Source organism: Tursiops truncatus, chromosome 10, assembly GCF_011762595.2.
Source record: "Tursiops truncatus isolate mTurTru1 chromosome 10, mTurTru1.mat.Y, whole genome shotgun sequence".
In the NCBI taxonomy this organism is placed as follows: domain Eukaryota; kingdom Metazoa; phylum Chordata; class Mammalia; order Artiodactyla; family Delphinidae; genus Tursiops; species Tursiops truncatus.
The window spans coordinates 48,078,709-49,232,141 of NC_047043.1; the positions used below are offsets into that span (position 1 = coordinate 48,078,709).

General features: G+C 39.0%; 1 protein-coding gene, 1 long non-coding RNA gene and 4 pseudogenes across 20 annotated transcripts; 4 read left to right on the forward strand and 2 right to left on the reverse strand.

The window, feature by feature from the left end:
* The first annotated feature begins 132,103 nt into the window (after positions 1-132,103).
* Positions 132,104-847,606, forward strand: RBMS3 (RNA binding motif single stranded interacting protein 3). 17 transcript variants are annotated; one of them, XM_033864509.2, is made up of 15 exons: positions 132,104-132,798; positions 290,387-290,556; positions 364,803-364,861; positions 453,510-453,601; positions 606,860-607,017; positions 622,111-622,190; positions 709,971-710,077; positions 727,879-727,925; positions 741,022-741,118; positions 743,336-743,386; positions 777,030-777,140; positions 784,098-784,145; positions 821,286-821,366; positions 824,101-824,228; positions 832,092-832,611. In XM_033864509.2, exons 1-15 carry the CDS (start codon positions 132,724-132,726, stop codon positions 832,141-832,143), a joined length of 1,356 nt encoding a protein of 451 aa, XP_033720400.1. In that variant the 5' UTR covers positions 132,104-132,723; the 3' UTR covers positions 832,144-832,611. The 17 variants fall into 17 exon arrangements, with proteins under 17 accessions (XP_033720400.1, XP_019802534.2, XP_033720403.1 ...); XM_033864508.2 differs by having other exon boundaries at positions 132,196-132,798; positions 290,384-290,556; XM_073810931.1 differs by lacking the exon at positions 832,092-832,611 and adding an exon at positions 825,160-826,335 and having other exon boundaries at positions 132,198-132,798; positions 290,384-290,556.
* Positions 212,114-273,539, forward strand: LOC141279750 (large ribosomal subunit protein P1 pseudogene; annotated as a pseudogene).
* LOC101337807 (DNA primase large subunit pseudogene) lies at positions 364,876-373,420 on the forward strand (annotated as a pseudogene).
* On the reverse strand, positions 566,571-576,013 carry LOC141279749 (uncharacterized). 3 transcript variants are annotated; one of them, XR_012334531.1, is made up of 6 exons: positions 575,915-576,013; positions 573,609-573,735; positions 573,413-573,487; positions 568,477-568,593; positions 567,589-567,791; positions 566,571-566,613 (listed from the first exon to the last, which is right to left on the reverse strand). It is a non-coding gene; the product is annotated as an uncharacterized lncRNA (long non-coding RNA). The 3 variants fall into 3 exon arrangements; XR_012334532.1 differs by lacking the exon at positions 566,571-566,613 and adding an exon at positions 566,943-566,958; XR_012334533.1 differs by lacking the exon at positions 573,413-573,487.
* A 38,812-nt stretch (positions 847,607-886,418) lies between the features above and the next one.
* Positions 886,419-886,781, forward strand: LOC101339925 (acireductone dioxygenase pseudogene; annotated as a pseudogene).
* Positions 886,782-945,073: 58,292 nt separating this feature from the next.
* LOC101337353 (heat shock protein beta-1 pseudogene) lies at positions 945,074-945,901 on the reverse strand (annotated as a pseudogene).
* Between the last annotated feature and the right edge of the window lie 207,532 nt (positions 945,902-1,153,433).

The window sequence follows — 1,153,433 nt, forward strand, 5'->3', positions numbered from 1 at the left end:
TAATAACATCTAATGAGTATGACACTCTATTAGATGTTTTATTAACTTATTTAATCCCGATGACAGTCTTATGAGGTGGGTTCTATTATGAGTTCAACTTGACCTCAGAGGAAACTGAGGCACAGGGAGGGTGAATAGGAAAACACACTTCCCCTGTGGGTCTTCCCTTGACTACTCACACAGAACACTTTACCCTGGGCACTTCTGGTCACCAAATGTGTGGCAGTTTTTCCCACACCAAGCAATTCTGTGACACCAGCTGGGTGTCCTGTATTTAACTCCATTCTACTGTGTACCTGGAAATAGTGTCAGATCCCACAGCTTAAAGGCTCAGTCATATACACCAGTCCCCCACCCCCTGCCACATACTTCAGATGCCAATCACAAGTCCAGATTGTCACCTGTGCTTCTCACCAACTGCTCTAGATCAGAGGTTCTCGTGATCCCTTCCTCAAGTTCAATTAATTTGCTAGAGATGTTCACAGAACTCAGGAAAACATTTTACTTACTAGATCACCAGTTCATTATAAAAGGATAAGATAAAAAAAATACAGATGAACATCCAAATGGAAACTACATGCAGAGCAAGGTCTGTGGGAAGAGGCGTAAAGCTTCCATGCCCTCTCCTGGCACCTGCATGTATTCACCCACCTAGAAGCTTCCCTAACTGGCCTTTTGGGATTTTTATGGAGGCTTCATCACGCAGGGTGATTGATCACTAAGTCAATTTCTAGCCCCTTTCCCCTCCCCAGAGGACAAGAGGTGAGGCTGAAAGTTCCAAGCCTCTCATCGTGCCTTGGTCTTTTTGGTGGCCCAACCCCATCCAGGAGCCCACCCAGAGTCACCTCATTAGAACAAAAGACACTGCAGTCACTCAGGAAATTCCAAGGGATTTGGAGCTCTGTGTCAGGAACTGGGGGCAGAAACCAATATATATATATTTTTTTTTCTATTATTTCACAACTCACCCCCTGGTCTCTGGCCATGGACCCCTCACAGCAAAATGTTATACAACTCACAAGGTCCTGGAATGTTGTAGATCCCATTCAGTCATTAATAATTAGTGCAATCCATCATCGTATTGCATGAAAACTGTCTCCCTGGGCGAGGCCACTTGAATTGGCAGGCTTCCGTTTAATCTTGTCAGGTTCCAAAAACACGAGTGGTCTCAGCAAACTTCATACTTTCAGACATCTGGTGTCATTGAACTAAGAGAGTGTCATCTCTTGCTCTGAGCCTCTCTTGCGGGATTAATGTAATATTGGATTTCCCTCATTACATACCCACTTATTCATTCTTTTACCCTCAGCTACTGTTCCTTCTACTCTTTATTTATACCAAAGCTTTTCCACTTTTGGAAGGGACATTGGGTTTAGCCACTGTGCTGGCAACCAATCCAGAACAGTCCACTCCTGTTCAGGCAAGGTGAGTTTACAGAGGTGCAGAGCTGGTGGGCGATTTTCACCACCAGGCCATACTGCTGCAGTCACTGTTAACCCCAAATGTGCCAGACGAAGGGAGGGCACATCCCACCCCATCAGACCCTTAAGGATTCTGACATAAAGGTTAAAAGACATAGTTACAGTTTCTTGCTTAGAAATCATCCCTGTTTCCAGCAGTTGTAGTTGCAGCCCTGGTCCTGTGACCACTCCATCAGGTAGGAGGAATCTAAAAGCTGAGGTGATGTGGGCAAGAAGGAAAAGAAAGTATAGTCTTTGTACCAGCAGTCTCTCCTCTTGGCAAGAACTGTACTGTCATAGGAGCATCCTAAGGGTATGGGACATTCCCAAGGTGAAAAAGCTGTGAGAGAACAGAACCCAGCTCTGACTTACCTGATCCTTTCCCAGAGAAGTATGTGAAAGCAACTGAGAGAATGTGAAATTTCCTCTCCATTCACACACATGCCAAAAACCCTCTTTCCAATCTTCAAGGTACTGAGTCATTGTAATTAGTACTTTGTCATGGATAGGGCGTCTTCTTACTCTACCCTAACAGAGACTCTCTCATCATGAAGTGGCAGTTCCCAGTGTCTAGTAGAGAGCATCTGATCAGGGTGGGTCCAGGGATACGAGGGAGCTGGGAGTCACTGGTACACCCTTGGTGGTCTTGTCACCAAATGCAAGTTTGTGTGCCTGATGCACAGTGAGGCCAAACAAATCAAAACGTCAGAGTCTGGAGCAGAGAAAGAAAGGTTTATTGCAGGGCCAAGCAAGAACGGGTAGCTCATGCTCAAAAATCCTGAACTCCCCGAAGGGCTTCAGCGAAGGTTTTTTGGGGTTTTTTTGCGGTACGCGGGCCTCTCACTGCTGTGGCCTCTCCCGTCGCGGAGCACAGGCTCCGGATGCGCAGGCTCAGCGGCCATGGCTCACGGGCCCAGCCGCTCCACCGCACGTGGGATCCTCCCGGACCGGGGCACGTGTTCCCTGCATCGGCAGGCAGAGTCTCAACCACTCCACCACCAGGGAAGCCCCAGCGAAGCATTTTTAAAGGCCAGGTGAGGGGGACGTCGCAGGGTATGTGATCATCTAGTGCACAATTCTCTGATTGGTTGATATTGAGGTAACAAGCAGTGTCACAGGGGTTAACATTATCAACCCTTAGGCTCCAGTAGGCCTGGGGCTACATGCTCATGGTCATCAAGTAGTTAATTTCTTCCATTTGGTGGTGTTTTTTAGCGCTGAAAAACTCAGGAAGTATGCATGAGATGCTATTATCTAGGTACTTCAGAGAGGGGCTACAGCAGAGGATATGGGGGGAAGGGTCTGTCCCAGGAAGGCCCCTTAGGGTCCTGCTGGGTTAAAATCTAGGAACAGCCCTCAGTTGGAGCTGGGAAAGCACCAGAGTGGCTGGCAAGGTCCCTAAAGGGTGCCTGCAGAGCACAGAGAATGTTCTGTCAGATGCCACCCTTTGAAGGTTTGAAGCTCGACATTAACAGTAGAATAAAGTGCCAGAAAGCACCATATTTTATGATTATTTTATTAAAAGGGCCTCTGATAAATAAAGCTCACTCAGATACTGGATACTGACAAGTCATGAAAAGAGAAGTTTTGGAAAAATAAAGACAGTCCCCACGTCAAGGGAGCAGCAGTAACAATAACACAACCAAAAAAGCCCGATTTTCCTCAGAGAAGCATATTGGTGGAGTCTGAACAAGAGACTCATCTTGGAGGACTGTTACAAAAGCCAAATAAATTCATTTGTATCATCTTTTTAGATTCCACATACAAAACACAAACAGACTCACAGACTTTGAAAACAAATTTATGGTAACCAAAGGGGAAAGGTGGGGGGAGGGATAAATTAGGAGTTTGGGATTGACATGTATACACTAATATATATAGAATAGATAAACAACAGGGACTTACTGGATAGCACAGGGAACTCTACTCAATATTCTGTAATTCTATATGGGAAAAGAATCTGAAAAAGAATGGATATATGTATATGTATAACGGAACCACTTTGCTGTACACCTGAAACTAACACAACATTGTAAATCAACTATACTATAATATAAAATAAAAATTAAATTAAAAAAATAAATACTTGTACATCTCCATGTCAAAAAACAAACAAACAAAAAACACCGGCACAACACCAACAACAATAAAGCCAAGACATCAGAGAAGAGAAGACGTTTTCTGTTCCTCTGGGGCATTGGAGTGTGGGAAGGACTTAAAAGTTTCTCCCCATTTCCTCATGCGGCCTTCTTCCTTTTGAGTGTCATAATTTAGATCGGCTTAAAAGGATTGATTTGAAAGAAGCTTCTTATACCACAAGGCAGTTTGTCTCTCTCTCTCAGCCTTTGTAAGTGAACAAAGTCACCACTTGTCCCACACAGGGAGCAGAGAGGGGCTTGGGGTGGGTTTACTATCCATTCAGGCCCTGTTTTCAGCAGCTTGTAAGTGGGATCTTTAGAACCACACAGCGGGAATCCTTTGCTTGGGGCACGGGTTGGGGAGAGGGCTTTAAAAAACCTATTGAAACTCTGAGAGCTGTTGGGTAGAAACTGTTCCTTTTAGACTTCCTCACAGGCTGTACGGGAAATAAACATGCACAGGAAGTCATTTAGCCTCTCTGTGAACTCAATGTTGACATATGCTCACCAAAAAGTTCATTGTGGTACTTAAGAAATGTATGTATGTGGGTGCATATACATGTGTGTGTATGTGTGTGTATGCACAGATATGTCTATGTGCATAAACATTTTCTAATCCTCCCAGACCACAATGTTTATGATGTGATGCTAAAAAAATTAACAATGGGAAAAAAAAAAGAATAACACAAAAAATAGAGGTGTGGATACCTTTGACAGCACTGTGTTTTGGGAGTAGAAACTAAATATAGGTGACATATTTCTAAACGACTCTTTAACAGTCTTCTGGGTGGTCTTTCTCACATGTACTTTGTAGAGTTTTACACTAACTGCTTGACCCAGGATGTCATTATTATGTGTACTGTTCAGTTCATGCTTTTTATTTTTATTTATATGATTCTTGCTTTAGAGCTGGAACAACTTTAGAATCTTCAGTGAAGGGTCACTGAATCCCGAATGTCAACTGGAAATACTGGCTTAAAAAGCCAAAGTAGAAGAACAATAAATGCATTTTACAGGAGAAGATTAAGGTACATGGGTGAAGGGAAAGAATACCCACATCCCCTATGTGGTCGTTAGGAAGAGAAATCCATCCAGATGAGTGAAGGCAAAGGGGGTGTCACTGGAACGGTTCACGGGATTCCTATGAAACATGTTACAGGCCTTCTGGAACCAGAGAGCCCTTGGTTTCTCTCTCCATCTGGGCCATGTGGTCACTCAACTCTGCTTCTTTCCGCACATCTGCTCCTTTCACTTTGTGCAGTCAGTGGCCATTTAATTGCAATTTCTTCTCAAGATCACCTAAGCAGGAAAGAAGGATTTAATATCTGGACCCAGGAATACAGGATCAGGAGTGCAGCCAGGTGTTCTGAGAGAAAGGAGCCAAAAACTATAAAAGTCACCCAAGAGGGAGGGGATATGAGGATGTACTTGTGCATATAGCTGATTCATTTTGTTATACAGCAGAATCTATCACAACACTGTGGAGCAATTATACTCCAAAAAAGATGTTAAAAAAAAAAAGGTCACCCAGAACTGAAACGTTCCTTCCACCTCTCTGTAGCTAGAGTGTTGCTTGTCTCGTCTCCGTCACTGTTTAAATTTTCTTTCCCCCCAACCCTCCCCTTACTTTCACTGTTGCATCCCCCACGCTTCCCAGATGGGCTTTGTTTTTATATGTATACAACCAAACTCCTGTTCTTCCTTTGCATCATTTCTTAGTTCAAGTGCCCAGTAGAGATTTACGAGTCATTATTGGATGACAATTTCACATTTCAAGGAGAAGTCATCTGATTGGCCCAGATTGGGTCAGGTGACTACCTGGTTCCATCAGACTCGGGTTGGGAGGTCACCTGTAATAACCATGTCTACACAGGTATGCTCTGTGTTTGGCAGGACTTGTGGGAAGACCAGATGGGCTGCTTAGCTGGTGAAAGATATCTACTACAAGCATTATTATAGGCCTCTCTGAGCCGTTTAGTCCAAGCAGTGTATTTATTCCAAGTAATATTTTAATAGTATTCGTTATAAAGGACATACATTCTCCTTAAGACTAACTTGAGCTGTATTTTTAATTATTTATTATTATTTTTTTAACATCTTTATTGGAGTATAATTGCTTTACAATGGCGTGTTAGTTTCTGCTTTATAACAAAGTGAATCAGTTATACATACACATATGTTCCCATATCTCTTCCCTCTTGCATCTCCCTCCCTCCCACCCTCCCTACCCCACCCCTCTAGGTGGTCACAAACCACCTAGCTGAACTCCCTATGCTATGCGGCTGCTTCCAACTAGCTATCTATTTTACATTTGGTAGTGTATATATGTCCATGCCACTCTCTCACTTTGTCACAGCTTACCCTTCCCACTCCCTATATCCTCAAGTCCATGCTCTAGTAGGTCTGTGACTTTATTCCCATCTTACGCCTAGATTCTTCATGACCCTTTCTTTCTTTTTTTTCTTATATTCCAAATATATGTGTTAGCATAAGTCTCTTTCTGACTTACTTCACTCTGTATGACAGACTCTAGGTCCATCCACCTCATTACAAATAGCTCAATTTCTTTTCCTTTTATGGCTGAGTAATATTCCATTGTATATATGTGCCACATCTTCTTTATCCATTCATCTGTTGTGGACACCTAGGTTGCTTCCATGTCCTGGCTACTGTAAATAGTGCTGCAATGAACATTTTGCTACATGACTCTTTTTGAATTATGGTTTTCTCAGGGTATATGCCCAGTAGTGGGATTGCTGGGTTGTATGGTAATTCTGTTTGTAGTTTTCAAGGAACCTCCATACTGTTCTCTGTAGTGGGTGTATCAATTTACATTCCCACCAACAGTGCAAGAGGGTTCCCTTTTCTCCACACCCTCTCCAGCATTCATTGTTTCTAGATTGTTTGATGATGGCCATTCTGACTGGTGTGAGATGATATCTCATTGTAGTTCTGATTTGCATTTCTCTAATGATTAGTGATGTTCATCATTCTTTCATGTGTTTGTTGGCAGTCTGTATATCTTCTTTGGAGAAATGTCTGTTTAGGTCTTCTGCCCATTTTTGGATTGGCTTTTTTGTTGTTGTTGTTATTGACCTGCATGAGCTGCTTGTAAATTTTGGAGATTAATCCTTTGTCAGTTGCTTCATTTGCAAATATTTTCTCCCATTCTGAGGGTTGTCTTTTGGTCTTGTTTATGGTTTCCTTTGCTGTGCAAAAGCTTTGAAGCTTCATTAGGTCCCATTTGTTTATTTTTGTTTTTATTTCCATTTCTCTAGGAGGTGGGGCAAAAAGGATCTTGCTGTGATTTATGTCATAGAGTGTTCTGCCTATGTTTTCCGCTAAGATTTTGATAGTGTCTGGCCTTACATTTAGGTCTTTAATCCATTTTGAGTTTATTTTTGTGTATGGTGTTAGGGAGTGTTCTAATTTCATACTTTTACATGTAGCTGTCCAGTTTTCCCAGCACCACTTATTGAAGAGGCTGTCTTTTCTCCACTGTATATTCTTGCCTCCTTTATTAAAGACAAGGTGACCATATGTGTGTGGGTTTATCTCTGGGCTTTCTATCCTGTTCCATTGATCTATATTTGTGTTTTTGTGGCAGTACCATACTGTCTTGATTACTGTACCTTTGTAGTATAGTCCGAAGTCAGGGAGCCTGATTCCTCCATCTCCATTTTTCGTTCTCAAGATTGCTTTGGCTATTCAGGGTCTTTTGTGTTTCCATACAAATTGTGAAATTTTTTGTGCTAGTTCTGTGAAAATTGCCAGTGGTAGTTTGATTGGGATTGCATTAAATCTGTAGATTGCTTTGGGTAGTAGAGTCATTTTCACAATGTTGATTCTTCCAATCCAAGAACATGGTATATCTCTCCATCTATTTGTATCATCTTTAATTTCTTTCATCATTGTCTTATAATTTTCTGCATACAGGTCTTTTGTGTCCTTAGGTAGACTTATTCCTAGATATTTTATTCTTTTTGTTGCAATGGTAAACGGGAGTGTTTTCTTAATTTCACTTTCAGATTTTTCATCATTAGTGTATAAGAATGCCAGAGATTTCTGTGCATTAATTTTGTATCCTGCTACATTACCGAATTCATTGATTAGCTCTAGTAGTTTTCTGGTAGCATCTTTAGGATTCTCTATGTACAGTATCATTTCATCTACAAACAGTGAGAGCTTTACTTCTTTTCCGATTTGAATTCCTTTTATTTCTTTTCCTTCTCTGATTGCTGTGGCTAAAACTTCCAAAACTGTGTTGAATAAGAGTGGTGAGAGTGGGCAACCTTGTCTTGTTCCTGATCTTAGTGGAAATGCTTTCAGTTTTTCACCATTGGGGACGATGTTGGTTGTGGCTTTGTCATTTATGCCCTTTTTTATGTTGAGGAAAGTTCCCTCTATGCCTACTTTCTGCAGGGTTTTTATCATAAATGGGTGTTGAATTTTGTCAAAAGCTTTCTCTGCATCAATTGAGATGATCATATGGTTTTTCTCCTTCAGTGTGATAATATGGTGTATCACGTTGATTGATTTGCGTATGTTGAAGAATCCTTGCATTCCTGGAATAAACCCCACTTGATCATGGTGTATGATCCTTTTAATGTGCTGTTGGATTCTGTTTGCTAGTATTTTGTTGAGGATTTTTGCATCTATGTTCATCAGTGATATTGGCCTGTAGTTTTCTTTCTTTGTGACATCTTTGTCTGGTTTTGGTATCAGGTTGATGGTGGCCTCGTAGAATGAGTTTGGGAGTGTTCCTCCCTCTGCTATATTTTGGAAAAGTTTCAGAAGGATAGGTGTTAACTCTTCTCTAAATGTTTGATAGAATTCGCCTATGAAGCCATATGGTCCTGGGCTTTTGTTTCTTGGAAGATTTTTAATCACAGTTTCAATTTCAGTGCTTGTGATTGGTCTGTTCATATTTTCTATTTCTTCCTGGTTCAGTCTCGGCAGGTTGTGCATTTCTAAGAATTTGTCCATTTCTTCCAGGTTGTCCATTATATTGGCATAGAGTTGCTTGTAGTAATCTCTCATGATCCTTTGTATTTTTGCAGTGTCAGTTGTTACTTATCCTTTTTCATTTCTAATTCTGTTGATTTGAGTCTTCTCCCTGTTTTTCCTGATGAGTCTGGCTAATGGTTTCTCAAGCTTCTCAAAGAACCAGCTTTTAGTTTTATTGATCTTTGCTATCATTTCCTTCATTTATTTCTGATCTGATCTTCATGATTTCTTTCCTTCTGCTAACGTTGGGGGTTTTTTGTTCTTCTTTCTCTAATTGCTTTAGGTTCAAGGTTAGGTTGTTTATTTGAGATGTTTCCTGTTTCTTAAGGTAGGAATGTATTGCTATAAACTTCCCTCTTAGAACTGCTTTTGCTGCATCGCATAGGTTTTGGGTCGTCGTGTCTCCATTGTCATTTGTTTCTAGGTATTTTTTGATTTTCTCTTTGATTTATTCAGTGATCCCTGCGTTATTAAGTAGTGTATTGTTTAGCCTCCATGCTTTTAGTATTTTTTACAGATCTTTTCCTGTAATTGATACCTAGTCTCATAGTGTTGTGGTCAGAAAAGATACTTGATATGATTTCAGTTTTCTTAAATTTACCAGGACTTGTTTTGTGACCCAAGATATGATCTATCCTGGAGAATGTTCCATGAGCACTTGAGAAAAATGTGTATTCTGTTGTTTTTGGATGTAATGTCCTATAAATATCAGTTAAGTCCATCTTGTTTAATGTTTCATTTAAAGCTTGTGTTTCCTTATTTATTTTCATTTTGGATGATATGTCCATTGGTGAAAGTGAGGTGTTAAAGTTCCCTACTACAAATGTGTTACTGTCGATTTCCCCTTTTATGGCTATTAGTATTTGCCTTATGTATTGAGGTGCTCCTATGTTGGGTGCATAAATATTTACAATTGTTATATCTTCTTCTTGGATTGATCCCTTGATCATTATGTAGTGTCCTTCTTTGTCTCTTGTAATACTCTTTATGTTATAGTCGATTTTGTCTGATATGAGAATTGCTACTCCAGCTTTCTTTTGATTTCCATTTGCATGGAATATCTTTTTCCATCCCCTCACTTTCAGTCTGTATGTGTCCCTAGGGTGAAGTGGGTCTCTTGTAGACAGCATATATATGTGTCTTGTTTTTGTATCAATTCAGCCAGTCTGTGACTTTTGGTGGGAGCATTTAATCCATTTACTCTAAGGTAATTATCGATATGTATGTTCCTATTCCCAATTTTGTAATTGTTTGGGGTTTGTTATTGTAGATCTTTTCCTTCTCTTGTGTTTCTCGCCTAAAGAAGTTCCTTTAGCATTTGTTGTAAAGCTGGTGTGGTGGTGCTGAACTCTCTCAGCTTTTGCTTCTCTGTAAAGGTTTTAATTTCTTCATCAAATCTGAATGAGATCCTTGCTGGGTAGAGTAATCTTGGTTGTAGGTTCTTCTCCTTCATCACTTTAAATAGGTCCTGCCACTCCCTTCTGGCTTGCAGAGTTTCTGCTGAAAGATCAGCTGTTAACCTTATCGGCATTCCCTTGTGTGTTATTTGTTGTTTTTCCCTTGCTGCTTTTAATATGTTTTCTTTGTATTTAATTTTTGATAGTTTGATTAATATGTGTCTTGGCAGGTTTCTCCTTGGATTTATCCTGAATGGGACTCTCTGTGCTTCCTGGACTTGATTAACTATTTCCTTTCCCATATTAGGGAAGTTTTCAGCTATAATCTCTTCAAATATTTTCTCAGTCCCTTTCTTTTTCTCTTCTTCTTCTGGGACCCTTATAATTCGAATGTTGGTGCATTTAATGTTGTCCCAGAGGTCTCTGAGACTGTCCTCAGTTCTTTTCATTCTTTTTTCTTTATTCTGCTCTGCAGTAGTTATTTCCACTAGTTCATCTTCCAGTCACTTATCCGTTCTTCTGCCTCCATTATTCTGCTATTGATCCCTTCTAGAGTATTTTTAATTTCATTTATTGTGTTGTTCATCGTTGCTTGTTTCCTCTTTAGTTCTTCTAGGTCCTTGTTAACTGTTTCTTGTATTTTCTCTCTTCTATTTCCAAGATTTTGGATCATCATTATTATCATTATTATCATTTTTTATTCTGAATTGTTTTTCACGTTGACTGCCTATTTCATCTTCATTTGTTAGGTCTGGTGGGTTTTAACCTTGCTCCTTCATCTGCTGTGTGTTTTTCTGTTTTCTCATTTTGCTTATCTTACTGTGTTTGGGGTCTCCTTTTTGCAGGCTGCAGGTTCGTAGTTTCCGTTGTTTTTGGTGTCTGTCCCCAGTGGCTAAGGTTGGTTCAGTGGGTTGTGTAGGCTTCCTGGTGGAGGGGACTAGTGCCTGTGTTCTGGTGGATGAAGCTGGATCTTGTCTTTCTGGTGGGCAGGTCCACATCTGGTGGTGTGTTTTGGGGTGTCTGTGGCCTTATTATGATTTTAGGCAGCCTCTCTGCTAATGGGTGGGCTTGTGTTCCTGTCTTGCTAGTTGTTTGGCATAGGGTGTCCAGCACTGTAGCTTGCTGGTCGTTGAGTGAAGCTGGGTCTTGGTGTTGAGATGGAGATCTCTGGGAGATTTTCGCCATTTGATATTATGTGGAGCTGGGAGGTCTCTTGTGGACCAGTGTCCTGAAGTTGGCTCTCCCACCTCAGAGGCACAGCACTGACTCCTGGCTGGAGCACCAAGAGCCTTTCATCTGCACGGCTCTCATGTTTAATGAAGTCATATCCCTAATGGCATCCCATCATCACCAAAACTGGCACAAGGTGGCCGTCCCTGGTTTCACATCAACATGATCTCAGGCACAGACCTCCTTATTTTTCCATTTTGTCTTTAAGTTACTTGTTGAAACAACCAGCCCACGGTCCCCAGGACTGTCTTGGCTTTGGCTGCTGGGGCCCCTCCACAGCCGGCAGCCTCAGTGAGGCCGCCCTCCCCTCAGACTCTGGGGCAGTTCCGTGACGGCAGAGGGAAGAGTCCCTGAGCCGGGAGTTCCAGCTCTGCTGATGTATTTTTAGATTACATTGGAATATACTGAAAATAATTTCAGGGTTCATTTATTGATTATATTTCTAGAATTATCTTGCAATCTCTTCCTGCTGAGAAGCACATTCACTGATGGAGACTGAGCAACTTTCAAATGTGGACAGTTTGAGTTGGCTATTGTATCATCATGGTAATTGAACTTGAGTTAACGGTGGTACATTATCATGTGATAATGATGTCACCAACAGGGAAAGATGGTGTTATTCCATACAGTGAGTGGTGCTCATGCCTACATCTTACAACAATTTTGTGCTTTTTGGATTGTTGATTGTCTATATATATTTATATTAATACATACCTATAATGGTTTCTCTCAATCTCTCTTTCAGATGGAGTATGTGGTTCATTCCTAAGCCTTATTCTTTGGAGATGACAAGTTGCTAATCACATAACCAACCCTAATTCTGCATTCTTTGAACTTTTCATCTGTAGCTCTGTATCCTTTCTAGCAATGTGTCCTTAGGGACATTGTCTAACCACCGTACATCCCAGTTTCTTCCTCAGTAAAATGGGGATAATGACACCTCTGTCGTTGGTTTGTTCTGAGGATTCAGAGAGACAGTGCGTGAAAGACACAGCAGCAGGTGTCAATAAACTTTGCTATTGTGATCATTCCCCTTCTACTTACTAGCCTCAGAGATGTGTTTATAGTAGCTTCCTCTGGTAATCAGTCAAATCCCCACAAGCCCATCCCTGGTTCATCTCTGATTTCAGCTGCAACTGTGAAGGACAGTTTTACTTACTGAGCACTGACAGCATCTTAACTGAGTCTACCTGTGTGTCTCTCCACCTTCGCCCCAGGCCCTTCTCTGATGCCAAGAGAGCTCAGTCTCCCATGCCCAAATGCAGCTTGAAGGTGCTGGGGGTGATCATTACCTTGAGGGCAACTCTGAACCAGTGAGGGGACACAAACACTCCAGCATCTTTCCGTGGATAATTCTCGGGGACATTTTGAACCCTTTTCAGTGGTTTCAGGAGAATCCAGTGCTTTTTACTTTATAGCATACATCTCAATAATGCACATTCATGTAGATTTTTTATTCTCATTTTCTGAAGAAGACTCACATTTTCTTCTCTCTTGATTTTTGTAACCCTCCAAACAGACAAACAATCCTTACCTTAGAATCTGTTTTAGAGAAAATCCAAACTAAGACAGTGTAATGGTAGAGTAGTTGAGAGCGTGGGTTATGGAGTCATTTGTCTGGATTTGAATCTCAACTCAACAGCTTACTAGTTATATTACCTTGTGTTTTTAAGTTACCTTATTTCTTTCTGCCTCAGTTTCCTCGCCTATAAAATACAGATCATTATAGGAACTACCTCCTAACATGAGTAATACATGAGTTATGGCAGTGTAAATATGAAACACTTAGAATGTGTCTGATGGATGGGATGTTGCATGTAAGCATTAAGTCTTACTGTCTCCTCGTAAAACTCATTCAGTTGTGTCTATAAATCTTAGTATTACTTATTCCGTTCTTTCTCATTAACTTAATGCAGCCTCCTTCTGCCCCTTTCCTTCTCTTCCTTTTGTTTGCTAGTGCTGACTGAGTAGGTAGAACAGCAAAAGTACAGCTTTGTACTTTCTGGAAGCATGTCAGAGGGCCCTTCCTTTGTGCCATGCCCTGCCCCCAATCTGCTGGCAGACACCAGATGATGCTGCCAGCTCTCAGTTATTCAGAGTCTCTTTATCCAGACTCTTTGCTCTTCTCTCTGGCTGCCTGCCTTTTGGCTGTCACATGTTCCCTGGCATTGCTCTCAGAGGGAGTGCCAAGGAGGGAAAAGATAGCAGAACTCAGATTAGCCAAGTATGGGGTCTAGAAAATTAGGATTTGGGGGTCAGTGGGCTTCAGTTTTCTGGGCCATCTCTACCCTCCATTACGATGGAAAATTCAGAATCAGCCTTCTGCAATGGCAGTGTATTTTTTGTTGATTGAGATCTAATTGAGACATAATAAAATGCACAGATCTCAAATGTTCCATTTGATGAGTTTTGGCAAATGTATGCATTAATGTAATGACCCTCCAGAATAAGATGGAAAGCCTTTCTATCACCCTAGAAAAGTACCTTATTCCCCTTTTTAGTCAATTCCCCTCCATTCCCCAAGGAGCCACTTTCTTATTTCTTTTTTTATTGGAGTATTGTTGTTTTACAATGTCGTGTTAATTTCTGCTGTACAGCAAAGTGACTCAGTTATACACGTATATACATTCTTTTTTTAATATTCTTTTCCATTATGGTTTATCACCAGATATTGAATATAGTTCCCTGTGCTATACAGTAGGACCTTGTTTATCCATTTTGTATATATACTAGTTTGTATCTGCTAGTCCCAAACTCCCAATCCATCCCTCCCCCACCCCCCTCCCCCTTGACCACCACAAGTCTGTTCTCTATGTCTGTGAGTCTGTTTCTGTTTCATAGATAAGTTCATTTACTCCATATTTTAGATTCCACATATAAGTGATATTATATGGTATTTGTTTTTCTCTTTCTGACTTACTTCACTTAGTTTGATAGTCTCTAGTTGCATCCACGTTGCTGCAAATGGCATTATTTTGTTCTTTTTTATGGCTGAGTAGTACTCCATTATACATATGTACCATTGATCCGTTGATGGACATTTAGGTTGTTTCCATGTCTTGGCTATTGTGCATAGTGCTGCTATAAATATAGGGGTGCAGGTACCTTTTTGAAGTATATTAATAGCTTTGTCTGGGTATATGCCCAGGCGTGGGATTGCTGGATCATATGGCAATTCTGTTAGTTTTCTGTGGAACCTCCGTGCTGTTTTCCATAGTGGCTGCACCAACTTACATTCCCACCAACAGTGTAGGAGGGTTCCCTTTTCTCCACACCTTCTTAAACATTTGTTATTTGTAGACTTTGTTGATGGCTACTCTGACTGGTGTGAGGTGGTATTGAGCCAATTTCTTATTTCTATTACTACATATATTTTCCTTATCTTGAACTTCACATACATAAAATCACAAATAACTTTTGTTCCATTCTTAGTCTTCTTTTATTTGGCACAATCTTGAGATCATCCATGTAGTTGTGTGTATTGGATGTTTATTTCTTTTTTATCACTGGGTAGTATTCTTCTACATGAATATAACATTTTTTTTTAAATCCATTTACCTGTTAATAGACATTTGAGTAAATTCTGTTTGGGGGCTATTTTGAATACAGCTGCCATGGTCACTCTTTTTTTTTTTTTTTGGCCATGCTACGCAGCATGCAGGATCTTAGTTCCCTGACCAGGGATTGAATCTGTGCCCCCTGCAGTGGAAGCATGGAGTCTTAACCGCTGGACCCCCAGGGCAGTCCCCATGGTCACTCTTATAAAAGCATTTTTGTGTAAAAATATTTTATTTGGAGTAAATAACTGGGTTTGGAATTGCTGGGCCCTAAAGTAGAAGTGTGTTTAATTTTATAAGAAACTACCAGTCAGTAGCTATACCATTTTACCCTTCCACTGACAACATGTGAAAGTTCTAGGTCATCAATAACTTCACCAACATTTAGAGTTGTCAGTCTTATTAGTTTCAGCCATTCTAGTGGGTATGAACTGGTATCTTGTTGCAGCTTTATTTTTATATTTTCCTGATGATTAATGATTTTGAGCACCTTTCACCATGCTTACCCGCTATCCCAACATGTTTGCGCATTGTCCTTTCAAGTCCTTAATGGTAGTTTAGTCAAGCCAATTTGACCAATATTTTTGAGGTCCTGCTCTTAGCTGTTCGAAAGGAAAATGTGAGTATCTTGGGTTCTCTGGCAGATACAGAGAAGTTCAGGGAGTCCTCCACTCAGCAGCAGATGCTGTCGATGGTCTGCCCCTGCTTTCTTAGCACTTACTTTCCCTGAGCATGTATACAATGTCCTGGAACTCTATACATGACAACTTTCTTTTGGCCTATGTGTAGGGCAGGCCTGAAATGCCAGGGGATTAATGTTTCAGGACCAACCCTCAGTCAATGATGAATGGGAATTGGAGGTTAAATACACCATCTTCCTTGCACTTTGGGTAAAATAACTCTGAAGTGTGGTTTACACTGTCTCCCAGGGTCCCTCAATGGAATTGAACCTTAGTTCTCTACAGTAATCACTTATTCAATGATGTAAACTTATCAGCTCATCCTCTCTCTGTCACATTTCCCATTCTCTGACTGATTTTCTCTAGGATCGCTTCCAAAGTGAACTACTTGTACTCAAGTTCTTGCATTGCGATCCTCTTCCGGAGAAATACAGATGAGACACATTTCCAGAAAGATGCATGTTGGGACATAAGAATTGTATGTAAGACTAAGAGATTTGATGATATGCTCATGAAGTTATGACATTGATTTCCTGGGTACCCACGCAAATGAAAGGACCAGATGAATACGATCGAAAATTAGTAATATCGGTGCCTGGTAGAAGAAACGTCCCTATGGGCTAGTGACTGAGCCTTGGAATAGGTTTTCCAGAAAAGGTGGAGTCTGGTAGGATCATTGAAATGTGAGCTGAGAGGAGGGGAAGACATTACAGGAAGGAAGATGGGTTGTAACAATGGCATGGTTGTACAAATCACATTTGGATTTACAATCTACGTGGAGCTTGAGAGTATATGAAAAGGGACAAAAAAATAAGACTTGCAGTGCTGTTTAGGATCAAATTAGAATCTCAAATGAAAGACTAGCAAGTTTGGACTTTGTCTAATAGATAGTGGGGAGTCATTGAACATTTTTTCAGCAGGAAGTAATACAATAAAGTAGGTTTCTAGAAAAAACTAATCTAGTGTCATTGTAGACAGTTAATCAAGGCTCAAGATAGAAGGTTCTTGATGTAGTTTTAGTGACTCAGATATAAACTGTTAAAACCCTAAAAATGCATAGCGCTAATGAGAATGGAAAGGGCAACATCAATTCAATAACTACTGAAAAGATTCAATAGAATTTGGTGACACTGATGATGGAACTTGGAGGACAGATAAATGAGTCAAAGATTTTCTAAGGTTTCAAGGCTGTTGGTTTCAAACTATTGCCAGAATATTAACAGAATCTTAAAAATTATAAAAGATAAAATTTTAGAGTAAAACAATGAATTCATTTAATTTTATACACTGTAATTTCAACTTGGGAGTCCCTTTGTGGTGATTTTTAAGGGTTATACCTCTATATCCAACAAATATTTTAAGATCTGGAACTGGAATTTAGGAGAGAGTTGGTACTGTTAAATGATATCTGAGAATCATCTTTTTAAAGCTTTGATAATGTATGAGATCACAAAGGAAGGAAGTTAAAAGAGTGAAGAACACAGACTGAGGATTAAGCCCTGGCAAAAGACCACATTTAGGGCAAACAAAGAGAATGAGAAGCAAGGGGGTGAGAGAAGAAGGTATAGCCAGAAGGGTTGTGGAGTCCAAGAGAAAGATGATTGCAATGGTGAGGGGATAAACATGGTTAGAGGCTTCACAGGTCAAATGGTTAGAGGCTCCCAGAAGGATAAACACTCCTTGGAGCTGTAGAAAAGGCAACACATGAACTTGACCTCATTAGGCTCTCAGCCTGGTTGGTGAGCGGAAATTTACATAGTAAGGAAACAATACAAAACAACATAATCACATGCTACAGTGTTTGAGCAGCACTGTGAGAGCTTTGTGAGAGCAGGAAGGCAAGGGGCCACTAAAGCCACAGGCATCATGGGGGAATGGGAGCAAATACAGGTGTAACTTGAGCATGAGCTTTGCAAAACGAGAGAAAGGAATGTGCAGGAGGAAGACTCCATGAATAAAATCACTGAGTAGAGACTGATGTTATTTGGGAACATAATTAAACTAAGAGATGAGGATATTTCCAAACTTACTTATGCATATACTGCCTGCTTCTCCATGAATTTAAAAATCCCTGAGCCAATCTAAATGTGAAAAGAGATAAAGTACCTAAACATGTCTAGTCTGAAGAAGCTACCTATAGAATCAACTGACCTAGTGAGAGTGATTAGGTTTAGTGTCCATAGATGCAGAAACAAAGACATTTTCAGTGCCAAAGGCAGTTTTTTGGGTGGGCTCATTTAGTCTTTGAAGTGACTGTATATGTGTAAAAAAAAAAAAATAATACGGGCTTTTTATGTGAATATGGAGCTTCTGTACCTAGAACCAAGCACAAATATCCTAATTTTATAGAAGTCCACTATTGCTGCTCCAGCACAGGTTTGTTCTAAGGAGGTGTGCAATAGTCTGTGCTTTTGTGCTGCTGCACCTGCCCATCTCATTGAGCTATTTGTTACCAAATGCAAGTTTGTGTGTCCAAAGCACAGTGAGGCCAAACAAACTGAAACACCAGAGTTTGGAGCAGAGAAAGTTTTATTGCAGGGCCATGCAAGGAGAACAGGTGGCTCATGCCCAAAAAACCCCTTACTCCTCAAAGGGTTTCAGCAAAGCACTTTTAAAAGCAAGGTGAAGGAGGGGCGTGGTTAGTCATTGCAGACTTCTTGGTGTAGGAATCCTTTGTTCTTGCAGCTGTCCACATAGGTCAGGTCATGATGTTCCTGTAAACCTCCAACAAGACAAATGTTATTCTCTGTTCTATAACTTTTTATCTCTGTATGAATTGACTCAAAGATCAGAGCCCTGAGAATAGGCTATCCTATATATTTCAGGTAATAGGCAACATTCTTTTACAAAAGGTGCAGAGCCAGCATGACTAAGCACAGGCAACAGAACAGATCTAATATGGAGTCAGATTTGTTCTTCTCTATTACATATTGAACACTTGGATAGCACACATGGTTAGGGTGATGATGGGGATGAGACTGGATACAGACAGTCAAGTAAATCTGTCTACCTTACCAAGGCTAATTGGTTCTCCAATTTTTGCCTTAAATATTTTAAATTGTCTGTGAGTAAATCACTGATTTAAATTTACTTTTCCCTTGCCAACTATTTTGAAGCTATTGTGAGAGAAATAGATCTGACTACTACGTTTGAATTGCTGAGGTCCTTAATTTTTTTTTTTTTTTTTTGGTTATTTTAAGATGCCCAAATCTGTCTTCAGAAAAGTTGTTCCTCTATCTAATGGCATAAGAATCTAGCCCAGGGCTTCCCTGGTGGTGCAGTGGTTAAGAATCTGCCTGCCAATGCAGGGGACATGGGTTCAAGCCCTGGTCCAGGAAGATCCCACATGCCGCGGAGCAACTAAGCCTGTGCGTTACAATTACTGAGCCTGTGCTCTAGAGCCCACGAGCCACAACTACTGAGCCCGTGTGCCACAACTACTGAAGCCCATGCACCTAAAGCCCATGCTCCACAACAAGAGAAGCCACCACAATGAGAAGCCTGCACACCGCAACGAAGAGTAGCCCCCGCTCGCCACTAGAGAAAGCCCATGTGCAGCAACAAAGACCCAATGCAGCCAAAAATGAATAAATTAATTAATTAAAAAAAAAGATTCTAGCCCAATGGGAAACACAATCTCAGATAAAAGTTTCTTCCCCATTAGGTTTTCTGAATATAGTGGCAATGAGATTAGCACATTTCCCAGTGATTGAGTTGGCATGTGCCCATAGATTTATAAATAGAATTTATTGTGAAAGTTACTGTGCTACTTGGGTAAGTAGCTATTGCAATTTGATGATAGAAAGTGTTCTCTGAAAAGAAACTATTATATGCTTTATATCCCATGGCCATCTGAGGACAAAGAAGGACAGAAGACACAAGTGAATTTTGTTTTCAGTCCATTCTACCCCATATACAATTATGAACAACTAGATGTATTTAACATTTGACAAATTGATTTTTTCCGGTTCCTCTATTTTTAATTACATTGGGCCAGCTGGGGGTAAATGATGATTTCAATCCTTCATCATTTTTCTGTCATTAGGTAGTGGAATGGTGACATGTTGAAATGTGTACAGATTTCTGCTGATGTGCCCCACAGGAGAGTCATAGCCTCATGGAATTTGAAGACCATTTGGAGTCAGGAACCAACCTGTGCCTCGATCCAGCCCTTGTAAATGAAGATATTTGTTTACTGAATTCAGATAAAACTAATGGTGAATTTCTAAGGTGAACCTTGTAATGAAAGGATATTTATGTAATTGAAAATATCACCGTTGCTGTCACCAGTAAAGTGTATCTCATTCCTGGAGGATGGAGTTACATGTTGCAACTAAGAAAAACTATTTTCAATAAGATTAATTTCAATGAGCCTTTGTGCTTTGTGATCATCAAAATTCTAATAGTGAGAAAACACTTTTATACTAACCAGAACAGCATTTTATGCCTCCTCTTAGGAAATCACACATTTCCTTTAACCAGCCAAGTCCTGTGTCTTGATCATACATGGGAATGCACACTGCTATACACAGCTGACTTGGGTTCTATACAGAGCTGTCTTTACATTGCATTTCTTTTTTCTTGATAGTCTAGCTCCACAGTGAGAAGCTACCAAACCAGTAAGTCTCGAGTGACCATGAGTCCTGGCTTCAGCTCCCAGTGGAACAGCAACCAACCAGCCTGGAATACATACTCCTTTCCAAGAGCAAGCTTGCACTATCAATCGCATGCCAGCTATACCTACTGTACTGGACATCCTGCTGTAAGTACTCCATTTTTCTGTATTTAGTAAATTGGATGCTTTATGCAGGTACATTTTGAATCCAGAGTTGGTATCTCTCTATTAAGTGAGCAGTATTTCCAATGTTATAACTCTTCTAAAGCAAGAGTATGCTACTCTTGAGTAAAAAAGATGAGCAATGGAGAATATCTTAGGCATTTAAATGGCATGCTTGAATGATTTTTTGGTGAAAATTGATGTCTTATTTAAAGTCATTTCTAGGTGAAATAGGTTGGCAGAATTTTCAGAATGGTGTTAGTGTGAAGGCTGAATGTATGTAGGTCTCTGGTTTTATTTTCTCCTGGCTGTTGCTTACGAATTTAGTTGGTTGTTTTTACACGGGGAGAGGGTGTCTTTCAAAGTGGCACAGAACAGTCAGTGGAGGCTGTAGGCTCCCACTTTCATCAGTGGCCTTGTTGATATAGTTAAACAGATATTAACATACAGATATAAATTACTTAGTAGGGTATTTTCCAGTTACTACTACACAGAACTCTGAGGTTCTTGGCACAGATGACTCAAAGGGCAAGAGAAAGAAACATTTAGTGGAGAGAAACTCATGGAATTTGAGAATCTTTTTGAACAGGATACCTGTTTTTGCCATTGTTTTCTGAGTCTCAATCCAATTCTCGTACACTAAGATTTTTGTTGTTGTAAACTACACCTACACACTTGGAAAAATTATGATGAATGTTGATTAGAAAGACACCTGTTTTCTGCTAAAAATATAAACATAAGACTCCTGGGTAATGAGAGGCTTTTAAAAGCAAGCCATATCCACTTAAAACAAGCAGATATAGTTATAGGTTGATATATATGAACTTTATGGTAACCACAAATCAAAAACCTACAATAGATACACACACAAAATAAATAAAGAGAAAGGAACCCAAACATAACACTAAAGAAAATCATCACATCACAAGGTAAGAGACTAAAAGAAAAAAGAACAGAGAAGAACTACAAAAACAACCAGAAAACAAGTACAAAATGGCAACAAATACATACCTATCAATAAGCACTTTAAATGTCAATGGACTAAATGATCCAAAAAAGACATAGGGTGGCTGATTGGATTAAAAAAACAAACAAAAAACAAACAAACAAAAAAATAAGCCCCATCAATATGCTGCCTACCAAAAAAAAAAAAAAAACTCCAGAGCTAAAGACACATACAGACTGAAAGTGAAGGTATGGAAAAAGATATTCCATTAAAATGGAAAAGAAAATAGAGCTAGGATAGCAACACTCATATCAGATCAAGTACACTTTAAAGCAAAGTCTGTAATAAAAGACAAAAATAGGCATTATATAATGAAAAGAGGGTCAATCCAAGAAGAGGCTATAGTGATCACATGTATGCACCTAATACAGGAGTAACTAAATATATAAAGCAAATATTACCAGACATAAAGGGAGAAATTAACTGTAATACAATAATAGTAGGGAACTTTAATACCCCACTTACATCAATGGATAGGTCATCCAAACAGAAGATCAATAAGGAAACAGTGGCCTTAAGTAACACATCAGACCAGGTGGACTTAGTAAATATCTACTGTATATTCCACCCCAAAACAACAGAATACACATTCTTTTCAAGTGTATGTGGAATGTTCTCCAGGATAGATTACATACTAAGCCATAAAAAAAGTCATAATAAATTTAAGATTGAAATTATATCAAGCATTGTTTCCAACCATAAGGGTGGGAAACTAGAAATTAAATACAGGAAGAAAAGTGGAGAAAAATCACAAACATGGGGAGGCTAAACAACTTGCTAATAAAAAACCAATGGATCAATGAAGAAGTCAAAGAGGAAATCAAAACATACCTTGAGATGAATGAAAATAACCACATAACTTCCTAAAATCTATGGGATGCAAAAAAGCAGTTTTAAGACAGAAGTTTATAAAACAGGTCTATTTCTATTCCCAAGAAACAAGAAAAATTGCAAGTAAACAACTTAACTTTCCATCTAAAGGAATTAGCAAAAGAAGAAAAATCAAAGCCCAAATTCAGAAGAAATAAGAAAATAATAAAGATCAGAGAGGAGATAAAATAGCAACAAAAATAATTAAAAAATCAATGAAACTAATAGCTGTTTTTTAAAAATATAAACAAAATTGATGAGCCAGGCTCATTAAGAAAAAGCTTAGGGCTCAGAGAAACAAAATTAGAAATGAAAAAGGAGAAGTTAAACCAATATCACAGAAATACAAACAATCATAAGAGAATACTATAAACAATTATATGCCAACAAATTGGACAACCTAGAAGAAATGGATAAATTCCTAGAAAAATACAATTTTCTAAGACTGAGTCAGGAAGAAATAGAAAAACTGAACAGACTGATGACTAGTTTTGATGTTGAATCAGTAATCAAAAAACTTCCAACAAACAAAAGTCTAGGACTGAACAGCTTCACAGGGGAATTTTACCAGACAATTGAAAAGAGTTAATACCTATGCTTTTCAAACTATTCCAAAAAATTGAAGAAGATGGAACCTTTCCAAACTCATTGTACAAGGCCAGCACTACCCTGATACAAAAACTAGACAAAGACACTAAAAAAAAAAAAAAGAAAATTAAAAGCCAATATCCCTGATGCACATAGATGTAAAAATACTCAGCAAAATATTAGCAAACCAAATTCAACAATCCATAAAAAGGATCATACATCATGATCAAGTGGGATGTATTCCAGAGATGTAAGGATAGTTCAATATCTGCAAATCAATCAGTGTGATATGCCATATTAACAAAGTGAAGGATAAAAATCGCATGACATTCTCTATAGATACAGAAAAAGAGTTTGATAAAATTCAACATCCATTCATGATAAAAATTCTCAATGAAGTTAGGTAGAGGGAACATACCTCACCAGAAGGCCATTTATGACAAACTCACAGTTAACATCATACTCAATGGTGAAAAGTTGAAAGCTTTTCCTCTAAGATCAGGAATAAGACAAAGATGCCCACTCTCACCATTTCTATTTAACATAGTATTGGAAATCCTAACCATGTCAGTCAGACAAGAAAAAGAAATAAAAGTCATCCAAATTGGAAAGGAAGAAGGAAAACTTTCACTGTTTGCAGATGACAAATATGTAAAAAACCCTAAAGACTCCACCAAAATCTATTAGAACTATTAATGAATTCAGTAAAGTTGCAGGATACACAATTAATATACAGAAATCTCTTGCATTTGTATACACTAATAATGAACTATCAGAAAGAGAATTCAAGAAAACAATCCCATTTACAAATGCATCAGAATAATGAAATACCTAGGAATGAATTTAACCAAGGAGGTAAAAGACCTGTACTGTGAAAACTATAAAACATTGATGAAGAAAGTTGAAACAATGCGAATAAATGGAAAGGTATCCTGTGTTCATGGACTGGAAGAATTAATACTGTTATGTCCATACTACCCAAAGCAATCTACAGATTTAATGTAATCCCTAACAAAATACCCATGACATTTTTCACAGAACTAGAACTAATAATCTTAAAATTTCTATGGAATCATAAAAGACCCTGAATAGTCAAAGTAATCTTGAGAAAAAAAGAACAAAGCTAGAGCTATCCCATTCTGTAACAGACTATACTACAAAGCTACAGTCATCAAAATAGTATGGTATTGGCACAAAAACAGACACATGGATCAATGGAACAGAATAGAGAACCCAGATATAAACCCACACACATATGGTCAGTTACTCCATGACAAAGGAAGCAAGAACATACAGTGGGGAAAAGACAGTCTCTTCAACAAGTGGTGCTGGGAAAACTGGACAGCTACAGGCAAAAGAATCAAATTGCACTTCTTTCTCACACCATATACAAAAATAAATTCAAAGTGGATGAAAGACATAAATGTAAGACCTGAAACCATAAAAATCCTAGAAGAAAAATCTAGGTAGTACACTCTTTGACATGGGTCTTAGCAATATTTTTTGTATATGTCTACTTAGTCAAAGGAAACAGAAGCAAAACTAAATAAATGAGACTACATGAAGCTAAAAAGGTTTTGCACAGTGAAGAAACTATCAACAAAATGAAAAGAAAAACTTACTGAATGGGAGAAGATGTTTGCAAACTATATGTCTGATATGGGTTAATAGCCAAAATATGTAAAGAACTCATACAACTCAATATTTCAAAAAAATAACCTGATTTAAAAATGGGCAGAAGATCTGAATAGGCATTTTTCTAAAGAACACATACAGATGGAATTCCCTGGTGGTCCAGTGCTTAGAGTTCTGTGCTTCCATTGCAGGGGGCACAGGTTGAATCCCTGGTTGGGGAACTAAGATCCCACAAGTCACATGCCATGGCCAAAAAAAAAAAGAACACATACAGATGGACAATAGGCACATGAAAAGGTGCTCAACATCACTAATAATCAGAGAAATGCAACTCAAAACCACAATGAGATATCAGCTCACACCTATCAGAGTGGTTATCATCAAAGATAACAAATAACAAGTGTTGACAAAGATGTGGAGAAAAGTAAACCCTCATACACTGTTGGTGAGAATGTAAATTGGTGCAACCACTATGGAAAACAGTATGGAGGTTCCTCAAAAAAGTAAAAATAAAACTGCCATATGATTCAGCAATACCATACCTGGGTATTTATCTGAAGAAAAGGAAAATGCTAATTTGAAAAGACGTATGCACCCTAATGTTCATATCAGCCTTATTTAGCCAAGATATGGAAACAACCCAAGTGTCCACCAACAGATGTGAGATATATATATATATATATACACACACACACACGCACACACACACACATACACACAAACAATGGATTATTATTCATCCATAAAAAATGAAATTTTGTCTTTGTGACAACATAGCTGGACCTGGAGGGTATCATGCTTAGTGAAATAAATCAGACAGAGAAAGACAAATACTATATGTTTTCACTTATATGTGAAATCTAAAAAATAAAACAAAACAGAAACAGACTCACAGATACAGAGAACAAACTAGTGGCTACCAGAGGGGAGAGGGATTAGTGCAGGGGCAAGATAGTTTAAGGGGATTAAGAGGTACAAACTGCTAGGTATACAAGAAATAAGTTACAAGGATGTAATATACAGCACAGAGGATATAGACAAAATTTTATAATAACTTTATTTGGAGTATAATCTATTGAATCAGTATGTTGTACACCTGAAACATATATTGTAAGTTAATTATACTTCAATTAAAAAAAATTTTTTAAGAGTAGGTGTGCATGCTTCTCACTTTAATTCCTCTAATCATCAGTAAATGTGTATTCTTCAGTGTTCAGAAGAGCCATTGTGACTTCTGCACTTTGGCTCTCCTTTTTGCGTTGCAAGGTTATGAAATCATAGTGTCCCAAGCTTTATCCCAAATTGAGATAATTTGTCTCCAATATTGTGACATAAAGTCACTTAAGAGAAGACTCAAGGTATCCACTCATCATATAAATTGGTATAACTTTGTTCAAAGGCGATTTGGAAAAACTATGAAAATTTAAATTGCACATAGCTTTGACTCAATAATTAAACTTTTGGCAATTAACTGACATGTACAAGATGTATGCCTAAGTATGATGCTAGCAACATTTTTACAAGTACTTGGGAAAAGAACCTAAACAAACCTCATTCATTTTCCTTCATCCATTCTTTCAAAAATATCTGAAGCATGATTAGGCATTTATTGAATTCCAGAGTTCTTCCAGGTGAAAGAAGCACAGGAATGAAAAAGATCAAGTCTTGCTCTCAGGGAGCTTCTGTTCTAGGGAATAGGGAAGCTGGCAACTACACAAATAAACATATGAATAAATAAAAAGAAGCAAACAAACCAGAAAAATATACAGCAGTGTTCAATGTTATGCAGAGACTCAAAATAGCTTGAGATGTTGGAGAAGGACCAGGTGGCTCTGTGGATTGTATTGTCAGCAAGTCCTCAGCTGGAGCCAGGTTTCCTCTGAGATCTGAATAAAACAAGAGATAGAACTATGCAGAGATCATGAGGAAGAGCATACCAAGCAGAGGAAACAGAGTGAAGGACTTGAGGCCAGACTGAGCCTGAATGTTCTGCATCCAGGGGGAGCCAGTGTGCCCCGAGCTTGGTCTGGGAAGGATGGAAGATGGTAAGGTCAAAAGGAGAGGCAGCGGCCAGAGCGCACAACTCTTTGTAATGCAGAGGGAGTTCGTATTTTGTTTAAGTCTGATGGGAAACCATTGGAGTGTTTGAAACAAGGAAATTAAATGACATAATATAGTATATTTTAGGGCTCACTCTGGCTGCTGGGTAAAGAATTTCTGGTAGCGGAAAAAGAAGGAAATCAGGGAGTCAAACTGGGATAATATTACATATACACACACAAATGCATATGTGCATGTCTGTGTACGTGTGTGGGGTTACTTCTGTAGAATGGAATTGAAGTTCTGCAGTAAGAGGAGGACTTTTTCTTATATATCCTTTGATCTTTTTGGTGTTCAAAATATATGCAACTTGTTTTCATAGTAATAAAAAACAAGTTGTATATATATTACATAAAATTTTTTTTAGTAACCAGTTGCATATCTAAAATGTCTCCTTAGCTTTTTCCCTTCAGTCATTATTTGTCAAACAAGATTATGACAAATTATAATTTAATGTGCTATTTCAATTCATATTCTTATTGGTCTCAAGGCCATCTATAAGTAGTTGACATTTATTGAGCATTTAATATTTTTCAAGCTCTGTACTGAGCACATTTATGTGTATTATATATGTATATATATTCAAAATAGCCCTAGGAGGTAGGTACTATTATTATCATCGTTTTAAAGATTAGTGAAATAAAGCTTAGAAAAATTAACATCTCACCCAGAGTTATACAGCTAGTAGTGGGGCTTGAGATTCAAACATGGCAGTCTAGTCTGTAACCTGCATTCTTAAACGTTGGATTATATGTATTATACTCCTTACCTTTAGTCTTTATTTACATATTGAGAACAATCCCATAGTTGTACCTCAGATAAAACTCTTTTTAATCATTTAATTTAAATGTGCATACACCTCTCTACTCCTCAGAGAGGTACTTGTATTTATAAGATATTCAGTTTTAGGTCTGGGGCTTGGAATAAAGAATAGGTGTTATTCTTGGAAACTACTGGGATAATTACAGGATGTCTAGCCATTTTTTTATGCTTCAAAATCCAGAAACTGATACTTTCTTTTGTTACACCACTGAGAGTAAAGTGAGTCAAGTATGGAAAGTAGAAGCAAAAGATTAGAAAATATTTAAAAAAATAGTCATGGGTGTTGTACTTCTGATTTCAGGGATACTCTAAGTATCAATTTTAAAGCCTACTGGACATTCTTCCATTATTTCAGCATTTAAACTTTCCTTTTGTGTCTTCCTCCCCTGCCTAATCAGATGGCATTAACCTCTTGACTCCAAGATCAGTGCCCATTTAGCTCTGCTACCGCCTTATAAAAGGAATGATATCATCTGATAATAAACCAGATGCCCAGTATAGGAAAACTTGGAGAGCTGACTTATGATAACATACAAAAATGTTGACCACCTCATAACTTTTACTTGGGTCCCTGTTGCAAGTCAAAATACTGGAGAAATAATTTAGCTTCCAAAATGTGACAGTAGATCCCACAGTTGCCATGTAGTGTAAGATCCACAGAGGTTTTGTGGTTGAAACCACAGAAATGGAATTCTGATCTGAAGAGATTGCCAGTGACTTTCTTGAGTCATATAACTTAGTAGCCTTTAATGAAGATGTAAATGTTCTGTCTCCCTTGTGAGATTCTGGCCCTTTTTCTTAAGTTACTGGCTTAATTGAAGACTTCCAGCTCTTTAGTTTCCTGGGGTTACTAGGGTTACAAGGGTGTCGGCCAGTGAGATGTTTTTGCAGTCAGTAGATGTTTTGTTCTCCTGCTACAGAGGAATTCTGATACCCCATGAGTGCCTGGTTAGTTAACTTCGTATCAGTAGCCCATAGAAATCTCAGAATATAGTTAGGCCTCTCCCTGACCAAGAAAGTTCTGTTGTACATCACTGCATTTGTTTCCTATGGCTGCTGTAACAAATTACCATAAACCTGGGAGCTTTAAACAATGCACATTTACTCTTTCACAGTTCTGGAGGTTAAGTGTCTGAAATGGGTTTCCCTGAGCTGAAATCAGCTGTTGGCAAGGCTGCACTCCCTCAGGATCTTCTAGGGGAGACTCTATTCCTTGCCTTTTTCAGCTTCTAGAACTACATTCCTTGTACACCTTGGCTCGTGGGCCATTCTTTCATCACGAAGGCCAGCATCAGAGCATCTTCAAACCTATTTCTACTTCATCTTCACTCTGCCTTCTCTGTAGTCCGATCTCTCTCTGCTTCTCTCTTATAAGGATGCTTATGATTACACTTAAGAGCCCACCCACATAATCCAGTAATCTCCCCACCCAAAGATCCTTAACTTAATGACATCTGCAAAGTTTTTTTGCCATATAAAGTAACACTCACTAGAGGGCAGAGAGCAGAAGCAAGAGCTACAATTCTGAAGCCTGTAGAATAAAAACCACATTCACAGCAAGATAGACAAGATGAAAAGACAGAGGGCTATGTACCACATAAAGGAACAAGATAAAACCCCAGAAAACAACTAAATGAAGTGGAGATAGGCAACCATCCAGAAAAAGAATTCAGAATAATGATAGTGAAGATGACCCAGGACCTCAGAAAAAGAATGGAGGCAAAGATCGAGAAGATGCAAGAAATGTTTAACAAAGAACTAGAAGAATTAAAGAACAAACAAACAGAGATGAACAATACAATAACCGAAATGAAAACTACACTAGAAGAAATCAGTAGCAGAATAACTGAGGCAGAAGCATGGATAAGTGACCTGGAAGACAGAATGGTGGAATTCACTGCTGCAGAACAGAATAAAGAAAAAAGAATGAAAAGAAAGGAAGACAGCCTAAGAGACCTCTGGGACAACATTGAACACAACAACATTCGCATTATAGGGGTCGCAGAAGGAGAAGAGAGAGAGAAAGGACCCTAGACAATATTTGAAGAGATTATAGTCGAAAACTTCCCTAACATTGGAAAGGAAATAGCCACCCAGGTCCAGGAAGTACAGCGAGTCCCATACAGGATAGACCCAAGGAGAAACACATGGAGACACATAGTAATCAAATTGGCAAAAATTAAAGAAAAATTATTGAAAGCAGCAAGGGAAAAATGACAAATAATATACAAGGGAACTCCCATAAGGTTAACAGATGATTTCTCAGCAGAACTCTGCAAGCCAGAAGGGAGTGACATGATATACTTAAAGTGATGAAAAGGAAGAACCTACAACCAAGATTACTCTACCTGGCAAGGATCTCACTCAGATTAGATGGAGAAATAAAACCTTTACAGACAAGCAAAAGCTGAGAGATTTCAGTACCACCAAACCAGCCCTACAACAAATGCTAAAGGAACTTCTTTAAGTAGGAAACACAAGAGAAGAAAACCACCTACAAAAACAAACCCAAAACAATTAAGAAAATGGTCATAGGAACATACATATCAATAATTACCTTAAACATGAATGGATTAAATACTCCAACCAAAAAACACAGGCTTGCTGAATGGATACAAAAACAAGACCCATATGTATGCTGTCTACAAGAGACCCACTTCAGACCTAGAGACACATACAGACTGAAAGTGAGGGAATGGAAAAAGATATTCCATGGGCTTTCCTGGTGGCGCAGTGGTTGAGAGTCCGCCTGCTGATGCAGGGACATGGATTCATGCCCCGGTCCGGGAAGATCCCACATGCCACAGAGCGGCTGGGCCTGTGAGCCATGGCCACTGGGCCTGCATATCTGGAGCTTGTGCTCCACAATGGAAGAGGCCACAACAGTGAGAGGCCTGCGTACCGCCAAAAAAAAAAAAAAAAAGATATTCCATGCAAATGGAAATCAAAAGAAAGCTGCAGTAGCAATACTCATATCAGATAAAATAGACTTTAAAATAAAGACTGTTACAAGAGACAAGGAAGGACACTACATAATGATCAAGGAATCAATTCAAGAAGAAGATATAACAATTATAAGTATATATGCTCCGAACATAGGAGCACCCCAATACATAAGGCAACTGCTATAAAAGAGGAGATTGACAGTAACACAGTAATAGTGGGGGACTTTCACACCTCACTTACATAATGGACAGATCATCCAAAATGAAAATAAATAAGGAAACAGAAGTTTTAAATGACACAATAGACCAGATAGATTTAACTGATATTTACAGGACATTCCATCCCAAACCAGCAGATTACACTTTCTTCTCAAGTACGCATGGAACATTCTCCAGGGTAGATCACATCTTGGGTCACAAATCAAGCCTCAGTAAATCTAAGAAAATTGAAATCATATCAAGCATCTTTTCTGACCACAACACTGTGAGATTAGAAATGAATTACAGGGAAAAAAACACAAACACATGGAGGTTAAACAATACATTACTAAATAACCAAGAGATTACTGAAGAAATCAAAGAGGTAATCAAATATTACCTAGAGACAAATGACAATGAAAACACAGCAATCCAAAACCTATGGGAAGCTGCAAAAGCACTTCTAAGAAGGAAGTTTATAGCTATACAAGCCTACCTGTAGAAACAAGAAAAATCTCAAATAAACAATCTAACGTTACACCTAAAGGAACTAGAGAAAGAAGAACAAACAAAACCCAAAGTTAGCAGAAGGAAAGAAATCATAAAGATCAGAGCAGAAATAAATGAAATAGAAACAAAACAATAGCAAAGATCAATAAAACTAAAAGCTGGTTCTTTGAGAAGATAAACAAAATTGATAAACTATTGGCCAACTAATCATGAAAAAGAGGGAGAGGACTCAAATCCATAAAATTACAAATGAAAAAGGAGAAGTTACAACAGACACCGCAGAAATACAAAGCATCCTAAGAGACTGCTACAAGCAACTTTATGCCAATAAAATGGACAACATGGAAGAAATGGACAAATTCTTAGAAAGGTATAACCTTCCAAGACTGAACCAGGAAGAAATAGAAAATATGAACAGACCAATCACAAGTAATGAAATTGAAACTGGGATTAAAAATCTTCCAACAAACAGAAGTCCAGGACCAGATAGCTTCACAGGTGAATTCTATCAAACATTTAGAGAAGAGGTAACACCCATCCTTCCCAAACTCTTACAAAAAATTGCAGAGGAAGGAAAACTCCCAAACTCATTCTATGAGGCCACCATCACCCTGATACCCAAACCAGACAAAGATACTATAAAAAAAGAAAATTACAGTCCAATATCACTGATGAATATAGATGCAAAAATCCTCAACAAAATACTAGCAAACAGAATCCAAAAACACATTAAAAGGATCATACACCATGATCAAGTGGGATTTACCCCAGAGATGCAAGGGTTCTTCAATATACGCAAATTAATCAATGTGATACACCATATTAAAACTTGAAGAATAAAAACCATATCACCATCTCAATACATGCAGAAAAAGCTTTTGACAAAATTCATCATCCATTTATGATAAAAACTCTCCAGAAAGTGGGCATAGAGGGAACCTACCTCAACATAATAAAGCCCATATACAACAAACCCACTGCAAACATCATTCTCAATGGTGAAAAACTGAAAACATTTCCTCTAAGATCAGGAACAACACAAGGATGTCAACTCTCGCCGCTATTATTCAACTAGTTTTGGAAGTCCTAGCCACGGCAATCAGAGAAGAAAAAGAAATAAAAGGAATACAAAGTGGAAAAGAAGAAGTCAAACTGTCACTTTGCAGATGACATGATACTATACATATGGAATCCTGAAGATGCCACCAGAAAACTACTAAAGCTAATCAATAAATTTGGTAAGGTTGCAGGATACAAAATTAATGCACAGAAATCTCTTCTATTCCTATACACTAATGATGAAAAATCTGAAAGAGAAATGTAGGAAACACTCCAATTTACCATTGCAGCAAAAAGAATAAAATACCTAGGAATTAACCTACCTAGGGAGACAAAAGACCTGTATGCAGAAAATTATAAGACACTGATGAAAGAAATTAAAGATGATAGAAATAAATGGAGAGATATACCATGTTCTTGGATTGGAAGAATCAATATTGTGAAAATGACTATACTACCCAAAGCAATCTACAGATTCAATCAATACCTATCAACTTACCAATGGCATTTTTTACGGAACTAGTACCAAAATATTAAAATTTGTATGGAGACACAAAAGACCCCGAATAGCCAAAGCAGTCTTGAGGGAAAGAAGCAGAGCTAGAGAAATCTGTCTCCCTGACTTCAGACTATACTACAAAGCTACAGTAATCAAGACAATATGGTACTGGCACAAAAACAGAAACATAGATCAATGGAACAAGATAGAAAGCCCAAAGATAAACCCACACACCTATGGTCAACTAATCTATGACATAGGAGGCAAGGATACACAATGGAGAAAAGACAGTCTCTTCAATAAGTGGTGCTGGGAAAACTGGACAGCTACATGTAAAAGAATGAAATTAGAACACTTCCTAACACCACACACAAAAATAAACTCAAAATGGATTAGAGACCTAAATGTAAGACTGGACACTTTAAAACTATTAGAGGAAAACATAGGAAGAACACTGACATAAATCACAGAAAGATCTTTTTTGATCTACCTCCTAGAGAATGGAAATAAAAACAAAAATAAACAAATGGGACCTAATGAAACTTAAAAGCTTTTGCACAACAAAGGAAACCATAAACAAGACGAAAAGACAGCTCTTAGAATGGGAGAAAATATTTGCAAACGAATCAATGGACAAAGGATTAATCTCCAAAATATATAAACAGCTCATGGAGCTCAATATTTAAAAAGCAAACAACCCAATCCAAAAATGGGAATGCAATTCAAAACTACAGTGAGGTATCACCTCACACCAGTTAGAATGGGCATCATCAGAAAATCTACAAACAACAAATGCTGGAGAGGGTGTGGAGAAAAGGGAACCCTCTTGCACTGTTGGTGTGGATGTAAATTGATACAGCCACTATGGAGAACAGTATGGAGGTTCCTTAAAAACCTAAAAATAGAATTACCATACGATGCAGCAACCCCACTACTGGGCATATACCCAGAGAAAACTATAATTCAAAAAGAAACATGCACCCCAATGTTCATTGCAGCACTATTTACAATAGCCAGGTCATGGAAGCAACCTAAATGCCCATCGACAGATGAATGGTACATATATACAATAGAATATTACTCAGCCATAAAAAGGAATGAAATTGAGTCATTTGTTGAGACGTGGATGGATCTAGAGACTGTCATACAGAGTGAAGTAAGTCAGAGAGAGAAAAACAAAGATCATATATTAACACATATATTTGGAACCTAGTAAAATGGTACAGAGGAACCGGTTTGCAGGGCAGAAATTGAGACACAGATGTAGAGAAGAACCGTATGGACACCAAAGGGGGAAAGTGGCAGGGGTGGTGGTGGTGGTGTGATGAATTGGGCAATTGGGATTGACATGTATACACTGATGTGTATAAAATTGATGACTAATAAGAACCTGCTATATAAAAATATAAATAAATTTAAAAATTATAAAAAAAAATAACACAGTTTCCAGGGATTTGGTTGTGAACGTGGACTATTTTTCAGCTACCACAATACTACCCAGTGATTCAGTGGCTAATTCTGAGCCATTAGGTAATTATTCAGAGCTTCCTGAAATTGATGAGACTTTTCACTGAGGGACATGATGTGAGAGGGGTTTTTTGAGGAGTAGAGGACTGAAATGGATATTCTATGGAAATTCAAAATTATTGAAACTCACTGGCATACATTTGATTGTTCTGAACCCACTGTTTTTCCACTTATAAAATAAGATGATAGCCACTCCATTATAGATCTTAAAAGAAAATGTGAAGGCAAGGTGATTAAAACTCTACTAACATTTAATCCATTGCACTAGTAAAAGAAAAAGAAAACCACGCAAATGAAGAAAACATATCCAGACATCTAGGGTAGCCTCTTCAACTTGGGATATAAAGTGGCAAAAACTAATATTCAAAATATTCGAGTAGTATAATAATATAATTGATAAGTCAACTATTAAATATAACATACTATCTTTATTGACTAAGGAAGTTAAAATGATATATCATGTATATTTCTTACCTAGTCTTATTATTTCTAATACATTTCATTTGTAAAATTATTCCAGTAATTTCCAAATAGTAGACTAGGGTGCTGGTTTTGACCTTTCATTTGATTCTTTGGTCAGCAGCTGAATGGTAACCCTGTTGGCTTTATGACTTGACATGGGGAATTACATCAAATTTCTAGCAACTTCCTATGAACCGATAGCCATTAAGTGACTTGGGATCATGCTAATCATAAAAGAAGGGGATTTGCTGGGCTGCCTTTCATGCGAGCTGAGCTCTCCATGACCCCTGCCTCTGCTCCTAACTTGCACCTTTCTCTTCCCATACCTGAAATGGTGTCATCGTTTGGGTGATCCTGGGGAGATGGAGAGATGCAGACCGGAAGTGGGAAGAGATAAAAAGTAGGTGGGGAGTATTTGATCCTCATTGCTGAGGCCAGGATCCTGTGTGTTATTTTCTCTTTGTGCCAATCATGAGGCAGTGACCAGGTGCAACTCAGCTAGTAATGGAGACAAAGCAGAAACAGCTAAAGAAAAAAAGAGGTAAAGTGAATTAAAAAGTAGTGGGCGTGTGCCTGGGGGCTGATGCTGCCAGGAAGCTGTGAAGGCCGCTGCTGAGGCCCTGTCTCTCTCAAGAGAAGAGCAGACGGGTAGGAGAGGAAGAGTGGGCGCTGGGTTTCGCTTTCTAGAAAAAATCCTGCCAGGAAAAGGGGAGGTACCACAGCACTGTCTTGCTAGGGGACTCTCTCTTTTAGTTCTTGAATAAGTTTCCAGGAGATTCCCTCTCTAGAAACTTATTTGCAAAGCCCAGGGACAACGGCCTTCCATCAGGAGTTAAGCTGTCAAATAAAACAAGGGTTTCTCAAACCTGTCAGAAAGAACATTATCCCACAATGAATGTATTTATTCACTATCTATGTCCATGGCACCCAGTTGCCTTATTAGCTGCTCCCTGAACCCAGACCTGCCATGGGCAAGGACAGCATTTCTTTGGGAGGATTATAGAAGGCATTAGAAAAGATGGCAAGTTTCCTTTCTCCTATATAAGGACTTCTATGTTTCAACACAACCCACCAACTTTGGAAATAAATGGAAAACATTTCAAAGAGTACTGAAAATGGACAGTTTTCAGTGAAATAATGACCAGCTCTTCAGTTTCCATGAATTTTCTTTTGTAAACTGGCTTGCCCTATAACTTACTAGTATTCCAATAACTAGGGTCACTATCCTGATTTTCCTGGTTTATGCTTTTTCCTTAGAGTCGTTATTAACAGTGTTCCCTTTTACTCTCAAAAATATTCAACTTGAGAAGATATATGGTCTCCCTACCACAGCCCTTTACAAAGGAAAGCATGTTCTTTGCACATAAACCTTACTTTGGTCTATTCCCTCAGGGTGTGAAAATATCCCAGAGGGGCGCCAACGAAGGAGACACCTCATGTGATGAGTAATCAGGCTCCCTAAACCAATGGGGCTTCTAGTCTTCCCCAGCTGTCTGTGTATCTCTGTGCAATTATTTAAGCTCATAGTGAAAGCTCATTTAAGCTTTTAGATAACTTAAAAATGGGAAAGAAGGTATGGAAGTTTTCAGAATTCTTCTAGGGACACGTTAACAGAGTTTGAAGACCACTACTCAACAGTAATTTTTTCTAAACTTTTTTTCATGTCATGGAGCCTGTTCACAGTGAGTGAAGCCTCTCACAGCTCAGGGCTCAGCCTCCAACCTGGCCCAGCTGTTCCAAAGGCCAAGAGATTGCATATCTCTACACATCTGTATCTCTCACATTTCATCACTTCTAAGGCTATGGGTCTCCCCACACTCATACAATCTCCTACAAGACTGAATATACAAAACAAATAGTAACACGGTTACCTTCATTGAAGTTGGGGTAAGGAATTTTATCAGTTAGGGTACTTCTGCTGAAGATAACAGTATCCAGCTGGCAGTGACTTCAAAGAGAGAGATACATATTGACTGTCTTAATACAAAGTCTGGAAGTAGGGTGCACGTTTCTATATGCCAAGATGGCTGCAATAATACCATCCATCCCACGTGTTTTTATGCTATGTGACACTGCCATTCTCTCACCAAGAAGTGGCATCTAAGTGCCCTCTTCCTGAATCTGGCCTTTGTGACTCACTTCTACCAGACAGAATGTGACAGAAGTGATGCTGCATGACTTCCAGATCAAGGTGCATCCTTCTGGATATGCTATTCTTCTCCTTTAGCCCAGGGATATATACATACAGCTGAGAAAGAAAAGGCCATGTACTTTTATCTAGCTCTTAAAAAGCTGGGTTTCTGAATGCCCTCTCTCAGGACACCCCCTTTCTGAACCCAGTCACTGTGCTGTGAGGAAGCCCAAGCTGCATGGAGAGGCTGTATGGACGAGCTCTGGTCTCAGCTGAGCCTGGTTTCCAGTCTTCTCAGCCCACACTCCCCATGTGTGAGTGAAGAAGCCCTCAGGTGACTCCATTCTCTTGCTGTTTGAGCCACACCCAGGTATTTGTGGGAGGTTTCCCCATCTAAAGCCTCAGACGTGAGAGAGCAGAGACAAACCATTCTCAGTGTGTCCAAATTCCTGACCCTCAGAACTGTGAACATTACAAAATGGCCATGGTTTTAGGTCACAGCCTTGGATGGTTTGTTGCCCAGAAATAGCAGCTGGAACAACAGATGTTTCCAAGTTGGTGCAGTAGTGGGTCAGCCTCATCAAGGACTCAGGCTCTTTCTGTTTTTCTTCTCTGCTACCCTCAGTGTTGTGGTGTCACCTTCCCTAGGCATAAGACGACACCCACAACTCCAGACATTTCATTTAATACAGCAGCACCTCAGGAAGGAGGGAAGCAAGCAGGAGCTTTCATCTTGCACCAGTTTTGTCAAGGAAGAGAATCTTCCCCAGAATTCCTTTGGTAGACTTGCCCTTACATCTCATTGACCAGAACTGGTTTTTCTGCTCAACTTTAGACTAACATGAAGCAAAGGAAAACAGACTTCCCAACATGGATCTAAACCAGGCACATTTAAGTTGCCTGGAGGACTTCCCTGGTGGCTCAGTGGTTAAGAATCTGCCTGCCAATGCAGGGGACACGGGTTCAAGCCCTGGTCCGGGAAGATCCCACATGCCACGGAGCAACTAAGCCCATGAGCCAAAACTACTGAGCCTGTGCTCTAGAGCCCATGAGCCACAACTACTGAGCCCACATGCCACAACTACTGAAGCCCACATGCCTAGAGCCTGTGCTCTGCAACAAGAGAAGCCACTGCAATGAGAAGCCCAAGCACTGTAATGAAGAGTAGCCCCCCGCTTGCCCACACTCAGCAACAAAGACCCAACGCAGCCAAAAATTAATTAATTAATCAATAAATTTAAAAATAAAAAGGGCCCTGGGGGCTGGAATGTCTATAAAAAAAATAAATTGCCTGGAGATCTTTTTTTGTTTGTTTTTCTTTTTAAGAAAAACAAAACAAAACTAATCCCAAGCTTAACTCCTAACCAATGAAAGCAGAACCTACCCAGGTGACTGCAATCATAGTTGAGACTCATTGGTTTGGAACCTCGCTACTTAAAATGTCGTCTGGGGACCAATGGTAACAGCATCACCTGTGGACTTTAGTCTCCACCTACGAAATAAGAATCTGTATTTTATCTGGATCCCCAGTTTATTTGTTTGTACATGAAAGTTTGAAAAGCACTGGTTTAAACAAACTATAATTTCTCCCCGGGGGCTAGGTGTATTATCCCCTGGGGCTAAACAAGGTCAAGGTTCTATTGTACAGAAAAAGGAAAATGAAGATTGCAAAAGCAATTAACAGTATCTGCTCTAGGGGCCCAGACTTCTGTTATTTTGCCTCACCCAGCATGCCCTGAGGCAACTCCCTAGAAAGATTAAGTCTCCTTGGAACACAGCTCTAAAAATCATACACTGAAAGCCAATTCCTGCCTTTATCACAATATATAAAACCAAGCTTAAATTGATTGTGCTGCTTCTACTTCACTATGAAGCTGGTTTGTGGCTGCCCATTTGTACGTGTCTCAAGGAGTATATTCTTGGTCTTACTGCCCTAAACTTTCCTCCTTCTTGTGAATAATCCTTCAGGGGCTAAAGTTTGTTTCATTGAAGTGCGCTTGCTTCCTGACTATACAGTTTTGGTTGTCTAGTGTTTGTACATACTACCTGGAGCAGCTGAGTACCAGCCTTGACCCCTCAATGCTCTTAAACTTTGAATGAGGCCATGTATTCATTCAGCAAACATTAATTGAGCACATGCTGTAAGCTGGACATTGTGCTGGGTGGGGACAGTGGTAGGAGGAAGGGTAGAAGAGGAAGGGAATGGAGAAGAATACAGTGTCCATATTTTCAAGATGCTTAAAAGCTAGTGGGGAAGAGATTTGAGGAAACAGACTGAAATTAAATAATTGTAACGAAGTTCTAAACCAGTGGTTCTCAAATACTAAATGTGGATCCTTGTAACACGGTAGGTTGAGGAATTAGCTAAGCATTTGGACTCAGGAATCAGACTAGCTTGGGTTCATATCCCACCTCTATCACTTAGTAGCTGATGACCTTGGGCAAGGTTATTGAGCCTCTAAGTCAACTTCCATCTCTATAGAATAGGAAACTTATAACCTCCTTCTTGAGGTCATTGTGAGAATTTAATGAGATAATACATGCATAGCTATTTAACACAGGCTTATCCCTTATAAATCACTTAATAGATAGAAGTTATACTAAAATAGGAAAGAAATCAATGTTAATTTGGGGCATCAGAGAAGTTTGCACTATTTGGATGGCATCTTCTTTAAGACCTTGGGGCTCAGGATTTGAATTATCAAGAGACTCTCAGGTACATGTGTCTGCCTGGAAATCTCAACCTCTCTCTTTCTTGGCTGTTGAATATCCTGTTTAATAGATCAAGACCAGGAAAGCATTATAACTTTGCCCAGAGTCTGTCATTTATAGTGACCCTAAGATCTAAATGCCATCTGTTTCATGCGGTATTCTCCCCAGAGGTTATGTTTTCCAGATAAAGTTAAGAATCCTGGCCTTCCTGCTTCTCCCTCCTGACCTTTATTTTTTCCCATGATGTTTCCCAGAGCTGAGGTTTCATCTGGTGTACTTTATGCCCTTTGTTCAATTCCCAGCCATGATGGTCTCCTTTCCCATGGCCAAGTCTCTCTAACAGTCCCTTACCCACCTCCATAATGCATGGCTTGACACCACTTAATTCTGAGTATCCAGCACAGACATTCTGGGGAATCGATACAGCCATCCATCTAGGCTTGGTCCATACCTCCTGTGGCAGAGCTTGGATTTCCTAAGGCATTGTGGGAACTCGGGGCAGGATCTTAGGCTGCCCAAACCTACCTCCAAGCAGCTCTCGGGTTTGTGAGTTTGATTATTTTTAAATATCTCCTGCTTTGATAATTTTTAAAAAATTAACATTAAAATTGATTAAATGCAATACAGCATCACGTGAAATAGTAAATTTTAAAATCATCAGTGGGGGACTTCCCTGGTGGTTCAATGGGTAAGACTTCGCGCTCCCTATGCAGGGGGCCCAGGTTCAATCCCTGGTTAGGTAACTAAATCCCGCATGCCATAACTAAAGATCATGCGTGCTGCAACTAAAAGATCCCACATGCCACAACTAAGAGTCTGCATGCTGCAACTAAAGATCCCGCATGCCACAATGAAGATCCCATGTGCTGCAACTAAGACCTGGCATAGCCAAAAATAAATAAATAAATAAATATTAAAAAGTAAAATAGGGACTTCCCTGGTGGTGCGGTGGTTAAGAATCCACCTGCCAATGCAGGGGACACAGGTTCAATCCCTGGTCTGGGAAGATACCACATGCCACAGAGCAATTAAGCCCATGTGCCACAACTAGTGAGCCTGCACTCTAGAGCCCATGTGCCACAACTACTGAGCCATGTGCCACAACTACTGAAGCCCGTGCACTCCAGGGCCTGTGTGCCACAACTACTGAGCCTGTGTGCTGCAACTACTGAAGCCCGCCTGCCTAGAGCCCACACTCCACAAAAAGAGAAGCCATCTCAAAGAGAAGCCCGCACACCACAACAAAGAGTAGCCCCCACTCGATGCAGCTAGAGAAAGCCTACGCACAGCAACGAAGACCCAACACAGCCAAAATTAATAAATAAATATAAAAAAATAAAATCATCAATGATGAATCAATTTACTATAGAAATAAACCATTTTCAAAGACTTTAGTTGACAGCCTGGCCTCTTTCAAATTTGGTTACGAGCACTGGAGTGAGATTAAACTCTCTTTATAACAAGGAACCTGACACATGAGAAGAATTTCAAGATGATAAGGAAGAAAAGTGGCACCACTGTTACAAAAAGGCACATGAGATGGAAAGGTTTTGGTTTGTGATCAGCAGTGTTCTAAATGCTGGGGCTGCAAATTACCAGAGTTGTCTGTAATTTGTTACCCATGTGAGTGAAGGATGCCTCACAAACATGTTCAACTGAGTCTTTGAAAGGAACAAAGGCAAAATATGCTTCCGTTGTAATGAATCCCTCTCCAAAAGAAAAGAAAATAATGTTAAGATTAAAAACAAAATGCTCTGATTAGCTCCTTTCACCCTTTTAGGAAATGCAGATTTTATCAATAACTTTTTTTTTTTTTTTTTTTGCGGTACGCGGGCCTCTCACTGCTGTGGCCTCTCCCGTTGCGGAGCGCAGGCTCAGCGGCCATGGCTCACGGACCCAGCCGCTCCACGGCATGTGGGATCCTCCCGGACCGGGGCACGAACCCGTGTCTCCTGCATCGGCAGGCGGACTCCCAACCACTGCGCCACCAGGGAAGCCCTATCAATAACTTTTATGGAGGGACTTTCCATGCTGCCTCTTAAGGCCTAGCTTTGCCATGATCACAGGCAGTGAACTTGGATGGCATCGGCATTATCAGCTCATCAGCTGGGCTTATTGGAGCAGCTCCCTACTCCTTCATGTATGAAGGCCCATTAAGGTTGGGTCTTTTCTTTTAAATGACAAGATTAGCACAGGTTCTTTTGGGATAAATATTTAAACTTTTGGAATGAACGTTAAGTGAAAATTCCAGCTTCCTTCTTTCCTAGCCATAGAGGATGGTTTATCCTTTCAGAGACTTTTTGGTTGTGAATGTTCTTTCTCCTTCAATTGCTCTTCAAACTTAGATGTGCATTTAAATATTAATGGAGAAATAATCACAAAAATTATAACAAAATATGCACCTCTAAATTCAACAGCTAGCTTCAGAAACAGAACATTACTGATATATATATATATATATATATATATATATATATATATATATATATATATATATATATTTTGTGTGTGTGTGTGTGTGGTACGCGGGCCTCTCACTGTTGTGGCCTCTCCCGTTGCGGAGCATAGGCTCCGGATGCGCAGGCTCAGCCGCCATGGCTTACGGGCCCAGCCGCTCCGCGGCATGTGGGATCTTCCCGGACCGGGGCACGAACCCGTGTCCCCTTAATTGGCAGGCGGATTCTCAACCACTGAGCCACCAGGGGAGCCCCATTATTGATATTTTTAAAGTTCCTTTAATGCATCTTCTTCATAGCCCCCAGAGGTAACCATAATCCAGGATTTTGTTTTAAGTATTTCCTTGCCTTTTTTCATAGCTTTGCCCCATATAGGTACTTAAACATATCATTGCCTAGTCTTGAACTTTATAAAAATGTGAAATGTACAATACTACATGTATTTTGCATTTTTTTTTGTTTTTGTGCAGCATTATGTTTTTGAGATCCATCCATTTAATGTAATTAGCCAGAGTTCATTCAGTTTCACTGTTGTATTATGAAACTGAATATGCCACAATTCCATTATCCATTTTCCTGTTGATGAGTATGTGGGCTGTTTCTTGTTTTTACTACAATGAACAATGCTGCTGATTTCCTGTCTCCTGGCACACTTTTTGCCTATGCCAGGGCATGGAGTTGCTGGGTTGTAGGGTGTGCTGTATTTAAGCTGTGTAGGCAATGCCACATGGCAGCTGTGCCCCAACTTATGGTTGAACATGAGTCTCTCTTATTTCCTCTTGTGTGAAAGACTTGCACTATCTTTTCTTCATTTTCTATTGAGATATTTATCTTTTTCCTTATTACATGTAGAGTTTCTTTATATAGCTGGATAATAATCTTTTACAGTGTGTATATAGCAAATATCTTCTCTCAGTTGGACGCTACTATTTCATTTGTTATGGTATCTTTTGCTGAACAATGTTCTTAATTTGAATGTATCAAAATCAAACTTAAAAAAATGGGTAGCCCTTCTATTGTGTTGCTTGAGAAATTCTTTTTTTACTACAAGGCAGACGATGGCTGTCTCTTCTCTCCCCCATCCCTGTTCTAGGATAATCAGAACAAAGAAGCCAGATTTTATTTTATTTATTTTTTTTATTTTAGGATTTTTGCGTTGGGCATTTGAGGGAAGGTTGAGAGGGGTCACGCATTCAGTGCAGTGGGTGGCTGTGTACCCCACTCTAGTAACTTCTTTTCTCATTCTCTTTCTCTTCATGATCAGTGGAACCACCAAGAAGTTCTCTGGGAAAGAAAAATGCTGCATTTACTCAGGTCCCCTTGGGACCTCAGATTCTATCCCAGACAAGTCCATAAAGGAATTTCTTTGGGACACATACAGTGTTATCCCTGCAGGAATTCTCTTGAGGTCAAAACAGGACTTAACAGAGATGGAAGCCCGTTATGCTTGCTGTTCTTAACCTCCTTTCCTTCACTTAACAATGTATCATGAAGATCCTTTCCTTGCTAGAAATATAAAATCCATCTTCCTTTTAATTGTTGCATAAAATATAATAACATGACTTTATATGAAGTATCTAAATCTTGCCTATTTAGGGGCCATTTAGGTGGTCCCCATTTTTCTTTATTATCATAATGATAGAGTGAATATATTCATGTGTAGACACATGCAATGTGTACATAGGTGTGTGCGTGTATATCCCTATATATTTCTAAGATTGCTTCCTTAGTATTGTTTTGGAGAAACACAATTGCTGTGACTAATGATATTTTCATTTAAAATTTTTACTGTAGCTGCAAGGTCGCCTTCCCACCAATGTTGACAAGCGTAAGCTTCACCACACTGTAGTCAATATTGGGTACTATCTGGCAATTAGACTTTTTTTAATCTGGGTGAAAATAGTATGATATATATATATATATATATTTTTTTTTGCATTTCTTTCATCACTGGAGAGGCCAAACATCTTCTGAAGTGTTTATCAACCATTTATAATTTTATAATGAAGTTAGCTCCTTCCCTAAATAAAAGTAGAATGATAATATAAACCAGTGTAACTGAAGAGATATTTGCCATTTTACTGCACTATATTTGCATCATAAAAGCAATAGAATTATATTTATATCACCTGCAAATTGGTATTTTTGTCGCTATTTGTACCTAACCTAAAACATCACAGACCTAACCATGCTAAAAACTAATGGATTTTTCTGGGTTTGTTGCCTGAAATATTTTAGTTTTGATGCTTTAAAATAAGAAGAGATTCTCAAGATTCTCAGCAGTGTTATCTTATCTGATCTGTTACATGTTAAATACTTTTAAATCAGCAGACATAAATGAAACAAAACAAAACACAACAGAATATTTATTAATTTAGTACGGTAAAACTTTTTCAAGACGTTTTATATATTCAGGATTCTAATCCTTATTCCATAAATCAAGCTTTTAGTAAAAACATTTTTAAATGTGAATGACAGAATCATAGAAAAGCATAAATAACACCCAGGAAAATTACAAAATTCAGAATATGAGGGAACATTTGGGAAGGTACATGGGTACCTCAACTCTCCTGTTAATATTCTGTTTCTGAAGCTGGGTGATGTGGACACAGGTATTTGCATATGTGGTTTATACTTTCTCATATTATAAAATATTTTTTAATATTTAAAATTAAAACCTCAGTACTTGCCTTTTTCCTGTTCTACAGTGGCATATAAAAAAGGATTACCACTCTAAAGCTTAATGATCACATCTGAGGGGTTTCACATGCCAGGATATCTGGCAGCCATTCTGTGCAGGGATCATGGAGCCAAGTCACCAATTCTGAGTGGCCTGGATGCCAGTACTCAGGGTGGCAGAGGCGAGCACTCCAATGCAGCAATCACTAGAATTCTTTTAGTTCTCATGGCACAAGTAGTAAAAGTTCTTAAAGGCATCTTCAGAAAAGAATGAAAAATGGAAATCTACCCCAAACCACACTGGTAAAACATTTTTTAAAAATGTAACTAACTGCTTTTTCTCCTCCAGTGATAGTTTGCATCTATTAGAATATAGATCTGAAGCTCACACCTTTTACTTCTTAAACTGAGATGATGAGTTTCTGAAATCTCCCAAAATGTGTTTGTTATCAAGTCCTAAGGATAAGCGTGATGGGCTTCATGTGATCATAAATTCAAAACTCTGGCTCATTTTGGAAGATAATGGCTTGAAGGCTAATAATTGTCACTTTGGGATTTAATAATGAAAATGCACAGGAATATTTTGTCAAGCAGCCTTTTCAGGGTGGGGCTCTATCTTGTTTCAACAAATATAACTTGAATTAGCCAAGTGTTTCGCTGGCCACAGGAAGGAGAGTGTAGCCTCTGGTGGGGGTAGGGCCGTGTCTAATGTCCACATTTGGCCATGACTCTGGCTTTGAGGCTCTCAGCAGAGACGCCCCGGTGGCGGCCCCACACTGGAGCGGCCTCCACACTGCTGTCAGGGCAGTTAACATTTACAGCACAATTCATTTAGGTTTTTATGGGGCCTTCATATTCCCTTTATGACACCAAACAGGAAATGTCCATGCAGGGGATGAGCAACACTGCACACCAGAATCTCCTTTAGTTTCTTTTTTATGTTAATATTCACTAAACCTCTAAGCCCAGGAGGTGTAGTTTCCTCAGTCTCTAACATCGTGTACTCCTCAGAGAGCTTCAAGCATCATCATCTGAATGGAACTTTTTACGGCAGAGTGACGTTTTCTTCAGCCCACTTTGAGACGATATAGTCAGGCACAGAGACCTGATATGGTTGGGCACAAAATGCCACTAATTTAATTATTTTGCTTGTTTAATCAATATTTGTTACATACTTATTGTGTACCTACTGTCTTAGTCGGCTTGGGCTGCTATAACAAAATATCGTACCCTGGGTGGTTTGAACAACAGACATCTATTTCTCACAGCTCAGGAGGCTGGAAGTCTGAGATCAGGGAGCCAGATGATCAGATTCTGGTGAGAGCTCTCTTCCTGGCTTGCAGACAGCCAGCTTCTCTGTGTGGTCACATGGCTTTTCCTTAGCTACTGCTGAGAAACAGAGAAAGAAATAGAAAAAGAGAGAGAGACAGAGAAAGAGAAAGGTCTTTTTCTCTTCTTATAAGAGTGTCAATCCCATCACGAGGGCACTACCCTCATAAACTAATTACCTAGTTACTTTTATAAGTCCCTCATCTCCACATACCATCACATTGGGGGGCTAGGGATTCAACACATGAATTTTGGAGAGGACACAGACATTCAGCCCATATCACCTACTATGGCAGGCAGTTTTCTGGGTCTTGTAGTATATTTGGTCAGGTTTTCCTATGTCTGTTTGCCATATGAAACCCTCAAATCTCAGAGGTTAAACAAAAGAAGAACTTATTTCTTATTTGTGTGAAGGTTTTGGCACAGTGATTAAGGTGCTCATTTCCTAACACCTCCCAGCTTTGCCATCCCCTAGAGCCTGGGGGTCATCCCCAGGACCCTCTGCATCCAACTCGCCAAGAAGGGAAGAGAGAACAGAGAATGGCTGTTGGGAGGTCTTTGTGGATCTAGCCTTGAAGAGCAAAGGCCACTTCCACCACATTCCATTTGCTGGACACTCAGCCATGTAGTCATGCTGGTTTCAAGGAAAGCTGGGAAATGTGGCCATGTTTCCTGGAAAAAAGAAAATACGTTATTGAGTACGAAGCCAGTCTGTGCCAAAAGTGCTACAATATTAGACAAGACAGACAAGGTTCTCACTTGTCTGGAGCATCCCTTCTGACTCAGCACAGCAGACGACAGACATGTACGTGGACGTGTAAGTAAGACCTACAGATAGTGATGAATGCAGTGTAGAAAACACCAAATGAGTTTCAGGACCAACAGCCGGGGGAAGGGAGCTCTTCTAAGCAGCATGATGAGAGAAAGAATTTCTCTTGAGGTAAAATTCTGAATGAAGGGAAAGAGTCAGCTATGCAAAAATCCAAAGAAAAGCTGTCCAGACAGAAAGCAAAGGGCCAGAGTCAGAACAAGCCTAGTGTGTTTGAAGCTCAGAAAGAAAGGGGGTCTGACTGAAGCTCATGGACGGAGGTTGGGAGTGGGATGTTTGGAGAGAGGGGAAGCAGGGGACCACCTTAAGCAGAGCCTGCAGGTCTTCCCTGATTCTGTGTACAGAGGTCTTTACTAAGCATTCTGGATGCATTATCTCATTTAATCATTTCAGCAAATCTGGGAGGTGAATTTTATTGTCCCCCTGAAAATAATGGGGAAATATGGAATTCAAATAACTTTTTCAGGGTCCCACAGCCATTGAAGAAGAGTCAGATTTATACCGGAGTCAGACTCCAAAACCACACTGCCAGCCACAATGTAACCACGCTTTCAACCAAGTTCTTAGTCAATATTGCGGAATTTTTTCTAGTTCATGCATGAAATGATGCAAGACAATGTGTTCTGCCATCTTAAAAGTTCAGACAACGGAAACCACTGAGATGGTTCCCAAGCCAATGCATATTTAACAAAGGACATTTTTAATATTTTTTAATTTAAAATTTTCTATAATAAATATGCTTTGCTCTTACAGTAAGAAGTTTAGTCATATTTAATCATTGTCGACAGTGAAATTACTGTGACATAAGAAAACTTGTGGAACTTAATACAAAGTATTTTATACAGAAATATTGCTTGCAAATACTCCCCTCTTTTAAAATGTATGGCAACCCTATTCCAAATTTAACTCGTAGGATTATCCAATGAACCATGCTTTTTTTTTCTCTACCATCTAGCCTGCTATTTTTAGAGTTTATATGTGTTCAAAGGTTCAAAGTGCCGCTACTTTCATTCTATTTTCTTGATATCTAACTTTCCTTAAGTTTAGCTATGTGTTCTGAAGGCTAGATTATTAGGTTAAATCACTGTAAGTCTATGTTTCCCTCAAAACCTAGACCACTGGAAATCCTCAACCAATTAAGGATAAAAGATAGCACAGAGTCCTGTTCTAACCCTGTCATTCAATTTTTCTTTCAATGCCTTCCTGTTTCTTTCATTTTATTTTATACTCATGGCATCTTTTGTCCGTCTAAGGAGGGCAGATGCAAGCTCACTCTTGCATCCTGGGAAATGAAAGGAATTCAACACGAGATGTGTAGGTGGAGGAGTTGGCCACTGATTTATCTTTCTTAAATGATGTGAGATGACCAAGAGCAAGGGCCCTGCAGTGCGATGCTCTGTGTGGAAAACCTCTACTTGGGAAACCGAGTTGGTAGAACTTTGAAATTGTCACATGATATGTGCATCTCAGGGTAGAAAGTCTCCCTTTTGTTCTTCCTTATTCAACTAATGCATGAATAATTTAAAATATTAAAAATAGAAACAATTTTTTTCCTTTTAAGGATAGGGAGAATTCTGTAATTATTTTCAGGGGAGATTAAACAGATATAAACACTCTATACAGCTGAAAGAAGAAGTCGAGTGATATTTTTTAGAAGAAAACTTAAGGCATTTAGACCAGGTAATCTCTACTGACGTATTGCTATCTCCTCTTTATCATCCAGCTTTTCTATTATGTCTCGTAAGGTCGATGCTGTACCAAGAGCAGAGAATATAATGACCTAAGTTTGTGTCTAGACTGCCATTTACTTGTTTCCTTACTCTGGGCAAATTATTTGTAAATTTTGACTTGGTATTCTCTGCAAACTATGATAACATAGGTGGAAAAGTGTGGTAAATATTTAATGTTATATTAATGGGAAAATGTTAGCATCATTAAAATCAAATATTTCTGATTCAATCCAGCATCCTGACAATTAAGTTCCTCTCATTCTCTTTGTAAAATCCCTGTCTGTTCTGAACTTTCCATCATGCCTGGACCATCCTGACTTTTAAGCTCTCTTTTTTTTCTATTTTGCTTCATTCAGAGCTTTTCCTTCTTCTAGGACCAAGGAAGCAGTTTTGAGTGTAGGTGGAATCATAGATGCATTCATTCCTTCGCGCATCCCTGCGTCACTCGGCAGCTCTCATCTTTCCCTCCATCGCTATCCCCTCTACTCTGTTCTTCCTGGTCCCACTGGGGGACTGTTCCCTTCTTCCAGGCTCATTGTACTCCTATTATTTCCTTGGACTTGATGAAATTGAAGACTCTTTGAATCAAATGATATTTCTCTTCTGGGGGCAAAGGGAGTGATTTAAGATTCCCTTCATTTTAAACTCAGTGGAGGTATTACTTCCTCCAGGAAGTCTTTCCTGACTTCATGCTCTTCTGTATTGAAACATTGCTACAGGCTGTGGTTAAACAATATACTACTGCATAATGTTATATAAATTTGTTTTGCAGGGAAATGCATTTTGAATTACAAAGTTCTTACAATATTCTTTCAAAACACATGCTATTTCAAATTGAAAAGGGCTTATGTATTCATCCATTCATTTATTTATTCTTTTGACAAATATTTATTGAGACCTGCAATGTGCCACATGTTGGTCTAGATGCTTGGAGTACAGAAATAAGTAAGATGTAATCACTTAAGGAGTTCATAGTTTAAGGGGATAGGAGACACATACAGATCATTAGAATCACAAGAGAAGGGTAAAGGTTTGGAAAGTGCCATGGCAGCTCCAAGTCTGATTTACTGCCTTTGCTTTCTACTAGGGATGACGTTACAGAAGAAAGGGTCCTTTCAAGTGGAATCTTGAAACGTTAGTTAGCTGTGTGCAGGGGAGGTCATGAAAAACAAACAGAACAGCAAGGCAAAGGCCTATTTTTTTTTTTTAATGCATCATCGTTCTCTCGAGGCCCAACTTTATCTATAACATGAGGGTTTTGGATTAGAGGAGATTTTATGTCTCTTTCCAAGTTCCATGCTCCTAGGATTTCTGAGGATTTCTATTTCTATGATGTTTTGAGCATCTTCTCCGGGTAAAGCCAATGTGCTGGCCTCTGTGGCGAAAATGTCAGCTCTGTTCTCAGGGAACTTACCCTTCTGTGAGACATGGTAAGGAGGGTTCATTTCTTCAGCTAGCCAACTGACAGCAGTGCTTGAAGTGCTGTGTTGAGAAAGTTGTAAAATCACATCTAGATTCGTTACAAGAGCTGTTCTGAGGAGGAGAAAGCCATGCAGAAGGGAATGTGCATCATTTCCTTTATGTTCTAGAGGTTACATTTAGTAAGTTACCCAAAACCTTATTAAAATAAAAAGTTGAAGAAACAAATTTTAAAAAGAAAGCACTCTGAAAACCAGAGTGTCATTTTATGGGTATTCATATCATTAAAGACAAAATCCTTAACTGTAATGGTGTGTCTTTTTAACAACTAGACTGATGTCTGTAGACAATAAAAGTGATTTTGTGTTTTGGGGATGCAAAGGGGAAACTCATTTTAACTGCCTTGTACAAATTAGATTTCACACGCGCTCTCCTAACAGCCTATTATCCATCACAAACTCCCATTGTGGTATATATTCTTGGAGTCAGAATGTTGAGTGCTGTATCCCAGCAGCTATATCCTAGGAGCTAACACAGGAGGTATTCAATACATAACTGCTGCCTGAGCATTGAGTGAAAAGTGAAAAGTTCCCCGGAATAGTTTGTGTAACTTTTCAGCTGTCAAGGTAGATAGAGAAAGTTCGCATCTGAAGATCATAAATAAGATGAGAGAGAATGCCAGATATTTGACTTGAGGCAACAGTGCATGAGGAAGGGAAGTTTAGAAGTGATGTTATTTCAGAAATCAAACTTTATGAATCTTGCATATAACCAAATGACAAGCTGGCTTTTCATTTACACAATGGACATGAATATTAAAGTATTCATACAGACCAGTAGAGAAATAGAAAGTTATTCAGATGGAGTGAAATTTTAAATACAAAAAAATGAATATATTTTATAGACTTATCTCAGCATGTAACAGATTTTGATGAATACAATGTAGACCGTGGGTATGGAATTCATTTAGGCAGATTCTTATGGCACAACCCATTAGAATTCTTAAAATACATTTAGCCCATGTTTAATAAAAACTCTAAAATTTACCATTTTCTTTTGTGCCTATGTCTTTCCATTTTTCTCTTAGCCTATTTATACAAAACAGGCTATTTCTATTGTTAGGAGTAACTTTGAGAGAATTTTCATTATTCATTAAATTGTTTAGAGAAATGTTTCAATTCTAGGAACTGCTCCCTTCTAGCTAAACTCCATAATCTTTTCACGTTAGAGACCTATTTTTGCCCTCACAAGGCAATAAAACTTCTATTTAAGCTATCGCTATAGATATTGATTATAAAAATTTCGATAAGTCTGAAAACTTCAAGTGCTTATGAATTATAAAGTCAGCCTCTTCATCATCAAGCTATAGCAAATTATTTTGGAGTCTATTGCAATTGCTTTTCAGGAAGTCTTTTCTTATTTTCTGTTTCTATTCCAAGTTTAATATTTCACAGAGATCTAATGTGGACCTCCTGCTATGAGATAGAGTTATAATGAGGGTCCTTTATCACTTCCAGGCATAAATTCCTTTGGATGGGTTCAAGACAAGCCTCATTCTGAACTCAAATATAGAAACATTTTGTTATTTGAGTATTGCTTGGATACCCAAATCTATAATACATTATATTAGTAACCTGATTAAAAAACAGTAACAATTACCCCTCCAGAATTACCACCTTCTTACTTTAATGTTTTGTGTCTTTTCCTTGGCTAATCTGGTGTTAGACCTTTGAGAGGCCACAGGCAGAATCAGTTAATGTGAAAAAAAGTACTGTGAGAGATTGCTAGAGAGAAAGAATTAACATGAAAAGATGTGAATAACTCGTTTTCTAATACTCCCTTCCAGAATTTAAATCCTGGACATTTTTGGATAGAGATAAGGAAGTTTCTAAGCTTGGATCTATTTGAGGAGTTTAATTGACAGTGGATTGAGTATATTTCTTTAAGATGAAAATTTTAAGTATTTTCTTTAAGCATAAAATGGTTTAGGAGTCTACTTGTCCATGAAATTCACATGATTAAACATAACGAGGAATTTTTCCTCCACAGAGTAAATAACCTCCTTCCCATGTGTATATTGATATAAACTTTCAGTGCATTTGTTTTATGATTTAGCACAGATGGTTTCTCCCTTCTTTGAGGCTGAAAAATGGATTTCCTTTTGGTTCCCCTGGAGTTCTTTTTCTCTGCTGGTTAGGGAGTAGGTGTTAGCTTTTCCTGAAAATCACACTTAAAGAAAACTGGGGCTACACCTTTAACACCTTTTTATTTGTGCATATTTCAAAAAAGAAATGCACAATAGTAGGATCTATTGTTAGTACACATTAGAATTTATGCTCTCATGATAAGAACAATTCCCAAAGAGCCAAAGAAAGCCAGATGATTTTATGAAAAATCACATGAAAACCTATTACATTAGAACAGGTGCTTGGCATTTATTGCACCCTTTATTTGACACATTTTGTTAGTGTCAGTGTAAGATTCAAAAGCATATTGTTTTATCTGTTTATCACGTTTAGATAGAGATAATAAAATAAATCAAAATAGGTAGGCTGTAATCTGAAAATCTTCAGCAGTATGGGGAAGAAGATTTAAATAATTCTATTTTATCTAAGCTATTCATAATTGCTAAATATGTTTCTTGGTCAATATCATTTGGTCTGGCATAAATATTAGTACTTTTTAACCCATTTAAAGTCATTACTTCATAATTATCAAAACAATACTACGAAGTACACAGTGTTATCTTCTCAAATTTAATAGATACAAAGAAACAAGAAGATTAAGTGGCTAACCTTAGATGACCCAGGATTTGGGGAAAAGGAACTAAGTAAATAGTAGTTCATAGTTTTTTGTTTTGTTTTGTTTTTTAAATTTTATTTATTTATTTTTTTCTGAGAAAAATTCTGTCTTCTGGTGCATGGCATTTGAACAGATCTTCTCCTTCTTACACTGTATATTTCCAAATGGGAACATTGTCTCCTTGGACACATTGTGTCTGAGATGAACCTAATGATAATAGTAGGAGCAACAGCTAACATTTATTGAGTGCTAATTACATTTGGCAATGAACAAAACTCTTTCAACATGACTTCATTTAATTCTATTAATCGCCTGTGAGATACAGGCTATTGTTATCAGCATTTTATAGATGAGGGAAACCTAGGTTCAAAGACTAGGAACTGACTCAGTGTCAGGAAACTGATATATATTAGAGGTAATATCAGATGGTATGCTTTTCACCAATAAACTGTGTCACGAGAAGGATTTGGCTGAAGTGGAAAAACAGAACAAACCCCTTGTTAATCAGCATATTATAAATGCCCTGTTCTAATTCCTTGAATTACTGTTGGACAAATATAATTAAGATTAAAAGTAACTCATCAGATTAAGATTCTACATTATAATTTAATCCTTTTGGGTTTTAGTATTGCTTTAAGCACAGAGCTGTTAAAAAAAATTTGCGGGGCTTCACAAATCAAATGAATTAGTAGTTATAATTTGGTATTGGTATATCTACCAAATAGCGCTAAGTGAGCAAATAATCTGATCTCGTATGTAGGTTTTAGCTAAGCTCGTTTCTTCCTGGTGCCACTGCATTTGCAGAAGCCCTCTTCCCATGGCAGGGGCTGCTTCCTCCATGCTTCCCTACTTTGCCCTTCTAACCCTTCTTCTCTAATCCCTTGTGCCCTACTTGCCTCCACTTCAGCTTCTGATCATGCTTTCTTCCATATCACTGTCCTTGAAATGTTTGCAAATCTTTAATGATTCCAAATGCCACTGATAGGTGATGTGGGTGGAGGTCTATGGAGTCAGTAAGAATTTTAAAGCCAACTTTAGAAGTGCTGTAATTCAGTGGCAATTGTGAGTGGGGTGTTAGACACGAAAAGCTATGCTACAGATTAAAACTAGATCAATATATGCTAAATGAACGGGTGTCTGTATTCCTCATGAATCTCTGTCTACCTCCTTTGTCTTGATCTACCTCAATCTCCCATCCATTTGCTGTGCATCTTTTATGTCTCTTTCTCTGCCACCTTAAAATTTTGGATTTGAGGTACTTCTGCTCATTTTATTAAGGAGCAAAACAGTTTTGCCAGGAAATGCCATCCATCAGTAGAAAGTAATGAGATTCTTTTGTGCATAATACACTGGGGCTTTCTGTTTCCACCATAAGTTGCTCAAGCCACACATACTGTCCTTTCTAAGTTGGGCTGAATTTTATTTGCATTCACTCTGCCACAGATGAACTCTATCAGATTTTAAAATCAAAAGCCCCAGATGGACTCCCTGTGTAAAGAATATTAAAACTCAAAAATAAAATGCAATACTTCAGAATGAGACTAATGAAAAAAATCATGTTTAATGCATCTGATAATTATTGAATTAACAGATTCTATTGATTACACTTGGAGTTGGCAGGGGCAGGGGCCCAGCAAGCCAAAGATATCCAGCTTCATTCATAGAAGAGCTCAAAGCCTTGGAATTTTGTTTTATACTTCCTATTGTTTTCTTTTTTTGCACATTCCCATCACCGACATGTAAACTAACGGATTAATACGCACACGTGCATAATGGTGATAAAATTGGAAACACAAAACGTTAACCAAACTCTAACCTCTCCAAAATTCCTAATTCCTTGAACTAAGGGTAACAGTGTCAATATTGCTGAAAGATAGTTCTTCTTATTACCTGTACATACTTTAAATATTTCCCAAAGTGTCTCCCACCACCTTTCTCATTCCCAGATGACTAACATATGTTCCTGTATTTTTTTTTTCAAAGCAAGATTCCTTTGATTTTAAAAAACTGAATAAATAAAGAGAACCTGGAAGTTTTTGGAAGTAGAAAAGTCATGATTTATGTAGGGGATGATATAGCATAAAACTAAAGATTTCCCCCATTCAGGGCTCTAAGATACTTACCCTGCTTCTATTGATCAGTGCAATGAAAGATGCTACTATAATACATAAATAGTGGATATTTTGTGTAAATTCTATGCCCTTCTCTCTGAAATAAGCCTGTCTTTTAAAAAGTGGTTGGCCACTGGCAATTTTATTTGACAGAATATAATATGTAGATAAGCTACTATGATTATCACAATAGCACATGATGAAATAGTTGTAGTTTTTCTTCTTTCAGTACCTTTACTCATCATAGGTGGCTGAACGCACTACCCTCTTCTCTTTCCCCATGAGTATGAATAGAAAAGTGGACATCAAGGTGTTATTTTATCTCATTCATTCAATAAGTACTTGCATTTTTTGCAAGCTAAAGGTATAGACATAAAAAACACAACACCCACCACTAGGAATTCATATTCTAGAAGGAGAGAAAGATATATTAAGAAACAAATAGCAACACTCAGTACAACATAATAGCTGATAGAAAAGAAGTGTGTACATGGTTCAATGGAAACTCCAGGGAGAATGTGGTCAACTTCCCTGGGATAGAGATGGGCAGAGGGGATGCACCTCCTCAGTGGAGAGCCACCTGAACATGACTCAGTCTTCCAGGTCCCAGCATTAAGAAGGCCTAAGGATTTATCCTAGAGTATCTTTTAACAAATTTCTAAGATTTTTACGTGGAAATTACTTACAAGTAACTTACATATTCAACTCTGCTCCTGCTTGCCCAGGTTCTGTTTCCTTCCTTCCTTCTTTCCTTCCTTCCTTCCTTCCTTCCTTCCTTCCAAGTTATTTAATTAATTATTTATTTATTTTGGCTGTACCGGGTCTTCTTTTTTTTATAACCTCAATTTATTGTGAAATTTAGCAAAAATACATTTGTGAAAGACTATAAAATATATACTTCAACAGTTTATTATAAAATTAATAGCTTATAATCACCATGTAGCTCTATAGACAGATTATTGCCAGCACACCAGAGCCATCTACGTGCCCCTACTTTTTTTTTTTAATTGGGGTATCTTTGTTTTACAATGTTGTGTTAGTTTCCACTGTACAGCAGGGTGGAGTTCCCTGTGTTACACAGCGGGTTCTCATTAGTTGTCTGTTTTATACATATTAGTGTATATATGTCAATCCCAATCTCCCAGTTTGTCCCACCACCGCCTTCCCCCCTTGGTGTCCATACATTTTTTCTTGACATCTGTGTCTCTATTTCTGCCTTATAAACCGGTTCATCTGTATCATGTTTCTAGATTCCACATATATGCATTAATATATGATATTTGTCTTCCTCTTTCTTATTTCACTCTGTATGAAAGTCTAGGTCTATCCACATCTCTATAACTGACCAAATTTCATTCCTTTTTATGGCTGAGTAATATTCCATTGAATATATGTACCACATCTTTATCCATTCATCTGTCAATGGACATTTAGGTTGTTTCCATGACCTGGCTATTATAAAGAGTACTGCAATGAACATTGGGGTGCATGTGTTTTTTTGAATTATGGTTTTCTCTGGGTATATGCCCATTAGTGGGATTGCTGGGTCATATGGTAATTCTATTTGTAGTTTTTTAAGGAACCTCCATACTATTCTCCATAGTGGCTGTATCAATTTACATTCACACAAACAGTGCAGGAGGGTTCCCTTTTCTCCACACCCTCTCCAGCATTTACTGTTTGTAGATTTTCTGATGATACCCATTCTAACCAGTGTGAGGTGCTACCTCATTGTAGTTTTGATTTGCATTTCTCTAATAATTAGTGATGTTGAGCATCTTTTCATGTGCCTCTTGGCCATCTGTATGTCTTCGTTGGAGAAATGTCTATTTTAGGTCTTCTGCCCATTTTTTGGTTGGATTGTTTGGTTTTTTTTTTGATATTGAGCTGCATGAGCTGTTTGTGTATTTTGGAGATTGATCCTTTGTCCGTTGATTCATTTGCAAATATTTTCTACCATTCTGAGAGTTGTCTTCTCATCTTGTTTATGGTTTCCTTTGCTGTGCAAAAAATTTTAAGTTTCATTAGGTCCCATTTGTTTATTTTTGTTTTTATTTCCATTACTCAAGGAGGTGTGTCAAAAAAGATCTTGCTGTGATTTATGTCAAAGAGTGTTCTTCCTGTGTTTTCCTCTAAGAGTTTTGTAGTGTCTTGTCTTACATTTAGGTCTTTAATCCATTTTGAGTTTATTTTTGTGTATGGTGTTAGGGAGTGTTCTAATTTCATTCTTTTACATGTAGCTGTCCAGTTTTCTCAGCATCACTTAATTGAAGAGACTGGCCTTTCTCCATTGTATATCCTCGCCTCCTTTGTCATAGATTAGTTGACCATAGGTGTGTGAGTTTATCTCTGGCCTTTCTATCTGGTTCCTTTGATCTATATTTCTGTTTTTGTGCCAATACCATACTGTCTTGATTACTGTAGCTTTGTAGTATAGTCTGAAGTCAGGGAAACTGACTCCTGCAGCCCCGTGTTTTTTCTCAACATTACTTTGGCTACTCAGCATCTTTTGTGTCTCCAAACAAATTTTAAGATTTTTTGTTCTACTTCTGTGAAAAATGCCATTCATAATTTGATAGGGATTGCATTGAATCTGTAGATTGCTTTGGGTAATATAGTCATTTTCACAATATTGATTCTTCCAATCCAAGAACATGGTATATCTCTCCAACTGTTTGTGTCATCTTTGATTTCTTTCATCAGTATCTTATAGTTTTCTGAATACAGGTCTTTTACCTCCTTAGATAGGTTTATTCCTAGGTATTTCATTCTTTCTGTTGCAGTGGTGAATGGAATTGTTTCCTTAATTTCACTTTCTGATCTTTTGTTGTTAATGTATAGGAATGCAAGAGATTTCTGTGCATTAATTTTGTATCCTGCAACTTTACCAAATTCATTGATTAGCTCTAGTAGTTTTCTGGTGACGTCTTTAAGATGTTCTTTGTATAGTATCCTGTCATCTGCAAACAGTGACAGCTTTACTTCTTTTCCAATTTGTATTCCTCTTATTTCTTTTTCTTCTCTGATTGCCGTGGCTAAGACTTCCAAATCTATGTTGAATAATAGTGGCGAGAGTGGGCATCCTTGTCTTGTTCCTGATCTTAGAGGAAATGCTTTCAGTTTTTCACCATTGAGAATCATGTTTGCTGTGGGTCATATATGGCCTTTATTATGTTGAAGTAGGTTCCCTCTGTGCCCACTTTCTGGAGAGTTTTTATCATAAATCGGTGTTGAATGTTATCAGAAGCTTTTTCTGCATCTATTGAGATGATCATACGGTCTTTATTTTTCAATTTGTTATTATGTTGTATCACATTCATTGATTTGCATGTATTGAAGAATCATTGCATCTCTGGGATAAATCCCACTTGATCATGGTGTATGATCCTTTCAATGTGTTGTTGGATTCTGTTTGCTAGTATTTTGTTGAGGATTTTTGCATCTATATTAATGAGTGATATTGGGCTTTAATTTTCTTTTTTGTAGTATCTTTGTCTGGTTTTGGTATCAGGGTGATGGTGTGCTCCGGGTCTTAGTTGTGGCATTTGGGCTCTTAGTTGAGGCATGTGAGATCTAGTTCCCTGACTAGGGATCAAACCTGGGCCCCCTGCATTGGGAGCCCCACGAAAGTCCCTGTTTTATTTCATTTTAACTGGAATGGGAAACTCAGCTCCATCATCAGTTTCCTAAAAATGTTGAATCACACTGTTTCTCTGACCATAAGTTCACTGAGTATTTCATGACCCTAGTGAGTGGGTAACAACTGTTGCACAGCCTTCTATCATCTTCTTAGTTTGCACCCTCTTTTTTTCTTCCTCCCTCCCTTCCTCCCTTCCTTCCTTAGTTCCTTCCTTCCTACCTTTCTTTCTTTCTTCACCCCTGGCATCATAAAACTGTCCCTCTTGCTCTCTTCAGAATAATCAAGTCTCTTTTTTAAAAAATTTCGGCAGCAGCCTCTACTCACTTCCCCCCCATGGAACTCACCTAGCTCAACTGAGCTTATTGAGACATTTTCTCAGTTCTCCCTCAAGCGGGCATTGCCATACCAGCTCCGAAGAGAATGAAACTTGCATAACAAAAAGAAAGCTTCACTGATTTGATAAAAACTTGGATGAATGTTTGAATGGCCTTGGGGCATTCCTAAATAAATAGATTAGTTAATGCCTATTGACTGTCAGGTTATGCTCTGAGCCTGTTAAGCATAGTAGTTCATGGCATTTAGCAAATCTGAATGGTAGCACTAGAGCTGTCCCAATTTTACTGAAAGCAGGAAGAGATGAATCACAAAGAGGTAAAATCACTTGACCAAAGTCCCACAGCTAATAAATGGTGAACTAGGATTCAAACCCAGAGACTGGCTTGAGCCTATGCTCCTAAAGATTATACTATATTATAGAAGAAGTGAGAACTCAGTGCTGTGTTGTCTGTTAACACTCTTGACATATTGGATATCAGTTTGAAAGTTGTAAGAGACACCCCAAATAACAGCAGTTGAAGTAATTTATGAATATAACTCATCACATATAAAAATCTAAGAGTAACTGAGAGGTTGACACATTACATCTTACATCCATTGCCTAGAACTTGGTCACATGGCAACACTTTCTTACAAAGAGAGGCTAAAAAATCAAGTTTTATCTTGATGATCATGTACTAACAAAGTACAAATACTAGGTAAAAAGAGAACAGCTATTGGGAGCAGCAACCTGCACTGAAGTGGATTAACTCTTCATATTTTCTCCAAATTCTTTCAAGGTCAATTCCTTCTCTAAATAGTTTTACATTAAACTTGAGTTACAGAATAACTTCGATAGTCATCAGATATAACAGGTGCATCCTTATTTTGTCTCTGCAGAACATAGACGTGGAATTATTAGGGTGAAATCTTTAAGGGTGTATGGGCATCTTTTGTGTTGAAAACAGCATCACAAGAGAACAGATGTATCCATAATGCCTGCAGGTACCATCTCGTTCCCTGGCAAGGACTAGCCCGTGATTTTGCTTAAGTCAGGAACAGAAGTGCAGGACAGCATGTTTTCTAGGAGAGGTAAAAACATAGACCAGAGGCTTGACAACCTGATAATATTGAGGAAGTCTTTGGCCTTTCAGTACTGATGGAACACTAGTTGTTCATTCCTTTCCATTGGGTTCTGATCTAAGAGTTAGTCAGTAAATACATCCTTTAAAAAGGGCAAACAAATTGTCAGGGGCTAAATTTGGCACTGTGGGAGAGGCATTGCCTTTATAAAGTTGTGTGTCACTAATTAAGTGATGAATCCAGAGCTGTAATTAATACTGTATTCATTTACCAAGGTCACATATTTGGAGGAGCTGAACATATGACAGCAGTGAATCCTTTGATTGCTTCAAAAGTAAATATAGGATAGGTGGGTAGTTCCAGATAAAAAAGTATCCTGGCTTTCCCTGGTGGCGCAGTGGTTGAGAGTCCGTCCGCCTGCCGATGCAGGGAACACGGGTTCATGACCCGGTCCGGGAAGATCCCACATGCCGTGGAGCGGCTGGGCCTGTGAGCCATGGCCGCTGAGCCTGCGCGTCTAGAGCCTGTGCTTCGCAACGGGAGAGGCCACAACAGTGAGAGGCCCGCGTACCGCAAAAAAAAAAAAAAAAAAGTATCCTGATTGTGGTACTATATACCAGAAATTATATTAGGCAGTGGAGGGAGATATAGGCGTGAACAAAAATAATAACTTTGACATTGTAGATCTTACATTCTGGAGGGGGAGAAAAACAGTAAATAAATATCATTATTAAATATTATTACAGCAGTACATTTAATAAGTGAATAATATTAAATAATATTTTAAATAAAATGAAATATTTAAAAATAATATTAATGTTAGATAGTTAAGTAGGTAATAAAGATTTGATCTGTCATGTGGTTGTGGTATATGATCAGAAGAAAAACAGAGTAAGGTAGGGATTACAGAGAAATGACGTGGGGTATTTAGAGTGAGTGGTCAGGAAAGGCCCTCTTCTCAGGCACATTTAAATCGAGACAACTTTGAAATGGAAGAGTAGGTCAAGCAGAGGTCACAGCACGTGCAGTGACCCTGAGTAGTGATGGTGCTGGGTGTCCTGGGAGCATCGAGAGCAGCTGACTGCAGCAGAGTGAGCCTGAGGCGAGTGGTAAGACACGGGGTCTGAGATGTTTCTGGGGCATAGAGCTTATAGAGACTGTGAAGCCAAGGTGAAGACTTCACATTTCATTTGGAGCAAGGCTGTCGTTGATCATTATAACTCTCCTTCTGTTACTCATTGCATATTTCTTATTGCATATTTCTTATTTCATCAGCCAGTCCTTCTTTTCAACAGTGTTTCAGTTGGTGGATTAAGTTAGGCCTTCATCTCTGAAAGGTTTGAACGATCAATGTCTGTGTCTTTGTGTTTTCCTATAGTTTTCCAATTAAGTTATACTATTGGATATGAAATGACTAAGAAGCATCTCAGAAAATCTCCTAGGTTCCACATGTATTCCTTCCTGCCCCCACTGTATAACATCAACTTGATTTCCTCTGGGTAAATGACATTAGTCACCCAAACAATAATTTAATCACCTTTGCCTATTAATGCTTTAGTGGCACCAATGGGCCCAAATGGCCAGGTGATGGTGTCAGTTTCCAATCCAGTGGACTTCTTGTTGCATCACCTTGACCATTTCTTCCCTTGGGATTTGAAATGACTAAATGAGCGGAGTCAAATTTAGAGGAACAGAAAGCCAATACTTTGAGTGGAATATTAGTTGTAATAGCGAGAAGACCCACACTTCCTTTCACCATAGTATTCTGCTATGACAGAAACAGCACAGTCCCTGGTTCCAAAGCTGTACTTCATCCTACAGGTAAGTGCTCTGAGCTTTCTGAGTGTCGCTTCCAACACAGGCCACATCTGAGCTTTCAGTAGGCCATCCTACTGATCTATTGGGTCATCTTCTTCTAGATAATGGTATATGTGGTAAATCCCAGTTTAGTCCACAGGGTCCAAAGCCGTAGCTGGGCTTTTGCTGTAAAATGAGTTCTTTAGTCAGAAATGATGTTTTGTGAGATGGTCATGTTGTCAGAAGCATTGCAGAGAGCAAATGCAAATCAGTATGACAAGTGTTTACACCTATGAAGACACATGGCTGCTCCCATTGGGATGGAAGGATCCGGTATAATCAGCCTGCTGCCATGTGGCTGTTTGGTCTCCGTGGGATTGGTGTCCTGTAGGAGGCTCTGTGTTGGTGTCTAATGTTTGCAAGTTAGTTGCTTAGTAATGGTAAGAGCCTAGACAGCCTAGAAGAGGAAAGTGCGTGCTTTTCATCATATGCGTACCTTCGATCTCTGCTGCCTTGGTTACTTTTTTAACAGACACATCAGCAAGCACTAGAACAGCTAGAGAAAGAGTCTGACTGTCATCCGTGAATGTATTTCCATTGCCATCTGATCACTGAGAGCCTCCTCTGTCATGAATGATACTTGGTTATAATTCGTAGAGGACAAAAATATCTTTGCATGTGCCTTTCTCAGAGAGCTATCCACATACCTTCTCCCCAGATTTCCTTGTCACCAATCTATTCTTTCCAAGTCCCTGACCATTCAGCTAAACTCTTAGCCACCGCCCATGAATCAGTGTAGACCTTTTCCTCTAGCTATCTCTGAATCTAGAGAAAGGGACAACAGAATATTCTGCTTAAATTTTCTTTAGCAGGATGTTTTCCGTTCACTTCCATCTTTAAGAAATACTCTAGATTGGGGCAATGATGCTGAAGCAATCTATTTCCAGTTGCTTTCAGTATATCACGCTATAAACCAGGCCCCAATGGTCATAAGGATGCCCTGTGATGCCTGAGGCATAGATTGAGGTAGAGACAATGCAGCAGGAGCAGGTGATGTATGAATCACTTGATGACATCACTTGTGTCTGCCTTCACGATATGCTCCAGGTTCATCTCTTATAGCCCATTTCCACCTAGTGGGTTGCTGGTGCATATGCCCAATTTTCTGGTTTGATCGGTCAAATACGATGGTGGGCAGTTCAGAATGCATGGTCAAGTGATGTCTTTCAGTCAAGTGTACAGCACTGGGAGAACCCAGTGGCCATTTAAGAGCTATTTCTCATAAAGAGAATAGTTATCATAGAATGGGATAAGACTTTGCTCTGAAAGCTTTAAGGTCAGCACCATGATTGTCCTATTGAAGGCTACTAGCAGGACTATGAGACATGCATATTTGCCACAAACACTTCAGTCCCCCCGGGTCTGCCGGGTTATAAGGCCTCAAGGGCAGAGTAGCTTTCACTGCATCCTGGATCTGTAGCAGAATCTTCTCTTTCTCTGGGCCCCACTCTAAATCAGAAGCCTTAAAGTTACCCTTTAAATAGTTTGGAGCAGCACACTGAAATATGATATATATTTGCCTCGAAAATCCAAAAGATACCAAACTAGCCTTAGGCCTCTTTCTTAATTCCAGGTAGTCCAAGTTGACGCAATTTGTCTTTCACTTTGGAGGAAGTGCCTCAACTTGCTCCAGACCATTGGAGTCCCAGAAACTTCTCAGAGGTCGAGGGCCTCTGAATTTCTGTTTCTTGCCCATCCTCTGGCATTCATGTGTCTTAGTAAGGCATTTAAACCTCATGCTACTTCCGGTTTTCCAGGTCCAATCAGTATGATGCCATCCATATGCTGGACCAGTGTGTTGATCTACAGATTGTCCAGACAATCTCGATTTCTACAGACTAGGTTATGACAGAGGGAAGGGGAGCTGGCACAGTCTTCGTGCAAGACAGCAAAGGAATACTGTTGGTCCATTCCAGTTGAAAACTAATAGTTAGTGCAGGAGCTAATCAGGATAACAATAGTATTTAAAATCATGACCTCACACCGGTCAGAATGGCCATCATCAAAATATCTACAAACAGTAAATGCCGGAGAGGGTGTGGAGAAAAGGGAACACTCTTGCACTGCTGGTGGGAATGTGAATTGGTACAGCCACTATGGAGAACAGTATGGAGGTTCCTTAAAAAACTAAAAATAGAGCTACCATATGATCCAGAAATCCCACTCCTGGGCATTTATTCAGAGAAAACCATAATTCATAAGATACATGCACCCCAATGTTCATTGCAGCACTATTTACAATAGCTGAATTTTGAAATCTTGCTGAAAGGTAGAATAGAATAAGCATTGAGAACTGAATGTCAAATTTGGCAGTGACTCTTAGTGACTTGAAAAGAGCAGTTTCAGTGGAGTGGGTAGCAGGGGCCAAATAGCCTGATTGGAATGGATTCAAGGGAGAATGGAAGAGAGTCATTGGAGAGGGCAAATATAAAAAGGTCTTTCAGTGAGGGTTCTTGTAAAGATAATGAAAGAAATTAGTGTCAACTGGAGGGAGTCAAAACAGCACGCCTGTGTGCTGATGGAAATGATGGAAGAGAAATGGAAAAAATATGTTTCAGGAAAAAGGGGTGATAAGTACATGAATGAAGACAGTGCATATGTAAGAGTCAGGAGAGTGTTCTACAGTTAAGGTTCAAAGATGATATGCAGTCAGGGCTTATAAAAGGGAGGAAGGAGGTAAAAGGTTGAACTCAGCATACTTGGTCATTCTTCAAGAGGTAGGCTCAGAATGGTTCTCCCTTTCCTCAACATGCCCCCAGCCACACACGCACACACCCTTCCATGCAGGCACAAAAACATTAGCAACAAAGCATGGGAAACTGGAAGGCCAGGTGGAGATGCTCATAAATATTCATTAAAACATCGTGTTGGTGTTTCCTGGCATTCTGTCCTGAAATATCACTGTTATGTTTCAGAACCAAGTATTTTTACTGTTAGATTATATATTATCTCCAGACCTAGGGAAGACTCTGAGCAGTTTGAAAATAACAATGTACATTTCATGATTTAGCAAAACAAACACAAAATCATTTAAAAACACAGATGCCATGGATGGCTTGTAGGGACAGCTATTGTAACATTATCAAGTCAGGAAAAAGAACGTCTTGCTTCTGTATATTATAGGGTTGGAACTTTTTTGACCTGGAGTCATAGATACAGTTTGCTCATGTTATCAACATAAGGGATGAGCAAACTTTTTTTTAAAGGAGCAGGCAGTAAATATTTTAGGCTTGTGGATGATATGACAACTGCCTCAACCACTCTGTCCTGCTATATACTAGCTGTGTGACGTTGGCAAAATTATATGCCAGTCTGTGTCTCAGTGTTCTCATCTGTACAGTAAGGTTACTATTACCACCTGCTTTGTAGGTACAAACTAAATATGTTAATATATTTAATGCTTAGAACTGGATCTGGCAGAAAAGACGCTCTCAGCCAGTGAGGGCTCTTATTATAGTACACTACGCTGAGTTGCACTCCTATTCCTTTCTCCTATTGCCCAGTTCCCAACAGCCATCAACATAAGGTGATCATTTTTGTTATTTGTGTGTGCTTATGTCCTTTATGTAAAAATAAGCAAATAAGAATATTTTCATTTTTTCTCATTTTTATGCAAACTACACACAAAATGTCACCTTACTTTAAAAAACTTAGTGTGTCTTTAAAGCCTTTATACACCAACAATTAGAGAGCATCTTTAGTCTTTTGTACAGCTGCATAATGTTCCATTTTACCCACATAATCTATTTCTCCAATCCTCTGTTTATGGACAACATATTTATTTCTAAATATTTGCTATGAATAAGGAATAACCTAGTACATATGCCAGTTTGAGTTGTGTAAATACACCTATAAGGTAAATATCCAAGACTGAAATTTTAGGCCAGAATGTTAATGATTTTGTAATTTGGGTAGATATAAGTTAATTTTTTTTAATGTTGTCTAATTTATTAGTTAAGGTCCTGGGTTCTAGAATCAAACTGAATTCAAATCCCAGCTTCACTACTGCTACCTCTATAAAATGAGCAGTTCCATCTACATCACAGTACCCCAGCTAGAGCTGTTTCCATTCAGCTGTGGTTAGAATCCAGTATCAAGTGGATTGAGAGTATGGATATTGAATGTGGAGTCAATTGTTTCAAAAAGTTTGTCTATGAAATGAAAGAGAGAATGTAAAGAGTTTGGGATGATGGATGAAGGGACTCTTAAGGTGGGAGAGATATTTAAATATCTCTCACCACTTAAGGTGGGTGAGCATATTTAAATTTTGATGGGCGTGATTTGGTTGAGAAGAACTGATTATACAGTACAGGAATATGGAGGAAAGCATAACAGTTACTGAGAAGGAAGAAGATGATAGGAAAGGAAGAAGATAATAGGAAAGGAACAAGAAGGAAATGGGCTTATTGGGCTTAAATGATGGGAAGAGCTTCCCACTGCAGTAACATGAGGGATCAAAGACAAAGGAAGCTGTAGCACTTATAGTTTTAGTAGAAGGTAGTGAGGGCTTTTCCATCTGGTCGCTTCAACTTTTTTCACCAAAGTAAAAGGCAGAATCATCTTCTGAGATTAAGGGAGAAAGGGGCAGTTGAAGGGTTAGTAGTTGGCTCTTTGAGAGGAATAGAAAAGGTTGAAGTTTGTTGCAGACGATGACAAGTTAAGTTGATCAAAGAAATGGACGACGATTGCCAGTCAATGCCATGCTCCCATTTGAGTTTGGTGATCTTACATCCGCAGTGGAACCCAGCTGTCTCTCTGTGGAACTTCAGCCGAGCTTAGCCATTCAGGTGTAGCACATGTATTAATTACTTGATTTTCTAGGTAAGTAGCAAGTGGGGGGCATACCTCGCCAAGTGCATTTTTAAAATAAGTGAAGAGAGCAATATAGATTGGGGAAAAGTGGAGGATTCAGGAGGGTGAGAACAATTTAATAAGCAAATAGGAAGGAGAAGTCGTAATAAGGTAATGTGCACAAATCATGTAGCATCACCCCTAGTACATAGTTAGTACATAGTGCTCAGTAAATGCTTACTGCTGTCATCATCATGAACAGAATTGTATCCTACATTTATCCAACCTAATGCTTCTCTTTGAGTCCCAAGAGTACAAGAATCTTTCAACAGGGAAAGTAGGAGAAGCTTCAAGCCAGCTGGTTATTTCAAAAGGATAAAATCAGTCCACTTGTTTTTAATCTGGCATGCCAATGGGGCAGTTCATTTTTGTTTTCCTTATTTCTATGGCAAACATGTTGCACTAACTTTGAGAGTGATCAAAGTACAAGACAAATACAATTTGACCTGGTCAAGTCGAGCATTTCTGTGATAGCTTTAAGGAGCTGCCACAAATTTGATGTCTGATTTAAAGCAGTCATTGTTGCCTTCCCCTCACCTCCCATCTTTGAAGGTTGGCCTGTGGAATTGCACCTAGGAGGGGAGGAAGAGGGTGAACACATCAGGTCATTTGATGTTGTCAGAACCAGGATGTATATTGATCAGCTCGGTTATTTAATCCTCTTGTAATTCTGCTGTTCCAATACAGTGAGGCTCTGAAGCTCTGTGAGCAGGCTCTTTTGCTAGGGGTTCTCTTGTTTACCGAAGAAGAGTTAGAGCGGGTGGGAGGATGAATACACACAACAACGAAAAGAACACAATGGAAATCATCTAATTTATTATCTATATGAATGTGAAAGCATGGAAGAGAGCAGAATTTTTAGCAGTTCCACATGAAAGATTAAAATAATTCAGAGTGATTTGTGTAAACTATGCGACAAGTCAGCACATTTGAATCTCATTTGAATTCCACAATGATCATAAAAACGTGTAAGCAGAATAGCTTTGGTTAGCTCTGCGTGTCTTTTACTGGCAGCGTGAAAAATAAAACTCTTTAGCTGTACATAGGTGTAGAACTTCAACTGGGCTGCGGTTAGATGCTCTGAGCTTTCAGTAGTCGTATTTGTCTTCCCTGTTGATCCTTTTTTATTTTGTTTGTTTTATGTTCTTTATTGTCTGTCTCCCCTATTAGAGGGCATGGCCTATGATTGTTTCTCTCCAGTTCCTAGAATAGTGCCTGGAATATATTATTAGGTCCTCAGTAAATATTAATTGAATAGATTAATGAGTGAATGATGAATGTCTAAATTGTGCTTTCACCATGTAAGTAAATTCTTTTTTTTCAAGAAGGTATTTGATTGAACCTATGTATGAAAATTTACTATTTTTGAATCACCTTCACATAGCATCAGTTGAAGGAGATTTAGTGGGTAGCTGCAAGGTGTGTGGGGCAGAGGATTTGAACTGCTTTTGGTGATGTAAAAAGCCCACCGTCTGAGCCTGTGCCAGCGAATACCATGGCATATCATGTAGGGGGTTATGCTTCCTTGATCAGAGTTGGGGCTGACACTTGGCTGGAAATGTCTTCAAGTAAAAGAATTAGGTAGAAAAATTTTCCAATAGCTATAAAGAAAATTTTTCCATTAATTAAATGTGAGCTAGGAGACCACCAGAGTTTTTTCTTTAAATATAGAACTGATGGCAAATTGTGGTTTCAGTCATCATGATTACGCAAATACAAACCTCTTTAAGAGCATTATAAATAGTGTGGCTTAGAAAGAACAGCCTCTTGACTTTTTTCCTCACAGCTCTTTTTCTTTCTCCAATGAGTTCTTGACTGTGTAAAATATTACATCCTGATTTCCTAACATGAGAAGCAAGCATATTTCTGGATCTTGTTTCTTGCTTATTATGAGTAGTATTTATATTACACCCAGAGGATAGTTTTTTGTGTGTTATTCTTATAAATGACTTGAAAGATCCAATAAAAATGGGAAAGGATTTCAGGATAATGGTTCCTTTTCAAATGGAGATGAAGCTTTTTGATTACACAGGGTTGCCTGTCTCTGTTTACAAACACTTTGTCCTTTATCCTTGTCCCTGACCTTCTGTTTGCAGTGATCCTGTATGTAATGAGGCCTGGCATGCGTGGTGTCAGGGAAAGGTCCAGATAAGGGAGAGAGCACCATCAGATAGTCCTTGTCTAACATACAGTATTTCCCTCCATTATCCTTATCTTCATACTTACTTCTGTTACTATACCTTCTCCTGTTTTCAAAATGAGCATGAAACCATGGAGCTCTTATTCTGCAATGACATATTTTAATGGCAAGATCTGTTTATGTATATTCCGTGAATTAAAGAGTGGAACAGTTTTCATTGAATTATCTAAATACATTTCCAAGATTTAGAGTCAACTGATTTGTAGGGACACTTGCCTTCCTTATCTTCTTTGAGGTGACTTTCAAAGTCTAGCTCTAACTATTATATAGAGACCAGGTAACTATATTCAATATCTTGTGATAAACCATAATGGAAAAGAATATATATAAAACTGAATCACTTTGCTGCACAGCAGAAATTAAACACAGCATTGTAAATCAACTATACTTCAATAAAATTAAACAACAACAAAGACTAGCTCTTACTACACTTTGTATTTATATCCCTTTTTTACCTTTCCAAACTCCCTAGCATACACTTCCTACATTTTACTCCTAGATTTGCTCAGAGTGTTATTTTTTTAATTTATTTTTTTAACATCTTTATTGGAGTATAATTGCTTTTCAGAGTGTTATTTTAATAACACTGCTTCTGTTTTTAGGAGAATAATTTCCCTGGCAGATTTATTATATTCATATGTTTGAACAAGTTCATAGAAAGACGAAGTCTTAAAACATGAATAGTCATTTATTTTTATTTTTATTAAGGCATAATCTACATTCAGTAAATATCACCCTTTTTAATGTCCAGTTCTGTGAGTTTTGACAGATATACACAGTGACATAACCATGGTCACCTCCCAATTTTCCACACCTCTCTGTAGATAATGCTGCAGTGAATGTGGGGGTACATGTATCTTTCTGTGCAGGTGTTTTTGTTTTCTTCAGATAAATACCCAGATGTAGAATTGTTGGATCATATGGTAGTTCTATTTTTAATTTTCTGAGGAAGCTCCACTATTGTGCTTGTACCATTTTATATTCCCACCAACAGTTCACAAGGGATCCCTTGCCTCCGAACCCTCATCAACATTTGTGATTTCTTGTCTTTTTGATGCTGGCCATTCTAACAGCTGTGAGGTGATATCTCATTGTGGTTTTGCTTTGCATTTCCCTGATGATTAGCGATGTGGAGAGTCTTTCCATGTACCTGTTGGCCATCTGTATGTCTTCTTTGTAAAAACGTCTATTAAAATCTTCTGCCCATTTTTTAATTGATGTTTTCTTCTTTTTGTTTGCTGTTGCTTTACATATTTTGGATATCAGTCTCTTATCAGACATATGATTTGAAAATATTTCCTCCCATTCCTTCCATAAAAAGTAGGTTGCTTTTTACTTTGTTGCTGGTTTCCTTTGTTGTGCAGAAGCTTTTTAATTTCATATAGTCCTACTTGTTTATTTTTGCCTTCATTGCCTTTGCTTGTGGTGTCAAATCTGAAAAAATGCCAAGATTGATGTCAAGGAGTTTATGGCCTATGTTTTCTACTAGGAGTCTTATGGTTTCAGGTCTTACGTTCAAGTCTTTCATCCATTGCTAGTTAATTTTTGTTTTTGGTGGAAGACAGTGGCCCAGTCTCACTCTTTGTTGTCCAGTTTTCCCAGCACCACTTATTGAAGAGACTGTCTTTTCCCCATTGTGTATTCTTGCTTCCTTTGTCAAAAATTTTATGGTATTAATAATTTCTCTTCTGTCTACCAACATGTTACTAAGCCCTTTTTATATACTATTTCACCTAATTCTCAGAGAATGCTATGACATTTTTATGAATATCCCATTTTCCTGAGGAGGCAACTGAACACCTCTGAGGTTAATAGGATTTCATGGGGTAACATAGCTAGGTAGAGACAGGAGATTGGCCCACTTTCAGGGCTATCCTACCTCAAAGCCCTTGTCCATTTTTCTAGGCTTATAACCACTTCTCCAACCTGGCATTTTAAGTCAGGAACCCAGAGATAATTGCATTCAGTCAAGTTGACATACTTAATTACTGTTTTTTGAGGATTTTTAAGTTGCTTGCTGACATGTTATGAAGCATCTGTAGACAGCATTCTTCCATCAGATGAACTTTCCCAGCTGGAAGGGTTTTGCTGATATTTTCATGGATCTGTTGTAAAACAACCTCTATTTTCATAAGAGTCCCTGAGACTTTTTCTTCTGTGTTCATTGCTGTTAGGAAGTGGTACAAAGAGCTGCTAGGAGGATCTGAGGCTGCAGATTTAAGTTTGGAGGTCTTTCATCATTGAGGAAGGCTTTCTTTGTTGAGCAATGTTTGGCTTTGATTTGCATCCACAAACAAACACACACACATGCATCCACACACATATCCGTACATACATGCCTGGATATACCCATATTACCACCACCCATGTCCAGATATTAAACATTTCGACCTCCCCCAGGAGGCTCCCTCATCCCTTCTCTAGTCTAAAGGGACCCCTCCCACCCTCAGCCCCCATGTATACATATATATACACACACGTAGAGGTAACCCAATCTTTTCACTTCTATCCTCATATATTAGTTTTCCATGTTGTACTGGGTGAAAGTGGCATTATGTGGAGTGCATTTTTAGGAGTCTGACTTCTTTCACTAAACATAGTTTTGAGATTTACCCATGATCTTTTTCAGTTATTATCTGTTTGCTTTTCATTTTCATAGCTTTGTAGTAGTTCATTGTCTGAATCTCTTCCAATCTGTTTATCCATCTTTCTGTGAATGGATACTTGGATTAAAGCTGCTAAGAACATTCTTGCCATGATCTTCGTGTGGACATAGGCACTCATTTTTCTTGAGTATATACCTAGGAATGGTGTTTTGGTGTCATAGGGTCAGGCTTGTATTTTCAAAAAGTGATTTGGAATGCTGTTCAGAGTGAAGGAGCACAGCAAATGATTAAAATGAAGTGAAATAGTACTTATGATTGGAGAAAGAGGAATTAGCGTTACTCAATCTAGAAGATATGGCTGAGAGATGATTTCCTAATTCTCTTGAAGTATATAAAGGCTAAATTTAGGGAAGAAAGGGACACAATATCAATTTATACAAAGTACAGGAAGAGAGAAAATGGGATTAAATTTTAGCAAAAGAGTGCTTAGGCAGAGTATTATCATTATTAACATACAAATAGGTTCCCCTCCCCAGGGTGCCTTCAGATAGAATGCTCTCTCCTATGGTAAAAGGTAGATAGAAACAAACCCTTCCTGCTATCTCATGAGTCCTTATTCTTTTTTTTGTTTTACAATGGTGTGCCAGTTTCTGCTTCACAACAAAGTGAATCAGTTATCCATATACATATGTTCCCATATCTCTTCCCTCTTGTGTCACCCTCCCCCCCACCCCCCCAATCCCACCCTTTTAGGTAGTCACAAAGCACCAAGCTGATCTCCCTGTGCTATGCGGCTGCTTCCCACTAGCTATCCATTCCACGCCTGGTAGTGTATATATGTCCATGCCACCCTCCCGCCCTGTCACATCTTACCCCTCCCCCTCCCCATATCCCCAAGTTCATTCCCCAGCAGGTCCACGTCTCCATTCCTGTCCTACCCCCAGGTTCTGCATGACATTTTTTTCTTTTTTTTTTTCTTAAATTCCATATATGTGTGTTAGCATACGGTATTTGTCTTTCTCTTTCTGACTTACTTCAGTCTGTATGACAGACTCTAGGTCCATTCACCTCATTACAAATAGCTCAATTTCGTTTCTTTTTATGGCTGAGTAATATTCCATTGTATATATGTGCCACATCTTCTTTATCCATTCATCCAGTGACGGACACTTAGGTTGTTTCCATCTCTGGGCTATTGTAAATACAGCTGCAGTGAACATTTTGGTACATGACTCTTTTTGAATTATAGTTTTCTCACGATATATGCCCAGTAGTGGGATTGCTGGCTCATATGGTAGTTCTATTTGTAGTTTTTTAGGGAACCTCCATACTGTTCTCCATAGTGGCTGTACCAATTCACATTCCCACCAGCAGTGCAAGAGTGTTCCCTTTTCTCCACACCCTCTCCAGCATTTATTGTTTCTAGATAGTTTGATGATGGCCATTCTGACTGGTGTGAGATGATATCTCATTGTAGTTTTGATTCGCATTTCTCTAATGATTAATGGTGCTGAGCATTCTTTCATGTGTTTGTTGGGAGTCTGTATATCTTCTTTGGAGAAATGTCTATTTAGGTCTTCTGCCCATTTTTGGATTGGGTTGTTTGTTTTTTTGTTATTGAGCTGCATAAGCTGCTTATAAATTTTGGGGATTAATCCTTTGTCAGTTGCTTCACTTGCAAATATTTTCTCCCATACTGAGGGTTGTCTTTTGGTCTTGTTTATGGTTTCCTTTGCTGTGCAAAAGCTTTGAAGTTTCATTAGGTCCCATTTGTTTATTTTTGTTTTTATTTCCATTTCTCTAGGAGGTGGGTCAAAAAGGATCTTGCTGTGATTTATGTCATAGAGTTTTCTGCCTATGATTTCCTCTAAGAGTTTGGTAGTTTCTGGCCTTATATTTAGGTCTTTAATCCATTTTGAGTTTATTTTTGCGTATGGTGTTAGGGAGTGATCTAATCTCATACTTTTACATGTAGCTGTCTGGTTTTCCCAGCACCACTTTTTGAAGAGGCTGTCCTTTCTCCACTGTACATTCCGGCCTCCTTTATCAAAGATAAGGTGACCATATGTGCGTGGGTTTATCTCTGGGCTTTTTATCCTGTTCCATTGATCTATCTTTCTGTTTCTGTGCCAGTACCATACTGTCTTGATTACTGTAGCTTTGTAGTATAGTATGAAGTCAGGGAGCGTGATTCCTCCAGCTCCGATTTTTCGTTCTGAAGATTGCTTTGGCTATTCGGGGTCTTTTGTGTTTCCATGCAAACTGTGAAATTTTTTGTTCTAGTTCTGCCAGTGGTATTTTGATAGGCATTGCATTGAATCTGTAGATTGCTTTGGGTAGTAGAGTCATTTTCACAATGTTGATTCTTCCAATCCAAGAACGTGGTATATCTCTCCATCTATTTGTATCATCTTTAATTCTTGCATCAGTGTCTTATCATTTTCTGCATACAGGTCTTTTGTCTCCTTAGGTAGGTTTATTCCTAGATATTTTATTCCTTTAGTTGCAATTGTAAATGGGAGTGTTTTCTTGATTTCACTTTCAGATTTTTCATCATTACTGTATAAGAATGCCAGAGATTTCTGTGTATTAATTTTGTATCCTGCTACTTTAACAGATTCATTGCTTAGCTCTAGTAGTTTTCTGGTAGCATCTTTAGGATTCTCTATGTATAGTATCATGTCATCTGCAAACAGTGACAGCTTAACTTCTTCTTTTCAATTTGGATTCCTTTTATTTCCTTTTCTTCTCTGATTGCTGTGGTGAGAGTGGGCAACCTTGTCTTGTTCCTGATCTTAGTGGAAATGCTTTCAGTTTTTCACCATTGAGGACGATGTTGGCTATGGGTTTGTCATATATGGCCTTTAATATGTTGAGGAAAGTTCCCTCTGTGCGTACTTTCTGCAGGGTTTTTATCATAAATGGGTATTGAATTTTGTCAAAAGCTTTCTCTGCATCAATTGAGATAATCATATGGTTTTTCTCCTTCAATTTGTTAATATGGTGTATCACGTTGATTGATTTGCGTATATTGAAGAATCCTTGCATTCCTGGAATAAACCCCACTTGATCATGGTGTATGATCCTTTTAATGTGCTGTTGGATTCTTTTTGCTAGTATATAGTTCAGGATTTTTGCATCTTTATTCATCAGTGATATTGGCCTGTACTTTTCCTTGTTTGTGACATCCTTTTCTGGTTTTGGTGTCAAGGTGATGGTGCCTTGTAGAATGAGTTTGGGAGTGTTCTTCCCTCTGCTATATTTTGGAAGAGTTTGTGAAGGATAGGTGGTACCTCTTCTCTAAATGTTTGATAGAATTCACCTGTGAAGCCATCTGGTCCTAGACTTTTGTTTGTTGAAAAATTTTTAATCACAGTTTCAATTTCAGTGCTTGTGATTGGTCTGTTCATATTTTCCATTTCTTCCTGATTCAGTCTTGGCAGGTTGTGCATTTCTAAGAATTTGTCCATTTCTTCCAGGTTGTCCATTTTATTGGCATAGAGTTGCTTGTAGTAATCTCTCATGATCTTTTGTATTAATGCAGTGTCAGTTGTTACTTCTCCTTTTTCATTTCTAATTCTATTGATTTGGGTGTTCTCCCTTTTTTTCTTGATGAGTCTGGCTAATGGTTTATCAATTTTGTTTATCTTCTCAAAGAATCAGCTTTTAGTTTTATTAATCTTTACTATCGTTTCCTTCATTTCTTATTCATTTATTTCTGATCTGATTTTTATGATTTCTTTCCTTCTGCTAAATTTTTTGTTCTTCTTTCTCTAATTGCTTTAGGTGCAAGGTTAGATTGTTTATTTGAGATGTTTCCTGTTTCTTAAGGTAGGAATGTATTGCTATAAACTTCCCTCTTAGAACTGCTTTTGCTGCATCCCATAGGTTTTGGGTCGTCGTGTCTCCATTGTCATTTGTTTCTAGGTATTTTTTGATTTCCTCTTTGATTTCTTCAGTGATCACTTCGTTATTAAGTAGTGTATTGTTTAGCCTCCATGTGTTTGCATTTTTTACAGATCTTTTCCTGGAATTGATATCTAGTCTCATAGCTTTGTGGTCGGAAAAGATACTTGATACAATTTAAATTTTCTTAAATTTACCAAGGCTTGATTTGTGACCCAAGATATGATCTATCCTGGAGAATGTTCCATGAGCACTTGAGAAAAATGTGTATTCTGTTGTTTTTGGATGGAATGTCCTATAAATATCAATTAAGTCCATCTTGTTTAATGTATCATTTAAAGCTTGTTTTTCCTTATTTATTTTCATTTTGGATGATCTGTCCATTGGTGAAAGTGGGGTGTTAAAGTCCCCTACTATGAATGTGTTACTGTCAATTTCCCCTTTTATGGCTGTTAGTATTTGCCTTATGTATTGAGGTGCTCCTATGTTGGGTGCATAAATATTTACAATTGTTATATCTTCTTCTTGGATCGATCCCTTGATCATTATGTAGTGTCCTTCTTTGTCTGTTGTAATACTCTTTATTTTAAAGTCTATTTTGTCTGATATGAGAATTGCTACTCCAGCTTTCTTTTGGTTTCCATTTGCATGGGATATCTTTTTTCATCCCCTTACTTTCAGTCTGTATGTGTCTCTAGGTCCGAAGTGGGTCTCTTGTAGACAACATATATATGGGTCTTGTTTTTGTATCCATTCAGCCAATCTGTGTCTTTTGGTGGGAGCATTTAGTCCATTTACATTTAGGATAATTATCAATATGTATGTTCCTATTCCCATTTTCTTAATAATTTTGGGTTCATTATTGTAGGTCTTTCCTTCTCTTGTGTTTCTTGCCTAGAGAAGTTCCTTTAGCATTTCTTGTAAAGCTGGTGTGGTGGTGCTGAACTCTCTCAGTTTTGCTTGTCTGTAAAGGTTTTAACTTCTCCTTCAAATCTGAATGAGATCCTTGCTGGGTAGAGTAATCTTGGTTGTAGGTTTTTCTCCTTCATCACTTTAAATATGTCCTGCCAGTCCCTTCAGGCTTGCAGAGTTTCTGCTGAAAGATCAACTGTTAACCTTATCGGGATTCCCTTGTGTGTTATTTGTTGTTTTTCCCTTGCTGCTTTTAATATGTTTTCTTTGTATTTAATTTTTGACAGTTTGATTAGTATGTGTCTTGGTGTATTTCTCCTTGGATTTAGCCTGTATGGGACTCTCTGTGCTTCCTGGACTTGATTAACTATTTCCTTTCCCATATTAGGGAAGTTTTCAACTATAATCTCTTCAAATATTTTCTCAGTCCCTTTCTTTTTCTCTTCTTCTTCTGGAACCCCTATAATTCGAATGTTGGTGCATTTAATATTGTTTCAGAGGTCTCTGAGACTGTCCTCAGTTCTTTTCATTCTTTTTTCTTTATTCTGCTCTGCAGTAGTTATTTCCACTATTTTATCTTCCAGGTCACTTATCCATTCTTCTGCCTCAGTTATTCTGCTATTGATCCCTTCTAGAGTATTTTTAATTTCATTTATTGTGTTGTTCATCATTGCTTTTTTTCTCTTTAGTTCTTTTAGGTGCTTGTTAAATGTTTTTTGCATTTTGTCTGTTCTATTTCCAAGATTTTGGATCATCTTTACTATCATTATTCTGAATTCTTTTTCAGGTAGACTGCCTATTTCCTCTTAATTTGTTAGGTCTGGTGGGTTTTTACCTTGTTCCTTCATCTGCTGTGTGTTTTTCTGTCTTCTCATTTTGCTTATCTTATTGTGTTTGGGGCCTCCTTTTTGCAGGCTGCAGGTTCGTAGTTCCCGTTGTTTTTGGTGTCTGTCCCCACTGGCTAATGTTGGTTCAGTGGGTTGTGTAGGCTTCCTGGTGGAGGGGACTAGTGCCTGTGTTCTGGTGGATGAGGCTGGATCTTGTCTTTCTGGTGGGCAGGTCCACGTCTGGTGGTGTGTTTTCGGGTGTCTGTGGACTTATTATGATTTTAGGCAGCCTCTCTGCTAATGGGTGGGTTTGTGTTCATGTCATGCTAGTTGTTTGGCATAGGGTGTCCAGCACTGTAGCTTGCTGGTCATTGAGTGAAGCTGTGTCTTGGTGTTGAGATCGAGATCTCTGGGAGATTTTCACCATTTCATATTACGTGGAGCTGGGAGTTCTCTTGTGGACCAGTGTCCTGAAGTTGGGTCTCCCTCCTCAGAGGCACAGCACTGAGTCCTGGCTGGGGCACCAAGAGCCTTTCACCCACATGGCTCAGAATAAAAGGGAGAAAAGGAAGGAAGGAAGGAAGAAAGAAAGAAAGGGAGAGAGAGAGGGAGGGAGGGAGGAAGGAAGGAAGGAAGGGGGGAGGGAGGGAGGGAAGGAGGGAGGAAGGTGGGAAGGAAGGACGGAAGGGAAGAAGAAAGAAAGAAAGAAGGAAAGAAAGAAAGAAGACAAAATAAAATAAAGTTATTAAAATACAAAATAATAAGAAAAAAATTCTTTTTAATTAAAAAAAAAACGGACGGATAGAACCCTAGGACAAATGGTGGAAGTAAAGCTATACAGACAAAGTCTCGCACAGAAGCATACGCATACACACTCACAAAACTAGGAAAAGGGGAAAAAAATCATAAATCTTGCTCTCAAAGTCCACCTCCTCAGTTTGGGATGACTCGTTGTCTATTCATGTATTCCACAGATGCAGGTACCTCACGTTGATTGTGGATCTTTAACCTGCTGCTTCTGAGGCTGCTGGGAGGGATTTCCCTTGCTCTTCTTTGTTCGCACAGCTCCTAGGGCTCAGCTTTGGATTTGGCCCTGCTTCTGCATGTAGGTCGCCAGAGGGCGTCTGTTCTTCGCTCAGACAGGACGGGGTTAAAGAAGCCACTGATTCGGGGGCTCTGGCTCACTCAGGCCGGGGGCAGGGAGGGGTACGGATGCGGGGCGAGCCTGCAGCGGCCGAGTTCGCATGACGTTGCACCAGCCTGAGGCGCGCCATGTGTTCTCCCGGGGAAGTTGTCCCTGGACCCCGGGACCCTGGCAGTGGCGGGCTGCACAGGCTCCCTGAAGGGGGGTGTGGATAGTGACCTGTGCTCGCACAGGCTTCTTGGTGGCAGCAGCAACAGCCTTAGCGTCTCATGCCCGTCTCTGGGGTCTGCGCTTTTAGCCGCAGCTTGCGCTTGTCTCTGGAGCTCCTTTAAGCACTGCTGTTAATCCTCTCTCCTCATGCACCGGGAAACAAAGAGGGAAGAAAATGTCTCTTGCCTCTTCAGCAGGTCCAGACTTTCCCCTGGACTCCCTCCCGGCCAGCCGTGGTGCACTAACCCGCTGCAGGCTGTGTTCACGCCACCAACCCCAGTCTTCTCCCTGTGCTCAGACCGAAGGCCGAGCCTCAGCTGCCAGCCCCGCCCTCCCCGGCGGGTGAGCAGACAAGCCTCTTGGGCTGGTGAGTGCCGGTCGGCACCGATCCTCTGTGCGGGAATCTCTTCGCTTTGCCTTCCGCACCCCTGTTGCTGTGCTCTCCTCTGCTGCTCCGAAGCTTTCCCCCTCCGCCACCCGCAGTCTCCGCCCTTGAAGGGGCTTCCTAGTGTGTGGAAACCTTTCCTCCTTCACAGCTCCCTCCCAGTGGTGCAGGTCCCGTCCCTATCCTTTTGTCTCTGTTTATTCTTTTTTCTTTTGTCCTACCCAGGTTCGTGGGGATTTTCTTGCCTTTTGGGAGGTCTGAGGTCTTCTAACAGCGTTCAGTAGGTGTTCTTTAGGAGTTGTTCCACGTGTAGATGTATTTCTGGTGTATCTGTGGGGAAGAAGGTGATCTCCGCGTCTTACTCTTCCGCCATCTTCCCCTCGTCTCCGAGTCCTTATTCTTGATTTGTCTTCTGGAAGAAACAGTTTTCTTGCTACTGTGTCTTATGGGTAGGGTGACCATATTTTTTTCAATTCTTGAAGCCCAAAAGCTCAGTACGGTAAGATGTTAGATTGGATCATATGCCCTCGGAGTGACACCTGGACACATTTGACAAAAGTGAAGCTAGGGATGATTTCTGCTTCCAATATGATAGAGCAACTCATATTAGACCAACCTTTCTATGGATAACACTGAACTGTCGGCAAAATGTAAAGAACAGCTATCAGAAAACACTGAACAGAGACCCAAAGCAGGGAAATTCTGGAGGGCAGTCCACACTTAGAATAAGGGAATGGTTCTGCGTGGAGTTTCCATTTTCATGCCTTCTAGCTTGAGAAAGACTGTACCATGCACCGTGGAGGATGCCTTAAACTCCTGAAATTATATTTGGGTTCTACCTGGGACAGAGACTTAAGACCTCCATAGGGTTTTTTGAGAGTGGGACACTGAGGCCACTTTCTTTTCCCCACAAACCCAAGTTCAGGTTTTTTTTTACTTTTTTTTTACTTAAAGCATTAAGATCAGCAAGTAGATAAAGTGTTTATAAAATATTTAATTTAAAAATACAGGAATTTTCCCTGAAGAATCTCCAATTCTTTAAAAAATTGACTCTCCAGTTATCAGGTTTTTTTTTTACTTTTTTACTTTTTTTACTTTTTTACTTTTCTATATCTGGCTACAATAACATAAAAAGCAAACACATATTTCCTCTATGAGGCTGAACCAGAGCCACTGTTAGCTTATGTGATCATTGCAAGAATTAGAAAACACTAACCTTCTGGGGGAAGGCAGCCTGCCTAGAGAATTCTAGGCAAGCACACAACAAAACTATGTCTAGGGCCACTGCATAGCACATCTTCAGGTGATGCTGTTCTTACAGTAGACTTTGTGAAGTTGTACCTTACATAATCAGTTCAGCCTTAGGATGTTGCCATCAGGAGGCCCCTTCCTCTGGGAGGATCACTGCCTCAGGCCAGAGCACATGGCTTGGTGAGCAGGTGTGACCTGCATTTTAGCTACAACTTGCCCATTGTGATCTACACAGATGTAAATGGCAGCCTGGTACCAACTTGTTCTTTCATGGCTAAGGAAATTTACTATTTAATTCATAGTCTTGTGCTTCCTTACATCCTTTTTTTAAATGGAAATATAGTTGACTTACAATGTTGTGTTAGTTTCAAGTGTACAGCAGAGTGATTCAGTTTTTTATATACATATATAAATTCAAATTCTTTTCCATTATAGGTTATTACAAGGTATTGAATATAGTACCCTGTGCTATACAGTAGGTCCTTGTTGTTTATCTATTTTATATATATTAGTGTGTATCTGTTAATCCCAAACTCCTAATTTATCTCTACCACTTTGGTAACCATAAGTTTGTTTTCTATGTGAGTCTGTTTCTGTTTGTAAATAAGTTTAATTGTATCATTTTTTTAGATTCCACATATAAGTGATATCCTATGATATTAGTCTTTGTCTGACTTACAAAATATCATTCTTGGGCCATTGTTTTGTGGTTCTTTTCTGCTAATCTCTGGACTGAGAGGAAAACTGTAACTCAGAATCTCTCTGGTGTCAAAGTTAGCCTTCAAGGACATAAAAATTTGAGAACACATTTCAAATTTTATTTATGTATAGATTTTTTATAGTACAGCTTGATGTCCTAGGACACTAATGATTCAATAAGCCATCGTCATTTTGGAAAATGGTTTACCTAAATTCCGTTTTGGAAGAACACTTTTGTTTTATCTGGAAATGTAGCTAATTTTCTATCTGTGTATGTCCTTTGCAAGAAATGTTGAGATAGTACTGTCAGAATTTCAAGGATGATAGTTTTCTTTTTGGTCACGGGAACCCAAGGCAAAGGTTCACTTTGGGCAGTTTTCCAAGGATATGGCGAGTTCTGTATTGATTTTCTACTGCTGCCATAACAATTGCCACAAACTCAGTGGCTTAAAGCAACACAAATTTTGTAGGTCATAAGTCTGATAAGCATCTCAACAGGCTGAAATCAAGGAATTGGCAGGGCTACATTCCTTCCTGGAGGCTCCATTTCCTGCTCATTTGAGCTGCTGGCAGAATTCAGTTCCCTGCAGTTAGCTGTAGGACCCGTTTTCTTGTTGACTCAGCTGAGGGCTGTTCCCAGCTTCTAGAAACCTCCACATTCCTTGGCTCTTGTTCCCATTCCTCCATCTTCAAAGCCAGCAATGACAAATTGAGTCCTTCTCAAGTACTTTCTCTCTCCCTCTTTTTCCCTCCTCTTCCACTTTTATAGGCTCATGTAATTAGAATGGGCTCCTCTGGATAATCTGGTATAATTTCCCCCTCTCCAGCTTCCTAATCTTTAGTCACATCTGCAAATGTTTCACCTTTATCATGTAATGTAACATATTCACTGGTTCCTGGAATTAGAATCTGGTCATGTTTGACGGGGGTGGGGTGGAAGATTATTTTGCCTACCACAGCCTTCAGACATTCTGCCCTAATTGCATTCTTAGCTTAATTTATTTAGTAAACATTTAATGAACACTTAGTTTGCAACAAAGGATATACAGATCAATGAATTAAGACTCTGCTTCCTACAGAAACCAGAGTGATACGTACAGATACACACTAAATTCATTAGAAATGTCAATTTCACTGGCCAGCTCCTTAAAAATAGAGACAATGGCTTTCATCACAGATTCTTAATGCCAGGCTCTCTATGTCACACATAATAAGCACTCAGCAAGTTTGCTGAATTTATTAATTCTAAAAATATCGGTTAAGCATCTACCTAATGCCAGATATGTGTCGACTGAAAAAAAATGCACAACCTAAAAGTTGAGAGTTATGTTTTATTTGGTGGAAGACTTAAGCCTTGGACACAGCATCTCAGATAACTCCAAGGGACTGCTCCGAAGAGGCAAGGGGAGAGCCAGGATATACAGGAGTTTTTGCAACAAAAATCAGGTAGAATATCAAAGATTACTGTTAATTAAAGAAAACCAGACATCTCAAGTTAAGGAATTTAGCACTTTTCTATGTATAGCAAGATGCAGGAGGCTGGGCTCACTGAAATCATTGCTTTGAAATGCACCTCAGCTATCTGGGGCCAGTATCCTGTGCTTTCTCATCCTGAGTTTCCTTAGGTGCACCGTGGGGTGGGGGGTGGCTGCAGTATCTGATGATTTGATGGTAGACATTACGTTTCTATCCTGAGTTCCCTCAGGGCTCACCGTAAGGGTGGCTGTAATGTGAAGGCTTGATGGTTGCAATATGCTTTGTCTACGGATATGACAGGCAATATTTTTCATTCACATAGGGTTCTAGATGTTTAGTAGACATTAGTGAAAGAAATAATCCGAATCCACACCCTTGTGGAGCTTACATTCTTCTGGGCAATAAATATTTTAGCAGGGGCACTTTCATCCTATTGCTGACTGATGAACACACAAATGGATGAGGCTGAGTAAATAAATTAACAACAGATAATCAGAGATTTCGAATGCCTTGTCAGGGTGTTTGAATCTTTTTTCATAGTTAGTGAAGAAAGAGGGAATTTTCTTAAGCAGAGGTGAATTGACAAGATCTATTTTTTAGAAACATATGATGGTAGAGTAGAGGATAGATCTGAAGATGGAAGGTGTAGAATGGTTTGCCAAAGGTTTAAACTGAACCAATGACATTTGGAATAGAGCAGAGGACATGGGCTCAAGAGATATTTACAAGACGTAAATCTGGAGAAGGGAAAAAGTTAGGGAAACTAACCTGGTATACGGTAGACTGGTAACAACAAAGGACATACTTTCACAGTCTATTTGAGTATAGGTGATAGTCACTCTCCTTAAATTAGTTTAATGAACAACAGTTTTTCCTGTTAACATATTATATTGTACATACGCAGAGACACCTCCATGTAAAATATTTTAGTATTTTTTATCATACTACTAACATGACCAATAATGTGTTGAGCATCGTGGAACATATAGCATCCTTCAGCATTCAAACAGGGAACTTAAACAATTATTCTTTTGGAAAGCAATAGAATTTATGTGAAGAGCCATCAGAACTGAAAGCTTGACATGGGAAATTTAGCAGTTGAAATGCAACCAAGAACACATCAGAGGTGACCTACATAAAGAAACTTAGTACGAATGATTCCTCCTTTGGGGAATCTACTTTTGTTCTTTCTTGTTCAACTGGTGAGAGAAAAAAATTTCTGTCTGTAAAAATGCTGAGGAAGAAACTAGGATGGAGAATTGTTTGAGAGAGCCCATTTGCATTGTGTCTGTGAGAATTTCCAATAGTTAGGTGTTAGAAATTATTGACACCATCTGAATATATTTCTTTCTTTAATGGCTTTGCAACGATGGCTCTCTTGGGACTGTCTGGCCAGCGTCCTGCAAGTGTGAAACCATTGATCAGGAAATATTCCTGCAGCAGAAAGGATCTGGAGGCATCCAGAAAGTCCAGTGGAATCTTTGAAATAAGAACCTGTCTCTTGACCCCTCTACTGACAATTCAGAAACTTTTCATGCTAAAAGAAAGAAAGCAACCACTTTTGACTTTATATTTGCTTAGGTAAATACATACATACACTCAGATATATTAGTAAAATCCCAACATAGCACTGTAAGTGGTGACCAAAAATTCAAATGCACAAAATGTTTGTTCATATTACTGAGAGCTTAATGAGATGTTTGGGATGACCTGGCTCAGCCGGCTGACTGGTATTTTTAGGGTCCAAGAATCAATTACCAAAGTCTTATGTCCAAATTAAATTTATTGCAGGATAAGAGATGGTAAGTTTTTAATATTTTTGATATAAAGCTACACACACACACATACTGCTTAAGAAATAAGCACATAGAAAAGGAATTCAGCTATTATTTTAAAAATTATAAAGCTGTGGCAGGTAATCTCAGGTTCTTCCTAGGCCATAGAGATACTCTATACCCAGTAGCAATGGGCTACTGAAAAGTTCTCTAAACTTCCAATCATGGAGTTGTGAAATCTTCGAGCTGAATAGAATTACTCCAATCCCCTCATTTACAGAGGAACAACAATTACCAGAGAATTTTCCAAATTCTCAGAAGCTGAATGATTTCTGAGCTGGAATAGAACTCAAAAATCTTCTCCTTTCTTGAAACATGTCCATTCAGTTTTCTTGTATTTATTCATTTTTCAAATGGTGTTAATGTTTATAAGGGGGTAGGAAGAGGGGCATTTCGGGAATTTAAAGTACAGAATGAAATTCAGTAATCCACTTGTCTTTCTCTGGTCTTTGTCTCTTGCCCTTATTCTCTCCCGCTGTCATGCTGACTATTCTGTCATTCTGGGAAATTTTATTCAAATAGTCTGCGTATCTAAGTTTTATCCCTCCCAAATATCAAAACCCCTGGTCTTTTGCGTATCAAATAAAGACATTATGATAACTGGAGAGTCAATTTTTTAAAGAATTGGAGATCCTTCAGGGAAAATTCCTGTATTTTTAAATTAAATATTTTATAAACACTTTATCTACTTGCTGATCTTAATGCTTTAAGGAAGACAAACAGTCAAAATAAGCAAAATCAAAACACTGCAAAGCACCAATTTTCTAAAATTGAAAGGTGAAGAAACTTGAAGTATGAGGGTTATTTTTTTTTCATTACCAAACGTGCTTATTGTTGTTGCATTACTCATGAAGCTGTAATATTCCAGACATGTTAGAAAGTGATATAAAACAAACAAACAAACTGATTGCACTAAGAAAATATTTATTCATCTTGTTTTTATATTTCAAGTCTTCCATGTTCCCCACTTGCTTAAAATTTGTCTTAAGAGGCACAGTTCCTGAGAAAGTTGAGGATGATTGAAAAAATGACATGATATGACAAATGGAGGGGATTTTGTCCCAACATAATGTGTTGAAAGAAACATTGTTGAAATAGTTCTTGCTATTATTCCTGGATCAAGAAGTTAAGGGCTAAATAGATTATGAGCCACTTAAGGATAGGAGCTGTATCTTACTCAATTCTACTTAGTCTTAGGATTTTCAGAGAGAATGTTCAACAGTTATTGTTATTCTCAACTGTAATTGGCCTGTAGTTCAGTTGTAGTAATTGGAAAGAATGAATATAGGACGAGGGGAAGATGGCGGAATAGTAAGACGCGGAGATCACCTTCCTCCTCACAGATACACCAGAAATACTTCTACACATGGAACAACTCCTACAGAACACCTACTGAACGCTGGCAGAAGTCCTCAGACCTCCCAAAAGGCAAGAAAGTCCCCATGTACCTGGGTAGGGCAAAAGAAAAAACAGAGACAAAAGAATAGGGACAGGACCTGCACCAGTGGGAGGGAGCTGTGAAGGAGGAAAGGTTCCCACACACTAAGAAGCCCCTTCGCGTGCGGAGACTGCGGGTGGCGGAGGGGGGAAGCTTCGGAGCCGCGGAGGAAAGCGCAACCACAGGGGTGTGGAAGGCAAAGCGGAGAGATTCCCGCACAGAGAATCGGACCGGCACTCACCAGCCCAAGAGGCTTGTCTGCTCACCCGCCGGGGTGGGCAGGGCTGGGAGCTGAGGCTCGGGCTTCGGTCGGAGCACAGGGAGAGGACTGAGGTTGGCGGCATGAACACAGCCTGCAGGGGGTTAACGCACCACGGCTAGCCGGGAGGAAGTACGGGAAAAGTCTGGAGCTGCCAAAGAGGCAAGAGACTTTTTCTTCCCTCTTTGTTTCCTGGTGCGCGAAGAGAGGGGATTAAGAGCGCTGCTTAAAGGAGCTCCAGAGCCGGGCGCGAGCTGCGGCTAACAGAGCGGACCCCAGAGACAGGCATGAGATACTAAGGCTGTTGCTGCTGCCACCAAGAAGCCTGTGCGAGCACAGGTCACTATCCACACCCCACTTCAGGGAGCCTGTGCAGCCCGCCACTGCCAGGGTCCGGGGATCCAGGGACAACTTCCCCGGGAGAACGCATGGCGCGCCTCAGGCTGGTGCAAAGTCATGGCGAACTCGGCCGCCGCAGGCTCGCCCCGCATCCGTACCCCTCCCTGCCCCCGGCCTGAGTGAGCCAGAGCCACCAAATCAGCGGCTTCTTTAACCCCGTCCTGTCTGAGCAAAGAACAGACGCCCTCCAGCGACCTACATGCAGAAGCAGGGCCAAATCCAAAGCTGAACCCCGGGAGCTGTGCGAACAAAGAAGAGGAAGGGAAATCTCTCCCAGAAGCCTCAGAAGCAGTGGACTGAAGCTCCACAATCAACTTGATGTACCCTGCATCTGTGGAATACATGAATAGACAACGAGTCATCCCAAATTGAGGAGGTGGACTTTGAGAGCAAGATTTATGATTTTTTCCCCTTTTCCTCTTTTTGTGAGTGTGTATGTGTATGCTTCTGTGTGAGATTTTGTCTGTATAGCTTTGCTTCCACCATTTGTCCTAGGGTTCTATCCGTCTGGTTTTTTTTGTTTGTTTTGGGGGGTCTTTTTTGGTGTTTTTTTAAAAAATTTTTTCTTAATAATTATTTTTTATTTTAATAACTTTATTTTATTTTATTTTATCTTCTTTCATTCCTTCCTTCCCTCCTTCCTTCCTTCCTCCCTCCCTCCCTCCTTTCTTCCTTCCTTCCTTCCTTCCTTCCTTTCTTTCTTTCTTTCCTTTTTACTTTCTTTTTCTTTCTTTCTTTCTTTCTTATTTCCATTCTTCCCTTCTTCCTTCCTTCCTTCCTTTCTTCCTTCCTTTCTTTCTTCCTTCCTTCTTTCCTTTCTTTCTTTCTTTCTTTCTCTCTTTCTACTTTTTCTCCATCTTATTCTGATCCGTATGTATGAAAGGCTCTTGGTGCTGCAGCCAGGAGTCACTTCTGTGCCTCTGAGGTGGGAGAGCCAACTTCAGGACACTGGTCCACAAGAGACCTCCCAGCTCCACATAATATCAAATGGCGAAAATCTCCCAGAGATCTCCATCTCAACACCAGCACCCAGCTTCACTCAACGACCAGCAAGCTACAGTGCTGGACACCCTATGCCAAACAACTAGCAAGACAGGAACACAACCCCACCCATTAGCAGAGAGGCTGCCTAAAATCATAATAAGTCCACAGACAACCCAAAACACACCACCAGACTTGGACCTGCCCACCAGAAAGACAAGATCCAGCCTCATCCACCAGAACACAGGCACTAGTCCTCTACACCAGGAAGCCTACACAACCCACTGAACCAACATTAGCCAGTGGGGACAGACACCAAAAACAACGGGAACTACGAACCTGCAGCCTGCAAAAAGGAGGCCCCAAACACAGTAAGGTAAGCAAAATGAGAAGACATAAAAACACACAGCAGATGAAGGAACAAGGTAAAAACCCACCAGACCTAACAAATTAAGAGGAAATAGGCAGTCTATGTGAAAAAGAATTCAGAATAATGATAGTAAAGATGATCCAAAATCTTGGAAATAGAATAGACAAAATGCAAGAAACATTTAACAAGGACCTAGAAGAACTAAAGAGGAAACAAGCAACAATGAACAACACAATAAATGAAATTAAAAATACTCTAGATGGGATCAATAGCAGAATAACTGAGGCAGAAGAACAGATAAGTGACCTGGAAGATAAAATAGTGGAAACAACTACTGCAGAGTAGAATAAAGAAAAAAGAATGAAAAGAACTGAGGATAGTCTCAGAGACCTCTGGGACAACATTAAACACACCAACATTTGAATTATAGGGGTTCCAGAAGAAGAAGAGAAAAAGAAAGGGACTGAGAAAATATTTGAAGAGATTACAGTTGAAAACTTCCCTAATATGGGAAAGGAAATGTTAATCAAGTCCAGGAAGCACAGAGAGTCCCATACAGGCTAAATCCAAGGAGAAATACGCCAAGACACATACTAATCAAACTGTCAAAAATTAAATACAAACAAAACATTAAAAGCAGCAAGGGAAAAAGAACAAATAACACACAAGGGAATCCCGATAAGGTTAACAGGTGATCTTTCAGCAGAAACTCTGCAAACCAGAAGGGTCTGGCAGAACATATTTAAAGTGATGAAGGAGAAAAACCTGCAACCAAGATTACTCTACCCAGCAAGGATCTCATTCAGATTTGATGGAGAAATTAAAAGCTTTACAGACAAGCAAAACTGAGAGAGTTCAGCACCACCAAACCAGCTTTACAACAAATGCTAAAAGAACTTCTCTAGGCGAGAAACACAAGACAAGGAAAAGACCTACAACAACGAACCCAAAACAATTAAGAAAATGGGAATAGGAACATACATATTGATAATTACCTTAAATGTAAATGGACTAAATGCTCCCACCAAAAGACACAGATTGGCTGAATGGATACAAAAACAAGACCCATATATATGTTGTCTACAAGAGACCCACTTCAGACCTAGAGACACATGCAGACTGAAAGTAAGGGGATGGAAAAAGATATTCCATGCAAATGGAAACCAAAAGAAAGCTGGAGTAGCAATTCTCATATCAGACAAAATAGACTTTAAAATGAAGACTATTACAAGAGACAAAGAAGGACACTACATAATGATCAAGGGATCAATCCATGAAGAAGATATAACAATTGTAAATATTTATGTACCCAACATTGGAGCACCTCAATATATAAGGCAAATACTAACAGCCATAAAAGGGGAAATCGACAGTAACACATTCATACTAGGGGACTTTAACACCCCACTTTCACCAATGGACAGATCATCCAAAATGAAAATAAATAAGGAAAAACAAGCTTTAAATGATACATTAAACAAGATGGACTTAATTGATATTTATAGGACATTCCATCCAAAAACAACAGAATACACATTTTTCTCAAGTGCTCATGGGACATTCGCCAGGATAGGTCATATCTTGGGTCACAAATCAAGCCTTGGTAAATTTCAGAAAATTTAAATTGTATCAAGTATCTTTTCTGACCACAGTGCTATGAGACTATATATCAATAACAGAAAAAGATCTGTAAAAAATACGAACACATGGAGGCTAAACAATACACTACTTAAGAACCAAGTGGTCACTGACGAAATCAAAGAGGAAATCAAAAGGTACCTAGAAACAAATGATAATGGAGACACGACGACCCAAAACCTATGGGATGCAGCAAAAGCAGTTCTAAGAGGGAAGTTTGTAGCAATACAATCCTACCTGAAGAAACAGGAAACATCACGAATAAACAACCTAACCTTGCACCTAAAGCAATTAGAGAAAGAAGAGCAAGAAAACCACAAAGTTAGCAGAAGGAAAGAAATCATAAAAATCAGATCAGAAATAAATGAATAAGAAATGAAGGAAACGATAGTAAAGATTAATAAAACTAAAAGCTGATTCTTTGAGAAGATAAACAAAATTGATAAACCATTAGCTAGACTCATTAAGAAAAAAAGGGGGAAGACTCAAATCAATAAAATTAGAAATGAAAAAGGAGAAGTAACAACTGACACTGCATTAATACAAAAGATCATGAGAGATTACTACAAGCAACTCTATGCCAATAAAATGGACAACCTGGAAGAAATGGACAAATTCTTAGAAATGTACAACCTGCCAAGACTGAATCAGGAAGAAATAGAAAATATGAACAGACCAATCACAAGCACTGAAATTGAAACTGTGATTAAAAATCTTCCAACAGTGCTTCCCTGGTGGCGCAGTGGTTGAGAGTCTGCCTGCTCATGCAGGGGACACGGGTTCGTGCCCCAGTCTGGGAAGATCCCACATAGCGCGGAGCGGCTAGGCCCGTGAGCCATGGCCGCTAAGCCTGCATGTCCGGAGCCTGTGCTCTGCAACGGGAGAGGCCACAACAGTGAGAGGCCCGTGTACCGCAAAAAAAAAAAAAAAAAAAAAAATCTTCCCAAAAGCCAAAGCCCAGGACCAGATGACTTCACAGGCGAATTCTATCAAACATTTAGAGAACAGCTAACACCTATCCTTCTCAAACTCTTCCAAAATATAGCAGAGGGAGGAACACTCCCAAACTCATTCTGTGAGGCCACCATCACATTGATAGCAAAACCAGAAAAGGATGTCACAAAGAAAGAAAACTACAGGCCAATATCACTGATGAACATAGATGCAAAAATCCTCAACAAAATACTAGCAAACAGAATCCAACAGCACATTAAAAGGATCATACACCATGATCAAGTGGGGTTTATTCCAGGAATGCAAGGATTCTTCAATATACGCAAATCAATCGTTATACACCATATTAACAAATTGAAGGAGAAAAACCATATGATCATCTCAATTGATGCAGAGAAAGCTTTCGACAAAATTCAACACCCATTTATGATAAAAACCCTGCAGAGAGTAGGCATAGAGGGAACTTTCCTCAACATAATAAAGGCCATATATTACAAACCCACAGCCAACATCATCCTCAATGGTGAAAAACTGAAAGCATTTCCACTAAGATCAGGAACAAGACATGGTTGCCCACTCTCACCACTCTTATTCAACATAGTTTTGGAAGTTTTAGCCACAACAATCTGAGAAGAGAAGGAAATAAAAGGAATCCAAATCAGAAAAGAAGAAGTAAAGCTGTCACTGTTTGCAGATGACATGATACTACACGTAGAGAATCCTAAAGATGCTACCAGAAAACTACTAGAGCTAATCAATGAATTTGGTAAAGTAGCAGGATAAAAAGTTAATGCACAGACATCTCTGGCATTCCTATACAGTAATATCTAGGGATAAATCTACCTAAGGAGACAAAAGACCTCTATGCAGAAAATTATAAGACACTAATGAAAGAAATTAAAGATGATACAAATAGATGGAGAGATATACCATGTTCTTGGATTGGAAGAATCAACATTGTGAAAATGACTCTACTACCCAAAGCGATCTACAGATTCAATGCAATCCCAATCAAACTACCACTGGCATTTTTCACAGAACTAGAACAAAAAATTTCACAGTTTGTATGGAAACACAAAAGACCCCAAATAGCCAAAGCAATCTTGAGAACGAAAAACAGAGCTGGGGGAATCAGGCTCCCTGACTTCAGACTATACTACAAAGCTACAGTAATCAAGACAGTATGGTACTGGCACAGAAACAGAAATAGAGATCAATGGAACAGGATAGAAAGCCCAGAGATAAACCCATGCACATATGGTCACCTTATCTTTGATATAGGAGGCTGGAATGTACAGTGGAGAAAGGACAGCCTCTTCAAAAAGTGGTGCTGGGAAAACTGGACAGGTCCATGTAAAAGTATGAGGTTGGATCCCTCCCTAACACCATACACAAAAATAAGCTCAAAATGGATTAAAGACCTAAATGTAAGGCCAGAAACTATCAAACTCTTAGAGGAAAACATAGGCAGAATACTCTGTGATGTAAATGATAGCAAGATCCTTTTTGCCCCACCTCCTAGAGAAATGGAAATAAAAACAGAAATAAACAAATGGGACCTAATGAAACTTCAAAGCTTTTGCACAGCAAAGGAAGCCATAAACAAGACCAAAAGACAACCCTCAGAATGGGAGAAAATATTTGCAAGTGAAGCAACTGACAAAGGATTAATCTCCAAAATTTAAGCAGCTCATGCAGCTCAATAACAAAAAAACAAACAACCCAATCCAAAAATGGGCAGAAGACCTAAATAGACATTTCTCCAAAGAAGATATACAGACTCCCAACAAACACATGAAAGAATGCTCAACATCATTAAATCATTAGAGAAATGCAAATCAAAACTACAATGAGATATCTCACACCAGTCAGAATGGCCATCATCAAACTATCTAGAAACAATAAATGCTGGAGAGGGTGTGGAGAAAAGGGAACACTCTTGCACTGCTGGTGGGAATGTGAATTGGTACAGCCACTATGAAGAACAGTATGGAGGTTCCTAAAAAACTACAAATAGAACTACCATATGACCCAGTAATCCCACTACTGGGCATATACCCTGAGAAACCCATAATTCAAAAAGAGTCATGTACCACAGTGTTCACTGCAGCTCTATTTACAATAGCCCAGAGATGGAAACAACCTAAGTGTCCATCATCAGATGAACGGATAAAGAATATGTGGCACATATACACAACGGAATATTACTCAGCCATAAAAGGAAAAGAAATTGAGCTATTTGTAATGAGGTGGATGGACCTAGAGTCTGTCATACAGAGTCAAGTAAGTCCGAAAGAGACAAATACCGTATGCTAACACACACACACACACACACACACACACACATATATATATATATATATATTTTAGGGAAAAAAATGTCATGAAGAACCTAGAGGTAAGACAGGAATAAAGACACAGACCTACTAGAGAATTGAATTGAGGATATGGGGAGGGGGAAGGGTAAGCTGTGACAAAGTGAGAGAGTGGCATGGACATATATACACTACCAAATGTAAAATAGATATCTATTGGGAAGCAGCCGCATAGCACAGGGAGATCAGCTTGGTGCTTTGTGACCACCTAGAGGGGTGGGATAGGGAGGTTGGGAGGGAGGGAGACGCAAGAGGGTAGAGATATGAGAATATATATATATGTATAACTGATTCACTTTGTTATAAAGTAGAAACTAACACACCATTGTCAAGCAATTGTACTCCAATAAAGATGTAAAAAAAAAAAAAAAAGAATGAATATATACTATTCCTGTCAATTTTTACTTTACCTTCAATTGTGTGGACCAGTTTTCCATAGACCAGTCAATGACTCTGGATTTAAGTACTAAACCTTTAAATGGGCTTAACAATACCAACCAGCCATCAAGTCTTGCTTCTATGAATTAAAAATTATAGGAAAGAATTTTACAGAGAAAACTATGAATAAAAATTTATGTAACACTTGCATTCATTATATAACTAATTTTAACTTACATTCTGATTTTAACCACAGTGTTATACTTCCAGTTCTCACTGACTATTTGTAATTTTCCAGAAGGTATTATATTTGAAAGGAAAAAAGAAAACAGTATCTTCTTTTCTTCCCACCTTTCTTTAAAGGATGAGATAAAACTGAGGTGTTTTTGTATTCTAATTAATTTCTTAATTTATTTCCATCTCTTTTCATGATTATAATCAAGGAAAAGTGTGATGACTCTTAACATTGTTGTTAAAGGATATGCTCTGTGAAGCTGCAAGGCTTGGCTGGAAAGTGTCTGTATTTTAGACATAGATTCAAATGATAAATTGGCACATATTAACCTTGAGTATTTGAGAATTGATACTGAGAATTACATTTGAGAATTTGAGCTCCTGAAACTTAAAGGATCTTCCTGAGTCTCCATCCCTCCTTAGAAAATAATGAGGTTTTCCTGAGGGTTAATTGAGAAAACAAATACAAGAATATCCAGCATTTTGTCTGGCATAAATATTTGCTCATTACATGTAAGTTTCCTTTCCCAGAATTAGCTGGGAACACTTATTTCCAGCAAATGATTGACACTATGCATAGAAGAATCCACTTTCTTTGATCACTGAAATAGAGGTCTGTGTATCATTTTCTACTCACACTATGTTCTAACTCTTCTCCAAAGAGTCATTGCTGATGGAAACTGGCCCCAGTTGCTTGTTTAAGATGAGTGACACACACAGTGTCTTCTTTCACTGTCACTGTTACTGATGTTCCTATGTTTCCAGAGAGCCATCCACCTTGAATGTTCCTAAAGGGAGTAGACATTTTTTATGCACATTCTGTAGAGTGGCTACTCCCACATTTTAAACAGCAATAAGAGATTAATGTAGAGAAGAATTAAGGATGGAAGAAGCTGGCAAAGTCTGTTAAGAATTGTGTTGGTTAAAACCAAAAGCCATTTTCTTAACTAAGTGATCAAACTTAGCATCACCCATAATCAGATCCAAGTGCCTCTTGACTGATACCCTAAGAAGGGCATGGTATCACCTAGGTAGTAATCCTGCCAAAGTTTGCCTTCAGTCCAATCATGAGGAAACAATCAGACAAATCCCTATTGAGGAGCTTTTAACAACAGGTTTGCACTATTCAAAAAAAGTCAAGATTGGGACTTCCCCGGTGGTGCAGTGGGTAAGACTCCACACTCCCAATGCAGGGGGCCCGGGTTCAATACCTGTTCAGGGAACTAGATCCCACGTGCATGTTGCAACTAAGGGTTCGCATGCTGCAACTAAGAAGCCCACATGCTGCAATGAAGATCCCGTGTACCACAACTAAGACTTGGCGCAGCCTAAATAAATGTTTTATTTTTGATTAAAGGAGACTACAGGTACATGAGAAACAAATAATCCTTCACTACTGGGTACTGGGTTTCCTTTTTTTTTTTCTTTTAGTGCCCTAAGGGCTATGAGAAACATTTTTTTTTTTTTTGGAGGAATATCAGGGAAATTTGAATAGGAGCTGTTTATGTTAGCTAATAGTGTCACATGAAAGTCAAAATTCATGGGAATTTTGCACAGTTCTACAGGAGAAGGTCCTTGTTCTTAGATGATTTATGCTGAATAATCAAGAGGGGAAGTGTCATTGGCTGCTTCTTGTAAATGTTTCAGTAAAAATCTGTGTATGTACGTGTGTGGGGTTACAGAGAGAGAACGTAAGACAAAACAGGTGTAGCAAAATGTTAAAATGGGTGAATCTAGGCAAAGTAAAATGTGGATGTTTATAGCACTGTCCTTATAACATTCCCAGAGGTTTGAAAGTTTTCAGACTAACACATTGGGGAATGAAACAAATATTTATTTATATTTTATATTGGTTAATATCCATGTATGAATACTTCTCAAGAAAAGAAAGTTAACTCAAGTAAGGCAACAGAAATATGATGAGGAGTGGTTTTTGGTTTCAGTATTCATCTAGCTGCTCAAACATCACAGTCATTTTGAGCTTTTATATACAGAATGGACAAACAAGTTCCTACTGTATAGCACAGAAAACTATATTCAATATCCTATGATAAACCATAATGGAAAAGAATATGAAAAAAAAGAGTATCTATACATAACTGAACTACTTTGCTCTACAGCAGTAATTAACACAAAGTTGTAAATCAACTATACTTCAATTAAAAAATGTAGAATAAAAAAAAGAATCAGAAAAAAAATGGATTGAAACAAACAAACAAAATAACAAAAAACCACATCACAGTCACTTCATTCTTCTCTTTTTCTTACCATCAGCATCCTGTCTGCTGCCCCTTCTGATGGTGGTTAGACAGCCACCCTCTCGAGCCTCATCCAACCATCACCACCACAGTCACCTGGCAACAGAGGTGATTCCTCTCTCCGCAGTCACACTGCCCTCTCTGAACGCACTCCCCAAAACGCAGTCACGGTGATTTTCTAAAACTGTCGAGTACTCATGACCACTACTGCTGCTAAAACTCTCCAATGTTTTCCAAACCCACTTAGAAAAATAAAATTCACACTCTTACCTCCATGATCAGCCTTCTCCCTCCACCCTGACCTCTGCCTGATCTTCCAAGCTTTCCCTTCCCTGCTTCTCTCTCGCTCCACTATTCTAAGCTCCTTCTGCTTGAGTTTCTTTGTCTTTACTTGGAATACTTTTTCCACTACGCAGCTAGGCCCCTCTCATCCGTCACATCTCAGGTCAAATGGAGCGTCCTCAGAACCTCTTGCCCTGACTCTCCCAGCTAAAGTCGTGCTCAGTTCCACCCTCGCATCGCCTGGTGTTCCTTCTCCACCCTTCACAACGATTATCTATTATTCTACATGTTTTGTTTTTTGTCTCTTTTCCTGGAACTTATGAAGCTTCATGAGAACAGCCACTGCAGGATCTCTAGCAACTAAAATGGTACATGCCTCATACAGGTACTCAAGAAATGATGGATGAATGAAGAAAAAATGAGTAGTCTGTCAGTGACTATGGAGCTGTATCAGTGAAAGTCCAGCCAGAAATACAGATCTATGCTAATTTAAAAAAAAAAGAAGAAGAAGGAATGTGATGTAGGGAATTGTCCACACAGATGACGAAGGAACTGAGGAACCAAACAGGGATGCCTGAGATTGTCAACAGCAGGAAGCCACCATCCCCTCTGCTGAGGCAGATGGGAAAACTTATGCTGCTGAGGCCCTGGACCAGTGCCAAGTGGTAAAAGCTGAAACTACTTGCTGATGGAGAAGCCTCCAAAAGCAGGGAAGAAGGAGGGAATAACGTTTTCCTTCTCCTTGCTATCCAGTCTCCAGCCAGATGGAAACCAGGTAGAAGCCAGCAGGCCCAGGAACCTGGGAAACACAAGGAACCTGGGAACCTCTGCACCAAGGCACCTCTCTCGTGGGGGATGGGGGAGGAGGGACTGCAAGGGACAAACAGGAGGGCAACCTGACCAGGGACCTACCTGCACAGGAACCTTTCACTGAATGAGAAAATGCAAATCCACTTGGGAGCATTTGTTCTCCATCAGTGCAGCTCTGTTTATACTTGGAGGACCAGGAACACTTGAGAGTTTCCAAAATATCTGGTAATGGAGAAATGGTATATCCATTGAGCTTTTTCCAGATGAGCAATTGACTCCATTGTTTTAAATTTTGAGCCAGTTCCCTGAAAAGGTGTCTGGAGGTTAACAAAAATCATAGTTATCATACTATTAAAAAATGTAATTCATATTTTAAATCCTGTGTTTCCTGACTTGTTTGGTACGCTACAGTGTTCTGGCCCACATGTTTCTAAATCTAAGTAGCATCATCATTAGCACGTGAAAATCCCCGGGTGGGGATTATGCTTAATCATATATTGCATTTATTCCAATCTAGTTAAACACTGGAATTTTTTAAAAATTAAATTAATTATTTTTTATACAGCACGTTCTTATTAGTTATCTATTTTATACATATTAGTGTACATATGTCTGTTACAATCTACCAGTTCATCCCCTGCCACTTTTCCCCCTTGGTGTCCATATGTTTGTTCTCTATGTCTGAGTCTCTATTTCTGCCTTGCAAACCAGTTAATCGGTACCATTTTTCTAGATTCCACATATATGCGTTAATATATGATATTTGTTTTTCTCTTCCTGACTTACTTCACTCTGTACGACAGTCTCTAGGTTTATCCACATCTCTACAAATGACCCAATTTTGTTCCGTTTTATGGCTGAGTAATATTCCATTGTATATATGTACCACATATTCTTTATCCATTCACCTGTTGATGGGCATCTAGGTTGTTTCCATGACCTGGCTATTGTAAACAGTGCTGCAATGAACATTGGGGTGCATGTGTCTTTTTGAATTATGGTTTTCTCTGGGTATATGCCCATTAGTGGGATTGCTGGGTCATATGGTAATTGTATTTTTAGTTTTTTAAGGAACCTCCATACTGTTCTCCATAGTGGCTGTATCAATTTACATTCACACCAACAGTGCAGGAGGGTTCCCTTTTCTCCACACCTTCTCCATCACTTGTTGTTTGTAGATTTTCTGATGATGCCCATTCTGCCTGGTGTGAGGTGATACGTCATTGTAGTTCTGATTTGCATGTCTCTAATAATTAGTGATGTTGAGCATCTTTTCATGTGCCTCTTGGCCATCTGTATGTCTTCTTTGGAGAAATGTCTATTTAGGTCTTCTGCCCATTTTTTGATTGGGTTGTTTGTTTTTTAATATTGAGCTGCACGAGCTGTTTGTATATTTTTGAGATTAATCCTTTATCCGTTGATTCATTTGCAAATATTTTCTCCCATTCTGAGGGTTGTCTTTTCATCCTGCTTATAGACGAAAGCTTTTGCTGTGCAAAAGCTTTGAAATTTCATTAGGTCCCATTTGTTTATTTTTGTCTTTATTTCCATTACTGTAGGAGGTGGGTCAAAAAAGATCTTGCTGTGATTTATGTCAGAATGTTCTTCCTATGTTTTCTCTAAGAGTTTTATAGTGGAATTTTGTTTCTTATAATTTTCAAAGACAAAAGTCAGCAGTTGAAGGAGGCCATGTGGATCCTGCCCATTTCTCATCCTTGAATCCCCTGGCCCAGCTGTGAGATCGGAAAGGGACTCCTAGCTCCTTCTAACAGCTTCACACTGACTGCTGTCTTCCCTCCCTCTCTCTCCATGCCTGTCCCCCATTTCTCTCACTGCTCCCTTTCAGACTCCAAAAGAAATAGAAAGTGCAGGGTCTCATTTCCTCCTCATGCCATTTTTCCAGAAGCCACTCTCATCTCTCTCAAATATCATGAAAGAAAGCAAAACACAGAAAACATCCTGGAGAAGCAGCTATTCTGAGGGAAGCTACACTTCTACAAAAAGAAAATAAATGAGTTTATATTTTGGTACTGAAACCAAATCCGGCCTCTGTACCCCAACACTGAATTAAATCTCAGAGACAGAGTTTTGGGTGAAGTAGAAGAGAATAGCTATTGCTTTGCCAGGCAAAGGAGGCCACAGCATGCTAATGCCCTCTGTGTCCTGACCCGGAGAGGGTAGTGAGGAGTTTTATAGGAATGGTTCAAAGAGGGCGTCATTAGCTCATGGACATTCTTCTGATTGGTTGGTGGTGAGGTAATTGGGAGTCAGCATCATCAACCTTTTGGTTCCAACTGGTCTGGGGTCTATGTGCTTGTGGGCAGCATACAGTTAACTTCTCCCACCTGGTGGGGGTTTCAGTATCTGCAAAACAGCTCAAAGATATTGTGTGTATCCCTTGAGGGGGAACCAGGACCCTGCCCCAAGGCTGCACTACTGTTTCTCTTGACTGCTCCTCCTTTGTCTCCCTGTCCCCTCCCTTCCCTGATTAACAACTGTTTGGACCTGCCCTTTGGAACTCAGGGAAGGTCATGGAGGCTGAATGAAGCCTATTTCCTGTAATCAAGAAATGGGGGACACAGAAAGGCTTTTGTGCCCAGGAGACCCACAGGGTCCTGTTCAGTTTCAATACCCTGTGATGTTATACAGAACAGACACAGATTCTGTTTAGGGTTCCAATTCCCCTGGCTCAATAAGGAAGAGAGGTGGGCAGATAGAGGAGACACTGTTGACAGGGGACATTAATGTACTCTTTAAAGTAATGGGTCAGACATATGTAAATCATGGGAGGAATGTCATACAAAATAGTGAATGAAATATTTATACTGAAGTTTAGTGTATGTTCCAGAGGGAGTTGCCCTAGAGAGATGGGTCTCCTCTTTGTTCTGAATCTATTTTTTCACTTGCTCTGACATAGCTGTCGACTTCACAGTCATTCTGAAGTTGATTAGATCAGAAGGCAGAGACTGGCCTGCCCAGCATGACCAATGACAAACATCAGTGTTGTGGGGATTCCAGGCTTGTAGTCTGTATACTGAAGTTGTTTTTGGTGTTCTGTGGGCCTTTAAGTGGTTCGCTGAATTTTAGTGCTGCTGTATTTGTATGTCATCTGTGTTCCAAACAGGGCAGCATGATGTACGTACACTTCCATAAAATCCAGCTTGAAATTGGCTGTCAGATTCATGGAGCTTGGTTATAATTATGTGCCCACCAATGCTCAGCTAAATGCAGAACCTTAGTACCTTTGTTTTGCTTGTTTTAATAAAACCAAACACTTTAACTTTAAGGAAGTGAATTGTTACCTATTGAGAACATCTTTGGACCTGCTGTTGGAATGATTTAGTGTTTCTAAAACATATGGTATAGGTGGACCTCCATGCAGATTCTTTTCTGTCTGAAAGTCAGAGAGATCTATAAAAACTGCTAAAAATAATGAGATATTATGCTAAGTGATTTTCAACCACTATTTAACTTTCACAAAAACCCAAGGAGGTGTATGGTTTTCGGTGCCCATCTTATAGATGTGGAGATTGAGGCTTACAGATGTCTTCCCCACATCTGGGTCAGCTCTCAGTACAGGTTCTGATCCTATGTCCATCTGAATACAAAGCCATAGATAGGGCAGCATTTTAGTGAGTGTTACCCTCCTTCACAAGGACTTCTGAGTATTGGTCTCCGGGTCATGTGACTATGGGCACAGCCCTGGATGCCTGGGGGCCTCTTCGATGGAGAACCATCATGCTTCTTTACCAGCAACATCAACAATTCCCCTTGGCTTCCTCATCTCACTGCCAGCTTGGCTCCTTGAAAGCTTTATCTTGCCAGAGGTGCCAGTAAATATAGACTCCAAAGCCAGCCTCATTTTAACTATGTTATTAAGAGTAGACAGCTGAATTACCAAGTCATACAATTTTAGAGTTGGAAATGACCTTCAAGTTCATCTGATCGGAACCTCTCTTTCTCCAGGTGAGAAGGCTGACCTCCAGGGAATTGGAGGAATTTTCCAAACAGGTAGGGAATGTGACTATACGTGAATGAGAAAGTACATATATTCATTCCCAGTCCTGAACTCTTTCAACCATGGTATTGTCAGAACACAACATGTAAATTCCCTTGGCCATAGATAGTATCCTTTTGATACTAATATATATGCTGATACTATATTATAGAAATAAATATTGACTATCCATGATGTAGTCTATAAGATTTCATTTTTTAACATTAAAAGGAAGAGCTGGTTTTTCATCTATTGTTTTAAAATTCATACCTGAAAATTATCATCTCTTGTCAAAGAGAGAAACAGAAAACAAAATCATTGTCTTAGAATATCTAATAAAAAAGATAAGCTTGTAGGAGATCAAGATTAGTCCTAAGTTTTTCTTTCTCAAGTTTTTCAAGTGCTACCTCTTTGTAGGAATTTTGGCTAAGAATCCAGAGGCCAGTTCCAGGTGCACAATTCCTTTAAACTGATATAATTGCAACAAAAATGGGAATGGGATACTGAGGGGGATATCATATCCTAGATATTGACTATTCAAATAGGAGGATTCTCTTCACAAGTGTAGATCCTACCCCTTAGTGCATTCTGAGAATCTGACATTAGATTCTTTTATAGCTCTGAAAAAACTCTATTTGGAACCAACAGAATGACTTTAGAAAGCACACCACTTTTTTTCCCTGAAATGCTCAGAGACTGTACCTCATGTTTTGTAGTTTCCGGAGGCATCCTGACTGAATGTGATCTGTGTGAGTCCTTTTCATTCAACAATTGAACAGTTATGTAAATGCCTCAATGTATGTGGCTATTGTATTATTTTCCGTTTTGAAAAACTGGCTATTCAAATTGTTTCCTACATAGAAAAATTTTGTTTCAGATATGTGATATGTCTAAAGCCCTCTTTAAAAATGGTACTGTTTCTGTGTTTGGAAATAGTTAAAGTGGGATTTGGGAAAAGCAATGAACTCTTTTCAAGAGATTGAATTCTAAAGAAGGAGCAAGAGTACAAAATATCATGCAAAGTAAATTCAGTTTTCCAAGACCATTCTCCGGAGATTAGGTTTGGAGAAGTGAATGGAGAGAGAGTGTGAGGAACATTTCCTCCAATTTGTAATATTGGATCAGGCCCATTTTAAACTGCACTAATTTATTCTTCATTGAACCATAGAGATTAATTAATCCTTTGTTTTGCTGGATTAATGAGTAATCAATATGCCAAAGGGGAAAAAAGAGAATGATTTCTTCTCAAGAAACCAAGCATTTCAGGTAGCCAAGTCATTTTATCTTTTATGTTTACAAAGCACACTGCAACGCACATAAAATGTGTGACTTCGAGGAGATTTAAGATCTTTTTTTAAAACTAAGATATCCTGTGTTTGTGTGTTTCAGATAGATACAGGCCAGTGGGACACATACACTAAAATAACCAATGCATTGTGGGTGTATTTTGGTGGCTTCTGCTCTTCCCTCCAATTTTAAGTCAGTTTCTACAGTTCTTTGACACCTTTATAGGATAAGGAAGTCACTTCCCCTGAGAGTCCCTCCCGAACTACCAAACTTAATTCTGACCATCCTCTGGTCACCAAACCAGTCCCTTTCAACCAACTCATCTTACTTATTTTCTTCATAGTGCCTATGACTGTCTGAAATTGTCTACTTAGCCTATTTATTTACCTGCTTCTTGCACATTCCTTCCCCACCCCCACAACTGTAAAAGTCAGGATTTTGTCAGTTTTGTTCCCCATTGTATTCAGTGAGTCTAGCTGGGATCCTTGCACATAGCTGCCAAGCAATACATGTCTGAATGAACGAATATCAGTGAATGAATGAGTTTGCAATGGAATGGACTTGACCTGAAGTGGTTTCTCTAAGAGAAACAGAAGACGTAAGGGATTGGGTAGGAGAACGTGGAGCACTTAGTGGCTTAAAACCAAAGAGAGAGATACTGAGAATGTCACAGCACCTTAGAAACCTGTACTTGGTGTCCAGAATACCATGGGCTTTCTACATTTCCATGGACCAGGAACATTCCTGCTGAACATTCCTCCATGGAGGTCCTCGTGTCTTTGTTGCCTGTCTAGTCTAAGCATATTTGCATGCAGCCCAGTGGTGGGATTGCATGTTGGCAATAAGGGTGGGATGGATGGAGGACATGTTTGGACAGATGCTTCTCTTAACTGTGAGAATCCTCCAGGTACTAGTCGGGGTCTGCTGCTACCATAGTAATTCCTATTTGGCAGATGAACAATAGATACTAGGACATACCCTGTAAAATAGTGCATTGTTAGCTTCCTAGGAATTCATCTGTAATCATAAGGTCTGGGATAGTCTTCCATTCTGCCATAACTTAGTTATAATTTGAAAATACCATTAATATTTGTATTTCCAACCCCAAAGGTAGAGATACTAAAGTCTGTTAATATATTAATTTTTAGATTGAGCAGGGGCTTATGTTATAAAACACATCAATGGAATATAAAAGGGGCATAAAGTGGTACCTGAACATTTATATAATATATTTCTAGTGTCAAAAAGGTTTAATTAAGATATGTAATCCATTGGCGTCAGAACTGACAAGTGACTCTATACATCATATATATTTATGAATAATTATGATATTGATCCCTTCAAGTAAAATTGAGAATGGTCTCTTCATTTGCCTTTTCTTTAAACCATTCCCCTTTAGAATGTGAAGTCATAAGTCCCTCTTTAAAGACTTTTTGAAATTATTAGATTTTTAATTTGAGTCATTGTAGTAGGTCTTTTGGTTGCAGGCAACAGAGACTATCTCTGTCAAATAACAGTAGAAGCAATCTATTGAAATGATATGTAGATTGAAAAACCAAAGACCTGTCAAAGAAGAGCTGAAATTGAGAGATCAAGGAACAAAAAATAATGAGGACTCCACTATCTTCTGGGCATTGGTCAGGAAGAAATGCCACATATTGTCCATGATGAGGTCACCCAAGATAAGCTTTTTTTTTTTTTTAGACAAACAGTTTTGAGAAATGAATCTGACTGATTCAGTTGAGTCAGTGCTCAACCCTCCTGTGAGTAGGAGACCATCTTTAATAAAAATTCATAAATGCAGAGGGACTGTTTCCCAGGGAAAAAATAGCATGCTATTACCAAACAAACAAACAAACAATAAATAAAAAGGATGCTGGGCAGGTAAAAACACAAATATCCACTACAGTAACTGAGCTAATCCCATCCTTCTCTAATGTTGTGTTTTTTTTTTCCTGGAAGCATGGGAAATAGTCACTCATACAGATCACAGCATCTTCAGCAATGACAAAAGAATAAACTTGGATTAAATCTTAGTGTTGATTAAGGTATAATAAGCCAGCACATTAAAAATAAATATTAATTGATGGTGACAAGGTAGGTGAGTGGAAGGAAATTAATATTTCGAGAGAGCCAGGTACTATGATAATTGCTTTTCAGGACCCTCTCATTAATATTCATCCTGATCACAGGAGGAAGGCATTCTTATACTGATAGGGAAGCTGAGGATCAGAGAGTTTATGCAACTTTTTTTCAAGGTCACATACTTAATGACATACAAATATGATGATGTGGTGTATTACTGGAAATACAATTCCAAAGGAAAACAACATGCAATTGTTAGTTGGCTTTGCTGATGTAATGTTGCTGTTGTCACAGATAATTAGTACATAACACCTCTCTGTTGGACCATTATGTTATCTTGAGACCTAATAAAATAGAAGCATCTCTTTTTCTACCAGTATTGTTAGGATTATGAATATTATCACTAAATAGTGTTCTCTTTTCTTGCTAAAAATCTCGGTTGACAGTTTTTATTTGAAACCAGTCATCTTGTTTTTAACCCATTTGTCTTAGGTCAGATTTCCTAGCAGACCTTGAGGCAGGGGTTTGGGTTTAAGTGATTTATGTCAGGAGTGCTGTTCAGGAAACAGACAAACAGAAATACTTTAAAGGAAGTGAGGGAAACAATAGGAAAGAGGATGTGCTCAAGGGTGGAAATAATGAGCCCTGACCTCATCCTCAAGGGACTCCAGAGCTTAAGTCACACTATGAAGTCCTTCTCCCTGACAGCAAGGTGTCACCTGTGGGCAGTTATGCGAAGCTGGGCAACTGTGAGTCCTTAGCAGATGGCATGCAGAGGAGTTGGAGGATGGGGGTTACCAGCTCTGTATAAGGGATCTGGGCCAGCTGTGAACAGTCAACTCTCATTTGACATTCAAGAATTGGTTCATTGCCAGGAGCAACCCTTTGGTCAAAGGGAGGATAGGTCTTTGCTGGCTCTTTCCTTGCAACAAAAGTTTCCACACCTCAGCAAACCTCCTTTCTAACAGAAAGGGCTCCTAGCTGAGCCTGCTCAGTTTTGGCAGGAGGGTGTGTGTCATTGGATACTTAACGACAATACTTAGCCATTGGCTAGGTTCGGACCTGCTTCCCTAATGTCATGGGATATGGCTTTGCCAAGAGGAGACTGAAGTAGCATCAATACCGTGTACCTGAAACCTCACTCCTTCTTGGGTGGGACTTGAACCCAGCCAAAACTCAGATTGGGACTCAAACCCACGAGCTGGGACTTGAGCCCACTTGCACCTCAGATTGGGACTTGAACCCACAATCCCGGACTAGCAGGGGACTCGAAACCACTGTCATTTGATTAAAACTGCTCACCTGGTGTCAGGACTCACTGAAGCTCAGGTCCTTTTGTCTCGCAGAAAGAATTCAGCATGAGGCAAAGATGCAGGCAAAGAGTGAGTTTATTAGTATAGGATGCTTGTGAGAGATGGAAACAGACAGGCAAGGGAGCACAGCGCCGAGAACAAAGACGGCTACGTTTTTATAATCAAAGAAAAAGTGGGGAGGGGAGAAGATCACCTTCTTCCTCATTTTTAGGTAGACATCGAGGTTTACATGATTAGTTCCTCCTTTGACCCTATATGGTCTAACCAGGTCTGTCATGGTGCTATTTAAATCATATGTGTATTAGCAGAAGTGTGGTCACATATACTAAAATATGGTAATTCATCTTGGGCTCTGGTATAATGTCCCCTTTCTCCTATATTTCTGTCTCGGCTGCATGCAGAAATGCTAGTCTTCAAGGACTATCAACTCTTTGACTTCATGTAACAAGATTCAGCCCCTGTATCTGTTGTCTTGTGTTTTATCAGGATTTGTGACTTGAGTGTGTCTGGCACTTGGATGCACCTGGTCTTCCTTCAAAGTAGTGTAGATTGTTGCTAGGTTACTGGATTCTTGAGTGGTCATTAGCTTACAACAGTCTCCCAAACTCCCTTAAAATTCCCTTTCTGTCCTTAATCCCCTAGTGGGATTTCTAATCTGACTATTTAATTATCCTACTCTATCCCTACCATAGCTATGATTCACAGCTGTAATTAGTGCACAGTAGTTTAATAGTGAAATTTTGTATGGGAAAAATAGTACCTTTGTGTTTGTTTTCCTAGTTTGCAGGTCTAGCTTAAACATTTGTATCTTGTTTTTATGGCATAGGTAGATAACTCTTGTTCTATTTCCCTTTTCCTTATCTGCCCCTCTTGAATTGAGTTTTGTGAACTGATACATTTTTGTGATTTAACAAATGTTAGACTATTTAATATCATTTTAGTGGATGAACACTGAGGCATTTTTAAGGTGGCATAAATAGGTATTTGCTGCTTCCTTCTATCTTTCCTTCAAAGGATAGTCAATTTGCATTTATTTTATTTTTACCAAATAGATCTTTCTGTGTCCTCTCTATACCCTCACCCCTTTCTCCTTCCCTAGATCACTGTCTTAGTTTAGACCTTTAACGCTTCTTCTCTGGGCTTTTGTTAAATAGCTTGCTATGTGCTCATCAAAAGTGTAATGGTGATTTACAGAGAAACCGAAAATATGTGACTCCATCAATTTCATGGAAATGGCTTTACCAAGCTGAGATTCAGAAACGTCCACTTCAGTGGAGAGACGAGTATCTCTTATCTTCACAAAGGGACCTGACACCCATTACAGGGCCGAGGGATGTGTGAGCCCATCTCTTCCTCGAGAACCTATCCTGGGCTTTCTCCATGAAGTTTTATAGCCTGACCTTGTGTGTCATAGAGGGTCTATCTATGTGCCTTCCTGCTTACCTACTAAGTGCAAGAGACAGAACAGGCCCAACACAATGAGTGCTTGTGACCAGAATGAAGAGCAGACCAATCCCCCAGGGGCCTGTGCTCCCCTCCCTTCTGAGGTTTGGGTACCTCCATTCTTGCATCTCTCAACTGGCTGCCCTCCCCAAAGCATCCACTCTCTTTCCCCAGATTCTCTGTGCTGCACTAGAGTCCTCTTTATCAAACTCAATTTCTATATCTTTTTATACCTTTTGAGTTCTTTTCTTATGCATACTTCACATAAAGTGAAACAATTACAGTTTTTAAAAATCGACTGATGTCCTTTTCCTACTTACATTTTACTGGTTCTCCATCATGTAATTGATCATGAATTGTATATAATTCTGTGTGTGTGTGTGTGTGTGTGTGTGTGTGTGTGTGTGTGTGTGTATTCACACACTGATCTCATACCAGTTTGTGTCTTTACATCCTACATGCCAAACCACTCGCAGATTTGGGAACACAACACGCTTTCTCAAACTTATGAGTGTTACCACTTGGCATTTTCTCTTTATTTTAGAAATTCAGCACATGAATCTAAGGGAACCCATTTCAGTTCGTAACACACTTGTTAAAAAGATTTCTGCCCAAAGGAAAAGCAAACATTTTAACGCTTTTCTCAACTTCGTTAATTTCCACTCTACTCTTCCGTGACAGACTTCCTTGAGAGTTTTCAATTTCAATAGTTTATGAATATCCACTTGCTTTCAGAGTCCTAGCAAGTGATTCAAGGAGTGCGGGATATGTACTTTTCCTTCAGTTGGACGATAATTTTTCAAAGCGAGCTCACGTATTACGTAGGCTTTTATTTTTTATTGATTTCTTTGCCTTTTCCCTGTGTCTGCCTGAGCCAGTCTCATGTCTTCATGAATGAACTCACATTTCACCTCCTCGGTGCAGTTTTCAGTGGCTTTCTGGGCAGTGTGATCACTCATTCTCCTGTGTTTCTGTAGCATTTCTTACAAGTGTGCATTTTACTATTTGTGTTTGCCTATTTACATATCTGTTTCTCCTCTGAGACTTTGAGGGCAGACATATAAACACATATGGTTCCCCAAGGTTCAACTGGTTGTTTTCACAGGATTATGTTGGCCAAACACCTCATGAAAACCAGTAGAAATCCCACACCCAGCTGAAACATGAGGAAACAGACTCTTAGGTGGGACTCTCTCCAAGCAGACTGGGCAGTTCCTCTGTGAGTGATTTATTGAAGGCAGGCTCTTAAGAGAAACCTTTAAGGGAGTGAGGGGAACGCAGTAGGAAACAGACGGAATTGGAGAGGTGTGGTTTCACGAGTCCAGCTTCAGCCTGGTCCCAGGGGAAGCTCTGGATGGTGAGAGAGCATTGCCTGCCTTTAGGCAAATGAGCTGGGCTTTTATGCCTTTGGTCATGAGTCACCCCAGGAAGTGGGTAGTTGTAACCTCCCAGCAACTGTGGACAAGGTGCCTTCTGTAGGCTAAAGGGGAGCCTCCAGGAAAGGTGGGGGCATGGGAACACTGGCTTGGTAAAGGAGATCTGGGCAGGGAGCAGAAATAGCATCTGCAACTCATACTTAGATATTTGATGGCTATCAAAGAGAGGGATAGTTCACATGTGTTGAGATCTCACTTTTTGCAAGTGCTGTGCTACGTGACTTAAGTGTGAGTGGGCCACTCGGCTGTCTATCCTAGATTCTATTTAACCAGCTTTCAGTCAGGGATAATATCATACTACAGATCTAGGTATTGAGCCAGGGAAACAATGTCTATTCCTGTATTTCATCGAATTCAAGAAGCACTGATTGCAAAACACATCTTTGTTTTATATTTCACTGTTCTACTATGAAGGAAAACACAATAATTCCTATTAAATTATAATGCAGTACTTTCTTATCTTCCATTTTGTGACACAGCCTGCTTTCAGAGATGTTCAAAAACAAAAGTGTGCATGAAACTTGGAAATATATAAATCTTGATAGCTAAATGGCAAGTAGGAAGAAGTTTGTATTCCAACTTTTACAATATTAGATTATTAACTTAATTTCTGAGATTAACTCACAATGGGTTATTTGAAATGACTTTAACTTTAAAGTAATACAGTACATGCAAGAGTTTGTAAGAATTATTGTACTTCTAAGTTGATCATAAGGATGGACTTTTGATAGAATCTGCATATACTTTTTTGAAACTTACCTTTGGTCGAGGACAAGTATATGATATTCTCATACATGATCATAATTATGTGTCATATCTGAGAAGAGGTTATTAACTACATTTATCAATAGTTTTTCAGTGACTACTATGATTTGCTAGAATGGTATATACAATATTGAAACTAGTGTTTTCTTGTGCATATATATTATATATATATTCTTTTGAAGTATAGTTGAGTTACAATACTATGTTAAAGGAATGAAATTGGGTCATTTGTAGAGACATGGTTGGACCTAGAGACTGTCATACAGAGTGAAGTAAGTTAGAAAGAGAAAAACAAATACCGTATATTAACGCATATATTTGGAATGTAGAAAAATGGTACAGATGAACCTGTTTGCAAGGCAGAAATAGAGACACAGACCTAGAGAACAAACGTATGGACACAAAGAGGGCAAAGTGGGGATGGGATGATTTGGAAGATTGGGATTGACATATATACACTAATATGTATAAAATAGATAACTAATGAGAACCTACTGTGTAATACAGCGAACTGCACTTCGCTGTACAGTAGAAAGTAACACAACATTGTAAAACAACTGTACCCCAATTAAATAAATAAATACCTGTTGAAAAAGAAAAAAAACAAACAAACAATACCACGTTAGTTTCAGGTGTACAGCACAGTGATTCAGATTCTTTTCCCATATAGGTTGTTACAAAATATTGAGTATAGCTCCCTGTACTATACAGTGGGTCCTTGTTGGTTCATCTATTTTATATATAGTAGTGTATATATGTTAATCCCATATATTTGTTAATCCCAAACTCATAATTTATCCCTCCTCCACCTTCCACTTTGGTAGCCATAAGTTTGTTTTCTATGTCTGTGAGTCTCTTTCTCTTTTGTAAATAAGTTCATTTGTATCATTTTTTTAGATTCTACATATAAATGATATCCTATGATATTTGTCTTTCTGTGTCTGGCTTACTTTATTTAGTGTGATAATCTCTAGGTCCATTCATGTTACTGCAAATGGCATTATTGCATTCTTTTTTATGGCTGAGTAATATTCCACTAAATGTACGTACCACATCTTCTTTATTCATTCATTTGTCGTTGGACATTTAGATTGTTTCCATGTCTTGGCTATTGTAAATAGTGCTGTAATAGACGTTGGGGTGCATGTATCTTTTCGAATTATGGTTTTCTCCAGATATAGGCCCAGGAGTGGGATTGCTGGATCATATGGTAACTCTACGTTTAGTTTTTTAAGTAACCTCCATACTGTTGTCCATAGTGGATGTACAAACTTACATTCCCAGCAACAATGTAGGAGGGTTCCCTTTTCCCCATACCCTCTCCAGCATTTGTTATCTGTAGACTTTTTGATGATGGCCATTCTGACTGGTGTGAGGTGATACCTCATCATAGTTTCAATTTTCTTTTCTCTAATAATAGCGACGTGGAGCATCTTTTCATGTGCCTTTTGGCTATCTGTGTGTCTTCTTTGGCGAAGTGCCTATTTAGATGTGTAGTATTTTTTAATCTTCAGCACAAAGTATAAAACTATTGAGGCTATTGACAACCTCAAAAGATGGGGCTCATCCACATGACCTGGTATGCTGCACCATCTTCAATCCCCACCCATTGCTTCCTCAGCACCTGTCTCACTTCAGGAGGTAAAAAGCTGAGGACAAAACCATTAATTCAGTGAAAACAAGACTTTTTTGGCTGATGTAATGGGTCATTCTATTACAGACTGATGTTTTTCTAATTCTCCAACATTAGTGTGAACATCATAATATTAGTGTGAACATTATACATATTAACAATGAATCATTTTTAAATGAACCTTCTTTGAGCAACAGCCAAGTGAAATGAAACAGTCACGCTCATTATGATTTGGTTTAGTTCGTTAGTTGAAACATGAGAGATTTCTTTATTTAGTCTGTGATAGAAAGGGCTTATTGCCTTAGCCAGCTAGTTGCTATTACCAAAATTAAAAACTATATAAATTATACAAAGCTATTCACAGAGGCTAGCATCAAAATTACTGTCCCTGCTGAGGAAAAATGATGTCTTCAGTTGAACTTCCAGATACAAAATAGCAGCAGGAGATAAATCAATTTCTGGACCATTATTAAAGGATTAATGGTGGGTCCCAAGTCTCTGTTGACCAGACTTATTTTCTCCTTTACGGTTGGTATGTCTTTGCTTGGTTTTGAGTTGTTATTACAGAGAAAATTGCTGCCATGTTAAAGAAAGCTAAAAGCAGCTGAAAAAACAAATCTCATTTATTGTTTTTTTGTTTGTTGGTTTGGTTTTATTTACCATTGTCAGACAGTCATCTTTGAGATATTTTACAAAATAACAAAATTTTCAGTTGGTTAGTGTCTAAACTGATAAAAATAATATTTTAAAGTAGATTTAAAGATAGGTTCAAATTCACTTGCAGTCATTAACATTTTTAGGACTGAAAGTATAAGTCTTCAGAATTGTTTCTCCCTTGGGTGAAGGTAACAGAGAAAAAGTTTTCATCTCATAGTTTGGTCCTCAGATATAAGTTTCAATTTTTCTCCTATCTAAGAAACAATATCTCAAAGAAAGCCAAAAGGATAACCTTTTAAGAGAATGTGAGAACATCTCTCCGCTGGACCATTCAACTTGGCTCAAGATGGAATTGTATCATAGAAAAATTGAATAGCTTCAGATGTTATGAAACTGGGTCATCTCCCACCATCATGACTGATCAGAAACTACACGAGAATCAGTGGGAGTGGGAAAACCTGTGGAAATAACCACAGAGCTTAGATGTATTTTACTGGGAGTTCGACTCAACAATAGTTTAAACAGGTATTCTTCTTTAGTTGTTCTTTAGTTTGGGTTCAGGAAATTTATTTTCCAAGCTAAGAAAAAGGGCAATGAAAGGGTCAATGTTATACATTTTTTTACTTTTTATATTTTTTCTGGTTTTAAAAATAATAGAGAAAATATAGCTCATTGATGGAATAAAAGAAAAATGACTTTTATTTCTACTACCCTGTGATTCATTCATTCATTCCATGTACTGTGTGCCAGGCACTGGTCTAGGAACTGAGGCTCTAGCAGTAAAGTGACTCCTACCCTCACAGAGCTGACAGTCCCATAGGGGGAGATAGACAACAACAAAAGTAAAGGGTACAGTGTGTTAGAAGGTGATAAGAGCGATGAAGAAAAGCAAAGGAAGGTCTTCACACTGCACACAACTTCAAAGTGTACCATCCACATTCTATTTTATGAGAATCTCATTTTCTGGAACGATGCCACATGGCCCTAGGAAGGAAGGCTGGAGACTCTTGGTGAGAACAGAAGGAGGAGGTGGGGTTTTGGGGCAATGGCAGGATTGCTCCAGAAAGTAACATGAAAATCTTGAAGGGGGTACTATTTAAAGGAAGAGGGTTCCAGGCCATGGGACCAGCCTATGCAAAGAGGAGAGGGTGTTCAGCAAGCGTGAGGCCCAGGAGGGAGGTCAGTGTGATTGGACGAGAGTCAGATGAGGACAGTAGCTGAAGATGATGACTGGAAAGTACTAGAGAGGCTTATGAAAGGAGTGTGAGATGCAGCCACTGGAGAATCTGAGCAGGGGAATCTGACATATTTTCCACAGTCACACTAGATGCTGTGTGGAGAATAGATGATCGGTCACGGGGTAGCCAGGAAGGAAGACAGGCACCCTATCAAGAGGTGAATGAGGGGATCTGACGAGGATGATGATGATCTAGGAGAAAATGATGGTGGTTCAGACCAGGGTGGGGACAGTGGTGGATGGTGTTTGGATTCTGGATATATTTTGGAATAAAGAGCCAATTAAATCTTTTTTCATACAACATATGATGTAGGAGAATAGAAATAACTTCAAGTTTTGGGGCACTGTTACCATAATAGAGTATATTTATCTAGTACTTTTGTATGAATTAGTGTATGTGCTATTTATATAAAATATTTTAAGGTTGTAATTCTATACTACCTACTAGTGCATAAGTTTTTTGCTTAATATATGTTATGACATAAGGATATTCTACATTCTTAAATATTAGTTGAAAATATGATATTTAGAACAAAAGTTTTATAGCATTCCAAAAATAGAATATATTACCCAATGTACAGAATTAAGAATTGGGATGGGATCTGTCAGAGATTGGGGAGCAGTGGGCAGAAGTCTTTCAGGAAGGGACCTGTTTGGGTTTGCTGTTTTTTCATCTTGTCATTTCAGAGCTCCTTAGCTTGGGAGACTCACCAAAAAATTTCCTCTCTGAATTTGGTGTGGGAGCCAAGTTAGCTGGGCAGAACTCTGTTCGTTGTCAGGAAAGGGTGCCCTTGTTCTAAGCTGGAGGTTACCCGATCTTCCTCCAACCCTGCCTGGGCTTTGCTCACCTAATGCAGACCTAGAGAGGCCGTTCATCATGCTCTCCTGTATCCCGTGGTCTCCCCAGAGATGGTTGTGGGTTCTAAATATATACACACTGACCACCACTGTCCCCTTGCACAGCACAGTGGGTGTTACTAGGTTCTGCTGGAATCTCTTCCATGTTTATCTCAGACAGGCTGTCCCCTCACCTGTCTGTCAGTGCTGTCTGGTTGCCTTTAGGTCCATCTGGTATATTTATACCACAACTAACAGAAATCACTTCTGCTCTTTGGTAGGTGGCTGTAGTTCCTAGTACATCCTTTTCTGAACTCTAATATGGACTTTTTCATAGTTTCATGTCGGCGATCATGTCCATGTGCGCATGTTGTCTGAAAGTCTCTGAAACCTTGTGTGTGCGTGTGTGTGTGTGTATCAGACACAACATCAAATGGAAACTCCAACTCATACGGTAACTTCTTAAATTACTGTTGCATACTTATATTTCTCCTGGCTTTGAGATACGGTTTTATGACTATTTTTGGCATGCAAAATAAATTTTAATCAGAGTTAAAACACGTTTTATTAATTAGATAGTATTACAATTGTATGATGTATCTCATTTCTCTAAGTTGGAACTCACCTTTTATTTCATGTTAGAAAGATAGATACTGTGTAGATTTCAAAATATACAAATCAGCCTAGAAAATGAAGGCCTTGCCTAGAGGGAAGTAGGTTAAATAAGGGAAATCTTGACTAACTTGGACTTACGGACACCACTGGTTATGACAGAGAGTGATGCCTGTGCAGGATTAGGTCTTACTTGACTTCTGCTATGATCCAGGTTAAGCAAGAAGATGACCATTTAAGTTTCGTGTTGCCAAAGTATCCATCCAGCCACCAATTCTTTCTCCACAATTTTATGGAATGCTTATGAGGAACCAACAGTAAAACAAACAAACAAACAAAACACAACAACAAACGTAAATTCCATCCTCATAGAATTTACTCTCTACTTACATGCATAAAGCAGGGTAATAGGGTAAAGAATGAAGTGAAGGTGCTATGTTATGTAAGATGATTAAGAAAAACCTCTTTAATAAAGTGGCATATGTGCAGAGAGCTTTAGAAGTGAGGGATTAAGTCAAGTGACTGTCCAAAGAAAGCCTGTTTTAGGCAGAGGGAAGCAAAGTGCAGAGGCTCCAGGACGAGAGTCAGCTGGCCTATTGGTGGAAGGGCAGGAGGCTGGTGAGCGGGGCAGCAGGAGAGCCGGCAGAGATGAGGTGAGGACGGCCTCGAGTCTTTCTGTGCCTGCCAGGCCCCATTCTTTCTTTGTTCTTGTAGATCTTGGAGATGTTTCTATCTTCCAGAACTTCCTTTTAGAACAGAAATGCCCCCAAGGAGAGCTAGATCTCAAGCTCATTATCATTGTCATGTTCATTTTTCTGTTAACTTCTTGAAGATCCGTGGAGAACCAGCAAAGGTCTGATTTAAGGAAAACAAAGTGCCTAGGTGGTGAATTAAGGAAGGTTAATATTATCAGAGAAAAGAGCATTATAATGTAGGTGAGAGGGTAACAAACAAGTTTATTTGGTATTGGAGACGATTGTGTTTTGCCTACCCAAATTAATTCCCCTTAAATCCCTCTTTCTTTTCTGGAGGGCTCTAATTTTGATCTATAGTACATGCTCCATTCTTAAGCCATGTGCAGCCATTTGCTCTGAGAAAATGACCTTTCTCCCATGCTCAGGAGGGTAGTATGTCTTGTGTAGTTTGAGCCAATCGTTGTAATTCCATTTTCCTCATTAGTGAATGACTTAGGAAACAGTATGTGACCAATTCTGTCCAATAAAACATGAGGAGAAGACTGCTTGAGGCAGGAGCTTCTAGTAAAATTTATTTAAAAGGTACAGGAGGAAAAGGTAGCTAATTCCAGATATTGGTGGGTGAAGATATCTGTAGCCATCTTGTGACCATGAGGACAGCTATCAACATGCTGAGGGTGGCTTGCAGTGCTATGTGATTGACCCTGGCACTATCCACTGATGGGCATTTTCTTTGCCTCTTGCTACAGCAAGGAGTTCCAGAATCCACACCAAAAGGGGATAAACCCCAAGAATATATATTATATATATTTGTGATAACAAACATATGAAACAACCTATATATCTATCAATAGAGAATCATAAATGTTATAATTAAAATGTATGTCCCCATTATATGTTGTTTTCAAAGAAATTGCTCACCATGTATTGTTGGAAGAAACAAGTACAAGAAGATATAAATACAGTATTTTCTCCAGATGTCACATATGTGGACAGAGAGTCAGAGAGACAGAGATGGACAGAGAGATAGACACAGAGGGAGACAGCTATATATTCATTATTCATAGAGAAAAGAAAATCCAGAAGCAAATAGACCAAATACTAATAGCAATTACCTCTGGGTTGTAGAATCAGATATGTGGATTTGTTTTTATACGATTTTGCATTTCAACATTTTACAGTGAAAAGGTAGAGCTTTTATAGTCAGATGAAAAATTACTAATTTTACAAAAATCAAAGGATGAACCATGTGCCTCATAGGCCTTCTCTAATATAACTTTTAACCTGTCAGAGTCTTTCCCATGAACTGAGAACCTCTGCGCCCCTCTGTCCAGCTTTGCCTCAATCTGGCTGCTACATCAGGCTCTTGCCTCAGTTTGAATACATTGCGGCAGGCAGGGGTCTAAGCACCAGTGTCTCCAAAACTGATGAGAATTCCTTGCAATCCACCTGTCTGCTACCTTCCTCTGTCTCATGTGGCCAGTGGGGCAGGCCTGCAGCAAGTATGACACTGGTAACTCCAGGGTAGTCCCCTTGGGCGACACCCTGCCCTTGGTTTCCGCAGCTGCCTGGGTGTACGATGGTGGCCTCTGGGCTTCATCCAGCCCTCCTCTTTGGTGAGGGCACTACACACTGATGACCTACACAAAGCAGGGATGACAGTGACTGGTCCTACTACATAAACCTTCTTCCACCCCATGGGCCAGGGCAGTGTGAGACTAACGCATGCATGCAGATGGCATCGGCAAGATTGCCGCATAGTCAAAATTAGGATGCAAGTCAGCTCGAGTCATTACGGAGGCTTGGGGCTTCTAAGCTAATTTATGGTGACCTGCAGAGGCTAAAATGAGGCAGAATCTGGATTGTTCCCCTATTATGAGACTCTGGGAATGACTCCTACCTCATTGGTAAGACAGGATATTTAGAGCTGAAATCTTTAATATTTCAGAAGACATATCAAGGAAAAGTCTTAGTGGTCCCCCCTATTTCCTGGCATCAGCATCACCTATAATCTGTCAGCCTGTATGTGTTGGGGTGCTCCTCATATTATTTTTCTGTCCTGTGACAGGGAAAGGAAACGGAGGGTGGAGGAATAGGTATATTACATGTGCACACGTGGGTGGTGTGACTGTCAGTGTGGGGATGCCCCAAGCTGTCACCGTTTAGGTTCCCCCCCAACTCAGAGACTGAGGCAAGGGCTTGTGTGCAGAAAGTGTGTCTGGAGGTGATTTCCTGAAGCAAGAGGAGAGTGGAAGGAGGAGAGTCCACAGTGTTATCAAGGTCACGCTAAAATGTTTACAGGGAAAAAAAAAAGCTGCGGTTGGTCAGTGGGGATCAGCTTCACTGAGCCATCCTGAGAAGGGACAGAAAGGCTTGCAAATTGTCTGCCTGAAGGCTGAGAGGCAGGAACTGTATCTACTAGCACCTGTCCTCTGATGGTAGCTCAGCTCAGCCTTCGTGCAACCACCCTGGCCCTCGGCTTCCCTGGTCCAGCCGTTGGTGCCATTTGCTGCAAGAGGGGCCCTCCATGCAGAGAACCTGTGCTGGCAGAAACTGTTCCCTCGAGCTGAGGTGGCCACGACTATGTGACATGGTGACATGGACCACCAAGTTCCCAGGGTTTCGTCCAGGTGTGTGAACCTGAAAAAAACACACCTTGATTCACAGCCCTTAGAAATAGTATTTTCTGGATCAGAGCTTAAGACTAATTAGGTTTGGCCTATGCAGTCTGTATTTAATTCATTTATTAAGCACCTATTATGTTTTTGGTGCTGGGGTAACAAAAATGAATGGGGTAGTTTTTAGATTCCAGTTTGGTACAGGAGATAAGCTCATTACGATTAAATGTGTTACCTACTCGAAGGAGGTATGCATAGGGCACCTAATGTGGTTTCTGGGGAAGGTTGCTTTTATTCCAAACTGAGGAAGACTCCAGAGGGAGGTAAGAGCTGGGACATACGTGTGTGTCCGTGTGTGTGTGTGTGTGCATAAAATTCTTCCTTTCAGAAGAGTTGTCTGCTTTATGTGAATTAGTTCTTCTTATTGTCAAAATTCAAATCTAGAAGAATGGTAAGATTCATGGAGTGCAAAATGATCACACAATAGACTGGTTTTAGTGAAAGTGTATTTTCATCCCAATTCATATTTATGCTTTGGATACTTTCATATTTTTGGCTTCCCGGTAGTTACTTAAGATGCAGATGTAGAGAATGGACCTGAGGACACAGGGAGGGGGAAGGGTAAGCTGGGACGAAGTGAGAGAGTAGCATGGACATATAAACACTACCAAATGTAAAATAGATAGCTAGTGGGAAGCAGCCACATAGCACAGGGAGATCAGCTCGGTGCTTTGTGACCACCTAGAGGGGTGGGGTAGGGAGGGTGGGGGGGAGATGCAAGAGGGAGGGGATAGGGGGATATATGTATACATACAGCTGATTCACTTTGTTATACAGCAGCAACTAACACAACGTTGTAAAGCAATTATACTCCAATAAAGATGTTAAAAATAAATAAATAAAGAGCATCCATGCAGCTCATTCCTAGGTTAGAATTTGTATTCAGCCAAAGAAAACCTTTGCACCTGCCACTAAAATGCATCCACTTCTGGGTGGAATGCACCAGCTGCTCCCCAGCCTCCGACGGCACGCCAGGCAGCTCAGGGCTGAGAATGAGGCATCACATCCCAGGCAGATGAAACTGGTGGGGAGATTTCAAGTCAACAGAATGCAATTACCCAAACTGAAATGAGGCCAGGGGCATATCAGGAGGCCCTTCCCATCTGTTGAGGGGAAGGATCACCAGATATTTAACAAGGGCAAGTGGTCAGGATCTTAGTTCTAGGAGTCATTTAAAAGGCAGGCACTTACACAAAGACTAAAGGAAAACTGCACCTGGTATGCAAATCATATTTCTTCATTTGAAAAGAAATATCAGAAAAAAAAAAAAGATGACATTACCCCCCCCAAAAAAAAAATAATTAAAAAAAAATAACACTAAGACCTAGAAGATCAGCCCCTTCTTGCTCTGGGGGGAAAGAAGTGTTTATGGATGGGGAGGTGAAATATTTCTACATCAGCTCCTCTTAACAAGGACAATTGGTTATCCTGGAACTGACAAAGAGAGATTTCCCAAACCAAACTTATTGAATCCAATACATTTATCCCTGGTTGTAATGGACAGGTTCTTCCATTACCAGCTTATGGAACAACACTGTACGATTCTTCTAGGGGTCTTGACACAGCATTGTTTTTTACCAAGAAACAAACCTAATTTTTAGAGTTTGCAGCAAAAAGAATTAAGCTGGGCTTGGACAGCAGCCTCTAACAGCTGCTGTGTGATGGTTGCTCATCGGAAACGTGTAATCCACAGGTCCGTTTCAGCACGTGGATCCCCTGCCTGTCTCCCTGTCCTGAGTAACATGTGTATCTTTCTCCCGGAGAGAACAGAAAAATCTGTCTCAGTCTCCAAGCCAATATGAACCCAAGTATTGCTACAAGCCCCCCCCCCACCCCTTGTCAGATAGAGATGAAGAGTGAGGCGTCTTGTACAGATCTGGTTTGATGGAAATCCATCACACTGAGAAATAGACTGGCTTTCCTATTTTCCTCTTAATAATCTGCCCTCTTTATGGACCAAGAACTCAGCATTTCCAACCTAAGGGAGAAATAACAGAAGGCCTCACTGGGCCAGATGTCTCCTTTTCCAACCGCTGCTTTGTGGAGCTGTGCTGTCCCCGGGTTCCTTTCTGCTGCTCCCCAAAGTGAGGTGCGATGAGCCATCTCTGTATCCTCCCTCAAGGGACTGTTCGATGTCATGCTGCTGATCCTGCAACACTCTCACTTCTCTTCCCCCCCTGGAAGTAGAGAGGAAGGAAAAGAGATGAGCTGGTAAGGGATCTTATTCAGCATTGGAAAAAAGAAACTTCCTTTGTTGGTGTGGTTCGCTTATAACTCTGTTTGCAAAGCCAGCGATCTGGGGAACCTGAGAGGTGGCAGGGGCTGGAGGGGCTGAGGCAGTGAGCTGTCATGTTTCACGTGGCTTCCACCGTGGGAGGGAAGGTGCCACGGGCGACCTGACAGGCTGAGTTATTTGCAGCATCCCTCTGTGTCGCCCCCCACCCCACCTCGCACCCACTGTGGGACAGCACACAATGTCATCATTTGCCTGTCACAGAGGCAGTTAAGGTAGGAGATCGAGGTCCCAAAGTCCCAGGGTCTTCACACTGGTTTCTCCACCCTGCAATGCCAGACCTTCCCAGAAATTCTCCTAAGATGAGCCCAGTCTGACCCATGGCCCATCCCAGCCATAAATGAGCACTGTTCTTAAATTCCTAACTCTGAAGAGGTGTAGGTATTTGATGGCTTTTGATAAATTCTGACCTGAGCTTTAACCACTTTTCTTTACTAATTGGCCAGAACAGATTTCTTAACTTCATTCATTCTTTTTTTTTTAAATTTCTTGATAATTTGTAGCAACGTTTATCTCTCACAAAGGAAAACAGAGAATTTATTAGTAAATGTTGACCTAGGGCTCTGCAAAAGTTAAAAACTTGGCATTATTATTTAGAGGTTTAGCTTATACTAATTACCTCTGAGTTTTACTAGCCCTGTATAACAAGCTACCTTCTGCACATTTTATGTGAAAGCCGCTTTTCTGAAAGGATGAAAGTTGTTGGAGCCGGGAATGAATTAATTAGGTGCTAAGTTTTATTTCCGACTAAATAATTCTCCTCCAGGTGGGGAAGCTTTTAGTAGTTAAATTGCTAAAAATGAAGATTCTACACGACAAAAACAAATCTCCAAGCAACAATTACTTGTCTGTGTTCTTAGCATTTATGAGTCTCAGTAAGCAGTCAGTACATTTATGTTCCCCCCATTACCTTTGGTCATAAACTTTCTTAAAGAAAAAACGAATAATTACGTTTCCTGACTGCAGAATGAGCATAAGCATTCAGAATAGTGAAAAACCCTGGGTGGGACAGTTGGTGCATCTCGACTTCCCGGGATTAAACTATTTTCGAGGCATTGGCTAAAAAGTCAGGTAACTGTTTGGCCTTATTTTAGTTCCGCTCAGGGATGTCATCTCTAGAAGGCAAATCATAATCCGTGCGGGGCTGTTACTGAATGCAAGTTCATGCTCGACACACAGTGAGGCCAAACAAACCGAAATGTTTGGAGCAGAGAAAAGTTTATTGCAGGGTCACGCAAGGAGAATGGGAGGAAACCCCAAACTCCCCGAAGGGTGTCAACAAAGCACTTTTAAAGGCCAGGTAAGGGAGGGGCGTGGTTAGTTGTTGCAAACTTCTTGGTGTCAGAATCCTTTGTTCTTGCATTGGTCCAGGTAGGTCAGGTCGTGATGTTCCTGTAAACCTCCAACAAGAAAAATGTTATTTTCAGTTCTGCAACTTTTTATCTCTGTATGAATAGAAAAGAGTTAAACCCTTAAAGGTCAGAGCCTTGAGAATGGGCTATCCTGTATATTTCAGGTTATACACAAAGCAAAGTCAATCAAATACAAAGGTTAAAGTAAAAGAAACAGATCTAATATGGAGTCAGATTTGTTCTTCCCTATGACACGGCAGGCTGCTTTTGGATTTGGTGTCTCCCAGCACACAGCTGTTGGGGGAATGGCTGGGAGTCACACAAAGCCTGTGGCTCAGGTGTGTCAACCTCAGGTGTGATGCTGGTGTGAGTCTCCCATCCACTCTGGAGCCAGCCAGCGTACCCCTGCAGCCAAAAAGATGTAGTCTCAACTTGGTTTAACAAGTGTATCCTGGGACTGTGGGATACTGGAGTCAGAAAGGGACCTTAAATGACCTAATCACAACCTTCATTTTACACTTGGGAAAACTGAGGCTCCAGCTAGGGAGTTGATTTCTCCAGGGTCAGTCACTCACAGTCAGAAGCCCTGCGTACCCTGGGTTTGGTACTCTTAAATGTCATCCCTGGGTTCAGGAAGGTGGCATAGGGTAGAGGGTAAGGAATAGACAAAGAAAAGAGAGTGAGTAAGGAAATTTGCAGGAAGGAATATTTTCCTTTGTAGTTCATGTGGGTTTCATTATTCTTTGTATTGCAATCAGAAAAGACATCAATGTAATGTTTTCACCACTAGAAATGTGCAAATAGAAATGAGAGGACATAAGACAATTGTGTATTTCCTAGATCAGCACTTTTCAAACTCTCCAGTGAGAGACTGGTTTTTGTTTATTTCTAACTGACTAGCTGATATTTCTGTAAATTACTAGAAAAATGAAATGCAAAAAGCAGACTTTCAAACTACAAGTCCACACTTTCATTACTTAGAGACAAGAGACATAAGATTCTTCCTATAAAGTTGATGGACACTCAGCCTCAATCCCTGTGCTCAGTGGACATGGTAGGGTCTGCCCATCAGCACTTGTCTGGGGACCACACTCAGGTGGCGCTGTTCCTGACCTCCTTTTCCCTTGTATTTTGCACATTTGTCTGGTTTCTCTGAATTGGACCTTTATGATATCAGTGAAGGGGATCTGGGCATGTGTTATTCTGGACAGGCACTTTTTGTGCTGAATAACAATTTAAGAAAATACATTAAATATTCCCTTATGCTAAAAAGAAACAAGTTCATAATAATTAAAAAGAAAACCAGAGCTCTTGGAACACTGTATGGATTCATATTGGGAACATAACTGTGGTTTAAGTCTCTTGAAGGGAGGCTTAATTTGGGGACGTGTTTGCTTTACTTGGTTTGAGTGTAAAGACGATTGAAAATATTAGGCGTTGCCAGTTGTCCATAAATTTAAACTCTATCAATTCTTGTGTCCTCTGAAAGGCCTGTGAACTGTGTCAGTGCATCGGTTAGGAGTAGGTTTGGCCAGATTTAGGAACTTAAAAATACAGAACACCCAGATAAATTTGAATCTCAGACAGGCAATGAATAATTTTTATAAGTATGACCCAACTATTCCATAGGACATATCATATGCAATATTTGGAATATAATTATATTAAAAACATACTTACCATTTTTCTGAAATTCGAATTGAATTGGGTATGCTGTATTTTATATGGTAACTCTAGTTAGTAGTATCCTTTCAGCTTAGACTTCTGCAACTCTGGATTTTTCTAGCGAGAGGAATCAGTCTAGCCAATCAAATCTGGACACATCAACCCAACTTGCTTAGCTATTGGCAGAATGAAGCTGGACAGTTGATACAAAGTGATGATCTTCCTTTTAGAAAAATGTTTCCCATGTAACAAAGCAGCTATTCATCTTTCTCTACTTTGAGGCTTTTAGTTTGGGGTTTTCCAAAGCTCTGGTCCCACTAATGGCACAAGTCATGGCAGACGGTGTACTTGTAACAACGGCCTCTAGAATCTGCCAGTTATATCAGGACCAAATTGACTCAATGGACTGGAAATAGTGACATTCTTTGCACGGAAATATACAGGGAGGCATAGTGATAAACCAAAAGAAAAAAACATTCTTGGTTTCTACAACATATTGTAAACAAGCTGGCAGAGCTGCATCAATATTTTTTACAAATAAATTCAATGAGAAATGTAGAAGTACAAAGGCAGAATTAGTTGAAGATAAAAATAAACTCTTAGATACAATGCAGTTTTATTTTAATCCTTCTGAAGCTATGTCCTCTGCCTTTGGTTGCCGTTATTTTTTCATTACCCTCACTGAATAAGAGAATAGGTCTTTAGGTCTTTTTTTTTTTAAGACAATGGCTTTTTAATATTTTAAAATTAATTTATTTTAAAAATATTTATTTATTTATTTGACTGTGCCAGGTCTTAGTTGCAGCATGTGGGATCTTCATTGTGGCATGTGGGATCTTTAGTTGCAGAGTGCAGGATCTAGTTCCCTGACCAGGGATCGAACCCCGGGCCCCTTGCATTGGGAGCACAGAGTCTTAACCACTGGGCCGCCAGGGAAATCCCAGTCTTTAGGTCTTAAATGAGAGTTTTGAACTTTTTTTGATGTCGAATTGATGCTTCCAGACTTTAAAGACTTAAACTTTTCTTAAATTGCTGTCTCAGGTAAGGAGTAAATGGCTACTTAAAATACACATGTAATTCATTTTGATATCGTCACTTCTGGGAGTTTAAAAATTTCCTCTCAACTAATAATAAAAACCTTACTTAGAAATATATATATATTTTTAAACAATGTTTATTTCACTTAATGAAACATGCTGATTTTAAGACAAATTGGAAAATGCCAAAATTTGTCAAAAAGAAAAGTAAAATCACCAATAACCTCACCAGAAAGGGAAAGTTTCACTGTTGTTATTTTGATGCAGTTCTTCTATTGTCTATGTGTTTATATTTCGTAGTTGAAAACCTACTGCATGTACAATGTTCTGTTTTTTCTGAATTTTTATTTTTTCCATTAGCTATTCAAGTTAAGCATTTCCCATATTGTTAAAATGTTTTCTAAGGATCATTTTAATGGTTGAATTATACTTTATACTGTAATTTATTTAATCACCTAGAGTTGGACATTCAGGTTTCTCTAGTTATTTACCATTAAAATGCTAATGATGATCTCTTTTAGATTCTTAGAACTGAAGTTACTGGGTGAAAAGGATGGAGATTTTTAAGGCTATACATTTTGTTCAGTAGACATTTAATAGAAATGTATGAGTGTCCATTTCATTGACCTTCACTGCTGCCATATTTTCTTTCATTTTATTAATACATTCTCCAGAGAAACACAAGTAGTCAGATATGTATTTGCATATATATATATATATATATATAGAGAGAGAGAGAGAGAGAGAGAGAGAGAGAGAGAGGGAGGGAGAGGGAGGGAGAGAAAGAGAGCAAATTATTTTAACGGATTGGCTCACATGAGTGTGGGAGCTGGCTAATCACAAAACTGTAGGGCAGGCTGGCAAGCTGGAGATGCAGAGAAGAGCTAGTTGAGTCTTTAGTCCAGCTGTAGTCTGGAGACAGACTTCCTTCCTTCTCGAGGGACCTTAGTCTTAACTCTTAAAGCCTTCAACTGATTGGATGAGACCTACCCACATTATGGAGGGTAATCTGCTTTACTTAAAGTCTACTGATTTAAGTGTAAATCATGTCTAAAAAATACCTGGCAACAACATCTAGACTGGTGCTGACCAAACAACTGGGCACCATAACCTTGCCAAGTTGACACATGTAACTGTGTATTAACCATCACATCTGTCATCCAAATAGAGTTTATGCTGTATGACAGACAGTCATGCTCTTTCTTTCCAGTTTGCTATGAAGACATAAGTGACTTATTTAGGATGTTTCTGTATACTGTGAGTTTTATGTTTTAAACACAAAGGTTTTCTCATCCGATTTTGGAGTAAAGCATTTAAGATTTCAATCAAGGACACTGAGGAAAGAGCCTGAGTTTGGACCTTATACAGAAATGAGGCAGAAGTGTTCCTCTACTACGTGATAACTGGGTGAGTGTGGATCAGGTAGTTAAACCTGATCCTTCTCAATTTTGTAAATTGTGAAAAATCATACCCACTTCCCAGGTACTTGTGCGTTTTCGCTGAGGAAACATTTATAGGCATCTCCTCCAATGTCTAGTATGTAGCTGTCCATCTATATCTGTGTTCATTTACTTCTTTGCCTTCTTTATCTCTTAACTAGTTAACACCACACCCCAGTACTCACTCCAAATAGTCAGTGAAAGAACACTTTCCTTCTGAGTGTTCAGTATGATAGCAGTTCTCCTCCCATGAAAAAACTTTTTTTTAAATTTTATTGAAGTATAGTTGATTTACAATGTATTAATTTCTGCTGTACAACAAAGTGATTCAGTTATATATATATATATATATATATATATATATATACACACACACATCCTTTTTCATATTCTTTTCCATTATGGTTTATTACAGGATATTGAATATAGTTTCCTGTGCTCTACAGTAGGACCTTGTTGTTTATCCATTCTCTATATAATGGTTTGCATCTGCTAATCCCAAACTCCCAATCCTTCCCTCCCATACGCCCCCTCCCCCTTGGCAACCACAAGTCTGTTCTCTATGTCTGTGAGTCTGTTTCTGTTTTGTAGATATGTTCATTTGTGTCATATTTTAGATTCCACATATAAGTGATATCATATGACACTGGTCTTTCTCTGTCTGACTTACTTCACTTAGTATGATAATCTTTAGGTCCATCCATGTTGCTGCAAATGGCATTATTTCATTCTTTTTTATGGCTGAGTAATATTCCATCATATATATGTACCACATTTTGTTTTTCTGCTATGATGGTTAATATTTATTTATATTTTATATTCTACGAATTTCCAGAACATTTTTGAGTTAGGTTACAGTAAAAACATACACAGAGTTATTTAAAAGTCATGTTTTGGAAAAATATTTAAGGACATGGAAAGGTAATTGTTATATTAAAAAAGTTACACAGAGTTTCCACAATATTTTCACAGCTTTGTAAAAGAGAATATATATCTAACCTGGAAGAACATATACCAAAATTTTAAGAGGAATGATTATCTTTGAATTGTAGTATTTTAAAATTTTCTTTTCGCTTTTCTGCATTTCAAAAATACAATGTATATCATTATTTTTGCAATCAGAAAAACATAATGTTATAAACGTACATGCATACATATAATAGGATAGAGGTGAGAAATAGCATAGAGAAAAGAAAGTCAGTATATTTTGTTCTCCTGAATAAATGAATCTAAAATTTACAAGACTTGTTCATTTCCTGAGGCTTATAAAACAGCTACAAATTGTTCATGCTTAGTGCTTTAATTAATACATGCAAATTTTTTTTAACATCTTTATTGGAGTATAATTGCTTTGCAATGTTGTGTTAGTTGCTGCTGTATAACAAAGCGAATCAGCTATATGTATACATATATCCCCATATCCCCTCCCTCTTGCGTCTCCCTCCCACCTCCCTACCCCACCCCTCTAGGTGGTCACAAAGCACCAAGCTGATCTCCCTGTGCTGTGCGGCTACTTCCCACTAGCTATCTATTTCACATTTGGTAGTGTATGTATGTCCATGCCACTCTCTCACTTTGTCCCAGCTTACCCTTCCCCCTCCCTGTGTCCTCAAGTCCATTCTCTACATCTGCATCTTTACTCCTGTCCTGCCCCTAGGTTCTTCAGAACCACTTTTTTTTTTTTTTTAGATTCCATATATATGTGTTAGCATACTGTATTTGTTTTTCTTTTTCTGACTTACTTCACTCTGTATGACAGACTCTAGGTCCATCCTCCTCACTACAAATAACTCAATTTCGTTTCTTTTCATGGCTGAGTAATATTCCATTGTATATATGTGCCACATCTTTATCCATTCATCTATTCATGGACATTTAGGTTGTTTCCATATCTTGGCTATTGTGAATAGTGCTGCTATGAACATTGGGGTGCATGTATCTTTTTGAATTCGAGTTTTGTGCAGGTATATGCTCAGAAATGGGATTGCTGGATCATATGGTAGCCCTATTTTTAGTTTTTTGAAGAACCTCCATGCTGTTTTCCATAGTGGCTGCACCAATTTACATTCCCGCCAGCAGTGTAGGAGGGTTCCCTATGAAACTTCAGTTTTTACTTTTTGTGAATATGTTTCGTTTCACCTTCCATGATTTCCTAAAGTAGCATGCATTAAGCACTGATGAGTAAATAAGATGATTTTAGATAATTATTTATTCATTTATTTAACACACATTTATTAAGTGTGTATTAAATTCCAAGGACTGCTCTAGGTGCTGGGGATATAACAGGGAACAAGACAAATATGCTCCTTTCCCTTGTGGAGCTCAGATATTAGCGGGGGTGCTACTCAAGCAAGGAAACCAATGAATACAGAATCAAACGACAAGTAATGTTGGATTAGTCAGGGTAGGCTAGGTGATGCTGTGGTAAGTCACCAAATCTCAATAGCATAATCCAACAAAGGTTTACTTCTCATGCATGGCAAGTCAGTGGCTGGTCCAGGTGACTATTCAAGGCAGCTGTTCTCACCCCTCTGAGATGCTTACTCCATATCAGCACATTCTTGCCTCAGAGAAGAGTGGACTGGAGAATTAAACAGCAGCAGTTAAAGTTTTTGTGGGTGTCGCTCGTAAAAGCTTCATATTTTATTGGGCATAGCAAGTCATGTGGCCATTCCTACTTTCAGTGAAATGGAGAAGTGTGAGTCTTGCTAATCCTAGTGGTAAAGGAGGTCCAGATGTGCCCGCCACAGTATTGAGTGCTACGAAAAATGTATATAGAGAGTTGGTGGACAGTGTGCATTTTTTAAAAAGATAATGGAAGCAAAATAAACATGAGCCTTGTGTATATTATTGCTTAGAATTCTAATAAAGTTCACATGGATTTCAGAAAAAATTGGGTCAACTTAAAGAAAATTATTTTTATTGTTTCAAATTGGTACTCAGATATGAGAAAAAACATTAAGGTCATTTGTGAATGGTTGAAGTTTGAGACATATTGATTTGTTAAATCTACTTGAGGACATGGGTAATAATACCGTATTTATACTGGTACCCTCGATTTTTTAGGCCCAGAATAGAGGCTCAATAAACTGTTGTTGAAGTTAATATTGTTCATTGTTTTAAACTGCTCTTGCTTTTCTACTTAACTGTCTTGAACTATAGTCCATTGTAGTTTTGTCTTGAGGCTTGAAATTTTCTTCCAAGGCCAATTTTTATTGTCTTTATCTACATTAATATTTTTACATTCAATTATCGTTTAAGTTTGGGCCACACATACTTGAATGGTAGTCTCTTTCTTCTTATTTGTCTCAGACATTTTCTTAAACCATTGGTAAGGATTCAGTAGGAGAAAAGAAAGTTGTAACATTAATGTTGGAATTTGCAATCTACCATCTTGTCTTTAAGAAAACAAACAAACAACTTTTATGTTTCATACTCATTTGGCAACTGCTGGGTTGGAAGGAGATTTCACAAATTTGAATAAAGTGGGCAGGAAATGCCACAGTTTTTGCCTTTTACGTTTTACTCAAGGTCATGGATGTCTTTCTTAAAGGTAAAATAGGATACTCCTTTTGAAGATAGTATGATTATGGTTTTTCCTTATATCTCTACTGTTCTTTTACTTTTGACTGAGTCTTTGTAATTTACAAAAATAAATCATCCAGGGCTTCCCTGGTGGTGCAGTGGTTGGGAATCCACCTGCCAATGCAGGGGACACGGGTTCGAGCGCTGGTCCAGGAAGATCCCACATGCCACAGAGCAACTAAGCCCCGGCGCCACAACTACTGAGCCTGCGCTCTGGAGCCCGCAAACCACAACTACTGAAGCCTGTGTGCCGCAACTACTGAAGCCCGCGTGCCTAGAACCTGTGCTCTGCAACAGGAGAGGCCACCGCAGTGAGAAGCCCACGCACCGCAACGAAGAGTAGCCCCCGCTCGCTGCCACTGGAGAAAGCCCGCACGCAGCAATGAAGACCCAACGCAGCCAAAAAAAAAAAAAATTAAAATCAGTCAGTCATCCAGAGAGGGGACCCAGTTCTTCTCTGGGTCAAGGGCAAACCAGAAGAGTCTCTGTCTCTGCCCAATTGCCCCTTATTTCAATACCATCACTTCCCCATCTCTGGATACGTGTCTGAAACATCCTCTCAATTCTGTTAGCCAAGAACTTGTCTTAAATGAGTGCCTCTCCAGTCTGTGCTGTGAATCACGTGAATCTATAAGAGTCCATGCCCTTTGATGCAGTTTGCTGCTTTGGGATTTGTACAAAATTTGTTTATTTGGCAAATGGCACACAGCTGGCTTCTGATTTAGAGAGTGCCTTAAACTAGTTCCCTCCTACCTTAACTTGATCGTTTAAATGGAAAATGCTGCAGCTCCAACAGAGCAGACATGATATAAAAACTATTTCTGACATGACTATCTTGCCCCTCGAATCTCCATGGCTACTGGGATCTCAGGGAAAAAAAAATAAAAAATGAATGAAACACAGGTTTTACCATCCTCACAAGGGCTAAACTGTCTTTACGTTATTTAAGAAAAGCTTTAAATGTTCAGTGAATGTTCTTAAGCTAATGACAATTAATGCCCAGAAAATACCGATAATCCAATGGAATAGAATAGATTTTGGGAAGCAGCAATTTGTGTAGAAATTGCTCACAGTATTGACACATACTGGGAACTTTGCATATAAGTGGGCTATAGCGTACACTGAGAGGAGTTATTTATTTGGCTTTTTATTTGTAAATAAGGCAGTAGTCCTTTCCCTTTAAGGAGCATCTTGGCAGTTATGAATGAAAGAATACTGATGTCCTTTGTCCAAAGTGGCCACGTTGGCAGAAGCATCTTGGCAGTGATGGAGGAGCATCTTGGCAGTTATGAATGAAAGAATACTGATGTCCTTTGTCCAAAGTGGCTGCGTTGGCAGAAGCCATCTAGGATCCTGATCCTAGGTGTCTTATAATTTGGAGGAACCCCAATCTTTCATTTAGGAAGACAGCATTCTGTAGTTGAAGATGCTTTGGATAGAGTCCTGGCTGTACTGTTAACCATCACTAATTTAGCTTTCCCCACCAAATTCCACCAAGGCTTGTAGATCTTGTCCCAGCCTCATTCTCTACTCTTTACTCCTCTACTCTTTACTTGCTCCCTTCCAGCCCCTGCACTATATCTGGCACATTCCAAAGACACATGCTTGCTGCCAGGCTTTCTGTTCTTACTGGTCCTTCAGCCTGGGATGCTCTTCTCCAGGTGCAGGCTTGTGTTTATTGAGCAGATCCAATAAGTACCAAGGTGTTATCAATGCTTCACGTTTAACTCAGTGAATTCTCATAATAACTGTATGAAGTGGGCAGTGGCATCGGTTGGAGGAGGCACCTTGTTCTGATCTGTGTAGCACTATATCCCCTGCACCCAGAAATGTACTGAAAGTTGGATATGAGTTGGGTTAGAGTTGTTGCTGATATTTAAGATGTCTTATTCTTCAGACATTTACGGAGCAACCATTTGGTGCCAGATGCCATGCCAGTTTTAAAAAAGATGAAGGTAAACAAGAATGATGGGACCTCCTCCTTTCCTGCTTTTCCTGATGCTTTTAGAGCATCGTAGAGAGAACAGGCAATTCATAGGTAGTGACATAGGATGAGCATTATATTAGGGTAAATACGAGGTGCTGTGGGAAAGCCAGAGTGCATAGGAAGCCACTGGGTGTGGGTGGTGCTGAGACCAAAGGGCGGGCTGGAGGATCTGCTGAAGGTGGGTCTGGGAGAGCCCCCCTGGCAGAGGGGATGACCGAAGGCCCTGAGAGCACAGCCCAGACCTGAAAGCAGGGCAGTGTCACTCAGGCATCAGACATGGGGGACAGGGTCTACTGCCTGCCTCTGGAGAAGAAAGTTAGGTTTGTAAGTGACTTGAAAAGTATACCAAAAGTCAGGACTCTATTGTCTGAGTAGTGAGATGCTGCAAAGAATTTTAAAATCAATGTGATTTTTATTTAGTATCTGATTCAGTTGACTCTCTCCAGCTAGGTAAGTTGGAAGTAGTTCCATTTTCTAGATGAGACCTCTGAGTCCCAGAAGAACACATAAACATTGGCAGACTTGATTTAATTTTCTCAGTGACAGGGCTTCTACCTCCTACTCTCCACCCTCTCCCCTTCCTTCCTTCTGATCGTCATTCTTGTCAAAAGTCAAACATAAAACTGTGTGCCCACCATCCTGATCTGTCTCCAAGGAACCTACCTGCACTCACAGGGCTCCCAGGAACCAGACCCCTGCGGGAAGCCCATTGCCCCAGGGGTAGTAGGGCTTGTACATGGGACCGCATTCTCTGGTCTTCTTGCCTAGGAAGCTGGATTTGTACCAGGAACCTTTCATCTGAAAAGGCAACTCTGGGCTGGGGAGAATACAGCCGACTTGACAAAGTCGAGAGGAGTTCAGTGCTGGTCTGCCCACGCTCTGGGCATGCGTGAGCCCTCAGCAAAACACAGCTGGCACGTCTAATTTTAGCCTCGCCTGCCTTGAAAAGGGACCCTTTAAGGAAATATATTTCCTCTGAAACAATCTGTATTATACTGTAGCAGCTGATAGACACGTCAGAATACTACTTATTATTGGTGGAGAAACACCCTGCCAAGTGATTATGATTTTTGTTCTTTGTGTTTGTGTATGATGATGTCAGGAAAGTGATTAAAGCCTCCATGAATCATAAAGAGATAGACAGTGAGAGAAACAGTGATTTTATATATCAAGACGATCATAAACCGAAGGGGACACCTCTTTAGATTTTTACAAAATGGATGTAATGATCAGATTGATTATTTCTGCTGTGATAAGTTGCTGATTGTGATCTGATGATGCCTGGCTTGTTACGAGCAGTCCTGGAGTAGACTACAACATTTCTTCAGTACTTACCATCCTCCACGTTCTCCGAGAAGTAAAAGGTTAGTTTCTAAAGCAGGTCTTGGATTCCTTCGGCTTTAGTGCGTTCACAGGTTTTGAAAGCATCCGGGACACACTTTTTCCATTTTCACCAGCAAGCTTAGCCCGTCTGCCTTGATTTTTTCCTTTCTCTCCCTTCCTCCCTTCGTCCTCCTGTCCCTCCCGGGGTCTGCTGTGTTTTGTTTCGCAGTGTGGCTTACCTTGAAACTTGGCAAGCAAAGCAAAGAAGGCAGCTCTTGTGCGGGGTTGATGGAGGGAAGGATAAGGAATCATCCGCCGCCCACATTTGAGTTCCCCGGGATCAGCGGCAGCGGCAGCAGCTTTGCTGCAAAAACCGCTTTGCTATTCGAGATAGCCAGTAGAGGGAATCGGAACTTTGCTTGCAGCAGGGGTTGAAGCAGCCTTTTTTTTTTTTTCTTGGAGGAAAGACTGCAGCCTTCTGGACTGCGTACGCTGCTCCCTGGAGGGGCTCTCCGGGTCCCACCCACTGGCTGGAAGGAGGGGACGTGAATGAAAGGACAGGACAAGCACCGAACACCATGTCACTCTGGGAGGGACACAGCAGCAACTGAGCTGTGAGAGGTTTTTTTTTTTTTTTTTAGTTTTTCTTTTCCCCTTTCTTTTTCTTTCTTCCCTCCCCACTTTTCTTTTTTCTTTTTCTTTCTTTTTTTTTTTTTTCGTTTTCTTTAAGGTGGGGAAAGAGACACACAGGAGACAGGAAGCTGATCTGCAAGATTTCCGAGTTGTGCTAAAAGGACTTTGATTTTTTTTTTTTTTCCTTTACAAACGTTGGCAATTGACATCACTACGGACAGCCGGGTAGAGAACAAACTGCCTCATCCCAAGTGGACCCCAGGCGAGAGCTGGGGAGGCTGTGTGGGGGTTTTCCTACAAATCCCCCACCTCCCTCTTTTTTTGGTGTGTTTCTTTTTAAAATTCTTGCTGTGTTGGAACTAGTGAGTGGTGGAAGACTCTCCGAAGCCTCATCAGTCATCGGGACTGTCAGGAATAGTGGTTCCAGAGGAAGCTCGGCCTGGGGCACATACCCTGTCATCCAGTTCCCTGCCTCGGAGATAGAGATTCCAGCTACATGGGCAAACGCCTGGATCAGCCACAAATGTACCCCCAGTACACTTACTACTATCCTCATTATCTCCAAACCAAGGTATGGCTCGCTCCACAGTCTGGCAGCAGTGGGGTGTCCTTCTGAACTTGGGATGGGAAACAGACAGGCATGGGAATTATTATTTACCACCTCCCTCCCCTTACCCCATCACCTCTTCCTGCTTCTTTGAAATTAGTAACATAGCAATGGAGTTAATGAAGCAGAGAAGGATATAAGAAGAAAGCAAGCCTGGAACTGGTGCTTTCTCTTTAAGAAGAGATAATAGTTTTACTTGAGTTCCTTTGTTGTTATTTGGCTGCCTAGGTGTTCCTGATATCCGTCAAGTCCTTGGCCGATGGGCAGGGTTGTTAAAAAGGAGATCATAACAGTGATGATCAGGCACAAGAATACAATTTCAGGGGCTTTTCTGGTGAGCTGTTCTTTGTTTGTGGCTCTAAAAGGTTTTTTCCCACTGGATAGGACACGCCGGGGTGGGGGCGACTCAAACTTTTAACCGCTGAGTGTAGCATGAAAGACGGGTGTGGGAAGGTACACGGTAACTAATTCAAGTCTCTTAGAGTTTGCTTGGGTACATTTTTGTGTTTTCTATGGCCTTATTTTATACTGAGGATGATCAGGATGCTAGAGAGTGAATTTAGGAGCTTTATAATAGATGTTCTTTACTTTTAGAAGCTAGATGTTGGCTGCCATCAGGAGGCCTGGGTCTTGAAAAACGATGAAATATACTGATGATAATTGGACATGAATTGGTTAAATACGTTAGGCTTTATGTGTGTGCTCAAATGATCATGAGGGGGCCAGTGGCAAGACCACCTCACTGAACAGTGGGTCATGCCAATCATGAACTTTATCCTGCAGTTCAGACATGGAAGACTCTCAGGTGTGAAATCTCTGCTCCAATTTGTCAATTACATCGGACTTAATTTCAGGGGAAAATGTTGGTTGTTCCCCCTTGAATGCATGGATTGTATTCCTTTATGGATGATATTATTTTATATTGCATTAGCCAGACTCTACCGTGTTCTTGGTAAATACGCCAGGAGTGAACAAGGCATGCCTGAGTGATCTGTGCTGTCACCAGGACTGGGTGCTGTGATTTGGGTTTGGTAATTCATGCCGTAGTTAGCTCTCATTTATTCTCTCTCACCAAACAATGCTGATTTGTAAACCAGATCAGGCAGCAGACTTTCAGTATTATATTAAAGATTGTTCTTTTTTTCCTTTCCTTTCTCAGTCGCTTTACAATTTGCCCTGCCCCTCCAAGGTCGACTCACACTGCTTTTTGCCTTTGTGAGCATTTAGTTTGGGCTGCTGCTGAAATAAATAGACCAGCCCGCCTGCTCCAGTGGCTAGAGTTTTAACTCTTTGGGGGATTGGGAAGAGAACGGCTGCCTGCCTTCCTCAAAGAAATGGCAAAGCAAGGACAAGTTAAAAGGAGAAATTTATAGTCATTTCTCATCCCCCAAAGAAACAGAAACAACAAACAAAGGTTGCATGAAAAATATTGCACATTCCATCCCCTTTAGTCATTTGGCTAAATTTTTCCAAATGTTTCAAAATTCATGCTTTCTTTTTGGTTCTCGTTTTCTCCGATGAAGTCTATTCAGAAAAGAAACTTTAGATCAAAATGAATGGAATAATTGCTTTTTGGTTTGAGATTTCTTTTAACCTATTGCTAGCAGGAAATAATGTCGGGCACGTTATATTAAAGACACAGGACCAGCTACACTGGTGGGAAGTTTGTGTGTGTGTGTGTGTGTGTGTGTGTGTGTGTGTTGTTTGGGGTAAAGAGGAAACATGGGGTGTTGAGGGAAAAGAGAGCTAGAAAAATAGAGAGGGAATTTAAAAATAAATCTGTTTTGGGGTCCTATGTAGTTTAGTGTTGTGTAGACAGGCAGCATCTGGATCTTGTTACTTTCAAGCTAGTCAAAGCCATCAACTTCTGGAACATTTTTAAAGAAGTTAGATCCATTAGGCGACCTCAGCTGATATTTGGGTAATCAGATCAGGGTGGTAGGGAGTACAAGATCAGCTACTTTGGCTATCATGGTAGTTCATATTGATTATTACGTTGTAAAATTTCGACAGTGCTGTGAAGTTGTCAAATATCATTACAGTGGCTCTGAAATGACAGACATTAATGACATTCCTGGAAGCTGAAGATATGAAAATGTGCCCTGTTTGGGAACTTAGGCACTCAGGGAATGGGAGGAAGGGTCAATGTGCAATATTTTAAAATATGGGAACTTTCTGACAGCATTCACACTGTATAATAAAGTCTCATCACACCCCAGCATAGCATGAAAACAACCGGGTTGTTTCAGTAGCACTTTCTGCTCCTTTTACACTTATATCTCAAAATATAACGTAGAGTAATTTTGAAGGAAATGCATGCTGCTTAGATTTATTTGCTAAGCCTAGGTGGAATTCCATAAAATCCACTGTCCTTCCAGCCTTGGCTTGTAGTTTTAATCCAATTTTAAAATCATTGCTTTTTAAAATGATGCTAATATGTAAAGAATATTTATGGTTGATAAAAATAGAATTCTGTGGTTGACAACAAAAATCATATTCTGGTGATACCGTGCCTTAAACTGTTCTCTAAGTTCAGGTGTTTTTAACTCACCCACGAAAGCTATTTGCTGACATTAGTTTGGGTTGGAAAATCTTCATGGGATGTTTATTATTGTATTCATTCAGAAAATGCCAAAATACTGAGCCTTCTCTTTCTACCTAAATATGTGTGTTAAATGCAGCTGCTATTTTCTTATGATAAAACAAAATGAAAACGGATTTTGAAATAAATGCAACTGTCTTCCATTTCCTCAAATGCAATTTAAGTTTTAGAAAAACTTGTGACACTTCCCTGCTTTCTCTGCTCCCCTTATTACCCATCACATTAGAACCAATCTCTTCACTTTGTTGCTTCAAAAGAAAAAAAAAATAGAAATAAGATATTTATATATTTATGCTTTTGTTTCTTTGAAAAAATTTCCAGATGCTTAAAATGTTATATTAGAAAAATGTATGGGTAAGTCAAATAAAAGGAAAACCCATGGCTGACTTGTAGCTGTTGTACCTTGTAGTAATGTGGGTATAACATGCTTACTCTCCCAGACCTCACATTCAAAGTTGTCACTTGTCAATCTTCCTTTTGACCGATTTTGTTTTCCTAGCCAAAGAAGCAATTTCTAAAAAGAACATTACTTTTATTTAGAAGTAATGAAGAAATTTTGGTGACATGTCATAATATTTCAATAAGAGACATAACTGGATTTTAAAAAAAGAGTTTCATCAAAACGAATTTGCTGTTGGAAAAGCCACCCATAATAATCAGCAAGTTTTAGAGAAAGGAGATCAAAAAATAGTTTCTTAGCTTAATGATAATATATGTAATGATGTTTGCTTAAGTTGTAACATAATATTTCTCAAGAATTTTGTTACAGCCCATTCCAAATAACCAACCTGTTGCTATTGCATTATGAGACCCAGGGTGAATTTCAATCTGAATTCGAGGTACTTTGGGGGTGTTTTTTTTGAAAAACAAATGAGTTGAACTGGGAAAGCTAAAGAGTAAAACGTGGTCACAGCCTGGTGAGTTGATATTTTGCAGTTGAGAAATAGATATTTCTCTTATATGTGATATTTAGAAAACTTTAGTCATCTTCATGAAACTTAAAACTCACCCAAGCGCACACAGCAAGTTTGTCTTTTCTTCCTTTCCACGCCCTTGCCAGATCACTCTATTTCTCCCAGTTCAGTGCAGTTTCTAATCACTCTGCTTTTTCATCAGTCTGCTGCCTGCCCTTCTTTGGCCATCTGCTTCCTCAGAAGACCTTGAAGAAAGGGGTTCAGACCATGGAACCCTGTCCAGGTCTCCCTGGCTGGTGGTACTCAAATTCTGTTCAGAGCCTGGTGTGAAGTTGGGGTCAGGTGGAGGAGTAATTCATCACCAGCACACTGATTTCAGGCTGAATTTCCAGCCATCTGCAGCTGGACAGCCGCCCGGCTCTAAATGTCTAGCTGGACCCCAGTTGTGCCATGAAAAGAGCAGACACTTGAAAACACAAGGCCAGGGCGCCCTGCAAAGGAAGAGGGAGCCTCCCCGGGGGGCCAAGGATATTCTTAAAGATGTGAATGTACAGGTCCTACAAAAGCAAAACAAAACAACCCTTCACACATTCCTCGCACATGAAAATGTAGAAAATCTTGCAGAGGGAGGGAATGAGTTTAGAATTTCCTTAGTACTTCCTGCCTCAGATTTGCATTGATAGTCAGAGTTGGTAACTTGCCAGTTACCAACCAGTTTTGTATGTTTCAGCCTTGAAAACTCCCAGGTACTGTTTTCCTTTGAAGGACTGAAACATATAAAACCAGTTTTCTAAAAATCTTACAGCAAGAGAATTTTTAGGAATAACTCCACATATTTCTTTCACTGCAGGGGGGTTATATGATAGCATGAAATGATGATCGATCTTATCTCCTGTTAGAATGTGTACTATTTTAATTGGTTTTAAATGAGAGAAACAGAGAAACAAGAGGCTACCTTGCCTTTTCAATTTGGTTTTTTTTCTTTACTCCTCCAAATCTTTGTTTGCATTGGGATTTTCTTTCTCTAATGTCGTCATTGTTTTCACAACACTAAGTTTGGTGCCTACTAAAAGGAGTAGAAATGTAAAAAGTTCATGCTTTTTTTTTTTTTTCCCCAGAATAATTCCAAACTTAAGGGAAACACTGTGTATATTTCTTTGAACAGTATCTTTCCAACACATTTTCCTTTCACTTTCTCTCAATTTGGAAAAAGAAAAACAGAATTATAACTCAAACCTATTTCCATGAAGTACTAAAATGTATTTGAGGGCTGGAGGTAGGGGCCACGTGAAGGAAGAGGCCAAAGAGAAGGAAGGATGCACATCATTCCAGGTCTTTCTGGCTCCAGGAATTATGGAAAGCTTCGTTTTTGCACTAATATGATTTACACAATCCTTTTTGACATTATCAGTCTTTTTGGCAGAGAGAAGTCTCAGTCACAATGATGCCCATGCCAAATTCTAAGAAAACCAGGGTTTTCCTTTAAAAGAAAATCTTTGGAGTGTTGGACTTCTTATTCAGAGTAAATGGTTGATGTTTATCCAAAATTGACTTCAAGTACTACATTAAAATTGTGTTTTGTAACAGCCTCATAAGCCACAGCTGTATGTGATTAAATAGTGTAATATCAAAAGCATGTGAGAAGAGACATTTTTATGCTATAGCTGTTCGCAGCAAGAGTACAGATGGGGCTGAGGGGAGCCCAAGAGCAGAAATGTGTGTGGTGATACGTGTGTTGTTGAGGATATGTTATGATACGTTGTGTTGAGGGTACGTGTTGCTATTTTTGGCAGTAGTGGGAAAAATGCTGAACTATCTTGGATGTGATTAAAAATATGCTATTTGAAAATGGAAACCAACATAAAATACCAATTTTTATTTTAAATATGGAATGCCATTTCATTGCAAAACTCATAGTTACTGAATGGATCTGAAAGAAATACAGATGGAAAGATGAAAGTTATTCCCATGAAGCACACATTCAAAAAGTAAAAGTGAAGTTTTTCCTTTCTGTTTTGAAATTATAAATGGTTTTCTTCTCTGTTTCTTTGCTACTTTAATCTATGGAACTATTGTAAGAAAACCTTCAGGCCATTTATCCCTAAACAAAAGAGTGATACATGGTAAGGATCAGTGACTTAGAGCAAAATAGGTGGCAGTGTGATTCTTTTTTAAGATGTTTGAGAATATGATATTCAGTTTGGTATGAATATGAAAATTTTGTTGCTAGTGTTAAAAATTACATAGTCACACAAGGAGACAACTTTTGTTTATTTTTCTTTAGCAGGGATGTTATAGTAAAGAGGCTTTAACTACAGTGTTTTTGAAAGACTGTTCGTGAAAACTATAATCTCTTATCTTCTAGAGATTATCATTCTATAGGGTTACTAATACTAATAAAAGATTTTTTACTAAGTGATCATTTTCAGGGCCTTGAAAAAGCCTATAGAATTGGCTCTTTATTTTCAGATTTCAAACATTCGAAAGCAATTTTCAAAAGGCAAGGAGAGGTGTGGACCGAGGTAAGTTGGATTCTGTTTGTTTTGGTTTTGAATTTTTCTTTTTCAAGTTGATATTGGCAGAGAATTTGTTCACATAACTTTATTTTTCCATGTAGCTTTATTGGTCAGGAGCTATATACCATGTAGAATCAGATATCTGAATGAAGTTTTGCTGCTCAGAACATCAACCTCTAATATACATCCAATTTCTAGTGGATGGAGAGTAAATTATAAGACATTCATTCTGCTTTTCTTTGGGAGAATTCTCTGATTTGTGTGTCAGTGAGTTAGTTTCTAGGACAGGTTCCCTAAGATCCCTTCCAGGCTTAGCATTTGTGACTCTTGCTTTGAGATGGATGAGGCTGCTTTGATATATTAGGGATATTTGGGAGATGACCTTGGATTTGTGCCACTGATGAGTTTTTGTTCGGGTCCTCAGCGCTTTCTACAGAGCAGATCAAGCACTGCTTTGACGACTCTGGAGGCTTGACACATGAAACTGTCTGCATCCTTCACCACATCTAAATCCAGGGCACCCAGAGAAACACCCCCATTACCCAGGATTGGGTGGAGAGCAGCTCCCACGGGTGAGGCCAAGTGACAGGCACTCTTTAATCATCATTGCTGGCTTTGTCGTGGTTCAAGTTTTCTTCCTTGAGTGGGTAAAATTAGGCCTTATGCGAAGACTTGCTCTCTCCAGGTGGCGTAAGAGCTGAATAGTGATGCATGTGTTTGGCTAAACCAGTTGATTCATTGAGATCCTAACAGCCCGAGCTTCCCTGGTGGCGCAGTGGTTGAGAGTCCGCCTGCCGATGCAGGGGACACGGTTCGTGCCCCGGTCCGCGAAGATCCCACATGCCGCGGAGCGGCTGGGCCCGTGAGCCATGGACGCTGAGCCTGCAAGTCTGGAGCCTGTGCTCCGCAGCGGGAGAGGCCACAACAGTGAGAGGCCCGTGTACCGCAAAAAAAAAATGAATTAAATAAAATAAATTAAAAAAAAAAGATCCCGACAGCCCTAGTTTCATGAATGAATCTAAGAGTTCGTGTACATGTGGAAATAACAATTGATAGATGAAATGCTATTTTGACTGGAGTTTGCAAAACCTTCAAATCCCTGAATTTCTGAATAGTAACCTTTAAAGAGCAGGGAAAAAATACTCTAGTAACCAGAGTGCATGGTATTGTAGGAGAAAAATAATATCTTCTCCAGGACACATAAACAAAAACATTCTCTTTTCCTCTCTTTCTCACTAGGTACTCTTCTTGGTCCTCCTCAAAGCCCCTGTTACCTGAATTAATGAAAGTAAATGGAACCCTGAATTTTGTTTTCATGAATGACTAACAAATACCAGAAATAAACTAGACTACATACACAGTCAAGGCAACCCTGATAATATCCTTTCCTGTTGTGTGGAAAGTAAGGCATGATAGAAGTAAAATAAATCTCATGATATTCTAAATATTGGTAGTAAGTGTTTTGGGGAACTGATTTTTAACTTTTTCTAGAACTAGTTTTCTTATCATTATACCTTAGGGTTAAGAAATTGTCATGTATTGCCCAGATGCAGGTGACCTTCTGTTTATCTCATTCTTAACTGGTGGTTTTCAAGCTGAATATGGATCATGTATAGAATTTAACGAGAATTTTGGAGAAGTCTTCCTATTTTTATCTAGGGACTGCTATTTATCATAGTCATATTTCTGATTGATGACAATTTAGTGAAAAGGAAAATGGGAAACAGAATGCTATCTGGTTTTCTGGAACGGTTTAAGATTTCTTAAAAGGTTTTCTTATGTATACAAGTCATATTTGAGGCTATTACTGATGACTGTAAACTCTTAGGTTGCCACTTTTAAAACTTATTCACACAGATTGGATGGTGGCATCCTGGATATAACTTAGAACTAAGGTAACTTAAAATTCAAGCGAATATACATTTTTTCTCTCTTTCTTTATTTTTGCATTTTTAAGCAAATATACTTTTAAAGTCCCAAATAGTTTTTTAAAATCTTTCTTTCTTTCTTTCTTTCTTTAGCTATGCTGGGTCTTAGTTGTGGCATGCAGCATATTTTAGTTGCAGCACGCAGGATCTTCAGTTGTGGCATGTGGGATCTAGTTCCCTGACTAGGGATTGAACCCGGGCCCCCTGCATTGGGAGCACAGAGTCTTAGCCACTGGACCACCAGGGAAGTCCCCCAAATAGTTTTGAGTAGATGAAGTATTTGAAGAAGTGTGTACAAAGCTTGGAAGAAAATTTCAGACTGTTTTCAGGGGTATCATACAAGAAAACGATATGACATACCCATGATGTTGAATTTCTTCTTGAGAGATGAGAGAAGCAGATTATTTTTAGCTTGATGCTAGTCCCTTGAAGGGTTGTGATAGCTCCTGTGTTAGCCTTGGTCTTGGCTTTCGGCCCCTCGGTCTCTTGTCCATTGCCAGGCATACCAGTCGAGACTGTGCCTTCAGAAGTAAGGATGTTGTGTTGTAATCTAGGTAGGCAGGGAAATCGGAAAAGAATAAATTTCTGATGTTCTTTTCTCAATTTATTCCAAAAAGTTAACCATTGACTTTACACTTTATTATTCATCTGTTAGGACAACTGAACTTATGTTAGCAACAGGGAATTTTCCCTTTCTGGCTTGTTCTTGTGTTTAACTTTGTTGAAGTTAAACACAAAAAAGTTGAGGAAAAAGTACAAGGGAATAGGTCAGTGAACAGGGAAGAATTCTGATCTTTTAAACTTTTTTATTGAAGTATAGTTGATTTACAAGGTTGTATTAATTTCACCTGTACAGCAAAGTGATTCAGTTATACATATATATATTCTTTTTCACATTCTTTTCCATTATGGTTTGTTACAGGACACTGAATATAGTTCCCTGTGTTATACAATAGGACCTTGTTGTTTATCCATGAACAGGGAAGAATTTTCCTCCAAATTTAGCGATGTCCTTTAACAATGGGAGAAGTAAAGGGTCATTCTAAAACTTCCATATTTTCTGAACACTTTAGGGGCCTCCCACTTCTCAACAAATATATTAAACATATTAAAGTGTACTCATATTCCACATCAAATTATATTTTTTGTAATAAAATATGGGAAGAGTTTTTATTATTTTGCCACTAAAACTCTCTGAGTACCAGTAAATTCATTTATGTGTGCTTGTGAATTTATGTGCACTTACCATCTTGTATATGTAGGTGTTCTTGCAAAATGAAAAAAATCTAATCTACAGATCTTCTTGAGGTACAAAGAAATATTATTTCGGTCTCTACTAAATAGAACAATGAATAAAGTTGGCAATGTATTATGCTTTGTAGAAACAAACGTTTGCTAAATTTGGTTTCACAGGTTTCTTTTTTGTTTGGAGGCAATACATTTTTCTCATCTTGTCAGTGCTTTTGTGGGTCCCTAAAGTGGTCGGAGAGCCTGGAAAGCTGGCCATATCTCTACCTACTGTGACATTTTGGCATTCAAGATATCTCTGTATTTTAGTAATCCCAAATTTCCAGGGTGGGACATGTGTTAGAACAGCACAGTGTATTGGAAAATGTCATTAACATTCTTTGGCTAAAATATGTCACAAGCAGATACATTGGATTGACCTTTGGTGGTGAGAGCAATTGAGAGTTCCAGATCTGGGTGCCAGGTTCACAGAATTTTTTCATTGTGCAATTGGTAGAATTGTTTACCAATTGGCAAGAAAAAGAGCTTGACTGTAACAGGTGTTTCCCTGGGCTCTCAGCTTAGGGTCCAAGCAGGAGGCAAGTTCCTGGCACAGTAGTTATTTTATGGCATAATCTTTCTAAATTCTTCTGTTTCTAAATAGGGTCATGGGTTTTTTTACACGTATTAAAACGGCCACCTCCTCCTGTTCCCCAAGTCCATGATTATTCACCTTGGATGACTTCTCTTGGTTTCCAGAGGTCCCTGTCAACCCTGCAACATCTGTGTGCCTCTGAAAGCAGACATGTCTGCACATATGCACACCCCAGTCAGACCCACCATGACTTTCACAAGTGGGTGAGCACCCTGAAGATACTGCTTCTCTAGCCTTAAGCCAAGCACAATGCTTCCTTCATTTTTATTCTGATTTTTATTATTTTCAGTAATATAAGAAAACAAGGATGCCTGGTCCAGAGCATGGCCTTCTCCCCCCACCTCAGTCAAGAAGGACTTCTCTCTGTCTCTTTAGACCCCTGCATATGCTCACACCCGAAAACTCCCTCCCCTCCCACAATCTTGAAGGGAGAATTCTCATAATCACCCAATGTTTTGATTCTCCTCCTAATTACTCAGTTTTCCTTCCCAGCCCTCTAGCCAGATCTCACCAAATTTCATCAGCAGATTCAATGAATAAACTTTGATTTCTCTTTCACAAACATGAAACACACACACACACACACACATTTCTGGAAACTTTAAGAATTGTTTCGATGGTTCTGATTTTCTCTGAGGCTAAATGACCACTGAGAAATATGGAGAGGCAAAGTGGTCTTAAGGAGACATATACTCATTCTTTTCAGGTCTAATAAGTTTTTTGCTGCTAGCTGATGGCAAAAGGGGACGAGTCTCACCAAAATACAGATGACTAATAACTTTTACTTTCTTTCAAAAATGTAGTATCTTCCCATGATCTGAGATATATTGATAATGTATTATGCAAACTATATATATATTCTTTTTCCTCCGTTATTCTTGGTAGAATTTTTTAGAAATCTTATTGATAGATTGACTCTAATTTTTCCCCAATTTCATTGTTTATTGTTTATATTGTGGAAATTCTAATGATCCTCAAAGCTTGTAATGATGAGGCTGTCAATAGCATGGTAGAAAAAAATGGCAGTTCCATGATTTTAATTTTACAAGTGATTTAGGAGAAGCACCAAGAAAGATAAAACAAAGAAAAGAAGAAAGAGAAAATAAGAGGCTAATGTTATCAAGTTCTAATTTATTTTTGAAAATGTCTGGAATTTGACTATTTTTCTTTCCAAAGGCAAAGGATAAGAGCTGTTTGCGAAGGAAGTGATAGTTTAGGAATCAAAGAACCATCTTCGGGAAAAACTTTGATGTGAATATAGAACTTGATTTGGAGGAGTCATATAGTTGAGACTTTTGGTGTCTTGTGAAAAAGTAAAAAATTCAATGCTTCTGAGGACAGCTTAGTGCTTTGTTCTAGGACAGCTTAGTGCTTTGTTCTGCTTCCACATATCAATGCACTTGATAACTTCCAGCACCTGCTTTTCTTGTTCTGGTTTACCCATCACTCGTTCCTACCGACGACCTGGATAAAAGCCATATTGTTTTTGACTGGAAACAAGGGTGTTTTTTAGAAGAATATTGAAATAAAATTTTTACACGTATTTGAAATTTCTATGTATAAAATATTCATATAAAATTTTTATCTGCTCAAAAATATAATCATGAGTGAAGCTCTGTTGTTCTATGTAGAAAGGATCTGGCTTTGAGTGGGGTAATCCAATAGAATAAGTTATAAAACCAGCAAAGCAGTATTGGCATAAGAATTGTACAATGCTAAACAGATGGCAGTGATGTTTAAGGGCCACTGATGTGCCCAGGGATCCACAGAACTGTTGAATTGAAGATATGAATGCAGTCGTGCTTAAGTACCCTGACTCTCAGCACATTCATATGTTAGAGGGTGGGTCCTGGTGAACGAGTGTCTAGATTTCAACATGGTCATTGCAGTTTAGGTCAATAGAGGTCCAAGAAAAGTTAGCTATTATTGTTATTATTATTCATGATCTGTCTTTTCTGCCAAGTTCATTTTACTCACTTCTCCATCCTTATTCCTTTAGGATGTCTGTCTGCAGTGACCTCACATTTACACTGCATCCTCTCCATCTCCCTGCCTTTCCCAGATTGTCCTTCCTGGGAAACTAACTCTTTTCTTTCTGTTTCACAGCTTCCACTCCCCTTGCCCTTTCTGTCTCACCCCTTTTCTCCTATCCTCAACTTGTCTGCTATGGATTTGCCTTCTTTGCCTCCCTGCCTTTAGCTCCTAAACTTCTTCCTACTTTTTGTTCTCTTTGCTCTCAGTTTCCTCCTATCTTTTTAGTTATTACTTTTTATTTTTTCCCATTTCTTTCCAAGGTAGAGTGGATTGGATTTTGACTTTCTTTTCTTGCTTGGTTGTAAATCTATTTTTGGCTTTCAAATATACCTTTACTTATCAGGATCAGATTTGTTTCAGAGTTAGTCTGTGAACCCCCTGAAGACTAGGACCACAGGGTCTTCATCTTTGAATGCCCCGCAGGATCCAGTAGAGCGCCTGGTGCAGGCTGAGTGCATAACAGAAGGTTTTTAGTGTGTATTAATCCGTGTTGTTCAGTATGTCTCATGCAGTCCTCTGTTGCTGAAGGTAGTGATTTTTAAAACCAGAGTTGCTGAATGTTCCCTTCACCTCTGTGATGCTTTATGTCAAAAGGCATTTTGTATAGCATAAATAAGTCTTATTAAAGTAAATTCTTTTACATATACCAACTGATATATCATTCCCTACCCTACCTTTCTCCCCTGAAGCATGTGGGACACTAGGACCCCGGGACTGTTGGCTAGAGTTAGGTTATATACACAGCTAATGGGACACACTGTGATAGCATGTGAGCTAAGTCAGAAACTGCAATAGGAAGAGAAGAGAGAGAAGGGGAGAAAAAAGAGAAGAGAAGAGAAGAGAAGGGAAGAGAAGGGAAGAGAAAAGAGAAGAGAAGAGGAGAGAAGAGAAAAACTGACACAGTGTTGCTTCCCAAGATGCTGGCAAGAACATCAGAACGCATGCCAACTTGGAAGGACAGAAGTGTATTTCAAAGACAGCCAGTATTTGGAAATTGGGGATGAGAACAAGCAAGGAGGTCAGGACTAAATGGCAGTGGTGGTGGTTTGAGGGGACTGGAGAGGCCATTCCTGAGCAGTTGCCAAGACTGTCAGCTTGTATATGCAGCTTCCTTCCTTGGGTTGGTGGAGAGTTGGACATATCAGGAGGTGAACTCAGAAGACGCAGCTAGGAGATGGGTTGAGTGCTAGGCCCATCTTTTTGTCTATTTTTCTTATTTGAGACAGAGGATCTTGAGTATAATAGTCATATATTATCTCCCTATGCCATGTAAATATCCACAGCAATATGGATTTTTTAACTCAAAATTTTGAAAAGACAACTTCAAAGATCAAATAAGACTGACAAAATACCTGTTTTGGGAAAAGAAAGCTCTAGTTTCCCTATACAATTAACTAAGCAGGTATAAAGATATGTCCGAAGTAACGATAGATGATATAAGATGGGATTCTGATGTCAACTTCAAAGGCTTCCTCACTAAGGAATGTATGGAAACAATAGCCCAGTTCTGGCTGCAAACTGTGTTTTTGGTTTGGATGCCTCTTGATTTTTCCAAGTTGTGTTGAATCTCTTATGTTTGTTTTGAAGTTTTGTATTTTTTTTTTCTCTACCATGTTCTTTTTTTGCATCAAGGCTCTTATTACCATTTGTAGAAAATATAGTCTCTATATATGTAATTCCTCAACATTTAGTAAATTTTTCTATTGCAAAGTAATCCAGACTAATCATATCTAGTGAAACAACTCAAGATATATATTGAAAATATTAATAATCTTCTTCTGCATACCACACTGGTCAATGAAGAATTCTCAGAAATAACATGTTAATAAAAAATCATATGTGCCCTTCTATAACATTCTTTATGCTCATACAAACATACAATCAGATCTATGGTATCTGAGATCAAACTGAGCAGGTTATTTTACTCCTTTTTTCAATGGAAAACATACTTTGTGCATTCTCCCCAGTTCACTAGACATGTCCTTTTTGTTAATTGTCAGGGTAATTGTTTCTAGTGTGTTTGCATCACATTTTATGCAAGTATTGCCCATCGATGGGCGCGGATTTTTTTTGCCACCGTTTTGCCATTATGAATAATTTTACAATAAATGTATAAGGTACTCATTTCAGTACTGAAAATTGAATCATTTATCTTCTAGGCAGGTTTGCTTCCTTTTAAACACTGAAAAATGCCTTGATGAGTTCCTTATTACACAAGGATTGACATCAGTGCTTGGATTCTTTTTTTTTTTTTTCATTAAGCAATACCTGCCGTCATTTCCTCATTTCTTGGCATTGCTCTACCCTTGATCTTTTTTTTTTTTAACATCTTTATTGGAGTATAATTGCTTTACAATGGTGTGTTAGTTTCTGCTTTATATCAAAGTGAATCAGCTATACATATACATATATCCCCATATCCCCTCCCTCCTGCATCTCCCTCCCACCCTCCCTATCCCACCCCTTTAGGTGGTCACAAAGCACCGAGCTGATCTCCCTGTGCCATGCAGCTGCTTCCCACTAGCTATCTATTTTACATTTGGTAGTGTATATATGTCCATGCCACTCTCTCATTTCGTCCCAGCTTACCCTTCCCACTCCCCATGTCCTCAAGTCCATTCTCTACATCTGCATCTTTATTCCTGTCCTGCCCCTAGGTTCTTCAGAACCTTTTTTTTTTTTTTAGGTTCCATATATATGTGTTAAGTGCTTGGATTCTTAACCTGAAGATTCTGTGTCCTGTGGGACTGACCTGCCCCTTTGTGTTGGAGTGATAAGGGTTATTGAAGTCTGTTCCTTTTGGTGAGAAGATGAACTTCTGGATTGAGGTTTGAGCTGAAAGGGAGCCTCTCACATTTGGCAGAAGAAGAAATGTCTTTTTTTGTGTGTGTGACACCCTCATGGGGATCCCAGCAGTGCTTGGGGTCAGCAGGGCCAAACATTTCTTTGCTTCTTGTCCATCCCATGGGGCCACACTTGTGATCCAGGTTGATCTGCTTTGTCTGCCACTCGTATTTCAAGTTGAAAGAGCAATAGCAGGGGAGGACAGCTTCAAGCAGCCCAAATCTTCCTAAGTGGTTGGAATCTAGCTGAGGCATTTTTGTATTAGAGCAAATATTCGTGTCCCGAGAGTTTGGACATCAGGATTTTCCTTTTTATGTTATTATCTTGGGAATACTGCAAAATTATATTTCGTGATAACCCTCATCTGGTGGACTTGTTTGGTGCTCCTTGACCATAGGAGGAATATCCTGGTATAATAACTGAGCTGGAAAAAGTGACTCTGGAAAATCTAATGAACCTCAGTGAAATCTGATTTTGTTTCTTTTTTCCCCCTGTACTTGTCCTGTTTCTCACTTCCAACATAATTTTTTTTTCTTTTTTTTTTTGGTGGGGGGATACGCAGGCCTCTCACTGTTGTGGCCTCTCCCGTTGCGGAGCACAGGCTCTAGATGTGCAGGCTCAGCGGCCATGGCTCACGGGCCCAGCCGCTCCACGGCATGTGGGATCTTCCCGGACCGGGGCACGAACCCGTGTCCCCTGCATTGGCAGGCAGACTCTCAACCACTGTGCCACCAGGGAAGCCCCAACATGAATTTTAATTAAAGTTAAAACATGGCAATGAAAAGAAGAAAACAAAAGATGCAGAAGATGCTATGCTGGGTTGATATAGAAATATCTACCAACTGAAATCCATCTAGAAGACAGCAGATCATAAAGCCTCAACTGTTTGCTCTTCCTATAAAAAAGGTAAATCAAGGACATGTATTTCTAATGACACTTAATTCTATTCAATGTATTTATATTTCATAGCCTTTTAAAGTTTGATGATCAAGTTCCACATGCTTCTTTGGAAACTCAGGGAGTATCCTAAACATAGACCTGCAAGGATGACTTTTTTCTCTTATTTTGTGTATGAGATGGGAAGGAGAGCTTAGTTCAACACAGGAAAGCCAATTTAGCATTTTCTCTTTTTACAACTGGACTACCAACCATTTTTTAACCCATGCTTAAAAAGCAACAGTATACCATACTTCATATATATTTAATGCAAGTTGAAACATTTTAACCAAGTCTGGAAAAGGAATTTAATAATCAGAAATGAAAACAGCGCTTTGGTTAGGTGAAAGGATTCTGAGAGAGAGATGTCTGGGAGGCCAAATTTTTTGATTCTAGAACTTGCTTTAATACCATATCCCCAAGGTTTCCTGACCTTTTTATATTTCAGTTTCCTGCCACTTCTTCCCATCATAAGAATATTTAGTTATTTGGTAAGAATGTCTTGACGATCAATATTAGACTAGTAGTAATGTGTTTCAGCGTTCTGTAAAGAATGCCAATATATTAACATATTATGAAAATGATAAGATATAAATAAGAACCATTAACTCCAAGAGATTGTTATAAGTGATAATGGTGAGAAGAGGGGGACTGAGAGGCCTAAAATTGACTTGATACATGAATATAATGGACCACAAATCCTTACGATAGCTCAGATCAATGCCCTTCGCTGAAACATTTCTTTGCACTTCCATTATGTTTCTCCAGCCTCCATTTCTGCCATCAGTTGGATTGAAATCATGTAGAGAGATTTGCTTTCAGTATTTCTCATACTTCTTCCATGATTTTTTTTATTGTGGTTTTGTTTTGGAAAGCAATGCAGATCTGTTTCAGTGCTTCATAGAAAACTCACCCTGCAGTCTGAGATGAAGCTATTGAGAAATTGTCTGGTTTTCACATTGCTATATTTCACAATACTTGCACTTTCCTCATTTAAGTTCCCAGGATGCTTTTTGTCCCCAAAAGTAACTAAATTAGAGGAGGGAGGGGTGTCATTTTCTTGTAGGCAGCTTATAGAGTGTCAGCCCTTGCTCCCCTAGAGCTATAGCTCGTGTTTAAAAATGCTTTGAGTGAGGCCAGCACTGGCTCTGGGTGTAGTATTGGGTTTTAACTAGATAATTTTCCAGACTTGTTCATTGGGGAATGAAGGAATTGAGGTTTTTTAGTTTCTCCAGCTTACACTGGGCTTTCAAATATTCTCAAACTTGCTCACATGTAACATCGCTGAACTTAATTGTAATTATTTGTTAATCTTCTTCCAACTGTAATGGCTTCCCTCACCTACATCTTCATGCTCAAAACCCAAGGGCCATCTCAAAGGTCTTCCAGCTGGGTGACCCTCAGTCCTTGCCCAGCATTTGGTAGGTGCTTGATAAATGTCAACTGATGACATAGAAGTTGTTACATATCCTGAACTCTAGTAACACTTATTGATAACACTTATGCTTTCTGGGCACATAACCATTTTTTCTTCCCTTTGTTTTTTTCCGAAAAATTCAGCCCCCAGAGGAAAGAATCCTCGTCCTGCTCTTCCTTGTCTCGCTCTCAGACCCTACAACAATGACCTGCATGTAGGCCGTGCTCTCACTCTCTAAACATCCTTTAATTGATTGTAGAATCTTCTGGAAAGTTGAATGAAACCACTCCATATTTATCTGTGCTTCTGCTATAGTTTTCTTTATTCCTTTTTAATTTCAAAATAATACGGCACTTTCAATTCCGAAGATACATAAAACTAGGAAGGAAATATAAAGGTGAAATCTCCTCAAGGTGTTTGGCTTTTTTTTTTCTGTAAAGTATTTGCTTTATTCTTGCTCATTCTCATGCTTACTCTCAGGTCAATATTGACTTAGCAAAAAAAAGGTGTCTGTGTACACCTGCTGTCTCCCACACCTTCGTGTATGTTTGGCTTGAAGATGCTTTGGAAAAGGAGGAAATAAGATTTTTCAGTGTTTGTGCACTGTTTAATTATAATATCTTATAGTCCAGTGCTGTGCCAATTTATTTCGTATCCTATAGTTATTAAGAAGTGATTTGGAACGTGGAATTTCTGAATGTGAAATCCAAGGTGTCAATCAATGCACGTTCATAGAGCTCTTCCTTAGGCTGGCCCTGTATAGGGGGTTTTGAGACAGGCTGGGACCTGGGACCCTTTACAGCAGTGCTTGCGCATGGACAAAGGTCTTCTTAAGCAACAGGATACAAAGAAACTGTACGTGATGAAAAATAATTGCATGCATGTGCTGTTGGGGCAAATAATAAACAAGGTACAAAACAGCCACAAACCAACTGCCATTTGTGAGTTGCTGGGAGCCAAAGCAGGGTCCTGTACATGATCCCTGCACCACCGGGGCAGCGGGCAGACCATCTAAGCCACACCTGCTGCCCCACCCACCAATCTGCCCCGTTGTTACCCCACTTAAGGACCCAAGCAAGGGAGTGGGCGTGCGCACCTGACTCTTGCTTCTGCTGTCTTGAGCCTTGGCCCAAGTCCCCATAAAGCTTTGCCTGCAATTCTCTGGTGGCCTCTCAACAGTTTCTATTGATTAGAGAATCTAAGGACTGGGGCTGGTAACAGTTTGTTCACACAGAAGGCGGTTATACTATGATTTTTGCTCTTCAGACGACCATTTATTTAAGGAAACAGAGGTGACACATGGAACAAAAGGGAGTGATTAGATGCTAAATTGTGTGACATTGACTTAAAGAGAAGGGAAAAGGCCTGTTTGGACAAGAAGAGCCATGAAGGGAGAAGAGAGTTTGGGGTGAGTCTGGAAGAGAACAAAGGAATTGGACATTTGGCATATTGGTGAAGTCAGGGAAGGATGGGTGGGCACTCCTGCTAGAATTAGAGCAGGAACATAACATAGGCATGAGGTACAACTGGGGGGATACCAGACAGTGAGGAATCAGACTTTGCTGGAACAGAGAATGGGTGGCAGAGGGAATTGGTTGGGTTCCCAGAACACAGCAATGACTGTAAGTCCTTCGAGGTCAGAAAAGAAAAACGTGAACTATTGTTTAATCTTTGTGGAGGGAGTAGGTTTATACGATTCATTCCAAAGGCATAAACTATAAATGAAAAGAATGATAGACTTAAAATTCTTTATTTTTAATGCAATTCCCACATTATGACTACAGACATACTTATGCATCTTCATCTAGCACAACCCTACCATAATTTAAAGTAAAAAGCAAGTAAACAGTCTTATAAAGAAGGTTTGCAGTATAATATTACTAAGGTTGAATACTCTGGGTATAAAACAGACTCCTACTATTCAGTAGGACAAAAATGAAAACACTCCAATAATAAAAGGGAGAAAAATTCACAAATGAAAAAAATAGAAATAGCTAACAAGCACTCAAAAGTATGTCACTAATAATCGAAGAAATGGTGACTAAAATAACAGTGAGATATTATTTTCACCGGCTAGATTTTTTAGAAGTTAAACATTTCTTAGCAGCCAGAGTACATTGAATTATAGGGAGGCAGTGGCTTCCAACACACTGTTCATACTCAGGGGAATATTGACACATAGGTACCTTTTGGATCTCAGTTTGAAAGAATGTATCAAAAGCTTTCAGAATGTACATGCCTTGTTATACAGCAAGTTCAATTCTAGAAATACCTGCTAAGGGATAAAAGTATGGGTGTATAAAGGTGCTTATTGCGGCACTGTATTTAATAGAGAAGATTGTAAGCAATCTAAATGTCCATATATATGGTGTAGATTAAATAAATGCTGTTATATCTTTACAAAAAAACACTTATGCAGCCATGAAATCTATGCATATGGATATATTGACCAGGGAAAATGACATATTGTTAGGTTTTAAAAATAAGGTATAAGACAGTGATATAATATGATTCCAAACCTATTTTTAAAATCCTGTATGTCTGTGTGTGCATGTTTATGCTTGTTCTGTGTTCACCTGTTCCTAAAAAAACATAGGAATGATTTTGTCTGGGTTTTTGGATGACATATTTTTTTAAGGCTTTTGAGTATGAGTTGATGATCACTCAAACAATTAACACTGGAAATTAAGTTGTTTCCAAAAAAAAATGATGACAAGTTAAGAGGGAGCCACACAGTTAGTAGAGGGAAGCGCTTACAAATTGTTTCTCTGGGAGGGAAGAAACATTCATAAAAGGAGTATTTTGGATTGATTACTAGTATGTTGCAAGATGTAATGGCGTAGAAGGGTAACATTTAGGATATCAAGCTAAACCTGGGTGAGCATGGACAGGAAAGCACGAAATATCAGGGACTGGAAAAAGAGCAGTGTGGTAGGTGACACGGAAGCTGGAGAAAGGGGCTGAGAATGATCTGAAAATAGACTATGATCCAGTTTGAAATGTAACTTCAGGGTGACAGTGGGACTCCCAGATTAAGATGTGCTGTAGGCAAGGAGGAAGAGCTGAGCGTGAAGTGAATCCAATGGCAAACACAGATTTAGGTGTCACCTACACGGAGGTGGCATTTGATGTGGTAAGTGTGAGTGAGCTAACCGGAAGTGAGGACAAAGCTGAGATTGTAGAGGGGATACTAAACAGAGTTCATGCTCCTTCCTCCCTACCTGTGCCCCACATGTACTTCTGGTTTAAGGTCATCTTCAGTATGGCAAAGCTCTTGCAAAGGTTAAGAAAAGAATTCGTTACTAGCAAGAGTATTTAAGTGATAAACCTCAGAGAGTTTAGAAAACGGGGCTAGCAGAAACTCAACCTATCTTAAAGTCTGAAATCGTCTTTTCCAGGTTTTAATTTTATCTTTACATGCAGTTGTCCTTGGCCATTCACTTCCTGTTTTGTTGCAGTGATTGTTTTGTGTGGACCTATTTTTGAAAAGTTTTATTTAGAGAGCATGAGATAGTTGGCGATGTTTCGTTTGTTTGCGGGCTTGCTTAAATGATTAGTTTTAATTTATTTGTTTATTTTATTTGTTTGACTGACCAACTGATTATTTTGTGGGATTTCTTTCTCAAGTTGTACTTTAGGGTACTGGTTCTCAAACTTTAGCATACATAAATAATCCTCTGGTGGATCTTCCTTCCTCCCTCTCTCCCTCCCTTCCTTCCTTCCTTCCTTCCATCCTTCCTTCTCAATAGGTTTGGGGTAGGGCCTAAGAAATATTTCTCATGATCTCCTAAGCGAAGCTGATGCTGCTAGCCTGCAGACCACACATTGAATAACACTGTTCTAGGAAACATGATTTTGAAGCCCACTTTCACTTTCACTTACCATCCTTTCACAAAGAACCAACCAACTACATCACCAAATAGTCTGTTGAAATGTATTGACGGTGGCACTTCCTGATTATTATAATGTACTCTATAGCCACTTATCCAGATTTAAACTTGCCTGTAATTTAAGTAATTAAAATTATTTTTGTGGTTTACCTCTCCTGACCCTGGTACCTTCATACATTCATGATACGATTGGAAAGAGACTTCAAGGGAAACACAGTGAGTTATCCCCAGGATCTTGGCAAAAAGAAAGACTACTTTGCCTTCTGATAGTTAAAATTAACTGACTTTGCCAGTACATATGGAAAAGCAATATTTATGCAAGAATGTATGAAAATCTAGTTTAATCAGTGATTTATTAAAGCTATCTAGAGAAAAAACTATGTTACAGAAAGGACTGACAGTTGAACACATGTGTGGTGCCCTGTCCAAGGGGAAGGAACTTTGAATCCTGAAATCCAAGCATTCTTGCCAATACAGAAGGGGTCTCTGCTATGTGACTCAACCTGGTCTGGGGAAAAACATCACTTTTGCCTGTTTATTTCTCTGTGTTTTTGTTTAAATGTATTTATTTTTATTATTTATTTTATTTTTGGCTGCATTGGGTCTTTGTTGCTGCACACGGGCTTCCTCTAGTTGCGGCAAGTGGAGGCTACTCTTTGTTGTGGTGCGCAGGCTTCTCATTGTTGTGGCTTCTCTTGTTGTGGAGCATGGGCTTAGTTGCTCCGTGGCATTATTTCTCTGTTTTTAAACTGCATTTTATTAGCAAGCTTCAGCATATGTGAATATGCTGATCATAATGTGTGTGTTATCTATGATAAATTGGCCTTCTGGTTTATACATTGGTCTCATGTGAGTTGAGTTAGGTTGCATCTGTCCCCAGGATTCTGATCATCTCAGTGTGTGCTGAAAAAGTCCAGTTCCTAAATCTGCAAGGCTGGGGAACAACCATGATCCACCATAAATTCACCAAGACAGCAAAATGCTGGGTCCTATGAACAGCCAACAGCCAGGCCTAAATGGACACTCCTCTGCTTTTCTGAGCACTTTACCTGCAGTGCATTTGTTCATTCACTAGGAAACAGAACTAGAGAATTTTATAAAACTGAAAGGAACTTTGAAGTCATTAGGGCTAGCCCTTTCATTGTAAAGTTGAGACTATAACCTTCCACTGGAGTCCGATTATCTCTTGAACCTGCCGGTTGACAGGATCCAAAAGCTAGGTTCACTGTCAAAATATTCCACTGCCTGTGGGGTGTTTCTCCTTTGTGGTGTCTTAGTCTGAAGTGTGGTGCTTGGCATCAGGTTCCGGTGCTAAAGTCAGAGTGAGAATCGATCAAACCTTAACCTCGAGGCCCCTTCCTTAATTTAATTTAAGAAGCACATATTTGCATTAGAAAACCTGTCTGTTTTGCTTACCTTTGAAAGTGAACTTCACTTTCACTGAATTTCTCTTTTTAACCTTTGTAGCACAGGATGACACTTCTTTATAAAAACCTCAAAGAATAAATCCTGGTGATGTGAATATATTCTTAAAAACGTGCCAGAGGGAAAATATACATCAGAGTTCCAAATAAGGCTGAATGGATCGTGGGCCTATTGTACTAGATCCATACATTTGAAATTATACTTTCAAATGTGCAATAGTTGATAGAGGGGAATAGAGTAATTTTTTTTTCTTTTCATAGAGAACTCCATATATGTTTGCTTTTATGTTCTGTCATAATGGGGAAAAGTGATCAGAAACACTTGATTCTAATCATTTACTATCATTTTTGGGTTTCAGTTTTTTCCTCTCTGTAATTGGAATCAAGGATTAGGAATAATGTTTGCAACTTGCCCAGTATGTGGTTCTTTGTATGTATTTGAGTAATGGTAGTTATTCTTAAGGAATATTTTAACTCAAACTGGAATTTAGAATGGGTGGTAAGACTCCAAACAAAGGCACTGCGAGAATGTCTGGACTCACCGCCCCTTAGTGCTTTCTCTGCCTTCCTCAGCTTCTTAGAGTTGGATCCACTGAGATCATAACCCTGCAGACAAAGCCTAACCCAATCTTGGCTCATGTAAGAGGGCTATCATAGCTCTCACCTCACCACTTGGAGGATCCTGGGAATAAATTGCCCACCCAAGTATGGGATGTGGTAACCTGACCACAGTACTTGCCAATGCCTGGCACTTTTGCATAAGACCACCTCTGGGTAGCATGCAGAGCCATGCTTCTCCCTCACCCCCACCTCACTAACTGTTCAGTTATTCTGCAGGACCTTCCTGTCCTGGTGGTGCACCATGCGGTTTCATGGGGAGGTTCTGGATCCCCAGCAAGATTCAGATCCATCCTCTTCTTCCTTACGGAAATCTAATCTTTTGCTGCATCCCAGGGACCTGAGCCCTCCCTTATGTCACTTCCCAAATTCCCAGATACGGCTGTTTACTGACTTGACTGCTTTCCTGGTTTCCCCACCATCCTAATAAACATCCACAGTGACTGCTTCTGGAAATACCCTCTGAGTTTTCCCTTTAGAAACTGCCCTTACGACCAACCGCCCACCTGGCCCCTGCCCACCTCTATGAACTCATCGCCTACCCCTCTCTCCCTCACCCTTTCCTATTCCAGCCACAATGGCCTTCTTTCTGTTACTCCAACACACCGAGACCTTGGCAAGAGCTGTTCCCTTTGCCTCAGTTCCTCCCTTACTCTGCCCAATCTGAACAGGAATGGTTTCTTCTTGCTGGTCAGATCCTAGCTTAAACCACCCAGTTTAAAAGCATCTCCCAGTCAAGCTCCATTGCTTCACCATATTTTCATTCCCTGCAACACACAGAGCTCTTACCGTTACTGGATATTTTTCTTATTTTTTTTTTCTTCTTTGTTTACTATCTGCCTTTCCTATTAAAATGTAACCTCTGCAAGAACAGAGATCTAGTCTCTCTTGTTCTCTGCTGTATCCCCAGAGCCCAGAACAAGGGTTGGCATATAGTACGTGCTCAATAAACATTAGCTGAGTGAGTAACCGGCTGCCGGTCAGGTTTCTTTCTGTATCTGGCTCTGTTTTCCCAGTGCCTGTGCTAGATTATAGGCCAAGATCATGCTTCCTTTGTCCGATAACAATAATGAACCTACGTACCTCAGATACATTGGCCAGCTTCACCATCGCATCCCTCTCAGCTAGAAAGGTACAGATAATTGATAGCAGTGCCTGCCACCTCCTTGGGACCCTCCTAGTTTTCCAGGAGGCTCCACCAGCTGACCAGAGCATAAAATCAAAGCAGCATGTCCTCTCTGATTCTTCAAGTTGTTTCTGAATTTCCATTCTACCAGAATTGGATTGATGGTACCTACAGTGGATTATCCACATTCCTTTTAACTAAACTGGCTTTTCAGAGGAAATTGTTTAGGGAAAGTTTGCTCTTCTTTTTAAAAACACCTGAAGGTGCTTAGCAAAAGATAAAATGCAGAGATGCAGAGTTTGGGTCCCATTAGAACTCAGTGGTCAGAGTGGTCCAAAGGAAGCAAGAACCTCAACAGATCAGGGGGGTGTTCACCAGCTGGTCTAAAAACACATGAGGGAGCAATAGCACACACGTGTGTGCACACTGCATGCCAGTGTGTTGTTTGACACTTCTTTCCTCTTCTCTATGCTGAAATCTGCATGCTGGGAACATGGGATTTCGCTAGCCCAGCACCCATTCTTCCTTGTTTTTATAATTGTACCCCAATTTCTTGTTGGGAAACTAATCTATTGGATATAGTTTTGGTTAAATCACTTATCATGGGGCAAGGCATCTGGACATAAGGAAGACTCTTGACCAAATCTAAGAAAGCAGATGTTCTTTCCCTAGAAGATGTGTCTTGATTTGTCCATGTTGACTTTAGCTAACTGTCCATCAGCTTCTTCAGCTTAGATTCCCACAGCTTCTCTGGTTCCTGTCTTAGATGCTTGCTTTTTTTTTTTAGTTTTTTAAATTAATTTATTTTATTTTATTTTTTGCTGCGTTGGGTCTTCATTGTTGTGCGCTGACTTTCTCTAGTTGCAGCAAGCAGGGGCTACTCTTTGTTGCAGTGCGCAGGCTTCTCATTGCAGTGGCTTCTCTTGTTACAGAGTGCGGGCTCTAGGTGTGCGGGCTTCAGTAGTTGTGGCTTGTGGGCTCTAGAGTGCAGGCTCAGTAGTTGTGGCACATGGGCTTAGTTGTTCCATGGCATGTGGGATCTTCCTGGACCAGGGATTGAACCTGTGTCCCCTGCACTGGCAGGCAGATTCTTATCCACTGCGCCACCAGGGAAGCCCCAGATGCTTGCTTTTTTAGGTTTGCTTTTGCTCTAGTCAGTCAGATGTTTCTGCTTTGACAATAAGAATCAATCACTGTTACCTGCAACCATGGAACCCTAACTTATACAGAGTAACTATTTAATAAATGTCGACTAATAATACGACAAAGAATTGATATTTCATATTATGGGGAAATAGAGCAGAACCGCAGATTTATCCCTCCCTTCCTTGTGATGTGAATGTTTATATAAGGAAGAAGCAGTCATTACTTCCAAAGAATGCAGTGTCTCCCTTACCAGAAAGGTCCTTTCAGTTGGTCAATTTGGGGTTCTATCTGCTTGACTTTGCTGCACTGTCTCCTTTGTTTGGAGTCTTCCTTAGGCCTTCCTGCCCCAGCTTCATCTTCTAAGTCCCGCTCACATCCTACCTCCTAGGATAAAAATGAATCTCCTTTTCCCTTCCCCTTCTTTCTTCCCCCTGCCCTTCGCTGAGTCTTGTTGGCTTTATAGCAGGTACAGTACATAACCACGGGCCTTGTGTCTTGCTGCTAGACAAAAAGCCATATATTAACTTAATCGTTAAATAAGGAAAACACACAATTAAGAGGAAACTCATCTTTTAAAAATAGATTCACCGCTACACGTGGTGACCTTGTTTAAAATAGCTGCTATTTCTGCTGCCACTATTTCCATTTCATTCATCAAACTCCGGAAGCCTGAGAGCATCCTCTCCTCTCTCTCTGACTCTAGTCCCCTCCGCAAATGTCTCCACCTGCATTCGTGTCCTTTCCATGACTGGTCACAGAGCTAATTGATGCATTGTGCTTTATCTAAAGAAGTCGTAAGTGGAGGATTGCAGGAAGGTCGAGCTGTCTCCAGTGTCAACATTTTTGCATTGCTTATAAGCAGTTATGCAAGTGTGTTAGTCGTATTTTGAGTAATTCATTTACAGCTGCGGCTGCAATAAATAGGCATGCGATTCTCTATTTATAAAGTAGCTCACAGCCCCTTCCCATGCTAGCTTGGCTAGAAGTGGTGGTCTATATTGAGAGAAGGGTTTTCTGGAGGTCAGGATTGTGCTGGAAATGAACAGGGAAACCCAGAAGGATTGGGGTGACTCATCACTGCACTGTTTGTGTTTCCTGGGATGGTGATGCTGTTCAGTGCAAAGGTGAAGCCTGAGCAGAACAAATGAGATGCCTCGGGTAGAGCACTGAACACATAGATGGTGTCTGTCTTTGGGGGTGAAATTTTAGGAGAACATTAAGGGGAGCAGGCCACCTACAGGGTAGAAGAATAAGTGAATTAATAAATCATTAAATGTATAAATAGGTAAATTATATGGATCAAGAAAATTACAACTCATATTTTGCTTTTGAATTAGATTTACTGAAAATATACCAGATTCTTCACTGCTTTAAAAATGTAAGCCTATATATAGGAAACCCAAGTTTTTGTGTAATAACATTTTTGTAGACCAGTAAAGTAGTATAAAACTTTATATAAAACTCTTTTTTAACAGTTGTGGGATGGCATGCTCTGGCAATTGAAATAATAGATAAAACTGATAAATGCAGAGTTCCACTAGTTACTAGCTTGTCAGGAGATTTGGAGAAGTCTTTGAATTCACAGTACCTTGATTTCACCTGTGAGGTTAGGGACAATTCCATTCTACACATATTTACTCAGCACCTGCCATCTCCCAGGTACTCTGCTTGGTTGAAAGAGTTGGCTCATTGGAGGAGACAGAGAGAATTTCATCTTGCATTTCCAGAGTCTGTCATGGAAAGCACTCTGTCAACACTGAATGAATAAGGGGGATTAAATTACTAAATAAGATCTCAGTCTATAATTTGGGAAGGGATTTAAGACAGGAGCATATTGCCTAGTATGTGATATAGAATGGGTTCAGTCCTACAGTAGGTACAGAAACCTGCCAGGGCCAGAGTTTATGATTATGTCAATCCAGAACCATTGGTGAAAACATCATGGAGGATGTGTTATTTGAGATGCGTTTTGAAGAATGCCTAGACTCCTGTGGCAGTGTCTGTAGGGCTGGCATTTTTGGAGGTCTAGAGTTGGAAAGGATGCACTTGAGAGGAATAGAGGATAGTGGTGGAAAACAGGGAGAAAAAAACTGGAAAAGAAAGTTTGGTCAGAAATCAGGAAGACCTTGAACATTACGGTAAGGATTCTATATGTTCTCATGAAGATCATGAGCTGTAGTCTTGTTTTCAGTGTGGGATGATATTATCAGACAACAATCGTTGTGAACAGTTACTCTATAATTGATTAGGATGGAGATGCTAAAGAGAGCTTGGAGGCAAGAGGTCAGGTTGGATGTTATCAAATTTACCCAGGTAACAGATTATGAACTTCTGGCTTCAGAAAGTTCTGTTGAAAGTGAAGAATTGTCGAGGGAGTGTTGGCAGACATTGGATTCGAGGAATGGGGGTAAGGGGTAGAGAGGTTTCAAAGGTGAATCTAATGCTTTATGCTGGGGTGACCCTGAAGATGGGACATTCTCACCAGAGGAGGAGGCTTAGGAGGAAGAGAAAGTCCTGGGAAGGTGACAGTGAGCTGAGTTTTGGACATGCGAGCATGGAAGTGTTTGTCGGTTTGTCGGCTACCTGGAGCTGCCTCCAAGTCTGTTAGAAATTTGTACAGAGAAAAGAAAAAAAATGTACTGAAGCTTATAATAAAGATCTGGAATAAAGATTCAGATTTAATAAAATTAAGAATAATACCAGCAACAGCTAACACTTTTTCAAGAGTTTTGTGTTGTATTGTATTGACTCATTAAATCCCTACGACAACCTATGAGGTAGGCACCAGAGTTATCATTTCACTGATATTTGGGAGTCATCAGCAGAGCTTTTAGAGCAAACAAGATTACAATGGAAATAGAAAAACAATTCAAGGACAGAATCCTAGGGACTATTAAGGAGCTAGTCAATGAAGGAGCAAGAATTGGTCAGAGACATAGAGAAAAGACTTGTAGTTGCCAAGGAGGGTGGTGGTGGGGAGGAATGGATTGGGAGTTTGGGATGAGCAGATGCAAACTATTGTATATAGGATGGATAAACAACATGGTCCTACTCTATAGCACAGGGAACTATATTAAATATCCTGTGATAAACCATAATAGAAAATAATTTTTAAAAGAATATATATATGTAACTGAATCACTTTGCTATACAGCAGAAATTAACACAACATTGTAAATCAACTGTACTTCAATAAAATAAATTTAAAAAAAGAATTGGTCAGAGAGATTCAAGAAACATAATTGAGTATTATGATAGCAAAGGGAAGAGGAAATTTCTTAACAAGAAAAGTATTTAGTTAGTTCATGTATTATAAAGAGTTTAAGGTATGATTATCCCTCTGTATCTGAGGGATATAGGTTCCAGTACACCTCACCCCTTCCCCGCTGGGCGGTGGATACTCGGGATGCTCAAGGTTCTTACAGTTGGTCCTCTGTATCTGCAGCTTCCACATCTGAGTGTTCAACCAACCATGGATCCAATATTTTTTCTTAATGTCTTCCACCCAAGCCTTGATTGAATACGGAGAGCCGACTATATTTGAAGACAGCAAACAGTGCATTGCATTTAGTAATTTGAGGTCATTGTTGACTTTTGGGAAAATAGTTTCAGCTGGAGGGCAGGTGAAGAAGGCTTTGAAAATTTAGTGGGAGGCATTAGTGTAGTCCATGCTTTCTAGAAGTTTGAGACTGAAAATTGGGAGATAGGCAAACCCTAAACTGGAATCATGTAATTAATGGAAGGTGTTTTTGAAATCAAGAAGCTTGAGAGTATTTGTGGTTTCAGTGAAGGGAGGAGGTGGCCGTGAGGGATTGGAGGTGAGAGGAAGTAGGTAAGAGATGCCATTAAACACACATCCTGAATCCAGGGGGCAGATAATGAACAGATCAGGGGCACCAGTGAGACAGCTGGCCTTAGAAACCTAATCTATAATCACTTCTTCCTCCAAGAAAGGAGGAAAGAAAGGGTAGATGAGGACAGAGATAAATTTTGCGTTGGGACAAAGTAGAAATAGATCATGTCTGAAAACTTTAATCTCAGAAAAGTAGGTCATCTTCTGTGAGAGAGCCAGGAGGGCCTGGGAGAGGTCATATCTGCAGAGGCAAAGGCAAATTTTTCTTCCTAGTAGAACTTCTTGCTTTACAGTTCCAATAATTGAGGAATTTTCAAACAGAGGAAACTATTACTAAGTGTACAAGAAACATGTGTAGTGGAATTGGATGCTTTCCATTGGAATTCTTAAAAATACTTGAATCCAAGAATTTAGGCTTCTGTATTTTTTTAAAAGCCTTTATTTTTAGTGAAATTCTCAAGACCACGATTGAGAGGCTTAGAAACCATATTTGTGTGTGAACAAGTTTTTTTTTGTTTTGAATTTTATTTATTTTTTATACAGCAGGTTCTTATTAGTTATCCATTTTATACATATTAGTGTATATATGTCAATCCCAATCCTTCAATTCATCCCACCACCACCACCAACAACAACCCCGCCTCCGCCGCTCTCCCCCCTTGGTGTCTGTACGTTTGTTCTCTACATCTATGTTTCAATTTCTGTCCTGCAAACGGGTTCATCTGTACTATTTTTCTAGGTTCCACATATATGCGTTAATATACGATATTTATTTTTCTTTTTCTGACTTACTTCACTCTGTATGACAGTCTATAAATTCATCCATGTCCCTACAAATGACCCGATTTCGTTCCTGTTTATGGCTGAGTAATTTTCCATTGTATATATGTACCACATCTTCTTTATCCATTCATCTGTCGATGGGCACTTAGGTAGCTTCCATGACCTGACTATTGTAAGTAGAGCTGCAGTGAACATTGGGGTGCATGTGTCTTTTTGCATAATGGTTTTCTCTTGGTATATGTCCAGTAGTGGGACTGCTGGGTCATATGGTAATTCTATTTTTAGTTTTTTAAGGAACCTCCATACTGTTCTCCATAGTGGCTGTATCAATTTACATTCCCAGCAACAGTGCAAGAAGGTTCCCTTTTCTCAACACCCTCTCCAGCATTTGTTGTTTGTAGATTTTCTGATGATGCCCATTCTCACTGGTGTGAGGTGATACCTCATTGTAGTTTTGATTTGCATTTCTCTAATAATTAATGATGTAGAGCAGCTTTTCATACAGCTTTTCTGTATGTCTTCTTTGGAGAAATGTCTATTTAGGTCTTCTGCCCATTTTTGGATTGGGTTTTTTTTTTTTAATATTGAGCTGCATGAACTGTTTATATATTTAGGAGATTAATCCTTTGTCTGTTGATTCATTTGCAAATATTTTCTCCCATTCTGAGGGTTGTCTGTAGTTTCCTTTGCTTTGCAAAAGCTTTTAAGTTTCATCAGGTCCCATTTTTTTTAATTTTTGTTTTTATTTCCATTACTCTAGGAGGTGGATCGAAAAGGATCTTGCTATGATTTATGTCAAAGAGTGTTCTTCCTATGTTTTTCTCTGAGGGTTTTATACTGTCTGGTCCTTCATTTAGGTGTCTAATATATTTTGAGTTTATTTTTGTGTATGGTGTTAGGGAGTGTTCTAATTTCATCATTTTACATGTAGCTGTCCAGTTTTCCCAGCACCACTTATTGAAGAGACTGTCTTTTCTCTATTGTATATCCTTGCCTCCTTTGTCACAGGTTAGTTGACCATAGGTGTGTGGGTTTAACTCTGGGCTTTCTATCATGTTCCATTGATCTATATTTCTGTTTTTGTGCCAGTCCCATACTGTCTTGATTACTGTAGCTTTGTAGTATAGTCTGAAGTCTGGGAGCCTGGTTCCTCCAGCTCCATTTTTCTTTCTCAAGATTGCTTTGGCTATTCGGGGTCTTTTGTGTTTCCATACGAATTATGAAATTTTTTGTTCTAGTTCTGTGAAAAATGCCATTCGTAGTTTCATAGGGATTGCATTGAATTGGGAGATTGCTTTGGGTAGTATAGTCATTTTCACAATGTTGATTCTTCCAATCCAAGAACATGGTATACCTCTCCATCTGTTTGTATCATCTTTAATTTCTTTCATCAGTGTCTTATAGTTTTCTGCCTACAGGTCTTTTGTCTCCCTAGGTAGGTGTATTCCTAGGTATTTTATTCTGTTTGTTGCAGTGGTAAATGGGAATGTTTCCTTACTTTCCCTTTCAGATTATTCATCATTAGTGTATAGGAATTCAAGAGATTTCTGTGCATTAATTTTGTATCCTGCAACTTTACCAAATTCATTGATTAGATCTAGGAGTTTTCAGGTGGCATCTTTAGGATTCTCTATGTATAGTATCATGACATCTGCAAACAGTGGCAATTTAACTTATTCTTTTCCAATTTGTATTCTTTTATTTCTTTTCCTTCTCTGATTGCTGTGGCTAGGACTTCTAAAACTATGTTGAATAATAGTGGTGAGAGTGGACATCTTTATCTTTTTCCTGATCTTAGAGGAAATGCTTTCCGTTTTTCACCATTGAGAATGATGTTTGCTGTGGGTTTGTCATATATGGCCTTTATTATTTGAGGTAGGTTCCCTCTATGCCCACTTTCTGGAGCATGTTTATCATAAATAGGTGTTGAATTTTGTCAAAAGTTTTTTCTGCATCTACTGAGATGATCGTATGGTTTTTATTCTTCAATTTGTTAATATGATGTATCACATTCATTGATTTGCGTATATTGAGGAATCCTTGCATCCCTGGGATAAGTCCCACTTGATCATGGTGTATGATCCTTTTAATGTGTTGTTGGATTCTGTTTGCTTTTATTTTGTTGAGGATTTTTGCATCTATATTCATCAGTGATATTGGTCTGTAATTTTCTCTTTTTTGTAGTATCTTTGTTTGGTTTTGGTGTCAGGGTGATGGTGGCCTCATAGTTTCTTCCTCTTCAGTTTTTTGGAAGAGTTTGAGAAGGATGGATGTTAACTCTTCTCTAAATGATTGATAGAATTCACGTGTGAAGCCATCTGGTCCTGGACTTTTGTTGTTGGAAGCTTTTTAATCACAGTTTCAATTTCATTACTTGTGATTGGTCTGTTCATATTTTCTGTTTCTTCTTGGTTCAGTCTTGGAAGGTCATACCTTTCTCAGAATTTGTCCATTTCTTCCACGTTGTCCATTTTTTTGGCATAGAGATGCTTATAGTAGTCTCTTAGGATACTTTGTATTTCTGCAGTGTCTGTTGTAACTTCTTTTTCATTTCTAATTTCATTGATTTTAGTCCTCTCCCTCTTTCTTTTGATGAGTCTGGCTAATGGTTTATCAATTTTGTTTATCTTCTCAAAGAAACAGCTTTTACTTTTTTTTTTTTTTAATGCGTTATGTGGGCCTCTCACCGCTGTGGCCTTTCCTGTTGCGGAGCACAGGCTCCAGATGCACAGGCTCAGCAACTATGGCTCACAGGCCCAGCCACTGCGCGGCATGTGGGATCTTCCCGGACTGGGGCACGAACCTGTGTCCCCTGCATCGGCAGGTGGACTCTCAATCACTGCGTCACCAGGGAAGCCCCAGCTTTTACTTTTATTGATCTTTGGTATTATTTTCTTTGTTTCTATTTCATTTATTTCTGCTCTGATCTTTATGGTTTCTTTCCTTCTCCTCACTTTGGGTTTTGTTTGTTCTTCCTTCTCTAGTTCCTTCAGGTGTAAAGTTAGGTTGTTTGTTTGAGATGTTTGTTGTTTCTTGAGGTAAGATTTTATTGCTATAAACTTCCCTTCTAGAACTGCTTTTGCTGCATGCATCCCATACGTTTTGGATCATCGTGTTTTCATTGTCATTTGTCTCTAGGTATTTTCTTATTTCCTCTTTGATTTCTTAATTGATCTCTTGGTTATTTAGTAATGTATTGTTTATCCTCCATGTGTTTGTGTTTTTTATATTTTTTCCCCTGTAATTGATCGCTAATCTCATAGCGTTGTGGTCAGAAAAGATGCTTGATATGATTTCAATTGTCTTAAATTTACTGAGGCTTAAATTTACTGATTTGTGACCCAAGATGTGATCTATACTGGAGAATGTTCCATGTGCACTTGAGAAGAAAGTGTAATCTGCTGTTTTTGGATGGAATGTCCTATTAATATTAATTAAACCTATCTGGTCTATTGTGTCATTTAAAGCTTGTGTTTCCTTATTCATTTTCTGTTTGGATGATCTGTCCATAGGTGTAAGTGAGGTGTTAAAATCTCCCACTATTACTCTGTTACTGTCGATTTCCTCTTTAGAACTGTTAGCAGTTGCCTTATGTATTGAGGTGCTCCTATGTTGGGTGCATATATATTTATAATTGTTATATCTTCTTCTTGTATTGATCCCTTGATCATTATGTAGTGTCCTTCCTTGTCTCTTGTAACATTCTTTATTTTAAAGTCTATTTTATCTGATATGAATATTGCTACTGCAGCTTTCTTTTGATTTCCATTTGCATGGAATATCTTTTTCCATCCCCTCACTTTCAGTCTGAAGTTGGTCTCTTGTAGACAGCATATAATGGGTCTTGTTTTTGTATCCATTCAGTGAGCCTGTGTCTTTTGGTTGAAGTATTTAATCCATTCACGTTTAAGGTAATTATAGATATGTAAGTTCCTATTACCATTTTCTTAATTGTTTTTGGCTTGTTTTTGTAGGTCCTTTTCTTCTCTTGTGTTTCCCACTTAGAGAAGTCCCTTTAGCATTTGTTGTAGAGCTCGTTTGGTGGTGCTGCATCCTCTTAGCTTTTGCTTGTCTGTAAAGCTTTTGATTTCTCCATCTAATCTGAAAGAGATCCTTGCCGGGAAGAGTAATCTTGGTTTTAGGTTCTTCCTTTTCATATCACTTTAAACATATTGTGCTACTACCTTCTGCCTTGTGGAGTTTCTGCTGAGAAATCAGCTGTTATCCTTATGGGAGTTCCCTTGTATGTTATTTGTCGTTTTTCCCTTGCTGCTTTCAATAATTTTTCTTTGTCTTTAATTTTTACCAGTTTGATTGCTATGTGTCTCGGTGTGTTTCTCCTTGGGTTTATCCTGTTTGGGACTCTCTGTACTTCTTGGACTTAGGTGGCTATTTCCTTTCCCATGTTAGGGAAGTTTTTGACTCTAATCTCTTCAAATATTTTCTCCAGTCCTTTCTGTCTCTCTTCTCCTTCTGGGACCCCTATAATGCGATTGTTGTTGCGTTTAATGTTGTCCCAGAGGTGTCTTAGGCTGTCTTCATTTCTTTTCACTCTTTTTTCTGTATTCTCTTCTGCAGCAGTGAATTCCAGCATTCTGTCTTCCAGGTCACTTATCCTTTCTTCTTCCTCAGTTATTCTGCTATTGATTCCTTCTAGTGTATTTTTCATTTCGGGTATTGTATTGTTCATCTCTGTTTGTTTTTTCTTTAATTCTTCTAGTTCTTTGTTAAACATTTCTTGCATCTTCTCGATCTTTGCCTCCATTCTATTTCTGAGGTCCTGGATCATCTTCACTATCAGTGTTCTAAATTCTTTTCCTGGAAGGTTGCCTATCTCCACTTCATTTAGTTATTTTTCTGGAGTTTTATCTTGTTCCTTCATCTGGTACATAGCCATCTGCCTTTTCATCTTGTCTATCTTTCTGTGAATGTGGTTTTTGTGCCACAGGCTGCAGGATTCTAGTTCTTCTTGCTTCTGCTATCTGCCCTCTGGTGGATGAGGCTATCTAAGAGGCTTGAGCATGTTTCCTGATGGGAGCAACTGGTGGTGGGTAGAGCTGGCTGTTGCTGTGGTGGACAGAGCTCAGTAAAACTTTAATCCACTTGTCTGCTGATGGGTGGTTCTGGGTTCCCCCCGGGTTGGTTGTTTGGCCTGAGGCGACCCAACACTGGAGCCTACCTGGGCTCTTTGGTGGTGCTAATAGCGGACTCTGGGAGGGCTCACGCCAAGAAATACTTCCCAGAACTTCTGCTTCCAGTGTCCTTGTCCTCATGGTGAGACACAGCCACCCCCCGCCTCTGCAGGAGACCCTCCAACACTAGCAGGTAGGTCTGGTTCTATCTTCTATGGGGTCACTGCTCCTTCCCCTGGGTCCTGATGCACACACTACTTTGTGTGTGCCCTCCAAGAGTGGAGTCTCTGTTTCCTCCAGGCCTGTCAAAGTCCTGCAATCAAATCCTGCTAGCCTTCAAAGTCTGATTCTCTAAGAATTCTTCCTCTGGTTGCCAGACCCCCAGGTTGGGAAGCCTGATGTGGCACTCAGAACCTTCACTCCAGTAGGTGGACTTCTGTGGTGTAAGTGTTCTCCAGTTTGTGAGTCACCCACCCAGCAGTTACGGGATTTGATTTTATTGTGATTGCGCCCCTCCTACCATCTCATTGTGGCTTCTCTTTTGTCTTTGGATGTGGGGTATCTTTTTTGGTGAGTTCCAGTGTCTTCCTGTTGATGATTGTTCAGCAGTTAGTTGTGATTCTGGTGCTCTCGCAAGTGGGAGTGAGAGCACGTCCTTCTACTCCACCATCTTGAGCCAATCTCCTGCACATGTTATATTAAGATTCGTTTTGGGGACTTCCCTGGTTGTGCAGTGGTTAAGAATCCACCTGCCAATGCAGGGGGCACGGGTTCGAGCCATGGTCCGGGAAGATCCCACATGCAGCAGAGAAGCTAAGCCCATGTGCCTCAAGTACTGAGCCTGTGCTCTAGAGCCCATAAGCCATAACTACTGAGCCCTTGTGCCACAACTACTGAGACCCGCACACCTAGAGCCCATGCTCTGCAACAAGAGAAGCCACTGCAAGGAGAATTCTGCACATTGCAATGAAGAGTAGCCCTCACTCACCACAACTAGAGAAAGCCTGCATGCAGCAACAAAGGCCCAACACAACCAAAAATAAATAAATAAAATTAATTTATTTTTAAAAAAAGGTTCGTTTTTTTGTTTGTTTTGTAGGAAGGTTTTTCTCTTCCTGGGGAAATGAAACAAAGGAAAGTCACAGGACCCATCTCCTCCAGCCCCATCTTCTCTCATTGCTATTAGGCTAAAGCTGGAGGGAAAAATCCCTCAAAGTAGACTCCTTGTGGTGACTTTATGCGATGAAAATTTACTATCATGTGGCATTTTGAGAAGCAGCATCTGGCATATTTGCTCATGTTCATGGCTCTGATGGTCATGTGTTATTCTGTTTGTTTTATATAAACTAGTGTTTTATCTCCACTGAGTTTTTCTGTTATTAAATAAGAGTGAAGCAAAGCAAAACAATATATAAAACCTTTTACTTTGCATTATGCAACTCTCAGTGAGTCCAAATCCATGTCTGATGTTAAATATCAACGGTGCCCCTGTGTTAGTACACCTGAGTGCTGCCTTTTCTGTGGTCCATGCCATAGGCACTTTTTAATCCTATCCCTGATTCTGTAGGTTAAGAAGGCTGCCAAGTGTGGTCCTGGTTGATAAACAGAGCTAATAAGCAAAACTAGACATTATCTGTTATGTGCAAACAGACTCGAGCTGCGTTTCTTTGTTGGGTTCTCTTATTATCTTTAGAGAGCCTCGCCTGTTCTCTAATATGGCTCTCCTCTTAATTGAAATTGAGATCGCCAATCAATCCGGGTTGGAAGAATGTAATAACAGTTTCTGTAGACTACTTTATGCTCCATAGCCAGGCCTCAAGAAGGAAGGACACAGGCAGGATGGAAAATTGGGCTGACAGGTCATGGAAGCAACCTAAATGCCCATCGACCGACTAATGGATAAAGAAGATGTGGTGCATATATACAGTGGAACATTACTCAGCCATAAAAAGGAACGAAATTGGATCATTTGTAGAGATGTGATTGAATCTAGAGACTGTTATACTGAGTGAAGTAAGTCAGAAAAAGAAAAACAAATATCATATGTTAACACATATATGTGGAATCTAGAAAAATGATACAAATGATACTTGCCAGTTTGCAAGGCAGAAATAGAGACACAGATGTAGAGAACAAATATATGGACACCAAGGAGGGAGAGTGGTGGTGGGGGGATGAACTAGGAGATTGTGTTTGACATATATACACTAATATGTATAAAATAGATAACGAATAAGAACCTACTGTATAAAAAATAAATTTTAAAAAGTTTAAAATAAAAAGAAAATCGGGCTGAAGTCTGAGTGTGATGGGCACTGGCTGCCAGATTGATTGAGGAATAGGTACTTGTTATTCTGAATGTGTCTCTCGTATCACGATATACAAACCATCAAAGGAAGCTGGTATCGAGCCAGAAGATTTGTGAAGCCAGGGAATAAATATGGAATATGTTCCTGAGTTGTCCGTTATTCCAGGTGTTTGGGGAAAGTTTGAGATTTATAGTTTTAGGCAACTGGAAACCACAATAGGGTACGAAGCACGGGAACATGCAATGAAATGTCCATTTAGGAAGATTTGCTTGATGATGGCATATATACTTGGCTAGCAGAAGGCAAGAAAAGGGGACATGAGAGGGCTTGCATTGGATCAGAGATTCCTAAAGTGTGCTCCACAATGCACTTGTACTCTGAGGTGTAGTTTGTAAAGGAAAGGACTCTCCAAGTCTGCTTGGGCAAGGCTGCACCATCCATTGACATTATGGAGAACTCAGTGTCCATCAGTGTATACCAGGCTCTGAGAAGGGCTGAAGGGAGGAAGCTTGTTTCAGTTGGGTGAACCCACCATTTCCTAAACATTTTGTCCACATCATCTTGTGCAGAATAACACCTCCAGAGTTATAGTCTAACACTGGAGTCACATTCTAAATTATAAGGCAATGATCAGAAATTTAACATCCTAAACAACCAGCTACTTTTTTTCCTCTAGGATTCTATTACTTTGGTTGAGCATAAAATAAAGTGATTAATTTGCATTTAGGGAACCCGTTTTTTGAACAATATATACTCTATTTTAAAAAACCCGAAGTGCTCAACTTACATAGAGACATAACCAAGGATGACCAGGGGAAGAGAAATTCCTCTTTCAGGACCAGAGCTCATCCTCTATTATAAGTTCCTGGTCGTAGCAAGTGGCCACAAACGTAGATCACTAATCCCTTCTCATTCTTCCTGCTTCCTCTCCAACTATCTGCATTTGTGTTTGTGTGTCTTTTCTGTCTCGTGTCCTGTATATTTGCATGTCCTGGTTTATTTCTGTCTCTTTATCTTCATCTCTTGACCCCTTTCTCTCTCTCTGCTTCTTTATCTTTCCCCCAAACCAGCACATTGACAAGCACAGAGTTGAGTTCCCATGAATTGAATGTGCATGTGCTGTGTCTCCCTGCACTTACTTTTTGCTAAACTGCTATTCCTTGGAAACCATGGAATACTCTAGGTGCCTTTGATTTGCCCCTCTCCTCGGCTCTGCTTTTCTGGACCCTCACTCCCCACGTGTGATTCTCCCATTTCATGACAGAGGCATCAGAGGGACGAGAGTCCCCCCTTGTTCCAACCCCTTTGCAAATAATCTCCACATGTCTCAATGCTGACCTGGAAGGCATTTTCTCACCATCTGTGGATCATATAATTAATGACACTTTTGAAGGAATGTCCACATTTCTTATCTCGCTTGTTACACACATCATTTTTAAAACCTTGGAATGATGAGCTGGCATTTCATGTAAGGGTGGTCCCACAAATCAAATGCAGGGTGACTGGTTTCATTTCTTTGTTGAAACATCTGGTCCTGTTTAGCACATTACAAGAAAGAGGTAGGAAGCATGTAAAGGCTCTCACTGTCCTCAGCACTGATGTCTTTCTCTTTCTGCAATTGTATTATGAAACTTACTGCCTCCAGAAGAGAAAAGAAGTTAAGTCTATGACCATTACATTTGTCAAGACTCATTTTCACATCTGTGGGCCTGAAAGCTGTGTGGCCAGCTTTTCCAGACTCCAGTCTGGGACCCCTGCCTGGAGCGAGGAAGGTTGGGGTACAGATCATGGGTGTCTGTGGGGACGTGGTTTACTTGCAGCAGTGTCACATTAAATGTCATGATGTTAATAACGGAGATGTAAACCACCACTACCTCCCAAATTTCCTAGCTACAAAGCAATACTTTCCCCCTCAAGGATCCTACAGCTCTCTCATGGGAACATCTGTAGCTGCTGGTACATAGACGTCAGGTAGGTGGTATTTTGTTAGAAAGGCACAATGCCCATTGGAAGGAGAGCATCTGTCTCCAGAGCAAGCAGTGGGTACCAAGCAGGTGATGAGGTTATAGATGGACAGTGTGCTTAATATCCACCCAGTCTCTTTTATAGAGACTCTCTCTTAAATGCCAGCCTCCAGTCTTGGCCCTATTCCCTCCCAGAGTTTGTTTATAGTTTTTGGCAAAACGGAAAATTCAGGATGAGTGGAGCATAGTTAGTAAAACCTAGAGGGGTTACCCTTGAACAGATACATGGAAATCTCCTTTCTGCTCCTTCTTGCCATCCTCTTGCTGCTTGGTCATTGGCAAATTCTTTCTTTGGTTTTCTCTACTTGGTGGTGCTGCAGCAGCTGCTGTGTAGGGTCATAGTCATGGAAGAAGCATACATAGCAATAATAGCAAGCATTGTCTATGTCACTGACTCCATGACAGGCCCCGCTCTAGGTATTTGACATATTAACTTTGTCCTCGCAGCAAGCTCATTACCGTGACACTGTACCCTACAAACTTGGACCTTGTGTAATGGGGAATTAGCTTCAGGATCCCTGGAGCTTTCAGCCAGCTAGCTAACTCTGGTCATCCCATGACTCTCACAAAAATGCATGCTCATATTTTATTGGATTGAATATTTAGATCCCATTTAAAAGGGTACGACAGGGGTTTACTATCCTGTTAGTATCCTTAGCTTACAAATGAGGAGACTGAAGTAGAGTGTTTAAGTAGTTTTCCAAGACCACCGAGCTAGAAGGCAGGAGGCCTATTGAGTCGTGTGGCTTCTGAGCCCAGTCCGGTACAGCCTGAGGTTTATAAAAGGTGTCTAGGGGATAAAGTTGTTGCCTAAGAGTCAGGAGGCCATGGCCATGACCTTGGTTCAGTTCCAGGTACCCTGTGTTTCAGCCTTGTGTTCTGCTTTTCCCCAGGTGCCTGGGGGTGGAGGGAGCCAGGTGTGCATAAAACTGGGAGCTGGCTCGTTGAGGGACCTCCACTTTGAATTCAAGTTTCAAGTTTTATCTCAAAATGAGTTTTATGAACTGGAGGGGGTATATTAAACCTAACTTCATGTATCAACCATGAATGTTGTCTTATATTGCATTTTTCTGAATTAGAGTCTTTCTTTCCTAAAGTGCCACAAAAGACATGTGCTTTTCTTGGTAAAGTGATTCCAGTAGCTGGAATATGAGATCAGTAAGAAATATACCAAAATAGCATTGTATCCTCTATCTGGATTTGACTTTGGGGAATCCAGGACTGGGAAAAATTCTAAATGCCTTCAGTCAGAAATATAGAGCTTGAATGTTTACAGTTGTAAGCTTTTAGGCCTAGGAGCAGGGCCATCTCTGGTCTAATCATAGCCCTTGCTAAAATCTAACTTGAAATTTAACTTGGAAAAGAAAACATACAAATTAGACTCTATTGGCACTATTACAAAGCAATGTGGCAATATTTATTAAAACCTTAAAATGTTCATAAGCTTTTATCTAATTATCCTGTAAGTAGAGAAGGAGGAGGCATTTATATTCTGTCTATCTATCTATCTATCTATCTTCTATCTATTTTCTATGGTCTATCTATCTCATTTCTATCTATCTATTTTCTATCTACCTATCAATTGTGTATCCATCTGTGTATCTATTTTCTATCTATCTATCTATTTTCTACCTATCTATGTATTTTCTCTCTATTTTCTATCTTCTATCTATTTATATCTATTTTCTATCTATCTATTTTCTATCTACCTATCAATTGTGTATCCATCTGTGTATCTATTTTCTATCTATCTATCTATCTATTTTCTACCTATCTATGTATTTTCTCTCTATTTTCTATATATCTTCTATCTATCTATATTTTCTATCTATCTTCTATCTATTTATATCTATTTTCTATCTATCTATCTATTTTCTATCTATTTTCTATCTATCTGTTTTCTTTCTATCTATCTATCTATCTATCTATCTATCTATCTATCTATCTATCTTGCTAAGCAACAATATTCTGGTTGAAAAGTAGTCAAACAGAAATGTATAGAATAAAATGTCAAAATGCTCCTTACTCCAATTCTACTACCCAAAATTCAACCACTCTTTTTTTCCCCCAGATTTATTGAGGTATATATAAAGTTGTATATACAATGTGATATATATATATATATATGTGATATATATATATATATAATGAATTAATTACCACAATCAAGCTATTTATCATATCCATCACCTCACACAGTTATATTTGTGTGTGTGTGTTAAGAACATTTAGGATCTATCCTAGCAAATTTCAAGTATACAGTACAGTATTATCTTCTATTCTGAACTATACACTTCTTGGAAATGAGCCTTGTGTAAATGGCTATGTGGATTAAATTTTAATTCCTATGCACTCAAGAGACATTTATTGAATGAGTGAAAAATACTAATACCATTATTACTCATCTGTAGAAATGTTAGTGATTCTAATGTGAACAATGAATATTGATATATTGACACACCAAAGTAAAGTTTGTCTAAGACTCTAATTTGGTGTACAGTTTTATACTTTCATTGCTCTTTTGGTCATGTACCAGATTTAGTTTATTTTTTGAGATTCACTCTTTTTTCAAAACGTTTTTAGAGATAAAAGGAGTTTAGAAAAGACTCAGTTCAACATTTGAGAAAAGCCCTAAATCAAAATACAATAGGTCTAAAAGACAGCCTATTCAGTTTGAGTATGGTGACATTTATTCTTGTTTAGAAAGGTTTATGTCGGTTGCTAATATGTTTTTGGCTTATCTAAACTAAGCCATGATAGATCTGAACAATGATATATTCAGAAAGCAAATGCAATATAATGAACAAAATTATTTTTTTACCCTTATATTTCAAAGAGTAAAATGGGATGTCCACTAGGAGAACTACAGTAGCATGTTGAGTTTTGTTCATTCTGTCTCCCTGGTTTTAGGTTTTATCTGAACCTGAAAGCTTTAAATCATCTATAGTGGAAAAATCTCACCTGTTGTATCCCTAGTGTGATAAGCTGAGGAATGTGTAATGAATTTGCAGCCATTCAGAAGCCACAGAGACAACACATAAAAGCTAAGGTTAATTGGATAGAAAAAACAAGAATCAATAAATACATATAATGAACACATACACACACACAGAAATACATGAAAATAAAGGAAACTAAACATAAATAATTAAGGTATTTAAGAAATTAGGAAATGTGAAAGGGATTTTGTGTTTATGTACTAAAGATTTGAGAAGGAATATTTCTCCCTAATGACTATAAAAGGTCAAGAACACAGTGATGTCATATCAGTTAAACTACAGAGTTCTTCCAGAGGTAGTGGGACTACGTTTTATATTCACCTTTAGTTTTCTTCTTACAAGACTACACTTGTTCCCTCCACTCATGGAAAGAACAACTTGTCTTATTACCCTCCAATGGAAATGAGTTATGAACCTTTTATCTGGAGTTTACAAGACAGCTTTAACCTCTTTATAGTTGAATTTCAGTGATGAATGCAGTATCTTATTTCATCTTAGTTAATTTTTTTTTCAAGAATTCCTTTTCCTGTTCTGATTTGTAGGTACATACAAGATAATAACGGGAAAGATCAAATTACCCTGTTTGGGATCCTGTTAAACACTTTTCTTTTGTCCTGAGCATCTTCAGCATTAATTTCCTGTTTTTTCTTCTGTATATGTCAATCCAACTAGAAAAAGCAGGCATTTGTGACATTTATAAAAATTTGGTGTCTTTACGAGATTGTAAGCAAAGCTTATATTTTATGCCGTACCCATCCCTCCTGATTAATTTTACTAACTTTTTCTTAGGTTAGTAAAATAGGTAGTCAGGAATCCTGTGAATTAGGACTATAGGAACTGAGGTCACTTAGGCATCAGTTGCAAGTTGAAATGAAGATGCCTAAAGATGCAAAAGGTCCTAACATGGGTACCAGAAACAGCACCATTAGGAGAGGGAGATGCACTGTGCAAGAAAGATGGATGCCCCTGTGTGTCAGCTGGCAGGCCAACATCACACTTTTTGAAAGCCCTCAAAAGACAGGTCCTCATTGTTTTAACTCCTCAAATACAAGAGCCCCTAACCATGAAATATGTCATCCTCTGGCACTGATTCGTGATTAATTCTGAATGATGACCTCTGGATGATTGGATAGAGTTTGTGACTTGCCCAAAGTCACAACCAATGTAGACAATCATAGACCAGCCCCTTCCTTTGGACATTTCATTAATTCATTGACACATTCATCATTTATCGAGTGCCAGCTGTGGACCAGGTATGGTGTTATGTGCCAGGGATATGAAGTTGAGTGAGACAAGATCCCAAACCTCCAGAGGCTTAGAGTGAGTAACAAATATGCAAATCAATGATTACCGTTTTGTCAGTGCTATAATAGAAACATGATCAGAATACTAGGAGAACGTAAAGGCATCGAAATCAGGAATCAAGGAAATTACCCTGGAGAAACCTAAATTTAGACTGAATTTTGGAGAAAAACTGGAATGTCTATTTAAAGAGGCAGTGAGACAGCCCTGAAACCTGTAAGAAGTCAAGGAGACAGTAAAGTGTTTCAGGTATTTGTGGAATGGCAAACACTTTCACTGGACTTGAGCCATGGGAGCTGAGGGTAGGGGGTAGGTGTGGAAGCTGCGGGCAATGCCAGAGGCCAGATCGCAAAAGGTTGGGATGCTGAGCTAGGGGACGCTGCCCTAACTGGGAACAAAGTGCGTAGGTTAAGGGAAGAGTCCACTCTGTCCATTCCTGAACCTCATGCAGACCCCAGAGCCGCACAACTCTTCCCTTGCCTCATTCAGGGCATTTCCTCGGGTCTGACCTTCAAAGTAAAGGCAGGCCTCCTCTCCCTAAATGGAATTCACATGCCAACTGCTGAGAGATATCTCTTCCTTTCATTTCGCTTGTATCTCCCCTCTGGAAGTGAGCTCTGGGGGCCTGCCTGGCTCGTGTGATCAATTTCCCTTTATTGATACTCGTTTGATTGTATATGAAAAGGGGCAGAGATGTCATCAGCATAGGCATAGGAGGTAATGACCCAGTCCCCATCAAACCCTGCCCTCTGAAACCTCCTCCACAAATACTCAGGTAGGCACACTGTTGGAAAAAGCAGCTTTGAGATTCTGAAGACTCAGGTTTTAAATCTGACCCCTGCCCATGACAACCTCTGAGATTGGACTCAATTCAATCCCTACTGTGTAAAAGGATCTGACTTACCTCATTAAGTCCATGGATTTTGTTTTCTCAGATGAGACATCCAATTGTCTATCTAGATGACCTTTGCACAAGATGCTGAGTTACTTTTAGATAGCAAGGAGATAATCTCGTGCTGAGATTAGACTTCAGTTGACTGTGGATTGGAAGGGACGGGGGTTCCACCAAATAAGAGGACTTTGTAAATTCAGGGTTCTCTGAAAGGTTCAAAATGCCTGGTTTTGTTTTAACTCTTAAATATCAAACTCCTTAAAACTGTCTTCAAGGTATGTCATGAAAAATGTTCTTTCCAGAGGTGAAAGGAACCATTCATTGCTTAATAAACTGGATCATCTTCCTTCTTAGAAATATTCTGTGGCATATAAATGGAGACATTTATACTATCACAGAGAAAAATTTACAGTCATGACATACATCACTTCAAGATGCTTAATCCCTGGGAATAATAATCAGAGAGAGTTTTATTCACTTATGGAGGAATATTTTTAAAAGAAACTTTTGCTAACAGGTGGAATTTCTATTTTATTAACTACTTCTTATCAGTCATGATTTTGCTACTTGGGCAACTCGGAGTCACCCGAAATGAACTGGAGAAAGGATGCTAGTTTTACTTATGAATTAAGACTTTGAATAAATAACTAGTTTTTTTTTAAGTGGGAGGCTTATAAGAGTTTCTGAAATGCCAGATAAAAATAGCCTTTCATAGAAAGGTGAGGTAAATATAATGTGATATAGTGAAAAGAATAGACTTTGAAGCAGAGAGGATAGAATATGAACCAAGGCTCTGGTGTTCTTTATTTCTAAGACTTTGGGAAAATCTTTGAGCTTTGTCCTCTGTCCTGCACTACCAGTATGTTTTGAGGAATAGATTGAGCTAAGATATAAAATATTTAGCCAATGCAGGTGCCAAATGACCCCTAGATGTCCTATTCATGTCATAGGTTAAGAATCTGAAGAGAGAATTCCCTTGAGCTTTCCCTCATTTACAACCTGAATAGACACCTAGCAGTCACTTGAATTAAGTGTTTTATTGTACCAGATAAAGGTTTCCCAAACTTTTTAATACAATAGCCCATTTCCTTGAATAAATGATCCTAGGAGCTTCCTTATGAATTAAAAATAATCATTTTGACATTATTATCTGGGGCAAAATAAAGTGAAATAACCAGACAATTTTTTACTGTTTCCCATTTAACCAATGATGTACCCTGTTCAGTTACCTCAAAGTTAAAAATTTTAAAAACTTACAGAAAATAGGAAAATATAGGAATAATTTGACCACAAGAGATTTCCGATGGTAGCGTGTTTTGTGTGGCTAAATTCTATAATTTTCACAAGTTGTTTCTAAATGATGAGCTAAGGGACACATTTTAGTTTGTGAGCTTTTTTCAACTTGTGAAATATTCCTGGCATGTGTAGCTTTTTATTCCTTACCAATGAAGATCCAAATTGGAAATAGCAGTATATCAACCTGTATTTTTTCTTCTTACAGTTGACTATGAACTACTAATATCATCTTGATGTATTATGTAACATGATAGCAAATTATATCTCAACACCAGTACTGATTCCATATACTTCCTGCCATCATGGATACAATAATCAGTTACATGGCTAAAAATGAAAGCAACTTAAAAATTTATAAAGGTCAAAGCCACCCAGCTGGCTAGAGGTGTTCAGCTTAGGGCTACAGCTACTGCAGTCTGGCAGTTTCTACTGTTTCCAGCAGGAAACGACTGGCAGTTTCCTCCCTCTTCTGTTAACTGCTCTGCTCCTCTCAGTAACTCTAAGTGGCTTTGCATGGTTTCCTTTCAAGAAGAAAACAAAACATGTTTAATGCCTTATTTTATTTATTGACTTTTTAAAATTAGATATTATGATGGATCCCAGTAGTGGTATTTTTTTTCCTTTTTTTTTTATTGGAGTATAGTTGATTTACAATGTTGTGTTAGTTTCTGCTGTACAGCAAAGTGAATCAGTTATACAGATACATATATCCACTCTTTTTTAGATTCTTTTCCCATATAGGTCATTACAGAGTATTGAGTAGAGTTCCCTGTGCTATACAGTAGGTCCTTATTAGTTATCTATTTTTTATAGCTTTTTGTTGGAGTATAATTGCTTCACAATACTGTGTTAGTTTCTGTCGTACAACAAAGCAAATCAGCCATATGCATACACATGTCCCCATATCCCCTCCCTCTTGAGCCTCCCTCCCACCCTCCCTATCCCACCCCTCTAGGTCATTGCAAAGCACCAAGCCGATCTTCCTGTGCTATGGTTCTGCTTCCCACCAGCCAACTCTTTTACATTTGGTAGTGTGTATATGTCGATGCTACTCTCACTTCACCCCAGCTTCGCCCTCCCACCCCATGTCATCAAATCCATTATCTATGTCTACCTGTTTATTCCTGCCCTGCAACTAGATTCATCGGTACCTTTTTTTTTTGATTCCATATATATATGCATTAGCATTAGGATACAGTATTTGTTTTTCTCTTTCTGACTTCACTCAGTATGACAGGCTCTAGGTCCATCCACCTCACTACAAATAACTCAATTTCATTTCTTTTTATGGTTGAGTAATATTCCATTGTATATATGCACCGCATCTTCTTTATCCATTCATCTGTCGATGGACACTTAGGTTGGTTCCATGTCCAGGCTATTGTAAATAGTGCTGCAGTGAACATTGTGGTGCTGTCTCTTTTTGACTTATGGTTTTCTCAGGGTATATGCCCAGTAGTGGGATTGCTGGGTCATAGGGTAGCTCTATTTTTATTTTTTTAAGGAACCGCCATACCATTTTCCATAGTGGTTGTATTAATTTACATTCCCGCCAACAGTATAGGAGAGTTCCCTTTTCAACACACCCTTTCCAGCATTTATTGCTTCTAGGTTTTTTAATAATGGCCGTTCTGACTGGCGTGAGGTGATACCTCATTGTAGTTTTGATTTGCATTTCTCTAATAATTAGTGATGTTGAGCATTTTTCCATGTGCCTCTTGGCCATCTATATGTCTTCCTTGGTGAAATGTCTATTTAGGTCTTCCACCCATTTTTTAACTGGATTATTTGTTTTTTTGATATTGAGCTCCATGAGCTGTTTGTATATTTTGGAGGTTAATCCTTTGTTGTTTCAATTGCAATATTTTCTCGCATTCTGAGGGTTGTCTTTTTGTCTTGTTTATGGTTTCCTTTTCTGTGCAAAAGCCTTTAAGTTTAATTAAGTCCCATTTGTTTATTTTTGTTTTTCTTTCTGTTACTCTAGGAGGTGGATTGAAAAAGATCTTGCTGTGGTTTTTGTCAGAGTGTTCTTCCTATGTTTTCCTCTAAAAGTTTTATAGTGTCTGGTCTTACATTTAAGTCTTTAATCCATTTTGAGTTTATTTTTGTGTATGATGTTAGGTAGGTTCTAATTTCACTCTTTTACATGTAGCTGTCCAGTTTTCCCAGCACCAATTATTGAAGAGGCTGTCTTTTCTCCATTGTATGTTCTTGCCTCCTTTATCATGAATTAGGTGCCCATATGTGCATGGGTTTATCTCTGGGCATTCTATCCGGTACCATTGATCTATATTTCTATTTTCGTGCCAGTACCATACTGTCTTGATTACTGTAGCTTTGTGGTGTAGTTGGGGAGGCTGATTCCTCCAACTCTGTTTTTCTTTCTCAAGATTGCTTTGGCTATTCGGGATCTTTTGTATTTCCATACGAATTGTAAGAGTTTTTGTTCTAATTCTGTGAAGAATGCCATTGGTAGTTTGACAGGGATTGCGTTGAATCTGTAGATTTTTTTGGGTCGTATACTCATTTTCACAATATTGTTCCTTCTAATCCAAGAACACGGTATATTTCTCCATCTGTTTATGTCATCTTTGATTTCTTTCATCTGTGTTTTATAGTTTTCTGAGTACAAGTCTTTCTCCTCCTTAGACAGGTTTATTCCTAGGCATTTTTTTCTTTTTGTTGAAATGGTAGATGGGAGTGTTTCCTTAATTTCTTTTTCTGATTTTTCATTGTTGGTGTATAGGAATGCCAGAGATTTCTGTGCATTAATTTTGTATCCAGCAACCTTACCAAATTCATTGATTAGTTCTAGTAGTTTACTCATGGCATCTTTAGGATTCTTTATGTATAGTATCATGTCATCACCAAACAGTGCCAGTCTTATTTCTTCTTTTCCAATTTGTATTCCTTTTATTTCTTTTTCTTCTCTGATTGTTGTGGCTAGGACTTCCAAAATTATGTTGAATAAGTGTGGTGAGAGTGGACATCCTTGTCTTATTCCTGGTCTTAGAGGAAATGCTTTCAGTTTTTCACCATTGAATACGGTGCTTGTTCTGGGTTTGTCATATTTGGCCTTTATTGTGTTGAGGTAGGTTCCCTCTATGCCTACTTTCTGGAGAGTTTTTATCATAAATGGGTGTTGAATTTTGTCAAAAGCTTTTTCTGCATCTCTTGAGATGATCATATGGTTTTTATTCCTTAATTTGTTAATGTGGTGTATCACCTTGATTGATTTGCATATATTAAAGAATCCTTGAATCCCTGGGATAAATCCCACTTGATCATGGTATATGATCCTTTTAATGTGCTGTTGGATTCTATTTGCTAGTATTTTGTTCAGGACTTTTGTATCTATCTTCATCAGTGATATTGGTCTATAATTTTCTTTTTTTGTGATATCTTTTTTCTTGTTTTTGTGTCAGGGTGATGGTGGCTTCGTAGAATGAATTTGGGAGTGTTTCTCCCTCTGCAATTTTTTTGGAAGGGATTGAGAAGGATCAGTGTTAGCTCTTTTCTAAATGTTTGATAGAATTAACTGAAACCATGTGACCCTGGACTTTTGTTTGTTGGAAGATTTTTAATTATGGTTTCAATTTCATTACTTGTGACAGGTCTGTTTATATTTTCTAATTCTTATTGGTTCAATCTTGGAAAATTGTACCTTTCCAAGAATTTGTCCATTTCTTCATGGTTGTCCATTTTATTGGCATATAGCTGTTTGTAGTAGTCTCTTATAATCCTTTGTATTTCTGCAGTGTCAGTTGTGATTTCTCCTTTTTCATTTCTAATTTTATTGATTTGCATCCTCTCCCTGTTTTTCTCGATGAGTCTGGCTAATGGTTTATCAATTTTGTTTATCTTCTCAAAGAACCAGCTTTTAGTTTTATTGATCTTTGCTATTGTTTATTTTGTTTCTATTTCATTTATTTCTGCTCTGATCTTTATGATTTCTTTCCTTCTACTGCCTTTGGCTTTTCTTTGTTCTTCTTTGTCTAGTTGTTTTAAGTGTAGGGTTAGATTGTTTATTTGGGATTTTTCTTGTTTCTTGAAGTGAGATTGAATTGCTATAAACTTCCCTCTTCAAACTGCTTTTGCTGCATCCCATAGGTTTGGTGTCATTGTGTTTTTGTTGTCATTTGTTTCTATGTATTTTTTTATTTCTTCCTTGATTTATTTAGTGATCTCTTGGTTATTTAGTAGCACCTTGTTTAGCCTCCATGTATTTGTGATTTTTACAGTTTTTTTTCCTGTAACTGATTGCCAATCTCTTAGCGTTGTGGTCAGAAAAGATGCTTGATATGATTTCAATTTTCTTAAATTTTCCAAGGCTTGACTTGTGACCCAAGAGGTGATCTATCCTGGAGAATGTTCCATGTGCACTTGAGAAGAAAGTGTATTCTGCCACTTTTGGGTGGGATGTTCTATAAATATCAATTAGATCTATCTTGTCTATTGTGTCATTTAAAGCTTGAGTTTCCTTATTTATTTTCTGTTTGGATGATCTGTCCGTTGGGGTAATTGGGGTGTTAAAGTCCCCTAATGTTATTGTGTTACTGTCGATTTCTCCTTTCATGGTTGTTAGCATTTGCCTTATGTATTGAGGTGCTCCTATGTTGCATGCATAAACATTTATAATTGTTATATCTTCTGGATTGATCCTTTGCATTATGTAGTGTCTCTCCTTATCTCTTGTAACAGTCTTTATTTTAAAGTCTATTTTATCTGATACGCGTATTGCTACTCCAGCTTTCTTTTGATTTCCATTTGCATGGTATATGTTTTTCCATATCTTCACTTTCAGTCTGTATGTGTCCCTAGGTCTGAAGTGGGTCTGTTGTAGACAGCATATATATGGGTCTTGTTTTTGTATCCATTCAGCCAGTCTGTGTCTTTTGGTTGGGGGATTTAATCCAGTTACATTCAAGGTTATTATCGATATGTATGTTCCTATTATCATTTTCTTAATTGTTTAGCGTTTGTTTTTGTGGGTCTTTTTCTTCTCTTGTGTTTCCTGCTTAGAGAAGTTTCTTTAGCATTTGTTGTAAAGCTGATTTGGTGGTGCTGAATTCTCTTAGCTTTTGCTTGTCTGAAAAGCTTTTGACTTCTCCATAGAATCTGAATGAGATCCTTGCTGTGTAGAGTAATCTTGGTTGTAGGTTTTTCTCTTTCATCACTTTAAGTATATCTTGCCACTCTCTTCTGGCCTGCAGAGTTTCCCCTGAAAAATCAGCTGATAATCTTATGGGGATTCCTTGTATGTTATTTTTTGCTTTTCCTTTTCTGCTTTTAATATTTTTTCTTTGAATTTAATTTTTGTTAGTTTGATTAATATGTGTCTTGGTGTGTTTTTCCTAGGGTTTATCCTGTATGGGACTCTCTGTGCTTCCTGGACTTGGGTGACTATTTCCTTTCCCATGTTAGGGAAGTTTTCAACTATAATCTCTTCAAATATTTCCTCCGACACTTTCTTTTTTTCAGACCCTTTCTTTTTCTCAGACCCCTATAATTCGAATGTTGGTGCATTTAGTGTTGTCCCAGAGGTCTCTGAGATTGTCCTCAATTCTTTTCATTCTTTTTTGTTTATTCTGCTCCTCAGCAGTTATTTCCACCATTTTGTCTTCCAGCTTACTTATTCATTCTTCTGCCTCAGTTATTTTATTGATTCCTTTTAGTGTATTTTTGATTTCAATTATTGTTTTGTTCATTTCTGTTTGTTCTTTAATTCTTCTAGATCTTTGTTACACATTTCTTATATTTTCTCAGTCCATGCCTCCATTCTATTTCCAAGATTCTGGATCATCTTTACTATCATTATTCTGAATTCTTTTTCAGGTAGATTGCTTATTTCCTCTTCATTTATTTGGTCTTGTAGATTTTTACCTTGCTCCTTCATCTGTGACATTTTTTTTGGCCATCTCATTTTTTTTTTCTTTTTTGAGTGAGATTGTGTTCCTGTCTTACTGGTTGTTTGACCTGAGGCTTCCAACACTGGAGTCTGTAGATTATTGGGTAGAGCTGGGTCTTGGTGCTGAGATGAGTACCTCTGTGAGACCTCACTCCTATGAATATTCCCTGGGGTCTGAGGTTCTCTGTTAGTCCAGTGGTTTGGACTCAGAGCTCCCACTGCAGGAGCTTCCACCCAACCCTGGGCTTGTGAGCCAAGATCCCACAAGCCTTGTGGGTGGCAAAAAAAAAAAAAAAAAGAACAATAACAAAGTAAAGAATAAAATTAGACTGGGAAACTAACAGATATGTTAGAAAGAATGTAAAAATAAAAATATAGATGAATCAATAACCGGAAGGTACATCAGTACCACAATATTAAAAAAAGAGGAGGAGGGAAGAGGAAAATAAAGGGGGGTAGGAGAAAGGCCTTGGCTGTGGAGGGCAGGACCTAGGCAAAGGTGAGGTTTGGATGGTGGGCTACCAATGCTCAGGAACCACTAGGCTGTTGGGGGTGGTGCTTAGGCTCAAGGAACAGAAGGGGCCCAGGCATGCCCCCCATCCCTGGTCTCAGAGGGCAGGGAACCTCATCTGGGAGCCCGGCAGGCTTCCTGGGCTCTAGTGGGCAGGGCAAACACCCTCCTCTCCTCTCCTGCTCCTCTGGTCTGTGGTCTGGGAGGGCCTGTTCCACCTGCCTCTCCTGGTCTACCTGGCCTCCCTCATATGCCCCCAAGGACACACACAGCCTGGAGGGGTCTTGGAGGGCAGCGGGCTGGCCTGGGAGCTCAGCAGTCTCCCCGTGCCCGAGTGGATGGGGCAATCGCCCTCCACTCCTCTCCCACTCCTCCTGAATGGCTCCTCCCACCTGCCTCTCCTGATCTCCCCATCCTCAGGGGTGTGAATCATGTCTGTCCTCCACTTTCCTCCCCCCTCAGTATCCCTACATCCTACCAGTTCACTTTAGGGTTCCTCCCATCTCCTTGGGCATCAGAGTCCCCCACCAGCTGTCAGCAGGCGCCCTAGGTGTGGGGAGACGCTAACTCGTGTCTTCCCACACTGCCATCTTGACTCTGCCTCCCCAGTAGTGGTTTTTAGTTACAAGATTGTCCATGATAAAACGTGGAAAAAGAGTTAACAGTGATTTTGCCAGGTACTGTGGATAGTGTTTTATAGAATTTTCTACGGATACTCCCTTTGTGAAGAGTTCTTCTCCTTCCTTTTCTTCTTTTCTTTTCTTTCCTTCCCTTTTCTTTCCTTCCTTCCTTCCCTTCTTTCCTACCTCCTTTCTTCTTTGAGTCAACCAATATTTACTGTATCCCTACCAGGAGCCAGACATCATACAAGGCACCAGGGAAATGAAAAGTTAGAATTTCTAATCTAGTGAAAGTATTTTCTGTTTCTTTGCTTTGAATTTACCCAGAAGTTGTCTTTATTTACATATAAACATATAAATTCTAATTAACCTATAATCATATTGGATACATTACAATACAATATTCTGGAAACTTTATCAATTAACCTAAGCCTCCACATGCCATAGAGAAAATTAGAAAGTTCATTCTTAAAAAATAAAAGTAAAAGACAACAACAACAACAACTAAAAAAGTTCATCCTTTAACATTCAAATAGATCTGGTGAATATAAGAGGTACATTTTATAAGCAGAAAATCTGAGTCTTGCAATTTCTTGATCGCAGTTCTGTTAAACCACCAAGTCCAAACTAAGGCAGTTGCCTTGTTAATCATTTTTCATATGTTGAGGCGGGGGGGAAATGGCCACACTCCAGCTACTGGTCTTTGTATTTCAGGAAATATGTCATATAAGGAAACTGTACTCTATGCAGAGGATTTGTAGATAGTTCCTTGGAGTTAATTTTCATGAGCATTAGAAGGTACTTAAACCCCATGCCAGGGAGAGGGTTTATTTATAAATGATTGCCATAAGCTCTTTAGCGACTTTAGTTAAATAGAGTAGCACCTCTTTGCCACTGAATGAATAGTGTGCAGAATTGTTGGGACCGCTTGGAACTCTGGAGCAGCCCATTGTTTGAAGATTATGTTTTTAATGTTTCTTGCTAAAAGTCATTCATTCATCTAATAAGTATTATTTAAGAGCATACAGTGTGCCAAGATGTAGACTTGGCATTGCCATGGAGACCATCAAATTCTAGTTTCATTTTTCAGAACCAAGCAGGAGTTGGTGCTGGCAAGTCAAGAAGGACTGAGGCTCAAACTGAATGTCACTCATGAAATATCTGGGTTTGAATGTGCAAATGTCATATATAAATGTCAATGATGGTCAAAATAACAGATATACAGCTTATATATATATATATATAAATTATTTTTCTAAAGAAAAATAGAAATATACTTCACTTTATTTTTTCATGTAAAGTTGACTTTTGTAATAGGCCTGCGTGACACAATGGAATTTACAATAATTGCAGAATTATGTGCAATTACCATAGTGAACAAATCAAAGCCGTACGCTAGCTCATGTTACTGCCTTGATCTTTTGAATTTTGTGACAGAGCAGTGTTGATCATTTGGTGAACTGGGGACTGGCGTAACTGAAAGTTGGGAAATGCTGAGATTCGAATCTTCTATGTTTTTTCCATTATTTTCATCTTTACATGACCTAAAATGCATGCTTAACTCCAGTACTGAAGTCAAATTAACAACAGAAAGAAATGAAAGTCAGAGGCTACGTGTAACATGTCTGTTATACACTTGGATCCCTTCTTCTCTTCTTTTCTGAAATGTGTCTCTTCTTAGATGAATGAGTTTGAGAGGAAAGTTTTTAAATCAGCTATTTAGTGTCTCTTAATACCATCCACATCCTTCCTTGGCATTTCCCCCATGGCTTTCATTTAAGCATATTTGCAGTCTCAGGCATGAAATAAACTTTTTAAGGCATTCGGCTGTTGGAGGCATTTTGGGAAAATGTGAATGAAGCCAACAAAATGGCACAGCTGGTCAGAGATTCCCCTTGTTCCAACAGGGTTCTGATATAGGGCTTGTTTTCTAGGATTTGCCCAGTCTGCTGGAAATACATTCACTCCAAGACAAATCACTATCTTTAACAATACCTATAGATTTCTTTAAAATTTTGTTTTTATTTTTAACTCTGGACTCTATTAAGAGGACAGAGAAACTCAGTGGAGTGGGATGATGTAGATGTTACTGTGTGCTGAACTTAAATGCACTCACTTCTATAAAGTAAGTCATGAGCACTGCCTCTACCCTCTCATTGCCTCTGGGGGGACCCAGTTGAGAGCATTAGCCACTGATGCTGAGCAAAGAGGCACAGCGTTTTGTTCTGGTCTGGGTTTTCTTTTCTTCTTCAGCTTTTTCTTTCTCCCTTTCTATGTGCACTATTCTTGCGAGCTTCTTTTACTTTTTATTTTTATTTTTTTGGAAAATTGAAGCAGTGAGTAACTTTTCAAAGGCTGCATGGCTTGTAAGTGAAAGTTACTAGTAGAATGTGAACCTATTATTGGGTTTGGAACCAATGGAAGTAGTAGAACTTGTGAGATTGGAACTTAAAATTGTTTCCATATTCCATACTTTAAAAAAAATTATTACTGTTATTTTTTAAGTTTTCTTTTATATTGGAGTATAGTTGCTTTACAATGTTGTTTTAGATTCAGGTATAGAGAAAGTGATTTAATTATACATGCACATGTATCTAAAGAATATATACTTGTGAGCTTCTTTTAAAACCTCTGAACTATTTATAGATTATGCACCATTTTGACTCATATGATTTACAATGGCCTCAAGAGCCAGGTCTTTACATGTAGTTGGTTCTTTTTCAAAGCATTTGGCTTCACTCTGGAAGGCTCACTCTTATTGCTGTATAACCTGGAGTGGCCACATCTCGGGTTCTGTGCGCTGTAATTTTTTAGCCTTGGGGTGTATTTCCCTTGTGTTGCTGTAGTGGGTGGGTTGTTTGGACAGGAAGAGCGGCTTCCTTGTTCTGTTCTCCCAGCATTGAAGGGCTCCCTGACGTTTCCCATTAAGCCTTACACCCCCTGCACTACAGTTGAATCATTCCCCTCTTAGAATCTTGCAGAAGTCAACAGCTTTCCCCTCTCTTCATTCTTTTCTTCTCTCCTTTTTCTCCTTTCTCATTCCTTCCTTCTTTTGATTTTCCTCATCTGCCTGTCTTCCTTCTTTCCTTCTTCTCATTATTTCTTTTGTTTTCTTCTTTTCTCTCTGTTATGATCTTTCTTTTACTTTTATATCTTTTTTGTTTTGAAAATGAGATCCCAACGTATGGAAATTTATCCGACAGATCTATTTGCACACAGGTGAAAGGTTGCATGCTGGTGATTATGAATGGCAGCGTGGTTTGTAATAAGAAAGATTGCAAACAACTCAAAGGTCCATCAGCAGAGGACATGTTGAGTAAATCTAGGAAAGAATCAGAAGGTGCTCTGTGTATTAATTTGGAAATATCTCCAAGACATTTTGTTAAGTGAAAAAAGCAAAGTGCAGAACAATTTGAATTTTATATTTCCTTTTGTGAAAAAAGTGGTGGGGAATCAGATTCTATTTTTGCTTTTATTGTAACTAGTAAACACACAAAGAAATCTGTATAGGAAACCCAGGAAGCTACTCGTAAGTGACAGGGAATGGGTGAGCTGAAGAATAATGGGAGGAGGGATTTCATTGTTATACCTTTTTGTAATTATTAAATTTTAAAAACATGTTAATGTATTATCTATTCCAAAAATTAAATCTAAAAATGTAAACCTCAAAAGCCAAAGTAAGATTCAGTTGAAAGAAAACTACTGACCCATTAAGTGTTAAAAAAAATATAAAGCATTGCCATGACTGGGACATTTGTCCAAACTTATGGGTGCCCTTCTAGCCTCTTAGTTGCTTATGGCTTGAATCATGTAAAATTGTCATTTTCATAGACAAAAATGCTTTTGAACATTGGCAATTTCATATATTTCAATAGAATGTTTATCTTAGTTAAGGCATCAAAAAGCTGCCACCAGATTGCCTGCGCTATGATGCCCTTAAAGTATTATTTTATTTCTCTTTTGTGCTCTAGACACCCTTGAAGTCTTAGTTCATTCACGTTGCTGGGCCACCTGGGTAGTACTGTGTGGTGGGGCATTTCTCTCTGGAATTACCTTTCCATCCAAGCTTTATGAACTTTGTGCACAGCTGTAGGTTAAGCCCTCATGATCTACCACTGGGATTATAGCCTTCTTCTGAAAAGTCACTCTGAATTCCAGGCTTTCCTTGCGGGTCTAACGTTCTCACTGCCACCAAATTTATCTTCCTACAAGGCAGTTTGGATCATGTTTCTCCTGAGTAAATTTATCCTGTGTTAATCAGGGTTCTCTGGAGAAATAGAACCAATAGTATATATAGAGAGAGACATAAGAGGAAGTTTATTACAGGAATTAGCTCAAGCAGTTTTGGAGGCCTAGAAGTCCTGGAGATACAGGAAAGCCTGTGGTATGATTCAGTCCGAATCCAAAAGCCTGAGAATCAGGGAAGCCCATGATGTAATTCTCATTCAGAGTTCCAAAGGCCTGTGATGGAGTCGGGGGAGAGACATGTAGCTCAAGTAGAGAAAGAGAGAACTCACCCTTTTCCACCTTTTTGCTCTATTTGGGACCTCAAAGGATGGAATGATGTCCACCTGCATTGGTGAGATTGGATCTTCTTTACGCAGTCCACTGAGTCAAATGCTAATCTCTTCTGGAAACATCTGCACAGACACACCAAGAAATAACCTTTTACCAGCTCTCTGGGCATCCCTTCCTCCACGTAACTTGACCTATAACATTAACCATCACAGATCCCATCTCTCTTCACTGCTTATAGAATAAATACAGACTGAACTCCGTCATTCACCTCCAGTCACTGAGTTTTTTTCACAAACACCCTATACCTGTTCTTTGCCCAAATGCCCTCCCCCGTAGGTCACGGCTTTGAGAATTACATTCTGTTTACCAAGAAGGACCTTCTTCAACCTCCGTACCTTTCAGACACCTTATTTCCAAGTAAAGTTTCCACACAAGTAAGTCTTTTCTCTGTAGATCTGACCCCAGCCATCCAAAATTAATTTTCTCCTATTTATGTTTCCATAGTCCCGTATACCTACTCCTATTTTAAAGGTACTTATTATAGTGTATTCCAGGTATTTGTTTATGTGACTGTTCTGCTACCAACTAGTGAGCACTTGACATCAGAAACCCAGGTCCTGGTCACTCTGTACTCACTCTCCTTAGCCCAATGTCTGGGCTACTGTAAGTCTACAGTAGTTTTATGCTTAGTAAATATTGTCATATTTAGCAATGCTTCAGTCTTACCCTTGGACTCCTTTTCTATATGGAAGAAGGTTTTTATAAATCTTTTTTAAAAAGATGGGAGACTAATGTTCAGGAAGATCTTGAGAGTGGGGAAAGAAGTGCTTATCCACTATGACCTGAAAGTTGAAAGTCTAAAGCAAACTCTCCAATTTCTTTACTATTTGCAATAAGGTCAAGATTTAGTCTTGAATATAGTCTACAGGTTCTCTTTGATCATCTCCTTTGCTTCATATTTGTGTTGATTTTGATGATGATGAAAGCAATAGACTCATATGAGTTGTGTTGAGTCTTTTTGTTAATTATGCCTTTATATTAATTGATCTTTCCTGTAGTTTTGAAGGCCTGTGTTCATATTTAATTGTAAAAATTCAGGCTATCTCGAGACCATAGACAGAATTGAGTGTTCTCCAAAAAATAAATCTAAAACTTTGGAGTGGAGGATAAATGAGAGGTTTTGTTCCTCCTACTTCTCCCCCTCCTCCTTTTCCTTACCTTTCTGTTTACTTAATATTATTGCTATTTTTATTATTTCCTCTAATCTGGAAAAATAATAGCCTGTTAGCTTAGACTATCTAAGTGGGACTTTTACCTTTGTTGAAAAATATTAAATTAATCCCAGTGGAGTAAATACTCATCCTGGGATGTGAATTCTTTGTTGGTGTGTGGATACTGTTGATCACACAGATATTGGTTTGGCCAGAAAGTTTTTTTGGTTTTAAGTAAAAATAAAAGACATTTTTCATTTTCACCAAGAACTTTATTGAACGACGTAGTCACTAACCGAACAAACTTTTTGGCCAACCCAATATATTACTAACCGGTACTCAGGGTTGGAGGGTTTTATCACAAGAGGGTGTTCTAGTCATTGTATCTTTATCTCACCTGAGGATTGGGCTCCCTGTTTTGTAGCTGATAATAAAAGCTGGTATTTATGTGTAACTCACTGTTGCCTTTTCAGTTAATCAAAATTAGCACCAAAGAACTATCATTCATCACTTTGGATTGTTTTTAGAGTATGAGAGAAAGCAATATTAGTCCCTGAATCTTGGTTGTTGGGTGCTTTCCTTCTTCTTTTTTCAATAAATGATTATTCATGAACAAAGAAAGAAAAGAGAATGGCATTGTTCTGCAGTGTGCTCACTTAGTGGGACCTACTCTGATCTCGTCTATTATAGCATCAGTATGGCTTGCCCATGGCCCCTTATACTGCAATCGCCCTTCAGCTGTTTTCAGAGTGCCTCTCCAGTTAAACAATGAGCACATTCAAATGGTTTCATCGTACTATAAAATCTTTGGCTTAATTGGCCGTAAGACTTTTTTTTAAATTAGCAAATTTTCTATTGAACCCAGGAGTATATGAGAGCAGGCATGACTTTGTTGAAATGAAAAGTCTCTAAGAACAGTGAGACCGTGATTGTTTGTTAGAAGTAGTTACTGTGATTTGTTAGACTTGTTTACTGTAAATGTGAATAAGTGGAAATGAAAACTGAAAGCTTGCAAGATTGACACAAAATGGATATTTGGTATTATTCACTTCTTTTTAAATTCCATCATCCCCTACCACCCAACTCTTCACCCCAGAATTAGGGTGATCTGTTGCTTTCCACAGATTCCATGCAATAGGTAGATGACTTAAGAACTCTGGGATCTGTCTTCCTTTCCCCCAACCTCTAGGTAAGTGTTTTGGCAGCTAATGCCACCAGTATGTTCACGGCCTAGAAAGTAATCTCTCCTTCCTTCACTTGTTAGCATCTCTATCCTTCTAATCTCAGTTCGGGTCTCCTGTGCTCCTACAAGCCTTCCCTGCCCTCCTTGGCTTGGTCAGACTCTCCTGTGTGGTGTTCAGTGCACCACTTTCTTCCTAGCACTTGTCACAACTTCAGGTTCACAACTTCAAGTTCACATTCGTTTACATGATTATTTGATTCCTCACTAGTCTAAAGCCTGTGAAGCTGAGGACAGTGTTCGACTCTCTATTGTATCATTAGTTCCTAGTCTAGGGCTTTACACATAATAGGTGTTGAATCAATATTTTTGAAAAATGAAAGACTGTTCAGATCTAAAAATACTCATTTTTGGTATATCATTTGGGGTATCTTTATCAAATGTATACTGAGTTATGCTTTTATTAATTTTCTGAAATTTAAACCAAAAGCATTTCTTTACTCTGAAAAGTAAATTAATGTTTTCAATGCCAGTTTGTAGGTAATGTAGGTATTTTTTAAAATGTTATTTTATTGAAGTATAGTTAATTTACAATGTTGTGTTAATTTCTGCTGTACAGCAAAGTGATTCTGTTATTCATATGTATATTATTTTTCATATTCTTTTCCACTATGGTTTATCACGGGATATTGAATATAGTTCCCTGTGCTATACAGTAAGACCTTGTTGTTTAGCCATTCTAGGTATTTCAGGGTTTTAATTCTACAATATATTATATCTTTTCTCCCTATAGTAAAATTAATATTTCTCCATGTTTTTGAAGGTAACCCTTTTGGTTTCAGGGCATAACCACATCCACATCTTCATGAACCAATTACCAATGTAAGCATATGGACTTTAAAATGTATATACAATTCTCCAGAGCTCATGGTGTAATTAAAATTAGGAAGGGCAGGTGGCTGAGAGGTTTCAGTAATTTATTGTGTTGCTCTAAGATCAGAATCGAAAATTTTAAAATCACAGCAAATTCTATACTTAGCTTGTGTCCGATGCATATACAATGAAAGCCACAGAATTAGTTCCTCAGCAAGAGGATTTAGCAAAAGATTTAGAATGAAACTGAAAGAAATAATTTATTGAGTTGAATCATAGAAGAACATCATAGAAAAAGTGGATAAAGGGTAGAGAATCTCTTAGTCTCTGTACTTCGTTTGGCCAGAGGTCACTGCACAGAGTTAAATAGATAGATTTATCATTGTCTCAATTCACTCATTCAAAGAAAATCGAGTGCTTCAGTGTGCCGAGCTCCAAGCCAGACAAGATGCCTAATTAACCAGACCCAGCGTCTCAGTGGAGAGCTGGTCTTCTACTCCCTGATGGAATTTTAAAATTTTGTTCCTGACCTAAAAAGACCATGATCAAATCTGGAAACTGGAACCCCTTCTCACATTCCCAGAATGCTGTAAAAGTGTATTCATTCCTCCAACTTCCAGAACCATCTGTCCCATGCAACCCTTCTGATCTTTGTGAAATTTAGCTAGCCCTCTATGACATTACTAGGCTCAGTCGCCAGGATAGACTAGGTCTTCAGAGCTCTACATCTGCGTAATAGACATCAGACAGTGTGTGAGCAAAGCACAGACTCAACACTTGAAACTGTTACTTCAGGCTCCAAATACCTGAAGTTCAAATACGCCAGGATGTGGTATTTTGGTCTCTATTTCTCCACTGTAGAAACCTGCCTTCCTGGATTCTCCTGGTCCTGTTTTCAGAGTGGGTGTTTGTTTATAGGTGCCAGCCAGGGTTTATCATTCCAGCTATATGTGTCACTCAATAGCTTCTGCTTTCCACCACCCCTGTACTGGATACATTTTGGAATAAGTCATACTTAATAAGTGCTATTTTAAACTAAACAACTTTATCTAATTTATGAAATCATTTGGGCTGGAAGAGACCTTGAGTGAAACACATAGCTCATCTCCTTTCTGAGAAGAGCCGGATAGATTTTTATTGTTCATGAAATCCATTCTGGGTGGGTATCTATTCTCAGCCTTCATTATCTCCAGTGTAATAATCCCACAGCCTCCTTGGCTATCTTCCCTATTGCTGAACTAGCCTTGCTTATTAATCCTGTAATGATACCTTCTGTCTTGTAAATATTGAAGCTGTGCTGAAGTTTTCCCTTGCTAACTTTTTCCTCCCTGCCCACCCTGTGGAATGCTTCTAGAAGGGGGGTAATTACGGGAGCAAACAGCACCAAATGCTGTGTTATGCAGCCTTGTCCTGAGCCTGCTAGGATTGATGCTGTCAGTCCTTAGAAAATTAAGCTATTAAATCTGCCGCCCAGGGTGGTGATTGAATTGGTAGTGCCACTGGCATGAAATTACTTCGCAGACATGTGAATTTCACAGCCAGTAATGTTCTTCCCTACCTAGGTGTTCTAATTGTAGCATTACATTAACACAATGATTTAGGGGCTATCCTGGCATGCTTGTGGTAGTGTTGGGACAAGGACATTGGCTGGACAGGCCTTAGGAGAGTGTGGCTCAGGAATTGTCCCAGAAAAGAACTGGCTATGGAGACTGGATAAGGAGCTTCCTCACCCATTTTTTCATCCACCTGTGCTACCCAGCATTGGCACCATACCCATGTCTCCTTGATTTCGTTTTACCATTTCTGAGCTCCCATCACCCAGGCCCTGGATGCTTTGCTTCTGGTGGCCAGCATTTGGGACTTTCTTTAGAGTGCTGCCTTTGGGCTGCTGAAAAGCTGAGGTGCCTAAGGGTTCATGTCCTCCCTGGTGTGTATGAAAACCCAGCTCCCTTGCTTTTAGTTGGGACAAGCCCTAACATGCAGCCTGCAGTCCTTAGGTCTTCAGTGAGATCAAACTGAAGTTACCCCTTGTAGCATTTCACTAGAAAAGTACCCTTGCTTGGTTTCTTTCCCTTCCCTGGCAGGTTTCCCCCACTCCCTCACCAGTTTATCCTGGGAACACTTCTTCAGTAAATCGTGCCCATCCTCGTCTTGGATTTTGCTCCCGTGAACCAGGCTCAAGTTGTTGCTCTGTGATCCACTGAGAATGGGAAGTCAGGCTTTTCCACCTCATGTGGTAAATGAGCTGATTTCCATGCATGCTTTTTCGTGACAAACCCATCTGATCCTGCCCACGGAAATCACAAGTTTTGTTCCAAGATTGAAAGGGGCTTGTCCATAATATTGCTTTGCATTGTTTGCAATAGCAAAGCTTACTTGGTATTCAAACCCAAAGTGGGTCCCCTTTCCTGGAGTTCTCCTCAAGTGCTTCATCTCTCGTGCTCCTTCTGAAAGCAGCTCGTCCACCTATTAGAGCACAAGCTACGTGCTGCCTCCAACTACAAGATTTGTCCTCAAACTCAACTGTGAATTCCTAGGGGGTACCAGCTTGTCAGAACCCATGGAAAAGCAACTCATACATATGGTGTCTTCTACTCCAAAGCTGCCCAATAGTTGTTTGTTGCCTTCTACTGATGAAAGGACTTAAGTGTATCCATATTGATGGTAAAGTCCCCATGGCTGGGTCACTGATTTGCCACTTTTGTTTCAGTTTACTTAGCTCAGCTCCTGCAACACTGTCTGACTTATCTCTTCTAAGTCCAATAAAATTTTATATCCCCAATAAATAAATATCAGAATATCAAGGGTCAATGGCAAGGTAGGAAGAAGTGATGCATTTGGGGACAAAACAACAAGAACCAGTCACGATCATTCACTAACCTCCTTTGCTCTTTCCTGTGGGTCTTTATCCACAAATAGAACTTTTTTTTTCAGCCTATTCTCCTCTCTCTCTCTCTCTCTCAAATACTTTAGGAATATTAACTGAGAAACATGCTTTATCTTAGAAATGAGTATCTTTCTGAGAATGAGAGCTGACCTGACTGCAGTGTTGAATTAGCCTGGAGGCACCAAGGATAGCTTGTCTGTTCATGAATGTTCCAGAAAGTTTTTGCTGCAACTGAGAACAACACATTCATTGTGGTGTCAATGTCTCCTTCTGTTCTCAACTCTTTAAACGTCTCCTACTGTTCTCAACTCCCTAACCCTAACCCTAGCCCTATCTGAAACAGCCAGTTAACCACCCTCCTTCTATGTGTGTCTTGCACACAGTTGGAGCTCCATAAATATTTTTCAAATTAATATTGAATAAATAAAGCAAGGAGCAAACGAACTTGGGACCGTATTTCTTGTAAGCACAAAAAGCTATTTTCCAAACCCATAATTGATAACACTGAAAAATAAATAAGGAGGTTGTATTTACGTTGCATGCTCCTGCAGTCATTAGCAGGCTGACACTGAAATGAGAATTCAAAGTATAATTAAATCATGACATTGTTCTAGGATGACTTCATACCCTTGCTGTAGACTAGCATATGATTTTGCTTGTTATTATTTTCTCAGCTACTCTTTTAAATATGAAAAAAATTCAGTAACGGAAAATAAATACTGAAAAATTTTAGTAGCAGGAAAACCTAACCTTTTACTCAGTGACTGTATTTTTTTCATTTGGTTGATATCCTATTAAATTTGTATATGTGTATGAATCTGAAGTCTATGTATATAGTAATATTTACATATGCTGCTTTTACATCAGAGAGAGATTAAGGAAAATGGTCTTGGTAAATATGGTCTAAAATTGCAACTTGGACTATCTTCAATCACTTGTCTGCCCCTTTCATGGCATGACACTACCTGGTAGATTCTGTCCCTTATTCTTATGACCAATGGTGAGATAGTCCGTGGCCCCTGGCATCCAGGATGCTCTCAAGGTTTTCTGCCCAGGTGGAAATCAACACATGCAACATTCAGTGCTGGGGAGGTGGCCTAAAGTCACGGGGCTACATAAAAAACATTCATTTGAAAATTCCACTACATGAACCCATTCTTCTTGAACTCTAGACCATTTTGGATAGAGGGAAATCAAAACAAAACAAAATGACTTTCAATCTGTTGGATAATTGACTAGCTGTGTCTCCTCTGGGTCATTGTAGAATAAGAGCAGAGATGCAAAGTTGTCTTTGTTATTTTAGTATGACTAGGTTAAGATCTTTGATAGTCTGACAACCCCATCTAGTTTCATTTGTGTGAGGCAATACAGTAAAAGAGTAGTTACGAGGTCAGTGCTTTGGGAATCAGAGGGACTCGGGTTTGCTTGTAGCCTGATGGCCTTAGGCAAGTTGTATAGTTTATGGGTTGTTGGGTTTTTTTCCCCTCATCTGTGCAATGGCACTGAATTAGAGAGTTGATATGAGAATGAAAAAAAAAAATTGTGTCTAAATGTCTTAGCTTAGTACCTGACACCTAGCAAATGCTTATTAGTGGAACTAGTTAATGAGATTAATAGTAGAGTCCTAGCTGTTATCGTTTTGTTTTTATTATACATGATTAAGCTTTTTACAATTCCTGTTTGCAATACAAATATAACTTAGTGTTTTTAGTTCATATCCAGATTGAGCGTAAATGTGTCTTCAAGAACATGAGGAAATTAGGAGGCTGGTCTGCTTAAATTACTTTCTACACTTGATCTTAGTCAAAAGGGCAAGAAGCGATGCTTGAATTACTTTCTATTCCCAATTTTGATTATGTACACTCTTAAAGTAATCTTTTGCATTATTTAATAGTTTGTTTCTTCCCATCATATGAGAATGTTTGTAAAGTCCCTTATGTCTCTATATTTTTAAGAAAAAGCGGTCTGTTTTTATATACAGTTTAATAGCTTTTTATGTTTTGCGGCTGTGAGGCAGTAAATGATAAATCAAAAACTAATATTTCCAACTACCTCAAAAAATTAAAGTCTGTGACAGACTAAATATGGGCTCAATGAGGCTTATGGATGATTTGTTCTAATTAGATATAAGGTAAATGTTCTTGCAATTGTGACTTTTATTAAAGTCAGAACATGTGGTTGTTCTGGCTTTCCCACATTGCCCCTTTAAAAAATCATTTGAAAATATTTGGGGTCTGCTGTTGCTGAGACAATATGGCTTGGCAGTGTGTTGGTAACTTAATAAGCTTGCCACATTTGTCATGCAGAAACTGTTCTTTATATGCAAAGCTGTCAGATTGAGTATATAAGTCTTCTTCGCATGAAATAATATGATAAAACTCCAGTATCAAATTGAATGCTGTACTAGCGTTTGGAATCTTTCATGCATAGGGTGAAATTGTTTTACAATGGAAGCATTGTTTGATGACAAATACTCTTTTCGTAACATTCATCAGTTATGTTTTAATAGCAGGCATCATCCTCCTGACTGTAGGTACGCCTTTCTTGCTGTTAACATACTGGAGAGTGAGTCGGCTTCTAAGTTATGTTTGGCATTTTTTAAAGGGTTCATGGCTGCAGTGAGACTCCACTATGGGTGTCATAGGTGTTTTCATTCTTCCTTTTTTGCCAGGTTTGTGATAGAGCTGACAGTATTTTCCTCCTTCCTGGTTTTGATTTAATTCCCTACGAGAATGCTTACTAATATAATATTTCAAGGCTCAGCTCCCCACAGTGGAAAATGTGGGATGTACACCTATAAGGCATGTGGGCATGAAGAGCAGGAGAATTGGTTAGCAGAAATTGTGGACACAGCCCATGGGGCAAATTCTAGAAAGTCAGGCTTTTGCCTTTTGTTCAGTGGTGGACGTCCTCAGAGAACTGGCCCACCCATGTCAGTTTCAAGGGGCTGGAAGGGAAAGAAATGGCTCCAGATATACACACAGCAAATGTGTTTCAAGCAGCTCTTTGCCAAGCAAGTTCCTGTTACAGGGTGGCCCTGAGCCAAAGCTCTTCCAAGCACTCCAGGGCTACTTCATGTATTTGGTATGTGGGAGAAACTCGTAACTCTGGGACTGCCCATTGTACAGCGCCTGTCACGTCTGAAGTGTGAGCATTCCAAAGCCCCAGTGGGGCAGTCACCAACCCAGAGATCGACAGAGAGATGCGTTTTCACCGGGAAGGGTTTAAATGAAGGTAGATTAGACCAGAAAGCCCTGAAGTTCTCTCTCTCTCTCCCCCTCTCCCTCTCTCCCTCTCTCCTTCTTTCTCTCTCCCTCCCTCTCTCTCCTTCTCTCCCTCCCTCTCTCTCTCTTTTTCTCCCTCTCTCTCTCCCTCCCTCCCTCTCTCTCTCCTTCTCTCCCTCCCTCTCTCTCCCTCCCTCCCTCTCTCTCCCTCTCCCTCCCTCTCTCTCTCTCCCTCCCTCTTCCTCCCTCTCTCTGTCTCTCCCTCCCTCCCTCTCTCTCCCTCCCTCTCTCTCCCCCTCTCTCCCTCCCTCTCCCTCTCCCTCCCTTTCTCCTGCCTTCTACTCCCCCTTCCTTTCTCCCTTCCTCTAACTCCTCCCTCCCTGTCTTTGATTTTGTGTTTTCTTTTTGAAGGGAGCTCTTTTCTAAACGTATGAAAAATGATTATAAAATATTCATGGACATTCTCAGTCCTGGGTTGGCCAACCTGATTTTTTCAGCTGATCAGCCTTTCTGGTTTTTCTTAACAAAGGAAAACCAGCTCTTTGCAGCCCATCACTTCACAGTGAAGCCTCCATCTGGAATGAATTCAGTCTCTTTAACAAATATGTGTTCTCTATTCAAAAACCATCTAAAAAATAGTGCTCCAACAAGTAGGAAAAAATATTTTGACATTTTCTTCATGTCTTGTGGGGTAAGCACAGTTGGAAACAGGCTTTCTGTTAATTTTCACAGGCTTAAGAGTTGATGTACTTTTGTGTACAACTTATTCTGCTCAAGGATGCTTTCTGATCTGAAATATTATATAGTAAGTATGTTTGTTATCAAGGCCCCACTTACATTACCATAAGTCAACCTTCACATAAAACTCTAATTCAAGGAGTGAAAGTGATCAATCAAGGTCTGCTGGCCTATGCCAATGCTGACTTTTCTTACATAGTTTTACATGAAGAACTACACAGCCAGCCTGTAAGGTTCTGTTCACAGCCTGATCTGCAAACAATCCTGGATGGCAGTGACTTTGGTGCCAAACCAAAGGATTGCCTTCTAGGAAAGCTGAGCCCTTGTAAGAGCAATAACCACGCCTCTAATTTAGTAATTGACTACCACAAGTTAGGCGTCACAAAAGGGACTTTATATCTTCTCATTTAATCTTATAAAGATTAAATTATAGGATTAGTATAGCCGAGTAATCAGTTACTGTAACTTGAGAAAACGGAAACTCAGAAAGTTTAGCAAATTACCAAAGGTAAACTGGCTGATAAATACTAACAGACATTCAAACCCAGGCCGGACACCTTCTACTTTGCCTTTGTGTTCACCCTTAGAAGAGGAAAAAATGGCAAAATCTTGATCTTTTTGGTCAAATTTATATTTAAATAATTTGAAAAAAATGAAGCTCAAATTCTGTGTACCTTCTTTTTCCAAGCCTTCTAGCACTATTTGGTGTTTTAATGTACAGAGTTTCAGAAAAATCTGAAACTGTTTTTAAAAAATGCTGTCACGATAATTTCATGGCAACATGCTTAAAATTCTAAAATTAACCCTGGAACAATAGTATAGATAATATCTTTGATTATTCTTGACCCCCCACACCTGTCCTTTTCGTTATTTTGTGGAGATGATTAAGGAAAATACTTCAGTCTAAAGTTGATAGACATTTACAGAGGTGTTTATAAATTAATGAAAACATTGCTATCTCAAGATTAACTTCTAGCAATCCAGCATATGATTTTAGGAATATCTGATAAAAAATGTTGAAAACTTCTCCCAGATGATCAACATTATTTCTTAGAGAAACGGTTGCTGTGAGGCCCAAGTTATCCATAGTCTTTAGGGACACGCTAGGGAAAATTCTGTTTCAGATTTCCACATGTGTTCTGATGTCATATGTAGCTGCACAGAACCAAGGACTGATGTGATGCTAAAACCACGTTATAAACCTAGGACACAATTATGAAATGACCGCTCAACACTGCTTGTCTCTACTGGTGTTTTGTGTTCCAAGGAGCATGGTTAAGGGACAGGTCTGGCAAGACTAATCTTTCCAAATTACATTTATGGTACAAAATAGTATCTGGTCATTGTGCTTTAGGAAAGAGCAAGCAATTTGTAAAAACAAACAGCTCCAGTGACAGCCGGTGTCCCAGGTTAGAATGGTGCACATGGAGGGAACTTAGTTCTTCTGCTCTGGCCTTCCCATTTTTTAGATGAGAAAACTGAGGCTAACAGCACGAAGTGACAGGCCCAAGACCTAAGACCAGTTAACAATGGACAGAGTGGAACAAAATCCACGTGCATGGTCTGTGTTCTTTTCTTTGAGTCCTGATTGGCCCTCCTTAGGCTTTTTTGAACAATCTTCACATCTATGTTGTCTTTCATTTGCACTCACTTTTATGGTCCAGCTATAAAATATCAATTCCAGCATATTAAATATCATAAATAAGGCTTAGCACATTTTATACTTCATCTGTGAGTTATATAAAAGCAAATAAAATGTTTGGTACTCTGCAGATTGACATCGACTGAGGCCCAAAAATGAGTAATTGGCTTGTCTTCCACCCAACAATATGTCCTTTGTAAACTAGAATAGAATCTTTCCTATAAAGGTTTAGAGTGGTGGTTCTCAAAGTGTGGTCCCTGGACCAAGAGCTTCAGCAGCACCCTGGGAACTGGTTAGAAAAGCAAATTCTCAGACTCCTCCTCAGACCTACTGAATCAGGAAGTGTGTGGGGGGCCCAGCAATCTGTTTTAAAAGGTCTCCAGGTAATGCTTATGCAGGTTAAAGTTTAAAAACTACTGGTCTACTTATTCAGATTATACAGGTCTAACTTCTTTCCTTCCTTCCTTCCTTCCTTCCTACCTTCTTGCCTTCTTCCCTTCCTTCCTTTTTTACTTCTTTCCTCCCTCCCTCCTTCCCTCCCTTCCTTTTCTCTTTCTTATTACATAAGTACTTTAGTTTTCATTTTTTCATAAATTACTACCTTTTAAATCTAGAGTTATTAAGCAACCACCATAGCAGCCATTATTCTGGACTTCCAATGCAGTTTAGAGCCAGTTTTGTCACCCCTTTGTGGATAAGTGGACCAGCATTATCAATTTCAATACGATTCTTGGCCAGTGTTTCCCTTGCAAATTTCAAATGATTGTGTCTCCTGTGTCTCTGCCATGCTTGTCGCTAACTGGCATCTCTTTTGACAAGCCCCGCTGTGAGGCCAGCCATTGCAAGCCCGGAGACTCCGAGATCCTCTCTCTCTTGTTGCCCTCTCGTTCTGCCTGAGATCCCTCCTGGCAGGAGTGTGGAGTAGGGTTAGTTGGTTGGGAACACCTGCTTTCTCTAGAGCCCAGGCCATAATTCTTCTGGATCTGAGTAGGGAAGCCTCATTCCTCTAGCTCTAGACCTGGATTCCCTTTTTGCCAAACCTAGATTCACTTCATTATCTCTGTCCGGCAGAAGTCAAGACTAAGACAAATGGCATTTGCAAATGAAACCATCTTGGGGACAAGGGCTCTGGAGCACGCCTGATAAGAGATCTGTTGTTCTGTCTGGTTTCAGGTGCTGATGGGGGCACCTGGAAGTGACTGCAGGTCCTCACAGATGCAGAATTTCTGACCTTTTGTTGTTCAAAAATGTCTGCAGAGCAGAGTCATGAATCATGATTATTAAGCAATGCGGGGGGAAAGCTGCGTGACTGTTATTTAACTCCTGGCAGTACTGTGAAATAGATGGGCGTCAAGTAAACCTTATCACTTTTAAAAAAGACCATCAAGATGGGCTTCCCTGGTGGTGCAGTGGTTGAGAATCTGCCTGCTAATGCAGGGGACACGGGTTCGAGCCCTGGTCTGGGAGGATCCCACATGCCGCGGAGCAAGTAGGCCCGTGAGCCACAACTACTGAGCCTGCGCATCTAGAGCCTGTGCTCCACAACAAGAGAGGCCGCGATAGTGAGAGGCCCGCGCAACGAGTTGAAGAGTGGCCCCCGCTTGCTACAACTAGAGGAAGCCCTCGCACAGAAACGAAGACCCAACACAGCAAAAATAAATAAATAAATTACTAAACTCCTACCCCCAACATCAAAAAAAAAAAAAAAGAACAGCAAGATGTTATCAGGAAAGTCACATGTCTCGAGTGAGGGGGCCAGTGGTATTAAGTAAGCAGTTGCCTTGCAACTACAATTCCAAGAGTTCTCGCAAGAATCCCTATCTAGAATAATACGTTCCTGATACATCACAGGTGCCAGAAATTTCTTTTATAAAGAAAATAACTTTTTAAAAAAACTTTTATTGAAATATAGTTGATTTACAATATTGTGTTAATGTCTGCTTACAACAAAGTGATTCAGTTATACACATATGTATATTCTTTTTCATATTCTTTTCCATTCTGGTTTATCATAGGGTACTGAATATAGTTCCCTGTGCTATACAGTAGGACCTTGTTGTTTATCCATTCTATATATAATAGTTTGCATCTGCTAACTCACTCCAAACTCCCAGTTCTTCCTTTCCCCACCCCCCTATCCCTTGGCAACCACAAGTCTGTTCTCTCTCTCTGTGAGTCTGTTTCTGTTTCATAGATAAGTTCATTTGTGTTATATTTTAGATTCCACATGTAAGTGATATCATATGGTATTTGTCTTTCTTTTTTCTGATTTACTTCACTTAGTATGATAATCTTTAGGTTCACCCATGTAGCTGCAAATGGCATTATGTCATTCTTTTTTATGGCTGAGTAATATTCCATTGTATATATATACCATATCGTCTTCATCCATTCATCTGTTGATGGACATTTAGGTTATTTCGATGTCTTGGCTATTGTAAAGAGTGCTGCTGTGAACATTGGGGTACATGTATCTTTTTCAATTATAGTTTTGTCTGGATATATGCCCAGGAGTGGGATTGCCGGATCATATGGCAACTCTATTTTTAGTTTTTTGAGGAACTCCATACTGTTTCCATAGTGGCTGCACCAATTTACATTCCTACCAATAGTGTAGGAGTGTTCCCTTTCAGAGGAAAGAACTTTTAATAAATTCGAGGAAGACCTAAAGTAGAAATGCCTCGAGAAGAGACAAACTATTGACTGCAAAGCACAAAATGGTGCAGAGTTCTGATTTCAGGTGATGCTCTGGAGTGGGGCGAGGGTCATATTGTGTTGGTTGCAGGAAGGAGGGAAATAAGAGCCCCTAAGAAGATGCACCAGGGGAATGGTGCAAAAAGATGAGATAGAGCTGGATGTAAACATAGTCTTGCGTTTTTGTTGAGGACTGGTCTTTACTAACAGATTTTTTCTATCAAGGCAGTGTTCTCCAACAATCCTAGATCAGAGAAACTTCAGCCCCATCTAAGGAGAGATTTTAGCAGTTTCTCTCTCTTCCCTCAGGACTGGTTAAATAATTTGAAAGGTGCAGTGCAAAAGATAATATGAGTCCCCTTGTTCAAAAATTATTAGGAATTTCTAGACGGCAGCAGCAGAAAATTAAACGAAAGGCAGTGTCCTTCTAAGTCATAGCCCTGTGCACAAGTCTTGTGCCCATGGAGACTGTCTTCCTTTATTAATCTTTTCAAAGTATTTGTCCTCTCTTTTGACCAGTGTGCATCACCACTGGACACCACTTATGACAGAATGCAATTTTGTAAAGTCTTTTTTCAACATTGTGTATTGAAAGTTCCCTGTTGACTTAATGGAGGATTTTAAGAATGGAGTAATACCTTCTTTAATGGCCAAATAAATTGAAAGTTGAACGCGTCTCAAAATCTACCCTTTCTTCATAGTCTTTCTAACATTAATTCCAAGTTTGTACTAGGGAGATTTGGCAAAACACCAGTTATTTTCTTCTGCTCCAAAACTGTGTCCTTAGAAGAGAGAATGGCTTTTGTCTGAATCCATCATATCAAAAGCAAAACTGGTCTTATCACAAAATCTCTTGTAAGCAATTCTACTTTTTAGGAGATATCAAGTATCTCAGTTTCTTCTATGTGCTTTTGTTTTGTTGTTGTTTTGGTTTGGCAAGATAATTATATCACAGTATTTCAGTGGTATAACAAAAATGGTAGCAAATAAAATATATTTTGTGTTTTTGATCATCCTGTTCCTATATATATATATATATATATATATCCTTTAAAAATTAGATTAAGCTAAATCCTTTTTGAATAGATAAAAGGTGATCTTTATTTGATGCTTTTTAATCATATTCTTCTATGTTTTATTAGTTTGCAACCTGTGAGGTATTGTCATAAGCTCCACAGCACTCATGCAGTGAATAGGAAGAGCTGACCACTGGCAATACTCCTATTGGCTTGTTAGAGAAAGATAAATAAATTACCTATCCCTCCATGCATGCATACATCCATGCATCTACAACACTTTTATACATATGCATATATAAAGTAAAAAAATAAACAGTAAAATATTTCATTAATAATACATGTAATTAAATTGATAACTAATAATTACATAAGTGCGATATTAAGAAATACTGGACAATCAAAATGTTTCAAATATTCTCTCCTTTAATTGTTAACAGCTCTGTAGATTTATCACCCTTCATTCAAGTAAAGGAAAATTCAGGAAAATTAAGTTATGTTGCCCATTTTCACACATTGGAGGGTTCAGAGCACAGATCTGTATTAATTTTAAATTCCATGTTCTTTCCATATTACCCTGCAGTCTCAAGCAAAACATTTTGAATTTTTCTCAGTATGTTTATTCTATGATCTCTCTTTATTACTAGTCTTTTATATGAAGTAAGCCATGTAATAACTATTTGATTTGATTAACAAGATTATTACAGCTCAAGAAGCTAGGGCGACTTGCTCAGTTCAGGAGCCCATCAGAGACCAGGACACTGCACCAGTGACCCGGGTCTTGTTTCTTGTCCCTGGACCAGCCTGGCTTCTCCTGTGGTCACTACTCTCAAGTAACAGGATACATTTATCCTCAGTAGTTTATGATCTTTTATAAATCTCAACCTACTTAACAAGTGTAAAATTATGATTTTCCATCTCTGACCATCTAAAATAATAATTACTCTTAAACAAGGAAGTAAACTAGTCATTTTCATTCTGAGAATATAGAATTCAGCTCTTCATTTTAGGGACCATGCCAAACACTGCTAATTGGATTAAAACCAAAGAGGCATTTTTTTTCTTGTCTGTGGAACCTCACCTCTTTGGTTTAATTTTCATAAAACATCATGTGTTTGGTAAGATTGCATCTCTGGGGATACAGTTGGGGTAGCTGGGGTCTAGAGAAGGCTGAAAGCTGAAGGATTCCAGTGTGATAGGGGAATGCATTTCCACAATAATAATGTATAAAGATCGAGAAGAGATTCTGCTGAGTTCTGAGTTGTTTCCTAGAAAGGAGGCTTCAAATGTGAACAGAAAATAGATACTTGTGCTCTTTACAAAGGACTTAGTGGCTCATCCATGGGGATTTGAGACCTAGTTCTTTTTACCACTCACTGGTATACTGAAAAGCTGACCAATTGTAAAATCAACTTTGAAGGCAATTTCCAATGGATAGAAAATAGTGAATCTTTTCTTGGTTTTATTATATTTTTACCTGGTTGCTTTTCTGGATTTGGAATATGCAAAAATTAATTTTCCTGTGCATTACCCAATGTTGTCTGCTAATCTGCACTTTTGTCTCATGTCTATTTGCCTGAGGTATTGAAAGTTAAGAATCAATGAAAAAAAAAAGTCTCTTCAAGTTTATCTTTAAGGATCAGAGTACAATAAATAAATAATTTAAGATTTAGATTACAAAACCATAATGGATCAGTTAACCATGCCTTAGTATTACCAAGTGTGTGAGGAATTTATTGCCATAGTTGTCAAAAATATAGCATCGAACCTTATGTTCTACTCATAATTTAACCAATTGCTTAGTTAGGTAAGTGTACATTAAAAATTTACAAATTGTGATTAAATCAGGAAGGTTTCCACACATTGTAGAAGCAGCTCATGCATTTGAGGAAGAGTTGGAGACGATCCCCCAAAGACCCTTCTCGTTATAAAATTTTACTGCAATGATTCTAAATTTGTAAGATGAAGAAAATGTTCAGAAGCCAGTAACAAATTTCTGTTGGGCTAATTTACTGGTGGAAAAATTGATTTATTGGTGTGTGTAAAGTGGAGACTGAAATTCTAATGAGAGGAATGTCATATAGTATGTGTTTAAGCTGTATGTTTATGTTTAAACATAAACATATATGTATATGTTTAAACATATACTGGTTTCTTATATAGTTGCTATTCAGTAGAAGAACAATTTCTGAAAAGGTGAAAAGTTTGTATCTGTATATGTAGCTAGATTCAATAATGTGCTTGCATTGATGTTTTTATCTAATAACATATTGAATAATATATATAAACAACTTAAAAAGAGCATATGTGAGTCCATTCAATAGAGGTTATGATTTCTGGTCTGAGTGAACTATCTTATAGAAATGGACATAAATAATGCTGTATTGAGACTTCTGTTTCTCTTAAAAAACATGCAACCAATTACCTGAGGAAACCATGTGTTTTCTACTTAAGTCTACTAATACCAACGTTGATAAATGTAGCTAAGTCTAAATAAACCACTTTAATAGGCAAAGAAGGACACTGATGTTTAAAATCTTAAGTGTTTTAGTCTGAGTGAATAAGCTGAGAAACTTTCAAAACAAAACTTAAGACTTGAAAATTATTTTACACATCTGTATAATTAATACTTTGTAGTTTCTGTTAAGTAGATGGCTCATATGTTCCCCTTACTTATGAGCAAGTTTTTCTTTTGTATATAACACCAAATTGCAGAAAAATTTTCGTAACTTCAAAGGTGGCAGATGATGTTTCCTGCACTGGAATAGCACTTAGGTCTTGGTAGGAATGTTGGTGAATTGAAAGCACCAGGAAAGCTGATTCTAACTCTCTGCCTCTCAGAAAACACCTCTATTTTAATGGTTCCTTCACAAAACAAACAATCCGTTATAGAGGCATAAATTTAATTTCTCTGCTGCCTTTGATCCAAAGGTCATGGCTGGTAAGCGGCAGAGCCCAGATTTGAACTGGGACCACCTCTCCATCCCCAGTTAGGTGTACTAGTAGTGGGTCCCTTTGTCTCCACTGTTCTTGTTCTTTACTAAACAAGGATGCAGTGCTTCAGAACTGCACTGCAGGCATAGACAGCAGTGTTCCCATTTCACTGGGGGTGTGTATGGTGAAGGCACGTGTCTAAGGGACTTGCCCAAAGGATGGGTGGCAAAGCTGGGATTGATATCACCTGTACTGATCCCAGACAGAAGATCACATTTTTCTCTCCTCCTTCCCTCCTCCCCACTTCCCTCCCTCCTTCTTTTCCTACCTTCCTTCTATTAAAGCAAAGAAACTAAACTCAGTCATATTTGTAAAGGTAAGTCTTTCTTATATTTATCCATCCATTATTTTTTTATTGATGTATAGTTTATTTACAATGTGTTGATTTCAAGTGTATAGCAAAGCGATTCAGGTATATATACATACATATATATATGTATACATATGTGTATTCTTTTTCAGGTTCTTTTCCATTATACATCATTACAAGGTATTGAATAGAATTCCCTGTGCTATATAGTAGGACCTTGTTGTTTACCTATCTTATATATATTAGTGTGTATATGTTATTCCTAAACTCCTAATTTATCCCTCCCTCCCTCTCCCCTCCTCCGCCCCCTGCTATCCCCTTTGGTAACCACAAGTTTGTTTTCCATCTGTGAGCCTATTTCTGTTTTGTAAATAAGTTCATTTGTATAATTTTTTAGATTCCACATATAAGTGATATCAGATGATACTTGTCTTTGTTTGAATTACTTCACTTAGTATGATCATCTCTAGGCCTATCCATGTTGCTGCAGATGGCATTATTTCATTCTTTTTTATGGTATCCATCCATTATTTTTGATGGCATGCTGTAGACCAGGTGCTGTGCTGGGCCCCAGAGAGGCTAAACAGTTTCAACCATACAATGTGGTCAGTAGAGTTTTATCACACGATAGCAGTTGCTTCATTCCTGGAAAGTATAACAGACACTGTCTCCTAAAAACTTTCCCTTCACTAAACAAGGGCAACTGGAAATTGTCCTTGGTTTTGCTTGGGTTCACCAGTTCTGAATCTTCTTTTGGGAATTGATGGTAGAGAGCAAGTTCCCAGACCTACTGTTTTTAGTTTCATAAGGACTATCATGTCTATAAACTATATTCCCTTTGTTGAGGCCAATGTCTTAAATGCAGTCCAAAATCAATTAGCTGTTATGTGTAAGCAGGCTACTGATTAGAAAGGTAAAATTTCTGTTTTGTGTATGCTACCAGTATTTGGTACCTTTTCTGGAACTAGTTTAAGCCAACAATTTTTATGTATGTGGTTCCCTTTCTCTCTTCCCAAAAAGGATAATTTAAAACTTTCAACATGTAATCACAGAGGAAATGAACAAAATAGATTATTTTGCCATATCCCCATAAGGGGCTTCTCCAGAAAAGAGAATACAGACACCACCAGTGACTGTTGTCTCTGACTCCCAGCCCAGCGCCTGAAGATTTCTCTTTGAGAACTTCAACCCCAACCAGAAGTCTTTTCACAAAGGGCTGTAGGATTGTTAGTTATCCAATGTCGAATTTCAACCCTCCTGCAAACACCATCTAGCCAAATGTGATGTCAGCGATATTTGTCTTGTTAAAAACCTGAAGTGAAATCATTGGTGCACTATTTTCCTTCCAGGACAGCCTCTTAGTTATGGTGGAAGTGAGCTATTGACTGGGGCCTTCCCATCCATCTAGGCTTCCTTTATGATTGTAAATGATCTCATGTACTGAGGGACAGCAATTTCCATTCTTCATTCAATGAATTCTACCTGAGAGTCCTGTCTATAATTTTCCTTGTGAGAGGAACAGAGGGACTGAGAATGGTAAATTGTCTCCTGAAAAGTCATGGCTTTATCTAATTCTATCACAGAAAGCTATAGATTTAAATTTTCTTGACTGAGGAATGTTTAGTAATAGGAAGTACTATATTCTAACATTTTTGGAGGAAGAAGGATATTTTATCTCCCATGCATCCTCTTTCACTCTTTCTTGCTTGATCTAAAACCTTGGCTTCTCCTCTTGCTTTGATGGGGATTCCGCTAAAAGAATAAAATGCCTCTCCCCATAGGAAGCCCTTTCATCAGAGACAGCCCTTTCTGTCTGTACACTTTTTGGCTTGCATGATTTTCTCATCCAAATATAAAGCTCATCACGCTGTAATGCAACTTACTAGAATATCCCTGAAAATTCATGTTATCCAGCATATGTGCGGGTCTGACGTTTTAAGGGACGTACTGGCAGTCCGTGGCCAGAGGGGACCATTAAGGAAACAGGTTTGATGGAAGTCTTGACACAGGCGTTGACAGCAAAATCAAATGATTAATTTGGAGTAAGAGAAGTGTTTCAAACTAATGAGAAACATGGTTTGGGCATACCCGCAGACTGTACACGTGGCCAGGGGAAACCAACTTTTTGATACAGAGAAGGGAAAATGAAGATGTATATTTAACTTGGGTTATTCTTTTATGGAAAGGATGCTACAAAGTGAAAAAGTATAAGTGATTTTTATCCTGGTGATTTTTCTGTGAGTCTTTGGGTCTCTCATCCAAGCCCATTTTGCAAATTTGCTGCCTGGGATGACAGGTACAAAAACAGAGAGAACATTTGTAAACCTGGAGTTGGCCCATGTTAATATAAATTAATTCTCAATCAAAAGGACCACATATTTACTTGCTGCTACTTTAGAGGAGTAAATGGAATACAGAAATACCAGCAGAAGACACAGAGTAGGAGCTCAATATTTGTGTGTGTGTTGAGGCAGCCAGAGCAGTGCTTCTGAATATGGCAAAGTGAAAAGACTATGAAGTTTTGCTTTCTGTTCACACTTTGGTTTTATCGGCCTTTTCTGTTCTGTGAATTCTGGTGAAGGCAGTTCAGTCTTATGGGTTTGGAACTCCTGAATTATCATAGACCCATTGGTGTGTGGATTACTAATAAGCATTAATGGAACCATATTTTCAGGCCTCTTTGCACACATAGCTTAGTTAGAATTCTTAGCTTCTAGAAAAGCTGATATTTGACACTGTGGGGATGGTGCTCTTAGTGCAGGAAGAAAATATTACCAGAAAGAATTTTGGGGCTTCAAACATAACATGTCAGTAGCTGTTGACTGGAACTTTCTAACCAGAAGTACATGAGAACTAAGTTCTTGCCAGAATTCAGACTTTCCTGCTCTCTGTGCTCTGTAAAGCCTAGTGGTGGATTTTCAGTTAATGCCTTAGGCTACATGAGAAAGGAGTTCCTGCAAGAATGTCGGGAATTCCTTTGGTGCCCAAGAGGAAATATGAGGACTCTGGACGCCAATGAGAGAATGGAAAATGAGGATGGGTGCCGTAATCATCATGCCGACGACTCCTGTAGTTTACTTCGTTTTCTTTTTAAAGTAAGATCTAAAAGTGTTTGAGAATTTTTATAAAGCATAGGTCAACTTTCTAGCACTTTCAAGTTGAATGCAAGTTCGTGTTCTTCAAGTGACAAGTAAGTGTAGGTAAGTCCACTCACTCCAGGTCTGTAATTTTTAAAGATACTTAATAAATGGGTTCTGTTTGTTACTCGCAGAATGCAGACAAAAATTCATAGGAGAAAGAGTGGTTTAGGGATCTGTTTGTTTTAATTTAATGTAACTAAACACACTTGTAATCCTTTTAAATTATAGTCTATTTGTGTATTCTTGATAATTAAAGTTATCTATGGTATGTTTCTGTGTGAGTGTATGTGTGTGTTCATGATGGGGGAAAAAATGGCCTCTTGGGAAGAATGGCATTTTGATGAATCACAGGAAATAGTAAATTATGCGGATTCCACACAGTTCCCAAGGCTGTGACCATTTTACCTCTGAAATTCATGAACCAAGGTCTGAAGGGAGATTGGCTGGAATTACAATTCAGATGCTTTACTTTGGGAGGAGTGTAGGGTGGGGACAGAATTAAATTTTCAGTTTATTTCTCCAAACAAAACCCATTGTGACGGCCACCCGTAAGAGGGAGGGAATGCATACTTTTATGATAAAAATTTCTAGCAATGTGAAGCACAGAGGCATTTATTTTAGATGATACTGGCTTTAAAAAAGTTTAGATTGGTGGTCATAATAATAGCCTATTCAAAACATTTCAGGAAAGAACATAACTGCACAGGGTAAGGTTGACCAGGTACATGAAATGGTAATGAACTCAGTAATAAGTGAACGTTCCAGATTTGCACGTTCTTGCTACACACTGAGTTTCAGGGGCTCTTTGTAAATAAAGTGGGAAACCTTATTTTTTCTTCTCAATATTCTTGTTTTTCTCTCATTTTAATTCTCTTGGTTGCCTTGTCAATTAAGTTAATTAAGGCTGAAAATAATTCCCCCAAGGGGGCATTGAACTAAAACATTTCAGGCAAAATCATCTCTAAGACTTTTAATCTAGTCAGGAAATATTAATAATATGCAAGTGGGGTTATGCATAAAAGGAATGGTATAAAACGTTGCATTGTTCTTGGTGCATATATTCAGACAAAACACTGCATTTACTGTCTCCAGAAAACGAAAGTTAATTTATGCACTTCATCAACAGGCTTTATTACAGTGCCACATATTTGTGGTGGCCCTCAGGCCATGGGAACTTTTCACTCTTGACTCCACTCATTTAAAAAAAGGTCAGGTTCTTAAAAGGAATGGATATATGTATATGTATATGTATAACTGAATCACTTAGCTGTACACCTGAAACTAACACAAAGTTGTAAATCAACTATACTCCAATATAAAATAAAAATTAAATTTAAAAAAGGTACAGATTGGTTTTAAAAAAAGCTAAAAAAAAGAATCAAATCACTCTATTTTTTAAAAGGGGTTCCATACAATAATGGAAATGCAGTTGAGAGTCTCAGCTTTTTGTTAGTCAGTTGAAGAGTAATTGGCAAAAAAGTCTTAAACTCTCTGAGCTCCAGTTCCCTCCTTATTCAGTGAGGTCACAGGGATATGGGATGGATTTTAGCAAATTGAGGCTTGATTCAGAAATTAGAATATATAGTTCCCACCCAATAATTAATCTTTAATAAAAATGTAGATTCACATTTGATTGCATCCCTTCCTCCAGCTCAAGTCTGTAGCGGAATGGACGCTTCAGAGTAAAGAAGGAGGCACCGTGTTTCTGTCTGTCTTTCCCTCCAGCAGATCCTTGCTGCCCTGACCCTAGTGGTGTCAGGGTGAGAGGGAAAGGTGGGTGAGAAAGACAGAGAAGTTCTCACTTGACCTCTGTTGTGAGATGGCTCTGCATTCTCTTCCCAAGTCTCTTTCTTTCTTGGGAACATTCTTAGTATCTTCAGAGGCCTCTACCATGAATGTCTGAAAGCCCGACTGTAACACTGATGATCATTATTCTCTAGCCCTGTGCTCCCAGCTCAGCCCCTGGAGGTCCAGCCTGTCCAGCATGGACAGGAGACAGAAATGTTTGCGCCTGGCTCTGTCCCCCTCTCCTCTGTAACCCATATCTTGTCCAGGGAAGACAGGCATCCTTGGCCCCAACGAAGTCTGAGTATGCAAGGCCACCCCCAGACCTCCCCTACCTTTAATCTGCACCCAAAGCAGCTTACCAGCTGTTCACTTTCTCCATTTTCTAAGTAGAGACCAAGCACGGTCCTTCTGGCCCTGTTAACTCAGAGCCAACGCACTCAGCCCTTGACGGGTGCTTCTGAGGCTCCTGTCTCTGCTTGAGTTGAGGCGTTAGCACAGAACTACTTTCTCCAAACACATCATCTCACGCGTCCTTCTTTGATCTCAGTTTCCTTGGCCCGCACCATTTTTTAACACTCGATGTACATTTATGCCCATCTAACCAGCTTCCTGTCATTCTGCTCTGACATTTCTTTTTTTATATAAATTTATTTATTTTTGGCTGCATTGGGTCTTCATTGCTGTGCACGGGCTTTCTCTAGTTGTGGCAGCGGGGGCTATTCTTTTGTTGCGGTGCGCAGGTTTCTCATTGAGATGGCTTCTCTTGTTGCAGAGCAGGGCTTTAGGCACATGGGCTTCAGTAGTTGTGGCACATGAGCTCAGCAATCGTGGCTCATGAGCTCTAGAGCACAGGCTCAGTGGTTGTGGCACACGGGCTTAGTTGCTCCGCGGCATGTGAGATCTTCCCGGACCAGGGCTTGAACCCGTGTTCCCTGCACTGGCAGGCGGATTCTTAACCACTGTGCCACCAGGGATGCCCTGCTCTGACATTTTACAAATGTTATTACAACTTGCTCAGCGGTCTGCTATCTATTTTATCTTCATACCTCGGTTTTACAAGAATATAATTTTTCCTTTAAATTTATTTTTTATTGAAGTATAGTTGATGTATAATATCATATGTAACAGGTGTACAATATAGTGATCCACAATTTTTAAAGGTTATGCTCCATTTGTAGTTATTATAAGATATTTGCTATGGCCCCCATGTTGTACAATATATCCTTGTACCTTATATTTTTGTGGTAGTTTTTTTTTAATTTAATTTTTATTTTATATTGGAGTATAGTTGATTTACAGTGTTGTGTTAGTTTCTCCTGTACAGCAATGTGATGCAGTTATATGTATACATATATCCGCTCTTTTTCAGATTCTAAAAAAATATAATTTAACATACCATTACAAATAATTTAAATTCTAATAGCTTTCAAAACTTCTTATTCCATTCTCTCTTTGTGAAGCCACCCAATGAATCCCTATTGACTCATAATTCTAACAGTTCATTTTAAACATTTTTGAAAGTAAAGGAATTTAAAAAATTGTCATTATAAAATTGTGGCTAAGAATTAAGGGATGCGTGTTCCTATTCATTAACACTGTTGATTATTTGTTTTGTTTTTATAAATTGAACAATTGATTGTTTTAGGACTGATTCACTCTGGAGATTACTAATTTACTTACAGATGTGTCCAGGTCTGGATTCATGGAACAGAAAATTCTATAGGTAGATTTCAGTTAATTGACCATATATAGAATAAATCAAAACTTAATACATTCTTAAAGTGTTTTCATTTGACAAAATTGCATTGAGCACCTTATATCTGCAAGGCAGTGTAGTAGATGGTACAGAGGCCATGAAGACGCATAGAACAAATCTCACGGTCTGCTCTAGGACAAGGTGGTTGCCTAGGATGAGTCTTAATCAACATCACACGTGTGGAGCAGCTTAGTTTCATTCGGATGGTAATTGATTATTTGGAGAATTAACTTCAAACATAATATTAAGTAGTGTGTTTAATATTAAGGAATTTAAAGAGAAAACAAAAAATGGTCCATAATCTACTGCACAGATAATGCCTTTTGACAAAAAAAAACAACAACAAAATAAAACAAAACCAAAATATAAGTGCATGTTAAGAAAATTTTAATAGGATGGAAAGCTGTGAAAGGAAAAGTGAACATCTTCTATCCTGTGTCCTGTTTCCTCTTTCCAAATCTAACTATGCACTTCTAAGAGTTCTTGCCTGTTCTTCTAGAGAATTTAATGTGGACATATTTATATTTGCATATATGTATATAAAATTATCATTAGAGATATGTAGATACCAGCTGCTTCTTTTTTCCCTCATTTCTTCACCTTTTCTATCTCTCCTACAACTCTACCTCATCCTTGTTAATAGCAATAGTATATTTCTTGTAATCTGGGTACCAGAATGTCGTCAATCAGTGCATTCTTGATGACTGCTTTCATTGCTAATACAAACAATGATGTGATGAACATTATTACGCATATATCTTTGAACCTTGTGATAAATTCCTAAGTCTAACACTAGATCAAAGGAACCCTGAGGTTTCTGCTATTTCAGAGATTGCCAACTTGCCTGTAAGAAATGATCCATACATTTATATTTTAACCAGTAGCATCTGCTTTTTCTCATAACCTCTCTAGCATTTGGACTGCTGAACTTCCAAATTTTTTGCCAATCTGAACTGTGAAATATGCAACCTCATTTTTTAATACATTTCTTTCATTATGAAGGAGCTTAGATCACCTTTATCCATCATTTGTATATTTTTCTAGAAGCTTACTCATTTTTTTACAGATTTTTATTTTGGATTGTATATCTTTTTACTGACTTTTTTGAATTCTGTATAAATTAAGAAAATAACATTCTATCTGACGTAGCACATATATTCTCCCCAATTTCTTTTCTGCATTTTGATTTCATGATATTGTTGCCGTACAAAAGTTTAAAATATGTGTGTATAAAATCTAACATATTTTTCTTTTGAGCGTTCTAGGTTTTTAGACCACCTTAAAATAGCTTTCCCACTAAAATATTATGAATAAATTCATCCATACTTTCTTCTAGACCTTTTGAATTTATTTTTATATTCTAATGTAAGGGGTAAAATACACAAACACATATGCATATACACATATACATTCACGTTTATGATATATATACACATATATACATTATGGTTCATATATGTAATTTTTAAAATCCAATCAACTGGATCTACAGTCCCAACATTAATTATTGAATAATTCTTTCCACAGAGATTTGAAATTTAGTTGTACCATGGATTTTATTTCCATATGTTTTTGCTATATTTCTGAATCCTTCTAATTTTATTCCATATACTATAATTCCATTTTTTCTCCCCAAAACAATTTTAGTAATTATTATTTTGTAGTTAATTGTATACCATTTAGGTCTATTCTCCTTTCTTTAATCTTCATTTTCAAAAATTTTCTTCAAGTTTTTATGTCTTTTCTTTGAGATAAACATTTTGTTCATTTTCACAAACATGTGTCACAGTGTTTTATGGGTCTTTTGGGGGACTCATTTGTATTCACAGATTAATTTTGAACAATTTGACCTTTTTATACTATCCTGTCTTCCTTTTATAGTTCATGGCATATCTATCCAGTCACCAAATTATGCCATGGTATGTAGTAGAATTTTAAATTTCCTTCATGTAAGCAATATGGATTTCTTTTAGATTTATACCAAGTATTTAATATTTTTGTTTACTATTAAAAATTGATTTATCTCTTCATTATATTTTCTACATTTAGATTATAACTTTACATATCACTCTCTTACAGAATTCTCCTAGTGTTCCTAATATATTTTTAAATTAATATTTCCTTGAAGCATAATCACATTACCTAAGATTAATGATAAACATGTCTCTTGATATCCTATTTTTATAATTTTTTCTTTCTCTTATCTGATTGTATTATCTAATACCTACAAAGCAGTTTAAAATTATAGCACATTCTTGTTATATTCTCGATTAAATGCGACTGATTCTTTTTACCCTATCAACAGTGATGACAGCGTTCGACTCTGTGTGTGTGTGTGTGTGTGTGCGCACGCGCACACACCTGGGTGCATTTGAGTTGGTATAAAGAAAGCAGATATTTCTATTGTTCAGGTTATTTTAGCGTCAGTATTGGACTTGAACTGTGGCTTTTGTGTGTCGATTAAGGAGTATAGATTCATAGGAGCATTTATTTCTTAAGTGGCCACCAGCTTCTTTTTTTGCTTGACTACAGCTGGGCATTTTTTTTCTTCCTTTACTTACTATAATTAGGCTTGCGGGAAGGAAGATTTTGAAATCATGCTTCATTCTGCCATCTGAAACCAGAAGTCCTGGAGGGGATGCTTTAATTATTCATCATGGAATCTCTGTATAGCAAATCAAATAGAGTTATGTATTTTTCACTTGATGATTTTGCTAATGGGATTCTAATCTTCACAACTTAAGACACCCAAAACAGCCAATAATGTTTTAAACAACATAATTAGTTATTGCCTGGAAGTTTCTACCAAAGGGCATGTGGACTTTGATGAGATAAAATTATAAACCAGAAAAAAGATATTAACACTTGTATTTTAATACATATGAGGTTTCCTATTAGCAAATCTCATTGATGTAATTATGCAGAGTTATTTTAGGTGTGAACCAAAGTCCTTTAGAAGTAGATGAGTTCTTCATCTGGACTCTACAACATTTGAAGTCCTGTTACCTGACACAGATTAGTATGAGATCCAGATGCTTTGCCAGCAATCCTAGTCTCCAGTAAAAATGAGAGGGGTTTTCATTTGTTTTTGGTTTCTTTTTGTTTCTGGTTTTTACTTAATGGTAAGTTTTCTTAGGAAGTATGCCTTAAAATTGCTCTTACAATTTGTTGATTAGTCATTGACATTTTCCACTTTTCTTAGAGTTATTATCCCAACTCTAGAATTAGGAAATACACATTTGAACATCCCCTTGCTCTCTTTCTTTCATTCCACATAGATGTTTGTGAAAGGTGTATGTACCTGTTTACATGTGTGTGCATATTAATTTCCACAATATTTTTGCCAGATATTCATGCCATAGTACAACTTTGTTCATTTATGGTGTGAAATATAACTCTCAAGCAGACCATAGCCTTGGTTCTCACACTCACACCATCTCTGTTTGTCTTTCTCTTGGTGTCTGTGTTTCTCTCTGTGTGTCTCTCTGTCTCTGTCTCTTCCTCTCATTCTGTCTGTCTGTCTCTCTCTCTGTATATATCAGCTACATAGTGATTCAGATTTTCATGGATTTCCATGGAGTTAACACAAGAGGAGATAGATTGTGCTTCTGTTGAGCAGTATCAGGCTCTGCAATCATGATGCATTCATTGCCAACATCAGGACACCTGGCAGAGTGGACACTGACCAAGAGGAAGTACCCTTGGCGGCCACGTGTTTCCCTGTTACTTACATAGCACTCACTCTCTGCCAGGTTGTGTTCTAAGAACTTTACATCTGTGAATTTACTTAATCCTTCAAAACCTTGTGAGATAGATACTATTTATCCATTCCATTTTCAGATGTAACATTGAGGCACAAGGTATTTAAACAACTTGTCTAAGATTATACACCTAGTAAGTGCAAACAAGAATTTGAACAGTTTGGTTCCAGAGCCCATACTTTTATCCACAGCAGCCCTGCCTCAGTTTTTATCTGTGTTGTAATTATTCATTTCAGGGCCTGGGCTCCTGCCAGACTGGATATTCTCTAAGGAAACACACAATCTTGTCTACCTTTCTGTTCCTGGTGTCATCACAATGCCCGCCATGTATAGGGAATACATAACTTATTTTGTTTTAAATTGAATTAAAATAAAAATTTGTCTCTATAATACCCCTTCTCTTATGCCTCTTCATAAACAGCCTTCATAATAAACTCTGAAAAGATGAAATTTGGTTAAGAAAAAGCAATATAGAAAAACTACTGTATGTTTTTCTAACATATGCTTCATTTGGCCTACTGCTTAATTCACATTTGTCATCAGTGCGCTTAGAATGTTCATTACAAATGGCCATTCTCATAACTTGGAGCTTCCTAACACCTCACTCTTTAGCCAAACAAGGTAACTCTTATGGGGAAATCTGCACATTAAAAAAAAAAAGTAGGTGTTCTGTTCATCTTCTGATGTCACATCCCAGAAAAAACATACTCCTCATTACAGCAACATTTAGTCTTCCAAAACATCAGTGACTACACAGTGTGCTCCTTTGTTTCCAAAATCAAAGGGAAAGCTTTGGATAAATGGCAATTGCTTTTTTTTCCAAAGAAGAAATCCTAATGGAAATTACACTGAAGAAAAATTTACATAAAACAAAAAGCACAGATCTTAAGTCTACAGTTCAATGACTTTTGTAAAAGTTTATACCCTTAACTGTCACCCCAATCAAGATATAGAACAGTTCTGTGGATCCAGAACTTTCCCATATTCCTCCTTCCAGCCGGTGCTCTGCACTCTCACCTTTCACCAGGCCCTGATATGATTTCTATCAAGATATCGTAATTTTGTCTGTTCTTTCTAGAACTTTATGTGAACCTTGTAAAAACAAAAGTTACTAAAAAGAACTGTAATCATGATCACTTTTATTTTTGTAAGGTCCACTTATTGGTTGCATGGTAGGTATGTCATCCAGAGAAACACGCTGATGAAGTAGGACCAGTGCAAGTTGAATTCACAAGGCAGATGATGTTGAACACAGACATTTAAGGGTGTTTCAAGATCATTCTTGAGAAGCAGGCTTCACACTGACAGTTACTCTCACCTCTGTCATGTTGTCTTTTTACTTCACAACTCTCTCAAAGTAGCGATGGGAAAATCCATTTACTCTATGTTTTGTTGCCCTAGTGGCAAATTTTGTGGTGCTCAGATCTCAGGCAGTTAGATCATAATTATCCCTCAAGAGGCTATTTTCTTAAGGCAATTTATTGGGCCAAAAAGTCCTCTGGAGAAATAACAGTATTTCTTAGTTTCAGAGAGCTTGGTTAACCTCCATCTAAAATGTGATCTTAATGACCTTCATTCTACTAAATAAATATTCATGAGTGTTCTGGCCATTATTGCTAAATATGCATAAGAAAATATTTACAAATAGCTGTCATTGGTAAGCGTATCGATTTTTCTTTATGACTGTATTGCTTTAAACAGTAGGTAATTTGTATACACTCCTGTGATCAATCTGAAGTTTACATAGTGAATAATATTTACTGGGAAATATATGTGTGTGTTTCAGTGAGTGTGTATATGCGTTCACACACCTACTACCTCCTATGTGAAAAGAGACCATTTTCCCCCCAAAATAGAGAGTTAGTGATAGCACTTACGGCATCAAGCTCCTTGAAGGACCAAATGAGGTAATATACTCAAGAAAAGTTGGGTATTATTTGGTTGACAATGTATAAAGAGGGATGGTCTTACATTGGGTACAGCCTTTACAAGATCTTACACATGAGTGGTTGCATACAAATGTCCAGTTTCCAAAGGGGAAAATAGTGGGTATAGTGACAATTTTAACTTATATTGTTACTTCCCAAATGCGACAGCTATTTTCCATGTTGGACCATGTACAGTGTACTGTACAAATAACATCAGGTATTTTTAACATGTAGTTTTGACTATACTTGGGCCTTAATATTGACTTTAGAACCTACTTCCGGGTAAGGAGCAACTCCACCCCATTGCAGTTCTTTGGTCCTTTGGGTAGTGTCCTGTTTGGAATGTCATTCCAATATCAATACTTTCTGAGATCTTCCTGCATGCAAAGGAATAAATAAGTGGTTCCCATTCTTTTACATCCTGGGCCATGTAGAAACTCTGCCTCTCTCTCATCTGCCCTGGAGACAAGTCTGTTCCAAACACCTGATAGTAGCTTCAGCTTCTAATTCTGATTTATGTTCTTACCTGCTAGGACTTTTGGTTGAATTTGGTATGTCCTCATGCTCTGGCCTAAATCTGCGACTGCCTCATTATAATCCCTGAGGCAGCTTACTACTTAATTCAGAAGCAGTGGGACAAGAGGGAGGAGATATGGGGATATATGAATATGTATAGCTGATTCACTTTGTTATAAAGCAGAAACTAACACACCATAAGAAAAAAAAAGAAGGAGGGGGACATGATACATTTAATTTGGAGTACATTTGGGCAGACACGAGCCTGGAAAGAATTAGGAGTAGACTGTTTCTTATTTGGGTTTGCCTACTTTGTGGACCAGGATCTTCACTGTGAATAATCACAAACACATTAGCGAGACCTGATGACTATATAAAGTAATTCCTACTGAGGCTTTCTAACCCAAGGTTTCATGAAACATCAAGATGTAAAAGGAATGACTGAGGTTAAGTTCTAATTTAAAACAACAATGAGAAAACTTTTTTGCTATCAAATGGATTAAAAATATAAGACCTGTATCACCTCACATGGATAATGATGATGTCCAGGAATGGTTACTTTCACAGACTAAATCAGAAAAGCCACTTGGATGGCCACTTGGAAATGTCCATCAAAATATCTTAGGTCCAGAATTTCTACTTCGAGGAATTATGTGCACGTGGACAAAATGATATATGCACAGGGATGGCCTGTGTAGACACGTTGGAACCTACTAAAGGCCCAAAGTGGAGGGGGTTTGGTTAAATATGATACAGCTACATATATGACACTGGAAAACCTCAGGTATATCATTTACTGAAAAACAAAGTACTAACCTGGCAAAACAATGCATGTAGAATAATCACATTATTATATAAAAATAGATTTAGGGGTATATGTCCATAAACATTTATAATTGCATAAAAGGGCTGATAAAGTGGAGAAGGATGAACTTGGAGGGACCTAGATATTGTAGACCCAGTTGTATATGCCATGGAAGTGAGACATTCCAGCTAGCCTGATCTAGGATTTCTCATGCTTCAAGAACAAAATATGAATAAGCATTTAAAACAACCTAATATTTTAATTGGAGCTTGCTGGCCAAAATTGGCTTCATTTCCAAGGAATACATGTGAGGGTAGCTAGCAGCGAAGCAGTGTAGATAGTAGCAGTCTTGCACCCTTTTCACATACTTTGTATTTTCCCACCTATAAAACACTGCTTTGGAAAGAGCCACGGGAGTCCTTCAGGAATCCCCGAACTCTATGGCCTTATTAGATGCACAGACATGTGTCTCCTGGTGAGAGTCTCATGCTGGGAAAGTCATTAGAATAATAAATTTCACTTCTCTGTGCACTGGCTTTCTGAGCTTCAGGTGCATATGCCTTTTGTGCTTTTTCCATTTTCCTGTAGCTTGAAGTATTGGGATTGCCGACCTATCCCTTCCTGCAAAGTTTTGCCAGCATCACGAGTTCATGGAGTGACTGATGCCTGAAATAATTTGTGGAGTTCAGATTGCCATAGCCCTACACAGTCCTCTTTATTCTCGATGTTGAAGAACTCAGTGAAAAATAAGAGCTAATTAATGAAAGTAGACTTCACAAGGGCTATTAAGGAAGATCCCATAAAATACTTTTTGATATTTTGTATTAGAGTCTGACCCCAGCTTCCATTAATACCACTATCAAGAGCATCCGATAGCATCTATTTATATGGATGGAAATTAGTACATTAAATTGCAGTTTTCAAACAGAGAGATTCTGCAAAAGGCCTTGCCACACTAAATGGCAATTTCTATGGGTGGGACAATGGCAATTTCTGTAGGTGAGGAAGGCTGCAGAAAGCAATAACATGTAAATTCACCATTAAGCTTTGCTTTTTCAAAGTAAGGATATCAAAAAGATTTAGGAAAAGTATACTATATAGTAGATATTCCTTTTAAAATGTTAAGGAATTGCCATTCAGTTTAGAAATTTAGCATAACAGCATTTTCCCATAATTCAAATATTTTTAGAATTGGTTAATCCTCTTGTGTGTATCAAACAAGGAAAAAAAATAATACATATAAGTGGCAATAAACATTTGGATCTCCAAAAATAATGCTAGGCTGGGACTTCCCTGGTGGTCTAGTGGTAAAAAAATCCGCCTTACAATGCAGGGGATGTGGGTTCGATCCCTGTTCGGGGAACTAGGATCGCACATGCCACAGCGCAGCTAAGACCACGCACCACAACTACTGAGCTCTCGCGCCACAACTACTGAGCTCTCGTGCCTCAGCTGGAGCCCATGTGCCGCAAACTACAGAGCCCACACACTCTGGCGCCTGCGTGCCACAACTAGAGAGAAGCCCGTGCACCACAACGAAAGATCCCACACTCCTCAATGAAGACCCCGCTTGCCGCAACTAAGACCCGACACAGCCAAAAAAAAATAAATAACATAAATAAATAAAAAATAAATCTTTTAAAAAAAGAGGAAAAAAAATAATGCTAGGCTGAAATAAGAGTTGAACCAACTTTCAGCTTTAAGAATATTCCTCACTGTCATATGCATCTAAATTTGGGACAGGTAAAGAAATCACTCTTTGTAAAAATGTAACTGAAGTCAGGTTTATTTCTTTTAATATAAAAAGTAAAATAGGATTACTTAGGTGACAGTTCTGTTTTTAGTGATATGCAGACATTACCTGACAACACATATCTATATTGATCTATTTGAGAAATATTAAAAAAAAAAAAACTTAGGGTTCTAATGAAAGATTCCTCCAAATTTGTTTTTCTGGCCTAACTAGAGGGAATTTTTTATCTTGCGGGACAAGAATTTTCTAAACACCAACTACTTTGACACAAGTAAAATTAAGCTCATCTCTTTACAGTCTTTTATCCTTTATCTAGTTGAGCTGTGACACTTGTCGATGACTTCTTTGCCATTGTTTCTGTATCTACAGCTTTAAAAATGAAAATGAAAGTCAGTCTTTACTAGAAAAGTGTGTTCATCCTTGATCAAGGAATCAAAAACAATTGTAAAGGTTAATTAGCAACCCAGATGTCCAACAGTGGTGGAACTATTTTGTAAAAAATAAAATGATATTTGGAAACACACATGGAAAAGCTGAAAGAGAAAAATACTATATATTTGTATGTACTTTCTGGTGAAAATTGTGTAAAAACTTTCTGGTGAAATATGTGATATTTATGAGAAGTCTTCAACATGCTTAATAATTTGATGTGATATTCCATTTTATGGATAAAGTTATAGTGTAATTTTTTAAAAATTGATGTTTATCCCGTCAATAATTACAATAGAAAAATAATTTAATTCTAATATGTAAGCATTCCATTACTTTACGTCTACATGGTGAAATATTGTCTCCACTAAAACTTACCTTTAAGAAAATCATTTAATAACCTGAAAAACAATTGTCATATGTTAAGAAAGCAACAAACAATGTGTGTGTGAATGTGTGTGTGAGAGAGAGAGAGAAGAAACAGAGACAAAGAGACAAAGGGAAAGCAAGACAGAAAAATATTTTAGTTGATGCGGAAAGGCAATGTGTCAAAACAAGAACACTGCTAGAATCAAATAATTTATCTTTAATAGAATTCTGTATATTCCAAATTTTCTGTTATTAACATTTATTACCCTTATAATCAGGAAAACACCATAAATGTTATTTAATCACCAACAAAGCATAGCAAAATTTAAAGGATATACAGCTTTTAAAACTTGTGGTTGTATTTGCTTGATAGGAATATAATTACTTTTTATTTCTTTCTGACTTTCTATATTTTCCATTTTTTCCTATAAAGAACATGTACTGTTCTTGGAAGAAAAGATAAGTTTTTTGTTTTGTTTTTTACAAAAGAGACAAATAATATTTCCCCATTCTTAATCAAATATTTTGGTGAAACTAGAAAACTAAAGGACAGTAATGCACTTTCTCTACAACTAGATTATAACTAACCAGGAAGGACAAGAGTGCACTTGATTTTATTATGTTTCTTCCTCTGTTCTAAGCCAGTAAATGAAAAGAAATATTGAGGGTGATATGTTGAAACATCCATAAACCAATGATCAAGATGTCACCTTGGATGAAAATAAGAGAATCACTGTGGCATCTCTCTTTTAGACACTGAGACTACTTTGTGCATGGAATTCATTGAAACTGTAACTAATTCTTCAGACCCTGTGCTAGTCATAGAATTGCAAAATGTCTCTTTGTATGTGGATTCTGGATACTTATGTGACCATCAATTGAGTTAACTTTTTATTAAAATAGAGAAGTTTCAGCCTGAACTAGCTTGCCATTAGAAGTTAGAAAGGAGTCTAACATTGTATCATTTAGTAAAAAAGACCACCAAGGTCCATGGAGGGATGTATGGAGTGAAGCTGGTTCAGCAAACCCTATTGTTGGTACTTGGCCTGATCACCCAGAGAGATGGAAGTGTCTATACTGATATGTGGAAAGCCAAAAGAGCAAATTGATCTATGTTCATTGGAGTGACGGCTAGGGAGCAAATTTGTCATCACTTTTCGCACCATGCCTAGTACATTGCCTGGCACTTAGTAAGTGCTCAATAAATATTGTTGAATGAATTAATGAATTCTACAGTTTCAACCTGAGCTATCTTTCACATCACTAATGAAATACAGGAGTTCAGTAGAGGCTGTTAAAAAGTAAAGCTTCAATGAAATTTAAACAGAACAGAAAAAAATACAAGAATTGTTCTAAATTTTTTGAATCAGAGATATCCCCAATTTGTTTTTCTCTTTTCCAATCTCACAAGTGTTTGCAGCAGTTCAGATGAAACTTCTTAAGCCACTGTCCCTGACATACCCACACACAGTTTGAAGATGGGGAAGAGAGAGTGGGCAATGAAGAAAATGATGGTGTGTAAATTAAGAAAACTGTTGAAATTTCCTTTTGGCTTGTTTTGTTGATGGTTGGGACAGGGTCAAGGAAGGAGGGAATATTGGCATAACCAGCAGAAACGTGTCCCAGCATCCAGAGCTAAGGGGCAGGAAAGAGAGAAATATGGGAAACTAGTGTGGAATGGATTATTGGACCTAGAAATGAATGTAGCTGAAATTATTCTTTCTGTCCAGTAAGAAGGTCCCCAAATGGTGACAGTGAGGACTCCCCAGTTCCAACCCTGATTTACAGAAATAACTTTGCTCAGTAAAAAGGCAGCTCTTTCTGAAACTTCAATGCCAAACCTCCAAGGCTCTGGCTTAATTAATCTGAGGATACAATGCAGGCCCAGCTCTTCTTTCAGATGTCATTTTCTTGAAGCCTACAATTACGTCTCTCTAACAAATAGCCCAGAGAAATGGCTTTATGGTTTTTCTTTCATACATTCGGAGATGATGGACAGACAGGCCTTATGACAGGCGATTCTGGGAAGTCTTTTTAATTGACTTGTTTACAGACGTAAAGAACTTGAGCAGCTAAGTGGTCTGCTGTTTACTCTATTGCTTTCCTGATGGGCTTTTCTCAAGAGAAAGTGAGTAAATCATGACATCATTTGTTGATTTCACCTGGGCATCATTGAGTCAGGTTGGAGTATAGTCGTAGTTGACCCTGCATCTCATGTCTTAGATTAAAATGACAACTTACAGAAACATTTTATCAGAAGTTCCCTGCAAGTTGGACATTCATTTTTATGTTAGATAACCTATTTAAGAATTCCTGACTCCTGCTAGATATACTGCTTTGGATAATCTGTTGGACTTTTTAAAATTTCCGTATTTTATTTCTCTTTGAACTCAACTATGAGTACTCCTTGGATTTTAGTATTTGGTTTTTAGCGCATTTGCAGACCAGAACGTTTCTGTTGATTAATGGTGATATAAACCTGGATCTTCCACTCATGCAATTCCTAGATACAGACTGTCTAATAAATTACCAGAGGAGGAATAATTAAAAGCTTCTTTCAGTTCTATTATTAAGTTACCAAGGATGCCTGGATGCTGCTTCTAGATGTGCTATAATTTATACTATTAGTGTGGATTGTTTTGGTTTTCTAAAAATAATAAATGACCCAGTGAATAGCGTTTGGCTAGAGGCATACAAGAAAACAATCCATAGTATATAGATTTGTTCAGTGGCATTTAAAAGACCTTGATTAGAATTCAGTCTGGGCTGGAGTGATGAGAATGCTGTTTACTGATGGCTGTTTGAAGTCGTCCTCCGTGGCAAAGGCGGAAGGGGTTCACAAATCGAAACATTTCTTACGTCCAGTGGCTGGATCCAGCTGTCAGGAGGAGCTGACGTTTTAAAGAGAGGAATAAAAATGTCTGCGTGTCACGATTGCTGATACCATTTTTGTGTTTTGGTTTTTATGCTACCTTTGTTGGCTCAGAGCTCCAGCAGTGAGCTGAATGGACCTTCCCAAGATGCTGTGTCCTCATGGTTCCTTGAGCAAACGCTGGTATTTTGTACATGGAACAGGAAGTATCTTCTCTGACATAGTGGTTCACCTACACCTGTGTTCCTTTCAGCCACCCTAAGAATCATCTCAGCAAGCTTAGTGTTTGGGGATTGGGAGGGTTTACTTGTGTGGTGCAGGGGTGTGGACTGGAGAAAGGCAGGCACAAGGTGATAAGTTTAAATAGTTCATCTTTGAGATGGAAACAGACATTTGATTGGTTTTGCCAGTGGGGTGGGGCGATCTCTGGTGTTAGAAAGCCAGAACATTTGCCAGGCAAATTTATTCACCAGGTCCTGGTTTAAATATCTCTCTGTAGAATTATGTTGGAAACACATACACACAGCATTATTGAGTGAGCAAACGTGGTCAGTGCTGTCAAGAAACTGAGAGGTAATATACACAAATTAATGCCATTACATTAAAATATGACAGCGATTTTATTAATTCTCTGTGTGTCTGTGTGTGTGTGTGTGAGAGAGAGAGAGAGCATCATATAAAACAGGGGCAGGAGACAGCACAGATCATTTTGCCATGGTATATTCAAGGAAGGCTCTACATTTGATCTAGGTTTTGCAGGAAAGGTCCAGCATGAAGATGGAGATGATGTTCTGAAGGAGACCAGAAAACTTGACTAATCTAGAGTTTGGAGAATCAGGCTGTGTTTCAGTCAGTTCTAAGTACAAAAGGTCTTTCTGAATTATTTTCCCGTAGCCTCGTCATCTTTAAAAGATTTCTTGCTTCTTTCATTCATTAATCCTTTAAACATTTTTTATATAACAGTCATATATCAATATTCTCTTAGGTGTGAGGGATTCAAAGAAAAGTATACAAAAGCATAGAATAAAAAACACTGCCCAAAAGCATACAGTGGGGGTGAGGTGGGGGACACCAAGGAAGCAGTTGTAATCTTCCAACGATCACCACTAGTACTCACAGTGTATTAAACAGTTAAAGTATGAAAGTTAGCCAAAACGATGCTTTCATTTTGAGAGAAAAGCTTAAATGCGTTGTTTAAAAAAAACTTTATTAATTCTTGGTTGTATGTGTTTGTAATAAGATAAGCTAGCTAAAGTGCCCTTATTTTCCTTTTCTGACAAATAAGAAAATATTCTAGTGAATAATCAAACAGGAATATTTCAGAAATTTAAGTTGCAAACTATTGTGAGAAAAAAATTTAAAATGCCTTCGTTGGGAGCCAGAGTTTCCAATGTCTCCATAAACTGATAAGCAACAAAATAATTCTACTTGCTTCTTTTAATTGTAGTGTTTCTCAAGTATTGGATTTCTGTTTCTTACTCCCAGTTGTACTGTGGTTCCTCTAGTAATAAATGTCTCGGGGAGATCAAGCACATCTGTCTTCCCAATGAGAAAAGAGAAACTATTAACTGGCCTAGAATTACTATTGCAAAAACACAAAAACAAAAGAGATTTGTCTTCAAGTTTACCCATCTGTAAAATGGGAATGATAACAGGACCTACCTCACAGCCTTACTGTGATGTTTCAATGAGAAAAAAAAATTCACTTGAAGCCATTAGAACAGTGCTTGGAATATAGTAAGAGCTCAATTATGTTCCTTCTATTTTGCGCTTATACATTAGTAAATCTAATTCTAAATTTTAAAAAACTAGCAGGCAAAATTCTAAGATATAGGCACGTATAACTTCCTCTGAATGTTTAATTCCATAAGGCCAGGATGCTTGGACTTATTTTCTGAATTAGTGTCTGGGGTTTCTCGTGTTAGAGTGTCTTCTGGAGGCCACATGCCTGTAGTGGTGATGTCATGGCCCCTTGTGGGTTAATATTGAATTTGTTCTGTCTGTTTAACCCAGTGAATCACAGCACTGCTATTCTGGGTATAAGCAGCTTCTGAAGCTAGGCAAAAAGTTAAAAAAAAGAAAAAAAAAAGAGAAAGGGATAATGTTGGGTCACACCAAGGATAATCTTCCCCCTAAAAGAAATTCTGGCTTCCCGATAATACCAGCTGGGTGTTCTCCCTAACCTCCTGGCTGCACATATGTGATGAATAATTGTGATTTAGCAAAAGAAAGTGAATGGGAATGGAACAAATTGAAGCAATTAACTAAAAGATGTAAAAGGGAAACAAGAGTCAGACTTGGCCCCCGGACCTTGTGGGTAGGAAACCCTCGGTGTTGGTTAAAGGAATGGTAATGATGACTTTCCCTGTTTGCAGACTGTTATCAGTGGTTAAGGCCCTTATGATTTTCGCTGGAGACTGCGAAGGAATGCTAACATATGAAACCAAGCAAAGAAGTGGCAAGTAATTGAGCCTTGAGGGATCCTTTGGAAAGCAGCTATCATTTAGGGGAATGCACTTTTGATATTCATCTAGCTGGTTTCAGAGTGCCTGTTTGCAGGAAATGAAATTCTAGACTTTGCTGTTTGAAAAGGGGAGGAGAGGGGTGGGTAGTGTTCTCAGAAGTAATCAAAGCCTTTTTAGCATTAAAAATGACTGAGGAATGTTTGGAGCTGGAGGCACAATGATGCAAATCAAATGATGTGTTAGTATCCTGCCTGGTGACCCTGGAAACCTAAAAAATTCTGCTTGGAAGTGGGTGGTTAGTATCAGAGCATTAGACTTCAATGCACTGAGGCAAGGAAACCCAGGGTGCTGTTCAGTTTGCATAGAGAGAGGGTTTAGTGCTGGGGCGGTGGGACACCAAGTGCTTACAGGGAACAGAGGATGAGTGAGGGTGGTCTAGGGCCCTTTTGACTCACCTCCATCTGAGTGTAGCAACCAGTCCAAAATGGCAGAGGTCAGCAAGAACAAGACCATAAACTTGTGAAGGTGGGTCTTTCCCGACCTGAATCAAGAGCCCTTCAGTCAATGTGAGTTGCTTTATTTGTTTTATTTTTTTCCCATCTGATATTTTATTTTTTTAGTTTTTATTTTTTTACATCTTATGAAAGTGTAGTTGATTTACAGTGTTGTGTTTAATTCCTGCTGTACAGCAAAGTTACTCAGTTATATGTATATATGTGTGTGTGTGTGTGTGTGTGTGTGTGTGTATATATATATATATATATATACACACATTCTTTTTCATATTCTTTTCCATTATGGTTTACCACAGGATACTGAATATAGCTCCCTGTGCTATACAGTAGGACCTTGTTGTTTATCCATCCCATATATACTAGTTTGCATCTGGTGAGTTGCTTTATAATGAGAATACATCCCTGAAGTTGTAAAAGGTATGGATGGTGTCCTACAGAGAGCTCCACCTGGCTTGTGTCAACTACAGTTGGCACTCGCCATGGGCACTTGCCATCTACCTCTACAAGGATTAAATCATGTGCTGCTGCAGCTGCTGATTTTCAACACCACCCTGAAAGGAGTTCAGGGTGGAGAGCTGAAATGAGACACGCTGTGCTCTGGGAAAACAGGTCTTCAGATAGTTAGATATTTTCAGGAGCCAATTTTATGAGCCCATTTCTTGTATCTCCTCATATCTAGAAAAACACTAAAATTCTTCGTGGTGACGACTACTCCGCGTGACTAGCAGAAACCTTCTGCAAAAAAATATGTGCTTGATTGCATGTACTCCGCCTTCACCAAAGTCACATATATACTGATCTACCCCCCTACCTCTTTGGAGCAGTTTCTCAGAGCTATCTGAAATGCTGGCTCCCAGGCTGCAGTCCTCATTTTACCCCAAATAAAACTAAATTCTCACTCTCACGTTGTGCATTTTTTTAAGTTGACACTTGTGAAAACCAATTTTTAAATTTTCTAGGAATTTCGCAAGATGGTTTTTAAACACAGTCATTATTTGAAATCACACTATAGAAACTTGTAATTAAATAAATTATATTTTACAAAGGCAATACTCAAAATTCACCACTTCGTAATGATTTTACTGGGTTTTGCTATTATCTGTGCTCTTGAAGTTCTTAACATTTATTATATCCATATGGTAAAAATATCATAAAATGGGGTGCAACTGCTCATTTCTCCCAACTCTGCATTTTGTGATGTGATGTTGGTAGCTTGAAACTGGCTTCAACTGGCCTTACTCCCACCCACAGGAAAGCAGCAGCAGGACAGTGATTCTGAAGCCTTCACAGGAGCAGTTGAAAAGACACAGTGTGTTAAATGCCATGCTATTTAGGTCTTCTGCCCATTTTTTGATTGGGTTGTTCTTTGTTGCTGTTGTTGTTGAGTTGTGGCAACAGACTCGCAGACAAAGAGAATAGACTTGTGGTTGCCAAGGTGGGGGTGGGGGAGGGATGGACCCGGGTTAGTAGATGCAAACTATTACATATAGAATGGATGGACAATAAGGTCCTACACAGGTCCTATATAGCACAGGGAACTATATCCAATCTCCTGGGATAAACCATACTGGAATAGAATATGCAAAAGAGTGTATATATGTATAGCTGGGTCACTTTGCTGCCCAGCAGAAATTAACACAACATTGTGGACAGCTATACTTCAATTAAAAAAAAAAAATGCAGTGCTATCTGGTAAAGTTCGCCTCTTGATCAGCTCTCTGCTGGCTTCTTTCTTAGTGGCTCCATTTCTTAGTGTTTAAGAGCCAACTTCTACTACCGCTGCAGAACCTCTGCCAAAGCCAGACCTCGGGCACCACTGGTAGGCAGATGTGCTGACCTTGGACAGGAATGTGGACATGGGCAGAACCAAAGTCCTGGTTTAGCTGAACTGGGGTGAGGTTTGGACAGTGGGAGTTTGTAAGACTCCCCAGTGGTGCTCATACGGAGGCAAAGTTGAGAACTACTAGTCCAGGGAAAACTAACATTTATTTTTATTTATTTATTTATTTTGCGGTACACGGGCCTCTCACCGTTGTGGCCTCTCCCGTTGCGGAGCACAGGCTCCGGACGCACAGGCTCAGCGGCCATGGCTCACGGGCCCAGCCACTCCGCGGCATGTGGGATCTTCCTGGACCGGGTCACGGACCCGTTTCCCGTGCATCGGCAGGCGGACTCTCAACCACTGCGCCACCAGGGAAGCCCACATATCAGTTTTTATGAGGTTTATTTGTTCATCATTTTTCCCTAATCCTTAAAAGCAGCAACCCAATGTATTATTCCATCCCCTTTGCACCCAAGCGTGCTGATATGTACCTGTAACCTAGTAAATACTGAATGAGTGATTGAATGAGAGTACATTTTTTGAAGGTGGAGAGAAGTTAGAGTAACAAGGAAAAAAGATCAAAGGGAAACTACTAAATTTTATTTCAGATTCATAGAGAAATATACTTCATTGATTCAACAAGTTTTTACTGAATATTTACTACATGTCAAATATCAGGGTGCAGATGAGGGTTAGCAGTGAAGACTACAGATACCGTGTGATGCACACCGAGGTAGACAAACACATGATAAATAATTTCAAAATGGAGGAGACTTGATTCAGAGTGGTCAAGGAAGGACATGGAAGAGACAGCCTTTCATCTGAGACCTGTGGAAACAGGAGGAGTAAGTTTTACACAGACCCAGAGGGGAGCATTTCTGACAGAGAGAAGGAGCAAGAGAGTAAGGGGGCCAGAAAGAAGAGGGAACAGGAGACCCCCAACCAGTGGTTAGAGTCCTGCCTCAGGCCTCCCAGGCAGGTTACAAAGGACAGACAGTGGGGATGGACTGGGCTTTCCGTTGGGGAAAGACACCCACCCCGTGTGTGTGTGTGTGTGTGTGTGTGTGTGTGTGTGTGTGTGTGTGTGAGAGAGAAAGAGAGAGAGAGAGATAAATATGGCTTGTTCTTACAAGCGGCAAGGGCTACCAATATTCCACCATCTTATTTGTGGCTCTACCCCTTTTGAGGTGTACAGGTGGCAAAGCCAGTTGGGCTATGGATGAAAACACACAAGAGAAATAAAATCTCACACAGAGGGGCTCCTGTGTGCCTGTTATTGTTGTAGCTGTCCTGGTGGCTTTGTGTACGTTAACTCATTTCAGTCCTCACCACAAGCCCATGAGGTGGCTATTGTTTTCGTCTCCATTGCACAGATGAAGAGGCTGAGGCACAGAGGATTAAGTACATTGTCCGAGTCACACACATGGGTAAGTAAGCTGCAGAGCCAAGGTCAGGGCCCGGCAGTGAGACTCCAAATCCCATACTCCACATAGCGTGATGCCAGTCTGTGAAGCGCTTGTCCTAGGTCTGCAGTGAGTATGGAATTGGGAGCAAGTGTGTGATCAGTGGTCTTGTCCCCTTGAACAAAGTGTTGTGAAAGTTGTGTGGGCTTGCATCTGACCTGAGTACAGTCCACGTTATGTTTCCATGATGGATTGGGAGGAAAATGGTCCTTCAGGTAGTTCCGAAAGCACAGGTCTGAAGTGTACACTGTCCTGCCCTAGATGAAATATGGTGGTAAATCTCTTTTGTGTCTCTTGGTAGCCCACGCGATACATCACGTGCAAAAGTGTCATTTGTCATTTACCTTGTGGAAGCTTGTCTTATTTCCTTCCTGCCCCTTGGGCCTCTGAGGAAGTGTGAGAGAAAGGTCCAGAAGGGAAAGAGGTCATGTGACCTCCTGCTTTTCACTGTTACTGCTAAGGAACTTGGCGCTCTTTAGTATGACTGTCACCTTACTACAGCCGTCCTGCAGCACCTCCGGAAATTGTGAGCCTATGGGAGGAGCAAGGTGGTCTAAGTGCTGGGTGCTTATCAATGTTATCTCTGGTCACGTGGTCCAGGAGATTGGTGTTAAGTGGACCAATGGTCTGTGCTACCTTTTTACTCTACTAAGGCAATAAGCGGAAGCAGCCACAACCTAGCAGCCTGGTTAAATGGGATTGGTTATGAAATTTGGATGGATTCCTGTAACGTCACCTCCATGGGGTGAGAGGCAGGAGGATGCATTGTTTTGAAAATAGTAGAAAAGGAACTGAAGTAGTAATGTTCTTAACCTTATACAGCAAATCAGTGCCAGCAGCACATTGCCCAGAAATCTTTATCTTTTAACCCACATGATAACCCTTAAATCATCTCTCCCCCCCACCCCCGCCCCACTCCGGCTTTAACTGCAGAGGTTCATTTTGTTCTGAGCTAATGACTCTCTGGGTCAGATATCAAACATGTGGTACCTGGGTGGAAGGGATATGTTCATTTTAGTCTTAACTGTTGTTGTTGTTATTAATGTTACCTTATGTGTTTGGTATTCTGTGTTGGCTGTGGAATCAGATTCCTTTCTCTTTCCTGAAAGAAACAAAACAGTGCACACAGCCTATGTGGGGAAACTCTTGTCCATCTTCCCTCTCTCCCTCCCTCCCTCCCTCCCTCCCTCCCTTCCTTCCTTCCTTCCTTCCTTCCTTCCTTTTTCTCTCTCTTTCTTCCTTCCTTCCTTCTCTTTCTTCCTCTCTTCCTCTCTCCCTTCCTTTCTTTCTTTCTTTCTCTTTCTACTGGAGAATTAGAAAAACTTATGATAAAAAAATTGTTAAGTGAATGTTGCCATTACACGGGCATTTCTCTGAAGTTTTGAATAAAATCAGAGCCGTGGTAAAGACGTCTGAAGGCTCACAATACTCCAAAGTACAGATGCCTCCACAAACAACTCACACACAAAGAGAGATGTGGAATTTTTAGAAGACATTTAGTTCTCATGTTGTCTTAGTCAAAAACAATGCCAATTTCCTTTCAAGTAAATCACCTACTTATGCCAATAGAGGACAGAACGTTTGCCTTGACTGGCTTGCTTCATGGATGGTAAATGGGAACAGGGAGGCAGTCGCTGTTTGGTGCACGGAGACATGAATGGCCTCACATATATGATAATGTACATGGAGAAGCATAGACCTGTACTTTATTGATCTCTTCCTTAATGTGTATTACTTCCTGCATCTTCAAGGTTGCAAGGTATCTGTTGCTTTATCTAAATTGTCTCGCTTAAGAAATTTGCCTACTGTGTATGGGGGTGGGCAAGGGGTATATGGGGGTTATGTGCTCTGAAGTATTAAAAGTTCTTCAGTTAACTGTTGGGAGCACTAAAAATCAAACAGCTTTCATCAGATGACTGCTCTGTTCATTGAGGTCCTGGAAACAACACATTCTTTTGACTTGAGGAGGCAACACCTAAAATATGATCCACTGAAATACCTTTCCAATTTTATTATAGACTCTAGATATGTGGTGTTCGGGTTTTTTAAAAAAAATTATACCCCCTTTCTGTTCTATCATCATTCAAACAAACTAATACAATCATTTACAATCATTTGTTACAATCATTTACAATCATTTAACATAGAGTTACAATCATTTACAATCATTTAACATAGAGTTTAGATAGATAGCATTCTGAATTTTGTTATTTTTCTCCTATTTCTTTTACTAACCCTCTTTAAGCAAATAAAAAAAATCTGGGGTTGATTAAAGAAAAAAATAACACACACACATTCATTTACACACATTATTAGATGATCCTTATGATGAGAAAACAAAACAGAATGTTTAAGGTACAAGGTGTCAAAGAGAGAATGGCTTAGTGAAGCCGACCTTCACCTGTACTCAGGCCTCTAGGCTGCAGTGTCATAGATTCTGTCAAAGTAACAATGCCTTTAATTGGGGGAGGCTACTTATAAAAAGATGCTACTTAGGAAGGGAAGCTGATCTCTGCCATGGCAGCTGTTACATTCTGATTTCATAAATAAGTCAAGGTTGTGTTTTTCTTTTGGTTTAGTGTGTTTCAGTAAGAATTGAAACTTAAATGGAAATAGTCCTTTTTTGAGAATAGCACGTGGTCCTCTCGCAGCTCATGGTTCCCTGTAGAAGACAACCTGCTCTGTCCTGCTCTGGCTCTGGACGCCCATCTCTCGGCTCTCTGTGTTTGCTGATGCTGCTGACTCCTTTAAGATGGGGAAAAAGGCTGCAGAAGGTTATTTCTCTAACACTAATCTTTCTTCTATGACACTTATAAATTGATTTGCCAAGAAGGATTCCTCTCAGCCTACAAGCATGCTTTAAAAATCAGTGTTGGTGGCTAGTTACAATTATGGTGGTTCAAAATGTTGTGTATGGGTAAGCACCTAGGCGTCAGATGATAGCATGATATTGTGAGCATAAAATATCTAATTTCATACTGGACTGTGAGCTCCTTTAGGTCCGTTGTCTTAATCAGCTTCCCCACCCAGCGCCTAACTCAGTATCTGGCAGTGTATTGTAGTAGCTAAAAATATGTATAATCAGGAATCAACACCCAAGTTCAAATCCTGGCTCTGCTACTTACTCTAGGATCCTGGGGTCATAAGTTTTCAATATTTTAGTGTCTCAACTGTAAATTGTAGGCAATATTACCCCTTACTTCCTAGAATTATTATAAAGATCTAATGGGATAATGCATGTAAGTTACTTAGCCCATAGTGAACAACCAATACATGTTAATTTAACCTTATAATACGTATTATACCCACCAAACTTTGAGGTGAGCCGTTACCCTGAGGTGGTTGGTAACTATGAAATTACAATGGAAAAGAATCTAAATGTGAGATGGAATTCTAACTTTGCTTGAAAAGTGAACATACATAAGCCGGAAAGATTCCAGACATATTCTATAACCCCTGACGGGATTTGAAGGAGAGTCGTGAGTGAGACAGAGGCCAACAGCTACTGCTTTCTGGTCTAGAATGTTTTATTAAACCACCCAGGCCGTAAAACTAGGAGGGAAGTTTGGCTATCAAGGACAATCATCTGACGTTTTAACCGTATTAATATATAAGTGTGATTCTGTGCCGCTGTCTGGAGTCTACGTTGGAAAGTCTGGAAGGAGATGGGCACTTCAGAGGGTAGCGCTGGTAACCAGCAGGCGGTCTCCTTCCTCCCCACACTGCTCAGCATCACCATCCTGCTCCCGAGGGCCTCGGACATTCCTCAGTGTTGTGAGCCGGCAGGAGAGACATGCTTCCTAGCTGGCTCAGATTACCTTGTTCTGGTTAAATGAAAAAGTATGAGCATACTTTCCTTGTCACCACAATTCCAGCTGTCCCAGGCAGTGCTCTTGGAGCAGAGATATACGATCTGGTAACTCCTGAGGTTAGAAAAAAGAAATGTTGTGGTTGCCAAGGGGGATGGGGGTGGGGGGGAAGGATTGGGAGTCTGGAGTTAGTAGATGCAAACTATTACATATAGAATGGATGGACAACAAGGTGCTACCGTATAGCACAGGGAACTGTAGTCAATATCCTGTGATAAACCATAATGGAAAAGAATATGAAAAGAATGTATATTTATGTATAACTGATTCACTTTGCTGTACAGCAAAAATTAACCCAGCATTGTAAATCAATGATACTTTAATAAGAAATAAATAAAATTTTTAAAAAATGTGTTGCAGGACAGACCTTCCCATCTCTGACACAGGGCTTCCTGCCTCCTGTGTGGGACAGGAAGGTAAAGAGGGAAAGTCCTAATAACAGATGGTCTTCAGTGTGTGCTCAGTCCAGCCCAGCTGAGGGCACAGAGCACTGCCATTCAGAAGGAAAGGATCAGAAGACAGGCTCCTTAAGGAGAAAAATGAGCCAGAGTGTTTGACGTGCTGTCCCTGAGCACATGTTGCCATGACCTCAGTTGTTTGTAACAACACCCAGCAGACCTTCAGGGCTAATGCCATGCCACACGCTGCCCCAGGCTGTCTGGTTCATACTCATACCCTGATCCCTCATAGCTTTGTCCACTCCTCCTTCTGACCCAGATACAACTCCTTTTCCTGGGTTCTCCAGAACTCCAGAGTTGTAGACAACATCTCTTCTATCCTCAAACTCTTCTTGGTCTCTTTCACTTTCTCACTCAAACTCAAACCTGATATCCCAGAAGACACTGCTTCCCTTCAAACCACCTCAGATTGGGAGACTGCATCCCACTGGTGCCAGAGGGCCTTCCCAGGTGCCATCTTCAGATCATTCTCACTCTCTTTTCTGTAAACACCTCCATTTTTGAGTCTCATGAGTCTTCAGACCATATCACCTACCTCCCCTCCATCCTTCACCCACACCCCTTCCCTTCTAGGTCACTCAGGTATCCCACATCGATCCTGCCATATTCTTGGTGATTTTAGGACCCTGGCCTCTTCTCCAATGAGTTTCATCTCTCTTCTCCCTCAGCCACTCATCCAATGGCCATATCCCAGATCTTGTCATTAACAGTTACTAAAACTCATCTGTAATCCCAATTCCAGGGGTCCTACACTTGGGTAATTTCTTCCTATTTGTCTAGCTCACTACTTTGGGGATTCTGATTCTAACCCTTAAAAAAAAAATCTCATTAGGAACAATGAGCCATTGCTTCAGTAGTTTTTTCTTTGTCACTCATTTCCTCATTCCCCCTCATCCCTCCATCCTCTGCTTAGGCTTCATGGAAGACCATTATGACTCTCTTACATATAATTATATAAATTTCCTTATCCCATACTCCCTCCTTTGAACGACTCTGGTAAAATTCTAATCCTGGCTGTCTCCAGCTCTCTCTCTTTCTCTCTTCTAACTCTCATGAACCTGACAGGAGAAAAACACTCTACCTGCTACCTGGTCTCAGCTGAAATTCACAACCCCTCCCCTCAAACCATCCTTTATTACTACCATGCAATATTGGATTTCCCTGTTGTATTCAATGCTCCCACTCCTCCTGGATGACTAGTTGGTACATGTTCTCTTCTCTTTCTTCCTTTCTTGCTACCTCATTGAAACCATAAAAACAAACAAGCAAACAAAAGAAAAATTTTTAAATGCTCCCACCACCATATCTTCCAATGGAGTTATTCCTCTCAGTGCACAAACATGCTGTAAGGTTTCTCATTTTAAGAGAAAAAAAAATGGAAAGTTCTCAACTTCACTCTCTTTTCAGTGACTGCCTAATCTCTCTGCCCAATTATTTATTTATTTATAATTTTTAATTTAATTTTAACTTTTAAATTTTTTTAAATTTTAATTTAATTTTAATTTATTTATATATTGTCAAGTTTTAATTTTTATTTTGTATTTTTTTTCTCTGCCCTATTACAAAGTAGAACTCCATAAGAGACAAGTCTCTTCACTGTTTCCACTTGCCCTCCTCCTGCTCTCTTAAGGCCACTCTCATCACATCCTAATCACCCCTACTTTGTGAGGGTCACCAAGGATGTCTTGTTGCCTGGTCCAATGGGCCATTTCCATCTACTGGGCAACATTTGACATACTCCACCCACTCTTCCTTCTTAAAACGAGGATTGTTTGACACTGTTCTCCTTTGTGCCCCTACTAGCTCACTATCTGCTTCTTCTGTGTCTTCCTGGCTGGTTTCCCCTTATTTCCATAGTGGAGGACTCCAGAGCTCAGTCCTGGAATTTCTGAATGTCTTGATCATGTCCTTAGTGAGCTTATCAAAATTTTCATCTTTAAACATCATTTATATCTTGATGATACCCAAATGTATATTGCTAAGCTTGGCTTCTCCACTAAACACCAGACTTTGTAGAAAACTGAAAACCAGCATTTCCACTGTGGATATTAAATAGAAATTCCACAGTTAACATGTTCAAAACAAGTCATTCTTTTTGCCTCCCAAACCTGCTTTATCTTTAATCCTTACAACCTCTATAAAGGGCAACTCTGTACTTCTCTCTGACCCAGGTACAACCTTGACTTCTCTTTTTTTCTCATATATCACATGAGCAAATATTAATGGCTCTATTTGATCATTTCTCACCATTTTCACCTCTATAAGCCCAGTCCAAACCAATTCCTTGCCTATATTATTACAGTAACTTTTTAACTAACGACCTTGTTTCATTCCTGCTTCCCTAAGGTCTGTTCTTCACCCTACAGCTAGAGTAAACTTTTTAAAACATATATCCGTTGATGTCATTTTTCTGCCCCAAAGCTTTCAAAAGTTTCTCATCTCAATCAAGGTAAAAGCAGAAGTTTTTTTTCTTTTATAAACATCTATGAGGCTCTGTTACATTTCTGCCTTGCCTTCTTCTTCTCTCCTAGGTAATGCATCTTAGCTACGCTGGCCTCTTACCTATTCCTCGTGCTAAGAGGACCCCAATCCCACCCTCTTGCCACCCCCACTTCCAGTTATGCTTGTTTATTTCTTCAGGTTTCTAACAAAATGTCACCCTTCAGAGACAGCTTCCCCAACCGAACCATATACAATACATAGGTATACATATATACATATATATTTTTGTATGTGTGTGTATGTATACATACATAACACATATGTCACCTTTCTCTCTACTCCTAGCTTCCCATATACCTTTCTCCTAAGTAGTAAGCAGATAGATTGTTTATTATCTGACTCTCGACGATAGAATGCAAACTTCAGGAATGTGTGCTTTGTTCCTTGATGGATTTCTAGCACCTAGAAGAGTGCATGGCACAGAGCAGGTGCACAATAAATATTTGTTGAATGAATAACAAACATTTTTGCATAGCTTTGATTTTTGTCTTTAAATCACTTCAGTATTTAACCCCTGTTTGCTTTCCGGGAAGGCCAATTAAAGAAACACCATTTCGAGTAAACACCATTTTGTGTTCCCTGTTCCCTCCCCAATCTGTAGATTGGTGAAACTTTTCTGCTGCAACAAGGTACCATTTTTTTTTCCTACAGAAAGAGCTTGCAGACTGGATGTCTCCCTTCCTTTTAATATGGACACATCGTTAGGCAAGTTCCTACAGTGGTGGTTGGTCTGAGCATTTGAGAGGAATTGGGTAGAGGGGGATAGCACTTACCTAAAACTTAAATCCTCTCAATTTTTAAAAAATTTAAAAGTGTTGTTTAATTGAATCCCTTTGGGGAATTATTCTGCCTCATGGAGAATAGTGATGAGATCACAACAGAATCAGTTTGACTCTCCCTCTGGATAAGAAAAAAAATTAAAATGTACAAAAAGATCAACTCTCTGCTTTCTTTCCCCCCAGTACCCAGGTATGCCCCTAGCATGGCTTGTTATTTCCCCTCCTTGCCTTCAGCTTAGCTTTTTATTTTCTGTTAAAACAGCCTACTTTTGAGATTGCTGGAACAGTGATTCGAATCTCTGATAAGACAAGTTTACAATTTAATAAGAAAAGAATGGGGGAAAAGGCCACTCGAGCTACAGAGCTGCTTGGCTCTGTGATGGCTGCCTGTACATTGGTGTTTAAATACCTGAACGAGTGTTTTGTGATAGAAACTGAACTGTGGAGGGGTGTGCGCAACCCTCTGAATGTCCTCAGGTATAATTTAATTGTGGGCTGACACCCTTAAGGACATTCCAATTTGAAGGTCAGATTAGCAGGCATTGCAGGTCTTATTTCAGCATCACTGGTCAAGTCAATGTTTAAATTTCACATCGAGTTGGATGGTGATAAACATTTAGTGAAAGTGTCTTTCTTGCTTCTACAGTTCTTGTAGTGACAGACACTGGGTAGGACCAGAGAAGTGAGTCCCAAATAAAATAAGAGCCATAATCCTCTGAGTTTTGCGTAGTTGCAACCTTCGTTCTTGTCCACAAATGGAGGCTATAGAGTAGGTTTGTTTCCTGCTTTTGGGGCTTCACCAGGGGTAAGTAGATCCTTACTCAATTACAGGCTCCAGAACTGCTCCCTGGGGATGGGAGTGGGAACTGGAGTGGAAGGAGGGGTGGGGGATTGCTGGTGAAAGTGGCCGGCTCACTCTCTTTGCTTACTTTCTCGTGGCTTTGGTGAGAGTGTGATGGAGATGGAGAGATTTTAAGGGACTCCCATAAAAAGTCCCCTCGATTCTACCCCTGCTAAAAACTAAAGTTTTAATTTATGTTTGCACAGCTTTCTCTCAGATTCCATTCTGAATGAGTAATAAAGCTATGGAGATTTTTTAAATTCTTTCGAAAATTGAAGATTACAAAAATCCCCCTGCCACTGTTTCCCCTGCCTTGGTAGATAGGTTGGCGATTTCCAAATTCAGGATAAAATTTCACTGCTCCAAAATAAATAGATTTAGGAAACATGGCTTTTACACAATATTTCCCAAAATATGTTCTATTGCCACATATTCAAAGAGATATTGGGTTGGCCCAAAAGTTCGTTCAGGTTTTTCTGTGTGATATTATTTTTTGGCCAACCCAATATGTTTTGATGTAATAAAATTTCCTGGTCAAATAAGCTTGGAAGACACTGCCTCTTACTATGTTTTATTAAATCTAAGATGCTGTTGACCATAATATCGACCACTTTTTAATGTACAGCCAAGAAAAAAATTGCTGCCAATTAAACTATGATTTGATTATAGAAACATCTCCATCTCAAAGGTTTTTTTTGGTAGGAAAAAAATGCATGTCTTTGAGTTTATGAAATACAATGTGTACAACCTTTTTGGAGAGTCATGGAGTATACTAGTGTACCGTAGATGAGAGATACCGCAGTAAAATTCTCTGCTGAAATTCTTTTAAACCATCTGAGTCACTATCACACCACTCAACTTTATATTTGTTAAAAATTATTTGGTGGAGTATTATCCAATACAAGCATGGCAAAGACAGGTGATCTATTGAAAGATTTGAAGAAATAGTGAGAAAAATAAAAGAGGAAATGAAAGGTGACCTTGAAAGGAAATAGATGCAACAAGTCCAGTAGAGCAATTGTTAAGTATATAGAAAAAAATGAAAGAAAATATTTTGAACAGGCTATTGAATTTGAGCAAAAGCTGTCTTTGATTTTACTAAGAGGAATTCAACTAGAAAAGGGACAGAAAGAAGGTCGTCTGAGCTTGTGATTGGTGAGAGTGTATGGGGAGAGACACAGGTACAAATGCTGTTATTGCCATTGATATAATCTTAGTTATGATCATAGAACTTTTCTTGAAATGCTGTTTAAATCTGATGCCAGTTGGTGGCCCAATTATACTTGTGAACGTTATATGGGCTGGTTTGGGGGAGGAGGAGGTACGGTTCAGATCCTTAGAAAACGATGTTCAACTTTGCAGTCACTGCTTCCTCAACGGTCAAGAGGGAGGGATGAACAAAATCAAGTAACTGAGGACCTCAGTGTGTAACTGCTCAGTGACTTAGGCACTTCATATTGTCATAGTCTGTCGTTCTGGAGTTTGTAAAACTTATCTACAGAAGTCTAAAGTAATGGCATTATGCAGTTCGCTGACCACTAAATGATAAGTATAACTATGAGACTGATGTTTAGCAGAATAAATGAGTTACACCTATGACAAATACAATTAAATTAAGAGAATATAGAGAAAAATAAAGAAAAGATTAGGTGGACCATGAGACATAACCAAATGGAAATGTGTATTACTATATCCGGAATTACCTTATTTTGGCTTACTTGTTCCTTCTCTGTTTCATCCACTTGGAAGGTATCACTCATGAGACTAGACTGTCTTTTTCATCATTGTGTCCTGGCTCTTATGTTAGTGGCTGGATTATAGGAGTCACTCAGTAAATATTTACAAAATATTTACAAAGTAGATGAATAAACAGAATGTAATTTAATCCATCATATTCACTCCTACTAATTAAATAGTGTATCATCTTTAGAGCTTTTAAACCTTTGCCTAGTGGATAATAGTCTTCTAGGTAATTTATTAAAATTTCAGATAATAAAATATTTTAGACAGCGAACCATGACTGCCACAGTAGGGGAAATATTACATGTGTATATCAATTGGCTTAATGTGATCAGTCATTACTACGTGTCTATGCTGGCAAGGGTAACAGAGAAGGACCCTTCTGTGACCTTTCCTCAAGTGGAAAGAGGTCCTGCCAGGCATCAGCATTGCAAAATGGCACAGTGTCTGCAGGGAAACCACAAAGGAACCTTCTCTTTTCCCTGTTAGAACTTTTCTTCCAAAGCTTAGCTTTAAATTCACCCTGATGACATTTTCCCTCCTTTTTTTGAAAGAGCCGCTATTTTCACAGATTCCTTTAACAAAGAGTAAACTTTTGCTGGCTTATGAGTGAAAACTACACTACAAAGGTGAAGCAACATCTTTGATGGACATGAAATGATGTCTTGGCATCCCAAGGATAGGAGTCACTTTTTTTATCATTAGACTTGGAGCACAGGCTCCGGACGCGCAGGCTCAGCGGCCATGGCTCACGGGCCTAGTTGCTCTGAGGCATGTGGGATCTTCCCGGACTGGGGCACAAACCCGTGTCTCCTGCATCGGCAGGCAGACTCTCAACCACTGCGCCACCAGGGAAGCCCTATCATTAGACTTTGAATTGTAAACTTCTAATACATACCTATGTGAGAACACATATAAGGGGATATATTGAGATCTCTGTCACTTTGCATTCTAATGCTGCCCCAGAAGAAGTGAGCCTTTTAAGAGTTTTCCTTCCTTTTTACAAAACGTGAAAGTTGATTTGAAATTTAGCATTTTTCAGGAACAATCCTCAAAATAATATATATATATTTTAATATTGATGTTTTTATTTAACACTTAGCAGGACAGAATCTTTTCCGTGGCTTGTAATATAATATACCATGTGATAATAGGTACAGATATATCCTATTTCTTTTTTATTGAAGTCTAGTTGATTTATAATGCTGTGCCAGTCTCTGCTGTACAGCAAAGTGGCTCAGTTACACACATACAGACATTCTTTTTTATATTCTTTTCCATTGTGGTTTATTACAGGATATTGCATATAGTTCCCTGTGCTATACAGTAGGACCTTGTTGTTTATCCATCCTAAATGTAATAGTTTGATAGTTTGCATCTACCAACCGCAAACTCCCAGTCCATCCCTCTCCCTTACCCCCTCCTCCTTGGCAACTACAAGTCTGATCTCTATGTCTGTAAGTCTGTTACCGTTTTGTAGATAAGTTAAATTGTGTCATATTTTAGATTCCACATATGAGTGATATCATATGGTATTTGTCTTTCTCTTTCTGACTTACTTCACTTAGTATGATCATCTCTAGTTGCATCCATGTTGCTGCAAATGGCATTATTTTGTTCTTTCTTATGGCTGAGTAGTATTCCATTGTATATATGTACCACCTCTTCTTTACCCATTCATCCATCAGTGGACATTTAGGTTGTTTCCATGTCTTGGCTATTGTGAGTAGTGCTGCTATGAACACAGGGGTGCATGTATCTTTTTGAATTATAGTTTTGGCTGGATATATGCCCAGGAGTGGGATTGCTGGATCATGTGATATATCTTATTTCTATGTGTAGTCATTCAATCAACATTATAGAGACCCATTCTGTGACCTAGAAACTAAGAGCTAAAAGATGAATGGGACTTCCTTCAAGGAAATTATGATCCCAGATATAACACCAATATGTAAATATACACAGTATAATGTAGGAAGGAAAAGGAGTGGACCTTTTCAAATTATTGTTGGTGAACAAAGGAGAAAGTTGAAGAATGAAATAATTCAAGTGGAGATGATTTATGAGGCATATATCCCAAGTTTTACATACGTACACACACACACAATAAATTAAATTAAACTAAATTAATTATGGAATGCAAAACCATCAGGGTAAAGAGAGAATAACAATTAGCTACCCAGATACCCATTTAATAGTATCAGGTTTAGCAAAACCAGGTTTACCATATAGAATGAAAATATCAACCCTACTAGTCCTACTGAAATGTAAGTCATCAGATCGTGTGACTTTGGTGCCCCAAACCCTTCAATGATTCCCTATCACCCTCACATTGGCCTCTGAGACACCCCCGCCCCCCAACCACAGGCCCGTGAGCTCTCCATCCCTCACCTCTTTGCATCTCCTGGTACTTTTCTGGTCCATCCACCCTGCTGCTCCAGCAACAGTGGCCTCCTTGATGAGCCTCAAACATGGCCTGGCTGCAGTTCTCTCTCACTGTCTATTCCTTCTCTCTGAAATGCTCTTCCTTTAGGTAGTCACACCTCCTTCAAGACTTTGTTTAAATGTTAATTTATTAATTAAATCTATCCAGACCACCCTGTTTTAATTTATGAATTGCCCCTCCTCCGCCTTTCCTCAATCCCAACTCACACTGAGGCCACAATTTACCAATTTACCCTTAGCTGGCTCAGAAAGACATGTCTGAGAAACAGAGATGGTTGGGTGAATAGAGAGGTCTAGATAGAGAGAAAAGCAAATTTAAAGTAAAGTAAATTTAAAGTAAAGAATGTGACAGGTGAGAATGAGGAAAAGGCAGGGGTATTTTGGATATTCTTTGTACTATTTTTGCAACTTTTCTATATTTGAAATTATTTCTAAAAAAAAATTTTAAAAATAACGAGGCACTCACTTACCACCTAGGGCTGCAGTGGAGACTTCTTGACTCCTCTGAAGGAGATTATTTTCTTTTCTAAATACCTAACTTACAGTCAGGCAGGGACTTGGTCTTTTGGGAAGGGAAGATGTTTCGTGCATAAAAATAGCACCATGGAGGTGTTTGATATGTTAATATTTTACTGCGTCTACATTTTTATTATTTATTATTAATGAAATGCAGTTGTCTTTGAAGCCTGCTGAGTGTTTAATAATGAAATTGTACAAAGTTCATTTTCAAATGTCTGTGTCCCATATGTGTTAGGAACACAAATGCAATATGTGCTTCAAACCACTTTATAAGGGGAGGACTGCAGGCAGAGTAAACCAACTGATGCTTTGTAAATGCCTGTTTACATACACAATGGCCGGGTTGCCTTGGCACCTTATGAGTTTGCCTGCTATACACAAAGTGCCCATTCATTCACTGAGCTTTTGGTTATGTGGTCTAAGACATCCACTTATAGACTCATACTATAGCATGATTTGGTAACATGTTTCCCGTGGTCCGCACTTACATTTATTCACTTTCAAATACTGATTATATTCTCCCTTAATATCCCAGGGTTCTTTGCATAAATTAGAGTCAATTAGTTCTCAATTTGTGGTGGTGCTATCACGAAAATTGACCTTGATCTTAAATAGTTCCTGTGTTGAATGTTTGCCCACAACTTTTTACCATTTCTGCTCAGCATGTGCAGTGCAATCATTGACTTGGGCTAGTTTGGAAGGAGAGAGGCAGCCTAGCTTTAGTCTTCAAGAGAAGCATGAGCTCACCTAAGACAGCCGTGACCCTAGAGTCCTCTCCCTCACTGGCCGCCTTTCTCCCTCCTTCCTTCACACCCTTTAAGCTCCCCTCTTACAACTCTTCTCTTCCAGGCTTTTCTCCATTTTAGCCACCAGAGAGTTACAGGCAGGCAATCCCATAACCGCTCTGGGTCTTGCTCTGGGATCAGTGACAGAATAAATAGAAGAAATGCCTCCATGATGACCAAGTCCTGGAAGTGTGGTGAGAAAGGAAGGATGTGGGAGAGGCTTTGAAATCTCGTGGCCTTTGGGGAATTACACACGCAGCTACTCTCAGCGCCATCAATGAGAGTAGGAAGTCTGTAGACCCAAATGGACCCGAGTTTGTCTCTTCTTTACCCCCTGTTAGCTGGGTGAGTGTCATAAGCCAACCTCTGAACCCTAGACTCCTCATCTGTCAAATGGAGGTCATGACAGTATCATTCAGAGGATTCTTGTGGGGATGAAATGAGATGACACAGATACAGCAACTCCTGCCGTGGCTGGCATGCTATTATTTTATTCAGCAGTGTTATTTCTTTAATTTTTAGAGACTTCACTCTCCAGCTCTAAGACGGTCTGTCCAGAGCTTTTTTGGGTTAGTGAAGGAGCTTATGGACCACTGAGGCACATCCCTCTCCCATCTCTTCAGTCCTCGAGATGTCAGTGGCCAACATCTCATCAACTGTACTTCCTAGGACCATGTGACAGCTATGGGAGTAAACAAAATCGTCTTGTAACTGACAATAACCAGATCTTAGGCTGGCAAAAGCCAGAATTACTTTTGTGACTTGAAAATTCTTCTGAATTAGAGATGAAAAGATCTTTCTCAGCTCTTCCCTGTTGGCAGAATTCCAGAGAGAACACATGGCCGTTGCCCATATGACAGTTTGTGACTAGGATTCTGGAAACGCTGTTAGATGGGTACACAGTAAAAGAGTGCTTTAAAGACCCTCGCCTTCCAAGACCATCATGTGCTGCAAGTGTCAAGTGACCCGAGAAATGTTTACATAGCATGAATAAAGCCAGGCACTGTGAATCTCCACCAGTCTATTTTTTTATGGCATGTCACCATGCAGGAAGACACTTATAAAGGAGAGAATGTGATTTAGGCTCTTGGAACTCAGCTTTGAAGAGAAGGGCTTTGGTGTTTTTGTGACAATTTTCTGCTGTACATCTGGGAAATGTTTGTAGAGAGTGTGAATCACTGTGTAGATCTCAGAAAGGCGTTTCTGTTTTCTGTGCTCCCAGGCTGCCAGTGCTAAGGCAGTGTTTCTGGCTGACTGCCAGCCTTGGAAATTCACTTCTTTCTAGATCAAGCCTCCTCGCTCCTTCTAGACCTGCCTCATCTCCTTTTCTTGTCCCCAGAAATTTGAACTTCCTTTCATAAATTACAGGGCATAATCATTTGGAACAAATAAACAGACAAAGCCCAAATCTCAAACAGCTGTGGCCCCATTCATATACATATATGTAGATGTTATGTACATATACACATAAATATGCACACACATTGCTATATATGTTCTCATCTCACAAGCTCAGATGAGTAATAATTTAGTAGTAAAGCACTTGAATTTGGAGGTCGGCTTAGATGCAATTTAACTGAGCATGCTGCTTAAGAAGTAAATGCTCTTGCTTATAAGTAAAAGAATGTTTATCAGGAGCTTTAAAAATTGTGGTTTGTTTGTCTTTTATAAAAGAAAGCTGAGAGAAGCACTCCAGGAGTGAGGAGATGCTCAAAAGTTTCAGACACCCATAGCACCTTGGCTTTAGCCTCATGGTCTCAAAACAGCTAAAGAATCTCCAGCCATCATACCCTGATGACATCAGCATCTCGAAATGACCATGTTCCAAGGCCCCACTTAAGCCGAGAAGAGAGGAACAAAAGCCAAAGATTTGTGCCAGATGAGTCTATTATTTTGATTAGAGAAGTAAGAATTTTCCTGAATACTTGCTCAGCCGACTTCCACTTATATCTTTTTGGCCAGAAATATACTGAAGCCACTCTCAGCTGGAAGGCTGCTAGGCAGGGAAAGAGGTAGAAGGAAGGATGGAGGCTGTGTCAGGGAACCAACTGTGTTTGCCAGATATCCCAAGAAAATAGCGAATTTTATATACATATATATATATATATATATATATATATATATATTTTAAGAATGGTTGGGTGGAAAGATTATAAAAGGGAAAGGTATCTGTGGGGGTCCCTATATATGCATCAGGTTATTATATTCAGGTTTTAAAGAAATAGAGCAAAAGGATAGCCCAATTTTTGTCAACTCAGAAGCAGAAAAGTTGTACAAGCAGAACACTCAGCTCTTAGCAATAATTAAAATGTTTAAAAGTCTAGTTGCCATCTCTTCTGCAGAGAAAAGCTTGATAAACCTACTAAGTCAATGAAATGCTGTTGTCTCTAATTAATTCTGAGACAAATAGTGAATTCAAGGAATATTTATCGGGTATCTACTAAGTTCAAAACACTGTGCTGACGCCATAGGAATTCTGACACGTGCTACAACATAGATGAACCTTGAAGATGTTATGCTAAGTGAAATAAGCCAGCCACAAAAAGGCAGATATTGTGATTCCATTTATATAAGGTACCTACAGTAATCAAATTTATAGAGACAACAAGTAGAATACTGGTTACCGGGGCTGGGAGAAAGGAGGATGAGGACTTTTTGTACAATGGGTACAGGGTTCCAATTTGGGATGATAAAAATATTTTAGAGACAAATGCTTCTGTGTACCCACAACAATGTGAGTATACACTTAAAATGGTTAGAATGGTAAATTTTATTCTATGCATATTTTACCATAAAAATTTAAGACAGAAAACCAGAAAAAAAAACAAAACAAAAGCAAATTTCCTGCTGTCAAGGACCTTACAATTGCATGGCAAGTAGGAGAAGTACGCTACTTAACTTTAGACCAGATGGAGAGTAAATAAATAGCCCAAAATGGAACCAGTGTCTGTAGGGATCAATAGGTTGAAAGATCCTATTTGGTCAGCCAAATGAGGTCATTCTTCTCCATTCCTATGACCTTTCATCACTTAAGATGTTTCTCCATGGATGTGTTCAAGTTTTATGGGGAAAAATGGTAGGAATCATGGTGAAAAATACAAAGAAGACCATGACATTTCTAAGGGAGAATTAGTAGATACATTTGCCCGGAGCATGGGGTATGGACTATAAATAGAAGAGTTTGGACTGGAAAGTTCATTTTGGAGAATAGGTGAATACTAAAGTAAAATGATCTATGCAAGTCTTTGTGTCATTAGAAACCACTGAAGCTTTTGGGGTAGGATATTGATGTAATCAGTATTGCTCTGCACTCAATTAGAGAAGAAGCAGGGCACATAGAGTGAGGGAAGGAGAGCAAGATGCAGTTACAGCTCTTGATTTTATCTGCTGATGTCATATGGGGTCAGACAGTGAAATTCAGTGGTGATTCAGATTTGAGTCCAGTTGACTGGTCTTGTCCTTCCCCCCACCCCCCAGTAGTCATACCTGAGGAAGATAATGTGTTAAATTCTATTTATTTCAGTAGCATGGCAAACAAGTAACAGGAAATACCGATCTGCTCTGGATTTGGTATTGGGAATCATTGTCCCAAGCATTACAAGCAGGAGAGAGAATTGAGAAAGGAGCCTTTGAGATATGCCTTCCTGGATCACATGGTGGTGAGGGAGGTGAGGAACAAGCATCCCCAAAAGGACAGAGTTGGGCAGTCAAACACATTGTGGACAGAAGGTAGAAGAATGGAATGTTGGAAGCCACAGATGTAGTTTCCAGAATGTCGAGTGATATGGAGTGCAACCACTTCCAAAATCTGAGAAAGATGACAACCGAGAAAATCCCACTGGCTTGGGTGATCAGAGATCTCAGATCTCACCGTACAGGGCAGGGTGATCCTAGAGTGCTTACAGTACAACTCAGATGAGAGGAGTTTGAGAAGGGGAGCAGATTGAGGGAATAGAAGAAACACATGGGGATGACCCTTTAAGGAAGCTCAAAAGTTAAAGAGAGAAGATGAAAACAGAGCCTTGGGAGGAAAGCAGGATCCAGTGAAGGATATTAAACACTGGAGAGACCTGAGCATTTTGCCAGGAGCCAATGTAGGAAAACGGAGAGATTAAAAATTACAAGAGAGAAAGGAGGGCAGTCAGAAGGGGCAGGAATATTTGTGGGAGCATGAGAGGAGGCCCTTATAGCCCTACACTGGCCAAGGTTGGAAGAGACCAGGGAAAATCAGAGGAAGAGTTAGGAGTTCCAGGTGGAAGAGTAAATGTCATAATGGCTGAAGAGATTGCTTTAAAACCTAGGTGAAAACAGCAGAGTAAAAACAAACAAGGAAAACCCATAGAAGATAATATGAGGAAGGATAATAACTTTCACCATTTATCTTCCAATGCTTGTGTCACTGGGTTTCTGCCATCTCTTTTATTTTTCCAGCTTTATTGAGATATAACTGACATGTAAAATTGTGTAAATTTAAGGTGTGGAACATGATGATTTGATACACGTATATATTGCTAAATGATTACCACAATAAAATTAGTTAACATATCCATCACCTCACATAATTACAATTTTTGTGTGTATATCATGCGAGAACATGTAAATTCTACTCTCTTAGCAAGGTGCAGGTATATGATGTGGTGTTGTTGACTGTAGTCACCATGCTGAATATTACATCCCAGAACTCATTCATCCCTTTCACCAACTTTGTTATCTTTGTCTTTTTGATAAACAGCTATCCTAAAAAGTGTGAGATGATATCTTATTGTGGTTTTGATTTCTGTTTCCCTTATGACTAGTGATGTTGAGCACCTTTTCATGTACTTGAGGACCATTTGCATGTCTTGTTTGGAAAAATTTGTATTTAGGTCATTTGCCCTTTCAAAAATCAGAATTCTGTTGCTATTGAGTTGTGTGAATTTCTTATATATTTTGAATATTACCCCTTATCTGATATGTGGTTTGCAAATATTTTCTGCCATTCCTTAGGTTGCATCTTCATTTTGTTTATCACTTGATCATTTCTTTGGCTGTGCAGAGCTTTTTAGTTTGATCTAGTCCCACTTGTTTATTTTTGCTTTGGTTGCTTGTGCTTTTGGTGTCATATTCAAACTTGTTCTCAAGACCAGTGTCTAGGAGCTTTTCCCCTATATTTTCTTCCAGGAGTTTTATAGTTTCAGGTCTTACCTTTAAGTCTTTAATCCATATTGTGTTAATTTTTGTGAGTGATGTAAGATTTCATTCTTTTGCATAGGAATATCCAGTTTTATCGACACCATTTATTGAAAAGACTATCTTTTTCCCACTGAGTATTCTTGGATCCTTTGTCAATATTAGTTGACAGTATGTGCATGGGTTTATTTCTTCTGGGCTCTTGATTCTATTCATTTCCATTGATCTATGTGTCTGTTTTAATGCCAGTACCATACTGTTCTGATTACTATAACTTAATAGTATAATTTGAAATCAGGAAGTGTGATGCCTCTAAATTTGTTCTTCTTTCTCAAGCTTGCTTTGGCTAAATAGGGTCTTTTTTGGTTCCATATAAATTTTAGGATTGTTTTTTCTATTTCTGTGAAAAATGCCATCAGAATGTTGATAAGGATTGCAACAAATCTGTAGATTGCTTTGGGTAGTATGGACTTTTTAACAATATTAATTCTTCCAATCCACAGCACAGAAAATCTTTCCATTTATTTGTGTCTTTTTCAATCAATATCTTATAGTTTTCGGTGCACAGATCTTTCATCTCCTTGGTTGCATGTATTCCTAAGTATTTTATTATTTTTAGTACTATTACAAACAAGATTATTTTCTCTGTTTCTCATTCAGATGTTTCATTGCTGATGTATAAAAATGCAACTGAGTTTTGTATATTGATTTTGTACCCTGCAGTTTTACTGAATTTGTTTGTTAGTTCTAACAGTTTTTCCATCTCTTTAAATTCAGTGGAAGGTAAATGTGCTCAGTGTTTTAATCATTTCATTAATTACAGTTAAAGAAACTCTGAAATCTCAATAAGAACTGCCAAGAAAAATGAAAGAATCCATGACTGAATCCTAGCTGAAAAAAAAATTAAACTAAACAAACAAATAAGTGAATAAAGAAAATGCATAAATGTCTATAGCAACTTTATCCATAATTGTCAGAACTTGGAAGCAATCAATGTGTTGTTTGATAGGTGAATGGATAAATAAACTGATATATCCAGACAATGGAATATTATTTGGTGCTTAAAAAAAATGAACCATCAGGTCAGGAAAAGACATGGAGGAACGTTAAATGCATATTACTAAGTGAAAGAAGCCAATCTGAGAAACCAGTTATACTGTATGATTCCAACCATAGGATATTTTGGAAAAGGCAAACTATGAAGATAGTAAAAAGATCAGGGGTTGAGGGGAAGGAGGGATGAATAGGTGGAACACAGAATTTCTAGGGCAGTGAAACTATTCTGTGATATTACAATGGTGGATATACATCATTAAATATTGGTCAAAACTCATAGAATGTAGAACACCAAGGGTGAACCCAAATGTAAACTATGGACTTTGAGTGACAATTACTTGTCAATTCAGGTTTATTGATTGTAACAGATCTCTCACTGTGGTGCAGGATGCTGATAATGGGGGAGGGTGTGTGTGTGTAGGGCAGGGGGTATGTGGGACTCTGTACTTTCTGGTCAGTTTTGCTGTGAAACTAAAATGCTCTAAAAATAAAATCTATTATAAATAATACATAGTACTGGATATAAATAAGTCAAATAGAGTTTCCAGAAACATCTATCACTCATTGTTAAAAATATCCCATATTAATTACAAATTATTAAAAATGTTATGTCTGTATTTAACATTGGTTCAACAAATATTTGAGCAAGATTTCACCATGTCACTGGTAAAGTTAAGTCATAAACTATTATGTGTACTTCTGTGAAAGAGACATGAAATCTAACTCAGGCCTCTGCCTTTACAGTATGTGCATCTTCAGTCTAACATTTGTCAGGCAGGGTGGAGGGTTGCAGAGCAAAGCACCTTTTCATCATGAGAGGGTATGTGATGCCCTCATGGATGCAGAGCTTCAGGAAGGAGGATTGCTTATGTTTACTACTGCTTATTTAAACCCTGGGCAGAATTTAAGAAGAAAATTTATAACCAAACTATGTTGGCTTTTAATTTAAACAGTGATAATCACTTTAGTGTCATAAAGGAGCATAGATGTGTAATAATGACATCGTTGGAAGTTGTAAATGAAACTGAGGCATAGAAAGATTTCCTTCTTTCAGAGACTGCTTATAAGTAAGACTGAACTTGAATTTATCCTTTAAACTTTCTTAAACAGAGAAACTCCCTTTAAAGAAAAACTTCTGCGCTGTGGTTTTATTCTTCTCAGTGTTCAGACAGCTGCTACAGTTCTTTTCTCTCTTGTGGTCATGGTATGACGATTAATTTTTTTAACCTGGAAGAGGGGAAATTGCTTCAAATTAAAGAAAGACAGCTTTGAACAAGTTGCCCCAGAGTGAAGCATTTTAAACATCAAGCATGTTAGTGTAGCTGCCTATACTGTAATTTGGATAACAGCACAGACACCAGGCTGGTGTGTGTTACTTGTTGGTTGATAGCCACTTTCAGTGTGCTCCACTTTATGCCATAGTGATGACTTTACAGTGCCAATGATGAAAAGAGTTCTTAGTAATATACTGAAGACTAGGCTTTTGGATATATATCTGAAAAATAGTAGATGCTATGGCCCTCCAATCATTAAAGACAGGGGTGCAGGAAAAATTATTATAATGAAGGAGGAGGTTATCTGAAATGTCTACAACCAAGAATTCAAGTTAGGACTGAAGATTCCAGCAGAATTGTATATAGCCAAATACACAAACAGCTCAACTGCCTGTGTTTGAAATCAGTCAAAATATTTCAAGGCATTGCATCTTATTTATTTTTGTATTCCATGCAGAGAGTTTTGTTCAATAAATGTTCCACGAGTGAACAAATTAAGCAATGATGTAGGTTTTTATAACACCAAAAACCAAAAATGTGACTAACATAATAAAGTAGTTGTGAGATGTGCTTTGACTATCTTTTTTGTTTTCTAATCGTTCTAGCCGTGGGTTAACTATATTGATCTTTTCAGAGAGATCTTGGAACTGTTTTCCCATTTGATGGCAAAGTAGTCTTGAATAGAAGTATAATTGGTCAGAGATCAGAAGATTTTGGAGGCCCCCCTGTATAACCTGTACTGACTCCAAAAAGAAGCATATTTATGGATTTGGAAGTGAGATTAAATTTTATATTTTTCACGGGGTGGGGGCAGCGCTCTACATACACAGTTTGCAGTTTGTGGCACAGAACTTTACAGCAGAGGATATTCAAGCTGGGTCAATAAAGAATTCAGATGGAGGGCTATGAAAATGAATTTGAGTTTATTGACAAAGTAACTCCACAGTTCCAAACAGGGAGACAAAAGCCACTATGATCTCCTACAATAGCTCTTTATACTTTATTTACTGAGCATTTAATTTGTACAAGTCCCTTGAACAGTGAAGAAAAGTATAAGATGATCCTTTAATGTTTTATAATAGGAGAATAAAAGGGAGGGGGGATTGAGCTGTTGATCATAAATCAATCAGATATGTCCTATTCTCAAGCAAAGTAAAAGATTACAAAGTTACAAATCAAACAAACAAACAAAGAAGCATACCTAATCTCCTACTTTCCTATAATTCTTTCAGAATCATAGCTGTATTTGAATGTATTTCCTTATCCTGACAGGGAAGTGCCCAGCTATGCCAAAGCTGGAGTTTGGGAGGAAAGGTCAAAGGAAATAAATGACATGACTTGAATGGTTTCAATTCTTTTCCCAAAAGCTATTGGTCTCATATATTTAAGGTACTTGTTTAGAGCAAAACATGTGGAGCATCTGCTGTCAGTTTAAGTTGAAGGGTGGGTGAAGGAAGCGAATATTGTGTGTATCCAACCAGATCTGGCTCTAGGTAGAAGCAGTGGAACGGCTCTAGGGGTCAGCTTTACCTGGTTACCTGAGTTGGAGAAAGCTGATCTAGGACTTGTAAAAACGGTACCTCCAACTCGAGGCCCAATCCATTGTGAGGCTCACAAGAAAGGCCAGACTTGAGGAAGCAATGGGATTTCTAGAAGGACATTCCAGGGCTGTTGAAAACTTTTTCCCGGGCAGCATGATGGTCGCTGGAAATTCTCTGGAAAGCCCATGGTGAAGTGGCTGAAACAATGAAATGCAATTGAAGTTGGGGAAAATCAATCATTTTTACTTTTCTCCTTTTCTGTCATTAATAAAATATGATTGCAGATATACGATTAAAGATCTTAATTGATAAAGAAATAAGTTCCTTATCTCTGCTTCTAACCTAGGAAAACAATAACTAATCAAACACATTTTAAAAGGTATACAAATCTGACCCCAAAGACAGCCGTGATGTAGTTCCCAAACTGCTCAGTGATTTCTCCTTTTTCCCACCTGAAACTTCTCGGTAATAGACATTTGGATTAGTTTTATGTTCTTTTCCTATTGACATAAAGTTATATCTGATATCAGCATTCTTCTCAACTGGACTGTGCAGTATCGTCATAGCCCAGATTGCAGTAAAGACCAAAAAGGTGTGGTGGAGACACTAACATCCCAGAAGTTAAGAGATGATGATTCCCAGGGGTGCTTCTTCAACGACCCACGATGAAGATGGAGTTTTTGTTTACTTCTAATCCATTGCAGCCTGATGCTTTTGTAAAGGATGAAACCAGACATTTGGATGTTGTGACTATCAAACTGGCATCCACATTTGTAAGCGTTCTCTCTCGATTTCTGTAATTGAACTTGTGGCAGACTGGACTCGGCTTGTAGACTGGCACCTGCTCACAGACCACACTTGGAGCCTCACTCATTTAGAGTGCTCTGTGGTTTGTTTTTGGGACGGTGATTTTCCCTCCCTGAAATTCTTTTCCCTATTTATAAAATGAAGTGGGAATACACTGAAATCCTACGATTCTATCCTTTTTGATAGAATTCTCTTTTTACTAGTTGTGCCATCCAGCCTATTATCTACATGGTCTCTGTTAGGCCCCATGTAAACAAATGAGCAAAGAGCATCTTTTAGTTGAGGGTTTACAGGCTCTATTTTTGCAGAGTTGTCACTTAATTGTCACACCATCTGCAAGGTAGTGGCTCTTTGGACCAGCTACTTTGAGGGAGGACATGACTGCCTGAGTAGCTCTGGACTTTCTAGGGACACCCCCCTTATGCCCCCTGCTGTCCCCTGAGGGCCCCAGGTGGCCTAAGGATGGTGCCTTGGCAGGTCAGCCCTGAGAGATGAAACTTCCATTTGCTTCACTAACCGAAGTGAGAGTACTGAGTTACAAGTAGGTCAGTTCTGTAGATGGCAAAGCGCCTACAGCCTGAGGTCACTGGCTCCCTCTTCTCTCCCAAAACCTGTAGTGAAAAATACACACCCAAAGGTGGCAACAAAACCATCACTATAAAAGCTGTTAACTGTTGTAGTCTTGGATAAATGTTCAGCTGTGGAATGATTTTAATGCTAGACTTTTCCCCCACCCTCTCTGAATTTTAATGAATGATAATAAAAGGAGGAATGGAAGAAGACATTTATCTAGACTTAAAAGTCACAATAACCATGGGTGAATGATTGTGCTTAGTCACTTTGTGCCTAGAGTTTATGTTTTTAGGATGTGTTTTAAATGCTAGGACCAAAATCTAAGTTTTCATGGATTTTAAACAGTTTTTTTCAAAAGAAAATTAGATCATAATGGGAACGTTGGTGATTCTTCATGAACAAGTTATTTGGAAGGCTCCATGCTGTTTCTAAGAATTCAAGATGGTCACAACTTTCTGTGAGAAAATAGATACTGCAGATAGGCAAACCACTGTTGGTGCTTTTAGTTACTGACTTCCAGACTTTGTGTATGGTCCTGCGCCCACGTTAAAAAAAAAATCACAGAAAATATATATGTCAGGTCATGCCCTTAAAAATTCATTATTCTTAAAAATCTAAGGAAAGAAAAAAACCACCAGTACTTCTTAATCCATAAATCCTCTCATTTGTTTTTTTTAAATTGGTTTTGTGGCAAATCAGGGTACATGACTTTCATACTGAGCCTCATTGATTTTTGATATATTGCAAGTACCCTTGGCCACACATGTGGTCATCATGTATGTTGGGTAAGGTAGGAACAGGGGGAGTGTGTACTAATTAGATGAATGAGTCATGCAGGAACACACACACAGATTTGCTTAAACACATCTTGCTTAACTCAATCTGCAAATTGTATGGCTATTGTTCAACTGTCTGATTCATTTGTCACTGACAGCAGTGGGGAAAATTCAGCCCTTTCAGCTATATTTGCAGTCACTCAAGGTTTACCTGGTCAGCTACTGATTGATTTGGACAATATACTTTGTTGTTTTGGTTTTCCGAGTTTCCACTCTTAGGAAAAGTGAAGAGATTGCACAACTTTGGAATTTATATGCTATCTTGAAAGAGATAGATTAGATAGATTAAAACAGTACTTGAATGTCCTCACAAAAATTCCAACTGAATATAGACAAATGTTTTTCCTGCTGCATATCCTAGTTGTTGAATTTTAAAAAAGGATGTAATTTCTAGACTATTTTCCAGAGAGAGGCAAATAAACACCAGACTATATTTAACAAACCTTCAAGTTACACTGTCAGTCACTGTGATGTTTGCCTAGAGGCAAATTAAATATCTTCAGCACGTTTCTGAAGGAGACATTCAATCAGCATCATGATCTGCTCTCGATGTGTTAAACAGTTGAGGCTCATAGTTATGCGGTCTTCAAATTCATTCTGTTGAGCCTGACCTTAAGAGAATGTAGAAAAGCAATTAGTTTTAAACAGTGGGAGTGCCATCAGAGTGAAGGAAACAAATTACACAGTGGGGTGATATTTTTAGTGATTTTTAAGGAGATTATTAAAAATGAAATCTGCACTAAAAGCTACGATTGCAATCTTTAAAGGTGGCACAGAGCAATGCATTATTTTCATACAGCTACACTCCCTAAATGGCACTCCTAGCCCCTTTCTGTGTCCTAATGAAAGGTAGTCTGGCTCATTAAACCACGTCACGACTCCCCCTGGATAATCAAGCCAAACATTTCTTACACATGATTTGTTGAATTCAACCCCTTTGCCTTGTCATTCAATTTTAGCAAACATTTACAGTGCATGCATCGGAAACCAAAACTGGGCTTTGCATTCAAAAATGTTGTTGATAACCCTTAACTAGACGTCTGTGTTTAGAATTTATGGTTACCAAACGGGAAAGGTGGGGCAGAGGGATAAATTAGGAGTTTGGGATTAACATATACACACTACTATATATAAAATAGATAAACAGCAAGGACCTACCATATAGCAGAGGGAATTCTACTCAATATTCTATAATAACCTATAATGGAAGAGAATCTGAAAAAGAATAGATATATGTATATGTATAACTGAATCAGTTTGCTATACACCTGATACTAACACAACATTGTAAATCAACTATACTCCAATATAAAATAAAAATTAAAAAATAAAAAAGTCACATGTTTGTGTATTCACACACGCAGACATGCACAGTTTTTTGGCTTAATCATTTTGTTTTAGTTTTACTTTTTGTTGACAGGATTAGCAAAATGTCATTCTATTGAAATTTCACTTCTTTTTATTTAACTTGTAGAGCTATAGCTAAAATCGACAGAATTTTTAAATGCTCAAATTTGCTGTCTGTGTGTTATAGTCACTTACCTATATGCAGGTTTCTAATGCCAAGGAAGAAATGATCTTAACGTTAAGGGTGATCATCATAAAAATCATATTTATGAAAATCAGACACATGCTGTTCTCATAGTGTCCTGAGTGGAAGCTCTCACATGGAGAACTGCCTGGTACACTCTGTAGAGCCAATGTAGATGCCAGTGCAGTTCAGTAATAAATTTATGAGCAGGAACAATACAAATGATCATGATAACTAACAATTACACGTGCTTACTCAGTCGCAGAGACTGTTCTAAGTCGTTCACATCTGCTCCATTCACTGAATCATCCTAGCAGCTCCAAGAGGGGTGTACTATTTTTAACCTTAGCTCTCAGATGTGGAAACTGAGGCTCAGAGATGTTCAATAACCTCTCCAAGGTAGCATGACCTTGAGGAAGCTTGTATGCAAACCTCAGCAGTTTTCAGGGTCCCATTCTCTGCTACTGTGCTCTATGGCTGAACATTAGGGGCAATTTTGCTCATCAATATACTCAGCATAATTTGATTAAAATATGAATAGTCAAAGGATGTTAGTACAGGCAGATACTATACACTAATTATAATTTGATTCAAATATGCAGATTTAAAGAATTATAATATAGGCCGCTGCAATATCTGAGTGTGATTAGGTTACATAGAGTCAAAGATCTCAGTCTAGGAAGATGCTTCCAGGGTCTCCATTTAACCAGGCACTTAAGCACTCCTACAGCCTCCTCTCTTTTCTCCCTAAGAGATAACTGAGTTAGACTCGGGCATCACACTTGCTTCTGTGGCTGAAATGACTCTAAGCACAGTCCTCTTTACAGTGGGTACAAATCAGTGTCCCCAAAGCTAATCTGGAGAAATCAACATCATGAAATTAGGTTCTTGAGATTTTCTGGCATGTGTGTAAATATTCTCACTTGGATAATAATAGGATAATTCACATTATGAATGGAAATAAAATTAGTGAATAAATATTAATGTCTTTAAGAGACAGTGCAGAACTTAGAGAAAGCATTTCTAAAAATAGGTGCCTTTTTGAAAACTGAGTAAATGAAATATTTTGGTTTAGTTTGCATCCAAATTACATTTTTGTTTTGAGTTAAGTTGGTCTTTGATTTTTCTGTAATACCTTCATATCGCTAAACAGTTCTGACATAATTCTTCAACGTTTTAAGTATATAACTATCATGTTAATTAGCTCACTCGGTCAGAATTTGGTTTAAATAACAACATGATCTTGGGTTTACTTCTCATATGGGTCAAAACAGTACATCTATGTGTAAGGATACAGAATCCGGAGCCAGACTTCCCGGGATATAAGACCAGCTCTAACACGTCAACTGTGTACCTAATGTTTATATGCTTCAGTTTCCTCATCTGTATAATGTTTGGAACAATGTATGACACACCACAAACACTATAAAAATGATGATTAAGGGAAAAAAAAGTCCTCAAGTTTAAAAAGCAATCATAATCTCATTCTTGGTACTAAATTGGTACAGAATAAACCATTTGATAATGGTGTTTAAATTACCCTTAGGGAAATTATATGTGTAAATAGGTACAGATTTCTGACTCTCTAATGTCATCATATACATTATATTTTTATTCCTTTTCTTTCTAAATAGTGGGATGAACTTACAGCAGCAGATCCTAGCTCTTTTGAAAAGCACGCATCTCATATTATATAATCACTAACACAAAACAATTGTTTTCTTCAGAATATATATAATACAGAGTTGAAGAATCTACATCAAAAATGCTCAGCTATGGTGAGGCTGAGATTGAAGCCCTTTTCACAAAAGATGTTTTGTTATCTGGTGGATTTATATTGGACAGGATTGCCAACTAAAGTCTCTTCCCTTGAAGGTTGCAATGTTGCATAATTAGTTTGCTGTTGCAGTCAGATGGCTAACAACCTTTATTCTAATCCCAGTGCAGAATGAAATAGACTCTCAGAGCTGGAAGGAACCTTGAGGTCACATAGTTCAACTTGCTTATATTATAGATGAGAAAACAGCCTCTAGCAGATTAAATGTCACCCAGCAAGTTAGTTAGCTGTCCATCAGGATCTCGGAAAAAAGTTGCATTTTTAAGTGGTTATTTCAGTTATCTGTTTCTGCATAAAAATTAGCAATAGATAACAAAGTGGCTAAAAACAAGTATGATATATTGCTTATTAAATTGTTGATTTTTTTGAATAAGGTTGTGATTCTCTGCATTGACCTGGTAGGCTTTCTGCTCCATGTGGTGCCACCTAGGGTCACTTACACAGATCCGTTTATCAGGAGCTCTGTGGAGAACCCTCAGTTGGGGCACCTCAGTTCTCCTTTCCATGGCCTCTTTCTCCATATGCTGTCTTGGCCTCCAGGGACTCTCCATGGAGCCTCTCTCTCCTGCAGAATATTCTGTGACTGAAATGGCACATGCTTTAGCCTTAACTCTTAACATAGTCTTCCTTTCAATGACTACACATTATTGTCTTTAAAGCTTATCTGTAAAAACCCATTTCAAGAAATTATGCTGTTGGGATAATTTCCTTACAGGATGGTGGCCGTGTTACAAGACAATGCATCTCAAGAGAATAAATCCCAATGTATAAGTGGTTATCAAAACGACTTGTGTCAAACTTATGGTTAACCATTGGTGAAAGAAAAATATTATGGGCCAGACCAGCATAATATGAGGCGGCGTTATAATAGAGTGTAAATTATGGAAGATGTGTTCATTTGGAGCTACCCATGTGCCTTCTGACCATGGTGGCAGATAATTTATGTGGTCAAAGTCAAAAGAGCAAGTTGTGAGAACACAATATTTTAACACATAGAACTGATGCTTCTCTAATTAATTTCTTGCATTGCTTCACTGAAACAATCCTACAGTAGACTGTAGGACTAGGATGAAACTGTCCAGAATATGATAGACAACAGGAATATTCACATTGGCTTTGGCAGCTACTGTTTCTTTTTTTAATTGAAGTATAGTTGATTTACAGTATTATATTAGTTCCAGGTGTCTAGCATAGTGGTTCAGTATTTTTATAGATTATACTCCATTAAAAGTTATTACCAGATAATGGCTGTATTTCCTTGTGCTATGCAATATATCCTTGCTGCCTATCTATTTTATATATAATAATCTGTATCTCTTAATCCCATACCTGTATCTTGCCCCTCCTCCCTTCCTTCGCCCCTCTGGTAACCACTAGTTTGTTCTCTATATCCATGTGTCTGTTTCTGTTTTGCTATATACATCCAATTGTTTTATTTTTTTAGATTACACATATAAATGATATACAGTATTTGTCTTTCTCTGACTCCTTTCACTGAGTATAATATTCTCTACGTCCATCCACATTGCTGCAAATGGCATAATTTCATTAATTTTTATGGCTGGGTAATATTCCATCGTATATATGTACCACATCTCTTTTACCCATTCATCTGTTGATGGGCACGTGGGTTGCTTCCAAATCTTGGCTATTGTGAATAATGCTGCTGTGAACATCGGGGTACATGTATCTTTTCAAATTAGTGTTTTCATTTTCTTCCAGATATATACCCAGGGGTGGAATTGCTGGATCAATCATATGGTAATTCTATTTTTAGTTTTTTGAGGAATCTCCATACTGTTTTCCATAGTGGCTGCACCAATTTACATTTCCACCAACAGCATATGAGGGTTCCCTTTTCTCCACATCCTCAACAGCATTTGTTATTTGTAGACTTTTTGATGATGGCCATTTTTGACAGGTGTGAGGTGATATCTCATTGTGGTTTTGATTTGCATTTCTCTAATAATTAGCAATGTTGCACATCTTTTCACATACCTGTTAGCCACGTATATATCTTTGGAAAAATGTCTATTCAATACATCTTCTGCCCATTTTTGATTGGATTGTTCATTTTTTTGATATTGAGTTGTATGAACTGTTTATATATTGTGGATATTAACCCCTTGTTGGACATATCATTTGAAAATATTTTCCTCCCATTCAGTAGTTTGTCTTTTTGTTTTGTTGATTTTTTTTTTTTTTTAGCTGTGAAAAAGCTTTTAAGTTAAGTCCCATTTGCTTATTTTTGCTTTTATTTCTTTTGCCATAGGAGGATGATTCAAGAAAATATTGCTACAATTTATGGCAAAGAGTGTTCTGCCTATATTCTCTTCTAGGAGTTTTATGATTTCGGGTCTTAACACTTAGGTTTTTAATCCATTTTGAGTTTATTTTATATATAATGTGAGGATATGTTCTTATCTCATTGTTTTATATGTAGTTGTCCAGTTTTCCCAACACCACTTATTGAAGAGACTGTCTTTTCCTCATTGTATATTCTTGCTTCCTTTGTCAAAGATTAATTATTGTAGGGCTTCCCTGGTGGCGCAGTGGTTGAGAGTCCGCCTGCTGATTCAGGGGACACGGGTTCGTGCCCCAGTCTGGGAAGATCCCACATGCCGCAGAGCAGCTGGGCCTGTGAGCCATGGCTGCTGAGCCTGCGTGTCTGGAGCCTGTGCTCCACAACGGGAGAGGCCACAACAGTGAGAGGCCCACGTACCATGAGAAAAAAAAAAAGACTAATTATTGTAGCTGTGTGGGTTTAATTATGGGCTCTCTGTTCAGTTCCATTGATTTGTCTATTTTTGTGCCAGTACTATACTGTTTTGATTACTGTAGCTTTGTGGTATAGTCTGAAGTTTGGGTGGGTGATAACACCAGCTTTTTGCTTTTTTCTCAAGATTGCTTGGCAATTCAGAGTCTTTTGTGGTTACACATGAATTTTAGGAGATATTTGTTCTAGTTCTGTGAAAAAAATTCATGGGTATTTTGATAGTGATTGCATTAAATCTATAGATTGCTTTGGGTAGCATGGACATTTTATCAATATTAATTCTTCCAGGCCAAGACCATGGGACATCTCTCCATTTCTTTGTATCATCTTCAATTTCCTTCATCAGTGTTTTATAGTTTTCAGAATATAGGTCTTTCACCTCCTTAGTTAAGTTCATTCCCAGGTATTTTATTCTTTTTGATGTGATTTTAAAAACATTCTCTTTCTGATAATTCATTATTGGTGTATAGAAAAGCAAAAGATTTCTGTATACTTCATCTTTTATCCTGAAACTTTGCTAAATTCATTTATTTGTTCTAATAGTTTTTTTTGGTGGAGACTTTAGGGTTTTCTATATAATGCATCATGTCATCTATAGATAGTGACAGTTTTACTTTTTCCCTTTTAAGTTGGATGCCTTTTATTTATTTTTCCTGTCTGATTGCTGTGGCTAGGACTTCCAATACTATGTTAAGTAAAAGTGGCAAGAGTGGTCATCCTTGTCTTTTTCCTGAATTTAGAGGAAAGAATTTCAGCTTTTCACCATGGAGTATGATATTAGCTGTGGGTTTTTTCATAAATGGCTTTTGTTTTACTGAGATAAGTTCTCTCTATATTCAGTATGATGAGAGTTTTTTTAAATCATGAATGGATGTTGAATTTTGTCCAATGCTTTTTCTGGATCTATTGAGATGATCATGTGATTTTTATCCTTCCTTTTGTTAATGTGTTGTATCCCATGGATTGATCTGAGAATATTGAACCATCCTTGCATTCCTGGAATAATTCCAACTTGATCATGGTGTATGATCCTTTTTATATGTTGTTGAATTTGATTTGCTAATATTTTGTTGAGGATTTTTGCATCTATACAAAATTAAAGATATTGGCCTGTAATTTTGTTTTTTTGTAGTCTTTGTCTGGGTTTGGTATCATGGTAATGGTGGCCTTGTAGAATGAATTTGGGAGTGTTCTGTCATCTTCAATATTTTAAAAGCAGTTTGAGAAGGGTGGGTATTAGTTCTTCTTTATATGTTTGGTAGAATTCCCTTGTGAATCCATCCAGTACTGGACCTTTGTTTGCTTGGATTCAATTTCAAATTCAATTTCACTACTAGTGATTGGTCTATTCAAATTGTCTGTTTCTTCTTGATTCAGTCTTAGCAGCTTGTATGTTTCTACAAATTTATTTACTTCTTGTAGTTTTTCCAATTTGTTAGCCACTGTTTCTTTATTTCAGATAGTGAGATTTGATAAACCAGGCAGCTGTCAATATTTCAACATTTAAATATTCAACCATAAGACTAGAAAAAATATTTCCAATGCATATGTAATATAAAAAGTGAAGGCATGAGAACACAACTTTGGGTGTGATTTACCAAAAGAAAGAACGAGACTTCAGTGTGTCTTTTATTTGGGATGAAGATTATTCTGGTCTTGACCCTATAGTGAACTGCTGCAGCCAGTAACTCAGAAAGGAAAAAAAAAAAGTGCTTCCATTAAACTGGCAGCCTCCTAATAAATTTTGCCTATCAGCATGCACACACATCAGTCATGAAGCCATGTCTTCCATGAGGCTTCTCTTGGCCACTCTCAAGTCCTTGACACACACCTTGTCATTGACAGCTAGTATGCAAATTGCCTAAAAGCTCCCTTAGACTGATCTAGGCAAGGGAAGCCCATCTGTCAGTTCTGTGACACTTTCCTTTTTGGATCCTCATGTGGGAATATGTTCTTGAGACACCCAGTTGGATGAATTTGTGCCAGTGTCTGGAATCACCAACCTTGGAGGAAATTGTCACTTCTACTTTTTTTTATAGACTTCAATATTTGATTTCCTCTTCCCCCTGCTACTAAAGAATAAAATTTAAATGGATGGGAAAGTTTTCTATTCTAAATGAAAAAGGACACATTATTATTTTATGCACAGAAGAAGGAACATGATGAGCCCTCTGTTTGGGAAATCATGATATTACTGGGTGTTTTCCAATACTGTGTGTGTGGTCTGCTCTTCACAGGAGAGAACACACAATTTCAAATTAACTGGAACTTGTCAGCTGTTGCTGATAGAGGTTGGAAGTTTTGGGGAAAAACAGTGGCATGACGTTATTTCAACAGGCCTGCCTATTAAAGGCATTGATTGGAAATGGCCTCATGATTCCTATCCCCTCTTTCTTCTTTTTTAAAAAAGACAACAATTACATGTAAGCAATTGGAAAAGGAAGTCTAACCCCCTTGTTCCAATGGTTTTATGAGCATACTCAAGTCTCTTGCCCATCTCAAGTTGAAATCCCAAGAGAAAAGTTAGAATTGGCAACAGCAGATTCAGAAAAGCACCGCTAACTATGATCATTGGTATCTGTTCATTATAAACAAACTTCTTTTATCCATCTGGTCTACCAGAATGGTCCACTCACGTTTCTTTCTAAATAAAGGTAGAGTGGCATAAAAGTAATGTTGGCCTCACCAAGCTGGGAAAGAAAACATTAAGAATCAGAAAACAGTTCATAGAAATGTACAGTAAATTATAATCTAGAACCAGAAAGATAAAATGTTTCCTCTTTTTGAAAAATTTACAATTCTATGTCAAACGATGTATGCAGGTATATGAAAGGTTTACGATTGGACAGGACTGATGCTTTTGATCATTTTGGCACCTAAATGGTTAATTTCATCAGATTTAGAGTCTGCTTTCCATTTTTTCAGGAAATGGTCCAAAAAATGGACTGTTGTTATTGACAGGACTACCAAACTAGTTATTATTTGCTAATAATGTTGTGTTAAAAGTCTAAGCAGAAAAAAAAGTCTGAGCAGAGAATCTTGCCATAGAGAGAGTAAAACTTTTACGCCCAACAGTGTTTGGATGAGCAAGATAATTATACCCTTGTCCACAGCAGATGCTCTGTTCTTCGCTTTGGCAGTTTCCCTGTTCAGTGTGCAAATAATTTTCTCCACTGAAGTTGGTGGCTATTTGTGACAAATATATTTCTTTTCCAGCAAAGAATGGATCTTTTCCATCATCACTCACAAATAGCCACTGAATGGAGTTTTTATTGTTTTAAACACACATGCAAATCTGATATGAAGCAGAAAGAAAGTTATGTTCATGTCCCATAGCCATCAGAGGATGTGATATGAAGAAAGAAGTTATTTACCAAACTAGTTGGAAAAATACATTGTAACAATTATTTCAATATCTTTATTAAAATCAGAATTTAAAAATTACGTCTCAATGTTGATAGGCAAATTAATTTTTAATTCAAGTATACACAAGTTCAGTTTATAATGGAATAGACCTTTATTTACATATATTGATATTTACAAAGATCTTATGAGCTCTCTCTATCTCTGTATTTTTGTAACAGGCAAAATTTAGTTGATACATACATAGTGAGATCTAGAATATGGAGTTCACTTCCCTCACAGTTTTGACAGACATGTGTGACTGTCCTATGTTTGAAAAGATGAGCGTATTCTTGGCCAGTGATGAGTAAATATATTTCCATAACTTCTCTTGGCTTAGCCCAGCTGCTATAACTCTATCTATAAGCAGCAGGCTAGCAGGTGTTTGGCAGAGAGCTACAGAAGGAGAAGAAAGGAGGGGATCTATTTTCCATATCTCCTTTTTTCTGTTCTTCACACAGGCCCCCATCAGTAGAAAGGCAGGCACAGCCTCTCCTCAAGATGCCATGTTTTCACAACCATATAGCACAGCATACATTTATCTCATAAAACTAAGAATATAATTGGGGTTTAAGTTTCTGGATTATCCCTGGATCTACCAAGAACAATCACTATTGACAAGATTTTTATGGTAAAATTCAACATCTAGCAAATGATTAAGTACCAACTGAAAGACTGGTCCTCAGTACAGTAAGTCTCCTACATACGAACGAGTTCTGTTCAGAGAGCGCATTAAGTCCAATTGGTTCGTAAGTCCAAGAAAGTTAGCCTAGGTACCCAACTAATACAATCAGCTGTTTAAGTTCACACAAATAATACATAAAAAACAAACAAAAAATAAAACATTTTTAATCTTACAGTATAGTACCTTGAAAAGCACAGTAGTACAGTACAACAGCTGGCATACAGGGCCTGGCACTGAGTGAACAGGCAAGAAGAGTTACTGACTGGAGGAGGGAGAGGAGGTGGGAGATGGCAGAGCTGAAGAATCGTCAGCAATAGGAGACGGAGGGCAAGCTGCACTTTCACTCACGCCTGACGTTGATGGCACAGGTTCTGGTTCCTTGCTGGAACCAGCTGCACATTCGCCTCTTTGAAAGGTCACAAATTGAAGGTTCGTATGTAGGGGACTTACCGTGTATACATAAGTGTTGAGGGTCAGGGCCCCACGCCCTGTCCTCAACTCTCCAGTGTGCCAAGTCAGGGATAGCTACTAAAGGATGAAATACTGCACAGAATATTTATCACCAGCAGAGGCAGGAGGAAAAGTGCCCCTAGATAGAGCCTTAAGCAGGGAGGAGATAAATCTGCCTGTGATACAGGTTTCTCAGAGGAGGTGGAATTTGAGTTAGGATATGTAGGTTTTCTCCTACCAGTGGGAGCCAGGAGGAGGGTATCCCACATAGAACAAGAGCACTGATCTGGAGGCAGTAGATTCCACTTTGCCAAACTTTCAAACACCACGATTAGGTGAGATGGCGCAAAAAAGGATAAGTGGCCTGTTTGAATATTGACATCATTTCTCTCCTCTTCGAAGTTGCAGCTGAAAAATAATGAACAATGCAGTATAGTCTCGAGAAGATACTAGACTGTGATGTACAGTCCTATTCTAATAAAGATCTAATAACTCACATACTTGTAAATATAGTTCTAGTTGTATGTAAGAGTCACATTGAGATATTATTGAAGATGGTATCAGGACACTAGGATTCTAGATGCGTGCAGGGTTAAATGAGATTAGTGATAACTTCTACTCACATGGCACTGCCAGGTCATTGTTATCTTAGATCTTCAGTGTGAGATTTTCACCTCTGTTTCCAGATGAAGAGAATTGAGTGTGTGTGGACCATTCACAGAACTGAATGGCTGCTTCAAATGACACATCCCAAGTTGTAAATAACTGGGCCAATGGTGTGTAAAGTTGGGAACTTCCTTCCCAGTTGAATGATCAATGAGGAACCAGGGACGTAGTCCTCCTGGTCTCCTCCTTCCTTTCACTTAACCTTCCCTGTACAGGCTGCACTCCGTCCTCTCATTTCTTTCTTTTTTAAATTAATTTTTACTGGAGTATAGTTGATTCACACTGTTGTGTTAGTTTCAGGTGTACAGCAAAGTGATTCAGTTATACATATACATATATCCACTCTTTTTTAGATTCTTTTCTCATATAGGTCATTACAGAGTATTGACTAGAGTTCCCTTTGCTATACAGTAGGTCCTTGTTAGTTATCTATTTTATATATTGTACTGTGTAGATGTCAGTCACAATCTACCAATTTATCCACCCTGCCTTTTCCCCGGTAACCATAAGTTTGTTTTCTACATCTGTGACTCTACTTCTGTTTTGTAATTAAGTTCACTTGTACCATTTTTTTAGATTGCACATGTAAGCGATGTCATATGGTGTTTGTCTTTCTCTGCCTGACTTACTTGTCCTCTTGTTTCTAATCACGTATCTGACATATCTATCCTTTCACACCCTTCCCCTGTGGGAAGGAGCTTATATACCTTCAGTATAAACAACCAACTTGGGGATATTATTTTCTGTTTGTTGAGAATTTTTTCAGGTTTTATGATGAGGTCCATTTCTATCAATGTTGAAGCATTTTTAGTGGTTTCTGGGTTTATCCTCATGTCTGGTTTTTGTAATAAATACATACAAAAATGGGACTGTAATCATGTAAAGAGGAACTACCTGGTTAAGCAAATTTTACAAAATATTACAGAAAAAAATATATCCTTCTCATGAGATAGCCCAGAAAAGGACCACACACTTTTTCCATTATGTGTGTATAGCTGAATCTGTTTCTCACCTCACTTTCATTCTTTAAGAATTACCACCAGGGTCTCTTGGTTAAAACAAAATGAGTTCGAACCCCAAACAAAGGAATATCATTCTCCCTCAAATAACTTAATTACTCAGAAATGCTTTTTGGCAAAACGCAGTTTCTAGCATCTTCCATCTCCCTGCAATTTATCCATACTCTGGATTACCTCATTCATTCATTCTGACAGGGGACTGTATTTGTATCATTGCCTGACAGATGTGTTACATGTTTCAGTCTTAAAATATTCGACTCTGAGCTCAGGGCTGCATACTTGGGGGTTGATGTTAAATCAGCCTCGGCGTCGCACTGCTGCCATTGCGCCAAATAACTCAGGGGAAAATGATAAGGGTATAAAGAGATCAGTAAGGCAAGAGAACCTGTGCTTTCAAAAGTAAGGCAAAACAGGAAAAAGACTCTCAGTGAAGCACTGGGGAGCAAGTAGAGCAAGAGCAGGCCGTGTTTGGGACACCCTTACACTGCAGTGAGCCATTACCCTGTGAGTAGTAAATTCTCTTACGTTTGCCTAACTCCTGTAATATAGTTCATGCTAAAATACAGCCATAAGACTCACCAGCACATCGATCAGCCTGGCATTGCTCTCTCTTCTCTCCTAATAGAATAAAATGAGGACATGCCTGATGAATGCTGTGCAGGACAATCCCAGGTCATTTCTATGGGAGCCATCACCACGGAGCAGTCTCCCTGCTTAAAGAAGATCTGTATGACTCTTTGTAAATGTGAAATATGCAAATACGCTTCTGCCCTTTGAGATGATATCACTCAATGGAGCTCTCATAAGTGCCTGGTTGTGTTGGATTTTTTGGTGGAAAACCAGCAAACCGTAGAAATTGGCAGTCTGGAAATGACGTCCTTTATTGAGTCATAGGTACTCAGATGTGCATCAAAAAGCAATCATTTCCTTTTTTTAGCAAAGGCATTGCATTATTCTAAATTTGAAAAAAAAATGAGAATCACTTGCAGACAGAAGAGAGGAAAATTTATGAACATTTGGAAATAAGATTTTTTTTATATGCTAATGATCACGGAGACTGTGTGAAGATGGTCCAGCATTCCTCAGCTGCCGCTAAGGTGCTTGGTCCTTGGGGTGAGGCCCTCGCTTCATCCCGCGACTAGCACTGAGTCCAGCAGCCCCCACCTAGCCCTCGCCTACACCATGGCCTCCGTCTTGGAGCTCGCCTGCATCTACTCAGCCCTCATCCTCCACCATGATGAGGTGATGGGCACTGAGGATAAAATCAATGCCCCCATTAAAGCAGCCAGTATAAATGTTGAACCTTTCTGGCCAAGCTTGTTTGCAAAGGCTTTGGCCAGTGTCAACATCAGGATCCTCATCTGCAATGTGGGAGCTGGTGGACCTGCCCAGCAGGAGGTCCTGCCCCCTCTGCCACTGGTGCCCCAGCTGAGAATAAGAAAGTAGAAGCAAAGAAACAAGAATCTGAAGAGTCTGATGGTGGCATGGGCTTTGGTCTTTTTGACTAAACCTCTTTAGTAACACGTTCAATAAAAAGCTGAGCTCTAAAAAATAAATAAATAAATAAAAAGGTCCAGAGCCCTTGAATATCAGTTGAAGGAAGATACTCTTTAGCATTTCATGATTTTCTTTCTTTTTTTTTTTAACATTTGGATAAAGTGTGAAAATTAAGTTTTGTTTTAGGAAGATAAAGCTTAAGGTTGTGTGCAGGACAGATTACAGTATCAATACTTGGAGCCTGGGAACAGGAAACACAATTTGGAGACAGGAACATTGATCCATATGTGAAGTGAAGTGCTCCCAGACAAGAGCAGAGGCAAGGGAGTGAATGGAAAAAGACAGATGTGAGAGGCACAGCGAAGGAAGCATAAACAGGACTTGGTTGCCCGGATGAGACAGAGCCATGAAGATCAAAAACAGATGTATCCAGATGTTAAGTCACCAAAGCACAGTTGATCTGTGAAAAATGGCTGCTAAGTTAAAGTTGAACATTCAAGACATAATGTGTTATGAAACGTCGCTGCTGTGATTTGGGGCAACACGTGGAGATGCCCGGAAGCACAGCAGGCATCCGGAAAAGGGCACCAGGGGATGCAGGCTGAAAGCAGGCTGTGGACGGAAAAAACAGCATGTGGGAAAGCATGGGTGCAAATGATCACAAAGGATTCACATCTGAAAGTGGAAATCCCTGATTGGTATGGGGAGGGGTACAGGGGAGGCTGGGGAGGCTGGTGGAGAAGAGATGGCAGCAGGTTTGCTTAGAAGCTGATGAAATTTAAGCTCTAGGGTCCCTCCTCTTCTCCACCCTTTTCAATAGTCCTATATCTAATCTTATATCTTCATTCTGTATTCTTCTTCTTAAAAAGTCCAATGACCATCCAAATTGGACACATAAGCTTTAGCCCCACAAAAGCCACATTCTTCTATTGCCTAGAAGTGTGTTCACATGGTCATATGGGCTTGGAAAATTTGCAAAAGATATTTTGATAACAGCTGGTTAAGACCCTGTCCTTTTCCATGTCAGCTGCCCCATCCTCACTTTTCCCAAGTGGTGGTGGTATTTTGGAATTCCACTGAGGGGACGCTGGTAGAGATGAACTTAGTCTGGATACATGCATGTTTGTGTTAACACTAGCTGTCCTGTGGTAAGAATGGTTTCCAAGAATCTCAAACTGCCCACTGTGTGATCTTCTGGGCATTGTGGCAGTCATACACGGCCACGAGATCCTAGTGTGTTAGGTGTGTTGTCTCTGGCCCCTAACACTGCAAGTATATGGGAAGGAGGAGAAAAAGATTTATTTGCAAGATCTGAAGCCAAAAGATAAGTCTATGCAAAAGTCTTCCCAATTTTTTGTCCCCAAATTTGTCATCCCAACCATTTATAAGCCATTACCATTAATGAGTTGTGAGGCTGAAGAAAAAAAATATTCTAAACTATCGATTAAAAATATGTATAACTCATTCACTTTGCTGTACACGTGAAACTAATACAACATTGTAAATCAACTATACTCCAATAAAAAATAAAACATAAAATAAAATAAAAATAAAATCTATTCCTAAAAAAAAAATAATATCTATTCCTCTCTATCAGCCACTAGAGGACAGACAGAATTACTTTTTTATTCTCTCTACGGAAAATATTATGAAATTACTGTCATATGATGAGAGAAAGAGTATGCAGACCAAAAACAAAGGAGAATTATTTTTGAAATGTGTCAGGGAGTTAACATTGTTATTTCAACACTTCCAATGCTTATGTTTTTTAAAAAAATTATCAGCTTTTTAAAATTGCTGATTTGTTGCAACATTTCTTCATTCTAAATGAATATTCATTTTTGTAACCAATTTTATAAATTTTATTCTTTTTTTAATGAATCCTCCTGCCCCCAGTCTATAGTTTTAGGTACTACAGAACCTGGATCTCTCCCTGCATTGGGGGGTTGATCTTAATTTCATAATGAAGTACATAATCTTAATGTCTGGCCTAACCAACCATGCAGACCATTTTGGAATTAAACACCTGCTGTGATCTGAATGTTTGTGTCCCCTACCCCCACCAAATTCATATGTTAAAATCCTAATGCCCAGTGTGACAGTGTTAAGATGCGGGGAGCCTTAGGGAGATGCTTAGATCATGAGGGTGGAGCCCTGGTGAATGGGATTAGTGCTCTTATAAAGACCCCACAGAACACCCTTTGCCCCTTTGCCCTGTGAGCAGACAGGATAATCTGGGACCTGGGAGAGGGTCCTCACCCAACCATGCTGGCCTCAGATCTTGAACCTCCAGCCTTCGAAACTGTGAGAAATATAAAATTCTGTTGTTTATAAGCCACCCAGCCTATGGTAATTTGTTATAGCAGCAGGAAGGGACTAGCAGCATCCATCGCTTTCAGCTTTTGTGCGTTCACCCTTTTTACGTTCTGTCATCTAGCTCTACTCTATAATATCCTCATCCTCTAATTCTTATAATTACAGAATGTCTTAGTGGTTTATATATTAGTGGAACACATTACTATTCCCTAATACTCTATATCCCAATGCAGTTTAAAAATAGTTCCACTCTCTGCATAACATAGTATTTGAGAAATATATTTAACCAGAACTTTAATACTGGTTCAAATCATAGATAAGTGGTTCGAATCAAAACTGCAGAATATAAACCAAAGTTAAGAAGATCTCGACCTGTAACATTATTCCATGTAGAGGATTTCGGGAATTATAACTAGTTTATTTAGTAAAGTATTGTCAGAAGTACACAAATGATCTTGAATGGAGAGAGATTATCTACCACCTATCATTACTCCGTTAAAACAAATGTTATATAATTAAATATTAAATGCTAAATAATAATGGAGTCATTTTATAACAGAATATATAAGATGTATTCTAGCCCACAGGAAGACCACTCACTGAAATTGAAGTTTATATAATGAACAAATTTGAAATGTCAGTGATCATTTTTCTGAATTTTCCCAATCCCTCTGTGTCTTTTATGAAAAAGAATCTGTAAGATTAGGTAGGGATAAGACATGAGGATATTGCTTGGTCACTAGAAGTAATGTGTCAGCTACAGACCTAATTTTCATTTTCTTCCATGCATAAACAAGTCTTATCTTTATTTGACCAGCCAGGGTATGATAAGTAGCTCAAAGTAGATAGATCACATCGGGTCACCCCATTTTCAGTCTTCTCATCATGAGGAAGCAAATGCAAAACATGCATCTTTTTGTCGTTATCTCTGTGCTCACACAAGATGGTAGAGTGTGTCCTCAATAGGAACTGGTGGCCAAGATTAGAGGTGTGTCTGTCTGTCATTCTCAAACTGCTAACATATGACACTAACTGGCCTTGCCAGACACCTTAGTACTGATTGAAATTAATGACTAGTGGAATCTAAGTAAATAAAAGGAAACCTGTCTTTGCACATAGCACAGCCAGCTCTGAGGTGAGTAGACAGTCAACAATGTAGAATAATGTAGTACAGTTGTCCCTTGTTACCTGCCAGGATTGGTTCCAGGGCCTCCCTCAGATACGAGAATCCACAGATGCTCAAATCCCTTGTATGAAATGGAAATGGGGTGGTACAGTCGGCCTCCGTGTCTGAGAGTTCGGCAGCCTTGGACATGGAAAGCAGACTGTACTCCAAACAGTGCTTCTCAGCTAGTGGTGGGTGTATTAGTGTGTCATTCTTCTGTTTGCCTAAACTGGAGGACTTTAGGCATTAAGAAGGAGTTCTGTCACTTGGTGTAGTCTGCACTTTGGGCATCTTTACTTTCCTCTGTTGAAATCAGAAACCAACACCAGAGGATGCTGGATTCTACTGGTTAAAAAATATTCCTTTGCCAAGAAATGTCTTAAATATGGCCATAACTCATTTGAGTAAAAGTCACCACAGTGGTAGAGAAAATTCCATGTGGTTAAGTACCTTCTCTCATTTTATTTTATCTCTATTTTTATGAAAGTAATTTTCTCTGATTTCTGTAAACCACTAGAAAAAGCAATCAAATTAATTGCATTTATTGTCTTTGAGAACTCTGGTTATAAAAGTTGACCATTTCACAGTTCAATTCATTCGCATACTTAAAACAATAACCTGAATAGTAAAATATGTTTTTTTTAAATTTATTATGAGAAATGTAACTTACAATAAAAGAAATAGATGTTCTCATAAGAATTATCATTGGTACTGTTTCTCTTATCCTTTAATAGATGTAAATATTGACCACATTTTGGTGTATATCAATTTTCCTATCTTTTATTTACTTTCTATCCTGCAATTATATGTGCTCAGAACTCTATGCTAACTTTACCTGCCTGAACTGTTTCTCTATTTTTGTCTCTTTAACACTTAAAGAGTAATTGTCACTGGTTATATTTTAAAATATCTTCTCATAATAATATTTACTTTTATATATTATTGTTGCACTTACACAATGAATTCTCATATATTCTATTTTACATATGTAGCACAGATTAAATTTGTATTGGTTATCTGAGAATTAGAACTCTTTGGTCTTTCTTTGGTATAATATAAATTTTCTCTAAATAGACCCCTTCTTCAAGTCAAAATTCTGGACAGAAATTTTAAAGCTAGCAACTTCAGGAATTCTACATATAGGAAAGAAATAGTTTATTTGCAAAACTATAAGGAAGTGTAATTCTAGGCTGCTTTCCTGTCCATGTCTTATAAACTTGAACAAGTTGATTACCCATTATCTGCCATAGTGTTGGGTTCTGTATGATGTTGGTTATAAGCAGAAGGGGTGCTGTGATACATATGTGTTTTATGTTACATACGTAACTTAATATGTAAAGCTGGCTTATTAAAATGTTTAACCCCACACACTGTTCATTAGACCCATTTACTGAATTACAGAATCCTTATAAAATTACAGATATTATGATTTCAAGGAGGCAGCTTTTATCACTACTGCAATAGTTATTACTATAGTTAGTACTATACTTTTTGCTTTGGCGATAGATATTGTCATAGTTTAGCTTCTTACATTTGGTTGTCTCTGTTTTGATTCTGCTCAAGATGTGATCAGATTCATGGAGTTAATGGTCTGCCCTTAAAGAGTTTAAGTGGGTCTCGAGTGTTTGTACATCAAGGGGTGATGACATAAAAATATTTTCTTTTCAAGGAGTTCTCTGTTGGCTAATGAGAGGCAGGTTTTCTTTGAGTCCATCATTCTTCAAGGGATTCTATATTTCCTGTACTGTTACATCATTAGATCATGGAGATTCACTAAATCTGTCTGCACATTCTGCCCTCGCACCCTCTCAGGGTGCCCTCTAGTCCTAGAAGCTGAGACAAAACCACCAAGAAATTGTTATTCTGTCTTCCCAGGATATTCTAGCTCCTTCTTTGTATGCATATAAACCCTTTCCTTTGTTTATGTCTTCTAGGATGTTGGGCATTTCATCTGTGGTCACATCTGTTTGTGATGCAGTGGGACCCTGGCGTTGGCTGGTACCATTTATGAAAGCTGATGGCTAAGTTTTCAGAAATTCTGTCAGCCAATTGTTGAACTGTTAGTAGGTTAAAAATCAGCCAAATAAAATTGCGTATATGACAAAAATCAGCAAACCTATATATACATCAGGGCTTTTTCGGTTTTGTTTTTGTTTTTTTCCTTAGAGACCTGGAATACCAGCATAGTACTAATTCTGAGTTAGTTTTCTGTTTTGATCCTCACTCTGGCCCATTTGCCTTCTATGGAATAGAGCAAGAACTGTGGCTTCTTTTGGAGAAGCAAAGCAATGGTCACTCTTCAAAATGTCTTTTAGTGATTATCCTTTGGAAAAGGCTCGTATCTCTGTTTGCCAAGTAACACATAGGATTCTCCAAACCAAAGAAAACAAAACAAAATAAAATCATTCTCTGGAATATTGGAGATGTGTAGTAAGTACTTCGGAACGTAAATATGTATGACTATCCCATTTGTGTACAATCCTAGGGCACATATCATACTTGTTAGAAATGAAGGAGATAATTAAAGAGAAATAAGCAGTTTAAGCAATTGTTTACCCACAAAGTCTTCTTGTAGGGCAACAATTTTAAAAAACCTAATTATATTTAGAGTTGGAAGCTATGAAATTGGTACAGTTTATTTTGTGTATATAAAATTCCTTGTAAGAGGGTAGACATTTAGTAGTTAGTGTGTTATTTAACCCGTAAGCGTTTTTCCACAGGAGATAAGATAGATCTTATTTTAATGAGCACTTTCACAATTTGTAGATATTTTCTCAAAATTTGTATATTCTGAAAATGACTTCCCTTGTGAAAGTTTATGTTTATTTTAAAAATTCTTTTGAGGGTCTTGTCATCAGTTTATCTGAAGGCAATTAGTATCAGTAGCTGAAATAGTACTAACTGAACCTAATTTTTCATTGAAGAATGACATTTCTTGGTTTCTAATGGAGAGAATTTCAGTTTGGCAAGCATCAGTGGATTGTTTACTTTGCATTGGAAGATTTTAAACCAGGCAAACCCAAGTTCACTAAACCATTCAAGAGACCAACCAGTACACGTCTTACTCAACAGATCATGATTGTTTATCATAACAATGAATATTGTAAAAATGCTCTAAGATTGATGTAATAATGGTAGCTATCCCCTATAGAAGGCTTACTGTGTTCCAGGTTTTATTCTCAGTACTTTCCACATAATTACTCATTTGAAATGTTTACAATCTTCTAAGGTAGTTATTATCCCATTTTCAGATGAGGAAGCTGAGGCAAAAGCAGTTAGGTAATTTGCCCAAGGTCATACAGACAATGAGTGGTACAGCAGGATTGAAACCTGGGTGGTGTGGCTTCAGGATCTAGGGTCTTAGTGGCTGTACAGTGACAATAACACTTCCTTCTTCATCTTGAGTCCTTGGAGAGTCTCCCAATTAAGGGCAAATACCCTTTTGTTGCCAGTCTCTGAAGCCTTAATCACTTATTTTAAAAGGACAAGAGTAATTTGGAGAAGGAAAAGCAGGACTGTCTTATTATTGGGGATAGTTCATTCTGTTGATTATGGAGGATATCCCTGTGCAAAATAAGTCTCCAATAATCATACAAAAAAGAACATGCATCAAAAATTGGATTTGGTTTCGGAAACTCTCTAAAGCACAAGGTGGATTGACTGAAAATATACTGGGAAAAGGAACGCTTATAGAGGTTTATGATCATGAGAAATAGAAGTTTGAATGTGTAAATATCTCATATGTTTCTTATTTTTAAATTATCATAAATTTGATAACAATATAAATGTGTAATATTCATTTTATTATCAGATCTTTTATTTTTCTTGAACCTGAGCACTAATCTATTCTTATAGTTACCATCTCGGCCCAAAATACCATAAATGTTGAAAATAGATTCATAGAAAATTATCCACAAGTGTTCCTTCCAGTTTTTATAATGAAGCAATTACTTCGTAGGTACTAATTGCTGTCACAATTAATTGATCTGTGCTCTTTGTCTTCTTGAGGAAATTATTGTGTTTTATAGTCTAAATTTCTTAGATTTAGGACTTTCAAAGTGTTGGTTCTGTTCCCATTTAACTTTGCTGCAACAATAAAATATGAATGAATTGGCTAATAAAATAACACAATTATTTTATATCGTGGAATATGGGTTATTGTTTATGAATTTGCTGAATTGCCCCGGTAGTTCACTATATGAAAGCATTCTCGTTTTTCACCTTGGTCTAGTTTAAAGAGAAATAAGGTTGGTAGAATAGCAGACAACGTGGGGTCGGGGTGTTCTTTTTGGGGGATGTGCAGGTGAAGTAGATGATGTCGTATTGAAAATGCAAAGCTTCCTTCTCAGACATGAAGCTCATCTGCCAAAAACAGAGACATTTATTCTGTACCAGTAGTTTACCTCAGTTGCTTTCTTTTCTTGGTATTTAGCAATTTTTGCAATACAGATGAAACTTTGATTATTAGTTAAACACAGATAAAATACATCTTGTCCTTCCCACAGATTATATTTGACTTCCTGTAAATCTCTTTTAATGATGACTACTCTGGGTCAGGGGAAGTATCAGTTGAGAGAGAGATTTTAGACACCAAAATCTAGACCCACTCAGGAGGGAGAAAAAACTGAAATGTGGTCTCTACTGAAAGGAGATCAACTGCACTTAAAAATGTATGAGGAGCAGCAAAGACATTGCGACAATTATTCTGCTCAGTGCGTTGAGGTGCTATATATGCGTAGGGTATTGTGGGAGGCAGGGCCTTGGAATTGCCAGAATGATCTCCATCAGCACGTGCAGTAGAACTTCCTGCCAAGATCACCATGTTCTGTGCCCGCCTGTTCGACACAGCATTTAGTAGCCAGTGGTCTTGAACATTGGAAATGTGGCTAGTATGACTGAGGGATTGAATTCTTTCTTTCACTTTATTTGAATTAATTATCTTGACATTTAAATAGCTACATGTGACTAGTGGCTACTGTCTTGGACTGCACATATCTAAGGTTAAATCTGGGATTAACTGGAATGAAGACTGCCCAGCTTCAGGTCCTGGACGTGCTGCAGGGTAGCTAAACAGCTTTGGAAAACCCTGTAACCTGCCCAAGCCTCAGTATTCCCAACTCCAAGATGGGCATAATAATAGGACCTACTTCTAAAAGTTCTGATATCATGAAATAAAGCAGTGAGTATAAAGCTCTTTGAACTGTGCCTGGCATAAAATATATGCTCAACAAACATTAGCCTGTGCTATTCTTTTTCATTATTTTGTGACCTTTTGTAGATTTTAAGAATGTAGAAACTGAAAAAGAGATAGAAGTGAAATAGGTCTAAAGTAATAAACAAAAAAGTCCATGACATGGGATAGAATTTTAGGTTATACTGGAGGAATATGTGAGATGGACATATAGAGAAAGTAATTATAGGGTGACTATATATTCCAATTTGCTTTGGACGGTTTCAATTTATACCTTGTGTCCTGGTTTAATTATTAATATCTACTCTTTTGTTCTCAAAAGTATCCCTAAGGTACATTTTTAGAGTCACCCTGGAGGAAGACATAGGCATGCAGCCCAGTTATTCCAAGTGGAGGGAAAAAGATGCATGCACATGTGACTATAAAGGTGTGGGCTGGAGGGACATTATAAAGGTGGGATGGGAGCTTGGACAAGGAAAGTAGATGTTATTTTATGTGGTATTTATGCTGTTATTACATTGCTCCCAAGTCATCATAGATCTACTTTCAGAAAAACTAAATTCTGATTTAATTGGACAAAATGATTTGGTGTGTCAAAAAAGCCTTACATTATTTGATGTTCTGATTGGCCTTCTGTTATCGATAGCAATTTTTGTTACACAAAATCAAAGTTTGAAACAAAACTGCTTTCTTTTTATCACTGATTAGCTGCCTCATTCTATCTGTTTTCATGACTGAAAACTTTGAAAGTGTTTACTGAGTTGCAATAAAGTACCAGGTTGACATAACTTACGGTGGGTGTTCTTTAAGCTACGTCTATTGGTCTCTATTCTATTTAGGCATATATTAGAAAGCTAGAGAGTTAATTGTTGGCAATATTGCTAATTGTGATTTTAGGGAAACAGTGTATTAAACTGTGAAACATAGAATATTGTAAAAAAAAATGAGGAAAACCTTCAAAATTAGAGATTATGGGGGGAGAACTAAACTAAAAATTTAAGTAAACATATAAGGTACAAGAATGTGACTCAACTGTAATTGTTTGGCTCTCCCCAAGTCCCTCCCTTACTCTGATGGCATTCTGAATCCAGGTGCTGACCACTGGCTCTCTTGGAAGTCTCCATCAATAGCTGATGGGGACCTGTTTTGGATTTTCACTCTTCTCCCAGGGATCCTAGCCCATCATGAAAGCAGACATTTGAGTTTATCTCTGAAGTATTCCCCAGACAGAACAGAGGTACCATACAGGAATTAGTTGCTCTCAGGATTTCTGGGGAATTCTAACAATTATCGTTATACTGTAGTGGACTTTGTAATCTCCACCTGGGGAGCCAGTCATGGCTCAATTTTTGCAGGAGGAACCAATCATTATCAATATAGGAATCATGAGCTGTTTAGGTTATTTGCAAAGTGTAGACTTGACTTTTTAAACTAAGTAAGCACCTCAAATTTCAAAGTCTGTCTGAATTTTGTTTATTTTTCCTTAAAAAGATCAAGAGTTGGCCACATTAAAAGAAGGGTTGGGGCAGAGACCAGATGTCATTGACATTTGGAGAATTGAGCAATCTTTATAAAAATTCATTCCATCATTTATAGTAGTCACTCTTCTCAAGCTTGTAAATTTATTAATGAAACTGGGTTATAGCTGCTTGAAATGAACAATAACTATTTTACTTGTGTTTCCAAGTACCATGAATTTTAAAATGTTATTTAATATTGAAACCTCTGAATGGAGTTCAGTGACTTCAGATTGAGCCTGTTTGTAAATAGCACAGAGCAATGTGTGATGATGCAACTGCTGGGGTTTTCAAATACTAATATTTAGTGCAAAAGTGAATCTCATCCTAACGGAATTTTAATCAAACCTCAGTAGTAGTAGTGATGTGTAAATACCTTGAAATTCATCATCTATTCCATCCACAGTGATGTTTGTTTCATCAGTGCTTAGTGCTTTTTGGTTCTTGATAAAAACGGCAAACCCCAGTTCTAATGACATAGTTTCATCTCAAGAATAGTGGCTGCCATACCTAAAAAAAAAAGATTGACTCTTGTAGCTCCCGCTTGAAGGTAAATTACTCCAACTGGGACTGAGAAATACATGTTCATTTTAAGGATCTGCCTCATGATGATGATGCAAATGTTAAGAACAAAAAATAATTTGTTTAGTGTTGACTCTGTGCCAGGCACTGTGTTAAATATTTTATGTGCAATTTATAAAGTAAGGCCTCACAACTGACCTCTGAGGTAAGATCATCATAATCCGTCTTTTACTCATGACTAGTTAGCGGTGGTGTGGATTCTGAGAGGGCAATCTGGAGCTCTTACGCATCCTGTTACCATTGTTGACAGCAACGATTACGTAGGCCAGTGGCCAGAATGTGCAAATGAATGCCTTTTGTGGGGAATTTTGTCCTTTAGTACTCATTTCCATATCTGAGCTCCAGATAGGCAAAGTGAAGTGGGGCAGGTTTTCGCCAAACTTTGTTATAAAAGGTATAACTGAAACGATTGTTTTCTACAGTCATAGTCTCCAGAATGGAGAGGCAATTGCCTAGCATAAAATTGCAAAGCCATCCTGTATGTGGTTCATGAAACTCTGGCTACAGTCACATGGCTTGCCTTAGATATTAATTTAGCCGCATTTCTTATTGCTTGCATGGACAATATTCTTCTTCACCCTCATTTGAGGCTGTTACAGACACGACAGTGATTGCCATGATTCCTGTCACATCCACAGCAGCATCTACCGAGCAAAGGATCGCATGCGTGCGTGCAGGCTAAATAATGTATGATGCAAGACAAGGAATGTGGTCTGTATGCATTTTTGGAGAGTAAAAGAGTTGCCATGTCAGTCTCATGGGAGACTTTATCCAGGGCTTTACCCTTGAGTGGATAAAAGAGTACAAATTCTCTTGCACTGGAGATGAATAAAAACAAATTGGGGAGACCATCAGCAGAGCAGACTGCTGCATGATGGAGTCCAAGGCTACCCAAAACCACCAGACCAACTGCTTCAGGATCCTGCCAGCAACCAGACGCTGGGAAGAGAATTGAACTGCAGTTTGGCATCAAGGCCTTGTGATTCCCAGACAAGAGGAATTGCATGCAGAAAATATTTAAAATTCTCTTTGTAAAAGAGTTATGTTTTCAATCACAGGGAGACGTATGTTTCAGACCTAGTCTGCTGCAAAGGAAATGTGGCAGAGGGTTATTTACAAAGGGTGAAGGTACTGGGGTAAGAAGTTGAACTTTGGTTAGGTGAGGGGTGTTTCAATGAATAGTTTTAGGCCGTTGAGTTATTGTCATTATTCCACAATGGGGACTGTATTGGCCTTTCAAGGAGAGGGGATGGATCTCTAAAAAGCAGTGGCTCCCAACCAGGGACGATGTCATAACCCCAGGGCCCATTTGACAATATCTGGGACATTTTGGGTTGTCACAGCTTGAGGGGAGCGTAGCACAACTGGCATCTAGTGGTAGAAGACAGGGGTACTGTTAAATATCCTACACAAGACAGCCCTCCACAACAAAGAACTATCCTGTCCAAAATGTCAGCAGGGCCAAGGAGGGGGTCCCTGGTTAATGTCTGTGCATAACAACACGGCCTTCAGACAGGTGTTCATCCAAGGTAGCCTGACATTGTATAAAAGACGATTTTTAATGATTTATTTTATTGATGTGTGAACATTTATTTGATGTACCAAATGCTTTCTGTTTAAAAAATCAACAGGAAAACAAACAAACAAAAACACAACTCACATCCCTCTCCAGTTTATCTCCAAAGTACCTAAGGGTTAAAAACACAAATAGGCCGCCCTCCAAACCACACATTTTCCAAGAATGTAGGAGGACCTGGTTGATTCACTTTTCAAACTTGAAAAACGAGGCATATTAACAAAGCACACTAAATGAATCAGCTGCTTAGGATAATCCACAAGCCACTTCATTTTTCTGTTATTAAATAACAAACCATGAATCTTGACAAATGAACCCCCTTGTTTGACATTATTTGAAAAACTCATAACACACTTGCTTCTGATGGTGACTTCCCCTTTGAAATTAAATTTAAGATGGACTTCATTTAAATTCTGATAGAGGGAAAGGGCTTGTTAACCTTCCTTGTGACTGTATGCTGTTTATCATCTTCATTCTTTTCCTCCCCCTTTATACTCGGATGGGCCAGAGCTCCCGGCAGGGTGTCATCCTGCAGAGTTCATTGCAAGGAAGCCTTTTGTGTTTATTGGTGCCCATATCATGAAGAGGAGAGGTTATGTATTAAGTGTTGTGTGGGGCTGTGTGGCTTCTGGGGTCAGATTCCCTAGGTTCAAACTGGAGCTCCAGCTGCATGACCTTGAGAAAGTCATTTGCCCTTTCTGTGCCTCAGTTTTCTCATTTGTAAACCCAGAAGAAAATGATTTGCCTCATCGGGCTGTTGTGAAGATAACATATAACATGCTTAGCAAGCAGATGGCAAATGTTACCTCTAATTATTTGAATAGTTATTTTAAATATAGCATCTTCCAAAATGGATGCTAAGTCATTTTATTTAATTTCCTAAAGAGGACGCTGGCACGGATTGGCTGATTTTAGCAGCCCCGACATGTGGCTAAGAGGGCTTTAGCCCCCATGTAAGAATCCCTAACAGACCCTCCCAGCATTGCCACCATGAATAAACACCTAAGAAAAATCTGCATACTTGCCAAGCATATGCAGCTTCAAGACAAGCCCTCTATCCCCCTCCTCAATCCAGTGCCATCTGAAGACCCTCTTCTGAAAGTCTGCTGTTCCTACTGGTTTTAACAAGCTGACACTGCAAATTCATGGCAATGCCCTGCCCTGGTACAGTTCAGCATTACAATGTTCTGTATCCCCAGACTCTTAAGTCCTCACCTTTCCTAAATAGGATTTATAAAGTGTGACTTTGATCAATATAGCAAAGCCAGTGTTATCTGAGGGAAATAATAGTTTTAACTAACATTTTAAAATGTCTTTCTTAGTACCTCAAAATGATTTAAACGTTAATCAATGATAAAATCGCAAATCCATCTAAAAACAAAGAATTGAGAAAGGAATCAGAGCCACTTTTAATCAGGAAAGTGGCTGCTGTGACCCACTGACCCCTAAAGGTTATCGTCGCTCCTTTTTTTTTAGAGATGCCATAGTTCAGTCATTTGTCTTTGGCAGCCAGAGTATGCAAAACTGCTTTTGCTTTTCACGTATTAATTCAAGCCTATGCATTTGTCAGACATTCTAGGAACCTTCTGCCAACGTTTTGTTGATTAAAGAATGTGTATTTTGAAAATGAGTAGAAAGGAAGGAATTTATAATTCTTAAAACAAAAGAATGATTTACACTGTAGAATGCTACCTGAATTGTTCAGTGTATCATCAACAGATAAATGAAAATATTAAGGATTAGCAAGAGTGTTGGCACTGACTCTTAAAACCTGTGAAGTGATTGGTTCAATAAGACTGAGAAAGTCTACATCTTTCAGTAGAATTTCTAGAACTCACAAACAAGAATAGGGCATAGAAAACCACTTTTCACTGTATGTATTTTTCAAAGGGCTTTTGAAATACATCCTTCTCTACAAGAATCTGGTGCTTCCACTACTATTTTTAAATTATATACCTCATTTCCATGCATACAAGTTCCCCATACTCATCCTAGCTCCGATTCGCTTTGACCATTTTGTTTTAATTTTTCCCACTGGGCCCTTTGGAGGGCACATTTATTGTTTTAGGCACCATGCAATTTACTAAATGGTGTCCGGTTATGGAAATGCTTGCAAAGACCCCTGGGGCAAGAAAAGAATTAAGTCAACACAGATTGATCATCCTGTAGTTGGTGTTTTCTTATTTGATCAGTCAAGGGCTCATTCGGTCTGAACTGGTCCATCTGATCTGTGACACATAAAGCTAGACGCATTTTTCTGGCTCCCTGGTGGTTTTAAAGGCTATGCAGAGGGAAAAACTGCTTTAAACAAAGCCTCATTTTAAGAGAAGCCTGAGTACAGAATGGAATTCAAAGAATTTGGAGAGAGGGGAGGTGAAAGTGGTAAGAAACAGCTTGAAAAAAGCCCTGGGAAATTTAAAAGAATAACGCACAGGAGGGAAGTCAAAGATAAATCCCATCTGTTCTGTTGTGAGATACACAGACCAGGACACCGCTTCGGCAAGGCCGTATTGAACACCCACTAAGTGCAGGACCTGTAAAGAGGTAGAGCTTAAGTGTTCTGGGGCATCGGAGGAGCGAAGTAGAATTCGTAGGTCAAGAAAGAATACTTTTTTAATCTCAGCCAAGAAACTTTATTCAGCTTTATGCAGATATGACATTCCAAAAGGCAATGAATACCCGTTATTTTATTCAAGTATTGAGAATGGAAGGTATTCTCCCATGTAATTCATTTTCAAATTGTACGTAAAAATGTTGGTCATAGATATGCAGCTAACACCAAGGTTTCTAGGATGGAGGCTGCAAGAATGACAGCAAGATGGAAAGCAATGGGTCTTTGTGATGGGTGGGTGGCTGTGTGGGGAGTGGGAGAGAAGAGACCAGAGGGAATGAGTTACATTTTCACATGTTGCATCCAAGAGGCCTTGTATTATAGCCAATTGGGAATATGGGCTGGGGCAAATCTGAAATCCTGGATGGTATAAAATGGATTATTATAGCAAGAAACAAAACTGGACACAGCCTCCTGTCTTTATGAGCTAACTGCTGTGATCACTCAGTTTTTATTGTGTGGGATGTAGCTTGAGTATTTACGAAGCATCCACTTGCTATTGGATAAGTACTCACCTCCTACCCCTGATAAAACAGTTAATGAATCTTCAAGTTAGAACTCGGCCAAAGTGTCCCCCCTGGAATCATGATTGATGCATTCACTGTGTATTTACGTAACATTCTAGATTATAGTTGAGAAAACCTGGGATAGATTTAAAGACTAATATCACTTGCCAGACAGATATGAATCACAAATATTATCATCATTACTATTATTTCTTGGCCGTGCCACATGGTATGCAGGATCCTAGTTCCCCAACCAGGGATTGAACCCATGCCCCCTGCAGTGGAAGTGTGGAGTCTTAACCACTGGACCACCAGGGAATTCCCATTATCATCATTATTTCTTGTGTTTTTGTTATTGCTAACTCTTATTGTGCACTTACTATGTCCAGGAACCATTTTGTTTGCGTTAACTCATTGAGTTTTTGTAAAGACCCTATGATGTAGGGGAGTACTAATTTTATCCTCCTCATATTAATGAGAATGCTGCATCTCAGAGAGGTTCAGGCACCCCAGAGATCACACAGCCAATAATAAACACATCACGGACTCAAACCCAGACAGTCAGTGTAATTTTAGAACTTTTGAAGATATGCCTGTATGAAAAGGAAATAAAGGATAAAGTGTAATATACCTCCTAATTCTGGTGTGCATAATTATAAAGACCCTCACATTGCATACTCCAAGTCACTGGGGGTCATCTTATCATTTACATTTTGTAATAACACAGTGTGACAGGTTAGACCAATGGTTCTTTACTGGGAGAGAGTTCCCCACCCTAGGGGACACTTGGCAATGTGTGGACACATTTTTGGTCCCACAACTGGGGGACGGGTGCTACTAAAATCTGGTGGGTATAGACCAAGGATGCTGCCACCAGCCTACAATGAACAGAACAGTCCCGGCGACAAAGAACTATCCTGTCCAGTATATCAGTAGTGCCTCAGCTGAGACTTTCAATCAGAGTGATTCAAAGAGGAGAGAATAGTAGCTCAGTTTGCAAATAAAGGGCATTCACCATGAAGGAGCAGATTTGGGAATGGGAGAACGAGATAAGATGGAGTCATTCACTCATTGGTTCATTCATAGTATTGCTATTTATAGAGTGATCATGCTGGAGAGTAATGGTGAGGAAAGCAATATGAGGAAGTTTCTTTGGAGAAAAGGAGGGAAGATGGAGTAGAGGCAAGGCAAAGATGCTTGGCTGTCACAGGTGAGCTGGGCCAGAGCTTCGGTGCACCCAGGAGAGAACTGTGCTAGGCTGATCCAAATGCAGGGCCAGATGGGGGGAGAGCAAGTGATGTTCTCAGAAGTACCCCAGAGTAGGGACATGAACACGAGTGTGCATGCATGGATTGGAGAGGCTGAGAAGCTTGCATTGCTTTCGAGTTGCTCTGCTGGCCTGGGAATAGGTTGCTGGCTTTGTTTTTCCAGTAACAGCCTTTTCTGTTTCCAGCAGTCCTATGCACCAGCTCCCCACCCCATGGCTCCTCCCAGCCCCAGCACAAACAGCAGCAGCAACCACAGCAGCAGCAACAGCAGCGGGGAACAGTTGAGTAAAACCAACCTGTACATTCGAGGCCTCCCACCAGGCACCACTGACCAGGACCTAATCAAGCTGTGCCAACCGTAAGTGCCCCCCGCCCTCTGCGCCATTTCCAACCTCATCCTTGCCCACGTGGGCTCGTCCATGTGGGGTTGGGTTTTGCACCCAATGTACCCAGTGAGGAAGACTCTTGCTGTAGAAACGGGGCTTAAATTTAAGATCTGAGTCCAGCTTATTTTGGGAATGGAGTTTGTTTGCCTTTTGCTTTGAAAGAGAAGGTTCTTGAACAGAGAGACATAGCGTTGCTGGCTGATGTGCATGTATTGACCAAGAAGATGAGGAGCAATCATGGAGTTGGGTCCTCACACCTTGTGGCTGGTGGGTTCTCATACCTTATGGTTGGTGGGTTCTCATACCTTGTGGCCAGTGGGTTCTCACACCTTGTGGTTGGTGGGTTCTCACACCTTGTGGTTGGTGGGTTCTCACACCTTGTGGTTGGTGGGTTCTCACACCTTGTGGTTGGTGGGTACTCACACCTTGTGGTTGGTGGGTTCCCACACCTTGTGGCTGGTAGGTTCTCACACCTGTGGTTGGTGGAATCAATGATGAATCTCATGAAAGAAACTGTGCTCTTTTTTTGGAGAGGTATTAGTGATGGGGATCGCAAAAACTCAGAAGTGGTAGATTTCAGAATGGTCACCTGCTGTGTTGCAAAGCTCTTCTTGTCAGTTCTTGCTTGGTAAATGTAAGTTCAGCTGGGACCAGGTAATTGGAAAATTAGAAGGCTAATCCTTTTGTTTCCTTGAAAACATCTATTTCCAAGTCCAGTGAAGCTATTCCCACCAAAGCCAAGAACCGCACTCACCTAGTTTTATATTTCCCAGGAAATATGGTAGTGACTAAATGCCCTTCCAAAATGTTTTCTTTCATTTACTATCTCCCAACACTTATGTTATTAACTCTCTTATTTCTGTGCAAATCAATTAAACATATTTAAGTTTACCCTCCAAATTAAATGAATAGTGGATAACAAATTAAGAACCATAGGCCTGGATTTTTAGATTGCTGTCTGATTATTTTCTTTTTTTTTGATACGCGGGCCTCTCAGTGTTGTGGCCTCTCCCGTTGCGGAGCACAGGCTCCGGACGCGCAGGCTCAGCGGCCATGGATCACGGGCCTAGCCCCTCCACGGCATGTGGGATTTTCCCGGACCGAGGCACGAACCCCTGCATTGGCAGGCAGACTCTCAACCACTGCGCCACCAGGGAAGCCCCTGTCTGATTATTTTCAAAGTAATATCAGTGCAGCTATTTGTCACTTGACTGTGCATTAGCTGGGTATTTTTAAGTTGGGGGAAACTATTACTCAGATTTTCTTTTGCTGTTTTGCAATGCTTTTGTAAGAAGGTTGAGAGGATATTTATTTTGTAAATTTTCCAACCTCTAAAATTTTGGAAGAGGAAAACAAGGCAGATAGTATTTATTTGCGTTTGTTCTGGTCTTGAAGATTGGGAACAAATATCAAAACAACAGGAAGTGGCAGATTAAACAAAACACAAATACATAACTATATAATCAGTTGACAAGGCAGTATGTAGACTAGGGTAGGGGCACCCTGCTCTATCAACTGCCTTGATTTGTGAAACAGGTAAGACAGAACATTGAAAAAGAAATATTTATTTGAAAGCAGTTAAAAAAAAAGAAAGAAAGGTGCTAGGGCTAAGATATACAAATATGTTAGGTTTTGGTCTATAAAATGTTGAGGTTGAGAATTGGAAGGTAAATCACTCAACATTTTTTAATTTTTTTGCTAGTGTTAGAAAATTCTAAACTATTTTGATAAATAAGGGCTTTGAAAATGTGAAAGATGACGAACTTTATATTAGAAGCTTCAGATGAATAATCTCCTGTAATGGATACTGATGTGAAAAAGAAGGCCAGCCATTATCTTTGTGTGTGAATCTTATTCATAAAAAATATTGGTGGGTTTTAAGGGAAGATTCTTTCCCACTTGTTGAGCTTGTTGAAACACAGATTTCTGGGCCCCTGAGATTGTGATTTCACTAGGTCTGGGCTGGAGCCGGAGAATGTAAATTTCAGCAGGTTTCCTGGTGTTGTCATGATGCTGCTGGTTTTCTGAGATATACTTCTTTAAAAAAAAAAGGCACAACTTAAAAGTTGAGAATTATGTTTTATTGGGCAGACTTGCTGAGGGTTTAAGTCTGGGAGGCAACTTCTCAGACAGCTCTGAGGGACAGCTCTGAAGAGGTAAAGGAGGAACCAGGAGATACAGGAGTTTTTGCAACAAAGACCAGGTAGTCGGAACATCAAAAGATTACTGTTACTTAAGGAAAACCAGGCATCTCAAGTTAATGAATTTAGTGTTTTTCTGTGTATGGCAGATTCAAGAGTCTGGGCTCATTGAAATCATCCCTTGGAGATGTACCTTAACTATCTAGGGCCAGTATCCTGCTTTTCTTCATCCTGAATCTCCTCAGGATGCACAGGGTGGCTTCAGTGGCTGATGGCTTGGTGTCCGCAACCTCCTTTGTTTACTGATGTAGCAGCTGACCTTTTTCATCCACATATCTCTACATTAATATAAAGTCCACTGACTATTTCTAACGCAGGAAGTCTCACTAAATATGTGAAGGTATTTGAGGTGGTGTATTATAACCTGCTTGGCCACTGTGTGATCTTGTGGCAAATCATTTACTGTCTTTGAGCCTCCGTCTCCTCGTATAAAAGAGTGGTCTGGGTTTGATTATTTCTAGGTTTCCTGTAGTACCAGTGGTGTACTGCAGCTGCCTCTGACTGAGGCACCAGAGCCAATGGTTAAATATTCAGGAATTCTTGAGTGATTTGTTACATACTCAGTATCTTGAAATCGGCCATGGTGGGAGTATTTATATCACAGGAATCAGCAAGACCTATAAATGAGGGCTTTTAAAATTCTATGTAGTTTTGTTTTTTGAGAGCTGGTTTATGAACATACCACTGATGTAGCATTATACTATGAATTTCTGTATCAGTGTCCATTTCTGCAAAGATATTGCCAGAAATTTATAAATGGAAAGGGTTACCTAAAGTCTGCATTGGCATTTTTAACTCAGGAAAGAGATCTAGTGGCACAAGAACATTATGTTTGAGGGAAAAAAATGTTTTGTTTGTGTTTCTTCTGTTTATTTGAGAAATTTAAAGAATGCTAAGGGCACAGAGGGTAGTGGTTACTTGTTCATATTAATTTTTGCTGGCTAATAAGACCTGGCCCATGTTATTGTTATTGTAAAAATGTTTGTGGGTTCTTCAGTTATTGAAGTGGTCTGGACCTGAGGTTTATTGCCGAGATTTGCTTTCCGGGAGACTGAAAGAACTAATGTGACCGGGCAGCATAATGTAGAGGAAATAGCCATGCGCTGAGAGTTTGGGGTTTCACTCCTGGCTGTGCCATCAACTGGGTATGTGGCCCTAGACAAGTGACTTGTCCCCTCTTAATTTTGGTTTTCCCCATGTATAAAATAATTTGTTTATACATGATAATCTTTTAAATATTTTTTACTTTAAAAGTCTGATAGTTCATTGACACCCTCACTAGTTAGCAGAAAAACTTACTCCGGTCACCTTTCACCAATCCCCTTTTACAGTGTTCGCAGGGCCACTGCCTGAGCTGATTCCGCTGCATGAATATGACCTGAGAGCTGGGGACGCCTTTGTTAGGGACCATTGTAAGTCCTTTATAAAATCCTGGTTTCCTCTCTTGTAGTGGTGATGTCTTAGAGGGCTCCTTGCTCTTTTAAATTAGCATTCTTCTAAAGATTCAAATCATCTTGCATTCCTATGACTCATCCAACACTTTAAAATAATGTTACCTACAAAAGAGATAATATTTGTAGGTTTCAGTTATCTTGCCATCAGGATCAATTTTCCATGGTTATTCCTATGAAATTATAAGAATTTTCAGAGTTACTATTCCCTTATATTATAAGAAATACAATATTTTCTAATATCCATAGTAATAAAATAATAGAAAACAGAGATATATTAAAAAGGCAGAGACATAGCAAATTATCTGGCATTAGAATACAATATCCATATGAATACTAATGAACAGTAAGAAAATGATATTAAAGGAAAGAAATTGCATTATTTCTCAATGTATTATCTGAAAGCAAATTCTGATTAAGAGATTCCATTCACATTTATCATCAAAGCTCCTATGGTTGGATCACAAGTAAAGTCAAGGAAAGAAGGCAAGGCTAAAGAATAGACATGAAGAATCATTTTACTCTATGGAAAATCTCGCTAGTTATACCTATGTTTGGGATGAATACATGGCATTGTGTGTCTTGTAAGAAATACTAGTGTTAAAGACCTTGTAATGTCTTTTTTAAAAACATTTAATTTTACTTATTTTTTTATACAGCAGGTTCTTATTAGTTATCCATTTTACACACATTAGTGTATATATATCAATCCCAATCTCCCAATTCATCCCACCACCACCACCTCCCCCCGCCACTTTCCCCCCTTGGTGTCCTTACATTTGTTCCCTACATCTGTGTCTCTATTTCTGCCCTGCAAACAAGACCTTGTAACGTTTTTACCTTGAAAAGTTTCAAGGAACTTCCTTGTGTTCTCAATCAAGAAATTTTCACAGAGCACCTATTGCATGCCGGATAGTGTGCTAAAGATTCAGTGGTGAGTACATTTAGATAAAGGTCTTGCTTTAGCAGAGATTATATTTTGATAGGGAAAATGGAAATCAATGAAATGATCGTGTGATTTGATATAAAATTGCAACTACAAATGTGAAAAAAAGAGAGGAGCATGGAAATAAGAGGATTTGTAACATGGGATGAGACCTTGTTAAGGCAATGGGCAAAGGAATCTCTGAGCTAAGATCAGAAAGAGTAGGAATAGGTTTAACTAAATGAGGAAGGAAGGGAAGAGCATTCTAGGCAGAAGGAACTCCAGTGTGCAGAACCAATGGCTGGAGGGAACAAGGCAAAGACAAGAGGCTGAGCAAGGGTCAAGTTCTTATAGCAGAGAGAGGGGGTGGAGCCTGGGGCAACATGACCTGGAAACATGGAAGGGGTATGGTGATCCCTTTGTATGTCACTTAGGAGCTTTGTTTCAATGAAGGAAATCATTGAATTGTAACAAACGGGAAGGTGACAGGGCCAGATTTTTGTTTCAAAAAGATAATTCCGACTGCCAAGTAGAAAAGACCTTACGAGATCAAGGAACAGAGCAGGACAGTTGAAGAGCGAGCTGGAAGCAGAATAACTAATGGTCAGAGAAGAGGGTGTGAGAATTAATATTTGTGGTGGGGGAACAATTATGTGTGGTGAAAGATGTCTTTTTTCATATGCATTTGTTTTTCTATTAAAAAACAAGGACGTTAGAGACAATTAACCAAACGAACTCCAAAAGAAACAACAAAGTAGCACAAAAGAGGACCCAAATTAGTTGATTTTTAATTTCTTTTTCTTACCCTGTCATGAATGGGTCATCAATATACTATTAAATATTTAGTGGCTGCAGTATTTAAAACATGCAAGGCTAATGTAGTGAAAACTGAAAATCCAATTGATTATACAATTATATTCATTAAATGGGTTATCAGTTGGAGACTCTGGGTGGAATACTTGAGTTATGCACCATTTATGCATATCTCAAAAGGGGGAAAGGGAAGTGAGGGAAGATAAATTTGGCTTAATAAAGAGAGAGAGAGAGAGCATTGCAACTTCTTTGGACCAAATAAAATTTTGGTGGTGTAATGATTTTTCACATATTAAGCTCTGTTTCCTACCTCAGAGAAATTGATAACCTCTATCATGTGATTCTAAACATCCCCTTGAAACACATTGAGATTAGTCTTGAAAAGTAAAGGCACGTATTTAACATAATGGACAGAATTTTTAATGGAAAGTAAAATCATTAATGTGTTTATGTTTTCTACAATCTACCTTTTATCTAACCATTCTCATAACTTATAAATTTTAATTAATATAATGCTTTCAGAAAGCCCCGGCCAGATTGCCCTCACTTCCAAGTGATTAATCTGGAATTAAGGCCAGCACCATGCAGGTACAGAATGAATTGTTCTGTTATAAAGTGAATGCGCTGCTGACAAGGCCACTTTAAGCAGAATAAAGGAAAAACAGGGAAACTCTAGGGTAGGTGCACACATACTTCCAATCATCACCTGAAGACCAGGAAGTCAGCTGCCCCAGCCTTCATTTTTCTGGGTAAATGTTTTCCTCGCTCAGGCTCTGACATCCTAGCATCGCTCCCTTTAAAAGGAAGCTGTAAATGTCACTTTAACATTTAACGAGAGAGGAGAAGCTCCCACAGTGAAAAGCCAGGGGAACAAAGTAGGAGTGTTTGTACCCACGCTCATCTCCCCGACTTTGACCCAACCCTGCTGGATGTCTGGTTAGGTGTGGGCTGAACGCAGAATAGTAAGAGGAGCCTCAAGTGCCATCCGGGCTCTGAGTGCAGAGTCCATTATACATGGTGTCAGACAGTTTTGACAAATGCACTGACACAATCAAACCTTTTATCAATTTAAAAAGTAACCTTGTCACAGTAATATGTCAAACTGTTCAGATACAACTAAAGGAAAACAAGTCGTCACACACTCTAGAGGAACTGAGTAAATAAGAAAAAAATGTGACTGGAATTTTTTTTTGAGTTCTTTCTTCCCATGTCAATGAAGATTTAAAAATTCTCTCTAATAAAACCTGAGGAAATTTATGAGTAGCTTTCACCTGCAAGTCAGGCTCAAATGATGCAGCTGCTTTGGAGGTGTCCTGTATCCGTGTGGTGGCAGGTATAAGGAGGAGGTGAAGTTGAGGCTCTTTGAACTCTGCCTTTGTGTCATTTAAATGAGAGAGTGCTTCTAAGGCCCAAATTGGTGGCCTGAATTCAGTGAGTCAGCATAGATGTGATACATTGTTACATATAATAATTCAGGTTTAAGTACAGTTGTATTTGCGAAGTATGTATTAGAAACCACACAGAGTATTTGGTTTGTAATTCATAAATAATTATCATTAATAACACAGTTATTTTATATAGATTATTAACATTTATTGTGCATTATATACCATGTGCTCTGCTGAGTTTTTATATTACCTTATTTAATGCTCAAAACAACCCTACAGAGCGGGAACAAAAATTACTGAGTTATAGTTGAGTAAACTGAGTCTCAAGCATATTAAGGGGTTTGTCCAAGTCTATACAGCCACCAGGATTCCAAATCCAGCTCTGACTTCAAAGCCCTTATTCATAACCACTAAAACATTCATTTAATGAGAAGGGTAGCGTAAGTCCTCAGTTCTCAAATCCAGGAGAATCCTTGAAGAGGTTTAAAAAATACTGATGCTGGGTCTCACCCCCCAGGGATTCTGATTTATCTAGTATGGGGTCAGCTTAGACACTAAGATTTTTAAAAGCCTGCTTAGGAAATTCTATATGTAGCAAAGCTTGAGAATCATTGGAGTAAATAATGCCACACTAACCACAAAACATAAGTGAATCCTCTGTTTTAACTTCCTTACTCTGATTTTTGGAGAATCTAGAAATTTCATAGGACCTACCAATTTACTTTCGGTTAACCAAGAGACTTAAAAATAAATTCTAGGGACTTCCCTGGTGGCGCAGTGGTTAAGAATCCGCCTGCCAATGCAGGGGACACGGGTTTGATCCCTGGTTGAGGAAGATCCCACATGCCGCGGAGCAACTAAGGCTGTGCACCACAACTACTGAGCCTGCACTCTAGAGCCCACGAGCCACAACTGCTGAGCCCGTGTGCCACAACTACAGAAGCCCGCATGCCTAGAGCCCGTGCTCTGCAACGAGAGAAGTCACTGTGATGAGAAGTACATGTGCCGCAACACAGAGTAGCCCCTGCTTGCAGCAACTAGAGAAAGCCCATGCATAGCAACAAAGACCCGATGCAGCCAAAAATAAATAAATAAAATATAAATAAATTTATATAAAAATTCTATTAAGGTAATTGGAGGATGAGTTGGATTTTGATGACAAAATGGGAATTTTAAATTAGGCACATGAAAAATCAAGGTCTGGAATAGGTACCTAAAAGTGCTTTAAAGAATATACTCTCCACATAATTTTCATAAGTCAAGCATTTCTTCAACATTTCAGTTTTTAATAATGTTTGCACTTAATTGATAATTAAGCAATAAATTCTTCCTATTTTTGACTCGTGTTATTAAACTTCTATATATATTTACTTTTTCTTGCTGCCCCATAGTCTGCTAAACGTAAGTCTACTGAATCTTAAAAAGAAATCAGCATTTTCCAGTATTTTGGGGGCATCCTGGAAATTATTGTCCCACTGATTCATTGACTATCCATTCATTATTGTTTTAATTACTTTGGATGAAGAAGATTCTGCTGAATTTTTGAGACTTATTTGAAAATATATTTATTTAAATTGCAGATAGCTGATAATACTTTCTTCTTATTTATTCTGCAGATAGAGAAGAGAAAAAACAATTATTAAACCATTGAAAGCACCAGTTAACTTAGGTTACTATGTTGGTGGCAGCACAAAAATGTTGGAGGTGCCAAATCAAGTCTTAGAGGTCTGGGAGAGGTGGAATTCCAGACAGATATTTTGATAGTGCTTGAAAATTTGAGGGACTTGGAATTCAAGGGCAGGAATCTGGCAAGTTCAGATGGCATCTTGGTTTTCAATTTGCTCAATGATCTTCTAATTGCTAAATACAGCTGACTGGTTTTAGTACTTATTTTATTTGATCTCTCTGTTACTTGATCCTGTTGACTTCACCTTTATTCTAGAAACTTACTTTCTCCTTGGCTGGCATACTCCTCCTTTCTCCTCCTGGGATTTTGTCTTCCAGCTTCTCCACTATCTGCCTCTTGAATATTTTGGTGTTTTAAAAGTTTAGACCTCCTCTCTTCTCACTCCAAAAACTCTCTGTTCTCCTCTACTTAAATGTCAGCTATTCTGATGATTATTAAATTTATATGTCCAGCCCATGGAGGTATACTTTTTTTTAGTCCTAGATCCATATCTCATTATTCCTTGTACAATTCCAAATTTGTATCCCAAGAGCTATCAAAGTCATTGTCCAAAAAGGATTTTATTCCTAGACTTTTCCCTTCTTCAGCGTTCTCTTTCTCTCTGAATGACAGCATCACCCATCTGGTCATGCAAATAAATTATCTTAGGATCACTCCTTTCCCCAACCTAGAAATAGTTTCCGATGTAAATAGATTTCAACTGCTGGTCTCTTTTGTTTCACTACTGTCATAGTTTATTTACTTATTAATTCCAAAGTATTTATGGAATGTCATCTATGTGCCAAGCATTGCAGATACCTGAAGACCTGGCAGGTCTCTGCATAGAACTTGCATTCTAATAGAGAGAAATAATACAAGAATGAATGAATAAAGAAGAAAACATCAGAATATGCCATGGAAAGGAGGTTGAAAAACCAAGAAAAGAAGGTTGTAAGTAATGACAGGGAGGTTACTATGAACTGAGGAGCCTCTTTGAGGTGAGATGTCAATTTCAAGAAGCAACCAGGCGTATGATATTCAGGAAGAATTGCATTACAGATAAATGTGGGAGCTTGTACAAAATCCCAAAGGTGGAAATGAGCTCCATGTTTTCAAGTAACATAAAGAAGGTTGGAATTGCAAAAGAATAGTGAATAGGGGAGGTGGGGATGGTAAAAGATGAAGTAAAAGAAAGTATACCAGGGCCAAATCAATAGAGTTTTCTAAGTCAGAGCATGGAGATTGGATTTTATCCAAATTTACTTTTTTTTAGAAAAGTTATTTTGACTACTCTGTAAAGAATGGATTTTAGGGAGTGTGAGAGAAGCAAGTAAATGAGCAAAGATGCCATTGTGGATTCCAGGAAGGAGATAGTGATGGCTTGTATTAGGATCATAGAGGTAGAGGAGGTTAGATGGATGGCTTCACAATATATTTTGGTGAGAGTTTTGATAGAAGTTACTGATGAATTGGATCTGGCAGGAGAGTTAAGGGAAAGAGAAATTAGGGATAATTCTTAGGCTTTGGCTTTAGCATCCAGGTATAGAGTCACTTAATACAATGGGGAGGATTGTGGAAGGAACAGTTTTGAGTGGAGAGAAATCAAGTGTTCTTCTTAGTTTTGTTATTTTTGAGATGCTATTAGACATCTAAAATGAGATACAAGTTCATAGCTTAATATATGACTAGTTTTCAAAGCAGAGGTTAGAGTAAAAGATACAGAATGCAAGTCCTAAGCATTATAAATAGCATTTAAATACATTGTACTGATAATACTATCATGCCTAATATGTGTTAGATATTATTCTAAGTATTTTACATGTTAAGTACTTCATATCACCTGTGTTAATTCATTTGTACTTCATGATAACCCCTATTTTAGAGGTAAAAAAAAATGACACAAAGAAGTTAAGTGACTTTCCCAAGGTTACATAGGTGGTAATTGGCAAGTCCAGGATTTAAAATAAGAAGTGTGGTTTGAATGCCCTCTCTTAACCATGATTCATACATAGCGTGTGCACAAAGCATGAAAAGAAAAGTGGCCATAAACTCAACATTCTGAGAGGAGGAGAAGCCAAGAAAGGAGTTTATAAAGGAACCAATGAGATAGAGGAAATCAGGAAAGCAAGAGAGTGATATTATAGAACCTGGGAAAAGACAGTATCTCAAGAAGTCAGAATGACTTAGGGTGTGGAATACTGCTGAAAAGTTAAGAAATGTAGAAGAAAGAGAAATAGAGAAGTTACATTTGGTTTTGGCATTGCCAAGGTCATTGGCAAGCTTGACCAGGGCTGTCTTTGTATGGGGTAAAAGCTGAAAGCCATTTGGTGGGCCTTTCTTTAGGGTCATCACTTGACAGTGCTTCCAAGTGAAAATGCCTCTCTCTCCTTTGTGCTTGAACTATGCCTAAATAGTCATTTTCTCCACTGATCTTCTGGTTATTCTCTCTTTATCTTTCTTTATCTCTACCTCTATTTCTGTCTCTTTAACTCTTTCTCATTTTCCCCTTACCTTCTTTCACTATAAGCTTTTGATGTCAATAGATTTATCTTGCTCATTTTTTCACTCCTGATGCATAGTATAGTTTCCAATATTTAAGTGGTAACTAATAAATATTTATTGATTGAATAAAGCCTGAATGCATCAGTGATATAAAAATGATTTTATTGGATTTAATCATAAAACTTATTTCAGGGTAGACTTTGAGTTTATAATGCGAGATACAGGAAGTAGGGTTTTTTCTTTAACACTGCATTTAAAGTTGAACTACTGGAAGCAGGAAACAAGGAAGTACCTGGCTTCAGTTAATTGACTGGGGCTTCATATCTGACCGTATTTGCATAGATCAAGGAACAAGAAAAGCTATTTGGCTGACAGGGTCTTGGTGCTCTGGCCAGGTGACAGGCCTGAGCCTCTGAGGTGGGAGAGGCGAGTTCTGGACATTGGTCCACCAGAGACCTCCTGGCCCCACATAATATCAAATGGCAAAAACCCTACCAGAGATCTCCACCTAAACACTAAGACCCAGCTCCACTCAACAACCAGCAAGCTACAGTGCTGCACACCTTATGCCAAACAACTAGCAAGACAGGAACACAACCACACCCATTAGCAGAGAAGCTGCCTAAAATCATAAGTTCACAGACACCCCAAAACACACCACTGGACGTGGTCCTGAGACCAGAAAGACAGGATCCAGTCTCATCCAGCAGAACACAGGCACCAGTCCCCTCCACCAGGAAGCCTACACAACCCACTTGAACCAACCTTACCACTGGGGGCAGACACCAAAAACAAGGGGAACTACAAACCTGTAGACTGCAAAAAGGAGACCCCAAACACAGTAAGTTAAGCAAACTGAGAAGACAGAGGAATACACAGCAGATGAAGGAGCAAGGTAAAAACCCACCAGACCTAACAAATGAAGAGGAAATAGGCAATCTACCTGAAAAAGAATTCAGAGTAATGATAGTAAAGATGATCCAAAATCTTGGAAATAGAATGGAGAAAATACAAGAAAGGTTTAACAAGGACCTAGAAGAACGAAAGAGCAAACAGAAAATGATGAACAACACAATAAATGAAATTAAAAATTCTCTAGAAGGAATCAATAGCAGAATAACTGAGGAAGAAGAATGGATAAGTGACCCAGAAGATAAAATAGTGGAAATAACTACCACAGAGCAGAATTCTAAAAAAAAGAATGAAAAGAATTGGGGACATCTCAGAGACCTCTGAGACAACATTAAATGCATCAACATTCAAAATATAGGGGTCCCAGAAAAAGAAGAGAAAAAGAAAGGGACTGAGAAAATATTTGAAGAGATTATAGTTGAAAACTTCCCTAATATGGGAAAGGGAATAGTCAATCAAGTCCAGGAAGCACAGAAAGTCCCATACAGGATAAATCCAAGGAGAAACATGCCAAGACACATATTAATCAAACTATCAAAAATTAAATACAAAGAAAAAATATTAAAACCAGCAAGGGAAAAGCAACAAATAACAAAAAGGGAATCCCCATAAGGTTAACAGCTGATCTTTCAACAGAAATTCTGCAAGCCAAAAGGGAGTGGCAGGACATATTTAAAGTGATGAAAGGGAAGGTCCTTTAACCAAGATGACTCTACCCAGCAAGGACCTCATTCAGATTTGACAGAGAAATTGAAACCTGTACAGACAAGCAAAAGCTAAGAGAATTCAGCACCACCGAACCAGCTTTTCAACAAATGCTAAAGAAACTTTTCTAAGCAGCAAACACAAGAGAAAGAAAACACGTACAATAACAAATCCAAAACAATTAAGAAAATGGTAAAAGGAACATACATATCAATAATTACCTTAAATGTAAATGGATTAAATGCTCCAACCAAAAGACATAGACTGGCTGAATGGATACAAAAACAAGACCTGTATATACACTGTCTACAAGAGACCCACATCAGACCTAGGGACACACATAGACTGAAAGTGAGGAGATGGAAAAAGATATTCCATGCAAAAGGAAATCAAAATAAAGCTGGTGTAGCAATTCTCATATCAGAAAAAATAGACTTTAACATAAAGAGTATTACAAGAGACAAAGAAGGACACTACATAATGATCAAGGGATAAATCCAAGAAGAAGATATAACAATTGGAAATATTTATGTACCCAACATAGAAGCACCTCAATGCATAAGGCAAATGCTAAGAGCCATAAAAGGGGAAATCATCAGTAACACAATAATAGTAGGGGACTTTAACACCCCACTTTCACCAATGGACAGATCATCCAAAGTGAAAATAAATAAGGAAACACAAGCTTTAAATGATACATTAAACAAGATAGACTTAATTGAAATTTATAGGACATTCCATCCAAAAACAACAGAATACACTTTCTTCTCAAGTGCTTATGGAACATTCTCCAGGATAGATCATATGATGGGTCACAAATCAAGCCTTGATAAATTTAAGAAAATTGAAATCATATAGGTAGCTTTTCTGACCACAATGCCATGAGATTAGATACCAATTACAGGAAAAAAATCTGTAAAAAATACAAGCATATGGAGGTTAAACAATACACTACTTAATAACCAAGAGATCACTGAAGAAATCAAAGAGGAAATCAAAAAATACCTAGAAAGAAATGACAATGAAAACATGATGACCCAAAACCTATGGGATGCAGCAAAAGCAGTTCTAAGAGGGAAGTTTATAGCAATACAATCCTACCTTAAGAAACAAGAAATATCTCAAATAAACAACCTAACCTTACAGATAAAGCAATTAGAGAAAGAAGAACAAAAAAAACCCAAAGTTAGCAGAAGGAAAGAAATCATAAAGGTCAGATCAGAAATAAAAGAAAAAGAAATGAAGGAAACAATAGCAAAGATCAATAAAAGTAAAAGCTGGTTCTTTGAGAAGATAAGCAAAATTGATAAACCGTTAGCCAGACTCATCAAGAAAAAAAGGGAGAAGACTCAAATCAATAGAATTAGAAATGAAAAAGGAGCAGTAACAACTGACACTGAAGAAATGCAAAAGATCATGAGAGATTACTACAAGCAACTCTATGCCAATAAAATGGACAACCTGGAAGAAATGGACAAATTCTTAGAAATGCACAACCTTCGGAGACTGAACCAGGAAGAAATAGAAAATATAAACAGACCAATGACAAGCACTGAAATTGAAACTGTGATTAAAAATCTTCCAACAGACAAAATCCCAGGACCAGATGCCTTCACAGGTGAATTCTATCAAAGATTTTGAGAAGAGTTAACACCCTTCCTTGCCAAAATCTTCCAAAATATAGCAGAGAGAGGAACACTCCCAAACTCATTCTACAAGGCCACCATCACCCTTATACCAAAACCAGACAAAGATATCACAAAAAAAACTACAGGCTAATATCACTGATGAACATAGAAGCAAAAGTACTAGCAAACAGAATCCAACAGCACATTAAAATGATCATACACCATGATCAAGTGGGGTTTATCCCAGGAATGCAAGGATTCTTATATGCAAATCGATCAATGTGATACACCATATTAACAAATTGAAGGATAAAAACCATATGATAATCTCAGTAGATGCAGAAAAAACTTTCGACAAAATTCAACAGCCATTTCTGATAAAAACTCTCCAGAAAGTAGGCAGAGAGGGAACCTACCTCAAGATAATAAAGGCCATATATGACAAATCCACAGTCAACATCATTCTCAATGGTGAAAATCTGAACTTTTCCACTAAGATAAGTAAGAAGACAAGGTTGCCCACTCTCACCACTATTATTCAACATGGGTTTGGAAGTTTTAGCAACAGCAATCAGAGAAGAAAAAGAAATCCAAATCGGAAAAGAAGAAGTAAAGCTGTCACTGTTTGCAGATGACATGATACTGTACATAGAGTATCCTAAGGATGCCACCAGAAAACTACTAGAGCTAATCAATGAATCTGGTAAAGTTTCAGGATACACAATTAATGCACAGAAGTCTCTTGCATTCCTATACACTAACAATGATAGATCAGAAATAGAAGTTAAGGAAACAATCCCATTCACCGTTGCAACAAAAAGATTAAAATACCTAGGAATAAGCCTACCTCAGGAGGTAAAAGACCTGTACTCAGAATACTATAAGACACTGATGAAAGAAATCAATGATGACACAAACAGATGGAGAGATATACCATATTCTTGGATAGGAAGGATCAGTATTGTGAAAATTACTATTCTACCCAAAGCAACCTACAGAGTCAGTGCAATCCCTATCAAATTACCAGTGGCATTTTTTACAGAACTAGAACCAAAAATCTTAAAATTTTTATGGAGATACAAAAGACCCCGAATAGCCAAAGCAGTCTTGAGGGAAAAAAACTGACCTGGAGGAATCAGGCTCCGTGACTTCAGACTATACTACAAAGCTACATAATCAAGACAGTATGGTACTGGCAAAAAAACAAATATAGATCAATGGAACAGGATAGAAAGCCCAGAGATAAACACACACACATATGGTCACCTTAACTTTGATAAAGAAGGCAAGAACATACAATGTTGAAGACAGCCTCTTCAATAAGTGGTGCTGAGAAAACTGGACAGCTACATGTAAAAGAATGAAATTAGAATGCTCCCTAACACCATACACAAAAATAAACTTAAAATGGAGTAAAGACCTAAATGTGAGGCCAGACACTATAAAACTCTGAGAGGAAAACGTAGGCAGAACACTGGATGACATACATCATACCAAGATTCTTTTTGACCCCCTCCTAGAGAAATGGAAATAAAAATAAACAAATGGGACCTAATGCAACTTAAAAGCTTTTGCACAGCAAAGGCAACCATAAACAAGACGAAAAGACAACCCTCAGAATGGGAGAATATATTTGCAAATGAAGCAACTGACAAAGGATTAGTCTCCAAAATTTACAAGCAGCTCTTGCAGCTCAATAACAAAAAAGAAAACAACCCAATCCAAAAATGAGCAGAGGACCTAAATAGACATTTCTCCAAAGAAGATATACAGATTGCCAACAAAAACATGAAAGGATGCTCAACATCTCTAATCATTAGAGAAATGCAAATCAAAACTACAATGAGGTATCACCTCACACCAGTCAGAATGGCCATCATCAAAAAATCTACAAACAATAAATGCTGGAGAGGGTGTGGAGAAAAAGCAATCCTCTTGCACTGTTGGTGGGAATGTAAATTGATACAGCCACTATGGAGAACAGTACGGAGGCTCCTCAAAAAACTAAAAATAGGGCTTCCCTGGTGGCGCAGTGGTTGAGAGTCCACCTGCCGATGCAGGGGACACGGGTTCATGCCCCAGTCTGGGAAGATGCCACATGCCGCGGAGTGGCTAGGCCCGTGAGCCATGGCCGCCGAGCCTGCGTGTCTGGAGCCTGTGCTCCACAACGGGAGAGGCCACAACAGTGAGAGGCCCGCGTACCGCAAAAAAAAAAAAACAAACTAAAAATAGAATTACAATATGACCCAGCAATCCCACTACTGAGCATATAACTTGAGAAAACTATAATTCAAAAAGGGTCATGTACCACAATGTTCATTGCAGTACTATTTACAATAGCCAGGACATGGAAGCAACCTAAGTGTCCATTGACAGATGAATGGATAAAGAAGATGTGGCACATATATACAATGGAATATTACTCAGCCATAAAAAGAAACGAAATTGAGTTATTTGTAGTGAGGTGGATGGACCTAGAGACTATCATACAGAGCAAAGTAAGTCAGAATGAGAAAAACATATACCATATGCTAACACATATATATAGAATCTAAAAAGAAAAAAAAAATCCAATGGTTCTGAAGAACCTAGGGGCAGGACAGGAATAAAGATGCAGACATAGAGAATGGACTTGAGGACACGGGGAGGGGGAAGGGTAAGCTGGGACAAAGTGAGAGAGTGGCATGGACATATATACACTATCAAATGTAAAATAGATAGCTAGTGGGAAGCAGCTGCATGGCATGGGGAGATCAGGTCTGTGCTCTGTGTCCGCCTAGTGGGGTGGGATAGGGAGTGTGCGGGGGAAAGACAAGAGAGAGGAGTATGAGGATATATGTATACATATAGCTGATTTGCTTTGTTATACAGCAGCAACTAACAGAACATTTTAAAGCAATTATACTCCAATAAAGATGTTTATAAAAAAACCTTTGTACTACTATAATGAAAGAAGAAACGTTTTGGATGTGAAGGGTTTATTTTTTGTTTTTTTTTAACATCTTTATTGCAGTATAATTGCTTTACAATCGTGTGTTAGTTTCTGCTTTATAACAAAGTGACTCAGTTATACATATACATATATTCCCATATCTCTTCCCTCTTGCATCTCCCTCCCTCCCACCCTCCCTATCCCACCCCTCTAGGTGGTCACAAACCACCTAGCTGATCTCCCTGTGCTATGCGGCTGCTTCCCACTAGCTATCCATTTTACGTTTGGTAGTGTATATATGTCCATGCCACTCTCTCACTTTGTCACAGCTTACCCTTCCCCCTCCCCATATCCTCAAGTCCATGCTCTAGTAGGTCTGTGTCTTTATTCCCATCTTACCCCTAGGTACTTCATGACCTTTTTTTTTTTTCTTAGATTCCGTATATATGTGTTAGCATACGGTATTTGTTTTTCTCTTTTTGACTTACTTCACTCTGTATGACAGACTCTAGGTCCATCCACCTCACAGGATATGAAGTTTTTTTACACTGTAGATCCCAAGGAGATTCCTAGAGGGAAGCCTCAGGATAACCTGAGGCACATGTGTGGAAGTAATCAAATAAGGATCAATATTTTGATTACTCACTCAGTATTGCTACTGAGACAGGAAATAACCATTTATTCTGGCCTGAACTATCAGGTCTCAGCTGTCAAACAGGTCACAGTGTGCCAACTGACTGCTAATTCCATAGCTAATGCAAAGTAATTTGGGCTCGTAGAATGGTGTTTGCTGAAAATTTTTGGTTCTGGAATTTTTCTACAGATTGATCTTTGCAACCAGTGACTTCTGATTGATCTTTGCAACCAGTGACTTCTGTAATATATTACAGACTATTGATGAAAAAAATACACAAAGCAAATCTGTGTACTTGCCATATTAAATATCACAGCTTTTAATCTGAAAATTGGCAAGAGTATGATTTGTATACATTATTTAATCACGATTGTGAATGTTATAGTTAAAATTCTTTTTTATTAAATTATAGTTGATTTACAATATTAATTTCAAGCATACAACATATTGATTCTTTTTTTTTTTTTTTTTTTTTGCGGTACTTTGGCCTCTCACTGTTGTGGCCTCTCCTCTTGCGGAGCACAGGCTCTGGACGCACAGGCTCAGCGGCCACGGCTCACAGGCCCAGCCACTCCGCGGCATGTGAGATCTTCCCAGACTGGGGCACGAACCCGTGTCCCCTGCATCGGCAGGTGCACTCTCAGCCACTGCGCCACCAGGGAAGCCCCTGATTCATTATTTTTGAAGAGTATACTAATTTTAAAGTTATTATAAAATATTGGCTATATTCCCTGTGCTGTACAATATATCCTTGTATATTACTTATTTTATACATAGTAGTTTGTACCTCTTAACCCTTTGCCCCTCCCTCCATCCCTCTCTCCACTGCTAACCACTAGATTGTTCTCTATACTTGTGAGTCTGTTTCTGTCTTGTTATATTCATTCGTTTTGTTTTTTAGGTTTCACATGTAAGTGAGAACACAGAGTATTTGTCTTTGTCTTATCTCACTCAGCCTAATATTCTCCCAGTCCTTTCCTGTTGTTAAAAATGGCAAAATTTCATTCTTTTTTATGGCTGAGTAATATTCCGTTGTGTATATATTACATCTTCCTTATCCATTCATCTGTCGATGGACACTTAGTTGCTTCCATATCTTGGCTATTGCAAATAATGCTCTTATGAACATTGGGGTGCATGTGTCTTTCCAAATTAGTGTTTTTGTTTTCTTTTGATATATACCCAGGAGTGAAATTGCTGGTTAATTGGTAGTTCTACTTTTAGTTTTCTGAGGAACCTCCATACTGTTTTCCACAGTGGCTGCACCAATTTACATTCCTGCCAGCAGTGTACTAGGGTTCCCTTTTCTCCACACCCTCTCCAGCATTTGTTATTTGTGGTGTTTTCGACAATAGCCATTCTGACAGGTGTAAGGTGATATCTCATTGTGGTTTTGATTTACATTTTCATGATGATTATCGATGTTGAGCATCTTCTCATGTGCCAGTGGGCCATCTGTATGTCTTCTTTGGAAAATGTCTATTCAGGTCTTCTGCCCATTTTTAATCAAGTTGTTTGTTTTTTGATATTGAGTCTTGTCTTGTTCCTTATTTTAGAGGAAAAGCTTTTAGCTTTTCATCATTGAGTATGATGTTAGCAGTTTGTCATAAACTGCCTGTATTATATAGAGATATAGTCCCTCTTTACCAACTTTGATGAGAATTTTCATCATGAATGGATGTTGAATTTTTTCAAAGGCTTTTTCTGTGCCTATTGATATGTTTATGTGATTTTTGTCCTTCGTTTTGTTAATGTGTTAATACTTGTTGATTGTTATAGAGGGGATAGGTTACAATTTATTCTTAAAAAGAAAATTTTTAGAAAAATTTTGCTTTAGTGTTTATCTGTTATCATATTCGTTATATCTCTAACAATGTGGTGTCTCTTGACAAATAAGGACTTCATTCTACGGTTTAAATATGCCTCTGAAAATTGTGTACATATGTTTGTTGTTTTAGTTTTAAATCAACATTATTTAGGAGTAAAATTAAATACACTCATTTTAAGTGTAGTGTTTGATGAGTTTTGACAAATATATACACCTATGTAGGCACCACAATAATCAAGATATAAAAAATTTCCATCATCCCTAAGGCTTCTTAACAATATAGTCAGTGTGCTAAGAAGTTCGCAATATAAAGCCATCCTACTTAAGAAAGCAAGGGGGTGGCATCAGACCATGAGAGTATCAGAGAATTTTTAATCGGTTGTGTGTTCTCATTAATCACTTAGAAGTGGTGTAAGCTTGATAAAGTCACGTAGCCCATCTGAGTATATTAGTGACTGATACGTATTAAACCCTAAATAAATTCTAATTATTGTTATTCACTTATGCAATGGAAAAATCTTTTTTGTCATTTATACAGTAGTAAATTAAGTGGAGCTCACCTGTAATTTTAAGGGTTCTGTGTTCAAACAGAGCGCATATTTTGGTTTTTGCATTATTCCTGTCTTATTTATCTCTATATAATCATAAATTCTTGTACTAACTTGTAGTATTTTGTATGATTGTTGCTATCCGTTGTTCAGTGGTACAGTCATGCTATAAACAGTCACAGTATCAGGATAAATACATACAATTTAGGCTTGATCTAAAAGATTAAAACAGTGCAAAATAAATTTTAAAACACCATAGTGCTTCAGTATGGCATAATGGTATGCTTTAACAAATAAAATGGAAGTTTTTGAATCAAACTGATGCCAAGCGTCTTAGCTCTTCAATATAATTAAGTGGTTTAAAACATATTTGATAGTCTTAGTCAATGTGTGTATATTGATGATATTATGATCTCACTTAGAGTTTATTGCTGAATCAATAGGTTGAGTTGGTTTTAGCTTGAATTAGTTCTTACCAACTAAATTTTCTTCCAAAGTATATATTTAAAAAGTGTTTCCTCTGCTTCTATTAAACAATGTTATAGAAAGCTCTTTTGTGCTTACTAGGAACTTCTATTTATTGAAACAATTACACTAAATTTAGAATTAGGGAGACAGATCTTAAATAATATCAATTATTGAAATATTCATTGTAACCATATAAATTCGGATGCAAATCCAGAACCTGTGACAGGTCGCCTTTTTCTCTGTACATCATTATGAGGACCACTCTGGGTATGAGTCTCAGTCTAACTTTATCAGCTCTGTGTTCTTGGACAAGTTACACTACTTCTCTGTTCCTTGGTTTCCCTTTCTATAAAATGGACACAGTAATGATACCTCCCTTTTGGGGCTGTTAAGAGAATTAAATGAGTTAATACATGAGAAGCACTAAAATAGGGCCTGGTATGGGTATTATGCTTACAAGAACTTACCAATATAAACTGAAATAAGTTTGCTCCTAATCTAAACATTCCCTGTGAAGTGAGTGGTCATGATTTCTAGCTCTGTATTGAAACTGCATATGACAACATACTACCCCAAGTCCTTTCAGCTCTGGAGCCCTGTAATTCTTCACTTGCAGCCTTTATCTCTGTGAACACAATTGCCTTCATTATTCAGGACACAGGCCTTGGTTGTTGGTAATTATTGCCCTCTATACCAGAGTTTTCAAAGGCACTGAGCCTAACATTGATTTGTTACCTGCAGGATTGAGCCTTGCTGATTCTTGCACAGGAATCTTGGGAAAGCAACCAAGTTTAAGACAAAAAGCTGACCTGTTTCACTGATTCATGCTTCAACATCCCAGGGCAAGGCAGAGACGTAATCTCTGGGTGATCTGCGTGTCTCAACACAGAGCCAGGGCACGATCACACAGAGAACTCCCTGAGCACTACAATTACCTGCATGCTTTATTGGATAAAGGGTCTTTAGGATACTTTCATGACCACAAACCAGAAAAAGGCCATGAGCAGTTCAAGTAAGAACTACAAATGAGGTTATCAGAGAACTGTAAAAGTCTCCCCCTAGTTTCAAATTTTAAAAGAGTCATCTGGCACTAATAATGAATGACACCTCTGAGAGAGGGAAGGAGGCATATTTCCAGGGAATGCTTTCATGTCAGGATCATTTTGTCTGAGTGGAAAGTGATTTGCTGTGGGCCTTTACATAAATAGTTCCTGGGTCTCTGCCTCTGTATGTGACTCGGTTTGCTTTAATCTAAAGCAAAAAGGTAGTATTTATGAGGTTACAACTTCGCACTAATCCTGTGGACCGTGAATTTGTTCACATTCATTTCATGTTAGAATTCCAGTGAAATGAAAAACAATGACAGTGAAACTGACATTTCAGTGAGTGCTGTGTACCAGGTACTACTGCAAGCACTTTGCAGGTAGAGTTGAGACAGGCTGGGACCTGGGACCCTTTGCTGTAGTGCTGCAATGCTTGCACCTGGACAAACCTCTCCTCCAGCAACAAAATACAAAGAAACTATATGGGACTAAAAATAATTGCTTGCATGTGCAGTTTGGGCAAATTATGGACAAAAAGATACAAAAGACCAGAAAACTCAACTGCCACTTCTGAAGAGCCAGGAGCAAAAACAGGGTGTTGGGAGCAAAAGCAGGGTACTGCGCATGCCCCCTGCACTTAACACCACCAGAGGGGTGGGCAGATGACCTAAGCTACCCCTCTGGCCCAACCCCTGGACACACCCCTACCCTCACCCCATATAAGGAGCAAGCTTGCCAGACCCCAGGGAGCAAGCAAGTAAGGGAAACTGTTGTTTGTTCTCGCTCCCCGCTGCTGCAGCAGGGACACCAATAAAGGCTTGCCTGAATTTCTTGTCTGGCCTCTAGTCAATTTCTATTGATTGGGGAAGCCCAAGAACCCTGGTCATTATCAGAATGGTCAGCTCTTTCTGGCTTGTCAAGACTTTGCAGGTTTCAGCATGAAAGACACACATCCTGGGAACCACCCCCCCCCCCCCCATTCCAGGCAAAGTGGACTCTACTTAACAGGTATTATTTCACTTAATTACCAACCTCTTCCATTACCAATGAGCAACTGTTACTCTCCTTTGCCACTAAGGGAACTGAGCTCCAGAGAGGTAAAGTCATTTTTTGAAGGTTCTAGAACCATTGACACATCCTACCAGTGGCTGAGTGGGAATTCAAACCCAGACAGTAGAGCTGACTCTCATTCTTCACCTAGGTTTAGGTATTGGAATAAGCACATAAGTTGCTGAAACAGACCCTTTTCACCAAAACTTGGCCTAGAACTTGGGTACTTCAATGCCTGTGGGTGTAAGGAGAGGAAGACAATTATTTCTATGCCATTCTTTGGTGACACCAAACCATATTGCAGACTCAATCTCAGAAATGCCTGTCAATGGGCATGAAGGAAGGACTTTTTGAGCCAGCATAGAAAATTGATTAATGACTTGCAAAATTCTGCCAAAACAACACACCTGTACTGTACAGTCCTGTAGTGCCTTGCATAGTAACTACTTAAGGAACAGTGTTGAGTGTCTAGTTTGGGGAAAAAAACACTTCAGCAAAATGTGTTTTGTTTACATTAAGGTCCTTTTCCCCTTCTTATAAAAGCATGAAGAACTCTTTAGACAAATTATGATAAAATATCTGAAAACATCAAACCGTGTTTCGAATGGAAGTTACTATTTCCTGGATATTATTGTGATATAAATGCCCTTTGATAGAGTTTTATTCCTTCTATCATTCACTACCTATATGAATTGCTAAATGTTCTGAGGAGAGTAGTATAATAGCTCCCAGATTTTCAAATTTAGAAAAGTGATCAAATAATAAAAAAGGGAGACAGGAAATGTGGTATTGCCAACTTTTAAATTTATTAAACAATGATACTAAATAAAACACCTACTACTGGTAAATGATGATTACAAGCATATAGATCTAGTGGCACAAATTGTCTATCACTAGCACATTTGTTTTTCAAAATTTCATTTTAATGCTAGACGGGCCGTCATCCTAGTTTAACACAAGAAAGTTTATCTCAACATATTACAAAAATAGGTGTTATGTTGGAAAAACAACTTGACTGCGCTGTAGCATCCCGGGCACTTGTTTTGGGTACCAGTGTGTCAGCGTTCAGTGCAACTGTGTTCAGTGCAACATGACACCAACTGCTCCAGAGTTCCCTTTTGTACCACAGTCATTGTAGAATTCCAGTTTCACATCCCTGTGTTGACAGAAATGGGAGCAGCGTATTTCATGCTGTTTCACTCAATTGAGATTTTTCTGGGCAAACAGAGATGCTGAGGAACCACAGCCCCCAAGCCAGCACCAAGAATGGAAGAAGCTGCGACAGGCTAGCATAGCACACCCCAGGCGCGGGTGGTCTCAGCTCAGGGTGCTTACCCCCCACCCAGAGCTCCCAACTCACCAGGAAGGAGCAGTTGGGGATGGATGTGAAAGGCATAGGTTGGGTCCAGAAAATGTTGTCGAGGATTGTCCACTAGTGTGGTGACTGGCGATTGGGAGACCCGAGTCACATCCTAGCTCTGCAGCCAAAGAGCTCCATGGCCCTGGCAACTCCCTTTACCCACTAAGCCTCAGGTGCCCCTATAATTGTATGACCTTCCAGAATCCTTCTGTTATAAAACGCACAGCTGTTTGATTTTCAGTTCTCCGAGATCCCCGCTTTCGGCTAATGAACAATACGTCCTAAAGCATTAATCAGCCTTGTTCATAGAGGTCATTTTGCAACCTGATGGAACACAGATGCCCTAAGCCTAAACCATGGTGATAAATAGAAAACAAACAAGCAAATCAAATGTCGAACAAATAAGGAAAGCATGTACTAAATACTGTATGCCAAAAAACAGTGGGGCAGATTGGAAACTTGTGGCTGGTTTTCCAAAGCAAGTACTATGGCCAGGACGTATCAGCACATAACACACACACACACACACACACACGTGTGTCTGTATGCTTATGAGCACTTCTATATTTGGAGATAATTTCCTTGAGAGCAGGAATGGTTTCTTTTTCCAATCCCCAACATTTAGCTCAGTGACTGCCACATTCCCAGGGCCTAGTCACAATTTGTGGCATGAAATGTTGTTATCTGTTGGGGACTAAATTCCAGGTCCTGTGAATGCTTTTACATCTTAAATTCTTCTTTTTACTCCTTAGGGCAGAGTGGGAAAGAATGGCTTTCTCCAGAACCAGACTTCACAGAATAATATTTGTTAATATCCCTATGGATATTAAAACTATAGGACCAACATTTTTATACCTGCAAAATACTGAGTAGGTAGTTGGAAGGGTGTAGGTGAGGGTAAAACAAGAAAGAAATTCTTTTTATTTTTTATTTTTAATTTTTATTGGAATATAGTTGATTTACAATGTTGTGTTAGTTTTAGGTGTACAGCAAAGTGAATCAGTTATTATATATGTATCCATTCTTTTTCAGATTCTTTTCCCATATAGATTATTACAGAATATTGAGTAGAGTTCCCTGTGCTATACAGTCCTTTTTACTATCTATTTTATATATAGTAGTGTGTGTATGTTAATCCCAATCTCCTAAATTATCACTTCCCCCCACGTTTCCCCTTTGGTAACCATAAGTTTGATTTCAAGATCTGTGGGTCTGTTTCTGTTTTGTAAATAAGTTGATTTGTATCATTTTTTATTAGATTTCACATATAAGTGATATCATATGATACTTGTCTTTCTCTGTCTTACTTCACTTAGTATGATAATCTCTAGGTCCATACGTGTTGCTGCAAATGGCATTATTTCATTCATTTTTACGGCTGAGCAATATTCTTATAGGATGTTGTCATAGATACTTTAGAAAATCAGTGCCAGCTCCCCTCTCTGGGCTCTTTAAAATAAAAAGACAGTAAAGGCAAGCATTTCATTACGTCAGAAGAGAATAAATAGACAAAGGACACCTCCACCAACTTTTTAGTGTCTCTCCATATTGAATATTGAAACAACATTCAATATTACCCACAATGGCCTCAGCCCCCAGCTTATGAGGGCTTTTGTTTTGTTTTCTCCAGATAGTCAAGGACATCAGGATTCCTCACTTTTTGAGAAGGCAGACACAGCAGGTTTTGCACAAAAATTCTCTAAGAGGAAGTTTGCTGGCATTTCCATGCTTTTTCCTCCTTGGATGGAAAGTGATTGGCAGCATGCCAATCTACAGCCTCATTTGAGATGGACTACTAGATAGGTACCTGGCTGTTCTTTTCTAGGCAGCTTAGACAGGGAATGCACAACTGTTTTTTGTTTTGGCTGTGTTGGATCTTCATTGCTGCACACAGGCTTTCTCTAGTTGTGGCGAGCAGGGGCTACTCTTCGTTGCGGTGTGCGGGCTTCTCATTGCAGTGGCTTCTCTTATTGCGGAGCACGGGCTCTAAGTGTTCAGGCTTCAGTAGTTGCAGCACACAGGCTCAGTAGTTGCGGGACATGGGCCTTAGGGCGTGTAGGCTTCAGTAGTTGTGGCGCATGGGCTTAGTTGGTCCACGGCACGTGGGATCTTCCCAAACCTGGGGTCGAACGTGTGTCTCCTGTACTGACAGGTAGATTCTTAACCACTGTGCCACCAAGGAAGTCCCATACACAACTGTTTTTCAGAAGGTTTCTCCTGAAGAGTCTGCAAGCGTACCACAGTCAGGCTGTCACACAGGATATGACAACGGTGTGAACAAATCACGGTGTAACTCAAGTGCAAGAGCATCATGTGCTAATCCCCTTTGTTTACCCTGAAAAAGGAAAAAAATTGATTGCATAATGAGTGTTAAGGATATTTTGGGCAAACAAGGACAAATTGGGCCATTAGTCTTTCAGAGGAGATGTTTTTGGGATCCAGATGTGTTCGTTATGTTTACAGGATGTCAAGTTATACATGTAGGCGAGACCTCAGACCAATGCAGGGATTTTCCTTTGTAAGGAGCTAATAGCCTTTAACTGCGACGTGTACAATATTTAGCTCCCTAAGAGGAAGCGTACCTCTTAGTTGAATCTTAACTTATTTCCCTCTCTGTTGCATCTCTCATTTACTGTAACCCTCAGGGGTGTGTGTGTTAGTCCTAAACAGACAAAGCATAGATCTTTCTTGCAAACTGTACCAATGGAAACAAACTCAGATGAGACAGGCCAGTGGCTTATCAGCTGCCTCCTGTTTTTAGAGTCCTGGACATGCCTTTATGATGGACAGCCTCCTAGAGTTTACTCTGTGATCTAGAATCAACCATTTCTGTAAAATTGACATCAAAGTTCAAATTTCTTGAAGCAACTGGAAAAAGGGAGCTCTGTGGTTCCAGGTATCAGCATGATGAACAATTAAGTTTTTCTGACACATAGAATGCCCTTAAGCCATTGTCAGTAACACAATGGATGAGTAAACTTCAAGTGTCATGCAGAGAATTGAAAGCAGTCTAGCAGAGCCAGAGAGAAGGAACAGTGCCAGCTGTTGAGCCAAAATCATCGTTGATGTCCCACCAAATTATTTGACCTTTGCTTGATTTTCTGGAGGGGATCTAGGTTACAGTTTACAAAAACAGGTAGTAAATATGGGATGAAAAAGAGAGAAACCTACACTGGCACTCTCCTTTTCAAGAAGTTCAAACCAAGGACTTAATATTGAACAGAAGAAATAAAGCTGGGTTCTTAGTTAGGGTTCTAAGAAGCCACTAAAATGCATGCAAAATTTTGAAAATAGGCTTGAGTGTACATTATTCTGGGAGAAATTTACATAGCCTGAAAATGTTTAAAGATTGTAAGGCAGTTTAATAGGTTCTTGGATATATAGCAACCCCATACGTGTAATCTTGCTGTTAATATGTTTATAGATGGGAAGAAATCTACATATTCATGCGGGTTCCACTGAAAGCTCTTTGAGTTCCTCCTGCTTCTCTTGCTTGCTAAAACAGAAGCCTTGGGACTATGGCAACTCTTGCAGGTACACCAAATTTAGCTCATCTCACTGTTTTACTTTCAACCCATTTGGAAGAGAAGTTTTAGTAGGTAGCACTGGCTTTTCAGCCATTTTCTCTGAAATACTTTTACTCCACTTAGTTAGGGAACACGCAGACTTAAAGCTTCCCCAGGAAGTAGATAAGCACTGGGCTGGCTTGCAGACAGGGCAGGTCTCTATATCTCTGGGTTGGCACAGCCTAGTGAAAATTGTTGAACTGCAGCATTTCCATCACAGTGCCAGCTCGATGGATGGCTAGACGCCAAGACTGCTATTTGGCAACAAGTGACCGGACAAGCAGCTGGTTATTGCAGTGAATCTGAGCAGCGTGCATGGGGCCCTGACTCTGGTGCCATACCCTCCAACCCAGTTAACAACTGAACCCTGGAGGTGTTTTCTGACTCCCTTCCCATCTCATCTTGGGATGGGCTTTGCCCTGGCAAGGGGGGTCTCCAGCAGTTTTCGCCTGCCTGGTCCTGAGCTGGGGCGTCTGGCTGGAGAAGTTGCTTACAGACTCCTGAAGGCTGAGGGAACACTGGGCAGCCGGGGCTGGCTCTGCGGGCGGGACTGGCCAGAGCATGATTTCACTAGAGGCTGGCAGGGAGAGGGCAGAGTCAATGTGAGCTGCTGGCATTCCACTCTAGCCAGGGGCAAAGAGGAGACAGCCTGCTGGCATCTGCCTTTGGCCCTGCTGGCATCTATTTTGAGCTGATTTTTGCGAAAAGTGCTAAGACTAAGGGACCTAGTGAGCAAACTTGTCGAGAGGGAATTTCCAGGAGGAGGAACGGGAAGAGAAATTGGCCCAGAAGACACAGCCATGATCAAGGCATAGAGTGACATTAGCCATGGGTGAGCAGGATCTTACTAAATTTTCTCTGAGTTACTAAAGTGGAAAAAAAATCCCTTACTTGGGCTTTTGGACTCCCTCTTTCTGCCAGAACTTCTGGACCTTGAGACTAGTTTGATCTTAAGCTTTTGGAAGGGAGAAAGGACAGCTTTTCAGGGTGCTCCAGCTTCCGGTAGGTGTTCCTCTCCTGGGGTCTGGCACCATCTGTAAGTTTGCTGCAGCTGCTGATGAATTTAAACTGATTGAGCTGGGCTCAGCATATCTGGAAAGCACTCATCCCTCTTTTTTATTGTTGGGGTGAGAGTGCAGAGAAAGGACTTTGGTAAGATGCTTTTCCCATTGTTCTCTAACCAACACCATTATATAGTTTGGAGCACTGTGCCCTCGATGGTGATTCCCTGGAACTCAGAGAACTATTCAGAATGGTTCAGGATGAAGCCTGACAACTGGAACATAGATATTGGGTAATTCTCAGTATCTTTCAAAGGATGCCTGTGATTTCTCCTAGGGAAAGTTGAAGTACACTACAATGGTTGAAATTTCTAAAAATGTTGGCACAGAGGACCAAAGACTCCATTGTGTTTAATTTCTGGGATTCCCGCCCCACTACATAGGAAAGGTACCTATGGGATAATTTCTATGAAACTTGTCTTTTATTCGTAATATTTGGTCACTTTCTGGAGCCAGGCATATGACTAGTACGTCTATCACTTTATTGCATTTGTTTACTTTTATTTTTTGGAGTTTTGTATTTTATTTATTTTTTTGTACAGCAGGTTCTTATTAGTTATCCATTTTATACATATTAGTGTATATATTCAATCAAAATCTCATTTATTTACTTTTTTAATTGAAGTATAGATGATTTACAATGTTGTGTTAATTTCTGCTGTACAGCAAATTGATTCAGTTATATACGTGTATATATATATATATACACACATATATATGCACACACACGTATACATATATACATTATTGTTCATATTCTTTTTTTTAACATCTTTATTGAAGTATAATTGCTTTACAATGGTGTGTTACTTTCTGCTTTATCACAAAGTGAATCAGTTATACATACGTCCCCATATCTCTTCCCTCTTGCGTCTCCCTCCCTCCCACCTTTCCTATTCCACCCTTGTAAGTGATCAGAAAGCACCGAGCTGATCTCCCTGTGCTATGCGGCTGCTTCCCACTAGCTATCTATTTTACATTTGGTAGTGTATATATATCCATGCCACTCTCTCACTTTGTCCCAGCTTACCATTCCCCCGCCCCATATCCTGAAGTCCATTCTCTAGTAGGTCTGCATCTTTATTCCCATCTTACCCCTAGATTCTTCATGACCATTTTTTTTTCAGATTCCATATATATATGTTAGCAAACAGTATTTGTTTTTCTCTTTTTGACTGACTTCACTCTGTATGACAGACTCTAGGTCCATCCACCTCACTACAAATAACTCAATTTCATTTCTTTTTATGGCTGAGTAATATTCCATTATATATATGCACCACATCTTCTTTACCCATTCATCTATTGACGGACACTTAGGTTGCTTCCATGTCCTGGCTTTTGTAAATAGAGCTGCAATGAACATTGTGATACATGACTCTTATTGAACTATGGTTTTCTCAGGTTATATGCCCAGTAGTGGGATTGCTGGGCCATATGGTAGTTCAATTTTTAGTTTTTTAGGAACCTCCATACTGTTCTCCATAGTGGCTGTATCAATTTACATTCCCACCAACAGTGCAAGAGGGTTCCCTTTTCTCCACACCCTCTCCAGCATTTATTGTTTCTAGATTTTTTGATGTTGGCCACTTTGACCAGTGTGAGATGGTATCTCATTGTAGTTTTGATTTTCATTTCTCAAATGATTAATGATGTTGAGCATTCTTTCATGTGTTTGTTGGCAATCTGTATATCTTCTTTGAAGAAATGTCTATTTAGGTCGTCTGCCCATTATTGGATTGGGTTGTTTTCTTTTTTGTTATTGAGCTGCATGAGCTGCTTGTAAATTTTGAAGATTAATCCTTTGTCAGTTGCTTCATTAGCAAATATTTTCTCCCATTCTGAGGGTTTCTTTTGGTCTTGTTTATGGTTTCTTTTGCTGTGCAAAAGCTTTGAAGTTTCATTAAGTCCCATTTGTTTATTTTTGTTTTTATTTCCATTTCTCTAGGAGGTGGATCAAAAAGGATTTTGCTGTGATTTATGTCATAGAGCGTTCTGCCTGTTTTCCTCTAAGAGTTTGATAGTGTCTGGCCTTACATTTAGGTCTTTAATCCATTTTGAGTTTCTTTTTATATATGGTGTTAGGGACTGTTCTAATTTCATTCTTTTACACGTAGCTGTCCAGTTTTCCCAGCACCACTTATTGAAGAGGCTGTCTTTTCTCCACTGTGTATTCTTGCCTCCTTTATCAAAGATAAGGTGACCATATGTGCCTGGGTTTATCTCTGGGCTTTCTATCCTGTTTCATTGATCTATATTTCTGTTTTTGTGCCAGTCCCATACTGTCTTGATTACTGTAGCTTTGTAGTATAGTCTGAAGTCTGGGAGCCTGATTTCTCCAGCTCTGTTTTTCTTTCTCAAGATTGCTTTGCCTATTCGGGGTATTTTGTGTTTCCATACAAATGGTGAAATTTTTTTGTTCTAGTTCTGTGAAAAAAGCCAGTGGTAGTTTGATCAGGATTGCATTGAATCTGTAAATTGCTTTGGGTAGTAGAGTCATTTTCACAATGTTGATTCTTCCAATCCAAGAACATGGTATATCTCTCCATCTACTTGTATCAACTTTAATATCTTTCATCAGTGTCTTATAATTTTCTGCATACAGGTCTTTTTTCTCCTTATATAGGTTTATTCCTAGATATTTTATTCTTTTTGTTGCAGTGGTTAATGGGAGTGTTTTCTTAATTTCACTTTCAGATTCTTCATCATTAGTGTATAGGAATGCCAGAGATTTCTGTGCATTAATTTTGTATTCTGCTACTTTACCAAATTCATTCATGAGCTCTAGTACTTTTCTGGTAGCATCTTTAGGAGTCTCTGTGTATAGTATCATGTCATCTGCAAACAGTGACAGCTCTACTTCTTCTTTTTCAATTTGGATTCCTTTTATTTCTTTTTCTTCTCTGATTGCTGTGGCTAAAACTTCCAAAACTATGTTGGATAACAGTGGTGAGAGTTGGCAACCTCTTCTTGTTCCTGATCTTAGTGGAAATGGTTTCAGTTTTTCATCATTGAGGACAATGTTGGCTGTGGGTTTGTCATATATGGCCTTTATTATGTTGAGGTAAGTTCCCTCTATGCCTACTTTCTGGAGGGTTTTTATCATAAGTGGGTGTTGAATTTTGTCGAAAGCTTTCTCTGCATCTATTGAGATGATCATATGGTTTTTCTCCTTCATTTTATTAATATGGTGTATCACGTTGATTGATTTGTGTATATTGAAGAATCCTTGCATTTCCTGGATAAACCCCACTTGATCATAATGTATGGTTCTTTTAATGTGCTGTTGGATTCTGTTTGCTAGTATTTTGTTGAGGATTTTTGCATCAGTGATATTGGCCTACAGTTTTCTTTCTTTGTGACATCTCTGTTTGGTTTAGTATCAGAGTGATTGTGGCCTTGTATAATGAGTTTGGGAGTGTTCCTCCCTCTGCTATATTTTGGAAGAGTTTGAGAAGGATAGGTGTTAACTCTTCTCTAAATGTTTGACAGAATTTGCCTGTGAAGCCATCTGGTCCTGGACTTTTGTTTGTTGGAAGAAGTTTCAATTTCAGTACTTGTGATTGGTTTGTTCATATTTTCTATTTCTTCCTGGTGCAGTCTCGGAAGGTTGTGCATTTTTAAGAATTTGTCCATTTCTTCCAGGTTGTCCATTTTATTGGCATAGAGTTGCTGGTTGTATTCTCTCATGATCCTCTGTATTTCTGCAGTGTCAGTTGTTACTTCTCCTTTTTCATTTCTAATTCTATTGATTTGACTCTTCTCCCTTTTTTTCTTGACGAGTCTGGCTAATGATTTATCAATTTTGTTTATCTTCTCAGAGAACCAGCTTTTAGTTTTATTGATCTTTGCCATAGTTTCCTTTATTTCTTTTTCATTAATTTCTGATCTGATCTTTATGATTTCTTTCCTTCTGCTAACTTTGGGGGTTTTTTGTTCTTCTTTCTCTAATTGCTTTATGTGTAAGGTTAGGTTGTTTATTTGAGATGTTTCTTGTTTCTTAAGGTAGGATTGTATTACTATAAACTTCCCTCTTAGTAGTCTGCTTTAGCTGCATCCCATAGGTTTTGGGTCATTGTGTTTCATTGTCATTTGTTTCTAGGTATTTTTTGATTTCCTCAGTGATCTCTTGGTTATTAATTAGTGTATTGTTTAGCCTCCATATGTTTGTACTTTTTACAGATTTTTTCCTGTAATTGATATCCAGTCTCCTAGTGTTGTGGTCAGAAAAGACAGTTGATATGATTTCAATTTTCTTAAATTTACCAGGGTTTGATTTATGACCCATTATATGCTCTATCCTGGAGAAAGTTCCATGAGCACTTGAGAAGAAAGTGTATTCTGTTGTTTATGTATGGAATATACTATAAATATCAATTAAGTCCATCTTGTTTAATGTATCATTTAAAGCTTGTGTTTCCTTATTTATTTTCATTCTGGATGATCTGGGTATGAGAAGCAAAGGAAAACTTTATATATATATATATATATATTTTTTTTTTTTTTTTTTTTTTTTTTTGCGGTACGCGGGCCTCTCACTGTTGTGGCCTCTCCCGTTGTGGAGCACAGGCTCCGGACATGCAGGTTCAGTGGCCATGGCTCATGGGCCCAGCTGCTCTGCGGCATGTGGGATCTTCCCGGACCAGGGCACGAACCCATGTCCCCTGCATCGTCAAGCGGACTGTCCACCACTGCGCCACCAGGGAAGCCCCGAAAAGTTTATATTTTGATCAGAGAATGGAGAGGTGAGAGCGTGCACTCCCCTGTGGACTGTGGGCGGGGCTGCTGTGTTGGGATCCCGTCAGCATCAGCGGGAGGGAGGGGGCGGAGCTCCCAAGGGTCAGGTTGGCTGGAGCTCAGGCTCTATGTCATGGAGTCTGCAGGGGGCCCCCGTGAGCTGAGGTGTCGGCCCAGCCATTTTGCACTAGGAAATCGGGTCTGAAGTGCCGGGTGTGGGACCTCTGCATGTGGAAACCTAGGAGCAAGTAAAATTAGACAAAGCACAAAGGAAAAACAAGGTTAGACTTTATTTTATTGCCCAGATTCTATTTTTATCTCCCAGGAATTTTTCTTGGGCTTTGCTGGTGACACACCCCTCCTCTGCCTTTTGTCCCGTTCCTCATTCTTGGGGCGCTGTGGGTGCAGACCCCAGCGCGGTGATAAAGTGGGGTGTTAAAGCCCCCTTATGATTGTGTTACTGTCGATTTCCCCTTTTATGGCTCTTAGTATTTGCCTTATGTATTGAGGTGCTCCTATGTTGGGTGCATAAATATTTACAATTGTTATATCTTCTTGATTTCATCCCTTGATCATTATGTAGTGTCCTTCTTTGTCTCTTGTAATAGTCTTTGTTTTAAAGTCTATTTTGTCTGATATGAGAATTGCTACTCCAGCTTTCTTTTGATTTCCATTTTCATGGAATATCTTTTTCCATCCCCTCGCTTTCAGTCTGTATGTGTCCCTAGATCTGAATTTGGTCTCTTGTAGACAGCATATATACGGGTCTTGTTTTTATGTCCATTCAACCAGTTTGTGTCTTTTGGTTGGAGCATTTAATCCATTTACATTTAAGGTAATTATCGATATGTATGTTCCTATTACCATTTTCTTAATTGTTTTGGGTTTGTTATTGTAGGTCTTTTCCTTCTTTTGTGTTTGCTGCTTAGAGAAGTTTCTTTAGCATTTGTTGTAAAGCTGGTTTGGTGGTGCTGAATTCTCTTAGCTTTTACTTGTCTGTACAGGTTTTAATTTCTCTGTCAAATCTGAATGAGATCCTTGCTGGGTAGAGTAATCTTGGTTGTAGGTTTTTCCCCTTCACCACTTTAAATATGTCCTGCCACACCCTTCTGGCTTGTAGAGTTTCTGCTGAAAGATCAGCTTTTAACCTTATGGGGATTCCCTTGTATGTTATTTGTTGCTTTTCCCTTGTTGCTTTTAACATTTTTTCTTAATACTTAATTTTTCATAATTTGATTACTATGTGTCTTGGCGTGTTTCTGCTTGGATTTATCCTGTATGGGACTCTCTGTGCTTCCTGGACTTGAATGACTATTTCCTTTCCCATATTAGGGAAGTTTTCAACTATAATCTCTTCAAATATTTTCTCAGTTCCTTTCTTTTTCTCTTCTTCTTCTTGGACCCCTATAATTTGAATGTTGGTGCGTTTAATGTTGTCCCAGAGATCTCTGAGACTGTCCTCAGTTCTTTTCATTTTTTTTTCTTTATTCTGCTCTGCAGTATTTATTTCCACTATTTTATCTTCCAGGTCACTTATCCGTTCTTCTGCCTCTATTCTGCTCTTGATCCCTTGTAGAGAATTTTTTATTTCATTTTTATGTTGTTCATCACTGTTTGTTTGCTCTTTAGTTCTTCTAGGTCCTTGTTAAACATTTCTTGTATTTTCTCCATTCTATTTCCAAGATTTGGGATCATCTTTACTATCATTTTTCTGAATTATTTTTCTGGTAGACTGCCTATTTGCTCTTCATTTGTTAGGTCTGGTGGGTTTTTACCTTGCTCCTTCACCTACTGTGTGTTTCTCTGTCTTCTGATTTTGCTTATCTTACTGTGTTTGGGGTCTCCTTTTCGAGGGCTACAGGTTTGTAGTTACCATTGTTTTTGGTGTCTGCCCCAGTGGGTAAGGTTGGTTCAGGGGGTTGTGTAGGCTTCATGGTGCTGGTGACTAGTGTCTGTGTTCTGGTGTATGAGGCTGGTCTTGTCTTTCTGGTGGACAGGTCCATGTCTGGTGGTGTGTTCTTGGGTGTCTGTGGCCTTATGATTTTAGGCAGCCTCTCTGCTAATGGGTGTGGTTGTGTTCCTGTCTTGCTAGTTGTTTGGTATAGGGTGTCCAGCACTGGAGCTTGCTTGTCATTGAGTAGAGCTGGGTCTTGGCGTAGAGATGGAGATCTCTGGGGGATTTTCACCATTTGATATTATGTGGAACTGGGAGGTCTCTTGTGGACCAATGTCCTGGACTTGGCTCTCCTACCTCAGAGGCACAGCCCTGATGCCTGGCTGGAGCACCAAGAGCTTGTCATCACATGGCTTGGAATAAAAGGGAGAAAAAAAGAAAGAAGATGATAAAATAAAATAAAATAAATTTATTAAAATAAAAAAATAATTATTAAAATTTTTTTAAAGTAATAAAGAAAAAAGAGAGCAACCAAACCAAAAAACAAATCCACCAATGATAACAAGTGCTAAAAACTATACTAAAAACAAACAAACAAACAAAAAACAGGCAGACAGAATCCTAGGACAAATGGTAAAAGCAAAGCTATACAGACAAAATCACACACAGAAGCATACACATACACACTCACAAAAAGAGAAAAAGGGGAAAAAATTTATATATCGTTGCTCCCAAAGTCCACCTCCTCAATTTGGGATGATTCGTTGTCTGTTCAGGTATTCCATAGATGCAGGGTACATCAAGTTGATTGCGGAGATTTAATCCTTTGCTCCTGAGGCTGCTGGGAGAGATTTCCCTTTCTCTTTGTTCGCACAGCTCCTGGGGCTCAGCTTTGGATTTGGCCCCGCCTCTGCGTGTAGGTCGCCTGAGGGCATCTGTTCTTCGCTAAGACAGGACGGGGTTAAAGGAGCAGCTGACTCGGGGGCTCTGGCTCACTCAGGCCAGGGGGAGGGAGGGGTATGGATGTGGGGCAAGCCTGCGGCTGCAGAGGCCAGCATGAAGTTGCACCAGCTTGCAGCGCGCCATGCGTTCTCCCGGGGAAGTTGTCCCTGGATCACGGGACCCTGGCAGTGGCGGGCTGCACAGGCTCCCGGGAGGGCAGGTGTGGATGGTGACCTGTGCTTGCACACAGGCTTCTTGGTGGCGGCAGCAGCAGCCTTAGCGTCTCATGCCTGTCTCTGGGGTCCGTGCTCATAGCTGCGGCTCACGCCCGTCTCTGGAGCTCCTTTAAGCAGCGCTCTTAATCCCCTCTCCTTGCGCACCAGGAAACAAAGAGGCAAGAAAAAGTCTCTTGTCTCTTCAGCAGGTCCAGACTTTTTCCCGGACTCCCTCTCAGCTAGCCATGGTGTACCAACCCCTTCAGGCTGTGTTCGCACCACCAACCCCAGTCCTCTCCCTGTGATCCGACCGAAGCCCGAGCCTCAGCTCCCAGCCTCCGCGTGCCCCACCCCGCCGGGTGAGCAGACAAGCCTCTCGGGCTAGTGAGTGCTGGTCGGCACCGATCCTCTGTGCGGGAATCTCTCCGCTTTGCTCTCCGCACCCCTGTGGCTGCGCTCTCCTCCACGGCTCTGAAGCTTCCCCCCCTCCGCCACCCACAGTCTCCGCCGGCGAAGGGGCTTCCTAGTGTGTGGAAACCTTTCCTCCTTCACAGCTCCCTCCCACTGGTGCAGGTCCAGTCCCTATTCTTTTGTCTCTGTTTATTCTTTTTTCTTTTGCCCTACCCAGGTACGTGGGGAGTTTCTTGCCTTTTGGGAAGTCTGAGGTCTTCTGCCAAAGTTCAGTAGGTGTTCTGTAGGAGCTCTTCCACATGTAGATGTATTTCTGATGTATTTGTGGGGAGGAAAGTGATCTCCTTGTCTTACTCCTCCGCCATCTTGAAGCTCATCTGCCTCATATTCTTTTCTCTTATGGTTTATCACAGGATATTGAATATAGTTCCCTGTGCTATACAGTAGGAACTTGTTTTTTATCCATCCTATATATAATAGTTTGTATCTGCTAATCCCAGTCTCCCAATCCATCCCTCCATCACCCGCCCCCTTGGCAACCACAAGTCTGTTCTCTATGTCTGTGTGTCTATTTGTTTCATAGATAAGTTCATTTGTGTCATTTTTTAGATTCCGTATATAAGTGATATCATATGGTATTTATCTTTCTCTGTCTGACTTATTTCACTTGATATGATAATCTATAGTTGCATCCTTATTTCTGCAAATGGTATTATTTCATTCTTTTTTATGATTGAGTAATATTCTATTGTCTATACGTACCACATCTTCTTTATTCATTCCTCTGTTGATGGACACTTAGGTTGTTTACATGTCTTAGCTACTGTGAATAGTGCTGTTGTGAACACAGGGGTGCATGTATCTTTTTGAATTAGAGTTTTGTCTGGATATATGCCCAAGAATGGGATTGCTGGATCATGTGGTAACTCTATTTCACCTTATTTATATGGTTGTCACATTTATTGCCCTGTGTTGTAATTCATTCCTTCCTATTGTCTCTCCCACTAGATGGTGAGCATGCTGAGGGGTGAACTGTCCCTTATCCATATTTGTATGCATTTTAATTTCAGCGACACTAAATTATATGGAGAAGTGAAATGACTGCCGTTTACAGCAACACCTTCTTTATTCTCCAGATACAGAAGTATAGTTGATTCTTGTTATTTGCAGTAGTTATTCTATAAAGTTACTGTAAATACTGAATTAACAAATAGTGAACCATTGCTCCTAATAGAGAGATAGTTTTCTGCAAAACTCTGACTACAACATTTTTATCAACCAGTCAATACATAACCTTGTTTTGTGTGTTTCAAGACACCTGTTTAATATATATTGTTAATTCATTAGCATTAAACTGGTGGCTAAAGCACTATAACTCAGACCTGAACAAATACACCTAACACATATTTTCTCCCTGAGGCACTGTCAAAATCCAGAAATAGCAAAATTAAAACTACCCGATCAGTGAAACAGTATTTAGGAAGAGTTGACTGTGCAAGTAAGAACAGTTTATGAATTGAGAACTTTCAAATTCAAAACTGGTAGGAAGCTCTGAGGCCTGACATGACAAGATGGCTTATAAAGTCACAATGAGGTTGTTGTGTAACCTTTACAGTGATGGGTTATTATGAAGGAGCGTTTCCAGAGGCAGGGGTTAGTTAACAGTGATGATCTTATACCACTTCTAGAAAGATGACTTAAGTGTCTTTTATGATTATCAGACGCATTTCCAAGAAATCACCTTAGTGATGTTTCACTCATGTTCATGAAATAAGCTAGATTTAGCTTGTGTCCATGGTTTAAATGGTTTTGTCGGCTTGGAAGATTTTCAATCCCTGTCTCCACGTTATTTTAACAGCATATGGTAGCCTTCTTGCACTCAGGAACAGTAGAGACCACTTCAGCACTAGGCTTGGGGGCCATTTTAAATAGAAGAAAAAAGAGACACAAACGTGTGAAAAACGTGCACTAAACAGACAGCCAAAAGGACACCTGTTTCCAGGATAAGCTGAAGCAAGAAGGCAGAGTGTGGCCCTGTTCAGCTTCAGCTGAGAATATGTGGGTCAGGAAACTCCATTTTCTCACCTCATTGAACATTTCCACAAATGACCAGGAAACCACTGTATAGGAGTTACCAATACATCTTAGTGAGTAAGTAAATTCACAAATACTGAATCTGTGAAGAGGCAGGATGGACTGTATTATATATCACTACTGTTTAATCTGATAGTCACCGTTTTGTTTAATCCAAATTGGGTGTGTGGTGGGATGTAGAATTAGAAAACTGTGGGTGTTTTATAAGTACTGATTAGGAAATTTTCATTCCAAGTAGGTTTTATTTTTTATTTATTTATCTTTTATTGAAGTCTAGTTGATTTACAATGTTGTGTTAATATCTCCGGTACAGCAGAGTGATTCAGTTATACCTATATATATATATATTCTTTTTCATATTCTTTTCCATTATGGTTTATGCCAGGATATTGAATATAGTTCCCTGTGCTATACAGTAGGACCTTGTAGTTTATCTGTTCTCTATTCAGGGGTCCCCAAGCCCCAGGCTGCGGACCAGTACCAGTCCCCAGCCTGTTAGTCTGTGAAAGAACCCTTTCCTTCTTCTGAGTGTTCAGTATGATAGCAGTTCTCCTCCACGAAACTTTATTTTTTTTTAAAAAAAGTTTATTGAAGTACAGTTGATTTACAATGTTGTTAATTTCTGCTATACAACAAAGTGATTCAGTTATACATACATATATATATATATATATATATAATGGTTTGCATCTGCTAATCCCAAACTCCCAATCCTTCCCTCCCACACACCCTCTCCCCCTTGGCAACCACAAGTCTATTCTCTATGGCTGTAAGTCTGTTTCTGTGAAGTAGATTTTAATTTTTTTATTTTATAATTAATATTTATTAATTAATTTATTTTTGGCCATGCCATGTGGCTTGCGGGATCTTAGTTCCCTGAACCCATATCCTCTACAGTGGAAGTGTGGAGTCCTAACCACTGGTATGCCAGGGAATTCCCAGATTTTATTTTTAAATAAGGGACTCGTTTTTATCGGAGTGTTTAATTCCTAAAGAAAACTGAGAGCATATAAAAACATGTGTTTTCCAGAAGACACTCCATACCCCCTATAATTTGCTCTAATCTTGAAGTGAATGCAATATTAACTAAAAATAAAGTATTGAATGCATAAGGACCCATCCCGAGCACAAATATCTGCACAATGGATTTTCAGTAGCAGCAATGAGTTTAACTCAGAATAGAATATAGATATGCATGTATTATTGATGATAATTAACTCTGGGGAACTTCTGTCTGCAATGTATCTGATCCACTATGTACCACTGGCTATAGTACATGCATCTTTTTATTCATCTTGGGTGGGATTATGAACAACACTGAAAGGATGTGTTCATTAAGACTCATAGGAAAGTAATGACCATTTTCATAGTAATAGATCTTTTTCTAATAGAAAAAAATGGATATTATACTTCCAAGGCATTATTCAAATATGTGTGCATGTGTAAGTATTTGAAGAAACTCAAAAAATTTAAACTTTGACATCTATAAATAAATACGTTCACTTAAAGAATGAAGTGTTTGTGTATGGAAGGTGGTATAAGAAATACATGAAAAGACATCTGCCTGCTCTATGAGCACAGGAATTAAACAAGTATATATGAGTACAATGTGTGAAGGGCATCAAAAGACTCCTTGTTATAAAATAAATAAGTCCTGAAGGGACCAGTCATAAGCATTGAAATTCAAACTGTGATTAAAAATCTTCCAACAAACAAAAGCCCAGGACCAGATGGCTTCACAGGCGAATTCTGTCAAACATGTAGAGAAGAGCTAACACCTATCCTTCTCAAACTCTTCCAAAATATAGCAGAGGAAGGAACACTCCCAAACTCATTATACAAGGCCACCATCACTCTGACACCAAACCAGACAGAGATGTCACAAAGAAGGAAAACTACAGGCCAATATCACTGATGAACATAGATGTAAAAATCCTCAACAAAATACTAGCAAACAGAATCCAACAGCACACTAAAAGGATCATACATTATGATCAAGTGGGGTTTATCCAGGGAATGCAAGGATTCTTCAATATATGCAAATCAATCAACGTGATACACCATATCAACAAATTGAAGGAGAAAATCCATATGATCATCTCAATAGATGCAGAGAAAGCTTTTGACAAAATTCAACACCCATTTATGATAAAAACCCTCCAGAAAGTAGGCATAGAGGGAACTTACCTCAACATAATAAAGGCCATATATGACAAACCCACAGCCAACATCGTCCTCAATGATGAAAAACTGAAACCATTTCCACTAAGATCAGGAACAAGAAGAGGTTGCCCACTCTCACCACTGTTATTCAACATAGTTTTGGAAGTTTTAGCCACAGCAATCAGAGAAGAAAAAGAAATAAAAGGAATCCAAATTGAAAAAGAAGAAGTAGAGCTGTCACTGTTTGCAGATGACATGATACTATACACAGAGACTCCTAAAGATGCTACCAGAGAAGTACTAGAGCTCATCAATGAATTTGGTAAAGTAGCAGGATACAAAATTAATGCACAGAAATCTCTGGCATTCCTATATACTAATGATGAAAAATCTGAAAGTGAAATTAAGAAAACACTCCCATTAACCATTGCAACAAAAAGAATAAAATATCTAGGAATAAACCTATATAAGGAGAAAAAAGACCTGTATGCAGAAAATTATAAGACACTGATGAAAGAAATTAAAGTTGATACAAGTAGATGGAGAGATATACCATGTTCTTGGATTGGAAGAATCAACATTGTGAAAATGACTCTACTACCCAAAGCAATCTACAGATTCAATGCAATCCTGATCAAACTACCACTGGCTTTTTTCACAGAACTAGAACAAAAAAATTTCACAATTTGTATGGAAGCACAAAAGACCCCGAATAGGCAAAGCAATCTTGAGAAAGAAAAACAGAGCTGGAGGAATCAGGCTCCCTGACTTCAGACTATACTACAAAGCTACAGTAATCAAGACAGTATGGGACTGACACAAAAACAGAAATATAGATCAATGAAACAGGATCGAAAGCCCAGAGATAAACCCACGCACATATGGTCACCTTATCTTTGATAAAGGAGGCAAGAATATGCAGTGGAGAAAAGACAGCCTCTTCAATAAGTGGTGCTGGGAAAACTGGACAGCTACGTGTAAAAGAATGAAATTAGAACAGTCCCTAACACCATATATAAAAAGAAACTCAAAATGGATTAAAGACCTAAATGTAAGGCCAGACACTATCAAACTCTTAGAGGAAAACATAGGCAGAATGCTCTATGACATAAATCACAGCAATATCCTTTTTGACCCACCTCCTACAGAAATGGAAATAAACACCAAAATAAACAAATGGGACCTAATGCAACTTAAAAGCTTTTGCACAGCAAAGGAAACTATAAACAAGACCAAAAGACAACCCTCAGAATGGGAGAAAATATTTGCAAATGAAGCAACTGACAAAGGATTAGTCTCCAAAATTTACAAGCAGCTCATGCAGCTCAATAACAAAAAAGAAAACAACCCAATCCAAAAATGGACAGAAGACCTAAATAGACATTCCTCCAAAGAAGATATACAGATTGCCAACAAACACATGGAAGAATGCTCAACATCGTTAGAGAAATGAAAATCAAAACTACAATGAGATATCATCTCACACCGGTCAGAATGGCCATCACCAAAAAATCTAGAAACAATAAATGCTGGAGAGTGTGTGGAGAAAAGGGAACCCTCTTGCACTGTTGGTGGGAATGTAAATTGATACAGCCACTATGGAGGTTCCTTAAAAAACTACAAATAGGACTACCATACGACACAGCAATCCCACTACTGGGCATATACCCTGAGAAAACCATAATACAAAGAGAGTCATGTACCAAAATGTTCATTGCAGCTCTATTTACAATAGCCAGGACATGGAAGCAACCGAAATATCCATCAACAGATGAATGGAAAAAGAAGATGTGGCACATATATACAATGGAATATTACTCAGCCCTAAAAAGAACGAAATTGAGTTATTTGTAGTGAAGTGGATAGACCTAGAGTCTGTCATACAGAGTGAAGTAAGTCAGAAGGAGAAAAACAAATACCATATGCTAACATATATATATGGAATCTAAGAAAAAAAAATGTCATGAAGAACCTAGGGGTAAGACGGGAAAAAGATGCAGACGTACTAGAGAATGGACTTGAGGATATGGAGCGGGAAAGGGTAAGCTGGGACAAAGTGAGAGAGTGGCATGGACATATATACACTACCAAAATGGATAGCTAGTGGGAAGCAACCGCGTAGCACAGGGAGATCATCTCGGTGCTTTGTGACCACCTAGAGGTGTGGGATAGGGAGGGTGGGAGGGAGGGAGACGCAAGAGGGAAGAGATATGGGGACATATGTATATGTATAACTGATTCACTTTGTCATAAAGCAGAAACTTACACACCATTGTAAAGCAATTATACTCTCATAAAGATGTTAAATAAACAGATAAATAAAAATAAAATGTATACACCCACCAAAAAAAAAGTCCTGAAGCTTCACAGCATTTAACTTTAGGTAATACCACTGTATTGAATGTTTGAAAGTTGCTCAGTTAGTAAATCTTCAAAGTTTTTATCACACACACACACACACCAAAGACAAGTATAGAAATAACTTTCATATGAGGGTAATCAGCTTTTGGGTGTGATAAAGACGCCACCACTGGAAGGACCTAGAAAGTCTCTTTTGAGACGGACCTTGCATGGACAGTGTTGTGAATGGGACGGCACAGAGCACACATGGAGTCACACCTCTGTCCAGGCTGACCCATGCGTGGGGAGCACAGGGCATGAGTTCCCACAGAGGTAAATTTAAGTCACTCAACCCCAGAATCTGGGAGCCATGCTTGACTCTGTCTTTCTCTACCTCCACATGCAGTCAGTTGCCAGGTCCTGCCACGTCTGCCTCCTGGATTTCTTCTGAGTTTGTTCATCCTTTGCTCCTGCATCCTTCCTACCACCGCTCTCATCCAGGTCCTGCTGTCTCTTATGGAAAGGCCTTCCTGAAGGGCCCTAACAAAGGCCCTTTGGCCTGTCCTCTGCACTGCAACTAGAATCAGCTTCACATTAGGTGACCCACATAAGGTCCAGTCTCAGCCCAGAGCCCTCAAGCCTTCCCACCACGCTTGCCTGCCATCAAGTCTTCTCAAGGTCAAGGAGCCCCCATTTCCTGTCTCAGCCTCGCTTCTGACCACTTGGCACCTTCACTCTCTATGTCAACATTAATGAACTCGCCTCAAGTCACTAAGACTTCCCTCCAGGTTTCTATACCTGCTGTTACCACTGCCTGGAGCACTCTCCCTTCCTCCTGCCTGGGTAACTCCTAGGCACCTGTTCAGGTGTCAGTCTATGCCAGTTCTTCTAGGAAGCCCTTCCCAACTCCTCTCAGATTAGACCAGATGGCCTTCTGAATTTCTCACAGAGCACCCTGTGCTTACATAGAATGAATACACAGTGTATTATAATTACATTGAAAAATCTTTGGCCTACTCTCCAACTAGATTGTAAGCTCCTCATAGATAAGGACTACATCTTATTTACCGTTCTATATTTTCCAGTGTAAATTGAATGAGTACAGTAATAGGTACACAGGCTAGGGAAGATTTTTGGAGGAAGGACAGATACATAGCCAGAGATAAACACATTTATCTGTGTAATGTATATTTATACACTCATGGTTCATGGTTACTCATGGTTAATTAAAAATCTTGACAGGACAAAGGCAGAAGAGCTTTCATTTAAATGTTTTTTCCAAATATATACATTGAGTATTGACTGTCTTTTTTGAGTCCTTGGGTGGAAAGGGGTTAGGTGGGATGAATATTAGCACCATACTCTAAGCTAAGCATAGCGTATTTTATAACATCTCAAATAGTTAGGGCTATGTCTTATTTTATTCAACTTCCTTAAAATGTTTCTCTGTAATTAATTAATTTCCCTATTACATCATGATGTGAGGGATCCTGGTGAAGTGAACAGAGCGACACAATCAGGAGATTGTGTTCCTGAGCCTGTTGCCTTGGATAAGTTATTTTGACTCTCTGGGGGAAAAGAGCTGCTGGGATGAGTTGATCAGAACTTGCAAGTCATTTATTCCCACAGACAAGTGAGTTATTAACACTCTTTTATGTGCAGGGCACTTTCCAAGGTCCAGTGATAAACACACATCATCTTTTCTTGAGGAAGTAAAATTGACAGGGTTAGTTTGCTTGGCTGAAAACTTCACTACTGTCCCTCCCCACCTTGGTTTTCCAGCCCCAAAGCACACGGTATCATGAGATACTATTAGCAGGAGGAGTACTTCTCATCAGCAGTGCCATCAGGCAGAGTATGTCTGGAATTTGAAGACTTGATTTGTACTGTCTTTTGAAGACTTGATTTGTACTGTCTTTTTGTCCTACTGCCAGCTGAACAATCACATAAGCATATAACATTCGCCTACAATAATGATGGCATTATTTGTCACCTACCTGCTTAATATGTCATAAAGACAAATTATATTCTTCTTTTAAACCATATTCTTGCTTCTTAGGAATCGGTACTTATTATCATGAAAGATATTCATTCCTTCAGTCTTTATCTCACTTAGCAAACTCTGACTAATTGCCAGCTATGTTTAAGCTGCTGTGATAGGTGCTGAGAATAAAAAGCCTTTAGAGCAAAGACTCAGTCCATGAGGACCTTACAGGTGAGTGGGGAGACCAGGAAAGGAAATGATTACAGCAGTGTGCTAACTGCTAAGTGCATGACTTCTAAATTAAAACATTTCAGCTTTCGGTGCATTTCTGTTATGCAGGCCCTTTGAGAAAGTGCAGATAGAAAAATTAGACCATAAATGTGCTAGTGTGAAGCAAGGATCCAGAATTAAGAGAACCATAGAATCATAGACTTAGAGTGGGCACTAAAACACAAGTCCAAACTATTTTCTAAGGCTTGAGTTCCATCTAAAACCCAGGTGCCGAGAGGTTCACTAGCTTACCTTGAATATTTATAATGAGATGGACTCCCCACCTTTTGATGTATTTCATGTCACTGTTGATCAGCTCTCATTGTTTATGAGGTATTTTTTGGTAACAACTAAAAATACATCTTGCCATACAGAGCAAAGCTAATTCTCTTCAGGGTAACAGCCTTGAAAATATAACAAGGTAACTGTCAGTGCCCTTGGGTCTTTTCTCCAGGCTAAATAAAATCAATACACTATTGGTAGAAGTCTGTTAACCATCCCAAAGTCTTTTCTGAATATAAAAGGTAGAACAGTATTTTTCAGTGTGCCAGTTACAATTCGTGGCTGTTGAGATCAGTCTGACGGGTAAGAATTAGAGTAGAATAGAATAAAATACAAAATGTCAGAGTGTTTTGCACATAGTAAGCCTAACTATTGTTTCATGGAAGGTTTATTTCAGGTGTGTGTGCATGTCTGTGTTTCTGTATGCCAGTGTTTATATATATACTGAATCCCATATTAAAATTATTTCTTTTTTAATTGAAGTACAGTTGATTTACAATGTTGTATTAATTTCTGTTGTACAGCAAAGGGATTCAGTTATACATATATATATGTACATCCTTTTTCATATTCTTTTCCATTATGGTTTATTACAGGATATTGAATATAGTTTCCTGTGCTATACAGTAGGACCTTGTTATTTATTCATCCTGTATATACTAGTTTGCATCTGCTAATCCCAAACTCCCAATCCTTGCCTCCCCCTCCCCCCTCCCCCTTGTCAACCACCAGTCTGTTTTCTATGTCTGTGTCTGTTTCTGTTTTGTAGATAAGTTCATTTGTGTCATATTTTAGATTCCACATATAAGTGATATCATATGGTAGTAAAATTATTTCTTAATGTGAATCACAATAAATAAATTGAATTAAATTAAAATAAAACCATTGATACTTCACACCTCAGGAGACTTCACATACTTTATTTATTTTTTAACATCTTTATTGGAGTATAATTGCTTTACAATGTTGTGTTAGTTTCTGCTGTATAACAAAGTGAATCAGCTATACATATACATATATCCCCATATCCCCTCCCTCTTGTGTCTCCCTCCCACCCTCCCTTTCACCCCTCTAGGTGGTCACAAAGCATTGAACTGATCTCCCTGTGCTATGCAGCTGCTTCCCACTAGCTTCACATACTTTAAATAAGGATTTCTGGAAGTCAATGTGCATAAGACTCACCTGGAACGTTCGTTAAAAACAGATTATGTTCCATTCCTCTCCTCCCTCTTCTCCAGATTCTGATTTGAAGTGTCTCGGGTGGGATGAGTTGCATTGCAATTTTAATATGAATTCTATTTTTGTAAGCTCCTGGGTTCTGCCACTGCTGATCTATGGAGACCATCCTCAGTCCCACTGCCCTTAGTGGCACTTAACTAACTTACAGGAGAACTAAGTGAGGGTCCGACTGTGTCAGTCTATAGAGTTAATGTGCAGTACCACTTAATTTCTTTTATGTTTTAAAATCAAACTAAATAGAAATTATTAATAGTTTCTTCTCACAGCCCACTTTGGAGATAGTTGGAGAATTGGGAATAGTGCTTGCAAGGGAGACCAGGGTTAGAGACATAAACTCAAGAAGGCAGTTTCTTCTTAGAGAGAAGCGTGTCTGATTCTGAGCAGTCAACTCATTTATACTGGCTGAGCTCAGCAAGGGTCAGACCCATCTTAGTTCCCTTAACACATCTTCCCTGAACTGTCCTTACATCGTCTAGGGAGAAAGATGGGTTCAGTGGGCTCAGCCTTCTTTTATGATCTCAACATTGGTTCTACTTTTCCAGTCCAAAAGCAAGTTTCCTTAATAGAAATCCCCAGTGCAAAGTAGCCAGAAATTGTGCTTCTTATTTGTCATTTCCAACTGGACACTAAGTTTCAAGTGGATGTCCTGTCTTGATTTTCTCATTTTGTTGCTGTTTCACCTGAACATGCAGTTTTCTTTTCTTCCTTTCTTGCATTTCTTGTTGTATCTTAGAATTATCTGAAGACTCCCTTTGAGAACACTCATCATATAGGTTTTCAGTCTTGAGGGATTTCCCCACCCTCTAAAGCTGTCTCTGTCTTCAGAGACCCATGCTTCAGCATCATGCCCATGCCTTTCTTTTTACTGTCTTCTTGTCTCCCTTCCTGAAACCCAGAGCCTCACTTGGCTTTACCTGTTCCTGTGGCCCCTCTCTCCAAGACTCTCCTATCATGCAGACAATAACGGCAACAACAACAACAAAATGGCACCCCTAGTTTCACACAATTCCCCAAAAGTGTTGAAAAAGTCTAACAATTGCAAAAAGAAGCTTTGATACACACAGATTGGAAGAGTGTACATCTTAGTAATATTGCAGCATTGTGTGTGAGGACCTCTGGAAGTGTGGAGGTAGGAGTGGGAAGTGATCTTCTCTGTGCGAGATACTCATGAGTCTTTAATATTTTGCATTGACAAGAAGTCTAAATATAAAAAGGGAGTCTAACATTTTGAGTTTAAATCTGCCCCTTTTTAGCCTTGTTAATTTGGGGCAAGTTACTTCATTTTCTGAGTCTCTATTTCTTTCTCTTTAGTGTGGATGATAATACATCATGAAGTAGAGTGATTTAAATGCATGATCAAAAATAAAGAATTACCCTCATGGAAGATTCTGTCCTAATTACCACTGTTAATCTGATTCCTGAGTTACAGCTTCATTTGTTAAGTCCCATTTCTCTACAGACCCTTTCTCAAGGGTGTTGACATCTCCTTTTAGGAGAGGCTGTCTTGAGGCTATGACATTTCTTCATTTCCTATTATTTGTCAATTCAATTTTTTTTTTAATTAAAATATAGTTGATTTACAATGCTGTGTTAGTTTCAGGTATATAGCAAAGTGATTCAGTTTTATATATGTTCAGATTCTTTTTCACTACAGGTTGTTACAAAATATCAAGTATAGTTCTCTGTGCTATACAGTAGATCCTTTGTGTTCACCTATTTTATGTATAGTAGTTTGTATCTGTTAATCCCAAACTCCTAATTTATCCCACCTCCTTTCGCCTTTGGTAACCACAAGTTTGTTTTCTACGTCTGTGAGTCTGTTCCTGTTTTGTACATTTGTATTATTTTTTAGATTCCACATATAAGTGATATAATATGACATGTCTTTCTCTGACTTACTTCACTTAGTATGATAATCTCTAGGCCCATCCGTGTTTGTGCCAATGGCATTATTTCATTCATTTATGGCTGAGTAATATTCCATTGTATATATGTACCACATCTTCTTTATCCATTCATCTGTCAATGGACATTTTGGTTACTTCCATGTTTTGGTTATTGTTAACAGTGCTGCAGTGAACATTGGGATGCATGTATCTTTTTGAATTATAGTTTTTGTCTTTTCCAGATATTTAATGATAAATCACTGGTTACTTGCTTGCATGTATACTATTATATATCACCTCCTAATTGGATGGCATTACATATTCTCATTTACTTCTATTGTCCATTTATTCAGCTTTCTGGGCAGTCGGGGCCACATTGTTGGCAGTTACCTGTCTTCAGCCTCAGAGCTGCACCTCACTTTCCTTGTTTTTTTTTTTTGTTTGTTTGTTTTTTTAAACATTTAATTTTATTAATTTTTGGCTGTGTTGGGTCTTCGTTGCTGCATGCGGGCTTTCTCTAGCTGTGCCGAGTGGGGGCTACTGTTCGTTGTGGTGTTCGGGCTTCTCTTGTTGTGGACCATGGGCTCTAGGCATGCGTGCTTTGGTAGTTGTGGCACACGGGCTCAGTAGTTGTGGCTCACCGGCTTAGTTGCTTCACGGCATGTGGGATCTTCCTGGACCAGGGCTCGAACCCATGTCCCCTACAATGGCAGGCAGATTCTTAACTACTGCGCCACCAGGGAAGTCCCTCCTTGATTCTGAAATGTCAGCTCTGGGACAAAGCCACTGGCTCTGCTTTCCCGAATATACTCAGCCCTTACAGTGAATGTAGCACTTACTTTACCCCAGCTTCTCCTTTAGCAGTTTCAATGAAGCTATTTTTTGATGCTGTGCCAAATGTGTGTTCATAGATTGCAGCCATGGCTAGGCTGTTGGGAATGACAAATCCGTAAGCTAAGAGGATGGACTGTGCCCATCAGGGCTCTTACTTATGGCTTTTTCTTAGAAACACAAAATGGCTTAAGAAAACTAAGAGTGGAATTGCAAAATTCAACCTATTTTTCGTTTCTTCAGATAGCTACAGTGTTTTAGACACAGAGCTCAGTCACCGATTCAACAAAATCTTAGTAAGTGCTCATTATGTGACTGGTGCTATGCTAGGTATTGGGGTATCAAAGGGCAGCAGAATAGATATGATGATGTCCTTATGAATCTGTAAGTGTAATGAAGGGAGTGAACATGAAACCACCAAAAGCTGTAGAAGAAAAGTACAGGGTATTGTGAGAGTTGATGTTAAAGGGACTTGATTTAAGCTGCAGAGGAGAGGAACCTCGAGGAAAGGCTTTCAGAACAAGGAGACATTTGGGTGATTTGTGTTTCCAGAGCTCCTATGTGGTAAATCACAGCGTGTTAACATTTCACCTGCTTTTAGGTAAACGTTTGGGCATCTTTGGTATTTTGATCAAGAACCAAGGAACACATGTACTTACTTCGTATCACTTAACATTAGCAAAGTCAAATGGTGAATGTGCCACTTTTCCATAGCCCTGCCTGCCTGGGAAATGCCTTTCCAACATGGAGCTTAAATGTGTAGGAATGTAGCTTTGATGTGGTCGGGGTTAACATATTGGAATTCTAGAATCGTTCTTCATAGACCAGTTTCTTCCCAGGCCTGGAATCTCACCGTTGCTCCCTTGGAAATAGTGCTGAGTCCTATGAGCACAATTCTCTCAGGGACCTTTGGTTACAGAAAGGTTACAGGCCCACTTGTCAAAATACCAAAATTCCAGGATTCTGTGTTTGTAGTTAGTAAAAGAACAGCCTGAAAGAGGAAGTGCTCTTGGTTCACAGAGGGGCCTCTAGGCACTAGTCTTGGCCATTGCAGCCAGAACACCGAGCCTTATTCCAGGGCAAAGTATGTGGAGTGGACACCTCATTACCTAGAAATCCTCTGTGGTGAGGACTCTGTACATCTGCCTCCTTTGCTCCCTAACCCAGCTCCCAAGTGTTCTTTTATTCACATATTACATTAAACTATCTTGTGGAACTTAGATGAGTAAAATAAGAAGACAGCGTATATCCTGTTGGCTTTTGTATTCTTAGGAGACTAGATGCAGCCACACCTGCATTCCACCCATCAAAATACAAAGTGCAGCCAGCCAGGTCCCCTCACTGACTGTGACGCATTTCCAACGTAATGCATAATTGTCTTCGAGACCTTCCGCATCTGTCGTGATCTTGTTTTTCCTTCGAAACCTGCAGTTCTGAAACAATTTAATGTGAAAACGGACCACAGCTCAGTGGAAAGTCAGCCTGGCCACTACCTGGGGCTCTAAGGGTTTCTCAGATATAAAGAACTCTAAGATGAAGGAAGCCAAGTACATCTGTGGCTGCAGCCAGTGAGGATGGCGGACAGGAGGGGAGGCCCCGTCTATCAGGGTGAGTGGCCACGTGCAGGGCGTTTGTCTGGTTCAAGATTGTCACAAGGGCCATTTGCTCAAGACAGCTGAGTTTAGACTGAGGGTCGCTCTCCTCCTCTGCTTTGCCGCACCCCCAACCCCTCCTTTAAATGATCAAATTTGGTCTTTATCAGCCTGCCTAGGCTCTCAAGTGACTTGTTCAAGCCATGGTTAACTCTCAGCTGAACTAGAAGCAAGTTAAAGCCAGGACCTTGAACCTTTAAAAAAAATTTTTCCCCGAATGTCTTCTATGGCACTTGTTGTACTTAACAGGCACCAAGTAAATGTCTGGCTGATGGATTGAGCTCTCTGTGACTGCCAGAGTCCACAAGGCTTTCAGTGAATATCACGGGTTGAATGTTGTTTGTCAGAAAAACAAATGAACAAACAAAAACAAACACAGCTCTGAGGTTCAGCTCAAGTTTACTTCCTCTGGGAAGGAAGCTTGTGAGACTCATCTTCCACTGCTCACCCCACCCATCCCTGGCTCACAGCAGAGGTGTGTCCTTTCTCATCCACATTCCTCGTGATGTCGTAGTGTGGATGCTTGAATCACAGCCACTTGGTACCCCTGACACTGTATTGGATGGATTTATTTTCATGTCTCTGATGCCGCATTAGTCAGTGAGCACTTTGGAGACAGAGCTTACACTTGATCCATCTCTCTAGTCCCAGGACAGTGATTGGAACACAGAAGCAGCCGGATATATAGTTATAAAATCCATACCTGAATAGTAAATAATAAACATGACAGTGATAAACACCTTCATTTACCTGTCTAGCTCAATCTCATTTCTCTAAAAGGGTGTGCCAGGTCCACAAAACAAGGCAGATAACAATGAAGGGTTTTCAAGGCAGGAAATGGAAAATGAAAGTCTGGCTTCTTCTTTTCCTGCTTTCTGAAAAGCCACAGCACAAGTCACGTGAATAAAAGACATAAATGTCAGCGAATGGATTTATTGGTGGTAAGCATTCCAGCTTCTCAGTGCAATGCGCCAGCATTAGTAGTTGGGCAATATATTTCAATGACTGCTTCTAGCATACAAGTGTATATTTAGAGATGGGAACACAATAGCACTTAAATAATTAATAATAAATAATTAATATATTACTCCAGAGAGATTGCTTCTATTATTTCTGCCATATTGGTGGACTCCACTTATCTTTTCAAAAGGCTTTATGGGACTTAAGAATCCACCTGCCAATGCAGGGGACACGGGTTTGAGCTCTGGTCTGGGAAGATCCCACATGCCGCAGAGCAACTAAGCCCGTGCACCACAACTGCTGAGCCTGCGATCAACTCCTGAGCCTGCATGCCACAACTACTGAGCTCACGCGCCTAGAGCCCGTGCTCCACAACAGAAGAAGCCACTGCAATGAGAAGCACACGCAACACAATGAAGAGCAGCCCCTGCTCACTGCAACGAGAGAAAGCCTGTGCCCAGCAGTGAAGACCCAATGCAGCCAAAAAACAAACAAATAAATTTATATATAAAAAAAAAAGGCTTTATGATTTGGGACCAGCATAGAGGGAAATGTGCATTTCCTTTGAAACATTTTTTTTCCTGCATATCTAGTGAGACCCCTTTTAGAAACACACACTTTGTATTTATAAGTTCAGGTATCTATATGGTGAACATTTTCTTTAATTGGAATACTTTATGTAAAGTCCTCAAAAAGGTGTGTTCAAAGACAGAAAGGCTTGCTATTCAGAGGATTGACTTTTCCAAAGCGACTCATTCATATTATTGACTTTTTAAAGTGAAGATTCCCTAAGTATTTGTTCAGCCCTGCAGATTCTGAAATCACAGGAAGAGTGCTGTACATATATGCTTTGTGATTTTACTTCTTGAATTCCGTCCTAATTCAGGTCTGGGCATATTTTGGTGGAGTTGACTAGGAGAGAAAGATTTGGTCGCTCTGGTTTGCCCTGGGCCATCTGAACAGCTGTGTCAGCAGCAGGTCCTGGAAACACTGGGCTCACTGAATTTTGGATGTCATTCAAGAAGCAGTGTGACTCCATGGCAGGATCTCACTCACTGCCTGTTAACTGTTCCTCTGTGGGCACTCTGGAAGTCAAAATTCAATAGGAAGGCCACTTGAGAAATGCTTTTAATGAACTACACAAGTCAGTCGTCTGAAGAGAAGGCCGGTTCTGGTACAGCAATGACACACGTTTCCTCACACCGATGCCAATTACAGGCCATAGGTATATGACAAGAAGGGGACACAGCTGTTGCAACCACAGCTGAATTATAGCGACTGACAGAAAACACACCTGGAAGTGGGTGTTTTCTCTGTGAAAAGCAGAGTGCAGCCTTCCATGCTCCACAACACCCTTTTCAAGTGTCCTTTCCATGAACTCTCCAGATGCTTTTATTTTCAATCATTGTTTTGAATTCACCAACCTAGTGATTGTTTGATTATCCTTTTTTCTTTTTTTTGGCTTCCTTTTGGAGGATGAAATATTTAAGACTATTTTTTTTTTTTTAGATCATGCATTTGCACAACTTTTGAATTCTTTGGAAATAAAATTACTCTTAATGAAACATCTGAAAACATGAACAGTGAACAAGCAGAGTTCTCCAGAATAATGGTGCTATTGTTAGGTGATTGAATACTTGGGAGATTAATATCATGGTGTACTGGCATATTGGTTAATTCTAGCCATAATTTAACAGTAAAACCTACTTAGGAAGGCAGGAGGCTGAACAGCTTGTCAGACACACACACACACACACACACACACACACACACACACGGAGCTCACACAATGACAAATTAATCACTGTTTATACACAGACAGTGTTGGCCTTATTTTTTTCATAATCTGTGATTTAGGTAATAACGGCACTGTAATTTTAACTCTCTGTGCAGTTTGAATGTTGCTTAATTGTTTTATTACCATTGTATTTAGTGATACTAATGCAGGGTGCCAGCGGAATTTGGCTCTGTGTCCCTAAGTCTTTATTTACATAAGGCTGGCATTGATTTAGACTTGATAACACAGATCCCATTGCTACTAGATTACTCTCAAATTGTTTGACCAAAGGCTATGGGGACATTTTAGGCCAAGTGAAATATAATTAAATTTCTGAAGAGTTTTCACATTCTCTAAGCTGGGATTTTCTTTTCTTTACAAGTTTTACAAATTTCCCCAGATGAGACCAAAGTGCCTTTTGCTGCAATTTTGACATGAGTTGTCTGCATGTATTAGCTATAGACTATGAGTACATGGCAGATGACAGTGTACAAAATCTTGCAAAAGGAGAAGAAAACCAGAGCCTCAAATAAAGTTCAAATCTACCTTTTTCAACTAGTCAGCTTTGGCAAAGGCAGAGTTTTGGTAACTGGAAAAGTTACCTTGAGTCTTAATAGAAAGTTAATTTCTTTTAACTCCTAGGTTCAACAAAAATGCATGGAATTTCATGACTTTTGTGTGTGGATGTCATTAAACTGTGTGTTTACGACAGTGATGTGTATATGAAATCCTTGGGGATCTAGTTAAAATGCAAATTCTGATTCAGTAGATCTGGAGCTGGGCCTCATGTTTTGCATTTTTAAGAAGCTGAAGGTGATGTCTGTGCCGTGTTCCATAGACTGTACTTTGAACAGCAAGGTCTCAAGTCAGGAGAATTAAGCATGTGACATCTTTGGTAGGTGAAGAATTAGGCTTCAAAAATATGTACAGATGTGAGACTATTAACTTAAGGAACTGAGAGTCTAGTAGGGCTTTTATCAAGGAAGAGGAATAAATATTGTTTTACCTCTTTGCCTTTTAGCTAAAGTTTAACCTTTCAAGGAATGCTATGCATACCTTCAGCTATTTTGTTTCTCTACATTAATGTGGCCTTGTACCTGTATAATACAGAAATAGGTATGACAGTGGAAGCGACTTGAGGGTCATAAAAGATCCCATAAATTGGGTTGCTTTTGCTGAGTTTTTATTTTAAAATGAGCTTGAGTTGGCCAGCAGTCTGCATGCTACATTGTTGATGTTCTTGAAATTTTCCATCCTTCAGAAGGGAGGGGTGGACCAGAAATCTGCATGTTCTTTGGCTTCTGTGGTGCCAGATGCCCCAGAAGGCTTGTGACTTGATAAAACATAAGCTTGTTTAGATAACCACACACAAGACCCATGTGTTACCTCCCGAAGCCTTGGCTTTTTATATGGCATTACATTTGGAAAACATCACGTGGCATTAACCTAATCTGGAATAACCTAAATGGCTGATCCTGAGAACTGGGTGAAATACAGTAACTTTGTAGGACTTGGGTTTTGGGCTTTTCAGTATAGAAAGTACTTTAATAGCTTATGTAATATTTGAGAGATGACTGGAAATAAGAGGAACATTTACTTCAGCTCGTAGTTTTGTCTCTGTGGTAACACCAGAAGACTTAGTTTTATTTTGACTGTCAACTACTTACTACTGGGATTATTTGAAAACCCTCTTAAGTAGTTTATTTTGTAGGGCATCAGTTTTCTAAGCTACAAGAGTCTTCTCCAGACCTAATGTAAACTGCCTCAAATTGACCAAAGTCTTCTGGAGACAGAACCTTCTATGCAGTATTTGGAAACATGAATGCTCTCTAGATAACGTCATTTTGAGTTGCTGGCATGCCTGTTTTATATTCAAGACACACACACACACAAACACATATACATACATACACACACACATACACACAGATTCAAGATCCTACTTCAAATCATGGTGAATTATAGAGACATAGTGAGACAGAACATTACAAACATTTACCTCTTTTAAAAATCAGACCATGAGTTGGATGTAGTTCATGACGCAATAAAGTTACAGTATATTGATTTCTCATAAATAGCAGGAAGGCATGCCTGGAAACCTGGCCTAATTTAGTCCATCACGTTTCATTAAGGCACTGTTTACTAATCTGTAAAACTTAGACATTTTACTCATAAAGAATGATAATATTTTAAAATCAATAGTTTGAGAAATATTAGAGAAGCCTGCAACATGAAACATTGGTAGGGTTGTGGAGAAACCAGTATTCTGCGGGCGATACACCACTTTGGGAAACAACATGTGTTCTACATGCCTCAGCTGTTCCCCTCCCGAACATCTGCACCAGTGAATATGAAAATATTAATGATAGCAGTGTTCATAGTGTCAAAAATGAAGGGATGTGTATGGATAAACCTAAGTGAAAATAGATAGGAACTGTGATAAACAATTGTGAATTACCTGTTCAAAGGAACACTCTACTGTTCAAAGGAACACTCTACTCTGAAAATAAAAGAATCCCAGTCCCTTGCACCAGCTTGATTGAATTGATGATTTAAAATGTGAAATAAATGAGGTGCAGTAAAACATGTAAACTATAATTCATTGAAGTAAAGTTCTAACATGAGTAAAACAACCAATATATATCATATAATATGATAAAACAGTAGAGAAAAACAAGGGGTACTTTATTAGAGAATACAGGGGAGTGGTTATCTATAGAAGTAAGTGCAGGAAATGGGGTTAGAAAGAGGGAAACAAAGTATTTGACAATTATAAGCAATAATTTATTTCTTCAGCTCTGTGATATATGTTTATCTAAAAAGTTTTTACATCTTTTCCATGTTATAAATAATCTCACATATTCAATACTCATTTATATATAAATACTTATTAATGTATTTATATAAATTAACATATAATTAATATATTTATATATATAAAATAATATATAATAACAGATATATATAATATTATGTAATTCAATGTATAATTAAAATAAACACATTTATTATTTTCAATCTGAATTATTAAAAATTCAGTATTCTGAATTCTAACACAAACAAAACAAGACAGGGTTATAAATAAACTAATATTAAAAAAAAATTCGTGACTATCCCCAAACTTTTACCTTTTGAGTAAAATATAGAAAATATCAAAAAGCAATGCATTTTTTAAGTGTTAGAAATGTCTGTTTGTCTTTAAACTGCAGTTTGATAGTAAATACTTTAAAATACTCAGCTATCATAGAATAGGAAATTGAAACTTCATGGTTTCAAAGATTCTTTTGAGTGTTTGGAAGGCCTGTCCCTTATGTGCAGTGAATGAATTTTCTCAGCATAGCGACAACTTGAAGTAGAAATATTAGCTATCGCTCAAACAAGATTAAATCTTTTCTCTTAGGGACTCTGCTGTAGGGGCTGTAGGAAGAGACCTCTCTATAAGTGCATGTACACAAAGACACACATAGAAACACACAGATCTGTATGCTTTCTAATGTTGCTATTTTTTTGAGAAGCCTGTAATTTCCAGGAGGAAGCAGTAAATGTTAACTCAAAAGATACGTGTAGGAAAATCAGTTCTAAAATAGGCAGGAGATCCAATGCAGCGGGCACGTGTTTGATCCTTGGTCAGGGAACTAAGATCGCACATGCCACGTGGCACAGCCAAAACATAAAAAAAATGAAAAATAAATAAAATAAAATAGCCAGGAGACACATATATCGGCAGGTGTCAGCCATCCACACCTTTATTCTTTTGAAGTTCCTTGATATGATGACATACCCTGAAATGATGATATACTTGAAATTAAAAAAGGCAGTAGAAATGCAGTAAGTGAACTGTAACCCTTACATTCCTGAGGACATCCTTTGGTACTTGGTAACATTCACTAAAAATTAGATAATTAGTTAATTAATTTAATAGTAATAATAATAATAGTAATAATAATAATAAAGATGCCTTTATAAGTGTGTACATTGTAAACAACCTGATGAAGATCACTACTTTTACGTACTTGCTTGTTTGTGTGTGTGGCTTACACTGTTCCAACAGTACTGAAATAATTTTTATGTTATATACTACATTGATTTTGGCATTGCTTATACTTAATAGTCATATAGAAAGTCTTTGAAAGTGTTAGTGCTGGATAAGGAATTATGTAAGTGGTGTGATATGTGAAACCCATAAACAAGAAAACCCATATGTAGGAGAGGAAATTAACCTACCTAGCAAGAGTTTGTGCGGTGAGATTATGAATAATTTCTGTCTTTCTATTTTTTTCTACATTTTCCAAATCTGATTTTATGAGATATAGCCCCTCTATAATGGAAAAAATAATCACTTATTAAAATGTCAGTGCTCAAGTGAGGAGTGGGCTGAAGACTGTTAGTAGAATTTCAATCTTATGGGCGTGAAATGTGGCTTTTCATTACATTTAATGTGAAGGAAAGTGGAACCAATTATGTTCCCATGGCACATGAAAGCTCATACCATCTAAACACATCAACTTTTACTTTGGTTTACCAGTGGTTAACTTTAAGACAAAGGGGACAAGAGGCCACCTCCTGAGCAGAATATATTACTTCCTCTTTGTGGGTGAATTTCTATTGAGTAACACACATCTGTAAGCAGGGTACAACGAAACCCACACTAATCCAATTGGGAAAAATCATGTAGCTTCAAAAGGAATCCACCTGGCAATAGAATCAGGCTTATTTGCAAGACATAAATATATGTATGTGGGGATACAGGGCATATGTTATAATATTTTCTTCTCAAAACTACTATTTTTATTGCTATAATGAATTTTATGTCAGGGGCCTTAGTTTGTGTTTTGTTTTGTTTTTTTCCAAATTACTATGCTATGATATAGGTAAAAGTCTCTTTACACAATAAAAATCAATATGTTGCCGATGATTTATTAGCACCTCTATTTGTATTCTGTTTGTATATTTCTTCTTTATTCAGCTTATGCCAAATGGTTCTAAACTAAGGCTCTTAGAGACTCGAAAGAAAACAGTAAAATTCCCTCAGAAAATGGATGGATGGGAAGTATTATTTGCTGCTCCATGTCTGTGTGGCTCCTTTTCCTTAGAAATATCATTAACTTCTGCCACCATGCTATTATTTTCTGAATGTTTTATTGAAAAACGCTCTCTAGTAGAAAAGTGCAGTAATCGTCAGTGTACAGCTTCTTGGTGTGTTTTCACAAACTGAACACACCCATGTCACCAGCAGCCAACTCACAGAGCAGGATGTGACCAGCACTGCAAACCTACATGCCGCTTCTAGTTACTAACTCCTTCCAAGGATAACCCCCATCCTGATTTCTAATACATAAACTTATATAAGTAGAATCTTTTAATATGTGCTTTTGCCTGTCTGCTTCATGTTGCTCATCGTTGGAGATTCCTCCTTATTGTTGCTTATGGCCATTGTTTGTCATTCGCATCACGGTGTAGTATTTTATCGTTTGAATAAATCCAATATATTATCCATTATATTGTTATAAACCATTTTTAATACAAGGAAGAAGAAACACAGCTTCCCTACTAATTTCATATGTTGTGGGTCTTACAAAAAAAAAGTTTCAACTTTGTTTTCTTGTAAGCTGATTTTTTACATAGGAATTAATATCCTCATCATTGTCTATTCAACCACTTTTCTTGAGCATCTATTCTCTGCTGTCTTCCATATGATGGCTGGGTGATACAAACAAGGAGGATGGTTTCTGTTCTCAAGTAACTCTCAGGAATAAGCCTGTGCTTATGTGCAGTGGGAACAGAGCTACAAGGAGAAAGCACCAGGCCCCCTGGGAGAGGGGATGCTCCTAATTCAGCTAAAAGAACAGATGATGACGGAAGTCTTTCTGGAGGAGACACACCGATAGCAGGCAAAGGAAGTTGTGAGTAGAGAGGCAGGGGGAAAGGAAGACAATTCTTGGCTGGCGGAATTGCATTTTAGCAGTGAACATTCTGGAACCTTCCAGGAGTCAACTTTGGTTGGATTTGGGGGCTCACACTGGGAGATGATGAGATTGGAGACCAGAAAGAGAAACTGAGCTGGCTGTCTTCCCTGACGGATGTAGTAGAAATGAGATATGTAAAGCACTGTGGGGCAAAGAACTGTTGAGCACAAAATTATTCTTGGATTTTTTTACTGAGGTGATACTGCAACCCAGTTGAGTAACATTATACATATAATATAATGAAAGTGAAGAGTTTATTTTGGTGTGAGTAGTGTCTGTAATGGATTCTTAAGGCACAAGTAAACACAGGGAGTAAGAATAGTTAATCAAGCACAATGCATTTGCCAGTAAGTGATTAACTTTGATAAGTTTTTCCTTTTTTAATTTGCACCACAGTTTAGAACAGCTGCTTTTATCATTCCTGGAGGAACATTATCACATCATCAGTTGTTTACTGTGTTACTACTAGGTGTAGATGGTCTGCACCATGAGTGTGTATAAAACATGGAGTCTCCCCTTCAGTATTATGAGACATGATCTGTGCTTACACACAAAATTCATAGTCATAGGTTTTTCAAGAAAGTATGCAAACAAGGCTTTGGTTGTGATAGTATAGATATTATGTTACACTGAGAGCATCTTAAGGGACCTTATAGTGGACATTAGAGACCATATATTCAAGCTTTATTAAATAAGAGTTGATCAGGTAAAAAGAATCTATAAGAAGACATGATAGTCTTCCTGATATGGGGAGCATATTGAATTTTCCTTGCATTTTTCCTTTAGCCCTGAACCTCCCCAAGTGGAATGGACTAAAAAAGTCTCAGAGATGTGTACCTTGTCATGCAAAACATTTTCCCAGTGGAAAGAAAGGAAAGCACTCAGAGGTGTGTGTACACCTGCAGTGATAGTGGGAAGGGTTAAGACAAATGAACAAGCAGCCACTGATAACTGAATGGAGACAGCACTGCACACATTTTGCAGTCTACTCACTTTCTTAATTATGTTTTTCAGAATGTATTTATAATATAAGCTTAAATTGTCTGACTATTACGTAATTGAAAGATTGAACATCACTCCAGCAACTACTGTTTTGGAGAATCAACTGCTATAAGCTTATTACTAAGCTGGAATGCTTAACATGCATTCTTTTATTGTCTTCTCACTTACCTGGTGTGATAGTTATATATTTTTACATACAATTTTTAAAATACTATGACTAATACAGACAATCTATAAAACAAATAATCTTCACAGAGGTAAATGGACTGCATCATTGATTTATGTTATGAATTGTTTGAATATCCATTGGACAGTGAGCTTTCTGCTATGGTAACACAAGGACTGAATCTTTTGGAGTGATACAGAAGAGCTTTATCCAATATTTTGTATTTATATTGGAAAGTTTATAACTTCCTCAACATTTTATGTGAAGAGATTGATGTGTTGACAAAAATGGCTGTGTTCTCATCCACTTGGGTACCTTGTTTTATAAGTTTTGAAATTAAAGATATGAGATTTAAAAGTTGGGCTTGATTTTCATCTTTTCTGCTTCTGGTATGTGTGAGCTTCATGGGACCACTTCTCTCTACATGACATGGTTTTGTCTATTTTTCCCACTGCAAGTTCTGATTCTTTCAAATGAAGCAGTGGCATTCTTGTATTAAAAAAAGCTTAGAGTAGCTGCTCTACTATACGAAATTCCTCATTCAATATATTATGTCAGTTCTTTTTCTTGAGTGTCTTTGTCAATTTAAAATAACATAATGCCGTAAAACATTTTACAACAAAGACTTTACAACTATTTCATACTTTGGCTCTTTAATGATGTTATAACTCACTCTCCTTTTGAATGAAATGAAGTGAATGTGCTCAATATAAGATCTAAAACGTGATGTATCACTGTCAGTAGGATATGCACTTTGTCACATTGCCAAGTGGAAGATATATCTGTGCCTAGATATACTTACTCTCATTGACACTCTGATTGTCTTCTCTGATTTCACAACCTTTAGTCCATTCTTGTACAACTGTGACTCTAATGTGAACTGTATGCATAATGCAAAAATAGCTTTGCATCAGAATTTACATTCTGATGTTGGGGATGTGATATATGGTATTCACTTATTTATTCATTCATCCAACAAACAATTATTGAGTGAGCCCTGCATGTAAGGCTAGGGATATAAAATAAATAACACCTATGCCCTACCCTTGAAGAACTCATCTTCAGTATTAGGATGGTCAAAGGTATAGTACAGCACAGTACAATGCAGTATTGATAAAGTATTGCATTTTTGTCGTTGACACAATTGATGATACAATGCACTTTCTAATAGAGATATGCTCAATGCCATGTTGGATCATAACCAGAACTGAAATGAGCTACTTGGGGAAGAGAGAAAAGGCATCAGAGAGAAGATGCCAGTTGAGCTGGAGGAGGAAGGGTAGTGACAAAGAAAATCTGGGTGGGAATTAGAAGGAAACTAAGTAGCCTAAGCGAGGATTGGGAGCTACTACTTTATTAGTAACAACTCCATCACAGGACTTTCCTGAGAACCTGATTATGTGCTTTGGTACTGAGGGGTATCATGGAAACTGAGCATGTGCTCTGAACAGCTGATTCCACTGCTACTAAAACACGGCTCTCAAAATGGTCACATATGCTACATATTTGATGCAGTTTTTTTTTAATAGTGTTGAGTCAATAGATGATGTCAGAATTTTCAGAATCTGAGGTCTGATGTCTTCCCCAAATAGCAAATGTCAATTCTGCTGTGAAGCTATGTTTTACATTATGCATACAGTTCACATTAGAGTCACAGATGTACTAGAATGGGCTACATGTTGTGAAATCAGAAGCTTCTTTAAGAAAGAAGTTTCTCTAGAAGTGAGTTCTAACAATCTATGATGAATGTCCAGCTATACCATGTCCAATGACTTTTGGTCATTTTTGTGCCTTTTGGAGCTGCAGTCATGTCCAACGTGTACAAAAGACTTGCAAATGTTTCTGTGACCCCAGGACTGGCCAGGGGACTGACTTTTACCCAAGTTTATTCATTATGCTTTAAGGACAGTGTGATTATCAAGGAAAGAGTAGGGATTTTGTAGCCAAATGCACCTGAGTTCAAATATAAGCAATGTAACTCAATAGCTGTGTCAACTTGGGCAAGTCACTTAAGGTATCTAAGTTTAATTCTTCATCCTTAAAAAATGAGAATAATAATATCAGCTTATTAGGTAGTTGTGAGAATTTGGAATAAAATACCTAATGCACTGTGTGTAGTGACCAGCATATAGCAAGTGCTCAATTAATGGTATATACATATTTGTTTGTGTGTAAGTGTAGTTCAGTCATTAGTAGGTGTTTCTGATGTGAAAAAAGTTGTCAGGTTCATAAAATTTACTTAAAAATGAGCAGATTTGCATAGACATTTATTATTCATCCAACTCTGTCCTGGATATTTCAGGGATGTCCACAGAAGCATAAAGCATTATATAGACCCCTGAAAAATCAAGGTCTGGTTGAAGAGACAATCTCATGGGGAACAAACAAATAATACCATAAAACAGGAAAAAAAAATAATAATGCTAGATGATTTTATGCAGGCCATGAGCACAACAGCTATGCAGATTTGGGAGAAATAGCTGGCAGACAATGGGTCAGAACATACATATTGCCCTGGAAGGATCTATGTTATTTAGAATGAGAAGGGGCAGCTGGAGGACATCAGGGCAACGTCACAAACTGGCAGCCATCAAGCTCAGTCTGCCTAAAAGAGTGTTTTCACATTGTTTTATAAAAACTCTAAGACAATCTTGCAAAATTGAGAAATATTGCCTGAAAATCCAGATTTCTTTCAGAAACAATCAGAAGGCCTTGCAACATTTGGATCCCATTCCTTTGTGGTAACAATGGCCAGAGACAGGATGCAGAGCCCCTCCAGCTGGGGCTTGAGTTGTCCAGGTTGTCAGAGTCTCCTCCCTGTACACTTGTTACTACCCAACTAGCTTCTGCCCCAGAGATGTTTTCAGAGAAGGGAGAAAGGGGAAAACAGCCAGTTCAACTTTGCTGCATTTTTGAGATGTTGCATTTTGCATTTTGAGATGACCATTCCATCCAAAGGGAAATATCCGATAATTCTAATTTTTCCAAAGGGAAATAATTAATAACTCTAAATATCCAATAACTCTAATTGTAGATTCTAGACTGAGGTTTGAGGGTGGAGGCAGATCTAGAGAAAGAAATATGAGATGGAAACACAAAGAAATGGAAATTCAAAATGTGATAATGAAGGAGATTTCTAATCAATGGTTCTCACAGTGTGGTTCTTGGTTCTAATTTGTGAGCTTGTTAGACATTCACTTTCTTGTACCTCATCCCAAACAATCAAAACTCTGAGGTTGGAGCCCAGAGTTGTAAGAAGTCATCCAGCTGATTCTGATACATGTCCTTTCTGGGAATTAGCTGTCTCACGGATATTGTAGCACTAAAACAAAAGTGGGCTAAGGATTACGCTTGAGGTGCACCCACTTTTAGGAATCTAGAGGAGAAGAAGAGCCAAGTGAAAGAGATAAAGGGATAACTTGTCTGCAAGAAAGGAAGATAAGGACCAGGTTAGTGTGCTGCATGGAACCCAAGGGAAGAATGTTTCAAAATGAAGGTTTTCCAGGGGGTTAAATGGTAGTGAGAAGTCAAGGATGATGATAACTGATTTTTTTACTTATTAAGAAGTTACTAGTTAATTTTTAGTTATGTTCCAATAATAGAAGTCAGTATTTAGGATGTAATTAGAAATTAAGAAGAAAGAAGTAGAATGAGCAGAGCAATCAATCAAGACCACTCTGTCAAGGAATGAAAAGAGAGAAACTTGATGATAGCCAATGTATAGGAAGAAATGATCTACAAATGTTCAAGGGCAGGCAGAGGGGAAAGAGCCCTGGTGCTGGGGAAAAAAGATTAAGTTTCAGAAAACATAGGTGATATATAGGGAAACAAGGGCACAGACATGGCAGGGATGAATGGGAGTTGGAAGAGAGAAAAGGAGAAGCAATGGCTTCCTTTTTGAGACAGGAGGTTGGCAGGAGGCACTAGAGCTGAGAGGCAGGCCCCATGCTCTGAGGCCAGACAGCCCGGGATTTTGCTTTTGCTACTTCCTAGTTATGTGACCTTGAGAAAGTTACTTCAGGTGTTTCTGTATCAGTGTTCTTGTCCGTAACACAGCTAGTGACCACATCCAGGGCTTGTTGTGATGACTAACAAGAGCGGATATACATAGGGAGCCTAGAAGAGGGGCTGGCCCATAAAAGTGTTGTAAAAGTTTCAACTAAATAAAACAAATAGGGATGGACATTAGAGAGGTTTTGAAGGGAGGACCCATGAATCCTGATAGGATCCTTTGCTTTTGGTAAGAGAGGTATTTAAAATCTCTGAAATCTAAAATCCACTTACAGAAGACCAGGATTGGGCCCTTGAAGACCAAACGGCCTTGGAGTGGGATGCTATTGACAGTCAACCATGCATGGATGTACTAGAAGTGGACAGCAGTGAGAACCAAGGAGGGCCAGGGTCAAGATGTGGTCCACCAAGTACCATGACTTGTTGGCTGCTGGCTGGGAGAGGGGGAACTTGAGAATGAGTGGGCCTGTGGTAGTAACTGGAGCAGTGGGTACTGGTGGGAGGTTAGAAGGCAGATGCATATGGAAAGGTAGTGGGGGCTGCATGGAAGGGGCTGAACTTTGAGATCAGACTGAGCAAGGAGTTAGATGTTGCCAGGAGGAAACTGTGTGAGTGGAGGAGAAACTGTGAATTGACTTGGAGTATAAATGAGAGGTCATATGAGTGTCAAAGCCTATGCTTCCTAAGGGGCCTCTGCCAGCACGGAGACTGGCTCTATCAAATAGTCAAGAGATATTGTTGTCCAAGTTATACATGGACATTTGTATGCTACATGGTAAATGTATAGATAATAAAGCGTAAGGTAGGCTTTAGTAAGACAATGGAAGAAATTTCAACGGGTCACCCATTGTACTAGGAAGTTTAGCACACGCTATTTTATTTCATCTTTACAGCCACTAAAAAAGCAGGCCTAGTGATTACACTATACAGATCAGCAAACTGAGGTACCAAGGTGTTGAGTAGTTTGTTTGTTTCACATCCTATGGGTGGTACAGGTCAGATTCAAGTCCATAGTTTTTTTTAACTTCTTATTTTATATTGGACTATAGTTGATTAACAAGGTTGTGTTAGTTTCAGGTGTACAGCAAAGTGATTCAGTCATACATATACATGTATCTATTCTTTTTCAAATTCTCAAGTCCATATTAATTGATTCCAAAGCCTATTCTCTTTCCTCATTAGCAGAACAAATATTAAAGGATGTTAAGCATGCTGAAATGTGCTATGATTGGTTGTATAAAGTACCGAAAAGGATGTGATTTGCCATCCCATTTGTTTGCATGGAAATCTCTTTCTCACAAGCTTTCTCTAAGATGACAGGCTATATACCCTAACTATGTAACATAAATACATAACCTAAAATGTAACCCAAGAGTTAGCAAGTTAGTGATTTTTGTTTTGTTTTGTTTCAGAATTTGAAAGTATTCATTTTCAGTCTAGTATATTCATTCCAGCTTTACATCCATTTCTCATTAAAGAACCAGCAAAGACACTAACAGTTACTAATTGTTATTTGCCTGCCAGTTATTTTTTTCATATTAGTACTCTAATTCAATCAAACTAGGAACTAGCAACTAGTTATTTCAGATGAAGGAAGAGAGTTACATAGATATTGTCCATGTGTTTTCTTTGGACTTTCTAAAAAGTCCCTGACAAAAATTTCAAAGCAGCTGTCTTTGAGTTGTAAGTTGTCATTATATTAGGTAAATGAAAAAATATTATTAAGCAAAAACTCTGAAAAAATTTGTAGTCCATCTTTTTCAACATAGAATATCATTTGAACAAAAGCAAATGCTGTTTGCAGTTTTGAAAGTAGTTCTCCGTGGCTATAGAAAGTTCCCTCAGACTGTGAATTTTGTAGGTAACAAACCATACATGCTTTGGTGTTCGTATGTCATTCTCTTTCTTGAAGTGGTGGTTCTCATAACACTATCAACAACATCAGCATCACCTGGGATCTTATTAGAGCTGCAAATCCTTCAGACCCACCTCTTACCTGCAGAGTCTGTATTTCTGGGAGTTGGGCCCAGCATTCCGTGTGTTAATAAGGCCTCCAAGAGATTCTGGGGCACATCAAAGTCTGAGAACCATTGTCTTAGGGTTGGTCAGATTGTAAATGCAGCATGACAGCCCTAGGATCATGGTGAACCTATTTGTAGTGTGAAAACAGTAATGTACTAAAGAGTAATACATGTGTCTAAAAAAGAATTTTTTTTTTAGAATTGTTTTTCTTATCCCTAAGAAGTATAAAAAACATTTCTGATTGTCAACATGTTACCCCTTCTTTAAACACTTCCTCCTCCTTGAAAGTTTCTTCAATTCTCCCAGCTAGAAACTCTTATTTTGTTTTCTTTGGAGTGTGCTAGTCCGAAGTTGTAAATTAAAAAGGACATTTCGGGCTTCCCTGGTGGTGCAGTGGTTGAGAGTCTGCCTGCCAATGCAGGGGACACGGGTTCGTGCCTCGGTCCAGGAAGATCCCACATGCCCCGGAGCGGCTGGGCCCGTGAGCCATGGCCACTGAGCCTGCGCATCCGGAGCCTGTGCTCCGCAACAGGAGAGGCCACAGCAGTGAGAGGCCCGCGTACCACAAAAAAAAAAAAAAAAAAAAAAAAAAAAAGGACATTTCTGTTTGTGCAATAAACTTGTGACATTTACTTGGTGTGGATTCAAGAGTATGATTATCTCTGGGGGGATAAAAAGAATGCCCAAACTACAAGGCCAAGAACCAGGTTCTAGAGTATTAGTTGTCTGTTCTGGGTGATACTTATTGGCCTCTGTTGTCACACACACACGTGGGTGACAGAGAACTTGGAGGTGTTAGGTGAGGGCTTGGTGGGACCCACTGCCAAATCACTGTGTCAAGAATTTAAGGAGGTCTCATCTTCATTCCCTTTATCAAAGCTCACCAGACCTTGAATAAGAGGTTATTGTGTTAGTTTGCTAGGGCTGCCATAACCAAGTACCACTTAAGCAACAGAAATTTATTTTCTCACAGTTCTGGAAGCTAGAAATATGAGATGAAGGTGTCAGAAGTGTGATTTCTTCTGAGGCCTCTCTCTTGGCTTGTAAATGGCCATCTCTTCCCTCTGTGCCTTGTGGTCTTTCCTCTGTGCCTTTGTCCTAATTTATAAGGATGTCAGTCATATTCGATTAGGGCCCATGCATAGGACTTGGTTTTACCTTACCTCTTTATTTTTTTTTTCATATATCCATTCTTTATCAAATTCTTTTCCCACTTAGATTGTTATATAATATTGAGCAGAGTTCCCTGTGCTACTATAGAGTATACCTTACCTCTTTAAAGGCTATCTGCCCAAATATGGTTACATTTTGAGGTGTTGGTGTTAAGCCTCAACATATGAAATTTGAGGGGACATAGTTCTGCCCACAATAGTTATTCCTGGCTTTGACCACTTGTTTGTAGAATGAATTTGTTAATGACTCAGAATGTTAATGGGCTGTAGACTTGTTCTCTTGTAGATGGAACCTGGATGATGTGGTCCCTCAAAGAGATAGTCCCACCACATTCCTACTGGATCTCAAAAGCCATAGATATACCCCATTAGCATCCCCAAGTGCCAAAGAATGAATGAGCATTCTAGAAGTAGGCAAACAACCACATTGGCTAAAAGGATAATAGTCCATCCATTAAATAAATCTAATACCTTTGTTCTTGTCTTGGTATCAGTATAGAAGGCATGTGAAAAATGAGTTAGCTGGGAGTTGATTGACTACAGGAACTATTTTCAGTCTCTGCCTGTATTACCTGAATTAATATATACAGTGGGTGATTCAGTAAAAGGCTTTAAAAAGAAATTCTTTATAGAAAAATCCCACCAAATTGATGTCTTCATAATTGATGAAGAGTAGACCCATAATTGCTCTATTTTCTCCTCAGTTTTGGAAAATAAAAGATTCCATTAGTTTAAATAAGGCTTGTATGTGGAATAATTAAGGGTATCAACAAATGACTCAGATGCTATTTAAGAATAAGAATAAATGTCAGAAAGAATTGACTATTTCTTTAAAAAATTAAATGTAAATATTTTATTGACAAGCTCAGGTAAGCGTATTTTTTAGAGTTGATAGACAACACATGAATTATAAAACTCAGTTGTGAAAACTCAAAATGTAGTAAGTGGGTGGTTATTGTGCATTGGCTTCTGTTTGTGATCACAAAGTCCTCTTAGACTATAAAGACAATGTTATTGGGAACCGGGCTGTGTTTGGAGAATTTATGGGCACTCAGGATAGTTGGTGACTTTGTAGATATGACATGGAATTGTTTATTTTTATATAGAAAAGTGCCCTAGCAATGCTGTCTTACGTGCTTCTCATACTGGCTGGAGAAGGCACTGAACCCAGATGGAAAGAATTATGGTTAAAAAAAATGTGTTCATTTATTTGTTTCCCCCAAGAAGTTGAAACACCCCCAGGAAGTTGACTGTGGGTGATATTTTATCTCTTCTAGCTTCAGGAAGTGAAAACAGAGAAGAGAGAATTGGGGACCCCGCTGAGGTGTCTATTTCCAGGCATTGTTCAGTAATTGGGTCACATATTTTCCTCTAATATTAGACTTTGCTTTCCACTTGTGGGTGGCATAAAAAAAAAGAAAAAAAGCTTTCTGAACACTTAAGGTCTTGATCTAAACTCCAAAAAAGGGAAGAGTAAATAAGTAATATAATGTAAGTTTAGGAATAATTTTACCTGAGAAATATTTTTTTTCTTTAGAATATATTAAAAAAATAACTTTAGTCAGTAGCTTTACTCTACTTTGACAAGACATAAGAGAAATTTAATACAATTCTTCACAGGTACATTATATGGGTGGTTTTTGTCTTTATGGTGGTCTTAGGTCTTTTCAAAAAAAAAGTCTAAGCTTGATTTACCTACATCAGTGGCTGACTTAGCAGGGCAGGGAGGATACAGCACCAGTCATGCAGAAAGTCCCTGTTTGTCATCGTGAGAGTTCAGACATGAATTAGAACCAATGGCCCATTAAATACCTTCTCTTGTTGTTTAAAGCATATTCTAGCTTTGTGAAATAATTTTTAATGCAGAATCTTGTAACTGAGCCAAGGACTGAAATTCCTGTAGCTCCAGCCAGAGTAGAGGCTGAACTAACAAGTTGTGTTCTATGGTTTTGTGATTCTGGACCATTGGAAAGTCTCGCCTAGAGAGTAATTAGGAATAGGGAAGTCAAGAAACAGCATACTTTGCTTTTTGGCATGTGTGTGTGTGTGTGTGTGTGTGTGTGTGTGTGTGATTTTTCCATGTATAGTAGTATTGTAATACTTTCTGAATAATAAAATAATTTTTTTAAGAAAAATGTTGCTTGCTAAAGTAGTCACAAATGTTTTCTACAAGAAAGCATTTCACTTTTTTGGCTGTTAAAAGACTGATAGTGATCTTTTGCATATACTGAATTTTATGAAGAAGAAATCCTCGTAACAGTGATACAGTAGGACAACATGGACACCATAGGTTAAGAGTCCCATTGTGAGACAGAATTCACTATGAGATACAGTAATTTTCAATTTCCTCTTTAAGAGACAGAGCTAAATTTTAATTTAGAAGGAACTTATGGAAAAATGTCAGGAGTGGCTTTAGAAACAAAAGAAGGATTTTTGTCTTAAGGGTTTATGTGCCTGATGTGAGATGGTTATAAATGTTCTAAATTCTTTTTCTTCCTCTGGTTGTTACTTCTTCCATATTGTATTGATGGGTGCTTTGTGTGGGGAAAAATGTTTCAGCAGATATTCCCTGTTTTCTCTCTTTTTGTTTTCTTCTCTAAGATCCATATAATTTTGCAAATGTTTACTTGCCTGAATAGTCCAAACCTAGCAAACATCACTGTAGTTAATGGGTATGGTTATAGGTACCTTTAAACATTGTCTACTGAACACACTGTTCAAATATATTATTGTACTGGTTATTTTCCTAAAAGAGAAACTCTTGGGATGAAATAGAGCTCTAAAGAGAGGCTTATGTATGTCCTGGGGGTAGGGGAATGTGGAAGGAGGAAGAATTTGGGGGAGAGTGGGCTTGTATATACAAGGTGTTAAAACTAGTTCAAAGAGCATTTGAAAAGCTAGATATCTGCAGGCAACTTATAAAGGAACATTAGGATATGAATGTCAGTTTAGATACAAAACTAATTAATGTTGGACATGGCAATAAGCTGTAACTTTAGGGTTATCTTTTCCACTGGACAGAAATTATTTGCATCTCTGCTCAATAAAAATCTACAAGTTAAAATAAAATGAGGCAACAGACAGTTTGTCATACTAAATAAACCATGAAAAGATTTGAACCTATGGGTAATTGTATGATTAAATACAGTGAGAATATAGTTAATAAAATTCCAAACATTAAAAATAACAATATAAATTATAAATGCAAATTATCCTTTTAGCAAATAACGTTACCTTCCAAGTTTCTTAGTGGAAGATTTTGACAGTCTAAGTAGTAGTGTTTTAAGCTGGGATTTGGGACAGAACCTTAACCCCCTTTCCACTTCTTATCTACCTCAGAGAATGCCAAGGACTGGAGACAATTTTATGTAGCAGATAACAGCAAAAAAGTGATTGTAAGAAAAGCTAATATTAAATGAGCACTTTCTCTATGCCAGCCAGTGTTATCAGCACTCTAGGTGAACCCCACAACCTTATGAGGTAGAGACTGTTATCATCATTTTATAGGTTTACAAGTAGATGTACACAATTTTAAATAAATATCATCTAAATCAATATAAAAATAGATTTATATCATTATAGATGGTGAAATGACGCAAAGAGCACATAAGACTTAGTTAATCAAATATACCCTGGTTGAACTGAGATTTGAGCCATGGAAGTTTATTGCCACAATATATTCTTTTAATGACTACATTGCATTGCCCTGGAGATCAAATACATGGATCCCCAAAGACGTGAAGGTTGATTGAACAAGACGACTTGATATATGTAGCTTTTCTATTTTAGAGGCTGCATGCTATATTAGTTAAGCACTGCACCAAACTCAAAAATCCCATATTCAAGTTCCTATTGGAAGTTTCACAAATTATACGATTTTGATCAAGTTAATGATCTTTTAGAACATACTTTCTTCATCTGCAAAATAGTAAGAGACACTTTCAACCCTAGCTCTCTTCGATTTTGTTTACTGTAGGGTTATCATTGTAGTGGTGCAGGAAGGGCAGGTGTACTAAAGATGCAAGTAGCTGAAGCGTCAGGTTTATGCTGGTGAAATCTGCCCAGTTCAGCTTTGGACAGCTCCAGCCCAGTTCGGCAGACTTAAGAAGCGCGGAGCGTATAGGTGGGAGTCATCTCAGACTCCTTCCACTGATCTCATACAATTATTCCTGTTTCTATTGTGACCTACCAATAGCTCAGCTCCTACTGGAATGATTTTCAAGGCTGTAGGTGATATTAATATAATGATAGCTATTCCATTGGGGAAAAAGAAGAAGCAAAGGCATCTAGCACTATGCTATTTTCAACACTAGAATTTTAATAAATGACCACTCCAAGAATTTAATGCTCCAAAGAATTAGTGGTATAGTACAAGGTGATTACAAATGGAAAAGAAACATTGGTGGTAGGGAACCTAGTTCATTAATACACAGAATGTTTAATATTTATCCTATGTTCTTATACTTCCTTAGGAACATAGAATTAAAGGAAAACTTGCCAAATATTTTGTGACCATAGCTGAAATCTTGAACATAAGATGAGTTGTTAATAAATTTGGTAGTTAAATTTGCATTATAACTTCTCCATGTACTTATGTTGATCTAGAAGCATGCTTCATGGAATCCTAAAGAAGGACAGGGTCTTAGGACTTATCTTCTTCAGTCCTATCATTTATACCTCATAAATAGGCTCAACAAAATTATTTCATTCTCCATGTGACCCATCTTTGAAAAAAAAACCTAGACTAGGTCTTCTGCAAGAGATGATAAAATAATTAACACATTTATGATGTAAATATATAGATATATTATGGTAGAAATTTTATTGTAGAGGAAGCACCGTGGATAACCTATATCATTGATTATTTACAGCAAACTTTTATTTAGCTTCTATTACCGGTGGTGTTAGGCATGGAGAATACAAAACTCAGTCCTTATCCTCAATTAACTTACAGTATAACTAATACCTTTTTAGTAGCAAAAACAAAGTCCTATTTATCCTACAACCTGCTAGGAAATCGCAACATTTCAATTTAACCCTCTCCCAAATCATGAAAAGTGATTGTTCCAATTCTCATTTTTACAAATGAGAAAATGGGCTTGGATAAGTCGTGCTGAACTGCTCAGAGTTACAGCGCTAGGTAAGTGCCCGAGCTAGACGCAGGCCCTGATCAGCCTGGCTCCAAGGCCTGTGCATTTTTCCATGAATCCACAGAGTGTGATTTACTTTGATCACAATCACACACAATCCCCTCTTAGCCACCTATGACAGCCTGACGGGTTTATTTTCAAAGGCTCAACCCAGTGATTATGTAGGGAAGGAAGCCCATTCTCTAGTTATAAAGAGGAGCTGGTGAAAAGAGGTCATCCAGCTGTGAAATGGGGATTCAGAGCTTGTTTTCTTGGTTTATTCCTGCTCAGTTGTGTGTGCACCGATGTTTATTACGGTGTTTTAAGTGTCTTCATTGGGCTACAATAACATGGATTTTTTTCTTTTTTTCCTCTCTCTCTCTCTCTTTCAGGTATGGAAAAATCGTATCCACAAAGGCAATCCTTGACAAAAACACAAATCAATGCAAAGGTATGTGTCAGGGCCTTGATACCTGAGCTTGCTCCTGTGTGTTCCACTGATGGCTCCTCCTAGGCGAGGCCCAGGCACCAGCTGCACAGCGATCCCAATGTACAGTATATGGCAACCTTTTTAAGCACGCCGAGGCTTTGATGAGTTGTATTTCTAGTAACATTGCTCATTAATTTTTTTTCATTAACAAACAAAATGAAAATCACAAATCAGAACAAGTATCAAATTGCTTCAGCATAAAACTAAATTACCTCCTAACAACTTTGGGTTGTCTGATTTGAATGATATCATCAGTGATGCAAATTGATTTCCTACATAAAAATGAGGAACTCTGGGGAGAACTTTCCCATGCAAAACACGTTCTCATTTATCTGTTGTTTAAAGCTTTATCTACATTGGTTGACTAGGAATGAATTTACTGATGGGCCCATTGTGTCTCAGTTTCAGCTGTAAGCATCTCACAGGATCTCAGAATTTGTATCTTATCGAGGCTTCCTTTTTTTTCCTGGAAATATTTCTGAAGTTATTTGGCTATATCTGTGGCTCATGTTTTTTTCATGTCTCGGAATCCAGTACTCTTTTAAGGGCTGCATTCATTTATTTGTGAAATCTATATGGGCTCTCTTGCATGACTGAGTTCATACTGGAAAATTGAAATCCTTTTTGTAACATGTGTTATTTGTTGTTTCTCTAATCCAGTCGTTTTTATAATACCAACATCAAGAAATATGGTAGAGCCAAGATCATTCTAAACACTGCCCCTATTTCATGTACAAATATAATGCGTGCATGTTTTCGGAACACTTATACACTGAGAATATATCCTGGCTTAATTGGGTAATGGTCAGATTCAATTCAGCAATTAAGGGAAAAAACAACATTCCCTGTGTCCTGTAAACTCACAATTCCCCCAGGTATTTAGCTACTACAAGACAAAAATTAATAAGACATCATTTCTGTCATCTAATAGTTCAATTTCTAGTTTAAAAGGAAACCACCAAGAAAACCAAGAAACTAATCTTAATATATGTGTTAGGATCATTATATCAGCCTAATATATGTGAGAGTGTAACAGTGGTGTCTATAATACGGGGATCCACAAAATACTATGGGAGGAGAATATGGAGATTCCCTTTTGGGGAATGAAGTTTGTAAAGGCAAGGCAGAATGGATGGCCTTGGGAAAGGTTGGTGTTCAGGAGAAAGAATTTCAGAAGGTAATTGAGCAGACCCATATAACTAGAATAGAAAAAATGCCCAGGTAAGGATATCGGTAGAAAGAAGGAAGGGGCCAAGATTTTGGAGGCATTTATAAAGTTATCCTGGATATTTTGAACTTAATTCTGTACACAGCCCTTATATGTTTTGTTGAGCAGAAATGATATGATTCTACCTGTGTTTTAGAAAAGTTATTTTGCCAAAGTGGGTGAAACTGAGTTACAGGGGGGAAGAAACTAGAGGCAGAAAAAAAAGCAATGCACATTTGAAATCCACAGATCACAAGGAAAATGAGGAAAATCCCTCAGGCACTGTTAGAAAAATGGAAAGGGGGTCACGTGAGTTTTCAAAGGTAGAATTAGATATTTTCTATAAAGGTGAAAGGACGCGGGCAATGAAACCCACATGTTGAGCTGTCATTGTTGGGGAAGAGGGCTGTGTCATTGACTGAAGTAGGAAGTCCAGAAGTAGTAGTGGTGGGTTTTGGGGAGAGGTGGTGAGTTATGTATCTGACATCCTGAGCTAGAGACCCTGGTGTAGCATCCCTGTGGGCAAGGTCAAAGTGGAGCTACAAGAAAGCTCAGAGCTACGATGATGGCCATAACCAAGGGAGCAGATAATAACATTAAGGATAACTTGTAGGGGAGCTGGTGGAGTAGGGTCCATTAGGGTAGGCAGCTGAAAACTGAACCTTGGAGGACATATACGAAAAACGTTGGGCCATGACTGTGAGATATTCTTCACTCTCAGCCCGTGGGAAGCATGTGGTGTGTGAGAAGCTTTAGACTATTAATTCTGTCACTTCCAGACATGCCTGACCGATTCCCAAAGTTTGGGGTAAAAATATCTACAGGAGCAACCAGAGACAATTGAGGCACCCAACTCAGGCAGTCAGTAATATTGATTGAGCCCCAGTCACAAAGGCAGATGCTTCACAGACAAGCAAGCCCTGTGAACCTCAGTGGGTCCCATGACCTGCCTGATCCTTGGAGTGGTCCATATGGAGGGACCCTCCACTAGGCAAAGGTTTGCTCGGGAATGCAAGTATCTCTTGTCACTGTACAACACTGGTGAAACCAAAAGGGTCCATTGCTAACCTGGAAAAGCTGTATCTTAGACTATAATCATAAGGCTTGAAGAGGAAGGGGATGTAGCTGAAACGGCTTGTGAGAGTTTCCATAAGCAATTATCTCTTAACAGTGGGGTGCTGATCTGGACAGATGTGGTGGGTATACTTACCTCAACCCCTAACACTCCTGTCCACATCTTCTTGTAACTGCTTATTTAATTTCCTCTCTCTCTCCAAAGAAACCTTTAGACTCAGTGAAGACAGGACCTGTGTAATCTAGAAAATGTATCTTCAGAGAAGGGAGTTGCAGGGGAATGCTTGACTGTCTATTGGAAATACTCGAAGAAAATATTAGAACATATCTCTGTTTTGATGTCAAGTTTCTGTGTGTTTTATATGTGTGTTTTATAATGTACCTGTTGGTATAGTTTTATAAATGCTCATGTTTTAAACACATACATGTATAAATATTGAGTTTGCTGCTCTAAGATATTTTTATTCATAATAATATGGATATAAAAAGTAGTTTGGAGACTACTGGTCTCAAACGTAATAAGCACTGATAAATTTGGAAGGAGAAAGTGGAGGGAGGGAAGGAGGGAAGAAAGATAAGGAGAAATAAAGGGAGGGAGGGACCACAGAACCCCCTCGGGACATCATTGAAGGAAAGGCAGTTAAGGATGATCTTATGGGAGGGCAGAGGGCTGTTAGACTTTTTGCCTTGAGGCTCATGTCAAAGAGGCAGGTGATCACACGGTCATTTCACACTAATAAAAGCCTCCAATGGCATTTTCTGGCCTCAGCGTTTGGAGCCTGTGGATGGCAGTAGTGACTGAATCACATCTTTCACCAAGCATATGGAGCGGGTACCCTAAAAGTAAGCCCTCGTCGTCAGAGAGATACTACTGCCACTTCCATGTCTGGGGAAAAATACTACTTTAATGATACTTTAAGTCCTATTTAGAGTATTATTATCTTCTTCAGAAAAACGGCCCCTGAAGTAGTTATAGGTAGAAACTCCATACAGTTGGGAAGAGAGAGCAATTTCATTTATGGAAAGTTGTTTATAGTCATTGATGAGTGTGTGAGCAAGTTGCCGAAGTTGGAAAGAAGGTCACTGTGAATTCAAGGAGCTGATGGGACCAGGCACCAGAGCAGCATTGAAGTATTGTTTTAAATAGCCAAGAATTGGAGCAGGGGTAGTACTGGAAAAATGGACTGATGCAGAAGGTATTTGTGGGGAAATAGGAAGAATGATACCAGGAATCTGTAGACCATGGTGAAAATGAAGGTGCATTGATTATAAAATGTTGTGAGGTGAGATTTACATTGGAGATTTTAGGTAGGAGGGAAGCCATATGGAGTTAGGAGCAAGGAGGACTCCCCACTTACACGTCCAGTGGGAGAAGGGATGGTAGGGGGAAAAACACACTTGGGAGGGCTACAAAGGCCCAGTGTCCCCAGAATAAATCAGTTAATGATTGGAAACATGCAAATGGAAGCAACTTGCAGTGATAGTTTATATCCACTCAGGATGCAGACGTAACATGTGGGCCTTCCAAGGCTGGTTACTGTGAAACTAATTCACCCCTTCTTCATTAGGACCATGCTAATTTGGTAGAGCCTTTTAAAAGTCAATATGGGGTCCTGTACGAACTCTCCCGCCCCCCACCCCCCCACTCCCCGGGGAAAATGCTTGCCGGGGTTTGTCTGTTTTCACGTCTGGTGTGGCTGGACGTAACAAGATGCAGTTTCTTGGAGGAAATCGGAGGAAACTGAGGTTGGCAGATGACCAGAGGAATGCTTGCTACCCACATAGCCTTCTGTTTTACTTGCAGCCGCCTTCTGGAAACATATCTTTGATAGAATTTGAAAACTTGGCTACGATAGAGTTAAATTGCTGAAAGCAGTTAAGAGTCTTGGTGTGAGCTATGTGAAAGGAACCGAGCAGTACCAGAGAAAGCTGGAGGCTGAGCTTCAGAAGCTTAAGTTTTCCTACAGAGAAAACTTGGAAGATGAATATGAACCCCGAAGAAGAGATCACGTTTCTCACTTTATTTTACACCTTGCTTACTGCCAGTCTGAAGAGCTTAGGCGCTGGTTCATTCAACAAGAAATGAATCTCCTTCTATTTCAATTCAGTATATTACCCAAGGACAAAATTCAGAGTTTCTTAAAGGATAGCCATTTGCAGTTTGAGGCTATAAGTGATGAAGAGAAGACTCTGCGAGAACAGGATATTGTGGCTTCATCACACAATAGGTGGGGTTCAGTTGGAGTCAGTTTATGAGGGCCCTTTTGCTGATGCTCTGGATTTGTTCCGAGGAAGGAAAGTCTATTTGGAAAATGGCTTTGCTTATGTACAACTCAAGGACGTTGCGGCGATCATCCTGAATGAATTTAAAACCAAACTGTCCAAGGTTTTGTCTTTAACAGCCAGGTCCTTGCCTGCTGTGCAGTCAGGTGAGAGACTCCAGCCACTGCTCAGCCACCTCAGTCATTCGTACACTGGTCAAGACTACAGTACACAGGCAAATGTTGGGAAGGTTTCTTTAGATCAGATCGATTCGCTTTCTACCAAATCCTTCCCACCTTGCATAGATCAGCTACATAAAGCCCCACCATCTTCGTCATGGGGGCCTCACGCAGTACAGCCTCTTCCTGAAGGACATTGGCCTAACCTTGGAACAGGCGTGGCAGTTCTGGAAGCAGACATTTATCAGAGGAAAGATGGATCCAGATAAATCTGATAAAGGCTACTCTTACAATATCCGTCATAGCTTTGGAAAGGAAGGCAAGAGGACAGACTACACACTTTACAGTTGCCTGAAGATTATCCTGACCAATCCACCAAGCCACGGGGATTATCAGGGGTGCCCTTTCTGGCACAGTGATCCTCAACTGCTGAGGCAGAAGATGCAAGTGTACAAGATCCCTCCCTCAGGGATCAACCAGATTTTGGATTTAGTAAAAGGGACACATTACCAGGTAGCCTGTCAGAAGTTCTTCAAGATGACACATAATGTAGATGATTGTGGCTTTTCTTTGAGTCATCCAAACCAGTTCTTTTTTGAGAGCCAGTGGGTCCTCAGTGGAGGTAAAGACATCAAGAAGGAATCTGTCCAACCAGAAACGCCCCAACCCAAACCAAGTGTCCAGAGAAGCAAGGATGCGTCATCTGCTCTGGCCTCACTCAACTCCTCTCTGGAAATGGATCTGGAGGGACTAGAGGATTTACTTCAGTGAACAATCCCTGGGCAGTTGGTAGCCTGTCTTCCTCACTAGCTTTTATTTCCTACTTTACGATTTTATCTTTTTCTTTTTTGTCTGCCTTCTCCCTCCACCCGACCCCCCTTCATCCATCCACATATGCATGAGCTTCTCGGGAAGGCAGCCTTGCAGGTAAAAACAAAGACCTCTGGTATATTTTGCTTTGACAAAAGAGAAGAGGAAGAATTTCTTTTGAAATCTAACGCTTGAATAGTGTGATTTAAGTTCCGTTTTAGGAGATAAAACAGCTTTCTGGATTGGTTACTGTCCCCTAGAAACAGTACAACTAAGAATTTTTATTTTAATGCTTATCACTGTAATGTTGACCCAGGACTTTTCTGGACCATTTTTGTTAATAAATATCAAAATGTAAAAGAAAAAAAAAGTCATTATGAAAAGAGCAATCGGGAATGTACTATGATGCTACTAATTCTACTGAGAGATTTTATTCAGACATATTTTTAAAGTGTTTTATATGCTCACGCTTAGCACCACTTTATTCTCTATATGGGTAGCACTGTTATACAGCCATTACCATGATAGTCGAGAGGACTAAACTACGACAAACCATGGGATTGTTTATTAGAGGAAGTTCAGTGAGTATGGAAGAATATAAAATCATGTGTACCATAAACATGGAGCTATGGAAATATTTGACAGTCAGGAGTGCTCATCGTTATGTCTGTGGGTGGCCAGGATGCTTGGTGCAAACACTGCCTTTCCACTTCATAGATGTGTGACCTGTGGTCAATCCCTTAACTTTGCTGGGTGCCTCAGTTTCCCCATCTAAAAAATGATAATAATAGGGCCTGACTTGATAATTAAATGAGTTAATACATAGGTAATGCTCAACAATACCTCATGCTGACTGTATAAAATGGCAATATTAAGCAGGGAAAATCTTTGTGTTAAGGTGATAGATTATTATTAACTTTACATTTCTCCCAACTTGTTATATTGTCTTTTCTAGGGAAAAAAAAAAAAAAAAAAAGGCAAAACAGCTCTTGGAAAAACTAAAGTGGTTTCAATTATATTTATATTTTGGCTGTTCTTTCTGTTAAACCTTAGTAGCACCTGCCTATGTTTCTTTGTTTTTGTAAATTAAAGTTAGCTGAAAATAGCAATGAATTAAGAGAGAATGTTACCCTTTGCTTCTTTAACGAAAAGGTAGAAGAGAGTTCTTCTTGACCATTGCTTTCTTAAGGAGGGAAATGGAAACGGTGTCTGAGGTGGCTTTTTTAAACAAAATCACTAAGGGCATTGAGCCTGTCATTAAAGAATGAAAATTGGATTCGGTCTTCTTGGAGACACTTGCTTTTGAATCATTTGCAATGTGGCCTCTGGACTAAGGCTATGCAATTGAAACCAAATATTATGAAGACAGGATTTATTGATTTTGTTTTTAGAGACATGATATGAGTTCAGTTTTTCAGGAGCTGTTGCAAGTGAGGTATGAGAAAGTACATGCGCTAGTCTCCTTAGAGGTGAAAAGGCGTCAGAATTAACCCAACTCTGGACACTTCCTGGGTCTTAGCATCTGAAGGAAGGGCTTTTGTTCCCTCCTGCACCCCACCCCACCCCCAGGCCTCTAAGTCTGTATGGTAGGCAGGCCCGGATAAACACACTCACTCTCTATTCCGGAAGGGGTCGTGGGGAGCTCTTTCAACATAACCTCTCGTTTTCAGGATTGTTCTTTCTTGGGTGGTGGCTGCGGCAGCTTTCATTCTGTATAATATGGCAACATAAAACAAAACAGTCACCAGCAGGCCCAAATGACCAGAAATTGCTGAACAAAGCAGGCCGCAGCTCCAGATGGAGAGTAATGAAAAACAGACCGCAGTTCATTCAGCCACTCAAACACCAGGACCCAGTAAGAGCTATTGTACAAGTCACAGAGATTTGCACTGCTTTGTTTTTGTTGTTTTGTTTTTCCCCATGTGTTTTCCTCCTGGGTCCAGTGTATTTGCTAATTTTAAAAAGTCAGGGGAAATGAAATGAAAGAAGCCATTGAAAACAAGGTGTAAATCTTCGATGAATTGACTTGTCTCTGCCTTTTCCTGCTTTTTAAGTTTGGCTTCCTCTGTACCACCTCCCACCCCCGCCAGCCATTTTTTTCTGACAGGCTATGAGTTTAGAGCAGAGGGAATGAGTAATGGATATTCCATAGAAAGTTTCCATGCTTAACAGCCAAAGGATATAAGAGCCATTAGAGTGTGCCAAGCATACCGACTTCTAAGATCTTGAAATACTCCCTTCTTGCCTTTGTTGTCACAGGCTGCTTGAATTATATTTATGGAAGATTATGTTGCCCTTACCATTTCATTGGACCCCTAAAATCAAAGTTGAAGACAAGGATCCAAAAGTTCTGAGATCCTCCATGAAGGGTATCATTAATTCTTTATTAAATGAAACCATAAATTGTTATTCTTCTCTAAGAGAAATAATTCTGCATACTAGATTCATTTTTATAGAGAGGGATAGAACCCGCCTAGATTGCTTCATGGAGGGGTGTGAATGAATCCATTTAGCAGTTCTAGATTCATGGCCCTGTTATATGCTTTTTTAAAGTATTTCTGGGTAACTAAGTAGGAGGTGGTACACTTAGACAAACTTGGAATTAATCCATTTTATTTATTATTTAATTTTCTCCTTTAGTCACTAACCGGGAGCATTTAAATAGCAAGTGAGGAAAGTGTGGATTTCTGTATTAAATCCCATGAACCTGGAGGGAGGGATGGATACTCTAGTTTGTCATATTTTTCTGTAGTCTTTGCAGGGTATGCAGTAGCCCCTACCTACAGACCAATCCTAGTACGTGACACTGACATGTACCCGGGCAGAATGTGTGTATAAGTAGAACCATTTGGTTTCCAGAAAATAGCATACCTATCCGGGCCTAGTCCACAAGGAAACTAAGCAGGTAAAGGAAGAAACTAAACACCATGAAAAGCCTCTTTTCAATACCTGTTATTTCCCCAAATCAGTGAAAACTAAAATAAATATTCTGTGAAATTTATGAGTCTGAGGAATTACATTTTGAGAGGAATAGGCTCCTCCCCCAGCTGGGCTCACAGCCTCTAGTGCAAGGAGCCCAAGACGCAATGAGACTTGAAAAACACATTTATTTAATTTTCAAATACTGGAATTAGGTTACCAAAAAGAAAAGATGAAAACAGTTCTGTTTAGACAACTAAATTTCCCATTTCCCTTTGCGGTATGAAGTGTGTGATTTTTCCCTGAACTTCTTTTGTGAATTTTTCTCTAATCTGGTACAGTATTAATTTTGCAGCTAGGCACAGGTGATCAATATATAAACATATATTTGCTTCCTTTGGTATTGATACTGAGTTTTGTTTTCATTTCAGAAACAGTTAGTTTGTGTAGGAACTTCGGTAACTTCAGTCAGAATTGTCCTGTAGGTACCTTTTACATGAAATTTTCATCCTGGGCCTCTTTTGAGAAAACTCCAGTGTTTATAGTCTTATAGCCAGAGTTAGGAAAGAACACTGACTTTGAAGGTAAATGGTCGCCACGTGTTGTCTCCAACTCAGCCATACAACTGCAGCTAAAGACACTTCTCCTGTCAAAGATAATCCTTTCGAAACTGTTTTTCTCAGTTCAGTATATTCAGTATTTTAGACGGTTCTTTTATGAAGATGATGATGATGATGCAATGGTGCTGAGTTAACTTTGAGAAGACGTTGAGATAAATGTAAAACAAAATATCTACTCATGTTCTGGGAGTCATACAACTGCACATTTTTCTTCAAGAGTGTCTTATAGCTCTATATTTACTCAGTATTTGCTTGTAATCACTGTGAATATACACATTAGGCAAAAGTAAAACTCTCCACCAACATTAAATTTAATAGGTAACAGTGCTTTTTTTTTTTAAGGTTTTTTTTTTTTTTGATGTGGACCATTTTTAAAGTCTTTATTGAATTTGTTACAATATTGCTTTTGCTTTATGTTTTAGTTTTTTGGCTGCGATGCATGTGGGCTCTTAGCTCCCCAACCAGGGATTGAACCTGCACCCCCTGCATTGGAAGGTGAAGTCTTAACCACTGGACAGCCAGGGAAGTCCCAACATTGCTGTTTTAAAGCATAAATGTATATTTGACATCATTTAATACTATAACCTATCTCCCTAGCTCTTTTGCGTGTGAAGAGATTATTTTATTAGAAAAAAATATAAATAATTTGTGTGGAGTTTAAAATCATTTAAAAATAAAATGGTAGCCTAAATGTGAAAAGAATTTGAAAAAGAGGGGACTTCCCTGGCAGTCCAGTGGTTAAGACTTTGCCTTCCAATGCAGGGGGTGTGGGTTTGATCCCTGGTCAGGGAACTAAGATCCCACATGCCGCATGGCCAAAAAAACCAAAACATAGAACAGAAGAAATGTTGTAACAAATTCAATAAAGACTTTAAAAATGGTCCACATCCCAAAAAATCTAAAGAAAAAGAATTTGAAAAAGAATAGATACATGTATATGTATAACTGAACCACTTTGCTGTACACCTGAAACTAACACAGCATTGTTAATCAACTATACTTCAATATAAAATAAAATTTAAAAAATAAAATGGTAGAGTTATGTTGCTCTCAGCCATAATCTGAATGTGACTTTTGCTAACGCATGTCTTCTAACTTCACAGAAATCCTTTTGTCCAGATATCCTGTTTGTTCTCCTGCTCCTGTCCTTCAACTCCCTATGTTTAGAGTTTGTTAAAATATATATAAAATGCTCACTCTTCTAAACTCTGCTAGTCTGTTAATGATTTCTTCCAGAATTCACCCTCCCAAGAAGTCCTGAGTAGACTCTCCTCATCCTATTTATACATTTTACAACAGCACCTCCTCTGAGCGTCATCTGGGAGCAAAGATCTTACACCCCCTTATCTCTTGGGCTTTTGTGATTAGTGTGTGTCTTCATCTAGATTATAAACTCCTCAGCCTTCTCATGGACCTTATTTTCTACTGTCAAAGTGTTGAGGAAACAGGATGGTTCAGAGGGGTCTTAGATTCCACGGGCTTTATCTTTCTCTCTGGGAGCCTTTGATGTCACATCAGTAGAAAGAACAAACATGGCTGGGTATATGTTCCAAAGGCCTGTAAAACCGCCAAGGGTACCAGAGACATAGTATACATACATTTCCCAGTTATTCTTTAAAGGTAAGCACTTATAACTGACAATATTTATTAGTGTGTAATTATCCCTTTGACTTGTTTGAAGTTATCTATCTTCATTCATCAATGATTTCATAAATATATGGGAAATCCAATATAGTAATATTTCTTTTAAATAATATATGAACTGTAATGACATAGAATGGATAAATATTATATTGGTGTGTGTCCAGTTTACTAAAATTCATGTAAACTTGCAACACCATGTAAATACATATCCTTTCAAATATAGGACTTGAAAAAAATATAGATTTTTTTCCCCCAAAATAACCCTCTTAGTCCTTCAAGGAGTTTTCAGATGAAGTCTACACTGAGACAATTTCTAAGTAATAATCTTAGTTTTCTTGGACAAGTTACATAATGTCTCTAAACATCTGTTTCCTTAACTGTCAAATGAGGTTATTTATACCTACAATGAAAAAAAGTATTTTCAAAATTACATGGAACCCTGTTTGTAATGTGTCTGGCACATCTGTCAGGTAAATTTTTCTGTGGTCTTGCACTTGGATTTCTTCTTGTAGGAACCATCTTGTCTAGAGCACCATTATATCTTACACAATTTAATGCAGTTATGAGTACTTTTGAAGTGTTCAAGGAATGTGTATTTCATGAATTGACATGTGTTTATTGAGACTGGCTTTGTTTTTTAATTTAATTTTATTTATTTACTTATTTAATTGAAGTATAGTTGATTTACAATGTTGTATTAATTTCTGCTGTACAGCAAAATGATTCAGTTATACACATATATACATTCTTTTTTATATTCTTTTCCATTATGGCTTATCCTAGGATATTGAATTTAGTTTCCTATGCTATACAGTAGGACCTTGTTGTTTATTCATGAGACTGGCTTTGTTAATAGCAAAAAGTATTTAAAGGACTTTTTTTCATACGTTTTTGTGTTGGCTATAAGATAGCCCTCAGGATTTTTCAAGGCCTATAAACTTGATGTCTTTGAAGAAAAGTGCATTCCATCACAGTGGCAGGTGGTGGAATTCATTCTGAGTTGGGTAGGTTCGGAAAGAAAGAAAAAAGTGCCCCTTCGTTCACCCTTTGTCATGATGTTCACTCCATAACATTGTTTTACAGGTTCAAAGGTAAAAGGAAAAAAAGCCTAAAGATTCTTGCTTCCTTAGCTTTGAAACCATAGTAAAAGCATATTTTGTTTAAGGCTTGGTGAAAAGTCATATGATTTGATGCTTGTTCTTATCGACTTATTGGTTATTCATGCTGCTCTTAAAATAGCTATTTTTCCTTTCCTTTAGTTAAGAAATGAGAACTCTGGCATATGAAAGAGAAAAACTCATGCACATGACTGAAAAAAAAAAAACTCAAACTATAAAAGCCAAAATTGAATTTGAAGGATGAATGTATCATTTGTTATAATTGTAAGTGGCTGTAAGTGGGCTCACATGTCCCTTTATCCATAAAATATTAGTGATATAAGGTCTGTATTTCATATGATCATTTTAAAAACCAGCTTGGTTTCCCCATTGTGTTGTGAAATAAGAGAAAATAGCAAGGTTCACATTTAATTTGTACTACTTCTCTTAAAAGGTCAGTTTATTTTAGAATAGAATAGACCTATTGGTCATTAAGCTGACGTCAGCCCTGAGTTGGAAGAAACCTGTATTCATGGAGTATCTTTGGGACACCTTCTCTGTGCCGCTTTTAAAGATATAGTTTCTCTCAAGAAGAGATAATAAAACGCTTAAGCTGCAGCTATAACAACTTTTCACATCCTTGGGGCTTGTCCACGCTGGGAAAAGCAAGAGTTGCAACAAAAGATTTTAGGGAAGCAACTGCTCAAAAACACACTAGGCTTTGGGCTTAAAGGTGATGTGAAAAATAACCATGTTTGAGATTGTACTAAATGAAACCAAGTGGCAAAATCCCATGAGACATGGACTACAAGGCATTGGAGTTTATGTCTTTGGAGTACTTTTATTATAATAGATAATTAAAGTGAAAATTGTAGCTTTTTATTGAAGAGTGAAAGAAAAGAAATTTTTTTCTTAAAAAAGAGAATTATGTGAGGTAGAATTTAGAAGCTCACTAAAAAAATACTGTTAAAAACTGTGATTAAAGAGTTTCTCAAAGGTTCTCATGAGATATTTTTGAGTAACAAGAGGTTAAATATCAGAAAATCTCTAATTTCATATATACAATATAAAGAAATTATGGCTAATACTATATTTTTCATAGAGAAGCAGGTGATGAAATTGAGAATAACTTGAGTAGGGGAAAACTTAAAATTTTGTTTTTTAAATAAAAATTGCATGTGTTTAAGGTGGACAGCATGGTGATTTGATACACATGTACACAGCGAAATGATTACTGTAGTCAAGCTAATTAACATTACCTCACAGAGTTACCATTTGTGTGTGTGTGTGTGTGTGTGTGTGTGTGTGTGTGTGTTTGTGTGTGTGTGTGATGAGGGTGCCTGAAATCCACTCTCTTAGCACATTTCCTGGATTCAGTTCTGCAGTATTAACTATGCTCACCATGCTGCCCATTAGATCTCTAGACATGGTCAACCTACGTAGCAGCAATTTTGTAACCTTAGACTAGCATCTCCCCATTTCCCCCACCTTTCTACTCTCTGCTCCTGTATATTTGATTTTTTAAGTTCCACATATAAGTGATATCATGCAGTATTTGTCTTTCTGTGTCTGACATTTCATTTAGCATAATGTTCTCCATATTCATCTATGTTGTTGCAAATGGCAGGATCTCCTTTTTTAAGGCTGAATATTATTCCATTGTATATATATGTACATATATATACACCACATTTTCCTTATTCATTTGTTGACAGACACTTAGGTTGTTTACATGTCTTGGCTATTGTGAATAATACTGCAGTGAACAAGGGGTTGCAGGTAACTCTTTGAGGTACTGATTTCTTTCCCTTCAGATGAATACCCAGAAGAGGTACTGCTGAATATCATATGGTAGTTATATTTCTAGGTTTCTGAGAAACCTTCATACTGTTTTCCCACAGTGGCTGTACCAATTTGCATTCCCACCAGCAGTGCACTAGGGATCCCTTTTTTCTACATCCTTGCCAACATTTCATATCTTTTTGATAATAGTTGTCTTAACAGGTGTGAGGTGATACCTCATTGTGGTTTTGGTTTGCGTCTCCCTGATGATTAGTGTTGTTGAACATCTTTTCATTATCTTTGGCCATTTGTGTATCTTCTTTGGGAAAATATTTATTCATATCCTTTGGTCCTTCACCCATTTGTTAATAGGGTTGTTTTTGTTTTTTGGTTTGCTATTGAGTTGTATGAGTCCCTTATATAACTGGGATATTAACGAACTTTATCAGATATATGATTTGCAAATATTTTCTGCCAACTAAAGGAAAACTTAACAAATCAAAGACGTCCATGTGAAAAGTAGAATTTCCTTCAGTGTTACTCAATTTTTTTTTTTTTTTTATTTCGGTATGCGGGCCTGTCACTGTTGCAGCCTCTCACTGTTGTGGCCTCTCCCGTTGCGGAGCACAGGCTCCGGATGCACAGGCTCAGCGGCCATGGCTCACGGGCCCAGCCGCTCCGCGGCATGTGGGATCTTCCTGGACCAGGGCACAAACCCATGTTCCCCGCATCGGCAGGTGGACTCTCAACCACTGCGCCACCAGGGAAGCCCAGTGTTACTCAATTTTAACCATTGTGTTAAACAAATGAGAATAACTCCAAGTGAAATATGTATGTACACATACAACTTTTATATGTATTAATATATTTATTTATATATTTATTATACATATTATGATATATGTATGTTAGAGTGTGTGTGTGTGTGTGTGTGTGTAAGACAGGGAAAAATATTTATGAGACACTTGTATCCTAAGAGAGTTTTAAAAATCATTCTACAAAGATTTACATCAAAGTTTGTTGTAGTTTAGTAGAACATAATTTTCTTAAAAGAAGCTTGAAGCGAAATCCTCACCATTCTTTGTAAGTAAGCATCTGCTGTGTTACATAAACCAAAGAAGTCCAGGGGAAGTTGTTATGCCTTAGATAGTGATCAGGTGCTTTGCGATTTTCTTCTATTGTGAGAAGATAATATGACAAGTTATAAGGTATCAACATTGCTTATACAATGATCAAAAATCTTGATCAAGCATTGATACAATGTGTATATGTTAGGGTTAGGGTGAAATCTGTGTAAAAGTTTAACATTTCTACTTACATCATTGTATTTCCACCTATTATGTCCTATTAACATGGACTGTTAATACAAATAACACATCCTATTATGTTGTCCAAGTCAGCCTATCTTTCCTCTCTCAATGTCTTTTTAAAGTTACTCATCTGGAGCCAGTCCCTTGGCTCTGCTTCTTGTTAGGGAAATTATTTTTTAAAATTATATGAAGTATAACTTTCCAGATAAGGCAGTTCCAATTTATAAGTGACCTTCTGTGGAAAATCAAAAGCCCGTATTGTCCATGCATGGGTGAAAACATCAGCCATGATAGCAAACTGAAGGGTAGTTGGTCTGTGTGGTGAGGAAGACATACGGTTTCTCTATGAACCCATGGTCTCTTGTAGTGTCAAGGGCTATCAGACCTATCAGCATTCACCAATATTTTTTTCTTGTGTATCTCATCTGAATTCCCTTAAGGGTAGGAAGTAAAGTCTTCAGCCTATTTCCCACCAACCAATCAATGAGTAAACCAAATAAAACAGACTAAAGGACTAAGACAGAAAAAAAAAGGAAGTGAAAAGTGAATCCCAGTGACAAGGGTCAGGAATGGCGTCTTTGATCTGTTTGTCCAGGAAGGAAACCCTGCTTTACAGAGTGAGCTGGCGAGTTCATGATGCCCTGTGGGATCCTCAGAAGTATGGTAAACGGTGGCTGTGGGGCAGGAGATGTATTTGTACTAATACGCTGTGCAACTCAGCCTTGGTCAAATAGTTGTTCAGCATCCCAGAGGCTAGAAATCTCTTAGAACATTCCTGTAAGTCATCAACAGGGCAAATCTGTCTAGTGAAGGATTGTTGTTTGGCTACAATACTGCTTAAAAGTATTTAGATGTGAATACTTTTTAGTGGTGCCTAAACCACTCTGCTGTTTTCATAAAAGCAGCCCACTTCACTCACTTGTGTACCTGCTTGGCCCCAGAAGGCACGCATGGCTTCAATTTTTAATAGCCTGTTGAGTGGATATCAAGTAACTCAGAATTATTATTATCTCCATTTTACTGCAGAGGAAATGAACCTGGAGATGGTGGACAACTTGTCGACCACTATTGCCAGCATCCGGTCATAGTCTGTCAAAGCTTTGCTCCCCATTATTTGCAATTCCTCCCTCAAAATAATCCCCATAAGTAAGACTAGAGGACAGATCCTGGATGGTAGTAATGACAAGCAGACGCAAGCACAGTGTTTTAAGTTTGCGTGAGGCGAACAGTTCGAAAGAAACACACCGTGGTTCTCACCCACCCCCTTGCATCCCATTACAACAGTATTGATGGGGATTATAGCTCTGTTATGTCAGCTAATATAGATGTAAAAGAACCTGCAGGTTGTGCCTTGAAAGCATAGTACCTTTTGAAAATATTTTGATCATTTTGTTTCATTTAGAGCTATTTTCTTTTTTTTAATATATTTTGGGAACCATTTTCTGTTCACTTCAATTTTGCACTTAAGTGATATTGACCAACGTCTAGCCTTTCATCTGTGTTGACTTCAATGCGAGTAGCAGTTTAATCAGTTTTAAGTGGGGAAATATCACAGAATTATGGATGGTGGTAGGCAGGCACAGTGCTGTTGATAATTTCTTTTACTCTCAGGATTCAGAATGAGGCATGTGCTTCCTTAAAGGGCCCATGTGGTAGAGTTTCACAGCAAACATTCTCTTTCATCTTGTTTAAGTTCTGTTTGGCTGGCCTCCCATGTTTGCTCACGGGGATAAGGTTAAGACCTCTGAAGAGGCCACTCCGTCCCAATTACTTACCCAGCCTCCCTTCTTTTCTTTAAATAGCTTGCACTTAGTTGTAGAGAGCGTTTTGGTGTCATTAGCTCTTTGATGGATGAACCCAGGGATAAACAACTATTTTCTATTTGGATTCTAAAGGTACGATCAAGTTTAATCAAAAAGACTATTAATATTTTGAATTTATCCATGAACCAACTCTTGCAGCAAAACACCCAAATGCCTGCTCACGTCAGTCTTTCCTTTTTCAAGCTGGTTTTTCTCCAAAGATTCTTCCCCCATCCGCATAGCTTCCTATTGTCTTAAGTTGCCTTCAAGTCTCCACCTCCACCCAGAGGCTGCCTCGTCTTGAGCATCGCCCAGTTTTGTCAACTCTTCTGGTACGTGCTTTTAACCTCACTTTAGAATCCCCTGCCCAAATTTGAGTCTGAATTTTTATAATGTTTGGATTGTAACTCTGTTTCTTTCTGGTCTAGTCCTTGAGGGTTACATGTCTCAGGCCTGATGTTCTCCTTCCAGGTGCTGACTTTATAACTAGATCCTACTTACTGGAACTGTTGAGAGAATTATTCCACTTCTCTAACACCATCATCTGCACTTAGTCTGTTTTTGCTGCTGGGATTTTTTGCAGGAAGGGTAGCCCTTTCCTATTTGTAACCAAAATTAAATCATTCTGAGGCAGGGCATGAATGTGTTTTGTGGGGTTTCTTGTCAAGCTGAAGATTGTTATAATAGGCAAACAGGAAGTCCTCATGCACTGGAAACTATAACGTCCTACCTTGGCATGGCATCTGTGTTCTTCCATAATAACCAGTCACCTTGGACATCGCCAGAGTTCCTTGAATTTTTTGGACAATGGGAGAAAAAGGAAAAGCTTTCTCATTTGGATTTAACTCAAGAATTAAAGCACTGCCTGAAGCTCTGTGCTGCCAGTGGTTTTATTCAGGCTTTGTTCTCTGAACAATTTGTAGATAGATGGTTGTGTTCTGAATTCCCAGCCCTCATTAGCTAACTGCACACATGTGGAAACACAGAGGCTGTGACCTTCAGATCCACTCCGGAAATACAAACGTGGCCTCTAAGTTTAGAGAAGAAATGCTTCCCTCTCTCTAGCCAGGAACTGGGACTGATGCTCTGCCCAGGTCACATAGACATCTGAGCTGTCCCAGCCAGCAGGGAAAAAAATGACCTCCCGGGTAATACGTGCGTCATTACGACTTGACCATGTCCTTGATCCAGTGGACGGTAGCTCACTTTAAGAGCGTAGACCTGTAGGATTCTTTTAAGTCATAAAAAATGGACCCAAACAAAGTGGAAATGACTGATAATTGGTGAAATTATTGATAATTTATCTGTGAAAAGTTAACCAAGAAAAAAATTAATTTAAAGGGGCCATAGAGATATCTCATTTTTATCAGCCTTGTTTAAAAGCAAAAGTTGTTTGTTTTATTCTTTGATGGCTGCATTTCAAGAGTCACTAAACTTTCCAGCCCTTTCAGCAAAATAAACTCAGTCTTGTCATTTTTTCCTAAAGATGTAATCTTTGCATTGTATTACTGAAAATTTGGAAATAATCTAAATATGCAAAAACGGAGAATGACTAAAACTCTGGTTAAAGCAACGGAGTATTTTACAACCATTTAAAAAGAGAATTTTTAAGACTTTGAGGCCGCATAGGAAACTAGCTATAGTATGACGTAAAATGGGAAAAAGAAAAATAGAAAAGTCTCTCTATGCTCTGCTAATAACTAGGTCAAAAGATGATGCATGGTGATTATTGAAGATAGTTTTGCTTGGTAGGTGTAAGTACTGGTTGACATTTATGTCTTCTCTGAATTGTGAATTCTTTGAGGGAGGGATCACATTTTCCTATATCTGCAAAACCAAGACCTAGCATATAATAAGGGCTAATCAGTATTTCTCAGTTAATCCATTAAAAGATAGCCAGGAAAAGCAAATTATAAAACTGTATCTAAAATCTGAATATAATTCTGTAAAAATAATACTTAAAAGGCTAAGAACTTGAAGATATCATGGAGCAGCGATTACAAGGATTCTCTGTATGGTGATATATTGATTTTCAAATCTCCATTTTATATGTATGTGTGTATATATATATATATTTTTTTAATGTGCTATCTAGAAAAAAAAGAGTCGACTAGTGTCAGCATAACTTACCAGTATTGAAATGCCACAAGAAGAAAACGTTCATTTATTCGATAATGAGAGAGTTTAAAGATATGCATCTTCATTAAAATTCAGTTATATGTGTACATTTTGGAATATCTCTCATTTGAATGAGATGTCATTAAGTGATAAACTTCTAACTACCTATCGTAGAATACACAGCCTTTCATGGTGTGGACTGTACTCTCTAACACTTGGGGCTACTGCACTTTTTGTAAAATGTGAGTCCTGCCAAGCTCTGGGATTGGGGAGCACTCACATTGTAGTTCCCATGAACAGCCCCACTGGTGTAATGAGCAACTTAGGCAGCCATACTGATGACCCTGGTCAGTTCTTATCTCTTACCATGTATCTAATCATCCCCAACTACTAACACGCCACATGTAAAGGCACTTTGGTGCCTATTCCCTTTGCTTGGAACAATCATTATACCTCTTATTTGATAATAAAGTCTTGTATTTATTGAGCACTTACTATGTACAGAAATTATACTGAGAGCTTTATATACATGATGGCAGTGTTTTTCAAATTGTTATAATTATTATCTCTATCTTATAGGTGTGAGAGACAAGGAACTTGCCCACGTCTCCACAACCACGAAATAGCAGATGTGGGATGTAAATTCAGGGCTGCTTTGTTCTAAAGCCCAACCACTTAATCTCTCACATCCCTCTCCTGTGCTGCCTGTGCTCTTCCTTGACTTGGGTGACTCAGCTGATAAGAACCAAGTCTTCAAAGCTTTCTTTCTCCCTCCACCCATGCCCGAGCCAATCTAGACACCCTTCCTCTGTCTCCCTTAATAAAGCTCTTTGTTTCCCCAAAAGTCTCCCCAGCACTTAGAAAACTGGATATAATCAGTGATTTTTTTTTTGTACCTCTTACATGGTGGGCTTATCATGGGCAAGTATTTTACACTTATTCAGGAAAAAAAACAAAAACAAAAATAACTGTATCTTGTTCACTTGTACTTAGCATATGCTTGACACATGAAGTAGTTATCCCAAGAATGGCTGGAAGAATAAGATAATGAATGGCTGAACCACATCTTAGGTTCTTAATACATGGATGTTGCACCAAGAAATCATCATGCATGTGATTTTGGTTGTGATTAGAAACCGGGATAAAATTGTAGCCATTTATCATCCAGCTGCACTAAGCTCAGGGTCTTGTTAAGAACATTTGGACTCAGAGTACTTTTGCAGATTCATTGCGTTCTTTAAACAGTGCTTTAATCATGCCCCTTGCCTGGTTAAAACCTGTCCATGACCTGTTATTTCATTTCCTATCAAGTCTGAATTCCTCAGGATGGCTTTAAAGGGCCTCCTAATATGAATCAACTCACAGTATTTTTCATTCTGTTTCAACATATACCTGTCGGGCTAAGCAGGCCAGTCACTTTACTCTCCCAACACATCATGTTTGCACCACCTTGGGGTCTTTACTCAACTCATCCCCCTTCTCCAGAGTACATCTGGACTCTTCTTCGATTCTAAACCAGACTTAGATTATTGGTAAATTAAAATTCTACTTACTAGATGGAAGCTTTCCTATCTACTTTAGCTCTTGGTAAAGTCTCTTTTCTACGAATTCTCTTTGCTTCTGTCGGATAATTTACCACTTAATAATATCAGTGACTATTTTCAGCAATGCTTTAGTTATGCCAGCATTGTTGTCCCTGCAAAATTATTAACAGATACCACATATCTCTTCTGTTGTTTCAAACTACAAGATATTCAGTTCCCACTATGGGCTAGAATCTATTTTGCACACTTTATGAACACTTTATTAGGAAAAGATTTGAGTTTCCCTTTGGTTAATGACAAAGGAGAAAGTCTTTCAATAGAGAGAATTGATTAAAGTCAAAAGTTGCGTTCTAAAAATAAGTTTGACTCTCAAATTTGTGATTTGAGAGGGATTCTAATGATACACTGTTGTATGTGAACAGATGAGACCATGAAACTAGTTTTGTGCTTGGGTGTCTTGTGTGACTTTAATATTTAGTATGTAACATATGTGGAGAACAGTTTTTACTCTCCTCTGATAGCTGTTGGTGCCTCTGTGAGTTGCTATGTTTGGTCTACTGACCACCCCATGTCAAAAGACCTCAACCCTATATTTAGCCCAACATTTGGCCAATGTCTACTGTTGGTTATAAAGGGAAACCTGGGAAACAAGTTTGAATGGGTAGGCAAAAAATGAAAGAAACCTTGGGCCCTCCTCATAAGACCATCATATATAAAGAAAACACCCTTTTGACTTTATTTGGGGAATACGCCTCCATCATTTCACTGTTTATAAGAGTAATAACAAAATGGGATTTTCATATTATGACTTAAAAGTTGAGGGGTCCCACTGTGTCTTAGGAAAGAATGAAAACACATGTGTCACAAGACTAACTGAAAACAGAAATTTCATATCTGGTCATGTTCAGTCACTTCACTGACACTGTGCCTCCTGAGTTTGGAATTCCTTGGAGAACAGAAGTTGAAAAGGAAATGGCGAGCTTTTCCAGTAACATTTGGTTTAAATTTACCTGCAATTAAAATTCTTATGGTACTAATATTTTTTCTTTTTTTGGTTTCAGAAACATTAGCTGTTTTAGATACATGTAGCAAAAGCCTCCCTTTTGCTATAATTTCTAACAATTCATTAAGATAATTAAAAATAAAAGGCAAGAGAAAGAAAAAAATGGAAAAGTCTGCACCTTCCCTATCTCTCAAGAGATAGTCATTATATTTTTCAGCAAGTGGAGGATTGCCCTGTCACTTTACATTATGCTGGATAGTAAATAAATACCTCACATATTTCTAAGTTTGGGATATGAGCATTTGAAAAAAAGTAAGAAAAATAATTTATTCTTTAGCTGCAGCATGGTGATGAGTGCGGAAAGGGGATTTTGATTCACCTGATATTACAGTTAGAATTAAATTATTATCTAGAGACTATAAATATTGCATGATTCCTTCTTAAAGGAGATAATTAAAATTTATAAGACTGTCCATGAGAATTCCTGGAATAAGGAACTTAAATAGTCTTAAAACTTTAAGATTTGATGTCAAGATATAAAGGTAATTTCATTTCTTTACATTTTCCATTTGATATTTGATCCAACTGCTTTACGGTTTCACCAAGAAACTGACCCAAAGACTTGAGAATTAACACCAAGGACCTTGCAGGGGAACACACTAAACAAAACAACAAGCGGTGGTGAAGAGAGCTGTAATACTCCCTTGCAGATCCATCTTGGACAAAGGCTGTCTAATATTTCAAATGGTGTGGCATGTGAACCATGCTGCATGCATGGGCTTTCAACTTTAGCATTTAGAATGCATGTATATGAACAGAAGGGTATTCTGACAATCTATCTTTTCTTTATAATCTATGTAGCAGTTCCAAAAGTCCTTAGCTGGAGGATAGATTTGGAAAGTGCTGCTTTTCTGCTCTCGACACATTCGGGTAACCATTCCAAAGCTGCCAAGGTACCACTTCAGAGGCAACCTGCTATTACTGAAACGGAGCAGGACCCTGTGGTCCGTCCCCACAATGTCCTCCACCTGCCTTTTGTCTGTAGAAAAACTTTAGCCAAAGAATAAGTTTAATCAGAGAAGGGAGAAAATGCAGAAACAAATGAAAACATTTCAACAAGACTAAATAATAATAGTTTAATCATTAAGCATAGTCAAGGGCCTTTAGTTCCTCTTCATGGGCTATAGATAACACTATGACCCATATCCTGTGAGCTGTCTTATACAGACTAAAACTCCCACCAGGTGGAGGAAGTTTAACTACACGATGACCAGACTGTAGCCATGATGGAAACTGCCAATGTTCCAAGAATTGGCCTAAATGAAATGGGAAAAAACCGACCCTGGAACTGACGATTAACAGCACTTATAAAAATCAAGATGACGCTAGTCAGACCACCACATGACCAATTTCAAGATGAGCGTCAGAGCTGGCTGTGCTGTTTCTGCATGTAGCTCCCTCCCTCTGCCTATAAAAGCGCTTGCCCACTGGTTGTCACTGGGGGGAGTTGGCCTTTGGATAGGAATCTGCCCCTCCCCACGCCCCCAGCTGCTGGCCTCCAAAATAAATTAAACTTTCCTTTCCACCAACCTTGCCTCTTGAGCGGTGAGCACCTGGACCCACTTTCGCAAACAGATTTTGGCTCCCAACGTGAGGCTGGGCTCTCGCGATATCTGGCTCCCGGGGGTGGGTTTTCCGGAGCAGAGCCTCCGCCTTGATGACACGCTGGGATGGCTGCAAGGAGACTGCTGCTCGTGGCTCGCTGGCCCCGGGAGGGGATTTGGCGGGGACATTCCTAACAGATGCCCAAAACATTTGTTTCGGGGGTTCTCCCTGTTTCTCCCCTGCAAGGCACTGGCTGCCAACGTACGCTTTTCCTTGGTGGAACGGAAAGATGCCTCTGGAAGAGGTGATGAGCTCCAAGACCAAGTAAGTCCACCAGTGTGCACCTGGAAAACTTCTCTTTTGGGTACAAAGTCCTATTTGGGCATTCTGCCAATGGTTTCTGATGTGTTTCTGACGTTGAGCACCCTTTATGAACACTGAGTGTCATTTAGGCATTTTGCCAACTGGTTCTGACCTGTGTCTGACATCGAGGCCCGTTTGTGTTGGGGAGTGTTTGTTTGGGACTCCGTATAGGTCATCCTCTCAGAGGGTTTGTGACAGTTCTGTCTTCTGGTGTGTGAGTGTGTATTCCATTTGTGTGATTGGTATTCTTGTTGCCTTTTGTAAAATGAGAAATTCAGGTTCAATTCTTCTTCAAACTCTGAAAAAATTGGTTAAGATGAAACTCTTTTAAAACACCAAAACTGGTTCTTTTTGCATATGCAGTTAGAGAAAGCTAGCTTGATAAAATGTTTTTTTCAGAATTCTGACCCTGAGAGAAGAAAAATATTTCTAGGAGAAGGCTTGAAGTTAACTCTTATCATGGCTTTGAAATAAAAACATAGCATCTCCCCCTCCCCCTAGTTGCTGGCCTCTGACATAAAGCAAATTTTCCTTTCCACCAGCCTTGCTTCTTTATTGGCTTCAGAGTGGCGAGCAGCCAGACCCCACTTTTGGTAACATTACCATGTGTGCTGTGATTCATAAATGGACCCTATTATTTTCCACAAGACCCCTTAGCAGCAGTTCCAAAGGAGCGGGCCCGAGATTTGATTATCCAGGTCCCTCTCCTGAACACATCTTTCACATCTGACATTTACACTGGTTGCACATTTTTATGGAATGCGTTAGGAAGCAGTCTGAACCTTAAAAAGGTGTGCGTCTTCCTAGAACATTCTGGACCAGGAAGGTCTTTTATTGGACTTAATGCTTTGAGTTGAAACCTGTCCCTTGTCTGATTGGAAAGTGTTTCGGGGAACAGATTTTGTTATTTTTCTAAGCCAGGCTGTAGGAATTGAGCTGAAGATATCACTAACCAAAAGGAATTTTTTTTTTTTTCCTCAAAGAGCTGAGAACCAAAGGAAATGACTCCAGTGTTGAAAATCCTTTTATTTCCTCTGTGGACGATATCTGTGCAGCTGAGACAAACTTTTCCAGTTGGCCCCCACCCAAACTTTATGGGTACTGAGATTAGGAAGTGGTATGGTCAAAATAGTCCTTGGACAAATTGCTTCCAGTCTACAAAACCTCAAAGTTCTTGACAAAGCCATGATTTCATGCCACATTTTATTTTTTCACATGGGTAACTGACCTGTCATTCGTTAATTACCTTGCCAGGATTTCTGCAGTTCTTTTAGTGACCTCTATCATTTTTTTTTTTCCACTTCTTTTGGGAGGAGGAAGCAGACTTTGTGAGAGAAGTGCAGGGTGTCTGTAAAATTTCTCTTTGTGAGACACCACACGTTTTGCTCATTTCCCTTGCCTTCCATTTGAAATAAAATATTGCCAGGCCACAGTCAAGCTTATAAAAATGTGCTTTCTTCCTTCCCTGATGTCATTCTACACTTTTCTTCTTGCTTTGCTTTTCCATATCTGAAAATAAGGCAATGCTGGATGAGGCTTCAAAATTCAACACCCATAACTTCCTTTGACATGATCCTGCCCCGGGGAAAGAGAAAGGTATTCATCACTCTATAAAATATGCTGTACCCTCAGCCTCCCTACCCGGTCCTGGGATCTGACTCATCTTTGCACTTCTGGTGACCAGCATAGTGCTGACATGTTCTAAGCATTCAGACATATTTACAAAGTAGGTTCGAGTGGGCAGTGTGTCATGGCATCAGGATGCATAGAGTAGGTAACAGAGGGATTTATGACATACTTTACAAAGTTAGGAACTGTTCTCTGAATTAAAAACTGTGCTGAGAGAATAGCAGTGGATACAATTCTCTGTTCTTCTAAAAATGCTTAGTTCTTGCCTGTATCTTATCTACTCCATGGGAAGCTATATGGCAGACACTCCCTTGCCAGCATAGACAATTTTATACCAACTTAAAGCCACTCAGACCTTCACGGAGGTAGTTGTTCCTCATTGCAGTAGTTCTTTTCCTAAGAAGTCTTCGGATTTGTTGGGGACTAGTGGTAGTGCTTATTTAACATACAAGATACTTTATTAAAATGAACTTTAGTAGACTGACATTTAGTATTAAATGGGGTTTATAAACCCCTAGTTACTCAGTCTAATTTGATTTGAACCAAAATTTGTCAAATATGGTTTTCTTTTGCATTTTTCCTTGAAGTATAGTTGATTTACAATGTTGTGTTAGTTTCAGGTGTACAGCACAGTGATTCAGTTTTATATATATATATTCTTTTTCACATTATTTTCCCTTATAAGTTATTACATAATACTGAGTATGGTTCCCTGTGCTATACAGTAGGTCCTTGTTGTTTATGTTTTATATATAGTAGTGTGTATATGTTAATCTCAAACTCCTAATTTATCCCTCCCTCCCTTTCCCCTTTAATAAACATAAATTTGTCTCCTAAGTCTGTGGGCCTATTTCTGTTTTGTAAATAAGTTCATTCATATCATGTTTTTAGATTCCACATATAAGCAATATCATATATTTGCCTTTCTCTGTCTGGCTTACTTCACTTAGTATGATCATCTCTAGGTCCATCCGTGTTGCTGCCAGTGGCATTATTTCATTCTTTTTGTGGCTGACTATACTTCAAATACGTATTTTTGATAGATACTATGCTTGGCACTGGAGTAAGAAATAGGGAAGGTGTATTGCCTATAGTCAAGTACTCAGAGGGTAGGAAACACAGATGCTATATACATGTATATATAAAACTAAAAGATAAGATGAAAACAATAGCTGATAATAATATGTAATGGCCAGTGAGCGCTTTATACATGTCAGATCTTCTAATAAATCCACTTATCTGAGTTCATTTAATCCTCCCAATGACTCCATAAGGTAGGTGTAAGGGTCATTAGCATTTCACAGGTGAGGATAGCCCGGCACTCTTCTCAAGATCACTCAACCTCCTACCCACAGAGCCTGAGTCCAGATAGTTCCAAAATATATGCTCTCACCTGCCACACCATAGTGCTACAACTAGAGTGCTCTTAGGCAAAAATGAGGAAATGGTTACATTTCCCTTCAGTTTAGAAAAGGCACACAGGAAACAGGAAAGCTTCAGGGAGGACGTGATAGTTGAGCTTGACTCCAAAGAGTGATTGGGAGTTTATGCAGCAGAAATGGCAGAGAGAGATTTACCTGGAACAGGAAAGACCTGGCAAAGGCCAAAAGCTGTAGAAGAGCATGGTGTATTCTGATGGCTTAAAAGTTCAGTGCTTGCGTGTATGAAAACAGGAAGCGATATAACCTGAAATGCAAGCTCAAGTCTTATTTGGAAGGTTTTTTGTAAAAGCTTGAGACAAGAAACTATTACAAAGGCAGTGGGGACCAAAGAGATTTATAGGTAGAGGAAAATAATGTGGTCAGAGCTATCTTTTGGAAAGTCAGTTCTAGCAAAAGAATTGGGGATGAGAGAAGATGACAGCTAGATGCAGGAGCACAGGTGGATGGATCCTTTCCCTTGCATTCATCTCCTGGCAACAGAAAATATGGCTGAACAGGGATGTAAGCTGTGTTTCTCCACAGCATAAGGCGAAGGCTGAAGGAAGATGGGAACCCAGAGACAATACGGAGACTCCATCATTAGGAACCTGTCCTTGGCTTGTGACTCTTATCTTCAAGCCTTTCGCCTGTGGTTGCAGACCTCCCCCCTTCCACTTTGCATTCCATATTTGCATTTCAAACAGGAAGAATGACAGGGCTGAAGGGCAAAGGATAAGTGACAGCTGAGTGTGTCTTTGTTCAAGAGTTTTCCCTTATGTGTCATTGGCCCCAGACTGTAACACAGTCATGGGTGCAGGATACTCAGGTGAGGCTGGAAATTGTAGTTCTATAGCTAGGCACATTGCCAGCCATTGATAAATAGAGTGCTGGTAGGAAGAGAATTCTTTCAGAGTGGATATTACAGTTGTCTGTGTGAGGGTTTTTTTTTTTTAAATATGTTCTCTTTATACCCACTTTGTTGAGACCCTTTTTTTTTTTTATCATAAGCGGATGTTGAATTTTGTCAAAAGCTTTTTCTGCATTTATTGAGATGGTCATATGATTTTTGTTTTTCAATTTGTTAATGTAGTGTATCACATAGATTGATTTGCAGATTTGACCATTGTGTATGATTATTTTAATGTATTGTTGAATTTGGTTTCTAATCTCCATATTTTATTGAGGAATTTTGCATCATATTCATCAGTGATATTGGCCTTTATTTTTCTTTTTCTGTGATGTCTTTGTCTAGTTTTTTTTTTTTTAAGATTTTTTTTGGATGTGGACCATTTTTAAAGTCTTTATTGAATTTGTTACAATATTGCTTCTGCTTTATATTTCGATTTTTTGGCCCCGAGGCATGTGGGATCTTAGCTCCCTGATCAGGGATTGAACCTGCAGCCCCCTGCATTGGAAGGTGAAGTCTTAGCCACTGGACCTCCAAGGAAGTCCCCTTTGTCTAGTTTTGATATTAGGGTTGTTGCTGGCCTCATAGAATAAGTTCAGAAGCATTCATTCCTCTTCAATTTTTTGAAATAATTTGAGAAGGATGGGTGAGGAGCTTTGGGAATAGAAAAGGTTAAGTGGAGAAATTTTATGGGTGAGAATCCAGAAGACCCAGGTACTAATAAGATAAGGCAGGCTAGGGACCGGAAGGCATCAAGGAAGATGCTGTAGTTTCTGACTTTGGCAACTGGGTCAGTAATAATGGTTTTAACTGAGATGGGGAGAATAAAGAAAGATTAGTTTTATGGACAAAGTAATACATGTGATTCAGATATATTGAGTTGGATATAGCACTGGGACATCTTGTGAAAAATTTGGTAAGTTGCTGTAAATGGACCTAAAGTTCAGGAGATGATGAGATGGGTGTCAGGTCATCTAAACCACAGCAGCTGATTAAATCACCTAAGCAGACTGAATGGGATGGCAGATAGCACAAGACCAAGGAGAGGAACTCTTTAAGGGCAAGCAGAAAAACTCAGGGAAACAGACAGGGTGTAATGCCATAAAAGCAAAGAACAGCATTTCTAAAAAGAGATGCTCAGCAGTGTTGAGTACCTTGAAGATGCCAGACTGCAAAGAAGATATTGGGTCGGCAATTAGGTCATTATTAGTGTTCAACAAATGTTGAAAAAATAAGTATATTAATACATACACTTCTTAACTTTGTATGTAGGTTGATTTCATATTCTTTCAGGGACTAGCTGTGTTTAGAGAAGAAATCACACAGAAGTCAAGGCAGATCCAAAATGGTGTTAGGGGATAGGAAACATCAAGGAAATATGGGCACCTTCCACAAGTTAAGTTCAAGTGAAAACATTTAATTTTATACTTTATTTCTTTCTTAAATCCTACGTGCCCCAGTTTTTTTTCTAAACACCCACATTTTTAGTTTTTTTAATTGAAGTATAGTGATTTACAATGTGTTAATTGCTGCTGTACAGTCATATATATATATATATATATATATACATACATATATATACTTTCTTTTTCATATTCTTTTCCATTATGGTTTTTCACAGGGTATTGAATATAGTTCCCTGTGCTATACAGTAGGACCTTGTTGTTATCCATTCTATGTATACCAGTTTGCCTCTGCTAATCCCAAACTCCCAATCCATCCCTCTCCCAACCCCCTTCCTTAGCAACCACCAGTCTATTCTCTATGTCCCTGATTATGTTTCTGTTTTATCGATAGGTTCATTTGTATCATATTTTAGATTCCACATATAAATTATATTGTATGGTATTTGTCTTTATCTTTCTGACTTACTTCACTTAGTATGATAATCTCTAGGTCCATCCATGTTTCTGCAAATGGCATTATTTCATTCTTTTTATGGCTGAGTAATACTCCATTGTATATGTGTACCACATCTTCTTTATTCCTTCATCTGTCAATGGACATTTAGGTTGTTCCCATGTTTTGGCTGTTGTGAATAGCACTGCTTTGAGCATTGGGGTGCATGTATCTTTTTTAATTAGAGTTTTGTCCAGGAGTGGGATTGCTGGGTCATATGGTAATTGTATTTTTAGTTTTCTGAGGACGCTCCATACTGTTTTCCACAGTGGCTGCACCAACTTACATTCCCACCAACAGTGCAGGAGGGTTCCCTTTTCTCCACACCCTCTTCAGCATTTGTTATTTGTAGACTTTTTAATGATGGGCATTCTGATTGGCATGAGGTGGAACCTCATTGTAGTTTTGATTTGCATTTCCCTAATAATTAGCAATGTTGAACATCTTTTCATGTGCCTATCGGCCATCTGTATTTCTTCTTTGGAGAAATGTCTTTTTAGGTCTTCTGCCCATTCATTTGACTGGGTTTTTTTGTTGTTGCTGTTGAGTTGAATGAGCTGCTAAACACCCATTTTTGCAGCTTTTGAAAGCTGTGACTTGTAGAACATTTGGGGTAACTAAAAGGGCAGAAAGCAAGCCTGTTGTGCATAAGTCAAAATAACTTGCAATGCTTACATTTTAAAATAGTGCTTGCCTCTTATCTCTTTCTGAATGCAGGGCTCTTAATCCATGCGTCCATGGTGTGTGCTGAGTGACCATCCTGTGTCTGCCTGCACCAACATTATGGGTGACTCAGTCAGACTCATTGTAGATCATTTCTGAGAAATACTAGACACATGTCTACTTTTCTTACGTGGACCCACAGCCACTTAGAAATGAGTTCTTCTTTGAATTTTAAAGATAGAACAACCATTGTCTTATGAGTTATCATATCATGGTATTGGGCACCATCTCATGCATCTCCTGGCTATCAAACTGCTATATCCATTTCTTGTTTTAGGCTATAAAGTAGCCACCTCCATGCATGGACACATGCAAGTAATGCAAATACCTCAGGAAAAATACAGAAAGATTCTGTTGTTAATAATGTGTATGACCTCTTCCATCGCAAGAGAAGGCCATGATTTTTTTTTTTTTTTTTTTTTTTTGCGGTACGCGGGCCTCTCACTGTTGTGGCCTCTCCCGTTGCGGAGCACAGGCTCCGGACGCGCAGGCTCAGCGGCCATGGCTCACGTGTCCAGCGGCTCCGTGGCATGTGGGATCTTTCCGGACCGGGGCACGAACCCGTGTCCCCTGCCTCGGCAGGCGGACTCTCAACCACTGCACCACCAGGGAAGCCTGAGAAGGCCATGATTAAAGATGTATCCTTTAACAGAGATGAGTATGAAAACATTTATAGTTTTCAGGGGCAACTCTTTTTTCACCTTAGCAGGATATGTCTAAAGTTTAAGTGACCATTTTCATCTCATGAACACACTTCATACCACTTGGTTTGTTCGTCTTTCAAAATCAGTAAGAGTTTGTAAGCTCATTCACAGTTCGTAATTCGCTGAAGGCAGGGGTCCACTTATACACTGTGTGTTACAAGGTGGAAAAGATGACATTTTAATTTGGTGTCTCAACGAATAAAGTATTCAGTTCTTCCTTAAGGAATTTATTATGATATTTACAAACACACAAACCAAACAGAGAATGTTAGGGGTACCTAACCTATGTGAGCAAGGTTGATGGGGGACTGGGGTGGAGAGGTGGGAATGGAGAGGTTGCCTTACATACGCCTTACCTATATTTCTATGTTCCCTAAATAATAGCCTAAACTGGCAGTGTTGTAGGGAAATTGCCATAGCTTTTATCGATAGTTGCAAAGTACATCGGTACAACTCTTCTAGAAAGCAATTTGTCCGTAAGTTTCAGGCCCTTATGTATATTACCTCAGCATTTATACTACTGGGAACTAATCTTGGGACAGAAATTAATCCAAGAGAAGAAAGTCACCTGAAAACTAAAAATGAGAAATTATGAAAGCTGAATAAGGCAAGGGCTTTGAGAATGGAGAAGATGTAAGAGATTCAGGAAGTGTTAGAAGGTCAGTTTGACCTAGTCGGGTGATGGAGGGGATGAGTGGAGGGTAGGAAGGTGAAGAAGAAGAGAGAGACTAGAATGACCTTGGAGGTTTCAGACTCGGTCAGCTGTCTTAGCTCACTCATTTAGAAACAAAATACACAAGCAGAAAAACATACTAGAAGGGTTACCCAGGGTTTGCATTGAGTACTGTTGCATTTGAAAGGTCTGTGTGACAAAGATGCTGAGTAGACATAAACAAACAAACAAACAAACAAAAACAGGTCTGGGATTAGAAGATATCCAGGCTAGAGACATAGATTTGGAAGTCATAAGTGGTCATTGGGAAGCAACCCAACAAAGAAGTAAAAATATATTTAGAATGGGATACTAATACATAGTAATCATTGTGAGGACTGTGTTGTATCTTGGGAAAATTCTTATAACATTAAGTAAAAAATGAGAGTGAAATACATCACTGCCATGATTATAGTTTATATTCATAAGGACAAGGACTAGATGGAGATAAAAAATGAAAATATTGTAATTTGAATGGGTGGTAGGATGATGAAAATGCTTTCTTTCATTTGCTCTTAATACTATTTTTACTATATTTGTGCAACAAGAGTAACTTGAGAGCATTCATACATTTAACCTGCACGTTGCTGTAGAGTTATGAAGTTGAGGAGTGTTCTTAGAAACTAGTGATTTTTAAAGCTTTGTATTTAATGAAGTAAAAGTTTAGATGGACAGACAGAGCATATCTGAAACAAATAGAGATGGAACACCATTACTTGAAGATTTGCAGAGAATCTATACGCCTTTTTCTTCCCAGCTTCCCATCCCCCCACCCCCACCCCGTCCCAAGTACTTCCCTTATCCCTTAGGTGAGGACCACAGTTGGAAAACCACTCAGTCTATGCTTTTCTCCTCAGATGAGGGTGTGAAACTCAGAGGTCAACCAACAGAACTCAAATCGAATCAGTTGAACTGTGAGGCTGGCTGTTTTTCGGCCCTTTGGTTTCTATCTGAAAATTTCCTCCTTTGCCTTCACACTTTCTGTCAGCTAGATCAGTTAGGATGGGTTTATGGGGTAGATTTTACTGCTGCAATCCCAAACTTGGACCTAATTTATCCCCCCAAATGCTATCAAACTGCTGTATTGTTATTACAATGGAAGTTTTACAATGCATTCTAAGGTATGGTTTTTTTGTTGTTGTTGCTCTTGTTGTTTTTTTGTGTATTTGATGATAACTTTTTCTGTGATTTATTGAGTGAATGGCCAAAAGTTTGACCCTTTTGTTCTTTTTTTTAAATTGAAGTGTAGTTGATTTACAATGTTGTGTTAATTTCTGCTGTATAGCAGAGTGATTCAGTTATAATATGTACATTATTTTTTATATTCTTTTCTCTTATGGTTTATCACAGGATATTGAATATAGTCCCCTGTGCTGTACAGTAGTGGGACCTTGTTAGTTATCCATTCTATACATAATAGTTTGTATCTGCTCATCCCAAACTCCCAATTCATCCCTCCTTCCCCACCCCTCCTCCTTGGCAACAAGTCTGTCCTCTGGTTGTGGGTCCGTTTCTGTTTCATAGATGGGTTCATTTGTTTGACCCTTCTGTTCTAATCAGAGTTGCCAGATAAAATATAGACGCTCCAGCTAAATTTGAATTTCAAATAACCAACAAATACATTTTAATATAAATATGTTTAGTATATGCATTTTTTTAGTATATGCATTTTTAGTATATGTCCCATATAATTTTTCACTCTTCATCTGAAATTCAAATTGAATTGGACATCGTGGTGTTTTCTTTGATAAATCTGGCAGCTTAGTCTCAATATTAAGAAGTTACTTTCATTCTAATGTGGAGACCTAGTGGCAACAGCCACTGGCCAGATGTGACACCTGAGCACTTGAAATGTGGCTCGTCCACATTGAGATATGCTGTGAGTGTAAAGTACACACTAGGTTGTGAAGACCTAGCATTAAAAAAGAATGAAAGTACTTCATTAATAATTTCAATATTGATTAAATGTGGAGATGATACCACTTCGGATAGGTTGGGTTCAATAAAATATATTAAAATTAATTTCACCAGTTTCTTTTACTTTTATTAATGTGGCTACTAGAAAGTTTACAATTACACTTGTGACATACATTAGATTTCAGTTGGGCAGTACTGATTTTCTAGGCCTGGAGGAAATTCTGGTTTTTAGCTGTTTTGCAGAAGATATTTCCAAGAAGCCAAATAAATACTATCAGCAGAGTAGGCTGAATGAAAGTAGTACAAGATTTATGCAAAACACACCTAGCCAAAGTCAAGTGAGAAAAATGAGAATATATCTTCATGTTGGTGAAAGTAGTTGGATTTGATAAACAGTTCATATCAGTGGATGCATATGTACTCTGCACAAATTAATAGAAAGGGTGTTATACTTTATTGCTGTTTCTCAGCAAAACACTGAAAGTGCTGATTTCTCTGTAACTTCAATGATACAATGCAGTCTTTCCCCAGGGAGTTCACTATAACTCATTGGTGTTTAATTCTATCCAGTGAAGTCAGAGACTCATAACACAGACATCAAAATTTGGAAGGAATCACAAGGTATTACCTACTGAGGTCAAGGTTCATGCCAAAACTAATATTAACTGTTCCATCTGCCTGTATCGTACTTTGCAGAGAGCCCCTGGGTCAGTCCTTACTGTGTTAGGTCTCTGCTAAAATGTCATCTGTTCAAGAAGGCCTCCCGTGACAGTATTATCTGAGATGGAGATGTACCCTTTCAGTTTCTCGTGCTTACACACTTTATCTTGTTTGTAACACTGGGATTCTATTTTATTTCATCCCATCCCTCATAGTACTGAAGATTTTAAATTGTTTTAAGTAGTGTATATTACTTTCTGTCCTCCCAACTAGCATAAAGCTTCATGATGGCAAAATTGTTTACTGCAGTATCCGCAGAGCCTAGAATAGTGCCTGGGTCATAAGTAGGGGGGCTGTGATCCTGTGGCTTTCTGATATTTCCTAGTACGTCTATTTCTTCTTGTTCCTTGTTATTTAATAACTTGTTGATATGTCAGAAACCAAGTTTGAATGGCCTTCCGCACTTTGGAAGTCAGCAACACCGCTCCTGGATCTCTGCTCCCTCACTTCCTCCTGTGGGGCTCCTACACTGAGTCAGGCACATAATAGCTGCCAAGAATACAGTCGAATTCGTGGAGCCAGAGCTCCACCCCTCAGCAAGCTTGCTTCCTGGGAACAATCTCAATCTCAATGGTTTTAAGCTTCCTTTTTGAACTGAAGTGCCAGATAATTGAGTTCATGATGTATCGATCTATGCTGACAAATTTGTTTGCTAATTTTTAATGGAATCAACAAAATATGGGTCACTTACTTTGCACGGGGGTGGCCAGTTCTCAGCTCTTCATGTGGATGAACTCAGTTATCCTCACTGTAACACCAGTGCTATTCTTACCCTCATTTTTTCAGATGAGGACACTGAGGCAAGGAAAGGCTCCAGGATGTTTTAACAACCCGATACCTAAGGTCGATGCAGCTAACCAAAATAAAACTACTGTTTACCTCTCCCGTGAAGTTTAAGATCCCAAGTTGTTTCTTCTGGTTTGGGCGCGATGTTAGTTTGGAATGCTCTTCATCTCCATCTTAGCGTAACCCAGTCTTACCCATTGTACAAGACTAAGCATACTGTAAAATCTGGGCCAGTCAGGAAAACGGCCATGCCTCTAGGCTGTTCAGAAAGAGGGATTGTTTGCATAGAGATGGAAGAGCCAAGAAGCTGAACACAGCCTACGGGGGAACCCAGAGGTGAGGACAGCAGGGAACTGCCAGCACATCCAGGTCTGGAGGGAGAGAGGGGGAAGCTGGTGTTACCATAACCAGAAATCGGGCCATACAGTGAAAACTAGGACTACAGAAGGGCTACCTGGTGGGAGCTGAGCCAGGAGGAGACACAGTAGCAGAAATGCATTGTATTCTCCTCTGCTGCCTATTCTTCTGCCAGGGCCTCCCATTGGCCAAGCCTACCGGAACATAGTTGGCAAAGGAGCCTGGGAAGTGTAGTTTCTAAGGATACAGAGCAGAAGGATAATCTGCCGGCCAACAGGCAATTGACCCGGACACATTAGGTGTCCTCTGACGTCAGAGCTCCCACGGCCCAATAAGGTAATAAACCTTTCCTCTTTTGTGGTAGAGGCATAATAGATGTTAGCTTAGTACAGCGCTGTGGTACACTGTTGTACTATCTATTATGTATTATTACGTACAGCACTGTTGTTAAGTGCTGTTCACACAGCAACTCCGCTCTACCCTCAAAAGAGCCCTATAGAGTAAGCAAACCATCATCCCCATTTTCCAGATGGGGAAACTGAGGCACAGTAACTCCCCAGCATTGCATAGTAAGTGACAGAACCTGGATTCCACTCCAGGCTGTCCAGCTTCAATGTGCATTCTCTTAACACCACACTCCTCTGCCTCTCAAGGTTCCTGCTGTTCTAGTTCCTGAGCATCTAGTGCAGGGCTCTGCATGAAGCAGGGACTCATTAAGAACGCATTTGAAAAATAATTTCCTGATTTTACTACTACATAGTAATCACTTAGATTCTTAACTTTTATAATCATATGGGTTGGTTTGTTTTTCAAATTGTTATTTCCTTTGTTTTTTACATTTCAGTAGTCTCATCTCCCGTAGTCTAATCGTCCTGTGCTTTCTCATCTCCACAACTGCATGTTATTTTCTGGAAAGCAAATTTCTGGGGTCAGATATCCAGAGATATCTTCTTTAGAGTTCTCCAGTGTTATAAACCACATTCTTGGGAACATAATCAGTTTGATTCCTGGAAAGTGAACTCTGATGAGGCAAAACTCTTACAACAGCTGCTTTCTATTTATCAGTCTGCCATTGCTGACTTACTGTACTTAAGAAGCTTCACATACATGATCGTCTTTAATGCACATGGCAACCCTGTGAGCATTCTGATAAAATTTTCCAGTGCCTTTATTTTGCATCCTTATTTGTTACCTGTTCTTTTTCCACTATAATCATGTTCAGTTTCAATATGAGGACATTTCAAGATGAGGAAACTCAGACTCAGGGGTCACACCCAGTTAGCAGCAGAAAGGGGATTTGAACCGTATCCGTCCAGTACAGAACTAAAGGTTTCAGTGATGACACACAATCCCATACAAAATGAAAGCACACAGGGATGAAGGGGTTGAAGGATATGCAGATGCTCCTTCTGATGCCTGAGGAATGTGGATGCACCTTTAGAAAGCACATGCTGTACACTGATTTCATAAAACATTTAGGCCTGGAAAAGATGGCCTTTACTTTTTTTTTTTAAGGGAATTTCTTTTTCACTTTTAAAAAACAATTTTAACTTAAAAAAAAAATTTGGGGGGGGCTTCTCTGGTGACACAGTGGTTGAGAGTCCGCCTGCTGATGCAGGGGACGTTCGTGCCCCGGTCTGGGAAGATCCCACATGCCGCGGAGTGGCTGGGCCCGTGAGCCATGGCCGTTCAGCCTGCGCGTCCGGAGCCTGTGCTCCGCAACGGGAGAGGCCACAACGGTGAGAGGCCCGCGTACCACAAAAAAAAAAAAAAAATTTTTTTTGGCCGTGTAGCGTGGCATGCGGGATCTTAGTTCCCCAGCTAGGGATTGAACCTGTGACCCCTGTGGTGGAAGCGCAGAGTCTTAACCACTGGACCACCAGGGAAGGCCCGGCCTCTACTTCTTAACAATGACCTCTTGTGACCACCAGCCACAGAAGAAAGTACCTGAAGAATGGATTTCTTTTAGTGAGCAAAACCTAAATAAGCATCTGTTTTAATAATGGGCAAGTCCTTTAATTGAGGCATTCACATCCTTGTCTTTCTTCTGGCCTTTCTTCCAGTTGGATTTCTGTGTATGACTATTATGGGGAACTGTGACTTTAAAAATATATTTTAAAAAGCCCACAGTTAGCCTGTGAGCACATTTTTATTCTGACTCTGGCTGCAGGAACTGAGTTTGACTAGGTTCTGAATCCAAAGAAAATCCAGAGAGGCATTCCTAAACTTGGACCTTTTGTCCAGCCTCACTTCCTGTTGACCCCGTGACAGCCCTTCCGCTGGCCCGTGGTCAAGCTGTCCGCACAGAATAGGGAGCAGTGTTCTCCAGGGCAGCAAGATCATCCAGCTGATAAAAAGGAGCATGAGATGCAACCAAAATGCCAATTCTCTTTCCTTTCTGGGTTTGCTTGAGTCCAAAGGTCAAAAGGAAGACAGAGCAGTGCAGTGTGTTGGTTGGTAATTCCACGCTCATGAGGGCTCAGTAATGCAATCCGTTCCCATGCCCATCTCCTCAAGGAATCCTTCAATCTCCCATCTTCATCCCCTAAACACCGGCTTGTATGAACATGCTATTAGCTGGCAGGGTCCAGTTTCAGTATTAGCAGTTCCATTCAGTTTCAAGGTCCTCACAGTTGTCTACGCTGCGTATGAATCTGACACTGCTGCCAATTTTCTTTGAGGGCATTTTAGTATCATCTCAGTGCTTATGTTATTATCTCTGGAAGTGTTGTTTTTCAGCTATTTTCTGCCTCTAGAAAGACAGGGTCGTTTAGCTATTTTATCGGTGAAATTTGAGCATGTAGTGTCGCTAACACTTGACTTGTGATTTTCTTGATTTCTTTTATGTCACTACCTGACCAAGGAAACACAGTAGTTTCAGTGAGAAGGCACCTTAAGTATCATCTGTTCTCTAGTGACTCAATGTGTGTCCACACAGAAGCAGCGTGAGCATCTCCCGGGGCTTGGTAGAAATATTCAATCTTAGCATCACCCCAGATCTGCTGCCCAGAATCTGCATTTTCTCAAGACCCCCCAGTGCTTCCTATGCAAATTAAAGTTTGAAAATCTTTCAAGTTTGGCCCAGATCCACACTTCAAACGCATCTTGTAAGCAGTCCTGTGAGGGGTTTTCCAATCTCTTTTGATCACTTCCAATAATAGGGATGTCACTTTTGCAAGAATTATTGGAGAGCTGAACTCTGCCTCCTTGTGATTTCCACACTTAGACCTTATTTCTTCTCTTTAGAGCAAACAGAATAGGTCTAATCTAACCTTTCAAATAGTTGAAGATAACTAACCTGTTTCTCATCCCTATTCTTTGTCTCTCTTTCTCTGTCTCTCATCCTCTCTCTTTTATTGGTTTCTACCCACTTGCTCTATATCCCTCCCCTCTTATCTCTTTTCATGCTAAGTAGATTTTCTATTGTTCCTTACCTTGCCTGCTTTCCACATTTGTCAACCATAATTATTACTGTCTCACTAATGGACTCTGGATGTCCAGTTTCTCTGAAGATATGTTGTGTAAAATGGGATGTAATATATATAACATTCCATGAGATGTATCAGTAAGTATATTTATTGTATGTGTTTGTAGAGAATTACAGGGTTTTTTTTTTGGACTGTGGAACAAAGACAAAGATGCAACTGCTGACTCTGAACTGTTCCCAGCACCCTCCTGGAGGCTACCTGGCCACCACGTCCAGGAGGATCCAGAGAGTGGCATTATTGTTCCACACAGTCATCAGTAGGTGGAGTAAAAACAGGGGGCTCAGTGGGTGTGAGGAGTATCAGCATTCTCTGTGTCTGTGAGCCTGCTTTCATTTTGTTTTGTTTGTTTCTTTGTTTTGCTAGATTCCACATGCAAGTGAGATCTTACAGTATTTGTCTTTCTCTTTCTGACTTACTTCACTTAGCATAATATCCTCAAGGACCGTTCATGTTGTCACAAACGGCAATATCTCACTTTTATGGCTGAGTAATATTCCTTTGTGTGTATATAGCACATCTTCTTTGTCCATTCATCTATCAGTGGACACTTAGGTTGCTTCCAGATCTTGGCTGTTGTGAATAACGTTACAATGAACATCAGTCTGCATGTATCTTTTCTAATTCATGTTTTTATTTTATTCAGGTGCATATCAGAAGTGATTTTGTTGGATCCTTTGTAGTTCAATTTTTAATTTTTTAAGGAAGCTCCATACTGTTTTCCATAGTAGATGCACCAATTTGCAATCGCACAAGCAATGCAGGAGGGTTCCCTTTTCTCTGAATCCTCACCCACATGTTATTTGTTATTGTTTTGATAGTAGCCATTCTGACAGGTGTGAGGTTGTAACTCTTTGTGGATTTAATTTATATTACCCTGATGATTAGTGATGTTGAGCATCTTTTTAGGTGCCTGGTAGCCATCTGTATGTCTGTTTTGGAAAAATGTCTATTCAGGCCCTCTCTCCATTTTTTTAATCAAGTTGTTTGTTTTTTCAGTGTTGAGTTTTATGAATTCTTTGTATATTTTGGATATTATCCCCTTATCAGATATATCATTTGAAAATATCTTCTCCCATTCAGTAGGAGGCCTTTATGTCTTGCTGCTAGTTTTGTTCACAGTGCAAAAGCTTTTTAGTCTGATATAGTCCCATTTGATTATTTTTGCTTCTGTTTCCTTTACCTGAGAAGACAGATCTAAAAAAATATTGCTGAGACCAATGTCAAAGCACATACTGTCTATGTTTGATGTATGGTTTTAGGATTACATTTAAGTTTTAATCCATTTTGAGTTTATTTTTTGTATATGGTGTGAGAAAGTTCTCCAGTTTGATTCTTTTGCATATAGCTGTCCAGTTTTCCCAAAAGCATTTATTGAAGAAGTTGTCTTTTCCCCACTGTATACTCTTGCTTCCTTTGTCATAAACTAATTGACCATAGGTGCATGGGTTTATTTCTGGGCTCTCTATTCTGTTCTATTGATCTATATGTCTATTTTTGTGCCAGTACCTTACTGTTGTTATTACTGTAGCTTTGTTATATAGTTTGAAATCAGGGCATATCATACCTCCAGATTTATTCTTCTTTCTCAAGGTTGCTTTGTCTGTACAGGGTCTTTGTGTTTCTGTACAAACTTTAGAATTATTTGTTCTAGTTCTGTGAAAAATGTCTTTGGTATTTTAATGAGGATTGCATTGAATCTGTGGATTGCCTTGGGTAGTATGGTCATTTTAACAATATTAATTCTTCCATGATCTTGATATATAATTCCATGATAATACATGAGCGCGATAGATATTTCCATTGTTTGTGTCACTTCCAGTTTCTGTCATCAATTTCTTATAGTTTTCAGAGTACAAGTCTTTTACCTCTTTGGTTAGATTTATTCCTAGGTGTTCAGTGCTTCTTGATGCAGTTGTAAATGGGACTGTTTTCTTCATTTCTCTTTCTGATAGTTCATTGTTAGCATACAGAAACACAACAGATTTATATATGGGTTAATTTTTCATCCTGCAATTTACTGAAATTATTTACTATTTCTAATAGTTTTTGGTGTTTCCTTTAGGATTTTCTATATACAGTATCATGTCATCTGCAAACAGTAACTTCTTCCTTTTCAATTTGGATTCCTTTTATTTCTTTTTCTTGTCTGATTGCTGTGGCTAGGACTTCCAATATTATGTTCAATAAAGGTAGCAAGAGTAGTCATCCTTGTCTTGTTCCTGATCTCAGAAGAAATTATTTCAGCTTTTCACTGTTGAGTGTGGTGTTACCTGTGGGCTTTTTGTATATGGGCTTTATTATGTTGAGGTATATTCCTATGTACCCATTTTGTAAAGGATTTTTAATCGTAGATGGATGTTGACTTTTGTCAAAAGCTTTTCCTGTATCTATTGAGATGATAATGTGATTTCTATTCCTCAATTTGTTAATGTAATATATTACATTGATTGATTTACAGATATTGAAACATCCATGCATCCCTGGGATAAATCCCAGTTGATCATGGTGTATGATCCTTTTAATGTATTGTTGAATTTGGTTTGCTAATATTTCATTGAGAATTTTTGCATCTATGTTCCTCAGTGATATTGGCCTGTAATTTGTATGTGTGTGGAGGGTGGGGGGTGGGTGGGTGTGGGTGTGGTGTCTTTGCCTGGTTTTGGTATCAAAATAATGCTGACTTTGTAGAATGAGTTTGGAAGCATTCCTTCCTATTCAATTTTTTGGAATAGTTTGAGTAGTATAGGTGTTAACTGTTTAAATATTTGGTAGACTCCACCTGTGAAGCTAGCCAGTCCTGGACTTTTGTGTGTTGGGAGTTTTTGATTACTGATTCAATTTCATTTGTAGTAATTGGTCTGTTCATATTTTCTGTTTCTACCTGATTCAGTCTTGAGAGATTGTACATTCCTAAGAATTTATCCATTTCTTCTAGGTTTTCCGTTTTATTGGCCTACTATTTTTGTGGAACTCAAAGTTTAAATTTTAAGAATTTAACAAAATGAAAATTTAACCTTAATCACCATCCCACTAAGAGAAGAATGCTGAGTATTTTGTGTCCATTATCTGGGGAATGTGTTCCATTCTCTTGCTACTCAAAGTGTGGTCTAAAAACCAGCAGCCATGGCATCATCCTGGGGCTTGCCAGAAATGCAAAATCTTAGTACCAAACTAAAGCTCCAGAATCAGAATCTGCATTTTAACCAGGTCCCTATATGATGCACATGCACGTTAAAATTTGAGAAGCACTAGTCTGTTCTAATGCTTCATCAGACAGGCTTCAACTATGGGCTCTACCTGGATTGTTTTCATTAGTTTGTTTAAAACTACAGACTGCATGGTGACACCACTCACCTTTATGCTTGTACAAAGGGATACGTCTTTTGTTCTTCATTTGTTCTCTTTTCCACTTCATTTAGGACATAATGTAATTTGAAAAGAAAACCTGTGATGTCTCTTGGAGCTGAATTTTCTTTACCAGGATATTTATAGAATAAGGGATGCCAGTGTTCCACGCATCCTCTGTTTCAGCTTCTGATGTTTTTGTTGTTAATAAGTGTCCTTCCCTTGGTGTTTGAGCATCTCAAGTGTTCTTGCTGAGGCAGCAAGGAAAATGCAGTTCTGTGCTTGTGCAGGATGTCGTCCTGGTAATGAATATGATGCTAAGTCTCTGTGCCTCTCAGCATTTATCAAATTTGGACACAAACTTTAGGAACTAAAATAGAACTTGGACCACTAGAGTCTGAACTCAGCCCGGTGAGCTCATTGGGGGACCATTGCAAATTGTCTCTGGTCACGTAGCAATTCCCTACTATTTTTCCTCTTTTTCTATTGCTTGTCCATTCTTGTAGAAGCTTGGTCCACAGACTATTTTGGTCTCCAATCTGTTTACTATATTCCTTGGAATAGCAGAAAGAGTACCATTCTGAGTCTCAGTAGGCCTGCTGGTACTGTGCCTGCTAATGTTGCAGGCTTTCAATAAATGTTAGATCATTTCCCTCTTTCTCTTATTATTAATAGTTAGATATAGGACTTTGAGGTACTACTTAGCTCTTTCAGCTTGCATTTTCCTCATCTACAAAATAAGATTTATACTGAAAGACAATCTCTATACAGAAAATTCATGCTTTTCAGGCTGATCCATCCTGAGAGAAGCATCGCTTGGGCTCCGGCTTTGATGGAGGTGCCTTAGTGCCATTCTTCATCCAGGGAAGCTGAGGGTAGGGGGTCCAGGCTCCCTGTTTTTGGCACTGGGTCCCCTGTACCTACTGTATGTACTATATTTCTTCATAAAATTTTTATTGAGAAAAATTTCGAAGCTCTTAAAAAATGAGTGTGATCCTGTAAGAAATAAAAATAATTGATAGTGCGCAGCACATCAGTGTCACTCTAATGGGAAGTAATAAAGTGCATTTTGTCTATGACCTTCTAGATTTCACATTGTGCCATGACAAAAACCAGAGAAGCATGGCTCCTAAAAATATTTTGTGTGAATTAAGTCACTGGTTACCTATACAAGTTTGCTCTCCGGATTTGGGGACTTCTATTTAGATTTTATTTTAAAAGTTACTACCTTGAAGGCTTCTGATGATTACTTTTCTCTCAGGTGCCTTTGTCTGATTTTGAGTTTTTAAATGGTTGTATTTTATGCCAGTCAATCATGAAGTCACTCCATGCTGGAAACATTTAGGCCCGTGTGGTTGGATGAGATATCCTCATACCAGTATCATTTTATGCAGTTTTTTTTTACAACTACTATCATCTATTAAATACCCCTTTTGGAGCTTCTACTTTTGCTCAGTTCTCACTATGGAGATTTAAAAAATCTGTTTCTAATCTATTCGTTCTGTCGAGCATTCTATGTCCTGTGATTAAAACCCCAAGCAAGTATTTACCAAGGGTTTCTTGATAAACATTATGGGTCATTCTTTAGGTCTCTCATATGTGCTATACTTTCATGTTTTTTATTTTTTATTTTTTGGTGGGGATGTCAATGGAAGAGCAGTTAACTCCAGGTCTTAAATTAAGAAGAGACCGGGCCACTGTCCTTGGACCTTGGAGTTTTGTTTCCTATCTTACCATGATATGATCCATCTTCACATAATATCACCTGTCAACTGTAGACGCAGCACATGTTGCCCTGTCTGGGGACAAAGGTCATTGTCCATCCACACCCTTAGCAAGCTTTTACCCGCCAGCACATTCTACTTTTTAATTTTTATTTTACATTGAAGTATAGTTGATTTACAATGTTGTGTTAGTTTCAGGTGTACAGCAAAGTGACTCAGTTATACATATATGTATATCTATTCTTTTTTCAAATTCTTTTCCCGTTTAGGTTTATTACAGAATATTGAGTAGAGTTCCCTGTACTACACAGTAGGTCCTTGTTGATTATTTTATATATAGTAGTGTGTATCTGTTAATCCCAAACTCCTAATTTATCCTTCTCACCCACCTTTCCCCTTTGGTAACCATAAGTGTGTTTTCTAAGTCTGTGAGTATGTTTCTGTTTTGTAAATAAGTTCATTTGTATCAATTTTTAGATTCCACATATAAGTGATACGTGATATTTGTCTTTTTCTGTCTGACTTACTTGATTTAGTATGATAATCTCTAGATTTGTCCATGTTGCTGCCAATGGCATTATTTCATTCTCTTTTATGGCTGAGTAATATTCCATTGTATATGTGTACCACATCTTCTTTATCCATTCATCTGTTGATGGGCATTTAGGTTGCTTCCATGTCTTGGCTGTTGTAAATAGCAGCACATTCTACTTTTGAACCCAACTGATTATCTTTAAACAAGAAATCTGAAGTTTCTGCAGACAGAAAGGAAAGTCTGGCTGGATCCCTGTGTCTCACAAAGTGGGCAACTAAGAAGTGGCTCAGTGAAACAAGGCCACGAGTTCACCTCCTTTTACGAAATATCTCATTTTGTAATTACATATAAGTTCATACTCCGTAATAGGGAAAAAACAATGTAAATGTTGTCTTTCTTATAGACGTGTCATAGGTGGGAGATGACCCACATCTGTTCAATGTGAGAACATGTTTTCTAAAGATTCTGTGCATCTTGAATTAGCATTAAGAGATTTTAGATGACTAATTTCAGTTTTATAGATTTTGCTGGAATGAGTTTAACCTCTTGGATCGTGAAGATATTTAGCACTGGGAATTTAGAAGAATTTATTTCAAATTTTCTAGGTGGTGACAAATTAATTATACTGTAAACAAGACTTGATTATCCATCACCCTTTGAGTATGGTTCCAGGGCTTTTAGCAGTACAGTTGACATATTATTCATTCATATTATATGTCATCAGGCAAACTTGGTGAAGAATTATAACTGTAATACTTTAATTAGTTAAAAGTTTTTTGATGAGAGGGATTATTGATTCAGTGGAAGTATTTGAAGAAAAGACAGCCCAGCACAAATTGAGAAAATAAAAATCCGGTCAACATGATGATGTATGTTGGCAGCTGATGTTATGGAAACTGCCAAACTAAATATCAAAGGTGTATTTTATTCCTATGAATGAAACTGACTGCAAATAATGAAGCAATTTAGCACACAACGTACAAGATCATTTACCTAGTGATTCCCTATTAAGGACATTTCATTATCAGACAAAGGGGTTCATACATTTTGCTAACTTTCCTTAGGGGTTTTCAGAGCAATTTTGAATTTAAGCAATAAAACACATCCTCTTTATATAGCAAAGATATTTGTTTTCTAGATGACGATGAGAATATCCTGATTTTACAAGTGTCACTGAATGATTGTTTTCATGTTGACAATTTGTTCTCATGACTGTAAATGTATCACTCTGTAATCTCATTTGCTGAATCTTAAGATCACTTCCATTAAAAGCATTTCATTGCATGACACTGTTAAAATTCTTTGGCAATGGTTAAAGAGGAACTAAATGCCATCTCCAGTAAGTTCATTTTGCCCTTTGAATATGCAGTTCTTCTGGTTAGCTTTTTCTATCCTCTGGAGATCTCTGAAGATTCAGGATAATGGCATTTCTTCAGATCTGGAGTCCTCAGAGCTGAACTTTGACAAACCTAGTCTATATCCTTGTTCCTTCCACAACCTTTCCCTTGATGCTCTAGGCAAAAGCATTCGTGGCCCCATAAAACAGATGCATATCTAATAAGGCATTTAGGTATAAAATTAATGGTTGATGTCATTGCTCTTTTTTTTAAAATTTATTTCTAGTAAATAGCAGTTGAATTGCAACTGATCAAGAGGTATCCAGTGTGGTGGGTTTGGATTGCATGACTCATCTGATGAGCTGATTTAAAATCCAAAGAAGGATTCTACTGAGTTATTTCTCTTGGATTAGCAAAGTGATCTACTTCTGGTTTATATGTAGTATACTGGTTTGACGTATCAGCAACGTTTGATTATAAACCTTTGATAATAAGCAACAAATAGTTGCTCTAATAGTTTCCAAAGTGTACTAATCTTATTCCTCTTTAATTCTCATCTGAAGTTTGGAATTACTACAGAATTAGCTAGACATAAATAGTCCTGCCAAGGAATGACCTCCGAACCTCTTAACAAGTGGGAACAAAAGACCTGAACAGTTAACATCATTGGTAGTCTCAAATTTCTTTCTGATTTGTATTACTTTCCCAAATAGAGAATATCTGCAACTGGCAATGCCACAAATCTCTTGGTAGGCATGCACACACACAGAATAGGATCTAGGCAGTCATTATGGTAATCTCATTAATAGGAAGTATGGCATTTAAGGGAAAGAAGTTGTGTGTCTGTGTATGTGTGTGTGTGTGTGTGTGTTTCAACAACTGAGTGACACTAACTTTTACAATATGCTAGATTGGCATATTTAATTTTTTCAGACTAGCCACCAAAAAAAGAATCTCTTCCAGGATTACTGACTGATCATTAATATTGCTTCCCTTTACTTTTCTCAGCATTTGCACCACATGTTGTGTCAGTTTTGTTGTAGTTACATGTTCTGTTCTGATAGTCACTGATTTGGAACATATGCTGGTTTAACTGTGCCACGATCTCTGTCATATTTCACCACTGTGACCTTGCAAGGGCTTAGGAAGCCTTGGAGCTGTGTCAGAAGAGCTTCCCAGCCTCATACATTAGGGGCTGCCCAGCTGTGCTGCAGAAGTGAGCTGCATACTCCAAGCAGCCCAGAGTGTGTGAGTGATGTGCTCTCTGGTCAGGTCAATTTGTTAACCTCACTGTGATGCCACCCTGAATTGCCATAGAAAGAGAGAGAAAATGAACCGTCGTGTTCTGCACCTGCCTCTCTTACCACTTAGAATGAAAAAAGCAGTTTCTCCCCTGAGTCCAGGTGCTCATCAGGAATATGAGGATTGGGCTGGACTCAAAGGTATTGGTCAGTGTATCTCAGAGATTCAGTGTGAAATGACTTTAAAAGTATTGTACCAACACTTTCACAACCTGTAGGTTCCGGAAAGAGTATTCGTCCTTGTCAGATTGGGCTACTATAACAAAGATACCATAGACTGGGTGGCTTAAACAACAGGCATTTATTTCTGACATTTCTAGAGGCTATAAAGCCCAAGGTCAGGGTACTGGTGGATTTGGCGTCTGGTAAGAGAACTCTTCCTGGATTGCAGGTGGCTGTCTTCTGGTGTGTCCTCACGTGGCAGAGACAGCTGGCTCTAGCCTCTTTCTCTTCTTAAAAGGATGCTAATTCCCATCATGGGGGCTCCACCCTCATGACCTCATCGTGACCTAATTATACCCCAAAGACACTATCTCCTAATACCATCCCATTGGGGCTTAGGGCTATCACATAGGAATTTTGGGGGGATACAAACATGCAGTCCATAACGCTAAAAGGCAGGGAAAAGGAAAATAATTCTTATTTCATACTTGTTATACTATGTACTTCCTTTCTTGGAAACACAAGGAATGACAGCTTTCCTAAATTTTTCAAATTATTTTTCCAAATAGATTTGGATTAGATATTGTATTAATTTAAAAAGGTGTTTCTAGATCCTTTGCTGAGGGGAGAACAGGATAAGAGGTAAGAAAGACAAAACTGACACAGGTGGAAAGTGACAGCTTTTCTAGTAAAAAGATGAAGTGTCTAGATTATTCATCACTGAATCACTATCCCTGTAACATTTGCAAATAATTTCTCTTTTTCCCAATTTGAAAATATATTTAAGTTGGCAGAGTGGACCACTGGCATGTTTTCATTTCAAGTGGAATTTGAAATGGTTTATCAGGACCTTAACTTTGGGCCCAAAGGCTGTTTACTAGGTGAAATACTATTTTATTGTACTTGGAAAGAATAAGTATTTTAATAGAAGAACATTCTGGCTTCCAAATCTGACCTCTTGGCAACAGCAATTTCAAGTCAGTGTATGCTAGTGAATACAGTGAAATCCTAAGAAGTTACCAAAATACCTTAAACTAAATTTCTTGGATGAAAGTTGTTTCCAGAAAGTCTTGTACCATCTTCTCAGGAATACTCAGGAGCCCTCATAAAAACAAAGTGTGCCTCTCACACTATGAGTTTGAATCTTTTTCTGTTTTCATCTTCACATCACAAGTCATGACTGGCTGTGAACACATCACATTGGCAAGTGTTTCAAGTCTTCTGTTTGGTTTGTGTATTTGTGTGTATGTATCAAAGTTTTACAACATTTGAAAATCAGGGGGCAGATGATTATGATATCTGTGATACTTAGGCTCTGTGATACTTAAGATCTATGATACTTAGGAAAATAGGCTGTACCTATGATGTTAACCCCTTATAAATGCTTGGGTGTTACTTGAGGAAGGTGAATACAGATAAACGTGAATTCATAGATAGCCAACCAGGTACTGGAGCATTTATGTTCAGTCAAGTACACGGACACATAAACTGTCTCAACCTCTGTACAATGATGTACCCAGGATTTTCCCATAAAAGATTTGAGGTGACTTGCAAAAAAAAATGCTTTACAATGAATAGAATAAACTTGAACTAGAAATAGAAAAACCAAGAGCGTTGACAGGAAGTGGAAAGAAGTGTAGACTACTATTGAATGCTAAGCTGCCTGGTAACCCAAACAGAAAGGGACGCAAATAAGGGACATCCTTATCCTTATTCCAACTGAGGAAGCTCCTTGGGAGAGGCCAGAGTTTTTTCTGGCAGAAAATTCTAGAAGAAATGTTCTTAATTTACTTAGTGGAGCTTAGAAGCCAGCAAGTTTGAATTTGGTGGTTAAAAACAGTACTCTGGGTAGATTTATATTTCCAAATTACAAGCTTTGGGTTTTTTCAGTATTACTTTGATAAATGTCATATTAGAAAGAGGAAAATAAGTAGCAGGTGGTTCACTCTGGTCGACTTTGTCCCTGTGGTCAGTAGAGGCGCAGGTTGACCGGGAGGCAGAGCAGTTCCCGCCAACCTGGATTCGTACCCAGCTTTGTATCCTTGGTCAAGTTCTGTGACCTCTGTTACCTTCTGGGTTTTCTTCCATCTATAAAATAAAAATGTTAAATTGCATGGTTATTGAGATTCATGAGAAAATAGATCTAAAAAATCTAAGATTGCCATAGTACTGTCTCAAACATTGATGCTAAAAATAAAAGTATATATTTTCCTCATTTTTTGTGCTTTCCAACTGGTCAATAATTTTCACTTTCATAATTGAGGAGTATGTTACACAAAAAATGAGTATCGTCACAGAAATTATAACTGACTCGGGTAGTTCTATTCGGCAGTCAATGCTATAGTTACTTGGGACTTGCAGGAAGTGAATTATTATGGATACGTGGGCTTCCAAAGCTATGGGTCTACCCTTTTGGGAACAAAACATACTATTGTTTCAAACAATAAAGTTAACTATTCATAATGAAAATCTTTCTCAAATTGGATTGCTTTTTAAAAGTGAATATGCCAAATAAAAATAAACTCTCAGAGCGATTTAGGATTATTAGACTTTATTCTGCTTTAATACAAGGCTAACTCTGGGGGGCTTTGTGGTCATTGGAATGTTTGTCCTACACAAGGAGCTCCAGCCTCCTGGGCATTTGGAATCTGTTCCTTTTACCAGCCTTGTGGCCCCTTGATCTCCTTCTAATTCATGACATCTAATCTGCTCAGGATTTGAAAATCAGATAATCAAAGCTCATTTTAACTTTGAGTAGAATAAGAATAAATAGAATCTGGTCATCTAGGTATCAAGTACCTGGGTTTTTATACATGAACTCTGTGCCTTGTCTTTTAGTTCCTTGGAGCTCCTTTTGATTTAATTGCTGGTTTACACTGTGTTCTGGAAAGTGAAATGTTACTCTGTTTTCTCCAAGTGTTATCAAAAATGACAAGACCTTGGGAATGCCACACATGCCCAAAGTTCAAAGTCATTAAAATTCTTGAATACTTGACTGTTCAGTTATATTTGCTAATGGAGAATCACAGACCTTTTCTCAGGTTTCCTTTGGAATTATTCACAAGAGGTAATTGTTTATTCCTTAAAGAGTTTGAGGGAGGGAAACTTCATCTTCTTCTCTGTAGGTGTGGTCCAAGGTTTAGCCACACTCATCCTTCAAGCAGCCTCCCTTTGTCTCACCCGCATGCCTCTGTCTTTTTTCTTTGGGTTTCATTCACAGTGAAAAGAAAAAACATTCTAAAACAACTACTCAAGTATTTTAAATTAACTTTTAAATACCTTAAAGTTTGAGTCTTCATTTCAGCTAAATTATATTTAAATATTTCCGTGTCCATAGGCCATAGTTCCTAGTACATTGCAAAGGGGATATTTTTATTTCCATTATTCCTTAAAGATAAAGTGACTAGAAACAGGAATAAGTGCTTCCCACATGACAAACTGGAAGGAGAGCTTTGCTTTATACTTTCTCTGATATATATGACCACAGAATTTTCTCTTTCTTTAATTTGGTTATGTACCACCTTTATTGAAGTTCCCATTAGGCAGTTAATTTACTTCTTTTCCTTTGACTCCACTATTTGACTCTGTGTTCTGCACCACATTTGTTTGTTAACAATCAGTAGTTCCACCTAATCTTTCTGTTTTGTCTGTAACACGTTGAGTAGTATCTAGAATGCTACTATCAGATCTACTAGCTGACATTTATTGTGCTCCTAATCTGCCCTGACTTCTAGGAGCAAGACTTCACACACATGATCTCGTATAGCTCCATCATAACTCTTTGACACATAAAGTTATAATCCTCACTTTACAGATGAGAAAACCGAGGCTGGGGAAGTTAAGTTACTTGCCTCAGTCAGCTAGTACAGGGGTCCCCAACCCCCTGTTAGGAACCGGGCTGCACAGCAGGAGGTGAGCTAGCAAGCAAAGTTTCATCTGTATTTACAGTCGCTCCCCGTCACTCACATTACCACCTGAGCTCCGCCTCCTGTCAGATCAGCAGCGGCGTTACTCTCATAGGAGCAGGAACCCTACTGTGAACTGCGCATGTGAGGGATCTAGGTTGCGTGCTCCTTATGAGAATCTAATGCCTGATGACCTGAGATGGAGCTGAGGTGGTGATGCTAGCGCTGGGGAGTGGCTGCAGATACAGATTATCATAAGCAGAGAGGTTTGACTGCACAGAGACCACAATAAATCAGTTGTTTGCAGACTCATATCAAACCCCTATCAGTGAGTGGCAAGTGAAAACAAGCTCAGGGCTCCCACTGATTCTGCATTATGGTGAGTTGTATAATTATTTCATTATATATTACAATGTAATAATAATAGAAATAAAGTGCACAGTAAATGTAATGTGCTTGAATCATCCCAAAACCATCCCCTCATCCCAGTCCGGGGAAAAATTGTCTTCCATGAAACCGGTCCCTGGTGCCAAAAAGGTTGGAGACTGCTGAGCTGGTAGACCTGTGAACCAGAATTGTATGCAGGCAGGGTGGACTTTTTTTTATTTGAAGTGTAGTTGACTTACAATGTTGTGTTAGTTGCAGGTGTACAGCAAAGTGATTCAGATATACATACCTATATATCTGTTTTTTCAGATTCTTTTCCCTTATACGTTATTACAAAATATTGAATAGAGTTCCTTGTGCTATACAGTAGGTCCTTGTTGGTTATCTCTTTTATATATAGTAGTGTGTATATGTTAATCCCAAACTCCTAATTTATCCCTTCTCCTCCCCCATTTCCCTTTTGGTAAACGTAAGTTTATCTTCTATGTCTGTGAGTCTATTTCTGTTTTGTATATAAGTCCGTTTGTATCATTTTTTATTTTTAGATTCTACATATGAGCAATATCATATGATATCTGTCTTTGGCCTACTTCACTTAGTATGATAATCTCTAGGTCCATCTATGTTGCCACAAATGTCATTATTTCATTCTTTTTGATGGCCGAGTAATATTCCATTGTATATATATACACATCTTCTTTATCCATTCCTCTGTTGATGGATATTTAGGTTCCTTCCATGTCTTGGCTATTGTAAATAGTGCTGCTGTGAACACTGTGGGACATGTATCTTTTTGAGTTACGGTTTTCTTCAGGTATGCCCAGGAGTAGAATTGCTGGATCATATGGTAGCTCAATTTTTATTTTTTTGAGGAACCTCCATGTACTGTTCTCCATAGTGGCTGCACCAGTTTACATTTCCACCAACAGCACTCTTCATGGCAGTACACTTACACAGGGCCATGGTCTGGGGTTGATGCCTGGGAGCAGAAAGCTTCTATCCACACCCATAATATTTCTTTCAGAAGCAGTAGAGGTGCAGACTTGGGCTCATCTCCATTTGCCATAGAGATCAGTTTCTTCACAATCTGTGAAGTTTCTCGGAAGTGTTTCCCTACTATGCCAAATTGCATTATTACTCTAATGCAAATTCCAGCAACTGATCTCCCCTCATTTGCCTGCTCTTGCCCATGGTCTCAGGGAAATGAGCTGGGAAACAGATAGAAAACTACATAGTTTTGTGCTTGCAGGGACATGAACATTGCCTGACCAAGTTTACCCCCATATTTACCCCCAAGTTTACCTGTACTTGCTTTAAGTGGGTGGGCTTAAATTTCATACTGCTAAGCACCAAATGAATATAAAATGTGGCTTTAAGTACCACCCAAATGCGAAAAACTTACAAAAATGTATTCTCAGCTCAGATCCCTAAAAGTGCAGCCTCACCTAGCCAACTGCCTGTCACTTACTCTAATAAGTAGGTGGTATTCTTTGCCCAAAATCAGGAATTAACATACCCGATTTTTACATGGCAAGAGAGGTGACAGTTTTCTCCCTGGTAACCACTCTGTTCCCTCTAATAAGTGTTGAGCCATTTCTAGGTTGGCTGACAGTTAGTTGTAATGTTTGAATAATTCTCTCTTCCTCTTATTTTACCATTCCTGAGGGGCATTTATGTCAAAGACTAGCTTCTTTTCTTGCCTTTTATAAAAAGATCAGAGAATCTCTTAAGTCATGTATAAAATACCATTCACCATCTTTGGTAAAGGTAAAATTTAATAATAAGAATTTTCAGAAGCAATCAAAATATTTTTAAATGATTCAAGTTTAAGAAAAATGATAAAGCTTCAGTATGGTCATGGTGAGAAAGAATCCTCTGGGCAATATCCCGCCTCTGGGTGTTGGAGAGTTTCTGAGATAATCCACCACGTGGCAGGAGGGGAACAAACAGGTTTAAAACCACGTTTTTCCTGGATCTCTGAGAGGCGTGTCTGTCAAGCTCTGGATTAGAGCTGAGTGTTACTATCAAAAGATAAACCAAAGTCCTGCTGCACGTACTAGGCAAAAGTTGACATTTTCTGAACTCAGTTTGAAGTAAAAACAGAAAAGAAAACTATGAAGCAATATAAAAGGGCTAACAAAATCCACAATCCTTAAACAGTTTAGAATGTCTTTTGGAAAAAAAATCACATATGATATGACAATTTATATTTATCAAAGAAGTAAAAAGACCCTAAAACACTTAGTTAAATCTCTGCCTTGTCACAGAAAATGCTGCTATGCATTACTTCAGACGTGTTCTTTCTTTCATTCTCCCTTCCCTTCCCTCCCTCCCTCCCTCCCTCCCTTCCTTCCTCCCTTCTTTCCTTCCTTCCTTCCTTCCTTCCTTCCTTTCGTATAAGTATGTCCCATGCAATACTTGGCACATAGTTACACTAAAAAGTATTTTCTTTTTATCTGAAGTTCAATATTTTAGAAAAAAATTAGTACAATAATAGTATATGTTTTCAGTATCCAAACAGAAATAGCATAATAGTATAATAACTTAGCATATAGTGTATAACATATTTTGTATAGTATTATAGTACTATGGATGTATAGAGTAGATAATTTACAGTATAATATTCAATAGAATAATAATTTTGTATAATAATTTTAGTTTAAGTATGTCCCATGCAATATTTGGGACATACTTACGTGAAAAATTGTTAACAATTTTTCTGAAATTTAAGTTTAAATGAGAGTCCTGTACATTGTCTGGCAACCCTGCACATTTCAGCAAATGCCATCCAAGGTGATAGCAGCCAGGAGAAGAAATAAATGGAGGGCATCCCTGGAGCTTTATCTTTTTGGCCTGGAAGTAACACGCATCATTTCTGCTCACAGTCTATTGGCCAGAACCCATCACATGGTGTCAATTTGACTGCAATGGAGACTGGGAGTCGAGGATGGCTCATGGATAATTGATGACCACTAAGGGCTCTGTTGTATTCACCCAATGATAATACTTGTGTATCAGTGAAGCCAAAAGGATGATTACATAGCAGTAGAGGGCTCTGGAAATACTGTGGGCAGTTAACGGAATGAACAATCTCTTTCACCTGGGAGTGCCATATTGGAGATGGAATCTAACCTGAGTCTTGATGGGCACATAGAGAGAAGTAAAAGGGCATTTTATGAGCAAAACAGCATAAACATTACCATGGAGGTAAGAAAGCCAGAGCATAAAGGAGATGAAGTTGACACTGTTCTACTGGTCACACTTTGATTAGCATATAGATCTCTCAAGTTTGTCCATCATCCCTATTCTTACCTTATTAAAAAGAGGATTTAATTTTAAATTGATACATGATATCCTATGAAGATGATCAGAAAAACTGGACAGAAAGAGGGATGTGGATTATGGGCACATTTGCTTAGAGAGTGGCCCTATATAACAAATAAAATTAGATGGTAAATCCTCAAATTACATGATTAGCTTATAGTTCTGTCTATAAGAACAAGAGAAGATCTTGTCATATTAAGAAATCTAAAGCTTCTGGAAGTTTTGGATAGATGCTTTAAAAATCATAAAGATTTTTATCTTTATGATAAAAAATAAGCTCTTTGCTTCTGGAAAAGACAGAAAGATTTTGATTCCCATTCACTATTGCACACTCAGTACTTAAAACTGTTAGTTTGCTTTAATGAGATACATTTGCAATATCCTCAAATAAAAAATTGTTCAAGTCCATAAAGAAAAAAAAAATGAAACACTGTATGACAGATTTGCTTCTAGCTTTGGGAGCCAAATTGTAATGGTGAGTACATTTCAGGGGTAAATTTTTGAGATTCTGAATATCAGAACTGAAAATCAAAATCTTGACACAGCACACCATGGCTTTGGGGAAGGAAAGGAATGTTTACTCATGCTAAGGTTAGTGGACAAGTCTGGTCAGAACATCATGAGAAAGCATACTTCTCTACTCAGGACCATGTTATCTCAATGTTTCACATTCCTGTCCTTTTTGGAAGCTAGAGTTATTATTCCAAAGTCTCAGGAGGTTTGCTGTAAGCTCTAAATTGCTCTACTCACCCTTCCTAACTAGGCATCCATAGTCAGGGCATGCATTAAAAAAAAAAAAAAAAAAAAAAAAGACATATGTTAATGAAAAGATTTGTACTCTAGAATCTTCCTTGCAGCATGACTCTGAAAATGGCCCGGTCTTCTTTTCACCTGATTTTTGCAATCCCTGAAGCCGGCAGAGGAACTGTTTTATTTCTTTTTAAAGCATACCAAGAATAAAGTCAGCTGGTAATAAAATGCAACAATAGTCATCTCTAAGCAAAAAGTGAATAGCAGTAGTGTTGTTCTAATGGTTTTGCTTTGAATCTTTCCTCCCTTACAATTTTTATTCTATATTGTCTGAAGAAAAGAATAAAAAATCCCACTGCTCAACATCTCAAAGCTGAAGGATGTTGTTTATTTCTAGGTGGTCGTGACACCAAATGGGAAAGGGAAATCTATGATTTCTTTTGCGTGTTCAGTTTCTTAGGGCACCACGCTCAATGCATAGCACAGGGTAGAAGCTCAAGCTTACATGCCCGAGTTCTTCCACTAAGTAGCTCTTAGGCAGGTAAACTCACGATTCTAGGACTCACTTTCTCATCTGCAAATAGGTCTGATAGGGAATAGGATCAGCCTCCTAGGGTTACTGTGGGCATTTAATATGTTAATATCTGTGAAATGTGTGGCACTCACTGTGCCTTGCTTGTAAGTTCTTAGAAAATATGAAAGAATATTGCTTTTATTTACAAAAGACTAAAGAACATCTCACAGAATATATTTTGTTTATATCTGACTATTTCCAGTGTTCTAGGTTTTAGGCTGATTTAATGACAAAGGCAGGCCAAGTTTCCTGGGAAAGAGGTTATGAAGTGGAGATTTGCAGGCATAAGGTTGTTATGGGGTGGCCTGGGGATCAATGATAGTGGGGAGTGAAGGAAGCAGGAACAGGCAGAAGAGCAGGTCACAGGACCTGGCCAGCACCTGGGTCTCAGGGAAGTAAGTTCTAGAGCTGGAATGGTCCTCCAGGTTGTCCCAGTTTGCAGAGAGGCAACCAGGCCCTTGTACATCCCTTCACACTGAGGAGTCCTTGAATGCAGACCTGCTCTGCAGGGGAGGGGACATGACCTCATCTCGAGCCAGGTGGCTCTTTTGGGCTGAGAGTGACTCACCTGGTAGCTGGCAGTCACCAAAAGAGGGGCGCCTCCACAGTCTTGAAGCACCATCAAGTGACCACTACAGCCACCATGTGTGCATTGTAATATTCATATTTTCATGTCACCAGTGTCTTAATTTGCTTGAATATAGACCTTGCATGCTCAGATTGAGAATAATGGAAAGTAATTTTCGAATACCAAATAACTAACTAATTTAATGAAAAATAACATTTCCCCCCAGGCACTTGTTTCTTTATAACCTGAAAATTCACCCTGTGAATTTCGATGTTTCAACTTGTCATCTTGTTATAGTATAGATACAGTTGAGTTTGTAAGTAATGTTTGAACATTTTAGAATTATTATAATCTTCTTGCAAACCTAGTTCACTATGCGCTTTTTGTTTTCATTTCCATGGCATTAATCGCATTATAAGAAAAACGAAGGAGATTTTAAATGTACCCATCATTATTCCATACTAAGAATATCAGCTGTATTTATTTTTTTCGAATTGCCACATTATCCCTCCTAATATGCAAATGTATTTTACATCAGCCTATTTATGGTAGGTCTATATTTTTCATTATCTTTTTTTTCTTTAACTTAACATTGCAGTATAAATATCTTCATGTAGCTAGTCATTTTCACAATTATAATGTAATAGAAACAGGTTTCTAATGCGAAACCATACTGTAGGTTTAGTAATGAGAAGTACATAGTAATGAGAAACGCTATACTGTAAGTCACTGTATTGTAAATTGTTTGGCTTTCAGCTTTATTCCAGGTTTTCCCTTTCAAATCATTCTATAAATTATAAAATTCTGAACTTAGCAAATCATTTCAATTAAGTAAACAGTCATGGTCGATGCTGACTTGTGTTAAAGGGCAGTTATAACAATGACGATACTCAATCTGCACCTGGAAACAGTTTAGGGATGAAAGTGTGGTCCAGTCATATAAAGGAGTAGGCACAGAATAAAACGTACGTAGCCAGTGACGCAGTGGAGAAGAGACAGGAGTGATGATTTCTAACTGTGTAGGAGGGAAAGATTCATAGAAGAGGAGGATTTTAAGCTAGGCTTTGCAGGAAAAGTAAAATTTAGACAAGGGGAAAAAATGATTAGGATGTTTTAAGTTAAAAGAAAAGTAACAGCGAAGGAAAGATGTGAAAGTAATGTATGAATATAAGGAACTGTGAGTCATCTGGGATGGTGACTTTTAAAAGATGAAAATGTGGGGCTTCCCTGGTGGCGCAGTGGTTGAGAGTCCGCCTGCCGATGCAGGGGACACGGGTTTGTGCCCCGGTCTGGGAAGATCCCGCATGCCGCGGAGTGGCTGGGCCCGTGAGCCATGGCCACTGAGCCTGCGCGTCCGGAGCCTGTGCTCCACAACGGGAGAGGCCACAACAGTGAGAGGCCCACGTACCGCAAAAAAAATAAATAAATAAATAAAAGATGAAAATGTGATGGAAAAGATCATTTAGAGTCATGTATTCCAGGTACATGGCGCTAACAGGAAGTACGAACTAGTGAGAGATGTTGACAGGAGACTCACATCCCAGGTGGGACGATATTGCACTAATTCAAGGAAAGTTTACTAACTTCTTCTTGCATTTTTTTCTTTCCTTCATTCATTCATAATTCATGAATATATAATCACCTTCCAGGCTGTTAGGGCTGGGACTATTAGAATACAGATCAAGATCTATTTAAAATTGTACATTCACCCAACAAATACGACTTGAGAGCCTACTTTGTGGAAAAAGGGTAGTCAGAGCTGAATTCATCTCAAACCTTCAACTTGAGTTCTCAGCCGGGTTGTGAATAGGGCATCACATTAGGTGATTATAGGCTGTCATATTAGCAATATGAAGAGAACACTGAAGTTCTCACCAAGTACCATTCCACAGAGGAGATGAGATGGACTTTCTAAATGATGCTTCATCCTGACTCTTGAAGAGACAATGGATCACTCTGTTCTCCCATATTTTCTCCTCAGTCTACACACAGAGAAGCAAAATCCAAACTCAAATAAAACAATACACAGGCCAAGTCATCTGGCTCTTTGGGGGTCAGGAGGAATTAGAATACCTTGAAATATTTTATGTTAGTTTCCTGAGTTTTGGGGACATTCTCACTTCTGTGAAAAATCCAGGGCTTTGAGATGCCACCCTGCATTTTTTTTTTTTTTTTTTTTTTTTTTGTGGTACACGGGCCTCTCACTGTTGTGGCCTCTCCCGTTGTGGAGCACAGGCTCCGGACGTGCAGGCTCAGTGGCCATGGCTCACGGGCCTAGCCGCTCCACAGCATGTGGGATCTTCCCGGACCGGGGCACGAACCCGTGTCCCCTGCATCGGCAGGCAGACTCTTAACCACTGCGCCACCAGGGAAGCCCGCCACCCTGCATTTTAACACTGCTGTTGCACACAGCAGGAAGGCTTTGGTCCTTCCCCGCCCCTCCCCACTGTGGGTTGCCCTCAACCTTGCTCTCAATCAGGCACACACCGTGATACCAGGCTGTGGTTACTGCATCACTTAGATTTCATACTCACAGATGAGCCACTGCTCTAAAGAAAAATGCTTTGTTTACGAGGACAAGACATATTTTCCAAAACCTTTTTCAGAGCTAATGTAATCATAGTAATTAAGTCTTATTTATACATTACCTATTATGGCTCCATCGAGTGCTTGATAAAATATAAGAAAGATAAAACCAGATTACACTTGAAATGTATCATTTGTGAAAACATGTTGAAAGTCATTACTTACATTACAGATTTCCAAATAGGCATTTTATGATTCTTCCACAATCAGAAGTTGTCTGTCAGCTAATATAAACTTAAATCAAGAAAAAGCTTATCATCAGGTAAAAGATCTTCTGCTTTCAGAGGACAAAATTATATCTCGGGTACCATCCTTTAATCAATGAACTGTTGCTTGATGGTTTGAGGCAGGAGTTAGCAACCTTTGGGTTGGTATGGTTAGCTTCCTATATCCCTGGTGGGGTGGGGTGGGTGTAGGTAAGGAGCAAATTGAAATTGGCAAAGTGTTTAGACAGGACACTGTCAGTGCTTGGCCCATCCCCCTGGCTCCCTTTTCTCTGTTCTCACGCATCTCCCCAGACTTGGGTGTGCTTATTTCCAACTGCGTCTCTGACTCTCCTCGCTGCTGTGGCCCTGAGGCTACTCGAGCTGCTTTGCCTGCAGGTGCACAAGCCAAGTGCCTGGACATCCGAGAGGCCCCCTTCCCCCCCAGGGGCTCATACCCAATGCCTATCTGCTGTCTGAATATGAAAGCCCAGCTCCCTTGGCTTGGGTTAGGACAACGCCGAGGTGTAACTTACGCTCCAGAAATCCCCTGCAGGGTTAGGCTGATGTTACCTTTCATAAAACTTTGTCTGAAATCGTATACTTGCTCAGTTTCTTCTCCTTTGTCTGCTTCTATCACTCCAAAACAGGATTGCCTGGGAGTGCTTCCTTAATAAACAACTTTCCTATAAAGATTTGTCCTAGAGTATACCTCTAGGGAAGTTGAAGATAGTGCTTCTGTATAAAGCATCTCTTTCCTATAGTCCACCTTTTAGAGATGTATTCTGGGTTAATACATCCTCTCAGTTGTACATATAACCCTGACAAAGTTAAGTATAATGAAACAGAGCATTCCCTATCATCTGAAGTGGTGTATAGATTCAGTAACCAGGATTTACAGAAATAAAAAAAAAAAAACAGTTGCCTATGTGGAATTTGCTTTTTGTGGTACCCAAGGCACTTGTGGCTATTTCTACCAACCTTGTTCTTTCTACATCCAAACAATGGTTGTAATTGCAAAATGCAGAAAGAGCTGCTGAGACCAAGCTCTGGCTGGAAACCAGTTCCCAGAAGTAGGATGCTGTAGGTAGGAAGAAGAAAGGGAGCAGTCGTACAAGGCATCCTGGGAACTAAAGATTTTAGTGTGTTTGATGAGTTCAGAGACCCTGATGAACAGCAGAGGGTGGATGAGCTCACCTCTGCCCAGGACACTTACAAAGACCGACTGTTAGACACCAGGGTTGTCCAGCTGGAGTCCAACTACAGATCTGATTGGGATTTTAACCCAGATATTTTAAAAATAACCATGAAGCAAGGGAAATCCACTAACTCTATTTATAAACACAAAATGTGGGTAATTGTCTCCTTCTTTTGGGTCAGCAGCAAAAATGTCACCTACAAGAATGATCCTGTGGCAGAAATGACCCTGAAAACCAGAGGAAGAGCAGACCTCTGAGCACCGTTTATAACAGGAACCAGAAAAACTTCAGAAGACTATTTGTCTTACTTAATCTGATTTCAGAAGACATCGCCTTTGGTAAACAGGAAAAGAAAGCCACAAAATAGAATAAGCTGAGATGAAGGGACAACAGGATGAAATGAAGAGAGGACAGGATGTGAGGGCAAAGAAACAAGCCAGGATGGGATGGGAGCCTGGTGAGATGAAGGAGGAGCACGTGGAGGCCAGAACAAGAACTTCAAAATTAAAACCACGCTGGAGTCGGCGCTCCACACACACGGAGCCCATCACAGCATAGAGAAGAACGGAAGAAAATGATGTTAGATGAAGTGAAAGTTATACAGGATAAAGGAGAAGATACAAACTCAGAATAAGTGTTCTGGAAGCAAACTAGATTATTTGGAAAAGTCACAATTAAAGGACCCTCCTCAAAGCTGGGGGGTTGGGAGGAAAGGGGGTGGCTAGAGATGCAGATGACAGAAGTTTGCCATAATCCAGGCAAAATTTAAATAATTAGACACATATCCTGGTATATTTTTATCTATTTTTATTTTCCATTATGGTTTATTACAGGATATTGAATATAGTTCCTTGTGCTCTACAGTAGGACCTTGTTGTTTATCCATCCTATGTACAATAGTTTGCCTCTGCTAATCCCAAATTCCTACTCTTTCCCTCACCCACCCTCCTCCCCCTTCTAATATATTTTTAAATTACAAAGAGAAAAACTGACAAACAACCAGAAGAAAAATGCAGGTTATCTCTAAAGGAATTAATATTAGTTTGGCCCCATAGAGTTATTTGCATCACAAAATTTCAAAGGATGATGAAGCAACTTTAGGGAAGCTGTCCTTTAATTCACTTATTTAGAAAATAGTATGCTCCTACTATGTGTCTAGCATTGTGTTAGATACTGAAAATAAAATTATGTTTATAACCTGAAATGATCCTTGTATGGAATCAAAAATAATTGATCATCACAATTACATTCAAAGGCTTATGTAAAGCTATAATCTTCAAAGTGATTTATACACTGAGCTCTCCCCCTGGAGTTTCTGATTCAGTAGGTCACAGGTAAGTCCCAATAATTTGCATTTCTAAGAAGTTCCTACTAGATACTGATGTAGCTGGTCCAGGAACCACACGTCAAGAACCACTGATTTATATTAACTGGAATTTGGGAAGGAAAATAACAAAAATGTTCAGCTGCCTTGGAATGATTACATAGCTGTAGTTGCTGAAATAGTTTTTGAAGATTATTCAATGCTGTAGAAAAATCCCAACATTACAGTTCTGCATAAAGTCAGCATAAAAAATGCATATACCATGTTCTTTATATAAAGGATACAGTTAAAATGGAAGAGGTAGGTGTCAAACAGATTGTCAGGAATTTCAAAACTAGTTAATAGAGATTCTCTCTAGGCCATGTCCTTAATAGTTAATTTTTATTTTCATCTTTATAGCTTTCTGTATTTTCTAAATGAATATACATTAATTTTATGTTGAGAAAAAGGAAAATAACTCCCCCCAAAGTCCTAGTTCAAATGTTGACTTCTTGGTAAAGCTCCCACCAGCCCTCATCTGAATGCCATCTGTGAATTCTTCTGTCAGCACCTCCTGAAAGCATTCATCACCTTTATGTCATTCATTAAAAACTGGCTATGCACATTAGCATTTTTAAAGGCTCTGAAATGTCTCAATGTTTAAAAAAACCCTTAATATCATTTACTTCAGGATTTTCCAAACATATTTGTCCATAGAGCAGTGCAGAACATCTATTACTGTTCTCAAGAATAAATGGTCCACACAGTGGCATTAGCAACTCTTTGCCATTTATTGAATAAATGGATGAAATCAATGAATCAATGGATTATTGGCTAATATGTTACTTATTAATATTTTTCCAAGGGGTGAACCTAAACTCAGAGTGTTCTTTCAAAGGCCATTAGCATTTTAATTTATATGTACTTAAACTTCAAATTCTCTAGGTACTTAACTCAACAAACTTTATAAATTGCCTAATGGGTGCAAGGCACCCTGTGACATGCAAAGGTATATTTTACATGGTCAGATCTCAGCCCAGTATTAATTCACTATTTCTTCACATATCCCAGCCTTCAAAAATATTTAAGTCACTTTTCATAGTTGATTGTATATCTACATGATTATTATTTAAATTTAACCAACAGTGAGAATTTCATTCAATATGAGTTAAAACGACAATGGGAGAATCCAAGCATCCTCTCAAAGAAAAGTACAAATACCAGATGGAGTTTCCTGCTTTTTGAAAGTGGATGACACTGTCTTTCCAAACAAATATCGTATGCCAAAAATAAGAACCCATCTGTACTTTATAATTAATTATTTTCTGTGCCTAAGAATTTTTTTTCTTCTGCAATGGCTACATTCCATCCTATTAGTACCTTAGATTATGGGATTATTTATAGCTCTTTATGTTTTGCAATTATATGAGTTATATAAAAATATGCAAAAATGTTTGGAAATACTTGGTAACTTAGCAATGAAAATAGTATGAAATGTACTCACGTATAAACAGTAAGCTTCCCAGCACACATACACATATCACCAAAAACAAAAAGTGGAAACAAAAATATCTGAAAGAAGGGAAAAATCAGTCATAAAATTTAAATTTGTTATTTTCATGTGAGGATTGCAGAATGCTTTCCCTCAATGCTGCATATATGGCAAGTGCCCCAGAATAGTTTGTTCATGCTCAGAATTAAAAGATGTTGTGATTTTGAAAGGGAAAGAGAGAGAATCTAATCTAAAGAGAGAGAAAAAAAATATATATATATATATTTATATATATATATATAAAAAAATATATATTTATTTATTTATTTATTTATTTAATGTATCTATTCCATAACATCTTATGGGAAAACCCAAATGAACTTTTTTGGCCAACCCTATTTAAAATGTCTTAGTGAGTACAAACACTTCCCCTATAATGAGATGAGGAAAACCAAATATTTTAATATGGAATGCCATGCTTAAAACAATCAGACACTTTTAAAACATGACTATCTTCCTTTAATAAATGTAAAAAATAAAACATAGCCCCAGTAGGTTTAGAGTGAAGATCAAGATCACTCAGTGAATTAGAAGAGAAGAGAGTACAGTTGAGCTGACTGTCTGCTCATGTGCATAAATACTGGTCTTGATATGTTGATATGTCAACACAAGCATCACTGTCTTGGGCCACACCTCTCTGTAGTTGAGAAAGTCATTAAAAATATGGCTTTTAATCAACAACATTTGAGGTCTTTACTGACAAAAATAATAATTGATTGCTTATTTTAACAACATGTCAGGCACTATTTTAGGTGACTTACATATATTAATTCATTTAATCTTTTACAACAGTGTAGTGAATTGTAGATAGGTACTGTGATTATCTTCATTTTCTGATGAGGAAATGGAGATTCAGAGATTGATAATGAGGATTTGACACCACATCTTCTGGACTGAGTGCCAGTGCTTAACTGGGCTGCTCTGCTGGTTGTTTCTCAAACAGTGATATATATGTATTTGGGCAAGAAATTGAAATCCACGAATACTACTCCTATAAAATAGATTGACCCAGTGCATGGGGAGGATGGTGTATTATCAACTGATAAAAAAGAGAAGTCTGTGTAAAGTTCCTTTTCTTCTTGAACATGATTCAGTTATTCTTAATTTTATGAGCTGGAGGCATTTGAATATCAGAAATCCAACTTTTGGACTAATTTTTGTTTGTTGGCATCAGCCAGAAGTGTTCCAGGCAAGACATGGAAGTACAGTAAGTGGAAGGAAGTGTGGCTAGATGGGCACTGTGGAAAATGGATGCAATCATGACCAAACTAAAGAAGCTGGCAGTTAACTGTTTTCACACAAATCCAGTGCTGCCCAGTCTTCTGATTATTAAAGAGAAGCTGAAAAATCTGATTCTTATCTGAAATAACTCAAGTTGGAAAACATACTGCAATGAACTAAATGAATTTTAAAAAAATATTAGAAACAGAGCAACTCAAAGAAATCACTTCCCTGGACTGGCACTAGTCAGTACGGAGGAAGTTGTGATGTCGATTGTGGAGCCAAGTGTGTGAAGTGGTGACTTGTTCCCTGTGGGGATGTTGCAGAAGCTTGCCTGAACCACTTCTCTATCCCTCTCCACACAACCAAGGAACTATTTTCCCCATTCAATCTACCTTATACTACTTGGTGTAAGGTTGCTTTGGGTACAGAATTTCACATATAATGTTAGAACTTTCAATGCAAGGAGGGTCTTTCTGCATCCCTCTTTCTCCATAGATTTTACTTTGTAAAAATATTCCAGCTCAGCTCTATCCTCTGCTAACCCATGCTCCCCCATCATGAGCATGGGCCACCTTTGAATAAAACACCAAATCATTTTCTAGGGAAAATCATCCCATGTTACAAATAGCGTTCCTTCAGGGAAGCCACTCTTGAGATTTCTACAACTTACCTAGATAGTTTCATTTGTGATTTGGGCTTAAAGATGTGCCTTAAAGAACTGGAGGGTGGAGACATTTCTTGAAGAAAAACGTAGAAGAGAGGGGGAAAAAAGAACCAGAAGAAACAAATCAAGGGGTTCATAATGTTGTTGATTTTACAGTTTGATCCAAGAGAGATAGTACAGCACCAGGTCTCCTATAGGAGGTGATCAGATAAACCTCTAGAGGAGCAGATCCTTGTAGAGGACCCCTTTTTCCATTAATAATCTCTCCTCTTTCCCATTCCTGGAAGGCTTCTTGGAAATGAACCTACAGGTCTACAGGAAGGAATGCTGTCGATTTGTACATCTGAGCCAGGACTATGCCTGCTACTTTGAAAGATGTAGAGGAGGAAAGAGACATATCAAACGATAAAATGCCCTCTTAAAACTCTCCGGGATTCCATGCTTTAACCTACTGCCAATTATCCAGAATGCCTGGTGACCATCCTGTGTCTGTCTCTTTTACCCTTTCGAGGGTCATTCATTAGTTCATTTATGCAATCGATGTTTCTCGAGTGACTGTCACATCCCTGCAGGGGTGAGGATATTGTAGGAAACCCACACCTAGCTGAACCCTCAGCCAGGATATATCAGTAGGAAATTCTCACATCTTTAATCTTCATTACTACAGGGGGAGCCTCTGGCACAATTACACAAGAAAAAAATATTTTAATGTCATATTTTCACTCATTTTTTCAATTTATATATATATTATCGAAGTATAGTTGGTTTACAATGTTGTGTTAGTTTCAGGTGTATAGCAAAGTGATTCAGTTATACATATGTGCATATCTATTCTTTTTCAGATTATTTTCCCTTATAGGTTATTACAAAATATTGAGTGTAGTTCCCTGTGCTGTACAGTAGGTCCTTGTTGGTTATTTATTTTACATATAGTAGTGTGTATATGTTAATCCCAAACTAGACATTGTTGACCAATGGATGAATTTTTTAAAAAATCCTTGAATATGTCATGTATAAGTATTATAATTGAAGCACATTTCCTATAAAATGTTTCTGACTTTATGGTTGTTACTTAAAAAAAATATATCTATTACACAGAAACCCTGCTGCACAACTTCAGGATTCTTATGCAACTCATTTATGTGATAATGAGAACATTTCTGCTCACCGAGACTAGGTCACCTCGTGTGCAAAATAGGAGCCGTGATACTGAACTTAGAAAGTGTTGGGAGATTTTCCTGAGGTAAACTGTGAAAAAAACCTTAATGCTGGGCTTCCCTGGTGGCGCAGTGGTTGAGAGTCCACCTGCCGATGCAGGGGACGCAGGTTCGTGCCCCGGTCCGGGAGGGTCCCACATGCCACGGGGCGGCTGCGCCCATGGGCCATGGCCACTGAGCTTGCGCGTCCGGAGCCTGTGCTCCGTGGCAGGAGAGGCCACAGCAGTGAGAGGCCCACGTACCACAAAACAAACAAACAAACAAAAAAACTTAATGCTGTGCACAGCACAGAGTATGCAGTTTTTCTTTTTATTATTATGTAAATTTTGATATGTATATTTTGGACATTGTAGTGTTTCTTTAATTGAGGAGGTTTAAACCACCCTCCAGAACTTGCCAGAGGAAAGAGGTGGACCACTGATCTTGGAGGTCTGTGGGATGTGGCAGCTTGAAACAGGACCTTAGTCCTTGTCTTCTCTCAAGAAAGAATTCAGCAAAGAGACAGAGAGTATGAAGCAAATAAAGCATTTATTAGAGGCAAGGTCCTCATGGAAGAACACACGGGCAGACTCAGAGTGAGTCGCTCCAATAGGGGTGGATAAAATTGCTTATATGGTGGCAGTTTTCTGGGTGCCCTCTGGCCAGTCATCCTGCTTGTGCCCACATTTGGTCTGACGCAGGGCCCTCTCCCGTGTGCAGGTGCATCTTTCAGCCAAGATGGATTCCAGCACAAGGGTTTCTGGGAGGTTGGGAGGACATATTAGGGGCTGGTGCTGAACCCCCAGGATCTCTTTTGTACATGTGTGGTCTGGGAGGTCTCCTTGACCACAAGAATGAGAAAAATGTGGTCTCCCTTATCTTTTATTCAAGCAGAGCTCTGCTCCTGTCGTTATCTTTATCTTGAGTGTCAACAGGAGACTGCAGCTGCTCAGCCTGGGGCCCAGCTATCACCTGCCTCACTACTACTCTCCAGCCCCACTTTTTATATTCTAGGATGGAAGTCACCCTCTGTAATGTATTGTCAGCTGGGCAAGTCAGCTTCTAGAAAGACAATGCTATCAGCTTGGATCTAGATACAAGTCAACTCTATCATTTCCAAGAAAAGAATATCTTTCAAAAATCAATCTTAAAATATCTGATGTTACTGAAACTGTCGCTGCTTCACTTCCTAGAAAAGGGTGCTTTGGGCAACAGGAATTTCCTGTAGTTTTTTTTTTCATCCTTTCCTTCTTCATACAGATAGAAAGCAAGCTCTCTTAGGTCAATCTTTGTGTGTTTTTTCCATGTGTATTTGAAGCCCAGAGGAATTCAAAGCTTCCTGTTCATTTGCAGAAGAAATTGATACAAAATGAAGAAGAGGGAAATGTATTCTCCCCTCACCAGCGGTTTGGGAAAGGAAACTTAAATTATGTCCCCAAACATTTATTTACCTCGTATGTGGTATTTGTTGAATGGCTAGAGGACCTTAGGGTACAGGGAAAGGAAAGCTTTTAGAAGCTTATAGAAAATGAGTTCTTATTGTAGTATTACTGTGTCAGAAAGAAAAAATAAAAATGTTTCTGGCTTGTGCCACAGTTTGTGAATTTTTGAGAACATTTTCAAGGTCAAGTTTCTTAGAGCAGGACTTGAAAACAGTTATTTCACTACCTTCACCATGGTCCTGCTTCAGTGCGGGTTCTGATAGCCTCTCAGCTGCACTTCTTTGTGGACATCACTGGTCTTGGTGTTTCTTGGTTCCTTCAGATGAGCCATCAGTTCACTTTTTTTCCTTCTGCTGAGCAGTATTTTTCCTGGGCCCTTTTGTTAAGTCACAGTAAACGAGGTGAGCAACCAGCAGGCCCGTGACACTAAGTCGTTTATTGATTTGAAAACAGCACTTGTCTCACCTCACCTTAAAATCCTAGAGCACAAAACTTCAGTTCCTCAAAAACAGCCAAAGCATTAACACCAAAACACTTCCGTCCTGTTTTCAGGTCACTTTGGACATAATTAGAAAAGAGAACCCTACCTTATTACGATAATAATAATAGCTCTTTTTAGTCATGGTGACTTTGACATCCAGCATCTTCCAGGTCTTTCTGGAAGTTAAATATTTTGTCTTGTTGCCCCCAAATGCATAAACACAGATCAGGCCAGTGCTGCCATTTGGGGGTTGGTGTGGCAAATTTACAAGACTCTGTTGCTTTTAAATTATATAATGATGAAACGGCATTTTATTTATTTATTTTTAATAAATTTATTTATTTATTATTTATTTTTGGCTGTGTTGGGTCTTTGTTGCTGCACGGGCCTTCTCTAGTTGCGGCGAGCAGGGGCTACCCTGCATTGCAGTGTGTGGGCTTCTCATTGCGGTGATTGGTGAAAGCAGAGGTATTTAATTTGTATGAATTTACCATTCATTCTTTCACTCACTCATTTCCTCATTTTTTCAGTGGCTAATCTGAACCAGAAAGTGTCCCAAGTCTTGGTGATTTGTCCAGTTATGAGCAGAACCATCCTGTTCTCTATTATCTTGTCCCTAACAGTCTATTAGGATAAAATACACAAATAAAGAAATCCACAGATTGTGTCCAGCACAGCGAAGGACTTTAACAGCATGTGGTGATAGAGGCTTATGGAGGAGAGGGAGAATCCAGGTATGTACAGTCTAGGAGAGGAGCATTCCAGCCAGCGGGAACAGCAGGTTCAAAGACCCTGAGGCAGCATGGCCCGACTATCATGAGAGGGCATGAAGTTGGTGTAAAATTGTTCAGAGGTTCCAGGCTGTGCAAGGTCAGATCATTCATTCACGCAGCTCCTTCCCGAGCCCCTCCTCTTTGGTCTATGTTAGCAGTCCCAGAAAAGTTATTGAACTCACCCTTTACTTACCTGGCTCCAAATCTTTGCTCAAACTAGAATGCCCTTTCCTTCTCATCTCTAAATGTTTTCATTATGCTGAGCAAAAAACAAAAACAGAAAAAAGGGTACACACTTGTGACTCTGTTTGTATGAGATGCTGGGAGAGGCACCATTCATCTCTACTGACAGGAAGCAGATCAGTGTTTGGGAGGCTGGCAGCTGGGGAGGGGTGACTATAAGGGGGAAAGGGGAACTTTGGGGGATGAGGAAAGTGCTGAATCTTGATTGTTATGGTGGTTATACAGGTGAAAGTATTTGTCAAAACTCATCAAACTGTACACTGAAATGGGCATTTATCATATGTAAATTATACTTCAATAAAGTTGAGTAAGAAGTTATAAAGTAAGAAAAAGGAAGGTATTAAAAAGCTCCAATTCCATCTCCCTTGTCTCTCCCCTCAGAAATAAGCTTTCCTTTCCCTCCAGCACCGTGCTGTGTGCCATAGGTTTTTGTGCTTTGATACACACACCACGTACAGCCCTTAAGGAGTATTGGGGTGTCACACAAGCTGGTTCTCCTTTGGGCTTGCTTGTCCCCTTAGGAGAGAATCTGCATCTTGTTTGTCTTTTTCTCCTCATATCACCTTCCTCGGAACTCAGAAGAGGACCTCACTGAACACTTGGTCAATCAATAGCAAAATTTTCATATTTAAGTCCTGCCTAGTTCCTAAAAAGGATGAACAGAAAACAAAACTGATTTCCAGGGGTTGATGAATGGATGGGCTGGAGCCCACATCCTGGCTCCATGTGTAAAAATTAGGGGCATAATGGGTATTCGACTCACCTTCTTCACACCCGTACTTGCTTATTGATTTAGTGAGATGCTTGTGACGGCTTCTCTGTCCTCCAGTAGGTAAGTGCTGTGTTGACTGTCTGCATTATGCTTCTTAATGGTCCATTATTCCTCTTCGGAGAGTCCAGTTGTAGAATCAGTGTTGGCAAGCGGCACAGAGTGGACACGACAGTATAATAGGAAGAGAGCTATTATGTCCCATTATTACATCGAGTGAAGGGTAATTGAAGGAGCATGTGGTCTGTCACAGAGCTGCCACTTGGGTTGTTATGGGGAAAGCTCTTAAGTCAGCCCTCCTGTGCTCATTCTTCAGAAATCTTTTCCCCTTCCCACTTCCCCTCTCCTTGTGCAATTTTTGGTGTTCCAAACTGGCTGATAACCTGGAATATTAGCTTTTCAAAATGTGACACAGAAGTTCACCCATTCCTTCCAACTCATAACACTTTAAAATTGTGACTCCAAATTATTCCTGTAAAAATAGCTGATCTTTATGACTCCTGGGGGATTTCTTATTTTAATCTGAAACCTTCCAAAATGGTTCAGTTTTGTGGAAATGATGGAGGAATGTCTGCTCTTAGCAGTTTTTGTGTTCAAGGGCAAATCAACCTCTGTGCTTGCTAACTCTAATTTTCCAAGGGTTATGAGACTTTAATTTGATTCTTTATCCAGTGTGCATAAAATGTTCACTGGAATTTGCATAATACATTTATTGTATAATCACTCTTCACATTGGTTACCTGCTTCTTCAAATGAACAGTACTTTTTAAGGGAATATATTAATGTAGGGCCAATTTGAACTTTGTAACTGAACAGAATTAAGTATATCTCTGAAGGACAAATATATGGGAGAGAGAGGGAGGGCATGCAGTTGTGCTGAACATGGTTATTATATAAAAATAGCCCCAATCCTATATTTTCGAATATTCATTTTACAAATATAAGCAGGGGCAGCATTGCTGTCTTTAAAAATATAAAAAAATGTTATGTGGAAAATGTAATACACCTGCCGGGCTTGTGTCTTAGAATGTATTTAAGGCGAGTGGATTAAATCAGCATGCAGATTTCAGCACAGTCTGAGAAGGTGAGGGCGTTGGAGAGAGAGGATGCTTAGGCAGTAGGCCAGATGCTTTAAAGGCATTTAAATTTATTCAGTTCCCAGAGCCAACATTTAATTAAGGTAATATTATTATTAACCTTAATTTTGGTTGTGTGTTCTGTGCCTTTGGACTCAGTGCTATCACATAGCATATTTGAAGATTAAGTAGAGGTGGATGAGATGATCCCCGTTTTCTTCCATTTTATGAGAATGGTGTGTGCAGTCCTGACTTGACCAGTGGCTGGTTGCAGACCAGGGTGTCTCAGTCGTTTTTTCTTTGTCTTTTTTTTTGCTGTGCCACCACACAGCACATGGAATCTTGGTTCCCCAACCAGGGATCGAAACCGTGCCCCTTGCATTGGAAGCACAGAGTCTTAACTACTGGACTGCCAGGGAAGTCCTGGGTATCTCGGTCTTTGATGTGCATTCAGGTACCTGGAGATCTTGTCAACATGTAAAGCCTGATTTAGTAGCTCCAGGATGGGCCTGACGTTCTGATTTCTGACAAACTCCTAAGTGATGTCGTTGCTGCTGGTCCTCAGATCCCAAGTAGAGTAGCAAAGTAGAAAACCTCTCACGGGGCAGGTTGAAGTTGGCGGAGTAGAAGGATGTGTGCTCACTCCCTCTTGCAAAGGCAGCATAATCACAACCAACTGCTGGACAGTCATTGACAGGAAGACATTGGAACTCACCAAAAAGGATATCCCACATCCAAAGACAAAGGGAAGCCACAGTGAGATGGTAGGAAGGGTGCAATCACAATAAAATCAAATCCCATAATTGCTGGGTGGGTGACTCACAAACTGGAGAACACTTATACAACAGAAGTCCACCCACTGGAGTGAAAGTTCTGAGCCCTATGTCAGGCTTCCCAACCTGAGGGTCCAGCAACAGGAGGAAGAATTCCCGGAGAATCGGATTTTAAAGGCTAGTAGGATTTGATTGCAAGACTTTGACAGGCCTGGGGGAAACACAGACTCCACTCTTGGAGGGCACACACAAAGTAATGTGCACATCAGGGCTGAGGGGGAAGGAGCAGTGACCCTATAGAAGACAGAACCAGACCTACCTGCCAGTGTTAGAGGGTCTCCTGCAGAGGTGGGGGGTGGATGTGGCTCACTGCAGGGACAAGGACACTGGCAACAGAAGTTCTAGGAAGTACTCCTTGGTGTGAGCCCTCCTGGGGTCTGCCATTAGCCCCACCAGAGGGCCTGTAGGCTTCAGTGCTGGGTCGCCTCAGGCCAAACAGCCAACAAGGAGGGAACTCAGCCCCACCCATCAACAAACAAGTGAATTAAAGTTTTACTGAGCTCTGCCCACCAGAGCAACACCCAGCTCTACCCACCACCAGTCCCTCCCATCAGAGAGCTTGATAGATAGCCTCTAGCAAGCTCTTAGATAACCTCATCCACCAGAGGGTAGACAGCAGAAGCAAAAGGAACTATGATTCTGCAGCCTATGGAACAAAAACCACATTCACAGAAAGACAGACAAAATGAAAAGGCAGAGGACTATATACCAGATGAAGGAACAAGATAAAGCCCCAGAAAAACAACTAAATGAAGTGGAAATAGGCAACCTTCCAGAAAAAGAATTCAGAATAATGATAGTGAAGATGATCCAGGACTTCAGAAAAAGAACGGAGGCAAATATCAAGAAGATGCAAGAAATGTTTAACAAAGACCTAGAAGAATTAAAGACAAACACATAGAAGAATTAAAGAACAAACAAACAGACATGAACAATACAATAAATGAAATGAAAAATACACTAGAAGGAATCAATAGCAGAATCACCAAGGCAGAAGAACAGATAAGTGACCTGGAAGACAGAAGAGTGGAATTCACCGCCGTGGAAGAGAATAAAGAAAAAAGAATGAAAAGAAAGGAAGACAGCCTAAGACACCTCTGGGACAACATTAAACCCACCAACATTTGCATTACAGGGGTCCCAGAAGGAGAAGAGAGAGAGAAAGGAGCAGAGAAAATATCTGAAGAGATTATAGTCAAAAACTTCCCTAACATGGGAAAAGAAATAGCCACCCATGTCCAGGAAGCGCAGCGAGTCCCATACAGGATAAACCCAAGGAGAAACATGCCAAGACACATAGTAATCAAATTGGCAAAAATTAAAGACAAGGAGTATTATTGAAAGGGAAAAATGAAAAATAACATACAAGGGAACTCCCATAAGGTTAACAGCTCATTTCTCAGCAGAAACACTACAAGCCAGAAGGGAGTGGCATGATATACTTAAAGTGATGTAAGGGAAGAACCTACAACCAAGGTTACTCTACCTGGCAAGGATCTCATTCAGATTTGATGGAGAAATCAAAAGCTTTACAGACAAGCAAAAGCTAAGAGAATTCAGCACCACCAAACCAGCTAAAGGAACAAATGCTAAAGGAACTTCTCTAAGTGGGAAACACAAAAGAAGAAAAGGATCTACAAAAACAAACCCAAAACAATTAAGAAAATGGTCATAGGAACATGCATATTGATAATTACCTTAAACGTGAATGGATTAAATGCTCCAACCAAAAGACACAGGCTTGCTGAATGGATACAAAAACAAGACCCATCTATATGCTGTCTACAAGAGACCCACTTCAGACCTAGGGACACATACAGACTGAAAGTGAGGGGATGGAAAAAGATATTCCATGCAAATGGAAATCACAAGAAAGCTGGAGTAGCAATACTCATGCCAGATAAAATAGACGTTAAAATAAAAATGTTACAAGAGACAAGGAAGGACACTACATAATGATCAAGGGATCAATCCAAGGAAAGATATAGCAATTATAAATATATATGGACCCAACATAGGAGCACCTGAACACATAAAGCAAACGTTAACTGCTATAAAAGAGGAAATCTATAATAACACAATAATAGTGAGGGACTTCAACACCTCACTTACACCAATGGACAGGTCATCCAGATAGAAAATTAATCAGGAAACACAAGCTTTAAATGACACAATAGACCACATAGATTCAATTGATATTTGTAGGACATTCCATCCAAAAACAGCATATTACACTTTGTTCTCAAGTGCACATGGAACATTCTCCAGGAGAGATCACATCCTGGATCACAAATCAAGACTCGGTAAATTCAAGAAAATTGAAATCATATCAAACATCTTTTCTAACTACAATGCTATGAGATTAGAAATAAATTACGGGAAAAAATATGTAAAAAACACACACACATGAGGCTAAACAATGCATTATTAAATAACCAAGAGATCACTGAAGAAATCAAAGAGGAATTAAAAAAATACCTAGAGAGAAATGGCAATGAAAACATGACAATCCAAAACCTATGTGATGCAGCAAAAGCAGTTCTAAGAGGGAAGTTTATAGCAATACAGTCCTATCTCAAGAAACAAGAAAAATCTCAAGTAAACAATCTAACCTTACACCTAGAAGAACTAGAGAAAGAAGAACAAACAAAACCCAAAGTTAGTAGAGGGAAAGAAATCATAAAGATCAGAGCAGAAATAAATGAAATAGAAACAAAGAAAACAATAGCAAAGATCAATAAAACTAAAAACTGGTTCTTTGAGTAGATAAGCAAAATTGATAAACTATTAGCCAGACTCATCAAGAAAAATAGGGAAAGGACTCAAATCAATAAAATTAGAAACGAAAAAGGAGAAGTTGCAACACACAGCGCAGAAATACGAAGCATCCTAAGAGACTACTGCAAGCAACTATATGCCAATAAAATGGACAACCTGGAAAAAATGGACAAATTCTTAGAAAGGTATAACCTTCCAAGACTGAACCAGGAAGAAATAGAAAATATGAACAGACCAATCACAGGTAATGAAATTGAAACTGTGATTAAAAATCTTCCGACAAACAAAAGTCCAGGGCCAGATGGCTTCACAGGTGAATTCTATAAAACATTTAGAGAAGAGCTAACACCAATCCTTCTCAAACTCTTCCAAAAAATTGCAGAGAAAGGAACACTCCCAAACTCATTCTATGAGGCCACCATCACGCTGATGCCAAAACCAGACAAAGATACTACAAAAAAAGAAAATTACAGACCAATATCACTGATGAATATAGATGGAAAAATCCTCAACAAAATACTAGCAAGAGAATGCAACAGCACATTAAAAGGATCATACACTGTGATCAAGTGGGATTTATCCCAGGGATGCAAGGATTCTTCAGTATACCCAAATCCATCAATGTGATACACCATATTAACAAATTGAAGAAAAAAACCCATATGATCATCTCAATAGATGCAGAAAAAGCTTTTGACAAAATTCAACACCCATTTATGATAAAGACTCTCCAGAAAGTGGACATAGAGGGAACCTACCTCAACATAATAAACACCATATATGACAAACCCACAGCACCATCATTCTCCATGGTGAAAAACTGAAAGCATTTCCTCTAAGATCAGGAACGAGACAAGGATGTCCACTCTCACCACTATTATTCAACATAGTTTTGGAAGTCCTAGCCACGGCAATCAGAGAAGAAAAAGAAATAAAAGGAATCCAAATTGGAAAAGAAAAAGTTAAAGTTTCACTGTTTGCAGATGACATGATACTATACATAGAGAATCCTAAAGATGCCACCAGAAAACTACTAGATCTAATCAATGAATTTGATAAAGTTGCAAGATACAAAATTAATGCACAGAAATCTCTTGCATTTCTATGCACTAACAACAAAAAATCAGAAGGAGAAGTTGAGGAAACAATCCCATTCATCATTGCAACAAAAAGAGTAAAATACTTAGGAATAAACCTACCTAAGTAGGTAAAAGACCTGTACTCAGAAAAGTATAAGACACTGATGAAAGAAACCAAAGATGACACAAACACATGGAGAGATATACGATGTTCTTGGGTTGGAAGAATCAGTACTGTGAAAATTACTATTCTACCCAAAGCAATCTATAGATTCAGTGCAATCTCTATCAAATTACCAATGGCATTTTTCACAGAACTAGAACAAAAAAATCTTAAAATTTGTGTGGAGACAGAAAAGACCCCGAATAACCAAAGCAATCTTGAGGGGAAAAAAGTGGAGCTGGAGGAATCAGACTATCTGACTTCAGACTATACTACAAAGCTACAGTAATCAAGACAATATAGTACTGGCACAAAAACTGAAATGTAGATCAATGGAAGAGGATAGAAAGCCCAGAGATAAACCTACGCACCTATGGTCAACTAATCTATGACAAAGGAGGCAAGGATATACAATGTAGAAAAGACAGTCTCTTCAATAATTGGTGCTGGGAAAACTGGACAGCTACATGTAAAAGAATGAAATCCCTAACACCATACACAAAAATAAACTCAAAATGGGTTAAAGACCTAAATGTAAGACTGGACACTATAAAACTCTTAGGGGAAATCATAGGAAGAACACTCTTTGACATACATCATAGCAAGATCTTTTGACCCACCTCCTAGAGTAATGGAAGTAAAAACAAAATAAACAAATGGGACCTAATGAAACTTAATAGCTTTTGCACAGCAAAGGAAACTCTAAACAAGATGAAAAGACAACATTCAGAATGGGAGAAAATATTTGCAAGCAAATCAACGGACAAAGGATTAATCTCCAAAATATATAAGCAGCTCATGCAGCTCAATATTAAAAAAAAAAACCTAATCATAAAAGGGCAGAAGACCTAAATAGACATTTCGCCAAAGAAGACATACAGATGGCCAAGAGGCACATGAAAAGCTGCTCAACATCACTAATTATTAGAGAAATGCAAGTGAAAACTACAATGAGGTATCACCTCACAGCAGTTAGAATGGATATCATCAGAAAATCTATAAACAACAAAGCTGGAGAGGGTGTGGAGAAAAGGGAACCCTCTTGCACTGTTGGTGGCAATGTAAATTGATACAGCCACTATGGAGAACAATATGGAGGTTCCTTAAAAAACTAAAAATAGAATTACCATATGACCCAGCAATCCGACTACTGGGCATATCCAAAGAAAAGCATAATTCAAAAAGACACATGTACCCGAACATTCATTGCAGCACTATTTACAATAGCCAGGTCATGGAAGCAACCTAAATGTCCATTGACGAATGGATAAGGAAGATGTGGTACATATATATAATGGAATATTACTCAGCTATAAAAAGGAACGAAATTGGGTCATTTGTAGAGACATGGATGGACCTAGAGACTGTCATACAAAGTGAAGTATGTCAGAAAGAGACAAAAAAATATCATATATTAGCACATATATGTGGAATCTAGAAAAATGGTACAGATGAACTGCTTTGCAAGGCAGAAATAGAGACACAGATGAAGAGAACAAATGTATGGACCCCGAGGGGGGAAAGGGGGTGGTGGTGGTGGGATGAATTAGGAGATTGGGATTGACATATATACAGTAATATGTACAATATAGGTAACTAATAAGAACTTGCTGTATAAAAAAAATAAATTAAAAAAAAATAAAGGAAACCTCTCATGGGAGGCCACTCTGGGTCTGCTTGTAGAGCCACTTCCCTAGTGATCCACGTTCTGATCCTACTTAGGACCATTTTATATTGTAGTCACTGTTCCCTAAATTGCATCTCAACCAGCATCTTCTAGGATCATGAAATCCTAGTTTCTTTAGACAACCAGGATTCTTCCAGCAGGCTCTGCCTGTAAGAGGAAAGACCTCAGCTGTAAGTCATGGATCACCAGCTATCAGAGGGATTCAAAAGAGTTGGTGCAATCAGCTACTGTACCAATTTACAAATTACGGTCAAATTACCTTGGGAAAAACATGTCTTTGATTGTTGAAAAAGATTTCACTTTCAACTTATAAATGAATGTGCAGTCATGAGTATAATGGCATGACTATTCAAACTCTTGGCATCCTTTCTGAATCACAGAGCTGTAATTTTGCCTCGCAAGATCCTGATATATTTCCAAAATTCCTTTGAGATAGATCCAACTTAATTGCAATGAGAAAGAAAACGGGCTTCCAGTCCCTATATTTCAGGAGGGTATCGTTTGAATTTGATTTGACTGTTTTCTGATATCTTTGGTTTGTAATGCCTACGGGTCTTTCTTTGAAACATCTTTGAAAGAATCGAAACACTTAAGAAAAACCACTCTCTAAAGTCTAGGAGGCTTTGAAAATATTGCCTATTACTATTTTATTAATTAAAATCTTTCAAAATATTGGAATAAAATCAGTTTTGCAAAGTAGGAAACATTTGGCTGAGGCATAATGTAGAGCTCAGAAATCTTTAAGAAAGAGTTTGTCAATTGGGATGCTGAAAATAAGAGATTAATGGTATTTTAGAGATCCACATTTATCGACCAGGAAATGTAGCCACATGTGTTATTAAGAGAAAAAAAAACCATAAAAATGTGTGTATAAAGTGGCACCATTTTGGTTAAAAATAAAGGAAAAAATAAGGTAACAATTTACTTAGCTTTAGGAGGTGGCATCATGGCTAATTTTTCTCCATATCAACTGAAATTTCCAATAAAATTGTATGACTTTTAAAATTAAAAGAAAACAAGACTCCTATTTATTTTTAAGGGAAAATGGACAATTGTGGAGCCATTTACAAAATCTTACAACTGTTTTTCATTTCATGATTTTTAATAGCAGAAATTATTTTATTTCTATATAAATCCCTAAGTGCTTCTAATACATACAAAAGTAAGAGCTCAAGAATTAGTTCTAGTTGTTTTTTCAAGTTAGAACACAGACGGACTCATTGGACAATTTCTTGGGAAGTTGGACCAGAGCATTAAGGTCTAGGTAGAAAAGAAATTTCATTTCATTGAATAATGTTTTGTTTGGCATGATTTTTATACTTTATTTTTAATCTTTTTAATCACATGCATGTGTTATTTTCAGTTGCCTACATGTACATTTAAGTTTCTTTGTTTTCTAGATTCTAATACAAAACTAGAATTGTATTTGGTATGTCAAGTGGGTTGGAGAGAAGTAATTTAGGGTCCAAGAGGATGTCAAAGCCACCACTTATAGTGACAGAGACAGTACTTGTGGACATTTATTTTAAATATTTGGAATTTGGCATATAAATATGTGACTGAAGACTGTTTCCAGTAAAACATGGGTATATGTTAGGAAATGCATGACTTATTAGACAGAAGCTTCCCGAGGGTTTCAAAGTGAGTTTTGTCAAAGATTTGGAAGTAGGAAATCATGGATGGAACCCTTTCCCAGGAAAATAATGGTGTTCAAAGGGACCCAGGGCTTGGTACAGAAATAGAGATGGATTGACAAGTCTGTGGAGGGACTAGCTAGATTGTAGACTGTAACAAAAACAAAGGTACACAGGTGCGCATGCCTCTTCAAAGGGTTACCTGTATGTAGGATTCACTTTCTCTTCCTTCCTTCTTGCAGTGAGCTGCTTAATGCATCCTTCTGGGTGCTTACCTAGTTGCACTACGGTGTCCACCCTCTAAAGGTGAATGTGCCATAGGGCAGGAGATGTCTCTGCTGTAGAAGGATGTGTAAGACTACAGATATGCTTTCCAGGCCATTGGCTGGAGGCATTGAGTGAGTGTGGATTAAAGTACTTGTGGGGGGGCGGGGAAGGGGAGATTGTTCTTCCATTGATCCTCACACACTGAGGCCATCAACTCTGCTCTTCTGATGGAGGAATAGTTTACAGTTTTACCTGCCTGTAAGGCCAGAGCAAAGAGAGGGGAGGAAAGATGGGCACCCAGGAATAAAACCATAGTTTTGCCTACTGTGGGCTAGGATTGCAGAGCTGTAATTAGAGTATTCAGATACAGCTTGCTTCCATCATACTTACAGACTCAGTGGAATTGTTATATCAATACCCTGGCCTGCTCCTGCGGCCACAATGCATTATACACTTACACATCCCACTGCTGTTGATGGCAGAGACACTTAGGACCAAAGGTTCACATGAGACATATATTTTATATGTGTCCTTGAACAAAGGAAAGGAAAACTTTGCAAGATGATTCACAGAGGTTAATCTATCCATTTACAGCCAAGCAGACTGCTCCCTTAATTTCTACAATATTATAATAAAATCATGGCTGGTTTAGTTGAAAACCTTGACAAATCAGTGAGTTTCTTTAATTTCAGTAAAGCATAATGATCTTTCTAAGCCCATTAAATAATGATCCTCATCCTAATTTTGACTTTATTCAGTAGAAAGAAGCAATTTCTCTCATTTAAAAATCATTTGAACAGGGTGACAAGGGAAGTGAGTTTTGGGTTTTGAATTTGTGTTTGGTTTAATAAGACTCTCTGTGCACCATAACTGGAATAAGAAGCGTCCCATTTTCAAGCGGCATTCCACTAAGTATGTTGCTCCCTAAATTCGTCGTGTCTTTTGTAATTGTCTTATTCTGCAGGGAAATGCCACTTGGGACCTAAGTTTTTTTCCCTAGTCCTCACTTTTGTCGTTTGCTCTCAAAGTGTACTGAGTTTGCCCCCACCTGGAAGAAATATTTGCTATCTTAGAACACTAGCACTTTCTTTTCACCTTTTATGTGATACTAATTCCTCCCTATATTTTGTATTTAACTTAATGTGTTTCTATTATGCACAAAAACAGGAAAACAGAAAGATAGACTAATGCACACATAAATGTAGAATGTGGATAGTTTTACCATCATGCTGCTCAATGAGAAGGGACCTGACTCAGGTATTCAGCTCTGATGAGCAGAGCTGTGCACACAAAACCATGCATATTATACTCAATGAAAACATGCCATTTTGCATATGCTCACTGACGTAACCCCATGCATAAGAGGACCCACCACTGTATTTAAATGTCTTTATCTATCCTACTAGACCATAAACTCCCTGACAGGAAGGGCCATGTCAGAGTATCTTGGTTTTCCCTGCAGCATCGAACACACTATCTTCTTTGCACAGAGTAGATGTTTAGTAAATTAAGTAATAGTAATATATACCACATCGTCTTTATACAATGGACTATTACTCAGCCATAAAAAAGAATGAAATAATGCCATGTGCAGCAACATGGATGGACCTAGAGATGATCATACTAAGTGAAGTAAGTCAGAAAGAGAAAGACAAATACCATATGATATCACTTATATGTGGAATCTAAAACAGTGATACAAATGAACTTATTTACAAAAGAGAAACAGACTCACAGACATAGAAAACAAACTTATAGTTACCAGAGGAGAAGGGGATGGAGGAGGGATAAATTAGGAGTTTGGGATTAGCAGATACAAACTACTATATATAAAATAGGTAAACAACAAGGACCTATTGTATAGCACAGGGAACTATATTCAGTATTCTGTAATAAACTATAAAGGTATATATATTCAGAATATATATATTCTGAATTACTTTGCTGTACACCTGAAACTAACATAACATTGTAAATCAACTATATTTCAATTTAAAAATAATAAAAATTTAAAAATATAAAATAAAATTAAGATTAAATAATAATAATAGGAAAGTCACATCATGGTTCAAAAGTGTCCCATATAAACAGGTCAATTCTATTCCAAAAACTGATGTCTTATTTTAGTGTTCCTGGCACTAGAATATCAGAATGTTTAGGTAATTAAGCTCAGAAGTCAGGGGAAGAGAATGGAGCAATCTGTTTCCTGTATTGTGGACCCTGTTACCCACCTTATTTGCCTCTGTTTGCTAAGTGTGAAGGCTGCAGCCCTTTGCATAAGTACAGACACTGTTCTTTTCTGTATAAAATGGTTCCATCCTTTTTCCAAAGATGCTTCAAAGTGGAGGTCATTTCAGATTTTAATGGTTTGGATTCTTTTCCTCAAAATGAGCACTCTTGTCTTTGGCCTCTGCTTTCTAGCAGGATTTGTCTTTTGCCTTTTTTTTTTTTTTTTTTCCACACATGTAAGTTAGGCTGCAGGGCTATTGCATTGTAGCATCCTTGCTTCATTGTAATGGTCAGTCACAGGACATCAGTGCGAAAGGAAATACTGAAGAAATGATTGGGTTTCCTTGTTAGTTTGGTTTTACAAGCATACATGTAGCAAAGAATTTATCAGTGCTGTCCTTCAACTACCTCCTTTGATCAACATAATGCAGCGAACTAGGAAATCCAATAATAAGAGCAGACATTTGGCAGTCATTCAACAGTTTAGGGATGTACAAAAAAATCGAAATACAGATGCCTGGAGGCAGCCTTGAGTCCAGCAGACTTCCAGGAAGCCTGCAAATCACTCTTTCCTTCCTGCAGGCCACCTTCTCTCCGTGCTCTGAGCTCAGATGACAGCCGCAGAATATTCTTAAGCCTAAGTAGAAAGAGGGGGGATTTATGGAAGGGCGATTCTTAAACATCTTCAGCTGTTAAATATGAGTGGAACTTCAGTGGAACCTGTGATTCCTAGACAAAGTGTTCACTTCTGTTTAAAAATCGTATTTGACTCACATCTGGATCGTCTTTGAAGGAAGTTGGGTGTTAACATCAAGCCATCTGTGTTTCAAGTGGGCTTTTATGACAGTCATTCTGCAGAAATATGAAATGTCGTGTGAGATTACACTCTGAGAGCGAGTCTCACTCGGCTCATGCCACCACACATCTGAACCAGGAATTCTGGTTTGTATCATTTGCCCCACATAAAGAACCATCCAAAGTTGGTAAATATGTAAGCAGTTTACATAGAGAATTTAAGGATCCAGTTGCAACACAGAAGTATAAAATTAACTGTTAAAGATGATAAAGATGATACCAAAGGGGAAATGTGGGGGAGGGATAAATTAGGCATTTGGGATTAACCTACACACACTAATATATATAAAGTAGATAACCAACAAGGACCTACTGTATAGCACAGGGAACTCTACTCAATATTCTGTAATAACCTATATGGGAAAAGAATCTGAAAGAGAATGGGTATACGTATATGTATAACTGAATCACTTTGCTATACACCTGAAACTAGCACAACATTGTAAATCAACTATACTCCAATGTAAAATAAAAATTAAATTTTAAAAAAGATGATAAAGAGACTTTTAACAAAATTCAAATGAATTGTCACACAGGGGTCCAGCTGAATGGCAAAGGTCACAGAGAAGCTGCTTACAGATAACACTGAAGAAACAAAAACAAAACGCTCTGGCAGTACCATTGTTTGTAGAACTCTGTCATAATTTCTTAATATATATATTTTTTCTTCTTTTTATAAAGTCACCAGGCTTATAGTGCAATAAAAATAACAAAACTTTAAATTAACACACCAAGTTTGAAGCATTTCGGGAAAGTATTGATTAGCTCTGCCAATGGAGTGGGTGCATTTGGTGAATGACCTAATTAGCATGGAGATGGTTCTTTCTTGCTGCTCTCTGCTTCCTGCTAATTGCAGAACTGCTGGCCTTGTCCCCCGACAAGGAAGGAAAACAAGTACAGGGGTGTGTGGAGAAAACAGTGACATTCAGTTTTCATTCATTTGAACCTGCTGCCAAGCTTAATTATGTAATTGAGGGAGACCAATGGCCTTTCAGTCACTGGGGCTGGTGTTTCCAATGGGTCCCATTTTATGGAGGATTTTAGCAGTTACCATAAAGCATTATTAGCTGGAGCTGAACTAATCTCCCTACCCTGCCTCTCACCAGATGTAGGTACAGAGGTTTCTGTTCCCGGGCTTGATGATTTGTAGTTAAGGAAAGCAAATTGAAACCAAATTGGAGTTGCTTTATTCCTTCGTAAAGGCATCATTATTCTCTAGGGGCAGCTTCGTATTTAATTTTGTTCCTTTCTGATTGCGATGTAGTATATGCTGTCACATAAGAGTCAAGAATGCAATGTTTATTTCCAGAATTGTGGTGTGTTTTTTTGGGGGGTGGTGCTTGAGACATTTTACCTCTGCTTGTTCATTTTAATTGGTGAAAGTAAGTTTGTATGAAAAACACAGAACTCAGTGAAACGTTTATTCTTTATTTATAACTTTGCTTCCCAGGAGCCTTCAGGAGAGGAGATATTTTGCACTTAGGGGCCTCTCTTCTTGCTGGCATGATGGCTCTTTGGAAAGACACTCTTCTCGAAGTTCACCCATAACTTCCCCAATTCAGACAAGGCTCAGGGTGTCTCCTGCCCTCACAAGGATTTCTTCTGTTTGGATTGGAGTTCAGCCCTGGAGAACAGCATCTTGATTTTGTAATATCCTGTGTGATGTGTGTAGTGGAAAAAATGGAGGAAGCCACACTGTGATAGAGGCCGAGAGTCATGAAATCCTTGGTGGCGTCACTGGGTGGCAACGTGGCTAAGCCAGAGCCCTGGCTGCTTGGCATTTGACTCTTTAGAGTCAAAATGTATTAACAGACATTTTTATTGGTTAATCTCCACTGTAGTCCCATGAAGTAACTTAGCATCTTTTAAACATGGTTTCAATTAATTTCGACAAATGTTTATTAAGCTCAGGCTATGTCCCAGAAACAAAGATATACAAAGAAATAACACCTGGTAATCGAGACTGCTCTTTTTTTCTTCCTTCCAGTTACAATGGGCCAAGGGCAAAGTCCCTCTTTTAGCAAAGGATAGCACTTCATTCATGTTCTAGAACCCCTCACACTTCCACCTTCTCAGGAACATTGCCCTATAAATTATCCCCTTCTCTGCCTGAAGCTTTAATCTCTTGACTTCTGCTTGATCTTTCTTATCAACATTCAAAAGTGCCAAGAACAGTATCTATCTCATAGTAGGGGCAACAAATAAATATTTGTTGAATAACTTGAATGAATATTCAGCAGTACTGTACCCTGGCTTCACACTGAAACCACCCGGGGAATAGACACACACGTGTGTGTGCAAACACCTTGGCCACATTCCCAAAGACACTGATTTCATTTTCCTGGGGGTGAGAAGTGAGCATTGGTCATTCTTTTAGCTCCCGAAGTGCATCTAGCATGCAGCGAAGGTTGAAAACCATAGCATCTCCTATCTTAAAACCAACGAACACAAATAGCTCCTTTGACCTCATATCCCCCTCGAGCTAAAGCTGGCTATTAATTCTCCTTCCCAGCAGCATAATAGCAAAGCAGACTGTAAACACTCTTTACCTCCCTTAGTCTTGCTCTTCAACTACTCAAGCAGACTTCAGTCGCCTCCACTGGCCTGTAGCCAAGCATGAAAAGAAGTCCATGATATACACTACTGTATATAAAATAAACAACAAAGACCTATCTATAGCACAGGGAACTATACATCACAGTGTCTTGTAATGGCCTATAATGGAAAAGAATCTGAAGCTGTACACCTGAAACTAACACAACATTATAAATCAACTCTAGTTAAATAAAGAAGTCCATGCTCCTGAAACATTGGGTCTCTCAAGCTCCCATCTTGCTCTCACTCTCAGTGGCATTTGACACCGTCAGTCTCTCTGTCCTGCTTGGGAAGCTTTCTTACCTTGGCTATGAGACATCTTATTCCCTTTGTATTTCCTTCTTTCCCTCTGATTCTCCTTCAGCCTCCTTTGCAATCTCATTTTCCTATCTGACACGTCAGTGGTGAAGTTCAGCTCCAAACCTGGGCTCTTTGTTTCTACTTACACCAGGCACTTTTGTCTTTTTCTGTTTCTGTAAATCATATCTTCATGCTGTTGATCTCCTAGTTTATATTTCCAATCTTATTCCCTTTTCTGAGAACCAGCCTAATATATCCAGCTGCTATTTGACATTTTTACTTAGATGTCTCACAGGCATTTGTGGCTCACCATGCCTCAAACCAATATTTTAATTTTCCCTCTCCCCTGTTTGTTCCTCCTCCCAGCTCCCCATTTCTATAGATCACATCTCCACCCAGCCATTGGCTTATGCTGAAAAAGCTGTAGTAATCCTTGTCGCCTGTATCTCCCCTACTCCCACCCAGTCCATCCATCACTGGGTCCTGTTAATTCTGCCTCCAGAATGTAACTCAGACCATCCATTGCATCCTGTCCATTTCATAGCCAGCTGTCATTTGTTCAGATTGCTGTAATAGCCCCTAAGTTATCTCCCTGATTCCACTCTTGCTACCTGCCTCCCCCAAAACCAATACCATCTTTAAGACAAGCCAGCTAGAGTGATAGTTTAAGAAATGCAGGTCATCCCATGGCACTGCTTCCTTAAAACTTTCAATAATGAACAATCAATCATCAGATTCTGTGGTATATGATCTCATTTACTTTCAGGGAAGGCATACCGATTTGTAATTATAGATTCATTTGTATGGTTATTTGTTTTATGTCCATCTCCCAACTCAACTATAAGCTGCGTAAGGGTGGGAACTGGGTTTTTTTTTTTTTTTTTCACTACTCTATACCCTGTACCTGGCAAAATGCCTGACATAGAATTTCCTTATTGAATGAAAGAATGAGCCTGCAAACAGATGAGGAAGACTGACCAAAGCATGAGGTGGGAGGGGTGCCTTGTCAAACCTTATGTAGCCCGTTCTGCTGAGAACTCAACCACTCCATGAATAAGTGTACTGACTGAATGAGCTGGGTTGAATTCTTTTACGGGATTGTTTTATTTCATGTGCTAACCTCAGAGTCTAAGGGATTTTCAAGAATTGTGTCCTCTTTCTGGTGGGTTTCAGGGGCTTCTAGAAATAGTTTGCAAAATAAGATTATAAAGCAGTTCATAGTACAGTATATTTGGAAAGGGCCTTGCTTCACATCCTGGCTCTACTGATTAAGCAGCTCGTGATTTGGGACCAGTCTTGTCGCCTGGCTTAAGCTTCAGTTTCTCTATTTATATACGTGAACAGGCAGGACAGTAGTACATGTATTATTATCATTTCATCAGGTGTCAACACATCACCCACTCAGGGCAGTTGCTGGAACATAGGAGATAAAGTCTGCATTTTAGTTTTATCTTCCTCTCCCTCTAACTCTACTTCTTGACGTATTTTGTTCTTTTTCCTCTTTTTCTTTCTGCTTTTTCCCTCATCTTACTCATCTTAGTGGGTGGTAATACTCATATTAGTCACATAGTTTGAATTTTGTGGGAAGAAAGGAATTAGCAATACTGACAGAGCAGGCTTCCTTTTGGATTCGAAATACAAATTTCCCAGTTTCTCTGCCCAGCTTTTCAAGAGCATTTGATGGTACGCTGATGTGTAACAAGTTCATTTTAGGTTAACATGCTGGGAGGGAGAAAAAGAAGAAGAGATTCAAGGGGAGAAAATTAAAAAGTTAATTACAAGAAACAACTTGGTAATTGAATTCCCTTTCACTCTTTGGTTTATTTTAGTAGTGGGGGGCGGGCATGGTCACAGTGCATGGTTAGTAGGTTTGCCTTAGCAGTTCCCCTCAAAACTTCTAAATGAGAAAAATATTGGAATACAGAGCAAATCCCTGCCTGACAGCTGAGGAGAGGAGCAGGATACGTATGGTGGGCACTGAGTGCCAAACACTCATTCTTGAGCATTTTTATTTTGAAATATCCTTGGCAGCTGAAATTACTGTTAGGCTAAGTCCTGAACTAATATCAGCTATTTTATGGGTATGCAAAATCCCCTTTTCATTTATTCTGTTTTACTGGCTGTTTCTTTGGCCTCACTCTGTACACACACACACACACACACACACACACACACACACACACACACACAGGCACACAATCAGAGAACAGTATAGGCAACTCTTGTACCCTTTTCAGATTATACTTAAGTAACAAATATGTGACATGGGTCTTTGTTTCTTATTTTTAAAAGACGCTTGAATATTTCTGTATTTACTCACTCTTTATCACATGTTCCTTAACAGTCAAATCGTTTATTTAGGATGTTATGTTTGAGAGAAACGAGGTCTGTAATGACTTAACACAAGCTTGGAAATCAACTGGAACTAGTTTCAAACCTCCCTGGACTCATTCATAACCTTCATTCGTTCATGTAGTCAACATGCATTTATTGAATGCCTACTGAATACCAGAAACTGTTGAGGTTGCTTGTACTACATGCTGGTTCTATCATGGCTTTTATTACCGTCAGTTGTTTTGAAAACTAACTTTTTTTTTTGAAAATTAACTTTCGAGATAAACTTCTCTTTATTTTTCAGCATTTTGTGTTCCTCATTCTTGCAGCAAATCCACTGAAGAAAGAAGAACATGGTTAAATAATATATTACCTTACTCACCAAATTAGTCTAAATCAGCTTGCTGATTACATAACCAATATCAAAAGCAACCTCTAGAAAATAAGCGAGTGACTATTTTATGTTGAACGATATTGTGGTATCTTTCCTGACATGTTAAGGGCCATAGATTGAGGTCTATGGTTCAAGCAGGGTCATGAGTGCAAGTTTGACCACAAACACACATTCTATTGGTGTGACAGAGATGCAGCTATTTGTGAGTACTAACCAGGGTCTTTGTGTTTTCACAGGGTATGGTTTTGTAGATTTTGACAGTCCGGCAGCTGCACAGAAAGCGGTAGCGTCTCTCAAGGCAAATGGCGTGCAGGCACAAATGGCCAAGGTAAGAATGGTGTTTCGATTCTGATTTTTTTTTCTTTTGTGATCATATATTTTTCCACTGCCATGAGCTGAATCGAATTGGAGTTTGCAACAATTTGGATTATGTTTACTTGTTAGGGAAAATAAGAAACCCCATGATAGCCTTGGCTTGGAAGAATCTGGCTAGTTTATTTCATTAATTCTTTGTATATATTTATTAATGTTCTCCTTTATTATAGTAACTTTATTAGTGATTTAAAGGCACTTGTGAAGTGCTCTGTTTTACCCCAGACCAGAGCGGTGTGTGTATACGTATGTGTGTATCTGGGGCTTTCACCAGTAAACAGTTTTGGAGGAGTACAGTTCTCAGTAAGATGTCTTTGATAAACTACGTGTTGAAAACTCCCTCACTCTCATGCTGCGGAGAGCCAATCGCTGAATGATGGGGTGGTCTAATCTGTGCAGGGAGATAAGTTTAACACAAATGTATGTTGTCTGTATTGCTAGAATTTCACTTCGGCCGTTATAAATAGAGTTTTCTTAGATAATAATTTCCTAAATATTAATCATTTTCAATATGCTGTGATTGTTTTGTAAAACAAGTAGTTTGGAACTTTCTACCTGAAATTATAATGCACTTTTATATTCAAGAAAACAAATAAAATCATTTATAATAGTTTTGTATCCTGATTGAAGTGGTAAATACAAGAATCTACAGACATGATAAAAGTGACATGCACACATATTGTGCACACAATGTCAACTTCCTGGTTTTGATATTGTACTAAAATTATGTAAGATATAACCTTTGAGGAAACTGGGTGGAGGGTACAGGGGATCTCTCTATACTATCGTCCTGTAAATCTATGATTATTTCCAAATAAAAAGTTTAAAAAATTAGTTATAGCATAGGGATGCTTGGTACATATTTGTTTTAAAATAATGGTCATTTTGGACCATTAATTATTCACATGCAACTTAAGTTTTCTGATTACTACCAGTGAATGTGTTGATCTTTGGATTCTCAAAAGTTAGGTAGAAAAGCCAATAGATCTTGAAATCCTGATCTAATGCTTTTATGCCATATTTATGTATACACTTACTCTTAACTATTCCCACAGAGAGCTGAGTTATATTGACTAAGTTGTCAAATTTTTGGTCATTTGGATTTTATTATCATTGCTAAAATTCTCTGATGACATTTTCCAATTTCAGCATCCAATAACTAGAGGTGGTATATTTGGTTTTCTTCATCTTCAGTTGTCTTCTAGCAAGCTGATACCGTCCCCTATCTGTTAACCTTTTGTTGTGGGTCACTTCCCGTGGAGATTACTTTGGTGGACTCATTGCCCTTTATGACACCTTAATTGTTTTTCAAGGTGGGATAAATTAGAATTTAAAATCTTTCAGCTGTGTATTTCTTATCATGATTGTGCCTGGAAGTTTTGAATTTGGTCATGAACTAAGATTGATGAAGTTAATCTTTGTAATTAATAAGGGAATTACATACGTGTCTTGGTTTAAAGGTTACTTGACAAGAGTCAAGTTACTTGGCCACTTAAGTAGTGGCTTCTTATGCCCAGCAAACAAGTGATAAAATTACAGTGGTTAGGTGTATGCAAAATATAAATTGAATTTCAACTGAAAGGCAGAACCTATTGACAAGAAAATGATGAAAAACATGCTCAAGAAAAACCCTTGTTATTGACATATCTTTGATCTAGTCTATAGATACACTGCCAAATTTTGGAAATTGCTAGATTGTGGCAGTTTAGAAATAATGATTACAGTCTGTATAATCTCCACTGTTTCAAATGTCCTCAGAACACACACACACACACACACACACACACACACATAGTGTTATTTGTTGGATAAAAACCACTTTTATCTTGCGCAAGAGGAAAAGAAAGTTGTCTTTGATTTTATAACTACTGAGGATCCATTGTGAATATTTTCCCTCTGTTTCTGAGCATTTTGGTACACAAGGAATCTCTCTCTCTCTCTCTCTCTTTATTTTTCACATACACACACACACACCAACCACTGGTATCTCATCTAGACAGAAAACTATCAAAGGGAAAATATTTTAAAGAGCTTCTAAAAAATCAGTAATTATAGTCAGCATCTTGACCCTTCCCCATGCCCACTATACACAGTAAGGAGATTCCAACTGGGATGCTTAAAGGCACTTATTTTATTTCTGGAGTTGCTTACAGATCTCTACCTTATCAATTATGCTGTCTGTGGAGGAGATTCTTATTCCCTTTTTCCTCACTGATTTTGAATGTAAAGCCCAGAGCTGTAGATCTACATCTGCCTACTGGAAAACTTTCAGCAGTAAATGACTCTGTAATTGAACTACTGGAAGCAAGTAAATAGCCTCCCTTTGACAATGAAATGGAACAAGCTTGACCACCTGTATTAGTAGATTTCTCACTGTGCTATTGGATTTCATGGCCTTATCCCCTGGTGATAATTGTTTATTATCATATAAACCTGCAGTCTGCAAGGTGTGGGAAACTTGCACTACATTTTTTGCCGTTTAAGTATCTACTGAATTGCCACCTGCATCCTTGTTCTTATCAATATCCTACTCTGCAGTCTGTGGGGCCAGATTTTAATAACTCCAGGATTTTTGAGCAAAAATGCCACAAATAACCGAGGTTCCCAATAGCAACCTGGAGCAAACATGAAATGCTCCAAGTGAATCACTTTATTTAGCTAACTTACTCCAATGTGTGCATATGAAATAGTCAACTGATTTGTCAACAAGGAGGAATTAATAACTCATCCAGTAAGTGGTAATTGATTAATAATGTATAGCCATTAACATAGACTGACATTTTCTGTGTACTTGCTGTTCTGCCAGAAAGGGTTTTTAGGGATCAAAGGGTGTTTCTTTTAGGAGAGCAGATTTAAAATATTTTATTAATACATAGTGATTAAGAGCATAGGTTTGGAGGGAGATATACTTGGCCTTGAATCCTGGCTCTCATACCACCTGGCTGTGTGACCTTGTCTAACTTATTTAAATACCTCTGAAATTCTCCAATAATAATACTTAGTTTATAGGACTGCTGTGAAAATTAACTAAAAATAAACACAAAGAATTTAGTATAGTGTTTAGATTACAATTCAATACATGTTAATTATTCAATAAATATTGTTATGCATTAAATTCAAATTTGTTACTGAACTTTCTGTAAATCCTGATATATGCTTTAAGTGTTACTTTATTTAAAAAGTTTTCTGAAATATACAATCAGTAGGATCAACGGACAAACATTTTTATTGCTTGCTAAGTGCCAGGCACTGTGCTAGGTGTTGGAGAATCAACACTGAATAAAACTGCTTTCTTATTCTGGATTTTCAGCATATAATTTATCTCCTGGGATTGCTACAGCTCTGGATTAAAAATATTGGTTGTTGCTACTCTTGCCAATTTTAGGGGATTTAAAAGATAGTCATTTGCCAAGGAATATGTCTCAAGCATAAAAGGAAAAGAGCTGAGAAAAACCAACTAACGATAGCTTACCTTGTAGGTGTTTATTTTACTCATTAAGAAAGCTGTAGATAAGCAATGAAGGGCAAAATGTTTTGGGTGCCATCAAGGGTCAAGGCTGCTCTGTGATTCTTTATATGTGGCTTTCATCCGTACATTTACATGTTCTTTTCTAAAGTACCACTTATTATATCCACATTTAAGCCAGGAAAAAGAAAAGGGCAAAAGGCTGAAGAATCATAAGGCTGATTCTGAAGTTTTAAAAGCTTTTCCAGAATCCTAGCTCAGGAACTTATGTTTACATCTCAATGGCCAAAACTGAGTCATATGGTTTCCCCCTTAGCTGCAAGAGATTCTAGGATGATGAGCATTTTAGCTTCTTGGCCTATAGTAGAGAAAATTAAGGGTCATTTATCTCCCTGGCTCTCCAACATACACAAACCCGTTCTTCCCATTTATACATTTTGGGTGACATGCATTCATTCTTTCCTGAAGGGAGCCCACCTCAAAGCCTCACCCTGTGACCACATCTGGGGATGACATCATCTCCATCAGACCCAGACTCAGATGCTCCTCTTGGCTTAGCAACTCATAGCTTTAAAAAACAAGTTATCTGTCTGTACTCCCACGATATAGAACGACAGAGAAACAACAGGAAGCATGAATCCAAGGGAAAACTACCACTTGGGAATAGAGAGAATGGAAAACAAACAGAAATCACTGATACTAATACATATCAAATTCTGCTGGGCAGGAGTAGAATTCTTGGTTTGTCAGTGTAGGATGTTCCTTGGTTAACCAGTTGCATCACCCATGTCTGCCATTCAGATGGGTCTTCCTTGCCCACTATCCCCCAGGGTCTCATGGTGGCCTCCCTGGAGGGCTGCATAGTTTTAGAAACTGAGTTTTTCTGGATGTAAATTTGGAGGCTCTGGAATGGCTCCACAGTCACCAATTATCACCAGCCAAGCCTTGAGTAACCTCAGGCTTAGCAGGCCTCTTTCTTATTTGCTTTCTGTCAATTCCAAGCATGAGAAAACAGAACACATCTCTTTCCCCTGCAGGGAAGGAGTCACCCCCTCCTCAGGGCCTTTAGATAAGGCTTTATCAGGTCTACAACAAAGACCGACATTCCAGTCACTAACGGTGGTTCATTCCACTGTGGTATATGTAGAAGAAATCAAAGTTAAATGATCACCAAAGAGACCAAGTATCCAAGAGGATTTCAGACCATCGGAAATAATATAAAGACATTGTGTCAACCATTAGGATAATAAAATAATACCATGTCAACCATTGTAGCGAACCAGATTGGTACCAGAGTAAAGGAATTCTTTTTTATAAATCAGTGACCTTAATCATAGTTCTTTTGGGGGAAAAAATCATTTATTTTGAGATCAGAAGAGATCATTAAAAAAAATCAATGAATATAGGAAAATAAATTCTGTAAATTCAAATATGTGTATGCATACAATTAATTTTTTAAAATGCATCACTTCTGTGGAGTCCTAACAGTTATATTCCAGTAGGAGAATTTTAGCTAATGAAAGAAGGACCTATTCCATAGAATATTCTAGACTTTTTTTCTGAAGTTCAACCACTAGCCTCATGATGTTGTCTATCAAAGCTACTCTTCTGAATGTAGAGGCACATACCAGGCTTCCTCAGCCAGACTCTTTCGGCCTATGACAATAATAATATTGCTTTTACTCTGGTTTTATTGCTTGGCTTTTATCATTTCCAGGTATATGAGAGTAAGAAGGCTATTTGATGTCCAGGGATCACTACATTGGTGGGACCTGCTGGTAAACCAGCAAAACAAGGAAATTTCTCAAAGGCTTTCACGTACGAAGGAGAGAGGCATTGTTCAAGGGAAATTTTAGTAACCATGGAAGATGTTGCTTCCTGTGACTGGGTGGAATAGTCAATCAATACATTTTATTTATTCCTAAGTATTGCATTCTCTTTGATGTGAATGGGATTGTTTTCCTTATTTCTTTTTCAGCTATTTTATTGTCAGTGTATAGAAAAACAACTGATTTCTATATGTTGATTTTGTATCCTGCAACTTTACTGAAGTCATTTATTAGTTCAAACAGTTTTTTAGTGGAGTCTTAGGGATTTCTGTATATAACATCATATCATCTGTAAACAAAGACAGTTTAACTCGTTCCTTTCCAATTTGGATGCCTTTTCTTTTTCTTGCCTAATTGCTCTGTCTAGGACTTCCAGCACTGTGTTCAAGAATAGTGGTGAGCGTGCCCACCTGTGTCTTTTTCCTGATCTTAAAGGAAAAACTTTGAACCTTTATCATTGAGTATGATGTTAGCAGTGGGCTTGTCATATATGACCCTTATTATGTTGAAGTATGTTCCTCCTATACCTAATTTGTTTAGAGTTTGCCATGAAAGGATGTGTATTTTGTTATTATTGCTATAAACTTCTCTTAGAACTGCTTTTTTTGCATCCATTGAGTTTTGGCATGCTGTGTTTCTCTTCCAGTTTTTTTCAAGATATATTTTTCTACTTTTGATTTCTTCTTTGACCCATTGATTTTTCAGGAGTATGTTGTTTAATTTCCTCATATTTGTGAATTTTTCAGTTTTCCTTCAATTACTGACTTCTAGTTTCATAACACTGTAGTTGAAAAATATACTTGGTATGATTTCAGTTTTCTTAAATTTGCTTAGATTTATTTTTTTATCTGACGTATCCTACAGAATGTTTCTTGTGTGCTCGAGAAGAATGTGTATTCTGCTGCTGTTAGATGGAATATATTTTTTCTATATTTGTCTTTTAGGTCCATTTGGACTAAGGTATACTTTAATTCAGTGTTTCCTTATTGATTTTCTGTTTGGATGATCTATTTGTTGTTGAAAGTGGGATAATATAGTCCCCTACTATTATGGTATTGTACCTATTTCTCCCTTCAGAAATTAGGATTTGCTTAATATAATGTTGGTGCTTTGATGTCAATGCATATATATTCATGATTGTTACATATCCTTGATGAATTGACCCCTATTTATCATTATACAATGACCTTCTTTGTCTCCTGTTACTATTTTTGACTTAAAGTTTACTTTGTCTGGCATAAGTATAGGTATTCCTGTTCTCTTGATTTCACTTGCATCAAATATATTTTTCCATCCCTGCACTTTGAGAGTATGTGTGTCCTTAAAATTGAAATGAATCTCTTGTAGGCAGCAGTTAGCTAGGTCTTTTAATCCAGCCAGCCACTCTATGCCCTTTGATTAGAGAATTTAAACCATGTACATTTATAGTAATTATTGATAGGTAAGGACTTACTGTCATCTTATTAATTGTTCTAGCTGTTTTGTAGTGCCCTTGTTCCTTTCTTCTTCTCTTGTTGCCTTCCTTTGTGAATTGATGATTACCTGTAGTGGTATGTTTTGATTCCCTTTTCTTTATCTTTTGTATATCTACTGTAGGTTTTGCTTTGCTTTGAAGCTTACATAAAATATCTTATAATAGTCTACTTTATCCTGATAACAACTTAACCTCACTTGCACACAAAAACTTCTTCTCACTTCCTTTTATATTTTTGATGTCACAATTTACCTCTTTTTATATGGTGTATTCGTTAAGAAATTACTATAGATATAGATGTTTTTAATACCTTTGTTCTTTGACTTTTATACTAGAGTGAAGTGGTTAACACACCACCATATTATAGTATTATTCTAAATTTGACTATATGCTTACTTTTACCAGTGCAGTGTATATATTCATATGTTTTCATGCTACTTTCATTTCAGCTTGAAGAACCCCTTTGTGCATTTATTGAAAGACAAGTCTAGTAATGATGAACTCCCTCAGCTTTATTTTGTGAGGAAAATCTTTATCTCTCTTTCATTTCCAAAAGAGAACTTTGCCAGTATAGAGTATTCTTGACTGGCAGGTTTTTATTTCTTTTACTGCTTTGAATATATTTTCCTTCTCTCTCCTGGCCTATAAGATTCCTACTGAGAAATTTGCCGATAGCCTTATCAGGGTTACCCTGTAAATTACAAGATTCTTTTTTCTTTCTGCTTTTAAGGTTCTCTTTGTCTTTGATTTTTGACAGTTTCATTAAATGGTCTTAGAGAAGATCTTTTAAGTTAAGTTTGTTCGGTGACCTATGAGCTTCATGAACTTGAGTATCCAAATCTGTCCTCAGATTTGGGGAGGTCTCCATCATTCTTTCTTTTTTTTTTGAATTTTATTTTATTTATTTTTTTGTACAGCAGGTTCTTATTAGTTATCCATTTTATACATATTAGTGTATATATGTCAATCCCAAACTCCCAATTCATCACACCACCACCACCCCTGCCACTTTCCCCCTTTAGTGTCCATACGTTTGTTTGTTCTCTACATCTGTGTCTCAATTCCTGCCCTGCAAACCATTTCATCTGTACCATTTTTCTAGGTTCCACATATATGTGTTAATATATGATATATGTTTTTCTTTTTCTGACTTACTTCACTCTGTATGTCAGTCTGTAGATCCATCCACGTCTCTACAAATGACTCAATTTCATTCATTTTTATGGCTGAGTAATATTCCATTATATATATGTACCACATCTTTAACCATTCGTCTGTCAGTGGGTATTTAGGTTGCTTCCATGTCCTGGCTATTGGAAATAGTGCCGCAATGAACATTGGGGTGCATGTGTCTTTTTGAATTATGGTTTTCTCTGGGTATATGCCTGGTAGTGGGATTGCTGGGTCATGTGGTAATTCTATTTTTAGTTTTTTAAGGAACCTCTATACTGTTCTCCATAGCAGCTGTATCAATTTACATTCCCACCAACAGTGCACGAAGGTTCCCTTTTCTCCACACTCTCTCCAGCATTTGTTGTTTGTAGATTTTTTTGATGATGCCCATTCTAACTGGTGTGAGGTGATACCTCATTGTAGTTTTGATTTGCATTTCTCTAATAATTAGTGATGTTGAGCAGCTTTTCATGTGCTTCTTGGCCATCTGTATTTCTTCTTTGGAGAAATGTCTGTTTAGGTCTTCTGCCCATTTTTGGGTTGTTTGTTTTTTTAATATTGAGCTGCGTGAGCTGTTCATATATTTTGGGGATTAACCCTTTGACCGTTGATTTGCTTGCAAATATTTTCACCCATTCTGAGGGTTGTCTTTTCGTCTAGTTTGTAGTTTCCTTTGCTGTGCAAAAGCATTGAAGTTTCATTAGGTCCCATTTGTTTATTTTTGTTTTTATTTCCTTTACTCTAGGAGGTGGATCAAAAGATCTTGCTGTGATTTATGTGAAAGATTGTTCTTCCTATGTTTTCCTCTAAGGGTTTTATAGTGTCCAGTCTTACGTTTAGGTCTCTAATCCATGTTGAGTTTATTTTTGTATATGGTGTTAGGGAGTGTTCTAATTTCATTCTTTTACATGTAGCTGTCCAGTTTTCCCAGCACCACTTATTGAAGAGACTGTCTTTTCTCCATTGTGTATCCTTGCCTCCTTTGTTATAGATTAGTTGACCATAGGTGTGTGGGTTTACCTCTGGGCTTTCTATCCTGTTCCATTTATCTACATTTCTGTTTTTGTGCCAGTACCATATTGTCTTGATTACTGTAGCTTTGTAGTATAGTCTGAAGTCAGATAGTCTGATTCCTCCAGCTCCTTTTTTCCCTCAAGATTGCTTTGGCTCTTCAGGGTCTTTTGTGTCTCCATACCAATTTTAAGAGTTTTTGTCCTAGTTCTGTAAAAAATGCCATTGACAGTTTGATAGGGATTGCATTGAATATGTAGATTGCTTTGGGTAGTAGAGTAATTTTCACAATATTGATTCTTCCAATCCAGGAATATGGTATATCTCTCCATCTGTTTGTATCACCTTTAATTTCTTTCTTCAGTGTCTTATAGTTACCTGTCTACAGGTCTTTTGTCTCCCTAGGTACTTTTATTCCTAGGTATTTTATTCTTTTTGTTGCATTGGTAAATGGGAGTGTTTCCTTAATTTCTTTTTCAGATTTTTCATCATTACTGTATAGGAATGCAAGAGATTTCTGTGCATTAATTTTGTATCCTGCAACTTTACCAAATTCATTGATTAGTTCTAGTAGTTTTCTGGTGGCATCTTTAGGATTCTCTATGTATAGTATCATGTCATGTGCAAACAGTGACGGTTTTACTTCTTTTCCAATTTGAATTCCTTTTATTTCTTTTTCTTCTCTGATTGCCATGGCTAGGACTTCCAAAACTATGTTGAATAATAGTGGTGAGAGTGGACATCCTTGTCTTGTTCCTGATCTTAGAAGAAATGATTTCAGTTTTTCACCATTGAGAATGATGTTTACTGTGGGTTTGTCGTATATGGCATTTATTTTGTTAAGGTAGGTTCCCTCTATGCCCACTTTTTGGCGAGTTTTTATCATAAATGGGTGTTGAATTTTGTCAAAAGCTTTTTCTGCATCTATTGAGATGATCATATGGTTTTTATTCTTCAATTAGTTAATATGGTGTATCACATTGATGGATTTGGGTATATTGAAGAATCTTTGCATCCCTGGGATAAATCCCACTTGACGATGGTGTATGATCCTTTTAATGTGTTGTTGAATTCTGTTTGCTAGTATTTTCTTGAGGATTTTTACATTTATATTCATGAGTGATATTGGTCTGTTAATTTCTTTTTTAGTATCTTTGTCTGGTTTTGGTATCAGGGTGATGGTAGCCTCATAGAATGAGTTAGGGAGTGGTCCTTCCTCTGCAATTCTTTGGAAGAGTTTGAGAAAGGTGGCGTTAACTCTTCTCTAAATGTTTGATAGAATTCACCTGTGAAGTCATCTGGTCCTGGACTTTTGTTTGTTGAAAGATTTTTAATCACAGTTTCAATTTCATTACTTGTGATTGGTCTGTTCATATTTTCTATTTCTTCCTGGTTCAGTCTTGGAAGGTTATACCTTTCTAAGAATTTGTCCATTTCTTCGAGGTCGTCCATTTTATTGGCATATAGTTGCTTGTAGTAGTGTCTTAGCATGCTTTGTATTTCTGTGGTATCTGTTGTAACTTCTCCTTTTTCATTTCTAATTTTATGGATTTGAGTCCTCTCCCTCTTTTTCTTGATGAGTCTGGCTAATGGTTCACCAATTTTGTTTATCTTCTCGAAGAACCAGCTTTAGTTTTATTGATCTTTGCTATTGTTTTCTTTGTTTCTATTTCATTTATTTCTGCTCTGATCTTTATGATTTCCTTCCTTCTACTAACTTTGTGTTTTGTTTGTTCTTCTTTCTCTAGTTCCTTTACGTGTAAGGTTAGATGGTTTATTTGAGATGTTTGTTGTTTCTTGAGGTAGGATTGTATTGCTCTAAACTTCCCTCTTAGAACTGCTTTTGCTGCATCCCATAGGTTTTGGATCATCGTGTTTTCATTGTCACTTGTCTCTAGGTATTTTTTGATTTCCTCTTTGATTTCTTCAGTGATCTCTTTGTTATTTTGTAATGTATTGTTTAGCCTCTATGTGTTTTTTTTTTTTTACATTTTTTCCCCTGTAATGGATTTCTAATCTCATAGCATTGTGGTCAGAAAAAATGCTTGATATGATTTCAGTTTTCTTAAATTTACTAAGGCTTGATTTGTGACCCAAGATTTGATCTATCCTGGAGAATGTTCCATGCGCTCTTGAGAAGAAAGTATAATATGCTGTTTTTGGATGGAATGTCCTATAACTATCAATTAAATCTATGTGGTCTATTGTGTCATTTAAAGCTTGTGTTTCTTTATTAATTTTCTGTCTGAGTGATCTGTCCACTGGTGTAAGTGAGGTGTTAAAGTCCCTCACTATTATTGTGTTACTGTCGATTTCCTCTTTTATAGCTGTTAACAGTTGCCTTATGAATTGAGGTGCTCCTATGTTGGGTGCATAAATATTTATACTTGTTATATCTTCTTCTTGGATCGATCCCTTGATCATTATTTAGTGTCCTTCCTTGTCTCTTGTAACATTTTTTTTGTGTGTGTGTTACGCGGGCCTCTCACTGTTGTGGCCTCTTCTGTTGCGGCGCACAGGCTCCGGACGCGCAGGCTCAGCGGCCATGGCTCACGGGCCCAGCCTCTCTGCGGCATGTGGGATCTTCCCAGACCAGGGCACGAACCCGTGTCCCCTGCATTGGCAGGCGGACTCTCAACCACTGCGCCACCAGGGATGCCCTCTTGTAACATTCTTTATTTTAAATTCTATTTTATCTGATATGAGTATTGCTCCTCCAGCTTTCTTGTGATTTCCATTTGCGTGGAATATCTTTTTCCATCCTCTCACTTTCAGTCTGTATGTATCCGTAGGTCTGAAGTGGGTCTCTTGTAGACAGCATATGTATGGGTCTTGGTTTTGTATCCATTCAGAGAGCCTGTGTCTTTTGGTTGGAGCATCTAAGCCATTCACGTTTAAGTTGATTATAGATATGTATGTTCCTATGACCATTTTCTTAATTGTTTTGGGTTTGTTTTTGTAGGTCCTTTTCTTCTCTTGTGTTTCCCGCTTAGAGAAGTTCCTTTAGCATTTGTTGTAGAACTGGTTTGTGGGTGCTGAATTCTCTTAGCTTTTGCTTGTCTGTAAAGCTTTTGATGTCTGCATCGAATGAATGAGATCCTTGCCGGGTAGAGTAATCTTGGTTGTAGGTTTTTGCCTTTCATCACTTTAAATATATCATGCCACTCCCTTCTGGCTTGTAGAGTTTCTTCTGAGAAATCAGCTGTTAACCTTATGGGAGTTCCCTTGTATGTTATTTGTAGTTTTTCCCTTGCTGCTTTCAGTAATTTTTCTTTTTCTTTAATTTTTACCAATTTGATTACTTTGTGTCTCAGCATGTTTCTCCTTTGGTTTATCCTGTATGGGACTCTCTGCACTTCCTGGACTTGGGTGGCTATTTCCTTTATCATGTTAGGGAAGTTTTCGACTATAATCTCTTTCTCAGGTCCTTTCTCTCCCTCTTCTCCTTCTGGGACCCCTGTAATGCAAATGTTGGAGTGTTTAATGTGGTCCCAGAGGTATCTTAGGCTGTCTTCCTTTCTTTTCATTCTCTTTTCTTTATTCTGTTCCACAGCAATGAATTCCATCATTCTGTCTTCCAGGTCACTTATCCGTTCTTCTGCCTCTGTAATTCTGCTACTGATTCCTTCTAGTGTATTTTTCATTTCAGTTATTGTATTGTTCATCTCTGTTTATTTGTTCTTTCATTCTTCTAGTTCTTTGTTAAACATTCCTTGTATCTTATCGATTTTTGCCTCCATTGTATTTCTGAGGTCCTGGATCATCTTCACTATCATTATTCTGAATTCTTTTTCTGGAAGGTTACCTATCTCCACTTCATTTGGTTGTTTTTCTGGGGTTTTATTGTGTTCCTTCATCTGTTACATAGACCTCTGCCTTTTCATCTTGTCTATCTTTCTGTGAATGTGGTTTTTGTGCCACAGGCTGCAGGATTGTAGTTGTTTTTGCTTTTGCTGTCTGCCCTCTGGTGGATGAGGCTATCTAAGAGGCTTCAGCAGGTTTCCTGAGGGAGGGACTTGTGGTGGGTAGAGCTGGCTGTTGCTCTGGTGGGGAGAGCTCAGTAAAACTATAATCCACTTGTCTGCTGATGGGTGGGGCTGGGTTTTTCTCCCTGTTGGTTGTTTGGCCTGAGGCTACCCAACATTGGAGCCTACCTGGGTTCTTTGGTGGGGCTAATGGCAGACTCTGGGAGGGCTCACGCCAAGGAATACTTCCCAGAACTCCTGTTGCCAGTGTCCTTGTCCTCCTGGTGAGGCATAGCCACCCCCCGCCTCTGCAGGAGACCCTCCAACACTAGCAGGTAGGTGGTTCAGTCTCCTATGGGGTCACTGCTCCTTTCCCTGGGTCCTGATGCACACAGTACTTTGAGTGTGCCCTCCAAGAGTGGAGTCTCTGTTTCCCCCAGTCCTGTCTAAGTCCTGCAATCAAATCCCGCCAGCCTTCAAAGTCTGATTCTCTAGGAATTCGTCCTCCTGTTGTTGGACCCCCAGGTTGGGAAGCCTGACGTGGGGCTCAGAACCTTCACTCCAGTGGGTGGGCTTCTGTGGTATAAGTGTTCTCCATTTTGTGAGTCACCCACCCAGCAGTTATAGGGCTTGATTTTACTGTCATTGCACCCCTCCTACCATCTCATTGTGGCTTCTCCTTCGTCTTTGTATGTGGGGTATCTTTTTTGGTGAGTTCCAGTGTCTTCCTATTGATGATTGTTCAGCAGTTAGTTGTGATTCTGGTGCTCTCGCAGGGAGTGAGAGCATGTCCTTCCACTCTGCCATCTTGAACCAATCTCTCCATCATTACTTCTTTGAATAAGCTTTCTGCCTCCTTCTCCCTCTCTTCTCCTTCTGGAACTTCAGTAACTTGCAGATTGTTTTTCTTGATGGTAATCCATTGTTCACTTATTCCATCTTTACTTTTTAGTCTTTTTTCTTTCTTCTCCTGGATAATTTCACAAGTCTTGTGTAATTCACAGTTCAATTTCACAGATTCTTTCTTCTGCTTGACGCATTCTGCTGCTGGTAGTCTCAGCTGCATTTCATTTAATTTATTGTATTCTTCAACTCCAGAATTTCTGTTTGGTTCTTTTTAAGTGGTTTCTATATCTTTGTTTTCTCATTTTGTTCATGTATTATTTTCCAGATTTCACTTAATTGTCTTTCTGTGTTTTCTTTTGGATCATTGATCTTCTTTAAAAGAGCTATTTTGAATTTTTTATTGGGTAGATTGCAGATGTACATATTGTTGGGATTGGAGATTATTGTGACCCTTTAGTGACGTCATGTTTCCTGGATTTCTCATGTTCCTTGATGTTGTCTACTGCTGTCTTTGCATTTGAAGTGGCGGTCACCTCCTCTAGTCTTTACTGTCTGATTATGGGAGAGAAGTACATTCCCTCAGCCCTGCTAGGGATTCTGAGGCTTTTTTGGACTTTCTGTGGATATACCTGCCCATGCTTCTTGCTCCCTCTTTTGGCAGAGCTCTCAAGCTTGTTGCCTTCTTTTGATCCTACAGCACACTACCTGGGTGCTGACATCCTCTCTTTTGCTTTCTCCAGTGTGAGGCTAAAACTCAAGTCTGTGGTGTCTTCCTGGCCTGCAGGTTCAGGTTTACTTTCCATGTGTGCTCACTAGCCATTTTCCAAAACTCACTGTTATCACCACCAGGAGTGCACAGTGTGGGGGTGGGGGTGGCTGAGACACTCAGAGTTATGGGCCAGGCAGGGTGTCCCTAGTGCCTTGCAAGTGGACTTTTGATGGAGTTCACAGTGCCGTTAGTAGGATCCTCATCCCTTTTAACACCCTTTGAAATTCCTATCTGCCACTTTCCCAGCCTCTTTCACACCCCAGTCATGCAGCTCAATAATCTGGATGTGACAAGGAGAAATGTAGTGTCCCCCACAGCTGGGGAAGCTGGGCATTCACACGCATGCTCATCCTCCTTCTTGGGTGAAATCGCAGGGCAAGATGGTCTCTCTTGGCACTAAACTGTGCCACCTTGGGGGAAGACTGGCATGAGTAAAGTCAAATTTTTTTTCTCACCCTCTCCAGTACATCCAAACTTGTATTATTTGGCTCCAACTGTGTGCTGTAACTTTTCGACTAGAAACCTGGACTTCAATAAAGGCTCTCTCATTCATGAGTGATTGTCTAAGACATTGTTCTCAGGGGCTCCAGGACTATAGCTGAGAGGGACTGGTGCCAGTTCATGAGCCCCTGCAGCATCTGCAGCTGGGATTGGGCTCTGTATTCCTATTACCTGATGCAGAGCTGTGTGAGACTCCTTTCAGGTCCTTTGCTGGATCCCACAGCTCCTGCAAAGGCACTTTTGTCTGTGGATGGATGCCAAATTGTTGTTGAGAGGGTGATATGGGTGAGGGATATCTTACTTGGTCATGTTGTGACGTCACTCTCTGGCTATTTAATTTCTAAAGTGAAAAAGCAGACTGGACAAAAATCATTAATGCAGTGGACTTCTGAGTCTTTTAGAGTTTCTGACTTACATAGTAGTAACTTAATGAATTTTTTTGAATGAAGGAATGAATGAATGAACAAATGAATAACCAGTGTTGTTTATTATAATAATTTTCAACTCTGATAAATCCTTGTGACCTTGAACTAACTTTTGCTCTGGAATATTCCTTTAATTCATTTCCCAACCAGTTATCTGGGAGGACGTAATTCCTGAGTTCACCAAAAATGGTTTGAGGTAATCATTCCAACTATGGATTGGGGGTGATGGTGTTTATTGGATACGATGGACATGTTTGTTTCTTAAGAAGATATATGCCAGGGATTTGAAAATGATGATGAATAGCTCTTACATTTTAAAAACCTTAAGGAAATTGGGTATGCAGTTGCATATGCATACATGCGTGCACATACATACATCTACAAAATATTTATTTTTATTTTTTTAACATCTTTATTGGATTTACAATGGTGTGTTAGTTTCTGCTTTATAACAAAGTGAATCAGCTATACATATATCCCCATATCTCCTCCCTCTTGCATCTCCCTCATACCCTCCCTATCCCACCCCTCTAGGTGGTCACAAAGCGCCGAGCTGATCCTAAAGATGTTTAATTAACATCATTTTCCCATGCAATTACTCAATAAATACAAAAATATTTGACAGCTTCACAGCCTGTCTACCCTTTGCTTGAAAGTGGAGCTTAAAGTTAAGTAATAACAAAATTAAATAATAGGCCTCTGCAATCTCTGATTTTCTGTGCATCACATGAGTTGAATCACTTCAATATTTATGGGAACTATTCATGAATGCATTACACAGGGGAGAGATAGAAATTTGAGTGTTGTGAGTGAGCTAGCATCATATCCAGCTGGACTCCTTCCCCCACAACTCCAGGACACACATTTTACCCACTACTTGAATTAATCAACCACACCATGAAACTCAGGGTCTCCTGGCCAAATCAGTTGGGGTTGACATTCCAACTACGTGAGCACATCTGCTCATGCTCCATATATATCTAAGAAATATTCCAAACAAAAAGGAAATGTTCAACTTCAGGAAAATGGTGAAATTCAAAACAAATACAGACTTTCTTTCCCTACTGAAATTCTTTTTTTTTTCTCTTAATATCTCTGGAAAAGTGACTTACGCAACTTTTCGTGCAAGACACTTTTAGGTGAAGCGATACTAAGGGCTATTTTTTTATACTGATAAATAACTTTTATCCTGGGGCTTCCCTGGTGACGCAGTGGTTGAGAGTCTGCCTGCCGATGCAGGGGACACGGGTTTGTGCCCCGGTCCAGGAAGATCCCACATGCCGCGGAGAGGCTGGGCCTGTGAGCCATGGCCACTGAGCCTGCGCATCCGGAGCCTGTGCCCCGCAATGGGAGAGGCCACAACAGTGAGAGGCCCGCGTACCACAAAAATAAATAAATTTTTAAAAAATAACTTTTATCCTTTTTTTTCTCATACTGCTGAAAGACTTTAGCTTTTAGGATCCATTTGGTAATAATATTTTTATGTCAGACATAGACTATCTTCCCTGTTATTTACATTTAAGATAATTGAAGAGAACTGCTTGATAAGCCCAGTGCAAAAGGAATTTTACATAAAGATATTTACTAATTTGAAGGTAAATTGCTTGAGAGGTGATAGACTTTGCTGAAATTATTGTTATTCAAAAATATAATTCATATTCTATAAGAATAATGGCATATTTTAGGGATACTGACATTCACATATATATTCGTAGGGATCTGGCTTTAGAAGGAACGCTGGTCAGTTATTTGTGTAAGAAATTACACCAATTTTTAAAGATACAATATCAAACAAAATAAGAGTATTCTTGTTGGAGAATACTTTGGTGTTGAATACAACACACAAAAGTCTGTATTCTAAACTTCCAGAAAATAAAAATTCTGATTTACTAATGTGGAAGTCATTCAAAGTATCTACCCAGTTCGGTTTCATAATCCCTGAAGTAGCTACTCTAAATTCTCCCATGAAATATACAAGATAGAGGAAAAAATAACCAATACATAACTTTGAAAAACCAAGATTAACAGAAAACAAATTTCTAGAAACACTCAAGAATACCATATTCAATACTGACACCTTGGAGCAGAATTGAGATTCTTAACACCCCACTACCTTATTATTAATTAGTTTATACAACTAAGTCTAGTTTTCCTTGGTTCTCTCCTTGCTTAGCTGCTAGAAGAAGATATTACATGCAAACACACAAACAAGCCCACATCACACACAGCATGTTGTCAAATACCAGCATCTTCTATTTTGATTGTCCTTGCTGAGCATCATATTCATCTGAGGAGATTTTTTTCATTCTTTTTATGTTTTCAATAAAGAGTATCTAAAAGCAGAATCTGGGAATGTGTATTTTTAAAATGTTTCTTCAGTAATTCTGAAGGTTAACCATATTTGTGATCAACCTCTCTAGAAGATTTAAAATGTGCAAAGGACCAAAAATCTACAAGGATTGGAAAAGTTTGAGTCCAAATTCAATAGGACAAAATCCAGAAACATTAAGCTATGGAGAAAAAGGAACTTAGTGAACTGAAGAAATATTACAAAGAAAAGAGTGCATTAACAGAATTAGATTCCATACTGGTGGTACTTAGGGACAGAGTTGACACCATAGAAAATTAAGTCTGTCTTGAAGATTTGATTAAAGAAGCTCTCCCAGTATGCAGAAAAACAAAATTGTCAAATTTTTGGAAAAATGAGAGAGAATATGATATGCATGGAGGGTAGAGGGTGGAGATCCAATGTAACAGCCAGCATATCATCCAGAAGGAGAAATAAGCTGAAACAGAAGCAATAGCCCAATATGTCAATTGAAGCCATCTTTCCAGAGCTGATGCATCCTTTCATGGAGATTGAAAGAATTGAAAAAATTCCAAGCAAAATGAAAAGACATAATAGCTATAGATATTTTGGGATCATTTAAACAGTTAAATAAAGTATTTTAAATGTACATACATCCATGCAGGGGGAAAACCGTGGTTACCTAAAAAGGGCACAAAAATTAGCTCCTTTTGGGCTTTCTTGGTGGCGCAGTGGTTAAGAATCCACCTACCAATGCAGGGGACACGGGTTCGAGCCCTGGTCTGGGAAGATCCCACATGCCGCGGAGCAACCAAGCCCGTGCACCACAACTACTGAGCCTGTACTCTAGAGCCCGTGTGCCACAATTACTGAAGCCCGCACGCCTAGAGCCCATGCTCCACATCAAGAGAAGCCACCGCAATGAGAAGCCCGCACACCACAACCAAGAGTAGCCCCTACTCGCTGCAACTAGAGAAAGCCCATGCACAGCAACGAAGACCCAATGCAGCCAAATATAATTTAAAAAAAAGTAAATTTAAAAAAAAATTAGCCCTTTTTACATATTTACTATGAGGCTAAAAATCAGGAGACAATGGAGTAATGATTACTTACTGTTGGAGGTAAGACCACAAAATTATATATTCAGTCTTCTAAATGAAGCCACAGAAACACTATCTAGTTGAAGTGTAAAGCTGATCTTCTTAATATACATAGTGATTACCTCACTTCATAAATATTCTTAAATTCAAATTTAGTAAATAAGAAAAGACATGAGCTGACAAGTCACAGGTGAAATATACATGGACAATAATGTTAAAAATAATCATAAATATTACTAGTAATAAAAGAAATATAAATAAAAATAAGATATTTTTATTATCAAATTTACAGTGATTAAAACAAATAAAAGTATCATATTTTGGCAAAGTTACTAATTGTTGACATGCAAATTGGTCTGAGTTTTCCAGAAATTACTTTGTTGAGTTTGACCTATTCATTTCCTTCTAGAAATCTAGCTTTAAAATAATACAACATGCAGACCAAGACCTATTGTAGAAATAATTTTAAGTGTGAAAAATTTGGATGATCTCAAATAGCCGAGAATAATTGTGGTAGACATAGTCTTTGTAGAATAGTGGTTTAATAGGTTATAGCAAACCTGTAATTCATCTACTAAAATGGTATTTTTGAAGCATATTTAATCTTAAGAGAAACACACTCTGAGTTCTAAAGAAATCCAAAAATGCTGTGTAAAAGCTCTTTGGTGATTTGTTCTGTTCCATACTGCTCTAAGTTCCCAAAATTTTAATAGTTTCACCAGCATAATTACACTAGTACACTGTTAGCTTTCCTTTTTTACACACTTCCCTTCACTTGAACTTTCTGACCCTTTCTCATATGTATTTGACAAAAGAACTACAGATAGAGAGTTATTATATCTTAGGTGGAGGAAATGGTCCATGGATTAATGTCTGCAATGTGCAATTTTGGCAATCAAGGCTCACCTCAGCCTTTGCTGGGACACAGGAAACCAGCTAATGGCTGATAATGTCCAGGAAATTAGTAACTCGTGCATATGGTAAATGCTCTGTTCCCAGCCAAATGATTTGTTTAACTGATGGCTAGAGTTCTCATAGGAACTGTTAGCAAAGTGGAATAGTAGGGCTTTATTAACCGGACTATGTGCTAATCCTTGTTTTTCCCTGATTGAAGAATTTTACCATCATATCCAACACAATGGGAAACTGTATACCTAGTCAAGGTGTTAAAGGCACCAACATTCTATACTCAAAAAGGACCTTTTTATTTTAACCCTACTATTATCATAGTTTTCTTGTCACATGGTTTTCTTAGTTTAAAATTCTGTAAAATGAATCATGAATATTGTTTAGTTGTGAGAAAGGTATTAAATCAGATGTCACTTTGCTTAATGTCCTATTCCTGTCTGTTCGTTTTGTCAGTGATGGTGCTGATTATTTATAATCCATTGTTTGCATTCATTGATTTTCTACAGAGCATCAGGCCAGCCTCATGACCTATGTTTTCATGTTCATATCATCTCATTTAATCTTCCTACCCTTCTCTTTCTGCCCCCCTTTCATAGTCAGCATTCACATTTCCCTCAAGCCACAGTTCAAGGGCTAGCTCCTCGGGAAATCCTAATGACACCCTAGTCTTTTTATATGTTTTCATAGAACCGTGTTCAGCTTCATAGACTCTATGTTCACAATTTGTAATTTAAGTCTTATATGGGAGATAGTTGGATACAGTCCCTTTGCCACCCAGAGTATAAAATTCATGGGGGCAAAGACCATAAAAGTGCCACCATTGCACAGCATCTGTCCAGCAGATAGCACAGAATAGTAAACATTTGTTGAATGAAAGAACTATGTGGGGTTATCATTATTTGGGTTTTACAAGTGAAGAAATTAAAGCTCAAAAATTTAACTTAACCAAAGTCATACAACCATTAGTGCATCAGAGTTTTTTTGATTGAGTAGGACACTGAAAGCACTACAAAATCTATTTGCTTTTTGTATCAAAACTGAACTTTATTAAATATTTACCACTTCTTTGTATAGTCTTTTAGAGCACTGATTCTCAGCTAGAGACAACTTTTCACCCACAGGGACCATCTGGTGATGTCTGAAGATGTTGCCAGTTGTCACAACTCAGGGCAAGGGTGCTGCCAGGATCTACTGGTGTCCTATGGTGCAGGAAAGGGCCGCTCCCCTCTGCATTGGCCTCTTCAGCTACCTACCTTCTGCCTTTCTTCCTTCTTCATTGATTTACTCAACATATTTGCCTAGGCTTATTGGTATGTGGAGAACCAATGGTGAATAAAACACAGTTCCAGATGAAAGTAAACTTAACGGTCTATAGAGAATTGCAGATAAGTGAATAGGTAATTATCATATGTGGTAAACAGTTATCTAGAGGTACATACAGTGGCACATAGTGGAGACAACATTGCTCTCCTGGAAAAAGTAACATCTAAGCTAATGTCTAAAGGATGATTTAGAGAAATGGTTCTCAACGGCAATTTCTAGAAAATTTTGGGGGGTCACAGTTGTGGTGAGGGGTTGCTATAGTATCTAAAGGGTAGGTATAGGCTAGGGTTGCTGCTAAACATGCTACAGTGCGTGGAACATTACCTCACCCCCCCCCCAGTACATACACACAACAAGGAATTATTTGGTCCAAGATATCAATAGGGTTGAGGTTGAGAAATCCTCTTTTAGAATGATAATGCTAGGTCATTGTGATGTCATCACTACATTTTTAAAATCCAACTTAATTTTGTTGTCCTCAATATTTTTCTAAGTTGCAGTTGGCAGTAAAATAGTATCTATCTATCTAGTCATCATCTATGACTTTTCATCTTATAAGTGATGGGAAACTATGTGATTACTTAATGGAAAATTAAAATTTTAATATCTTTAATGATATATCATACTTAATAATAATTGATCATACCCCTTCCTTTTTAATTTCTATCACAGTCCAATCTTAATCCTCTATGGCACTTCCATTTTTAGTCTAGTTCTATGACCACACTCTTTCTTGAGGCCAGAGTCCGTGTTTGATTCACTCTTCATATTTCCCTCATGGTGGGCTTTCAAATTTTTTATTGGAAAACGGCACACCAGTTAATTCTCTTGGAGAGGCTGAACAATTAAGTCTACTAAAAAGTAGAGATCAATGGATTAAAATACTTACTATACTGTAGTACCTGCAAATGGGCCCACATAAGAAATTTTTGATCACTAAAAATTCTTTCAGTTAGGATTCTGAAGTCACATATGATTAAGCTCCTTCTGGATAACATGCTCTGAATGTTAGAATTTTTTTCAGGAAATGCCTCTGTTTCTTTATTTTTTAAGATCCATCTTATTTGTTGGAGATCATTCATTTTCCTTCAGGGGTAGACCACTAGAAGAGTTGAAATTTGATTGACATTTGCCTGTCAGCATGTCCTTTTAAAAAGGATAGAAAATGATGATTAATTAAAATTCAGGTGCTTTCAGATATATTTTGGCATATCGGTTATGCTGACATACTCTCCCAAAATAAAGCAAAAATAAACCATATAATGATTTTATTTCCTTTTTACTTTCACGTTGATAACTTGATTTTGAGATTTTTTTCCCCTCTGTGCAGGCACTACAACTTTCCCATAGCTGGTTTTTATAACTTGCATTGAAGATGATGATTCTGTTTCTTCTCTAAATATTTTTAGTGTAATACTTACATTCTGCTTATATTTTTGTAAATTGTTTATCCTCATTTACTTTTTCTTCTTTAAAATACAACCTGAAAAACACATTGTGGATTAAGTGGGGCAGCTATACAGGATATAAATATTTAAGCTGAAGGAAAAAAAAAAGCACTACAAATGTTTATTGTTAATGACATTGATGTGGTGGTAAAAAGGTCAATGCACCAGCATAAGGTTGAAGAGTTTTTAATATAGACAAGTCCCCACCTCTAGACTGTTGTACATTTCAATCGACAGGATAATAATGTGTAATTTTATAGGGATTCCTTTGCATTTTCCAGAATTCTAAATGAATTCATAAAAGCTCTGAGTTCCTCTTAACACTGATGATTCCTAATTATAGCATGGATTGGGGAATCATCATTGTACCTCGTGTACTTCATGGCAGACCCTCGTAGAAGAGGAAGTGGGGTTGAGATGGGATGCAGATAACAAGGGTTATCCAAGAAGAATATAGAGAAAATAGAAGTGAGATAAGATATAACATTTCTTCACAAGTTGATGAACTAACAAAAATAAATCATGGATGTCTCTTAGCCTTGGTCTCGGCAGTTCAAATTCTGCAAGGGGAAAAAACGGTACAGCTTTCTGATTCCTTTTCCATATTCTCCCTAATTTGATTTTAATGGGTGGACATAATGTGTGTGTCTCCTGCAGACTCCAGTGACTTATGTCCTTTCACACTAATACAGCTAACATGGTCATTGCACTTCCAAAGATTTTGTAATAACTAGTTAGGAGCTGGTCTGCTATAGCAAGTTAGGTGTGTTATATGGTCTTCTTGCTGTTTGCCCCTCTTCTTGGTTTTGTTAAGGTGTGAAACAAGGCAGGTTTCCTTTTTGCTGCTTGTAGGTATCTTAGGAGTTAAGATACTAGCTTTGGTGAAACTCACAATTTTCAGTTTCCGACTTACTAAAGCTATTGCTAAGTAGGAATTTTGTTGATTTGTGCATGTGCGTCAATACTATGAAGTTGTGAATTACCTGTCTCTACTATCTTTGAGTTGTACAATGATAAATTAGATCACAGATGACTGTCTTTTCTCACTACTAGTTTTTGTTCAACACAAACTCAGTGGTCTTATAACACACCTTTTGGGTGGCTGTGTAATTGATGGTTAAAGACTGTTTTGTTGGGATCTGACTCACAACAAGGCGTGTGCAAATATAAATGGATCAGGGACTCCCCTGGTGGTGCAGTGGTTAAGAATCTGCCTGCCAATGCAGGGGTCATGGGTTCGAGCCCTGGTCTGGGAAGATCCCACATGCCGTGGAGCAACTAAGCCCGTGTGCCACAGCTACTGAGCCTGCACTCTAGACCCTGCGAGACACAACTACTGAAGCCTGTATGTCACAACTACTGAAGCCCGCGTGCCTAGAGCCCATGCTCCTCAACAAGAGAAGCCACCACAGTGAGAAGCCTACGCACCTCAACGAAGACTAGCTCCTGCTCGCCGCAACTAGAGAAAGCCCATGCACAGCAACGAAGATGCAACGCAGCCAAAAATAAATAAAAAAAAAAATCATGCCAAAGTCCAAAGTCAGGGAAGAACCCACAGTGAAAACGAAACCCGTGTGACCACCACCCAGATTTAAAAAAATATTCAAGATACAAAACATTTCCAGGGACTTCCATGGCAGTCTAGTGGTTAAAACTTCGCCTTCCAATGCAGGGGGTGCGGGTTCGATCCCTGGTCGGAGAGCTAAGATCCCATGTGCCTCGTGGCCAAAAAACCAAAACATAGAAAAGAAGCAATATTGTAACATATTCAATAAAGACTTTAAAATATATTGTCCACATCAAAAAAAAAAAAAACCCCAAAAACAAAATGTATCAGGGCTTGGCTTACAAATTGGTAGACATTCTAGCCAGGTCATTTTTCACACCAAAGAGTTTTCTTCTCAGGGGTGTTTAAGTGTGTTTAACTTCCTTAGATCATCAACGTAAATCTTCCTGGAGCCCAGAGTACCCAGAGTATTCAGTAACCCACAGACTCTTGCATCAGAGCTAGAGCAGGGGATGGTTTGCTCATATCATAAGAATCTTTCCTCAGACTCTCAGAGTACAAAGCATCTATGAGAAGCTGCCATGTGTAATTTCTTATAACTCAGGTTGATTTTATAAGCAGAACATACGACTATGTTGTATGTATGCAATCTAAAATCACAACTCGTCATCAGTGGACGTGAGAAAAACCAGCAGCCAGATTAAACGTTCACATCTGTTTCTGACTTTTTCTTTACTATTCCTTTTCTACTTGTTTATTTATTCTTTCATCTTCTAGAGCTCACTTGCAGACAAATGTTGCTAATGCCAATGTTTAAGAAAAATACATGGGGAGAAACGTTCTATCCATTTTTTCTTTAAATTGTACTATTTTTCTTTAAATTGGGAAAATAATCTTCACTATATCAATGGAGAGCAGAATTCTTTCACGTGAAACACAACTTTTCCATAATATTCAATCCAAGCAATGACAAATAATACAAGATACAATAATTTTTAAAAATCTGAAAGAAAAAAAGAACATTCTTTTTCACAGCTTGACTCAACATTAAGTATTCTGTTAAAGTCTGTGTGGTAAGATGTTTTGGAAAACAGCAACCATCCTATTTGGGATTCCAGAATTGCTGTATTTGATACATTTTCAAGATACTGTAAATTTAACTTGTCAATTTATTACAAGTTTTAGATATTCATGAGATGTTTATGAGTAGAAGATGTAAATGGTAAACCATTAAAATTTTCATTAAATTTAAATTTAATTTCAAGGTCCCATTTTATTTGCTATACAATTGGCAAAAAAAGATTGCCTATTTTTAGTTTTCTGGATTTTGAAGTTTTTCCCAAACACCTTTTCGTAAAGAAATAAAGAAAATTTAAGCACTTTACATTTTTACTCCACTTTCAGAAAATTCATATCTTACTCTTGTATTTTTCACATCTTTCTGTGCCTGAGGTTACCAATCACATTATATTAAAACTGAAATTTATAAAAATTCATTAATGGTTTTAAATATTGTACTCATAAATTTTAGTTTATCATTTATTTATGATATTAATTCCTTGCTGCTGGTTTCATAGGAAAAATAAACTTTGTTGAAAAAATATGCCTACAAATATTTTATGTATTTTCACCTTTATTTTAGAATTCCTCAGAAGATACACAAATGCAGAGAAAATAGTATAATAATTTGGTATAAGGAGCCTTAACGTGTTCATCCCCTAACTACAGCGTTTCTCCTACTGTCAGTCCTATTCCATCCAAGCTTTCTCAGTTTCCTCACACCACTAGATCACGTCCCAGACATCATATCAGGTTATCTCTAAATATTTCACCATTTACCTCTACCAGCTGAGGATTTGTATATACTCATGAAACTACTCCTGAATGAGCTATTTTTTAAAAGCTGTTTTAATTTTTGTGGAAATATTTTAATACATTTGATAGGGTGCTCTCAGTTAAAATCAAATTTAAATCTTTCCAACAAAATAATTGAGAATTATCTGGAAAGAAATGACTTAAAACTAAATGTAATAATGCTAATGGAATATTAAAGGATAAGGCAGGATATATTTCGTCTCAAATTCTTAGCTTCATTGTTTCTGAGTCATATGCTGCTTAACTGTCAAGACTATACGATTTTGCAGAAAACTTCCCAGGCTAATCCCCTTGGGGTGGGTGTTTTAGTTCTTCTGTGCTATTGTTTAGATGAGAGGATGTTCTCTGTCACTTACATGTATCACTCACCTAAGTTGTATACATGTTTTTTTATATATATAAACTGCTAAGACTAGAAGAATGTGGTCAAGGCAAGAATGGTTGAATATATTCACCAAAACTGTTTAGGGAGAGCACTGCTTAATTACACTTTAACCAGAACAGCTGAGAGGCAGAAGGTCCAAATGTTTCCTGAACCAGTGTAGAGATTCAGTGTGTACATGTCTCTCTTCGGTCTTCCTTGCTTGGCTAGGGGAGAACATTAGAGAGCAGCCAGGATTCTTCTCGTGTGCTAATAGAATGCTTGGATTGTGTGTTATGTGTTTCATTCATATTCTTTACATGTAACATTCACTGCAGTGTTGGTATTAGCAGAGTACTTGCTTCTCAAAAGTACTCTGTATATTTCAGGACCCATGGTGTTTATTTCAAACCTGCTGTGGATTGATGCTTTTGTAAAATATAATAAAAATGAATTCAGAAAAATGAAATAAAAGAAAGCAGAGACAAAATACAAACCCCATTTTATTATTATTATTAATTAGTTTTAACATATATAAAACTAGTTTGTCAAATTGCTGTAAGTTTTTTCTTTTTTAAAAAATTTTATTGACGTATAGTTGATTTACAGTGTTGTGACAATCTCTGCTGTAGAGCAATGTGGCTCAGTTTTACATATATATACATTCTTTTTAAAATATTCTTTTCCATTATGGTTTATCCCAGGAGCCTGGATATAGTTCCCTGTGTTATACAGTAGGACCATGGTGTTTATCCTTTCTAAATGTAGTAGTTTGCATCTACCAACCCCAAATTCCCAGTCGGTCCCTCTCACTTTTCCCCCTCACCCTTGACAACCACAATTCTGTTCTCTGTGTCTGTGAGTCTGTTTCTGTTTTGTAGATAGGTTCATTTGTGTCAGATTTTAGATTCCATATATAAGTGTTACCATATGATATTTGTCTTTCTCTTTCTGACTTACTTCACTTAGTCTGATAATCTCTAGGTCCATCCATGTTTCCGCAAATGGCATTATTTTGTGCTTTTTAATGGCCGAATAGTATTCCATTGTATATATATGTACCACCTCTGCTTTATCCATTCATCTGTCAGTGGACATTTAGGTTGTTTCCGTGTTTTGGCTATTGTGAATAGTGCTGCTATGAACGCTGGGGTGCATGTATCTTTTTGAATTATAGTTTTGTCCAGGTGCATGCCCAGGAGTGGGATAAATTGTTGTAAGGTTTTAAAAGCGTAGTCTACATTTTTGTTCCTTACCTCTTCTCAGACAAGTAGCAAACATTTTGTGTTGTGGCCCTAGTCTGCAAACTGGACTGTATTGTGACAGTCATAGTATTGAACTGCCAGTATGGCACTGTTACTGACCAGCAAGCCCAGACCCCAGCCAAAGGCCTGGAGAGGCGTCCTGGATGCCCCCTTATCTGTACCAGGTTTTAACTGGATTGCGAGATTATTCTAAGGATCCTGGAAGAAGAGTCAGGGTAACCAGGGAGTCTGGGTAAAACTTGTCAAGGCTGGGGTGGGGAGGTTCAGTAAGAAACTGTTTTCTGGGAGTCATGGCAGTATTCCAATACTTTAACAACCAGTGTAACCAAACGCAAACCTTGTCAGTACCTATTGGTCCCGTCATCACGTAGTAGATGATGGTACACATGTGTTTAGTGAATGGGTGACTGATTGAATGAGGTTTGTGGAAGAAACACTTCTCCTTTAAAGTTTGTATTAATGGTAATTCAGACACCAAGATAAGATGTGTGTATGTCAATTTCAGGGCATGCAGGGACATCTAATTTCTTTCTAATTAGATGTATCAGGGCCTAAGCACACACACGAAAAAGGGGCATGGATCATTTGGGAACCCATGTCCAAATCAAAGAATCCTTAGTGCACTTTTGGTTTGAGCTCACATGGAGCTTGTCTCTTTACATGACCTCATCCTAATTGCATGTTTGCAGCTGTAACAATTTGGCTTTCTTCTCATAAGTAGAAATTTTCATTGTAAAAAATCACGTTGACTTTGACTCAAGAGCTATTCTAAATGAAGTTATTTTTAAAACTTGAAGTATTTTCTAGATGATGTATTTTCTTTATTTGAGAACAGCCACCGAGGTGGGTATGGAATGTTAACTGATGAAGGTGGGTACAAAATACGTGAGGACTCAATCATTAACACATGTACATTCTAGAATGGAAATGACAGATTAATATATACACATCAGCTAGAGAACAGGGACAAAGTAATATAAGGCTAAATGCCCACAAGAATTAGATTTTATACAGCAGTCACCACAATTTGTCGTGTTCTTTCTCAAGTCCTGAGTTATGCATCAGATTTTCTCTCACCATCCACTCTTACCACCCACCCCTCCTTGGTGAAGTAATATAAAACCGTTTTTCAGATCTCAAGGTAGATGACACTTCTTTCAGAACCACTTTGATGAACAGTGCCTCCACCCATCTTTAGTTATATGTCCCTTCCTCGAGTCTTTCCAGCCTCCTATAATTATCCTGTCAAGTGACTAAAACATTGGACACTGGCTCTTTACTTCTGATCTCTCCCATAGTATTAGCCTCATGTCTGGCATGTAGGGGCTCAAGAAATAGATGCTGACTCATAAAATAAACAATAGATTGTCGATGTCTTAATGAACATTCAGAAACCAAGCAGTCTTATTTTAATTTCCTAGAAAACACTCCCTGCAATAGAGCATGGCATCGTATTTTGGAAGGAGAAATGATTCTGTAAAGAATTCCTGCATTCTGGTGGAATTCTACACATATATTTTTAAACCTTTTTAAGAACTAATGTTCTTATGCAGATATTTTCTACCCTACCTCCCTGACCTTTCTGTGTATCTTTCAGGAAAAAAAAATCCCGTATTCTTTTTGTATATTTAATGGGATTTGTCAAGTCTTGGGTGCAGACATGTTTTATTTCCTGAGTAATGAGATGCTTCTGTTTGTGGTAGGACATCTTGTCCTGCCCCACGTGAGATATGCCAACCCAAACACGAATTGGAACACCAAATATGATGTCTTATGTGTTTGTCATTTGTGTGATCTATTTCCGAAAACCAAGTGCAGTGCAATGACGTATTTTACTATTTGTGAACTTTACCTTCTGTTAATATGATTGAAGCAACTGGAAATGGAAATTGTCAGGGAAGTTTAACAAAGAAGCCCTGTAAAACTTATAGTTCAGGTAGTAAAAATCAGTTTCGAAGGCATGTTCTTCAAACCTGAGTTTTATTTGGTAAAACACATTGGTGCCTGACCTTTCCAGAAACATACCAAAGAAGAGTCATTTAGAGGTCCCTGTCTTAAACTATAAACAGGCTGATCAAATTCAGCTGTATTTTGTTCACAGTATATGACAGAATGCATAAGTACACCACATAGACAGCTAAATAACTGGCTATTTGGATGAGTTTGATGTGTATTTTATGAAATTGCATACTCTACAAAGCAGTAAAAAGTCAATCTTATGCACTAGAAGAATCTAAGTATTGAGTAAATCAAAGAATCTTCACGTTAATCTTTCCAGGCTGGCACTAGAAAGCCCTACACTCTTGGGCAACTTTTAAATTTCTGCAATTGAGGTTTCAGGGTCGAAAACCAGAAGTGTTAACACATATTGTACATTAAAGTATGTTTTTAGGGAGTGCATTTTCAACATAAAAGAATTGAAGTTCCGTAAAGTGTGAAATATAAAGTAAGCTCTGATTCCTCATCCATCCCGAGAGGTGATCACTCTTAAGAGGTCCCATATATACATCCAGACATTTCCTGTGTGTATTCAAGCGCAGGTGTACCCTCTACCCTCTGCAGTGTATACACCTGAGAGGCAGTGTAGCTTTCTTCCCCTCAATTTCCTCATTTCCTCCCTTGTAATTTTAGGATGATTATAGTACCTGTGTCATACGCTTGAGGATTAACTGGTATTTTAAGCTTAGAAGAGCATCTGTCTTATTGAAGAAGCTTTCAAATTTAACTGTTGATTATGTTTGTTATTATTATGAATAAAAATTTAATATCTATTTAAATCAAAAGAATGAGCATGACATATATGTATGTAAATAGATACTTGCGTATATTTTTTCATATCTGTACAATGTCTTCCTGTACACACTGTTTGGCATATATCTTGGACACATTGTCATGTTAATATATATATAAAGGTTTGTTTCTAATCACTGTATAGAATTCTATTTCATGGATATACTGTAATTAATTTATGAGTCCTCTATTGATAGAGATTCTGATTTATTCCAGTCCTGTGCTATGAACAATGTTGTCATAGCAGATTTGTTTGTATATGATTGTGTTCTTATAAAACATTATTTATAGGATAAATGGATGAAGGTTGGCTTGAGAACATTCACATTTAAAATATTGGTAGTCAATGACAAATATACTGCAAAATTTTGCCAAGCTTTTCTTCTACTAGCAAGATAAGGAAGTTGTCATTGTAAGGGAAATGTTTTGAAGACTCTCTATTTAGGGCCGAATCTTTAAAAAAAAAAAAAAAAAAACCCATGAAAGAGACACGAAGATAAAAGGCACTCCACTGGAGTTGACAAAAATGGTTTAATTGGTAGCAGGTAGCTTTTGCTTTTTTGACCAGTAGTCACATATCATAAACCAAACATGAAGTAAAGAATTACAGTCCAAAAATACAACTTTATTGAATTCTAAAAGAAATATTGCCAACAATTTTTATAATCTTATTTTGAAATTATATAGTAAATGATCAGATTAGTTTCACAATGTAATTATTGTAATTAATATGAAATTTGAGCCAAATCAATTTCATGCCCTCCTCTTATTAACCTTATTAGCACCAAAGCCCCCTCCATGGCTGTGTAGACCTGTAGAAACACATAGGACCCCATGCTGAGTAGGTCCCCATGCAAGGTTGACACTCTATTGTCTCCATCTTGAAATTCTTCACAGTTTTTGAACAAGGGACCACATATGTTCATTTTGCACTGGGTCCCACAAATTATATAGCTGGTCTTGGTGAGCAATAATTAAATTCTCTGTTAATTAGGCTGGCTGAGTTGACACACAGTATATTTGTTTGTCTGTTGGGAAATGCCACACAGTTGTGCTCATGCCTTATTTCTGAGAAGATGCAGTGTCTAACAGGACGTCAGCCAAATGTCTGATATAGAGCTCTGAGAAAATAATTATGAATGAGACTTTGATACAGGTCTAATTCAAAGGGATCTTATTTTCTGAATAGTAAAAATGCCTTGCATTTATATAAATGCATATCCTGTAAGGCTGTGGTAGAATTTCACTAAACACAGACAGAAGTATTTTTCCATGCGAAGTGTTAGGTCAAATGGGAAGTTGCTTATTTTGCACTGATGATGTATACTTTAGAGATCTAATTGCCTGGTAATCCCAATTTAGCAACAAAACTGAAGCTCAGGCAAGTTTAATACTTGTGTTCAATGACACTGACCTCACTAACTGATCCTGAACTTGAACTGTTGAGTTGGTGTTCCCACCTTCTCCTTCTTTCCCAGTCCAGATTTTTCTTCCACATTTTGATAAATGGTTCTAATTGCAGGCAATTGCCACAATAATATTCCATGATTGGGTTCTCCACCTGATAGAGAAATCAAAATCAATTAAACATGGATTTTCTAAATAGCTATGGAAGAGGAGACCTGCTCAAATCCTGGAATTAGACTACTTGGCTTCAAAGCCTGAACCCTGTGACCTTTAGCCCTTGAGAGCATCTCTGAGTTTGACTTTCTTGATGGTAAAATGATAATAAAACCTATGTTATAGAACATTTTTAAGACTAAATGAGATTATCTATGAAGAACCTGAGCCATGGTCAGAGCAAAAAAATAATAATAAAGAAGCCAAAAAAATGTTTCATATAAATGGATTTTCATACATTTTATTGGTATAATACAGTAGGACAGATGTATTTTAAATAAAATTTTATGGTTTTAATAATATATCTGATAAGTCTGGGGTAAACAAATGAAAAGATGCACTGAATTATAAATTTCTGGTTTTATCACAGTGTATAATAGTGGGTGCATTTGGATTAATAATGTTAAGATACTATAAAAAATACACAACTGAATTAGCTTTAAATTACCATGTTTGACTGACATTTTAGAATATGTGTAATATATTAACTTCCCTACAGCAGTATTATGTTGGATGAACAGAATATCAGTCGACTCACATGACATTGAGCTGCTGGACAAAGAACCTATGCTTAGGGGGTCACAGCATTTTCTTTAGGATGTTTTTTTATTACAGTAAAAGACAGTATAGATTATTTATTCCAGAATCTTCATTTATAAGTGAGAAAACTGAGTCCCAGAGTGATTGTTCAAGTGTTGAATATTGGATCACCCATGAAGGTTATGAGAATTTTTATTCAAAAACCGTGGCATTGTTGTAAAGTAGGTATTTGGACTACATTGAGTTCATTGTCATCTTTAGCAATGAACACAGAGTTCCGTCTTTCTGAATTCCGTCCTACTTGACCCAGCGATGGGCAACAGGAAAACTCATGAGAACCAAAATCAATTCTTATTTTCTTTTACCACTTCCTCATATAAATGAGAAGTCTGTCTTGTGTCTTTACTTGTGGCTTGTTAGAATTTTAAGAGCAATAGAATGATGGGAGAAAACAATAATGTTCAAAATGAGCAATAGAAGTACTAGCTTTGGGGATTTTCAAAGTGAGGGTTTAGGGAACTAAAGCAGCTTTGGCTGAGGAAAGAGAGATGGAGCAGCTGTAGGAACCCTGGTTCTTTTCAGTGTTCGGGATGAGTTGACCAGGCAAGGAGAAAATGAGAGGCCTTTAAAGGAGGGAAGTGTAGGAAAATTGACCTTGTTCTCTGCTCTTCCAATTTTCTTTCTTAAAGTCAACTTTTGTGAAGTATAATTTATGTACAACAAACTGCATCCATTGGAAATGTACAAAGCCATGTGTTTTGATAGGTGTGTACAACTGTGAGGCAGCCCCACAGTCATGCAGGGCTCAGGGCCTTCTCTCACTCACAGATGGGCTTCTGCAGCCCATCCCCGTCGCTGAGGGGCCACAGCTGCCCACCAGGACCGGAGCCTTGCAGCCTGATCATACCTCTTCCTATATCCCCAAATAAGCTTATCTGCTACGTTTCCTTAGAGACTTTTTTTTTGACATTTATTATGGTTTATTTTATTTTTTAATATGTTTGTTTTTTTTTAACATCTTTATTGGAGTATAATTGTTTTACAATGGTGTGTTAGCTTAAATAACTGTATTTTCTCTCTATATTCCTGGAAAAATAGAATATATTTTATAGTTAATTAGCCAACTTTATTTAATAATTAAAAACAATTATGTACAAGAAACAATATTCAAAATTTTGAATGTGCAATAGTAAAGCCAAAAAACTAGGTTTACTCTGCAAAATCCAAGCTGATATATGGGGAAAATATACAGATGGAGAAGTCCCAGGAAGACCAATTTTTAAACGATAGCTCTCGGATTCCTGCAGGTCTGTCAGGAGTGAAAGTCATTTTCATTTCCCTGTAGTGCATGTCCAAGGGTGGAGGGAGGGGTGGGGGGAGCGTGGGTCACTAAATGGAAGGAAATATGGGTAGATGGCAGAAAGAAGGAAGGTAGAAGGCCAGGGGAGACCACATCAGGTAGTAATTTCAAAACTGAGGAGCTGGAGAATGTTCTTGTATGACTATGCTGCCTGGTAATGACATAGGTTTAGAGCTGGGGAAACCCAGATTTTAGTGCCAACTCCAACACTGGTGTATCATGACATAGTCCCTTTTTTCAACCTTGTTGAACTTCATTTCTGTGATTTTTAAAATGGGAATGATATTATCAATGTTGTGGGGTTGGTTTAAGAATTAAACGAGATCATACACTTTAAGAAGTTAGAATAAGTCAGACACAAAAAAGAATATACATTATGATTTCTGTATATATTAAGCTGAAAAACAACCAACACTGAGCTATGATGATGGCAGTCAATAGGTGCCACCTTTGGGTGGAGCGTGATAACTAGGAAGGAGCACAGAGGCTTCTGGGTCACTGATAATGTCCTGTTTTTCATCTGGGGGGTAGTCATGTGTGAGTGTGTGTGAGTGTGTGTGTGTGTGTGTGTGTGTGTGTGTGTGTGTATCCATTACTTAAATGATACAAGCCACTTTTTTATGTTAGTAAGGGCAGGAAGGAGATATTCACATTTTCTTGTAGGATGCTGTAAAACTCCCTCAGAAATGATTTTTAAAAAGTGTACTGGTTACTGTTTGGGGTGGGGAGATGGAAGATGAGGGTGGAGGGTTTTACACAGAATATCTCCTATTACTTATTTTTTAAAAATTTTTATTAGAGTATAGCTGATTTACAATGTTGCATTAATTTCTGCAGTACAGCATCTCCTATTATTAATTTTTAAAGTATATAAATGTGTTAGCTAATTAGGAAATTAAATACATTTTTTAAAATATCACAGATTTAAGCCCAAGTTTCCCCACCTTTTCATTTCTCTATAGGTCCTTGGTGATAAGGGATTGGGTGATAGCATGATGATAAGACATCTAAGGTTCTCTAGTCCAAAAAATCAACTTTTAGCCATAAAATAAAGGCTTCTTTTCCTGTGATCCATACTATTACCAGAAATATGTTGATTTCTAGGAATTTCTATTCGCATCAGTTAACTTACCAAGCATTTTTAAATACCACAATAATTTTAGCGATTACCTACCATTGCAGTCTATAGCCAGCAGCTGGATGCTGCTTGAAGTTACTTTCTTTCCCTCCTTTCCCAGCAAGAACATGACAACAATTAACTCAGAGTAGTGTCTGCTAGAGGAGTGGTGATTCCTTCCAAGCCCAAACAAAATTAGATAGGGAAAGAATGATGAAGAGAAAACACTTTTCAAGATCTTATTGTAAAGTGTGTAGGAAAGTATGTGAGAAGGAAAATGCACATGTAAATAATTTTTTACATTATACTTTGAAAAGGATAGGGAAGCAAGAGTCTGAAAGCACAAACATAGTTTTCAGGGAAAAAAATTCCTTCAAAAAATTGTGACATACTTATTAAGATGGGGGATAGTTGTCAATTGCTTACAATCACAATGACAGACATTCTCACTTTGTGATGGTGAGGACCATGTTTTTTATTTCTTTTGTGTCCCTGCTAGTACAGACAGAGGCATATAGTAGGGAGATCCCTATGAAGACCAGATGGGCTGCGTGGCAAAGAAGAAAGCAGGGGGTGAAGAAGGAACCTCTCTGTGCTGACCTGGGCCAGTTTCTCATCTCATCAGGCCTCAGTTTACCCATCCATATGATGGGCACATTGCTCTAATTAACCTCTGTCAGTTATAAAATACAACTCACTTGATTCAGTTGAATACTCCAAAATTTCCATGCTGGAAGATTTGGTAAAAGGGAATTTTGCTTCTGGATGATATTATTAATAAAGCAAAGTTTAACGTTTGATAACCACCTTTCACAGACCCCTTTGGATTATGTATCCAATTTAAGGTTAAATTGTTAAATGTAGTATATTCTGGTACAGTGAAGTGTTTTTGCACTTGAGACTGTTTATTCTTGCCTTCCTGATTGCCTTCCTGAATATCATCTGTTGAATGTTTTAAACTCCCAAGAAACTGTGGTATACTGAGTTGTATTTATTAAAAGCCTGTGAACACTGGATCTTAGAAAATGAAAACTGAACATAGGAGAATAAACTTACAAATGCTTGGAGCCCTGAGAAAATTTTGCTGTAAGTTAAAATAAGACTGAATAATGGTGAAGAGAGATTTAATGATTCCAAAAAAAATATGAAAATGCTGAGTATGCCAATGGCAAGAGTGAATTTTATAACTTTTTTCAACACCATGAAATTTTATCTCCTAAATTGGGCCCTTTAGTAGTAAGATTTGTAGGTCATCATTCTTATTTTTATTGATATTCATATACGTGCCCCTTATTAAGAATTGTAGGGTGTAAAGCAAAGGTTTTCATACATTCGGAATTTCCTGTTTCATGTGATCAGCTATCTTCCAATGACTTCTTTGTATTATTTTTGAAAAAGTTTTTACTCTTGCTACGAATGACTTCTCGTTCATATATTCAAGTTTACAGCTTACATCTTACTTTCCACTGAAGCCAGGCGGATGTCACCAGTTACCCTGAGTCATAGTAAAAAACAATTTTATAGGCTATCATTAGGATAAAGTTCATGTGACATAGGCCTTTGTTCTTTAACTGCGGTGGGCTGCCTACAGTATAAATGCTGTAAAAAATCAATTAACAGAAAAAAATTGTAAGTGTATTATCTTTGTGTACTTGATTTCCATATCTGCATTTAAAACACAGTGTGACTTAAAAAATTTTTTGACAAATGTATAAGTAAACTTTAGCATTCTATTTTTTTTAACATCTTCATTGGAGTATAATTGCTTTACAATGGTGTGTTAGTTTCTGCTTTATAACAAAGTGAATTAGCTATACATATACATATATCCCCATATATCCTCCCTCTTGCATCTCCCTCCCATCCTCTGTACTCCGTACCCCTAGGTGGTCACAGAGCACCGAGCTGATCTCACTGTGCTATACAGCTGCTTCCCACTAGCTATCTATTTTACATTTGGTAGTGTATACATGTCCATGCCACTCTCTCACTGCGTCCTAGCTTACCCTTCCCCCTCCCCATATCCTCAAGTCTGTTCTCCATGTCTGCATCTTTATTCCTGTGTTGCCCCTGTGTTGTTCAAAACCATTCTTTTTTTTTTAGATTCCATATATATGTGTTAGCATATGGTATTTGTTTTTCTCTTTCTGAATTATTTCACTGTGTATGACAGTCTCTAGGTCCATCCACCTCACTACAAATAACTCAATTTGGTTTCTTTAATGGCTGAGTAATATTCCATTGTATATATATGCCACATCTTCTTTATCCATTCATCTGTCAGTGGACACTTAGGTTGCTTCCATGTCCTGGCTATTGTAAATAGAGCTGCAATGAACACTGTGGTACATGACTCTTTCTGAATTATGGTTTTCTCAGGGTATATGCCCAGTAGTGGGATTTCTGGGTCATATGGTAGTTTTATTTTTAGTTTTTTAAGGGACCTCCATACTGTTCCCCATAGTGGTTGTATCAATTTACATTCCACCACCAGTGCAAGAGGGTTCCCTTTTCTCCACACCCTCTCCAGCATTTATTGTTCGTAGATTTTTTGATGATGGCCATTCTGACTGGTGTGAGGTGATACCTCATTGTACTTTTGATTTGCATTTCTCTAATGATTAGTGATGTTGAGCATCCTTTCATGTGTTTGTTGGCAGTCTGTATATCTTCTTTGGAGAAATGTCTATTTAGATCTTCTTCCCATTTTTGGATTGGGTTGTTTGTATTTTGGATATTGAGCTGCATGAGCTGCCTGTATATTTAAGAGATTAATCCTTTGTCAGTTGCTTCATTTGCAAATATTTTCTCCCATTCTGAGGGTTGTGTTTTCATCTTGTTTATGGTTTCCTTTCCTGTGTAAAAGCTTTTAAGTTTCATTAGGTCCCATTTGTTTATTTTTGTTTTTATTTCCATTTCTCTAGGAGGTGGGTCAAAAAGGGTCTTGCTGTGATGTATGTCATAGAGTGTTCTGCCTATGTTTTCCTCTAAGAGTTTTATAGTGTCTGATCCTACATTTAGGTCTTTAATCCATTTTGAGTTTATTTTTGTGTATGGTGTTAGGGACTGTTCTAATTTTATTCTTTTAAATGTAGCTGTCCACTTTTCCCAGGAGCACTTATTGAAGAGGCTGTCTTTTCTCCATTACATAATCTTGCCTCCTTTATCAAAAATAAGGTGACCATATGTGTGTGGGTTTATCTCTGGGCTTTCTATCCTGTTTCAGGGATGTATATTTCTGTTTTTGTTCCAGTACCATACTGTCTTGATTACTGTAGCTTTGTAGTATAGTCTGAAGGCCGGGGGCCTAATTCCTTCAGCTCCGTTTTTCTTTGTCCAGATTGCTTTGGCTATTCAGGGTCTTTCGTGTTTCCATACAAATTGTGGAATTTTTTGTTCTAGTTCTGGGAAAAGTGCCATTGGTAGTTTGATAGGGATTGCATTGAATCTGTAGATTCTTTGGATAGTATAGTTATTTTCACAATGTTGATTCTTCCAATCCAAGAACATGGTATATTTCTCCATCTATTTGTGTTATCTTTAATTTCTTTCATTAGCGTCTTATGGTTTTCTGCATACAGGTCTTCTGTCTCCTTAGGTAGGTTTATTCCTAGATATTTTATTCTTTTTGTTGCAATAGTAAATGGGAGTGTTTCCTTAATTTCTCTTTCAGATTTTTCATCATTAGTATATAGGAATGCAAGAGATTTCTGTGCGTTAATTTTGTATCCTGCTACTTTACCAAATTCATTGATTAGCTCTAGTAGTTTTCTGGTAGCATCTTTAGGATTCTCTATGTATAGTATCATGTCATCTACAAACAGTGACAGTTTTACTTCTTCTTTTCCAATTTGAATTCCTTTTATTTCGTTTTCTTCTCTGTTTGCTGTTGCTAAGACTTCCAAAACTATGTTGAATAAGAGTAGGCAACTTTGTCTTGTTCCTGATATTAGAGGAAATGATTTCAGTTTTTCACCATTGAGAATAATGTTGGCTGTGAGTTTGTCATATATGCCCTTTATTATGTTGTGATAAGTTCCCTCTGTGCCTACCTTCTGGAGGGTTTATGTCATAAATGGATGTTGAATTTTGTTGAAAGATTTTTCTGCATCTATTGAGATGATCATATGGTTTTTGTCCTTCAATTTGTTAATACATTTTATCACGTTGATTGATTTGCGTATATTGAAGAATCCTTGCATTTCTGGGGTAAACCCCACTTGATCATGGTGTATGATCCTTTTAATGAGCTGTTGGATTCTGATTGCTAGTATTTTGTTGAGGATATTTGCATCTATGTTCATCAGTGATATTGGCCTGTAGCTTTCTTTCTTTGTGACATCTTTGTCTGGTTTTGGTATCATGGTGATGGTGGCCTCATAGAATGAGTTTGGGAGTGTTCCTCCCTCTGCTATATTTTGGAAGAGTTTGAGAAGGATAGGTGTTAGCTGTTCTCTAAATGTTTTTGTTTTTGTTTTTTTGCGGTATGCGGGCCTCTCACTGTTGTGGCCTCTCCCGTTGCGGAGCACAGGCTCCGGACGCGCAGGCTCAGCGGCCATGGCTCATGGGCCCAGCTGCTCCGCGGCATGTGGGATCTTCCCTGACCAGGGCACGAACCCGTTTCCCCTGCATCGGCAGGCGGACTCTCAACCACTGTGCGACCAGGGAAGCCCTGTTCTCTAAATGTTTGATAGAATTCTCCTGTGAAGCTATCTGCTCCTGGGCTTTTGTTTGTTGGAAGATTTTTAATCATAGTTTCAATTTCAGTGCTTCTGATTGGTCTGTTCCTATTTTCTGTTTCTTCTTGGTTCAGTCTCAGAAGGTTGTGCTTTTCTAAGAATTTGTCCATTTCTTCCAGGTTGTCCATTTTATTGGCATAGAGTTGCTTAGAGTAATCTCATGATCCTTTTTATTTCTGCAGTGTCAGTTGTTACTTCTCCTTTTTCATTTCTAATTCTGTTGACTTGAGTCTTCTCCCTATTTTTCTTGATCAGTCTGGCTAATGGTTTATCAATTTTGTTTATCTTCTCAAAGAACCAGCTTTTAGTTTTATTGATCTTTGCTATTGTTTCCTTTATTTATTTTTCATTTATTTCTGATTTGGTCTTTATGATTTCTTCTGCTAACTTTGGGCATTTTTTGTTCTGCTTTCTCTAATTTCTTTATGTGTAAGGTTAGGTTGTTTATTTGAGATTTTTATTGTTTCTTGAGGTAGGATTGTATTGCTATAAACTTCCCTCTTAGAACTGCTTTTGCTGTATCCCGTAGGTTTTGGGTCATCGTGTTTTCATTGTCATTTGTTTGTAGGTAATTTTTGATTTCCTCTTTGAGTTCTTCAGTGATCTCTTGGTTATTTGGTGGTGTATTGTTTCGCTTCCATGTATTTGTATTTGTTACAGATTTTTTCTTGTAATTGATATCTAGTCCCATAGCGTTGTGGTCAGAAAAGGTATTTGATATGATTTCAATTTTCTTAAATTTACCAAGGCTTGATTTGTGACCCAGCATATGATCTATCCTGGAGTATGTTCCATGAGCACTTGAGAAGAATTCTGTTGTTTTTGGATGGAATGTCCTATAAATATCAATTAAGTCCATCTTGTTTAATGTGTCATTTAAAGCTTATGCTTCCTTATTTATTTTCATCTTTGATGATCTGTCCATTGGTGAAAGTGAGGTGTTAAAGTCCCCTACTATGATTGTGTTACTGTCAGTTTCCCCTTTTATGGCAGTTAGCATTTGCCTTATGTATTGAGGTGCTCCTATGTTGGGTGCATAAATATTTACAATTGTTATATCTTTTTCTTGGATTGGTCCCTGATCATTATGTAGTGTCCTTCTTTGTCTTTTGTAATACTCTTTATGTGGTAGTCTATTTTGTCTGATACGAGAATTGCTACTCCAGCTTTCTTTTGATTTCCCTTTACGTGGAATATCTTTTTCCATCCCCCCACTTTCAGTCTGTATGTGTCCCTGAGTCTGAAGTGGGTCTCTTGTAGACAGCATATATATGCGTCTTGTTTTTGTATCCATTCAGCCTGTCTATGTCTTTTGGTTGGAGCATTTAATCCATTTACATATAAGGTAGTTATCGATATGTGTGTTCATATTACCATTTTCTTAATTGTTTTGGGTTTGTTATTGTAGGTCTTTTCCTTCTCTTGTGTTTCCTGCCTAAAGAAGTTCCTTTAGCATTTGTTGTAAAGCTGGTTTGGTGGTACTGAATTCTCTTAGATTTTGCTTGTCTTTAAAGGTTTTAATTTCTCTGTCGAATCTGCATGAGAGTGTTGCTGGGCAGGGTAATCTTGGTTGTAGGTTTTTCCCTTTCATCACTTTAAATATGTTCTGCCAGTCCCTTCTGGCTTGCAGAGTTTCTGCTGAAAGATCAGCTGTTAACCTTATGGGGATTCCCTTGTATGTTGTTTGTTGTTATTCCCTTGCTGCTTTTAAAATTTTTTGTTTGTATCTAATTTTTGATAGTTTGATCAATATTGGCTTGGCATGTTTCTCCTTGGATTTATCCTTTCTGGCCTCTCTGTGCTTCCTGGACTTGAATGACTATTTCCTTTCCCATATTAGGGAAATTTTCAGCTATAATCTCTTCAAATATTTTCTCAATCTGTTTCTTTTTGTCTTCTTCTTCTGGCACCCCTGTAATTCAAATGTTGGTGCGTTTAATGTTGTCCCAGAGGTTTCTGAGACTGTCCTCAATTCTTTTCTTTCTTTTTTCTTTATTCTGCTCTGCAGTGGTTATTTCCACTGTTTTATCTTCCAGGTCACTTATCCGTTCTTCTACCTCAGTTATTCTGCTATTGATTCCTTCTAGAGAATATTTAGCTTCATTTATTGTGTTGTTCATCATTGTTTGTTTGCTCTTTATTAGTTCTTCTAGGTCCCTATTAAACATTTCTTGTATTTTCTCCATTCTATTTCCAAGATTTTGGATCATCTTTACTATTGTTACTCTGAATTCTTTTTCAGGTAGACTGCCTATTTCCTCTTCATTTGTTAGGTCTGGTGGGTTTTACCTTGCTCCTTCATCTACTGTGTGTTTCTCTGTCTTCTCATTTTGCTTAACTTACTGTGTTTGGGGTCTCATTTTCTCCCGCTGCAGATTTGTAGTTCCTGTTGTTTTTGGTGTCTGCACCCAGTAGGTAAGGTTAGTTCAGTGGGTTGTGTAGGCTTCCTGGTGGAGGGGACTAGTGCCTGTGTTCTGTTGGATGAGGCTAGATCTTGTCTTTCTGGTGGGCAGGACCACGTCCGGTGGTGTTTTTTAGGGTGTCTGTGAACTTATGACTTTCGGCAGCCTCTCTGCTAATGGGTGTGGTTGTGTTCCTGTCTTGGTAGTTGTTTGTCATAGGGTGTCCAGCATTGTAGCTTGCTGGTCATTGAGTGGAGCTGCGTCTTAACGTTGAGAGGGAGATCTCTGGGAGAGCTTTCGCTGTTTGATATTATGTGGGACCGGGAGGTCTCTCGTGGACCAATGTTCTGAGCTCGGCTCTCTCACCTCAGAGAGGCCTGACACCTGGCTGGAGCATGAAGACCCTGTCAGCCACACAGCCCAGAAGAAAAAAGAAAGGAAGGAAGGAAGGGACGAAGGGAGGAAGGGAGGAAGGAAGGGAGGGAGAAAAGAAAAGAAAGTTATTTAAAAAATGTTTGTATTTACAAATTATGCTACAAAATAGTGTGGTATACTTTTATAAACAAAATATTTACGTATATAAAAAAACTGGAAGGCAACTGGAGTTAAATGTATATTTGGTGATGGAATTATACAAATTTTTCTTTCTTAAAAATATTTTCCAGGTTGTCTGTACTAAGTATGTAATTAGAAGCAAATCTAATATAAAAGTTAAAGCATAAAAAAAATTTAAAAATTGGAAAGTAATTTAAGAAAAGAAAGAAGGAAGAGAGCAACCAAACCAAAAAACAAATCCACCATTGATAACAAGCACTAAAAGCTATACTGAACAGAACCAAAAACAAACAAAAAAAATGGACAGACAGAACCCTAGGACAAATGGTGAAAGCAAAGCTATACAGACAAAATCACACAAAGAAGCATACACACTCACAAAAAGAGGAAAAGGAAAAATATATATATTATATATATATATTTTAAAAAAAAGGAAGAGAGCAACCAATCAATAAACAAATCTACCAATTATGATAAACTCTAAATACTAAACCAAGATAAACATAAGACCAGAAACAAATTAGACGCAGAGATCAAACCCCAAGTCTACAGTTGCTCCCAAAGTTCACTGCCTCAATTTTGGAATGATTCATTGTCTATTCGGGTATTCCACAGATGCAGGGTACATCAAGTTAATTGTGGAGATTTAATCTGCTGCTCCTGAGGCTGCTGGGAGAGATTTCCTTTTCTCTTCTTTGTTCGCGCAGCTCCTGGGGTTCTGCTTTGGATTTTGCCCCCGCCTCTGCATGTAGGCCGCCCTCTGGTGTCTTTTCTTCGCTCAGACAGGACAGGGTTAAAGTAGCAGCTGATTTGGGGGCTCTGGCTCACTCAGGCCTGTGGGAGGGAGGGGTACGGATGCGGGGCGAGCCTGCGGCGGCAGAGGCTGGCGTGACGTTGCAACAGCCTGAGGCGCGCTGTGTGTTCTCCTGGGGAAATTGTCCCTGTATCGCGGGACCCTGGCAGTGGCGGGCTGCACAGGCTCCCGGGAGGAGAGGTGTGGATGGTGAGCTGTGCTCGTACACAGGCTTCTTGGTGGCTGCAGCAGCAGCCTTAGCATCTCATGCCCGTCTATGGTGTCCGCGCTGATAGCTGCGGCTCATGCCCATCTCTGGAGCTCGTTTAGGAGGTGCTCTGAATACCCTCTCCTCGTTCTCCCTGAAACAATGGTCTCTTGCCTCTTAGGCAGGTCCAGCCTTTTGCCCAGACTCCCTCCCTGCTAGCTGTGGTGCACTAGCCCCCTCCAGGCTGTGTTCACGCATCCAACCCCAGTCCTCTCCCTGGGATCTGACCTCCGAAGCCTGAGCCTCAGCTTCCAGCCCTCACCCGCCCCGGCGGGTGAGCAGACAAGGCTCTTAGGCTGGTGAGTGCTGGTCGGCACCAATCATCTGTGTGGGAATCTCTCCGCTTTGCCCTCTGCACCCCTATTGCTGTGCTCTCCTCCATGGCTCCAAAGCTTTCCCCCCCGCCACCCCCCGTTTCCACCAGTGAAGGGACTTCCTAATGTGTGGAAACTTTTCTTCCTTCACAGCTCCCTCCCAGAGGTGCTGGCCCCATCCCTATTCTTTTGTCTCTGTTTTTTCTTTTTTCTTTTACCCTACCCAGGTGCGTGGGGAGTTTCTTGCCTTTGGGGAAGTCTAAGGTCTTCTGCCAGCATTCGTTAGGTGTTCTGTAGGAGTTACTCCACATGTAGATGTATTTCTGATGTATTTGTGGGGAGGCAGGTGATCTCCACATCTTGCTCCTCCACCATGTTGAAGGTCTCTCTAACTTTAACATTCTTAAAAGGACTTTCATTTAGGAGGAATAAAGGTCCTTAATTAACCTTTTTCCTAGAGATGTTTGTTAACAGGTCATCCTAGGAGCCAGTCCCTGGCTATTTTGAATTGCTTTTTCTCAGTAATCTAAAGCCACCGGTTTACCCTTTTTAAAAAGGTAATTGTTTTAGGGCAGGGGTCCCCAGCCTCCAGGATCTAATGCCTGATGATCTGAGGTGGAGGTGATGTAATAATAATAGAAATAAAGTGCACAATAAAATATAACGCACTTGAATCATCCCGAAACCATCACCCCACCCCTGGTCTGTGGAAAAATTGTCTTCCATGAAACCAGTCCCTTTTTGGTGCCAAAAATTGGTTGGGGACTGCTATTTTAGGGAATTAAATTGGGTGGCTTTACTGATAATTAAAATACTGCAATGAACCAATTATTTCAGTATTATTATTATTTTTAATTGTGGTAAAACACATATCAATTTTCTAAAATATTCGAATGTGTCTATTAAGTCTAAGAAGTCTAACAGTACTTATTTTTAAACGGAGTGCTCCCTCCGATACCCCACAAATATACCCAGGGACCCACAGCTGTCATAGGATGCTGGAAAATGCTGGCCCACATGAGAGTCCAGTATCGTGTCCCTGAAACTCTGGTCCTTGTCCTGGTAAGCTGCCTGTGGTTATTTATTCATGTCACCTTACTCCAAATGCCTGTTTCCTTATGCTTCTATTGGGTGAAAGAGAGCATGTTAATTCTGTCTCTTTAAAATGTAACTGATGTAACACATAGTGGAGTGGAATTTCAAACCCTTGCATACTCCAAACTCATTGCAGAGGCTGGAATGGAAACATAAATCTGTAGGTACTCATGTAGTTATAAATGCTGAACTTTAGACAATTTAAATAGTCTCCATTTCAGAAGGATGCTCCGGCATCAGTGGGAAAGATGGAGGCTACTGACTGTCGTGAAGGCTGTAGATTCATTTTGATGGTCTTTATGTCATTAATAAAATAATAAACAGAAAGGTAGGGGTTGTATCTATAGAAAGCCTATAGTATTTTGTGTTAAACTCTTTAGTAAACTTGACTAGAGTTTTACGTCCATTCACTAGGAAGGACAAATTTTAACCTATCAGAAAAGTCTTCTGACAACTTACCGTCTAGTTCTGGAGTGAGAATAATATTTGTTTTGGCCAAGATTAAGGTTGCCTGATTCAAGCATTTTACTTTGTTGCGGCAGTAAAAAGTATGCCCTGTGCCATTTTTAAAAGAAAGAAAGAAAATCTGTCAGATAACAGAGGAAATCCTGACTGAAAAAACATCATGTACCTGTGAAAAATAGAAAATGTACTTTATGGAATTAGTTCCAGTCTTGAAGTTGGGACCCTTGATTTAGCTTTGGCTTTGCCATAGTTAAATGTGAATACATTTATAGAACACCTATCTTGTGCCAGGCACTGTACAGGATCCTAGAGATAAAGTAAAAACTAAGATACACCTTTCATGTTCTTTATTTACCAGAACATAGTTCCTTCATTCATAAAATGAAAGAATCTGATGATCTCTACATGCTTCCAGCTCTGATGTTCTATGTAAAAATCAATGAATATGTTCATTTATTCTTTCTACAAATGTTTATTATGATTTAGCAATTGTGCTGTAGGTACTGGTGATGGGGTGAACAAGACAGAGAATGGCTTACATCTGAGGAAGCAGACAGAACCTGAAAAAAGTAAACAAAGTATAATTCCAGGGAGTAATAACTCAGTGAAGTAACAGAAGCACATAGAATGACATGGTAGTGCCTGGGAGAGCTATGTGTATTATCAGAACAGAGCTCAGAAGGCAAGGTGATGTTGAGAGTGTGCATATGCAGTTAGTTTCATAATATAGAATCTAAATACCGTTCATACAATAAACGCATCAAGACGTATTGGGAGACAGCTTTAAATATTGGGCTCACACATATTATCCAGTAGAACAATCTTATATCAGCTGCAGTGTGCAGTGAAATTGACCTGTTAACCTCTCTGCCTCACATCATAGAAACATCCAAAGTGTAAAAAATTAGCAAGTGCCTAGGATGGAACCTAAAGCTTAAATAAATAATATGTACCATCAGAGCATCACTGACCACAGAGAATCCATGGATCGTGACGTAGAGCACCGATTACGGAGCCAGAACACTCAAGTTCACATTCCAGCTCTACCATTTACTATGGAAAGTTAGGCAAATTACTTCATTTTCCTGTGTTTCAGTATCCTCATGTGTAAAACGGAGTTAAAGAGTAGCCCCTAGTCTATAAAGTTGCTATGGGGATTAATAGGGTAATCTACTATTTTAGGGAATCTTTTATTATTATTATCCTATTTTAATATATTTAATTTTAAGCTGGTCCTAACGTAATAAAATCACTACCCTTAATTATGCATTGAATACTAGACAATGAATAAACATTATAGAAGTCAGTTCTCTTTTTCCCTCCTTCCACAATGACCTTCTACGTTAACACAAGTCATTTTTTGAAAGGCTGTGTTCAAAGCAAATGAGTTATGCTGGAGAAAACAATGAAAACTCCACCTAGAGGAAAAATAACCCAAATGCCCTTCATCACCTTATTGGAAAATGGAATGCTTGCTTGGTGGTGGGTGCCAGTGGTGTGTCGGACGGGTGGATGGAGGAGAGTGGGCTGTACAGTGAGAATGAAGGATGTTACTGCTGTAACAAATCGATGCTTTTATGTGATATGCCTGGTAAATTAATTTTGCAGAGGGTAGTTACTGAAAATTTGTTTTTGAATATTCTGAAAATAGAGCCTGTAAACATCCATTAACCTTGACTGGCCAGATTCCCTTTCTCTTCCTCTTACTAGGTTTTAGTATTATGTTTTAAATTCTTACTCTGACTACTGGGAAGAGGAGGGAGGTGAGAGAAAGGGACAATATAAGAAGCCAAGAGACCCAGTGGGCTACCATCCATTTTTGTTTCTGATGGTTTCATATCTCTTATCTCCATTTAAAAATTTAAAGATAAATAGAAAAACTTAGAAAAATAAAAGGAGCACATATATGAGCATAAATAAATAGGAACATATTCTCTTGATTCCCCAAAAATGTTCAGTGTATGATGATATCTTTTGACAGAAAAGAATATATTTCCTGGTCCCATCAGGAATTCCCTTGGCTTAGAATGTTGACTACAGATTATGTAAATTTCTCAGCACTTAAGGCAAACTGTAGCACTACTGAACACAGTGGTTTTTGGTTTTCTTTTTTTTCAAAATTTTTATGGTATTTGTGTAATGGACCCCGTGGAACCAACTTAAAACAAGTGTAAGCAAAACCTTTGATCCTTGGGGAAGACAATTTGATACAAGACGTTTTCTTGGTGACACCTCCGTAGACCCACCATTCATCAGCTTTGACAGCTTTCGGTGATCTATGGCCAATAATCTCTTCTTAATCTATAGAGTGTAAACTCTTTCAGAACTGCAAATATGCTACCCAGGTGTTAAGAAGGTCACCAAACCAGTTCATTGGCTGAGATACAAGAAGACAGCCATCCTGGGATATGTTCCCCCACCCCAAGTCATTGGGAAGAGAATCGTTTAATTACAGATTTTAGTGATAAGCAGCAACAGAAAGCCCTTAAAAATATAATAGTGTACGTGTATTGGGTGCCTTCCTACGTCTGTGCTTAAATCACATGATGATTTATTCTCTACAATAGCAATGAGACAGCCAACTCTTTCGTGTGCGTTAGGAACTGTTCCAGGCACTTTGCATGTATATCTTGGTGTGGTGCAATGTAAACCAGGCTGAGCAGCCCTTCCATCACCTAGCTATTTGCTCTTGGATAAGTCAAACTCTGAGTTCCAGGGTATTGGTAAAATGAAAAGACTAATGTTTGGCCTACTCCCCTCTCAAAAATTTATGTGTAGTTCCAAGAAGAAAGAACGTGAGGGTAAAAATCACAGAAGACATAAAAGTCAGTAATTTCTGCTTGAAAGTAAAAACCTTTGGATTTTGACAAAACGTGATCAAGCTCTCTTAAGCCTAGACATCAATACAGGTCTCCCCCACTTTTCGAAAATTCTCTTTATGCCGCTTCGCTTTTACGAAAGACCTACATTAATACCTACTTTTTGCTAACCAAAAGAAATCCAAAGAGGATTTTTGCTTTTATGGAAAAGGGCAGAAAGCGAAAATATCCTTCAGCATTTGTTTTGCAGGGAGCTTTTACAGAGGCAGCCACCCACCCACTCCCCTAGCAGTGAGAATGGCCCCACTAAGCTCCTTCCTGGGAACTACACTCAGCGTCTCAGCATCAAACTACTACCATAGCTTTGAACTGTGTCTCTAAGCATCTGTGCTTGATCTCAATCGATATTGTGCACCCTTAGCAAGATGTGTCCTAAGGTAATTGCTTCTTCGCTTTATGTCATTTTGGCTTATGAATGGTTTCATAGGAATGCTCTACCTTGAGATAGAGGGGGAAACCTGTATTAGCCCATGGGAGATACAATTTGAAGTGTGAGTCTTGCAGGTGACCTACATCTAAGACATTAGAAAATAATCCTTTACCCAAAGTAGTGGTCAAGCAGATTTACTGTTAGTTATGAATGGTATTTTGACCATTCTTGTTTGGTAATCACTGAGCAGTAAGATGTGAATATACAAACATCCTAATAGTAACATCAGTATGAGGAGTATAAAACACAAAGCATCTGCAGTATCAGTAGGTCTGGATGTCAGTGCCAATGTTTAATAAATGTCACCAAGAGGAAAACAGTGACCAGAGCAAGGGTGTGGTGTTGAGATGAAGGGGATAAACCCTGGAGCCGGAGCATCTGATACACCAGCTTCACCACTAACTGAACCAGGGATCATGCTACTTAGCTTTCTGTGTCTCAGTGTCTTTATATGTATAAATGGGAACACTAATGGAACTTTGTAAGTTAATACATGCAAAGTGCCCGGAACAGTTCCTAACACACAGGAAAGAGTTGGCTGTCTCATTGCTATTGTAGAGAATAAAAAAGCCCGGGCTGCTACCCTAGTTCTGCCACTTCTTTCTCTGAGTCTCAACCTCTTTATCTGAAAAAAATGGTAATAAGAAGATTTACCTCTCTCATTCTGAAAAATTGAATGGGATAATGTACCCTCAACTGCATTATAGTTTTCAGGAACTAATCACGTGTCAGGAGTTGTTGTTTTTTAATTTTAATTTTTTTTTAACATTTACTGCAGTAACTTTTAGTAAAGTGCTCCTTGCAGTGTTAGCCACCCCTCCCCACGTATGCACATCTCACCTGTAAAAATGTGTCCGGACTTTCCTGAGTATCCCCTGTGAGGCAAAATCACCCCCAACTGAGAATCACTGCTCTCAAGCATTGTTCAGATGCCACTGCCTCCAGAAAGCATTCCTGGGCATCCATTATGGTCTCTCCTGTTGTGTTCATGAATGTACATCTCCAGATAATTGTTGACTTTGTATCATAATTACCCATTTACTTATCCATATCCCCCTATGGACTGGAAGTTTATTCTGGCCAGGAATTGTGTCTTTCTCACCATTGGTTCTACATAGTAGGTACTATCGCATATTTGTTGAAGGAAGTCAGAAAGGGAGGGAGGGAGGGAGGGAGAGGAGGAGGGAGGGGAAAGGAGAGGAGGGGAGGAAGGATGGATGACAGGTATATGATCTGGCCATGGCACTAATTAGGATTCCTGAAGGAGTCACTTAGTCTATCTCGTCTCTGTTTTTTCATCTGGAAAATGGGATGTTGGTTCTGACATTGTCTAACATCCATTGCATACCTTTCCGGGCCCACTGATGTGCCAGAGATGCAGGGGTAACTAGGTTCCTGAGGAGTTAATGTGCAGAGCCAAGCCCTCCATTTACTCCCAGGAGAGGCCCAACTTCTGCAAGAAACCTGGCCCATTGTTGTTACATGAGCATCAGTCCTCTGAGACACGTCCTATCCCTGGATAGGACAGAGCAGAACCTGGAAGCAGCCCTTGTTTTGGAGGGATGTTCAGGGAGTAGCACATATTTTATGAGGGAACTCCCAGCATAGCTCAACCGTCGTTGCTGGATTAATGCTCACCAGCAAGATGAAATGCAGGGGCTGCCTCAGCTATTCCATGAGTCCATGTTTCTATCAAAACAACAATTTAAAAAAATGTGCTGAAGTCCACAGTCCATGTCGATACAATTGGAACATTTATTCCCAGAGAAAGGGAAGGACTGAGGTTCTCCTCACACAGAGCTGGGTATGTTAGTGATTCTCTCCTCAGACTAGTGTCTCCACCCACCTTTCAGAATGGACCTCAGTGGGGATGAACTTGAGAGGGGCCTGTGGTCTCTCTAGGGAGATGGTGCTTTCATATCCCAGCCATCAAAGGGTACCGAGAACTTAAATGCACTAGCATCTCTCCCTAAACCCTCTGTATTTAAGGACTTAAAGAGTCTGATTAATGTATTTCATTAGTAGTTTAATAGAGATCATTATTTCATATACCACAAGGAAAGAAAAAGCATACCTTTTAAGGTGACAACACTATCTTATAATATAGATTATTTTCATATGACTCTTCAGACTTATTTAAATGTAGATTTAAAAAAAATCATTCTTGTGCATTCATAAAAAGGAAAATATAAGTAAATTAAACTGTTTAAGTTGTTTTAAACAGTTGTTCACAATCCTCATCTAACTCTGAATGACTTTATGGTTGAGAATTGTCATATCCCATGTTTTGCCCCACACAGCATGCTCCTGTCTGCCATCAAGAGCACTGGTGACATAGCATTGCTTAGAAGGGTGCTTCTCTGATGTCCTCTCTTCTAAGTCACCAATCCTGCACCTTTCGAAGTTCACACATGGGCAAAAATGGTTGCAGCCTGATTGTACATGGCTGACAACTACTTTAAGAAGGATCCTAATTTCAGAGCCATTAAGATATGAAAAAATGTGCATTTTAGAATTGATGAAATAAGTAATTCACACCTTAATGATGAGAACTGTCTTCTTTCTACTTTAAAAATGTGACAAAATTCAGAGTGGAAAGTACATAAGTGTTAGAGCCAGAGCTGGGTTCATATTCCTCTGTCTAGTGGCTGTTGTAATGAGGGCAAATTATTTAACTTCTCCAAGTCTGTCTCCTCATCTGTAAACCTTGTCTTAAAGATTATATTTATTGGAGATAATAAATATAAATAGACCTCCTTGCCCTAAGTAGTTATACAAAAATATATTCTCTTCTTTCCGTGAAACAAGAGCTTAAACTGGTGTTTTCACTGCATTTGAACCTTTTGTATGTGACGTTTCCAGATTGAAATTGCTAAAATGGGTAAAGTAGTTATGTCTTAATAATGAATTGGGGGACTTCCGTGGTGGCACAGTGGTTAAGAATCCGCCTGCCAGTGCGGGGGACACAGGTTCGATACCTGGTGTGGGAAAATCCCACATGCCGTGGAGTGACTAAGCCCATGTGCCACAGCTACTAAGCCTGTGCTCTACAGCCCGTGAGTCACAACTACTGAAGCCCGCACGCCTAGAGCCCATGCTCTGCAACAAGAGAAGCCACCGCAATGAGAAGCCTGCACACCGCAATGAAGAGTAGCCCCTGCTCACCACAACTAGAGAAAGCCCATGTGCAGCAACGAAGACCCAATGCAGCCAAAAGTCAATAAATAAATTAATTAATTTAAAAAGTTAAAAATTAAAAAAAAAGAAATAATGAATTGGTTACTTTTTGAAGATGAAGGGCATATTCAGATACCTCGGTTTGTAACATATCTCACTTAACAGAGAACCCATCCATGGTTGTGTTGTCAATTTTTTAAATTCCTCCTATCAAGAATTTGAATTTTGGCTGAGGTCAAATATTGAATCAGCAGTAGGTCAAAGACTTGATTTTATTCTTTCTCCTCTACCCATTTTCAGTCCAGCTGTTAAATGTTAACTCGGAGACATGGTTTAATATCCAGTTGACCTGCTAAGGCTGTTATCTATTTGACACTAACATGTATCTCCTAGTGCAATGCTAGGAGATACATGTTACCTCCAGTACACAGCTTGAAAATTCAAATTGAAGAATTAGTATTCTCATTCCTGGTGATAATTCTGTATTAAATTCATAGTAGGTTGCAGGAAATCATCTTTCTCATTTTATGAAACAGAAAAGGATAGGAAGGAAGAAACTAAAAGCAGTATATGGCTTCTCCCAGGAGGTGACTAAAACTTGGGAGCCACTGGCTAACCTTGGCGTTTTTATTTTTCTTCCTGATTTCTGTTGCTTCTTCATCTTGCCAACACCTGAAGAATCTGGAAAAAGCATCTCATTTTCCATAGAGCAAGGCACAGGTTCTAGTTTCCTTCATAAAATATAAAGTCGGACTTAAGTTGAGCACCATCTTCGTTTTGTTTGTCTTCTGTCTCCTGGGATAGACAAGCTGGTGAATGTCCTTATAGTCACTGACAGCTACTGTTCAAGTTGAGAGAATTTTGGAGAAATGGACTTTAGCATCATTGATTCACATGCATTTTATTGTGCTGTCAGTTTTTATCATTCCTAGAATAGGCAATGAGCAATCTAGAAGCAAGGGTTTGATACAGATTCACTGTCAGCTTCCCCCAGCGCCTAGTTCAGGCCTGCCATGCATCAGGCATTTAGTAATTCTTATTCCCTGTCAAGAAAATTAGTAAGAATAGGACGGGAAATAGAAGAGAGAGGCAATTAGCTATTCAGAGAATATTCTTGAATTCTTTCTGAATCTCACCAGTAGGGCAAAGCAACTGCTTAATCATGTGTACCATCACCTGAATTTGTGGTTAGAAATGATTCTTGAGCCCCACCCCAGGCCCACTGAATCCAAATCCTCAAGATCAAGCCTTGGAAATCTGTAACTCATAATCATCACTCTTAATGCTGAGGCAATTTTTTTAAATACTGAAGGATGATCATATTTTTTTTAATTTGCTTAAGTTGATAAAATAAATTATGATTCATTTCAGACCAGTGTAGAATTAGGGGCATGGAAATGTGGTACTGGGCAGCAAAATGATTGGGGAGGGAGTTTCCTTGTTTTAAGCTTGGTTCCCAAACCATCATTTTACTCTTCTTCCTGAGTTCTCTATTCTTTCTCATCAGGCAGCAGAAAAACATTCAATTTTATCCTTATCTGAGGACCTAATATTCTCCAGTGCTTAGGAACCTGAGTATTTTTAAAAGGAGTTAAATGGTTATTGATTCAGAGAAGTGATTCAGAAAGTCAAAACTTTTTCTATATGCTAATCATATTATACCTATTACTGTACAGATAATAAATAATAAGAAATTATTTTAAAATAACATAAATAGATATGATCACATAAAAATGAGAACATTCCTTAAGGCTCTACTTGGTAACAGCTCTTCATTGCAGTGTGATAGATGGCATAGTCACCTTGCCAAGCTCTATTTGTGTATGTTTCTGTCCCCAGACACATACAACTTTGGTACCACCATTTTGTCTCTAACTGCTTCTCTCTGTTATTATTAGGGTCTGCATCAGATAAAGCATTATAAATACTATTATAAATAGCATTATAAATACTACTATAAATAGTATTATAAACATTATTGAGTGACCTGATTGCTTAATCACAGAGGAAATAAGAGGTTCAAATTCCCACATAAGATTTTGCTTAACATTTGTATAACTATAAGGAGAGATCTTTTCCAGTAGTTTTGGAATATTATTACTTTCTCTCAGTAAGGCATGCTGATCCACCATAGGTCAAACACCAGAATCCCACTAGAACAAAGATTGATCATAACCAAAATAATCACACGTGTCCTGTATCATGAGTGGCTCATTGCTTTATTTATAATGAGATTTTCTGCAATGAATAGCCCAGTTTGAACGTCGTTTATCTAGTCCTTGTAAATCACTATTTGCCTATCTAAAAACCTATTTTGTTCTGTTTGCCGAGCACCTTTTACTTGCTAATGATCTGTGCAAATTAAACAGTAAAGGAGAGGAGAGGCAAGGAGAGGCAAAACTTCTTTACACTGGGTGAATGGTAAGCAAGAGGCAATCATCCTATGACGCTCCTCCGTCCCTACCAACAACATTCCCACTCCCTCACCCCCCAAAAAACTTCTAAGCCACAGAGAAGAACAACAGATACAGACACACACATGCACATGCCACCCAGAAGAGCAAGTGGGTGAGAAGGAAAGTCTGTTCACAATACCTCCTTGCAAAAGACTAGCAATTAGATAAGATGCTCTCTTGATCCTGTACAGCCTGGTGTCTGTTCTATTTCTCTCTGGAGCTGCTTCAGTTCAGACCCTGAGCATGTGCTTTGATGAGATTTTTCCCAAAATAATTCCGGTAGATTAAAATTCCACATTAGCCAAATTTTGCATAGATGGAGGCACTGAGGATCCAAGGAGTTAGCAGCTTTCCCAAGACTATTGATCATTTAATAGTATGAGAATTCACCCAGTATGAGAAATACAAATTTTGATCTTTCATGGAATTACCTTTGTTCTGCATTGCTTCTTGTGTTCGTGTTAGTAAATTTCCTTAATAGTCTTAGTGGGAGAAGAGACTAAGAAAAATAGAGAAGGTCTTAATGTTTGCAACGGAATATGCTTATAGTTTTTTAAGATTTATTGGTTGATGATGACGTTATCTTTTTTAACTGACATAATATAGAGTCTTCGAATTCTGTCTTTCATTTCAAAACTGAGAACTGCTAGACACTTGGGCACTTGAGTATCTTGGAATTTGAGAATTCTGTTCTTCTCTTATGGAGTGTGGCTAGGATTTTTTTTTTTTTTTTTTTTTTTTTTTGGTGGTACGTGGGCCTCTCACTGACGTGACCTCTCCCGTTGCGGAGCACAGGCTCCGGACGCACAGGCCTAGCGGCCATGGCTCACGGGCCCAGCCGCTCTGCGTCATGTGGGATCTTCCCGGACCGGGGCATGAACCCGTGTCCCCTGCATCGGCAGGCGGACTCTCGACCACTGCGCCACCAGGGAAGCCCGTGGCTAGGATTTTTGATGATAATTGTTAAGAGGATTTTGTCATGGCTTTAAAAATACTCAGTGCTGTAAATAGCATTTTGCTATCCAAAAGCCAGGGGAAATGATTAAGTGGGTCTTTGCTCATTTTCAAGACATTGCAAGGTAACTTCTCTAAAATGAGATTTATGAATGTATAAAGCTTAATAAGCAAAGAATGGATCTTTATGTGCATTCTTCCCAACATTGAATTTAAGAGGTTTTCTCTGGACAATATAAGAACAAAGCTGTGGATTTTTCTCTTCTGCTGATTCCCCAATACCTTATTGTAGTTTCTAATGACACTTTTTATTTTCTTATGAATAACTGACGTAACTGTTTTTATTTTTATTCCAATGAGATTTACGGTGTGCTAAAAGCAATTTTATAAAGATCTCCAAGCAAATCTTATACTGTGTTTCTATAAATCATACTGGAAGACATTCCAGGGAAATGTTACAGGTTTTCACTGTACTCATCTTGCTAAAGCATGATCTCTGCCTCTGCTTCTTATCCATATTCATGATATCCACTTATCCATAGCTATTGTTTCAGTCCATTTGAGCTGCTATAACAAAACACCACAGACTGGGTAGCTGATAAAAAATAGAAATTAATATCTCACAGTTCTGGTGGCTTGGAGTTCCGAGATCAAGGCACCAGCATGGTCTCATTCCACTGCGGGCTCTTTTCCTTGTTCGTAGCCTGTGCAGAGGAGGCTAGAGAGCCCCGTGGGGTCTCTTTTATAAGGGCACTAATCCTATTCAGGGGGGGTTCACCCTCATGACCAAAGCACTTTCCAAAGGCCACTCCTCCTAATACCATCACATGGGGCATTAGTATTTCAACATATGAATTTGAGGGCAGGGAGGTCACAGACATTCAGACAATAGCAGCTACTTTCACCCCCTTGTGTCAAATCACCAAAAAATGAAATTTCTGTGTGGCTGTCTAAAAATTCAAAGGTTCAAGATGGAAGAAATAAAAGTCAGTTTTCTCCTTGAAACTCGTGGTCAGATTTAGAAATACACCTTTATTCCAGTTTTCTACTTAACCTACAGATAACCTTCTCAAGGGAGTTATCTGTTCTACAGGAAAAAATGCAGTTGGACAATAGCAGGAAAATAAATAGAGTAGGCAGAAGACATTATACTTCATATCTCCTCTAGATAATAGTGGTAGAGTTTGGATGGTAGGATTATAGCATACTAAATTATTTTTACCTAATATAATATTACTGTTTCCTTTCCAGTGTCTTGTCTTTTGAAATCCAGAAACAAAATTAGTGCTAAATACAAGTTTACTACTATCTCGGGCATCTGGATACCATTTTGCTATTTTTGCTCAGTGTTGTAAACCACCAAAGGATATTTTTTGGGTTTCCAAATTGTTTTTTCTTGAGCAGTTGCTGGATTGGCCAATGCAGAAACTTGATTCTGACCCGAAAAGTGCCTGGAGCCATAGATCTCCTACTCAGAGTGCAAGTAGAGGGAGAATTCTTTCTCTTCTCGAGTTCCCTGGAGCAGAGGGAGAAAGATGAATCCACAGATGAGTACCCCAAGTCCCTGCCACATTCCTATAATCAGACGAAAAATCCAGCTTGTACTTTTGGCTGATTTCCTGGCTGAATGGAGATTGGACACAATGGTTTCTGACTCCCAATCCACATTTTATCTGCTGAATATTAATAGCTCTCAGGATCCAAAGATATCAGTTTTCCCACTCAATAATCTCATTTGTTTTTCTTACAAGAGCATTGGCAAAATGGAGACAACTAACCTGCTAATATCTCATAAGTAAATTTCATAGCAGTGTTTTAATACCTACAGTATTAATTGTCTCTGACAAAGCAAGATGTCTATATCACCAGAATAACTAATATCAAATGGTCTAATAGGTAATCACCAACAGTGTTTTAGCATTGTCTTAGTCATTGTCGGGGTACAAAAGAGGGAGAAAGATACATTCTTTCTTTGATGCTGCTCTTTTTGAGGTGGCTTTTTACTAGCTGACGTTTGGGTATATAGCAATTTGTCCCACTAATGGAATTGCTTTAATATGCAGAAGCATATTATGTGTAATTGCCCTTGTTAACGCAGACACTTTTCTCACCTAGAAGAGAGATCATGGGGTACCTTCATCAACCAAATTTCCCTTCTTTTTCTGCAGTTTAGCAACCTAGCAGGCACTGCTGGTGCTTTATCTATACCTTGTCTTTTTTCTCTGTACACCGTAGGCAGCTTTCTGCACATACCTCTCCACCTGCAGACTTTTCCCCTGGAATCAGTAACCCTCAGTCACTAACAAATGGGGAACAGGTAAGTAAAGACTCAGACCTACTTTGGGACTATTCTCAGACATGTGTTCTATACCAAGTCCCAGAGCTCCCCAGTTTCTCAGAGTGGTGACTCGCTTGATAATGTACTTTTTATTGACTTCCTTTCCTTGCCTGATTTTCATCCCCTACCTCTGATAGGTGTTTCCTGGTTTCACCTCCCAATTCATCTACTTGTACTTACATCCTTGTCTCAGACTCTGTTTCTGGGGGAACCCTAAACAAGATAATAGTCTTTTCCAATACAACCTGTTCATTTAGGTGAAAGAATGAGAGTTCTTCCAAGACCTCACCATTTCCTTCCTTCCCCGTGCTCCCTATTCAACTCATCACTAATATTTGCATGGTGAGTTCACCTTGCCACAGTACACCAGTTATGGTCTCCTTCCATGTATGCGTGGATTACTGCAGCAGTATTTTAACCGGAGTTTCTACTTCCAGCTTTTATACCTTCAGATAGTCTTGAAAACCACTGCCAGACAGGTTTTACTTATCATCTATTAGTTGCATGGTCCCAGCATTTGAGAATCTTCAGAGGCTCCTACACTCACTACTATAGTGATATGATCCAGGTTTATGGCTTTCAATATCTGTATGCCACTGACACCCAATAATTATATCTCCATATGGAACCTGTCTCAAATGCCAGTCTTTTGGGCACCACTGCTTACTTGACATCTGCACTTGGATGTCTGTCAGACATTTCAAGTTCAAAATGTCAGAGCTGAACCCCTGGTCTCCCCCTACAAACCTGCTCATTCTGCAGCCTTTCCCATTTCAATGATGGCAGCTCCATTCCTTTTATTTCTTAGACCTAAAACTTTGGAAATATCCTTGATTTATCAACTTTCCCCCTCACAATTCACCTCTAGCCCATTAGGAAATCCTCATGTCCCTAACTTCAAAATATATTCCAAATTTGACCACTTCTCACCCTCTCTACAGGTAAAATTCTAGCATGAGCCAACCTTATGTTGACCCAGATTGCTACGCCTCCTGGTTGTTCCCCCTGCTTCTTGCTCTTCCTTCTTCTCTGTTTTCTCAATACAGGAGACAGAGTTCCTTTAAAACTGTTAGGTCAGATCATGGCCCCCAGCTGCAAAAAGCCAATCAAGGGATCCCCCTCTCACTCAGGATAAAAGCCAGCATCCTTACAGGGGCCATAAGGGCTGACTTGAGGAGTTGCTCATATCTCCCTGACCCTCATCTTTACTACTTTTCCCATCTTTCACGTCACTACTGTCACATGAATTAATTAATCAATCATCGTATTCACTCAACAGATATTTCTAAGCGTTTGGTCTGTGTCTGCAATGTTCTAGGCCTTGGGGATGAACACTGAACAAGAAACATATGGTTCCTATCCTCTTGAAACTTAGCTTCTAGTAGCTTTTAAAGTGTAGTGTTTTAACGGTATTATCCTAATTAATTATATATCTCAGCTTTTTTCTCCACTATCCTGTGTATCAAACCTCCTATCTGTGGTTCAGGCTGGGAAAAAAAAAGGAAAAGCAAAGAAAATTCATTCCCAAAGCTAGAGAGGACAACTCTTGGAAAAATACCATAACCTTTTGGCTTGCTCCTCATTGGCTAAACACTGTCATTTGGCCACCCTACCTGTAAAGGATGCTGGGAAATGCAAGGGTTTAGAAAGGTATGTTGCTGCCATGAAGAAAATCAGGTGTTTTGGGTTTTTTTTTTTCTTTTTTTGTCAGTTAAGAAGAAAGGGAGAGGGGAAAAAAAAGAAAAAGAAAGGGAGAATGTATACTGTGTAGATAACTAAGTACTTTCTACCATAGCTGGTATAAAATTACCTGTGGTTTACACTGGGTCTAGGTCCTGCCCATTTTAATCAGAAAAGCATTACTACACTCACTTGTTTTTATATTAGAATAAGGGCTATTTATTACCATTGGCTCAGGAAATGACCCAATGTGGCCTTGTAAGACAGAATTAATTTTCAGTGACTCCAGCGGAAAGTTGGCTGCCTTTTAACTTAATAACTTGAGAACTGTCAGTATCCTTTGAAGTTAATGATAGTTGTAAAGTGAAAATAAAAATTTTCCTAAAGGAAATCAAACTCACTAAGACTCGTAAATGAATACTCTGTCACTAGAACTACTAATGTGTATGTGAACGGATGGGTGCGAGGGATTGGGGCGTGTTTAGAATTTCGTTGTTTTTTGGTCTGGTTTTGTTTTGGCTTTTGAGTTATAGAATGTCTAACAAGTTTTCACCTTGGAAATAAAATGTAAAGCATTTAATGGGTTTCTTCTGGTTGTCAGGTGGAATATTAGAAGCAAAGATATTTTGTGTGAACATTTGTGTTGGAAATACTTAAAATGTGAGTGTCACCTCCCATGTATCAGTACAGCAGGGCCTCACCAGGTAAACAAACACAGTTTCTTACTTCAGTCTTTCTGCCCTGACAGGCGATTTTCTGAATTGGTATACGGATCCTCATTTTAATTAGCTTTTATTTTCTTTAATGAATAAAGTTACTGGCCAAACCAAGCATGAATGATTCATCTGTGCAGAAATAGCAGGCACCTCTTGTCCAACTTATGTAAAGCAGCAAACAGGTCATTTCAAGGAAGTATCAAGCAACATAGTGTGTATGTGTAAAATGTAACTCATTTCAGTCCCAACTTAAAGCAGTGAGGAGGTTACAGCGAGTATGGGGAAGCTTTCTCTCATTGGTGCATTCCTGCCTTTCATTTACAAATCAAAGTTTGTTTCAGCAGGAAGTAGCACTTTTTCTTCTTGTTGCTCATTTGTGGGTTTATTCCTACTTAATTTGCTGATCCAAAGAGATGCCAGATTGACATCCCTGGGCACTACAGTTTCCTATTGGTACCTGGCAGAAGAAGGCAGCAAGCAGGAGCTCTGTGTTTGCTGGAATTCTTGGTGACTTTACGTTTCTGGAGGCAGAAATTTAAAAACCCTCCTGAAACCTTGGTTGGTACCTTCTGCTCACCACCACCCCGCAAAAGACAAAGCAGTCAAGTTAATTTCATTAAGGTTGGTTAGAAGATATTAACGGATTCTTTTTCACTGTGGCTTTCTCAAATACAATGTTTTCAGGACCTCAATTTTTTCTATATCTCAGTGCTTCTAAAGTTGCCTGATTATAAGAGATACATGCTTGGTAAAAAAATGTACATTTAAGATTCTTCCCTTGGAATCTAAAAAAAAATAGAAAAAACTTGTTCTGAAGAACATAGGAGCAGGACAGGAATAAAGAGGCAGATGTAGAGAATGGACTTGAGGACACGGGGAGCAGGAAGGGTAAGCTGGGATGAAGTGAGAGAGTGGCATGGACATATATACACTACCAAATACAAAATAGATAGCTAGTGGGAAGCAGCCGCATGGCACAGGGAGATCAGCTCAATGCTTTGTGTCCACTTAGAGGGGTGGGATAGGGAGGGTGGGAGGGAGACGCAAGAAGGAGGAGAAATGGGGATAAATGTATATGTATAGCTGATTCACTTTGTTATACAGCAGAAACTAACACACCATTGTAAAGCAATTATACTCCAATAAAGATGTTAAAAAATAAAATTAAATAAATAAATAAAAACCATTAGGGAGGTATATAAAATGTGCTGTAGATTAGAGATGAAGAAGAAAATGATACTATTAGGACTTGGGGAGAAAGGGAGAAGCTTCTGGGGCAGGTGGTATTTCAGCTAGATCTTGAGGAAATGGGACAAAAACAAAATTAAAGAAATGGGATTCCAAATGGAAGATATAACATGATGAGCCATGATACCTCTTTTATGAGCCTCCGTTTCCTCACTGTAAAAAGTGCATAATAATACTTTCTTACAGAATTGTTATGATAAATAAATGTGAAATGGATGTGTAAATACTTAAAAAAAATTCTTCCCTTGGAAATTCTGTTCTTTAAGGCCTGGGTGGTATACTTCTAACAAGTATTTCTGGTTGTTCTTACCATCAAGGCAAGTTGAAGAAGGCTCCTCTTTTATGAATGAGTATGATGCAACTTAGACTTAAAAACACTAAGTTTAGGATTATCTTTAAAAGTCCCTTGTTTCCTCATTATGCAGTATTTATTACTGGAATACATTTATAAAGCATTTAGCACTCTTAACAACATGGGCACCGGAGTGGACCATTTCTCTCTTCAAAAAATGGAATAGCTTTAAGAGCAATACAGAAACTTTCCTAACAATGCCAAACTCCGCAAGTATTTAAAGGCCCCTAAGAAACCACTGGTGATAGTTAGATGCCATCTTCTTTGTTCTTTGCCACTAGGAAAAAACCAACTGTTTGAAACATTCATACCATTCAGAGGAATTGTGAGTTTTGGAAGGATACCTTTTCTTAGAGAGCTGGGTTTTTTTTATTAGGACCCATAGGGAAAGGTGCATATGGGTATGTAAGCAGCTTGGGATTGTGTTCCTGGAAAGCACAGGGAGATAGAGTAGCCACCTTCCACTCCTACCAAACAAAAAGATACCAGAGCCTAAACACAGTTTTAATATGACTACAAACAGTATGCTGCTAAGTTTCACAGTAGTCAATATCCTGCATGTTATAACTTCTTGGAAAACTTGCCAGGACAGTATCGTGAAGCATGTGATACTCCTGGAGTAAAACCATGTATTAAAATTAAATCCAAGTTAACAATAGACTATGAGCCTATCTTATAGTACGTGATGGATACCTATTTAAAATCACTAATCCACCAAGGCTGTAACTCATAATTTTTGTACTCTGATATTATCCTGAGAATTTCATGTAATCTCTCTGGATCATGTGGCTTATAAGATTTTCCCACACAGCTGCAAAATTACTTGTTAGTTTATCTGTCATCGTACTCTGTTACCTCACACATCTCAGAAGCTGTTGATGGGTGTCTCATAGTCACTACTGGACTATAATTCCCAATTTATTCCTCATTCTGGAACTACCAAAAGATAGCATCAGTCCTTAAATATTCAATCGCCTTTCAAGTGAATGATTTGTGAAGCATTTGAAATCTGCAAAAATCTGCAAGGAAGAGACAGGCCAACACATTCCAGAGTTTCTCCTACTCTAAAATTTCTTGACATTTCTTGACTTGAAATATGGTAAGAAAAGTTGAAAGCTGTGTTATTTTTTAGACATTTCTAAATTAGGTCAATTTTGAGCTGAATAAGGCTAGACTATTTGGTTGTTCATGTCTCTTGTTACAAATTAACCCCAAGTTTGTTGCTTCAAACTTGGAAATTTTCTTAATGTATATCAGTGTAAAATAAGACCACATTTTTTTAATTTCAGAAATTGGAAAACACTGTCATATTTCTGTATGATCAGAACAACCTCTGGCCCAAGAGTTAAAATTTTATTTTATTGTCTTTTATTCTGAAGTCTTATAGATTTCCTTTCAAGTCATTTACTCCAGTTGATTTATAAAGATGCAAAAGTGCCATTGTAAGGACTAGTCCAATTTGGGAAAAGGGGCCTGGATGAGACTTGGGACATGTTTAGATGTTCTACCACAGCTGAATTCCAAAGTGATTTAACTTAATCTCTGCATGAAAGGCTATAGAATTCATTATTATTTATCTGCTTTTGCAAAAATTTGGAAACGATCTTCGTGTCTAAAAGAAAGGAAATGGTCATACACAGGAAAGATAATTTGGAGGCACTTATTGAAAAGTACAAACTCCTAGATTCTATTTCAGACTAGCAAATAAAAGTATCCCAAGGGAAGTTTCTGGAAATTGTCGTTTTTATAAATACCCCTGGTTATTCTTACATTTATGCAAACTTTGGAAACATCACACTATTACGTTTGTAAGGTAGAATATTATTTGACCACTAGATTCTGCTTCTGAAGAATTTGTAAGAACATGAGGAAATATTCACAATAAAATACATAATGACAAAAAATAAACTAGTCTATATATAAAACTATATAGCGATTATGATCAGAATGCAGCCCAGAGTAAATAAAAAGTGTCATTGTAAAAGCTGGCCTCAGGTGTCCACTTTTCATTCAGGAAGATACCCAGATGTGGATGTGCTTGAGAGAAGGACCAGCATGAGACAAAGCACAACCAAAAAGGTTGCAGAAAAGGGGCAGGGATTTTTAGAACAGATATGTCTAAAAGGAAAAGAAAGGGAGGCTGAACAAGAGATTAAAGACTGAAGAGACAGATGAGTTAATGAGTCAATGAGTTATTCCAGATTCTGAGGATAACCAAGACACAGCACCAGGGATGCCCATTACTGCAATTTAAACTCTTTGCTGTACAGCACTGTCCTGAACCTTCATGGAATCCCCTCTTATACCCTGACCTTCGGGAAGCACGCACTGGGGAGATTTAAGAGAAAAGGCACTGCTATAACCCACAGATATGTGGATGCAGGGCAGGAGGAAGAGAACACTGACAAATCAGGATGACACAGGGATAGATGCAGACATGTTAGGCATCTTAATGATTTCCCCAAATATAAGAGTGACACCAGAAATCTGGAAGGCCTAGGTAGTCCCATGAAGTTGACATATTGGTTATACACACACACACACACACATACACACACACACACAAGAAAGAACTAAACAACAGACAGCAAAAGGTAGAAGTGTTATCTGCATGTTGAGATTAAAATTGCTTCATATCTTGTTTTGTTGCTGTCCTCCACTGGACATATATGATCTATGATCTATATAACAAAGGAAAAAGTGGTTAAACTTCGGTAAATACTGATAATTTTTAGAAGTCTTTCAACAAAAAAGTTCTAAATGTGATAGAAAATCAGCCAAATCTAATTCCTAATTTAAAATCCTGCAGTGCCAAGAGCTATGCTACACTAGCTAACATTTTAGAACGACCTACATTGGTCTGTCATAAATAAAATCTAACTCCTGAGTTCTCAAAATCTGACGTGCTACGCAAAATAATTTACACTGAACTATTGCATCATGCATGGATTCCACTGGTTCAAAGTGGGGAAAACATTTTAATGATTTTATATTCATCTGTACAGTTCTTTTTGCTGTCAATCATACAGTGATGCGTGGCTCCTTTTCCTTCTTTTAAAGATAACTTTTTCTCTATTTAGAAAATAATACTTATGAAACAATATTGTATATAGCCCATAAGCATGTAGTTTGTGCTGTCAGTTAAACTGAGTTTGAAAGCTACCTCTACCCCTACTCCTGTGTGACCTTGGATGAGTTGTTTCCTCTCTCTGCAGCTGTGTTTACCTGTGAATAGAAATAATGATGCCTCTTACTTCGTAGGACATTTGTGAGGATCACATGAGTTAATGCATGTGAAGGGCTGACCATACTCTGCAGCCAATTGTGCAAAATAAATTAATTAGAATTGGTGTTTGCTCATAATAGAAACTTTAGGAGGAAAAACATTAAGAAGGAAATAAATATGATCTAAATTCTTAAATCCAAGGCAAGAGGTACCATCATTTTAGTGACTTTTTATCTTCCTCCTTTGTTTAAACAAAAAATACAAAAATGGACCCTCTCATATATATTCTAATATAATCTGACTGCTAACTTTATATAAACTAACTCATTTTCTGTCTTATTAAATATGCTTCCAAAATATTACTTTCACTTTGTAAGGAAGCATTATACTTTATTTAAATATCATATTGTTGGACATAATGGCTGTTTCATTGATATTTTAAGAAAGCTGCACTGACTCTCCTCAAAACTAAATACTTGTGCATATCCATGATTATTACCTTAGAATCAATTTCTAGAATTAGAATTACTGAATAAAATGGTATATTTTTAATATGTGTTTAATACATGTTTATTATATGTTGCTAACATGCCTTCCAGAAAGTCTGTGCCAGACTTTCGCGAATATACACAAATATTTGAGACTTTTAAAATGTTTTACTTCCTAAATTGTCACACTCACCAAGGAGACACTAGTTGAGCACCCACTGAAAGTGGGCGCTCTGCGGGGTGGGCAGCAGACACACCAGGATGCTAGTGCTGAGTCATGGTATCTAAGGGGAGCAAGGGCCCACTGCACCATGCCTGGGACCTCTGTGGCCTTGGAGATGCGTATCAGCCTTTAGAAGCGAAGGGATCCCTCTTGGAGAATCTAGAACAGGGAAGTTTGACAAGTCCCACCCAAAGGGAATTGACTTTTTTTTTTTTTTTGAAGTAGAGTTGATTTACAATGTAATGTTAGTTTCAGGTGTACAGCAAAGTGATTCAGTTATACGTATACATACATTCATTCTTTTTCAGATTCTTTTCTCATATAGGTTATCCCAGAATATTGAGTAGAGTTCCCTGTGCTCTACAGTAGGTCTTTGTTGGTTATCTGTCTTGTATATAGTAGAGTGTGTATGTTCATCCCAAGCTCCTGATTTATCCCTCCCCCTTCCCCTTTGGTAACCATAAGATTGTTTTCTATGTCTGTGAGTCTGTTTCTGTTTTGTAAATAAATTCATTTGTATCAGTTTTTTAGTTTCCAGATATAAGTGATATCATATGATATTTGTCTTTATCTGTCTGACTTCCTTCACTTAGTATGATAATCTCTAGGTCCATCCATGTTTCTGCAAATGGCATGATTTCATTCTCTTTTATGGCTGAGTAATATTCCATTGTATATATGTACCACATCTTCTTTATCCATTCATCTGTCGATGGACATTTAGGTTGCTTCTGTGTTTTGGCTATTGTCAATAGTGCTTCTATGAACATTGGGGTGCATGTATCTTTTCTAATTAGAGTTTTCTCTGGATATATGCCCAGGAGTGGGATTGTAGGATCATATGGTAGCTCTATTTTTAGTTCTTTGAGGAACCTCCGTACTGTTTTCCATAGTGGCTGAAACAGTTTAAATTCCCAGCAGCAGTGTAGGGGGTCAAAGGGAACTGACATTTCTAGAGCATTTTTCATAGAGAGAAAACATCCAATTTCCCTTACTAAAAACCATAACTGCTTTCATCTGTTGAACCTGTGTACTGTGACAGGCGTACTGCTGATATTTTACTACCACCTGTAATCAGAATGGGGATAATGCGTGGGGGATAATGCCTGCGAGCTGCCAGTGAAGTGAGTTAACTCGCCCAAGAGCTTGCAATGTCAAGTGGATGTGCTGGGTTCACCATCAGCTGTGACTCCCAGCGCTCCACTCTCATTTACACCTGGGTTCTCAACCTTCAGTCTTTGGTACATTTGTGAGTTTTGCTGTAGCTGTATGCTCCTCTTCCTTAAGTTGATCTCATATTTATTTTTGAAAATGTTTTTAAAGGAAACTTTCTATTTCTATCATAAAGGGAATATTAATAATTTTTACTGCATATAAATAACATAAATAAAAATATACGCTTTCACGTGTACTACCTAAAATCATCTTACCCCTCCATCCCCTCCTCGTACCTCCTGCCGGGGACCTTGCCTTTCTCCTACTGGTTTCTTTGTTCTTGTTCTGTTCCGTGTGGTCTGGGAGGAACTGGGGAGACATCTTTACAGTGTGAAGGGTGAGTGTGCTTGTCTCAGAGGAGAAGAAAGAAGGGCCCCAGAGGTTCTGCTCCTGCTGGGAGAAGGTGCTCAACACACCCTGTTTAACTTCCTTTGAACAAAGGCCTAGAGACTCAGAGCATCAAAACAGAACCAGTGGCTTCGTTCTCTGGGTAATTCAGGCTTCTTTCCATCCGAAGATCCCAGATGTGGCTGGTCCAGCATGGTGACTTGCAGTTACCAGCACAGGTTAAGCCTGTGTGGCCAGGCTTTGTCTGGTAGCATTTTCTTCATCAAATATAATGACAATTTGAATAAACCCTTATGTCCAGGGAACATTTCTCATATTTTATTATGGAGAAAATAGAGACTTGGATTCTTTGAACATTTTAAAAAAAGATCCTCACTGTGTCAGCCTCTGTTTGTTTTTGCAGGACATGACAGTTATCTGAAGAGAACCAGCCAGATTTAATCTGACAGCTCCAGTCAGGGAAGAGTGCTCCCAATCTAATTACTCAGTAATCTAGTCAGGACGGGAGTAATTCTGGGCCTTTCTCAGGCAGCTAATCACATTGCCCAGGCGTTGGCAGCCACTCATGGGGAGCTTTCAGGAACAAAGTTTGGGGCCTGCATGGGCTTCACTGTGGTGAGATTTCTTTGTCACCCTCCCCCAAACTGGGTTCTTCAGGTTGGTTTGCTATTGTTGTTGTTGTTGCTGTTTTTCTCCTCCTTACTCCTCCCCTTCATGGCTAAGATGGTCTTAGTTTAGCCTAAAGTTCTAAGTTGGACAAGACCTTCCTTTCTGAATGTCATAGGGAAGGGGTCTGACTCTCAGGTCCACTTGCTTCTTTCCTTGTGCAGGGATAAATGAAGGATGCTATGCAATTTTCAGAGGAGAAAAAGAAAGATGAAAAAGTTCTTTTTCTACAAGGAAAGCACTGTGGCTTGTGAACTCTTCTGCATGTCATTTCTCTATTGATGTGGGCAATTTTGGAGATAGGTTTTATGGAGAAAAGAGACAGTGAGCAGATATTTAGTATGTCAGTGACTCTGAATGTCAAGCTCTAGGCAATATCGATCATGAATCATTTCCATCATCACAATTTTAATACAGAATGTGAAGACTGAAAAAAAGGGAGAGAAGAAAACTCATCCACTGAGCAGGGGAACTTGTGTCGCCACAGTAATTAATACCCTGCCAATTTTCTTTCTCTGAAAACCCTCAGTTAGGATAATTTCATAGTATTCCCGTAAATCAGAATGTTTTTCCAGTGCATGGCCTTCTGACACTCTAAAAACTGAGGTGTCTCTGAAAAATCATTATACTAGCACCAGACCTCTTTTCTTCTACTCCTGTGTTTTGAACATTTCTCCAACTTTGCATAATCACTGCTTGGTCATTCTGAATCCAAACATTTGAGTCTAATAGAGGGGAATTCCAGGCACTAATAGGTTTATAATGTAGTAATTTCCCCCAAGTTATCCATGATAAACGGGCTTCCCAAAAAGCCTCTAGCAGTCATAACACAACATATTATGTGGACACGAAAAAGAGGAAATGTAAAATGCTGTGTTCAGTTGTTGGTTGTAATTTTGAACAGGTTTCAACCACAGTTTGTACTTTCTCGCTTTCAATTTTTTATGGAGTTAAAAGTGTTTTTATTTCTGTAATTGTAGGTGGTATAGGCCCCTAGGGGTCGGTTGTTTGGATGTGCCTCTATGTACACACAGAAACTGTTGCTGAATCACAGGTATATTTGGGCCTAGAGTCTGAAGCGTGTGGGCCTGGAGGCTGGTGTGTCTGGGATGGAGCATGCAGACTGATCTCAGTACCCATCATTCTGCTCCTAAGGATGTCATCTCTTCTTTAGTTTTGGGTGTAGATTCCACAAAAACTGTCACTGTGAGTTTATCTAAAGAGTTCACTCAAACTATAAATAAACCCTAGTTAGGGACTCTTATCTAATATAATATGCACATTTTAGTCTCTGATTGCAAGTACTATAATTGTTTGACTCCAAAGTACAGATGAAAGTAGGGTTACTACATCTGAAGAGTAGTTCATGCCAGGCATTTATATAAATACTTCCATGAGTCAGAATGTGTGTTTCCATCCAGATGAAATGTATTCTCTAGGTCACTAATTGAAATATTTACACAATAATTTAAACATGTCAATTCTGTATTACTTTGTATAACAACTTTCATCTGAAAATGTGAAAGCATTCATGAGAAATTAATGGCATGGGTTAATCCTTACAGAAATGTTGCTTACTTCTTACAGAATGAAAATGAGAAAAAAAATATTTTATAGCATGACTTGTAATGATCCCACATCTCAGTGTATAATTGGCACAAATAAAAGAACAGTGGTTCTTTTTCTGAAGGCTATTTCTCAGTACAAGTTAAAATGACTCGGGAATGCAGGAGACTCACAAAGGAGACTGCAATATTAAGAGCTTATCTGAGCAATGGAACCTCTAGGTATTTGCTAATGTGGCACTCTTTTCTCTGCTTTAAACACTAGATCTTGAATTACACAAGTGATTGTTATCTGGAAATCAGTATACATTGTTGATTCCTCTGTTCAAATTAATATCTGCTGAATGAGTTTGGCTTTGTAAAAGTTCAGCTTTGTGTTTTATTCATTCCTTGCTAGGGTGTCTGATGCTGTCTAAGGAATGTCCCAGGACAGAAGGGTCTTTATATAAAGAACAATAATAAATTCCTTTATTACCGTATATGAATTATCAGCCTGCCCTCAATCAAGTTAGATTTTGAACTTTAGTTAAATCAAGATGAGGCAATTATTTCACGTTTTGATCCCATGTACGGGGATCTTACATTTCACTGTATCATTTTTACTACTGTTTATTCCCCATCACATTTGTTTTGGTTTCTTTTTTTAGAAGTCAATTCATTTAACATGTTTTAGCTTTGAGTCAAAATCTACTTCAAGCTGGTGATTGTTGTACTTCCCTACACAGTTAGAAATTTGCAAGGTGATATTTGGTGTTTTGCAACATGAAAGGCATACTACCCGTATAGGAATCGTTCAATGACTTTGATGAGATTTAAAAAGTCTGCAGTTTGGGTGAATTATTGCTGGCTGTTATCCAAGCCCTTCTCCTCCTCCACAAAATATAGTCTTTTAAGTTTATATTGTCTACTTATGTGCACCTTGGCATGGCTTACATTTGGGGATTCTTGCAAAGCCCCACATTACTTTTCATCTGTTGAGTATGCTGGGTACAATTTGCTGGGTGTGCCTCATACTTTATGTTGGTAGCACACAATTCTGCTCTCTTCACGACATTCCCTTATATCTGTGCTGTCCAATAGAGTAAGAGTTTGCCACATGTGCCATGAAATTAAATTAATTTCAATTTTAGAAAATTAAAAATTCAATTTCTCAGTTGCACTAGTCACATTTCAAGTGCTCAAGAACGCTGTGTAAGTAGTGGCTTCCCGACTGGACAGGCAGATACAGAATATTTCCATCATTGTGGTTGACAGACTGCCAGAAGAGAGGCCTACATTGACTCATAGGCAGAGAGCAAGTGTGGCCAGACAATTCCAGGTTCAATACCAGAAGCAGCAAAGTCAATACAAGTAGCTGAGACTCTCAAAGGAACACATGTGTAATTACACCTCATCATGAGTTCTCGTTGCAATTATAAGAAATCATTCAAATGTTGGTTTTATTCATTCTTTAAAAGGAACAGGACCAACAGCCGCTTGACAGCTTTGTCTTTTTATTTCACTACTGTTAGCCTGTCACCTAAGGACTCTTACAAATATGTCCACTTTCAAATAGTGGTTAAGGCTTCTTAGAGATGCTTTTGTTTTCTGTTCATTCAAAGTCACCTCTATCCCACACCAGCCAAGGGCTCATTTTTCCTCTTCTTCCCTTTCCCTGGTCTTGCCTTGTTCCCGCAATTCTGCCTTGATGATGTTTAGTTATCAGAGGGAAGAAAGGGAGGAGACTTAAATGTGTCTTTTAAAGTAGATATTCTGTTTTTGGAATCTCTCACTTGGTTTAAGTGGAAAAGGCTTTGAGGCAAGTCAACTATCTTTTGCACTCCCATCCTCCTTCTGAATGTGTGTGTACATAGGTAGAATTATCTGGGAGCAAACATCAGGCTTCTGAAATATCCTTCTTCTCTTCTATCAAGTGCTAGACCCTGAATGCCTGTGGGGTTGTGGTGGCCCCTGCCCCGAAGTGTCCTCACTCTCTGTAGACACTTGTTCTCCTTGAAAGCTGGGACTCATCAAACTCCAAAAAACTGGTCAAAGTTTTCCCATGAAACGATCACAAGAAAGAAGACTAAATGTTCCATTGTCAGGTTTCTAAGTAGAAGGGGAAATTCATAACAGTAATTCAGTGTGGAACAAATGCACAAAATAAAAGAAGTTATGTTACTCCCTAGTGTCTTCAAAAGCTTAGGATTTTGAAGATCTTGAGATGATTAGGAGTATATTGTATTTGGACCAGACTGTGTATTCATTGCTGGAGGTAACCTCTTCCAGAAACATGCTTTGACAATCCTAAAACGGTAGGATTTGGGGAATTCATAGCTCTCTGATATAGATATATGAGTTTTTTGTTTTTTTTTGTTTTTTGCGGTACGGGGGCCTCGCACTGTTGTGGCCTCTCCCGTTGCGGAGCACAGGCTCCGGGAGCACAGGCTCCGGAAGCGCAGGCTCAGCGGCCATGGCTCATGGGCCCAGCCGCTCCGCGGCATGTGGGATCCTCCCGGACCAGGGCACGAACCCGTGTCCCCTGCATCGGCAGGCGGACTCTCAACCACTGCGCCACCAGGGAAGCCCCGATATATGAGTTTTTAAACTGAATTCTTGCCATAATTTTTTAACTGATCACACCCATTTCTCTGAAAATATAAAGGTTATTACATATGTTTTTTAAATCCTCAAGTCTTTTGTGAATGTCCTACTGCTTACCTTTACTGTCTTACCTGCTACCTCTCTCCATAAGCACCTCATCTTTTAGTGATATTTAGTCTACTGCAGCTCCCGGAGCAAGCTGTGTACCTGCTTTCACTCTAAATACCAGTAGAATGCACCCATCAGCTGCCTGGAGAGCTTGGACTCATCACTTACCTTTGCTCAGATGCTCCATCTTTAGTGAAGTGCCACCACCCCTGGATTAGCTGTCCATTGCTCCATGACAAATGACCCCAGCACTTAGGGGCTTACGACAACATTTTTGATCTCACAGTCTCACTGGGTCAGGAATCCTTGGGTGGCTGGGCTAGGCCCTCTGGCTTAGGGTGTCTCACAAGGCAGTACTCAGAGTGTTGTCCAGGACTGCACTCAGGGGAGGAGCTGCATCCTGAGTTGTTGGAACGACTCAGTTCCTCGTGGGCTGTTTTACCGAGGCCTCAGATTCTTGGCACATGGGCTTGTCCATAGGGCAGCTTACAGCATTGCAAGTGTGCAGAGCCAGAGAAAATGTAAAGAAGACAGGATCACAGCCTTTTATAACCTGATCTTGACAAGGACATCCTATCTCTTCTGCATTCTATTCATTAGAAACAAGTCACTAGTTCTAGCCCACACTCACGGGGAGGGCATTACACAAAGACCGAGAGGGAGGGGCCTTTGGCAGTCACGTCAGAAGCTCCTTACCAGACACCCCCCTGGCCCAGCCAATCCCAGACGCGCTAAGCATTGAGTCCTGATACTACCTATGACTGCACTTCCCCATTCAGTTCCAATGACCGGTTTCCATGTCTTACTGGTTTTCATATCTTTGGTGCAGTAGCTACATGGGGAGAGGGATGTGAATATTAGTTGAAGACTGAATGAATGAGTCAGTCTCCACTGTGAGGATTTATATAAGGATGGCTGAAATCCACTGGATCTACTGAATGGAAAGTCATACAGAGGGTTTTCTACTCTAACAGCACATATGAGTTCCTTAAGGATTTCATGCTCTGCAAAATCATGCACTAAAAATAATGAAACTTGTGGAAAAAATAAAGATAGTGCAGACTCCACAAAACCTATGAAAATTCATAACCCCAACACTTACAAAAAATACTAGCAATGCAAGTTTACACCCTGAAGTAAGTACTTGCTCCTTCTGGATGTAGGTGTGGGAGGGCATTCAGTTCTCCTAGAGACTCTTTATGATACAATTTTAAAAACTAAATTCAGCTGCATTTTATTAATCAATTGTTTTAACATGAGAGAAATGTCTTTGCAGCTTCTTGACCTGCATTCACAGCTTTGTCAGATATATTAGCAGAGTAGAAAGCAGAGAGGTTCTTGAAGCTTCTGAACCATCCTGCATGAAAGGAAGGCAATTTTGCAGAATTCTGAAGCTTTTCCCTAAACATCTGGAGATGTCTACTATATATTTTTGGTTGCTTGTTTTGCTTTGTTTTGTTTTGTTTTCTTTTATTTTTTTACTTGTAAGAAAGCTTACCTCTGCTCACTTCAAAACATGAGCATGCTTGGAAGAATCTCAGAGGAGCCAACACACTTCCATGTTGTCCTTACATCAGTCTCTTATTTTTCAATTGCAAATGAGTTAATTCATGTCACTGAAACACCCAGTACAGAAGAACAAACAGTCTCATTCTTCTCAGCTTTAGGAAAATCCCCTAGGAACCATGGAACTTCACCACTTGTTTTGAGAGTATTAAAAGGTGCCCTGAGGCCTTTTGGCACAACTAACAGGGTGACTTATACTCATCTCCAACTTCAGAACTAATTGTGATTTTAAATAAACATAACTTCTTTCGTCCAAGGTTCTCAAAGTCTGTTCCTCCCTCATTCTCTCCTTTCCTTCCTCCCTTCTGTTGCCACATTATTTTTTCTTTACTTTTAATTAATTTTGAATTGATATTTTATTTACTTTTTGAATAGGTAATATGTTCACATGGCAGTAAATGTAAAGAAGTATCTCCTTCTCATCCTGACCATCATTAAGATAATTTCCCTCCTGAAGTCCAGGGAATCTTGTTATATGGCTTATCTCCATTTGGAGTTACGCAAAGGCCATGTTAACAAATCAAACTATGTCACCAAATTCTAACACATGGAATTTTTAACTCATATAAGCACATTCTTGTTTTACTTTAGCTAACTAGGACATCCTTGATTCCAAACAATCGAGAAATATGGACATTTCAATGTATTGGCAAATTCCCGTCTTCCTAAACATGTGACACACATAGGGATGGACGTGGCCATAATTTCCTTGCTGTGATTCTATCCTGTTTAGTTTTTATAAATATAAATTCTCATTGTAATTTTTTTTTACCCAAACCTGTAGATTTTCCCACAATTTTGTATCCTTGTAGGGAGTTGGGAGATGATGTGAAGAGAAAGCCAAAAACACATATAAATGGCAATTACCTAAAATATCACCTAGGGTGCTTGTCAAAGTGTATGGAGCCCAGATAAACACTGAAGATTAAGTAAGAAATCAAAAAGTAGTTTAAATGTCTATGACTTCCTTCAGCCATTTAATATTTAATCACAAATCAATGGGTTTTGGCTCTCCTGTTAATGATCTTATAATTACATGCCTGACGTGCATTTGAGGAGGAATTCACTAAGAAGGTGCGGCAGAATTTTATTGCTCACATACATGAAACAAGAGACAAAACTAAAATTTCTCAAAGGAAGGTCTTTTGGGAAGTGTCTAGATTAATACAGGTGAACAAAAAGGGGCTTAATGGTGTTTAACAAGCAAAATATTTGGAATTTGTTTCTCAAATATTTCCAGTGTCTGTCCTGTGATGGTGCCCTCGTATCTCAGAGGTGTCAAGGGAACCTCTTTACCAAGTCAAATGCTCTCTTGTGAATTTCTGAACTCAATGGAAATGCAAACTTCATCGTATTTTCTGCTCCTAGAGGCTGACCTCTAAATCCCAAAGGCTATTTTATTCCCTTTGGTCTGAACATATGTGAAGGTTAGAAGAGTGAATTTGTAGGAAGTAAGGAAATGGACAGCAGCAGGATTCATGTAGGTGGGCAGGTGGACTAGAAACAGCCTGTATAGTCAAATTCCATAGGAAGGAGTGGATTAAGAAGAGGACAGATATTTGGAGATATTGGTTAGAAAAGAGTCATTAATTGGAAAAAGAAAAATAAAAGCCCTCATAAAAATTACTTGTTCAGATTTGCTTAGAAATCTTTGTGATAGCAACATCGTGACAAAACTTTAGATCCTTACAGACCTGACGTTTAATTCCAGATCTGTTGCTTATTAGCTGTGAGATCTCAGATAAGCTACTTAAACTCTCTGAAGTGACATGTCCCCATCTGTAAAATTGGGATAAGTATACTTACATTTCATGGTTGTTCTGAAGACTACTGATATCGAATAGCAAATTTTAATGTAAAACCTGGAAAAGACTAAGTTATAACTTATCCTCCTCTTCATCATCACTGGAGAGGCATAATTCTGTTTCAAATCTAAAAGATGTTACAGAGCTGAAGGCAGACATCTCTGAAGCATGTTTTACTACTCAAGGCCAGAGATGCAGTAATTTCAGGACTAGTCTTGTTTCCCTGTAGCTAAAGGATTCCAAGCCATGGACCAGGATGAGAATGTGTTTATGGGCTTCTAGGTGATAACAGTCTTTGTGCCTAAATCTTAACTAACATAATCATCCTTTCATAGTGATAACACTTTCATTGTGGTATTTGCACATATCATTTGGGGGTATATTTTTTCACCTAAGAAGCCTGGTAGCTACTTCTCCAAACCACCAATATCAAACGCCATTATGTATCTCTGGTAATCATCCTGTTATAATTCTACCTGTTGTGACCTGGCCATGAGTCAGATTTCTTGACCACGATACCATGCTTGGGAAGGTCTAATGTTTTCCATAAAACAGAAGTTGTTCAGTCTTCAACTGCAAGGTATGCTTGGTCAGGCCCCATTTTCAGTGTCTTCATAAACCTTGTTATGTGTTCACTTATTTGGTGCATGTTTACTGTTCTGTGCTCAAGAATTCCTGTAGTGTTTTGCATCCCTTGTGAGTGGCCTTCCTCCCCGCTCCTTCTTTGCAAGGAACAAAGATTGGCATTGAGTCCATTTGTAGGTGCCACTTAGCTGCTACCTCTGCTAGGTGTAGACACTAAGTCAGAGAAAGACAAGTATCACATGATATCGCTTATATGTGGAATCTTAAAAAAGGGTACACATGAACTTATCTACAAAACAGAAATAGAGTTACAGATGTAGAAAACAAACTTATGGTTACCAGCAGGTAGGGGGGAAGGGATAAAGTGTAAGATTGGCATTGACACATACACACTACTGTAATATATATAAAATAGACAAATGATAAGAACCTACTGTATAGCACGGGAAACTCTACTCAATACTCTGTAAGGATCTACATGGGAAAGGAATCTAAAAAAGAGTGGATATTTGTATATGTATAACTGAATCATTTTGCTATATATCTGAAACTAACACAACATTTTAAGTCAACTATACTCCAATAAAAATTTTTTAAAAAAGGAAAAAGGGGGGAAAGATTGACAGAAGAGACACTGCACATAACCCCACTTCTGATCATTTTAAACCCATTTTTCAAATGATAAAACTTGCATGTAGTAAGGGAGGGAAATAGTGATGGAAGAATCGAGATTTCTTACCTTTTTAATGACGTGTAGTAAATATAGGGGCACAGACTCATATGTCTTCAGGGTCACCAGTAATTATGGGCCACAGGTTGTCATGTGGACACTGCAGCAAATCAAAGAGAGTAAACCTGGAGGACAGGGGAGCACTGTAAGGGACCCTGAGATGTAGGAATATGGGTTGGGTGTGACCCCATCTTCTGATTTTCTAAGAGAAGTCAAAATACATAAATTGGGGTGTGGTCCCATCTTCTAAGAGAAGTCAAAATACATAAACTGGGGTGTGTGTGTGTGTGTGTGTGTGTGTGTGTGTGTGATTTCTAAGCATTAACAACCATTTTGTTAAGGCAGTACTAGTCCCCCCAAACCTGACCTCATTGACTGTGGACTCAGAAGATTGGAATTTTGCCTCTAGCTCCACCTGCTTTACTTCCTGTAGCCACTAAACTGCAGCCCTTTTGTTTTATTCTGAGCCTTTGCCTCACACTCCTTCTTCCTCAGTGTCTTGATCTGTGAATTAGGGGTAAGAGCATTTGTTTTTCTGCCTCCAAAAAATCAAGGACCACAGCACCTGGGAAGATGAATGAGGTCATTTGGTTAAGCGCTCCTTGCTGGGTGGAAGAAGGATGGCTTATGAATACTAACAGCATTTGAATTATGTGAGCTTTCATGGAAAGAGAGTTGGACCATTTAGCTCCCCCTCTGCAGGGAGTTATAAGAGAGGAAACCAGGGAGGAAGAGGCTGGAAACACTTCTTCATGACTACCTCCTGGGGGGAACTACGAAATGGCATTGGGGATGCTGAGACTTTGTCCGCATGGTACTGTAGACAATGCAGTGTAAGCTGAAGAGAGCAAAACTCTCACTATGTGAGTTTGTGACTTTGTTATCTGTTGGAAGTGTGAGCAAATGCAGGTGAACTGTCTACCTAAGGCTCTGGCTCACAATCCTTTTTTATGTTCTAATCAAATTGTCTTTTTATTGCTCCCTCCCTCCCTCCTACGTAGCTAGGGTAGACTAACTACTGAAACAAGCCCCAGCATATCACTGTATTAACCCAATGATAGCGGATGTTTCTCTGAGATACTCCCAGTTGGTGGGTGGCATTTCACATAATGATTCAGAAAACCAACGCCCTTCTATCCTATGGCTCTCCATCCTCTGGGCTTCCCCACTAGCTGGCAAATGGAGTCAGAGTGCAGTGTGTTACATGTGGATGATGATTATGAGCCACACCTGAAAAGAGCACGTGCCGTTTCGGCTCACATCCCCTTGGCTAGAACTCAGTCACATTGCCGCACAAGGAAGGTTGGGAAGTGTCGTCACATTCCCCCAAAGAAGAGGAAATTTCTGTGACTGTCCACAGTCACTGCCAAGCTTGAAATGTTTTCAGACATTTGTCCTCCCATTTTATCACCTGCTGAATATACTGTTGCTTCCTTTAACACAAGACACTGGAGATAGAGTCTGGTTTTCCCTTTATTCTGTTGCAGTTCTGCAGCTAGCATACTGGCTTTTCGGTTTTCTGTTAAACCAAACACCGTTTGTACACTGTCATGTAGGCTTTTGTTTTGTTCTGTTTTAACCCTTCTGTTCTTTCCATCTACTAACTTCATTCTTCATCTTATTGCTTAAGAGGGAGGTTTCTTCTCCATTGAGAGTTGAGTGCTGAATTTGAATACCTGTGTTGTCAGGAAGCGTTGGCAGCCACTCACATAGCCTGCTACTGTCTGCTGTCCTTAGCTATGGCTCCTGGTGGAAGTTGTTGATTCTTGGGTAGAAATAAAAATACATGTTTGTTATTTTTAGTGTTTGATTCTGAGACTGTCATGGGAGGCAGGGTTCTGTTTTGAGTGATGTGTAATGTAAAAATAAAATGATTGAATATTGTGAAATTATACAGTGACTTTGATTAGTGTAAGCAGTCAATACTAATCAATGCACACAAAACAATACAAATGGTCTTGCTCTTTTAGCACAATGTAGCTGTTAATGGTTGATAAATGATAAAGGAAAAGAAGATAGACACATATTCATCCAAGCTGGTGAATGTTATGAGGACTGAGAATCTAAGTATCTATGAAAAACATAGGTTTAATTAACCCTTGACAGAGCTTCTCTTCAAAATTCATGAAAATGGAAAGCTTCAAGATACTGAAAGGTAAATAACCAACAAAAAATATCCTCTAGGGCTTCCCTGGTGGCACAGTGGTTGAGAGTCCCCCTGCCGATGCAGGGGACACGGGTTCGTGCCCCGGTCCAGGAAGATCCCACATGCCACGGAGCGGCTGCGCCCGTGAGCCATGGCCGCTGAGCCTGCGTGTCCGGAGGCTGTGCTCCGCAGCGGGAGAAGCCACAACAGTGAGAGGCCCGCGTACCGCAAAAAAAAACAAAACAAAACAAAAACAAAAACTCTAGTAATTATATATCTGGAGGCAATTGAGTATAGGGGTTAAGAGCTCTAGGAACAGACTCCCCAGGTTTCAATCCTAGGCATACCAGATCCTATCTGAATTTCTCTGCAAAAAACTCTGTTTCTTCTTTTGTAAAATGAAGGTAACAAAAATGGAACTCATGATGTTTTAGCAAGAATCAATAAGAGGATGTTTGTGAAGAGATTATGGCAAGTAGGAAGCACTTGCTAAGGTTAGTTGTTACAAGCACACAGAGAAAAAAAAAAGCATCTTCTTACAGAGAAAAATGGTTTAAAACAATACTTCTCAAAATGTCATGGGCATACCAGTACCTAAATATCAAGTTACTATGGAGATTCTGGTTCATTAGGTCTGTCAAGGAGCCTGAGATGATGTATATTTTACAAGTTTCTAAATTACATTGACTTTGCTCGTCCACGGACTATGCTTTAAATATAAAGAATTAAACTTTATAGTTATATCCTTACCTAAATTTTGAGTTGTCTGTTGTTTATCTAGGAATGTGATAAATTGATTCCTGGTATATGATGAGAAAGAGAAATTTCCCTTCATGGTGTAAAATATCTGAAAAGCACCCATAAATGCACAAGAGATGCTGTTGAATGAGATGCCTGAGGAGCAAAAGAAGTAATCCAAAATTTCATATATGTCACATTTTGTGTCAGGAATTTTTATGGCCCCGAAATGTTGTCTTAAGAGTCAATGATACAGGGTTGATGGACTTCAACGTTGATGAGACTTTTTGCTGTTCTGATTTGTTGGGTTTTTTAAACATGATTCCCTTGGGCTATTGTCTACCATTGGCTGATCTGGCATTATTATTTCTTCAATATGCTAAAGAAAAGACTAAAAATTTAAATGGAAGACAATAATTGACTTCTAAGTTTGTCTAGTGTTTTTTGGCTCTTGTTTCTGGTAAAGTTTGTTACATTCTTTTTCAGAGCAGTGTCTTGGGATTCCTGCTAGATTACTTAATTTAGATCACTACTCTTTCCATTAACATCATCTTTTTCCCTTAATTGTCCACTTAGTAATGCATTATCCTGCTTCATGTATGTCATTGTTAAGGGTTCTCCTTTATTCAGACTCTGAACTTTTTCATATCTGTTGGTCATCATTCTAGATATTCCATTTTTCCTCTCTCCCTTTATCGTTATTTTAATTGAATTGTACAGCTGAGTCAAGATTTTTGGTGATATTGGCAATGACCTGCTGCTGGACTTTGAAGACCCTATACAGAGGGTTGAATTACCACTTTTCCCTTTGCTCTCCTTGCATCTGTCCTTCTGCCATATTACCGTGTCAAATGGTACAAGCCTATAACTCAGAGATGAACAAGGAAGCTCCCAGGAGCTAGGAATCCAGAGCACTCATCTGATAAAAATCTCAGTCCCTACTGCCTGTTACAAGGCCCTGTGGCTACTGTGTACCCTCAGTGTACATATTTTCTGTCTTTACAGCCAACTATTGTATTTATTACTTTACATAATTATCAACTGAGTGGTCTACACATCTTGCAACAGCATTTGCATCCTTCTATACTTAAGGGTTTATTATGTGGGATTGTTCTGTTAAAAATACAACATATGGGAAAAAAGAAAAGGCATGTGATAAATGTGATTAGAATTAGCCATGTATGTGTAGATTTATGAGTCGTGACTTTTTTTTAATTGAAAGCATTGAAAGAGAGCCTAATTATATACTTGGACATGTTCTTGTATTTTCAACAATAGTACCAATTTATATTACCTATGTCTAAGTATTAGAAAGAAACAGAGAACATTAAGATTAACTGACAATAAATAAACGTTTTATTTTTTCTGGAGTAACAGGCAATGCCTTATATATATTAACTTAGCCCATTTCAAATGTATATAGTAAAGGAAACCCAGATCCTTGGGGTACAAAATTTGACAATGAAAATAAGCAGTCGTTCCCCAAGTGACCAGAAGTTGATGATGGGTCCAAGCTGTCAACATAAACTGTGAACAGGCTGAAGTCCAACACCAGGAGAGAACTGGGGTTGTAAGTAAATTTTTCATCCCCCACAGTTCTCTGACCACACTAGTTTGTTTGATGGCCCTGCCCATCTCTAAATGATTGTTATCTCTGACTTCTACCCATATGATTCTTCTCACTTCTCAAATTGTGCATCTTGAGGTTTCCTCTCCTTGGGAAGCCAGGAATGAAAGACATGGCAATGATAAGATATTTCAAGAAAAGGGGTAATCCACCAATGGGTTGGCCATACAAAGCTTGTGCTGCTAAGACACCAGCTTTATACTTTATTTATTAGTATAAATGTTATAAAACATCTGATCCTTCCAAGAATATCTTTAGCTGTGACTATAAATCTGACCTAGCTCTAATAAATGTCTGGGGTTTTTGTTGGTATAAGTTTGCTATCTACCAAGATGGAAGACAGTGGGGTCTTTCTGAGCAGAGGTTCCTGCCTGATGGATAGTTCTTTGGAGATGAAAGCTGTGCCTTATTTTAACAGCCTTGGTCATACAATGCCTCTCATAGAGTAGGAACTCAAAAAAATGTGGATTGAATTAATGTTGTCTCACCACACTTTTCCCTGTGATTTATAATGTAATAAATAAAAAATAGTCTCTAGTTTTGAATCGTGTCCGTGAACATTTCATGAGAGAGAGAGAGAGAGGGAGAGAGAGACAGAGAGAGAGAGAGAGAGAGAGAAAAAGAGAAAGAGGGAGATAGATTTAATGCCTATCATCCCTATGAAGTACACAAATGGCTGATGGCTTCTAAAATTCCTTAGTAGCCAAAGATAACATATTCCAAAAACTGTAATTAATTTTTTGCACATTGAAGATTTCTACTCTGGATTATCAGTAGTGCCATTTTTGGGGGTATATGAAGAAAAGCAATTTTTCTATAGTTTTGGTTAGTAGAGTGGCTATGAAGATATTTTTGCTGCCTTTAATGAAACATTTTTTCTGATTCTCCTAATAATATTATGGCATTTTTCCAGAAGGGAACAACAACAACAAAAATTCCCTCTCTCTTGGGGCCTGGAATAATGCAACAGCCCTGAGCAGTTAATTGATGGACTAAATGTTGGGTAGTCACCAGAGGCAATCTTGGGAGATGTAAGGGGTCCAGTGGCCTCAAGAGGTCAATACTACCTAAGAACTCTTGTGATTAGTCTGACAACACCATGGGGAGCTCCTCACAATAGTTTATGGTCAGTGATAGTCATAGGTTATTTCTTTTTAAAAACTGGTATTTAAGATAAAGAGAATATTAAGGTTTTGGTTAGTTCCTTGGGAGGAAACTCTTAATTGGTTTAAGGCTGTGTTCCCAGTGCCTAGAGTGTACTCGGAAAAGTAGGAGCTCAATACATATTTTGGATGAATTAATGAATTAATTACTCAATTGGATAATTTCTATGGCTTCATCTTCCTAATTTTGATAAACTTTTAAAATCTGTTAAAATTGTTTTCTACTAAATACGGCAATTGAATTGATCTATAAGTAAACATAAATCCCCTTGAAAATGATGAAATTATCTAGAACTCTCTTTGACCATGGATTTCACCACTTTTAAGACAGAAAGAGGATAATGTCTCTAATTCGGATTCAGAAATTTGATATTTAAGGGGATTGGATGCCACCTGCATTTGTTCATCAAGGTTATTCTTAGCCTATATGTTTATTATAACTTGTCATTTTTTTCTGAAGTTGAGGCAATGATTCTTTATAAATATGTTAGCAGTCCAATCGAATTGGGATGATACAGCATTATCCAGAGAAACAGAATCCAGCCAGGAAAGACTGTCTTACCAAATATCAACAAATAATAGGCTCAGATGAGAAGAAAATATTTTATGTTTCTTCGGAGCCAGACTTTAAGCTAAAAGCATCTTTAGAAGATACTTAAACATTTTGAACAATAATCTTGCTAATTGAAGCCGAGCTGTATATGTGGATTGAAGCATCCTTTAGAACACTTCCAGGTTAATGGGGTTCATCTCTGAGCACCAAATAAGAAAGAGTTCATAGAGGCCGCATTGACAATCATTCCATATTTCTGTACAATGTAACAACTAACTGGGTAGGAAGAATAAGAAAGAAAAAAGAAAGGAAACTGCTATTTGAGATGGCTAGAAGAAAAAGAAGGGAATAATATTCAAAGCCCCAGTCTAAGTAGGAAGAGTGAAAATAATTTTGAGGAATAATGCTTAGTGAAAATAACATTCCAGTTCTCCAGGTTGTACCAGCTAAGGAAATGCATAGAATAAATGATGAAGATGCTAGTGGCTGAAATTAGGCATATCCAGACTTTTGGAAACCAGTTGTTACCAGATTTCTGAAAGATAAATATTTAGTGATATTATTTCACGTGTGAGAATCTAGGTAGATTGGACCTCTTCTTTACTATTTTTAATGGTGTTTTTTAAACTTGAGGCCACTGAAGAATAAATAAATTCTATATTGCCCCCAAGAAAAACACAACACATTATATATCAGTGACTCATGTAATAACTGAATTCTCTCATTTGTTCTTTGTAAAACGTTAATATATTTTGAAAGTGAAATAGTTTGCATATTTTAGCCTTAGCTAGATTTGATGATTCTATTATTTTATGCCAAAGAAATATTTCAGTATCTTAGGATTCCTTTTCCTCCTCCCCTTTCCATCCTCTGTCCCTTTCTTCCCCTACCAGCCTAAATTAGTCAGTTTTTCAGGAATGATATTGTGAACATAATCTTTCTAATAATAGCCCTCTTCTTCACAAACAGAACTGATGGCAATGTAAACAGTTGCTCTAAATAAGTAAGCCTTGAAGTTCATCAATGTTTCTCTTTTAGGTTTTATATCTTAGAACATATTTCATTTTGAGTACAACTTGTTGGTAACCAGTTATAAACAGTCTGATCTTTTTCATTTTGTATGTTTTGTATGCTCAAAGAAGAAAAAAAATTATTAATTATCATTCACATCTGGTACTGTGGTAGGGATTCTATACGAAACTTTCCAACTGTACGGCACAGATAAAGTTTCTAATCTTAATTAAATACCAATGCCATTATCTGAAACTACCAGTTATATCTCATGGTTAATAAAATTCCCTTCAATGGCTGTCCATCTCACTCAGAGTAAAAGCCAGTCTTTAGAATAATCTACAAGACCTTGGAATATCGCTGGTCCATAGTTAACCCTCTCCTCATCTCTCCCACTGTCTTCCCTCACTTGGTTGCTCCATAAGTATATGCTGGCATCAGGGCCTGAATACACAGCACTTCCTCTTCCTGGACCCATATTCTCCCAAATATTCATTTGCCTTCTTTTTCTCTATCAAGTGTTTGTTCACATGTCACCTTCTTAATAAGGTGTTCCCTGAATGCCCTTTTGGAAATTATAATTCCCTACTCCCCATCCTTACTTCCACTTTATTTTTCTTCAAAGCATTTGTAATGTATTAACTAATTTACTTTTTACTTGTTTATTTCCACCTACTAGAATGAAACCTTGCTAAGGGCATTTGTGATTAGCACTGCTGTATGCCCAGGGGACAGAACAGTGCCTGGAATCTAGTGGGTATCCAGTATTTGTTTAGATATTTCTTCAATGAATGAATAAATTTATATTTACTGCATTTTATATTTCTACAGGGCTCTTGAACTTATTCAGCATGTCAGTAGAAATGTGTATTTTTTAGTTCTAGAATCTTATATGGCAAATAGGTGGACTAGAGAAAAAGGTCAACTCCTTTTTATAACCTGAATGGAGAGGAATGTCACATAAGCAAGTATATGATTCTGTAAAGCCAATACTATCTTTTAATCATTCTCTATTTTTGAATATTACTATAATTGAATATGGTGTTATTTACCTCACTGGCATTAATTTCATAACTTTTTATTAATAGCTATATAAATCTGCCAAAAGAATATTTTTTCAAGTTAGTTACTTGGTATAAAAATACTTTTAATATTTAGCATTCTTGTATAAGTAGAAATTAATCCATCATAATTATTAATTATTAGCTCTCAAAACATTCTTTAGCTTTGAAGTTCAATATTTCACCTAAACTCTACTGACCTGTCCAATTTAATAATCTACTAAGATCAAGGATTATCCTGCTTGCACTGAACAGAACAAATAAGATTTTAATGCCCCATCTTGCACTCAGTAAGTCAGTTTTTGAAATTATCTGAACATGTAAATTAATGTTTAATATTTAACCAAACATTTCCCTTGCCTCAAAAACTCAGGGAGACAATGTGCTTGTCCCTCTCCGCTCTCAAAGGAATTGAGAAGGTAAAACAAGTAGAAAACATCAGTGATAAATGGCTGAGGTCTGGCAACCTGTATATGATGGAATATAGTTTTGAAATAATAGAGCTTGTGCCTATTATCAGGTTGGCACTGACATAGGCTGGAAATATCCATTTGTCTTGGGTAAGAACTCATCACTTGGATATGTTTAACTCTCAGAGGGTTCTGTAATCTGTCCCAGTGGTTCCCAAAGTGAAGCATGGACCAACAACATCAGTATTCCTGTGAACTTGTTTGAAGTGTCAATTCTCAGGCCCCATCCCAGACCTCTGAGTGTGGGCCCCAATCACTCAAAATCAGTTTTTTCTTTGAGGTGATTCCGATGCAGCTAGTTTGAGAAATGCTGATTGATCCTATTTGGTTAATATGTATAGAGCCGTTATTATATAGAAAACACTGATTCAATATCCTGTAAAAACCGTTATGGAAAAGAAAAAAATAATACCCTGTGTGTGGTGGGGCAATAAAGATGCAAAACGCACATTCTCCCACAGAGGAAATTATGCTGAAGACACTAACTGGCAAGCCTCTGATGAAAGTCTTCTGAAGTGTCTGGACTGGCACACATGGAAAGTCTTGGTGGAGATCCACAGCTTGACGTGGTCTTTCTCTGATATTTGGTTTTGTTTTTGTCTGCAGAAATTAAGTCCACATTTGTAATTTTTAATTTGTAAAGTGGAAGAGTGTTAAATTAAACAGAAAAGTTTAAGTAATCTTATATGGATAGCAAATTATATTCATGGAAAATTATAACTCAAAACAAAAGCAGTATTCGTTTTTAATGACATCTATATAAGTTTTGACTCAGGAAGTGGGGCAAGGAGTAACCTATTAGAATAAGGATAGCAGATACCACCCCTCCCAAGACACTCCCTTTATTGTTTCTGAGCTCTGCAACTAACCACCTGCGCGGTGTCTTTGATGTCATTCTTATTGCAAACCATATTAGCTTCTTTGTGGATAGGGAATCCTATCCTGTTTATCCAGACAAGAAAAATAGAAACCACTCTAGGTATTTCCAACTGAGGGCCTTTAATACAGGAATTGTTTACAAAATGTTAGAAGGACTGAAGAAGAAACTAGAGGAGGAGGACACAGTAACACAGAGATTAATGATAACAAGAAACTGCTGATACCCCTCAGGCTGGCCAAACAAAACCGAGGAGTGGTGTCACCAGATGACAGGGCACACTGGTCCCTAACACTGCTAGAAGACCCTACTTCTGTTGAAAGGGCCACCAATCCCACTGCGAGAGCTGCCAGACACTACTGCTAGCCTGGCCAGCCATGCCATTTCCAGCAATAGTGCTGGAGCTAGCAGCTGAACCAGAACTTCTAAAGTTGCTGGAACATGTAGCTGCCTGCCAACACTGGTGACACCTCCTAAAGCCAAGAGAAAGTGCACTTTCCCTTTCTCCTCTCCTCCAATCTCCCACCAGTCCCTCCTATGGGCCATCCTAACCAGAAGTCAGCTGGAAAATCCAGGAAATATAGTTTTCAAGGTCCTAGCATCTGGGATACTAAATAATACACAAAAGGGGGGCATGAAGCTTAAAGAAAGGGGGCAAATGACCTGCCCAGACATGAGGATACATCTTAAAACAATCACGTGGAACTCATGGAATCACAGAGTTTCAGAGCTTCAGGGACTCTTGGCATTCTTTTGCACGTGTTTTTTTTTCAAATAATTTTTAGCTACAAAACTGAGGGTTTGAAAGGAAATCTGCGGACTTGTTCATTACAAAGTAAAGGCAAAACTGTGGCAAAAGATGGTGTTAGAAGATGAGCTCCCTACCTGAAATGGGTTGTTCTCCATCTCTCTGCCAGGCTAGGACACCCTCCTCTCGTGGCTGGCAGTGCTGCTTGCTACTGGCTCAGGACTGCCCTATTCTCTGGAGCATTGCCCTGGGCCAGAGTGTGGCCTCCCGCCTGCTACTATGGGAGCCTACTGCTGTAACCAGTTGATAAGGTGTACAAAAAGCCATCCACTCGTATCAAGGCAGGACAAGCCCAGTGGTGTGGAAGATGCTCCAGAGCCCTCCATGGAAGAAACCGGGGCCAGACTTCGCCTGAGCCCACAGCTGTACCCGGCTCCTCCTTATCTCCTCTCCTGTTTCACTTCCCTTGTTGCATCAGCCCCTCAGTAAATCATGTGCGCCTGGATTCCTGCCTCAGGACTGCATCTAGGGACACAACCTAATCCTAACCCTAACCCTACCCTAAGACATTGCCCATACTCTTCTCTTCACCCTCATCTTTGAGCTGCACTTGAGTTGGCAGAGTGAGTCCCAGGAAGCCATGTATCTGAGTGGGAATAAACCTGATGTTCTGATCCTGGGGTCACTGTAGTGACTGACCCAGTAGTCCCTGTTACTGTTTTCAGAAAAATTAAACAATTCACAACCACTTTGACTATTTTTGTAATTTCCCTTAGGCCCCACCAAAGTGGGAGTCCAGAACAGCTGGTAGATAAAAACTAACAATTTAATAACAGAGATCTCACTAGGGTATTAGTGACTCCCAGACCATTTCCAGGGTTCTGTGGGTGATTTGTTAAGCCTTGACATGATTCTAGATTCTCCCCTCATTCCACTTTCTTCCTCCTTTTTATTTTCTTCCCACACTCAGTGTTAGTTTTTAAACCACCTGTGCCAAAGAATGGAGAGCAGGCCTCTTTCTGAAGCTGACTGGACACATCAATCTCCTTTCGTCCAGCACTTTCACATGGAGTCAGATGGCGAGGGCTCCTTCATAGTATCATGTCTCACTGTCTTTCTGAAGACATTCTGCAAGGGTTTTCCTTGCCAAGCTTCAAATTACAGGGTCTTATAAAAGGCCGTTTAACCTGCCATTTGTCAGGGGTTTTTTGTTTTGTTTTGTCAGCTTCTGACCTGTTCTAACATAGAAGGACCATACAGTCATTGCTGGCAACTGCTCCTTGGTCTCTGGTGATGGCCAAAAGCTTTCATTCACAGTAAATAGTATTTAATATATTTCCAACTGCATAAAAGACTGAAAGGGACCTTATTATGGGTGAATTGTGTCACCTTAAAATTCATATGTTGAAATTCTGACTTCCCAGTATCTCAGAATGTGACCTTACTTGTGAATAGGGTTGTTACAGACATAATTAGTTAAGTTAGTGTGAGGTCGTGCTGGAATTGGGCAGGCCCTTAATCCAATATGACTGATGTTTTTATAAAAGGGGGGCATTTGGAAACAGCCATGCACACAGGAAAAACACCATGTGAAAATGAAGGCAGAGATTGGGGTGATACTTCTACAAACCCAAGGAATGGCAAAGATTGCCAGCAGCACCCAAGAGCAGAGGCAGGGAACAGATTTGCCCTCAGAACCCTCAGGAATAGCCAACCCTGCTGACACCTTGATCTTTAACTTCTAGCCTCCATAACAATACATTCCTGTTGTTTAAGCCATACAATTTGTGATACCTCATTATGATAGCCCTAGAAAACAGGGCTGGGGCTAGAGCTTCAAGATGGTGGAGGAGTAAGACATGGAGATCACCGACCTCCCCACAAATACATCAAAAATACATCTACATGTGGAACAACTCCTACAGAACACCTACTGAATGCTGGCAGAAGACCTCAGACTTCCCAAAAGCTTTGATTTTACCATTTGTCCTAGGGTGCTGTCTGTATTTTTTGTTTGTTTGTTTTAGTGTAGTTTTTGGTTCTTGTTTTCATTGGTGGATTTGTTTTTTGGTTTGGTTGCTCTCTTCTTTCTTTCTTTTTTTTATTACATGTTTATTTTTTATTTTTAATAATATATTTTTTATTTTAATAACTTTATTTTTTCTTTCTTTCTTTCTTTCTTTCTTTCTTTCTTTCTTTCTTTCTTTCTTTCTTTCTTTCTCTTTCTTTCTTTCTTTCTCCCTCCCTCTCTCTCTCCCTCCCTCCCTCCCTCCCTTCCTCTCTCTCTTTCTTTCTTTCTCTCTCTCTCGCTCTCTCCCTCCTTCCCTCCCTTCCTTCCTTCCTTCCTTCCTTCCTTCCTTGCTTTCTTCCTTTCTTTCTTTTCCCTTTTCTTGTGAGCCATGTGGCTGACAGGGTCTTGGTGCTCCGGCTGGGTGGAAGGCCTGAGTCTCTGAGGTGGGAGAGCCAAGTTCAGAACATTGGTCCACCAGAGACCTCCCTGCCCCATGTAATATCAAACATCCAAAGCTCTCAGATCGCCATCTCAACACGAAGACCCAGCTCCACTCAACGACCAGCAAGCTACAGTGCAGGAAACCCTATGCCAAACAACTAGCAAGACAGGAACACAACCCCACCCATTAGCAGAGAGACTGCCTGAAATCATAATAAGCTCACAGACACCCCAAAACACACCACCAGACGTGGTCCTGCCCACCAGAAAGACAAGATCCAGCCTCATCCACCAGAACACAGGCACCAGTCCCCTCCACCAGGAAGCCTACACAACCCACTGAACCAACCTTACCCACTGGGGGCAGTCACCAAAAACAATGGGAATTACGAACCTGCAGCCTGTGAAAAGGAGACCCCAAACACAGGAAGTTAAGCAAAATGAGAAGACAGAGAAACACACAGCAGATGAAGGAGCAAGATAAAAACCCACCAGACCTAACAAATGAAGAGGAAATAGGCAGTCTACCTGAAAAAGAATTCAGAGTAATGATGGTAAAGATGATCCAAAATCTTGAAAATAGAATGGAGAAAATACAAGAAATGTTTAACAAGGACCTAGAAGAACTAAAGAGCAAACAAACAATGATGAACAACACAAAAATGAAATTAAAAATTCTCTAGAAGAATAGCAGAATAACAGAGGCAGAAAACGGATAAGTGACCTGGAAGATAAAATAGTGGAAATAACCACTGCAGAGCACAATAAAGAAAAAGAATGAAGAGAATTGAGGACAGTCTCAGAGACCTCTGGGACAACATTAAATGCACCAACATTCAAATTATAGGGATCCCGGAAGAAGAGAAAAAGAAATGGACTGAGAAAACATTTGAAGACATTATAGTTGAAAACTTCCCTAATACGAGAATGGAAATAGTCAAGTCCAGGAAGCACAGAGAGTCCCATACAGGATAAGTCCAAGCAGAAACATGCCAAGACACTTACTAATTAAACTATCAAAAATTAACTACAAAGGAAAAGCACTAAAAGCAGCAAGGGAAAAGCAACAAATAACATATAAGGGAATCCCCATAAGGTTAACAGCTGACCTTTCAGCAGAAACTCTGCAAGCCAAAAGAGAGTGGCAGGACATATTTAAAGTGATAAAAGAGAAAAACCTACAACCAAGATTACTCTACTCAACAAGGATCTCATTCAAATTCAACAGAGAAATTAAAACCATTGCAGACAAGCAAAAGCTAAGACAATTCATCACCACCAAACCAGCTTTACAACAAATGCTAAAGGAACTTCTCTAGGCAGGGAACACAAGAGAAGAAAAACACTTACAATACCGTTTTCTTAATTGTTTTGGGTTTGTTAATAGGAACACACATACGGATAACTACCTTAAATGTAAATGGATTAAATGCTCCAACCAAATGACAGAGACTGGCTGAATGGATACAAAAACAAGACCCATATATATGCTTTCTAAAGGAGCCCACTTCAGACTTAGGGACACATACAGACTGAAAGTGAGGGGATGGAAAAAGATATCCCATGCAAATGGAAATCAAAAGAAAGCTGGAGTAGCAATTCTCATATCAGACAAAATAGACTTTAAAATAAAGACTATTACAAGAGACAAAGAAGGACACTACATAATGATCAAGGGATCGATCCAAGAAGAAGATATAACAATTGTAAATATTTATGCATCCAACATAGGAGCACCTCAATACATAAGGCAGATGCTAACAGCCATAAAAGGGGAAATCGACAGTAACACAGTCATACTAGGGGACTTTAACACCCCACTTTCACCAATGGACAGATCATCCAAAATGAAAATAAATAAGGAAACACAAGCTTTAAATGATACATTAAACAAGATGGACTTAATTGATATTTATAGGATGTTCCATCCAAAAATAACAGAATACACTTTCTTCTCAGTGCTCATAGAACATTCTCCAGGATAGATCATATCTTGGATCACAAATCAAGCCTTGGTAAATTTATGAAAATTGAAATTGTATCAAGTACCTTTTCCAACCACAAGGCTATGAGACTAGATATCTATTACAGGAAAAAGTCTGTAAAAAATACAAACACATGGAAGCTAAACAATACACTACTAAATAAACAGGAGATCACTGAAGAAATCAAAGAGGAAACCAAAAAATACCTAGAAACAAATGACAATGAAAACACGACGACCTACAACCTATGGGATGCAGCAAAACAGTTCTAAGAGGGAAGTTTTTAGCAATACAGTCATATCCCAAGAAATAAGAAACATCTCAAATAAACAACCTAACCTTACACCTAAAGCAATTAGAGAAAGAAGAACAAAAAACCCCAAAGTTAGCAGAAGGAAAGAAATCACAAAGATCAGATCAGAAATAAATGAAAAACAAATGAAGGAAACAATAGCAAAGATCACTAGAAGTAAAAGCTGGTTCTTTGAGGAGATAAACAAAATTGATAAACCATTAGCCAGACTGATCAGGAAAAAAAGGGAGAAGGCTCAAATCTGTAGAATTAGAAATGAAAAAGGAGAAGTAACAACTGACACTGCAGAAATACAAAGGATCATGAGAGATTACTACAAGCAACTCTATGCCAATAAATTGGACAACCTGGAAGAAATGGACAAATTCTTAGAAAAGCACAACCTTCTGATACTGAACCAGGAAGAAATACAGAATATAAAAAGACCAATCAGAAGCACTGAAATTGAAACTGTGATTAGAAATCATCCAGCAAACAAAAGCCCAGGACCAGATGGCTTCACAGGTGAATTCTATCAAACATTTAGAGAACAGCTAACACCTATCCTTCTCAAACTCTTCCAAAATATCACTGAGGGAGGAATACTCCGAAACTCATTCTACGAGGCCACCATCATGCTGATACCAAAACCAGACAAAGATGTCACAAAGAAGGAAAACTATAGGCCAATATCACTAATGAATATAGATGCAAAAATCCTCAACAAAATACTAGCAAACAGAATCCAACAGCACATTAAAAGGATCATACACCATGATCAAGTGGGGTTTATCCCAGGAATGCAAGGATTCTTCAGTATATGCAAATCAATCAATGTGATAAAACGTATTAACAAACTGAAGGAGAAAAACCATATGATCATCTCAATAGATGCAGAAAAAGCTTTTGACAAAATTCAACACCCTTTTATTATAAAAACTCTCCAGAAGGTAGGCATAGAGGGAACTTACCTGAACATAATAAAGGCTAAATATGACAAACCTACACCCAACATTGTTCTCAATGGTTAAAAACTGAAACTGTTTCCTCTACGATCAGGAACAAGACAAGATTGTCCACTTGAACCAGAATTATTCAACATAGTTTGGAAGTTTTAGCCACAGCAATCAGAGGAGAAAAAGAAATAAAAGGAATCCAAATTGGAAAAGAAGAATTAAAGCTGTCAATGTTTGTAGATGACATGATACTATACATAGAGGATCCTAAAGATGCTACCAGAAAACTACTAGAGCTAATCAATGAATTTGGTAAAGTAGCAGGATAGGAAATTAATGCACAGAAATCTCTTGCATTCCTATATACTAATGATGAAAAACCTGAAAGAGAAAATAATGACACACTCCCATTTACCATTGCAACAAAAAGAATAAAATACCTGGGAATAAACCTACCTATGGAGACAAAAGACCTGTATGCAGAAAACCATATGACAATGATGAAAGAAATTAAAGATGGTATAAACAGATGGAGAGACATACCATGTTCTTGGACTGGAAGAATCAACATTGTGAAGAAGACTGTACTGCCCAAGCAATCTACAGATTCATTGCAATCCCTATCAAACTACCAGCGGCATTTTTCACAGAACTAGAACAAAAAATTTCACAATTTGTATGGAAACACAGAAGACCCCAAATAGCCAAAGCAATCTTGAGAAAGAAAAACAGAGCTGGAGGAATCAGGCTCCTGGTCTTCAGACTGTACTACAAAGCTACAGTAATCAAGACAGTATGGTACTGGCACAAAAACAGAAATATGGATCCCTGGAACAGGATAGAAAGCCCAGAGGTAAACCCATGCACATATGGTCACCTTATCTTTGATAAAGGAGGCAAGAATATACAGTGGAGACAAGACAGCATCTTCAGTAAGTGGTGCTGGGAAAACTGGACGGCTACATTTAAAAGAATGAAATTAGAACACTCCCTAGCACCATACACAAAAATAAACTCAAAATGGATTAAAGACTTAAATGTAAGCCCAGACACTATAAAACTCTTAGAGGAAAACATAGGCAGAACACTCTATGGCATACATCAAAGCAGGATCCTTTTTGACCCACCTCCTAGAGAAATGGAAATAAAAACAAAAATAAACAAATGGGACCTAATGAAACTTCAAAGCTTTTGCACAGCAAAGGAAACCATAAACAAGGTGAAAAGAGAACCCTCAGAATGGGAGAAAATATTTGCAAACAGAGCAACTGACACATGATTAATCTCCAAAATATACAAGCAGCTCATGCAGCTCAATATCAAAAAAACAAACAACCCAATCCAATAATGGGCAGAAGACCTAAATAGACATTTCTCCAATGAAGATATACAGATTGCCAGCAAACACATGAAAGGATGCTCAACATCACTAATCATTAGAGAAATGCAAATCAAAACTACAATGACGGCTTCCCTGGTGGCACAGTGGTTGAGAGTCTGCCTGCCAATGCAGGGGATGCAAGTTCGTGTCCCGGTCCGGGAAGATCCCACATGCCGCGGAGCGGCTGGGCCCGTGAGCCATGGCCGCTGAGCCTGCGTGTCCGGAGCCTGTGCTCCGCAACGGGAGAGGCCGCGACGGTGAGAGGCCCGCATAACACACACACACACACAAAAACTACAATGAGGTATCACCTCACGCCGGTCAGAATGGCCATCATCAAAAAAATCTACGAACAATAAATGCTGGAGAGGGTGTGGAGGAAAGGGAACCCTCTTGCACTGTTGGTGGGAATGTAAATTGATACAACCACTATGGAGAACAGTATGGAGGTTCCTTAAAAAACTGAAAGTAGAACTACCTTATGACCGAGCAATCCCACTACTGGGCATATACCCCGGGAAAACCATAATTCAAAGAGAGTCATGTACCAAAATGTCCATTGCAGCTCTATTTACAATAGCCAGGACATGGAAGCAACCTAAGTGTCCATCGACAGATGAATGGTTAAAGAAGGTGTGGCACATATATACAATGGAATATTACTCAGCCATAAAAAGAAACAAAAGTGAGTTATTTATAGTGAGATGGATGGACCTCATGCACCTCACTACAAATAGGCTGTATGGACTGTCATACAGAGTGAAGTCAGAAAGAGAAAAAACAAAAACTGTATGCTAACACATATATATGGAATCTAAAAAAAAGGTTCTGAAGAACCTAGGGGCAGGACAGGAATAAAGTCACAGACTTAGAGAATGGACTTGAGGACACGGGGAGGGGGAAGGGTCAAATGGGACAAAGTGAGAGAGTGGCATGAACATATACACACACTACCAAATGTAAAATAGATAGCTAGTGGGAAGCAGCCACATAGCACCTGGAGATCAGCTCAGTGTTTTGTGACCACCTAGAGGGGTGGGATGGGGGGGTGGGAGGGATTCGCAAGATGGGGGAGATATGGGTATATCTGTTTATGTATAGCTGATTCACTTTTTTATACAGCAGAAACTAACACACCATTGTAAAGCAATTATACTCCAATAAAGATGTTAAAAAAAAAAAAAGAGGCCTGAATTCATCTCTCCTCCTACCTACATCATATACGAAACTCATTTTATTTAGTAAAGTTCTACTCCAGGATGTTGTTTTTCAATAGAACAGCTCAATTTTTATGTATGTCTTCATGCTTATATATCCTGTTTTTAAAAGCCTTTAATTTATTTTGTATTATGTATTATTTTTATTTTTGTTGTTATTCTTGCTTATTCTGATCATTTGTAAGTTTTTTTTAACTCTTGTGTACATTGCTTTTTAAAATTAAATAATATAGATACATTTGTTATTTAGAGAGTTGAAAAGTTAGCAAACTTCCTTTTCTAGCTGTTTCCTCTCTTCTCCAGTTTCCAAATTTGTTTATTCATATTACTGTTTTTATATCCAGCTTCATAATATTTACATTTTGTTATATAACATAATTAAAATTATTCAACTTTAGGTCTGCATTTAAACAAAATCAGTATTCATTTTCAATCATTTTATAATATGGCTATGCAATTCTTGAATTTGCATTTTTAATTTATATCACATTTTTCTGAATTTCATAAACCGGTAGTTTTTAGAGAAGCCATTGTGAGTGTTATAGTACAATGTCTGTGCATATGTCAGAATGTCTATATTTTACATTCATATGTAAATGACACCGATACATAGGGTATAAAATTCATGTCACTTTCCCCTTTTAAAACTCGTGGCACTGCAATTCTTTGTTTTGTTTTCGTTTGCTTTGTTGTTTGTTTTTTTTTCCCAATATTGGTGTTGCTAAAGTAATCCTGATTTTCTACCTGATAGCTAAATTTATTTTTCAGTATGGATGCCTCAAGTATTCTTTCTATCCCTGAAATTCATTTGTTATTGCTTGTTTTGTAACAAATTTTTCCTAAAATGTGATATTCCATTTTGATGTAGGTTTATGAAAGTCTTTATTTGTTTTTTTAGAAACATTTAGTTAAACCTTGAATATTTTTGTTAGGTGGATTTCCCCAAAGCCTTTCCAGCAGATCTGTGACTTGGTTTTCGGAAATATCTACTCCACTTCTCATTCCAAATTTCTCTGTATTTGGCAGATATACCTCAACATCTGTTGTCTGGAGTTTTAGCATTTTCCCAGTCTTGTTGTATAGCCTCAGCTTCTCAGATTTTTCTTATCATTTTCATTTCATTGGGTTTTCTGGAAAAGATGCTTATTTTTCTACAGGCAGTCTGGGATGGTTTACCTGAAAATTATATCTAATGAAGGGTAATCCTGTAAGAGTTGTCATACTTTTGGGTTAGTGTGGGGAATAGCCCAGCCCCAGAGTGGGAGTCAGGCCCAGGTTGAACCAGGGCTCTGTCAGTCACACACCAGCTCTGTGGCCCCCATTAGACAACCAAAACTCTCTGAATCTCTGCTTCCTTACAAGGTTGTCTTGAGGATTAAATAAGCAACCTACCTGAAGTTATGAGGAAGTTACCTGTATACCCACTATAAGTAGAAGTGCAAGCTACTATTATCGTATTTATTGAAAAGCAACCATCAGGCTATAGGAAGTAAGATCCATCCGTGCAGGACCAGACAGCAATCCTTCCAGTGTGCTCAGCTCCTTTTAGGTCTGTTTGGAAGTTCTCTTTTCCTGTTCTTCATCCCCTGCCAAAACATGATTCATTGCAGCTCTGGTTGGTAGAAAGTATTCTGTTGGATTGGGGATGGTGGGAGAGAGGTAGAGAGAAAGGTTTTAAAAAATATATCACATTGGAACTTGACTTTCAAGTACTTGGATGCAGTCAATTTTGAGAGGATTCAAAGGCGATTTATAAATATCACTAGGGGTTAGGAAGCCATTCTTTTACCAAACACTGAAGAAGCTAATAGGATTTTCCTTGGAGAAGAAAGTCAGCGGGGAGATTTCATACTCTACCACTTGTGATACAGGTGAGATTAATAGCCAGCTGAGATTCTTTGTCTCCATTGATAATGGGGCAGATGAAAATTGATTTTAGTTGCATGATGATAATCTCCAGACAGCGAAAGCAAGGTTAGGCTTCCTTGTAGGGAGGGACCACCCCCTTGGGATATGGGGAGACTGAGAATGGCTACTGGAGAGGTAATAAGATACTGGGTTCTTCAAGTGGGAAGAAATTTACATTACCTCCTAGGGGAGTCTGGGGGCCCACCTGCCTCTCCATTTTATTGCGACCCGACCCTCCACAGGAGCTATTAGCTATTGACTTTTGGGTGGGATGATGAGTCACCTTTCTGGATATCTTTAAAAGCTGGACAAATGATTATGGTTACCTTACGGTATTTCCTGAACTTTCTGACAGCCACTTCACTGTGCTTGCACACATTAAGCTCTGCTCCAAGTGGTCCTGTGGTCACAGCATCAGCATTGCCTGGGAGCTGGTGAGAAGTGCAGATTCATGGGCACAGCCCAGACCTGCTCAATCAGTGTCTCTAGGGTTGGAGTCCCAGGATTCGGCATTTTAACAAGCTCTTTAGGTGATTTTTATACATGATAAAATTTGAGAATGACTGAATTTGATTGCTCTTTACTGGTTAAGAACCCATGTGAGCTTCTTGTGTTTATTTTCCACCTCCTGGCAACACATGCAAACAAGTTAAAAGCAGGGTAAAGTATTTCTTTGCAGGATCCTTACATTGTTTTATTTGTCAGCTAACCTTTTAATAGTATTTCTTAGAGTCCATTTTGCCATACGATAGATTGCCAAGATCATGATTAAGAAGCTTATTCAAATGTATTTAAAATGTTTAAATGGAAACAACCTGGAGATATAATTGCCTAAATTTAATCAAGGATTTAATTTGTAGCTCAGACCAGCCAAATGCATTTTCCTATTTTTCAGTTCCCTGCTTGTACAAAGAAATTAAAAAGTATGGAATCATAGACTGAGCAGTGACCCTTTGAAGCATACTGCAGTGTGCCCACTTATTCTCATTAGCTGTATTATCTCAATATCATCCTGTTCCTTGGGACTTGTAGTTCCCAAAACTAGACTAGAACAAGTGGGGTAAAAAAGATAGCAATATCTTTTTTCGGTCAAGGGTTACAAATTATTGCCAGGCATATTAGTGTACACATTGCTATGAGAATTAATAGAATAGGTTAAACATTCTGTTCTTGATTATGTTTGTTAAAAAGTGCCCTGTTTTAGCATGCCATGTCCAGCTGCCCTCAAACCACTAGACTGGGGAGAAGTGTGATTGAGAATTGGGAGACATTTCATGTAAATCTGATGATGGCCACTGCTGGTGAAGGACCATTTTTGTTGCCCCCTCCATTCTACCAGTGGTGATAGGTTTTCACTGAGCTCTTTGCACTTGTTTTATACAAGCTCGAACTCTGAATACTTTGTGCCCCACGATGTCCATCTTTTAGACCCTGAAATCTCCAGGCTAGGTTTAACAGAGCAGCAGTTTATCAACCATGGTTTGCCAAGTCAGCATCAATGCTCACTCTGAGAAAAAGATGAACAGAAAAGGTCGGCGATGTTCTAATCAGGGTGGGAAATTTGCATTTCAGTGATGCTTTGCCTATCAAAAATGCTGGATTAGGATGCAGTGTAGTGGACCACTTCCATTGCTCTAGGTGTGACGAGGATAGCAGAGTCTAAGTAAAATTGTGTGTCTTCTTCTTCTCCCCTGGCTAGAGTTACGTGGGTACATCCAAATTCTTCTTTATGAAGACAGTCAAGACATTTCAGTAACACATCATTCCATGTAATTGCATCTTGTGCAGACTTGGCTGTTTCTTGCTTCTAATCAGAAAGAAACAGGAGAAAGGACAGCTAGATTGCACACTATTGAGAATAAGATAAGGTATGTGTTGTAGTTTTTCGCCAATATTTTATTATGAAAATGTTCAAACATATGGAAAAATGGAAATCAGCTTATAGTGAACTCACTATTCTAGATTCTACAATTTATCTTTTACTGAACTTGCTTTACTGTACACTCATCCCTCTATTCAGTCATCAGTCTATCTTATGTTTTTCAATAAGACATCAGTTGCAGACAGCAGTACACTTCAATTCTAAATGCTCAGCATGCATGTCATTAACTAGAGTTCAATACTTGTTTTTTTGGTTTTGGGTGAAACTTTCATAAAATGAAATACACTGACCTTAAGTATGTCATTCAAAGTGCTTTGCCAAACATATCCATCTGCGTAATCCAAACCCTATCCACATATAGAATATTGCTCACTACCCTAAAAATTAATTAATGTATGTGTTCTGAATTGATGTATACATACTGCTAGACCTCTGACACTTTTCTTAATTTAATGAGGCTCCCCTAGGGCTTCACATGGAAACTCTGGGGGCTGACGTGTTTATCTTCTCTGCTATCTTTCTCTACTCTCTTACTTAATGAAAATGACATGCTACTCAGTCTAATTGCCATCCTACATATCCTACACTTAGCTCATGGTTTAATTTTCTAATGTTCATCAGAATTAATAGAAGAATGCCAAGCTACGTGAGTTAACTTTATTCAGCTTCCTCCCCTCACCAGCCACCTCCAGTAAAAGTAAATAGACTCATGCTAATTGATCCACAGCTTTCTCCATGCTCATTGCTCCTCAGGAAGGAGGGCCAGATGCAGGAAGGCAATCTGTTGTTATTTTTTAAACCAATTCTGGTTAATTGTCAATGACTGCTGGTTGCTGGGAGTGCTGTGTTAGGAAGGATCCTGAGGCTCTGTCTATACTTAGTGAGAATGTACCACAATTGCTTAGTGCTGTCTGCCACAGGTAGAAGCTGGGGCTGGGAAGCAACAGCAGATGTGTCATCTCTTTTACATACTAGACTTGTGTGAGCTCCTGGACTATTCCATGTAACCATCCGAAAACATGTCTAGATTGAACCAGGCAACTGAAAAGGGCAGAAGGACACTGAATGCCAGTCTAAAACATCTGTCCTAGTTCATATTTGTATCTTATTAAAATAATCAGTGTTGCTTTGAAACAGTTCTACCCACAAACAGGATGTCTAAATCGGGTTTAAAAATACAAGGCGGGGGGAATTCCCTGGCGGTCTAGTGGTTAAGACGCCAAGTTCTCACTGCTGGGTTTGATCCCTGGTTGGGGAATTAAGATCCCATAAGCCCTGTGGCGCAGCCAAAAAAACAAATAAGGCAGGGGAAAAAGAGAGAGGGAAAGGCAGGGACCGATGTGTTCTATCATTCTAAGCATGAAAATGTGTCACTATTTGCCTTAAGGCTGATATACTCCAGGAATCACCCTTCTTATGCAAAGTATAAACTTCTAAGTAGTGAACTATTTGAATCACTGCTACTGTGGGATCATAATGCCCAGTTCAACTTTTCTGCTTTTCTCTAAGAAGCAAATAGATATGGGGCCAGTCAAGATTATTCTTTGTGTGTGTGGGTCAGGAAAGTAAGGTGAGGAATCCAGCTTTGCTTTCGTCGTCAGCTTTATTTGTAACACCTCAGCAGATGTCAAGACAATGTGTTTTGTTGCTCTTAGCCTCCGTGCTATCCCTCTTCACAGCAGTGTTCCCCACGTGTGAGTTGCTTGGCTCAGAAGCATTTTTTGAAGACTCAATTTTCAAAGCAAATACACCCACATAAGTCAGTAGTACTTTCGAAAACAAAGGTTATCACATTTTTCCAAGGGGGATAGATGAGAGAAGGGAGGATGCTGAGACAGAGTGTGAGTTTATGTTGACTGGCAGGTCCTATAAAGATTACATCCATAGCGCGCTACCAAACTGAACAACAGCAGAGGGGAAGGGATGCGGGGCTGGGGAGGGAGGGCTCAGATGAGAGCAAAGTTAAAAGAACCATTTTAGCAAGGTGTGAAGTTTAAGGGACATACTTGGAGGGTAGGTTTTCTTACCAAGTCTCCTGTGAACGCCTGACCAGAAATACACAGGAGGGGAAACACACAGACACTCCACCTCCTTGAAGGGAGAACATTCTTATTTCATCAGGATTGCTGAGGAATGCTGCTGATGATAAGGCTACAGAAAATATTTCTGGGAGTGCATTTTCAGAACTTGGGAACAGAGACAGTCTGTCTGAACCCAGCTCAACTTTTCTTTCTTATCACTTCTTAAAAGCATGTTATCTTTAAGAGCCAAATTAACATTTCATGATATGGCTTCTCAGCAGCTGATACGTGGGCATCCCAGGGCTAGACAGGGATGACTAAGCAGTTCTGGAAAATGACTATCCCCAGAGCTGCTGGCTTGACAGTTTCCTTGTCTATCACAGATGGAGGCTATTTGTTCCTCTCTAGATATAAGTGGCTCTGTAAGCAGAGGACTCTTTGCTCCAGGAAAGGTGTGAATAGTGTAATAAACAAAAGGAGCCACACAGTATGTTCTTATGAGAAGCCAATTAATTAGCCATATCAACATGGTCAAAGTATGGTTCATTTTCTGTTTTGAATAGTGCACGACACAGAATTTTCTCAATGCATTCAAAGATACACTTAGTAACATGGCAGACAAACATTCTAATAGTAGGGTGCTCTGCTGGGTAGTCTGCAAAGTAAAACTCAAAAATAAAATAAAATCAATGCAATCCTCATTCCTAGAAGATGAGTCCCAGTGTTTAAATTTTGACTTTTGATAGTCTGTTTTCTTGACACCTTGAAGAATTTCAAGTGCCATATTAGAATGCACTTTAATGTCTTAAAATAGTAGAGGTTTTCAAAAACATACAGCTCTGTAAAGTGAGGTATATCAATGTATTTTTGTGAGTAGCTTATGATAAGTTTTATCACATGGTTAAAACATTATAGAATCAAATAAAACTAACTGTGCCTGGTAAAAGATCACTTCTAGTAGATTTCTTTAACTATGTATAAAATTACATTAGAGAGTTGTAGGATGGCCATTTTTCCTGGAATGCATTGTTAGCTTTCTGTTTTCTATTATTAGATAAAGGCACTTTGAACAAAGGTTTTTTTCATAAATTCTGGGATATTAGATTCTTTTCACATATGATTTCTCCCTTCTATTTTTATTATCATAGGGTAACATTTTTTAAAATATTGCCTGTTATACAGAATTTGAATGTCATTATCCTACATGGCTTCTGATACCAGAGGATATCAGAAAAATTTAGAGAGGTACAGCTGTGGACCAAAATTCGAACAGCTAAAATTCAGGGTTCATTACACACACACACACACACACACACACACACACACACACACACGCATGCACGCACGCACGCACACCCCCAATGAGGTAAGTAGGCTGGTTTTTATGTACTTTGAGGAATAACAGTTCTTTTTCTTACTGTTTCCTGATAAAACCAAATACAATTCTCTTTCATTTATTTTCCAAGTTTTATTTTCTTAGACTTCGGTTTTTCTTTTATTGCGTGTGTGTATATGTGTTCATCTAACTGTTTATATCTTTCAGTGGTAAAAACAACTGGCATTTTTTTGGAAAGGAAGGTTTAATATGTTTGATATGAGTTTTTCTGTTGTTTTTCTTCTATACGTTTGATAAAATACTCAACTACTTAAACTCTATTCCAAGTTTACTTTCCCCACCCCCATGGGAGTTCACACAAACAAAACCCAGGTTTTTTTATTCTGTTCTCTAAAAAAGGAAAAAGCATTAGTTGCAACCATTCTTTAGCCATTATTTTAGCCATCTCAGTCATGGAAATAGACAGAGCAAGAGGTATATACATATATTTAGAAAGAAATAGTTCACAAAAACAGGCATGAACCATAGGACTGGATCTTGAACAAGCAGGCATAATGGCCAGGAAAAATTTAGGTTCCTTAAGTGAGCTTTCTTTAAGAGGTTTTATGCATTATTTTAAGACTTATCTAAGTCTTGCCTGCATCTTCATTTTGATAAGAACTCCAGTGACCTTTCCTGGCAGTCTTCAGTGGGCACGGTTACCCCCACTTCACCCCCACCTGCACCACTAGCACCATCACCATCACCCCACTCCTGCAGCTGGGTGACTAAGGAAGACTTCTAATGTGGGTTTTCCGTCCGATGTACTTTACTGACAGTCCTTCCAAAGGGGGTTAGTGGTCCCAACTTTGAACTGGATGGCATTGCTGTCCCTGCCTGGAGCTTCATTTGGAAGTGGAGGCAGGTACTATGCCATGGCAAGCACTCTTGCCCTCAGATAGGCAGATCTGAAAGGTGATCGCCAACTGGGACTTAGTACATATTCAGGAGGGCTCTCATCGCAAGCCTTTCTCTGGTTACTTAGGCAGACAAAAGAGATTTTTCCTTTGAGCTCTCGTTTGCCCATCTTGACTATATTTCTGTTACCTTAAAGAGCACATTTTAATCCAATTGTTTGCATGTCTCCCAATGAAAATATTTCCTTGAGTCCCTCCATATCAAGAAATATTTCATTCCATCTTTTCAAGTTCCTTGTGTCTGTGAGTGGGCTGGTATACATATCTATTCTTGGATAGAATGTTATGGACAATTCTAATATTTTAAGTAAAAATATGAAAAAGAATAGATAACAAATTAAATATAAAAACATGATTGCTTACATTAGTACATATACCTTCCTTTTATTTTACACAGCCTTCTTGGTACATACAAACTCCAAAATAATAGGGTGTAACTTTAAGCAGCTTAATTTGTAATGTTTATTATTTACTTTTTTCTTCCATTTCTTTATTTTTTCTTCAATTTCTGTGTGCAACAAAATTCTAGGGTTTAGGAGAAATGGACTCATTCTTTTGTTTAAGGAGTAGGGGCCTGCTGTCCTTAGTAAACCTGGCTATTATCTTTCCTTCTCTGAGATAAAATGGCAGGCTCTGCCTAGGTGTTCCCCTCTACTAATACATGTCATCGGTTTTGTTTTGCATTCCACATAGTACTAGGAAAGAATGAGGTCATACGTTTTGAAAGTGCAGCATATTTCGTGGATTTTCTTTATGCATGGCTTCTTTTTGAGTCTGATTTTTTTCTTTTCCTTTTTAGGTCTCACTTATACCTTTATGCAGAATCTTATACATTGCATCTATTGAGGACATGGTTACAGATAATATAAGTGATTTTAAAAGCCACCAAGCATAAAGGGATTTTTCTAAGTCCGCAGAACAGCTAGCTTTCTGTTTAATTCAGTCCCTTCAGAATGTATCTCATGTCCCTAATATGTAAAGCCATACAATCATCTGCAAGTAATCAAAAGGGTAGAATCTTTAAAGAATCCAGTCCATAGGCAATATGTATTATGTTATTTAGTGAGCTTTGACAAAGTCATCTAGGCATTTGAACATTATTATCTACAGGAATTATTTTTCTTTCAACATAGAGACATTTAGTTCAGATTTGTAGAGCAAAGAATGTCTGTTTCCTATGTGACATGAAGTGTCTCAATTTAATCCCCATTTTACTTCATTAAAAAGGCACTGAGCTAATTATTTTTTGAGAAATAAACGATAAATAACAACTGACAATTAGACACAAATGCTTTGGAAGAATACCGTGTTGGCATTTGTGGGAAAGTGTTTCTTCTTTTTAAATGTAAAACATTATAAGGGATTTGAGGGAAAAAAATGAGGCTATCAAACTTTGCATTCCCATTTTTTGGGCTGCCGGAAAAAAATACCAATTTTTCACAATTGTGATTTGCTAGAAATAAGTTGTGAAAGATGATAAAATGATATGCTACCTTTTTAATTGTGGTGACAACTAGCCTTGAAGGGCTTATTAGCTCCATGAACTGAAGTCAAGTCTGTAGAATGTTGATTAGTAATTACGCATATCAGAACATTTCCAGATTAAAGGTGTTTTAATATTTTCTTGCCAGAAAAGACAACAGTCACATTACTATTTAATGGTGCTTGAGAAAACTGCATGGAGTAGAAAATATAAGTACCGTCAGTTTCATGGAATATCCAAATGGATTTGGTTTTCACTCAGCTCCACCGTTGCTATGCAATGTTTTTCCCAGAACAAGGACCATCTTTCCATTTAATAAGATGGTTTCTTCAGGCTTCACTTGTTTATTTGGGTTTTTTTTTGCTTTATGAATAGTCTTCCAATGATTTCATATGAATTCATTTCATTTCCCCATTTTCTTGAGGATAGAGAAATCATTTGCTTCTTTGGTAGTTTCCTAAAATTCTTACTGCAATGTGAAGGACATAATGCATTCTTGTTGATAGGAGTTCTTTTGTCAGTTTGGAAGAGGACAGAGGAGACATTTTCCTGTCTTCAAATTGTAATGCTTTAGAAGGCTGCTTACACTCTGGAAGAGTACATGTTTCCACATTTTAAATTTAATCTTTAGTTTGATATATTTACATTTTTCCATATGGATTAATGGAGATAGTCAAATCAGGCACAGGAAGTCACAGGATGTTTCTAGATGAAGATTTATAGGAAGATCTGCTCTTTAAAGGGAAATCAGAGAACTGAGAATTTGTGAAGGGGTGATCATGATTCAGTCTTTACATGGGACAGACTCACAGCTCTGTGGTCTATGAACCCTATACCAAAATTCCTAGAGCTGATCTTTTTGTTTTTATTTATATTGGTTTCCTGTCTCTCTTAGAGTTTGTGAGTTTGGTAAAGGAATGTTTTTTTTAGAGGATGAATTGCTTTAGTTATTTAAACTTATATATTAGAATCCCCCTTGGATATTCTTCTTGTCTTACAGCAAAATGCATAATTTTGAAGGAGAACCGACATCTTGTTTCTGTCATTGCTTCTGTGCTCTCCATGACTACAGAGAAAGATTTAGGTGGAAATTATTTAGGATTCTTTTTTTAATGGTTTTAAAATACACAAATTAACTTACGTGAAAACATAGCCTTAGGCTTAATTTTATGACCCATACATTTTGAATATTCAAAATCGGGCTAATAAAAAAAAGCAGTAGATATTCTCAGGGGTTTAATTTTACTCATATGGTGAGAATTGATGGTTTATGAGTTTTACAACATTTCATTAGGGAAGTTTTACCAGGGAAGCAGGGTGGAATATATACAGGGTTTATCCTACACTGGCAAAATGGAGCCCTCAATAGAGTTTGTTTACACATCCTGATTAACTTGATTGCAAAAAAAAATCACTTTTATTACAGAGCAATCTTTGCATGCACATTTTACATGTTTATAAGAATCTCTTTAAAGGGAAGTGGTACAGGATGACTGCGTCTTTGACAATCTAGCTGCTAGCTACCCAAAAGAAATGACACATTGCTTAAGATGTTGATTTTATGGCGCCTTTTGGGAGTATAAATTTTATTTTTCATGTCTCTCACTATATATAGAACAACATAAGTGATATATTTATAAGATATTAGTAGAGATGTTTAAGGGAAAGTAAAATGACATGTTTTTTTTTTATTTTGTTAATTTTGTTTTTATAAATTTTGATTCAGATTGCCTTTCACCTCCTAGGAATCTTTAATGAATTGATTTTTTTGTTTGTTTGTTTGCTCTATCTTTGCAATTGATTATGTATATTTATGGCTCATTTTTTACAATATTCAAGTACCAAATTATCTCTGTTCACATTGCCAAAAAGTTTTGAAAGTCATTGCCACTAGTTAGTGCTATCCTGATCAGAAATGTTAGAAACCCAGAATCCTCTTTCAATTTCTGTACTTTCCATACCAGTATTTGAATTTTTTGTTTTTGTTTCATCTAAGCACTTTGACTTTTGTGCCCTGTCATTAAACTTCTGTGTATATTTTTCTGCCTCTTTGCTACAGTTTGATTATCTGGGCTAATTTTTTAACACGTGCATGTTGACTAGAAAATGATGTTCTTTTAGGAATTTTTATGTCACTATAACTCATTAAACTAAACATCTCTCTCATTTCTCAATCCAAAAGAATGGGAATATATAGTTTTTTAAATTTCAGAATTTGCATCTACTTTAAAGGGTTTCTGTGTTCTTCATGTGCAATGTTTAGCAAAGTTTATATATGTGTAGAGGATTGGGTAGCAGAAAATACAGTCTACCAGAGGGCGTTCTGTTATCTTGTGATTTGAAAGGCAAGTTTAACTCTACAGAATTGCAGGCAGGAAGAGACATTACACAAATAAGCCAATCATATTTTGACATCAGAGTCTTGTGTTGACACTTCAATCAAAACATGAGACAATAAAACCTTAATCTTGACACATAAGTTCCTGTAAGTGTTGTGCAGAGGAAAAGTTTTCTCTTGTATTTAGACTGAGTCTTCTAGGTCACAAAAGCACCAAGAATAAAATGGACCAGATGGTTAGGTGTTCTGTACCTCCTCCCAAAACACCTGCCCTTGACCTGAGGAATGACTTTCTCGCCTTGTAAGATTGGCCCAAAATACAGCTCGAAGGTGACCTCTCTATCTGCTCTCCTATTAAGAAGTAATCACACCTGCCCTTGTTACTTCTCATGACTTGTTTGTGGGTTTCTGGCCACACCAATCAAGCAGTTCTTTATAATAGCCAGCCATTTATTTAGTGGGTTCTTTATTTCTACTCATCTAGGGAAGAAAACTCTAGAAGTCCTGCAGAAATACCCAAAAGGAAATAAACAAAACCAAACAAAATGGCTGAATTCTTGACACTTGTGATTTAAGTGTCAAGAATTTGTGTCACTTGTGATGAAAGGAGAGTCTCCTTTCATCTGTCATGTAAGAAGGATAAGTGCCAGGTTAAATTTTTATTTCTGGTCTGGTTTCTCTGACAGAGATTCATACTTCTGCCCTAGAGTTAAATCTAATGGAAAAGACACCTATTGAAAGTAAATGGCTTGGGACTTCCCTGGTGGTTCAGTGGTTAAGAATCTGCCTGCCAATGCAGGGAACACGGGTTTGAGCCCTGGTCCGGGAAGATCCCACATGCTGCGGAGCAACTAAGCCCGTGCGCCACAACTACTGAGCCTGCACTGTAGAGCCTGCGAGCCACAACTACTGAAGCCTGCATGCCTAGAGCCCATGCTCCACAAGAGAAGCCACGGCAATGAGAAGCACACGCACTGCAATGAAGAGTAGCCCCTGCTCGCCACAACTAGAGAAAGACTGCGTGCAGCAACGAAGACCCAACGCAGCCAAATATAAATAAATAAATAAATTTTTAAAAAGAGAAAGTAAATGGCTTGTTTTTATCTGTAGAAACTGTCTTCTCCCCAACACAAATCAGTGTGGATTTTCACCTAGGAGTTTCTGTGGATAGCCACCAAATGCTGGTAGTGATCAAACAAGTTTAAAAAAAGTCTTATTTATGTGTGACCCTTAGTTATACTCTTTAAAATGCCATGTTTCTATTTTAACTTTACTAAAACTTAACAAGGTATAATTTTTACTCTCTGGTACCTCTTGCCAGTATTTATTGTCTGGGTCTAATTTGCAATGAGGTATAGCAATAAGCATTAAAAGCTTTAATGAATCAAGTATGAATATGTTTGAATGTCCTGACTTGCTGAAACTAAAAATGGGACAACAGAACAGAGGAATTATACCAGAACCATCTCAAGTATTCATGCAGCCTCTACACTAAGAGAACTTGTTTGGTAGCCTAATTAAAGAACTGGCTGTTTGTGATCCCCTCCTGTCATTTCTTAGACATTAATCAATGTGATCCTTAGCGTCCTTTTCAATCCTTCCCTCAGTGGGGAGACAGGAGGAGAGAAAACAGTATATAATAGTATAATTTCTCTGATCCTCTACACAGACCACCTAGTAATACTGTTGCGAAGCACATGCAAATGCAAATAGCTATATTGCTTCTGCATAATAGAAACTAATATACTAGTAACTCCAAACGGGACAAATGTTAAGATGGATCTTTTGCAAAGCAGACAACATAATATAACACTGAGAGTAATTATGCTCTCTTTTCTTTAGGGTAAGTGATGAATGTTCAGATTCAATACTTAATATTTGCTTTATAAAAAGTGCATTGTGCTCATTTATTTTTTTGGCATGGAAAGATGCTTTAGAAGATCACTTCATTCAATATTTTTTAAATCACCGACTAGAGATCATGATTTACCTGTATATTTTCATAAGCATATACCATAACTCATTCTGTTTAATGGCTAAAACACTTCCCTATAATCATCTTGAGACTAAAGTGATCTTCTGCTGAGACGCTTTCCTCCATGACAAATCAGAATTCTGTTATCTGATAAAAACACAAGGCCCTTCTTTTCCATTTTCCCCAAATTTATAATGAATTAAAGACATCTATTCACCAGAAAACGTTTATTAAGAATGCATGATGGTAATGTTTGATGGCAAATTCAGACTAATACATGGATCTCAGATTCATGAATATAATTTTCTCTGGATAGTTAGATATTTTAAGGTGGTTTAATGCCTGAGGAATAATGGCATTTATTGATTGCATCTTCACATATACACACGTGAGTGCCTCTGTGGGGATGCTTATCTATGTGTAGCTCTATATAAATGAGTACAAATGTTAGCTCTTTGACATGAGATGTTGAAACTATTAGAGATGGTCTACACAGAAGAGTCTAATTACTTTTGTTTCAAAAGTATATCGAGGAGTATTTAGGTCAAAGAATAATTTTTAGTCAATTCATTCACGTGCTTCAAATGGTTGAATCCTTGGTCCTTCATCTGTGATCAGGTTGTATATAACCACCATTTGCAGTCCTAAATCTAACGGATAGCCCAAGTCATGAGCAAATAAGTGTCCAATAATAAGGGTGGGGGACAAGAAAAAGACACAGATTTTTTTCTGTTAAGTCATTTATTGACTGTGATCTTATACAAATGACTTTGTTTTCTTGGATCTGTGTTTCCTTATGTATAGAATAGACTACACGTGTTACTTCGCAAGATTAGTGCAAGGATTAACTGATATTAACATATATGGAAGCCTAACATACTTCACTTGTATATTCACTTCGCTTTATAAATCTTCCCTTCTTGGTGGAGAAAAAGGTGAAATCAATGACTCAGTAAGCCAAGACAGCCTTTGGAGAGCAGAGAAAAGGTCCTTGGGTTGTCATAGCTGTCCGGGTAACCTCTGCTTCTGATATCCAGTTTTCCATAAATTTTGATTAATTATTTCACCTGTTTGTCACATACATTTTAACTCAAATGTAAAACTATATTTGTTTTTCATTTCTAACTCCCATCCCCCAAAATCATTCACAGAAGCCTTCGTCTTTATAACAAACTTCTACAGATTAGGAGAGACAGCTTCATACCATAAGTAGGCAAATCTCTTACCACTGTTAATCCATGAGAAAAAAATAAAAACTACCTTAGAAATATTTTGTAGGGCTGACTTAGTTAATCTTATTAAGAAGTTATGACTGTAGAACTAGTTAGAGAGAGGTACTCTGTTCTGGGTTAATTGGGACGCATTGTTAGCAAAGCCTGGAAATCTGTGTATAAATGCAAGTGGCCAAAGTATCTTCCTGCTTGAGTTTTAAAAATTCTAATGAATATGGGTGGTTTCTGAATTTCTAGGCAATGCAGGATTTTCATGATGTTACAGTTCAGTTGTCTTTCAAACTAATTCTCTATGCAAGTTACTGCCCTAGATGCTGTGGCTACAGAAGAGGAAGTATTAAAAGAAAAAAAGTTTCTGCCCACCCCAAACCCCTGAATTAAAAATATCTAGTAAAGTGAAAAAGATGCATACAAAAAACAAACAAAAAAAGAAAACATAGCAGTTGACTTTATATTCTTGTAACAATCGTTGGACGCATAGAGTATATGGGTAGCACTTCCTGGTGTGGTTGTCATGACCTACGCATGCCTGCTGTTTGTCCCTGCCCTTTCAGTGGTTGGGAGCCTCTCTGTGCCCACGGTGATTTTTGCCACCTGCTCACTTACCCCTCCACTTCGAGAGCAAGTTTGGCAGTTTGTTTGAAACAGTACCTTTGCTCAAAGGAAACAGAAAATTCCTTTTTTGAGTTTTACTGTGACTAGTACCAAAGTAGACTTTGTTCATATTGGGATTCTGGATGGTATAGGAGGAATGAATTCTTGCTCCAGCTGTGCAAAAGTTTAGTGTAAAAAAGAGTAAATAAAACAAACTTGTAGAAGTCAAAAATAACACAGCTCTAGCACTTAGATATGTGGCCTTTTCTTTATTATAAAAGATGGTTAGTCCTACCGACTTTAGTGGATTCCCACAAGGGTTCAGTAAAATAATGTGGGCAATTGGCTGGACACATAGAAGGCATTCTATAAGTGCATGTTCTTATCTAACTTCTTAGAACCCTGTGTCAACTATGCTATTCCTAATGTCCATGAAGTAGGAAGCATTTTACTCCATGTGTAGAGCTTACTCTTTATTATTATTTTGACTCTTGAATGTTAGTCCTTCTCTTCCAGAGTTTTTATTCTGCTGGATTCCCTGTCTTCCCTTCTCTTTTTTTTTCCCCAGTGCAAAATTTTAAGCAAACCCTCAGTCTTCAGGTAACAATTTCATGTGAAAAATTAACAATAATGTCCTATCAAAGTAATGCCAGGAAGTTATGAAACTTCGCTGTTACTGACAGATGATTAATTTTCTTTTTATTATTAGGAAATTGTTTGTAGGCAACAGTAGAGAACAAACTCTGCTTGTATACATTGCCAGCTCTTGCTTAATTTAATTTCCCAAACAAACCCAAACTTAATTTTACCCCAAAATATAAGCCAGTTCCCATAGCAAAAATTTTACCCATTTCCAGTTTGATTTTTATTTGTTGTCCATTTCTCTGTTGATTGAGCTCATCAGATTGAGCAGCAAGATGGTCATGGGACGAACAGTAGGGTCCAGGGGTCACTCGCTGCGGTGTTTCCCCTAAACCAAGACCAGTCTCTAGGATTTCAGTATTTCTTTCCTCCTATTTGCCTTAGATAAAGATCCCCTAGGCACTGGTGTTTTTAGAATTCTCCTTGTTCTCCATTAAACAAGTCCCTTAGAATCTTGACCCAATAGTGACTGATGGTGATCCTTGATTATGGAAGCTTGTAGGCATCCAACTCAACCAGTCCTGCCTTTAGGCACAGCTCTGCCCCTTACTGGCTGTGTGGCTTCCCATGAGTTAGGCTCTCACTTTTTTTCATCTTTAAAATAGGACTATAATAATTCCTGTCTTATAAGTAAAATAAACTATCTTAGTATACAGAATGGAGCATAGTAAGTACTAGATAGATGATACCTGCTATTGTGAGCTAATTTATGGCAATCATTGAAACTATTCAGCAATTAAGCTTTCATTGTGGAAAGACCCTTACGAAGCATGTTACACATGGTATCAGAGCGTGGAAGGAGGGATCTTTTGTTATATCAGCCACACTGCATCACAGGTGACTGCCAGCTCCTCCTTTCTGAACAGATGCTGGGAGAAGATGGAAAGTTAGGTGTTCACAAAACAACTTCATTAATAATACTTGAGAGTTGATGGTTTTATTTTGTTAGCTTGGGCTCCCCAAGAAGCAGACCCTGAAATAAAGATTCAAAAACAAGTGTTCATCTGGGAAATAAAGGAAACATCAGAGATGGAATGGGGGAATGTGACAAGGAAGAATACCTCATCAAGCTAGCCACCACTGTGCGTGATGGGAGCTTAATCCCACTAGGGCAACTCCATGACACGTCTCACTGTCATCACATTTAGGGGCGAGGGAACTGGGGTATTTATACACCAACCCGTGAGAGTCACCAATTAAGGGTCACACCTAGTGGTTTGTTAGTTCTCCAGCTCTTCTAGATTGCTACAAAGGGGGACAATGTAGCTCTGGCCAGCCAGGGAAGTCCTTATATAAAGATATGCAGGGTCTGTGTGCCCTGTGGTGGGAAAAACAAGGGCATATAAATGGGCACCAAAAGCATCTGTTTCAATTACTTATTTGTATAAGGTTTTAATGAGAACCTTCCTGAATATATATTTTTGAGGATACAGTAGGTTTATATTGACGTTTGATTTAGAAACACATGTAGTTTGCATAAAGAAAAGCTATAACATGCCTACGGAATTTTAGACAATTTCTTCCAAACCATCAATCCTTGAGCACTTGCTGGACCCACTGCACCATCATCTTTATCAGTTTTACTTCACATGCTTGATCCCTCTGAAACTTTGGGGGAACATGACCAGAGCTTCATACAAGTTCCCTTTCTTTTCATTCTCTTTTCTACCCTTCTTAACTACTTTGCATATCAATATGTTATCCATGAACTGGCAGGGTACGGTTTATTTCATCTATTATTCTGCTTCACAAAGGAGGAAACTTATTAACACAGAAACTTAGATAACTGCTCTACTACCTGATCCACCTGGTAGTGCATTCACTTGCAGATTCTGCCAGTTTCTGTCCTTTTGTTATATTGCTGATAATTGTTATTCCTCTGACGTGTACCATGTGCACCTCAGTCCTAAAAACTACGGAAGCAAAAGCAACACAGAAATCATCATACCTGGTGCTTCATTTTTTGTGGGCTACCTGAAGTGACAGGCTTGTGGCTGTGTCCACATTCCTGTGAAATTAATGTTCCTTCTTCAGACACCTCTTATTCTATTTATAGCCACAGGGCTTCAGTGTTACAAGTGTCCAGAAAGTTCTGAGTAATGCACAGAATTCTACATACACAGCAAATGCAGCCTTGGCAAAATGTAATCCCTGGTGAGAGAGAAAAACAGAATCAACAGTCCGTTGCTTTTATTGGAATAATAAAACTGGAGCAGTTTGTGTCTGAAAGTGCTGTAAACTAGATTTTGTTTTCATGTAAATTCCATAGCCAGGATATAATGGGCATTGTCATGAAATTGGCAAACGGAGAATTACAGTTTTTCAGAGAAAACTTGACTTCTCAACACTCTTTCCTTCTTTGTTTATTCATTGAAATATGCCTGTTTTTATGGATGGTTGGTCAAGATGTGGGCTTAAATGGAACAGTATTTCATGTGAGTGGGAAGAGAATTTGTGTATGTCTACCGAAACATTAAGGAAAAATGAGTACAAACATTTACTGTTACTGTCTTCCCATTCATTTTTTTCACCATATTAAGAACTTTAGAAGTACTCCATATGGACTATGCTGTTCTTAAGGCTTATTAAGGAGGGGACATTTTGCTTAATATATAGAACCTACTCTTAATTATTGTTTTGACCGTTTAAATGTAATTACATATCTTTGTTGTAAGAAAAATTTATAGAATTACATAACCATATTAAAGAATATTATGAAACTTCTGTCTTCAGTTGCTACTGTATTTGGCTTAGGGATTATAAGAGTTGAACTTTCAAGATACGCTATACAATGGGATGTAGCCTGATAGAATATAATGAAATGACCTTGACATACCTATAAATGCAACCAACCAATGAAAAAACTCCATCGTTCACAAGAATGATTGTGATTGATTCTTTGAATCCCATTGGCCCGTGGATCTGTGGCTGGGCTGTCTGTGCTCTGGTAGCTCTTTGAGAAAGATTAAGAGTTCAACATTATTTAAATTTCTCTTTGTCTCTCACTCTCTGTCTCCAATATTGTAGTATGGCTAGTTCATATTTCTGTTCATTACATCATCTTAGAAGCCTTCAGAATCAAGTCATTCCTCATGAAGCAACGAAAAGAAAAATATCCCATTTTCAGCAAGTTTGAGTTAAAGCTGGCCAATTATGTAAAGTAACACTTAAAAAGGGGACCCTGGAGAGGGACTTGGTGGCTATTTCAGGACTTATATTTGTGGTGGAGTGGACAGTCACTCAGAACCATATTCATGATACTGGTTATTTCCATCCCAATGAGGCCTTTAGGTCTTCATTCAGAAGCAGCTTGCTACAGCACGTGTATCATAGAAAAAACTGAGATTTTGTTTTGTTTTTGTATCTTAGGCTAGTAGATTAAGTAACACAGAACCTAGCTTTGAAACCTTTCTCCTTTTTTATTTATATTAATCTTATAGGTGAAAAATAAGTTCTGGTTTTAATTTATACTTTTCTGTATACTGGTATTAATCTTCTAAAATATGTGAATTAGCCATTTTGATTCTACAAGTTGCTCATTTCACTTTTTTATTGGTTTTTTATGTGTCTTCCATTTTTATTATAAAAATGTCAAACATTCAAAGGCAGTGAGTGTAGTATAATGAAGACTTTGGTCTCCATCACCCAACAAGTTTCATTTATAATTCCAATCATTCCTGTTCCTTCCAAGTAATTTTGAAGCAAATTAGAAATTTATTATAACATCTGTAAATATTTCTGCATGTATTTCTAAAATATAAAGCCCCAATGCCAAAATTAAAGCCTAAATTAATAGTCCATTAATAACAATTAAATGTTCAATATTCAGATCATCTCTTAAAAGTTTCAGTTTGTTTGAATCAGCTTCCAAAGAATGTCTCTACATGTGATTAGATGAAATATTTCTTAAATCTTGTTTTACTTGTAGGTCATCTCATCTCTCTTTTTTCCCCCCCTGAATTTTTTTTAGAAGAAACCAAGTTATTTGTCCTGTAGAGTTTGCTATAAGCTGGATTTTGCTATAGCATCCATGTGGTGACATTTAATATGCTCCTCCGACCCTGTGTTTCCTGTGGATTGTTAAGTGGACTTTGCGGTTTGGAAAGATTCCTTCATATGTGGTGTCAGGAGGGATGTAATGTCTGGTTATCCAAATTTCTTGTGAAGTGACAGTCTGATGTTTATTGTCAAGTTCCATTGATCCATTAGGAATGGCAAAATGGTGATATTCCAGTTCTGTTATTCCTGTCTTGTTTATTAGCTGGGATGCTTGTGTAAAGGCCGTGTTTCCACTATTCAGTGACTCTGTAAGATCAAGATCATTTGTATAGGAAAGGCAAGATAAAGGCTTAATTCTTTTTCTTTGTAATCAAATATAACAGTTTCTTTCCCTAACATTTTGTGATGGTGACCAGTAAAGTTTCTTTTGGTTATGTTTTGTTCTATTTTGTTTTAAAGATCATTATGAACTCACAGAAATAACTAAATTTACTATGTTTCTATCCATTCTAGTTATATTTTCTTAATGATGCTTAAATTGTCCCACTTGAGAGATCAGCGAGAACCTCTGCAAATTGGCTTCTGAGTCTTCATCTTAGTCGGCTCAGGCTGACATAACAAAATAGTATAGCCTAGGTGACTTACACAACATTTGCTTCTCACAGTTCTGGAGGCTTGGAGTCTGAGATCTGGGTGCCAGCATGCTTGGGTTCTGGTGAGAGCCCGCTTCCTGGCTTGTTGATGACCACTTTTCACACTATGTCCTCATGTGGCAGGGGGAGAGAAAAACACAAGAGCTCCACCCTCGTGACCTCATCTGAACCTAGTTACCTCCCAAAGGCCTCTTTTCCAAATTCCATCACATTAGGGCACAGTTTAGTGCATAGCAGTCATTTTGACACAATCTTAGGAGTCTCAGTTTCTTTGCTTTCAGGTAAGATAATCCAAGCTCATTTTACACTTTTCCTATCCCAGCACTGGAGTCAGCTAATTTTTCAAGGAGCTCTGGCTCCTTTTAGTGGGAAATGGTCATTAAAAGCCAAAATCTAGGCACTAAGAGTGCTCATTGCTTTTGTTTTGGTCCTTATTTCTAGGCATTTTCAATGGACAGAAACAGGATTTTTTTCCAAGATAAAATATATTATGATTTTATAAATACACTTCCGACTCAAATTCAGGATTATTGGCTTTTTTTAGCCTCATTGATTTTATATCTGTATTCCTTTTCTTTATATCAAAAATCTTTGTTTTTAAGGTGACCATTAGCTTATTACTCATTTGTAAAATGAGCCTTAAAATAACAATAAAGTTTTGCTCTGATATTGAAAGTATAAAATACGTTTGCAGTTCTTTTTTATTTTCCCTAAGGTGTATACCCCAATGGAGATTTATAGCCAAATTTCTGTGTATTAAAAACACACAGAGATAATTACTATTAACCTCGTCCTTCCAGCTTTTGTTCTGTTTTCAAAGACCCACAACCCTAAGAGCACAGGAGACTAAGATATATATAGATTCCTGTAGCCTTTTTTTCAGTCAACATTGTGGTTTAAGTATTACCTATGTCAAAAACAATTCTCCATAAACATTATCTTAATGTCTGCATAGTATCATATTGTAATTACCTTAACAACTTTTCCATAATATGTAGACACATGACACCTTCTGATACATATTGCTCTGTTACAATTAAGGAAAGACATTCTGATTTGTAGTCTAAACATCAGTGCATGGTACCTATGCTACCTGTCCAGGAGACTGTAACTCTGATTGTAATTCAGTAGATCTGGGACAGAACCTGAGATTCTACATTCCTAACAAATGCCCAGGTGAACCAATGCTGCTGGCCCTTGAATAGTATTTCAAACAGCACTTGTATAAAGGATGATGATGGCCCAGTAATTTATTTATTTTACTTCCTCTAAGACTGAACAAGGGGGCTGGACTTAGCAGGTGTAATTAGAGTTGAGTTTATTTACTGAGTTTCTAAGATACCTTCACGATAAAAACTCATTTTAGGGTATTTTAGCCAAATTCTAAATAAAGTCATACTACTGGACAGTGTGACCTCTGGATGTTCTTTCTTCCTTCTGAGACCTTTAACCCCAGGGACACTTTTGTCTGCCTTTTCTGCCCTTAGGCCTATTTTAGATGTGTTATAGTTCAACATAAAAATATGGAGGTTCTTTACTGTGATAAGCTAGGGGGTAACCTCTTCCTGTGAAGGCAGGGATAGTAAGGACTGCTTTCTCATTCTGTTCATGTGTTGTTGAGTTAACCCCAAACTGTGTTGTGTTTGAGGCCCTTCCAGTGAGGCAGGTGGTGGGACAAGATCTGATGAGACTTCAGAATTTCCCCGGAATACATGTTTTCTACATCTCTTGCAAGGCCCATGTTCCCAGATTTTTATTTTCCTAATATTTGGCTGCCTGGTTCTAGGAATACAACTGTGAATAGCAAATATACCTGTTCTAAAGGATCTTAGAGTTTAGGAGGTCAGACAGGCGAGATACTTGGTAATTATAGAGCTTTATGGATGGTAAATGTCATAGTAAGTTATAAGTAGGCACAGAAGAGGGAATCATAATTCACTATTGTAGATTTTTTTTCCAGGAAAAGTGAAGACAAGGTATAATTAGCCAAGGGGGAAAAAAGAGAGGGGGTCCTGGAAGGAGGGAATATCTTGTGGGAAGGTTTAAAGGTTCAAAAGAGAAAGAAGGGGGAAAAGGCAAATTGGGAACTTCAAGTAATCTGGTCTTGCGGATACCAGGGGAGATCATGAATGTGTGTGTCTGTGTGTGTCTGTGTGCACTCACGTGCTGGGAATGGAGGCATCATGTTGTTAAGGAGGATGAAGAAGTTGTAGAGGTAAGTCAGGGCCAGCTGAAACCTTTGAACTTAATTCTTAAGACTATGGGGAACTGTTAAAAAAATTTTAGGTAGGGAATGTCAACCTGTCCCCTCCTCCCCACCAAAAGACACAAAAACCTTAAACAAAAGCCACTCACTGCAACTTGAAGAATGAATTCCTGATTAGCACATGTGAAGGATGAAAAGACTGATTCAGAGCCCTGGAGAGTTTAATAATGACTAACATTTATGACTAACATTTATGAGTGTTTATGTCAGTGCTAGCGCTATTTTGAGACATTTTAAATGTATTATTTAACACTCCAAACAACCTGTTGAGGTGTATATGTTTACTATCATCATCCCCACTTACAGTAAGTACGCTGCATCAAAATGTGGTTGAATTACACTTCTGCAGCTGTAGAACTACACAGTTCTAGAAGCATGACCTGAACTCAGGTGGTTTGGTCCCAAGGTTCACTCACTTCACTACTGGGTGTATGCACCTCCATGGAGACTATGATGAAGTAAGCAGGCATAGCTCTATTGCTTGAAGTTGGTTAATATGTGTACATATTATTCTAATTCAGTGGGGGAGAAGGGACTTGACACAAAGGCTGGTGAAATTATAAAAAACATTGACTATAGCAAACATTCTGATGAGATCAGATACTTAATGAATGCTATTTAAGAGCGGCATCTGGTTGTCACCTGGGAAGTATTATGAGTAGGAACTTTCTATCTTGGTTCATGTAGGTAGGTACATGGGTACATGTATGCTAACATTTCTACCATGCCCAGAATATGTGTACAGATGGTTGGCTTAAAGTTCTACCCAGGTAGTGCCATGTTATAGCAAGGTATTATTTTTCATCATTCCATGTCTAGCAAGTTAATCAATATTAAAGTAGGTAGAAACTCACCTCATTAGGATACATTTAGAAGATTGAGAGTCAAGATTCCAGATTCCCAGTCAGAGCCCAAAAGACCTGTATAACCTTTAAACATTAAAATAAAATAAAATACGTGTGTATGCTCCCGGAAAGAATTGGCATATATAGAGCTAGTTATTGACTAAGTGTTTCCAGTATAGAAATACAGATGCATTTTGGCACTTACCACATTTTCTTTTAAATGCCTCACCGTTTTTCAAAAGGTAAAAACAGGTCGCCAAGAGCAACAGAAGCAACCCATTTCTGCCAGCTTGGGCAAGTGACTTATCCTCTTGAAGTCCCCATTTCCTCATCTGTAAAATGACAATAATTATGCCTATTTTGCAGGAATATTGTGAGAAAATACATGTAAAGTGGTTGGCACCTAGTGGGTATCCAACCAATTTAAGATTGGTACTTTTTTTTTCTTCCTTGGCAGTTAGAGTTGCATTGTCATTATTTTAAAATGCTGAGATTACTTTTCAAATTGCTGTGCTGATTACAAGCTTTCTGAATGAAATCATTACTAAAAAACAGATCTCAGTGAAGAATTTAGATTTTTGAGAGGAATATACAAATATGCCACTGTACTTTATCTCTACTCAAGAGTTAGCAGAGTTTACCTGTTAAGATGAAATATATCTTTTTCATAAAAGAGGCCAGCTTGGCATTTATTAGCTTTGACCATTGCTTGGCAAGGCTAGGTCCTAATTCTAAATTTAGAAAGTTAGCAAGACTCTTCATGTACCACAGTGTTCATTGCAGTTCTATTTACAATAGCCAGGACATGGAAGCAACCTAAGTGCCCATCGACAGATGATTGTATAAAGAACATGTGGCACATATATACAATGGAATATTACTCAGTCATAAAAAGAAACAAAATTGAGTTATTTGTAGTGAGGTGGATGGACCTAGAGACTGTCATACAGAGTGAAGTAAGTCAGAAAGAGAAAAACAAATACCGTATGCTAACACATATATATGGAATATAAGAAAAAAAAAAGGTTCTGAAGAACATAGGGGCAGGACAGGAATAAAGATGCAGACATAGAGAATGGACTTGAGGACATGGGGAGGGGGATGGGTAAGCTGGGACAAAGTGAGAGAGTGGCATGGACATATGTACACTACCATATGTAAAATAGCTAGCTAGTGGGAAGCAGCCGCATAGCACAGGGAGATCAGCTCGGTGCTTTGTGACCACCTAGAGGAGTGGGATAGGGAGGGTGGGAGGGAGGGAGATGCAAGTGGGAAGAGATGTGGGGATATATGTATATGTATAACTGATTCACTTTGGTATAAAGCAGAAACTAACACACCACTGTGAAGCAATTATACTCCAATAAAGATGTAAAAAAAAAGAAAGTGAGCAAGACTCTTGTCACATGACTGTTGGTTTAATTAAAATGTGACCCCACAGTTTTCCAAGGAGACACGTTTCCTGGTGTCAAGTCTCATGTGTTTGCTACTAGACAGTAGGTTGCGACTAGGGGCTGTTCAACTCAGCAAATAAAGATACAGCTTCCTCAGTCATATCCGGAGTGAATGGCAGTCCTCTTGCCTTTGAGTCAGCTGAAGGGTAAGGAGGTGAGAGATTTCCTAGCAGCTGTGATCATTTAAATCACAGTGGGTTATTTAAATCTAGTATCTTGTATAAAGCTTAAAAAATAATTTTCATGAGGACAAAAAACTATATGGGGTAAATCCCCCCATTTTTCCTTCGGATCAGGGCATTTTTTAGAATTTTATTTATTTATTTATTTTAATGAAGTGTAGTTGATTTACAGTGTTGTTTTAGTTTCAGGTGTACAGCAAAGTTACACACGTATGTATTCTTTTTTCAGATTCTTTTCCCTTATTGGTTATTCCAAAATATTAAGTATAGTTCCCTGTGCTATATAGTAGGTCCTTGTAGGTTATCTGTTTCATATATAGTAGTTGTGTATATGTTAATTCCACCAGGGTACGGTTTTTAAGAGTAGCCCATTATACAAATAAAGTTCACTTTCTCCTGTTTCTTGACTCTTGTAACAAGCAGTCACATGTTTTAGGAGCACTACATTTGCCAGAATCAGAGAAGTTCCTCCAGAGGATAAGAGAGTGTAGCACTTAAGCACAAAGAGTGAAAGCATAAGAAATTGCACATAAGCTTTAAAAAATGGAATTTCGTTAACGTAAAAATTTAGCAGAGTTTATTTTTCTTGTGAATAATTATAGTTTGTTTTACCCTTTGCGTTTTCTTTAGCCATCTCCTACGTTGAATCACTCCATATCCTCCCATTCATTTCCTTTTATTTATAATCCCTATGCAAACCTTAATTCACAGAGAAGCATTATCATAGCACAGTTATGTCACAAGGTTGTGGGAAGGATGGACTGAGATTCAGGAATTAGTGTTGTTATTTAGATTTGAGAACAAGGGTGATGGTAACACCACACAGTTGGTGTTGCTATTAGCATAAGGAATGGTGGTAATTTCAGGTTTACTACCGGAAAACAGGAGAGGGAGGGCTCCTGGTTGAGTTTTCACTGATCCTTCAACGAAGCAGCAGGTGTGCCAGTAAGGGCCCTGCCTTAGCTTTGTGGCTGTCATTCCCATCAGGCTGGTTCTAGCAATTGTGAGCCACTGATGCTCCAAGGACATGATGTCACCTGCTGAAGGCTTCCAGTCTGTTGTGACAGAATAATCGGTCCCTGGTACAAAAGAAGCATATGCTGTTGATTGTGAGAACTCTGCCACTTGATGTCAGGAAGAGAAGTCATCAACAGTGGTGAATCCGCTGTATGCCTAAAATTGCCATGAAGATCCTTCTCCATGAACCATTCTAGTCCTAACATTTATAATTACTTGCCTTCTGTAGCATAATCCCAGCATTGTATTTTCCTGCATTGATACTTGTGGTTCCCCCGCCTCTAGTAAAATCTCTAAAAATATTGAAGCATCTATAACCCTGATTTGCACTGTTTTGCCAAGGGTGCTGTGATATTCTCATGACATCTAGCAAGAGTGACATGTAATGAAGATGTTCAGGTCGGAGTAGGCTCCATTGTTCTGCACAGGCAGCAGTGGGACGGGGGTGATGGGGGAGCTGTCTACAAAAGCATCTCCAAGGATGCCTTTGAGTGAAGTTGAGACTCAGGATTTGGCAGAACTCATCCAGTGTGAAGACATGTACCCCACTCCACCACTCTCCCACAAGAAATTCTCCAAGCAGAACAACCAGTGACATCTTGAAGCATTTAGAGATCTTCAGGGATGGAGCCATGAACAGAAACGATGATCACACCCTCAATCACCATCATTTAGGTGCTCTGGATCTGAGAGAGGGATGTCTTAGGAAAACCACAGTGGCTCACGTATGGCTCCCAGAAACTTCTGCATGCAAGACATTTCCAGGACTGCTTTTCCAAATCACCCTTAGAACAGAAGATCACATTAGGAGAGCTGAAGTCCCCAGAGTTATATCCAGTTTCTTGGATAGGAAGGGAAGAAAATGCAGACTTTTTCAGAGATGGTTTGCTATTTATCTGTTCTTGACATAAACGTGAGGCCTCAGAGAGTTCACTGATGCATCTCTTTACCATGGCAAATGAATAGTGAAGGGAACATTGTGTACTTGTAAAATCCAAGGTGGGGATGTTACATGAGCTGTCTCTGCCTTGAAGTTAATGTCTTTCAAAAGGTTAGTTTTTTTACATCTGGAAAATATTTCTCTATATTAATGTTTCTGTCTCCAAACCACCATAAATTTTTATCATGCATATTTTAAACAAATTATGGAAATGCCTATTTAGAGTCTCTTTTAAAGGTTATTATTGCAAGATTATTATTATTATTGCAATTAAGTAAGTTATATGAAATAAGAGTCTACTTTTGTGCCTGGGTAGATTGTGCCGATTGGGTTAATAAACACCTTCATCCTTAGAGCTAGAGCATTTGGATGGAATATCAGGGATGAATGACATTTCTATAACTTTTTAATCAAAGAGCCATCTTTTCTGGACCTGTTTATTTTGGAAAACAGCGTTAAATGTTTTTTTCAGTTCAGTGTGAAAATGCTTTTTCATAAGTATAGCAATGAGTTAATAATCACCGTCTTCACTAAAACTAAAAGAAACATCCAACAAGAAAAGCTGCTAAATCAGTCTTCCCCTACGCCGCCCACCCCAAGAAAAAGCGGACTGTTTTTTTCTATTTTTCCCACACAGAGTACGCCTTGGTTTTTTGTTGTCTATTCCTTCAAACTCAAATAAGGCTAAACTAGACACAATTCATGTTTACAGAAATCAGACACTTTTTTTTTTTTGGTCCCCTGCCATTTCTCTCCTCCATGGGACAATTTCTTACTGGATTTCTTGCCAAATGAGGATAGGAATGGAAAGGCTGTCAGGAGCCAGTAAGCGCATTTGAGAAAAGACAGGTCAAGGTTTTTCATTTTAGAAAGCCTGCAAAATACAGAACAGCTTACAGATATGTGCTGGGATGCTTCCAGCTGACACTTTTATTGTGATCTATTTTATTAAGTTCTACTGATGGGCCCAGCCTGTGGGATGGCCCTCAAGTATGACAGTGTCAAATGCTCCTGGTGGCAGGCTTGACGGGGGCTGATGGCTCCTTCCATTGAGAGAGCATCAGCCTTTTGCAGTAAAGAGCAGAGCAAAGCCCCTACTGACTGACAGCCCTGTGAGCTGCTTTTGTTTTGCATTCTTTAACACTCGACACCCTTAGAGGGTAGTTTATCCAAGGAAGTCAGATTCCAAAGCAACCTTCCTTTAGAAGTCAAGAAGCAAGAGGATGGACTGAAGATGAACTTACTGATTATCACTACTCTCCATTTTAACAGCAGATAGAAAGGTTTTTTTGTTTGGCTTTGTTTTTATTTTAAGTATAGCTGATTTACAACGTTGTGTTAATTTCTGCTGTACAGCAAAGTGACTCAGTTATAAATATATCTATTCTTTTTCATATTCTTTTCCATTATGGTTTAGTCACAGGGTATTGGATATAGTTCCCTGTGCTATACAGTAGGACCTTGTTGTTCACCCATTCTCTATATACTAGTTTGCATCTGCTAACCCCAGCCTCCCACTCCTTCCCTCCCTCAGCCCCCTCCCCCTTGGCAACCACAAGTCTGTTCTCTATGTCTATGAGTCTGTTTCTGTTTCCTAGATAAGTTCATTTGTATCATATTTTAGATTCCACATATAACTAATATCACATGGTATTTGTCTCTGTCCGACTTACTTCGCTTAGTATGATCATCTCTAGGTCCATCCATGTTGCTGCCAATGGAATTATTTCATTGCAGATGGAAAGTTTTGAAGCCTGCTGATTACGTTACTGAATAGTCACTGACCTAAGTCTCAAGAGATAAAGTAGCCACCACTTTAGAGGCATGGCTATTTCTGGCTCTAAATGTATACAAAAATATTAAGAATTTAATCCCAGTTTTGACTGCAGTAAATGTTCTTTCAGAGAAAAAATGGAATCATAAACAGTGTAATCCCTATAGAGTTGAAATTAGATCTTGTGGGAAAGGAATAATTTTCCTTGTTTACGTATTAAAAGCTGTGCAAATTTAATTTCTTCTTCATTGTCATTATCTGGATTTGATACTCCCACTGGGCTGTCAAGAGAAGTCTCAGGAGATGGGGATGATTCTAGCAGTGGCCAGTGTTCTATCAGTGGTGGGATGGATGGATCCAAGCCAGTCATCTCTGATGGGAAGCAGAGACTATGGGCGGCATCCCCACCCCATTTTTTCTAGATCTATCAGGAATCATAATTAGGGAACTAACTAACCTTGGAAGCACTGAAGGGTGTGGTGACATTGTGACATGCCACCCGAATGCCCCTTCAATGAAGAACTTGTTGCCCCAACTACTGGGAGGGCTGTGGACAGACAACAGGGTTGACAGGAATGGTTGCAGCTGCACAGGACCACTGGATCCAAGGTTTTGCCTTTCTTGGGAAGGCCACATCCAAGGACTGACCCATGTGCTGGTATGAGTGCCTGGTCATCTAGGCCCAAATCAGAACAACTAAGGGCCATTCTAGCTCTGGGACAAGCCAAGGTCAAGCCTGCATCATGGCTCAACTTCCCCCTCTGTCCACTCCTTTGCAGAGGAGACCATTCCAAAGTCTGTCCTTAATACACAGGATGCTCTAAAACTCCATCTGAGGGTCAACTTCCCAGGGAGCCCAAGCTGCAGTCAACAGACAACCAGACACGCTGCAGATGCTTTACTGCATGATGTGCAATTACAATTATAAGTGACTTTGTAGGATTGTAACCCTGTTTTATGTGTGATGGGTCCTGTTAGCAATACAAGCAACTTCACAGCTAATACTAAGAGGATAGAAATGTGATGTGAATTTATGGAAAGAAGGTCTCAAGCCTTTATCTTTACATCTAGGATCAAGCATCAGCTCCTGACGGAATTGGAGAAAATCAAAAGATTCTATTCCATTTCGTGAGAAGTATATTGGTTTTAGTCTATGGAGAAGTTTTTACAGTTTTTGAGTTATGTGCATGGCCCTATGAATTTTTCCCTTTTAAAAAACTTCCACCCTTTTGATGTAAGATTTTGAAGAATTATTGCCTTCATTATCAGGACTCAGTGATGCTGCCAATTCAGTTATCTATAGTGGAGGGCAGCGGTAGCCAAGATAAATGAAAATAATGCATTATCCAGAATCATTTATGTTTTTCCCTAACTACTTTTTCTTACATTTGAATACAAATACCTTATAGAATGAAGTTTTAAATAATCTGCCTGTGGACAATTGAAAACACTATATTTATATTTGATTCTTTCTCTAAGAAAGTTATAATCAAATATAGTAATGAAGATGAAGCATTACCTTGCATAAAAGTCATTCTTGGTATTTTATCAGTCACAAAGGATACTAAAAGGCAGTAGAGGGGTAATGGGGTCAGTTGAGTGAATGGATAGTGGAAAGATACTTGCAGGGGAAAGCAGGTTGCCATTTTTCAGATTGCATTCAGAATTTCCTTAGCAATTGCAAACAGAATGGAAGGAGATGATTTGTTGAGAAACTGACCTTACTTGGTTGTTACATGTATGAAAAATTTTAACAAAGCAACCCTTTAAGCCATTTTGATTTTAAAAGTTCACCTATCTTCTATTGGAATTTTTATTTATTTGCCTTTTAAGACTTGTGAATAAAAAGGACTCAGGCCATATAAATTTATATGGACTTTTTTTTTAATTGAAGGGAAGCTAAATATTCTCTTTCTTTGCTCTGTCAGCAGTAAATAATGATACCTCTGTGATAATAAGAGCTAAGTTTCATTGCATATGTTGCTGTTCAGGCACTATACCCATGCATGTACATATATTTTCTCTTTGTTTCTCCAGAAATCTTGGGAAGCTCACATTAACCCCATGAGATGCTAAGGCTCAGAAAGTTTGAATAAGTCACCAAAGGTCACAGAGCTAGAAAGGAATAGACTTAGTGTTAAGGGTCAGACAGCCTGACTCTATCATCCATACTTTTTCCAAAATACTGAACAGTGGTGGATGTCAGCTCTGTGTTCTCAAAAGAAATAGGATCCGCTTCAAGTAAAAACACAGTGTGTTAGCTCAAGGATGGAAAACCATCACCTGTCTCATTTCAGTGAATTCTCTTCATCCAGTTTAACTGTCAGACCATGCGAGTCACCACTTTTGTTTCTAGAACCTCTGAGTCTGAGTTTAAGGAGTTACTGTTCTCTTTGGAGGCTTCTAAGAAGTATCAGCCTGCCTGTTGCTTGGTTTTTATTTCTTGGCATGAGTTAATGCTATGCTTTATGGGAATGCCTTAATTTCTCCTTTTCAGTATAAACAGTTACTTATGTAACCATTCTAATATATGCCAAGGAACACTAGTTCATCACCCAAAAATATTGGAACACCTACTGTGTGTTAGACTCTGTGCCAGGCACTGAATATAGAACAGTAAAGAAAATAGATATTGTGCCCACTTTCATGATGTCATTTCCTTATTGGAAAAGAGGCAAGCAATATGAGTTCTAGAAGCCAGTTGATTATAATTTGCTCTGATGAATTCATCCATGAGCTGTTCACATTCTTAACCTGAGCACACTTTGAAATAGAAGGGATTTACTTCTAAGGAAAATATTTTCCCCATCTTTGCTTTAAAAACAATGAAGTGTGTTATTTTTTTTGTAAATGCATGAGTCACTATAAAGTACTATGCAAATAATAGGATTTGAGCCATGTATTTGCCTATTAACATGGCCTAAAACTTTTAATTGTTGTAAATAGCAGTGATTATTGCATATATTTTATATAAAGTTCTAAGATACACAAATGATGTTGTGTACACAAATGATTGTATTCTGAGATACACAAGTGATTATATTCCCCTTTATAGTCCACCCTTTTTTCCCCAAAACTTTGGACCTCCATGTGTTTAACCCAATTGATATAAGATCCACAAAGACCTAGAAACCTTAAGCCCTAAGCTTTTGCATAACTGTTCCCAAATATTGGGTCATCCTCCTCAGCATATTAGCTCGGATTCCTGCCAGGTCTGCAAAGAACAAATTCTCATTAGAACCTTGTCCATATCTCAGTGTCATCCTTCCTATTTATTGGAGTTGGATTGGATTCATGACCGCTACCCCTACCATCTTGACATGTAATTTTGGCCCCTTGTTGAATACACCCCTGAGACTGTTCCTGGAAATGATTTTCTCTACGTTTGCTGGATCTCTGGGCTGTCCTGAGTATGTTTGGGAAGAGAGTTTCTGTTTTGGGTCTGTGGATCTAGCCTGAGTGTGAATAACTGGGTCATGTTCCTGGCTTCAAAGGAACTTGGAGCCTGGCCTATGAGGTTGCCTGATGAATACAGTCATGGTATTTGCAACTGAAAGAGACCTTAGAGACCACCTACTCCAACTATTTCAAACAGACCAGAAACTCTAGAGCCAAGAGGGGTCAAGTGACTAACCCAGGATCTCAGAATGAACTCGTAGCAAAAGCCAGACCAGAGTCCAGTTCTCTCCTCCAAAGATCACCCTCTTCCCTTGACTCCATACACAGGCTCTAATGTTTGGCTTGCCTTGGTCTTAATCTAATGAATAGGATGGACCATTTGTAAAGTTTGGATGGGTTTAAAATAAGGATTAGCTATTGTCTTTTGTGATTGAACAAATATCTGGCTCAAGTCAGGAGCTGAAGAAAAGGAAAATAATAAAGCAAAGCAACTACGTTATTTACAATGTAAAAGTGAACAGTAGCAAAACTATTAAAGGAGTTAAAAATTTATATATCTTTGGGTGGTTTGTAAATAAGAGTCACTGTTTTCTTTTTCTATTATTACTGATGTATAGTTGATTTACAATGTTGTCTTAGTTTCTGGTGTACAGCAAAGTGATTCAGTTTTATATGTTTTTTTTTCCATATTCTTTTCCATTATGGTTTATCACAGGATATTGAATATAGTTCCCTATGCTATACAGTAGGACCTTGTTGTTTATCCGTTCTATATATAATAATTTGTATCTGCTAATCCCAACCTCCCAATCCATCCCTCCCCCACCCCCACTCCCCCACCTTGGCAACCACAAGTCTGTTCTCTGTGTCTGTGAGTCTGTTTCACAGATAAGTTCATTTGTGTCATATTTTAGATGACATATAAGTTATATGATATTTGTCTTTCTGACTTCACTCAGTATGATCATCTCTAGGTCCATCCATGTTGCTACAAATGGCATTATTTCATTCTTTTTTATGGCTGAGTAATATTCCACTGTATATATGTGCCACATCTTCTTTCTCCACTCATCTGTCAGTGGGCATTTAGGCTGTTTCCATATCTTGGCTATTGCACCTCACATTCTCTTTAACTCTGCTAGCCACAGCATGAGTAAGAAAATGCTCCCCACCTTAATGCATGTTCATATACAGGATCCTTGCTTCATCCAAGTATGTATGCTGTCTTGAGAGCAGTGCAACCAGCCAATGCTCCAAAACTTTGCTAAAAATCTACTCTTTCTTTCAACAAACATTTATTGAGCACCTACTGTGTGCTAGGATGTCTTCTAGGAGCTGGAACCACATGAATGAACAAGGTAAACAATATCCTGCTCTACAAAACCTGCAGTTTCATGGGGGAGAGGGAACCATGTTGTTCTGGAGAAAGACAAGGCATGGAAAGGGAGGGAAGTAAAGGCAGGTGTGTGCAATTCTAAACAGTGTTGTAAGGGGTGGCCTCTCTGAGAAGGTGATATTGTACAGAGATGTAAAGGAGTAGAGGAAGAAATCTATGTGATTTTCTGGGAAAAGATGATTCTAAGCAGAAGGAACAGCAAGTGCAGAAGCCCTGAGTCAGAGTCATGCCTGTGGTGTTTGAGGAACAGCAAGGAAGCTGAGTGAGCAGAGCAGAGAGAGAGCAAAGAAGAGGAAACAGAGTGGGGAGGAGTTGTAGGTCATTCTATGGGGATTTGCTTTTATTCTCCGTGAGATAGGAAACCATTTCAATTTTGAGCAGGACCATGACCTGACCATATTTACAGCTTTGCAAGGATATCTCAATCTGCCGATGGGCTGAGTTGAGAAGGTTCTATATTTGGGCAAGTGTGGAAGTAGGGAGACCAATGAGGAGGCTGTTATAATAACCCAGGAGAGAGATGCCCCTGGGCTGGACACTGGGCTTCACACACAGAGGTGAGAAGAAGTCTATGAATTCTGAATGATTTTGAAGGCAGGATTAACAGGATTTAATGACTGAATGCAGAAGGGAAAAGAAAGAGAGGGGTCCAGGATGACTTCAAGTTTTATGACCTGAGCCACCGAAGAGTTACTATTTACAAGATGGAGAAGACTGGGAAGGGGTGATTTGTGGTGGGGGGCAGTGGCTGTGGGATGTGCAGGTGGAAATGCTGAGTACAGGCAGTTGGGCACACAACTCTGGAGATGAAAGGAAAGGACAGAATTGGAGAGATGGCTCAGAGGTGGAATTTAAACTCATGAGACTTGATAAGATAGCCTGGTGGGGATTGCATATAGGGGAGGGAACACAAGATTTAAGTGAGAGTGAATATTCAGCTCTCTTCTCCCTAGAAGCACAAAGATCAGGTATATATAGTAAGTAACTTTAATTATTTTACTTTCATTTCACATGGAAGGTAGAATTAATTATTTTCTTAACATGCAAGGTAGAATTAGGTTGTTGAAAGTTAGGATTAGGGTTAGTAAGTAAGTTTAGACGTTTAGGCATGCACATGCACGCAGGCATGCATACGTGCACTCAGATGATAGCTCAGAAGAAATGGGGGTAACGTTGAATGGGCTCTTTTTGAAACTTGGCCCATGATGAAGATAAAGATAACAGCAGTTACAGGCCTTGAGGCAAATCTTCCTTCCTGGGCCTAAGTCTGATTATTTGGGGAGCGTGCTGTCTGTTTTCCATGTTACAGAGCACAAAGGGAACTAGTGTCATTTTATCAGCTAGATAATTGAGAACTGTTTTAATTTTTCGGGAAAAAATAAGAGTAGTACTTCTTGAAGATAATTTCATTCCTCTGTGTTGTTCCCCCCCCCAACCCAACTTCTGCCCAATTATTGTTTTGTTTTGAAACTTTGGTTTGAAGAATGTTTTCTAGAAAGTGATTTCAGTGTCCTTTGTGAATTGTGAAATGACGTCCTGCAGTCAAGTGAAATTTTCCTTTAATGAACCTGTGTGAAATCCAGGGGCTGGTTGAGAGTGCCTATCTATGCCTAACCATGTGCTGGATGTTTCATAAATGTTCTCACCTTATTTGCCTAGCAGCCCTGTGATAATGGTATAGTGAGCTCCATCTATGTCCAAGAAAAGTGAGATTCAGAGAAACTAAGCAACTGGTCAAGTAGTAAAATGAGTGTTGTAACTCAAATCCTGTGCTCTTTACTCTGTATATCATACTGCATCTTCTTACAACTCTACCAAAATTTCCACCTAAGCCTAAACCAAGCAGATCTTTCTAAAGTTGAAAGTGTACCTGCTATTACTTCCCTGGAGTCAGTGCTTATTCTCTTCCAATCATGTGACTAAGCACATTCACAAGTGATCTGTGTTGACAGCATCTTCCCTTAGAGAATTCCCCTGGATGTTCAATGTGCAACTGCCCTAATCCTCACTGCCCATCAAATGGCTCTTTCTATTATTAGCTTTATTCATAGTCTTGGTAATGGAGAGATGAATAACCAATCTTAAGGTCAGAGGTGAAACCACGGATCCAGTTTTCTAGTAGCAAATCATTTCGTTTGGGGGTAGACGACCTGCTGGGGCGTTGTACGTGTTTGATGAAGGGGCCGTTCAACTTGGTACATCAAATTGCCTTATCACATTTGTGCACACTGCTTCCATGCATGCTCATTTGTCCTGCACAAATCCCAAAGCAGTCTGTTACCCTTTGATGCTTTTTCATCTTTTGTTCTGCCTTATTATTCCTAGGAAGTAAAAAAAAAAAAGATCCCAAAATATAAAGTTTGAATTTCAATGACTGTAAGGACAGAAGGCATAAGTGGCCCCTAAATTTAGCAAATAAATTGGCTAAGATTAAACAGATGGGTCACACTACTATAGTAGATGTATAAAGAAAACGGAACTTATATACACTCTCGGCAGTTGTAAAAATTGGTACAAATTTTATGGAGTACCTAGAACATAATTAATATTTATTTTGGTATAGAAATCCTACTTCTGGAAATGTATCCTCTAGATATAGTCACACCGCTGCTGGAGTTAAGATACCTGGGCAGAGATAACTGGACCAAAATATTTGCTTATTGCACTATTCTTGAAAAGCAAAGACTTGTCGATGACTTTCTAAAAACCAAAACAAATTTAGCTGTGAATCTATATTAAGTTTATTATTTTGATAATGTAACAAATCTTATCCTTTCTATATAAAAATTTTGAAATCATGGATAAGTAAGAAAAAAGAAGAAGGAAATTATATTCAGGGTGCCACCGGGTAACCATCATTAGAAAGTGAATGTATTTCCTTCTAGTCCTTTTTTATGCAAATATGTTATGTGCCAACATGGCTTTTTTCCTACTTTCCCCATATAGCTTGATAACATTGATACTTCCTTTTATCAGAACTTTCTACAAAAATCCATTTTAATAACCACAAGATTCCCCATTTTATGGAAACATTGTAAATTAAACTTTTCCATTGTGCAGGAAATTTAGTTGTTTCCAGTTTTGCTTTGAAGTACTCTGATAGTAGCAGGTCAAAAAGTATACCTACACGTTCCTTTTTTATTATTTTATTTATTTGCCCCATGTTATCCTCATTGATTCTGGTTTTGCTGAAGCTTTGTTGACAGAGTCTGGGTCAGTGTGTATATTCTAATTTGTTTCTCTCTTGGTAAATCACTTTTATGGCTGGTATAATAACTCAAGAAGTTACTATATGTATATAATATATGTATGTATGTGTGTGTATATATATCTATATCTCACATCTATAACACATTATTCTTTTAATTTCAGACACAGCATTTGATTTTAACACACACATATTTTTGGATTTGGGGTGGTACAGTTGTGTCATTGGTGGTAGTCTGGTGTTTTTAAAGAGCCTGGGCTCTGGAGTCACCAGCCTGGGTTTAAACCTTGACTCTGGTGTCTGTGTGGTTTTAGACCAGTCCTTTATCCACTGTTTACTCATCTGCAAAATAGTGGTGACAATAAGATCCGCCTTGAAGGCTAAATATAAGTGTTGGAGACAATGCAGGGCAGGGCTTAACACACAGCACATGCTTGATGAAAGGCAGCCATCATCACCCCTGGTACCTGCTGCTCGTCCTTCACTCTGTTCTTTTGATATTATCGTAGTGTTTGTTCAGCTTTTGCCACACACTTTCTCTTCACTTGCAGTCGGGGATCTTTTCCTCAGCTCTGCGTTGCATTAGGCTTATGTGTTCATCTCTGTAATAATCACATTTCCTCTTTTCCTGTATCCTCTGCCCCTCTCCTCACACCAAGTATCGCTAAAATATGAATTGTCAGTTACTAGCGTGAAAATGAAACTGATGATAAAATCATGAGCTCCAGTTTTTTGGGTATCTCTATGGGTTGGTAGCTTTTAAATCGGAACTACCAAATTGCTGATTTTTAAAAAGCTTTTAACATTTTTGTACAACGAACACAATTTGTGTACAGGAATGGGGCTGTTGACCTATTAGGGCTGCAGAGAAATGTGGGGCTTGAACTCTTATAATCCTCTCACTCACCTCATGAACACAGGACATGACACTCGGGGAATTTAGTGCAGGCTTCAGAATGAAGGAGGAGAAGCAGAAAAATGATTTAGTGGCAGGGCCAGTTGATGATATCCTGTTCACATCTCTTCATTATGCCCTGTGACTTTTCTGGATCCTTGACTTGGGATATTGCCATAAGCATTTTGTATGTCTCAGGGGAAAAAAAAATCATGAAGAGTCACCCTTTTGGAAGGGACCCATTGTCATACTCAGTTAGATTCTTGTGGAAAATGGAAGCCAGGGAGAACAATCATGACTGACGGTTCTTATTATGTAATTTTGTGTACACCGATGTTTTCTGCCCTGTCTTTAGTATAGAGAGGAAAAGATATCCTCTTCTCAGAGAAAGACAAATATCGCATGATATCACTTATATGTGGAATCTGAAAAAATGATACAAAAGAGCTTATTTACAAAACAGAAATAGACTCACAGACATAGAAAACAAACATATATATAACAAATATATATATATGTTCACTTTGCTGTACACCAGAAACATACATTGTTAATAACTATACTTCAATTTTTTTAAAAAAGATCTCCTTTTCTGATTTAAAAATTTTTTTCCTTTAGTTAAAAAAATAACATTCAATGTAAAATAATGATAATATAGAGATATCTGGGATAAAATTCTCATGAACATCTGCCCCAGAGACACACATTATCATTTTTGTTCTTATCTTTTTTTTTTTTTTTTTTTTTTGCGGTACGCGGGCCTCTCACTGTTGTGGCCTCTCCCGTTGCGGAGCACAGGCTCCGGACGCGCAGGCTCATCGGCCATGGCTCACGGGCCCAGCTGCTCCACGGCAAGTGGGGTCTTCCCGGTCCCGGGCACGAACCCGCGTCCCCTGCATCGGCAGGCGGACTCTCAACCACTGCGCCACCAGGGAAGGCCAAACCTTCTTATCTTTGTCCATGCACATACACGCATTCAAGTCTACATCCTTGTGTATTTCACTTATCTGTATTACATACACTTTAAAAAATAGCATTAGTTTTCTTCCCCCCCAAAGCAGACCCTGAGGCAAGAATTTGAGTGTATTTAGTTCATTTGGGAAGTGATCCTGGAAAACAGCAGTTAAGGAGTGGGGAAAATGAGATAGAGACAGGAGGAAAGTCCAACAAGGATGTTCTAACAGGCAGATTTGGGCTGTGGGCGGTCGGAGCTCCTGTTTGTTGCTAGGATACCTCCCAGGACCCAAGCACAATGCACATCAGATGAGGGGGCTATAGCATTTATTGTCAATGTCCATACCCCATTGTCTGACGTTTGCCCCCAGACTGTAAACTCCCCTGCAGCTTGGCTTGTGCCTGTGCCCGGACTAGCATCCTTCTGCAGATCTGGAAAAGGCAGAGCAGAGAAACCCTGCACATACCTTACCTGGGAGTGGCCATGGTGCCTGTGAGTGTCTACCGCGGTCGTGTGCTAATTAGATGGGCCAAGGATGCTGTGTGCACTGCCAGCACCGAGCATCATCTCCAACCCTGTCCTGCATGTTGTTCTTCAACTAGCTTTTAAAAAATTCAGCAATGGATCTTGGATACATCCCCAAGTCAGCACATGCACACATATTTACATACCCTTTGTGTTTTATTGTTATTTATTTATATTGAAGTATAGTTCATTTACAATGTTGTGTTAGTTTCAAGTGTGCAGCAAAGTGATTCAGTTATTCATATATATATATATATATATATATATATTCTTTTTTCAGATTCTTTTCCATTATAAGTTATTACAAGATATGGAGTGTAGTTCATACCTTTTGTTTTTAATGGCAGCATTTCTCACTGAATGCGGGCCAGCTAATCACTTGAGTGAGAACAATGCCAGTTTTTGTCCTCATTTTACCTTGTGAACCTAGAGGTGTGCCAAGTAATCCTCCCTAAAACCAAGAGTGATTTAACTTCTAAAACAGTGCATCTCAAATTCTTCTGTACACATGAATTACCTGGGGATCTTGTTCAAATGCACATCTGATTTAGCAGGTTTGGGGTGGGGCTTGAGATGCTCCATTTATAATAAGTTCCCGAGTGACGCTGACCCGCAAACCATGCTTTGAGTTCAAGGTTTTACAACCAGATAACTTGAAGGGGACTTGTACATTGTAAAAGTACTTCTTATAAGAGTCTGGAGAATTTGCATAAAGATAACCTATTGAACTAAGAGAAGAGAGACTCTAATTTCCCACTGTGAACTTGCTTTGGACATGGTTATCATGCAGGTGCCTTGGTTCTGGTGTAGAATTTATGGTCCAATGTGTGCATTCCTTTGCTTGCAAAGAGCACAGGCTTCTCATCTGCTCAGCTCTATAAATGTGTTTGGCCAAGATGGCCTATAAGACTGGATTTGGAATATTCCAGGGTTTACGTTTACACATCATCGCTACTCTTATCAGATCACAAACCTGAATGTCTTATGGACAAATCAACTTAAAGGATCCAAAAGAGAGTTTTAGACTTTTCCCTTCAAATTTGGTCCTCCATGTCTTCTGTTACAATAATGAGTAACTGTGTGGGTGAAGATACAAATCAAAACCCTGACATAATCCTGAATCCCTTCTCAAATTCCTCATCTCCCAGTCATGAGGAAGTATGTAGAATGTACCTGAAAAATGGGGTTTTTAAAGTCCACCTTTCTCCACCACCTCCACTGTCATCTCCATCACTCTCATGATCTACTGCACAAGCTTCCCAGCCTATGGGAACTCTCTCCTATGTCTTAGCTCCCCATTCTCTTAGAAACAAATTGATTTTCTCAACAAATCAGATCATGTTTTTCCCCACTTGAACACTTCAGTTCCTTCCCATTGCATATTAAGAACAAAATTCTAATTCTACTCAATATTCTGTAATAACCTACATGGGAATAAAATCTACAGAAGCGTGGATATATGTATACGTTTAACTGAATCACTTTGCTGCACAGCAGAAACTAACACAACATTGTAAATCAACTATACTCTAATATAAAGTAACTTTTTAAAAAAAGAACAAAATTCTGGTTGCCAATGCATAGACCCAGCAGGGCTACAGTGCCCTCAGAGGTCTGGGCCCTGCCTACCTTTCCAGCGTGATTTCCTGCCCCTGTCTCCTGGCTCACTGTGTCCCAGCCACACTGGCCCTTTTCCTTGTGCACAGGAAGTGCTTTCCTGCTGAGGAACTTGGCCTTTCTGCCTGCCTGGGAAATGTTTTGAATTCTATGAATTTTGTAATTTTTTTTCAGTTAATCTGATATGCACCAATCCTTTCTCTATGTAAATCTTAATCTATTTAACTGTTGTAAGTCTTAATCTGCCACTCTTTTAAAGGTTCATAAGGAAACAGTGAGGGAAAGAAAAAAAATCAAAGAAAGGCTTGATTTCGGTGCTCGTAGCCCTTCCTACCTGTCTTCTTTGATTTCTGATTTCCTCTATGCTAAAGCAGGCAGTTTTCACTGAATAGCTAATAAGTGAAATGCCATTACCTGTAAATAGATACATTTTGATTTAGTGTATTCTTTAATGTAAGCTTCTGAAATTGATCCAGTTACCTGTTCCCTCAAGTGCTTAATTTTATTTTGTTTCTCATTTACTTAAGAAGAAAACAGAGGCAGGCACCAAGTGAATGTGTATAGCAGCTTAGATGGGGAAAAGATACAGATATTACCTCTATGAAGTGTCATTTAACCCTTACTGTGATAGCCTGTGATAGCAGTATCCTTCTTTTAAATGGCGAGGAGACAGTCAAGGAAGTGAACTCACTAGTCCAGAATTATAGAGTGTGTGTGTTTGCATGTGCATGTGTGTGTGTGTGTATACACATAAACTTATATGTAATATAATATGTAACTGCTTCTGGATTTGAAACTAGATCAGCCTTGGAAATCCCTGGTGGTGTTTCATTATATTGGCATCTTTCTCACTGGAGTTTGTGGAAATATTTTTAGGTCTTCATGACTTTCCCATGAGAATTTATAAATTTGGGACTTTCCATTCTATGATAATCTTTGAAATGATTATGAAAGCATATTTGAGGTCATCTGGTTGACCAGCTGATGTCACTGCCTGTGTCTGTGTTTGTGTCTATAATCGCATGGTGCCAAGGAGACCTACTGTCACTGTCTGGGGCTAATGAGGAGAAAACAAGGCAGACGTAACAAGTAAATGATGCTTTTAGGCCAAATGAAAGCAGTTAGCCTGGCAAGCTGTGCTCAGATGAAGGTTTCATAGCAATTCAAATAGAGAAATTGACGGGAGAATCAGAATGTCACATGGCAAAAATAACATAGCCCATGAAATTCAAAAATACCTGCTGCAGTCAGTAGCATGTTCATATGGCAAGTGGCAAGTTAGATTTGGCAAAATGACATCCTCCATGATATCACATTAATATTTTAATTGTAGTGGTTATGCAACTTTCCTTTTATGCAATTTTAAAGTGCGCTTGGTTTACTAGTTGTATTGGAGCTATAAACGGAGGTATATCAATATACCTCATTGATTAAATGTTTGCACATATTTAAGTTCTCCTTAATAAATGTAACCAAATCAACACTGGGAGTCTATTAGGTATATTCATATAAACTATAGAATGATATAGTGATAGATATAGAATGATATAGTGATAGATATGTAATGACAGTATTTTTACACCACACACACACACACACACACACACACACACACACACACACACACATATATATAATTGTTTTTTCCACTTTAAAGGGGTTGATACCAGGGTATCTCAAGTTTGGCATGACAGATACTGTCTTTCAGAGACCATTCTTTGTTGCAGAGGGCTTTCGTCTGTGTGATGGGATACCAATATCAGCTTCCTCACTGCAGTTGTGGCAAATAAAAATGTTTCCAGATATTGCCAGATGTCTCCTGATGGGCAACATTGCCTCATTTCAGAATCAGTGATCCATGCATTACTCATCTACAGTGACCACTGCCTTGTCCCATGCTGTGTCTGAGGTTACAAACTCTCAACAGCATCGACTTCGTGTCTGCCAATGAGGGAAGGGTCCTGATGGTGCATATGTGGGCTACACTATGGGGAGGAAACCTACCAGGGTCATGGAGAGATGGCGGTGTTGGCAAAGAATTACGTCTGCCTTGAAAGAGATTTTATCTAGCTCTTCTTTTATGCTCTATTGTTTCTAGATTCTTGAGATCCAGTTTGAATCTCCATCTTCGTTCTCTCTGTTCAATCACCTAGGCAAACATTTTACAAAATCCTTTTCTTGGAGACCAGGAGCTAGGAGTATACATGTGAGCCAAACAGATGCGCACTGTACAGGGTGTTGTTAATTATAAGAATCACATTGTATTAGGGGAAACAAATGCTGAATTCCACATTTTTTGTTCTTTCTATCTTCAGGGAGTGTAGTTTGAATGCAAGACAAAGAATGTATACTGTCTTATATTTCTTTTGTAAGGTGAAGTACTTATGATAGATATTTATTTTTTTGGATTTTAGCTATCAAGATTAATAGCTTGTTTATTTTATTTTTACAGCTGCTTAACTTTCATTTTCAAATAATTTAAAAGTTACCAAAAAAAAAATTTGCAAAAGTCGCATAACACCTTCCACCCAGATTTTCCACATATTAAACATTTTCCACATTTGCTCTATCATTTTCTCTATAAATATATACATAATAATATTATTATTCTAAAATATTTGAGACAAAGTTACAGATGTGATGCCCTGATATCCTTAAATACTTCAGTTGTACTTCCTAATGACAAGAACATTCGTACACAGTAAAATGATCAAAATCAGAAAATTAACCTCAGTACACTAAAAATGTCTAATCTAACGTCCCACTAATGTCCTTTATAATAAGCAAGCATTTTATCAGGGCAGGAGCTAGGATTCAATCCAGCATCAGTCCCTACATGGACTTGTCACGTTTCTTTAGTGTCCTTCAACCTATCGTACTTCTTCAGTATTTCTTCTTTTTTTTTTTTTTTTTTTTTTTTTTTTGCGGTACGCGGGGCTCTCACTGTTGCTGCCTCTCCTGTTGCGGAGCACGGGCTCCGGACGCGCAGGCTCAGCGGCAATGGCTCACGGGCCCAGCCGCCCTGCGGCATGTGGGATCTTCCCGGACCGGAGCACGAACCCGCATCCCCTGAATCGACAGGCGGACTCCCAACCACTGCACCACCAGGGAAGCCCCCATTTATTCATTTTTGAAGATTAAAGGCCAATTATTGTACATTGAATGTCCCTCAACTTGGGGCTGTCTGATGTTTTCCAATGAGTGGGTTCAACTTTTCGCTATTAGAAGGAAGGCTACAGAGCAGTCCTGTCCTTCTGGTGCATCGCACAGGGGGCGGGGTGGGCGGGACCTGATGTCCACCTGCTTCATGCTGGTGATGTGACTGATCAAAAGCTGTGGTCAGCAAGGTATCTCCATGGAAAAGTTACTATTTTCCTCTTGTAATTAGTAACCTTTTGGGTTAAATTCTTTGAGACTATGTACAGTTCCTAGTTCTCATCAAATTTTCACTCACGTGTTTTGACACATACACTGATCGTTCTTGCGTAAGTCAGTTATTACTATTATTGTTACCAAGTAGTGATTTGGGTTTTTTTTTGCGGTACGCGGGCCTCTCACTGTTGTGGCCTCTCCCGTTGCGGAGCACAGGCTCCGGACGCGCAGGTTCAGCGGCCATGGCTCACGGGTCCAGCCGCTCCGCGGCATGTGGGATCTTCCCAGACCGGAACACGAACCCGCGTCCCCTGAATCGGCAGGCGGACTCCCAACCACTGTGCCACCAGGGAAGCCCCCTAAGTAGTGATTTTGTAATTCCAACATTCCTTCCACAGTTTTAGTTTGCATCCTACTTTAAAGATGCCTCATTTATTTAGTTAATCACTTACATAAGAAGAGTTTCATGGAAGCAACCAAAATGTCCATCAACGGATGAATGGATAAGGAAGATGTGGTACGTATATGCAATAGAGCAATGGAGTATTACTCAGCCATAGAGAAGAATGAAATCATGCCATTTGCAGCAACATAGATGGGCCTAGAGATGATCATACTAAGTGAGGTAAGCCAGTCAAAGAAAGACAAGTATCATATGATACTGCTTATATGTGGAATCTAAAAAAAAATGATGCAAATGAACTTATATCCAAAACAGAAATAGACCCACAGACACAGAAAACAAACTTATGGTTAACAAAGGGGAAAGAGGGAGGGATAAATTGGGAGTCTGGGGTTAACAGATACACACTACTAGATATAAAATAGATAACCAATAATGACCTACTGTATAGCACAGGGGACTCTACTCAGTACTCTGTAATAACCTACATAGGAAAAGAATCTGAAAAAGAATATTTATATGTGTGTGTGTGTGTGTGTGTGTGTGTGTGTGTGTGTGTGTGTGTATCCCTAACCCTAACCCTAACTGTTATATATATCTGAATCACTTTGCTCTACACCTGAAACTAACACAACATTGTAAATCAACTATACTTCAATTAAAAAAAGAGTCTCATAGATTCTTATTTTATGGGTTAAATCCTAACATTTTGAATATTTATTCCAGAATGTTTTAAAGAGAGCTCTGACAAGGTAAAGATAAATGGTGGCCATAAACTTGCTACTCTTTTCTGTCCTCTTGCACGCACCGTATGAGCTAACTTTGCAGTCCTATTCAGGTGTTAGGGTCATCCAGCAGAAGCAGCCACTGCCTCAAAGGGTGGCTGACAGTTCTGCCTCAGTGATTCATTGAAGTGGGGCTGGAGGAGCACAAGTCACTTTCTCCTTGGAAGCCTGGAGCACGTTATTGTTCTTAACTGGGCTGAGAATGCCAGTGACTCTAAAGCTGGGGGAAAAAGATGCTTAATGAGTTTCAGCATGTTAATGTACTGCAGGTTCCCAATTGTATGAATTTAAGGAGCTTAGCAATTTGGTATCTTCTGAATAATAGCATTTATTTTATACTCTAAATACTCCTGGGGAAGTCTGAATAACACTGCAACTTCTTTGGTGTAATAGCTTTGGTGGGCTAATTGACTTCAACCATGGGATTGCTCCTTACAAAAAAAAACAACAGCCACAGTTTTGATTAATGAGCCTAGTAATAAATCATTAATCTTTTTAGCTCATAAATGATAGGAACAGTGCTCTGCAATATATTTCTAGATTTCCCCCCTGCAATATATTTCTAGATTCTCCTTGCTGATCCAATGGCCACATTTTAAGGATCTTATCATCAGTTTAATATGTCCACCTCCATGTAATTTAATATAATATCTAGTAAGTGTGCACCTATGAGGAATGCAATGGGACAGATTCTAAATAGCAATAATCAGGACTTCCCTGGCAGTCCAGTGGTTAAGACTTGGCCATACAATGTAGGAGGTGCAGGTTCGATCCCTGGTCAGGGAGCTAAGATCCCATATGCCTCGGGGCCAAAGAAACACAAAAACATAAAACAGAAGCAATATTGTAACAAATTCAATAAAGACTTTAAAAATGGTCCACATTAAAAAATCTAAAATAAATAAATAAATAGCAATAATTGCTCTTTTATGAACATGACTTACATTTAGTTAGTAACTGTCCTTCTACAATGTCCTAAATTTCTTTATTTCTATAATTACTCATAATTATAGAAAGGATAATGAGTTACTGAGCTTCTCCTATGTGTCTGGAACGCCACTAAATTTTTAGTATATTGTGTCATTCAATTCTCATAATAACTCTTTGAAGTAATTAGTATTATTTCCTCTTTACAGTTCAGGAAATTTGCTGAGAAATGATAGCTAGTTAATGTCATAGAACTGGTAAATGCCAGAGTCAACATGTCACTATCTTTTACAGATTATTCCTACCCAACATTTTCTGGAGGTTTATAAATAAATTTGTTTTTCTTTTTGTTAAAATTGAAATATATAAATAGTTGAACCCACATTGAAAATTTTGGTTGTCTTAAGGCTTAATATATCCTAGGGGGTTATATATTTCAAGAATTAATTTTTGTGTTCATAACATAGCTGAGACACCATTTAGAAATAATTTAGACTGTCTAATCACCACATTGAAGAAAATAGAATTTCAAGTTATGGACAGTAAGAGCATAGGAGGCAGATGTCTACATCCTTGCCTGCACTAATGTGTTTGCTAATGAGAAATAGCTTTTATTGGTGAAATTTAGCTGTAAACTAGCCACAAGGCCGAACTCTCTGTGGCAGGTGAGAATCATGGCCCATCATGTCTCTGTTGTCAGGATTTAGCTCAGTGGCTGGTATAGACTAGAGGATTAAATGTTTGATGAGTGAGTGAATGAATGGTCAGTAGTATAAAAAATAAGAGGATGATCCATTTAGTAAAGTAGCTTGAGTCAAGATATGTAAATCCACAAGTGGCTTTGACTGGGATCAGTGTTGTGACCCTGTGGGCCCCCAGTTGCTCAGGTGTGCTGGCAAAGAGCCCAGGACTCCTGTAAACAGAACTGGGGGAAAATGGAGATGCATGCATGCTTTTCTCATCTATCTTCCAGGAAGTCCTGGTGACATAATTTAACTCGATGTTGAGTCACATTAAGAATAAAACTTATCTCTTTCCTACTGGTGAGTTTTAAGAAAATCGCAATTAATATATATGCCAAATAAAAGCTGGCATTGATGATGGAAGTTATGCTTTTCAAAGGTAAAGTGGTTTATCTCATTTGAATATCTACAACCTACTGTGCACCTCTTGTTTGCTATTCCTCTACCAAGGTCATGATGTTAATACCAGAAGTGCAAGAAGTGAAGCAAACTGGTAGCACCCAGTTGGCTTCCTTCTCCCACCTGCTTCATTCCTGCATTGATAGATCAGTTTTCATGGTGGTAATCAAACACACATGCACAAACACACACACACATACATTTTCTCCAAGCTAATGTTAAGGATCGTAGGCCACCACATGTTCTGCAGCCTTTTCCAGCTCTTTTCAGAAAGGCTAGGATTAAATAAACCTAGGATATGCCATCCTTCACTTAGACTGACAGGATTTAAATGTATAGCTGAATTTGTTTTCTAAAAAATGGTGCTGGTGTAGATCTGACTGTGTCCTCTTTCTCTATTCCACGTGAAATATGCATGGCTTTACAAAGCCAGTTTCCTGTGAAATTGACATTGGACAATTTAGGAATAAAAGTGGGTTTAAGCAAAACAGCAATGCAACTTCATGTATAAAGCTGTAATTTTTCACTTTCTATATATGCAGCATATACGTTTTAAATGTATCCATATGTAATAGAGGTTAGAGGAAAACTAGCCAGGTGTGTTTTTCTTAGCAACTTGAGAAATTTTTATTGTGCCAGCCTTGAAAACAAAACTTAACTTTGGGTCTTTTGTGAACTCATTCCCTCAGTAGGATGAAGGGATTTCCATTCTTCGAAAGGTGAATTGTGCTTCCAAGTAGGTTTACATGCTGAACACCTGTAGGAATCCAGCCACTGTTGGCTCCTTCCCCTTGATCTATCAGAAAAAGTTGTGAGCCAGCCATTAAACACACTGTGTTATGTTGAAATCTCAGGTCTCCGAATCAAATAGATCAGGATTTGAATTCTCATTGGATTTAACAGCTGTGTGACCTTGGGCGATTGCATATCTTCTTATAACCTCAGCTTTGTCACATGTAAAATAAGGACATTAACCATATCTATCTCAAGGGCTGTTTTAAGGAATAGAACCATAATGAATTTAAATAATTTTAAAGCCTTGTGTGTGACACACAGTAAGCTTAAAATAAATATTAGATAATATTGTACCATACGGTGCTAATAATGAGTCCTATATAACAACAAGTAAGTTATATGACTTGATAATAATATTACTCCTATGTAGCAATGAATATTTTAGTATGACTATGTCCCGTGCAATATTTGGGACATACTTATGTTACCAAGTCCAAGCTCGTACTGCTCACCTCAGGACAGGCCAATAAATCGAGATGAGTTGTTGGAGCAAAGAATAGTGACTTTATTTGGAAAGTCAGAGGAATGAGAAAACGGTGCACTTGTGTCCCAAAGAACCATCCCTGAGTTAGAGGTCAGGCTTCTTTTATACTAAAAGGGGACGGGGTGTGGTTGGTTGTTGCAAACTTCTTGGTGCCGGAATCTTTTGCTCTTGCTGCTATTCAAGTTGATCTGGTCATGATATTCCTGTAAACCTCCAGTAAAACAAAGGTAATTCTCTGTTCTGCAACTTTTTATCTCTGTATGAATGGAAAGTGTTAGAACTTTAAAGGTCAGAACCTTAAGAATGGACTATCCTGTATATATCAGGCTACAGGTAACATTTTTAACTTGTAGCAAAAGCAATAGCATACAAAGGTCAAAGTAAAAGAAACAGATCCAATATGGAGTCTTGATTTGTTCTTCGCTATTACACTTATACTAAAAAATTTCTTGTGGTTTTACACAGAAATTCAAATTTAACAGGATGCCCTGTATTTTATCAGACTGCCTTACTCTCAAGGGACATAGTGTTTGCCACCCAAGTTCTATTGCACAACTCCAGGAGTTACCATTGGTGCTGGGCTCTGGGGTATCATTGACATAGAACACAATGGGAATGGTTGCCCTTGAGTGGAATTCTTTGTCCCTAATACCTTTATACCTCGCTCAGTGACACATTTGTGTGTGTTCCCAATATGCCTGTGAGCCTCAGCAAGTCTATGCTGTCATATTCTGGGCAGAAGACACGGAAATGGTTTGCATCTGTTCTGTCTTTGTATGTGTTGTGATGATTATTCCAGAAGAAGTTAATAGGGTACCATAGCAAATGTATGGCCATGCTCATGCCGTTTCCAGAATTCCAGTTGTTTGAGGGAGAATTGGGGTCATTGTCAACGAATCAAGTGACAACTTTGTATTCCAGAGCTCATGGCAGGGAGACCCCCGTCGGAGAGGTGAATGAGACTGAGGAAAGGGGTTGAGATTTCTTTACAATATTGAGTTTGTTTCTCTATAGTTTTGTTTCCTGTTCGCACTTTTGACCATCAGGACCCTGAGTACAAAACCATATGTCTTTGTGATATAGCAGTACATTACGATAAAACTATAGAGAGATCTCAATATTGTAAAATGTTAATTTAGCATTTTCTCACAGGAGAAACCATCCCATCAGGTGATACTGGGCTGAGCTCATGAGGTCATATGGAGGGAGAAGTCAAGGAGAGCCAGGATCCCACCTGGCCACCTGGCCCAGGACCACAGGTAACTCTAATTCAGTCATGGAGACTCAAGGGGCTCATAACACTTCACTGCTCATCTCAACCCAAGGGCTGCTTTAAGCCAGCCCTGCCTTAAAGAATAACATACACAACCCAGTGTTCAGGTTGTCCTGAGCACTAGAAACAGTTTTCTCTTTCTTTGCTGAGTGTGTTATACAGAATTAACCCCCCCTCCCCAATTAAACTTGGGGATGAGAATGCCAGTTGCCAATGCTGTGCTTACATGGAATCTGAAACAATGAAATCCTTCTTTTAAAACATGTGTTCCTTAGGGAAGTTGTTCTTATTGGTTATTATTTTAGGGAAATTGTTCTTATTGGTGCCGTGGGAGGAAAAACTGGTAGAGGCTCTCCTCTGACTCCATCAATATGTGAAATCAGGGGAAGAGAAATCACCTTCTTGCTTTTAGCGGAGGGAGAAGACAGTTGAAAACAGAGGGCACCCCCTTCATTGCTTAGCCAATAAGACAGAGGACACACTTGTTGGGCACCATTTAGGGGTGAAAGCCTACCTCTTGGCAGTCTTTCTTTATTTTCCCTCTAATGGTCTTTAATGTATTACCTCAAATGAATGCTTCTAGAGCCCCCATCGTAAGGGAAGGCTGTGGCTCTCCCTTTTTACCCGGTCCAAGGCCGTGACTTTGTAGCTAGGGAACACAGAGTCCAACTGTGAAGGTCAGAGCTGAGCATATGCCCATATATATTTATGGCAAAACAGATTTGAAAAAAATTAACACACTGTATTAGTTAGGGTTCTCCAGAGAAACAACCAGTAAGGGGTGTGTGTGTGTGTGTGTGTGTGTGTGTGTGTGTGTGTGTGTGTGTGTGTATGAAGAGCTTCATTTCCTGGAATCTGCCTGATTATGCAGGCTGACAAGTCCCAAGATCTGAGGTCAGCAAACTAGAGACCAAAGAAGAACCAGTGTTTCAGTTTGAGTCCAAAGGCAGGAAAGAAACAACGCCCCAGCTTGAAGGCCGTCAAGTTTAACTCAGGGGAGGATCAGCCTTTTTCAGATCTTCAACTGACTGGATGAGGCCCACTCACATTAGAGAGGGCAATCTATTTTACTCAGTCAATGGATGAGTTTAAATGTTAAAGTCATCCAGGAAACACCCTCACAGGTAGATCCAGTATAATGCTTGACCAGCATCCTGAGCATCCTGGGGCTCAGTCCAGGTGGCAAATAAAATTAATCACCACACACGTGTGTGGTACTAAAGCAAGTATGTCCAGAATGGCCGGCTTCCTCCAGATCTCACCTAGAGGAGCTGTAACTCCTAGAGCCATGCAACAAGCGTGCTGATGATGTTACTAGAAGAGTAAGAGCATCTGTGTACAAAGTTAGTGTTCAACTAATTCTAAAACCTCCGATGCCTTTAGGGCAGCTTATTAATGCAGGAGGCTCCAACTCCCTGCTTCTGTTTTGGGGGAGAAGTAAAACATTTCATTTTTATTATTATTTATTTATTATTATTAATTTTTAAATTGCTACAGCATTTAAAATAGGCTATCCCATTAAAAAACAATTGTGCCTTTGTCTCCCCATTGATTTTTCTTTCTACTGGTGATATCCATGGACTAGCAGTATTTATAGGCAATCCCCAGAGTTGGCGTACTGTAGTAGAAAGGGTCAAGAGTCAAAAAATATCACTTCTGATGTCATTTATTCACTTACTCGCCATGGGATTTTTGTATCCCTCTTAAGATCTTAGAACCAATCTTCTCAATGGTAGAGGGGGTTTATAACTCTTGCCCTATCTACTGCCTAGAGTTATTATAAAGGGCCATACAAAATAAAATAAATGTCCCTGAAACACCTTAAGTACTGTAAAATTCTGCTGCATGTAACGAAATATTATTATCTTCAGTCTATATGAACATCCCCTTCAATTTGTTTTTAAAGTATTACAGTCAAGAGGTTGCTTTAGAGTTGTTACAAACATCTTCAGGATATTTCAGGATATTTTGTCACCACTGCTCAGGACAATTCATCTTGAGACAGCTTTGTCCACCTAACAGTTAAAAGTGACTATAAATTGATTACCATAATTTTGTGATTTAATAAAAACTTGATAGTATGTAAAGTAGGCAAAAACTAATAACTTAGAAAGACCCATAGTGTAATATATTATCGTGGAAAAAAATAGGAACTAGTCCCCTAAAACAGTGTTAAAATTTGGTCCACCAAATGGTACTTGTTCACAAGGAAATACATACAGAAATACAGAGTAAGCATTTAAAACCTTTTATAACAAGTTCACATTAGCATGACATTTAATCCAAATGTAATTTTGGTTTGTTTAATGTAGTAATAAAAAATTGCAACTTGCATTTTGTATGTCTCTTAATTTTTTCTATTAACTTTGAAAAATGTAAATATTTTGCAAATGTTGGTTTGTGACAGATTGGAAATAAAAATGGTCCCCACCACAGGTGGCTTGAGAAGCATTGCTCTAAAATTCCTAATGCCAATAACTACTTCCTGAATATTTAAATATAATTTCATCAAGCATGAGTGTTGTCAGATTGAATGTTGAAGTCTTCTTCAAAGGTAGTTACCTTTTCCAGAATCATGTATATATAATAGTCATAATGTGTATCCAAAAAACACAGCCCCAGACATAACCTTCGATCTATATATGAGCAATAATTTTGCCCTCCATTTGTATTCATTTGCTAAGCTTCCTTGAAATGTTCTGACATTGTCTTCAACTGTAATAAAGCAAATGAGTACCAATAAACCTAACACTAAAAATCTGAGAAAAATGAAGTCATTTCAGGAAAAAGAATTTTTATATTCTTACGTAAAATGACAAGGTCTCTGCTCCCATTAACGTTGGAGAGGGTACCATTCTAATTTTTTCACAATCTTTTGACAAAACTAAATAGTAAATCAAGAAATCCCCATACAGATGAAAAGATACAGAAACAGAGCAAAATGGAGGAGTTACTTATGGTGAGATGGTCAATTAAATGTAATAGATGTATGAATTGTAGTCATATACTTTTACAGACTAGCATACACTGCAGAGTATTCACTCAGTTGATGATGTGTGAAATGCTGACTAAGGCTAGGAATCCTTTTTTTTTTTTTGTGGCCTTTCCTCTGTAACTAAAGCTACTTCATGAATAAGCAAAAGTGAATAAAATAAGGGATTCAGAGATATTTATTCTTGTATGTGCAAATATTCCTTTGAACCACAATTTGCCATCTGTTATTCATTGATGTTTAGGAGGAAAGGCAGTGTTAAGAACTGGGAAGGACATTGGATCAGCTATGAAAGGATATGGGTTCTATCTCTAGCCTGTTACTATTTAGCTGAGTGGCCTTGAGTAAGTCATAAGCACTATTTTAGCTTGTTTTCGTTTTTGTTTTTCCCATCTGTTAAATATCAGATTGGACAAGATGCTCCTTTAGGTCCATTCTGGAGCTAAATGATCATGAAAATTTAAGTTAGAAAGCAAAAAGATTTCAAAAAGATTCTAGATGGCAGGTATCACATGAGTTACTTTTCTGCAGATTTAAAAGGCACATTCTTTTAGGTTCATAGTGCCAAAGAACCTTTTGAAAGAGCCCATCTATTTACATAAATGTGGTACATAGATATAAAACTGAAAATAAAAATATAAATGCATATATTATTTTAAAGTTCATTCTATGCAGAAATTAAATTCTGTTGTCATCAACGAATATGTTCAAGACTCATATTGTATTTCAAAGGAGAGAATTACTTAATGAATAACACTGCCCAAACGCTGTATTCTTCCTGTAAATACAAATTAAGGAATGACACTCTCCAATTCTGTACTGTCTCTGTGAATACAGATTAAGGAGTTGGCCTTGCTGTTTGAATTTGGAATCAGAAAATAGCTACTGGGCAATCTCTTGTGTATTAAGCTCCGTATGTTAATTACACACCATTTTGAGAAGTTGCAGTGCATTCTATACTTGCAGAATTTGGAAATGGATTTGAATCAGGATATACTGGTGTACTGCTACTTAGATCTGTACACTATGCTTCACTAGTGGGATTAGTTGCTTATGGTTGTTTAGCCTCATTAAGGATGAAGGTATACAGAATGTTGGGCAAATGCCAGCCCATTCATGGGACTGCCATGTTCTGCAGCCCACTCTCTGGGTTAAGCAGGAACTCCCACTGGAACTTGGGTAGATCTAGGGTATAAACTCCAGAAATCACATCATAGGAAAGTTTTTCTTCTCTCAACTCTTTCTCAATTCTGATTCTTCACAGGAAAAAGACTCTGTCTGGTCCTAGTGTGCTTAATACCTCTCTTAATTATGAATCTCATTTGTTACTAAGAGAGAGTCAACCACCAGGGTCACAATCTTCTGTGAACAAACAGTATCTAATATAATTTAATCATGTGAATTTGTTGCCGATTTTGATAGTAACCTACTTATGCCAAGTGATACTGGCTTTTTAGCTATGGTAGCAACATACTGTTATCTTTTTCAATGGATTTGCTTAAGCCCAAAGATATTTAGATTTAAAGAAAACTTTTAAGGATTTCCCTGGTGGCACAGTGGTTAAAAATCCACCTGCCAGTGCAGGGGACACAGTTAGATCACTGGTCCGGGAAGATCCCACATGCCATGGAGCAACTAAGCCCATGTACTCAGAAGAACTACTGATCCTGTGCTCTAGAGCCCACACACCACAACTACTGAAGCCCACCCACCTACAGCCCATGCTCCGCAACAAGAGAAGCCACCACATTGAGAAGCCCATACACCACAACAAAGAGTAGCCCCCACTCGCTGCAACTAGAGAAAACCTGCACGCAGCAACAAAGACCCAACATAGCCAAAATAAATAAAAATTAATTAATACAAAAGAAAACTTTTAAGTAAATAACCTTATAGTACATGGCTGGCAAATTTTCTAAGATGATATGTGAATGATTGAAGCTTTGGAAACATTGGCCTACTGGAAAAATACACTGAGATGGAAGATAGAAAATCTGACTAAATTTAATTTGAACCCTGTCACTAATTATTGGATTGTCCTCGGGTGAGATGATGAATTTTTCATGCCTCCATTTCCTCATTATCCAATAAGTATGATGATATTTGCCTAACTACCTTTGGAATGATGATGTGAAGATTAAAATTAAAGGATAAGTAGTAAAATAATATAAAGTCAAAAGTCATATATACGTAGATTTGTTATTATGTATCTGAAACACCACTTTTTTTTTTCTTTTAGGTTTTTTTTTCTTTTTTCATCACCCCAGCAGTTGGGCGGGGGATCACGTCCACTTAGGAAAAAAATAATATCATCTCTGTTTTCTCTCTAGGATCATGCCATTAATTAGCGGGGTGTGTGTGTGTGTGTGTGTGTGTGTGTATGCGTGTGTGTATGTGTGTGTGTATGTCTGTGTGTGTGTATGTCTGTGTGTGTGTGTGAGAGAGAGAGACTACAGTTGTACAGTTTCTACATATACACTATTCCCAAATACTAAAGCTGTTATCTTTTCCTGATTGATTACCTGTTTATTTGCACTGTTTTTCCTGGTGATCAAAAAGTTTGAAAACTAAACTATGTTTCAAAAAGAACCTAATAATAGATCTTATTCATCTCAAAGCTTAATAAAAATATTATGGCCTGTCTGAATATTTAGAGCTATTAAAAGTAATGGAGCTTAGTTTCATGCCAAAACTATTTCTTGATCTGTAATAATATTTGGAATTTTGTTTATTGTATTTTTCGTTTTGCTTAAAACCTCAAATTTGCTACAGAATATATCATCTCTGCACAAAAGATATTTTACTATTACATAATGTCATTTCCTATAGACTTCAGAGTTGCTTTTTCCAATTTAATCATGTTTCTTCTTGAAGTTAAAGTTGTTGTGTTGGTTAAAATATAATAGTTCATTTAAATATGGGATCTATTTTGATATTAATGATCAATCATGTCAGGCTTTTGTCTGTGCTTTATTTTGAGACATGCGTACAACTAAGTTCCAACTTATTAATTCATTGTGTGAAATAGAAGATATTCACACACTTAGAAATAATGCTAGCAGTTGTTGTTTGATTTCCCATTCTATTAAGCAAAGCTTATTTAAGCACTACTGCTTCATAATCTCATTCATAGATAAATATTTAACTGTGGTCTATGGAAGTGATTGCCAAACTTGAGCGGTCATCAGACTCACCTGGAGGGCTTGTCAAAACACAGATCACTTGGCCCACCCTCAAGTTTCTGATTCCAAGGTGGGGCCTAAGAATTTGCATTTCTAGAAAGTTCCCCATTGATGCTGAGGCTGATGATAAATGCTGTCCTAGGACCACACTTCTTTTCTCCCCATTGGTGCAGTGGAAGGCACTATAGCAAGACAGGGAAGCCCATGGACTTTGGTGATACCCCCAGGTTTTAGCCCTGGCTTTGACACTTAAGAGCTGTATAACTTAGACCAAGTTAGGGATCAATTTTGTCCACTGTAAAGTAGTAACAATTATATGTACTGGAAATATTGAATGAAATAATGTATATCAAGTGTTTAAAGCAATGCCTAGCATGTTATGAACACTCACTAAATGCAACATTAGTAACTGGTGGTGACAGTAGTTAGAGTGGTAATAGAACCACTAGTTATGGTCATAGAATATACATACTTACCTTAGTTCAACTGCAATAAAAGTTTATTAGACTTTTCTAAGGAAGGCTAGACAGAAAGTTTGATTTTCACTGATGACATTGCTTCTATGAGAAGCATTCTGGCAAGAATGAATTCAGTGAAAAGAAATACCACCCTTACTGAAAGAACTTCCAAGAGCATGCTAGAGATTGGAATCTAGATGGCAGTGTAAGCAAAATGTATAAATTTCTGCAGTGTTTCTCAATATTCAGAACTTACTGCATGTGTTTCTTTTTTCCCTTAGCAACAAGAGCAAGACCCAACAAACCTATATATCTCAAATCTCCCCATTTCTATGGATGAACAGGAGCTTGAGACTATGCTGAAACCATTTGGACATGTCATTTCCACAAGGATACTAAGAGATGCTAATGGAGTCAGCAGAGGCGTTGGCTTTGCCAGGTAAAACACCTGCTCTTTCCTTGTATTCCCTTTAATTCCATCCCTTTCTAGCACTACAAGAGTGCTGGAATATAGAATATTCAAAGAAAAGTAGCTTATCAAACTGACTGTATCTTTGCTTTGAGTCAGAGAATTCCAGTGTAACTAGAAATATGTTGTTCTTGCTAAAATCCGTACATAGAATGTTTATATCTGTCTCAAGTCGTAATGGTATGCATAACCCCTTCCCAGTCCTCTCTATGCCTGTAGATCAACAAAATCAGATGCCGTCAGTTTCTACTAGGGATAATAAATGCCCAGCACCCCAGAGCTAAAGACCCCATGGGGTGAACAAAGCGTCCACATGTTTCAGCATTGATTTCTAAAGAGCAAGATGGTAGAATTTCTCAGTCAGTGGAAGAGAGAAGAGAGGAAAGATTTCGAGAAACAGGAACTGTTGGGTAGTCTCAAGGAACTCAGAAATCTAAGGGGAGGTGAAGAGGGCATTTGCATTTAAGAGGCCGTGGCTGTGTGTTTTTGATGTTTTAAACAAAACAGAAAAGAACAAATTGCACTTTTCTCATTGTTGGAAAAAGATGAGTAGTTTTCTTTTTAACTTTAAGAGAATGTTTACAAAAGAGGATCTCAGCCAGGAATGGAGTTAAAATGGTGGTACCTGCTGTGCTTTCATGAAGAAACAAAGTTAAGGAAACTACAGGGAAACCGAAACTGCTCAATAACAAAGAAGAAAAGGAAAAGCTGTGTCTCCACGGTTGGGTGTGTTTATGCGTCTTGAGGTCTTGAGCGGACTCAACATGAATGAATGGATGGATGTTAATGTCATCTGGAAGGCAGCCCCTTGCAGGCAGGTGTTTCCCCCTATGGGGAACCCTGCCATCATTGGAAAAACCATCCCAAACCAATCTCCGTGAACCCACTTGGAAAGATATGAAAATGCATTGATTAACTGATCTCTAACTTGACTTCCTTGAGGTCATGGACCATGTCTTAAAATTCTTCTTATTCCCCACAATGTTCTACACATACTAGACGGGGAGACCTATGCAGGATACAGGTCTGAAGATTTGAAGAGAAGTCAGCAGAATGAAAAACATCTCCCAGAGTTGAACGCATGCATGAGGCATTCAAGTTTTCAGAACATTGTTAACTGTTGATCGTCATGGTCAAGGCAGAGCTAATTGCAACACCTGGGTCTCTGAAATTGTCCAACTTACGCATTCTTGGAGACTGTACAGCCTGCTATTGGAGGCCTAGCCAGTGCAGGAGGCACTAAATGCCTGCCATGCTCCACTTCACACTGCGTGCACACGCCTTTAGCTCAGCACCCACCTCCTGCCCCGCAAAACCTCTCTAACACATTAGTTTCTCCTTCATTTATGCTCCTGCTGAGAAAGGAACATGTTTCAGATTCATCAAGAGAACACATTTTCTAAGAAGATCTATGTTTTGTATTTTTGTTTTTTAAACAAAAGATTTTTGGTACAAAGTATGGATATATTAGTTTGCTTAGGCTACCATAACAGAATTCAACAGACTGGGTGGCTTTAAACAACAGACATTTATTTTCTCCCAATTCTAGAGGCTAGAAGTCCAAGATCAAGGTGGCAGTAGGTTTGGTTTCCTCTCTGTGTCTTGTAGATGGCCTTCTTTTCCCATATCTTCACATGGTCTGCCCTTTGTGTTTACTCCTAATCTCTTCTTAAAAGGGCGTCAGTCAGATTCGATTAGGATCCACCCATTATATATACACACAATTTATAATCCAATCTCTTGGGATAAACCATAATGGAAAAGAATATTAAAAAAAGAATGTATCAGTATATATATGTAAAACTGAGTCACTTTGCTGTACAGCAGAGATTGGTACAACATTGTAAATCAACTATACTTCAGTAAAAAAATTAATGAATGTGGGCTTCCCTGGTGGCGCAGTGGTTGAGAGTCCGCCTGCTGATGCAGGGGACACGGGTTCGTGCCCCAGTCCAGGAAGATCCCACATGCCACGGAGCGGCTGGGCCCGTGAGCCATGGCCGCTGAGCCAGCGCGTCCGGAGCCTGTGCTCCGCAACGGGAGAGGCCACAACAGTGAGAGGCCCATGTACTGCAAAAAAAAACAAAAACAAAAACAAAAAATTAATGAGTGTAATATTAAAAAAAAAACATATATACACAACTTCTTTATTCATTCATCTGTTGATAGACACATAGGTTGTTTCCATGTCTTGGCTATTGTAAACAATGCTGCTATGAACATTGGGGTGCATGTATCTTTTTGAATTATGTTTTCGTTTTCTTCTGATATATACACTAGTGGAATTGCTAAATCACATGGTATTTCTCTTTTTGGTTTTTTGAGGACTCTCCATTCTCTTTTCTACAGTGGGTGCACTAATTTATATGCCCACAATAGTGTACAACAGTTCCCTTTTCTCCACATTCTTGCCTGTCCCAGTACTGGTGCCAACAGACTGGCGGGTGGGGATGGAGCTGGGTCCTGAGGCTAATAAACTAGAGGGAGGATTCCACAATGGCACCTTCCAGCACCAGTGTTATTATGGCAGAAGGAGCTCCCAGAAATGACTGCTGCCAGCATCTCTGTCCCCAGGGGGAGTCCCAGTTGCCTCCTGTCTCTCCAGGAGACTCTCCAAGATTAGCAGGTGGGTCTGACTCAGGCTCCTTTCAAATTACTGCTTCTGCCCTCGTTCACGGAGCGTGTGAAATTTTGTATGCCTCCTTTAAGAGTAGAGTCTCTATTTCCGACAGCCCTCTGGGTCTCCTGAAAGTAAGCCCCACTGGCCTTCAAAGCCAAACGTTCTAGGGGCTCGTCTTCCCAGTGCAGGACCTCCAGCCTGGGGAGTCTGATGTGGGTTTCAGGCCCCTTGCTCCTTGGGGAGAACCTCTACAGTTGTAATTATCCTCCCCTTAGTGATTCACTCACTGGGGTTGGCGGTGAGGGGGGGGGCACGGGTCTTGACTATACCATGACTCTGCCCCTCCTACCTGTCTCATTGTGGTTCCTCCTTTTTTTTTCTTTTTGGCTTTTTGAGTTAATTATTATTGTTTTTGTTATATTATTATATTCACATTTTACAGTTATAGAAAAAATGAAGGCAAGAGAAGTTTAAAATCCTGTACAATATCTCACAGAAGATAAGCAGGAGAACCCACTTACAGGTTCGGGTACAGGCGAACATAAGCCCATGTTCTCAAGATCACAAGGGCTATAGCCAAACAAATAATGATATATCTTTAGTTGTGGAAGATCTTTTCTGTTAAGTTAGTCTTTTTCATTGATAGTTGTTCTGTAAATAGTTGTAATTTTGGTGTGCTCGTGAGAGGAGGTGAGCTCAGGGTCTTTCTGCACTGCCATCTTGGGACAAAATCCCAGGTGTGGTTCTTGGTTCATGTGCAAGAGATCCTGAAATTCCTTTGACTCAAAAGAAAACCTCCATTATTATTTTACTTGTAAGCTATATTCATCTTCTTTGAAAATCACCTCTTCAAAGTAAAGGTGGTATCTTCGTTTTATATTTAAACCACTGAACTTCAAAGCATTGATTTGAATGCCAGTAGGGTGCAGAGACAGCACAATTACAGGCTTTTTAACGTTCCAGAAGCACTAGATGGTGTCTGAAATTACAGACTTTCATTTTATTTTATTATTATTTTTTTCCTCTCTTGTAACATAAAACAGTTTTGTAAGATCCACCCCCCTGCAGGCAGCATTTTATAGCCAAGTCATAAACCCTGAAAAACAAAAGTTTATGGTGGGAATGCTGACAGTCAGACCCACTACTGCAGAGCTCGCGGATGCCAACAGACTACCTTGCCTTCCAGCATGAGGATCAGAACATAAATCAGCCTGAGTCTGGAGGGACAGGACTGCATGTTCACGTTATCCATTTCCCATTCCCAGAAACATAAGACCGTTTGTCTAACAAAAATCACATTGAACGAGTGTTATGAGAGGCCGGTAAAGAATGACCCAAAGTGGAGAAGGGATGAGGGTAAGCGTTCACAATTACTCCAGCTTCAACATCTGGGAACATAGAACCTCTTTAAGCAATGCATTTACTGTCCCCTGGTGAGCTAAAGGGCGTGAGAGACTGCTGAGCACAGAGACCTTTGTATTCTGTAGTTTTTTTCACCTCTCTTCAGTGCTCTTAATTTGATTCTCATGGAGTTTTGTTTGAATGACTTTTAACATCTGGGCAGTGTTCTACCACTCCCTACCAAATGGGCAAGTTTTCCAAATAAATCATTTCAGTGCTTCTTTCTTTTCACTAAGTAAAAAAACTAATCACAGTTACAGGAAGACAAATATCAGGCTGATTATTAAAAATTAATTAAAATATTATTTTTGTATTTTCTTTTAATTACTTTAAATATCGTTACAATTTTATTCTTTACTTTCCACTGCCTGACATTTCTTGCTGCCTATCTTCTCCCACCTCCCGAAATAGAAAGAGAACTCAGATTCAGAATAAACATAAAGAAAGTATAGAAACTTTTAAAATTATAAGGCAAATGCCAATACTTTCTTTGTAGGCAACTATATGATGCTTTAAAATGACCATCAAGCCTATCTAAACGTGATTTTATTGTTTGGAATGTGTTTCGATTCATATCTACCTTAAATCCATCTTTAAGAAATGTTGTGTTAATATTTCTCCCTTGATGTTTTGGCAGTTCATTTGCCATTACTGTCTCAAATGCATGGAACTAGGAAATCAAATGTGAGCAAAGAAAATCTCTAAAATGTAAACTTAGTGATTAGTAACCACCAAACTACAGCTGTGTTTGCACAGAAACAGGTTACAACTGTGTTTGCTGAGACTGAAAAGAAGGTGGACTGTTATTCCTTTTAGTAATTTTAATTCCTCTCTCAATTGCCAGCAGATGTGATCCACTAAAGAGAAAACCCCTGGTCCACCCTGTAGCTTCTTTATCTTTATTCTTGTTTTATGTGTTTATCTTCATCGTTTCTTTATGTTGTCTGTTTGTCTTTCTGTCTTTTAACATCAGAAAGTCATGGTCATGGCTAGAGAAGGCAGATCACTCTACTTTCTTTTCCGTGTATTAGGAGCCCTGGTTTTCAAAACCCAAACAAACCAACCAACCTGTCAACCAAACAAACAAATGAATTAAATTGCATTGAATAATCTATTATTCCGAAATCCCCTGGTCTTCAATCTTTCTGTATACATGCTTTTATAAAAACTTAGAAAAGGAGAAAAAACATACAGTTTATTGTTCTATTATTTTGAAATTGGAATGGCGTTATTCCAAAGTCAGCCCTCCGTGGGATGGGAGGAGAGTTCTGAATATTATTTATCCTTGTGAAACTGAAATTGGAGAACTTTGTTACCTTGCAATTGGAAATAGAGGCCATTCCCTGTGCTCAGGGTCTGTAAGATCTCTTTACCCTGTGCTTGCCCTAAGTACAAACCATGACAGGGACTCTTGGGCCCTGAAGGCTGTGGGGATTTCAGGTAGGTTGTTGGCTTCCAGCCAATAAAGAGAAAGACTTCGAAATATCATTTGGAGGGCACATGTGAGCCTCTTTTATTTAATATCTTTCATACATGCTCTGCTTTCTATGAATTGGACCAACCTAACATCCATCTGTATCCGTGTGGTTATGAATATGGCTTTATGGTCAGAAATAACTTAGTTTTCATCTTAGTTCTGTTCTTCCTATCTGTGTTCTTGGACTAGTTACTTAAACTCTTTTAGCCTCCCTTCCTGATATGTAAAATGTATATATTTTTTTAATTCTTATTGGAGTATAGTTGATTTACAATGTTGTGTTAGTTTCAGATGTACAGCAATGTGAATCAGTTATACATATAAATATATCTATTCCTCTTTAGATTCTTTTCCCATATAGGTCATTACAGAGTACTGACATCTTGATTTTATTTATTTACTTATTTGTTTGTTTATTTATTTATTTATTTTTGGCCGCATTGGGTCTTTGTTGCTGCGCGCAGGCTTTCTCTAGTTACGGCAAGTAGGGGCTACTCTTCCTTGCAGTGCGCGGGCTTCTCGTTGTGGTGGCTTCTCTTGTTGTGGAGCACGGCCTCTAGGCACACGGGCTTCATTAGTTGTGGCTCGCGGGCTTAGTTGCTCCGCGGCACGTGGGATCCTCCCGGACCAGGGCTCAAACCCGTGTCCTCTGCATTGATAGGCAGATTCTTAACCACTGCGCCCAGGGAAGTCCCGTAAAATGTATTCATCCATGCATTCATTCGGTTCACCCAGTAAATATGTGGGCACTAGTAATGTGCCAGTAATTATTCTACATGTGATAATTAGAGATGTGCACACACAGACACACACACACACACACAAGTATCTGCTTTCGTTGACTGGCATTCTACTGGATTGGGGACACAGTAAGTATGTCATCAATCATAAAATAGTAAATAATGAGTATCAACAATTAATATCAAATAACTAAAGTGCTATGAAAACAAAATAAAGCATAGGGGTGCTATAGAGAATGTGACAAAATGAGAGGTTTGAGGTAAAGGACAGGAAAGCCCTCTGAGGAGACTGCATTTAACCTAAGATGCACATGATAAGAAGAAACCAGCATGAGACTCCCTGGTGGGCCTGGAGAGGGAAAAGAGCTGTCCCAGCAGAGGAAAAGAGAGAAGGAGAGCTAAGCTGGGGCCAGTTCCTCATACTTGGGAAACAGAAAAAAGGCAAGGTTGATATATCGTAGAAAAAAGAAGAGAAATGTAATAGATAGTAATATCTAGTAATGAATGAAATATGGCTGCAGCTCAAAGAGACTGATTAAAAGTGATCAAATGAGTTCCAGTTGCATTGAATGGTGAGATTTTTCTATACCTGAACATATTGTACTTATTGATTCCTTCTTTATCTCAGTTTTAATTTTTGAATTGAATGTTTTTCCATTTCTTTACCAAATTCCCTTTGAACACAATTAATCTACGGTTAAAAGATAGATTTAGATGATGATGCATCCAGACAAGGATGTCCGCTGGGGGTAGGTAGGTAGTCTGAAAGAAGCAGTTCCCAGACTAAGTGTAAGTAAACTTATTTTTTCTTACATTTTTCTTGAAATACACAGCCTCAGAGATCATTTTGTTCCTTGGGTATTGATAGTTTTATGATGTAGCCGTCAAAGTGCTGGCTAGAAACATAGCTTCACCACAAATGATCCAACTGAAGAGGCTAGCATGGAGGAGTATTTACAGAAGTGTGGGCAGAGTTAAGGGAACTGATGAAGGGATGCTGAGATACCCAGAGATGAGCCGCAGAAGGAAGCCTTTACCCCTGAGAGCAGACAGCAGGTGAAGCCATGTGCCCAGAGCCCAGTGAGACCCAGAGCCTTGGAGGAGGGGCCGCCTAGAGGCACTGTAGACAGGGAGGGATGTAACCCTTGCCAGACAGACGTGGCGCCAAAGCAGAGAGAATGAGGAGGACCAGCCAGATCTCTCTCTGTTTCCACCAGGCCTCCAGTGGTGACACCAATAAAAACCATCAAGTAATAGAGCAAAGGTGATACAGTCCATGGAAGGGTCACTTCTTTGGGGCATAGAGCAGAGCAGAGAAGGCGTATGGGGGAGGGCTAAGCAGAAAACATCAGCACACATGGATGAGTGAACTAATTTTCTTTCCTCTTGACTCGACTATTAAAAAGTAGAAATAGAAAGCAGTGCAAAGTCAGCAATAAATACCACCTGCTACTTCTCCTTCAGACTGGCAATGGATACAGGTAGGTTGGAATGATGGCAAACTGGCTCTGTTTACAGAAAACAACTGCTCAAATCTAGAGTAACTTTGCCGTGATGTCTTTTTTCTGACATCATTTCTGGCACTAAATATGTGGACTTTTGTGACATTGAATGTGTGTCATTTTTCCATTCTCTGACTCCAGCTGGGTGTCCAACAATTCATTTCAATTTTAACACTAACTACTCAGAGTTGTCCTCAGGCTGCACAGGTTCAAGGGCTAGGTCCCACAAGAGCGTCCCCACTTCAGACACCACCACAAATGGGGTACCAGGCTACCCACAATTCTGCCCCACCCACTACAAATTCAGGGGTTCCCTTGACACCCCTCAGGCTTGAAAATTCACTAGAACTATCCACAGAACTCAGGAAAACACTTAAATATTTACCTGTATGTCATAAAGGATACAGCTCAGGAACAGCCAAATGAAAGAGGTGCATAGGGCAAGGAAGCGGGTGGGAGAACGGCTCAGAGCTTCTCTGCCCTCTCTAGGTGTCCCACCCTCCCAGCACATCAATGTGCCCACCTATCCATCAGCTCTCCAAACCCTGTTGTTCAGTGGTTTGAACGGAGGTCTCATCACATAGGCGCTGTTGATTAAATCATTGGCTCTTGGTGGTTGCACTCAAATCTCCAGCCCCTCACCCATCCCCAGACACTGAAGAGTGGGCCTGACAGCTCCAGCCCTCTAATTCTTTGGTCTTTCTGGTGACCAGCCCTATTCTGAAGCTATCTAGGGGTCTCACCTTGAATCACCTCATTAACAGAAACTCAGGTATAGTCAAAAGTGATCCATTACAAATAACAGAAGACGTTCCTTTCACTCGGGAAATCCCCAGAGTTTTAGGAGTTCTGTGCTAGGAACCAAGGACAGAGACCAAATTTATTTTTGTTATACCATAGTTGCCATGCAGAAAACACCTTATCTCGTCTTTCATCGCATCTTTCAAGAGGAATCAGAAATTCAACTTTTCATGGGAAGTCTCCCAATCTCTAAATGTTGACAACCATTTCAAGTTTTTCAAAAACTCTTTGCAGCCCAAGCAAAACATGCGTGAAGGCTGGATTTGGCCCATGGTCTCCAGTTTGGGGCACCTGACAGAGAACTCTAGAACAGTGGTTTTCAACCCTGACTGCACACTGGCATCACCTCGGCAGCTTTCAAAAATATGTGCCTAGACTTCATGCTAAAGCAATTAAGTCAGAATCTCCTGAGCTGGGGCCCAGACACTGGTATTTTTAAAAAATAGTTCCCTGATAATTTTAATGCACCATCATTTTAAAAATAAGCTTTTTTATTTTGGAATAAGTTTAGTTTTACAGAAAAGTTACAAAGGTAATACACAGGTTTTGTATACCCTACATCCAGTTTTCCCCATTGTTAACCCTTTGCATTACCATGACATATTTGTCAGAATTAAGAAACTGACATCAGTACATTATTATTAACCAAACTCCAGACTTTATTGGAATTTCACCAATTTTTCCATTGATATCCTCTTTTTGTTCCAGAATCCAATCCCTGGTACCATTTTGCATTTGGTGGTTTTTCTCATCAGTTTGCTCTGGTCTCTGACAGTATCTCAGACTTTCCTTGTTTTCCATGAGTAGTCCCAGCCAGGTATCCTGGAAAATGTCTCCAGGTCTGCCTTTTTCGATGTTTATTTCACGATGGGATCCATGTTATGTCTAAGTTCTGGAAAGAATACCACACAGGTGAAGTGCCCTTCTTGTTATATCATATCAGGGTATAATCTCCATTTCTGAGAACACCTACTCTAGTTAATCATGGCTGAATGAAATGGAGATGGCTGGCCCCATCCAGCTTCAGCAGAGATGAAAGCAGATCAGGGCAGGAAATCAGGAGTGATGACAGGAGGCCAGCAGTGGAGCCCCATCCCTTCCAAACAAGCCAACGAACTCAGCGTCAACGGACAAAGGTTCCATTGCAGGCTTCTCCACCAACTCAACTTTAGAGAAGCCACTGCTTTCTGGTGTTATTTTCTTCCTCTGTACCATGTAGAAGTTGGTATTTCCAGTCCTGAATATATGTGATTCTAAAGTTTTGGAGTGGGTTTTCATGAACCAAATATTGTCCATAGCTCCATTTCATAAGAGGAATGTGCTTCAGTGCTAAGCAAGGGGCCACCAAAATGTCAGAGTTTCTGCAAAGGGAGGTGGTAGGAAGACCAGTCTACGGCCCTATTTTGCATTTATGACACTTGTCTCCTAAAGACGTCAAGCACCTCGAAGGAAGAAAACAAATTGCAAAAACTGAGAAAATTCAACTCCTTCACTCCTCTTTCTTGCTGAAATTCACTGTTATTCCTTCTGTTACCATGGATTACGAAGCCAATGACATAATTTGTTTTGTACAAAATCTTTTCATGTTGACACTTTCAGCAAATCTTACCGGAAGCGAGGATGAATGGCTTGCAAAGCTGTATGTTCTAAGTTGCCAATAATTTGTACGGAGCCTGTGATTGCAAAACCACAAAAATTTCACAATAGTGGAAACCTTTCATTAAGCATCATAAATGACAGGGTGGATTTGTTTTAACTATGTGCATAATCATGCTTATTGATTTAAGATCATAAACTGAGAGATTCTCCATGGAGGTGAGACAGGTAGGCTGCAAATCGTTGTACACAATACTCTGCCACCCCTGTGTGTTAAGTCTGACCCAGAACATTCTCCCGGTATTGGATCAGGCTCTCATCTGGTGTAATTTGCCCATGGGGATTGTATTGGCTATGAAACTAGCACCTATTAGTAGCTGTTGTAAAAAAGAAATGTTCTCTAAATCACAATTCAGTGGCGCGTTTCGAATGACTGAAGCCAGGTTCCTAGGCACGGAGACAAGAAAGAATGTCAAACAGGACCTTTAATGCACGTTTGTATTTAAACATCAGACCTAACAGAAAACCCTGAGACTTTATACAATGATTGGAGCGTTGTAGGAACCTAATTAATGCATCGCATTGTCGGGTGAATGGTTGGCCAGGCACACGAGCTCTTCTGAGGGATGTGAGAGGGTTCAGGTACTGCCTAGAAAGAATGAGTGCAGTTGTAGGGATTCAGTGGCCCATCTGAAGGGGCCATGGAAAGGCAGCTTTGTCTGGCACGCTGCCTTTTCAGACCCACTTGATAATATTAGTGTCAGTTTCAAGTGGAGCGCATGCCAGATTGCAGATAGCTTGGGCTGGCATTTCAAATAGGCTAATTGTGAAACTGGAGAAGAAAATGGTCACATTCTTGCTAAGGTGGCCATTCAAATGCAGTCTCCCCCAGAGTTCCATGGGTCTCACTCTGAGCCTTTCCCCTCGGCAGCTCCTCCATCTCCCTCTTTGCTGGGATGGCTTGGCCTTGTTAAAATGTGCCCTGTGTATTAAAATGAAATTGTCACTGCTGGGTGGTGCCACATAACATGGTTTGACACTAAGCACTGGCAGCTACAGAAAACAGACTTTTATTGCATTTATTCTTTCAGAGATAAGAGTCTCTAAAGGCTCCTGCAGACATATATTAGTTAAATCTGAATGAAGCCAGAGTGAACACTCTACGCTGCTGTCTGGTGTTCACAGAAATGGCCCCCACTGGGCTTGGTGGGACTGTAAACCAGTCTTAACAAAAGATGATCGTACTAGAATCCAAAAGGGAAGATATGAGGCTTTCAAACCAGGACAAAAATGTTTTAGGTGGATGGATGAGACGAAGCCACCAAGCACACACACGCTATCCCCCATCCAGTTTCAGTGTGCGTTTAGAATTCCGTGTCGTTTTAAAGACAAAAGGGGAAGGATTTGATTTGTAGGACTCTGGCAAGCAAGCTTTAGATTCTTAACTGCCTTTTATCTAGATGAGTACCCAGAGAGCGACTGAACAGGGAGGGGGCCCTGGGGCATAAGCTTTTCATTCCATAGCTCTCCTGGAATCAAAATTCCATAAAGCAACATCTGTAGTAATTAAGGATGCACATTTCCTCTCCCATTCATGTCTCTGCTAGGAGGGAAGGTTATCTTCCCTAAGAGACAATGGATAGCGGGTCCTGTGGGAAAAGAGAAAGAGCAGAATTTGAATTCTTTTGTTCCTAGAAATGGAAGTTCCCTAGTTAAAAAAAAATTAAGGGATTTCCCTGGTGCCGCCGTGGTTAAGAATCCACCTGCCAATGCAGGGGACACGGGTTCACGCGCTGGTCCAGGAAGATTTCCACAAGCCGTGGAGCAACGAAGCCCATGTGCCACAACTACTGAGCCTGTGCTCTAGAACCCCTGAGCCACAACTACTGAGCCTGCGTGCCACAACTACTGGAGCCCACGTGCCACAACTACTGAAGCCCACGTGCCTAGAGTCCATGTTCCACAACAAGAGGAGCCACCGCAATGAGAAGCCCGCACACCACAACGAAGACCCAATGCAGCCAGAAGTAAATAAATAAATTTATTTTTTTTTAAATTAAAAAATAACAAGTTGGAAGATGTAAAATATTCCTCTGGAAAGAAAATGTGAAGGAGTTAGCAAAATTATACTTAGCTGCTCCTCAATATTTGGAATGGGAAATGATTCATCTTATCTTTCTAATCCAAATATCCTCTGATTTGGGGGAATTTGTGATTAAGCAGTGAATAAAATGCTATTTTTGTTTTTATTTTTATTTATTAAAAGTGGGTATTATTAAGCTTAAAGAGTTTTAGTTTTGCATTTCGACACAAAAGTGAGTCACTCTTCAGATGTTCTTCAAAATAACACTGTGGATCCAATGGGCATCTAATAAATGAACATTAACCTATTAACGTCAGATTAGTTTCCTGTGCTTTCTTGTCATATTAGGACCAGCTATGTAATTTGTGGGATCTAGTGAAAATTAAAAATACAAAACCCCTTGTTTAAAACGTATTAAGAATGTCAGGATGGTGACAGCAGAACTTTAAATCAAGTGCAAGATTTTTCTAAGCACGGGGCTCTGGTACTGCATGTGTACCCCTGACATTGGTCCTGCTCTGCTTCACCATCTTATCAATGCAGAAAAAATGTGCATCTTTCCCATGCTTCCTAGGAATGTGCATTGGAAAATGTTTTGTTTTGAGTCATAAGGTAATTATAGCTCCCCAGATGGAACGTGCTTTTGAAACCGTCTTCAAATAGAGCCACCATATGATTCTGCAATCCCACTCCTGGGCATATATCTGGAGCAAACTGTAATTTGAAAAGATAATATATCCCAGTGTTCATAGCACTATTTACAGTAGCCAAGACATCGAAGCAACCTAAATGTCGATCGACAGATGAATGGATAAAGAAGATGTGGTATATACATACACAATGGAATATTACTCAGCCATAAAAAGGAATGAAATAGTGCCATTTGCAGCAACACAGATGGACCTAGAGATTATCATACTAACTGAAGTAAATCAGACAGAGAAAGACAAATACATGATATCACTTATATGTGGAATCTAAAAAAAAAAATGATACAAATGAACTTATTTACAAAACAGAAAGACTCACAGACTTAGGAAACAGACTTATGGTTACCAAAGGAGAAACATGGGGGTAGGGATAAATCAGGAGCTTGGGATTGGCATACACACACTATTATATATAAAATAGGTAACCAACAAGAACCTAATGTGTAGCACAGGGAACTCTACTCAATATTTTGTAATAACCTATAAGGGAAAAGAATCTGAAAAAAATAGATATATATGTATGTATAACTGAATCACTTTGCTGTACACCTGAAACTAACACATCGTAAATCAACTATACTTCAATAAAAAAAAAAATTTCTTAACCTGGTAACTCAGATGCTCTTGCCTGCACCCCTCAGCTTATCTCTAAGAGTTTCCCTGAGTGAACCTTCCACTGGGCCACAGTGCTCTACTCACTCTACCCCATCTACAAGGACACAGCCTTCCCCCTCCCAGCCTGGCGCCTACCCTAGTTACTTCTGCAAAGGCCTTTCTGTCCTCCTGTGCCCACTTCTCAGAGTTTTCCTGGCTTCTGCAATTCCTCTCACATTTGAATTCCTCATGGTGTAATAAATATATAACTTACTTGGCATTTGCTTATATATATATTTTTTTCCTTTTCTTTTTTTCTCTGCATGTAATATGAATATGAAAACACACGTAAAATTTGGATGTAAGAAAGTTTTACAAATTGTGTCAAAGGGCTCCATTCCAAGAAAGTTCATATTAATAACAGAGCAGAAAATCCAAAATTATACACTTTGCCTTTTAGACAAAAAATTTCACACATTTCATACACATTCTTTTATATGTATGTGTGCCATTTCTTAAGTCCGTTTTTCCTCTCGTGTACCGTTTGTGGGAATTAATTTCTTTTGATCACAGTTGACCCTTTAATTTTTATCTTCCACACCCTGTTTTACAAAATAATAAAGTCCAGATATAGTTACTATTTAGAAAATGTTGCTGATACTGTTCTACTTAGGAGACAGCAACACTGCTAATGTTGGCAGTATGATGCTATGGCCCTGAATGTTATTCATTAGCTTGTATCTGAGATGCCAAAACTTGGCACAAGAAACCCAGTCTCGGAATATTGATACCTAGTTTGAAAAAATAGAAGATTGTCTGAAATTGAAAATTAAGAAAGTTCAGGACCTGAGGTTTGTGTATATATGTTCTCCTCCCACATTTGGGACCCCAAATAACTCCCTTCTGTCTCTCACCCAGTGGGTTTTCAATAAAGCCGTCATGATGCTGATGACAACACCGCTGCGTGAATCTCTCCTGTAGGCCGCCAGTTGTTTAAACGCAATGCATCCCCTCCCCTTGTTTTGTGGAGACCCTTGAGGTACAGCTTAGTCGTTCCTGTGCAGGTTGGTATCACCCAGGCCTCAGCTAAAAGCCCGCCTCTGCCACTTAACTGCCAAGGTGGTTCATCTCACTAAGCCTTGCTGCCCTCACTAGTGTGAAAGGCAGTAACGAGACCTGCCTCTCTGGTTTGCTAACTCAGACATTCAACACACATTTATTGAGCACTTTCAAGTGCCAAGCATTGCTGTATGGATTAAGTAAGATAATGCCTCAGGATTATGTCTGGGTGATGACTCTGCACAGCGCCGTCCACAGTGGCAACATTTAGTAGAGTAAGTGATGCTCTTAGTAGTGATGAGTTTGTGATGTTCTATCCACCTGGTGATGGTGGTCATGGCAACAGTTGGCGGTTCTGGTAAAATTCTGAAATCAAGCTTTTCTATGGTTTTCTTAATTTCCTTTTCTTTTTAATTTATTTTTCCTGGATACGTACAACTTCATGAAAGCATATGATCCCCTGTTTACTTCTTTTCCCAGAATGGAGTCTACTGAAAAATGTGAAGTGGTAATTCAACATTTTAATGGAAAATATCTGAAAACACCACCAGGCATCCCAGGTAAGAAATACCATAAAGTAATCATTAAATAATATCTAGGCTCATTGCTGTTATCAGAATGAGTATATAGTAAAGCCCATGGTTGGCCACTGGGAGGGAAATTTTTGCCTTTAAAAATATGTATTTTTTAATACTATGTAACAACACATCTTTCTCAAAACTGCCAAAAGTTTCTTAGTGGTTGTTCTTTGGCCTGTCTTTTGAATCTCTGCTGCTAATTCCCTAAAGTGAATTAGAAGAAAAACATAGCAAAGAATAGGTTAAAATGCACTCGAAGTGAAGAAAGTTTGTGACTCCTATCATTAATATTGGTATCCTGATTTCTAATTTGTAACATATCTAAACAGTGATATATTATAAATAAAATGACAGTGGCATCCATAGATTGAGGCCAGTTGACAGACATTTCTTACCAGTCCATGACAAGAAGAGTACAGAAAAGGAGAGTAAGCATTTAGAAACTTTTATAGCAATATGACACTATCATGAAATCTTAGTGCATCACTTCATATTTTACAAAAATATCAAATGCACATTGAATTTATTTTAAGCTGTCCATGCATCAGAGATAGTCTAGGAAGCACCAATCTAGGCTACCTCAGGGCATTTCACATTTCCAAAGGCAAAATTCTTAAGATTTGACACGTGTTAAAAGATGGTATAACTTTATGCTATTAAGAATTATAGTCAATGTAAAAGAATTGACTATATCACATGTATCAGGATATGAGCTAGAAATACCTCAACATGATATTAATTTGGAAGTAGTATATATGAAAAGTATTGAATATTAAGTGAGTAAATTAAAAAATATATCTTACTCATATGTCAATAAAACTGGAAGAAAAAATATATCTTACTCATGCATAAAAATATTAAAGGTTGAGTGAAGTTCTAAAAAAAATTATAACAAATAGATAAGGAAATATCTGACTATACACGTTGGTTTATTTGTCGCTTTTCGATTTTCCGTGATTCTCAGGAGAAAAAATGTGAAATTCTTCAGTCTTACAATATTTTTCCTTTTGATGATTTTAAGCTGCCTCTCTGTAGTGTTTGCTACATGAAGTATCTACTATTTAAAACCCATGGCTAAAGAGTTCAGGGGTTGAGCATTTTGGTTCCTTAAAATATATTGAGGTTATATAGAAAAGGAAGTCTGAACAAAAAGAGAAATATTTTTGTGGCGGGATCAGGTTCCTTTCATGACTCACTCAGTTTTGGGAGGATGTTGGGAAAGGAGAAAGGCCCTTTAGACTGACACTTGGATGATATGGAAAATCCCAAAGTAGGGCCCCTGGTTAATCACGAGCCGGCAGTGAAGTTGTACCTCAATTTGGTTAGTTTCCATGTGTGACATTCCCTTGAGAACCGGCTGCATTATGATCCAATTGGAGACATATGGTGTTGTTGAGAAAAGAGTTAGCAGTTTTCATCTCAGCATGTCAGCTGCCCTTGCATTTTAAGAGAAATACTTTTTTTTTCTTTTAGCATAAAGGACATTTTAAGACACTCTGCTCAGACCCATCACTGAGTAAAGGAATTGCATTGTTAAAGGATTTTCCCCTTATTCATCTTATTTTAATCCAACAGATGGCTACCTATATAGAAGGCATTCAAACTAGATGTGAATTACATGGTTATGAACAAAATAGGTGGAAATTATTGTTGATTGAAGTTTTAATACAAGTCTCAGTTTTTTATGATTCTTCCTTTTTGGAAAAAGACAGTGAAATCCTTCTTGACCTGATTGATTTGAAATTGTTTTAGGTTAACCCATAGAACATACAGCTGACTAATAGAATTTAATGCTAAGGACAAATAAAGTTACTACAAGTCCCCCAAAGATCTGAGCATCCTTCCTTGAATAAGCAGGCTGTGATATTAACCTATCTAATATCATAGCTACAACCCAATGAAAACATTGTGAATAGCAAGAACTTAGTTATGGGTTTCTCTCTCACTTTTATCTTGTGGGACCATGAGAGGCAGAATAATTACACTCAGTTAAAAACTTTTAAGAGATACAACTTTATGCTTCTGAGATTAGCCTTCAACATAATAGAATTGAATATACAATATCGATCATCATCAATACTTGAATTTGCTTATTTATGCTTACTTTGGAAGTCAAATAGAGTTTAATAAAGGCTTCAAATGCTAACCGAAGACATATAATTTTTTTAGTGAAGTATAGTGGATTTACAATGTTATATTAGTTCAGGTATACAGCAAAGTGATTCAGTTATATATATTCTTTTACATATATATATATTCATACATATTTATATTCTTTACAGATTCTTTTTCCTTATAGGTTATTACAAAATATTGAGTATAGTTCCCTGTGTTATACAGTAGGTCCTTGTTTGTTATCTATTTTATATATAGATAAAAACATATAGATATAGCATGTAGTGTGTATATGTTAATCTAACTCCTAATTTATCCCTCCCCCTTCCCCTTTGGTAACCATAAGTTTGTTTTCTATGTCTGTGAGTCTGTTTCTGTTTTGTAAATAAGTTCATTTATATCATTTTTTTTAGATTCCACATATAAATGATATCATATTATATTTGTCTTTCTCTCTCTGGCTTACTTCACTTAGTATGATCATCTCTAGGTCCATCCATGTTGCTGCAAATGGCATTATTTCATCCTTTTTTATGGCTGAGTAGTATTCCATTGTATATACATACCACATCTGCTTTATCCATTCATCTTTCAATGGATATTTAGGTTGTATCCAGAGAAAACAAGAATTCAAAAAGGCACATGCACCCCAACATTCATTGCAGCACTGTTTACAATAGCCAGGACATGGAAGCAACCTAAAGATACAAAATTTTTGATATTTAAATTTGGTGTGGAGTAAAATGACATAATGCAAGAGGCTGGTATTTTGGAAATCACTGAAGTAAAATGACTGCTGGGTTCATTTACTCCGTCACGACAGGGATAATTAAATTTGCGTACGTGCTGTTTGCCTTTCTTGGTCCTCATTGCTTATTTCTTGTAGATGGTTGAAGTCTTATTTTCAGAAACTCATACCTTAGTTCTATTTTCTGTTCCATCTTGAGGCATGTGAGTAGGATGTCACAATGAGCCCTGATATCTAGTGAATCCTTTGATATTTTCAAAAGAAGTGATGAATTCCTAACTTTTTAAATACTAATGTAGCTTTAGAGAGATGGTCCTTGCTTGTGGGTGCTAATTAAAATCATCTATAATTGATCTGACCACTTGCAATTAAAATAGAACTTTAAAAAATTGTAAAAACCTCAGTGTTTCACTTTATCAAGATTTGGCATTTTGAATTCAGAAATTTGTGGGTTTTTAGAACAGCACATGGATGGTTTCAATGCAGTACTTTAAGGTTGTGTGAACGAGAGACCCACAAGGATCCAAAAATGACCTAAGATCTTTCAGACCCTAAGACAGCTGTGGAAAAGAGTGAGCCTTGCTTCTAACCTCCCTCTAAGCAAGCAGAGAGAAATCGGTACCATATTCACATCCCTTCCTTCTTCATTAGAGATAACTTGGGGAAATGTGCCATTTTTGTTCTGTCACTCTTGACAGTGATTCCTCTTAAAGTAAATGCAAAGTTCATTATTTTCCTGAGATGATGATCTAGTTTCCAAATCCCATCCTGTGTCATTTCTATAGAAGAACAAGATAAAAATCTACATCAACCCAAAACTCTGACATTGATCAGGCTTTCTCTCTCTGAGTTCCTCCTATTTGTTCATAACAGATTTAATTTTAATGAATACATCATGGATTGTTAATGCCTATTACAGCCTCCCAGAACTAGCTCTGTTCACTTTGAATTATAACATTGTCCCCAGATTTTGGCTACCTGGATCATTGAAGCTAGATATACATCAAAGAAAATCTAATTATTTGAATTCTGGTATGTGAGGTACAGGAAATTAACTAAGACCATGTGGCCGTGTTACTACCAGCAGGTGGGAAGCAGCGGCCAAAGACATGTTAAATAGCGTCAGTCATGTCATTGCTCTGCAGAAAGGGATCATCCGGCATTTTCTCCCTCCCCTAGAGGGAAAAGAAAACACTGTTCCATAAATGTCGCATGTCGTACATATTGATCTTGATGTTTTCTGGACAAAATGAAGCATCATTAGTTGCTTGCTTGCCTGACCCCAGACATTTCTTTGTTCCAAAACAAATTACACAGCAACTTGTGCAGCCCCAAAGCGTTCCATTTTAAAACCTCTAGCAGAAAGGGTAAGTTCCTGGGCACTTCAGGGATCTGTAGGGCATGAACTAGAAAAGCTCACGTTCAAAGAGCCCGGGAGCACCACGTGGAAAGGCTTCGGCATCTAAGAACATGTATTGACGAGCAGAACATTCAGACTGCTTTGAGGAAAAAGAAATCACGTTTTGCTCTTAAACTAAGCTTTTGCCTGTAAGCACACGTTCTTATCAGTGGAGCAGTCTTTTCAGAAGACAATGGAATAACCCACTTTTAGTATGATTTTATTACTCTTTGGATAATTATATCTAATCCCAGTTGAACTCCAAGAAGTAGGGAAGGGTTGAGAGAGACCTCACCCTATTTGGGGATCTTTTCAATTTTAGCAAATCTTCTGATCAACAGAAATTTGGACAGATGAATCATGTTTTCCTAATCAGTAAAATAAAACTGTGTGCCTTCTTGATCCTTTTTTTTTTTTTTTAATTCATTTTTGGCTGTGTTGGGTCTTTGTTGCTGCGCGTGGTCTTTCTCTAGTTGTGGTGAGCAGGGGCTACTCTTCATTGTGGTACGCAGGCTTCTCATTGCGGTAGCTTCTCTTGTTGAGGAGCACAGGCTCTAGGTGCGTGGGCTTCAGTAGTTGTGGCTCGTGGGCTCTAGAACGCAGGCTCAGTAGTTGTGCCACATGGGCTTAGTTGCTCCTCAGCATGTGGGATCTTCCTGGACTCGGGCTCAAACCCGTGTCCCCTGCACTGGCTGGCGGATTCTTAACCACTGCGCCACCAGGGAAGTCCCTGATCCTTTGATATATAATTTTACGATTATATGTTTATGTAAATAAAAACTGTGTAGGATTTTGGATGTGTATGTGTATTTAGGGGAGCATTCAAGGAAAAATATTTACAGTCTGATAATTTTTTAAAGAAAAGGGAAAAAATTAATGTTGTTTGCATAAATTTCAAACTTCCCTCAGAGTAATGTATCAACAATGTACTAAAATGAAATTTAGATTACAATTCTGAATATTTGAGCAACAGACACATTTTTATCAGGGAAAATGTTGCCAACTCTCACAAGCAGTGTTTCCTCAGTGGTACCAGTCTGATAAGTCACAAATGCAACTATAGTTGAGTAAAAGACAGCAAATAGAAAAGTATTATCGTGTACAGTTTAGTAAAAATATATCTCTGATTCTACTCATGAGGAGCACTGCCTAACTCTGAGTTTTTCTTCTTTGTGAAACTAAAGCATCATTTGCATAATAAACTTTGCAAACACCTTGATCCCCAACTGGGCGTTGCCTTAGATTTCTCATTAATAAGAGGATTTTTGCAATACTTAGGAGGTACTTTCTGTTGAGCTCTTCATCTTTAATGTTAGTGATGCTTTCTAGATTATTTCTATCTACCAAACACATAGTTGGTTGCTTCATGATGAAACACTGCTGGAGTATTATTAGTGAATTTCACAGAGCAAACTGACCACTTCATAGCCAATAGAGTCTTAGAGGCTGTGAAGTCTATGTTCTTGGCCAATCATTTCTCAGCCTTTCTATGGAGCCATACCTGATACGGTGAAGGTAGTGACAGAGATTATTACATTTTGAAATCTGGATAGTGAGAGGCCAGATAGAGAAGGTACAGGGGATCATCTTCAGGAGATTAAACATGATTGGAATGGGTTTTGAGTCCTGTGCTATAGCCCTCCTCTGCCTGTGATAACAGCTGAGGAAGAGGGGTGCATCCAGGAAGCGTCCCACATCAAGCATCCAGCAAATCTCTCCACTTTTGTAATTCAGGGAAAATCTATAAAATCTATAAAACCTCACTCAACCTGATATGGGTTTTCTGCAAAGTTTGGGGGAGTATCACTCCCTAGTACAACTCTCAATCAATGGGAAATGAGAGTCAGCAGATTCTAGGAGTTTCCCACAATGGTAACAAGCTTAGTGAGGCACCTTTTATTGGCTTTTCTTTCTTCCCTGACTTTCTTTTCCTTCCCTATTATGTTTCTGCTTCCTGGCCTCAGCTCCCAATTAAACTATCTTGTTCCAGGCTCTGATTTGGGGGAACTCTAATTAAGGAGGGTGATCCAGCAATTGTGGTAGAGAATTATGTTTTGATTGAAAACTTCTGGCCATAGAGGAAGAAAGGAGATACAGCTTAAGTAGTGAAGTGAATTTCATTGACCGAATATATTGTTTTCATTACTTTATTTTAAACATTTATAGTAACATTTATGAACCATGTATTAGGGATGATAAAAGTGAATAGTAGTGATCCTATACAGATGGTAGTCAGAGTTTAAAGTTAGCAAGAGAGATGTGTAAGACAATGAGGATGAAGTGCCACCATGACGTGGCTGACCTTTGAAAAACTGCAGACATGAAGAGGTGGGTCATTGATGAAAATGGGGAGAGAATGAGGGCCCAGGAAATAGTCATAATGCCAGCAAAGTGAAGGTGAGGGGTGGGCATAGAAAATCATGACACAGAGAAAAGAATTTGTGAGATTTTGGTCTTGGATAAAGGTAGAGTGGTGGCCGTTGATAATGGGTCCAGTGTGGGAACATCTGGAGTTGATGGAAGTGAAATGATCTTTAGTTGAACAACTGGGCCTTCTGATTAGTATGTTGGGAGGGTTTTCAACAGTGTTGTAGATTTCCTCACTAACCTTCACTCTTCCCTTGATCTTCCCTAAAGTTCTAATCTTCATAGGAGAAGGTTAGGGAGGGTGAAGAGTGATTTTTTGTTTATGTATTTGATTCTGAGTTTTCTGAACCAGGGTTTTGTTTAGTTGTTTTATTTGTTTTTATTATTGTTGTTGCTTCAAGTGCTATTGTGTAGCTCAGTGTAGATTCTCAGTAAATGTTCTTTAAAGTTGATGCACAATTCCATGAATTGAATAACCCTCATACTTATATTTGTTTTTAATGGAATTCCTGAGGATATATGGGGGATGCCCACCTTCTGTGTCATCAACAAACTTGGAGGAAAACATTGAGAGAAATCTTTAAATCTTTTCTTAATTTCTGACAAAAATTCTCTACAACACATTTGTATATCTAAAAGAGAGAGAGAGCTACATATTCACAAGAAAAAGAAACTTAATTTGATTGAGAAAGATTCTAGTTGCTTTTTAAAAAGCCTCATTTTCCAGGACTGCTTTCCAAGGTGTTATGCTGGTAATCAAATTGTTATTTCTTTAAAGAACTCATTCTTGAATGGGACAATGATGAATTCTGCTTTCCGACACAGAAAATAATATTGCCTGATTTATGTTGAAATAATGTCTAGATCTTAACTTCTTGTCACTGGATCTAGTTAGGCACCATTACTATGCTGTACTTTTTTTTTTTCTTTTTTCACATAAAAATGTGACTATCTTGAGAATAAACAGAAAAGAGAGTTTCTTGGTCTATGCTTTTATTCCTTTTGGCATAAAGTCACTTCTCTCTGCCTATAGGAAGTACTGCATTGGCTTATTATTCCTATTATAATATGATATATAATACAATATGTAGTGTTTAATCAATATGATATGGACAATATGTTTTGCTGGCCATATATTTTCTATAATTATGTATAAGCACCAATGAATAGTAGCAGAATTTGTCTAGAGTCTGCACTTGGCTCCAGAATCTGATTTTTTTTAATCAAAATTTCATGGAACTGAGAAGGGGGATGAAGAGGTTTTCTGTACATCTCCAGAATCACGAACCATCTTCGTCTATTTTTATGTAAAATAATAACTCCTTTCAGGTCTTCAAAAATTTCTGCATTGAAGATTTCACAGTAAAGACTTACAAGGGAATTCCCTGGCGGTCCAGTGGTTAGGACTTTGCGCTTCGACTGCAGGGCACCCAGGTTCCATCCCTAGTTGGGGAACTAGAATATCACATGCCACACAGCGCAGCCAAAAAAATAACTTACAAAATAAATTACGAAGCCTTAATTTTATTCCTAAAATGATGTTGGGCTTTGCCTTCTGTCAGCATTGCTAATGAGTAGTTAAACCATGAGTGTCTGTCCGAATGAGTCCTATTAGCAAGCAAAGAGGTTTGAGTAGCTTAAGACCAATTAAGACACAAGCCATAGAAACCAAGCTCTGAATAATTAAGTGCTTAGTGCATTTCCACATCTAGAGTTTCATTTAATAGGATTGATTTAAAAATACATTCTAACCAATTTTTAGATAAATGGATAGTAGCCTGAATTAAATTCTCGCCACTCTCTCCTCGTAACTATCAGGAAGCCTGCCATGTACACAGCTCACTATTTATGATCTAATTTTTTAGAATGAAAAGTCTGCAAAGTTTAAGAAAATATTTTAAGAGGAATATAAATGAAAATGCTCATTGAGAGCTCTGAACCAGCCATCATTTATCTTATAACTGTTTCCTCTGATTTCTTACCTCTTAAGCCTATGAATGATGAATCAATTAGTTTATTTATTATTTTAGTCATTTTTCATTACAGAAGAAGAAATCTTTCAAAGGATGTTGGCATGTTTTTGATCTTTTATTAGAATTCATATATTTCAAAGACATATTTATCCAATTAGATTGTATATTTTTCTAAGAAAAAACTTTAATGTTTATCTTTCCCTTTTCCTCAAACAACTCATAAACTATTTGAATGTAAAGACTGCACCTTGGTGTTCATGTTTCAAGCATCTAACCCAAAGCCTGTCACAGAAGAGTACCAATAATTATTTGTTAAATGAGTCAATATCTACTTGTGATAGGCAGAATCATGCCCATCCTCCCCCAAAGAACTCTAAGACCTAATCCCCATTCCCTGTGAATATGGCAAAGGAATTAAGGTTGCAGATGGAATTAAGGTTGCTAATAAACTGACCTGAAAGTAGGGAAATTATTCTGAGTGGGCCCAGTGTAATCACAGGGGTCCTTAAAAGTGGAGGAGGGGACAGGACAGGAGCTCAGAGGGATGCAATAGAAGGACTTGAGCCACCACTGCTGGCCTTAAAGATGAAGCAATGTGGGCAGCTAGCCTCTGGAATATGAAAAAAAACAAGAAATTGGATTCTCCCCTAGAACCTCCAGGAAGGAACTCAGCCCTGTTGACACCATGATTTTATCCCAGTGGAATGTGTGTCAAACTTCTGACCTACAGTAGTATAAATTAGTGAATTTGTATTATTATATACCCCCATGTTTTTTGTTAATTTGTTATAGCAGTAACATAAAACTAATAGACTAGTATAGAACTCATTTCAACTGAATATCGTCCAAACTGTTTCTAAATTACGTTATAAACAGCCTCTGGAGAAATTTCTTAGTTTCTCGTATTTTTAACTTTCTTTGTATTATTTGGTGGCTTGTATGTTAAACAGGAAAAACTATCCTGTTAATTATTTTGACTTTAGAGTTTCTTTATACCTTCTCATAAAGATATATTAGAATGGAAGACTGTTAAACATCCAAAAAGAGAGTCTTTGGAGATGGGTGATAAGGTATCAGAGAACATTTTCACTTTTTATTGAAGTATAGTTGATTTACAATGTTGTGCTAATTTCTGCTGTACAGGAAAACAACTGAGTTATACACATATATACATTCTCTTTTATATACTTTTCCATTATGGCTTATCCCAGGAGATTGGATATAGTTCCCTGTGCTATATAGTAGGACCTTGTTGTTTATCCATCCTAGTATAATAATTTGCATCTGCTAACCCCAAACTCCCACTCCATCCCTCTCCTCACCCCCTCCCCCTTGGCAGCCACAAGTCTGTCCTCTATATCCACGAGTCTGTTTCCATTTTCTAGATAGGTTCATTTGTGTCATATTTTAGATTCCACATATAAGTGGTATCATATGGTATTTGTCTTTCTCTTTCTGACTTACTTCACTTAGTATGATAATCTCTAGTTACATCCGTGTTGCTGCAAATGGCATTATTTCGTTCTTTTTCATGGCTGAGTAGTATTCCATTGTATATATGTATCACATCTTCTTTGTCCATTCATCTGTCAATGGACATTAAGGTTGTTTCCATGTCTTGGCCATTGTGAATGGTGCTGCTGTGAACATAGGGGTGCAGGTATAGAGAACGTTATTTTTGACCTAAAGAAATAAAATATCATTCAAACCATTTGTTTCTGTAAAATGTGCCAGGAAAAGTATACCACTGTAATCTAAATTCATGCAAATGTGTACCTCTTAACTCTCAACCCTAATATTTGCTTTCAGTAATTGCTGTTATTAAAAAAAAATCATTAGGGTTTAGAAGAGCTCAAAGAGGTTATAAAGCTGATATCAGCCTTGAGTTTTAGGTGATTATATCTAAAACATATATGATGCCCCATTCTGGCTCACTGTCCCATGAAATGAAGAGTACCCTAAAGCTCTGAATAGGTGAGTCCCATAGGAAAGCTTAGTTTTGAGACATAAGTAGAAGTTCAGGGAGATAATTATCAATATTTATTAAGTGTTAACACGATATACAGTTGGCCCTTGAGCAACCCCCAGGGTTGGGGCACTAACCCTTCTTGCGGTTGAAAATCCTTGTATATCTTATAGTTTGTTCTCTGCATATGTAGTTCCTCCATATCTGCAGTCCTACATGCATGGATTCAATCAACCTCGGATTGTGTAGTACTACAGTATTTCAGTTTACTATTGAAAAAATTCCAAGTATAAGTGGACCCGCCCAGTTCAAACCTGTGTTATTCAAGGATCAACTGTATATTCTTATTATTCAAGTGCTTAAATTTGTATTGATTTAAGTGCTTCTTATTATTCACAGGATTAAAATACTTTCAGGGAATTTACAAAAATATATTTCTCAGCCAAAGATGTATTACAGTTCTGTAGCAAGATTAGGGGGCTGTAAATAGGGTCATTTTCTCTTGAACTGAGAACGGGACTTATTTCGGACCGGAAGTTGATCAAATAGTGTACTGTCACTGAAATGTCCTAAAGTAAAAGACTCAGCAATTTAAGTTGATTTCTAGCTGTTTGGTGTTAGAGCAGATGTTAGCCCTCCCGGGGTGCTTGCCTGACTTCCATCAGCCAGCACCTACATCTCTCTTTCTAGGTGGGCTGCCCTCAGGCTGGGGGAGCCTGGTTTGCTGATGCACAATGAGAGTTAGAAGTATCTAGGAAGTCCCATCCCCCTGATGGGGGCAGCCCTTAAACAATGATTGACAGGAGTTGAGCTCTCTGCATCCCAGTTCTTTTGTTCCTGATGAGAACACCCTGATATACCCTATACTATCTCCACAGTTTCCCTGACTTACCTGGACATACACATACTAGACACACGCTAAGTAAAGTAGCAATTGTTGATAGTTATCAGGCTTCTCTGCAAAAAGCAAGGACAGTTTCACTATTGATAAGACCTTTGTAGTGGTGGATAGAATTGCAATCCTGTGTAATGTGAGTGAGTAGGTTACTGGTGGGTAGCACGATTTAGCTGATCCCACTGTGTCTTGATAAAGGTACATCCCAAAGAATCAAAATCGTACCAATATAAAAGATAATGGGGTTTTAATACAAGCATTCCTAACAAAGCACAAAAGCATAGAAATCAAATATTGAAACTATTTTTTATGAGCAATAACTTTAAGATGGTGTGGTGTATTTGAACCAAATGGTGGTCCAGAGACCTGTGGGGTCCCTGAGATTCTTTCCCTTTCTGGTGGTCTGCAAGGTCAACATATTTTCATAATACTGGCATATTGTTTGCCTTTTTCACTCTGATTCTCTCATGAGCATAGAGTTGAGTTTCCCAGAGGCTACGTGATGTATGATATGGCAACAGATTGAATGCAGAAGCAGATATTAGAATCCAGCTGTCTTCTATTAAGCCCAAAATTACAGAGATTTGCACAAATATAAAACAAGGCCACTCTTGTGTTTATTTATTTTGTTTTTGAATATTTTTTATAAAAATATATCACTTGTGGTATCGTGATTTTTTAAAATTTTTTATTGGAGTATAGTTGATTTACAATGTTGTATCAGTTTCAGGTGTACAGCAAAGTGAATCAGTTATACATATACCTATATCCACTCTTTTTAGATTCTTTTCCTATATAGGCCATTACAGAGTATTGAGTAGAGTTCCCTGTGCTATACTTATACACTTATTAGTTATCTTAGGTCCTTATTAGTTATCTATTTTATATAGTAGTGTGTATATGTCAGTCCCAATCTCCCAATTTATCCCTGCCCCCCCTTACCCCCTGTTAACCATAAGTTTGTTTTCTACGTCTGTATTTTAAAATAAATTAATAAGGAAACGTCTAAAGTTCTGGGTTTTTTAATGGTAAATATAAATAGATTTAACCTATGTAAGCAAAAGCTCTTTGGAGGGCTTCCCTGGTGGCGCAGTGGTTGAGAGTCCGCCTGCCGATGCAGGGGACACGGGTTCGTGCCCCGGTCCGGGAAGATCCCACATGTCGCGGAGTGGCTAGGCCCATGAGCCATGGCCGCTGAGCCTGCGGGTCCGGAGCCTGTGCTCCACAACGGGAGAGGCCGCAACAGTGAGAGGCCCGCGTACTGCAAAAAATAATAATAATAAATTTAAAAAAAGCTCTTTGGAGTCTTTAATAATTGTTAAGAGTGTAAAGAGGTCCTGAAGCAAACATATAAACAATCAACAAACAAAACTTAACAACTTTGAATGTCCCTGATATAGAGTGAAACTCAAGATTCAAGTCCTTTCATCTTCTCAGAATTAGAAAAGACTAATGAAGATAGCAATGATAAAGATGAAGTTTAAAATATCCTCTCATCTTTCTAATCTTATGTGGAAAAACTGGATGTGTTCTGGAACACTATTTTAAGTGGAATGATTAGGAAATACACTGCTATTAAATGAGTTACACTATTACTTTTTGGAAGCAAGCATACAGATTCCTTAATTTATAGTGAGTCTTTTGTTTTTCAAATGCAGAGGCAATGGTTATGCTTCTAAACATATGCTTCATCATTTTATTAGCAAATAGTATATTGTTTGACCGAGTACATGAATGTTTTGTTGGAACAATGTGCATACACAGCACGTGTGGTGTGCACGGTTGTGGGAATGGAACTGTGTGATATGTGAGTGGCACGTGAGTCTGTCGGAACTTAGGGAGAGTTTAAGGGTAATATTTAAGAGCCAGAAGGCTAACCACAGATATGACATAGGAGTTCTGTTATCATCATAAGAACTGCTAATTTCACATAGCGCTTGTCTTCCAGCTGGACTGTACTTTGGAGTTCTACCCACCATGTGGGATGCATCTTACAGACTTCCAGGTTTGCTAGTTGAAGTAAATAATAACAGTAGTATAATAACAATAACACATAACTAATTGAACACTGTATAGTTTTAACATATATATTTTTTTAATTTTCAGAAATGGTAGTCTCCTGTTCCAGAGTCCCAAAATCATGATTCTTTTAAGCTTATTGCCTTTTAACCTAATATAAAAGTTCTCTAAGGAAAGTAGTTACCTAGTCATCTTTAGTAATTGGTTATCATTTTAACCCAATGAATTCATGTAAGAGATAAAAGAATGTAAGATACAATTTCTCCTGTAATTTATTTTGAAAAGACACAACTTAACATTTGTTGACATCCTTTGACAGCCCCATCACTTTTCTCATCCCAAGGACAAGTGTTTTTCCTTTTTGCTGCATGTATGATGGTAAAGAAAAGTGCAACATCCACTTGCTTGAGAGCCTCCTGGCTGGGATGCTCTTTTCCTCTGTGAATTTACTTGGCGGGAGAACATATTCTATAGAGAAAACCATCTTCTCCCTTGGAGACTAATGGATCTCGGTTTGACTTTTGGTTCTGTCTCTTGTTACTTTTGAATATGGGCAAGTTATTTAGTCTCTTGCCAGGCTCGTCAAGGACCCTAATGTTTCCATTAAGTGTTTATAATGCCTTCTTTACCGAAGTGTTGCTAGAATTAACTGAGAGATTTTGTGCAGCTCCACAAAAGTTCTGGCAGGAAATGGTAGATATTCTCATTATAGGTAGCATCTGTTTGCATCATAAGAATCATTTCATCAACATCCACTCTCTAGGCTGGAAATATAATTTCACTTTTGAACTCTATGAACTATAATCATTGATGGACATTATCTAGTACATGGACTGTATAAGGTATACCTCTCTTAGAGCTAGGTTAAGACTACCCTTCAATTTCCAAACTTCTTCACACATATCTCATTCTAGAATACTGTCCAATTAATTAAGTGTCTCAGCGGGAGCTCAACAGTTCTCTAGGAGGGTTAGAAAAAGTAGCGCACCAGATATATATTTACCTGAAATTTGCTGTGGTGACCCCCAATTCATAAATACTGGTCACACTTCTGATAGAACCAAGACAGTCGTGTTAATGCAGAGGGTCATTATTTTAGGTAAAACAGCTGTAAAAACGAATGACCTCAAACCTCTTGTAATCATTTCTCGGCGTATCTTTGCACCTCCAGTTCACAGGTCCTAGGATCCCCCTCTACCCTAATTTCCCAAAGAAATCCTGCTCAAAAGTAAATATAACATTTTTGATGTAGATTTTCCTGATTTCCAACTTCTCTGTTCTTAAATTTCACTGCATCCCATTGAATTGTTTTCTCCTATATTGGGTATCCATTTGTGATATAAAGCCTCGTGTGACAATTGCTGTCTACTTGCCTTATCCCACTGGATGGCAGAATTATGCCTTTTTTAATCCTTATATCTCCTCCAATGTCTAGCATTTAAACATAGGAGATGCTTAATATAGATACACTGAATTTAATTTTAAAACATTGAGCCCATTATTCCAGTGTGATTTCTTAATACTGTCTTAATAATGCATTCGATCAGTAAATACTTATAAAGTGAATATAGGAGCTATCAACTATGACAATTCCATATAGAAATATTTTGCATAATATGTTCCTTTTTGTAAATTTTAAAACATTTAAATCTCAAAAGCTTTCATTGGTTGGAAGTCAGTGTTCAAAAATACAACTATCCTTTTCTTTCTCATAAAGGTTAAATTATCTCTCCATTCTACACCCTACTACATCCGATTAAAAAAACAAAAAAGTAATGGGCTATGAAATATAAAAGAAGCAAAAAGAATATAAAATAAATGTGTTAGAACACCAAACATCCTGTTGGATTTTACAATTAATTCTACAACTAACAACAGACCTACTGTCTTTTACTTACAATCCTTTGAGAACACAGCTCTAGCCCTTTCAAAGGTTTCTCTCTTCCTAAAGTTCCTGCAGCTTCTGTCCTTGTCGTGCATAGGGGCCACAGTGCCCCATGCCATCAGCAGAATGGACTCATTAACCTTTCTGATGATTTGAACTGTCGTTTGAATAAATATTTATACCCTTTTCCCCTGATTGCTTAATGAAGTCCTTTATCAATAGCACGAAGAGCTTCTCCCCTTGACCTTTGTCACCTGTTCGTTCAGAAAATTTTTATCAAGCTGTTTTGTTTACATTGTTAATCCCTCGCTGCCTTAGGTTTGGCACAGAAACATATTCATTCTGGATTTAGTGGAATTATTTTACACTCTTTTGGCTTCTGCAAAGAAAATAATTTCTGTCTTTGGGTTTCCTGTTTTAACTTTAGGATATAAACATTTCCAATTTCTGAATATTTGTCTTTCGGTTTCTTGTCTGCCTGTGGAGTATTTCTCTTGATATTCTTTGTATGTGATTACTTCAATTTCACTTTTTGATAACAGTATCTCCTACAAGATACAGTTAGAGGAGGTGTTAGCGAACACTATGGAGGTAATCAAACCAATATATGCGTGTATCAAACAGACACTTTGAACACCTAAGCTAAATTTACATGTTACATGTCAATTAAATCTCAATAAAGCTGGGGGAAGAAAAGATAGAGCCAAGAAATGCCTCTGTTTCCCTGTTCCCACGTTCTATCAATGAACACTTCTTTTATGAGGAGAATAAAGGGGGGTTACTATATGCCAAACATTGTGCTTAGTGCATTATGGATTATTCTGTTTTATTCTCAAAGTGCCCTTCGGAAAAAGGCACTGTTCCATTTTGCAGATGCGAAGGCTGAGACTTACAGAATTTATGTAAATTGCTCAGACTCACACATAGTAAGTGGGCTGATTGATCCCAGGATTAATTTCTGCCACTTACTGGATATATGACTTGGACAAGTTACTTAACCTCTCTGTGCCTCAATTTTCTCATCAGCAAAATGGAGATAATCATAGTTCCTTTCTGTACTATCATCGTGAGGTGGCTGTGGATTAAATAAGTTAACACCAATATATTGAACTCTTGGAATGTTCCCGGTAAATACTAAGTGCTTTTTAGGTGTAAGTAGCACTTAGTTATACTGTCATAATGTTTTTTCTTGGATGGAAAGGGGAAGTACTATAGGAGAGGAAATCCCATAACTCTTCCTCTATGTATGTTTTCCCTCCATTCCCAAACTTGGAGGACCATGTTTCTTCTTTATTTGCTAAATAAGATGAGTATTAATATTCTGTATTGGGTTAAGTGTTTCATTCCTTTAGTACATTTGAAGCCTTCCTCTTTGAGATTCAGTTGCTCACTTCAATATTTATTCTAGCTTTTAGAGGAGTAGAAATATTTGGCCATCACTTTCAGCAAACCATGTACTTCATTTTTATACTAGTGTTTAATAAGTGGTTCTCTTGTTATAAAGGAGAGGTAACCTATTTATAGAAACTTCCTTTGGAGAAACCATCTTTCTTCAAAAACTAAGCTGTAGAATGATTATTTTCTTTTATTTTTGCTGTTTTGAGTTGTATATAAAGTTTGAGAGCTGGGTCCAGAAGAAAAGGCAGATTGCTAAAAAGCCTCAATTAGAGGAATTACAGACTTGTTTTTTTCTCCTCTATGGTATCCTCTCATTGGATGGACCAAAGAAGCAATGGAAACTGAATGAGACCTGATAATGCTTTTTATTACCTGTATTCCAAAGATACTGGAGAAAGTATCTTGCTTTCAGTACTGTTTCCAGGCTGAAAAGTACCACTTAGAAAAGCAATTACTACAGGTACCTAATTCAAAGAACTGAATAGAATTCCTTTTGTGGTTACAAAGGGGCTATGAATCTCAAAGTCATAAAGAATATCTACTGGATTGAAAAAATTTCTAGCAATCCTAGATTAAGGCCAAAAAATCAAAATCTCAATGACATGTTAGAAAATCTGTATAGTTTAATGACTGGAGGCACAAAAAGATGGTACTTTAAAGCCTGGTTTATCTGATGGTAATTCAATGTCCTTTACACTAGTAGACACTTAATATTTTTTCTTTATTTATTAAGCAAATATTTTTAATTTGAGTGTAAAGTAGACCTAGGAATACGTTTCCAGGGTGAGGAATAAACATACAGTGGAAGAAGAGTAATGAAGCGGCCAGAGAATGGGGGTAAAAGGAGGGAATGAGCAATTCCACTTGGAGGAGAGATGCCCAGATCAGATCTTGATGAATACTTTGAATTGAATAGAACTAGCTGGGGCTGGTTTGGTCTGATTGGGCTTAAACTAGGTACTTGGGTTAAGTTCCATATAGTTAGATTTTTTAGAAACCTGAAGTTGATCAATTTTATTTTTAACTAAGTGCTTCTATATTAAAGATATTAAGCATTTGTCTATCACATTTCTTACAAGTGTTTTTACCTAGTTTACTGTTTAACTTCCATTTTTTAAAAAAATAGTTTAATTTTTATGTGAAATAAAGTAATCTTCTCCACTATATCTTTTTGAAAAAACTTTGAATGTAAGAGATTTCATTAGCATTCACTTCTGTATCTTTTACTTTTCCTCTACATTTAACTTGTTAGTGTATTTGGTATCAACTAAGTATCTAAACTGATTATTTAACAAGGTATCTCATCAGTACTTAGAAATTAATGCATCCCTTGCACATATTTGATATTACCTTTCCCTGTGCTATTAGGTTAATTACCTGTGGTGTGTGTGCTTACATTGCACAAGAGTCACAATAGTACACGTATCTGACATTATACTGTATCTCATAGAGCTAGACCCTCCTCTAGATCTTACTTTCAGATTTTTATTTTTTATTTATTTTTATTTATTCATTTTTTAAGCATCTCTATTGGAGTATAATTGCTTTACAATGGTGTGTTAGTTTCTGTTTTATAACAAAGTGAATCAGCTATACATATATACATATATCCCCATATCTCCTCTCTCTTGCATCTCCCTCCCACCCTCCCTATCCCACCCCTCTAGGTGGTCACATACTTGAGGACACGAGGAAGGGGAAGGGGAAGCTGGGACGAAGTGAGAGAGTGTCATGGACATATATACACTACCAAATGTAAAATAGACCGCTAGTGGGAAGCAGCCACAGAGCACAGGGAGATCAGATTTTTATTTTTTAGTTTTAGCTATTTTGCTGCCAGACCTACTTTAAAATCAGTTTTGTCACACTGTCTCCAAAATGAAAATCACATACATAGTTCCTGAAAACTCCCTTATGCTTCCCCTTTGTAGTCAAACCCTCCCTTTCCCCTTTAGTCATTGGAAACCACGACTTTGTTTTCCATCCCCGTAGTTTTGCCTTTTGGAGAATGCTCTATAAATGCAATCATACAGTGTGGAGTCTTCTAAATCTGCCTTCCTTCTCTTAGCCTAAGGATTTAAAGTCCATGCATGCTGTTGAGTGATCATTAGTTCACTTCTTGTTATTGCTGTGTAGTATTTCTTTGAATTGTTGTGCCTCATTTTGTTTATTCTTCAGCTGAAAGGCAGATAAGTTTTTTGAAACTAGATATGACAAAGTACCCATTTTTGATGTCAAATCAGTGTCTTTTTTGGGGGGGAGGGGGGTACTATTAATTGGGAGTGGATCCTGGATTTTATGTAACACGTGGAGTAATCACTATCTAATCCTTGACTTGTTGTCTCTTTTGTAGCTAAATTTTAAAATACTAAGCCGTTTATTTTCCTGGAAAATTTAAAACTTGACTATGAGGGATTATTTTTTCAATGTACATTTGGTTTATGTTATATTTTGAGTTGGTAATATGTACAAATAGTTACAACATTCAAAAGAACTTCACAGTGAAAAATAGTTTCTCTCCCTTTCCTGCAGTGGTCACCCTAGTTTTCTCCCTAGAAGAACTGGTGTCAACATTTCTTGTGTTTCCAGAGGCTGTTCATGAATACCAAACATTTAGATTTTCACTCCAATGGTAGCAAGTAGACACTCTCTTCTAAACCTTGATATTTTTCACTGAACAAGGTACCTTCAGATTTATTCTTCACAGTGCAAGGAAAGCTGTTTCACTATTTTTGATGGTTGTATAGTATACCATTTTATTGATACACAGTGATTTTTATAAAAATGTTCAAAGTTCCTTACTTATGAATATCTAGGTTGTTTTTTTAATCCTTTTCTATTACAAATAGCACAGAAAAGAACATTGATATTCGTACCCTTTTCACATAAATGCAACATATCTACAGGAAAAATATGGAAAGTGGACTTGGTAGGTAAAGTAATACTTTCTTGCTTATTAGATTTTGATAAATTTTGCCAAATTGCTCCTCTCATAGGTTATCCTGAGCCCCACTCACACCAGTCAGTATAAGAAGTTCTTTCTCCTGACACCTCGGCCAGTATAATGGTTATGAATCTTTTTCTTAGCTAATATAACAGGTGATGTTTTACCATATTGTAGTCTTAAGAGTAATAAAAGAAATGTAAATGAAGGTTGAGCATCTTTGCATGTGTTTAGAGCTTTGATATTTCCTCTTTTTGAACTCTGTTCATATTGTTTGTCCGGTTTTCAACTGGCCTTCTTCTTATTCATTTGTAGGTACTTTATTACAGTGAAGAAAACTGGTGTTTGTCAGTCACTTATCTTTTGCCTTCATTAATGGTGGGGTTTTTTTTTTCCATTTCAGATTCTTTTAAGATTATACACACACACATATAATGCCCACTCTAAAGATATTAAAATATCATTGTTTTCTCTACTAATGGTATCATTTCATCTTTTAAAATCTAATTGTGAAATCATCTAGAATTGATTTTAGCATAAGTTGCAAAAAGGGAGAAACCAGCTTTATTTTTCTTTATTTCCTGATAGTCAATTGTTCCAACACCACTTATTGAATGATACATTCCTTCCCACTGAATTCAAATGCTACATTTTTCATCTATTCAATTACCATGTACATTTTTTAATCTCCTTGAAATTTCTATTTTTATTGTTCTGTCAAATCAGGTGTTAACCTACAACTTTAATAACGAGTAATTTCTATGATGTTTTAATACGTGGAAGGGCTATGCCCATCACCACCTTGACAATTTTCTTCTTTTTAATAATATTTCTGATTTTTTTGACACTAACTTTAGAATTCATTTTATACCTGCTCCCCCCCAAAATATATGGTCATTTTATGACTTGTTCATTTGTGAGACAAACCTATTGTTTTCAAGGGGAGACTTTCAACTTTGAGGGCTAGTTACCAAAGGAAAACTATGACATCACCTGACAGCCATTCCAAATTATAGCCATGTGTTCCAGAATGGTTTCTTGCTGTGCTAGACAGTGTGACATAAATCACTTCCACTCCATAGGCAATGCTAACCATTTTCTGCCTCTTACGACTCACAGTTTTAAAGGCAGAAGGTATTACAATATCTTATAATTCTGCATATTTACAAGTGATTCAGCTAAGAAACACCAACCATGATGAGATCCTTTTCCATTTTCTTTGACTGTGAACACATTTTTACTGAAATGAATAGCTCTCTTCTACACTGATATTGAGAAAAATATTTCTTGCCCAATATTTCAAATACAGTTAAAAAATCCACTCTGGAAACAGTGGTGGAAGAAAAGCAATATATGAAAGTTAAAACATTGTATCAAAACAAAATATAATTGTTAATTATCTAACAACATAAAGGTTAGATCTCATATTTAAAGAATGAAAATGCTTGCATTATACCACTTGTTTCTGAAGCATCTTTTGTAAAGTACAACAGGCCACTAGGAGGACTCCATTACATAGTTTACCTTAGTGTAGATGGGACTTACGAATGTATTCTGTGGATTTTGCCTCTGTGACTTTCCGAAGAGCATGATTCATTCCTGAGTAATCTGTAACCCATACTTCTTGTATAATCATTAGAAAAGCCTGCCTTGATGATTTTTCATTGAATATCAAAGCTCTCAGAAGTATGCCTCTGGGAATGACCCTACACAGATGTAGGAGCTTCTCCAGAATGACCCAGGTGTTACCCCGCCTTTCGTCTCTCTGGTATTGTGATTTACCAAGTGTTTTACAGGAAGAGATTAAGCCTGCTGGAGAATTGCTTAATTTTCAAAAGAACTGCTTTTTTTGTGTGCCTGCCCCATTTTCTTGCTTTTTGTGTCAGTTTTAGGGATTTTGAAGTTGAAATTACTGAGCTCTTTTATAGCCTCCACAGTAAAATATTTATGCTTTGATATGGAGTGAAATTTCCCCAATTGCATGATCTTTGAAATACAAATTTGATTTACATTTACTTTTCAAAGCTTTTAATTCTTTTTTGGTGAACATCCCCTGACACTGAGCTCCGCAGACCTTCTGTTTATTTAACTTTGTCTCCTCCTTTCCAAGTGGGTGTTGGACTTGGTGGGAGACAGTCAAGGAAATCAGAGGGAACCCTCACACCAGCCCCTGGTAGAATATGCACCTTATTCCTCTGTAAGGAAATTTACAGAGTAAATTGTGTGTTTGTGAAACTATGTAAGAAATCCTGCTTTCAGAAGTCCTTTTATTTATTTTATAAAGCCCCTCATACCTAAGTGGGGTGAGTAGGTGAATAACATTGATTTCTTTCGAGAGGGGTGTTATGTAAATGCCACCTGGTAGAATTGCATTTTCATTTCCTACATTGATCTCATCTTAAAGCCTTGAAGTCAATCCTATTTTTTGTGTGTATTGCTGTTTTCATAGAAATTCCATGTTGCAAAATGAAAGTGACTGACCAGAGATGTTGAAATCATGCTTATAAAGCCTCTTACCTGTCATCTTTGGAGTTTCAGAATGTCATTTAAAAAAAAAAAATCCAAACAAATAAATGATAAAAGGAACAAATGGTTGTGTACTTTAGCTGACATCATTATTCAAATAGCTTCTCGGTGGTTTCTTTTCTTTTTTCTCTTTTTTCTTTCCTTCTAGAAAATCCATTTTTGGAAGATGACTTTGAACTAGGCCCAATCTAATAAGGAATAGATCTTACTGTTTATCATTAAAGGTGGAGGATTTTCTTACCTTAGAGATACCACAGTTGAGTTCATCATTAAATGGCTAGAACTGCCCTCTAGTCCGAAACTCCATCTACTCAGCTAGGAGAACCAAGACAGAACCTCCTCCTCTTCTAAGATACCGTGGTGGGATCCACTAACAACTTGTTAGTGGATGTCCCAGAAAAGACTCCCATTAACAAAGCACTGACAGATATGTCAATGCATTTTGCATTTATATGACAATATCTTGGACACATAAATAGGAAACTTGAATTGGCACTAGCATGTAATGGTTATTCCTGTACTTAATCATCGCCAATTTATTTTTTCCCTGAAATGACCAGTTTCTACTTTTTAATTTAAAGATAATAACACACCTTAGTTTCCAATTTGTTTTAAATCCTATCGTAGTTTACTGAATATATTCAGTTAACTGGAAACGTCACTGAGCTCTTTCTTGAGTGCTCTAAAGTCCGATGACTTATTGAAGTAAATTTTAGTGTACTAACCAGAATTCAATGTTGTATCATCATAGCTGTCTGTTAACCATATAATGCTATGATTTCTCTTTTGGGCCTCTGCTATTCTCAGTCTAAAAGTAACAGATGGTTAAAAAGAGGAGAGAAAATGGATTTAGAGCAATATCCAAACCTTGGTTCCCTGCTTCATCCATAATTATCATTCATTTTTCACAGTCTCAATTCCAGTTATCAAAAAATAGGTACTCAATCCAAATTCCACTTCAGTTTCTAGGACAGGAATTCCCATATGTCTTATTGTTTTTCATATTCCAGCTGAATACCTTCCTTTCAAATGTAGGGCCCCTTATGCTTTGGCTCCACACTCTGACACTTACCAAGTTTCCTAGCCTTGTCCTCTACCACCATGGCCGCTCAGAAAAAAAGGGCTGCATGAACTGAACTTGAACCAGAGATCAGAATCCCAGCTCCACCACCTACTGGTTGTGTGACCAGGGGCAAGTGACTTAACCCCTCTGTGACTCAGTTTCTTCACCTGTATAATGAGAACAATAATAGCATCTCATAGGATTTTTAAGTTAAATGAGGTTATAGATGTAAAGCCCTTAATGTAGAGTCACCTCCCAATAAGTACTCAGTAATAATATTTATCATCATCACCAACACAAATAGAGGTCAATATTATTTATTCACTTTCACCTTGCTTTAGCACATCCTAAACTCTGCCATCAAGAGTTTTGGAGTGGGAGACAGCTATTCTTGTTAGCAGCCCTAATTACTTTCTAGACTAGCAGCACAATTCAACAAGAACAACAACAACAAAGAACAAGAAGAGAGTATCTAGGGAAATTGCTTGAGTGAAACTGTCTGTCCTGGCATTTATTCTTTACTCAGCAAGTACTTATTGAATCTCTACCATTAATCAGGCAGAGTTCAAGGCCCTGGAAATATGGTGGCAACCAAAATAGTTATGGGCCCTGAACTCATGAAACTTAATGTCTGGGTGGGAGACAGTTGATAATCAGATAACCCCCAAATGTGTAATGCCTATAAATTAAACAGGATGCAATGAAAAGAATAAGATATGACCTATTTTAGTTATCAAAAAAAGCTTTCTGGAGTTGACTGTTTAATTTGAGACCTGAAATGGACATAGGAAGGTAAAGAGTGGGAGAGAGAAAGGGGGCATTACAGGCAGAAGGAACCCATGTGCAAAAACCCTGAGGCAGAAGGAGTGAGGGGTCTGAGCAGTTGCAGGACAATTGATGCCTGTGGAGCCCAGGAAGGAGAGAGCAGGGCTCAGTCATAGGCCAGGATGGGGGGCTGGTCTGATCCCTCAGGGCCTCAGAGACCTCCTTAAAGGTCAGGACTGGATTCTAAGTACCCTGGGAAGTTTTTAGGCAGGGCGGGGTGACATAGTCCAATTTATATCTTTAAAAGATTGCACTGGTTCATGTGTAGAAATTGGACTATAGAAAAAATTGAGTGGAAACCAGGTGACCATTAGAAGCTATTGCTATGCACAGGAAAGAGCTAAAGATGGCCTGGGGGTCGGGGGTGGATACAGTCTTATCCCAAATTGCATTTACTTATTTTTAATTACATTTACAGTTACATTTTGGAGGTAGAAGAGGCAGGACCTGGGTGAGAGATTGCATGTTAGTTTGGGGGGAAAGGATGGTTTCCAGGATGAATCCCAGATGACTCTTAGATTAATGATGTGAGTAACATTACTTCACATTACAGATGTAAATAGGTGGCGTCATCATCTATGAAAGTAGAAAAGATGAAGAATGCTTTCAAAGTGCCTGAAGAGTCTTGTGTTAATTTCTGATCAGGAGTCAGTATAGATGCCTGCTAAAGATTAAATAAAATAATTCATGTAAAGAACCAGTAAAATACCTGCATATAGCAAGTGCTCAGTAAAAACTTAACTATTTACCTATAAGATTTAGGCTGGGAGCTTACATATTTGACATGGTACATAGAAGGGCCTGTTAGCATCAGAGACTCTCCGGTCCACTGTTTTTGTTTGTTTGTTTGTTTGCTGTACTCGGGCCTCTCACTGTTGTGGCCTCTCCCGTTGCGGAGCACAGGCTCCAGACGCGCAGGCTCAGCAGCCATGGCTCACGGGCCCAGCTGCTCCGCGGCACGTGGGATCTTCCCAGACCGGGGCACGAACCCGTGTCCCCTGCATTGGCAGGCGGACTCTCAACCACTGCGCCACCAGGGAAGCCCCTGTTTTTGTTTGTTTTGAGGTTTAATGGGGCCCTTTACTGCGAGGGCAGAGGTAAATTTGCCTCATTTGTTGGGAGCACAGTTAATACAAGCCACTGTTTTTCACAGCTAGTCACATGGCTCTGTTGATTGACAATACATGTAGATCGGGAAGAGTGAGGGAAACAGTAGCCTGCAAGTTAATGTTTGAGGACTGACTCTTGTCGTCCCCTTCTCTAGACACATGCAGGCAAGTACTTCTCTCATAGGTCCAGCAGCTGCTCCTCCAAGCCCCTGTCTGTACCAGGCGCTAAGCCCCGGATGCTGTTGCCCAGTACTCATTTGAACCATCTCTCTGACAGTATCCAAAGGAATTTCAGGATATATGCAAAGTTTTCTCTGAGAAAAGCTTCTCTTTCCACATGGAAGGGAAATTAGCCTTTACATCCCTTAAGGATGCTCTTTTTAAAAAATGAAAAAATAAATACTTGGAGAAAATATTTTCTCCTATAAATGATGAGGGAATATATGAGAGGTTTAAAACATCAGTTATTTTGGTTGAGTGAAGGGTGATGCAAGGGGAAAACACAGGCATCTCAGTCATTTATTGTCACCTCCAGGGATGATGGTCAAGTGCCATGTGAGGAGCAACTCTCTAGAAACCAGTAACACTACCCCAAGCACACACTGGATTGTATGATCCTTAAAGTTATTATCTGTTTTTATATTTTTCTTTAACTTTTTAAACTATTTAACAAATGTTTCAGACAGGTTTTTCTTAAGAAATGCCATTGATTTACCAATAGAGCAGCCAATTCTCATTAAGGAAATAATGATGAGTTCCTGTCAACTATTCATAAATGGAGTGGACTTAATGCTAAACTATGTTCCAAGATTAGAAGACAACTGAAGAAACTTTGAACACAGGTGATTAAATGATTCAAATTTTATATAATCCTCTGTCTTCCTCCACCAAATAACCAGTTTCCAAATTGTTAAGCCTTTTACTTTTTTTTCTGACTTAATTCAGTGACATGATACACTTGAGTTTCTCACATTTCAAACTTTGCCTTAAATGCATGATGGATGCTCACACACCTACACTTAATAAATATTCTCTTCAACTTTCTTAACACATCATGACAAACTATGTTAATACTATCCTACTACATGCCAATGGCACAGCAAAAAACAATCCTGGAAGGAAAGACATTTTTCTCCCACTCAATCTGAAACCTCCTTATTCATGTAAAATATTTTATTGCATTACTTTTTCAAAGCAACAAAACAAGCATTCATCAAGTGAAACTAAGCATGACCCCCCTCAGCTGGGTACATCTGTTGCTTTCCTGCTGTGTCCTTAAATAATTCATGTTAATACATTTAAAGTATATACTTCATTCAAATGAGCAAACAAAAGTAAAAGCTGGGGACTTCCCTGGTGGCACAGTGGTTGGGAGTCTGCCTGCCGATGCAGGGGATACGGGTTCGTGCCCCGGTCCGGGAAGATCCCACATGCCGCCGAGCGGCTGGGCCCGTGAGCCATGGCCGCTGAGCCTGCGCGTCCGGACCCTGTGCTCCGCAACGGGAGAGGCCACAACAGTGAGAGGCCCGAGTACCGCAAAAAAAAAAAAAAAAAAGTAAAAGCTGGTAGAAAGCTAACCCTGGAATTCTGTGATTCCATATGCCTCTACAAGGAAGGTGTAGCAGCATCTCCACACCCCTGGACCCCTTGAGAGCTTCATTTATATCAGCAAATATATGGAAGTTGCTAGCCAGGATATTTCGATACCTTTTCCTCTGTAGCCTGCTTTCCTTGTGAATACCTTTAACAAGATTTGTAGTCACTGTTTGTCCCTTTTAGCTCTCTCTGCTCACATCACATGATAGATGGTCCAGGTACACTGAATGACATCTAGGAATCGAAGCCAACACAGAGAATACTAATCAGCTTTAGCTTCTCGAAAATTAATCAATGGGAACTCATCTCATGCAGTGCAGGAAAAAATCTTCAGTTGTATTCACTCCCTTTCCTTTTGAACTCTGTTAACTGATGCTCTGAATGGTTTTGGAGGAGGGGATAACATTTTTCACCATTATAGCATTTTCTCCCCCATTCATCTGGTTATGTGTTAAGCCTAGAAAAATTAGATTAAAAAAGGAAGGGAAGGAAAAAAGACAGTCTGGCAGTTAAAGACCCAATGCTGGGTCTTCTCTTTCAAGGGACTTGCTTTCTATAATTTTTATTTAAAAAAAAAAACAAAACTATCTCCTATAAGTGTAGTAGGTAAAATTTCAATGATATAGAATACAAAGAATAAAATAATCTATGAGATGTTTTCTACATAAGACTTTATCACAATATTTGGCAATCATCACTATTCCTGCTTATTTGAAAAGAGTCTCTATAGCATCATATCATCAGATCCCAAGGGTTATATATCAGAACTACACTACAAAACATATTTTTATATTAGTAATTAATCATAATAATACAATTTAAATATTCTCTAATATAATTTCTGAGGAGCCAGAAAAATTTGTATACATTCAATACTGCCCATTTTTTTAATAATGGTAAAGTTAAAGTATATTAAAAAATTGTATTAATAGTGATGAGTTGACACTTACTTTGTGAAAAGTACATGAAGAACATACAGATTCTTCCACATCACAAAATTTTGATCTTTTACAGGGTTTGTCAAACATTCCCAGTCCCTGGGACCCTTTTGTTAAGAGAAAAGTGTCCTAGAACTACCTACCTAACATCTCCCTGTTCACTTGCTTACCTGTCCAATCTCTTCCTCCCCTTACCTAACCAGAATAAAGAAATTAATAGGCTGTTATAGTCTAGCTGTTGAAAAATAGTGTAAACTGATAGGTGGGTAATGAAGGATAATAGAAGCCAGTTTTACATTATTTATTTAAAGGCAAATTAAAAACTGAAGCTTTAATGTATCTTACATTAAATGGTAATGGAGGTCAGTGCACAGATCATTTGGAGACCCCGCTGTGGTTCATCTGTGTTACAGGTACCACAGGACCTTTGCTCTTAATCTCAGTTTCTTGTATTCATTTTTTTAGACTGAAATTTGATGATGACTGTAAAGATGCTTCACCAAAACCTAAAAACTACTGAATAAATGTAAAACATTATCTTCAATGGCAGCATAGAGTACCTCCACCCATCCCTCACCGTAGGGTTATATGAATGATATCTATGGAGTGGAAGTTAAGGACAAAGGAGTGCTGAAGAGGAAAGCTGCAGTTGATAGGAGCATCCATCCACCTTAATGTGGTCTTTATAGTTTGCAAAGTGATTGGCTGTAGTGTCTTAGCATACAGCCAGAAGGTGAATTTTATCAACATGTTGAGACAATTTCATATATAATATACATACACATATATATACGTATACACATATAACAATCTCAAGCTACAGAGAAATTGCAAATAAAGAACAAAGAATATATTTTTAAACTGAGCATAAGTTGTTGTCATGGTACATTCTCTATAAATGGTAATTATTGTAATTATTATCAAATGAGTAATTATTATTGAGTAGAATAACATTTAATGTGGCAATATTTGTATACATAGAGTGGACGTTAAGTTCTTTACTTTTTTTTTATTTTAGCTCTTTTTATTAGGAAATATTCTCAAAGATAAATGTTGTGACCTAGAGCAGAGCCATTTTCTCCCTTAAAAAATGCAACTTCACAATCATGTGTGTTTTTCTTCTAAACTACTTCTGATTTCTTATAAAAGCATATAAGAATCCTTAAGGAACATCTAACTCAAATCCATCATCACAGATAAGGAAATCCCTATCCAGTTAATTCATTTGCCCTGGACCACCAGGTTGCACGTATATTTCTTTATGATGGATTTGAGAAAACCTGGTCTTTTTACCACTGCTCTCAAGAAAAAAAAAAGCAAGACTGAAATTCTTTATGTGACCTTTCTATTCAGAGAAGTTTGGTTGTATTCATGTTTGATATAAAACTAATTGAGAAGAAAATTCTGACAGAAAAGATACATACATAGATATCAGTCTGGAAGCCATTTGTTTCAGATCTGCTTGATTTGAGAAATTAACACAGGAAAAAACAGGATCACAAAACAGACCTGAATAATTTATAATTAGCTTCACAATACATAGACATATATTCTATTTGGGTTAATGTTTTTTGAATCCATGCCAAGTAATTCAGAGACAACCCAGAGCTTAGTAAAGAAACCTATGTTTTAAGATCCACCACAGAAACTCTCCAAATTAGATAAACCATATGCCAATAATTAAGAAGCAAGTCTACTATTTTATTACTTTTAAGAAATAGTAAAACTTGTGATACAAAGGCTGCTCTTCTAACACTCTGAGCTTTATATGTTTTTTAAAATGCTTCTTTTTTCTTACTGTTTATTTCTAGAAACTAGAGGTAATCCATGTTTTTCATAAAAGTCTCTATTTCTGATTTCTTCCCTATTAAAAGCCAGTTTGTTCACTTACAGAGCCTGTAATGAAACCTCAATTTACATTATACCTTAAAGAAAGGACAAGATGAATCTGTGATATTTTTCTCGTCATATATGAATGAAGATGCCAATTGCTTTAACTAGTCTAATTAATAACACACCTTACTACAGTGTATCAGGCTTTCTTGGCAAAGACAAGTGTATGTGTGTGTGTGTGTGTGTGATGTTTGTGGCAAAATCCTGTTGAAATTTTGAAATGTCCAGGAATACCTCTTGAATCCATTTAATTCTCTATTCTAAAACCACTAGTAGTGTTAAATCTTTTTGTTTATTATCTGGTCTGTGACTGGATTGTTGGATTTCTAAGTACATTAAAAATGGACAAATAGAGATTTTTGTTCCCTCGTGTATTCAAACTTGGCTAATAGTCCTCCCTCCTCACTTTAACTGCCATCTAATATCTGGTTTTAGCACAAATTTGTCTTCAAAATGTATGAGGAGTAAGAATGACTCTGAGACATAGCCTGTTCTTTTTCATTCTGCAGCATAATAGATTTTTTAAAACTAAAGCTTTGATCCAGGAGCCATATTTCTCTTCTCAAACAGAGAATTGAAACCTACAGACACACAAAAAAGAACCTAGGGAAAGGGTTTCCCTGGTGGTGCAGTGTTTGAGAGTCTGCCTGCCGATGCGGGGAATACGGGTTCGTGCCCCAGTCCGGGAGGATCCCACGTGCCGCGGAGCAGCTGGGCCCGTGAGCCGTGGCCGCTGGGCCTGCGGGTCTGGAGCCTGTGCTCCGCAGTGGGAGAGGCCACAACAGTGAGAGGCCCGTGTACAGCAAAAAAAAAAAAAAAAAAAAAAAAATCGCACCATATTTTCAAAAAGCAGAATTTATTTTTTCTACCGCTGGTTTATTTCCTGTCACTTTGATATCACCTTGTCACCGTGCAAGTGTCTCAAACCAGGCGAATGAGTGTTTCATCCACATGCTCTCCTCCTCATAATCTAAGTCAGTGAGGAAGAAGATAGGCACAGAGAGTCTGTTGGGACAGACAGTCCAAAAGTCACCCAGGAAGTGTGCTGTATGATGTATGATGTTTTGTGGAAGGGTTATCCTGAAAATCTAGTATTATTTTATACTTTCTATTGACCATACCAGCTGGCAGAGTTTTGGTGGGTAATGAAGGAAGCCAGCCCAATTTTCAAACCTACATGGGTAATTCTCACATCAGGTCGAAGACTTAACACAGAGTTTACAAGTAAATGTGAAATGTCACGGAGAAAGAGAGAGTAGTGAAATCATGGTTGCTTTAGTCCTTCACCACATGAGATTGTAGAATCCGGCCTAGAATGGCACGGATCTTTAATAATTATTACAAGGTAATGTCAGATTTCTGGACGTCCATGTATTATCTCTCACTTGATTCAGGTACATCATGAATTCTATTTCTTTCAGCACCTACTGATTATTCTACGTTGGATCTGAATGGATCTGAAGGATCTACATGCTTTTTAAGCTTATTGCTTTTCACAAATTAAGTATTTGCAGTTGCTTTTTCCAATAGGATTTGGATTCTTTTGCAGTGCAATTGAAGTGGATTTGTTTTTTGAATTTTATAAATATCTGAGTCATGAACATCTGTATTCACTTTCAAATGTCACAATGAATCAATTTTGACTATCAGCATTATTAAGCTATAAGTTGGGTGTGTGTGAAAATATATGCTTTAATTTGTTAATGGACAATTAAGCAGGAAAACCTTTAGAAGCAGAGAAATAAATGAGTTCTTACTTCCTTAAGGGAAAGTGTTAAAGAGTGTCTGAAGGAGGGGGTACCTACAAACACCTGTAATGAAAGAGTAAGAACATAAAACTGTCAGCATCAAGATTGCTTTTTCCTATCAAACCATGACAAAAATGCCACTGCCTCACTAAGCCACTGCCTTTTTCTGCTCTGCATACATCTAGCCTCTCAGCTTCCCCAAATCCTTTTCAGAGTGAAGCAGTGAGCCTAATACATTAATAAACAAAATTAAATGAAATAAAATACTTTCTATGATCTCTGCTAGACATAAAACCTTACTGGAGGGTGATCTTCTACTGTGCATTAAAATAAAAAGCATGCATAATCCTATATGGAGCATATATGCATACAGATATCTGTACAAAGAAATTCATTGCCGCATTGCTAGTAATATTTTTTTTGAAAAACTGGTATTACAATTCAGATGTCTCTCAACAAGAAAATGATTTTTTAAAATTATTTAGAAAACCTTACAATGTACAATGGAATACTATGCAGACATTAAAAAAAAGATGATGATGTGATGACTTGTAAAGATGTTCCACAGTACATTTTTACATGAAATAAGCAGGTTTCAAGATCACTAGGTGTAGCTCAATCCCACTGTAAAAATAAAATACCATGTGAAGGTGTGTGTGTGTGCGTGTGTGCGTGTGCATGTGTGTGTGTAATATCTAAATATATTGCTTTGGGCAATGGGAAAAATAATATTTTCCCATTTTCAAATTCTAATGCTTTTCTTCCTCTCCCCTACAGCTTAATTCCAAACTTCAGTTTTTGTTTAAGCCAAAGCAGATGCAGTTTTTTTCCAAATTAGTGTCACCAAATTTTGACTCAAAGCATAATACATATCACATTGATTTTATTTTTAAATGTAAGTGGATAAGTTGCTCTCACATTAGTTTATAGTATAGAAGTCCGTGGTTTGTGTCACGTCCCTTAAAGCACAATTAACAGGTCACCACTCTGTTTCCAGCACAGTTCAGGATCTCGTGCTAGTTGGAAGCATTGTTGTTGTTCATCCCTTTTGTTGGCTGTGTCAGCAGATAGTATTCATATTTTAATACCTCTGTGGTGAAGCAGCAAAGCCCCACAACTTCTCCAGGGTTTCTCCTTCCTGCCATTGCTCACTGACCTTTTACAAATTTAATTATTTATACTCAATTTGGCTTCTTCTCTTTCCTTCTGCCTGCTAATGTATCGAATGTAGAATTGATATTGTTAACCATGCAATGGAATATGCTCCAGGAAATCTCTCGCCTTCTAAACCCCAGTGACAAGTGAAAAGGAAAATGCCAAAGGAGCTTGCAATTTGAAACACAGAGGGTAAAATAAGAATGCATTGCTGAAGTTACAGTGTAACACATCACTTCCCCACAGGAAAGAATTTTATACAATACCTAGAGCAGATCTTCTGATCAGCTGTTCAGTAAAGCAGCCAAGTGTACGAATGATCCTCTAATCCCACATCACTATAAGGATGGGTTAAATAAGTTAATGTCTGCTTGACCCCATACCTTATAATAAGACATCACAGGGACTTCCCTGGCGGTCCAGTGGTTAAGACCTTGTGCTTCCACTGCAGCAGGCATGGGTTTGATCCCTGGTCGGGGAACTAAGATCTCACATGCTGCATGGCACAGCCGAAAAAAAAAAAGACATCACAGTGGGGCTCATTCTACCTGTTCGACTATCACTTAGACCTGTTCAACTCATTTTGAAAAGAATTAAATTATAAAGGAAGAAAAGAATAAGAAAAGTGTGAGAAATGGGAAGGATCAGTACATTGGATAACATGCTTTAAGAGCATTATGATGATGACAATAGCAATTCTGATATTTTCATGAAGTGAAGGATATTTGAAAAGGTATTTTAAATACCGTATGATATGACTTATATGTGGAATCTAAAGTATGACACAAATGAACTTATCTATGAAACAGAAACAGACTCACAGGCATAAAGAACAGACTTGTGGTTGCAAAGGGGGAGCAGGGATGGGGAAGGGATGGAGTGGAAGTTGGGATTAGTAGATGCAAACTATTGTATAGAGAATGAATAAACAACAAGGTCCTACTATATAGCACAGGGAACTATATTCAATATCCTGTGATAAACCATAATAGAAAAGAAAATGAAAAAGAATATATGTGTGTGTATATATATATATATATGTATATACACACACACACATAATACTGAATCACTTTGCTGTACAGTAGAAATTAATACAACACTGTAAATAAGCTATACTTTAATTAAATAATTTTTTTAATTTCCTGCTGAATTCTGCTGAATAAAGAACATTAATTAAATGGTCAGTGAGGAAATACTGATTTTTAATGTGATTTGTTACAGTGACAGAAAAGAACCTAAATGTAAATTCTTCTTACTTGTCCTCTGATTTACTTTTATTTCCTAACAGTCAATGAAGAAGATAAAATAAAACTTAAAGGTCAGAAAATAGTTATTTGCCACTATCTCAGACTTCAAAAGTTGAATAAAATAATACTGAAAGAAAGAAAGAATCAACCAAGTCTTTGTTGTGGACCAATGAAAGAAATGAAGAATTTATCTAAAAGTGCTTTTTAAAATTTCAGTTAATGTTCAAAAATTGACTAGCTTTATTTTTTCATAATAGTTTTGGGTCATAGGAGGTATAAAATAAACTTATCCTTTTTCACATAATTGATTTTCTTGTTTTCTCTACAAAAAAAATAAAAAATACGTATATGATGATGGTCCTAATATAACAGAAGTATTTAAATTTCCATTTCTACACCCTAACTTTGATGATTTTTCCTCTTATTTCTCCTGAGTTGGAAATAGAGGAATTACTGTTTAAAAGATATGTAAAATAATATTAAATGTATATTTTTTTAGTATTAAAGACAATACATACCTCAGTTCTTTTGTTTTTTTTTTAAATATGGGTTTGGGGCTTCCCTGGTGGTGCAGTGGTTGAGAGTCCGCCTATCGATGCAGGGGACGCGGGTTCGTGCCCCGGTCCAGGAAGATCCCACATGCCGCGGAGCGGCTGGGCCCGTGAGCCATGGCCACTGAGCCTGCGCGTCTGGAGCCTGTGCTCCGCAGTGGGAGAGGCCACAACAGTGAGAGGCCCGCGTACCGAAAAAAAAAAAAAAAAAGTGTTTGGTTCTTTAACTTTAGAGAATGTCATAAGAACATCTTTTAAAAATACCTAGGTGTTAAATTTGTTTCATTTATCCACATGGACACAGTGTGTGTGTGTGTGTGTGTGTGTGTGTGTGTGTGTGTGTGTTATACCAGCTTACATTTGTATATGCACATGTGTGCATAGCTTTTTATTCTGGGATAAGACAATAAATTATCAATTTATTCCTAGGAATATAGGTCTTTGACTATGTCAATAGTTCTGGCCAGTTTTCACTACTAAAGTTAAAAGTTTATTTCATTTGATTAAAGTTTTGCGGATTTTTTTTTTTTTTTTAATAAAAGGTAGCAGGGAAGCAGCTCATTTCAGAGCTCACATTTTCTGTTTTCCCCTGAGTGTTCCCGTCTCTCACAGATTTTTGAGGGATTGGGAGAGTGCCCTCTTTCTGGAGATTCCTCTTTAAGGTTTGTTTACTGTGATGATTAATATAGTGGACTGCTATTTCCTGTGAAGACAGCAATGTTAGGCTGAAATGCTTTCTAGTAAATGAAGAAAAGAGCTTTAACCTCAGGAGTTTTGGAGGAAGCAAAAAGTACATCAGTAACATCTGTTTAAAATCAAGATTCCATCACTGCTCTCACCCCCATCTTGGTTCTTTTCTTCCATTTGTTAGACATGTTCAAATTTTGTTTTATTTCATTTTATCATAGTATTGACATAGTGTTTAAGGAATCTGCTTTTTTTAAATCCAGGAAACATCATTTTCAATTTCTTTATCAATATCAAATAAGCCATTATGTTAGAAATGTAAAGAAACAGCATAGTTCCTAGATTGTAGTGTACACTTAGTTAATAGAAGTAATTCTTTTCATCCTGGTGATAATTAGCACAATATTTCCTTATAAAGATAGTCATCTTGACAAGGTCATTTGGGTGGATAAGAACAAGAGATTTGATGAGCAATGTCTAATTAAAGACAGGTGATCTCTTTAGTGCTAATATTCTCTGGATCTCCAGTTATAATTCTTTTATTTCTAACTTAAAATTAAAACTTTCTGGACTTCCTTTGTGCTCTCCAGGAAGCATTAGATATTTATGTGTCATAGGTTATTTCTGTTTAAGTGAATGGTTGAAATATACAAACAATCTTGGAGCTCTTTTGCATTTTACAAGTCTCCTTCAGGTGACATTTCAAATATACATACACACACAGGTAGGTGTCTATATACACACACACATACACACACACACACACACACATATATACACACATATGTTTGTGTGTATATATATATATATATATATCACTTTTTATTCTCACAGAAGACAGTAATAAGGATTAAAGTAAGCAAATTCGTATTTCTCGTCTCACTCTTGGAAGTTTTTTTCCCCCCAAATAACAGAGTCATGGTGTACTGAGTCTTATTTTTGGTTCCTTTTGATTTTTATAACATCTTAATTATTTATTTTAAATACCAATAGAAAATATACCTAAGTAGTAAAACAAATTCTCCCCATAGAAACATATTACTTATTTCCTAGTGCATGTATATTTTCCCGAACTTATTTATTTGATCATGAATGTTTTTTCATATATACACACATATGCATAGGTATAAATAGTTTCATATACTATATATTGTTGTACTATCTGCTGTCTTCTTGAGTTAGTTTATCATGAACTCCTTTACATATAAATATGTCTCTTAATAGCTTCATGTGCCATAACATTTAACTAATTCCCCTGTTATTGGACCCGAATGCCATTTCCAGCTTTCATTATTATGAATAATGCTGCAATAAGCATACTTATGGTTCTCCCTTTCTACAGATCCTCAATTATTTGCTTGGGGAAATTTTATCAAAGTCACTCTTTGAGTTTAATATGTTTTATGGGTCATCATAGATACCTAGTTCAAAATGTGGTAAATCTTTTACAACCAACTCTGGAAAGCTTTATTTATGTTGTTAAAACATAATATTTCCATAAGATTCTTGGCATAACAGCCCAAAAATGGCATGAGTTAAGAAATCTTCCTAGAAAATTCCCTCAGGAGACCATGTTGTGCTATACAGAAATTCAAAATTGATATCTCATTTTCTGTCTTTTGTGGAACAGTTTCCCATAAACCAAAAGAGCTTAGAAATCTCTCATGTTAGTTTAGAAAGCCCTCTTTTATGTGCTCCTCCCTGTAGAAGAGAGAGTTTCAGAATGAGTGTTTCCTTGAAAACTCCAAGTGGCTATTTGGAAAGTAGGTCTGCCTGGTTGCCAGTTTAAAATTAAAGCAAGGGGACTTACCTGGTGGCGCAGTGGTTAAGAATCTGCCTGCCAGTGCAGGGGACGCGGGTTCGAGCCCTGGTCCGGGAAGATCCCACATGCCGTGCGCCACAGCTACTGAGCCTGCGCTCTAGAGCCCACAAGCCACAACTACTGAGCCCGTGTGCCACAACTACTGAAGCCCGCACACCTAGAGCCCGTGCTCCGCAACAAGAGAAGCCACCACAATGAGAAGCCTACACGCCGCAACGAAGAGTAGCCCCCGCTCGCCACAACTAGAGAAAGCCCACCCGCAACAACAAAGACCCAACACAACCAAAAATAAATAAATAAATACATTTATTAAAAAAATAAATAAAATTAAAGTAAGATGAGCTTGGAAATAAGGCCCTAATATTATAATTTTAAAGAATTCTCTTTTATTTACATAATTCTCACTGTAAGAAATTAAAACATTCGGTCATATATAAAATATATACCCAAATATTTTCTATGCCAAATGAAGCACATGGATTTGAGTTATAAATGGACAGAAATTATAAATATTTTTGGCAGCTTGATTTTTGATTGGTATTGTGAAATACAGATCCGATTCGTTTTTTAAAATAGTTTCATAGTATTCAGTTGTATGCATATACCATAATTTACTTGACCATCTCCCTATTTTTACTATAATGAAAATAACTTGTATTTTAAAAACATTATTGAGGGCTTATGTTCTTTATATGTACAGTTGACCCTTGAAGAACACTGGTTTGAACTGTGCAGTTCCATTTATATGCGGATTTTTTCCACTAAATACATGCTGGTGTCCTACACAATCTGAGGTTAGTGGAATCCGTAGATGCGTACCCACGTATACTGAGGGCTGACTGTAAAGTTATATGGGCAGATATTCCATGCTTCCAACCCCTGCATTGTTCAAGGGTCCACTGTATGATCTCATTTAAACCCTAGGAGGAGGAAGCAATACTTCAAAGGACTTCTTTACATACATATGTTGATATATATTTTCTATTTGGGGCACTGGGATCCCGAGGTAAGTGCATCCAACATGTAGATAGATATGCTGATTTATCCCTCCAATTTATAGAAAATTCAAAACTAGAATATTTAGTTTCAGAGAAATTTTTTCCTTTTACAGATGAACATAGAGATGATTTTTTCAGGGTCTTTTCCATCATTAGAAATTCCTTCCAAAAGAACCCTTTAGCTTTGATGCTTCCCCAATAAAGCAGAATAAAACGGCTTCCTGGGAATATTTGCCATTGAGGGTTTGGTCAGATATTAGTCATAACCCTAAAGGCTCTTTATCTCTTCTTCATTGCACTTACTATCCACGTGTTGCCAGAGAATATCTGGTTTAAAAGATTTTAAAAGCATTGGTTGAATCTTTTTGTGAGAATTGATGTTGAGAAAAAGACATGGTGAGAAGTAGTGTAACAATAGCTCTCGTAATGGCCAATGAGATGGTCCAGGCAGGATTGAGTAGACATCCACTCATCCCCATTTCCCATCTTCCAGGCACTTCTCTGGGGCCCTGGGGTCTCATCTCCAACTGCAGCACAAGCTAATAGATTTAATTGTCACTTTACTTTAGATGCAGGGAAGCATCACCCCTGTTCACGTAAGGTAATTCCCAGGTTCCTAAGCCTCCTCCCTGCACTGTTTCCCTAATATGTCCCAACCCTGAGACCACCTGCCTCAACTGCCCTGCTCAGCTGTTAATTATAGTCTCCTCTTTCACAGATTTAAACACTGAAACCACGGTTGTATCTCCTTTCTCTTCTTCCTCACATCCACATTTCTTCTTAGGGAACAATACATGGCAATGTTCAACAATACAGGCTTTACACTGACATGTGGTTAGAAGTTGAAGGCAATTGTTTAACCGCTCTAAGTCTCAGTTTGTTCTTTGCTACAAGAGGGTTAACATTAAAATGAAAAACAGGGTGTTGTGAGGATTAAATAAGTGTGTTAGCTATTATTGTAGCTACTGTTGGTTCCCTGTCATAACTCAGTAGAAGTTAATTTTTTATTATGTCATGGTGCAGTGTGGTCAGAGTGTAGGGTATGTGGATTCTAACCCACGCCCACATTCAGGCATTCAGGCCTCTATCATCGTATGGCTTGACCATTTTTAGGGCCTCGGAGTCCTCCACTGCATGCTCTTCTATTCAGAAGCAGGCAAAGGAAGGGAGAAAGCACAGGAGACTGCCTGAGTAGCAAACCCCAAAGTCACGTACATTCCTCTGCACGGTTCACTGGACAGAGCCCTGTCCTGTGACTCGGCCCCCTAAATGCAGAAGAGCAGGGAGATGTAGTCTGTTTGTATGCCCAGGAGAAAGAGAACACAGATGCTGGTGAACATTTCAGCTAGCCTCTGCAGCGATTATCATTTGGGGATAAAATCAACATATTTCTGTGAATTGGCACAGCCTCTAAGCATTCCTCCGATGGTGACTTGCTTCGTTGAATTTAACCCAGCCCAGCCCAGAAATCAAAGTTTTTTTGCAGTGATTGGAAACAATTTCATACAAAGATATTATTATAAATCTTCATGATTTACAGGTCTTTTCATTTTTAACAAAAAATGAACCTTTGAAAATAGTCATTTCTATACCCCCAAAACCGTTGTGAGTCTTTAAAATTGGCACAGAGTACATAAGTCATGTTTGGTCTCAATTGATGTCTAAATAGATATATTTTTTTATATAAGTGGAAAATGAAGCATATATCACATATCTCCTATTAGCCATCTTTTTTATTACTCTTAATGTTTTGAATTAAAATGTGTTGCATTTAAAATCTTTAAGAGACATTTTGAAAGACACAAATTGAGTTTAGTAATTGTGTGTTCTGTCACGTTTTCCTTATTTCTGATTGAATCTAAAAATAGAAGTCAGCATGCATTTGGGAAAGAAAACATTAGAAACAAGAAATGTTTTTGGATAGCATACTTAGTATAGGAAAGTAGATTTATGAATGCAATGTCATCTTCCATTTTAGAAGATGATATCCTAGTGAGAACTAAGTCTGTGTGGGCCAGTGGGGAGCAAGAATAAACCATTTGAAAGATTTTTTTTTAAGTAAACCGAATACTAAAAGAAATAGAGTCATTGTAGACGCAACAGTCTACTTCAGTACTGTTCCCAGAGTCAATATAGTACTGAACCACCCAGGGATGTTTGAGGTTACCATTAAATTCTTGCCTTTATTTTTTTTTCTTTCTTGTTGCTTCTGGCCACATCAGATTTTGATGAAAGTGGATCCTTTGTAATCGTCATCAGGAAATAGAAACTTGAAAACAAGTGATCAGGAATAGACTGTCTGACTGATTTTCTCCAAACTCAACTGTCACTTGACTCCTAGGGAACATTATTGCCCCATTAGATGTTCCTTCGTGAGTCAGTAATTCAAACTCATATATATGACTGGCCTTTTACCAACTGCACTGGGTGATACTCCTTAAGCTTTCCTGTGTGCATTGTGTCAGGCTGGTAGGTGCTTTTCTCTTTTTCACATTTGCTCAGACATACTTCATTTGTCAGGGCATTCGGTGCCCTTTGCCACTTCCTCAGTCTGAGTGTGTGACAGCAAGTATTTGAGAGTTTTCTTCCTCCCTTCCTTCAGACTAGTGAATGCCTAATTTTAGACAAACTATTTCTGCCAGTTTCCCGGTTTAATCCCTGTTGCCATGATTAAGTTGTCCAAAACATTCTTCAATGACATCTGAGGCTTTGGAATTTAAAAGTAAATTGCTTCTGGGGAAAACAAATCAAACTTGCATTGCAGACCTACAGAAAGTGCATTAAAACATATTACGTTGCACTTTTTTGGTGGAATAAATTGAGAGTCGCAACAATGTTTCTTCTAGTAATGTCAGATTCTGAGACACTTCAATTAATTTTGGCTTTAGATTGAGTTTCTCTCCAACACTCCACTCTCTGTGTGATGTGTCTACATTTTTCAGTGTATCCAGTGACAATGTATGCTATAAATTATTGGCTTTGGGGCCCAAAACTCAGAGTAGAAAGGTAAAGCAATATACTGGAGAGAGTACATGAAGGAGATATGGATTTGATTTGATTTTCCATGACTGATTTGCTCTGTGACATTGGGCAAACTGTGTAACCTCCGTGGGCCTTCATTTGTGTCACCATTCCTGCCTATCTGCGAAGGTGTCATGGCTGCCGTATTACATCAGAGATATTTTCTGGTGCACAGTGGTGGGTTTGGTGGTAAGAAATACTCTAAAATCCTCCACTGTCTCAGAGGCACCTTGCATGCTCCATTTGAAAACATTAAGAAGGACAGATTAGTCAAGTGTGGTACCTGGAGGAACCCATTGTTTTGTTGATAAATTCAAGAAATTAAACACCTCACTTTTTCTGGCAATGAAGAGAGGGTGAATATTTACATTTTTTAATTGAGTTTTTTATTTTATATTGGAGTATAGTTGATTTATAATGTGTTAGTTTCAGGTGTACAGTAAAGTGATTCAGTTATACATATATCCATTCTTTTCCAGATTCTTTTCCCGTATAGATTATTACAGAGTGTCGAGTAGAGTTCCCTGTGCTATACAGTAGGTCCCCGTTGATTATCTGTATTTTTTAATTCACACTAAAATTTGTGTTACAGCTTAACTTGAAAAAATTCTTTTTATTAAAGTATAATATATATGTGTATTATAAATAGCTTGATAAATTTTCACAAACTAAACAGCCACATCACTGAGCAAAATGTTACTAGTTCTACAAAGGACTCCTCATATTCTCTCCCACTCACTACCCCTCCACCTACTAAGGATAACCACTGTCCTAACCTTTAACACAATGCATGAGTTTTACCTGTTTTTGTACATTATAGTGGATCTTACAGTCCATATTCTTTTGTGTCTGACATTTTACTCAAATATGTTTGTGAGATTCACCCATCCTGTTCCCTATAGGAGTAGATTATTTATTATATTTGTTGCATAGTATCCTTTTGTGTGAATATGTCATAATTTATTTATCCATTCTAATGTGGACAGACTTTTAGGTAGCTTCAAACTTTTGTCCGTTACTAACAGTGTCACTATGAACCTTCTAGGATTCCACAGTCCAATAGAACTTCCTACAATGATAGAAGCATCTTATGTCTACACTGTCCAATATGGCAGCCACTAGCCACATGTGGCTGTTGAACTCTTGAAATGTGGCTAGTGTGACTGAGGAAATAAACTTTTAATTTTAGCTAATTGTAATTAATTTAAATTTAAATAGTCACATTTGGCTAGTGGCTACCGTATTGGATAGCTCAGTTCTAGAACATGCCTTTAGGTAAATGCATGTACTCATTTCTATTGGGAATTATTTCTATTATATCTAGGAGTAGAATTGCTTAGTCATAGGGTTTGCAAATGTTCAGCTTTAGTATTTCTCCACCAGTAGTGTTCAAATGAGCCAATTTGCCTTCCCAGAAATGTATGATACTTCTACTTTCTCCACATCCCTGATAATACTTGATATTTTTTATTACATAAAATTAGCCATTAATAGATTGACTTTTGTAGCTGCCCGCATAGTCTTCCCACTTCCATTCCTGGCTCCTTCCAATCTAGTCTTCACAAAAGAGTCAGATCCTTTTAAAAACACAAATCAGTTTACAGTAACTCCTTGCTTTTGAAAAATACAAATCAGTTTACAGTAACTCCTTGCTTTAGTTTCGTTACCCATTTCCCATTGTATTTCCCATTGTATTGTCAAAGTGATGTGGTCCTGGTTATTTTCCTAGGATTAAAGCCTCCGACCCTCCCCCAAGCCTATTATACTCTAGCTCCATGGACTCTCTGTGGTTCATTAAATGGACAAATATCTCTCTTTTGCCTTTTAAACTTTGTACTGTGGTCCCTCCTGCCTGGAAAGCTATCCTTCTTTCCCCTCCCAGCCTTTCCTGACTCTACTTTGTCTGCCATTCACATGAGCGCCAATCTCCTCCTTCAGATCTCAGCTTCAGTGTCACCTTTTTAGTGATGCGTGCCCTGACTATCTATCTATACAGGTCCTCCTCTCACAGGTTCTAACAGTTCATCTGGTTTATTTCTTTCCTAAATATTATCGCTACTTATTGTCATTCATTGGGTTATTTATTTACTTTTCTTACTTGTATCTCCCCCTCACCCCACTAGATTATAATTCTATAATGGTAAGGACACGCCTCCTCTGCTAATGACTGTGACAGGCAGAATAATGCTCCCCCACGCCCCGCAAAGATGTCCACATCCTAATCCCCAGAACCTGTGAAGATGTTATGCTATGTGGCAAAGGGGAATAAAGGTTGCAGACAGAATTAAGGGTGCTAATCAGCTGACCTTAGTGAAATTATCCTGGGTTACCTGTTTTGGCCCAGTATAATCATAAGGGTTCCAAAAAGTAGAAGAGGAAGGAAAAAGAGAAGGTCAAAGTGATGTTACGAGAAGCACTTGACCCAATGACGCTGGCTTTGAACATGGAGGACCGGGGACCAGAGCCGAGGAATGTGCGTGACTCTAGAAAGCAAACAAGGCAAGGAAGTGGATTCTCTCCTAGAGCCTCCAGAAGAGAATGCAGCCCTGGTGACACCTTAATTTTAGCCCAGTGAGACCCATGTCAGAAATCTAACCTACAGCAGTATAAGGTAGTAAATTTATATTGGTTTAAGCCACCACGTTTATGGACTTGTTACACCAACAGAAAATGAATACAAACGCCTAACTAGAATATGTAAAGTTAAAAGGTAATGAGGGAGAGAGCCTAACAGCTGGGCTGAACAGAGAAGTTTTCAGGAAAGAGGCCTATTTTATGGGTCATGAGAGATGATCTGTATTTGCTCTTATAGAGAGCGTAACAAGAACCTTTTAAGCCAGAAATACAGTGTGTGCAGTAATTAGACAGAAGGACCCATGAAGCATTAAGGTGAACAACGGCTGTAGTAGACTCATAGCTTGTGACGGTTAAAGTTTGCAACCAGCATCTTAAACTAATGTTATTACTGCAAATTAAAGTGTCTAGCTAAAACTAAAAGTCATCATTCTAGCCATCTAATCACTGAGGTTGACACCATCAATATATACCATGGACAAGCCAGTTGGGGTCTTAATGACCCAATTGACTGACACCAAGATGGAAGAAAAGCCCTTAACTTTCACAATTTTCCCAAAGCATTATACAAACAAGTATAAGAGTAAGACCATGCAAAAGAAAATAAGAAGAATTGTTTGATGTTTGCTGTGTGTAAGAGACAGTGTTTTCTAAGCACTCTGTTATTTAATCTTCAGAACTCCTCGCAACAGATACTATTCTTAATCCCATCTATAAACTAATAATAGTACTGAATATTAGAACAGTTAAGTAAACGGCCTAAAGTCTTGCAGGTGGTAGGTGGCAGAACTGGGATTTGAACTGATGTTTTATGATTTTGGAAGGCAAATTCTTAACCAGTTAATATCTCTCATGTGCAACAAATTAGAAAGGAATGATGATACAATTTGTCTCAATTTCAACAACAGTTTGAAGACTCCAGGGCAACGGAGAGTGCCTTAGTTCACTATCTTCCAATTGACTAAAGATTGATAAAGTGTGTTTAGTTCATATTTCTTAGGATTGTTTTTAAAGAAAGCCTAGTAACAGAAAGGGCCAACTCAGAATAAAAGATGAAACAGAGAAACTGTTTTGTGCTCTCAGTACTTTCACACCATCTTGCCAAAGGAGCCTCTCCCAAATCCAAATTTTACATTAGATCTAGAATCCTGTAAGTTCATTTCATGTTTTCAAACTTGATCCATATTTAAATCCTCAGAGGCCAATTTAAGATCTCAAGACAAGTTGCTTTAATGGATAAATTAGAAGCAGCTTATTAGTAAGAGTTTTACATTTTGCAGAAGAAGAAATGGTATCTGGAGGAGTGAACAGATTTCCCAGGATGCCCACTTACCATCACGTTGTGCTAAATGCCAGGGGTCGCTGTGCACAGGCCTGTCTTCAAGATCCTTATACTGTGGTTGATCCTGAGAGGACATCCTTTTCAAAACAAGCTAGAGAAATATAGCACAGATATCAAGTAGAAACAATTTTCCCCTATAAGATTCATTTATTACCCCTGTGACAAACTGTAAGAGAACCTAAAAACAGCCTGACTGAAGCCCATTGGTACCCCAACCCAGACCCCTGTTATCAGGCTGTATCATCCCCCCCAACCCCGCCCCCCAGCCTCTGTGGGGGCTGACAGCTTGTACCTGTGCCCTTCTCTTAAGAATTACCTTTGGCAGCAGGCACCTACGTTGACCAGAAATTCCTTGGAGATTATTTTCTTCTCCTAGGAAAAGTCAACAGCCAATGACTGACCTACATAGGATATAAACGACCAGCCGTCTTGCTGCAAGGAAGGACACCTTGATGGTGCCATTCCTGCTCTCCAGCTCCCCCAGGGACCAGGTTGAGGCTAGACTCAAGCCTGAGATAACATCCTTGCTTAGCTTCTCCCCTGTTCTGCCCTGCGACCCTCATTTCTGTACAGGTTTCACTTGGAGGCATTCACTTGCTCTGCTCCTAGGAAATGTCACGTATCTATAGTTTTCCCATATGACTTCCAGATAAAACTTTTTTTTGAGAAGGACCTCGTTTCTTTCACTTGTTCTAGAGAAAGTGTATTGCTATGTTCTAATGTCAATCTTCACTAGACGTAGCACACTTCAGAAGACAGTACTTTGGGAAAGAGATAAAACCAGAGGAGTTCTAGCAAAAACCATTATGGAAGGCACTGTGGCATCTGGATACCTGAGGACTTTGGAAATTCATGGAGAGGAGCTGGATCAACGGTCTCCTGACCCTTGGTCCAGACCTTTTCCCTCAGCTTACTGGCTGCCTCTTTATACCTTGTTATTAGGATTTAGTGTGATTCACTGAGTAGTTCTGAGTAAAATTGTTTACATGGTAAGAAAGATTATTGCCAAACTGTTCCCAGGCTTATGGAGCAAAGTTACAGGAAACAGAAAAATCTGCCCATGAAACACTGGCCCTAATCAGAGACTGGAATCTTCACAATTAAAATTATGCTGCAGCAACGTGATTTTTTCTTCAAGGAGGTGCATTGGCCAGAGTAAAAGAGAAAAGATACAGCCTCCTCTCTTGAAAGAATGGACACATGAATAAATGAGTGACTGCATGGCTGGAAGGCTGGCTGGATGGATGGATGGATAAACAGATGAATCAGTGGAAGGATGAGTGATTGAATATTCTTGCCGCAATGTCCTTGAGGAGTAAGTTCTTTGCTTTTGTCTGTTCTTCAGTGATAAAAAGGTGTTACTAAAAACCTAACTCAAAACACAGAGGAGAAAGGCAAACTAGTATCTTTTTTCTTTCTCTTCACTCTCTGTTTTCTTTCTTACCCTCTTACGATAACAGAGTGTGTGAATTATTTGGGGATATTCATTAAGGAAAATGTTATGCTGGGACTTATTCTCTTCTCAAGATGACGACCGAGATCTAAAGAAGTGATTCACACCAGTTTCTTCAGAGACAAGGTTTCTGTTCCTTGAGAAACACATTGTTTTGAAAAGTTAGCAAGTTTGAGAAGGAAACTTTTGCAGCTTCCAAGCAATTGGAGAGGTATATTTTATTTAAAAAGCGGTATAACTTATATATGTGTGCTTATAGCCAGAACGATGAAAATATATTTATATATGAGGTTTTAACATTATATTTGAAATCACTGATTAGCATACCTAAGAAACCAATGGTTAAAACAATTTATTACTTTTGAGTGAAGTATTATGAAATGAATGAAAGATTAAACTAAGTAAAAATATATGCATAGAGGAAATTCATGTTGAAGCCAAGGTAGCCTTGGGTTCTACAGAACTGTTGCTACCACTATACTTGGAAGATAGAGCTACTTCACAGTTGTTTAATTCTTAAAACTTCCTTGTGCTTTATCATATTGCCTCTGAGATGCCATAGGTCTTACTCTATAATTTTTAAATTACTGACTTCAAGAGCTCAGGGAAAAAGTGATTGTTAGGACCAAATGACTCTGATATATCACTAAGGTAAAATGACTTAAAAAGAAAGTAAAATATTTAGATAAAATTTTAGAACATAAAAGAAATGACTTCAATTAAAAGATATGTGTATTATGGCACTGCTAAATAAAACACTCCCTCTCTATATATATATTTATATTTATATGTGCGTGTGTGTATATATATATATATACACATACACACACACACACACACACACACACACACACACACATCAGAACAAAAATGACAGGGTAAGTTCATAGCATTGTTACACACAATGAGAGAGTTCTCATGAGTTTTAAAAGGCAAGCAAGGTCTAAGGAAATGCAGCCAGACCTTCTAGTATGAGTCCTCATGGGGTCCTTCAATTCATTTATGCTTTCATTTTATTCATTGTCATTAGAATGAGACACCCAGATTTTAATGGCCTACTTTGTTGGCAAATGATACTATAAATGAATAAACTATCTTACTCTGACCTTTCCATTTACCTCTAATTTGAATCACTACTTTAAGATGTTCTACCAATTACATCACTGACAAACAATAAAAAAAGAAGGATCAGAATGGACAGCCATTCAAAACAAGAATGTTTAAAGATACTGGACTCATAACCTTATTCTAAGAATCCATGTTATAAGAACAGCAGGTGCTGTGGAAATGTATTGATTTGAGAATGAACAGAGTAAAGAAATGGAGAATAATGCAAGTGTGTTTGCTGCATTACCATAATTGAATTTCAGAAAAGACTAAGTGAAAATTTAGAATGTTCTTTGTCTATTTAATCACACATTTTTTGATGTGAATTTTTGGTTTCTTTGTTCATCGGGAATCAGTAGATATATCTGTACAAACAAATATAGCATCCTCTTCTATAAACTAGGATGTTTTTATCCTGTTTGGCTTCTGAGCTGAATTTCTTCAGAATTTGTTATATAGGGTTATAATTGCAAACGTTTATAATTTGCAAACTTTTCCAAGTTTGCCCACATACAGCCTACACTAACCGTAGATATACTGGTAGCAACTTCAACCAGGGATAGATTATCTGATGCTGAAATTGGTGTGAAGTTACCATGATAAAGAAAGGAACGGATGGGCATATTTCTCCTTGGAAGACTTCTGTGTTTCCCATTTGCGCAACTTACTTACTTTGATACTTATCTGAGTGTGCAGTGACCTCTTTTCTTTGAGATTTTTTTTTTCTGCAGTGCGATAGAGACAGTCACAAGGATGAGAAGTTTCTTGCGGAAAAGTGGTAAATGATGAAGTCTGGTGAAACCACATGTTGTTCTTCTGGAGTACCAAACTGGCTTACCCATCTTTACCAAGTTGAGGATTAGAACCTAGTTCTCCTTTTATGATTGCTAGAGAATCTTCCTTAAAGTCTTGAGTCTCGGAGGTCTCTTGTATTTCCCTCTAAAGATTCTTATAGATGCACTCTCACTTGAAGTACCATCAGTCAGGTTCAGCAGGAACAATTTGTAGTGAAAATCATAGAGTTAATGGGATCTGTGGATTCAGTGGTTCTTTCAAGGCCATGTGACTGTCAGGTTGTTTTCTGAGTCTGTGGTCAGTAGTTTTCTTGTGATAATTATTGTCTTGCTTTCTCTTGCAAATATATTATTTGAATAAATATCCTGGAATCATAGACTTTTTGGGGGGAGCTGCAGGGTTGTGATGTTTTATCCTATCTTTCCCCTTCATTGTGTAAATATGCATGCTGATACCCAAGAAGGCTAACAGATTCTCCAGTTCACATGTCTCCTTTGTTTGTGGCTGAGTCAGGGCTGGAACTCTCAATTCTGACTTACATTAAGAGACTTTCTCTCAATGCCATACTGTGTTACTGAATACTGTGTTAACTTACTGGAGTAGGTTTCTTAGAACCAGAACCATTGGTGATACATTATTTGAATATCGCATTGCATCTGGGGCATAGTTGGAACAAAGTGTATTACCTAAGAAAAACAATGAATGAATCCCAACTCAGCCTGTTCACTGGGTAACCCACAGCTTAGTCAGCAAGTTGGGAGGCTGAAAGATACAGACCAGAAAGATAACAGAGAAAGGCCTATGGAAATGGCATAATTAGATTGTGTCTCTGTTAAATCTTTTGGTGAATACTTTCCCTGCTGGTAACCTCAGAGCATCGAGAAACTATGAGTCATTTATATCCTTTCCCCTTGCTTTTCAGGAGTAGCTCAGGTCTGAACAGTTCTCAACAATTCAGCTGCCAACCTAAATCTATTAGCCATACTCTCCTAGAAATCACTTTCCAGCCACATGAAATTCTGCTGTCCTCATACCCCGAGGAGCTCCAACTTGCCGCTATTCTGTAGACCCCTCTTTCCCTGTCCCTGTCCAGTTGCGTGCCTTCAACTCAAACGGCTTACTATTATTATTACTGTTGTTTATTTTGTTTTAATATAAACAGATTATTTGACTATATTCAGTGAGACCTTTTATATATGCTGCTAGACTGATATGCACACGTGCTCTTTTTTTTTCTATTTTAAGTAATTTTTATTATCAACTTTTCAAAGAATCAACTAGCTTTTTAGATCTCCACTGCTGTACTTTTTTTTTTTTAACATCTTTATTGGAGTATAATTGCTTTACAATGGTGTGTTAGTCTCTACTTTATAACAAAGTGAATCAGTTATACATGTACATATGTTCCCATATCTCTTCCATCTTGCATCTCCCTCCCTCCCACCCTCCCTATCCCACCCCTTTAGTTGGTCACAAAGCACCGAGCTGATCTCCCTGTGCTATGTGGCTGCTTCCCACTAGCTATCTGTTTTACATTTGGTAGTGTATATATGTCCATGCCACTCTCTCACTTTCTCACAGCTTACCCTTCCCCCTCCGCATATCCTCAAGTCCATTCTCTAGTAGGTCTGTGTTTATTCTCATCTTGCCCCTAGGTTCTTCATGACCGTTGTTTTTTTCTTTTTCTTAGATTCCATATACACTTTAGCATACGGTATTTCGTTTTCTCTTTCTGACTTACTTCACTCTGTATGACAGACTCTAGGTCCATCCACCTCACTACAAATAATTCAATTTCGTTTCTTTTTATGGCTGAGTAATATTCCATTGTATATATGTGCCACATCTTCTTTATCCATTCATCTGTCGATAGACACTTAGGCTGCTTCCATGTCCTGGCTATTGTAAATAGAACTGCAATGAACATTTTGGTACATGACTCTTTTTGAATTATAGTTTTCTCAGGGTATATGCCCAGTATTGGGATTACTGGGTTGTATGGTAGATCTATTTTTAGTTTATTAAGGAACCTCCATACTGTTCTCCATAGTGGCTGTATCAATTTACATTCCCACCAACAATGCAAGAGTGTTCCCATTTCTCCACACCCTCTCCACCATTTATTGTTTCTAGATTTTTTGATGATGGCCATTATGACCAGTGTGAGATGATATCTCATTGTAGTTTAGATTTGCATTTCTCTAATGATTAATGATGTTGAGCATTCTTTCCTGTGTTTGTGGGCAATCTGTATATCTTCTTTGGAGAAATATCTATTTAGGTCTTCAGCCCATTTTTGGATTGGGTTCTTTGTTTTTTGGATATTGACCTGCATGAGTTGCTTGTAAATTTTGGAGATTAATCCTTTGTCAGTTCTTCATTTGCAAATATTTTCTCCCATTATGAGGGTTGTCTTTTGGTCTTGTTTATGGTTTCCTTTGCTGTGCAAAAGCTTTGAAATTTCATTAAGTCCCATTTGTTTATTTTTCTTTTGATTTCCATTTCTCTAGGAGGTGGGCCATAAAGGATCTTGCTGTGATTTATGTCGTAGAGTGTTCTGCCTATGTTTTCCTTTAAGAGATTGAGAGTGTCTGGCCTTACATTTAGGTCTTTAATCCATTTTGAGTTTACTTTTGTGTATGGTGTTAGGAACTGTTCTAATTTCATACTTTTACATGTACCTATCCAGTTTTCCCAGCACCACTTATTGAAGAGGCTGTCTTTTCTCCACTGTATATTCTTGCCTCCTTTATCAAAGGTAAGGTGACCATATGTGTGTGGGTTTATCTCTGGGCTTTCTATCCTGTTCCATTGATCTATATTTCTGTTTTTGTGCTAGCACCATACTATCTTGATTACTGTAGCTTTGTAGTATATTCTGAAGTCAGGGAGCCTGATTCCTCCAGCTCCGTTTTTCGTTCTCAAGATTGCTTTGGCTATTCGGGGTCTTTTGTGTTTCCATACAAATTGTGAAATTTTTTGTTCTAGTTCTGGGAAAATGGTAGATTGATAGGGATTCCATTAAATCTGTAGATTGGTTTGGGTAGTAGAGTCATTTTCACAATGTTGATTCTTCCAATCCAAGAACATGGTATATCTCTCCATCTATTTGTATCATCTTTAATTTCTTTCATCAGTGTCTTATAATTTTCTGCATACAGGTCTTTTCTCTCTTAGGTAGGTTTATTCCTAGATATTTTATTCCTTTTGGTGCAGTGGTAAATGGGAGTGTTTTCTTAATTTCACTTTCAGATTTTTCATCATTCGTGTATAGGAATGCCAGAGATTTCTGTGCATTAATTTTGTATCCTGCTACTTTACCAAATTCATTGATTAGCTTTAGTAGTTTTCTGGTAGCATCTTTAGGATTCTCTATGTATAGTATCATGTCATCTGCAAACAGTGACAGCTTTACTTCTTCTTTATTTCTTTTTCTTCTCTGATTGTTGTGGCTACAACTTCCAAAACTATGTTGAATAAGAGTGGTGAGAGTGGGCAACCTTGTCTTGTTCCTGATCTTAGTGCAAATGCTTTCAGTTTTTCACCATTGAGGACGATGTTGGCTGTGGGTTTGTCATATATGGCCTTTTTTATGTTGAGGAAAGTTCCCTCTATTCCTACTTTCTGCAGGGTTTTTATTATAAATGGGTGTTGAATTTTGTCAAAAGCTTTATCTGCATCAATTGAGATGATCATATGGTTTTTCTCCTTCAATTTGTTAATATGGTGTATCACGTTGATTGATTTGCGTATATTGAAGAATCCTTGCATTCCTGGAATAAACCCCACTTGATCATGGTGTATGATGTTTTTATCGTGCTATTGGTTTCTGTTTGCTAGTATTTTGTTGAGGATTTTGACATCTATATTCATCAGTGATATTGGCCTGTGGTTTGCTTTCTTTGTGACATCTTTGTCTGGTTTTGGTATCAGGGTGATGGTGGCCTTGTAGAATGAGTTTGGGAGTGTTCCTCCCTCTGCTGTATTTTGGAAGAGTTTGAGAAGGATAGGTGTTAGCTCTTCTCTAAATGTTTGATAGAATTTGCCTGTGAAGCCATCTGGTCCTGGGCTTTTGTTTGTTGGAAGATTTTTAATCACAGCTTCAATTTCAGTTCTTGTGATTGGTCTGTTTATATTTTCTATTTCTTCCTGGTTCAGTCGTGGCAGGTTGTGCATTTTTAAGCATTTGTCCATTTCTTCCAGGTTGCCCATTTTATTGGCATAGAGTTGCTTGTAGTAATCTCTCATGATCCTTTGTATTTCTGCAGTGTCAGTTGTTACTTCTCCTTTTTCATTTCTAATTCTATTGATTTGAGTTTTCTCCCTTTTTTTCTTGATCAGTCTGGCTAATGGTTTATCAATTTTGTATATCTTCTCAAAGAACCAGCTTTTAGTTTTATTGATCTTTGCTATTTTTTCCTTCATTTCTTTTTCATTTATTTCTGATCTGATCTTTATGATTTCTTTCCTTCTGCTAACTTTCGCGGTTCTTTTGTTCTTCTTTCTCTAATTGCTTTAGGTGCAAGGTTAGGTTGTTTATTTGAGATGTTTCCTGTTTCTTAAGGTAGGATTGTATTGCTATAAGCTTCCCTCTCAGAACTGCTTTTGCTGCATCCCGTAGGTTTTGGGTCGTCGTGTCTCCATTGTCATTTGCTTCTAGGTATTTTTTTATTTCCTCTTTGATTTCTTCAGTGATCACTTGTTTATTAAGTAGTGTATTGTTAGCCTCCATGTGTTTGTATTTTTTACACCTTTTCCTGTAATTGATACCTAGTCTCATAGCGTTGTGTTCAAAAAGATACTTGATACGATTTCAATTTTCTTAAATTTACCAGGGCTTGATTTGTGACCCAGCATATGATCTATCCTGGAGAATGTTCCATGAGCACTTGAGAAGAATGTGTATTCTGTTGTTTTTGGATGGAATGTCCTATAAATATCAATTAAGTCCATCTTGTTTAATGTATCTTTAAAGCTTGTGTTTCCTTATTTATTTTCAGTTTGGATGATCTGTCCATTGGTGAAAATGGGGTGTTAAAGTCCCCTATTATGATTGTGTTACTGTCAATTTCCCCTTTTATGGCTGTTAGTATTTGCATTATGTATTGAGGTGCTCCTATGTTGGGTGCATAAATATTTACAATTGTTATATCTTCTTCTTGGATTGATCCCTTGATCATTATGTAGTGTCCTTCTTTGTCTCTTGTAATATTCTTTATTTTGAAGTCTATTTTGTCTGATATGAGAATTGCTACTGCAGCTTTCTTTTGATTTCCATTTGCATTCAATATATTTTTCCATCCCTTCACTTTCAGTCTGTATGTGTCCCTAGTGGGTGTGTCCCTGAAGTGGGTCTCTTGTAGACAGCGTATATACGGGTCTTGTTTTTGTATCCATTCAGTGAGTCTGTGTCTTTTGGTGGGAGCATTTAATCCATTTACATTTAAGGTAATTATTGATATGTATGTTCCTATTCCCATTTTCTTAATTGTTTTGGGTTTGTTATTGTAGGTCTTTTCCTTCTCTTGTGTTTCCTGCCTAGAAAAGTTCCTTTAGCATTTGTTGTAAAGCTGGTTTGGTGGTGCTGAACTTTCTCAGCTTTTGCTTGTCTGTTAAGGGTTTAATTTCTCCATCAAATCTGAATGAGATCCTTGCTGGGCAGAGTAATGTTGGTTGTAGGTTTTTCTCCTTCATCACTTTAAATAGGTCCTGCCACTCCCTTCTTGCTTGCAGTTTCTGCTGAAAGATCATCTGTTAACCTTTTGGGGATTCCATTGTGTGTTATTTGTTGTTTTTCCCTTGCTGCTTCTAATATGTTTTTTTATACTTAATTTTTGACAGTTTGATTAATATGTGTCTTGGCATGTTTCTCCTTGGATTTATCCTGTATGGGACTCTCTGTGCTTCCTGGACTTGATTAACTATTTCCTTTCCCATATTAGGGAAGTTTTCAACTATAATCTCTTCAAATATTTTCTCAGTCCCTTTCTTTTTCTCTTCTTCTTCTGGAACCTCTATAATTCGAATGTTGGTGCATTTAATGTTTTCCCAGAGGTCTCTGAGACTGTCCTCAGTTCTTTTCATTCTTTTTTCTTTATTCTGCTCTGCAGTAGTTATTTCCATTATTTTATCTTCCAGGTCACTTATCCGTTCTTCTGCCTCAGTTATTCTGCTATTGATCCCTTCTAGAGAATTTTCAATTTCATTTATTGTGTTGTTCATCACTGTTTCTTTGCTCTTTAGTTCTAAAAGATCCTTGTTAAACATTTCTTGTATTTTCTCTATTCTATTTCCAAGATTTTGGATCATCTTTACTGTCATTCTGAATTCTTTTTCAGGTAGACTGCCTATTTCCTCTTCATTTATTAGGTCTGGTGGGTTTTTATCTTGCTCGTTCATCTGCTGTGTGTTTTTCTGTCTTCTCATTTTGCTTAACTTACTGTGTTTGGGGTCTCCTTTTCACAGGTTTCAGGTTGTAGTTCCCGTTGTTTTTGGTGTCTGTCCCCAGTGGCTAAGCTTGGTTCAGTGGGTTGTGTAGCCTTCCTGGTGAAGGGGACTAGTGCCTGTGTTCTGGTGGATGAAGCTGGATCTTGTCTTTCTGGTGGGCAGGTCCACATCTGGTGGTGTGTTTTGGGGTGTCTGTGGCCTTATTATGATTTTAGGCAGCCTCCCTGCTATCGGATGGGGCTCTGTTCCTGTCTTGCTAGTTGTTTGGCACTAACCCCTTCAGGCTGTATTCAGGCCGCCAACCCCAGTCCTCTCCCTGTGATCTGACCGAAGCCCGAGCCTCAGCTCCCAGCCCCCGCCCGCGCCAGTGGTGAGCAGACAAGCCTCTCGGGCTGGTGAGTGCTGGTCGGCACCGATCCTCTGGTTGGGAATCTTCCCACTTTGCCCTCTGCACCCCTGTGGCTGCACTCTCCTCCAAGGCTCTGAAGCTCACCCCTCTGCCACCCGCAGTCTCCACCCGCGAAGGGGCTTCCTAGTGTGTGGAAACCTTTCCTCCTTCACAGCTCCCTCCCACTGGTGCGTGTCCCGTCCCTATTCTTTGTCTCTGTTTTTTCTTTTTTCTTTTGCCCTACCCAGGTACGTGGGGAGTTTCTTGCCTTTTGGGAGGTCTGAGGTCTTCTGCCAGCGTTCAGGTGTTCTATAGGAGCAGTTCCACATGTAGGTGTATTTCTGATGTATCCGTGGGGAGGAAGGTGATCTCCACATCTTATTCTTCATCTTGAAGCTGCCCCCCAGCACATACTCTTCTGAAAGTTGCTTAGCGCTAAATGACTTGGAACATAGAAAATAGTGCATCCAGTACACAGTATATTATCATTTTTTCCCAAGCCCTAAGTAATATGAGAGCACAGAATATGTATCTTTCCCTCAACATTGTCTTCCACATAACCTCGTTCACTAAATAAGATACATGTTTAAAAATTATATAACATTCAAAGAATTAAAGTTATGAATTTTACGTAGTGCTAGACAGTCCTTAAAAAGAACAATCTCTGGCAGATCACAGACTAACAAAGGTAACAGATGTTGGATTGAAACCTGCATAGTCTAGAAGAGGAAAATTAATTTGTGAAAAAGTAGCTTTTTTTTCCTCTGTGTATTTTTAATGGCCTTAGCAAAGCAAAATGGAAATATTTGCATTCTCTGCAATCAGTTTACATGCTTAAGCATTTGTTTTTCTCCCCATCCTAAACATAATTGTCTATTCAGTAATAATCCACGTAGTAGGGAGCAGAATCAAGAGATGCTGTGCCTTTGGCATCAGCCGCTGTCAGCGAACTTGTTTCTTAGGCTACAGTGCTAATTGGAGTTTCTTTTCTCATTTCATGATACAAACTTGCTGACTATCCTACTAAGATAAAATAGATATGTTTCCCATCTCGCTGGTGGAATTTCCTCTCCCTCCGCCACTGACTCCGATCTGCCATCTCAGTTCTCCAGAGCTGCTGACACGACAGTCTTCTTTCCATCTTCATTGTATTTTGGAGTATTGTGAAGATAGCCAAGGCAGAGTGAGAGTGGAGATGGTGGAGAATAAAAAGAAATTGTTTAAACCAAGCATTGAGCATGGTACTTTTTTTTGTTAATTTTTATCATATGCTTAGAGTTGATGCTGACAAAACCTTGTAGTTTGACAAAGCCGTTGGGTTTAAAGCCATTTACAACAGATTTCATACAAATTCCTATAGCACCCCCTATTCCAGTATCAGACATTAAGATGGAATATGCATCCAAGATTGGTTTCTAAAGGAAACTGGAAAGGAAGAGTAAGAGGAGACTGCCTCTGCTCAGAGGGATTTTCTGTTTACATGAATTCTGGTCCCATTTCTCATGCTTAGATCTCTAGCATGTCTGATTAGAACTTGCAGAATTAATAGAGGGCTTCCTGCCTCTTGGTCTCTCATCAATACTTTAGTCAAGGGAATTAATTTTTTAAAGTTGCTTTATTTTTGAGCGGCTTGTGAAAGTCTCCTTATTTCAGTTAAATAGAAGTCGATTTTGTTAGCAAGCTGTGCTATTTCTTTGGGCTACATTTATATACGTGTATCCACTAATGACATAGTGCAGATATTTTTAGCAGTTGACAATCTTTTGCTCCACTTGTCACTTCTGTCTTGGGGCATTTTTGAGAAAGTTTTGCTGGGAGCAACTTGAAAAGGATCGTTTTTCTATATTAAAACTTTTTTAAACAATTTGACTCAATGAAGTTGTGCGCATGAAACTAAAATCAAAGATTTCTTTCAAGAAGAGAGCGTTTTAGTTTTTACATAGAAAAACTTTGTTCTGGAGCAGATATCAAGCAAACAACCCACTTAATCCATCTTCAGCCCTTCTTTGACCACATGCTGTGCTTTTTAACACTTATCTCACAGATAAAGTCAACAGAGTGCAAGAGATGATAGTGAAGATTCAGGGCAGGCTGTAGCACTGAAAAACAAAAGAAAGAAATTTCAGAACACGAGTACTTTTGATTGTGGTCAATAGATCGCTTTGTTCATAAAGCTTTGACAAAATATATACGTAGAGTGGTTGTGTATGTAATATATGCACAGGTCACAAGAGCCCCCTGGAAAGTTCCCCTTGTTGAGAATTTTAGTATTTAACTTAAAATTATGGCTTTTGGACTCTTTCATTTTTTATTTCTAGTGAACACATCAAATAGAAAGCAACTTGTTTAGCTAACACACTGCAGTTCAGACTCTGTCACTTGTGTATTCATTTCCAATAATGTTTGCAATAGCCTTAGTGCTTAAACACCCAACAGAAAATAGAGGTACAGGGAGGTAGAAATTAGCTCAATAAGCTTGGACCAGAAAGAATTAAATTGACCTTCAACTTCAGATTTCTCTGTCCTTCCTTAAAGTAGGGATATACAGAGGTACTAAGTTGATTTATGTTAAGTTAAAGCCATTTCAGTAAAGCAATGACCTTGTACCAATAAATGTTTAAGTATCTAGTTCTTCAGGGATCAGTGAAAAAATACCATTCTTAAAATAACAGATCTTCTGTGAAAGCTTTTGACTGCCAAAAGGTTGACTCAAGAGTGTGTTTTAAACAGCCTTCCTACATGAAGAAACTAAAACATGGCTGCTATGTGCTTTTACTTTATTTACAGGCTGAAATGGTGCAAAGATGAATGAAAAAAAGAAACACTTGAGAGCAAGATATGTTTCTTTGCTCATAATTTTCACCTCTTATGAGGGCTGGATAGGCGTTAAGGGCATGGGTTCCCATCCCACTTTTCTTCTAAAGTTACCTTGGACCCTGCCCCTCCTGGTGGGACTTCTCTGTACCTCGGTTTTCTTGGCTACAAAATAAAAGCAGAGGACAAAATGATGTTCAAGGTCTTTTTAAGCTTTGAAAATTCTGGATTATATCTCAAAAAGGATTTTTAAATGATCCATAATTCAAGATACATGTACCATAAGATCTTTAATACAGGCAATTTAAAACTATAGAAAAGGAATATAAATTAAAGAGGTGAATAATCTGAGTTTCACATAGTTACTGTAATTAATTATTATAATTCACTCAAAACTTGCTGATATAGAAGGTAAAATAAATATTTCAAAATCCTTCAAATACTTTGACTAAGAAAAAATAGAAATGTGTAGTAAATCTGTTAGAGTATTATTCTCTTCAAAATTCTATATAAGATCCTCAGGCTTCCCTGGTGATGCAGTGGTTAAGAATGCGCCTGCCAATGCAGGGGACATGGGTTCGAGCCCTGGGCCGGGAAGATCCCACATGCCATGGAGCAACTAAGCCCGTGCGCTACAACTACTGAGCCTGCGCTCTAGAGCCTGTGAGCCACAACTACTGAGCCCACATGCCACAACTACTGAAGCCCACGCACCTAGAGCCCATGCTCCGCAGCAAGAGAAGCCACCGCAATGAAAAGCCTGTGCACCACAACAAACAATAAACCCCACTTGCTGCAACTAGAGAAAGCCCACGTGCAACAATGAAGACCCAACACAGCCAAAAATAATAAATAAATAAAATTAATTTATTTAAAAAATTCTATATAAGATCCTGATTTTCCAAAGGCCACTTGACTGATTTTGTTTTATCCTCTTGTTCTCTAGGGAGTAAATTGATATTGAGTTTTATTTTTAATTTTTTTAATTGAAGTATAGTTGATTTACAGTGTTTCAGGTGTACAGAAAAGTGATTCAGTTATATTTACATATATATACATACATTTATATATGCTCATTTTCTTTTCCATTATATTTTATTGCAAGTTGTTGAATATAGTTCCCTGTGCTATATCCTTGTTGTTTATCTACTTTATATATAGTAGTCTGTATCTGTTAATTCCAAATTCCAATTTATTCCTACCCCCCTTTCCCCTTTGATTATAACTTATGGTTATAAGTTTGTTTTCTATGTCTGTAAGTTTTGTAAATAAGTTCATTTATATCATTTTTTTAGATTTTTAGAAGAGTATTAATGCTTTTTTGACTCACCTTGAGAGTAAACCTTCACCTTAGTTAACAAATTAAGGTGGGAGAATTGACACCATAGGATGTAGTCTTTCATAGATGATAAAGGTTATCCTGAATCAGCTGTAGTGGGGATGGTAAACCACTAGTTCAGCAGTTAAGATTCTGTTGTTCTAGAATTTGAGGACTGAGTATACTGGTGCTGCTTAAAGCCCAATAGGTCAGAAATTCCGTATTTTAGACCTAGTGTTGCCTTTATCCTAGAGGACTTCCCTGAGGTCTCATCTTGAAGTCATCGGTACTTGAGGTATAATATTCATTCTCCATGTTGTTTGTCCTCTGTTATCTACCATTCCATAAAATTGTGTTCTTCCTTTTTGATCTATCCCTGGATCCACTGTTTCACCATCAGCAAAGACAGTATACCCTCAGCATTCACTCAGAGTTTCTGCTACCACCCTGCCAGCATCAAATCCAGGCTCTTCCCCAAAGAAACTACTTCATTCCAACCTTTCTGAGCTCTGCTTATTCTCACTGGGGTAGTGGCTTTTACGTTCTTTTGTGGCTTCTGGATGATGGTTCCTCTTCCTTTTGGTAAACACTCTGCTTCGTTTGAGGCTCACACAAGACCACCCTCTTCACCCATCATCCATTGGCCTTCGGATAATGTGCTCTGTCACTGAAGTTTTGGCATTTGGATAAGTTTCCATTTCTAACAAAGTTCCTGCCAATACTCTAAGTTGTCAACAGTCATTTGTTATATTGAACCATCCTGCCTAAATACCTGGCCTCTCGATGTTTTTACCTCATCATCTGCCATAACTTCCTCTTCAATTTCTTCTCAGCCACTCACTCTCAAACTCAAGATCACACAGCCTCAGGAAACTGCTCTCTCCAAAATCATGACGTCAAACTCCTACTCTCATCTTGTAACCTTCTATTTTCCAGGGTGGTTGTTCAGGTAATGATCTTTCTCCAGCCTCTTGGGAATGTCTGGTCCACTGACCCCTCTTTCTTTATCCTGTCCCCTAACTTGGACTTGTCATCCTTTGTGGTTCTTATCTGATTAAATCCCAAACTTAGATGCACTCAACTGGCTGTGTCTCCAGTGTCTCCAGACACTGGCTGTGTCTTTTTTTGTGTCTCCAGATAAACCATAAATAAAATAAATCAGAAGAGGAAAACAGATTGCTGCACTATGATCGCCAACCTCAACTGCATCTCTGGAATTCCTCTAAAATCCGCCTATTTTCACTGGTTAACTTAGTCTCCAATTCGCAATGGCTATTGCAAACAGTCTTCACTCTTCTGAAATTGCTGCTGCCATGCATCTCCAGACACTCAGCAAATGACATCCATTTTCACTTAATTTAGAAGGTAGCAGTTATGTGATGGGAACTCCCTTAACCTGCCACCATCAAATTTACAAATCTATCATCAGAACACAGCTGTGTCCTTCCTTCCTATTGCAATAAAAGAGGTGTCTCTCTTCCTCTCAGAGGCTGTTTTCTTTTTCTTCACACCTTGGAATCCACCCTTCCCTGTTCTCTGTAATTCTCATTAATGAATATCCCTTTGATCACCTGTTACTTGGCTCTTCTCTCTCTATTGGATCTTTCTCAATAGCATCCATATCTATACAGGAACAATTTTCTCCAGTTAAAATTCAGGCAAAGCAAAACATACATCTCCCTCCATCTCTTTTTCCTCTATTACAGCTCTTTTATAGCATAACTTCTTGAAAGTTAAGAAACTCCTATGCACATCTCAGCCACCTGCCTTCCACCCCCACCAGTTTGCTGTGATATCTCTTGTCAATATCATCAATGGTCTCATGCACTGAATTCATTGCTCAGTTTTTGTTTTTTATTTTACTTAACCTCTCACTAGCATCCAATCACATTATCCATTTCCTACTTCTTTTCTAGGTTTCTGTAACTCCATACTCTTTTACTGGCTTCTCTACTTCTTCCTATAAATCATGGCATCCCTCCAGGTTAACCCTCAAAACTCTTTTTTTTTCTTACCATATACTCTGTTTCTAAACACCTGAATCCATAGTCAGGTTTCAGTGTTGATTTATATGACTCTCCCATTTTTCAGCTCCAGTCCAGCTTTGAGCTCCAAATGTGTATGAGCAACTACTTATTTAATATCTCCTTTTAGACATTTCAGAAGTACCTCGAAACTTGAATTAAAATAGAAATAATTATCCTCCTCCCTCCCCAGCTTTCTCTCAAGTTGTCCTTACTTTATTTTCCCCGCTGAACCGGCCTAATCTTTAAAAACAAACAAACAAAAACAAATATGATTCTTACTCAAATACTTAAAAATTCTTAAAGACTTTCCAAATATTTAGTTGTAGGACCAACTTTATTTACCAGAGTCTAAAAGTCCCTATAAAATCTAGTTGCCCAAAAAAAAAAAAAAAAATCTAGTTGCCCCTACTTTGCTGTCTTAACTTACTCCCTCACTTTTCATCATTTAATCAGGTGGATCATTTTCCCTCCCTTTGAACAGTCTATGTTTCTTCCTTCATCATAGCTTTTCATGTGCTGAACCATTTGCTTAGAATCCTCTTTCCCTTCTTTCATCCTTTTAATTTCTGCTCAAACTTCAGCAGAAATTTGAGCTCAGCTGAAACTCCCATCCTCCTGAAAGCCTTTCTTGGCCTTTCCATGACCAGATCAGACCGTTTCATTGGCATTTTTGACATATCACAATTTCAACAAAATGATAATTTATGTAATGAATTATTCCATGTCTTTCTTACCTATTAGAATGTCATCTCTACTAGACAAAGGACCATGCCTGCCTTGGTCACCTTTGTATTCCTAACACCTAGCAGACTTTTATTTGTTCCTGATGGATACTCAACAAATATATTTTTAATGGCATGAGTACTTTGGTACCTAACCGAAATCTCTAGACTTTATTAACACGTAGCTTTTTAGTACCCTTTCACTGAAGTGCAAAATTTCTTGATGGGAAAAAAAAATCCATTTTTAATTTAAAACTTTAGTGTGCGATCACAAACATAATAAGACTTAAATGGCTTATTTAATTGTTATATGACCCACTTTTTGTTTTCTATAATATTCCTTTGTGTTTTTCTATCGCTTTCTACACCAGGCCCAATGCCATGGAAATTAATACCCTGATCTCTTAGAAATATATACCAAGGAAGATAGATAGATTTGAAGGAATTATGTTGTCTCTCTATTCAATGCCATGTTAAATACTTAAAATGAATATGTCTTTTTTTTCTTATAGACTCATAGGCTGACTATATGTTCTTTGTTTTTTGGAGTAGAACAAGCATTCCTAGATTTTAACCCAGTTTAGAATCCTGACTTCTGTATTTACCCATAAATTTAAGTGGGTTACTTAATCCCTCCCATCCTCAGCTTTTACATCTGTGGAATGGCATGAACACCAGTGAGATTAATTAACTGATTGTACTCAAATGTCTTCCATCCCCACCACTCATCCACTACTTTCTTTTCCTTTATTAATATTCATACTCATAATCCTTGAGAGCTCACTTGAAAGTAATTTAATGAATATATTCCTTCAAAATGGTGGAACAGGGACTAATTGAAAAATAGAGGAATATAATGAGAAATTTTTATCTTTACACATCTTGAAATAATATTAAAATTGAAACTGGTGACTACAGTTAAAGTACTATCTCTTTGGCTTAGATATGAAATCTATTGATATACTTCACAGCAAAGGAATCTAACAGATTGATGACAAGTTCAGGCTCTGGAGACAGACAGACAGACCTGGGTTATAAACCATGACATTGGTCCTACTAAACACAAGACCCCGTGTAACCTCAGTTTCTAAAAGTCTCTGTTTCCTCAGCTGAACAATAGAGGTAATGGTAAAATATTCCTCATAAGATGCTGGTAAAGACTAAATGCGATAATGCTAATAATGCATTAAACACTGCGCTTGGCATATAGAAGCCTTCAAGAAATGCCATCAGTAAGTTGAGACAGAGAGAAATATGACTTGTGATATATTTTTGCCTAATGTGAGTTCTTTATTTTACACCAAGTAGATGGTCAGGTGATAAATTTATTAAACTCTAATGATGAACTTACATATAAGATGAAGATCTGGCCTATACTTTCTGATCTCAACAAGTGGCCTCATCTTTGTCCTCCTAATATCTCCAGATAATTGTGACCTTGCCCTTGAGTGGGTGTAGAACCAAGAGAAATGACCTTTCAGATCTTGCCTTTGCCTTGATATCTAATCCTTGAATAGTGCTGTCCTCAAATGATGGTTTTCATTACATTGGAAGATTGGGCCAATCATCATTAGTGCAGACACTTTAGCAATTTTTCATCCCAACACTGCTGTAATGATAGTTTCAGCACAGATGATTCTTCTCCTTAATCATAGTGATTATGAGTCTATTGAATAGAAGCTGTATCCTAGTGAGCATAGAGTAATATTTTTTTTTACTGTTTTTTCTGTTGTTGCTATTGATATTCCTTAAATCCCTATGGTGGGTTGTGTACTTTTTTTTTTTTTTTTTTTTTTTTTGCGGTACGTGGGCCTCTCACTGTTGTGGCCTCTCCCATTGCGGAGCACAGGCTCCGGACGCGCAGGCTCAGTGGCCATGGTTCACGGGCCTAGCTGCTCCGCGGCATGTGGGATCTTCCTGGACCGGGGCACGAACCCGCATCCCCTGCATCAGCAGGACTCTCAACCACTGCGCCACCAGGGAAGCCCGGTTGTGTACTTTTTATGTCCTTGGTGCTCAAGTTTAATTTCCTTGCTTTTCTTCTTTATACTTTAATTAAAAGTTAATTATAAATTATAAATGTATACCTGATATACATTTGGAACATTAAACTCTGATTGCTATTTTGTTCACTTAAACCCGTCGAACTTTCCAAGGATTTTAGACCTGTGTCCTTCTTACATATAGGTCTGAATCAAAGTTGGATGCAATGCTGTACCACTTGCCCTGGCCTGGTATGAGCTACTCATGCATTTAATTAATGCCACTAATGAATGGTATTTTTGTTCCAAGAAAGTAAGTAAAATTGTTGCAATGGAGATTTCTGCTATATTTTATGAAATCAAAATAGAATAGTTATTTCATTCCCTGGTCATCAAAATTGTCCGTGGACCTTTTGTCAACAAAGCAATGGACATTTAATTTCAAGGAAGTGTGAAATCTAAATCCATGATGATAGTGACTGAGACACCAAAGATTAAATTAGCATTTTTGTGATTCCTTTGTTTTGTGGCTCTGTGGTCACATATGCTTCTGGGTCTATCTGGTGAGGCATATTCCACTGAATGACATCCTCTGTCATTCCTTCATCCTGCTAGAGGTCTTCCAAGTCATACACACAGGACTATACGATCGTGCTCTGATGAAGGCATCCTCCACAGGCTTCCCTGTGAGGTGTGACAGATGCCAAACTGTCTTTTTCTAAGTTTATGTCACAGAGTAGGTGTTTGATAGTCTCTTCCTTCCTTCTGAATACTTGAATATTGAAACAGGCCACTTTGTAGAAATAAAACTAACACTTTCTACTATAAATTTATCTAATATTTATGATGAACACTTTGATTATGGTGAGACCACTTGACCCTTAAGTAATAGTATGTTCTTCAATGTTTTATTGATTTTGGCCCCACCTAAATAGGGTATTTCAAACACAAATATTAAAGTGGAAAACCATAAAAGAAGGCTAACTAATAATAGTAAGAAGCATATTACATTGTGAATTTCCCACTTACTTTTTCAAAGTGTGTTTTTTTGTTGTTTTTTTTTTTTGTGGTACACGGGCCTCTCACTGTTGTGGCCTCTCCCATTGCGGAGCACAGGCTCCGGACGCGCAGGCTCAGCGGCCATGACTCACGGGCCCAGCCGCTCTGCAGCATGTGGGATCTTCCCGGACCGGGGCACGAACCCATGTCCCCTGCATCGGCAGGCAGACTCTCAACCACTGCGCCACCAGGGAAGCCCTCAAAGTGTGTTTTGATTTATTTTGTGCCATGTACTTATATTTTTATCTCAGTCACTTTGATGCAGTTTATCATTGGAGGGTTTTAAATGCTGGGTATTTGCAGAATCCAGTATAGCCAATTATTTTTTAGTTCAGATTGGCAATTTATTAGTCCTGGTTTATGCAGTAATTAAATCAACTAACCAGAAAGATTTAATACAAATAAAGGTACCCATTAGTGTCAAGTTTATATTTCTTTTTTAAACATTTAAAAATGTGATAAGATCGTTATCAATATTAGCACAGGAAATTTTTCAATAGAAAATGGTAACTAATATACAGTAACACATGAGATTCCTTCAGATATTTCACCATTTTAATATGTTCTCAAGTGAAATATTTGGGGTTACTTGGAGCTTTTTTTCCCCAATTTTACTGAGATATAATTGACATACATCACTGTATAAATTTAAGGTATACAACACAGTGGTTTGACATATATTGTGAAATGATTACTGCAGTAAGTTTAGTGAGCATCCATCATCTCAAATACAATAAAAAAAGAAAGCAAAAAAAGAAAAAAATTATTTGTGTTAAGAACTCTTAGGTTTGATTCAAGTTTATATTTCTATTGTCAACTAGAATGTTTTTGTTACATAAAAAACTCTAAAAAACAGGTTCATAAATTCTGTGAGATTGGGTTTCATGAGGTAGCTCTCCAAATATAGGGTAATCAAAGAGGAGGAGAGTATTTGAAACTGACTAGTTTATGTTCATGAGTATCCTTATAAGGCTGCCAGCTACTATTGGAAATACACTTTGTGAGTCCTCCTGATTAATGGCTAAGGTTTTACTAAAGTGAACGATTGTCCCTTATTCCAGAACTACAGTGTCAACAGTAGTGAGTAGATTTGTAAATACTTTCTTCCAGGTAGCCCAAGTCCTTCATCTGTAGCCATTAATTTGGTGACAGCCAATAATTATTTTAAGTGGCCCCTGATACTGAAACGCACAGATGGCTTTCTTCCTGTGTGGTGCAGGGAACACTTCTAAATTTCTGAGAGGTTTCTGTCACTACCCAAAGAATTTCCTGTCAGCAGTGACATTTGGCCTAATCATTTATTCTCTGTTGTAAGGCCTCCCTGCAGTGGCTCTCAGAGTCTGGAAAGCTTGTCTTCAGAGCCACTGCTGTCAACATCTGCTAAGGGTATTTTGCGTGAAGTGTCCCAACTTCTCTTAAAAAATAGGATCCCCTTCATTCTTAGGGCTCCCTGCTGGGTCATTTTCCTGGAAATAATGTCAGACTCTTATGAAATTTCATAAGGGCACAATTCTCAAAATTATTAATGAGGAAACATTTTAAGATATAATTGGAATGACACTGAAAAAGTTTATAAAATGTTACCCAAAAAGTTAAAAAATGAACTCATTTTTATTTCATAAATAATTCAATCATAGTAGGAAAACAGTCAGATGGAATACACCAACATGATGGCAATGATTGGTCTTAGCAGTGGAGTTACAGATTTCTTCTTTGTGCTCTGCATTTTGCAAATATTATAAAACAATTTTTTTGGGAAAAAAAATCTTTAAAATACTAAAATAATGACTATATCCATGAATAATAAACATAATGAAAATTATTACAAAAAAGAATATCTTTCAAATATTTTTACCATATAATTTTAGTGTAATACTAATTTTCTCTATGACATTTACACCACCTACCTATTACTATTCAATATACTTTGAAAATTATATAGGAATACTTTTTACTTCTTCATGACTTCAATTCTTCTCTCTGTGTGTGTGTTTCTTATTTATATCCTTCTCCCTTCCTCTTCCTCCTATATATCTATATTTTAATATGAAGCTGTAAGAGAATGAATAGAGTGGAGAATTCTACTGGGAAATAGCGTATTGACAGAGTTTAATGGTTTTCAAGCCTTTTGGTTTCAGGACTCCTTTACACTCTTCAAAACTATCAAGAATTCCAAAAATTGTATGTTGGTTATACTTATCATAATTTACCAAATTGGAAATTATTTAATTTGTTTAGAATAATAATAAAAGTATTGAAATATTAATCTAAATGATATTTATAAAAATAATCATATTTTCCAAACAAGCAAACAACTAGTAAGAAGGGTGGAATTGCTCTATATCTTTGAAACTGTCTTTAATGTTTTATCTAATAGAACATAGCTGAATTTTCATATCTGCTTCTGCAGTTGCTATAATACACATTGTGTAGCCTGTAAAAAAAACTACACTGTACCTGTTGAGAATGAGGCCTAAAAAAACGTGAAAAAATACCAATAGCATCTTAGTATTATGAAATAGTTTTGACCTTGTAAACTCCTTGACAGCTCTCTGAAACACAGACAACAATCTGAAAATTGCTAGCCTAGGATAGACATATTTTATTTTTGTAGCTGTATAGTATTCCATTTTAATGAATGTACCCTATTTATAAAATTGCTCGGCAGACGTGTATTTGTATCTCTTTGAGGTTTTATTTTCCTTACAAACAATGCAGCAATGAATATCTTTATAAAGATATGGGCTTCCCTGATGGCACAGTGGTTGAGAGTCTGCCTGCCGATGCAGGGGACACGGGTTCGTGCCCCGGTCTGGGGAGATCCCACATGCCGCGGAGCAGCTGGGCCCGTGAGCCATGGCCGCTGAGCCTGCGCATCCGGAGCCTGTGCTCCGCAACGGGAGAGGCCACAACAGTGAGAGGCCCGCATACCGCAATAAAAAAAAAAAGGGATGGAAAGATATTTGTCCACATGCATGGGTATATGTAAAGGGTGGATATTTAAAAATGAATTACTGTCTTAAAAGTTATGCATACTTACTTCACTTAGTATGATCATCTCTAGGCCCATCCATGTTGCTGCAAATGGCATTATTTCATTCTTTTTTATGACTGAGTAGTATTCCATTGTATATATGTACCACATCTTCTTTATCCATTCATCTGTCGATGGGCATTTAGGTTGTTTCCATGTCTTTGCTATTGTGAATAGTGCTGCTATGAACATTGGGGTGCACATAAGCCAGACAGAGAAAGACAGATATCATATGATGTTGCTTACATGTGGAAACTGAAAAAATGATACAAATGAACTTATTTACAAAACAGAAATAGACCCACAGACAGAGAAAACAAACTTTTGGTTTCCAAATGGGAAAGGGGTGAGGAGAGGGATAAATTTGGAGTTTGGGATTAATATATGCACATTGCTAAATATAAAATAGATAACCAACAAGGTCCTACTGTATAGCACAGGGAACTATGCTCAGTATCTTATAATAATCTATAAGGGAAAAGAATCTGAAAAAGCATATATATATATATATATATATATATATATATATATATATATCTGAATCTGAAAAAGCATCTATCTATATATATATCTATATCTACATATATATAGATACCTCTGAATCACTTTTCTGTACACTGAAACTAACACAACATTGTAAACCAACTACACTTCAATTTTTAAAAAGTTATGCATATTTTAAAGTATGTTGTGTTGACCCTCTAAGGAAAAGGTTTTATAAATATTTAATTCAAGCAAAGCAATATACACTCTTGTTCCCTAGCTCTTTGAAATACTAAGAAAGAATAAATGTTGTAGTTGTATGTCCCATAAATATTTTTCCCAATCAATACATTCACAATTTTTGATAGACTTTCCTCAATCTGATGATTTGGAATTTCAGTACTGTCTAAATTTTATAGACTATGTCCCTCGTCCATGGTTTTTAATATTTTGGGAGCTTCTACAACGATGTTAATCAAACACTCTTTTTCTCCATTTCCATCTACTGGAAATTCCCAATATAATGCATTTAGATATAGAAATCTTTTAAGACTGTGCTGTGGTTTTGATAAACTCATAAGAAAATGATAGTTTCCATAATTGGAATAATGTATCAAAATAGATGAATTCCAAAATTTTAATAATTCCTGAAATTGTCCTGAGGCAAAATCTGTTCTACTTTCATAAGTGTTTCCATTTTCTTGTTAAGAAGAAGAGACACAATCTGAAATCCAGCTCTAATTTTCTCCAAGGCATAAAAGAGAAGGCCTTAGTAATTACTTGTCTTTTTCATCTGACCACATAGTGTCTTCTTTTCTTGTTTTTGCCAATGAATGCAAAAAAGGAAGATTCCCCATAAAAAAAAGTTCTTCTCAAATGGCTGTTCTTAGACCTTCAGTTATACTTTACCTTCAACTCATTCTTTGCAATATTACACATCTTTTCACAGTAAAAGAACGTTCCTCAGTTAAAACTTTTTAAAACATATTATTTTGAATTTGCTGTTTCTTCTGAGCACTACCCATGTTATGTCATTATTGAAAGTATCCTGGGACCAAATCTAGTTAAAAATATATTTTTATCACATTTTGAAGAAACTGAATAAGCAAGTTCTTATTCAGTTATGAAACTTCTTTCAGAAGTTATGAAACTTCTTTTAAGACTTGTCTTGAAGCTTTGTTCACAATATGACTTATTTCTCAATACTCACTCTGGACATTCAGAGGCCATAAGCATTTGAATAGATGACCAGTGTTGCTAATGTGGGCTAACTATTTCAGAGTGTGTCTACCATTTACCAGATCTTATTTGATGTGATTTAATGGCTCAAATAGATATTTGCTGAATGAATGAATAATGATTACTACTACTACCACTACTACTAGTGATATTATTATTACACCAATACTTGAAAATTCTCTACCTCTTTTGCTTTTTCTTTCATTTACTTTCCTCTGAAGTAAGCTGAGTAATAGCACTTCAGAGATATCCATGTCCCAATCTCGAGAATTTATAAACATATTACCTTACCTGGTAAAAGGGACTTTGCAGATGTGATTAAGTTAGTATCTTGGGATAGGGAGATTATCCTAGATTGTTCTGATGGGTCCCATGTAACTGCAAGGGTCCTCATAAGAGAGAGGCAGGAGGATCTGAGGATTAGGAAATGTGAGGGAGGGACCACAAACCAGGGAATACAGACGGCTTCTAGAAGCTGAAAAGGCAAGAAAACAGATGTTCCCCAGAAGCCTCCAGAAGGGACCTAGTTCTGCTAATTTTAGAGTTTTGACTTTCAGAACTGTGAGAGAATAAATTTGTATTGTTTAAGCCACTGAGTTTGGGGAAATTTGTTGTAGCAGCAATGGCCATCTAATACACCCCTTTTGCTTCCATTTCTTTCTGTATTTCATGCCATTAGATGTTGCCTCCAGAACCAAACATCTGCAACAGTGCTTAGCACTTAGATTGGTGATATGTGGAGTTCACATTTTAGTTCAACCCTTTTGCCGTAGCAGATATTCTGTTTGTGTGAGTGAACTATGCCTTCTATCAGCTTAAAGGCCTTTCGTGTCTTTGTCACATGAATGTAAACATATTCAAATCAAAGTATACTGCCCACTTTTAGAAGAACAAATTGTCCTTTAACTTTGCACCTGCAGAACTTAACCTCATATCTTTATTGGAAAATAACATTAAATTATTTAAAGATACAGGATCATGAAGATAAGCAATGCAGGACTCCAGTGATTTTTATGTTATCAGCATAGGTGTGATCTTAAAACGTTGAAATTATTGAAACGATATTCATAGGTATATATTTAGTTTATGTGTGTTTATTCCAATAGCCACTGAAGTATATTTCATTGTTCACAATCTATAACCAAAATCCTTTTGCTATAGCGTAAACATAATTTATCAAACCCATGGACATTAACTAGGGTTTTGTTTTATTTCTTCGTTAATGGAAAATGAATTGTATCTGCTTTTATTTATCTTATGCATCTCAGACTATAAAGAGCAAAATGTTAACAATTGGTCTCAGTTAGTCTGCTCACAGAAAGTATAATTGATACCTCTGAGGCGTGGGAAAACTAGCGACCAAAACAATTGGCGGCATTCTTCCTTTGGTTCATATTTAAAATATGTCATTTTACATTTTCTGCTCTTAGTAGTCATTCTGTCTACATCAGGAAGAATGCAAATAGATGTGGTACAAATTCCCTGGTTATATAAATATTGTTCTAACTGTAAAATAACTGACCATTTATACTGATGGGCTAAGAAGGCTCTTTGAATTGCTTTGCTTATAATTGGTTCCCATGGGGACCTGCAAAATCCACAATTTCTGATAAAGTGGAAAGCTGTGGGGGAGTTATAAATTATAATGCAGTTATGACTGGGCTAGCCAGTACAATCTCACAATCTGTTATTAGAGCACAATCTGTTGTGTCTAAGGTTTGTTAGGAAACACTAGAGTCCAGAAATGTCACCATTAACTAATGTGTGATTTGGTCGCATTTCTTGGTAAGAAAATAAGATTTTAGTTGTCCTTTAATCCAAACTTTCCCTAGGAGGTTATGCAATGTAAGCCAATATGATTAATATCACCATTGAATAATTTAAAGTTACTTCCTCTAAAGAGCAGAATCCCACTGTAGGACTGAACACAGTCCTCAGTGGAAGGTTCAGACTTTGGGTTCAGATAGCCTGGCATTTCCATCCACTTACTGATTATATGGTTTTGATGGATTGATTTGTCATTAAGACTTACTTATATAATCCATAAAATGGAGGGAGTCATGTAGTTCATTGAATTGTTTTAGGAATTAAGTGAGATAGTGTATCTAAATTGGTCCAAGATATAACATAAAGTGGTAATGAATAAGTTCTCAAATATCAGTGGCTTAACTCCTAAAAAGTGTTATTCCTTATTCACGTTATAAAGTCAGTTGTTGGGGACTCTGCTGCACAGTGACTCAGAAAGCATCGTGAGAGGACGCTGCACCACCAATAGAACCCCTGGCCTCCAAGGTCATGATGACAGGGGATCAGAGACGGGAGGGGCACACAAGCCCTGGAGGCTGTCTCAGAAGGCACACAGGTGTCATTTGTTGGTACATAGGCCAGAGAGACTTGGAAACATAAGGAAGACTGGGAATATGGATATTTACAGGCATGGTCTTTCCCACAGCATCTGAAATGCTTAGCGAGATGCCTGGCACATAATTAGAATAGCTCAATAAATGTTAGTGATTGTCTTTGCTGCCATCATCATCATCATGATTACTTTAGAGGCAGTACGTTTATAGTTAAGAATCCACCACCAACTCTATGACTTCGGGCAAACTTTTAAAACTCTCTGAACCTCCATTTCTTCCATTGTAAAGTTGGCTCACCTCATCAGATTGTTGTAGGGACTAAATGAAATAAAGTGCTGCCATGTAGCACTCCCTCCAAGAAGATGGGGGTTTTGTTGTCACTGCACATTTTTACCCTTCATTGGATCTACCAGTTGATTCAAACCATTTAAATGCCTATTTGTGTGTGTTTTTAATGCAATGGTGTTAAGATACCTTGATTCATTTTAGCATTTATATGCTAATAAAATATTGATTTTTCCATTTGTGACAGATATATACAATTATTCATTATACAGTCAGCAGGTGTTTATTAAGCATACACCGAATTCTAGAGTCTAGGGATGAGCAATAAACAAGATAGGCAAGGTCTTTACCTTCGTGGAATTTGGATTCTGGAACAGTGATGAGGGAAACAGGGAATAAACAAGCAATGGTAAATGAACTGTGTAATTTCAGATCATGATAATTCCTATGAATGTACAAAAACAGAAATATTTGGTAAAGACTGGTGAATATTTCATTTTGTAAGATCAGAGATGGCTCTGAAGAAGCAATATTTCAGCTGAGATTCGAATGACACAAAGGTATTTGGTAGAAGAGCCTGCCTGGCAGAATTCCAAGTGCAAAGCACCTTGGCTCATTAAATGTCATTAGAGCAGAGTAAGTGATGGGCAGAGTGGTTAGAAATGAGGTCATAGAGATAAGGAGGGATCTTTGCTATGAAAAGAGTTTGATTTTTATTTTTCTAAATTTGATGAAAAACTATCAGAGGTTTTCAAGCAAGAGAAGGACTCACCTGATTTTTGCTTTATTTCACTGACTGCTTCACAAAAAAACCAGTAATAGAGGCTATTGCAGAATCCCAGAAAGAGATAGTGGTACTTTTTCTTTAATTGAAGTATAGTTGATTTACAATGTTGTGTTAATTTCTGCTGTACAGCAAAGTGATTCAGTTATACACATTCTTTTTTTATATTCTTTTCCATTATGGTTTATCATAGGATATTGAATATAGCTCTCTGCTAGGACCTTGTTGTTTATCCATCCTATATATAATAGCATACATCTGCTAATCCCTGGTACTTTTGAACAAATTAGATGGGTGGGGAGATGGACAAAAGTGGAAAGATTTGGGATGCATTTTGAAAGTAGAGCTAAAGGTTGGTAAAGATGTGGAGGTAAAGAAAGGAAACCTCTTAGATTTATGAACTTAGAAGTTCATAAATGCCCTCCAAGGAAACATCTGATAGAATTTACAAAGATGACTTACTGATGGAGGCAAATACATTTTACTTCAGGGTCAGAAACGGGGAAAATTCATTTTCTTTTGAGGATTCATCCATGGCCCAAAAGCCAGGAAGAATGGTTTTTACTCATAACAGGCTTATATAGCTCCCTTATTTTAAAAATAACTAGGTCAGGTTTTTTTCTAATGAAATAAAATATTAGGCTGAAATTTTGAGTTAATTAAGTATGGGTTGCTATAATCTACTGCCATGCCCATTTGATGTTGGGCAGAAGAAATGAGAGATACAAGAGGTTTATGGTATGACATACATGATAACAAGGAGCATAGGGTAAATATATTTGTCATTTCAGGGAAGCTCTTACCTGACATAATCTTGGGAAAACCTGTTTTGGAGAGATAAATGGAGGAGCCATTCAGAATGATAAATTAAACCTGCCTTTTATCTTTTCAATCGTGTCCAATAAAATAGTTTATATTGAGCAGAAGGTTCTACCCCCCTGATCTAAGATATACTGTTGTACAAGGTACACATTGTGTGGATAAATAAACTGACCCACGTTTGTTTCCATGTTAAGTCCTTCAAGTACTGAAATCTCTCTTTGAGCTTACTGGTTATGACTTTGTATCTCAAGGTCAGAGTTCCAATTTCAGTGCACAAAGCCCTTGCCTTTGGCAGCTGAAGGCCTGTTATTATGGGCAGAGATGAAAATTTCCCTGGGCCAAGATCTGTAATTTTCTATATTACGTCTTGAACCAGTAAAGTGAAGTATCAGTGACTCATTTAAAATTCTTTTTCTCATGAAGCAGATTAGTAATTCTGTTAAGTCCAGTAAAGGGGATAAATCTGGACCACTGTAGTTTGTTGGTTTTTTTTTTTTTTTTTTTTTTTGTGGTACACGGGCCTCTCACTGTTGTGGCCTCTCCCGTTGCGGAGCACAGGCTCTGGACGCACAGGCTCAGCGGCCATGGCTCACGGGCCCAGCCGCTCCGCGGCATGTGGGATCTTCCCGGACCGGGGCACGAACCCGTGTCCCCTGCATTAGCAGACGGACTCTCAACCACTGCACCACCAGGGAAGCCCTGGACCACTCTAGTTTTGCATCTTAAATAAAACACTGTGAATCCACAGACTGGGATGTGGCTTTCCCCTCATATTGTGTAGATTGTCAGGACACCTGTTCTCAATACAGAACAGAGCCGACTCCGTTCGCCTCTTTCCTTGATGCCTCGCTATGTCTGCAGTGAAGGACCCAAATGTAGAGTTTCTCAGTGCTGATGGCCATTTCAGGAGAGAGAGAAGGGCTACTCCCAGAAGTCCTACCCTCCAAAGGCAGATGAGTGAGGTCCTACAGAGCAAGATAGCCAGAGCACATAGACAGACTCCAGGAATGCCTTCACAGGCTCTTCCTCCAATATGCCATTGTCACTTTTCTTCATATGTCTATATTTCATAAACTAAGCCACGTAGCAGTGTTCTAGTGTTACCTTACTCTGTTTTAACTCATGTTTAATAGCAGCTCAGTGGTTTCTCTTGTGTCTTTTCTTTTACTTGAAGCTTATGCATATTTTTATGGGGTACTTTAGATTTTCTTCAGGGATAACTATAGGTTCTGGAACAACTATTGTCCAACAAGGAAATCCAAGGAAAGTCCAAGGACCTAAAAAATAATCTAGGATTTTTATGTAAGAGTCTTCTTATAGTCTGTGAATTGCCTAAAAGTACATCAGCCAAAAAAAGGACAGGAATGTTAGATAAAGCTGTATTGGTATACAATGAATGAATGTTGAAACTGGGGGAGTGGGATACGGGGACACTATTTTCTCTCTTCTGTGTATGTTTGAAAATTTTCGTAAAGAGAGTTATTTATAAATAAATAAATAACAGGCATATAGGGATGATTGAGCGTTTTTTAGACAAACTTTTGAGGCGTTTTATGTCATTGATACGTAAGGTTCAAAAATGTAAGGGGACAATCTAAAACCTAAGTGGAAATTAAGGGGAAAAATTGCTACAATTTTAGAACATTTTTCAGTTTCCTGTTGTGAGTGATGGAATTTACTCCTTGGAGTGTAATTGGCATCATTTTATTTGATCAGAAAATCACACAAAATATTTTCGTGATTGTTAGCATATTTGCAGGCTCTTAGAGACTGATATTCTTTTCTGTCATAATACATCATGAATAGATGAAAAATATATTCCGATATATTCCTTTTTAAAAATATTCTCTTTCACATATATGGACACATGCACACACACACAACTCCTAGAATTCCTTCCACCCCTGCCACTAATGAAATGTGCATGAGTGTGTGTGTGTGTGTGTGTGTGTGTGTTTCACATTTAAAAGCAGGTCAGTTAAAGTGTTGTTTTATCGTTATAGCTTTTTTGTTAATCAGGTAATGCTGAAAATTCTCTTCAAATTTAGATGTTTATATATGTATCTGCTCCATTATCAAAGAAGTTGGGAAGGTCCAATAATATTAAAGAAACAAAACCAGCAGACACGAAGATCCTGCATACACACACACACACGCACACACACACATATACACACACATATACATATAATTAAGCAGAAAGCAATTTATAATGCATTTCCACTTTGTGACTATTTTTTTTTTTTACCACTTAAAGTTTTAGAGTCTAAAACAGAACCTTTGAACTCATCACTTGAAATTCATCACTGTGATGCCTGCAGTTTGGGGTCTATTTTCAAGTGACGATATTATCTATGGTGGGAATAAAAGAGAAATGGCTCCAGGGAAATGGCTCTAAAAGTCATATTTTTTACGTGTGCCCCAAAGATATTAATAACACCTAACATTTGTATGCTTCATGGTTCATAAAAAGCTATTTCTCTGCCTGTCTTATGTAATTGTCACACATTTACTCCGAATCTTTCATTCGTTCAACTAATATTTACTCTGGGGTACTATATACCAGATTTAGGGTTAAGTGCTGAATGTAAAGTTACGTGACCCCATGAGTCAGGGAGCAGCCACAAGTTAAAAGTGAGTTCCAGAAATCGTAAGCAGCTCGTCCAAGGTTTTATAATGAATAAATGGTAAAACTGAGATGTGAAAATAAAATTCACGATCAGCAAAATGACCGTACACATCATACCTTCAACTGTCCTCAGTTTGTGAGAACTGTGTCAATGGCTTTTTCCTTTCAGGAAAGCTTTTATATATCCCTGGTTGGTGACTGCTGCTACAGGTTTTATATCTAATCACCATGTCCAGGAAATACATGCTGTGTTCAATACAAAGTGTTTACTTCTTTGATTATGATTATTTTTAAGTTAAAAAGGAACATATTATCAAACCACAGTTGCTTACAGTAGCCAAATTTGAAATAATCTTTAGGAAACCAGGAAAAGGTTTCCATGCCTACTTTAGATAAAAAAAAAAGCCTTCCTTGCAGACTTATTAAACACCAAATGTATTATTAAGAAACTTAGAGACTCTCTTCAGGAAAAAATATTTTAAAAACTTGGCAGATATTATCCACTGCCCAACCGGACTGAAGAACAGTTTTGGCTTTTTCAGCTGAGTAGATGCAGAAGGAATGATCCTCCGTGCTTTCTGTTGTCAAGTCATGAGACAGTTTTCTGGGTGTCTTCTGCCCTAAAAATGAAAAATAGGCATGCTTACTAAAATTGTGTGTGTGTGTGTGTGTGTGTGTAATCAACTATGTTCCAGAAGCTACGTTATGCTTGGGGAAAACAAAGATGAATAATGCAGGGAGCCTACCCTCAAGAGGTTTTTGATTTGGTAGAGAAAGACATATAAACCTGAACGAGCAGCAGTGTTTTACACATGCCAAATTAGACGTCTATATGGTAGATGCACACAGGAAGAGATTGGAATCGACTTGCGATTTTTTTATCACTTGTTTAATGTCTATTTTGCTATCAGAAAGAAAATTCTTTAAGGGCTAGAACTGTGTGGGAATAAATGTGTCCATTTTATTCCCTGTTTAAATCTTTCATGGATAGCACAATACCTGGTAGATAGCACTTATGTTTCAAATTAATTTTGAAAGTATTTCAGGAAAGGTTGGATGAATTAACTGAATGAATGTATTAAAACATTAATTAATGGTAAGGTCCCTCTATGGGAACTTGGGGCAGGGGACGTGGATAAAGAGGTCAGGAAAGATTCTATGAAAATGATTAAGTGGGGAAAATGGGAAGCCAGTCAGGACAGAAGGATCAGTATAAGCAAATCTAGGAATGTGTGAAAGGTCTCAACCCTTTCTGAGTAGTCCTGTAAGTGGAAATAGAGATGTGTATATTTAGGTCATGATTTTGGATAGCATTTTGTGCTAAGGAGTTTGGACTTTATCCTATAGGTGGACATATGGAAGATTAACATGAAAAAGTTTGCATTATAGGAAGATCTATAGGCAATAGAAATCCATATAAAATACCTTTAATGTCCAGTCCCAATGGAAGAATTGATACCTATCTAAGAAAAATGAATTTAGGATAGTTACTCAATCTTCCTCTGGGGTAGTCTAGCCCTAAACTGTTTTATCCCTTTGCTTCTGTAGCAAGTACAAGCGGATATTCTATTTTAGAGCCATTCATATGCATTGTTTTTACACTCAACTCCTCGATAGCGAGGACTGATTCCTTGTATGACTCCTTAGATAGATTTATCTGTAGACATTTATGGCACATATGGTCTTTAACACATCTTTGAAGGACGCAGTTTCTAGTGTCTCGGTTATATTTACTTAGTATCGATTAGTAAGTGATTCAGGCTCCATGAAAGCACTCTTCAAATTGTCACAATTTTAGTTCCTTGAATCTTGAGTTAGAAAAAGCTCAGTCCCAAGCCATTTCCCCCGTAAATCCTTCATCCACAGAAGGGACGTTCTCTTCCCAGCTGGTGCCTGGAGCCCTGTAAACAGATACCTACCCAGTTATATACAGCTTTCCCTTTGATACTGGGACACATTTATTTCTACTAACTCAGTTACTGCATTTTGGGAATTCTTTCAGTCTCTAGCCCAGGTAATATATGCTTAGAAACAGCATACAGGAAATTGACCTATGTTTTCTTGACCTGAGTTTGGGTTCAGTTTGGGGGTGCATATGTGTTTGCTTCCTTGGTGGAGGATTGTAACTGGATATTGGGAAAAATCCTGATATTTTTCATTATAAGATTCCTCACTCTGGTTCCCCCTCCATTTGTTTTTAGGGCAGGTAACATGAGCTCCATGTGAAATTAGAGTTATACCTGGGACTGGGACTTGAAATTCTCTCTTGTTTTTTGATTTTTCAAGCAGGCTGGCTAGTTATATTTAAATACGGAAATTATGGGACTCTATTCTCTCTTAAAAGAGGAAAAGGTTGTGCTCTCACTCTTAAATCCTTTAGAATTTCATTAATGTAAGGAATCTTAAGAAGTTTTCTTGTCTGTCTGTCTGCATGTATTTAATAATTTGATCAGCAGATAATGAATTGTGTGCTTCCCTCAGACAATTTGCTGGGCCACTGGGGTGGATGCTGGGCAAAGGTGAATATGACCCAGCTCCTGACTCCAGTCAAATCAAATTCTCCTAATAGTGGAGAAGAACATGGACACGCATTATGGAAATTTAATGAGATTTAGCTGGTCCCCTATTGATGGACGTTGATAAATTATGGTACATGATAATTATGCTACAATACTGAGCAGCATTTCAAAAGGATGATATGTGCTGACTCTTCATATATAATTAAACAAACAATAAAACCCACATTCTGAGTGTCCCCTTTGGAATTAAAAAAACAAAGAACCAGATAACTGGAAGATGGATTAGTAGGTATATATTTATGCATTTTCCTGGAAGGAATTATAAGAAAATGGGGGGAGTTGAGAAGGGGTCTTATAGTTTTTGTTTTTAACCTTTGTATAATTTGAATTTACTACCAAGAATGTCCTTCTTTTGTTTATGTGTTTATTGATGTTTAATATCAAAGGGATATCTGTACTATAAGATTATTGCTGTATATTTTTTCTTCTTTTTGCCTCTTTCTAATAAAAAGTGCCATGTTACATAGAGTGTGTAGTAATCTATAAAGATTACATATAGTATGCAAAGAGGTCTGTCAGGGGCAAGTACAGCGCCATGGAAATACGAGGGAGGGGAGGAGAAAGACAAGACCAGATATGGTCCATCTTGGTCAGTAAATAAGATTCTCCTTGTTTTAAAGACTCTTTATCTTAGAAACATTTTCCTTTGATGTTTTGCCTTCCAACTACACAAGCTTCCCCAATCTGTTGTTGGACAGGTAAGTCAGCCAGTTGTAGATTAGTCAGTTGGTGCTTCTTGGAAGTACCTGTGCTTTGCACTTTCTTGGTGTCTTCACTCAGCACAGATGAAGTTTCAGTCAGAAGGAACCAATTGTACCTCTGAGATGTACATTGTGTCTCTTCTATGTGAATCATCAACTTTCTCTCTTATGTTATTCCCCTAAACAAGGTGTGGTTTTTCTTCTAAGAATAAATTTTTCTATATGAAAAGAATTATCAGAGAATTGTTACAAATAAGAAAAAGATGGTGCCTTGCTTGTTTGTTTCCTTTTTTTTTAATTTTAAAAAAAATTTTAATTGAAGTACAGTTGATTTACAATGCTGTTAATTTCTGCTGTACAGCAAAGTGATTCGGTTGTGCGTATATATATTTTTTTCCATATTCTTTTCCATGATGGTTTATCATAGGATATTGAATATAGTTCACTGTACTATACAGGAGGACCTTGTTGGTTACCCATTCTATATATAAAAGCTTACATCTGCTAACCCCAACCTGCCACTCCATCCCTCCTCCAACGCCCTCCCCCTTGGCAACCACCAGCCTGTTTGTTTTAATACTTGAAACAGAGAGGTGAGCTTGAGATAATTACTTAGCCATAGTATGATTTATCAAAAAAAAAACCATACTATGTTTTTTCTCTCTTTTTTTCTAGGCAAACAGCTGTTCTGCTTTTGTTGTCACTCTGGAGCATTTTCTTTTTCTGTCAGCCTGCTTCCCATAGTAAAGAATTTTATTTGCAACTAAATATAAGCACTAATCCATTTCAGAAAGATAAAATTGGGAGTGTACATGCAAGTTACACTTTCTTTAAGTGTTATTAACTTTTTATTTGTTTCCACCATTTTACATTTCTTTGGCCTAAATGATAGGAGTACACATGTGTCTGACATTTGTAAATATTACCTATGGTAAGTCAGAAAGAGAAAAACAAATACTGTATGCTAACACATATATATGGAATCTAAGAAAAAAAAAAAGGTCATGAAGAACCTAGGGGCAAGACGGGAATAAAGACACAGACCTACTAGAGAATGGACTTGAGGATATGGGGAGGGGGAAGGGTAAGCTGTGACAAAGTGAGAGAGTGGCATGGACATATATACACTACCAAACGTAAAATAGATGGCTAGTGGGAAGTAGCCTCATAGCACAGCGAGATCAGCTCGGAGCTTTGTGACCACCTAGAGGGGTGGGGTAGGGAGGGTGGGAGGGAGGGAGATGCAAGAGGGAAGAGATATGGGAACATATGTATATGTATAACTGATTCACTTTGTTATAAAGCAGAAACTAACATACCATTGTAAAGCAATTATACTCCAATAAAGATGTTTAAAAATAATAAAAAAATAAAATGTGAAAAAATATATATATATTACCCATGTAATTTGTTTATTCTGTTAAAATAAACTGTTATTAGAATGGCAGTACAAATCATCTTAGCAGATCTCATTGAATGCTTGGTTTTCACTTCTAATTCTAACCTGTGCTCAGAGAACCACAGTAATCATATCTTAGTGAATATTCAGTCTTTTTGCTCCATCCCAAAGTTATGGCTCAAGCACAAGAACTGCCCAAAACTCATTTCTTTTTACCTCTGATGGGGAAGGTGGAAGGTAAGCAGTTGGAGAGTGTTTGATTAGAAATCCAGAATACACGGTTCTGGGTATGATGTTTCTATCAGCTACCACAATTTAGCCGGCAATTCATCGAACTTTTATTTTCCTTATTGGCAAAATAAAGAGTTTAAATTAAAAACATTTTAAGATCAAACAATAGGCAGGGACTATAGGCCTTCCAGGATGGAAGTTTAGTACAACTAAGAACTGTCCAAATAACTATACCTCATTTAGTATACAAAACATAGTTAAATGGTAAACAGGCTATAGAAGTTGAAAGGAAATGGAACCAAATAGCCCACTTTGCTATATGCAAAAGGCTTTCTAACTCCAAAATATAATAATTCAGTGTTGTAACCTTCAAGTAATGTTTGTCATGTCAGTTGTGGTCTAGATTTGGGACTTGCTGTTTCTACATCTAGGAAGATATGTAGCTATAGATATACACGTACATATATGCATATGAACTTTATCATTATAAAGCATATGAGGGAGAGAAAATAGCAAATCATTTGCATACAAATCAGAGAAATTCATCTGCAAACTTTCCTGGATATAACAGCAAGTATTTTATTTTTCTACTGCAAAGCACTTTATTTTTTTTTAATTAATTTTTATTGGAGTATAGTTGATTTACAATGTTGTATTAGTTTCTGCTATACAGCAAAGTGAATCAGTTATACATATATCCACTCTTTTTTAGATTCTTTTCCCATACAGGTCATTACAGAGTATTGAATAGAGTTCCCTGTGCTGTACAGTAGGTCCTTATTAGTTGTCTATTTTATATATAGTAGTGTGTATATGTCAATCCCAATCTCTCAATTTATCCCTGTCCCCCCTTCCCCCCTTGCTAACCATAAGTTTGTTTTCTGCATCTAACTGCAAGTATTTTAAAGGTAGTATTAAAAAAATAAGGACATGGGTTCTAACATAGAGTTAGAACCAGACTTATATCCATAACTTGTACATCATTATTATTTATCCCATATCAGTACAGGCTACTTCTGTCTGCATATGAAGGAATTAGGGATCCTGATCAGGTAGAAGACAGCAAGAAGCTTAAGGACTATGGAGAATTATAGTAAGGGCTGAAAGTCCAAATACACTGTTGTGTCAACTTAAAGAAAAACACACAACATAGGAATCGTTAAAGTTTTATTCAGGGACCTTACTGAGGACTGTGGCCTGGAAGACAGCCTCTCAGAAGCTCTGAGGGAATTATTCCAAAAAGGTAGTGGAGAAACTAGCTTACATATGATTTTTGGCCTGGGAATATGTGCAGTCAAGCATACACCTTGATAAAAAATTACTGCTAGTCACAAAGAACAAATATCTTAAGTTAATGATTTTAGTGCTTTTCTATCAATGGGAGGAAGCAAGAATCGGGGCTCATTAAAATTCTCCCTGACCTGTACATCTAACTGTCTAAGGGGCCTGTTTGTCCAAAGCACAGAGTGCCACATCCTGTTTTTCATCCCAGATTCCCCTGATGGTGCCCTGTTGGTGACAGCAGTGGCTAAGGACCTAGGGCTGAGGGCTGAGCCAGGCTCTTTGTTCTTTGTTCTCAGTTCTAGTGCTGGCAGTTTTCATCTGGAATTCTAAAAGTGTTTCAACTACATCCTATCATTGTATCCATCTCATTTATTAATATTTTCATTTAGCAAACACTTGATAGAAGCCTGCTTTTCTTTTAGCCAGACTTGGTATTAGTCCTTCCTGTGCTCAGGTCATAATCTGGCACTTGGCATGGAGAGAACCATGCATGTGAACTGTGATGTTTCCAAACTCTGTGGTATTGGACGTGATTTCTGAGCTAGAGGATGTTCTATGGCTATCATGCTAGAGGCAGACATCCATTCTCTGTTCCCCAAACACCGATCCATATTTCTATTATGACAGCCATTGCCATCCATTAGAGTATTCCTTTTACTTGTCTTTTTCCCTCTAGACTGACCACTTTTTCAGGTACAGAGTCCAGGGTAGTGAAACATATATGTATACTGAATAGCTTTCAGTTTTCTTTTATTAATGAATGAATGTGTTAAAAATGTTTCTAAGTTTAACATCCTTTGATTAGTATCGTTTTTGAATTCATTAGTATGAACAGCTTTTTTTTTTGCGATACGCGGGCCTCTCACTGTTGTGGCCTCTCCCGTTGCGGATCACAGGCTCCAGACGCACAGGCCCAGCGGCCATGGCTCACGGGCCCAGCCGCTCTGCGGCATGTGGGATCTTCCCGGACCGGGGCACGAACCCGTGTCCCCTGCATCGGCAGGTGGACTCTCAACCACTGCGCCACCAGGGAAGCCCTGAACAGCTTTTTAATGTACAAGTCACCCTGAATATCACAGGAATAGTTTAATTAAAAACTAATTCATTTCCATACCTGAAAAAAAAGATAGTTTCTAGATTAAAATTTTATCATATTTTATCTTAGTTCTTGAAAATTTTTTAAATTTGTTTTCATCTCATCCCTCTACTCTCACACAAAGATTTTTTTAAGCTCGCCCCCAATAAACTGCTTCTGTTTTCATTAGCTTACTCTCTCTACCAGCTCCTCCCACTCTACTTTTCTTTTTCTGAAGTAAGATTTATAATCTATCTGAGGTGAGAAATTTTAAAATTTAATATTTAAAACATCAGACTTGTAAGTTATGATAATAAAGAGATATTTTTTAAAAAGCATCACTACAAATCCAATATAAATACTAGAAGAATTTAAATAAACTGAATGCTAAAAATTAAAAATGTTCAACTTCTCTAAGGGACAGCAGGAATTCTGCTATTAATACATATTAGCTGAAATGTATGTCAATATCTACTTATAAGATACGATGTTAGAAACATTTTTAGTGAATCATGAAACTGAAGTTGTGTTAAGTTTTAAATAAAAATCAGTATATAGTGTTTTACATTAATTTTGCTAAGCAAAATACTTGTCGTCTGTTCATTTGCTTAAAATAGCAAATCCTGTAAACCATTAGATTATTTTATCAGTTTATGCATCCGATGTTTTATGTTTGGAAGATGTTTGGAAGACTAGAAATACTCCACTAAGCAAGCAAATTGTAATTACTCCTTCATAATTACCATGCAACTTTATTGCCATGCATTGTTATAATTATATTTTAAATATTCCCCATTTACATGAGAGACCATAATGTCTTCTAGCACGTTACAAACTGTGGCTTATAACTGCATCTCACTTCCACAAAGGCCTTTTCTTCATTAGCCTCTATTTCAACTACTGTTAAAAGAGACTAAACAAAATCAATTGGCTTCATAATACTGCAATAAGGAAATTGTAGACAATATAATATTTCTGTGCTACTGAAATCGTCTCATTATTCAGAGGATTCATGTTTAACATCTAAGGTATATTCCTCCTTCCTTAAGGATTCAGTCATAATTACATCAGTGCTTCTCAAACTTCAATGAGTACAAGAATCACCTTGGAATCTGCTGCAAATACAGATTTTAATTCAGTATATCTGGGAAAGGGCCCTCGACTCTGCATTTCTAACAGGCTCCCATGTGCTGATACCACTGCTGCTGGTCCTTGGGCCACACTGAATAGCAACACTGTCAAGTATTATGTATATCTATGTGCAAAATGCTGTTAACAGTTTTCACACACACACACACAAACTTCACCCAGAACTCTGCTATAATCACTTTCCACCTTCAAGCCTGGAAATTACTTATTATTGTTAGAAGACTTAACAGAAACTGTTACCAAAATCAACTTCCACTGTTCACCACTCAGAAGCCAATACTCAAGAGACAAGTGTTGGTTGAAAAGAAAAGATTGCTTTATTCAGGAGACCAGTAACCTGGGGAGAAGGTGGACTCGTGTCCAAGAACCAACTCCCAAGTTTCTGCTCAACCATGAAAGTTTTTAAAGGAAGAATCATTTGGGGAGGGGGTCAGAGTCTTTGTTATCTTCCGCTGTGTATAGACCTTCTTCTGATTGGTTGGTGGTGAGGTAGCAGGGTGGTATCCAGGAATTTTGTGCTTGGCCTGAAGTTATCATCCTGGGACCTTAGTTCCTGCCGAAGAACTCAGAGCTATATTGTTCCGTATATACTTTAAGGAGGAACTAGGACCTTGCCCCAGGGCGGCTGCGCTAGTGGTTCTTACCTGCTCCTCCTTTGTTTCTGCATTCTCTCCTCTCCCTGATTAGCAACTCTTTGAATCTACCCTTTGGAACTCAGGGAAGGTCAAGGAGGCTGAATGAAGCCTATTTCCTACAAAGAAGAAATGGGGGACACGGAAAGGATTTGTACCCAGGAGGGCCCCAGAGGCTCCTTCTTGGTTTCAAAACATCATTGAACCTGTGAAAAAAATCTGCAAAGTAAGCATTAGGGAATTTCACTCTGAAGTGACATGGGGGTAGTAAGAGACAGCTTCCAGAAGAATGTGACATTTGAGCTACATTCTGAAGGTTGATTAGTAGTTTGCCAGATGGAGGGTATGGGTCCACGGGGCGGGGTAGGAGGGAGATGCAAAAGGAAATTTCAGCCAGGAGGAAAGGCATTTAGAGGTGAGGGGACTGTAAACCACTGGGGGAGAGGAGGAGACTGATGAAAGGTAAGATTAAGGGCACAAATTCTTATCTTCTAATTGAGGAGTTAAGATTTTACCCTGCAGGTGTTTAGAAATTACATGAGGACTAGAAGATTATATAAATCTAACTAATTTACTAATGTTTTCTCTTCCACTCTGAATAAAATAGTCCTTTGGGAAACTGACAATCAGAATGACACGCCTGCAGTTCAAGGGCAATATTACGGATATTCCATCTTATTCTAATGACACTTTTGAACATTTGTTTCTGGGGTTTTATTTTTTTAATTCATTTAGCGAAACATTGTGGCCCTATCTTCTTTACCATCATAATCATCTTCAAATTAAGAAAGTAACAGGAGATGTTTCAACTTAGCGATGCCAATAAATACAAATGGGTCATTGTCAACATCCATAGCCTGACAGTTTATGAAGATCCTTGAATATCAGGGTGGCTAATATTTGAAGCCTCTAAGACACTGTAAAACACAGTTTGCAAAGATATCTCAGTTGAAAGCTAAGAAAGTCTCACCCCATGACTTTTTAAATGTCCCCTAGTGTTAAAAATAATTTTTTGAAAGTTCTCTTTTCAGTAATGGCAAACTTCAAGATAGGCTTAAAATCCAGAATCTCCTAGTCTATCTATAGTTGATCCTTGGCAAGCTAGACTATTGTTATCTGGTAATATTTGTTTCAGGGATGCTTCTGCACAATTTTTTATACTAGTGGGTAAAAGAAATCTTAAGGTTAATCGTTCATTCAGTCTTTTCTTTTCCTGCCAGTACTGTTCCCCAATTCTACAGCTTCCAAGGTTTCACCAAAAAAAGACTTTTAAATATATATATACACACATAAACATATGTATAGTAGGAGAGGAAAAATAATTTTCTCTCTACTCTTCTAGGTCTTGACTGAGACACCCCCTGTAATAAATGACACATTAACAAGAGAAAAACAAACAGGCGTTTAATAACATGTATACTTCCTATATACATGGCAGGCACTCAGAAAAACTGAGCCCCTCAGTCAGCAGTCATTCATGGCAAAAGACAAGGATACAGGGAAGGGTGAAGAATTAGGACCACATGTGGGAGATCATGAATTGGGCAGCATCCCAGCCAGCAGAGAGAATGGAGCTACCAGGAGCTGTATAAAATAAAAGACTTTTATAGGCAGAAAAGAGTGGGACAAGAAAGGCATACTAGCAAAAAGTGGATTGGTTGTGACAAGGTCCCTTTCCTTTAGGGGATGCAGGGGTCTGTCAGGCAGGTTACCGCTCTAGTGCTGACCAAGGGATTCCTGATGGACTGGTTTCAGATTCCATTTCTCAGAGAGGCTGAAACTATAAGTCTCTGTTTGGTGACATGGGGCTTAGCATAAGTGACTTCATTTAGGGCTTGTTGTCTTGTTTTTAACACCAACATAATCGGAAGGGGTTGATTCTTGTCTCTTTACTTCTAAGGCAAGTTCACATTCTGCTTCAACTGATTATTTTTTCAACAATATTTGTTATATTCTTTTATGGTCTGCCAGTACTTTTTTGAAGCCCAGTTAGTTAGAACAGCCGCCAACAGAGTTGAAACTAAAAGGGGGCCAAATGTCTCTCCAGAAGCAAGAGGACTTCAAAAGATATGCATTACAAAGCACTACTGTGACTCACATAATCACTTATTTTTAAAGGGGATTTGCTAATGTAAAATTGGTTTCTTATCTTCCCAGCCCCTAGTGAGCCTTTACTGTGCAAATTCGCTGATGGAGGACAAAAGAAGCGACAGAATCAAAGTAAATACACCCAGAATGGAAGGCCTTGGCCCAGGGAAGGAGAGGTGAGTCCTGACTGACCTGTGCTCAGAAATGTGGCCACAGACATCCCTCAGGAGGGTGGCAAGACAGACACATGGGGCTGTGAGAGAACCAGGTCCTGTAGAAAACCAGATGGCAAATGAGCAGGCCTATATTGATTTAATCAGAATAAAATTAGTTCAGGAGGAGTATAGGACTTCCAAATTGACCTCAGTTCTGCACTACAGTAAGTCTTCTGTCTTTAACCAAACTTGAACCCTATAATACTCACTGAGAGACTTAGCCACAAAGAATTGATCCATAACTGTGTCATAGTTATAAAATGAGGGTATGATTACTTAAGAAAATATTTTCAGTGAAAACAATAGTGAGAGTTAAATGTTTGTGTTTGAAAAAAACAAACAAAAATTTAGATTTATTTCATTCTACTGTTGAGATGTTCCACTTGCACATATATGTGTAGTTACGAAATGTCCATGTGCTCATAAACATGTTGATATGTGTCTTATGTATGTATATATCAATATAAAATATGACATTTTCTGTTGGTCAAGGAGAAAGAAAAGCAGATACACACAAGGTTTTGCTTTTCCCAACAAGGAGAAAAGCATTTAACAGTTAATTATCCCTTTACTCTCCTAACACAAAACAGTAGAAAAGCAAGCTAATGGCTCCAGTGCCACTTGGGAATGGATTCCTGTTGGTTATTTTTGTTGTGAGAAGACAAGGAAAAGGTGTCTGGGCTTCCAAGAGGTCTTTTTATTCTTTGTGAAATAGAATGGAGTTGTTTGAATGCCTTGAATAAGTGCCATTTTGTACCAAGACCATCATTTCAACAGAAGAGCTTTATTTAGTATTTCTATTCAAAGCATCTACTTCATCCATTTATCATTTAAGAGGCATCCTACTTGATGCAGCATTTTATACTTTCAACACTGAGATTACAGTTGTAAGGAAAGAAAAGAGGGTGGGATTTTTTACTCAGCAAAACCTTTAGCCATTTTTCAGTTTCTAAGACTGTAGTCTGTTTTGAGTATTTCCATGCAGATCTCAAAACCCCTTGTAAAGTGGATAGCTATGTTTAAGTACTGTATAATCTATAACTCATTACCTTAAGGAAAAAGAATCACCACTGAACACTTGAAGCTAATTTAAAAAAAAAACCAAGAGTTTCAATTTTAGAAAAGTAGTCAGAACAGAAGAGGGCAGGGTGTGACCGTGTGTTTTTAGTGGGCAGTTTGTGATCAGCAGGTAGCCCACTGCCCCCAGAAGAAAGGTGATTTGTGATAGCACTCATTTGCACAGTGGTCCCATGCCAGTCATCCATGGTCTAGAAAGACTCATTTGATCTTTCAAAATTTACTTGAGTCAAATGCCCGCTGGTTAGAGATTTCTGGATCACAGACCATAACCCCAAAGCCTCAATATTTAACTAGGTAACTTAGCAGTGATGACTGAAATTTCAGTTCCTATATTATTACATTCCCTGAATAGATACCAACTGCAGCAAGACACCTCACTTGAGTCTACATTTCTTAGAAACCAAACCAATAAACATAAAAGAAATGTAAACTTAGAGAGGCCACCCTGCTACTGTATACAGAATCCAGGGCTCTGGGTTTAGAGCATGATAAAGACCACGTGTACCATTGCCATGGAAGCATTGTGGAGTCAAATTTAGGACCCAGGCACCTTGTAATTTAAATGTAGGTTTTAAAGTATATTCTTAATCTTTGTTTTCAAAAGTTGCTTTTTAAGAGCTATAGGTTTTCTTGTTGAATATGAAAATCAAGGGACCATCATAAATTTATCTGTGACCAATAAAAACATATTCCAAGTATGCAGATACCTTTCAGAGGAAAGAAATCAGGAAAATAAATGGCATGAACTGAAAATACACTTATCAGATATCTTGGTTTTGAGATGAGCATGTTAATTTTTACTCTGTGATTATGTGATTATGGTCTTAGAAGTAGACACACCAAGAATATTGGAAAACTTTGCCCATTATTACATATATTTTTCTTCTATTTCCCCTTGCATAGTACTTGCTAGACTAAATAAAAGTATGTATATTAGTATGGTGTATAAGGTATGACATCATACAAATTAATCCTGTGTAAGCAATATTTAATCATTTCTTATAAACCAGTCAGTTCTAGTTACTGTATTTCATTGTTTCTAAGACACTCATTTTTGTTGCTGTTGTTTTTCCACATTTTGACACTGCTGAAATTGACTCTCCTCTTATAATCAATGGCAAGACAGTTTGTATTTTCTCCTGTTAAGTCACCTGGGGGTACTATCTACATTCTCTGCTTTAGGTCTTTGACCACATAGATCTTATCAATTGAAACTCTAACCAAAGCAAGGACTGTGGGTCAGATTCTTAAAGAGAACTTTTTGCTTCCTTCCCTCACCCAGATTGAGACATGCATCTTCCCTTGAAGTCCATTTCTGGTGGGTGGTTTGGTGTTTTATTTACCTTGTAGCCCTTTGGCATTCCAGCTTTATAGGGAGATCATTTGGGCTGTTTGTTTTTGCTTATTTGTTTTGTTATATAAAATAATGGTAAACCTTTCAATCATCGTTGCCTTAGATAAAATAAAAAATGATAATTTAGATTCTGCTGCTTCACAACCTGAGATTATAGCCCAGAATGAGGCTAATGTTTACTTGTCCTCTCTCTTGAGTCAGGTGAAAAATGATAGTGTGAAAAAGATTTCTGAGACAATGCTTCAGATACAAAACCAGTGGCTTGCAAGCAACTTTGAAGTACCTTAAACATGAAAATTGATAGGCTAATTAAAATTTTAATTTATTATGTAAAGCTGTTTTATTCTGGGTGGCATTTTGATAACAGTTCTTCTAGCATAGTTTGGTGAAATGCTATTACTGAACACGTTATACACATAAATTAGTGTAAATTAGCCAGGTTTTGAAATATAAGTATATGCTGGCAGACGTATTTTTGCATAAGTGAAGAATACTGGAATATTTTTAAGTTATTAACTAATCTCTCAAGTGACACCAAAAGCTATGAGCAGAAGGGCCAGGGATTGGGGCTGTGAGCCCTCTCTTTCCAAGGACTATAACAGTCTTACCATTTTGTTTCTTAATGCAGCCTTCCTCAAATTCTTTGGTCTTTGTTTTCCTTTATACTCTTAAAAATGATTAGTTATTAGTTCATTAAAAAAAATAAACCCATCACCTGTTAACAAAAATAGAACTCTTTTATGGAAAGTACTATATTTTTCAAAGCAAAGACTTTTTTTTGAAGAAAGGCACTGTTTTACATTTTTGCCCATCACTTTAATGTCTGGCTGAGTAGAAGATGACTAGACTTGCATTCAGGCAGACCTCGTTTTACTGCACTTCCCTTTTCTGCGCTTGACAGATGTTGTGTCTTTTACAAATTGACGTTTGTGGCAACCCTGCATTGAGCAAGTCTATTGGTGCCATTTTTCTAGCAGCATTTCCGTACTTCCTGTCTTTGTGTCACATTTTCATAATTCTCGCACTATTTCAAAAATTTTCATTATTATTATATTTGTTATAGTGATCTGTGATCAGTGATCTTTGACGTGATTATTGTGATTGTTTTGGGGCATCATGAACTGTGTCCATATAGGATGATGTGTGTGTTCTGACTGCTCCACTCTCTGGCCATTCCCCCATCTCTCTCCCTCTTCTTGGGCCTCCCTGTTTTCTGAGGCAATGTTGAAATTAGGCTAATTAATGGTCTCTAAGTGTTCAAGTGAAAGGAAGAGTCCCACATCCCTCCCTTTAAATCAAAAGCTAGAAATAATTAAGCTTAGTGAGGAAGGTATATTGAAAGCCCAGATAGGCTGAAAGTTGGCCAAGTAGTCACTACAAAGGAAAAGTTCTGGAAGGAAATTAAAAGCACTACTCCAGTGAACACATGAATGATAAAAAAGCAGAATAGCCTTATTGCTGATACAGAGACAGTTTTAGTTGTCTGGATAGAAGACCAAACCAGCCACAACATTCCCTTAGGCCAAAGCCTGATCCATAGCCAGGCCCTAACTCTCTTCAATTCTAGGAATGATGAAGGAGGTGAGGAAGCTGCAGAAGAAGAGTCTGAAGCTAGCAGAGGTTTAAGGAGGTTTAAGGAAAGACTCCATCTCAGTAACATCAAAGTGCAAAGTGAAGCAGCAAGTGCTGATGTAAAAGCTGCAGCAAGTTCTCCAGAAGGTCTAGATAAGATAATAAAAGTGGCTACACTAAATAACAGATTTTCAGTGTAGATGAAACAGCCTTCTTCGGGAGGAATATGCTATCTAGGACCTTCCCAGCTGGAGGGGAGAAGTCAGTGCCCAGCTTCAAAGTTTCAGAGGACACGCTGACTTTTGTTAGGGGCGAATGCAGCTGGTGACATGAAGTTGAAACCAAAGTATCCAAGACTGGATACTACAGACATGATGGAAACATATAGACAGACTCCGTACCCCCTTGGAACCTAAAGTGGCAAAGTAGGAGATTAAAGGTAGAACTGAATACAATTTAGGTTGTAGAAATAAAATCACTGACTGTAACTGGCTTCGTACCTACACAACAGTTAAAGAAAGCCAAAGCCAAAATAACAGCAAAAATAACAAAAACAGCAGCCGCACGAATATCAGCTCACATTTGTCATGTTACTAACCATTAACTGTTCATTTGATTGATTGGTTGTTTGTTTTTCAGGGTAGGTAGCTGATTTGTCTACATTTAAACCCCACCCCACCCCCAATTCTCCTGGAAGTTGGAAAGCTCTGCTTTGTCACCCATCCCGTAGAGGCATCCATGCTCACGGGTGCTGAGTGGCTCTGAGAGAATAAAGTTAAGAGAAGTAACTTGAGCTTTGAGTTGTTATTTAATAAATCTTGAGTCCTCTAATGTGCCCAACTGAGAATAATAATTATTTCTGAACTTTAAGGAATCATGTGTGTCAACGTCTGTGATATGCTCAAAATTGTTTGCTTTTGATTGTAAGTTACCAGGCACTCTACTTGAGTGGCTAGCGGGGTCAAACACTGGAGTTTAAGTCACAAATCCACAGCTTTCAAGCTGAATGACAAACTTTGACCCACGTTTTGTTAATGTTTTTATAAGATCATACCCACAATCGTTATTTGCATTCCAAGCATTATTTGGCACTGAACATTACGTGATTTTCAAATTTCTAGCCAATTTTCCCTTGAAGGTCATGTAATCAAAAAAGCCAAGAGCTGGCAAGGAGAGGGGGACTTGGATGGAGAAGATGAAAGAAAAAGAAAAAAAAGTAAAAGAAAAACATGAACTCTTGTAGATATCAAGGAAAAGATTGAGCTACTGATGAATTACATGGTTGGTGTTTTTAAAGGGAAAGAAGATGAATTATTAACCTACCTATTCTGGCAAATAATGACGTTTACAAAAGTGCTTATACAACCTCCGTGGCTATGAAAAGTACTCCTCATGGTCAAGTACTTTCCAGTATCTTTCAAAACTATTATCTTTGACAGAAGAAGCATTCTGATGCCACAACTGGTGACTTTCTGGATTTAACAAAGAATTAGCAAACGAATTTTCTTACATATTCTACGGACTTCATAGTACTGAATGTAAATAATCTTTAAGCTTCTGCATCCTAATCTATTTCAAGGGTGAGGTTACCAAATTCTTCTGTGTAAGGAATTTTTAGAATCCTTATAAATAGTGCTATTAATTTATAAAATTTCCTTTTGTTTAATGAAAGACTCAGACTCACAAAATAATCAGTTTGAAAAAAGGTACAGTTGATCTTTGTTATTCGTGGGAACCAGATTTGTAAATTTATCCCACTTGCTAAAATTTATTTGGTACCCAGGATCAATACTCGTGGTGTTTTTATGGTCATATGAAGTTGTGCATAGCAGCAAAAAGTTTGAGTCACCAAACACATACCCCCCAGATGAGGTTGAGCACGTGATGCTTTGCCTTCTTGTTTCAGTTCTTATACTATCAACTAATGTCCTTTCTTTGGTTTATTTAGGGTTACAGGTATTGTTTGTTCGTGCTTTTCACTGTTTAAAATGGCCCTCAAGTGTAGTGCTGAAGTGTTGTCTAGTGTTTCTATGTGAAAGAAATCTATAATGTGCCTTATGGAAAAAATATGGAAAAGTAAAGATAAGCTTTGTTCAGACATGACTTAGAGCACTGTTGGTTTTGAGTTCAATGTTAATGAATCAACAGTATATATTAAATATGGTGTCTTTAGAGAAAAATAGATATAAAACAAGGTTATCTATTGATTAGTTGGTGAAAATGTTGTGACCAGGCAGGAACCTAACTATATATTTCCTCTAGAAGCAGTGACTCAGTATTCCCTAATTCAGTGTTCATGGTGACTTAATAGAATAGAATTACTTCAAATAGCAAGATTCAATTCTATCTTATTTTATGATCACTGCCATTGAATGGGATCCAGTCTCTTGGTTAATTTTATGTCTCTCCCACTGATGTAAAAAATAATGTGCATGGGTATCAAAAGTAACTGTTACCAGTGTATGAGCCAACTATCTTAATTTGAAGAGTTGTGTTACAGTCTATTGTCAGCCTTTATGGATTTAAAGACATTAGTTCTTACTCTACTCAACCAATATGTGTAAAACTCTCTAAGGAATTTGGAAAAAGCCCTGATCCTGTTTTCATTAATTTAATGAGTCCATGAGTGACCAGTAGACTCGGAATTATTTCATAAAATCCTTAAACATTTGACACAATGTAAAGATTCATGTATCTTCCTTAGCAAGAAAAAGTCATTAGCCTAATACATTGAATTATTTCCACTACATTTATATCATTCTTATTTAAACACCTCTTTGCATCTGAGAAGAAGCCATTTTGGCTCTGTAGGAACCAAACTGGGTCACATTGATATGGACATTATTGATGCTGAAGGGCATGTAGATGTCTGTGGAAGTAACGGCAAACATGCTCCATAAAATCTGGAGAGAAGAGGCTATCACTCCAGTCACAGTTCATAGGGAACCCTAGCAACAGAATATTTTGAGTTTCTTGAAAGCATTTGGCTGTCAGTAGTTGTTACCAATGTTATTGTAAACCACATGCTTTGAGACATTCTTAGCAGTGAGGAAAACAAGGCACAACTCAAACACGTGGCCCTCTGGCCTGCAGTTGGATCTTTTCTGACTAGTGCATCCTGCTTCCAAACTATTTGATCAGTCACCAGTCAGTGTCCTTCGTATTAAGTATGAGAAGAACCTGACAGCAGGCCCAGGAATTCATCATTTCTGTTAGCTTGGGAACCATATTGACTACAATTTTATTTTACAATACTGAACATTAGAAAATTTGTTTCAGAGATAAAGAATTGACGTCCTGCCCCAATGAGCCATTAGAAGTAATACTTTGGGGCTTCCCTGGTGGCACAGTCGTTGGGAGTCCGCCTGCCGATGCAGGGGACGCGGGTTCGTGCCCCGGTCCGGGAAGATCCCACATGCCGCGGAGCCTGTGCGTCCGGAGCCTGTGCTCCGCAGTGGGAGAGGCCACAACAGTGAGAGGCCCAAGTACCGCAAAAAAAAAAAAAAAAAAAAAAAAGAAGAAGTAATACTTTGAGGAGAAACTGAAGCACAGTTTCCTATGAAATAGTATAGCTATCTGAAAATTAATTATTAATTATAATTATCTGAAAATCTTAGTAATAGTTGCATGTAGATTGAGGTTATCTTCAACCATATTCCATGGAAGTAGAAACATCATCTATATAGTTTGCTACTGTTTCCATTGGATATATCATAGTGCTTGGCAGTTAGTTGTCCAATTATTTTCTTTAATGAGACCTTGGGAAAAAAGTTAAGATGTATCTAGCAACATGGCCAGGTTCTGAAAATAGTCCTCTTAACTTTGAACTGAAGGAGAATCTTTACATATGTGATCTTGAAAAGAGCAATTGGCTGTTATGATACACGACAGCACTTGCAGTTAAGTGTGTTACCTAGCCCACCAGATGAAGTGTTTTCATTTCATGTGCTTTGCCTGCAATTTCGAAAGCAGACTCAAGGTGAATGACCCTTCTAATCTCAAAAGAAATCTTCCCATTGGCAAAAGAACTTGAATTCTTAGTAACTCAGCATGAATGCTTCCTTAGTTAAGTGTTCTTTTTTTTTTTTTGCGGTATGCGGGCCTCTCTCACTGTTGCGGCCTCTCCCGCTGCGGAGCACAGGTTCCGGATGCGCAGGCTCAGCGGCCATGGCTCACGGGCCCAGCCGCTCCGCGGCATGTGGGATCTTCCCAGACCGGGACACGAACCCGTGTCCCCAGCATCGGCAGGTGGACTCTCAACCACTGGGCCACCAGGGAAGCCCAAGTGTTCTTATTTTAAAGCTGCTGGGTCTAATATTTACTAACCTATGATCACTAAAGGTAAATCTTGTAAATTCCTGTAATAGTGTAAGTTTGGATAAAATGTGATTGATGACAAGCTCTAGTCCTCTGTCTCCTCTCCATTCCCAAGGAGGAGAATGGGAAAACTTACTTATATTCTTGGGGAGGGGATAGTGTTGGGAGAATTAGGAGGGGCTGAAGGCTGGGAAGATTACATCAAGCAATTACAAGGAGAAAGGCTGATGGTTGATCTCCACGTCTCCTGTATGCCCTTGACCCAGTCTCCATGGATCAGGGCAGCTAAGTGGGGCATCAACAACCTGGGGGATTTCTGGAGTTGTTGGCACTGTCTTGGCAACCCACCTGTCACAAAATGCAGAGTCATCCCCATCAATATTTAAGCTGCAGCTTGTGACCTCAAGGTAACATCAAACTATAGCTGGGACCTTGCAGAATACAGATCAATTAGCTAGATACCTGGGACTTTCAGCTGTCTAGCTGCACAGGCTCGCCCTGGATGCAACCTCAGCATCTGATATTTTTTACCCTATTTACCCATGTTATGGTGGAGATTAATAGTATATACACTACATCATTGACTCTAAGACACCATCAATTAAAGATAAAGTATTATATTGAATACCACTAAAAAAGCAGAGAAACTTGCCAAACTCTCAAATGCCATCAAGTATACTGTGAGCCCCAATTTCATGGATATTAAAAAGTGAAACAAAACTATGTCTTGGATTGCTGTATGCCTGAAACTAACACAACATGGTTAATCAGCTATACTCCAATATAAAATAAAAATTAAAAAGCAAAAAACAAAACTATGTCTTGGAATCTACAAAGATCAGTCATTTAGACAGAGATAAAAACAGAAGTACCTACATTAAATATGGCAATGCTCTCTTATCTCTTTTATGATTATCAATCAAGGCTTCATTTAACTTTGGTTTTAATGACGAACTCAGACTAGCACTTTTTTTCCCCCAAGACTTTGAGACCTTTAGCTACATGGTATAATGCTATGATACCTTTTCTTCTGCTTCCTTCTTTTTTTTTTTAAATTTTATTTATTTATTTATTTTTAATTTTGGCTGCATTGGGTCTTTGTTGCTGTGCATGGGCTCTCTCTACTTGCAAAGAGCAGGGGCTACTCTTGGCTGTGGTGCCCGGACTTCTCATTACGGTGGCTTCTGTTGTGGAGCACAGGCTCTAGGCACACAGGCTTCAGTGGTTGTGGCTTGCAGGCTCTAGAGCACAGGCTCAGTAGTTGTGGCTCACGGGCTTAGCTGCTCCGCAGCATGTGGGATCTTCCCGGACCAGGGTTTGAACCTGTGTCCCTTGCATTGGCAGGCGGATCTTTAACCACTGCGCCACCAGGGAAGCCCTGTTTCCTTTTTAACAATGCTTTTTTGTGTGTGCCGCCATAGACTTTCTCAGCCTTCCAATCTTAATTCTGTCTGCATCTTTTTATCTTGACCTTCTCTATTGTAAGATAGGGGAGAGCATCTCTGTCTGAAAAGAATGCTGTAGCGAAAGCCAAAAAAGCAGAAATATCGAGATGACAGAGTTCATAAACAGTAGCATAACTCTCCTTGATGTTCTTTTCCCAAACACAAGGAGGCAAATTATCTCTATTCTCTGCCTGTTGTTACTATTTCTTTTTAAAGTGATAAGTCCCCTGCATTTCATTTGCTTAATTCCTGACAAACTCCTCGAGATTTCAAGACGACTTTTAACGATCTCCTCTTCTCTGCACTTGGGGTCAGATGCCTGCGTAAGGAGGGGCCTCGAGTTCCTCCTGGCCTCCCCCTCATGATATGGTTCATGTGCATGGGCTGCCCTGTTCCATCGGGAAGGTCTCCCAATGACCCCAACAATCATTTTGCTTCCCCCCATCTCTACTAATCAATCAAGGGCTGAGACATTGTCTTTAGACGTTTGAGTGAGTTCACTTGAAATTGTTTTAAGGAAATTTTGCTAATAAGGAAAATCTAAAACACTCCAATTCCATTTTCAAATACAAATTTGGGAATTCCCTGACAGTCCAGCGGTTGGGGCTCCACATTTCCACTGCATAAAATTTCCATTCCCCACAGTGGAAATATATTCATTTACTAATTCATTGAACAAACATTTACTGAGTCTGTTACATTCCAAGCACTGCTTCTGGAAGAAGATATACCGAGATGGAAACATTCAGGAGCCTGGTTAAGAGAGGCATACGCATGGCAAAGTGTGGTCGTGTTAGCTCCCATCCTGCATCATGGGGACAGAGCTAAGAAAGAGGTTAATGCTTTACGGAGAGAGAAATGGCTTTTAGAGGCTATGACATTTAGCCTGAGGCTGGGAGAAGAGCATTGCAGTATTCCCTCAGACAATGATACAGAACATTTCCAGCCAAAACCTATAGCTGCAAAGGCCCAGAGGTTAACACTATAGGGCAGGGTGAGTGTATGTCTGAGTTTGGTGAAGGGAGGGGTCTGGAATTGCACAGGAAAGTTGTGGAGGTCAGGAGGTACATACACATTTGATCACGAAGGCCTCTGTAAGCCATGTTTTATCTCAAAGGTGATAAGATGCCACCAATGTGTTCAGATCTGCCTATCATAAGAACACATTTCACAGCATGATGGTATGGTTGGTGGATGGAAAGGAAGGTGCAAGCAAAGGCTGGAGAGGATATTTTTACCAAAGGTTAGTAGTAAACACCCAAACAAGAAATGATAACCTAAAAAAAGATACTGATGATACATGAACTTACTAATTTAACTTGGCAATAAGTGTCTGGAACTCAGTATGGATACTTGAGTTTGAGACCAAGATTTGGGCATCACTTGGACGTAAACAATAGTTGGGATCATAAAGTGAATGTCATCGTTGTGTAGAAGGAGAGAGAAGGAGGGAAACTCTGTCCTGAGCACTGGCACGTCAAAGGCAGATCGAGCAAGAAAAAGCCCTCTGAGAGGTCAGAAGAAAACTAGGGGAGAGCTTCACAGAAGCAGAGGGAAAGGAGTTTTGAAGGAAGAAGGGAAAAAAATAATCCCTGGTCAAATGATGCAAACTAATCAAATAAGACTTGGAATAACAGTGATTTGGGGGTTCAGAAATTATGAAAGTCAGGGAGTGCACTGTAAGCCAGTTCACAGGTTGGTTGGCATCTTTTGGGACAGTTAGCTAGGATTTCTGTCTTATCTTAGGACCATGCAATATTGGCTCCCTTTTGTAGGCTTTGGACATTTCCTTGTCTCCTGTCTCATTTGTCCCTCATCCTCTCTTTAGAGGAGGGACTGGCTGCACAAAGCCCAAGGAGCATCCCTCCAGCAGGTGAGAGCAGAGACCTGCCTTACATGGCTGACTGCCTCTCCCAGGAGACACAGACCACTCAGTGGTCACTTATCCATGCCAGAGCCATTCCCGGTAAAACCCTACCACTTGCCTCTTCTGAAGGCCAGGAGTTCAGGCTCTCATATCCTCTTCAGCAAGCACACTCTCTTAACAGGAAAGAGGTTAAAAGCCCTTTCTTTGGCCAAAAGCTTGACAGGGTATTGATCATTTTGTGGTTTTTCTGGTGATTTTTATTGATTCCTCTGAATGTCTTGGATATCCACACTTCGGGGATCAAATATGAAACTTTCAATTTCTCAGCCAGTTTGGCCTTTGGATTTATACATTGTTACTAGCTTCCACCACTAGAAACCCTGAATCATTAACCCTGGATTTTCGGTCTTCATTCTTGACCCCCTGCTCAGTCTCTCCCTGACCCTTCTGGCTGTAACAGTCCCTATCCTTCCCAGCTTTCTGTATTCTACTGACCCAGCAAATCCAAATGTCTCCTGACATTTTCAAGCTTACTTCTGAATCAGACCTCTGATCTATATGACTTTTACAAATAGTATGCCTTTTTCTACCCTCCTGAATTTATAATTTTAAAACAAATAATAGAAGATATAGTATGTTTCTTTGGTTTTTCCTCCATTATAAAATATTTCTCATCATATACAACTTAAAAGAGCCAGAAAAAAATATGAAAGTAAAGAAAGCCATTTATAGTTAATACTTATCCCAATATTGAACATTGTTGACAGTAATTTTTCCTTAGTAGTCGAAGATTTTTTTAATTTTTAAAATTTTTATTTGTTCACACATATTGTACACATAATTTTGTATCATGATTTCTTCACTAAAAGGCATGTTTTCTAAAGAGAAAGGCTGGTAAATAAATATAAACAAAGTTAAATGAGGTTTCATGACAATAGCAGTACCTAAACATTTATAACGCATTATACTTTTAAGCCATTTTCACATATCATTTTTTAAGTCATCTTATTTCAGTTATTAAATTTTTAACCATAACCAGCTAACAGTTATAAAGATTGTTTAATTAGTTGCAAGAATTAAACTCTTTAAAAATAATATCCAGAAAACCAAGTTATCCTTTTCTTCGTTGGCTTCCTGAACTCATCTTGTGCTAATTCGGTACGCAATATTTACTAAAATATACAATATTTACTACCTATTTATTAAAGTGTTGCCTGAAATCTGATCTTAGAAGATTGGAAAGTTTTATAATTATTCATTTGTAACTCATCCAATCATGATGTATTGTGTGTCAGGGCAGAATTTAGAAAAAGGAGAAACATTAGGCTACAACATCAGTGTTTCAGTTTTCCAGGAATTACAGTGTGTATTTGTCCATGTAATCAAATGTTTTGATTCCCATTCACATTACACTGTAAAAACAGTTTCAAAAATGATAGAAACCATTCTATCAGCTATCTTTTCAGTGGCTTTGTTAGAGTCAATGATACTCTGCTCCTCAGATAAGACCAAGCATTCCAGTCTAGAAGGTCTTCTTGAAGTGGTAATGCCTTCTCTAGCGAGTACATTTTAAGCAGTATTTCCATAATTATTACTTCTTCATTTAAAGTTCTGGATATCAAATATCTAGCCCCTAAGTCAAAATGATGTGTCTCAATGAATCCCCTATGTTTATTGGAAATAATTTTGGGTCCCTATGTCGACTGAAAAAAAAATGCGCAACCTAAAAGTTGAGAATTATGTTTTATTTGTTGGACAAAACTGAGAACTTAAGCCTGGGACACAGCATCCAGATCACTCTGAGAGACTGCTTCCAAAGAGGTAAGGGAGGAACCAGGAGATACAGGAGTTTTTGCAACAAAAGATCTCAAGTTAAGGATGCATCTTTCTATATATGGGAAGATGCAAAAGTCAGGGCTCATTGAAATCATTGCTTTGATATGCACCTCAGCTATCTGGGGCCAGTATCCCGAGCTTTCTCATCCTGAGTCTCTTCAGGATGCACTGTGGGGTGGGCAGTGGCTGCAGTGTCTGATGATTTGACGGTGGGCATCCTGTTTCTATCCTGAGTTCCCTCAGGGCTCACCAGAGTGGCTGTAGTGTGATGGCTTGATGGCTGCAAATCTTGTTTACTGATATGGCAGGCAACATTTTTTCATTGACACCTAATTACTCCAATAAACCATATTTTAAAGTTTTTATTTAGCTCTTATAGATTCTATCTGAAAGGACTAGAAATACCCCATTATGGCTGAAATATTAAGCCAAAACTCAGCTGCTGCTGGAAAATGACAAAAATGTCCCCTCTTTGTTTTAAATAAATCATAAATGCCTTTAATCCACAAATAATGTGAACTTAAAAAGTGGAAAATATTTGTGAATTTAATAAACCCCTTTCAAAAGAGAGTGACGGGATTAAACATCACTTCTCTATTTATGTGGTGTGACATTTTCGTTTTGTTCCAAGTTACTTTACTTTTTGTGTGACTCTGGAGTTTGTAAACATGCCATAAAATTTGTTAATTACATAATGACGATTTCATGGTTCTAGCTCAGTATAAAGGTGGCTAGACAGAGCAGCAAAATCGATTTTCTTTTTTACCTTGTGGAAAGAAACAAAAGGAAATGGAATGCAAAATCTGCATTAAGACCATATTAGAATTATAACTCAACAATCTGTTACACATGAAATGAAAACCAGGTGCATCCCAGTGTTAGTTATTGTGCTGTGATATTCAGCCAGCGGTTTAAGTTCAAACACCCCTTTGTTTAACCCATGCCTTGCTTTGTAAACCACAGTGTTCCAAATGCAGATCTGTGGTTGTCTTCTCTTGCCAAAGGTCCTCAGAGGCACAACTGGCCCCAGGCCAAATCATGAAGTAGATGAAACTTGGCTTCATCCTCTCCTTAGTTTCTCTCCACCCACCTGTCCCCCAGTGCCTACCCTACTCACCCATCACTCTGGTTCTTCCCGCTGTTTTCCAGGGGGCTCATGCTACTTCTTGTTGCCAAAGCCCTCTTTGACTATATCATTTTCCTGCTTGAAAAATGATCAGTGGCTCCCCAAGAGGAACCAAGCAATCAAGACCTTCCTCCTTTCCTTCCAAATCTTATTGTCAACTGCTCCCTCCAATGTTCTACTGCAAGTGGATCGTCCGCCTTGCCCTTTTTATTCACACGCCTTTTCCATGCTATTATTCCTTCTGCCTAAACTGGCCTCCGCCTCTCATCTCCATCTATGGAAATCTCTCACCTGTACCTCCTCCAAGTGCCTTCCCTGACCACCCTGGCCTCTCGCCTACACCTCATGCATACCCTCACGGGGCACTTGCCACGTGTTGCTTTGTGTTATAATGTTTATGTATGTGTCTTGTCTCCAGGCACTGTGGTGGGCGTTTCACAAAAGTAATATCTTTTAAATTTCACAACAATCATCTGAGGTAGGTATTACTATACCACTTGACAATTAAGGAAAATGAGGCTCAAATAGATTAAATAACTTGCCTGAGGTCACAGTGCTAGAGAACAACAGAGCTAAGACTTGGACCCAGGTCCAAAACATATATCCTTTCCACTAAACCATATTATCATCTATTTAGTTCTTTCCATCTTCTGAAAGATGAGTGGAGGTTTAAGATGGAGGAAGAGGCCAACTTAGGCTTTCTGATTATCAAATACTATTCAAGAAAGAGAGAGAATTTTTGTGATAATTACCGTATTCCTAGCTAGACCTGATTGGTTAACTATAATCCATGAGGAATTCAAGTCAAATGTGAAAGAAAAAAAATCTTTACCTGACATTGCCAGAACAAATACACATGGCATAAAAAGAGAATATTGAAGACCTATAATTCAAGAAAGGCATTGGTCTCTGAGCACTGTTGGAAAATACGTTCAAGGAAAACAGTTAAATGTGGCTTCCTAAAGTCCCCTGGGATTTAAACAATTTGGGGGTGAACAGGGGTCTGAAGATACAGTGATCATTTAAATCTCTTATTAAATAAATCTCTTATTAATTAAATATTAATAAATTTAAATTTATTTATTTATTTATTAAATAAATCTCTTATTAATTAAATATTAATTAAATAAATAATATCTTTATTGAGTACAAAACCTGTTTTTTTCATCCTGTCTTTGGTGTGACATCTTGGATAAGTTAGAGGAAAGAAGCGTAGGGTTTCTAAGAGGGAAATCTCATCCCAGATGGACAGTTTTTCCAGCTGCCCTCTCCAGGACCCAGAACCATGGAGTCCCCCCTGGACAGGTCCCTCCTGGGGAGTCTTTGGCCTCAGACCAGCCTCCCGTTTGTCACATGGCAGAGACCCCATCTAGGGAAGAATTTAGACTTAGAATCTATGTGCTTTGACATCACTGCCTTTGCTTCTCCCATGGGGGCGAAAGTAATCTGTCTTCATTTCCACTCTTCTATTCTCATTTTCCAGACCCCAGCTTGTCACATTATCATATCGTATTTCTTCAACATGAGTGATGGGCAGTTATCATTAAGCCTGTATTCTCAGTGCATCTCCATCTCAGCTTTGTTTGCAAACTTCGTTTCAATTACGTGTGCTCCCTGTATGCCAGTTTCATTTATAGATGGCTCTACAGTTTTGTTCCTCATACCAATCTTAATAATAATTTTTAAATTACTGTTTAGGGAAAACAATGCATGTATGCTTGAATGTAGCAGGCCGTCCTGGACTTCAGGCCCTATCTTAGAAAGCCTGAGAATTTTCATTTCAGTTATGTGTTAAAACTGAGGAATTAAATGAGCTTATCAGGAAAACCACCTTCAATCACACTGGAAAAAACTCAAACATGAAAGATCTTTTTATTTTCTCTAAAGTTTTTATGGTTTTTCTTATCCTCTACAAAAGTCAATTTATTTTTTTCTTACGAAAGCTAATTTATTTTTTCTTATTATTTTGAAATAATTATATATTCACAGGAAATTGCAAAAGACATGTACAGGGAGGTCCTATTTACCCTGCACCCCGTCTCTCCCAGTGGTTACATCTTATATAATAATAGTGCATTATCGAGCCAGGAGATTGACATTGGACTAATTTATTTTTAAGTTTCCAAAAAGAAAAAAATCCGACCTAAAGACAACCTAGTCATCTTTGTTTCATTCTATTTCTGTTTCTGCTCACAAGCAATAACCAGGCTGACAGTTCTGGAAAACAAAGGGTGGTAGACCCATGCGGCCACAAAGAAATGATCTTCGGGGCTTATTCAAAATCCTAGTCAATGTCATGGCTGGTCTGGGTTGGAATCTGGTTCTGCCTCCACACATGTGACCTTAACCAAGTCAGTTGATCCCTCCAAGTTTCCGTGTCTGCAGCTATCAAATGAAGGAAATATTTCTCCTGCCTACTTCATAGGGTCCTTGTGAGGATGAAATATGATGATGTGTATGAAAGGAGGTAGGGTGTCAGTCAGCGATCATCAAGTTGATATTCTTTTCTGCAACAACTGTCAGTTACAGAAATGTAGTTTTTCAGTGGTGGTTTTATTCTTAGAAAAATAACTAAACCACCTCCTTATTAGCCACAAGGCCTAGAATTTCCATCACATGTAAATGACCTTCCCTTTCTACACTCTTAGTGAGACAGGTACCAGCAAGTATTGGACAGCACTCTGTGATTCATGGCCTAGACACCCCTGAGGCATGCAATATTTTAAAATAAATGTTTCTTAACATTTTCTTCTAAAAGGTCGAATGTGTTTTAAGTAGCTTTTATTTTTACTCTGACCCCAGCATCTATCCTTTCCTTTTTTTCATGCCATGGGATATACAATAGGTATTCTTGAAAATACTGAGAAATTATAAGGATACCAGATTAGACAGTGCATGGCTTATGAATTAGAAAAGAAAATCATCCAAACTGCATTGTTCTTTGGTTTGTCTGGATAGATAATATAAACTCCCTAACTCACTGGTGGATTCTTGTGTTCAGATAGTAAAAATGCTAGTCTTGGTAGTAAGAGAGGAGAAATATATAGGATAAAGTAAACTTAAATCGTAGAAAGTAAAGATAAAAGCATTGTGCGTATTGAATGCTTTGGACACCACCATAAAAATGTTAAGATCCATTTTCTCCCCTCTTCCCCCCGTATACAGGCTGGCATGGCTCTGACCTATGACCCCACAGCTGCCATACAGAATGGGTAAGTAGACTACATTTTCTCTATTTTAATTGCTAAGGTATCTTTGAACTCTGACATCAGTACTGAAGAAAAATATTCAAATCTTTCTTTTTGTTTTAAACCTTTCTCATCATTGTATTTTTTTCTTCCTGTGAGTGACACTTATTTCATGGCACCCCCCATGTGACCCATTCTTACAGTGCTTCTGCCCACATTCTGTCTCTCCCTTTCTCATCTGAGAAATAGTAAGGAGTAGGATTTGAAGGGGGGTGTATGTAGATAGACTGGTCTGGGAGAAGTGTCCGTGTATCGCTATGGTAAGAGTGTCGCTCCTACTAATAACTCTAGAGTTTAGACTTCAGTAGTTTTAGCATGTGCCCAGGTTCATTTTGACATTAACAGTGCTTCCACTCTTGCCTTCTGGCTATCAGGGGAAGGGTAACGGACAGAGTCAAGTTAGTAGCGTGGTGATTGCATTTTCATTCTTCATCGTAATAAACACCTGGAAACTTGCAGCCTCTTACTTAGAACAAGTCACATAGCCTAAAATTCTCCTCTGAAAAATCAGACTTAAGCTACACGATCTGGCCTCTCTAAAATTCTGTCATTCTGAATATTCTTTGGTTGAAACTTTCTTCTTACTTTGCAATTTCTTTTCTTTAGTTTGGCCATCCTGCAATGGACCAACAAACCAAAGAATAAGTATTATTTTTATTTTCACACCCTTTTATCTTAGATTTCTCCATGGCTTTCAGTTTTCTGTCTTTCAGTCTCATTAAAGAATCAATCAGAATGAAGGTCTCACTTAAGATCAACTTAGAGGATAGAAGGAATTAAACTCCATTTTTCTGTTTAGTCAGCTGCATCTAATGAACACCTGTGGGATGTAGAAAATGTTTAGCTCCCTCTTATTTTTATAGTTATTCATTCAGGGGGTCATTTATTTACTTATTCAGTAAACACCCAATGAGTCTGCCAAGCACAGTACTATGCTCTATAGGTTAAAGAAAACAATGTATGAGACAAGGGCTTTGCCCTCAAGAAACTCATGGTCTATCCTTCCATGAAAGAGTCAACATGGTTGGTAGTCTAGGGTAAGAGTCTAGTCCTTTGTCCTTTGTTCATTAAAACTTCTCTAGGAGTGAAACTTAAGAATATCCTTTCATTTATCCAATAAGCCTTCTCTTATTTCCAACAAGGCACTTTAAACTTGGTGGTCAGAAGAACAAAAGACAAGATGTAAAGACATGAAATAAAGTCCTCTAGAATCGTACTGTATAGTTGGGAAAATAAAATAGTTAACTCAAAAGGCATAGAATAAGGCATTATTATATATATATATTATATATATATTATATATATATGCTCAGCGACAGTGACAGAAAACAGGTATTATAATGTAAGGGAATGACATTTGTTGAACACATACTAAGTACCAAGTATTTTACATTTGTAATTTAATGGCACATGGTGTCAAGGACTGGAGATGCCCCAGTGGCCTAGGTCCGGACTGGAGAGAGTGAATGCTCTGCTTTAGTCAGTCATCTTTCCAGTGCACAATTTAAAATCTGAATTTGTTTTCCCAAAGACCTAACTTTCCAAGTTTTCATCCTGATCCATTACAAACGTACAGAGAAAAAAATTGAGATTTCAGCCTGCAATCCGAGCAGCCCAAAGTGAACTTTGGGTGGTGCCATATTAGAGGCAGTGAGGACTGCCTAGTACACAGGGCGCATGTCTCCCTTCCCAGGTCACCATCTATACCGTATAGAGGTCGACTGCAAGTACATACGTCTGCCTTCTGTGACATCTTTGTCTGAACCTTATAGTAACAGTATAACATTCTATTCTTTGAACTATTTCAACAGTTGCAAAAGTGGTTCATCCTCTCCACTGTCCACTTAGACATTTACAACAATGAATATTTCCCTCAGGAAACAAATTGTAGTTAAGATGCTGAGAATACCATCTTCTTTATTTTATCTCCTGTCATCTGATAAAGAACTTTGTGTCATCCAGCAGTCCCTGTCTTCAATACTGTCTTGTCTACTGAATATTCCTTTCAGCCTGTAAAATACTCGAGTCTCTCCCACCTGTAAAGAAGGTAGAAGCAAAACAATCCTTTTCTGCCCATGAGATCACTTCTACTGACCACACTCTTTCAGCTTTCTTTTCACTGGTAAACAACCCCAGTTTTCTATACACACTGTCTTCCCATATTGTCTCTAATTAAGCCCATTAAAGTGTGAATTCTGGTCTCAGACTTGACTGGAATTTTCCCTATTGGTGTCTCCAAATTTGAGAAGAAAATTTGTCCAAATTTTTTTGTCCAAATTTTTTTGTCCAAATTCATCTCCAAATTTGTCAGTTGTAACTGACACATTCTTAGTCCTTATACTGTTTGAGATCTTGCATCATTTGACTTTCTGTTGTTGTTGTTGTTATTGTTACCATTTACAGCTTCATGAAAATTTCTTATTTCTTAGATTTCACCACTCCATCCTTTGCTGATCCGCCTTGCTTTCCCCTTGCACTGCTCACTTGGTGTCTGCGGATTCCTCCTCTTCTGCCCACTTTTACTAATCTTTCTCAGGGTTTAGTCTTTTCTCACTCTGTGTTCTCTCCAGTTGATCTCATCCACTCCTCCTGCTTTTAGGAACTGAAGATTCCCAAGTCCATACTTCAAGTTCATAACTAGATGCAAAAAAAAATCACCTGTGTGTCTAACTGCATTAGGTGCTGCTCCTGGATATCTTTGTCCCAAAGTGAGGTCATTATCTTCAATCAATCTTTCAGCATACAAACCAAATCAAATGAAAAACAAGATCAAATTACTTGTTCCTTTTTTAAAAATACACTCTAAAGCCATTTAAGCCATAAATTCCAGTTCTCTGGGTGTTCTCTCCTAAAACATTCTTTATAATAAAATTGGTCCTTAAAACTTACTCCATCTGTCTTTGAACTGTATCTTCAACCCAGCTCTGCCTCCCTGCCACTGGTTGAGTTTATTCAATCACCAGTCCCTACCTGTACTAAGCTTTTACTTGCTTCTAATATAACTGACCTCCAAACCATTTTCACATTGCTTTTTGAATAATTTTTTAAAGCAAAAAGCAATCAGTAATCATCCACCTGCCTGGTTTAATATATTATGTGGACTTTACTAACTGCAGAACAGAACTCAAACTTCCAAGAATGGCACAAAAAGAACTCTGTGATTTGGTTCCTGCAACTGAACTGGACCTTCTTTGATTCTCAGAGAATCCCAAGCTACTTTAACCCGTGTGTCTTGTTGCTCATGGAATTCTCTCTGCCTGGAGAGAATGGTGATATTCTTCCTTCCTTCCTAATTCCTTCCTTCCTCCCTTCTTTCCTCCCTCCCTCCCTCCGTCCCTTTCTTCCTTCCTTCTTTCTTTCTTTCACTGCTCTCATTTAAAGAACACCATTAGGGACTTCCCTGGTGGCACAGTGGTTAAGAATCAAGCCCTGGTCTGGGAAGATCCCACATGCTGTGGAGCAACTAAGCCCGCGTGCCACAACTACTGAGTCTGTGCTCTAGAGTCCACGAGCCACAACTACTGAGCCCGCATGCCACAACTACTGAAGCCCATGCACCTAGAGCCCACGCTCTGCAACAAGGGAAGCCACCGCAATGAGAAGCCTGCGCACCGCAATGAAGAGTAGCCCCCACTCAACGCAACTAGAGAAAGCCCACGCGCAGCAATGAACACCCAATGTAGCCAAATAAAATAATAAATACATAAAATAAAGAACACCATTAAATCATACCAGGCAGAGCTAATTACACAATTAATCGTAAGAGACACAGTTTAAGCAGTGGTTAGGAGTTCAGACTCCAAAACCAGCCTGCCCAGGAGCACATCCAAATTCTGTCATTTACCAGACATGGGCAAGTTGTTTGTGCTTTAGTTTCCTCCTCTGTGGAGATGATAGTAACAGTACCTTTTCATAAGACTTTGTAAAGATCAAAGGACCCCTGCATGGCACAATGTGATCTTCATTGTCAATATTGACACTATTGTTACACTACGTTTCATGTGACCATGATACACTGACAGTCTTTTTATCATGTAGCTGTTGACATCATATTTATTTCCTTGATGGACTATTAACTCTGAAGTCAGGTTCCATGTCTTATTCATCTTTATAGACTGTTTAACTTAGTACTATGAATGCCAAATCAGATACAGAAAATGTGACTGATGACGTCTGCTTGGCTCCAGCAAGGTGGCATTAGGGAAACCATTCCCCTTCCTGGCATCAAGCCACTCTGTCCCCATGTAACACCCAAATCTAATACGCTTTATTATTTTTTTTATTGGAGTATAGTTGCTTTACAATATTGTGTTAGTTTACACAGTACAGCAAATTGAATCAGCTATACATATATCCCCTCTTTTTTGGATTTCCTTCTCATTTGGGTCACTGCAGAGCATTGAGTAGAGTTCCCTGTGCTATACAGTAGGTTCTCATTAGTTATCTATTTTATACGTAGTATCAATAGTGTACATATGTCAATCCCCATCTCCCAACTCATCCCCCGGCCGCCTTGGTATCCATACGTTTGTTCTCAATGTCTGTGTCTCTATTTCTGCTTTGATCCTACTTAAATGCAACCTGCAGTTTCACCCAAAGGAGCCAAACTGCACATGAGTTTCTCACGTCCTGGGTTAAGAATGGAATTTCAGAAGGCTTAGACTATCCATTGTGTTGTTGGTGCCAAGAAGGTAGAAACTTTATTTCATGAAATGGAAGAGATCAGAAGATTGTAGCTCACTAACCTTATTCACTTGATATTTCTTCATGTAGATGACTTTTAAAATGTTTTGTTCATCTTTGGTTTTATCGCCTTATATGGTAACATTTAAATAATGGGGAGTAGAAGAATAGTCATTTCTATGGATGTTAAGATGCCAAAATAACCACAAATGATTCCTCAACATACTGTTCCTTGAGTTATTGTCAGCATGTACCTCTTTGAAGTGGGGAAGCTGATTTAGAAAATTCACTTAGCATATGAAGGAATGGAACATGAATATCCAGAGTCAAGCATTTACTCCTAGTTACATTGCTGTATTCGATCCAGTAGGCAAACCTAACTCAGAGAGCGGTAACCTAACAGAGAGATAAATATTTACTGCTGTAGAGAAGAAACTGATCCCATTTTATGTAGAACAAATGTATCCAAAGATACAGTTGCAGCTGACTCCAATCCAGTTGATATTGTTAAAGGTCGCTTAATGCTGACTCAGATTAACAAATTTTATCATTTGAATACTTATCTATTGTACCATTTAAAATCATTCTGGTGATGCAAATTTGAAAAAACATATTTCCCATCCTGTTAGGAACAATGGGCACGCATGCAAATTCTAGATACAATGCAAGTAGTATTGTGACAGAAGCACAAAGTGCTATGAGATTTATGTATGTATTAACTTTTATATGTATAAAATATTTCTGAAAGAATACACAAGACATGGTGACAGTGGTTCTCTGGGGAGAGCCAACAGAGTACCGAGAAGTAGGGGTGAGAGGGAGACTTATTTTTCACTGTTTATATTTTTCTATTCTTTTCACAAAGAAAAATAAAGAAAATTAATGTCATAGGACTACAGAGAAAAGGCAGTTACATTCTAATGAGGAATTCTGAAGGCTTCGTGATGGAACAGTGACATGAGCTTGTCCTCCTGGAGATGTGCCATGTCACCACTAAAGATCATATTTTATCTTTTTGAACCATAGTTTTGTCTGGATATATACCCAAAAGTGGGATTGCTGGATCATAGGGCAACCCTATGTAGTTTGGGGTGAGCAGATGCAAACTATTATATATAGAAGGGATAAACAACAAGGTCCTACTGTATAGCACAGGGAACTATATTCAATATCCTGCAATAAACCATAATGGAAAAGAATATAAAAAAGAATGTGTGTGTGTGTGTGTGTGTGTGTGTGTGTGTGTATAACTGAATCACTTTGCTGTACAGAAGATATTAACGCAACGTTGTAAATCAACTATACTTCAATTAAAAAAAAAAAAGAACATATGTTATGATCCTGTGGCATCCCTTAACTGCACTCAGCCATAGAGGTTTCTGAGTATCAAATCCAAATATGTGTCTCAGGAATAGTTGGTAGCTTAATTGTGTCAACGGTTATATGTTCTGAATTCTATAACCTCAACCTGAATACAGCAACATAAAACTGAAATAAGTACTCCCAAATTAAGCTTGATATTTCTCTAATGAAGAACAAACACTTGTAAACATGGACCATGGTGTATCTGAGCTGCTTGCATGTAGGCAGTAAAAAATGTCAGTTGTGTCATCTGCTTGAATCTACACAAATTATCACTTTAAAAAAATTAATTCAATGTCACTTTTATCTAAGGCTTTGAAGGTTACAGTGAAGAAATTTCTGGGTCACAATGGAAAAGTAAAACGCTTGGTACGTTTTACTATAGGCTAACTTAGGAAAATAAAAATGTCCATTCTTCTTTCGGAGCTATCTGGCATAACTCTATAATGTGTTATTACTATTGCCCTATTGCTTTTTTAACAGTCCAATATGAAATTCCACCACTTTCAACTATGAGCATGGGAGGTGGGAAATAATTCCTCCCCCATAGTCAAAATCGCAACTTTCCTGTGATCTTTTCACTAAGGGCTTCTGTGTAAAAGCCTTTTGGATTGTTTTATTTGAAGAAAATGGATTCTTGGGAGAGATGTGAAAAAAAATGTTTTCTGTAGCCTTGGTTTGCCAGCTGTTTTATATGGGCATTTGATATTAAGTGATACAGAAACCTTATCTTATTACACTAGGAAAGGAATATAGTGTGAAGGATACGTTGGCATTGCAATAAAAATGACCAATAACTTATTAATCTTGTGCTATAGTGTTGCCCTGAGGATAGTATTTGTGGTTCTGACTCCAACAAAATTGCCTATGGACATGAAAGACAAGGCAGGGCTGTTTACTTCAGTGGGCAAATAGGATTGTGTGTGGTTTTCTGCATTAAAAAACATCCTACCCTGGGGTTATTGATATATACATGTTATTTGTATTGTCAGTGAAATAAGGTTTCACCATATTACTACTGACTGCCAAATCCCCTGAAGATGACTCTTCTGCAGCCAAAATAATGTCCTATTAGTGACCTAGACTTCCATTTTCTGGACTTCTGGAGCCCACTTGCTTTACATGCCAGAAAACCAAATAACCCTTTGCGTTCCTTAAAAATATTGCTTTTTTCAGGGCTTCCCTGGTGGTGCAGTGGTTTGGAGTCCGCCTGCCGATGCAGGGGACACAGGTTCGTGCCCCGGTCCGGGAAGATCCCACGTGCCGCGGAGCGGCTGGGCCCGTAACCCATGGCCACTGGGCCTGCGCGTCCGGAGCCTGTGCTCCGCAACGGGAGAGGCCACAACAGTGAGAGGCCCACGTACCACAAAAAAAAAAAAAAATATATATATATATATATATATAACTTTTTTCAGAGGCTGGCTTAGAGTTCTACAGATAGATCATTTTTAGTTAACCCATTTAGCCCCTTTAGCATTTGGAATTTTGTTCATGGGAAACCTCTCCAGAGATAACTAGTTCGCATTCCTGCAACAGTTTCTCAACCTTGACACTAGTGACATTTTGGACCAGATCATTTTTTGGGTGGGAGCTGTACTGTATTTAGTAGCATCCCAGACCTCTACCAAACAGATGCCAGTAGCAGCCCCCTGACCCAGTTGTGACAACCAAAAATATCTCCAGATCCTGCCAAATGTCCCCTGGGAAGCAAAATCCCTTTTAGTTTAGAACAAGGTAGAAAAGGAATACTTGTCATACACTTGTGGATTCGCTATGTACATTTTGGCAAAGAAATATCTTAGGGGAGTAAACTCTTCCCAGAAAAGTGGTTAGCTAAAAATTCATTCCCAGTTTTCTATAATAGCATTTGCAAGGCATAATGCATAAATAACCAGATACAAAAACATTAAGTCACATGTTTAGAATGACCTTAGCTTTGTTATTATGGCCAAAAAGTGCTGTCAATTTCATCTTTCCTGTTCCCCCAAAACAGGACACCTATTCTTGAAGTATTTATTTGGACGTTCTTTCTTTCTTTCTTCTTCTTTTTAAATGTGATGGCCATGTGAGAGTGTTTTTAAACCATGAAGGATACATGGCAGGGATTGAGAAAAAGTGAAGAGATTGGGAAATTCATTCTGCAGTTCTCTCTTTGGAGTCTGGCTAGGTGCATTTTCTTTAGATATGGTGCCTTTAAGCCTGAGATTCAATAATATCCTCTCCTGTCATGGTTTAAGCAAAGGTTTCCTGTGAATTCATCCGGTTTATGTTTGGATTTGGGGAGAGCCTATTTCAGAATACCAGAATTAGGGGATCAAGACAGTGTGCTGAGTCTGATCTTCTCAGTACATTTTCTGTTCTAAATGACTCTCTGATTTGAGGGGCAGTACTGGAACTTGCTGGGAAGTATGAAATATTCTTGTTTGATGGATAGTATTAGAGCGGACAGAACAAAAATGCCTAAAAATTTCCCCCAAGGGTGCCCTTTGTTAGTATCCGTTTACTTGGCTGTTTTCTTTATGTTTCTGCTGTTTTTCCCATAAAATTTCCTGTAAACTTTGCCAGTCCATCCTATCCTTACTGCTTTCATTTTTAATATGACAATTGGTACATTTCGCAAAATAAACCAGCCACTCTAAAATGTGACGCATGATTCACTCTGTTGGTACAAGAGCCTGAAACTGGGTTTCTAAGAAACTTGCATGGTGAATGAAAAGGGCCGTTTGTGGAGTGGTCATGAGTACCTGCTATGTTATTATGAGCCCCAAATAAGTCTTTCTGTTCACTGACTCATAAATAAAATCTGTCAAAGATAAGACCTAAAGCGTTTTTTTTTTAATGCAAACCATGATTTTTATAGAAAAGGTCTGTTTTCCCTGGTTGTCAGTACCTTTGCATGCTTAGAAAACAGGCATTAGTTTAAGCTTCCACTGAGCATTTACAGATATGTGATGCCAGCCAATTTTCTCTGGGTTCTCACCTCTCAGCTGCCTATTTGAACAGAAGCCATCTTCTGTGCCCCCACCAATTTGACACTGGCGGCCTCTACTGTAATCACTACTTATTTCTCTAAACTGCTCTGCATTCATTTATTCATTCATTCAACCTACAGGTATTAAGCAAGACATACCTTGGAGACACTGTGGGTTCAGTTCCAGACTACTGCAATAAAGCAGATACCTCAATAAAATGAGTCACACAATTTTTTAAAATTTCCCAGTGCATATAGAAGTTATGTTTGGACTAGACTGTAGTCTATTAAATGTGCAAAGCATTATGTCTAAAAAAACAATGTGCATACATGAATTAAAAATATTTTATTGCTAAAAAATGCTAAGCACCATCTGACAATGCAGGGTTGCCACAAACCTTCAATTTGTAAAAGTTGCAATATCTGTGAAGTGTAATACAGCAAAGCACAATAAAATGAGGTATGCCTGTATTTACTATGTCCCAGGCTCTGTTCTAGGCAACAAAGTCAAGGTGTCCTCAACTCTCTTGAAGCTGACATTCTAGAGGGAGAAATAATCAATAAATACATTCCATTAGTCAACTTGACTGCTGTAACAAAATGCCATTGATTGTGTGGCTTTAAACAACAGAAATATATTTCTCACAGTTCTGGAGGCTGGAAGTCCAAGATCAGGCTGATTTAGTTTGGGATTTAGTTTCTGGCTTTTACAAGGCTGCTTTCTCATTATGTCCTCACATAGCCTTTCCTCCATGTGAGCATGTGGATAGAGAGAGAGCAAGCACTCTAATGCCTCTTCTTATAAGGGCACTAGCCATTTGAGGTTAGGGCCCCACCCTCATGAGCTCATTTAACCTTAGTTTCTTCCTTAAAGGCTCCATCTCCACATACAGCCACTTTGGAAATTAGGACTTCAATATATGAATTTTAAAGGGACACAAACATTTGGTCCATAGCATATATAAAGACATTTTTAAAAATTACTAGTTCAGATAGTGATAAGAACAATGAAAAAAAATAGAGGAAAGGAATAGAGAACAATTGGGGCAGAGATGGTGGTTGCTACTTTAACTAGAGACCTCTGAAAAGATGGGAAAGTTGAGTGAGATCAATAATGAGAAAGAGATAGTTCTAGGGTGATTTGGGGAAATAACCATTCCAGGTAGAGAGAATTGTAAGTATAGTGGCCTAAGATGAGAGTGAGAATGACAGGCTCATGTGACAGATGAAGGTCAGTGTGGTTGGATCCTAGTTGGCTCTGGGGAGAGAGGTGGGCAATAGCCTGATTGTGCTCATCAATATGAGGAATTCAAATTTTGTTCTCATTGCAACGGAAAGCCATTGACCAACTTTAGGCTGGTTAATGTATAGATAAGGTTCAATTTAAATGCTTAAATAGAAAAACTCAAAGGATGTCCTACCCATCTTTGGTATACATAGTAAATGTTCAACACATTTTTTAAAGTGGAAGGATGGATGTTTTCTTACATAGTAATTGACTTTAAAGTCAGATTTGTTAACTATAATTTATATTGTGTATGTATTCACTCTTAAGAGTGTACAATTCTATGAGGTCTGACAAGCACATAGTTGTGGAACCACCAAGCAATGAAGGTATAGAACAGTTACATCACTTTCCAAAATTCCCTCAGGTGTCTGTGCACTCAGACTCTTCCCCCAGTCCCAGCCTTTGGCATCCATTATTTATTTTCGGTCTTTAAAGTTTTGCATTTTCCATAGTATTATATAAATGGATATAAAATATAGACTTTTGAGTTCGACTTCTTTCATTTAGCATAATTTACTTAAGATTCACCATGTTAAATATATCAGTAGTTCTTTCCTTTTAATTGTTTAGTAGCATCCCAGTGTATGGATGGACCACAGTTTATTAATTCAATTGAAGGATATTTGGCTTGTTTCCAGTTTTTGGCAAGTATTAAATAAAGCTGCTATAAATATTTGCATTAAGGTTTTTGTGTGAACTCAAGTTTTCATTTATCTTCAGTTACTATGTACCAGTGGGATGGTTGGGTTATATGCTATGTATATGTTTAACTTTATAAGAAACTGCCAAACTGTTTTCTAACAGGGCTGTATCATCCTGTATCTCCACCAGCAATGAAAGAGTTCCACTTTCTCTGAATCCTTGACAGCTCTGATTGTCTTTTTTTTTAATTTGGCCATTTTAATGAGTATATAGTCAATATTCTTTTTTCTAAAATTTTAGAGGTATTGTAGGCATAGGTATGGATAGTAAGGAGGATGCAATGTGTAATGGTGTAATTTTTTCAGCTACATCTTTTTTAACCAAAAGACTGTGACCTTATAATCCTTGTTGAGAGCTAGATCAATTTAAGACTCTTAGTTCCCCAATCCTTGCTTGAAGACTTGTATAGGATCTAAGCTTAAAGAATTTACTCTTTGAAACCTGGCAACCTTGAAATCCAGCCCCCCTACACTCAGTGGGGTTCTCATGGAATGCTTCTTTAGAAAGGTGACCCATGAGATCCTCTATTCAAAATATCAGTGACCCCTGAGAGATGATGAAGTTTTTGTCTCTAAAACTCCAACCTCAGTCATACTATTTAAAAGAAAGAAAGAAAGAAAGGAAGGAAGAAAGAAAGAAAGAAAAAGAAAGAAAGAAAGAAAGAAAGAAAGAAAGAAAGAAAGAAAGAAAGAAAGAAAGAAAGAAAACTAAAAGTAGTAATTGACTTTTGCTAAGAGTATGGCAAAGTGAAGTAATGATTCCATGATCCCTGAGAGGCATTTTCGCATTCTATCCTGATACCAGTGAAATACTCCATCACAGCCCACCTGGTTTTGTCTGCACGATGTGTGGCTGGTCACTCTAGCCTTTCCCTTACCAGTGAGACATAAAGAAAAAAACATGATTTAAAATTCTGCTGAGGAATTTGAGCATTCGGTAACTTGTGGACTCCAGGGTATAAGTCTGAGCAGAGATGGCCTGTAAGTGTTTTCGATACCCTTTAATAGATCTCTGTTAAAGCTGTCCTTCAATAGATCTCCAGAAGGATCATCCCACCTCTGATTTGTGAAGCTCTGATCTTGCCCAGTATTATTCTATAATTGTTCAATGAAGGACCCTGGAGGACTAGAAAACTCAGTGCCTTTTACAGCGTGTACAGAGGTATATCACATCGGTCCATAATCTCCATCAGTGCCCTGACTGAATCCAGAAAAGATTCCTTTCCTCACCTAGACCTAAATTGTCCACAAATTGTCCTTCTCTTTTCATGGAGAAAGAAAGTACTTAGTTTCTACCTGAGGGCATGGATTCATGCCTAGCACAAATTATCCAGAATTCTCTATAAGCTGATCCTATTTCTTTTTTTTTTTTCTTTAGCTATACTATTTCATAGGAAACTGTGCTTCAGTTTCTCCTCAAAGTATTACTTCTTTTTTTTTTTTTTTTTTTTTTGCGGTACACGGGCCTCTCACTGTTGTGGCCTCTCCCGTTGCAGAGCACAGGCTCCAGATGCGCAGGCTCAGCGGCCATGGCTCACGGGCCCAGCCGCTCTGCAGCATGTGGGATCTTCCCGGACTGGGGCACGAACCCGTGTCCCCTGCATCGGCAGGCGGACTCTCAACCACTGCGCCACCAGGGAAGCCCTGATCCTCTTTCTTGAATGAAGGGCTAGATGCAATTTCTGTCTGTGTAACACCAGCCACCTTTATAAAGCTTGGTGCTATGGTTTTGCCTTTCTTTCAAGGAGCTTTAGAAACAATGCCCATGGCTTTTCTCTGCTATTGGTTAAACATACTATTACACTCACCTGGCCTAAGAGATTTTTGTGCAGTCAATTTTATAAGAGGACTCAAAATTGTCATTTTATTCAGAACAACTTATTTCTTGTGGAATCAAAGACCATCAGTCTCCTGCATGATCCTGTTAACAGTTGATGGGCAACATGAGGGTGGAACTCTGTCTTCTCCAGACGTGTGTGGTAGCGTTTGGTTAGCAGCCAGGCGTGCATCAGCTTCATGAATCTATGAATCTTCTTTTTGTTTTTCTGTTTGCAGATTTTATTCTTCACCGTACAGTATTGCAACCAACCGCATGATTCCACAGACACCCATCACGCCATTCATTGCTGCTTCCCCTGTCTCCACATACCAGGTATGTCCGGTTTACCTGCACCTCCCGGGAAACCTTTCTTGCCAGGAACAGACTAGATCAAGACAAAAGGGAAACAGTAGGATTTTTGTTTTAAGTTGTCTTCCCTTTAGTCATATCTTAATGTCATAATACTCAAACTATCCATTGAGCCTACACTTTCAAGGGCTTGTTTGCATCTGTTTCACTGAATGATAAAAATCCACTGAGCTTTCCATTCTTCCTGCTGAGTTTTCATGATTTTGCTACTTTCCAGCCAACATTAGTGCAGCTTTCTTACCACTGAGAGGTTATTTTGTGTGTTGTCTGTTATTTCGGTTGTTGTTCCCTAGGGTATCTTTTATGAGAACACATTTCTGGCAACTCCCTGCACGCCCTCCAGGATATTGTATCATTGTCATCTCATTTTGTCACAATCGTTCTGTGTATCCATGGAAAGCTACATGGATAGATGCAAAATCATTTGCTCCAAGAAATAGGGAAGATTATCAAAGGGGTAAAAGTAATTCCTACTTCCTCCTCTTACTTCATTCTCAGTTCCAAAGAGGCCAAAAGAGACCTCGGGGGTTCCACATGTTGAAACACAAGAAAATCTGAGGCTCAGTGTGTGTCCTAAACCAGATGTTGTAGCCAGTTAGTAATGCTAAGTCCACAGGTGGATTGAAATAGCCATCCTTCTCCCTCAAACAGTGCTCCTTATCTTATTCCTTTGAGTCATCAAAGATATGATATTTCTCCCTGCTTCTCTTTACCTCATGTAGTTCTTCAGACAATTCTTCTAATTCAAAATAGAAAAAAATGCCTATGAATGCTACCAAGAGTGTTGAGTGTCACTGTTTAAAGCTTTGGAGAGAGAAAGAAAGAGCAAGAGTGTGACTGTGTGCCTGCGTGTGTTTCCCTATATTGTGCAGATGGTTGGTGGGTGGGGGGTTTACAACAGGGAAAACTGTAATGTTGCTGACTGCTACGAATTCAGTGAAGTTTCACATTATTCATCCACTACATACGTCATATCAGGAGGTCCCAGCTGTCAGAGCATCATGCCTGAGACTATGCACTTTTGTCCTTAACTGATTCCCCCCAAAGCAGATCATTCTCATTCTGTGTCTGCACTTAGATTCTTGATACCTGTCAGGTGAGCGGAATAGACTTTTGTGTGAATTGCATTAGAGGGTCTCAGAATGGCTGATTTCTTAATTGCCTTTCCTTGGGACCCATGAGGCTAAGTGCAGATGCTGTTCAGTTTTTGTTCTTCCTACAGGCCTGCCTGGTTGTAATGTGTGTTTTTTGGTTTTTTACCCATTTTTTTCTAATCTTGGCCTCTGTTTCAGCCAAGACCACCCATTGAGCTCCACTGTAGAGCACTTTGGTGACATGAATAAAATCTCCACAGAACAGTCATTTCTTTTGGGAGGGTTCATAAGTGGAATTTAACTCTGGCTCTCTTTTCTCAAAAAAGGAATTAGAGCAATTTCCTATGTTGTTGATTCTTGCTTTTCACCACTTCTTTTTTTTTTTTTTTTAATCTAAAGTTCATTGTCAATTTCATTGACGTGAGTATATTGAAAACAAAATCTTCGGGGCTCTCTATGTCACAATCAGCTCTTAGAAGCTGACTTTCTCATTTGGCTGATGGCGAACATTCAGAACACTTGGCTGGCTCATATACTCATTTTTATTTGCCATACCAATTACCATGAGCGAGAAAAATCACAGACTTGTTTAACTAGGGTTTAACCCAAAACATACCCCAAAATTTCTGGTTGATCTCTCTGATTCTTCCCCAACTTTTACCACTTGGATTTATTTCCAAGATGGGATCACTTGAGAATATGAAGTTAGAACCAATGACAGAAAAAGAGGAAGTCTTAGCAGTCATGCTAAGTAATGCCTCCTTCCTTATTCGCCCGGGTCTTTCCGGAAGTTGACCTATAAACAGGAGATCGCTGAAGCCTCCAAATGTGCTCCATGGCCCAGCCTGGCCCACGTGGGCACTACAGCCAGCTCCAGGGAAGTAGGAATTTGCTTTACATTGTACCATGTTTCAGGGACCAAATGAATCAGGTCCAAGAATTTCCTTTGTACCCTTAGTTTTGAGCACTGATTCGCTGTAAGTCAGGTGGACTCCACTTTCTTATGACCTAGTGTGACTCCACTGAACGCAAGAACCGAGTTCTCTCTGTGATTGCTTTCTTCTAATAAATGCTGTTTGATGCATAGGTCCAGAGTACTTCATGGATGCCTCATCCGCCATACGTTATGCAACCAACAGTAAGTGTTCTCAGTCACCTGAGGCTCGATGTTTCTATTATCCGAGTGCAAGCTTTTGTAATGCATAGAAGCTTTGGGGTAAAGCTTTTGTTCTATTCCATGCCTCTTTCTGGCAGCCCTATTTTCCAGATACAAAGCTGTTCCTGAAATTCTATAAAAGTGTAAACAGTAGATAGAGTGATAGTGATGGAGTGAAACAGAGTTGAGAGAGGAAGAGAGAGAGAGAGGGAGGAAGAGAACAAACTTGATTGGAGGAGATAGCAATCAAACGCTCATGTTGCTGTCTACCATTTGTTATGAAAGGGGAGTGTCTACTTCATGCAGAATTGTGAACTCTGGACAGTTAAATCCATTATAGGAGGAAAGCCTTTCTGTTGTCCTTCTCCTCCTGTTATGCTTTGTTTTCTTCGGATGCAGTTGGGTGTGCTTTGGGAACGATTTTGTGTAGCATGGCTAAGTGTTGACTCAAAGCAATATATTTGAAATAGGAAGGTATTTGTCTACTAATAGATGCAGATAGATAATAGATAGCAAGGTTGGTAGATGACTTTTACGTTAACTAACTAGAGCCATTCTCTTCTTCTTTTAGTGGAAAATTTCTTCCCAAAATATTCGAACTCTATTTTCTACTAGCTAGCTTTCCCATTTTGTGGTACAATATTACGTTAGTCCCAAGGGAAATAATATTACTTATTCCATTAGAATCCAGGCTGAAGGCTATTGATTCCATGTATCTTTGTCGAGGTCTTCCATGTTTTTGAGCTCTATAGAAGTACTAGCCAGGGAGCTTTCAAGAGCAATATACTCATGGGAGTGTGAGATAGGGGAAAGATCCCCAGCGGAAAGTTGTGTGACAAGGTCTCTGCTGTACTCTCCTGGGTATGTTCAAATCTGTAACTTTGTTTCCTTTTCTGTCACTATACTTAACATGGCTTTGGAGAGGATCAAAACAGAGAGAATATGTGAAAACAGTGTTTGAAGTATGACATACTATACCTTATTATTATCATTAATCCTTATTATTGAATGTATTAGTTGTTCAAAGAAGAAGCAATGCTACATTTTAACCCTTTTCAAAGCTAAATGTAAATAAGGTAGCACATATTAAAAACCAGGGAGTTAAATACACAGACATCTATTTCCTGGACTCAAAGGATCACAGCACCTGGCTTTCATATTTGAGCTTTGTCCATTTTCTTAAAAAATAAGGAACACTCCATGTTGCTCCTAGTGTTTTGATAGTTTGCTTTTTATTTGAAGAATAAAATATATGTAGCTTACTAGAGCAGAACTTTAGACCCTATTCTGCAGATCCCCGTATTTACTCTTATTCACATACCTTGGGGGCTTCCTGAGTTCATCTGATCTGTGTTGTATAAATCAGACCAACATGCAACGAATCCAGGCTGTTCTTTTCCGTCCCAGGTGTGAGGTAGAATTCAATAGATGGAAACAACTACCTTCTAAAAAAATATTGTGTGTGTTTGAAGAGCATTGAGGCTAGCTTAGTCCTCACGCTGAGGTCAAGCATCATCTCATCGTGGCCTAAAGGAATGCACATCTGGCAAAATCTGAATATTTTTCCAGATACCAAAGTATGTAAGATTCCATAGTACTTCTGGAGCTGTGAGGAGATGGGAAGATATTTGTATGTGTTTTTTTCCAACTGTCACTCAGGGCCTTAGCTAAATGTTTTATTAGCTTCTCCTTCTCCCCAGACCAGCTTCACCCATTTTTTGGATGTATTATTTCTTGTATATCTTCCCCTAGCAATAGTTGTGTGTGTGTGTGTGTGTGTGTGTGTGTGTGTGTGTATGTGTTCATTTGTCCCCCACCAGGATCTTTCTTGCGATGGCTTCTGGTCCCTAATATCTTTTCACTTCCCCTGACTAGACTCTGCATGATATTTGAGCTTAGGTCACCCCCCTTAAGATGTAATGCTTGTGGCTTGGACAGATTCCTGGGGAAAGGAGTGGCTGGGGCGCCCACCACCTTGTTATCTTTAACATGGAAAAATTGGCTAAACTGCATCATGGAAACACAATTTGTAGCATCAGTCGTTTCCCTGTAACAGTTTTGTTGGTTGTATTTATTGTATAAAGAACCTTTACCCAACTGGTCTTAGTTTCATCATCAAAGTGGGGTTGGTTAAATTAATCACTCTGTGATACTAAAACATAAAAATAATTAGGCAGTCCAGGGTGGAGAAATAAAATACCTGGATCTGAAGGGAAGGAATGAATGACGTGGTGATTAATAGCATGGACTCTTCTTTTTTGGCTGCATTGGGTCTTCGTTGCTGCACGTGGGCTTTCTCTAGTTGCAGCGAGTGGGGGCTACTCTTCGTTGCAGTGCACGGGCTTTTCATTGCAGTGGCTTCTTTTGTTGCTGAGCACGGGCTTCAGTAGTTGTAGCACGTGGGGTCAGTTGTGGTGCATGGGCCTAGTTGCTCTGCAGCATGTGGGATCTTCCCAGACTAGGGATCAAACCTGTGTCCCCTGCATTGGCAGGTGCATTCTTAACCACTGCACCACCAGGGAAGTCCCAATAGCATGGATTCTTGGTTAGTCTCTTTGAGAGAGGAAAACCTTTCTGTTATAGGACTTTGGGCAATTAAACTTTCTGAGCCACTGTTTTCTCATCTGTAATATGGATATAATCATGACTAAATTATTATGGTTTGGGTTCATGAAATGAAGCAAGGCTTTAAAGCTCTTAAAATAATGCCAGACAAATAGCAAACACTCAGTAAATTACTGTTATCATTATTCAGTTATATGAGTAGATGACTGCACATTGTGCTTTAGATTAGCCCAATTACATAAAATGACTGTTGGTATAGGAAGAAGTTGAGAAAAAGCAATAATCACCCATTTCTACCACATTCATACTGCTTATTTAGCATACTTTCCTAATGAGTTTGGTGGACATAGCCTCTATGGCTATAAATAAGATAAATTGCTTAGATTGGTGTTTATCTCATTTACTTCCTAAATCTTTCAACACCTATAATAAAAATAATGAAAATAAAAAATAAAGGCCCATTGGGTACCTCTTGTATGTCAGTAACTGGAACCTACTTTACAAATAAATTCAAGGTGTCCATAGCTACACATCTCCAATATATTGCCCATAATAATGATTTGCTTACAACTTTTCTCCTTTCTCACGTTTTCTCTTCCACTGTTTTGAGAAAATCGCACAGATAAGCTCTCTGTGTATAGGGTGCAAAGGCATGCTTCCCCCATCACCGTGAATCACAGGGCCTCCTACACTGCAGCAAGAGCCCTTCAGGTTCTTTTTAGGCTCTACTCGAGGGCCCCAAGTTCTCAACTAGGCTTATATCTGAAGAGGACACAGTGCTTCATTCAAATCTTAAAGTAGAGCGCAGTGCCTCTAATCTTTCCCTACTAGGGAGGGGTAATGATCTATAAGAGAGACATGAATTGATGGAAAGAAGGGAGGGGAGTAGTAAAAGGACAAGAGAAAAACAGAAAGCATAAGCGTAAAGCTGAAGTTGGTTGTTTAGGTTTGCTTCTTTGCAGATTGAAATTTCTGAGTTGTGTGCAATGCACTTTTTTGTAAACTTAGAAGAAAACTCTGAGAGGCTTTTCACTTTTAAGGAAGAGGGGATAAAATTCTCCCTGCCTTGGTCATATCTCTCGTACTGGTGTTTCTGCAAGGAAACCATTCTCTGTCAGTTGTCTGACTCTGGAACTTTATCAGGTCAAACCCCACTGAGGACAGCAAGAGCGTTTCTATTTGCACTTTATTTTTTTTCCACTGAAAGAGAGCACTGTGAGACTATATCAGGAGTTCACTCTTTGCTGATGTTGCCAGTGCAATTGGTACGTGTTACTGTTCCCCAGTGCAGAGTTCTGTCCTAAACTCTGAAATCTCACCACGACACTGAAGGATTTTTTTATTTTAAACATCTTTATTGGAGTATAATTGCTTTACAATGGTGTGTTAGTTTCTGCTTTATAACAAAGTGAATCAGCTATATGCATACATATATCCCCATATCCCCTCCCTCTTGCTTCTCCCTCCCACCCTCCCTAGCCCACCCTTCTAGGTGGTTACAAAGCACCAATCTGATCTCCCTGTGCTATGCGGCTGCTTCCCACTAGCTATCTGAGAATGGACTTGAGGACACGGGGAGGGGGAAGAGTAAGGTGGGACTGACAGGATTTTAATAGAGGACGGATTGCACTAAATATCTACTCTGTGTGGCAGCTTGTCACACTGGAATCTCATATGAATGCACAATTGAAATCCCTGTGTTATGATACGTCAGGTATTTTGTTACATCTCTACTGACAGGGAGAAAAGATGATAGTTCCCAAGAAGAAGTAGAGTTCAATTCTCTTAAATTTTATTTAGGCTCATGTGAATCATAAATCTTCTGTTCTTCATGTGGTTAGCATTAATTATTCTCAAGGAGAAAGGTCAACTTTCATTTTTACCTAATTACAAATAACTTACCTAACTACAGGATTCTAAGAAATGCAAGATGCTCTTATGGAGTCATTGGATGACTTGTTGCTATGCATGGCTAAATTACGACTTATGATGAATAAACCTTACATTTATAGCTAAACAGTCAATATAAACTTTCCCTCTACAACAAAAGAAGAAGTTCAGAAAAGCCCCAGAATACTTGATTTGGTCATTCTTTACCTGCAGGTAGGTAAGGCCTAAGTCTTAATTTTAGGGACCATGTCCTCCAAATTTGCAGGCATGTTTTTCCTAAAACACATCACCAAATTTGGAAAGAACATTTAAGTCATTAGAATTCTGTTCAGAAAGCAAAGTTTTCAGATACTATCATTTTATTCCAACCGCTGAACTGAGCAAAAATTCTTTGTAAGTATCGTTGTCAAAGTACCAAACAAAGACAGTGTGTTTGCTATGTAAGGAGTTTACCTGGTGGATATAGATCTACAGACCAAATCTTTTTTAAGTGACTAGCAAACACAAAACAGTAACTCTAGCCCATTTATACTATTTCTACCAGAAGAGAATTAAAAAAAATATGTGAGAGTAAATTTAGAAGGAACAACTTCATTTGGGTGTCACCTCCCTATAAATATACTCCTGGGGTAAAGTAAATACAAAGAAGACCACTTGCACAGAAAGTCTCTTCGATACCTTAACATTTAAGTTCTACTCTCTTAGCAAATTTCAGTTATCCAACATGGTGTTATCAACTATAGTCACCATGATTTACATTAGCTTCTCAAATCTTATTTATCTTATAGCTGAAAATTTGTACTCCCCACCACACCCCCAGCCCTTAGCAACCACTTTCTTCTCTGTTTCTATGAGTCTGATTATTTTTGTCTTTCCCTAGATTCCACATGTAAGTGGTACCATGTAGTATTTGTCTTTCTCTATCTGGATTATTTCACTTTGCATAATGCTCTCAAGGTCATCCATGTTATCACAGATGGTAGGATTCCTTCTTTCTGCAGCTGAATAATGTTCCAGTATACACACACATAACACACACATATATATGTCACACTTTCTTGTTCCATTCATCCATTGAAGGAGACTTAAATTGTTCCATATCTTGGCTATTGTGAATAATTCTGCAATGAACATGAGAGTGTTTTTCTCCTTGAAATGGTCATTTTTGTCCCTGAAATGGTCACTTGATTAAGTCTTTTACTGGGCCCTTAGTTATACCAGACGTCGACTCTTCATTTCAAGAAACTGAGAACATTGAGTTCAATGAAAAAAAAATCAACAAATATTCTTGAGCATTAAATATGCACAGAATATTCTTCTAGGTATTGTTGGAAATGAGAGAGAGTAAGAAGGAAACAATCTGTCCTCAAGGCACACGATCTCTCTGTGGAGATAATTACTATATGTGTAGAATGATTCAATTAAAAATCTACAGCAGAAAAGGTGTGAAATGCTTAGCATTTATATAACACTGAAAATGACAAAGTATCTATGAACAGCTAAGGACATGGAAGAACCGAGATGAAGGCATGAACTTAAAGGATGGGTGGGGTTGATGGGGATAAAGAAAAAGAAGGAGGGCATTTTCAGTGAAAATAACACACCAAAAGTACTGAGGGGGTTATCAGATTATTTCAGGGGGCAGCAAGGCAGGTAGCCTGCATTAAGTGAATTTTTTGTGTTAGGGAAAGATTTGGTTGGAAAGGTAAATTGTGTTCTATTGAAATACAACTTTTATTCATCAAATCTGGCACACTTTCCTATACATTTTTTATTAGCTTGGTGGTCCCAATGCTGTTGTCTAGAATTTAGGCTTACTTTGGAAAATATAAAATAGAAAGGCTAAATTATGTCACTGATGTGTGTGAAAAAGTCACAATTTCCAGGGGCATCATGGATGAATCATTCATGAATGGACAAAACTTTTCAATTTGGCTGCATTATGAAAATGTCATCATGCACAGCCTCTTTTTATATCCATGGAATTATTTTTGGAGGTAACAGTCATCTTTCAAGTAGAGCTTCTGAAAGTTTCTTGGAGAGAACGCTTCCCGATGTCTAAGATCCCTGCCTTCTAAGCACAGGAGTGGTGAGAATAAGCGGTGAATGTGGAGTCTTTATAAATCCAGATGTGTGCATATCACCTGCCTTTTGCCATGCAGTTTTATGTTATTTTAATATGGACCTTTAAAGAGAAAGAATAGGTCAAGGAATAGTGTATTACCTTTTAGAACTGAAGGTGCGTCATTCTGAACATAAGATTGACAAGGTACTAAGAGATAAAGTTCCAATGGCACATTACCCCCAGTGTGTCCTTAGATAGCACTTAGAATTTCTTTGTCACAGCATCATCAGTAAACCAGAATTTGCGAGTTCCTTTGTAAAGGTGTTAACAACATTACATCCTTAAGGGCTACTTAGCATATGAAATATAATTAGATATGTTGTAAACATAGGATACAAATTTATCGAATCTATTAAAGCCCTATTTTCTATGGATTATCTCTAGACAAAGCAAGTATGTAGCTAAAATAAAATCTATGTCAGACTTTCTAGAAAACAGCCAGTTACCAGGGCAACACAATCATATTGAGATAGGGTAAATAATTTATTTTATAAATGCTGCCAGGGCAACAGAAACTACTTATGAAATCAGTAGAGGATTGAGGGTTAGTGTACAGATAATCTATGGAACTATTTGTTCTTTTGTAGCACACTGGAATAAAATGTTTATTTTATTTATCTTTATATATGATCTTAACAGTTTTGTGAAGTACGTGGATATTCATTAAACAAATGGTAATGAACGAGTTCAAATATTGAGAGTATTTCTAAATATTCAAGGATATTATTCACTATTTCTTGCCCCTCAGAATGTCATGGGGACACCTTATTTTGCTTTAAAGATTAACCTTTGCTGGGTTAGCCCTGGAGAGCCCAGGTATTTTTACCTAGGTCGTATGTTTACAATTTAGGGTCATGGTTTATTGTGTTGACTGGCTTAGGTTTTGTTAAGCCAATAATTAAGATGCACCAGGTCGGGGGAGGGGATGTAATAGAGACAGAGTCACATATGATCTAATCAAGTATGCTTTGAAAAAAGTGACATCATTTTAGCTTCAGTAACAAATGTAAGAAGTTACACAATTTACAGTAATATTTGTCAAAATACTAATGCAAATACTAGTAAAATGCCTTCAAACTTTTCTCTTCTACTGCCTAAGAGGAATATTTACCAAAGGTAGGACTTGCACTCACATTTTCTCCCTGTTTTAATATTGTTTGCTTCTCTCTTGTTCAAATTCCCTGTTAGAAAATAAATGCTTATAGTATATTCAGCTATGGGTAGCAGGGAAAATGTGTGCAAAGTGTAGAACTGGTAAAGAGGGTGGGGTTATTCATTGTGCCAGGGAGTAAAGGAGTAAGAGCAGGCTTCACAGAGGAGGTAACTCCTGAACTTGGCTTTGAAAAATAAAGGAGTTTTTCAGGCAGAGTTGTGGATGTCAGGCAGGAAGGGTATTCTAAGCAAACACCAGCTCACAGCCAAGGCTTTGGTTTATATACCACATGTTACAGCTGGTGAGCATCTGCGATGGCAAGGAATTTGCAAAGGCTACCAGGTGCCTCTAATGCTGCATCTGCCATGAACATGGGATCTGTGTGACCTTCAACAGTGATGCCACAGAAGGTGTCACTTAATCATGAATCAGGGCTGTCATATCATCCCATTCAACACGGCATCTTCTCCTAGAGATGTGCCCACACCTCCAGACAAAGCCTTACACCAGACCTTTCACAAGCTCTCCATTCAGAGTTGAGTGAAATATGCAGGGCATGTGTTTAATATCACTTGGGTGTCATAAAATAATCACTGCACCTTCTGCATTAGGCTGCCTTAGGTCCAGTCTCTGAGCACCGCAATTGGAAGTGGGATACCCATGCTTCTCAGAGCCTGGAGAGTGCATAGTGTCTCATCACTTGACTGTCCCAAATGCTTCATTGTTTAGTTATTCAAACGATAAAGTGAGAGGGTTGATACGCTAAGAAAAAATAGCAGGACTTATATGTCTACATGAGGGGTTTTTGTTTGCCTTTTGTTTTGTTTTTCATTTCATTTTTTCTGCAGTGGAATCAATTTGGGAGGCATTTTCTAATGATGTCATCTTAGAACAGAAAATTTTTTTAAATTCCTCTTGGGAATAATTTTCAGAGTAATTTATTAATCACACAAGAAAAACAAGTTAATCAGGTAATATTCACAAAATAGATCGATAGATAGTGATGATAGATTAGATAGACACATAGATATAGATAGATAGGAAGATACATAGATAGGTAATCGTTACTTTATCCAGAGGCATTTGACTAGTTCTTTCTCAACTGGAGTATAATTTTACTATTTGAGAGCTTATCACATATAATTCACAGTATCTCTCCCTTTTCATTTATTTTCTGGCACAGATTAGGTACTAACTAAATATTTGTTGATAGACTACACTGCATAGGCTATTTCTGCATTGACAAATATTGATACACTACAAGCAACCAGCTTCTGTTAGACAAGGATGCTGACAAAGTTTCTGAGGAAAGCAAAAGGGTGCATCCTCTTTGAATCCAAGCCTAACATTTAAGGGAAATTGATGCTGCTATCAAATTTGTCTCTGTATATTTGATTATTAAATCTTGTCATTGACAGTCAACAGGTTTGTTCAAAACAACTTAGGAAAAACACTTCTGTGTTCATAATGTAAAAGTCTAATTGCTTTTCAGTTATAGTTTTGCTTATATGAGCTTAAGCAAACTGTGTTATTCACCAAGGGTTTGCAAAATTTCGTTTGTCCATTATGAAGCTCCAGAATGCAGTGTTTGCAATATATTTATGCAGTTGTTGGCCATGGGTGATCATTATAGGCAAAGGCTGTATATAGTGAAGGTGATTCTTGCCAATCTCTTCTCCATCTTCTTTTCCGTCTTAAAAACCTGAAAAATCAGTAGATCTACTTGTTAGGAAAAGCAGCAACCCTCATTTTCACTATGATATAGGAAAACACTCTTCTCAGATCAAATAAAAGAATGAATTTGGAAAAATTTGTACAGTTTGATATCTGAGCAAGTTTAGTTCTTCTACTTCCTGTGTGACCTAATTTTCTACCAGCAGATCTCTTTCTTTTGATATTGAGATTCATTTGAATAAAAATGAGATATCCACCCCCTTCCATAACCAAGAAGAATGAGTAATAAGGATTTCTACCTTGCCCACTCTTAGAAAAGAGCTGAGGTTACTTAAAATTAAAGACACACTCAAAAAGACAGTTAAGCAAAAAGGAACACATGTCATATAGCAGAGGAAATAAATTTATTAAAACTTTAGGCTGTCTGTGGGTAATTTACTATAATGGAGTATTCAGATTTCATCTCGAGTTTTTAGAAGCCAAGGCCAAATGGCTAAAAAGGAAAAAAAAAAAACTGGTTATATTGTTTCTTTCTCTGATAAAAGGAAACATATCATAAGGCCAGGGAGAGAATTTTTTTTCTTTTTCTGCTGCTATATTCTAGAAAAAAAATTATAATGGTATAATGTCATTTCCCAACTCAGTGTCTTAGCAGTTTTACATGCTGAGATAATAAATGTGGCCATTTAGTTTATTAACTCTCAATGAAAAACAAGCAAATGTTAACTTTCAATTTTGTGATGAAATGTCTAGAGCAGCAAAATTAAGATTTTTCAGATATATAAGTTTCTCATGACCTAACTTGATACAACCGTGCCACTTAGGAAATCTAATTGGTTAGAATTGGGCTTGTTCAGTCTTTCAAATTTCCTTCACCTCAGCCAGGATTTTATGAAAATTATGCCATCTGACAGAGTATCATCCAGATAAAGTTGTTTTTCTTCCTCATTAAAGGGGGCTGCAAGATTATCTGCAGTTTGTGCCATAATTCTCAAGAACATCTTTCAGAATAGCCTGGACATACACTCAATTAAGAGCCTGTGGTTCTGTTTCTTTGAGTGTTTGAGAGGCAAATTTCACCTAAAATACTGATGGTAGGTGTGAGAACCACTGGCCATCATCACTCAGTGGCTTACGAAGTACTCATGATGTTTACTAGTACTAGGTCCTGATGTGTTGCCAAGATGAGTGAGGTGTAAAATGTAGTAAACTGAACCAACAGAATTGAATTATTTGGTATGGATTATGAGATTTTTAGAGTATATGCATAGATTAATGATTTAGCTTCAGCCAACTCAAGCCATTGTATCTTACAGTCATTCCTCAAGTTTAGCTGACTCTGAAAACTACGCTTGAGAAATGACAGCAAAACCAGATTATCAGCAGAGAAGACAAAACGTATCTTCCTTCTAACTTTGACAGGAAGACACACAAATAGTTCTGTTGGCAATACACTATTTACATAAGACATTTTTAAAAAATTACTATGGCGCTTGTTCCTTTTTACACCACATAATGTAAGTATAGCTTCATTGTACATAATGAAAGCTAGGAACAAGGTGAGAAATCTGAAAGCAGATTTCAAGGAAGAGGATTCATCCTTATCCACGTTAAAAAGCATAGTGTGTTCTTGGCTTCTTAATTCTCATTTAACACAAAGGAAATCAGATTAATTATGAAGTTGAGCTCTGAACCGTAATCTTAAAACTTCTATTCAGAAGAGAGATTTTTTATCAAAGAGTTATCCTGAAAGCGTTTGATCAATACACATTAGAACAACTTCTGCATAACAGTAGTGTATATTAAAAATCAATCCTTACTTTTCTATAAAGCCGTCTATCTCTCAGTCTTGTATCTGGAATATTTTCAGTCAATACGAAAAAATCATTATAATGCTAAGTTTCTGTTACATGCTACATGCAGAAATCCTTAGATTCTTGTCATGCTCTAAAATTATTTCTCTAACTTCCTGAGATGCATACACAAAGTTTACTTCAAAGAATAGTTTATATTAAACATGGCATGGACTGGTGTATAGATGGATGAATACCATGAACATATTTCTGTCCACATATGCTGATCTCCACTGTAAATATTATTTCCAAAACACTGACCTATACATATAATACAAACAGGTAGATGTTTATATGACCATGTTCAAAGTCACACTTGCATGATACAAAAGAAAGACTAAACACTGTTGAAATTCATGGTATAAACTAGAATGAGAGGAGAAAGAAAGAAAGGTATGAAGGAGATGAAATAGAAAAATTGAAGAAGAGAAAGAGAATAGATATGGAGGATGCACAGGTGAAATCTGACTCTAGCTGATTTCAGCCTAGATGGCTAGGGAGAAGGTGATGTCCTTAAACTGAATTAGTGTATGTAAGAAAAGGATTAAGTTCAAGATCCGGGACACAGAGTTCCTTTGGGGCATGTTGAATTTGTGGAACCAGATAAAGGTTTTCAATATGTAGCTTTGGGCATACAAAAGTGGCAGTGATAGACTTGGGAGTCGTTCATTCCCATTGGAGAGAACAGGTGGGATTTCTAGCAATCCATTTACTTTTCACTAATAATTACCTTGCTTGATCTATGCAATAGCTCTTAGATGTAGGAATATGAAATAATATACATATGATGACATAATATCTAGTGTACTAGTCTAATGTACACTAAATCAAATGCTTGCTTATACCCCTTGCAAGCAAGATTATTTAGCAACTTACTTATACTTTTGCTTACAGCTATAATTTTAAGGCTAATTATGTATTATATCATATATGACTTTTTGTCAACCAAAGTATATGCACCTAATGTTTCCACTTCGGGAACTGACTACAGTGATAAATTGGAAAATAGAGATAGATACTTTCAATTAGAAGAAATCTTAGAGGCTATTTAATCCAACCCCCACTGAAGTTTAGGAGTTGATAAAATGGTTTGAAAAATCGTCATACAAGACTGTTTTATTCCAATTCCATGTAACAGTTTGGGAAGGTAGTTTTCATTAAATCACCTTTCCTCTGTAGCCAGCAATCCAGCATGAGGAAAATCGACAAAATTTGAAAAGCACAGAAGCAATCCCCTGCCTGGTACAAACCAAGGAAGCAATCAGCCCTTTGCCAAACATCCAAAGGGGCCTCTGTATATTTAGATTTATTTATCTCATTGTCAGTCATTGTGAATGTAGGAAATCTATAAACTCTAAACTACTACCATGGGAGGGTCTTACCGCTTTTAGCATAGGATGGTCTTTCTTTATGTTCCTGAAAATGTTTCATTTCTTTTGCTTTATTGACAAGATTAGATTAATTCAGGCTTTTCTGGATTATCCTATCCTTAGCCCTGGGGGTTTTCAACTGTAGTTTTCTCTGACATTATGCTTGATGCTGGTAATAAGAACCGCTTTTACTGATCATAAAAGCATGAGCTCAGAGTGACTCAATAATTCCAGCGTTCCAAATGGCCAACTTGAAAGGACACAGAAGGGGGTTGTGAGAGCTAAGTTATTGAAGAACATCATATTTTCCTGTGGGATTTTTCCATGCCCTGATGATTTCATACATGCTGTTCCTTGGGCTTTTCTCTCCTCCCTATTTGACATTTTAAAGAGTAGAAAGTTTAAAGTACATTTCTTAAGAATCCCTAGCATATGTCCATATCAGTTGACAGTGTTTACAAATCAGATTGTGGCTCAAAGATTTAACTTTCCTTCATGTCTTTTTCTCAAAATAAGGTTCAGTCTGAAATTGGCAAGAGTGATGATTCATTGGCAGCCAATCAGCAGGAGGGTCCTTTAGTGGAATATTATGTGAAATACAACAGGATTAAATGTTTCACATATAAACCTTTCGTCTCTGTACCATCTAATTACTGACATCGGAACCGGTGTCTAAGATTTTGTCAATTTTTTTTCCTTTCATAATTCTAATAAGAACAACAGTAAAACAAGAGACTCTCAATTTTGCATCTGGAATAAACATCTAATGCAAGAACATGCAGCTTCAGCCTTTTCTCTTGAGATAGATTAGAATATATCTCCAGTACTTCATGATTCTGGTTTGCCTGGTTCAACAAGGCTGCCCTGTTAATTGCAATCACCCTTGCTTATGAAGTTATATAGACAGTACCACGTAAATCAGAATGGTCCAATCGTTTGATCCTGTCCATTTCTATTACACATGGCCAGGCATATGATGAGAAGTGTTTTGGCTGACAGTTTCTTCTTACAACTGTCCTAGAAAATGAAATAAATTGTTACAGCATTGATTTCCTAGCAGAGTCAAAGTTATGTAAGAAGGAAAGTCCTGCTTTTACTTACATTCCTTTACTCTCTGATCTTTTTCTCTCCTTCCTTCTCTCTTCATTTACTTTTGATCTGATACAGATTAAATTCATTAGACAATTACTAAATCTCATCACACTTTTGTTTAAGGTATATTTTCTCTTCTTGATTTTACTAAGTTTAATAAACTCCAGTGAGTATCTATTAGAGATCATATACTTTTTTTCACTTTGAATGATTAAACTTCCTCAAAAATCATGATTTTTGAACCTATCTGAAAGTGGTTGGATATCCCTTGTATTGCTTTCATTTGAAAACTTGTTTATTGATTGTTCAGGAGAAACACATGTTTGTCTTAAAGTAGGCTTTTCATTATCACATGTCTAACTAAAATTGTGATAGAACATCATAAGTGCGAACGAATCAAAAACATGTAGATTATAATTCCATTAAAATATTGTGCATTTGAAAATTAAGGAGATTCCTTAGGGAAAGAACATGTGTTTTAAATTTTATTAATCTCCTGATATGTAAGAATCCTCCAAAGAAACATTCAAGGGCTTCAGATTATAATTATTGTGTAATTAATAAACTTCTGGAACAGTCCCAGTAGAATCAAGAAAACTTCTGTTGCCTGTATCTTGGAATAATAACAGCAATGAAAAAGTAGATACTCCTTACCCAGTCTTTCCTTTTGTAACACTAAAGATGCTAGATTTCTTTTAAGGCAGTAAACTTATTGGAAAATCAAACCAGAATCATTTATCCATCCATGTATTCATTCATTCAACAAACATTTATCAGGTGTCTGCTTTGCACTTGGAATGCAGAAGTGAACCTAAAAGAGATTTTTTCCCAAATGGAACGTACATTCTAGCAGGAAAAAATTAATTAAATAACAAAGAATATGCTAAGCAACGATGTTAAATATTCGAGGACAGATTTTGATGAAATTATCAAGAAGGTATGATTTGTCTTTGGGAATCTCAGCCATTTATTTTCAACACCCGCTCCACCCCCAACCCCACCATGATGCCCTTTCTTCAAGACACTTAGATATTCCAAAAGCTCGTTCTTTCTCTCTTTTGCTTTTTTATTTAAATAATATTTATAGAGAACTGACTATGTGCCAGACACTGTTTGCTGTTCCGTGTTCATGCCTACAATGCAGGGTGAACAGGTGTGGTTCCTGCCCCCATGAAACTTAAAGTGTGTCTGGGAAGAAAGAGAGAAATCAAATGAGTGTCTTAAGGAACATGAAAATAAGCTGGTTATAAATCCTATTAAAGAAAGATTTATGAGATTCTGGTTGTATCTATCAGTGGGCACTGACTCTGTGTGTGTGTGTGTGTGTGTGTGTGTGTGTGTGTGTGTGTGTGTGTATGTGTGTGTGTGTGTGTGTATGTGTGTCTGTCTGGTGGAAGCCAAGAGAGGGACGATGGGAAACATAAAACAGCCTTTCAGGCCAACTAAATAGAGTGTATGCTTCTTTCAAAGTCTTTTCTGAAGAATTCAATTTGGTTATTAGCATCTTAGTGTGGATGAGGTTATCAATAGGCTTGAGTGTGCGCATTTTTTTCTATCACTACATAAATGAAAAGTTTAACTCCCTAGAAAATTCCAGGCATCAGCATACAAGTGCATTGGTCCTTGGATTTAGAATTTCCAATCTCTGAAATAATGCCCTCCCTGTTCAGTTTCCATAGAAGTCTTTTGCTCTGTCTTCTTATGAGGTTTTTTATGATATTACATGTTATCACGAAAGATAAACCTGAATATTATAGAATAATGTTTTTATGGATGAAGAAAGTGAGGCTCAGAGAGGTTAATTGACTTTTCTAATATCACACAAGTAGCTGGCAGAGCTGGGACAGGTATATTTCAATCCAGTTAACACCAATTCTATTTCATTACATCTGGCTTGATTCTTCATTAAATTTTTATATTTCAGGTTATATAATTTAACCCAGAGTAAATCAAGTTGACAGATTAATAAAAAAAATTGTGATTGGGTCCTTCTCTACATAGAACATGAAATACTAGTAATTATGCCCATTAATGCCAAATAGATTAGCATAAGAAGTAAGAAATTTTTAATCTTTTAGCTGTCCCATCATTACATTTTAAGTGGAAAAGAGTTCATATAATTTAGTTAAAAGTTTTTATTTTGACAGGCACCTTCATCCAAATACATATCATCATCATGTAATGCTTTTTGTCTTAAAACTATATAATGCTAGATGATATGCCTGAGGTAAATTTTTCTTAATTTTAGTCTGCATAATCATTGGAAATGGCTCATATTAACATAAATATTGTAGATATTTCAGCTTATCAATTTAAAGACCCTTTTTGCATCTTAAAAGAGGTAGATTAGATAAAGCACATAATAAATAGAGAAAATATCATGAAAGCACAATACCAAAAAATGTGTTACTGAATTTTCTTTAAGCCTATGTTAACTAGAGCACTGTCTGAAACTATGTGCTAAAATTCTTTATAATTTCTCCACATAGAAGATAGCTTATTACTGAAGCACCATAAGTAATTTGAGAATTGTATAATAATTTTGCTTTAATTTTGTTTTGAAGACCAGACTCTTACTTTTTTCAAAATCCCACATATTAATTCAAAAAGATCAAGGAGTTCTGAATTAAACTCAAATCGAATAATTTCTTCTAAGGTAATGATATTTTGTTAAATTACTTATATTAGGTTCTATTTTATAAAGTAAAAACAATAAATCATTAAAAATAAAACCAAAAAAGAAGTTCCTTTTTTTTTTTTTTTTTTTTTTTGCTTTACGTGGGCCTCTCACCATTGTGGCCCCTCCCGTTTCAGAGCACAGGCTCCAGACGCGCAGGCCCAGTGGCCATGGCTCACGGGCCCAGCCGCTCCGCGGCATGCGGGATCCTCCCAGACCGGGGCACGAACCCGCGTCCCCCGCATCGGCAGGCGGACTCCCAACCACTGCGCCACCAGGGAAGCCCAGAAGTTCCTTTTTTTTTTGTCTTTTCATATAAGCTCACATTTTTTTTAATGAGAAAAGTAATTATTAGTAAACATGGACTATCTCCTACAGTTTTTAGGTTTTTTCCTAATTCATTTTTAAAATGACTTAGGAAGTTTTGCTAAAAATCCTACATATATGTAATGTCATTGAGAATAATTTGCCAAACACATAAGTTTTAAAACTACAGAAACAAACTCAGCAAGTTTCATTGACCTTTTTCTGACTCACCAAAGATGAAAGACAAAGAAGGGGACCAGCTCACTCCTTTGGGGAAAGTCAATATTGGATTTGCATGGGGATTGCAAACTCTCTTCCAGGAAGTCAGGGACAGCTAAAGTAAAGGACCAGAGAAAGGCAGAATTTCTCAAAGAAGAAAAAAAGGAAAGAAGCTTTCATGGAGAGGGGGAGGGGTGGGGAATGCAGTTCTCAAAACTGTAGAACCTCTAATTCAATTCATGCAGACTATCACAGCACCCTCCTACACAAGTGAGTGTGATGCCTGCAAGCAAGTTTGTGGCATCAATAATTTCTGCAGTTGCTAATTCTACTTAATAACTTTTTCAACTGTCTACCTACCTTTTCATTGTAATTCCCTGTCTCTTCGTAATTATAATCACAATATTCAGGTTTTGGATGCAATTTTATTTTAATACTGTGGATGCCTCCATGGAGCAGGCTTAGGGGATCCCTCCCAGAACCAGATTCAGGGGCCAGCAATTCTAGAGAACTTCAGGCATTCTAGAAAGCTCCATGCAGGCCCCGCTGCACAGTGCCAAAGCCATTGCCTGAAACAGCTGTACCAGCTTCTTTTAAACTCTGTGGATTGTCAACTTTTCTGCCACTACATCTTGGAATTTTGTTCTCACATTTTCCACCCAGTGACCTCCCTGCTTCTCCCCACTTCAGATTCTAAGAAAAAGATTGTGGACTAATATGGTTGATTTGACATGATTTTAGAGTGTTAGCCCTAGCACTCCTCAGAAAGCTTGTTTCTTCCATTACTGACTGACTTTTTTAGCATACCTGTATGGAAAATGTCCCACTACCTCTGGGGGTCTGATTCATGAAATTTGATCATGCATAGCAGTAACAAGAAGCAAGATTTCCATTGACCTGCTGAAAATGAGCCACATAGGTTAAAAATCAAATCAGATCCAAAAAGGTAAATGAGACCAAAAAAGAAAGGAAAGAAGGAAGGGAGGGAGGAAGGAAGGAAGAAGGAAAGAAGGAAAGTTGGACTGTCCTTTGCTTTTTGCTGATAAGTTTTGGCATTTGAAATGGACCTTCTTTTCTGTGTCTGAGCAGACTCATTTATACTTTGGCTTTTGAAATTTTATGACAGGAGTAAATTGACAAATATGATTACTGGTCTTCACAGTTTAGGTGTTAAAAGAATGCCAAATTAAACATTGCATTTTGCTGTTGTTTTCAAAAAGAATGGTGAATCAAAAACAGTTCTCTCTCCTTTTCTGAAATTTTTGCAGGCTACCTTCTTGCAGACTAGCTTCATCCCAAAAATACCTTGAAAAGGTCATTTTACCCATTTGAGTCCACAATAGAGCTATAGGACGTAGTATGGGGTGAAATAATCTCTTCTTATCTGGATACAGTCTTGGAATATAATTTTTATTTTTAGCTTTGATCATTGATTTCCTGAGTCATAAAGTCCCCAGATGAATGTTTTATCAGAGAAATAGTTGTTTTAAAAGCCACAGAAACTATTATGAACCAATGATGTTTAATGATTTTTGTTTGAATTTTATACATTGTGTAGAAATAATTTTTTAAAAGTTAGGCCTACACCAAGACCACTGGATATTAATATTTGTTAGGCCTATCCTATGAGAAAACCACTGAATTATAATTAGATTTGGGTTTTTGAAAAAATTTTATAAAATGCCCACCATAGTCAGAATAGATAGGTGTGGGGTAGTCATGCTTGCTATTCCATTACCATGCAAATACTAAAAGCTATCAATTGAATAGTTGTTTCTGGGGTGCAGGCAAAATTCTTAGGAGGAATAACACAATACAATATTACCAGTCAATTAACGATGGGCATTAATGAAAGAGCTAAGTGAGCTATGATTGACAATAGAAATGAACACATCTGAAATTACCACCAACTCTTCTTCAGGGATGAGCCATCCATCCTGAGAAACCTCAGCCTTTAAGGGCATTTTTGACCCTGATAACTAAGATAAACATGGAGTTATTTTTAGACACACTCTACTGTGTGTCTAATCTATAATTCTCTCCCATTTTTTAGAGCTCTTTCCTTCTCACATTCAGCCTGGTGCTCGGTGATCTCAGACTGTTTCCTAAGGGCCCGTGGCCTCCTGCTGTAGAAAAACCTCCAGGCTTTCTCAGCCTGGGTAATGCCTTAACTTATAGGGGAGACACACATCCTGGGCCTCACCTTGAGTGTTAGCAAACAGTCAGCCAACACTGTAGACAAACTGAAGACAGAAATTGATATTGGTATTGCCAATGATGCTTACCTCTCTGAGAAATTGTAATGTCCTTGATCGCTTTGTCTGCATTACATTTTTGAAACTTGGTTTTTCTTACATTTCATTAAAGTTATTTACTAAACACTAAGTTTTTTCAGGGCAAGACATAAGAGTACCTCAGTAAGTATTAGTGAATGAATCGATTAATTAATGTTCTTGTTCCTAAACTCTAAATATCACCAAAATATCTTTTAAAAAGTTATTAAGGTCCTAACACTGCAGACATTTTGGCATATATACTGTAATTTAAGCAGTCCCCTCAATATCAGGAAGTGATATGATTCTTATACTAAAAGTTTTGCTTTGTCAGTTTCAAGCAAGCCAAGACAGACTTCTTAAAAAGCATAATAATTTTTGTTCCTAAAATATATTCTAATATTGGAGTGTAACTCTGTCACAGAGCAATTCAAGTTAATTGTCTGTCCATTTAAGAAATGATACCATCTTTTCACAGTATTTCAAAGACTTGGATGAGTTGGGGTGTAAACATTTCCTCATGGGAACTTTATACAATCAAAGAAAAGAAATGAATGACTGATATGTACCTAGGCTAATTGAAGTGGTTCTGAGTCAACCAGATGTTTTCAGCTGAACTATGCCCACAGATGCTTCATTATTCCTTAATCTGGGGATTACCCCAATTGGCTAGCCTGGTGACATTTGAGTGTTTCCAATAAGCTTTCCTCTCTTTTGTAACAAACTTTGTAAAGGGCTCTTATCTGGAGCCGGCCTATCTCCTGCCCTGGAAATGTTTTGAAGGAAGTTATCAGGGATGTTTGTTTTTCCTGCTCTTGGATGTGGTCTTTGGTGAGGTCAGAAGAACGGAATGAGTGTTGCCACAGATGACACTGGGGCTGTTTCCACAGCTGGCTGCAGAGAGGGGGTGGGCAGACCCTCACAGATGAGTTAGCATGTGGAGGTAGATGATAGAAAACATCTGTCACAACGGGAATGAGCAAAAACAAGGTCCCTTTGAAGATTGCCTTTGAATGATGAGGTGGGGGCTCTGCCTCCGTAGTGGAAATGAAGGATGTAGTTGTTGGCAGGCAGATGGCTTCGGGCCTGCTCTTGCATGAAATAAAGCAAACGTACGTGTTGAAAACCCCTGAGTAGTCAAATTGCCTGATTTTGCCAAACATTTATTTCCCCACCTATCGCACACACAATCTATGAGAAAGAGAAGGCGTGCCAAAAGAAAGGTGGGAGTAAATCTAGGAGGAAAAACTGGTTATGAATACTTTCTCTTGAATAACTTTAAAACAATAGTATAATTTTAGCTGGTGGTCAAAAAGTCAGAAAGATCCTTTTTGCTATAAGTTTATTTTAATGCATTTGCAGCCCCATGTTATCTTTTACAGAAGTTTTGAAAAGTAATATAAAGATGGTATATCATCAAGGCCCTAAGACGATAAACACTTCAAAATTTGAATACCAGTTAGTATATATAAAGACATATCTGTTTTCCTTCAGGGAGCAGTAGGAAATAATAAAACAAAAAAATTGGTGAACTATTTTTAAAAGAATAATGCTAGTTTATTTTCTCACCCCTGCTACCTTCAAAAATAAATTAAATACAGGCTTCCCTGGTGGCGCAGTGGTTGAGAGTCCGCCTACCGATGCAGGGGACATGGGTTCGTGCCCCGGTCTGGGAAGATCCCACATGCCGCGGAGAGGCTGGGCCCATGAGCCATGGCCGCTGAGCCTGCGCTTCCGGAGCCTGTGCTCCGCAACGGGAGAGGCCACAACAGTGAGAGGCCCGCGTACGGCAAAAAATAAATACAATGAAATTAGCATGTTTTTATTTCCTAAATAAAGTTGCTATAGAAAGACAAATTCTTTTTTTTTTTTTTTGTGGTACGCGGGCCTCTCACTGTTGTGGCCTCTCCCGTTGTGGAGTACAGGCTCTGGACGCGCAGGCTCAGCGGCCATGGTGCACGGGCCCAGCTGCTCTGCGGCATGTGGGATCCTCCCGGACCGGGGCACAAACCCCTGTCCCCTGCATCGGCAGGCGGACTCTCAACCACTGCGCCACCAGGGAAGCCCAGAAAGACAAATTCTGACAATAGTCTGATAGCAAATAAATGCTGATGATTAGCAGATAAGAAATTTCTAGATCGCTTGTAACGTGACCCAAAGGGGTGCTACTGCCACTATCCCCCAAAACCACATTGCTGCAAACCATGAATTCATGCTGCTTCTGCCCCTGCCTGGATTGCAAAATGGATGCCACAGGCCCTGGCCACTTCTCATTCGTCATCATCTTCAAAATCTAAGTCCTTCACAGGTACTTCTGTCTAACACTAGTCATATATCTACATCTTACAGCGAGGGAGTCTAGGAAATGTAGTGTTTTGGGTTTTTTTTTTTTTCAATTCTATATTGAAAAGGCAGGATTCACTTTGGGGGAAACTAATAATATGCCAAGAGTATTAAAAAACAAATCTCTCCAGCCATGACTGACGGAGGCACCACAGGAAGTAGCTGGATTAAGCCAATGAGGGATAACCTAGCTAGTAGCCCTGAACAGAAGAGAGAGGATCTGGAGACATTTATGATGTGGGATTGGCAAGACTTGACTGTGGTATTGTTATGTGTGATGAGGGAAAAGAAGGCAAGGATGGCTTCGAATTTTACGTATTATTCCAAGAATGGAACAGAGGAGAAAGAATATGCTCTGAGGATAGACAGAGAAAGAGAATGTTCAAAATGGGACATGGTAGCTTTGAGGTGCCTGAGATTCTAGGTTCAGTGAGCAGCTGGAAACTTGGGTTAAGACTTCAGAAAAAAGGCCAAGACAACAAAGAACTTTTCAAAAACTTTCATTTTTAAACTACCTTTAGACTAATTCCATAAGGACCTAGCAAGTAGTAATATTTTGGAATTTTACTTCTGACACCTGACCCTTGTATGGAGTTGTGATATGCATAGATGCTGACTCACTACTTCACAAGGCATTTAGCATCTCTTCCAACACTTGCCTGCAGTAGCCATTTCAAACTCATCAATGGACAAGACATTATTTGGAGAGAAATGGAGGTTTCAGTTTGAGGGTTTTGCCATGCAAATATGTCCTGAGAAAAGAAAGGAAATTGTTTTGGAGAGGAGATTGTACGGATAAAGGCAGAAACCCTATGGAGACTATTGAGGAGATGAACTAAATATTACTGGCTGTTCGTGGTTATAACATATTTGCAGGAGGCGTATTAATGTTACAAAGACTATTTGAAGCTGCGTGGCCCTCAAATAGGAACCGAAAAGGGAATTAACAAAATGAGTAAGAAATACATGAAGAATTTCTTTAGAAGCAATGCAGTAGAATAATTACTCAGCTAGAGGCATGGCAGACATATAAAAAATAGAGCAAAGTTTCTCATACTTGACTTTGAATATGACTCACCTGGAAATCTTATCGAACTGCAGATTCTGATTCAGTGGGGCTGGAGTGGACCAGAGATTCTACACTAGGCTCCCAGATGACACTATCTGTGCCTGGACCACACTATGAAGAGCAAGGTACTAGAGAGTTTAAGACCGTTCTATTAAACAAAGAAAAAGTCACACCCACTGATATAGTAATACTGTTTAGGAGAAATGGCAATAAAATCTCAATGTAACTAAATTTCTAGCACAAATAATACAAAAAATAGAATACTGAAGAGTAGAAACATAAAGTTGGCTTTCATCTCATGTACTGGACAACTTGAGGTACATTAACTAACATCTCACATCCCTCAGAATATATCTTGGTTGGATGCTGCTAATATGTAACTTTTTTACCTTAGGATATGGCCATGCCACCAGGACGTATTTTATATCAGCGTTAGGTTACTAAACATTTCATCAACAGTGTATATACTAAGTTTGAGGCATGTTAGTGACAATAGTACTGATAGCAAGTGCACTTTAAAGGGAGTAAATCCCTTTTTGAATAGGGTCGTGGCTTCACACCTGTATCTTAGGTCTATTCAAGTTGGCAGCTTTAACCAGGCAAATTCCTAAAAATGTCTTAAAGGAGAAAACAAATAGCTCAGAAGTGTCCTCCGAGGGACCACAAAATAAAGTGCATTCTGTAACAAATTGCAGGACAAGGAATAGCAGCTTTCCTAGTAATATCCAGAATCAAGGTGCCTGTGACATATTTTGGTAATTTGCACTATATACAATGGCCATAAGTAGGGTAACAGACAGCCTTTCTTCTTGATCACTCCCGTGATTTAAGAAATGATCTCCCAGGCCCCTTCACCAATAGGATGCTGCAAGACCTTGACAATAATTTGCAGCAGGGTGTTTTGGCTTATTTGTCAGCAAGGAGAAATTTTTAATGAGAAGTTTTATGACAGCTCACAATCCTGAGCGCTAGTTAAAGTGAGACAAACATCTTACCAGACAAAAGATGCTGCCCATAAATATTCAGACCTCTGCTGGGAATCCTGTTTGCCTTATCGCTTGGAAGAAGTCTGGCCTGGAATCCTGCTTCTGATGTGCATTTTAAACTTCCTGTACGTTGAAAATCTGCTCGGAGGTATACAAAGTGATGGCTGTACAAGTGAATAAAGCATTTCTTATCCATCACATGGCAAGGTTTGACAAGAATCTTAGGCATATATATGGCTCTTAAAGCAGTGTGTGGCATGTGAAAGCCCTCGTAAAAACAAGCTTATACTGTGATATATAAAGGAAATTTTGCAGCATTTGATTGGGTCCATGTAATTCTTGCATAAAATGGAAATCGTGCAGTGGATCCAACCTTAGAGTTCCTTGGGTGGTGTGCAGCCCTTAGAATTAGAAGCCCAGAAATTCTCTTGGTAAATGGCAAGACTGTCCAGCTGGCAGTGGTCAGATATGGGCACTTTTAAAGGAAAGCAGAGCAACTGAATGAATGGATTTTTAAGACCATGCTGTTGTCCAATCACCTTGTCCAGTTAGAACATAGAGTTGCTCTTACGTTTTTCATCTTTTTAAAGTCATGGCAGCCCTGTCAGATGAGCAAGTGCCCTTCACTCATTTAGAAGTTCAGCACCACTATGACCCATTTCATGACAGACACTGTGAAGGGCTCTGAAACCCTTAGAAAATAAAGTATCGTGAATGGCACAATGAACTTAGAATTCAGGGGAGAAATAAATAAGTATAAATAAGTGTACTCATGATCAGATGTATGCCAAAAGCTAGGAGACAAGAGAGGAGCAAATGACCTGGGTCAGACACAGGAGCTGTTCCCTAGAATGGAGCATTTGATAAGAATCTTAAGACACGCATGCAGATCTGCTGGAGGTGCCCAGGCAAAGACGCCAAGGATGGGAGAGCAAGATGGGTCGGAGACAGTTGCGTAGTTCAGTGTGCTGGAGGAGAGGCTTCATGTTGATGGGATTTAGATTAGAAGGGTAAATTGTAAGCCATGAGATCTTAATGGAACATGTGTACCATGCTCAAGGAGCCATCTTGGATCTACCTGCAGGGACCTTCTTTTGGAGATAAAATGTAGAAATGAGTAGGAAGGCACAACCTCAGGGGTGACCCTACTGCTCATTCAATCTAGATGGGGTAAGCAGGAATGGAAACTATTTTGATCTTATAATTGATCATCCTATCTACCCTTATACTCAAATATAACTTACAGTAGCCATTGGCTTATCAGTGCCAGTGTCCTAAACATGTGACATTTCCGCTATAAGACAATATTTTTCAAGATACTAACTCAGTTGTAAGCATGAAATCTAGGCTGTACTTTGGTAGAGAAGATAGTTTAACACAGTTTCCTTTATATCCTGTCTTGGAACTAAAATTAAAGAAAATCAGTTTTGCTCATCTTTAAAGTGACAAGTGTATTTTTTTTTTTTAAGGTAGGAAAATGGTTGGGAGCTGTTATCTGTATTGATAGTATAATTTTCTATTATGTAATATATGTGATGAGTAGATATCAGAGGCTTTTTTTGTTCTTAAAAAATAGGGGGCTTCCCTGGTGGCGCAGTGGTTGAGAGTCCGCCTGCCAATGCAGGGGACATGGGTTCGTGCCCCGGTCCAGGAAGATCCCACATGCCACGGAGCGGCTAGGCCCATGAGCCATGGCCGCTGAGCCTGCGCGTCCGGAGCCTGTGCTCCGCAACGGGAGAGGCCACAGCAGTGAGAGGCCCGCGTACCAAAAAAAAAAAAAAAAAAAAATAGGGAAGATGGTGAAATATAATGTGACTAACCCATTCATTTGATAAGTGCCACAGCTTAATGGTCCTTAATATTTATTTATTTTTATTTTTCTCAAATCTCTTTTTAAAATTTTTTTCTTATTAGAAAAATTATGGAGCCTTTTACATCATTTCCCTGCTCATGCAACTTCTTTTTTTTTAATCAAAATATAGTTGATTTACAATGTTGTGTTAATTTCTGCTGTACAGCAAAGTGATTCATTTATATGTATATATACATTCATTTTTCATATTCTTTTCCATTATGGTTTATCATAGGATACTGAATATAGTTCTCTGTGTCATACAATAGGACCTTGCTGTTTATCCGTTCCATATATAATAGCTTACAAATCTCTTTAAACTGATTTTGGAACTGTGCAATGCACCTGGGTGAGGAAGCCATATACCACAGGGGCCCTGCAAATGGAGACAGAGGACTTAGGTTACACCATTAGTTTTCCCACACAAATAATGTGATTCCTTCACATCGTCTACCTCACACTGCATGGGTTTTTATGGCACATAGGTTTGTGTGTGGTGGATCTCGTGGCCGAGAGCCACACATTGATTACATGGTTGGAATGGGAGGTGATGAACACAAATCCACCCTTTGTTGCTGAAGACATAAGACTCTCTGAGGAGACCCTGGGATCCTTCTGTGCACACTTAATATTTCCATTGTCTCAGCAATGATAATTCTTTAAGTAGAAATATGAAAAGAAAAGATTATATTGTAGTCCACCTGCATGATGAAATTCCTTTTATAGTTTTAACCAGGTGTAGGAGTCTAATGATAAAAGAACTAACTGGTCTACTACACATTCAGTCAACAAAACCATTTGAGCCTTGGGCCCCAAGGTCTTCAAAATGTCAACTCTTCCTCAATTCTGTAATATATTTAAAAGCCATTGTACTCAATTAGAATTCTAAAGAAGCTTGTTAAAACATCAGAAGTCACTGCTAAACAAATTTCTTAATTTTAAGCACAGAACTCTAAAGGATTCAATAAAGCATTGTTGAGAATACTATTATCTATATACCTGCTTTGGTAAAAAATACTTCCATGTGACATATTTACTTAAATTCTCATTCAAAATGACACTTTTATATAAATAAGCACTTAACCAGTAGTTGAAACCATTTTTCACAGTTGAATAAGCATGGTATATAATTAGGATTCTTTTAAAGGGGACTCCATGGTTAAAATGAATTTGGCTTTAGTGACTTTTAATATTACATATTTTTAATAAAACACTTCCAATTAATGGCAACTGAACCCAAAAGCAACATGAAATGAAGAATGTTTATAAGACTGTAAGAAAAAACCCTCTGTTTTTACAGTTGATAGATATTCTCTCATTAGATAAACTACGTACAAAACTCTTCTAAATTTACCACATAACAATGGAAGATGCCCTGCTTCTAAACATGATACCCCAAACCCACAGGTACACACCTCTAGGTAGTAGTCCAAATATACCAATCAAATCTAATTTGTCTAAACTTAGAAAAGAGAAACCCAGCTCTAGTTAGCTGTGTTTCCAAAATAAATAGCAATATACATTTGAACTCAAAACTAACCATATAGGCTCTATAAAGTTACATAATGTAAAGTCAATAATAGTCTTGCTTCCTTTCGTTGATAAATTATAGGATTTGGGCAATTGATTTAGATGTCAGGTATCTAAGAAACTGGTTTATAGCATAAATATAATCTCAGTGTAGAATCTAAGGTCTGCTGTTAGATGTAGGGAGCAGAGAGTGGATGCCTACTTTGTGCCATTTTCTAATTACTGTAATTTCAAATCCTTCTCATTTTGTGTAACTGGAGCTTATGAATATATGTTTGTGTATACCAGGATTTCTGAACCCTAGCACTAGTGTTTTTGGCTGGATAATTCTTTGTTGTGGAGAATTGTTCTGTGTGTTGTGGGATATTCAGCAACCATAGCCTCTACACACGAGGTGTCAGTGGCACCCCTTCCCCAGTTTGACAACTAAAAATGTCTCCAGACATTGCCAAATGGCCCTTTTAGCCACTGCAGAATCACCCCTTGGTGAGGACCACTGGTGTATGCACATACACAGATACTTTTTATTTTGATAATTTCCATAAATATGTGACGGTGGCATTAGTAGAACTTTTTACATCAGGTGAATTTCAGATCTCATCTCTAAGGTTGTGGTGATTGAATATATTAATAAATGCACACATACGTGAGCACAACCTTGGTTTTGAAACTGTACTGCCCTTTGTGAGAACAAGATTTTTCAGAATCTTTGGATTGCTTCCTTTTGACTATTAATCTCAAAATAACATTTGTAAGAACCTTTTGATTTGAGTTTTTCTCTTTCATCATTTTCCAACCAATATTTATGAAACATATATTACATGCCTCCTACTGTAGACAACACCACGACACTGTAAATAGACAGTTTGAACAAGCAAACGTGATTTCAGCCCTTTTAGAATGAACAATCGAAATTTTAAAAGTTGGTAAATGTTAGCCATTTTTAATTTTACTGAACAATTCGTGGTGCTGATATATAAAATTAATTCACAAACACTCTTTCAAGTATCTACTGCATGTAATTCATAATTATAGGGATTACAAATATGTGTAAACATTACCCTCGCCCTCTTGGAAGGTATATTGAAAGAAGCAAGTGGAGAATAATAAAGGGAAGGAAGGATAGGGGCTAACATGGGGTCTTCAAGGCAGCCTGGCTTCCACACCTGGTTATTCATGATTCTCCCAAGCCTCCAGTGTTTGTTGGAGATCATTCCAAAATGCTTCCAGAGTGGAAGTCTACCAGCTTTGCCACAGCTTTCTGGGTTTCAAATATATATATATATATTTTTTAAGACAGACCATCCTCTGCAAGTTGGACATTGATCAAGGTAGTTGAGGATTAATGAGCGTTTCTGAGGATGGGGAAATCTTTCCCAATCCTTTTTTATCTCTCCCTAGGCAGCCCTATGTAAACCTCACCAAGCACCCCTGCAAACAAAACAAAAGAAAACAAAACCCACGCCAACATCAACAAATGAAAAGGTGAAACATCTCTACATACACAGCATGGAGTGTCACACACTCATACAGCAAGGCGCCGCATTTGGTTAGCTATTTCCCAAGTTAAGTGAAATAACTTTATGCCATTTATATTATGAAAACATCATTGCTACTGGAAAATCCGTTACAGTAACTAGTTTACTTGTAAAGGCATATCATTCTCTGTACATCACATGTGCTAAAAATAGCCTGGTGTATGCAAACTCCACTAGGTATTTATTCTAGAAATATTAAAAACTGAGAACCAGAAAACACACAGATGAGAAAGAAGACAAATGACCTTAAACCACATTTTTTTAAGTCGTGTTGAATGATTACTACTAACAAGTCCTATGGTTTTGCATAAGTGACCATAGGAAAAGAGCACAATATGGGCTGCAAACATTTTTTTCTTTTTTGGAAGAAACATAAAGTTTCTTTTTGTTTTTTTCTTATTTTTAATTTATTTTTTTATTGAAGTATAGTTGAATTACAATGTTGTGTTAATTACTGCTGTACAGCAAAGTGACTCAGTTATACACATATATACATTCTTTTTCATATTCTTTTCCATTATGGTTTGTCACAAGATATTGAATACAGTGCCCTGTGCTATACAGTAGGACCTTGTTGTTTATCCATCCTATATATACCAGGTTGGGCTGCAAACATCTTGACCTGAGACATCTAGATAGGACAAGAGGGAAAGAGAGGGTGATATTTCTTTTCCTTTTTTTCACTTACGTTATAATTTTCCTACCTTTTATTAATACTTTTACATTTCTGTGATTTCAGATTCAAGGCTCCCTAAGATTCCAAACAGGAAGGAATTTTAAATGTGCTCCAACACAAGCACACTGATCAAAAAGAAACATGTCAGATCATCAGACTGAGGCCTGAATTACTCAGATAATCACCCCATTTCAGCTCGTCAAAAATGCAGGCTTGACCTCTTTGCATTTTTAAACAAAATGTAATATAATTACTACACAAAGGCTCATACCCTATCACAAGATTGGTTTAAAACAAATAATTGAGAAACAGTATAAATAAAGTAAGACCAAGTATTTGTAGCACTGACTTATACAATAGCCGTTTATAGACAGAGCACACATCTCAAATTTAGGGGGCATCAGAATCATTTGGAGAGTTTATTTTATTTTATTTTATTTTGGAAATTCAACGACAATTTTACATTTTTAATAAAGGCTCAGAAATATTATTGCAGAGCAGGTGGTACAGAAAACTGGTCAAATTTGACATTGGTTAATAATTGGAGTGTGGAACGTGACAGGTGAAAATTGATATTGATTTCTTTCCTCTAATATTTGGAAGAGTTCTAAAAGGTAAATAAAATGAGATAACAAGATATATCAAGTCTCACTGATTTCTTTGATCACCTCCTCCCCACATATCACTCCTTCACCTACCATGTTTTGAATAATTCAATGCCCATAGTCTCTCCAGTTCAGTGCATTATAAAACACACTCAAGCTGGTGGAGAGTTTATTAAAACACAGATTCCAATGCCCGAAGCCCAGAGAGTCGAATTTAAATTCTTGATCTTATTTGGAGTGGCACTGGCCTAGAATATTGACATTCACAGGAACATTCATACAGGTAATTCTCATTGTGGTCCATATCATGGCATTAATGTAGGTTTTAAACCAGCTATGTGTGTTCTTGATGGGAGAGAGCCTTGCTGGTGTTTTCCCCAATTTGCCAATGATCCTATATTTCTGTTAGAAAATTAAAATATCAGTGAACTCTCCTAGACTTAAAATTTCTTTCAAATATTGGCAGGAGGTTAACAACACAGATGCTTTTGTGGCCTTAGGTCAGATATATTTATTCCACATCAATGATCTTTGGACACTTTATCCAAAATCCTGTTGAAATTGTTTATTTCAGAATTAGGGCAAACGGCTCCACCCTATGACACTTGAGTGTGAACAGCTTTGTTTTGCAGAGGCCGTGGCTAAAACAGACCAGGCAGTCCCATCCGCTGTCTGGTCATTGTGCTTTTTAGTGGAATTACAGCATGTTACAGTATTTTTCTTTGCAGCTTAAACATTGAGCAAACCCAGACATCCGGAGATGCTAAAATGAAAAATCTGTTTCCTCTTGCTTTGCCATTTGCCAAGCAAACTCCGTCAGACAGCACATTCTATACCTTTTGAGTAAATGAAATTACCCTTAGTGTGTTGGCAACATCTGTCACAAAACACTCTTCAGTCTATGGCTTAAATGCATCGGATAGGAAGGGATTTAGTGAGGCACGGTTATAATTTTGCATTAACAACCATAGATTTTTCTCTTCCTCTGTTGTTATTTTTTCTTTCTTTTTTCTCTCCCTCACACTTTTTCATGTCTTACACAATACAAAAGAGATTCTGTAGCTGAATTGCAATTGATGAACACAGTGACTGGCAAAGCCCAGTCTCTGTTGTAGATAACCAGCACTTCAAACTCCCTAAGTTGTCTGTCCCTGGTAAAGCGCCATCAAGACAGTGTGTTTCCCCAAGGGGTTCCTGTCTGCTATTTCCAACTTACTGCTTGTAAGTTTCTTCCATCCCTTGAGATTCTTAAGAAATGTATGATCTTAATCATTTGTTGGAATCCTGTGTTTCTTGAACATTTTTACTAAATTCGAATAAGAATGTATGACCTGATGTGTCCTCCCCCAAGAAGCCTTATTTCGTTGTTCATTTTATTTGCAGTAGCTGGCCTGGTTAGGAATGTTTCTCTTACGTTGTCTTCCGTGCCTAGCTTTGCTATTTCCAATTCTAAATGATGACACATCCCTCCCCCCACCACACACACACACACACACACACACACACACACACACACTCTTCGCTTTGATTGTCAGGTTTCTGGTTTATACACAGAAGCAGTGTTCACTCTGTGGCATCTGTAATCAAATGAGTCCCCAAGCACTTTCCATGAAAAGATTCTCTAAAGAGACCAGACGATCCTTCCGAAATTAATTCCAAATGCAGACATTCAATCCTTCTATACTTATCATGCATGGATTTTGATTTAGCTGTCTGTCACAGGCTCACCTTATCTCATTTACGTGTTGCCACCCCCAAAAAAGACTTAAGACTACCTCTCACACGGCTGGGGAGTGAGGTCACCCCTAGGGCATTGCGAAGAAAGTTTCCTGGCCAAACACAATTTGGTCTTTATCTCTGATATATGATGAACAATTCTTTATGTGACTAGGGCAATCTGATTAGAATTGTGGGGTTTCCGGGACTGTCACAAGTTAGCTGTGTGTCAGAACCTCTAGGGGTAAATATTCTAAGAAGATAGCCTAAATCTCAAGTTCAAGAAGAGTATTGAAGTCTTGCACCTGCTAAGGATTAGAATGTTGTGAAAGTGCCACATTTTGGCTAAAAAAAGCATGCTTCAGAACTTCTGTCTTAACTCTGAGATTATTCTATCGTTTATCCCTAAGTGATTTAAGAAGCGTCTCAGTTCTTCTCAAAGTATTTACTGCTAGTTTGATATGACAAATACCTGAAATAAAGGCTAGTAATTTTTTTCTTTTTTTTTAAGGAAAAAGTAAAGATGCTTTTGTTAAATTCAGGCAGCCGGAAGAAAAAGTGTTGTGTCTCTGAATTGTAATTAAGTAAAAGCTTATCATGTCTCTCATTTGAGAAGCATTCTGATGAATGACAGTTTATGGAAGCATCAAGAAATTCAAGCAATGCAAATGCACAACTATGTCTATTTACAAGCTACAGATTATAAAATAACATATGTGTTTTGATTGATTCTAGCTCAAAAGTCCAAACGTCTTTGAGAACAAAGCTAGCTCTGTATATCAATAATTTACAAATATATGGTTCAGTTTCTATTTTCCTTCCGTACTGATGAGGTAGAGCCCACAAGGAAGGCTGAGTGACAGCCTGATCTTTTAACAGGTACAGTCAGGGAGCTGGATTTGGATAATAGCACGAGAAACTGATTATACTGAGCTAAGGCATTTTAGGACATATTTGCTTGTGGGTAATTAGTTTGGGTGCCGAGATCCTTCCATCCACGTGAATCTGACTTATTTTTTTTTCTTCAAAATGTTTATTTATATGAAAAAAGTCACATAGAAAAATAATGTCTACAGAAAAAAATAGCATTCAGATTCATAATCATTTTTCTACCACTGGGTATTTAAATGAGCTTCTGCCTTTATTACTATCTTTAAAATAAAGCACTGGAATTATACAGTCTCAAAGATTCTATCCAACTCTAGCTTTTCCATTTAAAAAAAAATCTTTCCATTCTCTAAGTTAGTCAATTAAGGTGGAATAGTAGGATAGTGGAAAGGACAAGGAAGGGAAGGGTAGTATGGCCTGGCTCCAGGCTTCATGGGCCATGTGACACTTTGTATATGGAAAGAATTTTTTTTTATGTCTATTATTTCTTGCATTTCCAACAGTTATGATAAATTAAAAAGCATATTCTGGAAGTGGGCCTTTCCCTGATGAAACACTTGATATTTTTGCATTTAAAAAAATTTCAGTGCTGTTTCATTTGACCAGCGTTTAGCAGTTTAGTATCCTCTAGGCTTGTGTCAAAAGCACAGATAGAAAGAAAGTAGGTCAAAAGATTAGGAGGAAAAAAATATGGGAAATAGTAGCTTTGATTTTTATAACATTTGTGTTAGATTTTAATATGTCCTTTAAAGGTATCCCATCAAGAAACCCATCTGGACCAGAATTATCCCCCTGAGGGAAGGTTGTATTAAGGTGATCAAGAATTATCTGTATAAATCCTGGGTAAATGACAAAAACGAAAGTTTTACTCGATATCAAGAACAATTAGAGAATTTCCATAGTATTTATATTTTTCAGTCAGAGAAGTTTGTATGTAGAACAGTGAGAGAGGATATATCTGATGTCTTAGAATACATTCTACATTGAATATTGGAAGTATAAATGACAATGACAGATAAATCACATCAGAGATAAAGTCGCTAATGTTACATATTTAGACAGGCACAAAATGAAATGAAAGGATGTAAACATCACACATGGCTCAAGTTAGCCTTTTTAGTGAGAAGTAAGCACGTATGATGTTAACACAGCTACTGTGTTTATTTTTTTAAAGTTTCCTTCATTGTGGAACATGTTTTCAGTTGGACGTTGTGTGTGCTTATAGGGTGCTGTGATTACGCCAACAATGGACCATCCTATGTCAATGCAGCCAGCAAACATGATGGGCCCCTTGACACAACAGATGAATCACCTTTCGTTGGGCACAACAGGAACGGTGAGTTGAAGAGTTTGTTTCCTTTTGTTTTCTTGGACTTCATCAATATAAGGTGCAATACTCGCTGTTCTTACTGACATCATCAGCAGAACTGGTTCTGCACCACTGACTAACATGCCTTTTAGGTCCCACTGTGAATAAACTGCCCTCTGCATGCACAGTTCCAGGGCACATTTACTCGCATTGACAAGGCTGAAGGTTCTACCACGTTGCATTTAAATTTGTGTTACTTCTGGTTCCTATGATGCAATGCACCAGGTGTGTCTATTTTAGACCTTGTAACTTAATACACTTGAGCCTAGTTTTTCTTTCCCAGATATTTACCACTTCAGCTCACAGCATCCCCAGGTTATTCACAAGAGAGGGGCCAACCTTGATTATGACTAATATGCAGGGCTTTTTATTTACTTTCAATGTTTAAAGCAATGAAAAGTAATTGAGAACCTCACATAATCAACTTATTCTAATCTTTCTTTTGAATATGTCAACATAGATGATGTTCAAAAAAGGAAAGGAATCTAATGTACCTGATTTTTTTAATAGGTAGGGATGTTTTTGATTAGCCATTATTTTTCCTTAGGGCACAAAAGTATATTCAAAAATGCCCATTGCAGCCTTGCTTTTATATCAACAAGGCAGTTGAAATCATTGGCAAACCTTTGTTTTCTAAAAAATCTTTTCAAAGACAGTTCCCCAAAGGGTCAGGAGGGCAAATGTCAAATACAACATGGAATACTGCAACTTTATTATAGAGAACAATGAAAAATGTCAAAACCAATATCCTATGCAACAGTTTTTATTTTTCATAAATGTTAATGATGATAATTTTGTCATTTTTAAAGACAGAGAGAGGAAAACATGTATCTTCTTCTGAGTGAGACAGCTTTAATACTATAGAAAGCCTGATGGAGCCCTATTGCTTCTGTCTGTCCTTAGGAATATAACATCTCCTGATCTCAATGCCCCTCTCCATCCAGTTGAAGTAATGAACATGGAGATCTGTGGGACCCCTTCAACCATATGCCTCTATGACTTTATGCCTATATGTCTCATAGTCACCACTACTGTGATTCTTCTCAGTTATGTTGGCAACATCTCCAAACATCTAAGTACACTAGGTACATTAGCTGTATATTGGAGATTTTACCTTAAAGCAATGGCTTGCTTGCTACATAGATGTGTTGACTCACAGGCTTTTGAGGATTTAAGACGTTTCTGACATGTCCACTGAGGTCTCAGTAATCTGCTCTAAATAGGAGGAAAGTCTGTATACCTAGTGGAAAGAGTCCCATTGTTTCAATAAAGAAATTTAGTTTTATGAACATAAACAAAGTACCCATCTAGAAGGCCTCAGTTGCTGACCCTATAAAAAGCATTTGATGATACCTGTGTGTCTGAAAGCTTAGACTAGATCAAATGATTCTTTAGGTCTCTGAACTAGACTTTTAAAAGTCATGTCTAAGACTATGTTTAATTTTACAGTGTGGTACAGCTAATTTTCATCAGAATTTGAAGATACTATTTCTATAGCTTTTAGTAATGTGTGAAGATTATCTGTAGTCACTTTTCTCATTTATTAATAAAGCAGATCCCAGGACAATATTGGAAGGCTTGAAGTTTCTCATGTCCCACTACTGATTTCCCTTTATATCTGCTTTCCCCTACTTAAATGATCACAAATTATGAATAAATGAAGTAATGCACTTTTCCTGTATTGAATGACAAATTGTAATCCGATAAAGGAGGGAGTTGTAAGGCAAAGCATAAAAAGAAACACTTTATAAATTCTACTCATTTGAATCAAAAGCAAAGCCAGCTGACTCACTGAAATTCAAATTTGGAGGAAACTAGGAGAAATATGACCTAAGTTCATTGAGAATATGACTGAATCCTTTAAGAAATTGAAAAATAAGCTCAATTATATAGAACAGTGTCGGAAGTACAATACTTATTGATTCAATAATGTCTATTATGACTAGTGTTTGAGTATTTTCAAAAAGGATACGTTTATACAAGACCACAATTTTTGCCCAGCTGGTAATAGCCAAATTATTCAGTAATGATATATCCCCTTTTCTTTCTCAGAAAGCAAAAGTTTTAAGCATGTGGCTTATATTTAACATCAAATTTCTTTTAGCTTTTTTAAAAATTATTTTCCTCCTTCACATTTGTACTAATGCTTAAAAACATTATAAGCTTTATGTAAATTGATGTTTTGCAAAGGTTTAAAGTTTCATAAGGTTCTGAAAAGGCAGAGAGAAAACAGTATTAATTTTTAGACTTATTCAACAAAATATCACTGACGATGTTGAGTGTCCAGCAGGAAGTTATACTTTTTTCTTAAACTGTCACTCTTACACTTTGATATAATATCATAGATTCATTTTATCTGAATTTTTGATTGGCATTTGGAGTGGCTCTTATTGATTCTTTTAATCAGATTTCACCACCTTATTACATCTTTTCAACACACTTTATCCATTGCTGGGAAGGTGGCCTGGTATCATGGAAAGAACAGTGGGTGTTGAATTTGAGTTTAAAGCCTGGTTCTGCCCCCTTATTAGCTGTGCATGTTTAGGCAGGTTACTTGACCTCTCTGAACTTTTATTTCCTCTTTTGCAAAGTGGGAAAAGTAATGTTTATATCCCAGGGGTGTTGTGAGCGTTAATGGCATGAGATACGGAAAACTTCCAGTTTTTCAAGATAAACTACTTGGATTTTAATGGGAAATCTCCCTATGTTTGAATATTGGACCCAATTTTCCTAAGAGCTGTCAGTTTGTGACTCCTCCCCAAGGTTTTCCTGGTCCTCCTCTGATCTCTCTGGCCATTGCTTCTTTTCTTTCTTAGGCTGCTAAATAAGTTTGTAAACTTCTCATTCATATATGATTTCCTTAACCAGCTCCTCCACTTCGATGGTTTTGAACTCTGCCTTCTATGACGAAGACTCTTATATCTGAGTCCTCAGGGCTAACCTTGTCTTAGAATTTTAGACCATTTTAGAATTTTAGTTATTTGTCCAACCACTTGCTAAATATTTCCACGTGACTCTCCCTCTGACATCTCGAAGTCAACATGACCCAAACTAATCTCATGAGCTTCCCAAGCTTTCTCCCCACTGACCCTTCCTCTTATAGGGTCCTGCTCCTGTCCCCTCTCAAGCTGAACCCACGACCACTCACCGGGGGAGTCCAACACTACACTTAGGACCCAGTGTAGACCCTTTCCTTCTCAAGTCCCACCACATACAGTTACTATTCAAGTCCCATAGACATCTGTCAAATACATCCCTTCCTTCATATTCTAGAGTCTCTGCCCTGGGCCTTGTTTGATTAACTGTAATAGTCCCCTAACTGTTCTTCCTGTTTCCCACCTCAATTTACTCCAGTCTGTTCCCAGCCATATTGCCACAGCCAGTCAATCTAAAACTCTCCGACCACGTCTCTCTCCTACTATAATTTTCCAGAGGCTTTCAGACATCTGAGCTCACTGAAATTCTGCACAACAAGGTGTGAACAGTGACAAGTCAAGATTAAGACAGGAACCTCAAGTCCAGAAATAGTTTCCAGGGGCAGAGCAGAGAGATCCAGGGAGTAACCAAAGTAAGCAGGATTCAGGGCCAATGGGACCTGGAACTAGATTAGAATTTTCCATCTTCAGAAGGGGTGCCTTAGGCCATACGCTATGTCCTGCTTTCTTTTCTAAGATCCCTGAGTAAAGGAAGTGTACTGAGCTGAGCCAAAGCCTCTTTTTCATCTTCATAAAATTAGATGTATTTGGTCCCCCATGACCCCACATTTTGAAAGGGATGCCTTGTAGGTTAATTAACCATTCTTTGCCACCTCAAATGTTTATCGTTCAATTCTTTGCCTATTTTTAAGCTGGACAGAATCTGCAGCGCTTAAAAGAAATGAATTTTATGCAAGCAGTATAACGGTTTTATTCCAGGGCTCTGCTGACCTTGAAGAAGTATCTAGCTTTTCTGCTTTTGTTTATTTTTTGTCACAGGATTCCCTCAAGGACCAAAGCCCTATTATCCGTAATTTCTTATCAGTCTATTGTAAGCTTTAGCAGAAACCATTGGGGATTTTACTGTGTTATGAGAACCTCCAAATTGCATGACGATCTGGTTTTACAAGTTTCTTATCTCCTTTTCATTTGTTCAGTTGGTGGTCACCAGTGGCTTACAATGTCACCAGAATCTGTGGAAAGAAATAAAAAGTTTTTGTTCTGCAGCCTCCTTATCTGCAGTTCTGTTTGTGTCTCCAGACCACTGGTGATTTGTGACATCATTGGATTCTGGTGGTGTAACCTAGCCGCTCACAGAGATAATCTTGTAATTGTTCTTGACTTGTTCAACATAGTTCTCTCACAGTTTTCAGTGGCACCATCCCTCCTGTATTGCTTTGAAATTCTGATGGTATCAGGTGAAAATCCTGAATTATTCATTTTGCTTAGAGATTGTCTATTTTCAACTATTATCCAGGAATATAAGTATTAAGACAGAGTGATAAAAACCAATACACGATGTTAAATGGACTCATGATTGGGAAACAGTATCATAAATTCACAAGTGGTAATGAGTACATCTCCTGAAATGTTTTTTCAGGAAAAAGTATCAATCAATTAAAAATGGTTAAATACAAGAAAGAAAATATAGATGAAAGGGAAGAGTTTTTTAAAATTTATTTAGTCTTGTTGTAAGATAAGTGAATTTTTGAAGTTAGTACAATATAAACAATAAACAAGTAGGCATTAAGTGAAAGTCTAGTATTATGAAAGTTTATTTGCAAATAGTAAGCTTTTGCTGTTTAAAAACTAGATTCTGAATTCCAATAAATTAGCAAAAAATACAAAATTACCAATGTATAAAATGCCAAAGAAATGAACAGATAGTTGATAAAGGAGGAAATAGAAAGCCAAAAAACATATGAAAAATGATCAACTTAACAGTAAATCTAATACAGACACACACATATAACCCATTAAATAAAGTTATTAAAATAATACACATTGCTGACGAAGGTGTGGGGAGATATACATTCTCAAGCATGGATAGTGTGATGGTAGGAATCCAAATTTGTGAAAGTGTCAGCTGGATAGCAGGGTGGGCCTGAAAGACATTTCAAAAATAGCTCTATTCCCCGACCAAATAGTTGTAGTTTTGAAGACCTATTCTCTGGAAATATTCTAGAATAACAGAAAATATATCTTAAAAATATTCAGCCCAGTGTTCTTTATAATGTCTAATAAGGAAGATTAAATAAATCATAATCCATCCATAAACTAGAATGTAATGCAGCATGAAGTTATAAGTGTATAAAATAATTAGGAAGGAATTAACTATCATGTTAAATCAAAAGAGCAGGATGTAAATTTGCATGTGTGAAGTTCGTATCAACTATGAAAAAATATTTATGAAATAAGGCTATAACAAGTACAAACAAGTGTGATGGTTTCTAGATGATGGGATTAGGGATAATTTCTATATTAATCATGATACTTTTCTACATTCTCTAAGAATTCAACAATGAGCATGATTTTTTATAAATTCTAAAATGTTATAAATATATTCTTGGAAAATGACTAGTGTCACAGTCTTGTTTGTTTGTAGTAATAATGTGTGCTTAGTTTTTTAAAAGATAATCAGAGTTACTACCAGTATTAATAAAATATTTGGAGACCCCTTGAAAATGATTTTATATATTCTAGATTTGGGGATTATAATCAAGTCACTAGTTCACATACCTGTTCTGAGAAACAGAATAACTCATGCCTAAGGTTTACTTGCATTTGAATCTTTGATCAATGCTTGCTTGGCTGGCCTTGCATTGTTCAAGTTCTAATCTGTCTTTTCACACACCGTTCACTCATGGGAGAGTGATCAACATTGTCCTTTTGTGGCAAGGAGATGAAACGGATAAATTTGTGATAGTCCAAATTAAGTTACCAAGTAGGCGGACAAGTGAAGTTTGAGGTTTTAGTTTTTAAAATGGAATAATGATCATATGAATGGAATGAGGGTCATGCAAAAGCATCCTTTTAACCATGTTTGGGCAGTTTATTTGAATATGAGCAATACCCGGTCCCTTTTACACAGTTTACCCTCCAAGGGGAGCTGGAGAAATTAGAACTTTCCATTTTTAGAAGTGGGGCCATGTCCCACTTTCCTTTGTAAGATCCCTGGCTAAAGAAATGATATTAAGCCAAAACCTCTTTTTCATCTTTAAAAAAGCAGTTATATTTGGTCCCACATCACCCCAACTTTTGAAATGTTTGTCATGTTGTTTAATTAACCTCGATCTACAATTTGCCACCTCCAGTTTTATGACACTTTGGAAAAAGACAGCAGCCATCTGTTGAATATATTCTGTTCTATTGATCTGTGTCTTCACGATACCAGCACACGAAACTCCTTGGCCTCGACCACTGGGGACAGAGCCCAAGATGAGTGGTCAATAACAAAATTCTAGCTTCAAAACATGTCAGCCTCCATAGAATTTGGGAATGTGCAAATTTTTCATTTATCTCTTTTGAAATTGTAGTTATTTCTTTTGTTCTCCAGGACTGGGGTTTCATATTGCACTTTGGTCCCCTTCCTGACGGGCCACTTTGTAGAACTTTTGTGTCAGCCAAAGAGGGTACATATTGCAAGTTGATGACCCAAGGGAGGGACCAAAGTTATGAAAGATGAGGAAGACGACAATACTCTGGGACAGATGATGCTGTCCTCGCAGGTCACACGACGCCTAACGACACGTCCAGAGTGGTGGTTGTGGGGACCGTTGTGTCAACTGTCAACTGTCAAGGGGTCAGAGTGCCTCCTTGAGTGCTTGAAGGCAGGAGCCTTAGGTACCATGTGACATACAGTGGGCACTTCCACGTTTTAGAGCTAAAATTCTATTTTATTTTCTTTTGTACTTCATTGCATTCTTTCTCATGCTCTTTTCATTCAAAGATTCAGTCCCAAGACAGGATTATGATACTCCACCAGCTGTTGTGTCAGGTAGGAAAATTCTAATTCCTTTAAGACTTGATTGGATGGGAGAGAGGGAGCTTGCCTGGTTTTTCTCCAAAACTCTTTAAAGCAGTGATTCTCAAACAGTGATTCTAAGCAGGCATTTCAATTTCAGTTCCGGGGTGGGGGGTTAGCATATGTGGTTCAAAAAAGGATATTTAATATTCCAATCCAGTTTTGTGTATGGAAAATAAATGTGTTGCTTTTGAAATAAAAAGTAAAAGCTCAAAGACTTTTGGTCTATGAAGGATACACAGAAAATTGAGTCTATGTTCTGTGTATCAGTAATTCTTAGTGTTGGAGCGTTCATTAGACTTTCTGGGAAATTGGAGAAGGATACTTGTGTTTATCAAAAGAGGGCACAGATGAATAAAAGTAGTTTGAGAAGCACTGCTTTAGAGACCGGAATTCCTCTGAAATCAGAAAATCATCCCATTTTGCTTGCTCAGCACCCACTATAGTGTCTGACACATAGTAGGTACTCGATATAATTGTTGAATGAATCAAAACTTCAAATTTGTTCCAAAAATGGTGTTTTGGATATTGAAAGAAAATCTGCCAATGTTCCACTTGTACAACAAAGTGGCAGAGGTTGATTTGAGAATTCGTTAGTGTCTCGAGCATTTTAATTAGCAATATTGAAGTAGTTTCATAAAATCCAGTGGTGCAGTTTGTCACAGAGTATACATATGTGAAGACATGAGTTTTAATTTTGAACAGCACAGATCTTCTTGTGCTTTCATCTTGATTTTGCATTTTGGTTTCTTGCAAAGAGGAAAATGGACACAAGTTTTCATTTTTGTTGATTTTAACTAAATAAAATACTGGCAGCATGAAGGGCTTTGAACTCTTTAATCCTTTGATGTGTCAGATGATGAGGACATAAAATCTAAACCAAGAAAGGGCACTGGAGAGAGAGAGCGAGAGACAAAGGCCAGAAACTGAATGGGAGAGCCCAGAGAGCAGCAGAGTCTGGCAACTGAATGGTGGTTTTCAAGCAGAGAACATCATGTTCTTGGCCACCTGGTTTGCTTGACCCAGCATATTCAGGGTAATCCTTTTCTCATGTCTTGTGGACTTGTTTAATTATGCTCATGGCTGAATATTCCTCTTAGAAGTTCAGTTGAGAAGCAATGAGTTAGCTTTCAGCTGTGAAGTTACTTTGGTCCTCCTGGAAATCTCTATAAGTTGTCATTAATGAAAATACCACTTATCTTTCCCTAAAGTGTATTACCTGTCATATCTTCATGTGCCTGTTTTATTTAGGATATGGGACCCCTGGGAAGATGCTTTCTCTAACGTATGTAGCCTTTACTTTGTTTACCGTGTGGCATCTTTGTTTAACAAGAGGCATCTACTCTTAATAATTTGCCAGTATTGATAATAATGAAAGACACAAAATGGAACTTTCCTTCAACTAGGTTTTCTGATTTCACTTTCAAAAACACAATGGAAAAATCAATGAAAACATCAAAAGCACTTACTAGATGTGTGTCATGGGTCAGGCTCTACACAAATCAATTGTGGCAGAACATCTGGAGGCAAATCTGGACTCAGAGTTCCCACCTAATTCCATAGTCAGGCGCCACTGAGAGTCCTTGAGCAGAGAAATGACTTGATCAAAGCAGTGCTTTGAGAAACTTAATCTGGCAGTTTGGTGTGTGCTTGAGGAATAAGACACAGTAATTACGTAGAACATTTAGAAAGCTCAGATATGATATCACTAAACTAAAATAAGTGCTAAGACCCCAGTGAAATACAAAGGGACTAAAATAGAAGTGACAGGAAAAATAACACTTTGGGAGATTTTACAGTTGTTTTCCCCTTACAAGATTGGGTTGGTGGTTTGACATCTTATAAATTTGCACAGACTTCTTTGGCCTCTTTAGTCCATCTCTAAATGAAAATAGACTTGCCTTCCTAAAATGTTTGTGACTTATCTGGTGGGCACAACTTGAATGACACTTGAAAAGGTAACATATCCTTTGCCAAACCCTTGATCAGATCAGGAAAGTGAAACAGGCATAAGGTATTGTGATATCCTCTTCTCATGTCTCCCAATATGCCAGTGTTGGACAACTCCAATAGTAATCGATTCTTGGCCATTGTAGGAGCCAACTAAACTGCCATGATGTATCAGAGTTTGAGATATCTCCGTGGTAATCTACAGAAACAAAACCCAACCTAATTCTGTTCGATCAATATATCAAACATTTTTTGACCACCCTCTGAGTGCTGGGCACAACACTGAAGTACTAGGGATACAAAGATGAATAGAAAATGGACCATTGGTTAAAAAAAATATATGATGGTCTAAATTAATGTTGTTGTTGTTGATGATGATGATGTTGAAATGTATAAAGTATGGAGGAACTAAAATTTAGAATCTACAATGAAGATTGGGAACCCTCAGGAATAAAGTGAATTCTGAGCTTGATGTGGAAGGATGAATATGAGTTTACCAGTTGGACAAGAGTGGGAAATGTACATGAGGTGAATGGGACAGGAAATGAAATTCTATGGGGTGATTAGATGACAGCAAGTTATTTGGTATTCTTGGGGCAAAACATCACGATGGCAGACACTGAAGGTGATCTCAGGGTAATCAGGGTAAATCTGATTTTAGGCAAGAACTCTTTCCTCTTTGAGCCACATGCCACCTTGTTCTTTTAGTTATTCAAATAGTATTTATTGGGAGCACACTTTGTGACAATCACTGTGTCGGGTGCTAGGGATACAACTTCCTTCTAAGAACTTAGGGTCCAATTAGGAAGTTAGGCACAAGCAAGAGATTACAAGTTTGTAAAGTCTTCAATAAGATGCCTGAGTTCAGAATCTACTGTGTCACTTACTAGTTGTGGAACCTTGGGAAAATTATGTAACTTCTCTGTAGCTTGGATTATTTATCTGAGGAAATATTAATTACCTCGTAAGGTGTTGTGAGCATTAGATGAGTTAAGATATGTAGCCTGCTTAGCACAGGTTCTGGCATCAAATAAGTGCTCAAATGTTATTAGCAACAGCTATGCTAATCATCCTTGTTACAAGGCGCTATAGGGACACAAAGAGAAAACTGACCCACGGTAGGAGTCAGAGAAAGTGGAAGAAACCTCTGAATGGAGACATAAGGACACATGGGAATTAGCCAAGTGAAAAATAAGATGGAGGGGGGAGTTTCAGACTAACACGGCAGCATGTACAAAGCTCATGGGTAGCAGGATATGGCAAATTCGGGGAACTACAGATGGTTCAGTAGGACAGGGATGCATAAAGAGAGATGAGAGTAGAGAAAATGATCCTGGACAAATAAGGTGGAGCAATGTCACCAGCTATGGTAGCTGGGACTCCATCCTGCTGGCAATAGATGTAAACTAAAAAGTTTAAGTTGGAGAGTGACATGGTCACTCTGGATATAGGTGGAGAATGCACTGGAGAGAGACAGAACTGGAAAACAGGGACCAGGACTCAGGAGTCCAAGCACAAAATCAAGTTGACATGTGCCCAAGGTGTGCAAATAAGAATGGAGAGTTAACAAATTTGACAAATTTGAAAGAAGTAGAATACACAGGACTTAGTAACTCACTGGATGTCAGAGTAGAAGGAGAGGAAAGAGTTAAAGGTAGCTCTTAAGTTCCTAGCACTCAATGGCCTGAGGTGTCATTTGCTGAGCTCTGAACCAGAGGAAAGAGAATCAAATTTGGCAGGAAAGAGTTTGAGTGCAGTGTTGTACACGTTGAGTTTGAGATGTCTGTGAGGCATCCAAATAGAGATAATCAATAAATATTTGGATGTCTGTTTCTGGAGCTCATAAGACAGCTCTTAGGTAGAAATGGATTTTGGAGTCATCGTCATGGAATTAACTCATGTCACCCAGAAAATGTGCTTCAAGTGAAGAGAAGTAAGCCGATCCTTGAAAATAAAGAATGGGCAGAAAAAGGAACCTAAAGTAAAGATTGGAAAAGTTAACTATAGACATAAAAGGAAAATCAAGAGTGTGAGGTTTCCAAAGACACCAAAGCAAGAGAGGGTTTCAAGAGAGGCCAGTCTGTTAAGATGAGTTTTGAAAAGAAGCCATTGGGTTTCGTGACACAGAGGTCACTAGCCACTCTGATAGGGTCGTTTTAGGGGGAAGAGCAAGACAGTGAATGTCCTATGACAAAGTGGATGTAAAAAGTGTCGTACCTAACAAAATTAGCTTTGAAGAGGAGAGACGATAATAACAGAAAACGAATGGAGAAGGGAACTGATCGATTGACTAATTTTTTTTTTAAGATGGGAAATGTTTGGTCATGATAGGAAGAAGCCAGGAAGGAGTTCTAATGGTTGAAGATGTAATTCATACAGGGGATGACTGATAGAACAAGGTCATTGAGGAAGCCAGACATCTCCTCTAGGAATGCAGGAGGACAGGAGGAAAGGACAGTGCACCTGCATGTAAGTTTGTAAGCATACGAGTAGGAAGTCAAATGTAGGGTTTCCTACATGATAAATACTTTCTTTGTTTGTTTGTTTTAATTTTTTTAATTGAAGTATAGTTGATTTACAATGTTGTGTTAATTTCTGCTGTACAGTATAATGATTCAGTTATACACACACACACACACACACACACATATATATATACACGTATATATTCATGTATATATACATGTATATCCTGTGATAAAACATCACAGGATATTGAATATAGTTCCCTGTGCTGTACAGTAGGACCTTGCTGTTTATCCATCCTATATATACTAGTTTGCATCTGCTAATCCCAACCTCCCAGTCCATCCCTCCCCCCAACCCCCTCCCCCTTGGCAACCACCAGTCTGTTCTCTATGTCTGTGAGTCTGTTTCTGTTTCATAGATAAGTTCATTTGTGTCGTATTTTAGATTCCACATGTAAGTGATATCATATGATATTTGTCTTTCTCTGTCTGACTTACTTCACTTAGTATGATCATCTCTATGATACTACTTGTTTGTGTGTGTGTGTGTGTGTGTGTGTGTGTGTGAAGTATTAAATGCCATCTTCTGAGAGTGAGTGGGAATGGCATGGTAAGGGACTGAAGGAGAACAGAGATTTGGAAAAAGAAAGCCAACTAGCAATACACAGGAAGCTTGAGGGGCAGCCCTGGGGGGCCATTTGAAGCTACAGACTATAGATTTTTGTTATACCAGTCTGTGAGGATGTTTGATTTTTCACTGTAGTGATCAGTAGCCAAGAAGGCAGTGGATTAATCCAGGGCTAAGGTTTCACTGAGTGGAGTGAGAAAAGGGGCAATGTGTGCTGACATTGGCAAGAGAGTTACCGAGTGACAAACTAGTTTCCAGGATGGATAGAAAAAGAAAAGAAGGCAGTAGAGTGTGGGAGAAAAGGAGAAAGCAAGGAAGATAGAGACTAGAGGTCTCAACGAGGCATACGAAGTGGTCAGAAGTACAATATTTAGATTTAGGAATGTGGATAATGAACTGATATTTCTCAGCAAAGTCAAGGTCATGGGAGCAGATGGCCAAAGTGGACTTGAGGTGAAGGTGATGGAGGTTAAGGAAGTTCATCAATATGAGCATAACAAGGTGCTATTTCAGTGGGGTAGTTTTGTACGTCTAGATTTTGTTTTGTTTTGTTGATTTGTTTTTTGTTTGTTTGTTTGTTTTTTGCGGTACGCGGGCCTCTCACTGTTGCGGCCTCTCCCGTTGCGGAGCACAGGCTCTGGACGCACAGGCTCAGCGGCCATGGCTCATGGGCCCAGCTGCTCCATGCATGTGGGATCTTCCCGGACCAGGGCACGAACCCATGTCCCCTGCATCAGCAGGCGGACTCTCAACCACTGCGCCACCAGGGAAGCCCTGTTGATTTGGTTTTTGACACTAATAGATGTGGGCTAATCATCAGGAAGAATGTCCCCAATAGAGGGGATCACTGATAGAACATATTTCTGGAACATGTTACAAAGACACTGAAGACTTGACCTCACAGAATGTTTAAGAATCAAGTTTTTTTCTGGAACGTTTGGAATATACATCTAATTAAAGGCAGGAAAGTATATCAGAGTAGTATTTTTCAGAGTGTGATTTGGGTATCACCATGCTACTTGAAGTGTTTTTAGGAGTATAGGAACCAAAACCTTTTATTTTGACTTCAGCAGCTGTAGAGTTACTTTAATGTGAATTTGAATTAAGGTCGTCAAATGCATGGCTGAAGATCTCTTTGCTTAGGAAAAGTCTAAGGTGAATAGTTAAACAGTGAATACATTAAAAAAAATAATAATAATTCAGGAAGGATAGAGCTAAGGCCAGAGTGGTGATGTCCAGAGAAAGTGGTTGAGGTTTGGGAGATGGGGGTCTCTGATTTATTTCCTCTCTCCTCTCCAAGTCTCGGCTACACCTTATCCAGCTCATTTCAAGGACAGAAAACAGGAAGTCCGGAACTACCCTCCACATTTTCATGCAAAATCACGAGTCTATTCTCTTTTTAGTGTTTCTTTTCCATACAATGATAACTCTTTAAAAGATCCTCCTATTTGAAAATGAAAAGTAAAACATCATTTTATTTTCTGTTCATAGTTGGATGTTATGAGAAACATATGAAAACTATAGATAAATGTTGTCAAATGTTTATCTCAGTTGCTTTGAACTTAATTTCCTAGATGGGCATCATGATGAAATCAAGAAAAAGACCACAATGGACAGAGAACAAACTGAAGTAGAACCAAAATTCATTCTCCTTTTCTGAAAACCTTAGAATTCAGAATTTGAATCTGTGTTTGGAAAAACTGAAACAAAGGACCAAAAATACATTGACAGCAACCCATAGAACTTCCGAACATACTTTCATCCTCTGCCATATTCCTTCTACATACTGGCTAAAATAGGTTGAAAAGAGTCAATCATCTTACCATCAGTACAACTTCAGGACAAGAATGAAGTCTTCACCGTGGTACTTGCCCTGATTCAGACAAAATTCACTGTTAAACTTATGCAGTTTTTCCACATTGTTTTGCTAGTCAATAATATCAGTTTGCATTGGAAAGCCTCCCTAATTTGTTTTTGTTTTTGCGGTACGCGGGCCTCTCACCGTTGTGGCCTCTCCCGTTGCAGAGCACAGGCTCTGGACGCGCAGGCTCAGCGGCCATGGCTCACAGGCCCAGCTGCTCCACGGCATGTGGAATCCTCCAGGACCAGGGCATGAACCCGTGTCCCCCACATCGGCAGGCGGACCCTCAACCACTGCGCCACCAGGGAAGCCCAGCCTCCCTAATTTGGAATCGGTGATGCTCTACCAAAGATTTGGTTGAAACCCATCTTTGTACTAACTCTTCTTGAGTGGGTATTACTTTATAAAACTCTTCCATAATTTGGCAGGGATGAGGGGTGATGTTTAAGCTACTTCAAAGAGCAAAACCATTTTTCAAATGGGGGGGTGTTTAAGCTACTTCAAACCATTTTTTAAGCTCTAAACATTGGTTTTCATGGATACCATGAGCTAATTACAAATGATCTCCATCTCTTAATTAAAAATTAGGTCCATTAGTACCTCCAGTTACCTACAATTAGCCATTAAGTTGTATTTACTATAAAAGACCTGACACAGACCATGCATGAAAATCAGTTTCATTTCTTTGCTCAGATTCTGTGCATCTACTTTGATTACCAAACTGCATTTGTTTAAATGTACTAATTTGTTTGTACATTTGTTTAAATGTACTAATTAATTGATTTTTTTCTTTTTAATAAGTTCAATAAGGAGACTTTGTTCTACTTATTATTCATTCATTCAACTAATATTCACTGAGCTCCTAGAGTGCTACAAGGAACCAAGGCTAGATGGTATAAAATAGAGATACATCCCATGCCTTCAAAGAACATAGATTCTAACAGCAAAGGACAGAGTTACAAAGAACTGTCACAAAACACAGCACGTGACAGATATCCTAAGAGCAGTACACAGAGCGGGACTTTGTACAAGCATTTGACGCACAGGCCTGTGCATGCTGTTACTGTGATCCTGCTGGCGCATTTGTATTGTTCACTACGTTACAGAAATGAAGTTTTAAAAGACTAACTGTGGGACCACAATTTTTAGTGCTCTATTCAAGAAACTGTTAACTAAAGAGAACTTATGCACATAGTCTTTTCTGATATCTAAACATCACTGTTATTTCACCCAGTTTCTTTTTTCCGGGGTGGAGGTGGAGCAGAGCATGGGATAGGAGGATACAAAATCCTATGCCTTACCTTCTAATCCAGCGATTTTTTTTTTTTCTGTAAAGGTCCAGAAGTAAATATTTTAGGCTTTGCCAGCCATTGGCTCATGTCACAACTACTCTTGCCTTTCAGGATGAAAGCAGCCACAGACCATGTGTAAATGGATGAACATGGCCACATCCCAATAAAACTTTATTTATAAAACAAGGCAGCAACCAAGATTGGCCTGTGGGGTACAGTTTGCCCACCTCTGCTCTAATCAATGTATTTTCCTAAGTATTCCAAATTAAATACTATTACTGACGTTCCTTATAATAAGAGCATGAAGTTCTTTTCCTTTAAAGCTAGCAGTTGTGTGTGTGTTTTTAATTTCATGAAAGGCAGATGAAATGTCAGAAAGGCAGAGGTGGAGAGATGGAAATGAGGACTGAGAGAGACGTTTCTTATAGTTTTACTTTGCACAACATGATTGATTGTAGTTCCGAAGTATGAAAACACTTTAAGCATATTTATATTTTTCATGTGCTCAGCCTATATGCGTTTTCTGGGATGTATCTGTATGTGCCAGCAACAGAGGATTATCAACCAGGAAAATCAATATATATTCTGTTAATATCCCCTTGGCAGCCTTTAGAATTCTGTACTTTTAGCAATTTAGGGAAAAGGTAAAAGATACATCATCTCAATAGATTTGTAGTAAAAATGTATTTTACATCTTTGTCCTTCCACCTGGGCTGGTACTGTTGTTGCTGTTGTGGTTGGTTTGAGTCCACTGAAGTTGTCCTTGATCTGTCAGCGCTAGTGATTCTGTGTTCCCGGGTGACTGCTTTCTCTGAGCATTGTGTTCTGCTTGGCGCACACATCCAATGGAAAGGCAGTATCCACAGTGTCTTCCCTGTGGTAGAATCCTTCAGTGGGTGGCAGCAATGGGCTTAGGGCAGCCATGGCCACCACACACGTGTCCTGAGTACTTCAGTCATCTGTAAAAGGCAGTACCTACGTAAGGGTGACAGAGAAAGAGAGCATTTTCAAGACAACAGCAGATTTTAAAGGAAGCTAACTGCATGTGCAGGCATCAGCCCATCTGGCACTAACACCACATTGTTCCCTTTTTAATCAACTGCACAAAGTGGGCACTTGAGGTTCCTGTCGGAGAATCCAACCATGAATTGACTACAATGCAGTCCTTGCCAAAGGCATGCTTGAGACACCTGACACTGGAGAGAGACTGCCTCGCAGACACGCTAACATTTCTCTAGACTCTATGTTAAATTGGTTTATCAGATAGCAAAATACCTGAACCATATAATTGCACATCCCTGTAGAAATGCTTTCTCAGGGTGAATTTTAACATTTTAACCTCTTCTTTCTTAGACAGGTGATATATGACACACACATTTAAGCAACATCTAGCTTTTTTAAGATGCCACAGTGGATGTAATTATCCATTATTTTACCCAGCACCCTTTATAAAGAAACAAATGATGAATCGCTCCTTGAGTTCAGTGCCTCAGCAAGTATCTCTCTCCATGTGAGCGGATATACTTCTTTTGAACTGGCAATGTAAAATACATAACTTAGTCTATTTCCCTTTGGCCTTGGTTGTCAGGACAGTGGGAATCAGATGTACTACACTGCAAACTTTCCTGGTATATCATGTTCTCTCTCTTGCTCTCAGCTGTTTGTTGATTTGCTGGTATTTTTCATTGTGCTTTTTAATACAGTGCTTAATTTTATAAATCCCTCACAGATTCCACTTGGAAGCACAAAAGCTCTAATTCCTATGGTAAAAAATAAATGAAACAAATGCTAATGGGCTCAGGGAAGTTTGCGTGCTCTGAAGTCTGGGTGGAAAGATAAAATGAAAGATGATCATGATTATGCGTTGATCTGATAGAAAAAATTGCCAGCAGGCACTGTTTTTATTCATTACACGTGCAACTCTGAATAGGAATAAGTATGGTATAATAATTGGAAATGGCTTTTAGAGTCAAGAGTATGTATGTGATTCCTGGTCCAGCTAGTTAATAATTATTTAACAATGACAGCCACTTAAATTTTCTGAAGCTAACTTTTCCTCTCTTTAAGTGTAGATAATAATTCATTAGCATCTCTCTATATGTATTAATAGAAGACTTTATTGAGGTGACACAGCTAAAGTACCTAGTAAGTACCTGACTCATAATAGATATTAAATTATTATTGAGCCTTCTTTTCCTCTTCCTTTCCTCACATTTAGGGAAGTGTATTAGGAATTTTGAAGTGTCACTAACCTTGCATTTACATGATAGATGGACTGAACCAAAATAGTATTTTAAAATAGAGTTTCCAAACTCAGTATCTAAAAATAGAAGAAATATTAAGGGGTTTAAATGTGTATCTTCTCTATTGGCTGAACTATTATAATATTATTAGCTGAATTCATATAATAAATAAATTATAAAGCTTTTTTAACAAGATGAAAAATAATCTTCTAAATGGAAGGTGAAAAAAGGTAACAAAAGTAAATAATCATTAGGATTTTGGGTCCTAAAACGTACATATGAACAGAAGCTAGAAGAGGATGAATTAAGTGATTATCGTAAGTGCTTTTAATTTTTTTCTAAACTTTTAGACATGTTGCTTTGCAACTTATATAATTTACTAGAATTTTAACAGCACAGTCTTTGAATATACATAATTTTAGTCTTTTAATATACATAATTTTATGTATGTATGTATACATACCTAATTTTAACAGCACAGTCTTTAAATATACATAATTTTCTTTCATTTATTATTTACCATAGGAATTAGAGCTTTTGTGTTTCCAAGTAGAATTTGTGAAGGGTTTATAAAATTAAGCACTGTAGGGGCTTCCCTGGTGGTGCAGTGGTTGGGAGTCCGCCTGCTCATGCAGGCGACGCGGATTCGCGCCCCGGTCCGGGAGGATCCCACATGCCGCAGAGCACCTGGGCCCGTGAGCCATGGCCGCTGGGCCTGCGCGTCCGGAGCCTGGGCTCCGCAAAGGCAGAGGCCGTGGCAGTGAGAGGCCCACGTACCGCATAAATAAATAAATAAATAAATAAATAAAATAAAAAATTAAGCACTGTATTAAAATGCAAAATTTATATACTGGGGAAACATGAATATATTACTATGAAGATGAGGATTATAGTGATTGTGATGATTATATTGATGGTAGTGGTAGCAGTGGTGACCTCTAAAAATGTCCCCACTTCCATTCATTATATCTCAACCCTATGACATTTAAGGCAGAATTACAAGAAACATATCTTTCTATAGAGGTGGCATAGAATTTTTGAGCAATTCTATTGTCTAAAGTCACTGTTTAAATCAACTATACATCAATAAAAAAATAAAAATTAAAAAAAAAATAAAGAATTTTTTTGGGGGGGATTTTTTTTTTTAAACATCTTTATTGGAGTATAATTGTTTTGCAATGGTGTGTTAGTTTCTGCTTTATAACAAAGTGAGTCAGTTATACATATACATATGTCCCCATATCTCTTCCCTCTTGCGTCTCCCTCCCTCCCACCCTCCCTATCCCACCCCTCTAGGTGGTCACAAAGCACCGAGCTGATCTCCCTGTACTATGCAGCTGCTTCCCACTAGCTATCTATTTTACGTTTGGTAGTGTACATATGTCCATGCCACTCTCTCACTTTGTCCCAGCTTACCCTTCCCCCTCCCCATATCCTCAAGTCCGTTCTCTAGTAGGTCTGTGTCTTTATTCCTGTCTTACCCCTAGGTTCTTCATGACCCCTTTTTTTATTTTTAGATTCCATATATATGGGTTAGCATACAGTATTTGTTTTTCTCTCTCTGACTTACTTCACTCTGTATGACAGACTCTAGGTCCATCCACCTCACTACAAATAACTCAATTTCATTTCTTTTTATGGCTGAGTAATATTTAATTGTATATATGTGCCACATCTTCTTTATCCATTCATCTGTTGATGGACACTTAGGTTGCTTCCATGTCCTGGCTATTGTAAATAGAGCTGCAATGAACATTTTGGTACATGACTCTTTTTGAATTATGGTTTTCTCAGGGTATATGCCCAGTAGTGGGATTGCTGGGTCATATGGTAGTTCTATTTTTAGTTTTTTAAGGAACCTCCATACTGTTCTCCATAGTGGCTGTATCAATTTACATTCCCACCAACAGTGCAAGAGGGTTCCCTTTTCTCCACACCCTCTCCAGCATTTACTATTTGTAGATTTTTTGATGATGGCCATTCTGACCAGTGTGAGATGATATCTCATTGTAGTTTTGATTTGCATTTCTCTAATGATTAATGATGTTGAGCATTCTTTCATGTGTTTGTTGGCAGTCTGTATATCTTCTTTGGAGAAATGTCTATTTAGGTCTTCTGCCCATTTTTTGATTGGGTTGTTTGTTTTTTTGATATTGAGCTGTATGAGCTGCTTGTAAATTTTGGAGATTAATCCTTTGTCCATTGCTTCATTTGCAAATATTTTCTCCCATTCTGAGGGTTGTCTTTTCGTCTTGTGTATGGTTTCCTTTGCTGTGCAAAAGCTTTGAAGTTTCATTAGGTCCCATTTGTTTATTTTTGTTTTTATTTTCATTTCTCTAGGAGGTGGGTCAAAAAGGATCTTGCTGTGGTTTATGTCATAGAGTGTTCTGCCTATGTTTTCCTCTAAGAGTTTGATGGTGTCTGGCCTTACATTTAGGTCTTTAATCCATTTTGAGTTTATTTTTAAGACACTATTATTTTTATGTGAATTAATTATCCACCTATCAGAAGGTGCATCTCCAAAACCAAGTGACTGCCGCCTTTAACATTTTTCTTATTGAAATCAAATTTCAAGTGATATATATTCTGTTCCTTGCATACAGTGCTTGGAATAACCTAAAATCTTACCAGTTTTTTGGTTTTTTTAAATAAATTTATTTATTTATTTTTTTGGCTGCATCAGGTCTTTATTGCTGCACACGGGACTTTCTCTAGTTGTGGCGAGCGGGGGCTACACTTCGTTGCGGTGCACAGGCTTCTCATTTCTCATTGTGGTGGCTTCTCTTGTTGCGGAGCATGAGCTCTAGACACATGGGCTTCAGTAGTTGTGGCACACGGCCTCAGTAGTTGTGGCTCGTGGGCTTTAGAGCACAGACTCAGTAGTTGTGGCGCACAGGTTTAGCTGCTCCGCGGCACGTGGGATCTTCCCGGACCAGGGCTCGAACCCGTGTCCCCTGCACTGGCAGGCAGATTCTTAACCACTGCGCCACCAGGGAAGTCCCCCTCCCAGCTTTTTTAAAGTGAGACTTCCAGTCTCTTATGTTTAATGGGATTGATGTCATACATTTGAAATTGGGATCATATACAATATACTTTAATTACATATGACATTAAGTCTAACTTCCACAAGTTTTATATCTATATATGTATATATAATTATATGTGTATATTCATGTGTGCGTGTGTGTATACATGAAATCTCCTAATATTGGAGATAATTCATTTTCCCAAGCTGTAGATCACAAAATATTTATTCCTACCAAAATTATAATATCATTTCAAAGTCCATTTGCCACCCAAGATATTGCTTATTCTTCTCTCTTTTCTACTAACTTTTATTCATTTTGGTAATGCAGACTATATTACAAACAGTATATTATTTCTTATCAGGCCAGTCTTTTTTTTCCCCACTTGTCTGAACCATGCACTCTGGTGTAATCACTGTGATTTAGCTTTGATAAAATATTGATTGAAAGGCCATCAGCTACCTGGCCCAAATATGACATATAAAAACTAGAATCATTTCCAATCAAATTTCCTATAAATGGAAAACAAAAAGTTGAAAAGACTTTAAACCAATGATGCTCTTTAATTTACATGCAATGGGCATATTTCTGTTGGCAGCAAAACCATGTTGGATTCAGAGTAATGGACTGTGGGTCCCTATAAGACATAAATTTAATTACTTTATGTGCCTGCTCTGAGTCCAGCCGTCTGCCCAAGAGAATCAAATCTGGGAAAGCATAGGACTCCAGATTCAGAGAATGGGCATTGCATTCATAACTGAGCAGATTACTTTAGCAAATTAAATATGCAGAGTTAATAAAAAAATAGTTATTGAGATTTTTGAGATGCTTGTTTTGGAAGGGTAAAACCTAGTAGCCAACAAAGACCAAGAACCAACTATAGTCAAGCAAAGTTAGGTTTAGTAGCCTGCAGAAACGAGGGAGAAGTTACATCAGGTGAACAATGGAACATCTGAGAAGAGGAAGTTTGGAGGGTCTTATTGTAGGATTTGAGCATGCAGTGTGACTTTGGTAAAAGCTTAAGTGATGGTCTTTTCTGCATTGGGTGCTATCAGGAAGTGGTGGGAGGCTTGAAAGATTGGGCGTCTTCTTAAGCATCGTCTAGTAGGTGAGAGGAACGAAGCAGAGCTTCATTGATAAAGATGCAGCAGTCACGTTAGTCATGTTAGTTAGTCATGTTAGTTAGTTAGTTAGTCATGTCTTTAAACCCTACTCATGGTGTGTTCTTGTCTGATAATTGTTGATAATCTTAAAATAGTTTAATTGCAAATACTATGACCTGGCTAATAGCTACCCGCTAATTAAAGATAATTTGGAAGATTTCCATAAAATATTTCCTTATCTAAAGGGCAATTATCATGTTGCCTGACAAAAATATAACTGAACATTTAGTGGCCTTGATCAAATGTAAACACAAATGTGGGGTAGGTCAAATGTGGTTTATTAATCACATACATTGAGTGTATATGGAAGGTATTGTGAATGCGAAGGTGAATATACGTACTCAAAGAACGTACTATGTCCAGGGCACTGAGCTGAGGGCTTCAAGTGGGTCCATTTGATACATACAGTAGTCACAACCACCCAGTAAGGAAGTTTCTATGTCCTCTACAAATTGATTCTTTATAAGCCTAGCTAGACCCTCACTTACATTTATGCTCCTTTGGCTGTTTAAAACTTTTTGCTCTTCTCAAATGCCAAACACAAGCCCTGCTTTTTATTCTCAGAAAACGGCGACCTCCTCCTTGATGAGAAGATGGAAACCATAATTGATCTGATCTCCCACAAAGGTGTTCTCTTTACTTCAAATGTCTGTTTCTTCATTCCTCCTCTCTTCCTATCCTCCTATAGTTTGTCAGGTCATGGCCCTCTCTTTGTCAATGTTAACCCTTCCTCCTATATTCTTGATTTCATCTATTTTTACCTTTTTTTTTCTTTTGGTTTACAGCATTGATTATTCGCTAACCCACATGTGTCTCCTTCATTATATACTTAACCATTGGTGACTTTACTCTGCTTTAAAAAAATGTGTAGATCCTTTCTATCTTGTTTTCATGTTTCTCAGGTGCTGGTCTCAGAGAACTTTACTTTTCTCTGTTTTCTCCCTCAGTGAAGCCATCTACTTCCTCAGCTCTAGCTGTCATAGAGATGACCTCCTTATCTATATTGCTCATCCTGCCTCTGTTTTGAGTTCCACACCTGTGTTTCCAGCCACCTTGTAGGTGCCCCCACCCTTGGATAGCCCCATGGGAGTTCAAACTTCATGTTCACAATTTGTCTCATAATCTTTCCTCCCAATCCAGTTTCTTTTCCAGACCTCCCTAGGGTTTGACCAAACCTCTATAAATATTATTTCTCTAAGCCAAGATCTTGCAAGGAAAGTGTAGCTATGAGTTTAGGATCGTTATGGTCTTTGACAGTGGTTTGGAGTATAGCTCTTCTTTCTGGGTGAGAGCTATATGATTTAATATTCAACTGAGCTTGGAGTAGAAAGGATAGAAAATCTCTTATTCATTGACAGGTGATTTTTACTCCAGGCAATTGTGCTCAAAACCTCCGAGACGTTTTGGCTCAGTCTACCCACATGCAAGCTTTCTTTTTCTTGTAAATTCTACTTCTACAATATACTTCTACTCTGTCCTTCCCATTCCATTCCCTCACCTCCATCCAGGTTGCACCTTTGTTACCTTTTAATCTTATTATTGCAGTGTTTTCCTAGTGTCAACACCTGGCCCTTTCTTATTTAGCCTTCCCCCAAATACATGAATAAAATTTGACATTAACATTTTTTAAACTTTATTTGCAAGGATATGGTCTTAATATAACAATTGGGAGTACCTTAGTAGGTAACTATCCCTACCATATGATTATTGCCAGAAAGAGGGTACAGATTAGATCTCTGAATCTGAAGTCATTTTTTTAATAGCAAGACTCAAACTTGCCTGCCCAGGATATACTAGAACTACTTCACTACTCAAAGCTGTGGATGGCTTACATAGATTGTTCTACGAAGATGTCGTACTGTAGACTTACAGTGTGATGATGTCTCTGTGTGTATACAGACCTAAAATTTTTCTGAGAAGAATTTAACCTCCAAATAGAGGGGGTTTATTTCATATGGAGTGAGTAGGTTCTCTTAAATTCTTTTTAGCCTCCTTAATTTGACACGATCCATCCAATGCCAAATGTGGCTGATGGTTAAAACATAGGGGTCCATGTGTAACCAGCAGCAAAGAAAGCTACATTCCAAGTCCTTGTCAAGAAGTATAACCATTCCAAAGTCACTGCTATTCCTACCTTTCAGAACCTTGGCTAAGAGAAAATAAAATTTTGGGAGGAGCATTTGGAAAATGTGCAGTATATCCATTCTCCTTGGTTCATCTAAATTATATCCCTGGATTAACCTGCGAAAGCCGTCTTACTTGGATGACTGTGTCCCACTGACCCCCTGAAAAATAGCTTTTCCTAAAGTATGCATTGGCATAATGCCATTCACTTACATTTGAAGGAATGTATGATAAATAGCCCTTGGAAACTTACTTGCTTACTTTAAAGCTGTTGTTCATTAAGATTACATAGTATCTGCTCCTTTCAGACTTATGGGAGAAATATCTCTCTTGCCTCCATATTGGGAATTATTTTTCCATGTATCTGGTTTATTTTCTTACCTAATGAACACAGGGAATCATGTAATTTATTGCTAAATAATTCTGATAAATTTTTAATATCTTTATTGGAGTATAATTGCTTTATAATGGTGTGTTAGTTTCTGCTTTATAACAAAGTGAATCAGCTATACGTATACATATATCCCCATATCTCCCCCATCTTGCGAATCCCTCCCACCCTCCCTATCCCACACATCTAGGTGGACACAAAGCACCAAGCTGATCTCCAGGTGCTATGTGGCTGCTTCCCACTAGCTATCTATTTTACATTTGGTAGTGTGTATATGTCCATGCCACTCTCTCACTTCTTCCCAGCTTATCCTTCCCCCTCCCTGTGTCCTCAAGTCCATTTTCTACATCTGCGTCTTTATCCCTGTCCTGCCCCTAGGTTCTTCAGAACCATTTTTTTTTATCTCTGATAAATTTTAATGGCATTTATTTTATCAGCCTCGCTGTACTTTCTTTCCCTTTGTCTCATTTTTCTCACTTATTGGTACTACAACACTTTATACAAGTTTGGAAGCTGCCTAAAATCCTTTTGGAGAGCAAGGTGAGCTATACTTAAATTCTGCGAAGGGAGACTCCTAATATATTATTTTCCCAGTCAAAAGCCACAACACAAAGACCGCAAAAATTAAAGACTCAGTAGCCTGTGTTTGAGTTTGCTGCCGTATAATCCTCAAGCTACTTTAACCAACTGTTATTCCTACTGTCTGCCTCCATAACTGTGTTCTTTCACTGGTCATAATTATTTGTAGTATGTGTTTGGCTGTGAGAACTTTCTTTCTTGCCTTGCTCTTGCTGACTTTCAACCTGGAATTTCTTCCCCGTCACACCTGCAGTTTCTGTTGGTCAGATCTTACCTATCAGTAACGGTGTATCTCTTCCACCAATCTCTTTCTGATTTGCACAGCCAGATGTGATCTCACTTTATTTGGAAAACTCTCAAAGCCCTCTGTGGGCTCCTGTTGTATAGATACTTGTACATTCCTCACCACTCTCTACCCCATTTTTAGTTTGTAGGTCCATGGAGGTTTGGAGGTCAAGGACTGTACTATTCCTATTATTTCTGGTGGCACTAAAGCTCAAATTTTTGATGAAAATAAAACAGTATTTTTTATTGAAGTCTAGTTGATTTACAGTGTTGTATTAATCTCTGCTGTACAGCAAAGTGATTCAGTTATACATAGATATACATTCTTTATATTCTTTTCCATTATGGTTTATCACAGGGTATTGAATATAGTTCCCTGTGCTATACAGTAGGACCTTGTTGTTTATCCATTCTATATGCATTAGTTTGCATCTGCTAGTCCCAAGCTCCCAATCCTTCCTTCCCCCACTCCCCTTTCCCCTTGGCAACCACAAGTCTGTTCTCTATGTCTGTGAGTCTAAAACAGTCCTTAAATAAAGACTCACCCTCAATTAAAGAATTCAGCAGTGGCTTTCACTCCAAATCAATGTGGAAGACAAAACGAGGAGACAATACTAAGCTCATCAGATGCCTGCATTTTCTCTAAAAGGTCTAAAAGTTTGGACATTCTCCCCCAGAAAGTTTCTGTAATTAACGGTCATCCATTGCAGGCTTAGCGCAGCATCCATCTGATGGGTTTTGCAGATCCAAGTCTTCACCCACCCTCATCCATTCTCTCTATAGCCACCAGAGCCATCTTTCTACCACACATATGACCGGCCTCCCATCCTTCCACAACCTTCCAAACATCAGCCTCAGTCCTTAGCCCATGTACACAGCCCTTCCTGAGCCTGGCGCCTGCTGCTGCAGACTCACCTCTTACTCCTCCTGTGCTCCAGGCAGAGGGCACTCCTCTCATCTCCCAGGATGGGCCAAGCCACCAGGGTCTTCATATAAGTGAGAGTATGGTAGCTATGAGCAGTCCCTCTGGCTAGAATGCTGTTTCCTCCAAGCTTCAACTTGATGCTTTCTCAGCAGGGATCTGTAGCTGGTTTTGCAGGGCTTGTCTTGATGTTTCCTTCTCCTTAGAAGTCTCCCTCATCCTTCCATCTTGTCCTAGAGTTGCCCATTTTTCTTATTCCCTCAGATCCCTGGGAATATCTCCATCATAAAATTTAATGCACTAAATCATCATTTTCTGCTAAATTACCTTTCTTTCTCTCTAGAGTCAAGAATGTAAACTCCTTTAGAGCAGGGACTACTTCTATTTACCTTATTTCTCTGTGACCCAGTAGTATCAGGGTAGGTGTTTAACAAATATTTGTTTATTGAATAAACAATACCTACTTGTAAGAATGCTGAATGGCAAGAAACACATTGTGTATAACCCTAACCTTAACTTCAAAAGATGAAAATAGCAAGAGGAAAACAGATTTTGAATTCCCAAGAAGTTAGAGAAAAAGTGAAAGGATTTGGAGAAAGCAGAATTACTGAGAGGAACTTTATATGAAATAATTTTAAATATTGGTGGAAATCTACAATGTGTCTGTTAGAACTATAACTATGCTTTATCACTGCCACTTATCTGGAAGGTTTCATTTTGTTAATTGTTTTCCCTAGATAGTCATCACATTTATTTATCTTACCAACATCATTATAATGGATTCCCCAGTCACCTTCTGAAAGTACTTTTATACCCTTTTCATTGTCCAGGTCTCTCATATGGACACCACTGCAAACATACTGGTCTCAGTGACGTAGCATTTTTGCCTCATTTGTGTGTGTGTGTCATTTCTTAAATCAATTCTTCAGTGGCGTGTGTCATGCCTTTTGCAGATTTTCTGGAAGACATGCATCCAAGTGCCCCACCATCATTGTGAATGGTAATCAGCACAAGTAACGGCCTTTAGCTTTTTTTCATTAATGAAATGGAAAAGCGCCATACCCAATCCATTAGTGACGCACTATTATATTGAGAGCTTACTGAAAAAAGGCAGCCAGCCGGTGGACATAAAGCTGTTTTCCCTTAAGTAGGATTTTCAACCAGGATCAAACAAGGCACCCGTTCATCTAGCAGGAAAGTTTGTGCTCTCCTCCCCTTCCTCTTTCTCATTTTGTTTTGTCCCAATTTGTCCTGACAGCCCATAAGGAATTTAACTGTTTTCTAAATGACATTGAAAATTCTTGCAGATTAACAGTTTCATAAAGAAAAAAAAAAATCAGAAAACCTTTCTGTTTGATTGTTTCTGTTTGTGGATTTTAGCTTCCTGAATTTCTTACTCTCAAAGAGATGTTTTCCCCTTGATTTTTTTTTCATTATAAAACTGGATATAAATATAAAATATGTAGCCATTTTGTTTTTTTAAAAATTATTATCATTCTTTTAGCAGTCATGTAGTAAACCCCCCCTGTTATTTTCATTCCTTTAGAAAATTGTTTGATTGATGGCCTTGAACTCAGCTAGTTCAGGCCACAGTTGAGGGTTTTTTAATCCCCTAAACTCAATTGAATTATTTTGCCCTTTGCTGATACTTTATAAGGTGTCTGCTTGCTTTAAAGTTTACACCCCTGACATTCGTACTTATCACCCAAGCCACTTAGACTTCAAGTTTATTGGAAGGGCTAATTCCACACGATGCTAAAGTGCACATGTGTGTATACAGTCCAGTTCCTAAAATACCTTTCCTTAGGAATCTCATGAAGAGTGGAATGCAACCACTCAGCCAGAGCAAAGGACGTCAGCCTCACAGGCCTTTTACTACAATTGCTAAGTTATGTGTTACAAAGATGAGTATTGAAGCATGTGATACAACCGATGCATTGAAGCCTGGGGAAGGGCAGTGGGTGACCTTCATCATCTCTTCCGCACCACAATACACTCCCAGGGACAGAATGAGAAGACGAGAGAACCTTAGAAATACAATTCCCAGGCCCCACACCAGACATACTGAATCCAAAACTGGCCATGGACCCAGCACTATTGTCTTTAACAGCCCTCCAGGTGGTTCTGAGGCACAATCAAGTTTGAGAACCACAGTTGCCAGCCAAGGAGCCAATCACAGGCATGCGTGTGAATGGGGGAAGGAAAAAACACTTAAGACAACGGAGGATTAAATTTATGATAGAATAAAAGTAGAAATGCTTATTATTCTCTATTATTCCAACTTTTTCCTTCCTTCCAGAATTCTATCATATATTGTTGTTGTCTTGTATGATTTCCTTCCTTCTGCTTGATGTGTTTTTAAAGACCAACAGAACTGGACTTAGGTTGGAATCTGAGTAGAGCGGGTCCTTGGGGAGAAAGAGATGAATCCCTAGTTGAATTTACGCTCTACACTCAAAACTATCAGGGTTCATGGCCTGTAATGATATATTTAAGAACTCGCGGGACAAAGAAACCGTGTGAACTGGCACATGGGTGTAGTGTATGTATTCACTAGGGCACGGTTATTTCCCAGGAGATACTTTTAGGATTATTAAGACCCCAAACCAGAATGGGAGCTCAATCCTGTCTCTTAATGTGGAGGGGAGGGAACCAACATTGTTTACAAACATAACAGCAGTAATTCCTGGGTGTGAAGTGCTTATGGTCTTCTTTTCCCCTTTCTATTATATTCATACTCATACTTCATACTTCAGGAAGGTCTTCCTAATGTCAAGAGTTTTCACTCCATTTTTAAAAGGACCAAGGACATATATATTATAATAAGAGTCTTGGTCCTTTTAAAGAACTCATGGCAGCCCATGAGTCCAGGGAAGGACTCATATATTGTCAACAAGCATCTTCTTCCCCAGCACATTCCTTTGAGCCTCTAGTAATTAGGACAGTAACTAAACTGGTCTTTTTTATTTTCCACTGGTATGAAATACAGCTAAGAGGATTACTCCATACTTGGATATTAAAGCTCTTTTTGTAACTGGCAGCATCTAATCCTGATTATTCACTGTTTGTATTTCTAAGATACATAAAACTAGAAACAAAGCTTTCAACTGAGCCCCTAATTTCACACCCAAGTTGACCTTGGTTGTCTACAGACTCACTGTGACTTATGGCTAATGAGGACAGTTGTACTTTTCTCGCCTCCTCTTCACCCTGCCCCCAACCCTTTGCCAGTGCCTGCAGAATCCTGGGTAGAATTGGGAAGAAATTTTATTGGGCATATATTTACTTACCTCCCAGCACCTTTCACAACTGTTTTCAGTTCCTTTGGGGATATATATATTTTTCTGTTTTATTTTCCTTTTCTTAATGCAAGATCCTCCAAGGAAGAATGATAGAAGTTCAGAGTATGTAACATAAATCTATCACTTATACTTAATTAATCTTTTGATCATTTATGTGAATTATAGATTTCCTTGGGGAACATAGTTAAGCATAATTTTCCAAACAGCCCTTAGGGTAGCAGATTTAAATTTTGTAGCATATTGGAATTACCAGGTGAGCATTAAATATTAATGCCCAGGCCACACGCCAGGCCAATTAAATCAGGTTCTCTGTAGGTGGGCCCCAGGCATCAGCATTTTCTTCAAGTGGCTCAGGTGATTCCAATGTAAAGCCAAAGTTGAGAACCAGGGTCCTAGAGACTGCACCTCCATCCCATGAGATGTTACTGTATTTAAAAAATTAAAAGTGCTGAGGTCCAGCACTTTTGGGAAGTATAACAAGCTGCATTTGTCTTCTTAGAGATGCTTGTAGGTTCACAATAAATATTTGCAAACTAAAGATGGAAAAGTACTTCAGGGGAAAAAAACAGTGGATATAAAGAAGGAAGGAGGAAAAAGAGAGAAAGGAAACCTCATCTGCAAGAAAAATGAAAATACCTGCTTAGCTTGGTTTATTTTTCAAATTTTTTGACTCAGAGTAAACAAGACTGTGGAACAGCTGTAAAAAATTCCTTGAAAGAGCCTTCCATGGAACATTATTTGGAAGATACTGAATAAAAGAAATCCAGTGCAAAGTCTTTTCTTGCAATGCTCACTAAAAACCTGCAGATATCCAGATTTGTTTCACCCTCGTGAGGTATTTGTATTTAAAGTAACTTACTGAGGTTAGCATACAAGTTCAGAATTTACACAAGGTGTCTGATAGAAACAGGATACTTGGGTCACAGGCAGTAAACAAGATTTAGTTGAGGAAAGTCAATCTCCCCCATATCCACAGAACAAACAAGTTCGATGAATGGTACCTGGAGAGATCCCACATGTAGTAAACACTGGAAAAGTTTGGGAAATCCAATCAGGTAAGAAAATGGAGTGATAGGATAGCAGAAATATGCCAGGATACCTGAGATCTAGTACTTGGTGGCCCATTCAGGGTCAATACAAATAAAGCGATAGTTTGGGACTATTCCAGATCCCTACACTCCATTTGATATTCTCTTCTCTTAGGCTTTTCTAAAAACCTCAGAACTTTATACCCCTGGGGCCTGTCCCATCAACTCTAATCCTATAGTTTCTTCTTCCCTTCATCAAAACTAGCTTCAGTCTTTTTCTCAGGATTCTCCCAGCTCCTTCTTGAGGGCCAGTTACATGGTAAAATACCAGTTTCTGACTGAGTTAACATTTACTCCCAGGGTGGAATTTTAGGCACTGTGGTAGATTATTTCCATTTTAGTTGCAGGGCTGTTGCAGAATGATGGTGGGCATTCTCCATATGAGTTTCCTCAGAAATCTCAAAAAATTCTGCTAATTAGTGTCTCCTAATTAGGAAAAGTTCTTGAGATGCTGTAAATAGTAATGAAAAATATTTAAAGTAATTAGGCAAATTGGATTCGGATAAACATTTGAAAGGCAGAGCCAACTCTCAAATGTCAGAGAAGGCTCTGTAAGCAGTTGAGTTTTATTGACAGAATAAGAGGACCAAATGCCTAGTAGGCAAGGTAACAGAGGCCTGTGCTACCCCTGACCTGCTGTTCTGGGCAGTTCTATCAGAGCTGATGATGTTGTGTATTTTTTAAACTCATTTTCTCATTTGCCTAATTTCCCCTTTCAAATTCATATGACCTCCTCAACCACAAGGAATAATTAAACACTCAGCTCAAAAAGATTTAATTTAAAAATAAATGTATTGATTCATGTACCTGAAAAGCCATAGAGAGAACTGGCTCAAATGATATCTCTAAAGACCTGTTTTCTTTCTACTAAGCTGTGTATCATCTTCACAGCCTCACGTCTGATGAACCCAGCCTACCCGTTCCTCCCCGTCATTGTCAAGGTAGCAATGATGCCCTTACATGCTCACACTTACATGCCAAAGGAAGAGAAAAGGTAATTTCTAGAAGTTTCTACACATACAAAAGAATATTTTCCTCTCCCAGAATTTCTAATAAACATCTTCTCTAGTTTCATTGGTTCTGCGGGGGTTATTTTCATCCATTTCTGGACAGGGGATCAGGGTATACTAACTGTGGAGTCAGTCACATTCTAATTATGTGATTGGGGATGGGGGGGCGGCATAAGAATTCCCAAAGGAAATACAGGTTACATTGGGAACGGAAAATGGATTTTGAGTGGTTGAAAATAACTGGTCACTGTACCTGCCCTCTTATCATTCTTCCTGCTGCTGTCTAGAATCTATACTTACTATAGACTTGGATTTTTCACTTTTGATCTAGGGTCACGGTTTAGTCATTGATCCCTTTTTTTTAGTTTCTTTTCTTGTTTTATAAATATCCTTTAGATAAGAATTAAGGATATTTGTTAGTAAATTAAAACCCATGTATTTTTATTTTCTATAAGAGTGCCTGAAATTCATCAAGGAGGAGATTGGTTTATATCTGCCACTGTAAGACTCATAACACCTTTTTTTTTTTTTTTGCGGTACGCGGGCCTCTCACTGTTGTGGCCTCTCCCGTTGCGGACCACAGGCTCCGAAAGCGCAGGCTCAGCAGCCATGGCTCACGGGCCCAGCCGCTCCGTGGCACGTGGGATCCTCCCGGACCGGGGCACGAACCCGCGTCCCCTGCATCGGCAGGCAGACTCTCAACCACTGTGCCACCAGGGAAGCCCTCATCACACCTTTTTATTACGTTCCCTTTTTTTTTTAAATAAATGTATTTATTTATTTATTTATTTTTGGCTGTGTTGGGTCTTTGCTGCTGCACACAGGTCCCCTCTAGTTGCGGTGAGCAGGGGCCACTCTCGGTTGTGGTGCGCGGGCTTCTCATCCCAGTGGCCTGTCCTGCTCTGGAGTATGGGCTCCAGGTGCATGGGCTCAGCAGTTGTGCCTCACAGGCCCAGCCACTCCGCGGCATGCGGGATGCCCCCGGACCAGGGCCCAAACCCGCATACCCCTGCATGCGCAGGCGGACTCCCAACCATTGCACCACCAGGGAAGCCCCATTCCTTTTTTTTTAATGTTCTTTCCCATTACAGTTTATCATAGGATATTGAACATATTGATAGTTCTCTGTGCCATACAGTAGGGCTCTGCTAACCCCAACCTCCCACTCCATTCCTCTCCCAACGCCCCCCACCCCCGCCCTTGGCAACCACAAGTCTGTTCTCTATGTCTGTGTGTGTGTTTCTGTTTCATAGATAGGTTCACTTGTGTCATATTTTAGATTCCACATATAAGTGATATCATATGGTATTTGTCTTTCTCTTTCTGACTTTACTTTGTATGCAAATGGCATTATTTCCTTCTTTCCATTGTATATACATACCACATCTTCTTTATCCATTCATCTGTTGATGGACATTAGGTTGTTTCCATGTCTTGGCTATTGTAAATAGTGCTGCTACGAACATATGTGTGCATGTATCTTTTTGAATTATAGTTTTGTGCAGATATATACCCAGGAGTGGGATTGTTGGATCATATGGTAATTCTATTTTTAGTTTTCTGAGGAACCTCCTCACTGTTTTCCACAGTGGCTGCACCAACTTACATTCCCACCAACAGTGTAGGAGGGTTCCCTTTTCTCCACACCCTCTCCAGCATTTCTTATTTGTACACTTTTTAATGATGGCCATTCTGACTGGTGTGAGGTGGTACCTCACTGTAGTTTTGATTTTCATTTCCCTAACAATTAGCAATGTTGAGCATCTTTTCATGTGCCTAATCTGTATGTCTTCTTTGGAGAAATAAGACTCATAACATCTTAAACATAGTTGGCTTTCATAAATATTTTTTAATGAAATGTGGGAAACACAGTGCCTTGGTCATGAGAAAGAAAAACAGGACCTAAACTCCAGAAAAATCTATAGTTAACATTCTAGGAAAACAGTGTCCATAGTAGCCTGTGAGTTTGTGAAGGAGTGTTCCCAGGCCCTAAACAGAAGCTAACGTCTCCTGGGATATAGAAATCAAGGTCAGATGGTAGGACCAGGCCAAGGAAAATACGGAAATGAAATTAAGAATAGTCTGTATCTATACTGATTTTTCTTTCTGTTTGACCTTTACTGCCTAACTTCTTCTATACCACCACCCTAAAAAGTGCACTTCTAGTCTTCCTGTTTATATTTTTTAATAACCATTGCTTTTATTTCTTTTTGGAACTGCTTCTTAGATGCTTCTCTCAATTATTTCTCCAGTAGATGGAAAATACTAAGATTTGGGGCAACTTTTCAGTCTTTTTGAGTCAACTGTATCCAAGTCTATTTTCTCTGTTTAAGAATGTAACCCAGATGTCACTGGATCCTGAAATAGTATGAAACCAGATAAGATTGTCTGGAACCCCCAATTCCATGCCCTTTAGAAGTCCAAGGCTTTCTGAATTATGTATTTACATTTTTGAGACCATATAGTCACCTGTGTCTGCTCTGTCTACTCCACACTGATTCAGATGTAAAATTCACCCTCTTTCCAGTTTTCCCCCCAAAATCCTACTCAGAATAACATTAGGGAAGGCTTGAGTCATGTTCAGTAATGGACATGTAAGCAATTTCAGACTGAATATAAAGATTCATCCCTGTGCTTAAAATGCCCTTCAGCGCCCCCCTGCCCCACCATGGGATTCCGCCAGCCCTTCCCCTCCACGTGCTCCTGGCCACCTCTCTCCTCCCACTTTCCTCTAGCTTCTCCAGGCTTCCTCCCTCTCCCTCTTTCTCAGAAACACAAGTTCCCTCCATTTATAACTGTCTCTTCATGTACGTTAAGTGTCTGTCACCCATGCCTTAGGAGCCTCTGTTGATACCAAGTATCTTATCAATGTAATTTCCAAGAGAAAGAAATGAACATTTCCTGCCTAAGCTGATTTCTGATCCTGCCAAACTATGAAGATAATGACATTTCCATCTTGTCATAATAATAAAATCAATAAAAATAAAACCAGGGGCTTCCCTGGTGGCGCAGTGGTTGAGAGTCCGCCTGCCGGTGCAGGGGACGTGGGTTCGTGCCCCAGTCCGGGAAGATGCCGCAGAGCAGCTGGGCCCGTGAGCCATGGCCGCTGAGCCTGCGCGTCTGGAGCCTGTGGTCCGCAACGGGAGAGGCCACAACAGTGAGAGGCCCGTGTACCGCAATCAATCAATCAATCAATCAATAAAACCAATAGTAATGACTGTTCCTATCTATTAGGTTGTTAGTATATACCCAGCTCTATGCTAAGAACCTTGTATGCATTATTTGACTAATATGTCTCAAAAAAAAAGCTTTCGAGTATGAATATTTGACTCCATTTTACAACGCACTAAGAGATTTATAGCTACAAATTGAGATTTTTCTTAACCATCATGCTAAACAACTCAAGTCTGCGAGCAGGTGGACTGGGGTAAAGCTGAACATATGTGAGATGGTGCAGTTCACGGTGATTCTTAAGACCTCAATGGGAGTGGGTTGAAATTTACCCCAAGATGATGTCCTTTGTCTATCCATTGTTTGACAGCTGTTATCAAACAAGTTTTTCTTCAATTTTTGTGGCAAAAAGTAGAATCTGGACTCTGGTACCAGAAGGTCTCTTTCCTGCTGGTCCTCCTATCCCTTGCCCTTAACTCTTTACTTTGAACACATCCTTGGAGGCAAGAATGGTAATATCTGTAGCTCAGCAGAAACTCCTCTATTATGCTTTTGTGTTGTCAAAGTTATATATGCTCACATGGATAGGGTAATATTGTTCCAATCTGGTTTTTTTCCCCCTAAATATGTACAGTTCCCAGAATTACTTTTCTCAAATAGCTTTATGCTCTACTTTTGCAGTTTTCAACTTGTTGTTGCTTTATATTTTTTTCCTCCTTATTTAGAACATTACCCCATCTTCCCTGCTTCTCCCCACTTCCTTCTTACCTTCACTTGTTCCCCACCCATCTTAGATCAGTCTCTAATGTGAATATTCTATCTAGTCGAGGTCAGTTTCCACACCTGAAAGTCTCTTGACTCAAAACCAAACGCACACAAAAACTATATGTTTGTTGACTCTTGTAGAGACTGAACTTTGTTTTAAAGGACAATTTAAAGGGCACCCTCAACATTTCCTCTTGTTGACTTTTATTGTCTACTCTAGTTCATTGGAATGGCTAGAATTTATGAAGAGTGGGTCTGAGATGCTTGAGAGGAAATCTTTTGTGTGGAAATGGAATTTAGTGTGTGTATGTCAGCCTGAATGAGTGCTTTTTCAGTTTGTCTGAAGTGTCCTCACCTAGCCCAATTTAATGCTTTAGTCACAGACTTAAGTAGAAAACAACAAAGCTTTGAGGCACATTGAGGACTTGTCTATCTTCTTGACAAAATCCCTCCATTCTTTCATTTCCAAAACGAAGAAGAAAACTCTGTTTCCTAGAGGAAAGATCAAGCGAGCCTTGAGAGGCTGAGGGTGTTAGTTGTTGGCCTGTGTGTTCATGTAAGTTTCTGAAAGTGCTATCCAGGTAATAGGTCAGTCAGGTCATTTGTTAAAGTGATTTTTTCTTCTTGAAGCTTGCAGATTTAGAGGCAGATTTAAGTAAATGTTGATTTGACCTCAACAGCCTCTCTCATTTGAAGAGGTCATTACTTTACAGAGACTCTTAATTCTTTGCAATAATAATAAGCAAAAATAATAGAGAATGTTAAGAAACAAAAAGGATGGTATAAACAGACAGGAAATTTAAATACAACAAGGGAAGACTAACAAGAAAGTAATAATACAGTAGACCAACTTAATCTGTTCCTGGATACTGTGGTAAATGTAAAATTGGCAATAATGAATAATATATAAAATTAAATAGCTTTATATATGTCAGATAATAAAGGAGAAAGGAACTATCCAGGACATCCAGTGGGTTGGTAATGAAATCTGTTTTTTCTGGGCTCTATCAGGTCCTATTGCCTAACCCCTGCTTTAAGACTGTAGTTTATGTTTACTTAGTATTTGGCACATACTAGGGGCTCAATACAGTTTTACTGAATGTTGCTAATTATTGGAATTTTACAGTAGAGCACTGTCACCTCTCAGTTTCCTTAATTTCTCACTTCTGGTGATCTTTTCTTTTTATGCCTTCCATTTCTTTTTCTTGTCTTAGTGCACTGCCTAGAATCTCTAAACAATGTTAGAAGAGATGATACTGAACATCTTTATCTTATTCCAAAATTCAAATAGAAAGCATTCAGTGTGTCACCATTAACTGTGAGGTTAGCTGTAAATTTTTTGTTTACAGACTTCTATTCCTAGTTTCCATCTACTCCTAGTGTGCCAAGACATTTCCTCATATGCAGACATTAGATTTTATAAAAGATATTTTAAGTCATTACAATGATCATATAATTTTCTTTATGATGAATTATGTTGATTGACTTCCAAATATTAAACCTACCTTGCAATCCTGAAATAAATTCTACTTGAACATTATATATATTATATATATTATTATATATTTATATATAATATTATAATATATATATATATCTCACTGAGTTGATAAATTTTATTTCCTACACTATTTAGGAAGCTTTTATAAATATTCATGAAAGACATTGGGCTGTAGTTTTTGTAGTTTTCTCTTCTCGTAATGTCCCTTTCAAATTTTGATATAAAGAATATGCTACTTCATAAGATGAGTTGAGAAGTGTTCCTTCTTTAGTACTCTCTGGAAGAATGTATACAAGATTGCTATTATTTACTCCTTAAATGTTTGGAAAATTCACCAGAGAAGCCAGTTGAAGCTGAAGATTTTATTTTGGGAAGGTTTTGGATTCTGAATTTATTTTTTTTAGTAAATATAGACTATGCAGATTTTTTTTTTTTTTTTGCGGTACGCGGGCCTCTCACTGTCGTGGCCTCTCCTGTTGCGGAGCACAGGCTCCGGACGCGCAGGCTCAGCAGCCATGGCTCACGGGCGTAGCCACCCCGCAGCATGTGGGATCTTCCCAGACCGGGGCACGAACCCATGTCCCCTGCATCGGCAGGCGGGCTCTCAACCACTGCGCCACCAGGGAAGCCCTATACAGATTTTTTATCTCTTTTTGCATCCATTTTACTAAATTTTGCTATTCAGCAAATTTGTGTATTTTATCTAAGTTGTCAAATGTATTGACATAATTTTACTCATAATATTCTTTTACTATCTTTTCTACTTACCTCCCCTCTCTACTAAGCCCAAGGAGTCTTTAATTCCTGCTACTCCACTGTGAATATGCTTTCATAGTTGCCTCCATTCTAATTCCTAGTTTTATCTGACTTACTTTTATCTCCTGAGTGGTCTTTGTGGTTCATGGAATCTCTCTTATCTTTCTCTGTATTTCATGTTACCCATCACAGAAAAATTGAGGAGAGGGTAGGAAGGAATTCATGATATCTATATGGAGTTGTTTCAAGTTCAAATTTTAAGACATAGTTCCTTTTTATTATTATTATTATTTACTTATTGGCTGTGTTGGATCTTCATTGCTGTGTGCGGGCTTTCTCTAGTTGCGGTGAGTGGGGGCTACTCTTCATTGCGGTGCACGGGCTTTTCATTGTCGTGGCTTCTCTTGCTGCAGAGCACGGGCTGTAGGTGTGTAGGCTTCAGTAGTTGTGGCACGTGTGCTCAGTAGTTGTGGCTTGCGGGCTCTAGAGCTCAGGCTCAGTAGTTGTGGCACACGGGCTTAGTTGCTCCGTGGCATGTGGGATCTTCCCGGGCCAGGGCACCAACCTGTGTCCCTTGCATTGGTAGGCAGATTCTTAACCACTGCACTACCAGGGAAGCCCTGAAATAGATTCTTAATCAGCTAAATTTCCATAGTATTATGTTTTATTTTTATTGCTACCACGTGATCTGTGCACATGCTCAAACTTAATGGGCTTTGGTTTTTTCCCATACATTCGTGAAAATTGCTTTTTCTGCACAGTTGAAGGATTCCATAGACTGTGATCCTGTGGGAATGACAACTTCTCCCTATATTGCAGTGGGTGAGGTTTTGTAAATTTCCAGTCTAAGATCAACCTCCAAGATTCTTCTTTGTTCCTCTCTTTGCTGTATGGCAGCAACAAATAGGCCTCAACCCCGAATATAATGACGACAATCTGTATTTTTTTTTAACAGTTTAATGCACACCTCTCTGAGCTATGTTTAGCACTATTCTGGTGAGCTGTATAGGATAACATAGGCTACATACTCCTAAAAATTCTGGGCTCCCCTTTCTATCAAGCCTACTAACTGGTCTTCTTCCCTTTTCAGGTGCTTTTACTCTAGTAGGTGAAGTCTATGCTGCTATCTATATTCACATCTACCTACACTTTAGGGATAATTATTTCATCACTCATAGATGTCTACTTTGTTATTTCTGCATTAGTACCTTAAAAAGTAAATAGGCCATAAATTAGCACTAACATAAACCATTATGAAAGCCTACACTATTACTATTATGGGGGTATCCACTTACTCTCCAACATTTCATTGGCAGGAGTGGAAGAATATAGGAAGAACTGAGCAGTAGAGGTCCAAGTAGAAGTTCAGCCCTAGTGCCCTAGTGGGGGCACTCTTTCCTTTCAACGAGACCCTCTTCAGCTCTATTCTTCTCTATGGATGGTCTCTCATCCACTGAGTGACATGGAGACTTAGAAGGCATTCTTAGAATTATACTCCAGGCAGCTGTTACTACTTAGCCAATGTAAACATGTGAAATGATACTAATTTGCCACCCCAAGTACACCAACCTCTCCCTAGCTCTGAGATGACAGAATTTTGCAAATCCAAGAAATAGAATCCTCAAAACCCCAGAATACCCCTACCTAAGGTAACTCTGTGGCCTCCTCCTGAGCCGCTTACCAGATACTGATGAATCATAATTCAGGTTGTTCCCTATACCCACAAGCTTCCTTTATGAAAGGAAACTTTGTATTAGATGGAACTCATAGTAATCCACACTGCATGCTATTAGCATCATCCAGCACAATTTCTGCTTCCTCTGCTCAACTTCCTTTCCTATATCCTTCTCAGTGACTTTCTGGGTTTGACAGGACCTGGACAACTACTCTTGCTGAAATTTGTTAAACCGATTTTTGAATGTTATAGCAAGGACTAGACGCACCAATTTAAAACCTACGTAGTATAACAATAACTCCAAATGAACAAGTTTGATCAATTATTTTATTTTACGAAATTCCAAGAATTGAAATGTGGGGATTTCCTTGCCACTCCTTTGCTCTACAGATAAATAAAAGGAAAAGTTTGCTCAAGGGAAATATATAAAACGTTTTTTATTTGTTTTGCTTTGGTGGGGGAAGAGAGTAAATCAGGAACTAAAAATTTGGAGTTTTCACTTTCTGTTTCTTCAGAAATAATCAATGAGTCCACAGTAACAGAAACAGTTTGTTCTAAATTAAATAGACAAAAACACAATTCCTCTCCAACTTCACCATTTTTTTTCTCTCTTCATGTAACTGTCTTGGTGATGCAGTGTCTAGACTTCTTGGAAGAAGTGATGGAGTCTGGAATTTATTCTGTGGGTTTGAAAATGGCTATCTGCGTCTCCTACATACTTCTATGTGAAAATCCAGTGCTTTCAGAATATGTAAAAATCATTGAATTGTTTACCAAAAAAGAAAACTTATCCATGAATATCAAAACTTTAAGCTGCCACCAACGGGGAAATATTATACGGATTTATCAATTTTATCTACATCATCTTATTGTAATATGGGTCCCATCAGCCATTATATCCCCCCCACAATGCAAAATAATGTGTACTCATGAAAGAATTATGGAAGACATTTTCTAGCTTTTGAGAAAAACCAGTAAGATAAATTAGCTTAAAGGATAGAAATCCATTCTTGTTTTGCTTTTAATAAGTAATTCACAGAAATTTATCAACTCAAAGGGCAGATTTTTTTTATATCACAGGTCCTTCTTTAGGTTTTTGTCATTTATTAGCTGGATGAAAAGAAAGCAATCTTAGGCACTGAGATCTAAACCATGTTTGTACAGCCTGCATTATTAAGTCTGACTGTAGTTTATCTTTGCTCTTAAGGAAATCATATTGTATGCTTAGAGAAAGTTCAGAGTTATTTGTCACCAATTACCTAAAGCTGAGAGTTGATCTTACACATAGCTGTAGCCATTTCTTGTAAGTTCTTGTGCGTTATTTTACAAGGCTGTCACTTCTTGAGGCTTTACCCTAGAAAATATATGTCTACCACAGAAAAGTTTCATTGCAAACGTTTATCGAGAGATAATAACCTTACGGGGTATAAAACACCATAGCATTGACTTGTTTAAAATAAGCCTATCCCTAATTTTGAAACAACATTCTCCAGCTCTATTAGATTTTCTGTGACACCAAAAAAAAAAAAAAAAAAAAAAGAAGAGCAGCCAGAAGGGCGTTTTTTTTTTTAATTAAAAAATACACATACACAACACATTGAACTGAGCTGATCTCATTTATACTATAAAATCTCCATTAGTTCTGAAGAGTAGCATAAAGTTAAATTATAAAATAAGTTAAACACAAGGGGTAGCCTTTCCAGAAGAAAATGAGGTATTCTGAGTATATAGTGAAAATTTTAAAATCTATGGAAATTAAATGACAATAAAATGTTTAAACCAAGGCATTATTATCCTATATTTAATTGAAACTCCAATTATTAAAGTCTATTATTTTTTTTAAAAGTTGATATTATTTTGCATGGTAATGATCATAAAAGCTCTTAGGACCTTAGTTATTTTATTTCAAGGGTACTGAAGTAGACTGAATCTTGTGTCAACAGAACTGGAGTTATTCCAGTATATCTCAGTTTCTCAGTCTGTAAAATGGGTGAGCCATATTGCCTAACTCACAGCATTGTTCTGAAGAGATAACTCTGAATTTATGCTATAAGCAGTTCAGTTTGGGCCACTTTCACAACTTCATTGAATGCCACAGAAGGTATGAAGATTTACTGATTTTACTGAACAGAACACAGATGGGGTTTTGAATAACTCAGAGTCATTTCAAGAAGCTTAGCTAAGAATGACACAAAATGCTTTTCATTAACTACACTGCTTGAGAACTCTAGTTTGACAAGGGAGGTCTAAAACTGAGGTGGATTCTCATGAGAAGTCGTGAACGGTGCTACATGTGGCCCCAGCCCACGTCCCTAAATCTAGTTCACAGAAAGGTCTCCTTAGCGATGCAGACCATGGAGCAGGGGTGGGTCGAGCCATGTCCAGTGACATTGTCTTATGTCGAGGAAGGACACGCACACTCACTGATGACGATTGCAAAGTTTGAAATTACTAACTCAGGAATAGAAAATACTCAGATCAGTGAGGGAGCATCCTTTTACTGGTGTATTATACATCTTGAAAAACCATGACCAAAGGGGAGAAGGTGAGCCACAAGAGCATTAACTCTGTTGGTGAAGACACATTCCCACTTGCTACAGATCTACTAGGATTTTTGATATTCAATTAAAGAAACCTTTTTCAAAGTATATTCTTGAGAGTACTAGTTATAAGCAAAATCAGTAGGTGCTACCAAAAACAGTTTTAGAAACACTGATTTAAAATCTCCTTTAAATAGGCTTCTGTAAAACCTGATTTCTCAGAGTTTTAAAATTCTATCTCTATAGCAAAGAGGATACATTGTGCAGCATTGCTCTGGAACACAGAAAGCTTTTTTCTCAGTTGAGCTAACATTTAAAAAAAATACATTGTAGGGAATACTAAATTAAGGGATGTTTAAAACCTATATGACATGTCTGAAATGGCCAAGAAACTGTTATCTCCAATATACTTTCTAGAGCAATTTTGTTGGCAAAGCAGACACCTGCCATGGGTACTAGATATGAAATAATATTTGCTGAAATGTGACTCCAGAGTTCTGTACTTATTTGAAAAATTGATAGCAGTTGGATACCTGAATAATCATTGTCTGCTTAAGGACACAGGGTAATGATGAGCAGAGGGGGCTAAAGTATTTGTTTAAAGGTTATACAAACACTTTATAGGGGTGGGGAAATTGATATCTATAGAGAACTCAGAATTATTGACAGCTAAGAGGCATACAAGATTTGTAATTGGAAATGGAAGGCTTTCTTCTTGTGTCCTTTTATTCAGCCATTGAACAATTATTTACCAGGTACCAGGCATTGTGTGGAGTGTTGGAAGATGCAGGAGACATCTAACACTTGGTCCATGCCTTTAGAGAGATGAGAGTCTGGACAATTTTAATAGAAGAGTGATGAACACTCTGGGAACACAGAGGATGGGGCACAGAAACCTCTGCTAATTTTCAACTATGAAGCTAAGTTAGTAATACCCCCAATCCTTGCAAACAACTGCCCTTGGTACACATTACAAGGCTGTTTTTGTACACATAGGAATTGCACACAGTTGTTATCAGCAGTAACACATGGATTACAGGCAGCGGTTTGGTTTGTTTGATTTAGTGTTGTTTCACTAAGGCTGTCTCTGTTTTTAGCAAATAGATGTAGTAAGACAGTGCTTAGTTTAGGATGGAGAAGCACTTATCCCAGAGTTGCTTTATTGCTATATTTCTCTATGAATAGTAAACAGCAACAACATCTGATGAACCAATCTCCATTCAGATATTTCCCTTGATTCAGAATTATCATGCCTCTTGGATACTGAAAGTACCGATCAATGCACAACATTGTAATTTAGGTTTTGCCTATTTATGCATGGCCTTAACACATGAACTCAGCAAATTTAGAAGAATACAGAATCATGGGCTTGTAGTTTTCCATAAAAAGTGTTCCTCTAAAGCTTTGTGTACTGAGAAACCTTGTTTTCATTAGATGGTTCTGGTTCTGAAATTTTGTGATGTTCAAGTTTAGAAACTCAGAAATACAGTTGATTTCATAGAAGATTCCATTCTCAAAGAGTAGAACTTTGACTTTTCAGGGGGTATGTGTATTACAAATAGGAATATGGGTCATGCTTTTTGCTTATGGTGGTGGGCATATAATTTTTCTGGGGCTTCCGTTTTTCGTTGCCAAAATACATGTTATCCCCAACACATATTTTACTGACTACTACAATGTAGTGAAGAATGATTGGACTGTTGTATTGTTCATCTGGATGAAGAAAATTTGGAGAATTAAAGGAGTGGAAAAGGAAATACAGTGAAATGAACATGGAATAGGGGGAAGGAAGAAAAGCAACTTCAACACTATCTGGAACACTCTATTTCCTTCATAAAATTTCCTTCATAAAAAAGTGATCAAATGACAAAAATGGTAACATTTACCTATTCTGATTGTTGCTAGATAAGTATTTCTTACATTATTCCTCTCTTTTACGTTAGTTAGAAAAGAAATTATTATTCACAATATAATGATTCATTCATTCAACAAATAATCTGTTGAGAGCCTACTATGTGCTAGCAATAAAATGGAGAAAAAAACAGACGTCATGCCTGCCCTCCTGGCATTTGTGTTTTAGATGTGAAAGTGAAATGTTTGGGAGCTGATGTAGAATATTCAAAAGGACAAAGCGAGGGGATGGGGTGAATTAACTTTTACTGACATCGGGGAGGTGGGCTGCTGTTGGTACTGAATCAGTAAGCGATGACTATTCTATGCTGATAGGAACTGCAATATTTTTGGTCAAAATAAAGTTTAAGTTTCATCATGCATTGGTGGGGGGCCACACATCGAAAGCAGTCTTATGTGATAACACTTTTCTCACTGGTTGCACGCCCAAGTTCACCTGCATTTTTCTTTGATTCCCTCTAGTATATGACTGCCGCCGCTCCTATGCAAGGGACCTACATTCCCCAGTACACGCCTGTGCCTCCGACAGCTGTTTCCATTGAAGTAAGTCTGTCTCTTCTTACAGAACAAGGTTAGGGCAGATAAATCTCAGCCACATGCACTGGGGTCCACCATAACCCCCAAAATCCTTATTTGTGATTTTTGTGCTACTTGAAAATTTGAAGTTGCAAACTCACGCTGTGAAAGTATGTACTTTACTTGAACATACCTATGTTTTGCTTTGCATATGACATAAGCAAAATTTGGTATCCAGGTCTGAGAGGAGTGCCATTTTTATGTTTAGAGAAAAGATCAGAGATCAAATAACTACCTCATCAAATGTTAGCCACAAACACTCAGAAAGAGGAAGGCAAACATGTGCAGCTATTTGAATGAGCTAGTTCTCTGATGCCTTGTTTCTCCAGTAGTGGTCCCTAGACCAGCATTATCAGTATCACCTGAGAGCCTGTTAGCAATGCATATTTTCAGACCTCACCCAGATTTACTGAATCAGAGTTTGCATTTTAACAAGATCCCTTAAGGATCAAGGTGCACATTAAACGTTGAGAGGGACTGGATTAGAGAACTGGTTGTCAAACTTTTCTGCATATCAAAATTATTTTAAAACTTAATACTTTAAAAAATTGTGATGCCTAGGTCCTATTGCCAGAGAGTCTGATGGGGTCTAGGGTGTGGACTGGATACCAGGATTTTTAAAAGATGCTAGGTGATTCTAATGTGTACCAAAGATGAAGAACCACTGCTCTTGCCAATGAACCTTGACAGGACTGTGGCATCCTACAGACAAGAGAGAAAAACTTCTACCACTCATATTGCTATGGATACTGTGAAAGATAAAGTCATATTTTCCTTACTGGAAGCTTTGTCCCTTCCTCCTCTCTTTTCATTGGGCTGACTCCATTTCCTCTACACATTATCTTACTGGACAGAGCCAGCAAGATACATAGGAAAGGAGTGGGGCATAGGACTATGTGGATGGTGGTAAGACACTTAGAGGTGTATACTTCTCTCTGGTTCTAACCATTATTGTTTCTTGCCCCCCCTTCCTCTTCTCCTGATGCGCATTTGCCATTATGGTCACAGTGCATTTCATCCATCAGTTGGGACTCCTCTGGAGTTCATGCCATTGCTACTCCATGAGTTGGCCAACCAACTCATGTTGGTACCACTCATTGTGGGAGACCACCATGACTCTTCCAACCTCTGGAGCCACAGAGATTGGGTGAGATCTTTACAGACCAAATTAGATCTTTTGAAATGTTTGTTTGTTTGTTTTTAGTGTGTGACAAATATTTGCTCGTACCAGGGTTTGGGAAGCACAGACATTTAAGAGGACAGTGTCCTGTCACTTAGGAAACCAAGGAGGTCCAATTCTTGGAGGACCAGACCTATGGTCCCCAAGGAATGTTTCAGTATTAAAGAAGTTTTAATTGGCTTTTCAGAATTTCAAGAATATGTGATTAAAATGTATGTTCTTTGCTATATTTAGCTATCAAAACCCATCTAGGCCATAAGAAAATTATGAATCTAGACATTATAGGTGACTTTAAGCATAAATCTCTGCCACATATCCACACTTCTCTATCTCTGGACCAAATGTGTGTGCTTATCTACAGAATCTGAGCTATTTGAGGACTATAAAATAAGGAGACACATTTGACAGTGTTGTTTAGTGGGAACAGTCTAATTATAGTTAAATCTGGGATTTAAAAAGAAATATTTCACTAAGAATTATATAAGTATACCCTGATATATTGCCTTGAATTTGTGCTTATAAAGGAAAGCACTGATTCATTTTCTATGTAAAAACACGCATTGAAAATTCACCAGTATCCACACAAATCAGTGTGGTGGGAGGTTCATCAAAATGCATAACATCAAATAGTATATTAGGAAAAAAAAAAAAGATTGAATTCATAAAGGAAGAATTTTCAGATTCTGAGGAACAATTTCAGGGAGCTTTTGTTAGGGATAGGGAGTTGACCAAAAACCTATATCCCTGCAGAAGCCCAAGGCTATAATGTAAGTAAAACCAGGAGAATGTATTCGGATAGATTCCCTCCTTAGGACTACTAACTACCAAACCTCTCTCGGAACCAAACATATTCTGAATGATGACCAACTCAAGAAATCCATTCTTGTTGGCAAAAGCCATTCAAATGGTAAGGGGAGGAGCGAATCAAAATTAAGGATGCTTGTTTCTTTCTTTTTCTGAAACTTCTAAATGAATTCCAGTTCACATCAAGGAAAATGAAAATAAATAAATAAAACAAATCAAATTGCTTAAGGGAGACACTGCTTAACAGTGTCCTTTAAAAGAATTCCAAACTTGGATGTAGATTTTTATGAAGGTCAAAGTCCATTGTTTTGCCAGATCATAGAGACAGGGTAGACTACTTTATTCCCAGGAAAATGCTCAAATATACACGTTTTTATAGGAATTCTGCATGAATTTTTTGATTAAGGAATCATTATTTAGTGTGGCTATATGCAACCATGATTTAAAAGTTCTAACTATGGGCAAAATGCTTTCCTCATCATTTGACTGCTACAGGGTCTTCTGATGGCAAGGCTTCTTGGTGACACATTGAGGTAAATTCCTCAGCCCTTATCCAAATGTGCTCTGTGGTTTTTCTTTGGGTTCTTGCTGTGGCTTTATATAGCTGAGTGCAGCTCTACTCAAGCCATATGGAAGATGGGTATGCCCTACAGTCCGTCTGCAAGAAGCCCTTTTGCTAAAGCCAATAAGACTTTTGTGTTCTTATTGCCTCCATAGGGTGTTGTTGCTGATACCTCTCCCCAGACAGTGGCACCTTCATCCCAGGACACAAGTGGTCAGCAGCAGCAGATAGCAGTGGACACATCCAACGAGCATGCATCCGCATATTCTTACCAACAGTCTAAGTAAGTTCAAGCCATACTAAACTCTTTCCCTCCAGGTCAGCCATCTGGACATTATTCTCTTATGTGGCATCTGCTATCTTTTGCTGCAGTACAGACCATCCCTAACTTAGTGACAAACATATATTTAGTTCATTATTCTGTGGGTTAGAATTTGGGCTGACCTCAGGTGAATGGTTCTTCTGATATTGACTGGACTTGCTTGAGCATGTGGGCATAGCTCCTGGGCATCTTCACAGTTCTGCTTCTGGGTGTTAGTTGTCTGATGGTTGAGTGATGGACACCAATGAGCCATGTATTGCTGACCCTCTAGCAGGCTTATTCCCATGGAAGTCTCAGAATTCAGAGAACAGCAAGAGAAGATGCCCAAATGACCAGCATTTTTTGAATTCCGTTTATGACTCATTTGCTATTGTCCCATAGGTCAAACGCAAGTCATGTGACCAAGCCCAGAGTTAATGTAGGAATTCACTACCAAAAGGCTTGGATAGAGAGAGGGGCATCATAGACATTGTTACCAAAAAAAATTCTACCACACGTATTTTTTGAAAACCTCCAGTATTCACACTTGAAACTGGATAGTGTGTCTGCATTTTGGTCTCAGTGACTTCATTCTTAAATGAAGACAGTAACACTCCCCTGGCAAGGGTGCTTCAAACTCACCCAGTAAAACAGTTTATGAAAAAGAGTATTGTTAAATATAAAACAACATGGAGTACAGTCTTATTGAGGAATTAAGTGGCAAAGCAAAAATCAGGGAGTCAGAATTACTACTGAAAAATCCTTAAAACACTGAGAGAGCAAAGTTCAGTTAGCTTTGTGTTGAGTAATTATGGAGATTAAAATTTGAAAGGTTTTGATTGAAACCAAAGGAATTAACAAAAGTTCAGTCTATATACAGATGTCTTGTCATGCTAACTATTTTACTTTATAGGTAACAGTCAAAGCCCTGCTGAATAGAAAATTTCCAAAAGACTCTTCCTGTTTGCAGAGTGCTGTTCCATTTCTTGATCATCAGTTTTCTTTCATCTCAATACACATTTAGAGATTTGTTTGTTGTTGAAAGATTGATAATGGTAATGGAGTCTTCAGTATGTGCTTTAACTTCTAAAGTCAGTCCTCCAAATTAAATATGCTAGAACATGACTTAACCTTACAAATACAAGGTATTATTATTACTATTATTATTATCATTACTGCTACTACTACTACTACTATCATTATTACTATTACACAATAACTTTCAGGAAATATCTGTAGTGAATAAGGCATTTTTGTTTTTTATTTGTAAGTTTTTTAATTTTTATTTTATATTGGAGTTTAGTTGATTAAAAATGTTGTGTTAGTTTCAGGTGTACAGCAAAATGATTCACTTATACATATACATGTATCTATTCTTTTTTCAAATTCTTTTCCATTTAGGTTATTACAGAATATTGAGCAGAGTTCCCTGTGCTATACAGTAGGTCCTTGTTTGTTACCTATTTTAAATATAATAGTGTGTATATGTCAATCCCAAACCCCCAATTTAGCCCTGCCCCCCCCCACTTTTCCCCTTTGGTAACCATAGGTTTGTTTTCTAAGTCTGTGAGTCTGTTTATGTTTTGTAAATAAGTTCATTTGTATCATTTTTTTAGATTCCACATATAAGCCGTATCATATGATATTTGTCTTTCTCTGTGTTACTTCACTTAGTATGATAATCTCCAGGTCCATCCATGTTGCTGCAACTGGTATTATTTCATTCTCTTTAATGGCTGAGTAATATTCTGTTGTATATATGTACATCATCTTCTTTAATCATTCATCTGTTTATGGACATTTAGGTTGCTTCCATGTCTTGGCGATTGGAAATAGTGCTGCAATGAACACTGGGGTGTATGTATCATTTTGAACCATCATTTTCTCCAGATATATGCTCAGGACTGGGATTGCTGGATCATATGGTAGCACTATTGGTTTTTTAAGGAACCTCCATATTGCTTTCCATAGTGGCTTTAGCAATTTACATTCCCATCAACAGTGTAGGAGGGTTCCCTTTTTCTCCACACCCTCTCCAGCATTTATTGTTAGTAGACTTTTGATGATGGCCATTCTGACTGGTGTGAGGTCATATCTCATTGTAGTTTTGATTTGCTAATAATTAGTGATGTTGAGCATCTTTTCTTCTTTGAAGAAACATCTATTTAGGTCTTCTGCACATTTTTCGATGGGGTTTTTTTTTTATATTGAGTTGCATGAGCTGTTTATATATTTTGTAGATAAATCCCTTGTCAGTTGCATCATTTGCAAATATTTTCTCCCATTGTGTGGATTGTCTTTTCATTTTGTTTATGGCTTCCTTTGCTGTGCAAAAGCTTTTGAGTTTAATTGGGTCCCATTTGCTTATATTTGTTTTTATTTCCATTACTCTAGGAGACAGATCAGAAAAGATATTGCTGCAATTTATGTCAGAGAGTGTTCTTCCTATGTTTTCCTCTAAGGGTTTTATAGTATACAGTCTTATATTTGGGTCTTTAATCAATTTTGAATTTATTTTTGTATATGGTGTTAAAGAATGTTCTATTTTATTCTTTTACATATAGCGGTCCAGTTTCCCCAGCACCAGTTACTGAAGAGACTGTCTTTTCTCCATTGTATAGTCTTGCTTCCTTTGTTGTAGACTGACCATAGCTGCCTGGGTTTCTATATTTCTCTTTTTGTGCCAGTACCATACTGTTTTGATGATTTGTAGCTTTGTATTGATAGCATAGTCTGAAGCCAGGGAGGCTGATTCCTCCAGCTCCATTTTTCTTTCTCAAGATTGCTTTGGCTATTCAAAGTCTTTTGTGTCTCATACAAATTTTAAGATTTTTTTGTTCTACTTCTGTAAAAAATGCCATTGATAGTTTGATAAGGATTTCATTGAATCTGTAGATTGCCTTGGGTAGTATAGTCATTTTGACAATATTGATTCTTCCAGTCCAAGAACATGGTATATCTTTCCATCTGTTTGTGTCATCTTTGATTTCTTTCATCAGCATCTTATAGTTTATTGAGTGCAGGTCTTTTGCCTCCTTAGGTAAGTCTATTCCTAGGTATTTTATTCTTTAGGGTGTGATGGTAAATGGAATTGTTTCCTTAATTTCTCTTTCTGATCTTTTATTGTTAATGTATAGGAATGCAACAGATTTCTGTGTATTCTTTTAGCTTTTGCTTGTCTGTAATGCTTTGGATTTCTCCATTGATTCTGAACAAGAGCCTTGCTGGGTAGAATATTCTTGGTTGTAGGTATTTCCCTTTCATAATTGTAAATATATAATGCCACTCCCTTTTGGCCTGCAGAGTTTCTGATGAAAAATCAGCTGATAGCCTTATGAGGATTCCTTTTTATGTTATTTGTTGTTTTCCCTTGTTGCTTTTAATAATTTTTCTTTGTATTTAATTTTTGTTAGTTTGATTACTATGTGTATTGGTGTGTTCCTCCTTGGGTTTATCCTGTATTAGGATCCTGTACCCTGCATTTCCTGGACTTGGGTGACTCTTTCCTTTCCTGTGTTAGGGAAATTTTTGGCTATAATATCTTCAAATATTTTCTCAAGCCCTTTCCCTTTTTCTTCTTCTGTGAATGTTGGTGCATTTAACATTGTCCCAGAGGTCTCTGAGACTTTCATCATTGCTTTTCATTCTTTTTTCTTCTTTTAAATAAATAAATAAATAAATATAAATTTATTTATTTTTGGCTGCATTGGGTCTTCGTTGCTCTGTGCGGGCTTTCTCTAGTTGCAGAGAGTGGGGGCTACTATTCGTTGCAGTGCACGGGCTTCTTGTTGTGGTGGCTTCTCTTGTTGCAGAGCATGGGCTCTAGGCATGCAGGCTCAGTAGTTGTGGCTCACAGGCTCAGTAGTTGTGGTGCACAGGCTTAGTTGCTCTGTGGCATGTGGGATCTTCCCAGACCAGGGCTCGAACCCGTGTTCCCTGCATTGGCGGGTGGATTCTTAACCACTACACCATGAGGGAAGTCCCCTTTTTTTTTTTTCTTTATTCTGTTCTGTGGCATTGATTTCCACCACTCTGTCTTCCAGTTCACTTATCTGTTCTTCTGCCTCAGTTATTCTGCTATTAATTCCTTCTAGTATATTTTTCATTTCAGTTATTATGTTGTTCATCTGTTTTTTTTTTCTTTGTTCTTTAAATCTTCTATCTATCTCTGTTGAAAATTTTTTGCATCTTCTTGGTCTATACCTCCATTCTTCTTCCGAGGTTTTGGATCATTTACTATCATTACTCTGAATACTTTTTTCAGGGAGATTGCCTATCTCCTCTTCATTTAGTTGTTCTTGTGGGTTCTTCTCTGGTTCCTTTGTTTGCAACATATTTCTCTGTCATCTCATTTGTCTAACTGTTTGTTTGTGTATGTGGTCTCCTTCCCACAGGCTGCAGGATCATAGTTCCTCTTCCTTCTGGTGTCTGCCCCCTGGTGGGTGAGGCTGGTCTAGGGGCTTGTGTAGCCATCCTGGTGGGAGGGGACTGGTGCCTGCCCTCAGGTGGGTAGAGCTGGCACTTGTCCCTCTGGTGGGCAGAGCCGTGTCAAGGGCTGTGTTTTGAGGTGGCTGTGAGCTCAGTATGTCTTTAGTCAGCCTGTCTTCTGATGGGTGGGGCTGTATTCCTATCTTGTTGGTTGTTTGGCCTGAGGATTTACAGCACTGGAGCCTGCAGGCTATTGGGTGAAGCCAGGTCTTCCCAGAGAGCTCACGCTGATCAGTATTACCTGGGACCTCTGCTACTGGTGCTCCCACAGTGAGCTACAGCTGACCTGGCCTCCCCAGAAGACCCTCCAAGACCCCTAGGTAGGTCTATCCCAGGTTCCTATGGAGGTACTGCTTTGTACTGGGCCCCAGTGCATGTGGGATCTTGTATGCCTTCCAGGAGTGGAGTTTCTGTTTCCCCCAGCCTTGCAGAACTCCTGCACTCAAGCCCCACTGGGTGTCAAGGCTAAATGCTCTGGGGGGTTCTTCCTCCAGATACCAGATGCTCAGACTGTCTTGGAGGGCTATTTTTATGTGGGAATGTCCCTGCGTAGCCTGCGTTGGTTTAATATGTTTTGGTGTGAGAGCTGTTTTTATTATAGATGCCTGACACCTCTTTTCTCAGTGTATGCTGGTAGTTATCCCCTTGATGATACGGGAGGTGTGACTGGTGTTGTGGTGACCAGAGCCTGCCCTGCATATTTAGTGGGGACGCCCCTTTGCTCTGTGGTTGTCACCGCTCTGTTTGGATCAGGGTCTGCTCCCTAGTTGTTGGAATAGAGGCCCCCAGATCTGTTTCTTAGCTGTGTTTCTGATCTGTGGTGTGATGTAGACAGGATTGGAGCATTCCCACTGAGAGTGAAGCCACCGAGTATTCCTCCTCTGGAACTGTTCACCTGTAGGTGTGCTCTGTTTTGTCACCTTTCACCTGTTGTGGGAGCACTCAGATTACACTGTTTGTTATTGGCACTGCTGTCAGCCCCACCTTATCCATAGGTATGCCAGCAGTTGGCCCTGGTTGTCTCTCAGGCATTATTTTCACCAAGCCACCAGCACAGATCCACTGAAGTCAGGTCCCAAGATTGCAGTAATCATGGATCTGGACAGGCTATGGGCACTATGGAAGCATCTCAGACTCTGGCCTTGCCCACCCCCACATGTACCTGCCCACAAAGTCCACAGCTGCCAAAGCTTGACCCATCTTGGCTGTGGGAGCACTCATTGTCAGATCAGATGTTCTGCAGGTTCTGAGTTTACAAAGCCAGTCACAGAGTGTAAATCCACAGACTGTGCAGCTGTGAGGAGAGATTTCAGCTCTTCTCCCATCTCTCACGGCCCCTGGGGCTCAGCTATGGTTTCAGCCTCACCTCTGTGTGTCGGCCACCCACAGGCATCTGCTCCTGAAGCTGCCCCAGAGCACACAAGCCTACCCTGGCAGGAGGGGGTGGAGTGGGCGGCAGCCAGGGGCGTGAGAGCCTGCCCCAGCGGGAGCCCTTCCTAGTGCCTGGGGAGGCAGGGGCTGGTGCATGGGGAGAGAGGCTGCATAGGTGGCCTGCCCTTTGCACATCACTCAACAACGGCACTTCGCTTCTATGGCAATCTGGGCTTGCTTCACGAGCGTTCTCCATTGTGGAGCTCCTCATTCCCATCCCCTCAGACTGTCTTCTCACAGCCAACAGCAGTCCTTTCCACAGCTCTGCTCTCCAGATCCAACATTCTAGCACCCTGCCCCTGTATACACCAGTGGACACACCTCTCAGGCTTGGGCGTGCAGGGCTGTGGCATGGATCATCTGTGTAGGTCTCACTCTGTCCAGCCTGCCTCAGGCCAGTTGCTGCACTCTCTTTCAAGCCCCCAAAGCTCCCCTCTGTCCCAGCTGATCTCCCCACCAGTAAGGGGGCTTCCCTGGACATGGGAAATTCTCCTGTCCTTCAGCTCCCCCCAAGGGGTGCAGGTCCTGTCCCACTTCTCCTCTTCCTTTTCCCTTCTTCTTTCTTTTATCTTTCTTACTCTGTTATGTGGGGATCTTTCTGGTCCTCTTAGTTGTCTGAGGTCCTCTGCTAGTGTTCAGCAGGTGCTCTGTGAGAACTGTTCCATTTGTAGATGTATTCTTCTTTTTTTTTTTTTTTGCGGTATGCGGGCCTCTCACTGTTGTGGCCTCTCCCGTTGCAGAGCACAGGCTCCGGACGCGCAGGCTCAGCGGCCATGGCTCACGGGCCCAGCCGCTCCACGGCATGTGGGATCATCCCAGACCGGGGCACGAACCCGCATCCCCTGCATCGGCAGGTGGTCTCTCAACCACTGCGCCACCAGGGAAGCCCTGTAGATGTATTCTTAATGCATTTGTGGGGAGAGTTGAACTTTACGTCCTCTTACTTCTCCACCATCTTGACTCCCCCTGTAATTTAATTTAAAATACCTTTAGTATAGATATAAATAGACATTATGATATTAAATGTATGTGTGATGGGTTAAACTACTTTTCAGGGGCACTCAGTGACCCTAATCAGAATTTCACACCCCACAGGAGGTCAGTTCTCATTTAATGAGAAAGGCCAGAGGTTTGTACAAGTATTTTAAACTATCCATATTTCAATTAGCATAATGATTGTTAGAAGCGAGTTGCCTGATGAAAGCAGTGCCAAGTTAATTAGCATAATGAAACTGGAAATGAGCTCCCATTTGTGAAATTGGGAGTATTCAAGATAGCATGAATTGGCTAAAGTATTTTAGAGATACTCTCCACTCTACACAGGAAAGATAGAATAAGACTGTAGGGAAACGTGTAGCTTATAACTTTAGGGATGTTGCTTGTGGCTTATTCTCAAAACAAACAAGACTGTTGTAAAGTCGATTTCTCTATAAGGGAAATGTAGTCCCACCTCCAGAAAATGGTCAAGATACAAACCCCCTTCCTTGCAACTGTCCAGAACCTCCTCTTCTCCCTGCCTGATTGATTAAATCAGCTTTAGCTGCCTCCACTTGTAAGCCCACAGTGAGATGCTCTCTTCTTTCTCAGGGTTGTCCCCACCTTTCATGGTCACTGTAAGATGCGACAGGGATGGGAGTCTCTGCCTGACCCAGAGGGAGCATCTCTGCCTCTGATAGATTCTAGCAAGAGTGTCCCCATCCACCTTTACACCTAGACCCAGTTTCACTTGCAGTACCCAGAATCATGCCAGAGTCTATGCTAGGACACATACCCCTGCCCTCAAGGATTTTCAGTCTAATATGGGAACCTGAGGCTGGAGTGTGGTTAACTAGGCGGGAAAGTTGTAGAACAGACCAGCTTTTATAGAGCCTTTGGTCCTTGGATTCTTAGCTTTGTGTGGACTAAGTATTCTCACTTTTATTCTAGGGGAGCTGCAAAACCTTTGGAGGGCTTGAAGAGAAGGAATGATGGGATTTGATTTACCTTAGATGACTCCAGCCTCAGGTTCCCACCTCCAGATTTTTGAACTTCCTGTTTCCTCTACCTAGAATGCTTTTCCTCTAAGTCTTTCCAAGATTAGCTTATAATTATCTTTCACATCCAGACCTACATGAGAGACCTTCCCTGATACCAAATCTTAGGTATTTATCCAGCCACTTTCTATTACAGAATATACTTAAGTATTCTGAGATTCTTTTTCTTTTTGATTGTTTGCTGATTGATCCATTGATTGTACGTCTAATCCTTGTGGAAAGCAAAATCTAAGAGAGTAGGGGAGGCATCTGCCTCTTTCATTGGTCTTTCCTTAGCATCTGGAATACTGCCTTTCTCATAGTAGGCACTCGTCAATAATTGCTGATTGGATGAATAAAGGTATCATTTTCATTTATCCAGACATCATTAAACTGTTAACAAGGAAGGTCTTGAATCACTTATTTCCTCATTATGCTTTGAAACAACCAAAGCCAGTTTCACCTACTCACAAAGCCTTGACAGATGCTTCTGGCCACATAGTATCTCTCATCTCCTACCAGTGTCTCTCACTGTGTTCCCACATAGCTAATCTCTGTTCCCATCTCATATATTAACTAACTCACTGAGCATACTTAAAAACTTCCAATCTGCTTGGAACAGAGTGCCAGAGACTACCATATTATCTGATGGGATTCACACAGGCTTTTAGCTAAATTTAAAAAACAGAGGAGGTGGAGACAAGATGGCGAAATAGAAGGATGTGAGCTCACTTCTTACGAAAACACCAAAATCATAACTAACTGCTGAACAACCATCGACAAAAAAATGCTGGAACCTACCAGAAAAGTTATCCTACATCCAAAGACAAAGAAGAAACCACAATGAGATGGTAGGAGGGGTGCAGTCATGACAAAATCAAATCCCATACAGCCAGGTGGGCAAGCCACAAACTGGAAAATAATTATACCACAGAAGTTCTCCCACAGGAGTGAAAGTTCAGAGCCCCACGCCAGGCTTGCCACCCTGGGAGTCTGACAATGGGAAGAGGAGCCCCCAGAGAATCTGGCTTTGAAGGCCAATGGGGTTTGCAGGAATTCCACAGGACTCGGGGAGGGGGGGAAAGAAACTCTCCTCTAGGAAGCCACACACAACACCTCATGTTCATTAGGACCCAGGGAAAAAAAATGCAATGGCTTCATAAGAACCTGGGACAGACCTACCTGCAGGTATTGGAGGGTCTCCTGCAGAGGTGGGGGATGGATGTGGCTCACTGTGGGCACAAAGACTCTGGTGGTGGCAGTTCTGGTGAGTACTCATTGGCGTGAGCCCTCCAGGAGGCTGCCGTTTTCTCACCAAGACCCGGACCCTCCCAACAGCCCATAGGTTCCAGTTCTGGGACACCTCAGGCAGAACAACCAAAAGGCCAGGAATACAGCCCCACCCATCAGCAGACAGGCTATTTAAAGTCTTCCTGAGCACACAGCAGCCAGCTAAACACACCCCCAGACAAGGCCCTGCCCACCAGGGGGACAAGATCCAGCTCTGCCCACCAGTGGAAATCATAAGAGACTACTACAAGCAACTATATGCCAATAAGATGGACAACCTAGAAAAAATGGACAAATTCTTAGAAAGGTACAACCTTCCAAGACTGAAACAGGAAGAAATAGAAAATATCAACAGACCAATCACAAGCACTGAAATTGAAACTATGATTAAAAAACACCCAACAAACAAAAGTCCAGGACCAGACAGCTTCACAGGCATATTCTATCAGACATCTAGAGAAGAGGTAACAACTATCCTTCTGAAACTCTTCCAAAAATTTCTGAGCAAGGAACACTCCCACACTCATTTTACAAGGCCACAATCACCCTGATACCAAAATCAGACAAGAATACCACAAAAAAGAAAATTACAGGCCAATAACACTGATGAACATACACGCAAAAATCCACAGCAGAAAACCAGCAGATGAAATCCAACAACACAGTAAAAGGATCAACCCTGATCAAGTGGGATTTATCCTAGGGGTGCAAGGATTCTTCAACATATGCAAATCAATCAATGTGATACACCACATTAACAAATTGAAGAATAAAAACCATATGATCATCTCAATAGATGGAGAAAAAGCTTTTAACAAAGTTCAACACACATTTATGATAAAAACTCTCCAGAAAGTGGGCCTAGAGGGACCCTACCTCAACAAAATAAAGGCCATATATGACAAACCCATAGCTAACATCATGCTCAATAGTAAAAATCTGAAAGCATTTCCTGTAAGATCAGGAACAGGACAAGAATGTCCACTCTCGCCACTTTTATTCAACATAGTTTTGGAAGTTCTAGCCACAGCTATCAGAGAAGAAAAAGAATTAAAAGGAATCCAAATTGGGAAAGAAGTAGTAAAACTGTCACTGTTTGCAGATAACATGATACTATACATAGAAAATCCTAAACATGTTAACAGAAAACTACTAGAGCTCATCAATGAATTTGGTAAAGTTGCTTGATACAAAATAAATGCACAGAAATCTGTTGCATTCCTATACACTAACAATGAAAGATCAGAAAGAGAAATTAAGGAAACAATTCCATTTACCATCACATGAAAAAAATAAAATACCTAGGAATAAACCCATCAAAGAAGGCAAAAGACCTCTTCTCAGAAAACTATAAGATGTTGGGACTTCCCCAGTGTCACAGTGGTTGAGAATCCGCCTGCCAGTTCAGGGGACACGGATTCAATCCCTGGTCCGGGAAGATCCCACATGCCATGGAGCAACTATGCCCATGCGCCACAACCATTGAGCCTGTGCTCTACAGCCTGCGAGCCACAACTACTGAGCCCACGTGCCACAACTACTGAAGCCCACGCCCCTAGAGCCCATGCTCTGCAACAAGAGAAGCCACCACAATGAGAAGCCTGCGCACTGCAACAAAGAGTAGCCCCTGCTCGCTGCAACTAGAGAAAGCCTGCACACAGCAACAAAGACCCAATGCAGCCAAAAATAAATAAATAAATAAATTTATAAAAAAGAAAACTCTTATAGTTGATGAAAGAAATCTAAGATAACACAAACAGATGGAAAGATAAGTCATGTTTCTGGATTGAAAGAATCAATATTGTCAAAATGACTATACTACCCAAAGCAATCTACAGATTCTATGCAATACCTATCAAATTACCAATGGCATTTTTCACAGAATTAGAACCAAAAAATCTTAAAGTTTGGGGCTTCCCTGGTGGCGCGGTGGTTGAGAGTCTGCCTGCCGATGCAGGGGACACAGGTTTGTGCCCCAGTCCGGGAAGATCCCACATGCCGCGGAGCGGCTGGGCACGTGAGCCATGGCCGCTGAGCCTGCACATCCGGAGCCTGTGCTCCGCAACGGGAGAGGCCACAACAGTGAAAGGCCCATGTAATGCAAAAAAAAAAAAAAAAAAAAAAAAATCTTAAAGTTTGTATGAGACACAAAAGACCCTGAATAGCCAAATCAATCTTGAGAAAGAAAAATGGAGCCAAAGGAACAGGCTCCCTGACTTTGGACTATACTACAAAGCTACAGTCATCAAAACAGTATGGTACTAACACAAAAACAGAAATATAGATCAATGGAACAGCAAAAGAGTGCAGAGATAAACCCAGATACCTATGGTCAACTAATCTATGACAAAGGATGCAAGAATATACCGTGGAGAAAAGACAGTCTCTTCAGTAACTGGTGCTGGGAAAACTGGACAGCAACGTGTAAGAGAATGAAATTAGAACACTCTCTGACACCATACACAAAAATAAAATGTATTAAAGACCTAAATATAAAGCTGGATGGTATAAAACTCTTAGAGAAAAACAGGAAGAACACTCTCTGACATAAATTGCAGCAATATCTTTTTTGATCCACCTCCTAGGGTAATGAAAATAAAAGCAAAAATAAACAAATGGAACCTAATTAAACTTAACAGCTTTTGCACAGTAAAGGAAACCATAAACAAAATGAAAAGACAGCCTACAGAATGGGAGAAGATAGTTGCAAATGAAGCAACTGACAAGGGATTAATCTCCAAAATATACAAATAACTCATACAGCTTGTCAAAAAAACAAACAACTGAATCAAAAAATGGGCAGAAGATCTAAATAGATGTTTCTCCAGAAAAGACATACACATGAACAAAACACACATGAAAAGATGCTCAACATCACTAATGATCAGACAAATACAAATCTAAACTGCAGTGAGGTATCACCTCCCACCAGTCAGAATGGCAAACATCAAAAAATCTACAAACAATAAATGCTAGAGACGGTGTGAAGAAAAGGGAACCCTCCTACACTGTTGGTGGGAATGTAAATTGGTACAGCCACTATGGAAAATAGTATGGAGGTTCCTCAAAAAACTAAAAGTAGAGTTGCCATATTATCCAGCAGTCCCACTCTTGGGCACGTATCTTGTGAAAAGCATAATTCCAAAAGATACATGCACCCCAATGTTCGTCGCTGCACTATTTACAATAGCCAAGACATCAAAGCAACCTAAATGTCCATCAACAGAGGAGTGGATAAAGAAGTGGTACATATATATACAATGGAATATTACTCAGCCATAAAAAAGAACAAAATAATTCCATTTGCAGCAACATGGATGGACCTAGAGATCGTCATACTGAGTGAAGTAAGTCAGACTGAGAGAGACAGCTATCATGATATCGCTTATGTGTGGAATCTAAAAAAATGGTACAATGAACTTATTTACGAAACAGAAATGAAGTCACAGATGTAGAAAACAAACTTATAGTTACCAGGGGGGAAAGAGGGAGGAGATAAATTGGGAGAACACGATTGACACATACACACTACTATATATAAAATAGATAACTAATAAGGACCTACTGTGTAGCACAGGGAACTCTACTCTGTGCTCTGTAATGGCCTATATGGGAAAAGAATCTAAAAAAAAGTGTGTATATTTATACGTATAACTGATTCACTTTACTATACACCTGAAACTAACACAACAATATAAATCAACTATACTCCAATAAAAAGTAAATAAATAAATTACAGACAACACAACAGAAGGTTATAGGAAAAAATTTAGAGAAATATTTAAAATGTGCATATGAACAAAAAGGTTGCATTTGGAATCATGGGTCAGCATAATTTTAATATTCCAAATTACACTTTCCAAGCTAAAAAAACATTACTTCCCATTTTGTATTCATGCTTTTTTTCCCTCCTATTGTTAAAAGAGGCTATTAATGCAAGAGACTCTGATTACTCTTAGCCCAAACGGCGGGAAATGATACCTGTGTTTTATTTTGGAAGTTCTTTGGAAATTCCTGTTCCTGCTTAGGTTAGTCTCAGTTTTCCTTTGTGCTATTTAGGAAATCTTAAAAATAACTAGGACTTTAAAAGTATGAGTCTTCAAGCAAAGTTACATTCTAATAAGCAAAATCAGAAGTCCTTGGTTCAAATTCCATCTTTGCCACTTACTTGTTGTCTCCTCAAGGAGCCTCCCTCACATCTTTAAAGTGAGAGATTAGATCAGTGTTCTCCAGAAAGTATAAATTAGGTCTCCAGTGCTAAGCTAGGATTTACCACCCTGCCCTGGAGGTGGGGTGGGGAGGATGGTCAAAAGTGGTTTTAAGAAACACTGCTTTAAGCTAAGTGAAATGCTTGCTTAATTGCAGCTCTCTTCAAAGCCGTTAATATGCTAGTGGCCCTGACTCCCTAGAGGGCCAGATAGATAGATACTTCCTGAAAGATTTGAGTGTGCGCTGCCCTCCTCCTTTGGAATGCTAAACAAACAAACAAAAAATTAACAAATTATTAAAGAACTAAACAAAATTTTTATTGTCAGCATGATGATTATTTTGATACTAATTTAAAAGATAACATTTTTTCAGAAACAATTTTTTTTCTATTGATCCCTTTCTTTGTTGGTGCCCTAACCGCATGTTTAGTTTACTATGGGTAATCCAGTAGTGGGAGTATAGTGTGCAGATTTTCCACACTCTGGATCACAGAATCCCTCTTTTCACATGAAAATTTGTGAAGCTAATCTGTTAGAAATGACTCTGGGGAATATTGCATCCTTAGATCATCTTTAAGACTTCTTCCAGCCTAAAAATCTAGAATTCTAAGATGATGATTTGCCACTTTTTAATATATTCACTCTGCTTTTGGGGGGAGTAGGCACGGGGAGGTTGGAGGATGAGAGTATTCAGAACGACTCTGTGATCTTAAATTTGGTCAAACTCTCAGTCTTCCAACCTTCACACTGACCTTAGAAGGCCTTTATCTCAACCCCAGTATTGTTGGTCTTTTTAATTCTTCGGGTCTTCTCTGTCTAACTGAACTGTCATGACACCAATTGCCTATAAATCGTCAGTACGGTAATGAGCAAATTATATGCCCTTGATTACCATCCTTACATGTCCTTTAAGCTTGTGAATAATAATATATTTCTATTTGCACAGTACTTTACAGTTTGCAAATGATTTTCATAATCATGCTCTCATTCACACAAATTTCTCTTTTTACATTGCAATTCATTTTATTTTTAAAATAGTCTCACTGCACAACTTAAAATGTTCTTGTTGCTCCTGATCACAGCCTTGACACTTTGAAAGCCTACTGTTTTTATGAATGCCAGTGCATGACATAAGCATTATGTAAATGTGCACTTTCACACTTCATTAGAACAGAGAAGGTGCACAGGAGTGAATTCAGTTCTATTAAACAGCAACACCTTTTCCCTTCAAACTTCAGCTAGCCATCATGAAAATGTAAAGTACAACCAGTTATTTCTCCTCATTTGTTTTCATGTAGCAACGAGATCACTTGAAGGATGAAACAAGTGATGGTAGGAGGATATTGGAAACATTTGTGTAAGGTTATAAAACTTGAAAGTAGCTCCAGCCTCACTCATAAATACGGATGCTTAGATATCAGCCCATGTGACACACCTGAGCAGTGAGGGGGTTCTGTGTCATGTAGTCCATTGACTAAGACAGCATTCACTGAGCAGCTCTGATGGAGATTCATGCTATATTAGGCATTTTCTGCTCAATGCACAATAATACCAGGGTAGAAGATGGGAGTGGGAGCAAAGAATAGACCAAAAAACAAACATAAAAACACACACAAAATGTTGTTCCCATAACAAGGTAGATTTTTAGAAGTAAATGGCGTAAACCTAAACTTTGCAAAGATGTACAGAGAGATCAAATATATACCATGGTTCCCATGACTACTACTACTAAAATTTCCCTTACTGTTGCTATTATGAAAATTTTGATTGCTTTTATTCTTAAAAGGAACCCCACTTTCTTGCATAACACAGAAATAATATGTATTTCTAGAGACTTAAACTCTTGGTTAAAAATGGAACTATTCACTCTATCAATGAGTTGCTTTCCTTACATGATTCTAGGAACAAATTACCCAGGTTTCTAACAGCTATAGCTGAGACATATGAGGGCTTTTTGCAAATTAGGAAAAGGAAACCCTCTGGGTTTCCTCAGAAACCTTCAGGCTAACTGTCAAAACATCCCAGGCTAGTTCAAAACATTGTTGAGGGCTTTTTGTGAATTTGAATAAGGGCCACTTGCTCAGAGCAAATGCAGCCCTGCACCAGAGTACACAGCTTGGGGAACAGACCATGGGCTAAAATCAGCCCCCAGGCACTCCTTCGGCCAAGCATCCTGTACAGTGAAACACCTGGACAACTCTACCCAGCAACACTGAGGTTTCTTTACTAAATTAAGCAACTGGGCACCAGAAGAACCCACAGAACACTGAGGGAAGAAGGCTTCATCTAAATAGGACCTACAGATAGTTTGAAGCATCTTCATTTTAAAAGATACCCCTGAAATTCTTGAGCTAAATTCTGATCTGTGGGTGGAAGAGATAAGAGTAAAGATCAACCCACTATTAGCTCAGCCCTGCCATATAGATGGGGCAGAATCAGAAGAGATTATGTGGGCTGGGCTGGCAAAGTGACATATAATAAAAATAGCATTTGTCTTGTTAAACACCTACAGTGTGCCTACCAGTCTGCCAGACTCCTGGAGAGTAAAAAGAAGTAAAATATAGTCCCTGCTCTCAAAAATTTAAAACCTTGTTGAGATACAGATGCAAGGAAGAAGAAAAGAAATTGGAAAGTGAACAAAACTACATTGCCCTCTTACCTGTCTTATTTACATAAGCCTTCTGCTTATGTGGATACACTTAATGAGCTCCGTGAGGTAACAAAGAATCAATTGCTGCAGATGTAAGCTCTTATATACAGGATGGATAAACAACAGGGTCCTACTGTATAGCACAGGGAAGTACATTCAATATCCTGTGATAAAGCACAATGGAAAAGAATATTAAAAAGAAGTATGTGTATATGTATATCTGAATCACTTTGATTTCTGCTGTGCAGAAATCAACACAACATTCTAAATCAACTATACTTCAATTAAAAAAAAAACATAAAACCCATTGCTGTATCCTGGGTACATAGTAGGGAATCACATATTGTTTGACTGAGTTTGTGATGAATCTCATGGGAGTTCTGAAAGGACAGAATTACTCAAGGAATTTCTGGGGGAACTAAAACACAAGCCAAGCATTGAAGAATACATTCCATGAACATAGGAAATATTGCTTGTCTAGATATATTTGTATATTTACAACTTTACAACTGAAAGATATTCTTGATCTATTGATCTAAACAAACTCCAGCTCAAATATATATTTGTGTGAAAGTGGCAGAATTTGACACTCTCCTAAGCCCAATGTGCTTTTATAACTGTTATATTGAAAGAGCTTGGTAGCTTTTAAAGAGCGCTCACTGGAAAAGAGCACAGAAGGTGATTTCAGAGTTGTTTTGGTGTAATGACCCCTCTTATTCCATTGTTTTCACAGACCATAAACAAGACCGAATGAAGAATGTCCGTCTGAAACTCTGCCTTGAATGAAGAAACTTCATTGAACAAGAAGTTGGCTTCCAGTTTTGCACAGGCGTCAATGGAATGCTTTTTTTTTTTTAATTTTCTACTTTACCCAATGAAAACAACGTGTTTTTATGTGCTGTGCAAGTGGTTCCTTCATGTGGTCTGACAGTTTATTTTTTCCATCATTCTTTTTAAAGAAAAAAAATATCCCAGAAGAGGACAACAAGCAAACAAGCAAACAAAGCAAAACATGGAAGGTTGACATTTATCTGGAAGAACATTTGAATTCAGAATTTATCTGAAGGTGTAGATAGATTTTTTTTTTTTAATGGAAAATCTGATGTCAAGAGGTGGGCAAGCAGAAATGGAAACAAATTGTCTTCCTCAGTAATTAAGCTACTCTTTCTTTTTCCCTTCTTGTTTAAATCTAGTGGGTTGGTTTTTTTAATTTTTTTTTTTCTTAGAAATATTTAGGTAAGGTTTATCTTGAATCTTAATTGCCTTAATTTTAAGGACGTCAAAGGCTCTCGAGGCAAGCTCTCAACGTCTTGTTTAAAAAAGAAAGAATTGAAATATTGTGCCAGCTTTCACTGGTACAGAAGTTTAAGACTATGAGTTTTTAGGGTGAAAAAAAACTGTACAGTTTAAAAGAAAATGTTTTTCTTCATTTGAAGAAAATTTGTTGATAAAAGAAACCATGGCAACTGCAAGAATTGGGAAAATGCTGGGACTTCTGATGAACTTTGTCTTAAGTGTTGAATCATTCTAGAAGGCTAAAACATTTTACGGTAAAGTTATTAACGTTGGTTTCAAAACAACTGCATTAGAAATAATGCGTGTTTGGGGGGCAGAATGCAGATTTTTTTATTTCTGAAGCGTGATGGCTAGCAAAAGCTTTAGTGCTTTTTATCTGCAGTCTTTTTTATGAGCTTTACAAACTTTTTAGTCAGCTTTGCTTGTCACATTGCAAAACCTAGCTTAAGAGCATTAAAAAAAAAAACAAGTAGATAGGAGCTTATGGTCAAAAAGTGAAAAAAAAAACAAAACACAAAAAAACAAAAAAAGCAATAGATAGAGAAATTGTTGACAATTTCTGTAGTCTTTCCTAGTTGTGATCAAATTCAGCCTATGGATGGCCTATTTTATACCAAAGATGAAGTGGCACCCTATTGCAGTCCAGAAGATAGAGGTTGTTTTTCTTTTCTTCTCTTTTCTTTTTTAAAATTTTATTTGACCTACATGGCCGGACCAGTTCTTACTTTGTTGTTTGTTTAAACTACCTTCCACTGGTGTTTTACATACTGCAAAAAAAAAAAGTTTTTATTTTAAATGTATTTTTGTTGATAGTAGAAGCTTGTTCCTGTGTGGTCAGCAATTTCAGCACCAAGAGTTCTGGATTCCAACCAATAGAGCCAAATGGCTTTAAATTCCATGTGCTTTTCTGGTTCCTTCCTAGCTCTCTTGAATTGTGAAGCCTGTATTGATGGCCACCAATGAGCTAAAACACTTGTTTAACAGGTTGAAACTTCTTTTTATGAATTTTGAACTCAAGATACTCCCTGAACTGGTCTGAAAGATCACCTGTCAAAAAAGCTCAGTGATGCTCTGTTGATTGGCTAGTGGTCTCCTGAAAAGGTCTCACTGTATTTGTAACAATAGTCTTCCTTCTAAATTCCCGCACTTCTAGATTTTGTCTTCTCGCCTCAGTCTTTGTCATCATCTACCGTGAATAGCCATCTTGACTCCGCAATTGGGGAGGGGATATCTTTTTTTTTTTCTTTTTTGCCTCTTTTCATTGTATTTTCATATCCTGGTGTCATCAGAAGAAAGAGAAAATAGACTTTTTAATTTCAGTTTAGCTCCCTGAGGCAAATAGGACCAATAAGATTGAGGATTCTATTAGTGGAATTTAGGTAAGCTTTTAATGCTAGTTGACAATCAAGAAATTGTATGATTTATATGAATAAGAACCCAAATAATTAGATTTGATCAATTATTAAAGCCAAAGGCGATATATTTGCATTGAGAATGATGCAAAACATTGTCTAAAATGAATTAAATTGACTTACCAAACATCTCTGCATATTTGAGTCATGAAATCCATGTTCAACCTATACAGTTTTACCTGAAATGAAGGACAGTGGAACTTTGTTAATTGACCCATGTGCTAGAATGGCTTTCTAATGTATCATTAGAATCAATAGGTGAAATTCTTCTCACAAAGTCACAGGAACCTGTCTTAGTCCAGAAGGAAGAGGGTAATGCATACAGTGCACTGTAAAAGAAAACAGGGTAGGTGTTTAAAAACTAAAATATTAAAAAGTAAAGCATATTCCCATTAGGTCAACATGAGTAATGAGTTTGACTCATAAAAAAATAATCAATATTCTACTATTTATGACCTGTAAACAAAGGCCTAGTGTTGAAATAAATCCAATTCTCTTATTTGAAAAACCCCATGAATTGAAAGCTCATTATCTAGAGAGTGATTCCATATCTTTGTGGTCCAATTAGAGGCAAAAATATAGCTAAGGCAATGTAGCATGTGCTACGAAAAAGTTTCAACTGGTCACAGCCATCCTTATGATTTTCCATACTTTAGAGAGAATCCTAAATTTATACTTTCTTCTGTTCCATTTTTCAGCTTTTTTCTGTTCCATTTTTCAGCTTCTCATGTATTTTAAGGGTGGCACTTAAGTTTTCTCTTTGAGAAATGGGCCCCCAAGTTAGTGGGGGATGAACAAACCTGTATAGGAGCTGTGCTTTTTGTTTCTCTTTTTCAGTCTCTGAACTCTTTGTATAAATAAGGATTATCCTGGGCATAATTCATTTGAATATGAAATCAACATGCTTTCTTTTTCTTCTGTAAAAAAAGAAAACAAAACAAAATAATGTGATACAAAGAAAGTCTCATTTACACAATCAACAATGAGACTAAGAGGTAGCTACCATGTGGCTGATGAATGTGCCTAGGTAACTTCCTGTTTCTATTCAAAACTACTGCTTTATTTATACATTCAGCAACATTTTTTTCAACTATAAAATTTCAATAATCTCAATTTTTTTAAACCACTTCAGGCAAATTTTATCATTTTGCCTATGTCATTTTATGTGTCCATGTGTGCTTTGTGTTTGGATTTTTTATATTAGGCCATTCTATAAAATATTTTAAATCTAAAAGGAAAAAAAAGAAGGAAAAAGTGGCACATGTTCAAATTTACACATCATCTCACCTAAAAATTGTTTTTAAGAATCAAGTCTGGGGAAAAAGTAAAACCATCAACAGGTAAGCATTGTATGAAAAGTTAAACAAACTTTACTTTTCATACTTTACATTGTATGAAAAGTAAAACAAACCAAAACGTGTGTTCAGTACCTATAGACATCAGAGTCCTAATTTAATCAGCAATATAGATTATGGTGACTTTAACCCAAATTAGGACTACAATCATTTTTTAAAGTATTCTGTTTCACAATACTTCAAGCATTTATTCAGATGTTTCCATTTTTCCTTTCAATTGTAATTGCCAAGACTTAGCCTAAATGTCAGGAAACAAACTAAAACCACAATCCAAATGGGATAAAAATCATCTCCTCCAAACTCTAGTTCCATGGTCAGTGGAGGAGTAGGTATTCTTTTAATAATGAGGAGGTATTGTCAGGAAGGAAGTCTGTATAGTGACTGGGAGCTCCTTAGAGCCTGGCCATGTCTTCTGAAGACATCACGAAACCTAGGTGAACTAAAGGTAATACTTGGAGGGTGGGCGCCTGTTTGTCTTTCAACACGGGCATGTCTTGAATATTGCAAGTCACATGCTATTCTAAAAATAATCTACCTGACTGCAGTTTGGTCAGGGTTAGTTTGTTTCCTTGGTAGATTTCAATCATTCAGATGTTGTTGCCATGCTTCACTTGAATCAATTCTCCTGTGACCTTAACATCTGCCACATTTGACAGCATGTAAGACTCACTTCCATCCCTCTTAATGAAAAACTACATGGTGTTAAAAGCGTCTGTATCAGAGATGGAAAGCCCAGGGTAGGAGAAGGCTAGGTGGAGCAGGAAGTTTGCTATACCTACAGAGTCCATCAACCCCCTGCAAAACTGTTTTATAATCATTTTCAGTCCATGTATGAGAAAATAAAAGTACTAAAAGTACTTAGTTTTTTTAACTTTATTTGAATAATTGGGGTGTCTATTATATATATATACACACACACACACACACACACACACACACACACGCCCACCTATGAGTCTTTCACAGTGGCCTAAAATTCCAATTAATGAAAGTTGAGTTGTGATTATGACCTTTGCAGTCTTCTTTAAGCTTGAGAAAAAGTTTCAATGCACTGTCTAGACAGATGATAATCTTAGTAGGAGACTGAAAATACATTTGACAATTCAGTTTCATTCTTAAGAGTGCAGGAACCACTGCAAGATGAGCTGATCAGCCGAGAGAAATTTTTAAGTGGGTTTCAGTGATAAATGTTTTTATATGATATAAAACCAAATGAAAGTATACTATTTATGTAGGTATATAACAACATTCAGCACATTGGAAGAATCACACTTCATAATCAAGTTTAAACATGTCATAGAGCCTTGATCTATATTCTCTTGTCCACAGTAGGGAGTAAGGATGAGATTTTGTTTTTCATGTTGTGACTGGCATGCTTCAAACTTCTGAGCTTGCTGGGACTGACATCCCCTCATTCCAATTTGAGGGACTGACGGGCTTGAAAAAGGCTCGTTGATCCTGTGTATGATACCCCTTCTGTGACAGAGTAATAATGGGATTTCATTAGTGAATCAATTTGTTTTGCAGATGACACCTACTGTGGCATTGGAAGACAGCTGAGTCTGACTCAAATTGAACATTTCTTACAAAATATTCTGAAACTTGAAATTGGTCCCTTAATCCAAGTGCTCTTGTTCATGGCTCTCCTCTGTGGAGTACATAGAGTTCAGGAAAGTACAAAAGCTAAGAACAAAATCCCTGAGTGGCCCAAATGATCTATGTTGATGTAAGGCAGGGGAGCTCAGCCCAGATTGGTGATTTCTTTTATCTCTGGTTTTATACCTCATTACCTATGCTGTCACATAAAAAAGGATGGATGGCTTCTCCATATTTATTTCTATTTCTGGGAGGGAAAATAAACTTTTTAGAAAAGCGTCTTCTACGCAGAAGCTCTAAAGTTGAAGCAGGGGTGAGATCAATCTTGGAGTCTGCAGGAAGACCCAACCACTAGGCCACTGGGTCATGCTTTTCTTCCACTGTATTCCCTCCAGTTAGTGACTGCCCTGAAGCCCCAGTCCTGCAGAAATACAATACTCCCAAATTTTGAAGGGCTAATCATCTACTTTGTGCACCTGTTTTGTCTTCTCTTTTCAACTATTAGGACTTGGGCTCTATTTCCTCCTATTAGCATTTCACCCTGAGGATGGAAAAAGAAACATTTGGAAATAGTATTCAAATCTGTCTATTTTGTTCCTTAGGTATTCATTTATTGAAGCAGTTTGAAATCATTGGTAAAATTAATGTCAGTGCATTATATTCTGTGGGATTTTAATATCCATAATATCCCTTTCCCATCCACCACAAACAATTGAGAGTTGGCTGTATTCTTGCAGAATATAAAGGAAAAAACTGTAGCAAAGAATTTGGCTTCCCTCAAAAGAAAGCTATTTTGGATTTGTTCACTATTGAAATTTGAACCAGTAGAACAGGTCAACTCAAAATTGAGTTATGGGAATATAGTAACAGTCCTTCGTTAAATATGCACTCTTATCCCTATCTTAAGTCTTGGACCAAAAAATTGCAGTGTTTATTTTTTGACTTTGCATTACAGTATTAAGGCTTTAATGACCTTGACACTCCGGTGGATTTTTTTTAAAATAATTATTTCAAGTTTAAATAGTATCCAAAGTGTAATTTTAGGATTATACCGTGTATTTTAAATTCTCTGGTCTTACATTATTAAGAAAGATGCTCTGTCCTCCTCCCCAAAATATGTTATTTCTTCATATATAAAAAAGGAGTTATTCCATAGTTTTCAAGAACTATAAAAACTATTTCAAAAGAGACACTTGAAGAAGTTTTTACCATTCTGGGAATTATTGCTTCCATATAGTTAAAAAGAAGAATGTAATTGGAATCTTAATTTTAAAAATATATATGTAAAAGTGTACTTGCTATGAAATAGTTTCTAAAAAAGGAAAAGGGACACAGCTTCTTTTAAAACCCTTGTTTCAGGCCATATATGACTTCATAGAATTTCCAAAACATCATTCAATTTTGAATTTTATTTAAGAGCATTTTGTACTGCTGTCTCTGTCATGGAAAATTCTGTAATTCTACAATGTTTCTGGCTTTATTTTTAATTTTTTCATCTGTACCACAGTCAAATTAGCTACCATTTTCCCCACTCCTTGGGCTTTCTGTAGATCAGTGGATGTTAGGTTTAAACTTCTGTTTTCTTTGATGAAGCTTTCAATAAAAAATGAAAATAAAATCAACCAAGTAGGGCCGTTGTGTTTTTCTTCACTCTACCAGAGATGGATTGAGGGAGGGCATAGTGGAAGGTACAGGGTCTGTATTTAATTGACTTCCTATAGAATTTCTCAAAAAAAGAACCATCCCTGGTAACAAAACGTGAGAGAAGAGGGACCACTGTATTCATGCAAGGGAGCCTGGAAAAGCCATTGTGTAGGAGCTTTGGGGGTATGGACCACTTAGGTGTCCCTAGGACCTCACACACTCTTCCCAATTTTTATGCTTAAGGATTCAGAGATCATCCACCTCCTGTCTAACAAACATGCCCAACATCTACCAATAATGCTGTATTTAAAGGGGTGCTGACAAAGATAACTCTTTTAGCTGCAGTCCAACATTAGTAAAGTGAAAAGTAATATAGCTCAAACTTAATCTCAGAGGGTTTTTATTCTGGATTTTTTATAAAGGAGTGTCATTTACAATAAAGATGAAAAAGTCTCTCAGCTATCAAAAAGGCTGTCTTTTCATTTAAATTTTTAGAAACGGAGCAGTCTTCTCTCCCAGGTTCTTTCTCCTGCCCTTAGGAAGTTGCAGGTTATTTCTGTTACAAAGTGGTCACCAGGTGGCACTGCTGTATTAGTCTCCAGATGATTCCAAACCCAAATTCCAGGTCTTAAACAGAAGCAGTAGTGTGAGGGATGGCTGTAATAGCAAGAGTCACAACTAATGAAGCTGAGCCTTTGCCAGAAAGTGTGTCAGGTGCCCCCACACTTGAGTTCACACAACCCCCACACACATGCTCTCAGGTGGGTCCTGCCATTGCCCGCATTTTCCAGATGAGGCTTGGAAAGTACGGCAACCCACCCATGGACCTACATCCTAGAAGGGCTAGAGTATGCTTCTCAAAACAGACTCAAAATCTCAACCCCTAGACTCTAAGGTTTTTTCTTCTGCGAGGGCTTTGAGAAATGCCAATGTGGAAGGCACCTTTTTTTTTTTTTCCCCCCAAAAGTTCATGTGACCTGAGATTTTGTGGTTTCTGTAGAAGAGGGCATTGGACAGTCATTCTGATCACTTGGTCACAATTCACATTTTCCATCCCAGAAATAACTTGCTGTTTCCATCATCTCTGTGATTTGTTCTGGAAGGAAAGGACCTATTTAGCAAATAAGCATAACTTTTCATTGACTATTTCATTTAACAGTGCCCAGAACACGGACACTCTGTAAACATCCTAATGATAAAAAGACGCTTCTCATTTACAAGTATGTCATATTCTAGTAAGCACTGGCTTATGATAACATATTAGCATGAAATAAGATCAGGAGATTTTGTGAGCAATACACTTAACCCTTCCATGGCTAGATGCAAAGTGGATGGAGAGACTACCTGGTCTGAATGCAATCATATCTTCTCTCAACCACACACAGGGAGGACCTTCAGACCCTTCAACGCTGCCTTTCCCTAATTCAGAACCTTAGCAGAGCAGCCGGATATTTCACTGTCACCCTTTCCCCAAATCATCTGGGACATTTAACTCTATTGACAGCAAGGAGGGTGGGATCGGCCATTCTGAAATTGTTCTAATTCTAGTAGCAGCTGTTAGTATTCTAAATCCTGTGTTGCCATTTCAGCAATCTTCACAGCATCTTCACAAGGAATAGATTCCATCTCAAGAAACCACTTTCTTCATGCATCATAAGAAGCAACTCCTGAGATGGCAGAGTAGAAGGACGTGACCTCACCTCTTCTTACAAAAACACCAAAGTCACAACTAACTGCTGAACAACCATTGACAAAACAAAAACAAAAAACACACCACTGGAACCTACCAAAAAAGATATTCCACATCCAAAAACAAAGAAGCCACAATGAGATGGTAGGAGGGGAGTAATCATGATAAAATCAAATCCCATACCTGCCAGGTGGGCAACCCACAAACTGGAAAATAATTATATCACAGAGGTTCTCCCACCAGAGGGACAGTTCTGAGCCCCACATCAGGCTCCCCAGCCTGGGGGCCTGGCAACAAAAGGAGGAGCCCCCAGAGAATCTAGCTTTGAAGGCCCATGGGGTTTGATTCCAGGAACCCCATATGACTGGCGGAAACAGTAACTCTACTCTTCTCATGTGCACCAGGACCCAGGGAAAAAAAGCAATGACCTCATGAGAGCCTGGGCCAGACCTACCTGCTGGTATTGGAGCATCTCCTGTGGAGGCAGGGGATGGCTGGGGCACTGCTGAGACAAAGACACTGGCAGGAGTAGTTCTGGGGAGTACTCAGGGGCATGAGCCCTCTTGGAGGCCACCATTTTCTCACCAAGACCTGGCCCCTCCCAACAGCCTGTAGGCTCCAGTGCTGGGACGCTTCAGGCCAAACAACAAACAGGGTGGGAACACAGCCCCACCCATCAGCAAACAGGCAGCTTAAAGTCTTCCTGAGCACACAGCTCCCCACTAAACACACCCCTTGACATGGCCCTGCCCACCAGAGGGACAAGACCCAGCTCCACCCACCAGTGGGCAGGTACCAGTCCCTCCCACCAGGAAGCCTGCACAAGCCTCTTAGACAGTCTCATCAACCAGGGGGAAGACAGCAGAAGCAAGAAGAACTACAATCCTGCAGCCCGTGGAAGAGAAACCACAATCACAGAAAGGCAGACAAAATGATACAGCAGAGGAATATGTCCCTGAAGAAGAAACAAGATAAAGCCCTAGAAGAACAACTAAATGAAGTGGAGATAGGCAATCTACCTGAAAAAGAATTCAGAGTAATGATAGTAAAGATGATCCATGATCTTAGAAAAAGGATAGAGGCACAGATCAAGACAGAAGAAGGCTTCCTTGGTGGCGCAGTGGTTGAGAGTCTGCCTGCCGATGAAGGGGACATGGGTTCGTGCCCCGGTCCGGGAAGATCCCACATGCTGTGGAGCGGCTGGGCCTGTGAGCCATAGTCGCTGGGCCTGCACGTCCGGAGCCTGTGCTCCACAACAGGAGAGGCCACAACAGTGAGAGGCCCGCATACTGCAAAAAAAAAAGAAGACAGAAGAAATGTTTAACAAAGACCTAGAAGAAAAAAGGAACAGAGATGAACAATATAATAACTGAAATGAAAACTACGTTAGAAGGAATCAATAGCAGAATAAGTGAAGCAGAAGAACAGATAAGTGAGCTAGAAGACAGAATGGTGGAAATCCCTGCTGTGGAACAGAAGAAAAAAGAATGAAACGAAATGAGGACAGTCTCAAAGACCTCTGGGGCAACATGAAATGCACCAACATTCACATTATAGGGGTCCCAGAAGGAGAAGAGAGAGAGAAAGGACCTGAGAAAATATTTGAAGAGATAATAGCTGAAAACTTCCTTAACATGGGAAAGGAAACTGTCACCCAAGTCCAGGAAGCACAGAGTCCCAGGCAGGATAAACCCAAGGAGGAACACACAGAGACACATGGTAATTAAACTGACAGGAATTAAAGACAAAGAAAAAATATTAAAAACAACAGGGAAAAGCAACAAATGAGGTACAAGGGAACTTCCATAAGGTTATCAGCTGATTTCTCAGCAGAAACTCTGCAGGCCAGAAGGGAGTGGCACAATATATTTAAAGTGATGAAAGGGAAGAACCTACAACCAAGAACTTTCTACCCAGCAAGGCTCTTATTCAGATTCAACAGAGAAATCAAAAGCTTTACATACAAGTAAAAGCTAAGAGAATTCAGGACCACCAGACCAGCTTTGCAACAAATGCTAAAGGAATTTCTCTAGGTGGAAAGGAAAAGGCCATAATTAGAAACAAGAAAATTATGAATGGAAAAGCTCACCAGTAAAGGCAAACATACAGTAAAGGTAGCAGCAACCGTGAGAAGAGAGTACAAACACAGGATATTGGAAATGCATTTGAAAATAAAAGATCAACAACTTAAATCTTTATATATTGACTGCCATATTAAAACCTCATAAGAAGCAACTCCTTATCTGTTCGTTTATCATGAGATTGCAGCAATTCATTCCCATTTTCAGGCTCCACTTCTAATTCTAGTTCTATTTCCACCACATCTGCAGTGACTTCCTCCACTGAAGTATTGAACCCCTCCAAGTCATCCATGAGGGTTGGAATCTGTTTCTTCCCAACTCCTGTTAATGATGATATTTTGACCTCTTCCCATGAATCACAAATTTTCTTCATGACATCTAGAATGTTGAATCCTTTCCAAAAGGTTTTCAATTGACTTTGCCCAGATCCATCAGAGGAATCACTATCTATGGCAGCTATAGCCTTACAAAAATATATTTCTTAAATAATACAATTTGAAAGTCAAAATGGCTCCTTGATCCATGGGCTGCAGAATGGATTTTGTATTACCAGGCATGAAAACATCATTCACCTTTTTTGTACATCTCTATCACAGCTCTTGGGTAAGACGTGCCTTGTCAATGAGCAGTAGTATTTTGAAAGGAATCTTTTTTTTTTTTTTTTCCTGAGCAGTAGGTCTCAACAGTGGGCTTAAAATATTCAGTAAATCATGTTGTCAACAGATGTGCTGTCATTTAGACTTTGTTGTTCCATTTATAGAGCACAGGCAGAGTACATTTAGCATAGTTCTTAAGGGCCCTAGAATTTTCAGATGTTAAATGAGCATTGGATTCAACTTGAAGTCACCAGCTGCATTAGTCCCTAAAAAAAGAGCCTTTCGTTTGAAGCTTTGAAGCCAGGCATTGACTTCTCCTCACTAGCTATGAAAGTCCCAGATGGCATCTTCTTCCAATAGAAGGCTGTTTCATCTACACTGAAAAATCTGTTGTTTAGTGTAGGCATCTTCATGAATTATCTTAGCTAGACCTTCTGGAGAACTTGCTGCAGCTTCTACATCAGCACTTGCTGCTTCACCTTGTACTTTGATGTTATGGAGATGGCTTCTTTCCTTAAATCTCATGAACCAATCTCTGCTAGCTTCAAACTTTTCTTCTACATCTTCCTCAGCTCTCTCAGCTTTCACAGAATTGAAGAGAGTTAGGGACTGGCTCTGGATTACATTTTGGCTAAGGGACTATTGTGGCTGGTTTGATCTTCTATCCAAACCATTAAAACTTTCTCCATATCGTATCAGCAATAAGGCTGTTTGGCTTTCTTATCATTCTTGTGTTCACTGGCTTAGCACTTTTAATTTTCTTCAAGTACTTTTCCTTTGCATTTACAACTTGGCAAACTGTTTGGCCCAAGAGGGCTAGCTTTCAGCCTGTTATGGCTTTTGACCTAGCTTCCTCACTAAGCTTAATCATTTCTAGCTTTTGATTTAAAATGAGAGGCGTGCAACTCTTCATTTCACTTGTACACTTAGAGGCCTTGTGGGATTATTAATCAGCCTAATTCTTTTATTGTTGTGTCTCAGGGAACAGGGAGGCCCAAGGAGAGTTTGAGAGATGGGGGAATAGCTGGCTGGTGGAGTAGTCAGAGCACACACAACATTTAAGTTTTGCCATCTTATATGGGCATGGTTTGTGATGCCCAAAACAATTACAATAGAACTTCAAAGATCATGGATCACAGATCACCATAATAAATATAATAATAATGAAAAAAATAGAAATCTTGCAAAAATTACTACAAAAATGTGACACAGAGACACTGTTGGAAAAGTGGAGCTGATAGACTTGCTCTAATCAAGGTTGCCACAAAGCTTCAGTTTGTAAAAACGCAATAAATGTGAAGCACAATAAAACAAGGTCAACTTGTACACAGCTCAAAGCTTGAGAAGATATCAAAGCTGAAGGTAGAACAGGGTAACTCATGAGGTGGCAATTGGCAGCTAAGAGCATGGGAGTGGATGAGATGGCTCAGGAGAGGATGAGTAATGAACATAAACCTGGGAAAAGAAAGAACAGCGGTCACTCACACAAAGTCCAGACAGAATGAAAGGAGCAACTAAGGAAGCAGAGAAGAAATTACGTGTGGCTAGATGGAGAAACATGTATTGAGACAATAAGAGAGAAATGAGTTTCAAGAACAGACAGACCAATGCTAGTGAATACTGCTGTGGGGGGGAGTGGGGGAGGGCAGGTGGTGTCCAAGCTGGGTTGCAAGCCAGTTAAGTGGTGAATTTGAGAGTAAACTCTTATTTTTGTCAGAAATTTATCCTTAAGCTAATAATTACATTAATGTATCTCAACCACGAGCAGACCTTAACGGAATATGCAGGCCTTAATGCATACTTAATGAAGATTAGTTTCCTAATTAATGGAGTAGCATATATAATGGAGATTAGCTTCCTCTATTAGAGTCATTTATAATTTTCTTTAAACAAAATCTTATGGATTACTTTAACACCCTATATATGAAATAAAGTCTGTCTTTAGATCCCCTTACATACCTAATATCTCATTCTTAAAACAGTCATGAACATAGAAGCAGCAGATGAATTGGCATTCAAGCTCCAACTTCAAATTTGGCATCAAATCCTATCATTCCTTTAGCTACGTTACATCATATTGGTAACAGCTACAAAGCATAATATCAATTATGTGTGAATGTGTTTCCATGCCTCAGTATCAAATGAGCCCATTTGATCTATGAGAATCACTTCAGATGTTACTGAAGGAAAATAAGAGACTCTTGGCAGTAACTCTCTTTTATGGCGTCTGGTAAGCTGAAGTTTAGGTAATTCAGTATTGACGCATGGCAAAACGTGTTTCCAACTCTGTGTGAAGCTTTCTTATGCTTTGCCTAAATGTTTAAAAATGTGATGTTCTGGCAACATTGGATTTAATTGAAAATTCTCTAATAAAATGAATCCAGTCAAAAACAATTTGTAAAAGTTGTTGAGAGACCGTGGTGTTTGCATTTATAAGTGCCGAAATTCTGACAGAGAGTTTGGAGAGAAAAGAGTAGGAAAGTCCAGAGTAGGAAAAGGAATATTTTCACTTCTTTTTCTAATAACTTTCTGGCTATGATATTATTTTCTGGTCATGACCCACCACTCTATGACAACCAATGCTAAAATACTGGTACATGTTGGTGTATGTCCTTTCCATTTTTTTTTTAGAATATTCATATATAATAAAAAATTTTAATACAGAAAATTTATTTTCTGAGTTACATTTAAAAGGACATTTTCTACTCCATTTAGTTTTTTTACACAAGTGTTTCTCAAATTAACTGCAGCAAAGAACCAAATTTTTGGTTTTTAAAAAATTTTTAGTCTACTGAAAATCAATACTTAAAAAACACAAGAAAGACTTGTTACAAGAAGAAATAAAATTAAAAGGACACACAAAACGCCAATCCCAATTTTAAAGTGTTAATTCAACTGATATTAAATTACCCTCAAATTACTACAAAAGTTTTAAAATCTGATTCTCACATTTTGTACTTATGATAAGCTAGTAATAAACAGTTCATCAGCATATCCCTAGACCACACTCTGAGTAGCCTGACTTTACAACATCATGTACGACATTTTATATACCTTATTCCACTGTTCATAGTTATCAAAATTTGTTCCACTTGTCACTTTTGCCTTATTTCCTTCTTAGGCAGGGACAAGTTTTGTAAAGACTGGAGTCAAGGGAGTAGTTATCACTGGAGATGGACTCTATTACATTGGAGGTGGGCAAGGTGTGAGATTTAGTTAGTAGAAATAAAATAAGCAAAATACAGAAATTTGGACAAAGTGTCAAAATCAATGGGTGCTTTTGGAGAGACAGCCAAAACAAGGAGGAGAAGCTGGCAAAACAGTAGAATGGTTTCCATTCTTCGAGCTCAGAAATGAGAAGGGCCAAGAACACAGTCTATGACCAGAGAGAGTTGTCTACTTCATAAAACATTTTCACCCAATCATTGTTTTTCAAACTGGGATACATGTAACACTGATGTTATTTGGTGATACTTAGATAAGTATGTTTTTATTTTTATATGTATGAATATTCATGATATTAGAAAAATCAAACTAAGTGTCAAAATTCTGAAATCATGCCTACTGTATAGATGCTTTGCAAATATAGCTCTAGGGACACCACTCAATCTGGGAGAACTCTGGATTCAATATAATTTAATTTAATTTCAATATAATTTATTCTCAGTCAAAATTCTGTATATTTTCAGCAATTGTTTTGGAGTATAATATATATCATAGAAGAATGCTGGGCCATGGGAAAATGAGTAGAAACACAAAAGAGAGAGGGCTTGGGTTACTATTGTTGTAAAACAAACCACCTTAAAATTAGTGGCCTAGAGCAACCACTTTATTTTGCTCGTGGTCACAGTCAGGTGGGTTGGGAATTCAGCAAGCCCAGCAGGAATGGTTTGTCTTGCTCTCTCATTTTCTGGCAACTCAAAGATGTCAAGCACTTGGGCCAAGAGGATTTGAAGACCAGGAACCACCCCAGGAGCCCTTGATAAAATGTACTATCTGTACATTATTCAGTGGATCCAGATTAGGGTGTGGGTTGAGGGTGGCCTGAGACTCTGACATCAACGCTGCTGGTCCCAGGAGTACACTTTGTGGTGCCAGGACAGGAAGACACAATATATTCATGGGAAGAATCTCAAAAAAAAAATTACTAATTATAATTGGCTTTACATAATGTTTTTCCACACACAAATTTGTTCAGATAACTACTATCAGTCAATTCAAATAAAGTCAATTTATGATCAAGTTAAAACCTTCCAGTCTTTTACTAGAAACACAAAGATTGACAATATTGAGAGAGATTACAAGGAGATGTGGGGTAAGTGAAATTAATGAGAAGTGGCAAACTGAGTATAGTGTTTACCAATATTTGATTCTTTCATTTGAATGCATAGTTTCGAGTTTGCAAGGCTGTTTCCTGATCTATGTCTTCTCCTTACCCACTGGCCGGCATGTTCTTAACCTCAGAATCAGAGACAAACTGAACATTCAGAGCAGCCAACCACACACACACACAGACAGACACACACACACACACACACACACACACACACACACACACACACACACACAAACACTGAAGTAAATTTACTCTGAGCCAACAGCATCCCCAAACGTGTGTGAAGAAACCATTGTAGACATTTCTATCAGAGTCCCAGCCCTTTGCTAATTTTCAGCCTCTTAGGGGAAAGGAAAAGGCAACAGTATGTAATTAAAGAAATCTACGATTTACACATTAACAAACAAGGCAATGCAACCCACAATGGAGAGAATAAAATTGTGGACAGCTAATAAGTGTCAGTACTTATTAAGGCTAAAGAAACCACTTATGAAACAAATCTAAGCCTTTCCCAAATGGTGCAGGGCAATTATATTTGGCATAAGTTCCACGGGGAAGATGCAGCTTTAGAAACATAAAGAACTGAGAAATTAGAGGAAGAGAGTCAGCTGAAGATACAAGGAAAACATTTTTCAGATATATCACAGGCAAGGGAAAAGACAATGGTGAGAAAAAGGAGACACTGGAGGCCATGGGGAAAAGGAGAAAAAAGTGAAATATGCCTTTTTAACCTCAGCCTTCATTCTGGAAGATAACGAAAAAATTTTAATTTCAAAGTCACTCACAAGAACTTGTAGAATAACCTTGATGGAAAATTTCTAGCAGCACTACAGAGACCTTTAATGCCCAAAATCAAAAGAAACAGATGAAGAGTCCCTTGAAGAATGTATTCCTCTCCTGATAGTAACTTTGTTAAACACTGACTCTTTCACTAGAAATGATGAAACAAAGATTACTTCTGCCTTTGAGAAGTTTCCATAGAATGGAAAGTCTACACACACATGAGCACACACCCCAGCAGTTGTGTATACAAGTTCAGAAAACCTCTGGGCCTTTTTCTCATCAAGACCTCTGAGTTTTGACTCCAGATGCTCTACTTAGGAGAAAAAAGCGTGACCTTTGGCCAGATACTTCACTTCTTTGAACCACTTGTTACTGGCCTTTAAATGGAAATGATAATATGTATAAGTGAAGGATGTTGGGAGAATTAAATATGAGAATGCCCACTTCATAAATATATAATACTTGTTTTTCTTTCTTTCTACCTGAAATAAGCATGCTGCAGAAGGTCACAGTTAAGGATGATGTCTGAGACATTCAAGGTGTTCCATCTGCTTTGCTAGGTCCCTCCCTCCCTCTTTCCCTCTTGCTTGCAACATTATTGAGCAAATCACAATAATGAGCATAATTCCTGGGCTTGAACAGCTCATAGTGGAGAAGAAGAAAAAGAATTGTAAACCATTTCAGTGCAATGTGATAAGTTCTGTGTCAAGGGTAAGTCCAAGTTATTGGAGGAGAATCAAGGGTGACTCTTAATTCTGGGCAAGAGAATGCAATGTTAAAGCTAATGGCGATAGAAGTAGTCAAGAAGGGCTGTCTAGAGGCAGGGGCATTCAAGATAAGTTTTGGACCTCATCCTGTTCATTGTCACATCCCCAGTATCTAGCACATTGCCTGGTATGTAGTTCATAGTTAATAAATTTGAGAATAAATGGATAAATGAAGGTGGAGGGCAAGGACAGGAGAGGAAATTGAACTCGTGACAACAATGTTTTCAATCATGGTTGAACATTAGAATGACCATAGGAGGGACTTCCCTGGTGGTCCAGTGGTCAAGACTCCATGCTTCCAATGCAGGAGGTGTGGGTTTGATCCCTGGTCTGGGAGCTCAGATCCCACATGCTGCACGGTGTGGAAAAAAAAAAAATAGAATGACCACGGGAGTTTCTGACACCATACTTTGGGGATGGGGTAAGGGATAATACATTTTTATAAATCTTCACAAACAATTCTGTTATCCATGTTTGAAAGGGGGGATTGTATGTGTTGAGGCCCAGTAACATAAGATGGCTTGTTATCAGTAGATAATTAAGACATAAGTAAGGAGAAGCCAAGATGGCGGAGTAGAAGGATGTGAGCTCATCCCTTCTTACAGAAACACCAAAATCACAACTAACTGCTGAACAACCACTAAAAAAAAAAAAAAAAAAAAAAAAAGCAGGAATGTATCAAAAATGAAACCCTACATAGAAAGACAAAGAAGAAGCCACAATGAGATGATAGAAGGGGTGCAACTGCAATAAAATCAAATCCCATACCTACCAGGTGGGCAAGATGCAAACTGGAGAGCAATTGTACCACAGAAGTTCTCCCACAGGAGTGAGAGTTCTGAGCCTTACATCAAGATCCAGAGCCTGCGTGTCTGGCAACCTGAGGAGGAGCCCCCAGAGAGTATGGCTTTGAAGGTCAGCAGGGTTTGACTGCAGGAATTCCACAGGCCTGGGGTAAACAGAAACTCCACTCTTGGAGGGCACACACAGGGTCTCGTGTGTACCAGTACCCAGAGAAAAAAGCGGTGGCCTTGTAAGAGATTGGGCCAGACTTACCTGCTTGTGTTGGAGGGTCTCCTGTGGAGGTGGGGGGCAGCTGTGGCTCACTGTGGGGACAAGGACACTGGTGGTGGTAGTTCTGGGGAGTGCTCATTGGCATGAGCCCTCTTGGAGGCTGCCATTTTCTCACCAAGAACTGGCCCCACCCAACAGCCTGTAGGGTCCAGTGTTGGGATGCCTCAGGACAAATAAACAACAGGATGGGAACACACCTGTTGTTTGTTTGCTCTCTCATTTGCCGATGCCCCACCCATCAGCAAACAGGCTGCTTAAAGTCTGCCTGAGCACACAGCCACTTCTAAATACACTCCTTGAAATGGCCCTGCTCACCAGATGGAAAATATACAACTCCACCTGCAGTGGTCAGGCACCAGTCCCTCCCACCAGGAAGCCTGCACAAGCCTCTTAGACAGTCTCATCGACCGGGAGGCAGACAGCAGAAGCAAGAAGAACTACAACTCTGTAGCCTGCAGAATGCAAACTGCAATCACAGAAAGGTAGACAAAATGAGATGGCAGAGGAATATGTCCCAGATGAAGGAACAAGATAAAACCCCAGAAGAGCAACTAAGAGAAGTGGAGATAAGCAATATTTCCAAAATATTGGAAAAAGAATGGACACATAGGTCAAGAAGATACAAGAAATGTTTAACAAAGACCTAGAAGATATAAAGAACAAACAGAGTGAACAATACAATAACAGAAATGAAAAATACACTAGAAGGAAACATTAACAGAATAAGTGAGGCAGAAGAAAGGATAAATGAGCTGTAAGACATATGGTGGAAATCACTGCCATGGAACAGAATAAAGAAAAAAAAATGAAAAGAAATGAGGACAGTCTAAGAGACCTCTGGGGCAACTTGGCACCAGTGTTTGCATTGCAGGGCTGCAGAAGAAGAAGAGAAAGAGGAAGGACCTGAGAAAATATTTGAAGAGATTATAGCTGAAATTTCCCTAACATGAGAAAGGAAACAGTCACCCAAGTCCAGGAAGCACAGGGAGTCCCAAGCAGGATAAACCCAAGGTGGAGCATGCCAAAACACATAATAATCAAATTGACAAATATTAAAGATAAAGACAAAATTATTAAAAGCAACAAGGGAAAAGCAAAAAATGAGGTACAAGGGAACTCCCATAAAGTTATCAGCTGATTTCTCAGCAGAACCTCTGCAGGCCAGAAAGGAGTAGCACTATATATTTAAAGTGATGAAAGGGAAGAACCTACAACCAATGATATCTTACCCAGCAAGGCTCTTATTCAGATTTGACAGAGAAATCAAAAGCTTTACAGACAAGCAAAAGCTAAGAGAATTCAGTACCACCAGACCAGCTTTGCAACAAATGCTAAAGGAATTTCTCTAGGTGGAAAAGAAAAGGCCATAACTAGAAACAAGAAAATTACAAATGGAAAGGCTCACCAGGAAAGGCAAACATACAATAAAAGTAGGAAATCATCTGCACACAAATATGATATCAAAACCAGCAATTGTGAGGAGAGCACAAATGCAGGATATTGGAAATGCATCTGAAATTATGAGACCAGCAACTTAAAACAATCTAGTTTATATATAGACTGCTATATCAAAACCTCCTGGTAAATGCAAACCAAAAATCTACAATAGATACACACACAAAAAAGAAAAAGGAATCCAAACACAACACTAAGTTAATCAACAAATTGCAAGAGAAGAGAACAAAAAAAGGAAGGGAAGAAAAAAGACCTACAAAAACAAAACAATCAACAAAATGGCAGTAAGAAAATACATATAGATAATTACCTTAAACATAAATGGATTAAATGCTCCAACTAAAAGACACAGACTGGATGAATGGATACCAAAAAGAAGAATGGTATATATGCTGTCTACAAGAGACCCACTTCAGACCTAGGGACACATACAGACTGAAAGTGAAGGGATGGAAAAATGTATACCACGCAAATGGAAATCAAAAAAAGTGGGAGTAGCAATTCTCATCTCAGACAAAATAGACTTCAAAATAAAGTCTGTTACAAGAGACAAGGAAGGACACTACATAATGATAAAGGGACCAATCCAAGAAGAAGATATAACAACTGTAAATATATATATGCACCCAACATAGGAGCACCTAAATATATAAGGCAAATACTAACAGCCATAAAAGGGGAAATCGACAGTAACACAACAATAGTGGTAGACTTCTACACCCTACTTGCACTAATGGACAGATCATTGAGACAGAAAATCAATAAGGAAACACAAGCCTTAAATGACACATTAGACCAGATGGACATAATTGATATTAATAGGGCTTTCCATCCAAAAGCAGCAGAAAACACATTCTTCTGAAGTGCACATGAAACATTCTCCAGGATCAATCACACACTGGGCCACAAAGCAAGCCTCAGTAAATTTAAGAAAATTGAACTCAGGTGAAGCATCTTTTCTGACCACTATGTTATGAGATTAGAAATTGACTACAAGAAGAAACGTGTAAAAAACAGAAATACATGGAGACTTAACAATATGCTACTAAACAACCAATGGATCACTAAAAAAATCAAAGAGGAAATCAAAAAATACCTAGAGAAAAATGACAATGAAAACACGACAATCCAAGACTTATGGGATGTAGCAAAAGCAGTTATAAGAGGGAAGTCTATAGCAATACAACCTTACCTCAGGAAACAAGAAAAATCTCAAATAAACAATCTAACCTTAAACCTAACGCAACTAGAGAAAGAAGAACAAACAACCCAGTCAGTAGAAGGAAAGAAATTATAAAGATCAGAGCAGAAATAAATGAATTAGACACAAAGAAAACATTAGAAAAGATCAATGAAACTAAAATCTGGTTCTTTGAAAAGATAAACAAAATTGATAAACCTTTAGCCAGACTCATCAAGGAAAAAAAGGGAGAGGGCTCAAATCAATAAGATTAGAAATGAAAAAAGAGAAGTTACAACACAAGACACCACAGAAATACAAAGGATCATAAGAGACCACAGCAAGCAAACTATATGCTAATAAGATGGACAACCTAGAAAAACATGGACAAATTCTTAGAAATGTACAATCTCCCAAGACTGAACCAGGAAGAAATAGAAAATATGGACAGACCAATCACAAGCACTGAAATTGAAACTGTGATTTAAAAACTTCCATCAAACAAAGTCCAGGACCAGCTGGCTTCAGAGCCAAATGCTATCAAACATTTAAGAAGAGTCAACACCCATCCTTCTGAAACTATGCCAAAAAATCACAGAGGAAGGAATGCTATCAAACTCATTCTATGAGGCCCCCATCACCCTGATACCAAAACCAGACAAAGATACCACATAAAAGAAAATTACAGGCCAATACACACTGATGAATATAGATGCAAAAATCCTCAACAAAATACCAGCAAACCAAATCCAATACTTCCAATCTTGAGTAAGAAAAATGGAGCTGGAGGAATCAGGCTCTCTGACTTCAGACTATACTATAAAGCTACAGTCATCAAAACAGTATGGTACTGGCCCCAAAACAGAAATATAGATCAATGGAACAGGATAGAAAGCCCAGAAATAAACCCACGCACCTATGGTCAATTAATCTACAACAAAGGAAGCAAGAGTATACAATGGAAAAAAGACAGTCTCTTAAATAATTGATGGTGGGAAAACTGGACAGGTACATGTAAAAAAAAAAGAAAAGGAATTTGAATATTCTTTAACACCATACACCAAAATAAACTAAAAAGTGCTTAAAGACCTAAATGTAAGACCATATACTATAAAACTCTTAGAGGAAAATATAGGCAGAACACTCTCTGACATAAATCACAGCAATACCTTTTTCAATTTCTCTCCTAGAGTAATGGCAATAAAAATAAAATTAAACAAATGGGCCTAATTAAACTCAAAAGCTTTTGCACAGTAAAGGAAACCATAATCAAAATGAAAAGACAACCCACAGAATGGGAGAAAATATTTGCAAACAATGCAACCAAGAAGGGATTAATCTCCAAAATTTACAAAGAGCTCATGTGGCTCAATATCAAAAAACCAACAACCCAATCAAAAAATGGGCAGAAGACCTAAATAGACATTTCTTCAAAAAAGACATACAGATGGCCAAAAAGCACATGAAAAGATGCTCAACGCCTCTAATCATTAGAGAAATGCAAATCAAAACTACAATGGGATATCACCTCACACCAGTCAGAATGGCCATCATCAAAAAGACTACAAATAATAAATGCTGAAGAGGGTGTGGAGAAAAGGGAACCTTCCTACACTGTTGGTGGGAATGTAAATTGGTGCAGCCACTACGGAGGTTCCTTAAGAAACTAAAAATAGAGCTACCATATGATCCAACAATCCCACTCCTGAGCATATATCCAGAGAAAATCATGGTTCAAAAGGATACATGCACCCCAATATTCATTGCAATGCTGTTTACAATAGCCAAGATATGGAAGCAACCTAAATGTCCATTGACAGATGGATAAAAAGATGTGGTACATGTTATACAATGGAATATTATTCAGCCATTAAATAGAATGAAATAATGCCATTTGCAGCAATATGGATGGACCTGGAGATTATCTTACTAAGTGAAGTAAGTCAGACAGAGAAAGACAATATCATATGATATTGCTTACATGCAAAATCTTAAAAAAAAAGATAGAAATGAACTTAATTACAAAATAGAAACAGAGTCACAGACTTAGAGAACAAAATGGTTACCAGGGGAAAAGATTTGGGGGGAGGGACAGACTATACACACTGCTATATTTAAAATAGATAACCAACAAGGACCTACTGTATAGCACAGGGAACTCTCCTCAATACTCTGTAATATCCTAAATGGGAAAAGAATTTGAAAGAGAATAGATACATGTATATATATAACTGAATCACTCTACTGTACACCTGAAACTAATACAACATTGTTAATCAACTATACTCTAATATAAAATAAAAATTTTAAGTAAACAATGAATTTTCCATTGCTTTTACCTTATTCAATAAAGAAACTAATAATAATCTTTAAAAAAAAAAAAAGAATTAAGAAAAAAAAAAAACCTAGGGGTTTTCAGCAGAGATACTACCAGAGCAAAGCAAAGGAAACTCTTCTCCATCATTTAAAAGGAGGGATGGGACTTTCTGATAGATGACTCTTCTAGTCTAGGTTGCCTGCCCCCCACCCCTAAAACAGAATCTGTAGAAAAGCCTTTCGTGCAGGTAGTTTATTTGGAGTTGATTCCAGGAAGCAGGAGCTATGGACTGGGAAAAGTACAAAAGGAAGGAAAGAAAAAGTGTGCAGTTGAGTTGATAACCAGCATGCCAACTCCATCCAACCAGACATTCTGAGGAGCCCCTAAGACAACTTTCAAAAATGCCCTCCAGATGACCTCCAAGGAGGAGCATTTCTCAGCTCCTGTAGGCCAGGGTTTGAAGTTGGCCCTAGGGCATGTTACCTCCTTTCAGACATGCCAAACAGAGAAATCCTGGGGCAGAAAGTGAAATATGCGTTTACATACTTGGGCTGAGCTAGCGGCAGAGCCAAGGTTAGTTGAATTTCATATGGAACTGGGGTAAAGGCCACAGCTGGAATCAGAGAGAGACTGAGAGTGGGCGTGGAAGGGATGCAAGAAGAAGCTGATACATTCGGCAGCAAGATTCCTTTTAATGAACTATTTAAACTTATTCAACTTATTTGCAGCACACATCATCACCCTCCTCTCAAAGCAAATCACATATTTCTCTGGTTGGTGCATGTTCCATTTAACCTGTTTTTTGCACTAATGTATATAGACTTTAGCATGTTTTCCTTTTTTAAGTAATGGGTTAGGTCATCTATAATTGTTTGCTTAAAAAATGATTTATCGGGCTTCCCTGGTGGCGCAGTGGTTGAGAGTCCGCCTGCCGACGCAGGGGACACGGGTTCGTGCCCCGGTCTGGGAAGATCCCACATGCCGCGGAGCGGCTGGGCCCATGAGCCATGGCCACTGAGGCTGTGCATCCGGAGTGTGTGCTCTGCAACAGGAGAGGCCACAGCAGTGAGAGGCCCACGTACCGAAAAAAAAATTAAAAAAGACTTATCATGATTTTGTTACTCCCTTTTGCCATCAGAAAGAAACAACAAAAATAGACAAATTGGATTTCATGAAATATTTTAAAATATGTGCATCAAAAGACACTAGAAATAAAAGAATAAAAAGGCAACCCACAGGGCTTCCCTGGTGGCACAGTGGTTGGGAATCTGCCTGCCGATGCAGGGGACAAGGGTTCGTGCCCCGATCCGGGAAGATCCCACGTGCCGCAGAGCGGCTGGGCCCGTGAGCCATGGCCAATGAGCCTGCGTGTCTGGAGCCTGTGCTCCACAACGGGAGAGGTCACAACAGTGAGAAGCCCGCATACCATAAAAAAATAAATAAATAAATAAAATTTTTTTTAAAAAAGGCAACCCACAGAATGAAAAGAATGGATAACCAAAATACAATGGAATGTTTTTTAGTCTTAAAGAGTTAGGAAATTCTGCTATAACATAAAAGAACCTCATGTGGAGTGAAATAAGCCAGACACAGAAAGACAAATACTGTATGATTCGACTTATATGAGGCACTTACATGAGTAGCCAAAATCATAGAGACAGAAAGTGGAATAGTGGTTTCCAGGGCTGGGAGAGGCTGGGGTGGGGGGTTAGCTTTATATGATGAAAAGAATTATGGCAATATGATGGCTGCACAATGCTATGAATGTATTTAATAACACTGAACTATATTCTTAAAATAGTTAAGAGGGTAAATCTTATCTGTATTTTACCACAATATTTTTATTGAGATATGGTTGATTTATGATATTATATGTTTCAGATGTACAACACAGTGTTTCACAATCTGGAAAGATTATACTCTGTTTATAGTTATTATAAAATATTGGCTATATTCTCTGTGCTGTACAGTATATCCTTGTAGCTAATTTATTTTATACATAGTAGTTTGTACCTCTTAATCCCCCAGCTCTATCTTGCCCCTCCCCCATTCCCTCTTAAAAAAATATTTCTAAAGAATAAAGAAAGGGTTGGGGACAAGGATGAAAGAATAGAGCATAAACGTTATTTGTCATAATGACATAGAAAAAACAAACTAAAAGAAGAAAGAAGGGAAAATTTGAATAAATGTCTCGATTGCTAATGGGCAACATGTGGGAGCCAAAGCACATTATTTAAGTTTTGTAAACCAAAGAGAAAGTTCTGTACTTCTCCTTTGTTTCTGTAAGAAAATTTATAAACATGTTTCCTTGTTTCCCTTCACCATCAAGCTTTCTCTGTCACAGCTCTGCCTTCCAGAAGCAGTACTTCTCAAGACTGATACTTTTGATTACATGCACTCTTAAATCCTTTCCAATTGATCTGCCATATATTTATTGCTTATTTCTATATAACAAATTGCTCAAAACTTAATGGCTTAAAACAACAAACATGTATTATATTACTGTTCCAGTGTGTCAGGGATTCCAGAGTGGCTTACTTGGGTTATTCTTGCGCAGGGCCTTTCACAAGGTGGCAGTGGTGTCAGATAGGGCTGCAGTGGCCTGAAGCCCTGAATGCAGCTCATTATTGTGGCCATTGGCAGGAGGCTTCTGTTCCTCTCCTGGTATTGACTGGAGGCCTCACCTCTTTACAGAGCTGCTTGAGTATCCTCACAGCATGGCAGCTGGCTTTCTCAGAGTGATCTGAGAGAGAGAGAGAGAGAGAGAGACAAGGAGAGGAGGATGTTACCTTGTTCTAAAACCATTGCTTTCCCACTGCATCCTCCTCTTTTCTTTGTCATAACTGCTCCTGAAGTACTTACATGTAAATTGAAAGTTGTAATTTCTTTTAATCTCCTTATGAAGTTATATGGTACTGTAGGGATGCATTATAATTTTGCTTTTTTTTTTTTCCTTCCTAGATGATCTATATGGATTTTGGAGGTAAAGTAGAACAATCTGTATTCAGGCAGCATTATCCTAAAGGAAACAGGAAGTTTCCCAATAAATAATTTTTGAATGTGAGAATGACTGAATAAATTGATATGAAACTAGAGGGCTGATTTATTGAATGAAATGACATTGATCATCCATCATGGAGACTGGATTTTCATGACCATATTGTCAGACTATTTTGTTTCTGGAGAAAATAGGGGCTGGTGTTATAACTGAAGTGTTCTTGGGTAAGAACAGAATGTGTAAAAGTGGAGTCAGTTGTAAAACTGGAAAGTTTAGTGGCATAAGACCTCCTTCTGTGACTTGTGGTTGGCAAGATGGCAGCCTGGCATGGTGGGCTTGTAAGCAACGTAAAACTATAGCTTGTTGAGTGAGTAAGCCAGTGTCCTCAGCCTTCTCTGCATTGTGTTATACGATCTCAAACACTCATATTAGTTAGAAGTATGATTGTCTTTTCATGCACACACACCAGGAAATAAACAATGGAGATGGAGCGCATGTCTGCCTAGATATATATTCACCCTTGCAGAGAGAGGCTTATGCACCTGCCTACTCAAATATGCTCAGCCTGAGGAATACTGGCAAAGTGAGGAGTACTCAAACATCAGTATCACCCCTGGGTGCCGTATCCCACAGTGGGCTCTCCGTGGAGAGGCCTTCCCCAAGATCTTTACTTCTCTGAATCTCAAGTTATTTGTCCAGACCCTTAAGACAACTTTGAATTTTTCTGTCAACATTTTCTTATTAACACATGTTTTAGGAGGTGACCGTTTTTTGTATTATTGACTTCAAGTATTTCCAAGTGTGTTTGGTCAAACTTCCTTATTCTCATAAACTCTCAAAGACATACTTTGCATTTCTGAGGTCATTCAGGATGTCATATTCTGTTGAATCCTTTCTGATCAGATTGAAAGATTTTAGAAAGTAGAAAATTTTCTCTTAAGCTAGGCAGTATAATGGAGTATGTTTTCTTTAATAGTGTTTCAGAGGTGTCATTCTGTAAATAAAAATGGCTGGTCTGGGGTGAATAAATGAGTATTCTATTTTTCTAAAACATGTCTTTGCTCCTCAAAATACAAGTTAGAGAGTAAAGAAAGACAAAGAAAGAAAAAAGAAAGAAAGAAAAAAAGGAAGGAAGGAAGGAAGGGAGAGAGAGAGAGAGAAAGAGAGAAAAAGAAAGAAAGAAAGAAAGGAAGGAAGGAAGGAAGGAAGGAAGGAAGGAAGGGAGAGAGAAAGAGAGAGAGAAAGAAAGAAAGAAAGGAAAAAAGAAAGAAGAAAGAAAGAAAGAAGGAAAGAAAGAAAGAGAGAAAGGAAGGAAGGAAGGAAAGAAAGAAAGAAAGAAAGAAAGAAAGAAGGAAGGAAGGAGGAAGGAAAGGGAGAAAGAAGGAAAGGGAGAAAGGAAAAGAAAGTATTATTTATTGATGGACCCCAAACCTACAATTATTGTGAACATGGGAAAACACATTGCAAATCAAGGCTGCAAACACTCATGGTCATGCTTTTGTTGTCATTGTTCTATTTGTTTCCTTGTACACCATCATTTCCTAAGGTTCCATTTAATTAAACATTTCTTTTATTGGTAGTGATTTTAGATAGTTGGTTAATATACCAAAACAAATCATAAGGCTAAATTACCAAAAATCACTTTTCAAACTATGATATTTGAGATTATGGGAATTCTTTTCAATGGAATAAAAAAGGGGGGAGCATCTCAACAATCCTTCTATGAGAGAACAATCAATCTGTCTTGAATTCTACACAAATCAACATAGAAAAAGAAAAGTGTATTCAAAAGTAAGGGATTTTCTACATATATACACTAATATGTATAAAATAGATAACTAATGAGAACGCGCTGTATAGCACAGGGAACTCCACTTCACTGTACAGTAGAAACTAACACAACATTCTAAAACAACTATACCCCAATTAAAAAAAAAAGTAAGAGACTTTCTGGCCATTGGAGAAAAAAAGAAAGGAACCAAAAACTGTTTGCTTTCTACCTCCTGGCAGTGTTTCAAATCATGGGGCAGGCGTGTGACCTGAACCTAAACTTTCATGAGAACACACTTGATTTTAAGAATTAGGGATCATGATATTGATTTCTTTCCACCAGAGGGAGCCATAGACTATGACTTAGCAACCGTGCCTGTGCTTCTGGGCACATAAACACAATAATCTAAAGTAGCTCCTTTTAAATCAAGATGGTGGAGGAGTAGGCGGATGTGGAGTTCACCTCTCTCCACAAATCCATCAAGAATACATCTACAAGTGGAACAATTCTCACAGAGCACCTGCTGAACTCTAGCAGAGGATCTTGGACAAAGGACAAGAAAAATCCCCTCGCAACTGGGTAGATGAAAGAAAGAAAAAAAAAAAGAAAAAGAAAAAAGGAAGTGGGATGGGATGTGCACCCCTCGGGGGGAGCTGAAGGAGATGAGAGGTTCTCGCACTCAGGGAAGCCCCCTCACCGGTGGGACGGAAGGGGAGTTTCAGGGTCTCAGAGGAGAGCACAGCAACTGGACTGCGGCAGGCCGGACAGAGTGAGACCTACACAGATGGTCCGAGCCACAGCCCTGCACGCCCCAGCCTGAGACGTGTGTCTGCTGGTGCAGACGGGGGCTGGGTGCCGGAATGTGGGGTTTGAAGAGCAGATCCGGGGAAGGGGCTGCTGTTGGCTATGAGCAATCAGCCTGAGGGGATGGGAGTGAGGAGCTCCACAACTGGGAATGTTTGTAGAACAAGCCTGGGCCACCATAGAAGCAAAGTGCCATTGTTGAGTGACTCAGGAGGGGCGGGCCCGCCATTGCAGCCTCTCTCCCCACACTCTGGCCCCTGCATCCACAGGCACTAGGAGGGGCTCCCACCTGAGCAAGCTCCTGCACCCCGCCCACCACTGCCTCCACTCCTCCCACTTGGGCTGGTGTGTGTGCTCCAGGGCAGCTTCGGGAGCAAACGCCTGTGAGTGGCCCACACATGGAGATGGGGCTGAAACCACAGTTGAGCCCCAGGGACCGTGGACTAAGGAAGAAGAGCTGAAATCTCTCCTCATAGCTGCGGGAACCACAGATTTACACGCCCGCTGCTGGCTTTGTAAACTCAGCATCTGTGGAATATCTGAACGGATGAGTGCCCCCGCAGCTGGAGTGGGTCTGGCTCCAGCAGCTGTGGGCTTTGTGGGCATGTACACACAGGGACTGTGCTGGGCCAGAATCTGAGCTGCCTCCATAACTCCCACAGCGGGTCCAGGTGTGTGACTACTGCAGTCCTGGAACCTGACTTCAGTGGATCCGTGCTGACTTGGTGAAAACAATGCCCGAGAGACACCAGGGCCGACTGCCAGTATACCCACAGTTGAGGCGGGACTGAGAGCAGTTCCAACGACAGTGCACTTTGTGAGCCTGCACAGTGGGTGAAAGGGGACACAACTGAGCACACTACCAGGCAAACAGCTCCAGAGGAGGAATACTCAGTGGCTTCTCTCCCAGTGGGAATGCTCCAATCCCGCTTACCCTGCACCGCAGATCAGAAACACAGCTAAGAAACAGATCTGGGGGCCTCTACTCCGACAACTAGGGAGCAGACCCTATACCTGACAGGGCAGTGGCACCCACAGAGCAAAGGGGGGCCCCCCATTCAATACCCGGGGCAGGCTCTGGTCATCACAACACCAGTTAAACCCGCTGTCAAGGCGATAACGGCCACCATACACTGAGGAAAGAGGTGGCAGTCTAAAAACAGCCCATGCACCAAGAAGAAAAGAAAATTAAACCCATGCAGGCTACACAGGGAAATTCCCACATAGAACAGCCCTCCAAGATAGTCTGAGCATCTGGCATCAGAAGGAAGAACCCCCAGAGCATTTAGCTTTGAAGGCCAGTGGGGCTTGAGGGCAGGAGCTCCACAGGATGAGGGAAACAGAGACTTTACTCTTGGAGGGTGCACATAAGTTCTCATATGCACTGGGACCCAAAACATAGCAGTACCGCTATAGAAACCTGGGCTAGACCAACCTAGGGGTCTTGGAGGTTCTTGTGGGGAGGCGAGGGGTCAGCCGTAGCTCACTGTGGGGGCAAAGACACTGGTAGCAGAGGCCCTAGGGAATACTAATCAGCGTGACCCCTTCTGGAGGTCCCCATTTGGGCACCAAGACCTGGCCCCAACCAACAGCCTACAGGCTCCAGAGCTAGAACACCTCAGGCCAAACAACCAGCCGGACAGGAACAGAGCCTCACCCATCAGCAGACAGGCTGCCTAGAGTCATACTGAGCTCATAGCCACATCAAAACACATCCTTTGACATGGCCTGGTCCACCAGACATAATGCCACCTACCAGAGGGAAGGAACCAGTCCATTCCACCAGGAAGCCTTACACAAGCTCCTGGACCAACCTCACACACCAGGGGGCAGACACCAGAAGCAAGAGGGACTACAGTCCTGCAGCCTGAGGAAAGGAGACCACAAACACAGAAATTTAGACAAATGAGATGATAAGAGTAATATGCTGCAAATGAAGGAACAAGATGAGAACAACTAAATGAAGAGGAGATAGGCAATCTACCCAAAAAAGAATTCAGAGTAATAAAAGTAAAGATGATTCAAAATCTCAGAAAAAGAATGGAGGCACAGACTAAGAAAATATAAGAAATGTTTAACAAGGAGCTAGAATATTTAGAGAACAAAAACCAGAGAGGGACAATACAAGAAATGAAATGAAAAAGACACTCAAAAAAATCAATAGCAGAATAACTGAGGCAGAAGAATGAATAAGTGAGCTGGAAGACAGAGTGAAGGAAATCACTGCCACAGAACAGAATAGAGAAAAAAGAATGAAAAGAAATGAAGACAGTCTCAGAGATCTCTGGGACAGCATTAAATGCACCAATATTTGCATTATAGGGGCCCCAGAAGGAGAAAAGAAAGAGAAAGGGCCTGAGAAAATATGTGAAGAGATTATAGCCGAAAACTTTCCTAAGTTTTGTGAAAGGAAACACTCAAGCCCAGAAAGCACAGAGAGTCCCACACAGGATAAACCCAAGGAGGAACACTCAGAGACACATAGTAATCAAACTGATAAAAATTAAAGACAAAGAAAAAATATTAAAAGCAACACAGGAAAAGCAACAAATAACATACAAGAGAATCCCCATAAGGTTATCACCTGATTTCTCAGCAGAAACTCTGCAGGCCAGAAGGGAGTGGCATGATATATTCAAAGTAATGAAAGGAAAAAACCTACAACCAAGAATATTTTAACCAGCAAGGCTCCCATTCAGATTTGACAGAGAAATCAAAAGCTCTACAGACAAGCAAAAGCTAAGAGAATTTAGCACCGCCAAATGAGCTTTACAACAAAACTAAAGGGACTTCTCCAGGTGGGAAAGAGACAAGCAACCTAAAACAAACTTGTGTGTGTGTGTGTGTGTGTGTGTGTGTGTATAGACTGCTATATCAAAACCTCATAGGAACTGCAAGCCAAAAGTACAATAGAAACACACACACAAAAGAAAAAGCAACCCAAACACAATGCTAAATATAGTCATCAAATCACAAGAGAAGAGAACAGAAGAGGAAGGGAAGAAAAAGATCTACAAAAACAAATTCAAAACAATTAAGAAAATGGCAATAAGAATATACATATCAATAATTACCTTAAAAATAAATGGATTAAATGCTCCAACCAAAAGACATAGACTGGCTGAATGGATACAAAAACAAGACCCATATATATGCTGTCTACAAGAGACCTACTTCAGACGTAGGGACACATACAGACTGAAGGTGAGGGGATGAAAAAAGTTATTCCATGCAAATGGAAATCAAAAGAAAGCTGGAGTAGCAATTCTCATATCAGACAAAATAGATTTTTTTAATATTTATTTTATTTATTTATTTTTCTATATTTTGGCTGTGTTGGGTCATAGTTGCGGTATGCGGGATCTTCATCGTGGCATGTGGGATCTTTCGTTGTGGCATGCAGGCTTCTCTCTAGTTGTGGAGCGCAGGCTTCTTTCTAGTTGTGGCATGTGGGTTTTCTCTTTCTAGTTGTGGCACGTGGGCTCCAGAGTGTGTGCGCTCTGTAGTTTGCGGCACGTGGCTCTCTAGTTGAGGCGCATGGGCTCAGTAGTTGTGGCACACGGGCTTAGTGGCCCCGCGGCATGTGAGATCTTAGTTCCCCAACCAGGTATCGAACCCACATCCCCTACATTGGAAGGCAGATTCTTTACCACTGGACCACCGGGGAAGTCCCCAAAATAGACTTTAAAATAAAGACTGTTGCAAGAGACAAGGGATGACACTACATGATGATCAAGGGATCAATCCAAGAAGGAGATATAACAATTGTAAAAAATATATGCACCAAACATAGGAGCGCCTCAATATATAAAGCAAATGCTAACAGCTATAAAAGGGGAAATCAACAGTAACACAATAATAGTGGGGGACTTTAACACCCCACTTCCACCAATGGACAGATCATCCAGACAGAAAATCAGTAAGGAAACACAGGCCTTAAATTATACATTAGACCAGATGGACTTAATTGATATTTTTAGAGCATTCCATTCAAAAGCAGCAGAATACACATTCTTCTCAAGTGCACATGGAACATTCTCCAGGATAGGTCACATATTGTGCCAAAAATTAAGCCTCAGTAAATTTTTTTTAAATGTATTTATTTTAATTAATTTATTTATTATTTTTGGCTGCATGGGGTCCTTGTTGCTGCATGCAGGCTTTCTCTAGTTGCAGCAAGCAGGGGCTACTCTTTGTTGTGGTATGTGGGCTTCTTGTTGCGGTGGCTTCTCTTGTTGTGGAGCATGGACTCTAGGTGCACAGCTTCAGTAGTTGTGACACACAGGCTCAGAAGCTGTGGCCCGTGGGCTCTAGAGCACAGGCTCAGCAGTTGTGGTGCACGGGCTTAGGTGCTCCGCGGCATGTGGGTTCTTCCCAGACCAGGGTTCGAACCCGTGTCCCCTGCATTGGCAGGCAGATTCTTAACCACTAGCACCACCATGGAAGCCCACCTCAGTAAATTTAAGAAAATTAAAATTATATCAAACATCTTTTCTGACCACAATGCTATGAGATTATAAATTACTGGGGAAAAAAATGCAAAAACCCAATCACTTGGAGACTAAACAGTATGTTACTAAACAATCAATGGGTGACTAAAAAATCTCAAATAAACAAATTAACCTTACACTTAAATCAACTAGAGAAAGGAGAACAAAAAAACCAAAAAGGTAGTAGAAGGAAAGGAATTATAAAGATTAGAACAGTAATAAATGAAATAGAGATGAAGAAAACAATAGCAAAGATCAATGAAACTAAAAGCTGGTTCTTTGAAAAGATAAACAAAATTGATAAACCTTTAGCCAGACTTACCAAGAAAAAAAGAGAGAGGACCAAAATCAGTAACATTAGAAATGAAAAAGGAGAAGTTACAATGGACACCACAGAAATACAAAGGATCATAAGAGACTACTACAACCAACTATCCACCAATAAAATGGACAACCTAGAAGAAATGGACAAATTCTTAGAAAGGTACAATCTCCCAAGACTGAACCAAAAACAAATAGAAAATATGAGCAGACCAATCACAAGTACTGAAATTAAAACTGTGATTTTAAAACTTCCATCAAACAAAAGTCCAGGACCAAATGGCTTCACAGGCAAATGCTATGAAACATTTAAGAAGAGTCAACACCAATCCTTCTGAAACTATGCCAAAAAATTGCAGAGGAAGAAAAACCCCCAAGCTCATTCTACAAGGCCACCATCACCCTGATACCAAAACCAGACAAAGATACCACAAAAAAAAGGAAAATTACAGACCAGTATCACTGATGAATATAGATGCAAAAATCCTCAAAAAAATGCTAGCAAACTGAATCCAAAAACACATTAAAGGATCATACATGATGATCAACTGGGATTTACCCAGGGATGCAAGGATTCTTCAATATATGCAAATCAATCAATATGATACACCATGTTAACAAGTTGAAGAATAAAAACTCTATGATCATCTCAATGGATTCAGAAATAGCTTTTGACAAAATTCAACACCCGTTTATGATAAAAACTCTCCAAAAAGTGGGCATAGAGGGAACCTACCTCAACATAATAAAGGCCATATATGACGAACCCACAGTAAACATCATTCTCAATGGTAAAAAACTGAAAGCATTTTCTCTATGATCAGGAATAAGACAAGGATGTCCACTCTCGCCACTATTATTCAACATAGTTTTGGAAGTCCTAGCCACAGCAATCAGAGAAGAAAGGGAAACAAATGGAATCCAAATTGGAAAAGAAGTAAAATTGTTACTGTTTGCAGATGACATGATACTAGACATAGAAGATCCTAAAGATGATATCAGAAAACTACTAGAGCTCATCAATGAATTTGGTAAAGTTTCAGGACACAAAATTAATACACAGAAATATCTTGCATACTTATACACTAACAATAAAAGATCAGAAAGAGTAATTAAGGAAATGATCCCATTTACCATCTCATCAAAAAGAATAAAACACCTAGGAATAAACCTACCTAAGGAGGCAAAAGATCTGTACTCAGAAAACAGTAAGATGCTGATAAGAAATCAAAGATGACACAAACAGATGGAAAGATATACCATGTTCTTGGATTGGAAAAATCAATATTGTCAAAATGACTATACTACCCAAAGCAATCTACAGATTCAATGCAATTCCTATCAAATTACCAAAGGCATCTAGAAGTAGAACACAAAATTTTTGAATAAAACAATTTGTATTGAAACACAAAAGACCCAGAATAGCCAAAGTAATCTTGAGAAAAAAAAAAATGAAGCTAGAGGAATCAGACTCCCTGACCAGACTATACTACAAAGCTACAGTAATCAAAACAGTATGGTACTGGCACAAAAACAGAAGTATAGATCAGTCGAACAGGATAGAAAGTCCAGAGGTAAACCCATGCACCTACGGTCAACTAATCTATGACAAAGGAGGCAAGGATATACAATGGAGAAAAGACTGTCCCTTCAATTAGTGGTGCTGTGAATACTGAACAGCTACATGTAAAAGAATGAAATTAGAACACTCTGTAACATCATACACAAAAATTACCTCAAAAGGATTAAAGACCTATATGTAAGGACGGATACTATAAAACTCTTAGATGAAGCACTGTCTGACATAAATTGCAGCAATATATTTTTTGATCCACCTCCTAAAGTAATGAAAACAAAAACAAAATTAAGCAAATGGGAGCTAATTAAACTTAAAAGCTTTTTCAAAGCAAAGGAAACCATAAACAAAACAAATGGGAGAAAATATTTGCAGATAAAGCAACCAACAGGGATTTATCTCCAAAATATACTAACAGCTCATTGAACTCAATATCAAAAACACAAACAAACCAATCAAATAAAGGACAGAAGATCTAAATAGACACTTCTCCAAAGAAGAGACATACAGATGGCCAAAAAGCACATGAAAAGATGCTCCACATCACTAATTATCAGAGAAATGCAAATCAAAACTGCAATGAGGTATCACCTCACACCAGTCAGAATGGCCATCATCTAAAAATTTACAAACAATAAATGCTGGAGAGGGTGTGGAGAAAAGGGAACCCTCTCACACTGTTGGTAGGAATGTAAATTGGTAAACCATTATGGAGAATCATATGGAGGCTCCTTAAAAAATAGAGCTACCGTATGATCCAGCAATCCCACTCCTGGGCATATATTCAGAGAAAACCATAATTTCTAACAATACATGCACCCCAATGTTGATTGCAGCACTATTTACAATTGCCAAGACATGGGAGCAACCTAAATGTCCATCAACAGATGAATGGATATAGAAGATGTGGTACATATATACAATAGAATACTATTCAGCCATAAAAAGTACCAAATAATGCCATTTGTAGCAACATGGATGGACCTAGAGATTATCATACTAAGTGAAGTAAGTCAGATGGAGAAAGACAAATATCATATGATAACACTTATATGTGGAATATAATAAAAATCAATTTGTTTACAAAACAGTAAACATCTCACAGATCTCGAAATCAAACTTATGGTTACCAAAGGGGAAATACAGGGGGAAGTGATCAATTAGGAGATTGGGATTAACATATACACACTACTATATACAAGATAGATAATTAATAAGGGCCTACTGTATAGCACAGGATGCTCTACTCAGTATTCTGTGATAACCTATACGGGAAAAGAATCTGAAAAAGAATGGAGATATATATATGTGTGTGTGTGTGTGTGTGTGTGTGTGTGTGTGTGTGTGTGTGTGTGTGTGTGTGTGTGTGTATAACTATACACCTGAAACTAACACATCGTAAATCAACTATACTACAAGAAAAAAATTTTTTTTAATTGGAGAAAAAAATAAAGTAGTTCCTTTTAGGTTTCATATTTTATTATCAAAGAAAGGTTTTTTTAAGATCAAATAATCACTATTAATTTTCAATAAGGTAGGATTTATGATTTGACTCTATGCCCTTCTGACATTTTTACCCTCCAGAATGAAAAAATAAAATAAAAAGCAGAGGCTTCATCTTTTATGTACTTCCACAGGTTTATTTACTTAGAAATTGGCTGATGGAAAACTTTTTGCTTCAGGAACCTAAGGACGAAGTCCACCTACATTTTGCCTGTTCGGATTCATCTGGGACAAGTATTTGGAATTTGTGCATCCTGTGGAATTGTCCTAGGTTCTGATTTCCAAGAAAGCTACAAGGAAGCAAGGCCCTGGCCTCCAGGTGTTTCTCTAGTTCTTGTAGTTGTGTGCGTCCATTCACTTCCAGCCCAGTAGTGCAATCCCCACCTTGCTCCACATAGAAGATGCTCCAGCTCTGACTTACTATCTATTGAAAACCCAAGCTTTGCCCTGAGTCTCTGACACTCTCATGCTTGCAAGCTGCCTTCTAGTTGCTTCAAATGCTGGGCCTGTAAAGACAGATTTACTTGTACTCCTTTTGTACTTTGAGGGGCAAATTTTATGAGCTGAAAGCTGACTGGCAGTCTCCTGTGACTGTTCAATAAGGCACAGTGCTTGTGAAGTATCACCCCCATGGCTGCGTTCTATCGGCTGATTAGGACTGAAATAGTGCATGTGGAAATGGAGAACCATTGGAAATTCATGGGCCGGCCGAGATCACAGCCCATCATGATTTCTCATGTGAAAATGTGATTTCCCTACCCCTGTTTCCTCTGGTTACTCTGCTGAGAAGCTTTAAATGAGTTTCCCAGCCTGTGACAAGGGACTTCTGCCATGGCATTGTTTGGGGGGCACAATTCAGAGTAACAAAGGCACCAGGTTTCCAGAAACTTAGACTGACCAAGTGATGGCTTTCAGGCTTCTGGAATGACGACTCCTAAATGGGGAAAAAGCAGATGTTTCTGAACAGCTTAAGCCACTTCCCGATTTTAATACAGTTTCCACAATCACTTTGTATCTGACAATTGTACCAGATGGAGATAGCACAGCATGACGGCTGAGTGGGCATTTGAGGCCTAAAGGACATGCCTACCTTCCCAGGACTCTGGATAGTGATTGTAATTGCTTCTATTTTCATATGGGAATTAAGGCATTACTAAACCATTTAAAAAATAAAATTTTTTAAATAAATAATTTCACATAGTATGAATTATTTTGTTAGCAAACGTAACTTTTCTTGTAGCTTCCTTCCCCTACCCCATAATATCATGGTTTCCTTTTTCTAATCCTAGACTATTTTATGTCCCCTGCAAAGCGTAAATCGTCCCCCTACAGAATTTAATTAGGAGAATTCATTACAGCCACAGGTTTGAGCAATTTACTGGAAAATGTGGACTTTCAAACTGGGGGCCCCACTTTAACACAGTTTAATATAAATAATAAGGAGAATGGACAAATTGTAATCAATCATTTAAAACTCTTGCTAGGGACATTCAGTCTGAGTAAAGCAGTATATTCTTTTTCACTGGAATTACACCAACCCAGTGTGGTTACATGAACCAGAGCTTATTTGGCAGTTAGGTATTTCTGACTAATAAAAATAGGAAATAAAATGGTTTCTGAATAAAGACATGGAGTTCTCCATCACCCAGGACCCCTGCTCCAATCACTGCCTCTTTCTCTCCTTCCCTTCAAAGCACTTAAGGAATCCAAAGAGATACTGTTATTCATTCTTCTCATTTCCCATTTCCTCCACAACCCCCAATTATTGTGTCCTGTCTTCAAACCTTTACTGAAACTGCTTGCGTTAAATTTATTGATGTCTTTCTGTTTGCCAAGGTCAACAGAAGCTTTAACGCCCTTAAGTGATTCTCCTTTCTGACTTCCTTCTTTACTCACATGGTCTCCTGTCTGATTTAACTCCATCTCTAGCCATTTCCTCTCTGCCTCTATTCTGTTCCTCTGTCTACCCTTACACACTCTCTCAGCTTTCATTCATCTTCCTTCTTTCTTGGTCTCTACTTCCCCTAAGTCTCCTCATCCTGAATTCAACTACCATTTATACAATGATAATTTTTTAGTCTTTTCTCTGGTTTAGACTTCTAAGATCCAGCCTCTCATTTCTGTCTCCTGAGCTTCCCCACCTGGGTGACTGGCATGGAGATAGTACTACGTGGCCACCCAAACTGTTGCTTTCTTTTTTTGTATGTTACCAGCCACATAGTTGCCAGCCTTCTCTGCATTTATGTGGGGCCATGTGATAGGCTTATGGCCAATGGAATATGGGTGACTTGACACACATCGCTTCCATTTCTGGTCCCTGTGATGCCCTGCATGGTCCTCTAAGCTGTTTCTCTTCCCTGACAATGTTGGAGGATGGTAGGGCATGAGGTCCACCAGCCAGGAACATTCAATCCATGTTTTGCTGAAATGAAGAACACTGTTGTCTTAGACCCCTGAGAATTGGGGTTGTCAGTTACAGCAGTTAGATTGCCCTGGTTATTACGGTGTAATGAAGGTACACCGGTAACTCCTTGGTACCTCCAAAAGGAAACTCAGCTTGTTCCACAAAACAAATTCCCCATCTCAGTAAATGGGACCCCATCTCACCCAAACCAGGAATTTTAAGTCTCCCAGAACTTATCCTCCGACCTTATCCCATATCCAGTCTCTCCCCAGGGCATGTTCACTTGACCTCTTTCACATATCCATGGACTAGACACTCTGGTTCAGCCCCTCGTGGCTCCCAGTGCACACAGTTACAACTGTCTCCTAATTGTTCTCTGTTTGTCTCCTCCCATCCTTTCCAGCTGGTTGCCCACACCCTTTGAAGGATGATCTTGTTCTCCATCATCATCTCTTTTTCATCTTAAAAATGAATGACACCAATTTTCTGCTCATAAATGAATATATATATATATTTTAGAAATTTTGGAAAACTCAGAAAAGTATTAAATAGAAAATAAATGTCAATTACAATTTCATTACCTCAATACAAACACTGTTAAACATTTGGTTCACAGGCTTCCTATGTCATTTTTTATGTGTGTGTTTATAATTATTGTCCATAGTATCTTAAACTTAATTTTTATCTTTATCAAAGCAGTACATATATGCATTTTAAAGGCTGCTTACTAATACTACAGGAAGCGGAGCAGAATATATCGACCCAAAATATACCTCTTTGGCATAGAATTATTTTAGGGTAATTATTTTTATGCAACAGAAGACACAGGAGAAGCTCGGAGAACCAAGGAGAAGTTGCCCTTTTGTAAGAGACATTTACATTTATAAGGGGAATTATTATAGGGCGGTCTCAGTCAAGAGCCTAGAAGGGTAAAGAGAAAATTATTTTTCTTCCTGCACATACATATATAGTGAAAAACATCAGCTCCCTGTTTCAGTCCTCTCAACTTCCAACTCCACCCCTCAGAAGAAAATGCTTTCAAATAGTTTAGTGATTTATTCAGGGGTTTTTCTCCATAATTTTAAATGACATTGTTGTACTGCTATTCCTTGATTTCTAAAGTATATATGTTATCAACTGACCTTGGTACTATGGAAAATGAAGATTAAGTTTTACATCCACACAAACTTTCTACTTGATAATAAAATTATGCCACTCTTTTGGTTAAACAATAATGGTATTTACATAATTATTACTCTGCAAATATTACTTAAAATTAAACCTCATATTTCTTTTCCTGTTCAAGTTTATTTTTTCTGGAGTTTAGTAATTGCCTTTATTTATTGTCTTCTTAGTTTTCTCTATCTATCACAAATATATATTCATATTGTCAAAAGAATCCAATATGCTTTTCCCTACATAAAAACACATTAGACATTCAGTTAAATATATTTTGGGGCATTTTCCCCATGAAAGCTCTCCACATTCATGTTCCAATCTGGACTATATTTTAGTATCCAAAATATATAAATAATGCTTAAAAGTCAAAAATTTTTAAAAATGAGAAAAAATGGGGAAAAAAGATGCAAAAACGCTATTCACAAGTGAGGAAAACAATGGCCATTAAACATGTGCAAAGTGGTTCCATTTCATGGGTACTGGCAAAATTAAAATGCTTGATGATTCTAAGTTTATTAAAAAGTTAAAGTGGTACCTTTTGGGAAAGTGTGTCATAATCTAATGAAGTTGCAGACATGCGTGACATACAACACAGCAGTTCACTACAAGTCACATACCCTAAAGTAACTTTTACTCACATACAGGAGTGGATGTGTACACTTATGCATTTTGCAGCATTGTTCTTAAAAGCCCCTGAGGGCAATAGTTCTGATGTACATCAAGAGGACAATGGGGCTTCCCTGGTGGCGCAGTGGTTGAGAGTCTGCCTGCCGATGCAGGGGACACGGGTTCGTGCCCCGGTCTGGGAAGATCCCACATGCTGCAGAGCGGCTGGGCCCGTGACCATGGCCACTGAGCCTGCGCGTCTGGAGCCTGTGCTCCGCAACGGGAGAGGCCACAGCAGTGAGAGGCCCGCGTACCGCAAAAAAAAAAGAGGACAATGGATACATGAATTATCATGTATTCATGCAGTGGGCTGCAGTACTGCAGTAAGATTATCAAAGTGCTTATCTATATGGATGAATCTCATATAACAGATGCCAGGAAATGATAAAACGTCAATTTCAATATACTAATTATTCCTAGGAGAAAGTGTTGGGGAAGTGATGGGGTAGGAATACACCGAGGACTATAACCATATTAGCATTTTCTTCTGAAATTAGCATGGTGACTACTTTATACTATTTATTCCTCTTTATCTGAAATGTTTCATAATACATGAAAAAACTGGAGTCAAATACACTGTAGGAGAGCATATTTGTTTTGACTTCTGAGTATGTAGAAATTGGATGATTCATAAGTTGTAGGGTCCCCACTGAATGATTTTCCAGAAACAGGATCATAAAAATAATGTTATTTGACAGAACAGAAAGGAAAGGGCTTGATTTTTTTCCTTCTCTCTAAACTTCTCTTAGAGATTAGAGGTGCTGCGTTTGAATGGTATTTTGGGACTGAGTCTCCTGGCTAATGGACAATTTCATTTTGACTCAAGGGAACTTTATGCCTAAAAGTACATGAAACAGCAATTAAATACTTGACTAGAAAAATGAGCTTTGAATATGTTATTCTGTCATTATAACTGGGAAATACCTTCAGAACATTTCAGCCTTCTGTGACACCAAATCTTGCAGACTTGTATGGAAATGCTGAAAGCTTTTCCAGATTTGCACCCACTTTAATGTTGTAGGAGTTTGACTTGCTATAAGCTAAGGTACTCTGCCAGTGATGTTTATTAACATAATTTCTAATTCAGTCCTGATTTTTCTGCATGTGTTTCATTTTGGATTGAACACATCTCTGCCTTGGACTGTCAATATTTCCACTGTGATGATAGAAGAAGGGCAACAGGCACACAAGATTAAAAGGAGTATGTCAAGCTCCAGATCTCATCACAATGCTAGGGGGTCCTCTGTGTTACTCTGTCCACCATTAAAAGGGATTCTATGCAGTTCTGCAGTGAAAGCAATGCGCTGAAATTAGAGGTCTTGAATTCACTCCAGGTTTTACTAACTCACTGTCTTGTGGTAAGCAACCCCAAATCTCTTGGCTTTACATACTAAACTGCTAAAAGATTTACAGCACTCACAAAAGTAGAGTAAGTCTTACTAGATGTTTAGAAATTTCTACTAATAAGTTGCCTTTCTTCCAAAGCATTCCAGATTCTAAAACTAATTAGGTGCTGTCCACTTATTAAGTGCTAGATGATGAGTGTTTTTACTGAGTTTTGAAATTCTGGGGAAAGAATTGTGAGGCATAATCATTGTTGGCAGTGAACCGTACACACGATGAATAGCATGATAAAACCTTCAAGTCATTACTGTAGCAGATTTTTAGCTATTTCACTGGTGGGACTGGAAACAGGTACTGTCTACAACCAACATAAAGAAACATTGATACATCTGAACTTTCAGGATGGATCTCCAGGATATCATGTGAGTTGTGACTAAGGAGAACGATAAGTTTCTTTATTAGCTAATTTGTATCTAGAAAAGCCAATTTCCAGAACCATAGTTAGTCTGCCCTAGAAATATTCTAGTAACTCAGGAAGACGTATAAAATCTGCCCTTTGGTAAAGAAAAGAATGTTAAGGACTTGGAAAAGAATGTAACTGCACCCAGATTTCAAAGCATCACTCCCCAACATTTTTAGAGCTATTACCTAAATTCTGTAGACAGTGCCAGGGCACTGAGGCAACAGTTCTGGGGGCCTCCTCTACAGGCAGCTTCCATAGCAAGATGCATGAGCTCTCACCCTGATCATGCTGGTACCCACCGCCCCCACCCCCGCCTCCGAAAACTATGAACTTTGTTTTAGAGACATTTTTCTCTTTCTTATGTCTAGATGGGTTAACTACAGCCTACCTTACCAATTATAGGAAGCAACTTAAGAGCACTAGAAAAAACAATGCATTTCAGTGATTGACTATAGCTGCTAGGTAAACCAGAAAATGCTTACCCTTTACACTTAGAAATGTTTTCATACTCTGCTGATTCCAAAGTCAGAGACCAAAGACCCATTTTTTACAGCAATTTTTCCAGATAAAAGTATATTTGTGGGTTTTTTTTCCAAAGTGGCTTCTGTATGCTAAGAACCATCTAGGGCTCTCCAAGTCTTAGGTTCATCTTTTAAAACATTAAGGAGTGGAAAATCCAGAAAATCTGAAGAAGTCTTGTTTGAGACCTGTGTTACTTTGATTCCAATGAATGAAAGTCAATTTTATATGGCTTAAGTGCAAAGGGGGGGATATAGTTGGGTTAAAATCAAGCTGTAGGCAGGGAAAGGATGTAACTGAGCTCAGAAATATCTAAAACTGGGAACTTGAAAGCCAACAGGTCTTTCACTCTGCCTCTCATTTTAGCTTTTCTTTGAGTTCCAATTTCATTTTCTCTCCTTTTAGGCCACACTGCTACACTGCTGACTTATGTCTAATTCTTAATTTAAAAAAAAAAACACCTAATAGATCCAAGGGAGGGGCTTTGATATGGTTAGGGTGAGAAGGAAGATGAGAAGAGCAAGAAAACCCAGCACTCCCGTGAGAATCAGATAGTTACCGTACAGAGAATGAGTGCTGTTCTCAGAAGAAATAGGGTTTGGAGCAGACAAAACAAGAGGTGTCCACAGTGAAATCTCATTGAATCCTTTAACATTTGCAATGTGTAGGTGATAAAACAGATTTAGAGCAGGGCAGTGATTTGTTCAAGGTATGCAACTCCTAAGTGCAGGAACTATGACTTGAATCTGGACTTTATCTCCCAACCCCTTCTCTTCTCTAATATATATGATTTAATCTACTGGTTGGCAGCATATGTATGTTGGTGTATGTCAGATGACACTGTGATACCTGTAAGATTTGGGAGCAGGACACAGGGAAGTTCTCTGTGCTCTCAGTTTTGGGATTTGCCTCAAGGAGCCTATGAGCAATGCCAGTGAGTCATTCCTTCTCTAAGATGTGGGCTGTGTTAGGCTTTTGAATTACAGAAAGGAGAAAAGGAAATGGTATGACTAATTAACCAATAATTATAAAACATTATGTGCAAAAAGGAAACCTACCTGATGAGGCCATGAGAGAATTGTATAATAGAGGGTTGTGTTTGTTTTAATGAATGGGGATATGCATTTATGGACGTTTTCCTTGTGGAAGATTCTAAGGTTATTTAAGTCAGAAATTGGTTAATTCTGAGAGTCAGTTCCTAAATGTGTGTACATGCTCTTGGTTTTCTTTCTGGGAGTCATCTAATTTGGGGACTCATACTCTGAAGTGTGAGAAAGTTGAATTAATTTCAGAGGAAATACGTTCATTAAAGGCCAATGAATGTCAGTTCACTGTACCAGCTAGCTACTGCTGTGTGACAAATCAATTCAATGATGTAAAGCAGCATGTGCGGGCTTCCCTGGTGGCGCAGTGGTTGAGAGTCCACCTGCCGATGCAGGGGACACGGGTTCGTGCCCCGGTCCGGGAAGATCCCACGTGCCACGGAGCAGCTGGGCCCACGAGCCATGGCCGCTGAGCCTGCGTGTCCGGAGCCTGTGCTCCACAACAAGAGAGGCCACAACAGTGAGAGGTCCGCGTACCGCAAAAAAAAAAAAAAAGCACGTGCATCCTGATTGGTGGGGTTTTGCTGATTTGCACTGCCCTTGATTGTATAGGGATGTTTCAAGCAAAGGATGCAGCTGGGCTTGGCTTCTTACTGCCACTTGGCTCAGACTGCTTTATGTGTATTCATCTTGGGGCCCAAGCTGAGGGGACAGCAGCCACAGAAGGGAACCTCTGCTCATGACACAGGTGGAGATGTGAGAGAACATGCCCAATCATGTAAGCAAGTTTTAATCTTTTGGTTGTGTCATGTTTGCTGGCATCCATTGGCAGAAAAATGGCCAAGCTCAAAATCAAAGTGTGAAGAAGAATGTCCCTCTCATGGAGATGGTGTGGGGTGGAGTGAGTGAATAGTTCTAGACAATAATCCAATCCACCATAGAGTCCAGAGCTAAAAGTTTATTTTTAGAAAGTATATTTTAAAAGTGCATTCCCAGGGCTTCCCTGGTGGCACAGTGGTTAAGAATCCACCTGCCAATGCAGGGGACACGGGTTTGATCCCCGGCCCAGGAAGATCCCACGTGCAATGGAGCAACTAAGCCCTGCACCACAACTACTGAGCCTGCACTCGAGAGCCCGCCAGCCACAACTACTGAGGCCCGTGCGCCTAGAGCCGGTGCTCCGCAACAAGAGAAGCCAACCGCAATTAGAAGCCCACACACAGCAACGAAGAGTAGCCCCCGCTTGCCGCAACTAGAGAGAGACTGCACACAGCAACGAAGACCCAAGGCAGAAAAAAAAAAAAGTGTGTTTCCAGGTGATTCTAAAGGAGAAGGACCACATATTGTGAGAAGGTGTTGACTTTTAAGAGTGGTGAGCAGACCGGTTGGAGCATGTCCGGGGTCAGGCAGCGGTGCCCCTGGGCCCGGCCATGGTGCAGGCCTGGTACACAGAGAAGTCAGGCGACGACCCGCAGCAGCCCCACCGCAGGGAGCCCGGGAGCCCGGTCGCCCTGGAGCAGCTGCGCGGGCTCGGGGTCCTTTACTGGAAGCTGGATGCTGACAAATATGAGAATGATCCAGAATTAGAAAAGATCCGAAAAGAGAGAAACTACTCCTGGATGGACATAATAACCATATGCAAAGACAAACTACCAAATTACGAAGAAAAGATTAAGATGTTTTATGAGGAGTATTTACACCTGGATGACGAGATTCGCTACATCCTGGACGGCAGTGGGTACTTCAATGTGAGGGATAAAGAGGACAGTTACAATCAAGACTTTAAATTTTAACAGAAAAACTTGTACATTGTTTTTTTTTAGTTAACAATTCTGAGATTCAATTATACCTAATTCGTTATAATCAAAGAAAAACCCTAAATTAACCTCATATTTGAAGGGCAGTTTACTTTAAGTACTTTTTTGTTTAAACAGGATTAAAAACCTTTATGTCAAAAAAAAAAAAAAAAAGAGTGGAGAGTATATATTTTTGCCACCAGAGGAAATCAGTGGTTTTCTTTCCTTCTTAAAGTTAACTTTTCTATATATTGAACTTCTACTCAATCTACTATTATTAGTTTCATGTCAGCCAAGTATACAAGTCAGGGTTTTCCAGAGATAGAACCAATAGATCATATATAGATATATAGAAGGAGATTCATTACAAGGGATTGGCTCACACATTATGGAGGATGAGAAGTCCCACAGTTGGCTGTCTACAAGCTGGCGGTCCAGGAAACCAAGTGGTGTATGTCCAGTCCAAACCAAAAGGCCTGAGGACCTGGGAGAGCCAATGGTAGAACTCCTAGTCCGAGTCCAAAGGCCCAAGGACCAGGAGCCCCAATGTCCAAGGACAGGAAAAGATGGTGTCCCAGCTCAAGCAGAGAGCAAATTTGCCCTTCCTTTGCCTTTTTGTTCTATCCAGGCCCTCAGTGGATTGGATGACGCCCACCTGCATCGGTGAGGGTGATCTTCCTTAGTCTATGAAATCAAATGCTAATTTCTTCCAAAAACACAGACACACCCACAATGTTTTACCAGCTATATGGGCATCGCTTAGCCCACTCAAGTTAACTCCTAAAATTAAGCATCACACCAAGTGATCATCTGATTTTACTGTGTCTTCATTGTATCCACTGTAATTTTGTGTGTGTGTGGGCGGGGGGGTGGGTGGGGTTAAGATGGCTGGAATGTGATTTGGCCCATTTTTTTCCTTTTTCAAAACTTGGGTTCAGAGTTGAGTTAATGACTATCCTCTGTTTGGGCCACATATTTATCATGAGTCCATGTAAGTCCCCTTTTTTCATATTTTTTGAAAATTTTTTCTCTTTAATCCTCATAACCTAGTCTCCTTCTGTTCCCCTTCTCTACCTTTGGCAATGATTCTGAATCTTTAAATGTGTAGTTGTCCCTTGGTATCTGCAGGTTCCAGGAGCCCCCTTCAGATACTAAATTCTGAGGATGCTCAAGTCCCTTACATAAAATGGCACAGTATTTATATATAACCTATGCACATCCTCTCGCATACTTTAAATCACCTCTAAATTTCCTATAATAGCTGATATGGTGTAAATGCTATGTAAGTAGTTGCCATTGAATGGCAAATTCAAGTTTTGCTTTTTGGAGCTTTCTGAATTTTTTTCCTGAATATTTTTGATTGTTGGTTGAATACTTGGATGTGGAACCCCTGGATACAGAGGGGCAACCGCGTATCTTTCTGTTTGTATGTGTTCTTTCAAAGTGTGTATTGATAGTTTTGTGCTATTGTATTTTTAAATTATGTAAGTAGTACTGTGTTATCGATCTCATTTTATTCCTTATTTTTGCAATCATTAATTCTCTAATTACACTCATTCATGTTACCGTGCATACCTATTATCCATTGCTTCTCATTGCTATATAGTACTTGGAGGTTTGTATCCACCATTGTGTTTGTTTCCTTTCTCCCAAGGATGGAGGCTCAGATTGCTTCCAGTTCTCCATGACTACCAATAATCCTGAAAAGAAAATCTTTATACATACCCCCTTATGTGCCAAATCTTATGCTACCATCCTAGACAGTCTATTACCTCAATTTGTCATTAATATGCTATTTAAGGGCTTAAAGCAGGGAAAAGACTTGACCACATTTTGTTTTAGAAAAGTGACTAGATGTCATGTGTAAATGATGTTGAGTTTGGATAAAAACACTGAAAGCAAGGTGGTCAGTTAGGGTTCTGTTGATCATCCAGGCAAAGGCTGAGACAGAACCAGACAAAGTGAGAGAGAAGGAAGAGGGCAGGAGGGGAGGAACTGAGGGCAGTTCAGGGACTAAAATGATGGCTGTGACATCTTCTCTTGGATAGAGAAGGAAGTGAGAGCTTGGAATCTAGAACAATTCCTACATTCCTGGGTTGTATGATCGGGTAAAGCGGTTTGCATTCTAGGATGGTTTCCCTCCAAGATGAGGAATGCTGGAAAAGGAGCAGGCTAGGGGAGATGGTAAAGAAAACAAGCACACCCATCAAGGACTTAATGTCAAATGAAAGCTCCCAAATGAGCTGTGTGTGTGTGTGCGTGTGTGCATGTGTGTTTTAATTCCTTTTCTCCAAAAGCAGTGTACATTTTCCCTAATGTATTAGATCTGAGCACCTATTTTATTTCGTACTTGACACCTAATATATGTATGTATATTTGTATTAAATTCTAAATATAACCAGAGGGCTTGCTTATTAATCGAATTTCCTGAGGCATAACTCATTCCCATGAGGTGCTAATAATCTGATAACTTCAGGTCTTTAATGCTATTGATGAGAGCAGTTAAATAACTTCTGAAAGACTCTATTAGTCATATTTGTCTTTTAACTTGGCTAGAATCTGTGTTTCTTTCATTATCCCTGTCTCACACACACACACACACACATACACACACACACACATCTTCCTGTTTTAGGAAACCTTCAACCATGACCATTTGATGTGTTATCCTTCAAAAGACAAACTTATCAGATCTAAAAGTATCACCTCAATCACCTTGCTTCTAGTAGGAAGACACTTGCCCCTGGCTTTTGAGAGAAGGTTAAATGAAGCCAGAAGGCTCCTGTGTTCTACCTCATTGACCTCCCCCCAAGGCTGTTCTCTGTGTCTTCCCACTGGGTTGAATCAGTGCCCCCAATTATGCAAGCACTCAGATGTGACAGAAACAGCAGCCTCTTTCAAGCAGAGGAGCAGGCAGTGTGAAGCCACCATCCAGCATCACGGGGAGCAGACTGCCTGGGAAGCAGTGGTGAGGCTAAGCCTGCTGGGCCCCTGGTACCCAAGGCAGAGCATCACTCCCCAGAAGAAGAGAGGATGTTGAGGAAAAAGGTAATAGGGTCAGCATGACAGAAGAGTTACAGCAATTTAAAGAGGGGTGATGGAATGAAGCCACAGAGGAAACTCTTCTCAGTGCAGCTCTGACAAAAATTCAAGCGGTGCAGCTCTTAGATTTCTGTAACATCTGGGAAAATTTGAACATGGTTTGGTTTGTTTGATTTGAAAATTGGTTAAATGCTGTAAGGATGGAAAACCTCCAGCATCTGTATTAATCATGTAATTGTCACAGATCCATTCCAATGGAGTTTTGTGTTATTGTTGCTATTCATAGCATTCATTCTTTCTGGCTGACTTTGGGTGCATCTGATGTTCTAAAACCAACTTGGAAATCTACCACTACATGAAAATTCTGATGAGAATGATCGTTTCCACTTACAGGGAGTTATTACATGTCAGATTCTAATTAATTCACATAAGAATACTGTAAGTGGGGCTTCCCTGGTGGCACAGTGGTTGAGAGTCCACCTGCTGATGCAGGGGACACGGGTTCGTGCCCCGGTCCGGGAAGATCCCACATGCCGCGGAGCGGCTGGGCCTGTGAGCCATGGCCGCTGAGCCTGCGCGTCTGGAGCCTGCACTCCGCAACGGGAGAGGCCACAACAGTAAGAGGCCCGCGTACTGCAAAATAAAGAAAGAAAGAAAGAAAGAATACTATAAGTTATGTATGGTTACAACAGTTTTGAAAATTAGAAAATGGTGCTGCTAGAGGATGAGGAAGTTGTCCAAGTGTTCTGTTTCTAACATACAATAAAATACTGGAGCTGGGACTTATTGTCTGGCTACAATTGTTCTTTGATTTGTCTTCCTGATTCTTAACATTTCTAAAAAAAACAAGTTTGGGTGATTTTAACCTTTGTAGTGAGCATAAAACACCTGGGAACATCAAAGTCAAGCCACGCTTATTACTTCTTCCTGGGATGCTGAGAATCTGCATGAAAGTTTTCAGATATAGCATCACACCTTTAACAACATAGCTTAATCAACTTAGGAAATAAGTTCATCTTGGGGTCGGAAAGGTATGTCAAGGTTTATATATGAAAGCCAGGGTTTTTTTTTTTTTTTGGAAAGCCAAGATTTTTCAAGCTTGTAAATAGATAGATCCAAATAGTGTGGCAACTTGAAAAATCATATGATTAATTCTTTAGATAGCCACTGAAAAGTCCAAGTGAATATAAACATGGAAAAGGAGAGGTATTTAATCAGCCCTGGAATCTAGAAAAGTGATCTCAGCCACAGAATAGAAACTTCAAGGAATTTCTACAACATAGAACACAGATCAAGGGCAGATCTGGGCACATGATAACCATGGACAGGCTGGTAATTTAGTGCCCCTTCAAATGCATGTTCTCTAGTATCTGGTAAGCATTTATTCATACATGACATGAAGGATTGCCTGAGCTGGGGGCACGGGGAGCTAATCAGTGCCCATGCAGAGTCTTAATGTCCCCTAACTTGTGCTTCCCACTCAGCAATTAATAGGAGCCTGCCCCCAAAGCCTTCCCCTCCCCTAAGCTCTCCAATGATAATCTCTTGTTACACACGCAGGTTTCTCATGGGTTTAACCCCATTTGAAGCCAAGTATTCCTTCTCACCACATAGAGTTGGTCTTTCCTGCTGTATCCTTCTATCTCTGAGTAGTTAGATTAGTACTGTTTACTACATTTCTGGTGAGCAGTACTGTCTCCCCAAAGGAGCGTGGGTAAATACAGTTTTCTTCTTTTTCATGTTTCCAGTAATATTTTTGTTCCACAGTGATGCACCCCCAGCTCTTTTCTGAGCTTGGTGATTCCTTCAATCCACCTCTGATCCAAATGACACTAATTTGAAAGAAAATACAATCTGTGCCCCATCTCGCTGCTTGCCAACAGCAAGCAATTGGAAAATTACTCATCTAAAAGCTATCGTCTTTCCGAATTTGAAGCAAACAAGCATGGAAGTGGGGTGGAGCATGAAGGGGAGGACAGTGAGGCACATTTCAATCGCACCAGGTCCTGGGGACATATTACAGGTGCCTTAGGGCTGGAAGAAGTTGGGACCTGGTGTGTCACACACTGTGCATTTGCATATGGCACCACAGGAGCTATCTAGACAGCCTCCAGGAAAGGACAGCATGCAGGCGAAAGGAGTTGCCCTGCCTACCTACCGCAAGGCTGCCAACACACAATGGAAAAGTCTTTTACAGACACAAAAAATTTCCTATGACCAAACCAAAACAATTAAAACAAACAAAACCAAAATACCTCTCTTATCCTTTCCTCTACCTTCTGGCTGCTGAACCAAATCAAAAAGTCCAGTAAAAATAAACTTTCCCTTCTACCTCCACATTTAGCCAATGATTGAACAAATGGCCCCCATCATTTATCACCTTTCCTAGAATCCATCTCTAATCCCAGTGCTGAAAAACATCTCTATCAGTAGAAATGAACAAATAGAAGGAAAGGTCAGACATTTAAAAACTACGTTTAAATTAATAAATACTTTAATTAATGATAATTAATTAAGATAATGAATCAAAGCAAATTTATTACTATCATTAAGAAGTACTGTAAGAAGATATAGAGAACAGACTTGTGGTTGCCAAGGGGGAGGGGACTGGGGGAGGGATGGGTTGGGAGTTTGGGACTAGCAGATGCAAACTATTATACATAGGATGGATAAACAACAAGGTCCTACTGTACACAGCGAAGTTTATTCAATATCCTATAATAAACCATAATGGAAAAGAATATGTAAAAGGATATATATGTATAACTGAGTTACTTTTCTATACAGCAGAAATAAACACAACATTGTAAATCAACTATAGTTCGATAAAATTTTTTAAAAAGTACTGTGAGAAATATGAGACAAATTTGAGAAAAATAATAAGTATTCATAGATATTATATCTATGAAATTTGAACACAAAAAGAAAAAAACGGTTAAAAATGTTCATGGTGATAACTGCTACACGAATATGACTGACAAATCAAAAACTATGATGGAGGCAATGGAAAACATATTGGAATATTTAGAAATTTGAATCAGTGAAGAAGAAAAAAAGCACAACACCTCTTCTCTAAGTCATAAGGAGAAAGGGAGCCTATCGCAGTCATTAGTGCTCTTTACTAAATATTTTTAATTCTTTGCTCCTATGGTGCTCAGGTTCCAAGATAAAATCAAGAACAGCCAGTTTAAACTTGAATTACAGTTAAATGATGAACTTTTAAAAATATAAATATGTCTTAAATATTGCATGGGGGCATATTTATATTAAAATTTATCTACTTATATGAAATTCATATTTAACTGGGCATTCTATTGTTTTATTTGTTAATTTCTGGCAACCCTACTCTGTCTTTGGGGTATGATAGGATTGTGTTTCCCTACCTACTGAAGAAGCTGGGTGTGACCATGCTACCTGCTTTGGCTAAGAAAATGACAGTGGCAGGGATCTGAGTCACTTCCAGTGGGAAAGTGCTAAGAGCCAGTGAACAATCTGACACAGTAGAAACCCCAATGAACCCACCTAAAACAATTAGTATGAGGAGGAAATAAACTTTTGTGGATTTAAACCACTAAAATCTGGGGATTATTTGTTACTGCAGCATAATCTAGTCTAGCATACCAGATAGATTATGACTGAATACATAAGTAATGATACAGTTGGGAAAACAGACAGACATATAATTCACATTGCAAACACACTTCCACCCACAATTTATTAAGCAGACCTAGTCACAGGCCCCACTCAGGAGTAACAGGAGGTACAAGGCTACTATGCCCCTGAAAGTGGGGAGAACAAGTAAGGAGGTGAAAAATACTAATATACCTACACAGAGATAGAAGGATGCAGGGGAAAAGAAAATAAATCTCTAAATGAAAAGGTTTATAAATTTGATAGCAATAGTAAAAGTTAAAAAAGTAGAAGTCTAATTATTAATAAATATATTTTAATAAAACTATAAACAACATTTATAAACAAAAGATAAAAGCTAATTATCTTCAGTATGCAAAAACATTTTGAAATTATGGCCATTACTGATGGCCATCCTATATCAGTTGTTCTTCCTTATAAGAAACTTGGTTTGCTTTATTTGTTTATTTTGGGAGTCCTGGGAAATGTGTACATCTAGTTTTATTTCCCAGCCTCTTTTTCAGGCAAAAGTTGCCATGTGACATAGCCCTGACCAATAGCAAGTGACTGGAAGTCACTGGGGGTGGGGCCTCAGGAGAATGGCACAAACTCCAGCAGACACAAGCTTTTTGCTTTTTGTCCTTTCCCTTCTTCTTACCTGGAGCATATCTATGATGCTGGAGATGGCACAGCCATTTGTGACAATAAGGAAATAAGCAAGAGGCTAAAAGCTGTGAGTTAAGGATGAATGAGTGGAAAGACAGAAGGAGCCTAGATGTGGACTTCTTTTTAGGTGATTAAAATAAAATCTCTCATTACTAAAGGCGCTGTATGATAAATAGTCTTTCAAAAGAAGCCAAGTTATAACTGTCAAAGGTGTTTCTCTGGTCCTTAAAGGAGCTTAAACTAGAAGTTTATACTAGGACCCCACTATTTATCCTTTATAAGTTATCTCCTATAGTTATGTTTACATAAATTTTGGAGTAAATTATTCCTAGTGCTTATTACAGAATATTGTTATTCATTTTCAACCAATCTTTCTTAATATCTCTATAATGTCTACTTTTGAAAGAATTCTTGTAGATGTTGTAAGTATAGTTTCACCCCAAATTAAATAAAATATCAAGTGTGTGTTTGTAATGCTAAAAAAATAAAAATAAAAGAAGCCAAATACAATTCTTAACAGATACATCAGAAAGAAAGAAATTTAAAACACTAAGCTAAAGTGGGTGAAGTATATCAGTAGATACATTTGTCTTCATAAAGACAAATTCAAATTTATAATAAAATGAGAAAATAGCCTGTATTGATGTATTGATAGTTGGGGTGTGTCTTGGAGAATTATAGCCATGCCTGTGTTGGGAGTATAATTTGGTTTAATGTTGGTGAAAATTGTTTTGGGGAGCACATGGAAGCTTTTTATAATCTGCATAAGTTTCTGACAAGCAATTTCACTTCTAGAAATTTATTCTATGAAAATACTTGGGATAGGTGTGAAGAGAATGTTCTGAAGGTCTTTATTATAATAATGAAAATCTTAAGATAAATTTGCCAAAAATCGAGGTCTGTTAAATCAATCATTTTATCAATTTAAATTTATTCTAGAATCTTACATATAAATAATTAAATTAGAAAAAGTTACAACTATTGTGTTTGCATTAATATACAAAAGCCCAGACTGTAAGTGGCATATAGCACCGATAACACACACACTTAGGCATGTATGTAATTTGTAGAGTACAATCATACTATTTGTAAATTGTTTTTTAAAATTAAATAGGATACTCTGTCATTTAGTACATTTACTACATTCTTTCTTAATAGCTTCCTAGAATTCCTTACAGTTTTTCATGAAGAGAAGTTTTACAGTTGTTTATCTTAATCTGTTTTTTAAATTAATTTTTTATTGGAGTATAGTTGATTTACAATGTTGTGTTAATTTCTGCTGTACAGCAAAGTGAATCAGCCATACATATACATTAATCTGTTTTTTTGTGCTTATTTCTATTGCTTTTAATTTTACTTCCCCCTCCCCATCCTGAGGTTAGATACACAACTGTATTTTATTCCTTTTAAAACAGTTTCATTTTTGACCCCAATCCTTTCATACTTCTAGAATGTAGAGTATGGTGCAAGGTAAAAATTAAGATTTTAAAAATTAATTTATCAGCCAACTGTCCTTACTCAATTTTCTGAATGAACTATTTTTTGTACATGTCTTTGTATGGACATATGTTAAATTGGCCATACATTTGGAAATCAGAAATCCAAGTAGAGTAATACAACCTTCCAGTGTTTCTCCTAAGGGACTTTAGGCAGGTATATCACTGGTCAGGGTCCTCCATTCCACATTTGTAAGAGTAAAAACATCCCTTGCTTTTTTATCTGTCAAGGTTACATGAAATAGAACACTAGCTGCATTTGACTAGAACTGTCAAAACAAGATAATGGATGGCTTATTTGGACAGATCAAACTGTGGTAAGATTTCCTGTCTCCCCATTAGCTATCTTTCTTTCCTCCATTCTAAAGACCAAGGGATGAATTAGATTGGTGGATGGGAAATAATCAAGGAAGACAGATTGAGGGAAGGTAGGCTGAGGGGAAAAATCAAGACATATTCCCAAGGATGCCTTTGATGTTTGAGAAGCTTAAGTGCCCTCTGGATCAGAGAGCTGGAGGGCAAGCCTTCAGAAACAAAGCCCAGATAAACCAGCTGCCACTGGTGTGGGACCAGGTGGACCACTCCAGGTATATTCAGAGCTGCCTCTCCTCGTTATTCAGAAAATGTTCTCTAAAAAGTGGTGGAATTCTCATTTTCATTTTTCTGTTCATGTCCAGCCTTATGACTCTTAACTTTTGATTCTTGTGTGGCCACAATTCTCCCTCTGGTCACAGAGGTCACCCACATAAGCCTGAGGTGACCTGATAAGACACCATTTGGAAGTCATCTTTCTAGCTGAGAGCCCTGCCATAGTCCCAGTAAGCCCTGACATCACAGGGTATGAGGGAGGAGGTGCTCTTGAAGTAGCTGAAAGGTTATTCCTTCCTACACAAGGCTTTCTGAAATTATAGCCTGGGAGGAAAATGGCTTCTCGCCAATCCTAATACACATTGAGACTCGAGGTGCAGCCTCAGAGGGCCAGAAGACAGAAAGAAAAAAAGTACTTTTGATGACTGTTCTTCTTTTTCTTTTTGCCTTATTATTTTATTCTATTTAGGAAATGATTTATCACTAACCACAGAGTAAATGGTGAATATATAGTGTTACCATTTTTTATTTGGGTTTATGGATTTTGCTACTTCAAGTTTCAATGACTAAATTTTAGACAACCGAAGAAATAACTAGAATTACATTTGTAGTATATAGGCAGTGCTTTTAAAGGTACTAAATTTTCGTTAGATTGGTCTTTTTTTTTTTTTTTTTTTTTTTTTGAGTACTAACATATGCCCAAATACTATACCTGGAGGAAAGAAGAATAAATGAGACATGGTTCCTGTCCTCTCAAATATTTCAGTCTGGTAGTTAAGGGAAGAATGTTAAATTGAGTATCTTATATGTTAGTTATATATGAATGTTCCATATATACACTACCAAACGTAAAATAGATAGCTAATGGGAAGCAGCCGCATAGCAGAGGGAGATCAGCTTGGTGCTTTGTGACCACCTAGAGGGGTGGGATAGGGAGGGTGGGAGGGAGACGCAAGAGGGAGGGGATATGGGGATATATGTATATGTATAGCTGATTCACTTTGTTATAAAGCAGAAACTAACACACCATTGTAAAGCAATTATACTCCAATAAAGATGTTAAAAAATAAATAAATAAAATAAAAATTTTTTAAATATATAAATGTTCCTGTTGTTTCAGAGTATCAGCTAAGGGCCCCAAACTAAGAGTCATAGGAGCTAAGCAACCCATTATAAAGTAATTTACAAGACCATCTCTGCCAGTGTTTGGAAAATTAGCCATTTCTTTGAAAGTTAAACATACACTTACCCTATGATCCAGAAATTTCTCTCCTAGTTATTTATCCAAAAGAAATAAAAACCTATGCCCATACAAAGACTTCTGCCCGAATGTTCATAGAAGGTTTATTCATAATAGCCTGAAAAAATGAAAACAACTCAAATATCCACCACATGTGGATGGATAAACAAATGATAATATATCCATACATGAAGCACTACTCAGTAATAAAGATGAACAAACCACTGAAAAATGCAACGAAGTATATATGATTTTGTTAAGGTAATGAAGACAGACTCGAAAGAATATATATCCTTGATTCCACATATATAAAATTTTCTAGAATGGGTACCTTCAAATGGGCACATTCTATTGTATGTAAAATATACCTTAATAAAGTTGTATTTTTAAAGATCCAGTTATGCCAAATTAGTTCTCCCAATTATGTAACAAAAATACTAAGAATTCAAGAGACAAACATATTTCTCAGAAGCCCCCATGATGACCACTGCTCAGCTCTCATCCTGATATCACCCTATAATTGCAAGTAGAAGTGGGAAAGTGAATATCTGGCTTTTTTTTTAAACACAGGTCATAGGCATTGGGTACAGTAGAAAAGGTTGGAAATGGCTGTTGGATTAGCCATACAACAAGGTCTTACCCAGAAGATATTCCCATAGCCTCAGAGGGAGATGATTAAGGCTTGAAATGGAGTTGTGGAAACTGAGCAAGAGAGTAGGAAATTTGATAAAGATATATTTGGAAGGTAAAATCTGCCAGATTTCATGATTGGAAGACATAGGTTGGCTAGAAGAAAAAGCCAATGATGTTTTTCAGGTTGGGCGATTGTTAGATGATGATGACATAAAATGAATTTAGAAATAGAAGAGTTAAACATTTTGGAAGCATGGGAAATCGGAGGTAAGTTCAAAGTTGAACATGGCAATTTTGTCATGATAGAGGCAGAAACAAGCAGACAGCATGGAATTGTGAAACATCTATTATTTTATTATTATTTTTATCATTCATAGTCAAATATATTTGCATGGATTTTTAAGTTTCTGGAAAAAAAACTAGTAGTTACAATACAGTTTAAGATAACAAAAGGAAATTTTGTGGATTAAATTTCCAGAAAATATAAGAGGGGGTGAGATCAAAAGTTCTGATGGTAAAAGTAGCATTGAACAAGAGGAAAGACAGTGCCCCTTAAACCACAGCTAAAACCAGTAAAAGCCCCAGACTGTACGGTTATGAGTCAATAGTTTTCCTTGTTTACTTAAACCATGTTTTTTTAATATTTATTTTATTTATTTATTTTTTTATGGCGGCATCAGGTCTTAGTTGTGGTACTTGGGATCTTTGTTGAGGCATGTGGGATCTTTTGTTGCAGTGTGTGGGCTCCTCGTGCAGTGCATGGGCTTCTCTCTAGTTGTGGTTTTTCTCTTCTCTAGTTGTGGCACATGGGCTCCAGAGAGCATGGGCTCTGTAGTTGTGACACACGGACTCTCTAGCTGAGGTCCACGAGCTCAGTAGTTGTGGCCCATGGATTAGTTGCCCCGCGGCATGTGGGCTCTTAGTTCCCTGACCAGGGATTGAATCTGAGTCCCCTGCATTGGAAGGCAGATTCTTTACCACTGGATCACCAGGGAAGTCCCAAGCCATATGTTTTCATGGTGATAAAAGATTGCCCCCAAAACACGTGCCCTGGTTTCAGAGAGAAGACAAAAATGTTGGCACTGCGAGTTAAGAGGTAAGTGATCCAGAAGTCATTTAAGTTCTCAGAACTACTGTTTCCTCATCTGTGTCACGGTGGCACTAGTACTTAACTCAGAGAGTTTATGTCCAATTACATGAGTCATAACATCCAACCAGAAGTATGCTCAGTGAAGCTAAATTGTCTTTGTTGCTACTCTCTGTCTTCACTCATAATTAGACCTGAAATATTAAATAGAACTCAGTACCTCTCAGTTGCCCTATGTAGAGAAGCTTCATAGTTCTGATCACATAGCTTGACAATGACTGAAGTAAATAATGTGTGAAAAGCTCTCAGAAAAATGCCTGACATGTTGTTAAGTACGAGGTAGTCACTATTATTGTTTTCCTAAACTCCTCTCTCCTCTTCTGAAGTCCTGTCCTTCACTCCAGACTTTTAAAGACATATGGAATGAAGCCATTGTCACTACTTAAAATCTTCAATAACTTCTCACTGTATTAGGAGGAATACCTAAAGCCTTAATGTGGCCTAAAGAGGCCTGTAAGGGTTCAGAGAAGCTAGTGCAGGAGGAAGCAGGCTGCAATCTTATCTCTGGGACTTGCTGACTCTCTGGGCTCCTGCCTGTTCAATCCCATGAACAGACCTGTTCTCTCCTGCCCTAGTTCCTTTCTTTGTATGTGCTGTTCCAGCGGGGGTTGTGGTGTAGACTAGAGAAGGCCTAGTTATCCTAAGGTATCAAAACTTAGAGGTTTGTGAAAGGGGTTGGCATTTCTGTGCAGATGAGTGGTTTGTTCCTAACAGAAGTCATCGCTTTCAGAGCATGTATTCAAACTGGAATGAAAGACTACAGGAACCAAAGCTGAATATTGAGGGGTTTTCCTGAAATCAGATCTAATAATAGAATGAGCAGGGGAGAATTTTGTTATCAGTTTATTTTTATCTTTCTCTCATGTATTTCTTCCCCCTAAACATTTCTTGGTATTTCAGTTCTAAGTGTGAGTATCTAGGCGAAATTTTTCTGGTGGGACCAGAGCCATCTGTTTCTTGATGTGTACACTTTAGAAGACCACTCTTTTTACCTGTTATCCCTTAATTTAAGCAGGGATTATTTCACTTGTGCCAGGTCATGGCTTCTGTTACTGGGTTGACCCACTTTTGTGCCAGCTGCCAGAGACGTTTCTCTTTATCCTTTTTCTTTTTCTTTGTTTTTCCTGTAGCAGTGTAGCAATAATCTTAATGTGCTACTGTATTTTAATAGTCACTTTAGACTATTAAAATAAAATAGTGTACTATAAAATTGCAGCATAGATGAGCAACCTCCAAAGGATAGATCCCAAGGAAATGGTGTTATTTTCAAGGGACAGCAGAGGGCACAGAGTGTGATAGAGAAGGGAGGGTAGTCTGTCCATCCTGGGTTGTGGCCCTAAACTTCACTCTGTTATTTACCTTTCATGCTGGTTTCTGTTTGTTTGCTGGGATACCTGATTCAAGTGTCAAAGAAAAATCACAGACTCTTGTTAAAGCAGTAAGGAAGACTTTGTCCAAAACTATTGTGATAAGAGTATTGCATTAGAGGAGAGAAACCGAGTTCAACTCTGAATACAACAAAGACAGATGGGTGTTTATAACCAAGAAGAAGGGTGAGGGGATCAGTGGATGGAAAATTACTAAGAAGAGATGTCAAGCGTTGGTGGTGTGTGTGGGGGGGGGGGGCGTCCCTGTTAAACTGACCTCACAGGATTCTGACCCTGTCCTGACAGGTCAAGGACATAGATATCTCATGAGGGAGATCCCATAGCACAGAGGTCCCCAACACCCTGGGCCGCGGACCTGTGCCGGTCCTGGCCTGTTAGGAACCAGGCTGCACAGCAGGATGTGAGTAGTGGGCGAGGGAGCGAAGCTTCATCTGCCGCTCCCCACTGCTTGTGTTACCGCCTGAACAGTCCCATCCCCCCCACCCCCACCCCCATGTCCGTGGAAAAACTGTCTTCCATGAAGCTGGTCCCTGGTGCCAAAAAAGTTGGGGACCACTGCCATAGAAGAAGAACTTGATCCAATGACAAGGGTGGGGAAGACTTAGGGGACTCTGCAAAGACTGTGCTGGACAGGCCAAAGGCAGGACAGAGGCAAGGTCGGGCCAAGTTGAAAAGAGGGCTCAGAACCTGACTGAAGTTTGATCAAGGAGGGCCTTTGTCACCAGGCAGCCTCTAAACAAGACACCACTAAATGAGGCAACATAAGCCTGTTATCTGGTACAGAGTCGTCTGTATCCCAGCTCAGTCCTGCCCAGAAAGAACTGGAGAAACAATTCCATAGGGAACCTCCAAGATTGGTATGCCCTTAGGCAGAACACTAGAACTGCCTTAATGTTAATTTAGACCTAGGAGACCCAGTGGAATCCTTCCCTTGCTGGTTCTAATTAACAAACCAAGTAAGAAGGGACCTTAAGCAAAATTTGGAGTAGAGTATGTTTTCAACACCTCTAACCAACTTTTGCATTCCACTTTCACCTAAACCCTGACCAAGTCCCCTTTTGACCTCACACTGCTTCCTGACTGCTTCCCAAATTTTAGATTTCTCTCTACTTCTCCTTCCAAAAATTTTTAAAGAATTTTTCCACAATCCCTCATGCCTCCCAAGTGACAATTTGCATATAAGAACTCCCTGGGTGTAATGCTTGGACCACAAGATATGTCCAATGGAGTAGTTTGGTAATATTGCCAGGGAAACAGCTTTGGTCCTGGGAAGAGGGAGGGCTTTGGTCTCCTATAAATCATATCATATAGGTTGTGAATTTACAAAACTGATCTTGACTCTCGACTCCTGAAGTCTTTATATCAGAGAAGATTGGACAGTTGGGAACCTTCAGAAAAGATCATTTTATACCTTCATCTATGCTCTTTTTCTCTAAAATCCTGGCTCAGGCAGTACCATATCAAGAGTTAATAAAAACAGACAGGAATCGGGGAAGTTCTAGACAAGTTCACACTTGTCAAATCTGAAATTAACTGGTAAGAGGCTTTTTTATTAGAACATTTTTCTGAGTTGTAATCCAGCCTCTCAATTCTAAATTTCATCAAGATGCAAGACTTTGCATTGAGTAAATCTATAAGTCAGACTTCACAAGAAATCTGATAGAGCTTGTATGTGACCCTATGTTGATTTCTATACAGCCGTGTTTATTTATGCTCAATGAGGAAATGCTAACTACAAATCTTAAAATAGGTCCTCAGAGAGGAGCAGCTTTAGACATGTTCACAGTCTTCATCTTCAGAAAATGCCCTTCTTTTAGAGATGGGACATGCTCCGATTTCATATGCCTGCCCCTCTCTGTACAAGTCTGTTTTCTCAACCCACTTTCTATGAATAGTTCTCAGTCTGCTATAGTCCCTTTGAGAGAAAAGAACTTGAAAGTTCAACATAAAGTGAGGAGAAGCTGAAAATGTCAGCGCTAGAGTGAGAGGGAAGAAGAAAACTTAAAAGCAACTCAAGAGGTTTCCACTAGCTAATGGTGATACCTCCAGTGCCCCAATGGGCTGTGGATAATCCCTATTGTCTACACAAGGCATGTTGGTGCTTCTCCAACAGACCACAAATGAGTAAGAGTCGACTCCATATGGAGACTTTAAATGCTGACATCCTAATGAGATCTGTAAACTGCAGAGACAGGATATGGCTTCTCCTATGCAAAGTACTAGCCATGCTCTCATGAGAGATTTAGCAGTTAGCAGTCGCCAGATAGGATGCTTTTGGACTGTGCTTTGTTTCCTTTAATCTTAATAAGATGGAAATTGTGGGAAAACAAAGAGCAGAGAGCAGTCTTTCCCATGGCTTTTATTTCCTATTAAATGCAGTGAAAAGCAATATCCATATATTAGTTGTTCTGCCTGCAGCACTTGGCTTTAAGGGGGTCACTTCAATTCTCTATGTGACCTAAAGCCCAGGGCTGGTACTTCCCATTCTGTGATCAGGAACAGAAATCATGAGACTGTGCCCAAAGCAGACTATGGAACCCCATAGAGTCATCCATTCCAGCAAAGGGACAGCCTGTTTCTAGCAGAAATTATAGGAACTACAGTAAAGTAGAATTACAACTTCCTTTTCTCTATTGAAATATTCTCCTCTAATTTATCAGGAAGTTCAAGCAAATAGGAGTACTATGCAAACAGGTGCTTCCTGGATCTGGGTGTCTGTTGCTTTTCCCAGGTAAGAAATGTTTTCAGCTATTGTATTCAAATACGTTCTCGACCTTTTTCTCTCTTCTCCTTCTGGGACCCCTATAATATGAATAGTAATGTTCTTAATATTGTCCTAGAGCCTCTTAAACTAGCCTCATTTTTTAAATTCATTTAAAAAATTTTTTGTTCTGCTTGGGTAATTTCTACTAATTTTTACTCCAATTTGCTGATCTGTTCCTCAGAATTATCTAATCTACTGTTGCTTCCTTCTAGTGTATTTTTTGTTTCAGCTGTTTAGTTCTTCTTTATATTTTCCAACTCCTTGTGAAACTTCTGACTGTGTCATCCATTATTCTCCTGAGTTCATTGAGCTATTATGATTTGATTTTGATTTATGATTATGATTTTGAACTCTTTATTGGATAGATGGCTTATCTCCACTTCACTTAGCTCTTCTGGGGTTTTGTTCGTTCCTTCATTTGGAAAATATTCCTCTGTTACTTTGTGCCTAATTCTCTTGTTTATTTCTATGTATTGGGTAGGTCAGTTACATTTCTCAACCTCAGAGAAGGGGCCTTATGGAGGAGATGTTCTGTGGAATTCAGCAGCGTGCTCTCCTCTGGTCACCACAGCTACATGCCTTAGGGGAGCCCTCCATGTAGTCTATGTGGGCCTTTGTGCTGTGATGAGGCCAACTCCTGTGGGTGTTCTGGTGGGAGGGGCCAGCCCCTGGCCTGGTCAGCTGCCAGCCTACTGGTGGGTAGGGCCAGGTCCTGGTGCAACTGGCTGTAAGTCCAGGGGAGCTTGAGTTTGTGTTGACTGGTAAGCCCCTCTTGCTAATAGGCTGGAGAAAGGAATGCAAAGTAATGCTTGCCTGCACCAGTGTTCTTGTGGCAGAAAGCTTCCCCAAATGGCTACTGCCAGTGTCTGTGTCCCAGTTGCCTCCTGCCTCTCTGGGAGTCTCTCCAAGATCAGTAAGTGGGTCTGACCCAGGGTTCTTTCAAAGTACCGCCTGCTATGCTGGGACTTGAAATGTGTAAGATTTTGTGTGAGCCCTTTAAGAACAGAGACTCCATGTCCTACAGTTCTCCAGCTCTTCTGTACACAAGCCGTGCTGGTGTTCAAAACCAGATATTCTGGGGGCTTATCTTCCCAGTGCTGGACTCCCAGGCTGGGGATCCTGATGTGGGGCTTGGACCACTTGCTTCTTGGGGAGAACCTCTGCCATTGTGATTATCCTCTCATTTGTGGGTCACCTTCCCAGGGGTGTGGGTCTTGAATCTACTGTGTTGCTGCCTCTCCACCCAACTCGTATGGTTCCTTCTTTATATATTTAGTTTTGGAAACTCTTCTCTGCTGGTCTTCAGATACTTCTCATTGATAATTCCTCTGTAGATGGTTGTAATTTTGGTGTGCCCATGGGTGGAGATGAGCTCAGAGTCTTCCTACTCTGCCATCTTGGTTACTGCATTTGCTTTATTTTCCTTCCTGTCCTTCACTGTCAATGCCACACCAGCTCAAAGCTCTCTTCATTGATTCCAACCTAATTTGGCATCATTCTAGCTCACTAGATTCTTTTGCTGTTCAATCAAGGTAATAGTGGCAAAGCATTTAGTAAATTTTAAAGTGCTATAGAAACATAAGAAATTGTTATTTTCTCTGGGCTAGACTCCTAAGGTTTTTATTTCAATCTTGGTGCTACTGTGAGACAATCATGTACCATGATCACACAATTCTAAACTGGAAGGCACTTCCTTTTCCTGAGAATTAGGAGATAAATAGAATTGAGCACACATATATGATTTAAAATAATCATAACTGAAGTGACTTTTCCTCAGAGCTAATAAAATAATTAAAATTTCTCAAAGACACGCGTATATTTTTTCTTAGTAATTCCATAGAGAATCAAGTGCATTATTGACTGTTTCCAACTTGTAGTGAATCTTAAACTCTGTCTCAAATTATTTCCAAGAGATTTGGCCCATAATTCTGGTCTGGAGTTTTAAAAGTCTGCTCATGTCCCTACTGTCAAGTTTTAATTACTTCCTGCAGGGGGTCCTTCTCCTCTTAGTCCCTGAGATTATTCAGAAGAGAGACATCTGCTCACTGTTAAACCAAAACGAACTTCCAGCCACAAAGATTTTTTTCTCTCTCATTTTTTCCCTCCAACCAGTGAAGAATAAGGTCTGTTTTCTTTCTAGGGGGGAAAAAATACACTTGCTTTTCCTCTGAAACAATAAAAGCCCCTTACCTATCTTCAAAAACCCCCAAGAGAACTTCTCTTGATATAATCTTAGAAAAGTGGGAGGTTTAATCTGCATATGATGGCTGAGTTTAATTAAATAAAACTTCATGGCCAGATTTCCCTGGAAAGCTGAGACAATGACATCTTTTGCAACCTGGATCATCAGTTAAAGAAGTAAAGTGATGGACTCTATTGCAACAGAAAAGCTAATTAAACTGGAAATACACTACTTGCACCCCAACGTTGTTTGCAGACATGACACAAAGTACTAAATAGTTCTGCACAGGCAATTAAGAGACAGGACACTCCATAATGTATTAATTCTTTCAAAAATATAATCTTTACAAGAAAATTCGTGAAGGAGGGGTGGGCATGGGATAGAGTCATAAAGCTAGAATTCATTGAGCATTGGGCGAGGGAACTTTAAGTGTCAGAAATGACTTTGCCCCTTTCCTGGCTAGGTGACTATGGGCAAGTCATTTAAAACTCTGTGGCTCAGTCTCCTTATTTCTAGATAGGGATGGTATAGTGTCCACTTTCAGGTTTATCGCAAAAATAAGATATACACAGCTTTTGATAGTACTTTGAAAACTGTCTAGCATGTAGGAGATTTGATGGTTTGTTTATAGTTCTCCATCTCTGTTTGCTTTGGATTCTTTATTCTCTATCAAAGACTTGATTCAAATGGTTGTCATTTCTACTTCAGACCCAGACACCCAAAAGCCGTCTGGAAGCACTGTGTGCAGAGCTGGCTTCAAAACAAGGTGATAGCTCTGGACCATCTTTTGGCCGAGAGAGCTCAAAGGTCCTGCCTGAATCAGAGTGGGAGGTGGCAGATGCCTAGCAGCTAGTAATGTGGGCTCAGGAGACTTAATCCTCATGTTTTTCATCTTATGTTCCATGTCCATCCTCCATTTTCCCATATTTCTCAACTTCAGGGCATCTGCTCCAGAGAACGAATTTGGGGTCTCTTTTGGGGGAAAAGAAGAGTGATAACCTGGCTAACTGGGGTCAGAAATGTACCCAAGTTCATAAATAATTTATTTAAAGTCTTAGCTAATGATTTGGTCCAATTTTGATTTAGGCATTCAACTAGTTTGCTTTCACACATAGGAAATGCTATAATTATTATTTTCCTTATATTTACTATTTTAAGAATATTCTGGTCTAGATTCTCATAATTGCATATAATTTTTATAATTTTTGTATGGGGGAGGTGAGAGGAAGCATGATTTCCAATATCTATGGAAAAATAAAGAGAATTAGAGATTAGCTCAGAAACACGTGTAGAAATTTGGAGAGTGTTTTTACTTTAGGCCAGGACCTAAGTAGATGCACTCTCAAAATCCATTATTATTATGTTTTTTCATGAAAAGAGACCTCTTTTTTTTTAATATAAATTTATTTATTTATTTAATTTTGGCTGTGTTGGGTCTTCGTTGCTGCACGCAGGCTTTCTCTAGTTACGGTGAGCGGGGGCTACTCTTCATTGTGGTGCACGGGCTTCTCATTGTGGTGGCTTCCCTTGTTGCAGAGCACGGGCTCTAGGCATGCGGGCTTCGGTAGTTGTGGTGCAAGGGCTCAGTAGTTGCGGCACGAGGGCTCTAGAGTGCAGGCTCAGTAGTTGTGGCGTATGGGCTTAGTTGCTCTGTGGCATGTGGGATCTTCCCGGACCAGGGCTCGAACCCATGTCCCCTGCATTGGCAGGCGGATTCTTTTTTTTTTTTTTTTTTTGTACATCTTTATTGGAGTATAATTGCTTTATTGGAGTATAATGGTGTGTTAGTTTCTGCTTTATAACCAAGTGAATCAGTTATACATATACATATATTCCCATACCTCTTCCCTCTTGCGTCTCCCTCCCTCCCACCCTCCCTATCCCACCCCTCTAGGTGGTCACAAAGCACCGAGCTGATCTCCCTGTGCCATGCGGCTGCTTCCCACTAGCTATCTATTTTACGTTTGGTAGTGTATATATGTCCATGCCACTCTCTCGCTTTGTCACAGCTTACCCTTCCCCCTCCCCATATCCTAAAGTCCATTCTCTAGTGTGTCTCTGTCTTTATTCCTGTCTTACCCCTAGGTTCTTCATGACATTTTTTTTCTTAAATTCCATATATATGTGTTATCATACGGTATTTGTCTTTCTCTTTCTGACTTACTTCACTCTGTATGACAGACTCTAGGTCCATCCACCTCATTACAAATAGCTCAATTTTGTTTCTTTTTATGGCTGAGTAATATTCCATTGTATATATGTGCCACATCTTCTTTATCCATTCATCCAGTTATGGACACTTAGGTTGTTTCCATCTCCTCGCTATTGTAAATAGAGCTGCAATGAACATTTTGGTACATGACTCTTTGAATTATGGTTTTCTTTATCCATTCATCCAATTATGGACACTTAGGTTGTTTCTATCTCCTCGCTATTGTAAATAGAGCTGCAATGAACATTTTGGTACATGACTCTTTGAATTATGGTTTTCTCAGGGTATATGCCCAGTAGTGGGATTACTGGGTCATATGGTAGTTCTATTTGTAGTTTTTTAAGGAACCTCCATACTGTTCTCCATAGTGGCTGTACCAATTCACATTCCCACCAGCAGTGCAAGAATGTTCCCTTTTCTCCATACCCTCTCCAGCATTATTTCTAGATTTTTTGATGATGGCCATTCTGACTGGTGTGAGGTGATATCTCATTGTAGTTTTGATTTGCATTTCTCTAATGATTAGTGATGTTGAGCATTCTTTCATGTGTTTGTTAGCAGTCTGTATATCTTCTTTGGAGAAATGTCTATTTAGGTCTTCTGCCCATTTTTGGATTGGGTTGTTTGTTTTTTTGTTATTGAGCTGCATGAGCTGCTTATAAATTTTGGAGATTAATCCTTTGTCAGTTGCTTCATTTGCAAATATTTTCTCCCATTCTGAGGGTTGTCTTTTGGTCTTGTTTATGGTTTCCTTTGCTGTGCAAAAGCTTTGAAGATTCATTAGGTCCCATTTGTTTCTTTTTGTTTTTATTTCCATTTCTCTAGTAGGTGGGTCAGAAAGGATCCTGCTGTGATTTATGTCATAGAGTGTTCTGCCTATGTTTTCCTCTAAGAGTTTTATAGTTTCTGGCCTTACATTTAGTTCTTTAATCCATTTTGAGCTTATTTTTGTGTATTGTGTTAGGGAGTGATCTAATCTCATACTTTTACATGTACCTGTCCAGTTTTCCCAGCACCACTTACTAAAGAGGCTGTCCTTTCTCCACTGTACATTCCTGCCTACTTTATCAAAGATAAGGTGACCATATGTGCGTGGGTTTATCTCTGGGCTTTCTATCCTGTTCCATTGATCTATCTTTCTGTTTTTGTGGGCAGGCGGATTCTTAACAACTGCGCCACCAGGGAAGTCAGAGACCTCTTTATAGTGGTCCTTTACTTTGGTGAATTTTGTGTTATGGTGGTTTTATTTGTTTGTGAAGTCTTTGACACTCAGCCCATTGAGAGATGGTGTCTAATTCTCCTCCCCTTGAATATAGACTGACATTTCTGATATGCTTCTAACAAATGTAAGATGGAAGAAATGACATGCGGTGACTTCAGAGGCTGGGTTATAAAAGGTGATTCCAGGTCTGCCTGGCTCACTTTCTCTCTGGGACACGCACATTTGGAGTGTGGAACTATCCTGTAAGAAGTCTGGCTACCCTGAAGAAGCCATGTGTGATAGATCACAAGGGAAGACCAAATAGAGATAAAGAGAGATGCTGAAAGAGCCCCAGCTACTGGGGCTCCATCTCTTCATGACTTCTCAGCTCAGGCACTATGTATGTGTGTACCTCTCTGGTGATATCCAAGTGAGGAAGCCTTCAAGATTACTCCAGCACCAGCAGCTGTGTGACCAACACAACACTCTAAGTAGATCCTTCTATCTGAGCCCAATCAACCTCCAGAAACCTGAGAAATAATACTAATAATTGAGGCTGTTTTGCATCACTAGGTTGGGGGTGGTTTGTTACGTAATAGTAGGTAACTAGAACACTTACAGTGTTGGTCCAAGTACTCAACCTGTGAAGACATAGCCATGGAAATCAGTTCTCTGTAAGGAGGTCTTGGCTCTGCCCCCATTAGCTTCTCAATCTTAGGGAAGATACTTTAACAAATTCTTCAAATCACAGATTTCCCATTTGTAAAACGTGAATGACGATACCCTGTAAGCAGGGCTTTCCTGTTAAGTGAGAAAAAATCTGGGGGAACTCTGGGTACTGCAAAACACAACATAAAGTTGCGAGTTGTTGGTGAAATTTTCATGATGAGCAGCATTTCCCATGAGTGAGTTTGCTGAGGCGTTTTCAAAAACGTGGCCGAGGTTATCTCTGTTGGGTAGTTGAGGTTTGGGGGAAGGGCGGATACTTCTGTCCATGTAATCAAATTAATATCTTAATATTTTATTGGATTTAAGTGTTTTTTCCTAAATAAATGCATTGGCGTGTAAAATCACAATCTCCATACTAAGGAAAATGTCAGTAACATGTAGGAGTGGAAAGATAGGGGCATGTAACTTCCTTTGTATGGGAGTCCAGCAAAGATTCGTGATTGAAGATTGGATGTGTTTTTCATGGAATATCAGCATGTCACGATGATATTCATTCCTAATGATCAGATCACTTGCCATCACATTCATACACTGCTTTTATTTTTTGTTTGTTTTTTTTAAGTAGAAGAAGGGATAAGCAACAATTTAAGAACAATTTACAGGGCTCAGCAGCCTTAGTGACCAATAAATAGGAGTAACAATATAGTGTGGCAGGTTTAATCTCAATCTACAAAATTAGATGTGCAAGAAGCAGTCTTTTCTTTTTCTCGCCCTCAATTTAATTTTTATTTTGAGCCCTCATTCTACCCTGCATGTGATGGTGGAAAGTTAATCACAGTCAGTTTGTGCTTTCCCCCCATTCAGGATTGCATCTAATTTCTGTATTACTTCTGTCATCTTAAAATACTGGGAGAGTAATGGGTTCCTTTATGTCATCTGTGGTTGACAGACCTTGTATCTCACTTTTGGAAAGTGACTTTACTGCCTAAAATGCAGTGACTCTTAAACTTTAGTGGGCATCAGAGTCACCTGGAAGCTTGTTAAGACACAGATCCCTGGGGCCCACCCCCAGAATTTCTGATTCAATAGATCTGCATGGCTTGAGGATTTGCCTTTCTAATAAGTTTCCAGAGGATGCTGATGCTGGTGATTCTGGACTACACTTTGATGTCCACTGACCTTAAGATGAAAAAGTCAGATCTGCCTACTTTACTGAGAGCCTAACTTAACTTAGGAAAGCCTTCTCTACAAGAAACCCCATTGCTCTGTATCACACACCAACCAAATGCGAAAGGTGATTCCAGAAGGATTTCAGAGAGAGGGGTAAGTGCATTTCAGGATTTTAGCTTTAATAAACCTTGTCATTTATTCTTTCATTCTTTCAATCATTTGCTATATATTAGTTTCAGAAGCTATCAAACAAAAAATTAAAATGTGACCTGGATAGAGAAAGAGAGAAACAAAGCTTTTCTATCTCCCTACTCACAGGATGGATCACATGTCCCATCCCGTTAAGAAAAAATATAGGTTTTTCCAATGATTTGAATAAATGAAATCCATCTCATTACCCTTTCCCGAATCTGAAACAACCACCACCAAATGTGTCATCTCATTTTGCTTTGTATATGCAACAGCTGGAGAGATCTTGAACAGTCTAGGAACAAAATCATTTTTAATTACATATACTTTTGGAACTTTGCTTCTTTCAAGGTGGGGAATACTGGCCACCCCATTTGGCTATGAGGGCTCTCTCGCTCTCCCTCTCTGTCTGTCTCTCTCATTCTCTGCAGTCTACAGGCTGCATATTTTATAATTCCTTTCTGCACATCCAACCCTTTTATTTGGTGAGATTTCTGTGGAATCTGTTAGGTGTGTGTCATGTAGTTTACTGGCTTGAAATAAATTCACTTTTAAGGTGTTCTGTTTGGGAGACAAATAAAAGAAAGAGGAACCAATACCATACCTGACTGATAATGAAAATCGACAAAGTGTCTTTCTGAAATAAAGAGGTAGACACCCCTTAGACCATCATGCACACACGCGCATGGACGCGCGCGCGCGCGCGCGCGCACACACACACACACACACACACACACACACACACCCCCCCCAGAGTTCCTCAGTGCTGACTCCCAGGTCCTCTTTTCACTTTAGTTGGTCTTATTGTTAAGCTTGGTGACTGACAATGTATCATATGACTTGATTTCAAAAACGATCCCAGAATGTCCAGCATCCATGTGTTCAAGAAGCAAATGTATTAAGGGAGGAGAGTGCTGGCTATGGAGTCACACACTTGGGTTAAAATTCTGGCTATGCCACATTCACTATGTGAGCTTGGTCAAGTCACATAGTTTAGATACGTGACTTAACTTCCCTTTGCTTCAGTAAGATGGGGATGATGGGGATGATAATTCCTGCCTCCCAGGCGTGGGGATTGGCAATGTGTGTGAAGCACTTAGCACAGTATCTGCACACTCAACAATTCATAGTTGTTACTCCATGTGTTCTGTTGCCCTTTCTTTCCTGCCATTTTCTCTCTGTAGAGATGAAAATCTTTTTTTCTTGGCCACTAGGTGGAGAAAGCAAGCTTTCTACAGTATTTGAATTAAACACAAGGCCAAATCATCCTGACCAAAATACTGCAGACATTTAAGGGAAAGTTTTTATTTTTCCTTCCTCTTCTTTAGAACTTCAGACAGCATGAACAGGGTATCTGGAGAGACGTCTGGAGAATTCTTGGGCAGCTCACAATGAAATGTTTGAGTTTTGAGTGTGGTCCTGCCTCGAGGCACTAGATTTTACCCAGGGATGGTCCAAGGCAAATGATGAAGTTCACAATTCAGCTTTCCAGAACCTTCTTATCCTCCATGCCTTAATCTCTTCTCACTTGCATTTCAAGCAGGCACCTGCTCAGTATTTTTTTTTTCCTTCTGAGGTATTGTATAGCTACTGATTCCCATGGACATTTGCATTTTGACATGAACTCCCTTGATACGTTACCTTTCTTCAGTCTAATATAGTAGTAATGGGAACCCATTGGACTTATTTCACAAAACTGTTGGGAGGATCATTTAGTTAATACATGTGCAATCATGTGTGAACTCTAAGTTCTCTACAAGTAAGTTCTTTTTATATTGAGGATATAAATTTCTGCCTTTAAATAAATAAGTTGAGAAGTCCAAAAGATTCTTGAGAAAGAATCAGGTTTGCAAGGGGATGAGGTTACCTTTCTAGGTGAAGGCACTGTGGTGCTCTGCACATAGGCCATGTATTACTCCAAGCTCCATATTTCCTGCCTTACACTCCACATCTCTCCTTCTCACCTGGTTTCCAAAGTCTCTTTTCATTTGCTTTCATACCTATCTTTACCTTCCCAGCACTGACCCTTCAGATGAACAACTATTTGCAATGTTAATCCATGCTATTGATTGGTATCTTCCTAAGAATTATCTCATCGGCTCCAAAAATTGCAGCTACACCTACATCCCTAACCCAACATTCAATAACCCATACTATTCCAACAAGTACCTCATGATCTCTGTGTATATAAGGATATTCTGGCAAGAATCATCCAAAGAGTTTTCACTTTTACACATACTTTCACTTACAGTGCAAATTTTATTCTTTCCGTGATGGAAAATAACCAAGTTCCATACCAAATTTTTAGCCTGTAATTCACGTAATTGTATTGTAAAAAAAAAAAAATTATCTCATACTTTTAAAAAGTAGTCCCATTTGGCCTTTCCACTAGTGTTCCTTGCAGGCATTTTTGTTGTTGTTTTTGTTTTCCTATGTTATTTAAGGAGGGGAAAAACTAGGAAAAATTTTAGTTTATGTTCAGTAAATTTCCGCTCTAGGACTTGAGGTTTCTATAGGCATCCAAGAGCATAGCTGTATCCCCGAAATGCTATTCCATTTAAATGTGGTTTGAAATAGCACACTTATTTCCACTAAATTTACTTTAAATGCCTCTCACAGAGTGATCATTTTTGCATAATACACACACACACACACACACACACACACAGGCATCTAGGGCCTAAATGTAAGTGTAAATTCCATACTTTTCCCTTATAAAATTTTCTGATTCTCAATTTATAGTGTCAATTTGCAATCACTACATTCCATAAGCATAAGACATTCATATATATTAAATGTCTTATAAGGGGCTTTCCCCCAAACAGACTCTGAGACAAAGATTTGAGTGCAAGCAGCTTCTCGGGAAGTACAGGTAACATGGGTAGGTGAGAGGCAAAGAAATACAGTGAAGATAAGCAGATAATGAAGTGTATATTATAAAGTGGGCTCCCATATAGACTGGAGCTTAGTCCTGTGCGGAAACTCTGGAAATGATGCAAAATACAGTCCTTAGTATTATCAGGTGAAGAGTGAGGAACAGGGGATATTGATATCCCTATACCTGTCAGTCATTTGTTACTGACTTCTAGAAGAGGGAAGATCTTAATCCTCAGCCCTTCCCATAAGCCTTGCATGTGAAGCCCTCCAACAAAGATGCAAGTTCTGGCCCTTTCTTCTGCCAAGCACAGAAATGGTAAGAAGACCCAAAATGAAAGGGGTGGAGGATTGATCTGCCTGTTATGCCCATCTATTAACAAAAAATTGCTACTCATATATCACTATCCATTTTCATGCCTACATTTATATCAAGTCCCCAAACTAAAATTCAATAGTCAGTTATAGCTCAATAAAGCTGGAAAAAATTAATTCATAACCCCCTGAAAAATAAATCTCCAGGCCAGATGTTTTCATTGGAGAATTCTAGAAAACATTTAAAGAAGTACTAAAAACAATTTTACACGATGTCCTCCAGAAAACAGAAGAGGAGGAAACATTTCCCAGTGTATTATTTTATGAGGCATAATTGCTAATATCACAAAAAATAATCATTCTATATACTAACAATGAAATGCAGGAGTTGAAATTAAAACACAATTATCATTACAATTATTTCAATACTTAGATATACACTTTAAAAAGTGTATACCTTAAAAAAAGTCCAGGTTTTGTATGTTGAACATTACAAAATGCTGTTAAGTCAAAGAAGAGAACATAACTGTTCATGGATTGAAAGACCCAACATATTAAAGATGTCAATTCTCCAAGGTGATTTGCAGATTAAATACAATTCCTCTCAACATCCTAGCGAGATTTTTTTCTAGAGATGGTCAATGTTATTGTACAATTTATACAGAAAGGCGCAGGTCTTAGAATAGCTGAAACAATCTTGACAAAGAAGAGTACAGTGGAAGGAATCCCTTTCCCTGATGTTAAGGCTTACTGTACAGCTATAGTAACCAAGAGTGTGTGGTATTGGTGGAGGAACAGGCATATAGACCTATAGAACCAAATAGAGAACCCAGAAATAGACCCAAACAAAAATGCCCAGTTGATTTTACACCAAAGTGAAAGAGAAATTAAGTGAAGAAAGAATACCATTTTCAACAAATGATGCAGGAACAATCAAACATCCATAGGCAAAAAAAAAAGATCATGAACTTAAAGGCAAGGTGTAAACATATCAGTGCTTGGGAAAAGCAAAATTATTCTTCTATTTTATGCTGTGTAACATACGTCACTTCCCTGTCTCTTGACAACAGTTTATTTGATTTCATTTCTTTTGAGAAGCAGGATAGAGTCTGAATGGGAATAATAATAACAGCTCCCAACTCAAACGGAAGTTAGAAGGATTAAGTCAATCAACATGGGAGCCTGAGGAACAGTTCCCAATACCTGGCAAAAAGTCTAAACGTATTAGGGGTTTTCTAATATTTAGTTCTGAATATTCTCTTACAATTATCATCAGGAAGGTGTTTCCCAAATCCACATGTTAAAGGCCTATCGATTAAGAGAAATCAGAACCCGGAATTTCGATCACTTTTATACACAGGGAAGTGATGCAACATAGTTGGATGCTTTTTGTATTTTTTTCCAAGGGAAGCTTGTTTCCAATCCTATTTTGCCCATGAAATACCATTTTTGGTTTATTAGAACGATGTAATAGACACCTATCTGAGATCTCAGCTTGGTACAAGGAGTAGAATTGGTTTGCAATAGAACCAGAGTGGAGATATAAAGTGAGTAAAAGATTAAATACAGATACTATTATGAGCTAGGGTGAGAACAATACCAACAACAGTGGTGCCTCAAAATATGAATTTTCCCACTCATATTGGAATTCCTAAAGTTTATAATGCAAGACATGTAGCCCCCAAATTAAATATTTCCCTCCTGGTTCTGAGAAGTTTTGTTTTTAAATTAGGGATTCGTTTCCCCGAAATAAGCTGTTCTTTTCAGTATCCATCAAAAACTATGAAAAAATGTAGTTTATTCTCATCACATGGTTGAGTCAATGAATTTAAAGATTTGATTTTATATTTTCTTTGGCATCTATCCATTCAAATGTATGCCCTGATTTCATGCATATTTTGAAAATTAAAGGTAAATTTCTACTTGTATTTTACATAATGAACCTCATGCCTAATCCTTGGTGGTCTTTTTGGTTTTAGCATGGCATTTCTTTTTCTAAAATGCTGATCAATTTCCAAATTATCTGTGAATTTTCCCAACTTATAAACTTTATATCCTACTCATCTATACTGCTATCATTGCTAGGTAAGAACACATTTTAGAATTGGCATGATGTTAACAACAGTTAACCATTTTGTAGATTCTCGCTCCAATTAGAATTCCAAGACTAAACTAGATTATCTATTGTTAATTTGGTACTGTCACCACTACACTCTAAGGGTAGGAAATATATTTCCTGGAATCCTCTTCAACATATGGTTCCAGGCTGGCATTTGCCAATGAAAGGAGCTCATGTCTGATTTGAGAGATAGAAGCAAAGCAGAAGTCATTGCCTTCTCTGCCTCCGGAGGCTGGTACAGCCAGATGTGCAGAGATGAGGGTTTACAGCAGCTTTCTGGTGACTCCAGAATATGACCCACCTTTCAGATAAAGCAAATGGTGGGAGCTTCTCAGTGATTCTCAAAAGTTGTAACAGCCTCCAGGAAAATGTTGAAAAATCACCAAATTTGGTGTTTCATGCTGAAATCTTCAGCATCAATTCCTCTGACTTCTGTTAGTAGCTCCCCTGTCCTTCTATAGTAGCTTTGCTGTCACTCTTCTAACTGCCACATAAATCCCTAATTCTGTATTAAATCTGCTATGCCTGGAATACATAGAGTCCTTCTGTTTTCTTGACTGAACCCTAACTGATACAAAGACTTTCAACATCTTGAAAATAGTATCCCAAATATATCCACAAGTCTTCATCAAGTATCCCAACTGAATTCACTGAAAAATATTCTCTGCCGCATGGCACCTGCCATGTTGCTCTTCTCTTAAGATTACTCCATCATGTCCAAGATTGCCAGTGCCCATGAGTATGTCCCTGGACCCCAATGATGCCCATGCAAAGTTGACCATTTCCAGATAGCTCTAAACTGCTGAGAATGACATCCTGAAAATCTGAGGAGTGCCCAAGTTAAATCACAATTTGGGTAGAAGTGGGAGAATGCCACGGTTCCCCCATTTAGGGTCAAACTTAAACACAAACATCCAACTCAACATCAAATGTCAACTCCTAAACCCTGCCTATGTCCAGTGTTTCTTAGAGTCACTCATGATAATATCAACTTTGACTTCTGTCTGCTGTTCATCAATTTTGTGGGCTCAACATGTATGGAAACCCAACGCTGTATTCTCAACCCTCTCTCTTGAGCAGATCTCCCCCGACGCGGTTCCTCTACTCTTGGAAGCTACCATGCATGGTGACTGTACTCATAGGATCTGCATCAGTTGCACTGTGTGGTTAGACATGTCCATCCCACCCTTGGGCAGAACTTAAGCTAAAGTGGTGATTCCACTAAGTGAATGTAGATTATTATTTTGACTTAGTGTTCAGAAAAGTCAGGGAAAATAGTGAAAAGAAACCTTGCTGGAACCTGCCTCTCAGGAAGAGCATAATGGTTAAGTCTGGAAACTTTAGAGCAGACTGCCGAGGCTTAAATGTCACCTAAAGCACTTACTCATTGTATATCTTTGTTAAGTTGCTTAACCTCTCTGTCTGTAGAAAGCACAGAATAATAGTATGCACATAGTAGGGTTGTTATGAGGACATTTTAATTATGATGATAGGTTTTTGTGTGTTCGCACTAAGTAACTTTGGCAAAATCCCTTTGCATTGACTGTGTTTCCAAATCCCCCAAATGGAAGTTCTATTAACCATTTTAACTCTACTATTCTATGGATCTACATGTATTTTCTTCATCACCATGACTTTAATCCAGTTGGAAAAACAGCAACAATAAGAAACCACACTGATTTTCTCCATGGCCAGGGCAAGTTGCATTGAAACCACTAACCCTTTCACTGAACTGCATGCTGGGCAGTAAATTCTGAGAGTAAATCTTAGATAGTGAAAGAAAAAATAAACAAGAATTCTCTCAGTTGAGAATGTCCTCTGACATTAAGTGGTATGTAAAACTGTTATTTTTCTAACTTCTGATGCCCTCTATCCCCACTTCCAACTATGAAAATTGCTAAGTGTTGACCTTATATTCCACTTAGACCAGTGCAGCCCTCTTGATAACTGTGGTCAGAATTTGATTTGTTCTAACTGCGGACATACATCATTCCTTGCACTTTAGCTACTTAGAAGACAGCTAGATTATTAGCTCTGTGGGTCAAAAAAAAAAAAAAAATAGGGACTTATATGTATTTTTTCCTCTTCAGTATAGTTTACTTATGAATCAGAAACCCAACAAGAAGTTATAAACTGCTGAGTTTAAGTGGTATCCTACAGCTTTGGTTATGTCAGGCTTCAATTACACAAAGCACAAGCCTCTGAAGATATGTTAAGCAGAAAGAAATTTAATACAGAGAATTATGTTGAATCAGAAATTAGTAGAAGGACTTGGATCTTGGGCTGTGCCATGAATATCTCTCAGAAAAACATTGTGGAATTAGTTCATTAGGGAAGCTGTAACTTCTACCAGGAAGGCACTCATGGGAGTGTGAGCTCCAAAAGCAAATCCCCCTGCCATGTCCCTAGAGCCATGTCATGCCTACTAGATATCTACTGGGAAAATAATGGATGCCTCATACCTGGCCTCTTGGGATGCATAACAATGGTGAACTTCAATGCTGTTACAGGAAAAAATACCTCATTCCAGCTACATCTCAGTCTCACTTTTTGTGTTCCAAATCTCATGGAAGTGAGTCTGATTCGTTGAAACTAAAGATTTGGAACTCTAGCTATAAAGGAGCAGAGAAATGTAATTATTGGCTAGTCAGGCTCTGTAGTACACTGGGGCATTCTAGAAGGAGGATAAGATTCTTGTTGAAAGCTAATCCACCATAGCCATCACAAGCATTTATGGAGGACATTTTTTTCCTGATTGCAAAAGTAATATGGTCTTATTTAAAAATGATAAAATGAGAAAAGTATAAAGAAGAAAAAATAAATTTCTACTTATACTGAGAACATGTTAATATATATTTTTCCATGTAGAATTTTTCTAAAACTTTGTCATTAAAGGCTCTTACATTTATTTGTTGTTTTTAAGGCCTTTGCCTTTTGGGGATTTCCGTTATGGAGGGAAAAATGATTTTAGTGCCTATCTCCAATCAATCCACATTGTATTTCAAAATGTCACTTAGAAGAAAAACTTCAATTTTCAATTCACCTGGAGTCTCTGATGTAAGTCAGAGCAACTATACCCAAATGGTCATCAACTACTTTTCTTTCCACAATAGATTAGATTCATAACCCAACACTTTAAATTTGCTTTGCAAAGTGCTACAAAATACAGAAAAATATTAAATGATCTATATAGTACTGTATATTTTGATTAACATATATAATGAACAGTGTGTGATGTATTGAAAAAAATAATAAAAGTCTGTTGCCTAAAGGAGAGATGATTAAAATAAATAGTAAAAAGTAGAATTCAAGAATTTCATCATAACCAAACCCAACCTCCTAAACTTTTGATTGATATTCCAAACTTGCTGCAAATATCTGTGAAAACAAATAAATGTTCCTATTTCACCAGTATGAACTGCAAGAGAAAGAATATTTGTAAAGAACCTAGCATGAGGTAATGCCTCTGGATTATCAAGTCTCACAGTGATTCTGCCATAATCAATGAGAAAAATCGGATCCATAATTAAAATGCATTGACACAATGAAACATTCATTAGCTGGCTGTACCACAGGGGCAGAGGGGTAGGGTGGAGGCAGTGGGGTGGGCTGAGAAAGCCGAGCCTGTGATACCAGCTCTCTCAAACTCTCTCAGGATAGGTGCTTTTCGTTTTTTCCAGGACTGGAACTGCTTGTCACCAGAATCCCCAAACAATACTTGACTTTTCAGGGTAGGGGAGTGTTAAGGACTGAAACTTGTGTCCCTACACCCTCCAAATTTGTATGTTGAAATTCTAAACCCCAGGACCTTAGAATGTGACTATATTTGGAGATGGGGCCTTTAAAGAGGTAATTAAGTTGAAATGAGGTGGTTAGGCTGGGCCCTAGTCCAATATGACTGGTGCCCTTATAACAAGAGATTAGGGAGCAGAGTCAGCCTCCAGGGAGGCTTATGTACAGAGAAGGCCAAGTGAGAACACAGTGGGAATGACATCATCTGCAAACCAAGGAGAGAGCTTTCAGGAGAATCCAAGCCTGCCAACACTGTGACCTTAGATTTGGCCTCCAGAAGTATAAGAAATAAATAGGTAGTTGTTTAAACCACCCCTTCTGTGGTATTTTGTTATGGCAGCCCAAGCAAACTAATACAGGGAGAAAAAAGTGAAATGTATAATTTAAACAAATAAGTTTGATGCTCCTCTTGGTATAGAAAAGTTGTTCTCAAACAGGAAATTCTTCTCCCCCTGGGGAGAAGGGGACACTGGGCAATGTCTGGGGACATCTTGATTGTCACATGGGGGGGTGGGGGCAGGGTCTACTGACATATAGTGAATAGAGGCTACGGATACTGTGAGACATCCTACAGTGCACAGAACGGTCCCCCTCCTCCAGAACAGAGAATGATCCAGCCCAGGAACTGAGGTTGAGAAATTCTACTGACTGTAATGGCATGAATTTGCCTCACAGATTTGTGATTTGGGAATGAGGAGATGTAACTTTTTTTTGTTTTCCTGGTTGGGCCTACAAAGTCATTTCTGCAACAGCTGATTATCTTGTACCAGCCACTCTGAACAGTTAGCTAGAGGATGTTTCACTAATGATCCCCATCAGGCCAGTTGGCCCTACCTGTGATGAACATACTAGACCAGGGAACTTTCCACTTTACTATTAGCAGAATGGAAACATTTCTGCTATTCTGTTCTCACAAAATGCAGAAGGCAGAAACTAATTCCATATGTCAAATGTTTCTTCCTTTAAAGATGAAGGGCAAATAAGCCCATTCTTTTTGCCCACAAGTGTACTGGACATGAATTTATTAAACCAATTAATTATTGAAGTGAATTTTTAAATGCCTTATTTAGTGATAAGGAATATTAAAACTGAGGTAGGACAGGTTTTTTTTTTTTTAAGATGATGAGTCACTTGAAGCTTAACTTCTATCATTTATATCCTCTGACATTTTCTTTTTCTCTTTCTCCTTTACCCTCATCTGTATCTAGTCACCAAGAAAGAGCAAGAAAGGCAATGATGTTCAAACCTGAGAAGATGGATTAACGCAAGGATGCTCTACTCCTCCCGAGATTAAGTTCGATCTCTTGCTCTTATGGGCTACTGTGATGCTCTTTGGATAGAATAAACATGTAATGTTCTTATGCTTGGGGACAAATAGGGAAGATGAAGGACATCTAGCTCTACTGACCCCTCAGAATTCTGCAGTGTAGGATTTTTTTAAAAAAAGTCTTTTGGGATCACAGGATCATATAACAATGGAAGGCTCGGTGAATTCAGTAGACACAATAACTCCAGCTGGTATGATATGTCTGGCTTTGACATGGTAATGGTTATTTAGGTGATTTCAGTGATGAGAGAATCTGCAGATCACCACCTCTGCTTGTTCCCTGCTTCTTCCCCTCATCCAAGTGCTGGCCTAAATCAAAACTTTAAGATTCACAATTCATCAAGATGACTCTGTGAGTGCATGATAAATTGGGCAGATTAGATTTTATATATCTTTAGCTCCACAAATCATCATTTATGAGTCTCACTGTTGGATGCAGAGTGAGAAGAGAAATATGGGGAAATATGAGAACCAGGGTGTGATAATCTCATTTGAATTAGACAAATGAGGCCCTGCTGGAAAGGAACACCCAGGGTCTCTGAACAAATTTATGAAGTCAAAACAAAAAATAATTACAGTGCAGAAATGGCTGGTGCTGGATGAACCCACTTCATTCCTAATGTGGGTTGGCAGCTCTTCATCCTGATTATTCCATCTGGAGATAATTGTGTGATATCATGCATAAAATTAAATCATAAATCAACCCAACTAGTGAACAGGCCAGCAAGCTGCTGAGAAAGCCAAGCATAGGGGAGGTGAGACTTCTCATCTTAGTGAGAGATATAGGAATGAAATTAAGAGAAGACCTGTAGGAGGTGACCCCCAGCAAGTCTGCAAGCTCGCTTGCTGACAACTGCCGCCAAAGTCCATGCCTCAACAGAATAAGGACAGCCTACACGATGATGCATTATCCATTTGCTGACGAGGGAAGAATGTTCTGTTCATGGAAGGAACCACGTACTGCTTTTCAAGGATCTCTGTTTTGAGTTGGGGATGTCCAACATGCAATACTTTATTTTCTTTCCTGATGAAATGTTACTAGTGATAGAAAGTTTACAAACACAATGGAAGTCTTAAACAATAGCATAAAATCAAACAGCCTTCGAGGCTTAGAGTTGGGAGAATTAAAGAGTACACCATGGTCTCTGACTTAGTAAGTAAGCTGTGGTTAATTTACAGGTTATATTTGGAAAGGGTTTTCAGAGGACAAGGTATGGTTTTAAAGCAGTGGCTATGATGCATATAAAAGAGTAAAGTAATTAGGATAAAGACAAATGTATTGTTTAAGTGGTGACCATTGATTTCTATAAGTGCTTTTGCTGTGGCCTGTAAGTTGCATGGGGTCAAAACTCAAAGATGATCCAGACTCCCTAAGAGCTCAGGCTGGAGCAAATGGCTGAAGGGCATTTAATACTTCTTTCAGCCGAATCATCTGAGATGATAAATCTCATTGGCTTTGGAGATTCCATTTGTGACCATAATAAATGGAAAGTCCAGCTGTACGTTGAGTCTCTGAGCTTTCAAGTGGCAACAGTAGCAGATGTTGGGAGGCTGGTGGCTTGTGAGCATCTGCAGGAGGACGGTCATGGGGCCGCTCAGCAGAGACGCCTAGTAGAAGACGATAATGAAGATAAATTCTTTCTTGTCCTTCTTTTCCCCCTCTGAATAATATCGGGAACAGTAGAGCAAGAAAGGCCACCAGTTCTGAAAAATGCTTATTCTTTTGTTTCATTCCCAATTGTATTGTGCCCATATAATGCGTATATACTGAACCCAAATATTTGTAAGTATAGGAATCTGGCTAGTTTTAGACAGTTATAAAGTGTGGGCAAACCAAAAATATGAAAAACCTTCATAGGGATAAATACTATTTACCTGTCTTTAATGACTTCCTTTCCCCCATCTCCTACCCCCCAAGAATGTTTGTTTCCTGTTCTTCATTTTGGCCAAACTCAACCAGAAACCAGGAAACCACATACATATAACAATGTTATGATAATGAGCAGCATTAGAATTCTATTTTATCAGGTTTGTTTAATTGGCCAGAAGTCTTTTAGTTGCAAACCTCAGAAACCCAACTCAAACTAGTCTATGTAAAGAGAAGAAATTTATTGTCTTATGTAAATCTATCTATCTATCTATCTGTCCATCCATCCATCTTATCTATGTATGTATGTATGTATCTATCTATCTATCCTATCTATTCATCTACCTATTATCTATCCATCCAGCTATCTATCATCTATTCATCTCTATTCATCTATCCATCCAGCTATCTATTTATCTATCTATCCAGCCATCTATCTATCTGTCTGTCTATCTATCTATCTATCCAGCCATCTATCTATCTATCTATCTATCTATCTATGCACTGGTTCAGGCAAGACTGCATCCAAGTCTCAAATAGTCCTCTCCTATATTCTCTCTCTCTTTCTCCCTACCTCTGTCTCTTGATTCTACTTTTTTCCTTGGTTTTATTCTCAGTTATGTCCTCTTTCTATAAAAACAAAGCCCCAGTGGCTCCAGATATATATATTCCTTGGGATCCATGATTTCCCAGTGAAGGAGAGTACATCTTTCACAGTGATTTTAGCAAACTTAGTACAAAATGGTATATGTGGAGGAAATTGTGCCTAGGCACTCTGATTGGAGCCAGACTGAATGCCTTGCATTTAGCCTACAACCAGAAGTTTGCTGAAGTTTTAAAGCTGGAAAATAAAAGACCAAATCTTTGTTTTAGAAGGATTACTCTGTCACCAATGTGAGAAATGGCTCAGAATTGGAGAAAACTAGATTCTAGAAAAGGAGTGCAGGCAGCAGAAGGTGAGGGGGTACTGGCAGAAGCATTAGAAAGGATAAAAAACAGATCGCAAAGGCCTCTGAGGAATATAATTGGAATAACTTAGCAACCAATTGAATGTGGACAAATGAAGAAAAAGGAAAAGTGAAAGACAGCACAGATGTTTCCAGTTTGGAAGACTGAGTGGATTTTAAGGTCATTCACTGATATGTTGAGACAGCTCAAAGTAGTGAGTTTGAATGCATTCTTTCCTTGCAGATATTTTAAAGTAGTTTTTCTATCCCCTAGGAAGAAATACCAACAAATCTAATACCTCTTGCATTCCGCTCATAGCAGAGAAATTGTGAACAGATTTTAGGCAACGTTCAAGATTGGAACTAGGGTAATGTTTTTATCAGCAGGGCCATTTAGTCAATTCTTCAGGCTAATTCTACTAAAAGTAATCAAAGTTTAAATATTACTTTTCAGCTTTTAGTAATTCACAGTATTGATGTTATAAATATTTGATTTTTCTCAAAATAATATATACTATGATTTAAAGATTTTTTAATGTTAGTTTATTGAAGGCTGCTTTTAACAATTACCTGGAAGAGGGCACGTAGGAAGTGACAGATAGAGCCCACAGGTGCTGCAGTGCCCACAGGGTAGACAAGGAAGAATACTGGAGCCAATAAAACTTTATTTACAGAAACAGATGGGCTGATGTAGTAATTTTTTAATATTGAATTATAACATTATCTATCTAGATTCCTGAGGTTTTCTTCACCTTCTTAGTTTTTTTTTTTTTTTCTTGGCCCAAGGATAATGCCTCAATTTAGTCCCATTTAGATGGTACTAAGCCAACAGGAGTTTGTTACCAAATACAAGCTCAGAGCATTGGATTCAGGAGGGAAACTATGGGCAGGAAGATTGAGGGAAAAAAAAGAGTTTCTCCATCTGCTGATCAGCCTATAAGCCCAGATTTGGGGGAGCCAGACTCACTTGCAGAGTGTCAGAAGAAGCACAGACCTATTTTGGGACATCATCTTTCAAACAAAGCCCCACCTAAAGACAGCGGCACGTCTATGAAGCTTTCAGTAGGTTTCCCTGGGCCAAAAATGTGCTCTTTAATTTTCTGAAATGTATTAATAGTTTATAAAATGTGATACTGGATTTTGAGTCTTGCTACTAAAACTGTGGGCTGTGGATCAACATCTTCAACATCTCCTGTTTGCTTGTTAAAAATGCAAGTTCTCAGGCCACATCCTTGGCCCACTGGATCAAAATATGCATTTTAATAATATCCCCAGATAATCTGTATACACATTAAAGTGTAAGAAATGGCCTCCAAAGTGAAGTACAAAATTAAAATAATAGAACTTTTATTTATTGTTGTTTATCTCATACTCTTACCAATTCAATAATATGTAGATATTTTATAATTTATTATATCACTATAGTAGTATATATCTATTATTACTGGAGTTATATTTATAGACCTTTTTTCTTTAATAGACAGAAATACGTGAACAGAAATTTTTGGAGATCACTTCTTGGAAGGTTGCAACTCTAAGTCCTTGAAGAGAGAAATAAAAGAAGAAAGAACAAAACTTGGAGTATTCTAATTTTCTGGAGTGACCTTCAAGCTTAGTCTGTTATCCCAAGGTCATGATGACTAATTACTGCATCTATGAATTCATTAAAATGCTCATACAGCCCTCCAGGAAACTTCTGAACCTAAGCCATCCTCAAGTGGTTTATTCTTTTCCTGTAATACTTACTACCTGATCCCGGAACACAAAAGCAAGTTGAATTCACAAATCAATGCTTAGAAAATCATCTAGTGATAAAGAACAAAGCAAATTCAGAATTTGCACAATCCTTTCTTAGTCTGATTGAGGGAGTCTTAACTATCCATTTAAAATTATTTTTATTTCAGTATTTTTTTTTCTGGATAAACAATGAAATGCAAATACCATGGTCATTAATGACCTGATAGATGTTTCATTCCCTTGGAACAGGGAAGTTCATGCTTGGTCTGGCCCATTTCTGAGATGTACCCTCCTATGTAATTAGTGATGCTTTGACTCAACCACCTAGGCCCAAGTCAGTTTCTTGTTTCTTTCTTACTTCCTGTATCTCTATCCTCTCTTTCTCTTTTTTCTGTCCTCTTTGCCACACATTTCAGGTTATATGTGACTCACATTAATAGAGAAAATAAAGAGAAGTCAGTCAAAGGCTTTGAAAAGATGTTAATAGTAACATTCAACTTGAGAACTACCTGAGGATTGGATAAGTAGACTTTTTTTTCAAGTAATGTTTAAATTTATTACTTTCATATATCTGAATGAGGCATTTTGGGGAAATTCAAATTGGCCAGGTCCTAGGGCAAACGATTTTCTATTCAGCCTTTGCATTCAAGCTGCTCAAGAATATATGTTTATAGTGCAGAGAAACCACATTTAGAAGATTGTCTCTGTTCTCCCTTCCAATGTTCCATATCGTGCTGGACTCTTACAGGCACCTGTGCCCACACGTGACTTTTGTTTATGGAAGTTTCCCTTTTTCAATGTTTTCCCTGCATCACTATCCCAATCCATGAACTGAGAATATCCATTCATCCAATCCTCTTTTATTAAGCACTAACTATGTAATCGTAGTCAGTGTTAGGCTCCAGCTATACAGAGTAAAAACACTCAATGCCTTTTACTTGAATTTTCCCAGAAACAGTCCGTAAGGAAGGGATTTGGATGCAGGCAATATTTTGAAGGCGATCCCAGGAAGCACAAGCAGAGGGGTGGGGGAAGTGAGGTGAGGAATCTGTATGTGCATATTTATGAATGGGTCCTTGCTGTGGGTAGCCAGGACTCAGTCCTACTGGGGACACTTAAAAGAATCATGTAGAACACACCTCAGACTGTCCCAGTGAGGGATAAGGAAGTGGGCTGTGGCATATTTCCCTTCCAAATACGCCCACAACAATATCCCCCAGGCCATAACCTCTTCTTGCAATGTGACCTTGAGGTTCCTTTATTCAAGGGCTTGGGTGGATTTGCGACTTTGGTGGAGGTGGTTCTGTATGACATCGGAAGCTTGGACTTAAAGGGCGATACAGTTTCTTCCTGTTTCTCTTGGGATGCTCCTGCTTGTAGGAAGCCCTAATGAGCCTTCACAGAGAAATCATATGGTGTTCCAGCCATCAGACCCAGCTGAGGACCCAGCTACAGCCAGCACCTACTGCCAGCAATGGGAGTGGGCAGTTCTTCTATGGTTCCCAACTTCAGTTAAGTCACTCTGAGCCTTTGCATCTTCCCAACTGTGGCCCAAACGTCATAGAGAAGATGCTCTATGCTCTTTCCAACCCCTCATGCCCAGACTGGTGAGCTCCCAGGTAAGATCCATGTGGTCCTTTGGCTCTGAGTTTGGGGTGGTGTGCTATGCGGCGGTTGATAACCAGACACTGGGGCACTCATCCATCGACATCCAGCCCTTGTCAGTTGTGATGTGCTAGGTCCCCAACACACTCAGGCTGCCCTGCATGGCCGAGCAAGTTCCTGCAGCCTTGTGGAAAGTCCACAGGCAGAGAATGACACTCAAAGCGGGAGCTGCTAGCTGTACTGTCCCTGCCCCTGCAGTTACAGGTGAGTGCTGAGTGGACCCAGGGCTCAGGGGCTGAGCACCACCTCTGGTCAAATGGCTCACACAGCAGGTGAAAGATGAACAGTTAAACTGAAAGGGTGGAATATGCTAAATCCAATGACAGAGTTAGCACAGGGCACTCTGCAGCTCCAAGGAGACCCTCTACTCCAGGCCACTGAGGACCAGGAAGGTTTCCCAGAAGAACAGTTAAGTGAGCAGTTTAGCCTCCAAGGCTAAAAATTGGAAACCTCTCCAATACGACAAAACTCTCTGGAGAAAAACATTTACAAAGACATCTGTTTTGGGGATAGCATTATGTTGGCCAAAAAATGAAACCCTCGCAGGTTACAATTAAATATATGATCACTGTTGGCTTCCCTTTCTAAGAGAATAAGGTCTCAACGTGGACGAAACTGATTTAATGACCTGCCTATCCGTAAGACAGGGAGGGATACCTTTGCTGTTCTGGTAAGTGAAGAAAATATGCTCTTTCATATTGATAGTCTATAAATTCCTACTTAATTCAAGAAGATATCATTTTCCAAAATGAAGATAGAGAAGGGAAAATTTTAAAATATCATTATCCTTTGGCTTTCCATCTGAATATGATGGCTTTGTTAAACACTGCTTTTTTAAACTAAAATTCTGACCCCCTACTCACCCAATTTTTCTGACAATTTCCATGATGCTGAACAAACCCTTCTCTGTGTCATCTCTGTGTGAATACATTTCCTAGTGTTTTTGATTTCTTGACTCTTAGTGAACTCTCCATTTGAGTATAACATACAGAGAAGTACACAAATCATTTTAGCTCAATGACTTTTACAAATGTACACACTCATGTAACCAACACCCATGTGAGTGAGAATAAACAGAACATAACCCAGCACCTCCAGAAACAATGCCCCCAGAGGTAATCATTCCCCTAATTTCTGACACAGACTAGCTTTCCCTGCTTTAAGCACCTTATGGAAGGAATCACACTGTGTGTACTGGCCTGGGTCTCCCTTCTTTATGACTCAGCACTACTTTAGTGAAATTCATCTACCTTTTGTATAGTTGTTTATTTTGATTGTTTGATTTTAACTGCTATTTGTTAAATTTATCTGTTACTGGAAAAAAAAAAACAGGAGGTTCATGGTTATCATCTGACATCCTGACATTCTGCTTCCAACTGAGGAAAGCCTTTATTAGCAAGAAAAAAAAAGAAAAAAACTTTCTAAAACACACTGCATGAGTTAGTGTTTCCTCCGAAAGTTTGGCAAGGGCGTGGGAAGCGGACTATATTAGTCATTCAGAGGATTTTGTCCTCAGATGTCCTGATTCGGAGGTTGAACAATTCCCATTGTAAGGTAGGATTAATGCTGTTACACGCTCTCTGTGCATGACTCCATATTAAAAATGTAAAAGTTACATTTTAAGTTCAAAGTGCCACCAGTGATGTTTATTTGCTTGCATTATCATAGTTTGGGTTCACTGTCTCTTTTAGGGCTCGGAATTTGGGGCCAAGGGTATGGGAAAGTTCCTTTCTAGTATGAAACACGTCAGTGCCTAAAAAAGTATATACGTATAAATTATATATATATATATATATATATATATATATATATATATAAAGATAATCTTAACCTAGTGATTTTATTGCTAAGTTCTACGACTCTGCAGTAAAACTGTAGAACCTTCATCTTCCTTGCTCAGAAAGCAGCAGCATGCTGGGTTGCACATGCCTCCAAGAGGAAATAAACTATTTAAAATGCGCAGACAATTGAAATTGCAAAAGCAATTCCTCCAGGAAGTGGGTAACCATCACCCATGAGGTGTGAGCAAGACCTTAGTTTAATAACAAATGGGTAAGAGCACAGGCCAACAGCTCGGGCCACGTTTCTTGTCTCCCTGCATTCCTAAATTGCTTTTGCAAGGACACCCCAGACAACTGTAGCCTCTGTGTGTATCTAGAGTCTGCTAGGAGGTTCTGAAAAGCTAGAGCGTGCTGGGGCTAGTTTAACAGCGGGAGCTATAAGGCAAGGAGGGGACTGAACTGCTCCTTTTCGTGTTGGTCAAACTGCCCCTGGTACGCTGGGTTTCATTGTTGGTGCCCTTTGTAAGACAGTTAAACTGAGCAGCTTTATGAGTAACCGACCACAACAGTGAGAGGCTTTAAGGCACTCAATAATGGCCATTAGCATTTATTACGCACTCAGCATGCCAGACCTTCTTCAAGGATGCGATGGCATCTGCACCTCCCGAGAGCCCCCAGGGTGGTCACTATTGCTATGCCTGCATTTTCACACCCAGGAAAGTGAGACTCAGAGAGATCTGCCAGAGTCACAGAGCCGTAGAGCTGGTTTTGAACCTTAAGTGGTTTGACTCCAGGCCAGTGCTCAGAGCAGCACATCACGTGACTTGTCACTAAAGGACCCTATGACACGCAGAGGGGATAGGTTCACCCCTGCCTCATTGGGTCCTTGAGCCATTTAAGCAATATGACCATGTACAGGGCTCAACTGAGGTCCTGACCATAATAAAGCCCTCCATAAATGTTGGCTACTATTACTCTGAACAGAATGGTAGTGAAAGAGTGATTAACCTGGAGAATTTAGCGAGGACACGGCAGTGATCTTAGAAGTAACTTCCTGTGGGTGGTGATGTGTAAGATGGCAGACAGCATGGCATCTTGGGAAGGGTATTCATTGCTTTAGAACCAGGGCACTGCTGTTTCTTTTTATAACTGACTTTTGGCAGATCACTTAACCACGCTGAATCTCTTTCTGCATGTCAGTGATGGAGACAATAATTACTACCTTTCAGAATTCTTATGAAAGACATGTAAAAAGTGCCCTAAAGATGTCTGGCACATAACGGAAACCTTGCAGAGGTTAATTTTCTTCTCAACAACCTCTGTGACTCAAGACTAGAGGATGGAATTGTGATCTACCAGAGGAAGTTTAGATGTGGTCCAAAAATCATTATCTAAATGGGCTTCCTCAAGAGAAAGTGCTGGCTCGCAGTGGAAGTTGCTAAGTATTTCAGAAGAGGGGTGGGCTGGTGAACTATTTGACCTTTAGTCCTTCAACTATTATGGAACCAAGAAAATATTCACACAGCCTTTCAGAAAACTCCCTTGAGAACACTCAGGCTACAAACAGTTCTTAGTAAATCTTAGGATCCATTAAGCTTGTTTACGGCCAACAACAGTGATGGGAAGATGCATTAGCGCCTCACAGGTCCTGCTCACTGGTGTGCTTCTGGCAAAGCCTTGTTTCCTCTGCTGTTTGAGGTGGTGGCGGTTTGTGCTGGTTTTCTTCATGACAGTGTTGAGGATGATGCTTTATTAAAATAAATTTTAAGACCTTCTGTTCATTCTAAAACTTTCCTTTCTCCTTTTCAAACCAGGAGCCAGGGCCTTTACCTTTTCTTTCCTTAGACTTTTGCTGAGCAAAGGTAATGTGAAGGAGGGAGGCACCTGGTGGAATGGTTCTGGAGGTAATAAAGGAAAGAAGAACGATGTGTCTCAGTCCAGGAAGGGGTTCGAAGGCCTCCATCCTGTGAGCAGGGAAGACGTACCAGCCCCTCTGCTGGGAGCAGCCCTGGGGAGACAGTGAGACCTCAGAGGGTACTGCCTGGTGGACGCAGAGAACGTGGGGAGCTGCGGTTTCCTAAATCGGCCGACATCACCATGAGCAGATGCAGCAGTCAGCAGGCCTGGAGGAACCAAGCAGTGGGCATCTCACTGTGAATTGGAGAGAGCCAGTGACCCAGGACCATGATGGATGTCCCTCCAGCCTTGCCTCCCTGGAAATTCCTGAACACTAAGGTGGTGGCGGCGGGGGAGGGCAGCAGCTGTAAGGGCAGAGAGCAAATCTTCCATCAGCCTCGGGAGTCTGGAGTCTGATTTAGGTTGATCCGTAAAAAGGAAGGAATTGTGATTATTTCTGCCACATCTGATTTTGTAGGGCAAGTTTAACCTTCCACAAAAATAAACCCATTTGAGAGTTTCAATCTAAGGTCATAGCATCTGGGTCTCTCATTATGATTAGAAAGTGTTGCCTCATTAACCCAGTCAAAGGTGAGGACCAAGGGAACCTCAGAGTATTAAGTGATTGATCCAGATGGGTCCAGGTGAGTGAAATCCATAATTCTCGATTTCCTAGCTCCTAATTGCTCCCTCTTCAGGTTTGAGGAATGCTGTCTCAATATGATATCCATTATTTCAAGCAAGATTTTATTTCTGCTTGTGATATTTATGGAAACCAGGTGGAAGAAAGAAATGCAAGGGTGCCCCCCGGGTGCCTTTTAGAGCCCGGCCCCCACCCTTCTGTGCACAGCTCTCACGTTGCTTCTGCGCGGTGCTGAGAGCAGGGGGCTTAGAGAAAGCGCTTCATGATTGGAAAGGACTTGAGCATCCTGAGATGAAAGCTGTCCATGAGCCTGAAGTGCCGCTCCTTGAAGGATTACCTCTGTTTATGTTTTGGCTGCCACTTGGTCGTGTTGAAGAGAAAGAGTGATTTCAGGAATTGATCCCTTTACCCTTGGAGCAAGCCGAAGTGGGCAGAATTGAAAAGGGATTTCAGGCTGCTGTTGGTGGCTTTGCTGCGGAGGCTGTTATCACCCCCTTGCGGGGACAGTCTCCGGGGCTTGGCTGGCCTCCAGCAGTTAATGAAGGCCCCTGGAGAGTCACCTCAGTCTCTTTGCTGCTACACCTGGCACACTTGAAGGTGGATGAGAGAAGAGCTCCTGAGCAGGAGGAAAGGGGGCACCTGCCCAGCTGCGCACTGTCAGCTCCTCTGCCCCACCTTTGGTCAGACTGCTTTCCAGACTGAGATAACCAGGCAGTGAGTGCGCGCACCATGGGGCTCAGATGGGATGGAGACTGGCTTAGCTTGGGTGGGGGCGGGGAGAGGCAACAGGAGGGGGAATGGACTCCGGGAAGATGCTCCTGATTCCCGGTCACTGCAGAGGACACTCCTGTCTGCAGTCTCATGAGCTGAGGTGCCTAGGAGGCTGCATCTCCCCGTCTTTCTTCTGCTTTATCATCATCCCTCATCCACACTGGTTTCCTGGTCTTGGACAAACTTTCTCTTCGTATAATTTTTACTTTTTCTTCCTAACATCTCAATAGAAGTAGAGATTGTTAGAGTTTGAAAGGATTTCAGTGACCATCTCTTCCAATTTCTCACTTTATAGATGGGGAAACTGAGGCACGTGAGTGACTAGCTGAGCTGATGACAGAGCCAGCAGCAGGAGTCTGGGCATCCTGTCTCCTTCCAGGGCTCTTCGTAGGGGTCCCGCTGCCTTCTCCCCTCTGCCCCCTTCTCTCCCCACAAGCAATGGTGTCAGAAAGTGGGAAATCAGAGTTCTTGTCCTGTCACTAAGCCACCATGTGACTTGCTGAAAATCACCCAGTCCCAGGCCTTCTGTTCGCCCATCTGTGAAATGAAGGATCAGATTAAAGGGCCTCAGTGACAATCCCATGTGTTCACGAAATCCAGCTTGTTTTCCTTCTGGGCATAGGGGAAGACTACATTTTCCGGCCGCTGCTCCATCATTTTGAACAGAGGACTGAGTTCAGAAAGGGTTGGAAGTGGGGTGTCTCACTCTAAGCCTTGGTCAAGATCGCCCTCATCACTCTTCTTCCACTTTGTGGTGACCTTGAGGCCCTCAAGTACATTGATGGGCTTATAAGAAGGAGAATGACCCTGCAGAGCATTACGCTTCCGCCCTCCTCACATCCCCTACCTGAATAAGGACATGAACACACTGAACCTTCATCACGTGACTGAGAATTGGGGATTGGTAGTTACTGCAGTTTCCTACCCTGACTAATAAAATCTCACAGACCCCTTCAGCCACAATGTGCTAAGATTTTCCTGATCATTGTTAGTTTATTTTATTATTCAGCATTTATTAAGCACCTGTGATGTACCAGAAATCATGTTATGATCTAGTTCCTTGTCTCTGTCAGGAGCCTCAGCCCCATCTCTAATTCAAACATGATTGTGGGGGACTCAGCGTGCAAAGCATAACCTGCCTTTGATTTCTCCATCTTTCTTCTCACCAGTGGTAAAGAGGACCCTGGGAGGAATGGCTTTCAATTGCCATCACCCAGTGCCATTGCAATGATTAAGTACCAATGGGCCAAGTTACAAAGGAATGAGAGGCAGAGGTGTTTCACATGATGGGGCTGGTGGGGCTGGGTTGAAGTGATTCCACAACATTCACTCCAGGGGACTGGACTGTGTGACCACCATTTAGAAATACCTGTATTGGGCCTTATGGGTTCTTTTGAAAACATCTTTAAATCAGGCCCGCAGACAAGCACCACCAATCCTCATTAGAACTGTCTGTTTCCTGCTGGCCGTGGTGTCCACTGCTGCTCTCAGATTCTTTAGGTACGTTTTTCTTCTCAGCATTGAAGCTGAGAACACCCATCTGGCCGGTGAAAGAATATAATAGGGCATATTTTCAGCATGACCAATTAGATGTGCAACTCCCATGAACAATAACAGGACTTGCGCTCCAGATTCTTCCTCAATAAATCCGGCCTTTCCCCTTATGAGCAACAGATGGGTTTTTCACAATGGCTCATTACCTCTTGGCTCGGCTGTGCTGCCAGAAGTGAAGTATAAAGTTATTTATGGATGGAGAAAGATACATAAGTCACCGTGGGTTATTTTCTGCCATCCTTTTTCGTTTATTTAGTTAGAGTTTTCTACCGCTCGAGATGAGCAAGTTAGAGAAGATGGTGGTGTCCCCACTGGGAATGGAGATGGATGTCCCTTCAACCTCGTTACTTTTCCTGATGGCTGCGATCTCTGAAGGTGATGCTGTGTTTCCCACAAGAAATGGTAATTGGGATATTTCAATAGAGAAGATACCCATTCCTCAAAAGATTCTCTAGCCTTTGACAGGCCATCTCTGTGAGATTTGGTCAGTGGGGGCACAAGTCAGTGCCACTTAACTGCATGTGATACGTTTGAGAAGAGAAAACAAATTGCTTCTTTAAGAAATGCCAATATTTTTCAGTGCTTGACATCTCAGCCAGATAGAGAGTCTTCCTCTGTCAGTTGGGGGGAGGACAGGGAAACAGGCCAACAGACTGCCAGGCTAGACATTATATGGGAAATACACAGTAAAAGTATAAACATACATGAAGGGAAAGAGGGGGTAGGTGGGGAAAGGATTGAGAAAACAGCACTGAGTCCAGTGATCTCAGATTTGTGAGTGTGGAGGAGACTATGCCCTGTGAACATACTTCTATTCTGTCTAGTTCCTCCCTGGGCAATTCCTTAAATGATCTATGCCTCAGTTTCCTCATCTCTAAAATAAAAATAATAAGAGGATGGCCTAGGATTGATACGAGCATTAAATGAATTAATATTTGTGACAGTGCCTACCATATAATAAGTGCTGTAAGTTTTTATATAAAGAAACTCAAGCCAGCAGTGGACATGAATTGATTTGTATTCCCGGGTTGTTGATTGGGGTTGTCAGTTATGGGAACTTTCTTCCACCTCAGGCCACAGGAATGGATGCATATCCAGTCCATGTTCTTCCTGAGGATTTTTTCAATGGGTACAAAGGAAAGATGGTCAGTTTCTCTATTAAGGGTAAGCCTCTGAGTTATAAATCTAGATGCTTCCAGAGGTCTTGTGACCTACTCTGTTGACAAAGCTGATTAGCAATAGGAGAGATGAATCCAGCACAGAGGGAAGCAGAGACAAGAGATGGAGAGTCCTAAGCTGCGTTCCAGTCCCAGGTTCATTGGTTTCTAAGCCAGCCATACACGTGCCTTCCTGCAGTTTGCTTACGTGAATAAAGATGTTCCCTTTTCTGGGACAGGAGGAAGGGAATAATCACTTCAAATTGGGTTTCTGTCACAACAACAACAAACGAAAATTTAGTGGATAAAGACCAACATTTACTGGAAAATACAATTCTCTGTGCTTCTACCCTTCCCCTCTCCAAGGAGTTCCCCTCTCCATATATATATATATGGAGAGAGAGAGAAAGAGACAGAGAGAGAGATACCGTGAGGTATGGGGATGATAAAGAGTCATTTTAAAAAGACACCTGAAGAGTCATTTTAAAAAGACACCTAGGGTTATTTCTACAGCCCAAGCATGCAGATCACAGAATCACAGGGTCCCAGAGCTGAGAATTGCCTCCCAGATTTTGTTCAGATGATATGGTTTCAGACTTTGCCTGTTGAACACTGGGAAGCCATTTCTTCTGAGTTGGGCAATAGCTCTACTGATGAAGACAGTTATTTGAGCAAATCTGACTTAGCAAAGTGTTCCCTCATCATTTCTAGTCCTTCCCGCCGGAAAACTGCTAGTCTCCTTCCTATTCACATGAGAGGATTAAAATATTTGAACAGTTTTTATTTCTTTGTAAATCTTTTCTTTCTTGGGACAGACACGTCTACCAGAAACATTCCATTAAATAGTACCGAGAGAGAAACTTTAGGACACTTGAGAGTCAACAGGGTTGGTAGAAAGAATGTTTGCTTAAAGTCAGACTAGTGCTGTGTTAAAAAGTGGCAAGGCTTGTTGGAGTCTATCACGTGAATGAAAAAGAAAAGATCACGTGTCTGGGACAGACTTTCAGCAGCAGGAAGGATGTGTAGCTTCACGGCACAGTTGTGATTCCTGGGACTGGTGACCTGACTTCTGCAATTACTAAACCAGAAAAGCATTGGTAGCACATACTTCCCGTTTCATTTTTTCCTAGGTTGATTTCCTTTAGAATTGATGATAATTAAAACAGACACTATGTTAAATGGTATCCTGTGGTTGATACTTAGAGTTTTCATTTAAAACAATACATGCAGCACAGAGGCTACTGAAACACCACCTACCTTACCTGTACGACAGTTTTAGCTGAAAGAACACATTTCTGAAACCTTATTTCCCTGGAATGGTGAAGGAGAAATTAATACTGGAACAGAGAAGATGCCTCTCCTCCCCACCTCAGGTTTCATGCCATGGGTCCTGGAGGTCTGAGGACAAATTACTGATATAGGCAACACCATGGATGGATCTCAAATGCTCTGTGCTAAGCAGGGACAGACACAAACTACTAGGTACTCTGCGACTCTGTTTATATGACAATCTGGAAATGGCAAAACTACAGAGACAGAACAGACGAGTGATTAACAGAGGCAGGGAGGGTTGGAGGGGGATGATTGCCAAGAGGAATGAAGGAACTTTGCGGGAGATGAAAATGTCTTATGTCTCGACTGTGGTCACAGTTTCATGCCTGTGTGCATTTTTCAGAATTCATAGAATGGCAGACCTAGAAAGGTTGACTGGCATTGTGTGGAAATTATATCTCAATAAATGTCCATCTTAAAGTGCTATACAGCAAACCACTCTAAAACTCAGTGGCTTAAAAATACCATTCATGGTCAAGGCCCCGTGGGCTGTCTGTGGGGGTGGACAGTTGACCTGGATGGACACATCCCTGGCAGAGCTCTGCTTTCTGGAGGCCTATAGGTCCGGGTCTGACCTACAAGCTTCTCATCTCCCTGGAGCCTGCAGGACGACTGGGCCACATTCTTCTCGTGCTGATAACAGAGGCGCAACAGAGCAAGTCCAAACACAGAAGGACGTTCCAAGTATTTGCCTGTGTTCCATCTGCTAAAATGCCTTTGGGAAAAGGAAGTCACGTGACAGCCCAGATTCAAGGGGTCGGGAAGAAAACACCTCTAGTGGGAAGAACTATCTGGAAAATGCATAAATGAAGTGTTGGAACAATAACCCAACCTTACAGAAGGCTCTTTACTGAGCTGCAATGGAATGGCATGCCTCTTGCTTCTTTAAGGGTGGTAAGAAGCAGAGGTCATATGAAGATCATTTTTACTTTTTCTGCATTATTTATGTTGAAGATTTGTTTTTTAATTTAGTGTTTCAATTATGAGGATCCTCACTATAGATTCTTAGAATTTAGACCAGACACTCATACTCCGTTTTCTGGGGAAAAAAAAAAAAGTATAGTTGATTTCATCAGACCATCAGAAATCTGTAATTCACCTTGATGTCTTTTCACGTTGGTAACCAGGAAGCTCAACGCCAATGGTATTGCTCGGTGGAGACAACCATGCTATTCCAGGTTCCTTCCATGTTTATCCTCTCTCTGCAGGACTACAAGCTTTTTTTACATCTTTATATGTATCCACCTTATTCTCTTCATGCTTTTTGTTGCAAGATTCACAAATATCTTCTGAAAACAGGTGGAAGGAGAAGGATCACAAATAATGCAAAGAACAGTGGATGAGGAGGTAGAAAAATATACCCTAATCATTTCCCTGGCACTTACTGTGTGAGCTTTGCAAATCTCTCGATCTCTCTAGGCCTTGACTTTTTAATCATCTTATAAGGCTAATTATGTCTCTCTCTACTTACTGTTCAACATAATGGAGAAAACATGTGAAATCACGATGCATTTTTAGGCACCACTGACTCTTTGGTTATAAGCCATTTTCATCAAGCGAGTACACAGGTGTGACTTTGGCTCTAGAGGAAGCCCATATTGTTCTATAAATGGAACAAAAGCCTCCCCTTGATTTCTTGCAGTGGCTTTGCCTGCCAAGTGGTTTAGGAGATTTGTAATAAGCAGGAGAAGGCACAAATTCAGTTCACTGGCAGTTTCAGACATGTACAGAGGCATGAGAGTTCTTCAAATGCTGAAATGAGCCAGTGGTCTCAGGGTGATTTTAAGTAGAAAACCTGCCACAGTCCCAGTAAGATCCTATGGGATTTACGATGTCAGAACCAAGGTTGAATAAAGTGCAGGGATAAAGGAGCTTGACTGGCCACAGAGGGGCGGCTTCTAGGTCAGTGAGTCATTGAAATTGTATAGATGACAGTGCTTTGGTGAGAGGGCAGTGAGGGGATTCCCGGAAAGAGTATAATTGGTTCTCTGACCTATTTGTACTCTCACCCTGATGCACAGAGTTACACTGGGCAAATGTCACAACTTCTTGGAGTCATTTTTTCATCATAAAAAGTGAGAAGAAAGTGACTTAAATGGACAATTATTTAGAATTTTTAGAGAAATTTGAGCCATAACATTTGTAATCTACCTGAGCTCAGAGTACATGTTTGATTTCATCAAAGTTTTAAGACCCCTGTGTTTCCGAGAAGACTTGAGTCTGCAAAATTACTTAAAGCTCAGGGCAAAATTACACCTTGGGGTCTATTTCTCAAAGAGTCCAACAGGTACGAAAAAAATCATTCAATCTATGCCTGATAATTTGAGTGTTAATTGACTGGTAGTCTCCCTTTGCAGAAAGACACATGTAAAAACATAAACCTGTACCAGAATCACGTAAATTGTGTATTGTAAGTACTAATTAAGGGATCCCCTTCAGACATCCTGAATTAGAATGTCAAAGGTGGGGCCCTGCCTGAAACTTTAATTTTAAACAGATGCCTCAGCTGACTTTAAAAGATGATACCATGAGAACCAGGGTATATAAGCAGGGACTACCCTAAGTCATGTTTCATGAACCCAGGTTCTTGCTTCTCAGGTGCACAAAACCACAGAATAAACATGCAGCACTGCCCCATTTCTCTTCACTTTTAAAGTAGTTAACTTGGCATCATTAAGCACTGCTATATTTAAAATAGATAACCAACAAGGACCTACTGTATAGCACAGGGAACGCTGCTTAGTATTCTGTAATAACCTAAATGGGAAAAGAATTTGAAAAAGAATACATACATGTATACATATAACTGAATCACTTTGCTATACACCTGAAACAACCACAACATTGTTAGTCAACTATGCTCCAACATAAAATAAAAATTTTTTTAAAAGAATTTTTATTTTTTGTCCATCAACAGATGAATGGATAAAGAAGATGTGGTAAGATTCAAATGAGGCAGCTCTGCCAACGTGTCTCACACAAGGGGGTGTTATCCTTTCCAAGGATGTCTGGCAACTTGAATCCTCCAATTTCACAGAACCATTTAGAGGTTAACTCATGGCATCATCCCTCCTGTAAAGGCTACACACCTCCGTGTATTCCTATATCCTGTTCACATAATGATGGGGAGGGACCAGCTCTCAATAGCCAATCCACTGATCCCAAATACCTTTTATTTCACCGATGCAAACCTATTCCCAGCATTTGTCATGGCATCAAGATACCAGTTTCACAAATAAAAACTACTTGCCATAGTTACATGCAAATTTTAAAACCTTTGGTGTTGGCTGAGGTAAAGATTGCAGAAACATGTGAACTAATGGCTTCTGCTGATAGGCTCTCAGATTAGCCCGCTAGCTGAACAACCCTGGGGTAAGCATTCTTGAGTACTATGCAGTCTGTACCTGGGTTGTAGATTTAACCAACCAACACTCAGAGAATATCATTCTTTCTATGCTAAACTATCTTCATGAAAACAATACATATCTTGAAACTGGCCCCAGGGACCTTGGTAAATTGGACGTTGTAGCCCTGAACTTTGCACTGTGTCACACAGGGGACGCCCATCCCTTATTTGTTGAATTAACTAATAAGTAACTGTATGACTGAATGTATGAATCAATCAGTGACAGCATTTCATCCTTACCACCACCCTGTGTGATATCATCACCAGTTTATAGGTTAGGAAACTGACACTAGAGCGCTTAAGCAAATTTCCCGAACTCCGTCCACTTCTAAGTAGTGGAACCATCGTTCTGAGTCTTGCCTCCTTACAGCACAGGCTCACCTCCCTGTGCACAGAGGTATGGAAACCCACAGTATGTTTGAGAAATGCAGGAAGTTCGGCTTGGTACAGTGTGAGACCGTGAGAGTGATGAGGGAGATTATGTGGCAAGATAGGTATGATGTATCTGAGAGCCACATGCTTTATTTTATAGATAGTGGGTGATTCATCAAAGATTTTTTTTTTGATAGAATAGTGACCTAATTCCAGCTATACTTTAGAGAGATGGATCTTTCTAAATGCAGAGGCGAGTAGTTGCTTTAGAGATCATATGGTCCGTAAGTCTAAAATATTTACTATCTAACCCTTGACAGAAAAACTTTGCCAGCCTACTCTAGAAGAAGATATTCTTAGTTATTTTAGGTTGGCTAGCACTATTAGTGAGAAAAATCTAGATCGCAGACTTGTGAAAGTACAGAAGAAGAAAGGAGGTTTTGCTGGTCTACTCAGTATGAGCAAGCATGACCCAATCATCCTGGTTTGCCCAGATTTTTTTTGGTTTTAGCACTGAATATCCCATGATCCAGGAAATCCTTTAGTCCTGTGAAAACTGGGACAGTTGATCAACGTAATCTGCATAACGATCAGAGCAAAGTCATGAGAAAGCAAGTCAGAAACTTGAGAACAGAGACATAAAGCCCCATTTGGAGACAAAATGAAGTATGAACATTTGAAGAACCATCATGGTCAACGTTCACAGGGTGAGTTTGGTTTATGAAATATGTAACATGCCCAGTCTATCAGTTAGGATCAAGTTCAGCTGTGAGTGACAGAAAACACAGAAAGGCAAAAGAAAATGAGAGGTAAGTAGTTCGGGACTTGTACGACAGCCTCTTGATCATCAGGGACATAGACTCCTTCTACTCGATTGTATTACCATCCTCAAAATGTTGCTAGAACTTTCTGGACCAAGGTGGCTGCTTGAGCTCCAGCCATCACAGCTACATTAAAGTCAACAGAAAGGAAGAAGAGGTGAAAAGGGGAGCATCCTTATCCCATAATGACTCTTCCTCAAAGTTGCATACCTCACTTCTGCTGGTATGTCACCATACCTACACAGAGGAGAGGTTGGAAAACATAGTCATTATTCCTGGAAGTCAGATGCCCAGCTAAATATAGGGAAATTTATTACTAATGAAGAAATAAGGAATGGATATTGGGGGACAACTAGAAGTCTCTGAAACATTTAGATAAGTATAGTTGTTATAAATTCACAGCTAATATTGTTGGGCTGCCTTTATTTATCAGGCACTGTGCCAAATCCTTCTTATAAATTTTCTCATGTAATTCTTCCATAAATATGTAAGTTAGATATTATCATTATTCTGTATTTGATATATGGGGAAATGTAGGCAAAAATAGGTAAAATTAATGTTGCTAGATTACACAGCTATGAGGTAGAGCTAGGATTTGAACCCAGATTAGAACCATGAGCTTACTGGCCTTGTAATACTGCCCCCCAGAGCACTCTATAAGGCATGATTTTTACCAAGATTCTGCCAGCCCATAGACCAAAATCTTGAGCATAAAATTCACATGAGGTCAACCATTGGATTGCTACAGATTTCTAGAACAGGTAGATCTCATGTCACTAATATGGCTCCTCAAAAAAAAAAGAGAATATATACATAACTATATCTAATCTATATATACATATATTTACAATAAAATTTACTAATGAAAAGGAAGAGTGGCACACAATTGTCAAATAATAAATATATAGTTCTCTTCATTGTAAATTCTACACAGCCAATTGATTCCCACTGATTACTTCCTTTGATTTTTACCAAACTCCCATATTCATAACAAGACTACAGTTGTAACTGACAAACGAGTAGCTCTGACATGAATGCAAGTTGATATTTTCATTTCTCTTAACCACTGAGATGGCAGGAAAACAACAAAGGTGATGGAACCTTATTTACTCATCAATAATGTGACTCCTTTGCCAAACTGGATAATAATTTTCAAATAACAGAAAACTATTTACTCAGTTTTTGTGTTATTGATAATGTAACAGCTATAGACACAGCACACTCTTTTTTTTTTTTGCAGTAATGTGGGCCTCTCACTGCTGTGGCCTCTCCCGTTGTGGAGCACAGGCTCCGGACGCGCAGGCTCAGTGGCCATGGCTCAGGGGCCCAGCTGCTCTGTGGCATGTGGGATCTTCCTGGACCAGGGCACGAACCCGTGTCCCCTGCATTGGCAGGCGGACTCTCAACCACTGCGCCACCAGGGAAGCCCGACACAGCACACTTTTAAATATAGTCTGCATTACCAACATTTTCTTCATTACTTTCTTAAGTTTAGAACAGGGATTGAAAACTATGACCCTTGGGCCAGATCTCCCTCTACCCATTTTTGTAAACAAAGTTCTTTTGGAATACAGCCAGGCCTATTCACTTACGTATTCTCAATGTCTGTATTATTTATACATATCTATGTCTATAATATTTACAGATTATCTGATTTTATGCTACATTGGAGTTAAACAGCTGTGACTGAGGCCCTATGGCCCACAGACTTGAAAATATTTACTATCTGCCTATTTAGAGAAAGAGTTTACCAACCCTTGGCCTAAATAAATGAAAGAAATCTGTATTTTCAGGGAAAGAAGTCAGGCCTTTCACAAAGATAAGAAGCTGTTTTGAGAAAAGAGATCTTAGGACACCTTCAGAACAACAACAAAGGTGGGTAAAACACGTTGGGTTGATTCTTTAAACTCCAAGAATCTTGGAATTTAAAGGAATGAGGCAGAACCTTTTGTCCCAGCAGAAGATATTCATTGTATTTTCCCTAGATTCTGATTAAAAAGAAATTACCAATGGAAAGAGATGTTGAAGAGGAACCAAGCCAACCCTGGATGGGCACCAGTGGTGTCCCTGCCTATAATTTCATTACATCAGCATCTGAGTTTCATAGCATGAATGAATTGAGCAATGGCCAGAAGCAGAAGCATGAAGCAATCACCAAAGAGTGTCCTCCCCAAAAATTCATCTTTTCTCTTCTGAAGCACAAAGGACTTAGGTTTCAAAGATGGCTGCAAGTCATATTTCTGCAGTTCTTTTTCAAAGTTTATAATGCCCAGACAAGAAAAAAATAAATAAACAAAGATTGCAAGAGCAAATGAGGGCATGTGTGCGCAGCAAAAATAGCAGATGTCTTAAAAAGATAAATGATATTATAGGGGAAAACTGACAAGGTAATTCTCAAAATGCCAGGCCTTAATTACTTATTTCTATTCTGGGTATCCAATCCAATTATTGCTGGAATCAGGAACGGAAAATTCTTCATTGTGTATTTAATATCATTACTAGGCAGCATATTTAATATGAACCAAACCGTATTTATACAGCTAATAAACTGTTCAAGGGTGGTACACTAAAATGAGAAGCCAACCAAATCTCCTCTCGGGGTGAGTACTGGACACTTTGCTGCAAAGCCAGTTCTTCTGAGGTTAGCATCATCTACTTCTGAGGTTAGCACATCTACCCTGTGTCTCATCATGCCTCAATTCTCTGATCATTTTTCTGTTTTGGAAATGCTGCTGAAATATAATTTGTTTTGATTCCAGAGGATCATGTAATTTTAGCAGAGGCCTGAATTAATAAACACAAATGGAAACTTTGACACTGAAATATTGTGACAAAGTTTCATTATAAGGAGGTCATATACATGATCGAGGAAATGTGAATTTTTTGATGATTATTAAACTAAAAATACAGAAACAGAAAGTTTAAAAAGTCTTAGAGAGAACTCCCAGAGCACTGAGATTATGTCCAAGGATTCTGAGGAATCCACTTGAAAAGAGTCATTAGGCAATATTTTTCAAATGCATTTGACTTTACTTATTTTATTTTTGGCTGTGCCGCATGTCTTGCGGGATGTTAGTTCCCCGACCAGGGATTGAACCGGCGCGCCTGGCAGTGAAAGTCCTAACCACTGGACCACCAGGGAATTCCCGAAATGCATTTGACTTTAAAACCATGTATTCGCGGAGCAAATGCAGTAGAAACACATTTTGTAAAGGATGGGATTCATGGAAGAGTCAAATTCTGTTCATTGCTGTCACCCCCCTGATAGAACAGCTAACTGGAGAAGCAGCCTGGCCTGGGGGTTGTTTTCTCAAGGTCTGGGGGAAAGCCAGTTCCATACAAAGCTGGACCACCAACAAAGGTGGACCACCACCTTCACACAGCCCAAAACATTTTTAAGTTTGAAAAGTAAGAAAGAGATCACTGCACACTCTGGGTCCTGAGAGGACAAAAGCCAGGTGCCGCCCTCCTGTAGAAGGAGAAGCTCTTGTGGTGATTCTCTGATGTGGCTGGAACTCGGGAGAGAGCCTGTTCTTACGAAACTTCGAGATGAGTTGTGCAGTCTTCCTAAGTGTGGATAAAGTCAAGTCCCTTTCAGACCCTTTAGGGCTTTCTCATGATTATGTCTGTACATTTATAGAGCATTTTTTTTTTTTTTAGGGGCAGGCAGTTGTTTCGAACTTTATTTGAGAAAAACATAAGGTAAAGATATCAAAAGAGTACAGAGGTTTGGTGGGTGGGGACGGTCAGTGATGGCTACTGTGGGGTGGGCAACTAGGCTAGGGCCTTTACTTGTTTCCAGGCTGTTCAGACTTCCCAGCTTCTGGGCCCCCAAGCTGGGCACGCGCCTCGAAGGTGACAGGGATGGTGATCTCTGCCGACTGGGTGGCTGGCTTGGGCAACGGGGCCTCCACTGTGAGCGTGCCCTCGGGGGACAGGGAGGAGGAGACCTGGGTGGGGTCCACACCGGGGGGCAGCGTGTATTTTCGAGTGAAGCACCGGGAAATGTAGCCGTGCTCGTCCTGTCGCTCTTCGTGCTTGCCAGTGATCTCCACCACGCCGTCCTTGGTCTTGACCGTCAGCTCCTCGGGGCCGAAGTGGTTGACGTCCAAGGACACGCGCCAGCGGTCGGCAGTCTGCTGGATCTCCGAGAAGCCGCTGCTGAGCTGCCGGCTGAGCGCGCGGCTGTAGGCGGGACCCTCGATCGCGGCGGCGGACAGAGGGCGCACGTAGCCCGGCCATCCGCTGTGGCTCAGCCACTGCGACCACTCCTTGGGCAGCCGGGGCATCCCGAAGGCCTGGTCGAAGAGGCGGCTGTGGGCCGGGTACCAATCGCGGAAAGGGTCCCAGCTGGGGCCCCGCAGGAGCGAGAAGGGCACTCGGCGCTCGGTCATGCTGGCTGGTCTGGGCGCGTCTGGCTGAGGTTCGGAGTAGTGCGAGAAGTGTCGGGCGCCAGCCCCAGCAGCGCTTTTATGGGCCTCCAGCTGGGTATTTTTAGCAGGCGTGTTTCAGGTCGCTATTAATGGCAGTCTATAGAGCATTTTTAAAGGGCTTCAGGCATTTTTATCAATTATGAGAGAAAGACAGAGAAAATGAGCTTTTGTAAACATAATACATGTATTAGTCCATTAGGGCTGCCATAACAAAACACCACAGCCTGGGTGGCTTAAACAACAGGAATTTATTTTAGCACAATTCTGGAGTCTGGAAGTCCATTATCAAGGTGCCGGCAGGGTTGGTTTCTCCTGAGGCCTCTCCTTGGAGACGGCTGCCTTCTTTCTGTGCTTCATGTGGTCTTTGCCCTGTGCACACACATCACTGGTGTCTCTTCCTGTTCTCATAGGATTAAGGCCCATTCTTATGACCTCATTTATCCCTAATTACTTCTTTAAAGTCTCTATCTTCAAATACAGCCACATTAGGGGTTAGGGCTTCAACATATAAATTTTGGGAGAACACAGTTCAGTCCATAACAATGCTTGATCATGATAGAGCACTCCAACAAATGACAAAGTATGAAAAAGAAAGTGAATTTTTAAACATCACTCAAAAATAACAACTTTAGCTTTAGGTAAACATTATTCCACACATCTCTCCAACCATTTGGATGAATCATTAGCTTGATAGACTGAAAATGAGGTGAATAGATTCCAATCTATGTAAATGGATTCATAGTATATAGATTTTTTTTAATTAAACAATTTGAATTTTTAGTGGTACAATATTTTACCTTGCAGTTGATTCTAAAACTAGTGCATAAGGTTACTATTTTTCCTATAGATTTTTAAATCACCTATACAGTATACTTTTCGTGTATACATGCTGTTCGCTACTTCCTAGGAACATTATACTTGAGATCCTTTAAGCTGGACTAAAGGAAAGAAAAAAAAAAAGGAAAACCTATTGTGTATATCTAGTCATTTAAGCCATTCAATAGATGTAAAAGAAAGGGTGAAAAATTATGAAGCGCTCCTACTTGCTTGCAAGGGTCATTTCTGCCTATTTTAATATGGTCTCTACAAGTTTATAAGTTGGTTTATTGTTCTGATTATTAAACCAAGTAATATATATGACAGCACCTAGCAGAGAACCATAACAGCTACTCAGAGTGGATACTCACTAAATATTTGTTGAAGTAAATCTAAATTTTACTTAATCAGAGCCACAAGTATATTGTTTTTCAAAAAATCACTGAGAAGAATGGCCACCTGTCTTCCCAATTTGGCATTTTGCTTTGGAGTCTTATTGAATAACTGTCTCTCTTATGCCCCAAGGCATTGGTCTAATGGAATGGGATTTTACAAAGATGTGAAGTTTTATAGCCATCCATAAATGAAATGATGCAATTATATTATACTTAATGTAGCAGAAAAAAACCGTAAACGCAATAAACTCATTTAAAACTTAGAATCGATATTGCTTAAACTCAACATATGTTATTTCCTAAAATATTTCTTAAACTTTATAAAAAATTTAGATTATAAAAACAACTAAAATTTTGGTGTCATTATTGTATTTTTACAATGCATGCTTCTCTTTTAGATTCCTTGCTATAAATGATGATGAAATTAGGCTCTTATAATTCCTCCTAATTCCTGTTCTCAACACTTAATTTTTGTTAAGGGCATATGCGTACACAGATTCGTGAGTTCTCGCAGTGAAAATTATATATGTATTCCATTCTGGGACCATAATTCCCACTGTTTCTTAGTTCCATTTCTCTGTGAATTTAATATTCACCAACAGTCTTTTTCCTTCATCTTCTGTATTTCCAAGTTCATTAAAATTTTTTCTTAGTGATTGGAAACTCATAAAGTACTTTTATTCCATGAAGAATTCATGAGTACCACGTGGCTATAGTTCTTGCGTGTTTAAGAACGTATTCATATGACCTTTACTGTACAATGACAATGTGATTGGGCATAGTATTCATGGCTTGCATTTTTTTCCTCTCAGACTTCGCTCCTGTATTCTAGCTTTGAATGTTGATGTTGAAAAGTTTACAGCCAGAATAACATCTCCCTCCTTGTTGTCTGAATGCCTGAAGAATTTCTTTTTTTCAATGAATTTTCAAAGCTTAGGCGAGTCTGAGTGTCAATCACTCTGAATCTGGTTTTTCTTCTAAAACAAATTGCTTTTTCCCAATTTACAAATCAAGTTCTCCTCACTTTTCAAGGCAGTTCTTTGAATGCCTCACTTTTTCATTTATTATGTTCCTAATCTTATCGAGAACATTCAGGGGTAGCAATTTTCCTTGTGTTGAGTTAGTTTCTCCACTTTTACACAATATTTTCTTTCTAGAACTGGTTTAGTCATTCTGTCATTTTTTAGGCAATTATCTCAATACTAGGCAAGTGAAAACTAACTATAAAAAACAATTATTTGTTAATATTTGTTGTTGTAACACCTAGCACAGGACTTTGGGACTCTAAGATGATCCTATTTATTGTGAGAGCAACAAAAATACTGGTGATTTAAGTGTAAGAGTTTCAGAGGGCTCCAGAGGCACTGGCAGTGAGCGTTGCCATTTTCTGCAGATAGGAAAGCAGATGCACAATTGCAGTATCTTGCTCAAGGTCAACAGCTGTAGACGAAGCATTTGAGCTCCTGTTAGCGCTAGGACTGTGTTTTTTAAATGTTCCTTAGGCAAGAAATATTAAACAATGATCACCGCATTGACCTCCTGACGGTACAGAACCTGAGGCATGCAGAGGCCCACCAGCTGATCCAGGCTCTGAATTTCCAACATGCAGTAGTCAGTTTCCTATGGCTGCACAGAGGTGTGAGCATTTTTTCCCATTCCTGTTGGTTAATACATTTCCTTCTTTCACTGTGGAATTTTACTGGCTTAGACACTGCCAAGTTTGTGTCTCTTAAGAAATTCAGCACACACTCTCAGTCATAAAAGCAGAAACCCAACTGATTCCTCCCCTAGTGAACTTTAAGAGCTGACTGAAACTATCCAAAGAAATCACTTAAAAAATTCAGCTTTATTGCATGGGGATGAAGAAACGTAAGGGGACTATCAGGGGCCCCTCCAAGATGGGAGGGAGGCAGGAAGAAAAAGGAGTCTCTTCCCTCCTTCATTCTGATCTAGGAAACCCCAGCAAAACAGAACCAATACCTCTAGACATCCCCCCAACTCCACTCTCACCTCAGAGTTGTGATCCCAAACCAGCAGCTTATGAGAATGCAGGACCCTCCCAGTATCACAACAAACTTTCTTTAATCACATGGATTTTTTTATTATTATTATTAATGAAATTTTAGGTCCCTTCACTGGGATAAGTAGAATAGGCACTTTAAAAAAATTGAATGGCATGGTAGAAAGACCAATGTCCTCCCCAAAGATGTTCATATCCTAATCTTCAGAACAGGTGAATATTTTACCTACATGGCAAGAGGAACTTAGCAGATGTCATTAAATTAAGGATCTTGAGATGGGGAGATTATCCTAGATTATCCACGTGGGTCCAACGTATACAAGGGTCATTATAAGGGAAAGGGGAGCAAGGGGACCAGAGTCAGAGAAGGAAATGTGAGAAGCAGAGGTCAGAGGAGAGACTTAAGATGCTGAGGCCATGAGCCAAGGGATACAGGCAGCCTCTAGACACTAGAAAAGACAAGGAAATGTTCCCTAGAAACTCCAGAAAAAATGCATCCCGGCTGACACAGTTCAGAATCCTGACCTCCTGAACTGTAAGACAACAGTGTTGTTTCAAGTAATTCTTTTTGTGTTAGTTTGTTACAACAGCAAAAGGATGGAAGAACTATCAGATATTATTAGTTCAGGTGGGTAGTGTGAAAAGAACACAAGTCAGTATATTCAAGTCTTGTCTCATCCTCTGTTTTCCTGGTGGTGTTTAAATTATTACACCTTTCTGACCTCCAGTTTCCTCTATATTTTAGAGGAAATATAGATAAAAATAATAATGAATTAGTCACGATACTTTGGGTTGCAATGCACAGAAATGTGATTTACTTGGATTAAGCAGAAAGGGACTTTTTAATCTCATCTAATTTAAAGAGTAACAAAATAAGTACACCTTCAGGTACAGCTGGATTTGGGTAAACAAATGATATCAATCTCTTTATTTATTGGCTCTAATTTTCCCCTGTGATGCCTTATTCTCAGGTAGAGGTCCCCAGCTGGCAAATACCACAGGTGTGATTTACCATAAAGTCTGTTCTTGCCCTCTTATATGTGACTGCAAGAATCAGATAGCTCTAAAAGTGCTTTGTGTACAGAAATGACCATCTGAATATTAGCTATTATTAAAATGCCCAATCAGAAATGATAACTAGTTGCCATCCAAAGCATCATTTAACACTACAATCTTATTAGAGTAGTGAAATCACACCTACTGTGGCAAAAATTCCTTGGAACAGATTTACTACCATCAGGATTTTCAACTCTCATTATAACCTGGATGTATAGCCTTTTGAATTTAAAAATACTCCTTCCAGCCCTAGAAACTCAATACCCTTAGAGACAGCACATCGCTGAGGGTCTTGCCAATCCCAGTTTAGTAACTGAAGGGTGTTGAGATGAAGCTAATTAGATGATGGCACACAGACAACCAGAGCCAGGCAGGATGACGAGGAAGGGTTTTCTACTTTCCAGACCACAGTGTTGAAGGATCACACTTTTCTCCATCTCAGGGCAGTGGGAAGGGCAGTTCATAGAACACATCAAGTTGATACAGGGCAGAGAAGTTCCTCTTCAGGTCTGTGAGATTTCTTTCACCAAGAGGTAGAGCGTTCCTTGAGTTTGGTACAAAAATTGTGACCCTGCCATTTTTGGAGGACAAACTTGAACTCAATACAACTTCTGTCTCCATTTTCTCATGCCATTTAATTTTGATGTCTACCTAATAGTATCTAAAGTATACCATTTACAATAACTAGTGGGATTTTTAGAATCCTCACTTCAGGGAGAGACTTTGTCTGACTTATTGGTCTTCCCCATGACACAGGCATGAAGGTACTTACTTGTTCTGGTCAGGGATGATGATGGGGTCTGAGTCGGGTGTTGCTTTAGGGAAGTGTGGAGAGGTGAGATGTTTCCACTTGCTTCATTACCACACAGATTTCTGTTTCTTTGAGGAATGGAAGAATTTCAGGGTTTTCTGAAAAAATGTATCTGGTGTTGCTGTCACTGTGTGGGAACGGATGCAGTAAGAGGCTGGGGAGAGTGTCGAGGAGAATATGGGATTGCTGCTTAGGACAGACCCATCCCCTTGAACTTCAGACAGCCTAAGGCCAATATGAAGCAACTTATTTTAAAGAAAGCCCTGGCTCCTTTCTCCCTCCGAAACGTTGTTGTTCTTGCCACTGTGATCCATTTCCCTCCATAACCTTTGGTAAACAATCCACTTCTCAACCCAAGGATTTCTGGAATTCTAAATGTCAAAAATGTCCCCTTCTCCATGGCTCCTGGGAGCTAGAATCCAGCCAGTTCTTATAGATTTCCACCTGGTGGAAGAACTGGCATAGTCAGCATATATCATGGTGAAAAACATGTCTTTTTGCGGATTTGCACTTGAAAAATTCTTACCAGTATCTACGACCAATACAGTGCTTGTTTTGAAAGTTAAATACTAGGAAAGCTGTGACGTTTTCCCAGGCCATTTCTTATCAAATCCATCTTAGTCTTACCTGCTTATAATGGGCATACAGACGCCCAGGGTATTAATAGCATCACTGAAAGTAATCCCTGCTACTAAGCACACATTGCATCTGCCTGCTTCACTTTGCCCATAACAATAGATAATAGCATCACTGTCAGTAACAGCAGCTTCTCACACAAAGGACAACCATCGTAAGCATTTATCTTCATCATTTACTTGTCAGGCATTTTAATCCATTCATTAGTTCTTTCTGTCAGATTAATTATAAAGATCTCTTTCTATTTTTTTGCCCCAGATCTAGGGTTTGATCTCTGAATCCACAGATTCTGTCTTTCTAGTTGTACCCTTCCCTGTTGGGAACATTGGCCAGATGACTCCTAAAACTGGCTGGGAGTGACTATTGCTGGTCTGAAAAGACTGGAAGTCTGTTATATCCTGCCCTTGCTCAGGACCTTGGTGGCTGTCCTGTGCCCACCAACCTAGGTGGGCTCAGAGTGAGAGGCTCACTCTTTTCTAAAGAAAGGTTTCTTATCTCTGGTGGAGTATTAGAATCACCTCGGCAGCTAAAAACAAGACAGCAAACAACAATAACAATAAGAACAATAAAATCCCGCCTAGGTGACATCGTAGATCAGTTAAGTCAGAATCTTCGAGACTGAGCCCAGAGCTACTGAAAACCGCTGTTCTACAGTTGTAAATGGTCACAATGCACAGGTCTCTCTGCCTTTTCAAATGCTGGACTATCTACTGAGATGAAAAAGCAGAGTAAATCTGCGAAACTCCAGCATGACATAGTAAAGCAGTGGTTTTCCACCAGGGGTCTTTTGGCTGCAGACATTTGGTAACGTCTAAAGACATCTTTGGTTGTCACAGAAGGGGAAGGGGGTGCTGCTGGCATCGAGTGGGTAGAGGACAAAGATGCTACACAGCCTCCAACGCACAGAACGGCCTCCTGCAACAAAGAGCTTTCTAGCGTGAACTGCCAATAGTCCTAAGGTTGAGAAACCCTGCCTTAAAGGGAGGTGACTTTCTCCTTTTGTCAGGACGCTGTCTATAAGATCTACTGAACTAAAATTCAAAGCTCCCAAAAGGTCAAAGGAAGCTTCGTCCATTTCTCTTTGGGGTGATTAGTAAGGTAGGCTGCTGATTTCTTTAAATCATCTTCATATTCTCCTTTACTCTAAGAGAAGGAAGGTAATTTTAGTGAAGGTGGAGACAATCCAGATTTCTTTAAATCTATTCTTCAGTTGACTAATGGGAAATCTGTTTCTTTTCCAAACACCAGTACAAAGACAGGGGTAAGCAGAAGGCTGCTGCCATCATTCTGAAAAGTTTTTACTCTACTAATAAAAAGGACAAACATAAGTCCCTCCACTTCTTCCCGCCCTGAATGCAGACATTCGTCTAGTACGCGGGCAGCCACCTAATGCGCGAATCTGAAGACAAGGCTGAGAGAGTGACAACAGTCAGCACTGGCACCTTCAAGCCATGGGTGCCATGAACCCATACCAGCAACTGCCTGCATCTAACCTACATGCCACATGAGAAAAACAAACCCCTTGTAGCTTAAGTTAATAGGAGTTTTCAATCACATGGGGCCATGAACATCCTTGACCGTTACAGAATGTATCTGGTAAGAAAGCAGAGAAAAATCTTGAAACGAAATCACCTAAATGGAAATTCACATCTGAGTTGAAAAATAATCCCCATTTTTCTTTTTGCAGTACAAACATTTACAATCCACATCTGCGTGATACTTTCCCCAGGTGCACAAGGCAGGGAAGATGGAAAGTCAGGTTGCTCTGGTTTTTTACTTGTGTTTGGGAACAAATATAGAAAAATGATTCTCCATAGAGAAGCAGCAGCCAGGATTCGAATTTCCAGTGCCGACTTTCCTCTGTACCCAGTGCCCCAAGCCTGAAGCTGGACTCCCCACTCAGGTTTCATAAGCCCACATGCCTGATTTTGAAAAGCCGCTTTGTGTTGGAACAATGGAGCTATGCATGCTACTTCTTTAATGTGTTTGAATTGTTATATATGCCTTCAGTAAGAACACAAGAAATTTACCAAAAAAGAAATACATTAATGAAAGAATACATCTTAAGGAGTTGTGGCTTAGCCTAAGACAGCTGGGCTTAGCATTAAAATTTTTCATATTCTTCTAGATAATTATGCTTCCAGGCTGTGGTTATATATTTGAGTCAGCTTACAAGCAAAGAACACCAGCACTGGAGTCAAATGAACTTGAAATTGAATCCTAGTTCCACCATCTATAGTGGTAGAGGTACTTGCAGTTAGCAACTGTTTACTTATTAAGATTATCACTTTGGACAAGTCATTTAGTCTACCTGACTCTCAGTGTTCTCACCTGGAAAAGAAATTATTACTACCTGTCACCCAGGTTGTGGGAAGAAGTGAAAAAATACACCTGACCTACAGTATCAGCTATTATGATTATTAACCAGCACGTGACGGGCAAAGATCCTCCCTCCTGGCACAACCCTCTGCAGGAACTTCCCACAGAGTCGCTTTGATAACCTGACCCGCTACTTAGATGTTCAGTTCATTCTCTGCAACATTCCTGAGCAGCTGCTTAAGCCATGTGGACCAAGTTCACCTTAATAAACAGACAGATTCATCTGAGTGAAGATGGTCTGTGTTACCCTCTCTCCAAGGCCCTCACTGTTGGCAAGGCTGAAAGTCAGAGGTAGATGGGAGGTCAGAACCAGTCCTGTTTGGAAGTCTGGGCTACAGATCCACTGGAGTAAGTAAAAGCCCAGGAGTTCCCTAAAGAGGCCCTATTCACAATGACACAGAGAGGAAAAGCAGATGTTTATTCATCCTCTCCCTGCACTGCTAGCTCCTCTGCTCCTCTGTAGATTAAAGGCTTACACAGCCGCACTCTTCGTTAGTTTATTGATCTTGAATAAAGGAATTCTAGACAAGTTCTTTACTCAGTACAACTTGTCCAAGAGGTATACGGTATGTCATAAAAGGGTGTCTGCCAGATTGTTTCACTGAACTGTAAACCAAGCTGATTTTTTATTCTGACAACTATAGAATAAGAGTTTCCAATGCTTGAAACCTATCCCTGTGAATATGAAATGCAAGAGTCAGGTAAATTACAAACAGACAGACACAGATAGATAGAAAGACAGAGAGATAGATTTATTTATTTATTTCAATGAGTGGGAAAACTGAGGTTTGGGGATTTGCCTGAGTCCAGAACTTACCCTTAAATGAGCTAATGTTCTCCAGAGAGCACATGGACTTGAGCCAGACCTCAATTATAATTTTGGATCTGCTATTAAATAGTCATGGTTCCCTGGAGGTCCCGCTGCGTTTCTAAGTCTTTGCTACCCCATCTGTCATACTAGTTTATTTGGATTCACATATCACCAAGGACAGTACCAGATCTAAATATCATGATTCTTTGATTAAAAATGGTAGCTTTGCCAGATGCAAAAATGGCTGCCATTTGCCAGATGCAAATGGTAGCTTCGATTACGACTGGTAGCTTTACCGACTATATGGCACAAGGAACTATATTCAATATTCTATGATAAACCATAATGGAAAAGAATATTTTAAAAAGAGTATATACTAAATCCTCTTATTAATTCTAAGAATCTGACATGGATTTACGCTTTTTCTGTGTATTACTCAATGTAATGTGTGTGTTTCATGAGCCAGTGCTAGTTCCTGAACTGTGTGTTACTGTTCTGCAATGAGATAAGAAACTGAGAGTAAGAGGTAAGAAACTTTCATAGTAATTTGATAGGGTAATCATATATCTGCAGAATCTAACGATAAAAGTTTTGGTTTGTAAAAAAACAAACAAAACAGTGTGTGTGTGTGTATATATATATATATAAATAAAACTGAATCACTTTTCTGTACAGCAGAAATGAACACAACATTGTACATCAACTATATTGCAACAAAAAAAATTTTTTTAATGGTAGCTTTGCAAAGTTGGGTGAATGGTGATGATTAAATAGTCGTAACACCTTTCCTGATCCCCATCATGTCATGTATGGAATCATGCTCTGTGTTCTGGGGCTTGGATGCTGCCTTTTCAGGTACACAGATTTTGCCTTTCAATACACACATAATGCATAAAAGTCAAACTTGCTGTAGAACTTCTTGTGGGTGTGGGGTAGTGGGAAACGTCTTCTCCACCACAGTCAGATTCATTTGCAAGCAGCTAACACATATTATTGATCCTTAGGGTTTATAAAAATTAGAGCCTATTAGGCTATTTCACTGGGCACTTTGTATTTCGAATTGAAAATATGCAGAGGTGCAGATATTCTATTACCATAAAAAGAGCAGGGAAGTCAGCGACTGGAGTTAAATTACACAGGCCTGCAGCCCCACCTGTTGGCTGCTGTGTTAAAATCACCACAGAGTCCTAAACTTTCAGAAGAGAAACAGAGCTGATCTCCAAAATACAAAACAAGGGGGCAGGTTATGTGAAGGTCAAATACTAGTTAAACTCACTTACAGTTGAAAAGAAAAAGCATGTCCCTAGGAAATGGGTGGCGCATCTTAATTCTAGATGGCTATGTGGTAACTGCTGATTTTCATTCACTTTATTTTTGATGAATCACTAGAGAAAAATGAAGAGATAGAATGATAGGATTTCAGAACTGGATAAGTCTTTAAATAATAGAGTAACCTATTCATTGTGGAGATGAGAAAACCAAGCTTCTAGGACATGATATATTTCAGAGCCACAGAGCTCAGGAGTGTGGGTACCAGGACCAGAACTCCTCTTCAGATGTTTAGTTCTTTATGGTTGACTTTCTTTAAGAAAATTCATTTTCATAATCCAAGTCCACTTTCAAATAACACTATGTTACTTCATGGGTAGTATTTTATAATAACAAAATAATCCTAATTTCTCCCTCCAGTCTCTTTTATCATTGCTGTCATTTATTTCACTTACACATAAGCATACATAAATACATTGTGGACAAATTATTATTTTTATATCAACTAAAGAAAAATGTTTTAATCTTACCTTTAAAAAAAGAAAATTCATTTTTTGAGATCTTTATATTCTCTAATTAATAGCATGCTATTGAGAACCAGAGGCAGTTCTCACAATATTACTTACTTAAATTTACACCATTCAGGAAGCAATCTCAATAATAACCCCTATTTCAAGCTCCTGGGCAAAAACATCCACTATGTGTTGTGGTGCTTACAGAATCAAAACTTAGCACAGAACAACTTCTTTCCTTCTCCTTCTTCATCCTTCTCAGCAATACATTCATTTTCTTCCCACTGAGTTTACGGTGCCTGATGAGGGGCTGTGTTTCCCATGAGACATATGACTCCCAGGTTGTGGTTCTCTGGGATGCTAATGACTCACTTGAGACAACCAAGTCCAATGACGAGACAATTCTCTCCTGACTCTCCTATCGCAACCACATCTTCATGTCCATCCAAAGGGGATGGAAATTCAATTGGGAAATAGGTCATCAAAGCACAGACAGGATGCCTCAGGGAGAAAGGTTAGTGAATGCCATCCTCAGTGATCAAAGACCAGTAAGGTCTCATAAGCACCATCTTGGACAGAAGTCAGGAAATATCTACCAGGATCTCTAATTTTTAGGACTCTGTAGTCTTCCAAATGTAAAGAAACTTACCTCTATTCCTTATTCAAAAAAAATAATTAGTAATTAACAGCACATTCCTTAAAGAGAGATAATGCTTACACTCCCTTCCTGAGAGCAGCAGGAAGGAAGAGACTTTGGGAGACAAGGTCTTGCTTCCTGGTCGGTTTTGAGAGTACATGGTGATGAGGAGGGAGGCTTTAGGGAGGAGAGGAAAGCAGATCGCATCAAACTGGATCAGCTGAATGCTGCCTTAAGGCCTGCAAAGTGGCCCTAAGGACTTGATATTGGAAACATGTATGGATCCCCAAGATAATTCCCCATTCAGTCCATTGCCCAAACCAGAAGGCTGAGGGTTGTCAATAATCTTCCCTCCCCTTGAAGCTTTATCATTCGCATCACTTCCAAAATATCTGAATCTTCCCCTCCCCCTCCATTCGCACCATCACTCCTTGGCACCTGGGACATATTGCCCTGCAGCTCCCTCCAAACTAATCCCCTTCCCCTCAACTCCATTTTCCACACTGTCACCAGCTAATCCATCTGAAATGCAAATTGAATCTTGTCTCTCCTTACTTGAAGCCATTGAGCAGGGACAAAATTCAAGCTGCTGCTGCTGCTTCTTTTTTTTTTTTTAATATTTATTTATTTATTTGGCTGTGCCAGGTCTTAGTTGCGGCATGCAGGATCTTCGATCTTTAGTTGCGGCATGCAGAATCTTTAGTTGCAGCATGCGAACTCTTAGTGGCAGCATGTGGGATCAAGTTCCCTGACCAGGGATCGAACCCGGACCCCCTGCATTGGGAGGGCAGAGTCTTAGCCGCTGGACTACCAGGCTTGTCCCAAAATTCAAGCTTCTTAACACGGCATATAAGACTTCCCAGTTTGGCTCAAACTTTCTGTTCAACCTTATTTTCTGGCTCAACACCTCCAATTTTCCCTAAAAATTCAGCTCCCTTTTGCCACACACTTGTCTGACTCCAGCATCTCTGTCTGTATTGACAGTCCACTCCTCCAGCCTGTCATGTCTTTCACTCTCATCACTGGGCAAATTCCTACTCATCCTTCAAGGTCCATTTCTATTATCACTGCCACTGAAGAGCCTTCTCTAAAGTTTTCAGGCAGGGTGATTCTCTGCCCTGTGTCCCCGTACTCTGTTTCCTTATTACTTATATGTATTATAGCCTGAAGTTCACTGTGTTATAACCCCACTAGCACATTAGTCTTTCTTACATAGACAATGAGTTTCTAATAGAAAGATCCTGATAGATCTTTTAGCAGTTCAAATTCTTATCAGGTACAGTTCCACAAATGTTCACTGAAGGTTAACCATGAATCTACCACTGCGCTAAATACTAGAGATGCAAAGATTAGCCATAAATGGTGTCCACTCTAATTTCACTCAAGGCCTGTCTCCTTTGCATCCTAAGTATACAAACAGTTGGAAAGCAGAGAAAAATTTTGCGTGCTCTACACTGGCTAAACTCCTCTGCAATGTGGTGATTCTCTGGTACACCAAAATCAGTGGTGAGACATATCACACGTAATATGTGCAAGTTTAGTTCTTACCAGTGCTCTGGTCCCTGGATAGAACAGATGACATCATTGTTACCCCTGTGCCGTATACCAGGGCTTGACAACCACCGAATTCTCATGACATGTTTGTGGTATGAGTAAAGATTGGTTGGGTGGATGCATGGACAGATGAGTTAATGGATGAGCTACTGGGATGATGGGCATATTTATACAATTTTATACAATTTGAGTTCCTGATCTTCCTCCCATGAGTATCCACTGCACTTGGCAATTAATACTGTGGAGTTTCTTGTGGTTGCCAAGGGGAAGGGGGTTGGGGGAACGATGGAGTGGGAGTATCTGTATGTATAACTGAATCACTTTGCTGTACAGCAGAAATTAACACAACATTGTAAATCAACTATACTTCAATTTAAAAAAAACTGTTGACTTTAAGGTTATACTATTTGCTGATTCTTAAAACCATCACTGTTTTTCTGGGCTGCCCCCTGTTGTGTGTAGGTATAAAGAATGGAAACTACATTTTTCGGATGTCCCCTGCCAGCGTGAGTCTGGTTAGATGCCACCAGTGAGAGGCACTTACATGAGATGAAAAAACAGAAGGGGATTTGCCTGTGGCTTTCAGACGTCTTACAAGAAATTACCCACTGGTGCCATAGGCAAATGAGTAATTGAGGGTGGCTTTGTTGAAATTCCTGAACTTCTGAATTCCCCGCCTATCACCCCCAACCGGAGTATAGAATTCATAGTTCACAAAGCATTGGGTAGAATACCAAGAAAAGTTTTGCCTCTAATTTTGCCTACCAAGGCTTGAAAGCAAGACCTAAATAGATCAAACTGTTTTTAAGTAACTTAACTGCATCCAAGAACAAGTCCTGAAATATTTATACAAATACAAAAATATCCAACACCTATAAAGGTAAAATTCACAATGTCTGCATACAATAAAAACTTACCATGTATGCAAAGAAACAATAATGCAACAGTAATGAGGAGAAAAATAAATCAATTAAAACTAAAGAGATGACACAGATGATAATCAACAAGAACATTAAAACAGTCATTATAACTATAATCCATATGTTCAAGAACTAGAGGAAAAATTTAATATGTTAAGTAGAGACATTAGAATATGTATTTTTTAAAAGACCCAAAATCAAACTTCTAAAGATGAAAGTTGCATTAAAGGCAGATTAGAAATTACAAAAGAAAATATTAGTGAACATGAGAACCTAGACTCAGAAACTATCCACAATGAAACTCTAAGAAAAAAGTACTGAAAAAAGAATGAATAGAGCATCAGTGAGCTGTGGGAAAACCTCAGTGGCCTAACATACATGTAATTTGTATTCACAATGGGAGGAGGGACAGAAAAAATAGTTGATGACATACAGACTGAAAACTTTCTAAATTTGAAAAAAATTATAAATCCAGAGTTCCAAGAAGCTCAATGAACTACCAGGACAAGAAATCTGAAGAAAACTTCATCAAGGCATATCATGATTTATTTGCTTACGACCAGTGATAAAGAGAAAACTCTTAAAAGTTGATGTAGAATAAAGAAACACTATATACAGAGGGAAAAAAAGAGGTAAGAATGACAGCAACTTTCTTGTTGAAGACAATGCAAGATAGAAGACTTCGTTTTAGTAACATTTTTAAAGTACTGAAAGAAAAGAACGCCAATTTTGAAATCTTTTCCCACCAAAAATATGTTTCAAAAATGAAAGTGAAATAAGGACTTTTTCAAACATAGCAAAGCTGAAAAAATTTATTTCTAGCAGACCTAAACTATAAAAAATGCTAAAGGAAGCCCTTCAAGCAGAAGAATAGTGATACCAGACAGAAATCTGGATCTGTATAAAAGAACACAGAGCACCATAAATGTCAACTATGTGGGTAAATACAAATATTTTTTGTTGTTATTTAATTCTCTGTAAAAGAAAGTCAACTGTTGAAGCAAAATAATAATGTATTGTAGGGTTTATAATATTTGTAAAAGTAAAATGTCTGACAACAATAGCACAAAATCCAGGAAAGGAAAAATAGGTATAAAAGGTTCTAGTACAAAAGAAGATGTGTTGTAATATTACATAAAGACAGACCCTGATAAGTTAAGGATGGATATTGTAAACCCTAAAGCAAACACTATAATAACATAAACTGAAATCAATAAGCCAGAGATGAAATAGAAACATAATTAATCCAAAAGAAGTCAGGACATTTTTTAAAAATTGACAAAGGATAGGATGGACCAAAATAAAATGAATAACAAGTTGATATACTTTAATGCATTCACATCAATTATAACTTTAAATACAAATCGTCTAAGTATCTCAATTAAAGGTGGAAAGTGTCAGATTGGATAAAAAGCAAGATTCAACTCTATGCTGCCACATGAACCTCACATTAAATAAAAAGACACAGCAATTCTCCAATAAAATGATGGAAAAAAGACAGACCACACTTTCAGAAGAAACCAGGAGTAGCTTCTATATTAATATCGATGAAGATTTCAGAACAAAGGATATTATAAGGATAAAGAGATTCATTTCATAATGTTAAAGGTATCAATTCATGAATAGAACATAAAAATCTTAGACGTTTATGCAATTAATATCAGAGCTATTTCTACATACATGAAACAGAAACTGACAAAACTCCAGATATATAGATAAATCCATAATTGTAGTTGGCAATTTCAAAAACACTCTCGACTACTGATAGAAAAAGTAGTCAGAAAATCAGCAAGAGTAGAGATGTTAATAAAGTTATCAACTATCATGACCTATTTTATATTATAGATCACTCCACCCTGAAACCACAAAATACACATTTTTTGCAACTGTACAACAAATATTTACCATGACAGACCATATTCTAGGTCATAAAAAGAGTCTCAACAAATGTAAAAGAATTCTAATCATACAAAGTATACTCTTTACTGCAGTAGATTTAAATTAGAAATAAATAATAGCCCACGCACCTATGGTCACCTAATCTATGACAAAGGAGGCAAAAATATGCATGGAGAAAAGACAGCCTCTTCAATAAGCAGTGCTGGGAAAACTGGACAGCTACATGTAAAAGAATGAAATTAGAACACTCCCTAACACCATACACAAAAATAAACTCCACATGGATTAAAGACCTAAATGTAAGGTCAGACCCTATAAAACTCTTAGAGGAAAAGGTAGGCAGAACAATCTTTGACATAAATCACAGCAACAACTTTTCTGACCCTCCTCCTAGAGTAATGTAAATGAAAACAAAAATAAACAAATGGGACCCAATTAAACTTAAAACCTTCTGCAGAGCAAAGGAAACCATAAACAAGATGAAGAGATAACCCTCAGAATGGGAGAAAATATTTTCAAATGAAGCAACTGACAAACGATTAATCTCCAAAATATATAACCAGCTCATACAGCTCAATATCAAAAAAAACAAACAACCCAATCAAAAAATGGGTGGAAGACCTAAACAGACATTTCTCCAAAGAAGATATACAGATGGCCAAGAGGCACATGAAAAGATGCTCAACATCACTAATTATTAGAGAAATGCAAATCAAAACCACAGTGAGGTATCACCTCACACCAGTCAAAATGGCCATCATAAAAAATCTACAAACAATAAATGCTGGAGAGCGTGTGGAGAAAAGGGAACCCTCATACACTGTTGGTGGGAGTGTAATTTGATACAGCCACTGTGGAGAACAGTATGGAGGTTCCTTAGAAAACTAAAAATAGAACTACCATATGACCCAACAATCCCACTACTGGGCATATACCCAGAGAAGACCATAATTCAAAAAAACACATGCACCCCAATATTCACTGCAGCACTATTTACAATAGCCAGGACATGGAAGCAACCTAGATGTCCATCAACAGAGGAATGGATAAAGAAGATGTGGTACACATATACAATGGAATATTACTCAGCGATAAAAAGGAATGAAATTGGGTCATTTGTAGATACGTGAATGGACCTAGAGAGTGTCATACAGAGTGAAGTTAGTCAGAAAGAGAAAAGCAAATATCACATAATAATGCATATATGTGGAATCTAGAAAAACGGTATAGATGATCTTATTTGCAAAGCAGAAATAGAGACACAGATGTAGAGAACAAATATATGGATACCAAGGGGAAAATGGGTTGGGTGGGAGGAACTGGGGGACTGGGATTGACACATATACATTATTGATACTATGTATAAAATAGACAACTGATGGGAACATTCTGTATAGCACAGGGAACTCTACCCAAAGCACTGTGGTAACCTAAATGGGAGGAAAGTCCAAAAGGGAGGGGATATCTGTATGTGTATGGCTGATTAATTTTGTTGTGCAGTGGAGGCTAACACAACATTGTAAAGCAACCATACTCCAATAAAAATTAATTTAAAAAATTTATAGGTTAAGAAAAAGTAAATTGCAAACGTCATAACATTTTACTCTTAAAGACTTTGACATGCCTCTGAAGACATGAAGAATGAAGACATTTTCTTGCATAACCATAAAAAGAAAGAAAGAAATAATGGAGGATCTTGGAAAAATCTTCAAATATTTTGAAATAAAATAACAAAATACTAATTAACCCACAGGTCAAATAAGAAGTCAATAAAAGAAATTAGAAGATAAACGGACTGAATGCAAATAAAAACAAGACATTTCCAAATATGTGGGCTGTAGTAAAGGCAGTAATAGAAAGAAATTGATAGCACTAAATTCCTATATTTGAAAATAAGAAAGCCTCAAATCAATGACCTATTTTTTACCTTAAGAACAAGGAATAAGAAAAACAAATTAAACCCAAAATAAGGAAAAGAAAGGAAATAAGAAAGAGCAGAGAAGATATCACTGAAATAGAAAACAGAAAAATAGTAGAGTAAATCAATGAAATGAACAGCAGTTTCTCTGAGAGCATCAGTAAAATTGATTTTTAAAAATTCTAGACAGGTCTTCCCTGCTGGCGCAGTGGTTAAGAGTCTGCCTGCCAAGCAGGGGACACAGGTTCGAGCCCTGGTCCAGGAGGATCCCACATGCCACAAAGCAACTAGGCCTGTGCACCACAACTACTGAAGCCCACATGCCTAGAGCCCATGCTATGTAACAAGAAAAGCCACCTCAATGAGAAGGCCACACACCACAACAAAGAGTAGCCTCCACTAGCCACAACTAGAGAAAGCCCACACGCAGCAACGAAGACCCAACACAGCCAAAGATAAATAAATTTATTTAAAAAAAAAATTCTAGGCAAATTGATTAGGAAAAAAAGACAGCAAACAAAACTTATAAGCATCAGGAATGAGAGAGGTAAAATTACTAAATAGATTCTACAACTATTAAAAAGGGTAACAAAAAAATATTGTGAGCACCTTTATGCCAATACACTCAACATCTTAGGTGAAATGGGTGAATTCCATAAAAGGCAAAAACTACCAAGCACACTTAATAAAAAACAGATACCTGGAATGTACTATATAAAGAATTGAATTTGTACATTAAAAACTTCTCACAAAGAAAACTTTAGGCCCAGATGGCTTCCCTGGGAATTCTTTCAAATATTTAATGACGAAACGATATCAATCATGCACAAATTCCTCCCAAAAAATTGGGGAGTTGAGCATTCTTCCCAACTCATTTTCCTGAGAATAAAAATATTACTCTGATATCCAAACTAGGCAAAGATATTACAGGAAAAGAAAAAAATATAGACAAATAGCACTTGCTACCATAAGTACAAAAATTGTTAACAACGATTTAGCAAATCAAATTGAAAACTATGAAAAGTGTAATATATCATGACTGTGTAGGAAAGAATTTCCCCTAGCCAAAGAGAGGTCTAGCCTTTACCCTTGACCCTCGTTTTCATTGTCATTTGTCTCTAGGTATTTTTTGATTTCCTCTTTGATTTATTCAGTCATCCATTGGTTGTTTAGTAACATATTGTTTAGCCTCCGTGTGTTTGTGGTCTTTTATAGTTTATTTTTTCCTATAAGTTATTTCTAATCTCATAGCATTGTGGTCAGAAAAGATGCTTGATATAATTTCAATTTTCTTAAATTTATTGAGGCTTGATTTGTGACCCAAGATGGATCTATCCTGGAGAATGTTCCATGTGCACCTTAGAAGAAAGAGCATTCTGCTGCTTTTGCATGGAATGCCCTATAAATGTCAATTAAGTCCACCTGGTCTAATGTGTCATTTAAGGCCTGCATTTCCTTATTGATTTTCTGTCTGTATGATCTGTCCATTGGTGTAAATGGGGTGTTAAAATACCCCACTATTATTGTGTTACTGTTGATTTCCCCTTTTATGGCTGTTAGCATTTGCCTTATATATTAAGGTGCTCCTATGTTGGGTGCATATATATTTACAATTGTTATATCTTCTTGGATTAATGCCTTGATCATTATGTAGTGTCCTTCCTTGTCTCTTGTAACAGTCTGTTTTAAAGTCTATTTTGTCTACTCCAGCTTTCTTTTGATTTCCACTTGCATGGAATATCTTTTTCCATCCCCTTACTTTCAGTCTGTATGTGTCCCTAGGTCTGAGTGAATCTCTTGTAGACAGCATATATATGGGTCTTATTTTTGTATCCATTCAGCCAGTCTACATCTTTTGGTTGGAGCACTTAACCTATTTACATTTAACATAATTATCTATATGCATGTTTCTATTGCCATTTTCTTAATTGTTTTAGATTTGTTTCTGTAGGTCTTTTTTCTTCCCTTCCTCTTTTGTTCTTTTCTCTCATGGTTTGATGAGTATCTTTAGTGTTGTGTTTGGGTTGCTTTTTCTTTTGTGTGTGTGTTTCTATTGTAGTTTTTTGGTTTGTAGTTCCCATGAGGTTTTGATATAGCAGTCTCTATATATACAAGGTTGTTTTAAGTTGCTGGTCTCTTAGATCAGCTCAGTGCTTTGTGACCACCTAGAGGGGTGGCATAGGGAGGGTGAGAGGGAAATGCAAGAGGGAGGAGACAATGGGGATATATGTATATGTATAGCTGATTCACTTTGTTATAAAGCAGAAACTAACACACCATTGTAAAGCAATTATACTCTAATAAAGCTGTTAAAAAAAAAGTTGCTGGTCTCTTAATTTCAAAAGCAATTTCCATTTCCTGCTTTTGTACTCTCCTCATGATTTCTGGTTTTGATATCATATTTGTGTGTGGATTATTTCCTACTTTCACTGTATGTTTGCCTTTCCCAGTGAGATTTCCCATTTGAGATTTTCTTGTTTCTAGCTGTGGTCTCTTCTTCCCCACCCCCAACACCTAGAGAAGTTCCTTTAGGATTTGTTGTAGAGCTGGTTTGGTGGTGCTGAATTCTCTTAACTTTTGCTTCTCTGTAAAGCTTTTGATTTCTCTGTCAAATCTGAATGAGAGCCTTGCTGGATAGAGTATTCTTGGTTGTAGGTTTTTCCCTTTTATCACTTTGAATATATTGTGCCACTCCCTTCTGGCCTGAAGAGTTTCTGCTGAAAAATCAGCTGATAACCTTATGGGGATTCCCTTGTATGTTATTTGTTGCTTTCCCCTTGTTGTTTTTAATATTTTTCTTTGCATTTAATTTTTGTCAGTTTGATTACTGTGTGTCTCTGCACGTTCCTCTATGAGTTTATCCTACATGGGACTCTCTGTGCTTCCTGGACTTGGGTGACTGTTTCCTTTCACATGTTAGGGAAGTTTTCGGCTCTAATCAATTTAGGAGAGCCTGGGTAAGGGTACCTGTTTTCAACAATTAAAATGATTCATCCATACCTTCTCCTCTCATCCAGTGGCCAGATCCTTAGTAACTCAAATCTTTTACCACAGCCTCAGTCCAAGCATAATGTCCTGCCACCCTGCAGGTGGGCCCAAGGTCCTCTACACTATATTCTCCAACTGGGGCAGAACCCTGCTAAAATCTTTCATGGTTCTCCATGGCCTGCAGTTAAAGACTCTCCCTTAATGGAGCATCTAAAACCCCTGGTAATCTGGCCTTTCTCATCATGTCTTCCTCTCTCAGCTCAAACTGCTCACATTTTCTCAGGTGCCCTGTGTTCTTATGATCATTTATACCTTCACCCAGACTCTTCCCTTTGCCTGGAATGTCACCCACCCCCCTCATCTGCTTAAAATTCAAATCTCTGTGTTATGAGATTCTTGGTAAAAAAGCTTGGTTCTTTTTGCAAAGGAAAATTGTTTTTTTTCCCCTCATGTTCAGATCTTGTTCATAACATCCCTGTAACTCTTATCACGGTGCTACGTGGGCTTTCCCTGTCTATGGGACCCCTCCTCTAAACCCTGAGCCGCTGAAGCACCTGGATTGGGTTCTATTCAGCTCATTCACAGATTCTAGCACAGTGCCTGGAACATATGAGGCACCTCTCAACATCCCTTAAGTGGCTGATTGATATTTTAATTTATTTTCTCTCTCTCTTTTTTAACTAACTGAAAAAGATGGCTTAGAATAGAATACGACGATGTTGGCATGCCCACAGCTACAAGAAATAAAGATCTGTATCATTATTAACATAATGAAAATGAGTGAAAGTATTTGCCTGTACAAGGACATCTGAGCAGTGATTTTTCATTCTCTGCCTGACATTGCTAGATAAAAAAATTTCGCTGGACCCTCAAACATGATTTATTTTCCCCAAAGATGGCTGGGCTCCATGTGTAGATAGGCATGGAGAGTTCTAGAGACCAAAACATGATCAGATTATTATTACCTGGATGGTTTTGCTTATTATTTTTCTCTGTAGTCATAGATAAGAGTCCCATAGATGAGGGACAAACTTACTTGAGACAAAGAAACTAAAGCACCCATTTTGGATTTACAGTGTCCTGTGTTTGTCTCAAATTTCTCTCCTAGTGGGGACAGTTCATGGAATTTCCATACTTGAAGCCCCTGGTTTAACTCTTGTTAACCCAGAGTTCACAGAAAGAAGAAAAGAAAATTGAGTAAGGGGTGTCCCTTCCTATTTTATCTTCATCTCAGTAAGAAAGCTCGGAAATTTTATAATCACATGTTGTGATATGAGTACTCCATCCTGTTGACTAATCTGCAGACATGACATGGTTACTTGACCCACACCAAACCTACCTCCACGCATACGACATTCTGTGATCTTCCTGTGTTGCTATTTCTTTCCTTCTCCGCTCCTATTCATTTATTTCCACAGACCAACTCTGGAAAGTATGTCACTTAACTGTCACAATCAAATTACTGTGTGGCAGGAAAAAAATCCACCCATACAACAAGAGAAACATGCTATAAGTCAGTTATCTTCAGGAGTTTTCTCTGTAGGTGATTTTGCAAATGCCCTAAAGAGTTTGAACCTCTATGAACACTGTGCTAGTTTTGTTACTCAATATATTTTTTAAACGATGGTGATTACATGCATATTTCTCCCACAGTTTCTCCTCAGAGTTGAAATATTTTCTGGTTGAAGGACAAGAGTGGTAATTAAATTATTACTTAATCATCTCCTCAGGAAGGTAACATTTAAATTTATTGGCATTGAATGATCCTCCATGAGAGAGATCAACATCAGATTTTAGCAACTGGTTATATATTCAGAACAGAAATACTAGAGTGGGTGCAGGAGGGAGGCAATAGTGACCATGAAAGTGCTACAAAGCAGAAAGCAGAAAGGAAGATCAAAGCAACTGCAGCTCCTTTATCTGATCGGGAGGCATGAGAGAGCAGGAAGACCTTTCAAAGTAGCTGAACAGACTTCTTAGGATTTTAGAACCACGGTAGGGGGGAAATTAGGTAACTTATCTAGAATTAATACACTGAAGAAAAACAGAGACTTGACAGATAATATTTCATTTATTTAAATGGGGTGTTATGTTAGAGAGGCATGGGGACTAGAGGGGATGCCAGGTCAGAGAGGTGTGGGGACCAGAGGGGGTGCCAGGTCAGAGAGGCATGGGGACCAGAGTGGGTGCTGGGTCAGAGAGGCATGGGGACCAGAGGAGCTGCTCAGTTAGAAAGGCATGGAGACTAGAGGGAATGCCATGTCAGAGAGGTGTGGGGACCAGGGGGGTTGCCAGATTAGAGAGGCGTGGCGGGCCAGCTAGTCTCTGTTTTCACGAAAGATTAGATGAAAAGAATTTAGGTCACCTCCCTGGCCATTTAAGGGCACTGAGGCTTTTCAGCATTGGATGAAGAGTGGTGAACAAGTGTGTCTTTAGAGTTTACTATCATTTGCAGAGAACTATGCAGAAGAAAGATGAAAACACTATCTGAAATTTGGGGGAAAAGTAATGTTCTCCTTAGTCTGAATTGATAAAATCTGTCCTATTCGTTGATAACAGGTAGGAAGAAAAGGTATGACAGGTGCCTTCTGGAGTTTCTACCATGACTTCCTGCCCATCTAGCTCAGCACTGCTCAGGCTTGTAGAGAAGGCGGAGAGTGAGTTTGCTGCCTGCTCTAATTTGTCTTCCCAGCTTCCCATGTGACATGGGAATATCTCATTTCCTTTGAATCAATGGAAAAGTCCATCACTGCCATTCTAAAAACACATTCTACATAAGTGCCTATCAAAATCAAGGAAGCCTCTTTAAGTCTCCCAAAGGCTACAAGAAGGACATTTTGCTAAAGAACTACAGAGCTTCAAAAACTATCAGAAGAATGTTCTTTGTGGTTGCCATTTTAGATTCCTTAAATCTTCATCATTGTACTTGAATCTCCTCTTTCCTCTTGAGCACTGATAATTTGCCAAGACATGTCTAAGAGCTGAAAGAGAAAGAGATGGAAAATATGGCACCGGTGATAGGGTGTGTATCAAAGAGCAATGAAGCATATTCCAAAATCCGGTTGGCATTGAATTAAGGACACTGTACCTGCACCTCCACCTTTCCAAGATTATTAGCAACCCAGGGATGAGCTTCCTGGCACAGTCCAACACCCAGGAGAATGAGGCTTCCATTTAGTGTGTGGTGCCATAAACACTCTGGCCATGAAATAAAATACTGAGTCTGTCAAAAGAATCAAAATTTCCTATTTTTTAACTGTCAGGCTGTATGTGGCATTTTAGCTGAGTCAAGAACAAGTACACTGAAAAGAAAAAACATGGACGAGGGGAAGACGGCGGAAGAGTAAGACGCGGAGATCACCTTCCTCCCCACAGATACACCAGAAATACATCTACAGGTGGAACAACTCCTACAGAACACCTACTGAACGCTGGCAGAAGACCTCAGACCTCCCAAAAGGCAAGAAACTTTTTCTTTTGCCGTACCTGGGTAGGGCAAAAGAAAAAAGAATAAACAGAGACAAAAGAATAGGGACGGGACCTGCACCAGTGGAAGGGAGCCGTGAAGGAGGAAAGGTTCCCACACACTATGAAGCGCCTTCACGGGTGGAGACTGTGGGTGGCGGAGGGGGAAAGCTTCGGAGCCGCGGAGGAGAGCACAGCAACAGGGGTGCGGAGGGCAAAGCTGAGAGATTCCCGCACAGAGGATCAGGGCCGACCAGCACTCACCAGCCCAAGAGGCTTCTCTGCTCACCCGCCGGGGCGGACCGGGGCTGGGAGCTGAGGCTCGGGCTTCGGTTGGAGCGCAGGGAGAGGACTGGGGTTGTCAGCGTGAACACAGCCTGCAGGGGGTTAATGCACCACGGCTAGCCGAGAGGGAGTCCGGGGAAAAGTCTGGACCTGCCGAAGAGGCAAGAGACTTTTTCTTCCCTCTTTGTTTCCTGGTGCGCGAGGAGAGGGGATTAAGAGCGCTGCTTGAAGGAGCTCCAGAGATGAGCGTGAGCCGCGGCTAAAACCGCAGACCCCAGAGATGGGCATGAGACGCTAAGGCTGCTGCTGCCGCCACCAAGAAGCCTGTGTGCGAGCACAGGTCACTATCCACAACTCCGTTCCGGGGAGCCTGTGCAGCCGGCCACTGCCAGGGTCCCGGGATCCAGGGACAACTTCCCCTGGTGCAGCGTCACGCCGGCCTCTGCTGCCGCAGGCTCGCCCCGCACTCCGTTCCCCTCCCTACCCCCGGCCTGAGTGAGCCAGAGCCCCCGAATCAGCGGCTCCTTTAACCCTGTCCTGTCTGAACACAGAACAGATGCCCTCCGGCGACCTACACGCTGAGGCGGGGCCAAATCCAAAGCTGAGCCCCTGGGAGCTGTGAGAACAAAGAAGAGAAAGGGAAATCTCTCCCAGCAGCCTCAGAAGCAGCGGATTAAATCTCCACAATCAACTTGATGTACCCTGCATCTGTGGAATACATGAATAGACAACGAATCATCCCAAATTGAGGAGGTGGACTTTCAGAGCAAGATTTATTATTTTTTCCCCTTTTCCTCTTTTTGTGAGTGTGTATTTGTATGCTTCTGTGTGAGATTTTGTCTGTATAGCTTTGCTTCCACCATTTGTCCCAGGGTTCTATCCATCCGTTGTTTTTTTTAATTATTTTTCTTAATAATTATTTTTTATTTTAATAACTTTATTATATTTTATCTTACTTTATTTTACTTTATCTTCTTTCTTTCTTTTATTCCTTCCTTCCCTCCTTCCTTCCTTCCTCCCTCCCTCCCTCCTTTCTTTCTTTCTTCTTCTACTAATCCTTTCTTTCTACTTTTTCTCCCTTTTAGTCTGAGCCGTGTGGATGAAAGGCTCTTGGTGCTGCAGCCAGGAGTCAGTGCTGTGCCTCTGAGGTGAGAGAGCCAACTTCAGGACACTTGTCCACAAGAGACCTCCCAGCTCCACATAATATCAAACGGCGAAAATCTCCCAGAGATCTCCATCTCAACACCAGCACCCAGCTTCACTCAACGACCAGCAAGCTACAGTGCTGGACACCCTATGCCAAACAACTGGCAAGACAGGAACACAACCCCACCCATTAGCAGAGAGGCTGCCTAAAATAATAATAATTTCACAGACACCCCAAAACACATCACTTGGACGTGGGCCTGCCCCCCAGAAAGACAAGATCCAGCCTCATCCACCAGAACACAGGGACCAGTCCCCTCCACCAGGAAGCCTACAAAACCCACTGAACCAACCTTAGCCACTGGGGACAGACACCAAATACAACGGGAACTACGAACCTGCAGCCTGCAAAAAGGAGACCCCAAACACAGTAAGATAAGCAAAATGAGAAGACAGAAAAACACACAGCAGATGAAGGAGCAAGATAAAAACCCACCAGACCTAACAAATCAAGAGGAAATAGGCAGTCTATCTGAAAAAGAATTCAGAATAATGATAGTAAAGATGATCCAAAATCTTGGAAATAGAATAGACAAAATGCAAGAAACATTTAACAAGGACCTAGAAGAACTAAAGATGAAACAAACAATGATGAACAACACAATAAATGAAATTAAAAATACTCTAGATGGGATCAATAGCAGAATAAGTGAGGCAGAAGAATGGATAAGTGACCTGGAAGATAAAATAGTGGAAATAACTACTGCAGAGCAGAATAAAGAAAAAAGAATGAGAAGAAATGAGGACAGTCTCAGAGACCTCTGAGACAACATTAAACACATCAACATTTGAATTATAGGGATTCCAGAAGAAGAGAAAAAGAAAGGGACTGAGAAAATATTTGAAGAGATTATAGTTGAAAACTTCCCTAATATGGGAAAGGAAATAGTTAATCAAGTCCAGGAAGCACAGAGAGTCCCATACAGGATAAATCCAAGGAGAAATACGCCAAGACACATATTAATCAAACTGGCAAAAATTAAATACAAAGAAAACATAATAAAAGCAGCAAGGGAAAAACAACAAATAACACACAAGGGAATCCCTATAAGGTTAACAGCTGATCTCTCAGCAGAAACTCTGCAAGCCAGAAGGGACTGACAGGATATATTTAAAGTGATGAAGGAGAAAAACCTGCAGCCAAGACTACTCTACCCAGCAAGGATCTCATTCAGATTTGATGGAGAAATTAAAACCTTTACAGACAAGCAAAAGCTGAGTGAGTTCAGCACCACCAAACCAGCTTTACAACAAATGCTAAAGGAACTTCTCTAGGCAAGAAACACAAGAGAAGGAAAAGACCTACAATAACGAACCCAAAACAATTAAGAAAATGGGAATAGGAACATACATATCGATAATTACCTTAAATGTAAATGGACTAAATGCTCCCACCAAAAGACACAGATTGGCTGAATGGATACAAAAGCAAGATGCATATATATGCTGTCTACAAGAGACCCACTTCAGACCTAGAGACACATACAGACTGAAAGTAAGGGGGTGGAAAAAGATATTGGAGTAGCAATTCTCATATCAGACAAAATAGACTTTAAAATAAAGACTATAGAAGAGAAAAAGAAGGACACTACATAATGATCAAGGGATCGATCCAAGAAGAAGATATAACAATTGTAAATATTTATGTACCCAACATAGGAGCACCTCAATACATAAGGCAAATACTAACAGCCAGAAAAGGGGAAATCGACAGTAACACATTCATACTAGGGGACTTTAACACCCCACTTTCACCAATGGACAGATCATCCAAAATGAAAATAAATAAGGAAACACAAGCTTTAAATGATACATTAAACAAGGTGGACTTAATTGATATTTATAGGACATTCCATCCAAAAACAACAGAATACACATTTTTCTCAAGTGCTCATGGAACATTCTCCAGGATAGATCATATCTTGGGTCACAAATCAAGCCTTGGTAAATTTAAGAAAATTGAAATTGTATCAAGTATCTTCTCTGACCACAACGCTATGAGACTAGATATCAATTACAGGAAAAGATGTGTAAAAAATACAAACACATGGAAGCTAAACAATACACTACTTAATAACGAAGTGATCACTGAAGAAATCAAAGAGGAAATCAAAAAATACCTAGAAACAAATGACAATGGAGACACAATGACCCAAAACCTATGGGATGCAGCAAAAGCAGTTCTAAGAGGGAAGTTTATAGCAATACAATCCTACCTTAAGAAACAGGAAACATCTTGAATAAAAAACCTAATCTTGCACCTAAAGCAATTAGAGAAAGAAGAACAAAAAAAACCCAAAGTTAGCAGAAGGAAAGAAATAATAAAAATCAGATCAGAAATAAATGAAAAACAAATGAAGGAAACGATAGAAAAGATCAATAAAACTAAAAGCTGGTTCTTTGAGAAGATATACTAAATTGATGAACCATTAGCCAGACTCATCAAGAAAAAAAGGGAGAAGACTCAAATCAATAGAATTAGAAATGAAAAAGGAGAAGTAACAACTGACACTGCAGAAATACAAAGGATCATGAGAGAGTACTACAAGCAACTCTATGCCAATAAAATGGACAACCTGGAAGAAATGGACAAATTCTTAGAAATGCACAACCTGCCAAGACTGAATCAGGAAGAAATAGAAAATATGAACAGACCAGTCACAAGCACTGAAATTGAAACTGTGATTAAAAATCTTCCAACAAACAAAAGCCCAAGACCAGATGGCTTCACAGGCGAATTCTATCAAACATTTAGAAAAGAGCTAACACCTATCCTTCTCAAACTCTTCCAAAATATAGCAGAGGGAGGAACACTCCCAAACTCATTCTATGAGCCCACCATCACCTTGATACCAAAACCAGACAAGGATGTCACAAAGGCCAATATCACTGATGAACACAGATGCAAAAATCCTCAACAAAATACTAGCAAACAGAATCCAACAGCACATTAAAAGGATCATACACCATGATCAAGTGGGGTTTATTCCAGGGTTGCAAGGATTCTTCAATATACGCAAATCAATCAAAACGTATATTCTTCAATATACGCAAATCAAAAACCATATTAACAAATTGAAGGAGAAAAACCATATGATCATCTCAATAGACGCAGAAAAAGCTTTCGACAAAATTCAACCCCCATTTATGATAAAAACCCTGCAGAAAGTAGGCATAGAGGGAACTTTCCTCAACATAATAAAGGCCATATATGACAAACCCACAGCCAGCATCGTCCTCAATGGTGAAAAACTGAAAGCATTTCCACTAAGATCAGGAACAAGACAAGGTTGCCCACTCTCACCACTCTTATTCAACACAGTTTTGGAAGTTTTAGCCAGAGCAATCAGAGAAGAAAAGGAAATAAAAGGAATCCAAACTGGAAAAGAAGAAGTAAAGCTGTCACTGTTTGCAGATGACATGATACTATACATAGAGAATCCTAAAGATGCTACCAGAAAACTACTAGAGCTAATCAATGAATCTGGTAAAGTAGCAGGATACAAAATTAATGCACAGAAATCTCTGGCATTCCTATACACTAATGATGAAAAATCTGAGAGTGAAATTAAGAAAACAGTCCCATTTACCATTGCAAGAAAAAGAATAAAATATCTAGGAATAAACATACATAAGGAGACAAAAGACCTGTATACAGAAAATTATAAGACACTGATGAAAGAAATTAAAGATGATACAAATAGATGGAGAGATATACCATGTTCTGGGATTGGAAGAATCAACATGGTGAAAATGACTTTACTACCCAAAGCAATCTACAGATTCAATGCAATCCCTATCAAACTACCACTGGCATTTTTCACAGAACTAGAACAAAAAATTTCACAATTTGTATGGAAACACAAAAGACCCCAAATAGCCAAAGCAATCTTGAGAACGAAAAACGGAGCTGGAGGAATCAGGCTCCCTGACTCCAGACTATACTACAAAGCTACAGTAATCAAGACTGTATGGTACTGGCACAAAAACAGAAATAAAGATAAATGGAACCGGATATAAAGCCCAGAGTTAAACACACGCACATATGGTCACCTTATCATTGATAAAGGAGGCAAGACTATACAATGGAGAAAAGAAAGGCTCTTCAATAAGTGGTGCTGGGAAAACTGGACAGCTACATGTAAAAGTATGAGATTAGATCACTCCCTAACACCACACACAAAAATAAGCTCAAAATGGATTAAAGACCTAAATGTAAGGCCAGAAACTATCAAACTCTTAGAGGAAAACATAGGCAGAACACTCTATGACATAAATCACAGCAGGATCCTTTTTGACCCACCTACTAGAGAAATGAAAATAAAAACAAAAATAAACAAATGGGACCTAATGAAACTTCAAAGCTTTTGCACAGCAAAGGAAACCATAAATAAGATCAAAATACAACCCTCAGAATGGGAGAAAATATTTGCAAATGAAGCAACTGACAAAGGATTAATCTCCAAAATTTATAAGCAGCTCATGCAGCTCAGTAACAAAAATAGAAACAACCCAATCCAAAAATGGGCAGAAGACCTAAATAGACATTTCTCCAAAGAAGATACACAGACTGCCAACAAACACATGAAAGAATGCTCAACATCATTAATCATTAGAGAAATGCAAATCAAAACTACAATGAGATATCATCTCACACCAGTCAGAATGGCCATCATCAAAAAATCTAGAAACAATAAATTCTGGAGAGGGTGTGGAGAAAAGGGAACACTCTTGCACTGCTGGTGGGAATGTGAATTGGTAAAGCCACTATGGAGAACAGTATGGAGGTTCCTTAAAAAACTACAAATAGAACTACCATATGACCCAGCAATCCCACTACTGGGCATATACCCTGAGAAAACCATAATTCAAACAGAGTCGTGTACCAAAATGTTCATTGCAGCTCTATTTACAATAGCCCGGGGATGGAAACAACCTAAGTGTCCATCATCGAAGAATGGATAAAGAAGATGTGGCACATATATAGAATGGAATATTACTCAGCCATAAAAAGAAATGAAATTGAGCTATTTGTAATGAGGTAGATAGACCTAGAGTCTGTCATACAGAGTGAAGTAAGTCAGAAAGAAAAAGACAAATACCGTATGCTAACACATATATATGGAATTTAAGAAAAACAATGTCATGAAGTACCTGGGGTAAGACAGGAATAAAGACACAGACCTACTAGAGAATGCACTTGAGGATATGGGGAGGGGGAAGGGTAAGCTGTGACAAAGCGAGAGAGAGGCATGGACATATGTACACTACCAAACCTAAGGTAGATAGCTAGTGGGAAGCAGCTGCATAGCACAGGGAGATCAGCTCGGTGCTTTGTGACCACCTTGAGGGGTGGGATAGGGAGGGTGGGAGGGAGGGAGATGCAAGAGGGAAGAGATATGGGAATATATGTATATGTATAACTGATTCACTTTGTTATAAAGCAGAAACTAACACACCATTGCAAAACAATTATACTCCAATAAAGATGAAAAAAAAAGAAAAAGTACACTGATATCGTCAAATGAGCATGGGAGGACTTTGGACTCCAAAAGAAATCTGTTTTCACTCACTGATTAACGATATGACTTTGGCCATATCATTTAGCATCTCTGAGGATCAGTTTCCTCAGTCGATAAGTGAAAATGCTTATGTACATTCACATAAGAATTTTAAGAATTAAGTAATATAAATAAATAAAAATATATCCATTTTTACATAATATTGATAAGAACGCAGTACAACTTATTTTACTTTCCCCTAAATACTTTCCCAAAAACACTTTTCCTGCCCTAAAAGTTTGACAATTCATTCATTCATTATTCATTCACTCATTCCTTGGATATTTATTAAAGACCAATTCTTGCCAGGTTCAAGGCTAATTTCTGGCTATCCCACTACCAGTAACACATAGTTGGTGTATCTAAAGGCATTTGGTGTAGTCAGGATAAGTAAAGCAGGGGTTGCAAGCTGGAAACTGAATTAACAGACTTATTTGTCTTTGCTTATTTTTTTTTTTTTTTTGGCATACACACTTTTGTAATATTTTAGATTTGAGTGCTTTTGGAAGGACATTTGATCTTCAATTAGCCAAAAGTCTACTGTTTTCTACAATTTTTACCCTGGCTTATGTCTCATTTCTTTTACTTTTCTGAACCCTAAAAAGTTTTTTGTGTGTGACCTGCATGTAAACAATAATAACTATAGAGTAGAAAGAAAGAGCATTAATGCACACAGGTTCAATGTGTTAAAAGAAAAACAGGATAACCATGTTAACTTTAAAGTGAATAAAATAGAGGAAATGGTCCCTAATGTGTCTCACTGATGGGATCTACTTTGGCTTCCTGTCATCTAGATCCAAATCCCATGAGAGAAGAAAGCAATCACATTCCACTATATCTCTGAGAAACATCTGCCTCTCGTACACAGATACAAGAAAACTTGGCTTGAACTCAAATTTCAAGAAGAATAATTCAAGTGTAGTACACTTTGAATTATTTTAACTCAAAAATTCATTAACTGGAAAACAATCTTAAAACCATGTTAATAAAGGACATTCAATCATCTAACAGCATTTGTTTGCATTTCAATTTCATTTTCTTTCATCTGTCATATATCTTATTTGGACTACGGAATGATTTTGCTTTAAGTAGTAAAAAAAAGACAGAATTTGCCTAGGTGTGGGCGGAGTTGGAATAGGAGTCCTAGTGTGAGGCTGGGATCCACCCTGGGCCTGGGTGCCTGTGAGTGTGGCTGTAGGTTCCGGCCTAAATCTCAATGGGGAAAATTCTGGTTCATACAGCCGACTGGCACATCCAGGACAGTTAACAGCAGTACTACAAATTTCCAATTAATAGCTCCCAGTTATCACCTGGAAGAATACCTGGGATGCAGGGGTTACCAGCACTTCCATACCTGCCTGACCATTTCCTTGCCCAGACTTACCTGCCTCTCTATGTCCACTTTTGCCCATCCCCAGGTGTGAGAATAGGTGCTACTTGGAGAAAAGAGGCCAATCATCAGTTATATTGTATACAAATTTTGTTATTATGGGGCATTCTCACAGGACTTTGCTATATATATATCATGTTCCCTTAGAAGTTAAGTTGCCCTTGTGCTGTCTTTCTGAGACTATGAAGTGTCTGAGGTCAGGGATTCCACCTGGCCTCTTCTTCCCAATGCATTAAATATAGCATTAATTGTAGTAGATACTCAATAAGTGTCAGTTTATAAATAAATACAGTTGATGAATGATCAATATAGAATTAACATCAGCAATCCTCCATCCATGACCATCTTTATGACCTGGGGAAGTCATTCAATGCCCAGATTCTTCCTTTAAAAAGTAGGGATCAAAAGGAAAAAAAGTAGGAATCCTAATACCCTAACCATCACACAGGGCTGTTGTGAGGACCAAATCAGACAGCTGGTGTGAAAGCACAATTGCAGTGATAACACTATAGAAGTGACAGGTGGACTAACAATTTTAATACTTATTGACAAAAATTCTTGTGAGACTTGGCAGGAGATGTCCTCGTTCACTGGGGCCACCTCACAGGCATGATGCTTATGCAATGTCTTCCACCGTGATTTGTGCTCTTTAGGGATAAATAATACAGATGGTCTTTACGGTGGAGTTAGTCCTTCAATGTATGTTTTATTCTAGTTTAAAAGTTGAAAGCTAAAATTATTCCTGGAGGGATTATCCATAATAATACACAAATACGGTCTGTGGTGCAGAGCAGAGATAGGTCATAGACATACAGAGGTGATATGCCTCAAGCCAGGATTGCTTTGAGGATGAGAGTGTCTTTCTCTCATTTCCACTCTTACCCTCTCCTGATCTTTAGGGAAGGTATACTTACAGTATCTTTCCTCTTCCTCTTTGCTTTCAGATCATTAACAAGCTACCAGGTGAAATCTGTACACTAGGTATATCAGTTTCTAGGTCTGCCATAGCAAATTACCACAGATGGGTGGCTTCAAACAACAGAGATTTATAAAGTCCAAAGTTAAGGTGTCAATAAGGCTGCACTCTCTCTAGGACCCTAGGGGAGAATCTGTCCTCTGCCTCTTCCAGCTTCTGGTGGCTCTAGGCATTCCTTGGCTTGTGGCCACATCACTCCAGGCTCTGCCTCTGTCTTCACATGTCTTTTCTCTCTGTATTTCTTTTTTTAATTTGGGCTTTTATTAGGACACTTGTCATCAGATTTAGGGCCCACTCAGTAATCCAGGGTGATCTCATCTCAAAAACCCTTAACTATATCTGCAAAGATCCTTTTTCCAAATAAGATCACATTCACAGGTTCCATGGATTAGGATGTGGACATATCTTTTGGGACCCATCATTCTACCCACAAGGCAAAGAACTTAAAAGTGGATTGGAATTCCTCAAAGCCAAGATAATTCTGCTAGCTCGTCTCTTGTTTAGAATAGATAAAAAGCTCTGAACATAAACATGGCAGAAAACTCCTAACTTTCTTTTAGTGAGGATAATCCTTTACCCAGCCTCTTTGATGATTTTATTTAGGGATTATTATCAAAATCCAGAGTATCTTCCAAGCACTTTCTGGGGCAATCAGTAGGGTAGAGCCATGAATCTCCATGAGCCCCAGTGATATTAATAAACTATAATAAACACAGAAGATTCATTCATGAAATGAATGCAATTATACTGTAAAAAATGAGACTGGTTTTCTCTTTTTCAAACTCCATTGAGTGGGCAGCATATATTAGGCAGTAGAAAGGCTGGAAATCTTTACACTCAGACTGATCAGAGCTCAGATTCTCATTCTGCCACTTACTCAGTGTGGGCCCTGCAGGCAAGTTGTTTAATCTCCCTGAATCTCAATTTCCTTGACTATGAAACTAATAATATCAATAGATAATATTTATAGAGTACACACTATGTGCCAGATAGTCTTTTAAATGTTTTCACATATGTTCATTCTAAATCTTTATAATAGTATTATGTAGTAGAGCAAACTTCTAGTGGCCCACCCATTATCTCTCCATTTTTCTTCCTCAATAATGAAGTTTTAAATGGGCTTAATGGCCACCCAGACAGGGGCTACATTGGCAGAAATAGGTGGTCATGTGAGTGAGTTTCCTCTCAAGTGATTTGAGTATATCCTGTATCACTCCCCTGAAAGATAATTCCTTGCTTTGGGTTTTCACCAACATAGCAGTGACTTGATATCCACCCCCTGGACAAGGACAGTGCTCAGCAATTTATAGTAACCACTTCTACTTCTACAGATTAGTTGGCATTTCCTAATGTACTCTGTTCATCTGGCTATTTTCACTCAATATAGTTAGAGATTCATCCTCATTGTTGAGTACCAATACCTCACTCCTTCCTATTGATTAGTACTAGTCAACTGTATGGATATACCAAAATTTGTTTATCTGTTCACCCGTTGATGGATTGTTGGGTAGTTTCCAATTTGGGGCTTTTACAAATAAAGCTACTATGAACATTTGTGTGCAAGTGTAGGCTTTCATTTCTCATGAATAAATACCTAGAAGTGGTTGGGTTATATGGTGGGTGTATGTTTTACTTTTCAAGAAACTTACAAACTGTTTTCCAAAATCATTGTACCATTTTACTTTCCTCCCTGCAGTGTATGAAAATTCCAGTCATTCCACATCCTCACTGACACTTGCTATGATCCATCTTTAAATTTTAGACATTTTAATAGATGTCTGGTATCTCATGTGGTATTATTTGCATTTCCCTAATGAGTAATGATATTGAGCATATTTTTATATATTTGTATGTTTATGTAGATGAAGTACCTATTCAAACATTTTATAGGCTATACATTTTTTCAATTATACCCAATCGTCACACAAACATTGTACATGTGCTTTAAGCAGTAAACTTAAAGTCAGAAGTGATACACATCATGAGTAGTTATACTCTGTAACAACTTCATTAAACAATTTTTTCCATCCTGAACATTAGAGTCAAAAGTATACTTAGAAGCAAAACTTTTTCTAATGGAAAGCACAGCTTTCCATTAGAATTTTTAAATTTTCTTATCAATATTTCTCTCTGAGACACCTCAGGGGCCCTCTGGAAAACTCAAAGTTAGCTAGAGAAAGAAACTTACAATCTGTTATCAAGAACAGTTCAATATTCCAGGAGAACTTTGTTCTCCTAACAGAGAGGAAAAACCAAATTCAGTCTTGTCTCAGTTTACTGTTTATAACAAAATTCATTTATCTAATTAATTTCAATCCAATCTTAATCCTGACAAAGTACAAAATTCTTTTCTCAAAGTTCCTTTTTCACAAATCTTTTTTCACTTTCTGGATCCATATTAATTTGTCCCTTACTTTCCCCATACATAAGCAACCAGCTCTAGGACAAAATTATTCTTGTTTTTTTCCTCAACAAAAATATCTCCAGTCTTCATATAACTTCTCTTACTGGCAACACATATCCTACTTGTTTTACATACTGAAATGCTTCCTTTATCATTTTTACATATCACAATTTTTAACCCTTGAAAACCTTAACAAAACCAAGAAGCAAGTAATTGAACTACTTGTTATATCATCATTTTCTGATTGGCAAACTTAAGAACATATTCCATGACCTCTAAAAACGTACATTTTTCTCATAGCACAATTCCTCTTTAATGTGGAAAAAGATACATGTTTAATAAACCCAACCCTCTTCCCCCTTCCCCCCACCCCCACGCTTGAAGTTTTACTAATTAACCCAAGGCTGAAGTCTCAGGCAAAATGGGTTGTGTTTGTATTTCAAGGACATGATAAGTTAACTTCAAGCTTTCTCCTAGGTGTTTTTTTGTTCTCTCAGGGTCAGAATTCTGAAAACAGTATTTTATCAATCTAGCTTTCTCTAACTGCATATGTAAAAAGAACTAGTTTTGGAGTTTCAAAAGTTTCATCTTAACCAATTTTCTCTGGAGTGTGAAGAATATTATTGGTGGCCACACAGTGTTTTGTTTTTGTTTTTTTTAAATCCTTTTTCTTTAGTCATAGTTTTAAAGCTAAAAGTTTTCTTAATGAATTGAACCTGAATTTCCCATTTTACAAAAGGTAACAAGAATACCAATCACACAAATGGAATACACACACACACCAGAAGACAGAACCGTTACAAACCCTCCAGAGGATGACTGATATGGAGTCCCAAACGAACGAAAGATCCTCAATGTCAGACACATGTCAGAACCAATTGGCAAAATGTCCAAATAGAACTTCATGCTCAAAAGAGAAGTTTGCCGGGTGCAAACCGGTGGACTTACTTGGTCTTGTTGCTCATCGGCTCTTCCAGAGGCATCTTTCCGTTCTACCAAGGAAAGCATACGTTGGCAGCCAGTGTCGAGCCGGGGAGAAACAGGGAGAAGGCCCGAAACAAATGGTTTCGGCAGCTCCTAGGAACATCCCCCTAAATCCCCCTCTCGGGGTCAGCAAGCCAGAGAAGCAGGCTCCTCGCAGCCATCCTGGCGGCGTGTTGTCAAAGCAGCGGCTGTGCTTGGAAAAACCCCCGCCCCCGGGAGCCAGATATCGCGAGAGCCCAGCCTCACGTTGCGAGCCAAAATCTGTTAGCGAAAGTGAGTCCAGGTGCTCGCCGCTCAAAAGCCAATAAAGAGGCAAGTTTGGTGAAAAGGAAGGCTTGCTTAATCTCAAAGGCCGGCAACCTGGAGGGGAGGGCAGCCTCCTGTCCAAAGGCCGACTCCCACACACACACTGACAATCAGTGGGCAAGAGCTTTTATAGACGGAGGGAGGGGGCTACATGCAGAAACAGCACAGTCAGCTCTGACAGTCATCTTGAAACTGGTCAGGCGGTGGTCTGACCACCATCATCTTGATTGTTTTAAGTACAGTTAATCTCCAGTTCCAGGGTGGGTTTGTTCCCATTTCTCTGAGGCCAGTTCTTGGAATTGTGGCAGCTTATGTCATGGCTACAGTCTGGTCATCATGTAGTTAACTTCTTTCACCTGGTGTGGGTTTCAATATCTACAAGACAGCTCACAGGATATGGCTCAGAATATTATCCATAGCCCATGAAAAGGAACTAAAAGTCCTTGACTTTGCTTACTGACTAAACTGTTATTGTTGTGTCCTGTTTGACCACTTTGTTTCTGCATTTTCTCACTTCTCTGTAAACTTATTCTTTGGCTAAAGTTTTTCTACAGGCAAAAAGGCAGGCTGAGGACATGGGGGGCAAGGACAATAGGGTCCTGCTCCATTTCAAAAGTGTACCTGAGAAACTACTAGAAACCTCCCTTATAGAAAGAAGGAATTGTTTGCATAAATCTAAGTGTTGTAACCTCCCCCCAATTCTATTGTTTTATAGAAAAAATTGTGCCTCCCCCAGAAAGCCCCCAAATTCTCCAGCAGTATACAGCTGTTGGGTGTGCGTCAGTCTACGCAGATATGAACTACCTGGGCTTTAGCCTGTGTGCTAATTAGCATGTTAGATCATGGGGCACAAGGATGAGCAATTCACAGGTTCAAATCCCAATTCTACAACCTACCATTATGTGGTTGCCTCATTTATATAGAGATAATATATTTTAGGGTGGCCCTGAGATGTTACATGTCACACGTGTTAAACACTTGTTTCTGTCTTGTCCAATTAGTGGTAGCTGCTAAGATTATGAATATCAATATCTACTGAACCCAGGAATCTACGAGATCCTAGAAATCACTTCTATAAACTCCTGGACCAGAAAATGTGTCCTACTAGATGGTAGGTAATACTGTGATGTCAGTAGGTGAGCATGGAGACAATAATAGTAAAAATTATTAGGGTTTTTTGAGCATTTACTAAGCACCAAGTCCTGTGCTAAACATTACACATGTGCAATATCTTTTTTCATTGAAGTACAGTTGATTGACGATATTGTGTTAGTTTCAGGTGTACAGAAAAGGGATTCAGTTACATACACACATTTTTTCACATTATTTTCCATTGTAGGTTATTACAGGATATTGAATATAGTTCCCTGTTCTGTACAGTAAATACTTGTTGCTTATCTATTTTATGTATAGTAGTATGTTAATCTCAAACTCCTAATTTATCCCTCCCCAACACTTCCCCTTTGGTAACAATGTTTGTTATCTATGTCAGTGAGTTTGTTTCTTTTCTGTATATAGATTCATTTGTACTATTCTTTAGATTCCACATATAAGTGATATCATCTAATATTTCTCTTTATCTGACTTCACTTAGTATGATAATGTCTAAGTCCATCCATGTTGCTGCAAATGGCAATATTTCATTCTTTTTTATGGCTGAGTATTATTCCGTTTTATATATTATACACACAACACACACACACACACACACACACACATCACATCTTCTTAAACCAATCATCTGTCAATGGACATTTAGGTTGTTTCCATGTCTTGGCTGTTGTATATAGTGCTGCTCTGAACATCGGGGTGCATGTATCTTTTCAAATTAAAGTTTCTGAAGATACGCCTAGGAGCGGGATTGCTGGATCATTTGGTAACTCTATTTTTAGTTTTTTTAAGGAAGCTCCATACTGTTCTCCATAGTGGCTGCACATGTGCCTCCCAATGACTCCAGGAGTGCTAGTGTTATCCCACTTCACAGGTAATGAGACTGAGGTATAATAAATTAAGTAAATTGCCCAAGATCACAGGACTAGAAAGAGGTGGAGCTCAGATGTGAACAAAGGTCTAACTCTGTGGCTGACCTCTTCACCAATGAAGTATAAGAACAAACACTTGTAAAGCATTTGTTAGATGTAATCTCTCGTTACTAATTCAAGAGAGATTATTATTCTTGCTTTTAGTCTTAATGTAGTTCTATAAAATAAACACTGAGTATTATCTCATATCACTGAGATATTATCATGTGAGTGAAAAACTATTACCTGGACACTCAGAATGAAGTATGGCCCTATTTCCATTAGTTATATGGCTTGTTGGAAGCTGTTATTATTAAATCATCCCCACTCCATTTAAATAGGACAGACTGTAAATTTGAGTGATCTCACTGTCTCTACTTAGACAGTATTCCAGTGTTTAGTGGGGGTTGGGTGATAGGGTGGGGAAGGAAGAGGGAGAGAAAGTGGGCCATAGTCTAACAGATAAATCTATCCCTTATTTTCGCACCACTGGCGGCTGGAAGCACTGCAGGAAAGCCATCTAGGTTGGACTAGGTTTGGAGTGGACAGAAGACTTTTTACAATTCTGCTGTTTACCTCAGAGGAGCATCTTGTGGTCATCCTGGAGGAATTCACTTTCCTGCTCGGTTTGCCATGGAAGAGAAGGAAGGCCTTAGAAACAGAGCCCTTGGGTTTGCTCAGCTGTGAGATTTCCATTAACTACGCAAAAGTTCGTCTGGGCACACCGTGTATTTGTTCAGCCCCTGGTGGCATCTTCTCAAGACCCACTGTTGTCTGGAGAGCCTTCCAAAGTCCTGAGTCTGTAATAAAGCAAACAGCTTGCACAGTCATTACTGTCAGGCTCTGGTTTTATTACACAGCCTCTGAATATCACCGGTTGAACTAAATCTCAAGACCAAACACCATGCATGATAGGTAAATATGTTCTCATACCTGTGGGCACCTTAGCTACTTCCTGCAAAATATTTCCTCTCCACCAAGCTACTGGAAATTTGATTATAAACTGCAGATAGGGAGAAATTCAGTATCTGAGCTTTATGGAGGAACTTTTCCCTAACTAGTAACCATAAAATATTTTCCCATAAGAGTTCAGATTAGGGTACATAGTAATCCTATGTATGTGTGTGTGTGTACATATATACAATATAGCCTATGTATATATCCTATGTATGTGTATATATCTCCTACGTATGTGTGTGTGTGTGTATATATATATATATATATATATATATATATATATATATATATCTTATATCCATAGCTAGCAATTATTTACATGGCCTGGCTTTTCAAAATCACTTGCCCATGTATTTTTTCATTTGCTTGGAACAAGTCTCATTATTATCTCATTTTATTTATTAGAAAACTACTGCTCAACATGGTTCGAGGATTTTGCTAAGATTTGTCATCTAGTGAGTGGGGGAATCAGGGTGTCTGTTGTTCTGCCTCCATCTTCCCACTCCTCATTTCCATATACAAGTCCACTAGACCTTTGCTACTCAAAGTGTGGTCTGCGGAGCAGCAGCATCCCCATCACCTGGGCACTTGTTAGAAAGGCAGAGTCCCAGGCCCCATCCAGACCTACTGAATCTGAACCTGAATTTCTAACAAGGTCTCCAGTTGACATTAAGGTTCAACTGGAGACCTTGTTAGGTCTAATCATCCTACAAGTGCCGTGACTCACAAGTACAGCATGTCCTGTCTCCAACTGAACAATATATTACCACGTGATGGCATTTGAAATCATGTGTATTGAATACCAACAGGGAAGCTGACATTATGCCATTTCTTAAGATATTATACAGGCTTAAGGTCTATAATTTTATCTACACTTCTTGAAAATCCCAGTTTGGGTACAAACACAACTGTATCAACAATTGCCTGTGTACCCACGTAAGCAAGGGAATGATGCTGTGTGTCTCTCCCTACTTGGGTAACAACGCCCCTTGGCATTAGCCTGGTATAATATGGGGGTAAGCCACATGAAGATTGAGCCAGATATTCCATTATGGACTTTCTACTTGATGCACACTTTTAAATTAAAAGATCAATGCTAAGTAAAGGCTTGTGAAATTGTAGTCCTCCTGCCATAAATTGTGCTGCTTCATAATGGATTATATTTGATGTTCCTAAGACAAATTATCTACTGGAAATCAATGCCATGTCCAATAGCTTTGCTGATAACCAGTTAAAGGAGCTCAGATAAGTTATTTAAATTCCTTGGTGCTTATTTTTCTTGCCTGCAATGTTAGATCAAGTAATCTCTATGCATCTCATCCAAGCACAGACTTGGAATTTTAAAGGGTACCGAAGATTTGTAGAGTCTGGAAGAACAAAGTGAATTCACAGCCAAATAATAACTTTCCCCTCCTGCATTCTTTCGTGAATGGAATCTCCCAGGCCCTTCATTAATTACACTTAAGGCAACCATTTCCTTTCTTTTCCCTAGCAGGAGAGAGCTTCTAAAATCTCAGCAATGTAGAGCTTGGACCTCAAATGAAGTCTGCATGATTGAATGCCGAGGAGTTGCTGAAGCACTCCAAGGAATTCGTTGTATAATCACAGGGCCAGATGCTGGAAAGCTATGGTAAGTGGCCCAGGGGAGGAGCTTTTTGGTGAAAACTTACACAACAGCAGAACCTGGATCCTGAGAAGTAGATAATACTCCTTTTTGTAATAGGAATATTCTTTTAAAATAACCTCCAGAAGAATGGTTCATTTTCAGTGTTCAAAGTGATCTAGGCCCTTTTGTTCTTAATCAAGGATTTCCCTCTCAGTTTCCTGTGCAAACATGGCTAGTCCATGAGCAGACATTTTAGATGAGACCCAGATTCCTGGGATGAGGGGATGCTGCCCAGCTGGTGCTGGTGTCTGAGGTCACCAGCCTCCTAACCTCAGACCCCCATCACCTGGAATTGTAATTAAGGGTGTGTGTGTGTGTGTGTGTGTGTGTGTGTGTGTGTGTGTGTGTGTGTGTGGTTAGTAGGGATATAGAGAATTTTAGAAAGAGAAAACTAATCCCCGAAGTCCAGGGAACATTGCATTGAGTCAAGTCCAAAAATAATTAACAAAGGGCCTAATACATTTCAATGACGTGTTTCTAAGCTGAACAGTTGGCATGATTTTGCTTCAACTGAGGTGGTAGATTCTGACCCCACACTCATTTTAGTGAGCAGGGAGGGATGAGGGCATGAGTGTTCCAATGTAGAGCAAGAATGGGAGAGAACAGTAAAGCCGGCAACGCCTGTAACAGGCGGCAGGCAGGGTCCAGGGGGCCGCTGCCTGGTCATGGGTGCTCACACCTTCCTGGACCCTCCATTTCTCAGGTTTGGGGGAGCCCTAAGATTTCCTACTGGGAGCCCTTTCCATGAATGAAGAGCCCTTAAGACTGAGTAATTGTATAGACGTTTGCCCAGATCAATCTTCTTGGAATTAAAAAGCACACACGTCTCATGGTTTTACACAAATCCCTAATGGAAGCCTCCCTTTTCCTGCTCTTTTCTTTTATTCCAGACCCACATTTTAAAAAAGCATTTTATACCAGTACACACACACACACACACACACACACACACACACACACAAAGTTTCACATATAATAAGGCAATGTCCAGAGATATTTTTCACCATCACAGTGGAGGACAGGTGACATTGGCCTCTAGAGCAGAGGCCAGGGATGATGCTAGACATCCCACAATGCACCCACAGGCCCAAACGACAGCCCAAATGTCATTAATGTTGAGGTCTAGATACATCATAGAATCGACTCCACAAATGACACCAGGGTTTTATGTTATTTCACAGAAGGAGCTGGGCCTTACAGCATAGCCACACCACTGCTCTCTAAAGAAATGTTCCCCCGGCACTTCCCTGGTGGTACAGTGGTTAAGAATCCACCTGCCAATGCAGGGACATGGGTTCGAGCCCTTGTCTGGGAAGATTCCACATGCCACGGAGCAACTAAGCCCGTACGCCACAATTACTGAGCCTGTGCTCTAGAGCCCACGAACCACAACTACTGGGCCCGTGTGCCTAGAGCCCGTGCTCTGCAACAAAAGAAGCCACTGCAATGAGAAGCCTGTGCACCGCAACGAAGAGTAGCCCCTGCCCGCTGCAACTACAGAAAACCCACATGCAGCAACGAAGACCCAATGCAGCCAAAAACAAACAAATAAATAAGTAAATTTATTTAAAAAAACAGAAATGTTTCCCATCATGCTAACCTCATTCTTGCTATGACTGATCCCGTTTATAGGGTGAGAGTCATGAGATTCTGTCTCAAGACTGGATCAGAGGTAACATGGTTGCAGTTCTGCTTTGGTGTCTAACTCCACGCTTGGAACATGGGCGTATCTGACAGGTTCATACTCTGATGCTTTACAGTCTTCAAAATGATGTGTGGTCCATCTCTGGAAATGTTCAAGAGACCCCAGGAGCATCTGTCAGGGAAGAAAGTGAGGGGAGCTCTTTGCAGCCTAGAGGGTTCCCTCCAAACCCCAGGGGTATCTGACTGCACTCAGAAGAGGTCTCTGGAACAAAATGTGAGTCAGTCCATGAGCTGGAAAACCAGTGGTCGCCGGCAGTATTTTCTTACTGAGACCAGAGTGTTGGTGGCTCTTGCTGGGGCCATAGAGCCTCTCACTCCCTCAGACCTGCCCTCACCATGTGGGCTGTTCCCCTAGGGCCCCCTAGTCCTGGGAGGGTTTCTGGGCTCCTGGCTCTAAAGCTGCAGCACTGTGCCCCCATGAGCACGTGTAAGGCTTGGCAGGACTAAAGGAAGGGTTGTCTGCTAACCCTGCCCACCCCAACATTCCTGTACATCCCACCCTCACTCCTGGCCGATATCGCTTGGGTATTAAATCAAGAATGTTTGAGAAATAGCTTTGAAACCAGCCCCGAAGAAATCCAAAGTAAAGTCGATGTGTCTCTGAGTATGACAGTCACACGAAGAAACTCTCTCCTGAAGGTCTCTACCTGCCTCCAGCACTGGGGCTATTGGAATGAAAACCTTTGCCAGTTAGAAATCGGGAGAGTCTCGGGGTTGGGAGGAGCCTGTGGCTTAATTTCAGCCCTCGGCCACTTTCCTCTAGCTCATTTCTCTGGAAAATAGTTGAGGTTGGGGTGTGTTTGGTATAGAGCATGTGGAATTCAGCAAAGAAGGGGAAAAGGCAGTGTTTTAATATGTTCCTTACACAAAGGAATAAATTCTGCTTTCTCTGTTTACAAGGTGGGCAACCTGTTAACACAGTGCAGGCTGCATGATCTTTGGCTTAAAACATCTGAAGGCCATAAAACATCCAGGCTTCATCAGCTAACTCGTAGGAAGAGCACAACCCCCTTCCCTTCACCCCCACTAGTTCCTGAGTGATCATCTTCATCACCTGGAGGGTGGATTACACGGACACTGTGTTTCTCACTTCATAAGTCTGGGTGGAGCCCCGGAATCTGCATTTCACACGTGTTCCCAGGTGACGCTGATGCTGCTGGTCTGGGCTGATCCCTCTTTAAGAACCATTATACTACATATAAAATAGATAATCAACAAGGGCCCACTGTATAGCACAGGGAACTATATTCAATATCTTGCAATAACCTATAATGGAAAAGAATCTGAAAAAGATCTGAATCACTTTGCTGTACACCTGAAACTAACGCAATGTTATAAACCAAATCTACTTCAATTAAAAATAAATAAATAAGGGGAAAAGAAAAAGAACCTTTACCCTAAACAGTATGATCAGAGTTAATGGTTTAATTGGTTTAAAAAGATTATTATTCATGTGACCCCCACCTTAGGAACCTTCCCTGGACCCAATTTACCTGTTGAATAAAGTTCATAATCTCAGTCTAACTTTCAAGACTCTTCAAAATAGACCCATTTCCCACCACTTCTTTCCAAGCTCCACTCACACTCAGTTACAAGGCAGCTCTCCATCCCCCAGAACATTGGGACCTTTCATGCAGCATCTTCTTCCACCACCTTTGTCTGAGCTGAGTCCTACAAATGCATTTACAAAGAGATTCAGCAACCCACCTCTTTCCCTACCCAGCAGAAACCCTGGTTTTGTCACCCTCGTGACCCTACTCTCTTAGCAGTTGGCTCCTACCTATAGCAAAGCTCTTCTCATTTCATTAACAAAACCGCACCACCTGCATGGATGCCTACTTTATGTGGGACAATGTGTCAGGCCATGTGGAGGTGAAAAAGCCATGGAGGGAAAAGAGCAAGGAGTCTGCTCTGCCGTTGGCATGGTCTCTGTTGAAAAATTCAGGTGTGCAGGGAATATCACATTTCTGCTTTTTACATGTTAATTTAAGTCTAACACCAGGCCTTTACTGAATTAGGTTGGTAGGAAATGTAAATGTGTGTGGGGACTTGAGAGCTGTCCCCTCCTCTCAGGCTCACACCAGAATCCAGGAGGTTCAGGTAGCGACTGGAAAGCAAGGCAGGGCTTGTAATGGGCAGTTCCCAAGTGCGCTGACAATCTCATCCTCCAAGCCCACAGTGGTGGATCTCTGCTTCCACCACAGGCCGGAACCAAGGGACTCATTGCTGAGTCTGGAAACTTCACACCCAGGGTCTCGCCCCCTGCAGCCAGCCTTCATGAGCCACTGTTGCTCTTAGAGCCCCTCGATTTCTTTCTGTTGAAAAACTACCATAAATAACTACAGACAGAAAGGATCTGAATCTATGGGGCTCTGCTTTCCTGTGTGTTTACCTTATTGTTTACTTTATTCTCCACTAACTCTCCCCAAGTGATGGCAAAGAGAGCCATTCAGCAAATCCAGACTGACTTTCTACCAGTTTGCAGCCTGAGTGGAAAGAGACTTTTTCCCAAGCAGGGTTCTCATTGGCTGCCTTGAGTCACATGTCAACCCTGAACCAATCAATGTGATCAAAGGGATTTGGCGTTCTGATTGGCCAGGCCTGGTTGACACACCCAGCCCTGGGACCAGAAGTGGGGCAGCCCCACACACGCTGCCTGGTGGACAGTGAGAAAGGTGTAGTTTCCTCAAAAGGAAGAGATGGGCCGTATGGGCAGAGAGAAACCACGCATGCCCACTGCAGGGTGCCAGAACTCATAGATGGGTCACCTATAAGATCTTTTTTTTTTTTCTTCTTAATAAATGTATTTGTTTTATTTATTTTTGGCTGTGTTGGGTCTTCGTTGCTACACGCGGGCTTTCTCTAGTTGTGGCGAGCCGGGGCTACTCTTCCTAGCGATGCGTGGGCTTCTCGTTGCAGTGGCTTCTCTTGTTGCAGAGCATGGGCTCTAGGCACGCAGGCTCACTAGTTGTGACTTGCGGGCTCTAGAGCACAGGCTCAGTAGTTGTGGTGCACGGGCTTAGTTGCTCTGCAGCATGTGGGATCTTCCTGGACCAGGGCTCAAACACGTGTCCCCTGCATTGGCAGGCAGATTCTTAACCACTGTGCCACCAGGGAAGCCCACCTGTAAGATCTTGACAAGCAAAATGATCCTGAAGAAGACACAGCCTCTTCTAGGTGCAGTGAATGAAACTAATGCACAGAGAACCTAAGAAACTTGCCCAGGTTTGCACAGTAAGTTAGAGGAAGAATGCTCCCACGTTTGTATTTTTCATGCTCTGTAACTGTCCTAGGTCCTCCGCTCTGGGGGACCTGCCTGAGCCTGTCTTGCTAAGACAAACCTCAAAGTTCAGAACTAGTTTGTTTCATCTCTCTGCAATCCTCCTCTGTTCTTCAGAGTAGATGCATTAGAGAATTAATTTAATACACCTTTCGGGGTACTATTTGCATAAACATCCATGGATATTCTCCTTCTCCAAAAAGGTAGCAACTAAAAATAATTAATACCGTAGTGGACATTTCAGAGGCTGTTGGCAGAAGATGCTACTTTAAAGCAGGAAGTACTTTTGATCAGTATAATACACTGAACATCTACCCAACCTCTGCACAGCATCTGCTCTAGTCAAGGAAGATGCTGGTGTTTTGAATAAGAGAAGGTAATACAGAAAATATATTCATGAAGCATTACCATGTAAAAATAGTAGTTTATAAAACAAAATGTATTATATGATCTTATTTATGCCAATATATCTATGAGTATACAGAGAAAGAGATGTTTGGAAATGTGTTAAAATATTAATAGTACTTGTATTTGAATGTTAGGATTATGGTTGATTTTTTCATTATACTTTTTGGATTTTTTTAAAAGGAAACTTTATAATAAGCACATCTTGCTAGTATAATGATGCATGCATTTCCTTAATTTTAAGACAATTGATTATAAGAGTACCATAGAATTAACAGATTTTCAGTTAAAAAAAATCACTATTACCTTATTACTACACATTATTTTTTATCTCAGTGAAATGTCTGACTTGTTCATGGAGGGAAATAATAAAAACTTAGTTTTTTTTTCAATAAAAGGGAAAAGTAATAATATGAGATCATACCTTGGTTACCCTTTATATTATACATGACATGGATGTGCCAACATTTAAAAATGTTAACACTGAGATGGACATCTGCCATTAAAAGTAAACACAAATCCCTTGCCAAAGTTGTAACTTCACAGACACTGAAATAAATAACAAAAAAATGAGTATGGTTTAAGCACTGAAGTTTCTCAGCAATGTTACAAACCAAACCAAATGTCGAGTACAAATAATGAAACAACCAGAAAATGACCTGCTAAGCTACTTTCCACTGTACTTCTTCAAAACGTGACTGTTGGGTATTGCACATGGGTATTGCAAAAACTAATGACAAATCACTTTTAGCAGCCAAAACCATCGACAAAGTATCTCAATAACGATAATGTTCATGTGTGTCTTTTTTTTAAAAAAAAAGAGTATTTTATGCACACAGATGAAAATTTGCAAAGTCTGGTGGTGGGTGCCCTAGTTTGGCTCCCCAGAAGCAGACTTGAGACAATGATTCGGGGCAAGCAATTACCTGGGAGTTTCAGGGAATGATAGTGGGAGGGGGGCAGTGAGGGAGGAAGGGGTGCGTATTGAGACACCTCTCGTATGGGCGGGTGGAGCTCATGTCCATGGGGAAATATTGAGGAGCAGAGAACACATACCTTGGAATGAGCCCATCCGATGGGTGAGGGTGAGGGAGCTTGTGTATTTGTCCATTTACTCAGTTACTGGTTGAGCCCTGCTCCCAGGCCTTGTTAATTTCCTGGCATTTCAGGCTTGCTCCTCAGGCTTCTGGAGACAGCAGTAGTCTTCTGTGGTTTTGAGGCACAGTGTGCAGAGACCAGCTGATGGCTGATGGCAGGAGCAGACTAAACGGTCTGAGGGATGTGGCCGCAGCCCTAAGAGCCTTTTCCATGGCAGGTCCATAAGGTCAATTCCTTCACCCTCAGCTCATAGAATATAGTCAAGTTTCTCATCACAGTGTATACGTTTCTTACAGCCTTCATCTCTAGGCCTTCCATCTCCTCACTCCAAACAGTCACATCACCACTAGTCAGTATCCCTAGTCAGTATCCTGGAAGCCACTTCTGGAAATAAAGATTCAAATTCTCCTTATAGCAGCTCTGACAGATTTGGATTTGCTGGTTTACAAACTGGCCCCATACACGGAGGGCAAGGAGAAAGCGGAGGAAGTGGCAGACCACTCCAGATGGGTAGGTGGCAGGCGTCACAAGCAAGGGAACTCACATACCAGGCTGGTCTGGAGGGCCGCAAGCTGCGCAGATCCCCACGCCTGCTTCCCAGAATCTCAGTTATGTGGATGCCTTAATGGGGTTCAGTCAGATAAGTCATCCACGAAGTCTCAACACCACATTACTCTCTCAAGGCTGCGCCCTTGAGACTGGCTCCCTTGGTGGGAACAATGGATGAAATGTACATTCCAGGGGCTTCCCTGGTGGCGCAGTGGTTGAGAGTCCGCCTGCCGATGCAGGGGACGAGGGTTCGTGCCCCGGTCCGGGAAGATCCCACATACCGCGGAGCAGCTGGGCCCGTGAGCCATGGACCCTGAGCCTGCGCGTCCGGAGCCTGTGCTCCGTAACGGGAGAGGCCACGGCAGTGAGAGGCCCGCGTACCGCAAAAAAAAAAAAAAAAAGAGTGTGAAATGTACATTCCAAGGTCAGGGCAGGTTGTGAGGAGCATCCAGGTGCCCTGCGTCAGCTCTCAAGTCAACCAGCGGTCATGTTCTCTCCACGACCTGCCCCAACGGAATTGCACGTTCCACTTTGGCATTTTCAAAATGAGTTTTGTTTTGAGTTTGAGTTTCTGCAACACTGATTTCTGGTTGTTTCACAGAAGATTCACGGCCCTAAAGTTCATCCACATATGGATTGACTTTTCTTCTCTGAAATTGCCACATTGAGGTGAGTGTCAAAACCTGTGTTATCAGGCAGCTGGCACACTTCACCAGTAGTGCCGTAGTATTTTCATCGAGCTGTAGTGTCTGGGCACGTACGTGCAGATGCAATGCCGCGTAAGACTCAGAACTACAAACCCAGCAGCTAACAAGATGGCCATTAAGAACCCTCCCAAACCAGAGGTAACTACCCTTCTGTATAGGAGGAAACTAGCCTAGCTACCTTCCAGCCCCAGCCCCATAATTGTTTGATTGTCAAAATAGTTCACTATTACTGTATATACACACTCAGTTGGCTTTCAGGAATGCTAAAATATGAGGAGAGATGTACATCTTAGAATAAAAAGGGGGGGAAGCTACGCAGAGAGATAAATAATTTTTTAATAGTGCACAACAGAAGTCTTTTGGGAGAGAATTATCTTCATCTGGGAAATGCTTTGATAACCCTGAGTGAAGTAGGAGACTGGGTGTGGGTGTGGATTATGTCCAGATACCAACACCACAGCGGTGGGCTGGGGATGGGGATGCTGTGTTTAACGGCAGGTGAAATGTGATCTCCTTAGCAACGCAGAAAGGAGTGGCTGAGGAGCAAAGCCAAGAGAAGCAGAAAGAAAGAGAGGAAGCAAAGGGATGAACAGACGCCAGGACTGGGTGCGGCCAGTAAAATTCCACTATGGTGGAGCAATGCCTACTTGTGCCTTGAAAAGTTGTTTTTGTCGCTGAAAAGCAAATTCCTACTCTTCTGTTCTACACTTTCTTCTTCTTTCCCGGTTTAGGAAAGTCCATTACTCTCACGAATAATTTGATGTGTATAATTTTTTCAAGACAGAAAAAAAAATGAACTGAACTGGGATTTGAGTCAAGATGCATGTGGCGGGGGCAGAGACTCCATAAGAGGTCCAAGGACCTGAAGGCTCTAGTTGCTCTGAGAACATAAGCCCACCCTAGGAGCCTGCAGCAACAATGCCATGAGGACTCTACCTTCTCAACCAAGGCAACTGGATGGGGTTAAGCTAGTCACACCTACTAATTAAAGGTCCAAGTGACCCTCAACTGAAATCTGACATGCATGTTTGTACGTGTGTGTGCTGCTTACCAGACATCTTAGAACATCACGGCCAGTCTTCCTTTATCAAGAAACCTCTGCAAAAATTCATACCATATACTGATTGCATTTAAATACATATGTATTTTATATACTCCTGTATAGTCAAGGTTGTATTTTTGTCTCTTTTCTTGAATTATCATGCATCTACCTTTGGCTTTTAGTATTTGATGTGAGGCAAACTCATTTGTCAATCAACAGCACTGGGGTAACACTGGATAAGAGGAGGAAGAGAGGAGATGGCCCCTGGTCTGCTTTAACTTTTTAAACTGTTGTGGGTTCCTTATTCCCATAAAGAATGAAGACGCCATGACCCTGTCAACATTAAGAGTCTAGAGAGAAACCTAGATGCCAGTATGATGCCAATTTTCATGAAGATGTTGTATTACTTACAGGTAATACTTATCTGTTTCATCTTATAAAAATATGAGTGCTGAGACTGCATATTTACTAGCTTATATATGAAGTCTCATTGTGTCTGAGTACTGAGTATCATTGCTCATTAAACTATTAATAATTTATTAAGTTTTTAAAATTAAGTAGATTGTCTGTGATAAAAACAGCATATTAATGGGAACAGGGTGAACGAGTGTACATTTTATTTATCATTTATATTGATTGTTTTTTACAAAAGACCACTGTCCATGTAGAAGTACAGAATATCTCTGAAATGCTACCTTGTTACCAGTAGTTATCTTAGGAGGTGAACATCTGCATGAGAATTCTTCTTTTTTGTATTTTCTTAATTTCATTCCAGTTTACAGTAGGAGAAAATTAACATTGGAGTTTTATTTTGGTTGTGTTTGTGTTAAGTGTGGTGTATGGGAAAATGCCCTGGCATAAGATTGGGAAGAGGAATCCAGTCACTGCTCAGCAACTCAGGGGCAAGTCATATAAAGCCTCTGTGCTGGAGTTTAATCATCTTCCAAATGGAGAAATGACATTTTATTTTATTATAGCTTCCCATGGAAGAAAGGAAAGGACCATGTCTCTCTATTCCTCCTCCTCCCCCTCCTTCCCCTCTCCCTCCTTTCCCTTCCCCTCCTTCCTCTTCCTCCTCCCCTTCCTCCTCCTTCTCTTTCTTCTTCTTCTTCTTCTTCTCCTTCTCCTTCTCCTTCTCCTTCTCCTTCTCCTTCTCCTTCTCCTTCTCCTTCTCCTTCTCCTTCTTCTTCTTCTTCTTCTCCTCCTCCTCCTTCTCCTCCTTCTCCTCCTCCTCCTTCTTCTTCTCCTTCTCCTCCTTCTCCTCCTCCTCCTCCTTCTTCTTCTCCTTCTTCTTCTTCTTCTTCTCCTTTTCCTTCTCCTTCCCCTTCTCCTTCTCCTTCTTCTCCTTCTTCCCCCCTGTAACCCTGTTGCATACCACAGAGCCACACTTGTGTTTAATAAATGCTAGGTATTTCATATATAATAATAGAATAATAATTAGAACATAATATTAATGTATAATATATAATTATTAATAGTAAGTAAAATATATGCTTGGTGTTTAATATTTGTTGGCTGGTTCAGGGAATGAAGCATGAATGAGTATTTTTAATTATTCAGCAAGACATCAAGCTAAGAGATAGTTAGTATATAAGCCAGTATGGAATGACTCCAATAACTAGACTGCCAGGAGATTCCCTAAGTCAAACCTGTTGGCAAAAAGGGAGAATCATCTATTCTCTGTTAGGGGTGCAAGTTGTGACCTAGAAAACTCTAAAGATCTCTTAAGTTTCAAAGCTTAAGTGCAGAGGAATTGACTCCTTTAATTATTTAATTGTTTATTATTTAAATATTAGTACATAAATGATAATGTTTATTAAATAAAAGTCTTAAAATAAGCATAGGCATAAGGAAGATTATTAAAATCACCCATAATTCTACCACCCAAAGATAACTGCTATAAAGATTTTGGTGTATCTGTATAGATGTGTGTGTGTGTGTGTGTGTGTGTGCCCATGTGTACACACAAAGGGGAGGGGTGGAGAGAGAGAGAGAAGAGAGAAAGGAAATACATTTGCTTGTATTCATATATCATCTATTTTACTATGAAGACTGGATCATGTCAGCTATACTCGTTAACATTAATTTTTTATCTGATATGTCATATGCATCTTTCCACATAAACACATTTATTTCTACCACATCATTATAATAGCTAATATGAATGGATCTTATTATCACATTGTATTTAACTAATTCTTTTCAATAGGTTATTTAGTTTATTTCCTGTTTCAAATCCTTTCTGGAGTGAAAACCCTTGCACACCCACCTGGGCCTTTGATTAAATATCAGTCTTTCGGGGCTCTTCTTTGAACATATTTCTGCCCTCAGACAGAGGCTATTGCCTAGCACTGCTGGCAATCAGGGAATCCAGCAGACAGAGCAGATGTCTTTTACGTGTCCACACGTGTGGTCACATGGTATTTGACTAAACCGAATGGCCAATTAAATTCAGAATTAGATTGCCTTTTTCCTCTCATCTATTTGATTTACTGTCAATCAATGTGGATTAAACAATCGATTCTCATTTTTAGGCAGACTTTGCTTTCTTTATGTATTCTCTCTTAAGCTTTCTCCACATAAAAATCCAACAAAAGGAAATATCTATGTAAAATAAATATATTGAGTATAAATTATAAATATATTGAGTTATAAAGTCTTAAATATATGACATATGCAATATAAATTATAAATATCTTTATTCTGGAATTATTCCCGAGGCAACAACTCACTATGTAAACCCAGAGTTAACCTTGCTGCCAGGAGGGATTAAAGGAATTACGGGTCATAAAAAAGGTATCCTAAAATAGGTGACAAAGAAATAATGTGATTTTTTAATTGAAGCCAGTGGTTGAATGGACTCCCCTGGAGGGAAGTGGGAGGTGCTGGTGGCTTGCATTCTGTCACTCCCCTTTCAGGAAACTGCATGGACCTAGGATGCCATGACCTCATTAATTTCTTTCTTTAATTGAAAATCTAGTTGACCGTCTCATTTCCTTTTTTAATCTTTATTATTTAAGTACCAATTGATAGAATTCTATAGTGTCTGGAACATAACAGATGTTCAATAAATATTTCTGTGATTGATTGAAGAATAAGTGAATTATTGAGTACCAAGTGTTTGCAGACATTGTCTTAGGCACTGGGAACACAGTAGTGAAAAGAACAAACAACAATCCCTACTCTTAGTAAGCTGACATCCTAGTAAAGAAAAAAGGGCTATACATGAATAAAAAGTAAAATGTATAGCAAAATGTATATGGATAAGGGCTTTAAAGAAAAGCCTGGGAAGGGGAAGACGTGTATGGAAGGTGGTGATGAAGCTGAAATTTTATTTATTTATTTTTAAAATTTTAATCTTTTCTTTTAATTGAGGTATAGTTGATTTACAATATTATATATGTTTCAGGTGTACAACATAGTGATTCACAATTTTTAAAGGTTATACTCCATTTATAGTTATCATAAAATATTGGTTATATTCCCTGTGCTATACAATATATCCTTGTGGATTATTCATTTTATACATAGTAGTTTATACATCCCCTACCCCTATATTACCCCTCTACTCTCCTCACTGGTAACCACTAGTTTGTTCTCTATATCTGTGAATCTTCTTCTTTTTTATTATATTCACTAGTTTTGTTGTATTTTTTAGATTCCAGATATAAGTGATATCATACAGTATTTGTCTTTCTCTGTCTGACATATTTCACTAGGCATAATACCCCCCCGAGTCCATCCATGTTGCTGCAAATGGCAAAATTTCATTCTTTTTATGGCTGAGTAGTATTCCATTGTACATATATACTTTATCATATATACTAGTATACATATATACTATATGTATACTATAGTATATACTATACTATATGTATATGTATACTATAGTATATACTATACTATATGTATATAGTATATATGTATACTATAGTATATACTATACTATATGTATACTAGTATATGTATACTATACTAGTATACATATATACTAGAAGTACATATATACTTCTTTATCCATTCATCTACTGATGGAACTTAGGTTGCTTCCATGCCTTGGCTACTGGAAATAAAGCTGCTGTGAACATTGGGGTACATATATCTTTTCAAATTAATGTTTTTGTTTTCTTTGGATATATACCCAAGAGTGGAAATGCTGGATCATTTGGTAGTTCTATTTTTAGTTTTTTGAGGAACCTCCATACTGTTTTCCACAGTGGCTGCACCAATTTACATTCCCACCAAGAGCGTAGGAGGTTCCCTTTTCTCCACATCCTCACCAACATTTATTATTTGTGGTCTTTTTGATGATAACCATTCTGACAGGTGTGAGGTGATATCTCATTGTAGTTTTAACTTGCATTTCTCTGATGATTAACGATGTTGAGCATATTTTTATGTGCCTGTTGGCCATCTGTATGTCTTCTTTGGAAAAATGTCTATTCAGATTTTCTGCCCTTTTTAAATTGGGTTGTTTGGTTTTTGTGATGTTGAGTTGTATGAACTGTTTTAGATATTAACCCCTTATCAGTTATATCATTTGCAAATATTTTCCCCCATTCAGTAGGTTGTCTTTTCATGAACAAATAATTTTAAAATTTGTATGGAAACACGAAAGACCCCAAATAGCTAAAACAATTTTGAGAAAGAAGAATAAAGCTGGACGTATCAAGCTCCCTGACTTCAGACTATACTAAAAAGCTACAGTAATCAAAACAGTATAGTACTGGCACAAAAACAGACATATAGATCAATGGAACAGAATAGAGAGCCCAGAAATAAACCTACACACTTATGGTTAATTAATATATGACAAAAGAGACAAGAATATACAGTGGAGAAAAGATAGTCTCTTCAATAAGTGGTTTTGGGAAGACTGGACATGTTAAAGAATGAAATTAGAACACGTTCTATCACCATACACAAAAATAAACTCAAAATGGAATAAAGACCTAAATGTAAAATGGCCTATGGAAACAATAAGACTCTTAGAAGAAAACAAGCAGAACATTCTTTTATGTACTGGTAGCAATATTTTTTTGGATCTGTCTCCTAAGGCAAAGGAAATAAAAGCAAAAATAAACAAATGGGACAGTTTAAAGCTTCTGCACAGCAAAGGAAACCATTGACAAAACAATGATGTTGAAACTTTAAATAGGGTTATCAGAAAAGGCACAATTGCCCCTAATATTTGCAGGACCTGGATCAAGAATACCAGTGGGGTCCACATACTAAATATTCTAAAATTATAAATAAAAAATACTGTTAATTAGAATACATTCTATTCTCTTAGCTTGACATATATCTTCATAATGACAAACTTGAAAATTATGTATAAAGTTATGGCTTTTATATGACAGAAAATACCAAACATTACTGATTTAATTATCATAGTGTGTTTCTGGGTGTTGTGTTGATGGGCTAGCCATATTTAAGTGAATGATCAAATAGAGACATATATAATTCATACTATTGTATATATTTATATAGTTTAGAAAAGCTTTTTCCTGCTTTACAAAATTTTATTTGGAACCTCATAAAATTTTAGGATGTCGAATTTGAGAAAATGTCCATGGAGGTTCTTTCTTGTATGAGCTGTAAAATTTGGAAGACTTTTCTTTATAAGGACTAATTTCTGTCTCTGGATATTTTGAGCCTGTTTCTCCTCCACTACTTATGTACTCTTTGTGTCAGGTGCTGTGAGATACCTTTATTTTGTAATACAACCTCTGGATCCCAGGCACCTGTGTGCCCCAGCTCTGGGGGAGTTGGCACAGTTGAAGTAGGAGTACTTCTAGAAGCTATTCCTACAAGGAGACAACTATCAATAAACACACAGCAGTGTCAGCAAATTATATAAATATGCTTTACTAAACTACCTTTCTGCTGAAACCCCAAAATATATGTGGCCACTTGCTATAAGGGACAGTATGATGGAGGGGACCTCAGAGTGGAAAGAGACCATGGTCTAGCTCTTGGGAAAATAGAGCACTTTCAGAGCCATGTGACAAAACCCCAACGATGATGAATATATGGCTTCTCCAAAGCCTTTTCCATTGTTTTGAAGAAAGTCTTTTTAAAAAGTCATCAGTTTCTTCATAAATCCACCTCATTTATCAACAAAAACAAGCCGAAGGGGGGAAAAGCCCACATGAAGTATATGTAGTTCTATACAGAGCAGATCTTTCCATTTTCAGATTTCAATAGATATTGAAGCTATTCTTGATTAAAAATGTCGTCTCTGGGTGGCCTCATCTTTTCTGAGGGAAAGAACTAGGATCTGGATCAGCCTGTTCTCCAGTCTCCTCCCGTTCCCGGGATTCTGAGACTGTCTTTGAAAGTATCTTTGGCGCATTCAGTGTCTCAGGAAGGCTAGTGGAGCCAGATTGCCCACTCGAACCAGAACTGGAGGAAGGTTCCCACTGTTAAAAGATCATTGATAGAGAAAGGGAAGTTGGCTCCAGTGCTGATAACAAAACAAGGATAGTAGTGGGGGCTGGGGAGGGGAAAGCTGGGGTGCCCACCCAGAGGGGGCCTCCCACACAGGGAAACTTCCGCATCACAAACTAGATCGGACTTAGTTTCTGCTCTGAATCATAGCTGGACTCAGTTCTTCCTGCCTAATTTGACTTGGATTATTTATCTCTGTTTAACATGGTGTGCACGGATCATTTTCACTCAGATGGTACCATGCTCCCCAAACGAAGCCTTAACTGTAAAGGACAAAGAATTCAGCAATGACATCTTTCATGCTTTAATTAATGAGAATGCCCCTAAATAAGACCCAGAAGACCACATATCACGTCTGAGCACAATTACATTATATCTGCACAATGCCTGCACTTAGCAGTTCTGGGCTTCCTGTTTCTCCATACAGTATAGAGATAGAGTCACAACTCCAGTCCATGTTAGATTATAGGAACCAAACTTGATTATAGGAACCAATTTTGCAAATATTCAGTGGAGAGATATTTTTCTGTTCACGGAGGTTAAAAAATAGCTCAGTGGAAACCAACAAAATTAGGTGTAGGTCAGGGAATTACTTCAGTATTTCATGGCATGATTGGTTTTACTAAGTCCCACCTTAGCCTAAAATGTGGTGACTTTATGTCCAGAAGTTTTTTCAACAGTCCTGGTTTCAAATTTGTTGTGTTATTTCCCCACTAGGGAGGCTCATGATTGTCACTTCATGGTGACCATATCTTTGGTTTAGAAAATATTAGGCAAAAGAGAATTTTGCTTTACTTCATTTTCTTAATTGCTAACACTGCAAAGGTGAAAGACAGAAAAGTTGACATCAATACCGTAAATTTATAGGCATCCCAGTATCTCTCTTATGGCACTTAAACTGTGTGCATACAAGAACTTCAGTACAGAAAGAAAAATAGCCATTATGTTGGAAAACTTGCTTCTGTTATTTATTTTCAAGGAAATCTATACTTGGTCTATCACAATATTTATTAACCTTTATTAGTTTTGTTGCTTAATTGTCTGATTTTCCTACTAAACCATAAGTTTCAAGGAGGTAAGAATCACATATATCATTGTAATGTATGCCTTATTCCATTCATAATTCTAATCGGGGAACACATACTTTTATTAGTGACAACTAAAAAATAGAATTCCAAGTATGTACCAAAGGCATTCTTGTTAATAGTGAAATTCAGGAAGAATCTTTAAATTGGCTTTTAATAAATTCACCATAAAATGAGTCAAATGTGAGTAACAATCAGCACAGGTTGGTTTCTGCTGCTGTTTTTACTGGCAAACAATGGCCAACTGCCAAAAAGCAGGGTCAATCCACACAGCTGTTTTCAGTGATTCATTTCCCCTGATTTCCCAGCTGACCCACTCCGGAGAATAGCAGGCTTTAAGCCCTACTTACCAGCCTCATGGTCGCAAGGACCTCCCTCCCCTTCAATTGTGGGAGCATTTTAAAGGCTACAGTTAAGGGTCGGTCGTCCTGGGAAACAAAGTCGTTTCCATGCCTAGAGTGTAACCTGGCAAGAATGGGCCAGAAGAAAGTGAATGTTGATTTTAGGGTGAGATGCTCCCCCATGGCTCTGAATCATAACCTGCCCCCCTCCCAGCTTTCTCTCCCACCACACCCAGATGTGAGCCTCACTTTCCAAACACTCTGCCAGTTTCCAAAATACAGAAATATCTTTCACCCACTGGTCCCACTGTTATTGCCACTGGCTGGAATGCTCTTCCCTCTTCTTTGTTTGAGAACCTCCTCTTTTCTCCAAGGTGCAACCCAAGTATTACAGTCTCTAGAAGCTTCTCATAAATCCTCCAAGGTGGATTAGATACTCATTCTTAATGGGGGGATATTGCCCGCAAGGGGATGAAAATTGGCTCTTGGAAGGCAAAAATAATTCTTACTCTTTTTATGTATAAAACACAGATATTGGGGCTTCCCTGGTGGCTCAGTGGTTGAGAGTCCGCCTGCCGATGCAGGGGACACGGGTTCGTGCCCCAGTCCGGGAAGATCCCACATGCCGCGGAGCAGCTGGGCCCGTGAGCCATGGCCGCTGAGCCTGCGCGTCTGGAGCCTGTGTTCCGCAACGGGAGAGGCCACAACAGTGAGAGGCCCGTATACCGCAAAAAAAAAAAAAAAACACAGACATTAATATAGTACATATATAGACAATGTATCTGTAATATGAAATTTTCACTTCAGGGGCAGTGATTAGAAGAAAATATTTAAAGAGTCTCCTTAAGTGGGTATTAGTGAAAATAATTTTGAGAAATCCCAGGCTACATGCTTCTTTGACTACCCCTGTGCCTACTATTTAGCTTGTTTCAAATCACTGATTTAGAATAGTTTGCTGCCCAGCATTATTGCAGCAAGAGCTGACTCATCCCCCTTTGTAAACCCTTCTCCCACTCCAGTCCTGGCTATAAGCATCTTAAGAGCTGGGACAACTGTCTTGCTCTCCATCACCCCCTTAGCACCAGGCGCAGTACTGCAACGCAGTGGACGCTAAGAAGTTTGTTCAACAGCTTTGAGGAGATCATGGCTTCTCAGCCCTACTCACAACTTTTACACCCGTTGTGCCGTACAAAGAAGCTTTGATTCCTTCCCACTCTTTCAGCACCTATATTTGATGTGATGGTGTTTCATGAATTTTGATTCCATCTGCAACAACCAAAGAAGGGATGACTCCAATCTAGTATCTACAAGGGTGTATTATAGTTTCTATTAAAACAATTTTTCTCTCTAAAATCACCCTTATTTCTACCAAAATAGCCAAATAAAGACTAATTTGTTTGGGGAAGAAAAGGAAATAAAAATTTCTTGTAATCTTAAAAAAAAAAAAAAAAGAAGGGATGACTCCAAGTTGAACTTACAATGTGGACACATCCTGTTCAAATGTCCAAAGAATGTTTTGGCTCAGCTGTTGTTTAACATGCTCTATTTCCAAAGGTTTCCATCAAGGAGGGTATTTTCACTGTGACGTCAGTTGAATCAGAAGTACCGGGTGACAATTTGCAGACATGTTTGCAGCTTTCTGTAGTGGCACAGATCCCTGGGACGACTTCAAGTTCCTTGAAAAGTCAATATCAGAAAACTGTCCTTAAAATGAATTGTACCTGTCATTCTCCTATTTTATCTAGCTCTTGTATTAATATCCCACCTTATAATGAAGAAGGAGAAAATGACAGGGAATAGCTAACTTTATTGAGTGTGTACTATGTTCTATCTGTTTTCCTAAGTATTTTCCATACATTGAACTCTCCCAATAGTCCTATAAGTATTATTGTTTTTCTGATTTACAGATGAGGAAACTGATGATTAAATCAGTTAAGAAATTAGCTCGAGGACTCACAGCTAGAAGTGGACAGCTAGGATTTAAACCCAGGAAAATCTAACTCTAGAGCCGAAGCTTTTAAAGCACTATGCCAGTTTTAAAAAAAATCTGTTTCAAAAGTACATAAATAAAATAAGAAAAAAAAGATCATTGATTTAACTATTCTTTTTATTGGTAGGCACTTTACCAAATATATCATATGTATTCTAAAAGCATCTAAATGGTGATGATCACGATTGCTGTTAACAAGATTAAATAAATGGACTGGGCATTTAAGTTTGCAAATCAAGATGAAATTTCCACTTGGGATACATGCATAGCAATCCCAGCTATGGGTCTATATATGGAAAATGGACTGTCCCCAGATAGTACAAAGTTGAAAAATAGATTCCAAGTAAAATATTGAGACATGTTGGAGAATTTGCATACCACACTTGTTAGAAGTTATCATTGATAGAAAAGTGTGAGTATGTGTTGGGGGGTAATGGGGGTGGTGAAAGGAGACAAAAAAGGGAGAAACTGGAAAGACTAAAAGAGAAAATTCAGGTTCTGTGTTGTAAGCATCTCCACTTCCCTCCTCCATTCCAGCTGACAGCATGAAGGAATTCTTTTCATAGAAAGTTGGCATTACAATAGGACATCAGCGACTAAAACAGAAAAAGAGAAGAAAAGAAACTCCTGAATGTGGAAAGCAAGTCCATGGTTCAGAAAGCATGAACTTAGCACAGACCTTTTCCATTTCTAGGAGACGTGACATTCCCTGTGTGGCAACATTTCACTCGGCACCCTTGAAAGATCCAGCCACATTTTAAGGTCTTTACAAGAGTGCTGAGAGAGTAGTATTCTTTAAACTTAAGTGGATTTTTTTTTTTTAAAGTATAGCCTTAAAACAGAGGGGAAATTGTAATAAGGGCAAAATAGAATTCAATTCTTTAGCTAAGAAATTTATCCCAAATGAAATTTCAGATTTTATTCTTGTCCTGAAAACTTCCCAAGAAGCCCTTTTTTGTGAGCAAAAATTTTTTTCCTAAGACTTACCACTGATGCTGATTTACTCCTACTCATCAGCTATTTTGTTACTGGAAAAGCACATAGTCTAGTTGAAGGTATGGTCTCTGCAGCAAGATATACTACTGTGTTCTCGGGCAGGTCACTCACCTTCTCTGACCCTCAGTTTCTGACCCTCTGACCCTACCAAATTAGGTCGTACTATTTACTGCTAAAGGCAGCAATGAGTTGAATGAGGAAGCATATATAAATGTTCAGCTTAATTTCCCCCCCCCTTCATTCTTGTCCTTTCTTCTTTGGTTGTCAACGTTTCCTCTAAGTTTTCTTCCAACTTTAGTTCTGTCGTAGTTAATTCCCCTTGTAAGAAATATTTTTGTAATACTCAGTTGGTTTTCCTGTAAAATTTTCACAGGTAATCAGAGAGTAGAGGCAAACAGGAAAAATGGCGTGGAGGAAATATCATAGTGTGGTTTCATGTGTACAGCTCACCACTGCTGCTTGTGGTCTGAATTAAGGAAAGCAGCCCGGTCACCATTGGAACAGAAAATTTTAAAGTCACTCAAGGCAAGGTCTAGCTGAACAGACATTTCTCAAGAGTGCCAGCTGGCAATGATTATAGAAGGCTCTAAGGGATACAGAGAAAAAGACACAGTTACAAAGAAAAAAAAAGAGATCATTGATTTAACTATTCTTTTTATTGCTAGGCATTTTACCAAATATATCATGTGTATTACATTGTGTGATCTTTTCAATAACATAGGACAGAAACATTTAACCCCGTTTGCAGATGAGAAAACTGAGGTTCTCAGAAACTAAGTTAACTTCCCCAAGTTTAATCAGCTAGTAAGCATCTAGGTCAGAATTCTAACCCAGTCTGGGGGCTCCAAAGGCTGTCCATGTTACCTGCTGATTCCCAATGATATGAGCCAGGATGTATAATTCAAATTAATTTAAGCAAAAATAGGGAATGTATTAATTCCCATAAGCAAGTCATGGGGAAGAGTAGAAAGAACTAGTCCCAGAAACAACTAGTTCCACTTCATGTATATATATATATGCTGTTGGGTTGCCTGTATTTCCTTCTTACATCCATCCTCCTAATATTAATATAACTTTGATCTTTAACATTTTCCTTACCAGGGCTTGTGAGTTTAGAACTCCACACCCCCCAACACACACACACACACACACACACACACACACACACACACACACACAAACACTGTGGCCACTTTCCCCAGGCACTGTGGACTGTAAGCTCCTGGAAAGGAAGAACAGTATTTTCTGCACCTTTTGTGTTAGGGCACATAACAAAGGGCTGGGCATAGTCCTGTGTCAACAGCACTTGTTTAAAAAGTACCTGTAGGGCTTCCCTGGTGGCGCAGTGGTTGAGAGTCCACCTGCCAATGCAGGGGACACGGGTTCGTGCCCTGGTCCGGGAAGATCCCACATGGCGCGGAGCGGCTAGGCCCGTGAGCCATGGCCGCTGAGCCTGCGTGTCCGGAGCCTGTGCTCCACAACGGGGGAGGCCACAACAGTGAGAGGCCCGCATACAGCAAAAAAAAAAAAAAAAAAAAAAAAGTACCTGTAAAAAAAATAAAATAAAAAGTACTTGTTAATGTGTATCATTGAAAAGATTTACAGACTAATCACATTTGGAGTCCATACTCAGATTTAGCATTGCTTGTGTTAGTGTTCGAAGTACTGTGCAAATGAGTATTTCTGAGAATAGGTATTCACTTTTATTTAAAATGTGCAAATGATGACATTTTCTCAGTTTTTTCCATCTAAAGTTGCAAGGTTATATTAAATCGTTTTCATATTTAATGATATTGTTGCCTTGAAAATGAGGAATATTATGAATGTTAAGCTCTTGCAACCTGCCTTGCATGAGTTTCCCTTATTTAATTCTATTCTTCTCATGATCATTTCTCATACATTTCCATGTATCAATTATGTTCACACTGATGTCTGAAATAACCTCAGTCAAGGTCATTATATATTTTGATGGAAAATCACTTCAATCTCAATGCCAATTTACATTTCCCTATCTAAAGGAGATTCGTAATGACTGTTGAAGACTTTTCTGTAAATAGAGTGTGATTTTGAAATTCTAACTGAATTTTATATTTTGTCCCACAAAAAATAAGCACATCATTATTTTGGCTGAAATTATGGGGTGTCTCACCCAATTATTCATGGCTTGGAACATGAGTTTCTGTTTCTTGTCCTTTTGCCGGTGGGTTGAAAACTGTCTTCCAGGAATGCCATGAATTGTGGATGAGTAATGAGGACACATAGGTGATTTAAGGATACCCAGGGTTTATCTGTACGTGACTGTAGGAAGTTCAAGGGCTAAATGTGCTGAAACATTCATTGGGATGTCAGAATTTCTTTTGCATGAAATGGGAGGCATGACTCTCCTATCATGCATTGCAAATCATGCTCTAATTAGTTTGTCACTTTTCTTCTGATTACTTTTTTAGTAAAGCCTTTGTAGAGCTTCCAGTTACTCTAGAATATAATCCAATCTGCTTAAGGTTGCCCTCAAGGATATGCAGAGTCCAGCCTCTGCCTAACGCCAGGGACACATCTGCGTCCCTCTCCCCCATCCCTGCCACGCTGCAGCCACACCTTCCAGTTTCTCTAATGAACACACCCTGCTTCCCACTATTTAGCACACAGTATGTTCACGCATCTATTCCTCCTGCCTGGAATGCTCTCCCCTCCCTTCCTTCACCTGGCTGATGCCCACCAGCTCATAAGTTTCTACTTAAGTAGCATTTCATCCCGACCTCCCTGACCACATGTGTATTTTCAAAGGGCCATGTATTTTAGGTTTGAATTCTGAAAGTCTAATTAAGGTTTCTAATTTTTCCCTTAGCCATGGACAGTTCTGTCCCCAGCCTGGTGGGAACCAAGAATAAAGAGCTGAAGAGCAGGAACATTTGGATTCCTTAGATGTTTTTTGTGTCCTTTTCGCAATTCTGGGTCCCCAGAGAATGAAGTCAAAGAAACAAGTACTGAAAGCGCTAAAGCCTCCAAGGATGGAGTCGGCCACAGACAAGTCAGCAAATCCGACAATTTTCCTGGGCTTGTCTTTGGATGACTGAGGTGCTCTGCATGAACCACAGCAGGGAAGTGGTCCACGAGACTCCTCCATTCAGGCATCACCAGCCCCTGCTGCCCTCAAGGTCTCCCCGCAGGGCTCTGTGTGCTGGGCTCCTTCTGTGAGCAGTGACACCCGGGGCACGTATGCCCAGCATTCTGAGTCAATGCCCTCCTGTCATTACTCTAAATAGTTTACAGAAATGATGAGTGTGTGTGCATATGTGTGTCTTCTGATGACTGCAAACATACTTCAGCTTTCTAATTTTCATGCACAATATTCCATACTCACAAATGACATTTTCACTTTGTTTCTGAACGTTCTGAAATATAACTGGGTATACTCCAAACACCTGTGAGGAAGCCACTGCTGTGTGGAAGACTGACCTCAAACTAAACACAATTTCCTACTTCCCACACAACTCGCACTTTCCTTAGTAGCAGCATCACGATCATTAATTATTTTAATTATTTAGTTTTCTAATTATTTGTTCGATGTTGTTTCCTCCTAGTAGTCTGTACATTTCATGAGGTTTGGTACTGTCTTGCATATATATATGTATGTATATATATATATGTATATATATATGTATATATGTATTGTGTGTGTATATTTATATATGAATATTCCTTTTCAGACTCTTTTCCCTTATAAGTTATTACAAACTATTGAGTATAGTTCCCTGTGCTATAGAGTAGGCCTTTGTTGGTTATCTATTTGTGTATATGTTAATCCCAAACTCCTTATTTATCCTTCCTCCCACCCTTTCTGCTTTGGTAACCATAAATTTGTTTTCTGAGTCTGTAAGTCTGTTTCTGTTTTGTAAAGAAGTTCATTTGTATCATTTTTTTAGATTCCACATATAAGTGATATCATATGGTATTTGTCTTTGTCTGACTTAACTTCACTTGGTATGATCATCTCTAGGTCCATCCATGTTGCTGCCAATGACATTATTTCATTCTTTTTATGGCTGAGCACTATGCCATTGTGTGTGTGTGTGTGTGTGTGTGTGTGTGTGTATGTCACTTCTTCTTTATCCATTCATCTCTCAATAGACACTTAGGTTGCTTCCATGTCTTGGCTATTGTAAACAGCGCTGCAATGAACATTGGGGTGCATATATAATATCTTTCTGAATTATGGTTTTGTCTGGATATATGCCCAGGAGTGGGACTGTTACATAATATGGTAGGTCTGTTTTTAGTTTTTTAGGGAATCTCTATACTATTCTCCATAGTGGCTGCACCCATTTGCATTCCCACCAACAGTGTAGGAGGGTCAACAAGGAGGCTTTTTAAAAGGAAGGATGCTTATCTCAATCTGAGTAAAACCACACAGATCAAGCCATGCCCCACACAACTCTAATAATTGGTGGCAGTACATCAACTTTTCAAATAATTAAGTTAAAACACTTTCTTGAATACTTAATTATGAACAAATAATCTTGACACAATGAATGGCAGCTCTTTACTGAACTTTGACAACACCAAAAGATATAACAAATTGTCCCTATTCATAAAGTGACCTGGATTTGTCATACAAAATGCAAAATATACTCAATCCAGAGGGGATATAGACCATGCACATAGAAATGTCCACCCGTCTTTTTATACTTCAGCAAATACTACAACTGCTTTTATTTAAAAATATATTTCCTCACGTCTCCATTCTTTCCATGAAATGAAGAAGTTTGTTTCACACACACACACACACACACACACAAACACACGCTTGTCTAAACGTATCAGAACACACAAAACACAAAGGTGGCAGGGTGTGGGGCTGGGACTTTATATTTCAGCCCTAGCTTCACAAGAGGTTATTTTGCAAAAGGATTTCAAAAAATAATTACATTTATCAAAACAATATTTATTCTCCTACACCGTTATTGATTTCACCTACACTTATCAAATTTATCTTCTGCCTCTATACTTGCCTGCCTCTCACTTCTTTGGGCTAAGAGCGCGTGTGTATCTGTATGCTCAGGGCTCCCCTTTGAAATAAGATGTCTGTGAAACCCAAACACAAAACAGCAGAAATTAGGCTCATTTTTCTTGTCCCTGTTTCTCATTAGACCTGCTCCTAAAATTCTTGGGTCTGCCCTAGTTCTTAATTTACCTTTGCAGTATAAACAAATGATGATTGCATTATATTTAGTTCTCTGAACATAGATAAATTACATCATTCTTGTCATGACACTTTAGACCATGAAAATTAAATGGCAACTAATATTTTTAGAAGCAGTTTTAAAAGCTAATATTAATGTGTCATGAGATATCAACAATGTGTCTATAATTCAAAAGGGCTCCCTTTTCTCCATGCCCTGTCCTGCACTTTTTAAAAAACAGGTAAGATTTTTAATGACGATGATCTCAGGCCATTTAAGATGGTGACTACGTGGTGTGATTTTTGAGGAACAGGGGGTGATTAATGAGACCCCCAGATAAAGTGCCCAATACAAACCCATTAGACAACATCCCAGACCAAAGCTCAGCCAACTTTAAAACACACTCATCTCTGAGGAGTAAGTCCTGGTTAAGATCCAAATAACTCCAAAATCCAACACCCATCTTCCAAGTCATCACCAGCAAAATAAAAGAAAATGCACAAGAAAATAAAATAGGTAGGCTTTCAAATGAATTTGGCTTTGAACACAATTCCAGCCAGTATCAAATATTCTTGCTTACCATTATCAAAAGAGCAAATCAAAGAAAAGCAACCCAATTTGCAAGCCACGAATTGGCAGTCTCATCCATGTCATACTCGTGATCACTGCTTTTTTCCTAGTTACTGGGCGTTTTCATGAGGTCAGCTGTACAGGGGAAACCCATCAGGCATCCACCACCCACCAGCAGCACAGCCGTCCACTCACAACTCTCCCTGACCACCAGGGTCATTTGCAACTGTGAACATGGCATCACACAGGGACGTGCAGGGGATGTGAGTGTGACCTCTGCTAAGTCTCTTGGTCCTTCACTCATTTCAACATCGTGGTGCTTTATGACTTCCCTCGAGAGACAATTCCAATTATTCTCACAGTTTATCTAGGTTTGTTTCTGGAAAAATCTGTCTGCAAGTTGCCTTCCTCCCCCACGTCCCCTGGCAATAGGCTTACTGAGGAATATATTTTACCTTTACATTTTTATTTCTGAGGAGAAACTACTAACTAGACTTTTGTTTTCCACACACAAACAGGAAGACTGTGAAATAGCATAGGACAAATTGGTACGCTGAGATAAACATGTACTTCAACTCTGATATCCTGACCTATTTTCAAAAGCTAAGGAAAGAACAAATTCTGTTTCTCCTCCTAAGTAGCTCCGTGGGAATCCCCTCAGTGCAGTGGTAATGTAGAGCAACTCTATTCCTGGAAGGGAAGTTCAGCTTTTTAAATTTCCAAAAGAAAAGATTAAAATTGTTCTTTACCTCTCAAAAAATATTCTCTTTCATCACCTCAGTGTTGACAGCAGCTGTCATACCTTGGACTGGAATACTATTGGTAGAATCACTATATTTATGAGATTCCTTAATTTTCTTAAAGTTTTGAAAATAAAAAAGACAGGATATATGACCTTTCAAGCTCTCTTCATTGCCTGATTGTATGGAAGGGACACCTTTTGAGGAGGGAAACTGGGAATCATTTGGAATACAATTTTAGTGTCATGAAGAGAATGCAATTTATTCTAAAGAATAAATTCACCCAAAAACCTATCAATTGCAGTCAATTCCAAATTATCCATGAACATCAGGGACAGAGAGGACAGAGCCAGTGAAATTCCAAGGTTAATCTGAATCCTCCTTTTACTCCTTTCTTCTTGCTCCTTTCTGCCACAGGGCCTTTGCATATGCTGTTCTCTGTTGCACACTAATGCTTTATTCATTTTTTCCTAATTTCTTTTATTGTACCTGTATTTAAGTCTTACTGATGATCCAAAAAATTGAATCAACAAAAAGGGCATTTATTAATTCAACAACTCCTTATGTGGCCAATGAGGGGCAGTATTTTGTTGGCATTTGGAATATAGGAATTAGCAGGATAAAGTCTTTGCAGATAGCAAAGGAGATAGCCACAGACCTGAACTATAATCTAGCAGATTCAGCACTCTGGTAGCGGCATGTGTTGGAATGGGAAGCAGCATAACATGGTGGGTAAGAACAGGTGTTCTGGGGCCACAGTTCCTGGGTTTGGTCCTATTCTATCACTTACTAGTTGTGTGATCTTGGACAAGTGACTTACCCTCTCTGGGCCTCAGTTTCCTCATCTGAAAAATAAGGATGATGATAATACTGTATCTACCTCAAAGGACTGCTTTGATGATTAAATGAGGTAATACATGTAAGATGCTTAGAAGAACATCTGCATCAAGCAGGGTTTGTTCTTACTATCAGGGCTCCAGGAGTCCATAGGAGTACATGACAAATTCTACTGGAGACTTTTCAGGAGACCTGGCACTAGAATTGCATTTTTGAGGGCACAGGAAAAGCATGGACTTCTCTTTCAAACATCTTGGCAACAGCAGACGGTGTTTCCAGATTTCAAATTCCTACCCCATGGTAACTGTACAGGGTCTAAGTTTCAACCCGATACTCTGCCTCGAGGTTTGTTCTTTTTTTCCTTACTCTTTAAAGAAATCATTACTTCCTATTTTAACAAAGGCCATGAAATCATCTCAGAACTTCCTCATGAACGATCCTAGTTTTGGAGAACACGTTCTCAAGCGACATGTTTGTTATTTCAGTGTAAAAACAACCGAACTGTATGTCCTGAATATCCCTGGACCACACCTGGGCTTCAGAATGCAGGAAGGCGGGGATCTAACTGTGCCTGGGACATTCTGAGACAGGCCACATCCTCAAACTGGCTTGAGGCACTTGCTGAGAGTAAAATATGTCTTGGCTGGATTTATTCACTACAAATTTTCACTCTCACTGTCTACTCTAAGATTTTAGACCATGAACAAATTACTGTAAGTGATGTCTGGCCAACTCCAACCAACAAAAACTGTGTCTTATGTATCAAGAGAAAGGCAAATCTCAAGTTTGGTGAGTTATATTTTCTTGGACATTCCATGTTCTATGATACCTGAAAGATCAACATGAGATTGTACTGAAGATTGAAGCTACCCTATATATCTGTAAATTGTAAACATGACCAAAAAAACCCCTGAAAATCCCCCATATTTAAAATCTTAAGTTTACATTGGAATTTAAAGAACTAAAAATTATCTGCTATGATGGACATAAAAGGCTGCCTTGTTAAGAGAAAGAACAGTATAAAGTGATCAGGTGAGGATAATAGGATGGGTATGAATGCAATGTATTTCCCCATAGAAATGTTCAAAATCGAAGCAGTACCATGAACCTTTTATTTTTCCATAAACTGATAGCCTTTGAAGTTATTTCTGGACATTTATGAACTCTCTCAAATACCACTTAAAATAGTTTTTAAAAATTAAAATGTGTCTTGGGGAGAGGGCACCAAAGACATGGATTCATCATTTTGTGATGAAGAAAAGGGAGTTTGAGTTCGAAGAGCTTTGACAAGGTAGGAGGTGGTCATCCCAGGGATCTAGTCATCATTTTTTCACTCACTGAGCACACTAATTCAAGGGCCCACTATGCAGTAGGATTTTATATACAAGGTTGATTTATTTCCGTCCTTAGGGAGTGTGCCCGGAAACAGATGGCTAAATATTTGGAGAGGACACAGCTTAGGAAAGAGTGAGATAGACATGTGTCTCAGGTGCTGGGGAACCTTAGAGGGTCTAACTCAGATCATATGGGGAAGAAAAGGGGTCAGGAAATAAGCACTAGAGAAAGCAATGCTGCACTCCTGCTCCTCTAGAAGGGAAGATAGGATCAGCAGATGGAGGGTACTGGGAAGGGTCTCCAAGCATGAAGAGAAGCAGCACAGCCCCAGAGTGGTGAATCCAGGATGCACTCAGGGAAGGAACGTATTCCTGCTGGAAGAGCAGTGTGGTGATGCGTTATATATGTTGCTTGTTTGCAGGGTTCGTTTTGTGTTCATTGGTATAAGAAGGTTCAAATGCCCAAGTATCCTGTCTATAATCTTAATTTTGAATTACCGTCCTAAGCAATTAAGTATGCAAAACACACCTGAAGAATTCAGAAGAAAGGATGAAACAACTTTCTCTGGTACTTTGCTGAGTTGACAACAGGACCATCTCAGCAACTGATTTTATCACGTAATTAAAGAGGGATCCTCTAATTAAACTGAGAGGCAAACTCTTTTAAACTGCTGATAGATTGCAATATTTTGCTTGAGCCAAAATAAAGTTGACTTTTTGTTGACAAATTTTCAGTACTTACAGATTTATTCAGACCTATTAAAGGCCTGAAAGCAACCAGGAATTGGAATAAATATTTGAACAGAGAGCTGGATGTTTCAAATGTTGAGTAAATCATTAGAATCAGAGCTAGGGCACCAGCTGTGTTCATCCTTTGTCCTTTGCTCACTCTGTTGACACTTGCCCTTATGACCTGGCCATGGTAAACCCTTCACTGGGTGAGGAAAGCTCTATTTTAATTTTGAAGCATTTCTTCTCATCCAGAAAAGTAACAAGTATGAGAAATGTTTATGAGACCAGTAAATTTAAAAATTTCCCTAATAATCAGTTATATCACCCATCATTACTACTTCTGTGTAATCAGTCAGCTTGGCATTGCAGGTAGAATGGTTTAGTCATCTAAAACCACAGGGAATAAACTGTTGGTTCCAATAGCCCTTCTTCTAAGGGTTTCAAGATGTCAGGACACACTTGTAAGCCACTGAATCCTGTCCCTTTCCACAGCCAGGCCCCTTTTTCATTTCTCACGTGCTGAAGGGCTCAGATACGCTGCCCCTGAATGGACAAGATGTAGAAGATTTCCTTTCTCTGACTGTCCACCACCACCCAGAATGCTTTGGGTTTGTATTCCCAAGTCTTTGACCTGCCCCTAAAAAGGGACCCTCCTCTGCCTTGTTAAATACAATATAATTATGGGCAAGAAAATAAAGGTCCGTAAAATAAGTCTTCAAGGGATATGATGGAGAGAGGAAGGGTCTGTTTGGCCTTAAATGATAAACCTGGGCATGTCCCTTACGTGTGTGTGACCAGAGGTTAAAGATAAGCTGCTTTGGGCTTGGCTGGTGGAAGACTGCAATATTTCTCTTCATTTATAATGACTGACATGTTTGTAATGAATTTTCCTAGCCCAAATTTTGGTCCCTGTTTCCCTTTTCCTGAAATAACTCTTCCATTTTTTCAATTCCACTCCACTGCCCTCTGGCCTTTTCAGTAGCTCCCATTGGTAGCTTATGCGGTGTTTTAAAACCAAATCATACTCCTTACATTCAGTAATGCTTCTCTCTTTTCCTCTGCAATTTTTCTAACTTACTATCAATCTTCATGTAAGGTTTGCAGCAAAGTGTGAATAAAAAATATCCCCTTTCTAAGTGGCTTTTTCTATTAACCTGGCTCATCCCACCTTGTCAAAACACTTAGTAGCTCCTGCAAAGTCCTGGCTCAGATTTCAATTTACCTGTGACCTTGGGTGGATGAATTACTTTGCCACTGTGACAAAGAAGGCTCCTCAAGGAATATGGGAATATTCATTCTCTGCTCAGCTGCAAAGTGAGAAGTTGATGATTTCTTGATATATGAACAATGCCCTGTAGTTGAAAAGAATGATAAAAACAACCTCTTTGGTGACCTTAATTGGTTAGAGACACAGGGGAAGTCAGTGTTCAGTACCCCCTCAGAGCTCAAGGCATCCCCTAAAAGATCAGGACTCCATCATGTTTCCTCAACTGCCCCCTCATTCCAAAGTCAGCATCGCATCCCATGGCCCACTCCCCTCTCCCCCATCCCTCCAGCCTACTCAATGATAAAAATATGGGTCATCTCTTATTGAATGCTTACCATGTGCATTGTTGGTCCATGGTAGTCCATTGTTGGTCCACTGTTGATCCATTGTTGGTCCATGGTGGTAGGTTGCATAAACAGTCACAGCTGTTCACACCTCCAGGTTTCCATGATCCTTGCCATGTGACTTTGCAGTTCCTCTCATGGAGGCAGAACTTCCTACTTCCTACTTCCTGCTCCATTGATATTGAGCTTGGCCATGTTATTTGCTTCAGCTAAAAGAATATGGTATGAGTAATGATGGGCCATTTTCAAGCCTAGGCTTCAAGAAGCCTTGAATATATTCACTTTGCCTTTTGGACCTCTGTCTCTGCTCTGAGTGCAAGCCTGAACTAGACACCTGGAAAGTGAGAGAATGTGGCCCTGTTACCTGAGTTACCTTAACACCAGCCAACATCTGGTAAATCCCCAGGCCTGTGGGGGAGACCGTCCTAGACCAGCCAGCCCACATCTGACTGCAGAGATGTGAGTGAACCAAGTGACAGGCACAGCAATGTCGAGCCACCCACAGACACTGGAGAAATAATAGTTGGTTTTCATCTTAAGCCATGAGTATTGGGGTGTGGGTCATGCAATAATAACTAACTGGACAAACATTTTGTAAAGAATAGTTTATTTAATCCTCATAATAATCTTAGCAGATTCTATTACTATTCCCATTTTATAGAAGAGAAAACTGAGGTTTAGAGAGTTTTAAGGTCGCACAGGCCTGAAGTAGCAGAGCTAGGATTCCAAACCCAAATGTCTAAGAGTTCAAAATCTGACATGTTTCACCATATACCCCTGTGGACACCCCATCCCTTGCTTTTCTATTCTTGCTCATTCTGAAAGGGAAGGGTTCAACTGTAACCGGTTGAAATTTGCTAAAATTCAGGATGTTTAAGAAGAAGAAATTCTTTTCATTTGACTAAAAATGAGAACTTCAGGTAACTGACTTTCCTTGGGGTCTCTGTTGTCTTGTGAAGCTTCTCGGAAGCAGTGTCCATGAAGAAATAGATGCAGGGCATTTCTGGACACTTGTGGAAACATCGTTTATGGTAAGAACCTATTTATGCAAATAACACTGTTGCCTGCTCTAAAATTTCCCAGTGTCCCTTCCTAATGAGCTAAAATAATTACTGTTGCTCAATCAGAAATAAATTTATTCCCATGCAGAATAACTAATTGGACAGGTCAATACACAGATGATGATAAGGGGTAGCTTTGTGAGGATGGAAGGATGAAAGCTGGCCAGAAGCTGCTGTGATTTCAGGGAGGTGATGAAGTCAAGCCCACCATATTGCTTGGTAAAAACTACACTTGTTCTCCATGAAGTCGTTCTTTCAACAGAAAAATGGAGTGACTTTTCTTTTGGGTTTTTTTTTGCGGTACGCGGGCCTCTCACTGTTGTGGCCTCTCCGATGCGGAGCACAGGCTCTGGACGCGCAGGCTCAGCGGCCATGGCTCACGGGCCCAGCCACTCCGCGGCATGTGGGATCTTCGCGGACCGGGGCACGAACCCGTGTCCCCTGCAGCGGCACGCAGACTCTCAACCACTGCGCCACCAGGGAAGCCCAAGAGTGACTTTTCTTTATTCTTATGCGATACACGTAAGAAATGCTTCCACTCTGAGGAAACATGAGTTGGCTTTATTCTTTAGTAGATTCCGATCAATAAACTACGCTCTTGTCAAGCAGTCATCTGTTGCTAATTTGTTTTTTTATTTCCCAAGTTCAGTATTAAGGTTTTCTTTATTTCAAGCAGTTTTTGTTTTAAACATGCAGTAGTTGCTATTCCATCTTGGTTGAGCAGTTTATAGAAGTGCAGACAAGAAGTTTCAACATTTCTAGTATGTCATGGAGCTTTCCTATGGCTTAAAGAGAATAAGGAAAATGGTGACTATTTTTCTGCTCACAGCCAGTAAATCTGCTATATTTCCCATTGCTGTAATTACTTTCCAAACAACACAGCTGAGAGTGTGAAAAAATTGAATGCTCTGATGCCTGAATCATTCAGAGCCGTCCTGTTTGTTCCATTGACAAGGACAATTGCCTGACATTTTTTCTGATTTTCCATTCTATACAAAGTTGGGAAAGTTGACATTCTTCTTTTGACTCATTCTCACAAAATGGGAAGAATTCCTTAATGGGACCTTTTCTTGACAGATTCATGGCTTCAGTGTAATTAAATAAGTGAAAATTAAACATAGTTCTTAAAAGCTATCTTGTTTTATGTTGAGAATACTAGTTGAGAATACTAGTATGCCAAATAATCCTATAAGGATTAGAAGTATGACATAATTTAAACTGTATTTTTCTGCCTTGTATTACTGTTTAACTTATGTAAATATATGTTGATACAAGAATATAATATTCTTTCTATGTTATCTTGCTAAAACATTCTCTCGTATTTTCTGTCAATCGCTTCCCCTTCACTTAATTATTTAAAGGTTCTTAATATTTGTTATACAACATTAACAATTTCAAAAAACATTGTTAATTACTGTAGTATTTTATGCTTGAAATAATAAATGTACATTCATATTCAAATGACCTATATCTTAGTTTCCTTATTTGTAGAATGAGGAAATAATGTCTATGTCTCAGGATCCTTAAAAGAGCTCCATGAGATCATGCTGGTGAAAGCACATTGTTATACTGTAATTCACTGCCTTCATTTAAAATAATCATCACCACCACATGCATGTATGTATGCATGTACGCATGTATGTAGAGTCTAGTGCACTGGAAAGCACGTTGCTCTAGGGACCAATATACTGTGTCCTACTGCCAGCTCTACTCCTTGTAAGCAGCTTGCCATGGACACAAATAAGCCCTTTTTCATCTGTGGATCTCGGCTTCCTCATTCATAACACAACATGGTTGGATAAGCTTAATATTTGCTTCCTTCATGACCTAAAAACCTTTTTAAAATGTTTTTTATAAATGCAAATGTTGATTTCTTCCCAGTGCTATCCTTCATCTCAAAATAAACAACTCAATGATATGTATACCTGAGTAAAATCTCTGCATGCTTGTATGGTCAAACACCATTTAAAAAATATACATATATAGATAGATAGACAGATATAGATATATATACGTATATATTGATATTCCTCCTAAATGACCAGAAACAATCCAGAGTGAGTGATTCCGAAGTCTTAAGATCTTGGCAGTGTTTTAAAGGTAGCAGACACTACATAAAAACTTTAAAGCAACTCAACAGAGACAGATTTAACTGAGAAGCGTCATTGTCACTGGTGACATCTCATTACCAATTCAAGGAAGCAGTCTCACCTAGACATAAACATATTTAGCATTAGCTACAGCATTATACTATTATGAATTTTAGGTCAGAAAATGTGCACTTGTTATGTGTATGCCTAAGGCAAGAAATAATTCACAGTATGCCAGATAAATGTTTATTATACATTTTTAGTTCCTTTATTGTCTACACTCTTTTAAGTTCCTTGAGGGCCAGTGCCATGTCTCTGATATCTATAATAAAAAACCACAACATTTATTTAGTGCCTACTAAGGCTTCATATATATAGTAACTTATTTTATCTGTACAACTCAAAGAAGAAATACAAAGAAAGCAGTTAGGCTTGTAGGGAGGCTTTACTGCAGCCAGGAATCTGGGAATATTCTGTCTTTCTGCTTTGCCATCCTAGCGTGTGACTTCCATTCTTAAGATCACCTCATGGTTCAGGGTGCCTGCTAGGGTTCCAGCTATCATGTTCGTATTTCAGGCTAAAACAGAACAGAAGAAAAGAAAGGGATATAATGCCCAACTGTATCTGAAACTTTAATAATCCTTTCCAGAAGTTAGAAAGAACACTTAGTCTAACCTCTCATTGGTGAGAACTTAATCACAAGAAGACTGAGCATCACATATATTTCTGGAGACAATGTCCTCACCTAAACGTTCGGAGTCTGTAACCAAGGAAGGGGAGAACATGTAATAGGCAATTTATACAGCTGTCAACTCCATGCTACAGATGCAGACACTAAGGCTGATTTTGGTCAAGTATGTGCACAATCATAAGATATTACAGTTAGTCACCTAGCTCATCCCAAAGTGTGAACTCTTCACGATGTAGTACTGCCATCAGTGTTACCTCACAGAAGGCTGCCACATAACGGGCATCAATACCAGTTTCCTGCAGTGAGACAGCAAATGGGCACCCTGGACCGGCAGCAGTAAAACGGTGAAGAACATGGGCTCCTGAGCAGTGCTTCTCAAATTTTAATGTGCACGTGATTCCCCTATGCATCTAGTTACAATGAAGATTATGATTCAGTAGAAATGGGGTGGGACTGAGAGCCTGAATTTCTAACAAACTTGCAGGGAATAGTTATGCTGGATTAAATAAGATATACTATTAAAATTAAATTAATTTCACCTATTTCTTTTGATTTTAAACTATGGTCAGTAGAAAATTTTAAACTGCTCACATTATTTTTTTTAACAACTTTATTGGAGTATAATTGCTTTACAATGGTGTGTTAGTTTCTGCTGTATAACAAAGTGACTCAGCTATACATATACATACATTCCCATATCTCCAGCCTCTTGCGTTTCCTACCCACACTCCCTATCCAACCCCACTAGGTGGACACAAAGCACCGAGCTGATCTCCCTGTGCTATGCGGCTGCTTCCCAGTAGCTATCTATTTTACATTTGGTACTGTATATATCTCCATGCCAATCTCACTTCATCCCGCTTATCCTTCCGCTGTGTCCTCAAGTCCATTCTCTACATCTACGTCTTTATTCTTGTCCTGCCCCTAGGTTTTTCAGAACCATTTCTTTTTTTTTTTCTAATTCCATATATGTTAGCATACAGTATTTGTTTTTCCCTTTCTGACTTATTTCACTCTGTATGACAGTCTCTAGGTCCATCCACCTCACGACAAATAACTCAATTTCGTTTCCTTTTATGGCTGAGTAATACTCCATTGCATATATGTGCCACATCTTCGTTATCCATTCATCTGTCGATGGACACTTAGGTTGCTTCCATGTCCTGGCTATTGTAAATACACCTTCGGTGAACACTGTGGTACATGACTCTTTTTGAATGATGGTTTTCTCAGGGTATATGCCCAAGAGTGGGATTGCTGGGTCATACAGTAGTTCTATTTTTCATTTTTTAAGGAAACTCCATACTGTTCTCCACAGTGGCTGTATCAATTTACATTCCCACCAACAGTGCAAGAGGGTTCCCTTTTCTCCACACCCTCTCCAGAATTTATTCTTTATAGATTTTTTGACGGTGGCCATTCTAACCAGTGTGAGGTGATACCTCATTGTAGTTTTGATTTGCATTTCTCTAATGATTAGTGATGTTGAGTATCCTGTCATGTGTTTGTTGGCAATCTGTATATCTTCTTTGGAGAAATCTCTATTTAGGTCTTCTGCCCATTTTTGGATTAGGTTGTTTGTTTTATTGATATTGAGCTGCATGAGCTGCTTGTATATTTTGCAGATTAATCCTTTGTCAGTTGTTTCATTTGCAAATATTTTCTCCCATTCTGAGGGTTGTCTTTTGGTCTTGTGTATGGTTTCCTTTGCTATGCAAACGCTTTCAACTTTCATTAGGTCCCATTTGTTTATCTTGGTTTTTATTTCCATTTCTCTAAGAGGTGGGTCAAAAAGGATCTTGCTGTGATTTATGTCATGGAGTGTTCTGCCTATGTTTTCTTCTAAGAGTTTTATAGTGTCTGGCCTTACATTTAGGTCTTTAATCCATTTTGAGTTTATTTTTGTGTATGGTGTTAGGGAGTATTCTAATTTCATTCTTTTACATGTAGCTGTCCAGTTTTCCCAGCACCACTTATTGAAGAGGCTTTCTTTTCTCCATTGTATAGTCTTGCCTCCTTTATCAATGATAAGGTGACCATATGTGCATGTGTTTATCTCTGGGCCTTATATCCGGTTCCATTTATCTTTATTTCTGTTTTTGTGCCAGTACCATACTGTCTTGATTACTTAGCTTTGTAGTATAGTCTGAAGTTAGGGAGCCTGATTTCTCCAGTTCCATTTTTCTGTCTCAAGATTGCTTTGGCTATTCAGGGTCTTTTGTGTTTCCATACAAATTTTTTGTTCTAGTTCTTTGAAAAATGCCATTGGTAGTTTTATAGGGATTTCATTGATTCTGTAGATTGCTTTGGGTAGTATAGTCATTTTCACAATGTTGATTCTTCCAGTCGAAGAACCTGGTATATCTCTCCATCTGTTTGTATCATCTTTAATTTCCTTCATCAGTGTCTTATAGTTTTCTGCATACAGGTCTTTTGCCTCTTTAGGTAGGTTTATTCCAAGGTATTGTATTCTTTTTGTTGTGGTGGTAAATGGGAGTGTTTCCTTAATTTCTCTTTCAGATTTTTCATATTAGTGTATTGGAATGCAAGGGATTTCTGTGCATTAATTTTGTATCCTACTACCATACCAAATTCATTGACTAGCTCTAGTAGTTTTCTGGTAGCGTCTTCAGGATTCTTTATGTATAGCATCATGTCATCTGCAAACAGTGAGAGCTTTACTTCTTTTCAATTTGTATTCCTTTTATTTCTTTTTCTTCTCTGAATGCTGTGGCTAAAACTTCCAAAACTATGTTGAATAACAGTGGTGAAAATGGGCAATCTTGTCTTGTTCCTGATGTTAGTGGAAACGTTTTCAGTATTTCACCATTGCGAACGATGTTTGCTGTGGGTATGTCATATATGGCCTTTATTATGTTGAGGTAAGTTCCTTCTATGCCTACTTTCTGGAGGGTTTCTATCATAAATGGGTGTTGAATTTGTCAAAGGCTTTTTCTGCATCTATTGAGATGATCACATGGATTTTCTCCTTCAGTTTGTAAATATGGTTTATCACATTGATTGATTTGCGTATATTGAAGAATCCTTGCATTCCTGGGATAAACCTCACTTGATCATGGTGTATGATCCTTTAAATGTGCTGTTGGATTCTGTTTGCTGGTATATTGTTGAGGATTTTTGCATCTATGCTCATCAGTGATATTGGTCTGTAGTTTTCTTTTTTTGTGGCATCTTTCTCTGGCTTTGGTATCAGGGTGATGGTGGCCTCGTAGAATGAGTTTGGGAGTGTGTTCCTCCCTCTGCCATACTTTGGAAGAATTTGAGAAGGGTAGATGCTAGCTCTTCTCTGAATGTTTGATAGAATTCAACTGTGAAGCCATCTGGTCCTGAGCCTTTGTTTGTTGGAAGATTTTTAATCACAGTTTCAATTTCAGTGCTTGTGACTGGTCTGTTTATATTTTCTATTTCTTCCTGGTTCAGCCTCAGAAGGTTGTGCTTTTCTAAGAATTTGTCCATTTCTCCCAGGTTGTCCATTTTATTGGCATATAGTTGCTTGTAGTAATCTCTCATGATCCTTTGTATTTCTACAGTGTCAGTTGTTACTTCTCCTTTTCCATTTCTAATTCTATTGATTTGAGTCTTCTCACTTTTTTGCTTGATGAGTCTGACTAATGGTTTATCAACTTTGTTTATCTTCTTAAAGAACCAGCTTTTAGTTTTATTGATCTTTGCTATTGTTTCTTTCATTTTTTTTTTCCATTTATTTCTGATCTGATCTTTATGATTTCTTTCCTTCTGCTGACTTTGGGTTTTTTTGTTCTTCTTCTTCTTCTTTCTCTAATTGCTTTAGGTGTAAGGTTAGGTTGTTTATTTGAGATGTTTCTTGTGTCTTGAGGTAGGACTGTATTGCTATAAACTTCCCTCTTAGAATTGCTTTTGCTGCATCCCATAGGTTTTGGGTTGTCGTGTTTTCATTGTCATTTGTTTGTAGGTATTTTTTTATTTCCGCTTTGATTTTTTTCAGTGATCTCTCAGTTATTTAGTAGTATATTGTTTAACCTCAATGTCTTTGTATTTTTTACAGATTTTTTCCCTGTAATTGATATCTAGTCTCATAGCGTTGTGGTCGGAAAGAATACTTGATACAATTTCAATTTTCTTAAATTTACCAAGGCTTGATTTGTGACCCAAAGTATGATCTATCCTGGAGAATGTTCCATGAACACTTGAGAAGAAAGTGTAATCTGCTGTTTTTGGATGGAATGTCCTATAAATATCGATTAAGTCCATCTTGTTTAATGTATCATTTAAAGCTTGTGTTTCCTTATTTATTTTCATTTGGAAGATCTGTCCATTGCTGAAAGTGGGGTGTTAAAGTCCCCTACTATTATTGTGTTCCTGTCGATTTCCCCTTTTATGGCTGTTAGCATTTGCCTTATGTATTGAGGTGCTCCTATATTGGGTGCCAAAATACTTACAATTGTTGTGTCTTCTTCTTGGATTGATCCCTTGATCATTATGTAGTGTCCTTCTTTGTCTCTTGTAATAGCGAAGTTCCTTTAGCATTTGTTGTAAAGCTGATTTGGTGGTGCTGAATATTCTTAGCTTTTGCTTATCTGTAAAGTTTTTAATTTCTCCATTGAATCTGAATGAGATCATTGCTGGATAGAGTAATCTTGGTTGTCGGTTTTTCTCTTTCATCACTTTAAATAGGTCCTGCCACTCCCTTCTGGCTTGCAGAGTTTCTGCTGAAAGATCAGCTGTTAACTTTATGGGGATTCCCTTGTTTGTTAATTGTTGCTTTTCTCCTGCTGCTTTTAATATTTTTTCTTTGTCTTTAATTTTTGATAGTTTGATTAATATGTGTCTTGGCGTGTCTCTCCTTGGATTTATCCTGTATGGGACTCTCTGTGCTTCCTGGAGTTGATTGACTATTTCCTTACCCTGGGACTCTTATAATTCTAATATTAGTGCATTTAATGTTGTCCCAGAGGTCTCTGAGACTGTCCTCAATTCTTTTCATTCTTTTATCTTTATTCTGCTCTGCAGTAGTTATTTCCACTATTTCATCTTCCAGGTCACTTATCTGTTCTTCTTCCTCAGTTATTCTGCTATTGCTTCCTTCTAGAGAATTTTTAATTTCATTTATTGTGTTGTTCATCATTGTTTGTTTGCTCTTTCATTCTTCTAGGTCCTTGTTAAACGTTTCTTGTATTTTCTCCATTTTATTTCCAAGATTTTGGATCATCTTTACTATCATTACTCTGAATTCTTTTTCAGGTAGACTGCGTATTTCCTCTTTATTTGTTTGGTCTGGTGGGTTTTTACCTTGCTCCTTCATCTGCTGTGTATTTCTCTGTGTTCTCATTTTGCTTAACTTACTGTGTTTGGGGTCTCTGTTTTGCAGGCTGCAGGTTCGTAATTCCCGTTGTTTCCAGTGTCTGCTCCCAGTGGGTAAGGTTGGTTCAGTGGGTTGTGTAGGCTTCCTGGTGGAGGGGACTGGTCCCTGTGTTCTGGTGGATGAGGCTGGATCTTGTCTTTCAGGGGGATAGGCCCATGTCCGGTGATGTGTTTTGGGGTGTCTGTGAACTTATTATTTTAGGCAGCCTCTCTGCTAATGGGTGGGGTTGTGTTCCTGTCTTGCTAGCTGTCTGGCATAGTGTGTCCAGAACTGTAGCTTCCTGATCGTTGAGTGGAGCTTGGTCTTAGTGTTGGGAAGGAGATTTCTGGGAGAGCTTTCACCGTTTGATATTATGTGGGGCCAGGATGTCTCTGGTGGACCAATGTCCTGAACTTGGCTCTCCCACCTCAGAAGCTCAAACCTGACATCCGGCCAGAGCACCAAGACCCTGTCAGTCACATGGCTCAGAAGACAAGGGTGGAAAGAAAGAAAGAAAGGAAAGAAAGGAAAGAAAGAAAGAAAGAAAGAAAGAAAGAAAGAAAGAAAGAAAGAAAGAAAGAGAAAGAAAGAAAGAAAGAAAGAAAGAAAGAAAGAAGAAAGAAAGAAAAAGAAAGAAAGAAGAAAGAAAGAGTGAGAGAAAGAAGGAAGGAAAATTAAAAAGTTATTAAAATATAAAAAATTATTAAAAATTAAAAAGTACCAAAAAAAAAGGAAGCAAAGTAAAGAAGAGAGCAACCAAACCAAAAAACAAATCCACCCATGATAATAAGTGCTTAAAAATTATACTAAAAAGAAAAAGAAAAAAATTTGACAGTCAGCACCCTATGACAAATTGCAAAAGCAAAGTTATACAGAAAAAAATCACACAAAGAGGCATACATGTGAATACTCACAAAAGGAGAAAAGGGGAAAAAAAAATATATATATATATATATATTTTTTAATTTAATAGAAGAGAGCAACCAAATCAATAAACAAATCTACCAATGATCTTAAGCTCTAAATACTAAACTAAGATATACATTAAATCAGAAACAAGTTAGATGCAGAAAGCAAACCCCAATTCTACATTTGCTCCCAAAGTCCACCACCTCAATTTTGGGATGATTCCTTGTCTATTCAGGTATTCCACAGATGCAGGGTACATCAAGTTGATTGTGGAGATTTAATCCGCTGCTCCTGAGGCTTCTGGGAGAGATTTCCCTTTCTCTTTTTTGTTCTCACAGCTCCTGGGGTTCAGATTTGGATCTGGCCCCGCCTCTGCATGTAGGTCACCTGAGGGCGTCTGTTCTTCACTCAGACAGGACGGGGTTAAAGGAGCAGCTGATTAAGTAGCTCTGGCTCACTTAGACTGTGGGGGAGGGAAGGGTACGCATGCAGGGCGAGCCTGTGGCGGCAGAGGCCAGCATGATGTTGCACCAGCCTGAGGTGCGCCATGTGTTCTCCCGGGGAAGTTGTCACTGGATCATGGGACCCTGGCAGTGGCGGGCTGCAGAGGCTCCCAGGAAGGGAGGTGTGGATAGTGACCTGTGCTTGCACACAGGCTTCTTGGTGGCGGCAGCAGAAGCCTTAGCGTCTCATGCCCGTCTCTGGTGTCTACACTGATAGCCACGGCTCGCGCCCATCTCTGGATCTTGTTTAGGCAGTGCTCTGAATCCCCTCTCCTCATGGAACCCGAAACAATGGTCTCTTGCCTCTTAGGCAGGTCCAGACTTTTTCCCGGACTCCCTCCCGGCTAGCTGTAACACACTAGCCCCCTTAAGGCTGTGTTCATACAGCCAATCCCAGTCCTCTCCCTGGGATCTGACCTCGGAAGTCTGAGCCTCAGCTCCCAGTCCCGCCACCCCGGCCAGTGAGCAGACAAGGCTCTCGGGCTGGTGAGTGCTGGTCAGCACTGATCCTCTGTGCAGGAATCTCTCTGCTTTGCCCTCTGTACCCCTGTTGCTGCGCTCTCCTCCCTGGCTCCGAAGCTTCCCCCCTCTGCCACCCCCCATCTCCGCCAGTGAAGGGGCTTCCTAGTGTGTGGAAACCTTTCCTCCTTCACAGCTCCCTCCCAGAGGTGCAGGTCCTGTCCCTATTCTTTTGTCTCTGTTTTTTCTTTTTTTTTTTTTTGCCCTACCCAGGTATGTGGGGAGCTTCTTGCCTTTTGGGAAGTCTGAGGTCTTCTGCCAGTGTTCAGTAGGTGTTCTGTAGGAGTTGTTCCACATGTAGATGTATTTCTGATGCATTTATGGGAAGGAAGGTGATCTCCACATCTTACTCCTCTGCCCTCTTGAAGGTCCTCCCTCACATTGTATTTTTATTGGACAATGCTGGTCTAGATTAAGCGATGCTACTTACTTTAAATCCTGAATCCCCACTTACTAGCAGAAAGACAATGGGTAAATTAACTTCACTAAGTTCAGTCTTCCCTTGTAAACTGGGGGTAATAAAAGTGTTCCCTTCCTAGGGTTGTTGTGATGATTAAGTAAGAGAAAGAAAATAAAGCACTTAACACATGGTAACTCTTTGAAGCTGAACTATAGCACTGGGATTTCAACCAGGACCACTAAACAAAAATCATTTGATGCCTCATATTTTAAAACTATGCCAGGCATAGTAATCAGGCACTTTAATAATCTTTGTTGCCAACTATCAATACTTTAAAAGGGATGTTGGTCTTACACATCACATAAACCAACTCATTCTCCTAATTTTCTAAATTCAGTAAAATTGATGAGATTCCCAGTGAGCCTAAAGACATGAAGTCACATTCAGTCATCAGTGTTGGATGGAATTATGGAACCTACACTTGCAGGTCAGCTGATTCATGTCAGTGTTGCTCGCACAGACCTACATTTTACTGCAGGTCCCCAAAACAATTTATATACAAAAAATGTATCTCTTCCGAGCTCCATGTTTTCACTGGTCCACCTCTTCCCAGAACACGCTGGGTCAGGGGAATTCTCCAGCAGTCAATTCACAGATTGGGCAATTTGCCTAAAGCCAATTAGTGGAAAGGCCAATTCACCAAACCACTGATTATCACATTGACTTATTTCGACTATTTCATTGTGGTTCGTGGGTTGTGATCGTGTCCTCATTACAGTATTTTAAGGAATGTTTAATTTGTTTCTGTCAGAGTCCCCTACTGTTCCAGCTGAAGCAAAAGGGCCAAGAGAGGAAGAGGTTGAAGAAAGAGCAGAGAAAGGAGACTTGAAAAGGGGAAGCTGCCGGGTGGAGAGGAGAGAGACACCACAGAGGGTGAGAAGAGTGTGGTGACAAACTATGATCTCTAATAGGGAGCAGTCTTAGCAATGCATTTTTCAAGATGATTATCGGTCATGCAAGCAGACAATTGTAATAGTTCCTGATATTCGAGAAAGTACTCCAGAATGTATATCTATTGACTATGTGATGAATTCTTATTAATATAATCTCCTCATGCATAATAATACATTCTAATAATCAATTTTCATATTCAGTAATTATCCATGGGAAACATCTTCCTTGTGTCCCCATCTCTAGGGTCTCTGCCCCTCATTCTCTCATTCTCCAGCTGGCAGTAACAGGAAGTGGGGGCAGAAACGTACTGAAGATTCTTAGCATGCTGTTACCCACGCAAAAATGAAAAGAGTTTTTTAAAACGTAAGTTACGTAAATTGGTCGTTGAACACACTTGCCTTTGGCAAAATGGTCATTTAATAAATCAGCTTCTATAGATGAAGAGATATACCATGTTCTTGGATTGGAAGAATCAACATGGTGAAAATGACTCTACTACCCAAAGCAATCTACAGATCCAATGCAATCCCTATCAAACTACCACTGGCATTTTTCACAGAACTAGAACAAAAAATTTCGCAATTTGTATGGAAACACAAAAGACCCCGAATAGCCAAAGCAATCTTGAGAACGAAAAAAGGAGCTGGAGGAATCAGGCTCCCTGACTTCAGACTATACTACAAAGCTACAGTAATCAAGACAGCATGGTACTGGCACAAAAACAGAAAGATAGATCAATGGAACAGGATAGAAAGCCCAGAGATAAACCCATGCACATATGGACACCTTATCTTTGATAAAGGTGGCAGGAATGTACAGTGGAGAAAGGACAGCCTCTTCAATAAGTGGTGCTGGGAAAACTGGACAGCTACATGTAAAAGAATGAAATTAGAATACTCCCTAACACCATACACAAAAATAAACTCAAAATGGATTAAAGACCTAAATGTAAGGCCAGAAACTATCAAACACTTAGAGGAAAACATAGGCAGAACACTCTATGACATAAATCACAGCAAGATCCTTTCTGACCCACTTCCTAGAGTAATGGAAATAAAGACAAAAATAAACAAATGGGACCTAATGAAACTTCAAAGCTTTTGCACAGCAAAGGAAACCATAAACAAGACCAAAAGACAACCCTCAGAATGGGAGAAAATATTTGCAAATGAAGCAACTGACAAAGGATTAATCTCCAAAATTTATAAGCAGCTCATGCAGCTCAATAACATTAAACAAACAACCCAATCCAAAAATGGGCAGAAGACCTAAATAGACATTTCTCCAAAGAAGATATACAGACTGCCAACAAACACATGAAAGAATGCTCAACATCATTAATCATTAGAGAAATGCAAATCAAAACTACAATGAGATATCATCTCACACCAGTCAGAATGGCCATCATCAAAAAATCTAGAAACAATAAATGCTGGAGAGGGTGTGGAGAAAAGGGAACACTCTTGCACTGCTGGTGGGAATGTGAATTGGTTCAGCCACTATGGAGAACAGTATGGAGGTTCCTTAAAAAACTACAAATAGAACTACCATATGACCCAGCAATCCCACTACTGGGCATATACCCTGAGAAAACCATATTTCAAAAAGAGTCATGTACCAAAATGTTCATTGCAGCTCTATTTACAATAGCCCGGAGATGGAAACAACCTAAGTGCCCATCATTGGATGAATGGATAAAGAAGATGTGGCACATATATACAATGGAATATTACTCGGTCATAAAAAGAAACGAAATTGAGCTATTTGTAATGAGGTGGATAGACCTGGAGTCTGTCATACAGAGTGAAGTAAGTGAGAAAGAAAAAGACAAATACCGAATGCTAACACATATATATGGAATTTAAGAAAAAAAAAATGTCATGAAGAACCTAGGGGTAAGACAGGAATAAAGACACAGACCTACTGGAGAACGGACTTGAGGATATGGGGAGGGGGAAGGGTGAGCTGTGACAGGGCGAGAGAGTGTCATGGACATATATACACACTAACAAACGTAAGGTAGATAGCTAGTGGGAAGCAGCCGCATGGCACAGGGATATCGGCTCGGTGCTTTGTGACTGCCTGGAAGGGTGGGATAGGGAGGGTGGGAGGGAGGGAGACGCAAGAGGGAAGAGATATGGGAACATATGTATATGTATAACTGATTCACTTTGTTATAAAGCAGAAATTAACACACCACTGTAAAGCAATTATACCCCAATAAAGATGTTTAAAAAAAAAAATCAGCTTCTAGAATATATATATATATATATATACCTGAATTGCTGTGCTCTATATCTGAGACTTACACGATATTGTAAATCAACTACATGTCAATAAAAAAAATTTTTTTAAGAACTAATTTTAAAAATCAATCAATCAATCAACCATTCAATCAGTCAGTCAGCTTCTAGGAGCTGGCCTGCTTCTGGACGTGCAAAGAAAGCTGATGATGGATGAATTAGGAGGCAGGAGCTAAAAACTGGAGAGGTTTTGTATTCTGCTTTCTATTTCCATAAGAAAAAGCTTTAGACAAACATTGATCAGGTATATACAATCCTTTACTTTAAGAGCCCTGGCTATTGTGTAGGGTCTAAAGCAATGTCAACAAATATTTGTCCCTGAGCCCTGCCCCCTCCTCACCCATCCTTCACTTATCAACCATGCTGCTGCTCCCTGCTTCAGTGGATGTGACGAGAACCTTCTTAGTCACCCCAAGGTCAGTGCACTTTTGGGTATTTGAGTAACGGGAAATGTAATTGCCAACCCGAGTCTCCCAACTATCTTAGCACATACAAGCGAACAGAGCTGTTCTTCCCCAAAAATAGAGTGAAAAAGAAATATACCACTATCTTAATGAGAGAGCATAATTCAAAGACCAGGAAGGCATGCCTAAGCGCAGACTGAAGGTCTTAGAGTAATTAAAGACTGTGTCAGGGAGAAGGGGTGCTGAGAGATCTGAAAGGAATTACTGATGATGGTCACCTCAGATCACGGATGCCTTTCTCCCTAAATCCACCTGTGTGGGCCTAGAGGCAGCTGTGTTCATCTCCTGAGATGGGAACATTAGGTTGTCATAACCTGGTTCATTTAAAATTTCCATACTGGATTTGACCGTCTCTCCTCGTCTTCTGGGTTTGCACAAGAAAGTTTCTAAATCTAATTTGACTTCTGTGAGCTACAAGTATCTGAGCCTCTTAGCAAATATATCTCTTTCTATAAATTCTGCTTTATAATCATTCTTAGGATAATCATAATTATCATTTTTACTCCGTCTTACCTGCTATATGTGTGTGTATATACATGAGGCTCTTAGATCTTTACAACAATGTTATGAGGTAGATATTTGGATCCTCATTTATAGAGGAAATAACCAGATCTCAAATATGTAAGGAATACGTTCAGCTCCAGAGACCTCAGCTGGACAAAAACCAAAGAAAGAATATGTTTGACTCCAAAGTCTGTGGTGCTCAACCCTTGCGTGCTAGAGTCTTCTGAGTCTAAAAGCCACTAGTGGGTCACTCTTGAGAGGTGAAAAGACCAGGTATCTGAACCAGATTCTGAATTATGGAAAATCCACACTTTTACAGGCAGTCTCTCCTGGGCGTAATGGAATAATATTGTCCATAACTGCATCAACTGTTTGCAACTTCCTGGTTTTCTTATAATTTTGAAAGTCAAATTACTATGTAATAATAACCATACACATGTGCTTAATATTTTTCTCATATACGTACGTGTGTGTGTGTGTGTGTGTGTGTATTTAGATTACTGTAGTAGAATAAAAGCCATTGTTTTTTGTTCACAGAATATCTATTAACGTCTCACAAAGTAAGAGCACTCTTAGTTAAACATATGCAAATAAAGTGACCTAGACTCAGGCTCCAGAGATCAATTCTTTGGGTCAGGATCAGCTTTTGGCTGAAACAAGGCAGTACACCTTGCTCCCCAACAAAAATATAATAATGACAATGAGGCCAACCAAAACCTGACTAGCACAGGAGTCCAGCCAGTAATGAAAACCAGAAATTCTAGAGCTGCCAGAAGTTGACGTCAAGATGAAAGTCAAAAGCAAAAACCAAACAAAACAAAACACAACTAGGCTCAATGCAGAAACAGCCCTATGACGAATACACTGGAACAACTTGGAAAATTCTCATTCATAAAAGCTTCCTTCTTTTCCCTTATAATTTAAACCTCCATCTCTCACAATTTGTGAAACATCGAGCCAATCCTTGGATCCCTTGGATGAGGACAGTTTAGAAAGCAGTGAGGACAGATGAAGGGTTTCCCTCTTTCTCAGTGGAGGGTAGAAGGCTTCACAGTGGGAACCTTGATAGGTACATATGATAATTCTCAGAATATTGAGTTTATCAGAACATCCTGTTCTTTGGTAAAATAAGGCTTTCCTGACACAAATATTCCCGACCTTGGGAAAGTATTTATGAGTGTTACGTACAAAAGGATGTGTTTTTGTGTTTGCCATCTGTGAAATGAGAGCAGTGAACGATGCTCGGAAATGGCCGGAACACAATTCATTGGTTGGGAGGGCTTCCAGTATTTTAAAAGGCTCAAGTTGGCATTCGAAGAGAACATGAGAATTTACCTTCACACCACTTAAGTCTTAACAAAAGAAGAATGACAATTAATATAGGGAAAAGGAGTTTCTCTCAGAACACAGGAAACTGAGTCAGAGAAAAATCCAGGCCTCAGATTCCAACTCCAATTTTGGTCCGAATGAGCTCACTGGGCAGTAAGGGCATATGAATGGCAAACTTTCATTTGAAGGAAAGGTAGGGAAGGGGTGGGCCAGGGAAGCCCCATATAATTCAACCTACAATCCCCCTGGTTCTTAAATGTTCAAAGAAATGACACAGTAAAAATAAGCAAGCAAAATACCCACCAAACAAACAAAAAACAAAACAAAACCTTGTAAGGGCATGGTTCTAAACATAGCAGGATCAAAAAACCCTCAAGATTTTCTTCAGGCAGGAAATGAAGAAACAAGTACCTGGAAGCAGGAAAGAGGTCTGAGACCTACAAGAACAGATCTATAAGAGCATCAGCAAGATGCGAGCCTCGCTAGATACATACTGACCGTGACTCTATCGGGTTCCTTTGAATCGGAAAGGGGAAGTTGAATTTCAGTGTACATCCAATAGTATAAACCACAAACCCTTGCTAAAAAATAAAAACTCTCACCTCACACCATTGGAAGATGCTCAGGTCAATGGAAAAGTGGCATTTGCTTTATCATTCTGCTTTACAGTTAAATTTCCCGAAATAGATTGTTTTTGTGTTAAGTCAATTGTGTCATTCACAACCATCCTACCTTTTTAGTAAATAAAGTAACTTCCATTTGTTGGTGGTACGTGAGGGCTATTGCCCTCTCTTCCCTACTATCATGACAAGATTGCAATGAAAACAAGTCTAAAACCAAGTTTCTTTGCACATACAAACATTTATTACCAAACAGGTATGACACCAGTTTATAAACTAGCAAGTAAACTCAAGAAACACCAGCTCTCTGTTCTTCTAACTGCTCTGACAGCTCACTCCAGGAAAGGTCTGCTCAGGACAAATGCAATAAGGTTTTACTGGCAGGAATAAGGCAAAAAGAACCCCAGAAATCTGTGTCTGTACATAGACCATTTTGTTTTCTACCTGTCTGTCTGTCTATCTATCTATCTATCTATGTATCTTTTAGAATCTAAAGTTCCATTCTGAAGCATACAATCTAGATTTATTGGATTCTTGCTCCCTGTTCACATAAGGTTACAAAAGCCTTTAGAATGCCACATATTCTAAGGTGTAGAATAAACCCTACTAATGTAAATGTATATCTACCATGCCACCTCGATTGAAGTGCTTTAAAGTACAAACAACAATAGAAATAACTCAAGTGTCCATCAATATGGGGGCATATTCTGCCCAGTGCCACAGTCTAGCCAGCTGCAGTGTCAGCCACAGACCCAGGGGTTTTTATTTAATTCCAGAAAGTTCCAGCCTACATGGCAGGTGAAGGAGGTTTCCTTGGACTGTCATCAGAGTTCTGCAGGATGTCTATCTGGCCAAAAGCAAGAAGATGGAACTGTTAGGTAGCGGAAGGTTATTAAAATATAGACCAAGAAGGGAAGAAAAGGGCAAAGGTAGAAAAGAATGGTATTGATTTCCTGTAATGAGCCCTTATAAAATGCTTTCTCCTCCCTGGAGACCCAGTAGAATTCAATTGCTATCAAACCAAACTAAAATTATGAAACAGACTCTCTTTCTTCTTGCATTGTAATAAATAACTTCTCGTGCCAATTTCAGGTTGCTAGAGAATTTTTTAAATTATTATTTACAAGTAAGTCAATTCTGATAGGAGATGAGTTTCTATTCTTAGGGTTATAGATCACTTCTAACGTGTTCAGCTAATTGGGTCACCACTGTTTCACCCTGCTCATTTATAATTCCAGTATTTTCTTTCCCAAGATGTTTTACCCGCCCCCCAAAACATCAAACCAGAAACAAAACAAACAAACAAAATACTCCTAAAATCTCTAGTTAGTATTACAATTCAGTTCATAAAAATAAAATCAAGGGAGGTTCACTTTTTTCTTTTTTACAAAGTGGGGCAATTTTTTTAAAAAGGTAGAGCACAGGAAGATATCCAAATAAAGGAATAATCTTACCAGTTTCTTTATTTAGTCTCGTTTCATATTTACTAAACTAGCTTCATTTTGAATGACTTCCCAAGAAACTAAACAGGCAAGCACACTGCTTAGACCAGCCCTGCCGTGTCCAGGCCTGTGTGAGCCTGCGGCAATCTTTAGCTGTCTAACTTGGTCCAAACTTCTCCAAGGAAGAGATTATAACTAGGATATATAGTGGGAGTGTACATTGGTAATGGCTTTAAAGATATATATTCAAAGGTTTTGAATGTTCTGGCAAGGCTGCAGTAAGAATGATTGCCCTTCTCTGCCTTTCTTTGCCTTCTATTCTTCCCCAATCCCCGTCTTGTATGTAAAAATCAAGTGCTCACACACATATTCAACATTCTGAACCGAATTGCATGTCCACAGGGACAGATGAGCAGTATTAGAAGCTCTGCTGACTCCCTCCGTGTGCAGTGCTGAATTGACAATTTATGCCTGCAGGTGGCTGCCTGCAAATGCGATTAGGCCCTGTTCTCACTGGGAGGGATCACGTGCACCTCATTAGCTCGTCCAAGATGGTATTAATACTAGTAACTTTTTACTTATAAGAAAAATGGACAACTTATGCCAAAGGAAGTGAAATGTATGACCAGCCTAGGTTATGCAGCCAATGCTATTTTGTACAGAGAAGTCCATTATGTTTAGATGGAGTTGGATCATCCTGGACTCATTAACAAAGCTTTTTCTCAACAGAAAGAGAAACCCCTTTTCCTCCTTGGAACTTCTGAACAATACAGTGCATGGTCCTTCCAAAGAAACGTGTTTGCCGTTTAGCGGAAGGAACACAGGCTTTGGAGTAAGACTGACCTACATTCTAATCATATCTTGAAGGTGTTAGCCCACCAATGAGTAGCTGAGTCAGGGTTTGGACATGGATTGCTTGATGCTAGTCCCTTTCTTTTCTTTTTTAATGTAACTCAGGATCCAGGGCACACAATGAAATGAGTAAATGTCATGTCCCAGGAAATTCATAATTGAGACCTTGGCCGGTTTCAATGAGCCTTTTAGAAAACACAGGTTTATAAAGGCAGGTTATGTTATTTTGAAATAGCATCTTAGGAGATCTTTCTGGGATTAGGATGTACCCTGAGACATCATTCTCAGGTGCCACATGAAGCATGTCCATTATGACTTGTGGCTTGAGAAAGTTCATGCTTCTGTTAGTTGGAAAATCAAATTTGAACTAAAAATCACTGGAATATTAATCTCAGATGACTCCTAATGTGAATCAGGTAAATAAAAAAGCAGGAGGCCTTGAGGTGAAGAGCTGGGGCAAGAATTACAGGAAATATGAGTGTTCTAGAGGATAAATGAGAAGCCATATCTTGGCCAGAGCAAATTTCAGATCTACCTGCAATGGAATGGCAGGCATTGCATGCTCTGTTAAGGCAGGAGAGGAGCATATTTAAGAGTTCAGTCTATACATAGCAGCTCTATTTACAATATCCAAGACATAGAAGCAACGTTAGTGTCCATCGACAGATGAATGGATAAAGAAGATGTGGGATATATAGACAGTGGAATATTACTCAGCCATGAAAAAGGATGAAATTTTGCCATTTGCAGCAACATGGATGGACCTAGAGGGCATTATGCTAAGTGAAATAAGTCAGAGAGAGATAAATACTGTATGATATCGCTTACATGCAGAATCTAAAAACTACAACAAGCTAGTGTATATAACATATTGTACAAGACGTGACTCACAGATATAGAGAACTAGTGGTTACCAGTGGGGGGGCAGGAGGGGCAGTATAGGGGTGGGGGAGTGGGATACACAAACTATTGGATGTAAGACAGGCTCAAGGATATATTGTACAACACGGGGAATAGAGCCAATATTTTGTACTAACTGTAAATGAAAAGTAACCTCTAAGAATTGTATAAATTTTTTTTTAATTTTAAAAAGAGTTCAGTCTCCAGACTTAAGACTGCCAGCATTTTAATCCTTGTTGCACCACCTACTGACCATCATGTCTTTTGCAAATTATCTGATCCCTTGAAGCTTCAAGTAGATATATTAACAGTATCTCCTTGGCAGGTTGGTTGTAAACGATGGCTCTGTATAATAGATCATGGACATCATTATCACCCTACGCTCTCATCTATATAACTTGGCTTATAAATACACCCCGAAGCAGTGTTCTAACATGTTCCAATACAAGAAAAAGATGATGAAATGTCTATAAAAAATGAAATGAGAGTTCTCAGTCCAGTCAATGGTAGTATGTTTCTCTAAACCAGTTTTTTCATCTCTTATCTCCTTTCTATTTATCCTTCAAGGCTCAGTTCAACTCAACTTGACCTCAATAAATCTCCAATCCCCAAAATCAGAGCATTAATTCCTCCTTTCTTTAAATTCCCAAAAATCATTGTATTGACTCTTACTTGCTGCAGTTAGTTCTTTCTGTTTGGTACCCTGGTAACTGCATGTCCCTCTCACCAGCTAATTTAGCAAATTCTTGAGGACTCATTTCTGATTCCAAATAGAGCCTCATTCTTTCAGCATGGGAAATAATTCTATTAATACCAGAAAATATTTTCATGGACAATAAGACACTGAAAACACACACACACAACTGACTGTGGTTCACCAACTTTGTCTTAAAAGTGAAAATGTAGACATAGCCTCACTGTACAATGCAATTTTTGGAAAGAAACAATACATGATTCTAATCAGTGAAAGACACAGAGCAGCTCCACCCTCTCCACAATTTTGTAGCCTTCATTAGCCTCACAGAAAAGATCAAGGAAGGAAAAGAGACCCATAGTCCTGTATATAGAATTGTATTATTGAGAGGAAATGCCCACAGCTCTTTGTTGCCCTCTGTTATGAATGAAAGGGAAGATGGGAAGCCATCTAAATGCCTGAAAAAGACAGTTGAAACACAGAGTTAATGACAAACTTCCTTGCAATTGCATATATATATATATATATATATATATATGTAAACTTCTTTCTCACAAAGGTTATTGCCTGAGCCTAGGACCCCCTCACACAAATAATTCCTGTGCAGAGATAATTTTTAATTAAATTGCATTTAACTGCCTATTAAAGTTTATCATCAAAACCCGGCATACCTCAACCATTACCTACAAATTCCCAGGCTATTTAAAACAATCAACATAGGGCAGGTGCTTGGAAAATAGTTCAAATTCTCTCTCTCACTTTCACACACATAAACACAGAGAAAATATTTTGAATGCAGAGTGATTCAAAATGTATCACCCATCACCACTAAAATAGCCCTTTCTCCTGCTATGTAAGAGGAATTTAGATGATTTTTTAAGTCAGTGTTTGGGTCCAGAAAGGCTTTCCTTTTTAGTCTCAAGAAACACAATAATCCATTCCTATAAGAGAGAAAAATATGTTTTTCCCAAATATGTTGCACAGAAAAGATAAGAGGACTCCTCCCCAGGGAGATGGGAAGAACAAACAGTGTTGTCAGCACAGGAAGGCTGCTGCAGAGGTGGCCACATCCCCCTGCCACCCTGATCACAGAAAGCCAGGAAGTAGGCTGTTTATTTGGGAACCACCATGAGAACCATGCTGCAGCCCCGACCCCGAGGAGGGCGGGGGAGAAACAACGGAAACCTGGGAAAGGCCGTGATTCCCACACAGCGTCCTTCTCCATCCCCCAGAGCGTAATCTGCTTCTGAGCCTGAGACCACAAGGCCAGGGGATCGGCCGCCACACCTGCCCTGCCCAGGACACAACGGGGAAGTGGGCCGGAGATACCTGACAAGGACAGGAAGGAAAACCCCAAAACTATTCATTCAGGTTGTCTCCAGGGAAAAACGAGTTTGAGAGGATACTCCGTATGGCGGATCGCTGCCGAGTCAATTTAGCTGAGCAGGAGCATTGTTTATCAGGATTCCCTCCACTGCATAATTCCAGCTTATCCTGGGCCATAAGAAACATATATAGTGGGATTTGGAAACTAGGCTTAAACCATACTCTTCTCAAGCTCTGAAGGTCAGTGCAGGCACCCGGGCGCCATCACGGCTCACCTGTGTAATGGCTGCTCCGGACTCACCTGGTGGGTGTGGGCGGAGCCAGGCACTCAGCTCCTTCTCTCACCCAGGTGCCCTCCTTCAGGTTCCAGCTCCCACGCCAGGTGTAGGCTCAGCAACCCTGTGAGGCAGCACTTTCTCCTGCAGGCCACTCGCATCATTGAAGTTGGAAGCTTCCAGACAGAGGCTGATGGGGCTTCCAGCCCCTCCTCCTGGATTTGCTTGTCTGTTTTCTCTCCCACTTCACATCTATCTTTCCTTCTTGCCTGCCTGCCCTGCTGACTTCAGACTCCTGTGCCAGAGTTAGAATCAACACCCATACATAACTTCTTACCTCCCTTAACTGTGAATGGTCAAATCTTAGTGAAAAAATAGTTGATACTATACCATTCCTAGTGATTCTGTTTCACTGGTCAAACCTCGCCTGGTACTATCTAAAGTCCAGAAGAGAGTCTGCCCATGTCCTTGGTGCTGGGGTTAACCTTGTTATTAACCAGATGATTTGATATAGGCAAGCCGGAGCTCTTGATATTTCTGATAAAATTAAGTCATGAAAATATAATTGTAGAACTGAAAAATGGGACAGGAGCAGATGGCAATAAATGCCCATTCTAAAACAATGAAAATGATGGTTGGAAATCATGAGAATTCTAAATTAGAGAATATTTCAATAAATGTATGTTCATTTAATATGTATAGACCTATATATAACTATATACCGATATATGTGTGTATATATACATACACCCACACACACACAGAGTTATGACAAACAACATGTTACCCAGCACACATCTCCATGGGACTCATTTCTGTAAACAAATATGAATTGACAGGCTGCCAAAGGAATACTGAAATGTTAATCCTTAATTCAGGCTGGTTTGGAGAAAATAACATTGCTTTCTGTAAGTCTGAGAAATAAAAATGACTGGTTATAGTGTCTTCTATATTACTTTTTTTTTTTTTTTTTTTGGTACGCGGGCCTCTCACTGTTGTGGCCTCTCCCGTTGCGGCGCATAGGCTCCGGACGCACAGGCTCAGCGGCCATGGCTCACAGGTCCAGCCGCTCCACGGCAATGTGGGATCCTCCCGGACCGGGGCACGAACCCGTGTCCCCTGCATCAGCAAGCAGACTCTCAACCTCTGCGCCACCAGGGAAGCCCTATATTACTTCTTTATACTCCATCTCATTTCCAAAAGTATTTGAGGCAGCTTGCAAAATATGTACACTAAAGAAAAATAAGTCGATGATGAAAGTGGAGCAAAGGAAAACTATGGCTATAAATATACAACAGAGCAGGTTTGAAATGAATTCAGAAACATGTACAAATTCAAAAGAATGCATACAATTAATTCCTGTGCAGTTGAGTATAACACGTATCTGCAGTGGGGCCCAGAGACCTGAAAAACGAAGGCAATATTAGACTAAATCAATCAAGATTTAGTATCCTGTGTGTGGAAACTGATCATTTAATTTTACTCTATATTGATCAGGTCTTTCCTATAAGGTTTATTCAATTTATGGTTCCAGGTCCTAAAAGATTTAGGCAATCAGAAACATGTTTAGTCAAGACTAAGGAAATAGTGAAAAGACTTGAAATAATGCCCTGGGAAGAGTGGCTGAAGGAGCTGACAGGTTTAACCTAAAAGAAGGAAGTTTTTATGAGATAGAATAACTGCTTTCAGTGTAAAGGACTCCTCAGTAGAATAGGACAAACATGAATGTATTACCTGGGGATAAATATAAAGTCAGGCTAAGGGTAAAGGAAATCAATGTAAGCTGAATGCAGTATTCACATTTATACAAATGTAAACATGAAATCAAAGGCTTTGAGGGTTTTGAGCAGAGGTCTTCAAGCAAGTAAGACTCCTCTTTGCCAAGGATGTCACAAAGAAGAGGCAAACCCGGGTGTGAGACTGAAAAAAGCTGTCAGCTGTCATTTCCTGTCTTGATCCCTATCATAAACACTACCCCAGGACTTGTAGTACATGATTTTCCCAAAAATCATAGGCCAAATCCTTGCAGTTTAAGAAACAGAACAGGGCTTCCCTGGTGGCGCACTGGTTGAGAGTCCGCCTGCCGATGCAGGGGACACAGGTTCGTGCCCCGGTCTGGGAAGATCCCACGTGCCGCGGAGCGGCTGGGCCCGTGAGCCATGGCCGGTGAGTCTGTGCGTCCGGAGCCTGTGCTCCGCAACGGGGGAGGCCACAACAGTGAGAGGCCCGCATACCGCAAAAAAAAAAAAAAAAAAAAAAAAAAAAAAAAAGAAACAGAACAGAGCCCTAAATGTGACAGGTGAGAGCTTTGTCCTTCTTCCTGGGGAACTGAGCAGTTCCCCAGAAAAGTGCCCACACCTGAGACACACCTGTTACTCAGTGATGCCCTCCCGGTTCTCCTTGGTTGTTCCTCCCACACTTTATAACCCTTCCAATGCAGGCTCTCCCTGACTGGACTATAAGCCAGAGGTTGTGTGTGGACCGCTTCCAGCCCACAGGCTTAAGCCTACGTGGAGTTTAAAGTTTTAAAATTAGTTTCCGCATTTAAAACTAAGGAAAATTCACACAGAATTTGAGATTGGCAACTAGTCTTGAAGAATAGAAAGACCTGGGACTCCTGAGCCCACTTTCCTGCTCGGCACTGTCATCGCCAAAGCTGGATTGAACCCCTCTTTAGATGAAGCCTGGTCCCCAGTAGGCGCCCCTCCTCATTGGCTCATATGTTTACACAAGCTGACTGGCCCTGGCTGAATGTGGAATCCCTGTATGATAGACTTTTTACTTTTATTTTGTTGGACTGGGAAATTTTTAGTATTTATCTTCTTAAGAATGTCTTAGCCGGGTTCCCCAGAGAATAGAGCCTGAGGAAAGGATTAAGTGCATTATGAGGGAAGTCCAAACCTAGGGCAACAAGAGTACAGAAAAAGCAAAGTGAGATAGGAAATCATAGGAAGCAATTGCTGGGAGCTGTATAACATTTCTGGGCATTGCATCCCACTTAATAGGTGCAAACACTCAGCCAGGTGGGATGTCTCAGAACAGTTTGTACAAGAAACTTTGTTACCATGGACAGGACGAAGAGAGGGATGTGCTCCCTTCAATCTACTTTTTCCCATTGGTCCAAGTTTGCCTCATTGGAAATTAATCTCTCTACGCTTCTGGATTGTATGACCTGGTCCCCTTGACGGGCTTTATGATGCCAGACTCATGCCCCAAGGTGTGGTGGTTCTACCCTATTTCTAAAAATGGGAGGAGGAGACAGAAATCCCAGGTGTGCGACTGGTGGGGCTGGCTGTGTGCTGGCAGCCAAGGGCAGCAGAAGAGGTGCTTGACCCCCAGTGGTGGGACTCGCCATGGTCTGAATGGAATGTCAGCCACTGACAAAAAGCAAGTGAATGAGAGTCATTGGAAGTGAGGTTGAGGGGGCCTAATGCAGGGGTTCAGCCAAGCTGCCACCTGTTTTTTGTAGAGCTGTGAGCTAAAAATGACCTCACGATTGTAAATGTAACTGCTGTCCGTGAGCGACTGGAAGAGGCTTCCAAGCTTAATGCCCTGTCATCTATTTGTGGAATTACCTACAAAAACACAAAATAGCTTTTATGGTTTTAACCCCAATAGCAATATAGTAACTCTATTCCCAGATGAAAATAATCCCAGAGCATCATCCTTAAATGCAACAGGGCAAGAAAGAGAGCTAATATTATTTACTATGTTTCTAATTCAAGTCACATGTTTTTTGAATTTTAAAATTCTACATGGGAGAAAACCCCATGTGCACACACACAGCAACCACAGCCCTGAGCAGCCTTCTGTGCGTCCCAAGGGGTACGTGTCCTGTGGCTCTCATCTGACGTGAGTTAAAGGCTCGCAGTGAGCCAGCTCTGGGCCAGGAGAAACCATAGAAAGCCACGCTAATAATAGGCCGATTTTGCTGACAGCTAGAGCAGAGAAGTCATCTCTGTGGCTGACTATATTAAGAACGCTGTATGAAGAAAGATTTTGAGCATTTTGAGGATATCTTTTATTTGGACGTCAACTAAGTTCTATTTATTCATTCACTCAAAAAGCATCCACTGAGAGCCTAACTGTACTAGGTGCTCGGTGAGACGCTGAGAATACTTAGATAGATAGGACACAGATCCTGCCCTGGCACTTGGGATCTTGTCAACCAACACTCTGGCCCCCATTGCCTGGATGCTGTCAACTATGCATTCCCTCCCAGAATAGCCTTCTCTGGGGACCTGGGCTCCCAGGGGAACAGCATCTAACTATTCTTGGCTCCACTTTTCAGGCCTTTCGTGGCAGCTGAAGAGCATGCCAGGCTGCCCCAGCACATGTGCCTCTGAGCCAAGCATGTGCAGGGCCTGCTTTCCCAAGAGAGGACCCAGCCCAGGCTCCAGGGCATCAGGACACCTCCTCTGCACAGCTCTGGAAGCAGCCTCTCTGCCACTCAGCTGCTGACCTACTTTGTGAGAACCAAGCATTCCTCCAATCTGTCTAAAAGTGGATTTTCCTTGGGTGTCTTAGGGGATCTTGGGACACGAAGCTGGAGTTTGATTCCTTTCTGATAGGACTCACTAGGCATGAGGAGGGGTCTCTGAAACAGCCACTGATGACACTCTGTGTATATCACAAATGCTCTCAATGGTGCCTCCTAAGGAATAGTGTTTTAAAAAACAAAGAAAGAAAAAAGTAGTTCCATATGAGGCAGCATGGTGTACCAGAACTCACGTAAATGTTCTTTGATTACTTTCCACCACTTTTGGCCATTAAACCTGAAACCTTATTCGCACAGCTCTGCTCTAAAGGTGCAGGAAAGCTGTATTTCTGGTGAACTGGAGTAAGAATTCTGTCACTTGAATATCCTTCAAAATACTGGAAGCATTTTATCTTACTTAAGAATTTTTAAAAAGATGTGGTCGTGACATTTTAGAAAACTATGGAGACAATAAAAAGATCAGTGGTTGCCAGGGTTAGGGAGGAGAGAAGGATGAATAGGCGGAGTACAGAATATTTTTAGGGCAGTGAAAAAATCTGCATGATACTATAATGGTGGAGAGATGTCATTTTACATTTGTTCAGGACCATAGATTGTAAATACGACACCAAGAGTGAATCGTCACATCGACTGTGGACTCGGGTAATAGTGATGAGTCAATGTAGGTTCATCAGTGATAACACATGGACCACTCTGGTGGGAGATGTTCCTAGTGGGGGGGAGCTGTGTATGTGTGGGGGCAGGAGGCATATGGGAAACCTCTGTACCTTCCGCTCCATTATGCTGTGAACCTAAAGCTTCTGTAAAAAAAAAAAAAAAAGAAAGAAAGAAAAAGGTAAAAAATGGTGGTAATACTGAACTGAAGAAATATAAAAAGATGCTTCCAGATAGAAGTATAAAAAAATCTTTCTAGGAAACAAAGTCTTTGTCTTCAATTGTACACTGGTGTCCTGAGTGTAACTGGGTAAGTTCTGGCCACTTTGGGCTTTAGTGTCCTTATTTTTAAAACAACAAGGTAGGACAAGTCTCTGGAAGCTAGAAGAGTACCTGGTATACAGCAGGCACTCAACTATTACATTTCATAGACTGTCAATTTAGTTTGTTGAATTTAATCCAGTTCTAATTTTCTATGATTGGTCATTTATTTGCTCCCAGAATAACTTAGGCTAAACTAGACTTCCTTTTAGCTAACCACCATGCATGGCCTGCTGCAGTCAACTCTCTGCTTCTCTGGCTTACTTGACCCTCTGTGGTTGGCTTCTGACTCATTCCAGAGGCCACAATCTTGAGCCCAAAGAAAGTGCATTGAGGAAATCATCCCCCAGCATCTTACAAAGAACCTACACACACTCCATGCCCTGCTGAGCAGAGCTGCATCACACAAACAACTGGCAACTCAGAGGGTCCTGGGAGGAAGATGGGAGTGTGAGTCTCCACCCACATCAGGCCTACAACCGTTAGGGGCGTGGCCTGCATAAGAACCTTCAGGAAGGATGGGTCAGTAAAAACGTAGAAATATTTACAACAGATTCATGCTTTATACCAAGGAGTAGGCTCTAAACTGTAAGACAAAAAAATCATATGCATTCAAAACAACATTAGAAAACACTCCAAACTTCTAGAATGGTATATATTCAACAGATGCCCCTCCCCTGCCATTTTTTTTCCTCAGCTTTGGAAAAAATCATTCTTTCTTTAGTTAAATGCCAGAGGAGATAACTGGCTTACATTTAGTGGACCACATTATATATAAATATTATTTTTAAAACGAGAATCATAATTAGCACCACAAGATATTCCACTACAGGAAGTGTGCCCACCCTGAGTCTTACACGTAGTCAGTGGAACAGCAAGTGAAAAATAAGGTGTTTTCCTCATTTCTTCTTTTTCTTTGCTGACCACTGAGAGTTAGATTTTTGTGGTACATGTTCACATTATGGCACTCCCCAGCACCTATGGAAAACCAACATCCAGCTTAACCAGGGTCGATACATGGAAGGGGATGTGTGCAGGGGGTGGAACCTTCACAGTGAATAGGTTCCAAAGGAGGTTTCGGGCAGGAGCTAATCAGTGACGGGTGCTCGGCTCAAGCTTCCAGGGAGCACACATTATCCTTCAGAGGATCTGGAACTGGCTATTAGAAGCTGTGACACCGGGACCAGGGTAGAGTGGGAGGGTCCTTAACCCCAGAGGACAATGGCAGGAGAGATGAGCAGGCCCCTGTGGGTCCAGAGAGCATGTTTAAGTGAATTAGCATAAGGCACTCCTTTGACAGACAGCCCTGCACCAAGTGGTGCAGCTTGGCACCAGCTGGTGGATTGGCTTTCTGCCCCCGCCCACTCTCCCAGCCTGGAACCTTTGTCCAACACTCAAGCTGTATAGCCTACACAGTGGCCCCGAGGATGAGAGCTGCACCAGAGGGAGTGTGATGGTCAAGGTCTGCCTTAATCCTCTCACTTTGTGAAACTGAGTTGGCCCCAGGGCTTGGGTCGTCTTAGCAGGTGGGGTCTGCAGAACTTTAAGGCAGGCAGCCAGGGCTCTCATTATGTGTGCTGGGCTCCAGAACAATCCTTTAATCCCACCAACAAGCCCTGCAAGGATAAACACTGATTCTCCTTTTATTTAATTAGAGGACTGTTGTCTCATGAGCACCCTGCCTGATCCATGAATACCTATTGTTCAAAAGGTAACTGCATGTTCAGCACTGCTCGATGGAAGCGAGACCACGTGAGCTTGTCCTGTTTGCTTGACATTTTGAAAATCCTTTGCCTAAGCGTACAGAATTCATTTCCTTATGTTGCATACAATCAAGGCATTCCAGGAGGCACTGTATGATTATGTGTTGTTTTTGATCATCGCTGCGACTCACGGAGAAGGCTGTGCCAAGCCAGCCAGCACTTGGCCAGGCTGCCTCTAAAGCCTTGGCATATGGAGTAATGACCAGGCTAAGGCTGAAGCTCCAGGGTGCCCACAACCCGGGAAAAGGAGATCCACTTGGAATGAAAACGACTGGACCATGCTTTCAAGCGTGTGTGGCCTCATGCTTGGCCACACAATAGCATTGGATCCTGTTTTCCCCAGATATATTGATGTTCTCTAGATACTCAGATACATTTTAGAGAAAACTTTGCAGGTTTGGGGAAAACTGTAGAGACACTGCCATGGGCCAGATCATTTCAATGGCCTTCACTGTGGCCTCATGAAGTGGTACTATGAAACGCAGGCCGGGGGAGCTGATGGAAGGCTGTAGTCATAGTTTATATTCCATATCACCCGTCTGTCTTACCCCAACTCCGTGATTTCTACCCTGGTCCATCATTAACTCCGCCCCCACCCCCTTCAGCCAAGGGAGCGCCTTACTCACTCTTCCCCACACATTCCCAGGATGTCCCACTCCCTTGTCTTTGGCCGTATTATTTTTCCTGCCTCATCTCAGTTCCCAAGGCAACTAGAGTGACAAAAATACCAAATAGCCTAAGACTTATTTACAATTGTAACGTTGCATTTAATAGACATGAAGTAAGAATGTTGGCCACACCCTAATAAGATCATCACCTTCTCAGAGAGCCAAACATTTCTCCCAGACAGTCACCAACAGATAACTACATAGTATCTGTTATATTCTAGGCATTGTTCTAAGCACTAGAGACAGGGCAGTAAACAAAAACTAAAACCCCTAAGGATCCTAAATAAATTTCTTACTGTTTTACTCTGAGAAAGGCATCAGATTTCCCATTATAACACTAAAAATGTATAAAATTACACAATTAACCTGAAATTACTCAATAGCCAGAAACCATTCGTAGTTGGCATTCTGTTCAGAATGTCTTTTTTAAGGGAAGAAGGTGTAGAACATTCCTCACGGTTCTAGTGGAGTGGTTAATATTGCTTCGCATTGTCTCTAGGATAATTGTACACATTATTTTTAATTAAAAAAACATGTTTTGATTAAAAAAACTAAGTTTTAGAATATTTTTGACCACTCAATTTTTTAGTTTTCTTGTTAGTCTGTTAATAAAATGCACATACAGAAAAGTACAGAAAACATAATTATGCCGTTCAATGAATCACACAGTGAATTTCTCAAAGCAAACACCTGTGAAACCACCACCCAGATACAGAAAAAGAATATACCCATAACCCCTAAAATACTGCTTATGCATTTATCAGTCAAAACACCTATCCTTCTTCCCACAGAGAGCCATGATCCTAACTTCTAGTACCCTTGTTTAGTTTTACTTATTTTTTGAACTTCATATAAAGGGAATTTTAAAATCTGTGTTCTTTCATGTCTGGCTTTCTTTCACTGAACATGGTGTTTGAGATATTTGTCCATATAGTGGTATGTGGCTGTACAGTGTGCCATTGTATGAATATACCACAATTAATTTATCGATTCTATTCTTACTGAAATTTTCTGCTTCACCCCAACACTAATCATATAGAATTAATTCCTCCTTCAAACTCACTATCTACATGAAGACAAGGTTTCATTATTTTACTCATATTCTGGTCTCCTGATTACCTCAGTCCAAGAGTGAGCCTCTGAACTCTAGTGCGTCAATTATGCCTCTGTGCTTAGGCTGAATTCATGAAAGTATGGTGTGTTTGTGTGTCTGCATTTTAACTACCCTAGATAATCAATCATTTTCCCTAAACACAGTAAACCCCCTTCACCACCTCATCCCACACTTCTCAACAGCCTCTTCCTATGCCATAGGGAATAGTTCAGGTTGATCTGAAATATGCTTCCGCCTGAAAAGGGGTCGCATCTGTGGTTTCCAAGTGTCATCCACTCTTGCCCTCTGTTTTAGAGCCCTGCCACCCTTGCTGAGTGGCTGATCTCTGTAGCTGGCAGCATTTTAAAACAACAGCACAAGTGAGGAAGGGAGAACACATTCTATTTGTCAAACATATCATGGTCTTCTGAGTTTAAAAGATGCTATCATTACTTCCTAAATTTATCACAATCTTTCAAGTTTTAAAATTCCATTTTTCCCCTTTTAGGGATGACTTGAATAACTTAGGAGAAAAATGACTGAAAATCATTTTTCCTAGAAACATTTTAATGCTTCTGCCTATCATCCCATATTATTGCCTGATATAGAAAGGTCTCTAAGATATTCTATTTAAAAAGGAAAAATAGGACCCTATATTTTTGTTGCCTTGAATAAACATAAAGTACCTCTAGAAAGTAACAGTGGTTACTTGGTTGGGGGTTGGTGGATGGGGATGAACGGCCAGCATATAAGGTAAAGACTTCACTGAATTCCTTTTAAAATGTATTAGGTTTGGCACAGGTTAACATGTCACAAATTCCAAAACTTAAATAAACAAACAAAAAAAAAATCACACATTAAAAAGTCCTCAAAATGAAAGAAGCTTTTACCCCAATAAAACAAAAACAATTACCATTAACTGTATTTTTATACAGTAGTATTTTTTTGGTTTTTTTAGATGTTGGGGGTAGGAGTTTATTAATTAATTAATTTATTTTTGCTGTGTTGGGTCTTTGTTTCTGTGCGAGGGCTTTCTCTAGTTGTGGCAAGCGGGGGCCACTCTTCGTCCCAGTGCGCGGGCCTCTCACTATCACGGCCTCTCTTGTTGCGTAGCACAGGCTCCAGACGCGCAGGCTCAGTAGTTGTGGCTCACGGGCCTAGCTGCTCTGTGGCATGTGGGATCCTCCCAGACCAGGGCTCGAACCCGTGTCCCCTGCATTAGCAGGCAGATTCTCAACCACTGCGCCACCAGGGAAGCCCCTATAGTAGTATTTTTATATAGTCACACTATGAGAATTGAGAAATAAACCAGGTACAATTATGTCAGCATGCCAAAAATCTAAAAATAGAGTAAGTAAAATAAATAGATTATTTTACCATAATCTTCAAAAGGGAACAAACTTTTGCTGTTGACCGAAATGGAGGAAGTGGGGCTGGACTTGTCTGTTCACCATAAAAACTAGAAAACTGGAAAATATACATGAAACTTCTTTCAAACATTGGGCAACGGGAAAAAACAGGTCATGATTTTTGAGATAAGGGAACTAACGACGGAAGCCCTAGAATCACCCCACTTTCTGCCTAAAAGCACATTCCAGGCCACACTGTAAAGGAGGGAAATACAAGTGTATCATGGCATTTGGGCTGAGCTAAGGAAACAGAGCTCACAGTTCAGGGAGCCTGAGGCAGCTGGAATTTGGGAGCAGGATTCTAGAAAGGAGGAAGCTATGCAGAGAAATCGCTCCAGATCTACGTTAGGGTCAGGAGTCTGTGGCTGAATTCCAAGCCATATAAGTATAGGCTGAAATCCATGAGATGGGGCAAAAAAGATGGGAGAGATCTAACCGAGCTGGGAGAGGTGTGAGCCAGGGGGGAGAGTCCTAAATGAGTGCAGGGCATTCCATAGATGCCCAAGAAGGGTGAGGGTGATGGTGTAGGAACAGGACCAAACTAGTCCTAGAGTAAAGGCTAATTTAGGTCAGCTCTGTCCAACAGAGCTCGCTGCAATTATGGAAATGCCTTGCATTTGTGTCATGCAGTACAGTAGCCACAAGCAACATGTGCCTTTCGAGTACTCAGAGTATGGCTAGTGTGACTGAGGAAGTTAATTTTTCATTGTATTGAATGTTAACTAACTTAAATTGAAATGGCCACATGTTAGCTTCAGACTCACCATAGCAACTTTAAAAAACTTGAAAACAAACTTCAAAAGGATCAAGCTGATTCTAAAGTAACTCAGTTACCTTTGAGAATAAAGTCTAACTTAAACAAACATAACAAAATATGAAATCAAGGCTTCCCTGTGACCAACAGCAGACTGTGCCAGTGACAGTGTTTGACCTCCAAGGCTGAACCAAAAAGGCATTGGAGCTGCCTCTTTAGTCCCTTGAACTTCTCTAAGAGAAGCCAAATGCAAGGCTGGGTAACTCTCGAGCCACCCTGTGAAGAGGCTGAGCTGGAAAGTAACTGAGGCCTCCCACCAAAAGCCAGCCCCAGCTGGTCAGCCCCGAGGGTGAGCTTGTGGGCAATAGATCCTCCAAGCCCAGCTGTGCCATCACGCGACTGCAGCACCAGCCACAACCAACCACAGCCTGGTGAAACCCTGAACCAGTACCAGCCGTGCCACTCCTGAATCCCTGGACCACAGACGCCATGAGAGGTGTAAATCATATATTATTGCTATTATTTAAAGCCAACGTGTTTTGAGGTAATTTTTTAAAACACAGTATTCAATAACTAACACAATTAGGAATTATTTTATGACAACAAATTTGACAACCAAAATCTAAAAACACAAATTCCTTAAAAAATACAAATAGGGACTTCCCTGGTGGTCCAATGGCTAAGACTCTGCACTCCCAATGCAGGGGGCCCGGGGTTCGATCCCTGGTCAGGGAACTAGATCCTCCATGCCGCAACTAAAAGATCCCACATGCTACAACTAAAGATCCTGCACGCTGCAACGAAGATCCCACATGCCACAACTAAGACCTGACGCAGCCAAATAAATAAATAAATATTTTTAAAAATAGGGCTTCCCTGGTGGTGCAGTGGTTGAGAGTCCGCCTGCCGATGCAGGGGACACGGGTTCGTGCCCCGGTCCGGGAAGATCCCACATGCCGTGGAGCGGCTGTGCCCGTGAGCCATGGCCGCTGAGCCTGCGCGTCCGGAGCCTGTGATCCGCAATGGGAGAGGTCACAACAGTGAGAGGCCCGCGTACAGAAAATAAATAAATAAATAAAAATAAAAAATACAAATAATCACAACTGACGCAAGAAAGACTGGATACCTGAAAAGCCTATGATTTATTAAAGAAATTGAATGTGTAATTAAAGTGTTCCCACAAAGAAATTCCAGGCTCTGATGACTTACTTAACTGTTATATTCTCTCAAAGTTTTAAAAATTATATCATTTCCACACACACTCTTTCAGAAAAAGAGGAGGAAAAAACACTTCCAAACTCACTTGACAAGGTCAGCATAACTCAGATACCACATCCAGGAAAGACAGTAAAAGAAAAGAAAGCCACAAACTTTCCCTCATGAACAGAAATTCAGATACTCTTAAGAAAATATTAATATATTGAATCAATTTATAAATAGAATAATGTATCATGACAGAGGGAATTTTTCTCAGGAATGCAAAGTTGGATTAACATTCCAAAACCAATTAATGGAAAATGTTTTAGAATTAGATTTTGGTAATGGTTGTACCACTGAATTGTATACTTGAAAATGATGAACTTTAATGGTATGTGAATTATATCTCAATAGAGCTATTATAAAAAGTTCAACTGGGGTAAATCACCAAATTAACTGAGAAAGAAAGAAAACTCAAGTGATTATCATAAAAGATGAATAAGAATTATTTAACAAAGTTCATCTCATGAAAAATCTCAGAAAACTAATATTAGAAGCTCAACTTGATAAAGAAAATCTAAGAAAAGAAACTACAGATAACATTGTACTTGACGGTAAAATGCTGAATGCCTTCTTTCTAAGATCAAGAACAAGGCGAGGATATCTTCTCTCGCCATGTCTATTCCTTATTGTACTAGAGATCATAGATAAGGCAAGAAAAATAAACAAAAGGAATAAGGAAGATTGTCTTTATTCAGAGACAATATATGGTCTGTATAGAAAGTCCCCAAAACCTACAAAAAAAAAATCTACAAAAAAAAGAGCTGCTACAACTGAGTTTAGCAAGTTTTCAAAATAAAAAGTTAATTCACAGATTAATATATTTTATATATTTATGTATTTATATATATTAGAAATAAACAACTGGAAATTGACACTGAAAAACAAAGTGAATCCATTTCTAATAGCAGAGGCATTCAGTTTCAGCCAAGATGGAATAACAGGAACCAGATTTGACCTTCTGCCCGAAAAATGTTTTAAAAATGGACAAAATATGAAACAAAAGTTTTCAAGATATTAGACATCAGATAAAGAAGGACGAGGATTCCTGAGAGATGGAACAAAGGAGGTGAGCCATATAATGGCTTCATCTTACTGCCAAGAGAGAGTTTGCAGGCTGTGGGAAGGGAGAGGAAACCCAGGCGAAGCTTGGTGACTCCCTGAGTTGAGAAGATGGATATAGGCATCTCGGAAAACCGAGGCAGACAGACTCTTCAGGACCGTGTACTGGAGAGGAGGTGACCACACAAAGACAGAGCACAGGATTCCTGCAGAGGGCTCCCCTGGTCACACAGTAGAATACTGGTCAGTGCGTGCTTGTGAGGAAACTACCAGAACCCAGGAAAGAACCACAGGAAGAATTAGAGATAAGAGTTCCCAGCTCCCACGCAGGTTTAGGGAGGTGCCAGTCCCCACCCACCAGAGTGGAAAACCTCATGATTCCCAGGGCATTGGGTGGATGCCCAGGGGGTCTGGTCCCAGCTGTGCCTTTAGTCTCCCTGCCCAGCAAAACTTGAAGTCAAGATTCCAAAGGACCAAACTGTTTCCAAGACATTTAACTGCCCCCGGTACAAAGCTTAAGGATATTTATAGACATGCAAAAATATCCAGCTCTAAAAAGGTAAATTTCACAGCAGCTGAAAGTTAAAGAAAAATATTTACCAGATGTGCCATGATGGAGTGCTATGCAGCTATGGAAAAGATGTAAGGTAAGGAAGATATCATCGAACTAATATGGGGTTGATTTCCAGGACATACTCTTAAGTGAAAAAATGCAAAGCCCACAAAAACTGTACATAGTGTGTTAATGTTTTATATATGAAAAGATTATAATATACCAGTATCTGATCATTTGCCTAATAATGACTCTCTATTTTTCTTTGTTCCTGAAGAAGGAATTCAGCAGAGAGAAACTAGAAACTAAAGAGGTTGATTACCTCCAGGGGTCTGTGGGAAAGGGTTAGGAGTAACGGGATGAGGGAATAGGGCAGCAGGCATGGAAAGGGGGGCACTTCCTTGAATGTAACTTTCCATATAACTGACTCTCACGGCCATAGTACTGTTCACACATCCTTCCCATAACCCCAAATTAAACAAAGAATTAAACACACCCCAAACATGAGGGTAACTCAAAATGGAATACAAACACTAGCAAAGGAATCTAACTGTATTACAAATAATGACCACACTGAAGGGTATGGTAGAAAAAGAACTATCCATGGAACTTTGGAAAACTGTACCTTGACTGGATACTATAGGCTAACAATAAAAACTGTAAAAATTATAATCCAGTTAGTAAAAGCTTTTGGGTTTGTTTTTACACAGTGGTTAGGTCTAGCAATTGTGAAACGACTTTCTGTTTATACTAGACTTGAACAAAAAAGTGAATAGATCATTGACAATGAGAGTCAGTGTTTTTTAGTGTTAGAAAAAGAATTTATAAATAAGGAAAAAGGGAAGCCTAAAATAAACCACGTGGTATCACATTAGAACCAGAGAGAGCAGTATGAATTCAAGAGTTTCCCTCTAATCCATGTAGATATGTGCATAAGTGTGGATTAGTATACATGCATAAAGTAACTAGTTCTGCCTGCTTGGAGGTCAGAGCGATGATGCCCCAGTAACCATGAGAACAGCTAACACCCAGATTCTGTATTCAAATGAAAGGAACCAGGGCTCCTGGGAGAAGTGACTAATTCCAGGGCTGGGTCAACATAAATATAAAATGAGCCACAAACATCATATGGTGCCAGAAAGTAAGGGGATGCTCAGAAAGTCAGGGGAGTCTTGGTTAAAGAACACGGGAGCCCACCCGATGGAGCACTTCATGGCCAAACTGGAAAAGTGTGAGCAACAGAACTGTAACAACAAGATTGGACTTTAACTCGGGAATAAACATCCATGAGTCCAAACTGATGTAGATAAATAATGGAATAAATAAATATATACATACAGGAAAAGAGAGAGTTCTTCTGCAGAGCAGTATTCATATTAATAAGTGTAGAAGGGAAGAAGAAAAGAATCATCATTAGGGAAATACCATAGAAATAAAGGATGTGGCAAGATCTTGTAAATATTAGCTGCTATGAGCCCTAGTGTAATTTGCATACAATAAAATGCCCTATTCTATGTACACAGTTCGATGGCTTTTGACAAATATATACCCCTATGTGGCCATCACAAAACCCATGATTTGGAATATTTCTATCACATGAAAAAGTTCCTGCCTGCCCCTGTGCAGTTAACCTCTCTCATTCATGGCCAAAGATATCCACTGTTGGCTTTCTTTCACTATGTAAATTAGTGTTGCTTTTTCTAGAATTTTGTATCATATTATTCTAAAAGCTTTCTGACCTGGACCGTAAAATCAATCAACACACTCTAAAGAAAAAACACAAACGTATGAAATCATCACATGTAATATCTAGGTCTCAAGCTGGGCTTCATTTGGAACTAGATCTTCCCTGTATGAAGTCAGGGTCCGGGGAGAAAAATGCAGTCTGTGTCATGTTGTTTATTAGATGAAATTTAACATTGGAAATATTAGCTGTTACTAGCCCTAGGGCGGGAAGGACAGCAGGGGGAGAGGCCATAGCAGAGCTAGACTGAAACTGGATCCAGGGCTAGAGTTGCAGGGGAGGGTCAGGACCAGGCAGGAGATGCTGCTCAAGCACAGATCTGGGAAAGATTCTCCCAGCTGCCACCTCTCCTGTGCCAGGCAGCCGGGCAGGCTCAGCCCCTTCGGGGAAGGCCAGGGAAGGCCAGGAGGTGGACCTCAGGGCAATCAGGTAAATGACCAGTCCCAGTATGAGATGCTTCTTTGCCTTCAGCTGTGGAAAACTGAAGGGCAAATGGGCTGGTGTGGAAGGTCTGAGGTTCTAAATTTTATATCCTGACCTTCCTGAGCAAGGTGAATGGGGACGAATCATTTGGTTTCAAAACACCTCCCAGGGGTGTTTCATAAAATAATGAAAATCTGCCGAGAACTTATCACAGAATCCATGCCAGATAAACATGGAGTCATTTCTGGGCTTCAAATCTTACCTTGGTGGGTCACTCCATTTTGGGTAGAAAATGAAGTCAATCGTTCATAAGTGAAAAGAGAACAAATATGTTAACATCTGAGCATTCCTCTCTGTAAAATTAAATAGAGCAGAGAGAAGGATAGAAGCCCAGCCAAGGCATTTATCTTTTAGAAATGCTGAAGTATCACTAAGCAAATAATAAGCCAGAAAAAGCAAACATTCATTTTCCTGCCATTTCGGGGTGTGATCCTAATTCTTTCAATTCAGCATATTTGTGAGATGCCTTGACCCCTTTCCTGCATTTTCTCAATTCTTGCGTCCTTGCAGGACTCCATCCTTTCACACGTGTTGTTCGTTCTTAATAAAGTCAGAGCAGACATTGCCCGCCCTCTCCAGGGAGTAATCTTGTTAGCTGTTGTTATTGATTCCGTTGCTAAGGTCTGAGAATCGCTGATGCTTCCCTGTGGGAGTGGAAGGGGGAGGGAGAAGCACGTTCTTATAATTTTCCCATAAACCAGATGTTTTCTTTAACTCTTGTATCTTTAAAATATTTTCTCTTGAGAAAAAAAAAAGGATTAGAACAAACTTGGGATGCCAATTCTTATTTTCTCAGCATACCATGAGCGCACGCCCAGATGAATGAGAGGAGAATTCAGGCTGTGGGTGGTCACGTACCTGCGACTCCTCTGATAAGCGACACGCTGAACTGAAGGAAAGCCTGTTTCTGTAGTAAACTATATTCTTCCTATTTTCCAGTGATTCTGTTTCAATTACCACTGCTGATTAACATGGCACACCAAACTTAGGTAATACGACAACAGTCTTCTTATTTCACAGATTTGGGGGCCAAGATTTTGGGTAGGGCTCAGCCAGGGCGGTCACCTGGGCTCAGCTGGGATTGTCACCTACAATGTATCCACGTAGGCTCTCCAGAATGGCGGCTTCAGTGAAGTTGGATTTCCATCGTGGTTGGTTTCTCCCAGAATGAGTGTCCCAAGAGAACCAGAATTCTTCGTGGCCTTTTATGGCCTGGCTTCAGAAGTCCCATAACCTTATTTCTGCCATTGCAGTGGTTCTCAAACCAGGGCCGCATTTGCCCCCAGAGAACGTTCGGCAATGTCTGAATATACTTTTGGTTTGCACAACTGGGACTGGGCAGCTCCAGTCCAGGGATGCTGCTAAATATTCAGCAATGCACAGGGCAGCACCCGTACAGCAAAGACTCTGTGGCCCAAAACATCAACAGTGCCGAGGTTAAGAGACCCAGCCATGGCGGTCAGATTTAAGGAGAGGGAACATGCATCCTAATTCTTGATGAGAGAAGAGTGAAAAACATTGCAGACAGTTTAAGAAAAACTACCACAAAGTTGTTAGTTTATGTTTTTTCTAAATCAAATACCAAGTCTTCTAGAAATTCAATTCATGGGAGGTAAGTTAGAGAAAATAAAAGCTGTAATGGTTCAAAACCATGAAATGTAAATGTAAATTACTAGATCCAGTCACACAGTCAAGCTGGCAACCCGAGGGCCAGATATCAGATGCATAATGTGATGTCCCCAAGCCATTCTGTGCTCTTAAGTCTCATGTTTCTACTTCCTTTCAGTCATTCCAATATTGCCCAGCTTTAGATGTATTATTTTTAGATGTTAGTGTGGTTATATTTAAACAATTTTCAAACTGACCTGCCTGAAATCTAGAGCATATTTGTAAGCTCCAGGGGAGGAAAACAGTATCCCTGGAAGACGGGGAGGATGCTCTGGGCTCAGAGGAGCCCTGCTGGACCTCAGCATGCCTGGGAGCTGAGGACAGTTTCCTCTGTCCCTCCACGCTGAGGAATGGCTGGGGCAAGGACAGAGTCTCTCTCAGGATGGTCCCCTGACCCAGGGTGACATGTGTAGCAGCAGCCATTGGTGGCAGCGGTGTCACTGAGCGAGCTGACGAGTTTTGCACAATGGGAAAAGCACTAATGGCACCAACAGGTTATCCTGTTAGTTGGTTTCCTTTTACTCTTTTCTTAAAAACGTGTACTTATGTTCCTTTATCAGCTCCGAGTTTTTCCTACTGTCTTCGGTTAAAGCATTTGACTTCTTACTGCATCTTCTTCAGTTGATAAGGGGGGAATGACCTGGTTTCATTCCCACGTTCATCAGATGTTTCTGGAGCAGCTCCTATATTCCAGGTTCTGCACTGAGTGTTAAAGAGTGAGGTAGTGACAGACAGATGCAAACTCACTGCAGGAGCCCCTGGGGCCGCCTGCCTCACATGGTCTAGTGGGAGGGAGATAAGCCCAACTTATGTTTATATTACATATATATATATACATTATATATATCCATAAGTATATAATTACATGGGTTATAAATGACGGAAGAACCCATCAATGCTACGAGTCCAGAAGCCTTCCTGGAGGAAGAGACATCTAAATGGAGAGCGAGCGCCCGGTGGACACAGTTGCGGTAAAGCAAGGAGGGGGTTTTTCCAAGCCAAGAAAGCAGAGTGGATGAAGTCCCCTTTTCAGGTCCAACATTGTTGTTGTTTCTATTTGTTATTGGATTCTCTACCTGCTTGTGCACAGGTTTAAGATGTAAAGACAAATTCTTAAATCTTTGCATAAAAGTGGCAAGTAATTTGGAATAAGCTACTGGGTATAAGCTCTACAAATCTCTATTTTTCTGCATCCGGATATGTGCCATTTCCATATTGTGTCCTTTTTACTTGTTCTGCACTACTTATATAACCCAGGAAAAATTCATTTTACCCTTCTTTATTTCCAGTGATGCTTTTTATTGGCAATCAACCTGACGCTCACTGATGATCTAAGATGTGCCTTTGGCCATGCCTCCCAAGGCAGATGCCACGCCCTGAGCACTTTGAGTTATCCATCACTTCCAACCGCTTCATATGCATTTGCAGCAGAACAGACACAGAGCTGTTTAATTTTCAGCTGATAATCTACTGAATAACATATTTGTTGGTAATGTGAACAATGGCAAGTTTGCTAATTGTCTTCACTTTTCAAATGCAGCCTTCATGAACTGGGCTTTGTCTCCCTGCATAGTACAATCACTTACGTGCAGATGGATTCGCTATTTACCATACTTAATAAATTTTTCCAAACTGGCTTGTTTCTAATTTCAGTTATATGGAGAGAGCCCTCCAAACTGCAGGACATTCATGCTCAAAGGATCATTATAAAAGAAGCAAGGTTTAAAATGAGAAGGAAAGATACAATTTGACAATAATCAGGGTTTTCAAAAAAGATCTCTCTTCACCTTTTATCACCCCAGCAAGTACAGTGAGAACCAGTAAACGCCCAGATAGAACCATCCTCTTTCTGTAATAGCTCTGAAGCTCAAGATTTTTCATCAGTTACGTGGGCCCAATGGTCCAGCCCAGGGCTATTCCTTTCCACTCCCTTCCGCACTTTCCCTCTATCACAGCCTCTGATCTGAGCCCTTAGCACTCACTCACCCATCCCTCACATCTGACTGCCACCCTATTGTTATTTTTATCCTCCTGACTTCTGATCTCGTCTTTGCTCCTATTTCTGTCCTTACCTCAAGCTTTCAACTTGACATATTATAAAGACATCGTAACTATAGGTTTGGCTTAATCACTATCAAATATACCATTCTCCGTTTCAAAGCATGTGGCCTCAGGCTACTTTGGGTCCTCATTATTTGACCACCAGCACTACTGTTCCTAAAACTGCCCCGGCCAAGGGTAGAGACTTAATATTTGCTGAGCAGACCCCAAAGTGGAAATTTTTCTGGAAACAGTATAAGGCACTGCTTTACTCTGTAGACTCTAGAGGCAGATATACTGGATTTCAGTATCAGTTCCATGAATTACCAGTTATGTGACATTTACAAGTTTAGTTGCAATCCTTTAGATTTAATTTCCTCATAAAATGTTGATATCGATAGTATATAACTCCTGGGCTGGATAGAACTAAATAAGATAAAGATAGAAGATGATTAGTCTACAGGCAAATAGATACCATTATTAACGTTACTGTTATCATTAATGGTAGTACTGTATAAATAATAATGAATTATAATAAACTGCTATTTAAATTATCTTATGTTTCTTTATAATTCCCATAGTGGTTATGACATACCACCTACAGGGTACACATTCAGTAGAAACAAGTAGCTTGATTTGATATGTTCGCAGAGAGTTAGTGAGGGCATTTCAAACTGGGAAAATAATCTGCAATACTGACACAGACTGTTGCCATCAGAGATCTTACCTGAAGTGGAAACTGTACCATTATTTAACAGCTGTCTTTTGTGTAGGCATTTCACAAATATTTCATTGAAACTACAAGTGAGGAAATCATCATTTAATAAAAAGTTCAAACTCAGTTGTCCCCCTTCACAACTATACACCTTCCCCTAAACCAACGAGTCTCAAGCTTCAGTTTGCATCAGGATAACCTAAGGTTGCCAGAACCTGCCCCCTAGAGGTGTGTCATGAGCCAAGAGTCTGCATTTTTAACAAGTCCCCCCATATCGTTCTTATTATGGAGTTGCCCAGACCTCAAACTTCACAACAATGGAAAGGGCAGAAAAACAAATCTAAAAAACTCACAGTTTTTAAACATTGAGATATAATTGACATATTAGTTTCAGTTATACAACATGAGGACTCCATAGTTATATATATATTTATATATACTGAAATGATCACCACAATAAGTCTAGTTAATATCTAACACCATCCATAGTTACAAATTTTTTTCTTGTGGTGAGAATTTTTTTTTTTTTCGGTACGTGGGCCTCTCACTGTTGTGGCCTCTCCCGTTGCGGAGCACAGGCTCCGGACGCGCAGGCTCAGCGGCCACGGCTCACGGGCCCAGCCACTCCGCAGCATGTGGGATCTTCCCGGACTGGGACACGAACGCACGTCCCCTGCATCGGCAGGCGGACTCTCAACCACTGTTCCACCAGGGAAGCCCCGGTGGTGAGAATTTTTAAGATCGCCTCTCTTAGCAACTTTCAGATACACACTACAGTTTTAACTAAAGTCACTGTGCTGTGCATTACATCCAGTGACATCTAACTTATAACTGGAGGTTTGTACATTTTTTCCCCCTTTATCTGTTTTGTCCACTCCCCACCCCACCTCTGGCAACCACCAATCTGTTCTCTGTATCTATGCATATTTTTAAAAGTTTTGATCATCAAGTTTTGCAACTGAATTATATGCTGAAGTCTTTCTATTTTGTTCTTGTCCATGTAGATAAGCTGGTTGGCCTACGGCAGAAAGAGGTATTTTGTTGCTTCCCAGACTTCCTTAGTTAAACAAGCCATTTGTAATTCAAATAATGTATTGCTATGACCTCCTTGGACTTGTTTCATATCTAAGTCATGGGTCAGAAGCACAGTCCCTGTCATGAATTCTCAATAACTGCCATTTCTTCTTGTTCTCTTACATCCCAATTGCATGTCTCAAACTCCAAACCCAGAACCAGGTTACTATCCATAACCTAGCATCATTTTCCATGAGCATGGCTTCTCTGTGTAAGAACCTGAAAAAAAAGTGTCTCCACAAATTCAGAGAAAATTTGTATGCTTGGGCAGCAGATAAGTCCAAGGAGAAAAATGGAGCAAGAGGCTACTGTGTGTCCACAGCCCATATTTCAATAAGTAATGAATTTGTTGGACACTTTATCTATGATAATACAGTCCCTGGAGGCCAGCAGATATCCATCCAGTACCTGGGTCAGGTCAAGGACCTCAGGGATTGTGTGGAGCTTTACTGAATAGTAGGAACCAAGCAGAAGCCTACCTAGTCTTAGATGAGGCAGAGATGAATTTAGGAAGGAATTAAATGTATTTTTCTTTTTTGGTGCTGCAGTCAAAAATATGGTTTAAAATCTGGAAGGGGGCAGACAGCACAAATGGGAAAACGTGGGGAGAAGACCTCACCCTGGTCTCCAAGGGCAGTCAGGTGTCCTGAGTCATGTTCCTAAGAGTTATGATCGTCTATAGTAAACAGGTTGGAACAAAAAGACACAGGCCCATCTCATGCAGCCCTGGGGACTTGTTCAGGGCTGACTGAAGGAAGATTCTAAGAGCAATTATGATGAAATCCTTATAAAGGTGCATTCCTACATGCTGGATCTATTACAAATGTAATTAGGTGCTTGTTGGTGGATGGCTTATCATCTGGGCATCCTTGGTATTATTCGAGTGGTTGGCACAGCCAAGCCTGAAGCTAACCCACATTCTCCTGATATTTACCTGTCAGAGTGCAGCAGTAGTTAAAATTTTAGTACCTTGCAAGCACTTTACTCATTGGAATACTATCACGGTTTCTGGTTTTTGGTCCTTTGGAAAGCAAATCATTTGCTGTAAATCTAAGACTGTCCTAAGGGACAGGATATAACACAGAGACCGCGTTAGGGAAGTAAAGCAAATGGTTTGGCCAGCATAATAGACTGAAGAATGGTCCCCCAAAGATGTCATGTTCCAGTCTCCAAAACCTGTGAATAGGACTTTGCCTACATGATTAAGTTAAAAACATAACATGTGAGATTACCCTGCATGATTCAGGTGGGGCTAATGTAATCACATGGGTCCTTATAAGAGGGAGTCAAGAGTATCAAGGCCATAGAGAGGAGACTTAATGTCCAAAGTAGAGGTTAGAATGATGAACATTTGAAGATGAAGCGAAAGATCACAAGCCAAAGAATACAGGATGCCTCTAAAAGCTGGAAAAGGCAAGGAAATAGATTCCTCCCAAGAGATTCCAGAAGGAATACACCCCTGCTGACACCTTGATTTTAGGGCCAGAGGACCTATTTTGAACATCTTACCTCCCAAACTATCAGATCATAAATTACATAGTTTTAAGCCATCACGTTTGTGGGAATTTGCTACAGCAGTATCAGGAAACTAATATAGCCAACGTGCCTTAAATTGAGAAGTGCATGGTGTGGCATGTTATTGTTCACAAGACAGATGCTGTTTTGGTTTACAAGTCTTAGAAAGAATCATTGTTCTGCAGGTGATGATAACTGAGGTAGGCTTGTAGAAAGAAATGAGGTGAACACAGCACTAGGGAAGCAAACAGAGGAAGAGTTATTAACATACAACAACCAGAAAGACAAGAAAGGGCCAACAAGGATAAAAGTAGGTTAAAGAAAAGTTTATTACAAGCATTATTGTGTAGAAGTTCTCAAACTGTGCCACGGGGTGGAGTCCTAGGCGAACTAGGAGGACAACGAGTTTGCATCTCCTCACGACTAGGGCAACCACCAGGCACTGGTGGGGGACCACGGACACCTAAGGGGATGGGAGGAACCCTCAAGCGATCAGGTAGGACGTGGGGGGCAGTGAGGGGGGAGGAGAAATGGAGGTGGGACGGGACTGGTGCCCCTGGGGGTGGCTGGGGGAGGGGAGGGGTTCCCACATCCGGAGGCGCCCACGCACAGTTAGGAGATCAACAGGGACGGGGGGAGGTGGAGGCCCTTGGGAGAACGAAGGATTGGAACGGAACGTGGCCAGTGTTCCCCCTGCCCACTCTGGCCCAGGGAGCCTGCTGAGGGCCTGAGCCTGATCCCCTGCCTACCGAGGCTCCCTCCTGCCCCGTGGGGCCTGAGGGAGTGGGAGGCAGGAGCGGGGAGGAAAAGTAGAGACCAGACAGATGGGACCAGTGCCCCTGAGGGGCAGCTGGGGTAGGCAGGGGGTTCCCATGCCCGGAGTGGCCCACCCATGGTTGGGGATCAGCGGGGACCTCGGGAGAGCAGATGGTTGGAAGGGAACACAGCCAGCATTTCCCCTGTCCACCTGGGAACCCTGGAGAGCCTGCTGAGGTCCTAGGCCTAATCCTCCACCCTCCGAGGCTCCCTACAGCTGCCTACACTGAGCCTGAGCCCTGCCCCCACCCCCGCACCCAGGGCCTTACCTCCGTCCTCCGCACTCCAAGGCCCCCCTCTGGCTGTGCTGCCTTTGCCATCCACGCCTAAACCCCGCCCCCACCTAGGCCCCATCCCCCAAGGCCTTTTCCAGCCATGTGGGTCCTGAGGCTAGGCCCCGCTTCCCACGCTAAACCCCACCCCCTGCCTAAGCCCCGCCCCCCACAGCCAAGGCCTTTTTTTTAGATTGTGGTTCTGTTTCACCTTGTTGTAGTTGTTTCACTTATATTTTTATTTTTCCTAATATATTTTTTACTTTTCTAATTTTATTTTATTTTTTATTCTTTGTTATTGTACTACTCCTTTTTTTTTTCTTTTCTTTGTTGCACTGTGTGGCTTGAGGGATCTTCGTTCCCAGGCTGGGGGTTGGGCCTGAGCTCCTGTGGTGGGAGCGCTGAGTCCAAACCGCTGGACTAACAGAGAACCTCAGACCCTAGAGAATATTAATCAGAGTGAGGCCCTCATCTCGGCACCAACACCCAGCTCTACCCAACTGCCTGAAAACTCCAGTGCTGGACACCTCAGGCCAAATAACCAGTAAGACAGGAATACAGCCCCACCCATGAAAAAAATGAGACCGCAAAAAATTATGTTACAGACAAAGGAGCAAGGTAAAAACCTACAAGACCAAATAAATGAAGAGGAAATAGGTAAACTACTCTGAAAAAGAATTCAGAGTAATGATAGTAAAGATCATCCAAAGTCTCATAAATAGAATGGAGGCACGGATCGAGAAAATACAGGAAGTGTTTAACAAAGACCTAGAAGAACTAAAGAACAAACAGTGATGAACAACACAATAACTGAAATGAAAAATACACTAGAAGGAATCAACAGTAGAATAACTGAGGCAGAAGAGTGAATAAGTGAGCTGGAAGATAGAATGGTGGAAATAAATGCTGAGGAGCAGAATAAAGAAAAAAGAATGTAAAGAATGGAGGAGAGTCTCAGAGACCCCTGGGACAACATTAAATGCACCAACATTCGAATTACTGGGATTCCAGGAGAAGAATAGAAAGAGAAAGGGTCTGAGAAAATATTTGAAGAGATTATAGTTGAAAACTTCCCTAACATGGGAAAAGAAATAGCCATCCAAGTCCCGGAAGCGCAGAGCGTCCCACACAGGATAAACCCAGGGAGAAACACACCAAGACACATACTAATCAAACTATCAAAAATTAAATTCAAAGAAAAAATATTTAAAGCAGCAAGGGAAAAGCAACAAATAATATACAAGAGAATCCCCAGAAGGTTATCAGCTGATTTTTCAGCAGAAACTTTGCAGGCCAGAAGGGAGTGGCAGGATATAATTAAAGTGATGAAAGGGAAAAACCTACAACCAAGATTACTCTACCCGGCAAGGATCTCATTCAGATTCGATGGAGAAATCAAAAGCTTTACAGACAAGCAAAAGCTAAGAGAATTCAGCACCACCAAACCAGCTCTACAGCAAATGCTAAAGGAACTTCTTTAAGCAGGAAATGCAAGAGAAGAAAAGGACCTACAAAAACAAACCCAAATCAATTAAGAAAATGGTAATAGGAACAGACATATTGATAATCACCTTGAATGTAAATGGATTAAATGCTCCAACCAAAAGACACAGACTGGCTGAATGGATACAAAAACAAGACCTGTATATATGTGGTCTACAAGAAACTCAGTTCAGGGAAACATACAGACTGAAAGTGAGGGGATGGAAAAAGATATTCCATGCAAATGGAAATCAAAAGAAAGCTGAAGTAGCAGTACTCATATCAGATAAAACAGACTTCAAAACAAAGACTGTTACAAGATATAAGGAAGGACACTACATAATGATCAAGGGATCAATCCAAGAAGAAAACATAGCAATTATAAATATTTATGCACCCAACATAGGAGCACCTCAATACATAAGGCAAATGCTAACAGCCATAAAAGGCTACTGTCACTATTATTGTGACAGTAACACAATAATAGTGGGGGACTTTAACACACCACTTACCCCAAGGGACAGATCATCCAGACAGAAAATAAATAAGGAAACAAAAGCTTTAAATGACACAGTAGACAAGACAGATTTAATTGATATTTATAGGACATTCCACCCAAAAGCAGAATACACTTTCTTCTCAAGTGCACACGGAACACTCTCCAGGATGGATCACATCTTGGGTCACAAATCAAGCCTTGGTAAATTTAAGAAAATTGAAATCATATCAAGCATCTTTCCCAACCACAACGTTATGAGATTAGAAATCAATTATGGGGAAAAAAACTGTAAAAATCACACACACATGGAGACTAAACAGTGCACTGCTAAATAACCAAGAGATCACTGAAGAAATCAAAGAGGAAATTAAAAAATACCTAGAAACAAATGACAACTAAAACAGGATGACCCAAAACCTATGGGATGCAGCAAAAGCAGTTCTAAGAGGGAGGTTTACAGCAATTCAATCTCACCTCAAGAAACAAGAAAAATCTAAAATAAACAATGTAACTTTACACCTAAAGCAACTCGAGAAAGAAGAACAAAGAAAACCCAAAGTTAGTAGAAGGTAAGATATCATAAAGATCAGAGCAAAAATAAATGAAATACAAATGAAGAAAACAAAAGCAAAGATCAATGAAATTAAAACTTGGTTCTTTGAGAAGATAAACAAAACTGATAAACCTTTAGCCAGACTTATCAAGGAAAAGAAGGGAGAAGACTCAAATCAATAAAATTAGAAATGAAAAAGGCAGGACTTCCCTGGTAGTGCAGCGGTTAAGAATCCGCCTGCCAACGCAGGGGACACAGGTTCAAACCCTAATCTGGGAAGATCCCACATGCCAAAAATCAACTAAGCCCATATGCCACAACTACTTAGCCTGCGCTCTAGAGCCCATGAGCCACAACTACTGAGCCTGTGTGCCACGACTTCTGAAGCCCGTGTGCCCTAGAGCCAATGCGCTGCCATTACTGAGTCCACACACCACAACTACTGAAGCCCATGTGCTCTAGGGCCAGCAGGCTGCAACTACTGAAGCCAGCGCGCCAAGAGGCTGTGCTCCACAACGAGAAGCCACTGCAATGAGAAGCCCATGCACTGCAACAAAGAGTAGCCCCTGCTCAGCACAACTAGAGAAAGCCTATGCACAGCAACGAAGACCCAACAGAGCCAAAAATAAATTAAGAAAAAAAAGAAGAAATGAAAAAGGAGAAATTACAATGACACTGCAGAAATACAAAGGATCATAAGAGACTACTACAAGCAACGATATGGCAATTAAATGGACAACCTGGAAGAAACTGACAAATATTTGGAAAGGTACAATTTTCCAAGACTGAACCATGAAGAATTAGAAAATATAAACATCCCAGTTACAAGTAATGAAGTTGAAACTGTAATTAAAAATCGTCCAACAAACAAAAGACCAGGACCAGACGGCTTCACAGGTGAATTCTATCAAACATTTAGAGAAGAGTTAACACTTACCCTTCTCAAACTCTTCCAAAAAGTTGCAGAGGGAGGAATATTTCCAAACTCATTCTATGTGGCCACCATCACCCTGATACCAAAATGAGACAAAGATATAACAAAAAAGAAAATCACAGACTAATATCACTGATGAAGATAGATGCAAAAATTCTCAACAAAATACTAGCAAACAGAATCCAACAGCACATTAAAAAGATCATTCACCATGATCAAGTGAGATTTATCCCAGGGATGCAAGGATTCTTCAATACATGCAAATCAATGTGATACACCATATTAACAAATTGAAGAATAAAAACCATATGATCATCTGAATAGATGCAGAAAAAGATTCTGACAAAATTCAACATGCATTTATGATAAAAACTCTCCAGAAAGTGGGCATAAAGAGCATAATGGTAAAAAAAACTGAAAGGATTTCCTCTATGATCAGGAACAAGACAAGGATGTCCACTCTTGCCACAATTATTCAACATAGTACTGGAAGTCCTAGCCATGGCAATCAGAGAAGGAAAAGAAATAAAAGGAATACAAATTGGAAAAGAAGAAGTAAAACTGTCACTGTTTGCAGATGACATGATACTATACATAGAAAATCCTAAAGATGCCACCAGAAAACTAGGATAACTAATCAATGTATTTGGTAAGGTTGCAGGAAACAAAATTAATGCACAGAAATCTCTTGCATTCCTATACACTAACAACGAAAGATCAGAAAGAGAAATTAAGGAAACAATCCCATTTACCATTGCAATGAAAAGAATAAAATATCTAGGAATAAACCTACCTAAGGAGGCAAAATACCTGTACTCAGAAAACCATAACACACCAATGAAAGAAATCAAAGATGACACAAACAGATAGAGAGACATACCATGCTCCTGCACTGGAAGAATCAATATTGTGAAAATGACTATACTACCCAAAGCAATCTACACATTCAATGCAATCCCTATCAAATTACCAATGGCATTTTTCACAGAACTAGAACAAAAAATTTTAAAATTTGTATGGAGACAAAAAAGACCCCAAATAGCCAAAGCAATCTTGAGAAAGAAAAACGGAGCTGGAGGAATCAAGCGCCCTGACTTCAGACTATACTACAAAGCTACAGTAATCAAGACAGTATGGTACTGGCACCAAAACAGAAATATAGATCAATGGTACAGGATAGAAAGCCCAGAGATAAACCCACATACCTATGGTCACCTAATCTATGACAAAAGAGGCAAGAATATACAGTGGAGAAAAGACAGCATCTTCAATAAGTGGTGCTGAGAAAACTGGACAACTACGTATAAAAGAATGAAGTTAGAGCACTCCCTAACACCATACACAAAAATAAACTCAAAATAGGTTAAAGATCTAAATGTAAGACCGGACACTATAAAACTCTTAGAGGAAAATATAGGAGAAACACTCGTTGACATAAGTCAAGCAAGATCTTTTATGACCCACCTCCTAGAGTAATGAAAATAAAAATAAAAATAAGCAAATGGGACCTAATTAAACTTAAAAACTTTTGCACAGCAAAGGAAACCATAAACAAGACGAAAAGACAACCATCAGAATGGGAGGAAGTATTTGCAAATGAAGAAACGGACAAAGGATTAATCTCCAAAATATACAAACAGTTCATGCAGCTCAATATCAAAAAAACAAACAATGCAATCAAAAAATGAGCGTAAGACCTAAAGAGACATTTCTCCAGAGAAGACATACAGATGGCCAAGAGGCACATGAAAAGATGCTCAACATCACTAATTATTAGAGAAATGCAAATCAAAACTACAATGAGGTATCACCTCACACCAGTTAGAATGGGCATTATCAGAAAATCTACAAACAACAAATGCTGGAGAGGGTGTGGAGAAAAGGGAACCTTCTTGCACTGTTGGTGGGAATGTAAATTGATTACAGCCACTGTGGAGAACAGTATGGAGATTCCTTAAAAAACTAAAAATAGAACTACCATATGACCCAGCAATCCCACTACTGGGCATATACCCTGAGAAAACCATAATTCAAAAAGACACATGGGGGCTTCCCTGGTGGCGCAGTGGTTGAGAGTCCGCCTGCCGATGCAGGGGACATGGGTTCGTGCCCTGGTCCGGGAGGATCCCACATGCCGCGGAGCGGCTGGGCCCGTGAGCCATGGCTGCTGAGCCTGTGCGTCCAGAGCCCGTGCTCCGCAATGGGAGAGGCCACAGCAGGGAGAGGCCCGCGTACCGCAAAAAAAAAAAAAAAAAGACACATGTACACCAGTATTCACTGCAGCACTATTTACAATAGCCGGGACATGGAAACAACCTAAATGTCCATCAACAGATAAATGGATAAAGAAGATGTGGTACATATATATAATGGAATATTACTCAGCCATAAAAAGAAATGAAATTGGGTCAATTATAGAGATGTGGATGGACCTACAATCTGTCACACAGAGTGAAGTAAGTCAGAAAGAGAAAAACAAATATTGTATATTAACGCATATATGTGGAATCTAGGAAAATGGTACAGATGAACCTATTTGCAGGGCAGGAATAGAAATGGAGATGTAGAGAACAGACGTGTGGACACAGCAGGGGAAGGGGAGCGTGGGATGAAATGGGAGATTAGGTTTGACATAAATACGCTACCATGTGTGAAACATATAGCTAGTGGGAACCTGCTGTATAGCACAGGGAGCTCAGCTCGGTGCTCTGTGACGACCTAGATGGGTGGGATGGGGAGGAGGGAGGTCCACAAGGGAGGGGATAAATGTATACATATAGCTGATTCACTTCATTGTACAGCAGAAACTAACACAACATTGTAAAGCAATTATACTCCAATTAAAAAAAAAAAGTTCTCAGACTGTCCCAGTATGAAAACTTGAGGTGCAGAGAAAACATGCCATTACACAGCTGGTAAATGGCAACCAGAATATGCACCCAGGAAGTCCAGCTTCCCAGCCTGTGCTCTTAGCCTCTTTGCTCTCCAGTCTTCCGTATGGCTGTGACATGACCCACAATTGTTTGGATGGGCAAGTTCTTCCAGCACGTCAGAGACTAAACAACTGTGTAGGGGACAACTGACTGCACAGGAGTGCTTTAGCCAAAGATGGTAAACACGGGCAGGAGAGACAAGAAAGGCAAGACAAGAGCAGGAGTAATCTGGACCCAAGGAATGTCATCAGTCCATCAGAGCCAAGAGGCAGTCTGATGAGAGAGGTCATACGAGTCAGATGACAGAGATGAAGACAGTGAAGAGGGCCTGAGACGCGGGAGGTGGGGGTGGGGGCTCAGAAGAACAGGAGCACAACTGGAGGGAAGGATGCGTGAAGCCCAGGCCAAGCTCTGCCTCAAACAGGATTATCAGGGCAGCCCCTGTGATTGGATCCGTAACTCTAGCATCTGGGGAATCTCTCAGAGTGGACCTTCGGAATACAGGAAACTCAATAGATATGCAGCATTCAACTGTGCACCAAAAGCAATTCCAAGAATATTTATAGAAACTTAATAAGAGCTCTACACTGGAAACTACCCAAATTAACATCAGGATATATAAATAAATGACGGCACTTTTACGCAGTGAAGTACTATTCACCAATGTAAACAGAAGACTTCCAACTACACTTGAAAATACGGTTGCATCTTATAATGATATGTGAGGGAAACAAGACATAAAAAAGCACATATTTTATGATTCTATATATGAAGTTCAAAAACAAGCATAAGCAATCAAAAGTGTTAAAAGTCATGATAGCTGTTACCCTGGCAGGGGGTGGGTGGATGCTGTCTGAAGGGGAACACAGAGGTAGCAGGGCTTCTAAGACAGTACAAGTAACCTGTCTTTTAATCCAGGTACTGGTTACATGAGTGTATTCGAGAATTCTATACTTATTTGTGCACTTTTCTGAATAATAATAACTTTAATAAACATATGAAAAAAAGTAGAAATATAAATGGATCTCTGGGGTGATAGGAGGTGTTAAAAAATAACATTTGAGGGCTTACCTGGTGGCGCAGTGGTTGAGAGTCTGCCTGCTGATGCAGGGGACACGGGTTCGTGCCCCGTCCGGGAAGATCCTACATGCCGCGGAGCGGCTGGGCCCGTGAGCCATGGCCACTGAGCCTGCGCATCCGGAGCCTGTGCTCCGCAACGGGAGAGGCCACAACAGTGAGAGGCCCGCGTACCGCAAAAAAAAATAATAATAACATTTGAATCTAAACTGAGAATTAATCAAACTGGGCTCAGCATCTTTAATTGGCTGCTGGAGAAGAATTTGATAGCTGGTTGAGAAGAATCAGGGCCCCACGCTGTTGTCAGCTGAGCTTTATTTAATGCCACTTGGCCCTCACATGCTCACTCACTGTGTCAGGGATAAATCCTTGTTGCTTGCTATTACTATTTACTGGCCACAGATAAATTGACTTATCATTACTTCTCACACAGATTAAGTATTTCTTCTGATTAATGGTTCATTCATATCTGTGGATGGATCCAAACACCCATGTCCTAAATATTCATCCACGTCCATTGTAAAAGAGACGGTAGTTTCACAGCTCTGTGAAATAAACCAGGATCTGTGTTTAACTGTCCAGTTACTGGTATAAACTTTCTATCATCTAGATACACTAGATATTATCTAGATCCACTTCCTCTCCTTTTTTTGAATAGTCTCTAGTTCCCTGTTGATGAGCACTGAATTTTGATTTGTGCTCAGAATCACTTTGTCTAAGAAAATTTCCTTTAACAAGATGTCACCAAGGTAATCAAGTCAACAAACTTTTTTTTATAATGGGGATTACAAGTACTGGGCAGGATGGGTGAAGACAATGGTGATAGTTCAGGATGTGTCTAAGCCGATACTGTTACAGCCAGTTTTGCAGTAAAAACAGAAAGTCAGAAATCTCAATTGTCCAATTTTTAAATGTTGTCAACAAATTTTGAAAGTTTCATTTGGTATAAGCCAAGCAGACCATATCTACGATGGGACTCAGCTCAGCCATAGCCAGTGTGAGCCTTCCACAAGCGTGATTTTACTCACTCCTCACAAATTCCCCATGATGTGGGCATCATACAGAGAAGGCTCACAGAGGTAACTGTGTGGGTCAAGTTCACACAGCTACCAAGGGGTCAAGCCAGGGTAACATTCAGGTCTAATTATCCAAATTGCTCTTCTTTTCCCCATGAGAAAAGCCCGATTTTGTAGCACTGATATTTGGGCTACAAATCAAAATGATGCTTTTTTACTTACAGTTACAACGAGTGAAAAGGTAGAAGAACTATTTGCATTATTTGATAAGGAATTTGTTTTTTGGAAATTGATTGGAAATTCTGTACTACAAATAGAAAAGCATTACCCAGTATCGGATTTCTCATTATGATTCTGGCAAAAATATTCATCATAAAGATGCAGCAAGTAAGCCAATCACTTTATCTTGGACAATTCAATGACCACAAAGGGACATGATTTTAAATTATTTCTGGATAACAAGTGACAAGTGTCATTTAGTGGAATAAATTTGTGGAGAGTCAGAATCCCTCTGTTTTGGTTTGGATGGTACCAAGCTTTCTACATGTTTATCCTCAGTGTGATTTTACAGAGAGAAGTCTTTTTTTTTATTAAAATAACTTTATTTTATAAAGTTTTTTAAAATAAGTTTATTTATTTTTGGCTGCATTAGGTCTTCGTTGCTGCATGTGGGCTTTCTCTAGTTGTGGCGAGCGGGGGCTACTCTTCGTTGCGGTGTGCGCACTTCTCATTGCGGTGGCTTCTCTTGTTGCAGAGCACGGGCTCTAGGCGTGCGGGCCTCAGTGTTTGCAGCACGCAGTCTCAGTAGTTGAGGCACACAGGCTCTAGAGCTCAGGCTCAGCTGTGGCTCACGGGCCTAGTTGCTCCACGGCATGCAGGATCCTCCCGGACCAGGGATTGAACCCGTATGGTCCCCTGCATTGGCAGGCGGATTCCCAACCACTGCACCACCAGGGAAGTCCCCCAAGAAATCTTTTTTAAAAATTATTTGGAGAACAAAAAATACAGAATTGTTAGGAAATACTTCTCACTTGGTTCGTGATATCCCAAGTTGACATTAAGTGCAATTTGTCTTTGAAGAAAAGTGAAACCACTTGCAAATGATATGAAATGAGGTTGATGAATTACATGTGAGGAGAAAAGATGGCCTATTTGTCTTAAATTATATTTTGAGTTTTTGTTTTCTCTAATATGGAAGGGTATAAGCCACATCTAATGGGTTCCAGCCCTTTCAGATTTCAGGGCTGGAACTAGGCTTTGATTGTCTCTAAAAATCACAAGATTCTTTTAAAATGAGATGCTTGTTTGCTTCACACCTTGGTATGGCTTTAGCTATTTCAGTTATAAATTTGCATTTGTTAGGCTATTTGGTTAATATATATGGGAAAGTGTTAATATCATTCTTCAGATGTTCACTATTCAGCAAGCCACATGGGGCTGTGCTGTACACAAATTCATTTTCAAACCCTGCTAACCACTGAAATATTGCTTTTTCCTCCTTTTGATATTACTTCTTAGTCTTTTCAACTTTTCAAAAGTACTTGCATAAACATCTTGCCACATATACCATCTTCCTTCCCAGAACAATGACTCAGACCTTAACCAAGAATGTTAATTATGTTCTCCTCACACTGTTTATCACGTGAACTGGCTTAGACTTGAACATAAAAATATTTGCTGTGAGCATGGCTTCACCTTTTACTCTAGACATTCTATAGTTTCATGGGCAGAGAATATCAGGCACTTAACCTTAAAAACTAAAAATAAAAGACTTAGGCCCTAAAAGGAGTTTCTACTTGGTGACTGCTTCCCACCAGAGGAAATCAGTCAATATAGTCACCAATTCCAAGATCATTATTACGTTGGGAGCTGAAGGAAAAAAAGAGAAAAATACATATGTATTTATATATAGTTTACTACTTAGTAATATATATTATTATATATAACAATTCTTATAATTTAATAATTTATGTTATATATAATATGTTAACATATATACACATACATATTAATGTGACATTCTATCTTCAGACGGTTTACAATCTATAAAAAAGTTGATGAAATAAAAAATATATAGGGCTTCCCTGGTGGCGCAGTGGTTGAGAGTCCGCCTGCCAATGCAGGGGACACGGGTTCGTGCCCCGGTCCGGGAAGATCCCACATGCCGCGGGGCGGCTGGGCCCGTAAGCCATGGCCGCTGGGCCTGCGTGTCCGGAGCCTGTGCTCTGCGGCGGGAGAGGCCACAACAGTGAGAGGCCCGCATACCGCAAAAAACAAACAAACAAACAAACAAAAATATATAAAACTATTTTAAATGCAGATAAATTTTGCTTACATTTTTATTTAAAATAGCCCCTGATAATATTAACACACTCTTAACACAGCTTTGGACACTAAATAAATATGAGGCAGGTGGTACTGTTAGATTATTTAGAGAATGTGTTACATGCCTATTTCATATAGTTTTTAACCTTGTATATATCAATTCAAAAAACAGTGGACTAGGGAATGTTTGGATGTAAGGGCAAATTGCAAAATTATTTCTTTTGTTGATAAGTGGTATAGAATAATCACAGAATCAAAGGGCACTCTAAAGAGCTCCTTTCTTCATCTTTAGCCAATACTGAATTTTGTTGTTTTTCAAATGATTATTACAAACACAAAGTGCCAAATGCTAAGCCAGGTTCTTGTGAGAATTATAATGGCAATTGGTAGTCCCCACCCTAATGAAATCCTTCATCCAAATGGGCAGCACAAATGTAAGCAAAATCTAAGTGGACCTCAGGTTGGTGAAGAGTGCTGGGTGCTGAGTGCCCGGTCTACGCATTCCAAGTTAGACCCTCCTGTCGTGGTGGGGTTGCTTTCAAATCCTGTCTCAGTAGCACATGCCATGGGGAAACAGCTGCAAACATTCATCATTAAAACATCGACATGCCAGCGACATGTCAGAGTTTCAAGACAAATTACATTTGTCCCGCTAGATCCTACTATCCTTGGCTTTTGCCCCAAATGCAAAGCTCTCTTACAATACTGTATCCTTATTGACTCCCTGGGCACTTGACGATTCTAATTTTTTGCTCAGATCTCTACCAGTGTTTCTTTTCTTCCTCCTGTTTATTAGAGACATCCTTGATACATTCTGGCTACTAGCTGCCATTTTTTGCAAATATCACCCAGTGTGTCATCTGTCTGTCAACTTTGTTTATGGTGTCCCCCATGGAACATAAACTTGGAAGTTTGATGTAGTCAAGTTCACTGACATTTCCCTTCTGGTTTGTGATAGAGGGAACAGAGCTTATTTGTCACAAAGACACGTTGTCACAAAGACAAATCCGTATTCTTTGTTCTTAATTTTCAAATTAGCTAGGCCTCAATTCTTTGGTATGAATGCAAAATAAGCTTGTCATTTTCTTCAAAAAAATCTTGCTGGAATTTTACTGAATTTATAGACTAATTTGGGGAGCACTGACATCTTTAAAGTGTTAGATCATTGCAAATATAAACAATATTTAGCTCTCCATTCATTCAATTCCTCATCAGTATCCTACAATAGAGCTTACAAATGTCCTATCAATGGTTCTTTTTTTTTCTTTATTGGAATATAATTGCTTTACAATGGTGTGTTAGTTTCTGCTGTATAACAAAGTGAATCAGCTATACATATACATATATCCCCATATCTCTTCCCTCTTGCGTCTCCCTCCCTCCCACCCTCCCCATCCCACCCCTCTAGGTGGTCACAAAGCTCCGAACTGATCTCCCTGTGCTATGCGGCTGCTTCCCACTAGCTATCTATTTTACATTTGGTAGTGTATACATGTACATGCCACTCTCTCACTTTGTCCCAGCTTACCCTTCCCCCTCCCTGTGTCCTCAAGTCCATTCTATAGTAGGTCTGCATCTTTATTCCCATCCTACTCTCAGGTTCTTCATGACCATTTTTTTGTTTTTGTTTTTAGATTCCACATATATGTGTTAGCATACGGTATTTGTTTTTCTCTTTCTGACTGACTTCACTCTGTATGACAGACTCTAGGTCCATCCACCTCACTACAAATAACTCAATTTCATTTCTTTTTATGGCTGAGTAATATTCCATTGTATATATAGTAATATTCCAATATATATATATATTCCACTCCATTATATATAATATTCTTTATCCATTCATCTGTCGATGGACACTTAGGTTGCTTCCATGTCCTGGCTATTGTAAGTAGAGGTGCAGTGAACATTGTGGTATATGACTGTCTTTGAATTATGGTTTTCTCAGGGTATATGCCCAGTAGTGGGATTGCTGGGTCGTATGGTAGTTCTATTTGTAGTTTTTTAAGGAACCTCCATACTGTTCTCCATAGTGGCTGTATCAATTTACATTCCCACCAACAGTGCAAGAGGGTTCCCTTTTCTCCACACCCTCTCCAGCATTTATTGTTTGTAGATTTTTTGATGATGGCCACTCTGACCGGTGTGAGGTGATACCTCATTGTAGTTTTGATTTGCATTTCTCTAATGATTAGTGATGCTGAGCATTCTTTCATGTGTTTGCTGGCAATCTGTATATCTTCTTTGGAGAAATGTCTGTTTAGTCCTTCTGCCCATTTTTGGATTGGTTTGTTTGTTTTTTTGATATTGAGCTGCATGTGCTGCTTGTAAATTTTGGAGATTAATCCTTTGTCAGTTGCTTCATTTGCAAATATTTTCTCCCATTCTGAGGGATGCCCTTTCGTCTTGTTTATGGTTTCCATGGCTGTGCAAAAGCTTTGAAGTTTCATTAGGTCCCATTTGTTTATTTTTGTTTTTATTTCCATTTCTCTAGGAGGTGGGTCAAAAACGATCTTGCTGTGATTTATGTCATAGAGTGTTCTGCCTATGTTTTTTTTTTTTTTTTTTTCTGCCTATGTTTTCCTCTAAGAGTTTGATAGTGTCTGGCCTCACATTTAGGTCTTTAATCCATTTTGAGTTTATTTTTGTGTATGGTGCTAGGGAGTGTTCTAATTTCATTCTTTTACATGTAGCTGTCCAGTTTTCCCAGCACCACTTATTGAAGAGGCTGTCTTTTTTCCATTGTATATTCTTGCCTCCTTTATCAAAAATAAGGTGACCATATGTGCGTGGGTTTACCTCTGGGCTTTCTATACCGTTCCATCAATGGTTCTTTTATTGTCTCTGTTATTTCCTGAATATTGTAGCACTTTTGTTAGTACTGAGAATATCTTACTTTTGTTTATAATTTCTTGATTATCATTGTGAAACGAACACTATTAGTTTCTATCTTCAACCATGCTACTCTCTTATTAATTCTAATAATTTCTTGATTTTGTACAATTCTATGTAGATGGTTCAGTCATCTGAAAATAATAATATTTTGTCTTTCCTTCTCCTATGCTTATAACATTAGTACTTTAATTGGACAGAATCTCCAAACTTTTGTTGAACAGTAGCAGCGATGAAAGGGTTTCTTGTCTTTTTCTGGTTTAAAAAAAACACATCTAGGGCTTCCCTGGTGGCGCAGTGGTTGAGACTCCGCCTGCCGATGCAGGAGACACGGGTTCGTGCCCCAATCCGGGAAGATCCCACATGCCGTGGAGCGGCTGGGACCGTGAGCCATGGCCGCTAAGCCTGCGCATCCGGAGCCTGTGCTCCGCAACGGGAGAGGCCGCAGCGGTGAGAGGCCTGCGTACCGCAAAAAAAAAAAAAAAAAAATCTAAATTTTTTTCTCTTATGTTTTATGTTTGTCTAAGTTTGGAAATGTTTTTATGAATGAAAGATACTTCCCTTTTGATCATCATTTTCTGAGAGTTTCTCCTATAAATAGGTGTTGAAGTTTAAGTCTGTTTATAGAGCAGATGAGATATTCATGTGAATTTTTTCTTCAATTCCTAATGGGGTCCTCAGAGCCAGGATTAAGGAAGGCAAGTGAGGCACTTATGGCACAAAATGTAAGGAGGCACTCAGCCCTAACATGCATGCCTCTGAAATATTATACCCTAGATGCCACCCCTAGAAGTGATTAACGTAGATAGATCTTCTAATGTTAAACTTTCTTTCCATTCCTTGAAGAAGCCCTAATTGATCATGATGCATTTTTAATACTCTTTTAGATTCAGTTAGTTAATATTGTATTTAAAATTTTTGCATCTATTATCATCAGTTAAGTGAGCTGATGATTTTCTTTCTTTTACAGCCCTCATCCAGTTCTGGAATTCTAGCTTCTGAAAAGGAAAGGGATAATTTCCCTTTGATTCTAACTTTTTGGAAGAATTTGTATAGGATGGGTATCTACCCCTGTAAATCTTTCTAGCTCTGGAACACATTATGTGGGGTGAGTTTGAACAAGTCTTTTTAACTCTCTAGACTTCAAATCTCCTCCTTTGTGAAATGGGGATAATGAAACCTGTCTGACAGGTTTGTGGAGAGGATAAATGGTAACGTAATGCTGTTAAAGTACAAAGCATTGAGCTTCACCCAACTTCCTTGGGCTTCCTCACCTTTGTGGACCTGCCCCCCCCCCCACACCACTACACTCAAGGTTTACATTATGCTGTTGATCCTTCTCCAGCATTTACTTCCATTTCATTTGTGTCACCACACCTGTCGCTCCCTTCCTTGTCAGCCACAGCCCATTCTCGACTCCATGTGGCTAACTCCTTTAGGTTGGAAGGCGGCAGAATGATGTTTTTGAAAAATTAACAATGTCCTTCCCATCTCATTTATCTCCTGTTACCTCATGATCCTTCTCCACTTTGGGCAGATGTTCAGAGAGCTCCATGATCCTTACATCCAGGAAGGAACAGAAATGCTGAAAGATATGAGTATATTACTTTTTTTTTATAAATAAAGTATATTTAAATAAATGAGTATATTACTTTTTTCTTTCAAAAATCTACATTTTCAAGAGGAAAAAATAGTTATAAGCATAAAATATACACCAGAATTGGGAAAAAAGATAGATTTTGTTAGAATAAGACTCAAGACACACTACCCTCCCCAAACGCAAACCACCTCGATAAGGTGGAAGACAGGGTTGAAACACTGAACAGTGATATGGTTCGTAGGTTGATATGGTTCATGTCAACCATGATATGGTGGAGAGGCAGTGTAGACATTTCGAGGAGGAATAGGCTGAAATGTGCCCCTCCTCTGGGATCCTTTGGGGATACAGCTATAACAGGAAACTTAGATAATTCTGGGGATTCCAGTGCAGGGGAAACCTATGCTCTCTTTCATAGACAGACCCCAGGGAAATGGCAAGATGTCCAATCAGAAGTGCGTGTGTGGTCTGTTCAGGCAGATGGCATTGAGAGAGCCTCTCATTGCCCACTGCCCCAGGGTGGCATCGACATGGTACAGTGTGCATACAAGATGAGCCTAGAAAGGACCAACAGAGGGCCACAAGGGGTCAAGCGAACTTTTCCAATCACAGTGTGGCCCAGATTTGGAGAATGACCCCAAATCCTAGGAGTTGCCTGAGAGTTAAGTGAGAACTAGCTGTGGGGTTGGAGCCTGGTTACTGGGACCAACTCAGGAAGGAACAACCTGGTTCAGCACCTAAAGACAGACAGGAATGAGGACACCTCGGTGGGTCCGGCATGGGAGCTGATGGCCCAGGCTTGCCTGCTTCCCCCAGGGCCCTGACATGACCATAAAGCCCACCAGAACTCAGACGCCACGCCAAGAAATGGGCAAGAAGGAGGAATCTAGAACTGACTGTCCGAAAGTTTTCACCAACTGGCCAGATGGAGGGTTTAGAGTGGAAATTGTGTTCTCTATGGAATCCTGAAGTCACGTTTCTTGCATACCCGGGTTTGTGAAATGAACTTTCCACCTACTACACACCTGCATCTCCCAATTGAAAAAAATGCTTGTTGAAGATGTGGCAATGTGTTCCGTTGGAACATACCAATTGTTATGACCTCTGGCAAATGAGTCAAACTCTCTTTGCCTCAGTCTCCATATCTGTAGATGGGAGTGGGGACTTCATTGCAGCTTGTTTGATAATGAAATGACATACTGTGTGTTTCCCAGCGCCGAGCACCTAATTAGTATTCAGTGTTGATCACTTCATTTCCTAACTCTAAGTCCAGGCAGAAAACATGGGGGAGGTGGCTACAGATATTAAAAAGAAAACAAAGAACTGGGGGAAGGTCTGTCGGAAGATTATTAATGCTGTTACTACTAATTATGAAACTGGGTGTGCAGCTCCCAGACAGAGACCACAATCAGCAAAATTTGCAGTTTGGGTCTCACTCCAGTTAGCAAGGCCAGGCCTGTGGATTAGCCAGGAGTCCAAGTTCTTACCAGCCTTTTTCATCCCCATTTGCAGCACCCTGGGCATCAGCTGTGCAAGACCGTACCCTGGTGACCTCCTCCAAAGGACACCCACGATATGTGTTGTTCATCTGAAGGGAAGAAGAAAACCTCCCATGTCTACCCTGTGATAACGGGTATCTCCCATGATGCTCCACCATGAATTAACCCATGTGAAAACAAGAACTGGTTTTGTGTGCTCATTCTTTTAGTCCTTATGAGATGCTGAACAGAAAAATGTATGGGCAGTCAGCCTGACTATGTTTTCTTCTGCCTACCAAATGGCCTTCCTGATTCAGTAATGTGCCTGTAATTAAACATCATGTAATTTTCCCTCACTCTGTGTTCAAAATTTCACCATTGGAGATTTATTCTTCTAAGTCCTATATGGTCTTCCAGTGTCAAGAGTTCCCTCTTGAAATGTGGTGGAAGAACTATCTGCCCTTCCTTGCCCCACATCTTATGGTGATTTGTGAGTGGAAGCCTGGGAAGACTGTTCCAGAACTGCTCAGCACTGGGGCCTTGGGCCGCGTCTGAGGATTTTGCCTTTCTCATTGATAAAAAGAAGTGTGAAGTTAAGTCACCTCTGGTTACATGGAGCATGTATCATACATTTTTGAAACGTATTCAATTTCAAAGATTCTTTCCCTTTGTTCTCATCAGTACGTTCATTCCTTTTAGACCCAGAGTTCAAAAAAGCATCTCAACTTACTTTCAAGATTATAGCTGATCAAAGTTTCTATGATTCTGTTAGAGAACAGAAAATAAAATGCCTTGGGAGAAGGAAATAGAGTGAGCAAGGGAAAAAGCTGGAAGGCGAAACATTTCAGGAGGGAAGAAGTGAGCTCAGAATGGGAAGCTGGGAATGTACCAAGGCGACTTCAATTTCCTCAGAATTTTGCTCAGACTTTCCTGGCTACCCTGCAGCAGACATGAGCTTGTTGACTTCAAGACTTGGGCAATACGTCCTTTCTGTGTAATCATTTCCTTGTTAGTTAGAAACTAAATGTTTTGGTACACGCTTTAAATACAAATGGGGGTATATGGAGTGCTCTCAGAATCACTGGTATATTCAAGCTGCGTGTGACAAAGAATGGACACGATTCATTCAGTGGGACGATGTCTACAAACAACTACGGTATCTCAGGTGCTGTGTCCATCAGTGGGACAACAGAGACTATTGAAGACCCGTCTCTGTTCTCAGAGACCTCAGAGTCTCGAAGAAGGAACAGATGTATAAGTAAGTACAACAGAAGGAGAAACATGCATCAGCTCAGAGCAAGTGAATAACTCTTAGAGGGAAATATTAAAGAAGTGATTCCTGCATAAGGGGAGATTTGAGCTGAATTCAAAGGATGAAGAGCACTTCCTCTGGTGATATTACACAGCATTTTGGGAGACATAACAGTATGCATGAATATATTTAGAAGATAGTGTAGACTCTTAGGTACTCTGGAGTCTTGATATTTTTAGAGCACAAGGTGTACGATGGGGCAGTGCAGTGGGAGGCCAGAAGAAATGTAAGCTCGGGTAGATTGTGAATGGGTAGGAATTGAAGGGCAGGAATCTGTTATGGCATTTGAACTAGACCTACATGCCCATGAGGAGTCGGTGAAGCCTTTGAAGCAGAGGAAAACAGGACCGGGTTTGCCGGCAGGGTTGGAAGTAGACTGGAAGGCAGTGAACGGTAGCCTCAGGGGGATGTTTTTGAGTATACAGAAATAGTGCAAGTGAGATGTAAAGAGGGGTTTATCTAAGACAGTAATAATGGGAAGGAAAACAACAGCTTAACTTGGGAGATGGTCATGAAACACTCAGTAGAATCTGATGCCTGATGTGAGGGCTGAGAGTGACCTCAATCCTCTAGCACACGTAATTGAGTGGGGTTTGGGGTCATCGATTGAGAAGGAAAATGAGAAGGGGGCATGTGGAATTAATTTGAGGGGGCAAATGTCCATCCAGATATCAGGAGATGATCGGAAAGAGCTGTAAGGAACTCAAGAGAGAAGGCTGGTGTCAAGCTCTGGAAGCACCACCTGTTATCACTTATGACCGGATGATGCCTGTTACATAGGAGCCACTAAGCTGGACTCAGTGGGCAAATGGAAAATGCCTCTGGCCCCAAGTGCAGTTCCCCTGTCTAGGGGATTTACAAAGAAGGCGGGTGTAGCAGAGGGTACCCAGCATTGTTAGAGGAAAGACAAGGGATGATGAGAACATACAGAGGGTTCACAGCAGAGACTTGGCCTTGGGTGCTGTGGGGGGAGCGGAGTGGGACAGGCTGACTAGGAAAAAAAGAAAATGCAGAAGGAACCCCAAGAGTTACTAGAAATCGAAGAGTCGGTGGAAAGGAGGAAGAAAAGCCCTTGCAAAGTGGGGGAGGCTGCAGGCACAATGACCAGGAAGCAAGCACGAAGGTGGCCCTCTTGAGGACAGGGAACAGTCCCCTTGGCTGGAGCATCCAGTCTCAGAGGGGAACGGCCGGGGGGGAGGCTGGGAAAGTTAGCTCAGGCAAGAGGTGGCAAAGCTCCTTTGTAGAGCTGAAACTGCATCCACTGTGCAAGAGAAAGCCGCTCGAGGAATTTTAGCAGGGCACTGAGACAATCAGATTTGTATTTTAAAAACTCACTCTAGCCACTGTGTGGAGAATGAGGGATTAATTACAGTACAGAGCCTGGATGTGATTACCCAGGGTACGGACCACAGTTCCATTCAACCTGATGATGTGCTTTGGCCTGCAGACTGCTTTTTAAAATTTCATTCTGAATTAATTGCGGGCGTATAAAAATTGGGAGTTCTCCCATAAAATCAGGGTTACAGGCTTCTTCTGAAAATTAGGAGATGTGGCAATGCTGGGTACATATTCCTGACCCATCGACAATTGGCTAGAGCATGAGCTGTCTAAAAAGTGACTTTCTGGACAAGGTGGGTGCTCCCCTGCGTCCCACAGTCTAATGGAAACACTTAGTTTGGTTTTATTGCTCCTGCCTTACCGGGAGAACACGCAGACCGAGAATGAGGGAACATGGTGCGTGCCCGGCTTAAACCAAACTTGTGTGCCAGATTCCATTCCATGCCCTAGTCGCAGACCTCATTCCAACAATTCTCCCTTTTCTTGTTGGATTTTCCCTCTCTACTGGATCATTCCCATTGGCATAAAAACCTGTTGCCATTTCTTCCATCTTAAAAATAACTTCTCCTGGTCCACGTTCTTAGAGTAAGAGGGATTGCACCAAACCAAGCTCCCCTTTACGTTGTCAGGCATTGGCAGCTGGCCTCCTAGCGAGTTTTTGTAAACACCTCTGTCCTAGGCTCAGACTGCCTGTTGCCTAAGAGATCTGTTTATCCTCTCTGGCAAGATTGTTCTCACTCTTGCCTATAAAAGGGAGAGAAAGAGGGGACCAAGTTCTTCCCTTAGAGCTAATCCAGCTGCTTCCTGGTCCAAGCACATTCCTTCACAGACAACAGGGAACTGCACACCCAATGGCCATCTGTCACTGATGCCACTTGAGCCATATGCACATCACCCTTGGCCCTTTCTTATATCTCATATCCTCCTGACCCTTTTTTCAAAGTCGTAGTTGACCACTTCCCATCACCTCCACCGCTACCCCCTGATTTAAGCCATGATCATCTCTTAGAACATAGCAATAACCTCTGTATTAGTTATCTATTGCTGTACCTCACGTTTCTCCCAAACTTTAGTGGCTTGAAACAGCAACATTCATTACCTCACAGCTTCTGTAGATCAGGAGTCCAGGTGTGGCTTAGCAGGCTCCTCTACTTTAGAATCTGTCATGGGTTTCGGGTGTCCTCTGGGTTCCCCAATCTGCTCCAGACACACTGGCCTCCTCTCTGTTCTTTAAACATGCTGGTCATGCTGCTGCCCCAGGGCCTTTGAACTGGCTCTTCCTTCCGTCGGGAAAGTTCTTCCTCCAGATTTCCGTACTGTTGATGCACTAACTTCCTTTAAGACTTCACTCAAATATCATGTCTTTAATGCATTCTACCCTGGCAAAACCACCCCTGTCCCCAGAACTCCTGATTTCTTTTATCTTATTTTGTTTTTCTATAACAGTTCTAATATATTAGTTAAATTACTTATTTATTACATAACACATAATGTTGAACCCATAAGGGCAAAAATCTTTATCTGTTGTTTCTTGTTGAATCCTGAGTGCTTGGAAAATAACAGGTGCTCAATAAATACTTCCTAAATGAATAAATGAATATGTGGAAGATGGCTGAGGACCAGCCTTAGGGAACTCCATATTTAAGTGACTGCTAGAGGAAAAGGATCCAGAAAAAAAAAATGGAGTACTTAATATCTCCTGTGCCCTACTTCACATCCTACTGGCCCACTTTCTTAATCTTGTCGTTTTTGGAAGAGCAACCAACTGAGCTCAGCTGTAATCTGAAAGTATCTTGTCTCAGCTATACCAAGTGACTGGGAATTTTTGCTACAGGGATTTGCTGCCATCGGCAGGAAGGGCACCTGTAGGAGCCCACTGGACTCTTCTCCCACTCATGCAAAGGTTGGAGTGAAATGCTTTTAACAGCCTGGAGAGCAACCCTTGACCAGTGGGGGATGGGAACTGGTGGGTGAATACTCCCCTCCCCTGAACCTCAGGGGGAACATTCTCAGGTGCATCTTCATACCTCCCTACACAGTTCCTAGCAAGAAGGAGTCCCGTGGACGCAGTGGTGATGTTCTTAGTTAGCCAAGGGACATGCCCTCAGACCAGCTTGTTCTCCTTCCCTGCTTTATGGTTCCGACTACCTCTGAACTCACGTTTAGACAGAAATCACTTTCAAAAATGAACTCCTGGCACACATTCTTTGTTTCATCATCTGCTTTCAGGAGAAAGCTATGTTGAGACATGTCAAAGTGTGACCATTAATAAGAAATGAACCCACAGATAATCAAAAAGTATTGATGAAAACACTTTCAAATGCTACACAGAGTCAAGTGAGATTAGGAAATTTGGAGACCATTGCTTCTCGGCCTTTTGGCTAAGATCAAGTGGAATTTGGAGAACACTCTTAGTGCACCAGAGAGCTGGGTGGGGAAGCAGTAGTAAAAGACTACAATGAGGTACCACTTCACACTGGTCAGAATGGCCACCATCAAAAAGTCTACAAACGATAAATGCTGGAGAGGATGTGGAGAAAAGAGAACCCTCTTACACTATTGGTGGGAATGTAAGTTGGTGCAGCCACTATGGAGGTTCCTCCAAAAACTAAAAATAGAACTACTATATGATCCAGCAATCCCATTCCTGGTCATATATCCAGAGAAAACTCTAATTCAAAAAGATACACACACCCCAATGTTCACAGCAGCACTATTTACAATAACCAAGACAGAAAAGCAACCTAAATGTCCATCGACAGATGAATGGATAAAGAAGATGTGGTACATATATACAATGGACTATTACTCAGCCAAGAAAAGGAATGAAATAATGCTATTTGCAGCAACATGGATGGACCTAGAGATGATCATACTAAGTAAGTCAGACAGAGAAAAACAAAACCATATGATATCACTTATGTGTGGAATCTAACATATGACACAAATGAATTTATTTATGAAACAGAAACAGACTCACAGACATAGAAAACAAACTTATGGTTACCAAAGGGGAGGGATAAATTAGGAGTCTGGGATTAACAGATACACACTATTGTATATAAAGTAGATAAACAACAAGGACCTACTGTTAGCACAGGGAACTAGATTCAATACCCTGTAATAAACCATAATGGAAAAGATTATGAAAAAGAATATGTATCTATATGTATAACTGAATCACTCTGCTGTACACCTAAAACTAACACAACATTGTAAATCAACTATACTTCATTATTTTGAAAAAATAAAATAAAATAGATTACAGAGTAAAGGAAGGTAAGAAAATGGAGTCAGTAAATGGAGACTACTCTATTTTGAAGGAAACAGGCAGACTGGGGTGACAGCTGGAGGGATATACAGGGCACAGTGGGAAAAGACAGATGTTCTAAGAAATAAATACAGTCTACTGAAGTAAGTGTTACAAAAACATGATAACACAGGACTTGTGTGCCACATTTGCTGAGGAAGGAATACAGGAAGGCAGTTTTGAGCTGAGTCTTCCAGGATAGCTTTGCTAGAGGAAGGGTTGAAGGGTTGCGGGCAAACCCCTGGGAACAGCTTCTGAAAGGCACTGAATTCTGAGAGGAGTGTGTGTTTGAGGAATTTCAAGTACAGCTGCCTGGCTGGAACATATACTATCACGACGGTTACAGGTGGCACTGGAGTCATGACAGGGCCGGACCGTTGTCTACGGTGGCGGAATATTCTCACTCAACGAGCTTTCTTTTATTAGAAGCACTGAAGTTATGGGAGAAATAATTAGTGCCAGAAACGCCCTAACAAAATCGACAATTCCCTGGTGTCATCTAATACTTAGTCCATAATTTATTTGACCCAACTGTTTCAAAAATATTTTACAGTTGGTTTGTTTGAATCATAATCTAAATAAGAGCAACATTTTATAGATTAAGTCACTTAAGTCTTTTTAATCTAAAGAAGTAGATCCCTCACTTTTTTTTCCATGACATTTATTTGTTGCAAAAATTGAATTCAAACATTTTAAAGTCTGACTGCTGAACAGTCAGACAAGATTGATTTTATAATATCTGCTTTTGGGAATTATTGAGGTTTTCTTTACTAACCAAACATGGTCATTTTTGGCAAATGATTAATAGGCCCTGGAAAAGGAGGTTTATTTTACATCTGGACAATCGTGTTAAGGCTTTTACAGTCCCGGCAGCCCAACAGCTGCAGGCTGTGTTCAGGAAAGGAAAGGTGAAGTCCAGCATCCACAAAGAATCCGTACCTGCCCTGGATCAGCCCATCTGTTTGCTGAACAAGCATTCCTTTGGTTGTCAAGAACATGAAGCTAATGGTCCCCAAGTTCTTCAGGCCCTGGGGTTCTGGGCTTTCCATCAGAATTCTGTAGAATGCACTCAAGGTGACTCCATCCATGTGGGGGAGACCAGGAGGAAGGAGTAGATAAGGACAAAACGGAGCTTTTGGCTCACATTTTGCTGCAGGTAATTACGGGGAGGACTGCTATACAGATAATGAGGAGCATGACCCTTTAGTCCTGAAGGATCTGGCAGACACTTTAGGCTTCCTCTGCCAGAGCCCTACTACGTGACACTCTCGGGCAACGCACGGCGGACGTGTCAGGCCACCAGCAGCTAAGCTGGCAGCTTCCTGTCCCTGCTCCTCCACGCACAACCGTGGTGCCCAAGCTCCTCCATCCACAACCCTTGTGCGCATGCTCTTCCCCTCTCGCCCCGGTGCGGTCCCCAAAGCTAGGCCCTTCCAGGTGACTACACCTTGACCAAACCAGACCACGCTCCCCAGAGGCATCAAAGTTTCCTGGAGCAAACACTCCTCTGAGCCTTAGGACTATATCACATCAGCTTAAAATTACATTCAGATATTTGTAATCGAGGCCAGAACTTCCAGTGGCTTTAAAAAGAGAAAAGTTTGCTTTTCTTTTCGGTGTAAAATAACTCTGAATGAGATAGTATATTAGGAAGTAACAGTGGCTACAGCATACCATTGGAGGACCAGGGCCCTCCTGACTTTCTGTCATTATAAACCAAAGTTTTTCAGCGCTGCAAGTCCCCAAGTTTCTGGACTTTCTCTTTTCCCTTCTATTCCTACTTGCAAACCGCCCAGTGATTTTTCTGAGTTCACCTCTTTAATGTGAAATTCAGCCAATAGCACCAAGTCAGGCTACTGATATTCTGTTTGCAACTCCTAAGACCACAAGCTCATTTAGCTCATTATCTGGCTTCCAAATTAGTGCTGAGAGTTTTATCAAACGTTTCCCTACAGCAGAAATGGGATGCCATCTTTCTGGCCTCATAAGTTTCCTTGCCGTTCTCTGGCCAGACCCAGAGTCAATACCACATATATTGTTTGTTTTCCCTCAACAACTTACTTTTAGACGCAGGTATTTGTTGAGATGGGCTGGCTGTGCTTCTGTCATAAACAATCTCAAAGATTCTGAGGCTTATAATCACAGATTTTATTTCTTTTTCATTCTCACCTTGCTGAGATTCAGCTACATATTTTCTGCATCTCAAGACTCAGACTAAGTGAGCACTTCTTCCGGATGTTGCTGGGTACAAGGTAAAAGAAAAAAGAGAAGGTGACAGTTCTTAAAGCTTTTGTTAGAAAAAGTTGAACTCATTATTTCTGCTCACATTTCGTTGGCCAAATTCCCATGGCAGTGAGTAGAGAAACATAATACTCTGATAGAGAAGATGACGCATTACATATTCAAGCTTAAAGTCAATGGGGAAGATGTGCACTCCCTTCCCATGGAGGAGGGTAAGGCAGATGCAGTGAGCCCCCCGTGAATATTCCCCTTGGCCTGGCTATTTCGGTACAAATCAGCCTCATGTCCAGCTGCTAGCATGGAGCCTTCCTCGTCCATGTTTAGAACAGGCCCATAATGCCAGGAAATTAGTGCCTCTTCCCACTGCCCCCTTGGGCAGCCCTCCACCAATGAACATTCCAGTTCCCTCATCCCTCAGATACATGGGAGTGGGATGGAGTCCAGTTGCCCTCCATAGTAACCTGCTTTATAACATGCCCTTTGTTGGCGTCTGTCCTGTTTCTGTCTTGCTTTTCATTCCCAAGTTTGTTTTTCCTGTGATCGCTTCCCAAATAAACTAATTGCACTTGAATCCTTGCTCCGAGGTTGCCTTCTGGGAATCCAAACGAGGATAGAAGGACAGAAAATATTTAGAGCAATGATACAATCTGCTCAGAAGAGAAGAATGGCTTTGGGCGGTAGTTAGCTGTCTCTGCCAGAAATTCCAGCCTGAGAATGGACCCGCCCGTCGTCTCCACGTGTCTGTCTGCAGATCTGTTCATCTCTTGCTCAACCAGGAACAGTTTCCCAGAAGTGATAAGGACTCCTGTAATAGACTATTTTCTTCCACTTCTGGACCACAGGAAGCAAGAGCGGTTGTTTACTCTAAACAGATTTTACTACCTGCCTGTCACAGGGCCTCAGGGTGTTTACACAGGAATTCCTTTATAGGCACGTATGCTCCCTGCCTGCAGCTCTGAGGCCATCTGTACCACACGGAGATGCTGAGAGCAGGTGCATCCCCGTCCTTCTCTGTGTCTCTCCCTCCCCGCTTCCCCCCCCATATCACAAAGCATCCCCCATCCCCCAAAATCACCTCACCAGTGCTGTCCTGCATCCAACAGGCCTCATGCATACACAAAAAACTCTCTCCATGCATACAAACTAAAGCAGAGACAAGATAATTTAGTTTCCTTTTTTTGGACCAAAAATTTTAAAAAACAGAAAAGGACTAAAAAAGGATCTTTCTAAATTGCCCCCCCCCCCAGGAGCCAGTTTGATACTCATCATTCTACCACTGGAAATATTTTTTTAATATAAATTTATTTATTTAACATTTATTTTTGGCTGCGTTGGGTCTTCATTGCTGTGCGCAGGCTTTCTCTAGTTTTGGGGAGCAGGGGGCTACTCTTCGTTGTGGTACGCGGGCTTCTCATCGCGGTGGCTTCTCTTGTTGCGGAGCATGGGCTCTAGGCGCACGGGCTTCTGTAGTTGTGGCACGCGGGCTCAGTAGTTGTGGCTCGCGGGCTCTAGAGCGCAGGCTCAGTAGTTGTGGCGCATGAACTTAGTTGCTCTGCAGCATGTGAGATCTTCCCGGACCAGGGCTCGTACCTGCGTCCCCTGCATTGGCAGGCAGATTCTTTAACCACTGAGCCACCAGGGAAGTCCCAACCACTGGAAATATTTTGACACTAGGAAGTGTGAGAGCCCACAATTCGGTAGCATATATTTTATAGGACAATGTAAAATACAACTAAATTCACTCCTTATGGACAAAATGTCTTCTTCCCTTTAGGAAGAAAGTAAATATAAAGAGATTTTAAAAGGAAAACCAGAACAAGAGTAAAAGAATTCCTATTCAATCCCGTCCAGAAACCAGAACTCGGTTATAAAATATTTTAAAGCCCTTTAATTTAAGAGGATTGATGTGGCTTATTATTGTAAAAGTCAGAAATCAAACCAAACCTTAGATAAGAATGATGCCATGGGGACTGTGACAAGGAGAGCGGGGGACCTGTGCTGTCATCACTGCACAGCAGCCCACAGGCTGTAGTCATAACACACGTGGAAGAGTGAGAGTGATCTTATTTTCTAGTGAAAAGACACACACATTTACATCCAAAGGAAAAAGTGTTCTCAGTTTTTTGTGTCATATTTTTAGTTGTCTTATATTTTCACTTCTTTGTATCCTAAGTGTCCTCACTTCTCTCTGGCCTCTTGTCATTGATGCATTGCTGATCCACTGTCAGTTTTCCAGGTGTGGTCCTGAAGGGAAGGGGAGAAGTACGAGGACTCAGACCCCTCCTGGCAGGACACGCCCAGGGGCGCAGGGGGGAACCTGTACTTCCATCTGTGTGTGACCTTTGACGAAGCCAATTATCATTTCTGTGGAGATGTCCTCAGAGGGGAAAAATCAATAGAGTGACACGCAAGAGACATCTGTGGGTTGGTGACACAGAGCCAGAATCTAGACACTGAAACTGACACATCCCTTACATGGAGGCTCCCAGACTAGGAATCTAAGAGAGGGAAAGTTAACAATTAAAAACTGGGTGAGGGCTTCCCTGGTGGCACAGTGGTTGAGAATCTGCCTGCTAATGCAGGGGACACGGGTTCGAGCTCTGGTCTGGGAGGATCCCACATGCCGTGGAGCGGCTAGGCCCGTGAGCCACAACTACTGAGCCTGCGCGTCTGGAGCCTGTGCTCCGCAACAAGAGAGGCCGCGATAGTTAGAAGCCCACGCACCGCGATGAAGAGTGGCCCCCGCTTGCCACAACTAGAGATAGCCCTCGCACAGAAACGAAGACCCAACACAGCCAAAAATAAATTAATTAATAAACTCCTACCCCCAACATCTTCTTTAAAAAAAACAAAACTGGGTGATGTGGCATTAAGACTTGCAAACTTTTAATTTCACCTAGTGAACAGATTACGAAAAACCAATCTACAAACAAATACCACTTATTAGTGACTTGTGTCACTATTTTCAAAAGGAAGGACATTTGAATCTCTCCTTCCAACTGACTATATGTTGGTTTATAAGAACTGACCAATATGGTTCTAGTTCTCCTTCAGGTTGACATCTCCAGGCTGGGGAAAGCTCTATGCTGGTCCCACTCTATTCTGATTATGGATATTAGGGAAAAAACATTTCAGGGATCCCCCTGGAAGAGTTTTTGTCTCCTGGGCAGGAATCTTGACAGGCTTCAGATGTCGTAATTTTGAGCACTAAAGCTTCTGGTTTGTACCTGAATTGCACAAATTTTTAAAACAGCTAAATAGTTTGGCACTGGTCTCCCCTGATAGATTTATAAGAATTCATGTTCTAATGACACTTTGTGTAATTATTGAATTATCAGGTTGACAGGTTTGTACACATGGGTGCACAAGAATGAGCTAAAACACATTTACTGGGCCAAGTGTCTTACTATAAACAATTACAGCAATTCAGATAAATTATTGGTCAATATTTTTTACAGTGTTTCTTTATCTCTCTGCTAAGCAGAACATGTATGTATTTATTTATTTATTTTTATTGGGGTGTAGTTGTTTTACAATGTTGTGTTAGTTTCTACTGTACGGCAAAGTAGAGTTCCCTGTGCTATACAACAGGTTCTCATTAGTTCTCTATTTTATACATATTAGTGTATATATATTAATCCCAATCTCCCCAATTCATCCCACCCCCCCTTTCCCTCCTTGGTGTCCATGCATTTGTTCTCTACATGTATCTCTATTTCTGCCTTGCAAACTGGTTCATCTGTACAATTTTTCTAGATTCCACAAATATGTGTTAATATACAATATTTGTTTTTTTCTTTCTGACTTACTTCACTCTGTAGCACAGTCTCTACATCCATCCACTTCTTGACAAATGACCCAATTTCGTTCCTTTTTATGGCTGAGTAATATTCCATTGTATATATGTACTACATCTTCTTTATCCATTCCTCTGTCTATGGACATTTAGGTTGTTTCCATGACCTGGCTATTGTAAACAGTGCTGCAATGAAAAATGAGGTACATGTGTCTTTTTGAATTATGGTTTTCTCTGGGTATATGCCCAATAGTGGGATTACTGGGTCATATGGGAGTTTTAGTTTTAGTTTTTTAAGGAACCTCCAAACTGTTCTTCACAGTGGCTGTATCAATTTACCTTCCCACCAACAGTGCAAGAGGGTTCCCTTTACTCCACACCTTCTCCCGCATTTACTGTTTCTAGATTTTTTGATAATGGCCATTCTAACTGGTGTGAGGTGATACCTCATTGTAGTTTTGATTTGCATTTCTCTAATAATTAGGGATGTTGAGCATCTTTTCATGTGCCTCTTGGCCATCTGTATGTCTTCTTTGGTGAAATGTCTATTTGGGTCTTCCGTCCATGTTTTAATTGGGTTGCTTGTTTTTTTGACATTGAGCTCCATGAGCTGTTTGTATATTTTGGAGATTAATCCTTTGTCTGTTGTTTCGTTTGCAAATATTTTCACCCATTCTGAGGGTTGTCTTATCGTCTTGTTTATGGTTTCCTTTGCTGTGCAAAAGCTTTTAAGTTTAATTAGGTCCCATTTGTTTATTTTTGTTTTTATTTTCATTACTCTAGGAGGTGGGTCAAAAAAGATCTTGCTGTGGTTTATGTCGAAGAGTGTTTTCCCTATTTTTCCTCTAAGAGCTTTACAGTGTCTGGTCTTACATTTATGTCTTTAATCCATCTGAGTTATTTTTGTGTATGGTGTTAGTGTTCTAATTTCATTCTTTTACATGTAGCTGTCCAGTTTTCCCAGCATCACTTACTGAAGAGACTGTCTTTTCTCCATTGTATATCCTTTCCTCCTTTGTCATAGATTAGTTGACCATAGGTGCATGGATTTATCTCTGGGCTTTCTATCCTGTTCCACTGATCTATATTTTTGTTTTTGTGCCAGTACCATACTGTCTTGATTACTGTAGCTTTGTAGTATAGTCTGAAGTCAGGGCGTTTGATTCCTCCAGCTCCATTTTTCTTTCTCAAGATTGCTTCAGCTATTTGGGTTCTTTTGTGTCTCCATACAAACTTTAAGATTTTTTGTTCTAGTTCTGTGAAAAATGTCATTGGTAATTTGACAGGGATTCCATTGAACCTGTAGATTGTTTTGGGTAGTATAGTCATTTTCACAATATTGATTCTTTCAATCCAAGAACATGGTATATCTCTCCATCTGTTTGTGTCATCTTTGATTTCTTTCATCAGTGTCGTATAGTTTTCTGAGTACAGGTTTTTATCTCCTTAGGTAGGTTTATTCCTAGGTATTTTATTCTTTTTGTTGCATTGGTAAATGGGAGTGTTTCCTTAATTTCTCTGTCTGATCTTTCATTGTTAGTGTATAGGAATGCAAGAGATTTCTGTGCATTAATTTTGTTTTCCCTGCAACCTTACCAAATACATTGATTAGCTCTAGTAGTTTTCTGGTGGCATCTAGGATTTTCTATGTATAGTATCATGTCATCTGCAAACAGTGACAGTTTTACTTCTTTTCCAATTTGTATTCCTTTTATTTCTTTTCCTTCTCTGATTGCCATGGCTAGGACTTCCAAAACTATGTTTAATAGTGGCAAGAGTGGACATCCGTGTCTGTTCCTGATCACAGAGGAAACCCTTTCAGTTTTGCACCATTGAGATTGATGTTTGCTGTGGGTTTGTCACATATGGCCTTTATTATGTTGAGGTAGGTTCCCTCTATGCCCACTTTCTGGAGAGTTTTTATCATAAATGGATGATGAATTTTGTCAAAAGCTTTTTCTGCATCTATTGAGATGGTCATATGGTTTTCCCCCTTCAATTTGCTAATATGTTGTATCACATTGATTTATTTGCATATATTTAAGAATCCTTGCTCCCCTGGGATAAATCCCACTTGAACATGGTGTATGATCCTTTTAATGTGTTGTTGGATTCTGTTTGCTAGTATTTTGTTGAGGATTTTTGTGTCTATTTTCATCACTGATATTGGTCTGCAATTTTCTTTTCCTGTGATGTCTTTGGCTGGTTTTGGTATCAGGGTGATGGTAGCCTCATAGAATGAGTTTGGGAGTGTTCCTTTGAGACTTTTGGAAGAGTTTGAGAACGGCTGTTAGCTGTCCTCTAAATGTTCGATAGAATTCACCCGTGAAGCCATCTGGTCCTGGACTTCTGTTTGTTGGAAGATTTTTAACTACAGTTTCAATTTCATTACTTGGAATGGTCTGTTCATTTTTTCTATTTCTTCCTGGTTCAGTCTTGGGAAATTGTACCTTTCCAAGAATTTGTCGGTTTTTTTGAGGTTGTCCATTTTATTGGCATATAGCTGCTTGTAGTATTCTCTTTTGATGCTTTGTATTTCTGTGGTGTCCATTGTAACTTCTCCTTTTTCATTTCTAATTTTATTGATTTGAGTCCTCTCCCTCTTTTCCTTGATGAGTCTGGCTAAGGGTTTATAAATTTTATTTTCTCAAAGAACCAGCTTTTAGTTTTATTGATCTTTGCTACTGTTTGCTTTGTTTCTGTTTCATTTATTTCTGCTCTGATCTTTATGATTTCTCTCCTACTAACTTTGGGTTTTCTTTGTTCTTTTTCTCTGGTTCCTTTAGGTGAAGATTAGATTGTTTATTTGAGATTTTTCTTGTTTCTTGAGTTATGATTGTATAGCTATAAACTTCCCTCTTAGGACTGCTTTTGCTGCATCCCACAGGTTTTGGGTCATCCTGTTTTCATTGTCATTTGTCTCTAGGTATTTTTTGATTTCCGCTTTGATTTCTTCAGTGATCTCTTGGTTATTCAGTAGCGTATTGCTTAGCCTCCATTTGTGTTTGTGTTTTTGCAGTTTCTTTCCTGTAATTGATTTCTAATCTCACAGCACTGTGGTCCAAAAAGATGCTTGATACGATTTCAATTTTCTTAAATTTACTGAGGCTTGATTTTTGACCCAGGATGTGATCTATCCTGGAGAAAGTTCCGTGTGCACTTGAGAAGAAAGTGTATTCTCTTGTTTTTGGATGGAATGTCCTATAAATATTGATTAAATCTATCTGGTCCATTGTGTCATTTAAAGCTTGTGTTTCTTATTAATTTTCTGTCTGGATGATGTGTCCATTGGTGTAAGTGGGGTGTTAAAGTTCCCTACTATTATTGTGTTACTGTCGATTTCCCTTTTTATGGCTGTTAGCATTTGCCTTATGTATTGAGGTGCTCCTATGTTGGGTGCATAAATATTTACAATTGCTATATCTTCTTCTTGGATTGATCCTTTGATCATTATGTAGTGTCCTTCTTTGTCTCTTGTAATAGTCTTTATTTTATAGTCAATTTTATCTGATACGAATATTGTTACTCCAGCTTTCTTTTGATTTCCATTTGCATGGAATAACTTTTTCCATCCCCTCACTTTCAGTCTGTATGTGTCCCTAGGTCTGAAGTGGGTCTCTTTTAGACAGCATATATACATGTCTTGCTTTTGTATCCATTCAGCCAGTCTGTGTCTTTTGTTTGGAGCATTTAATCCATTCACATTTAAGGTAATTATCAATATGTATGTCCCTATTACCATTTTCTTAATTGTTTTGGGTTTGTTATTGTACATCCTTTTCTCCTCTTGCGCTTCCTGCTTAGAGAAGTTCCTTTAGCATTTGTTGTAGAGCTGGTTTGGTGGTGCTGAATTCTCTTGGCTTTTGCTTGTCTGTAAAGCTTTTGATTTCTCTGTGGAATCTGAATAAGATCCTTGCTGGGTAGAGTAATCCTGGTTGTAGGTTTTTCCCTTTCACCACTTTAATTATATCCTGCCACTCCCTTCTGGCCTACAGAGTTTCTGCTGAAAAATAAGCTGATAACCTTATGGGGATTCCGCTGTATGTTATTTGTTGCTTTTCCCTTGCTGCTTTTAATATTTTTCTTTGTATTTAATTTTTGATAGTTTGATTAATATGTGTCTTGGCGTGTTTCTCCTTGGGTTTATCCTGTGTGGGACTCTCTGCACTTCCTGGACTTGATTGACTATTTCCTTTCCCATGCAGAACCTGTGTTTAAAATACAGCTGGTCTTTTCTCCATCAAAAGAACCTGAGCCAAATGTAAGGGGAATGGCTATCTGGTCAAACACCTTCCTTGGGAGGATGCAATGTGTGTCATCTATGCCCAGTTTAATGAGTCTGGTAAAGGAACTCTTAAAAGACTTTTCATCAGGAAAACAAGGGACTTTGCTGGTTCTTTTCATCAAGGTAATTTTTTGCTTTTCTCCTTTAAGAAAATGTCCATATTTTTAAGTAATATGTACTAAAGTGTGTAGGAGGGAAAGTGACAGAAGGGCTAGAATTTGCATTAAAATACTTCAGCCAGATAAAATAAATGAGGCAAATGTGGCAAAATTTCAGTAACTGTTGAAGTGACAGGTAAATGGAGCTCATTGTATTATCCCCTCTAAATTTGAGACTGAAATATGATCCTACTAAAATGTTAAATTAGTACTTAAAAGGAAAGACTACAACGGAAGAGGAATGTATGTCATGTTGGGTTGGGGCAAAGCAATGGAAAGGGTCAGGTTATAAGATACTTTTGGAAGCAGAGGGAAGGAGACATTGAGGCCTAGACACTGGCCCATGTGTTCTCTTTAATGTGCAGGTTAAAAGTCAGCTTGTGATGACTGTAGTAAAGATTGGTTCCCAGGCAAGAATCATCAATGGATACTAAATTTAGAAGGAAATTTATGATGCAGAAGAAGATATTTGCACGGTCTCACAGTGTCTCCACATAGAGGATTTCTTAGTTGCCAGAAGAAAAAAGTCCTAAATATACAGTAGAGAAATTGGACAAGCCCTCGAGCAGGTGATCACAATTAATGTCAGACAGCAGTGTGCCTGCAGATGTGATACCCTGAGAAAGGCTCATCATCACCTTTACGTGGACAAAGGTCAAGTCCAAGGGATGTTGGTGCAAAACCTGAGATGAATCTTGGGACCTTGGACAACCATGGGAGGAACCACCTTACTGGCTATGGATCATCTTAGAACTCTTGTTATGTGGAATGGAATTACACTTCTACCTCTTTTTTTTTTTTAATGTTTAAAGACAACTAAAATCCAACTTAGACACTTTAAAGCTTTCTGCAGTCTTGATTCAGAGAGAATATCAAAAGCAATTGTAGAAAACTCATATGTGAACTTGTGGCCTGTTCTAAAAAGTATTTCATTGTTATAAATGCTATAATTATTAAACAAGAAAAATAGCACACATGAGTAAGAATTCAATTCAAGAAGTTATATGAAGAGGAATAAAGCAAATCTAATGAAATGTAGGGAATTAATAAAATTAAAAGCAGAAAATACATCATTAAGAGAAACAGACTGCGTAAATCAAAGGACACGTTCCTGAGGAAGACAATGAATTTTTCTGGCAAATGTAATCTCAAAAACAAAGTAGAGAATGTAAATTCACAAAATTAAATTGAAAAATATCATATAACCAGAGAAATAGATATTGTTTTCAAAGTTTTAAAAAAAATTATGTCACCAACTCTTACACAAAATAGTACAAAATTGTACACAGATAAAATAGGAAATGAATAGATATGGAAGAAATGGAAAATGTTAACCAAAGAATAAGGTTCATGAGAAAGACCAATGCTCAGATATGGTTTTATAGATTAGTTATTTCAAAGTATGAAGGGACAGAAAATTCTCATATCATATAAACTTTTCCATCACTGAAAATGATGGAAAGCTTCACAGCTCAATTATGTAATGAGCCTAATGCTAATGCTGAAATCTAACAGAGAAGACCAAAACATAAAAGTTAAAGTTGAAGTAAAACACAAAATAAAAACAAATTTCATGTGATTGTTTCACAATAATTTATGATGTGAACTTTTCTAAATAAATGCTATACTTCAATAAAATATAAAAATATAAATCTCCCTTAATGATATAAACCCTAAGCTCTTAAGTAACAGTTGAATTCAGTAGTTTATTAAAAAGGGATACATCAGGAGCAAATGGGACATTGCCTAAAAATCTTATCCTCACATTACGATTTCTTAGTAAAAAATATATAATAGGGCTTCCCTGGTGGCGCAGTGGTTGAGAGTCCGCCTGCTGATGCAGGGGACATGGGTTCGTGCCCCAGTCCGGGAAGATCCCACATGCCGCAGAGCGGCTGGGCCCATGAGCCATGGCCACTGAGCCTGTGCGTCCGGAGCCTGTGCTCCGCAATGGGAGAGGCCGCAACAGTGAGAGGCCCGCGTACCAAAAAAAAAAAAAAAAAAAAAAAAAAAAAAAAAAAAAAAATATATATATATATATATATATATATATAAAATTTATCACATCAAATAAAAAACCATGTAGTAAGTTAAAAAGTCATTTGGTGAATATAAATATACACAAAATCTTGAACTAGAAATAGAAAGAACAGTTAACATGGTAAAAAAATAATATCTAAGGCTAGTTTAGCATGTAAAAGTAAAATACCAGAAACTAATAAGAGACAAAAATTTGAACCATTGCCACTTCCTTTTCTTAAACCTTGTTTTGAAAGATTCAGTCAATAACATAAAAAAGGTGTAAGATATTTAACAATTGCAGAGGAGGAGATACAATTACTATTTGTAGTTGCTATCATTTGACTTGAAAAATGAAGAGAATTGGATGGAAAATTTTATACAACTAATAAAATGTCCAAAGACAAATATGTAAAAACCAATAGCTGCAGTGGAAAAATGATTACTTTCACAATAGAAAATACAATTATTTAATATCTAGGAATATGCTCAACAGAAAAGAATGTGCGAAACAATTCTATAAGAGAAATAAAATATGTTGATTTGCACAATATTCTGGAATGAAAATAAATTCTCACCGAGTAAATTTAAAAATCAATACAACATGTCCTTAAAAAAAAATCTCAAGGTGCTTTTTTTAAATCTGGCAAATTGATGATGAAAGTTCATTTTGAAAACTATAGGGGTGATACTTGCCAAGAATATTTTGAATAAACATGGAGTATTAAAAAGAAACGTCCCAACCAAATATGAAAATACACAGACAGTAATTAAGTGAAAGTAATTTAAATCCCAGAAAAAAAAGTTTTTTATATATACTAAAAGAAGAATTTCAAAGGTGACATTTTTGTACCAATAAATATTAATTGGACAATTGGTGAACTATTTGGGGGGGAAATTTTTGATGCCTACCTTATACAAAACATCTAAATGGATTCCAGATATATTAAGTAGGCAAACATCTTCAAACAAAGCCTACAGATAAGCAAGTTGATCAAAGAGTAGATATTTAAGCCCTTCTCTCACAAATTCTAACTGAAATGGTCAAAAATATATAAAAAGAAAATAAATAGTTAAAAAATAACAGAAATAGATCAGTGCTGGAAACAAGGAAAATGTATAACCATACACCCAAAACTTTAAGTGTATGTGAGAATAGATTACAGGAAGGGCAACAAAATTCTCATTTCCCAGCGAGCAAAGCTAAAGTCACCTAAAGAGTAACTGGGGGACTCACCTAAGGAAATGCATTCTACAGAATTCTTACTTCCCTAAGCTCGGGGTAAGAGCTGGGTAGAAGGACTGGCTGGTGGGCAGCCCTGAAAGACTTGTGAAAAGGTCCATGGCGGGCACCACTGCCCCATACCCTGGAAGCTGCCCTCAGTGCTGAATGTGGGTCCACGGTGAAGTCGAGGTTTCTGGCCATCACTCTGCCACCTTCCCACACTCTCCACAGACAAAAGTGCTCCAGCAGGGACAGAAAGATGAAACAAGGGCAACAGACAATCCCCTAATGTCTAGTCACCTCTGTCCTGGGGCCCGTGTTCAGTGGAAATCTTCCTTTACATTTGGGATCCGAGGACAGAGCAAACTTGTACCCCTGCTTGTCGGAACTCTAGGTCACTACACGCCTGGAAAAGAGACTGAGAGGATTAGTTGTCTTCTGAGGGCCTGAGAGCAGCTTTACAGCCCCTCCCCCGGCTTCACAAAGGCACAGGAGAATCCCCAACCCTGTCCTATCCCAGAAGGGGGCCATGGAAGGTTCGAGGGAGGCCAGCTCAGTGGCCTTTGCCTACTGCCGAGAGGGGAAGCCTGCCTGGGCCTGGCAGCTGGAGGTCTGGTGGAGCCAGAGCCACGTCAGTGGGGCCAGAACTGAGGACCCACATCCAGCACAAGACGACTGGACAAGTCCCAGGGGTCCACGGGGATGGGGAGCGTGCCTGAGCACTGGTGGCAAAGGCCATAGAAGGAGCAATGGTCCAACCATCCCACCACCATCACAGATGACATCACCCCTGCACACACACCAGGCACATCTCAGCAGGACGCACCCAAGGCCCTACATCCTGGAAAAGGAAGGGGTGAAGGGCAGAAGGAGATTGAATTATACTTCTGGATTTACTGAAAAATCACTGGATTGAAGTGAGAGAAACATGCAGTTAGAGAGATTTGATTGTCTGCTGCTGGGCAGCGAAGCTAAAACTCAGAAATTAAAGTGGGTTATGAAACAGATTCTATTTTTACATGCCTGTGACTGAGACATTCATGCCTGTCATACCTTCATCAAGTCGGGTCTCTCCTAGCTTGGCAATCCTCGACAGCTTCCCAGGTGTGCTGGGAATGAAACCCAAGCTGGTGGCCACCAGACCCCAGTGAGCCCCTCCCTGCTTGCTTCCCCCTCCTGGCTCATCTCACCATCGCCCTCCCTTCCTTCCAGACATCCCAGCAGCACAGACCCTTCCTCCCCTTGAACGGAGCAAGACCTCTCCCGTCTGAAGTCTTTTTACCTCCTGGGCCCTTTGTCTGGACTGCTATTCCATCGCTTGGAACGCAATTTTCTTTTAACTTCCTTTTTATTGTTGAATTCTCAATTCCAATGTCACATCCTCAGAATGTTCTGACTTTCCTAAGATAGAGTTGTTTTCTATTATATCCCTAATGTACTTTCTTCATACTTTGTAAATCAAATTCTGTATTTATCATCTTTATTTGTTCACTGTTCATTATGTGCCTCCTCTCACTGAATGAGAACTTCCTGGGCCTGGGCATCATTGGCTTTTTTTTTTTTTTTTTTTTAATTTTGTGAATCCCTATTTCCTAGCATGGTGTCTGGGACATAAGATGTGTTTGATAAAACTTTTCTGATTGAATGAATTACTCAATTATTTAAAAATCATATTAAAGGAGAGTATGTATAGAAAAGGGGAAATGTTCATGATAAGTGACAAAAAGCAGATTACAGATAGATGATCTCAATTTTGTTTTGTATATATAAACACATAGCTGAATACAAAAAGAAATTTTTAAGTCTTGGAAGGAAATGTACTGAAAACTATCAGTGATTATTTTGGGGTACTGAAATTACAGATCATTTCTAGTTCCTCTTTTATACCTTACTGGATTTTCCAATTTTTTGACCCTATACATACAGACACATGTTTTCAAGTATTAAATATCTCAAATATAGTAATTATCTGGTGGAATTTTATTTTTTTAGTCTTTGTTCTCCTTTATCTTTTAATCCTTTTTAATCCTACCCAAGAAACAGGACATTGCCATGGAAACAGCAGATTCAGGTTGAAATCCATCTGCCTCCTACGGAGCACGTGATTTGGGGCAAGTTACTCAAGTTTTCTGAACTTCCGCTTCATTGTATAATAGTGTTACAGGGAATAATGGACAGTATCTCACAGGAGAGGGTGCAGAGGACCCCCAGTGTGCTCACCTGCTGTCAGAGAACCAGAGAGGAGAGGGGAGCAGCTGCCCCCAGCTTCCTCTCTCCCTTCTCATTGCACTTTTACTTATAGTTCTTCCCTTTCCTATTTGATCCATGTTCCATCAGTTCTGGAATCATATCAGAAGCATCTTCTGGATATAGATGTCTGATTCATTTATTTGAAAAGCCTTATGTGCTTAATGAAAAATGGACCAGGATGGGCAGGGCCAGAAAAACCCAGAGCAAGAGTCTTAAGATGCTCTGGGTTCTGCTTCTAAATCCTCATCACCTTTTTCCTTTCTCTCACTGCTTCCTTTCAAGCTTTGAAACTCTTGACACCAGGGGGGTGGGGGTGGGGAATGGCAATCTTTGGACTAGAGCTGGAAAACCTCAGAGAAAGAAAAATTATCATACAAATCACAATCTACACAGCCAAAGAAGAGGTCAAGAACTGCACAATTCAACCTGCAAAATATATTTGGCATAGACCAGGGTGGAGTGGGGTGGGGAGTGGCAGGAATGAATCTCATTCCAAACAAGAGAAAAATAAGTTTGAATTTATTTTCTAACTGACTCAGGAGAGATTTCAAAGTTGAAATGTTACAATTTGGCTGGCTCCTCTCCTCCAGGACCAGGCATTTCCATTCCACATGGGAAGAACAAATGAGGTAAACAATCTAAGATTAAATGAAAACAGGTGGGATAGGGAGCTGCAGTTACATTCTACCACCTGGAGTAAGCATGTTTTCCTCTCGTGGTTTTTATAGACTTGGGGGCTGTTGAAGAAATCACACTGTCTATAAATTGAATCAACACTCCTTAAACTCACTGGGAGAAATTTCTTTAGGAAAACAACCTAGATGGAAAACAAGCCCTTTGTTTTTATTGGATTTTACAATAGGGAGCACTCCAAGCTTTTAGACAATGAAGGCGAACAGGAGCTAAGTATAGAAAGTACCCTGGTGTGACTGGACTTTGGAGAGACTCTGCATCTATAGAGAGATGAGCATCTTTATCTGAGAAGACTGAGGTTAGACAGATATTTTCTTCAAACCCCCAAATAATAACCTTAATGTGATCTCACCATCACCCCATCCTATCTCCCCACGACCAACAGACTCCATCCCCCGCCTGATTCCCCCTCAGTTTCATAGCTCTTCTCTAAAGAGCTGGCTTTTCAAAATATCTCACTCGGCAGCCTGATGATGTTAAGGCTACAGCCGAATGTCCAGAAGCAGCAAATATTATATAATCATAAGTGTACACAAGCACTGCAGAATCTTATCTCTAAAACACAGCACTGAAATGGCCACTTAAAACTCAAGTTAACTCCTTTTGCATACCAGACTTGTCTTTCTGTAAAGCCCTTCCAGGATAAAGAAGTCACTCTTCTGAAGTTCACTGTGAACTGGTTTCAGTGTAAACATGTCCTAGGCGCCAGGAGATATGCTGAGCGCTGCACGTAATATAAACAAGGGAAAGGGGAAGGGGAAACTACCAGCCTCTTTGTGGGAGCTTTATATCTTACTTTGTTGGTGTACCATTTACTCTCCGTTAAACTGAGTTACAGGGGACAACTAATTTTTGCCAGCTAGTACTTTGGAATTGGAATGCAGATATGTTTAATTCTAAAGCTCATGATTTTTCCGCTATCCTAAAGTTTGAGATGACTCAGAGGAAATAAATATTTGGGCTAGGATCAGCCAAAATTCTACTCATCAGAAGTATTCTTAGAAAGAGAGAACACTGCGTTCACATGGGAGAAATTCTTTGATAAGCCCCACCCACCCACCCTGTTTCTAATAGGACCCTTGGTTCATGATGGGATGCCAACGACATGATGAACAAGAAAAGGGATCTTTCTTGATTCTGGGAGGGAGAATGCAGGAGGGTGAGAAGGAAACGTCTAAAGTCTTCTGCAGACTCCACAGTGTTTATGAGTGGGGTATATCTTGAAAACAGTTGGAAAATTGAGCTTTGAGTCATGGCTGACCTAGAGATAAGAGAGACTGCTCAAGTGATCTGGGAATTGAAGGATTGAGAGGATTCTACTGATATGTGAATTCAGGGGACATTGGATGAATTCATTCTGCTGCCTGGTCTTCCTGACTCTCCTGTTAATGAAGAAATCCCCACCTTCCCATAGAAAACTAGCGATTCAGACCAAAGTTCTGTGGCAGGAGAAGCTGAAAACCAACTCCAAAGGAGCAAAACTATATTCTGCCTTCTTTAAAAATTTCCTTTTCAGGTCTGGATGTGTTCGAAGCGACACTAGAGTCAGATGGCAGCAGGAAAGCCCATTAGCCCCAGATGAACTTGAGCTCACAGGGAAAGCTCAGGACCCCAGATCGGAAGGATATTGGTGTGTCACCAGGAACTGAGGCAAGGATGACTTTATGACTTTCTAGAGGCAGAGTGTCCTTTCAACAGTCTAAGTCTGATGAGAAAACTTCTGCAAAACTCAATTCGATGCTTTAAAAAAATTTGTTTTTTCACAGTGAGTCTCAAACTTGGTCCAACATCCTCTCTGAACAGCACATAGAGAGGCCCCAGACCAACACAACTTAAAATCCCCACCCCAGAGCCAGCATGGACACGCCGAGTTTGTGGCATTCGAGACACTGTTGGCTCTCCCATAAGGCTGGTGCGTTTGTTGTAACCAGTAGTTTCAGGCAATGCCAGGAACTTCTGTTTCATGATCAATCCTTGCATGGTGGTAAAAGGAAAATGCATCATTTCTGTTTTTATCCAAGAATCCCTGGCAAAATTGCAGTGTCTTGTTTTTTCAATGTCATGCCTTTGTTTGATGCGGTTTTTTCAGTTAAATAATGAAGCTACAAGCAGGCCAAGAGTGTTCTCCAAGTTAAAATGTTAAGGTTATTCTAATTGTACCTAATCTTTATTGTTTCAGAGACCAAACTTAAAAGTGTGTCACGTGAAACCATTAATCAAAATGTAGTCACTGTTCACTACACCACAGAATTAAATGCACCAATAGGATTTCATTTTCTAACGAGGGAATATACCAATCATTACTTATAACTTGGCCCCTTGAAATAACTAAACTATATTTCCAGGTCTTATGTGTTATTTGAAGAGGTACAATGTGGTCTTTAGTCACAGAATTTCATGCTTGAATTTTCACATCTTTGGAGAAAAAGCCAATGTTCTGGAGAGGATGGTGGGAATATCAAAGTGTTTCCTAATGTAATTGTTTTTAAAGAAAAGAACATACTACCCATTTCCGTCCTCTAGATTCAGCATAGAATCTTTGCAGAGCCATTTACATCTAACCAAACACTCTACCCGCCTCCTTTTTAGTGCCCTGGTGCTGCCAATCCACGTAGAATATAAATGATGCTCTATCTCACTGTGGAACTGAGCCAGAGACTCACACAACCAGAGGATGGACGTGCCAGAGATAAACGCAGGTGTTAGGGACTGAATTGCGCCTTCCCCCGACCCCATTCACAGGTTGCGTTCCTAACCCCCACTCGAGGTACAGGCAGGTTTAGTTTCTCCCGAGGCCTCACTCCTGGTAGATGGTAGCCTTCTCACTGTGTCCTCACCTGGTCTTTCCCCTGAGCATGTGCATCCACTGTGTGTGTGTGTGTCTCTCTCTCTTCTTGCAAGGACAACAGCCCCATTGGGATAGGGACCCACCCTTATGACCTTGTTTAACCTTAATTACCTTCATAGAGGCCCTCTCTCCATACACAGTCACCGTGAAAGTACAGATTATGGGGCAATTCATTCTCGTGAGAGTAAGGCAGCAAAGAAAGTAGCAGAGGGGTGACACTTGGGTAAGCCTTTGAAAGATAACAGTGACAACCAGAGAGGGAAGCAGGACATTTCTAAAGTGGAAACTGCTTGAAAAGTTAGCTGATGTGAACGTGTGTGGAATTTTCTAAGAACAATGAGTCATATCAGGGATGAGAATGAGAAATTATGTGATGTAACCTGATACTGGAGATGATATTTGCTTTCCAATTCCACAATTTTATGCTGACACTATAGATCAGAGTTTGCAAACTGACTAGATCTAGTTTAAAGATGTCTTATTTAGTCTGCAGTGGTTTAAAGAATTCTAACTTGATGCCAACATTAAATGTCAGGAGATTTCACATATGAAGGTGAATTTCTGACTTTCCTTGAAAAAACCCGAAGGTGTGTATCAAGGCTAGCCTTGTTCCCAGATGGCCACCATGGGCTGAGCTGGAATGACTGGCCCTGGACAGAGCTCCCTGCCCACCTGTTTCTTCATTTTACCAGCTTGGCACAGTGCATTCTGAGCTTACTGTCTCTGGGCTTAATACATGTACCTTGACAAGAAAAATTATGAGATTTAATAAGAATGTTCTTAGTCAACATTTTCCAGAAGTATAGCACAGATTAAGAGAAGTGCACGAATCAATAGAGCTCAGTGATTTTTTCAAAAAATGAACTCACTTGTGCAACCACTGCCCAGAACAGGAAATAGAATATTGCAGCACCCCAAAGCCACCTTCATGGTGCCCTCCCATCATCACCAACCAAAGAACACGACTCTTCTGACTTCTAACACTGTAGCTTTTTTTTTTAGTTTTGGCTGGTTTTATATATGTGTCAATTAGGTCAATTAATAAATCAACTTTTTAAATTTTATTTTTTATCTGTTTATTAGTCTGCCATTATGATTTGTCTATTTCTTTTTAATTTTCTTAATTTTTGTATTCTGTATGTTGATGTTTTCTTTTTGTGTTATACAAATTCAGTATAGTTATATTTTTCTGGTGTCAGTTTCTTTTAGGGTTTTTTTGCCAGCTTTATTTAGGATATGTACAGATAGTACAATTCACTCATTTAAAATGTAAAATACGGGCGTCCCTGGTGGCGCAGTGGTTGAGAGTCCGCCTGCCGAAGCAGGGGACGTGGGTTCGTGCCCCAGTCCGGGAGGATCCCACATGCCGCAGAGTGGCTGGGCCCGTGAGCCATGGCCGCTGAGCCTGCGCGTCCGGAGCCTGTGCTCCACAACGGGAGAGGCCACAGCAGTGAGAGGCCCACGTACCGCAAAAAAAAAAAAAGTAAAATACAATGGATTTAAGTATATTCATATTGCACAATGTCACTACAATCAATTTTTGAACATTTTTATCACTCCAAGAATAAACTGCATTTATTTTAAACTTCATGACTAATCATTTTGATACATGGATCACCTATGGGCCTGTTTCTCTTGACTGTTTTTATTTTTTCTTTCTTAGTTACATTTATTTTGCCCTGTCTCCTGACATATATGGTAGCTTTGAATAAATGCTGGGCATTGTGAATGAAATACCACAGAGGCTCTGTGGGAAGTTATTTTTTTCAGAGGAAATTTCACTTTCTTCTGATAGGCAGGTAGATTACACGTAGATCACCTGATCCAATCAGAATTGAGATGTTTCCAGCTTGAGATTTTGTCTTTGTGAGGGCTGGTCTAGCTCTAATTTTTTTTTTTTTTTTTTTTGCGGTACGCGGGCCTCTCACTGTTGTGGCCTCTCCCGTTGCGGAGCACAGGCTCCGGACGCGCAGGCTCAGCAGCCATGGCTCACGGGCCCAGCCACTCCACGGCATGTGGGATCTTCCCGGACTGGGACACGAACGCGTGTCCCCTGCATCGGCAGGCGGACTCTCAACCACTGCGCCACCAGGGAAACCCTAGTTCTAATTTTTGATTTACTCCTAGGATATTGCTTCCCAGGCCTCTCAAATGAGATCCAGCATATACACCAGGAACTCTTTTTGAAGTGCCCTGACATTCAAATTCTGTCTCACCAGCACCATGGGTTTGCTACAAAGCTGTGCTTAATTTTTAACTTTTAGCTGCTGTTCTCTGCTTTCCTTGGATGCTTTTACTACGTGCAGTTTACGCTTCTGCAAGTGCTTTCAGGGTAAAACCTGAATAAAATTTTAGCACTGCTTCTCTCGATTTCCCTTTCCTCTGAGACAACAGACCCCCAAATTCCAGCTATTTAATAACCTTGAGCACCAATGTTGTCTCCTCAAGCTAGTGAGGCTACAGTAGGCTTGAGCTGTCATTTTTCTGCTTGGTTCTTAGCCCTACACCTCTTACAAATTAGTAAATACGTCAAGGAGAAAAGTAACCAGGAGTACTGGGCTCACCATGATGCATTTTTCTTCAGAATCACAGTTGCTTTCCAAGGCCTTCAAGCAGCTGGGTGCAGGGGGTGCGGGGTGTTGTTTTGTTTTGTTTGTAGTTTACCCAGCTTTTAGAGATTTCTAAGCAGAGTGATTGACCTGTATAAGCTACTTGATCATTATAAAAATCAGAAATAATATCTATTAAACATTTGCTGATGGAAAATTTTAGATGAGTTTCAGGTCATCATTATCGCCCATCCTGAAATTTTAACTTGACCCCCATAAAACCGAATCTGATTTGATGCTATCTATCTACATGGAAATTTATAGCTGGAAAGGGCCTAAGAACATATCTCTTTATAATTCCCCTGTTTTGCAAGCAACCTATCTACTTAGTGATGAAGTTGGGGCTAGAACACTGGTCCCCAGCCTCTCAGTCCAGTATGGGTTCCAATACCACAGTGCCTCATGAATAATGCCAGCACATTCTCAATAACTACATCCTTTCAAAGTTCCTTCGGCAGGGTTAAGTTGCAGTGACTTGAGAATAAATGTATTCTTGAAGTTATACAAGGAGTTTCTACAAATATACTGACAAATTTTGGTCAGACCAGTCTCCCAGTAGGAAATGATCATGCTGTCATCCTTCAGCTTTTATCCCTAAATAAAAACAACCCCTGTGCCCCAGATAAATAAATGATGACATCTGTAAGCAGAATCATGCTAGCAACCCAGGGCAGGTAGAATGGTTCCAGGGCTGGAGAAACGTCCACATCTATTGGTGGCGACTTTGGGAATGAAACCAGAGAAGCCCATTAATCTAAAATAAACTGTAGCACCTCAGCCCAGTTTCAGCTAAACAACTCCCCTGCTGCTACTTCTGCTGCTAGCACTAACTGCAGTTAAAGGAAGTTCATGTGTCTCAGGAGGCCCTAGTATAGGAAAGGCATCTTTAATTTTAAAAAGCAGGCTAAATCTCTATCTCTCCCTTTCCCTAACAAGTGCTTCCACAGACATGGTGGTGGGAGTGGAATTCTGTAGGCAGTGTCTGCATATGGCTTTGGTCCCCAAAGTCTAAGCATATTCAGTAACTGTTTGCTGATAAGTCCACACAGGCTCTACCAGGCATTTGGGAGCCTCTCAACAGAACGTTGGTTGAGCGACTTTCAGCCTGGCCATCACATGACCAGGCTACTCCAGGGTGTGAATGATATATTCAGCTCAAAGACTTTTCAAGGGCCAGCTATAAAAGCTCGCAGAATTCTGCCTGGTTAGCCATGTGAAACTTTATTTCCCCAGTGCTTTTTCTTCCTGAAATTAAGTTCACTCCTTTGAGAGATACGGGAATTTGCTTCACCAGCAGGAGAGTCATAAAAAGGCACATCCCAATACTTCCTGCCCTACAGCCCAGGAACTCCCCTGGCATTATAATCCATTCTGTTTAATGTATAGCAACACATCGCCCCTACAGCAAGCCAAACAAAGGTTTTATGTTGAGAACCTAGGTATTCTGACCACGTCATCTTATTTTCAGAGCTTATATAATATGATCAGTGATAATTACCACCTAGAAATTCACTGAACACTCAGTCAGCCAAGGTTACGGAAAGTGCTATGGTTTCCGTACTCTTGACTCTGGTATCTGTCAAAGGAGGCCACAAAACTGTTGTCATGTAATGAAGGAAAGCAAATAAATTATTTTTACAACCACAATTTATCCCTTAGGAGGCAGGGGTACAAGAGAATTTTCTGGAAATGGTCTATATTTTAATTGGGGTGTGGGTCAAACGGATGCATACATTTGTCCAGCCTCATCAAATTCTATACTTATGATCTGTACATTTCACTGTATATAAATTGTACTTTGAATTTAAAAGGAGGTGAGGGGAGGGAAGGAAAAAAGACTCCAGTTCTGGCATGAACAACAGTTGCCATTTACTGAGACAGAGAAACAGGAACTTTCTTCAGAGTCATCAGAGGGACCAGGTGGGAGAGGCGGCCTCAGGCACTGTCAGCCAGGGAGCCTGTCCACAGAGAACCCTCCACATGAGGTTTAACTTTGTTTCTTGTATGATTCTCTTAATGAATCTGTCTTTTATTACATGTCACCTCACATTCCTTTTGAAAATAAGAAGAACATAAGTCAACAGATTCAATTATTACACCCGAATATCACCAACTCAACTCAGCATGGGTACCTCTTGACCTCACAGCCGTCTGACCAGCTCTTCCCTATGTGGTAATGACCCCATGGGTCCTTGCAGAGTGCTGGTCACTTTCTGGAACACAGAGAGTTCAACAAAACTATAAGAAAAAGTTTCACACCACCAATGATGTTCTCTCTTGCAATAAAAAGGAAGCTTCATTTTAGAAACAACTTCCTGTTTCTTTTCCCCCCAGGAATCTCCCTCTGCTTTCCTTTCTTCAATAATTCTAGTTGTTGTCACTAAAGAACAATTAAGAAAAAAATGCAGAGAGATCTAGATGTGATTTTAAAATAAAATACTATTGTTATCTTTCTGAATTAGTAGATATTTTAAAACAACACTTTCTGAGTATATCTTGAAGGGAAGTATTTTTTTCTCTGATTTCCTACAGTGACTATAGGATAATAATAAGTCAGGTACTAAAAATAGTTTTGGCAATTAATAAACATGTCCAAATCTGCTTTTGTTACTTCTTTGTGTAAATGGTTATAACTTATGATGAATAGTTAATATGGTCCTCATTTCCAATGGGACTGTTGCCCAATTGTTTGCTTTGAGAAAAAAAAAATACTGAAAAATAAATTCCATCAGTGGAATGCCTTGGGAATCTTACTGTAGTTCACCTTGCATCTTACTATTTCCATGAAATATTTCCATTCTACGGCCAGAAATTAGGATGTCATTTTGTAGAATAGAGTCTAGAGGCAAGAAGGTATAATAGCACAATTTTACTTCATACATTTCCTTATTTATTGTTTAAAAAAAAGTCCAACACAAAGTATGATGGTGGAAGGCGGAAAGACCAGTGGATTAAGAGCCCAAAAATCTGTGTTCTGCAATATGCTGGTTGAAGGACTCTATGTTCGGGATTGAACATCAATGGTGGTGGTGGTGGAAGTGGAGGAGAGGACCTGAGAAGAATACTAAGAACCAAGGGGAAAAAAAAAAAAAAAAAAGAACCAAGGGAAGTGGGTTCAAGTCACAGTAGTGCTACTGGTTAGGAATGTTACCTAAAGCTCTTCTTTTTATCTTTCAAGAGGCCCATTTCCTTGTCCTTTCAGTTAGAACACAGTTCTGGGTAATCTAGCACTCTGTCTGTCCCTAGGATTCTGTGCAGAGTATTGAGGGGGAGAGGTCCCCTCAATATTGATTTGTGGCATTTTAAGCGTTTTAAATCACCTAAGCAACTCTCAACATAAAAAGTGAATCCATTCACTTCTTCCTATCATTTGTACCTGTCCACAATGGAGTGTCTCCACTTTCATTTCCCAAGTAATGGCCATTTATAGATCAAGAAGTGAAATGAGCAAAAAAGCAGATAGTTTGGCACACTTTCTCTTTTCCTAATACTCAACTTCCGCTAACGGCAGTGAAAGTCATATTTGCTTAGGGAGTAGGAGATCAGCCTTAAGGATCCCAACTGGCTATCCAGTCAAGGTCACTGAAAGGGCAGAGGCCAGCCAAGGTAAACAATTCAGAACTCCCTAAGCTTATTTTTAGTTTGAAGTATCAGCCTACTTTCTTGTTTTCTTTCCAACGTGCTTCCACATAATCTGATTCTGATTACTAAATTAATGAGGGAGTTTTGAGGTTTGGCCTTTGTTCATCAATCTTGCTCAGGACTGTCTGATCCTCTGGTCCAACGCATGCCATTTAATGTTCTTGAAATGTTATTCCCTTCTATCTGCAAAATGAGTAGCAATTCTCTATCTGCCAAGAAGGATGAACACATCCTGGTATGTGGACTCTTGCATTATTATTTACCGTCTATATAAATAAAAGTGTCCAAAGAGAAATTACATATTGCACAAATCATAAACTTGCAACGTTAATAAACAAAAAGCACACAGCTGAGAGCAGCTGTTTACAATTTCCTTTGGGGCCCTGACATTGAACCCAGAAAATAAATAAGAACTCAATGATTTCCCCATAACTTCAACAGTAGGCAGCACTAAAACATCTATGTTTTCTAAACCTTGTGTATTCTATAGGATTTGTTGCAACCCCACTTGGTCCTGAATCACAGAGCCATCGCCTCCTTATGTGAAATTAACACCATTGACTAAATACAACAAGGGACAGGGGTCTTGGTCCCTCGCCTGTGCAGTTAATGAGGCCAAGCCCTAGGCTTCAGACAGAGCTAATGATACTTCTTAGAATTTTAAAACTCCTGCCTACTTGCAGTTTGTTCTAAACATAGCACTCACCCTAACCTGCCTAGGAATCACACAGAGTCCTTGATGAACTGGTTTGTGGGAGTCAGAGCAGCAGGTTGAGAGAGGGAAAAGTGGACAGTGTGCCCAGGACATGCCCTGCTTCTCACTCCTTCCACAGGCACGTCTTTGTTATGACCCTGTGGGTCAAATGTAACTTCTATAGCCAGAGGAGAAAGAAAGTGAGGAAGGGAGGGAGCAAGGAGAGAGAGCTATTTAAAGAAATCTTTCATCAGCCAGGCTCCATGTTAGACCCTAGAGACACAAAGATGGATAAAAGACATGTGTGTAACCTTGAGATCCACCCGCCAGTCTAATGGTGGAGGCAATACGTGTTCATGACAATTACAAGAGCATGATCAATTCAGTTAGAGCTACATAGTGACTTCACTCTGTCCTCCCAGTCATATTGGAAACACCACAGTCTACCCATTAAGACCCTGAGTTTCAAGTTCATAAGGCCTCCATCCTGGCCCTGACACTGGATACATGCGTGCCCTTCCTTAATTACCAAATCCCTCTTGATCTTCAGTATCTGTGTCTGTGATATGGGGTGGAGAAGGGTGTAGCAATAACACCTATGTCATGGAAGTGACTGTAAGAACAAAGCAAAATAATACCTGCCAATGTTTACATAGGGCTTGCAACAGTAAGGACTCAACAAAATCGTTAGCTCTTCCTATTACCATTCCCAGTTCACAGATAAGAAAACAGGCCCAGCCTGCACAGGGGCCTATGGGTAGCAAGAACTGGACTTGAGTCCATATGTGATTCTGAGCCCAAAGCCCTTCCCTGTGCATGATGAAGAGGAAGATTAAAGTGACTCAATCAATTGCTCTATCCGGAGAGACGCATTGCTGTGCTCCAGAGTTTTCTCTCTGCATTTATCATTGGTGTGGAAGCTTCTTGGGGGCTATAGGAGTTCCCAAATATCACAGACTATGTCTTCATCTGCTCGCAAAAGAGCAAGATTTGAGATTGTGTCTAGGGCAGATCTGGTGAGTCAGAACAGCATGTGTTTCTTTCCTCCATCCACATTCCTTATTCCATAATGAGATTGGGCACATGAAATCTCACTGAAAAAGAGTTCTTTCATTCATTCATTAGTCCACACAGCTTTCTTTGAGGACTTACTTTTGTGACAGGCACTGTTAAAGATCGTGGACTCTGAGTAAGATAAAGCCCTTGCCCTTGGGGAGATTAGTTCCTATTGAGGTAGTAAAACATGAACATGTAAACAAATCTATTCTGTATTTTTTTACATAAATTTATTTATTTATTTATTTATTTATGGCTGTGTTGGGTCTTCGTTGCTGTACATGGGCTTTCTCTAGCTGCAGGGAACTGGGGCTACTCTTCGTTGTGGTGCACGGGCTTCTCATTGTGGTGGTTTCTCTTGTTGTGGAGCATGGGCTCTAGGCGCACGGGCTTCAGTAGTTGTGGCTCACAGGCTCAGCAGTTGTGGCTCATAGGCTATAGAACACAGGCTCAATAGTTGTGGCGCACGGGCTTAGTTGCTGCGCAGCATGTGGGATCTTCCCAGGCCAGGGCTCGAACCTGTGTCCCCTGCATTGGCAAGCAGACTCTTAACCACTGTGCCACCAGGGAAGTCCCTATTCTGTATTTTAAAGTGTGGAATGGTGCTATAAATAACATAAAGCAGGATGACAAGATGCAGAGTGAGGGTGGGGGCGCTACTGAAAAGGTCTCTCAGAGGTGATGACTTTGAACAGAGACTTAAATGAGACAATGGAACCAGACACATTCGTAGAGAACAAGCCGTCCTCAAAAAAGGAAATAGAAGATGCACAGAAATATGAACTTGGCTTGTTCAAGGCACAGTGAGCAGCTTGTGGGGTGGGGACATCGTGAGCTGGTGAGATAGTGGTACCCAATGAGATTCGCAGGAAGTATGAGCTCCACTGAGAAGGGTCATTCGGGCCCCAGGAGAAAGACTGGAGTTTATTCCAAGTGCAATGCAACGTCCTGGAAACGTTTAAACTTGATGAGAATCAATTTTTTTTAAGTTGTCTTGACTGCTTTGTGGAGAATGGGCTACAGAAGGGCAAGAGTAGAAAAAGGAAGACCCAGCTGGGAGGTGGCTGAGATAGTCCTGGTTAGACACGCCAGGGACTTGGACTGGAATAGCTGAGTTTTCAAGTTTTCAGTGAATGAAAGCAATTACTTTGCATTAACATTTAACATTTGAGACTTTCCTTGAACAATGTATAGAGCGGTATTTCTACATCAGAGATAAAGTGATACTGGAGTCTTCAAGGTTTGAAATGAGGTGATATGTAATCAAGAGTTAAATACCACACACCATTGTAAAGCAATTATACTCCAATAAAGATGTTAAAAAAAAACTGATAAAAAAAAGAGTTAAATACCCTTCGAGATTCTTAAAATTTTACTCCTCAAAAACCTACACCTCGGAGAAGCACCTTTTGCAATCTAAGCTTCTTAGGCACTAAGATTTAGCAGTTTTTGTCTTATATTGAACATCTAAATGATGCTAATCTCGTCCTGCCTGCCTTTCCTCACTTTGAGAAACACAGAATCTCCTACAAGCCACAAATCAACAATCCTAGTTTGACTCATGTACATGATATTCTCTGTCTCTGTCTCTCTCTGGTTTAGACCCCTTCTCCAGGAGAAAAAAGATCCATCATGAGGAAAGGTCCACTAAAGAACCTCCGTCGGTTACAGTGACAGAACACTTTGCAAGTGTTCAAAGCGCAGGAGTGACTGTCACACGCTATCGCACAGCCTGTAAGTGCATGTGTGAAAAAGGAAATACCTGGTCACTAAAGAAACTAAATCCTCTAAATTGCTACTGTCTTTGGCTCCATTTTGAAGAATAAACCACAGGAACTAGCAACATTCAACAACTGATTTATAGCTCCTCCTCACTTTCCAAAGCCATTCAAGCGGCACGCATACAGCATTTACTACTGCAGGGATAAATCTGGTCAACAACTTGGTTGGCCTCAGGAAAACCATCATGGGAGCTTCAGAATGAAGCAAGAAGATGATGCCAAGATTACTCTTTACAGGTATAAAATCTTCCTCTTTCTAGAAGGTATTAACATTTTCCTCCACTGAAAGACACCAAGATATTACCCATCCCTGTTTCTCTAAAATAATCTTAAACCAAGAGTCTTCACAGAGGGGGTCCTTGAAAGCTTTGACATAATACATCAGACTTTTAGATTCTATTCTCAATGTTATCTGTGAGTGCACTTCTTGGTCTAAGGCCCAGAGCTTCAAGGTACATAAGGGTGTGTATCTTCAAAAGCAGCACACTCAATAATGTAGCCTTTTTTTCTTTCTCCCTATTCCTTCAATCTCTATCCAGTGGAGGCAGCTAAAGCTTATTCTGTGGTGAAACATGACGCGAATAATATTCAGAGGTATAAATGCAAAGTCTTCATCTTGTGTCCAAGGCAAACAACTGGGCATGGAGGAAAAAAATTGAAACTGTTGAAGCTTGTAATACCATTTGATGGACTGCCGAAAGTTTTTGCTTTTGAGGTAGGTGAGAAATTTGTCTTTGGGGTATGTGCACCCTCTTTGGAGACCACTCTCCAAGTCTTAATATAGAGTGCTTCTAATTAAATGACCTTTAAATCCAGCAAGAGCTATGAATAAGTGTTTGGGGATACTGCCAGTTTCTGTGATAGATTGTGTCAACTTGGTGTCAAAGAATGTAGTAGTTGGATGAATTTGCTTTTTCTATAATCTTGTAGTTTCTCCTTCACACACACACACACACACACACACTCATAAACACATGCCAGTCCTACTGGATAGGGTAGGATGGGCTTACCAAGCCCATGGAGCAATGCAGATGTCATTTAAATATATACTCATTGTCCTTGGGAAGGCCTAATGCAGCCCAAGCTATTAAATGTTGTTTAGACTTTAGACTTCTCTTTGCAAGAAAACTGACTGTTCTTAATATGTATGTGCGTTTTGAAAAGTATCTTCTTAATAATTGGGAGACCAAGGCTCATCAGGAGGAATGAAGTGCTGGAGGCTTAGTACCTTCATAGTTTGGTATCTCCCATGGTGTTATTTTAACTTGAATCAGCCAAACAGGAAATGAAATGCTGAGGACTGCAACTGCCTAATTTAGACACAGAGGCCAATTTACAGCCTTGGGGTAGAGACGGATATTTCCTCTAAAGGAAGTGAACATTCCCATTTCCACAAATCCTGGGGAAGAAAAGCACCCACAAATGTTGATATATTGAACTGAGGGAGGTAAGAACCTCTTTCCCTCTTGCTGAGCCCAAGGGACAGCTGGGAGCCTGTCTTCAAGGCAGAGTGGAACTGACCAAAATACCTTTGTAGAGAGAAGTGAGGTGGCCCCGATACACCAAGGCAAACTGAAACCAAGGAAAGCTCCTCGTGGCAGAAACCAAAGAGTTGTTCAGGATCCAATGATATTTTCTGCACTGTACTTTCCTGCTCTTGTTCCCAAACCTTGACCTTAACTGTCCTTTTGGGAAATTAATAGAGATGCTGGTCCCCATTGTTAAAGGGAAACAGCACTGAGGAAGGAGATATGAAACAGATGGCTGGTGAAATTGACAAGTGAAAACCATGTGGGAATTGTCCAACCTGTAAACAATCCCCTTGCATTCTCAGATATGCTTGGAGAGCGGATAAAATAACAGACCAGACTTTCCGCAGTCTGTCAGGATGACAACTCACATAGCTGATATTTGAGTATTAAAAGGGAAAAGAGCCCACAGAGACACTGGGTTACGTAAGCACAGGCTGCAGAGATGAGGGCAACGAAGACTCTGAGGCTCAGCTACTAAGGATAACTTGTAATCTCCCAAGATCCTCCCTGTGGTACAGCACTCGGCCCCTAAACCATCTCACTCCATCCTCACAAGAGCACAAGGGGTGGCTTCCAATTGACAGGAAGCAGCCTCAAACCGCTTCATCAACTCTCTTGCATATAACTGTCTAAAACTCAACACGGATGAAATCAGCCACAAAAGGGAGCCAGACGTTCTTCAGAGTAGAAACACCAGAGTCCAAGTTATTGCTCTGTTATTCATGGAATCCTGACTTGGGTGATAGAATTAAGCTACTTGGGTGTCAGCTTTCCTCTCTGTAGGGACTATCTGTTGAATATTTATTGATACCTTTGAGGAAAGCAGAGTTACGTGGAATACTTTTCATTCGTTTGCCCAGGGCAAGGTTAAACAAAGGCTTACCATACTGTTATTTTCATTTATTTTTCCTTTAATTTTGGTACATGGTTTCTGAGTTGATAGAAGAGCACCCATCTAGAAAAATCTGATCACTAATTGGACTGAAAAAAAATTACTCTTCACAAATGAAACCGATTATCATTCAACATGGGGACCCTGTTAGGAAATGCCACTAAGGAAGCAAATACAGTCAATGTGCTCAGCAGAAAGATATTTTGAAGCGTGTCCTGTGATTGTGTAAGCTCTGGAAATATAAAGTACACTTTCTTGGGAGTTCCTTGGTGGCCTAGTGGTTAGGATTCTGGGCTTTCACTGCCGTGGCCTGGGTTCAATCCCTGGTTGGGGAACTGACAACCCACAAGCCACTCAGTTCAGAAGGAAGGAAGGAGGGAAGGAAGAAAGAAAGAAAGAACATTTTCTTGATTCGTGAGAATTTTCACCTTTTAACACAGAGGGGTGAAGCCTTGCTATTTCTCCAAATTTATGGGTCCCTGAGCCCCCTCTCAATGCTGAGCAGTAAACCTATCACACAAAAGGAAAAACAAGCAATTTGCAAAAGCCATTATCATTATGCTGCATAAACTGATCAAAATAATGAATGCAGAGTTACCCAGTAGGTTGTACTGCAAATTGCTGGATGATACATATTAATCCAACCCTAGGAGGCCTGTCTACTGTTATGAAATTTTGTGATTTATGTTAACTATTAAGAAGTATTAGAAAATCTCCAGCTAGGGAAAAACTGTACCATAGCTTGAGGGGTCCCCTGGACATCTTGAAAACGGAAGGGCTTCAACTGGAAGAGAAGTCCTTCATGTTCGACAGCTGCTGGGCACATTCTGTGATAACCTTCCAAATATTTCGCGGTTCATGTTCATTTGATGGCTTAATTACTAAGTGCTGGCTTTTCTAAGCATCCATGGTTTGGAGGTCTGAGGAATTTGTTCATAAGTCCTCTGGTGAATGTTAAGTCTTTGTTGGTGAGTGAAAACTAAGGAATCACTCAGATGTCTGAGAAGCCAAGAAAATCTGAGGGAAACAAAGATAGAGTTTTTGGCCTCCATGGAGCTACAAATGTTAAAGGGGAAAAGTCCTGATGTGAATGTCCTGCCAACCCAGCTGCCATTTTCTTGACCCCAAGGAAATGCCCTTCAGAAAGCTCGCTTGTTCTGATACTAAAACGTCTTCTTGTCAGTCTCATAAAGCTGTGTTTTCCAACTCTTATGAATGCATTCTTATGACTTATATATAGCTCTAGCTCTTGGAATGAGATGGTTGGGTGACAGTAATATCATTGTTGTTCTAATGTATCAAAGCACCCCTTCATGAGAAAAGCCATTTCAATAGACTTACACGTCAAGCAGAATAGGCCCATAAACTGTACTGAAGCCCTCTTTCATCAGGGCTTAATTCTAGCCAAAATCATCAGAAATCTTTCCATGGGAAAAAATGGTCAAAGACACCTTGAATCTGGAGAACTTGTTCTAAATTTCTGAAGCAGAAAGAATATTAAAGGTCAGGTGTGAGGTTAAAAGCCCTATACAACATATGGTGGGTTTTAGGGGCCAAGAGGGCCACATTTTTCAATCTATAAAATGATGATTGACAGAAACATGTGCCTCTGTTTTCATTTTCTCCTCTAGTTTTCTAAAGTTTTCAGATTTTTTTGGAAATAATTTTAAAATTGTAAAAATAGTGCAAATAATTCTCATATATCCTTCACTCATATTCCCTCCCCAAAATTAACATTAGCTTTATCTTTCTCTAGAGATAGATATAGATAGATGACAGATAATTAGATACACAGATAAGAGAGATGATAGAGATAAATAGGTGATAGATAGATAGATAGATAGATAAACATATTTTTCTGAACTACTTGGGAACACACTTCAGACATTAGGTCCTTTTATCTTTAAAAACTTCCCTGTGAATTTCTTTACATCAGAAGACATTATCTTACATAACTGCAGCAGAGGTGTCAAAATCATGAAATTAATATTGATATAATAACATTAGCAAATCTACAGACCTCACCCGAATTTCACTGATTGTCCTAATAATGTCTTTAATAGCAAAAGGAAAAAATAGTTATTTCTATATCAGGGTCCAATCCAAGGTTACACATTGCATTTCATTATTGTGCCTCTTCAGTCTTTTTAAATCTGGAATAGTTTCTCATTCTTTCTTATCACACAGGGTCCTTGATATAGTTGAACACTCTGGGCCATTTATTAGTTTTTAAACAGTCCCTCAATTTGACTTTGTCTGATGTGTCTCCATGACTTGGTCAGTTATGCATCTCTGGTAAAAAGAGCACAGAAACGATGTTGTAGCCTTCCCTCCCTTTGGAAATATGTTATTCCCCAGGCTGTTGTGACACGATGCTCACCTGAATTTCCTCCTGTCTCACTTGCTGTTGCATCCCTGTCTTCTCTATTAGATCCCAAAATGGCAGAGTGTGCCCTCTGCTCCCCTCTCTCCTCCATCCACACCCTCTCTGGGTTGTCTTCTCTAATCTCATGGAGCTAGGTACCACCCAGACTATGCTCTCTCTTCCCTATGCTCCAGACTCATGTACCCAACCTCCAACTCACATCTTTCTTTGGGTGTCAAAGTATCTAAAACTGAAAGAGGGCTGAAACCAAACTATTGACCCTTTCACTCCAAAATTTACTACCAGAGACTCTGAGTTGAGACCTGAATAATAAGGAGGAATCCAGGCGAAAATGGATCAATTAACCTTTCTAGGATTATTAGAACCAGACAATGGAGAACTGACAATTGCCTTAGAAGTTCTAGTCTAATATTGCCCATTGTAATCAGCCCTTCCATAGGGGCTGTGACCCTATAGTTGTTAGGGCTGTGATCATAAGAAATCTCACTTTACTAAAATAAAAGCGTGTCACAGAAGTGATTAACTGAACAAACCAGTTTCACATATACCTCCATGTCACCTATATTGCATACGATTTTTTAAATGGACATAAATCAGATTGCAAAAATGCACAAAATTGCAACACAGTTCATGACTGCTGATACTGAAGAAAGGAATGGATGCAAAGTAAGCAAGCAGCCACCTGAAACACCTGTGTATTACTACGCTTCCTGCAACATTGTTTTCCCTATGCTATCATGTTATAACTAACAGTGGTCTGCATAATACAGATTGTGTTCCTGAATTAACCAATTAAATTACACCTAATTTAGCTTAAGGGAACACAAACTTTAGAAACAATATCTGTAATTAGCTTCTGCTCCAGTGTTCTTGCGGACAAGGAGACTGCTGTCTCACAAAGCGGCCCTTTTCATTTTTAAAACATTACCCAATATTATTAATGACTTCTTCATATTAAATCAAGGCTACCCCTCAATAATTTTTACCCATTGACTCTAAGATCAGTCCTCTGGAACTACAGAAAAGTCTTGTTTCTTCTGCACATAGCATGGTATGAAAACCGTCATGATACCACCTTATTTGCTTTCTCTATCCTGGGCCAATACAACCCTAGTTGGTAAACGCCTTCTCGATAAAAATGAAGACAAAGAGGTAGGTGTTGCTGTTTGTGGACTGAACCAGAACAAGCTTAGGTATTGGTCCAGGCCGATGAGACTGATCTTCCTGCTTCCAGGCTCTTCCCAGCATCCTGGTCTCATGGTGATAAATGCCAAGTCCACATTCACCCTTTGAAGTATTCACTGTGTAGCAATTCAAGTCTTATTTATTATAACCAAGGATTTGGATGTCCATAGCAAAGCTAATTCATTTCACTCCGACCTCTCATTTGGTCTCACTATGAAGATTCCAAATCCAGTAGTTCTGACACCTTGGAAACTATTGTACCTTTCCCATGGCTATTGCATGGTTGATGTATCACAACGATGGTCTCACCACCTCCATGAAACACATCCTATTCCTCAAGTTGGAAGGCAGTTTTCTCTTCCAGAAGGTCTCAAGGTCAAACTTAATTGTTCTGGCCACTGATTGGGCAGAGTTGTTTTTTTCTATGTTTGTTTAACAGTGTCACCAAGGCATAATTGGCACATGATACTTAAAGTGTACAACTTGGCATGTCTGACATATGTATACCTATAAAGCAATCACCACAATCAGGAGAGCAAAAACATGCACCATCCCCCCAAATTTTCTTGTGTCCGTTTGTAATTGCTCCTTCCCATCCTTCCTTGCCCTCCCCAAATACTCAAGCCACTCAATCTGCTTTCTGTCACTATAGTTTTATTTGCATTTGTAGAGCTTTATATAAGCGGAATCATGTAGTATGTACTCTCTTTTTGTCTGCCTTCTTCCACTCAGAATAATTATTCAGAAGTTCATCCATATTGTTATATCTGTCTCTATCTCATTCGTTTTGTTGCTGGATAGTATTCCGTTAGATGGATATACCATAATTTTTTAACCACACATCTAGTCTAGACAATTGGGCTGCTCCTACATTTTGAATGTTACCAAAAAAAAAAAACAAGTGAGCAGAGTTTTTTTACCTATCTTAGATGGATAGGCTTATCAATGATTATGGTTCTCTGAGGTCTTCCAAGGGCCCACTGATTCCTTTAAAGATCCTCCTTTCACAAGAACTTAGAGCAAGTGCCCCAAAGGCCTGTGCTTATATGAAACATCAGCTAGCACAGCACTGAAGTGTTGTTCACTGCATATCTTTAAACCACTCTCTCCTCAGGAAGATTTTCTGCCCACTGAGAAAATGTGAACTTTCTCTTCCCAAAGATTGGAGAAACCATGTTTCCCCTGCTAGAGAGTTTGGGGCTCAAATCTTAGAATACTCATTGCTTGTCCTCGAAGGTCTATGGTCCCTTCATGAAGGGATTCCCAATAACCTACCTGGATGTTTCAGAATCTCCAGGTAAATATTTAGCTTAGATCCATACCCTGATTCTCCCTCTAAAAGTAGAAGGATATTAGGGAAGAAGAGATTCTCCAATTATCTTTATTGTGTCAAATTCCCCACTTAGAATGAAGATGATCTAATAGCTCTTCCTCACTTCTGCCACACCTCTTCTTTTTTTCTCTTTTTCATACTCTTTTTTTACATTTAAACCCTGCTTTGGGTCGAAGTTTCCTTTAGAATAAGATGAAGAAGGTTAAAAATTGTCAAGATCAATGAGATGGGTATATTGATTCTATTTCTTTTTCCAATCAAGCTCTGTTCTGCTGCAAACGTTCTAACTTGGACGAAGTTTGTGGGAATACAGGAAATGCAGAAATCTTTTTTTACCTATATATATATATATATATATATATATATATATATATATATATATATATATATATATATATATATATATATAAAAGAGGCTGTCATCTCTGGGAACAGCGCCAGTTTATTTGACAGCATCTGGGCTATCACGTGTTTGGAAATGTTCTCCCCTGTCAGGTTGCTTGAGTGACTGCTCTGGGTACAACTTGGTCTCAGTCGAGGGCCCTAAGATCATGGCGCAGCTAATGGTTCACCTGGAAACCATTCTGCTGTGCCTTCAACAAAATGCTCTCCCTTTGTCTTTGACTTTCAGGCAAATTACCTTTCAACAGCAGGAGGAAAAAGTACCCATCAAAACCAATTCAATTTCTTAAGCTGCTACCATCTAAGTTTACAGGACCATACTACAGCTATTCATTCGTCTTTCACGTAGAAATTGTTCAGTTCAAAAAGGGCAGGTAATACCTTGGGTTTTGTTTAGTATCTTGGCACACTGTAAAGACTTCATCCAGTCAGGAATTACCCTAAATCTGGGAAGCAAATGCTAAGGCTCCCAAACCTGGATTCTCTCATTAAGAACTCTGCCCATCACTGTCACTCAACCCCTCCCCATCTCTTTAGTTTCACTGTAACTAATATGTTACTGAGAATGACTAAACCATAACAGCCTGCGATACACCCACAAAGGGAATTACACAGGAAGCCTAAGGATGTTTCATAAGAAGTTTTATGGGACTGTGCAAAGGTGGCCTCCATTTCAAGTTCAAGAAGATTTCCCGCACTAATGGAGCTTTCAGGTCCCAGATCACCAGGGATGATGTATCCAGGAACCAGGGTCAAAGACTGGGAAACAGTACATGCAGATTAGATAAAGAACACTAACCTGAGCTTAACACCTAAAGGTTTATTAAGATTTGATCAGCACTCTTTAGACTGTTAAGACACTTAAATACAGCTCAAACTGGTTTAGTCACGGAGGAGGAGGGACTTACTGGCTTTTATACTAAAAAGTCCAAGCGTGTCTGGGTTGAAGAAATGGCTGTATCCAAGAACCCTAACAATGTTGTCAGCACCTTGCCTCTCTCCATCTGTGAGCCCTGTTTTCTTCTGTGCTGGCTTGATTCTATGGTAGCCTTTCCCCTCCTGTTGGTAAGATAGCCACCATCTTGCTCTGAGAGTTCATCAGTAGATTCCCGAGAGCATCTCTTTCCTAGTATTATAATAAGAATCTCAAATGTGCCGGTTAGCAATGTATTACCTCTCAGCTACGAATCCAGCCTCCACTGCTGTTCTTGTGATGTCGGAACACTTTCCTCTTGCCAGCTGGAATGATGTCAAGCTTTGTCAGTAGAAGGTGCTGGGGGACTCCGGAGAGGTAAAGGGTTTCTCTTCCTGGTTCCAGCATGCTTAGCTTTTCCTGGCTCCTGTTGTGTTGGGCTGACACACAGGACACTCGGTGGAGATCACCCCCTCAAGTGGCTTCCCAGCAGTGAGGTCCATAGAACAAACCCCTGGGTCAGCTTCCTGGCAAGCTCTGGGGGTAATACAGCAGGCTTCCTAGGAGTGGGTTCCACAAGGGCCATCGCTCACTTATCATCTGCTTCCTGGTGATAGCTTCCCAGGGTCCCCACCACAGGCTCCAAAACCCCACCCCCACTCAACTCCAACTTGATTCCCAGCAGTTTCCATGGCGACCCCTATAGGCAGCTTTCTGGGGAATCTGATAAGCACCCCAGCAGGTGGTTTTCTGCTTACTGGCCATGTCCCACTGATATTGGACCGGCTCTGGTCTGAGCATCCCCAGAAACCTCCTCACCATCTATTGGCTACAATCATACCCTCTCCCAAGGGGTCTGAATCATGGCCTGAGGGAGAATGTCCCACCTAAGTTTGGTCCTTCCCTGGGTATTCTCCCTCAGCCCTAGAATATTCTTTAGATTTCTCTTTTATCCATTTTTAGCTAATTCCCTGTAAATCATCAATAATCTTTTATAGTAAATCTTCCTGTTCAAATTACCATGTGTATCTGTTTCCTGATTGGACCCTGATCAATATCCCAGAGATGGTGCTTAGTCACTGACATTGACCAGGCTTGGCCACAGATCAATGGCTAACCTCATACTCATTACCAGAGAAATACAGGGAGCTCACTAGCCAAGCATGGGTCTGCATCCTCTCCTAGAGCCATGAGCCACAGTCAGAGACCCCTACACCACATGGACTGGTAGTAGGAGCGGGATGGTTTCCTTAAGATAAACTGTGAGGGGGCTTCCCTGGTGGCGCAGTGGTTGACGGTCCGCCTGCCGATGCAGGGGACACGGGTTCGTGCCCCGGTCCGGGAAGATCCCATATGCCGCGGAGCGGCTGTGCCCGTGAGCCATGGCCGCTGAGCCTGCGCGTCCGGAGCCTGTGCTCCGCAACGGGAGAGGCCACAACAGTGAGAGGACCGCGTACCGCAAAAAAAAAAATGATAAACTGTGAGGAATGGATTTGGGGGAGGCACCAACGGCACAGTCCATCTGAAAGAGTATGTGCTTAAGCAAAAAAAAAAGAGAGAGAGAGAGAGCAAGACTTAATAATGAGAGCCCTGAAGCAAAAAGCAGACATTTCAGCTCAGAAGAACACAGTTGACAAAAGTAATGTAGGTCCCACAAGGAAGACTCTAGACCCGAGAAGAGGCCTTTCTTTAGCCCCCAGAAGTAAGGTTCCCGGCAGCTTCTAAGAGAAGAGGAATGAAGATTGGGACCAAAATCACATACAATCTTGCTGAAAAAATATACTTTGGTTCACCTAAATAAAAAGGTCAGAATTAGGGCAAAATGTAAGCAAGACTTGATCCCTCAGCTCTATACAGCAAAGATACATTTCCTGTCATCTTTTTGCCTTGTTTTTCATAGTGCTGGCTTCATCCTGACCTTGCCTTCCCTGTTACTTTTCAAAGGGCTGCCACCAGCTCCTGGGTTTCCTTGTCCAGAAAGAAACTGGGAGCATCCCTGACCCAGATTTCCTTGCAGAAGTCCTGTAACTTCTTTTTGTTTGACCTGCCTCATTCACAAGTCCATCCCTCAACCACTGATTGAGACCAGGGGTGAGGAAAACATTAATTAGCTTAGCCTGTGTCATACCTTTTGTGCCCAAAACCAAGAATGGCACAATCTGGGATTATGGGAAAGTACAGCACACATGCTAAGAAGTCAACCAACAGATATACCCACAGGAATTAATTAACCACTCCTTCACTGAACACATACCATCTCAAATGAACTTCTAACTAACACCTATTATACTTATTGTATTTGTCTTCACACATACAACTCCTCCACTAGATTCTAGGTAGTTTCCTTCAATGATAGGAAATGGTCCTTGTTTATTATTTGACTGCCAGGGAATAAACAGTAGAAGCCTAATGAAAACTTTGAATGAATAAAGGCCTTAAACATTATGCATGACAAAAGAGTTCAAACTTTACTCTGTAGACCATAATAAAGCACTCATGAAGGGTGTGGATAGAACAGAATCATATTCTAAGATGTTTTAAAACCAATAATGTTAAAAGAAAAAAAAAGAAAGCCGGAAAGTAAGTATGGAGGCAATCATAACTGACCAAGCATTTGATTACAAGAATAATCTTAGCAAAGGCAGCAGAAATGAAGAACAAGAGATTCTGAGAAATTTCAGAGGTACAAATAGATAGGCCTTGATGATTAATACAAAGACTAAAATAGAGGGAAAAGTTAAAACAATTCAAATTTCTAACTTGTGTCACTAGATGAATTTGCCAAGGAAAAACCAAAACAAGGAACAGATTTGTGGGAGAAGTTTATTACATAAACTATAGAACACAATACTTGTTCATAAATACTTGAATAGGAGAAGACATTTATTTATCAATAGCCCTAAGATTTTTTTCAGCTTACCTCAAATTAGAGAAATAAAGTATTTGTTAATAATTATTACTGCACTGTATATTATACTAAGAACAGATGGCTCTAATGTGACTAGCCTACAACATGACTTCTTCCACTTACCATGGTTTAGTGGGTGTCTTATTTTGATATCTACGTGGGCTACTGAATTTCCTTAGACAGCTGGCTCCATCAGTAAGAGAACGCAGTGGTGGACAACAGCCAAATCCGCTGCAGCTGCCTGTGAGCTAAGGACTGGGAGTAGGGGCATGAAGGGTTTTGTTTTCCTGATGTTATACTTTTCATACCTGAGCAGGGCTGAGTTCAAACCCTTGACCACACTCCTGCAGAAAGGACCTTTGCCATGGGCTTCCTGCCAACGGGCAATGATGGAACCAGGGTATCAAACATGCTGCCTGGTGTCTAGCTTTTCACTCCCTTGCCTCCACTGATCTCGAAAGAACTGAAGTGTAGGACTCAGAGCAGGGCTGGGCTTTAGAGCACGAGCTTTAAATTAGGACAGATGGACCTTGAATTGTGTATCTACCACTGATTATCTGTGTGATCTTGAGTTATTTTTTTACTCCTTTTTATTTTTTTAACTTTTAAAAATATTTTTTAACATCTTTATTGGAGTATAATTATTTTACAATGGTGTGTTAGTTTCTGCTTTATAACAAAGTGAATCAGCTATACATATACATGTATCCCCACATCTCCTCCCTCTTGCATCTCCCTCGCACCCTCCCTATCCCACCCCTCTAGGTGGTCATAAAGCATGGAGCTGATCTCCCTGTGCTATGCGGCTGCTTCCCACTAGCTATCTATTTTATATTTAGTAGCGTATATATTTTACTCCTTTTTAAACCTCAGTCACCTTACCTTTAAAATGAGAATACTAGCTGTTACCTAACAATACCACTATAGTTAGACTCAATATATGAAAAGTACTTAGCACAGTGCCGAGCCAAGAATAAACCTAGGGAATTCCCTGGCGGTCCAGTGGTTAGGACTCTGTGCTTCTACTGCAGGGGGCACGGGTTCGATCCCTGGTCAGGGAACTAAGAACCTGCATGCTACCTGGCTAAAACAAACAAAAAAGAATAAACCTAATGGCTGTGTGATGATATTGCTATGAATATTACAACTGTGAGATGTTATTTGTCACTCAGACCACATTCCCTTAATACACACACAATGACCTTACCCTGAAGGCCACCTCTCCATCTCCTCATTCCATTTCTCCTGGGAACTAGCATGGAATATGGCACAGTGGGAATAGATGAGGATATGGAATCCCACAGACTTGGGTTCAAACATGTTTTCCATAATTTGGGGGTTCATCTAAAATTAATGTTAATGATACATCTTCCCTCCAGGGTTAATGAGTCCAATGAGATTAGCGATTTTGTCTGTGCTGTTCACTGGTATGACCCAAGCACTTCACCCAGTGTCTGGCATGAAGCAGGTAGTCAACCAATATTTGTTAAATAGTATTGAAGTTATTTGCACTCTGTCTGAACCATTTAATCTTATTTCCTTCATTTTGTGTTCCTCCTTCATTAGCTAACTGATGACTTGGAATCCATGGCAAAGTAACAGAATTGTCAGAGATGCTGGGCTTCAATAGTTGCATAAGAAAACTGTAGCTGTTTTGAGCCAATTCTACTTTCCAGATGATCTTTGTTCCACATAGTGCTATTTGAATTTGTGCTAAAGAGATCTGAATAAGTTGCTAGCATGTGGGGTAACTGAAGATGCCATATCAATATCCAAATTCCAGCTTCTCCAGAAATTTGGAAGATCTGGCAGTGCACGGCTATATTCTCACCAGGCAACAATGAACAGAGCATCTGTTCCCTTCGACAGGGCATGCATTCCAATGGGCCACAGTCTCTACATCTCCCTATTGTATCTCTGACACTGCAGCTGACTTACTATGGACCATCAACTTTGCTCTACTGGTTTTCTTATATCCAAACACCTCTCTCATTTACCTCCCTGATTTCTGTAGGTAGTTGAGTTTATCAGTCCTGTCCCATAGTTTTAAAAGGTTATTGAGAAAGCGGTGGTTTAATGCATACTTTTAAGCCTGTGGTGGGAATGGGGATGTAAACGCAGGCTGAGGATAAGGTGGAAGAAGGGGTAAGAATCATTTCTCTTGCTAAGTCATATAGATATTCAATAGAGTGCTTTACATTTTATGACACACATTTCCTCAATCTGTGAATATTGGTAACATTATAGCTATCACCACTGATACCATAAAAATGCCGACATGTTTGGAAATTTCATGAACATTAAAATGAATAACCTTGAATGTTTTATATTAGGAACATGTCTGGAAACATCTGCTGGGCTTGTGCTTTGGAACTGAATCTTAAATGATTTCATGGACCAATGGCATCTGAAGCAGCAGTCAGCTACCAAGAAGACGACAGAAAACATTTGCTGCTGGGATAACCACGGCCATTAAAACGCCTCCATCATGGTGTGCTTTCCTTAGTCTTTGTTTATGTAAGTTAGTGGTTTGTGGGCTTGAGAATTTCAGGATTTATCGTCCTAGGAAAGGATGATGGGAAACAAGAAAACATAATCCTTTGCAACTAACTTTGAAACATCTGGCTCATGAGGTGTGGAATAAATGAAAGAAAGCTACCCAAAATTCAAAGAGAGAAAGAGGTGGGGGAGGAGGATAAGAGGAGAGGGAAAGAAATTTTAAAAAAATGAACCTCCCCCCCCAAAAAAAAAGAAAGAAAGGGAAGAGGAGAGAAGAGGGAAGAGGAGGGAGAGGAAGGGGGAGGGGGAGGGGAGGGAGAGAAACTCCAGAAGTTTCAGCCTCCCTTTTCTTCTCTGCTAGTCATGAAAGAAGACGACTGCAATCAGAAAAGGGAATGAAAAGGTGGAGGAGGAGAAGGAGAGAGTAATTAACTAGTGGAACTGCCAGGATTTCTGTCTTTTCTTTCCTCCTCTCCCCTTTGGAGGCTAAATAAAAGTAGAAAAGTAAAGAAATCAAGACCACAGAGAGTTTTTACAAGATTCTCTTATTGGATGGAATATGCTGGCTCATGCCATCGAGGAAATGATGGAAACTTGAATTCTGAAAGAAATCAAGACCACAGAGAGTTTTTACAAGATTCTCTTATTGGATGGAATATGCTGGCTCATGCCATCCGAGGAAATGATGGAAACTTGAATTCTGAAGGACTCATTCTTTTTTTTTTTTTTTTTTTGCGGTACGCCGGCCTCTCACTGTTGTGGCCCCTCCCGTTGCGGAGCACAGGCTCCGGAGCGCAGGCTCAGCGGCCATGGCTCACAGGCCCAGCCGCTCCGCGGCAAGTGGGATCTTCCCGGACCGGGGCACGAACCCGCGTCCCCTGCATCAGCAGGCAGACTCTCAACCACTGTGCCACCAGGGAAGCCCCAGGACTCATTCTTTAGCTACAAGGGCCCCCATAGTGAAAGCTGGTAATAGATAAAATGTATCTTTATTTTCATCCACTCTCCCTCCCTCACCACACACCCGAACATGAAACCTGTTTTCTCAGGACTCAGTCCTTTAGAGTCTTAAACTGCCCCACAGAGATGTGGTGGTTTTATTCATGAACAAACAGAAAGGAAAGAAGGATATATATATATATATATATATATATATACACACACACACACACACACACATATATATATATACATATGTATATACATATATATCTATCTCAGGGAATGTGATTGTGGCCATAGATCTAAGCCGCTTTCTCCTCCACCATAAATAAAGTTGATATTTTGATGTTCATCTAATTAATTCATTTCTCTATTCCTTATTCCTGAACTCAGAAAGACAAGAGAGAAATGCCATTTATTATTTTATAAAACTCCCAATTAGTGAATCAACTGGGAACTCTGATAGTTTTAAGTACTGATATTCAGAGCTGAAATAATCCATGAAATCCATGGAGACACAAAGGTTACTGGTTCAACCAGGGCAGGAAGATGAGGCTTCAAGCTTCAGTGTTTCATAAACGGAAGCCTTTCTTGGTTTTGATTGTGGTAATTTGTGGCAGTTTTTATGGTGATTATACAGCTACTTTTTAACAGGCATGGGCTGTGGGGGCCTCTGCAAATTACCTTGAATTGTTCTCATGGGCACACATTGTCTTTAGCAAGGATTATAACAACATTTGTTCATTCGGGACTTCCCTGGTGGCACAGTGGTTAACAATCCTCCTGCCAATGCAGGGGACATGGGTTTGAGCCCTGGTCCAGGAAGATCCCACATGTCACAGAGCAACTAATCCCGTGAGCCACAACTACTGAGCCTGCGCTCTAGAGCCCGCGAGCCACAGTTACTGAAGCCTGTGCACCTACAGCCCATGCTCCACAACAAGAGAAGCCACCGCAACGAGAAGCGTGCACACCACAATGAAGAGTAGCCCCCACTCGCTGCAACTAGAGAAAGTCCACACGCGGCAATGAAGACCCAATGCAAACAAAAATAAAATAAATTAATTAATTAAAAGGAAAAAAAGAAAAGAAGTGGTAGTGACCTGCCCAAAAGCCATTCTATGTTTAAAAAGGAAAAAAGAAAAAAAAAAAACCAAACACTAAATTGCTGGAATCCACCAGCGAACAAAGAATAAAGGAAGATGGGGGGGATTAGGAATTCCAAGGGTTGGAGGAGGGTTTCCAATGTAAAACGACTTGGTCAGGCTAGGCCACATTAAAAGATTATATTAGAGACTTGAGGGAGGTGATGGATTGAGCCAGGTAGCTATGAGGGAAGGGGAATAGAAGAGCATTTCAGACATAGGAAATGGCTTAAAAAAAAAATAATGTATTGCAAGGAGGCCAGTGATGCCAGGACAGAGTGAGCAAAGAGGAGAGAGTGTTGGAGAGGTAGGGGAGGTGTGAGGGAGAAAAAATAATATAGAGACCTGTTAAAATTGTGCAGATATGCCTGAGTGAGAGGGAGGTCATCCAAGGGCTTCATAATCTGAATTACATTTGTAGAAATCTTTGTGTCTGCTGTGTAAGAAGAGAATATAGGGCAAGGGAGGAAGTAGGGGGACCAGTTAGAAGTAGGGGCACAGATGAGAAATGATGGTAATTTGGACCAAGGTCACCCAAAGGGAGGTAGCAAAGGGTATTCAACTTGGGGGTATTTTTTATTGGGTATAGTTGATTTAAAATGTTGTGTTTAATTTCTGCTGTATAGATTCAGTTATACATATATATATATATTCTTTTTCATATTCTTTTCTGGTATGGTTTATTACAGGATATTGAATACAGTTCCCTGTGCTATTCAGTAGGACCTTGTTGTTTATCTCTTTTATATATACTAGTTTGTGTCTGCTAAACCCAAACTCCTAATTTATCCCTCCCCCATGCCCTTTCCGCTTTGGTAAACATAAGTTTGTTTTCTAAGTCTGTGAGTCTGTTTCTGTTTCCTAGATAGGTTCATTTGTGTCGTACTTTAGATTCCACATATAAGTGATATCATATAGTATTTGTCTTTCTCTTTCTGACTTACTTCGCTTGCATGTATGGGGCCAGTAATGCAGCCCCGCTGAGATAAAACTATGAATCAGGGTGACTGGGTCGCAAGGAAGCGAATGTGATGAGGCAGGAATGTCTCTCCAGGCACATACTTCAGAGAGGCCACAAATGAACCACTTCATTTTTATTTTCTTTTTTCCAAATAATGAGATCTTATAAGGGCAGATTCTTTTACCCTTTTTCATAAATGATGCACTCATCCACCATCCAACTCATCCCCCTCCCCCAGTACAGGTCAGGATGTCCTTTGTCTTCCCACCCAAACCCCTACCCCAGGACAAGCTTTGACTCAAATGCTGATCCTACAGGAAGGCACCAGTCCTTCTTCCCTGGGGAGGTGATGGGAAGGGCTGGCTGAGAGCCACAGAGAGACAATTTTGAGGAATTGGCTGCTGCTAAATAATGCATGGGCTCTGTTTGTGAAGCTAATTAACTGAATTCACTTAATCGAAAGATGGTGCTAGGACTTCTTTTGCTTTCAGAAAGGGTTGAGGAACTGAATAGGAAAATCATCCCTCAGCAGAGCGGCCCTGCTCTCTGTCACCAGAAAGTCATGTCAAACATCTGAAGGTGCAGAATATATTTTTCCAATTGCGTTTTAGCTCTGTAATTACAAGGATCTAAAAACCTTGATTTGACTTCTCAGTAACTGGCAGTGGAAACCCATAAGCAAAGCCATTTCCCCCATGCCTGTGGGATGGAACGGATCGTGAAGGAGGAGAAGGATAGGAAAGTGATATTTTTTCCCCCCATCTTCTGCAGTGGCCTAGTTTGTCACTCATTTCATTTCCTATTTTTAAATTCTAGCTAGGGAGCATCCAATTCCACGTGCAGGGATTGTTTTGTTGATTTCAAAGTCCTGCAAGGTCACATTCAAATAGGAACGGGGACTTATTTCAGTTAAACTCCAGAGAGCATGGCAATGCAAGTGATTTTTGTTTTCCTCCCTGTGTGTATTATTCATCATTCTCTGCTATTTCAATGAATTATAAGGACAAGGCAATGTGTTGAGTCTGTCTTTCACCCTTACTCAAATGCCATTCAGGGGCTTTCACTTTGTTTCTTTTCTGATTTTCTTTGTGTAGAATTTGTTTTTGCTGCTGTTATGTTTCATTTGTTTGGTTGTTTCTTTTTTTTTTTTTTTTTTCAATTTAGTCTTCAAGGTGGTTTTTTTTCCCCTGAATAATACCCAGGGTTTGTATTCATCTAAAAATAACTCACACCTCTCAATAGCTGATTAGTCTACTCAGGGTTGACTTTAAGACACAGCACATATACTCAACTTTTAGTCTTGAAAATTTAGAACACTGCTTGATAGCTAATAATGGAACCTACCAGCTCTTCAGGGAGAGGAAAGCTTTTGGGTTTGTCCCCAGGTTTTCTTCCCCAGAGTTGTCCCACTTGACTACCTTAAAACTCTCTGGAGGGCAGTTCAAATGCTTGGGAGACATTTCTTGCGACCCCAAATGGGGCTTTGAGTTCAACCCATCCCAGCTTAGCCACAAAGAGCCTCCATCTCCAGCAGCTGTGGGGTTCCCCTGCTCTTGTAACAAAAAGCTGTGAGCAGTCAGTCAGCTATGCTGGTCCCAGAGCCGGGTGGATTCAAGAACAAAAGATGTGTGTCACATGGCCATACCCTCTGCATGCCACAGGTCCAAATTTCCCCAAACTGTGGCCATTACACATTTTTGTTCTCAGGAGAAGGTGATATGAATGGAAGATCACACGAAAATCACTGGAGAGGATACAAAGGTCAGATCAAGGGTGGGAATGCTCATCAGAGCAGTGTTCATGGAGGGTAAAGTGGTCACATCTGAGAATGTTATGTGAGAGGAGGGATGGTATTCTTGTTCTTACCATGGGCCACGCAAGGGCATCCTAATGGATATCGACCTGATACGATGTCAAAGGCCTGGGAAGATTCCCACATGCAACAAAACTGAGAAAGAAAGGAAAAACAGAGGAAAAGAGCATTAATTAAAGACCTCTAAAATTTCACTAATGAAAGAGTATTAATTAAAGACCTCTAAAATTTCACTAATGAAAGAGTATTAATTAAAGACCTCTAAAATTTCACTAATGAAAGAGTATTAATTAAAGACCTCTAAAATTTCACTAATAAAATGTATTCCTGGTCTTCCCTGGTGGTGCAGTGGTTGAGAGTCCGCCTGCCGATGCAGGGGACACGGGTTCGTGCCCCGGTCCGGGAAGATCCCACATGCCGCGGAGCGGCTGGGCCCGTGAGCCATGGCCGCTGAGCCTGCGCGTCTGGAGCCTGTGCTCCGCAGCGGGAGAGGCCACAACAGTGAGAAGCCTGCGTACCGCAAAAAAAAAAAAAAAAAAAAAAATGTATTCCTTCCAGTTCTCAGCCTCCTTGGAGAGGTAGGCTATGTCCTCTGGTAGATGTGGTTAATGACTGATTTACTCAGTTACAATCAGGGATAGGAGATTCCTAGTCTTCTGGAGGGAGCAGAGCCAGGGATGGCATGAGTCAAGCCAGGGGCCCATGGGGTAAAATTTAAGGAGGCTGACTGAGGAAGAGAGAATAAATATCCAAAACAGCACTTTTTAGAAAATGAATTGGGATACCAGGCAGGAAAGGAACCATGAGAAAAATAAAGGGATTTATGTGATGCATACAGCAGACTGAAAGGAGAGATGGTGTAAAACACAGATCTCCTGACTTCCAGGCTGGAGGGCTTTACCTCCTTGATTTTGGCTTATTTGGAATCCACAGTATTATTTTATGTGGGTTACTGCAGCAATGTGTTATTATCTCTGCATTTTTTTCTGCTTTCTGACTTAGTTGAAATAACTATGGCTTTGGGGTTAGACAGACTGGATTCCAGTTTTACCACATACAAATGTATGCAACTCTGAAGAAATTATTTACCACCCCTGAGTCATAGATCCTCCTCTGTAAAATGGGGCTGTTTCTGGAATTAAATGAGATAATTTATACGAGTTTACTTGGGCATTCATTCAGCAAAGTGTATTGAGTGCCTATCTATTGCCAGGGCTGCGGAGGAAACCGAGATGGCCCTAGGTTTTAATCAAGTGAAGGAAACATGATCTTTTGAATATATGAGACATTAATGAACACCTGCTCAAGTACTGTTTGTCAAGAGATGAAGTAGATGCTAATATTCGAGGTTCCCTCTTTCTTAGTGTAGGGGTGCTAGAATCAGTTCATATAAGGGACTGTTTCTTCTTTATTCACAGGTTTCATTTTTTTTCCAGTAGATTAATTTAGCTTTACACCTCACCAAGCAGACATTAGAGCCTACTGAATGGATAATACACATCTCATAAATTCTCTTACACAAAAGACCACAGTGAGTCATGCTTTCAAAAGTGCCTGAGGATGGATTTACGCCCCATGACAGTCATAATGGTTCATTCGGAGCAGTTACACAGTCTGCTGGGTAAATAATGCAAGTTGTATAAATCACATCGATGCTGTGTTTACACAATAGGCCATTACGACTCCAGAGGAGCTCAAACAACCTGATACAAGAGGATGTTATAAATGATGTCAATACAAGTTAATGTCAGTGCAAGTTTAAGTTAATCAAGGAAGCAACCCCAAAGGAGGGCAGGTTTGTCAGGGTGGCCTAAAGGAGATAAGATGAATAAAATATGTCTTTGGTAAAAGTTTATATTAGTTAAGCCTCCTGGCTGCCAAATACTGGAGTTGATTTAAACTCCCTTTATTAAAAAAAAAAAAAAAAATGGAAGAAGGGTAGGATTACCCCTCAAAAATATGCAGGGGTACTTCACAGAACCCCAAAGTCAAACTACAGCTAAGTTTCAAGAAGGAACTGAAATTAAGAGAGGGAATGCTGCAAAAATCCAGAAAGTTTCTCATTTCTGTCTTTTTTTTCTCTCAAAAACTTCATTCTACTTTCGAATTACACATTGGCCTTCTCTGCTTTCTTGTCTGTGTGGCCTCTTAGCATCCGAGTTTCCCTGTTAACTGTTCCAGCAGATTCCCTGGCTCTAGGTCTTAGTTTCAATTTCCCAGGTGGGAGATTCTCTTTGGCTCACTCGGGGTCAGATCTCTCCACCCCCTCACCCCCTCACCCCCTCACCCCCCAGGAAGTTATAGGAAAAGGCTGGGGGCATATAGTAGAATCATGGCTTTATTTATAAAATTCATTAGCATAATAACCCAAACGCCTGGGGCACAGGCCTGTACGGAAGGAGGTGTTTCTCAGAGAGAAAGATGGCTCGTGGAATGTAGAGACAGCCAGATAAATGTCCTCCAGAAGTGCTGTCCCCTTGATAAGACCCAGAGGCAGAGAGAAACACACAGAGTAGACTCAGGAGGTACTGGGCTGCCCCAGAAACATCCAGGAGAGAGAAAGGATAAGAAAGTTACCAGGATGTCGCCTGTTTTTATAACGGCTTGATTTACCTTATATATATATTTAATTCTAATGGAGTACTCATGTCTTGGCAGAATGCATTGCAAAATGAACAAATAAAAACAAAAACAACACCCACAATTTGAAACACTAGAAGGATAGGTTTTTGGTGTTCACGCCCTGTACCTATGAAAGGAGCTCAGTGAGTGTTTGCAATTTCTATGCTCTATTGATATGGGATCCAGAGTAGAAACATGTGAATAGTCTAGGCACCTGTTAAATATCATGGGCTTGATATGGGGTTATCGTTACAGATTAAAGCTCATTATTTATAAAATTCATTAGCATAACCCAAACGCCCCAGTACACTGTGACTTTGGCTAGCTCCTGTTTTGCCAGGAAGGATGATAGCGGATGGCTCTCATCACAGGAGTGTCAGGATAGTTCTTTGAATTTATAGCACGTATGCTCGCCAGCATTCTGCATCCTCCATGGTAACCCTAGTTCTTGGGATGCCCAGAATCACGACTTTCCTTTCCTTGTCTCTTTCCTTCATTCCCCGTTCTTTTCTAGATGGTTCTCATAACCCAGGATAGGAACTTATTTATCAGCTGACTAGCTGAGCTTGGAAAAGACATCTTATTTGCTTATCAATCAGTCCACTATATGTGTAAGTGGACTGGCAGGCATTTGTGGGGTGTTTGGGAGATTCCTGCTTCCTTCCTTACCATTCAGGATATAATTCAGGGTCAGAAAGGCAAATTCATGTGTTATTTTTCTAAAAGTTTGGGTTTTTAGAAAAGTTAAGAAAGTTTAAGGAAGGAAACAAAACCCAGCCAGAATTCCACCAAGTTTAACATTAGGCATTCTTCCGCAAAGGAAAGGGAAGAGGGAAATAACACCAAATGGATCTTTCACTGAGGAGTACACATGCTTTGTTGGAGGAGTTAATTAACTCACATCAAGATTAGAAAGACAGGGACTTCCCTGGTGGCGCAGAGGTTAAGAATCCGCCTGCCGTGGCGGGTGGGGGTGGGGGTGGGATGAATTGGGAGATTGGGATTGACATGTATACACTAATATAAAATAAGTAACTAATAAGAACCTGCTGTATAAAAAATAAATAAAATTCAATTAAAAAAACACCAGAATCTGCCTGCCAATGCAGGGGACACGGGTTCAAGCCCTGGTCCGGGAAGATCCCACATGCCGCAGAGCAGCTAAGCCCGTGCACCACAACTACTGAGCCTGCACTCTAGAGCCCATGAGCCACAACTACTGAGCCCATGTGCCACAACTGCTGAAGCCCGAGCGCTTAGAGCCTGTGCTCCACAACAAGAGAAGCCACTGCAATGAGAAGCCCGCGACCACAACGAAGAGTAGCCCCTGCTCGCCACAACTAGAGAAAGCCCGCGTGCAGCAACGAAGACCCAGTGCAGCCAAAAATAAAAATTAAAAAAAAAAAAGTTTAGAAAGATAGAGATTACTGACAACACTTAGTCAGCACTTACTCTCCACCGAGCACCAAACACAGACATCATCTCAGCTCATGGCGATTCTGTAAAGTAGTTAGGTTCCACATGTTCAATTTAAAAGAGGTATTTTAGACTCAGGGAGCTTAAGTGCCCTGTCCAAAGTGACACAGTAATAAATGGGATCATCTGAACCCAAGTCAGAGTTGCTCCAATGCTGATGCTTATCCCCCTGATAAACTACTCTCCCTCTGTAAAAAGGAGAGCATGTGAACTTCTTAAGGGAAAGAATGTCGCCTTGCTCTTCAGATGCTCCAGTCAATGAAGTGTCTCCTAAGACACATTCATACAAAATCAGGTGTTTATTCACAATCCTTCCATTTTTAAATAGCAATCCCTGCCCATCCCCCACTTCATCAGATATGGAAGTTAGACAAGAACCTGCAGCTCCTGATCAAGACACACTGATGGATGCGGTCAGTGGATCACTGATACAATGCATTCTGAGCAAAATATAGTCAAAGGGACCACCTCACTACAGAGTAAATAACTAGGTAAAGTAAGCCATATGCAGAGAAAGAGAAAAGCCCACATCCAGCTCTGGAGCCAGGCAGACACTAGGTCTGTAAGTAATCTCTAGGTCTCTGCTATATTTGACAGATGAACTCCAAGCTCAGTGATTAATGCAGCAACTTACCCAACCTGGAAAGCTAGGAGTAAGATTCTAGATGGGTAATAAGTTTAAGGAAGAGGAGAGGACATTGGTAAGAGACTTATACTGTGGTCAGATTATTTCACTGCATTATCAACTCCTGACTGGGGTTGGAGGGTGGGAATGGCCATTCGTTAATTCACATTCACGTTTTTAGTGATGCACAAAGTACAATGCCATGTACTTAATAGGTGCTCGACAGAAAAACAGGTGAAAAATATGACAAGGGTCAGGAGTTAAGGGGGAAGATATTTAAAAAAAAAAAAAAAGAACTTAAAACACTTTACTCTCTAGAGAGACAAACAGCAGATAAATTTCCCAATGCCTTACAAAGAAGGATTGTGGCAGAGCTTTGAGAATAACTCACTTCTTAAAGAAGATGTCCCCTTAAGAAGATGAATAACCTGCTATATAAAAAAATAAATTAAATAAAATTCAAAAAAAGGAGATGAATAAAAGATCAGAAAATGGTCCTCTCACTTTGACTTTCAGTTGTACGACGGACTCTGAAGTATACAGAGTTGGTGCCCCACCAGCAGTGGGGTCCAGGCAGTGGAGAAAGTCTGGCCCTTCAGTGCTTTCTCCAGTTAGAGAGACCCCTGCAGGCATCCCATTGTTCTGACCCATTTGTGTTCCAGAGAAAGGAGGGACTTTTAGGATCCTAAAATAAAGTTGTTGTTTCTGTAGGGGATTTCTTGCCCTCAGTCTAAAGTTTTTTAGTCTTTCTTGCAGCAGATGCACTAGCATACTTTAGGGAAGTCTCTTCTCTTACCTGGCACTTAAAGCAGAAAGATTTTCTTGAGGACCCAGGGACTGCTCGTAGGTGGCATCTCTCATTTTAGGGGGAGCTGAGCTGCCAGTTCAGTTCCGCTACCTACTAGCTATGTGACCTTGAGCATCACTTATCTAGTGTACTCACGCCTCAATTCCATTTGGTGTAAAATGAGAATCATGATGGTACCAACCTTATAATGTTGTTAATGACATTACAGAGATAATGTATGAAAAAGATAAGCCCAGTTCAGGCTCTCAATAAATTACTTATTTCTTCCTTTCTCTGTGGATGAGGATACTTTGTCATACTCTTTATCAGCTGTCAGGAGTATATGAGATGGTTCTCAGGATTCATTTAACAGATACGAGTAAAAGGATAAACCATGAGGAGTCAATACGGACTTAGGGCAGTAATGCTTATATAAAACCTACATATGAATACTATCAAAGAGTCAATGTTGGTGAGAAGTCTCTTGAAAGATTAGAAATAATTACCAGTGAGTTAATAGGAATGGGTTCTGTCTGTTTCTCTTTAGTTTCTTTCTCCTACTCTTCCTTTGCCTTTGCTAGCTCAGGCTGCTTTAACAAAATACCATACACTGGGTGGCGTAAACAACAAACATTTATATCTCACAGTTCTAGAGGCTGGGAAGTCCAAGATCAAGGTGCCGACAGATATGATTCTTGGTGAGGGCCCTCTTTCTGGCTTGTGGATAGGCCACTTTTTTTTTGTTTTTTAATTGAACTATAATTGAGTTACAATATTGCATTAGTTTCAGGCATACACCAAAGTGATTTCAGTTATATATATATATATATATATATATATATATATATGTGTGTGTGTGTGTGTGTATATATACATATATATGTGTGTGCGTGCATATATATATGTGTGTGTGTATATGTGTGTGTGTGTGTATATATATATATATATATATATGCATGTATGTATGTATTTTCTTTTTCAAGTTCTATTCCATTATAGGCTATTACAAGATACTGAGTATAGTTCCCTGTGCTATAGAGTAGGTCCTTGTTGATTATCTATTTTATACATAGTAATGTGTATCTGCTAATCCCAAACTCCTAATTTATCCCTCCCTTGCTTTCCCTTTGGTAACCATAAGTTTGTCCTCTGTCTGAGTCTGTTTCTGTTTTGTAAGTTTATTTGTATAATTTTTTAGATTCCACATATAAGTGATATCATATACCATTTGTCTTTCTCTAACTTACTTCTCTTAGTATGATCATCTCTAGGCCACCTTTTTGCTGTATACTCACACGACAGAGAGAGCAAGCTCTGGTCCCCTACTCTTCTTGTAAGGGCACTAATCCCCTCACTGGGCCCCACCTTCATGACCTCTAAACACAACTGCCTCCAAAGGCCCCATCTCCTAATACCACCACATGGGGGTTAGGGCTTCTGAATTGACAGGGGACACAAACATTCGGTCCATGGCACCCTCTTTCCTCCCCCACCATCCACCCTTGCTTGGTCTTTCTCAATGTTTGAGATCCACTTAGCTAGCAAATACCATTGTTATAGAAAAGAGAAATATGAGCAAGATTGTATAGACTAACAGGAATTTTCTGTGATTTATGAGTAGTAGCCTTAATAAACTATAGGAGTCCGGACCTGCTGTCTGATTGCCCACAGAGAGCATGCAGATCAAATATTCTATAATCAAAATCATTATTGTGCTTATAATGGCTTAAAGCCAGCCAAGCTACACAGAAGGTGAACTCGGGTGTCTAGGAGTATATTTTGCAACTTATTTGTCCTGAAGATTTTTCCAAAAACCTTGCATTATTTAAAGTTGGATATTTTGAGGGTCGGTATGTCACTTATTGAACTGTCACGTTTTATACTACAGAGAAGAGGTCAGGAAACTTTCTGTAAAGGACCAGATAGTAAACATTTTAGTCTTCTGGGGTCACACGGTCTTCCTTACAACTACTCAACTCCACCATCAGAGCACCTAAAGCAGCCGGAGAAAGTTCATAAACATGTGAGCATAGCTGTATTCCAATAAAACTGTGTGGACACAAGCTTGAATTTCATATAATTTTACATGTCTCAAAATATTATTCCTCTTTTGATATGTTTTCAAATATATAAATATGTAAAAACTATTTTGGCTCGTGGACCTTATAAAAACAGGCAGCAGGCCAGATCCGGTCTGATGTGGCTTCCCCTGCTGCAAAGAACAGGCCACACAAACTTTAGCCTCAGAAATCATTCACGTGGATGCTGCCAAATGTCATTCACATGTAATCATTCATTTCCCAGCTTCGGTAATGGAGTGGAGACGTATATTATTTAGTTAGGTCACAGAAGACCTGGACTCGTGTTCAATTCTGGTTCTGAGTGACCTTGGTGACTTCATTTAACACCCCAGCAGCCCAGAAGGCACCTATGGAAGCTTCAGACACTGATGGTGAAGGGGGGGATCCACAGGGTCTGGCCCCTGCCTACCTCTCTCATCTCAAGCAATTTCACTCCCCCTCCCCCACTCCCATTCTCTTTAGGCACTTGGGGTTCCTGGCTGTTCCTCAAATATGCCAAACTCATTTTTGTCTCGAGGACTTTTACTTGCTTTTCCCTCAGCAAGTCTCTTTTCCCAGAGACTTAGATAAGTGAATCATATATACTGTTCAGCTCTTTACTTAAATATGACTTCCTCCACGTGGTCCCCTCAGCCTCCTGATCTAGAACAGCACCTGACACCCACTACGCTACCTCTTTGCCTGCTTTATTTTCTACACTGACATTTATTGATAGCAAAATGATCTTGTTCATTAAATGTCTACTTCTTTGCTATCTAGCTTCCTTAATTGTCATGAGGACAAACTGTCCGATCCGCTGCTAGAACAGCACCTGGAATATCGTGGTTGCTTCACAATCACTTGCTGGATGAACAGTGAATAATTTGTATGTGTTTCTGGAAATAAGAAATCTTTGGGGCCCTTATCCTTGGAATCAATTCCCAGAATCCCATTCGGAGTATTCTCTGTAATAGCAGATACTAAACATACCCTGCCATGTAAGGCAAGCTCAGATAAATTAAATAACTTGCCAAGGGCTCAAAGGTAGTGTATGGCAGAGACAATGGGTGTTTGAACCCCGCTATCATATTTGAATGCCTGTTCTTTTTGTCCCACTCTTTGATAATGTCTGACATCCTGTAGGTATGGTGACCAAACTGTCCATCATTAAAGCCAAGGTGTTTCCCCATCAAAAGTCCTGGCATGTTTATAAATTAGGATACTACACAGACATCAAAGGGAACAAGCTACTGCTCCTTCCAACACAATGGGTGAGTCTCATGGTGAAAGAAGCCAGATTCAAAAGACTCCACACTGTGTGGTCCCATTTATATGAAGTTCAAAACAGGCTAAGCAAAATGATGATAATAAAAGCCAGAAGTATAGCTGTTTCTGGAACTGGGAAGAGGCAAAAGGGAACCTCACCGAAGGCTGAAAATGTTCTGTCTGTGTACGTGTGTACAAATCTCAAGATGCACACGTAAGGTTTGTGTTCTTATATGCACGTTTTCCTTTAATAAAGAATCGGAATTGGGCTTCCCTGGTGGCGCAGTGGTTGAGAGTCCGCCTGCCGATGCAGGGGACACCGGTTCGTGCCCCGCTCCGGGAAGATCCCACACGCCGCGGAGCGGCTGGGCCCATGAGCCATGGCTGCTGAGCCTGCGCATCCGGAGCCTGTGCTCCGCAACGGGAGAGGCCACAACAGTGAGAGGCCCGCGTACCGCAAAAAAAAAAAAAAAAGAATCGGAATTGAACAAACATTGAAACATAGAAAGTCAAGATATTTATAGAAACTGCGGGATAGAGCAACTGAAATTAGGATGGCCTCAAAAAATTCAAAAGATCTGGTGCCCAGAGTTATAGAAAACCTAGCAGACCATCTAGAAGGGAATTCATGATGGTCTCAGAGGCTGACAGCTGATGGAAGATGAGACTGACCTCTGCCATCTGTCTGAAACCACTGCAAAAAGAGCTGAGCTAAGTCAAATTTAGGGAAGTGTGTCGTTATCTCACGTCTGTCTTGCCTCAGCACCTCCCTCCACTCCTTGAATTTCATGAAGCACTTCTTCTCAGATCCAGCTTTTCTCCTGAGTGATCACCCCATTTTCTCTCAAACAGCAGGAGAGATGAGACATGCCCGTCAAACCTGAATCATGTTTGGCAGGAAAATAAGCTTGTTTTACTGCTGTTTGTCTTTGGAATTATCTTCCATTAAAAAGATTACAGTGAAGACAGCAAGTCTTTTCCTTTTTTTTTCATAACAAGTCATAAAAACCTCAAGCCATTTAGGTATGGAAATATCCAAGAGCCCGAAGGGGCAGTCTGAGTTTTTGTTAAAGAAACACCCGGTCCCTGAGAAGGAGGCTGAGAGGGTGTGACTGTGATGGGGGGGAAGGAACAGTCACCCCCAAAATGAGCCGGGGTCCTAAGAGATAAATTACAGACAAGCAACCTCCTTGAGCATCTTTGACAAATGACATCTGTGCTAAGACGAAATCAAAGGACAAGGTCAGTTTCCCCAGTGAATGAGGCTGAGCGAGTCATACATCTGGGCACCCCGCATGCCTGGTCCATGAAATCACCAGAGCGTCGAAGGAGAGTTATTTTTAAGGCCAAGGCTTATTTATGGAAAAATGAGTTTCGGGGCTTGGCTGTGCTCAAGCACGGACCTTCTGGGCTGCGGGTACATTGGTTATTGTTTACAAAGTAGTTCTTGTCCTCAAGAACAAGTGTCCTGATTCCGGCCTCAGTGTGGAGCCCAAAGACCTGGCCTATCAGCTTCTTCATTTCCTGTGGGCTGGGCCACCATCCCCCCCTCCCTGTTCTCAAAGGGCAGCTTTGAAAATGATGCCCTCAGTTCACTTGGATGCTGGTACCTCATCCGAATAACGAAGCCGAGAAACACCAGAAGTGTATATGGGCCGGAAGCAGAAGAAAGCGGCAAGGACCGATGTGGCCCTTTTACAGCATAACTGGCCTCATTCCTCCCCCTCCACAAGCAGAGACATACCGGAAAAGGACTGAGTGGCCGACCTCTTCTCTGAGCTTTCAGGACTTCCAGACCATAGGACAGATGGCTCCTTAAACTTGCTGCCGTGCAATTTCCTAGCCCCACAGAATTCTCTATCCGAAGAAACTAATTACTTACTGCTATTTTCTGCTTTCATCAAGAGCGTTATGTAAAACCAGGACAAGATGATATGAAAATTGATAAAGGCCTTTAATTATGTTTCTTTGCCCCAAGTCTCCGTGGAGACCTCGGCATTTTCAAAATAAACTTGACGTGATGCTGGGGCGCTTGAACTACTGCGGATATTTGAGAAAATAAAAGCATGGGCTACACTTATCAGCACTGACAAGGGGGCAACTGGGGCCAGCAAGATGTGGAGCTCTCTAGCAACACGACTGATGATCTGTAGTCCCTTTTTCCCTTAGAACACATTTCTACTTTCCCCGAGGTGTACGCGGTGAGAGCAACTCTAAAGAAACTTCCATTGCTCTGCCCCCTTCTTTAGTCTCTGGTTTGTAAATTCCAGGGGCTGTTTCTAGGGGCAGGGCGTCAGCCAGGATCACTACTCCTGAAGGCATGTCTTGGGACCTTTCCCATCTCCCTTGCTCAGTAACGTGTTGAGTCACCAAAGGAAGGGGCGTGACTGACAAAGGGACAGTGTCTCCCCTCCTTGCTTTAAAACACATGATTTATCCAAGGGAATCAAAATACCTCCTGTCCAGTGAGGCCCACAGTGTGTGCAGACCTGAGGAAGCCTGGCTGAGGGCACAAAGGGGACAGAGTTCATTGGACCTACCATGTCCCCCGACGTGGACTCTGGCCTCCCTCCTCTCACCCACCCATTCACAGATATTCTGTTACCATTACAAGGACCCTCTTTCCCATACTGGACCCACTTGGAGGTCCTGAAGACAAATGTCAGTTTCCTGAAGACAAATGTGACCAACTGGAACCAGGAAGATTTCAGTATCCTTTAGACTAGGAGTATATGGGGCACAGGTGGGACAGTGCATCCATCTTATCTCCAAGGTTTTTTTTTTTTCTTATTTTGACTGCAATTTATATGAGCCTAAAAAATCACTTTTCTCAAGCCAGCTCTGCCCAGTATTCTAATACCAGGTCCTCCCATGACAACTCCATATCCATCCTGTGTGAGAGGGTAGTAAAGATACTAAGCAAGGTGCTGTGACCTCTGACCTCTGTCTCAGACTTACCCCTTATCCATCTCTTCCTTTCTTGTAGACACTTAAGATTTTTCAGAAGCCTTCCACAGCACTGAAGGATCTCAGCTTTATCGGACACTTTGACCTGTGGGACCATTCCCCAGGTTCAAATGTACAGATCCAACAACCAGTGTTTAAATGGGCTCACTTTGGGCATTTGGGGCAGAAGAAGTCTCAGTCATGTGGGACTGTCCTGCACATTACACTGGAAGATTATAACACCTGTCTTAGTCTACTTGGGCTGTTCTAGCAAAATGCTACAGACTGGGTGGCTTAAATAACAAACATTTATTTCTCATAGCTCTGGAGGCTGGGAGGTCCAAGATCAAGATGTCAGCATCTGGTAAGAGGCGTCTTCCTCGCTTGTAGACAGCTGCCTTCTTGCTGTGTCCTCACACAGGGGCGAGAGTAAGATCTGGTGTCTTCCTCTTCTTATAAGGACACTAATCCACATGGGGGCTCAGACCTTTCCTAAACCCAGTTCTCTCCCAAAGGCCCCAGTTCCAAATACCATCACACTGAAGACTAGGGCTTCAACATATAAATGGGGGGGCACAAAATTGAGTCCATAGGAACACCCCTGGTTTGTACCCACTAAAAACCATCAGTAATCCCAATCACTGTGACAAACTGACACACATTTCCCAATGCTCTCAGCAGAGATTCACTAAATAAAAGCAAACAAAAACCTTAAGACAATGGGAGAGGTTGCTAAAATAGGATGGCTCTGTTCACTATATGAGAAAACACATCGAAATCTGATTGTGTACATATATACACACATATATATGTATAACTGAATCACTTTGCTGTACACTTGAAACTAACATAACATTGTAAATTAACTATACTTCAATTAAAATTTTCAAAATAAATAAATACATAAAACCCATCCAGGAAAACTATAACACTGCAGTCATGACACCCGACTTATACTCTCCCACCTACCCCCATCCTGCCAGATGTGATTCAAAAACAAAAGCAATGCCAGAATAGTAAAGTATAAGAAAATCCAATGTTTTATATTTTTTCCTAAAATAACTACTTTTTACTTAAAAAATGTACAAACTGTTTCAAAATAAAATAATTGTCCTTCTTCTGACTCCTTGGTATCTAAAGCATGTGCCTGATCTGACCATTGGGAAATCTAGCACTTCCCTGCAGCTAAAGAGAAAGCTCTTCATCATGGACTTCATCAGGAGGACCTGGTTTCCGCCTACCTCTCTACCCTCCCCTCCCATCATCCCACCCCCATGCTTTGTGCTTCAGGCACCAGTAGTCATGAAGATTCTGTATTGTATCCACCCCTAGCCCTATCCTCTAAATACACACACACACACACACACACACACACTATTCAAGTCTGTGATTCTGTTCATGCTTCCACATTATGTGGAATGCTCCTCCCACCCCCAACACCCAGTTCCTGTTCACCAGGCTAATTCCAGTCATTCTTTGAGCCTCAACTAGACAGCCTCTCCTCCAGGCAGCCCTCCTGACTGCCTCACCCCCTTCCTCATCACCCCTGCAGGCCTCCAGCAGCATATTGTACACTGGTCTGCAGTCATCTTTTGATATTCCTCTTTACCACTAGATTATAAGGGCTTTAACGGCAAAGATTATTCCTTTTTCATCTTCTGTCACTTCAGCTTGATGAAATAAATTATTTCAAGTTCTCTGCAACATAGCCTTTCAAAAGTTATAATATAAGTAGCTAAAGTCATTCTTCAAAAATCTATGAAACTGTCAGAAAGCCCTCAGCATCCTTCCATCCTTCTTTCTCAGCAGAGATGTCTCAGTCCCACTCCCCAGACACTCACACATGTGCTTTGACCAAGGCTTTCTCTAATAGAAAATATCTTCTTGGACTTTGCCGTGCATGCCAAGGTTGAGCAACTGACTGAAGACTTTCCTTTGCTCATCAAAATTCCTTCTTTTTTCGTAGCAAACTCTTCAACCCAGCTCTGTGGCAGGTGATTTGATGAACTAGTCTAGCATTTCCAAGAGGGTGTGGTGAATTATTTATGGTGGCATTTTAATAGTTATAATTAATTTTAGTATTTTTATAATCTACATAACTAGAAGATCAAATCAGGAAATTCATAGTTATTATTGCTTAGGAGGAGGCTAAAATTAGAAGGAAATGAGTTACCTTATGTTACTTAAAAGTAACATACAAATGTGACAAAAATCAAGAAGAATCCTCAACCTTGATGGTCCATATTAAGTATCAGTCTGGATCAGCTACTGTACCCAGTTATTCAATCAAACACAAATCCAGGTGTTGCTCTAAGGGTGTTTTGTAGATATGATTCACATCTACAATCAGTTGACTTAAGTAAAGGAGATCATCCTCCATAATCTGGTTGGGCCTGATTCAATGAGCTGAAAGGCTCTAAGGGTAGAACTGAGGTTGCCCTGGCAGGGAAGGAATTCTGCCTGTAGACTGCAGTGTCAGATCCTGCCCGAGTTCCAGCCTGCCCTATGGATTTCAGATATGTATAGCCACGCCCCCCATCTGCCAATTGGGAAAGTAGATAGAGATAGAGATAGATAGAAAGATAGAGTGAGAAAGAGAGAGAAAAAAGAAAAGGATCCCATCCTACTGGTTCTGTTCTCCTGTTCTCTGGTGGGATGCTGGATGATACATCAAATGACTGAGTTTTTGCTTGAGTTTCCCACTGCCAGGGATAACTGCATGTTAACTCTGACCTTCTGGAAACAATGCTTAAGACCCTCACTTGCCTTTACTGTTTAGGATTGTTGTTGTAAACAAAATCTGAGATATTCATGCCTTGACAAGATGCCTTTGCTCTTTTTCCACTGCCACATCCTCTACTGGTTTGTGGACCTATTGTCCCTGCCAAAGGCATCAGCTGGGATGGGAACAGTAATATACTTCAGCTGACATACATCACCCGATTCAGTAAAGCAGTGCTGGTAGTCAGTAAATTAGTGCTGGTACTTGATACTCACATGTGCTGTCAAAATAGAGGTGCTCCTTTGAACCCTGGGATCCTAGAGTAGTCAGGCTCCACAAAGCCCTGGCATCCAAATCATCTGGAGTTTTTTAATTAAAAATGAAATTTCCTAGACCCCCATCTCAGTTCTCCTATATCAGAATATCTTATAGGAGGCCACAGGACCTTAATTTGTACAAGCTCATAGCATGAGACTTATATGAGCTAAGTTTTAAATCCAATGCCCGAGGAATTCCCTAGAGGCCATGCAGAATGGTTGTAGCTTTATATGTTTTAAATTTGGGGGTCCTGTAACAAAATGTATTTGAGAACTCTCTTTTACAGCTATAAGAACCCAAAAGTTTAGAACCCACCAAGCCAGTCTGTGGTAGGTTGAATTATTGACCCCAATTCCCTCCATGTCCCACACCCTTGCCATGGCCTCTTCATGGATGGGGCATATTTCCACACTCCATGACTCTGGGGTTGCTTATGTGACTTGCTTTAGCCAATGGCAGGTGGGGCAGAATTGACCTGTGGACCCTGTGTATAAAGTCTTACCATGGTGATAGCTAACTGATACATAGTCTAATTCCCTAATTTTGTAGATGAGAAAACTGAGGATCTAAGATGCAAAGTGACTTTCCTAAGGAAACTTAATCTGAAGGAATAGCTCAAAATGCTAGGACTTTCATGGCAGGTCAGAAGATGGACACATTGAGAAGAAGGTTTTCAACACTCTTCCAATTACACAAAGAAGACCAGAATCCTCAGGTCGATGAACCTTTGGAGTAGCAGCATTGGTCCCTCCAAAAAACTTCACCATGTCATGCTTGACCAAGGAGACAGCTGAAGTTCAATGGGCCCACCTTACACTGTGCAAGGTGAGGATTTGGCATCCTTTCCACCTCCTCTGCTCACCTTGGTTACTCTCAAACGATCATGCACTGCCTGTTGGAATGAAAACAAATGCCACTAAATGCTACTGTCCTGAGCATGGCATTTTTTTTTTTTGCCAACCATTAAGATGTATACATCCAAATGCCTTTATTTACTACTCCAAGAAAGCATCTTGCCTACTGGGCAAGCATCTATAGTAGTCAACTTGACAGGGGGTGAGGAGAGTGGAACTGTTTGTCATATGAGAGTCCAATTAGGACTCAGACTTGGAATTACATTGCCCACTAAGACTTAAGAGTGTCCACACTGGCTGACTGATAATACGTTACATAAGATACCACAAAAGAAATCTACAAATTCATGATAACCTAAAGGACGTCATTTTGATGCCTGTACATGTCAGAGAGGCCGGTGCTTTGGATTACCACAGTGTTTCCTGGAAACTCTGTTTTGCCAAATATCTTGAATTCGGCCCAAGCATTCTCCCCATTCACAGGCATATGGTGGGTCCAGTTCCGAAGGGAGATGAACTCTGTGTGTCCTTGCAGAAGGTTCAGACTACGCAATATTTAAATTAAAAAAAAAAAGATAAACATCATTCTAGGCACATTCTGTGCCTCATCTCCATGACCCAGTTCCTGTTATCCATCAAGTAGGTTTTAAAATAGTTCACGTTTTTCAGTCCTGCAAAGTCAACAGTACTGGAAAGTTGGCAGGTCCACTTGTTTAAACAAAGCTCCCAAGTTTTCTGCTGGCAGGTGTTTCCAGAGTTCTTGGAGCACAATTCTTTGGATAGGATATTTGCCAATATACATAGCAACAGGAAAAAAACGTGTTTTCCTTTGCCACAGTGGAGACACCAAAATGCCTTAGATGCAAAGCTGGATATTCAGTTTGGGGGCTTATTTTGGCTCTAGGTCAGGAATAAACAATAACAAAATCCAGCATCTCTCTGTCCAGGTCTGATGGGTTTCAGA

Bases quoted from the DNA above. Each gene is read 5' to 3' on its own strand.
- RBMS3 (XM_033864508.2), top strand. From the start codon at position 132,724: ATGGGCAAACGCCTGGATCAGCCACAAATGTACCCCCAGTACACTTAC. The intron at 622,191-709,970 runs GTAAGAAATACC...TTATCTTCCCAG, and splicing joins AACACCACCAGGCATCCCAG to CCCCTAGTGAGCCTTTACTG. The intron at 824,229-832,091 runs GTAAGTTCAAGC...CTTTTATTCTAG, and splicing joins TATTCTTACCAACAGTCTAA to GGGAGCTGCAAAACCTTTGG.